Source organism: Ambystoma mexicanum, chromosome 13 (assembly GCF_040938575.1).
Source record: "Ambystoma mexicanum isolate Mex_15411 chromosome 13, UKY_AmexF1_1, whole genome shotgun sequence".
NCBI classification, from domain to species: Eukaryota; Metazoa; Chordata; class Amphibia; order Caudata; family Ambystomatidae; genus Ambystoma; species Ambystoma mexicanum.
Window position 1 is genome coordinate 735,334,847 of NC_090938.1, and position 1,056,148 is coordinate 736,390,994.

At 47.0% G+C, this 1,056,148-nt stretch overlaps 3 protein-coding genes across 4 annotated transcripts; 1 reads left to right on the forward strand and 2 right to left on the reverse strand.

The window, feature by feature from the left end:
• Positions 1-13,238: 13,238 nt before the first annotated feature.
• On the reverse strand, positions 13,239-168,486 carry LOC138521855 (N-acetyllactosaminide alpha-1,3-galactosyltransferase-like). Of its 2 annotated transcripts, none has more exons than XM_069635001.1 (5): positions 168,376-168,486; positions 124,027-124,167; positions 35,621-35,736; positions 25,093-25,230; positions 13,239-22,653 (listed from the first exon to the last, which is right to left on the reverse strand). In XM_069635001.1, exons 2-5 carry the CDS (start codon positions 124,030-124,032, stop codon positions 21,969-21,971), a joined length of 945 nt encoding a protein of 314 aa, XP_069491102.1. In that variant the 5' UTR covers positions 124,033-124,167; positions 168,376-168,486; the 3' UTR covers positions 13,239-21,968. The 2 variants fall into 2 exon arrangements, with proteins under 2 accessions (XP_069491102.1, XP_069491103.1); XM_069635002.1 differs by lacking the exon at positions 168,376-168,486 and adding an exon at positions 128,825-129,522.
• Positions 168,487-248,427: 79,941 nt separating this feature from the next.
• On the reverse strand, positions 248,428-652,220 carry SKIC2 (SKI2 subunit of superkiller complex). Its single transcript, XM_069635003.1, has 29 exons — positions 652,133-652,220; positions 651,258-651,379; positions 647,100-647,209; positions 581,979-582,096; positions 580,740-580,854; positions 565,421-565,495; positions 564,376-564,429; positions 558,206-558,384; positions 541,231-541,374; positions 540,307-540,452; positions 532,077-532,223; positions 530,794-530,878; positions 515,739-515,845; positions 515,451-515,597; positions 508,971-509,064; positions 497,050-497,262; positions 423,495-423,605; positions 422,555-422,666; positions 378,317-378,435; positions 335,584-335,721; positions 334,881-335,018; positions 322,437-322,541; positions 320,626-320,773; positions 304,751-304,877; positions 298,304-298,514; positions 297,272-297,382; positions 296,005-296,223; positions 258,680-258,820; positions 248,428-249,583 (listed from the first exon to the last, which is right to left on the reverse strand). The coding sequence occupies exons 1-29, from the start codon at positions 652,149-652,151 to the stop codon at positions 249,383-249,385; spliced, it is 3,756 nt and encodes a 1,251-aa protein (XP_069491104.1). The 5' UTR covers positions 652,152-652,220; the 3' UTR covers positions 248,428-249,382.
• A 366-nt stretch (positions 652,221-652,586) lies between these two features.
• On the forward strand, positions 652,587-970,514 carry NELFE (negative elongation factor complex member E). Its single transcript, XM_069635004.1, has 11 exons — positions 652,587-652,786; positions 704,301-704,382; positions 704,823-704,892; positions 784,319-784,464; positions 835,336-835,410; positions 868,511-868,548; positions 870,276-870,538; positions 870,784-870,928; positions 871,748-871,802; positions 942,304-942,406; positions 969,442-970,514. Exons 2-11 carry the CDS (start codon positions 704,308-704,310, stop codon positions 969,513-969,515), a joined length of 1,044 nt encoding a protein of 347 aa, XP_069491105.1. The 5' UTR covers positions 652,587-652,786; positions 704,301-704,307; the 3' UTR covers positions 969,516-970,514.
• Positions 970,515-1,056,148: the final 85,634 nt, after the last annotated feature.

Sequence of the window (1,056,148 nt, forward strand, 5' to 3'; positions counted from 1 at the left end):
CACAGGATTCGTCTCAAGAAGGGAGCAATACCTGTTAAACACACGAAATCCAGACCAATTCCATTTGCAATTGCTGATAAGGTTGAGCAAGAACTTGCATCATTGGAGTCTGAAGGAGTAATAGAAAAAATTGAATCATCTGAATGGGTGAGCCCCATTGTGGTTGCATTGAAGAAAAGTGGCAAACTCAGAATTTGAGTAGACTTGAGAGACGTCAACAAGAATATCATAACTGACATTTTTCCACTCCCTATTATATCTGAAATGTTAAATCGTATTGGTAATGGTGATGTATTTTCTACATTGGATCTTTCGAGCGCTTACCATCAAATCTCTTTGACAGAGGATTGTAGGGACATTACAGCGTTTATAACGCCACATGGGCTGTTTAGGTATAGACGTATGCTGTTTGGATTAGCGTCTGCGGCAGCAGTATTTCAAAGAATTATGATGCATGTGCTGAAAGGTTTAAGTGGAACAATGGTATATCAGGATGATATAATTGTATTTGGTAAGGGATCTGAGGAACATGATGGGAGGTTGAAAGAAGTGTTAAAGAGATTGCAAGAAGTCGGGTTGAAAGTTGAGAAAAACAAATGCAAATTTGGGTTGGAAGAAGTGGAATATTTAGGGCATACAGTGAATGGTAAAGGTTATAAGCCCAAAAGAGATGCTATGAAGGCAATCAGAGAGTCACCTAATCCTAACAATAAAATGAATTAAGATCGTTTTTAGGGTTATGTGAATATTACAACAGGTTTGTGAAAAATTTTGCGAGTATAACAGAACCATTGAGAAAGTTGTTAAAGAAGGATGCAAAATTTACATGGGGTGCTGAATGTAGTAAGGCGGTTGAATGTATAAAAGGAGAAATTTGTGACTCTTTGGAATTGAGAGGATTCGAGTTTGGAAGGCTGATGAAGATTACGGTAGATGCCAGTGGGAGTGTTATAGGAGCAGTTTTAACACAAATAAATTATGATGCATATGAGGAGGTGATCAGTCATGCTTCTAGGGCTATTTCGGAAACAGAAAGCAGATATTCTGTGATCGAAAAGGAATTATTAGCCTGTTTGTGGGCGGTGAATTGCTTTAGGAAATATTTGTGGGGAAGCAAATTTGTAATTCAGACAGATCACAAGCCATTAATTGAAGTTCTCACAGTGAAAGGAATGTGTAAAGCTTCTCCCAGGTTAGCCAGGCTTAGTCTGAAATTACAGGATTACAATTTCTCTGTGAAATATGTGCCAGGGAAAAGGAATATTGTTGCTGATTATTTATCTAGATTGCCATTAAGGAGTGATGAAGCAAGTGTGGATCTGGATGAAGAAATGGTGGCGGTCGTTTTTGAGGTTACGTCCAAGGAGATGTGGATTGAGGAATTGGGTAAATATGATGAATTGCAAGAGATAAGGAGGTACACTGAGTCAGGGTGGCCTGAGAAAAGGGCAATCAGCGAAGGTTGTAGGAGATTTTGGGAAGTTAAAGATGAATTGTCCATGGAAGATGGATTTTTAGTGAGGGGAGACAAGTTGATTCCCCCACGCAAGTTTTGGAATGATCTTATTGAGAAAGCGCACCAGGGTCATCCTGGTATTACTGGCACTAAGAACAATGTGCGTTTGAAATACTGGTGGCCAGGCATGGATCTCAAGATTGAGAGGTTTATTAGAAATTGTTGGCCATGTCAGAACAGTGACAAGAGCTGCAAGATAGTGAAGTCTAAGCCAATTAACATAGACAAAGGTAATGCGCCATGGTAGATGGTAGGAATAGATATCATTGGACCATATGTGAAGTTAATTGGAGAGAAAATGTTCTGATAGTTCTAGTTGATTAATATTCAGGATGGCTGGAAGTCAAGGCGGTCAGTAGAATTGATACTAATGAAATAATTAAATTCATAATGCAGATCTGAAGAAGGGAAGGATTTCCCAAAATAATATTGAGGGATAATGGAGTTCAATTCAGAAGTAAAGAAATGAGCAAATTTGCTAAAAGAACAGGAATTGAGTGGAGATTTTCATCGTTATATCACCCACAAACCAATGGGTTAGTGGAGAGATATAATCGTGTAATTGTTGAGGCTGTAGAGTTAGCCTTGAGTAACAATATGCCGGTGGATGAAGTCCTTAAGGAGCGAGTATGGAGCACTAGGATATCTGTCAAGAAAGGAATGGAGGTATCTCCTTTTGAATTAATGAGGGGAAGGGCTCCAAATACTGTGCTAAATCCTGAATGGGTTAATTGTAGGAGAAGTGTTAGTATCGGATTACAAAATCCTGATGAAAATCTAGATAGGTACAGTAGGTATACAGGAAAATTCAAGCCTCCAGAAAAGAGTAAATTGAGAATTTCACCAGGAGATTTTGTGCGAATCAAATTTGGATGCAATGTTAAAAAGGGTGACTCTAAGTACAGAAGTCCTGTTAAAGTAGTACAAGTATTCAGGAGAGCTGTAAGAGTTGCGGGAGGATCGGTATGGAATATGGACAGGGTTAGTAAATGGATGTGGAGGGGTATGAATAAAGGAGACAAGCAACTTAAAATTGGAAGAAGAGCGATTGAATTATTTGAAGATGATCATATTCAAAGTGGAGTTGAAAATGCAAATTTGAATGGTAATGTGATGAGACAGGTTGAGGATGCAAGCACTCAGCAAGGTGAGAGAGTTTATGAAGATTGGAGTGTGCATAGTTCTAGAGAAAGGAAGTTACCGTTTTGGTCTAGAGATTATGTCATGCAGAGTTAAACAATTTTCCTTTCATAAGGGAGGTTTTGGTAAAGAATTTTAAGGTGATTATACTAGGGTGCGTTTTGCACACGTGTTATGTTGGAAATGTTTTGACTACATGTACTTTGCACAGATGTGTTAAATTTGGGAATATATATCTTTTCTCCTGTACAACTTTGTGAAAGGGGGGGATGATGTAGTAATCTTGTCTATCCAGAAAAATGTGTAATATGTATTTCCTTTGGCTCCCCGCCTGCGCGTGAGTTGGAATGTGGTAGAATGCTGTGTGTGAGTCGGAACGTTCGAGTGGAGACCGTTGGTAGGAGATGATCAAGTCATGAGAGGAGACGCAGTGAAGGGCGCCGGTATAAATATTATAGTAAATAAAATAAGTTAATTAGCTCCATTAGTCTCCCTCGCCTACTTCACACGGGTTGTTATACTGTCCAATTAGTTGGTGGCACAGTTAGATAGTAATTCTTGGGGTTGCCATGTAGGTATTGTTGTTTTCCTTGGTTGAGCACATTCCGTAGTGTCATAAATCTGGAGTGTTCTTGGAGTGTTCAGGGTTATAGGTAAGCTACGGCTGGCAGTTTCTTGTCGCCAGTGGAGTTGGTAAGTTGGTACATTACGTGCTGGCCACACGTTATGTGTAGGGGTTTATGTTAGTGGTGGATTTAGTGGAATTTCTTCTTGTTCAAGAAAAGAAAGGAGGGAGAGGTGTTAATATGTGCATCTAAGGTGAGGTGGTGAAATCACTGTAACTTGGAATGTGGTGATGTCAGTATGAGTGGAGTGTTGGGGTGTTATTCTCTGAAGCTGGGTTCCATGTTGGACAGTTAGAGATAGGTTGGCTTGAGGGGACATGCCAATGTTGTTCCTGGCAACTAACTGCAATAGACCTACTTGTAACTTACCTGCTGGTCCGGGTGTTGCTTCAGGTATCTAGTTACCACACTTAGCAATGCTGTTGGTGTTTTTTAATGATGATATGTAATGGCACGTTTTCACTTTACTCTTTAACCCTGTGCTGCGTGACCATTTATGATGTTCATTAATTAAAGTTCTTTTTTATTATATTTCAATGTAGCAAGGACTTTTTTTAATGTTTCTGTCTATATTTTAAAGACTAAATCAAAAGCACTAAAACCCTGAATTGAAAGCTACCATCTTCTGCATGTGTAATGTTATGATGTTTATTAAATATACAAACTCATTTGACAAAAACACCAACGTGCATTTCGGGCAAACAGGCCCTTTCTGAAAGGGAGCATAGTTCTAATGTGGTATCAATCCTCCATGTTCATAAACAACAAAGGAATGCTTCATTTCAGTAAGGCACATGAATTTGGCAGTGAAAACACATCCATTTCCCTACGAGTCTCAAAATGGCACCCATCTTGAGTATGTGCCACTGCTTAATTTGTGGGGGTGTTTGCCGGGGCTCAGACCTGGTACTTATTTTTGCACCCCAACACTTATTGCTTCAAACTCAATTTAATAATGAAGTGCTGATAGTCAGTGCATCCATCAAACACAATGAGCAGGTGCAAGATTTAGTGTAACCCCAAATATGCCGACACTGTGGGCAGCAGCCATGGATGGTGGCACAGGAGTGCTAGAAAATATTTAAGCCCTGGCAGTAATTTATTTTTAGAAATTAAGCTCTGGTATACACTTTCATCAGTTTTATTATAAATAATACCAGAGTTCAAAGTATGTTCAGGATATCCTGGCTCTAAAAAGAAAAACACATCTTGCAAATTGGATTTGCAACAACCATTTTCTCATTTTCAAATTTATTTTCTAAAATATTTACTGAACATAGGCTTTCCTGTTACTTCCTTGTTTTGTTGCTTGAAAAGAAAAACATAATTAAGTAGACATTGGTCGTGCATTGACAACAACAGAATAAATGATATGTAAATCAAAATGGCACAAAACACAATTTGAAAATTGGGTTAATTGCAATCACATTCTCGTATCGTAGTGTGTCCATTTCTTTGCTAAATTCCTATACTTACGATGCCTTGCCATTTCTTTCTGTTTTCCTTTTGTTTTTTGAAAGATAACAAAATAAACTTGACTAAATAAATTATATTAATGCCAAATTGAAAGAACACTTCCTAATTAGATTCTTAACAATAATATTCTTTTATCTTTTTTAATCCCTTGGCCTAAATTGTATATTAAACTTTTCATTTTTTTTCGTACACATTTCTTTTTGTCAAGGGTGTGACTTGTGTCCTCTCTGGCCTGGATGCTGGCTTTCTCAGTGCTAAATCAATCAGAAGCGGGGTTGGTATTGTTGAAGGTGGTTTGATATTATATGGCATTTATAACGCGCCTGTAAACAAGTGTTTCTAGGCGTGACCAGACAAGGAGGGGGAAACAAGGGAGGACAAAATAACAATCTTATTAGGCCTTGTGGCATTCAGATCGTTCAAGTGCGGGGAAGAGGGGAGGGGAGAAGTGCCAGGGGGAGGCGAATGGGGAAGTGCAGTTAACTCACAAGTGCAGGCAGCGGGTGGCTCATAACTGCAGAGAGAAGGAACTGTAGGGTTGCAGATATAGACAATTAAGTGCTGGGGAGCCCGGAGGCAATGCAAGGGCAACTGGACATGCAGGAGCCTGGGGCCGAGTTCAGAGCGTGACCAGGTGACCAGCGCACAGCAGTCAGGTGCATCAGCAGGGAAGAGGAAGAGTGAAAGCAGAAGCAAAAAGGAAGGTCTTGAGTTGCTTCCGGAACCAGAGGTGGTTCTGCTCAAGTTTGAGAGAGGCAGGGAGGCTGTTCCAGAGGGAAGCCCCAGCCGAGGAGATAGATCTGCCCCAACTCTCTGCTTGAAGAAGCCTCTCACCCTCAAGAGAGTTGGAGGTGGATGAGCGTAGAGCTAGAGAAGGAAGATGTTTTGGAAGAGAAAGTTGAAGGTAGAGCGGTACCAGGCACCAGAAAGCCTTGTGGACAATGCAGTTGGTCTTGAAGTTGATCCTTGCAGCCACAGAGAGCCAGTGAAAAGATTTCAGAGCTGGAGAGATACAGTGCCTGGGCTTGAGGCCAATGATAAGTCTCACAGTTCTGTTCTGGATAAATTGTAAAGGTCGAAGAGTAGAGGCAGGAAGAATTTAAAAAGAGGCTGTTGCAGTAGTCCAGTCTAGAGAGGACAAGAGCTATGGCGACAGTGAGCTTCTGGGGGAAAGTGACAAAAGGAAGAATACCTCTGAGGAGGTGCAGCTCATAGTTTGACTTCTTAGAGACGTTAGATATGTGAGGACAGAAGGAGAGCGTGGAGTTGAAGATGACACCAAGGTTTTTAGCCTCACAGGAAGGAGCAGGAAGAGGGCCCATAGTGGGCAGCCAGAGAGAGAGAGGAAAAGAGGGAGCAGGTTATGTTCCAAGACCTCAATGGTCTTTGAAACAAATGGTAGATCCATGAGGCAACAGTGGTTGGCTGAGTGCTCTTGGTGAAGTTTGGGGGTTTTCAGCAGTGGAAGGGTCTTGCTAGTCTTCAGGGCATCTGGGAAGAGGCCTTATTCTAATAAGAAGTTGGTGACCCATAGAAGCAGGGTGAGCTCTTCTTCTATGATAGCTTTAACCATGGAGGTCGGTAAGATGTCATCATCGTCAGGGGTGGGTTTGAGGGCGTTGAGAGTGTTGGTCAGGTCTTTCAGGGTGATGTTTCTGAGCTAGGTGCGTTTTGAGATACTGCATGGAAGATTAGGTGGGATTTCCAAAGTGAGGTCGCTGCTGTCTGTGACATCTGATCTCATTTAATCGGTGGAAAACTTGTTGATGGTGTTGCACTTATTGGTGGATTGTGGCGTTGTTAGTTCTGGTTAAAGAGTTGCTGCAGTGTTTGGCAGCTTTGGTGAAGGCTGCGTTTGTTGGGTGCCTTGGCAACGGTGGACGAGTTGTAGCTGGCTTTGGCTGCAGTGATGAATTTCCTGCACGCTGAGTGACAAGCTTTTTGGGTGATGTGGTCCTCTCTTTGTTATGCTTGCAAGATAGGTGTGTGAGTTAGGCACTTACCTCAGACATCCGTGTTCAGCCAGCAGGATATAGGTCCAAAGCTCAGCAAGGCCTACTCAGCACCTCATAATTCCAAAGTCAATAAACGTGCCCTATACAACTATGATATTATTATTTTATGATTTCCACCATATCTGCCATTGCCTGTGGGTGGCGCACTTTTTTTATTAACTATTTTATTTACCTGAATTTAATCAACTTTTAAAAACAAAGTAACATACAAAATTCAAGGAATTCATCAATTATACAGAGTGATGGAATACAACAATCTTTTGTTTCTTTAACACAATTTTAAAAAAAAAATACACAACCTAAAACATTCTGAATTGTTAACAATAAAATATGATGAGAAAAGAATAAAGAAAAAGTACCAAACCATGTCACAAGGAATAGTTAAAATTACAATTAAATTTGTTGATCAACTATTCACATCACAAGGTAAGCGATGAATCCTGTTCTCAAACTAAACTTTATCACATATTAGGGTTTGGAATATGAAATTCAATTACTCAATGACTTCATCAATAGGATTCTCTAGTAAATTTAAATCATGAAGAAAGCGAATGACATTGATTCTAAAAGAGGTGTTTCTACCTTCAAGTATCATTTGCCACAGTAGATTAGGAGACAGTTCAACATATTCTATGAGTGATGGTTTGAGAAACCGTATTCGCTTCTTGATAAGAAACGCACATTCAGTAAGCAAATGTTTTAATTTTTCTTTCTGATTTGTCTCTTGGCATTGTCTACAATCACTATCAGCCGTGGTTGACAATTTACGTCTTATCAATATTTCACGAGTTGGACAAAGGGTAAACCTTAATCTAGAGAATTCTATTCTATGTGACACTGAGGGTGATCTATTTGGATATGGTTCCATTATACCCGTTTTTTTATGTGATTGGAAGTAGTCTTTAAAATCACATAATTTTACACAATGTGCTCGGGTTCTAATCCAGTCGGCATTAAACATCTTGATTTTAGCTTTCATAGGATTTTAAAATAAAGTCTGCAAGGAAACATCAGCCTCAGCTAGCGCATTGATTGCAATTTGCCGCCATTTGAATGCATGTGGGATCATTACTTGTAAATACATGATTAGACAATGTACCTATCAGCATTAAGTTATCCGTAGTCATTATACATTTTCAAAATAAACTAACAATGAGCCACAAATGTCGGGGGTATAAAGAAATTAGACCTAACTCATGTCTAATCCAGGGAATTGGTACACAATTTGGCAATCCTAAGCAGCGCCTCCAATAAATGCTCTCCAATCTATTCCAGCAATGTTCTGGCATTAATCCCTGGGTCTCAGAACCGTAAAGGAGAATCGGAGTAACCTTTTGGCAATAATACATTACAGCCGGTGTAATAGAGAATTTACCCAGCCTTGCTTGGATGATCTTGACTTGAGAAAGCATCTGGCCCAGTTTTTCATTGATGGTAAGCCAATGAGACTGGGATCTAAAATTAGAGATGGTCACACCCAAATAAGTGTATTGATTGACTATTTCAATTTCAACCTTATTAATGTGCCAATGATAGGACGTTCTCATCTTTTTCTGCTTGGGTGCAAAAGTTATGATTTTAGTTTTTTGTAGATTGATAGACAACACATTTCACTGGGTGTATGATGCGACTGCATCAAGTAAGTTTTGAAGTCCAGAAGGGGTTTTCGAGAGCAAAGCAAGATCATCTGCATAAAGCAGGGCTGGAGTTGGTTTAAGAGCAAGTTTTGGAGGATCTCCCACTGTTTGTACAAAGATGGCGCCAATATCAGCTAAGAAAAAGTTAAATATTGAGGAAGCTAGCGCACATCCTTGTTTCAGACCCCTACAAGTTTTAATAGGACTAGTTAAGTCACCTTCACTGGTAAGTCTGATCTGGACAGTTGTCTCAGTATATAAGGAATGAATTAATGAAATTGAATATACATGACAACCTGTGAGCTTAAGTTTTTGTAAAAGAATTTCTCGCGAAACCGAATCAAAAGCGGCTCTTAGATCAATAAAGACCAGATAAAGCGGTTGTTTGAATCGTATAATGAGAGTCAGTTCAGTTCCAGATGGAAAAGACTCCAATGTAGGTGCTTCTGCTGATTCAACTGGTCGAATTACTTCTGGGAATGATGGTAAAGAGGTAATGTTGTACATCGACGTCGAGAATCAGGAGGAGTTCTAGCTGCATTCACAAGAAAGCAGCTAGAGTTCACTTCAAATGGAGAAAGGAGACAGTGGGCCTCATTACGACCCAGGCGGTAAGTTACCGCCTGGGTCGTACCTTTACCACCATGGCGTAAACTACGTTTACGCCATGGTGGTTGGCGGACTTACCGCCCCATTCCGAGGTCGGCGGGGCGGTAAGTCCCCAATCCCCATTTACCCTTCCCCATTCCCATTTTTGCCCCATAGGGCATAATGGGAGTGGGGAAGGCGTTAATTACGCCACCGTAAATTACGGTGGCGTAATTAACAACAAGGTCCCTTAGCGCCATGGATTTTAAAGCAGGTGTTAAATCCGCCATGGCGCTAAGGGACCTCGGAATCAGGCGGTAAGGGTCGGCGCTGTTTACGCTGCCGTAAACCCCTTACCGCCTGGGTCGTAATGAGGCCCAGTCACTTGTTTGTGTACCTTGTGTTACCTTCCTTTTGTTGAAAGAAGATACAAGTGTATTCAACTGTACAGATTGTTGTTGGGTTCTGGTATCCAAAGTTTCAAATAATTTGAGCATGGAAATAACTGAAGAGTTAATCGCACTAAGTGCAACTTCTATTAGCATGTTTGAGGGATTAGGAGCGGCCAGACCAAATGAGGGCAGGACAGGGACGTAGACGGTCTCCGGGGAGTGGGATGTAAAAAAGACGCTGAAAGGGCAATAGAGTTATTGTGTTGTGGCTCAAATAAGCTGGGGGAGTGGTAATGACTATCATTATGGGTCTTGGACGTTTCAGAATTTACAGGGGACGTGCACACTGAATCCACAGAGTATTTTATTTGGAGGAGAACAAGGGGAAGCCACAACAATTGGAGCAATAGTGTCACTTTCATGCAAGTCCTTTATAGAAGCAGCTGTGATATCTAAAGATTGAAAGGGTTGGACGTTAGAATCATCATCAGGAATCAAGATTGGTTTAGTACCGTGATCAGTGTTGTTAGTCATTGGAGACACAGAGGATTCTATAGGCACAGATGAATCAGGAAGCGGGTGGTCAGAGTTATTTATAATTTGGAAATCAGTTATTCAATTGTTCAGAGCATTTGTAGACAAGCAGGTTAAATCAACACATGGGGCCGCCATGATGTCAGGGGCATTGGTTACATTATGCTCACCTTCAATACCACGCGCAGAGTCCTGGCATATGGCATAAAAGTCGCAGATGTCAGCGGAAGCCATTTTCTTACCAGGAGCAAGCAAAGGATGACCACTTAATTTGCGTTTAAGTGCTATCGTGGGCAAAGGTTTCGGAGTGGTGGGTAAGGAAGCGCTGGATACAACTGTATGGACCGGCATCCCTGTTTTGAGTGTATACATTCAAAGTTTTCAAATTAAATATGACAGCAGTAAGTGTCGAAGGCAAAAGGGATAAAGCACAGAAGCCGCACGCTGACACCCTTAACAGCGTAACAGCAGACTTAATGAAGCGACTTCGTGAAGCGCGCGCTCGAGAAGCGCAGCATTCACGTAGTTGTAGGGAAGCTGGGTAAAGTGGGTGGAGTTTTTCCTGATTGAACTCCAAAATCCAGAGGGCAACTTTCCCAGCAACGTTCCGGCAGCATAACAGCAGACTTAATGAAGCGACTTTGTGAAGCGCATTTGCTGTTGGTGAGTTTTTCTGACTATCACTGTGCAGAAAGCTTTGCTCTTTTGTGGCAAAGCTATGGTGGTGTCTCGCTGTTGACTATGATCAACAGGATATGATATGATATGGCATTTATAACGTGCCTACTAATACACAAGATGAGATTGGGTGACGGCTTCTGAGGGGTCGAGGGTAGCCGTAGAAGTAGAGTTGTTTTCGAATGTAACCAGGAGAACGATCTTGAATGACTGCTGTAGTGACTTGGCTCGGTTTGCGGTGGTTGGCAGAAGCTGGGTAGGTGTGGCGGCATTCACTCAGTCTGGTGATAGAGGAGGTAGTAAGTGAATGTTTGAGGAGAGTGCCAGGTCAAGAGTTTTGTCTTTGATTTGGTTAGAAAGGGGATGTTTCAGGAAAGTACTAAGTCAAGAGTGTTGCATTTCCTATGGGTAGGCAGCAGAACTTTGAGAAGAGTAACAAGTCAAGAGTAGTGTTTTTGAGTAGGCAGTGGATGCTTGAGGGGAGTAGCAGATCAAACCCAGTGTCTTTGTTATTGGCAAGCAGTGGATTTTTGACAAGAACAACAGGTCAAGAGTATTGTCTTTGGGTAGGCAGCGGATGTTTGAGGAGAGTAGCATGCCAAAAGTATTGTCTTTGAGTAGGCAGTGGATGTTTGAGGGGAGTAGCAGGTCAAATGAATTGTCTTTTCTATTGGTAGCAGTGGATGTTTGAGGGGAGTAGCAGGTCAAATGCATTGGGCCTCATTATGAGCATGCCGGTCCGGTAACAACGGTGCCAGTAAGCTACCGGCACCATTGTTACCGGATCAGCACACACTGAGTTCTGCGGGTAGGTGCCATCCCGCACCCCATGTCTGACCTGCTGGGTGGAACAGCACCCACTTGTAGACTTTGACAGAAGCACCGTCACTGTTGCACACAGTGCCATCGCTTCCGTCCTCCCCATTCCCATTGAGTCCTTTGGGACTTGAACGGAATGGGGGGTAATGCCCCAGTGATTCCCCAAAGCCAGGCGCCGGAAAAAAACATGACTCCGACGGCAGCCTGCCATTTTTACCGGCACGGCTACCGCCGGAGTCGTAATGTGGCCCATTGTATTTTCTATTGGTAGGCAGTGGATGTTTGAGGGGAGTAGTAGGTCAACAGTATTGTCTTTGCTATTGGTAGGCAGTGGATCTTTGAGGAGAATAACAAGTCAAGAGTATTGTCTTTGGGTAGGCAGCAGAAGTTTGAATAGAGTAACAGGTCAAGAGTATTGTCTTTGGGTAGGCAGCAGAGGTTTGAGGAGAGTAACAGGTCAAGAGTATTGTCTTTGGGTAGGTCGCGGAAGTTTGAATAGAGTAACAGGTCAAGAGTATTGTCTTTGGGTGGGCAGCAGAGGTTTGAGGAGAGTGCCAGTTTAAGTGTATTGTCGTTGCTATGGGTGGGTTCAGTGACACGTTGTTTCATTTTCAATTAGTCTAATACCTCAAAGAGTGCCTTTTCAGCTTTCTCTGTGTCTTGTGTACTAGGGATGTTGACATTTCAGAGGAAGTTGTTCTTTGAGTGACAATCCATCGCTTAATGGACAGCCATGTGCATCCATCAGCTCTTGCTATGAACTGGGGAAGGAGGAGGTTCCTGATGGCACCGGAGCCCATTGTACCAGGGGTCAGGCGCTACTCCCACTGTACAGAGAGGTATTCAATTGCTGGACATTTCCCAAGCTGCCACTTGGCTAGCTTTGCATACATTTGCCAAGTATTACTGCCTGGAATATGAGGTGGGGGGGTGGGGGGGGCATCCATGTTGGATAGATCTTCTTTTCATCACCTGTGGTGTTGATTCTTTTTTTTTAATTGAATTTTATGATTTTTTATTTATCCATTTGGTTATAAATACAACAAACCTTTTGCACAGTTTATACACAAGACAATAACATACTATAATTACAATTAATTACAAGATAATAATCAGTATGAACTATTGATCATAAAATAGTAATAGCAATGAATGTAAAACACTTAGATACAAAGTCAAAGTTAACATTTACACGATAAATTACATTACATACAAAACTAGCCTATGATTCCCTGCCCGCCATCCTCTTTCATAGTCCTACTTTAGAAGTTTTTATTCAGACAAGGAATCCACTAGAGAAAGGCATGCACTAGAAGAACAGAACTTCCTTCCGATGCTTCCTAGTCAACTTCCCGACAATCTAGCAACTGACTGGAAGACCATCATTGCTTGCAATCTGCGTTGTGCTCCTTTGGCGGCAGTCATATCGTTCTTCTATGTCAGGAAGTTGGGTGGAGATGAAGCATGGCGGCATATGCCATTCCATTCGAATGCAAGCTATGTCACATATGATGACAGTGACTCCCATGACTCTGTGACGGAGCTGGCCATGGTGCAACACTGATGCGCCTGCAGTGGCTGCTTAACGATTCGAGATCTGATCTGTGACTGGAGCTATCTGAAGTGATGACGCCTCCATGGAAGCGAGATCATGTCCATCGGAAAGAACATTACCAAAGCTAAGTACTTTAGACTTCAGAGTGCAACACTGAAAGAACCTGAAGTTACACCATATTTACCCCAGAGGTAAATGGTTAAATACTGAATTACAATAGAATTACCATACACACACACTTCCAAAACACTTTGCAAAAGGATACGCGAACACATCTGCTTTATTGTTCTGTTAAAAAAGTATGGAATGCTTACTGCAACTACCTCAGGACCTTATCTTGCTTAGGTACATTAGAAAACACTATAAAAAAGAGTGCAATATGTTAAGATTTTTGCTGGACTTGTTGAATGGAAAATAAATAATTTGATGTGTGATCCTTGTTGTCAGTTGAAATGTAAGCCCATCCAAGCGTCTACTCATTCACATGTTTCGTCCCTGAGCACATCTTCAGGGTAGGATGGATGTGATACAAAAATAAAGCACAAAATTTAACAAATATAACTATCGGTAATTGGAGAAATGGGTACAAAGATTCAAATTAAATTATTTGGGTAGCTAATGGATCTCGAGAAGTTTGGCACAGAGAGACCAGCCATTACATTTAGATACACGCCTATGATTAGGGATATAGTTAGCCAATCTCCACCCCAAACCGTTAACAATAATCTCATGTGGTCACCGCCATTACCTTATGGATATTATAAGCATCGTGAACGCAAACCTTGTCCTCATGCTAAGAAAGGGACCAACAGTTTCCATCACAATGGCAAGCGTCTTGCCATCAGGAGTTTCATAAACTGCCTGACCAACTCTGTATTGTACATTATCATTTGCATTTGTACACGTGTATATTTTGGTAGCACTATAGGACCACTAAAAGGTACGGTGGTAGAAAATATCTGAGCAATCGCTATCCACAATCTCTCAGACCCACTGTAACTGCTTGGCACAATTGCCATCAGAATGAAGATTTGAGCCACATAGAGATTTGGGGAATTGAATACTCACCTCCGAACCCTACGGAGGGGGCGGGGGCTCTATAAATGGGTGCTCAGGAGGTGGGATGCAACATACATTAATGGAGTTGGACGTTATATGACTAAACGCTGATTCTGAGCTGCATGCATTCCTCAGGGCCGAATAACAATGGGAGCTCAGTACACCGTAAAATGAATTTGTTTGCTCCCACTACTTACGATGTGAGAATCTAACTGGTTGCATTAGTCATTAATTGTGATGGTGGCCAGTTACCCTCTAGCCAGCATGGATTGGTAATTTGGTTTCAAAGGTACTGCTGATGTCTTTTATTTGAGGATATCCCTTTTTTGTTACTTATTGATTATGGTATTGGATATTAGTAGTGCTGAGCACTTGCCCTTTTCAATATGGCGCATTGTTAGGAGACATTACGGAAACAAATGTCAGCAGTCTAGTTCTTTATTGCCGCTATGTTTAGGCATTTTGTGCCTCAACCATTGTGATCAAAGCGACACAGGCTAAAGAATGTAATGCTGAGACTCAGGTACACATGTTCTTTTAACTCAATGTTTGATCAGCTGCAATGTGTATATCCATTTCTCCAATTACCTATAGTTAAGTTTGCTTCAATTCCTGCTTTATTTCAGTGTGATATCCATCTTGCCCTGCATGGGCCGAAACACATGAACATGTAGACACTTTGATGAACTTTAATTTTAACTAATAACATGCATTAAACATTAAATGAAATATTTTTGCATTGTACAAGTCCAGTGCAAATGTGTCCTCATCTGACTCTTCTTGTACTGCTGAAGCACTGTTCAGTGTGAAATAGCACTGTTCAATATTAAATAACACTAACATTGACTTAATTACCCTGCAACAAACAAAGTTTCAATACTAAATTATTCTTTATTTACCCTACACGTACACTGCCAAAACACTGTTCACTGCTACATTACAGAAGAGATACCCAGTGCTTACACTGAAGACATATTAAATATTGAGTTACACTAATATCACATTGCTTTATAGAAATGCTTCACATCATGGCCAATAAACAAATGAGTTATTCTATACCTCCAAGGCCAATAAACTGCCTTATACTGAATGGCAGTTAAAGCCCACTGTTATTATACTGCAGCAGATACATGCTTCAATTGTAAACTGAAGCCAAGTCACCCAATAATGACATTGCAGATAATGGAGTTAACACTGAACAACACTGGAGTCGAGGAAGAGTGGATCACACTGTAGCCAGCACATTGTTACTGCTGCTGCACTGCTCAGCATTGAGCTGCAATGAACCTGCTCTGTGATGATGAAAGTCCTGAGCTGCAGCGCTCCTATAATCTGATAGTTGTTGGTGTTAGTAAGAATGAATAACTGCAAACTCCACACGGTTCCTCTTACTGCTGTGCACACAGCATGAGTGGTGGCAAAGGTGCCTTTGAAACTCTGGCAGCCCGGAGATACACTTTCTACAGTATCTGTGAAAAGTCCTCTTTTCAGACCGGTTACGGGTAATGTTGGTTGGCAACGGCTCATCGGAAATATGAGATATCCAGTGTGTAAGCAAACTCTACTGGGTGCGACACATAGCATCCACACCCCCGCATTAATAGGTGCAATGAATCTCTTGTTGCTTTCAGAGTGTAATGACCTACTTCTTAATTGTCAGCGTTTTTTCCCAATTTGCGCTGTTCCTTCCTTGTGCTGTTCCTTCCTTGCGCTGTTCCTTCCTTGCGCTGTTCCTTCATTGCGCTGTTCCTTCCTTGTGCTGTTCCTTCCTTGTGCTGTTCCTTCCTTGCGCTGTTCCTTCCATGTGCTGTTCCTTCCTTGTGCTTATCCATTGACGTTCTACTTGGTTTGTTCACTGAAGTCTTCTGGGAATCCTTTACAGCGGGTTTCTGACTTCATTCAAGGGGATGCTGCATTAGGAGATACCCAGGGTCCATGTAATATACATTGAGCGACAATTTCCAGAAGCCTGGGGTTTTTGTCTTTGTTAGGAAGGTCAGCGCTGACATCCTTGTCAAAATCATCTTTTATTATTATTAGGTAGAACGTTCATTCATCGCCACGTTTCTGATAAAGCAAGGATATCAATATCATGAGTAGAAATAAAATCTTTAATCTCAAAGGAGTGCTTTACCAATGAGCCTGTGTTAAGTAGCAAGACATGCACTTGGCTCTTTATAGGTTCTATAGATTCCAAGTGTAGGGTGCTGCCTTTATTGGAATTATCTTCCAATCGAATACTTCCTGGTAGTTCACAGTTAGGCAGAGGGGGAGGGGGTGGGCGCTAATGGAGAGACGCAGCCAGAGTCACGCTGTGGTATCCCCTCGGAGTTCACCACATCATAAAGTTCAGTGCTTACCCCAGTGTCCGTGTCTGCAATGTTTCCCAATGTAATATTATTTCCCATTTGCAGACACAATCTAGATTGAGTAGTCATATTCAGCATCAATACGAAACGAAGGAGGATCAAAAGTTACCTTAGGGCTTGCAAGGGAAGAGACTAAGTGGAAGGAAAAACGTCCCCAGACGGCTTTCAGTTACGACCTCCTATCCTACTCCAGTCCCTGCACTCCCGAGCACGAACCGGCACAAACTGGCTCGTTCGCGCCAGGTGCGGTCGCGCCTGCGTCCTGTAGATAAACACCAAAGAACTACAGGTAGCGTAGGGAACTGTAGTTCATTCTAACCCATGTGTTTAGAGACTTGTAAAAGCTCTGCTTTGAATCGCACAGAATGAATCTAGAGGACTACCGACGTAAAGACACAATTTAGAAGCAAATAAACACAATAGGAATATGAAGAATAAAAGTTATGACTAAAATCATTAAAATACAGTTGTGGTGTACGGAGCATAGAAACAATGTTGCAAGAGTAGAGCGTGCACCCAGCTTCTGGTGCCGATTTTCCTATTCATTTATAACAAGCCGCTTACGGCGTGTTATTATAGTAGTTATTGAGCGCGGACCCAGCTTCAGGAAGCAACGGAACACTTTACAATCATTGGGGGAGGAACACAGTGAGGGACACAGAAAAGGGGAGCGGGGAGCTAACAGGGGAGGGAGTGCAATTGACAGCAAGGGATCTACAAGCACCCAGGGGAGGAGACGGTGGGGAGCAGATCACTGAGCCTCAGGTGGCGTGGAGGGTGTGTGGACTTAGGTGTTCTGATCTCTGAGTTGGCATCCAGCGTGGGGGGCATACGGGCATGGTGGAGACCAGGCTTCTGGACTTCTACAACACAGCTGTAAGAGCCAACATCAGCTCATACATTAGCTTGCAGAATATCCTCAAGTAACTCTTGCAGTTTGATTCTGGAACCACACACGATTATATCAGGTCAGTATTGTGAGTGCCAGAGATTGCAAATAACATTGCCGTCCTGCACTGAAGTTCCTGCTCCTACGGCACCGCTAAGTCCTTGTATCGCTTAATGTGTAGTTCCTTCTCAGTGTGTCTTGCATGGGCGAATGCTGCACTTCCTGTGTTGATTGATGAATGTGGCGACAGCATGTTATTGAGCAGGTGTTCCACTCCACTCTAGGGCACTGCCTTCCTCCTGGGTGGGTAGTGCAGGGGGGCAATGCAGTTGCAGTTGCTCGGCCCTTGGGCATTTGCTATGCTTCTGCAGCCGCCTTCTCTCTAGGGAAAAGGTAAACCGTAAGGTGTCACTTCCTATTTGTAGAGAGGGTTGGTCACGTGTTACTTTCAGGAGGCATGCAAAGGTCTCACTCTGCAGGTGGGCCGCCCTCAGCTCGGTCTTGGAAGTGGGGGCGCTGTACCTTTCTTGATGGGGATATTTCTTGAATACCAGTCTTGCTGTCATGCCTGGATCAGTTTAAGTGGTTTCATGAATTCATTTGCAGGATTTGGAAAATGGATGATTTGTTTGTAAACATTTCGTCCAGCTGTGGCTTGTCACTTTCACTTCACCCCGCAGAGTATAATTAATTCTGTAAACTTTCTGTAGTTTTCAGCTGTGGAAAAACCTGCAACAGCCCATGTCCTGCTTTGCCTGTTGTTCTGGCGCCTAATGCAGACTCCAGGTGCTACATGTGTCTATTTAAGAACAGACAGGTCCATGCTGAGGAGAGGGCTGTGCTTCAGCTTCCAGTCATGCAAATGCTAGAGTAGAATTGCACTGTGTGAAACCATCTCAGAGATTGGGTGCTTGCGGTGTTACTTGTGTCACTAGGTTTTCCTTAAGTGTAATTTAAGTTGGTCTTATAGAGCCCAACTTCCTCCATTGGGGGAGGTGCTTCTTTTGAAGGTGCCATAGACACTGTTCACTGTGACAGCACAGTGTGTATTTCTTTGATGTGTTATTAGTTCAGTGCTCCCATGTTTCCCCAGACAAAGGTGCATTGACTTGCTGGGCTACCAATGTTGTGTTAATCTAATTTGATGCATATTGTCAGCACTAGGCAGGTTCATCTTGTCCTTTGTGTCTTGCTTTCTCCCTGTGCTTGAGTGTTATCGCTAGTTTCTTTCTACTGCTGTATCGTTTCCTCTGTTTTGATTGTGTCTCCTCCTCTATTGTGTGTAATATTTAGCCAAGCTCTTACCTTCACTGTGACTTCCTGAAACTGGGACTGCTGCTGAAACACCTGGGCCCTGTCGTGGTGGGGCAGTGACCGCATGTGGGCTCGAGGTAGGGAGCTGTCGGCCTGGAGCCTGAGATAGCTCTGTGCGGTGCCTAGGGTAGCCGAATTATATGATAAGTCATTTTTAACGTGCCTGTACACATGTGTTTCTAGGCGCGACAAGACAAGGGAGGGGAAGACAGGGTGAGGATAAAACAAACAATCTTACTGGGCATTGTGTCATTCAGATTGTGAAACTGCGATCGTGCAAAGTGCAAGGGGGAGGGAGAAGGGGAAGGGCAAGTAAGAGGCAAAGGGGACGTGCAGTCAGGGCAGCATTGCTCAATAAGTGCATCCATGGCACGGCAGCTCTGGGTAAGTGCAAGGAGGTAGGGGACTGTAGGGTTACAGTTACAGCCCCTAAGTGAGCGGCAGGCCCAGAGGCAGTGCAGGGGCAACTGGTCGTGGAGGAGCCTGGTACCCAGTGAGACTCTGAGGGTATCCAGACCACAAGTCAGTGCAGCAGACAGCTTGGTCAGCAGAGTAGAGAGAGAGAGCAGAGGTGAAAAGTAAGGTATTGAGCTGCATCCGGAACTTCAGATGGTCCGGCTCAAGTTTGAGAGGGGCAGGGAGATCATTCCAGAGGGAGGCACCTGCAGAGGAGAGAGATCTACCCCCCCCCACTCTCTGTCCAGTGAAGCTTCCGACCCTCAGAGAGTTAGAGGTGGCTGACAAAGGGCACGAGAAGGAAGGTTTTTAGGAAGAGAGAGCTGGATGTAGTGAGGGCCCGGCCCGAGAAGAACTCGTGGACAATTCAGAGGGTCTTGAACTTAATCCTTGCAGCCACCGGGAGCCACGGGAGAGATTCCTGGACTGGAGAGATACGGTCCCTGGGCCTGAAGCCCAGGATAAGTCTTGCAGTCCTGTTCTGGATTAGTTGCAGAGGGCGGAGAGTAGAGGCAGGCAGATTGAGAAAGAGGCTGTTGCAGTAGTCCAGCCTATAGAGAACCAGGGCTCTGGAAACAGTGAGCTTCTGAGGGAAAGTGAGAAAATTAAGAATACCTCTGAGGAGATGCAGTTGGTAGTGGGCCTTTGTGGCAAGGTCTGTGATGCGAGGAGAGAAAGAGAGAGTGGAGTCAAAGATGACACCAAGGTTTTTTACCTCACAGACTGTTTAATATCCTGAAGCTGTGCCTGGTGGCAGAGGGAAGCGAGGAGGGTAGGTGGGCTGGTGTGTTTAGAGGAGGTGGCACGGGGATAGGTGTGTGTGCTTTATTCTCCTGTGTGGTACAGTTGAGCAGAGGCATTGCTAGGGGGGGCTGAGGGGGCTATAGTCTTGGGTCTTTTGGCTGTAGCCCCGAATAGAAGCTCAGGTGCTAACAGCAAAAGGCTAGATAGTCCCGAATCCCAACAGTCCCAACATCAGCGTAGCCCAGATCCTTTCCAGACGTAGTAACACCCCTGCAGTTGAGCTTTACCCACTCAGTAAGTGTGGGGGCCAGGACCCTTGCCTGGTGGCAGGTGGATGGTTTGAGCTTCACTCTCTTAGTCGGGGGACGCGCCTGCAATCAGTGTCTGGTGACAGAGCCTCTGCAGTGCAATGCCATTGAGCTGCATGGTACCGTTGCTGGACTGACTCATCGATCTTGGATGTGACTTTCTTTCTAAATGTGTCATCTCTCTGGTTCATTGACGTGCTGTGGGTGACTATGTAACCTATGTCTCTCTCTCTCTTTCTATTAAAAGGCTCCAAGCGCCATCGCTCTGAAAGCTGACAATGTTGCTCCAAAAGCTTTCTATTTCATCTACTTTTGTCTGGTGGTTTGCAGTAGTGTTGCTCTGCTGCGATCTAGTGGTGAAAGTGTGAATTGATTTCCCATAGTCATCCTAAGTCTTTTATATGCACAGGATATGATAGGATTTTGATATGCCAGGCCTGTGGCTACTTCTTCCTGTATCTTTAAACATGTTTGCATGAAAACGCCCCAGCTATGAACATTCACCTCTTTTGAAATGTGTGTGTATTTTACAAAGGGCATTAAGCAGCCAGCCCAGAGCTTCTGGATCGCGTGGCTGATAAGAAACTCGCGTAGAGCCAACCTTGGCACTGTGAGTAACTCACCTCACGCAATGTACCAGTGAAAGCCTAACAGGCCCAACACCCATGGGATTGCAGTAGTTTACACTCAACACACACTGAATATTGAATTTCATCAGGGCTGTACTACAAATAAATGGCCAAAACAGCACACAGGCTGAACTGTTGGACACGCTCACACCCCACACGTGCACACCGTGGCACGCTTGGTGAATGAACACTTATCCACACGTGGGCACAGAGACACTGGTGGTGGGAGGGAGCTAATCTCCCTAGCTCTTACTTTGTAAAGTGGGAATACATTGCTTCCAGACAGATGGAAAGGTGGGTGGGCCCTGCTGCCGAGGACAGGACAATTGGGGGTCGCGCTCCCCTTCTAACTGTACCCCGAACTTGCACTGTGCCGTGTGATTGCGCTCACGCCCATGTTGCCTAGCGCTCTCTATTCTCCAGCTTGTCAACGAGTCACCCTACGCTTGTATGACGCGAAAGTTGTAGGTAACCAATAGTAGGAAAGAACTCTACCCAGTGCTCCCGATAACATTTTGAAATGGTGGGAGTATTTTACACCCTATTTTTTAAAAGTTGGGAGTAAAATATTTTTTAGGGAGCAAAAAAAGTAAGTCCCTTTGAATTGGAGTATTTTATAAGCGAGTAAAAAATGTTTCACGGTAAAACAAGTTTGTCTAATAAATATTTCTTTGCACGTAGCTATTCATGTGCATGAAAAGGTACGTGTTTGCCTCTTTGGATCGGGCAGCAAGGATTCAGGGTTCCTCCTGTGGCACTGTGGGCACTACTGGTCCAAACATATCCATGGAGCTCTGCAGGGATTGCAGGGGGACATGCTCTCCTATCTGCCTGTCCCCCATGTTTAGTTGGGAGCATTTTTAATCCCTGTATTCATTCTCTGGGAGTGTTTGCCTATTTTCAGGGAGTAAAAGTGGCTGATACACCCCATATCTGTTGGGGTGGCCATCAGATGTGGTCCGCACAAAGTGACCTAGCCGGCGCCACCGCAAAGTTGAACTTGTTTGTGAACATAGTGCAATCGTCGCCCAGATAGGGCAGTGGCCATTCAGTGGACTACCACCCCAAAGTCCATCTCTGGTCTCAGTAATTACAGTATTGAATCCCTTCTCCACCCTGGACTGCTAAAAGGTCCTTCTTGGGTGGGGTGAATGTTGGGGCACCCAGGATGCAGTTAGGTCAGTTGCCCATGAAGGATAATTCAGGGCCCACAGTTGGGTGGCATCAGGTCTGGTTCTCGCGCACAACTTCATATTCCTTTGGCATCCCATGCAGTCTGTTGTATCTGACATTTATATAGCCATCCCAGTTGTATTCTGGTGATAAGAGCTTGGTGGGCTTTGTGTGTAGGAGATACCGGTTGAGGTGGCTCTCATCATGCCAGATAGCCTCTAGTCCATTGTTCTTGTCCTTCTCAATGCCTTCCAGGCAGGCACGGGCAAGCTTTTCGACCTCGGGCACCACCCCGCCAAAGGTGGCTGCATGATAGTAGTAGTCGCCCTCTTCAGGGGCAATGTAAGCTGCAGAGGCAGGGTTGGTCTCATAGGTGAAGTTGCTCCTCATCAACGTGTAGAATGCAGAGTGGAGCTGGGCCACCAATTCGCCGAGGGCCTCAACTCCATAGTGAGATGTGAACTCCTGATCCACATCCATGCAGAAGAGAAAGTTCACCTCCTGCTGCGCGCGAGGGACCACAACCTCGATGATGTCTTTCATGCGCATCATGCTGACATCCTGCCAGCGGGCATACTTCTTGATCTTGGTCACCACCATGGTCCTTCTGGGTGCCAAAGGGAGTTTGGGCACTAGGGAGATATCATCCACCAAGACGTAGTAGACAACAGGGTGGCCAATCATGAAGTGGCGCTCCGCCGTTTCCAGGAAGTGCCCCAGATATCTTGGAAGGTACCTGAACACAGGGAAGACACGGGCAACATGAGAATGTGTCAGTGCAGTGCCAGCGGACAAAGGATGCAAAGAGAGAGCGAGAGAGACCACCCCTCCTTACTACCTGCCACAAACCAGTCACTACTACCCAAGTGATTGGCACACCCGCCCGCCCCCGATTCTGCACCCAGCGCCACCCACGCACAGGGCTCTATAACACAACTAAATATATGCTCCTGCTAGTCTGATCAACTGATTTTCCTGCCTGTTCGACTGCCTGCCCCCTGCAGGGACGTCATTTAGGGGTCACACTTTTGACCCCTGAGGTCTCCCTTGCTACCCCTAAAAAAATGATTAGACTTTTTTTTTCTTTTATGTAAGCTCCTGGGCTGGGTGTGGCCCGTGCCATTTGGCTCTCTGTTTCTGGAGCGGTTGGCTTTCTTGTTCAGGCCTCCTAAAAAAACAGGAGGTTCCACAAGTGTAACACTTTCAGCAGTGACCCTAAATAAGAAAGAAAAGGAATAACAAATAACGTGTCTTTATTGTATTCTATGCAATTATTGCTAGACTCATTAAAGGTTTATTTCAGGTACACTTCAGGGGGTGGGTCACTGATCTAGGGCCTCATCACGAGTTTGGCGGTAACCCTTAAATCCGGCGGTCGCGCTATTACCGCCGGATTTAAGTGTCCTCCAAATCAGGGCTTCGGCGGATTTCTCCCCAGCTCTGAGCTGGGGGGAAATCCGCCGAAAATTCGCGCTATTACCGCCGGCGGGAAATCTGCCGGCGGTAAGAGCGTGAAAATTCCCCATTGAGCCCAATGGGGTATGGGGCATTCCCGAATGGGCTCAGAGGGGAATGGGGAATTCCATTACCGCCAAACCCGTGATCCGGCTCTAATAGCGCCGGGGGGTTTGATGGTAGGGCTAATACCGCTAGTGGTAATACCACCAGCGTTACCGCCCAACTCGTGATGAGGCCCTGTGTCTGTTCTTAAACACCTCAACTCAGCCTTTCATCCTTCTGAGTTCGATAAATGATTACCAACAAAGGTTGGGTGATATTGTATGTATATTAGTTCTATATAAAGTGCTTAAGCGTAAGTGCTATATAATAACACATCATTATCATTTGGCCTCGGACGTCTGCTTGCATTCACAATAATTTGGTAATATGGGCCTATGCACACAGATATTAACGATACATATGGTGATCCATTCTTGTATGAAAGTATATCACATTATAGTGATATCATAATCATATTTTTGTAGTGTACTTAGGAACAATGCTATGTGATGCCACTTCCTGTTTTGTGAAGTGGTGAAAGGTTGTGTTCCATCCCTTCCCGTGATGTCACTTCGGGGTGGGGTCAAATGACACCACTTCCTGTGATGACATCTGAGGTCAAGGGTCATGTGATGTCACTTCCACTACCCATGGCATTTTGATGAAATGACATCCCTGGCCCAGAGATCACCATATGCATCAGCAGAAAAAAACTGCTATAACTGCAACTTGCGAAAAGCAAAATACATAGTCCGAAATGGATACTTATTCTACTCAAAATGCTTTTTGGAGTATTTTGTCTGCATTGTGAATTTGAGGTGTTTAAGAACAGACTAAATCAGTGACTCACCCCCTGAAGTGTACCTGAAATAAACCTGTTATGAGTCTAGCAATTATTGTATAGAATTCCAGAAAGACACATTATTTGTTATTCCTATTCTTTGTTATTTGGGGTTACTGCTCAAAGTGTTACACTTGTGGAACCCCCCGTTTTTTCAAGAAGCCTGAACAAGAAAGCCACCCACTCCCGAAACAGAGAGCCACATGGCACTGGCTACAGCCCTGGAGCTTCAATGTGTATATATAAAAAAAAAAAAGGTTTTCTTTTAAAATATAAATTGTTTTAGGGGTAGTAAGGGAGACCACCTGTGGAGCAAGAGAGACCTCGGGGGGTTGCAAGTGCGACGCCTGGTTACCCCTAAATGACGTCACTGCCCTGGCCCCTTGACTTGCCTGTGCACCTGCCCCCTCCCCTCTATACACTGACTCAGCTGAGAGTCCCAGCAGGCAACGCTGATCGCAGCTTGACTACATAGCTCAACCGCACACCGGGTAAAAGTGGTGGCCTGATCGCTTGGCCAGCTGTCCTCTTGTACAGCACGCCCTGGCATTTTGCAGCTCACCAGGCAATGGTGCCCACCTGTACACTCAGCCATGCCATTTTCCTTCACATCAGGTCCTGCTGCATCCCTACAACCTGCTTATTACACTGTACCTCATTGCTAGTGACCAAGCGCCTGGGCCTGCTGCCTTACTGTCCCACACCCACATATCTGGCTCCTTTGCCCAGCTGTGTACCTCAATTCTGCACCTGTATTGGAAACAGTCACCATGCCCCCACCTCGAGACCTGGCCTTCATGCTAGCCTGTGCGCATGCCCTGATGTAACACTCACTTTCCCACTGCAAAGACAGACAGCCCGATAACTGTGCCGCGTGCCCGGTGCATCTCATCATCCTCTATCTGGTTGAAGGTTCCTTCCCAAACGATGGGGGCCCCCCAGGCAGTCATGCCAGGCTCCTTCGGGAAGTATCTGAATGGGAAAAGAAAAAGAGAGCAGTGTGAATTCAGTTTTCTGCAGTGATGTTGCATCATTTTACTAGTTTTTGAGCAGGCTGTCACAATCTATTACCAAGTTCCTAGAGTGGTGTCACAATCTGTTACCAGGTGCCTGGGCTGATGTCATAATCTGTTACCAAGTGCCTAGAGTGATGACGCAAGCTATTATTAAGTTCTTGCAGTGATGTCAAAATCTATTACCAAGTTCCTGGAGTTATGTCACAATCTGTTACTAAGTTCCCAGAGTGATGTCACAATCTATTATCAAGTTCTTGCAGTGGTGTCACAATCTATTAACAAGTTCCTGGAGTGATGTCACAATCTGTTACCAAGTTCCTGGGGTGATGTCACAATCTATTATCAAGTTCTTGGAATGATGTCACAATCTGTCACCAAGTTCCCGGAGTGATGTCACAATCTGTTACCAAGTGCCTGGAGTGATGTCACACGCTATTATCAAATTCTTGCAGTGATGTCACAATCTATTACCAAGTTCCTGGAGTTATGTCACAATCTGTTACCAAGTTCCCAGAGAGATGTCACACTATATTATCAGGTTCTTGCAGCAATGTAACAATCTATTACCAAGTTCCTGAAATGATGTCACAATCTGTTACCAAGCTCCTGGAGTGATGTCAGAATCTATTATGAAGCGCTTGTAATGTTGTCACAGTCTAATGTCGAGTGGTGGCTGGGATCATCTAGCGTGGGGGTATTCACTTTCCAAAAATAGGTATTCCGAGTACTCATCAACCTGTTCCAAATAGTAAGACATTCTTTTTATGTATGTTTAAAGGTATTTAATCATTATAATTGTTCTTTTAACACTCTTAATACCGGAGACCAGTTTCTAAGTGCGCGACCGGGATTCAAACCTGTGTTGCTATGCGCTGTCTTGCTTCCAAGACAAACTCATTGGCCCTGAGCTATCCTCCTGACCTCATATTCCTTAATCTATGTGCAAACAGTTTGAAGGGACCTGGCTCTTTCAGGTGACGCACCATGCTGAATACACAGGTAAGTATGAAGGTAGGTTTGTTGTACAATTCCAAAAGGTCACTTAGGATACATCAGGCAAGCAAATGGGGAGCAACCTCTCGTTCATCCACACCCCAGCCAGTTCACTGTCCAACCCAACATTCCATACCAAGATTCCGGGTATGCACTCCGACACCAGCTTGCACATGAAACCAGGCAGGCCACAACACAGTTTGTTATGTTATGTTGATTTATAACGCGCAGCGCTCCCACCCAGAGGCAATAAGTTCGGGCAAAGCAAATTAGCTAAGACCTCTAAGAAACACTTGTGTACAGGTGCGTTATAAATGCCATTCAAAATCTGCAAGGAGCTGGCCAATCCTACTGCAGTCTTTACTATTCCCTCCCAGGCCCTCTGCATGGCCTTGGCCTCTCATTTCACTACTAAAACTCAGAACATCCTACCTCCTCATCCTCCTCCTCCTCTACCAATCCTGGCCTGTCTGAGGCTGTCTCTCCTCCCCCTTTCTCCTCCTTCCCCCTGTTCACCCCTGACAATGTTTCTGGACAAGTCTGATCTATGAAAGTCTCATCAAAGCAGGTTCTCCCCTGCTCATCCAGAACCATCAAGGACCACATCAACACCCTTGCTCCAGCCTTGGCCAATTTCTGCAATCACTCCTTTGCCACTGGAACTTTCCCTTCCTCCCTTAAGTACTCTCTTGTGCACCCCCTTTTGAAGAAGCCCTCGGCCAATCCTTCCTCTCCAGCTAACTATCGCCCAATTTCCATCACTCCTTAATGGGAAAACTCTTGGAAAAGCTGGCCATCTCCCAGCTTAATCTAGATACTCAAACTGTTGGTTGCCTTCATGACCACAAGTCTGGCTTCAGAACTGCCAGAAGCACAGAAACTGCTCTGCTGAACACCCGTGAAGACTTGCTCTCCAATCTTGACTCTAATGTCCCTTCTGTCCTCATTCTCCTTGATCTATCCTCCGCTTCTGACACAGTCAATCACGCCATCCTGCTCAATCGTCTCCGGGACAAACTTGGTATTACTGATCCGGCCCTGGCCTGGTTGATGACCTTTCTCACCGACCGGCCCTTGCAGGTCCAACTGTGATCTTTCCTCTCTTCTATCTCTCTCTCTACTTGTGTTGTTCTCCAATGGTCTAACCTCTGTCCGTGGCTCTTCAACCACTACATGGCACCTCTTGCCCACCGCATTGTTACTTTCTGCTCAAATTTTCAATGTTATATGGATGACACTGAGCTCTCTTTCAGGCTCTCCTCAGCCACCTCTGCTTCTTCTCTCATACCAGACTGTCTGGCCACAATTCAGGAATGGTGTGCCACCAATGATCTCTGCCTTAATGCCAGTAAGAATGTGTTCCTCTTCATTGGTACACCCACTCCTCCCTCCTTTCCTTTCTCTCTCTGGCTGCCCACTCTGGGCCCTCTTCCTGCTCCTTCCTGTCAGGCTAAGAACCGTGGTGTCATCTTCGACTCCACCCTCTCCTTCTCACCTCACATCTCTGATGTCTCATAAAGTCAAACTGCACCTCCCCAGAAGCTCACTGTCTCCAGATCTCTGGTCCTCTCTAGGCTGGACCATTGCAACAGCCTTTTTCTTAATCTTCCTGCCTCTACTCTTCAACCTTTACAACTTATCCAGAACAGGACTGCAAGACTTGTCCTTGGCCTCAAGCCGAGTGATCCTATCTCTCCAGCTCTGAAATCTCTTCACTGGCTCCCTGTGGCTTCAAGGATCAACTTCAAGACCCTCTGCATTCTCCACAAGGCTTTCTGGGGCAGAGCACTACTCTACCTCCAAATTCCTCTTCCAAAACATCTTCCTTCTCGAGCTCTCCGCTCATCCACCTCCAACTCTCTGAAGGTTAGATGCTTCACCAAGCAGAAATTTGGGGAAAGATCTATTTCCTCGGCTGCGGTCTCCCTCTGGAACAGACTCCCTGCCTCACTCAAACTTGAGCAGAACCACCTCCAGTTCCGGAAGCAACTCAGGACCTTCCCTTTCGCTTCCGCTTTCTCTCTTCCACTCCCCTGCTGATGCACCTGACTGCTCCGCGCACTGGTCACCCTTTGAAAACAGGCTGAGGTTCCTGCATGTCCAGTTGCCTCAAACTGCTTAAGGGCTCCCCAGCACTTAACGGTCTGTATCTGCAACCCTACAGTCCCTTCTCTCTGCACGTATGAGCCAGCCACTGGCTGCACTTGTGAGTTAACTGCACTTTCCCCTTCCCCTCCCCCCGGCACTTCTCCCCTTCCCTCTTCACCGCACTTGCGCGATATGAATGATACAAGGCCTAGTAAAATTGTTATTTTGTCCTTCCTTGTTTCCCCGTCCTTGTCTAGTCGCGCCTAGAAACACTTGTGTACAGGCGCGTATAAATGCCACATCATATCATATCTTTGCAATGCGATTCAGTTTTAGAATCCATCATCAGTAGAACATATATGAAAATAACAATAATAAGCAAATGTTTTCACCAACCTTACTTTGGTATAGGATATCCTCTGCTACCTATTAGTAAATATTAACTACAGGACCTCTTACCTGCCCAAATCGTTCAGACTCTAGTGGCTATCTATCGAGTCTATCAGCAGGGTCGGATTGGCCCTGGGGAGTGGGGGCCAGTTTCTGGCCATGCCTGGGCCGGTTTGGAGAAAAACAAATTGAAAACATATATATATATATTTTTCAAATTCTTTTTTTTCTTCCAAAAAGCCTTTCATCCTTCTTAGGTCAATAAATGAGTACCAACACAGGTTGGGTGATATTGTATGTTTATTTGTTCTATAAAAAAGAGCTTAAGAGTAAGTGCTATACAATAACAGATTATCATTTGGCCTTGGACATCTGCTTGCGTTCACAGTAATTTGTCAATATGCATCTATACACACATATATTAATGACACATATGGTGATCCATTCTTGTATGAAATTTAGATCACATTAGTGAAATCATAACCATATTTTTCGTAGTGTACTTAGGAACAATGCCATTTGATACCACTTCCTGTTTTGTCAAAGGTGAAATAAACACAAAAAAGTATAAAATCAAGCACGTATGTGGTTTTTGAAGACAACTCCTACCTTTGAATTGTTAGTGCACAGTCTAAAGGTAACAGGCATAATTCTGCATTACTTTCTATCATTCTTACGGTCACAATAAGGGTGCCAGACGTGCAGATAACAGTATAAGTATAACACATCACTACTGTGGACTCGCCCAAGGGAAAAAAGTAAAAGCTGATCGTGACCGGAATGAGTGTAAGCAAATACCAGTTGTTTCCTTAACTGAAGCAGACATGGTGTAGTTTGGAATGCCACCGTGATGGAGTTTCAGAGGACTGGAGCGTGACATGAGACGCATTTTTTCCTTGTTTTCTCCTTGCAAGCCAGTCTAATTTCCATTCTGGTGATGGCCTTACTGTGTGATGACCATGCACTAGCCTATGGTTTTAGTTTGGCCATCAGAGAAGCCAGCATAGTGGCAGTGATTGCCTTGTAGGTGAGGCATGCAGTTTTTAACCTGATCTTAGCCAGGATGGGGCGCCGGTATAGTTTGCGCAAGGTGGGGGTGATGTGGTCGAATTTCATACAGCCAGTGATGAGGCGAACCACAGCATGGAGGCTGCTTTGCGGGAGGCCAGGTGAACAGCCAGGAGACCTGCAGGGAGGGTGTTACCCCAGTCAATATGTGAGCTCACTAGGGTCTGCGCCACCGTTCAGAAGTCATGGGGTGGGAGGAAGGGTTTGATGTTGCGGAGTGGAGAGATCTGTTACCAAGCATTTTCTGCATTCATCGCAATGCGTTGTTCGAAGGCTAAATGGCTATCCACAATGAAGCCTAGGGATTTTGCTGAGTGGGTGTGTGGAGGATTGAACCCGTCTTACCTCATATCCAGCCACTTTGGAGTGGGTTCCTGCTTGGCGAGGTGGCCCAGGAATAGGAATTCGGTCTTCATGGGGATAAGCTTTCAGCAGGCATTTGTCATCCACGTTAGAATGGTTTCAAGGCATGAGCGAAAAACAAGCGATATTGTTTGGGGCCTTAACCTTTAGGTAAAACTGTACAGCATCTGCGTACTAGTGTAGCGCAATGTTGGTGCCTTCTATGAGTGAGCCCAGAGGGTTCATATAGAGTTCAAAGATGACCAGGGAGAGAATGGAACCCTGAAGGACAGGTGACAGGGTAGCAGTCGGTCCTTATGGATCCCATTTGTCTAATGTCTGCCAGAGAAGTAGGATGTAAGCCATCTCGGGATGGTCCATAGAATCCCAGGTTCTAGGGTGAATAGGGTGTGATGCTGTTGCCAAGTGGCAATGCCCAGTGGGTCCGCTGGACGTGCCAGTATAGGCCGGCTTTGTCAGAAAACGTGGGTCAGTTTGATTACTTCATTTTGACAAATGTTACTGACCCAATTTGCTTTAAAATGCACAGTATTACACACTCCCCTTTCTCTGTTTCTCTGTTCCCAAGCTTCTCTTTTCCCATCCAATGGGCTCGCTCTCGTAACCTCTTTCCAGCTTCCTTTCTCTCCTCCATCTTCCTCTGCTCTCGCCTCCAGCCTTCTCCAAAACCCTGGGGATCGTTTTCGGTTCAAGAGAAAATTGCACGGAGGCGACCACCTCCATTTGCACTCAAGTACAAAATATCCCTACGTTTCTCTTTTCCATAGTGGAAAGCGAGGAGTAGAACATGGGTGAAATCAATGTCACTTATCACTTTGCCACTCTGTCGGTTGACAGATGTAAATGCTCCCTGCAATAAACTATAGCGGTAGGGATTTTGTATGGATTCCTATGTAATCCACATGCTTTTACCAGGTGGTCCTCTGAGGAGGATTCCATAGGAATCGATGGCATTAGCTCCAGCATGGAAATCCATGCTGGCGGGAAGTGAGCCGCATATGTCAGTCGGAGACGGAAATGGAGGGGGAAATATGCATCTGACAAATTCCCCAAAATGCGGTGGATTGGTAAAAGTGGTGGCACAAACATTTATCACCAGTTTTACCATTCCGCCACAGAACGAATGACCTCCCCCCCATGGTCTCCAAACTCCAGCTCCAAATCTCTCTTCCGCTGTCGTGCTGAGAGTTTGCCTTTATATAGGGCTTGGCTTGAATAGCTGCAACCTCACTGGCTGGAGTAGTCATATGATGAGTCTCCCACTTGAGAAATTCTTTAAAATGGCAGCCGCCACCTTGAGCAGCAGATCAGAATGTTCCCTCGCCAGGGTGGGCGGTCTGCTTCTGGAAGTTTCCTTTAACTAGGACTCCTGTGAAGCCCAGGCGAGTGTTGAACCTTGCTCTTAAGAGGTGGGGCAGCTTAGGAACCCCTTCTACGTATGATTCAGTGGGGATGCTTCCCCCATTGTTTGAACTGTAGGAAGGTGCTGCACTTCCTCCTGCCTGAACATTAACTGAGTGCGCAGTGCGGGTTCCCCAAGAAGGTCCTCTGGGGAATACAGTACTCATTTCGGGAACTTGGGACTTTCTGTATCCATTTTTCCTTCAGTTGGAAAGAGGAATTGTGGGAGATGTAGTCCTTCTCTTCCCAGTCTGTAGAATTCACATAGAGAATTTCTACAGGCTTCTTCCACCTGAATCTGTATGTGCCTCTTCCGGATCCGATCCAGGTTTTCCTCCAAACCAAAAGGTGGATTAAGAATTGTCATTTGCAGATTCTGAGCTTTCCGGGCTCTGCTGGGTGACTTGGTCTGGTGAGATCATTGGTTACGAGGACCTGTGAATGGCATCTCTAGGGCCATGTGACGATGACTGGAAGGTGACTTCATCGCAGTGGCCACTTTTATGTGGTGCCCACCCAACCCTGGCTATCACTAAACTGCCTCCAGCCACAGCACAGGGTTTACTTTATCCCTTGCCCAACACATTCTAAACCCACTTTATTTTTAATGATCCTCTCTCCGAAGCCAACACCAGGGCCCCAAGGGCCTCCACTCTGACCATTCACACGAGGGTCATATTGAAATCCTAGCATAAGATGAACGCAGCCCTGGATTTCTGGGTTAACTGGACACAGACATGGCTCCTCCCCTTAGTGCACTCTGTGTGGCAAACATGTTTTTCATCTGCTATGCATGCACATTCCTGAAGCTTTAAGGTGTCACTTGGTGCCTGTGTTGCACTAGTGGGCAAGTCTTTCTTTTCTTTTGTTAGTCTGCCTGTAGCCGATTGGCTGCAAGTTAGGTAGCAATTCAACACGTGCCACCTTTTCCTTGACTTGCTAACACTGGTGTTCCTGATTCTTAGACAAGGTGGGCCACTTCCTCATTATGCCTACTTTGTCCAGGAGTTGCTTATGCAGCAGCGGGGACTGGCAGGTGACTCCAAACACAGGGGAGCAGGCATAACCCCGGCATCCGTCCATTCGTAACCAACACATACCCATAGCTCATTCCCATTTCCCCAGAAAAGTGTAGAATGAGACCTGTTTGTTTGTTGGCATATAAAGGCTGCAGCTTTTATTCCACAATAACACAAAACCAAACTGCACACATCTGTGTCCAAAAGAACCTGCTTCCCCCTTTCCTTCCCCAAGAATCCATAAGTAGGCCCAACTCTCCCCACCTTGGCGTCCGAGCCTCTCCTGCCCCTGCAGGCGCTCCTGGGCGGGGAGAGTGCCGTTTCCTTGGGGGAAGCTGAGCCGTAGTTGTTCCCCCCAGACGCCCCTGCCGCTTAGGCTCCCAAGGGGCGCTGGGTCCGAGAAGAGCAAAGACCCTTCCTGCTTTCTCCCGGCTCCTCTGGAGTCGGTCTCCTGTGTTTGTCCGGCCAAACACCGCCACACCGCCTAGTCGTCCTGCGATGATGACAACCAGGTGCTCCTGCTGTTCTGTTCGTAGGCTTGGTGGGTGGGAAAATGAAACCTTCTCCTGTTATGCCACGAGCCGGTGTCCCACGGCTGCAGCTGGATGCTGCCTTCCGTCCTGACACCGCTCATTATAAAGGGGAATCCCCTCCCCTTCCTTTTGTTCGCCCTTCACGGGCTTTCTCCCAGTTCTGCCGCGCTTCCCATTTTGCTGGCTTTTCCTTCTTTTGCCGCCTTGCACCGGCGCCTCCCCCTCCTTCCTGCGGGGGGGCCAAAGTGAGGACACTGCCCGGGTTATCGGGGGTGCCTCTTCCATTTTGCTGTGCCTTGTGTTCATCGTCCCTGGCACAGATTGGACAGCTGACTGACGTGACTCCCAACTCTAAAGAAACTTCGTTACGAGTGAAGACGATGAGTCGGACAAAGTGCCAACGGAAAAATAGTTCCAAACCTAACCTGCCAAAAACGGTGTAGCTTTCCTGATGCTCAGTGGGCTGGATTTTCCAGCACCCATTGAGAAACAGGAAGGCTGTGACGTCAAGCAGACCACCCTAATGCAGTGGTATTCAAACTTTTTCATACCAAGCTCACCCTTGAGAAAAAATACTGTTTCTGGCCCCGCCCACCTAGGGGTTGGTCCCCCTACGGGGCCCCCAAATAATGCCCAGGAGGGCCCAGACTCTTTCAAACATCAGCATGTTTACTACTGCTTATATTTTCTATTAAAAGCAGTCACCTTAATCCTTTTTTCATATCAAAAACTGTAATCTTAATCCCTTCCAAAGAGTCTGCCCCTGCCTCCCCAAGACATTCTTTTGCCCCCCCCCCCCCCAGGGGGACCAGCCCTCAAGTTTGAAGACCACTGCCCTAATGCCTTTCATATGGCTGCTTTTCGTAGAATACTTAGATTATTTGCAAAAACGACGACTACATCACAGACATGAGAGGCAGGCGTGTGTGCATCGACGGGGAATGGAAAGAGCACAGCAGCGTTGGCATCTCTCTGATCGGGATATATGAAATATCCGCTGGTCCCTCTGATGTTGAAACTTCACTGAGCTACAGTTGGGGCGGAGCAGGGGAGGGGAGTTACAGGGAGGAGGGTGGGGCACCAGCTGTTAACTAGACAGACTATGGCGATTCATCCTGTTTGTATCTCCCGATGGGATGTATTCTCTTGGTGTCTCCCCCTCCCCCTCCCCCGAGTATGTGAATGATTTTAACAATATATCATCTACATGCACTTTTTTGTTTTTTTTGCCCACCTCATGTAAATCTCCTGGTCTCGATTCTGTTCCTCCCGATTTACAATGGTTGTATTGTTATAATCCATGTAATTTCTTGGTCAATAAAAAGATTAATTTGAAAAAAAAAAGACTACCTGCGCATTAGGAAGGGAGTGAAATGCAATCGCTCCATAAGGAAAATGAAAAAAAAGTATTTGTTTTTTTACATTGTTCCAAGTTACTTTTTTAGGGACCCAGAACTCCTGAGAAACAGTGCCTGGTACCCCGTATTGGTCGAGAGGGAATGAAAGAGAGAGAAAAGACTGGGAGCTGACTGCAGAGGCCAGTAGGAGGAGTGCAAATGGATGCTATTTTTGCATTGTTCTGCCTTTTAATGCTTTGCTATAGTGCCTGCCATTGACTTCTGTAATGTCGGTAGACACGCAATAGTCCCTTTCTGCAATACTAGCCATTATGGCGTAACATACGCCGTTCTAATATACCTTAAAGTCAATATCGCTTGGTAATTCATGGGGTCACTTCTGTCCCCCTTCTTAAATTATTACAACCGATCGCTTCAAGGAAGGGAGCATATTCGTCCTAAAGCGTTTTGCTCTGTAGAGGCTGAAACATTGAGCTGGTAATTAACTGTTCATTGACACTGGAACTGCTGTGCCCTGTGTGAAGAAAAGTGGGGGTGGAAAGAAGCAACTTGAAATTATTCTGAATGTTTGCGATAGAGGAAGGTGAATGTGAAGGTGATCGCGTAGAAGCGTCTCATTCTGTTTGTTAAAATGATAGCTGTTGTTGAATTTGAAGGGCACACAGAGATGCACTTTGTCATTTGGACAGCAGAGGGCAACCTAACACTGATAGATTGCATCAGCTGAGTACGAAAACATACCTAGGCATTTTATATATATAGATAGATAAGACCCTTTGTCTCAGAGGTGGCAAACAGCCTCCAACACGTTTATTCCTAGGCCTAAAGGCAAACTAACTGCACGTCTCCACTCACTCCACCATCTGATACTAAACGAAAATCACACTACCTGTACACAAGGCTTTTTAGCCAAACCAAAAATGTCAAATGTGGCATTATCCACTGTCCAGTAGAGTAGGCAGTAAATGGCAGGCTGACATATAGGGAAATGGTTATATTTTCCGGACATGATTGTGCCACTGAAAAGCTGGCAAAAATAAAGCACCATCACATTTTCAGATGTCCCAGTCGGCTGTATCAGTCTCAGGATTTCCCTGTAGGACAGTCTGCCCTGGAATGGCAGTAATACTTACATTAGTTGAGATAGCCAATAACAGTAGATCGATACGGGCAGCACACAGCAGGTGAACAAAAGCAATAACATTTTCCTGTGGAAACGTGACAGCATTTTCGACTGGTGGATGAATCCCTGCAGAATAAAAGGAGAGAAGTCTTTAATTACTTTGTTGATCATCACATCATGATGTATTTGTTTACGGTCTGATCTTTCCATCACTTAAGAACTTTGGGGTTTCTGATGTCAACAAAGGCAGTGTGCTGTGCCCCACACAGGAGTTCTAGTTAGATCATTGTTCACTGTGAAGACGTAGTGGCAAAATCGTCACAGGTCTTGGTGGCCATGTTCGATAGGAAAAAGGAGAACACTAAAGAAGATGATGGGGAGTGGCATCACCGAGTAGGCTTCAGCACTCCAACCAACCACGTTTCGCACTCACCACAGTCCTCTCACTAAGCCAATGGGTAGCTCGCTGTAAAAGGTGTACACTCAAATGCAAGGTATCAGCAAGGAAGCACATGGGGAAGTGGTTCTAGGTCAGGGGGCATATTCCATAAGCAGAGGACATCAGCCAGGAAGAACATGGGGAAGTTGTTCTAGGTCAGGAGGCATATTCCACAGGGAGAGGACATCAGCAAGGAAGAACATGGGGAATAGTTTCCAGGTCAGGGGGCACATTCTGTGCGGCTAGGAAATCAGCAAGGAAGCACATGGGGAAGTGGTTCGAGGTCAGGGGGCATATTCCATAAGCAGAGGACATCAGCCAGGAAGAACATGGGGAAGTTGTTCTAGGTCAGGAGGCATATTCCACAGGGAAAGTACATCAGCAAGGAAGAACATAGGGAATAGTTTCCAGGTCTGGGGGCACATTCTGTGCGGCTAGGATATCAGCAAGGAAGCACATAGGGAAGTTGTTGTAGGTCAGGAGGCATATTCCACAGGGAGAGGACATCAGCAAGGAAGAACATGGGGAATAGTTTCCAGGTCAGGGGGCACATTCTGCAGGGCTAGGATATCAGCAAGTAAGAACATGAGGGATTGTTTCCAGGTCAGGGGGCACATTCTGCAGGGCTAGGATATCAGCAAGGAAGCACATAGGGTAATTGTTCTAGGTCAGTATGCATATTCCACAGAGAGAGGACATCAGCAAGGAAGAACATGGGGAATTATTTCCAGGTCAGGAGGCATATTCCACAGAGAGAGGACATCAGTAAGGAAGAACATGGGGAATTATTTCCAGGTCAGGAGGCATATTCCACAGAGAGAGGGCATCAGCAAGGAAGAGCATGGGGAATTATTTCCAGGTCAGGAGGCATATTCCACAGAGAGAGGACATCAGTAAGGAAGAACATGGGGAATTATTTCCAGGTCAGGAGGCATATTCCACAGGGAGAGGACATCAGCAAGGAAGAACATGGGGAAGTGGTTCCAGTTTTGGGGGCATATTCCACAGGGAGAGGAAGAACATGGGGAATTGTTTCCAGGTCAGGGGGCACATTCTGCAGGGCTAGGATATCCGCAAGGAAGCACGTGAGGAAGTGGTTCCAGGCTCGGGTACATATTCCACAGGGAGAGGACATCATCAAGGTAGAACATGGGGAATTGTTTCCAGGTCAGGGGGCACATTCTGCAGGGCTAGGATATCCGCAAGGAAGCACATGGGGAAGTGGTTCCAGGTCAAGGGGCATATTCCACAGGGAGAGGACATCATCAAGGAAGAACATGGGGAATTGTTTTCAGCTGAGGGGGCACATTCTGCAGGGCTAGGATAATCGCAAGGAAGCACATGGGGAAGTGGTTCCAGGTCAAGGGGCATATTCCACAGGGAGAGGACATCATCAGCAAGGAAAAACATGGGTTAGGGGGCATATTTCACAGGGAGAGGAAGAACATGGGGAATTGTTTCCAGGTCAGGGGGCACATTCTCCAGGGCTAGGATATCTGCAAGGAAGCACATGGGGAAGTGGTTCCAGGTCAAGGGGCATATTCCACAGGGAGAAGACATCATCAAGGAAGAACATGGGGAATTGTTTCCAGGTCAGGGGGCACATTCTGCAGGGCTAGGATATCCGCAAGGAAGCACATGGGGAATTGGTTCCAGGCTCGGAGGCATATTCCATAGGGAGAGGAAGAACATGGGGAATTGTTTCCAGGTCAGGGGGCACATTCTCCAGGGCTAGGATATCTGCAAGGAAGCACATGTGGAAGTGGTTCCAGGCTCGGGGGCATATTCCACAGGGAGAAGACATCATCAAGGAAGAACATGGGGAATTGTTTCCAGGTCAGGGGACACATTCTGCAGGGCTAGGATATCCGTAAGGAAGCATATGGGGAAGTGGTTCCAGGCTCGGAGGCATATTCCATAGGGAGAGGAAGAACATGGGGAATTGTTTCAAGGTCAGGAGGCTATGGCATCAGCCAGAATGCACACGGGGATGTGGTTCCACGTCAGAGGGGGGCACTCAACAAGAAGTGGAGAGGGGAGATGCAAGAGGTAGATATGAGACACACATTTAACATTCTCCCTATTATAGACACGACTGAGAAGAGAGAGTGAAGAAATCATATTTGTTTTTATATAGTGCTTCATGCCAGGGCCCTCCCACTTCTAAGTGATGCAATAGAGTTATTGTCATCCAATGTAATGGTGATAAGAGAGAAACCTCAGCAGTATAAATAATGCCCAGAAAGGAGAAGGTGGCACCATGGGAGAGACAGGGGGAGGATGGGAAAACTGAGAGCCATGTTTAAATATCCCCTGGCTATAACCAGAGGCCAGGAGGGTGAGCAGAGACATGAGATGCACATGACGGAGAGGGGAGGTATAAGAGGGACATTTGCATCCTTCAGGGGCACGCAGACGGCGCCAAGTGGCGCCAGGAGATCACGTGACCAACACGAGGACGGGGGCGGTATGACTGAGAAAGTCACAGAGCACGTGAGCGAAACAGTCGGGAGAGAGAGAGAGAGAGAGGAGCGTCGAGAGTGACATTTATCACACAGCGCCCGCCCCTCAGCCCCCATACGCCGCCTCCTGAAGGGCTGTGCAGTCACTCCACTTCTGGCCAAGGCTGCTGCCCCGCAAAGGCGTGCCCTTGACAGCTGTGCACTCTGCACAACACCTTAGACATTTAAATGCTCCAGAAGATATAAATACAGCGCCGAAGGGGGAGGGGGTATGAGAGGGGGCTATAAACACCCCTTCTCCATGAATAGAGTACAGGGGCATATGGGAGCAGCTGCACCTCCCTGGGGCATGAATACAGGAGGAGAGGAGGATATGCCAGCGGAGGAGGGTTCAAGGACAAGGGGTCACGTGATCAGAGGTATCTGTGGGGAGGGTCAGGGATGGATGCCACCGTGAAGCTCCCCTAATGCCTTAACCGCATTCCAGAGGGAGGGGTAGTGGGGGACGAATCAGTAATAGATTTCAACAGCATTGTCAAAGCCAATAGGTTTCAGCTGGCATGTGTCAAGTGTTGTGAAGCGCACCCTCAGATACTGTGGCATAGTCCCCATATGGCAAGGAAGAACCCCCCCACTCATGCGGCTGCTGCCATCATGTGTCATGTTCATCGCAAATGACAAAATGGCATGTGCTAGACAACACTTCTGTACAGATGCATAAAGGCATGTACCTTCACGCGCGAAAGCATTGCGTAAGTTGCGCGTCACGCCGGCCGCTGCGACAGGAGCTTCACTACAACCCATGAGGAAACTTGCTTTTTAAACTTCTATATTTTATGGCAGTAAACCAAACGAAGAAACAAATCAGCTTATTACCAGCCTACCAAAAAGTGTGTGTGTGTGTGTTTAATGATCTTATTAATATCATTTTACAACGTCACATAGCACTAGTTCCGTGGGATCATGTCACCTGGGAGAAGTTGGCAGGTAGGCAACTTTTTTTCCCTGACCCCTAAAATACTTGCCAAAAATATTCTAGGAAGGGTATCATTTCATATTATAAACTCCAATCCTAGAATATTTGGGGAAAGTGTTTGATTTGACTGAAAGTGCATTATCTAGGAAATGTCGCCCTCTGGCGGCCATTTCCCAGGTGACTTTATCACTGGACACCATAGCACACCCAAGAAAGTAGCAGTTTTCCGCTATATGAAGCAGAAAGGAAAGAGGAGGGGATAAGCAGCGACAAAAGAATAAGCGAGAAGGGCCAGGGGTAGGATGGTGCTTGCAGATGTGTAGAGAGGGAGGTTGGCGCAGAGCAAGTGAAGGGTGGCAAATGACCAGTGAAACGTTCCGCTTGGTGGTTAAGGGCATGCAAACAAATCCGTAGCCAAGCAACTGGGCCCAGTGGCATTTCCACCAGGACAATCTGTCTTCAAGTCAAAAACCGAAGGCAGGAGAAGCTGGCAGGCTTCATGCCAGCTGTGACTTACACTAGCTCATGCCAGTGGAATTTCCAGTAGGCATCTAAATATACGGCAAAATCCTGATTATCCGGAAAGATGGGAAATGAATGCTAGAGTATAATCAGACACACCGGATAACCGGGTGCCGGTTATCCAGGGGGAACGAAGCTGGAAACCGGAGGAAGAAAGCCAATTCAGAGAGCTTGCTACACCTCTGTTGTGTTTACCACAACTCTCCCATCTGGCACCTCAGCTATCCAGCCTCCACACACTGTTATCTGGCATTTACTTAAACGAAATAGTACCACGACCGGCAATAGCGGTGCTGGTTAATAAAGCATTCCCGCTAATAGGTGCCGGATTATAAACAATGATGCCATTGCACCAACATGTCAGGGGCAGCGGAAGTGACATCACATGACCTTTGGCCTCTGATGACATCACAGGGAGTGATGTCATTTGACCCCACCCCGAAGTGACATCATGGGAAGCAATGGACACAACCTTTCACCACTTGACAAAACAGGAAGTGTCATCACATAGCATTCTTCCTAAGTACACTATGAAAAATATGGTTATGATATCACTATAATGAGATATACATTTCATACAAGAATGGATCACAATATGTATCATTAATATCTGTGTGTATAGGCCCATATTACCAAATTACTGTGAATTCAAGCAGACGTTCATGGCCAAATGATAATGATGTGTTATTATATAGCACTTACGCTTAATCACTTTAAATAGAACTAATATACACCCAATATCACCCAACCTGTGTTGGTACTCATTTATTGACCTCAGAAGGATGAAAGGCTGAATTGAGGCGTTTAAGAACAGACCAAATCAGTGACCCACCCCCTGAAGTGTGCCAGAAATAATCCTTTAATGAGTCTAGCAGTTATTGCATAGAATACCATAAAGACACATTATTTGGTATTCCTATTCTTTCTTATTTAGGGTCACTGCTGAAAGTGTTACACTTGTGGAACCCCCTGTTTTTAAGAGGCCTGAACAAGAAAGCCAACCGCTCCAGAAACAAAGAGCCACATGGCGCTGTCCACAGCCCAGGAGCAAGGTGAGAGGAGGAGGTATCGCCCCCATTGCTAAATCTAGCCTATCCCTCAGACGAGCGCCACCTCTAGACATTCCATCCTGTGAGGCCCGAACAGCTAAACTACCTACCACCAACTCCCAAACTCTTAACATTCACCTCATATATAGACCCCCAGGTCACATTGGGTCATTTGAGGAAGGTATCGCTACCATTATCTTTGACAATTTATAAAGTACCTCACAAGTTCTTCTATTAGGGGACTTTAACCTGGGTTTTAACGACCCACAAGATAAACAAGCAAACAGTACCACCCATATCCTGTCAGAATTAGGCTTCACCCAGAGAGTGAATGCACCTACTCACAACAAAAGGAGTATACTTGATTGGGTGACGGATTATAACTGCAACGCTGTCATCACCTCCATCATCCCATCAGACCGCCATCTCTTGACCTTCAGACTAGCCACCTTAAAACCTACACTAATAAATATGCCTACGGCTCCCCCTACTCTAAACAGGAATAAAAAGAATATCACAACAGATAGACTTGCACCTCTGATTCTTCCTACCCTTAATTCTCTACCAGACAATATGGATCCCAACTTGCTAGTCGATGAGTACAATAAAATTATGTCTGCCTCACTTGACTCTATTGCCCCCCTCAGATTGAGACAGAGCAAACCTAAAGCTTATCTTAACACCTGGTATACCCCACACTTGAAAATTCTACGTCTGGAAAAAAGAAGATGTTAAACTTCTTGGAGATTAATCCCATCCTTGGAAAATAGGACCAACCTCAAGAACATATCATCTCTTTACAAAAAAGAAATATGTCTGGCCAAACGTGAATCATATAACAACTGAATCTCACAAGCTTACTCTACTATTCGTAATTCTAAAAGAATTAGAAACACCCACCCCAGTAAATACAAGACACCTGGAATAAAGACAAAACCTGGTGTACGAATATTCAGCATGCACTAATTAATAAAGATACCACCCTTCAGGACAAAATCTAAAGAAAAAAGCTTTTCTACCCACCTTGACACATCCAAATAATACCCCAGCATCCCATCATAACCACCCCATCCACTTCAGCTTTTCCAAAGTCTCTATTCTTGAGACTGAAAAAGTCATAGTGTTACTCAAACCTTCGAACTGTCAGGGTGACCAATGCCCAGTCCAAATCATTAAGGATGTGGCAAGAGATCTGGCACCCTTCATATCGAAGCTTATTAACACCTCCTTCACCTCGGGCACCATTCCAAGTAACCTCAAAGAGTCTTGGGTACTTCCACTCCTGAAAAAACAGACCCAAGACCCATCCATTCCAACTAACTACCAGCCCATTACCACAGTGCCATTCCTCCTCAGAATAATAGACAAGATTGCATACGTACAAATTCAGAAGTACCTGGAACTTCACCATCTACTGGGAACTCGCCAATCAGGTTTCCGCCCACAACATGGAACGCATACGGTACTAATTGACCTCAAGGCTCAAATTGATGAGCTCAGGGATAAAGGGAAATCTCCTCCTAGACCTTTCAGCTGCAATCATCCTTGTGGACCACAAGGTCCTATGCAGCCACTTGGACTCAGCCACGCATTTTTCCGAGGAAGCCATAGTCTGGATTAAATCAGTCCTAAGTAACAGGACTATGAGAGTCTTCTCTCCATCTGCAGCTGCTGACCTTATCCCCATCAAATGTGGTTTGCCCCAGGGTTCTTGTGTCTCACTCACCCTGTATAATATATTCACCAAGCCCCTTTTTCGATGATCTGGACCACCTTGGTATCACCTACACTAACTATGCAGATGATACCCAGATTCTCCTACCACTTTCTGGGGATTATAGCAAGGATTTGGCCTTGGTGCACAGGGTTTACCACATCATCCAGGCATGGATGGCAACTCATGGTCTATGCCTGAATGATGATAAAACTGAACTCATTATCTTGGGCACCACATCCAACCTAAAAGAATTAGGCCACGAATACACCTCCTTTACGATTGACGATAATCTCATTAATGTTGCCGAAGTGGTTAAAACCTTATGCTTTCACCTCAATTCCACTCTGTCATTCACTAAGCAAGTAAACTCCATGGTCTACTAATGCATATACATGCAAAATTATCAGAGCTGGCAAAGCATTCCTATCTAGAGATAGTTGCGCTTCATTTAAGGCCATTGGAACGCTTTGGTGGCCGTGTTATTAATACGTGAACCTGCGCGCACCGCGGAGTCCCACAGAGTCCAGGGGGGGGGATCCTGTGTGTGTCCACAGGTAACTCAGTTGCGTGCTGAAATAACTTGTAAAGTTTCAAGTCCTTTTAAGTTCCTTGAAATCTCAAACCTTGGTCATTAAGTTATCGCATATTCATCTTGTAAGTTTTAGTGTCAAGCGTTTACTTATATTTTTATACCCTTTACACTATATTCCTAGTAGTTACAAACAGTTAAAGTCTGAATTTAGCCCCACGTCTAAGAAGTTATGTATAACTGAACAGCAGGAATGCCGTGTGTGCAGGACAGAGTTATGTATGGCAATAATCCTTGCACAACGCCGATTGGTGCTGTTTCAAAACATTCTCTGAACACTCTGCAACTGAATTTGTACCTAAATCCTGTGATAAGCCAAAAAGCCTCACTGGAACCTAAAAAAAAAACATCACCTTGACGCCGATTAAAAAAACTCCTGTGTCTAATCGTGACATTCGTAACTTTTATGAAAAGATTACTAATGTCTCAATTCGAAGTGATGCTACGAGTCCAATATCCAAATCTAATGATCTCATTACTCCTCAACTGCCTATTGATGTGTCACAGAAATTATGAATTCCGTCTAGCAATCTTAATGTGCCTAACTTAGGTGTTACTATCTCTGATTCTACTATATTAGCCATACCACAGTCTCCTCAAAAAATGCGAAATGTACGCAAATGTTTACAGTAGTAGAAGAGGAATCCTTGAATGAAGTTGAAATAGTTGCTCAGGATGATTGCGCCATGACTGGTAATGAATCCCGTATGAACAATTCTGTGGTGTGCGAACCGAATGATGAAGTGGTGGAAGTGATCTCTAGTGAGGTCCCGTTACTAGATACTTTGGTCCATGTAGACAGTAGAGAACTGGAAAGCTTGAGAGTGTCAGTCCTGACGGATTTTAATCAACCAGGCTCCATGGACTCAACAAGACATGTTGAGGACATATCCTTTTTACAACCTACACTGCGTCAATGTCAATCCATCAGGAAACCTCTTGAGCTATCTGCTAACCCCGCTCTTCTGGAGATTACTCTAGGAGCCATAAATACCACTATATCCAGTCTGTTCAAATTGTTTGAGTCCTTAGACCATAAGATCGCTACCCAAGCTTCCAAGTTAGATCTTATTGGGGATTGGCTGAAAAATGGTTCTCTTCATGTTACCAATACATCAATAACGCACAATTTAATGCAAACATTGTTAATCCTAGAGGCTCATTGCTTTCCTGGCCAAGCTGTTGAAGATCATACTGGCTCCAGTGTTGCGCAGAGACTCACATCATTGGAGTCTCTTTGCAACCTTCGACTGGGTGGCTGACTACAACTGCCTAGTGAATATCATAAATACTTCACCTTTAGCCTGGACTGACCACCACCTGGTATCATTCATGCTTTCCACCGACAGACCCTCACCTACACCCATCACTAAGGCCCCACCCACTCTCACTAGAAACAAGAAGAACATGACAGTAGAAAGACTTATCCCTAACCTACTCCCCACACTCAACTCACTTCCTGACAACCTGGATCCCGAGTCCCTGGTCGAAGAATATAACAAGATTATGGCCACCTCGCTGGACCGCATCGCCCCCCTTAAACTTACATCCAGTAAACCAAAAACGCACCTCAACAAATGGTACACACCATTCCTCAAAAATCTAAGGCAGCAAAAAAGAAACTGTGAGGCCATTTGGAAAAAATCCCCTTCAATCTCCAACAAAACCAAATTCTCTAAACTAGCTGCACTTTACAAAAAAGAAATCTATTCGGCCAAACGAGCTTCCTTCGACTCTCGTATATCCAAAGCTAAATCCAACATGAAAGAACTTTTTTCAATCCTCAAAGAAATAGAAACCCCCATAGCACCCCTTGACACGTGCATCAAAGATAAAAACTGGTGCTCAGAAATACAAAGTGCCCTAGCGAATAAAATCGTGACTCTTCAAAGCAAAATCTCCAGCAAAAGAGCCACCCTGAATGACACCCTTAACTCAAAAATTACAGATAAAACCATGCCCATAGACCCGACTCGCTTCCAGTTCTATAAAGCCAACATATTGGAAGTTGAAAAGATTATCCTGTCCCTGAAACCGTCCAACTGCCAGGGCGATCTGTGCCCTGCACAGCTCATTAAAGATGCTGCCCGTGATCTCTCCCCTTTCATCACAAAATTGATAAATGCCTCCTTCATTTCGGGATCCATCCCTACTAACCTAAAACAATCCTAGGTACTCCCACTACTGAAAAAACCCACACTTGACCCAGCCATACCTACAAACTACCGTCCTATAATGACTGTTCCCTTTTTACTAAAAATTCTGGACAAGGTTGCCTATGTACAAATACAGAAGCACTTGGAAGAACACAACCTTCTAGGATCTAGACAATCTGGATTCCGTCCACAACATGGGACCAAAACTGCTCTCATTGACCTGAAAGCACAGGTCGATTCGCTCAGAGACAATGGACAAGCGGCCATACTCCTCCTCAACCTATCTGCAGCTTTCGATTTGGTTGATCACTCTATCCTATGCTCACACCTCCACACCTCAGCTCACTTTTCCACTGAAGCCATCACCTGGATCACATCCTTCCTTAACGGTAGGACTATGAGGGTCTTTTCTCCCACAGCGGCAGCTGACCCTATACCCATCACCTGCGGTGTTCCTCAGGGCTCCTGTGTCTCCCCCACACTATACAACATATTTATCAAGCCCCTTTTCGATGATTTGGATCATCTTGGTATCACCTACACTAACTATGCAGATGATACTCAGATCCTCCTTCCGCTTTCTGGAGATTATGGAAAGGATTTGGCCTTGCTAAATAGGGTGTACATCATCATCCAGGCATGGATGGCCATTCATGGACTATGCCTGAATGATGATAAAACAGAGCTCATCATCTTAGGTACCACATTCAGTATGAAGAAACTAGGCCCTGCCTATAATTCCTTCATGATTGACGGGAACAACATCAAAGTCGGACAGGAGGTCAAAACATTGGGATTCTACCTAGACTCTACCTTTTCCCTCAAAAGACAAGTGAGCTCTTTGGCATCCGCCACAGCCTATACGTGTAAATTAATCCGCGCAGCCAGACCTTTCCTGTCGAATTCCAGCTGCCTGACACTTGCCAGAGCTCTCATATTGTCTCGCCTCGACTATTGCAATGCCATGTACTTGGGGTCCACCAAGACCACCACCAGTAAATTGCAAACCCCCCAGAACAACGCCCTCAGAGCAGCTCTGGGCATTTCCAGAAGAGAGCACATTACAGGATTCAGCCAATAGAACTGGCTCTCCACTAGAGATACAATTCTCTTTAAAACGGCATCACTCACCCACAATTCCCTTAACAATGCTGCCCCAATCTACCCGATCAACAGATTCCACAGACAACCCTCCCTAAGATCCGTCAGAACTATATACAAAGACTGTTTATCTGTTCCCCATTACAAACGGGCCACCATAGGGGGTAACAGTTTCCCGGTAAAAGCTGCCAAGCTCTGGAACTCGCTGCCTCCAAACCTTAGAGCAGACCTATCCTATCAGAACTTCCGATCCAAGGTTGTCTCCTGGCTGAAATTGGAGTCCCATTAAGACAATGAAATGCCCGGCGCTACCCGCTCACATTGTAACCACGTGTGCCTTTCTTGCTTACTTGTTTATTACGGTCCTATAACATGACTGCTGATTTGTATATAACACTATGTACCTATTTTTGTATCGTGTATTTTCTCTGTGTATTGTAACGAAGCTTTGAAATTTCTTAAATGCTGCGCCCTGATACCCCCGGGTACGCTCGTGCATTATAAATAATAAAAACAAACAAATCCTCCTGTCATGACTGAATCAGTCCTGCCGCTATTTACAAAAATTATTCGTCCTGTGGAGAGTGTGGAGACGGTGTTGGAAAAGAAAAATGACTCCTGGATTAGTCTTGATTCACCCGAGAGAAGTGCAACCCAAACGCTGAGTGGTGTTAATATCCGTGAAGCATCCATCAGGGTTACACACAAAAAATGTCACAAAACAATACTTAGTGAAAAAAAGCAAAATGGTGCTAAATAAAGTGCCACCAGGAAGTAAGATTGCTCAAACTAAGCCTAAATCACAGCAAGTAAATACTATAGTCATGAGTTCGACAAATTCCGACTGCACTACACCAGTGATAATAGAGGCAACACGAGAAACCTCAACTAATAAAGTGGTGCCCTCTTCGGCGGGCCTGTCTGCAGGTGTAAATGAATCCACGAGACCTGGCTCCATCCCACTCAAGCACATAGGGGTACACGAATCTACACTGGGTTACGCGCCATTGAATGATCTTATTGAATTGCTGTCATACAGTCCAGATGCGGATACACTAGGTCATCCCCAAAAGCCTCCAGAATCCCTGACACTTATACACTCTATAGTGATGGTAGTGGGTGTCGACAATCCTTCCGCCTCAACTGCTGCTCCGCAACAAGGTTTTGAAAACCGGTTGAGTACTCTTAAAGCTGCAGTTGACGCTTATCTCCTAAAAAGATTGACGGAAGTGTTACCAGAAACGACACCCATCAATTTACAGTCCCTTGGACCCAAAACAGTACATTTTAGCAATGAACAGATTGATGCTCCTTTTAAAGATTCAAAAATGACAAACTCCAAAACCACCATAGCCTCAACGTCTGGTGGCTGCTCTGGGAATAGGGCTGTACAAAACTCTCAAAAAAACTCTGACTCTCAGAAAACATTGTCTAAAGCTCATATGAGTGATAAGAGAGACTCTAATGCCCAGAGATTTAAAATTTACCATACCCTGATTTTGAAATGCCGTGATGGGGCCTTTCCAAAATATGATCTATGCCGCGCTAGTGTGCTAAATATTTTTGGTGATGTCGAGGGATTGGAAGCCATTGCCTCAAGTGATATAGATCAAATTGAATGTCTCTGTGATAGAAATCTATTTGTTGTTCGTCTATGGAGCAAATCGGGAATAGTTTGCAACTCATTACGGAATGCGAGAATGGAACTATTTAATCTGGGCTTTTTACTGGCCCAGGATCCGGCGCGTCAGAACCTTCAGGAGTCTGATAACATAGAGGAAACAACAAACCACACAGTAGAACCAGTTGTAGAACCAGGTTGTGTATGTCATTTTTGTGTCAAAGAAAATCGTCACAACTTAACTCCATCCTTAATGACCAACATTCATTCATAACCACGAATGGGAGGTACAAGTATTGAAATCGCGCTGGCCAGTTGGAATACGCGAGGCTCCTCTCATCTTCAATGGACTGTAAATGATCATCTGAATAACTATGATATTGTAGCTTTTCAAGAAACATGGATGTTACATGCCCCCATATGGGACAACCATTATCTTGTTTTATTACCAGCTGAATCCTCAGGTAAAGGCAGGCCCACTTCTGGTTTGCTAGTGGCAGTGAAATCCAGTAGGGGGCTTGGAATCTCTGCATGGAAATCCCCCAATAAGTTCATGCAATTAGTCAAGATCACCGCTGACCTAGAAACATACTCATTGATCAACTTATATCGAAACCCAGTTGGCATACTTGAGGATACATTTTATAGTACCTTGTTGACTCTTTTTGAAACAATTGCTACTGACAAAGAAGTTTCCGGTATTCTAGTAGTGGGTGACTAGAATCTCTCATGCTTTGAGACTAACAAAAAGGATGTAAACTCTGATAGTCGGAGATGGACGTTATTCATGAAAGATCTGAACCTAATGATGGCTAATGGTGCAATTCTTGGTGATATTCCCCCGATGAATACCTGGGAGAGAGGCAATTCCAAGTCGACTATTGACTACATCTTTATGAGTAATAATATCTTTATGAATACCAGTAAATTTGCTGTTGTCAAGCAGGTACAAAGTGATCATCTATTATCTCTTTTTTGGTCTATTGAAAATCAAAATTCACCTGCCACTAAGAAATGGTATAAACAAGCACTTACTATCAATAATGGTAAGAATCGCTTTAGATGGTCGTGTGATAAGCTTTCAGCCTTGAATTCTGCTATCTTGAACAGTCATAGGATGAACAATGCCGAAGCCTATGTTGACGTGTTAAATACCTTTAGGAATATTTGTCTAGTGAAACATAAGTCCTCTAAGACCCATACCCATGGATTTGATTTGGCCCTTCATGAGCGGAAGAAGGCATATAGAAAAGAGATTAGATGTCTACGTAAACTACCTATGTCTGACCAGATCAAAGCCATAAAATCAGCTAGCTGTCGCTATCGTAATTGGGTTCGATCAAGAAAAGCGGCCCTATTTCAAACTGATAGTGAAAACTTCCTAACAGCATGCCATAATAAGAATTCTGCCCAGGTATGGGAATTATTAAACAAATGCAATGTTATTTCATAAGTGACTTCTCAACTTAATGGGGTGTCAGAAATGCAATGGATTAACCATTTTTTCTAAATTGTATGCTGATAGTAAGATCAACAGCTATAATTATAATAGGAGTTCGGTTAGCTGTTGGCATTTGAAGTGCTCAGTTGCAATAGTCGAGGACTTCATTATGAAGTCGTCCTCTTCAAGGGCAGCGGGCCCTGATGGCCTTTCAAGTTATATGTTTAAACAAAACTCAATCGAGTGGGCGAGTATTCTAAACAACGCCTTTCATCATATCATGCAAACAAAAACCATACCTAATTCATGGCGTACATCCATAATAGGACCAATATACAAAAAGGGTGACCGTAAGGACCCCAAAAGCTATCGACCGATAGCGCTGCTGGATGCGCCGGGAAAAATCTTTTCTAGGATGGTTTTAAGAGAATTCAATGATTGGACAATGAAAGCTGGCATGCGTGATCCAGCCCAAACTGGGTTTGCTGCGGGTCTAGGGACCGCTGTAAACCTGATCACCTTGAACGCCATCAGGCACCAAGCTCAAATTAAGAGACACCCACTTTACTTTGCATTTGTAGACTTACATTCTGCATTTGATTCCGTATCTAGACCAAAACTCATGGATAAATTGATTCAAGCGGATTGTCCTCCAACCTTAACCGATATCATTTTTTTACTTCATTCTCAAACAAAGATATTCATAAGTCTGAATATGGAAGGTTTGCTTTCAATTGCTGTTGTCACAAATAGAGGACTGAAACAGGGATGTATTTTAGCGTCAGCACTTTTTAATTATTTTATTAATGATGTTCGATGGATTTTTACCAAGGTTGTAGCTGATGCTCCCAAGTTAAATGGTGTGAAAATCAATGCCCTATGGTACGCAGACAATCTTGTTTTAGTCTCGAAAACTCTAAGTGGATTGCATAATTTGTTAACCTCACTTTGTTCCTATTTTTGAGAAAATGAATTGGTTGTAAATAGTACCAAAACTCAAATCGTCACATATGTTCCCAAGGGCTTGCGAAGACATAGAATGGTGTGGCAAATAGAAATGACTATTTTACAAGTAGTTCCAAACTACATTTACTTAGGCCTCATTTTTGATGGTTGCCCATCCCACTATTCGCAACTACGTCAAATTGAACAAAAGTTATCCACTGCCATATATCAAACGAGATTAATTGTCTCTAAGTATGGCAAATTTTCTATAAAGCACGCCATTATATACTGGAGTCAGAACGTAGTAGCCACAATATTATATGGTCTGGAGACATATAACACAAATCCACTGACTTTTTTAAACTCATTGGAGACCAAATTCTGGCGTGCTTCTTTACATTTACCACAATGCACCCCAGGAGTGCTCATTCGCTATGAACTTGGTTTAATTTCGCTAACTGCAATGTATAATTGGCGTCTATGTGCTCTGTTTCGGAAATGTTTGTTGACTTCATGTAACAATACTACATTAGCTACAGTTTCCAGCTACTTACTTAAATCTTCCGAAATGTTTCCGAAACAATGGTCTAGTAATATTCTTGTGGTTATGCTGCACGCTGACATTTCTCTTGAGACCCTCTTATTCAATCCAGAGTGGGCTAAAAAAAAACTTTATTGAATGGATTGGATTGATACGAGGGCCAGCTGTTTACAGTACAAACATTTTGATACTTCAGTATTTGGTCCTAAACGTTATAGAGAAACTGCATCATACTTAAACTAAGCACCATCTGCTGCAACAACAAATGCAATATTGCGTTTACGATTCAACATCTGGCCCACTCGTGAGGTTAAAGCCAGAAGGAAACAGATAGCTTCGGATGATAAATGGTGTCGTTTTTGTAAAGATTATACAGTTGTTGAGACATTGCAACATGTACTTATTGATTGTCCAGAACTTATAAATCTGAGGAGGATTCACTTTGCTAAACACCTTGCGTATTTTGCACAGATTGACCTTAAACATCGATGGGTAGCATTGGCAGCTACCGAATGTATGAGCATTAGATTAGCCACTATTAACTTTCTGGTAGCCCTGAAAATGGAATGAATGGTAATCAATTTCTTGTGTGGATGCACTTTTAAATTGCTTCCTGAAGGTGTTTTTAAGGTCTTATACCCAAACTTTTGTGATATGTTTGTTTTAACGGTGATTTGTTGTTGTAATTGAAATCGTAAACTGTAATTGTGTATCTCTTTTATGTAAACATTCTTTTTTATTCATTGTTATTAGAATTGATTGATTGATAAAAATTGTAATAATTGAAAAAGTTGATTTCTTTCAACTATACTCAATAGAAAATTAAAATAAATTTAAAAAAAAGATAGTTGCATTATTCTTGCTAGAACCCTCATCTTGTCCAAATTGGACACTGTAACTCTCTCTATATTGGTTCTAATAAGCATACTATCAGAAGAATTCAAATACTCCAAAACAATGCCCTCATGTCATGCGCCGTCAGCATTGGGGGATATGGTCGCGGTGGAGACTGCGCCGCCATTAGCAGCCCATCGCGTCTCGCCGCGTACTGGGTGAGCGGTCTAGTTGTTCCGCGACGTCAGCCGCGGAACGCCTTATCTTCCCATCTCACCCGGAAGCCTGCGCGTTGCAACCCTCTCGCGTCAGGCTTCGGGTGAGACGCTACAGTTTTTCTCCGTGTTTTCTTCGCCTTCTTTTCCCTCCCTGTACTACTATTTTGCTAACTCTGCCGCTGTTTATACATCCTCAGCCCTGTACTCCTGCTCCTGTACTTTCGTTTTTGTCTTCAGTTCCTTCCAGGCTGCTTGTTTACCTCCGTTCCATCCTGCCTTCCTATTGTTTTCCCTTCCTACACTCCGACGCTCAATTCCCTTCTACTTCGGATGATCTCTACCGCTCAACGCTTCTACCCTACGACGGTACCCGCTCACACCAGCTTGGATTGGGTTTTTTTTATGCCGTTAGGCTTTTTCCCCCACTTTGTCTGCTCCGGCAGGGAAGTCCCCACTAGACCTCTTTGTACCAGGTCAGGGTGGCTTCTTTCCGGGGTAGGCCCTATCCTCCGACAAAAAAAACAGCTTGGTGGAAGAAAAGGTTGGAACAGCCAGAGGAGACCAGCTCTACAGGTGAGGAGGTGGTTGGAGGGCTGGAGATAGGAGAGGAAGAGGACGATTTGGAGCTTGGCGGTGACAGTTTGCAACGCCCGAAATACAACATGGCTACCCCTGAACAGCTTCAAGAGCTGATCCAAGCCGTGCAGGGAATGAACGTAGAACTGCAGAATGTAAAAGCTGAAAATGCCGCTCTGAGACAGATGGTTACGGCTCGTGAATCTAGGGAGACGGATCTCCCCCCCATGCCCCTGTCCTCTGGAAAATATGATGGATCGCCGAAACGCCTCAAGGAATTTCTTGAATCCTGTGCCATATATTTTGCCTTCCGCCCACATACTTTTGCTAGCGCTCACACCAAGGTGGGGTTTATGATCTCGAACCTAACCGGTAATGCCTTGGCCTGGGCCTCCCCTTTGGTGACTAACAATAATCCGGTACTCCAGGACTACGGTGCCTTTGTCACCTTGCTGAAACAGACCTTCAAACAGGCCGAAATAACCCATATTGCCGCGGAAGAACTGCTAGACGTTCAACAAGGCAATAGTGATCTCAGAACCTACATCTCTTCTTTTAAACGCCTTGCTACTGAGGCTGGGTGGCCCGAACACGCGCAATTTACGATCTTTCGTCGCGGCTTAAAAGAAGAATTGAAGGATGAATTGGCTCGCATTGCACTTCCTACTTCTTTATCGGATTTGATGTCTATGGCACTTCAGATTGAATTCCGTCTCAGTGAACGCCGGGCCGAAAGACGAAAATTCCGCCTTCCGGCCAACTCACCCTCCTCTGGAACCCCTCCTCATCCATTGCCCTCAGGGTCAGGCCAAGAGGAACCCATGCAGATTGGAGCCACGAGAGCCCCATTAACTCCTGAAGAAAGAAGAAGACGGCGAGATACTGGCCTCTGTATGTATTGCGGGTCAAAGGCTCATCTTCTACGAAATTGTCCAGAGGTCCCTCCTCGCAGGTCGGGATACGACAGACCTCGGAACTGATGGGGGTCGGTTTCCGAGGTAAATCTCCTGGCCCCTATGTTACCTTAGCAATCACTCCTCAAGAAGATACCATGGACTCTCGATTGATGGTGGTCCCTCTTCTTATACAAACTGCAACCAAAAAACTAACTACTCTCGCCCTCATAGATTGTGGCGCAGCGGGAGTGTTTATGGATACGGTTTGGGCTAATCGACAAGGACTCCTGTTAGTTCAACGCGAGGATTCCCAGAAGGTGGAAGGCATAGATGGGACCCCACTTTCCTCTGGTCCTATTACTCACACAACAGAACTTCTCACAGTGGTTATCCAACATCATACTGAATGTTTGAAATTTGATCTAATTCGAGCAGCCCACTTCCCGGTCATACTGGGTATCCCATGGCTGAGAAGGCACAACCCCTCCATAGATTGGTACAGAAATACCATTACCTTCGAGTCCGGATTTTGTAAGGAGTCTTGTATACCAAATCGGTCACAGGAAATGGTAAAAATTCTCTCTCCCGAATCTACCGCCACTTGCGACATTTGCTGCATCCCATCAGAATTAGAGGAGTTCCACGAAGTCTTTGTTAACAGAACCATATTGGAGCTTCCTCCGCACCGACCAGAGGACTGTGCCATAGAGCTTGTCCAAGATGCATTAGTCCCTTTTGGTCGGATGTTTCCGTTGTCTTTCACAGAGAAGGAAGCTCTACGACAGTACTTGGACGCCCACCTGGCCAATGGATTGATCCGACCTTCAAGATCTCCTGCTGGGGCCCCGTTGTTTTTCATCCCCAAGCGCGATTCTGCTGAATTGAGACCTTGCATTGACTATCGCGGCCTCAACAAGGTCACAATAAGAGACAGATATCCCATGCCTCTCATATCTGACATCCTGGAGGCAGTGCAAGGTGCTACCATTTTTTCCAAGTTAGATCTCCGTAGTGCATACCATCTTCTCCGTATACGCGCGGGAGATGAATGGAAGACGGCATTCCGTACTCCTTTTGGGCTCTACGAGTATCGGGTGATGCCTTTTGGCTTAGTGAATGCCCCAGCGGTTTTTCAGTGCTTTATGGATCGTTTGTTTTCAGACGTCCTTTACATCTTTGCTGTGGTTTATTTGGATGATATTCTGATATTTTCCCGATCCCAACCAGAAACACCATCGCGGCCTTGGTCCCTTATCTCAATGGATTTCATAGTAGAATTGCCGGTGTCCCAGGGTTGTACATGTCTCATGGTTACGGTAGACTCTTATACTAAGTTAGCTCATTTCTCCCCTTTGGTTGGTATACCTGCAGCTCCGAAACTAGCCGAGGTCTTTCTTAGGGACATATTTAGACTACATGGGCTCCCCGATAGTATAATATCTGATAGAGGGAGTCAGTTCACTTCTCGCTTTTGGACTGCCTTGTGTCATCGCTTGAAGATTAACAGAGCACTGTCTTCGGGCTTTCATCCCCAGACAAACGGCCAAACGGAACGGCTTAATGCCACTTTGGAACAATATCTGAGGTGTTACATCAATCAACATCAAGACAACTGGGTTTCCCTTTTGCCCACCGCAGAATATGCCTATAACAATTCTGTACACTCGGCTACCAACCTAAGCCCTTTTTTCTGCACTTACGGGCTTCATCCCCGGGGAATACTTCCCCTACTCAGTACCCCGACCAACATACCCTTAATCGAGTCCACATTAGCGGACATCTCCACGGCCCATAAGAGCGCCCTGATCAGTTTGTCCTCAGCCAGGGATAGGTATAAGTCTCAAGCCGACCGTCATCGTCAGCCCTGTCCCCTGTGGAACGAAGGGGATTGAGTTTGGCTCTCCACTAAATACCTGCCTCGTTGGTTACATCCTACAAAATTATCCCCCCGTTATGTGGGGCCGTTTAAGATCATTAAACGGATAAATCCGGTGGCCTTTAAACTTAGGCTTCCCGAGAATATGCGTTGCATTCATCCAGTCTTCCATTCTTCTCTCTTACGCTCCGTGGACTCCAATAACCCCACTAACAGAAATTTGCATCTCCCTTCGGATCCCAACCCTGTTCCTGAAGAATACGAAGTGTCCCATATCAGGGATTCCAGATTCAGAAGGGGAAGATTGGAATATCTAGTGGCTTGGAAGGGATATCCCCGTTCTGATGATTCCTGGGAACCAGAGTCCTATGTTCATGCCCCCCTCCATACCCAGAGGTTCCATCGTTTCCACCCAGGTAAGCCTGGGTGGTCCAGACATAGAAGGGGGCATACTGTCATGCGCCGTCAGTATTGGGGGATATGGTCGCGGTGGAGACTGCGCCGCCATTAGCAGCCCATCGCGTCTCGCCGCGTACTGGGTGAGCGGTCTAGTTGTTCCGCGACGTCAGCCGCGGAACGCCTTATCTTCCCATCTCACCCGGAAGCCTGCGCGTTGCAACCCTCTCGCGTCAGGCTTCGGGTGAGACGCTACAGTTTTTCTCCGTGTTTTCTTCGCCTTCTTTTCCCTCCCTGTACTACTATTTTGCTAACTCTGCCGCTGTTTATACATCCTCAGCCCTGTACTCCTGCTCCTGTACTTTCGTTTTTGTCTTCAGTTCCTTCCAGGCTGCTTGTTTACCTCCGTTCCATCCTGCCTTCCTATTGTTTTCCCTTCCTACACTCCGACGCTCAATTCCCTTCTACTTCGGATGATCTCTACCGCTCAACGCTTCTACCCTACGACGGTACCCGCTCACACCAGCTTGGATTGGGGGTTTTTTATGCCGTTAGGCTTTTTCCCCCACTTTGTCTGCTCCGGCAGGGAAGTCCCCACTAGACCTCTTTGTACCAGGTCAGGGTGGCTTCTTTCCGGGGTAGGCCCTATCCTCCGACAAAAAAAACAGCTTGGTGGAAGAAAAGGTTGGAACAGCCAGAGGAGACCAGCTCTACAGGTGAGGAGGTGGTTGGAGGGCTGGAGATAGGAGAGGAAGAGGACGATTTGGAGCTTGGCGGTGACACCTCAGAGCAGCATTGGGCATTGCTAGGAGTGAGCACATCTCTGAGATCAGAAGACCAAGCAACTGGTTCTCCACGAGCAACAAAATCTGGCTAAAAACTGCTTCGCTCACCTACAAATGTTTGAATAATGCAGCACCTTACTACCTAAGGGAGAGATTCTGTAGAAATTATTTGACTAGACACACCAGAACAGCCAACACCAATTACCTCACCGTCCCAAGATGTAAGCTCTCCAAAGTTGGGGGATGTCGTTTTTCTGTAAAAGCTGCGCAGCTTTGGAACTCCTTGCCCGCATCCCTACGAGCAGACCAACCTTACATGAACTTTAGACTGAACCTCATCAACTGGCTTAAAGCCAATGACCAGTAAGGCCTTATCGCCTCCCTGTCCGTATTGTAACAACCTTCTGAGTGCTATTATCAAATTATCTGCATTACATTCTCGTGTATGTACTACCTTCTAATGTGATATTATGCATCTACATTTTACACCTGTAGTTCTTTGAGATATTGATTTGTATTTATATTATGAGTAACCTAAGCTTTGAGTCTGCATATAACCTCTGCGCCCTGATACCTTCGGTTCTGGCGAGCATTATAAATAAATAAACAAACGACAAACAAACTATCATTCCCACTCAGACCTACTTTTCCTTCGAATGCCTCGTCTGCAGACTTGGTTTTCTCCTACCCTCTCTTTGACTCTTGCCACCATCAATCACCATCATCATCACCACTCGGAGTGGATGGGCCTCACCTCTTCTCTTCTTGCTTCCACCTCTAAGATTCTCCTCAGAGACTTCAATATTCACTATGATCCCCCTAAGTCGACCACTCATCTGTTCCGCAATCTCTGATGTTCTTTCCCTCACCATTCATCCCTCCGGTTCGACGCACTCTCCCGGACATACCTTGGATGCTCTCATCTCTTTAGACATCCCCATCTCCAACCCTTGCACTACTCCTCTATCCTGGTCTGTTCATGCTCACCTGTCTTCTCATTTGGATCTCTTACGTCCCCTGGCTAAGCCTCGGTCTGCACTGCCTGTCTTCTTCTCTATCATTCAACCGATGTGAATGTCAGTTGCTGCCTTTGCCACCGCTTTCAATCCCCCGCCCACTCCTTGCACTGACTCTCACACTGACTCTGCCCTTGCTAATCTTCACCTCTCTATCACCAACTCCCTGGAAATCCGTGCCCCCATCACAAGGATCTAAATGAAGCCTGCCTCCAAGTGCAACACCTGGTATGACTCCGACCTAGCCTCCCTGAAACGCAAGTGCAGAGTGGCTGAGCAGAACTGGCGGGCACATCCTCTGACTGACTGGCCTGCCGCCTGCCTCAAAGCCAATACTGACTCTCCATCCAATTGAAGAAGAGGGCCCATACCCAAGCCTGCCTCTCTGGAGCCACTAACAACACTGGAAAACTGTTCAAAATCTGCAAGAAACTCATCAATCCTACTGCAGTTTCCACTTCTCCCCTGCCATCTCTGACCCTCTGTACTTCACTAGCGTCTCACTTCTTAACCAAAACTCAGGACATTCTGTCCTCACTCTCTTCTACTGCCCTTCCCCCTATGCTCATCTCTAAGGTCTCCCTTGGCCCCCTCTCCCTTTCCCTTCTATTCTCCACTTTCTCGTCTATAGCACAGGATGAGGTCTCTAGACAAATCCGCTCTATGAAAGTCTCCACCAAACGGGTGCTCCCCTGCTCCTCCAGAACTATCAAGAACAACATTGCATCCCTAGTGCCCTCCCTGGCAGATTCCTGTAATCACTCCTTTGCCACCGGCTGCTTCCCGCTACCCCTCAAACACTCTGTTGTGCATCCTCTCCTCAAAAAGCCGTCTGCCGACCCCTTTTGCCCTGCTAACTTCCACATTATCCCCATTACCCCCTTCCTGGGCAAACTCTTGGAGAAGCTGGCCATCCATCTCCCAACTAATCCAACACACTGGATCTGTTGGTTGTCTCCACGACCACCAGTCTGGCTTCAGAGCAGCCAAAGGCACAAACTGCTCTACTGAACACCTGTGAAGACATGCTCTCAAAACTTGATTCCAATTCTCTTTCCGTTCTCATCCTTCGGGATCTTTCTTCTGCCTTTGACACGGTCAATCATGCCAACCTGACAAATCGGCTCTGTGATACCCTTGGCATCTCGGGCTTGGCACTGAACTTGTTGACCTTCTTCCTCTCCGACTGTCCTTCCAAGGTTCAACTGGCCCTTTTCTTTCCCCTATCACTCTCTCCACCTGCAGTGTCCCTCAAGGCTCGATCCTCTCGCCGTGGCTTTTTAACATCTACCTTGCCCCTTTGGCCCCCCTGACCATCTCCTTCTCTCCTAACTTCCAGTGTTATATGGATGGCACACAGCTCTCTTTCAATCTTCCCTCTACTGCCTCCTCTTCCTCCTCTCTCATCCCTGACTGTATGACTGCTATTCAGTCATGGTGTGCTTCCAATGATCTCTGCCCTAATGCCAGTACGACTCCGATCCTTCTCATTGGGACCCCTGCTGCCACCTTCCCTCCCTCCCTATGGCTGCCCTCTATGGGCCTCCTCCTCTCACCCTCCTGTGAGGCATAAAACCTTGGTGTCATCTTGGATTCCTTTCTCGCTCTCCTTCTCTTCTCACATCACAGACCTTGCAAAGACGGCCCACTACCAGCTTCACCTCCTCAGAGGCATTCTCCCTTTCCTCACCTTCCCCCAGAAACTCCATGTCTCCAGAGCTCTGGTCTTCTCCAGGCTGGACTACTGGAACAGTCTCTTCCTCAATCTTCCTTTATCCTCCCTTCGCCCCCTTCAACGAATCCATAATAGGACTGCGAGACTTATCCGGTAAGATAGCTCAGAGCATTGAGCGCTCGCTGCTGTGATTTGAACGTGATTTGCAGGTCGTAAATTCTAATCCCGGCAAGCCCAACTCAGCCTTTCATCCTTCCAAAGTCGATAAATGAGTAACAACTTCGGTTGGGTGATATTGTATTTCAATATGTGCTCTGCAAAGCAATTTGGATTAAAGCGCTATATAAATACACACATCATTATCAAGATTAACATCCTTAGCCTCAAGCCCAGGGACCGTATCTCTCCAGCCCTAATGTCTCTCCAATGGCTCCTGGTTGCTGCTAGGATCAAATTCAAGACCCTCTGCATCATCCACAAGGCTTTCTGGGACTGAGAACCCACTATACCCACCTCTCTCTCCCTGAATACCTCACTGCCAGAGTCCTTAGGTCCTTTGGCTCCAACTCTCTGCAGATCAGATGCTTCTCCAAGCAGAGAGTGGGGGTAGATCTCTCTCTTCCGCAGGAGCCTCCCTCAGGCTTGAGCCGGATCTCCATAAGTTCCGGAAGCTTCTCAAGACCCTCCCCGTTCTCCTCTTCCTTCCCTCTCCCCTCCCCTGATAACTCCTCCCTCTGCTGCAGTGACTGGCTGCATGCTTCCCTCTGAATTCTACAGGGTTCCAGGCCCCCCACCCTGTCCTCCCTCTTCCTCACACTTAGCAGGTGGACCCTCACACCCTGGAATCCCTGGTACTTGCCTTCCTGGCCTCCCCTTAGCACTTGCATCTGCTCCTCCTTACCCTACTTTTCCCTTCCCACTCTAGCACTTCGCTTATTGCGCAGACCGCCACTCCCCCCCCCACCCAGTGACATCATTTTGGGGTCACCTGAGGTCTCCCTTGCTACTTCTTAAAAAAAAAGAATCTCTCTTCTTTTTTTAAATGTAAGCCCCGGTGGCTGTGGACGGCGCCATGTGGCTTTTAGTTTGTGGAGTGGCTGGCTTTCTTGCTCAGGCCTCTTAAAAAAAACATGGGGTTCCAAAAGTGTAACACTTTCAGCAGTGACCCTAAATAAGAAAGAATAGGAATAACAAATAATGTGTCTTTCTGGAATTCTATACAATAATTGCTAGACCCATTTAAGGTTTGTTTTAGGCACATTTCATGGGGTGAGTCACTGATTTAGTCTGTTCTTAAACACCTCAACTCAGCCTTTTATCCTTCTGAGGTTGATAAATGAGTACCAACACAGGTTGGGTGATATTGATGTATATTAGTTCTATATAAAGTGCTCAAGCGTAAGTGCTATACAATAACACATCATTATCGTTTGGCCTTGGACGTCTGCTTGTATTCACAGTAATTTGGATTATAGGTTGGTAATATGAGCCTATACACACTGATATTAACGATACATTGTCAGGTTCCATAGTAAATAGGTGGTAATTAAAGAATTATTATCCTTATGTTCTTTGTTTATTTCATTGTTAGGTTTAAAAACTAAATATAGTCCTTTCACTGTTAAAATGGTTGGGCCTTAACTTCCATATTCAGAGTACTGCAGATACCCCAAGCCAAGATGGAGGGCAGAGGCAGGAGTTCTGATTGGGTGGCAGGTTGACAATGGTGTGACTCCCAACATTTTAAACTGCCTTTCATTAGTTTAGTTTCCTGAGCTGGTCATGTTTCTGTTTATCTCCTATGTTTTGGGCCTTGGAAAACTCTTAAGAAAATATCTTCAACACTAAAAGAAAAAGAAACAACTCATTCAAGTTACATCTACTCTAAAGAAATTAATTTTCCCTGTGGAAGAAAATGCTGAGAGGTCTTCTAAAGCAAAAAATAAGATAAGTACTTTTTATGTAATTAATCTAAATGAACTGCCAAAGTTAGCCTTATCTTCTGTTATTTTCTCCTCTGAAGTGCAAGGATTAAAAGACGTCGTGTTGTGAAGCCAGTGTTTTTACATGGCAACTCATTCATCAGAGATTAAGTCATGAAAACATGATATTTAAAGGCTATTAAAGTTAATGACTGCACAGGCAACCTTGTTTTTTAAAAGCAGCACCAAGAAGGATATTTATTTTTGAGCCAAGGTATTTTTAACAAAGAGGAAAATATATAAGACTTGTTTACCATATTATATGAGGAATCTTCCAAATGCATCTCATTACATGCAAAGACGTTTTTGAGGAATAACTTTACTTTAAAACTGCACTCAACATTAAATGGTATTTCCTTTGGTTGTTGAACTATTTCCATAAAGAGAGGTAAATGAAATGGAATGAACTGATTAAGGAAATAGTATCATTTTAAGGAAAACAAAAGATTATTTCTGTGTTTTCAACTATTTTTTCAAGTGTGCTTCATTCAAAAGACTCATCTTCTTGAGACATTCTGGAGTTTGTGTTCACAGTTTTATTGACATTGTTTGGAAACACATTTTCTTTTCTTCAAGTTCATTTATTTCCACAAGGAACCTCCATCAGTTTAGTCACTTGTAATGACATTCAGTTCATTGGTTTTCAGCAGCACAGTTATGAAACATGACCACCAAAGTTTGCTTTTAGGGTAAAAGAGTTGGAGTTATTTCAAAACTAAAAAGAAATATATAGAAATAATTATCATCCTCTGGGCTTTTTGCAGAGGGTATTCAGGTAGGATTGTTGATATTCATAAAATAATAGTTGTTTAGTTTTGTAATATTATTTAATGCTTAACAATTTTCATTCATGCAGAGACCGGATGAAGATAGAAGATCCAGTGTCTGATTTGTTATTTTATCCACTTTTCCCCCTTCCCCCCAGGGGTGTCTAGTACTCAGCTGTTCAGTTTAGTTGTGAGCTAGACATCTTAGTGGGATCGTGGGACTCAGCAGCTCCTGCGTTGGATGTGGATATTACCAGCCTGACATACATATGGTGATCCATTCTTGTATGAAATGTATATCACGTTACAGTGATATCGTAAACATATTTTTCGTAGTGTACTTAGGAACAATGCTATGTGATGCCACTTCCTGTTTTGTCAAGTGGTGCAAGGTTGTGTTCCATCGCTTCCCGTGATGACACTTCAGGGAGGGGTCAAATGACATCACTTCTTGTGATGCCATCAGAGGCCAAGGGTCGTGGGACGTCACTTCCGCTACACCTGGCATTTTGGTGAAAGGATGTCCCTGCCCCAACAACCCTCTCCCTTCTTGTTCTGCGCTTGCACGATGCGAATGTCAGAAGGCCTAGTAGGACCGTTATTGTAGCTTTCTCCCCTGTACCCCCCTGCCCTTTTTTGTCTTGTGGAGCCCTGAAACACCATTTGTTGTATAGGCACCATACAAATATCCAATAAATAAATAAATAAACACGCTTGCAACGTGCTCAAGAGGGGTTATAGGTCAAAGGGTCGACAACTAAAGGATCGAATGGTCAAAGGGTCGACACCAAAGGACCGAAAACAAAAGGATCGAAAACATTTTTTTTGTTTTTTGACATTTTCTTTGTTTTTTGGGGGGTCCCCCCAACCCCCGTTTTTTGTGTTAAAAACCACTTTTTTTTCCCTAAATGAAAACCCCCCAAAAAAATGTAATTTAAAAAAAAAATGTGATCCTTTTGTTTTCGGTCCTTTGGTGTCGATCCTTTGACCATTCGACCCTTTGTAGTCGACCCTTTGACCGGACACCCTCAAGAGGTACTCCCAAGACACATTAAAAAGCTTTTTCTGCGTGTGTACTAAGATGCTGCACCTCATATTTGAAGTTGTGCCCGATAATATTGATACTGTGTCATATATTGGGGGCGCGGTGGCGTGAAGATATAATCTCATCTGATCTTCATGCAGAACCTATGCACTGCAAGAGTTAATCACTCATATTAGATTTATTTTTTAAAACCTGTTTTTATTGGTATGTATACAACATTTGCACCCCTCAAATACCACCTACCACCGCCCTCACCACCCTCCACTGCCCTCTCCACCCCCCCACCCTCTTTTCGTTCCTGCAGTGTCTTTGCCAACCTGTTCCGTAACTGTTCTTCCTCCCCTCGATATCCAAAGTCTAGTTCTTTTGCGTATATTTTCAGCTCAAGTCCAAAATCCTCAGCTTTTGAGGGCACCATTGCTGCATATAATCGCTTTTTACATATTCTTACATTTCTCCCCAATCCGATCGAAACCTATCTGCTTCCCCTTGTATTCTATGTGTGATCCACTCCATTGCTAATACGTCCCACAGTTTGTAGATACATTCCGACCAAGCAGGATTTTAATCAAGATTTTCACATAGTGGTTGATTAATGAAATTGGGTGATAGTTTCCACATTCCGAGGGGTTCCCTCCATGGCTTAGGAAGTAGGATTATATGAAAGCACTTCATCGCCTCCAGGAAGCGCTTGTTATCGATACTTAGAAATGATACTCAGGTCGCCCGACATTTATATATAATGAAGGTGCTTCGATGATGGATCATTTTGTGGTAACATGAGAGGATTGGGGACTAGTACTCAATAGGGCAGTAGTTAATAGACGTGAGTGTGACCACATCCCCCTTTTCTTTAGACTCAACTTAGATATAACTGCTGGGAAACAACTGATCCCTAAGTATCCGCATACTTTGATGATGTCAAATAACACAAATTAATTCAAGTGGTGTTGCTTAGGTAATAGTCGTACTTTTGAGCAACTCTTGCAGGTTGTCCAGCAGGAAATAGACATTTCCCTGAGGGACATTGAAGAAGGAATGACAGTAGTGTCTAGTTTCACTTTTTCAGTAAATAGAATTAGACCTGTGTTCTTGGGTTTGCATGGTAAGATGCCTTGATAAAACTGTTAATGGATGCGTTGAAAGCTCCCCACTACCCTTTGTGCCCAGCTGTAATAATCCACTACTGAAAGCCTTAGAAAGCTCTGTGCAAAAAGAAGAAAAGGAGTTTGAGAAATTAACTTGGGAGGATAAAGTCCGGGCGGCGTTAGAGAAAGATGAAAAGCCATTTTGGCAGCTGGTCGCCAAACCATATACCGTAGAAGGGGCGAGTAATCTTTTATCAAACAGTGTGGCACCTTCTGCTTATGTTGAGCACTTTTCCTCTCTACCTGCTCATCTTTTGGCCTTGCACCCTAGATTTAATGCTGAAGTGCCCTGGATCCAGCAGCAAGGAGGGGGGTGGGGGAGTTGTTTGACGTTGTCTTTATGTCTTTATAAAACGTCTTAGCTGCCACGAATTCTCAATCTCCGCACCACAGTCCTGGCGGCGTGGCGGCTGACCTCTTCAGAGACTGATCCGACTGCGGCTCTTTGCCTACTTCAGTAATGAAGTCCATTGCCAGGCGGCAATCTATCCAATCTTTTTTAATGTGTTGTGAATTCTTTGATCAGCATCCTTGCAGCTGCTACAAAATACACCCCTGATTGTGTCTGCATTATATTTCAGCTTTATCTTATGCTGGGAATTGCCTTTTGGTTGCCCGCACCCCCCCACACTCCGATCTTTACAGAGTTTAATTCATCCCTATCTGAATTTTATGGCAGGGTGTGATCTAAGGGTCAGTGTTAATACATCGAAGCTGATGGTATTGGGGACAGTAAGAGTGAATTCATCTTTTTTTCACAAAGGGAAAAAGCTGGAGCAAATATGTTATTTTGCTTATTTAGGAGGGCAGATATAAAACACATCAGAATGGTACTCACACATGATATGATATGATAGGTTATTAATAACCGCTTAATACCCAGAGATTTCTAAGCGGGGACCCCGGGATCGTTCTAAGCGGGGACCCCGGGATCGAACCTGTGCTGCTCTGTGTCGTCTTGCTTCCAAGGCAAGCACGTTGCCCCTGAGCTATCCTCCCGAGACATACAAACAAAATAGCCCCCAAACTCACAAGCTTGTGTACAAATGTCTTGCTTTGCAAAATGTGTTGGGGTGTGTACTCTGGGACCCATGAAATTGGTCTTTAAAGTGAACGCTGGTTCAATCACTCCACCCGGATCTGTCTTGGGGGGAGGGGTTACACTGATTGCGCCCCACTGCAAGTAGTTGAAAAACAATTAATCAGACACTTCCTGTGGTGGCCAGCTGCTCCTCTGAGGTTTCCCATGAATCTGGAAACCGGATCTGACCATGTTTAAGACATCGTTAGATCTAAACCGGTAATGCAATGGTGAAAGGTACATGCTAATGAGACATCGAGCCTAAGTAGAGACAGTACACAGGATTTTGGGCCTGATTCAAGGAATTATTTGCGTTTAAAACGGGGATTTGCATGCATTCTGCCGGCAGATCCCTTTTTGACGAATGGGGATTTGTGGCAGAATGGCCCATAAATCCCTGTTTTACACGCACATAATTCCATGAATCAGGGCCTTAATCTCTAGTCCCACTCAGCCTTTTACCCCTTGTTTAATGTACGTCTTCGCATGTAATCCCAGAAGCAATTCCTGCTCGTGCTAAAATATATGGAATAAGAGGCAGGATTCTGGAATTTCAGCGGAATATCTAAAGTGAGACGGCACAGATATCTATCTAGGTTAAAGTTTAAAGTTACCCATATCGCCAATATCTGGAATAGGAGAGAAAAGGGATATTAATGGGTGTTGTTGCCCTTTTTGCTAAGAAGTCATTCAAACAATAATAGACTTTTTTTCTGCTGCCTGTAGGAGACCGACCCGAATCCCACTTCTGAGATCCAGAGACTCCCCCGGCTCTTCCAGCCAGTGGTGCCCGGCTCTTCCAGCCAGTGGCGCCCCGCTCTTCCAGCCAGTGGCGCCCGGCTCTTCCAGCCGGCGGCGCCCGGCTCTTGCAGCCGGCGGCGCCCGGCTCTTGCAGCCGGTGGCGCCCCGCTCTTCCAGCCGGTGGCGCCCCGCTCTTGCAGCCGGTGGCGCCCCGCTCTTGCAGCCGGTGGCGCCCTGCTCTTCCAGCCGGTGGCGCCCGGCTCTTCCAGCCGGTGGCGCCCTGCTCTTCCAGCCGGTGGCGCCCTGCTCTTCCAGCCGGTGGCGCCCTGCTCTTCCAGCCGGTGGCGCCCGGCTCTTCCAGCCGGTGGCGCCCGGCTCTTCCAGCCAGTGGCGCCCGGCTCTTGCAGCCAGTGGCGCCCGGCTCTTCCAGCCAGTGGCGCCTGGCTCTTGAAGCCAATGGCGCCCCGCTCTTCCAGCCAGTGGCGCCCGCTCTTGCAGCCAGTGGCGCCCCGCTCTTCCAGCCGGTGGCGCCCGGCTCTTCCAGCCGGTGGCGCCCGGCTCTTCCAGCCGGTGGCGCCCGGCTCTTCCAGCCGGTGGCGCCTTGCTCTTCCCGCCGGTGGCGCCCGGCTCTTGCAGCCAGTGGCGCCCCGCTCTTCCAGCCAGTGGCACCCCGCTCTTCCAGCCGGTGGCGCCCGGCTCTTCCAGCCAGTGGCGCCCGCTCTTCCAGCCGGTGGCGCCCGGCTCTTGCAGCCGGTGGCGCCCCGCTCTTCCAGCCAGTGGCGCCCGGCTCTTGCAGCCAGTGGCACCCCGCTCTTCCAGCCGGTGGCGCCCGGCTCTTCCAGCCAGTGGCGCCCTGCTCTTCCAGCCGGTGGCGCCCGGCTCTTCCAGCCAGTGGCGCCCGGCTCTTCCAGCCAGTGGCGCCTGGCTCTTGAAGCCAATGGCGCCCCGCTCTTCCAGCCAGTGACGCCCCGCTCTTCCAGCCAGTGGCGCCCGGCTCTTGAAGCCAATGGCGCCCGGCTCTTCCAGCCAGTGGCGCCCCGCTCTTTCAGCCAGTGGGGCCCCGCTCTTCCAGCCAGTGACGCCCCGCTCTTCCAGCCAGTGGCGCCCAGCTCTTTCAGCCAGTGGCGCCCAGCTCTTCCAGCCAGTGGCGCCCCGCTCTTCCAGCCAGTGGCGCCACGCTGTTCCAGCCAGTGTCGCCCGGCTCTTGAAGCCAATGGCACCCGGCTCTTCCAGCCAGTGGCGCCCCGCTCTTCCAGCCAGTGGGGCCCCGCTCTTCCAGCCAGTGGCACCCGGCTCTTCCAGCCAGTGGCACCCGGCTCTTCCAGCCAGTGGCGCCCCGCTCTTCCAGCCAGTGGGGCCCCGCTCTTCCAGCCAGTGGCGCCACGCTGTTCCAGCCAGTGGCGCCCGGCTCTTGAAGCCAATGGCACCCGGCTCTTCCAGCCAGTGGCGCCCCGCTCTTCCAGCCAGTGGGGCCCCGCTCTTCCAGCCAGTGGGGCCCCGCTGTTCCAGCCAGTGGCGCCCTGCTCTTGAAGCCAATGGCACCCGGCTCTTCCAGCCAGTGGCGCCACGCTCTTCCAGCCAGTGGCGCCCAGCTCTTGAAGCCAATGGCGCCCGGCTCTTCCAGCCAGTGGGGCCCCGCTCTTTCAGCCAGTGGGGCCCCGCTCTTTCAGCCAGTGGGGCCCCGCTCTTTCAGCCAGTGGGGCCCCGCTCTTCCAGCCAGTGGCGCCCCGCTCTTTCAGCCAGTGGCGCCCAGCTCTTCCAGCCAGTGGCGCCACGCTCTTCCAGCCAGTGGCGCCACGCTCTTCCAGCCAGTGGCGCCCCGCTCTTCCAGCCAGTGGTGCCCCGCTCTTCCAGCCAGTGGCGCCACGCTCTTCCAGCCAGTGGCGCCCGGCTCTTGCAGCCAGTGGCGCCCGGCTCTTCCAGCCAGTGGCGCCCCGCTCTTCCAGCCATGGCGCCCGGCTCTTGAAGCCAATGGCGCCCGGCTCTTCCAGCCAGTGGGGCCCCGCTCTTTCAGCCAGTGGGGCCCCGCTCTTCCAGCCAGTGGCGCCACGCTCTTCCAGCCAGTGGCGCCACGCTCTTCCAGCCAGTGGCGCCACGCTCTTCCAGCCAGTGGCGCCCGGCTCTTGCAGCCAGTGGCGCCCCGCTCTTCCAGCCAGTGGCGCCCGGCTCTTCCAGCCAGTGGCGCCCGGCTCTTGCAGCCAGTGGCGCCCCGCTCTTCCAGCCGGTGGCGCCCGGCTCTTCCAGCCGGTGGCGCCCTGCTCTTCCAGCCGGTGGCGCCCCGCTCTTCCAGCCAGTGGCGCCTTGCTCTTCCCGCCAGTGGCGCCCGGCTCTTGCAGCCAGTGGCGCCCCGCTCTTCCAGCCAGTGGCGCCCGGCTCTTGCAGCCAGTGGCGCCCGGCTCTTCCAGCCGGTGGCGCCCGGCTCTTCCAGCCAGTGGCGCCCTGCTCTTCCAGCCGGTGGTGCCCGGCTCTTCCAGCCAGTGGCGCCTGGCTCTTGAAGCCAATGGCGCCCCGCTCTTCCAGCCAGTGACGCCCCGCTCTTCCAGCCAGTGGCGCCCGGCTCTTGAAGCCAATGGCGCCCGGCTCTTCCAGCCAGTGGCGCCCCGCTCTTCCAGCCAGTGACGCCCCGCTCTTCCAGCCAGTGGCGCCCAGCTCTTTCAGCCAGTGGCGCCCAGCTCTTCCAGCCAGTGGCGCCCCGCTCTTCCAGCCAGTGGCGCCACGCTGTTCCAGCCAGTGTCGCCCGGCTCTTGAAGCCAATGGCACCCGGCTCTTCCAGCCAGTGGCGCCCCGCTCTTCCAGCCAGTGGGGCCCCGCTCTTCCAGCCAGTGGCACCCGGCTCTTCCAGCCAGTGGCGCCCCGCTCTTCCAGCCAGTGGGGCCCCGCTCTTCCAGCCAGTGGCGCCACGCTGTTCCAGCCAGTGGCGCCCGGCTCTTGAAGCCAATGGCACCCGGCTCTTCCAGCCAGTGGCGCCCCGCTCTTCCAGCCAGTGGCGCCCCGCTCTTCCAGCCAGTGGGGCCCCGCTCTTCCAGCCAGTGGGGCCCCGCTGTTCCAGCCAGTGGCGCCCTGCTCTTGAAGCCAATGGCACCCGGCTCTTCCAGCCAGTGGCGCCACGCTCTTCCAGCCAGTGGCGCCCGGCTCTTGAAGCCAATGGCACCCGGCTCTTCCAGCCAGTGGCGCCCCACTCTTCCAGCCAGTGGCGCCCCGCTGTTCCAGCCAGTGGCGCCCTGCTCTTGAAGCCAATGGCACCCGGCTCTTCCAGCCAGTGGCGCCACGCTGTTCCAGCCAGTGGCGCCCGGCTCTTGAAGCCAATGGCACCCGGCTCTTCCAGCCAGTGGCGCCCCGCTGTTCCAGCCAGTGGCGCCCTGCTCTTGAAGCCAATGGCACCCGGCTCTTCCAGCCAGTGGCGCCACGCTGTTCCGACTCTCTTTCCATCTGTCTGTCTATATGTCCGTCTGTGTGTCTGTCTGTCTATAAGTCTATCTGTCTGTGTGTCTATCTGTCTGTGTGTCTATCTGTCTGTGTGTCTATCTGTCTGTGTGTCTATCTGTCTGTGTGTCTATCTGTCTATCTATCTATCTATCTATCTATCTATCTATCTATCTGTCTACCTATCTACCTGTCTATCTATATGCCTGTCTCTCTCTGTGTCTTTCTAACGGTCTGTCTGCCTGTCCGTCTGTCTATCTATCTACCTGTCGATTTATCTATCCACCTGTCTGTCTATCTGTCGATTTATCTATCTGTCTATCTATCTGTCTACCTGTCTATCTATCTATCTCTCTGTCTATCTACCTGTCTATCCGTCTATCTGTCTATCCACCTGTCTGTCTATCTGTCGATCTATCTATCTGTCTATTCATCTGTCTGTCTATCTGTCTATCGATATATCTGCCTATCTACCTATCTACCTGTCTGTCTATCTGTCTATCTATCTATCTATCTCTGTCTATATATCTTTCTATCTATCTCTCTGTCTATCTGCCTGTCTATCTGTCTATTGTGGTAAGTCAGAAGAAGGAGACAGACCAGGTTCTGGCCTTTTTAATAGTGATCTATTCAAAAATGGAAAAAAGACCTCACTATCCCTATTCTTTGGGGTTCCCTGCCTAGCAAAAACGAACTAGGGTGCTCGTAGTTGAACGAATCTACTCTGTCGCTACTACTAAGAGAAACTAACAAAAGGTCCAGGAGAATGGCTCCCTTATCTTGGATAGGCTTCCCTAGACTCAGCATAGGTCCAGGAGAATGGCTCCCTTCTCTTGGATAGGCTTCCCTAGACTCGGCATAGGTCCAGGAGAATGGCTCCCTTCTCTTGGATAGGCTTCCCTAGACTCAGCATAGGTCCAGGAGAATGGCTCCCTTCTCTTGGATAGGCTTCCCTAGACTCAGCATAGGTCCAGGAGAATGGCTCCCTTCTCTTGGATAGGCTTCCCTAGACTCAGCATAGGTCCAGGAGAATGGCTCTCTTCTCTTGGATAGGCTTCCCCGGCCTTAATACAGGATCTTTAAATCCTATAAAATTTATGTGCTATTTCTTTTATCAGTTTATGCCGTTCATCAATGGGACTTTTTCACCCTTTTGGTGCACCAGTCCTCCTTCTCGATCAACTTCATCCTACTGCTGCTTTAGGGGTTTGACCCCCTGGGATTACAGTTTCTCATAGGGTCTCTATAATGCTCTCTCTCTCTGATATCTAAAGGGAACTCACATACCTCTTTATTGGGTTGTTTATCTCTGGGTGTTTGACCTCTTAGGTTCTCCACAACAATATTCCTTGTAACAATCTTCTCTTGATAAGTTTCACCATTCACAGGTTTTGGCCACTCAATGGGACGAGTATGAGGAACTCCAGAGTGTTTCTCACTCTTCTGTAGCTTCAACCATATACTGGGACGAGTATGAGGAGTCCCCGAGTGCTCTTCACCCTTCTGTTGATTCAAACCCTTCTATCGATTCGACCACTCACTGAGACGAATATTGAGTAGTCCCTGAGTGCTCTCCACTCTTTTGTATGTTTGAACATATAATGGAACGAGCATGAGGAGTTCCTGATTGTCTCTCACTTGTCTGTAGGTTAAACTGGGATGAGTATTTACTTTACTTTACTTTATATAACTTGTATTGCGCATCAATGGACCCGGAGGCACAATGGCGCAGACAGGACCCAAAACAGATGCTTGTACAAATAGCCAGAACATATAAGAGCCATGAAGCGTGGGAGGACAAGACAAGGCGGGGCTTAGGCAAACAGCCAGGTCTTTAACGTTTTCTGTTCAAGCCTTAAGTCCAACAGAAGCTTGTTCCAGGCGGCAGGAGCAGCCACTTCAAAGGCTCCCTTTTCTGCCTTTTTTGTTATGCTTCTAGGGATGGTCAGCATTTGAAGCTTGTTGGATCTGAGCATTCTAGAAGGGATCTTATGCACTATCAGATCCCTCAGGTAACTCGGCATGGTCCCCATGAGACACTTGAAGGTGATCATGATGAGGCCAAAGTGAATTTTAGCCACCACAGGGAGCCAGTGCAGAGCTCTTCTTGCCGCTAAGACATGATCGAGTCTCACCAGACCCACAACAACCCTAACGGCCCTATTTTGGATCACCTGCAAATGATTTGTTTTGGCTTTACTAATGCCAGACAGGAGATTGCAACAGCAGTCCATTTTAGCACCTATCATGGCTCTCGCTAATGTTTCGGCGTTGACCTGAGAGATAAGGGGACGCATATGAAAGAAGAGTCTAAGATAGTAGGCTGCTCCCGACACCACACTCCCCACGTGAGCTTTTATTGAGAGATGTTGATCTACATTTAACCCCTAGGGATTTCACCTTTTTGAGTGTGTTAATCTTCCCATTACCTAGATGGAAACTCCGGTAGGTGGAATCCTGTTTAGCAAGTACGCTGAGGGACCCTATAATCATTAGTTCGGTCTTTGACCTGTTAAGGGTTAGACCGTTCGCAGCCATCCAATTTTCTATAAAAGTATAGGCTTTGTTCAATCTGGCTTCATCTGATGCGTGGGACCCTTCCAATGGAATGACACACTGGGTATAATCTGCAAAATTGGTGAACCAGATCCCTTCCTGACCAACATGGAAAAAAATGGAACAGTGAATATATTATAGAAACGGGGAAAGACTGGCTCCCTGAGGTACTCTGTATTCAGTCGGTATGGCAGCTGCATCTGCCGTTTCTGAGCAGACGCAGCTTAACCTGTTCTGGAGAAATGATGTGACCCGGTGGGAAGCTGCCGGGGAAAAGAAAGCCACTTCTTCGAGCCTGCAGACCAACATATTGTGATCGACCAGGTCGAAAGCGGCAGAAAGATCTAAAAGCATAAATTTAGAGGCCAAGCCTTTATCCGTATGCAAAAGAAGTCTAGATTTGAGTTTCAGCATAGCCGTCTCAGTACTGCGCCTGGCCCTAAAACCCGATTGTCGGCAGTTAAGGATAGGAAACGAGTTGAGATGGAGGGCTACCTGGTCATAAGCCACCTTATCCAATATCTTCAGTAGAAAAGCAGTGTTGGTTATGGACCTGTAGTTCAACAGGTCTTCCTTAGGAAGGTCAGATGAGGGGTCCCTGCATACTCTTCACTCTTGTGTTCCCTCCCGGGCCTCCCACCGTTCCCGTTACCTTGGTTTTCTTGGGCAGGCATCACTGGGTCCGGATACCTGGCCAGGATAACATTGGGAGCTTGAACGGCTTCAGCGTTCACTTTCATGCTTCCTGCTGCTTCTTCTCGTTTGCAGTTCCACTGAGCCACAGCTACAGAGGTCTTTGAGTTGTTCATAGAATGCACAGCCCACCTTCTCTGGGTCATGCAACCACTCTATTTTGCTTCTTTCTTCTTGGGTTCTGGTCTCCTGCACGGTACAGCGCTCTCCGTTTCCCATGCGTCCACCCTCCGCCAGCAGGCAGGTTCCTCCCGACGGAGGATTCCCCTGTCTCTGTCAGCCTCCACGCATTGGCTGCTTTGAAACTCCTGTGTTTCATGACTCTCTTTCCTTAGTGCTTCTTTAGTTTTTATATCATACAGCTGGGCCCTACACTGCAGAGTATTATAGTCCTTCCTCTCTCTCAAGTGGCCAATCTTTATTGTTCGGTCGTTTTTCCTCGTCACAGTTTAGTTGGCTTCCAACCATGGAGCGATCTGTATTCCTTGCACCCTTTTTTTCTTCTTCTCAGTGTTTTCTTCATATCGAACATTGGGGTTTACATTACAGTAACAAACAGTGGCTTGTTCTGGTAGACTCATCTGAGGCCCTGATGTTAATGTGATCCACAAGAAAGAGTTGTAGGGAGTTACTCTACAGAACGCAAAACGGGTGTCCTTGTCCCCAGAAAGGGAGTCTCTCCCTGTGAGGTGCTGCTTACCGTCACCTCAAGGCGGACAACTGCGTAGCGCGCTCACCTCCCTAGCCTTACAAGGAAAGGCTCCCCTCTGGGGAGAAGTGACAAGATCCTGCGATCTGTCACATACCCTTTCCTTATGAGTCTGGCGGCCCCATCTCCACAGACTCGAAATCTACTAAGAAAATCAACATTGACCTGTTCTTTTCCATTCCTGTGTTCAACACTGAAACATTAGGTTTGGATGTCAATAAACCATCACGTTATTCAGGGGTTAGTATCCTTCAAGAGGCTTACCATGTCTGAAGGGAGTGGTCCATTACCAAACAAAATCTTCTACCTGTGAGATAGTATTTTAGACAGGTCACTGCCCATTTAATTGCTAATAACTCGTATTCGTTGGTGGCATAGTTCTGCTCCCTCGGGAAGAGTTTCCTGCTGATGTAAAGCACAGGATGTTCCATGCCCTTAGTATTCCTGGGAGAGAATAGCCTGAATACCCGAACAAATTCCCAGTTGAAATTTGGGAGTTTAAGAACGGGTTCACTACACAAAATGGTTTTTAACATGTCAAAGCTGTCTTGATCTTGTTTACTCCACTATAGCATTTGGGGTTCCGCGTTCTTAAGTGTGTCTGTCAAGCAAGAAGTGATGGTGAACTGCTTAGGGGTAAACCTAAAGTAATATCATGTAAGTCCTAAGAAGGCACAGAGGTCTCTTTTTGTTTTTGGTGGGGCTGTAAATTTCACTGCCTTGATTTTTTCAATTTGGGCATGTACCAATCTGTAACCCACAAAGAATCCTCAGTATTTCACGGCTGACTGCACCAGATGACATTTGTATGTATTCGTAATTAGCCCAGCCTTCCTTAGTGCCCTCACTATTTCATATAGATGGTAAAGTTGTTCCTCCCATGTCTCGCTATGGATCAGAATGTCATCAAGGTATGTGCCAAAGAAATGGGAAAAGGTTGCAAAACTCTGTCTCTCAGACGCTGCGAAGTGAACGGGGCCCAGTGTAGCCCAAAGGGTAACACTTTAAAATGAAAAAAACCCGGGGAGTGGAAAAAGCAGTTTTGTCCTTATCGGGAGGATTTAATGAGGCTTGAAAATAGCCTTTCATGAGATCAATCATTGAGATATAGCAGGCTTGGCCTAATCTGCACATTGAATCATCAATTCTAGGCAATGGATAGTTATCAAACTGTGAAATGAAATGGAATTCAATTTTCGAAAATCGATGCAAAACCTGCACAATTGATCAGGTTTTGCCATTAAGACTATTGGCGAAAACCAAGGACTATCCAATGGCTCGATGATATCGGCGACCAGCATACTATCCACTTTCCAGTGGATTGTTTCTTTCCTTAACTCCGGGATCCTGAAAGGTGTTTGGTTTACCACTTTCCCTGGGGGAGTTCTGATGTTATGGGTGAAATTCTAAACTCTTATTGTATGTGTGTGTATATTGGTGTCACTTAGATTCCGTGCATATTCGAAGAGCATATTGTGTTTCCCCATATACTGGGTGCAATGCGTTTACTGATATTCATTTTTGCTTGTATGTGTGTGTGTTTCTTCTGAGTGTCTCTTTTGTACTTGCCCAGTCGTATTGTATGTGTGCAAATACAATAGGTACTTCAAGTGATGCGTGTGTATGGGTGAGGAGCGGTGTGGGGGGAAACATGCTTTCACAATGAAACCTACACCATGACCACAAACAACAAGCTTTGAATAAAGTTTGTTCAACTGGTCAGCTTGTGCAAGTGGATGCAGGTCACATGATCAAAGTCCCACCCAAGTGTCAATCGCTGGTAATCATTTGGCACCTTTTCTTTGCTGCTCTTTTCCCTCCTACTTAAGCAGCATTCCAGCCTCTTCTCTTTTGCAGTTGCTGACCTTGTGCAAGGGAATTCAGTTCACAGGCCCCACCCATCTGCTTAGCCCTGCCCCTTCCGTTCCCTTCTTAGATGTTAGACCACAGGGCATCTCTCGACTGCGCATCCAAAGAAAAAGGCAGATAAAGCCATGTTTGGTCCTGTTAGGTGTCTGAAAGGCCCAAAGGCCAGTTACCCAGCCCATCATACACTAGGTAGACATCACCACGTGTCTCCTCTCACCACAACCCATTCCCATCTACAGCCCAAAACCCAAAGTAGCCCCAGACAGTTATCCTGGCCAACTGCATCGCTCTCCCCCATTTACCCTGGATTATGTGCCTACTATTCGCATCCGTCCTGTTATGATGGTTAACGTTCACTCAGCGGTCACACATGCAATGAGCATTGCTGACCTCATAACCACCAACGATCTCAATGCCCTTTACATTACTGAAACTTGGTTTGCACCCTCCTCCCACTACATCTTCAATGTCTTTCTACCCCATGGCTACAGTATCCAACACACTGACCGCTTGAGAAAAACTGGAAATGGGGAGGCAGGCAGTCATATATAAGATTGACTGCCCTGCGTGGTAATCCCAGTGCAGAGCTCCTTCTAATCACTCTCATGCCAGTTCTCCATCTCAAACAATGATTCAATTACACCCCACCTTATTTTTAGGCCACCTGAAGGGATCGGTACCTTCATCAATGATCTTTCCAACTTTCTCCTCGACATTGGTCTCCTGCTCTAATAAGAACCTCCACAAAGACTACTTTATCGTCCCTTAGCACCAACCAGCAAAACACCTACGTGACTCCCTATTCTCTCTTGCTTACTCTGTGGACCTTAAACAGATCTTACTCTTCTTTATGCATTTCAAAGACCACTTGCTCAACCATCGTCTTCACCTCCTCTCTGCTCCTCTTGTACTCAAACTGCCTCCCCCTCGACTGGACTGGCCACGCCACAATCCCACTTCTGGTATCACACACAAAGCTACTCAACAAAGGCCAGGCTAAACGCCCTGTTGTTGAGGCACCCACCTTTAAGAATTTCCCCCTAAACACTTGAGTCAATGTTCACAACATTCCACACCACAGGAAATGCCTCAGCCTTTCTGGAGGCATTTAACCACTTTGCCAAACTACTAGTCGCTGCCTACGCACCTCTGAAGTCTAGTTGCAACAAGGTCAAAGCATCTGCACCCTGCTACACACCTAAGCTCGCCAAAAACAAACCTTCAACCAGATCCCTTGCAAAGTGGTGAGGCAAGGATAGTGGCCCAGAGGAACTCTCATCCTTCAAATCGCTGTGAGCCCAGTGTAGACACATGACCTCAGAGGGTAAGTCAGTCTATTACACCTCCACCATTGAGGCAGCCTCTAACAGGAGCCAAGCCTTATTTGAAATAGTCAAGCGCTAAGCCGTCACTTTTCTCTGATGTGCTATCTTCACAAGAGAAATGTGACGGAATCAACACCTTCTTCTGTAACAAAATTGATAAAAATCAGAGAAGGTGCAATTAAGTCTAATGACTTTTGAGGAAATGCAGTATGTGCTGTCTAGGCAAAGCTCTTTTCAATCACCAGGCATTTATGGATTTCTGTGAAGGGTTAGGAATGTGAGACGGACAACTGGATAGAGGCTTTTCATAAGTAGCCATTTTATTAACTTAAAAAGGTTTGATAAACACATTGCTATCCCTAACCTAATGAGGATTTCCCTACCTATGAAACTAAGACTAAAGGAAAAACATTCTAACATCAAACGGCATCTGTCCCTCACACTTACACATACAATAAATCATACAGGTATTATATGGCCATTCAAATTTAACAGAAACAGTAATTAGATTCACGTGTAAAGTTATGTATAGTACTATCCTTATTACCAGGGTTGGTTCTCCCTTCCCCAAGATTAAAGCAGGATCTTTGAAGTTCAAATCAGTGAAGTTCTTTTCAATAATCTAGTTCTGTTTAAAAAACAAATACAAAGGTTCTTCAACAATCCCAATTCTGTTTCAAATGCAAACTAAAGTTCATCTCACTCAATGAGTTTTCCACTTGGCACTTGGATTGTTCCATGTCAGACCAAACTTCATCACTTGAGAGAACACTTGTCAAATTTCCACATATCTTGCGTTCCAAATCATGAACCTGAAACTTCACTCAATTTTTCGCAGTCAATTTTTCAGAGTAACTCCTCTGCTTTGGAAAATAACTGTTTTCAACTTGCACTTTCATAAACAACAATGTTATTGTCAGAATGGTTTTGCGATCGTTCATCAAACACCTTAGTGGACTTTCCTCTTACCCCTTTCCTAGTGTACTCTCCTGCCAGGATAAAATTCCTACTACTACTACTACAAAGTACTCTGTGATGTGGTGTGCTTCAAACTTCAAATAAAGTCTTTGGGCCTCATTACATGGTAGGCGGTAACCATGGCGCTATTAGCGCCATGGTTGCCGCCGGTATTTTACCGTGTCCGCCTTGGTGGATGGCGGAATTACCGCCCTACTCCAAGGTGAGCGGGGGCGGTAATTCCCCATTCACAAAGGCACTTCCCCATTCCCATTTTTGCCCCCATAGGGCTCAATGGGAATGGGGAAGGCGCCAATTATGGTACCACTAATTGGGGTACCGTGATTAGCACCAAGGTCCCTTAGCGGGCCTGTTCCTTAACGGCTGGTAAAACCAGCCGTTAAGGTCGGGTCCCACAAAGGGACCTCGTAGTAAGGCGGTAAGGGTTTACCAGTACCGGTGCCCTTACCAGTACCGGTAAACCCTTACCGCCTACCATGTAATGAGGCCCTTTCACTTTCACCATCATTGTAATTCACAATTTCTTTCATAAGGATGCAATACACATTGATGCTGTTTGTTCCACTGGTATGTTTGCCAATTTGTCAAAAGTAAGCATGCACTGACCTGGTCTTCGCTTTGGCATTTGTAGAGTGTACTGGCATCCTGGAAAAATCTTGAGGCACTGGAAGGAACAGAGACTCGAGAGAAATCTGGGATGCAAGTAAGGGAAAAACCGTCTGGGGGGAGAGAAAACCCTTGCAGGTGCAGACGATGGAATCCTGGAGGACGAGGTTGGCTTGTAGTGCGGAACAGCATCGGAATAAGTTCCAGCTGGAGTGTTGGAAGGTTGCTTGACTAGATGTGCAAGGAAACTAAGCAGGCAGTTGAAGCGGTCCAGTAGGCAGGATCAGGAGTGATGAAGTAATGCAGGGAGCAGTGGAGTAACAGGAAGAATCTTGTTCAGAGTACAGGGGTTAAGGATACTATAAGCAAACTAAAAGGGGAAAATGAAAGGCAAGCTGCTAGAGAGCAGAGTGGACGCCAACAGGCTCAATAAGGAGTGACCCGTACTTGGATAAGGCATGTGAATTAGCGATGCATCAACGCAAGGCAGAGGGCAACTGGGAGCTAGTAAGACAACCCGTGCCGTATGCTGAGGGGCTGAACGCTGCTGGGAAGCAGAGCTGGACGGAGATGGGAACTTTGGAGACGAAGATTCCTCAAGCAATATAATACAATTATATAGGTGGAGGCGGAGGAGGCCAGAACTAGAAGAGAAATGAAAACAGAAGCAAAGGGAAAAGACAGAAAACTAGGGTCAATCAGCATCTAATTTTTACAAAATAGAAGCGACACATTTGCTTACCATCTCAGAGCTCCTGTTATGCTGTCACTGCCTTCCGGCATGCCGCATTCAGGTGCGCCATCTTGAGGAAAGATTAGACTACTGCAGACAGAACGGAATCGTGGAGTTGAAGCGCCATCTTGGAGAGGCAAGAATGGTACGAATATGATGCTTCCTCCATCTCTGCCCCAGAGAGCATGTGGTGTAAGGTTGTTTCCTGACACACTTTTAATGCAGGTTAGGTTTCTCTCCCCCAAGACTTTCTGAAAGGAGGACTTTGTTCTGCCACTTTTGGGTTTCTACTACCACACCAGTTAACTGCTGACAATGTCTCTTATTCGCAAGTCTTTCTTTAGGAAAATGATTTCCCCTTCCTCCTATAATTGCCCCTCTCTGGTTCAGGCAAGACAGATTGTTATTCTCCCTTTCAAGTAATCTTCTTCTTTGTATGCCGTCAGGGAAATGGTATCCTTGTTTATTGCCAATTGTCTTTCTTTGCCCTAGGCAATGCTGGTTGTCATTGAGTTCCAGGATTACCTCCTCTTTGGTTGGGTAATGATGGTTGTAATCCTGCTTCAGCATTGCCCCCTCTTGCAGGTTGCAAAGTATTGCCCATTCTTTATGGTAGGGAAGTGGCCTTTTCATCAAATACATTGAAACCGCCACGCCGATTTGGGCGAGTTCGATTGGAAATAGTTAGCGGTCTAGGCTATATTAGAAGGGAAATTTCGGGATTCAGTCTGACACAATGCCTCTTGGGCCCAGACTCTATATCATGAAATGCAAATCGGACATCCTGTTTCTATGGTTTTTGGTAGTGGCCTTCTTATGCCAAGATGTGTTTGAAGACCATACTTGTATAGAGGAGCTTTTGCCATCATTGACCAGCCCTTCAGACACTATGTCTGCCTGGTAAACAGTGGCACAGTCATTTATAAGCGTTTGCATATTTAGGTGGTGCTTTACCACCAGCTCCATGTGAGCCAAATTTAATGTTGTAGATGTGCATAGAAGAGGGTTGGCATATCAAAGGCACATACAGGTCCTGGGTGATGCTAGACTGTATATCAGTTATCAGCCACATTTGGGTCAAGCATATCGTGTTAATTCTGTTGGTGTTGGTTTGTTCATAACCAACCATGGACGATCATCCCCAATCGTAGCCGACAATTGCCAATAATCGCCAACCACAGTTGACCACTGCCAACCATTGGCGACCATTGCCCAACATTAGCACCCCTTGCAGAACATCATCGCCAACCATATACTAAAATTACTGATTGGATTCACTACTATAGTTCAGCATCGGCAGCCATAGCTGGCCACCGGCAACTATGGTCAGCTAGCGACAAAATAATTAAACTTTGCTGACCATTGACGGCCATGGCAGATCATTGCCAAACATAGTCAACCATAGTCGCCCCTCACCAATAATAGTCAATCTTTGCCAACAAACCACGACCACGCAGGAAACCTCACTGGTCTCTCTGCCTGACCCCTGGAAGGAGTCCAGCATGCCCAAAGCATTTCTTTTGATCCAGGCCAGTGCAGTTGGATTTGCCAGTGCTTGTTGGCTTGGATAAGAGATGGAAAATCAGGTAAACTCTAGTAGCGAGACAGTCACCTTGATGCGTGAGGGATGCTGGTGACGAACAGCCTGACGCTGTGCGATGGTAAGATGTGCTTCACCCCATATGCCTAGAAATTAAAGCTCCTGAGAAGGGACTCTAATGGCCGACTAATGAGCTTCTTCGATTTGTCATCGTACAGATCTATTAGATATTACACTTTCGGGCTCTTCTATTACGCCACGTGGATTCCGCTAGGCTCTACAATCCCATGTCATAGTGGCTTCCGCATTTGAAGGCACTGCCAGTTAACGCCTCAAGCCCACCAGGCAACAGCACACATCTCACCTGTACTTAGACATGCTGCAAAATATATTGAACAACCACTGGCTCGCCATGATCACCCCAACGCCTCTCGCTCAATCCATTATATCTGGATGTATACGATTTGGCCGTGGCACAATTGTTCAGGGCTGATTTGACCACGGTCAATTCGGCTGTGAAGACATTTTTGCTGCGGTCAGATTTAAACTCCCCCCCACGTCCCCAAAACACTCCCCCACCCACCTCATACTTACCTTCTTCACATCCGCCTTGTTTCTGACCCCGCGGCGTCGGATCCGTCCCTCCTGCGCAGGTCGGATCCTACGCTGCAGGGTCCGCTTTTATTTTTCCGCCGCCTCCAAACCTCCAGAAGCGGGGAGACCCCCCCTGCCTCAAAGGCCATCACTACCAAACATGGGGAGCGGGGACAACCCGGCAACCCCCGCTCCCCATGTTTGATAGTTTACAAACGATCGAATGGTACTGGCCGAATTCGGCCAGATTTACCATACAATCGTTTGTAAACTATCAAGTTGGGTACTACCTTATGTCCCACACATCAAGCAAAGCAAGTGGGTTCCCCCCTCTTTCTGATCCACCGGAATACCCCCCACATCTCTACCTGCACCTACTGTTATCACGGTTTACCCCTATTCTCCTCCTGTTTTTTTCACCGCCATGGGCCTAGGTCTGGTTCCCCGGCTTGAGTCCCCTACACCCTGCGGACAGGCCTGGGTGCTGGGAACCCTTGACAGTGGTAGCTGACACAGTACACGTGCCTATTTACTCACGTGCTAGAGACTATTGTCTAATACATCTACGAGTATCCTCCCTCTGCCACAGTAACCCAAACATTCTGCAATCCGTGCCGAGTACACTTTGCACCCCATGGAATATGCCTTCTCCCAGCACTAGTGGAGGAAGGCCACTCTGGAAGATGGGAAAGGATACATGAAAACACCACCTGCATGTTTAAGAATACTTCTGTGGCCACGATAGGGAGTGGTATTTTAAACACACTGCAATCTGTGCAAGCCTTCGACCCCCTGGCTCCTATATCTTTTGGGAGGTTTTGTGGCTTTTTCCGAACTTTAAAACGCCCAAATAACACTGTAGTGGAAGGAACGCATTTTGTTGGGTGCTCCGAGGGCTGCTGTGTACACGTGTCGTTCAGTGTTTGTCAGCAATTGTGCGTACTTCTTTCCAGCTGTGTTGTTTTCGGTTGATGAAAGCGTCCTTGGGTGCGGTCAGGTTAAGGAATTAGTCAATTAGTCAATCTCACTTTGGGAGCAGTCCGATTCTGCAACCTTCCACAGGTGTCGAAAGGCCCAAGGGGTTGAGCTTTCTTCCAGCTGCTGGAAACTGGTCGGCAGATCTCCTCCCGCAGGCTTTGTGCCAAGGGAAAGGAATCTAGCACAATAGACACACACACACAAACACATAAACGCTACAGTCAAGCTCCAAGAGGGATGTTGTGACGTGGGACACCGCTGATGACATGGTGCGCCCTACATCAACATGATGAATAAAGTTAGTTACCCACCCAGCAGTGGTTTCGCTAGGGGGGACTGGGGGGGCCAGGGCCCCCCCTTGGAAACCCTGTGCCCCCCACCTAAGATGAGCAGTGACCATGTTCTCCCCCTACATTTGTCTGTGCCCCCCCTACTTTTGTCTTTGGCCCCCTCTGTGCCCCTCCTAAATTTAATTCCTGGCGACGCCACTGCCACCCAGGCACGGGCGCTAGTCCCAGTACGAACATGCCGTCGTGTGCGTGTATTTATAGAGAGGCTCTGAGCCCCAGTCCACTCCCTAACAACTGTCGCTGCTTTTCATGCAGGAGTGCTGGTCTGCACTTGGCGCACTTCTAATGGCATGGCGGAGCTCCCGCGCTGCTGGTTCCTTGGCTCCCAATGCATAGCAGGTGGAGCCAGGCCCATGCAGGGCCCTCATGAAGTGGGAGCAGGAGGGGCAAACTGCCCCGGGCCTCGTGCTTGCGCTGGATCTCGCGGCACCCTCTCCTAAGTAGAAGTTAGCACAGTCCGTCCGTGTCCTTTAATCACGCGGGGGACTGTGCTGCAGGGCCGTCATGAGGGGGGAGCAGGAGGGGCAAACTGACCCGGGCCGCGCGCTTGTGGGCGGCATCGCGGCACACTCTCCTAAGTAGAAGGCAGCACAGTCCACCCGTGTCCTTTATTCAAACGGGGGACTGTGCTGTCTGCTCTCTGACCTTGCAATCATTTTGCTGTCTGTTGCGACGACGTTTGGCTACGCAACAAACAGCAAAATAATGGGAGGTAGTAGGGCTCAGAAGTGAGCTCTGCTGCTTCCCGTTATTCAGCTGACAATGTGACATGCTGAATGACAAGAGAGGACTCGGAGTGTCGGAGTGAAGGGAGGGCCATCCGTTCCCCCAGTGGCTGCTCGGGTGCTTTTGAAGGGTGCATGGAGGTAAGGTAAGTGTTTTTTTTATTTTTAATTAAATGTGTATATATGTGTATTTAAATTAAAGTAGCATGCATGTGTGTATGAATGCATGCGTGCATGTTGGTGTTTATGTTTGTGTCAGTGCGGTGCTTGGTTTTATGTACGCATACATGCAAGGAGTTGTGTGACTGGTGGATGAATGCATGGGTGAACGTGTTGTATGTGAGTGCGTGTGCAGCCCCACCCCTTAATGTAGCCGCCCTGGGGGACACTTCATTAAGGGGTGAGGTCATAGCATCAGAGGTGGGCCTAGGCTAAAATTTCAGGGAGGCGGACTAACACTTCAAATGTTGGGAGAGGCGCTAACTTCAGGGCTGTGGGGGAGGGGCAAACTTACTTGTGTGGGGGCATCTAACACTCTCGCCTTCATTTCTGAAACGTCCCACTTAAGGACTGCTGTGAGAATGAGATGTCTTATGTCACCACTTCCCTTCTAATCACACCCCTGGCATTCAAGTGCTAACCCCACCGTACGATTTCAATGACCTAACAATGTATGAATGCAAGTGCTAACAGTGAAATGTTTTATGTTCGAAATTACAGGGCCTTTGTTAACAGCGAAGCCCAGGCACCACTTAACGTTTGTGTCCTGTTCCGTCTGGTCACAGCTCTGTTGGTCAGCCCAGCAGGGGCTGGATGACAGTTTTGAAAGCGGATAGTGAGTGGGGCCAATAAACCCATTGCGCTGTCGGTCTCCCCACTGAGGAATGGTATCTGGGCCTTTCAGTTTTTACAGTTGAAATGGGCCCCCAAGCAGCAGCCCCCGTGTTGGCAGTTATGACACAGAAACCCACTGATAATCTGCAGATTTTAATCACCTCACTGCACTATTTTGACTTCATTTTTGATTTAAGCACTGCACAGGTGCCTTGGCCTATTTTTCTAATAAGTAAGGCAAGGGGTGCCCCCAAACACCAAAATGAAATGGGCCCCCACCCTCCAAGAGAGATCTTCAGCCAGCCCTGCTCCCATTTCCCTCCCAATTCCCTAAGCTCAGGAAGCTGAATAGTTACTGCACCTTCCCTTTGGCCGCTAGTCGCACCTTCCACCCCAATGCAGTGGTTGTTTACTTTCATAGTGCTATGCTAATCTCTGGAGAGGTGGGCCATCTAAAAGCTGAGACCAGAAGTTAAGACTTTGGCTTCATCAAAGTGAGTCTGTTGATATCGCATGGATAGGCTATTGTGTTCTGCTGGTTTGATGCTGCTGCCGCCCCTTAACGAGGGCTGAAAGATGCCTTCTGCCCCAAAGTGGCCAGGGGCGGCGCGGCACATGCAGGCAGGTCGACTCAACTAAGACCAACATTTCGAGAGGGGTTAGAGCCCGATCTGATCAATGGTGTTGCGCCACTGCATGGCATTCTTTTTGTTTTGGTTATTAGGTGTGCCACCAATAAGCCAAAACTATTGCTTTAGCAAACAGACAGTGGGGGAAGTAGACTTTTCTGTCTGGGGAATCCCTCCTATCGCAGTGAAAGAGGCCGGGTCCAGAGACGGGAGGATTAAGAGGGTGTAGGGAAGGTTTTTTAGTTACCCCCGTGAACATTTGCCTCTTCCCCTCAGAGGATTTATCATCAGCAAAGTTCCAAATCTGCACCTCTTTTTAACCTGAAAAATGTGCATCAATACTTCCAGTACAGTGCAACATTGACAACGGATTTCACAGAGCTCCCGCTCAGACCCTCAAGTGGTCTTGTGGGGAAGTGTCACACTTTGGAATCTAGCGACCACGGTTCAAATCTCTGCCCAACATACCTTAAAGCACGAACACACCACAGCATTCTAAAATAAACATTGATATCCCAGATTGTGGGGAAGAAATGGCACATGAGGAGGGACACAAAGCTTGTAGGTGTTGTTTACTTATTTGCCCACCCATTGACTTCTCATGGCCATGTTAATCCCTATGGCAATTCTCACCCAGTTCCTGCCCTGCCCACCCAAAACACCTCCTCATTGGAACTGTTTGAGCTAGCTTTAATCAAGCATTGCCATCAAACTTTGCCCTCAATGTGCCTGCAAGTGTTTTCTCAAAGGAGTCGTCTGAGAGTTAATGACTTCATTGGAGTTGTAAACACAGTACTGGTGTAATAAAAATGTCTTGACCAGGTCTGTCTTCAGCCACTCGATTTAAAAGCACCCTGCATGTCTTTCGCTGAAGTCCTGTTAAAAACAAGCATTGGCAAAGCCAATAGTTTTGGTGTGTGCCTAAGTATTAGGCATTTGCCAGGCACTGCTATTAGCTGCTCAGGTACTCAAGCCATTTTTCCCCTGGTACCATCAACAGCCAGCTAAAACCAATACAGCAGTGACTTTCCCATGCCTACACGAAAGCCCAAACTGTTAGCATTGCCAATGCTCTTTTTGCTTTACCCTTGATGCACAGGACTATGCATCACGGTTAAAGCAAGCATACTACTTGGTTAAATTGGCCCCCATTGAATGTAGGCCAATCTAGCCAGTAATAACACTTTTGGCGCACAGTCAGCCTGGACATTTTTACTGGTTGGGAGTCCATGCATGGTAATAATGGCATATATTGGTGCAGCCTGCATTGACATACATGGGAACAACCAGCATGAATATATTTTTATGCTACCATATGTTGTGTGGAAAGGTGGTATGAAATCTATTGGAACATGTTTCTGTGCACGGATGGTGATTTGCAACTATTGGGATTTGAAAGTGCTGTAAAATGCATAATTTTAACCCAATGTTTCAAACATTGGGCCTCATTACGAGTTGGGCGCAAAGGGATTACCGGCACCGGTAAGGACACTGTGCCGGTAATCCCTTTGCGCCCTATTCCGAGTTCCCTTAGCGGGTCCCTTCCTTAACGCCTGGTCTGATCAGGTGTTAAGGACGGGACCCGTTAAGGGACTTTAGAGCTAATAACGGTACCGCAAATTGCGGTACCGTTATTAGCTACTTCCCCATTCCCATTGAGCCCTATAGGGGCTGAAATGGGAATGGGGAATGTTTTTTTCAATGGGGATTTACCAGTCCATCCAAGGTCGGAATGGACCGGTAAGTCCCCATTGAACCAGGTCGGACTCGGTACCGGTATGGGAGGTAGTCATGGCGCAAATAGCGCCATGACTACCATCATACTCGGAATGAGGCCCATTGTCTTGGGAGTGAGAACCCCCCTCAAGCAACCCTTGTTTGGTTTGGGCTCCCTCACTGTGCTCTGTTGATCCTGCATAATTGGCGCAAACATTTAAGCCTCAAGTTCAGAAATGTACCAGCCACCACATGTACATCATCCATCTGTCAGTGTGTATGATGTGTGTTTTGATGCGCACACAGGGGCAGGGTGCTCCTTAATGCTGGCGCCACGCACCACATGCGTCATGCCATCCTATACATATTTATGCATATGATACAAAGGTTAGTCTGGCATAAACCTTTCGTAAGTAGAGAAATCTAACTTTGTTGTAGTTGATTTGCAGTTGTAGTAATAAACCATATTTGGGATCCTCCAAACAAACTCAAGGGAAGATTTCTCGAGTCTCCTGTTTGCGGAGGTGCCGCCGCTGGCCCAGTGCAACAAATTGTCAGGGGGCCTCACCAAATATTTTGCCCCAGGCCTCACCACATCTTGTCTCAGCCCTGGGCCCATGTCTGGGCCCGCTGCTTCTGGTACAGCCGATGCATGTGGCGAACAAAGGGCTTTGAGTAGGCATCCTGTGCCCCTGAAGGTGTGTACCTGCACTGTTGTCTACCAACTTGCTTCCCCTCCTAGCTGGTGCTGAAGTGTTGGGGAGAGGCGAGTTTGGTGGGCGTGTTCCCGGGGCTCTTCGTGAAGTGGCGGGTGTAGCTGACCATCTGAGAAGACGCAGCGCACCAGGGCCCAGCGTCCTCTCGGGAAGCCTGCAGGGACATGGACCCGAACAATGCGCCTTGTCTCCACACGCTGGTGATGACTGCCATAAGCAAGTGAAGCCAGCTTGCGGCCCAATCAAGGGTGCTTGTGCCGCTGGAACCGGTAAGGCCGTCAGGAGGGTGGGGTGATCGAAAGCTTCCCACGTTTCCACTCCAGAGACTTCGGTGGTACACTGGTGGTGTCTGCTTGAGACCCTAGCGAGGATACCTGTTCTGTCAGGCCCTGTGGTACATTTTCATGCGCTCAGTGGTGGTGACACGGAGTGACCATGGGTGACATGGAGACTGGGGTGTTTTCTTTGTACTAGACCCCTTCCTCAGGCTCCCGCACGCACAGTGAGTGGCAGGATCCATCCCCCGGAGGACACCCTCGAGTTTTTGCAGGGAACCCAGTGGCTGAGTTTGAAGTCACAGGGGCCCCAGCGATGTTGGGGCCCCACTGGGAAATGTGGGTTGAACAGGTTGAAATGTTGTTTCGTGACCACAAGGGCAATGGACGATGTGGCAAAGAGAGCAATGCTGCTCTTTATGCCGGAAGTGAGGTACACCTGATCTTTAAAACCCTACCAACAAGGGAGGACTCATATGAGGCGGAGAGAGAGAGAGAGAGAGAGAGAGAGAGGCACTCCAAACCTATTTTTGACAATGGTGAACCGGGATTACGCAAGGTTTTGCCTGCGTCTGGCCCATGAGGATCCTTCAGAATCCCTTGACGCTTATCATGGCTGTCTCGGATGTCTTGCCGTGTCCTGCTGGCTGCTGAATTATGAGACTGGCGAAATAAGGGTGCTGCTCATTCAGCAATGTGCATCCTAGAGGCTGTGTTGTAAAATCTTGAAGAACCCAGACATAGCGCTGAAGCGGCTTATCGAGCTTGGCAAGTCGCGCGAGCTGGCAGCTTCCAGAGCGGCTCACATGGAGAAGGATTCCAAACTGGGAAGGTCTGAAGAGGCTCAAGCTGTCGTTTCAAAAACCTTGGGGTGGCAGCGTAATAGAAATAACTAGAAGGTGCAGCACGGAGCTCCCAAGCCTGCAGACGAGAGAAGTCCTGTGATGAAAGCGGGGGGGTTTGCTACCACATGGTCAAGCATGCACGGCCACCAGTGCCTCCCCCACAAAGCTTCTAGGCGGACCAACAGTACAAGGGCCTCCCCCATAAAGCTTCCAGTAGAACCAACAGTACAAGTGCCATCCCCATAAGGCTTATAATACGATCTGGTACGTCTAGGTGAGCAAGCATAGAACACTGTGCTCAGGGGCCCCGGAGCCCCAGGCCTACCCTCCTTTGAGTAACCCTTACTCCAACCAAACCTTTCTATCAACCAGTGGAGAAACTTTGCTGAAAATGTTGGGGGGGACATGACCTCTGAAGAAAAGGTGCCCCATTCAAATGAATGGGGACAAAAAAGTGTGCAATGAAAGTTGGGGGGACAAACACCCCCGTCCCCCCTAAAATTATGCCCATGCTATCAACAGAAGATGGGTGTCCCTCCTGCGCTTTGTGGGGGAGCAGAGGAGTAGGGAGACTGGCCAGTGCCGCAAAATGGGGCACCCGTGCAGCTAGAAGGCACGGGAGAATAATCCGGGAGCCCAGGGTGACATAACCCTCACATAATATCTAAGGCTGCCATAAGCAGCTGAGCAAAACAAGGGGAAGAGGTTTGGCGCCCTTTCCCCCAGCCATTCGCCGCCCCCAGACACCACAAGAAAGAATACACACTGGGGTGCTAACAGATCAAGGGGACAAGCCCAAGGACAGGAAGAGGAAGGAGGAAAGAACAAAGGGAGGGAAAGGGTCCACGCACCAAGGTGTGAATGGCCGTCATCTGCAGCTGGCCTGAGGGGCAACAAGCCCACGAAAATATGCATAGCCTGAGGCTATGTAGTGGAAATAAAAAGAAGTAGCGGGGAGAGGGAATCCAGTTCTTCATGGTACTCCGAACAGAGCATCAGCAGTCATCCAGCGTACGCATGAGACTTTTCTTTGCATGAGTAGTGCCCTGCTCATATAATACACCCGGGCCCACCCGGATGGGAGGCCCGGGGACGTAAGCTGGGAGGTGGGGGATTTGTGCGAAGTCCGGTGGGGCAGCGCCTGTTTGGCGCTGCCCCACTTAGCATGCACATGGTGGGGTCGGGCTGCTGGGTCCCTTAACAAGGGGAACCCAGACAGCGCGTCTCCAAGACAGGAGGTTGAGGTGAGAGGGGCAGGTGACAACCGGTAGTCGCTGCCCCCTGTCACCTTGCCCTCCATACTTCAAAGGCCCCCCTTCCCATCCTGCGGATGCTGAGCGGGGGCCTTTTGAAGTTCAAAGAAAGGGCCGCCTTGCCCCCAGGCCGAATTTTGCCTTTATCTGGCGGGAGCAAGGTGGCCCTTCTCATGCTTCCTCCCCGTCAGCCACGCACAGCAGCAGGACGGCTGCAGGTCTGCACAGAGCACCAGGACAAGAAGGAGCACCGTTTGCTGGGTCCAGCTGACAATTTTTTCCTGGCTGCGCAGAAAAAGCGGACATTGATATATTTCCAGCAGTGAGGGCCCGTCGGTGAGTGGGCCTCCCCAGCCCCGCAGGCTTCAACAAGACAGAGAGGCACACTGCTGCTGTGCTTTCCTAGGAGAGAAGGCTGCAAGCTCCCCAGCCCCTCCTGCACCTCCCATCAAAGTGGAATTTTTTAAAGAAACCAACGCTGCGCTACTCTGTTGCACTCAGAGCGAATTGCTTCAAGGGAAGAGCCCAGCTACAGCCAGGTGATTGTTTCAACTGGGGGGGCTGCTGCCAGTGTTTTGCGAGGAAATCAAAATACCTTCTGGGGGATACAGCGGGGGACTGTGGGCTGACACAGACAGGCCACAGCATTCCAAACCTGACCGAGTCAAAGGTCACAAGCAACATGCAGCTAAGGAGCAGAGCAGAATTTGCGGCAGCCGTGCATTTCTGTGTTTCAGCTTGGGAAGCAGGACTACACAGATCGCCGGCTTTAACAGCTGGACAGACGGAATTCCCAGGCGCACATTTCGGCAGACCTGCATTGGAAGGAGGCAGACACAGAGCCCCAGCATTTTACTTCGCCTGGGAACTACAATAGGGGGGGAAGAGGACCCTGACCCACACAGCAAGTTGGGAAACACAAAGACAACCCATTACGAACCAGCACGCAGAGACCCAAACAGGCAAGAGATGGCCAACGCCTTATCCCTGAAAGAAACATTACTCCTGGAATGGGCCAAAGCAGCGGAAGCCGTCCATGGCATGGACGTGGTGCAGGAAAGAATGGCAGAGCTCGCATCCACCGGCCTCAACGAGGATGACGCAGGCGCCCTGGAAGAGGAGGTCGGCGGCGATGAGGAGCCAGCAGAAAGGGAGCAGCCAGCTAGGAAGAAGCAGCGCCTTGACGTCCGCAGCATGCCCGCCTCTTCAGACACCCACCCAGGCACCAAAAGGAAAGCAAAATCAGGTACTGTGAAAAGCAATGATTTGGGGCCTATGCTTGAACAATTTTTAAAATGGCATAAGGGTGCGGGTGCTGGGAAAAAGAGGAGGCACAGGGATGACTCGAGCAGCTCCAGCAGCGAGAGTGACAGCACAGACACAGAGTCGGAATCTGGGGGCGAGGATGACCAGGGCCACCTTAAAGCATGGGTTGGGCCTAGCAATGATGTACCGTCTCCAACCCCACATATGACTAAATATGGGAGGCGCACTGCCGGCAAAAGTGTAAATAGAAGCCTAAAAAAGACCATTGCATGGCACATTGAGCGGAAAATTAAGAGAAAGATCTGGAAAAAGCAATTTATTGACATTTTCTGCCTATTGGAATATGAAGAATTAGGTTTTGGCATTTCAAAAAGGGGTAAGAAAGAGGAAGAAAAAGAGAGAGCAAAGAGGCCCACACTGGAGAAGAATATTCAGAACTGGGAGGCCTCTTTTCAAATCCTATCCACAATAATTCTAGAAAAATTCCCAGAAGAGGGCACTGCACTGATTGCCTACCACCACAGAATTTTGGAGATTCACAATACCTTTGAGGGGGAGTCTTGGCCCAGGGGGGCAAAAAACAGGGCATAATCAGGGGCAGTCTGGCAACCGCAGCAACGGGGGGGGGCCAAAGGAAGCACTCCGGGGTCCTGCTGGTACTTCAACAGAGGGTCATGTAACAAGGGCACCGAGTGCAGATACAAGCACCAATGCAGCAGATGCAATGGTGGCCACAGCAGCAACAACTGCACAAAAGTCTCTCCTTCCAGGCCCAGCCCACAAGTCACTGAGGGCAAAAACATGCACTAGCTATAGAATAGGGGCCTCACCAATAAAAATTGACCAACTGCTAAAAATGTTAGAGAACTACCCTGACCCAGCAGCTAGAGCATTCCTGGCTCAGGGTTTCAAAGATGGCTTCCAGATCCCATTCAAGGGCCAGGGATCTCCCACCATACCCACGAACCTACAATCTGCCTCATCCCTAGCTACCATAATAAGCGAAAAAATTGATAAAGAGCTACAACTAGGGAGGATTGAGGGCCCCTTCCAGCACCCCCCCTTTCACTGAGTTTTTATGCTCCCCCCTGGGCATTGTGCCCAAAAAAGAGCCGGGGAAGTCCAGGATGATCCATCATTTATCACACCCACCCGGTAGCTCTTTCAATGACGGCATCCCTGCCACGGAGGCCGCTGTCTCTTACAGCTGCATGCAAGATGCTGTCGACCTAGTAAAATTGTCGGTTAGACACGCTCTCATGGCAAAAGCGGACATTAAGTCAGCTTTCAGGCTGCTGCCCGTGCACAAGAGCACTTACCAGTGGCTGTGCTTCCATTTTGACAATAAATTCTATTTTGACAAATGCCTTCCCATGGGCTGCGCCATCGCGTGTGCCTATTTTGAACAGTTCAGTTCTTTCCTACAGTGGGCGTTCCAACAGGCCATGCCCAGAGCCAGAACGGTACACTATTTGGATGATTTCTTCTTCACTGGCCGAGCAGGGTCTCTCCTATGCAGCTCATCCCTAAAAACATTCAGTGAAACCATGAAGGAATTAGGGGTTCCTCTGGCACCCGAGAAGACTGTAGGAACCACCACCACCCTGTCATTTCTAGGAATAGAGATTGACTCTTCCATGGGGGAGTGCCGCCTGCCCAGGGACAAAATAGAGGACCTTCTACAGACAAAAAGGCAGATGACAGGCAGGGACAAGGCAACGCTGCGTGAAATACAGTCCCTTGCTGGGAAGCTGAACTTTGCTACCAGAATCATGCCCCAAGGCCGGGTTTTTCACAGGAGCCTGGAACTAAAAATGAGGGGGGTTACAAAGCCACACCACCACATCAGATTGGGCAAGGAGATAATACAAGACCTGGCCATGTGGGAAGCATTTCTTAACAACTTCAATGGCCAAGTGATATGGCGCAAACCCATGAATGGGGCAGACAAAAGGTCCCTGTTCACGGATGCGGCTGGCAGCAGAGGCTTTGGGGTATGTTTTGGTAACAAGTGGTGCGCCGGCCACTGGCCGCCCTGCTGGCAGCAGAGGGGCTGGACCAGGAACATCACATTGCTAGAGATATTCCCCATATGGCTGGCACTCTACCTATGGGGGGACCTGTTGGCCAACACAGAACTGGTCACATGGTCAGACAACATGGCGGTTGTACACATTTTAAACAAGGGTGCTGCCTCCTGCCCTCTGGTGCTAAAAGTGTTGAGAGAAATGACGAAAGTCACCCTGGAAAATAACATTGTAATAATTGGGCGGCACATTGCAGGCAAAGATAATAAGGCCGCTGACGCTCTGTCCCGTTTTCAGTTCTCCACTTTCAAGGCACTAAACCCACAGGCAGAAGCCAGGAGGACAGCAGTTCCAGAAGAGGTTTTGGCCATCATGGACACACCCAAGGCAGCCCCCGCCAGCCAGCCGGTCACAGCCCTTCCATGAGGTGCCCGCTCCCAGCTCTACCCTCCCCTCTGGGCCCGGGCAAAGGGGGTTGCCTTTCCCGGCACCACACTCCTACAGGTGAGCCTAAAGGTGTCCTAGGGGAACTGGCCAAAAAGGCGCTGGCACAGAAAACTGCCAAAATGTACAATAAGTGCTTGACTGATTTTGGAAGGATCACAAAAGTCACCAACATCAGGGATATACAGGAGTGCCATGTCAATGACTTTATGGAGTGGGCTTTCAAACAAAGCAAAAAGAAGGCATGGGCTTCATCCCATCTGGCAGCAGTTTCATATTACACTAGATTAGCTGGGGCACCCGACCCCACCCACGGCGCACTAACCAGATATGCTCTCAAGGGTTGGTCCAAAATGGAAGGGGTCAAGACAGACACCAGGCGCCCCCTCAATTTTGCTAAATTAAAAATTCTGCTAGACACCCTCCCTGCAGTATGCAACAATGCCTATGAGACCTCACTATTTAGAGCTGCCTTCACACTAAACTACTTTGGGGCATTCAGGATCAGCGAGATAGCCTCCAAAAACACAGGATCAGAGGAAGGGCTGGATATAGGCGACATCCACCTGGGGAAGGATTCCATGGCTGTGAAACTGTGTAGGTCCAAAACTGACCAGTTAGGAAAAGGGAGGATCATCAACCTGTACTGCATTGAGGAAAGAGAATATTGCCACATTTGCACCACCAGGGCATTCATGAACAAGCGCCCCAGTCGGGGGGGCAATTATTCACACACAAAAATGGGTCTGCCCTCAGTAGATTCCAGGAGAGGTCTGTCCTCAAGAAGACTATAATAGCTATAGGATGGAATCCTACTGAGTTTGGATCCCACTCCTTCAGGATAGGAGCAGCCACTTCAGCCTGGATGGGGGGGCTGCAAGAGAAAGCCATAAAAGGGATTGGGGGTTGGAAATCGGGGGCTTACAAAAGATACATCAGGAAAGACTTGATCTAATAGTATCCTCCGTCTCCCCACCCCCATTTTCTTCTAACCACAGGCTACCCCCCGTCCCAGACGGCGTGGATCGTGGGTCACTCTTTCATTACCAGGGCCAGCAGATGGCTGGAGGAAACCCAGGACGGCATGCATTTCCAGGACACCATCACCTACTGGTGGGGCAAGCCGGGCATGAGCTGGGGAGACCTACACGACAAATTGGCTGGCCTACTGGGGGCCTGCTCACCTCCCCCCGATTTTCTCATCATCCACCTCGGGGGCAATGACTTGCCTCAGGTGGGCAGGAAGCTTCTCCTGGCTGAAATCTGCACCTCCCTCAGATCCCTGGCACACATGCTAAGACTTCGAACGAAGTGATGATGTCAGAAATCATCCCTCGCCAACATTGGCATGGGGTAGAGTGCAACAAAGCCATGGAGATTTCTAGGCGCAAACTGAAAAAAGCTGTGGCCAATTTCTGCCTTTTCTCAGGCCTCAAATTTATTAAACATGGGATCTTGGTACACAACCAGGCCATGTTCTGCAGTGGCGGGGTTCACCTGTCCATTGAAGGTATGGACATCTTCACCAGGAATATTTTCTGGACCCTGGCAGCCAGAGGCTGTACTTAATTCATAATCCCTTATTTTGGGGGGACCTGGGAGACGCCGGTCAGCATCCCCTCAGGGTGGCAGCGGGGATCAGCCTCGAGCGGCCCCTTATGTGATGTTATGGCTGGTTTTTCTTTCGCACCATGGCTGGTACTAAAATAAAGCTTGTGGCCAAAGTTTTTTCCACCTCACATCCTGGTCGCCAGTCTCCTCATTCCTGCAACTGTCATTACTGTATTGCCGGTCTTGTCACACTTGTCATCCATCCATGTCACTCGCATGCCACTCACCAGTACAAAAACACTTCCAGGCTTGTACACCCGGGCCCACCCGGAAGGGAGGCCCGGGGACGTAAGCTGGGAGGTGGGGGATTTGTGCGAAGTCCGGTGGGGCAGCGCCTGTTTGGCGCTGCCCCACTTAGCATGCACATGGTGGGGTCGGGCTGCTGGGTCCCTTAACAATGGGAACCCAGACAGCGCGTCTCCAAGACAGGAGGGTTAGGTGAGAGGGGCAGGTGACAACCGCTAGTCGCTGCCCCCTGTCACCTTTCCCTCCATACTTCAAAGGCCCCCCTTCCCATCTTGCCGATGCTGAGCGGGGGCCTTTTGAAGTTCAAAGAAAGGGCCGCCTTGCCCCCAGGCCGAATTTTGCCTTTATCTGTCAGGGGCAAGGTGGCCCTTCTCATGCTTCCTCCCCGTCAGCCACGCACAGCAGCAGGACGGCTGCAGGTCTAAAAAACCATCCCTCCCACCCTGCAAATAACTAAGGAAAAGCTATAGCGAGGGCCAGGTAGAAGATGGAACACAATCATAACATTAGGGGAGGCTAAAACGCCTCACTTTTAAAAAATAAACATAAAAATTTAACTCCAAGAAGGGCCTCTTTTTTAAAATACCAGGTGGTCTTTTGTCTATTAGTTAATCTTCTAGGAAAATACAGTTATAGAAGACCCAGGCGCTCAGAATCCACCAGATAACATCAATACAGGTGGGAGCTCTAGGGGTATTACAAAACTGAAAAGGAGAGAGGAACTCGAGCAGAAACATGTACTAGCAAGCCTCAAGTATCCACCTCCATGCATGCAGAAGGGGGGGTCTCACCACAAGTGGATCAGGAGCAGGGTAAGTTCCTAGTAAGGCTCCGGAACCCACCCCCTCGCATTTTTTATGCAAGATAAGCGCACTGGGGTACACAAGTGGATCGTGGGCAGGGGAAGTTCCCAGCTAAGCCCTTAGAACCCACCCCAGCAGCGAAATAGTACAACACAAGCACTGAAGGGGTTTCACAACACAAGTGGATCGGGAGCAGGGAAAATTCTAGGAAGGCTCTCTTTTTGAACACATTCCAGCTGTAAAAACAGGCAGCCTTAAGCGCTGAGGGGGTCTCACAATGCAAGTGGATCGGGAGCAGGGTGAAAACCTAGTAAGGCTCTTTGAACCCACCCCGGCTGTAAAAACAAGCAGCCTTAAGCGCTGAGGGGGTTTCACAATGCAAGTGGATCGGGAGCAGGGTAAAAACCCAGTAAGGCTCGTTGAACCCACCCCGGCTGTAAAAACAAGCAGCCTAATGCGCAGAAGGGGTCTCATAGCACAAGTGGATCTGGAGCAGGGAAGACCCTAGTAAGGCTCCTAGAACCCACCCCCGAGGAAACAACTAGCCCGCAAATGGAGCGTGGGGGCTTCAAAAACTCAAGTGGATCATGTGTGTAGAAAGTGCCAAATTCATCTCCAAAGAGTGGACCAAGAGGCTAAAACGCCTCCATCCGTGGAAAAGTACAAAACACATGACCAAAAAATCAAAATGGCTCCAAGAACACATCCCGTGGAGGATCAAGTGAAAGGCTTCACAACGCGGGGTTTTGTTTTATCAAGAAATACGGATCAAGAGCCATAACTTCAGCGAAAATTACCCTGTGAGCAAGAGAGGGCGCAAGTGCTAAACCTGGTCAGGTTGGACATCAGTAAAAGGAACACAAGTGCACACCTCCCCACCTCACTTGGAAAGGACAAGAGAAAGCAGGATGAACCTGCTCCAAAGACAAGCAATTATGAACATATCACAGCTCACACGCTGGGGCCAAACAATTGCCACAAGCTTTCATATGAATGGCGGCGGGGATCAGCCTCGAGCGGCTCCTAATTGGGATTAGGGCCCCCCGCTCACCTGTTCCCTCTGTCCCCAAAATATAGTATTGTTATCCTTATGTGATGTTATGGCTGGTTTTTCTTTCGCACCATGGCTGGTACTAAAATAAAGCTTGTGGCCAAAGTTTTTTCCACCTCACATCCTGGTCGTCAGTCTCCTCATTCCTGCAACTGTCATTACTGTATTGCCGGTCTTGTCACACTTGTCATCCATCCATGTCACTCGCATGCCACTCCCCAGCACAAAAACACTTCCAGGCTTATCAGCACCGAGCATTTTACTTTGCTTGAAGAAATCCAGCAGGTCCAGCCTGCGGCGTGCATGCTTCTGCACACCGGCTGCCCACATTGCCCTGAAGCATCTAGCCGGCGAAATACCAACCCGGTTGGTATTGTATCAAGCCTCCGACTGGCGAGGCACCAGCAAGCGACAACCGGGGCATCAGCAGCTAGCCAGAGAGTACGTGGAGCGGAACTGCAGGAAAGAGAGTGCGACATACAGGAGCCTGCAAATAAGAGCGGTAAAGGAGGACAGACATCGCGGAAGGGAGAGGGCGTACCTGATCATCCGGAAGTCCCCACCAACAAGAGAACAACATCTCATCAGGCCGCAAGCAGTAGGAGACAAGAGCCGGGGCACATGCACAGCCCTCTGCACGGGGTGCGGCAAGCGGGAGAAATAGGGCGAAAGAGAGCCCGGACAGGGTTGCCGAACACCCACCAGGGTTGACTCATTGCGCCCGGCGTCACAGAATTACATTGCAAGTACCCAGGGCCGGACTGGGCCACCGGGACACTGGGACATCCCCCGGTAGGCCTCTGACCGTAGGGCCTGTTTGGGCGGAAGGATACACACCGCGTGAATCCACCTCCACCTAGGTGGTTTGCTTTGAATTGGCTGCCTGCATTTTCTTTCTTCTTCCCAGCAGGGCTGGGCATGGGCAGCTGAGCTGACTGCCCGCGCCTGTGCATGTGGGCACCTGAACCGCACGTGCCCTGCACCATGTGCACACATTGCCAGCGCAGGTCAGCAGGGCAAGCTGCAGCAGCCGGCCCAGCGGCATGAGGCCTTCGGCTGGCAAGATCTGTGTCGACTGGAAGGTAATCAGGCAGACCCTGAACAACGAGATATCAGGCCCTCGTTTCTCTCTCTCTCTCTTTCCCTTTTGCTTTTCACTGCCTTTTCCTTTCTGACTCTCTTTACAGTTCTCCCTTTCCTCAATGTCTCTCCCAACCGCCCCCACCCTGCCACTTTGCACATGCACTTAAAGTGCCAGGACTGGTCTTGTGAAGAAAACCCGCACATAAAATCTACCAGCCCTTTAGAAGTAGCAGCACATTTGCAAATATTCTCCACTGGAGTTCGGGATATGCTCATACATGTTCATTCTGTACATCTTGAAAACCTAACTGGAATGTTATGCTCCGTGTGCCGACAAGCACCGCCCTATACACGACTGGTCTCCATTAACATGAGACGTTCTACAAGTGTGGTCGAAGTTATCACGTCACATTTGGTTCAATGGGTATATACATTACATGCACGATTGAATATATGCACCCATATACATGTAATATTGCCAGCACATGTATGATTAGCATTATATTCCGTGTCCAGGCGGATGACAGGGTGGAAATTGTTATGTTGCGTTGGTTGCTTGTACGGTACACCAGGTCCAAATCCTGCCTACTGACTGCCGCGTGGGTGGTTCCATCCGCTACGGCGTCCAGAAAACCCAGTACAAAGCCGATTATGCCACAGGCCCCGTGCTGCACGAAGTGCGGCACGTTGGAGGGCCTGGGGAGTTAGGCGCAGGGTGGGGGGAGCACAACCGGCGGGAAAACAAAGGGAGGGGCAGCCAGAGCGGCGCCCCCACCCGCGGCGTGCGCAAAGACATGCAAGCAGGTAGAGACTCGGTGGGAAAGGAACAGGGGGGGGGCAGGAAGGAGCACCGGCCCCCAATCTACACAACAAAAGGTGGAAGGGGTATAAGTACCCCAGAGAAGCAAGACCAAGTCACAACCAGGTTGGGAGCTCACCTCACTCGGGTAAGCTCCCAGGGCCTGGATAAGGCGGTCAAGGTTTTGTTTTTGCCTCTGCGGGCTTAAGCGTTGGTGTGTCGGTTTTGCATAGTCATTTTTCGCCTCTGCGGGCTTAATTGACAAAAAGACCGTTGGAGGAGCGAAGGAAAGGAAGACTCACCTCGTCGTGACGGCGCTTCCAACAGCGAAGAGCGGGACCACGGAAGGCGAGCGAAGGAAAGAAGACCGCCACAGCAGACATCGGGGAAATCCAGGCAGCGGAGGCGGCGGACAAAAGCGGGAGAAGCCGGGCAACACGTTGCCGGGTAGGAGAGCCGGAGAGGAGGAAGCAGGCGCCCGCGGAAGGTTCGGAAGAAAACGTCGCGCCTCGGAGGCGGGGCGAGGGACATACCAGCGGAGGCCTTAAAGCGGCAGTACACACCGCCAAGCGTGGTAGAGCAGGAAAGAAGGGCGGAAGATTACGACGGTCAAGTGGCACAGTGAGTAGAGTGCTCGAGTTGGCATCCGTGCAGAGCCTGCTAACACAGGTTCGAAACCCGGCAGGCCCAATCTCAGCCTTCCACCCTTCCGAGCTGGGACAATCGCAACTTTTGGGGGTTCGAGCCAACCCTCCAACGGCAGACAGCAGGAAGGAAGTTTTCGGCAACAACGGCCCAGCTGATTTGTTTTTGGCACACAGGATCTCCGGCAATACAATCTCTGTATTGGCCTCTGTTGTCATTTGGGCAGCAGTCAGGAGACCGGGCTGTGGAGCATTGTGGCCTGGAAGACAAGTGAAACACCAGAGGCAATAAAGGGAAAAGGATGGAAGAAAAAATAAGAAGAGCGCAGGAATTCAGCGCATGGGCCAAAAAGGCGGAAAAAGACTATGGGGCCAAATGGGTCCTGGAGGTGATGCAGAAGGAAGAAAGGGCTAGGGCAATGTCGCCCCTGCTGCTGGAGGATTCCACTGACAGCGAGGAAGAAGCGGCGGTACCCCAAGGTCAGAAGAGGGCAAGAGGAGCAGCGGAAGAGTCGCAAGAGCCAGAGAGGCCTAAGAAAAAGCAGAAAAACAAAGGTATCGTAAAATTAAGCAACAGCATTAACAAAATGATTAAAGTATTGAATGCAAATGTCAAATGCATGAAGGCCCAGGGTAAGTCGCCCAGAGCCAAAAAGGGAAAGGAAGAAGGGCAAGACAGAATGGAATCAGAGTTGGAAAGTAGCGAGGATGAAGAAAGAGACCACCTGCGAGCCTGGGTAAAAAAGAAAGGGATAATAGGGAGAGGAAAGAATACTGAGGACAGAACAGGTGGAGGTGGAGGGCAGGGGGGCAGGGGCCAACAGATAACGGGGCCAACACCCCTACACCAGGGCCACCCCAAAGCCCAAACCATATAGCAACACCAGAGCTTGCCATAGTAACAGTAAATGAGCCACCCACGAATATGACAAAGTATGGGAGACCCACGATAGGCAAAGATGCTCAGGGGCGGTCATTGAAAGCACAAGCCTGGCATATTAGTGACAAAGTTAAGGAAAAAATATGGAGGAAAGAGTTAATAGACATATTCACATTGCTAGATGTACAGGAAAGGGGCCAGGATGTAGCAAAAGAGGACATAAAAGAGGACGAGAAAGGGTTATTGAAAAGATCAACAGTAACAAGGAATTTTGACAATTGGACAGCAGCATTCCAGATAATGTCGTCCATCATTTTGCAGAAATTCCCCGAGGACGGCCCATCGCTGGTCACCTATCAGCAGAGCGTACTGAAGGTTTACAAAGCATTTGGGGGAGATGCATGGAAAGAGTATGATCATGAGTTTAGGAAAGAGATGGATTGTTTCCCGGATATTGGGTGAGACGAAGAGAATTACAACCTGTACATTTTTAATGTATTAAAAGAGAAATGGGACAGCAGGGAACAACCAAATGCGGGCAGCTACTACAGGAGACAGTATGGGTACAACGACTATAGAAGCGATTACAGATACAGCAACAGGAGATTCGATGGTAGTCGCGACAGGGCAAGCGAGCAGAATTTTCGGAGTAGGCAGTACGAGGCACAAAGAAGTTGGCAGAGCAGCATACCACCAACAGCACAAGGGGGTGGTAAGGGAGAAAATGGGGGTCCAAAAGCACAGCCAGGACAATGCAGAAATTTCGAGAAAGGGGTGCCATGCAGCTGGGGGAAGAAATGCAGATTCAATCACAAATGCGAGAATTGTGGGGGGGAACATGCTACCAGTAAATGCACAAGGTCAGCATACAATAAGTACAGGGGGCCAGAGAAGCGGAACTAGAAGGGTAGGCGAGAAAGGGGCCACTCCAGTAAAATTGGAAATGGAGAAATGGCTACGAGTATTTCCAGATCAGGAAATGGCAGAAACAATCAGGCAAGGGTTTCAAGAGGGTTTTAAGATCCCTTTTGAAGGACACGGTTCTACCAACACGCCCAAAAATCTGAAATCAGCATTAGCAAACAAAGAGTTAGTAACCAAGAAAATCAGCAAAGAAATCGAGCTAGGGAGGATCAGAGGCCCCTACAGCTCCCCCCCGTTCAAAGAGTACATATGTTCACCGCTAGGGTTAGTTCCAAAAAAGGAAGCAGGCGAGTTTAGACTGATCCACCACCTATCATACCCAACGGGGGCTTCAGTTAATGACGGTATCAACAAAGAGGCAGTGTCAGTAAGTTACTCAGATTTTATGGAAGCCGTACGCATAGTCAGAGAAGCAGGGAAGGGAGCATGGATGGCAAAGGCGGACATAAAGTCGGCATTCCGTCTATTACCAGTGAGAGAAGAGTCCCAGAGGTGGCTATGCATGCAGTGGGAAGGCAAATACTTTGTGGACAGGTGCCTCCCAATGGGTTGCGCCATTTCATGTGCTTATTTTGAGAAAGTAAGCTCATTCATGCAGTGGGCGCTTACAAAGGAAGATGAGGGGGCGCAAGTAGTACATTACCTAGAGATTTCCTATTTGTGGGGCCACATGGCTCAAATCAGTGTCCAAATACACTACAGAAATTCATAGCATTAGCTAAAGAGTGGGGTTTCCCATTAGCAGAAGAGAAAACCACAGGCCCAACACAAGCAATACAATTCCTAGGCATCGAAATAGACTCACAAACGGGGGAATGCAGGATCCCGGAGGAAAAAGTAGCAGACTTACTAAGTAAAATCAAAGACCTGATAGGGAAAAACAAGGCCACCGTAAAAGAGTTACAATCACTGGCAGGAAAACTGAACTTTGCAGGAAGAATCATACCGCAAGGTAAAATATTCCAGAGAAGGTTAGAGCTGAGAACAAGAGGGGCCAGAGAAGGACACCACAGGGTGAGAGTTGGGGAAGGTATAAAAAGGGACATGGGGGTATGGGCAGAATTCTTAAAATCTTTCAATGGCTCAGTAATCTGGCGCACACCTATGAATGAAGAAAACGAAAGGGTCTTGTTCACAGATGCAGCCGGGGGTTTCGGGTTCGGCGCAATTCTAGGGACAGAATGGTGTGCGGAAGAATGGCCAGAAGAGTGGCAAAAAGCAGAATGGACTAGTAATATTACATTGTTGGAAATATTCCCAATATGGGTAGCGCTATGCGCATGGGAAAAGGAGCTGAGCTGCAAGGAGTTAAAGGTATGGTCGGATAACATGGCAGTAGTGCATGTCATAAATAACGGGAGCGCCTCATGCCCACTGGTGCTGGAAATTATGAGGGCTATAACCCTAAGTTGTCTGATGAATAATGTCAGCCTAAAGGCAAGGCATATCGCAGGTGAAGCAAACATGGTCGCTGACGCCTTATCTCGCTTTCAGTGGGACAGGTTCAGAAAATTGCGCCCAGATGCAAGAAGGATAAAAACGCCCACGCCAAGGAAAGCATGGGTACCGCTGGAAGAATGGGAGGAAGCACGGTCGACTACAAGGTTGGCTCAGAAGAGGAAAAAGAACCAAAGGAGCAGACGGTAGAGAAGTTGGCCAGAAACGCCATAACATACAGAACTGGTGAGCAATATAAAAAGCATGTGAATAATGTGTTAAAAGAAACAGGAGCCAAAAAGGTCGGGGACATCACAGTGGCAATGTTATGTAATTTTGTGGGGAGCGCATTTTCGCAAGGAAAGAGGAAAAGTTGGGCGGCAGCACACCTGGCGGCGATAGCATACACGGCGAAAGTGGCCGGGATAGCAGACCCGACAACAAATTCACGAATAAAGTACGCAATGAAGGGGTGGGCAAGGTTAGAAGGAAAGACACCTGACAGCAGGAGGCCTCTGAATTTTGCAAAGATGACAATACTGTTGAAACTTTTACACAGCACATGCAATAGCAGCTACGAGATCAAATTGTTTAGGGCAGCATTTGCATTAGCATATTATGGGGCACTAAGGGTCGGGGAGCTAGTAGCGCGTAACACAGCGGCAGGGGATGGCTTAGCAAAAACCGACATATGCATGAGGGCCGAAGGAATGGCAATATTACTAAGGAAGTCCAAAACAGACCAGAAGGGGAGGGGGCGGACAATAGAACTAAATTGTATCAAAGAAAGAGAGCACTGCCCAAGGTGCATCACAAAGCAATTCCTCGAAGTACGTCCGGAAGTAGGGGGCCAGCTATTGATACATAGGGACGGCAGGGCCCTCAGCAGGTATCAATTTCAGGCAGTACTAAAGAAAACTATAACAAAGGCAGGGTGGGACAAGGCAGAGTTCGGGACCCACTCTTTTAGGATAGGTGCAGCCACATCAGCATGGGCAGGTGGACTGGGCGCAGACGGGGTAAAGAGTATTGGGGGTTGGAAAACGCATTGTTTCAAGAGATATGTGCGAGAGAGCATGATATGATTCATTTCCCATTTTCCATGCAGACAAAACACCCTACAGATCAGCATGGATAGTCGGCCATTCATTCGTGACGAGAGCAGGCAGGTGGATTGAGGATTACAGAGAGGGTTTGCATTTCAAAAGAACAATAACTTCATGGTGGGGCCTCCCAGGGATGCACTGGGAGGACATCCACGACAGGCTGTCAGATCTGATTGGTTTCAGGGACCCTCCCGAGTATTTGGTCATCCACCTCGGGGGGAACGACTTGGTCAGAACAAACCGGGGCGAGCTAATGCGCGACATGTGCGAATCACTAAGGGCAATAGCACACTGCTGGGGTAAAACAAAAATCTTTATGTCAGAGATCATAACCCGCAGAATCTGGTACGGGGCGCGCAAGAGGCAGGCCATTGAGACGGCACGGAAAAAACTAAACAAAGCGATAGAGAAGTACTGCAGGAGCACAGGACTCCATTTCATAAAACATGGGCTATCACGGAACGACCCCGACTGGTTCCACCAGGACGGGGTACACCTGTCCAACAAGGGCTGGGGGAGATTTGCGGACAACATCTTTCAAGCGTTACCAGCACAGGGTTGCAAATAGGGGTGTGGTAGGGTCGCTGTTTTGGGGGGACCTGAGCGGTATATACTAGCAACCCCTCAGGTGTGGCGGCACGTGTCCAGGAAAGGATGCCACAGGACAACGAAATGGTGGCTAAAGGAAGGGGGGGCATCCCAACCCCTGGACACGAGGTGCCCAAAAAGCGTTGGTTATTGTACAGTTGTCATAACCAGTGTGTAGCGTCAAATTTGTCTATAATAAAAAGGCCTACGGCCACAAATTTTTCCATGTAAACTTAACTGTGTACGCATTATCATTTCTGGGCCAGGGCATAGAACAACAGGGACAAGAACAGGGGGGGGAACCCACACTACTCAGCCTATGCCACAGGCCCCGTGCTGCACGAAGTGCGGCACGTTGGAGGGCCTGGGGAGTTAGGCGCAGGGTGGGGGGAGCACAACCGGCGGGAAAACAAAGGGAGGGGCAGCCAGAGCGGCGCCCCCACCCGCGGCGTGCGCAAAGACATGCAAGCAGGTAGAGACTAGGTGGGAAAGGAACAGGGGGGGGGCAGGAAGGAGCACCGGCCCCCAATCTACACAACAAAGGGTGGAAGGGGCATAAGTACCCCAGAGAAGCAAGACCAAGTCACAACCAGGTTGGGAGCTCACCTCACTCGGGTAAGCTCCCAGGGCCTGGATAAGGCGGTCAAGGTTTTGTTTACCACCCAACCCGCCCTACAAGAAAGGAAGGAGGAAAGCCGGAACAGGAACGCCGAGTACTTTTTCTCGGTACACGGTAAAAGAAAAGTCGTAGGCGGCGGCACGTGTCCAGGAAAGGATGCCACAGGACAACGAAATGGAGGCTAAAGGAAGGGGGGGCATCCCAACCCCTGGACACGAGGTGCCCAAAAAGCGTTGGTTATTGTACAGTTGTCATAACCAGTGTGTAGCGTCAAATTTGTATATAATAAAAAGGCCTACGGCCACAAATTTTTCCATGTAAACTTAACTGTGTACGCATTATCATTTCTGGGCCAGGGCATAGAACAACAGGGACAAGAACAGGGGGGGGAACCCACACTACTCAGCCTAAGGAGACGGCGGTGCAACCGCTAATGCGATACGCAGACCTGTGCCGGCCACGGTGGGCAGCAGAGCGCTCAGCCAGAGTCGGCCTACTTCCTGCAGAAGCTCACAGCTTACGTTTCCATGCACACAACAGGAAGCAGCTGCTCCGCCACTGCATGGGATGAAGTACCCCTGCTCTCAGGCAGTTGCAAGTCCCTGAGTAGAGCTGTGACTTAGAGGCATAGGGCCAGAGGCCAAGATCCTCCTGAAGGACAGTTCTCATTCTGTACAAATGGGGGTGCTTTGTTTTGTGTAATACCAATGCGTTTTCTGCTGTGGCCGTTGCTTTGAAGGAAGACTGTTGGCTGTTAGTGCCATTAGAAGTTAATGTTGATCTAATGTGTGTGCTTTTTGTCCAGTTACTCTAGTCTTGCAAAGTGTGACGCCGGGAGCATGGCGCTTGCCATTGTTTAGGTTTTCGATGCAGAGTACATGGCTGTCTCTCTTACCTGCTGCCATCGCCGCTGGCATCAGATTGTGGGTGCAAACAGTGTCCGCATTTACATTTTTTTCTGTAGAGAGCTTTCTGGATTTTTCTAGGGCAAGTGATAGCAGCTATTTTTTTCTTGTTGGTAGTTTTCGGAGAGCGGCTGTCCAACTTTTTCTCCATGAATACATGTTTTGCTATAATGGAATTGCATAAGAAAGGTTCCACTAGTATCCAGCTCTGTGGTGCGCAGTGGAGTGCAATCAAGTGTCCTGCAGCGGCGTCTGCCAACGTCAGTGGCGAGCGCTTAGCAACTGGAGCAAAAACACTAACACTTATCTGACAGTGCTGCTAGGTGTAGGGCTGTGAGAAGCTATGGGATTTCCACTCCGCACACTTCACGCAGTTTGACACAAAGCGCCACAAACTTTACAAAATGTTTCACGATTAAATGCCTGCAAATTGGGTTCGGCAGACATGTAAGTAAGCACATGTGATTATTAGCATGAGATATGATGCTTTGAGGAGCTGCGTGTTTCTACTCCACAAACAGCCGTAACCAACGAACACATTGCGCGAAGGCTGCTCCCTGAGCAAAGGAAGTGGGCGCAGTCTGTTTACGCTGATCATTTGTTTCTGGGAAATTCTATTCACGCACACCACTTCATTGCACTTTTTTGCTGAAATGCCTGCTCGCTTCCTGGAGACCAGCTGCCCCCCCCCCCCCAGACATAATTTTGCAAGGAGTCACTGCGCATCTTCAGTCGGCCCTGCCAGCCTGACAGTTGCGCTAACAAAGCCAAGTCAGTGCCCGGGTCCTGGGGACTGCTGGTGCTGCTGTTTCTGTCAGGGCGGGCATTCGAATGGCAGTGCCAAAAGCCCGCTTTTCAGGGACATGTGGGACCTATGTTGCTGTCTCCCTTTCTCTCTCTAACCCCCTTTCTCTTCCTTTTCTCTCTCAGCTCTCTCTTCCAAAAGGGGGGAGAGAGATAAATACATAGGTAGTTTTGATAGACAGACACAGAGAAAGAAAGAAGGAAAGAAGGAAAGAAGGAAAGAAGGAAAGAAGGAAAGAAGGAAAGAAGGAAAGAAGGAAAGAAGGAAAGAAGGAAAGAAAGAAAGAAAGAAAGAAAGAAAGAAAGAAAGAAAGAAAGAAAGAAAGAAAGAAAGAAAGAAAGAAAGAAAGAAAGAAAGAAAAAGAAAGAAAGGCATGTGTGCTTCTCTTTTCAATCTGTGCCCTTACAACAGCGTGAGAAACCGTGCGCGGCTCGCGTTGGTTCGTTAGTGGGCACAAGAAACTGTGTGCTGCTCTTTTCGATACGCAGGGGTGGCAGAGCGGCAGATTGTGGCAAAATGGATGAAAATCTTACAGATCTCGCTTCCAAGGCTGGCAGAACAGAATTTAGCAATTTCTCCCGTACTCACACACCAAGCCTATTGTATGGATTTGCGTGTTTGCCGGTGGTGAACAGCGGCACTATTTTCTCACCACCGGGACTCTTCCAAGCTGTGTCTGACTCTGTGCATGCCAGCTGCAGAGGCCTTGGTGCTGTGCAGCGCCGGCCGGTGTATAGTGTGCTGTGTTGGGGCCTCTGTCCTTGAGACTACAAGAGCAAACTGCCTGTCGAGTGAGTGAGTGAGTGAGTGAAGGCACTCAAGCAACAGAGGAAGTGGAGGGGATTAGCTCACGACTGCTGCCGTCATCGCAGAAGCGGCAAGTGACCGCTCATTCTTAATGGAGCGCACAGTGCTGGCTGTTTAATACAAGCACTGTGAAGGCATCTGAGCAAAAAAGACTGCAGAATTATTTGTCACGCTAGAATAGATAAGGGACTGGTGGAGTGGCTTCATAAGTCGCAATTACTACCCACTAAGACAGCATGCATTTGGTGATTTCAAGCATACGACTGCGGGAATGGCCTCACACACGCGCGCACCTTTCTGGGCATATGCTAACACTGTGAAAGCATCTGGCTGAATGCATAGACAACCTCCTGCTATGACTTTCTCTATGAGGGATTTCACATTAATTACTGATATTAGCAAGTCAATTCTGCAATTTGACCAGTGACTTTTTTTTTTGTTGTTAGGCATGGCTTACATTTCTTTTTAAATGCATGGTTACATCCATTTGCTACTCGTGATTTCAAATGTCAATATTTAATTCATTCAAGAAAACATCCCGCTAATTTGTGCAAAGCACACATTGCTCCCAAGATGGACACTTCCAAAATGCGTTTGAATAACGTTCTCCGTGTGTATGTGCCGTGAGCTTGAACAAAATGTACGGGTTTTAAACAGGTGGGTGTGAAAAGGGCGGGCCCTTTAAAGCAGCAATGCTTCATGGGTAAGACATCAGTGGGCAAGGAGTAGCAGATCACAGACTCGTGGGTAAGACATCAGTGCGTGGGTGGGTGGATGGGTGTGTGTGGGTGTGTGTGTGCGGGCGCCCGCCCGGGCACATCCCTGGCACTTGTTGGCGCCCAGCACGCATTGTCTCAGACTCCCTTTAATTATGCTGATAGGGCATCTATCAACCGCAATGAGCGCGTGCGAGCTACAGCGTAACTCCAAATATGTCACTGTGGGGGGAGCAGCTATGGGTGTAGGCGGCAGGGGTGCCCGCCCGCAGTGTCACAGGTGGCCTAGAGAACATGTGGGCCCAGGCACTTATTATTTTTTTTACAAATGGTGCACTGGCCACTCCACTCAACACACTTTCTCCAATCACCAGAGCGCCAGGAAGGGAAAGTAACATTAAAGAAACGGGGACAATGTTCAATAAGTGAGCTGATCCCAGGGGGCAGGAACACGCATGCAGTTCGCCAGATGTATTTTTGTAGAGATGCTCTCTCCCCCTCTCCCCTCCCTCTCTCTTTCTCCGTCTCGTTCTCTCTACCTTGCTCATTTCCCTCTGCCTCTAGCTCACCCCTTTCTCTCTCTAACCCTCTCTCTCTCTCTCTCCCTCTCTTTCTCTCGCCTCCTTCTCTCCGTGCTGGTCCTCTCTCTCCCTCTGCCCGTCTGTCTCTCTTGATCTCCCTGTCCTCTCCCTCACCTTCTCGCACTTCGTCTCTCTCACACATCTCTCTCCACCTTCCACTCTGTATCACTTTCTCCCTCTCCCCCACTCTCCTTCTCTCTGTCCCCTCCCTTTTACCGCCTCTTCCCCCTTCTCTTTCTCTCATTTCCTTCTGCCTCACTCTATCCCTCTCACCCATATCTGTCTCCCTTTCCTCTCTCAGCTCTCTCTTCCAAAAGGGCGAGAGGGATAAATACAAAAGGTAGTTTTGATAGACAGAGAGGAGAAAAAGGGAAATAAACAAAGAAATAAAGAAACAAACAAACAAAGGGAGGGAGGGAGGGAGGGAGGGAAGGAAGAAAGGAAGCAGTGATGGAAGAAAGAAAGGCGGGGAGAAAGAGGAGGGAGGGAGAGAAGGATGGAAGATAGAAAGGAGGGAAGGAGGGAGGGAGTAAACAATGGAAGATAGAAAGAAGGGAGGAAGGGAAGGATGGAAGAAAGAAGGAAAAAAAGGAGGGACAGAGGGAGGGAAGGGAGGGAAGGAGGCAGGGACTGCCTTTGTGCTGTTCTTTTCGATTAGTGCCAGGTTCGTGCAGCAGCGTGAGAAACGCATGCGCAGAATGATTCTGAGCGTAATGCTAGTGCAAACACGCACCCTCACAAATGCACACAGACGCTAAACACGTGACAAACACATACACAGCCTCTTCCGCACAAACCTCACCAAAACAACCCTCTGGCTACGCAAACACACATTCGCCTCGCTAGGCAACACGCACTGCGCATATTTTCAATGGCCATAACTGTGGGCCACACGCTCAGAATGTGCAAACACACACCCCAAGCCTGAAACGCAAACAGAGACAATAGAACGCGTTCGCACACAATGTGCACGCGCACAGCAACAGGCACGCCGCACACACATGACGTTGGGAATAGAGGGGGTGCCTGGAAGATTGATATACGCATGCGCTCTCGGCCCACACACAGGAAAACGACCAAATAGGTGCTCACAATGCGTGCGCGCACAAGCACTGCGCTCGGAGTGCGCACATACAATAGGCACAGACTGTGAGTCTGCACACCCAAAACGCCCCCCAAATATGCAGACACTCGGAAAGTATGCAATAGGCACACACACTATGCTCCCAATGTATGGCTGCACTGAGTGTGGGCTTGGAGAACACACATACACACACGCAGACACACGCACATAAAGACCCATCAAACACACACACACACATACACACACAAAAACAGAGGAAACAAGTGGAATTTTAGTTTTTCAGTGTTAGGTCACCTCCTATAAAGCTGTGGGGGTCAATACAGGTTGGGAATGCCAAGACACAGACACTCACTGGACATTGACCAACATGCAGTCTGCAAAGGTTGGGTGCGAACACTCCTTAACTTGAACTCACTCAACACCGCTACTTCACCAAGGTCACTGTAGGTGGCTCACATCCATGCTACATGTATGGGCGGGCATGTATGCATCTGAGAAGGCCCTCCTCAGCCCCTTACACTGTTAGCCAACATCTAAAAAGACCAGAGGCAGACCCAGGGGTGCAATTATTGTCAGAACAGCAGAGTGATGTAACATGAGAACCAAGACAGACCATATTCAGTCTCTGGTGCTAAAAGGGGCAGGGGAACTGGCATAATGGGTGGGCCTGGATGCCAATGTGCAGTTGTGTGTTCGCGTGCAATTGTGTCCGCGCCAATTGCAAATAGTCTACCATTGGCAACCAAATTCAAACATTTGCGATCATACTCCACCACCTCCCAGCGAGAGTCGGCTAACTGGCAACCATCAACAGCATAATCAGCCATTGCCATCCATTGCCGACTGCCTCTGGTCCTTGCGTTGAATGTGATGGGCATCAGGTTCCAACCAAGTGGACCTTTTAGCAAGGAACAGCGAGAGGAGGCGCAAGCCAGGGGCATGGAACAGTGAGGCTGAGTGCAGAGGAGAAGCAGAGGGAACGAGATGGCGAGTACACAGAGATATAATCAGACCGGTATTTAGGAGCAAGGGGACATCGATAGCTTGTACACTAGGGTAAGGACAAAAAATGAACAAGGGTGCAGTTGTGCATTCCGAGCCAGCCAACATGGTGTGGTAGAAGTGGGGGAGGATCTAGGTTGATTACAGTTAGTAAGAAATTGACACATTTTCCGGAATATTGAGAAACTTAATATGAGCATCAGTAGCAGTGATGAATTGTTGCAGTCAGAGTTCGCTTCCAAAGAGGACCCCAAAGTGGGAGCCTTGGGGGTGGGAAGAAGAAAGTCAGACACGAAGGAGACCGAAGAAGGGAGAGGAGGGATGACCTTGGAAGCTGGGAGAAGGATGACTTCAGTTTTTGAAGAGTTCCGCAGGAAGCAGCAGAGCGCCATCCAGTGACGAATTGTGGTGCGACAGTTGGTAATCGTTACCAAGATGGTTGGGGTGAAGGAGGGAAAGGAGAAAAAGGTCTGTGCATTGTCAGCAAAGGGGTGATAGTGAGAGCCAGAGGATACAGTAAGTCTTCCTAGGGCAGATATGTAGCGGGTGAAGAGCAAAAATCCAAGGACTGAGCCTTAGGAGTGGCTTACGGGGGAGAGAGGTGGGATCGGAGGTTTGCAAGTTCCAGGAGATTTTAACGAATCAACCTTCTAGGCAGAAGGCAGTCCAGACAGGGGCAGACTTGCGAAACCAAAGGTCCTGGAGAGTGAGTAGTGTCGAAGGCGGCAGCGAGGTCCGAATGGATGAGTATAGAAGAGAGTTTGGAGTGTGAGCATCAAAGAGAAAGTTGGAATCAGGCATGAATGCAGTCCAGGTGGAGTGTTTACTATAGAAGCCAGATTGAACTGGCTCTCCAAGGCCATTATCCTCCAGGCTCATTTCTATGAAACCTAACATGGCTATATCACCGCAGACTTATATTACTCATGCACACTTAGATCACGATATTATCAAAAAACCTTTATTTCATTTGGTGCGTATAATATATAAATATACATATATATGTATATATACTCATTTTCAATACATATGCTAATCCCATTCACTCATTAACATAATCTAAAAATAAGTCACATGTTCCTCCTAACCAATACTCAATATGTACCTCCTCTGTTGAGTTCAGTACTATGTCAGCAACACACCAGTAACCTTAAATTGAAGGCCTTGTTTTTTGTCATATACTGTGTCATTATTTTGAAAAATAGTTTTTTGTACAGTAGATGTTATTCATCTTGTGATATATTATTAGTACAGATCATTATACAAAACACTCAACATGTTTCAGTTCATAACCCCTTACTGAAGAGCCTTCATCAGGAGTGTAAATCTTTCCCATCCATTCACATGCATTAATTCAGAGGAATATTCTGATGGACAGGCAGAATGTACATCCTTAATCTCCCTCATCTTCTTTTCACACATGCTGGATTCACATATAAATCATTTTGGTAGAAGTCTTTCCCAGGTGAAGTTACCCAAAAGACAACTTCTTTTAGTTTGTAATTGTTATTCACCTTGGCGACACATCTTATAGATATAGCCTTTGTTCTTCTAGAGCAGTTGTGTTATCCAATTTAGAATTTGAAAATCAATATACCCCAAATCCTTCAATCACAGGAGCATGCTGTTCTTAAGCATGCTGAAGGGAGGATAGTTCAGTGGCAACGCGCAGGTCTTGGAAGCAAGAACACGCTGAGCAACACTGGTTTGAATCCCAGATCTGCGCTTAAAAAAAAAAAAGAAATATGCATGTTATAAATGCCTGCACTTGCACGATCCGAATATACAAGGCCTAGTAGGATCATTCCCCCCTCCCCACACCCCCTTGTCTTGTTGCGCCTTGAGACACTCAAGTGTATAGGCACATTACAAATGAACAATTACAAAACAGAGAGATATTTATGCCTTGTAGAAAGATGTGTTTTTTTAACTGCAGACCCTCCGGAGTAGGGAAGCCACTGGAGTGTGACGGCTTGAGCTGGTAATAGGATAAGGAATGGAGCCATGCTAGGATAACACATCCTTCTACATGGCATCAAGATCTCTCCATTTTAAGAACATCATGTTCCTGTGATTGAAGGATTTTTGGGACAACTCTACAGCAGACGACTGGGGCAGACTGTACTCCTGACCTGGATCCAGGCAAATCCTTCTATTTCAGTAGTCAAAAGATTAATAAACTAAAGGGAGGGCACCCCCGGCAGGGCCCACGCTCTTTAAATAGGCAGCAGGCCACAGGGGATTGGACCACCCCAAGACTTCTGTAAAGGGCCAATCCCTACTGCTTTAACAAGAATACTTTGCCTTATGTGGTCATACCTAGAGTACTCTGTAGTAGGTGGGGAGGGGCACAGGACATTTGGGAGCCCTAAGAAATCCCAAGATGATGGAACCCTTCTCCCACTGAAAGTTCTCTCTTGGGCAACTCTAACTCCACCCCTTCCTTTGTCCACATGCGTTAAAGAGTCTCCATTAACAGGCACCCCGGTGGAAGCTGTAAATTGCACTGCCAGGGCCACCTTTCAAGCACTAGTTCCATGCTAACCTCCCCCACCGTTGGGAGATTTCCAGTTCCCTAGAGAAGACGACAAGCCTTCTCGGGGGGATCAAAAGGAGGGCTTCCTGGGCTGAGCGCAAAGGATTGTTTTTACGTGAACCTCAGTCTACACAACTGAATACACATAAGGCCTTGTCAGGAAGGAGTCACTGTCCACCAAGCTGACTATAATGATAGCAAATGTTTTTGGCCTTTAGAATTGTGTAGGTCCAGGCATTAATATGCCTAACCAGACAAGGCTTCTATTTAGAAATTAATCTGCGACCAAACCCTGGAACCATATATAATTCAGGCAAAACAAGGGGGGATCTGGGAATCTCTCTACCAGCACGAACACAGCCCAATAACCCATTCTTGGGTGAATAACCCCTGGGAGAGACTCTACCAAGTCTTTAGCTCACTGTCCCTTTCACAAAGAAGAAATGTCCCTGCATATCAGTCTTTGACTACCCAGGGGCAGTCCAGCACCGAAATACTAGGAAATTCTCCTCTGAACAAGAGTACCAACAGCAACCCCATACACATGTTTCAGCCTTGTTGGGCCTCATCAGTGAGGTGAAGAGGGGGTTCCTGCTTACCACCCCCAGCCATGTCCAGAGAGTAGGAGAATAATGACGGTGATCTAGTTAAAGATTATGATCCATGCCAGTCCAAGCTGCAGCGCATGATTCTGGAAACCACTGGGAAGGGAGAGTTATAGGTGATGGACAATGTCACAGTTACACAGAAGGGAGGGAAAGACAAAGGTACTCCGCTAACTGTGTACAGTGTCTTTAAAACACAGTCTCCTGGACCTAAAAGTTCAAACCATCAGTGTGAGGAAGCAAGATCACCAACGCCACTACCACCACCTCCTTGGTCAGATAGGAATAGTGGGACTCGTGTCAGCCCACAATGAAAACACAAAGTGTGCACTGTTTTTGACCAGGGCAATTAACGACATCCCACCACCCGTATTCTTCACAAGAAAACTGTGCGTCAGGAGAAGCTTGGGACCAACCTGGCTAGCATATCCTTTGCAGTCTGTGATGATGTACCCTTCCTAACCCTAAATGCCTGTGCCCAAGGGGCCAGGCCCCGCCTCTGGGTACACAGGCGCGATTTGTGGAATTTATGTAGAGTTTAGCTTCCGGGTCCTGGAAGAAAAGGATGGCTAGGGGGAAAAAAAGAATGGTTTACCAGCTCTCCGATCTGTGAAAAACGTAAAGTAAGAGTAGCAGAGAGGGCATGGCGTAAACATGTGGATGAGAAGGCAAAACAAGATTAAAATGGCCCTACATGATTTTAAGAAAATGGTCATCAGGGATAAGCGGAACTACTATTTGGCTCTAATATTTACGAGCTCAAGCATGGCCCAGGACATTTTTCAAGTCCTAGGAGAACTGCGGGATCCTATGGCTATTAAAAAGGCTTTCACTCCATCCCAACAATTCTGTGAGGAATTTAGTGATTTCTTCATAGACAAAATCAATAAAATCCAAGAGGAATTTCTGGAGGTTGATGTGGGGCTCCCGCTCCCTGATCATATTGCTCCAAACCTGGATCTGTGCAAAACAAAAGCAGTGATGGCGGGAAGGTTTAGAATTAATCTTAACCTCTGCCATTGCTCTGGGCAACCCTCCAGACCATCCTTCTTCAGCCTGGCAAGCCATTACAGAAGGGGAAAGACCATATGCAAATCAGGCTTGGTCCCACCTCTAAAGGGGCAGTCAAGCACGAACTGCTAGGTCACATCTCTTCTGCACAAGACCACAAGCATCCCCAGACATGTTTCAGCCTCATTGGGCCTCATCAGTGAAGAGTAGCTTGGGTCACTAGGCCCAGCAGGATCAGGACCCATGTCTGGGCATACCCGTCACACTCGGGGTGACTTATGCAAAACAAAAGCAGTGATGGCTGGAAGGTTCGGAATGAATCCTAACCACTGGCATTGCTCTGGACAACCATCCAGACCATCCTTCTTCAGCCTGCCAAGTCATTGCAGAAGGGAAAAGACCATAGGCAAATCAGGCTTGGTCCCGAACCCGGATCTTCCAGTGGGCGGTGTTTTGTTTACATCATTTGCTCAGATTAATCAAGTATATCTGTTGGATACGATGGCGAAACGCCACCCTTCGGGATCTGTCGATGGCCCATGCCCAGCGAGAATTTGAAAGTCCGTGAGAGGGGTGATCGTACAAGAACTTTGGGAGATCACTAATAGCTCTTTTGACTCTGTTGTCGTACCACCTTCTTTGAAGCGGGCGGTAATGATACCTATTTTAAAAAACGTGCTTTGACCACACCTGCTGCTCGAACTATAGGCCTATTTCCTTCCTTATATCAGCAAGCTGATGGAAAGTCTAGCAGCAGAGTAACTACAGATGTATGCAGAAACTCGGGGGTGGCTCGATGCCTCCCAAGCTGGCTTTAGACCGGGCTGCAGTATGGAGTCAGTGTTGGCGGCAGTGGATGACTTGAGGGGGGCTGTCAACTGTGGAAGAGCAGGGATCTTAATTTTACTGGCTCTTTCGGCTGACTTCGATACGGTCGACTATGCCATTCTCTTGTCCAGACTGAGCAGCTATGGGTTAAGAGATAGAGCCCTTCATTGGCTCTCCTCGTTCTTATCAGACAGATCTCAGGTGTTGGTATGTCCTCCATTTGAATTTGATTCAAAACCAGTGTCCTGTAGAGTGACACAGTGCTCCTCCCTCAGTCCCGTGGTTGAACCTCTATATGGGACCCTTAGCTCATCTGATAAGGTCCGCGGGTGTTCAGTTTTACATCTACATGGATAATAGATGGAGTAGATGAGGACGATGACTGCCTTGGTGGCAGGGTAAACCCATGTTTGGAGCAGGTCAGTGTGTAGATGCAACACAACAGGCCTAGGTTTAACATCCAGAAAACTGAGATGTTAATTTGCTCTGTCCCTGCGGCTAGTCTCATGCTCAGCAACTCTGGGACCCAGGAAGCCACTGCATGGATGTCCCATTATTGGCCTTTTCTCTTGGGAACTGCTTCTTACCTCTCCAGAAAGCTAAGAACCTGGGAGGCTGACTCGATTCCTCTCTATCCTGGGAGAGAGAGGTATCTCAAGTTTCTAGAGCGTGCTTCTTCAAGCTGCAGAGTTTAAAAACAGCTTCTGGATTTATTCACCTTTATGCATAGGATCCAGATAGTGAATGCCTTAATATCCAGTAGGCTCCATTGTTGTAATGCTTTACATCTTGGCCTGCCGAAGATAGTGTTAAGCAGATTGCAAAGAATACAGAATGCAGCAGCTAGGGTGCTTTTAAAGTCTAGAGAGAGAGAGCGTATCTCTCGGGTTTTGAGAGCTCTCCATTTGCTCCCGGTGGAGAACTGGATAACGTTTAAAACACTCTATATGTTGCATCGAGCTCTGCATGATGAATACTTATTTTCATCAGATCCATACTTTGCCATTATGTCGCCAGGAGATGTTGGCGCTCTGCCTCTGCCAACTTACTGTCTTTGCCTACATTTTGTTTGGTAAAATGGGGGAGGGGCATTCATTTTTGGTTCTAGCAGCCCAGCTATGGAACTCACTACCGGTAGATCTCTGGGGGAATGAAAATCACCTAGATTTCCGACATAAATTGAAGACCTTCCTGTTTCCTCCCAGATTAGGAAACTCTTGGAGGGTTAGGGCTCTTTGTCTCATTAACTCTGGTCTCGGCTGGGTCACACAGTACCCACTGGATGAGCACCATGATACCTCCTGGTGAGGTGAATGCACTTAACAAATACTGTACCATTAGTTCAAAACCCGAGGGTGTTTCACAACCTAGCGCCCCGGAATCCTGTACTCAGGTGGCCAGGGAAAGGCCATCGCTTTTGGATCCCGACCCTGGAGGTGGACAAGCAAGGGAGGATCACCTGGGTAGGGGGCTCTCGGGGAAGGGGGAGAAGCACCCAATGGTGAGACATGGTATACTCCTTTTTCCACAATGCATCTAACCCCTATCCCTGTTTATCCTGTGGGAAACTACAACTCCCATAATTCCTCCCCACTTTGTATTGACAAAAGGACTGCACCAAAGAAAATGAGGAATGAGGTCAGAAGGATTACCTCCCCTGACTTGCACTGGCCTTGTCCCAGTATTGAGGCCAGGCAGAGTCAGGCACGTAGCTCTAATAATATACACCTGCCACTTATTCAGACTCGTGGTGAAAATACAAGGTGGCACACACAAGCACACTTTGAGCGAGGCTGGGGATATGAAGGAACAGCTCTTACGAGGCTGATGTGTAACAGGCTGTGAAAGTTGGAAGGCCAATGGGCTGAACAACATTTGCGAAGATCGAGAATAAACCAGGCAACATTTCCAAGCTTTCAGGAAGCTGCAAGTGTTCGAAAAGCAGAGCCGAGCGAGCAGAGGCAAGAAACCTTCAATGTGCCAAGAAACGGCCTGCGACCCTCCCAGGTGAACGGCAGAGTTGGGGCAGAGTAGAGGAGGTGCTGGTAACGGCCTTGACGTGCAATGAAAAGATGAAAGAAAGTCATTTAGCACAACTGGTGAGTTATCGAGAGCAACAAAATCCCGATTGATGTTACAAAGGAAAGTGACTGTGATTTGAAATTTGAAGGTTGCGCGTGTGCCGATAAAACGCGTGTGAAGAGGACAATTGTTAAAGGAAAAGCAAACAAAGTAGCAGAGTGGTCCTGCACAAGGGGGGGGGGCGCTCATTCAAAAGTCCCTGTGAAATGTTATGTACTTTCTTTTGAAAGATATTACAAGCAGAGATAAAACTAAAAAAAAGTTGAATAAGAGGAAATGAAATATGTGAATTGTGGAATATGCAAAGAGGGCAAAAGTCAAGTATAAAAACTTTGGAAAGGGTCAAGAAGACAAGTGACAGAGAATGAGGACTATAAGTACAAAGAGGCATTGGTACTGCACACAAAGAGAGTACCAAGAGGTATTGGTGTTACACACACATGTTTATTTTTGAACAAGCCAAGAGGGCAGACTGAAGAAAGCAAGATTCATAAATACCAAGGAGTATTGGTGTCACAAGATGAGTGTGGATTATGAATATTGAAAGGCAGGTTGAAGTGGTCATGCAGAGGTCTAAATAAATTCCTTGCAGCTTCGAGAGACTTCGACAGTGAAACTTCTTGAATAAAATGCATGGAAGGGAACCCCAAGAACAGCAAGACAGGCTCAAACCCGGCAGAGGAAAGGCTGTGCAGAAATATAAGGATTTGTGTGATAAAGTGAAACGAGACAGGCACGAGCCCGGCAGAGGGAAGCCTGTGCAGAACTGTGAGAAATTGAAAACATATGAACTAAATATAGATGGCAAGGTGGCTGAAGCCTAAGGAAGTGGTTGAACTACCAAGAGTTATAGAGTTATACGCCTGAGAGTGAAATGTTGAACTGTACCAGTAAGCCAAATTGTGCAAAACTGAGAAAACTGTGCCATCGACCTATCCTTTGCTTATTGAGAGACTCTCTAGACCCTGTGGGGTTGAACCTGGTGAAGGGAGATGATGCTGAAGCCATTCTGACATTTATTTTTGACACACTATTTTCCTTTTTGTATTCCCTTAACACGTTTGTTATCTTGAGAAGGAGGGCAAAATTAGGTTTTCTTAGAATAGGTCTTTTTATTTTGACCAAACTGACTTGGACGTATTCATTATTGTTTGATGGTCGTGATTGCTCACATTTTAGAGTTAGGGCAAGTTATGAATTCTACCATCCCAATTAAATTTGTAAATAAATGTTATAAAATCTTGTATCGAATGTGTCTGTGTCTACTGTTCAATACCGTGCCTTCCTCACACATACCATACCATGTCACCCTGTGTGCAGAAAAAGTGGCCCGAAAGACGCTCATGGCGTAAATGCAAGGAAGTCGAGGGAATGCAGAGAGTAGCGGAGCACCACCAGGTCTACTCACAGTTCCTAACGTGCACACAGTAGAGTCCATGCGCAAGAATCTGAAAATCAAGATGGTGGGCCGGCCTGGCTTAGGATTTGTCCACGACACCCAGCAATGCGAGGATAATCAATTTTGCACACTTTAACTAGTTACCCACTCCCCACATGTCAACCCCTGAAGAGCTTCAATTCCCAGGTTCCACTTAATAAATTAAACACAGCGGGAGGGGATAGGTATGTATAAACACAGGGAGAGAGAAAGCATGAGTCTCGGCGTTTGGAGTAACCGAACAGCGAGCAGTAGAGTGAAGGAGTTGGTGGTGGAGGTGCAGAGGGAATTCGATGCACAGGAGGAGGTAGAAGTGCATGAGATCATGAACACCCAGGAGGAGGAGGAGGGGAGAAAGCAGAGGAGGTTGTGGAAAGTGGGCAAATGGAGAGGTGAACCCCATGAGAGAGGAAGGCAGAGAAGCCGGCAGGAGCAAGGAATGGTAGTTGGAGAGCTGGAGAAGCCGGAAGCAAGAGAGGAGGATGGCGGGAAGTTCCTTGGAGGAACAGGGAGAGGCAGTCAGAGAGCAAGGAAACACAAGCCTGTCTATCTGGGAGAAATGGGAGGAGCAAGAAGCATGTGGGAGAACCTTTAGGAGGCTTGAAAACAGCCAGCTCAAGGACTAAAAGTAGGGTCTAGCAATATGCCCACAGGCGCAAGTGAGTATCGAATCAACAAGGAGGGAATTGAGATGGGCTTGGGTATTGGTAGGTTCAGGCCGCAAAGACAGAGAGATGAGCCAGACCCTGAACAGGCACCTACAGGCCTTCCTGGCCTACTGCACCCGTAGGAGACAATGAGGTACGTTCACAAGAATACCTGAAAGAGCACAGCGACTCTATCCAACGAGTGACCTACTGGGAGAGACCACCAAGACATCGCTTGTCGGAGCATCTCTGTGTCAGAGACTGTAAGTGACACCGGGGAGAGACCTTTGGAAAAATCCCTTCAAAACAAGAAGACGTTTGCAATCCTGGCCCCTTTGAGTTGTTCAACATTATCATAATCCCAAATAAACATTTCTGAACTCCCAATAGCTTGGCTTCGTGACAGCTCCCATAAAAGCAGATAACCTACACAGCACTGGTAAAAACACAGAAGACCTCAACTGCTGCTTTCTCCTCCAGAAATTAATCGCTAGAACTTCCCCATCACATACTGTCACCCCAGAAAACATGGCAGCTATGCCAACATTGTTATCAATGCCAAGACCAAGCTTTGCTTGCTGCAGTGTTATCCCTTTGAGTCAGGTCAGTGAGATGGAGGCATTTGAGTCTGGAGAAAAATATCACGGATCGCAGGATAGCGTGTCCATGCTCAGTGCTAAAAAGACAGCCATTTTGTCTATGAATGCACACTGGGTGACTTTCGACCAACCTGCTATCTGAGTGGTGTCCTGATCCAAAATGAATCCATGGAGGCAACAGCTCCATCCAGTTCAGCACCAGACAACCTTGTATATTCAAGGATTTGAAGGCATGGGAGTTGACGTCTGGCATAAGGCAGAGGATGTGATGGCTCAGTGCCTACACATATGTCACCAACTGCTGGGATGTCTTGCCGCTGACGAGTCTATTATCGATGCTGCCTTATGAATTGACAAGACCATACAGGGTCCTTGCTCTGCACTGTCCCTGGCCTTGCTGCTGCACATTTCATCAGTAATTGCCAGCCTGTGAAGGAAATGATTGTCGTGGCCCAGAAAATCAGCTAAAACTTTAGCTGGGCCAACAGTGCAAGAAATGGGCCGCGATCATTGCAAGGCCGCCATAAGTTATCACAGCACAGTGGGAGATCACAGTTGCCACCCGCTGGGATTCTACATTGCACATGCTGGACCGGCTCTGTGAACAATGCAATATCATGCAATATCATCACGGATTACTGTGACAATCACAGCCAGCCATTAGATGAGGCCAGTGGTGTTGCTAGGTCTGGAAAAGACCCGGGGCTATGCTAATATTGGAACTGTCGGGACTGGGGGCTAGCTAGTCTTTTGGTTGTAGCTCCTGAGATTCTATCCGGGGCTTGAACCAAAAGACCAGGGGCTATAGCCCCCTTAGCCCCCCCTAATAAAGCAGTGACAGCTGCTGTTTGATATCTATTGTTTGCTACAATCCTTTGAGGATGCTACCAAGAGTGTTAGCCAGCCCAGGGCCTCACTGACTGAGATAGAACACTAGTGTTCCCAGAAGACCTCACCCTATTTAACATGATGTGGGCACATGTATGGGCTGGCGAGGTGGATATGGAGCTTCTTGTGAGGGCTGTGCTCTCAACCTTGCTTCAGTAACCGTGGATTACCTCAATTCAAGTTAACATTTAATAATTCCTTGTGTTATTTCCAATCCCAGGTTTCAAGAACAAAATGGCTGCTTGACAGCTCTATGAGAACTCTCAGAACTTAGCCGTACGAAATGGTCAAGGATGCACTCATGCAGCAGGTGGAAATGAAAGTGTGTGACGATCAGGGGCAGAAAGAAAATGCAACAACCCCTGAGCTCAGCGCATCACCAGAGACGTCACCTGTATTCTCGTATTTAACATCAAGATGTGCATTCCTCTTTGCACCGGCACCACGCGCCCCATATTCTGTGAACACTGATGGTGGTGGTGATGGACAGGAGATGGAGAGCTGGGGCATTCAATCGGTAATCCTCAGAGTCAATGGGTCTACAGGGGCCTACAGTGGACTTTCAGCAGCTCAGATGGTGGATGCTCCCACGACTGAGGGGGGACGATGACTCACTGCAGTACTGGTTCAGTAAGCGCTCCATCTGGCTATTGGGAGTCGCCAAAGAGCCCCTATGCTGGCTCTCTCCACATCCACAGTCTGAAGGAATCTTCAGTGCTGCTGAGGCTTTGTGTTGTGAACTCTCCAAGTTGTCATTCAGGTTGGCACAGCACTCAAACACAGACCAGCCGTGGAGCCACTGTATTGTCCAGGTGGAGCTTTATTATACATATGTGCAAATGTGCATAGACCAGTTATTCTTGATGATATTAACAGTGACACATAAGGCTGGACAGGAACAGGGATAGGCAATTACATCACATACAAAGGAGCAGACCCACCGGCCATGCTGTCACACCCAGCTCAGGCCCCCAACTGACATTCATAGAACACTCACTCACAGCCCCACTCAACATTCTCCTGAGCTGCTCATCATTCATGCATCAACATTCTGATAGCAAGCACTCCTGGCCAGTGACAAAACAAGACTTACAACACAACACTATGTCATCTGATTTTAGGAGAACCTTCCCAGTGCTCAGTGTTGAACAACTACCATTCGTAAAATTAGTGACCGCTAGAGAACAGGAGCGGGGTAGCATAGTGCATCTTTGCGGGGCTGCCCAGTGTTATATGTGCAAACAGGGACTTCGGGTTTGTGAGCCCCAATGCCCGTAAACTGCTTGTTCAGGATAAGGGCCCACAACCTTCCACCAGGAAAGTGAACATATAGGTATCCCTGTCCTATGGGGCCTGTTTCCCTGCAGATATTATACCCGTGTCCCCCAGAATCTCTACAGGCTGACTGGCCTCCTTAAAGGGGCCATTCTGACAGCTAATCCCTTGTGACTAGTCTCTGCCACGCGCAAGCATGAGTGTGGGGTAGACCAGGGGACCCTCCCCATGCCGCCCACGTGTCCAGCGTCACATAGAGGGTGGGCTTGCCCATCCCTAGCCTCTGGAGCAAAGCCGGGTACTGTGTCACAGCTCCCATGCGGGTGCACTTGTTCATTGAATTCAATTGTGGGGGGCACTGAGGGGAAGGGTTTCACAAGGATTTCTACAGGGTTTCACAACAGGTTGCTATTTTTGTGCCATAGGCAAATGAGGATATGTCTGGCAAAAGGAGGTTGCAATGGAAGGATTCTGCCACTTTGGCATGAGAGGGTGTCCCTGGACTCATGAGGCTGTAGATCAGCATACATGGCTTTCCCCTGGCATATACATCTATTCCTGTGGTCATTAGTCTGTTGCCAGGTAAATAGCTCTATGCCTGGGGTTGTCATTGGCTTATGAGGCTATCCTGGAAATGTATGGCTTTACATGGCCATAGGAGACTGTAGCCGGGCACATAAGGATGTAGGTAAATATATGAGGTCTTTGCATGGGTGCTTCCGATGGCATAGGAGTCTACTCCACAGAAAATGAGGCAGACTGGGCAAATGTGACTGTAGGCAGATCTCCAGGGCTGAAATGGGGTATATGAGGTGCTACCCTGGTAGCAGAGACTGCCCAGGGGAATGTATGCTGGCATATATGGCTGTAGTGGAGCAGATATGGTTGTAATGAGTAGAGTGGCTCTACTTGGGCATACAACACTGTAGCTGGACAGACAAGGCTTTATTGGGCATACAAGGCTGTACCTGGGCACACAAGGCTCTGCCGGCAGGGTCTTAGCCTTCGCCTGTTGTACCAGGTATGCTCTTGGCAGCTCATAGCTGCAAACACTGGCATATCATGGCAACATCCATATGCAATATATGGTTAGTAAATAAGCTTTTATTTGATGTAGTAACTTGGCATTCATCTTACCCTCATTCTGCTGAAGTTGTGTTACTTCGTGGCCACTGGCATAACAGGGCCAGGCTGATGGACTTTCCCTCTGGATGCCGTGTCTGCCTCCTGTAATCCAGTCCTGGTGGGCGTCAGGGGTACGTTTCAGAGGGCCTCCCCCTGAGGAATTAAAAACATTGAGGTCAACTTCGGCAGGTGTGAGTGTTGGCATCAATCCACTGGCGCGCACGCACGCACGCGCACACACACACACACACACGTGATATATTCATCCCAAAGTGAAACCTAAACAGGGACGCTGTGTGGGGTCCAGTGATGTTAGGGCTGCAAAGGCAGACTCCAGTGCCATGCTGCAAGGGTAGCTTCCACTGTGATGTCACTGCAGTGAGTGCAGCTGCCAGTGTGATGCTGCTGTCCTGGTGTGATGTCACTGCAGCAAGGACAGCACCCAGTCGGATGCCACTGCACGGATGCAGGCTCCCTGTGTGATGTCAATGAAGCAAGGGCAGCGTCCAATGTGATGTCACTACAGTGAGATTAGCTGGTAGTGTAATATCAGCCTGGGAATGTGTGGGTCAAGGGGCCTGCCAATCCTCTTGGCTATTTAATGGGTATGTTAAACCTTTGGCAGACATCATCGTCCTACTTACAAAATCTTTTCAACTATACGCAAGCAATTCACAGGTCCTCCTGAACTTGAAATTTAACACAAAGCTGCACATTACCAAACTTCACCAGAGAATCCAGGACAGGAATATAGGTAAGAATCTCTGTCTAAATGCACCAAAGACAGAGATTGTCTTCTTTGGTTTACATACTCCCCACTTCACTACTCTTCAAATGGCCGCCCCCCTCATGGGACCAGCTGCTATCCCCAGAGACCGAGTTAAACATCTAAAGTTTCACTACAACCTCAAATTGGCTCACCCCACTTCCAGCTTCACACTCTTAAGAGGAGCGTGGCCTGCCTTGACATTAATCACTAGCATGAAGTGTGTGCATGTAGGCAATACTGACCCAAATGTACAGATGTAAACTACACTGATCTTCATGTTCATTAGGAGTTCTGTTTGACTTGAGTCTGGAGGCCACATATTCCTTATCTTTGATATATTCCATCAAGCATTAGTTGCTTTGAAAAACAAATTTTCTCAGCAGAGGACACTGTGCGTCATCGCCTCAATGCCCTCGATGGCCTACGTCCACTCTCGAGCATGATGTCACCGTCTGTATATATAGCACACATTTCCCTCGTTACTTCACTTCTAGTTTTTCCTCTATCAAAAGCATAGATGTTTGCGAGGCCAAGGAATGACCCAAAGTTGAAGGAGAGGAGAGTGTAATACACAGAAATTCTCTTGAGGGGCAGGATGAGCGGGGCGATGAGTAATAACATTGGAGGAACATCTAGTCGAAAGAATATTACCAGGGGTAAGCAATTTGTTCTTAGAATGGATTGTATCCTCCAGCGTATTCCTCATCTTTGATAAATTCCCAAAGCAGTATGTCATTGAAGGTGGGAACCGAGAATTTATCTTTCACTAGCTGTCCCCGGCCACGCGTTGCTGTGGCTCAGTCTGGTTAAATGGAAAAGAAAGAAAAGAGAAAGCGCACGTTTCTAATATGTTTAATCTCACAATGCTTGTGTGTCTACAATATTTTTTGTTGTTCCATTGTCTGTGCAGATATGCCGACTGTAGAACACGCAACATATAATTGTCCATGTGATAAGCAATCTGTGTCTAGATCTAAACCGCACAATTCTAACGATTGGCCTTGAGCTGTGTTGATGGTGATTGCAAACACAAGTTGGCATGAATTGAGCTGTTACGATTTATGTGCCAAACGACGTTATTTGGAAGCATGAGTTGTATTTCCTGATGTCAGATAGGAAATGCTTTGATTCAGTGTTATATCCAGCAAGCAAAGTTTTTAATGGCTCTGGCGGTTCTCCCAGTTGAGGCAGTTTAATTTTCCTGGCGGTGCAACACAATCCTTTCGTTTCTCCATTAAATTTCAGAGCCTTGCAATAAAGGTACACTTCAGTCATGGTGTCAATGAGAAAGTGCCGGCTCAAACTATAATCATCAGCTCGGTTGTACCGGAATGAAGGCGATTGTAATCGCAAGATTGCTGAGCACAGAGTCGTGTTTGACGCTGATCTGCTGTTTCTCGTTGACGTCTTTCAGCCACACTCAGCCTGTCGCGTTCATTCTGTTGAGAACGAAGCTGATCTGAAGCTGTTTTTTTTATGTCCAACAGATGGCTCTGTTTTTCAGTAAAATATTTAGTATAGTGTGTGTTGCTTTTACGTCCAACAGATGGCGCAGTTTTTCAGAAAAAGCATGTTTTTACCTGTCACAGGTGTGACATCTATGTATAGTAGGTATATAAAAACACGCGCCTATTCGAATGCAACATTGTGCCAAAATTTCAAAGCAATCGGTGAAGAACTTTCGGAGATTTAAGATTTTGAACAAACGAACATTTAAATTTTTATTTATATGGATTAATGCAGTGTAACACAGCCTTCCCAAACCTCGCCCCGCGACCCGATGCAGAGTCCAGACAATATTTTGTGAACATATGAATAGAGGACAACGTTGCAGCATTACAGACAATGTGCAGGTCCTCCTGAATTTGGAATCTCACAACACCAACCTACACATTACCAAACACACCAGAGAATCCAGGACAGGAATATAGGTAACAATCTCTGTCTAAATGCACCAACGACAGAGATTGTCTTCTTTGGTTTACATACTCCCCACTTCACTACTCTTCAAATGGCCGCCCCCCTCATGGGACCAGCTGCTATCACCATTGACCGAGTTAAACATCTACCTACACGCCAACATTCCGAGGCACCTGAGGGGGAGATTTCTTCAGAGAAATCGGGAGAGAACAATTTCCCCATAGGAATGCATTGGGGAAAGTACAATTTTAGGCAGGAGAATGTGAAAAATAGCCGTATTTTTCCCTGAAAAATCAGAAGTCTCCCGCCTGAATCGGGAGGGTTGGCATGTATGCATCTAAAGTTTCACTGCAACCTCACATTGACCGACCCCACTTCCAGCTCCACTCTTAAGAGGAGTGTGGCCTGCCTTGACATAAAATCACTAGCATGAAGTGTGTGCACGTAGGCAATACTGGCCCAAATGTACAGATGTAAACTACACTGATCTTCATGTTCATTAGGAGTTCTGTTTGACTTGAGTCTGGAGGCCACATATTAGAATCAGGGTAATACTCCTTATGGTTAAGATAAACGTTCGCATTGTGGTGATTAGCTCTTTCTCAACATTCACAGTAATTACGTACTTGTCAGTGTGAGTGCAACCATGCTTTGCTATTACCGAGATGTCAATGCAAGGGTGCCATATGACGCCATTTTGTCTGCTGGACATTTCGTACTGAGAGTGTAAATGTAAGCCCTCGTTCTGTTATAAATGAGACACCATCACGTAGGTAAATAATGACATCATTGAGTTTAACGGGAGCCGCTGAATTCTCATATATAAAATGGTTGGAAATCATGGAAAAATAAGCGAACCCATTGTGGTGATTTGAGTCTTTCTGATAACACTGTTATGTCCATATGTTCGCTCATTCCCTTCTCTGCATACATTGTGATGTTCATACATTCAAGTTCTGAGTTCTGGGTTGTGTTCTGTGTTTGTTCAAACCTTGTCAGTTGTTAGCTATATCTTGTGCCAGCAGGAGTGTCTGCTGCCTACTCTCGATTATACTTAATAAATGCTCTTACAGCTCATCTCCTGGTCCAGCCTTATTTAACACTGGCGACGAGGATAGTCAGCACCCCAACGGCGTGACACTCACCCGACTGCCTCTTCTCTCCTGCCGGCCTGTCACTGAAGAATGAGCCAGGGTTCCAGCGCGGAAATCGCTTTGCTTTGCGCTGTTGAGGCCGGCCCCTGAATGCAGCTTCCCGGCCCTGCTGGAGCGGCCCCTCCGGAGAGGCCCCTCCTCCTCCTCTGTTCCCTCCACCATCGGGGCCGTGAGCCTCAGTTCTAGCAACGCTGGATACGGCCAGGCAGCAGACACTGAACCAAGCTTGCAGGTCGGAGCCGGTGTGTAGCGCGAGGAAGGTGGCATTATATTTTGGGGATATTCCAGTGATTGGCTTTTGGGACGTTCCAGCCCGCGCGCTTTGTTTAGATTTGAGCCGCAGTTCGCGCGCTATCGTTGGAGAGAGGGCCCCTCCAGTGTTGCCAACTCCTCAGTGAAGAAAGTAGCTATTGGCTCCCCTAGAAGTCGCCAGAAGTAGCTAGATGACGTCACTGCCTATTTTGCATAATTACCTCCTCTTTCCCCCTGCGATTTATGGCTTTTACTGTGGCCCCCTCCCCTTTTAACACCTCCCTTTTAAGTTATCATTGTGTTTTACTGTGGCCCCCTCCCCTTTTAACACCTCCCTTTTAAGTTATTAGTGTGTTTTTGCATTACTCCCGTTAGAAAACGGGCGAACGACCACACTTTTTTCAATTGGTTTGGAAACTTGCATAAATGAGCAAGTCTCCAAACCAATTGAAAAAAGTAGCTAGATTTCTCGCTAGCCGCTTTTTTATGAAAAAGTCGCTAGGGGGGCGTACTTTCTCGCTAAATATAGCGAGAAAGTCGCTAGGTTGGCAACACTGGGCCCCTCATTCCCTCTGCATCATCACGCAGCGTGTGGGCGGAGCCAGCCTCACCACGCGGACCTTATGTTATTGTTGTACGCTTCCATGTGACTGTTGCTAAGCAACCAAAATTGCTTTACGAGGTGCCAACCACCAGGGAAACAAAGCGAGCTTACCTGAGCATTTTCAATTGTTGTGTCATAGATGATGATGCGAGGGGGTTCTTAGAGAAGCTCCTTCTCTTCACTGTCAGGCTGGAATCAAAGTACTTACGCTCCGAGCGCATATCAATTGTGATGTCATTAATGTGGCTGCACAGGTGTTCTTGAAGGAGTTCTTTTGTTCCATTGTGCACTCTGGAACTGGCACCGCAGCATTAATGAAGTCCTTTGTGATGTCACAGTCAAGTAAATAGATCGATAGAACTTGGTTCATCCTTTTTCACTGACATTTGCCGAAGTCTAGCTGGAACCACACATGTAAAGGAAATAAGAAAGTGGGACAAGTCAGAACCTTGGTTTTCTTCGGTGTTTCATTTGCAGCTGTTTCCGGCTTCTAACATGGCTGCAGCAATTCCTGCTCCAGCACCTTTTCTCAATGAGCCAGGCCGTCCCCCAGTTAGGTGGGACAGGTGGATCCGCATGTTTGAGAACTATTTAATGGCCTTTGGTTGTGACAGATACAGTTCGGCCAGAAGGAAGGCTCTACTCCTTCACAACCTTGGTCCCGAGGGGCGCATTGTGTTTGATGGACTTGTACCGAACACCGACGAAGGGGCTGGCGATGCAGATGAATATCTTATTGCTGTAAAGAAAATTGAAGAACATTTTGAACCGAAAAAAAAGACATCGTTTGAGAGACATAAGTTTTTTCAACGTGCACAAGATAATACTGAGTCTGTAGAATCCTATATGGCGTCCTTGAGGACCTTAAAGCCACAAGTGTGACTTCGGAGACCTAACTGATTCTCTCATTAGAGATCAACTGGTTTGATGTACAAATAGTACCAGAATACAAGAAAAGTTACCCTCTAAGGATATATCTCTGGAAGAATCCATAGAAATCCCCCGCAGCATGGAGCAGACCTCCCAATACATGAGGGCATTGAAAATTGACAAACAAGCCACACAAAGTGCTGCACCTAGTGTGTGTGTGGTGACATCGAAGAAAAGAACAACCGTCAGAAGAGAATGGTGGAATCAAAAGTGTTCCAGGTGTGGAAACCCCAAACACAGAGCCAATTATCCCACATGCTCAGCAAGATTTGCGGACTGCTTAGATGCAAGCTTAAAGGTAATTTTGCTAATATGTGCAAAGAGTCCTCAATAAATGTGATAGAACAGAGGGACGCAGACAATCAAGTAAACAACCATCCTGCTACCAGGACATTGGAAGGGCCACCGATCAGGAAAGGAACACCAAACACATATTCCACATCTATGCGGTCTCAGGAGACAGTAAAGGGCCAATTGATCACTTTCTAATCGATGGATGTCACATTAAAATTAAAGTGGACTCAGCCTCTCCTTGGCCAATAATTTCTGAAGACACATTCAGGAATGTACTGTGCAAGGATCCTGACATATTGGTTCCCGCCAAAGTCCCACCTTGTGGCTATGGGGAGTCTGCTATCACGCTAATTGGTGAATTTCATGGGAGTGTGACGTATAGAGGAAGGGAGTGCTCTGTGGAAATTCTAGTGGCCAAAAAGGGAGCATCTCTCTTAGGCTGGGATGAGCAAAGAAAATTGGGGGTTTGCATCCAGGTGAGTGCCAAAGACCCGTTCACCATTGCAGAACTTGAAGACAAATGGTCCAAGGAGTTTCCTGAAGTTTTACCTCCAAGTTGGGTAACTAAATAATTTTGAACATAACATCAAATTGAAGAAGAGTGCGCAACCTGTAGTGCACAAAGTGAGACTGGTGCCCCTGAAGCTAAGGCAACAACTGCGAGAATAACTTGATGACCTGACTCAAAAAGGAGTTATTGAGCGTATAAAGGGCACCGAGTGGCTCTCCCCTGTGGTACTTGTCTCCAAAAGCAACAGTAACTTAAGACTTTGTGTAGATCTCAGAGATCTCAAAAAGAACATTTTCATTGAGAGACATCCTCTGCCTGTGATATCGGAGACTTTAGCTACTTTAGGACAACCCAGCTGGTTCTCCATGATCGACCTGTCCACAGCCTACCATCAAGTGCCTTTACCTAACAACTGCCAACATGTCACGGCATTTATTACCCCAGAGGGCACTTTCAAGTTCCTATGAATGCCATTTGGGTTGGCATCAGCTGCTTCGGTGTTCCAGAGGATTATGGAAGAAGTCCTCAAGGGTTTCAATAATGTCACAGTTTTTTAGGATGATATATTAATTTATGCTGACTTTGAATGTGCGCATGATGGTGTGTTGAGAAGTGTGTTGCAAAGGTTGAAAGGGGCTGGACTCACGGTACAGAGAAAGAAATGTAGAATTGCTCTCAGGGAGGTGGAATACTTAGGGCACAGAGTGTCCAGACTGATAAAGACCAACTCAGATCTTTCATGGGCATAGCAGAATTTTACCACAAATTTGGTTTAAGTTCATGGTTGTTTTAGTTGACTATCATTCAAAATGGCTTGCATGGAAAGCTTTGAGGGAGGCCACCACCAGTGAGTTAATTGCATTCTTTGAGGAAGTTTTCTTTAGAGAAGGCTTTCCCACAGAAATCATCACAGACAATGGAGTGCAATTCTGCTCTGATAGAATGGAGGAGTACTTGAGGCATTTTGGCATTAAACATTTACGGACTGCCTTGTACCATCCAAGGGCAAATGGGTTAGTTGAAAGAGCCAATAGGATTATTAAGGGTGGCATTCAATTGGCACTGTGTTCGGGGTTAGAGTGGTCTGAGCTCTTAAAGGAAATGGTCTGGAGCTATACATTGTAGTTCTGAGTTCTGGGTTGTGTTCTGTGTTTGTCCAAACCTTGTCAGTTGGTAGCCATATCTTGTGCCAGCAGGAGTGTCTGCTGCCTACTCTCGATTATACTTAATAAATGCTCTTAAAGTTCATCTCCTGGTCCAGCCTTATTTAACAAATACATGTACACAACAATCACGGACATTACATATGGTGACTGTAATTGTAAACTCCAGTATTGTTATCACCGGGATGTCATTGCATCGCGTAAGGACGCGATGACGTCACTGTGCTCACGGGCGCACACCTGCTTTCTCTCATATATAGTGGATGAGAATGATGGCGTTGTCTAAACTGGTTTGGTAAACCACGTTCCTGTTATCTCGAGCGTTTGGCTACATAGCCCAGGTAAATTGTTAGACATAAGGGATTGAGTAGGTTTATCAGATTATCAGTGATTATAAGAATGTAACAGCATATAAGATGTTGTCTTGACTGGAGATAAGTTATTGACACTTGGGTTGGTGATTCAGCACAGGTCGGGGAACCTCTCTGACATTTTCAGGGTGATTTCACGATGGGTTGGTGATGCCTTTAGCATGCAATGGCGATTTTTTGATTCACGTTTTGACAATAGTAAAGTTTTTTAGGGAAGGTTATCACTTTGACATGGCAACATGTTCACCTGGATGCTAAGGGTGTAGGTTGCATATCATTTTGGAATCCTAACATATCAACAACGATGGTACGTTTTTGTATCTGTTAATAGTGTTGGGAGCTACCACCTGTTTTGGGTGAGTACTAAGGAGACTGGTAAGACAGTCACGTTATAGACTGGAATAATAGAATTACGTAGGATATCGTACCATATATATAATGTGTATAACTCTGGACAAGTTTGTATGTTCGTCTTGCATATATTTATCTTCTGAGACCATCATCTGTCATTTTCCTTCTGTTGAACAATCATGAAAAGGTGCCTGAGGAAGGGCTTTGATTAAGTTCAAAAGGCATTGGACATATTCCCCATTCTGGTCTCCTTATAAAGAATTTTAGGAAAACGACTTTTGGATGCATATTGATTTATTGATGGGAATGAAATCAAGCACCAGTGTTGGAAAGGCAGCAAAGTTGTTTGCAAGGGATACAGTGGTTCCCTTGGTCCTTGGTGTGACACAAACTAAACCAGCAGAAAGCTCTCCTCGCCTGGAGTTAAGATGGGAGGGCTTACACAAAAGGGGGAGGGGTGGACGGGTGGTGCCAGGGCCAATCAGGTGCTGGGAAAACAGGAGGGAATGAGCCAGATAATCAGAACCCTTATCGTCCCAAACCCACTAGGGAAAGAGAGAGGTTTGTGAAGGGAGAGAAAGAGAACGAAGTGGGGGAGTGAGTGCTGAAGCAGAAGATGAAGGAGTAGGCATGAGACACAAGAAGGTGGAGGAGTAAGAACAGAAGGAGGAAAAGGAGGCGGCCTTAGAAATAAAACTCAGGAGGGTCACTTGAAAGCAGTGCCAGGGACCAGGAAGGGTTCAGCTCCAGAGGACCACAGTCAATCAGTGCCCAGGTGGAAAGTGAAGGATAAGGCAGGAGGCCTGTAGAGGGCCTGGGGACTGCCACTGGCATAGAGACTTTAGAGAGTACATGGAAGGTTGCTGAAGTGGGCCATGGGTGAGATATCCCCTTAAGATGGCTGGAGGGAATCAAGGGTGCTATACAACCTTAAGGTTGCTGAAGTAAGTCACCAGTGCTATATGTCCTGAAGGTTTCTGAAGTGAGTCGATGGTGCTATATTCCTTTCCAGTTGCTGAGCAGGTCCGGGGTGCTATGTCGCCTGCATTAGCAACACCAGAGAGACAAGGCGGGTTAGACACTAGGGTGGCTGGGAACAGACCATCAGCATTATCACAATGTCCTAGAGCTAGTACTGTCGTAAATCTCCCCCCGTCTCACCTGTGATCGGGATCTCCCTTGTTCGGTCGCAGGATTCTTCCTGTGGGTGGTTCGGGTCTTGAATAGGCTCGCCCGAGCCTCGTCAGGTTGCAGAGCGCGTTCAGAGTTCCGGGAAGTTCGTGGTTCCAGGGTGTCCAGGATTAGCGATAAACAAGCAATGTAGGGGGGGAAGTCCAGGAACAGGAAAAAGGCAAGAAAGGAAGTATGAGGATCAAGGAAGCAAATGTAGAGAGCAAACACACGTCGGGTCACTATCGAAGATAGCGTTGAGACGCGCGGACCGGCAAGGGCGTGAATAATTTATAGTACGTGCTACGACGTGAAAGCTAGCGCATAGCACGGAGCTTGGTACGGCCATGTTGGGAGGAACAAGGAGTACAAGCCCTTCGTGACAACGACCATGAGGTCCAGAAGGGGCAATTTCGCCGGGTCATGACAGCATGCCCCCTCCGAAGACTGGTTCCTCCAGGCTTGCCTGGGTGAATAAGATGGAATCTTCTGAGCAAACGAGGGGTCTTTAAATTAGAGACTGGTTCCCATGTTCTCTCGCTAGGGGGGTAGCCTTTCCACTCGACCAGATATTGTAATCGACCCTGTCTATACCTGGAATCACATATCCTAGACACCTCATATTCCAACTGGTCGTCCACAACAACAGGTGTGGGTTTGAAGGGTTTTCGAGTAGAACTAACGTAGGGTTTCAACAGGGAAGTATGGAAGACTGGATGTATCTTCTTCCAGAAATCCGGGAGCTTAAGTCGGAAGGAGACAGGATTGATGATCTCCTTTATAGAAAATGGACCATAACAGGGAGGAGCCAATTTGTTTGGTCGTAGATGTCGAGGTAACAGTTTCGAGGCTAGCCAGACTTGATCGCCAACTGAATAGGAAGGTGATGGTCTTCTCTTAGAGTCCGCATATCTTTTGGTTCGAGTCTGGGCCTGTTCTAACTGATCCTTGGCCTCTCTTTGTAAGTCGATCGGCGTCTGAATCCAAGAGTCAAGGGTAGGTACCGGAGTAGATTCTAGAAGAACTGATGGTAAAACAGACGGATGATAACCTTGACTGCAATAGAAAGGGCTGATCTTGAGAGCTGAATGATCTGAGCTATTGTAGGAGAATTCGGCTAAAGGTATAAGAAGAGACCAATCGTCCTGAACCTTGGTGGCAAAACAACAAAGATATTGTTCCAGGGTTTGATTTACTCGTTCCGTTGCCCCATTGGTTTGTGGATGATAGCCTGAAGAAAGGGCACGTTGGATTCCTAGAACACGACAGAGAGGTTTCCAGAAGTGAAATATATTGAGGTCCCCGATCCGAAATAATCTTGGAAGGGAGGCCATGAAGACGAAAAATATGTTCCAGGAAAATTCCAGCAAGTTCTGAGGAAGATGGTAGTTTATACAATGGTGTAAAATGAGCTGTCTTAGAGCCGCATTCTCGGCTTTTATATTCTGCATCTCTTTGGAAAGTTCTTGCATTCCGCGCATCAGGTCCTGAATAGCATTCTCCATGGTAAAATCTGTATTGATCGTTTGGCGTCTCAAACTGTCGTAAATCTCCCCCCGTCTCACCTGTGATCGGGATCTCCCTTGTTCGGTCGCAGGACTCTTCCTGTGGGTGGTTCGGTCTTGAATAGGCTCGCCCGAGCCTCGTCAGGTTGCAGAGCGCATTCAGAGTTCCGGGAAGTTCGTGATTCCAGGGTGTCCAGGATTAGCGATAAACAAGCAATGTAGGGGGGGAAGTCCAGGAACAGGAAAAAGGCAAGAAAGGAAGTATGAGGATCAAGGAAGCAAATGTAGAGAGCAAACACACGTCGGGTCACTATCGAAGATAGCGTTGAGACGCGCGGACCCGCAAGGGCGTGACTAATTTATAGTACGTGCTACGACGTGAAAGCTAGTGCGTAGCACGGAGCTTGGTACGGCCATGTTGGGAGGAACAAGGAGTACAAGCCCTTCGTGACAATGACCATGAGGTCCAGAAGGGGCAATTTCGCCGGGTCATGACAAGTACCCAGGTTGGAGACAAGCCATTCCTATCCAGATCACCCCTCGGGTGGAGTTGCAGTGCCTACCCGCGTTGTCCCAGGAAGGCACAACCAAGTCTAGGAGTCCATTAGGCAGGGAGGAAGTACCCAGAACCCTGAGGGTATGAGTTGTCCTACAACCACCAGAGACCATCTAACCTCCCAGGAAACAACATGCCCAAGGCACAGGCAATGGGTTCTGGGACATTTCAACTCCTTAAGACTGTGAATCGCTTTTGTTGCCTAATATACCCGAGGTGTACCCCCAGGATCCTTGATTCTAGAATAGGTCCTGGACTTTTGGATTCAGGACCATTGGTCCGTATAGAGTAGGATATATCCCATATTGTTTGACCCATCCTAGCCCTGTGTCTAAACTTCCTCTGTTGTATATAGAAACCCCCTAGGTCCCATAAGAAGCCTCCAGTCCGTCTTTGTGTCTGGGTATCTGGGCCTGCAGGTTGTCAGTAGATGCAACCTGGGCAGGGACCCTGTTGGGGGGCGGGGGAGGTGTTTGTTTATACTTTCTCTTCCCTGTTGGCCTTCTTATTTTTGCTAGTCCATAAGGTGTGCAACCTTTATATATGTGTGCGCACATACGTGCGTTGTGTGTGTGTATGTGTAAATAAACTTCGGTTAAGAACTCCAGATTCTAGTATCCAGGTCTTCTGTTCCTCCCTCTTTGGGAGTGATGTAATTGCAGCCAAGGCAGCTCCTAGTTGGAGATGACTGCAATGAAGCATCCAGTGTGATGTGGCTTCAGTGTGAACAGCTTCTAGTGGCATGTGCTACAGCCATGGAAGCTGTAATTGGGATATCACTGCAGTATGGGCACCACATGATGTGATGTCACTCCAGTTAGTGCAACTCTCAGTGTGATGCTACTACAATGATGGTGCTCCTGGAGAGGGGTAACTGCAGTGATGTGTGGAGGGTCTGAAGGAGGAAACAGACTAAGTGTGGTCATTTGTAACAGGCTTTTATTAGAAATGATAGAAAAAGTCCTCACTATCCCTAATCTATGAATTTCCCTGCCTAACACAACTAACTAGGGTGCACGTCGTCAATAGTGAAGTCCAGAGTAAAGTCTGTCCTCAGTTCAAAATCTTAACTACTCAAACCCTACCACTAATAGAAACAAACTAAAGTCCAAGAGAATGACTCCCTTCTCCTGGGGCGGCTTCCCCAGCCTTATTATCGAGAAACCAACAGATGTCCAGGAGAATGACTCCCTTCTCAGGGCGCAGCTTTCCCGGCCATATTATTGAAAAAACAGCTGAGGTCCAGGAAAATGACTCCCTTCTCATGGGGCGGCTTTCTCAGACTTATTATCGAGAAACCAACAGATGTCCAGGAGAATGACTCTCTTCTCCTTGGGTGGCTTTCTCAGCTTAGTTCCTTTTAGTAAAGGATCTTCAGATAGTTCTTAGCTATCTTTTGCACAGGTTTGTTCAGTTCATGTAGGGGATTTTCCCAGTCTTCTGGCTTCCCCTTTCCCTGGTGGTGAAAGATAAGTTTGATCTAAGTTCCTTGTCTTTGATTCACTTGGTCTTTCTCAGGTGTAAACATAAATTCTTCTTACTCTGGTTGACTCGGACTCTCTTGGTCACTCACTCTTCCCTTGAGACAACAATGGTAAACCCAGTATTAGCTCTCACTTTATTTGTCAGTAGCTTTCACACTGGGATGAGTATGATGATCCCAATATTTATTCTCACTCTCTTGGGTACTGGCTTTCGCACCCTCTTGGTTATTAGGTAAATCCAGTGACGATTCTTACCTTCTTGGTTGTGGGCCTTCTCACAGGTACGGGTATGAAGAACCCAGTGATGATTTTCAGTCTTTTGAGTATCAGCCTTCTCACTGAGACGAGTAAGATGAATCCAGGGATGTATCTTACTCTTTTGATTATTGTCCCTCTCACTGGGACGAGTATAATGAAGCCAGTGATGATTCTCACGCCTTTGAATATTGGCCTAATCACTGGGACAAAAATGGTTAACCCAGAGATACTTCTGACTCTCTCGATTATTGGTCTTCTCACTGGGATGAGTATGATGACCCCAGTGATGATTCTCAGTAACTTGACTACTTGTTTTCTTACTCGGACGAATAGTACAAGCCCATTGTTGATCCTTACTCTCTGGGTGACTCACGTTCCCACAGGGACGAGTATGCTGACCCCAGTTTAGATTCTCACACTCTTGGTTACTCGTTTTCTTACTGGGATGAGTAGGATAAACCCAGCATGCTTTTCATTACTCTCTCAGTGTTTATTGTTACAAACACTGATATGCCATTTCTTAACTTCCTCTTTCTAACTGGGACGAGGATGATGTCCCCACTCATTATATTAGTTTCTCTCTCTCGCTCTTAGATTTATGACTCTGCGCCACTTAGAACTGCCTGACTCACCCGGTCTGCCGCTCTCCCCGTTGCATTTCTTATACAGGGGCTGCGTCACCGGGTCGACGTCTTCCTTGGGCAAGTCGACCACTGTCAGGATGGCTCTCTCTCTCTCTCTCTGCCTTCTCTTCTGACACGCTACAGTATGCTTTCCGATAAGCGGTATCTGCTCTCAGAGGGGTTCCTTCTCTCTCCCTTTCTTGGCCACCACTTCTTACTTCCTGTGCCTTCTCTTCTTCCGACACTCTACAACATGCTATCTGGTAAGCTGTATCGGCTGCCTGTGAGGTTCTCTCTCTCTCCCAATCTCGGCCACCACTTGTTACTCGCACATCCCTCCAGGGACCACTCCCAAACTTCACAGACATGCTTGGGTCTGTGTCTTGGACAGTGCAGCCTGGGCACTGATTCCGGTCTGCTCTTCCACTGCTTGAGAGGCTGCGTTCTCCAGAGTCTACTAGCTTCACTCACACAGCTGGTTCGAAACTCCCAGGCCTCTCTTCTTCCTGGTTTCCCTCCTCCCACTTTTATGACGCTGCTCTGGAGCATCCCCAGTTTCTCATGGAAGTCCTTTCTCAGTGTCTTGGTCCTATTCGTTATGACTCTTGTAGATTTCTTCGTCACAGTGCCAGACAGGTACTGAATTTCATATTCAATATTATCATAACAAATGTGCAAAGATTTCTCTTGTTCTCCCAAATGGATAGGCATGGTTGGGAAGTGAGTTCCTCATCAGAATGGGAGTCAATATTCCTATGGGTGTAGTCTCTCCCGGTGATGTCCTGCTTGCTTCTACCCCTAGGAAGGATATCGCGTAACAGGCCCACCTCCCTAGCCTCACAAGGAAAGGCTCCCCCCTGGGGAGAAGTGACTGAATCCCGCAATTGTTCACTGTAATATTGAGGACAGGAGACAGTAATTGTGATGCCAGGTGATACTTTATATCCTTAAAGTATCTGTAAGGGTTGGTTGGGACTTGTGAACAGTTGCTTCACCGTTTAAAGTGTTGGAGTTAGGTTACTCCTTTTCAGCTTCCTCCTAAGCACTCGAGCCTGGGTAGGCCCACCAGTTTCTTCCTCTCTCTTCTCCTGGATCAGCTCTCTGAAACAACCAAAAGAAACAAGATTAGCAGCTGTTCTTCTATCCTCTGGGATTGGCTTGGGATCGGACCAATCAGGGACGGTCCATGCCATCCACTTCCTGATTGGATAGATGGCTGGCTCCTCCCCTCTGACAGCGTGAGCATGAGCCAGCATTGTGTCCAGACTTCCATTCAACCCCTGTGCGGTGTGGAACGCTGTGCCGGCAACCTTCCCAGGTAAGTGTTCATCCTGGCAGGGTGCATGCTGCGTGTGCGAACCCTGTAGCAGGCCTGCCCCAGATGTGGCGGGCTTGGGGGAAGGGAGGTGTGTCACCCATGTCCGCCGATCCCCAATGGAGGGAGAGAGCAGAGCTAGCTGCCTCTCCCACTCTGAGCACCACCCATCACGCTGTCCCTGCCGCGCAGGCACAGAGAGTCGTACCCCCATTACCGGCGTCATGCAGGCAGTCCGGGCCAGCAATGCCTCTGGTACGCCTGCATCTGGTGCGCCTACACTCGCTCCCTCACATACCCCCGCCACAGCTCCAGGCCAATCGGGCTAGGATGAGCATCGGGACAGGTAGTCAGCCACCAACTGAAAACCGGCCATTTTATGCAAGGTAAGAAAGTCGAAGGGCTGGAGAGACAAAAACCAACGTAGCACCTGCTGGTTGGAATCCTTGTGCTTTACGGGCCACTGTAGAGGAGCATGGTACGTATATAGCGTGAAACGCCTACCCAGGAGATAGTACCGCAGAGAGTCAACGGCCCACTTGATAGCCAGGCATTCTTTCTCAATCATTGAGTACGCTGCTTTGTGGGGTAACAGCTTGCGACTCATGAAACATATCAGGCGGAGAATACCATAGTATTCCTGGGTCAGGACCACGACCAACCATTGGCCAGAAGCGTCTGTTTGCAGGTAGAAATGTCTGAGGAAGTATGGACACCTCAAAACGGGGTACGAGGTGATGCTCTGTTTCACTTCTTGGAGAATGAGTGCGTACTACCTGCTTGACCCTGTAATCGCGGAATGGATAACTCAAGCAACAGATGACTATTTTCAGATTAACCAGGGGTCGGTGGACAGTCAGTCGGTGTTGTGGGAGGCTTTCGAGACAGTGATGCGGGGGGGGGGGGGTCTCAGCGGCAATAGGGTGCCATAGGAAAGCCAAGTCATCTGCAGATGTCAGAGAGGGAGGATGAGGTGGTAGAAGCGGAGGCGACTCATGTGGAACACTCCATGGAGAAGAGTAGGAGAGATTTACTTAAATGTACTTCCCGACTCTGTGCCTTAGCGAAGGAAGAGGCCAAAGCCAGGATCTACGAGATGGGAGATAACTGTTGGCAGATGTTGGCCTGGCTAGAGAGGAGGGATGAAGGGAACCGCTGGGTCCGGGAGATTGGGACGGACGCGGGACAAATAGTGACTGAGATGGGGGAGTTTGCAGAGGCCTTCACGCAGTACTATCAGAAGCTCTATAGTGAAAGAGGGGGAAAGGGGACGGTGGAGATGGAAAGATACTTGAAGACTATAGACCTACCTTTAGTGGGGGAGGCAGAGAGACAATCCCTAGAGGTGGAACCCACCGAGGAGGAGATCCAGACAGCTATCGGGCAGCGGCAGTCGGAAAAGACCCCCGGGCCTAATGGTTTTCCTATGGATTTCTTACATGCTATGGGTCATAAGGGGATGGCGGCTATGAACAACATGTTCCTGGCCAGCCTGAAGATGGGGCAGTTTCTGGATGACCTGCGGCTGGCCACCATAGTAGTCGTCATCAAAAAGGGGAACCCCTCGGACAGCTGTGGCGCACATAGACCAATATCATTGCTGAATTGGGAAGCTAAAATCTTGGCGAAACTGTTGGCCAAAAGGCTGATCAGGGTCATGGGTGGTCTCTTCCACAATGCCCAATGTTGCTTTCTACCGGGGAGGGCCACTCGGATGAATCTCAGGCGAGTGCATAACGCCTTGGGCATGGCAGCGACACTGGAGGGTCTGCATGCCCTCATCGCCCTAGACTCTGAAAAAGCCTTCAACTCTGTGTGCTGGGGGTTCCTGTGGGTCGTAAGGAGGAGGGTGGGCTTCAGGCCTAAATTCCAGAGCTGGGTGAAACTGTTATATGCTGCCCCCTTAGCGAGGGTATGGGTGAACGGGGAGTACTCGAGAAGTTTCCATTGCCCGCTCTCCCCCTTTCTGTTTCTGCTGGTGGTTGTGCCACTAGCGGCCACAATCAGGGGGAACAGTTTGATCTGGGGCTTTAAATGGTCTGAGGAATGGGTGTCTCTTTAAGTGGACGATATCCTGGTATATCTGGGGGAGCCCAGGGTCCGATCGTGCTGGAAATAATAAGAGAATTTGTGGACTATAGTGGTCTCTGCATTTACTGGGACAAGTCGGAGCTACTGCTGGTGAAGGGGGGATGTGCACAGTCCCAGTGGGTTGCCCCCTGAGGGTGGCACAGGGGATGATCAAATATCTGGGGATCCACATTGACACAGACTAACACTGCTTCCTCAGGAATAACCACGATCCAATCGTGGTGAGAGCTAAGGCGGACGTCAAACATTGGGCTACCTTACCGGTCTCGTTACTGGGGCGGCCCAACCTATTTAAGGTGCTGACGTTACCCAGGCTGCTGTATGTTCTGCAGAATACCCCAGTAAAGGTACCCCCACGGGTATTCCGAATCATTGAGGGAATAAAGAGGGAGGCGGTGTAAGGCATGAAGGTCCAGAGAATTGTTTTATCTACACTGGTTAGCTCAGTGTAGGAGAGAGGACTGGGGCTCCCCAATGTTATTGGGCATCCCACATGGTGGCCGTGAACGAGTGGTTCTATGAGGAAGGGGGGACTCACATATCCAGCTGGAAAGACACATGATGGGGGACCCTCCCTCCCCCCCCCACCCTCGGCCTGTCTCACTGCCGCCGCCTGGTCTGCGCACGTGGACGCGTGGTCTGCGGCCCTTAGCAAGGTGGGGTGGTGTGGGGTGGTGACCTTGGAGGCATAAATCTGTGGAAACCGAGAACTTCCGGAAGTGGGTAAATTGAGCTGTCAGGTGGGCTGTCAGGTGAGCTGTCAGGTGGGCTGTCAGGTGAGCTGTCAGGTGAGCTGATGCGATGCATCCTCACCCAGAAACTATTGGCCCCTTTTGGGCAGCTGCAGTAGTCCCACGGGTTACGTGACAGCGACCCTTCCACATATGTACGACTGAGGCACACAGTGGGACACGAGGGCAGGGAGGAGTGGGATCTGCCCGAGCAGTCCCTTTTGGAGGCCAACTTGTTGGAGGGGAAACTGATGGGAAAGGTGATTACCACACTCTACCAAGTAATAAATAACTGACTGTAATAGCAGACTGAAAGGCAAATGGGACAGGGGCCTGGATGGGGAGGGGGGGGGGATAGAAGAGGAAGACTGGGTGGCGGTATTGGGGTACCCCAGGGAAGCGAGCATCTCCAGCAAATTGAGACTCATTCAATACAAAATACTGCATAGGATCTACTATACCAGGGCTCGCCTACATGGGATGGGGCGAGCGGCGGACTCAAACTGTTTGAAATGCTGGGTGGCAGAAGGTACCTTTCCTTCACCCTATTTGGGGCTGCCCCAGGATCAGGCCCTTCTGGGGAGCGGTCGGAGCTGAAATGTCCAGGTTCCCGGGGAAGCAGGTGCCAGACTGCCCGAAACTCTGTTTGTTGCATGTGTAGGAGGACATAGATTTTTCCCACATGGAGCAGTGTCTGGTAAAAACAGCACTGATGGTGGCCAAAAGGGAAGTAGTGTGGGAATGGGGTGAGGTGGTAGCCCCCAGGATTTCGACCTGGCACGAGGGAATGGGGTATTGCTCCGATTTGGAAGCCTGAGTGCACAGCGATAGGGGCTGTACCCAGAAATACACCCAAATCTGTGATAAATGCAAGAGGCCAATTGAGGGGCGTTCATCAGGGAGGCGGGTATAGCACCGGCGGGAGCGGGTGGGGGAAGGAGAAGGTGGGAAGTTGTGGACATGGACAAGGGTGCAATGAGTACTCAGGAAGCATTAAAGAGGGGAGGAGGGGAGGAGGGGAGGAGGGCTGGCGGGTGGAGGGCTGCTCAGGGTCAGTGGCAGGATGGATTTTCAGTGCATTTCTGGGACTTGTTTTGTGCCTTTTTGTTAAAAAAAAACCTAATAAAGATGGGTTATAAAAAAGTTACAAAATGAACAAGAAAGCCTCCACCAAAGTCTCTATAATACGGCAGCCATATTTGAACGTGCTCTACCCATGTTAAGCAGTGAATGTGATGAAGTTAAACTCCAACGATACAAGCTGTAACCAAAATAACTCAATGAGGTAGAATCAAGTAAATCAAATGTCAAATTAAACAAATTAATAAATGCATTTAAACAAATAAAATCATTGGTATAGTCACGAAAGGCTCTGTGATTAATGTAAAGCAGACAGGAACACTCATTGGTGCTATTTGTCCCATTTCCCTCTCTCACAGTGGTATTTTGAGAGAGTACAATAGGATTGTACCAGACTGTCCACCTAGGAAAGATAACCTTCCTTCAGAAAATAATTAATATGGTTAGTCTAGTGTTACCCCTTTCAAAATACAATTGATTTTTATAGAGCTACAGTCACCCCCCGCAGTGCTATGAAGCACTGACTGCCTCTCCTTTAATAACAGAAATTGGTTTGATGGACAGGTGGGGATTGTCCGGCCAGAGGTTCTGGGCTCGCCGGGGTCTGGAGGCATCAGTGTAACCCGCCTGGAGTTGAGTTTGCAATCCTGGTGGATGGATTACATACACACCAGTGCAGCAGTTTGGGTCTCTGTTGCAAAATAATGGAGGCCGTGGATAATACCTTGTCTGCCACCCTAGCAAAAGGAACGCAGCAAGGAAATACGCTATTGTTATCGGAGCTGAAAGGGGGGTGCGGGCAATATCTGTTGGAGGTGATTCACCTTTCCATGGGATAGAATCTGCGAGCAGATGGACCTTCAGGGATCACCTCTATATAGAGGTCTCGCCCACCCAGTACACCACCATGACGGAATTACCACCCTGTGTGACTCAATTACCTGAGCTCGGACTCCCTGGCACTTCCCCCCTCTGCCCTGCTGCACTTGCACGTTCTGAATACTCACAAGGCATAGTAGGTCCGTCCCTCTTCCTATTGCCCTCAGCTCTTAATATTGTGCTGTAATGTACCCTCCTGCCCTCCCTCCCTGCCCTGGGGAGGGGTGGGCGCTTTGAAACACTCTGTTCTTATTGTATAAGCGCCTAGCAAGCAAACAATACATAAAATAAATAAATAAATAAAATAAATGACCGGCTGAAGTAATCCAGACGGAGTTTCCGAGATTTCGCCTAAGGGTCCACACGCATTAGAGGTGATAGGGCCTTGAATGGGAATTCGGGCAAGTGAGCGAATGTGCAGGCTGGATTAGAGACATTATACCATCTTGTTATGTAATGTCCGGCAGTTACGCAGAAGTGGACTCTCATTCTGGAGAGATGTATACATTCAACCTCTTCTGTCGTGTCCTGTCCTATGCGGGCGAGAATAACACTGGTCAGACGCATTCCCATGATGGTGGCACTAGTGCCATTCAGGAGGGACATCTTTAGTGAAATGAATATGATATAAGGAAGAATTTCTTTTTTCAGATATGAATTTTATTAGGATGTTATAGGCGTCTCGGGAGGATAGCTCAAGGGCAACGTGCTCGCCTTGGAAGCAAGACGACACAGAGCTGTGCGGGTTCGATCCTCGGGTCCGCGCTTAGAAACCTCTGGGTATTAACCGTTATAAATAACCTATCAGATCATAACACCCTTATGATGAATTGTCATACGTATTTGCATTCAATATTCTGGGGAATGTTTAGAACTTTGATGGTATGAGGAATTAAATTGTGTAATTGTGTCTATACTGTGTATTATTTTTTATACTTGATGAATGTTATGCATTTTCATTTTGTATGTGTGATGTGATGTAACAATTGTGCAAGGTTTTATTGAACCATAAACACAAAGCAGAAAAAAGAAATGTGATTGCACCTGTTTTCTAGAGCACAGCAATCCGCAGATGGCAAATGCGACCCTGCTGCGGGTTACAGAGATATGCATCAATGCTGGTCGCTGGGCATTGTGCCCGCCGCGCCCATCTAGGCTGCCCATTTGGAATTGGGTCTTTCCTAACCCTCTGACTCACTGCCTATGCCAAGCTGGGCAGACCTGTGGTGTAATCGGCATGCCTCTTTGGGGTGTAGTTTGGTGTTTGAGCTCCTGAGTCCTGATGAGTGGGCGAGAAGTTCATGCCTTGTGCGCATTTTTCAAAAAGGCAAGATTGGTTCCATACCCTGGACCCAAGTTCCCATTGCTCAATTACTACTGACATCGGCAAATTAGTAGTAACTGCTTAAAAATGCCAGAGAACAGCTGGGCAACCCCGCACTGTGGCAAAAGCCTATAGCACCCTTTACCCCCTGGGGCACATTCAGTGCCCTGTCTGTCAAGGATCAACCAGGTTATCTATAGACTGGCTCTCCTGCGCCGAGCGCTGGGATTGCTGCCACTACCCATATGCACGTGCGGCCCTCTACAGAAAGACCAGTCAGCCATTGCTTGCTGGCACGAGTCTGTATTGTATTGTTTATTTATATAGCGCCTATATGCAGGAAAAGTGTTTCAAAGCGCTCAAGGAGGGTGGGAGCATGGGGAAAAAAAAGTCGCTCAGAGCCCTTGAATTTCATAGACGATAATAGTCTGCACAGGCAGAGTACGTGCGTAGAAGACATTTAACAAGTTGAGGTACAGCAAATAGGCCTGATGGTGATTCTGCAGTTTTACCAGTGCAATTAAGGGTAGAAGACAAAGGAGAACAGACAGACGATCTTCTGGCGTGGTGCATTCCGAACGTGCAAGTGCACAGACGGTGGCGGGGGGGGGGGGGGGGGGGGGGGGGTCCAAGTGCACCCGGTCGGCGGAGATGGGGGTAAGTGCAGAGAGAGCCACTCTCTTGGGTTATTTCTAAGTGCAGTGAAGGTGAGTGGGTGTAGGGCCCCCGAGGAAAACCCACTATGGAAAACCCAATGATTTTGGCACGTGTTGGTGGCTTAGTGCCACCTTGTGGCCAAGACTGTGTTACAGAGTGGTGAGACGAAGGGAAAGGGCGCTTGGCAAAGTGGTTATACTTGTGGCTGGCATTGACTGCAGTAGCGATGGCTATTTCTTGTGTTTTCCGTCATTTAAACCAATGAGGGGATATTTTAGTAAAAGTGACCCAATCAAGAGGCAGGACGCAGAAACAGTCCTCGTGTCTTTGGCGCGTGGGCGCGCATACTCACCAAGCCTTGAAACGTATTTTGGGGGGTTCACGCGTGTGTCATGGTGCCACGTCCTGCAAACGCGGAGCAAAATAACCGTGTCGCCTCCATTAGCTGGTGCTGCCATGCGGGCCCCCTCCTGCGCGTGCCTGCCCTGCCGCCACCAATTGCCTGTGCGCTGGGGAGAGTGACCCACGTTCATCTTCCCACCAGCAAAAAAAGCCTCTGAAATGCCTGGAAACTCACCGGGCGTGGCTGTGCCTGGGGCCAATGGCTGCCCCCGCCTCTTCACCCCTGAGGGCCCGAGGCTGGGGTCTGTGCTGCACCGCCAGGGTTTCCAAATGCCTTAAACTCGGGCGCATTGCACAGGCCAGGCGCCTGCACTCTGCTGCATATTATGCAGGGGGCAGGCGGGCGAGGCTTGACTAACTCCTGCCAGTAAAGTCTGCTCACTTCTGGCCTGTGATGACCTGTCACAGGAGGGTGGTTGCGGGGCGAGCGCTCCCTGGCTTTTACATGCATTTCATCCAACCCCCGGGGCGTGGCTTGTGGTGGGTGCTGGGGGTGGGGTGGGGCGGGGGGGGGTCGTGGGGGGTGGGCACACGCCCCTCTAACGCGTTGGGCCGAGTGTGAGCTGATAAGGGCCTCAGCCACAGAGGTTTGACCACGATAAGATTCCTGCTTCTGCTCCTTTGTTTGTCATGTGTAATGCTGGCAAGGACAAGGTCAACTTCAGTGACCCTTTTAAAAGTTACATTCCAGACCTCCCTGGGAAGTGCTAATACAATTTCAATGCTGTTGGTTAACTAGCAGAACAAAAAGGTAAGTAACTGCAAAACTTCACTTAGCTTTCTGCCTGTAAAATAAAAACAGCACACCTTATTCTCATAACCCGTGCATCCGTCCATTTTGGCCCCATTACATAGCAATAACTCATTCCTCCCCAACCCCCACCCCCCAGAAAAGTGTAACATGAGTCTTGCTTTGTTTTTTTTTGCATAAAAAGGCTGCAGATTTATTTTCCACAATATCATAAAACACACTGCACACATTAGTGGAGATAAGATGCGGCGACTGCTCTGTGTCCCAAAACCTGCTTCCCCCTTTCCTTCCAAAAGTCCAGTGTAGGCCCAACTCTCCCAACCCTTTGCGCCTGAGCCTCGCCTGCCCATGCAGGTGTTCCTGGGCGGCTCGAGTACCGTTTCCTTGGGGGAAGCTGAGCTCTTGTTGTCCCCCCCCCTCACAGACGCCCCTGCCGTGCAGTGCCGGGGCACTGGTCTGGGAAGAGCGAAGACTTCCAGCTTTCTCCTGGCTCATCGGGAGTCTGTCTCTTGTGTTTGGTTGCCCAAACACTGCCACGCCACAGGTGGGTTACCGCCCACCTTGGCTCCCCCCTGCTTCCTTCCTTCCATTTCTAGGATTTTTTTTGTGCAAAGGTTCCAGTAGACTAGCTCCAACCCCAGTGGTGACAAATGTACCCCATCTTTAAATTGGAGAATACTCAGGAGAATTTAAATTAATCAAGCCATGCCTGATCTGGCCAAAGCCCCTGCCCCTGCAGAATTTTCCCCATTGCACCATTAAGCTTTCATCTGGACCTCTGCACGGCTGCGTGATTAACCGCACCCCTCCATTCCGGCCTTGGGATTATCTCTGACCAAATTATTTCTGTTTCTCCCAATTGACCTGCCAGCTCCTGTAACGAGCGCATCATTTCCCGCATGAGAGCCCCACTTCCCAGGCTTGTCAGGTCATTACCTCCCAGGTGTATGACCAACACCTCCGGCTTTTGCTGCTTCCCTAGCAGTCTGCGCACCTGCCCCTGCAGCTGTGCCCATTTCATCCCCGGCACCCCGTGCCACTCAATTCGGAATTCGCCTTCTTTCAATTCTTCCTGTTCCGCCGCCAGCATGCCCCTGCCCTTGACACAAATGAGTGTCCTACTACCCAGACCGTTCTCTTTTTCCTCCGGGCTGTTGCTGGTGGGGAGAAAAAGTGGCATGTCAATTTATATTTTTTCCGGCCTGATATATCTCTTAAAACACCCCGACTTCCATCTGCCAATCTGTTTGATTGCCCCTTCCCACATGCCCATAGCCGCGGCTGACGTGGCTGCCCCAATCCGAAAAGAGTGAGTCCCAAACACTCCCTTTGTCTCCCCAATTCCTCCCAGCGCCATTTCCATAACCCTTCTGAATTGGAAGCGGCTTAACGCCGTCCCATTGTGGTGAATGGGCAACAGTGCTTCCTCTCCCGATGGGGGTCTCAGCCTGAGGAAACCTGCCACCGCCCTGACGGGGCATATTGGACTGCCCATGATGGGTTGGAGCGTCACCGTGCACCCTTTGCCCTCCTGATCAGTTTTCGATCTCCTCACCCATAACACCAGATGTATACCTGAGCAATGCACATCTTTCAACTCTAAAGACCCTTTCCCTTTTGCATCCTTGTTTTCTGGCACCAGTTCGCTCACCCTGAAGGCCCCAAAAAACACCAGGGTAAAAGCTGCTTTAAATAGTGCTACTTCAAAACCCCCGTGGCACGCTATGTCCACGTGTGCTACTACCTTTTGGAGCTTGACAACGTCTATGGGCCTCCTCTCGTCACTCTTAGGTGTTCCCTGTTTGCCCCAACCCTTCATGGCTGTCACTATGCAGTGTACCTTAGTGGGGTCATCTCTCCCTTCTAACTTGTAATAATGGGCGATGGCCGCCAATTGGTAAGCCATCCAAGACCTGGATTTTCCTTCGTGCCAGCCCCAACCCACAAAGGCCCTCACCAGTAGCTCCTGCTGACTCCCCGTTAATACCACCTGTTTGAATGCCAAGTACCGCTCCCAGCATGCCTTGTATCTACTTGCTGTGCCCGGAGCTAGCGCCGTGTGGATCAGGGCACTCAGATTGCCCCAATCATGACCCACCACTGTTTATCGAACGGGGCCATCACCTCGTCTGCTCCCGGACAACTCCCTCAGAATTTTTCCCACTGAAAATGAGAGAGACCTTCAGCGGCCGTGTTCTGCACACCAGGTATTTGCTAGCACCTCAATGTTGTATTGCAGTATGCATTTGTTGAGCTCCCTTAACAACTGCAATACCCTTGTGCTGCTGGCAGAACCTTGGTTTATGATCTGGACTACCGCTAAGTTATCTGACCAAAGCATGACTTTGATGTCCTTTAGTTGTTCCCCCCATAGTCTGAACGCTGCTACAATGCGAAAGTGTTCCAACAGCGTGATATCTCTGGTGACCCCTTGCTGATGTAACTCTTCTGTCCATGCCATGCCGCACCATTTGGTGTCCAGGATTGCCCCAAACCCCAATGCCCCGGATGAATCTGTGAACAACTTGGACCTGTCCTTGTTGCTCCAGTCCCCTCTACACATCCGAACCCCATTGAATTTGTCCAAGTATGTGTCCCACATGGCTAAGTCCTCCGTACCTCTGTCCCCAACCGCACATGCTGGTTCGCGTGCTGTAACCCCCCTGTTTTTAGCTCAACACTCCTTGCAAACACTCTGCCCACTGGGATGACCTTCCCTGCGAAATTGAGGTTTCCCGCCAGCGCCTGAAGTTCTCTCAGGGTTTTCTTGTTCCTACCCCTTAGGCTTTTGATGATATCTTTTAGTTTTTGAACTTTTTCCTGGGGGAACCTGCACTCTCCCTTTGCTGTGTTGATTTCGATCCCCAGGAAGGTCAGACAAGTCACTGGTCCCACTGTTTCCTCCCCTGCTAGCGGGACCCCCATTGTCTTCATCAATCTCTGGAATGTCCCCATGAGGGCCCCACAATCGTTGGACCCCTTTTTACCAATAAACAGAAAGTGATCTAGGTAATGTACCACCGCCCCTTCCGGACACTCCTGCTTTACCGTAAACTCTAAAAAAGTGCTAAAAGCCTCAAAATACGCACAAGAAATGGCACACCCCATAGGGAAACATTTATCAAAGTAATACATGTCCTGCACTTTTAACCCGAATAAATTTTGGTTTTCCTGGTGAATTGGCAGTAACCGGAATGCAGATTCTATGTCCGCCTTCTCCATAAGGGCTCCCTTCCCGGCAGTCCTTATCACTTCCACCGCATCATCAAAGGATGAAAATGTACCTTGCATAGTTCTTCGCTGATCCCATCATTGACTGACTCCCCCTCGGGAAAGGAAAGGTGGTGGATCAGCCGATACTGCCCTTCCTCCTTTTTAGGAACCAACCCTAATGGGGATATAACCAGATTGGCCAATGGCGGATTTTTGAATAGGCCTGCCACCCTGCCCAACTTGACCTCCTTGTCAACATTCGCCACCACAACCTCTGGCATTGCTAGTGCCGACCGTAGGTTGACTGCCTCCGTACGCCTCTTCACTCCTGCGCATGGGATTTTAAACCCCCACCTGAATCCTTCCCACAATAGTCTAGCATCCTCACAGTTATGATAAATATTTAACCACGGAGTCATAGCCTGTAGTTTGACTGGGGTTGGCAGGCCCTTTTTAATGACATTTTTACACAGCTGCTGTTTTGGTCTAGACAAACTGCTCTCATCCTCATTCCCTCTTGACCTTCTCCTTTGCTTTGGGGCTGCTTTTATGTTTCCCCTCGTTGGTTGAGGAGTTGCGATCCCTGGCCTTCCCCGCCCTGGGGGTGCTTGAAGCGGCATGCTTTTCCAAAGGGGCAACCCTCCTCTGAATTGACCCTCCAGCATTCAGCTTGCTCCCCCTGGTAGCTGGCTCTGCTGTTCCAGGAGGAGTACCCGCGAAAGGACGACCTCCCCCACCTTTTGTATCCTCACTGCCCCTCCAAACTTGGGGTTTCTCCCCTGGGGATTTCTCTCCCCATTCCCCTGGAGGGATCAGTTTATCCGAGAACGTCCATTTCATCCCAAGACAAAGCTGGCCAAACTTGCATTTTCAAACGAAAAACCCGATCATATTGCAACCAACCCCCCCCCCCAACGTTCAAATACAGGTCATGGATGTACTGTTCATAGGCCATCATTGACGACGCATCTTGTGGGTACTTTTCTATCATAATGGATGTGTATACCTTGAATGCCTTTAGCCAGTTATGTATGGATGCCTCTGTCTAAGGTTGCTCCTTGTCCCTCTTCTCCTCCTTCTCAGATAATTCCTTTAACCCATTACCCAGAGGTTCCATTCCCACAAAATCCAAAATTTCAATAGATTCTTTCCTCCATACCCTCTCTTTAATGGCCCCTTGTATATGCCATGATAAGGAATTCACTACCACCCTGACTGGGCCAAACCCTGACATTGTTCTCCCATACCGCGTCATCATGGGTCCCCACATCCCCTCCTGACCTACATTGACATTAGGACCCGGGAGCAGACCTGCTCCAGCAACCCCTTTCCCCGACCAGGGTGGCGCCTCGGCGGCCCCTGCCATTGCCCCTCCCTCCTGGGCTGCTGGACTGTGTCCCCCCATGGGGTTTGCACTGCTCCCTGCAGTGGCCTGTTGACCCTGTGAAAACTGAGCTGGGCTGCCTTGACCTAAGGAGTTTACATTGGCCATTGTATTGGCCACTTGACCCTGCGCCTGTTGCGCTGCGCCTCCTGTAAACGCTGAGTTTAACCATGCCCCTGACCACTGGCTTATTCCCATTGGCAACCCAGTGTTATTCGGGGTCTCGGCCTGGTATCCCCCTGCGCCCAGCCCACCTGAACCCAGTGCCATCCCTGTCTGTTGAATTACAGCTGCCCCGTTGCCCACCTGATTAAAGGCATTTACATTCCCACTCAGTACCTCCCCATTACCCCCGTTTCCCCATGCTTGCATACATTGCATTAGCATACCTTTTACCGCCTCCAAGGATGCTGGCCCATCTTCCCTTGCAGCCTACGGTTTGGTTGCAGGCGTGCTGGGTGGACCCTGTTCCCTTGGTGGCTCCACAGGTGCAGGTGCCGGTATGGCTACAACCTCCTGTGCCCTTCCCTTGTTCTTAGACCCAGCGGTCCTGGGTTTCTTGCCAGTTGCTGTTTGTTCCTTGCTAGCCTTGGCCTTCTGCGTCATGGTCCTCTTTCTCTTCCCAGCAGGCTCCTCTTCTTCTTCCACCCGTTCCTCATCTTCCAGCTCCTGCAGTTCCTCGTTGTCTGGGTACAGCAGTGGGGAGGTAGACCCTTGACTAGGCCCCGCTTGCTCTTCTTCATCTTGTTGTGGTCTCATGGCTTCCATCAATTGGGGCCGTGTTTTGCTGTTGCCAACTTGGCCATGGCCATAAATGCCTCTAAGTCCATTGCCCCCTCTGTTGATCTGCCGACCCCCTTGCTCCTTTGCACACACCTCGCCTCCTGTGTCGTTTCCAGCCCCCGGCTGTCGTGAGTGCTTCCTCTTTAAGGCGGGTTGCGCTCAGCGAACCCCACCTGCTCCCGCCTGATTGTCGGGATTCCGGCCTTGTAATACGGGTCGCGCTCAGCGAACCCCGTTCGCTGCTGCCTGCTGTACGGGTGGGCTCCCGTGTCCTGTTCAGCTCACGTTTGCAGGAGAGCGTAGTGGGAGCGGTTTGGCTGTCCCGACGGAGTTCGTTGTGCAGGCGGCTTTAGCTGCGTGCCCCTCCGCTCTCTGGTGTAAACACTGCCATGTGGCTGAGCCCCCTTGATGGCCTCGCTCCGCTCCCTAGTATTGGAGAAACGTTTGCGGCCGCCCGCGCTCCTCACCTTCCTGCTTGGCGACCGGGCTTCTTTGTTCTTAAGCCCCGATGCACGCCACCTCTCCTGGCCTCTGCTGCCACTGGAGCCTGGTCTTCTTTGTATCTGCGACCCGCCGCACGCCGCCCCTTCTGGCCTTTGATGTCGTTGCGCGTTCCCGGACTGCTGGGCTCCGCCTCTGGCTCGCTCCGGTACTCTTCCTGCTTCTGCGAACCGCCGCGCCGCCGCTCCTTCCCGATCCTGGTTCTTCCACTTGAGGCGGGCAGCTAAGGCAAGCTGCGCGGGCGCCCGATGCGACGCTGGCTGCACAGCAAATTCGAACGCCTGTCGAAGTTCCTTCCGCAGCGAAGACTTCCTCCAGGCAGTCTCCTGAAGTCCTCGTCACGAGGTCCAAACACAGTCAAAAACAAAGTCCTCTGTTGGCAGGCAGGCGTCCCACTGCCAAGGCTGGATGCTGCCTGCAGTGGGAAGCCCGCTTGCTATAAAGGGGGTAGCCCCTCCCCTTTCCATTGTTGCCCTTCGCAGGCTTTTTTCCCTTTTTGCCGCGCTGCTCCATTTCGCGGGCTTTCTTTCCCCTGCTTTGCCGCGCTTCGGCGGGTACCTCCCCTCCATCCTGAGAAGGGGGGGAGGTTAGGAGGAGGACACTGCCCGGGTTATCGGGGTGCCTCCTCCATTTTGGGAATTTTCGTTGTCACTGTCAAAATGTGCAGCGACAATCTGAATGCCAGTTTCAAACAATGATGAAAGGAAGCGATTTTATTTTGCTAATGCACACTGAAGAGTTTACAGAAATCCCAAGCTGCCACGTGCATGTGTGTAGGTAGCGCACCTACCTCTTTTCCATGCTTTCTGGACTGAGTGTTGGTAGGACAGCAGCTGCCAAGTCACCGTATTTAGCTTTTTTAGACACTAGCACTTTGCAAATGGAGTAAATGTAACCTTATGGGAAAAGCAAAACTACAAGTCCCAGAATGCAAAGCGCAGTGGACTGCAGCTTACACAGGTCATTTTAACAATACTAAAAGGTTTGCTGTAATATAGTCCCCCTCTAGACAGATCTCGAGGCAGTTCCAGGTAAGGTGAGGTAGGTACTCGGCCAGCTCTGTCACCCCTAACCATGTCACCTTGCAAACCTGTACCTCGTGCGGCTGCATTTGTATGCATATTGTTGAGGTGACGGGTTTAATGAGTTAAAAGCCGACCATTGTTTGTCAACATTATTAGCTGTACTGACGGTCAAAAATGTTCCTACTGAGCAGATACTCACAGGCAGATTACTATTGTGGCTACGCAATCCAACACCTGTGTTTCTAGCAAAGTTTGTCAAATTCAAAAATAGTAGCTCACTGTAAATTCGGGGAGTTCACTCATTTCGGCATTTCCTTGAATTGGAAATTGTATTGAGGAGGGTGACAAACCTTTATTTTTAAATGGCATACGTCACTGGATTGCCTTGTACTTATGTTGCCAACACAACCTCTGTTGTGTTCCTTTGCCTTTTTAGGGCGGATATTTGCTTTGCCTAACACATTTCTCTTAATGTTGTTTGCATATTGTTAGGTTGATTTACCATGTGGTTTAATGTTTTTAACGTAGCTTTGTTGAACACAGCACAGCTTTTTAAAGACAAGTATGCAGCATTATATGTTAGTGCCCATCTAAAGGTGGGATGGGATGAAAGAATAGGCTGCTACTTAAAATCCAAACTGTGGAACCAAGATCCCGGGCTCAAATTCTGGCTTCCCCAAAGCGTGTGACCCTGTGAAAATCACTTCACAATCCTCTAGCTTATTTATCCTGATGGTCAAAACCGGGGTCACGTAGAAGTGATTTTCTTAAACATACGCACTCATGCACAGTTTAATAAACCGCAGTTTTGCTCCATACATAATATTGTGCAAACAGGCTGAATTGTCTCTCAGTGGACTCAGAACAGCACCAGCCATAGCTCTCTACACCTAGGTAAGTGAACTCAAAGAGAATACTATCTTTGGTGGGTGGAAAGAGCTCAGAGAGCCCCCTTCCGAATTACGCGTAGGAGCATGAAAGGAAGTGAAAATGGCTACGGTTAGTAGGACTGCGCACAAATGATTATTCACAATTCACCCTTTGAAAACACAGTAACCACACGAATATGTGTAGGAAACTATACCAAAATGCCCTCGTAACCGCCCTCAACACCTCCACCCTTACTGTTTTGCCCTGCGGAGTGCTGCCAGTGCTGTTTACTGGTGAGAAATAAAGACACATTACTTCCAGTGCCAGTAACTGGGTATAAAAGCCTTCTCACAGGTGCACGCCTTCAACTGCATTCTGCCACCCTCGGGCAGTAAACGACTAAAAATAGACTCTCCGCCATAATGAGTACACAGCCACGAGCAGTGAGGCTGCCTGGGACTGCCACCCAGAAGGAACTCTGTCTCCCTCGGTAAAGAGGTACCCAGAAGAGTACATGTCCAGCAGTAGGGGGGGAAGGGGATCTTTTTACTATGTCTATTACTAAAGTTATGTGTCTGCAAAGAATTACTTAGACAATTTTAGAAATGTTAAACTAATTACTGGGTATGTAGGGCCCATGTGTTTACTGACCTCAAACCTATACATGTTAAATGCAATAAGCAACTGCAAACACCCAAACTATTGGCTTTGCCAATGCTTCTTTGGTAACCAGCTCTTTCATGACAGTATTAGAATGAAAGTAATTACTCCACTCCATAAGGTGCCTAGTTTTAGTGAATGCAAACAAGCTCCGATTTAGCGGCTTTGGTGCCTGATATGACCACTTGCTGCTCGGAGGGAAAATCTACAAGAGCGGGTGGGGCAAAGATATTCGAGCAACAGACCTAGTGCTTGTACGTGCGCGCAAAGCCTGACTGAGTGGGAAGCAACCAAGAGGGTTTCAGGTAGGATATGGGGGCACCAGAGGCAGCTGGTAAGGGAAAGCAGCACGAGGGTGAGGGGGGGGGGAGTAGGGGAGTGCATTTATGTATAGGATTTATAAGGCATACACTTAGCTGGGAAGCAACCGAGCGCTGTTCATAGGGGACACACTCAGGGGGTTCCAGGTAGGACGCGGGGGAAGCAGAGGTTTCTGGGATGAGACGGGAGTGCAGGGGGAGGGCAATGAGGGACATGCATAGATGCTCGGCTGATGGGACTGGAGGGCTATGTGTTGCTGTAGAATGTATGTTGCAGAAGCAACGGCTTCACCATCAGGTGATGTGTGGCCTCTTAGGATTATTCCCACAGAGACAGCCTCGTTCCAGCTGCAACTACCGAAGAATGCCTGGCACCAAACACACGTTTTATACTTCCCATTGTAAACGGTGTGTTCACTGTATATGGTAATTTAATCTGTGGGGGTTGGTATTATTGCAGTCCTCCCCTGCTGCAAGTAAGTACTTTACATTTTACAATTATGCCTTGAAGTCAGTACTGTAAACATGTTACAATTTGAATTGCAATCTGTGTATCTGGTCATAGCCTTATTTAATATTCACAGCAAGAGGGCACTTCATCTTAGATCATATCCTGTATTTCTTGTAAGCACATTCTGTCTTGCACACTTTGCCTATATTTCTTGTAGGCACTTTATTTCATGCACAATGCTTTGTGTTTATAAGCACTTTATCATGCATGCCCCATATTATTTGAACTTGAATGCCCTGTATTTCTTTATAAAATGCCTTGTATTTCTTATAGGTACTTTCTAACCTGCGCGGTTGCACTGTAACTCTTATAGGCACTTACTATCATATCATGCATGCATGCATGCCTTTTATTATATGCACTTTATATGCGTTGTATTGCTTATAGGCACGTTCTATCATGCGTGCATTCCCTGTATTTCTTATAGGGACTTACTATATCATGCATGCATGCCTTGAAGAGGGATGGGTGAAATCACCCCCTCCGCTCCTACCAATGAAGTATATGATGCGGAAAAGGGACCAAAGGTATCGTGGTCATTCATACTATTTCGCACCAATTCCCAGTGCTCCAACCATTGACAAATACATCGAAAGGTACCCACTCCGCCACCCTTACAGACCAGGGGCGGTGCAGACCTTACCCAGAGTGGATGAAGACCCTCAGGCGGCAACTAAGGAGACTTCAATTGACAGTATTGACTAAAGGGCCATGAAGCCAAAGCTAATGACGTTGTTAGCAACACCACGACTTAGCAGCATTAGACAAGAAGCACATGTGCCATCCGCACAATAAAACATACACACACAAGTACACGAAGAACACGGATGCGCAGTTCTATAGTTGGAGGACAGAGACATGCACATACTGCTGTTGCTTTGTTATTTTGTCACTAGCTTAAATGCAGCCAAGCAGAAGCCGCAAGAAGCAAAGAGATCCTGAATGAATGCTTGCAGATGCGTACATGCAACTAATTTCATGGAACTGCAGGAGCACCTATGGGACCTGACAGTCCAGTATGATTAACATATGGAGGGTGTAGAATAGCATGACATACAGAAGCCATAACATAACTTGGAAAATCAGAGCAGGCTACAGACCCTCGGCGAAGAGCCGAGCTGAATTAAGGCTGCACACAGAAGCAAAACGTGTGAAACTAAGCTGGCTGCCAAGGCCAGAGATACGAGTCACATTCCATTCCCTGAACGACAATAACACCAACTGAAGTTAAAATGAATAATTCTGCAATATCGAGGACAATTCAGAGCTCAGAAGGGGCTCAAACTCTGTCTCTAGACACGAGACTCGCAAGCCTGGATGATGAATCAAAACAGGCGCTGGGAAGAGACGCAGTCTCACGCCGCCAGACAGAAGCTTGCAACAAAGTCGTTACACGAGAAGGCAGGAGTTGCATGACATGAACGACACTCTCATAGACAATGGTGGTGCACACAAATTACAATGCAGACACATAGTTATACTTATTATATTGAAACGGTACACATCGAGCTGAGAACCATTTCAAATCCCAGGTCTGGGGAGAGCAGCTACAGCCAATCGCAGCTCAGGACCCTAGCGTTGGGTAATAACATGCAAGAACCAATGCTAAGACCCTCACACTGCAACATTGTCTAGAATTAGATAATCTGGAATAGGCCAGGCCAGCCACCTGACATGCAAGAGCCAGTAAACTAAAATGTGTACTGTCCACTATAGGTGGACTACCACTCAATGCCCAATCCCAGACAACAATAGGTTTTCTGGAGAGGGGCCCAAGTTGCAATGTCATCCGGACATCAGGAAGTTACAAAACTGGCCTGCAAGACAGGGCACGACGAGAGGTTCCAAGATTGCCCTGCTATCCTTGTACTGATCCCTGTTGGTTTTGGCTGTAATAAACCGCAGTTGAACTTGCTGTCTATCTGGACCTGCGTTCCTTTTGGGAAGGGAAGGTGTTGGGCCTTCCGTGAGTTCTGAGTCTGCAAACTCCTAGTAGCCCTGGACCTTAACTGTGAGTGTGACCAAACAGCCTTCTATTTCTTAAATGCACTTTAAATGCCCTGTATGTCTTAAAGGCACTTTTCTATCATGCATGCAGGCCCTGTATTACATGAAGGATCTTTCTAACATACTTACATGCCCTGTATTGCTTATAGGCACTTTCTACCATGCGCGCATGCACTGTCATTCTTATAGGCACCTACTATCACAGAATGCATGCATGCTTTCTATTTCTTATATGCTCTTTACATGCTTTGTATTGCTTATTGGCACTTTCTATCATGTGTGCATACCCTGTATTGCTTGTAGGCACTTTCTATCACCCGTGTATGCCTAGTATTTCTTGTAAGCCCTTTCTATCATGAGTGCACGCCCTGTATTTCTTATAGGCACATATTAAGCACATTTGCTTTGTATTTCTGTGTTGCTTGTACACACTGTCTATCATGCATGCATGCCCTGTATTTCCTATATAAATGTTATACAATGCCCTGTATTTCTTTATATAATTCCTTGTATTTCTGATAGGTACTCTCTATCGTGCATGCATGCGCTGTATTTCTTATATGCACTTTATATCACCTTTCTATCATGTGCCCATGCCCTATAATTTGTATAGGCACTTTCTTCCATGCATACATGCCCTGTGTTTCTTATATCCACTTTATATGCTGTGAAGGGTCAGAAATGTCAGGTGGACAGTATATGGATGATTTCTCCAAATATGCCATTTGATGAATTCATCGGTTTTGATGAATCAAATGCCTCACCATCCCTACTCTAGCGAGGATTTCCCTGCCTCACTATCCCTACTCTGCCAAGGATTTCCTTGCCTCACTATACCTACTCTGACGAGGATTTCCCTGCCTCACTATCCCTACTCTGACGAGGATTTCCCTTCCTATCAAAACTAAAGGAAAACACTAACACAGGATATCTCGCCCTCATACCGAAACATAAAATACACAAAGAATATACGGAAATTCACAACAATATCAACAGTTGCACTTCTCATGTATTCATAGTCTCTCAACTCCCCTTCCCCAGGTTTCGAGTTAAATTCCGTTTAAATGTTCAACAAAATGGAACAAGGAAATCCAGGTTTTAAACAAAGTCTCAATTCAGTTCTTGGTTCCTTTAAAATGTCAAGATAAAGGGTTGTTAACCACAGTTCAGCCAACAGAAAGATTCCACTTCTTTAAATAATGAAGGTACACTTAATCCCATAGCATCAATGTCATTTTAGGCCGAGGTGCTTTGTCAGAGCTTATAAATGTCAAAGAAGAAATACAGTTCCTTATTAGGTTTCAATAGACACAGGTTCTGATTAGGTTAATGAAACACAGCTTCAAGTGAAGTTATTGAGACACAGTTTATATCTTGGTCAGGATGACTTCACAGAACTCGTAGTTCACCTGAACCACTCTCATATCACGTTACCTTCTGTTAGACTTCACTCTGCGGGTCTTTTGGCTTTGGGAAATGCATCTGCACTCTTGGCTTGTATCCTTCTCAACCCAGGACAATGCTTGCACAACTCTGTGCCTTTGGGAAAGGTTCATTCACTGTTGTTTAGGCAATGCTTACTTCCCTCTTGGCTTTGGGAAATGCTTGTTCTCTCTCAATGTGTTAGTCATTTCAGAGTAATATTGTATTTAACCACTTTACAATTGACTCAGAGGCTAACCTTTGCCCCAGAAGCACTTTTGGTTATACGCCACCAGTCTTTCATCTGTTTTCGGATGTTTCAACATGTAATGAAAGTGTTTCTCTGAGTTATGCTTTTATGCAAGAAAAAGGAATAACGTTTTAATCACACGCAGGTGCTAATTTCCATTCTTTACCATGGTTCAGTCATCAACAGTCGCGTTATAACAGCTTTCACTCATACGCGAGTGATCCTACTGGATACTGTTGCCTGCCTGTATTCGTGCAAGGGTTCAGATCGCTTGGTTTGACTCACCGGCTTCTGTGTTACTCTTTGCGCCAGGTAGGACTTGAACTGCTTTGGGCACACATTCTTCCTCTATAAAGGTGCTTTCGACCGCCTCAAAGTTACAGAGCTCCTCTTGCTCTCAGGGCCCTAGGCTGCAAATCTCTTCTCAGCCACGGTCTCCAGCACGCCTTCTGCTGCTGCGCAATCTCTGCAATTAGGTTCACGTGTGGAAAAGCAGTCTTCCTTCACGCCTTCTGCTGCACAACCTCTGCATTTCAGAGTTTGGGGAAACAGGACCCTCTCAGGACAGGCAGCTGAAATCTGCTTGGTCAGAGTCCAGGCGTCCCTTCTGTCCCCCCACATCTGCCTGGATTGCCAACATTGTGCTATCTTCTTTCTGCTACCACTTCTTCTGCGCTGACCCCAGCTCCAGCTCCAGCTCTATCTAATGGCCTGCACCTGGGGGGACCTTTTAAGACTCTCAGCTTCCTTCAGGTGTAGGTCATTAGGCTTAATTACGTGACTACTGCTGCAACACTGCTCTTCAATGTTCTTTATCGTCCCAGTATGTATGGGATTTGGGACTTGTAGTCTCAAAAGGCAAAATTCGTTTTTTTTTAATTAACCTTGGTAGTTTTACATGCATATCTAGTTTTCTTAAATGCCTTTAAAGAAGATTCATTCGGATTTAAGTGGAAAGAGGAAGGCAGTTTGTTCAAATGATTATTTGTGTTCCCTTTCAATGTACCTTGGGGAGAAAGGGGGATACTTCAAACGGTTTCACTTTCCTTGTGGTATTCATAAGTGTCACACCAGCTTTGCCCACATCAACTGACTAAATATGTGGTTCAGATACACCATAGCGACAATAAGCCGTTACATGTTTTGGCATTTCCGAAAGGTTCTTCCCTTTCAAGGAAAAATACTGTGTCTCATCCCACGGGATCTCCTCACCACACTGGGACTTGGTCCTTCCCGCATTACAACCCCCCGCCACCCCACCCCACCCCACACAAAAGGTGAGGATCAGAAAGTGCCTGCCTTTCACCAGCCACCTGGGAGGAGACTTTGGCAGGGGTTCAGTGAGGCATCCATAGGATTCATCACAATGCACTGTATTGCTGATCAGCCCTTGCTATCATGCATGCCCATTATTCCTTACATGAACTTTATATAATGCTCTGTATTTCTTTACATACTTTCTTGAATTCCTTATAGGTACTCTCTATCGTGCATGCATGCCCTCTATTTGTGACATGCATTTTGTATCACCTGTATCGCTTATAGCCACTTTCTATCATGTGTGCATAATCTGTAATTTGTATAGGCACTTTCTTTCATGCATACATGCCCTCTGTTTCTTATATTCACTTGATATGCCCTGTATTGCTTATTGGCCCTTTCTTTCATGCATGCATGCCCTTTATGCCTTACATGAACTTTATATAATGCCTGTATTTCACTGAATTATATAAAGAAATACAGCGCATGCATGCACGATAGGAACTCGATCGTGTATGCATGTGCTGTATTTCTTTATACAATTCCTTTTAGGCACGCTCTATCGTGCATGCACGTATGCGCTGTATTTCATTATACATTTTCTTGTATTTCTTGTAGGCAGTCTATCGTGCATGCATACGCTGTATTTTTTTAATATAATTCCTTGTATTTTTATTGTGCATCCATGCACTGTATTTCTTTATATAATTCCTTGTTTTTCTTTATTCTATGGTTTTTTTTGTCTGTGGTATGGTTGTTGATGGTTTGGCTGTCTATGGAATCACTAGGAACCCTAAGATACGGCTCTGTGCTTGCCCCCCACCAGGCTAACCCAGCAGGCTTCATTGCCCTGTGTCATGTCTAGACATCTCTTCCTATATTCCCTAAGCGCTCTATAGCCCAAAACCAGATGTTTTATTGTTTCTTTTACTACAGCCATACCACATAACCTACAGCTTAAATCTGTTGTAACACCATTCCGGTTCCCCACTCTCTCGAGTGTTGGGAGTTGGTTCATTCGGAAACTGAGGTATAAGGATCTTCTTTTGGAGCATGGAAAGATAAGTATATACCTCAGAATGTGTTCCCTCTTATATACCAATCTTGCATATTGCTTGTAAAGCGTAGATTTGGTCATGGGTTCTGATGTTTTACCCCAGTCGTAGTCAGACAACTTTTGTTTTACTTTTTCCTGATTTGTGATCAACTCTTTCATAGATGATCCTATTTCACTCCGTAGTTTATTCATCTCTACCTTCATGCTGAGAGTCTCCAGAAGTTTGTGTGTGAACGTGCCCCCATTTTTCATATAGTGACTGAGCTGGTGGGTTTAATAGTTATGCGTAGCACATCAGGTGCTTCCACTCAGCCCTCGAGGCGAGTGAGACTAGTCCAAACTCATGACGTATAATTGAGTTTGGTGGTGATTTTCTATTATTGGACAATACAAAGGTTGGTTTACAACATCTTATCAAAGAATTTGAAAAGTTTATCTCACAGTTACATTTCAAGATTAATCCAACAAAAACTATTATTGTTCCATATGGGTAAACCCTGTAAGAGTGAAAATGCGTTCACGTGGTACTGTGAGGGTAAACATATCAAAATACAACCTGCGTTCAAATATCTTGGATATTGTTTTTCGGGTTCTGGCTCTCATTCCTTAATTAAAACTCAGTTGAGTTTCAAAATTGAAGTAGCTTTGAGACAAATGCGCCTTATTGAGAAGAAATTTGGTAAGTTCACTATGAAACCTCTGAAGGAATTTTACACTATGAAATTGTTGCCAAAGCTTTTATATGGTTTGGAATGTTTTGCCTCAGATTTTATGGAGTACTTAAAGGTGCTGGAAGGCAGATTATGGAGGGGCATTTTGTTCTTTTTACCCAAATGTATACGTATTGAAATAATCAGATATGAATTTGGGATTCAATCTATTCATTCACTCGTGATTGGCAAAAGACTCCAACTGTGGAGAAAATGTATCATGTCCAGGGAAAATGATCTATATGCTTCTACGGGAAATGCATCATCCTGTGAGTTTATGAATGAATTGCACACTGAGGGTGAAAAACTGCTCGGGAACTTGGGCATAGCACGTTGCATTTTAATAAGTAAACCCAATAGGATCAAACAAATTATTAGGGGAAATGACTGGTTGGATACTTTAAATGTAGTGTCCAAATCGAAGATGTATAATCAGACTTACTCCCTGTGGAAATACTTTCCCAAAATGGAGGTGTATTTGTGGAAGTATCCATATAGGTCGGTTCGGAATCAATGTATGCGTTGCAGAATGAATGTGATGTGGACTAATCAAATACGGAACATAAGAAAGAAAGTTGAGGATGGGTGGCAATGGTGTCGATCTTGTAAAAAAGAGGGTGTGGAGGAAACCCTCCAACATATTATGCTCATATGTCCCGCGCTTATGCGACAACGTATTGCGTACTTTGCTCAATTTGTGAACTCAACCGCTTCTGTAAACGTCTGTGATCTTTCTTAGTGCGATGGTTGATGACTGTTGTGTTGTTTTAAATGTATTCTTATAACTTAGATATGTAATGTACTGTGATCTTTTGCTTAAGAATGAAATTGCTATTTATGTCATACTTGTATATTTTAAGGCGAAAACTTTTAGCTGCATTTTTATATGAATTGTTTATGTGTCTTTTGTATTGTAAAGGTTTATTACAAACCAAAACAATTAAATAAATAAATAAATAAATTGAGTTTGTTATTGATTTTGCTAACCTTCTTCCCTGTTCCTCCAAAACCATCAAGGACCACATTGTTACCCTTGCTCCTGCCCTGGACAATTTCTGCAACTTCTCCTTTGCCTCGAGAGCCTTGACCTCCCCTTTGAAGTACTTTCTTGTGCACCCTCTTCTCAAAAATCCCACAACCGACTCTTCTTGCCCGGCAAACTATCACCCAATCTCTATCACTCCATTCCCGGGCAACTGGTGAAGCTGGCCATCTCGCAGCTTAACCTTCACTCTGATTCCGTTGGCTGTCTCTACAACCATCAGTCTGGCTTTAGAGCTGCCAGAAGCACAGAAACTGCTCTCCTGAACATCCGTGAAGATCAGCTCTCCAACCTGGACTCTAACATCCCCTCTATCCTCATCCTACTCGATCTCTCTTCTGCCTTCCACACAGTCAATCATACCATCCTGCTCAACCGTCTCTGTGACAACCTGGGTATCACTAATCAGGCTCTGGCCTGGCTGACCTCTTTCCTCTTTTATCGACCCTCCCGCATCCAACTTGGGTCCTTCCTTTCCTCTGTCTCCTTCACTACCTGTGGTGTTCCCCAAGGGTCTAACCTTTCACCCTGGCTTTTCAACTAATACCTGACAACACTCGCCCATTGCATTGGCGTTTTCTGCTCCAATATTCAGTGCTATGCGGATGACACTCAACTCCTTTTCAGGCTGCCCTCAGCCACCTATTCTCCTTCACTCATCTCCGATTGCCTGTCTGCCATTCAGGAGTGGTGCTCCGCTAATGATCTCTGCCTGAATGCCAGCCAGACTGAGATTCTCATTGGCACACCCTCACCCTCCTTTCCTGTCACCCTCGAGGCCGTCCTCCCTTGGCCCACCGCCTACCCCCACCTAGGGGCTAAGAACCTCAGAGTCATCTTTGACTCCACACTTTCCTTTTCTGCCAACATCTCTGATGTCTCTAAAAAGTTAAACTTCCAATTGCACCTCCTCAGAGGTATTCTGTCTTCCCTCTCCTTCCCCCAGAAGCTCACTGTCTCTCAAGCCCTGGTTCTCTCTATGTTGGATTACTGCAACAGCCTCTTTCTAAATCTACCTGCTTCTACTCTCCACCCTTTGCAACTCTTTCAAAACAAGACTGCGAGACTTGTCCTTGGCCTCCAGCCCTGAAATCTGTTAATTGGCTCCCAGTGGCTGCAAGGATTAAATTCAAGACCCTTTGCTTTGTCCACAAGGCTTTCTGGGGCCTGGGTCCAAAATACCTTCAACTTTCCCTCCCTAAACACCTTCCCTCTCGAACTCTTTGCTCCTCCACCTGCAACTCCCTCAGGGTCAGTCGTTTCTCAAAGAAACACGCTGGGGGTAGATATCTGTCTTTGGCTGGGGCTTCCCTCTGGAGCCTCCCTGCCACTCTCAAACTTGAGTAGACTCATCTACGGTTCCGGAAGCACCTCAAGACCTTCCTCATTGCTTCTGCCTTCGCTTCTCTTATCCCCTGTTGATCTGTTCTGCTTTGGCATTGTGCACCTGGTTACCCTCTGATTTCGGGCCCAGGTACTTGCTCACCCTGCCATGCACACGCACTGCCTCCTGGCAACCCTTGCACTTTGGTCTGTATCTGTAATCCTACAGTCCCCCCCCCACTTTTTCTGTACTTATCAGACACCACCTGTCTGCACCTTAAACCTAGCACTTGGCACTTGCTGGCTGTGCTACCACTTTGTTGTTATTACTTTCCTTTGCTCAGCACTTTCCACTTTCCCCCCCTTCACCCTGCACTTTCTCCCTTCCCTCTCCCCTGCACTTGCACGTTCTCAATGTTACTGGGCCTAGTAACATCGTTTTTTTTCTCCCTTGTTCCCTTCCCTTGCTTTGTCGCTCTCTGAAACACTTGTGTACGAATAGCTTTCCCGGTTCTGAGAGCTGGGAGAGCGCTGGCAGTACACTTTCTTATCAGAATCCAAGGCAATGTATGTATATAGGTTATATGAGCACAGCGAAGTGGTTTTTACTCTGAGAACTTGCTTGACCTTTGCTTGATTGTTGGTTTTAATATGGACACACTGTCAGGGTTTGCTTGATATACTTTGATGCATTCTTTCACCCGAAATAAAGTAGATTTGGCAGCACTGATGCCCTTCCAATAATCCAACTAATGGCACTACCATTGTCATTGACGACGACGACACCGCCAAGAATATCATCACTAGCACGAATGATACCCGTTACAAGGCACTTCCAATACCATCACTAAAGTGCTCACCAGATATTACACCAGTGCTTTCACCAGCAGCACAACGAATGATGCCACCAACACTACCTCCACCACAAACCATGCCAGAAATCATACTGCTGATGACTAGAGAGAGAGAGAGAGACACCAACAAAACCAAAAATGACAGCACCAACACCACAAAACTCGCCAGAAATCATACTACAGGTGGCTAGAGGGACACAACTAACAAAAACAAAAATGACAGCACCAACACCGCCACCACAAAACACACCAGAAATCATACTACAGATGACTAGAGAGAGGCACACACCAACAAAACCAAAAATGACAGCACCAACACCGCCACCACAAAACACACCAGAAATCATACTACAGATGACTAGAGAGACACACCAACAAAACCAAAAATGATAGCACCAACACCACAAAACACGCCAGAAATCATACTACAGGTGGCTAGAGGGACACAACCAACAAAACCAAAAATGACAGCACCAACACTGCCACCACAAAAGATGCCAGAAATCATACTACAGATGGCTAGAGGGATACAACCAACAAAACCAAAAATGTCACCACTAACAACACCACATCATCAGTGACACCAACGACACAGTTACCTCTAGTAACACCAAGAACATTACAATCCCCACCAGCAATGACACGAAAACAACCAACTACAGCACTTAACACCAGCAATGACCCAAAACCAGCCATGTCATCACAAATTCCACCAACACCAGCACAGAGGCCAACAATAATGATTTCTAATAGCACCACTGGAGACACCACCAAGATGAAAATAATAACACCACTGCTGAGACAAGAATGCCATTACCGGCAGCCGAATCCCACTAACGACACCAGGACATAGTATCCAAGCAGCGGAACCTCGATGCAGCTGTGGTCCACTGGAGTGAATATGTGAGTTTCTTGCATTGCACTCTGTCTCTGGAACAAGGTTCCAACGCAGGTCAGACTTCCTCCCTCCAGTGCACACTTCAGCAAAGATCCAAAGACCCTAGTCTTCAAAGAATCTCTCTCCAATAAACGATCGCTCCATGCAACCCCGCTTCTCCCCCGCCCCAGACCCATCGCTACTATCTAAAGAACGTCCACACTGGACCCTGAACCCGTCAGGTGCGCCTCCTACGGCCATCTCACACGTATGCACATGCTATGTGAGTAAGGGGCGCACCAAAAGCTACATTTTAGGGGAGTGGGGCTAACTTCAGAGACGGTGGGGGAACAAACGTATTTGTGTGAGGGGCATCCAACTCCATCACGCATTCCAAAGAGACTATTCTAGTGCCACTTCAATGTTACAAGCAGTTAACTCTCTCCTTTAACTCTTAAAGCATCCGCTTAAGGACTGCTGCGAGAATGAGAGGGGTCCCGCCCCTTCCCTATCACTCCCCATGCCATGCAAGTACTAACCCCACATCACAATTTCAAATGCCTAAAAAATGTATGCATGTGAATGGAGGTGCTAACCGTGAAATTCTTCTATGTTAGTAATTGCCGGGACTTTGCTAACAGCAAAGCCCAGGCGCCGTTTAACATCTGTGTCCTGTTATGTTCGCCCACGGCTCTGTAGTTCCGCTAAATATAGCCCAAAATATCAAGGGGGGAGGAGGGGACTGAAGCTCGGTCTGCTCAATGGTGTTGCTCCACTGCTGGGGGTCTAGGGTGATCTGATAACTCCATGTCCCGGGGCCATCAGTTTAGAACCAGTGCACTGGAGAGGGGTGGGGGACTGGGAGGGGTAGAGTCTCAGTTCCGATGATTCCAACAATTCGGCTTGAAACATCTCACAGGAACTATTACGAAAAAGGCAAGGCATGAGGGGAAAAGTGCCCCTCCCCCTTTACCCCAGGCAGAGAGGGGGGGCCCGGGTACTCAGCATATGTGCTGCCAGAGGAAGAGAGGCGGCCCACTCACCCCAAGAAACAGAGATCGCATCGCCAGCAGCATTTCCCACCCCTGGGGGACACCCGTAGGCCGGGTCGGGAACCGAGGCCTAGGCCTGCGCGGGCTTTCCCTACCTGCTGCCTCGGTCCCGGGGGCGCTCCGCTTCTCTGGCCCGCCTGAGCTCCAGCAGCGAGTGAGTCAAGCCGGGACAAGACTACTGCAGAGCCTGGCACTCAGCCAGAGCCCTTGGCAGCCGCCAGGCAAGGGAGATGTGAGTCAGACCCGCCCCAAGCCACGGCGCTCGGCTGACAAGAAGCTACAGCCTGGCCAGCCCCAAAAATAGGAGGACAAGGGGGCACCGTGCTCAGAACCAAGAAAACAAGGGCATACCGAGGGGCCCAAATACAGGACAACCAGAGGCACCGGGCCCAGAACCAGGAGAACCAGGGGGCACCGAGCCGAAAACCAGGAGAACAAGGGGGGCACTACAGGGGCGCCTCAAGGGGAGGGGGCCGGGCCCAAACACAGGAGAACCAGGGGGCACCAGGCCCAAAACCAGGAGAACAAGGGGATACCGTTACCGTGGGGCCCAAACACAGGAGAACCAGGGGGCACCAGGCCCAAAACCAGGAGAACAAGGGGATACCGTTACCGAGGGCCCAAACACAGGAGAACCAGGGGGCTCCAGGCCCAAAACCAGGAGAACAAGGGGATACCTAGGGGCCCAAAATCAGGAGGAAAAGGGGGCACAGCGAGCCTTCACAAAGGGAGAGGCCGGGCCCAAACACAGGAGAACCAGGGCCACCGGGTATAAAAACAGGATAACGGGGGGGGCACTGCGGGGGCGTCTCAAGCTGATGGGGCCGGGCCCAAACACAGGAAAATAAGGGGATACCGAGGGGCCCAATAAGGAGGACAAGGGGGCACCGTGCCCAAAACTAAGAGAACAACGGGATACCGAGGGGCCCAAACACAGGAGATCCAGGGGGCACCGTGGCTAAAACCAAGAGTACAAGAAGGGGGGCAATCACAGGAGAACAAGGGAGCACGCAGAGCCGACTCGAGTAGAGGGGGTCCGTTCCAGACGCGGGGTCAGTCCCAAAAATAGGGTATAATGCCCACAGTCAAAGCTGAACCGAGTCATGGTTAGGCGATCCAGGTCCGGGCTATGCAGAAAAACAAGGCACAGTGGTGTAGCGATTTGCACACACAATTCAGCCAAGTGGGAACGCTGATATTTCAGGGCCTCAGCCTGGTTTGCCAACTCTTTAACGTGTGCAGGGAGTGCCATGCAACAGGCCCGCCCATCTCGGCCATGTAAAGCGCCTGGTTGCCCATTGGCTCAGTTCTCCTGTAGCACACACTGGATGAGTCGGATTTCTTCCAGGCGCTTGTAGGTGATATCGGTTTCTGCAGCCTTCAGCACCAGAGATATCCTCCATTGCTGCCCACTAGAGGGCAGCATATCCTCTCGGTAGCGAGAAGGGTGGGGGGGGGGGCACGTGCCCCGGCCCAATCACTGACCTCTAGCCTGAGACGCCCAAGCACGCTACTAGCTTACTTAATATTTGATATGTTTCCAATAATTGCTAATCATTTGCCGGTGCTAACCGAACACGGGGGGGTGGGGCACACACAACACAAGAACAGCAGGGGGCTCAATTCACAGGAACGAGCACAACAACTGAGTTCCGGGGTGCGCTGCTCCTTGCCAAAACCAAATAATCAAATAATGAGTGCTTTGCCTCCAGCCCAGGTGACTATCATGCAAGCTTAAGTATCAGACCCATACTTAAGTTTCCATGACAGTGTCTCCCCTGCTAAAATTACTGAAACTGCACTGAATCGGCTACTGGACCACTCACCGAACTCGGTCCTTGGCCCAGCCACTCTCCCCTGCACTGCCTCCCTGGCACCCCCTGCACTGTGGGACTGTCTCTGTATCCCTACAGCCCCCCTTCCCAGCACTTGTCTGCACCTACCTTGCACTTGCCACCAGCTGGCCCTTATTATTTACTTTTGTTTTGTTAATCTACTAACACTATACTGCACTTCCCCTCTCGCCCTTGCACTTTTTCCCCTCCCCCCTCCCCTTGCAATCTCCTCCCTTTGTCTTTCCTTTTTACCCCACACAGCACTTTATACTATTCCCCGGTTCACTTATTTCCTAGCACTCTTTCATTCGTCAGAAAGGACCGCTATAGCTGACGGGGAAAGCCATGTGGCCAAGATCACACAATCATATCTGAAGCCACTATTGATGTATGAGAAGCACAGGCGTGGGTCATATAGTGCTTGAAATGTACAGTTTGGGTAATTGATGTAAACAGGGATCCTACTGGCTAAACGCCCCCCCCCCCCCCAAACTGCAGCAAGGGGTGGGGGAGTTATTCTGCTTGCTTGATTAGTGAGCATATATTTGCTCTCGAAGTGGGAAATATTTTATAAATAATAGAGGGTTCTAAGCGCAGACTCGGGGATCGAACCTGCATTACTCCGGATCGTCTTGCTTCCGAGGCGAGCACGTTGCCCCTGAGCTATCCTCCCGAGATTTACTTGTGATCCATAGCCTATGGTCAATGTTCAGTTTGAAGGAAGTTGTCACCGTGCTGCCTCTCGTCAACCCCAGGAACATGAAAAGCTGACGGATAGATGTATGCATTGGTGCATTAAGCTACTGAGCTGCAGCACTGGCATTGACACCTGTCAACAGATGAAACAGATGCATGCATACACCCTGCTCTAGGGGCATCAACCTACCAGGCTGTCTTAGCCATCCCTTGTACGCTGCAGAAGTCACGTTTATTTCCTGACGCGAGAGCCAAGCTCTGCTCGGGCACGATTCCAGGTCCCGTCAAGTATTTATAGGACAGGAGCTTGGGGAGGGGGGTGGGGACTCTGGGCGAGGGACATCACTTGAACACAATGTTCCATCTTCCCCAGTGCCTGCTTTACACCAGTATTCTGCCCGTTTTTCCAAAACACCCAATTTGGCAGCCAGGGGACCCGAGACACAGGAAGCCAGCACGACAGCTTCCGGCCAAAGAGAAAAGCCAGGATTAGAGCCACGTTTCCCAATTCCACTGCACCATGTGTGTGTCCACGTGGCCACATATCCACCTAACCCCGTGCAGCCACTTGATCACACACACATCTATCCACACGGCACCATCTCCACGTTACCACTGTACCACACCAACGTAGCCACGAGACCACACGTCAACGTAGCCACACGACTGCATTTCCACTTTTCCACGAGACCACAGGCCTCCCTAAACACCAGGCAAGTCTCAGCTCCGGCCACTGGAGCACATGTCCACTAAGTCACAACAGCACGTGTGAACGCGGTCACTAGAGAAGATCTCAATGTATGCACACGAGCACGTGTTCACTCCATCACTAGACACCACCACAAGCTAAGCGTGGGTATTACCCATTAGACAACATCCCAACCGAATCACAAAGCCACACGTTAATGCAACTACCAGACAGCATTTCCACTTAGCCACGAGACTACACATCAGTGTAGCACGTAACACTTAACTTTGCCCCAAGACCATATGTCGACCTATCAACAAACACACATGTTCCTTTAGGCATGCGGCCACGGATGCATGTGATGTCTTCCTGTATATTTCTCCTAATGTAGATTTCACTGAATCCATTTCACCGAAAAACCAAATCTTTTTACTTTTCAGGGGGAGACCCCCGCGCAGCTCCCCTCCCTACCCTTACCCCACCCCCCCACCTATTATGCATTGCATACACACATTTTTTTTTATTACTTGATTTAAGTGTTTATAGCAGTTTTTACAAGAAACGATTGTCACTCCTTTGAGTGAAAGTTTCCCTTCGTTGTTCTCTGTCCGTTTCAGTTCGGTTTGGCCGAGATGGCAGGCTTTCTCCAGAGTTAAGTTTATGTTCTGGAGGAACTGCCCACCGGCAATGACTGCTTTAGTATCTGCTCCCGACATCAACGCGTTCCACCATTGTTCTTTCTCCAAGCACCTTGTAATCTTAAACAAATGACCTATGTGGGTCGTTCTTTTGGAGCTCAGACCCGGACAGGACAGTAAAAGATGTCGACGAGTCTCGATGGTGCCCGGTTTGTCGCAGAATCTACACATTTTGTTTGCTGTTATACCTCTGATTGCTAGTATTTCTTTGGTGTTTAGGAGGTTCAACCTTGCCCTTAGGTACATATTTCAGATTTATTTCCTAGGGCCTTTTAGCAGGTATGCCCATGGGCTTAACCCATTTCCCCTTCCTTTTTCGGTGAAATATATTCAGTGAAATCTTTTCAGGGGAAATGGTATTCAAAGAAATCTACGGTAACGTGAGACCACACCTCAACTTGGTCAGTAGACCCTATCTCAACTTAGCAAGGAGACTGCATGTCAGCTAAATCACTAGGCCAAAACTCAATTCAGACTCCTATAGCACAAGACCACAATTCACACTGGACGCAAGAACAAACGCCAACTTAGTCTCCAACTCATATCGGACCATAGCCGCTAAAGCACATACTGACTTATTCACCAGACCAAATCTCAACTTAGACTCCAGACATGTCTTCACATAGCCACCATACCAAATCTCAGCTGAGCAAGGGGCCACACATGTATCACCCCAACCATTAGATCACAACTGGGTGATCCTCTAGACCACATCTGAACCGGACCGAAGGAACACATCTGAAATGATCAACTTGAACACATGCTAAATTAGCCTCGAACTCACAGCTCAACGTAGCCACTAAAACACAACGTAACTGGATCCCCCTCCCAGGACCTCACCTCATCTCATCTCTGTGTGGGGAATGCCCTCTATGAGGACGGAACAGCCTGAGATTTAGTAATAAAGCGATGCAGGCAGATCTGTCTCTGAAAGTGAGGTCTGCTCAACAGACCCCCATTTAATAACGCCTCCTCCTGAGCAGCATAATAACACAAGCACGCCATTCTTCTAGGCCTGTCTCTGCTGACACCTCTCAGCAGCTGCTTTGTAGTTTGTCAACATGTCAGTTCAAAGTGCCATGTGCATTGCTGTCAGCAGAACGATGGGGTGCAAAGCTTCAGCAGTCGTGATCTGCTCTTAACCATGGCCAATCCTTGAAAAGACAATATGAGCTGGAGCACAACATGAACGTGCAAAGGGGCTTGCACAGTTTCATTTTGCACTCCACTCATTCCAAAATGGCCCCATGTGTCTCCCCTTTAACATGGGTGGCTTAGTGTGCTTGTATTTTTAGTTTAACTAAAGTATCCTATTGTTATGAACCTTGGTTGGAGGTTCTTTTGTTCTGGTACTAAGTACTCTAGCTGTTTGGTCTGCTTCTGTGCTGGCTCACACCCCTCCTGAAGAGTACAGCCTGCTCTCGGCCCATGCTACTTTAAAGAACCTTTTGGGTTGTGGGTGCTTTGCCTTTATGACAGGGGTCACTGCTGGTGTAGTAGCACTACTTTAGGGCAGGAATCATTTCGTCACACCTGCAACTCAGTCTGCCAAAATAAAAGACCATACAGGCAACACAAGAAACGGTGGCAGGGGATTTTTTGCAAAACAGAATTAAACATGGATTCTGTGAAGGGGGTTGAAATGCATCACCCTTCGCAGTCTTCACAGGGGGCTCCAGCGTGACAGTAAGGTTAGAAATTGTGAAAGTAGTAACCGATCCCTATGGCTGCGGCTCAGATGCAAAGGACCGCATTAGTTTGGATATGGAAACTAGAAGGAACATGAAAAACAGGTTCCAAGTGCACGTTTGATTCCAAACACATCCTATCTTCACCAAACAACTTCTCTTTGTGTTCATTAGGAAACCAGGTGCATTAATGTTAAAGGATATATGTACCGTGCAGTATCACCACCGGAGTGGTCTCCCGGCAGTTCTGAAGCAAAAACGGGGTAGGTTAGGCCTGTTAGTAGGACAAGTTTGGAGTAGAGCAAAGGAGCTGTGAACTACTGTTAGCTGCTTCAGTTCAGTTAACACTGTTTGCCGAGCATATTGGTGTGGTATTCAGTTCTGAGCCTGTTGTGTGCCGTTGTGTGGGGGTCTGTGTGGTGTGTTTGTTGTTGCAGTGTGGTGAAGGGCGTGCACGTTGCTGCGGTTTCAAGAGATGTGGTTGTGTTTGGTTAGAGTGTGAGAAGTGTGTGAGGAGTGGTGAGGTTTTCAGTCGTTTTTTTGGGGGATGGTCAGTAGCCTTGTTGTTAGGAGAACTGCACACTCCTATTGTGTCTCCTTCATGATCTAGAGAAGGTTGTCTTCCTTTCGGTGACAAAGTTTCAGCCTGAAAAGGTTGTCACATCTCTCGGTCATTATGTTAAGTCAGCTACTCTTTGTGTTTCCATCTTTGTATTGGTCACCTTTTTATCCTAGTTTGTTTTTGCTGCAACCCGGTCCTTTTGGATCGATTTACTGGCAACTGCGCCCGTGCCCTAGGCCCTTTCTGAGCGGGTAAGGTTGTTGGTCGTGTTAGGCATGTTTCCTATTGTTCTGTCCTCATGGGTTTGTCGCTCGCATTCCGTTTCCCCTATCATCGTCTCTCGTGTTCTCGGAGGAGTTTCCCTTAGTCGGTCCTAGGTGTTGTCTGTGCCATCATCTATTCCGTCCATTTGTTCTTTCTGTGTCCTGTTTGATTGCTTCAGTTTGGTTCCGAGGTGTTGAAGAGCCAGGTTTTTAGAACATGAAAGAGTCGGTGTCAGCACCTGTGGGACTTGCCTGAGATGGTGGAGTTTCTGAGTCTCCATCAATGAGGTGTGGGGGGGCACGGCCGACTGTGGAGAACTCAGACCCTGGATTGGTCGGGCCGATCACCGGAATCAGGCTGTGTGACTGATCCGCTCCCTTAAGACTCTGCCATACCCATCCTGCACACATGTTTAAAAGACAAACATTATGGTGTAACACCAGACAAGGCTGAGATTTTCATGTTATACTGTCTCTCCGTGCTCAACTCCATGTGATTGGCCACTAGCAGCCTGTTTGTAGCCAATCACATGGACGGGTGGTGCAAGTTGCTGGGACTGACGGAAATCCCGGGGACTCCACGCGCTACTCCGAAGACCGGGAGAAGAGCGTGCAAACCCAGAGTCTCCAGGCTAAGCCCGGAGATTGGGCACGTCTGGGCTGAACCCAGATGGCACACACGATTGCTGGGCAGGCTGGCGAGAGGTGAGAAGTGACCAGAGGGTCCTAAACAACTGGATTTTACAGTGGTGGAAATGGAAAAAATGTGAAGGAGGTTCCCACAAGGGCTGGGGTGGGGGGCGGAGTTCCGAGAAGGCAGAGCTAGCAGTTGAACTCTGCTCAAAGGAAAAGTTCAAAATAATAGTGTGATATCTATCATGCTGATTCTTTCCACACTGTACATCACTTCCGATTTAAATCACTTCCATGGCAGTGCTGCACCCGAAATACTGTTGTTAATTCAATGACATGAAGGGATCCATAAACCGCTCTACAGTAGAAGGATCTTATCTTAAAGAGATTTGTCGAGCGCAACATACGCCCGAAGGCAACTTGGTGCTGACGAGAGAGCGGGAGTCCAATACACAGAACTAGAGCAGAAAAGTCTTAAGTGCACGACGAAACAGCAGATGAGACTCGGTGCTGCTCAAAGAGAAAGGAAGCAGATTCCAGGCCTCAGCTGCCGCCACCAAGAAAGCGCACGCGAGGATAGCAGGGAAGCTCAGCAGGTTGAGTGACCGTTGCTGAGAGGTTATATATTAAAAACTGGTTGCTAATCTTATGACTTTGCAATTCCTTATAAAAAAACATGTGCTATAAAATGTTTTTGGCCAGGGCACTATTTGCGGTGGTCACTTTTGTTTATTCAGGGCAGGAGTATTTCTGCCCCTGCAGTGAAAATTAAAAGTTGGCACCCATGAACCCACAGTTTACTGCTGTTAGCAGAACAGAAGCATTTGTTTTTGATTACGCAGTTTGACAAGCATATAATTGTAAGTTGCAACCCCTCCTTCAGCACTGCACCCTTTCATAAACAACAGACAGTCACGGTTTTATTCCATGGCAAACTCCAGCCAGGGATTCCTTCCCAGACAATGAATGTGGCATACAATAACGCTTCTTTTCTGTAATAAACCACATGTTCTTTTATTTGAGTAGGCCCCCAGCCCGTCTCACACCCAACCTTCACAAACATACCGTCTCACAATGGACTAGGAACCAGGCCGGTGTGTACCCATGAGATATTTAATAATTCATGGTTTAATGAAAAAAAAAAAATCAAACAATTTTACAACAGCCACCAATGTTGTGGCAACACAAATGCAATGATTCCTGCAGAACAATTGGTTCAGAAATCCTAACACAGTTCACACTGATCTTTAATGACAAAACTTGAAAAACAGATTTAAAGCAAGTGATTGCACCAATGTTAAGCACTCCCCTGCAACACTCACCCCCAAACATCAGCTAACCTATTTCCTTTGAATGGAAGGCTGTGGCAAGGAGTACGGACAGAAATAGAAACTCGGATTTGGAATAAAGCCCACCATCCCAAGATGGGAAGCCAGAACACAAAGCAAAAACCCGTTTTAGGAGCAATACGACAGAATCAGATTTTGATTATTCACACGGCTATGGGACAGATAATGTGAAACAGAATAAAAGGAAGTTTGTGTTGCTACACTTGAGAAGATAGGTAAGCTTAGAGACCACTAATCAGCACACAGAACAACGCAGAAACGAGGTAGAAAAATCGATTTTGGAGAGAAAGCAAATGCAAAAGGAAAAAATACAAACGCAAATGGAAATTCGTTTAACACAGGATTTGCAATGACAGGTAGCTAAGGAAAGGGGCTTACCTTTCAAAATCGTTTTTTAAGGACAGGTCAGAGGCACATAGATAGGATTCTAGACAAAAGAGGTTGCTCTCAATAGGACTATGGTTTGGGTTTTTAATAGGACAGATGTAAGTTAGAAGTTTGTGGGGTAATGCAAACAATACATGTGCAAATTCGGGTTTCAGTTATGCAGAGACAAATTCTGTTGAGGCTATACTTTAATGACTATAGTGATCAAAGAAAGATACTAGGCACAAGGGGGTTAATTTCAAATTTTAACCAACTTGTACAGTGAATTTCAATGGGGAATTAATTGATTTAATTCAAAATAATGCTAAGGATTTATACTGATAACAGATTTATCACAGGGAATACGCTAACATACACAGGCTAATACAGATTCTACTATGGGAAGGTGAGTGAATTATACTGGCAATTTGGGACTTTCAATGGGATTTCCAATGGTGTTTCACTGGTCGAAATATTGGATGCAATGTTACAAAAAAAAAGAGGTTAATTCAATTTACGACTGGGTCATTTGCTACTTACAAAGTAAGACTTGGTTTGGGATTATGGAAAGTCAGCTGGATCTCAAGACCCTCTGGACAGATAGGACAAGGGGTCTGGTCTCTGCATTCTCCTCGATGGTATTCTAGACAGCCAGGCTGTATCTCAGGATACTCTGGACAGCTAGGCAATGGGTCTGGTCTCTGCACTCTCCTGGATGGTATGGTTCCCTCCGTCCTCCTTCTCCTGTCTCCCTGGATTCTTGTATGTGTCTAGTACAGTCCCCCTTCATATAGCCCAAATTACATCATTAACTTTACAATCTAGGGGGAGTACTCTAGAATGACTCCTACCCTGGGATAGGACAGTTCACCATCCCACCCCCGCCCCTGTCCTCATTTGTTCAAGGAGAGAGAGTATCATGTCAGTTTGGAGGATCTGTCACATATGGGAGGGCGGCGCTTCACCTCCCACAGCCAACTGTCTCCCCATGGCTCAGCTTGCAACTTTACTACACCCTTTGAAGGTTGTCAGTTTGTCCTTGGTAGTGGGTGCTGGAGGAACTCACATCTTGGTCAAGCCCTAGCCACACTTGCTTTTTTTTTGTCCTCCCTGCTAGTACCGCCTTCCAGTCTGGCAGAGAAGAGAATTATAATGCCCTCAGCCACATCACATGTCACTGTGGAATGGTTCACTTATAGGTGCGACTTCCAGTGGGAGGCAGGGCATTCAATTGAGAAGTTTCCTGCCTGAGCCAAAAAACATGTTTTTACTGGTATTCTGAGGCTTTCCCAAGGAAACTGAAGTCTTTTGGGGACAAACATAATGTACATTGCTTAGCCAACCCCACACCCACAACATATTTCACTGACATGTTTGTGCAAGCAAGGCTATCCTTTTCACAGTGGCTTTTAAAAGTCATGTTTCTTATTTTCCTTCACACCTGTACAAGCCCTATTTCATCTAATATTTTAAATGCGGTTCTGTAGGTCATAGGATTTTTAATTTTTTATGTGTCCTTTTGAGTGGGTTTACATTTACTGTTGGCCCATGGACACAGAGGGGTAGGCCCCCTGCAAAGGGTTCTTTTGATTTGACACGGGATAAAAAGAAAAAGCCAAGTAGTTTTTCATTTGCAAGGTGTACAGCGCTGCGATTCACATGAAAGGGAAAACAAAAGCTGTGTGTCGGGTTGCAATATTGAAATCCTTGCCCCTCATGTGAATTAACAGTAAAACAAGGCCGTTGTTTTGATGTAGTGCATAACTTTGATGTTCAGATGCAAGAAAAACAAATGCAGGTCGTTTTTGAATGTAGTGCGTAACTTCTTGTTATTCAGATGAAAGAAAAACAAACACGGGCCGTTTTGAATGCAGTGCGTAACTTCTTGTTATTCAGATGCAAGAACATCCAACGCAGAGCCGTTTTTCAATGCAGTGCATAACTTCTTGTTATTCAGTTGAAAGAGAAGCAAACGCAAAGCAGTTTTTGGTGAAATGTTTAACTTTAGTCATTAAAATTGGAATAAAAGCAATTGCACAAGGCCATCGCATGTTTACATGCTTGCCACACATGTGCCAGGCAAAGCAAAGCACAGCCGTTTTTGGTGGCAATGTTTAATGTAGTTTTTCAGGTGACAGGGATTTCTGTTTCAGGGCCTTAAATGCACCCCACAAGACTAACCGACATGGGTGACCTAATTTCGCAGCCCTGCTGGGCTTTCAGAATAGCAAGACTGGTATGTTAATGTTAAAGGACATTTGTACCGCGCACTATATCCACCACAGTGGTCCCCTGGCGGCTCTGAAAGAGGAAGGGAAGGGGGTTAGTGGGAAGAAGCTGAAAAAGTGCAAGAGAGCAGTGATGTGCTGTTGGCGGCCTCAGCCCGGTGGGTCCATTGGCTGGGCCTGGGGTGTTTGCGGCCGGTAGTCGCCGTGTACTGTTGTGCGAATCTATGTGTGTTTTTGTTACGTTGTTGCAAGGTAGTGAAGTTTGTGCGGTTTGTTGTGCTGTAGGTTTGTGGTTGTGTTTGTTTTGGAGTTTTAGAGGTCTATGCAGAGGGGGGAATTGTTAGTGCAATTGGTTAGTTGGCATCTTTATCCTGAATTGAGGCGCTGGGTTTCTGTAATCTCCCCAGGTGGGGTTTGGGAGCACCCCTGCGCCTTGTCCTGATCTGGGTCCTTCCGGCCTTCAAGGTCCCTTTTACATCTAGTCCCCCAACCTCCCTCGTAGTGCAACCTGTCTTCCCTTCCTACTCGTACTGCTAGTGCACCTGCCAATGCCCATAGCTCAGATAGTGTGGTGATTGCCAATATCCTGATAATTCCACCACACTGTGGTACCTGGTGGGAACTAAGGGGCGAGTGCAGGTGTTGGGTGGGATTAGGGTGGGTGGTTGACTCCATTTTTGTGGGTGTCTCCTGTGTTCCACTCTAACCGGCGTCCTTCGTCCCAGTGCCGCGGGGGTCTCTTCATATAGGCAATTGTCCACAGTCGGTACTGGGAGCTGTTCGTGTGCACTCTAGTTTAGTCATCCTTTTTTCTTTCTGTTTCGGTTTTCAGTTTGAGTCTGTGGTGTTGAAGAGCCAGGTTTTTAGTAATTTCCTAAATTCTAGGTGATTTTTTGTGTTTCTTATTTCTTTTGGGATGTTATTCCAGGTTTTTGAGGCTAAGTGGCAGAAGGAGGTGCCTCCAATTTTCTTCTTGAGGTGTGTTTTTGGTACCAGGCGGATTTCGTTGCTCGACCTGAGGAGTCTCGGCTTGTAGATGGTTATTTTCTTTTGTAGGAATTCAGCTGCTTGTCCACTGATTGCCCTGTGCGTTATGCACATTGTTTTGAAGGTGATGACGTTTTGTACTGGGAGGCAGTGTAGTGTTTTTAGGGCAGGAGTGATGTGTTCTCTTCTTGATAGTTTGAGGAGTAGTCTGGCTGCTGCATTTCGGATCCTTTGTAGTTTCTTCAGGAGGTATTCTGGTATTCCGAGGTAGAAGCTGTTTGAATAGTCGATTCTTGACATGATGAGGGCGATGATAGTGAGTGTTTTGTGCGTGAAGGAGAGGAAAGGTAGGATTCGTCTTGCCGTGTGGAGGAGGAAAAAACATTTCTTGACTGTTGCATTAACTTATGGTTCTAAGGTTAGGGTAGGTGTCCATTAGGACTCCCAAATGTTTTACTACCTTAGATGGTGATGGTGCGGTTACCATTTCCGTTGGCTATGGGATGGCGGTTTCGTTCTCTTGGTCTTTGGATATGATCATGATTTCTGTCTTTCCTGGGTTGATTTTCAGGTGGTTGGCAGTCATCCAGTTGAAGACTTCTTTTAGACACTCGATTAAGGTTGAATGATCAGCTTGGGTGTCTTTGATTTTGTAGATAATTTGGGTATCATCTACGAAGTTGTAGCATGTAATGTACTTTTGGAAGATTCTGATAACCGGAGTCTGGTAGATGTTGAAGTACAGTGGTGATAGTGAGGATCATTGTGGCACTCCACAGTCGATAACTCTTGGAGTGGATTTGAAGGGTTTAATCCATACTGTTTGTTATGTCTGCTAGGAATGATTTAGTCCAGGGTAGTGCTGTGTCTGTTATGCCTATGTCTTCTAGTCTTTTGGTTAGGGTGTCATGACTAACTGTGTCGAAGGCTGCAGAGAGGTCGAGTAGAATGAGGGCGGAGGTTGTGTTTGAGTCTGCGTTCGTTTTTAGGTCATCCCAGATGGATAGTAGTGCTGTTTCTGTTCCTCTTGCGGGTCTGAGACTGACTTGAGCTTGGTCTAGCAGGTGGTGTATTTCTACGTAGGTTTTCAAGAGTTTCGCCGGGTAGGGAATGTTTGAAATCGGCCTGTAGTTAGGTCTTCTACATCGCCACTTGTGTTTTTTAGAAGTGGTTTGATATATGCTGATTTGAAGGTCTTTGGTACAGTTCCTGTTGCTAGTGAAAGGTTCAGAAGGTTCCTGCATTATACTGCTGGCGTTCTTTGTGCGAGGATTGATTTGTAGATGTCCGGGGGACGGGGGTCCATGGGTGATCCAGCTTTCTTGCTGTGTTTTACCAGCATTGCGAATGCCCCTGCTGATATTTCAGGAATGCTTTTGAGTTTGTGCTGAGGTTCTGTGATGGGTTCGCTTGGTAGTATGTTGTGGTCGGTTGGTATGTTTTGTATGGTTTGTCGGATGTCATTGATTTTTTTCTTGAAGTGGGATGCCAGGTCGTTGCATAGTTTCTCTGAGGGGTTTGGGGTGTTGTCACAGCCTGGTGAGTTTCTCATCTCTTTAATGATATTAAACATCTCTTTTTGTGTGTTGGTAGCATTGGTGATTCTGTCATCATAATGCCTTCTCTTCGCCTTTTGAATTTCCTTCTTGTATGCGCGGATTTGTCTCTGGAATATTGTTTTTTTTGTCTGGGTTTTATTCTTTCCTCCATTCCAGTTCCATCTTTTTGTTTTCCTTTTTCATGGTGCTTAATAGTGGGGTGAACCATTTTGCCATTGCTCTTTTTTTGATGGGGTGAATGGTTTTTCTGGGGTGATCTTGTCAATTGCGCCTGCAATCCATTTGTGTAGTAGATCCACTTTCCCGTCTATGTCAACTAGCTCTAGTTCTGTAGTTGAGGGTTTGGTTAACTCCAGTTGTTCGAATAGGTTGCTTTCTTTGATGTGTTTCCAGTTCCCTTTTGCAGTGGTTGTGAGTTTAGGGGGTTGAATGCAGATTTGAGTAGGCAGGGTGATAACAAATGGGATGATGAGAAAGTCGCTCCACAGTATTTTTTTTTTATCGGCGGTGCCGTGGTGATGAGTTTTTCATTGGCAAAAATTACGTCGAGCGTGTGTCCTGCTGAGTGTGTTGCCCCTTTGACTAGTTGTCGTAGTTTCATGGTAGTGAGTTGATCAATCAGTGAGTTTTGGGAATTGGCATGACTGTCTTCAAACCAGATGTTGAAGTCCCCCAGGATGATTAGGTGTTCTTGGTTGATGGTTATGTTGGTGATGGCTTCTATGAAGTTGTCGACGAAGGTTGCATCATATGTTGGTGGTCTGGACACCAGGATGAATGTGACGTTGGTTTTTGGGCTTGCTGTTAGGTGAATTACCATGGTTTCGCAGTTGAGGATGTTGAGCGGTTTGTCTGTTTTTATTTTCAGGTGTTCATTGACGGCTATTGCAATGCCTCCTCCTTTTTTGTTTTTCCTGTTAATTTGAAAGCATTTGAAGTTGGTTGGAAGGCAGCTTTGGAGTGTGATTTTGTAGTTGTCGTTCAGCCACGTTTCTGTGATGAACAGGATGTCAATGCTGTTGTCATCGAGTAGGTCGAAGATCTCTGTTGAATGTTTTGACATGGATCTTGCATTTATAAGATTGCAGTGGAGTTTGGAGGTGTCTTTTGGCTTGGTCTTTCTTGATGAGATCGTTTTATGATGGGTGTTGTGGTTTCCTTCCTGGTCGATCTCTTGCTGAGGTGTAGATTTTGGGGTGTCAGCTTCTTCGAAGAGTTCTTCTAGGTTCTGTCTTGGGTTTTTGGTTTCATCGGGTTCGTCTTCCATGAGTTGTGGTTGTCGATTGAAGTTCTTCTTGCTTTGGTGATGTACGGTGTTATCACATCGGTTGTGTTTGTTGTTTCTTGTGTTGTTCATCCTTCTTCTGCGCGTTTGTGTTGGGTAGTTTGATGTTGCTGCTTCTAGCGTTGGGTTGGTTTGCTCTGGTGACCAGTTGTTAGCGAGGTAAGGAGTTAAGTAGAGGGATTTGTGTATTTTCTCAGTGTTGGTTTGGTTCTTGTTCCTAACTGCGGGGATGCGTTCTGTAGTTGTGGCTCTTTGTTGCTGTTCCAGAGTGTTTGTTGCTTCTTCTCTTTGTCTTTCCCTCAGAATGGGTCGTTTGCGCGGCATTATAAGAGATTGTTTAGTCTTTATATGTTTGCTGATGCCCAGTTGGCTCTGATTGTCTTGTGGTGTAGTAATGGGTGTGGAGGGCTGTCCGTTAACAGTTAGGGTTCTGTCTGTGGGCAGTATTTCCAGCTGATTCTGCTGACTCGTTCAGTTGCCGTCTTGAGAGGGGTAGGGAGGAGGTTAGGGGTTATATAGTTAGGTGTTCTCGGTGGCTCTCTTTAGTGTTGGTCTCCCTATACGTGGTTCACAACAGTGAGCAGGCAGTGTGGGCTTAGGAGGATATCTACTAGTTGAAGGTTGATTTGGAGGGGCACAGCTAGGACATATGTCTTATGAGGCGTGAGCCTCTAACCGGGGTGTCGCTCTACTGTATTCACTGGTGGGTTCAGTCTCACTTAAGGGGTGAGTTGGTGAGTGGGATTTGAGAGACCTGTCAATGAGATCTGAATATCGTATTATGCAGTTTAGAAATAGGACCCCCACTAAGCTTGAGAGATCTGTATAGTGGGAGAGAGGCCAATCAATGCAATCTGATTATCACACAATGCAGCCCAGAGGTAGGGCCCCTACCAAATTTGAGAGACCTGTAAGTGGGAGAGAGGCCTATCAATGCAATCTGAGTATCATATAATGCGATTTGGGGACCGAATCCCTGCTAAACTTGAGAGACCTGTATAGTGGGAGAGAGGCCTATCAATGCAATCTGAATATCACACAATGCAGCCTCTAAATAAAGCCCCTATTACATTTTTGATACCTGTATAGTGGGAGAGAGGCCTATCAGTGCAATCTGAGTATCATATAATGCGATTTGGGGACAGAATCCCTGCTAAACTTGAGAGACCTGTATAGTGGGAGAGAGGCCTACCGATGCAATCTAGATATCATATAAAGCAATTTGGGAATCATGTGAATTCACAGCACTTCTGGCCCTCCACAGATGGTACCAGTGGGAGCACAGTACCCCCTCCGACCCGACCCTCTCCCCCCCAGCAACGAGGGAGCTGGTGCAGGGCCCAGAGCTGCAGGTGAGCATCAAAAGGCTCTTTTCCCCCTGCTCACTCTCATGCAAACCCAAGTATGGGACTGATACTTAAGTTTGCCTGATAGTCACCTGGGCTGGAGGCAAAGTGGCCATTATTTGTTTTTGGTGAAGGGCAACACACCCGGCCACACACGAGAACAACAGGGGCCTCAGTTGGGGTGTGTGTGTGTGTGTGTTCGCTCCTGTGAATTGAGTGCCCTGCTGTTCTTGTATTGTGTGGGGCCCGGCCAGGGCAAGCTTTAGCAGCAGCAGCACCGTGTGCGTATTGGCACCCCACCCCTCCCTGCACCTGCACACCCCTGGTCAACGGGAGGAGGGGGGGAGCCAGGATGCACCACATTTTTTGTATATCTCCTCGCACCGGCGCCTCGCAGAGAGCTAATCACTGGAATAGGACACTCATGCTAATGCATGAGCACCCTATTCAAATGCAAACCGCCTCGCTCCGTGTCGGAGGTAATCATGTTATTAAATGCACCTGCTGTCACGGGTGCATTTAATATCAAAAGGGCGCCTGCTGTGCCTTCTCCCACTACGCTAGCTAAGGGGGAGCCCTTGAAAGACAACCCCGAGCTGGGGTGGCGTGGGATTTATGGCGCTCCGGGCGGTTGCCCGGCCCCGGGCCTGGCGCTGCGTAATTCTTTATTAGGTGCGGCAAAACCTTTCTCCCTGTCCCTCTCTTCACTAATTAACAGTCAAATAGTGAACAGAGGGACTTTGAGAAATGCTTTTTTGATGCACCCTCGCCCCCCCCCCCCACCCAAGGGGACGGGGGCACACAGAAAAATCTCTCACGGAGCGTTGGGTGGGTTGTTTGCCAGGGCTGAGGCAGAGACAAGCCGGATCCCGAGATCTCTCAGATCCAGTGAGAGCCGGGCCATTGGCCAGCACTGATTTTACTATATGTGCACTGTGACAAACATTGGATGGTGTGCGTGCATTGAGATTACAGTGTGCAGTTTGCAATACAGACCACAGGAGCAGGTATTCCTAGACTTCTGTAAACATGGTTGAGAGCTTGGGTGAGAGACTGGATTGGCGCGAAATGCTGGAGTTATGCAATGCGTTCACAGCCACCTCATGGATCTCTCTCCATTAGCTACCATATGGGGCAACAAGAGAGCCTTAGCTGCTGATCTGTAAATTGAACATGAGACAAGGATGATATGATAGGTTATTTATATCATATTATTTGTTGGCTTAGTCAGTCACTTGGCTCCCTGGAGAGATGGACTTCAGGCAGAGACCTCAGATAAGGAGGTGCTGTATTGTTGCAGATCTCCTGGCTAAGCATTGCATGGCGGCCCTAGCTTAGAATTTGCCAATGACGGAACCTATAGCAGAAATGCGATGAATGGTGTTTTGGATACGTCAAATAAGAATGTTACAGAGCTGGTGTAAAAGATTAAAGGAGTAAACTCTAAAATCATACCAAAGTCTGATAGAATCTCAATAAAGAAGTATATACCGCAATCTGCAAGACACACCTGCTGACAGAGAAGTTGGAAGATCAAGAAAATAGAGTGCACTGCAATAAACTAACCATGACGGGGCTGCCAGAGGGAGAATAAGGTCAAAACACAAGCTCTTTCTGAAAAACGTATTTAAAGATGTGATAAAAATTATGATAGTTTATAAGACTGAATCTGAAACTGAATGCTCACACGGGCTCTGTAGTAGTATATAGTGTTTTATAGTGTCTTGAAGTTTATAGTGCCTCACTGAATGTGATAGCATTTTGTTGCCAGCAATAATGTGGCATACACATATAGCCAGTCTATGTTGCCAGCATAACGTGTGAGTATGTGGCTGGAGACCGGCTGCAGGTTTAAAAGTGCACCAGAATTTTTTTTTCTCTTCTTTGAAATACCTCATACATAGGAGACATTATTCATCTAACTAACTGACTTAATTAACAATGACTAATTACTAGAGCTAACTTATTAACATTATAATGTAATCTCTATGTGCAAATGGGGTGAAAATACATATTCTGAAATTCGTTTTTCAAATGTGCACTGAATTTTTCTCCATTATTTTTCTGTGTTCGCAGTAAGCAGAGAGCCTGCATACCAGAACATGATATTAGTTACAGTTGCTCATTGGGTGACTGGTCTATTGTGTTAAAGGAAGGGTGATGCGGCCTTTCAACTCGATTGGTGCAAAGTATCTGCAGTTGTATTAGGTAGGAAAAGGGGAAGGTGCAGAGGTTTGCTGGGGAAAGACTGACAGAGGCAGAAGGAGTTGGAGAATGACTGGGCTTCCAGACGGACGTGGCTGGTTTCACTTAGCGCTGGCTTGAGAACTCTAGGTTTTCACCACACACTCCAAACATTCGAGATAACAGAGAACACCCCTGCTGTCTGGGCCCGCTCTTCTGAAAGGAGGTCGTCTGGGGGAGAGAACTACAAATCTTTGGTAAGCAGCCAAAGCTGAAGTGAGGAGGTCGCTGTGTGATTTCATGCGAAAGCAATAGCAATATAAAATGTCATTTAGGCAGAGTAGCCAAAAGAAATCCCCTGCATTTCATTTGTCATATGATAATGTTGCAAAGTGATTTTTGCTCTGTCTCTATATTGCTTCTTTTCTTGTTTTTATTACAGATATCAATGCGGTGTACATGGTAAGATGTTGTTTTGAATTGTAATTGTTTATAATACACACAATATAAAAGCAGAACGTGTAGAGTTTTGTTTTTCTCTTTTCTTGGTGCATTTGCAATAGCATTTGTGATACAGGGAAGATTTTTCTTTAGTTAGTACATTTGTCATTTTTCCCATTAGATAAAATAACAGACAGAATAAGCTGTCCTGAAATAAGACTTAGCGGTGATAAAGAGATGTATGTGTGTGTCACCCAGTGCATGTTGTCTGGGGGAAATCTGATACAATATATAGATTACTGGGGGTCTATGAACCAGTAATGAGGCCTATGGACGCATAGTTCACTGGTGTAAATAAATCAGTGATACCAGCCACAGGTTCATGGGCGTAATTTTAGGGGGGGACAGGGGTATTTGTCCCCTCCAACTTTCATGGCACACCATTCTGTCCCCATTAATTTGGCTGGGGCACCTTTTCTTCAGACATAATGTCCCCCCAACATTTTCAGCAAAGTTACTCCACTGCACAGGTTGTAGATGGCACTCTATGTAAAAGTGTGGTGTCTCTGAATGTAGGTCCAAGGCCCTCTATATATCACTAAGAGTATTGTAATAGTAAGGAAAGTTTTGTGTATGATGGGGCTATAATGTAGGGAAGGAAAATTATGCTCACCACTAAGTAGTTTACCACCAGAAAATACTGCCAATAGTGTATATTACTAAATTTTCCAATATAGTGTAACACAATATGGTCACTGGAATGAGGTAAGGCCAAACCCAATCTAGATGCAAAGCTAAGTTATCACCAAATTACCACTTTTCTTTTGGTGGTAAGAAAATACCGCCAGACCCCAAATCTATACAAAATATCCTACAGCTCCATGCCCAAAACCATGGACGACTTCAAGGCCAAGGAGAATAATAATGAGGATTCTAAACTTCCAACTTAAGGTGGCCATTCTTTGCGCTTTCCTACCCTATCCTAATTTGAAATGGGCCAAAGCAAACCTATGACTGTTTAATTATTTCTTTGCAGAAGTTGTCAATCGCAAGTGAAGATTTAGCAAAGTATTTAAAGCTCTGAAAGACATCGGGTTACACTTCTATCTACACTACATGGCCGTGTTTCACATTAAACATCAACAGGACTGGCAAAAGTCTGATGATCCCAAAGCGGCGCTAGACCTCCTGAAAATACATGATCTCACACAGGAGAGAGCAGCACAGCATTCCTCCGAAGAATCCTCATCTTCTAGCATCTCCAGGAAGCAGACAGTGAAGGCATCAGGACAGCAGAAACCACGGATAAGGTGGAAAAGATCCCAATCTAGGAGACAGGATATACCAGAAGGTCGGGATAGGGCTGGCCACACAAAACTGTGTAACAAAAAATGGGGGCCACAACTTCTTCCTCAATGTAAGCAGCAGTATGATATCTGTTATCAAGTAGGCCAAGTACCTGGCTACTCTGATTTCTCTCCCATTAATATAAAGATTGACCACATCCACGACATGGCATTCATGTTTCATGCTTAGACAACATGGTTGCGGCATAATGCCAGAGATGAATGTTCAAATAATTGCGCTTTTTCTGCAAAAATCTGCGCTTATACCCAATGATTATAGTCCCCCTTATTGTGGGAAATACTGGTGGGGATTCCCGTGCAGCCCCAATACTAGTGGTCTAAGTAATGAGCCAATCCCCCGGCGGCAGGCGAAGCCACAAAGGCACACACAGTAAGGCACTTCCCCTGTCCCGAGCCTGTCTGGAGCCGGGAGGACTGCTCCGGTCATATTCACTGATCCACCCGTGTAACCCAAACCTGCGGTAAGGCATTTCCCATGTTATGAACATTCCACTGTATCATGTTGAGAATCAACTTCCACAACGTCTATTGAACATCCACCACGAGCCTGGCACAGTTTTGCCGACTACCAGCTCCATGACATTGCACTTTCACTGTTCGCCGTGCATTCTGCCATGCCATTATTGCATATCTATCTGGAGCCGCTAATGCCCATAGATTGCAACTGTCTGACAAGCTGTTGCATGTAGTATAAGTTCACCCAGTGTCACTACGAACATTGACTTTATCCTGCGCTATACTGTAAAACTGCATTTCTCAATATTCATAACCTGTGTATATTCACTAGCATGCGCACCTCATACATGCTATAACAATTGTCATTGTATTACGCTGTGTTCCAGTGAACCCGCTGCAACATTCGGATTGTTAGTAAATTGTCACTAGTAAAAACTGTATACTTACGTTAGCAGCACTGCGCCCTCACTAGCCAAAGAGTGCCTGCAACTAAAGAACACACTAGTCTAATGTACTGTTTCACATGCCGTTTCCTCGTTTTTACTGCCGATATTGTTCAATCTTCCCAACCAGCGTTTCACCCCTCACGTTCTTAACTGTACGGGCACACAGGGCACGTCATATTGCAATCGTCCTCCGAGGACTCCACTAGCCATCCCTATCCTAATGAATAACCAGATACCCAGACTCTACTAGGCTTCCCCACATTAACTACCATCAGACAGCATAACCCATAACACTGCACCCTGCCCCAATTGCATGACCGGTACCACGCTCAGTGTTATATTATAGGACTCAGCACTGCATTACCCACCACACCCGCAGACCACACCTCTTCACAAGATATTAAACTATTACCATCATCACCCCGGATCCGGGAATTACCTGCCAAATGCATTTCAGAACACTTAAGCCATTAGGTGCAACGCTAGGCGTTCTAGTAACATTACTACTACTAATGTTCCCAGCACAACAGCAACCCAATCGTCCCAACACATCCATTACAGCTCCACCACATCAAACACGCACCATGCCCAATTTAATGGCTAAACCCATCACAAGCAACACCCCATGCTCCAGAGGCACTCTTATCCAACTAGGTACAGGCCTAGCACGCCTATACTGTCCTAGACACCACCCACTGCCTTGCCCCACTCCATTCTTGCCAAACACACCAGCCTTCTCTAGCGTACCTACTATCAACCCCCCGGCACCTCTCACCAAACCTATCACATGTATAACTCGCTGCAACAGGCTCTCCTCCAGAACACACAACTTCCCTACACTCACCAAACCATCACTAGGTATATTGAGAAAAGGAAGACTCTCCGCTAGAACACCCGAAATATACACTCTCCCTAGCGCCTCTAACACAGGCAGACATCAGGCCACCAACATCTGCAAAACTAATAACACAAGTATACCGACAGCCCCAAAAGTGAACCTCAAACAACACAAAATCCACTGCACCATTGAACCCTCTCCATTTCTACTCAAACCACAAAAACCACTAACCGTACCACACATAGCACCTCTAAAAGGAGCACTGCTTAATGTAAGATCGCTAAGAGCAAATGTAGACCTACACAACCTTATTTTAGAAGACAAATTAGACTTCCTAGTCCTAACCGACACCTGGCTCCAATCAGCCTCAGGCCCACTACTCAGCATTGCTATACCACCCGAGTATACATTACTAAGATCAGACCGACAAGACGCTATTGGTGGAGGAGTAGCTATCATCTCCAAATCCTCTCTCCAATTTAGAGACTACAAAACGGAAACACCACCAGGTTACAAACTCCTTGGTCTTAAATTAGCCACAGACCCTTAATCCACCAGCAACTTTCTTATAGTTTATAGATTCCCTAGTTCAACAAGCAACACAGACATTGAATTACCTCTCCTCATCTCCCCTCACCTCAAGCCCAACACCAAATTCATCATTCTAGGAGACATCAATCTGGGCTACAATGATATCTCTGACCCCAAAGCCACTGCCCTCCACAACGCATTCTCAGAAATGCAATTCTCACAACTTGTCAACTCCCCTACCCACTTAAAAGGTCGCATCCTAGACTGGATTCTTACACTGAACACCACAGTCCACCTAGAAGAGATCCTTCAGATCACTTGGACAGATCACTTTCTCATTAGATTTAACATCAGTCTAACTAAGGACCCCACCCTTTCCACAACTCCCACCGCACCGATTCTAACGAGAAATGCATGGAAACTCACCCCTGAAAATCTAGTCCTCTTGCTAAATAAACTACTCAATGCTCATCATCCAGACGATTCCAACCCAGACAGCATAGCACTGCACTACCACACCAGTCTCAAATCAGCTATAGATGAAATAGCCCTGCTCCAACCCAAACTCCCAAAGTCTAAAAGGAGCAAGCCTTGGTTCAATGACCACCTAATCGAACTTAGAAGGAAAAAAAGGGCTCTAGAACACCTTTTTAGGAAAAACCCCACTAACGAGTCCAAAACAGAACTTCAGCAATTATCCAAACCTTATAAATTGGAAGTATTCACTCAGAAAGCCAACTCCCTTAATCAGCGCATCACCAACGCCACTTCAAACAGCAAATAACTATTCTCCATCATAAGAGAATTAGAAACACCTATCCCTCTGCCTAGTTGAGCTATAGTGAGTAAGGAATCATGCACCACCATCCAGGATGCATTAGCCTCCAAGATAAACACACTCCAAAATAAAATAGCTCTGCATAGGAAACTATTAGCGCCCACAACAGAGCCAACCACACTAGCATTGTCTCATTCCACACCTAATATCCCTGAATTCCACTTCACACCAGCGAATCCCGACTTGGTGCTCAAAACCATAGCTTCTCTCAAACCCTCTAACTGCAAAGGAGACAGTTTCCCCGCCGAACTAGTAAAGGGCTGCACCCCCATACTAGCACCTATCATCACCAACTTTGTGAAAGCCTTGTTTAACACTAATACCATCCCAGCTAACATCAAAGAAGTTTGGGTCCCCCCTCCTCAAAAAACCATCCTTAGACCCCACCAACTACAGGCCCATCACCACTGTCCCCTTCCTTCTCAAAATCATAGATAAAATTGCATATACACAGGTCCAAGCCCACCTTGAAAATAACCAACTACTAGGAGAAAGACAATCAGGCTTCCGTCCCAGACACATTACTGAGACAGCATTATTGGACTTAAAAAAATCAAATGGACGCCATCAGAGACTCAAGGAAACTTTGTATCCTACTATTACTTGACGGCCTTCGACTTAGTAGACCACAATAAACGATGTCTGACATTAGCGAATAATTTCCATTTTTCTAAGGATGCCACCACTTGGATTAAGTCATTTCTGGCAGATCGTACATCGAGAGTAGCATTAGGAGATGTAGCAGCAGACCCAATAACAGTCACACTGGGAGTTCCCCAAGGATCCTGCCTCTCCCAGACGCTCTACAATGCATATAGAAAATTACTCTTTGCAGTACTAGACGTTATGGGAGTAATATATACCAATTTTGCGGATGACACACAAATACTCATTCCCATCACAGACAACCTTGAACAGGACACCATCGCTATCAATATAATGTACTCTATCATGCAGAACTGGATGGCGACAAATAGCCTCTGCCTTAATGGGGAAAACAGATCTTGATAGTAGGCTCCCCAGACCGACTAAACAAGCTCCACCCACAATACTCAGCCATAGTCATCGACGGTACCCCATCTAATAAAGTGAAAACGCTAGGGGTCTACCTAGACTCTAGCCTTACCATCAGCAAACACTAGTGCACTCTCTTCATCTACAGCTTACACGGCTAAACTTATAGCACTAAGCAGACCCTTACTTATGCCCCAAAACTGCATCACGCTTGCCAGAGCACTTATCTTGGCCAAGATCGACTACTGCAATATTCTTCTACTAGGGACATTAAAAAAAATGCAACTACTCCAGAACAAAGCGCTCAGAGCAGCGCTAGGCATAAAAAAAGAGACCATATCTCACATCATAGAAAAGAAGCCCATTGGCTCCCCATACAAGCCAGGACATTACATAAAACCCTTACCACAGCACACAAATGTGTATCGGGTACTGCACCCTCTTACCTCAACCAATGCCTTTCCCGCAAAGCCACAACTATAACACTTAGATCTAACACCGTTATGCACCTTTGCATCCTCCGCTTCAAGAATGTGAGAAAAGGCAACTCCAGCTTTCCAGTAGCAGCACAGAGAATCTGGAACTCTCTACCAGACAACATTTGCAATGAAACCTCCCTCCCAACATTCAAGAAATCCATTAAAACCTGGCTCTTTAATAAATTCTAAAGCCACTAGACCTTCACACAATAACATCATTGTGTTTGTAAATATTAGATCATTAGACTGAAAAATTGTATTTCTATGTAACCACTCTATTTTCATCATTTATAACCATTTTCTTGTGCAACCACTCTCTCGTGCAACTCACTGTACCTGTTCACAAGCAACATCTTTTTATGCCTGTATATCTCTAACATGTAATGACTAAGCTATGAAGTAATCTTGTAATCTATGCCGTGACACCCCAGGGTTTGGGCATATAACCAAATGCAATAAATAAAATAAATATCTACCCGTCAAAGAGTTACACATTTGATCTAATCTTTATTGCTCTACATCAACTAATTACGCAACACTCTTCTGAAGTTTCTGAAGTTGTTCGGTGTGTGTATCATGTCAAAACTTATACAACATTTGCTCATATGATTTACGAGTGCAAAGATCTGCAATTTCTGGAGCCCGCGCTATGGTCTGCCTCAAAAAACTCCCCTTGAGATATTTAATCAATGATATCAGACATATGTTAACTTTTGGTTCCTCACTACACATGAGCAAGAGATGATATTTCAGTTCCCTATCAAAAATTACAACTATTGCTGAGTTTAATATTTGTCAAAAGGGTTGGGTAGTTTGCAGGATGTTGTCAATATTTCTCCTATATGGATTTCATCGGTGGCGGTTTCAATGTGTTACTCTCCCTCACACTGGCCAACGCCCCCCTCCTCGGCGGTCATTTCCAGAGTGGCAAAGACACACTGGGACTTGATGAGGAGGGTGGTGGGAGCGTGAAGATCATTGAACCCCCATAATAGGGATGTTCACGCACAAGTATGCGTCTTAATCATGGAAAAGGTATATCTAATGTAGTTTATTGCGAAATAAAACCAAAAGCAATTTCAGATCATTTGCTTGTTATGCTATGCATGAGACTCCCGGTGACTGCTAGACCTTTCTGTAGACTGAGCCAAAATTTGGCCACACTGAAATCCAGAGATATAATGAATAAAATAAAGGAATCTGTGGAAGATTCCTGGGCCTCGAATGCTTCTCCAGGTGCCTCTATCCCTGTAGGCATACCTCAGAGGGAAGGGCCTTTCTTTGTGAGTAACCAAGATGAACGGATTTGGGAGAGCAAGTCGCATACCTGCTGTAGGAGAGCACAGAATTAGAGTGGAACGTAAAAGAGGGGGATCCTTTACAATTCTGCCAAGGTACAGAAAAAGTATAATGAAATAACTATGTAGAGCAGAGTAATACTTATCAAAATGAGAAAATCATTCATCAAGGACAGGAAAAGGCCAACAAGTTGGATGTTGTTCAAGTTGAAAGCGCAGCAACATGCTAATATTCAACAAATTAAGAATATTGATGCCAATGGAACTCTGGTAACTGAGGATCTAGATATTAATGCTCAGACTGTAAAGTCTTATTGGGATCTCTACACCCCCACAGTGGCCGGACGAGAGGGTGTTGTCATCTCCTTTTCTACAGGCTGCCAGTCGGCCCAGCGTCTCACAGGAGAAAGAAGCAGATTTACGACTGAAGAGGTGATCACTGCAATGTATTCCTTGGCAAAGGTAAATGCGAGTGGCCAAGATGGTTGGTTTTCCTATTGCTCTGTACAAAATACTGAAAAAGGTTCTGGCTGAGAAATTGGCACAGATTCTAACAATGTGATTGGTGCTGGGGATATGCCACCAAAATGTTATGCAAGTATAGTCCTCTTCCATAAACTAGGCAAAGACCCATACCTCTGTCCAGCCTAGTGGCTGATATCATTTATAAATGTAGATGCCAACATTGTTGCCAACAAGATTAGAGAGGGTGATTACCAGTCTGGGCCACCAACACCAGACCTGCTTTTATTTATAAAAGGTGGACCTTCCACAGATAATGTTAAACAGGTGTTAATAATTATAAGCAATTCAGGAGGCGGGGGAACAAGTTGTCCTTTCCTTTGATGCTAAAAAGGTATTCAATGGGAGCAGGTTGGATTCCCTCTTCGGTACAACGGAGAGGATGGGTATGGTGGGTGGGATGCATTCCTGGGTCAAAATACTATACGAGACACCTTGTGCCATAAAACTAACACTAATGGTGTAAGATCCCACTCATGTAAACTCTATTCGAGCACCATACAGGGATGCCCAGTGTCTGCAGCTGTACGCGCTGACCATAGAACCTTTAGCAGCATTTATAAAATAATCTACGTTTTATAGGGGTCTTAGAGTAGGTGCCTTTGAACATAGAATTTCCCTATGTGCGGATGTCTTCCTGAATATCTCTGATCCAGCACAGACAATCCCTGTTTTGCTAGACCTTACTGGGCCCAATTTACAATAAATGGGATTGTGTCACTGTAAAATGCTTATGTAAAGCAGATCCACTGTATTTACGTGGCCTGGCTATAAGATGATAACTCCAAATCAGAGCTATCCCCACCCGATGTGGGACACAGTATTTTCACAATGGAGGGGTCTCTTTCTTGTACAGAAGGAAGAGGTTAAATATCTAGGGGTGTGGATTTCCCCAAATCTAATCCGCTTACATGCCCTTCATTATAAGACAGTGCTACGGAAAATAAAGACAGATCTAATATGATGGGGCAAACTAGCATTTTCAGTAATGGGAAGAATAAAGACCCTCAAAAAAAGCATTGTGTTGACTCATCCATTTGCCACAGATGCTTTCTATCTATGTTCCAGCCTCAAATTTGAGATTTAGACATTTGCTTTTCCAGATTTATCTGGAGAAATAAGAAGGCAAGATAAACATGATGCACTATTAAGGCAAGAGAGGTGTTTGGGGCCACACCTGTCACAACTGGAGTTTGTATCACAGGCCGCTTCGATTGGGTGTAATTGAATGATGGGCAGACCAAGATGATAATCCAGACTAGAAGGGGATTGAGGTTTTAAAAGCATATCCGTGGGCTCTTATGCAATTTATGCACTTGCTGAAAAACAAACAAATCATAAACCAATTGGTTATGCGTTGAAAGTGTAGCGGTTGACGCTGCATGAATGGGGCATGCCCTTTCATCAACCAACACAGAACCTATTACTGAAATTCTGGACCTGAAGTTCAATATGGGAAGGGGTAGGAAAGTATTGCGACTCCAGCGAGCCACATTCTCAAAAATAAGTGCAAATGAGCAGAGGGTGCCCTTTTTAGATTTGCGCTCATTGCTGAACTGCACGGGTCACCATATTCTCAAAGGTGACCTGCGCTGGCCAGACGCCTTGCATACATTTGTGTTGGGAGCACATGTATGGCATGCTCCCAGCAACCACATGGTTGCTGAGAGTGCATTTCAATGAGACAGGCTTTTAAATGGCTGTTTTCGGTAAATCATCAGGAAAAAAAAGAGAAGCATTTCCATCCCTGTTTGATGGGATGGAAATGTAGAAGTGACAGTCGTGTTTTAAACCACAACTTTTGCATTTGTATATTATACCCCACATAAATTGCTTGCAACAGGCCTGAGAGATTCCCCCGTAGGCTGGTGAAGTCATTGGAGTTTTGGGTTACATGTTATGGTTTCCCCCGAAAGAACGACAGTTGTGGGATTTGAGCAACCATGAATGAGACTCGGACCCAGAGGTCTGAGTGATTGCCATGCACATTAATTAAGCCCAAAACTGCTCCGCTATTATGCACGTCTATGCAAATAGGAAGAGCATACGCAGCCATACTTACGATAAATAATAAAAGGGGCTGAAAAGAACAAGTCACTTTCTTACCTGGTAACGTTCTTTCGATGGGATGGTCCGACGACGTATTCCATATCTATGACAGGTAATCACCACAGCTGTGCTGCTTCGGAAACTTTTCCGGCGTCTGCGTCCTGCGTCGATGACGTCGATACGCCGACGTCTAGGACCTCCTCCGACGTCCGACGTCATCCGATGTGATAAGTAGGACGCACGACGCCTGTAGCCTCAGTTGTAGTTTTTTCCCCCAGAACGTGTGACAGAAGTCAACTGCCAGTCAGACACAAAGCCTTGCGGAACGTAAGCTGCAATCGCAAAAGAAATTCTGCAGCGGGGAAGGCAGGGCGGGAGCGATATGGAATACGTCGTCGGACCATCCCATCGAAAGAACGTTACCAGGTAAGAAAGTAACTTGTTCTTCGAGGGGATTGGGTCCTCCGACGTATTCCATATCTATGACAGACTCCCAAAGCAGTACCAGAGCAAGGAGGAGGGAAAGAATTTATAAACAAAATTAGAATAGCCAATCAAATAGCAGAGCAAAGGACCGCCTTGCCAAAGGCCAGATCCTGCCCTCTGATGGAATCGAGGGAATAATGCCGTACAAATGTATGTACTGAAGCCCAGGTGGCTGCATCACAGATGTTGCGAATAGGAACACCCCTCTGCAGGGCAGTAGATGCAGCCATGCCCCTGGTAGAATGGGCCCGCAAGCCAGCCGGTGGGTCCTTACCCGCCAAGCGGTAACATTCCGAGATGGCCAAAACAATCCAGCGGGACAAAGTCTGTTTCGTCACAGCTTGCCCCAAACGCTTACCAGCGTAACCAATAAAGAGTTGATCGTCCACTCTGACCCGGGACATGCGTGAAACATAAAAGCTTAAAGCTCTCTTAGGATCAAGCCTATGGAGCCTCTCTCTTCCTTACCAGGATGCGGAGGAGGATAGAATGCCGGAAGAACAACCTTCTGGGCTAAATAAAATTCCGTCACTACCTTCGGAAGAAAAGAAGGACGAACTCGAAGGACAACCCTGTCCTTGTGAAATACAGTGAAGGGTGGCTTAACTGAAAGTGCCTGCAACTCACTCACTCTGCGAGCGGAAGTAACCGCAACCAAAAACACAGTTTTCAGAGTTAACAGCCTCAAAGGGCAAGAATGTAAAGGCTCAAACGGAGCACCCATAAGAAACCTAAGAACAAGGTTTAAATCCCAACCGGGCACCAGGAAAGGTGACGGAGGGAACACATTAGTGAGCCCTTTCAGAAACTGTGAAATTAAAGGGATCTTAAAGTAAGAACACTCCTCAGACGAGCGCTTAAAGATGGACAGCGCTGCCAGGTAACCTTTAATGGTACCCACTTGCAAGCCCCTGTGGGCCAAAGAAAGCAAAAAGGACAGAACCATGGGGATGTCACATGCAAAAGGATCCACATTCCGAACTCTGCACCAGTCGCAGAACTTACGGCAACGGTACAGAGACTTAGTTGCTGGCCTTCGGGCCGAAAGCAACATCTCCATCACGTCTTCAGGGAGGTCCCAATCCCTATACCTCAACCTTTCAGAAGCCAAGCGTGAAGGTTGAGGGATCTGACCTCTGGATGGAGAACCAGACCCCCCTCCCGTGAGAGCAGATCGTCTCGGTAGGGAAGACGACGTGGAGGGCAGATGGACAAGTCGAGAAGGTCCGGGTACCACGTCCTCCGAGCCCACGCCGGAGCAATGAGGATCATCCGGGAACCGAACTTCCGCAACCTCCGCAGCACTTGCGGGATGACGGGGACTGGAGGAAACGTGTACAGCAGCGGGAACGACCAATCCACCACGAACGCGTCTCCTAAGGCCCCTTTTGGAGGAAATTCCCGCGAGCAGAACCTCCCGCACTTCCGGTTGACACTGGAGGCGAAGAGATCCACTTGAGGGGTCCCCCAAAGGGCGAAGATCTCCAGGAGAATCTCCTGAGCCAACTCCCACTCGTGAGAGATCGCGCTCTGCCTGCTCAGAGCGTCCGCCGTCACGTTTTCGACTCCGGCCAGATGAACTGCCGAGACCGAAACTTCCTGCTGGATGGCCCAGAACTCGAGCTGCATCGCCTCCCTGCACAGAGGAAGTGACCCTGCCCCCCCCTTTTTGTTGAGGTAGTGCATGGCCACCGTGTTGTCCGTCAGGATCAGGACATTCCTTCCTCGCACAGTCGGCAGAAAAGCCTTCAGGGCTAGCCTGACGGCCCTCAGCTCCAACAGATTGATATGGAGTCTGGACTCCGACGGAGACCAACGACCGCTGACTGTCAGCTCGTTGGCATGAGCTCCCCATCCCGTGAGGGATGCATCCGTCACGAACGTCACCTCCGGCCAGGGAAGCCAAAATGGAGCCCCCTTCATCAAGTTGCCTTCGACGGCCCACCACAGAAGGTCCTGGGCGACCGAGGGCGACACCTGAATCGGGTCCGACATCCTGCCGGAGGACTGCGACCATTGCATCTTGAGTGCCCACTGCAAAGATCTCATGCGCAGGCGAGCCTCTGGCACCAGAAGAATGCAGGATGCCATGAGGCCGAGCAACCTCAAGAACTCGAACGCAGGGAGCGTCTGGGCATGCTGAAACTTGTGCACCATCTGCTGAATGTGAAGAGCCCTCACCTGGGGAGGAAAACACTGCCCCAGGGAAGTGTCGAGCACTGCTCCGATGTACTGGAGCCTCTGCGTTGGCGTCAAATGGGACTTCTTTAAATTGAGGGAGAAGCCCAGCCTGTGGAGGGAGTGGCAGTTGACGGACAGATGATCCAGGACTTGCTCGGGAGAGCTCCCCCTGATCAACCAATCGTCCAGGTAGGGGTAGACGTGAATCCCCCCTTGCCTGAGATGCGCTGCCACCACCACCATGAGCTTGGTGAAAACCCTCGGGGCGGAGGTCAATCCGAACGGCAGGACCCGAAACTGAAAGTGCGAGTCGCCCACCGCGAACCTCAGGTACTTCTTGTGCTTGGGATGGATCGGCACATGGAAGTAAGCATCCTTGAGGTCGAGTGACACCAACCAGTCCTGAAGCTGAAGGGCCTGGAGGACTTGAGAGAGAGTAACCATCTTGAACTTGTCCTTCCTGAGGAGTTTGTTCAACCCGCGCAAGTCCATGATGGGTCTCAATCCCCCGTCTTTCTTGGAAATCAAAAAATAAGGGGAATACCATCCCTTGTTCCTCTCCGCTACAGGCACCAGTTCTATAGCGCCTTTCTCCAGCAGGGCTTGAATTTCCTGCGCAAGGAGCGGATCCGGACACTTCAAAGAGAGGTTCCCCGGTGGATTGTCGCGAGGCCTGTGCCGAAAGGGAAGACAGTAGCCGTGGGCTATGATCTCCAGAACCCACACATCTGAAGTAATGGCTTGCCACTCTACAAGATGCTGCGCCAGCCTTCCCCCAACCGGCGAACCATGGGACATGGCCTCATGACTGAGTAGGAGCGGCTGCGGCGTTACCCGAGGGCAAAGAGGTAACTGCCCGAGCGGCCTTGGCACCACGGGTACCCTGTCGTCCACCTCTGGTACCCCTGCGTTGGCCTCTTTGACTGCCAGCTCCTCTCGCTCTACTGAAGGATGAGTAATAGCGAAAGGAACCACCCCTCCACTGCTGTCCCCTAGGACGAAAAGGCGGAGGTTGGCGAACTGCAGCGCCCAACGACTTCGCTGCAGCTTTTGAGGTCTGCAACCTCTCAAGGCTCTCGTCAGCCTTGCTGCCAAAAAGGCGTTCACCATCAAAGGGCATGTTGAGGAGCCGAGACTGCACATCAGGAGCAAACCCCGACTTCCGCAACCACGCAAACCTGCATATCACGGTGCTCGCCGCCATGGACCCACTGACGCAATCAGCCAAGTCCAGACCCGACTGAACGGACTCACACATGGCATCCTTACCATCCTGGACCATAGCAAGGAAACCCTCCCGTTCAACCCCTTCGGGAATATGTTCAGCCGCTAACGCAACACAGTTCCACAGAGTGTGCGTGAAACGTGACAAGGCACAAATGGAGTTGGCCGCCTGAAGCGCCAAACCACCAGAAGAAAACACTTTCTTCGCCCAGCCATCAAAACGTTTGTCGTCCCTATCAGGAGGGATGGTAGGGTACGACGCCTGCTTTGCCGGGGCCGTGGCCGCCTGCACCACCAAACTCTCCGGAGTGGGGTGCCTGGTCAAGTAGCAGGGGTCGCTACTGGCTGGACGGTATTTACGCGACAAGGATCTGCCCACCGCCGGGAGACTCTCCGGAGCAGTCCAAGCCGCCGCCACCCTTCTCTGTAAAGCCATATGGAACGGCAGAACCGGGTCAGTTGGGGGGCCAACATCAAGGATGTCCGTCAGATCATCCTGCACAAACTCCCCTGGGGGAGCAGACCATCCCAAATACTCAGACACCCTAGCCATAAGGCGCCGGTACGAGGAATCGGCATGGGAGCCAGGCTCAGGCCTACAAAAGTCCACCTCCGGGGAGGTGTCCAGTCCACTGGCATCATGCAGTGACTGCCTCAAATCGTCAAACTGACTATGGCCCGAGACAATTTCATCAGGCACCAGACTAGGAACCAGGCCATCAGAATCCTCATCCGCCTCCGAAATAAATTCCAGGTGGCGAAAAGGCACCCGAGAGTGCTTGCTCTTAACCAGAGCCTTCCTAGGGGGTACACCCGTGACACAGGGCACCTCCGACACGAAAGGCGTCGATGGCGTCGAGCGAACCGGCGCCGGCGCCGAGAAAACCGGCAACGGCGCCGAAAGGATCGGCGTCGACGTCGAGGAAATCGGCGTCGACGTCAGATGCAGCGCCTCCAGTATCGGCGGCGTCGACACAGCCCTCGAGGCCGGAGCCCCGAGCGTGTCCCTCGACGACCTGAACGTCGACGGCCTCGACGACGTCCTCGGAGCCGGAGCCTCGAGAAAGCCTGTCGATGCCCTCGACGCCTCAGACGTCGACGTCTTCCTCGAAGACTTCACAGGAGCACACGGTCTCGAACGCGTCGAGGACCGGGACCTGGAACGGGTACGTCGAGAACGAGCCTCCTTGTCCGAACGGGACCGCTCCCGTGACTCGTGCCGACCACTCTTGCGAGCGGTGTCTCTCGACCTCACACGGCCGACCCCACTCGGGGGCGCGGACGGCTGAGTACCCTGCGACTCAAGAATCGCCAACATTTTCTTCCCGAAGGAAGCCCATTCCTCCGGCGTCGCACGGCTGGTGGGGTAACCGACGTGCCGGGCAGAATCCTCGGAAGAGGACCCGGAAGGCGACCGGTGACGGCGCTTCCGAGAATGCCTCGAAGAGGCTGAGGAGTGGCGAGACCCACTCCTAGAAGAAGACCGACGAGACTTCCGACGATGACGCGGAGAGTCACCCCTCGAATCATCCGTCGAAAGCCCCGCCGACTTCGACTTCCGGGGCTTGGACACCCGACCTACCGACAACTTCTTCTTACGTTCGCGTAAGGCTTTGGACGTGAGCGACAGGCAGTCAACACAGTCATCCGTGTCGTGGGCCTCCCCGAGGCACCAGAGGCAGGCGTCGTGCGAGTCAGTCACCGACATCTTGGACCCACACTCCCCGCACTTCTTAAAGCCCGGACGCGGGGTTGAAGACGAAGTAGAAGACATCGCCGAAATACACAAACGAACACCAAAGAGACGAGGCTTAGAACCGAGAAACACGAAGCAACACGTTCGCGGAAAAAACGGAACTGAGGCTACAGGCGTCGTGCGTCCTACTTATCACATCGGATGACGTCGGACGTCGGAGGAGGTCCTAGACGTCGGCGTATCGACGTAGGACGCAGACGCCGGAAAAGTTTCCGAAGCAGCACAGCTGTGGTGATTACCTGTCATAGATATGGAATACGTCGGAGGACCCAATCCCCTCGAAATGCATAATTATCCCTGATATAAGAGGTATTTCACTACCTCAACCAAAACAAAGGGTCTGTGAGACGTCAAGAAGTCCAAAGCAAAATGTCCTGTGTCTGAAATTCTATCCTAGCCCTCTCATTCCAACAACAAACTCTATGGTGTTAAGGGTATTGTCTCCGGCTTTGAAAGTGCGCAAATGTTCAAGTTCACCAATAGGTATAGCTCCCACAAAAGTTCCAAAAAGATAATGTTCATAGCTCCGGGAAATGATTCCCCCTTCTCCAGGTTCCTTTCCAGCCAAAACAAAAGTTCAAAAAAATAACCAAGTTCTTTATAGCCCAACAGGATAACTCCCTCCTCTTGCCATCGCAATCCACTAAAGAGGAAATTACTCCCTTCCCTAGGCTTTCTATCACATTCAATGCAGTACAGATCCTAATGGCATGGTCTTCCTTAGGATTCTCTTTCCAAGACAACAAAACTTGGGTGCGGGTCCCAGACTCGCAAAGCACCCGGTATACTGTCCTGCCAGGTTTGTTTGTACAGTTCCTTATGGGTGTGAATCCCAGACTCGCAGTTTACCTGGTACACTCTCCTGCAAGGTCTTTAGATTTCAATCTGTCTTTCTCAATCAGTGTAAGTTGGCATGGGTCTTCCCCCCAAGCTACTTCAGAGCAAAGTACTGTGACTATGAAGTTGACACTGATTCCAATGAGGATTACTCTCTTCCCCACTTGCGGCAATCAATTCACTCTTTCAGGGTCTCTTTGCCTCAGTTTCAGAGTCCCATTCTCCCCTCTGGCAAGGGGAGAGGATCGCCTCTGAGGATCGCCTGCCCTCATGTTATCCTCCCTCGCATAGCCACCCCCAGGGTCAGGATTAGGTGGCAGCTGCCGTTCCCTGGCCACATGAGAAGAGGCTACCTCCGGCAAAGGAGTGATGGCATCATCAAATTCATCACATACCTTTCCCCTAATTCTCTGGCTTCCCGTCCAAGGGTTCCTCTCCTTGCTTTGATTCTGGGTGTTCATATTTGGAGACTTTTCCTCAAATTTGGCCCCCACTTCCAGATAGGATCATCAGGCAAAAATCTTTGAAAATCAGTACCAATTATAGCCTCTTCTGGTAGCCCTGGAATAACATCAGAGTTAATCAGAGTTGTTTCACCCTGAATCCGTATGATTACTGGGGTTTAAGGATATATTTCCTGATCACCACAGACACATGCAATTTTTACAGGGGTTTCTTTTCCTAACTCCCCAGTCTGGATTGTCAGCTCTCACTGCTGTTTGCTTACTACCATAGTCAATTAAGGCTCTAACTGGTACCCCATTTACTATGGCGGGTACATGGGCCCTGAAAGGAGTAAGTCCACAGAAGTAGTTACTTCTGGTTTCTAGGAATACCTCCCACTCTTCCCTGGTCCCTGGTCATATAACCAATTTCCATAGGTTCCTCTTCTTTGTTTGATGGACATTGTCTAGCCAAGTGCCCTGGCTGACGACAGGAAAAGCATTCGATCATGGGTGGTTGAAAGATTTTCCCCTCCCCTACTTTTATTTCTCCTCGCTCTTTACCGATTATATACTTTCTATCCCCCTTCCCAAGGTCTCTCGTCCCTGATTTATTTAGTGTGTCCTGGCTTCTATGTCTCCTATTTCCTCTTTCTCCTGTGTGATACGGGAGAAATACTTAGGATCTTTCTTGGTCTCTTCACTTTGGTGGATTGACCTTAAAATGTTTATTAGCTTCTGCATAGTTTTGAGCTGTTTTGACAGTCATTGCCATAGTGGGTTTATTTAATTGAAGAACTGCCTTCTGCAGGAAGGGTGGCAAGGAGTTAATGAATAACTCTAAGGTTAAGATTTCTATCCCATCTGGCAGGGTTTTCTGTCCCAGCCAGAATGTAACAGTGTTTTGCAGCCGAGCGCCCAATTCTGTATGTGTCTCACCGGGTTTAGCCTAATATCCTGTAACCTTTGTTTATAAAAGTTTTCTCAGCTTGGATCTGATGGGCCGTTAGCTGTGGAGTATCTATGGTAGCCATTGTTGGGGTAGATGGATTTGGGAAGGAGAGATTCATGTTGCATGCATATTAATGTTAAGAATGGATGCAATATTGTTACAATGTTGCAGTTTTGCATGTATCCAGGATGGTTAATTAAGAGTTGTTAAAGGTTACTTTTAGTGTTATTTTGTGTCAAGTGCAATACATTTTAGATTTGCATGCATGTAGCAACATAAATTGTGTGAATATAAAAAGGGAGCACATTGTGCAGCTTAGCACAATGAGATTTAAAGCCCATAAACTTCATACAAAGTGGAAAAAGGCTCTTTAATGAGGAACCCATTATCAGGGGATGCAGTAGATTTTAACACACGTACATATGAATAAACATGCACACATTCTTGTTTGGGAAAACCGGCTGGCCAAGGGAGAAAGTATTGGTTGGCAGAAAGACAGCTGCAACCACATGGGAATGGCTATTTGGATCTGAAAAAGAATGAAGAAGCATGGGCCCTGGGTTTGGCTTGGAAATTGTTGAGCGAGTGGCCGAAGAAGCACCTGCCATCTAGCACTGTCAATCTAGGGTTAGTCGCTAAAACTGTAAAAGGGTGACTGGGAGTGGAGATGACCGCAGGCATATGAGAAGGTCAAATAAATTAGCAGGAAAGAGATTATAATGGGAACAGAGGCCTAATGGATTGAACTGGTGGTCGCTCACAATGAAAAGGCAGGAGGACGACAAGAATAAAAATCCTGAGCGTCAGAGCGCTTGGAAAAACAAGTCAGTGCCCGATGAAAGGAGCCTTTCGTTTGCTCTCTATAGCCTCAAAGTGTCTATACATAAACCATCTGTATCAGATTTAGCGCTTCAGGCCTGTGACCAAGTGGAAGCTGTACTAAAAATGTATTGTATGCCATGTTAGGGGTGTGTGTCTTGCAGGAAGAAACCAAAGAGGGTTATAGGCTTGTATTTGCAAAGTCATGAACATTGTATGTCTAAGGGGATGGTGCCACAGCGAAGGCTGCCAATAAGATTGTGGGGATTCGATTTCCTTGTATAGGGCCAATCCATTTGTATTTTGGGTAATTACTTGTAAGGGAACATGATGGGAAATCTGGGAGTCTGTTAACTGTTCAGGGAAATGTATATATACTCTGTATCTGTTCTGTGGGTCAGGGAGACCTGGGTTAGTTCAATCATTAGGAGTTGTCTAGCCTCTCTCCCAGCAGCCGTTGTGAAATAAACTTGGTTTAATGATAACATGCATTCACTTCTTTAGAGGTGGGCTATTTTGGAGTACAGAGATCTTCGGTCAGCCCTGACATTTGGTGACCCCTTGACGTGATCTCCAGGCCCCCGAAGAAGTTGCGAGTTTCCTGTCCGCACATATTGCCTGACGTGCTTTTCTGAGGGCACCAGTTATTTTGCACATAGAAAAGAAACGGTTTGTAAGCACCATATTGGTTAAAAGCGTTTATGCTCCACAAGGTGTGGTGCCGCTGCTTAGTTGTGCAGGATGATTGTGAGGAGCACCACTTCGTAGACCTTCGAGGATGTCTAGTTTATTTAAGTGCACTTTGACAGGAAACCAAGTGGGGGTTGATAGGGTTGTGTATTGTATTTTTTTAGGGAATGATAATTGGGGATGCGTATGTATGGAGTCGGATAGGTGGTTCTGTGAGATGAGTTATGTGGGAGGGAATGAATTGATTGCTATATGTTGTAAATCTTTTTTCCACCTTTTCTATTTTTTACTTCGTTTATTATTTTCTTTTCTTGGTTAGTCAAAAGTAGTGTTGCAGGGTTGTCATTTCACCAAAATGGCAGGGGTAGCGGAAGTGACATAATCCTTGACCCCAACCCCAAGTGATATCACAGAAAGTGACAGCACATGACCTTTCACCCGTTGACAAAACAGGAAGTGGCATCACATAGCACTGTTCCTCAGTACACTAAGAAAACTATGATTGTGATGTTACTGTAATATGATATACATTTCATACAAGAATGGATCACCATATGTAGCATTAATATCAGTGTGTATAGGCCCACATTACCAAATTACTGTGAATGTAAACAGACGTCCAACACAACAACCTGGACTATTGTACATCACTCAGGCTAAACTGTAAACAGACAGAGCATCTCGAAGAGGCCTAAACCCGAAAGCACAGACATCTAGTACCTGCCAAGTGTCTGGCACAGACTGGAAACAGCAACTGATCAACACAAGTGCAACCAGAAAAACGATGGTCTGGCGGCTTCCCCAGAGATGCGACAGTGGTTATGAATCATTTGAAACCTTCCATCCATCGCCATTCTGTTTTGCTTATTTGGCAAGTATCCCACCATTTATTTTGTTAGATGGGAGAGGAGGGGAAGGATGTATTGCAGGTCACAGTAACTGCAAGTTTTTTTATTTTAAAATGTAAACGGCAGCAGCAGCAGCTCCATGACATCACCCCTAGAAAAGGCCCATTTTATTTTCTTTGTTCCTTTATATCTTGGTTACAGTCAGCCTTCTCCAGCTTCTAAGCACTGCAACAGGAACTGAACCCATGTTGCACTGCATCCTCTTGTTCCCAAAGCAAGTGTGTTGCCCCTGAGCTATCCTTCCAAACTTACATTTTGTTTGCTTGCGGATGCAACAGATGGTTTACTTCAAAGGCAGACAGCAACTTCATGTAAATAAATCATCTCAACGTCCAACTACAGTGTGCCTGTGATGCAGATCTGGCAGATCTGGGTCAGGTCACACAGTGACCAGGCAGGATTGGTGGCAGAAGCCACTGGGACACAACCTTCATCACAGGCCCAGTGGCTCACTGGATGTGCAAAGCAGACGACGATAAACATTGATGAGATTTGCGTTCATGTAGTACTGCAGGCTGCTCTTACCTTCCCAGCTAGCTAGACCTAGCCCCATACCCTTCCCGTTGCAACAGTATTGGGTATGAGCTGTACAGACAGCCCCACCTCTGAACCCAATGCTTCAGGCATTCTTCGATAATGGACTGCCGACTTGTTAATGATGGCGGCTTCATAGTTTTTTCCTGCATCCCTGTTATTTCTCCAGCTAACAAGATCTAGATTCCAGGTGAAACAAGCTGTGGCACATTTAGCTGCATTCACAACTGCCTTTTTCAGGTGCATTGGCAATGCCTCCTGTTCCAGTGGACCAGGGGTCGCAAAGACAGGTCCGGGGGTAGCAGTTGCTACACCTGGCAACCTCCAAATGACATCCATGTAGTGCTGGGAATCTTTCTATAGTCAGAAAAAGACAAGTGTTGTAGTCGGTGCACTGTAAAAGAGATGAAGAGATGAAGAGATAAAGAGGATTGTTTAGCCATGGCAGTGTAATAACATGCTGTCTCTTGTGTACGAGTGTCTTGGAAAGGAATAGGGAAAATAGTTAGTGAGAGAATTGTGGTGTGGTTAAAAGTTGTATGAATGATTGGGGGAAACTTATAAGAAATTGGGAGGAAAGAATTGGCTTTGTGCTGGGATTTTAATTAGATTTTTGTGCTGCAGGTTCAGTTGTTAAGTTTTGGTAGAAATAGATTGTTGTATCCGGATTCATTTAAGTATGGAGTGTGAGAAACCTGCAGGTGTCTTACCCGCTAGTCCCTGGGGATCTGTCATCCAGGTGGCCAGGACATGGCCATCGCTTTTTTATCCAGTTGCTAGGGGTGGACCAGTGCGGGAGAATCACCTGTGTGAGGGGTCTTCGGGGAGTGGGACACCAGATGGCAAGATGTGGCATCTCCTTCCCTGTAACACCTTTACCCCATCCTACCAGGTAGGATACTTGGAACTCAAAACACAAACACTTTCCCAACAGGAACACTTTCTCACAGATAGCTCGCTATGAGAGAAAACGGACTAACACCGAGTCGAACACCTGACATCTCCCAATACAATGTTCAGGAAGGGGCAGGCAATTACTGACCATTACACACACCTGACTTCCATTACACTTCCCCACAAGTATGAAAAGCCAGGAGAACACTCTGAGCGAGGCAAAGCACACGAGGAAGCAGTAGTTCCAAATTGGCAGTTTAATACAAAGAGAAAAACATTAAAACAGAAGGGGATCATAAGGAGGGAAGTGACCTTGACATCTTCGACGCGGAACCGTTACTTTCATGAGCCTTCGAGAATAGAAAACCTAAGACCAGGAAACAAGACTGAAAAATCCTGCATTGTGTGTCGGAGGTACCCAGGGCTCTCCTGAATTGATAGTCATGGCAGGGAGAATTGCTTGCCGCCGTGGTACTGTCCCTGGCTCCTACAACAAAGCAGCACCAATGAAGTTAGCACAGCCATTGAGTTGGGGAGACTGATACCAGACCGGTCGGTGTTGAAGCCAAGGTTGCAAGTGGCAACATTGTATGGTGAACGCTGTGGCGAACAGTGTATGAAGCATATGTGATAATCAACGCAAGTAAAAATGAACAACAGATGAGTGATTGAACTTTGAAGCCGAGATACGATATCTTAGACAGAGTGGTCAGGCACCATGTATGTGCTCATTCGAAGGTCTCTGTAGGGTAATCCAACTGAAAAGTGGCGAAAGTGAAAGAGTGACAAAGCGTTGTGAATGAAAGTGGTCCTGCAACGGGTCAAGCTAAATCCTGTGCACAATTGAAAGACTTCGATGTTAATAGCGTAAATAAAGTTAATGAGAAAGTAGATGAAGTTGGTCCGAGCCCGGCAGAAGGAGATCAGCTGAGAGCTCTTGGTTAAAGCAAGTTTGTGTTAAAAGGTTAATTTAATATTGGTCCGAGCCCAGCAGATGAAGACTAATTGAACAGTGTGTTGAAGAGGATCTGAGCCCAGCTGAGGGGGATCCAAGATTAATAGTGAATTGCCTGAGAAATTGAGTACTTGCAAAATCTTAAGAGGAAAATAACATATTCTTTGTTTGTCGCATCAGGCCCTCTGAAAGAAGAGACTTTGAAAGGCAAAGAGACTTGGGACGGATGCCCTGATGCTAATGATTGAACTGTATCCTCATGCTAAAGAAGCCAGAGACTGTGCTGCGCTCAAGTATCCTGCCTTGTACCGTGCTGAAAATGCGGGGAAGGGTGGCCAACGCCCTCAACATCCTGACATATCATTTTCTGAACACTTCTTTCTTTTTTGTAAGTTTCCCACACTATTTGTATTTAGAGGTAAGGTTTAGAAATAGGTTTATTAGTATAGGCCCTTTTATTTTGACAAGACACCACTAGGACTGCGTTATTATTATTTGATGGTCAAAGCTTGCTCCCATCTTTAGATTTAGGATTAGATAGGCGTTTTTCAAACGCTTATTGAAGTTCAATAATCACCCTTGAACTGCGGTCACTTGTGTCTGTCTTACTGTTGATGCAATGCCTTCCTTACAGGAGACTCTGCTCGATCATTTGTGCCAGGTGCTTCCAGGGCATAAAATAAAAATTCTAAAGTACCACAGGGAACGGGTACTAGAAACTAAGGTGAAAATGTTTAAATCATGTGCAGTGGAAGGGACATTTGATAAAGGGATGTTAGAAAATATGCATACCTTTTTAGTTACGCAGTATAAGTGTTCTAAATTAGAAAAGCAATGTAATATTTCAGAGTTATGGAACATATATGAGAAAAGGGGACCCACAAGGATATGGAAAGGGGGTCAACTATGATGGCCGGAGAGGGTCTCTCTGTGCCACCACTATATGGGTCTTAGACCATGGCACCCACCGAAGGATACTCCAATCCAGAGTATGAGCCCCCAGCAACTACTCCAGTGGCTGCGGATAGACAAAGGCAAGAACCAACGCCTTCAGAGAGGAACTATGAAAGATTGAGAGTGGGGGGTAGAGGAGAAATGGTACCTTCGTCAGCCCGGTTAGCAGAGAGACTAGAAGAAAAGGAGAGGTTTACGCCCAAAAGGGCGTAATAAGACTTGATAAATCATCCATAAAGCATGTTCAGGTAGACCTTTATGACAATAGTGCTGCTTTTGGTCTAGGATTTGAACAAGAAGGGAGAGAGATGGATGTATCAATAGAGGAGAAAAATGAGGATTGGGAAGATGTGACTGGAGAGGGAGCTCAGGGCGTATCAGCCCTGGCATTCCCTGTAGCAGCAAACACAGACTCCACACCAAGGGGGGGGGGGGCTTAGGACACACCATGGCCACTGCATGGCAGTTGTAAGTAAAAGTGGAAGAACAGGAAAAATAAGAGCAGCTCACTTTCAGTTCCTTCAGAAAGGACAAGGAAAAGATTATTATGTTCCCTGGTCACACATGGAGCGGAATCATTTCATTAAAGCACTGCCCTTGCAGAGCAGGAGCAGGGAAGTAGATTTATGCTTCAGAAAAACATACTGCTGGGGTCATGTTAGCTATTGGGGACATCAAAAGTTTATTTTGAGCTTTAATTGGGGAACAATCGGAAGACCTGTGGAGGAAAGCAGGGTACCCCAAAGTTAGATTAGACCCGAATGAATATGATGGAACGCCTTTTAATAATTCTAGGGCGGATGTGTGGCAGGCACTATGGGTAATGTCCAGAAAGAGGTATGAGCACTAGGAACTAGTGTTTGTCGCGCCTTACTCGTGTTCTATCAGGTCTAGTTGCACTTGAAGCCGGTTGGTAGAAACCATAGGGCACGTGCCATTGGTGCCCGAAGTGTAGGTCTATGCAATCTGGTTGGCGTTTCTACTCGTATGGCACTGGTGCAATTAGTTATATGCATTCACTTCATTCCCCTTCGAGCGTAGTAGGTATAGTTCACACGTTTTGCTTTGCATATCATTTGTGATTTTATCGAGAATGTGTTGTTCACCAAAAGGTGCCGACACGTGTTTCGACCATAAGCAGGTCTTTATCAAGGTTACAATTGTTGACAGGTTCATAGGGTATCATATGTTGAGCGCACACACCATTGTTGTGGCATGTGCAGTGTGATTAGTAATTCAGTGCATTGTGTGAAAAGAAATACATTTATATTGTTATTGTTGCATGACATGAGGGGGATTTTGGATCCAAGCAGGGGGTGGCCTAGTTTGAGTATTGATTTATTTAATAATGTGAGAACAGTTTAAATATAAACTTTACACATTTATGAATAGAAATAAAAAATAAAACCGGACAGAAAAATACCAGACAAAAATGGGAAGACTAAAACCTCACTTGAAATTAAAATTAATACAGAAAAGGAAATTTAAAAATTAGTTATTCTAATCATGAGATTTCCGGCGGTAAAGAAGGATAAAAAATCATTCTACATAACAATGACAAAAACAATATGGTGCTACTGTGTCAGAGCATAAAGCAGTGACTACCGTAAAAAAAATTTAATACAATACGTCATGCAAAAGTGTAGTTCATTTCATTTCATTTTCAGAGGCCAAACCCTTCCCTCAGTCAGTGATGTTGTAAATATCTTCATTTAGTTTCACAGTATCACGTATCGTAAACCGACGGTCCTCGAGAAGATAATGATCTCCACAAGTCATGCGATGGGGGACATATCCTGCTGGCCCAATAAGCTGTAATGGAATTGAGTTATTGTTTGGGCTAGATGGTGAGGCCCAGAGATTTCTCAATGCTCAGCCATATACTGTACATAGCTATGCGAGTTTTTAAAGAGGTCGAATTTAAGCTGTGATACCAAAACCATGGGGCCTCTATGTGATCCAAATTATGAACCACTTTCCCATAGCATAGTTCATAAGTTTTAAGCATTGACGGCAGGCTGTTAGAAGGTGTATAGCTGTTTCGTTAGTGGAAATGTTCTTGCACATACGACGATATCTTTCGTGTGGCAGTAGATGGTTGTCTATCCACTTATTTGCTAGCACCGGTAAACAGTCAAGACGCAGCAACAGAAGGAAACGTCTAAGTTTACTAGAAGGGCTCAAATTGAAGTACAGCTGTGGTTTCAAGTAGGTATATAGTCTATACTTTACAAATTGATACTTTGTAAGTTTACTCAGATGATCGAAATTCTCGAGCCAGTCCCATAGATCTATTCATTTGGGAAGAGCCTTCTTTGATGCGTCGAGTGTGCTCCTCAGTGCAGGAATCCAGCCAATCTCTTCATATAGGTTTTCCATATGAGTTTGTAGATGGTAGAGAGTAGTCTCCCTTGAAATTTCCTGATGTAATGAACTTCAGCAGGGAGTTCAATGGTTGGTTAGTCATCTCCAGTAGATCTCAGCTCTTCTTTTAAGTACAGTAGCCTTCAGGGAAGTTATCCCCAATTCCAATCTTAGGATCGCCATTGGAATACATTGAGGGAGGCCCAATATCCGCCTCCAGAATTTGCCCTCTATGACTTGGAGCCAACCTAAATTGATGTTTAGAAGCGCCTCCAGTGCGTAGGTAACCATAGGAACCAGTATCTGCAGATACAACTGGCACACACCCCACATAGTGTAACCACAATTTTTAATTGCAAAGCGGTGTATTAATGCTGTTAGTTGTGCAGCTCTGGTGATTCGCTTTGTATGCAGGTAGGATATTCTCCTGTAACATCCACCTCCACCCCAAGGTATTTGTATATGGGGGTGTATTTTATCTCTATCCCCTGCATAACTAACTTTGGTCTGGCAAATTTTTTTGCTGAGAATACCATTAGTTGGGTTTTATCACTGTTAATAACCAGATCGTTTTTATGGGCATAATCCCAGAGCGCCGTGGCCGATCTTGAAAGGCCACTAAATGTGTGGTCCATGATGATCAGATCATCTGCATAAGCGAGCACTGGGCAGTGCTCGGATCCTATCCGTGGAGGGCAGTTGTGCACTGCAGATACCGCTATGGGAAGGTTGTATGTGAATACATTGTATAGAAAAGGAGCTGTGACACAGCCTTGTTTTACTCCGCGATTTTGTAAAACTAGAGTGGTCATATGGCCTTGGGAGTCCAGCTTGAATTTAGCCGTAGTGTGTCAATGTAAGGCTCTTAAATAATAGAGAAGTTCATCAGGACATCCCAATAGTTTTAATTTTGACCAGAGTTTGTCATGGGGGACTGTGCCAAAAGCTGCTCGAAAGTCTATAAACAAGGCATATAGAGGAGGTTTCCCACTGGTCTTGGCGCCGGACCTCAGTAGATCTATAATCATCAGGTTCATGGTGGTGATATATCCTTTCCTGAATCCGCTTTGGAATTGATTGAATATTCCAGTTCTTTCTGCCCACATCTCCAATTTGTCTAGAAGCAACAAAGCAAATATCTTCCCTGTGCAGTCTAACATAGACAGCAATCTATAGTTTCCTGGTTCCAGTCTGTCTCCTCTCTTGAAGACTGGGATCAATATGGAAGTTTGCCAGGAAGTCGGGATGTTGCCAGTTTCCAGTATGTTGTCAAATTGGATCTTGATCAGGCTTGCCCAAATCAGGATTACTTTTCAATACAACGTTGGCTAAGCCGTTAGGTCCAGGTGCTCTAGATGATTTTAGTGATTTGATTTTTGCCAGAATTAGTTTGTTGGTCACAATAAAGGGTTTCTCAGAGGGGACCAATTCACAGCTGCCATGCTGGGTAGGTGTTAACGGGGCGTTACGTGTAGACAGAAATTCAGACCATTGCTGGGCACCTATCGGGTTGACCATGGTGTGATGGATGGGGCCTCTTATTTCGTTTAATACACCCCAGATATTTCTTGTATTTTTGGAGCATACTACTTGAACCATTTGTTGACAACGGCTTAACTTCTCTGCTCTTCTCTTCGTCTTAATCCAGGCGCGATATTTGTTCTTTAAGGTTCTACTCTGAGCCATAAATTGTTCAAGTGTCACTGCAGTAGCCCTTGCTTTTCGAATAGAAGCCCTTAGAACTCATTTGGCATCTCGGATGGCCCTGTCGAAAGGTATGGTCTTCCTTCCATCTTGTATCATCTTGCTAATAGATGTAGTAGCGTGTGATTATGAAAAAGCCGTAATCCATGTTTCAATATCATTAGCAGTGAATTTGGTAAAGGCTTGGATATCGTAGAGAAGAACAGCATATGTTAAGCGAGTCGCATTTTCGATGTTTTTTGTGTGCCAACGAATGAAAGGGCCAGCTTGATTTGTCGTCAAGTTACCCAAGGGGCAGGGGCTCGGAGTTGACCAGTCTACTGCTAATGTCAATGTTAGAAGGCTATGGTCGCTCCAGTTATTCAAGGTGACCTTCATATCTTTAATTCTGGTGGCTATATTTGGACTAACAAATATGTAGTCTAAAGTACTGGTTACAGAGGCATTACGCCAAGTATGTTTACTGGGTGTCAGAATGTACCAAAGTATTAACTGAAAAGGATACAATACTCAAAAGGATACAGGAGGTAGGGTCTTCCGGATCCCTGTTCACACGATTTGATAGTTGTGAAGTCAATTGAAGACCTTCCAAATGATACAACCCTCTGGCTGATAGAACAGGCAGAGCGATGGATCACTGGAAAGGGCGTGGGTAAGGTATAGAAAGCCAGCCTAGGACAAATTAAAGTATCATGAATAACTGCTCCAACCTGAGTATGATGAATTAGATAAAGACAGGAATGTTCACACTGACCTTTAGTTTAGGGTAGAATAATCCAGAAGTCTCTTGATGGATTTGAATGAAGAACAAACGACAAGGAAGGGAAAATTAGTAAGGGAGACTTATCCCGAACGGAACGAGGCTCACGCTAGATACGGGTTGAATTCACCACAGGATAGCGTCCAAAAGTTCAGTTCAATGTCACCTTCCAATAATCCTTGAAAAGCTTCCTTCCCACTATAGGGATCAATCCTTCTGTTAATTCCACAGATGCAGGTACACGCGGTTATAAACAGCCGCGAAGAAAATAACGTTTGAAGACAATGTGCGCGTGTGGATTTTACACGCGGGCAGGATTCGCGCAGACTGGGCCAGCCGCGTGTGAAGACAACGTGCGCGTGTGGATTTACACGCGGGCAGGATACACGCAGCCTTGGCCAGTCGCACTTGAAGACAGAAAGCGCGTGTGGATTTTACACGCGGGCAGGATTTACGCAGCCTTGGCCAGCCGCGCTTGAAGACAGAGAGCGCGTGTGGATTTTACACGCGGGCAGGAGTCGCGCAGCCTTGGCCAGCCGCGCTTGAAGACAGAAAGTGTGTGTTGATTTTACACGCGGGCAGGATTTACGCAGCCTTGGCCAGCCGCGCTTGAAGGCAGAAAGCGCGTGTGGAATAACACGCGGGCGGTGTTCCCGCAGTCCGGAACAGCTGCGTTTGGAGACAGCGTGCGCGTGTGGAATTACACGCGGGCAGGATTTACGCAGTCCGGGCCAGCCGCGTATGAAGACAGAGTGTACGTGTGGATGTACACGCGGGCAGGATTCCCGCAGCCTTGGCCAGCCGCACTTGAAGACAGAAAGCGCGTGTGGATTTTACACGCGGGCAGGATTCACGCAGCCTTGGCCAGCCGCGCTTGAAGACAGAGAGCGCGTGTGAATTATCACGCGAAGGAATAGCTCCAGGAATCAGCGTGTGGCGGAACACACGCTATTGAAGGCCCAAAGGTAGCTGTAGAAAGATGCCAGGATGCAGATCAGAGGTTCAGCTACACAACGCCAATAGATGCGATCAGAAGCAGCGAGTGAAGTTTCTACGCTGCTTAAATACGTAATACCGTAGTTCACGTGACGAAGCAAAAGTCACGTGAAGTTAGCGACGTGAAAAGTGCAAACGTCGTTTTCCCGGTAACGTATCGAATAACCTCCATTTGGAGTAGAACGGTCTAGCTGTTCTACGAGCGTAGCGTCCAGCATGCATGACAGTGCCATCCCCCAAAGGGACAACCTCTCCCCTTCTTGTGTGAAAGCGCTTCAATAAAGCAGGAGCATGAATATTAGAAAGAGGTTCCCAGGACCTATCTTCGGGACCATAGCCCTTCCAATCCACCAGATAATATGGTCTACCAGAACGTAGTTTCATTTCCAGTATGTCTTGTACCTCGTATTCATCAGAACCCCGCACAGAAATAGCAACAGGCCGTACAGGCAGTCTAGTGGCTTCAGAGAATGGCTTAATGAGTGACACGTGGAATACCGGATGCACCCGCCATCGTTGTGGCAAAGCCAGACGTATAGCAGCAGGATTAAGAACTTGGAGCACTACATACGGACCGATGTATTTAGGCAACAATTTCTTTTTGCCTGGAATTCTTAAGTTCTTAGTGGATAGCCAGACTTTCATACCAGCCTTATAGACAGGTGCGGATACTCTATGAGCATCGGCATAGAACTTGTCACGTCGTTTAGCCTGCTCCAATTGCTGCTTCACCTTTCTTTGTAATCTCTTCAGATCACGAAAAGTACGGCCTGCGGCAGGCGTGTCCAGGGATAGACCGGAATCCAGAGGTATTGATCGGGGGTGTTGTCCATAGAGAGCATAGAACGGTGAAGTGCCTATGGCACTATGATAAGAGTTGTTATAGGCGAATTCAGCCGCTGGCAGTACCGTGAGCCAATCTGATTGGTATTGCAAACACAGACACCGCAGATATTGTTCCATAGTACAATTGACCCTTTCAGTCTGTCCGTCAGTTTGAGGATGATAAGCACTGGACATTCTATCATCAATCAGTAATGCAGATGTTAAAGCTCTCCAAAAGCGTGACGCAAACTGTGAGCCCCTGTCAGTAATGATTACTGATGGTAGACCAAAGAAACGAAATATATGATGGATGAATAGTTCAGCCAGAACAGCAGCAGTTGGTAAACCAATACAGGGAATAAACAGAGCCAATTTAGTGAAGTAATCCACTACGACCCATATGGTATCATATCCCTGATTTGGGGGGAGTTCTACCACAAAGTCCATAGATATCATGTACCATGGTTTGTTAGGGACAGGTAGGGACTGGAGTAAGCCCACTGGTTTACCAGGAGTATTTTTGCATTGGATACATACAGAACAAGAAGATACATAGTTTATAACATCTTTTGCCATGGATGGCCACCAGCACCACCTTTTGAGCAGATCCAGTGTTTTCTTCCTTCCAGGATGGGCTGCAACCAAGGAATCATGATTCCATTTGAGGGCTTTATTCCGCATTGAAGGAGTTGGTAGATAAAGTACTCCTTGTGTGAATGGTAAACCGTTATGTACGTCCAGATTCATATCCTGGACTACTTGTGGATGAGTTTTTACCCACTCTTGTACTTCGGTTTTTAGGGATGGTTGAACCGAACAACTACATATTACATGATCTGCCAGCAGCTGAATCTGTACTTGTTTTTCTTCCTGCGCCTCTTCACTCATACGGGACAAAGCGTCCGACTTAACATGTTCTCGGGTAGGACGATAGGTGACCTGGAAATTGTATTGGGCAAAAAAGACATGCCATCTGGCCTGACGGGCCGTAAGGCATTTCATAGATTTGAATGCTTGGAGATTTCTATGGTCAGAGTACACCAACACCTGTTGTTTGGCCCCAAGAAGATGATGACGCCATTCTCGGAAAGCATCTTTGATAGCCAGTAGTTCCCGCTCAGTGACGGTGTAGTTCCGTTCATATGAGGTGAGTTTGCGATAGAAGAAAGCCACTGGGTGTTCCTCCTTGGTTTCTGTGCAAACTTGTGAGAGTACTGCACCAATAGCGACACTGGATGCATCCGCTTCAACGACAAACTGGCGATCAGGATCCGGATGTTGAAGCACGGGTGCAGTGGTAAATGCTTCCTTCAGCTTTTCGAATGCTGCTTGGGCATGTTGGTTCCAACAGAAAGGAACTTTAGAACTAGTTAAAGCCGTCAAAGGAGCTACTGTTTTGGAAAAGGAATGGATAAATCTGCGATAGAAATTCGCAAAGCCTAAGAAAGACTGTAGTGACTTGACATTATGCGGAATCGGCCAATTCAAGACGGCCTTTACCTTGGAACGACTCATTCGAGCACCTAGATTGGTAATGTCGTAACCAAGGAATTCCACTTCCTGTGAATGAAAGACACATTTTTCGGCTTTCACATAAAGATGGTTCTCCCTGAGTCTTCGTAGGACTGTAGAAACATGTCTGACGTGTTCCGATAAAGATGATGAGTAGACCAGAATGTCATCCAGATAGATAACCACAAATTGGTCCATTATGTCTCTGAATATATCATTCATGAAGAATTGAAATGTGGCGGGAGCATTGCACAGACCAAAAGGCATCACCAAATATTCGTAAAGACCATACCGTGTCTTAAAAGCGGTCTTCCATTCGTCGCCTTCACGAATGCGAACCAAATTGTATGCACCTCGCAAGTCCAATTTGGTGAAATAACTGGAAGTGCCTAATTGATCCAATAGAACGTTTATTAGTGGTAAGGGGTATTGGTTTTTGATGGTGATATCATTAAGTGCCCTGTAATCAATGCATGGTCTGAGATCTCCCTCTTTCTTAGGAACAAAGAATAGAGGAGATGCAGCAGGTGATTGTGAGGGCCGTATAAAGCCCATTGCTAGCGCTTTATCAATGTATTCTTTTAACACAACATCTTCTTTAGGTGTTAGTGAATAAACACGGCCTGTAGGAATTTTGGCACCAGGAATCAATTCGATAGGACAGTCGTACTGTCGATGAGGAGGTAATTGTTCTGCCTGGCCTTTATCAAAGACATCAGCATAATCAGCGTATTCGCATGGTATGATATTGTCGCATTGATGTACAACGCTGATAGTTGAATCCTCCACCATAGAGGCCAATATGTGTTGTTTATTTGACACCTCCTGACTGGTAAAGCAATGTGCATTGCAATGAATCGAAGGATATTGGAGCGATCCCGAAACCCAGTCAACAGCAGGATTGTGAAGGGTTAACCATGCAAGACCAAGTATGATCTCGTACTGTGGAGCAGCAATAACATCGAAGATGATTTCTTCTGAATGATTATTCGATAACGTCATCTGAACAGGTACCGTCTCCTGGGTTACCATACCAGAAGTCAAAACAGATCCGTCCACGGTGTTCACCGTTTCAGGTCTTTTTTTGTTTACAAGGGGTAAGGAACAGTTCTTGGCATAAGTGATGTCTATGTAATTGCTGGTGGCTCCAGAATCAACCATGGCCTTGGAAACCACTTCTCGCTCATCACAACGTAACGTCACCTGAACTATAACAGGTGCATGTTTAGGAATGGTACTGGAGTCCGGTGAAACACTCGACATAGGGACTCCTGCTATTGTCGAGTTTTGGCGTTTCCCGCACGCTTGATGGGTTTTTTAGGACATGTTGCCAATAAATGCTCGGAAGAACCACAGTACATACATAAGTGGTTTTTTCTTCGGTTCTCCCGTTCTGCATTGGACAATCGGCCTCTCACGGCGCCAATCTGCATGGGTTCAGGGTCGTTAGAGATGACTGCTGGTGTCTCTGACCGCCCCGAGACTGGCATGAAGGGCTTTTTCTCTCCCTTTCGAGCATTCCTTCGGGCGTCGATTTGTAGAACCAAATCGAGCAATTCTGGAAAACCCGTAGGAACCACAGGAACTGTAGATAAGGCATCTTTCAGTTCTTCAGAAAGACCCTTGTAGAAAACAGCCGTTTTCTTGCTGTCAGGCCATTGGGTTTCCGCCGTCAGTTGATTGAACCGGGCAACGTAAGACATAAGGGGTTGGCTGCCTTGTTGTAGGTTAAGCAACTCTAAATCTGTGGCTTGAGTAGAGTAACGCATGTCAAAGACTTTACTCATAGCAGTCAAGAGATCGTCACAATCGTACAACAAAGGGCTATTTGTTTCCAACAAAGGGTTAGCCCAAGCAGCAGCTGTGCCCCCTAAATGGGAAAGCACGAAGGCTGCTTTTGTGGTTAGATCAGGAAAAGATGTAGGACGGCAAAGAAAATGGAGTCGGCACTGATTTACAAAGGTTCTATAGGTTTTGGGATCACCCGTGAACCGTTCCGGAGGGGCCAAGGGAAACTGAGTGGGCATAACCACATTAATAGTTTCCTGTGGGGGTGCCGGAGTCCCAGATCCAGATGCAGTAGCCATCGGCATCTGTGCTCCCTGAGGACTACCATGTAGGGCGTCTTGCATAACGTCCATACGGTGCCGTAACATGTCCTGTGCTGTAACCATTTCATTTCTCAAATCGCTGATCAACTGTGTCAAAACAGCTAAAGGATCCGTACCCTCCATGGCTTCTGATTCTGTCAGAATGTACCAAAGTATTAACTGAAAAGGATACAATACTCAAAAGGATACAGGAGGTAGGGTCTTCCGGATCCCTGTTCACACGATTTGATAGTTGTGAAGTCAATTGAAGACCTTCCAAATGATACAACCCTCTGGCTGATAGAACAGGCAGAGCGATGGATCACTGGAAAGGGCGTGGGTAAGGTATAGAAAGCCAGCCTAGGACAAATTAAAGTATCATGAATAACTGCTCCAACCTGAGTATGATGAATTAGATAAAGACAGGAATGTTCACACTGACCTTTAGTTTAGGGTAGAATAATCCAGAAGTCTCTTGATGGATTTGAATGAAGAACAAACGACAAGGAAGGGAAAATTAGTAAGGGAGACTTATCCCGAACGGAACGAGGCTCACGCTAGATACGGGTTGAATTCACCACAGGATAGCGTCCAAAAGTTCAGTTCAATGTCACCTTCCAATAATCCTTGAAAAGCTTCCTTCCCACTATAGGGATCAATCCTTCTGTTAATTCCACAGATGCAGGTACACGCGGTTATAAACAGCCGCGAAGAAAATAACGTTTGAAGACAACGTGCGCGTGTGGATTTTACACGCGGGCAGGATTCGCGCAGACTGGGCCAGCCGCGTGTGAAGACAACGTGCGCGTGTGGATTTACACGCGGGCAGGATACACGCAGCCTTGGCCAGTCGCACTTGAAGACAGAAAGCGCGTGTGGATTTTACACGCGGGCAGGATTTACGCAGCCTTGGCCAGCCGCGCTTGAAGACAGAGAGTGCGTGTGGATTTTACACGCGGGCAGGAGTCGCGCAGCCTTGGCCAGCCGCGCTTGAAGACAGAAAGCGCGTGTGGATTTTACACGCGGGCAGGATTTACGCAGCCTTGGCCAGCCGCGCTTGAAGGCAGAGAGCGTGTGTGGAATAACACGCGGGCGGTGTTCCCGCAGTCCGGAACAGCCGCGTTTGGAGACAGCGTGCGCGTGTGGAATTACACGCGGGCAGGATTTACGCAGTCCGGGCCAGCCGCGTATGAAGACAGAGTGTACGTGTGGATGTACACGCGGGCAGGATTCCCGCAGCCTTGGCCAGCCGCGCTTGAAGACAGAAAGCGCGTGTGGATTTTACACGCGGGCAGGATTCACGCAGCCTTGGCCAGCCGCGCTTGAAGACAGAGAGCGCGTGTGAATTATCACGCGAAGGAATAGCTCCAGGAATCAGCGTGTGGCGGAACACACGCTATTGAAGGCCCAAAGGTAGCTGTAGAAAGATGCCAGGATGCAGATCAGAGGTTCAGCTACACAACGCCAATAGATGCGATCAGAAGCAGCGAGTGAAGTTTCTACGCTGCTTAAATACGTAATACCGTAGTTCACGTGACGAAGCAAAAGTCACGTGAAGTTAGCGACGTGAAAAGTGCAAACGTCGTTTTCCCGGTAACGTATCGAATAACCTCCATTTGGAGTAGAACGGTCTAGCTGTTCTACGAGCGTAGCGTCCAGCATGCATGACACTGGGATAGTCGCTACGTGTTCTCCCATTGATAAGTTCCAAATCCCAGTCTGAAAAGAAGTGTAGCCAGTTTAGACCTTCAGGATCCTCTATGTTGTGTAGCATACATCCCTTAGGGTATAGTAGAGGATTGAGGGTAGTGCCTTTCGAGCCCTTTATATGGCAGTTAAAGTCGCCTGTGAATATGACTGAGTTGTTCCCCAGTATCATGGTCCATTCGCTAAGTAGCTCATGGACCGTCTCTTGTATTTCTTCTCTACATACAGCGCCTGGTGGATTGCAAGAGGTTATGAGTAGGATTCTTTCAGTGACATCTTCTTGGGGGACCATAATTTCAACTGCTAAGATGTTGTCAGGTTGACTTGTGGTAATTCGGCGAGATTGAACAGAGTGTCTGACACCCACAATCAACCCTCCAAATGGTCTACCCCTGGGTCCCTTCTTAGCAAAAGACTGGTACAATGTGTATCCATTGAGGATCACCGGGGAGACCAACCATGTTTCCTGTAGACAAATGCTCAGATGGTCTGTTAAGATATCTACTGATCCTTGAGAAGTTAGTAAGTGGTTAAAACCTCTACAATTCCATGAGGCAATGGTGAGATCTCATTGTTTGTTTATAATTAGAGGGAGGGATTCAACCAGCCAACTTAAGACTTTCTGTACATCATCAATCTGAACTTTATCCGCCTTGGGTAGATTTGAAGGCGAGAGGGATTTTACCAGCGGAGATTTTTCCGGCGAAGAGACCACCTTACGGGGGCAGCTGGGATCTTCCATTTCAGGATCGGCATCGATCTCAATGTCTACAACCAACACATTTTGTTTGAAACTTCGCATCAGTTGAGCTGTCACCAAAAATTTACAATGAACCGCAGAGACATTAGGGTTGGTGACATGGAGAGGCTCCACATATTCAAAGTCTGTGGAGCTGAGAACACGAAGTTGAGGCACTGAGTGAAGCCTGGTCATAAAAGTCGATCTTGTAAGCCAGTTTCGCTCATGTTGCTGGTACACATTTTTAATAATACATATGCGGTTGTTATAATGTTCAGATAATGGGGGCTCATTGATGGTATGCGGATTGGGGATGTTTATTGCCGATGGGGCCCTACTCGGGCTTTTGTTAGGAGTAGAAGAGATCTTCTCCTGGTCATTGTTCAAATGGGATGATTCGAGGTCAAGTATATTTTCTTCGATACAGATCGCCTCATTCACAGTGTCGGGAATAAGCCAGCTGGTAAGAGAGCCAGGGCCCTTCGCTTTACGTTTCGATGCCCTAGTTGCTCTTTGTTTGGCATTTTTTGACAGTTTCCCTGCAGGAGCAGTTGCAGGTAGAGGAGAAGCTATCACGCACAGCTTTTTCTTCATGGCTGCTCTTCTAGCCAATCTTCTTTGTTTGCGTGAGAAGTATACTTCTGACTCATCTGAAGGTTCAGATACAGGTATTGGATCTGTAGGAGGCTGTGCAGGGTCATTATCCATGGACCTAGGGATCAAGTTTTCTTCTACCCCAGAGATGACTTTGGCTCCTTCTTTTGCTGCAAAAGTGAGAGCAGTCTCCAGAATACGCCCGCACAGTTTCAGGAGAATTTTAAGGGCAAACTGCAAGGAAGCCACTGAGGAGTGCAATTCAGCCAGGACCGGTGTGTTTGAAGTGGAGACTCGACTGGATTCGCTATTGGTTCCCAGGACAGAAGGCTCCGGAAACGGGGCTAAATTAGGAGATATGGATAGTCTTTCGGCCTGATCCCTCTGAGGTAATAGGGCACTTGGTGGAGGGTTCCGTGTGTTGTTGCCTGACTGTCGTGGGTGTGCTGGAGTCATGGCCCGCTGCATTGACAGGCAGAGATCTAGAAGTGAGTTATTGTCTATGTCATCATAGTTAGTGATTTCATGTGGTGCCACCGTGGGGTTATTCACTGGATCCTCTTCTTCCATAGCAGTGGAGTTTTCTTCGGGGAGGACATTCGGAGGAAAGAAGTCTGTGATGGCCCCTTTCGCTAGAGGATCTTTTCTTTTTAGTTTTGCTTTGGCCATTGTACTGTTTCCTCCGTTGTCTGGGAAGTTATTATTATGTTTCCAGGGATTATAATTCGATTGGGGTCCTTGCCTGTAGAACGGCATATAAACGCGCAGTTAAACAGGCGCAGTCAATTGGTTGTTTCAGAGGGTAGCCTTTGAGATTATTTTTACCAAGGCGGTAGTCCCTCCTTACCCTATCCGTGAGGGAGGTATCTGCGGAGTCCCAGCCTTAAGGCTGATGGTTATGGGCTACTCAATAGTGGACTTTGCCTCAAGGGGTCCAACCGCGTTCAAAGGGGGATATCCCCGCGGTCAAGCACCACAAATTGCAATTTGGCTGTAGATCAGCAGCTAAAATTTCACATTTACCAGTAATGTTTATAGTTCGCTCGACTGCTCAAAGCGCCTAGCCCCACAGTCACAGTCGAGCTTCAAAGTAAGCGATGTAAATAATAATAAAAAATAAAAAAGTATGGCCACTAGATGCAGATGCCTTAGCGCTAAATACGCCAGGTGACTCCCCTATACTTATAAAAAGTTTGGTCCAAATGTAGTGTACAGTGGACTAAATACCACAATTAGGGCTTGCCTTACTCGTACCTGGTGTTCCCCCTGCTTGTGCCAGCGCTCCTCCCTGCATGCTCTCTTCTGAGCTCCAAGCTCAGGTCAGGTCAGGTTCCCTGGGCCCACTGGACCGCCTGCCCCAGAGCAGAGGCAACAGAGGCAGGTGAGAGCAAGCAGGAGACACAGGGATGCAGCAACAGCACGACACACTCACGGAAGGAGGACATTTGGTTAGAGGAGAGAAACTCAGGACGTGAAATCGCGTGAGTCAAGTCGCCCCTCTCTCCGTCTCTCGTCTCTCAGAGGCCGCTTCCGACTCAGTAATGGGTCGGAAGCGGCCAGTATAACTAGTATAACAGTATAACTAGTAATACTAGTTTCAGTATTAATACACAGAAATCCACATGATGTAACAGTCGTCACTGAAAATACGGTGGGTGCAACAATAATAATATAAATGTATTTCTTTTCACACAACGCACTGTATCACTAATCACACTGCACATGTCACAACAATGGTGTGTGCTCAACATATAATACCCTATGAACCTGTCAACAATTATAGCCTTGATAAAGACCCGCGTATGGTCGAAACACGTCCAGCACTTTTTGGTGAACAACACATTCTCAATAAAATCACAAATGATATGCAAAGCAAAACGTGTGGACTATACCTACTACGCTCGAAAGTGAATGAAGTGAATGCATATAACTAAATGCATCAGCGCAATACGAGTAGAAACGCCAACCAGATTGCATAGAACTATGGGTAACGTACCCAGGTATGCCAGACATGAATTCAATTTTAGCTTAAATAATGAAATTGGAAGATGATCCTACTATACATATTAAGACAATTCAGGAAATGTGGAGATCAGAAACAATAGCAGCATGTGATAAGAAAACGCATTGATTCTCAAGGGCATAACCCCATTTAACATCTGTTTAGCAGTTCCCTTGAGCACAATACTCACAGCTCTGCCTCTTCACCAAATCCAACTTCCTGGTTGACCCTGCTCTGTCCGGTTTCAGACCCCTGTGAGTGACTGAAACCTCCCTTGTCTCCATCCAAAATGACCTGAAAAGAACCGCAGCGCAGATGCAGACAGCTGTGCTGCACTTATCCTCCTTCACCTATCAGCAGCTCTGACACTATCAACCACAGCATCCTCACAGACAGACTCCATTCTCTAGGCATTAGGGACTCTGCATTAAGATGGATATCCTCTTTCCTGGCACAGTCCCCCTCCCCACCCACTTCTCGTCTCCCCTCGCCCGGTCTCCAACAGAGTCCCACAGGGAGCCTCTGTAGCCCCTCTACTCTTCAACCTCTACCATTGCCCTCTTCCCACCCTTATCTGCTCACAGGACACAACCTGCTACAACTACGCGATGATACAAATCATTTTCAAAATCCCCAAGACTTCAGCTTCTACCCATCCTGACCTCGCCTCCTGCCTCTATCACTGGATGACAGCTAACCACCTCCTCCTTAATCCCAGTAAAACTGAAATTCTGATCTGCAATAAGACGGCAATCTTCCTCCAACCAACCCCCCTGGACGTTCTCCCTGGGCCCCCCACCGCAGCATCCAGCTTAGTAATGAACCTGGGATGCACCATGGACTCTGGTCTAACACTCTCTCACCACATCAATGCAGTATCTAGGTCGTGCCATCTACGGCTCTGCAGCCTCAGATGAGCCTTCCCATATCTCTCCTAGCCACACATAATCACAGATATTTTAGCCATCATCCGCTCCTGCTTAGACTATGCCAATTCCCTCTAGCCGTGTGCCCCGGCTTTTCAGCTCAGAAAACTCCAACGGAACCAAAACTCGTTGCCCTCGCCCACAGAGAACACATTACTCCTGCCTTCCGGGTGCTCCACTGGCTACTGGCTGACTTGCCACTTTCAAGGCCATGTGCATCACCCACTGTGCCCCTTCACAAGACAGGCCCTGAATTCCTTTAAAACAAACGCACACGCTACCGCCCCAACAGAAACCTTAGATCCGGCTCTGCACGCCTTCTTGTGACCCCTCCCTTCAATTCCACTAGAATGGAGGGGTCCTCTTTGTCAGTCTAAGCATCCACACTCTGGAACTCCCATCCACCACATGGGAGGACCACCTTTCCTTCTGGAAGTCCTTGAAGACCTGGCTCTAACCTTCTGCAACCTGACGAGCCCACCACTCACTTCATACATAGCCTCACGGCAGATAGGCCGTGGCATTGTTTGTCTTCCCAGATTCTCTTGAGAGCAAGGTAAAGTATAATCCCCAGCAGACCAGATTACCTAATTCCTGGCCACTTCAACGAAAGCAAAAACAACTGGTGTTCCAGGGTACATATTGCACCTCGATGGACTCCAGCCTCAGGAACGGCTGCACACCTGCACACATTTGCCTCCATACACCAATCTAAAACACAACATATCTGCCATCAGAATGCAGCCAAGTCCCACGACAAAAAAATCTGCTTAGCTGGACACATAATGAGTCTCCTCCACTCGCACGCTATCCTGACTATCTCACAGCACCCACCCACATGCCTGATCGACATGGGTATCTAACTGGAGTTCATCCATCCCACCCAACTTGGTTTTTGGCAAAATGCATACATGCATTCTAACCTCTCCGACAAGGGCGTTCAACCCACAGCGCTTTGAGGCCATACCAATGGGATAAAGGTGCTTTACAAATGATAAACTACTACTACTGCTGCTACTGCAATGCCACAGATACTGCTTTCTCTATAATTCTACCCGTCCGAGTGAATTCCAGAGATCTCACAACGTAATGTTAATTAGAGCAACACCATCAGTTTATCATTAAGAGTGAGATAAGAGGCCGGGGATGGATAGTCATAACTGTGTACGATCCAAGCGCATAATTAGGTCTTTTTTTCCAAGTTCACAGCAACAAGAAGACCAAGTTCAATATTTTGAAAAATGAAAGTCAGACAAATCTGCAATATTGAACACCCAAGCTTCTTTTAAAACGATGACATATTATTTCTTGTAGGACTCCATTATAATCTGTTCCTTTTAGTGACACAGAAGCATTTAAGTTCTTGTCCATAAACCTCTTGGAGCTTTTTAACAAGCAATCTGATGTAATACGGATTACAAAGACGGATTGCTGACCCCGTCCCAAGCCCAGGAGGGGATTCTGTAGCACAGGAAAACCAGCCTACCGGGTCACATCAACAGAGCCATGGGATAGCTGGAGGCAGTACTGGGCTGGAGCTGCAGAATTCCATTGCAAGTCCTTGACCATGTCCTGACTCGAGTAATGTTGTCTCAGTGTAAGGTGCTTTGGTATGTTCTGTTGTCCATATGCTGGCCCGAGCTCCTACATGAATTTTGGAGAAGAGGACACCCACAGCAGTGACACTATGGACTTAGGCAATAGATACACTATTGAGACCATAGACCCAGGAGGTTATTTGGTGTTTTAACCTACAAACCTGAGAAACTAACAGTGGGTTTTAATTTTAAGCTTGAACCAACTCTTAAGGAAAATGTTGCAGGAGAAGGGACACCAAACGAACGGCTGATGGGACTTCCAGAAACCAGAAAGAGCCGAGTACAAGGTGCCGTTGCAAGACCCCAGTTCCAGCATCAAGGAGAGGAGACAAACTATGCAAGTGGGCAGCCACAGCAGGCTGAGTCAGACAGCTACGGCGAAGACGAGTGGCACTAGCACAGAGTCCCCTGATGTTAAAATGGCTACCAGGCTTCATAGGAGCTCGGGAAGCCACAGACCCACTTAGAACTCTGAAAGGGATACAGCAAGTTACCAGGAAAGGAAGGGCACCACAGCCCCTAAAAATGAGAATGGCACCATATGCCTTAAAGTGAAGGGCGCCATCTCCCTCAATAATGTGGAGGGCACGGTATCTATTAGTGTTAAGGGCACTGCATCCCATACGCGTGTAAAGGGCAGCATATCGTTTAAGAGTGGACTGGGATCCTATGATCCCAGATCAGGAAGAAGTGGGCCAGGCACTCTCTGGACTGCATCAGAAATAGCAAGCTCTTTAGAGAACCTGGAGAAGTCCTGTGTCCCCATGAGAGAGACCAGTGTCCCCATGAGAGCGTGCACCATACAACCATTATCTGATCCAACCTGGCACTGTTCGCTTAGATCATTCCTGTGGAGGAATTTCCAGTTCTGTTGTGGATTAACCCCTTGACCCTACAAGAGTTTATCCCAAACACTGCATTTACTTGGTAGGGCTACAGCATGCCAAGGTTCACCATGACACTGTGGAAGGCTCTGACCACTGTGTCCTTATGCGCTTTGCACAGAAGAACAAGGCTGCTGCTTGGTCAAGTAAAAAAATTACATTAAAAAAAGCAAAAAAGCAAAAAAAACCTCCATTTATAGAAGCCATCAGTTGTTTCAAAGCATGGGCCATCTTTCTACCTCCACAACGGACCTGAATGTCCCTTCCTCTGGTCAACAGAGATAAAGGGTCTTAATGGAGGAATGGTACCCCTCAATGAAAGGAAACCGCAATTTAGCCCAGGAAAGGTGGAGTCCCTTGTCTTCTTGAGCACCTTATCTATCCCTCATCACAACTATCTACCCGAATTTCCTTTTCCCTACCACTACTGAATGTTCCATCATACTCCCCCCTTTGCCTCTCTGATAGACAAAAGCGTTTCAACGCCATGAACTGTGGCAGTAGGTGCTATACAAATGCAATATAACATTATAAAACATTTGGAAAAATGTTGTCTGAACCCTAACTTCTTGTGTCGTGTGTTTTGTCGGTCTCACACAGTACATGCAGATGTATTATTTTCTGGACAAATACTGTATTTGGTTTCATATTTTGGGCCTAATATCTCAATTTATTTTCTTGAATACATTCTAGGAAGAAGGGAGTGGAATCTACAACCTGTCAGAAAATGCTTGCACCAATTTAATAGTGTGGCAATCTACAGAAAATTATAATTTTTAAAGTGCAAATGGAGTTAGTCAGAAGGAGCTACAGTGCACTGCTGAGAATTGAGGAAGGAAAGCGGAGTATCTTAACATGGAGCTCGCCAGAACAGCAACACTGGAAGTGTGCCACCAGGAAAAGGTACTTCCCCAGGCAGAGCCAATGATCAGATCCTGCGGCAGCCACATAAAGGGGACACACAGCACATGCAGCTTTGCTGCTTCCCTTTGCCTCAAAGAAGATTTAAGAAATACAATCAAGCTTGGCGTTCATCATATTTAAGCAAATAATTACTTTTTCTGTAATCATATGGCCTTCTCTAGAGGTTCACCATAAATAATTACTATTTCTTTAAGCATATTGCCTTTTCAAGGGGTTCCCCAGATGCGCCATTAAAGCCAACAGAATGGACAAGGAATTGAGTATCTTTTTAAATCCTCTCACTCATGCAGAAAAGTCCACTTGAAAGCTCCAACACAAAACAGCCTGTCTTTCATTTTGTTTCCCCGTGTATGGAAAACAAACACCTCTTTTGGCAGTACTATTACATTTAAAAGTTAAGCCAGCAAAACGCATTTCTTTTAAAACATCAAGCCAACTTTTATATCTTCTTTGAGACGATGGCCCTTTTCATATAAAAAACAGCAGAGTGCCATTATATTTTTAATGTTTTATTTCCAGACCAAATGGTGGTCATTTGATCCCAATTGCCTACTTAGTAGTCTAATACCACCTGTTTTAATCATATACTTTAAAACCTCGATTTTATATTGTCTAGACAAAAGTGCATCAAATCTTCAAGCCCTGCTCCCTGAAAACTGCAGTCAGTGAATATTTTAGGCTGGATCAGAATGGCAACTAAACGAGATGGGTAACTACCCGATGTGGACTTCGCCAGGGATGTGTGCTGGGTCCATTTTAATTTAATACGCATCTTAATGACCTGGGTAAGGCCCTTGAAAAAGGTGCAACTTCCCCCCAAAGTTGGGAAATCACGTTATAAGTCATCTAGCTTATACTATTGACATAGTTTTGTTCGATTTAACTCCAAAGATTTCTCTCAGCTAATAACGCTTACCTTACATCATTACATTTTCCTTTGAATGTACCAAAACCAAAAATTGTAATGATAAATTATACACAAAAAAACGAAACAAAACTTCACATGGTTTATCTGTCATACCAGTCTGGAAATAGTTCCTAGTTTTAAATACTTAGGTGTTGAGATCTTTGGAAGAAGATTTTTCTGAACTGATTTAACTATGATGAAAAATAAGCTTGTTTTTAATGCATTTGGACTATCGGCCTTTGATAGAAAATGTTGAAGATTCTCTGCACTCCCTACACTGAAATACTACCATCAAAAAACAATCCCACGCTTACTTTACAGAGCAGACTCTGGTCTACTAACAAATCAATGGGATAGACTGGAATCATTGTTATGCAAGAGGTTGCTCTCGTTACCCAAGGGAACACTGATAGCAGTAATTCGACATGAGATGGCCTGATTGGAAGAGGATGCAACTACTAAAAGTAATGCTGCAACCTCTGGAAAAAGGTCTGATTTTTGAACTACGCCATGTCCTGCTTTCAAATACTTGTAAAGTCTTGAGAGACTGGGTGCAGTATTTCTTGAAGATTTTGGGAACCTATAATCTAGAAAACCGAGATCTTATGGTTCCCTCGATTAATTGTAAAAAGCTAATCTATGAATCTGATTGGATAAGGAACAGATGCTCAGCTTTGCATTACCATCTTAATCATCACCTAAGGAACGAAGTAAAAGCACTTAATACGTTGCCTTCATATCTCAAACAGCTTTCACAGCATCCTTCCAGAAAGTATAGATTTGATATGTTGCGTTCCAAACAGAATCTGCTTCTGAGCAAAGACGTTCTGGGTGCAGGACAGGGCATCCCCCGACCTGAGCGTTTATGTAGGTACTGTGCTACGAATGTGGAAACTATTCATCACCTTGTAATTGAATGTAAGGACTTGGCTGAACTTCAACACAATCTTTGTAGTCGATATGTGTATCATGCTCGTTTTTTAAATACAGAAAGGATTTTTTGGCAAGAAGACTTACAGTAATGAAACTTCATTAGACATATCAATTCAAAGATGTATCGCTACTGTACTGCCCTCCACTAACAATCAGTTTCTTTCAATCAAATGAAATGAATTGTTAATTCCACTGCATGATCTTACTGAGATTGTAATCTGTAACATTTTACCTGTGTAATTTGTAATATTTGTATGCGTGTTCTCCATTTATGATTTAGATTGTTATTGCAAAAGTTTTTCGAAACCACAAGTGAATGCACTGCCATGTGCATGAAAACATTCTATTGGAAAATAATGTTTTCTATCTGTCCATTTTATATCAAATGTAGGTTTCCCATTGTTACATCAAGACATGTTTCCAAAACTTGAGCTGGATGACCAAGTTAAGTCAAGTTCTCAATTATTGCAGAATCTCTGTTGCAACAGGCAAGTGAAGGCAAGCGTCCCCACACAGCACGATCCTCCCCGCAATGAGAGACAATGAAGGACTCTCCCAATAACTGGGAATAAGGCCAAGACAGAGTGCGGGTGAGCGTAAACGGGAGTTTATCAATCAGAATAGGGCATGCAAAGGACTCTGCAAACTCCGAGAGCGCTCTGCCCGACAATAGCAAAGACAGGCGTATATATTTACAAAAAACGTCATAAGAACCTACACACTATAGGGGGTACAAGTTCATGGGGATTGGGTGGCGATGACTAACTATAGGTGCTGCTGTGATGTGGTTGGCTTTGGCTGGAAGACGTCACTGGGCAGCCTCGTGGGTTGGGCTGGGCCTGGCAGGGTGGCAGAGTTCATCCAGGCGGTGTTGTGGGGCCATCGCGGCCAGTGGCAGAGATGAATGTCTTTTCCTGACTTGTTAACCCTAAGCCGTGCACACCGCAGTCATTCAAACATTCTGGTATTATCTTCTTTAGTAAATCTTTCGATAGGTTATACAACAGGTTAATGCAACACAGGAGGAATGCACCTTGTGAGGGGACTGGAGGCAATACGTCACGGCATGGTTACCAGTGTCCTGTTGACCGGGGTCATAGGTCGAGGGGCTAAGTTTCGGGGCCTGGGACGGGCGGTACATGTCTTTCTGCCTTGTTAGAAGTTGTTATGGATGTTCCGCTGTGTGTTGTCAAAGTGTTGGGTGTCCTGATTGCACAGGGCCATAAGTCTGAGATGGTCCGGTGGGTTGTAAGGTTTACGGGGGGGCGCGTGCGTTCAGGCAGAGGTTTACTGCTGTGCTGTAAATAATGCAGGTGGCGGGTGGTGGCCTTGGGTGCTACAGAGGGGGTTACAAGTCTTTCAAGCGGCTCCAGCCTAGTTGGGGGAGGTAACGCAGCGCGGCGCGGTCTCTGCTCTCATGCCTTGGCAGCCCTCGCTGGGTGGGAGGGGGAATGACCTTGCGCGTATTTCACAAAGGTATCTCCCTCGTGTGTTGCCGGTTTAGGTAAAGACATCACAAACATTTGAACATTCGATAATACTTATTCAAAAACACTACAAAACATGCATTTAAACTTTGCTGGATGTGTCTTGATTATACCCAGTCTGAGTACCTTGTTTATACATTTATGTTTTAACACGTACAGTATTTAGTTATATGCATATATATATATATTTGCAGTAAATGAGGTAGAGTTAGGGTTGGTGGAGGACATAGAAAGTAACCCGCCACTTGTGCGTGATGGTGGTGGCGCATGTGGGGCCTAGACATGCACCTTCTCATGCATTCTTCACATGGGCCCTTTGGATGGTTTACATTCGTTTTCTTGTGTCCTCTAGCAGCATTAGTTCAGTTATGGTACGAGCCCATGGGGTGTAAGTTTTCCAGTCATGCACGTGACAGCCAGATTCCTGGTGCGTGCCGTTATTATTAGTGCCCAACTGCAATGGTATATGCTCACCATCGCTTATATCATGGGGGCATGATCTCTTGTAATCATACATCCTACAGGCTTTTTGTAATATAAGGGGTTTTATGAAAGAGAAAAGCATCCTTTGCAAGTAGTCTCAGCATTAATATACAAAGATTGTCTGGCATATAATCGACCACTTTACTGTTCTTTTCATTTGTCTAGGCCTGCTGGCCGGGTCATTCTGGGAACGAAGATACACTGCGGGAGGTGAACTGTTACAATGTTAGGCTATTACGCTAGCTCATGTCCGTCTTGTTCGTGGGAACGTGCTCGCAGCGGATCTACCAGGGTGCTGCGGTAACAAGGATGATTGAAACCCTCCAAGGGTGGGGGCCGCGCTACAGTGCGCTGAGCTCACACCATCTTTACCAGACAAAAATGGTTTCTAGGCCTAGCTACGTTTTAATACGTGTGGGCACTTAATACGTGCGGGCAATGTCTCCAGTGGGTGAGCCCTCCACCACCTGGGCCCGGGTGGCAGGAGGGGACGCCCAAGAGAGCCATAGTCCTCACCTGGGGAGAAAGTGTAGGCGAGGGGGGTCGTCTTGGACCAGTCCTCCCCTACATTTCCCCCCTTTCGTTACTAAAGTAACGAATTCTTTAAACCTTCTATTCTCCTACATTCTGCCTCGTCCATCACCGCCTCATCCCATGCCGGAGTTCCTTTGATGGGCATCCATGCTCTGCATACCGCTCTTAAGCTCTCACCTCTCCGGGCATATTCATCTGGGGTACACGTTAGATATATGCACCCACCATCTGCTTCTAAATCTACCCAAACTTCCTCATACCATTCTAGTATACGGGGCTCTTTGATGGTGGTGTGCCACAACTTATCTACAATATCTTTATCGTGGTATATGGGCACCAGTTGGTACCTGGGCGAATTATCTATCCCTGTTTGTACCTGTGCTTCTTGCATTGTTTTTATTGTACCGTGTGAGTTGCCCATTGTCACCATCATCATTGCACCATTTGGTACTGCGTTAGCACAGACTCGAAGACCCACCTGGCACAGGCAAAAAAGTAGAAGGAGGAACACAACAGCTGGTATTAAAAATTTCACAGTTGTTCCAAGCCATGAGGGAACCCAGGAGAAGATGTTGTCGAACCAGGTACTCGCTTCTGCTCCACCTTCCATTTTCATTTTTTCTCCTAGGTTGTGGACTGCTTCAATCACATGGGACAGGGAGCCATTCTCTGCGTCTTCAGAAGGTACGAAAGTGCAGCAGGCACTTCCTATTTTTCGGCAAACACCACCGTCCATCGCTGTCAACAGGTCTAGAACATACCTGTTTTGCATGGTCATTAGTCGTAAGGCTCTTAGTTCAACTCTGATGATATTGAATCCTCCTTCAGTGTCGTTCGCCAGCTGAATCAATTCCCAGCGTGTTATCTGGAGCCATTTTGCGTTTGCCCGTGCTTGGACACTTGAGACGAGTGAGGCAAAAAATGTTTCTGCTGAGCTGAATAATCGATATTTGTCTGGGATCTGAGCCAATAGTTCTGATGATGCCTTTGATATGTAATTTGATGCTCGTCTGTTACGGGTCAGCACTTCTTCCTTGTTTCCAGAAGACAGGACATATATTTGTGTCTCTGCAGTTGGTTGAGCCACACTCTGCATGCGTTCCCGTGTCCCATCGACGTGGCTTTCTGGTATCACCATCAGGGCTGAGTGCAGAGTGGCCATTGAGCATCTTCCACTCCATGACTGGGGGAGGTGTAGGTATGCCTGTTTGCCGCACACCCAGTACGTGTCCATCAGGGCCGCTGTCCCTTTCCTTAGGTCTGGGATGGTGAGGGTCTTGTTGCAGTTCTTGTTTATTCCCATGGGGGTTCTCCCTTCTCCTTTAAAGCACAGTTTATAGTCCATTTCGCTCTGTAGTTTGAACGGCTTTTCAATGGCAGTTACCCAAGTTAACTTTGAAATGTGTTCTCTCCATACTGGTGTACATGTTTCCACTATCCACTGTAATTTATCCGGCGCCACACCTCTTAGTGCTTCCGCTTTGCACAGTACTTCTTCATCCTTCAGCTTGTTGTCAGAAAAAAGTGTCCCTTCTATCACAAAAAATGGTTCTTTCAAACATACTACTCCTGCCGTTTTTGGGTAACATGTTTTCTCGTTCTGCAGCATTTGAAAAGTCACTTCGTGTGCCTGGAAGGTGTTCTTAATCCTGCACAACGTGAGATGAAGGAGACATTGGGCATCCACAATAGGCAACTCTTTAGGTAACAACACTTTGGGTGTACCTGATGCATGGGGGATGAGGGAGCAGACATAACAGCTCTCGTTTGTTGTCCGTTTAGCTGTGGCACTCATGTCTGCATACCACTTATTTGTTTGATGGGGGTGTCGTGGGTCTTCCATCTCATCTAGACCTAGCCCATAGTACTCATCGTACTTTCTCCTCCCTGCTTCTCTCTTTCGTCTGTTGTTCTTGTTGCTCCTGTACTTCCCCACCCCCCTGGGCAGTGGACCAACTAGACCCCCCTTTCTCTTTCCCGCCCCCCTTGACCCATTCATCATATAATATTTCGTGCATTTCTAGTAGCTTATAGTTTTCTTTCCTGACGTTATCTGGCAGATTGTTTTCTGGGGTGGGGGCAAGCTGGCTGGTGGGGGTGTTATACAACCATGATATGGCAGACGGGTTTCGGTCATTGAGACTGTGGGCATTGTAAGTGGATACCCCTGGTGGAGACACTGTGTTGCTCTGCATTCCACCCTGTGGCTTTTCTCTTTGTGAGGTCACAACACTGGATGGTGTGGTATGATACCCCCACACAAGTTTAGTTCCGTCTCATATCAAAAAATCACCTTCCTTGGTATTGACCCCTGCAGTTGCATTGGGCCCGGTGGTACTGTTAATTGGTTCAGTAGTGTTGTTACTCCCTCCCCCCTCGTACATCTCGATAGAGATGAACGCTATAAACCAATATGTAACCAAGCCGAACATTATCATAAAAAACAATGTAATGCATATTGATAATCCACACTCATACGAATATCTACATCTCTCATATACTAATTCTCTCATTCTATTAATTCTATCCGTTGCAGGCTGCCCGTTAGATGCCATGGAAGCTCCTGTTTGAGATATAAAAGTGCATTAAGTGCATGCATGTAAACGTTTTGCTGGCACCATCTGTGCCAATACATTTGACGGGGAATGGAAGCGGGTGGGGATGTGGGGGAGGGGTATTCACAGACAAGGGTATATACATGTTATAATATTATTATTTCATTAATTACATATCACTCAACAATATAAAATTAAAAAAAAAAGAAAACACAGAAATTTTTTTTTTTTTTTTTTTGTAATATCCTTGTCAGTCATTATTTCATTGAAGTCCAGTGCTGACACACACACACACACAAGTCGGTATTTAGACATTTTACTCATTTGCATCGTTTGCTGTTGTCTGTGCCTCCTCATCTATTTCCTCTTGTACAGTGCTGTATGCTTTTCGTACGTCGGTCAAGTGCACCCAGTACCTCAAGCCCTTCACCTTTACTGCCGTGGGCGTGCAAAATATTACTTCGTATGGGCCATGAAATCGTGGTGCATTCCACCGACGCACGAAGCTTCTGACATAAATTGAGTCGCCTGGCATTAGCTGTAGCTGTTGCTCTGGCTCCGTGACAGATCCTGTTACATTTCCCTCTTCTCTAGTGAAGGGTGGGGATAGTTGCTTCGATATTGCGCGCGCTGCCCTTGTTAATTTTCTTAGGTAGTCTGTGAACTCATCTCCCAATATTGCGGCGCTCCTGTGAGCATCTGAGTGTTCACGCAGTGGAGAGTGTGCTGTGTTCATTCGTCTCCCAGTCACGATTTCGTGTGGGGACAAATGGTGGTCTTTACTTGGTTGATTTCTCAACTCAAATAGTGCCAGGGGTAGACAGTAAATCCAATTTTTCTTTAATGAGAAGCATAGTTTGGATAACCTGCCCTTTAACAGGCCGTTCATCTTTTCCACTACGCCATTACTTTGAGGATGATAAATCGAACACAATTTATGTTTTATACCCAATAACGTGGTAACTTCCTTGAAGAGTTCATTCACAAAGTGAGAGCCGTTATCTGAGCGAATCACGTCACAAATTCCCCAGCGCGGGAACACTTCCCTTACTAGGAACTTGGCGGCGCTTTTGGCATCAGGTCGCGCACAGGGTCCTGCTTCCACCCACCTTGAAAACGGGCACACAACCACGATCATGTACCGTGCGCCATTACACCTTTCCCCCATGTCCGCATAATCTATATGCAGTTCTCTGAAGGGGCCAAGGGGTTTGGGAATTGTTCCCCGGAGTGTGCGTAGGGTCATTCCTGAGTTGTACATTTGGCATGTTGTACATTCCATTGCCAATCGAGACACATGCTCCTGGAGACAGGGCACAAACCATTCTTCCTGTATTTCTGCTGCGATGTGCTGTTTAGTGTTGTGTGCGGGGAAATGTAGCTGTTGAAATGCTACTTCTAGTAGCTGTAGTGGCATTACAACTTTCCCTGAGTTATTTTGCCGCCATAATAGGTCTGTTCCTGATTGGCTGCATCCCCGTTTTGTCCACGTTAGTTTTTCTTCTGCACTAGCTCCTTCCTGCAATTCTAGAATTTGTGATAAGGACATCGTGTTGTACCCTTCTGACAGTTCTTCGGTTGTTGTGTTCTTCATCATGAACTCACCTGTGTCGTATTTTTGAAAATAGGAAGCCTCTTTGGCGGCAGCGTCCGCTGCCGCGTTCCCTAAAGACACAACGTCTGTATTGGATGTATGGGCCTGGCACTTCACTATTGCTACAGCAGTAGGGTTTTGTAGGGCCTCTATTAATTCTTTTAACAATTCTGCATGCTGCACTGGCGTTCCGTCTGCCCTTCTGAATCCCCTACGGCCCCATCTTGCTAGACCTCCATGTACTGTCGTCGTCATGTAAGCTGAGTCTGTGTATATTGTAACTGCACAGCCCTTTGCTGCGTGTAGTGCTTCTATGAGCGCAACCAGTTCTGCTGCTTGTGCAGAGTAATGGGACGGGAGGCGGTACTGTACTAGTGTTTCAAATTCACCTTCCTCTAATCTCACTACCGCCATGCCAACATGCTTTTCTCCCGTATCCATATCAATTGATGCGGATCCATCCACAAAGTACACCTCCCCCTCGCTGAGAGCGTTTTCACACACAACTGCGCCCTCCCCTCCTTCTCCTGTGTGGGTTGTGCAGTCGTGATTTTGCATATCCTCCAATGTGCACGCTTCTGTGATAAACGTGGCGGGGTTCACTGTTTTACATCTCACTATGTGGATGTTGGCGCTGGACAATATGATCTCATATGCTGTTGCCCGCTGTGTGGTCAGCGTGCTTTTTGATCTTTCGAGTATTGCAAATAATGAGTGTTCCACAAACAATGTTACAGAGCATCCCATTACTATTGTGGCACTTTTCTCAATCGCGAATGCGGCTGCTGCGAGCGATTGTTCGCACGCGAAATGACCCTGCATCACGGCATCCAAAGTACCACTATAGTACGCCAGGGGCTTGTGTCCTAAGGAGGTTTTTTGTGTCAGTACTGCTGTCATAAGTGTTCCTTTGCAATGGGAAAATAGGTAAAATTCGTGTCCATAATCAGGGTTTGCTAGTACTGGAGCGCTTGAAATTAGCTCTTTCAGTAATTTGAACGATGTGCTCATGTCTTCTGACCATTTTATTTTTACATTCTCCCGTTGAGCTTCTTTGAGTGCTTGCAGGAGGGGCCTGGTGTATGCTGCATAGTCTAGTATCCATGCTCGGCAATAATTGCACATCCCCAAACATTTTTGCATGTCTTTCACCGTCGTGGGCTCTCCTACTGACCTTATTGCCTCCACCCTATCGGGAATTATTCTTTTTCCATCTTTTGATATGAGCTGTCCCAGGTATAGGACCTCAGTCAGGCAATACTGTAGCTTCTCCCTGTCTACCTTGTAACCCTTGTTGGCAAGTAAAGTCAGGAGCATTGTTGAATCTTTTCTACATGTTGCTTCGTCTTGTGCACACACCAATAAATCATCCACGTACTGAATAATTGTACTCTCTACTGATAGGTTTCCCAAGTCTTCATGCAATATGCGGTTGAATATGCTCGGGCTCTCACAGTATCCCTGTGGCAGTCTGCAATGTTCATATCTTTTTCCCCCCAGTGTGAACGCTGTAAGATATCTACTCTCTTCAGCCAGGGGTATTGAGAAAAATGCGTTTTTCAAGTCCACTACTGTAAAATGTGATGCTGCTTTTGGGATGCTGCATAGTATTGACGCAGGGTTCGGGACTAGAGGGAACTCTTTCTGTATTACATCATTGAGGGGGCGTAAGTCCTGTATCATCCTCCAAGACCCCCCTTTCGCTTTTTTGATTGGATAAATACATGTGTTACATGGTGAGTTTGAAGGCACTATTATCCCTTGTACTAGTAGTGCATTTATCGTTTCTTTTATCCCTTCTTCAGCCTCACGGGACAATGGATACTGTTTGACTCGGGGTAAGATAGCTCCTTGTTTTAGTTTTATTATCCCAGGTTGTACTCCATGCAACAGCCCTACATCATGGGGGCCTGTTGTCCATAAATTGTTTGGTACTAACCTCATGACGTCATCAAAAAATGACGGTGGTTTTCCTACCACTGCCATCAATTGGACGGGGATCTCTCTGGCTTGGATCAAAATGTCACAGGGCATCGCTATTTCCATTACTATCTCACCATCTGCTTCTGTGTCTAAAAAGAGATCCTCATCTGTTACTTCGCGTAGGGCGAGGTTTGCGTTTGTACACAGTACTGTGCGCCACTCACATCCTTCTCTGTCCATTCCAATCACAGCGATCCGTTTCGTTGATACCTGCACAGCGTGCAAATCCAACGACACCACTGATCCTGGTGCTGCATTTGGACACACTATGGGGCGGAAGAGGAATTCTGCTGGAATCCTCCAATCCATGTTTTTTAGCTCTGGGACTATAAGGGCCAGAGTCTTTAGCCCTGCAATGAACATCTCTTCCTTTTGTGGCAACCCTCGTATTTCCTGTGTGGTTGTGTAGGCTTGCACTACCAACATTGCACGCAAGGGGCATATCCCGGGTGTAGAACACACTATTCCTCCTTCCGTAAATGATATGGTCATGTTAAGTTTACTCATAAGGTCCCTCCCCAGCAAATTTATCGGGGACTGTTCATAATACAGTAAGGGTGCTTTTACAGTCTTGCCCCCTATAGTTACATCCAAAACTTCTGTGTAAGGAACTTCAATTACAGCCCCAGAGAACCCCTGCGTCTCTAACTTCCTGTTAGATAACGGGAACCGGCCCTCCCTGACACATGATTTCTCCGCTCCCGAATCAACCATGAATATAAATTGCCTGTCTCCTATCTGCGCCCCTACCAATGGTTCCTCTGCTGCACTGTGGGAGGTAGATAGAACTGGACACGCAAGTGTTCTCTGTGGGCTGTCCGATGCGGGGTGTCTCATCGCCCCCCCTTCATTGAATACGTTACCTGTGACCACTGACATGCCGTTGTAAGGTGCTGGTGCGGGGGCCCCGTTAGCTGCTGTCGCGAAAGGGTTGCCTGGTGTATATTGCATGCTGTCGTTGTTATGCATGTTTTGTGGGTGGTTCTGTGTTCTATAATGGGGTCCCTGTTGCTGGCCCGTGTTACCCTGGCTTGGGTCTCTCAGTTGCTGTTGTCCCATCGGAAGGCCATATGGGCTTCCCGGGTGGGGATGGCCATACTGTTCCACCTCCTGGAACCCGTTGTTTTGTCTACTTCTGCACTCCCTGGAGTAATGCCCCCATCGTCCACAGTTCCAGCAACTCCCCTGAGGGCCCCTGGGACCCTGCCATCCACTTCCTCCCATTCCCCCGTACCCCTGTGGTCCACCTCCTCTTCGGCTCCTGTACCCACCTCGTCCCCCTCGAGGGGTCCACTCTTGCCACTGCGGACCTCCACCCTGCTCCTGCTCGTTCCACTGCCGCTGTCCTGTTCCCGCCCAATTAGTTGCCACCCTTCCTTGTATTGCTATCAGCCCCTCCTCCTCATCTTCTCCCTCCCTGCTGTGTGGGAGCGCGGCTACTGCTGCTGCAACCTTCACTAACTTTGTCTGCACCAACTTCGCCTCGTCTGCCAATCTTTTCTGTGCCACCTCCTTCTCCCTTTCCTTGATTCGTTTACAATGGTGTACTATTATGCTCTGAATTTCCGGCCATCCCTTTGCTTCTATACCTGCTATTTTGTCAAGCGCCTTCTGCACTTCCTTTGGGAGCCCCCTTTTTATAATAAAGTAAAATAAAGATGTCGATTGATACCAGGGCGTGCCCGTTTCCGCTCTCCACATCTCTTGGACCCGAAATATGTAATCCATAGCCTCCTCTCCGTCATTCATTGCACACTGCATCACGGACTGTAAGTCAGGTGTGTCTGGAAATGTTTCGCGTAAGGCGTCCCACACCCTAGCCCGCACTGTGTTAAAGGAGGCCCCATCATGGCGGTCACAGTCTAAGGTTACTCCCGGGAAACCGGCTTTAACCCATACTCTTTCAGCCTGGTCGCCCACCGCTGATACGAGCAGACTTTTCACATCTCCTACAGCTAGGGGTACCCCAGCTGTATGTTTTTCGAAGGCATATATCCACTTACTTGCCCCTCCTGATAACGGGGGCAATAGCTTTAATAAATTAGCTTTATCCATCTGTGCCCATGGGATATAGTTAGGCCTCCCTCCTCCCCTATGTATCAACGGGAGCTGTAGCTTTCCTTTCGTTGTTACATCCGGACCCGTTTTGGCTGCTGATGTTCCCAGTGATGCCATCTTCCCCACTCTGTTCCTCAGTCGCCCCGCCCACTCATCATCTAGGGTTCGCATAGAACATGCACCTTCCTCCCCCTCGCTTCCCCCTCCTATTGCCATACTCAACCTGTCGCTTTCATCTAGCTCCTCTCTAATATCACATAGTAATTCCTCTCTGAATCCCCCAAGCCTTTCTTCGTTACCACCATCTTCCTCTCGGGTCCCTACTTCTATTATTCGCGTTGGTTCTTCCTCAATCCTAAACAAGATCTCGCCCTTTTTCCACCCCTCTTCGGGCCTTCTGCTTTCATCCGATGCTCTAGAAGTACGTCCAGCTCTGGTGGTATCTAGTGCTGTTCGTTCGCATATGTTTTTTATCCTCGAGATCTCATCTTTTGCTATCGACAGTCTTGATTCTAGATCATCTGTGAGTTTCTCTATGTCCACCCTTTGTGTGCTCGCCTGGCCTCGCTCCCTTGTACTTTCATATGGTGGGGGTGCAGTGGGCCGGTGGGGTGTAGCGGTTGTCGGGGGAGGTACGTACATTGGATCACTGTATCCTTCCGCGGGTACAGGTTTCTTTAATATCGGATATAAACTTATTACCTCTACTGGTGGCGCTACACCTGGCAATTCTTTGATATCTTTCTGTAACACCAGTGGATTGTCTGTAGTAGATGGGAGATCGGGATTTGGTGCTGGCGCTTTAGGCGGTGGTACCTCTTCAAATAGCCGCCAGAGATCTAATATTTCCCTCCTATTCTGCAGCTGTTTCCCTCGGTACTTCATGAAAATGCATGTCATCACCGTATCTAGAACGCTTTTGTCGAATGATCCTCCCTCTGGCCATATCTGGGGTAGCCCCTCTCCTTTCAACTCGGTTACCCATTGGTCGTGATATTTCTTAATCCGCTCCGCGTGCCCTGGAAGACTTTTACAAATATGTGATAAGGGTGTTTCAGCCCCCATCTCTGTGTCCTCCTAGTACTTATGTGTCGCTGTGTGTGTGTGTCTACAGCCACAATGTGAATGTAGTATCGATATTATTTTTTAGTATTCTACTTCACATTCAATGTTATGCTCGGTTGGGCTCTCCCTCCCTTGACTGCACAACACGGAACAGACTGTACACAGTTTCTAACTTGTTCTCTTTGGGGGACACATACAACAGCAACCCATCCTTTATTTTGACAACATCAACCCGGAAATCAAAAGGCACCCACTCACGTCGCGGTCTCAATGTTGCCTTCAAAACGTTTTATCCGGTCACACTTACCATGACCATTTAACAATTATATATTTATAGCCGTTTTACACATTCGCAACATCAAAGTCGTCCCTTGACACATACGAGGTGCACACACCTCTTGGTAACACTCAGTACACCTATTCACACTGTCCTCCCTTTCCTCCCTAGCCGGCTGTTCCTGTCTATCTTACTTAGGGCATATGCATATACTTATAGGTTTTAACCTGCTCTCCCCCCTCTAGTAGGACCTTTGTTCTCTTACTTTTCTCCCAAGTTCGTGCTAATTCCGTTTTTATTCTCCCCCTGCCTTTAAAGAAAAAGAAAAGAAGTAGTAGCGATCACTAATATATTCTCAGTGCCCCCTTTTGCTGAACACTTTTATCTTATATTTAACTTCGTCATATATTCCCAGCACTAGTCAATATAGCACTATGCGGCGCCGCCTTCCACCCCCTTTCGGAGCTAGGTTCCCGTCACTTCTATCTCTTTATTCACCTCGTAATCCTAATGGCCATATGCAAAGAAAAAGAAAGGAAATTTTAGAATGGTCTTTAGTATATCTTCGTACCCCCTTTTCGGTCCCTGTCCTACGCTTCTCTCCCCGCTCCCTTTACAATCGCTCACACTCAGTACTCACGTGCCCGTCTTGAACCGATAGTCTCCGAAACTGGGTCCGTCCAGGCAGTGTCGCCGTCAGCTCAACAGTCAGCCCCGGCTCCGGCGAGCGGTACTCAAAGGGGATTTTTCAACCGGGATCCCGTACCCTTTCTCTATTGAGTGCGCACTTCTTAGTGTACCGGTCGCCGTTGGCGGGCAGCCTCCCGGAGCCGGCTCACCGTGCGTATCCCTTTTCGACCGCAGATTCTCGTGCCAAAAGGGGACGGTTATAATGGGTTTAGGAAGAAATAAAATCACGCTATCGGGGTCACCACTGAAGGCAAGCGTCCCCACACAGCACGATCCTCCCCGCAATGAGAGACAATGAAGGGCTCTCCCAATAACTGGGAATAAGGCCAAGACAGAGTGCGGGTGAGCGTAAACGGGAGTTTATCAATCAGAATAGGGCATGCAAAGGACTCTGCAAACTCCGAGAGCGCTCTGCCCGACAATAGCAAAGACAGGCGTATATATTTACAAAAAACGTCATAAGAACCTACACACTATAGGGGGTACAAGTTCATGGGGATTGGGTGGCGATGACTAACTATAGGTGCTGCTGTGATGTGGTTGGCTTTGGCTGGAAGACGTCACTGGGCAGCCTCGTGGGTTGGGCTGGGCCTGGCAGGGTGGCAGAGTTCATCCAGGCGGTGTTGTGGGGCCATCGCGGCCAGTGGCAGAGATGAATGTCTTTTCCTGACTTGTTAACCCTAAGCCGTGCACACCGCAGTCATTCAAACATTCTGGTATTATCTTCTTTAGTAAATCTTTCGATAGGTTATACAACAGGTTAATGCAACACAGGAGGAATGCACCTTGTGAGGGGACTGGAGGCAATACGTCAGGGCATGGTTACCAGTGTCCTGTTGACCGGGGTCATAGGTCGAGGGGCTAAGTTTCGGGGCCTGGGACGGGCGGTACATGTCTTTCTGCCTTGTTAGAAGTTGTTATGGATGTTCCGCTGTGTGTTGTCAAAGTGTTGGGTGTCCTGATTGCACAGGGCCATAAGTCTGAGATGGTCCGGTGGGTTGTAAGGTTTACGGGGGGGCGCGTGCGTTCAGGCAGAGGTTTACTGCTGTGCTGTAAATAATGCAGGTGGCGGGTGGTGGCCTTGGGTGCTACAGAGGGGGTTACAAGTCTTTCAAGCGGCTCCAGCCTAGTTGGGGGAGGTAACGCAGCGCGGCGCGGTCTCTGCTCTCATGCCTTGGCAGCCCTCGCTGGGTGGGAGGGGGAATGACCTTGCGCGTATTTCACAAAGGTATCTCCCTCGTGTGTTGCCGGTTTAGGTAAAGACATCACAAACATTTGAACATTCGATAATACTTATTCAAAAACACTACAAAACATGCATTTAAACTTTGCTGGATGTGTCTTGATTATACCCAGTCTGAGTACCTTGTTTATACATTTATGTTTTAACACGTACAGTATTTAGTTATATGCATATATATATATATTTGCAGTAAATGAGGTAGAGTTAGGGTTGGTGGAGGACATAGAAAGTAACCCGCCACTTGTGCGTGATGGTGGTGGCGCATGTGGGGCCTAGACATGCACCTTCTCATGCATTCTTCACATGGGCCCTTTGGATGGTTTACATTCGTTTTCTTGTGTCCTCTAGCAGCATTAGTTCAGTTATGGTACGAGCCCATGGGGTGTAAGTTTTCCAGTCATGCACGTGACAGCCAGATTCCTGGTGCGTGCCGTTATTATTAGTGCCCAACTGCAATGGTATATGCTCACCATCGCTTATATCATGGGGGCATGATCTCTTGTAATCATACATCCTACAGGCTTTTTGTAATATAAGGGGTTTTATGAAAGAGAAAAGCATCCTTTGCAAGTAGTCTCAGCATTAATATACAAAGATTGTCTGGCATATAATCGACCACTTTACTGTTCTTTTCATTTGTCTAGGCCTGCTGGCCGGGTCATTCTGGGAACGAAGATACACTGCGGGAGGTGAACTGTTACAATGTTAGGCTATTACGCTAGCTCATGTCCGTCTTGTTCGTGGGAACGTGCTCGCAGCGGATCTACCAGGGTGCTGCGGTAACAAGGATGATTGAAACCCTCCAAGGGTGGGGGCCGCGCTACAGTGCGCTGAGCTCACACCATCTTTACCAGACAAAAATGGTTTCTAGGCCTAGCTACGTTTTAATACGTGTGGGCACTTAATACGTGCGGGCAATGTCTCCAGTGGGTGAGCCCTCCACCACCTGGGCCCGGGTGGCAGGAGGGGACGCCCAAGAGAGCCATAGTCCTCACCTGGGGAGAAAGTGTAGGCGAGGGGGGTCGTCTTGGACCAGTCCTCCCCTACACAAGCTCTCCCCAGGATCCAAAATGCAAGGGATATTTCGGCATTCCAGTACCGTTCCCAAATCCACAAAACACTCCTCCTGCGATACATAACAAATCGATTACATATTCGAGGAGAGCCAATCAACTGGTGGCATATTGCTCCCCTGCCTTGGTTCATTCAAAACAAAGCAAAGACCGCAGAACAGGGGAGGCACAGGAGAAACCATCAGAAGACAATTTGTGATCTGGATGAATGGTTTTCAATTTTACAGTGGGTTTCAGATTTCCTGTTGGGGTTGTCCATAAAATTAGCCCAGGCGTGAATGCCCATCCGGTGATGTGGGTCTAGGATTTTTGCAGCACATTGGCATGTCCAACTTGTTAAATTCACCAATATATCTGAGTTGGTTATATATGCTAGAATCTTTTACAAAAGATTGTAATGTTCTCTCTGTCATTGTCTTTAATATTTGTTCAAATTATTGTTTTTATGTACTTTTATGGCATGCCGCCGGAATAAATACTGAAGATTAAATTCACCAGTAAAGCCTAAACTCTTGGAGATCGTCAGCTTCTTAAACAAGCACTGCTTTAGGAATCTGATGCAACAGGAAATAAGCCGAGCTGCACATCAATGGCAAATCACTTTAAATGTAGTATTTGGATTTCTCATAATATACACTGAGCTTACTTGCAGAGCTGTTATCAACATAATCAGTCCTGTTAATGCAAGCAAATTCAGATGGTCAGAGGCTTCTCACCAGCTACAGCTCCCACAACAACCCTAAACATGATGTGCTGGACGCTGTCTCAACAGCTAGTGACAGGCACACATTATTTCCACGTCTCCATTTTCTATAGACAGAAAGGTGGCTGCCTTCTATTGCGGTAAACACTACACAGACGTGATAAGCATATTCCACCACTATTAATACGTTAGTAGTCTCTTTGCCACTCTCTGAATAGGAAACAACGGTACCTATTCCTACAGTAATAATGGAGAATGCAATAAGTGTTGCATCCCAGAAAGGGCGGGCGTTGCTACGTTTTACTTTGGGCGGATAGTCCCCATGTTCATAAAAGATGCGTGGTCACCAAATTCTGCTTTGTAGAATAGCCACACTTGGGACCAACCTTCCATCTGATTCCAAACCCTCTGAATCCCACTGCAAGATTAGAAAGCGTGAGGAAAAGGGTGATGATATTGTTGGAGGGATGAAACAGGAGGAGCCAGCAGTAGGAAAATAAAGTACAACAAAGTGACAGAGGCCTCAGCCTTCATGAGTGGACACAAAGACATGCTAAGGGATGAAAGCAAAGTGAAGCAAAACAAACACCACCCACAATCTACATCTGATCTTAAATCCAAATATCAAACCAAAAACCACACAGTCACTTCTTTTCAATCAGATGAAACATAACCGCCTTTATTGGGTCTGCACATGGACTTCGATCACATTGGTGATCAGGTTGGCCAACGCTCACAGAGGGAGTGGAGAGCCACAGAAAAGAAGACTAAGATGGTACACAGTACTGTTGTTCATTTAATGGCAAAGGCCTGAGAGCTGTTTCGGAGTAGGGATGGGGAGCGGGTGGGGTAGCGTGGCCAATATCCAATCCCCTTCCCAAGAGCATCCTTCACTTGTCACCAACAGATATACCTCAGAAAGGTTATAATCCCACACAACAATGCCCTGCTGTGTGCTGGGAAGGCCATTATTTCCATGCCTGTGCTTCTGAAATAATCTGCGAACCATATTACTGGGACAAACCGGATTGGCCACTTGTAACAAAATGCAACATCCTCGCTTCCTTGCCTCATTGAGAGAAACATACGTCTGATGATTGCTGTTAAGGCACTACTGGCCTTCCTTGAGTCTAAGCATGGAACGACTTGAGAGTGCAGATCATATTTATTCAGATGGTCTGGAACTGACCACATCCGGGGACAAGCTAGATCAAGAGAAAGTTCAGCATGCCAAGGAAAATAGTTGTTTGATATAAGAACGGATGACACCGCTATAGGGATGGGACACTGCAACAGACACTGGGGAGGAGACGAATTGCTGTTCCATCTTGGATCTCCTTTAGCATCCTCACCCGCCCCTCTGAGGGTGCCACACAAATGATGTGGTCAAAACCACCCCACTCTGACAGATGATGTGAAGTTCACCACCTTATGCTTTTCTAACCATCAGGTAGATGTCAAACACAATTGAATGCCATCAAATTACTCCCTCCTTCAATGCCGATGTTGTAGACTTTGTGCTTCCACCTCTCAAAGAAGCTGTATTATCAGCAGATTTCCTGAATGTGCGCTGGGAGAACTCTGTTCCAATCCAACATCCCCTGTTCCCACCCTCACTGAGTGTACAAACTGGCTGCAAAGACAATGTCCCGCTTGATCATGTTCGAAGACTCTTCCATTTTGGCATAGAGTACGGGGTCGCCAATGATTCGAGCAGCATTACGCACATCACGGCATGTCTCGTCCAATCGTTGGATGCATCGCACAACAATGCCCTCCTGCACATCGGTCAGCTTGGCAATTTCAGCAAAAGGCTGTGGAAAGAGGAGGTAGAGTGGGTCAGAAGGAGAGTTCAGGAAATCTATCAACAAAAAGACATTATTGAGTAGAAGTACAAATGGGCTCATGTCTGCCCAGACTATAGTTAACACAACATTGTTGTTATGGTCAACTGAAGAGCCTGTATTCGGCCTGCGTTTTCTCATGTACTATGCGATTTAATGCACTGTACAGCGCCCCAAGTCACAATTATCTATGTTTTTGGTTGTATATCATTTTGAAATGAAGGCGCTGCTGCCTTTTTACCAGGCTCCATTTTGGGCTTTCATGTTACCGGACAGCACTGCTCAGCAAACATCTTTTTAGTTTAACATTAGACAGTTTGATTTATTGTTTTTATAATTCCTAAGAGGGGCAGACCTGCTTCATATTCAGTTCCTAAAATGGAGGGGTGTTCTTACAGAGAAGTACTGCTCATGCACAATGTTTCATGCAGGTTAAATGGACAGCAGTACTGCTTCATACATAAACTTTAATGTGGAGACCATTAGAAGCACTTCATCTGGTCATGTACATGTAGAAATGTAGGCTGACATGGATAGTGGTGGTGAAGCGGATACACAAGGTGATGAGGAAGTGCATGGTGGCATGGATGCAGACCATGATGTGGAAGGGCATGGTGGCATGGATGCGGACCAGGATGTGGAAGGGCATGGTGGCATGGATGCGGACCAGGATGTGGAAGGGCATGGTGGCATGGATGCGGACCAGGATGTGGAAGGGAATGGTGGCATGGATGCGGACCAGGATGTGGAAGGGCATGGTGGCATGGATGCGGACCAGGATGTGGAAGGGCATGGTGAGAGTCTCTCAGGGTGATGTAGAAATGTGTGGCAATATGGATGTTGAGGGGTATGTGGATATTAAAATACATGAATAATCATGAGCCCTTCCTGCACCGTTTTACGCTTTCTCAGGCACGCGTGGGCTTTGGGCAAGCACTTTCATTAAGGCACTATTTGGCAAAATGTGGCACACTCTGCTTCCATCAGGAGATTTGTCACACTAAAGCAAATGCATGAACCACCCCACGTAGAGCTCAAGCCCACTCTCCACTTGGAAAAAGGTTGGGAGTTGCAATCATATATAGATTTTGATTGATTTGGTTTTTATATTTGTATTGCACATATCCATATGGAGCCAAGCAAAGAATTGCATCTGGGCGCAGATGATACAGTAGTAAAAACCAAGAAGCCAGATTTATCAAGCACAGTTGGTCAAAAAGATACGTTTTCAACTTTTTCCTGAATTCAAAGAGGGATTCAGTTTTCCCAAGATCATGAGGCAAGGAGTTCCAGGCTTGGGGACCTGCGCATTGCCCCAGGACACAGATCTTGATGGTGGGACCACCAGAAGGTGTTGTCCTGAGGATCGTAGACAGCGATCCGGCTGGTAGGAGGACATTTTTGAAGAAAGGTATCTAGGGGTAGTGCCTTGGAGACATTTAAAAATGAAACACAGGGTCTTGAACAGAACCCTTTGCTGTATCAGAAGCCAGTGAGCCAGTGAAGGTTTCTCCGAAACTGAGAGATAGACGAACATCTGGCAGTGAGAAGACCAGCCTAACAGCTGGATTTTGAGCAACCTGAAGACATTGGATTTGACCTTTTGGGATTCCCGTTAATAGGGCATTGCAATAATTTTATCTGGAATTTACCAATGCACCAACTACCAATGGGCGATCTTTATCTGGGATCAGCGGTAGCAGAGGATTTAAAGTTTGAGATGGTAATATACAGATTTCACAATTTCATTTACCTGGAGGTTACAGCTTAAATGTGCCTGCCAGATACATCCAAGGTTTTTAATTTGAGCTGAGAATGATGTTGAAACCTAAAGAGTGCTGGACAGGACAGTTGCTGTGAGATTTTAGACAGTTTTGTCTTAGGTCCAAATAGTATAACCTCAGTTTTATTTGGGTTTAGTTGTAGCTTGTTAGCCACCATCCAGCACTTTATTTTACTAGCACAAACTAGCAATCCGTCCATTGCTTCTTTTAGTCTAACGTAGATCTGTGTATCGTCTGCATAAGAATGATACAGCGAGTCAAATTCCAAAAAGATATCCAGCAAGTGACGAATATAAATGTTAAATAACAGTGAGGAGCTCTGAGCCACTCCACATTGAACTGATAAAAAAATCAGAAATAAATGTCCCCAATTTAACTTGCTGAGTTCGACTGGTCAGGAAAGATGTAAACCACTGTGCTGACTCATTAGATACCTGAGCCAATGTGCAGAGTCTCGAGATAAGAATCTCAAAATCAACTGTGTCGAAGGCTGCTGACAGGTCCAGCATAACTAGCATGCTAAAATAACCCTCATCGGCAGTCTTCAGAATATCGTCCCAAACTGACAAGTGCCATCTCGGTCCCATGTTCTAGCCTAAATACTGATGGGTGCAAATCCAACATCCACTGATCTTCCAGGAAATCCTGCAACTGCACCATAACATTTTTTTTCCAGGATTCTAGATGGCCAGGATAGGACTGCAATGGGACGGTAGTTAGAAAATATCTGACAATCCATAGGAGGACCAGGACTAGTTCCTCAAGATCTCCCATTGGGTCAGAACTAGATTATAACAAGATCTCAACATGGGGAGAGCACTAGATCCAGTACAGGCCCACCCAATGGGCGGGACAAACCATGCTTAACAGTGGTAGCAACTGATTGAAGGTACTGTAAGGAAGGCATGGTATTGAAGTAAGATAGACAAGCGACCACAGTTCAAGGGTGTTTATTAAACTTTCACAAAGGGTTTTAAAACGCCCATCTAAACCTAAATCTACCGATGGGAGCAAGCTACGACCATCAAAAAATAATAATGCAGTCCTAGTGGAGTCTTGTCCAAATAAAAGGGCCTATACTAAAAAAAAACGATTGAGAATCATTATTGCTAATTTACAAATAGTGTGGGGTAATATTCATGAACAAGAAAGAAGTGTTCACAAAATGATAAGTCAAGATGTTCGGGGCGTTGGCCTCCCTTTGCCACGTTTTGAGCATGGGGCAAAGTCGGTTCACTCGAGCCAAGCACACACCCTGGCTTCTCCGACACAAGGATACAGTTCTATTTCCAGCATCAGTGCCTTATGTGCCCAAGTCTCTAATCCCATCAAAGTCTCTTGATTCAGAGGGCCTGATGTACAAATTAAAATAGAACAAGTTACTTACCAACTGGTAACCTTCTTTCGACTGGATGTTCCTCCAACGTATTCCACATCTTTGACATGAAATGTCCACAGCTGTGCACTTTGGAAACTTTTTCGTCAGAGGGCGACCTGCGTCGATGGCGTCGAGTCGATGTCCCTCGAAGGCCTCCGTCGAGGGCGACGTCACCGGATGTTATAAATAGGATGCATGGCGCCCATAGCCTCAGTTTAAGTTTTTCCCCCTCAGAACGTATGGCACCAGTCTCATGCCTGCTTGACTGCACTTATCCTTGCGGAAACAGAAGCTGCAATCGCATAGAAAAATCTCCAGAGGGGCAGGCTGGGAGGGAGACGTGCAATATGTTGGAGGAACATCCAGTCGAAAGAACGTTACCAGTTGGTACGTATGGGAGGGAAGCGTCCGTCACTACAGTCACCTCCGGTCATGGTTGCCAAAACGGTTCCCACCCTCATAAGGTTCCCTTTGTTGGCCCACCACAGAAGATCCTGGGAGACCGAGAGTGGAATCTGAACGGGATCCGACATCTTGCCAGAGAACTGTCACCACTGCATCGAACGCTTGCTCGGGAGAGCGCACCTGGATCAACCAGTCGTCCAGGTAGGGGTAGATGTGAATCCCCCCTCGCCCGAGATATGCTGCCACCACCACCATTAGCTTGGTGAAGACCCTCGGGGCGGAGGTCAATTCGAATGGCAGGACCCGAAACTGAAAGAGCGAGTCGCCAGCCGCAAACCTCATGTACTTTCTGTGCTTGGGATGAATCAGCACATGAAAGTAAGCATCCTGCATGTCCAGAGACACCAACCAATCCTGAAGTTAAAGGGCCTGGAGGACTTGAGAAAGAGTAACCATCGTGGACTTGTCCTTCCTAAGAAGTTTGTTCAAGTCCATGATGGGTCTCAATCCCCTGTCTTTCTTTGGGATAAAAAAATAAGGGGAATACCATCCCTTGTTCCTCTCCGCCACAGGCACCAGTTGTATAGCGCTTTTCTCCAGCAGAGTTAGGATTCCCTGCGCAAGGAGCGGATCTGGAAGCTTCAAAGTGAGTTTCCACGGTGGATTGTGGCGAGGCAGCTGAAGGAAGAGAAGTCAGTAGCCGTGGGCAATGCAATCGAGCACCCATGCATCCAAAGTAATGGCTCGCCATTCTTCGAGATGCTGAAACAGTCTGCCCCCAACCGGCGAACCATGGAACATGGCCTCATGACTGTTTGGAAGCAGCTGCGGCAGTGCCTGAAGGCAAAGACGCAGCTGCCTGAGCGGCTCTGGCACCACAATTTCCCCGACCACAACAGATACTCGCTGGCCGCTTTGACTGGTGGCCCCTCTCGTTTTACCAAAGGAGGAGTAGTAACAAAAAGAACCTCCCTCCATTGCTGTCCCCTAGGACGAAAAGGCGGCGGTTGACGCACAGCTGAGCTCAAAGATTTAGCCGCAGCTTTCGAGGTCTTTAACCTCTCACAGCTCTCGTCGGCCTTGCTGCCAAACAAATGTGCGCCATCAAAGGGCATGTTGAGAAGACGGGCCTGAACATCCAGAGCAAAACCCGACTTCCTCAACCACGCAAATCTGCGTATAACGGTGCTCGCAGCCATGGATTGGCTAACACTGTCGGCCGTATCCAAACCCGACTGAAGGAATTCGCACATGGCATCCTTTCCGTCCTACACGAGAGCAAGGAACCCATCCCTTTCCCCCCCCTCGGGAATATGCTCAGCTGCTAAAGAAACAGTTCCACAGAGTGTGTGAGAACCTTGCCAAGGCACAAGTGGAGTTGGCCAATTTCAATGCCATGCTCCCAGCAGAAAATACCTTACGGGCCCAACCAGCGAAGCGCTTGTTGTCCCAATCTGGAGGGATGGTAGGGTACGCCGCCTGCCTCGAGGTGGCCGTAGCCGCCTGAACCACCAAACTCTCGGGAGTGGGGTGAGTAGATAAATAGCTGGGTTCGCTAACGGAAGGGCAGTATTTCTTGGTCAAAGTTTAACAGCCGGAAGAGATTCCGGGGACTGCCAAGCAGCTGCCACCCTTTTCTGCAAGGTGAGATGAAATGGTAAAACCGGGTCAGAGGACGAACCTTGATCTAAGATGTCTGTTAGATCATCCTGCACAAAGTCTTCAGGAGGACTGGACCAGCCCAGATACTCCGAGACACTCACCATGAGCCTCCTGTATAACGACACTGCATGAGCCGCAGGCTCAGGCCTACCAAATTCCACTTCCCGGGAAGTGTCCAACCCACTGGCATCATGGAGGGTCTGCCTCAACTCCTCCAACTGACTGTCTCCAGAAAAAAGGAGCTTTATCAAGTTCACCAGGGTCCTCAAACTCAGACCTTTCCTCCTCTTCATAAATGTCAGCCAGAGGGAGTTGAAACCAAGGTCTGGTGACAAAAGAGGGCCTGGAGTCCAAAACTGGCCTCACAGACTTCGCCGTAGCCTTCCTAGGAGGGATCCACCACATCGGGGCACTCCAAAGGTAGAATGCGGGCAAAAATACCCAAAGGCGCTGATAGCGCCAAAGGCTTTGACGTCGTGAGCGCTGAAGGCTTTGGCGGCGACATCGACATAGGTGCCGACGGCCCGTGGGCTGATACGATGGTAACGCGTTGACATTCAAGTCGGAAGGAGACAGCGCCGACTGAGTCGACGCCGGCATCGAGCCCTCAGTAGGTAGTTGCGGTCTCGCTGGGGATGAGGACTGAGACCTAGAAGCATGTCTCTTGCAACTTTTCAAATCCTTGTCCGTACGGGACCTCAAAGGCTCCCTATCCGTGTCGCGTCATGGACCCGAGCCCAAAGGCGTGCGAGCCACGGTACAAGACCGATCCTGGCCAGCTTCGTTAGAAGGCGCGACCGGACCTGTGCCCTGCAATTGAAAAATCGCCAACATTTGTTCTTTAAACGCCGCCCATTCCTCAGGAGTCGAGGACTTTGTTGGGCATGTTACCTTCCTCGAGGCACCATCCTCCGAGGAGGAAGGGAAGGCGACCGGTGACGGCGCTTCCTAGAGTGCCGGGACGAGGAAGAAGAATGGCGGGAACCACTCCGGGACCGAGATCCCCGGGACTCCTTCCGACGTGGAGAGTCGCCACTCGAGTCGTCGGTGGAAACGCCCTTGGACTTAGATTTTGATTTTCGGGATGTAACAGGCTTGGAGCCCCTACCTACCTGGAGCTTCCCCTTCCGCAAGGCCTTGGCAGTCAGCGACTGGCATTTCGAGCAGTCGGTGTCATGCAACTCGCCCAGGCACGACAAACAAATGCGATGCAGGTCGGTGATCGACATTTTCGATCTGCAGTCCCGGCAGGTCTTGAAACCAGACCGCAGAGTCGGAGGGGTCGAAGAGAAAGGCATCTTCACGATGATACACACGAGGCGCACCGAGTTCTACGAAGCAACACGTTCGAGGAAAAAACTGAACTGAGGCTACAGGCACCGTGCGTCCTATTTATAAAATCCGGTGACGTCGCCCTCGACAGAGGCCTTCGAGAAAATCAACCCGTCATCGACGCAGGACACCCTCTGCCGAAAAAGTTTCCGAAGTGCACAGCTGTGGCCATTACATGTCAAAGATGTGGAATACTTTGGAGGGCACAATCCATTTGAAAGTTATATTTTCTTATTACAGTTTTATGATTTGGGTGTCTCACTCTGGATCCCCCTCAGCCGCGTTCAGATCCCTTTATTACAAAAACAAAAGTTCAATGTTGGATCCCCCTTCTTTGCTCGGGTGACTCACAGTTGATTTCAGATCCCCCACAGCTGGGCTCAAATCGCTTCTTTGTATTAAACTAGTCTCCCTCAGCCAGGCTCGGAACAATTGCAGGTCACTTTACACTTACTGAAGACTTTCGAATGTGCAGAGGGTTTAGCTTGACCGGTCGCAGGACCACTTCGATATAAAGTTCCTTTTTCACCATATAGTTGCCATTCATTTGCATGCCCAAGACCTTTGAATGGGCGCCCACGTGGTGCCAGACCACTCTGTACACGTTATCTTATTTATAGCTTTCAAAGTACATTCACTCCTTTGGGTTTTACTTGCTTGTGCCGCTCATCAAATGTACTTCAAACACTGTTCTTTGTGCATTTCTTCATACAATGTTGCCGCTTGCAACCTTGGTTCAAACATAATTTGGTTTTGTATCAGCCTCTCTGACTCACCGGCTGGGCTGCTTCCACTGGTGCAGCTTTGTTGTAGGAGCCAAGGACAGCACCACAGCAGCAATCGCTCCCTCTGCCTGGGTTATCAACTCTTGAGCGCCCTGTACACCTTTGACGCACAGTTTAGGCTTGTTCAGCTTCAGTTCCTGGTCTTAGGCTTCTCTATTTCCAAGGTTCTTGAAAGTAACGGTTTCTAGAGGTCAAGGGCACCTCCCTCCTTGCAAACCTCTCCGGTCTAGCCGCCTTTCTTTATGTGTTAAACTGCCATATTGGAACTGCTGCATTCCTCGTGTGCTTCTCCTTGCTCAGAGTGTGCTTGCGTGATCTGCCTTTTATCCGTGTGTGGAAGTGTGATAGGAGTCAGGTGTGTGTGTAATGAGTAATTCTCTGACCTTGCCTGACCATGGTGTTGGGATATGTCAGATATATGGCTCCGGTGTTAGTCTGTTGTCGCTCACAGTGAACTGTCCATGAGAAAGTGTTTGTGATGGGAAAGGGGTGAGGGGTGGAGCTTCTAGGTATCCTACTTGGTAGGATGGGGAAAGGGTGTTACAGGGAAGGGGATACCTTGTCTCACCCTTCTGTGTCCAACTTCCACTCCCCGAAGACCTCTCATCCAGGTGATCCTCCCGCACTGGTCCACCTCCAGGAATTGGATCCAAAAGCGATGGCCGTTTCCTGGCTACCTGGATGACAGATTCTTAGGGACTAGCTTGTGAGACACCTTCAGGTTTCTCCCAGTACCCATTAAACAGGCATGTCCATAAGGTACCAGGATGCACAGTTCCCAAGCTCTTTGCTCCACTTTCAGCTAGACCACAACTTTATGCTTCGATTCTCCTTCCCCACACTTCCCCTTCTTCCAACTGGCCTACGCAGACAGCTACCTGACCGCTGTTTGTTTATATACATACAACCCTAGTGCAAAAGCACCATACAAACAATGAAACGGATAAGAGAAAAAATAAAATACATTTTAGTATATAGACATATAGAGTAATTTCAAAATACAGGCGGTGGTAAAGGAAAATCTATGATGCACCTCTGATAGCCACGCCCAACCACGTCCCTCCTCGTGATCTCTCATCTTGGGGGGGGTCACCTCTAAACAGACTCAGCCATGGCTGAAAAAGATACTGGAGCTTCCCAGTCACAGACTCTACAAGCACTCTCCTCAGACTCTGACTCTCTATCAAACACTCACATCTCTGTGCCAATTAGGGGAAAGCATGGTAGCATGGTTCTCCAAACACACCCTTGCACAAAACTCCCCATTTGCCAATACTCACCAAAAGAACTAAGACTCAGCCCTTTACCAAATCCTATCTTGCACTTGCAGCTGTGTCTTCTCAGCTCTGGGGCAAGACAAATTCTATACCTACCGCCCCAGTGTCAAACCGGCATAAAACAAATCCTACCCCTAACCTATCCATCACTAACACCGCCCAGTCAGGCAATCCTCACCTGCTGGTCGCCACTCAATGCAAGTACAGTATAAGCCCTGGACCTGGGAGATTAAATAGATGAACGAATCAAACAATCCATGTGTCGATGTTTCACCCCTAACAGTGGACCACATGAGGTTCATGATGCCCCAAAAAGAAAGTAGGCCTGTGTGATGGGCTGTAAAATACTCTGTGCTCTCTTATACAGGACCCATCAATGAGGCACAGAACAAGCAGCCTCAGGCTTGGTTGTACAAAACCCTCCATGCCACCCACTGACTTACCATTCCTTTGGCCCATTCAAACACAACCTCCACAAGCCCGAATTTGTACTGTTCTACATAGTCCTCCACTGACTCCCGCAGGCCACACTCACGCTGCAGCAGTGCCACACGCTCTGCCACACCGCGGATCCGCTCGATGCCCTGGAAGAAAGGAAAGGGGAGGGTAGAACGTTAAAACATGCATACAACACTGCTGCCAATTTTCTGGTAGATTTCATTTCTGCCCACTAAGCTGCATTGAAGAATGGCAAATTATTGGGGAAAATGGATACATTCAAACATTTGTGGGGAAAAATAGAGACTCCCCAAAATAGGAGATGCCACGGAAATGCTTAAATGGCAGTTAGTCACCTGTGTTGAAGTTTCCTTTGTGTCCCTTGCGTCTTCTTGGGTGACTAAGGGGGCTAGGCACCCCTACTCACACAGTGAGGCTGGGCCCAGGGACAGAGTGGAGAGGATCGGTTTTTAAACCCCACCATGCCCAGTGAGAGGGCAGGGGCTTGTCACAACTGGCCCTTGTGTGGATCAGTTCTCTTTGAATGAAAAACAGAATCAAGATGGTGGAACATTTATCACCTTCGACCGTAGAAGCCTGCAATGAGAGGGCAGGGGCTAAGGCGCAACAAGGAGTTGCAGTAAAAACTAAGCTAACCAATCACATTTAAATTTTCATGGAGAAGCATACCTGAAGCACATTAGTATGGGGGTGGGGGGGACTGGAGAGGCAGGACAGGGCACTACAGAAGGAGTTTAATCAGAAGAGGCTGGCAGAGAGCAGATCGGGGAAGGAGGAGGCCAGGCATTGGAGAGAGCAGGAGGAAGGTGAGAAGTGGAACTGAGTGTCTTATGCAAGGGAAGTGCTGAGTTAAGGGATAGATTTTGTCTGCGGTATCCAGGAGTTTCTCTTCCTTTGGCAGAGGAGCAGAGACAGAAGTGGTTGCTATGGAAGACGGGGCCTTAGTAGGAGTAAAATGGCATATTTTCCTGATGGGCACCATCCTGTAAGCGCATGCCTAATTACAGAAGGGTGGGGTGAGGTTTCTCCCAGACCTTGTAGGACTCTCGAATCACTGCCTTATGCACAAGGAGCCCTGACTTGTTGCTCCTTTAAGTCTGAGGATTGGGGAAAATACATCCTAGCAACTAGCCTGGTAGTGCTGGTTTGTGCGGTTGTGTGATCCTCTCTGCTCTAGCCGGGAAGCTTGTCATCTCGAATCGTGAGTTCTGTTTATATATATTTTATATTCAACTATGCCCAGCTTCATGACCACTCGTTTGTAGACGATCAGGGCTCAGAGCTTAGATATTCACCCTGCACTGGACCGCGTACTTTGACCAGTACCATTACTAATACAATGCATACTGCTAAAAATAAGGTGCCTAAAATGAACGTGGTCGTATCCACCCCCTCTCCCGTTACATTTATACTTTGTAATGATATAGTGTACCAGTCTTCTACATCGATCTCGATACTGCCCCATCAGGTTACCTTGAATACCCTGGTACTTTCCTATGGTTGGTATACCGAGCCTAACGCTAGTATTGACCATATTCCCCTCACCATACATTATGACAATCCCTTCACTATCTGCCTCCTTAACACACGCTCTGCTTGTTCACACGACCTTGAAATCTGATTATATATCCACGCATAAACCAGACATGTTTGCCATAACAGAAACATGGTTCCATGAAACATCCCATATATTTGCAAACACTACTCCGGAAGGATATAAAATATATAGGGCCGATCATTTTGGTCGCAAAGGAGGTGGAGTAGCAATTGTCAAAAAACAAATGGACTCATCTTGTCCCTATTCCTTCATTGGAAGGATCTGAAAATCTTTGTATTAAATTGAAAGTGATTCACAATGTTCCTCTGACTATAATTCTTCTTTACAGTCCTCCCCAGTCCTTGCATTTATTTGAGGAACAATTCCTCGTCTTTTAAATAATCTTACTAACTCCAATTCCCTCACTATTGTGCTGGGTGATTTTAATCTTTGGGCCAATTACCACTCTGATAATAAAGCTGTATCCCTACTCTCTGCTCTTGAGGCGATAGGCTTTTCCCAACTTGTAAAGACTCAAAAGCATCAAAGTGGTCACAACATTGACTGGATTTTGGCTTGGAATATACTGCAAACTGGTACCCACACCAAGACCTGCCACTGGTCTGATCACTTTCTAGTTCACTTCAAGACATCACTACCTACAGCACCGTGCAGATTTGACAACAATCCCTGGATTAATATTAAATGCTGGAATCTCAAGAAGTTCTCCCCTGCAGAATGTAACACTCTTTAAGCAACTAACCTGGACTCTATAGATACTCCTGTTAATGCCACTAATTTAGCTCATCATCTTTCTAATGCCATTAAAACTACCATTGACTTCTTGGCCCCAGAATGAAAATAATCAATACTGAAACTACTAAAAAATCTTGGTTCTCTGACAATATTATTAATACCAGGAAAATGAAAAGAGCCTTGGAAAGGGAATGACGGAAGTACCCATGTCCTACCACACCAGGAAAGTACAACAAAGCTGCTATAACCTACAAGATCATTATCATTGAAGCGAAAGCTAAAAACTTTGACATGTGGATTAATAAAGCCAATTTAGCCCCTAACGAACTGCTTAAAATTCTTAAGGAATTTGAGACTTCTACTTCTCCTTCTCCTTCTCCTTTCCCTTCCTTCATCAAGGATGCCACCTGGTGTCAATCTATTCAAGATGAACTTACGGCTAAAACTTCTAGTCATCAATTGAACTTCTCTAAACAAGTGCGTCATCATGCCACTAATGCTAAACATATCCCCAGGAAATACAGTACTCTTGGTCCTGTTACGACCTTCCTTTCTAAATTTGAATTCCATCATTGAACAGAGGCTGAAATGTAGGATATTATCATGAGTCACAAATCAAACACATGTCCAGGGGATTCCTGTTCCACTAACATCTTGAAAGACTCTTATTGTGACTATTCCATGGATCACTAAGCTTGTCGACTAAAAATGCCTGGATTACCCCCCTGATTAAAAAGGCTTCTTTGGATCCATCTGTAGCTAAAAACTACTGTCCCATCGCTTGCGTGCCATATTTGGTAAACATTCTTGACAAAGTTGCTTATTTGCAACTCCAAAAATACGTGGAAGAGAATAAACTTCTAAATACCCATCAGTCTGGCTTTAGAGCCAGGCACAGGACTGAGGCGGCTTTATTAGATCTCAAGTCCAACATTTCTAAGATCATCGAGAAGGGACATTCGGCCTTACTGATGTTATTGGACCTTTCTGCGGCCTTTGATCTCATCGACCATGATCTTTTACATGAAAGGCTGCTTAATATTGCTAATGTCTAAGGGAAAGCTGCTGACTGAATCTTTTCCTTTTTGAGTCATAGAACCTCCAGAGTGGTGTTCAAGGATGCTAAAGCCACTGCCATCCTTTATATGCGTGGTGTAACACAGGGTTCTTGCTTGTCTCCTACTATATTCAATATTTATATATTGAACCTCTCCACAGTCTGCTTGATGACCTCCTGGGTGTCCAATACAATAATTATGCAGAGGGCACCCAGGTCCTTTTTGAATTATCAGGCATATATGCCACTGATCTCAATAAAGTGAATTGTATCTTCAACTAAATTTAATCCTGGATGGCCTATAATTCTCTAGCACTTAATGATAAAACAGAGCTTCTTGTCATTAATACAGGCTCTGGGATGAAGAAACAGGACTCCTTGTATTCTCAATTCCCTATCGTAGGTAACATTATCCCTGTCCGCAAATCAGTCAATACTCCCGAACTCTCCATGAAACAACATGTCTCAAGTGTGCGTTCATCTTGTGGATACATTATTAAATTACTGCATCAACTCAAGCCCTATCTTTGCATTAAAAATAGATCCCTCCTGGCCACCGCTCTAATCAACTCGAGGCTCGATTACTGAAACTGTTTACTCATTGGCAACTCACAATCTAATCTCGCCGCCGCAAACTATACAAAACGGAGCCGTTAGGGATATATTCGGTTTGGCCAAGAATGACCATGCATCAACCTTTAGAAAAAAGCTACATTGGCTTCCTGTCAGACAGAGAATTGGACATAAATTGCTCTCTCTGACTTATAAATGCCAAAACGATGTTGCTCCAGTCTACCTAGAAAAAATAATTTTGCATACTCAATCCATCAAAGCAGTGTACTCTAATAATTTGCTTTCCTTGTTTCAGCTTTGTTTTCATCTAAAAAAGTTTGGAGGCACTTGCTTTGAAGTCTGCGCAACCCAGGAGTGGAATATTCTTCCTCGGGATTGTAAACGCTTGCCTTCGCTTTTGACCTTCAAAAAGGGCATCCAAGCACTGCTCTTTAAGTCTGCTGATTAATCCTCTCTCTCTCTTATGCCCGACACCCACCACCAACCTATATAACCCTCTGCTTTACTTTGCGCCCTGAGGCCTACCGGCGTGCAACGCGTGAAGAATGTCAAATAAATGAATAAATAAAATCATCCTCAGCTTATGGCATCTCCAGTATAGGGACACCAATGTAGTCCATCACTCCAAACATCAGCCCACGGAAAGCTTTTGTTGATGAAGGCAGATCATTCCCAATATCATATCATCTGAGCTTTGAAGAAATACATAGTAGGGGTTGATTTGATAGTGATGGGCACCGGGTTCAAGGGGAGCCGGGTGAGCAAGGAGAAAGAGCGGAAGAGGATGGGCAACGTGGGACAGAGAGGTCCAAAAAAAGGAAGAGTATGGAAGAGAGTTTAGAGTGGGGAGCATCAGCAAGAGTTGGAGACATGCATGAGTGCAGTCTCGGTGGAGTGTTTACTATGGAAGCAAGAATTAAGTGGATCTCCAAGGCCACTGTCCTCAAGGTACTTAGTTGTCCGGTTGAAGTCCACCCAATATAGGACCTTTGAACAGTGGGGAGGAAGGGACACTGGGCAACAGTTTTCCGGGATGTAGGGTTTCTTCAAAAGGGACAGGAATTAAGAACAAAGGAGCTTCCCACGTTGGAGCCCCACAAGCCAGAGGTGCAAATACTGTGAGGAAGACTTGAGGAAGGCAAAGTAACCTGTGGAGACAGACTCTGGTGGCTCAGTGGATAAAGAAAGGGTTGCATAGCCACAGAAAACTGCAACACTCTGAGGACAGCAGTGGAATAAACCCAGAATGGCCCAAAGAGCACATTAAGTGGGTTTGTGGTGTCTATGAGGAGTCAGAAATGCGATGCGGACAAGCAGATAGAGTTTTCTCGCAATTTTTTGAGAAAAACGCCTCCCTTTCCCTAACCTAATGAGGATGTCCCTACCTGTCAAACTAAGAGTAAAGGAAAACACTCTAAAAATGTTCCTGTCCCTCACACTTAGATATACAAACAAAATTAAACAGTATCTCATCGCCAGGCAAAACTTAACCCAATAACAGTTGCATTCAAACGTACATTAAGTAACAACTGTCCTTATAATCTGGGTTGGATCCCCTTCCCCGGGACTAAAGTAGGATTTTCCAAACCAAAGTTTAAATCAAGAAAGTTTGTTTCAATAGCCAAGCTTTGTTCCAAATGCAACACAAAGTTTCCTTCTCTTTCACGTGGCACTTAGAATTTGGTAAACAAAATTTATCAATCTTCCACAGATGATTGTTTAAAGCTTCCACAAGCGCATACTTCACCAACAGAACAAAAAGACTATGTTTTCACACTTCTTCAAAGCATTCAATATCATCCATCTTCTTTGAAGGATACATTGTTTCACACTTCTTCATAAACTACAATGTCTTTGTCAGGATGGCTTTCACCACAGTTAGTTACAACACAATAGAGGGTTTGCTGCTTACATTTAACTTCAACATTCCACCACAGTACAGTACTTCAATCTCTTCTTCCTGGTCCATTAAGCTGCCAGGACTAACCATTAAAAATTCCCTTTTCTGATATACTCGGCTGCAAGGATAAATCTCCTAAAACTACTACAAATACTCTGTGATGAGGTTTGCTTCAAATTTCACAAAAGTCTGACTTAACAACATGGAACTTCACAACTTCCTTCATAAGGATACAATACACATTGATGCTGTGCGTTTCTCTGATTCATCTGCCACAAGCAATGCAGGTTATATTCCTGTCCCCCTTGATAATGGCTACAAGGAGGGCTTCTCTCCTGCCACCTTTGTGTTTCTTCAACTACATCAAATAACTGTTGAGAATATCTTCTAATCGAAGTTCACTCTTTAGGAAAGCAGTATCCCTTTTCAATTGCCCTTCTTTAGCTTAGGCAATGCTGATTTACAATGACCTTTCTTTGAATTAGGCAAAGTGGTTTTGCAATTGCCCTTCTTTGGCTTGTGCAATGCTGGTTATTAACTGATTGGAATACTGCCCCCTCTTTATTTTGGCCATAAAGGTTACAGTCTTTCTTCATTCAAACTTTCCCAATATCAATATCACTCCAGAAATGCTTTAAATCATTTGTATGGTATTCCAATTGCCGTCGAGCAGCCAGCGGTTGATTACGCAGTGCCCCTGGCAGCCCTACAGATAAGGGGTGTATCGGCCACTTTTACTCCCTAAAAATAGGTAAATACTCCCAAAAAATAAAAATAGGGTGTAAATCTACTCCCAACAAAAAATAGGAAATGGAGACCTAGGACCTTGTGCCCCTGCTTTCACCCACAGAGTTCCAGGCTTATGTTTGGAGCAGTAGAAGTGCACCACTGGAAGAAACTACTATTATTAGTGACCGGTCAGAAGAAGTCAACATCGATACTTTAATGTGTATGAGAAACTAGGTTTAAAGGAATAAATATTACAAGAAAATGTATGTTTTCCAGTTAAAACATATTTTGACTCGCTTATAAAATACTCCCATTGGCAATTGTAATTACATTTGTACTCCCTAAAAAATCATTTTACTCCCAACTTTAAAAAATAGGCAGTAAAATACTCCCACTTCAAAATCATATCTGGAGCACTGGCCCCCAGGTCACCTAACGAAGGCCAACTCACCGGTTTCTCAATTTGCATCCGCTCAAACCACTGCTACTGTAACACCTGTTTATTCTGTCGGTTCCTGACCTTTTGGCAGCTGCGGTCACACTCCTGCGTCTGGAGTCTGTCTTGTTCCTGTTATATTCCGGTGCTCGCCAGCCACCGGAATAAGGCACATGACAAGGAGAGCCTCTCCTTCCCAAGGGACAGTCCTTCCAAGCACCACTTCCCACTGAGCGACCTCTGCACTTCAGGTTTCCGACTTCTAAGACACTCTCTGCACCATAATCCGTTATAGACACAGCAGTGACTCCAGTGTCTTCATTTGTCTGCCTCTGCTGCTTCCACTGCTGCTGGCAACTCCCCCTGTGTCCTCTACTACTTCTGATGCCCTGCACCTGAAGGGGCTTTACATATTAAAAAATTCTGTTCAGGTGTGGGTCATCAGAACCACTAGATAGCACACTGCAGTTCTTTGCCTCCGAGCTCCTCGTCTTCATCCCAGTACCTAGAGTATTATGGTACTTGGAGTACGCTTATCTGGCGGCCGGCTTGATAATGTGGAATTTGCAGTAGCATGTTTTGGACTCTTTCCTCTGCTGAAAAGACCAACCCCTCTTCTGAATTTATCACAGCTCCTAGGAACTGTTTTGTTGTGCTTGGCACAAGGCTTGATTTTTTTCTCGTTTATTGAGAAGCCCAATTGAAAGAGAAGGTTGATTGTTCTTTGAATGTTTTGCCTGCAAACCTGGGGATTCTCCCCAGTAATCAGCCATTTGTCCAGGTAAGGGTACCCTGGGATTGCCTCTCTGCGCAGTTGTGCTGCCACCACCGCCAGTACCTTTGTGGATACCCTTGGTGCAGATGCTATTCCAAAGGATAGCACTTTCAATTGGTAGTGCTGGTTTGCTATCTTGAACCGCAAGAATCTTCTGTGCAGTGGGAACATTGAAATATGAAAATAAACATCTTTCATATCCAATGTCGCCGTGTAATCCCCCTGCTTTAGCAGAGGGATTACTTCTTGTAGCGTAGTCATGCATAACTTTTGTGGCTTGATATGCTTGTTTGCAGGGCGGAAGTCTAATACTGAGCGCATTGTTAGATCTTTCTTTGGCACAAGGAAGTAGGTTGAATAAATACCCTTGTTTGCCTGGTTGGCCGGGATGACTTCTATGGCGTCCTTTTGGAGCAGCGTGGCGATTTCCTCGAGGAGGATGTGTTGGTCTTCTTTGGAGTGAATTTTCTGGCACGGTGGATGGTTCCGGGGTCGTTCGAGGAGCTCCACACAACCGCCCGCCACGGTGGACAGCATCCATTTGTCTGAGGCGATTCCCTCCCATGCTTGGGTGAAGTTTGAAATACGTCCTCCTACTGGAGAGGCATGGTAGGGCATCTGGAGCAGGTAGTCACTGTTTTGGAGGTGTGTTAGCACCTCTAGCGGAGGAGCCCCTCCCCTGTCCGCGAGATCTGCGTGGACCCCTCTGGTAACTTTGAGAGCCTTGGCCTTGACTGTTACCCCATGATGGTACTTGATTTTGATTGTAGCCTGAACCTCTCTGGGAATTCTGTCTGTGTGAGCGACGACAAAATTACCATTACCCATTTGGCCAGTGGGTTTATTGGCCCAAAAGTTTCAGCGTAACATTCTTGTTTAGCCGTCTTTAAGGCATCTTCAACTGCCGAAGCAAAGAGTACGTTAGGCTCTATGGGCATATTGAGAAGAGTGGCTTGCGTCTCCTGCTTGAAGCCGGATTGGCTTAATTGGCGGATTGGTTCCTTCTGCAATTATCCTTCCCGCATTGTCTGCAGCGTCAAGATTAGTTTTCAACATGCAGCTTGAAACTGCCCTGCCTTCTGCTGCCACAAGAGCTAATTGTGACTTGAGGGGTTCAGGGGCCGATGACAACAAGATCGTAACCTCATCCCATTTATGGCAGTCATAACTTGCTAAATGAGTGGTGTCTCCAGCAAGGGTTGTATCTTTCGCTGAACAGACCGCATGAGGAGAATGAACTGAGAGACTGCCTTCTTGTCTTCCAAGATATCGTCCACAAAATTCTGGTCTTGTTGAATCTCCTGCGTTGCTATCTGGAAATGCTCAGCCGCCTTGATAAGCACGTCATTAAGTAGCGGCTGTTTATCTATGGGTGAGTCTGTTACAGGGGGGTCCTGATCGATAGGAGAGTCCATGTTATACATGTTTGCATCTGGATGAATCTCATCATCATCCCCATAATAAGGATCTGCAGCCTCTTGAGAGACAGAGGTCTTCGATATCAGTGTCCTGGTCATACAGATCAATGACTGGTGCATGTTCAGAAACAGTGGCCGAAACAGGGAACTGAGAACCAGAGGCTGCTGTTGTTGGAGGGGTGGACTGAAGACTTGTGAAATAATTAGGGCGTTTTTCATAAAAATTGGCCATGAAGGCCATTCTTCTCATGACCCTGTCTATGTCCTCACAGGACCACTGGGTAGAGCTAGGAATTGACCTAGGGTCTGAAGGGTGTAAAGGAACTCCTTGATCTTGAGGAGTGAGATGTATTTCAGGAGGCATATGGGTTTTCTTCTTTAGGGAATCCTGTTCATGTGCGCCTTTATTCTTATGAGAGGACCTATCAATTTGTGCCCTTTCTTTATGGGGGTCTTACTTAGACTTTTGCGTAGACTCCCTAACCTTTACTAGGCCTTCTGGGACGTGTTTCTTTGCCAAATGAACTAGCCCCGCCTGGATAGGGTTAGTTACCAATTTCAGCAGAGAACGTCGAACTTCGGTATTTGAAAGAGTCAACGCCTCGTCTACAGACGTGCGGTGTTCGGAATTGGATTCACTCACAACGTCTGCTCTGTCTTTCGACAGTCAGGATCTGTCATGTGGCGACCTGAATCTGGAGTGCCCAGAGGACAGAGATTGTACAGACCTCTCCCTAGATGTCGTGCGTTGGGCCTTCTTCGACGGTCGTGTCGAGTCACGGCGGTGGGTTGTGTGTTTAATGGAAGGGGTTGTGATAGGGCCCTTGCTGCCAGGTGTCATCCCTGTAACAAGGCCGCCTGTCTGTCTGATGCAGTCGGGGGCCTGCGTTTGGGAATCCGGAGTATCCACATCGCCTTCGGATGCCGCGGTGTTGCCGCTGTCGCTGAAAGTTCCTTGCACGTCTATTGTGGTCTCAACCTGCCTGGCGTGGTGGGCCCAGCATTTAGTTAAGCAGTCCTTTCACAGTCCTGCCACAAGAGCTAATTGTGACTTGAGGGGTTCAGGGGCCGATGACAACAAGATCGTAACCTCATCCCATTTATGGCAGTCATAACTTGCTAAATGAGTGGTGTCTCCAGCAAGGGTTGTATCTTTCGCTGAACAGACCGCATGAGGAGAATGAACAGAGACTGCCTTCTTGTCTTCCAAGATATCGTCCACAAAATTCTGGTCTTGTAGAATCTCCAAGACATTGGCTCGTGAAACCCAATGTCTTGGGTTTCACGAGCCTACAAGCCCAACAAGTCCCTTCGACGTGGTCCCGAGGGAGACAAAGGTTGCACACAAGGTGCTTGTCGACCAACAGAAACATTTTGTTGCACTTAGGGCAACATTTTAAAGGGGTCCTATCCATAACAGAATGACACGGCCGCTAGGCGAGTGGAGTGTACGAAAAGGGGCAAATACATTCTTAAATGTCCCCCCCCTCTCCCTACTGTGTGGGCCGAAGCCTGAAGCGGCCTTCCAAGGCCGAACGAATCCGCCGGCGGTCATTTGTTCACCGCTGTCAGATGATCTTGATAGCCGGTGCTATGGAAAATAAAGTATAGTAAGAAAAACTATCATTAATTTGCAAAAGTCAATGGCGATAAGCCGAAAGGAGAACTCTGCGAAATAGCGGTCGTCTACGATGGCGGAAAAAAACAATCTGAGGGACCTCGACGTGTGAAGGAACATGGGTACAGTGGACGTCACACCAGGGATAATTTTACTGGCACGCTCCTTCGGTATCATGTGATCTAAGCAGATGCCATCTGACTTACAAAACTGAATTCCTAGTAGCCATCACCTCTATAAGAGGAGTCCGTGAGCTACAGGCTTTGTACGTACAAGACTCTTTCTTCATAATCCACAAAGACAAGGTTGTCCTCAGAACACATCCTAGGTCCCCCCCCCCCCCCCCAAGTTCATTTCAAAGTTCTATGTTAATCAATCCATAGAAATTCCTACCTTCTTTCAAAATCCATCCAACTCAGTTGAGAGAAGCCTCCATACACTTGATGTACAGAGAGCGGTCTTGTACTATGTGAACAAAACTAAACCCCAAAAGGAAAACAGACCGGCTCTTTGTTTCCATAGCACCTGGGAGAGAGGACGATCACATATCAAAAAACACCCTCTCCAAATGGATAGTCAAATGCATACAGCTCTGCTATTCCCAATCCAAAAAAGAGTTTTACCTTTCACTCCCAGGGCTCATTCTACCAGAGGTACCGGAGCTACCTTATTTTTCATTGCAAACGTCCCTCTAGACGCCATTTGCAAAGCTGATACATAGAGTTCCATTCATACTTTCACACAGCATTATGGCATGAATACTCATTCTAAAGCAGATTCACAGGTGGGACAAGCGGTTCTAAAACATCTATTTGCTGCTGTACCTTCTCACATCCCACCTCCATCTCCAGATACTGCTCGCCAATCTATGCAGAGCATGTGATCTAAACAGATTTCACAAGCCTCAGAAAGTATACATTAATCACCGTAATTGTATTTCTGATGTTTGTATCTGCTTAGATTCACATGCGTCCCTCGCTTCCTCCCCTACTGGAGTAGAAGGTGCATATTTGTTTTCGAGTTTATCATGGTTTCTGCTTTATCACATCTGTACTCACGCTACACTTCATGCAACCTCATGTCAGAAACAAACAATCTGAAGGACCTCGATGCGTGAAGGACCATGGGTACCGTACACGTCACAATAGGGATAGTATTACTCGCCACACTTGGGATAGTATTAGTAATGCGCCCTGTTGATGTCCGTTTGAGTTTCGAAAAAAAAAATCTTGCAATACTCTGCGACTACCACTAGATGGAGATCCACAAGCTCCAGAGTGTGTGTGATATAGTATATATTAAAAAAAAGGACATAGCCCATCTGTCAGCGCTCTGCCTCTTTAATCAGCTGGTGCTCTAGGGCAAGGTGGGCTCCACCTAAACATGTGGTAAATATGGCCTCCAAAAGGTGGAGGGACAATTTCCCACCACAAAAACCAGAAAACCAAGTGCAGCCCGAGCACACGTAGAAGGGTACTTGGTAAAAATCTATTAAATGCATATAACAACAACCTTTAAAAGATTGGCAAAATAAGCTCAATCACACCGGACCAGGCAAGACATTCTCATTCACCCACCCGTGTGGGTAGTAAAACGCCACGCTTTCAGCTCTTAACTCGAGCTTCTTCAGGCAAGTATAGTTTATCTTGCTGGCTTCTCCACCTATGTACGATCCATTATGATCTCTTCTTGTGGTTTACAGGTTTGTTTGAAGATATCTACTCTTTTCTCTCTTTCGTTTTTTAAAAGAATGGTCTAGGGCAGAGCGCTGATAAGCTCTGTTAAGGAAGTGTGCTTCAATCTCTTTCACTTCCTTATAGAAATCACTTTCCCTGGTGCAAATCCGCTGGTCTCCCAGAAATTCTCCATAACGGATCGATTTCTTGAGAGCTATGGGGTGGTGACTCTTGGCATGTAGAGTGTCAAGTTGGAGCTTATATTTTTTCTGTAGAGCGTAGATATTAATTCATTTTTAAGTAAATGTGGAGGGAAATTGTCCCTCCACCTTTTGGAGACTGTATTTAACACACACATTGTATATGATCCATTACTCACCGTAATCGTATGTCTGATGCTTGCATCTGCTTAGATTCACATGCTATGCACAGGCCGACATCTAATGGAAGCTGCAGAGTATTACAGTTGCTGTTTTAGAAACTCAAAAAGGGACGTTGACAGGGCGTGCCAGTAATACTATCCCTAGTGTGACGTCCACTGTACCCATGGTCCTTCACACGTTTTGGTCCCTCAGATTGTTTTGTTCTGACATGAGGTTGCATGAAGTGTATCATAAGTACATGTGTTTCCAAGTAGATAGATATGACAAAAGCTCATATAACATCTATGCACCTTTTCTCCGATGAGGAAGGGTGGGCGCATGTGAATCTAAGCAGATGCAAGCATCAGAAGAACAAGTTACTCTCTTACCTGGTAAGGTTCTTTCGATGGGATGGTTCGACGACGTATTCCATATCTATGACAGTAATCACCACAGCTGTGCTGCTTCGGAAAATCTTTCGGCGTCTGCGTCCTGCGTCGATGACGTCAATACGCCGCCCTCAAGGACCTCCTCCGAACGGCCGACGTCAGTGGATGTTATAAGTAGGACGCATGACGCCCGTAGCCTCAGTTGTAGTTTTTTCCCAGACCGTGTGGCACCAGTCTTCTACCAGTCTGACCACACAAAGCCTTGCAGAAACGTAAGCTGCAAATCGCATAAGAAATTCTGTAACGGGGAAAGCCGGGAGGGAGCGAAATGGAATACGTCGTTTGACCATCCCATCAAAAGAACATTACCAGGTAAGAGAGTAACTTGATCTTCAAGGTTTGGGTCCTCAGACGTATTCCATATCTATGACAGACTCCCAAAGCAGTACCAACGTAAAGAAGTGGGAAAAAGAATTTAGAAGATAGAAATTTAGAATGCCCAATCAAATTGCAGAATAAAGGACTGCCTTGCCAAAGGCCAGATCCTGCCCACGGATACAAACGAGGGAGTAGTGACGTACAAAAGTATGGACCGAAGCCCAGGTGGCTGCATCACAGATGTTACGAATAGGAACAACACTCTGCAGGGCAGTAGAGGCAGCGATACCCTTGGTAGAATGGGCCTGCAAGCCTATCGGAGGGTCCTTACCCGCCAAGCGGTAACATTCAGAAATTGCCAGGATAATCCATTGAGACAAAGTCTGCTTAGTAACAGCTTGTCCCAAACGCCATCCAGCGTAACCAATAAAGAGTTGATCGTCCACTCTGATCCGGGACATGCGTGAAATATAAAAGCTTAAAGCTCTCCTAGGATCCAGCCTATGGAGCCTCTCCTCTTCCTTACCAGGATGCGGAGGAGGATAAGAAGCCGGAAGAATAACCTTCTGGCTTAAATGAAATTCCGACACCACCTTCGGAAGAAAGGAAGGACGAACCCTAAGGACAACCCTGTCCTTGTGAAACACAGTGAAGGGTGGCTTAACTGAAAGTGCCTGTAACTCACTCACTCTGCAAGCGGAAGTGACTTCAACTAAAAATACAGTCTTATGAGTTAACAGTCTCAAAGGGCAGGAATGCAAAGGCTCAAACGGAGCACCCATTAGAAACTTGAGAACAAGGTTCAAATCCCAACCAGGCACCTAGAAAGGTGACAGAGGGAACACATTAGTGAGCCCTTTTAGAAACTGAGAAATTAAAGGAATTTTAAAATAAGAACACTCCTCAGAGGAGCGCTTAAATATGGACAGCGCCGCCAGGTAACCTTTAACGGTACCCACTTGCAGGCCTTTGTGGGCCAAAGAAAGCAAAAAAGACGGAACCACAGGAATGTCCCATGAAAAAGGATCCACATTCTTAACCCTGCACCAGTTGCAGAACTTTCCCCAACGGCAACAGTACAGGGACTTTGTTACCGGCCGTCTGGCCGAAAGCAACACCTCCATCACCTCTTCAGGGAGGTCCCAATCCTTATACCTCAACCTTTCAGAAGCCAAGCGTGAAGGTTGAGGGATCTGACCTCTGGATGGAGAACCAGACCCCCCTCCCATGAGAGCAGATCGTCTCGGGAGGGAAGACGACATGGAGGGCAAACGGACAAGTCGAGAAGGTCCGGGTACAACGTCCTCCTGGCCCATGCCGGAGCACTGAGGATCATCCGGGAACCGAACCTCCGTAACCTCTGCAGCACTTGCGGAATGACGGGGACTGGAGGAAACGCGTACAGCAGTGAGAATGACCACTCCACCACAAACACGTCTCCTAAGGCTCCTCTTAGAGGAAATTCCCGCGAGCAGAACCTTTCGCACTTCCGGTTGACACTGGAGGCAAAGAGATCCACTTGAGGGGTCCCCCAAAGGGCGAAGATCTCCAGGAGAATCTCCGGAGCCAACTCCCACTCGTGAGAGATCGCGCTCTGCCTGCTCAGAGCGTCCGCCGTCTCGTTTTCTTCTCCGGCCAGATGAACTGCCGAGACCGAAATCTCCTGCTGGATTACCCAGAACCAGAGCTCCATCGCCTCCCTGCACAGAAGAAGTGACCCTGCCCCCCCTTTTTGTTGAGGTAGTGCATGTCCACTGTGTTGTCCGTCAGAATCAGGACATTCTTTCCTCGCACAGTCGCCAGAAAAGCCTTCAGGGCAAGCCTGACGGCCCTCAGCTCCAACAGATTGATATGGAGTCTGGACTCCGACGGAGACCAACGACCGCCGACTGTCAACTCGTTGGCATGAGCTTCCCATCCCGTGAGGGATGCGTCCGTCACAATCGTCACCTTTGACCAGGGTAGCCAAAATGGAGCCCCCTTCATCAGATTGCCTTCAACGGCCCACCATAGAAGGTCCTGGGCGACCGAGGGCGGCACCTGAACGGGACATCCTGCTGGAGGACTGAGACCACTGGAGCTTGAGTGCCCATTGCAAAGATCTCATCCGCAACCTGGCCTCTGGCACCAGAAGAATGCAGGATGCCATGAGGGCGAGCAATCGCAAGAACTCGAATGCAGGGAGACTCTGGGCATGTTGGAACTTGTGCACCATCTGCTGAATGTGAGGAGCCCTCACCTGGGGAGGAAAACACTGCTCCAGGGACGTGTCGAGCACTGCTCTGACGTACTGGAGCCTCTGCGTTGGCGTCAAGTGGGACTTCTTTAAGTTGAGGGAGAAGCCCAGCTTGTGGAGGGAGTGGCAGGTGATGGACAGATGATCCAGGACTTGCTCGGGAGAGCGCGCCCTGATCAACCAATCGTCCAGGTAGGGGTATACGTGAATCCCCCCTTTCCCGAGATGCGCTGCCACCACTAACATGAGCTTGGTGAAGACCCTCGGGGAGGAGGTCAATCCGAATGGCAGGACCCGAAATAAAGTGCGAGTCGCCAACCACGAACCTCAGGTACTTCTTGTGCTTTGGATGGATCGGCACATGAAAATAAGCGTCCTTGAGGTCGAGAGACACCAACCAGTCCTGAAGTTGAAGGGCCTGGAGGACTTGAGAAAGAGTAGTCATCTTGAACTTGTCCTTCCTGAGGAGTTTGTTCAAACGGCGCAAGTCCATTATGGGTATCAATCCCCTGTCTTTCTTTGAAATCAAAAAATAAGGGGAATACCATCCCTTGTTCCTCTCCGCTACAGGCACCAGTTCTATGGCGCCCTTCTCCAACAGGGATTGAATTTCCTGCGCAAGGAGCGGATCCAGACTCTTCAAAGAGAGGTTCCCTGGTGGATTGTCGGGAGGCCTCTGTCGGAAAGGAAGACAGTAGCCGTGGGCTATGATCTCCAGAACCCACACATCTGAAGTAATGGCACGCCATTCGACAAGATGCTGTGCCAGCCTTCCCCCAACTGGCGAACCATGGGACATGGCCTCATGACTGAGCTGAAGTGGCTGCGGCGTTGCCTGAGGGCAAAGAGGCAACCGCCCGAGCGGCCTTTGCACCTCGAGTACCTTGTTTTCCACCTCTGGCACTCCTATGGTGGCCCCTTTGACTGGCAGCTCCTTTCGCTTTACCAAAGGATGAGTAATAACGAAAGGAACCTCCCCTCCATTGCTGTCCCCTAGGATGAAAAGTGGTGGTTGGCGAACTGCAGCATCCAACGACTTTGCTGCAGCTTTCGAGGTCTGCAACCTCTCAAGGCTCTCGTCAGCCTTGCTGCCAAAAAGATGGACACCATCAAAGGGCATGTTGAGGAGCCGGACTTGCACATTAGGAGCAAACCCCGATTTCCGCAAACACGCAAACCTGCTTATTACGGTGCTCGCCGCCATGGACCGGCTGACGCAATCTGCCATGTCCAAACCCGACTGAACGGCCTCACACATGGCATCCTTGCCATCCTGGACCATAGCAATAGGTTCAGCTACTAAGGAAACACAGTTCCACAGAGTGTGCGTGAAACGTGACAAGGCACATATGCAGTTGGCAGCCTGAAGAGCCATACCGCCTGAAGAAAACACTTTCTTCGCCCAGCCATCAAAACGCTTGTCGTCCCTATCAGGAGGGATGGTAGGATACGACGCCTGCTTTGCTGGGGCTGTAGCCGCCTGCACCACCAAACTCTCTGGAGTGGGGTGCTTGGTCAAGTAGCAGGGGTCGCTACTGGCTGGGCGGTATTTTCGCGACAAAGACTTGCCCACCGCCGGGAGACTCTCCGGAGCAGTCCAAGCCGCCGCCACCCTCCTCTGTAGAGCCATATGGAACGGCAGTACCGGGTCAGTTGGTGGACCTTGGTTGAGGATATCCGTGAGGTCATCCTGAAGAAAATCCCCTGGGGGAGCAGACCACCCCAAGTATTCAGTGACCCTTGACATAAGGCACCGGTACAAGGAGTCGGCATGGGTGCCAGGCTCAGGCCTACAAAACTCCACCTCCGGAGAGGTGTCCAGACCACTGGCATCGTGCAGTGACTGACGCAGGTCCTCAATCTATGTCCCAAGATAATCTCATCAGGCACCGTATCAGGAACCATGCCATCATCAGAGCCCTCATCCACCTCCGAAATGTAATCAAGATGGTGGAAAGTGGGCACAGAATGGGGAACAAAGCCATCTTCTTGCGCTCCCGAGCCTTTTCTAGTGGGTTCCACCGTACCCCAGGGTACCCCCGTCGAAGCAGCCTCGAAGGGCGTCGAGTGGATCAGCGTCGACGCCGAACGCGGCGCCGACAGCATCGACGGCGTCGACACAGGCCTCGAGGGTGGAGCCCCGAGCGTGTCCTTCGACAGCCTGGGCGCCAATGGAGTTGACGACTTCCTCGGAGGTGGAGCCTCGAGAGAGTCCCTCGACGACCTCGGCGCCACAGGCATCGACGTCTTCTTCGAAGACATCACAGGTGCACACGGTCTCGAGCGCGTCGAGGACCGGGACCTGGAACGGGCATGACTAGAACGATTCCCCTTGTCGGAGCGGGACCGTTCCCGCGAATCGTGCCGACCACCCGAGCCCGAAGGCGTACGAGCGGTGTCTCTAGTACGGTCACGCCCGACCCCACTCAGAGGCGCGAACGGACCGGTGCCCTGCGATTCCAGAATCGCCAGCATTTTCCTACCAAAGGAAGCCCATTCCTCCGGAGTCGCATGCTTGGTGGGATAAACTACCCGCCGACGGGCAGAGTCCTCGGACGAGGACGGGGAAGGCAACCGATGATGGCGCTTCCGGGAGTGCCTCGAAGAGGCAGAGGAGTGGCGGGACCCACTCCGGGACCGAGACCCCCTAGACTTACGACGACGATGCGGAAAGTCGCCCCTCGAATCGTCCGTCGAAAGCCCAGTGGACCTCGACTTCCGGGGCTTGGACACCTTACCGACCAACAGTTTCTTCTTGCGCTCCTGCAAGGCTTTGGACGTAAGCGACTGGCAGTCGACACAATCATCCGTGTCGTGGGCCTCCCCGAGGCACCAGAGGCAGGCGATGTGCGAGTCCGTCACCGACATCTTGGACCCGCAGTCCCCGCATTTCTTGAAGCCTGGACGCGGGGTGGAAGAAGAGGAAGACATCTAGAAAACTTCTTGCAACCGAACAGGTTTGAAGAACCAAAAGAACAGAAATTCCAAAGAGTCGAGGCGCGCCGAGATCCGCGAAGCGAACACGTTCGCGGAAAAAACGGAACTGAGGCTATGGGCATCGTGCGTCCTACTTATAACTTCCAGTGACGTCAGCGGAGTTCCTCGAGGGCGGCGTATCGACATCATAGACGCAGAAAGATTTTCCTAGGCAGCACGGCTGTGGTGATTACTGTCATAGATATGGAATATGTCGGAGGACCCAATCCCCTCGAAATATGATTACGGTGAGTAATTGTTAGGGAGAATTCTCATCAATGTGCTAATTCCCTTCACCTAGAGACGCCCAGCAACTTTGCTGGATTTTGAGGACTTGATTTTTTTACCTGGAAAGAGTGAGCCTTTTTTCCCATGATGCCTATGGAGGCAACATGATGCCTCCATAGGCAACATGTTTTCATGTGTGTTACACAGCATCCTCAGTGCAGTGACACAGGGTTGTCTTTTTAGACTTTGAAAAGGTTCAAATACCTTCTCTGGGATAAACTACTGTTTCCCAGTGAATGTAAGGTTACATTGACTTTACTAGTCTTTTTAAATTCCTAGACCCAGCACAAACTATCTTCCTATAAAGTGCTGGAGGGGTTACCTAGTATCCCCTGTGTCTAGAAACTCATGTAGCAGTCAACTGCTACCCTTTCCTATCGGAATGGCTGGTGGCAGTGGTTTTACAATGAACCACCATGATTTTTACCGACCGCGAACACCGGTATTTAAAAATCGCAGGAGCCATGTTTTTCAAGATGGCGCCTTAAGCCCCTTTGTTTAAACGGGTCACTGTCTTCTTTTTCACTGTGGAAAGGTCCTTCTAGAGTTTGTCTCTGTTCACCAAACCAGGTTTGGTCCCTTTGTTCGTACGTGTTTGGCAGGCTACAGGTCTGAAGACAGCCTCTGGCGCCTGAGTGTCTGGGGTGGGCAGGAAGTGAGGGAGGTGCCCGAAACTCCCTGTGCTTAGTCTCCTAAGAGATCCAAATGCACTCTGGCGCGATTGGCTGGCTGACTGTCCGGCAAGGACAGCCACCCTGCTGGGTGAGTGACAGCTAGGCTGGAATGAAAGGGAGAAAACTGTTTAAAAGGCGAGTATTTTGGACTGGAAAGCAGAGTCGACCACTGGGACGAAAGAACCGAAGACGAGCTACGGCTGCTGCAACTCCTGGACTTTTGGTAGGCCCGGTGAAGCCCTGCTGCAAGTCCGAATTGCCAAGTTCATCTCGACAGAGAAGCCCCTTCAAGGACGACTTCTTCCTTTGAGTTGGTGGGACCAATCAACTCATAAGCCACCTGGATACGCTATCCGGTCAAATGGTCGAAAATAAAAGATCGAATGACCATTTGATCGAAGTCAAATGGTCGAAGAAAAAAAAGGTCGAATTTTTTTATTTATTTATTTATATATATTTTTTTAGTTTTGGTTGGTTAAAAAATATTTTTTATAAAGAAAAATGGGGGATGGGGGAGAACTCCCATAAAATAATTAAAAATAAATAAATAAAAAAGAAAATCGACCTTTTTTTTCCGACCATTTGACTTCGATCAAATGGTCATTCAATCATTTCGTTTTCGACCAGTTGACCTACAACCCCTGGATACCATTCTCGGAGCTGGTTAGGTTTAACAAGGGGGAAGGACACCAGCTTGTGTGCTTGACGACAGCTACTCGAACCGAAGATCTTCCATTTTGCAAGCTTGTTTGACCCATCCCTGTGCAGTGCAAGAGTCCCCCGACGTTCTCCCTCTTGTCCCCACGATTGAGGCTCAGGAACAGAGAGATCTGTAGGAACTGCCAGGACCCAACGTCTTCAGCTGCATCTTTTCTTCATATTAAGGTACTGTGCCAACCCGATTGAGAGAACTTACCTTTCGCGGTGAAAGTTCGTGAAACTTTCCCAACTTGCAAGCCTAATCAGCTTGTGACCCAACATATGATTCTTTTTTGTACAAACTACTTCTGAGAACTTTGGCAAAGACTTTACCGTTTACTACAAGAACTCCTCTTTCCTATCCAAGACACTAGCCCATTGACTTTGGCCTAGGCCTATTGAACTGAATCGAGTCCTCTAGTGAACTAAACTATTTGCACTGCCTAAGAAAGTATTTGTGCTCTATTTTATTAACGTGTGCCTTTGTACTCCTATTTAAAGTGACTATAATGGTTTGGTATTGAAGTGTGTTTGTGTATAATAAGTTGCCTCCTTCTAGTGAATGTTTTCTAAATGACTGTGTAATCAATAATAAGTGTTTTTACCAAGAAACCTTGAGTGTAAGCGTCTACTTGAATCACTGCGATTGTAAGATCTCTGTGTAACATCCTTGTACTGCCCACATTCCCTCTTGAGATAAGCCTGGCTACTCAGCTCGCTACCAAAAACTGTGTAGTACAGACTTATACCAAAGGCTGGTTTTGCTTACACATGTAGTCCTAATTGTATGTGGTGGTCCCAGAGGGTACTGCATTCAATTCTGCCTAACAGTAATGGATCCCTTCTGAGGCTTGTGGAATCTGCTTAGATCACGGCTCTCCATCCTCACCAAGAAGAGAGCTCATATCCAAGTCTGCGTCTCTGTGGCATCTAACAACTCGGCTGAACTCTTTAAAATCTGCAAGGAACTGGCCAATCCTGCCGCAGTCTCTACCTCTCCTGTCCCTTCCCAGGCCCTCTGCACGGCACTGGCTTCTTACTTCATCTCAAAAACTCAGGACATGCTGTCCTCACTCTCTTCCTCTTATCCCCCTCCCACTATTCCCTGCTCTTCCTCTGGCCCTTCTGCAGCCACCCCTCCCTACTCCTACTCTGCTTTTCCCCTTTTCTCTCCAGATGAGGTTTCTAGACAAGTCCGATCTATGAAAGTCTCGTCGAAACAGGTTCACCCCTGTTCCTCCAAAACTATCAAGGATCATGACTCCCTGGCTCCTGCCCTGGCGGATTTCTGCAACCACTCCTAGTATTCCCTTCCCCCCTGAAGCACTCTCTTGTGCACCCTCTTCTTAAGAAACCCTCTGCCGGCCCCGCCCGCCCAGCTAACTATTGCCCATTCTCCATCACTCCCTTCCTGGGCAAGCTCCTGGAGAAACTGGCCATCTCCCAGCTCAATCTCCACACTGAATCTGTTGGTTGCCTTCATGACCATCAGTCTGGCTTCAGAGCTGCCAGAAGCACAGAAACTGCTCTCCTGAACATCCGTGAAGACCTGCTCTCCAACCTCCACTCTAACAACCCTTGTGTTCTTATCTTGCTTGATCTCTCTTCCTCCTTTGACACGGTCAACCATGCCATCCAGCTCAATCGTCTCCGTGATAACCTGTGTATCACTGGCCAGGCTCTGGCGTGGCTGACTTCTTTCCTCTCCGACCGACCCTCCCAGGTCCAACTTGGGTCCTTTCTCTCCGACATCTTTTTCTCTACCTGTGGTGTCCCCCAGGGATCTAACCTCTCTCCCGGGCTGTTCAATCAATACCTGGCACTCCTTGCCCACCGCATCGCCACTCTCTGTCCCAACTTTCAGTGCTATGCGGATGATACCCAGCTCATTTTCAGGATACCCTTGGCCGCCTCCTCCTCTCCTTCCCTCATCTCTGACTGTCTGCCATCCAGGAATAGTGTGCCGCCAATGAACCCTGCCTTAATGTCAGTAAGACTGAGATTCTACTCATCGGCACACACATTCCCTCCTTCCCTACAGCTCTCTGGCCAGCCTCTCTTGGCCCTCCTCCCACTCCCACCTGCAAGGCTAAAAACTTCGGGGTCATCTTCGAATCTGCACTCTCCTTCTCCCCTCACATCACAGACGTCTCTAAGATGTCACACTACCAGCTGCACCTCCTTAGAGGTATTCTTCCTTTCCTCTCCTTCCCCCAGAAGCTCTCTGTCTCCAGAGCCCTGGTCCTCTCTAAGCTGGACTACTGTAACAGCCTCTATCTAAATCTGCCTGTCTCCACTCTCCTTCCTCTACAACTTATCCAGAACAGGATTGCAAGACTTGTCCTTGACCTCAAGCCCAGGGACCGTATCTCTCCAGGACTGAAATCTCTGCCCTGGCTCCCAGTGGCTGCAAGGATTAAGTTCAAAACCCTCTGCATTGTACACAAGGCCTTCTGGGGTCTGGGGCTGCAATACCTTCAACTCTCTCTCTAAATATCTTCCTTCTCGAGCTCTTCGCTCATCTGCCTCCAACTCCCTCAGGGTCAGTCGCTTCTCCAAGCAACGAGTTGGTGGCAGATCACTCTCTTCGGCAGGGGCCTCTCTCTGGAACAGCCTTCCTGCCTCCCTGAAACTCGAGGAGAACCATCGCCAGTTCCGGAAACACCTCAAAACCTTCCTCTTTGCTTCGGCTTTCTCTCCTCCCCTCCTCTGCTGAATTCCTGACTGAAACTGCACTGGTTACCTGGCCACCCTTTCTGACCTCTGGCCCAGGCCCCGTCAATTGCCCACCTGCACTGCCTCCCTGGCAACCCCTGCACTTGGGGACCGTTTTTCTGTATCCCTTCAGTCCCCCTACCAGCACTTATGTCTGCACTTCCTTACACTTGCCACTAGCTGGCTGTTTTATTGGTCTTTTTTATCTTATTTATTCCACTTTCCCCATGTACTGCACTTTCCCCTCTCCCTTCCCCCGCACACTTTTCCTTTCCCCCCCTTCCCATGCACTTGCGCGATCTGAATGACACCTGGCTTAGTAGGATCGCTGTCTGTCCTCCCTCTGTCCCCCCCCTTGCCTCATCGCGCCTTGAAACACTTGTGTATAGGCGCGTTATAAACGCCATATCATATCATGCTATGCGAGCAGTTTTAGGAGAAGGTGATCAGTCGTGAGAAGGAGCAACGGCAAATAGATGTTTTGGATCCACTTGTCCCACCTGTGTATCTGCTTTGGGATCGGTGTCAATGTAGTAGCGCTGAGTGGAAGTGTGTACTGAGCTCCATGTAGCTGCTTTGCAAATGCTGTCTAAGGGGACATTTGCGATAAAAGCCAGAGTAGCTCCTGTGCTCTGTGTGGACTGAGCTCTTGGTGTAAAAGGCAGTGTTTTGTTTGATAATGAATAGCATAATTGTATCCATCTGACTATCCATCTGGAGATGGCATTCTTCCTTCTCTGCCTGGTTCTACGGAGACAAACAGTTGGTCTGTTTTTCTAAGTGGCCTGGTCTTGTTTACGTAGTAAAGGACCGCCCTCCTCACATCCAGTGTGGGGAGTTTTACCACAGCCGAGCTAGTTGGATTCTGACAGAAAACCGGAAGCTCAATGGATTGGTTCACGAGGAATTTGGAAATGAATTTAGGGGAGAACCTAGGAGGAATACGTAAAACCAATTTAGCTTTATGGATGATAAAGAAAGGGTCCTGCACTGACAATGCTTGCAATTCACTAACTCTTCTTATGGAAGTAATAACCACTAAGAAGGCAGTCTTCTATGTCAGGTGTTTAAGACTTGACTTATGCATAGGCTCAAATGGGGACCCCATGAGCTTTGCGAGTACTACATTGAGATCCCATCCTGGCGGTGGGTTCGAAATTAGAGGGTGGAGTCTTTTTACTCCCTCCATGAATGCCTTAATGACTGGAATTTTCCACCACTATACTTTACTTTGAGAGGTGGTATATGCTGATAAAGCTGCCAGATGGACCTTTATGGAGTTGAATACCAACCCCGAATCTAACAAGTGAACATTATAATTTAAAATGTGTGAAGGAGTAAATTCGATGGGGTTTATTTGTTTTGACTGGCACCAAATTACAAATCGCCTCCACTTATCAAAATAACAGTGTCTAGTGTTTGGTTTTCGTGCCTCCTTGAGGATGTCCATACACTGTTGTGGTAGATTAAGGTGTCCGAACTCTGACTTCAGGAGCCATGCTGCCAAGTTCATTGAGTGTGGTTGAGGGTGCACTGATGTTCCCCCATGTACACACAGGAGTTTGATGGGATCGCACATCGCCAGCTTGCGCAGATGTGGATACCACTGCTGTCTCGCCCACATGGGAGCAACTAGGATGAGCGTCATCTGTTCTCTGTGCATCTTGTTCACTATTCTGCTCATTAATGGAGGCAGGGAAAAATCATGAGCAAATTTCCCTGACCAGTTCATCCATAGGGCGTTCCCCTTGGAGTCTGGCTGGGGAACCTGGACGCGAGGTCTGGGCATTGCTTGTTTTCTCCTGTAGCAAACAGGTCTAGTGTGGGGTAACCCCACTGAGAGAAGATGTGGTATACGACACTTGAGTCTAGTTGCCACTCGTGTTCCTCTGGTAGGGGATCTCTGCCCAGAGAGTCTGCTAGAGTGTTGAGTATCCCTGGAACGTGTTGGGAGGATAGGGACATCCCCAGTCCGAGTGCCTATTTCCATATTTTCTGCGCCAACTTAGACAGACTTGGAGAGTGTGTGTGCCCCCCCTGTTTGCTGATATAAAACATTGCAGTGGTGCTGTCCGTTAGAATTTGAACCAACTGGTTCGTTAGTTGCGCTTCGAACGCTTGAAGTGCTTTGAATACTGCTAGTAGTTCCAGCAGGTTGCTATGGTTCTATGCCGTGATGCGAGTACACAGACCATGAGCTGTGTGGTGAAGGTAATGAGCCCCCCACCCGGAGAGTGATGCGTCTGTTTTAACAATCTCTCGCGCTTGCGGATCGTGGAAGGGTTTTCCCTTTAACAGGTTTTCTCTTGTCCACCAGCGTAGGTTCTAAACTAGTGTTGGCGAAAGGGCCACTAGATCGTCCCACTGACCACTTGCCTGAGACCACTGTTTCACCAACCACTCCTGCATCGGTTGCATGCACAGAAGTGCGTGTGGGACTAGATATATGCACGATGCCATCATGCCTAGCAAACGTATTGCTTTGCATACGCTTATCTGGAGACCAGCTTGATAATGGGGTATTTGCCAAAGCATGTCCTGCACTCTTTGCATGGATGGAAAGGCTAGACCTGTTCTTGTATCTAATACAGCTCCTAGGAACTGTTTTGTTGAATTTGGTACAAGACTTGACTTTTTCTCGTTTATTGAGAAGCCCAATTGGAAGAGAAGGTGTATGGTTCTTTGCATGTTTTGTTTGCAAAGATAGGGTGTTTCTCCTGTGATCAGCCAGTCGTCCATGTAGGGGTACACTGGGATTGCCTCCCTTCGCAGGTGCGCCACTACCACCACCAGTACCTTGGTGAATACCCTAGGAGCTGAAGCTTTTCTGAAGGGTAGCGCCTTGAATTGGTAGTGCTGGTTTGCTACCTGGAACTGCAAGAGTTTTCTGTGCGCTGGAAACATTGAACTATGAAATTAGGCATCTTTCATATCCAGTGTTGGCATGTAATCCCCCCGCTTTAGCAGTTGTAGTACCTCTTGTAGCGTGGTCATGCAGAATTTTTGTGGCTTTGCATAAGTGTTTGCAGAGCGTAAGTCTAATACTGGGCGCATAGTTGGATTTTTTTTGGCACAAGGAAGTATGTTGAATAAATAGCCTTGTTTACCTCATGGACGGCACAATCTCGATGGCGTCCTTGAGAAGCAACGCGTTGACTTCTTCCATCAGGATGAGCTTTTCTTCCTTTGTTGTCCTCCTTTGGCTTGGGGGATGGTTCAATGGTTTTTCGAGGAGCTCCACACAATAACCTCCCGCTACTGTTGATGGCACCAACTTGTCTGTGGTTATTCCCTCCCATGCGTGGATGAAGTGTGAAATCTGTCCCCCTACTTGGCAGGCATGGGAGGGGACCTGTAGCGGGCTGTAATTGCTTGGGGGGTGTATCTCCACCTCTAGATGTGGAGGCTCTCCCCCGGCCGTGGATTCTACGCTAGCCTCTTGGGTAACCCTGGGACGCTTGAGCCTGGTTGTTGTTCCATGAGGAATTTTGAATGTCTGTATCAGGAACCTCTTTGGGAATTTTGGCCACGAAAATGGCAAAAAATGTTCCCGCCCCTCTGGCCAGGTTGTTTAATAGCCAGTTGCCTAAGGGATTTGAGGGTATCTACTGCTTTGCCAAATAGCACGGTCGGTTCCACTGGCATGTTGAGTAACGTTGCCCGGGTCTCAAGCTTGAAGCCAGATTGGCGTAGTCAAGCATGGCGCTTGACAGTGGTTCCTTCTGCAATAATACGGCCTGCATTATCTGCAGCGTCAAGGTTGTTCTTGAGAATGCAGCTGGCAGTGGCATTGCCTTCCACAGCTACTAGGGCAAGTCTAGACTTTAAAGGCTCTGGAGCAGAGTCAATGAAGGGAGTAATCTCATCCCATTTATGGCAGTCATAGCTTGCAAACAGTGTGGAATTGTTGGTGATCCTAGTTTGAAACACTGCCGAAGTTGCAACTTTTCTTCGCATGGTATAGTGTTTATTGCTCTCCTTGTCTGGGGTAGGCTCAGAAGAGGCTTGTGGTGTACTTGCTCTCTTTCGGGTAGTTGTGACAATGAGCAAATCAGGTTTAAGCTGTCCCCTGATATATAAAGGGACGATGGCGCTGGGCGGAAATGTTTTTCTACCAGCGGGTTTACTGCCCGTGTTTGATTGGGTGTTTCCAACGAAGGTTGGATTCTTCTCTTGATAGACTTTAAGATGGGGATGATCTGGGTGGCGGCTTTCTTGTCTCCCAGGATATCTTCGACAAAATCTGTGTCTTGCTGGGTCTCCTGTGTTTGAATACCAAATTCTTCTTCTTCTTCTACTAGTATAAGGCCCTGTCAGATTGATGCCGCAAAGTTTGGTGAGGTATTGTGGAGAGGGGGTGGGGGGGGGGGCAAAGCTATAGGGCGGGTCCCAAAAAGTGAGATCTTTTCCATAGACGTGATGAAAAAAAAAATTCTGCTCTTGCCTACAGCCCAAACCGCTGGACAGATTTTCACCAAATTTGCGGCAGGAGCGTCAGCTTGGTCCCAAAAGAGTGCTTTTGTAAATCTGGTGTAACTCCGTACACCCGTTAAAAAAAAAAAAGAATTGCCAAAAGGTAGGTACAAATAAATTAGTGATATTGGGTTCAGTCCGCGGACTCACTTCCCTGATCGGTCCGCGGACGGGCTTCCGATTGGCCCAGAGGGCGGCATGATGTCCAGACATCAGAGGGCGGACATCAGACGCGTCCGCTGATTGAATGGTGAAAAGCGTGAGGTACGTCAGATTTTTGGAAACGCCTGCCATGTTGGATTTGTTAGGGAGAATTCTCATTTCTGTGCTAATTCCCTTCAACCTTAGAAACCTCCAGCTCTTTTGCTGGACTTTAGGATTTTTTAATTTTAACCCTGGAGTGAGAGCCCCTTTTCTCACTCTTGCTGACCTGATTTGGATTATGTGTTTCCTTTGTTTTTGGAGTCTAACAAACTCCATAGGCATCTACTTTTTGTATGGTGACACACAGCACCTTCAGTGCAGTGTCGCAGAGAAATCCTTGAGATTTCTCATAAAGTGTAAATACCTTTTCTTGCGTGAACTACTATTCCCAAGAATAGTAAGGTGAAATTGACTTTACTTACATTTCTCTTTGTGGTTCCAGAACACACCGTGTTATGTGGAGTGCTGGAGGGTTACTTAGTAGCCTCTTTTCCTACCTACTCGTGTAACATTTTGTATGTTACCCTCACTACTTTAAGTGGCTGGTGGCAGTGGTTTCAATTTCCTACCATTGTGCTTTTGTACCGTAGGCTGAATCCTCAGCTGCAGTACAGCACCCATGGGTAACCATTTTATCAAATTGGCCTGGTCTTCCATTTTCGCCATGTTCTGTTTGTGAGGTCTTTCCTGGGTTTTACTCTGCCCGCCAAGTCAGGTTTGAACCCTTTATTCGTTTTGCCTTTGGCGGGCTTCAGTGAAACCTGCCTCTGGCTCCAGTGTGTCTGGAAGGGCAGGAAGTGAGGGAGGTTCCCGAAACTCCCCTGTCCTTTGTCTTGTGGAATGCCTGAAAGCACCAAGTCCGGATTGGCTGTCTGGCTGTCCTTACAGGACAGCCACCCTGCTGTTTTAGTGACAACTAGGTTGTGCATGAATAGGAGAAACCTGCTTAAAAGGCGAGCATTTTGGGACTGAAGGCAGAGATGACCAATGGGAAGAACACCCGACGAAGAAACCTTGAAAGGAGCTTGCTGCATCCTCCTGGACCTTTGAATTGCCCGGTGAAGCCTTGCTGCTGTGCTGCAACTCCTTTTTCTAATAGACAAGAGAATCTCCGGAAGGGATGACTTCTTCCCTTGGGTTAGTGGGACCAACTAACCCCGAGACGAACTCCAGTGGGTTCTACGTTATTTCGCCGAGGTATTTTTCATCGCAGGTTTTTTCATCACTGTTTTTTTCTGAAAAACTCTTTTTTAATTCACTTACACCCACAACCATATATTTAATTTTTTTAACCCCCCCCCCCAAAAAAATAAATAAAAAAACCGATGAGTTTTTCAGAAAAAAAAACGGCGATGAAAAAACCTGCGATGAAAAATACCACGGTGAAATGCGTGTATACCCTCCAGTGGACCATCTTCCCCAACTGGCTGTACTTCTTTGCTGCTGCAGGAACTGAGGGTCAGGGGTCGAGAAATCCATAGTTGAGTGCAACGTCTGTAAACCGGCCAGACGATCCAGGAGTCTCCCCAGGACCCTCCAGAAGCAGGACGACCAGAGCTCGAGTTCCCTCACCAGAGTGCAGGACTCAAGGCGTGAAGGAAGCACAAGATCCACAGTGGTGCTGTTCACCGAGCGCTGAAACCACAAAGAGCCGCTAACCTGAAAAGAGCCTGTAGCTGCCACCATCCTCCGAATTGCTGCCGCAGGAGTCCTCCAGACGTCCTCCCTCCTGTACCTATGACTAAGGCCCAGGAACCCAGGATCTGCATCACTGCAACCAGACAGAAGCCAGCTGGACCACTCGTCTTCTAACCAAAGGTACTGTTCTGACTTGGGGTACTTACCTCAGTGTCTCTAGCTTCGCTCTTCTCAGTTGAGACTTGCAGTAGCTACTTTGCTAGAGTTGATTTCAGCTCTACCCTTCCCAAGTGTAACAGCTTGTGACCCTACAGTGATTTTTCTTCAACAAAATAACTCTGTGCTAGACTTTGTTATCTAAGAAGTGCCTCAGCTCCATAGACTGTGCTCCAATGGACGTTGGCTGTCCTGCAGACTCTTCTAGTACACTTGACTGATATTTACTGTCCCTCAAAGGTGATACATTGGTTTTAAACTATTATTGCTGGGAACATTTTTTATCTAGACTTCATTGGAAGAGTTAAGTGCTCACATGCTCTGAGAACCTGTTTAACCCTTTTCCTTCCCTTAACCTTTTTCTTTCTATCAATCTCGGAATCTCCAAAGTGTACTAGAGATACATAAATGCCCTTCCTGTCCTTGTTAGTGAAGTCATCTCAGGGTGTAGGAGGTGTGTAACAAGCATCTCTAAATAGTCTCTACTAGCTTTGTGTTGATTGTAGAAAAGTATTTTAAAGTATATGATTGTTACATATATTGCCATTTTTAAAGAATGCTCATTTAAAAACTACTGTTAAAACTCTCGTCTGCCCCTCTTCTGTTGAGGATGTCGCCGGAGCGGCTGCTGCACAGCTTCCACACCCCATCTGGAGCCCTGCACTGCACTCTGTGCATTTAATTCAAGAAGGTAAGCCCTCCAGTGGGCCACAGTGAGCGCATATACGATCGTGCTACATCAGTTTAAATGTTTGATTTACTTGCCATTGGGACCACTTGCACCATCAACCTGTGCATTCATTCACTTATAAGAGCCATCTGAGCTCAGATTCCGTGCCTATGTAGGCACTCTCTTTGCTTCCCTCTTTCAACCTTCGCTGTTATGCCATACTAAGATGGCCGTTCGCATTGTAAGCACCAGAGTGCTCGATGCGAAATTGCAGCCGGCCTGAGATTAGCCCCTGCCTTCATCATATGGGCCAATCAGAAGGCCGGCAGGCTTGGCCGTCCCTCCCATCAAAGGCCCGCTACTAAGGCCCCTATCTGCTCCCCATCTGCTGTCTGGACGCGTACTGGCAGAACCTCTGTGAGTGTGTCTGTACTTCTGTTCCTAGTGACCCCCTTGTTGGAATATATGTGCCCACGTGCTTCGTTGCATTCTGTATCACAGCCACCCTGCAACATGGGGTTAGGCTCCTTCAAATGTTTCCACTTAATTGACTTTTGCATTTTGTAGCGCAGCAGCCCTGCAACATGGGGTTAAGCTCCTCAAATGTTTCCACTTGATTGACTTTTGCATTTTGTGTCCTTGCACTCTTGTATTGTAAACACATTTTGCGGCATCTGCCTACTACTTTGCACTTTATGATGTAACTACTTCTCATGTAACTTTAAGCACTTTAACCTCTGGGTTTGGGGCACTATATAAATAAATAAATACATATTTGACTAAAACCTTGAGTGTAAGTGCTACTTGGCTACTTGTATTTGTGGATTTCATTGCTACAGCTCTACAGCTCACATTTACCCCTCTTGAGATAAGCCTGGCTGCTCAGTCACACTATCAACTTGTGTAGTACAGGCCTATACCAAAAAGTGAATTACCCAATACCAAGAGGACAAGTGTTGTGTAGTCTCCCAGAGGGTTACTACATCAATTCTTGCCTAACAAGAATCACAGACAGCCGCTGTAGTCCTCAGCCACAGCAGTAAAAACATATTAAACACAACATTGCACTTGTCAAACTAATGAAACAATCTCTGGTGTGATGAGGATGGGATGGGATATGGCCTTAAAAAGCCCCCAAAACTGATGTTTTTTCAACTCCGATGTCCACGAACAGTCTGGATGTCCGGGGCAGTCCTGTGATGTTCACGAACATCTCAGATGTTCGGGGACATCTATGCCTATTTCTGAATTGCAGGTTTGATGAAAAGCAGTTTTTGGATGGCTTTTAACATTGGAGCCACTCAATGAAACTGCATGAAATGTTGGAATTTCATTCTAGACCTGACTCTGAATGGGTCTGCAAAGTGTGGTGCTGTTTTGCCAAGAGGGAACAAAATGAAGTGGGGCGGGGGTCCTAAAATATTTTAAAGACTTATAAATGTGGTGCCATTTTACGAATCTGCACAAATGATTGCAAAATGATTGTAGACCTAGATAGGAACATGTTTGCAGAGTTTGGTGTGATTTTGTCAAGAGGGGGCAAAATTGGAGGGGGGGGTCTCAACATTTCTAGATGGCTTATAACTTGGTTGTCATTTGATGAATGTGGACAAATTAGAGACCCAACATTGAATCCTTGTGCAGAGTCTGAATGGATCGTGTCAAGTGGGGGCCAAGTTATATGACTATTTCATGTACGTACATTTTGACAAGGACCTGAAGGCATGGTTTTGCAAATGTGTCCATGTTTTATTATTTGAAAGGTGTCATAATGTAGGTACAAAAAAATAGTGATATACCTTTGGTGACTGAGGTATGTATAGCCTGTGGCCATGGGCAGAGACCAGATTCTTTGTCCGCAACCCAGACAATCTGGCTACTGGCCATGACCACGAGGGACCAGCAATGAGTTTAAATTGGGCATGGCCACCAGGGACCAGCTATGTGCTAAAGCTTTGCGAAATTGGGATAGGTTTGAATGGCAAAAGAAATCTGCTTGTGGGTACAGGTTGAAGTGCTGGATGAGATTGCAGCAAATATGCACGAGGAGGGTCAGCAAGAACTTCAAAGCAGGGTTTTACAAATATGTAGTGTTTTATTTTTTTGAAAGTGTGAAAATAGTAGTAAACAGCACAGTGATATACCATTGGTGTCTGCGCAATGGGCTTGGCCGTCAGCAAGGAGAAATGTGTACTGTAATTTACCCTTTGGGGCATACAGCATGGTCGAATCGGTAGGTTTGAATGGGAACAAATATTCTGCTTGCGGTTACAGCCTGTGGTGGACTAGATTACAACAAACGTGCGCGACAAGCATGTTTTTGTAAATATATCTTGTGTTTTATTTTTCCAAAGTGTAAGAATGTAAGTAGAAAAAGCAGTGATATACATTTGGTGTCTGGGTAGTGGGCCTTGCACACGGCAAATGCACATGTGTACTCCGATTTGCCTATTGGGGAATGCGGCATGGCCAAAGCCCAGGCCCTATGGATTTGAAGACTGGCCATGGCATGAGCACTGGCCATTGGTTACATTAGGGTATAGTGGTGTTAGGGAGAATTCTCAAAAATGTGCTAATTCCCTTCTACCTAAGAGACCCCCAGCTCATTTGCTGGACTCCAGGACTTTTAATTTTTAACCTGAGGGGAGAGAGAACTTTTTCACACTCTCTCATGGATTTTTCTGTGATTTGGACTCTGTTTGTTTTGACTTTGGAGTCTGACAAACTCCATAGGCATCATCTTTATAGTGTGACACACAGCACCTTCATTGCAGTGGCACAGAAGTCTCTTAGATTTCCCAAAGGTTTAAATACTGAATCTTGGTGAAACTACTGTTTCCAAGAGCAGTGAAGTGAAATTGGCTTTACTTACATTTTGTAACTTTCTAGACCCAGCACACACTATCTTACCATAGCGTGCTGGAGGGGTTACTTAGTATCCCCTTTGTCTAGTTTCTCATGTAACATTTTTAGGTTACCCTTTCTACAATTAATGGCTGGTGGCAGTAGTTTTTTTAGGTCTATTTTTTAACTGTAAAAGGTGGTTCCTAAAGGAATCTTTTTGTGGGTGTTTTTTGTTTTTCTTTTTTTGCAGGAGATGTCAGAAAGTAAGGTGAGGAGGGAAATGAGGGAAGAGGCGCCAATCACTAATATGGAGGGACAGGTGGACAAGGGAAGATGTTGTGCATGTGTTACATGTAATGTAGGGGGCAGTGACTGTCGTGCTCCTTGATTACAACTTCAAAAGCACTTCGAAATTGCTCCCCCATGCAGAGTGGTGTGTAGCAGTATATACAGAGTACTGTTGTCTTCAAAAGATATGGATCAACAACCACTTATATCGCTTGCAAGGTAGATGGTGGGATTTTGTGTCCCACAGAAGTAGGCTCTGTGGTTACAGTATTGGTTGAGGAAGATGAGATGGAGGAAGACAGCCTCCTACTTGCTAAGAAAGGAACAACCTTTCTGAGAGCATTGCAGTGGTTGGATTTGCATGGCGGCGCATGAAGGTGGTCCTGTAGGAGTACTGTCCAGGTAGTCTGTGACTGAGTACAATGTTGCACTCAGTGCATTTCACTTTGTTAGCGTTAGCTTTAGCCTTCGGTACATTCCCAACAGTGGTAAAGAACTGCTACACCCATGATTCTCTCTGGGTGCTAGAGGTAGGCACTTCCTCTATCTCATCTTCTTGGTCCTCTTCATTGTCTTTTGAAGTACCGTGCTTCTTTTGTTGTGTAGGTCCTCCAGCTCCAGGTGGTGGTGGCTCTTGGGTAGGAGGGATGGGAATAGCCAATGCCATTTTTAAGATAAATAGCAGATTTGCCAATAGTCTTCCAAGTATGTGCTGTGTGCTAGATTGCTAATGGATTAGTACGAATAGGTGTAGGAGCTGTGAAGAGTAAATTCTGAGCTTCAAAGTTCCTAGATCAGCTGAAAATGCAGTTCCGAACTGTTCGCGAAGTGCGGACGCGTTCACGTCAACATGCCGCACGTGTGGTCACGTGACACTCTCAGAAAAGTCTGCGATGACGTCAGACGTTCGTGAACGTCGACAAACACAAAAATGTGGGAAAAGTTACAAAAAGTGTATAAAAGTGTTAAAAATGCTGTAGGAAATTAGCGTGCACGGGTAAACACCCATGAAATTCACTGAAAAAAGATTAAAGGGATGTTATGGTTAAGTTCCACTAATAAAAAACCTCCGAAATTCACTGAAAAAATGTTGTTAAAGGGATGTTATGGTTACAAGTAAAACAGATAAACCTCCGAAATTCGCCAGTTATGGTAAGCTAAGCAATCATAACTCATGACACCACCGTGCTCTGCTAAGGCTAACATCCAGGACATCAAAGATAACATCACAAAAGAGACTCTGGTCCCTTTTCCTGATGGATGGAAGTGCCGAAGTCTGGATAGAAGCAGACAGAGTGCAAGAGTATTACACATTATTATAATCTGGCTATCTACTTACAGCAGACTATTTCTTCCTCAGATGTCTAGGTAGAGTACAGATAACTTCCTTCAACTGATGGTTACAGAAGGGGACCTGTTCCTTCAGGTATTACAATAGGGGATTACATTCTTGGGACTGGTTGCAGAAAGGGTAATGCTTCCTAGACTGATTACTGTTATAGCAGGGAATTACTTTAATCCAGTGCCAGTCCAAGAAGAATGGGCCACTTTACTTTGAACACTTATTGTATTTCAGTTTACTGGATTCTGGTTACACAGAGGAATATATTCATGGGCTTCCAGTGAATTAAATCCTTGGATTACACATCATAGCACGGAATTGCTTTCTGTTAGGGAAGATTGTTTGTAGTAACCCTTTGGGAGACTGCACCAGCCTTGTACTGTTGCCAATAGTTAACCCAACCTTTGAAAGTCTTGTACAGTAGTATAGTGTTTTTGTTGAAAATCACTGTTGGAGCACAAGCTGGGAGGCTTTTGAAGGGCAAAGCTCCAAGCAACTCTGCAAAAGGCAGCAAATGCAAGTCTCCACTGAGAGCAAGCAAGCTACACAACAAGAAGTACCCCTTAGTTTACAGCACTTTAGGTCTAAAGAAATTGGTTCTAGCTGGCTTCTGTTCCTGTTGTAGTATAGCAGATCCTGTTGTTCCTGGACCTCAGTCATGGGGACAAGAGGGAGGACGTCTGGGGACTCTTGCACTTCGATTCGAAGGTCGGCAGCAGCAATGGGCAAAGTTCAGATCAGTGGCACTTCGCGGTTTCACCTTCTCATGAACAGCACCACTGCGGTTCTCGGATACCTTCTGGGCTTTCCTTGCTTCTGGGGTCCAGCACTCTGTTGAGGTGTCTCAGGCTTGGTTAGTCCTGCTTCGAGGGAGTCCAGAGGATCTTCCTGGAGCTCAGGTCTGACATAAAAACAATGCACTTGATTCTGGTGTTCCTGTCCCCTGGCACTCGGTTCCTGCAGCAGCAATGGAAGTGCAGCCAGCAGAGAGAGGATTTCCAGTCGAGTTCGCATTGGGGTCGATTGGTTCCACCAACCCAAGGGGAGAAGTCGTCCTTTGCAGAGCTTCTCTAGTCGAGGCGAATTCAGAGCTTTGGTACTGCAGCAGGGCTTCACTGGGCAAACCAACAGTCCAGGAGTTGCAGTAAGCTTCTCTTCCCAGTTCTTCTTTGGATTCCTTTGTCCAGTGGTCAACTCTGCCTTCCTTGCAAAAGACCTCACCATTTATGCAAGTCGCTCCCATTCATTTGCAGCCTAGCTGTCAATCACACAGCAGGGTGGCTGTCCTCCAAGGACAGCCAGCCAACCAGCCAATCACCGTTGGGTGCATTTCGGTTACCAAGGAGAGTAAGCACAGGGAGTTTTGGGCACCTCCCTTGCTTCCTGCCCTGCCAAACACGCTGGAGCCAGAGGCGGGCTTCACTGGTGAATCCCGCCAAAGACAAAATGAACAAAGGGACCAAACTTGGATTAACGCACAGAATACATCTAAAGAAGGACCTTTACACCACGAAATGGCAGAAAAGGAAGACCAGGGCCATTTTGACAAAATGGGCACCCATGGGTGCTATAGTGTAGCTGCAATTGCAGCCTGTGGTAGAAACACAAAATGGTAGGAAAAAGTAAACTACTACCACCAGCCATTCATTGTAGAAAGGGTAACATAAAAAATGTTCCATTAGAAACTAGACAAAGGGGATACTAAGTAACCCCTCCAGCACCCTATTGTAAGATAGTGTGTGCTGGGTCTGAGTTACATATAAGTAAAGTCAATTTCACTTTACTACTCTTGGAAACAGTTGTTATCCAAGAGAAGGTATTTAAACCTTAGCAGAAATCCAAAAGATTTCTATATGACACTGCAGTGAAGGTGCTGTGTGTCACAATGTAAAAAGATGATGCCTATGGAGTTTGTCAGGCTCCAAAACCAAAAGAAACACAGAGTTCAAAATAAAATGCATTAGAGCGGGGGTAAAAGGTCTCACTCTCTTCAGGATAAAAATTAAAAGTCCTAAAGTCCATCAAAAGAGCTGGGGGGCTCTAAGGTAGAAGGGAATTAGCACATTTCTGAGAATTCTCCCTAACACTTTCTCAGATCATTGACACCAGTAGGGAGTCTTTTCTTGGATTAGTTACAGTGAATATTACTTTCATGGATTACAGTTTAGGTGTAAACCTCACTCCAAGTAACTTTTGGAAGTCAGACCTTATCCATTGAGAGAGCAGAACAGATTCTTCCCACCCCAAACTAAGGACCTGGCAAAGGGCAGTCCTAAGCCTCATCACCACAATCCCCATCAACATCCCTATCCAAGAATCCTGCAGAGGGCAGCCATTAGCTTCCACATTATCTCTATCCAACCACCTTGCAGAGGGCAGGCCCCAGCCTCTCCATCACCCCCAAGAGACTGGAAAGGTCAGGTGCCAACTTCACACTTTTACCTTCTTGAGCACCTCGTTGATCTCAGCCTCCACACGGGTCTTCTGCTGGAAGACCATGCAGGAAAGCAGGGCCACAATCTCCTCTGGGCGCAGCTCCGTCAGCACGTTCTCAAACACCATCTCAGTTACAAGGAGCTCATGGCTGCTGATCTCGCAGGCAACACGCCCCTTCAGCTGCACTGCACCACTCTGGTCGATGTAGTTGAGGGATTTCAGAACCTAAGATGAGCAAGATAGTAGGATTCAGAAGACAATGGTGAGGGGCTCCTGACTGTTCTATACGGAAATGGCTAGATTTGCGCCCACAGACCAAATGTAAGTATCATATCACTGTGAGAGACAGTAACCTGAACAAATACATTAGCATACATCCTCTTGATCAGCGGAAGTACTGCAATAAAAAGCAGGCTTTGCCGCATATGTGCTTTCAATGGGATCCCAAATTATGCACTCCACTTTTAAATAATTATTGCTGCCACTGTCATGAGGTTTTGCAATAGTAAAACATTGGGTTTTGCTATTATTCAAAATCAACAGTAATCATTCCATCATCATCATCAGAACAATCTAAAGGCAGAATATGAATGGTAACATTCTGGTAGCACACACATTTCTAAAAGGTAAATCCTTCATCCACTGGACTATCTTATTGCTTTAATGTGCACATCCTTTCACTTCCACAGAAACTTAAAGAACAGGGGGCGGGGGATGCGCAAGTACAATAGAGTAGTGGTGGGAAGACTATATAGAAACGAATCAGGTACAAAAATATAGAGTTCAAGAGATTGCAACTAAAAGTTCAGTTAGAGAATCGGGAAAACTAGCTGTAGACGGGTACAGAGCAGTAGAAGGGAGGAAAGAGAACACAGAGCGCGAGGAAGGGAGGAAGAAGAGGGACCTACCAGAAGCAAGATTAGAGGAAAGAAAGCATTTCAGGGGAGGAGAGAAAGGGAAAAATGAGAAGGCGAAAGATGCAAAGTGGAAACCGGAGGAAATGGGAGAGAATTGGGAAGAGAGTGGGTCTGCAAGGAGGGAGAGTGTGGGTTTAGGAGAAGAACGTGAAAGCCAGAGACTCGAGAAGGTAAGAAGCAGAGAAATATGGGAGAAAAGAAAAAGGATCCTGGGGATGGTGATCCAGCATGATCATCCGCAAGAGAGGACACTGCAGGATGAACCTGGGCTGGATGGAGGGGCAGGGCAGAGTGCAGGGTGCCCCCACACCCAACCTCTCCCACGCACACTTGAACGCACGCGCAGCGGGACTCACATTGATCCTCTGCTCATATTCCGGAAGCAGGATGAGGGACTGGTCTGACAGCAAGTAGCGCAGCTGCTCCAGCTCATCCTTGATCTTCATGCGCTCCTGCAGCCGTACATACTGCAAGAAGGAGGATGCATCTAAAGTTAGCCTCTTCTGTAGACCAACTCCTGGCCCATCTGGGCACAGTCTCCATACCTCTGCACAATACAAGCACACACCACTCACTACGCATGCTATTCACCATTTGAATAATTGTATTCACAGACCTTCCTGCGCTTCAGTCCTATGTATGTGCCATGCAATAACATTAAGCTGTACTGGAACAAGTGCCCCTGCACTTTAGAAACAAGCACTGAAATAGCCCACAGGCCTGCCTTCTTTCATAGCAAGAAACATTTGTGTTTTTGGCATAAACATCGTTTTTTTACCTTATTTTTCAGGATTGTGTGCTTGTGACCTCATAGTGCTTATCTGGTTGACTCAATTCCCCTATCTACCAAACACTAGAAGCAGTCAGAAGGGTAACTGCTAGTCCTAAGCACTATATAGAAGTAGAATGTTTAAATATCTTCAGCTGCAGATTGCAGGAACATGAACCCCTCTAGTCAAGTCCAGCCCCATTACATCTCTGTAGAACTACCATCGGTTTGCCAGTTCTAATACAATGGTATTTTTGTACTCCTGTGTTGCTTGAGTTAATCGAGTGCATGTTCCATGTGGGCTTAATTGTACTATTGCACCCCCATATAGCATTTGAAGTCTGCCTTAGTGCTCAGTCTACCTACTGTGACAGGGTTTGGCTACACCATGGTGTCAAATACATCAGTGTTCCATCTACTATGGTGGACTCTCAGAATCGGCCCACAGTGCTGGTTCTGAAAATCCATCTTAAAGTGCTGTTTTTCCACCGGAACACAGATTCAGTTGCTCGAAAGTATAGACAACTATGTAACAGTTGGAGGCTGTGGGTAAACATTGCTTGTTTCCCTCCTGTCTCTCTTCCTTGTCCTCATTCAGCGTGCATGCACACACGCATACCTGTGAGGAGAAGCGAGGGCTGTGGACGCAGGTAAATGTGCTGAGGGTGTCTTCTAAGTGACGGCCCCGCAGACTGCCCTCCACCACCTCCATCTCCTTCAGCTGAAGGTCGTTCACAGCATCCAGGCAGGGCAGCCCATCAGGGTTTGATTCCGCCAAGCGCAGAAGCTCTTGGGTGGCCGTGGTCACGGAAGGGCCGGGAGGGTCATTTCTAAAAAGCAAGTGATGAACTGAATGAAGCAAAAGTAATACTCTGCAAAAGGCCTGGCAACTCTAGTCCTGGCTGACAACACCCACCTGGTCTTAATATCCACACACAGCAATTCAAAACCTTAAGTGAAAAGACACGCAAGGTCTTTGTGTTTCATTTCCATGAGTTTATTGTGTAACTCGAAGGGTGTTGGGACATAGGAGGCTCCCAACACTAATACAGTTTCCTCTATCTGGCCTGAGTTAACATTCAGAGCCTTCTTTAAATTCTGCCTGGCCTCTGGACCTTACAGTTCTCTGGAGAGTAGAACCTTGCAGCAAGTGTACATCGACTTCACAAGCACTTGGTCATTAGAGAAGAATGTTTGAACACAGATTTCTGTTGGGGAACTTATGGAAAGACATGCCCCTAAAAACTTTATAGGTCAAAACCACATATAAAAACCCTATGACCAAACTTTAATGTATTACCGAAGAGTCAGGGCTGTAGCAGATGCGTGGTCAGGAGCACAATATGTTATCCTTAAAAGAACCTTCAGATAACGTGAAACAAGAACCAGCTCTGCTGGATACATTTTGTGAATAGATTTACTTTTATCCAGACTGATAAGCATTTGATGACTGTATTATAAGAACATTTATTTAAAATGCTTTTAAAGGCTGCCCATATTGCTTGCAAAGGTTTTTGATGAAGGAAGATTCAAGGTGTTTCTAAACAAGCAACCTCTTCCCTCCCTCAATCGGTTCTACCAACCCTGCTGAACATGATGCGATGGAAAGTGGTGGGGCTTGGAGGAACAAGGATGGCAAAGACAAAATGCATGTCATTACATAGGAATCTAAGTGGTGATATATTTTGGTATATAGGCCATGGCAAGAATAAACCCCTGTTGTAGCAGAACTATTTTTCGAACTTAGCTGTGCCCACTGGCTGCATTGTGTTTCACCTTGTTTCTGCTAAAATCGAACTTAGCTGTGCCCAGTGGCTGCATTGTGTTTCACCTTGTTTCTGCTAAAATTGAACATAGCGGTGCTCAGTGGCTGCATTTTGTTTCACCTTGTGTCTGCTAAAATCGAATTTAGCTGTGTGCACTAACCTCTATGCTCTGCTCCTTGAGCTTCCTCCCCGCTCCGTGCCCCATCCTCCCTGTGCATCTGTACATCAGTATGGTAAGTGTCCTCCTCACCTCTCTCGCTCCAGCCATGGCTCATCTCTGCAACCTCTCTTTTGCCACTGGAGTTTTTCCAACTTCTCTTAAGCACTCCCTTGTGCTCCTGCTGCTTCAGAAACCCTCCGCCGACCCCTCCATTCCAGCAAAATACCGCCCTATCTCTATCACCCCATTCATGGGCAAATTCCTGGAGAAACTGGCTATCTCTCAGCTCACCCTCCATACTGAAAATGCTGGTTGCCGCCACGACAATCAGTCTGGCTTTTGAGCAGCCAGAGGCACGGAAAATGCTCTTCTGAACGCCCGTAAAGACCGGCTCGCAACACTCCCGCTGTCCTCATTATTCTCGATCTCTCCTCTGCCTTTGACACGGTAAACCACAACATCATGATCACACGCTCCTGTGATACCCTGGGAATCACAGGTCAGGCTCTGGCGTGGTTAACCTCCTTTTCCGACCGCCCATCCCAGGTGGAACTTGGGTCCTTTCTCTCTACTATCGCACTTTGAACCGTTGGCATTCCCCAAGGCTCTTACCTGTCCCCTGGTTCTTCAATGTCTACATGGCTGCCTTGGCACGTGTGATTGGCACTTTCATCTCCAACTTGAACAGAACCATCTCCGATTCCAGAAGCACTTCAAGACCTTCCTCTTTGCTTCTGCTTTCTCTCCTCCTCTCTCCCGCTGATCTCCTGGCTGAAACTGAAATTGGACTAGTTACCTGGCTACCTTCTGATCTCGGGCCCAGGTCCCCTCCCTGCCAGTTGCGCACCTGCTCTGCCCCCTGGCCACCCTTGCACTCAGGGACTGTTTCTGTATCCCTACAGCCCCCTACCAGCACTTGACACCTGATGTCTGCACTTACCCTTGCACCTGCCACCAGCTGGCCGCACTTTATTGTCTTTATTTTTATTTTACTGTTATCCTATGTACTGCACTGCCCCCTCCCCTTTTCCCCCGCACTTTTCCCTTCCCCCCCTCTCCTGCACTTGAGCGATCTGACTGTCACCTGAACCTAGTAAGATTGTTGTCCGTCTTCCCTCTGTTCCCCATCCCTTGCCTCGTCGTGCCTTGAAACACTTGTGTATAGGCACGTTTTGAATGCCATACCATATATCTCATAATTTCATCAATTCCAGTGTTATGTGGATGACACGCAACTCTCCTTCAGACAATCCTCAGCCACCTCCTCCACCTCGCTCATATCTGACTGTCCGCAATTCAGTCATGGTGGGCCACAAACGACCTGTGCCTCAACGGCAGTAAGACTGAGATCGTTCGCATTGGGACTCCTACTCCAGCTTTTCCACTCTCACTCTGGCCAGCCTCCCTTGGCCCGGCGCGCACGCACGCACCTGCGAGGCAAAAAACCTTGAGGGTCATCTTCAACTCCTCTCTCTCCTTCTCCTCACATTTCAGACCTCTCTAAGAAGTCTAACTATCAGCTGCATCTCCTCAGATGTACTCTTCCTTTTCTCACTTTCCCCCAGCAGCTCACTATCTCCAGAGCCCTGGTTCTTTCAAAGCAGGACTAGTGCAACTGCCTCTTTCTCAAACTCCCTGCCGCTGCTCTACGCCCTCTGCAACTCATCCAGAACTGAACTGTGAGACTTATCCTTGGCCTCAAGCCCAGGCACTGCATCTCTCTGGTGCTGAAATCCCTCCACTGCCTCCCCGTGGCTGCAAGGATCAAGTTCAAGACCCTCTGCATTGTCCACAAGGCTTTCTATGGCCTGGGACCTATCTGCAACAATGCCTTCCTAAGTACTGTCCTTCCCACGCCCTCCGCTCCTCTACCTCCAACCTTCTGCGAGTGAGTAGGTTCTCCAAGCAGAGATTTGGAGGGAGATCTTTATCCTCAGCAGAGGCCTCCGTCTTGAGCCTGATCTCCTTAAGTTCCGGAAACTCTTAAAGACATTTCTCTTCTCCCCTTCTTTCTCTCTCCCTCTACCCTGCTAACCTATTTCACTGCACTATCCCTCTCTCCCTCCTTTTCCGTACAGCTTGCTGACTGGCCTCCTGGTGTACCTCAGAGACTTGCAGGTCCCTGGCTCCCTCGCCAGTCCTCTTGCACTTGCCTCATCACCACTGCACTTGGTGAAGGACCCAAGAGAGGTCATCTCTCTGCACTTACCCCAGCCTTCACCGATTGAGTGCTCTTGGACCCCCCTGCACTTGTCGCCTCCCTCCACCTCACCCTCCCCTGTATCAGTCTGTGAACTTGCATGTTCTGAGCTGTACCATGCTGAAGATTGTATGTCTTGTTTTCCCCTCGTCTTTCCCTCCATGCATGGTGGCGCCTTATGCACTTGGAAAAACTGCAGAATCGTCGTCAGACCATATTGCTGTTATCTCGACTGTCAATGTATTATATGCACTTACTCAGCATGTGCAGACTAGAATCATTTCAGAATTTCAAGGGCTCTTAACGACTCTTTTTCAGCTTGTCCCCCCCACCCCCTTGAGCTCTTTGAAACACTTGCTTTGTGTATAGGCGCTATACAAATAAACAATATCAATACCAATCCAAGTAATTACCTGCTTTGCATGGGTTATTGAATCAAATGCTTTCCATCTTCTCCTAATGGTGAATGTACATATCTGCTTGCTTAGTGTGTATTTTAGAGGCCTAATAAAACATTGTATATTTGGTTACTTCCCTGTCTAACTGGAATTATTGATGTTGCTCTGTGTGGACTCACTGTAGCCGTAGACTACTCAACACCCTTCCTGAGACTAAGGTTTGCTGCTCTGCCACCTTAACCTGACTTGCTTGCCTAGACTTCAATGTCTTCCTGTTCAAAGATGGCCGTCGTTTTTTTTCTTGCCTGCCTGCATTCTGTTGTCCTGTTGTGGGCCAGCCCCTGCCCCCCTCCCATTGGCTGCCATGGCCCCTTTAGCCAGTGGCTGAAGCCGGGAGGCGGGAGGCGGCCACACCACCTAAGGCCCACAACGAAGGCCCTGTCTACCGCTGTCCACCGCGGTACGCCGGATCGCCGCCCCCTCCGTGCGAGAGCGTCTGTGTGCCCCCCCTGAGCGTCTGTGTGCCCCCCCTGCCCCCGTGAGCGTCTGTGTGCCCCCCTGCCCCCCGTGAGCGTCTGTGTGCCCCCCCTGCCCCCCGTGAGCGTCTGTGTGCCCCCCCTGCCCCCTGTGAGCGTCTGTGTGCCCCCCCGCCCCCCGTGAGCGTCTGTGTGCCCCCCGTGAGTATCTGTGTGCTCTCACCCTGCTTGCCCCCCCCTCATGCTCTGCGCTCCACCCCCCCTCCTCATTTCCATCCTCTTCAACTTCCCTCCTACTCCCCCCTCCTCCTCTCCCCCCTCTTAGACTTCCGCCTCCTAGCACTTAATCCTATCATCTGTTCCGTGACTCTTGATAGCAGCTTGTCTGTCCCCCCCTCCTTTTTGTTTTCCCCCTCCCCCCTCCCCTACTTTTCAATTGTCACTGACTTTTGATCAGTAGCGTGTCTTGTTCTCCTTTCCCCCCTCCGTCCACTTGCCCCCCCTCCCACCCCGCCTCGTTACCACCTGCACTGCGTAAATTGTCGTCAGACTTAGTAACGTTACTGCTTGCTCTGTTTTCCTTCCTTTCCATCACCTCTTGCCTTACTTGTTCTATGCACTTGCACTATCAGACATGTCATCAGGCCTATTATGATAGTTATTTTCACATTCTGTATTGTTTCAAGGACTTTTGCTGAATGTAACTGTATTTTTCCTATGTCCCCTCCCTCCTTGAAGCGCTTTGAAACACATTGTGTATAGGCGCTATATAAATAAACTATCATATCATATCATATCACCATAATAGGTTGGCCTCCCGAAATCAACCTGAGGAAGAAAACCACATGTTGATTTTGGAAATGCATCTACATTGACTCCGACCTGTCGATGGACAGACAGGTCAATGCCATCGCCGCCTCCTCAGCCTACTACACCAAAGTCATCAACGCAACCAGGCCTTTCCTGGCCCGTCAAAGCAGCCTCACGATTGCCAGGGCCATCATCGGATCAAGACTTGACTACTGTAACGCCCTTCTCGTCGGGACTTCCAACAAAAACATCGCCAAACTTCAGCTAGCCCAAAACAATGCTCTAAGGGCAGCCACCGGCACCGCAAGGAGAGACCACATCTCCGAAATCAGAAGGCAAGTGCACTGGCTCCCTGTTAAAGAAAGAATTGTCTTTAAAACTCTTGCCATCACCCACAAATGCATTCACGAGCTTGCCCCCCCCTACCTGACGAACAGAATCACCAGGCACTCCGCCACAAGACCGCTTAGATCTTTCTACGCCAACACCATTGTCAGGCCTACCTCGTGGAAAGTGCGTGCTGGTGGCTCCAGTTTCCCCACCCTAGCAGCCACGCACTGGAATGCCCTGCCACCTCACCTCAGACTCATCGAGTCACACCTAGCCTTTCGCAAGGCTATCAAAACCAGACTCTTTGTATGACTTCAACCTGTTACTGCCTATATGCCTGCTAACCTGTAACTAAGAGCCTCCTGCACCCGAATGTAATCTTAAATCTGTGTATCCTCTGTAACAGCGCCTCGATGCCTCATGGGCTGCAAGTGCGCTTAACAAATGCAAATAAATAAATAAAAATAAATAAAAAAGTGCATTAGGCTGCAAATGCTGCAAAAGGGCTGCAAAATTGCAAGATGGCTTGCATCACTGGAGAACCCAAAACTAAAATACAGCTGGCACCCGCTTACTGCCTAAAACCAATGTGGAGGTATATAATCATTTTATGGGAAAAGTAGGGCACCCGAGAGGCACCAGTGGGACTGGGTGCCTCAGGGCTGTCCCGTTACCATATACCTTAAGAAAAACATTGTTGCAATGGCAGTATGAGTTCAGGAGAAGGCGGTGCTGGGCAAGTTATTTGGCTGGGTAGGAGGGGGGTCAAGTTGCTGCATTTAAAACTATATACTCCGGGCCAGTGGCCTTGAACAATCACATGTTCTCGTATTAACGATATAGTAATCTATTAGCACTTCAAACTCCCTTCATCCTCAAAATAAGCCCCCACTTTACCCAGTCACCATACCCCCGCTCATTCTCACCGGAAACGTGGGATTTGCCGCTTGTTGAAATCGTCCAGGATTTTATCAGCAGCGATGCGCAGAGTCGTCACTGTGATACCACTAATATCAGACGGCTGCAGTTTCTCCACGATGTGGCTGCAAGGCCCTGTGGGATTGAAAAGAGAGGGGGGGTATAAATGTGGAGGAGTAACAGGGGCAAAAGGGCCAGTGGAATGGGAACAGATGGTGAGAAACGGGCAAGAGACTGACTATCAATCAACATAATGGGGCATGCTGCCTTCTTTATTCTGTTCGTCCCTCTCTTCCCCTACCGCACTTGTGTCCTTCAACCTCTGTGCTTTGAAAGCGTGATGTAAAATGCTATAGAAATATCCAACAAGACCGAACAGGAGTTAAAATATTTGTTAGGTAAGCTTGTATGTAGTAACCCTGTGGGAGACTACACCAGCCTTGTCCTCTTGGCAATAGGTAACCCAACCTTGGGTATAGGCCTGTATTACACAAGTTGGTAGAGTGACTGAGCAGCCAGGCTCATCTCAAGAGGGATCAATGTGAGCTGTAGGGTTGCAACATAAGAGTTTCACAGTGACAAGTATTCAAATAACACTTATACTCAAGGTTTCGTGATTAAATAATTATTTATTAATTTAACACTCAGTTTTAAAATAAGCCTTCTTTAGAAGGGAGCAATTGTCAACAATAAAAATACACTTCAAAATACACTCCTTCAGTTCAATTAAGTAAGAAGATACCCCTTTGGGATGGCACACAGATATTCCTACACCTTGAGGTGACTTCAATTGCTAGGGCACTATGGACATTAATTAATGTATTTGTTTATTTAGGCATTTATAGCGCGCATAAAGCCCAGAGGCATCTGGGCACTGAAACTTAGGAGATTGGTTACACAAGAGTAGTTCGACAGATATATTTACATTTCGACAAATACACACATTATATTTTAATTTATCACTTTTCACACTTAAATGGTAATACTGGAGTTGTGGCAAAAAGGAAACTGTTTAGGGAAGGAAACAATGGTTAAAACGTTTCTCAAACAGGTAAGCACTTTTGAACCCCACCGCCCCCCAGTGCAATGTAGATTAACCCTTTCCCAGCAATGCAAGTAAGGTATGTATGACTTTTTGGAGGGATAGTTAAAACACAAAGTCAGAGGTTAGAAGAGTCTTCAGGGAGCCAGGACAGCCAATGCCACTTGAGCAAAGTCTAGGGGAGCCGAGGCACTGCTTGAAGGTAAGTAAAAAGTCTTGTACAATCTTTAAAGAGAGTTTTGTTGTAAAATGAAATCACGGTCGAGCCACAAGCTGGGAAGCTTGTGATGGGCAAAGCTGCAAGCAACTCTGCAAAAGGCAGCCAATGCAAGTCTCAACTGAGAGCAAGCAAGCTACACAACAAGGGGGTAAGTAACCCTTAGTTCCCAGTACCTTAGGTCTGAAGAACTGGTTCCAGCTGGCTTTTGTTCACGTTATAGTATGGCAGCTCCAGTTGTTCCTGGGCCTCAGTCGTGGGGACAAGAGGGAGGACGTCTGGGCACTCCCGCACTACGATTTGAAGGTCGGCGGCAGCAATGGGCAAAGTTCAGATCTGCGGCACTTCGCGTTTTCAGCATCTCACGAATAGCACCACCACGGTTCTTGGACACCTTGTGGGCTTTCCTTGCTTCTGGGGTCTAGCACTCTGTTGAGGTGGCTCAGGCTTGGTCAGCCCTGCATCGAGGGAGTCCAGAGGATCTTCCTTGATGCACTCGATTCTAGGATGGAAGTACGGCCAGCCGAGAGAGGGTTTTCAGTTGAGTTCGTCTTGGGGTTCAATTGGTCCCACCAACCCAAAGGGAGAAGTCGTCCTATGCAGGGCTTCTCTAGTCGAAGCAAATTCGCAGCTTCAGCACTGCAGCAGGGCTTCACCGGGTGAACCAACGGTTCAGGAGTTGCAGCAAGCTTCTCTTTAAAGCTCTTCTTCATATTCCTTCGTCCAGTGGTCGACTGTGCTTTCCTTACAAAAGACCTTGCCTTTTATGCAAGTCTCTCCCATTCATTCGCAGCCTAGCTGTCACTCACACAGCAGGGTGGCTGTCCTCCAAGGACAGCCAGCTGGCCAATCACCTTTGGGTGCATTCCTGTAACCAAGGAGACTAACCACAGGGAGTTTGGGAACGTCCCTCGCTTCCTGCCCTGCCAGACACGCTGGAGCCAGAGGTGGGCTTCAGCAGTGAACTCTGGCAAAGACAAAATGAACAAAGCGACCAAACCTGGTTTGGCGCACAGTGTAAATCTCAAGAAGGACCTTTACAACATGAAATTGCAAAAAAAGACGACCGGTCCATTTTGACAAAATGGGCAACCATGGGTGCTGTACTGCAGCTGCGAACGCAGTCTGCGGTAAAAACACACAATGGTAGGAAAAAGTAAATCACTGCCACCAGCCATTAATTGTAGAAAGGGTAAAATAAGAATGTTACATCAGAAGGTAGACAAAAGGGATATTAGGTAACCCCTCCAGCACTCTATGGAAGATAGTGTGTGCTGGGTCTACAAAGTTACAAAAGTCAATTTCACTTTACTGCTCTTGGAAACAGTAGTTTCACCAAGAGAATGCATTTAAACCTTTGGGAAATCTAAAGGACTTCCCTGTGCCACTGCACTGAAGGTGCTGTGTGTCACAATCTAAAAAGATGATACCTAGGGAGTTTGTCAGACTCCAAAAGCAAAGGAAAAACAGTGTTCAAATCATTGAAAAATGATTGGGGGGGGGTTGTCTCACTCTCTTCAGGATAAAAATTAAAAGTCCTAAAATCCAGTAAAAGAGCTGGGGGTCTCTAAGGTAGAAGGGAATTAGCACATTTCTGAGAATTCTCCCAAACAATATTGAACTGCCAAAGCCGCACATCACTAGGTGAGGTACACAAGCCCTTGCCTTTCAGATTCCCCAACGTGGAACAAGCAAACATGAAATGAAGGTACAGTCTGTAAATAGCTTAGTTACACATAGATTCAGATGTATACATTTGAATTTATTGAATATTGGGGTGTCGTTTTGAGGAGAAACGATGAACATAGAAGCAATACAGATTACAGAGGCAGTCCCTCAGTATCTTAGACTGCGGGTATCTGAATGTTAGCAGGTTGGTGGGGTGATATAGTAAGGAGACATATATCTGAGACAAGAACTAGGAAATACAGGCATTGCTGGCCAAGTGCCATGACATATGGTAATAAGGGACAGGCAGGGAGAGATAGGCTGGGGTCAGCTGGTCTTAAACCATTCAACAGGTGGGCTTTCTTTGATGTCAGGGGGAATCCTCTGGGGTGAGTGGTGCGGGAGGCAATCAGGGAGAGGGCTAGGAGGTGGGGGTGGGGAGTACAGACCGTGGATAGATTAGTAGAATAGGAATTTAAAAGAGAAATTCTGCTTAGAGAGCCAACCAACATGATGACGGTGCATGGAGGCAAATTTCCCTGCCTTGTCTCACTCGCTCATGTATTCATATGGCCCCCTTTGAAAATGTACCCACACATATTGAGGGGGACTCTGGGAGGTGACCAATTCTATAAACCGTCTCCCTCTCTTCACCAGAGCTCCTTCACAGCACGCGCTACCCATCTCCCCCCCCCCCCCCCCCGGCCTCCCAACCCCCACTTAATGTCGTGAGGAGTAATGGAGATTAAAACCCTTGCCCGCATGCTTGCACTAGAAATAGAAAAAAATGTGTCTATATCAAGTTTACCATGCCACACTTCCCTGAATGTGCTGTGCTTGCCAGGCAGTACCCAGGCACATGTTATATGGCCCCAGTAGTGCATGGCATCCTGCCCTTGCCTCACATACCCCTCATCATGGGTAACCTCAAATTTCTATAACAGATTCAACAAATGTTTAGAGGGACCCTGAGACATGCAAAATTCTTTGAAGTAGTTTGCCCACACCCTTTATCCTTTATTGTATCCCTGCCCCCACTCACCCAGTGCAGTACTTTTAAGAACTTTACTTAAGAATTGTTGCTGACTGCTATATACGCTCTAAGCTCTACAGTGCTGTCCCAGTCACTGGTACTTCCTGGCTTCAATAAGCGCAACAAGACCCCAGACGTCCAAAGCTCTGAATCCCATTTAAACTTGAGGATTGTGTTTAAGGGGGACATATTGTTGCTCCCAACTGTTGATGTTTTTTTTCGTCTGCCTCTTTTCCAGCAAAATAAACGTTTGCATCTATCTTTTTTTCAACATTTTTGTTTGCATTTTTATGGCTACGACCGTCATCCATTTTGAAACAAGATTTTAAATCTTTAAAGAGGAAGTGACATGTGAGGAGGAAGTGACATGTGAGAAGCAGGAGACAAAGTGCAAGCTGAAGATCCATTATAGCGGCAAAGTGACATACGAGGAGAAGAGGGAGTGCAAGCTGCAGATCCATTATAGCAGAAAAGTGACATACGAGGAGAAGAGGGAGTGCAAGCTGCAGATCCATTATAGCAGAAAAGTGACATACGAGGAGAAGAGGGAGTGCAGGCTGCAGATCCATTATAGCGGCCCAGTGACATCCAAGGAGAATAGGGAGTGCAAGCTGCAGATCCATTATAGCAGAAAAGTGACATACGAGGAGAAGAGGGAGTGCAGGCTGCAGCTCCATTATAGCGGCAAGTGACATACGAGAAGGGGAGTGCAAGCTGCAGATCCATTATAGAGGCAAAGTGACATACGAGTAGAAGAGGGAGTGCAAACCGCAGATCCATTACAGTGGCAAAGTGACATACGAGTAGAAGAGGGAGTGCAAACTGCAGATCCATTACAGTGGCAAAGTGACCTACGAGGAGAAGACGGAGTGCAAACTACAGATCCATTACAGTAGCAAAGTGACCTACGAGGAGAAGAGGGAGTGCAAACTGCAGATCCATTATAGCGGCAAAGTGACATACGAGGAGAAGAGGGAGTGCAAGCTCCAGATCCATTATAGCAGCAAAGTGACATACGAGGAGAAGAGGGAGTGCAAGCTGCAGATCCATTATAGCGGCAAAGTGACATACGAGAAGGAGTGCAAGCTGCAGATCCATTATAGCGGCAAAGTGACATACGAGGAGAAGAGGGAGTGCAAGCTGCAGATCCATTACAGCACAAAGTGACATACGAGGAGAAGAGGGAGTGCAAGCTGCAGATCCATTATAGCAGAAAAGTGACATACGAGGAGAAGAGGGAGTGCAAGCTGCAGATCCATTATAGCAGAAAAGTGACATACGAGGAGAAGAGGGAGTGCAGGCTGCAGATCCATTATAGCGGCCCAGTGACATCCGAGGAGAATAGGGAGTGCAAGCTGCAGATCCATTATAGTGGCAAAGTGACATATGAGGAGAAGAGGGAGTGCAAGCTGCAGATCCATTATAGCAGAAAAGTGATATACGAGGAGAAGAGGGAGTGCAGGCTGCAGATCCATTATAGCGGCAAGTGACATACGAGAAGGGGAGTGCAAGCTGCAGATCCATTATAGAGGCAAAGTGACATACGAGTAGAAGAGGGAGTGCAAACCGCAGATCCATTACAGTGGCAAAGTGACCTACGAGGAGAAGAGGGAATGCAAACTGCAGATCCATTATAACAGCAAAGTGACCTACGAGGAGAAGAGGGAGTGCAGAATGCAGATCCATTATAGCGGCAAAGTGACATACGAGGAGAAGAGGGAGTGCAGGCTGGAGATCCATTATAGCAGCAAAGTGACATACGAGGAGAAGAGGGAGTGCAAGCTCCAGATCCATTATAGCAGCAAAGTGACATACGAGGAGAAGAGGGAGTGCAAGCTGCAGATCCATTATAGTGGCAAAATAACATACGAGAAGGAGTGCAAGCTGCAGATCCATTATAGCGGCAAAGTGACATACGAGGAGAAGAGGGAGTGCAAGCTGCAGATCCATTACAGCACAAAGTGACATACGAGGAGAAGAGGGAGTGCAAGCTGCAGATCCATTATAGCGGCAAAATGACATACGAGGAGAAGAGGGAGTGCAAGCTGCAGATCCATTATAGTGGCAAAATGACATACGAGGAGAAGAGGAAGTGCAGGCTGCAGATCCATTATGGCGGCAAAATGACATACGAGGAGAAGAGGGAGTGCAAGCTGCAGATCCATTACAGCGGCAAAATGACATACGAGGAGAAGAGGAAGTGCAGGCTGCAGATCCATTATAGCGACAAAATGACATACAAGGAGAAGAGGGAGTGCAAGCTGCAGATCCATTATAGCGACAAAATGACATACGAGGAGAAGAGGGAGTGCAAGCTGCAGATCCATTATAGCGGCAAAGTGACATACGAGAAGAAGGAGTGCAAGCTGCAGATCCATTATGGCAGCAAAATGACAAACAAGGAGAAGAGTGATTGCAGGCTGTAGATCCATTATAGCAGCAAAGGGACATACGAGGTGAAGAGGGAGTGCAAGTTGTAGATCCATTATAGCGGCAAAATGACATACGAGGAGACGAGGGAGTGCAGGCTGCAGATCCATTATAGTGGAAAAATGACATAGGAGGAAAAGAGGAAGTGCAGGCTGCAGATCCATTATAGCGGCAAAATGACACACGAGGAGAAGAGGAAGTGCAGGCTGCAGATCCATTATAGCGGCAAAATTACATAGGAGAAAAAAAGGAAGTGCAGGCTGCAGATCTATTATAGCGGCAAAGTGACATATGAAGAGAAGAGGAAGTGCAGGCTGCAGATTCATTATAGCGGCAAAATGACATACGAGGAGAAGAACAAGTTACTTTCTTACCTGGTAACGTTCTTTCGATGGGATGGTCCGACGACGTATTCCATATCTATGACATGTAATCACCACAGCTGTGCTGCTTCGGAAACTTTTTTCGGCGTCTGCGTCCTGCGTCGATGCGCCGTCATCGAGGGCCACGTCCGACGTCATCCGATGTGATAAGTAGGACGCACGACGCCCGTAGCCTCAGTTGTAGTTTTTTCCCCCAGAACGTGTGACACTAGTCAACTGCCAGTCAGACACAAAGTCTTGCGGAACGTAAGCTGCAATCGCAAAAGAAATTCTGCAGCGGGGAAGGCAGGGCGGGAGCGATATGGAATACGTCGTCGGACCATCCCATCGAAAGAACGTTACCAGGTAAGAAAGTAACTTGTTCTTCGAGGGGATTGGGTCCTCCGACGTATTCCATATCTATGACAGACTCCCAAAGCAGTACCAGAGCACGGAGGAGGGAAAGAATTTAGAATCAAAATTTAGAATAGCCAATCAAATAGCAGAGCAAAGGACCGCCTTGCCAAAGGCCAGATCCTGTGCTCGGATGGAATCGAGGGAATAGTGACGTACAAATGTATGTACTGAAGCCCAGGTGGCTGCATCACAGATGTTGCGAATAGGAACACCCCTCTGCAGGGCAGTAGACGCAGCCATACCCCTGGTAGAATGGGCCCGCAAGCCAGCCGGTGGGTCCTTACCCGCCAAGCGGTAGCACTCCGAGATGGCCAAAATAATCCAGCGAGACAAAGTCTGTTTCGTCACAGCTTGCCCCAAACGCTTTCCAGCGTAACCAATAAAGAGTTGATCGTCCACTCTGACCCGGGACATGCGTGAAACATAAAAGCTTAAAGCTCTCCTAGGATCAAGCCTATGGAGCCTCTCCTCTTCCTTACCAGGATGCGGAGGAGGATAGAATGCCGGAAGAACAACCTTCTGGGCCAAATGAAATTCCGTCACTACCTTCGGAAGAAAAGAAGGACGAACTCTAAGGACAACCCTGTCCTTGTGAAATACAGTGAAGGGAGGCTTAACTGAAAGTGCCTGTAACTCACTCACTCTGCGAGCGGAAGTAACCGCAACTAAAAACACAGTTTTCAGAGTTAACAGCCTCAAAGGGCAAGAATGTAAAGGCTCAAACGGAGCACCCATAAGAAACTTAAGAACAAGGTTTAAATCCCAACCGGGCACCAGGAAAGGTGACGGAAGGAACACATTAGTGAGCCCTTTCAGAAACTGTGAAATCAAAGGGATTTTAAAGTAAGAACACTCTTCAGACGAGCGCTTAAAGATGGACAGCGCCGCCAGGTAACCTTTAACGGTACCCACTTGCAAGCCCCTGTGGGCCAAAGAAAGTAAAAAGGACAGAACCATGGGGATGTCACATGCAAAAGGATCCACATTCTGAACTCTGCACCCGTCGCAGAACTTACGCCAACGGCACCGGTACAGAGACTTTCTTGCTGGCCTTCGGGCCGAAAGCAACACCTCCATCACGTCCTCAGGGAGGTCCCAATCCTTATACCTCAACCTTTCAGAAGCCAAGCGTGAAGGTTGAGGGATCTGACCTCTGAATGGAGAACCTGACCCCCCCTCCCGTGAGAGCAGATCGTCTCGGTAGGGAAGACGACGTGGAGGGCAGATGGATAAGTCGAGAAGGTCCGGGTGCCACGTCCTCCGAGCCCACGCCGGGGCAATGAGGATCATCCGGGAACCGAACTTCCGTAACCTCCGCAGCACTTGCGGGATGACGGGGACTGGAGGAAACGCGTACAGCAGCGGGAATGACCACTCCACCACAAACGCGTCTCCTAAGGCTCCTTTTGGAGGAAATTCCCGCAAGCAAAACCTTTCGCACTTCCGGTTGACACTGGAGGCGAAGAGATCCACTTGAGGGGTCCCCCAAAGGGCGAAGATCTCCAGGAGAATCTCCTGAGCCAACTCCCACTCGTGAGAGATTGCGCTCTGCCTGCTCAGAGCGTCCGCCGTCACGTTTTCGTCTCCGGCCAGATGAACTGCCGAGATCGAAACTTCCTGCTGGATGGCCCAGAACTCGAGCTGCATCGCCTCCCTGCACAGAGGAAGTGACCCTGCCCCCCCCCTTTTTGTTGAGGTAGTGCATGGCCACTGTATTGTCCGTCAGGATCAGGACACTCTTTCATCGCACAGTCGGCAGAAAAGCCTTCAGGGCTAGCCTGATGGCCCTCAGCTCCAAAACACTGATATGGAGTCTGGACTCCGACGGAGATCAACGACCGCTGACTGTTAGCCCGTTGGCATGAGCTCCCCATCCCGTGAGGGATGCATCCGTCACGATCGTCACCTCCGGCCAGGGAAGCCAAAATGGAGCCCCCTTCATCAAGTTGCCTTCGACGGCCCACCACAGAAGATCCCGGGCGACCGAGGGCGGCACCTGAACCGGGTCCGACATCCTGCCGGAGGACTGCGACCATTGCGTCTTGAGCGCCCACTGCAAAGATCTCATCCGCAGGCGAGCCTCTGGCACCAGAAGAATGCAGGATGCCATGAGGCCGAGCAACCTCAAGAACTCGAACGCAGTGAGCGTCTGGGCATGCTGAAACTTGTGCACCATCTGCTGAATGTGAAGAGCCCTCACCTGGGGAGGAAAACACTGCCCCAGGGAAGTGTCGAGCACTGCTCCGATGTACTGGAGCCGCTGTGTTGGCGTCAAATGGGACTTCTTTAAATTGAGGGAGAAGCCAAGCCTGTGAAGGGAGCGGCAGGTGACGGACAGATGATCCAGGACTTGCTCGGGAGAGCTCCCCCTGATCAACCAATCGTCCAGGTAGGGGTAGACATGAATCCCCCCTTGCCTGAGATGCGCTGCCACCACCACCATGAGCTTGGTGAAAACCCTCGGGGCGGAGGTCAATCCGAACGGCAGGACCCGAAACTGAAAGTGCGAGTCGCCAACCGCGAACCTCAGGTACTTCTTGTGCTTGGGATGGATCGGCACATGGAAGTAAGCATCCTTGAGGTCGAGTGACACCAACCAGTCCTGAAGCTGAAGGGCCTGGAGGACTTGAGAGAGAGTAACCATCTTGAACTTGTCCTTCCTGGGGAGTTTGTTCAAACCGCGCAAGTCCATGATGGGTCTCAATCACCCGTCTTTCTTCGAAATCAAAAAATAAGGGGAATACCATCCCTTGTTCCTCTCCGCTACAGGCACCAGTTCTATGGTGCCTTTCTCCAGCAGGGCTTGAATTACCTGCGCAAGGAGCGGATCCGGACTCTGCAAAGAGAGGTTCCCCGGTGGATTGTCGCGAGGCCTGTGCCGAAAGGGAAGACAGTAGCCATGGGTTATGATCTCCAGAACCCACACATCTGAAGTAATGGCTTGCCACTCTACAAGAGGCTGCGCCAGCCTTCCCCCAACCGGCGAACCATGGGACATGGCCTCACGACTGAGTGGGAGCGGCTGCGGCGTTACCTGAGGGCAAAGAGGCAACTGCCCGAGCGGCCTTGGCACCACGGGTACCCTGTCGTCCACCTCTGGTACCCCTGCGTTGGCCTCTTTGACTGCCAGATCCTCTCGCTTTACTGAAGGAGTAATAGCGAAAGGAACCACCCCTCCACTGCTGTCCCCTAGGACGAAAAGGCGGAGGTTGGCGAACTGCAGCGCCCAACGACTTCGCTGCAGCTTTTGAGGTCTGCAACCTCTCAAGGCTCTCGTCAGCCTTGCTGCCAAAAAGGTGTTCACCGTCAAAGGGCATGTTGAGGAGCCGGGACTGCACATCAGGAGCAAACCCCGACTTCCGCAACCACGCAAACCTGCGTATCACGGTGCTCGCCGCCATGGACCTACTGACGCATTCAGCTAAATCCAAACCCGACTGAACGGACTCACACATGGCATCCTCACCATCCTGGACCATAGCAAGGAAACCATCCCGTTCGTCCCCTTCGGGAATATGTTCAGCCGCTAACGCAACACAGTTCCACAGAGTGTGTGTGAAACGAGACAAGGCACAAATGGAGTTGGCCGTCTGAAGCGCCATACCACCAGAAGAAAACACTTTCTTCGCCCAGCCATCAAAACGTTTGTTGTCCCTATCAGGAGGGATGGTAGGGTACGACGCCTGCTTTGCCGGGGACATGGCCGCCTGCACCACCAAACTCTCTGGAGTGGGGTGCCTGGTGAAGTAGCAGGGGTCGCTACTGGCTGGACGGTATTTTCGCGACAAGGATCTGCCCACCGCCGGGAGACTCTCCGGAGCAGTCCAAGCCGCCGCCACCCTTCTCTGTAAAGCCATATGGAACGGCAGCACCGGGTCAGTTGGGGGACCAACATCAAGGATGTCCTTCAGATCATCCTGCACAAACTCCCCTGGGGGAGCAGACCACCCCAAGTACTCAGAAACCCTAGCCATAAGGCGCCGGTACGAGGAATCGGCATGAGAGCCAGGCTCAGGCCTACAAAACTCCACCTCCGGAGAGTGACTGTCTCAAATCGTCAAACTGACTATGGCCCGAGACAATTTCATCTGGAACCTGACTAGGAACCAGGCCATCAGAATCCTCATCCGCCTCTGAAATATAGTCCAGGTGGCGAAAAGAAGGCCCCCGAGAGTGCTTGCTCTTAACCAGAGCCTTCCTAGGGGGTTCTCCCATGCCACGGGGTACCTCCGACACGAAAGGCGTCGATGGCGTCGAGCGAATCGGCGCCGGCGTCGAGAGAACCGGCATCGGCGCCGAGAGGATCGGCGCCGAGGAAATCGGTGTCGACGTCAGACGCAGCGCCTCCAGCATCGGCGGCGTCGACACAGCCCTCGAGGCCGGAGCCCCGAGCGTGTCCCTCGACGACCCGAGCGTCGACGGCTTCGACGACTTCCTCGGAGCTGGAGCCTCGAGAAAGCCTGTCGACGCCCTCGACGCCTCAGACGTCGATGTCTTCCTCGAATACCTCACAGGTGCACACGGTCTCGAACGCGTCGAGGACCGGGACCTGGAACGGGTACGGCGAGAACGAGTCTCCTTGTCCGAACGGGACCTCTCCCGTGACTCGTGCCGACCACTCTTGCGAGCGGTGTCTCTCGACCTCTCACGACCGACCCCACTCGGGGGCACGGACGGCTTAGTACCCTGCGACTCAAGAATCGCCAGCATTTTCTTCCCGAAGGAAGCCCATTCCTCCGGCGTCGCACGGCTGGTGGGGTAAGCGACGTGCCGGGCAGAGTCCTCCGAAGAGGGCCTGGAAGACGACCGGTGTCAGCGCTTCCGAGAACGCCTCGAAGAGGCTAAGGAGTGGCGAGACTGACTCCTAGAAGGAGACCCACGAGACTTCCGACGATGACGCGGAGAGTCACCCCTCGAATCATCCGTCGAAAGCCCCGCAGACTTCGACTTCCTGGGCTTGGACACCCGACCTACCGACAACTTCTTCTTACGTTCGCGTAAGGCTTTGGACGTGAGCGACTGGCAGTCGATACAGTCATCCATGTCGTGGGCCTCCCCGAGGCACCAGAGGCAGGCGTCGTGCGAGTCCGTCACCGACATCTTGGACCCACTCCACGCACTTCTTGAAACCCGGACGCGGGGCCGAAGACGAAGTAGAAGACATCTTCACACGAAGGATTTGCACAAAACGAACAGGTTCGAAGAACCGAGAAGAACAGAACTCCAAAGAGTCGAGGCGTGAACCGAGAATCACGAAGCAACACGTTCGCGGAAAAAACGGAACTGAGGCTACGGGCGTCGTGCGTCCTACTTATCACATCGGATGACGTCGGACGTGGCCCCCGACGACGGCGCATCGACGTCGGAAAAATTTTCCGAAGCAGCACAGCTGTGGTGATTACATGTCATAGATATGGAATACGTCAGAGGACCCAATCCCCTCGAAGAGGGAGTGCAAACTGCAGATCCATTATAGCGGCAAAATGACATACGAGGAGAAGAGTAAGTGCAGGCTGCAGATCCATTATAGAGGCAAAATGACATAGGTGGAAAAGAGGAAGTGCAGGCTGCAGATCCATTATAGCGGCAAAATTACATAGGAGGAAAAAGGAAGTGCAGGCTGCAGATCTATTATAGCGGCAAAGTGACATATGAAGAGAAGAGGAAGTGCAGGCTGCAGATTCATTATAGAGCCCCAATGACATACGAGGAGAAGTGGGAGTACAAGCTGCAGATCCATTATAGCGGCAAAATGACATACGAGGAGAAGAGGAAGTGCAGGCTGCAGATCCATTATAGCGGCAAAGTGACATACGAGGAGAAGAGGGAGTGCAAACTGCAGATCCATTATAGTGGCAAAATGACATACGAGGAGAAGAGGAAGTGCAGGCTGCAGATCCATTATAGCGGCAAAGTAACATACGAGGAGAAGAGGAAGTGCAGGCTGCAGATCCATTATAGCGGCACAATGACATACGAGAAGAAGAGGAAGTGCAGGCTGCAGATCCATTATAGTGGCAAAATTACATATGAGGAGAAGAGGAAGTGCAGGCTGCCGATCCATTATAGTGGCACAATGACATACGAGGAGAAGAGGAAGTGCAGGCTGCAGATCCATTATAGCAGCAAAGTGACATACGAGAAGAGGGAGTGCAAGCTGCAGATCCATTATAGCGGCAAATGAGCAAAGAAAAAGGTTTAATTTTCCTTTACACAAAAAGCTTTGCTTATCTACTAACCCCACCCTATCAATAGAAGTAGTTGTGCTACTAGTAATAGTAGGACTACTAACAGCAGTACTACTATTGCAAACGGCAGCAGTAGAACTACAAAAGTAACATTAATGTTACTGTATGTAATATATTTATTAACAGTAGTGTTACTAGTAGCAGTACTACCAGTACTAGCAGTACCAACAGTAGTAGTCCTACTAGTAGGAGCACTACCAGTAGTATTATTGCTGGTAGTAGTGCTACTTATGATGCAGTTATTCGTGCTGATGCTACTCCTAATACTACTCTTAGTGGTAATGGTATTTGTAGTAGCAGCAGTAGCTTTACTACTACCAATAGTAACTGTACTGCTATCAACAGTAGTAGTAGCATTACCACTGCTTCCAGTAAATGCAGCTCTTCAGATAAGGGGCGCATTGCCACTTTTACTCCCTAAAAATGGGCAAACAATAACTCACAAAAAATAAAAACACAGAGTAAAAATAGTCCCAATAGAAAAAAAAAAGGAAACAGACAGATAAGGTGGTTGGCCCCCTGCTTTCCACCACACAGCTCCATGAATATGCCTGGACAAGTAGTACACAAAGTGACACAGGAAGAAACTACTTTTATAACTGCCTGTTCTGAAGAGGTAAAAATGTGTCTTTTAACGTGCATGAATAACTAGGTGCAAAGAAGTATTTTTTAGGAGAAAAATCTGTTTTAGTAAAATAAAAAATGTACTCGCATATGAAATACTCGCATTAGGAATGGGGCTTACTTTTTTACTCCCTAAAAAATAAATTTACTTCCAACTTTAAAATGGGAGTAAAATACTCCCACTTCAAAATCTTATCTGGACCAGTGAGTAGATGCAAATAGCACCACCAGCAGTGGTATAGCAATAACAGAAGCAGTGCTCAGTTTACTAAGAGAATATGTACTAGTACTAGTACTACCAGTAATAGTTGAAGCAATAGCAGCATTAGTACTACCAACTCTACTACGAGTCACCATGCTAGTACTAGGAGTACATCTGTCAGTAGTAGAAGTAATACTGGCAGCACTACATTTAGTAGTATTGTAGTAGTAGTAGTATTCATACTGAAGCAGTACAGCTACCGATAACAGTGCACCCACTATAGCTGGTAGCAGAACTTCTACAACTGGTAATGGTGCCGCTACTTTAAGAAATGTGAGCTCCCTTGGATGTACATGAAGCACCAGGTCTTGGTTAGGGAATGTGACCCCTCCTCCCCCCCCCCCCCATTGGGCTGGGTGAGCTTTGACTGTAAACAGAACATGACAACAACAGACCATAGACATGGGGTACACCTGAAGGAAGATGGTGTGAATGACCTGCAGGTGTCTGCGCGTCCTAAAAGGAAAGGAGTTACTATAAACTAGAGAATGCTGGTGGGCACAGGCTCTCGGTTATATTTTCACAAGACAAGAAGGTGAAAACTCACAGACCCTTGGGAATTGAGCGCAGGTTTGAGCATGCCAGCCCCCATTACCCACATAGATTGATCAGAGAAAGTGTCATGAAATGTATTATATACTAGTCTTCTTGCACATTCAGAGGCTGGACAACTTCCGGTATTTCATATTATTTGTATTCTCTCTTGCAGCGTTCAGTACTCGCGGCTCCTTCCTGCACTGACCACCTTCTACTCCAACCGTCTCATCTCGAGGTTCCAAGCTCTCCTTGGAATTTCTGCATGCATGGCATCAATACATTGCAAATTAATTTCTATTAACAGGCCTAACTATTTAAGCTTATGTGGCGGAAAATTGGGAAATAAATGTTTTATGTACCCCCACCTCTGTGCCTGGTACTGCAGTAATATAGAGACCAGGCCCTGTAACCTGCCATGTTTCAACAGCATTCCTTACTTATGTGAAATGGACACTGTAGGACGTACTGCACATTTCTTTAAAATGAAAGCCTTTCACCTAGCATGCTGGAATGCTTCCTTTCTCATCTCTCCCTTCTGACGCGTTTCCCTTTTGGCGTATGCAAGCAGGATCTAGGCTCTCCTTTTCTTATGAAAAAAAGCTCTTGCTTGCCTCAAAGCGTATGGGAATCTTTGAGGAGTATGATCACCTTGAATAACTGAGTAATGACAGGGTGACCTCACTGATGACACTGGCTTACATGAAAGCACGCAGCTGGTGTCAAAGGCTGATATAGTGAGGCTTTGTTCTTTACTAGAAGGATACATTTAGTGCGCAAACTTGGCCTGTTGGGACTGCCCCTTACATGGAAAGAATGTGCCTAGGTGGGTATAAAGGTTGGGGGGGGGGGGGCTCGGAAGGAAGGGGACACATGGAATTTTGTGTCTTGTGTTGCTGTTGGGTTCATGCTGTCACTGCTTTCTACTAATAAAGTGTTCACCAATCCTCCGGAGTCGTTAGTGGTCCTTTTTTCCTCAACATTTCTACAAGTGTGGTGCATATGAAACATTTATATACCATATCTATAATAAAATGCTTCCTTACCCTCAGGAACAAACAGCTTCTTGTACAGCAGGTCATCGGGCAGTGGCGCCTCTGGCTTCCTTTCCTCCTGTTCCAACTCTTGCCCCTCGGGTCGTTTCTCACACAGCACTAGTGTGGTAAAGGTCCTATTGGTGGCATCAGAGGACACCTACAAGGAAAACAGCAAATAACCAGGCAATTCATCAGTCCTGAAAGAGAGCAGATCATCTTCATAGACCCAGATCCAAGATGTGGCGCCATCAAGCAGCTCCTTGCGCTGACAACGACCAGCGCAACGCTAAACGTTTCCATAATAGAAGGCTTTGTCTATGGAAGCTGGTTATGCACCATAAAAGGAGTCTGACTTGAAAAATGAAAACCGAGCTCATCTCCAGTGAGATGAAATCGAAAATAAAATGCAAAGTCATTGTTTTTTTAAAAATACATAATGGTTCACCTGATAGCTACTTTTTTACCCTTTCTCTTAATCCAATGCTTTTTTTAAACCAAGAAGTAGCACCCCATATCCTGCTTACCTTCAACTAACCCTTACTCAACAATGTTTGTAGGCTGCCACACCAGTGAGCCCGATTAACGCAACCTCTGGCTCTATTTTAAAATGGGACTTACTTTGTTCTCCATTTAGAAATTCGAGCTTTTCATTTTTCTACATATTCCATACAACTTTTTGACATTTCCTTTTATGCAGCTTATGGTTTCAGTACTTGTCAAGGAAACCAGCCAATGCATAACAACATTAGTTTAAACAACAAGGTATGAGAATTTGCCCATCTGTTCAACAAAGTGATTACAATAAATTGTGCCATCTCTTTCCCCTAAAAGAAACATTCAGGAAGACGGTCAGCTTCACAGGTTCTCAACCATGAGTGGGGTGGTCAAGCTAGTGGGCAGGCGTGTGGTGGGGGAATTTAAGGGGTTTTAAATTGACCAGTAGCCCAGTTCAAAATGCAGACTGTGGGCCTGTCTTGAGTAGCGGAGCAGACTAAGCCCTTGTCAACAAACATCCATGGGAGATAATGGGGAGTCTGGAGAGGGGCTATAATGGCCTCAGGACCACTCTGTGACTATGCTCGACTTTTACCTCAAATTCCAGGTGCTCCCCCCAGTGATAGGGATCCTCACAAGAGGACACAATAACCACTTTTGGAGGGAGACAGAGTGAAAAAAGTGAGTCCTAATCCCTTAACACTAGTTTATCCAGAATGGTTACCTTCAAATCCCTGCACCTCAGCACTCTGCTCCAAACTGCAGAAGAGTGGTGAGGTGTGATGGAGTGATGTAATGGCTGGAGGGCTGAGTCAACCAGACCTGGTACATCGAACATACGACGCATGGCATTTTCCTGTTCCGAAGGAGACTGTATTGCCCTTGACCTGTCCCTCACAGCCATACCACTGAGGGACCAGCTACAAGCTAGACCATTGGAGATCTGGTCCTCCTCGGGTCTGCTCTGCCCTCCTCCACATCTAAAGATAACACCCCAGGTCAAGCAGCGAGGGGAAAAAGAGAATGCCCATGCTAATCTCTGTGGAGAGTAAATTCTTTCCAAGAGGAGTAGAAGGATGAGCTGAAAAATTGGCCAGATTCCCCCTGTCATGTCCCAGTGTGTGAAGGTCCCTTCACGTCATGGAACATGGAGGTGTCCCGCACCACAGGTTTATGGCTCAGTTAGGAAGAAGACTTGATTCCGTTTTTCCCACATGCATGGTGTTGATCGGTTGGGGAAGTGAGGTGGACTTCTCAATGTAATGCAAGTTCCAGCTGCCATGTAGACTCAAGGCTCACTCGTTTATCTGCTCTTGGTGTACTACCTGCAGGATCACACCCAGTGCATTCTTGTGCTGTCGGTTGGTGACCATCACCACTCGTCCCACTGTCAAACACTTCAATCCATTTACAGACTCCAGCACTTTCCTCTGAAAGAGAGAAATATAAACATGTATTATCATCATTTAAGGCTACTTGTGCAATCAGATATGTGGTTTAGTGGTTAGATTGAGTGTGGTTCAGTGACTACTTAATATGTAATCTAGTGGCCATCTTGAGATATTATTATTACTATTAATAGGGTATTTATTGAGCATGCACCTAGCTTAAGGAAGTAATGGAGCTCTTTACAATCATAGGGGGAAGTACATGGTGAGGGAAGCAGAGCTACACATGAGCAGGGAACTAACAATGGGGAGAGCGGGCAATTTGACAGCAAGGGCTCTATAAGCAACCAGGGAGGGAAAGGGGGGGAAGCAGATCACCCAGTCTTAGGTTAGGTGGAGAATAGAGGATGTGTGTTTTAGTGGCTAATATCAGAGTGTTTACGTTCAGATGCCGTTTAGTGGGCAAGTTATATGGTGACTAAAATGCTGACTGTGGAGATAAGAGCTATAGATTACAATAATGGCTTCCCCACATATCCCAATGGTGTAATCAAATGCTTCTGTTTTCCTACCTGCTGTTAGGAGGAATTGCATGCAGTACCATCTGGGACCACCACATACAATTAGGACTACAGGTGTAAGCAAAACCAATCTTTGTTATAAGTCTGTACTACACAGTTTTGTGGTAGCGAGCTGAGCAGCCAGGCTTATCTCAAGAAGGAATGTGAGCAGTAAACTATGTCACACAGAGGTCTTACAATCACAGTGGTTCAAGTAGACACTCACACTCAAGGTTTCTTGGTAAAACATTTATTAATTTATTACACAGTCATTTAGAAAACATTCACTAGAAGGGGGCAACTTAATATCATACACAAATACACTTCAGTATCAAACCAATAAGTTTCTGAGTAAATTAGGCTCCCTTGAAATAGGAGAAAAATGGCATTTCAGTCACTTTAAATAGGATTACATAGGCACAAGTTGATAAAATAGATCACAAATACTTTCTTAGGCAGTGCGAATAGTTTTAGTTCACTAGAGGACTCGATTCAGTTCAATAGGCCTAGGCCAAAGTCAATGGGCTAGTGTCTTGGATAGGAAAGAGCAGTTCTTGTAGTAAACGGTAAAGTCTTTGTCAAAGTTCTCAAAAGTAGTTTGTACGAAAAAGAATCATATTGGATCACAAGCTGATTAGGCCTGCAAGTTTGGAAAGTTTCACGAACTTTCACTGCGAGAGGTAAATTCTCTCAATCGGGTTGGCACAGTACATTAATATGAAGAAAAGATGGAGCTGAAGACGTTGGTTCCTGGCAGTTCCTGCAGATCTCACTGTTCCTGAGCCTCGGTCGTGAGGACAAGAGGGAGGACGTCGGGGGACTCCTGTACTGCACGGGGACTGGTCAAACAAGCTGGCAAAATGGAAGATCTTCGGTTCGAGTAGCTGTAGTCAAGCACACAAGCTGGTGTCCTTCCCCCTGGTTAATCCTAACCAGCTCCGAGAATGGTATCCAGGTGGCTTACAAATTGATTGGTCCCACCAACTCAAAGGAAGAAGTCGTCCTTGCAAGGGCTTCTCTGTCGAGATGAACGTGGCAATTCGGACCTGCAGCAGGGCTTCACCGGGCTAACCAACGGTCCAGGAGTTGCAGCAGCCGTCCTCTTCCAGCTCGTCTTTGGTACTTTTGTTCCAGTGGTCGACTCTGCCTTCCAAGCCAAGAGACTTGTCTTTTAAACAGTTTTCTCCCTTTCATTCCAGCCTAGCTGCCACTCAACCAGCAGGGTGGCTGTCCTTGCCAGACAGTCAGCCAGCCAATCACGCCAGAGTGCATTTGGGTCTCCTAGGAGACTAAGCACAGGGAGTTTTGGGTGCCTCCCTTACTCACTGCCCACCCCAGACACTCAGATGCCAAAGGCGGTCTTCAGTCCTCAAATCCGCCAAAGGCATAGAAACAAAGGGGCCAAACCTAGTTTGGCGCGCAGAGACGAACACTAGAAGGACCTTTCCAAAAAGAAACATCGAAAAAAGAAGACCGGGTCCTGTTTAAACAAAGGGGCTGAAGGCTCCATCTTGAAAAACATGACTCATGCGATTTTTAGCTACCGGTGTTCGTGGTCGGGAAAAATCATGGTAGTTTGTTTTAAAACCACTGCCACCAGCCATTTCGATAGGAAAGGGTAGCATTTGACTGCTACATGAGTTTCTAGTAACCCCTCCAGCACTTTATAGGAAGATAGTGTGTGCTGGGTCTAGGAATTTAAAAAGACTAGTAAAGTCAATTTAACTTTACATTCTCAGAGAAACAGTAGTTTATCTCAGAGAAGATATTTAAACCTTGTGGAAGTCTAGGAACACATCCCAGTGTAACTGCAAGGGTGCTGTGTAACACACGTGAAAAGATGATACCTATGGAGTTATCTAAAACTCCATAATCAAAGAACACAAGAGTAAAACACACATCAAAATACATGAACGAGTGGGAAAAAAGGCTCACACTCTTTCCAGGTAAAACATCGAGTCCTCAAAGTCCAGCAAAGTTGCTGGGGGGTCTCTAGGGTGAAGGAAATTAGCACATTTATGAGAGTTCTCCCACCTGCAGATAGGGAAGATGCTTCTAAACAGGATAAACAACAGTTACAAGCAATAAATGCCGCACAAGCAACAGTACACACCAGTACTAAGCAATAATTGCAGCACAAGCAACAGTACTAAGCAATACATGCAGCACAAGCAACAGTACTAAGCAATACATGCAGCACAAGCAACAGTACACCAGTACTAAGCAATAAATGCCGCACAAGCAACAGTACACCAGTACTAAGCAATACATGCAGCACAAGCAACAGTACACCAGTACTAAGCAATACATGCAGCACAAGCAACAGTACACCAGTACTAAGCAATAATTGCACCACAAGCAACAGTACTAAGCAATACATGCAGCACAAGCAACAGTACTAAGCAATACATGCAGCACAAGCAACAGTACTAAGCAATACATGCAGCACAAGCAACAGTACTAAGCAATACATGCAGCACAAGCAATAGCACTAAGCAATAAATGCAGCACAAGCAATACATGCAGCACAAGCAATACATGCAGCACAAGCAACAGTACTACGCAATAAATGCAGCACAAGCAACAGTACTAAGCAATAAATGCAGCACAAGCAACAGTACGAAGCAATACATGCAGCACAAGCAACAGTACGAAGCAATTCATGCAGCACAAGCAACAGTACTAAGCATTACATGCAGCACAAGCAACAGTACTAAGCAATAAATGCAGCACAAGCAATATATGCAGCACAAGCAAAACATGCAGCACAAGCAACAGTACTAAGCAATACATGCAGCACAAGCAACAGTACTAAGCAATACATGCAGCACAAGCAACGGTACTAAGCAATACATGTAGAAACCGGAACACACATTTACATTCTGTAAACACACTGAACTTGGGTGTACATGGTCTAAAAGATGCATTCTTTTCATTTCCAATTGTACATCTCCATAGCAACTGGTCGCCATTAACTGCTCCTCCTGTGTGATGGGTCGACATTGCACAATACCTTTTCAAATGCCAATTTGGTTGTCAACCACTGCTCGTCATTTCACAGCTGGTCGACAGTACACAAATACCCTCCTTCAAGTCCCTCTTATTTTTGATGTTTGGTAAAGTTTTCAAAATGGTAATGTTTAGATTTTATCGGAGCAGCCCTTATCGAACATCAAATACTACACAGCCCTTGCCCTTTGCACCATTCCGTATCACAGCTCACCTATCACAGGCAAATACACACTCTATTTTACGCCAGGCCCAATATGACCAAAGTCTTCCTTCTTGCACGCGCACACCCATTCCGGCTCCCACCTTTATCTATCCGTCACACAAAGCCCCACCCTGCTGCATTCCCCATTAGATTTTACCTTCTGACTTCCTGGTGCGATGCATGCACGCACGTGTGTTCTGCTGTAGCATGCCTATTCCATTGCTATAATAGTGGACTAGGGACGCGACTGTGAGCAAATGCCATGTTCTCGTCATGCCTTTTGAGTGCATCACCCTGACCCTCTGAATGTACTCCACAGACAGCAGGCATGAAACAGCGAGCAGCCATGACAAAGAGAGTGGCTTGCCTATCGGCGATCATGCCGACTGGTTACTGTTAACAACTGTTACGTGTTGAAGGGAAAGGAGACCAGGAACAATCCTCTCCGGATGGCCACCGGAAACCAACCGACAACCCAAACACAAAAGTAAGATGCAACAAGATTTTATTTGGGGATTGTATGCAGGCTAGGCCAAAAAATAAATGGGGTTGGAAAAAGCCAACTAAAAAGTCTTTCAAACAAAGTCCCTGATACGACTCCCCCTTGAAGTCTACAGTCTTTCCAAGTGGAAGCCTCTCCTCATGTAAGTCTCTTGACTAGTCTTCCCAGAGCAGGTTTCACAGGTGCCGGGACCCGGTCCTTGAAATGTCCAACTCACTAGTTTCTGGGCAGATTGAAGGGAGCGTTATAGCTTTTGTGGCGAGAGCATTTGATTAGGGTGGGCTAAAAGCCTCAAGGGGACTCTGGCTTAGCTGCCTGTGTTCCCAAACTTTACCTGGTTCTGATCCTTTGTCCTTTTCAGGCACCTCTCATCAGTAAGCCGCTCCAACACCGGTTGGTTCTCATACAATCGGAAAAGCCAGTTGGATCCTCTCATGCCTCCTCGGGCTGTTTAGGTACTGGACTTTCCCCAAATGGCTTCCTTTGTCTCCCTGGTGCGAGTCTCCCAATCTTTACTCTCTCCCACCATCTCTTACAGATCTCTGATAATTGTCCCCGTCTCCCACGCAAAGGACTAGGTTTCTCCAACCTTTCTCTCGAACATTTTCCCATTCTGTACCAAACCCCTCTAGCTGCTTCCTCTACAAGCTCTTCGCCAACCTCCTCAACTAAATAAGCAGCACTATTCCCCTCCTCCTCAAGTTCCCATGTTAACTCCTCGTTCGTCATTGTTATGGAGATTTTTGCACAACCCCTCTGGTGAGGGCTGTGTAGTCATCTAACCTGATGGTAGAACAGTGTGGTACCCAAAAGGAAAGACTAGACTGTGAGGAGTCAGGAATGAAACCCGGACACTGTTGCGTTTTTGGTTAAAGACTTTTATTGAAAACAAAAGGGTTGGGAAAAGGCCTCTCCGACTCTGCTCCAAGAGAAATGTCCCTACCTAAAACCAGAAACTAAGGATTGGTCTGTGTTAATATGTCAAAATCAAAACCGTCCTGGTGTCCAAAGGTTCTATCCTGCCCCTCACACTATAAACTAAACTATAAGGTGAAAATGTCTTTAACCTAAGGCGATTACAAAAGAGCTTGTAAAGGAAGAATAAACAGCTCCAACACAAAAGGTTCTCCAAAGGTGAAAAGCCTTGGCAGCAGAGGGTGTTTCAGTTCCCCTGGAATTCTCCTCAAAACAAATGATTCTTGGTTTAACACTTCTTTGTGTCTTTCTTGGCCCACAACAGTACTGTTATTTACAAATCGGGTTAGCTTTGTATTTCCCCAAGTTCCTTTTGTCTGGTAAACAAAGTTCCATTTGTCTTCTTGGAGACTTGTAACTGCTTGGTATATTCCCCTGCCAGGACTTCTCATTCACTTGTGTTTGCGTGGTGTACTCTCCTGCCAGGTCTGCTTGTGTTTACACTTATTGGCTTGTATAGTCTCCTGTCAGGGCTTCTTGTATTCACATACAGTTCCAATACTTTTCAGAGACTGGAAAAAGTTAGAAGTGTTCTGAAGGAAGATTAAAAAGTCAGCTAGGTATCTGTTATTGCTAACCAAACTGTTCCCAGCTTTCGGATGGCTTTAGATAGCAAGTACCAATCAAGCCAAATAATGACCAAACTTAGCCCAAGGTTAGAAAATGCTTTGGATTAAATAAGGCCACTGGTAAGTATCCTCACTACGCACCACCCTTACTTCTTCGATTTGGCTCCAGACCTGGCACGTCCAGAGGAGTTCACCAGGGGAACATTTTTCCACCTTCCTTTTGGTTCCCAGATGCCCAGAAGCTGCAGGTGAAGAGACAGGGTTGGCTGGTCAAAGGAGCTGCTGCATTGGGTTACGGAGGAAGAATGCGAAACACACCACTGCAGCACATTTTAAGACACTGGAATTGGTGCAGAAAACTAGTCTTTGGCGACCGTCACTGTTGCACGGCAACACAAAGGGATTCAGCTATCTCAGTCTGACGCAGCCTACCTCGCAAACCTAAAGTTGCTGGGAAGAAGAAATTCGGCAGAAGGTTTGATAAGCTGGTGAGCCCCAAAGCCCGCGGTCGAAACACGGGACAACTGTGCTCCTATCACGGTAGCCCCATTCGAGCTGCACAGTGCACTGGATGGCCCAGGGACACTTCTGTATAGGATCGCTTGCAGGGTTAGCAGGAGACTTTCAAGAATGCTCGGTGCCACCAATCCAAAAGGTTGAAACACCAATGAAGGCCTTCGGAGATCAGTCGCCAAGTAGGGCTTATCTCGGGCAGCAGCGGGATTCGGTTGCCAGGCCTCGTCAAGTGCGCCTCAGGATCGTCCTTTATCTGCTCGGCTTCTCAGGATACTTTGCTGCTCCTTCGGATTTGCAGGAACGGCTGCAGGGCTCCTCTTCTTATCCAAAGGCAGGTGACTGATCAGACTCAGCCCTCCAATGGCAAGATCTGCCCCACACATGCAAACCAGCAGTGGTCAAATCAGGGACCACCGTGGGTCTCATGCACACCAGACATTCTGGAGGCAAGTTGTGGATTAGGACCAGACAGTCCCAACCCCTTTCCTAGCTCCTCCCACACATGCACTGCACTAGTTCGCAAAACCTTTGTGTTTCCCGGGCAAGTGCACAACCATACACAGATTTATCTGGCCTTAAAGAGCAGGACAAATGTAAAATCACAAGATGGCCAAGGAACACACGAAAACCTTGTGGCACGGCCATTGTAAAAAGCGCACAAAAGTAACTGCTACCACCAGTTTGTCCTTTAGCACATCTCAGGTAACCAAAAAATCCCTTGAGTGGAGTCTAGGGTGTCACAAAAATAAATCCCATTGCACTGTATTGGAAGATGCGTTGTGCAATGATAAAAAGTTACAGGCAACAAAGTAGAAAGCTAATGGAAACAGTTTTCCCCAGTTCCGACAGCCTAAATGACTAGTCAGTTTCCCCATAACATGTGAGCAAAAGGCTTCACTGCACTGTAAAAAGTCAGGACAATGTGTTAAACAAAAGCAAAAAGTTAAGGGATCCATGGAATATGGAGGAAAAGTTTCTTCTAGAGAAAACGTTCCTAACACCCCACTTGACAGAGTGCGATCTCTGACCCTGTCACCCGTGCTAGACTAAATAAAAGCATGATACACAATTGGAGCATTTAGAAGTGGAGCACAGGGTAGCACAATATCCTAAACAGCCATGAGGGATACCAAGGTCCAGGATACGTTTGACTTAGACACTCTACGGCCCAGAAGGGCATATTAAACACAAAGGGGGGAAAGAGTAGCACCACTGTGCAACACAATATATCCTCAGACTACAGTGGAATACACAGATTTCGCTGGACTAAAAGTAGTGATCAATCTGGGTGACGATATTCTAGTACATGCAGCTTCAGAAACAGAGCACATGATTCGACTAGAGAGGGTGTTGGAGAGGATGCGTGAGTTGGGCCTGACCCTAAATCGCGATAAATGTGAGTTCTTAAAAGAAAATGTTGAATTTTTTGGATTTGTTTTCCACTCCGGGGGTATGTCACCAGACCCACAAAAGGTGAAAGACATTCAGGAGGCCAAACCCCCAAACAATCCCTCAGATGTGCCAAGTTTCCTGGGGTTAGTGAACTATTGTGGAAGGTTCATCAAGGATCTTGCCTCCCCTCCCTGAACCCCTCAGGTCCCTCACAAAGAAAGACAGAGGGTGGACATGGTCTACCAAGGAACATAATGCATTTGACAATATTAAAGTTGTGCTTACAGGCCAAGAAACAATGGCGTATTTCAACCCGGAGAAGGATTCAGAGTTGGTTGTCGATATTAGCCCTGTTGGCCTCGGGCAGTACTACTTCAACCAGATGGTCAGAGTCAGATGCGACCCATTGCATACACAAGCAAAGCCCTAACGGACATGGAGCGGAAATACTCACAAATTGAACGGGAAGCATTAGCCATCCCGTGGGGCTGCAAACATTTTAGACTCTACATTCTGGGAAAACCGGTCTTGGTTATCACCGATCACAAGCCCCTTATGGCCATCATGACAGGGGCGTCATCCAAGCCGCCTCCAAGAATAGAGAGGTGGATGCTCAGTCTCATTGAATACGGTGTAAAGTTGCAATACAGGCCAGGGACAAACAACCCGACCGACTTTCTATCTCGCCATCTCAGGGACGGTGACGTGCTGGGGAGTGGTGTGGAAGGAGAGTGCGAGGAGGCCATCCGGCAAGTGGTGGAAACATCTATGCCAATAGCACTCACGCGAGAGGAAGTGGCTGAAGCATCCAAGGCTGACGGTGGTTTTCAGATAATCCAGAACGCCGTAGGAAGTGGTGATTGGAAGTCAGTGTTGGCAGATTTGGCAAGGAGAGAGATAGAAACACAGCAGGATCTACAAATGCTATGGCGTGCACGGCATGAACTATTGACCTCTGAAGATGGCCTGCTACTCCGAGGAAGGCGAATTGTAATGCCGAGAGGGCTGGTGGACAGAGTATTAGATCTGGCGCATGTTGGCCATCAAGGCACAGCCAAGACGAAGGCTCGACTCCAAGTGAAAGTATGGTGCCCGGACCTCGAGAAGAGGGTCGAGGAGTACATAAATGAGTGTCTCTGGTGTCAAGCTGCGGTACCTGTGAGTAAGGAGCCATGCATTGAAACCATGGAAAGGAGTGATCAACCATGGGGCACGGTGCATGCAGACTTTGGAAACAATGGGAGGGGTACGTACTTCTTGGTTCTCATCGACCAATGGCCACGTTACCCAGAAGTAGAAATAGTAGAGTCAACGTCCAGTGACCAAACCATCCAAGCCCTGAATAAGATATTTGCAACCCATGGTTTCCCCCACGTACAATTTCTTGGTGAGTATAGGTCTACACCTCACCAGTCCACAGGGGTAGCCCCAGCAGAGGCTCTCTTCAACCGGTGCCCCAAAGGATTGATACCCAAGACTTTGGGATGAGCTCCTGGACTTATTGAGAATCAGAAGGTCCTTGAGGAGAGAGGAATGAGCAATGAACAAGAAAATGCCCGGAGACATCTGAAACCTGCTACCATTGAGATCGGACACACTGTCCTGGTGGCCTTGAACTACGAGCCCACACCATTGGACATAACTCATGTTAAAGGGTCCATGGTCACTGCTGCTGACAGCCGGGGGACCATCACGAGGAATGCCTCCTTCCTCAGAAAGATCGGAAGTCGCGACTCAGAACTGGCGGAGTGCGAGTCTCCTACTTTCACGCCAGAGGACTCCTATGAGCCGAACAGGGACATGAGCGACCTGGTGGCTGAGGAACCACAGCAAGCCACCAGCCACGGGAACCACGCTACCCCCGCCAAGAAGGACAACGGTGCCCGGTCAGATTTAAAGACTATATTTTGGACCCCGATCCCTGAGTAGCAGAGGTGATGGTAAACACTCACGTTTGGGGCATTGCACTGTTGTGATACGTTATAACTCTTATGCACCATTTGGACATTACATCTAAGTTAATAGTATTATTTGTATTTTGTTGTGAGAAAAGGAGGAATGTTACAGAGTCATGTGATGTGGGCGTGTGCGTGAAGTTCAGGGGAACATTGCGCACGTGCAGTTGAATAAAGGGGCATACCTCCAACGGCAGTTGCCACCAGGAGCCCGTAACAGGCAGACGCGTGTCAGTGTCTTTTCTGTCAGGCACTGGGGACCGGGCCTGTGTACGGGAGGGTGTTGGGGCATATAAATAAGAACGTAACAGTAACTATTAAGGTAAAAAGAGCAGAAGTTGTAAAATCAGGACAGTAGCAGGAGAATGGGAGTGAAAGTCAAGAGAAGGTGGTAGAAGTGGTGATGCAGGAGGAAGTGGTAACAGGAAGGATGTGGCAACATCAGAGGCTGGTAGTGACACAGAGAAGTTAACGTCAGAGCGAGAGACAGACCTCGTAGTGGCTGAAATAAGAATGCTCAAACAAGGAAGTGAGGTGGTAGTAAAGGTAGTACAGAGAAACTGAGAATATTGGAAGGAGAAAGGGAAGCTGAACCAAAAACATTAGGTGGTGAGGAAAGGGACCAAAAGGAGAGATGCCAGACCTAGCTATTAAGAGCGAGCAGGTTATATCAAGACCAGAAGGTTGGAGGAGGTAAGAACTGGGGTTAGCAAGATTACTGAGTTTAGAGCGACAAGAAGAGCAAATCAGGCGAAAGCCCAGTGAGACCTACGAAACCTCCCTCTAGCTCTCCATGTGCGCTACGTTCACTGACCTTCCTGCTCTCATACGATCATTGAGTGTGTTGTGAGGAATTGGACCTTGTAAAGACCACAACCAGTGAATACCAAGAAGAAACAATTGCTTAACACTAAAGCTCGCAAAGTTAGAAAAGGCGAGGTAAGCCCTTTTGGAAAGTACAAACTGGGACATTTGCTTTTTGAGACAAGGATGCCAACGTACCAGCTAAAGAGACAATGGGCGGGTTTCTGAGGCTCAGCCCTTACCGGGGAGAAAACCATTTTGAACATTATGTCTGTTTGGGACTGTACCGTTTTATTTTGAGTTGTCAAATATTTTAACAATCCCTGAATAAAGAGTAAACGCTGAGAAACAGTAATCGCGTCCTCCCAGTAACAATGCCCTCAGAGCAGCCCTAGGAATCCCAAAAAGAGAACACGTATGAGCAGTTAGAAGACAGTCTAACTGGCTCTCTAGAGCTGACAAAATTAAACTGAAAACAGCCTCACTAACATTCAAATGCATCAATAATTTAGCACCTAAATATTTAACAGAAAGGTTCAAAAGAAGAACCACAGCAAGACCCACCAGAGAAGCCGACACCAACTATCTAGCTGTGCCCCCATTCAAAATGACTACTACCGGAGGAAATAGTTTCCCGGACAAAGCGGCCCAATTGTGGAACTCCCTGCCAACCACTTTAAGGTCTAACCAGTCCTACCCACACTTTAGATTAAACATTATCAAGTGGTTCAAAGAAAACGACCGATAAGATCTAGCCCTCCTGATCACTTGATTTATACCTAATCGAAAACCTCCTTTCTCAATTACACATCATCATGTTTAACTATTACTCTGTAACTATGTAATCTGTAAATGTAACTTGTAAGCTTAAAGTATTCTTGCCTTCGCACCCCGATACCTTCGGGTCTGGCGCGCGCTACAAACACACACTAGTTAAACACACAAAGGAATGCGAGTGATCCTGGCCTGCCAATCATTCAAGGTTTTTTTTGGCTACCCAGAGAGTGGTGGCCAGTCCCAATTACATTTTTGGAGGCAAAAGCATGGGCAAAATGGGGGATGTTAATTGAGGTGTCTGGCAGACCCTCACCCATTTTAAACCATTAATTCAAAGAAGCCTTTTTGCGCTCCGAGTTCGAACTTTCTTAGGCAATACTGCCAAAATGGTTGTTTCCACTGAGGAACTCATGCAAGAAGTAGCACAAAGAAAATGGTCAGCTCACAGTATTTAGGCAACCAACAGGTTAACATGTATTCACCATGGTGCATCCTAGTATAAAGGTACACAGCTACCGCCATCCTGTAACGATGACATACATTCCATGCATGGAAAAACATCCAGGACAAAATGGGGCACTTTGAGGTATCCCTGACCAGATAGCCATATGGGCCACTAAGAGGCAGCACAGCAACCATGAGTTGCAGTCACCAGTGAGGATTATAAATGCAACTTCACTGGAGACAAAAGTAGATCAATCCACAGAAAAAGCATGCAAAAATACAAGGGGTGGGGGGTAAATGGGAGGGAGACGATGGGAAGTGGTCCTTACAACATAATGGCGACATGAGAACCCAGAAATTATCAAGAAGGCTGGACAGGTTCCTGGGATCCTTCTGTGCAGCACACAGAAGCACAGAGTCATCCTGTGACATTACCAGGGTTCAGTAAAATCTATTCTTCCTTTTTGAGGGGCTACCTACCCACTGCCACCTCGTTTGCATAACGTGAGTTATATCACACTGGCATTAGATGGCAGGCGCTCTCTCTGCAAGGCCTACAAAAGAAGAGTGAAAAAATAGGAACTTCCAAATGTTTCCTGGTTCACCACATTGCCCGAAGTGTTCCAAGCTGACCCTCAGACGTGCCCGCTCCAGCACCCAAAGACGTGCTCACCTGTATAGTTTCACGGGTGTACTGCAGCTCTCTCACTACTGTAAAGTAGCGCTCCAGGTCACTGAGCTGTCCCACACTCTCCACCTCTTCCATGCTGGACAGGGCCTTGGTCAGCTCAGAGATCCTGTGCTCATGGATCTGCAGAAAGACAAGTCAAGATTGTTACCTTTAAACAAGGACGCCTGGAGACAGGAATGCCAGCAGTAACATTCTGCGGACCCCTCCCCCACCCCCCAGTGTTTTCACATCCCAGACCCTACTGGGCTTTAAGTGAACTAAGGGGAGTGACATGCTTGGCCCAACGTCGAAAAGATTGATTTATAGGCAGGCTGACCAAAGAGCAAAATGATTGAATGCATTTAGAATGTAAATTACTGACTCTCTTTCGTAGGGCCCTCCCAGGTGAGGGCAAAATGGCTTATTGAGGGAAAGTGTGGGAGAAATCAAATGGTGACCTCTGCTCTCTCTAGGCTGTGGAAGATGTATGCATTAGCATGTGTACATTTAAATCAATACAAACTAGGGTTGATCTCATGTTCTAAAGCTCCCTCACAAAGAACTACTAACACTCATAAAATGGGAAAATATCATCCCAGCTCCCAGTGGAAAAAACACAAGCATGCACCAACTCTTCCTCGAATACCACGCCCCTGTGTTGCCGAGCCTCTGCAGGCCACTACCGACTGTGGCAGTGAGTTCTCACCTTAGCGTCCTTCCTAGTGTGGAACTCCGAGAAGCTGCGCTTCATCATGTCTTCAACCCGCAGTGCCTCGACACGCAGCAGATTCAGAATCATGGTGTAGGTGAGGCGGAACTGGGACTGCAGGTGTGTGGGCTTACCCTGGAGGACAGAGGAAAGAAACGGCGACCCGGTGAAAAGGGTCCAATGTAATACAGAGAGCTAGCACGGAGGCAATGAAATGCAGAGAGCTAACCCTGGCGCATGGAGGCAATGAAATGCAGAGAGCTAAACCAGGTGCACAGAGGCAATGAAATGCAGAGAGCTAAGGCAATGACATACTACAGAGAGCTAAACCTGGTGCACGGGGGCAATGCAATACAGAGAGCTCAACCTGGCGCACGGAGGCAATGCAATACAGAGAGCTAAACCTGGTGCACGCAGGCAATGAAATGCAGAGAGCTAAACCTGGCGCACGGAGGCAATGCAATACAGAGAGCTAAACCTGGTGCACGCAGGCAATGATATACAGATTGAGAAAGCTGGTGTACGAGGGAATGAAATACAGAGAGCTAAACCTGGTGCACGAGGCAATGCAATACAGAGAGCTAAACCTGGTGCACGCAGGCAATGATATACAGATTGAGAAAGCTGGTGTACGAGGGAATGAAATACAGAGAGCTAAACCTGGTGCACGAGGCAATGCGATGCAGAGAGCTAAACCTGGCGCATGGAGGCAATGAAATGCAGAGAGCTAAACCAGGTGCACAGAGGCAATGAAATGCAGAGAGCTAAACCTGGCGCACGGAGGCAATGAAATACAGAGAGCTAAACCTGGTGCACGGAGGCAATGAAATGCAGAGAGCTAACCCTGGCGCACGGAGGCAATGGCATACTACAGAGAGCTAAACCTGGTGCACGCAGGCAATGAAATGCAGAGAGCTAAACCTGGCGCACGGAGGCAATGCAATACAGAGAGCTAAACCTGGTGCACGGAGGCAAAGACATACTACAGAGAGCTAAACCTGGTGCACGGGGGCAATGCAATACAGAGAGCTCAACCTGGCGCACAGAGGCAATGACATACTACAGAGAGCTAAACCTGGTGCACGCAGGCAATGAAATGCAGATAGCTAAACCTGGCGCACGGAGGCAATGCAATACAGAGAGCTAAACCAGGTGCACAGAGGCAATGATATACAGATTGAGAAACCTGGTGTACGGAGGGAATGAAATACAGAGAGCTAAACCTGGTGCACGAGGCAATGCAATGCAGAGAGCTAACCCTGGCGCATGGAGGCAATGAAATGCAGAGAGCTAAATCTGATGCAAGGGGGCAATGAAATACAGAGAGCTAAACCTGGTGCACGCAGGCAATGCAATACAGAGAGCTCAACCTGGCGCACAGAGGCAATGACATACTACAGAGAGCTTAACCTGGTACACAGAGGCAATGAAAATTAGAGAACTAAACCTGGTGCATGGAGGCAATGCAATACAGAGAGCTAAACCTGGTGCACGGAGGCAATGAAATACAGAGAGCTAAACCTGGTGCACGAGGCAATGCAATACAAAGAGCTAAACCTGGTGCACGGAGGCAATTACATACTACAAAGAGCTAAACCTGGTGCACGGGGGCCATGAAATACAGAGAACTAAATCTGATGCAAGGGGGCAATGAAATACAGAGAGCTAAACCTGGTGCACGAGGCAATGCAATACAGAGAGCTAAACCTGGTGCACGGAGGCAATGAAATGCAGAGAGCTAAACCTGGTGCACAGAGGTAATGCAATACAGAGAGCTACACCTGGTGCATGGAGGCAATGCAATACAGAGAGCTAAACCTGGCGCACGGAGGCAATGCGATACAGAGAGCTAAACCTGGTGCACGGAGGCAATGACATACAGAGAGCTAAACCTGGTGCACAGAGGCAATGATATACAGATTGAGAAACCTGGTGCACAGAGGCAATGAAATGCAGAGAGCTAAACCTGGCGCACGGAGGCAATGCAATACAGAGAGCTAAACGAGGTGCACGGAGGCAATGAAATGCAGAGAGCTAAACCTGGTGCACGAGGCAATGCAATACAGAGAGCTAAACCTGGTGCACAGAGGCAATGAAATGCAGAGCGCTAAACCTGGTCCACGGAGGCAATGACATACAGATTGAGGAACCTGATGAAATGGGGTACAGATGAACTCTTGTGAAGGCCTGGACAATTTAAAGAGAAGGCTGCGCTCCTCAAGGTTTGAAAGATGTCCCCTACTGTAAGGGCAGCAGCACGTTCTACATCCATGAGTCTTGCAAGAGGGACTATTCTCTGGAGAGAAGATCTTCAACATTTGATGGGAAAGCAGAGACATCAATAGCTACATTGAAGTGTCAGCAGAAATATTCTGACCATATACAATAATGACCATTAAGTAACTTCACGGGGCAGTGAAGCAATATGGTTTTAAGCAGGTCGATGTACTGCAGAGAAAGATATGGAACCACTGCCAATCAGAGCATTACAAGATGGAACTAAGATGCAGAAAGTTTCACGATAGGGTGCCGCTATTTTTGTTTTGCCAGATGTTAAGTAGTCTAAAATCTGCCTAAGATTTTAGATTGATGCCGGTAGTCCAGTATTTGGGGATGTACAGGATTCTCGTTCAGCACATGACACGCGTGGATTGGGCAATCTATGGGTATTAAGATGATAGTAGACATCTGGAGCAGTAGGCTCAGAGATATTGTAGTGATGCACAGTTCACCAGTGAGCCGCCCAGGGAGTCTGAGGACTGTAGGACGTTTAATAGTTGAAGAGTAACTTCCCAGATTCTACAGTCATATGGTCGGGAAAACCAAAGGGGATTCAAAGCGTAGCCCAGCAATGTTCCCGGCCTTGATAAGGGCTCTTTGAATAGTAGGCTGGCATATTCTATTGTTCAGTGATTCAGATTATTCAAGGAGTAGGCTGAGGTATGGTAATATATTGCTGAAAGTTCAAAGAGTACTCCATGTTTATAAAAGGCAGAGTATTCAAAGAGTACAATTGCATAGTCTAGTGATAAATGTTGTGGAGAATTCAAAGGGTATATTTGGGTAATCAATAGGTATGTTATGCAGGGTATTCACAGGGAAGGCTGGGGTAGTCATGGATGTGCACTGTCAAGTGTCCAGAGGGTAGATTGGCAGAGTTTATGTGAATATAATGCTACATATGTAAAGAGTAGGTGTGCATAGTCTAAAGCATTTCAGGATAAGAATTTAACAGGGCACATTGTAATAGTCTAATTGGAATACTGTTAAGTATTGAAAGAGTAGTTTAGTCTAGGATTATATACGAGTGAGGTGTTGCATAGGCCAACATCAAGTGATAGTAGTGGTGTATTACATGACTTGTTTTCGAAACTAGAAAAGGGACGTCGACTGGGTGGGTTTGTAATACTCTCCCTAGTGTGACGTCTACTATACTCTTGGTCCTTCATGCGTAGATGTACCTCAGATTGTTTTGCTTTTGACATGAGAGTGCATCAAGTGTTTGCGTGAGCACAAGTAGAAAGGTAAAGATAGAAAGAAATCTATGCACCTCCAAACTCCAGGAGGGAGGCGCATGTGAATCTAAGCAGATAGAAGCATCCGAAATACGATTACGGTGAGTAATTGAGAAGGTACAGCGGAAAACAGATGTTTTAATACTACTTGTCCCACCTGTAAATCTGTGTTTAGGCAGTAATGCTGAGTAAAGGTATGAATGGAACTCCAAGTAGAAACCTTGTAAATTGCATTTAAAGGTACATTTGCAATAAATGCCAAAGTAGCCGCTGTGCCTCGCGTAGAGTGAGCTCTTGGTGGGAAAGGTAAATCCTTTTTTGTCAGGGAATAGCAAAGCTGGATGCATTTGACTTTAGAAATATAATCTCCTTCTCTGCCAACTGCTATGGAAACAAAGAGTTGATCTGTTTTCCTTAGTGGTTTAGTTTTGTTCTGATGCATTTGAAGGATTTTGGAAGAAAGTAGGAAGTTCAATAGACTGGTTAAAATAGAACTTTGAAATACATTTTGGCAAAAACCCAGGATGTGTTCCAAGAACCACTTTGTCTTTGTGTATGATAATGAAAGGGTCTCGTACTGAAAGTGATTGCAGTTCACTGACTCGTTTTATGGAAGTGATAGCAACTAGAAAAACAGTCTTGTGAGTTAAATGCTCCAGACTGGCTTTGCGCATAGGTTCAAAGGGTGGACCCATGAGCCTTGTGAGAACATCCCAGCCTGGTGGTGGATTTGATATGGGAGGATAGAACAAGTTACTTACCCTGGTAACGTTCTTTCGACTGGATGTTCCTCCAACGTATTCCTCATCTTTGACATGTAGTGTCCACAGCTCGGCTGCTTCGGGAAATCTTTTGGCAGAGTGCGCCCTGTGTCGATGGCGTCAGGTCGATGTCGATAGAAGGCCTCCGTCTAGGGTGACATCATTGGATGTTATAAGTAGCATGCAAGGCGCTCGTTGCCTCAGTTCTGTTCCCCCCTCGTGTAACAGAAGTGGGCACAAATCGAGCCTGATCGTACTTAGCCTTGTTGGAACGAAAGCTCTAATTAATAGCATGGGAAATTCTACAGAGAGGTAGGCTGGGAGGGCGAGGAGGAATAAGTTGGTGGAACATCTAGTCAAAAGAACGTTACCAGGGGTAAGTAACTTGTTCTTCAAATGGATTGCGCCCTCCAACGTATTCTTCATCTTGGACAGACTCCCAAAGCAGTATCCATGAGTGGAGGAGGGTGAAGTGTAGAGGAGGTCCCAGATATGACCTGCACCCCTGCCCCCCATTGCGAGTTGCCAGTAAAGTACTCACCGAGGTACGTGACGTATGAGGAACAAATGAACCAACAGAGAGCCGCACTGGGACTCTGCTCTGTGTACATAAGGAGATTGTTACCGGTTGAAGCAGCCATAACACGACAACCCTGGGCAGCACGGTACCCTATCAGACGGCCGTACCAGCCGGTGATGCAACATGAGGAATACCTGCACACGGTCCATGAGGAGACCCCTAAAGCCTTAATGGAAGGCCAATGGAAATAAACCAAGGGCCTGAGCAGCCCCAAGAACAAACAGAATTGGCTACTGAAAGCACATATGCCAGTATTAGTAACTGCAAGGATAATTATAACGGATACAGGGGGGAGACACTGGTAAAACGTAAGAGAATGGTGCCATGAGACAAGATGGAAGCAACCGCCTTGTTGAATGTGTGTAAATAAGCTTGAAACGCAAGATGCTAAGAAATCGATACTGCCTACAATGCCTAGTAGAAGAATAGAGCGGCAAGCACCAACCACATATCTACCCCAATACAGCACAATCTACACGTGCAACCCCATTTTGTGAAAGCAGAAATGTACCCAGGCGGCCAAAGGCCTGACAGGCCAAGTTTCGAAACTCAGCAAAGAGGCTCATGCCGGGGAAATCGAGACTAACCAGAGAAGGGGAGGTGAGCATGAGCTCACAAGACTCCAACTACAGAGGATACCAGCCCGCCCGTGAAGGTCAAGATAAGAGAGGCCATGTAGGTGGCAAAGCGAACACGGAATTTAACTGAAGCAGATTCATGGTGAACCAACACGTGACCAGACAGGCACAAAGATGTACCACTGCTTGAAGTCATCCAGAACCCGAGGATGCCATAACTTTTTCTGATAAGAGACTACAGGTCCGAGGCCATACCCAGCCAACTAATTGACACATAGCCCTAAAACAATGATTGATGGAAGGGAGGAAGGGTGAATCTTGGGACACTAGGCACCTGGGTATCTATTCTGCATGCTGCTAATTAAAATGGAGATTTATGTTTAGGGGTGTAACTTGTACAATGGGCCATGTAATCTAGGGTCCTATAAACACTGTAAACAATGAGACGTTGTACTTGTAGTGATGTCAATCACGTGTGTTTTAGAGGGATGGGCATAGACGCCCACCCGATAACAGTTATCCAATCCACTCGCTTTATTTCCATATACAGATATAGCACCTATACTTAAGTTACCTTTCCCAACCAATTATATTGCGTGCAAATTTTTTGTAGAATTAGACGTCAATGATGATGAATTTTGCCCATAAAAGAGGCTGTTTGACCGAAGTTCGGGGAAGTCGGGGTGAGGCAGGTGTTAGTGATGCTGCTGATTTCCATTTGCTAACGTGTGCATCATTAAACGGACTTCCCTTTGCCAATTTATTGAGTCTTGGTTATTGAATCTTGCTGGAGTAAGTGAATCCTGCACTCTGTCCTCACATGGTGCAGCTATCTTGTACAACTGGTTTTCGTGAGTACTGACCAATGGGCCCGTCAGTAATTTCCTCTCCTCGTCAACACTTGGTAGCGTGAGGATGGTTTCGTCCATCGATTATAGATCATCGATTGATATAGTTATAAGACACCTTTAGACCGACGGCACGAAGTAACTCTGGGCCTTCGGTTACATCACGAGTCCTTTCGCCATTCTGTCTGAGTAGGCTGAGAAGCTCCCCGTGGACAATGATAGTGTAAATATTCCCAAAAATCGCCAGTGGGTCTGAAGGAACCCGCCTTTCCAAGCATAACCCTTCTCATTCCCACAGGCAACGGATCGGACGAAAACCTTAAAAGCAGGAAGAGGAAGGGGCGGTGATCCTGAAGTTCCAGAGAGGAAAAGAGGCGATCGGTGAGTGAAACAACGAAACTCGTTATCCTGGCAAAGGTCTTATAGGCCTTAGATTAAGAAGGGGAAAGGTAACGGAGGGTGGCGGAGAAAAAATAAAACAGCTAGAAGTAGAGAAGACTGTATATATATAGGGGGTAAAGACCCGAGCACCTGAAGTAATTGAGAAAGATATCAGGGGGGCACCTGAAATTAAAAACTGTAAGGAATACTGGGGGGGCACCCGAGAGAAAAACTGTAAGGAATACCGGGGGTGGAGGAGGTGTGTGGTGGGCACCCGAGAGAAAAACTGTAAGGGATACCAGGGGGGGGGGGGTCACCCGAGAGAAAACTGTAGGGAATACTGGGGGGTGGCGGGGCACCCGAGAGAAAACTGTAAAATTTGCCTTGTTCCTGTGCTTTGAAGAGTGGTCAGAAGGAACGTGAACCCAGATCCCACAGAGGGGGGGACATTAGGCTACGATGGCGTTTAAAGACGCCATAATGGGGTTTGTTCAAATCCCATGACGGGGTAGTGATTAGAAGGCAGGTATACATATGACCAGCTGGTGTCCTTCTAGTCTGTCAAGCGTCTGTCCTATATGTCCTGTGTATGCTGAATGGGGAATTGTTGTATTATTGATTGATGGCAATGCATTTTTGCTTTACGCAATTCTGTAAATGAGAGGGAATCGCCACTGAATTGATGAGTCTTGAGTAAACTGTTGGTATAAAATTTTGCGGAAAAGTTGGATTGGAGCTTGCGTATGTGGTGCTCGCTCATAATAGCGAAAAGTTGAAAAACTGTGTGAACATTATTGGTGACAAAATTAAGAATGGAGGAAGTTACCCCACTTGCACATTTGTGCAAACAATTGCCAAAGCATGCAACAAAGCTGAAGAAATATAGCAAGGAGTGGGTTAAGGGCACTGCAAATAAAATGTTCATGCCGTGGCCCCAGAAAGGGTCATTGTCTAAGGCTGTTTTACAGGACATGACCACCTTCTTACATGCCACATATAGCGGGAAAAAGCTCGAGAAACGCCTTGCTGTTCTCGAGCTTTGGAAAATGTTTGAACAAGTAAAGGAAGAAGAACCCCCCGCAGACTGGATATTAAATGTATGTACGGAGGGGGGTGAGACGCCTACCGCGTCACCTGTCCCGCCGGAACCAGTTGTTGAGGGAAGTAAGACGGAGGGTCTGTACCCACTAAGAGAACTTAAGGCAGCCACAGGTTATAGCAACCCTGCATATGAGTCGCCTGCATGCAGCAGTGATGAGACGAAAGACAAGGAACAGGAAATTGACTCGGCCTCCACGATCCCGTGGGACAAAGAGGCGAGCTGAGGAAAGAAAGGGCCAGCCACAAACGAGTGCACCTCTCGATAGAGAGAGAGAGGGAAAGAAGCAGAAAGGAACCAAGGAGTTAACATTTGCAAAGGACGAATCGATGGGAGGGCAGATACTATTGAAATTAGATGGAAAAGGAAGTGATGGTGCAAGGCCGAGTGAACGGTCTGACGAGGCACAAAGAAAGGAAAGGGAGAAAGAAGTGGACATAAGAGACGAGAGGGCAAGAAAGGAGGATAGGTTGAGGCGAGAACAACTATATCGCGAAGAGCAAGGTATACCGCTCAGTCGCACGCAATATACAGCCTATGAAAAGTACAGGCAGAACATGCTAAAGTTGGAGGAAGAAAGGAGAGTGCACGAAAGGAAAGTGAAGAAGAGAGAAGATGAGGAAAGTAGAAGGGCAAAAGAACGTAGCAATGAACGGATGAGGGAAGTTGATAAGGCTAGAGAAGAAGCGAAGAGTAATGGATGAGGAAGCAGAGCATAAACGCAGGCAAAGGGCACAAGATTTAGAATATTTGCAACGGGAAGTTTAAAACCCAACCCTGTTGTAGACTGGGAAGACATAGAAGAGTTCTTTCCTGCAAGCGATGCGGTACCAGGTACAAGCAGGACAATTATTGATGATGACTTCGATACCAGAAGCATCGGGGAAGCGATTGATAAAATATATGATGAAATGGGACTGGAACTAATCTCCCAAGAGGGAAGGGAAGATGAGCGCTTAGAGAGCAATCAGCTATATGACACTGAGGATGTCACCCGAAGTAGTGGGAGTAGGGGACGTTCCCTAGATAGACTAGAAGTTGGACAGAACGAAGATGATGCAAGAAGTTCTGTAAACTGGGAGTATTCAGAGTCTGACTCCGATGGGGAAGCAGAGGAAGTGGTGCATGACGAAGGGAGACGGTGCGAAAAGCGGCTCCCAGGGAACCGAGAGGTACGATGGTCAGATGCTGGCGGGTCCATAAATAGGACACCGAAGTCCGCTGGACCGTCCAGCCGACATGAAGAAACACACCACGGTCAGAGGGGGGGTGTCAGCACCTGCCTATACAGATGGATTAAGGGCATTGCCAGGTAGACGGCAAGGCGGGAACGCCACCCCGGCGAGAGACAGAGGAGGTATAGAGAAGGAAAAGGAGGATTGTGCATTCCAATTCCCACTGTTAGAAAAGGGAGGAGCAAGACCGCAATATATTCCATGGCCACACATGGACCGAGAGAATCTTTCTTAAAAATAAGCTTCCAATGTAGACATCGGCAGCCGGGAAGTGGATACATGAGCTAGAAAAAATGACGGGGGGCGTCACCCTAGCCATAGGGGACATCAAGGGTCTCCTAATTGCTATACTCGGAGAAAGAGCAGATGATGTATGGAAAAGGGCAGGATACCCTAGGGTAACCATAACTAACGCCTCTCATGACGGAGCGCCATTTAATAACTGTAGAGCAGCAGTATGGAAAGCACTGCGTACACTATATCCAGACACATCTGATTTGGGAGCTATAATGACTCGAAAAATGAAAGTCAGAGGATCCGTTGCTTTATATCCAGAATTTTCAAGACGCGTGGGTGCTCGAAACGCATGAGCCTTGGACGAAATCTATCCCTGTATTCTATCATATATTGTGCCAAGGGTTACCAGAACAGGTAAAAAAACAGCTAAAAAAATTGGTAGGAATAGAAGCTAAACCGTGGGCCGTAATCCAGTTGACAATTGCACATTACTGTAGACTGTTGCAAGAAAAGAATCGGAAGAAAGAGGCAACGCGTAAGGGAGAAGAGGCGAAGCTAGTGCAAAGGAAGCTCTCATATGCTCTCGAGGGAACCATGCTAACAAGCCTAGCCGAATCGAGTGTACAGTGTGCAACCAACCCGCCACAGACTAATCAGGGTAACGTGGGATTTTACCCGAGAGGAAGGGGATTTGGAGGAAGAGGATGGCAGAGTAATCAGGGAGGGTTTAGAGGTAACCAAGGAGGTTTACAGAATGTTCAAAATGTTAGCCAGAACTCACTGATGGCCAGTCTGACTATGCCAGTTGGACAGATGGCCCGACCACCGCCAGTGTGTTGGCAGTGTGGAGTGACAGGACATGTGGCGCGCATGTGCACAAGCCAAAGCATGTGGCAGAACAACCAAGGGATGGGGGCAGGCATGGTGAATCAACCCGCTACCCCACAGCAGGGCAGTGCACAAAACTATACCGTGCAGCAGCAGGTGGCTGGCTTGCAGCAAGGTGCACAGCAAGTGGTCCAGCCACAGAACATGGGGAATGTACCACAGGGACAACCCCAGCAGACACTGCCGCAAGTGGCTCAGGGCGCTAATTCTGGTGGGGGAAACCCACAGGTATACAGTGGACCGAACCTATATATGAAATAGGACGGCTCACAGGGAACTCTGATGTGTTCTATCTTATCAGTGACACCAGACCCTAATAGGGAACCTAGGGTAAATGTCACCATAGGGGGGAAAGAATATTCCTTCTTAGTTGACACGGGTGCAACGCGCTCGTACATACGAGAAGGTAAGTTCTCCTTGCCCGGCGAGGCCATAGATACCCAGAGTTTTACTGGAGCTCATAGCAGAGTTCCCTTTACTGATGCACTCCCGGTCTCAGTGGGAGATTGCGACATGAAAGTACCTTTATTGTATTCTCGTCAATCCCCGGTGAATATCATGGGTCGGGACTTGATGACAAAGTTGAATATGACTATCTCGTTCACTGAGGATGGCATAGTGTGCTCCACCCCAGGAATGCATTATGCAAACGTGTGCAAAATGATCAGAGCATACTCTGGACGTGCAGCTATGAGAGCTGTACCACTGGAGCCAGAGGTTTTTGCATATGGTGTACGAGTGCTTATGGCGGGATTGCCAGGCCTCGCAGACAAACCTATGAGAACCCCTGATGAGTTTCTATTCAGGCCAAGAATACCCATGCACAAAGAGTAGGGACAAGTATTTCCTTTAAAAATACAATCTGCCGCGGTGCGAGGAAAGGTAGTATTAGTTGAAGGATATGACGACGAGGGCAGACCATGGTGTGCGATTGTCACCATCGAAGAAGGGCATCGAGTGACTGATGTCACCGATGAGGATCTGTTCGAAGAACAACCTGACCTAGAAGAGACACGGGTGGAAATGAGTCTTATATTTTGGGTCAAAATGATCAAGCGGGAGGTGCCGCAGAAGATGATGTTAGCACTGGTACGCCTGGAATATTTCAATGACGACATGGCCCTAGTGCCAGCCAAAGTATGGACTGCAGGGCCTTATAATGTAGGTCTCCTGAAGGGGGCCGGCTAAGTAAAAATTAAATTGAAGCCAGGAGCAATTCTGCCATGGGCACGACAGTATCCCATGTCCAGAGAAGGGATCGCAAAGACGATCTCTGCCATGATGGAGCAGGGCATACTAGTGACATCAGAATCACCGTGCAACACAGCGATTTATCTTGTAAAGAAATCAAAGGGAGGGTCCTGGCATTTAATCCAGGATTTAAGAGCATTGAACGACATAGTTGAAGCCGAGTTCCCTCTAGTCCCTAATCCATCCACAATTTGGTGCAACATACCCACTGAGGCAAAATACTTCACGGTGATCGATTTGAAAAATGCATTTTTCTCGATCCATTGCACCGTGACTCACAAGACCTGACGTCATTTACTTTCAGACAAATGCGCCTGAAAAGTATGAGGTTTTCAACCGAGTCTTGCAAATGGACCTAAGCAATATTGTGGTGGACAGTATTGTTTTGCAGTATGTAGATGACATTCTAATCTGCAGCATCACTGAAGAGCAATGCCGACATGACTCTGTCCAGCTATTGACTACATTAGCTGAGAAGGGATACAAAGTGGACAAGGACAAGTTGCAGTACTGCCAACAGGAGGTGTTGTACATAGGGCAACTGATCTCACATGAGGGGAAAAAGGTAACCCCGGAAAGGATTGAGGCCATTATAAACACGGCCAAGCCGCGCACATTAAAGCAAATGCAAAGCTTCCTAGGCCTGTGCAACTATGTAAGAGCATGGATCTTTGACTACAGCTCATATACCAAGCCCTTGTTGCGGGATTCCTAATTATGCTGAGGAATTCTATCTGTTTTCTCATACTGATGGCAATTTGATGACGGCAGTGCTCGCGCAACGAACCTCGCTGGGGTATAAACCCCTAGCATATTACAGCAGGAGTTTGGACCCGGTAATGAAGGGCCACTTCCCATGCAAACAAAATCTAGCTGTGTTCGCCATTGAGAAGTCGTCATCCATTGTGGCGGGGTGCTCCATGACACTTATGTTGAACACTCACTATTCGCCATACTAGAGAAGCCAAAGGGCACGCTGACTTCTCAGAGAGCATCAGCCTACGAGGTGATTATCTCTAATCCATCCATCAAAGTAGTTAGATGCAAAACTGTGAACCCTACTATGTTCATGGCTGAGCCAGTCACAGAGGGAGAACCTATACACGAATGTGCAAATTATGAGCAATTCTATGACGAGATCCCCAGGGTAAAGGAAAATGTCCTGGCGAGAGGGGAGATTGTCTTTATTGACGGGTCTTCGAGAATTGACCAAGAAGACGGACAAAGGTATACAGGCGTGGCCGTGATCAAACACATGGCGAATGGAGAGTTCCAAGTACTTGTCAGTGCACAAATACCATCTAATTATTCGGCACAGGCTGCAGAACTAGTGGCATTGATACTCGCCATTGAGAATCACGCAGACCAGGAAGTAACAGTGTACAGTGACTCCGCTTATGTGACGTTGACAGTGCACGCAGGACTGGCGTGCTGGAAAAGGAGGGGCTACCTCCGAGCAGACGGCACGCCAGTGCAGCACACAGCCCTGTTGGACAGGCTAATAAAAGCACTACAGCTTCCAGTGGGCATAGCAGTCGTAAAATGCGCTGCTCATACCAAGGGGACACATTTCGTGTCACATGGGAATCATGAAGCGGACACGGAAGCCAAAAGTATGACATCCAAAGCTGAAATAATTGTGGACGTCGATGTGGCACGTACCCATGAGAGAATGATGGTAGCACGAGCCACACCAGAAGCCCATAGTAATATGGGACAGTCTCAGTTAATGGAGCTCCAGGGGGAGGCACCTCAGTAGGAGAAAAATCTGTGGAAGCGTCGAGGGTGTTCTTTAAACCCCTCAGACGGATTGTGGAGGCAAGATAGCACTGGTAAACCAGTAATGCCTGTCACCCTTCTAAAAGTAGCGCTAGAACAGCTTCACTACCCCATACACATGTCAAAAGAAAATCTTGCCGCAACGCTCGCCGAAGACTTGTTTATACCGAATTTAGCAGAGCATGTTGCATTCTTTATGGTAAACTGCATTGTCTGCCAACAATTTACCTCTGGGCACACTTTAAAAGTAGTGAGAGGCGTCATCCCCAGACCAAATTGACATTTCCAACACCTTCATATTGATTATGTCGATATGATTCAGGTGTGTAATGGGTACAGGTATTTACTTGTGGTGGTGTGTCCCTTTTCCAGATGGGTAGAAGCAGGTCCCTGTGCACACCCTGACGCTGCCTGTGCTGCTAAATTCCTGGTGAGGGAGGTTTTCCCCAGATAGGGGGTGTGCAAGGTAAGGAGATCAGATAATGGGGCTCATTTCGTGAACGCAGTGTCGAACAGATTAGCTTGTTAGCTCGTCGGCGTATCATCCAGAGGGAAATGGGATATGTGAACGAATCAACTGCTTGCTCAAGGAAAGGATAGCCAAGTTGAAACTCACATTAAGAAAGGGATGGATGCACTGCCTACCACTGGCATTGTATGCGCTTCGGAACCAACCAGGCTCCGGCCATCATCTCACGCCGCATGAAATAGTTACTGGGAGAAGAATGAGGACTCCCCTTACCCCCCCCCCCCCACCCCCGAGACAGAGCTAGATATGATGCTCAGACAACTAGGGAGGTTCTAGGAGAAGAAATGAAAGCGTATCTGGACTGTCTCATATCCAGTGCCACTGTCATTACAGGCCAGTTGCAGCGACGGCAGAAAGGGGATAGCACGGCGCAAACCACAACAGATAGTGCTGATGCAGGCGCAGCTCACAGCCTTTGTGCACCTCTCATCTTCCCTGGAGACAGCATCCCCGTGAGGAATTTTACAAGGAAAAGATGGGACAAGCCCAGGTTTAATGGCCCTTTCATCATAGAGGACTGCACCCCGTCCGCTGTTAAGCTTGTGGGCAGAAGAGCCTGGACCTTCCTGAACGATATCAAGCCGTTCATAGGAGAGAGCACTCCTACTGCATCTACCGCAGAGGAATCCACAGACAACGGAGAAGGGCCTCAGCATGTGCAGACAAGGTCTATAATGAGGGAGAAGGACGCACGAGCAGAAGAGACAAACTAAAGAACTCGCTGTGAAAATTGTGGCTATACACTGAACTTTTCCTCTAAGCACTGAATGAGATGCAAGACTTTCAAACGAACGCGATGTGCAGCTGAAACTGCAGGCTAAAGAAGAAAACCGCATATTCTGAAACCGCAGTGACACGGGTAGCTTGTTCACTTTGAGCCACAAAGCATTGAACATGAACTCTCAGACTCTGATAAACAGTAAAATAGGACATTCCTGTAAACTAAAACCGTTATCCTGAAGCATCCATTATCAAGACTTTGTTCAGACATATGATTCACCCCAGCAGAAGTCTTCCGTGGGATGTACTCACCTATTTTCAGTTAGTAATACTCACCTATCGGTCACTCATAGGGAGAGAAACAAGTGTCACAGAATACATTCAAGATCCAGAAAATAAGAAGGTAATCAGGCAACTTCTGACTGTCATCACAGAGGTCTTCGCCGAGTTGCCCGAGCACAGTGAACAAAAGACTAATGCTCCCACTTCAAGCGGTCATTGATGAACTTACCTACACTTTATTCTTTCGAATCATAGAGGAGTGCCCAGGACTTGTCGGGAGAACCACAGATACACTGACTTTCATCAGAGATCCCCGAAATAATGACTTCCTGAATCAAATATGGGGTAAATTGAATCAAGTGGTAGCAATCCACGCAGCAGGAAAGTGCAAGAACTGCTCACGACAACAAAAAGACTTGTGATCAGGACCCAGCAAAACAAAGCAAATGTCCCTGTCCCCTGCAGACACGCAACTAGCCCACAATGTCCTGATTAGGCTAGTCAAAGACTATCCAGAAATAGGGGGAAAGGCCTGCTGATGTTGACGTCACTTTCCTTAGAGATCCAGTCAATTTCCTACACATGAAGACCCTTCTCCATGGCATCATGCTTCAAGTGGAACTGTCCAACTTCCAGCGAAAATTCCTAAGGAGATTCCAGTGAGACCTTTCGCCTAGGGACAGATCAAGGAGACAGACTGATCACACTGCAAGAAAGGCCTGTGACCTAAGAGCCAAAGAATCAGAGCAAATGTCATTAACACCTGTGTTTTCTTTCATCTCATTGAAGACTTTCCAGAACTAGTGGGCAGACCCCGCAACATTGGTGTGCCCTCTTTTTCTTAATGATCCAGCAAAAAATGCTCAATTGAACAGACTCCTGAGGGCTATTGCGTCACAACTAAGAAGCAACTATGGACATTCACTGCTAAAAAGAGCCTTAGAAGGGGGAGATCCAAGATAAAACTTTTGATCATCCTCCCACCGGGAACAGAGCAAGGAAGCAAAGACATAGGTTCTTCATGCTGCTAACGTAGGACAGATCGAGAAAAGCAAAATCGAGGATACCAACATCTTGGTCTCATTTTTCTTATTTTTTCTATTCCTTCATCTTCGTTTCACAGTGGAGTAAATGAGGGAACGAGAGACTGGTCAGCATCTCGACCTCGAAGGACCAAGTGAAAGGAACAGAGACACGAACCTCACAGCCGTGTTTACCTTTTTCAACCTTTTTCTTATTTTTTCCTACCTTCTCATATGTTCACTTTTATTTGTATTTTTATTTGTAGTTTTCCAATATTTTATTTTTGCATGATTTGTAACAAATCTATCCTTTCATGGTGTCACTGTGAACATTTTCCTGCATATCCTCAGGGCCAAGGCAAGTTGGAAGAGTGCCTTGGGAATGCGGTTCCCACGACAATACAGATTAAATATGATGTGCTGAAAACGATAGTCTAACCTTTTCCCATAGTCTAGCAAAGGAACTGTACTCCATACTCAGAGACTATCATCATCACTCACAAGAGGGGGGACATTGAACAGCACTTGTCACGTTAGTGTTTACTGAACTTTTGAGCGACGAGATTAGAATAAGAAGAAAAATAAACTATTGACTATGGACTTGTTCGAAATGGCGGCCCAAAACAGTAACTTAGTTGTGCCACTAGTGAAAGGGCGCCCCCGGTTTCCTGGAAGGAGATGCTGTAAACTGTCTTTCAAAGCCATTATATGTATATGAATAGTGATTATTGTAGTATTTTTGTCTCCAACTATCAGAACTGCATTTTTTATTGGTGCACGAAGCGTCCCAATGTCTGTGCATCAACCAGGTAATGAACGTCTGGGCCCCACAAAAGCACCCAGACCTTATATTGTCATCCCTGTCCCAAGAAAAACTGATGATAAAGCAAACGATTTACAGTTGAATGTAATTAGCAGTAATATGTATACACTTGAAGTAATGAATGGTGAGAAAAACTGGAGACAGGGTCAGCACGGAATGAATGGTAATGCAGCACTGTCCACGGCATGCACCCATACACTGAGTGCACACGAACAAGGGCAAGAGTCAATGGCTACGCAACCGCAGGCCAAAACAACTGAAAGAGAAAAGTCACCCGTGGAACAAACAGCTCCAGAAAACAGGGAACCAAGCGAGAAACGAACAGAGATGACATAGCAAAATCCCTCAATAGAACGGAGGAAGCCACGAAAGAACTCACTGAGAAAACACATGCGGTAGTCGAGTATGTGTTTCCGCTCATACTTGGAGCAAAGAAGCTACATGAAGAGCTGGGCAAGAAAACCACTGAGACAGTAACAAAGAGCACGCCAGCTCCAACACCAGAAGTGGCTACCGAGCCTACGACACTGCCACGTGTTGGGAGGATGATAAGCCAAATGTGGGGGGAGGAGTTCTACAAAAGAGTGCATGAGGGGAGGAAAAGAAATGCAAGCCCTTCCTCTGCTACTGCAGTGGAGGGTAGTGAGACCTGCACCACCAAGGATAATATGTGAGAGACTACTTGAACGAAAGAGCAGCACAGACGCATTCAGAGATATAGTAATAACCAATTACAGAAAAACGTTAAGAATCAAGAGAAACCCATATGAAACTGACAACGAACTAAACTATTACTTGGACAGTACAGCCCATTTTGGAAACAACATTTGGTACCAACACATGAAGGAAGTTGGATGAAGGCAATCAGAAGGAGAATGTTTCGTCTGTGCACTCCTGCCGTACAGCATGGGCAAGTCCAAAATCTTTGTGGCTGTCGAAATCGATGTCCCCACAGCACACTGTCTGTCACACGTAGTGATGTGCAACACCAGAGGACATTTTATGGGAAGAGACGCCTCGTTGATATGGGCCAATGAAAAGGACTACCCTGATGAAGACGGGTTTGTCCTGGACATCAAAACAAGAAACAGGGCGCACACCAAGAATCATGTGATTAGATATGAAAACCCTGACGTCAAAGGATCAGGAATAAGGTGGGAAATAAACTCAAGACTGAACGTCCAAGGGAAAATGGCAGATGAAGCTCAAATCTGGAAGAACCGAGGCCAAATGCAGATCTGGGGATCAGTGGTTTCCCCAGACGGTTGGGAAGGAGGAGTCGTAATCTGCCGAGCTTGGATGGTCCTTGGAGCCTGCCAAAAAGCAATAGAAAATTCACGACTATGTAAACTACTATGGCCAAGATTGGTAAAGCTGTTAACATGGGTCGAAGACAGAGGAGGCCCCCTACAAATAATACCGCTGGAAAACCCGAAACTGTGTTTTAGAAGTAATGGCACGAGGAAAATGGGGGAGAACCAAAACTGCGGACGAATATACGAAGTCCCAGGGATGTTGCAAGGAACCGCAGTCCTGATGGACCATTACTGGGCATGTGGATCCAAGGCCTACATAAGACTACCGAGGAACTGGGGAGGCATATGCACACTGGTGAACGTCCACGTTCCTGCACTAGTGATTCCAAAAAATGAACTGAATTTGGACAGTTTCCCGAAAGTAGATGCTCACCTGAGGAAAAGGAGGTCTGTGGAACTAATGTCAAGGATGAAGAGAGAGAATTACTTCTCCCCCAAATCAGAGGACGCATTTTATGCCATTCACTACGAACACAGGCTGTTTAGCCTGACTTCATCCATATTTACAACAATACTCTTGCCGCATATCCATGTTGCTGCAAACACCAAGTGGTTGCAGATAACGAGATGGGAATTATTGCAGACCATCAATACCACTATAAAAGGATTCAACGCGATCAAAGAAGAACTAAGAGCAGTCCGGCTGATGACTCTCCAGAACAGATATGTGCTTGACATGATCACAGCGATGGATGGAGGTGTTTGTGAAAAAATTGGAGAATCATGTTGCACTTTTATACCATCACACGACGAAGAAAATGGAACCCTCACAGAGGCCATAAGCATGTTGACAACCCTTAAGAACCAGATGATCGATGAAACAGATGAAGTGGACGACGACAGCTGGTTTGGAAACCTATTCTCATGGGTCCCACAATGGATGGCTGGTATATTCAAGTTTCTGGGAGCCTTGCTAGCAATGGTGCTGCTAGGATTCTGTGTTATCAAGATAATCATCACACAATGCCAGAAAACTGCAAAGAAGGCCATTGGGATGAAAATTATGGTCGATGTTGAGCCATGCTGGAAGCCCAGAGACCTGACAGATGAGGAGATTAAGGACTTTGTGAAGGCCATTGAATTTGCACCAGAGGGAACAAAATTCACTTATCCCAAGAAACGAAGAAGGTATGAAGGCAAATGGATTTACTGCAGTCCAAATGGACAATGCCAGTTGATGACCTGGAACAAAGATGAGCATGTGAGAACAGCAGGAAGCTTGAAAGGGGGGATAAAGATATGGACACCAAAATTGCATACTTTCACACCATCATGTGTAAACCCAGAAGACGACGAACAAGAATCTGAAGAATCAAAGAAACTGAATATAAAGGAGGAAGCAGAAGTGGTCGATGAACCGACCAGAGGGGGGAGTGTAGAGGAGGTCCCAGATATGAGGTGCACCCCGCCCCCCATTGCGAGTCACCAGTAAAGTACTCGCCGAGGTACGTGACGTTTGAGGAGCAAATGAACCAACAGAGAGCCGCACTGGGACTCTGCCCCGTGTACATAAGGAGATCGGTACCGGTTGAAGCAGCCATAACACAACAACCCTGGGCAGCACGGTACCCTATCAGACAGCCGTACCAGCTGCTGATGCAACATGAGGAATACCTGCACATGGTCCACGAGGAGACCCCTAAAGCTTTGATGGAAGGCCAATGGAAATAAACCAAGGGCCTGAGCAGCCCAGAGAACAAAGAGAATTGGCGACTGAAAGCACGTATGCCAGTATTAGTAACTGCAAGGATAATTATAACGGATAGAGGGGGGAGACACTGGTAAAACGTAAGAGAATGGTGCCATGAGACAAGATGGAAGCAACCGCCCTGTTGAATGTGTGTAAATAAGCTTGAAACGCAAGATGCTAAGAAATCGATACTGCCTACAATGCCTAGTAGAAGAATAGAGCGCCAAGCGCCAACCATATATCACCTCAATACAGCACAATGTACACGTGCAACTCCATTTTGTGAAAGTAGAAATTTACCCATGCGGCCAAAGGCCTGACAGGCCAAGTTTCGAAACTCAGCAAAGAGGCTCATGCCGGGGAAATCGAGACTGACCAGAGAAGGGGAGGTGAGCATGAGCTCACGAGACTCCAACTTCAGAGCATACCAGCCCGCCTGTGAAGGTCAAGATAAGAGAGGCCCATGCAGGTGGCCAAGCGAACACGGAATTAAATGCACAAAAGGCTGGAAACTGAAGCAGATTCATGGTGAACCAACACATGACCAGACAAGCTGTACCACCGCCTGATGTCATCCAGAACCCGAGGAAGCCATAACTTTTCCTGATAAGACACTACAGGTCCGAGGCCATACCCAGCCAACTAATTGACATGTAGCCCTAAAACACTGATTGATGGAAGGGAGGAAGGGTGAATCTTGGGACACTAGGCACCTGGGTGTCTATTCTGCATGCTGCTAATTAAAATGGAGATTTATGTTTAGGGGTGTAACTTGTCCAATCACAATGGGCCATGTAATCTAGGGTCCTATAGACACTGTAACCAATGAGAAGTCGTACTTGTAGTGACGTCAATCACGTGTATTGTAGAGGGATGGGCATAGACGCCCACCTGATAAGAGTTATCCCATCCACTCGCTTTATTTCCATATACAGATATAGCACCTATACTTAAGTTACCTTTCCCAACCAATTATATTGCGTGATAATATTTTGTAGAATTAGACGTCAATGATGATGAATTTTGCCCATAAAAGAGGCTGTTTGATTGAAGTTCGGGGAAGTAGGGGTGAGGCAGGTGTTAGTGATGCTGCTGATTTCCATTTGCTAATGTGTGTATCATTAAAAGGACTTCACTTTGCCAATTTATTGAGTCTTGCTGGAGTAAGTGAATCCTGTACTCTGTCCTCACATGGTGCAGCTATCTTGTATAACTGGTTTTCGAGGGTGAGTACTGACCAATGGGCCCGTCAGTAATTTCCTCTCCTCATCAACAGAAGAATTTCGTAAAGGTGAAATTAAAGGGCAGAGTAAAGCACTGCCTTACCAAACGCCACATCCTGAGCATGGGCAGTATCCAGGGAATAATGCTCAGTAAACTTGTGTGTCGAAGACCCCGTTGCAGCATCACATAGGTTCTTAACCGGGACACCTCTTTGCAGGGCTGTCAACATAGCCATGCCTCTGGTTGAATGAGCATGCAAGCCCTCAGGAGGGACCTTGCCCGCCAAAGCATAGCATTCAGAAATAGTGAGGGTGATCCACCTAGACAACGTCTGTTTAGACAGCCTGGCCTAGCTTGTGCCCAGAATACCCCACAAAGAGCTGGTCGTCCACTCTCACCTTGGACATTCTGAAAATATAAAAACTCAAAGCTCTCCTAGGTTCCAACTTATGAAGCCTTTCCTCTTCCTTACTAGGATGCGGAGGCGGATAGAAGGCAGGTAGCACAATATTCTGACTCAAATGAAAGTCCGAATCTACCTTAGGATGAAAGGAGGGTCTGACTCTCAACACAACCCTGTCCTTCTGGAATACAGTAAAAGGTGGCTTGGAAGAAAGTGCCTGCAACTCGCTCACTCTAAGTGCAGATGTAAGAGCAACCAATATAATAGTCTTAAAGGTTAACAACCTCAATGGACAGGAGTGCAATGGTTCAAATCGAGCACGCATCAGAATCTTTAAGACGAAGTTAAGGTCCCAAACCGGAACCTGAAATGGTGAAGGCTGGAGCACATTCGTGAACCCTTTTAGAAATTGAGTAACCAAAGGAATATTAAAATAAGAGCATTCCTCGGATGAGCACTGAAATATTGAGAGCGTTGCTAGGTAACCTTTAAATGGTTCCCACCTGAAGACCCTTGTGGGCTAAAGAAAGCAAAAAAGGATAGAATATTCGGAGTTGAACATTGAAAAGGATTAACATTCTTTTCTCTGCACCAGTTGCAGAACTTATTCCAATGGCAACGGTACAAAGACTTTGTTGCTGGCCGCCTGGACGAAAGCAACACCTCCATTACATCATCCAGCAGGTCCCAATCCTTGTATTTCAACCTTTCAGAAACCATGCGTGAAGGTTGAGTGTCTTGCTTGACCTCTGGATGGAGAACCTCTCTCTCTCTCTCTCTCTCTCTCTCTCTCTCTCTCACGAGAGAGAGAGAGAGAGAGAGAGAGAGAGAGGAGAGAGAGAAGATCCTCTCTTTGGGTAAGACGCATCAGAGGACAGATGGACATGTCCAGAAGATCCGGGTACCACGATCTCCTGGCCCAATCCGGAGCAAATAGGATCATGCGGGACCCGGACCGTCTTAACCTCCTGAGCACTTGAGGAATGACAGGGGCTGGAGGAAATGCATACAATAGCGGAAATTCACAATCGACTACAAATGAGTCTCCTACAGCTCTTCTTGGAGGAAATTCCCTTGAGCAGTACTGCTCACACTTCCAGTTGGCACCAGTCGCAAACATATCCACCTGCGGGGTTCCCCAAAAGGCAAAGACCTCTTGAAGGACTTCCTGAGCTATTTCCCACTCGGAGACTGTGCTCTGCCTGCTCAGAGCATCCGCCGCTGTGTTCTCCTCTTTGACCAGATGAATTGCCGCTAGGGAGATTCCTTCTTGAATTGCCCAGAACCAGAGCTGCATTGCCTCTCTGCACAGTGGTAGTGTCCCTACACCTCCTCTCTTGTTGAGGTAATGCATGGCCACCGTGTTGTCTGTCATTATCAGGACATTCATCCCCCGTACAGACGGCAGGAAAGCATTCAGTGCTAGCCTGATTGCTCTCAGCTCCAAAAGATTGATGTGTAGTTTGGACTCCGATGGAGACCAACGACCACCCACAGTCAGATCGTTGGCATGAGCTCCCCACCCTGTGAGGGAAGCATTCGTCACAACAGTTACCTCAGGCCATGGCTGCCAAAAAGGGTCTCCCTTCATGAGGTTTTCCTTGCAGGCCCACCACAGAAGATCCTGTGAGACCTGGACCCGAAGGTGACCCGACATCTTGCCTGAGAATTGGGACCATTGAGTCCTGAGCACCCATTGAAGGGACCTCATTCTCAGATGGGCCTCTGGCACCAGAAAAATACAGGATGCCATGAGGCCGAGCATCCTCAAGAATTCGATGGCTGGAAGAGTCTAGGCATTCTGAAATTTGGTTACCATCTGGAGAATGTTTTGAGCCCTCACCTTGGGTGATGAGCACTTCCACAAGGATGTGTCTAAAACAGCCCAGATGTACTGGAGCTGTTGGGAAGGTGTCATATGGGACTTCTTGAAATTGAGGTAGAAGCCCAGTCTGTGAAGGGAGCGACAGGTAATGTTGAGCTGATCCAAAGCTTGTTCGGGAGAACGCGCCCTGATCAGCCAATTGTCTAGTTAGGGGTAGACGTGAATCCCCCCTCTCCCGAGATGTGCTGCCACTACCACCATCAGTTTGGTGAACACCCTCGGGCGGAGGTCAACCCAAATGGCAGGACTCGAAACTGATAGTGCGAGCCGCCAACGGCAAACCTCAGGTATTTCGGTTCCATGTGTTAAAATCGCTGGAAAAATGGCCGTGAACACAAAATATCACGACAAAAAGGCTGTGGTTTTGCCGCCGCCATCCATATAAAGGATGCAGGGGTCACCCCCGCAACCACCGGACCCATTATACCATTTAAGGAGAGCGGGGACACCCCCGCAACCCTGCTCCCCTTAAATGGTGTAATAGGGTACACCTTTAACGGGTCAAGCCGCAGCATTTTTGCCGCAATTTTTGTTCAGGCGACATTTGTGCCGCGATTTTATCACTGCATACCAGTATTTCCTGTGCTTGAGATGGATCAGCACATGAAAATAAGCATCCTGAAGGTCCAATGACACCAGCCAATCCTGAAGTTGGAGGGCCTGAAGGATCTGAGAAAGAGTGATCATCTTGAATTTGTCCTTCCTGAGGAACTTCTTCAAGTATCTCAAGTCCAAGATGGGTCTCAAGTCCCCGGTCCTTTTTGGGAATCAAAAAATAAGGGGAATACCATCCCTTGTTCTTCTCTGCTACAGGCACTGGTTCTATAGCGCCTTTCTCTAGCTGGGTTAATATTTCCTGCACAAGGAGTGGATCCGGAATCCTCAAAGAGCGAGTCCCCGGTGGATTGCCATTAGGCTTCCGTAGAAAATGAAGGCAGTACCCGTGGGCTATTGTTTCCAGAGCCCAAGCATCCTAAGTAATGGCTCGCCATTCTTCTAGATGCTGAGACAGCCTGCCCCCCACCGGTGAGTTGTGACAGAAGGCCTCAGAGCGGTTTTGAAGCAGCAGTAGCAGAGCCTGATGGCAAAGAGGCTGCTGCTTGAGTAGGCTTGGCACCTCTACCTCCTTCACCACGAGGAAACTTACATTGGCCTCTTTGACTGGCCATTCCTCTTGCCCTTCCAAATGAGGAGTAGTAGTGAAAAGATCTACCCCTTCATTGCGGTCCGCTAGGACGAAAAGGCTGAGGCTGCTGAACAGCGGCGCCCAAAGACTTGGCAGCTGCTTTAGAGGTCTGCAGCTTCTCAAGGCTCTCGTCAGCCTTGCTGCCAAAAAGGTGAGACCCGTCAAACGGCATGTTCAGAAGTCTAGCCGGCACATCCAGTGCAAAACCCAACTTCTGCAACCACGCAACTCTACGTATTATGGTAGTCATGAACCTGCTGCCACTGTCTGCAACATCCAACCCAGACTGAAGGGATTCACACATGGCTTCTTTGCCGTCCATAACATAAGCTAGGAAGCCCTCCCTTTCTTCCCTTTCAGAAATATGCTCAGCCGCCATAGATATGCACTACCACAGAGTGTACGAAAATCTTGCCAAGTCACAAGAGCCATACTCCCAGCTGAAAATACCTTGCGTGCCAATCCATCCACGCGCTTATCGTCCCTATCTGGAGGGATGGTAGGGTACACAGCCTGTTTTGAGGTAGCCATGGCTGTCTAGACCATCAGACTCTGAGGAGTGGGGTGAGATGACAGGTAGCCGGGGTCACTACTGGAGGGGCAGTATTTTCTTGTCAGAGACTTGTTCACCGTCCGATTAGTCTCCAGGGTTTCCCAATTTCTGGCCACCCTGTTCTGCAGAGCCACATGAAATGGCAAAAGGGGGTCTGTAGGGGGACCTTGATCCAAAACGTCTAAGATCATCCTGATCATAATGAGCAGTAGGTCGGGACCAGCCCAAATACTCCACAACTCTTGACAAAGGCGTCTAAGAGGAATCGGCATGCTCCCCCAGGTCTGGTCTGCCGAACTCCAGCTCAGGAGAAGTGTCTATACCACTTGCATTTTGCAAGGTATCACAAAGATCCTGCATCCTACTCTCCTCCGAGATGAGGCATTCTGGCACATTAGGGGTCCCAAACTGGAGACCAAAAGGAGCCTCACCCTCTTCAGAATGTTCCTTCTCCTCAAAAATGGAGGCGAGGGACTTAAAAGTCTTTCTTTGGCAGAGGAGTACACCTTTTCTCAGGTATAACAGCCAGAGGCTTCAAAGTCGTCCACTTCGACTTAGACGCCGCCTTTTTTAGAGGTTCCACCGTTACCAGGGACTGCACCGGCAAAATTGGCACTGACTGCGTAGATGGTGTCTGCAACAGCTCCAAAGGCATTGAGGGTCTGACCGGGGTGGAGGACCCGACAGGCACTATCGACTGGCATGGCTCTAATGGCTTTGAGGGCATTGAGGATTTGGACGGTTTCAATGGAGACGAAGACCGTGACCTCGCTTCACGTCTCAAACGATCCTTAGATTCCTTGTCCGTACGAGGCCTCGAAGCCGCAGTCCCGGCATTTCTTGAACACAGAGGCCTTCGAGGGACATCGGCCCAACACCATTGACGCAGGGCGCACTCTGCCGAAAAGTTTCCGAAGCAGCCGAGCTGTGGACACCAAATGTCAAAGATGAGGAATACGTTGGAGGACACAGTCCGTTCGGATAGTATTTTTACTCCTTCAATGAATGCTTTAATAACTGGTACTTTGCACCATGATATTTTGCTTTGAGAGGTAGTGTAGGCAGACAGAGCTGCCAAGTGTACTTTAATAGAATTAGAGACTAAACCTGAGTCTAGCAGGTAGAGCATATAAGTGAAGTATGTGCAATGGATTGGATTTATGTTGCGTGAAATGCACCGAATGACAAATCTTTTCTACTTGTGAAAATAACAGTTTCTAGTGTTAAGCTTTTGTGATTCTTTAAGGATATTTATACACCTTTGAGGAAGATTTAAATGTCCAAATTCAAGCTGCCAAGTTCATAGTCCAAGGGCATGGATGGAATGTCACCCTCTGGTGTTGGGACAGCACGTTGACTGACATGGAAGCCTGATCGGTTTGCACATTGCTAGGTTGAGTAGGTGTGGAAGGAACACGTTACCTATCTTTAACTGTTGTTCTCCAGCATGGGTCTGGCATGGATTCACATGCTCATGAAAATTCCCCGTCGTCAGGCTGGGAATCCTTGGTAAAAGAAAAATCAGTTTCAGTTTTATTTCTGAACTGTCTTTCTCCTAACAACCAATCTCTGGGTTGGTCATACTGCCCCCAGCCAATGACTGCCCTCTACCTAAGCCCCTCCTCTGGCAGCCGTCTTCAGATTTGGTAGCACGTAAAGTGGCAGTAGGACCAAGAGAAGAGCCGCAGAGAGGCAGGCGGAGGATTTGCATGTGAATCCATGCCAGACCCATGCTGGAGAACAAAAGTTACAGGTAAGTAACTGCATGGGGTCTGGCATGGATTCACATGCTCATGAATAAAGAATACATAGTTGTACACACATGCACAACCACGGGAGGTGGCAAGGCTCAACATAAGCATCTCTTACCTCCTCACCAGGCTCAAGCAAACAGGTCGCGCAACACTGCTTGCCCAACTCGGGACTCCTCCCTGGAATCCCTGTAGAATCTCGTGAAGGTGTGCATCCACCTCCATGTAGCAGCCCTGCAGATGTTCAGCAGGGGCACACCAGACAAGAACGCCGTTGTAGCAGCAATCGCTCTGGTAGAATGGGCTCTCGGTCGGCCAGGCAGCGGCCAGTTTGCCAACCAGTGACAGTAGGTGATACAGCCAGAGAGCTGCCTCGAAATGGAAGCCTTGGACAGGTCCTTCCCATGGTTCACAGGACCAAAGATCACAAAAAGTTGCAAGGTTTTCCGGGAAACTCTGAGTGGGCCACATAAAACTTCAGCGCTCTAGCCACATCCAGCGAGTGCAAAGTCCTTTCAGCTGGCGACGAAGGCGTCTGAAAAAAAATACAGGCAACACCAAGGGGTCGTTGAGGTGAAATTCCGACGAAACCTTGGCCATGAAGGAGGGGTGCGTCCGCATCACCACCCTCGTCTCGTGAAAAGTAAGGCTGCTTGCATGACAGGACCTGGATCTCCCCTACCCGTCTTGCAGAGGTGATGGCCATGAGAAAAGCTGTTAAGCGGGGGTGAATGCATAGGTTTGAATGGGGCCCCCATGATCTTGGTCGGCACCACATTGAGTTCCCACGCTGGGGTCAGAGACTTCACCGGCAGGAACAAGCAGAACAGTCCTTTGATGAACTCCTTCACCAGACGGTGCGACCACAAGGAAGACCGTCCCAGAGATCTGGTAAATCGGGAGATAGCCGCCAGATGTACCTTAATAGAGGCATGGGCCAGTCCGATTTGGCCAATGACAGCAAATATGGAAGTACTCGAGGAGCAGTGACCTGCAAGGGGTTAATCTTCTGAGACCGACACCAAATCGCGAAACTCCCCCATTTGTGTCTGTAGCATTTCAGAGTAGACAATGCTCTAGCCTCGGCAAGAACTTCCTTGGAGTCCGCCGGGAGATCGTAGCCACCGGATTCCAGAGCTGCAGGAGCCAGGCATTCAGGTTCAGAGACCCTGGATCGTGGTGAAGAATGGCGCCTACTTCCCTGGCGAGAAGATCCGCGACCACTGGCAGCTTGACTGGTGGGGACGCTGACATGCTGAGAAAGTCTGGATACCAGATCTGCCTTGGCCACGCCGGTGCGACGAGGATCATGCGACGGCAATGGCAACAGAGGGAACGCATACAGAAAGAGGCCTTCCCAAGGGAATGAGAATGCGTCCCCGATGCTCCCCTGCTGGGGAAACCTGCTGGCAAACCTCTGGCACTTGGTGTTCATCGCCATCGCAAAAATGTCAATCTGGGGATTGCCTCCTCTGAGGAAAAGGTTCTCCACTAGGTCCTGCCGAAGTTCCCACTCATGGCAAGAGCGAAGCTCCCTGCTCAGAGAGTTGGTGTAAGGTGTTACCTACTCCTGCCAGATGAAACGGAATGAGGAACATCCCCTGGGCGACAGCCCAGTGCCATAAGTCCTGCGCCTCTTTGGAGGGTGCTGGGGACCTGGTACCCCCCTGTTTCCTGATGTAAAACATTGTGGTGGTATGGTCTGTGAAGATCTGCACCACCTTGCCCTTGAGGGACGGCAGGAATGATTTGAGGAACCAAAACACCACCCGTAGCTCCAGAACGTTGATGTGCAACATCTTCTCCCCCAGCAGCCACATGCCTCTGGCGTGAAGACTTCCGGTGTGGCTCCCCATCCTTTCAAAGAAGCGTCTGTCGTGACCGTCACCTGGTGCGGTGGGGCCTGGAAAGCTGGCCCTCCGGTCAGATGCGAGCGTATTCCCCACCGCCTTATCGCCCGACAGAACCCCTCGTTGTATGCGATTCTATCTTGGAAGCTTCCGGACACCTGAATCCAACGGGTGTCTAAGAACTCCTGCAGTGGGCGCATCCATAACCTGCAGAGTTGGATGCAGTAAATAAATGACAACATCATGCCGAGCAGAGACTTGATGGCCCTCACCGTGGCAATCTTCAGAGCTAGCAGCCTTTGCACCTTGCCCAGTTTGGCCGCTACCCTCTCTTCCGACGGTGATGGACAGTGTGTTGAGCCGGGATCCCAGGAACAGAGCAACCTGCGATGGAGTCAAGCTGGACTTTGCATAATTCACTGAGAACCCCAGATCTGTCAGTAGGCCGACGGTCCTCGTTGTGTTGTCAACGGCGATGTCTCTTGAACTGGCCCGGATGAGCCAGTCGTCCAAGTATGGGTAGACATGGATCCCTTGTAGCCATAGATGGGCAGCCACTGGCGTCAGGCACTTGGTGAAGACTCTGGGCGCCAACTTCAGCCGAAGGGAAGGGCCTTGAATTGGTAATGCTTCCCCTGAACGGCAAAGCACAGAAACTTGCAGTGTCCTTTGTGAATGGGGATGTGGAAGTACACATCCTCTAGATCCGACGACGACAGAAAGTCCCCCTCTCGCGGTTGTCCGAGAACGTGCTGGAGAGTGATCATTGAGAACTTCTGGGACTTGATGTATTTATTCAGTCGTTGCAGGTCAAGAATGGGCCTCCAGCCCCCGGTCTTCTTTCGCACAAGGAAGTACCTTGAACACACTCCAGAGCCGCTTTGAAACTAGCTCTTTCGCCCCTTTAACATGGCCCGAACCTCCAGCAGCAGCTGAGGGACGTGGTTTTCCTGCCGGATCACCGTTGGTATTTGGGGCCACCTTCGTTGGAACTCTAGAGTGTATCCGTGGAAGAGAGCGTCCAGCACCCAATGGTCAGTGGAGATGGTCTTCCACACACTGACGAAGTGCGCCAGCCGGCCTCCCAGCGGGGTGCAAGGGTGGGGGCCCAACGTCCAGGCCTGTTCAGTCTTGCTTGGAGGTTGACGGGCCACCTTTGGGTCCCTGGAGACAACGGCGTCCTCCTCTGAATGTTTTGGAGCAGCCCCTGTTGGTTTCTTGGGCCGAGGAGTGGGAGGGTTGGCGGTAAAAAGAGGAGCCCCCACCATAACCCTTTGAAGATCGGGGAGACTTGCCTCCTGAGGACCGAAAGGATGGCCGTTGTTGCTGTAGCGTACACAGGGCACGTGCACAGGGCACGTACCGTCTCTGCCTTGATGGCCAGTAGGGACTCATCCACTGCCTTCCCGAAAAGATTGTCCCTGTCAAAGGGCATGTCCAACACCCTTGTCTGGACCTCCTGTCGAAAGTTGGTAGCCTTGAGCCAGCCACGACGGCAGAGGCAAACGCCTTTGCTCATCTGACAGAAACCCGTGTCTGCGATGTCCGTGGCCAACGTGATGGCGTGGTCCGACGCCACTTCTCCCTATTGAAGAATATCCAAAGCCTCAACCCTCTTATCGTCTGGGAGGAAGTCCAGTAGAGGGGCGAGCTTGAACCACAGCTCCCGGTCGTATCGTACTACGATAGCGAGGGCATTGGCGGCCTTGATGGTCGTCGTTGCAGAGTAGATAACTCTCCTACCCATGCATCCAACTTCTTCCCATCGTTGTCAGGAGGGGTGGACGCTGCAGAAGACGTTGAGTTCGACGATTTCTTCTTGGACGCTGCAGAAACCACTGAGTCTGGTGAAGGTTGGGCCTGTAAGCACTTAGGTGCAGAGTCTGGCAACCTGCACTGCTTCTACAGACAGTCCCTCTTCGCTGCGGCTGTAGAAGGGTTCTTCATGAGCTTCAGTCCCTCATCCCAAATGTCATCCAGGAGCGAGAATGAAAGGATGGTCTTCCTCTTTGCCTTGCGGCGCTGGTATAAGAAGCCCTCCCTCCTCCTCTGGCGTGAGCTGCAAAAGCTCTGATGCTCTGGAGATCATCGCATGGAACGATCCTATCTCATCCGACAGGGAGGATCAGGGCGCAGGAGACGGGTGGTCCCCCCTCCCGCCGTTGTCATACATGCCCGTCGTCATTGCCGTGTCCGACTCTGTCTCACCTGTGCGGGGTGGCGGAGAAGGAGGCGAAGGGTGGCAAGGGGTGCCTCTTCCTCTTGTTGGCTGGTGGTTCCTCCGTTGTCAGCGGGATGGCCGGCGCCGCAGGGGGAGCGGGTGGCGGCATCCTCTTCTCCATCTCGGACACCAGGACTGAGAGAATGTCCATTGAAAGATCTCTAGGTGTCAGCTGAAGCGTAGGGATAGGCAGCTGGGGCGTAGGAGCAGGGCCAAGGCCCTTGTCGTCCCGAGGCTCTTGTCTACTTCCTTGACAGTATCTTCATCATCGTCACCCTCGTCGTCGGGCGTGACTGCGATATTTCCCTCATCGCCATTGTTCTCCTGGATGGTCTGGAGGTAGACGAGTTTCTCCTCCTCAGCCAAGGAGATATCTGTGCCTTGGAGGACTTCAATGCCCCCCCACCCTTTCTTCGCATCCAGAGAGGATGTCTCGGTGAGATGATCGGCATCCTCTTCTCCGTGGTCTGCTCAATGGGCTGGAACACAGCCTCCATCCTGGGAGTGAGGGTCACCCTAGCCTTCGGAAGGGCACCCTCTGGGTCCGCCCCCGCGGCCTCGAAAAGGGACGTTACCACCACCTCCATGGAAGGCGCCACCTTCGTCTGGTGGACTTGGGCCTTCACGGTCAGGCCAGGCCCCTTGTTCCGCTTGGCCTGAGCGGTTGCCCCAGACACCGGAGACTTGATCCCCTATGGCCTTCTCCGCCAAGGGTAGGCTGGTTGCTGTACCCTGTTGGTCTTCTCCTTGGTTGTCTCTGAGGCTACCTTTAGCTTGCCCGGGTGTGCAGACTTCCTCTTCAAAGAAAATCCAGAGCGTTGACTGGAGACTGATGCAGCTGGGGATGTCAAATGCACCCTGGCCGTTGAGGAGCTCGCCGCAACTGCGTTCCCGATGGTAGCAGACTTTTATTGTGCTTGGCCTTTTGTTGGACCCCTGCCATAGGGGCGCCCTCAAAGGACTTAGGCGCACACTCAGCTTTCCCGTATCCGGGAGAGGCATGCCCCTGGGAACTACCCGGTGCAGAGGCCTTGGCCTGTAGCCACTCTTCCAGCCGTTTACAAGGATCCTTCAACATGCGTTTCGAGAGTTCAAGACAAAACGCACAATTCTCCTTGGGAATGTTTGTCGTCCATGTAAAAATTCTGCAAAGCTTGAAAAGGGAAGGGGAATCCTTCTCATCCGACATGATCCACGCAGTATAGGCCTGAAGAATCTTCTGGAAGCTTCCACAAAGAAACTCAACAAAATCCACCTTTGGGGGGCGCTGAAGAATCCGAAAAATGGGTCCTCATCAATCAGAAGGATGATCGATGGAGCACACAGGCTCCATCGACCGAAAAATAGAGTATAACTCTTCCAAAAAGTGAAAATCGCAGTAAAAGCTTGATAGTTAAGCACGAGGCCTCCCAACACTTGAACGTGCGGTACAAATCTGAAGATGGCTGGAAAGGAGGGTAGAGGGCAGTCATTGACTGGGGGCAGTAGGACCCAGAGCTCAGTGATTGGTTGTTAGGAGAAAGACAGCTCAGAAATGACAAACTGAAACTGATTTTTCTTTTACAGAGGATTCACAGCCTGACAATGGGGAATATTCATGAGCATGTGAATCCATGCCAGACCCCATACTGGAGAAACCATGGTTGTCGCACCCACATTGGAGCTATCAGGATCGGTGTGGCTTGTTCCTGCTGCATCTTATGCACGATTTTGTTTGGGAGTGGTGTCAGTGGAAAAGCGTAAGCATATTTCCCTGACCAGTTCATCCACAGGGCATTCCCCTTGGACACTGGCTGAGGAAACCTGAATGCGAAGTCTGAGCATTGTGCATTTTGCTTTGGTTTTCACTAGTCTAAAGGTGGATGCCCTTGTTGAGTGAAGACATCGCTTGAAATATCTTTGTGAATTTGCCACTCAAGTTCTACGGGTAGCTGTAGACTTCTGCTCAGTCTGTCTGCTAGTGAATTGTGTTCCCCTGGAACATGTTGTGACAACAGGAACATTTTTAATACGAGAGACCACTTCCAAATCTTTTGAGACAACCTGGACAGACGTAGAGAGTTGGTCCTGCCCCGTTTGTTCAGATAAAACAGGGCTGTGGTACTGTCTGTGAGGACTAGAACTCTTTGCCTTGCTAGGTGCTGTTGAAATGCCTGTAGGGCTTCGAGGACTGCTAGTAGTTCCAGTAAGTCTATGTGTTTTTTTGCTGTTGTTTATGTCCACACGCCATGTGCAGTATGATGAAGGTAATGAGCTCCCCTTCCTGAGAGTGATGAGTCTGTTGTGAGAGTGGCTTTTACTGGTGGGTTTCCAAAAGGTTTGCCTTTTAACAAGTTGTCTTTTGTCCACCAGCAAAGAGCTTGTACCAAGGTTAGAGAAACAACCACTAGATCGTCCCACTGACCTCTTGCTTGAGACCATTGTTTCGCCAGCCACTCTTGCATCAGGCGCATGCACAGCCACGTGTGTGGAACAAGATGAATGCATGTAGCCATCATCCCAAGCAGGCGCATTACCTTGTGCATGGTTATCCGACGACCAGCTATGTAGTGAGATACTTGAAATAACATGTTTTGTACTCTCTCGTTTAAGGAGGTAACTAACTTGTCTTGAGTCTTTATTATTGTTCCCAGGAATTGTTTTACTTGACAGGGGGAGAGGCTTGATTTTTTCTCGTCGATGGAGAACCCTAATTAGAACAATAGATTGATTGTCCCTTGGGTGTTGTCTTTGCACATCTGTGGGGTTTCCCCTGTTATGAGCCAATCGTCGAGATAAGGGTCCACTGGGATTGATTCTCTGCATGGTGCGCTGCTACTATTGCTACTACCTTTGAGAACACCCTTGGCGCTGATGAAATGCAGAAGGGGAGGACTTTGAATTGGTAGTGATTGTTTGCAATCTTGAAGGGCAGGTATGTTTTGTGTGCTGGCAACATTGAAATCGGAAAGTATGCATCTTTCATACCTAATGTCATGAAATCCCCTTGTTTTAACAGCAGGATTACTTCCTGCAGCGTTGTCATGCAAAACCTTTGAGGATTGACATATGTGTTTGCTGGTCGCAGGTCTAGTACAGGGCGCATAGTCCAGTCCTCCTTTGATACAAGGAATTAAGCTGAATATATACCCTTGTCAGCAGGGACCAGTTTGATTATTGCGTTTTTCTGGAGCAGGGACTGGATTTCTTCTAGAAAAATGTGTTTCTCTTGTGGTGACATCTTCCAGTATCTGGAGGATGTTTTTTTATTTTTGTAGAAATTCGATATACTAACCCCCTGCCACTGTGGCCAACACCCACTGTTCAGATATGATCCCCTCCCATGCATGGGTGAACTGGCAAATGGGACCGCCAAATGGAGTTGCATGGGAGAGAACCTATATCGGGGCGTCATTGTTTAGAGTCAGGGGAGCCTCTGGTGGTGGAAGATATACCCCTACTTCTTGTTCTTTTATATCCTCTTTGAAAGGTGGGCTGGTAACTGGTGGACTGCCCCTATGTGTTTCCCCAGGAAGAGGATTGCCCTTGATTATATCCCATAGATCGTGGGTACCCTTGCCCGTGAAAGGAGCGTCTAGTACTGAACACCTCCCATTGAACAAATGAGTTGTTTTGTTATTTGGCCAAATGATTTTAAAGTGTCATGCTCCTTTTCCGCACTTTTTGGTGCATTATCAACTTCTTTGCCAAGTAGCACATTAGGTGATATTGGCATATTTAAAATGGTGGCCTGGGCTTCCAGTTAGAAACCTGACTGTCGTTGCTATGTGTGCTGATTTATCAGGGTGCCTTCCGCAGGCGTCCAGCATTATCAGCTGCATCTAAATTAGTCTTTAGGATGGAGATAGCAACCCTTTTACCCTCTGAGATGGTCTTAAGGAGCTGAGATTTTAGGGGCTCAGGAACAGTGTCAATTTGTTGCTGTACTGTACATGGCAGTTATAACAGTCAAGTAGGGAGGTGTTATTAGCAATATGGGTTTGGTATGCCACAGAGGATGCTACTTTCCTGCCAAATGTATAGATTTTCATACTATTCTTGTCTGGGGGTGGCTCAGCAGAAGCTAGCGGAGTGCCCGCTCTTTTTCCCGTAGTAATTACTGAGGAGTCAGGTTTTAGTTGACCCCTGATATAAAGGGGTTCTGTTGGGGCGAGCATGAAAATGTTTTCGATGTGGGGGTTAACTGCTCTTGTCAGGGTGGAAGTAAAACTTGAGATGGTTGAATGAGTCTCTGTACAGACTGGAGAAGGGGAATAAATTGGATCACTGATTTCTTGTCCCCTAGAATGTCGTCCACAAAGTCTGTATCTTGTGTCTCCTGCATATCGATTTTAAAGTGCTTGGCAGCTTCAATGAGAAGTTCATTGTATTGCAGTTGTTAATCAATAAGAGTCTGCAACAGGCGGATCCTGGTCTTCCGGAGATGGCATATATGTGTCTGGTTCATCGTCATCCTAGAATTGACCTTGGATATATTATCATCTTGTGAGATTTGGTCACTATGATGGGATGGGCCAACAATGTACAGGTCATCTGAGGAGTCCTGACTGTGACTAGCAATAGGCTGGTGTATGGAAGCGGTAGGTTGTGAGCTGTGTACTTTGAAATGTGGTTCCCCACTTGCCTCCCCACTACTCTGTGGTGTTTCAGTACCCTGTGGGTGCATGAACTCTTCTGGATGCCTGTCCATAAAGCTGACAAAGAAAGAAATTCCCTTCATCACAGTCTAACATTTTTCAGTGGTACACTCTTTGGATCTTGGAAAGGGGCCTGGCCCAGAGGGAGAGGATTCTGAAAGACAAGCCTGTTTTTGTGGTGTCAGGCCTCTGTCAAAGTGTCCTGAGAGGGTGTATCATGTTTTTCACTCACAATAATTGTAGATATTGAGGTTTTACCCTTAGGAAGAGTCTTGGGACATGTTTTTGTATTAATTGTTGCATTTCTGACAGGCCTGACGTGCGCAAAGATTTTTCTTCAACGTATGTTCTTCAGCGTGCAGAAGACGGACCTTTTTAGGAGCAGTTTCGACAACAGGCCTATTCAGCCCCTGTTTAGGAGTTCATTCTTGTGGCGATGGCCCAGAGCAGGGTGGGCGTTTAGATTTTCCTTTCTCCCTTGTGCACATGTTTATCTGATGGCGTGGTCAGTGTACGGATCAGGGTTGTATGCTTAGTGTGTTTGTGGGTGAGTGCGCTCTTGCAGCAGGGTGTTGTCTCCACTAAGGGCCGCCGACCTGCTTACCAGAGTCGGGGACCAACACGTGGGGATCTGTGGAAGCCCAATCGTCCTCAGCGTCACTGTGTGTGCCGTAGCTTCCTTCATCGGATTTGCCTGCAACGCCGATAGACGCCGCAGCCGGCATAGCGTGGATGGTCCAGCGCTTGGTCCGGCCATATTTTAAAGGTTTGGGTTTAAAAAGGTCTGCACGACTTACAATGCTTTTCGTGATCCCGTGGAAGACAGTGAATGCACAGTGCGTGTCCTTCAAAAGGTACTTTCAACTGCAAGAGGGGCAACATTTAAAAAGGAGTTTTTTCCATACTTAGATGGTACGGCAGCACGACAAATAACGGGAAATGTTGTAAGGGAAATAGGCATTCAATGAAAGACAAATAATGGATGTCCTCCCCCCCACTCTCCCTCTAATGGGCCGAACCCCGGTGTAGGCCTGTGCAGGCCGACATCCACGATCGTCAAAAATAAAAAGAGGTTCTTTCTTCGACGCAGGTAATGGAGCCTTTAATAGAGTGGCATCTAAGGTTGCTGGAAAGTGAGAGGTGAACAACGCATGGAACAGGAAATTTAATATTAAACTTTGTAATAATAAAGGCATAGCCAGGAATCTCTGCAACACGCGACCGACTATGATGGTGGAAAAAAAAGAATCTGAGGGACCTCGACGCGTGAGGGACCATGGATACAGTAGACGTCACACTAGGGATAGTATTAAAACTCGCCCAGTCGACGTCCCTTTTCAGGTTTCTAATACTGTAACCACCACTAGATGTCGGCCTATGCATAGCATGTGATCTAAGCAGATCCACAAGCCTCGGAAAGATATTTACGGAAGAGTATTCAATGAGTAGATTGGGGTACGCAATAGGTATTGTAAGGCAGAGTATTCAAAGAGATGGTTGGTGTAGGGTAGTCTACGAATATAGACTGCCAAGTGTCCAATGAGTAGGCTGGCAGAATCCAAAGTATATTAGGCTAATCATTCAAAGGGAAGATTGGGGTGGATTAATCTTTATATTCTTGCATATTCAAAGAGTGGGTTCCTTTGATTAAATAAGGATGAATAGTCAAAGAGAAGGATGACCGTCTATAGGTCTACAAGGAAGAGTATTCAAAGACTACATTGTAGTTTTCTATGGACAAACACTTCAGTATTCAGAGTACACTTGGTATTGCCTCCCAACTACAAGCCTACGTGGAGACTAACAACATATTACACCACCAACAATCCGGCTTCCGTGCTGCGTGCAGTACTGAAACTGCGATTTTGTATCTCCAGACCCAAATGCTAAATATCGTCGACAATGGGAAGACTGGACTACTTATACTACTTGATCTGAGCGCCGCCTTTGACCTCATTGATCACGAACTTATCCAACGTGCGCTAGAAAAAGTCGCAAATTGCTCAGAGAATGCAATTGCATGGCTCATATTATTTCTCTCCAATAGGAAATCTAAAGTTCATTGGGGTGACAAATTCTCCTACGCAATTGACATTCTTTGCGGAGTCCCACAGGGAGCAAGCACGTCGCCCCTACTGTTCAACCTTTACCCAAGACTACTCTGTGAAGTCCTGGACAACATCAAGGTCTTTTTTGCCAATTACGCAGACGACACCCAGCTGGTACTGGAACTAAGTGGAAACCACTCAGAGGATAGCAACTCAGCTACATCAGTATACAAAGACATTGAATCATGGATGTATCAACACTGGTTCTGCCTTAACAGCAAGAAAACCGAGCCAAAGATCTTTGGCTCCCATCAAGCACGAGCCAGGCTAACCCCTCAATACAAATCTTTCCATATCAAGGACTTCCCAATACAGGTTGTACGAAAGGTTAAGACACTGGGTATAATCATGGAGGCATCTCTGAGTGCTGATGCTCAAGTCGCAAAGAACTGCCTATATCATCTACGACTATTAAGAGCGATAAAGCCCTACATTAGTGAAGAGAACTGTATGACAATAGCCAGAGCAATTATACTACTGCGGCTGCACTACGGAAACTCACTAATGCTTAGTGCAAACAAACAGTGCACCACAAAACTCCACACATACAAAACAATGCCATCAGGATGATCAAGCAGAAACCCAAGACCGAACACATTAGTAATGACAGAAGGGAACTTCATTGGCTCAAAGTGGAAGACAGGGTCAAGGCCATAACACTGGTCCATAAATGCCTTTATTGGAAAGCTCCAGCATACCTCAAATCAAAAATGTCCAGATATGTTCTAGGCCGCTCATTAAGATCCGAACACAGAGGCCAAATCACAGGAGCCTCCCACAAAAGATCCAACGGAATGGGCAAGGCCTTTCCCATATCAGCAGCTGTTGAATGGAATAGTCTGCCTGTAGATCTAAGACTAGAAACCAACCTTTTGTGCTTCAGGAAAAAGCAGAAAACCCTCCTCTTCAAATAACTCCCAGAACTACGTCACTTTCTTTAAATTGTCCCGTCTCCATGTTATTTCTCCTTGTTGTCTGATGTGTCTTCATGTGGTGCCCTGATGACTGGGCGACCGGCACGATACAAATAAATCCATTTAAAAAAACAAATATGTAGGTCATGGTCCCATATTACCGAAGGTTCCTTGGCACCAGGGACGCCTTCCTGCACCAACATAGGCGAATGGTCTACTTTTATTCTAGGCAACGTTAGGACGCATCCAAGATGACACCTTAAGTTCTGCGGTCTGATGGAGGCCTTGTGTCTCAATGCACACCTCCTGTGGCAAGTACACTTCAGAGTCCCATTCCTGTAACTCTGTTCCCCTGGGTCCCATCTTCCTCCTGACTTGTTCATCCCCTGTCCTTTCTATTCTCCCCTCTTGCCGGATTCCCAGACCGCCTGCCTGACTGCCAGCCCATCTTTTGATGGCAGCCTGTACTCCTGCTCCCTGAACCTGAAGTCCTGACTCTGCCTTGCTATGCTCCCAGCACCTCCCCACATTTTCTTCCCCAAGCGGGTTTCCCCCTTTTTTGGGGTACTACCTGAGGAGGGTCTTCCAGCTACCTTGATTAAAACACAGGTACCAGGCCAGCCTGCTACAGGGATAGACCCTACCTCTTACTCTACCCAGACATCACCAGAAGACTTGTGTAAGAAAATGCAATACCAGAATTGAGACACATGTTGACAATGAAATGCTACTTATTCAAAGAAAAGGTTTATAATTAAGCGGTAAGTGCCCGTTTCAAGGGCTGGAACCAGTGTTAACGGCCTGGGCCCAAGTTAAAGGTCTGAGCGAAGCTGTCAAAGTTGTCAAAATAGCAGTTTCTTTTATGTTGCAGGTAGGTAAAATGTTTAGTTAAGAGGTGGTTCAGGGAGGTCAGGCAGATCCCCCTGGAAGATTGTAGCCCAAAGTACCAGTGTAATTAGGCCTGGGAGAACACAGTTGGGTTGTCCACCCCAATGTGTCTCAGGAGGAATCCAATTCAACACAGCAAACACCCAGTTAAGTACTTAGGAGCAGGATAGTATCTTTTCATGAAGAAAGAAGACTGTCGTCAGCGGGTCCCCAGGTGAGACGACAGCAACTCATGTTCGGATTCTTGAACTGGAGGCTGAAGAAGGAACCTTTGGCGGGAGCAGACAGTCCGCTTCTGACGATCTTCAGACAGTCCGCAGCAGACGATCTTCACGATACTGGCTCATTGGGATTTGACACAGAGATCCATTCAGCGACGGTTGTCACACGGCAGGCTTCTCTCCATGTGTCGTCCCCGACTTGGAAGGGGGGACATCTCAGAGTGAAAGAGTCACAGTAGGCACAACCGGATGCCCACAAAGTTCCTGCTGAAACCACGCTTCAGGAGACTGCACAGTAGATTGGTCCAAGTCCCAGGGTATTGGGGAATTGCAGTCCAGGACGGTCCCATCTCTTTGAGGGATGGCTCAAAATGCAGGTTGCCTCGAGACTGGTTAGGCCCACCTGTCCTGGGGAGGAGGTCTTCTGGTCTGGGTCTTCCCTGTTGATCAGAAGAGGAGGTTGGAGCAGCAGCGGTTACTCAGCAGTCACTGGCGGTCTCTGGAGGTGGCTGCAAATGTCCTCCTTCTTCCTCGGATTCTTCGTTCCAAGGGTCGACTATCTCATTCTGCTCCAGGACCCTCGCCCTTGTGCAGGAATCCAGCCAATCAGCAGTCATGCCACATCCACAAGGGACAGCCAGCCACCCACAGTCAGAACTGGATTCGAGCAGACATACTGGAAGCCAAAAACCTGCACAGTTTCGGTATACTCCCAGCTTCCTGTCCTCCCAGACACGCTGGTGCCCTTGGGCGGTCTTCCTAATGGGAGCATGGCAAAGACAAAAGAGTGAGACACACCTCTGCCATCCAGGATGGGACAAGGCTCAAGAAAGGACAAGTCATCAAGAGTTGGTGAAAAAAGAAGACGGGCACCATTTAAGGTCAATGGTGACCCATATGTCATTTACCGTGGCAGCAACAGCAGCCTGCATGTCAAATTCGGTAGAAAATATCCACTGCCATCAACCACTCAGATGAACTTGTCTCTGTAACTAGAAAGTTACAGGGGAAGTGGGAAAAGGGATAGATTGTGACCCCTCAGCACTCCACATAAGGTGGGGTGAGCTGATTCCACAAAATAAAAGTTAGGAAGGATAGAAACTATTCCCCCTGCCCTTGGAAACAGAAGATTTCACAGGGATAAATAAAAAGGGCAGCTCTAAATGCTCCCAGCAGCGCTGCACAGAAAGTGATGCATGCTGCAATAATACATTGCAGATGCCTTTAAAAGTTGGAGGAAAGCATGACTCCAAAAGGATTCAACCAAAAGGGTTGAAAAGGTTCCCAGAGGTCTAGTAAAAGACTGAGTGTGGTAAAAGGTTCCCACTCACTCAGAACAACTGATCAGAAAGTGCTGGGGGATTCACAAGTGGGGAGGATATTGCACAAACATGAAATTCTACCTAACAGTGGGCTTTCAAAGAGTATGTGTTGGGCTGTCAGTGGGTATATATTGCTAAGGATTGGAAGAGAAGGCTGGGGATTTCTATGGTAGTGTGTGAAAGTGTATAAAGAATAATATCCCAAGATTTAAAGGCATACAAAGTTATCCTGTGTCCCGACACCTGGCCAATAAATAGGGCGTCGGGTGCCCTGGCCTGGCCTTAACCCATACTGGGCAAACTGGAAAGGCCTGGAGGCATACGGGCGCAGAAGGATGGATTCCTACCAAGGATTGCCTGGCATGCTACTGCAGTTGAGAGCAGCCCATTTACAAAAATATCTGTGGCAGTGTGCTGACTTTTATGCTTTTCTTCGTGCTGTATCTTTTATTTTACTTCCAGCTCGTGCTTAATCTTACACAAGTCCTCTCCTGGGTAACCCATCCTACTCGTCGCATATGACAGATGTCACCAAAGATGAGCCGGGCCTGGCTGCACAACCAGAACCAGTCTTCAGTCTCACGTTTATGCTGCACCTTGCATCTGCCTAGAACTGAACATCACTCCAGTCCAAAGCCCAGTCTTCATTTTACCATTAACGGTGTGCATGGAGGCGGGCGGGCGGGGGGGATTCATCTGCTAATGTTAGTGAGTGGTGGGCTGAAAAGTGTGGTGTGGATCAGAACCGGGTTCACACAGAAGCAGAGAATATAGGGGCGCAGAATATGAAATCCGCCCGTGTACACTTTAACACAACTTTAAACTCTAAGACTCTACAGTGTTGTCTGCGTTTACTCGGAACTTCACCAGCATTCAAGGGCGGAGCCTGGCATATCAGCCAATTATCTACTCATTGCCATAAAATGCTGCCTTCATACAGTAGGCTAGTATAGTGGATGGCAGGCTGGCACAGTGTGTAGAGTAATCCAAGAGTAGGCCTTCATAATATATAGGTATATAAACAAGTGAACAATTCAAGGAGTAGGCTGGCTTAATATATAGTTACAGAGCAAATTAAAGATTTGATGAGTAGACTGGAATCGTATATAGTTATTTAATGGGAGAAATATTTGAAAGGACGGCCAGTATTTATATAATAAGTGATAGTCCATGAGCCAGTTGGCATAGTATTCTTTGGGCATGTAATAAGATAAGTATTCAAAGAGTCTGGCCGCACCACTTATAGTCCTACCTAGAGCCTTCCAAGAGTAGGCCAGCACAGTCCATTGGTTTAGGAAACACACTGTTCCAAGAGGAGGCCTAAATATAATGAGCAGGTGCTGAGCACTCAAGACACAATGTGAAGAATTCCAAGGCAACGCTGGAGGAGAGGTCCATTATATGTTCAGTGTCTGAGCTTCAGGTGCCCTACAGAGCTGTCGGCGTCCATGTCTGCAAAACACACTATTTATTAAAAAGTGGGCTAAGGCACCTGATGCCTATTCCGATGCCTATCAGTAGAGTAGCAGAGGGGGGTAAATAGGGTCTTTGGATTCATTTCATCCTAGGAGAAGGGTTATACATGCTAGATTTAAAAGTGGAGTGTGGGATAGTATGTAATGAAAAGTGGGTCATGGCACCGATCCTTGTTAAGATACTGGGTGCGAGGCGGTGAGACTGGCGAATATAAGAACCGATTGGCATATTGCACTGTTTTAGAGGAGTATGCCAGGGTATCGCATCAAAGCAATACAAGCTGAGTAACTGAGTATTTAACAAGAGTGGGCAGCTGGATGCGTTTTGATTAGAAGATTCTGAGCCTCCTAATGGTGTGATAAAATGTTACATGTTAAGAATAATAGCAGGGGTTTCTGTGCAGTCTGGTGAGTGACATGCACGCACATGCATGGCACGCTCACATCAACACAAGCGGGCACCCTAATGTTAGGGTGGATTCACTGCCGGCAGGAGATCCTCCAACCAAGAGGATCTCCTGCTCCTGAAATACATCTAGCTAGGAAAATGCCACTTACCAGCATCATCTTGTGCAGGTCGGACATCTCGGGCACCCTGGCCTTACAGAGGAGGATAACCATGCCGGTGGTGTCCAGCCCTCGGCGCCCGGCCCGTCCGGCCATCTGGATGTACTCGCCTGCAATGCACAGACGTTCATGGTGAGTCAAGGGATACGCCATTCCAGCTCGACGTCATCATTAGTGGCCCTGAGCCAGCCCTCACCATCTATCTAGGGGGTGGGGGGAGCGGGGGTGTGGGGGGAGGATAGTCTATTGATAAATACATGTTGCAATGGCACGGGACATATACCACCACAGAAATTAAGTCGAATATCTGAGCACCGCTTCCATGAGGATTTGGGCACTCTTTCACTCAGACGAAGGACTGCCTAGCAAGTGAATGCCCTGCCCCAAAGTGCATTGGAAATCTTGAAGTATAAACGTTGAGAAAACAACAAATCCCACAAGCATTGGCAAAGCCAACATGTTTTGCTTTTGTGTACGCATGGGATAGGCATTCCCAGCACTGCTTTAATGGTAATAGCTGACCATAAAATGACAACAGCTAGAACATGGGTGAAATTGGATATATGGAAGCTGTGCTTGTCAAATGCCCATCTTATGCCTATACACAAGCCACAGCTGCTGGCTTTGCTAATGCTTGTTTCAACAGGACTGCAGTGCAAAGAATACATGTGGGGACTAGGGCTACAACCTGTTTGAAGCAAACAACTTGAAACCACGCCCACATTTGTAGAAGCCACGCTCTTGACACACCCCTTTTGATATATTTTAAAACTGTATTACAAAAACAGTGGAAGAGAAAAAAATCATGCATGCAGTGTTATGGTTTTCTCGTACCTATATTCGCTTTTTAAAAAAGCAATCTGCATTATTAAAATGTAACAATCATTATATAAGCCTGAAAAGGACATTTGACTAAATTATATAAAACTTACAAGTTTAACCTTGAAAAGGTGAAAAGCTGAGCTGGTTGTGACCAAATTGGATCATCAAACCAGACCTGCCCACAGTTTAAAAACAAGAACACTGAGATTTCTGCTGTTTGTAACTCAAGCCTAAACCCCGCTTCCGTGTTAAATATTCCACTATTGCTTCATCTCAAGGTAAATAAAGGTTGTGTACAATACTAACATGCACGCAAACACACACTCATAGGACAAAAAGTTTACTAGCTAGAAAAAAATGCACGGGTGCAACTTTGTCCAGATGAAATAAATATGTTGATGCTAATCTAAAATAATCCTCCATTTGATGCGCAGAAAGGGCTTATGTAGTTTACATTAGAAGTGGCACAGAATGATAAACTGATTTGCTTAGGTTCACACACTTTAGTTAAATGATGACGCTAGGATTTGAGACCAGTCTTCCATTTAGGGAATGGACCTCGTATTTTCTCAGGTCTAGTTGGTAGAAAGGTGTTCAATGTGTGGAGTTCAAGCATATTATGTTTTAAAGAGAAAAGTGCACACATCACAACTTGACACATCTATAAACCCACATAGAAATATGTTAAACAAAGATTACAATTGTAGATTTATTTTCCCTACTACCTTGATTGGAAGACTACAACTACCAGCATGCAAAGTAATGTGTTATTACAGTAACAAAGGCTGTGAAGTCTGAGTGATTACACAGCCTAAGATGAAAGGCCCCCTCATGCTGCATACTATGCCCATACATTCTCTGCCTCCCTGCATTTGTAAGATAGTGCTGGGTAGGGCATCAGGTCAAGGGACGCAAAACTCACTCAGCTTTGCAATTGTGAGACAGCTCAGTGAGATGAATTTCCTGACAACACTGTGCATGGCACAGCTCTGGTTCCCATAAGGGGATCCAAGCTTTGTAGCTTTATTCTGCAAAACCTACTGAGATGGCTTTGAACACCAGAAATCTCAGAGGTCTCCCTCTCTTCCCCCGAACACCCGCAGAAAGACTCGAAAACCCTGAGTTGTGGGTCCAATCCCAGAGGTTAGGCAGCTCTGTGTCAAATTGGTCAGATTTTAGCAAAATGTGCATTCACGCCATTTGTTAATCTGGCAAGATTTGCCCATCTTGTAGAATTAATAGATGACACAGATTACTTAATTTCTGAAACTGGAATTAGTTTGAAAAGCAGCTGTTAAAAACATTTCTCCAAGCTTTATGTTAAGCTTTGAAAGCCAGTAAATCCTGGGAATAGCTCAGTGGGTTAAGGACTTGAAGCAGAGTTCTAGCTGCAGGTTCCACATAAAACACGGCAATGGGTACATTACCCCATCCAAGCCAACGTTCCAAAAGAAAGTCACACAGAGAATAGCTGAGAGATATTTAACTATTTTATAAAGCGCACTCTAATAACAGAAGGGTCTGTTGCAATTTTTAAAAAACGTTGCCAATGCCGCCCAATCAAAATAATATTATAGGAGCAAGAAGGTTTACAAGCTGGTTTAAGCTAATGTGACATTATGCCGACTCTTTCCAATCCATTCATAGGCTACGCCAGTCATGAAATCCGGCCAGAACATGTTTTCCACCAGAATCAGATTCATTTTGTCAGATGTGATAAGAGGTTGAGTCGGGTACACTGACTTTTCCACATTTATCCCAACCTTTGGCAGAAACTGGCCTATTAAATCTCCCCATGTTATCTCGCTTTATTTATATGATATTTATAGTGCGCACAAAGACCATGAGGCGAGTGAGAGAGGGGGAAGTCAAGGAACTAAAACAGAAGGCTCTTTAGAGCCTTTCGGAATGGAAGAAACCTGTGACGTTTGCAAAGATCTAAAGGCAAAGCGTTCCAAAGGGTAGGGGCAAGAACGGAAAAGCATCTGCCTCCAGCTCTAGCACGATAAAATCTGGGAACGAGTAGCAGAAGTTTATTAGTAGAGCAGAGTGATCGACTAGCAGCGCAAGGCAGCATCCTCGACAGTAGGAATTCAGGCCCTATATTATGAATTGCCCGGGAACCATACAGAGAACCTTGATCTTAATTTGGCTGCTGATGGGAAGCCAGTGAAGTTGATGTAAAAGTTTACGGGAGTGAGCAAGTCTTGGGGCGCCACGGGCACTACGTGCAGCAGCATTCTGCAGAGTTTGGCGTCACTGTAATAACCTCTCCGGCTGCCCGAGGTAAATTGCATTGAGAGCTCATGATTGAAGCTGTGACCATTTTTGCCCTAAGAGCAGGTCGGAGGAGGGGGAAGAACTTTTTTTTAGAGCCTTCAGTTTAAGAAATCGGGTCCGGCAAACTGCCGAGACCGGAGCTTTCTGCGAGCCAGTGGTCATAAGTTTGATCCCAAGACTTTTAACCATGGGGGAGGGATCAGGACAAATTGGCAATGGACCAAAAGCAAACTTTGACCACTAGTCAGCTTCTTTCCCACCACTGCCTCTTTACTCTATATGGTGGTTTTGAAGCAGGGACGTATGCTCCCTACCGCCATGTCAGTTAGGTGTGTGTAGTGCATTTTGTGCTGAGTGTCTCTTTACATTCTGGAATTCCTAGTTTTGCTTTTCATTTATCATTGCAGAGCTGTAAGCGACAAAATGCAAAAAAGTAGGCAGGCCTCGCTGCTCTATTCACAAGTGACACCTCAACCACTTGCAGTGTTTTAAGTTTGCTGTGTGTTGGTTGCATTATTAATCAACTTTGCTTGATTTTTTATTACTGAAAACATGCATCCAGCATAATGTTTCGCATTGGAGTGATTAAAAGGAACAAGTTACTTACCTGTAACTGTTGTTCTCCAGCATGGGTCTGGCATGGATTCACATGCTCATGAATATTCCCCGTCGTCAGGCTGGGAATCCTCGGTAAAGAAAAAACCAGTATCAGTTTCGTTTCTGATCTGTCTTTCGTAGTAATAACCAATCACTGGTCTCTGCGTCATACTGACCACAGCCAATGACTGCCCTCTACCCAAGCACCGCCTCTGGCAGCCATCTTCAGATTTGGAAGCACGTGAAGTGGCAGTATGACCAAGTGAAGAGCCGCAGAGGGGTAGGCGGGAGGGTTCGCATGTGAATCCATGCCAGACCCATGCTGGAGAACAACAGTTACAGGTAAGTAACTTGTTCCTTCTCCAGCATGGGGTCTGGCATGGATTCACATGCTCATGAATAAAGAATACATAGCAGTACACACATGCACAACCACGGGAGGTGGCAAAGGCTCAACATTAAGCATCACATCAACTCAACATTAAGCATCTTACCTCCTCACCAGGCTCACCTCAGGCGAACAGGTTGCGCAGCACTGCTTGGCCGACCCTGGACTCCTCCCTGGAATCCCGGTCGACGCAGTAGAATTTCGTGAAGGTGTGCGTCGACCTCCACGTAGCAGCCCTGCATATGTCCAGCAGGGGCACACCAGATAGGAACGCCGTGGTAGCTGCGATCGCTCTGGTGGAATGGGCTCTCGGACGGCCAGGCAGCGGTCGGTTTGCCAACCGGTGACAGTACATGATACAGCCGGAGAGCCATCTGGAGATGGAAGCCTTCGAGAGAGCCTTCCCCTGATTGACAGGTCCAAAGTTCACAAAGAGTTGTGACGTCTTCCGAAAACCTTTCGTGCGGTCCACGTAGAACTTCAGCGCTCTAGCTACATCCAGCGAGTGCAAAGTCCTCTCAGCCGGCGACGAAGGCGACGGGAAGAACACAGGTAACACCAAGGGTTCGTTGAGATGAAAGTCCGACGGTACCTTGGGCATGAAGGAGGGGTGCGTCCTGAGCACTACCCTCGTGTCGTGGAAAGTCAAGTACGGGGCCTTGCAGGAAAGGGCCTGGATCTCTCCCACTCGTCGTGCGGAGGTGATGGCCACGAGAAAAGCTGTTTTCCACGATAGAAACTTCAACGGGGCCGAGTGCAGAGGCTCGAACGGAGGTCCCATAAGTTTGGTCAGCACCACGTTGAGCTCCCACGCCGGGGCCGGAGCCTTCACCGGCGGGAACGATCTGAACAGTCCCTTCATGAACTCTTTCACCAGACGATGAGACCACAAGGACGTCCGGCCCGTGGTTCTGGTGTATCGGGAGATCGCAGCAAGATGAATCTTGATGGACGCGTGTGCCAGACCAGCTTTGGCCAGCGTCAGCAGGTACGGCAGCACTTGGGGAGCCGTAATCCGTAGAGGGTTAATCTTCTGTGCGTGGCACCAGACAGAAAACCTCTTCCATTTGTGTCCGTAGCATTTAAGAGTCGAGGACGCCCTGGCCTTTGCAAGAACCTCTCTGCAATCGGCCGGTATGTCGTATCCTCCAAACTCTAGCGCTGCAGGAGCCAGGCCTGCAAGTTCAGCGACTTCGGGTCGTGGTGGAGGATGGCGCCTCCTTCCCTGGAGAGTAGATCCGCGTCCGCCGGCAGCTTGATTGGCGGGGACGCCGACAAGTCCAGAAGGTCCGGGAACCATATCTGCCTCGGCCACGCAGGTGCGACGAGGATCATCCTGCACCGTGACCTCTTGAGCTGGTTGACGAGCCGGATTAGCAGAGGCAAGGGAGGGAACGCGTAGAGGAACAGGCCCTCCCAGGGGAACGAGAAAGCATCGCCCATGCTCCTCGTCTGGGGAAACCTGCTGGCGAACCTCCGGCACTTGGTGTTCGTCGCCGTCGCGAACAGGTCGATCTGGGGTGTGCCCCACCGTCGGAAGAGGCGATCCACCAGATCCTGCCGTAGTTCCCACTCGTGGCACGAGCGCAGCTCCCTGCTGAGTGAGTCGGCGATGGTGTTTTTTATCCCTGCCAGATGAAACGGCACCAGAAGAATCCCTTGGGCGACGGCCCAATGCCACAGGTCCTGCGCCTCCTTGGACAGCGCTGGGGACCTGGTTCCGCCCTGTTTCCTGATGTAAAACATGGTGGTGGTGTTGTCGGTGAAGATCCTCACCACCTTGCCCTTGAGGGACGGAAGGAAGGACCTGAGGGCCCAAAACACTGCACGGAGCTCCAGGACGTTGATATGCAGGGACTTCTCCGTCGGGAGCCAGAGTCCCCTTGCGTGCAGGTTTTCGGTGTGCGCTCCCCACCCTTCTAGGGAGGCATCCGTGGTCACAGTCACCTGGTGGGCTGGGGTCTGGAAGTCCATGCCCGCCGTCAGATGCGCGCGGGTGCCCCACCACCGTATCGCTCGTCGGAAACTCTCGTCGAGCTTGATCCTTTCCTCGAAGCTGCCCGTCGTCTGGATCCAGCGCGCATCCAGGAACTCTTGCAACGGGCGCATCCGGAGCCTGCACATGGGAATGAGTAGATGCAGGAAGACATCATCCCGAGGAGGGACTTGATGGACCTCACCTTGGCCGCGTCGGCCACCAACATCCGTTGCACCTTGCCCAGGATGGTCCTGGTCCTCTCCTCCGACGGGGAGGCCAGAAGGGACACTGTGTCGAGCCTCGCTCCCAGAAACAGTGCGACTTGCGCGGGCACCAGGTGGGATTTGGCGTAGTTCACGGAGAATCCCAGGTCCGTGAGGAGTTGGACGGTCCTTGCCGTGTGGACCACGGCGAGCTCCCTCGTCTTGGCGCGGATGAGCCAGTCGTCCAGGTAGGGGTAGACGTGAATCCCCTCGCGGCGCAGCTGCGCCGCCACCGGTGCGAGGCACTTGGTGAAAACCCTGGGTGCCGACCGCAGTCCGAAGGGAAGGGCTTTGAACTGGTAATGACGCCCTTGGACCACGAATCTGAGGAATTTTCGGTGCCCCTTTAGGATGGGAATGTGGAAGTAGGCATCCTCCAAATCCAACGACGATAGGAAGTCTCCTTCCTCCAGCTGACCCAGGACGTGCTGGAGGGTGACCATCCGGAACTTCTGCGCCTTGATGAACTTGTTCAGGCGTCGCAGGTCCAGGATGGGGCGCCATCCTCCCGTCTTCTTCTTCACGAGGAAGTAACGCGAGTAGACTCCGGAGCCCCGAAGCCTCTTTGGGACGAGTTCGATGGCGCCCTTTCTGAGCATCGCCTTTACCTCCAGGAGAAGTTGAGGGACGTGAAGTTCTTTCCTGGCCACGGGGGGGACGCGCGGGCACCTTCTTTGAAACTCGAGCGCGTGGCCCCGGGCCAGGGCGTCCAGCACCCAACGGTCGGTGGAGATGGACTCCCACACGCTGACGAAGCCCGCCAGCCGGCCTCCCACCGGGGTGCTTCGGTGGGGGCCCGACCCCACGGCCGGTTCAATCCTGCTTGGACGCGGCCTTGCCGCCTTGGCCTCCTTGGCGACGACGGCGGGGTCCGCCAGACTTGCCTCGTCCTCTGTAGGCCTCTTGCGACGACGAGCGGGCCGCTTGACGGTAGGAAGCGAAACCGCCGCCGGAACCTTTGGAGGCGCCCTTGCCTCCGCCGCTCCGAAAGGGCGTCCGCCGTTGCTGCAGTACTCCAAGGGCCCGGGCCGTCTCAGTATCCGCCTTGATGGCCTGAAGGGAATCGTCCACTGTCTTCCCAAACAGGTTGTTCCCGTCGAAGGGCATGTCCAGGACCCTGGTCTGGACGTCCTGCCGAAAGTCCGTAGCCTTGAGCCATCCGCGACGTCGAAGGCAAACGCCGTTGCCCATCTGGCGGAACCCAGTGTCGGCGATGTCCGTCGCCACGGTGATGGCGTGGTCCGAGGCCACCTCACCTTCCTGCAGGATCTCAAGGGCCTCCGCCCTCTTGTCGTCCGGCAGAAAATCCAGCAGGGGAGCTATCTTGTACCAGAGTTCCCTGTCGTAGCGGGCCACGATAGCCAAGGCGTTGGCCGCTTTAATCGTCGTCGCCGCCGACGAGATGACTCTGCGCCCCATGGCATCCAATTTCTTTCCCTCGCCGTCCGGCGGGGAAGTCGACGTGGAGGCCGCACCCCCCCCGCTTTCTTCCTGGCTGCCGCGGAGACGACGGAGTCCGGGGTAGGCTGCGCCCGGAGGCATAGGGGGGCCGAGTCCGGGACCCGGTACCTTTTCTCGTACCGGTCTCTTTTCGCTGGCGTCGTGGAAGGGTTCTTGAGGAGGGAAAGGCCCTCATCCCAAATGTCGTCCAACAGAGGCACTGCGAGGACCGTCTTCCTCTTGGTCTCGCGCCGTTGGTAAAGGAAGCCTTCCTTTTTCTTCTCCTCAGGGCAGAGTTGGAAAAGCTCGGATGCCCTGGCGATCATTGAGTGGAACGATCCAATCTCGTCGGGCGGAGAAGCCCTGGTGGGAGGCGACGACGGAAAATCCTCGTCGTATGCCTCGTCGTCCGTACCCGTCGCTGCCGTGTCAGTCCCCGTATCATCCCCTCGGGTGGACGGGGAGGAGGGCTGGACGGGGCGCGACGGTTGAAAAGGAGGCGGTGGATGAATCCTTCTTTTCTTGGTAGGGGGAACACCAGAAGGTCCCGGTTCTGGATCCCCCGACGGGAGAGGTTCCTCCGTCGGTAACGGTAGTCTCGTCCTTATCTCGGAGCATAAGGACTGTATAGCCAACAAAATGGCCGCTGAGTTGTCTTGCGGCGCTGGCAGAGGGGAATCCGACGGGCGAGCAGGGGCCCCGTCGGTATCCTCGACGATGTCGTCGTCGTCACCTGCGTCGGGGCCCATTCCGACGGGCTGGTCTTGTTCCACGCCTAGGCCGTGGCTTAAGACCTCGATCAGTTCCTCTTCTGAGGTTGAGGCCGAATCTACGCCGACGCCCTGCCCCCCCTTCTTCCCCACGGAGGGTTTCACGGGGGTCCTATCGATGGGCACGAAAGAAGACTCCCTCAGAGGAGGCAGGGAGATTCTGGGCCCCGAGGCCGCCACCACTGGTGCAGCCTCCACAGGCTGGGCCAGGGCCGCCGCGACCGTTTCGATAGAGGGCTTGGTCGAATGGATCAAGGCCTTCACCACCTTAGGTGCGCTCACCGCCTTATCCTTGAGGGAGGGGGCACTGCCACGCTCCTCCTCTGCCTTAGAGCTCGACCGGGGTCTCTCCAGGAGCTTCGCCGGGTGCTCGGCCTTCCTCTTACCCGACCCAGAGCGTTGGCTCGTGGTTGATGGTGCCGGGGAGGGTGCGCCCTGCCTGGCGCCCGTAGAGCCCGACCGTTCGGCGCTCCCGGTGCCAGCGGACTCGCGGTGCTTGGCCTTATGTTGGGCCCCCGTCGCCGGGGCGCCCTCAAAGGTCTTAGAAGACCGCTCAGCTTTCTTCTTCTTCTCGCCAGACGGGCTCTTACCCTCCAGCCAGCTGGCGAGACGTTGATGGCGGTCCTTCATGGTCCGTTCCGACATGTTGCCGCAAAACGCACAGTCCTTCTCCACGTGCGTCTTGTCCCCATGAAGGCAGTAAAGGCAGAAAGAGTGTTCGTCCTCCTTGAAGACGTTCTGCAGCTGGCATCCAGGGCAGGCCCTGAACAGCTTTCCGGGCGTCGAGCTTCCCTTCTCCTGGGCCATCTCCGAGACCGGGCCTGAGAAGCTTCTGGAGTCCTCCGAAGCGTAGCTCGACGAAATCTTCACCCTTGAGGGGCACAGATGAATCCGACACGGGTCCCCGTTGATCGGATGTAGGATCGGTGGAGCTTGAGGCTCTTTTGACCGAAAGAATCGAAGTTTTTGTGAAAAAGCGCGAAAAAATAGCACTAACGCTCGAGAGCAATAGCACGAGGATCCCAACACATGAACGTGCGGTAAAAATCTGAAGATGGCTGCCAGAGGCGGTGCTTGGGTAGAGGGCAGTCATTGGCTGTGGTCAGTATGACGCAGAGACCAGTGATTGGTTATTACTACGAAAGACAGATCAGAAACGAAACTGATACTGGTTTTTTCTTTACCGAGGATTCCCAGCCTGACGACGGGGAATATTCATGAGCATGTGAATCCATGCCAGACCCCATGCTGGAGAATGTGCAGTTTTGCAAAAACATACTTTTTTTGCTTTTAAACAATCAGGCAGCTTTGTACATTTCTATAAATATACAATGGACCTTTTTTCACAAATAAAAAAAATAGCTGGGATAGACCTGTTGCCCGGGCTCGACTTTAAAATGCATATTGTCCATCAAAATTAACAGCCCCAACATCAGGCCAGGACGAAGGCTCAGGGGCAATGCGTTTGTCTCGGAATCAAAACAACACAGAGCAACACAGGTTTGAATCCCGATCCAGCGCTTAGAGACTGGTCTCCCATATTAAGTGCGATATAAACTATTCATTCATTAATTAGCACTTTACACGAAGAATCTCATTCAGCTTTGGCTGACAACACATCTTAAAACCACACAGGCCGCTTGCCCCTGGCTTCTGAGTCTTTCAGGACAAAGCTCAAAGTATGGTCAGTCCAGCCTAAAGCCAGGCAGGTGGCAACTCTAGCAGGGACACACACATTGCTTATATGTCAAGTGAAGAGACACTCAGTTAAGGCATTTTTATCACACCAGTAGTCCATTTACAGCTGCAATTAAGCCATTAACTCTCATCAGAGGACTTGGAAAGAACACAGGAAGCCCAAAGGGAGTCACTGCCTAATAGACCAAGCTCAAAGAGGTCCTGTAAGGGTTTGCTTTGGGTTGCTAAAGGCAGGCTACAGGGATTAGCATGGCCATGACAATTACTGGGTCGGTAAATAATCAAACGCCCAAAAAGCTTTATGTCTTTCCTCACACCTCATCTCCGGCCTCTGTACTCCAATGCAATAGTCTTGGCCACGTAATGGCCAAAACTGCGAAACGGTCTTGTGCTGTGTTTGTTAGTAGTGGCCAATTCTGAAGCTACGGAGCTAGCAGCAGACTAGGGGCATTGAGGCCACGGTACCAGAGTTCTTTTTTTTAGCATGTCATGGATGTAAGGCTTTACGTTTTCTGCTCTGTCTTTCCTTTTAGCCCATACCTGCAGAGATTATTTTGCAATCTCAGATGCGGGCAGTTCAGGCACCTTCTCAGATTCAATGCTAACATGGGAGTTCAGAGGTTATGCGGTCCGGGCCAGAGTTTTTACTTGCAGTTCCAATTCCACTGTAAAATCAGGAGGCTGGAGGGGATTTTGATTACCATGCACTGTGATTGCGAAAGTCCTGCGCTCCCGTCATTTGTCAGTCCCGGGAGAGGTTTTGTATTTGCTCATCTCAGCCCACACAGGTGTAGGGTTCAACTGTTCCCGGCTTAAACATATAAACATTTCCCAAGGCCGCAAGCAACAATCTTTTAAGTACACAGCATAGCATGAATCTATGCTGCTTGCACTGTTGCAGGACCCTGGCATGCTTTGTTGCTGCACACACAGGTGCACAGGACAGGGGAGTAACCAGCATTGCAAGAGAGGGGGCGAGCCACAAAAAAAGTCCTGCTACTTTCCCCCCAAATGCACCTTGGAAGATTCATGCTAAACTGACACACAGTCGTTCCTGCCCCCCATAGGATGACTTGACTCTGTAGCCTCTCTATGTTAGGGTACATTTTCACTTTCATGCACAATCTCCACCACATGCGAGTCCCCCAGCTGGATTCATGGACTTTTGGTCTATTCCCCTGAGTGAGTGGGAACACTCATTCTTTTACCCTCTCTTTTGGGATCCTTTGTATTTCCTTTCATACCTTCTTCTTAGAGCAATACTTTCCTCCAAGTTGTATGGCATCTGTCTTTTGACTTTTGCCACACACGGCACTGGGCGTCGTAGCTGGGAGCACCCTGAGCTTCCCTTTTTATTGTCTGTTATTTTCTTTGTGAGAACCTATGTTCCCAAGGGCAGGGAGACATTTAGAAGCCTTCCTGTGTTCTCTGTTGTGAGATCAGCACACCCCACCGTATGTAGCGTGCTGAGGGGTTGCACTATGTCCCCTTTCTCACTGCTCCTGTTACTTTTTGGTTACAGTGACATGCTAATCTGAATGGCTGGTGGCAGTGGTTTTCTCCTACCTACTTTTGTGCAATGTTGACTTCGAGGCTGTACTCACAGGATCAGTAGTGAACAGAAGGGTCACCATTGACCCAAAATGGTGGCAGGGTTCTATTTTTTTGCCATTTCTTGTTGGCTTGCTTGTCGCTTCTTGGGCCTCATTCTGCCGTGCTGGGTGGGCTGACTTTTGTCTTCGGCGGGAATCCTTTGTGAAGCCCGCCAAGGCTCCAGCTGTTCTTTGTCTCCTTGTGTGCATGCCTCAAACCAATTCCAACTGGGGGGCTGGCTGTCTCGAAAGGACAGCCACCACCCAGAGTTTAAATGGTGTCTGTGTGCAGATTGGCCGGGTTCCTGCATAAAAGGCATGGATCCTGAGGCTGAAGACAAGCTGAAGACAAGCTTCCCCCTGGAATAGAAGAATCGATGAGGAAGAAGAGAAGAGATGTCTGCAGCCACTTCCAGACGACCAGAGATTCCTTCTGTGTAATCATTGCTGTCCGACCCCTTCTTCCAAGCATTAGGAGAACTCCAAAGAGGACCACTCTCCCCTTTAGATTGGTGGGAGCAGCCATCCCACAATGAGCTGTGACCTTCACGGGCTGCAAACTGCCACTACCTTGGTGTCTTCTGGCCACTGAGGAGTGCATCATCTTCTGAGATCGAATCCTCACAAAATGTTGGTGGGCTCCTTCCAGACCTCCTTGAAGTGACCTCACCAGAGTGCTGGATCGAGAAAGTGAGACGAATTGACAAGGTGGTAATCGTTCTTCACTGGTGCTTCCCAAAAGGCCCCAAAATCATAGAACCCTGAAGAATCCTTTGCTGGAAGCCTCTTCACTTGAATGCTGCTGTGAGATCCACGCCAGTGTCCCTTCTTTTGTCTGGTTGACCAAGAATCTGGTGACCGGGTCCGCTGCTGCTGCATCGTTGGGGCCTTGAGCTACATCCTCTTCTTCATGCCTAAGGTACTGTGAGACTCCTGGTAGAACTTACCTAGAGTTGTTTTGCTGCTCCTGTGTTGCTGGCGTGCTGATTTGCTTGGTTGGGAATTTGCCCATTCCTGTTCGCCTACGCATAACACCTGTGTGCCTGCAGGAAGCCTTCTACAAAGTCCCTGATCCTTTTTTCCAAAGGAGATTGTTACTTACTTGCTACAGAAGATTTCCTCTGGAACATTTGAACTTTCTACAGCTGTCTCTTACCTGGTTTGCCCTCCAATATGACTGAGACATTCATAACTAGATAGGGATGGACTTCTGAAGTGTTAGGCCTCTATGAAATTATTGCAAAGTGTTTTGGTTCATTTATTTTACCTGAAAGTTATTACAAAAGTACCTTTGAATTGTATACTGTAAATAATGCATCTAAAATTACTTGTTTGTGTTATAGTACTTCCCTTTACCTTCACTTATATATAAAATAAACCTTTATTTTATATAACTGTTACTGTCACCGTTTCTTTGGCTTATGAGTATACTCTACGTTTTGTGTACCAATTGATGAATCTGGTGTGATCATCCCAAAAAACCCAACATGGGCCTCTTCTCATGTGGCCAGGGAAAGGCAGCCACTACCTGACCCAGACGCTGGGGGTGGTGTTAGGTGGGAGGATCACATGGGAGTGGAAACATGTCAAGGGGAGTGGGATCCCTCTCTATATAATTTCCCTAATGATCCTCAAACCTTAATGGCTTATTGTGAGATTGACAATTTTGATTTGAAACCAAACAAGAGCATTATGGACTACAAGGCCCATAATGCTTTTAGTACTGAGACGAGGAAGAGGAGATCGGAGTTAAAGAATGGGTTTGAGAGGTCTAGTTGTTTTAACGTAAAACACCTGAGTGGAATTTTAAATACTTGAACGCCCTTCAGGTGCGAGAGAAGCAGCAGCAGGAATAAGCAGAAGCTTCTGGTGTTGTGGCAGCAGCCGAACAGTGTGTACTAGATGTGGCAGCGTTCAGGACAACTTGGCTGTGCGGAAGATGCGCAGTGGGAAGCGTTGCTGAAGCGAGCCACGCTCTGTGGTGGCGACACTCCCAAAACGCAGTAAACTGCTCCGGTGCTGCATTCACACCAGATAGTGTGCAGAGCTGCAAGAGCTCCCTAGAATGTTGGCACGTAAGGCGGCAGAACGAGAGGACCTGTCAGAAGCAGAAGAGATCCCAAAGAGAGAAGAGGCAACATCGGTGAGTCAGGAGACGCAAAAGCATGCCAGTGAGTTGGCCTGAAACAGGTGACCGTAGGGCGCTCCAAAGGAAAACGCTAGGTGATGGGAATTATTTGGAATACCGAACCATTAAATTAAGGCGAACTGAGCGCAACTCTCTTAATGTAGGATTCCAAATAGGGGTCCATTGTAACTCAAATTGCCACAGCCAAATAAGATTGATAATCAGGCGAACTGGGTTTAACTCTCCTAATGTGGGACTCCAAATAGGGGAACTTTGTAACCTGCATTACATACAGCCAAGAGGTTGCACCATCAGAAAACAAAGGCTGCAGGAGCAAAGAGAGAACTGTAACCTGACATTGCCAAAAGTCAAGCAAGATAAGAATTATCCTTTTGTGGAATACGAATTGTGAAAAGATGTAAACCCTTTTGATGAAAGCTAAAAGAATATCAAGAGAAGCAGTTGTTGTGTGGAGAGTTTGGAACAAGCATTACCAGAGAGTACACAATTGTAGTAGTAGGGGTTTTAAGCGAGTAAACCAGGAAAGAGAATAAGTGTAGTTAGTCCTGGTAGGCGAGTGGACCAGGAAGAAGTGATTCTAAGAACCTGGATTGTGGTAAAAAGATTTTTATAGAAATGTTGACTCCATTAGTTTGTTTTGATAAACTGCTGCATTTCAGAAAGTGATTGTTGAAACCATACTAAGTGTTTTCCTTTGAAGACAAACTAATAGGTGCTTACAAGTGATTGGCCTGTTGAGAAAAGAAAACTTATCTCAAGCAGGAGGTATTTGGAAGGAAAAGATTTGATCTTCCAAACAGGAAGTTGTGAAAACAAACAATTGCTTCGATTGTGACCAAAACTTTGGAGAGAGAATAACTTTGCCAATTGAAAGGGCTTTTTATTTTGAGTAAGCCTTTGGAAGAGTGAAAGGAAACATTGAATGAAAAAGACTTTGTATGATACATTGAAAGGAACTTTGTTACTATTTAGAACTATTTTGAAATTGGACTTTGTTCTGAATATTCCTGAATTGATCCAGGGGAAGGGAATCCAACCCTGGTCACTAGGAGCACTGGTTATACATTTTGAGCTCAACATTGTATGTTATTTTGTGGGATTTATGAAAGCAAACCAAACCTTGTTTTATGTTGTTGTATATATAAGTGTGCAGGTCAGACACTTTCTGGACACAGGGTCATTTTTCTTTAGCCTTAATTTGCTAGGCAGGGACATCTTTGTTAGGTTAGGGAAAGACAGGTCTTTGTTTCACCGCTTTTTATTTACTAAAATTGCAACTTGTGAACAAACTATACCTGTGTGTCAGTCTCACTTCTCTGACCCCTTACATCTACCTACAACCACTTTCTCCGTCCTAAGATAAGCCTGGCTACTCAGCTAATGCTATAAACAAAACATGTGTGGTTCAGGCCTATACTAAGAGTTGGAGCCCTGTGTCCCTAGTCTGAGTCTTCTATAGTCCTACATAAGGCAGACTTTTGTAAAACTCCCTAACACTCTGTCTGAAACATTCGGACAAGAGTGGGACATGACGCAGTGTGCTCCTGCTCTGCATCTGGCTCTGCCCCTTATTGGGTATGCAATGCAGTCAATGGCCTGGAATGGGACCAGAGTGTGCTCCTGCTATGCCCCCCCCATTGTGCATGGAGGGTGCAGAGCAGGAGCACACAGCCACACTGCTGTCTGTGTTCTGCCCCACAGCGCTGATCTACAGGCAGCCAGGCCGAGCAGGAGCACACAGCAACACTGCTGTCCTGGATAGGATGAACAGAAAAAAATACATGCCACAGTAAGTCGACTGGCTACCCCAAAATGCTATCAAAAGCTGCCACCCATGAATATATGCACAGTAAGTGAACATATCTAAGTGAAATATACAAATGAAGTTCAATTGTTCTTTCCTTTTAGAAGAAAGTGCTCAAGACAAATAAGCATCTGACTTTCAAAAAAATTCATTGAGCAGGAAAAATAATCAGAGAGAGGAGGATTTCCAATAACTATGCTGACAAAGTATAAAAGGGGCCCTCCTTTTAAACCTAACAATTTATAATGAAATAACACAAAGAAAACAAAATCCAAACAGGATAACCTGGGGTGAAAGCCGAGTAGGCAAACACTTGAACAAGCAAACTTTGTTTTAATCCTCACCTCAACACCACCCAACATGGGTTGCCTTCACCCCCTGAAAAAATGGGACGGATGCTCCCTACCCACATGTATCCTCGACTTGTGCCCAGAAAATCAATACAGGGCCATAACCAGTGAAAATAAACTGATGTCCGCAGTAGGGGGGGAGGGGGGAATGGATCAAGTTAGGGGGAAGTGGGAGGCGGACCTGGGAATGTCACTGTCAGACAGGGAATGGGACAGGGTTAAAATATTTCAAAAGAAGGTATAGCAAAACGCAAGATTCCAGCAGATCCAGCTGTATGTGACACATGGGGAATATTTGACTCCACACAAAATAGCCAGGTTTAGCCAAGCAGGTAACCAAGCGTGCCCGAAATTTTGAGAGAGAGACGCTAACTTGGTGCACATGATCTGGGCATGTGTGGAAATTAGCAGATTCTGGAGAGAGGTGGCACAGCTACTGGCGAATGCCAGGATCACGTTAGACGTGGCCTCTCCAAAAGCCTGCCTGATTGGGTGCTTCCCGAGACCCAAGCGGGCTAAACATGTGAGTAAGTTGAAGGATTTAGCGTATATTCTGGCAAAACAGAGAATAGCAATGGGATGGAAAGCACCGACGAGACCAGTGGCGCAGGTATGGTGGGCTGATTAGTTAAAATGGGCCGGTGTGGAAACTATGGCGTGGCTGGAAGCGTCCAGCAGAGAGGAGGAACTAGGAGTGAGAGGAGTAGAGATGTGGAAACAGCTCATAGATGATTTAGCCGCCTCTGTACATGATGCTGCAGATGTAGCAGAGATACCCGTAAGCGAATCGGTAGCCACAGATGAAGTGATACCGATACAGGAATGACCGTGATTGGACGCATAGGTCAGGCCCAGGGGAGGGAAAGGGAAGTTGCTAATGTTGTTTAATAGTATTTGCTTGGTATGATTAAAAGCGTCTATTGTTGTGTGTGTGTTAAAAATAATAAAACTTTTTTTTTAAATAAACAGTGAAAATAACCCCTCTAGTCTGCAGGATTGCAACTTCTATAACTTGAAAAGTACACAAACCACAGTAAAACACTTGCACACATATATAAATCCTTATAGAAATATGCTAGGCAAAACGTTTTCAGTTGTGGCATTATCCCCTCCCCCACCTTCAATGAAAGACTACAAATACCAGAAAGCAAAAAAAATTGCCTGTTGCTTCTGAAAAAGCACTTTCAAAACTTAAAGAGTCATTAAAAAAAATGCCATGCGTGAAAAGGCTACCTATTTGTGTCGCAATGTTTGACAAGGGCAGGCTTCATAGATAATGCGAGGCAAATGTCACATTCTACCTAAAATAAATGCTTTTGGGTGTGTTAAATATTAACATGTGAAAATAAGGCAGATCGTTTTATACGGTTTTGTGTGATATGTTTAATTGTCCTTGTGGAAGGCACAGATTTTAGGCAGCTAACTGGTGCTTTGCGTGTGCTTTCAAAATAGAAATGGCCCTTTGCAGTTCTTAACACGGAAACGTTAACAGCTTCTTGCCCAAAACAATGGCCTCTTTAACGGGCCATAACTTGTAAATCACACTCAGTTTAAATGCTCTGCTTGAAGAAAGAAAGTGATAAGCAGTGCTTATGAGTCCTAAATCGTCCAGTGGGCCCCTGGGAGGGGGTTATTTGTCTGAAGAGAGTTGCAGTAGGAGGTTTAGAGGTGACACGTTGCCTCACTAGGACACACAGAAAATGAGCCCAGCCTCTTACATGGAGGCAGCACGGCCACCTTTAGAAAAAAAAAATGTTTTATATGCTGGAAGCAGGCAGCTTGTGCCTGTGGGGCCCTGGTCAGCCGGACAGGCTGCCCATGCCTCAGACCACCCTGGCTGCCAAGATAATGAGGGTGCTGAGCAGGAACACTGTGCTCCTGCTCAGCATCATCACTGTCCTGCCAGTGGGACCCCTTTCCCGTTCGCCACCTTCATTGTCAAGGAGGGGGCCGAACGGGAGGGGTGTCCCGCTGCAAAATACCCCAGTCTGACCCGAAAAAAGAGCCACTAGGGGGAAGGGGGGACGCAGATTAAGCTGCTTCCCCCATCCCCAAGCACAGTACGCCACAGGGTGCAGATTGAACGCTGCAACAACATTTAGAGCACCACGAGCATCAGACATTATCTGCCTGCCCCCTAGTGCAAACACCCACCACGCATACCGAGGCAAGTACACCATGGCTTGCCCGAGTACCCAGAACTTCAGCAATGCACAGCGGGACAAGCCCACAGCACTTAACAGGCTCCCCAAACCCAATCCCCTCCTCTCCTCAATAGCAGACGTGGTCTGACTGCACATGGAACAAGTTACTTATCTGTAACTGTTGTTCTCCAGCATGGGTCTGGCATGGATTCACATGCTCATGAATATTCCCCATCGTCTAGCTGGGAATCCTTGGTAAAGAAGAAATCAGTATCAGTTTTCGTTTCTGATCTGTCTTTCTTAGTAGTAACCAATCACTGGTCTCTGGGTCATACTGCCCCCAGCCAATGACTAAGCCCCTCCCCTGGCAGTCATCCTCAGATTTGGTAGCACGTAAAGTGGCAGTATGACCAAGTGAAGAGCCGCAGAGGGGTAGGAGGGAGGGTTCGCATGTGAATCCATGCCAGACCCATGCTGGAGAACAACAGTTACAAGTAAGCAACTTGTTCCTTCTCCAGCATGGGGTCTGGCATGGATTCCCATGCTCATGAATATAAGAATACATAGCAGTACACACAGCCACACCACGGGAGGTGGCAAGGCTCAACATTAAGCATTTACATAAACTCAACATTAAGCAACTCTTACCTCCTCACCAGGCTCACCTTAAGCGAACAGGTTGCGCAGCACTGCCTGGCCGACCCTGGACTCCTCCCTGGAATCCCGGTCGACGCAGTAGAATCTCGTGAAGGTGTGTGTCGACCTTCACGTAGCAGCCCTGCAGATGTCCAGCAGCGGCACACCAGACAAGAATGCCGTGGTAGCAGCGATCGCTCTGGTCGAGTGGGCTCTCGGACGGCCGGGCAACGGTCGGTTTGACAACCGGTGACAGTGCATGATGCAGCCGGAGAGCCATCTGGAAATGGAAGCCTTCGAGAGAGCCTTCCCTTGATTTACAGGTCCAAAATTCACAAACAGCTAGGAAGTCTTCTGAAAACTCTTCATGCGGTCCACGTAGAACTTCAGCGCTCTAGCTACATCCAGCGAGTGCAAAGTCCACTCGGCCGGCGACGAAGGCGACGGGAAGAAAACTGGTAACACCAAGGGCTCGTTGAGGTGGAAGTCCGACGGCACCTTAGGCATGAAGGAGGGGTGCTTCCTCAGCACCACTCTCGATTTGTGAAAAGTCAAGTATGGAGGCACACAGGATAGGGCCTGGATCTCTCCCACCCGTTGTGTGGAGGTGATGGCCACAAGAAATGCTGTCTTCCACGACAGGAACTTCAACGGTGCCGAATGCAGAGGCTCGAATGGCGCCCCCATGAGCCTGGTCAGCACCACGTTGAGCTGTAAAATCAGGAGGCTGGAGGGGATTTTGATTACCATGCACTGTGATTGCGAAAGTCCTGCGCTCCCGTCATTTGTCAGTCCCGGGAGAGGTTTTGTATTTGCTCATCTCAGCCCACACAGGTGTAGGGTTCAACTGTTCCCCGCTTAAACATATAAACATTTCCCAAGGCCGCAAGCAACAATCTTTTAAGTACACAGCATAGCATGAATCTATGCTGCTTGCACTGTTGCAGGACCCTGGCATGCTTTGTTGCTGCACACACAGGTGCACAGGACAGGGGAGTAACCAGCATTGCAAGAGAGGGGGCGAGCCACAAAAAAGTCCTGCTACTTTCCCCCCAAATGCACCTTGGAAGATTCATGCTAAACTGACACACAGTCGTTCCTGCCCCCCATAGGATGACTTGACTCTGTAGCCTCTCTATGTTAGGGTACATTTTCACTTTCATGCACAATCTCCACCACATGCGAGTCCCCCAGCTGGATTCATGGACTTTTGGTCTATTCCCCTGAGTGAGTGGGAACACTCATTCTTTTACCCTCTCTTTTGGGATCCTTTGTATTTCCTTTCATACCTTCTTCTTAGAGCAATACTTTCCTCCAAGTTGTATGGCATCTGTCTTTTGACTTTTGCCACACACGGCACTGGGCGTCGTAGCTGGGAGCACCCTGAGCTTCCCTTTTTATTGTCTGTTATTTTCTTTGTGAGAACCTATGTTCCCAAGGGCAGGGAGACATTTAGAAGCCTTCCTGTGTTCTCTGTTGTGAGATCAGCACACCCCACCGTATGTAGCGTGCTGAGGGGTTGCACTATGTCCCCTTTCTCACTGCTCCTGTTACTTTTTGGTTACAGTGACATGCTAATCTGAATGGCTGGTGGCAGTGGTTTTCTCCTACCTACTTTTGTGCAATGTTGACTTCGAGGCTGTACTCACAGGATCAGTAGTGAACAGAAGGGTCACCATTGACCCAAAATGGTGGCAGGGTTCTATTTTTTTGCCATTTCTTGTTGGCTTGCTTGTCGCTTCTTGGACCTCATTCTGCCGTGCTGGGTGGGCTGACTTTTGTCTTCGGCGGGAATCCTTTGTGAAGCCCGCCAAGGCTCCAGCTGTTCTTTGTCTCCTTGTGTGCATGCCTCAAACCAATTCCAACTGGGGGGGCTGGCTGTCTCGAAAGGACAGCCACCACCCAGAGTTTAAATGGTGTCTGTGTGCAGATTGGCCGGGTTCCTGCATAAAAGGCATGGATCCTGAGGCTGAAGACAAGCTGAAGACAAGCTTCCCCCTGGAATAGAAGAATCGATGAGGAAGAAGAGAAGAGATGTCTGCAGCCACTTCCAGACGACCAGAGATTCCTTCTGTGTAATCATTGCTGTCCGACCCCTTCTTCCAAGCATTAGGAGAACTCCAAAGAGGACCACTCTCCCCTTTAGATTGGTGGGGGCAGCCATCCCACAATGAGCTGTGACCTTCACGGGCTGCAAACTGCCACTACCTTGGTGTCTTCTGGCCACTGAGGAGTGCATCATCTTCTGAGATCGAATCCTCACAAAATGTTGGTGGGCTCCTTCCAGACCTCCTTGAAGTGACCTCACCAGAGTGCTGGATCGAGAAAGTGAGACGAATTGACAAGGTGGTAATCGTTCTTCACTGGTGCTTCCCAAAAGGCCCCAAAATCATAGAACCCTGAAGAATCCTTTGCTGGAAGCCTCTTCACTTGAATGCTGCTGTGAGATCCACGCCAGTGTCCCTTCTTTTGTCTGGTTGACCAAGAATCTGGTGACCGGGTCCGCTGCTGCTGCATCGTTGGGGCCTTGAGCTACATCCTCTTCTTCATGCCTAAGGTACTGTGAGACTCCTGGTAGAACTTACCTAGAGTTGTTTTGCTGCTCCTGTGTTGCTGGCGTGCTGATTCGCTTGGTTGGGAATTTGCCCATTCCTGTTCGCCTACGCATAACACCTGTGTGCCTGCAGGAAGCCTTCTACAAAGTCCCTGATCCTTTTTTCCAAAGGAGATTGTTACTTACTTGCTACAGAAGATTTCCTCTGGAACATTTGAACTTTCTACAGCTGTCTCTTACCTGGTTTGCCCTCCAATATGACTGAGACATTCATAACTAGATAGGGATGGACTTCTGAAGTGTTAGGCCTCTATGAAATTATTGCAAAGTGTTTTGGTTCATTTATTTTACCTGAAAGTTATTACAAAAGTACCTTTGAATTGTATACTGTAAATAATGCATCTAAAATTACTTGTTTGTGTTATAGTACTTCCCTTTACCTTCACTTATATATAAAATAAACCTTTATTTTATATAACTGTTACTGTCACCGTTTCTTTGGCTTATGAGTATACTCTACGTTTTGTGTACCAAGTGATGAATCTGGTGTGATCATCCCAAAAAACCCAACATGGGCCTCTTCTCATGTGGCCAGGGAAAGGCAGCCACTACCTGACCCAGACGCTGGGGGTGGTGTTAGGTGGGAGGATCACATGGGAGTGGAAACATGTCAAGGGGAGTGGGATCCCTCTCTATATAATTTCCCTAATGATCCTCAAACCTTAATGGCTTATTGTGAGATTGACAATTTTGATTTGAAACCAAACAAGAGCATTATGGACTACAAGGCCCATAATGCTTTTAGTACTGAGACGAGGAAGAGGAGATCGGAGTTAAAGAATGGGTTTGAGAGGTCTAGTTGTTTTAACGTAAAACACCTGAGTGGAATTTTAAATACTTGAACGCCCTTCAGGTGCGAGAGAAGCAGCAGCAGGAATAAGCAGAAGCTTCTGGTGTTGTGGCAGCAGCCGACCAGTGTGTACTAGATGTGGCAGCGTTCAGGACAACTTGGCTGTGCGGAAGATGCGCAGTGGGAAGCGTTGCTGAAGCGAGCCACGCTCTGTGGTGGCGACACTCCCAAAACGCAGTAAACTGCTCCGGTGCTGCATTCACACCAGATAGTGTGCGGAGCTGCAAGAGCTCCCTAGAATGTTGGCACGTAAGGCGGCAGAACGAGAGGACCTGTCAGAAGCAGAAGAGATCCCAAAGAGAGAAGAGGCAACATCGGTGAGTCAGGAGACGCAAAAGCATGCCAGTGAGTTGGCCTGAAACAGGTGACCGTAGGGCGCTCCAAAGGAAAACGCTAGGTGATGGGAATTATTTGGAATACCGAACCATTAAATTAAGGCGAACTGAGCGCAACTCTCTTAATGTAGGATTCCAAATAGGGGTCCATTGTAACTCAAATTGCCACAGCCAAATAAGATTGATAATCAGGCGAACTGGGTTTAACTCTCCTAATGTGGGACTCCAAATAGGGGAACTTTGTAACCTGCATTACATACAGCCAAGAGGTTGCACCATCAGAAAACAAAGGCTGCAGGAGCAAAGAGAGAACTGTAACCTGACATTGCCAAAAGTCAAGCAAGATAAGAATTATCCTTTTGTGGAATACGAATTGTGAAAAGATGTAAACCCTTTTGATGAAAGCTAAAAGAATATCAAGAGAAGCAGTTGTTGTGTGGAGAGTTTGGAACAAGCATTACCAGAGAGTACACAATTGTAGTAGTAGGGGTTTTAAGCGAGTAAACCAGGAAAGAGAATAAGTGTAGTTAGTCCTGGTAGGCGAGTGGACCAGGAAGAAGTGATTCTAAGAACCTGGATTGTGGTAAAAGATTTTTATAGAAATGTTGACTCCATTAGTTTGTTTTGATAAACTGCTGCATTTCAGAAAGTGATTGTTGAAACCATACTAAGTGTTTTCCTTTGAAGACAAACTAATAGGTGCTTACAAGTGATTGGCCTGTTGAGAAAAGAAAACTTATCTCAAGCAGGAGGTATTTGGAAGGAAAAGATTTGATCTTCCAAACAGGAAGTTGTGAAAACAAACAATTGCTTCGATTGTGACCAAAACTTTGGAGAGAGAATAACTTTGCCAATTGAAAGGGCTTTTTATTTTGAGTAAGCCTTTGGAAGAGTGAAAGGAAACATTGAATGAAAAAGACTTTGTATGATACATTGAAAGGAACTTTGTTACTATTTAGAACTATTTTGAAATTGGACTTTGTTCTGAATATTCCTGAATTGATCCAGGGGAAGGGAATCCAACCCTGGTCACTAGGAGCACTGGTTATACATTTTGAGCTCAACATTGTATGTTATTTTGTGGGATTTATGAAAGCAAACCAAACCTTGTTTTATGTTGTTGTATATATAAGTGTGCAGGTCAGACACTTTCTGGACACAGGGTCATTTTTCTTTAGCCTTAATTTGCTAGGCAGGGACATCTTTGTTAGGTTAGGGAAAGACAGGTCTTTGTTTCACCGCTTTTTATTTACTAAAATTGCAACTTGTGAACAAACTATACCTGTGTGTCAGTCTCACTTCTCTGACCCCTTACATCTACCTACAACCACTTTCTCCGTCCTAAGATAAGCCTGGCTACTCAGCTAATGCTATAAACAAAACATGTGTGGTTCAGGCCTATACTAAGAGTTGGAGCCCTGTGTTCCTAGTCTGAGTCTTCTATAGTCCTACATAAGGCAGACTTTTGTAAAACTCCCTAACACTCTGTCTGAAACATTCGGACAAGAGTGGGACATGACGCAGTGTGCTCCTGCTCTGCATCTGGCTCTGCCCCTTATTGGGTATGCAATGCAGTTAATGGCCTGGAATGGGACCAGAGTGTGCTCCTGCTATGCCCCCCCCATTGTGCATGGAGGGTGCAGAGCAGGAGCACACAGCCACACTGCTGTCTGTGTTCTGCCCCACAGCGCTGATCTACAGGCAGCCAGGCCGAGCAGGAGCACACAGCAACACTGCTGTCCTGGATAGGATGAACAGAAAAAAATACATGCCACAGTAAGTCGACTGGCTACCCCAAAATGCTATCAAAAGCTGCCACCCATGAATATATGCACAGTAAGTGAACATATCTAAGTGAAATATACAAATGAAGTTCAATTGTTCTTTCCTTTTAGAAGAAAGTGCTCAAGACAAATAAGCATCTGACTTTCAAAAAAATTCATTGAGCAGGAAAAATAATCAGAGAGAGGAGGATTTCCAATAACTATGCTGACAAAGTATAAAAGGGGCCCTCCTTTTAAACCTAACAATTTATAATGAAATAACACAAAGAAAACAAAATCCAAACAGGAGACGTGGGCTTTAATGGCAATTTGATGCACTCTTGTGGGTTAGCATCTGCACTAGAAACAGGATAACCTGGGGTGAAAGCCGAGTAGGCAAACACTTGAACAAGCAAACTTTGTTTTAATCCTCACCTCAACACCACCCAACATGGGTTGCCTTCACCCCCTGAAAAAATGGGACGGATGCTCCCTACCCACATGTATCCTCGACTTGTGCCCAGAAAATCAATACAGGGCCATAACCAGTGAAAATAAACTGATGTCCGCAGTAGGGGGGGAGGGGGGAATGGATCAAGTTAGGGGGAAGTGGGAGGCAGACCTGGGAATGTCACTGTCAGACAGGAAATGGGACAGGGTTAAAATATTTCAAAAGAAGGTATAGCAAAACGCAAGATTCCAGCAGATCCAGCTGTATGTGACACATGGGGAATATTTGACTCCACACAAAATAGCCAGGTTTAGCCAAGCAGGTAACCAAGCGTGCCCGAAATTTTGAGAGAGAGACGCTAACTTGGTGCACATGATCTGGGCATGTGTGGAAATTAGCAGATTCTGGAGAGAGGTGGCACAGCTACTGGCGAATGCCAGGATCACGTTAGACGTGGCCTCTCCAAAAGCCTGCCTGATTGGGTGCTTCCCGAGACCCAAGCGGGCTAAACATGTGAGTAAGTTGAAGGATTTAGCGTATATTCTGGCAAAACAGAGAATAGCAATGGGATGGAAAGCACCGACGAGACCAGTGGCGCAGGTATGGTGGGCTGATTAGTTAAAATGGGCCGGTGTGGAAACTATGGCGTGGCTGGAAGCGTCCAGCAGAGAGGAGGAACTAGGAGTGAGAGGAGTAGAGATGTGGAAACAGCTCATAGATGATTTAGCCGCCTCTGTACATGATGCTGCAGATGTAGCAGAGATACCCGTAAGCGAATCGGTAGCCACAGATGAAGTGATACCGATACAGGAATGACCGTGATTGGACGCATAGGTCAGGCCCAGGGGAGGGAAAGGGAAGTTGCTAATGTTGTTTAATAGTATTTGCTTGGTATGATTAAAAGCGTCTATTGTTGTGTGTGTGTTAAAAATAATAAAACTTTTTTTTTAAATAAACAGTGAAAATAACCCCTCTAGTCTGCAGGATTGCAACTTCTATAACTTGAAAAGTACACAAACCACAGTAAAACACTTGCACACATATATAAATCCTTATAGAAATATGCTAGGCAAAACGTTTTCAGTTGTGGCATTATCCCCTCCCCCACCTTCAATGAAAGACTACAAATACCAGAAAGCAAAAAAATTGCCTGTTGCTTCTGAAAAAGCACTTTCAAAACTTAAAGAGTCATTAAAAAAAATGCCATGCGTGAAAAGGCTACCTGTTTGTGTCGCAATGTTTGACAAGGGCAGGCTTCATAGATAATGCGAGGCAAATGTCACATTCTACCTAAAATAAATGCTTTTGGGTGTGTTAAATATTAACATGTGAAAATAAGGCAGATCGTTTTATACGGTTTTGTGTGATATGTTTAATTGTCCTTGAGGAAGGCACAGATTTTAGGCAGCTAACTGGTGCTTTGCGTGTGCTTTCAAAATAGAAATGGCCCTTTGCAGTTCTTAACACGGAAACGTTAACAGCTTCTTGCCCAAAACAATGGCCTCTTTAACGGGCCATAACTTGTAAATCACACTCAGTTTAAATGCTCTGCTTGAAGAAAGAAAGTGATAAGCAGTGCTTATGAGTCCTAAATCGTCCAGTGGGCCCCTGGGAGGGGGTTATTTGTCTGAAGAGAGTTGCAGCAGGAGGTTTAGAGGTGACACGTTGCCTCACTAGGACACACAGAAAATGAGCCCAGCCTCTTACATGGAGGCAGCACGGCCACCTTTAGAAAAAAAAAATGTTTTATATGCTGGAAGCAGGCAGCTTGTGCCTGTGGGGCCCTGGTCAGCCGGACAGGCTGCCCATGCCTCAGACGACCCTGGCTGCCAAGATAATGAGGGTGCTGAGCAGGAACACTGTGCTCCTGCTCAGCATCATCACTGTCCTGCCAGTGGGACCCCTTTCCCGTTCGCCACCTTCATTGTCAAGGAGGGGGCCGAACGGGAGGGGTGTCCCGCTGCAAAATACCCCAGTCTGACCCGAAAAAAGAGCCACTAGGGGGAAGGGGGGACGCAGATTAAGCTGCTTCCCCCATCCCCAAGCACAGTACGCCACAGGGTGCAGATTGAACGCTGCAACAACATTTAGAGCACCACGAGCATCAGACATTATCTGCCTGCCCCCTAGTGCAAACACCCACCACGCATACCGAGGCAAGTACACCATGGCTTGCCCGAGTACCCAGAACTTCAGCAATGCACAACGGGACAAGCCCACAGCACTTAACAGGCTCCCCAAACCCAATCCCCTCCTCTCCTCAATAGCAGACGTGGTCTGACTGCACATGGAACAAGTTACTTATCTGTAACTGTTGTTCTCCAGCATGGGTCTGGCATGGATTCACATGCTCATGAATATTCCCCATCGTCTAGCTGGGAATCCTTGGTAAAGATGAAATCAGTATCAGTTTTCGTTTCTGATCTGTCTTTCTTAGTAGTAACCAATCACTGGTCTCTGGGTCATACTGCCCCCAGCCAATGACTAAGCCCCTCCCCTGGCAGTCATCCTCAGATTTGGTAGCACGTAAAGTGGCAGTATGACCAAGTGAAGAGCCGCAGAGGGGTAGGAGGGAGGGTTCGCATGTGAATCCATGCCAGACCCATGCTGGAGAACAACAGTTACAAGTAAGCAACTTGTTCCTTCTCCAGCATGGGGTCTGGCATGGATTCCCATGCTCATGAATATAAGAATACATAGCAGTACACACATGCACACCACGGGAAGTGGCAAGGCTCAACATTAAGCATTTACATAAACTCAACATTAAGCAACTCTTACCTCCTCACCAGGCTCACCTTAAGCGAACAGGTTGCGCAGCACTGCCTGGCCGACCCTGGACTCCTCCCTGGAATCCCGGTCGACGCAGTAGAATCTCGTGAAGGTGTGTCGACCTTCACGTAGCAGCCCTGCAGATGTCCAGCAGCGGCACACCAGACAAGAATGCCGTGGTAGCAGCGATCGCTCTGGTCGAGTGGGCTCTCGGACGGCCGGGCAACGGTCGGTTTGACAACCGGTGACAGTGCATGATGCAGCCGGAGAGCCATCTGGAAATGGAAGCCTTCGAGAGAGCCTTCCCTTGATTTACAGGTCCAAAATTCACAAACAGCTAGGAAGTCTTCTGAAAACTCTTCATGCGGTCCACGTAGAACTTCAGCGCTCTAGCTACATCCAGCGAGTGCAAAGTCCTCTCGGCCGGCGACGAAGGCGACGGGAAGAAAACTGGTAACACCAAGGGCTCGTTGAGGTGGAAGTCCGACGGCACCTTAGGCATGAAGGAGGGGTGCTTCCTCAGCACCACTCTCGATTTGTGAAAAGTCAAGTATGGAGGCACACAGGATAGGGCCTGGATCTCTCCCACCCGTTGTGTGGAGGTGATGGCCACAAGAAATGCTGTCTTCCACGACAGGAACTTCAACGGTGCCGAATGCAGAGGCTCGAATGGCGCCCCCATGAGCCTGGTCAGCACCACGTTGAGCTCCCACGCCGGGGCCGGAGCCTTCACCGGCGGGAACGATCAGAACAGTCCTTTCATGAATTCCTTCACCAGGCGATGAGACCACAGGGATGGACGTCCTGTAGTTCTGGTGTGTCGGGAAATCGCTGCCAGGTGTATCTTGATGGAAGCATGGGCCAGTCCCACCTTGGCCAGCGACAGTAGGTAGGTAGCACTTGAGGGGCCATAATCCGTAGAGGGTTAATCCTCTGTGCGCGGCACCAGACACAGAACCTCTTCCACTTGTGTCCGTAGCACTTGAGAGTTGAGGATGGCCTGGCCTTTGCAAGGACCTCTTTGCAGTCCGCCGGGATATCGTACCCTCCAAACTCTAGTGCTGCAGGAGCCAGGCCTGCAAGTTCAGCAACCCCGGTTCGTGATGAAGGATGGCGCCTCCTTTTCTGGAGAGAAGATCTGCGTCCGTCGACAGTTTGATCGGTGGGGACGCTGACAAGTCCAGAAGGTCCGGGAACCAGATCTGTCTCGGCCCGCCGGTGCGACGAGGATCATCCTGCACCAGGACCTCTTGAGTTGATTGATGAGTCGGAGCAGCAACGGCAACGGAGGAAACGCATACAGGAACAGGCCGTCCCAGGGGAACGAGAAAGCATCGCCCATGCTCCAAGAAAATTTGAATAAGGGGTTCATCAGGCACTCTCAATCGCCAGCAGCTTCTCCACTATTTTTTGTTCCCAAAAAGGAAGGCACTTTACGAACATGCAGATTATAGAGCATTAAACAAGATAACAATTAAAAACAGATATCCGCTGCCTTCAATATCAGTAATGTTAGACCAGATTCAAGGAGCCTCAGTATTTAGCAAACTAGATCTTCGTGTTGCATATCATTTGGTGCGAGTACGTCAAGGTGATGAATGGAAAACGGCATTTAGAACAAAATTTGGTCTTTTCGAATATCAAGTAATGCCATTCGGATTGTGTAACGCTCCCGCAGCCTTTCAATTTTTTATAAATGAGGTATTAAGAGATTTTATTGACATCTTTGTAGTAGTATACATAGATGACATTCTCATTTATTCTAAGGATCTAATGCAACATGAAGAACATGTAAAGAAAGTGTTACAACGACTAAGGGAGAATAAACTATTTGCTAAATTAGAAAAGAGCCAATTTCATACCAGAGAAGTGGAATTTTTAGGTTTTATGATTTCTCCCAAAGGTTTGGAAATGGATATGAAGAAAATTAAGGCAGTTGAACAGTGGCCAACTCCAACTTGAGTTAAAGATATCCAAAGCTTCCTGGGCTTTGCAAACTTTTACAGGAGATTCATTAAAAATTTCTCTCAAACTGTTGCTCCTATCACCAAATTATTGAAGAAAGGAATTAAATTTGAGTGGAAAGATGAAGCGGATTAAGCTTTCAAAACATTGAAGAACTGTTTTACATCTGGACCGATCTTATTACACCCAGATCCTTCACAACCATTTTTTGTGGAGGCAGATGCTTCTAATGTTGCAATTGGAGCAGTGCTTTCTCAAAGGCATCCTGAAACTGGACAGTTGCATCCTGTGGCCTATCTATCTAAGAAATTGCTTCCAGCAGAAGTGAACTACACAATTACAGAGAACTCCTAGCAATCAAGAAAGCATTTCAGGAATGGAGACATTATCTGTTGGGAGCAAGATTCACAGTAACCGTTTTAACCGATCATCGAAATCTTCTGTTTTTGAAATCTGCTCGAACACTATCACCTCGACAACTTAGGTGGTCACTTTTCTTTTCAGAATACGATTTTGTAATAACATTCAAGCCTGGGCGGTTAAACGGTAAAGCGGATGCTTTATCACGACAAGGATCTTCGGGAGAAGTTGAAAATCAATTATTACCAGAACCAGTGATTGCAGAAGAAAAATTTATTCTAAGTGCTACAAAGGAGGAGAATCAGCTTCTTAAAAAGATTCTAAAGGAATTACCAGAAGATGAAATTCAATCTTGGTTAGCGGAAGATTCTGGAAGACATTTAATTGAAGGATTTCCATGTGTCCACTCTAAAATTTACCTTCCAAGCAAGGAACTGCAAAAGGAAATTATGCAAGAATGTCATGAATCCAAGTTGGTAGGTCACCCTGGAATTCGTAAGACTATTGAACTGATTGAGAGAAAGTTTTGGTGGAAAGAAATGAAAAAAGATATTGAAGACTATGTGAAAACATGTGAAGTCTGTGCTCGAGTAAAGTCAGGAGGAGGAAAACCATCTGGGTTATTAAATCCATTACCAGTACCCCCTAGTCCTTGGTTTACAATCTCTATGGATTATATTGTAGATCTTCCCAAAGATCAAGGTTACACTACAGTATTAGTAGTTGTGGATTTACTAACGAAAGCTGGGCATTTCATTCCCATGAAAGGAGAGGCTTCTGCAAGGAATCTGGCAAAAAGTTTTTTGCAAGAAGTAGTACGATTACATGGTCTACCAACACAAATTGTATCAGATCGAGGGTCTCAGTTTATTTCTAAGTTTTGGCGAGCTTTCTGTACAGAGTTGGGAATTGAGGTAAAGCTTTCTTCAGGTTATCACCCACAGACCAACGGCCAAACAGAGCGAGTAAATCAAGAATTGGAAAAATATATTAGAGCTTTTTGGCAAGAAAGAGGAAGTTGGGTAGATCTTCTTTGGCTAGCAGAGTTTAGTTATAACAATTCTGTCAAGGATTCTACTAAGTATTCTCCATTTTTTAGCAACTATGGTTTCCACCCACGATTTTTGAAAGAAGTGTTGCCATCTGAGTATTCCAATCCAGAGGTTGAGCAGCGATTGACTTGTATTAGAGATGGTTTAGTGAAAGCTAAAGAAACCTTAGAAAAAAGTAAGCTAAGATTTAAGACATTTGCTGATAAGAAACGTCGTAAAGCACCACATTATCAGGTGGGTCAAAAAGTTTGGCTGTCCACAAAAAACCTACGTTTAAAGGGAAGAACTAAATTTAGTCCGAGATTTATTGGCCCATTTGAAATAGAAAGAATAATAAATCCCGTAGCAATCAAACTGAAATTACCCGCAAGTATCAAAAGTCACCCTACATTTCATGTCAGCTTAGTGAAACCTTGTGAGTCAGGAACTAGATTAGGAAAACCACCACCAGCAGTTTACACAGAGGAAAATGACGAAGAGTTTGAAGTTAAGAAAATCTTAGATTCCAGGATTGTTAGAGGTACCTTACAATATCTTATTGACTGGAAGGGATACGGTCCTGAGGAAAGATCTTGGGAGGTTCAAGTAGATGTACATGCCCCTCAACTTATAAAACAGTTTCACAAGAGGTTCCCTGCTAAACCAGGCCCTGGGACAGGGCTTTGAAGAGGGGGGTACTGTCAGGACTGGCTAGTTTTATAACAGGAAGAGTAACAAGATTAACATTGTGCCTTTAGAGCTGACTGGGTTAGTTGTGCTTTCAGAACTGGCTGGGTTAGTAACAGGAAGAGTTTGTTCATAGAATTAACATTGTGCTTGCCCAAGTCAAGATGGAGCGAAAGAAACTTAATCTGATTGGTTAACGAAACAATGATATGTTTGGTTGCCTGATTGGTGGAGAGGACAATGGGTTTGATTCTTGGGAGATGAGCAAGATTCTAAACTGCCTTTCATCCAGAGAAATTCAGTGGCTGGTTGTATATTAGTTAAGCTCCTTAAGTAAGGCCTTTCCAGAGCTCAAAAAATCTACCAAAGAAGTAAGAATATCGTTTGCTGATCTAATTTGAACAAGAAGTCATCAGGTGGGATCGTTCTTTTAAAGATTTTGAGATTGTCACAGTAAACTTTCATTTTCTTTTATAAGAAAACTTAAAGAGTAAACAAGTTTCAAGTTCATTTGAGAAAAGAGACATTTACAGTTAAAGTTATTATAAGGAAAACAAGCTTGAAGATTGTGCGTAGGATTTAAAAGTTGATTAACTGCGTGTAATCTTCTTCAAGACTGTTTAATGTGTGCGCGAGCTCGCAAGTTGTCGTTTGCGTGTTCTTTTTAAAGCGCGTGTACATTTTTTACGTGAAAGACGTTTCCTGAGAAAGCGCGTGTGTTTTGCGATAGAGCGCGTGCCAAAAAGAATTGCGCGTGTGAATTTTAGCGCGTGTACATTTTTCACGTGAAAGACGTTTCCTGAGAAAACGCGTGTGGTTTTGCGATAGAGCGCGTGCCCAAAAGAATTGCGCAAGTTAACTTTAGCGCGTGTACATTTTTTACGTGAAATACGTCTCAAGAAAAAGCGCGTGTTGGGTTGCGATAGAGCGCGAGTCCATTTTTATCAGCGCGTGTTATTTTTATCGCGTTTACGTATTTTATTTCACGCGCGCGGGTTTTGTAAAATAATCGCGTGTGCATTTTACACGCGAAGACAATTCTTCACGTATTCTGATTTCACGTGTTTATCGCACACGCTTGTAAAGGAAGAAACTATACGTTCTTTGTGTAAATGTGTAAAGAAGGAAAACAATTCACACGCAGAAAGTGTCAGGGTCCGGCTTGACTGAATTCCACAGGAGCTGATGCTGGCCCCACAGACCCTCACTAGGAGTTCACCTCTCAACCCTTAATTATAAGCTGAGCTGAAAACCCCAAGAAAGGGAAAGGGGAATTTGGATAAAATAACAACGGAGACACTGCAGCCCTGCAACCGTCTGGTAGGCTCTGGTATCTGTGGTAAACAAATACACCTGGTTATTTATGTAATAAGAAAATTCTGTTTTCTAAAAGTATTCTAAATAAACTCTAAACTCATTACCTCTTAACCTCAGTAAAAGACTTAGAGGCTATTAATCTGTGTGTGATATCTTGTAAATGTCTCTTGTGTTGTGCATACAGTTCAAACCACTTAGTCTCTCTAGAATTCTAAAGTGATGGTTTTTGCAAACACCATTTCTGGATTAAACTTTCCTCTTGCTTCAGAGTTTTCTTTAACCTTATGTAATTTTCAATGCTTTCATAGTGGCAGTCTTTCTCTGAAATATTGAAGTCCATTTGCATAAATTACATTAAGAAAATAAGCATTCTTCAACTTCCTGGAATATTGCTTCCTTATGCGTGTGAATAGTTTTCTTTATTTACATAAGAACGTATAGTTTCTTCCTTAAATAGCGTGTGCGATAAACACGTAAAAATCAGAAGACGTGAAGAATTGTCCTCGCGTTAAAAATACACACGCGATACCTAGCAACACACGCGCTCGCGTTTAAAAATCCACACGCGATTTTTAGCAAACACACGCGCACGCTTTTAAAATCCACACGCGATTCTTAACAAACACACGCGCATGAAAAAATACGTACACGCGATAAAAATCACACGCGCTGGTTAAAAATGGACTCGCGCTCTATCGCAAACCCACACGCGCTTTTCCATGAGACGTCATTTACGTTAAAATGGACACGCGCTAAAATTCACTCGCGCAATCTTTTGGACACGCGCTCTATCGCTCCGAATACCCGCGTGTCTTCAAAAAACACGTAAACAACAACTTGCGAGCTCGCGCACACATTTAACAGTCTTTAAGAGCATTACACGCAATTAATTTCATTTAAACTCCTACGCATATCTTCAAACTTGTCTTCCTTAATAATAACTTCAACTGTAAATGTCTCTTTTCTCAAAATGACTTTGAAATTTGGTTAACTTTTTAAATGTTCTTAAAAAAATGAAAGTTCACTGTGACAATTTTAAATCTTTAAAGAAACGATCCCACCTGATGACTTCTTGTTTCAAATGGATCAGCAAACGAAATTCTTACTTCTTTAGTTGATCTTCTGAGCTCTGAAAAGGCCTTACTTAAGGAGCTTAACTAAAACACAACCAGCCACTGAATTACTCTGGATGAAAGGCAGTTTAGAATCTTGCTCACCTCCCAAGAATCAAACCCATTGTTCTCTCCACCAATCAGGCAAACCAAACATATCATTGTTCCTTTAACCAATCAGATTGAGTTTCTTTCGCTCCATCTTGACTTGGGCAAGCACAATGTTAATCCTATGAACAAACTCTTCCTGTTCCTAATCCAGCCAGTCCTGACAGAAAGAAAGCAGTATTCCAGGAAGTTAAAGAATATAATTTAAAGTAATCTATGCAAATAGAACTCAATGTTTTCAGAGAAAGACTGCAATTTATGTAAGCATTGAAAACTACATAAGGTCAAAAGAACTTTGAAGTAAGAAGAATATCTAATTCTGAAAAGATGTTGCAAAGGCCATCACTTTAGGATTCTAAAGAGACTAGATTGGCTTGAACTATTTGCACAACACAAGATATATTTACAAGATATTCCACAAAGATTACTAACCTCTAAGTCTTTTACTGAGGTTTAAGAGGTAAAGAGTTTAGAGTTTATTTAGCATAAGTTTAGAAAAGAAGTTTTCTTATTATATAAGTAACCAGGTGTATTTGTTTATCACAGATACCAGAGCCTACCAGACGGTTGAAGGGCAGCAGTGTCTCCGTTATTTTATCCAAATTCTCCTTTCCCTTTCTTGGGGTTTTCAGCTCAGCTTATATTTAAGGGTTGAAAGGTGAACTCCTGCTGAGGGTCTGTGGGGCCAGCATCAGCTCCTGTGGAATTCAGCCAAGCCGGACCCTGACACTAGGCAGGGGAAACCTGCTGGCGAACCTCTGGCACTTGGAGTTGGTCGCCGTCGCGAACAGGTCGATCTGGGGTTTGCCCCATCGCTGGAAGAGTCGATCCACTTGATCCTGGCATAGTTCCCACTCGTGGCACGAGCGCAGCTCCCGGCTGAGTGAGTCGGCGATGGTGTTTTTTATTCCTGCCAGGTGGAAGGGTACCAGGAACATCCCCTGGGCGACGGCCCAGTGCCACAGATCCTGGGCCTCCTTGGATAGGGCTGGGGATCTGGTTCCTGACTGCTTCCGGATGTAGAACATCGTGGTGGTGTTGTCGGTGAAGATCCTCACCACCTTGCCCTTGAGAGACGGGAGGAACGACTTGAGGGCCCAGAACACCGCCCGTAGCTCCAGTATGTTGATGTGGAGCGGCCTCTCCTCCGGGAGCCAAAGGCCTCTCGCGTGAAGATCTCCGGTGTGCGCTCCCCACCCCTCCAGGGAGGCATTCGTCGTCACCGTCACTTGGTGTACTGGGGTCTGAAAGTCTGTGCCCGCCACGAGATGCGCGCGGGTGCCCCACCACCGTCTTGCTTGGCGGAAGCCCTCGTCGAGCGAGATCTTGTCCTCGAAACTGCTCGCTGTTTGTATCCAACGAGCGTCGAGGAACTCCTGTAGAGGACGCATCCGAAGCCTGCACAGGCGCACCAGATAGATGCACGAGGACATCATCCCGAGAAAGGACTTGATGGCCCTCAACCTGGCCACATCCGTGGCCAGCAGATGCTGCACCTTGCCCAGGATGGCCTTCGTCCTTTCCTCCGACGGCGAGGCCAGTCGCACTACTGTATCGAGCTTGGCTCCCAGAAACAGTGCGACCTGCGACGGAACCAGGTGGGATTTGGGGAAGTTGATGGAGAATCCCAGGTCTGTGAGCAGCCGGGCGGTCTTCGCTGTGTGTTCGACGGCGAGTTCCCTTGTTCCTGCTCGAATGAGCCAATCGTCCAGGTAGGGGTATACCCTGGGCGCCGACTTCAATCCGAATGGGAGGGCCTTGAACTGGTAGTGCCGTCCCTGAACCACGAACCTGAGGAACTTCCTGTGCTTTTTTAGAATGGGGATGTGGAAGTAAGCATCCTCCAGGACCAACGACGATAGGAAGTCGCCTTCCTCCAGCTGTCCCAGCACGTGCTGGAGGGTGACCATCCTGAATTTCTGCGCCTTGATGTATTTGTTTAACCGATGCAGGTCTAGGATGGGGCGCCAACCGCCTGTCTTCTTTCTGACGAGGAAGTACCTCGAGTATACTCCGGAGCCCTGGAGCCTCCTGGGGACGAGCTCGATGGCACCTTTCTTGAGCATCGCCTTTACTTCCAACAGCAGTTGAGGGACGCGATTCTCCTTCCTGGCCACGGGAGGAATGCGTGGGCACTTCTTTAGGAATTCCAGCGAGTGCCCGTTGGCCAGGGTGTCCAACACCCAACGATCGGTGGAGATGGACTCCCACACCCTGACGAACTTCGTCAGCCGGCCTCCCACTGGGGTGCTTCGGTGGGGGCCCCGACAACCCGGCCGGGTCAGTCCTGCTTGGAAGCGGCCTTGCCGCCTTGGCCTCCTTGGCGACGACGGCGGGAACCCCCTTGCTTGCTGCGACCTCTGTAGGCCTCCTGGGAAGAGGAGCGGGCCGCCTGGCGGTAGGTGGAGGAGCCACTGCTGGATCCTTTGGAGGCACCCTGTCTGCCTCCAGGGCTCTGAAAGGGCCGTCGCTGCTGAAGCACCCCAAGGGCCCGGGCCGTCTCCGAGTCAGTCTTGATGGCCTGTAGAGACTCATCCACCGCCTTACCAAAGAGGTTGTTGCCATCGAACGGCATGTCCAACACTCTGGTCTGTCGCCTTGAGCTATCCTCGTCATCGGATGCAAACTCCGTTGCCCAGTTGGCGAAATCCGGTATGGGCAATGTCCGTTGCCACCGCAATGGCGTGATCTGACGCTACCTCGCCCTCCTGCAGAATTTCTAGGGCCTCCGCCCTTTTGTCATCAGGCAGGAAATATAGCAGGGGAGCTATCTTGAACCAGAGCTCCCTGTCGTAGCGGGCCACGATCGCTAAGGCATTGGTCGCCTTAATCGTCGTTGCTGCCGACGAGATGACTCGTCGTCCCATAGAGTCCAACTTCTTACCCTCGTTGTCCGGCGGGGAAGTGGAAGTTGAAGCCGCCGCGCCCACTGCCTTCTTCTTAGCCGCTGCCGAGACGACCGAGTCTGGCGTGGGCTGAGCCCTGGGGCACAAGGGGGCGGCATCGGGGACTCAGTACTTCTTCTCGTACCTGTCCCCCTTGGCGGGTGTCGTGGCAGGGTTCTTGAGGACAGCAAGCCCATCGTCCCAGATGTCGTTGAGTAAAGGCACAGCGAGGACCGTCTTCCTCTTAGCCTCTCGTCGTTGGTACAGAAACCCCTCCTTTTTCTGTTCTTTTCTTCAAGGCAGAGCTGGAAGAGCTCGGATGCCCTGGTTATCATGGCGTGGAAAGAGCCAACCTCGTCGGCTGGGGAGGGGGGTGACGACGGGATGTCTGCTGTGTTGTCGCCGCCGTCATCGTCGTCCGTATCCGTCGCCGTATCCTCTCCCGGTGAGGGGGATGAGGGGTCCACCGGTCTCACAGGCACGAAGGGCGGAGCGGGGTGAACTCTCCTCCGCTTGTTCGGAGGGCTTCCCGACGGGCCTGGTTCTGGCTCCTCCTTCGGGGTGCGTGGTAATCTCATCCTTATCTTGGTACATAAGGATTCGATTGCCAACAAAATGGCCGCCGAGCTATCCTGGGGCCTGGGCAATGGCTGCGACGGACGGGATGGCCGCTCCACTGGGCCCTGTTCGTCGTCGTCACTATCTTCGATCACATCAGCAGGGACCGTCCCCTGGGATCGAACCTTCTCAAACCTCTCGTTGAGGTTTATGAACCTCTCGTTGAGGCCTATGGACCTTTCGTTGAGACCCTTCTCGGTCTCCACCAGTTCCTCCTCAGAGGCTGATTCTGAGTCTGTAACGGCCACCGGCCCCCCCCTCTTTTTCAGCCGGGGGCTTCATGGGGGTCTTCGCGATGGGCTGGAAAGAGGATTCCCTCCGCGACGGCAGGGATACTCTGGGCCCAGAGGCCGTTTCCATTGGCGTAGTCTCAGCCGGCTCCGCCAGGGTAGCAACAACCACTTCGGTAGAGGCCTTAGCCGGGTGGTTCAAGGGCCTCACCACCTTAGGTGCGTCCTGGGCCTTCGCCTTGGGGGGAGGGTCAACGCCTCGCTCCCCCTTCGAGATCGACCGGGTCCGCTCCAGTAGCCTACCCGGGTTCTCGGACTTCCTCTTCCCCGAACCAGAGCACTGGCTCGTGGTCGAACGTGCCGGGGAAGTAGCGCCCTGCTTGGCAACCGAAGAGCCCGACCTTTCGGCGCTCCCGGAGCCCGCAGACACGCAGTGCTTGGCCTTCTGTTGGGCCCCCGTTGCCGGCGCGCCCTCAAAGGACTTAGAAGCCTGCTCCGACGACTTCTTCGCTGTGTCCTTCTCCAGCCAGGTGGCAAGGCGGGAACGACAATCTTGTTTGGTCCATTCCGAAAGGTTCTTCTCCACGTGCGTCTTGTCCCCATGGAGGCAGTAGAGACATCGCAAATGCTCGTCCTCCTTGAAAACGTTATATAATCCGCATCCAGGGCAGTTCCTGAACAGCTTGGATCCGGGCGTCGAGCTGCCTTTGTCCTGGGCCATGTCCGTTGAGGTAGGCCGCAGATCTTCCGGAATCCTCCAAGAAGTGTAGACTCGATGAAAACTTCACCCTTGAGGAGCGTAGAAGAATTCCAAAACGGGTCCCCGTTATCGGAAGTAGAAACGGTGGAGCTTGAGGCTCGATTAAACCGAAAAAATTAGAAATTCTCCTGAAAAAACATGAAAACGCAGTAAAAAAACTCAAGAGCTAAACACAAGGACTACCAACACTTGAGCGTGCGGTAAAAATCTGAGGATGGCTGCCAGAGGCGGGGCTTAGGGAGAGGGCAGTCATTGGCTGGGGGCAGTATGACCCAGAGATCAGTGATTGGTTACTACTAAGAAAGACAGATCAGAAACGAAACTGATACCCAACCTGACTATGGGGAATATTCATGAGCATGTGAATCCATGCCAGACCCCATGCTGGAGAACCACACTTTTACTCAGGTGCACGAACCAAGACATGCCTGCACACCCATTTCAACCAATTAGATTCTGCAACAGCGGCACCCAGACTCTGGATCTAGGTTTAACTATAAGCGTAAAAGATGTAGGCATTTTCACTAGAGTGAAAATGTGCAGGTGGAAGGGGACCGGACAAGTTTGGTCTCCAGCACTATAAATCTTGGGAGAAAAACACAAAGTCAAACACGGTGGTACTGGAAACGGGATGCATAATCTGTAAAGAGTAGTGCAATTAAAAGGTTGCACTTTAAGCAACATTATATATAAACATGCCAAACAAACTACACCCAAGTGTCCCAAATTAACCAACTTGCCTTGCAACCAATCCATATCATATCTAGGAAAGGAAATGGGCTAAAAAGAACCCGCCCTTCAAATAGAAATTGAAAAGAAAAAAGCCATCACCCATGAAGAATGAAACACAATTTCTCTCTGCACCTGCACTCCCCACCGAACAAAAACATTTTACCAGTGGCTATTTCGTGCCATTACGGAGCCCGCCCATGGCAGAGTAGATGTCCGCACCTTTGCGGGCCAAAGGCCTTCTTAAAATCTCATAGAACAGGGTCACAAGGAGCCCTACATATTATCCTGAGACAGCACACATTCAAATCTGGCCTATGAAAAAATGCAACACATAAGATCTGAAGATACCAAAATAAAAAAAAAACAATGGAGTGAGACAAAGGAAGCAGGTGCACAATAAAAATTAAAGCACCCGAGGGCAGAGAGTAGAAAATAAGATAGCAAACTAAGATAAAAAAAAATAATTGCACCTGGACACAGCTGAAGAAAAAAAGACAGGCTGAAGCCTGCGAAGGATCCAATTTGCCCCACTGTGCGAGCGCACTGTGCACACAGCGGGACAGTGGGGCAGATTAGATCCCAAGGCCACCACAGTGGGGGCTCAGATCTAATCTGCTCTGTGTGCACAGTGTAATCTGCTCTGTGTGCACACTGTGCTCTCACAGGGCAGATTAGATCACTGAGCTCCCACCTTTCGCAGGATCGGTAATGTAATCTGCATGGGTGCAGGCATGGCAAATTACTTACCAGTAGTAATGGAGCATTGAGCCTGGCTGGTAGCAAGTATAACGGCGGCTCCAGAAGAATGAGGACTATGGCGACGGCTACAGCAGCAGAAGGATAATGATGATGACGGCGACTACGGCTCCAGAAGCAGGTTGATGGCAGTGGCAGCTCCTCGAAATGACATGGACTTGGACTGAGCCCAATCCCAGCCATCCTTAAGTAGGCCTTTGGCCTGGTGTCCTGCTGTGTGACATGCGTAGGGGGCGGAGCCAGAAGAGCACTCATGGGACCAATGTGCTGCTCTGCCCGCTTACTCCATATCATAGCGTGTGCCTTTTGTTTTCTCCAGATAATCCAGCGCAGATGGCTCATGGCATGGTTTGTGTGGGGCTGACTCTGCCCAGATCCTGAGATTCACCTACACATCTGGTGCCGGATTTCGGACCTGGCAAGAGCCGGCCCATTGGCCAGCACTGGAACCAGAAATAAATAATAATGATTCTTATACAGGCATTGGACCAGTCAGGAGTCTGCTGTCCTCTCTGGGATACATACAGCACCATACAGACCTCACACGGTCAACATCCCCCCTACACCTGAATAAGTTATAAAATCAGTTTTAAGTCAGTTCTCCCATGGTGGCAAGATACACGTTCTCTGCATCTGTGAACTGCCCCTCAGGTAATGGCAGAGATCCATGTCTGTAAGGCCAGGATCAGCAGGGGACTCCCCGGGAGCATGGCAACTGGAGGCCAGCCTGGTCGACAACTGCAGAGAACACTAGCCAAAGGGGTCTATGAGAGGGTCAGGGTCTTGAGCCCCACCTGACCTGCAGAGGGTAGCCTACCAGAGAGTATGTCAGAGTTGATCCTATCCCAGAGGCGGGGTGAGGTAGCTGGGAAGTTCCCAGTCCCTGGACCCCCATCTTTGTGCCCAAAATACATGTGAACTTGGTAGCACGGTCAGTTACACCATGACTTGCAGCCTCATGTCTGGCAAAAGTCCTTTCTTATTGCTTGCAGGACTACCAGGCCCAGAATGCAGTTCCTAACCAATGGAAAGCTACACGAGTCGGGACACCAGAGCAGAGTCTCGCTCCCATCACCACCTCCAGGGTACCGGCCAGAACACATACTTCCCCAGACAGCATGATGATTACACAAGTTGCCACAAAAGCTGGGACACGGCATCAACAACACTGAAACGCTGGTGTGGGAAAAGGCGGCAGGCAAAGGAGTGTGAAAGATTTTGGACACAGTAACCCAGCCCAAGGGGAAATGGAGGAGCAAGACTGGCTCAAGATGTCAGGTGGAAGGGAGGACCAATAGGTAGGGGGAGAAAACAGGCAAACAGGAAGGCCCGGGTATAAAAGATCTGTGTGGCCAGAAGTGGATGAATGGTGTTTGGGAGAGGTCAGGAGGAGAGGTACCAGACCAAGCGGAGGACGGAACATGGGGAAGAGTGCTGAGGACGTGCTGTAGATTATGGAATAGAGTGCAGGTAAGGTATTGTGCGCTAGAAAGTTGTATCAAGAGTGAGAGAGATTGATGCGAGAGTGTATGATGGAACAAGTGATAGTGTGAAGAGAAGGGAGAATAGGTGTTCGGGAGAATTCTCAGTTTAGTGCTAAATTCCTCCCACCTTGGAGACCCCCAGCTCTTTTGCTGAAACTTTGTACTTTTTATTCTATGTGTTTTCTGTGTTTCTTTTGGTTATGGAGTCTTACAAACTCCATAGGCATCATTTACATTATGACAGGATTTGGGGTTGTTTTACTGCGGGTTAAATGTTCGAGGGAGAAACGACCGAAGATTATTTGTTCGAAATAATCTTCGGTTGTTTCTCCCTTGAACATTCCCGAAGGCAGAGTCGAACAATGGACGAAGGAATTCAAAGAAGAATTTGGAAGAGACATCCTGGACCGTTGGGTTAGCCCGGTGAAGCCCTGCTGCTGTGCTGAAGCTCCGAATTCGTTTCGACTAGAGAAGCCCTGCAAGCACGACTTCGCCCCTTGAGTTGGAGGGACCAATCAACTCCAAAGTGAACTCATTTGGACATCCTTTCGAAGCTGGCTGTACTAACACTGCTGCTGCTGGAACCGAAGTGCCAGGGAGGAACACCAAATCAAGTGGATCGCTTTTAAGTCAGACCCGAGCGCTAGGAAGATCCTCTGGACTTCCCTGACGCAGGACTGACCAAGCCTTAGCCATCTCAACAGAGTGCTGGACCCCAGAAGCAAGGAAAGTCTGAAGTGCCTTCCGAGAACCACAGTGTTGCTATTTGCTGTCAGACGCAAGGAGCTGAATGAAACACCAAAGGACAGCTGAATTTAAGTTTGATCATTGCTGCTGCTGACCGTCCCATTGCAGAGCAGGAGTCCCCAGAAGTCCTCCCTCTTGTCCCCACGATTGAGGCCCAGGAACAAAAGGATCTGCAGAGCTGCACAGGAACAGAGGCAAGCTTGAACCATGTCTTCTAACCAGAGGTACTGTACAGTCTAAGAGAACTTACCTCTTGTCGTGTAGTCTTGCATGCTCTCAGTTGAGACCTGTCTTGGTTACCTTGCAGAGTTGCTAAAGCTTTGCCCCTCACAAGCCTCCAAGCGTTTGGCCCTTCAAATGTTCTTGTTTTCAACAAACACTGTGTAAAATGTTCTACCTACCTGCAAAGAAGATCTTCAGTCCCCTGCAACATTGTGCAATTAACATTGGCTGTCCTGGCTCCCTGAGTGACTCTTCTTACCTCTGACTCTGTGCTGTCTCTTTCCCCAAGAAAGGGTTAATTTACTCTGCATTGGAAGGTTTCTAGAAGTACTTACCTGTTTCTGAATTAATTGTTAACCTTTGTTTTATTCCTCTACTTTCTCCTTTGGACAAACGCCATAGTGCTCTAAATGTACCAGTGATAAATCAATGTCCACAGTGTCCTAGCTATCTAAGTCACCCGAGGGTGTAGGAAGTGTCTGTGTGCCATCCCCAATGGGTATCATCTGATTTAGAGAACCAGAGTGTGATTTGAGGTATATATTTAAGTGTTACATGTTTTGCTCCCTTCCTAAAGAAAGCGTATGTCATTGATTGTGAAATAAATTAATAATTGTTTTATCAAGAAACCTTTAGTGTGTTTACTTGAATAACTGTACTGTGAAACTCTGTATCACAACATTACTGCTCACATTGACCCCTCTTGAGATAAGCCTGGCTGCTCAGCCAAACTACCAACCTGTGTAGTTCAGACTTATACCAAAGGTTGGGTCCCTATTGCCAGGAGGTCAAGGTTATTGTAGTGCACCCAAAGGGTACTGCATACAATCTTGCCTAACAGTTCCAGACCATGAGCAGACATGAAAGAGGTGGGGGAGGGGAGCTCCACTGAAGCCAACTGAGGACATTTAAAAAAAGAGAGAACTTTCCAAACACGCCACATCCACCACCACCGTCAGGACCGCCATCAATCACCATGTTCACACACTCTGAGTTACAGTGCACGTGAGAGCTTCACAATGTACTTGCTGTTCACTATTGTAATAATCTACACTGAGTAAGCCACACGTATGCACCTTATTTTCAATGTAATGACAGCATGCTATGCAAGAATGCTGCAGAATCTGAGAGCAAGTCATCCTGGTGGCAAGGCCAAGGGGCTATTTTCAGGAGTATAGAAGATGGCCGATGGGCTTCATTTTGGTTGACTGACCGTGTTGGTTCTAGAAGGATCCTAACCTCCTGCATAATAAGATAATGATTACACACCCTTAATGCAGACACTACCTTACACATATCTAATTGTGTGGTTCTGCCAAAGGATAAACAATGCAAGTTGATGCTATGTTATTTTCTCTCTGACATCCCAGTTTGGGCAGGAGTTTTAATTTATTGGAAGTTTCGCCGCCCCAGATGCTGAATCCCGGTGAAGGCGTCCATCTCCAATATTACCCACGGATTTGAAGGTTGCAGCTAGAGTGGCTTGTCTGAACCCCACTGAAATGCACACCAAACTTACCCGGGGCCAGATCCCGAAAGTTTGTCCCGTCGTGTTTGCGAATTGTGTCAAAGACCACAGTTCGGGCTGGCATGTTCACACCCATGGCAAAGGTTTCGGTGGCAAAAAGAACCTGTTGACAGAGACGGAAATGAATAAACGGATTAGTTGAAGGTACAGGTAGAGCTATGTATGACGTTGAGTAATGGCACAGCAGAGGATGTGGCAAGACGGAATTTAAATGAACTAGCCGAGGTGGAAGAGGTTCGGTAAGGCCACAGCAGAGGGTGTTATAGAACTAGACTGAGGTACTCGAGAAGTGGTATTTATGCAGTGGTCTAAGCCACAGAGTGCAAATGAGAAACTGGGTAAGCTGGTAGGGTTGTGGGTGCGCCTCAGAACTGGATTTACAGAGGACGATGTGAGTCAGGGTTAAAGTGCATTGACGGGGCAGCGAGGACTCTCAGAAGTGGATCAGTCATGGGGGGTACAGACAGCTAGACATGGGCCCTTCAGGGCAGGATGGGGGAGAACCGGCAGGGTTGTGTGTCAGCACACGCATACTGGTGGTTCAGCGGAGGGTTTAAGTACATTGGCAGTTGTAGGTGGATTTTAGGATTGAAATATTAAAGGGTACAGCAGATTAAGAATGAGGTGCACTTGTAGAGCCGTTTGTTACGTTTCAGGGGGTGACAAAGAGCAGAAATGAAACGTTTGTAGAGCTGGGCAAATATACGCATACTCCCAACTGGACTTTACCCTGCCACTATAAAGACCAACACATGTCAAGATGTCTAACAGAAAAGGCTGGATGTGTCTTCTGATTCTGGATAGAAGGGGAACAGCGCAGTCCATGCCAAACACTGCAACGCCTGCGGGGCAGCCAAATGTTAGCTGCTCCCGGTCAACAATATCCACAAACCCCCATCCTCCATAACCAGCACTGTCCCCCCGCACATACCTTGACAAGGCCCCTGGTGAAGAGCATCTCAATCACCTCCTTCAGGATTGGCAGGATCCCGCTGTGGTGCACCCCGATGCCCCTCTTCAGTAGCTCCACCATGTGCAGGACCTAGCACAGAACAGAAAGGGCCTGCCCATTGGTTCATATGTACAGAATGCGCAATGTTACAAAGGAGGGGGCACACGGCTTGACAGGTTCACATGAAAAGTACCCCCGCATATCTAAATGATGGACAGGTGGGAGCCCCAGAAAGCTGACGGCTGACATGTGTGGTCACTTTCCATCACAATCACCAAGTAATGAAATAAACACTGCAGACGTGTCAAAAGGGGCCTCTCTGATTGTCATTAATAAATCATGTATTTAGCAGGCTTTATATTTAATGTTATAATGCAGAGTAACTATGTTCAAATTAATCCACGAGTGATGTGAAAGTCATCAACTCATTTGCAATTTGTGCAGCCTTGCAGCTTCCACCGCCAGGTCTGCTGACATCTGACTGATCTGCTCCAGGATGGGTCTTGGCTTTATTGTGCAGCGACATGTGAAGTATTGTGCCCTCACTGCCCGGCCGGAATATCACAGACATGCAGCGACAGGCACCAACACAATCACTTGAGGACTGGTGCCCCGCACACCAGCAGCTCTTGCATTATGTGGGTGCAGCACAGGGACACCAGCTTTTCTTTACTCACACATATGCACAGACGATAGGCGCACCTGGAGATAATGTGCTGCTACAAGCCGGGGACATATATTTCAAGAATCAACACAAAGTAGGGCCCTGTGGCGTACCTTTGCAAGGATTTAGGCAAGAGCAGCTTCCCTTGTGGAAGGAAGAAAGTCATCTTCTGCTCACTTGCGACAGCCCACTCTACTTTCTGCTGGTTCTTTGTGATGCCCTAAAGCTTTCCCCAGGAAGGGGGTTACCATACATGGCAAATCCGGCCCGAGAGGGCAGGAAGGTGGCCAACATACAAGATGGCCAGAGGACAGGTGCAAATCCTAAAACAGTAACATGAAAAAGTTCCCACGAGAGGTAACTCAGAAGAAACCTAGCCATTGTCAACAGCCCATCTTGGACCTGTCATGCAAGTAACCACAAAGTAACCACAAAGTAACGAAAGACAAAGCTATGGGTGCAGAAAGTATCCCTACCGTACCTCATGTAAAGTGAAGAGTGCAGGGTAAAATAAACAGAATTTCACAATGGAGGACAGAGACTGTGCACTGATAACCATAAGGACTGATTAGTGCCCTCAAAACAGAGGAGCTAAGGAAGGCAGATAAAGTAAGAGGCTTCGCTTGCCTCCAAAAGTCACGACAGGTACAAAACAACAGCAATAAGGTTAGGAGTTCCAGATATGCCTAAGCTGGCAAAGCAGCAAAAAGAACATCTTTCCTAAGGTTCTATGTTCTTACAGCCCTCGATTTTCTTTTTGCAGAATTTTTTGCCTAATATTTTCGGCCGAAAAAACTCATCAAATTATTTTTTAAAATATTTGGGGGGTCCCCTCACAAACCCTCACTTACCTATTATCTAGTCCCTATTCCCCACATCCCCCTACCCATTATTTCCCCTTACCACCCCTCCCCAACATTTTCCACAAAAAAAACTCAGCGAATAACATGCTGGCGTTTGTAATAACCTTGTACCCTTTCCTAACAACAATATTTTTCTACCTTTTTTTATTTTTACATTCTGAAGCACGCTTGCTTTTTACGGCATAATACCTTCCTAGCATACAATATACTCTAAAATGGCTCTGCTACAAGATCTCGCGGTGTCCTTTCAGCATCTTGTCTTTTGCACTTCTTGCTGTCCTCACACAGCAGGATTAACCATTATGGTAAGCCCTTTTGCAGGCAAAACAATGGTGATTATGGCAGGATGTGGGGGGGAGAGGGGGAATGTCTGGTCTGAGTACACCTCCTGGCCAAGGTAGGTCTGTGGCTAGGCAGATGTGGTGGTCAGAGTCTGTCCACGATTCGACAGGCCCTTCCAGTTTGTATGGTGCAAATCTTTAGTACTGGTGGGCTCGGGGGTGCCTCTACCTCGAATTTAGGATAAAAGAAGGACTCCCGTAACCATTTGTCACGTCGTCGTTGGAGCCAAGACCCCTTTGAAGAAGAGCATCCCACTGAAGATCTGGAACTTGTGATTGCAGCCATCCAGCATTGTCTCCTTCAACCATACCACAAAGCCCTTCTCCTTTACTCATCGCCAGGAGGCTTTCGGTGGTGCTTCGTCCTCCAGTACCGGTGGGACCAACCTGTCCCAACCCCTGCTCAAGGATCCTGCCCTTGCAAGTGTCCACAGACCATCAGATGGGCTCACCAGCTCACTCCTGGGCTACCTCGCGGTGTCGGTCGGCATCCTAAGTTTGACTTGGGAAACCCCAGGCCCTCAACTTGTGGAACAAGTGAACCCCTCCTTCTGTCGCAGCCTCCAGCACAAAGAGGGGTCTTGCAGGACCTGCTTCTTTGTTTCTGGCAAGAGAGTCGGCTTGATTGGGATGGCCATCGCTCTTTTCCACCTGCATCGTGGAGGTCCTTTCTTCATTGTGTCAGGGTCACCCAGCTGTTCAGTGCTGGGAACTGATCACCGGAGCGAGGCACCACCAACTAGCTGCACATAAATCCCCACACCGAAAGTAACCTCAGCAGCAGCAACTCCTAGACCCACTCTAAAAAAAAAACAAGATACAAAGCAGGGTGGGGGGAGGGGCAGCAAATTAAGGGGCCTCTGAAGTGGCCCCTGAGTGATTCACAGTACACAGGCTAAGTTAACATACCTGTTTCTACCACCCACAACCCCATATAGTTTAACAGGCATAACGTCCTTGACCTACCTGACACTTGTATGCCTATGGGCAGTGGAGTTCTGGTCAAAGATCGCCCACCACCCCCTTGGCCTTCCCCTAAACTGGTGGGATTGGAAGAGGACCTCCAAAGAATTGTACTTCATTTGTTCTTACCTGATGAAGACACTAACACATTACCTGCTGGCTTTGCCAACACTTGTTCAGCGTACGTTAAAGACTCCTAGCCTCCTGCAAAGGGTTCAATTGGCACTTTTGACTTGACTTTTAAGGTACCAGGCCCATCTCTTCTAGCAGGACAAGGACTTTTAAAATGTAGGGCATTATTTTTTATACGGCTGTGTATTGTGTTTTAACTCCTTTATTTTGCTTATATAGACTCTACTTTGTTAATACTTACCATTATCTATTCTTCACTTATTTTGCAATACTAGTGTTCTATGTCTTGGCCTTCCTGTGTCTAAATTGTTGGTGCTCTGTTGCCAAAGCACTGTTAGGACATTTTTTCTGAAGTCCAACCGAAAGCTGATTAAAGCCAACAACTGAGACAGTACACAACTCCAATCTTAGTATTAGGCTCTACCACCTGAGTATTTTGGTAGCGTAGACAGATCATCCAGGCATATCTTAGGAGGGAGAGAGGGAAGTACAAAGAACCTGGAGCATACCAATGGTTAAACAGAAACACTTACACCGACACGTATTATAAAAAATAAAGGTTAATTAAACAAGTAGGCCTAGGTAAATCTTGGTGGGTAACTACTTTGTCATAGTATCAAACAAAATATAAAAACTCAACACAATGCTGAAGGTACACAGAACAAAGCATAGAACTTGTTGTTTTAGATTACTTACAGTAATTCACGGGTAGTAGACCCTGTAAGTCATGCAGTGACAATTAGTTAAGAAATCACTTAGTAAACCAACCCTGTTACCAGGATACTTTTCTGAATAGTGGAACTCAAATCCATGGCACTGAATGAACCTAAAACTACATTCAGGATAACACTCCGTTATACCCGGTGAGTAAAACCTAATATTGTAATAACTATCAAAGTTACTTTTCAGATCAGTGGAACACAGATTGAGGTAAGGAAGTAATAACTTATTTTAGTATGGCACAAGCCAGACCAAGGTTAGTACAACCCACAAAACGCTTATTAAGAATTGCAAACAGCTATTCAATGTAAGTAAAACCCAAGGAAGACTTATTCCAGACAGGCTATACAGCAGGTCAGGGGAAGCAAGACCCAGTTGGTAAGACATGCATTACTTACTGCAATAGCATTTCTGATTGTTATCTGCTGTGCATATAGTGCAACATCTAGTGGTAATCGGAGAGTATTGCATCTTGTCTTTCGCAAATCGAAAGAGGACGTCCACATGGGAGTCCTTGTAACACTATCCGTAACGTGACGTGTAGTGTACCCAAAATCCCTCACGCGTCGAGGTCCGTCGGGTTGTGTTTTTTCTGCCGTGAAGGAGCCTTATGACTATCGTGAGTGGTTACAGATAGAGACACAGTAGTTAAATGTCTATGTTCCTTCTACTCCAAGTAGGGAGGAAGGGTGGGTGCATGTGAATCTAATCAGATACAATCGTCAGAAATGCTATTAGGTAAGTAATGCATGTCTTCTGATGCTTGTGAATCTGCTTAGAATCACATGCTGTGCATAGACTAGCGAGCAGTACCCGGAGTTGGAGGTGGGATGTGAGAAGGGACAGTAGTAAAGAGATGTCTTAGTACTGCTTGTCCCACCTGAGAATCAGATCTAGAGTGAGTAGCTAGGCAGTAAAGCTTTGTAAAGATATGTACAGAACTCCACGGTTGCCGCATTGCAAATAGCCTCGAGAGGAACATTTGCAATGAATGCTATGGAAGCTCCTGTGCCCAGAGTAGAGTGTGCTCTAGGCTTGAAGGGCAGGTCTCACTTGGCAAGAGTGTAGCAGAGTGTGATGCATTTCACAATCCACTTTGAGATTGCTGATTTAGAGACAGGTTCCCCTTGTTTTCTTAAGTTGTTTAGTCTTTTCCAGAAAATATAGGACTGCCCTGCGCACATCAAGTGTGTGTAGGCTTCTTTCTGCCACGTTAGTGGGGTTCTGGAAGAATGTGGGACTGGTTCACATGGAACTTTGAAATTAATTTAGGCGTAAACCCTGGGTGAGTGCGCAGAACAACCTTGTCTTTGTGAATTGTGACAAATGGGTCTTGAACTGAAAGGGCCTGTAATTCACTAACTCTTCTTATTGAAGTGAGTGCCACTAGGAAAGCTGTCTTGTAAGTGAGTATTTTAAGGCTAGCCTTATGCATAGGTTCAAAGGGAGATCCCATTAGTCTAGTTAATACCACATTTAGGTCCCATCCCTGAGTTGGGTTTGAAATGGGTGGGGAGGGTGAAGTCTTTTAACCCCTGCCATAAAAGTCTTGATGACTGGGATCTTCCACCACAACACTTTTCTGGGACGTTGTATAAGCTGGAAGTGCAGCTAGGTGTACCTTCAGGGAATTAAAAACCAGACCTGAGTCAAGTAGATGAGTCAGGTATAAGACAATATGTGTCGGAGAGCAGTCTATGGGATTGATGCTCTTGGAATTACACCAGATAACAAAGTGTTTCCATTTATTGGAGTAGCAATGTCTGGTGTTAGGCTTTCGTGCTTCTCCAAGTATGTTCATGCATCTCTGCGGAAGTTGGAGGTGCCCGAACTCTATGACTTCAGGAGCCAGGCCGCTAAGTTGAGAGTTTGCGGGCATGGATGGAGTGTTTCCCCCCTGTCACGTGATAGCATGTTGTATGGGGAAGGAAGCTTCATCGGAGGAGGGATTGACATCAGACATGAGAACCAGGGGGTGGGCCCACATTGGGGCCACCCGAATCATTGTGACTGGTTCCTGCTGCATCTTGTGCACTATCTTGTTGAGTAGGGGAGTTGGGGGAAAATCGTAGACAAATTTCCCTGACCATGTTATCCAGAGACTGTTCCCCTTGGAGCGGTTCTGGTCGTACCTGGAGGTGTAATCTGGGCATTGTGTCTTCTCCAGAGTTGCAAACAAGTCAAACTCTCGGAAGCCCCATCCTGCGAAAACGTTGGAGACTAGGTCTTGTGTAAACACCATTTGTACTCTGTGGGTAGTGGGAAGTCTCTGCTGAGCACGTCTGCCTGAAGATTGAGTTCCCATGGAACTTGTTGCGACAGGAGGAACCATCTTGTGTTTGAGAGCCCACTTCCATTTGTTCTGGGACAGTTTGGATAGCCCTGGAGAGTGCATGCTCCCGCTTGTTCAGGTAATACATGGCCGTGGTGCTGTCCGTGAGGACTAGTACTGTCTTCCCCTGTAGTTGTGTCTGAAAAGCCTTCAGGGCTTCGAACACTGCTAACCACTAACTGCTAACAATTCCAACAGGTTTATGTGGTTGGATGCTACTGCTGGGGACCAAACGCTGGGTGTCGTGTGATGAAGGAGGTGAGCCCCCACCCCGTGAGAGATAAGTCTTTGGTGAGAGTGGCTTCTACTGCGGGGGTGGTGAAGGTTTTACCCATGTAAGAGGTTTTCTCTCGACCACCACTGCAGAGAGAGAACGAGGGCTGCCGAGACACCCACTAGATCGTCCCATTATCCGCTGGCCTGACACCATTGGCTGTTGAGCCACTCTTGCATGGGGCACATGCGCAAACATGCGTGTGGGACTAAGGAAATGCAGGAGACCATCATCCCTAACGGTCGCATGGGTTTGCATACAGTACAGTCACCTCGTGATTGGCTATATAATGATGAATCTGGAACAGCATGTTTTGAACCCTCTCATTGGAGGGGTAGACAAGGCCGTCTTCTGTCCGAATTAGAGCCCCCAGAAATTGTTTGACTTGGCTGGGGTCTAGGCTGGACTTTTTCTCGTTGATGGAGAATCCCAGACTAAAGAGTATATCAACCGTCTTCTGGGTGTTTGATAGGCATGTTCCGGACTAGTGCCCTGTTATAATCAGTCGTCGAGGTAAGAATAGACTGGAATGGACTGCCTGCGCAGGTGAGCCGCAACTACTGCCAGTACCTTTGTAAATACCCTTGGGGCTGAGGCAATGCCGAAGGGAAGGCCCTTGAACTGCTAGTGCTTGTCCTCTATTATGAACCATAGGTACTATCTGTGCGCTGGCAGCATTGAAATAAGAAAGTATGCATCTTTCATGTCCAATGTTGCCACGTAATCCCCCTGTGTTGGTAGAGGGATTACCTCTTGCAATGTTGTCATTCTGAACTTTTGTGGCTTGACAAATTTGTTCACTGGGTGCAAGTCTAGCACTGTGAGATCCTTTTTGGGTACCAGGAAGTACACTGAATAAATACCTTTGCTTACCTGTAGAATGGGGACGACTTCTATCGTGCCCTTTTCTTGCAGGATCTCCACCTCTTGCAGCAGGATCTTGAGGTGTTCTGGCGATAAGCGTCTGGACGTTGGAGGCAGTATCGAGGTGGTCGGGTGAACTCGATACAGTAACCGTGGGTCTTGAGCACCCACTGGTCTGTGGTGATTCCTTCCCATGCATGTTAGAAAGATGTTATTCGTCCCCCAACTGGGGAGGCATGGGAGGGGACCTGGACTGGTAAGTCATTTTTGAGTGGAGGCTGGGGAGCCTCTTGGGGTGGAGTTTCTACCCCTTCCTTTGCCATGGTGCTGCCCTCTTTGCTGATATTGGCCAGTGGCAGTTGCCCTTTGTGCATTTCCTGTTCCGTATTGATTGTGGGGGGAACGTGGGAAGGATTGTCACTGAAAGGAGCAGCAAGAGCTACCTCCTCGCTGCTGGTAGGGTCTTTGAATAATTTGGCTCAGAGACTTTAAGGTTTCGTGTTACTTTGTAGCTGTTTCCAAGGCCTTGTCCAACTGCCTTGCCAAACAGGTTAGTTTCTTCCACTGGGTTATTAATTAGGGATGCCTAGGTTTCAGGTTTAAAACCCGAATTTTTTAGCCATGCGTGTCTCTTAAGCAGGGTACCTTGGGTCAGTGTTTGTCTCACTGTTTCTGCAGCTTCCATGGTGTTTTTGAGGATGTTTTGATTAACCTGCCTCCCTTTCGACACAACCGCCAGAAGCCGTGATCATGTTGGCTGCGGGACTTCTTGCAGGCCTTCCTGGAGCAAATACCATTGGACAGAGTAGGCTGCTGATGTTGTTATGTGCTTCCCCAGGGCATAGAACTTCTTGCAATCCTTGAAGGCGCCTCGGCCATAGACAAGGGTACTACGGCTCTTTTCCTTGTAGTTGTGACTACAAGGGAGTCAGGAGTGGCATGTCCGCGGATATATAGCAGGTCTGTTGGAGAGGGGCGAAAAAGCTTTTCGACTCGTGGATTTCCTGCTCGTTTGAGATGGTGTTAAAAAAAGAGGGAGCGTTGCACCTTTTGATAGAATTTAAAAGTGGCATTGCTTGACTTGTGGGTGGATTTTCCTTTAATATGTCCTCCACAAAGTCAGTGTCCTGTACCGCCTCTTGAGTGGCAATCTGAAAATGCTCAGCTGCTTTTTTCAGAATAGCATTGAATGCCATCTGGTCATCAATAGGAGAGGCCTATCTTTGAGGTGGTAAGGAGGGAGCATCTATAAACAGGGTGTCTGGATCCGGGTAGTGGCTGGTGACAGCCATGGTGCCTCGCCTACCGGTTGTTCATCACCCCAGTCTGGAGAGGAGACTGGTCTATAGTCTCGTCAAAGGAATTCTCTCCCTGATCATAGGGGTCCTGATGGATTTCTTCTGGTTCAGTTAGGTCAAACACCTCATCGTGAGGGAATTGACTGGAAGTCCTTTGAACTTTTGACAAAGTAGGGTAAGAGTCTTCCTCCCTTGGCCTCTTTGGGGTGATAAATCTATCAGAAAAATCTACAAACTTGGAAAGTTTGTTCATGTATCCCTCAAACCTATGTCTTGTCCATAAAGATGAACAAGAGAGGTCTGTAGGGGGGACAGTGCTCTTCTTGAGGACTTGGGTCTCTAGGTGGTCGAGATTTGCCAGTGTCTTAGATAGGAGCTGGGACCCATCCAAATATTGTTCTCGACCTTCTCGACGTGTCTTTCGACGTGTCCTTTGGCCTGTTTGCCGCCGAGATGATGTTCGCTAGAGACTCGTGGATCTCTGGCGTTTCTGGGAGTGATTTCGATGGGCCCAAAAGCTTTGATGCAGTTTTTGGCAGTGCCGAAAACTTTGGCATTGACGTGCTCTTATGAGGCTTGTCAGCACTCTTATGATATCTGGTGCCGACACCCTTTCGGCTTGGATGCCCGGATACATGCCGTGGAGACGGTTGCAGGGCGGGCGCCCGAATATGGGGATCGGCGGGATCCGTCGAGTTTTAGCGTTCCCGTTGGGGTCTGTGGCCTTCCTGACAAGTCAGTCGAGGAGGCTCGGGGGATTGTGTGCTATTCCTTCCGTGTTATGTGTGTGTCCTTGTCGTTGGGGTGTTGTCTCCCCATAGCAGAGCCAGTGGCCTGCCTGCCGGTGACCGACATCTCAGAACTTACCTGCGTGCCGCAGAGAGGTCAATGGCCTCCGTATCAGAGCCATGGCTGTTGCTTACATTCTCGTCACTCGAGGTGCTTGCGCCGAAAGGGGAGCTACCTTCGGCCTGCTGCATGGTGTAGGCCGCCCAACGTTTTGTCCACCGTTCTTTGATCAGCCTTCAGACGTAAAAGTTGGCAGGACTTTCAGGGCTGCTTGTTATGATCTTGAGGTAGACACTTAATACACCTCCGGTGTGTGTCTTTCCATGGATATTTGCTGTTGCAAGAAGGCCAAAATTTAAAAGGTTTCCTGTCCATAGCTCAGGTTAAAATAGACAGCGAAACCATAAGGGAAAAGAGAGGGGAGAATGAAATGCATTCTACAAAACAAACAGAACCCCAGGCCCCACTCTCCCTACTGTGTGGGCCTAGCCAGACGGCCAAGACAAATGCGGTCGACAGGGTCGATCGCAGCACCAGCGGCCAAAATCTGCAGTCGTCTTCGGTGTTGGTTCAGGAGTAGTCGTCAATGAAGAAGTGATTAATTTTAAACGACCAACGGTCATGGACAATGAAATAGAAATGTAGCAATTTACAAGCTCTGCATAACGTGTCCAGCTAGCTGGGTGGAAAAAAACAATCTGAGGGACCTCGACGCGTGAGGGATTTTGGGTACACTACACGTCACTTTAGGGATAGTGTTACAAACATGCCCATGTCGACGTCCTCTTTCGATCCTCAAAAGACAAGATGCAATACTCCACAATTCCCACTAGATGTCGGACTATATGCACAGCATGTGATTCTAAGCAGATTCACAAGCATCAGAAACGTATAAACTTAAATTCAGAAAGAAATAGTTAGGTGAAGCCAACAGCATTACTTTTGGGACGTGGTAGAACCAATTCAGAGGCGAGTAAAAAATAACCTTATGTATACTTTTAAGAATGGCAAAACGCATTCAAAGGCTAGTAATAACCTTTGCAACTCCTCATTTCAGAGGGACCGTTACCAAACCAAACGCTTTCACAAGTAAGTAACTTTTAAACACATGTTATACTTTTCAAGGCAGAATCCTTTTCTTATCCAGTCCTTCCCTAGTTTATTGCATGAGTTCTCTAAGAGGCAGAAGAGAGACCCTAGTGGTCTAGGTGTCAGCTGTAGGCAGGATGAGACAAGGTTCAGTTGTAGGAAAACTGTGGCTGAGGAAGTCTCGTCAAACAAATAAGTAATTCACTTTAGTTAGTTAGGGTCCAGGACTAAAGAGAAGACCCCATAGAGGGATTCCAGCAATGGGCCTGGGCGAACTGGAGAAGAGGGCTCCCAATCGCATAAATCACCCCCAAAGCTTCACAGGAATCACAAAAGGCTTAAGGTAAGTAATACCCCATCCAACAGTACCTCAGTACAGAAAAAGTTTGCAGCAGGACGTCTTCAGGATCTGCAGCCAAAAACCTGGTCGATGAATTCCTTGTCGTGAATACTGAAGACAGGACACAAAGGGATTTTGCAGCAGGGATCAACGGGGAAGACTCCAGGAAAGAGTTTCTTTGCAGCTGGATGCAGCTCTGTGCTGTTGGCACCCTTTTCAGGAACCAGGAGAAGACTGAATATCGCTGGTCAGATTCTCGTCCCTAACCTGCTCCAGCACTCTGGTAAGGGGATTTCTAGGACCCATATCGTGTCTCTGGAGAGCCAGGAGGAGGCCACCAAAGTTTCGGATGGATTTGGACTTTGGAAGACCATGCACTGTAACAATGGTGAGAGCTCCCAGTGTATTGGGGTATTGCACCCCAGCAAGGTCGCAACCCATCAGGGGATGGCTCAAAATGCAGGTCTTTTTAAGACACAGCAGCCTCTGGGTAAGAGTCGTCACGTTCGGACCCCCAGGTCGATTGTAAGATAGGGTAACAGCAGGCTCTGGTTCCACAGCAGGCTCTCTAGTCACTGGAAATCACCACAGCTGTCTTTTCTTAATCTTCCTCTTCGGTTTCAGCTCCAGTGGTCGACTTGTCAGCAGCTTCCAGGTTCAGAGTTTTTATTAGGAACTACAGCAAAACTTCTGCATTCTCTCCCTGCATTTTTCAGAAAGGGATTTGGTTCCTTTCAGGCAAGGTGGAAGACTAAGGGCTGCAGAGTCTTGGACTCCTGCCTTGCGTTGTGCCTTCTCAGACACTCTGGGTGGGGAATCCAAAGAAATCCTGCTGAAGACAAAACCTCCACTAAGGTTGTTTCCACCTATAATGGCAGAGGAATACCTCAGAAACAGAAAGCATACAAGAAATGGCAAAAAAGAAGCACACCATTTAACAAAAATGGTGGCCCTCCTGTGCATTAACGAAGCTGAATTAACAGCAAGTAAAAATTACTAAAAGACCAAGGTAAAACCACTGCTGCCAGCCATTCAAGTGAACTAGCAATTGTAACAAAATGTTACCGTGCAAGTAAGAAAGGGGATGCATTGTATCCCCCCAGTACTCCACATAAGGAGGGGTGTGTTGGCTCACTTCTATAAAATGTAAAGGCAATGAAAATCCCTTTTTACTACTTGGGAACAGTAGTTCACTTAAGTATAGGGAAGAGAAAAGTCAAAGTTATAGGAAACTATAACCTCAACCAGGCACCATGGAGAGACACAAAAAGGTCATCCATAAAAAGAGTAAAAGACTAGACGAGAGGGGAAAAAGATTCCCACTCATCTGGGGACAAGGGAAAATAATCACCAAGTCCAAGCAACATTTTCTGGGGTTGACACAGGTCGGGAAGATTTATCACTAATATAAAAATCACACCTAACACTCATCCCTCTTAGACTAAGGGACGGGAGGATCTAATTCTCTCCCAGGATGGATCTCTTGTCTCGCAGTCAGTTAAACCTACTGTGGAGTCCATCAGAAATCTTTTTGTAACTCTTTTTGATATTAGTTGAATAGTTTATCATCCTTAAACTATAGGTCCTGCAATCGTTGCTAGGCAATTTGCTTTTTTAAAGAAAAGGTGTCTGAGTTAACAGTCCCTCGGGAGGTGTTACAACTCCTGAACCTGCAATAGGCTTTTTAAAGGGGTTCTTATAAAGAAATCCCATAGAACGAGAAGGGCCTCATGATTCCTCAACACCTCTCCCCCTGGAGCAGGTTGGGTCTCGGGTATCTTAGTTGGAGGTCTCCCTCCCAACACTAGGATTTAATATTGGGTGGCACGGAAGAAGATCCAACAGTCTCAAGGTGTTTAGCCTTAGACTTAAGTTTTCTGGTTTTCCATCAGCTTTGAGAACTACCCGCCCTCAAAGGCCCAGAGAGGTTTCCAATTGTCTTATCCACATCTTCCTCAGAAGCAGTATGTGTCAAAGGTATTGGGCCTCATTACACGGATGGCAGTAAGGGTTTACCGGTACCGGTAAGGGTACCAGTGCCGGTAAACCCTTACCGCCTTACTACGAGGTCCCTTTGTGGGACCCTTCCTTAACGGCTGGTTTTACCAGCCGTTAAGGACGAGACCTGCAAAGGGACCTAGGAGGTAATTACGGTACCGCAATTTGCGGTACCGTAATTACTGCCTTCCCCATTCCCATTGAGCCCTATGAGGGCAAAAATGGGAATGGGGAACTGCCATGGTGAATTGGGAATTACCGCCCCCACAACCCTTGGGATAGGGCGGTAATTCTGCCATTCACCATGGCGGACTCAGTAAAATACCAGCAGCAACCATGGCGCTAATAGCGCCATGGTTACCGCCGTCCGTGTAATGAGGCCCATTATATTTGGAACTGAAATGGTAGAGCATGGTTTAGGCTCCCATGTCCCAATCATTCTAGTTTATGATTTGCTTTTGTTAGAGGTTGCCCTACTAACATGAGGACTTACAGTGGGGTCCTCTGTACACCTATCCAGCTCTCCTGTAGGAGCAGTTGTAGTCAAAGGCTTATTTATAGAAGGCCTAGTAGGAATGCTATGCTTAGGTTTCTTATAACTCTTTCTGGTTTTCAGTTTTTCAGGCCTGGAAGTTTCCTTCTGGGGCACTCTGAACTAAAGGAGAAAACATCATTCCTACTTTGGGGTCAAGGACACTGCTTACCCTCTTAGGTTTGTTAAAACACCTAACTTCTGGACATCCATCTTGATCACCTCCACTGTATGTAGGTTTTCAGAAGAAACCAGATTTTGGACTATATGAACCACCTCCACTGCATGTGGATTTTCAGGAGGCTCTGCCACTTCAGATTGAACTTAAGGTGCCTTTATCCTAAAGAATATACACCACACAGAGTATGTGACAGGAACACTAAGGTTCTTGTCAGCCGTAGGAATTGCCTCCACAGCATGTGGTCGAGAGTCCAGGTTTTGAGATTCGAGGACTACCTCCACTGTCTGAGGTTTCAGAGAGACTTGCTACCTTAGCCTCAGCTGAAGGCAGAGTCACATCAGTGACTATAACAGTGACATTACGCCAGGTTACTGGTTTGATATGAACACTTAAATTTCTATCAAGATATGAACGATCTCCACAGGATGCAGGTTTTCAGAGAGTTCAGTCACCCTAGTGCTGACTGAAGGTGGCTTCACCTCAGTGACCTGAACAAAGTTATTACACAAGGTTATGGGTTGAAGAAGAACACTTACGTTCTTGTCAACAGTGTGAACCAGTTCCACTATAGGTGGGTTTTCAAGGGGTTCTTTCACATCAGTGACCTTAACCATGGTGTTACACCAGGTCAGTAGTAGGACAGAAGTACTAATGTTTCTGACAACTAGTTGAACCACTTCCACTGTATGTGGTTTTTCAAGAGGCGCAAGTCACCTTAGCAGCAGCTAAAGGTGTGGTCACAGTAGTGACCTCTAGTTTTGTGGGCCTAGGGGCTTGGTTCCTATTTGAAGCTATGGGTTTGTCCACGCAAGTACCCTCCAGAGTGGCATTTGATGCATTTTCTCTTTGAAGAGATGTCCCCTAAGGTGGCATCTTTGGCTTCATATTTATGAGCCTCAACCTTGGTACAAGGTGGCTCAGCTGAGACAACAGCTTTTCTGCTAAGCTCACTGGTAACAGTCCCTAAAGGGTACACAGAGATGGGACTTTCAGACCTATCTCCATTCTCATGTTCCCTTGAGGGTGTTAAATATTGAGAAGGTGTCTTCTTATATCTAGTTATGAGAGTGTGTCACACCATACTATAGTTAACTCTTTCAGGCTCATTCATATCCAAGATCACAAGATAGTTACTCTTGGGAAGCCTAAAAAGAATTCACGATATAGGATCACTCTCACACAAATCAAACATTTTAAAAGTAAGGTCAAATATTTTCAGCCATACAAAAATGTCATCCTTCCTGTCATACAGGCTCACCAACTCTGGGATCCTGGAAGCTTCAGACTCCTCAGACCCTGAAAAATAAGAACTGTCCACAAAATCCTTGTAGAGGAGCAGGTGGGTACGTCATCCCTAGCTCCCGCCCCCTCACCTCCATCATACTGTAACAGTAGGAGAAGAGCCCTAAGTGGGACACCAGCTATCATCCCAATACCACATTGAGTGCATGAGGGACAATATGCACTCAAACAACCATATCAAATGTACCTTCACACTGAAAAGGTGGAAGGATTTCTGCACACACCATTGGACATCATTGAGCTATAAGTGAAATCTGATGAGGGCAGAGTGACATCATGAAGGAAAGATACTGAGACGTATTGAAATGATAAGCAAATACGTAAAGGATACAGATGTAACTGAAGTAACAAGAGAAACATGTAATCAAATATGAAGAAATTATATATTCAAAGAAGATAAACTAATCTGCTGTCTAATAAGCGTATATACGCAGAAACGCAAGGTAGACGAGGCATATAGAGGGTTTCTGCATAAGAAAACATAACTTGGCGAGGGCGGCCATGATGGAAAGATGGATGTCGGACTCATGTGGAAGTCAATCAAGCTACCTCAAGGACAGACCAGGGCTGCAGAGTCAGGAGACGCTGGAAAACATCTATGCAAAAAGCAGATGCCTATGGAGTTTGTCAGACTCCATAAAGTAGTAAAACACAAAAATCATAGTCAGCAGAAATACACAAGGGAATGAGGAAAAGGTCCCACTCACTCAGGAGGAAAGAATCACAAGCACCAAGTCCAGCAAAAGAGCTGGGTGTCTCTAAGGTTCAAGGGAATTAGCACAGAAATGAAAATTCTCCCTAACAGACACATAGCCAGAACATGTAGAAGTAGAGGAGGCATGCAGCAAAACTGGCAAGCTCCAAGAGGGGGAATGGACTATGTTCCACAATACGATGCAGAACCACAGGAGTATTAAGCCCAAGATCACACAGAGAATCAGACATGTGCGCTGCAAACACAGCAAGCTTCATTACAAATGCAATCACCACAAGGGCAACTATAGCAAATGCCTATGCAAACACAACAGATAGAAACTCAGCAGGTGCAGACACAACAGGCCACGGTACCACAATGGAACATGAATGCGAGAGCACCGCAAACACCCGCACCTAGATGAGGGAGTGTGACCGTGGTAGGAGAAAATCCTTTCACAGGTACACGGATGAATTTATATCCACAATAGGACAGCCCACAGAGCGACCTGATGTGTTCAGTACTATCAGTGACACCAGACCCCAAGTGTCATGAACCGTCATCTACATCCTTTCTGGACCTCCTGGTCCCTGACTCGCAGGGGATTGCATGCAGTTATCCTTCCAACATGGCCGCCTGGAACAGAATGTTCCGGATCAGTCTATGCGTTCCACGCTGCTCATCCTACAAAAGAGACACACCCCCGCGGCTCTGCGCGTCTCAACCCTACCGCTACCTGTAGCCGGACGTGCTAAGCCAGAGTTCGATCGGGGCTCTCGCTTGATTCCTTGTTCCCAGTCCCTTGAATTCCATCCTGTTCCCTTTCCTTCCCAATCTCCTGGAAAACCTTCCGCACTCGATTCACGGTCCTCCGTGCCTCCGAGCGTACCTTAATTACTTCCTGGAATTACCCTGGACTTTTGGAACGCTCCTGGAAACTGAACCGCTACTCTCACGCTGGACGCCGAAGATCGGCGATCGGGTCTATACAAATCCCTGACCGTAAAGAAGAAGAAATCCCAGAAAGTCGCAAGTACACAACAGAAACAGGTGAGAAGGGGAGAGACTTGTGACAGATTGAGACACCATAAAAACGTTACAGATTCAGAGATGGAAGCCGCCGTTCAAGACCTCATGCGAGGCATGCAGGAATTGACAACGGAGGTACAGAACCTCAAGGCAGAGAACGCAGCATTAAAGCAGCTAGTTCTATCACGTGATTCCGCAACCAAAGAAAATGTAATATTGGGTGGAATAGTGGACAAGTATGACGGTTCTTCCAAGACTCTCTGCGACTTCCTTGATTCGTGTTTAGTTCACTTCACTTTCAAGCCCTACTACTTCTCCACTCCTAGAGCAAAGGTGGGTTTTATGATCTCGCACCTCACTGGAAATGCATTGACTTGGGCAACCCCCCTAGTCAATACAAGCAATGCTCTCCTGGATGACTATGATGGCTTTGTGAGAACCCTTAAGGAAATGTTTGATCGCCCAGAGCAGGTGTATAGTGCTCAAGAGAGACTACTCGAGTTTCAACAAGGGTCCCAGGATATGCTCACCTATGTTACTCATTTCAAACAACTTGTGAAAGAAGCAGACTGGTCTCCAGAAGCTAGTTTTACACTCTTTCGAAGGGGGCTGAACGAAGAAATAAAAGATGAGCTTGCTAGGGTGGCCCGCCCAAGCTCCTTCCAGGCTATTATGGATCTATCCTTACAGATAGATTTCCGAATCCAAGAAAGAAGAGCAGAGAAGAGGAAGTCTAAGGCAAGTATCCAAAAGACCATCACAGAACATGCCCCTAGAGCAGAGTCTACTGTTCCTTTTACCCCGGACCCAGAACCTATGCAAATAGGAGCCTTTCTTGGACCCATTACCCGTCAGGAAAGGATGCGACAAATCCATACTGGTCTATGTATGGATTGCGCCTCCGATAAACATCTTGTGAGAGAATGTCCCAATGCTCCTCCACGGCGTTCGGGAAACGCCAGCTCCCGATCCTAAATGGAGCACAGTGTCGGGAGAGAGATGTTTGCTCCACATCAATTCCATCCTTGAACTCTCCTGGACAAAATAACGTTGTGGTTCTTCAGGCCCTACTATCGCCTTCCAAGACAGAATCCTACCCCATCCTGGCATTAGTTGACTGCGGAGCTATGGGCGTATTTCTAGATCAAGATTGGGTCACTGCTCATAACATTCCACATGAAAGCCGAGTTAAAATGCAACCAGTAAGAGGGCGCTAGAGGGCCATCCAAGATGGCCGCTTAGGTCAGAGCTCCCTCGCAGCCCCGCATCAATCCTGGCTAATCCTACGGATCCGAGCACCACAGCCCCCCTGTTTCCCGGTACATGAACTCCTGAAGTCCCCGGCGGCGCCACCTCGAAGTCTCGAGCGAAATCGGAGCTCTCAACCCGAGACGCGGCCCGAGAGGCCCGGCTGCCGTGACTAGCGGGGTCGACCACTTGGCCCCGTGCTCCACAGGCTGAGCCTCCCCACTGTGGACTCTGACGCACCCCCCCCGGGCAGCCCACGAGACGGGGGGCCAATATCCTGGCGAGGAGTCGACGGCGGCCGGGGAGAACCGGCGTGGGTCCCTGTTCGCCGTCATCCCCCCGCCGGAAGCCATCGCCGGAGCGGAAGAGTCGGACGTGAGACAGGCTCCTGCAGATCCGGCACCCAGCCGCACAACAAGAACCGCCCACACCCACCGGGCGGAGACCAGGCGGCGTCGGCCGGAGGGGTCGGCCCGGGGCCCTGGCGGGTAGGGAGCGGTGGGGTAACAGCGTTGTCCCCCCCCCCTTCTTCCGCCACTGGGACCGGGTGACCGCCGTACCAGCAGCGGCAGAGCTGACCAAGCGGCACCTCCCAACTCACGGACGACCTGATCCCCTCTATCGCAACCATCACACTGCCCTATACTCCGAGCCCCCGGAACCAAGAGGAGCCGGCAGAAAACCACTGTAAACATCTCTCGTCAAGGGCCAGCGCAGCATCGAAACAGCCAACCCCCCGGCTCACAGCGAACATCCTATATCAGCCTCCAGGAGGGCCGCGCTGGCAGTGCAACCCGGCGGCTGCCTCGACCTCACCACCGGCAGCCAAGATGGGGAAAAGCGACAAATCGCAGAGGAAGCTAAACTTTGAGAGCGGTCTGACCCCCAGAGCCCCCCACCAACCCGAGGAGCAGGCGGCACCGTCGGAATGCCCCCACCAGGAAGGAACGACAGAAAACCCCTTTGAAATTAAAGAAATCCTCCTCGACCTAAAAGCAGGGATCGGCAGCCTGAGTAACAAAATGGACGGCCTCGCGTCCAAAGTCGATCTGATGCAACACCGCATGGACTCCCAAGCCGAACGCCTAACCGAGGTGGAGCAGAGGGTGTCAAATCTCGACGACAGCTCGGAAACCCTTACAAACAGAGTACTACAGCTGGAATCACAAATGAAACTAACAGCCGCCAAGTGCGAGGACCTCGAAGGTCGGTCGAGGAGGAATAACCTCCGGATAGTCGGGGTGAGAGAACATCAAATGCAGGGGAAAATGGAAGACTTCGTGGAAACCTTATGCATTACGTTGTTCGGCCGCGAGGCCCTTTCTCGCTTATTCATAATCGAGAGAGCCCACAGGATTCCTGCAACAAGACCAGCACCAGGGGCCCCTCCGAGACCCATAATAGCGAAGTTGCTAAACTACAGAGACCGTGACTCCCTTCTCCGGCTCGCCAGGGAGAAAGGCGATCTGAGTCATGATGGAGACAAAATCCATTTTTACCCCGATTTCTCCCCGGCAGTCCAAACACAAAGGAGAACATTTACAAGCGTTAAACAGAGGCTCCGCAACAGCCAACTGCCATATTCTATGCTCTACCCAGCACGCTTAAGAGTCCAGCACGAGGGAAAGGTCCACTTTTTCCAAACCCCAGAGGAGGCAAATCTGTTCCTCGACCGCCTGGGGCTCCCGGATCAGAATCAGGCTCGCCCCAGACCACAAAGGGATAGAATCCCCAGGAACCCTCCTTAAACGGGTGGATGCGGTGGAGCACAAGACCCGACACAGCTGAATTGAGTGGGCCGGATCAAATACAGCGGCACAAGTCGGGGCTGGGACACTTGGGAGGCCCCAGGCACCCCCAGCGCAGCTACCGTTAAGTTATCGTTAGCCTGAGTGGGGTCGGCCTGCCGAGGAGTGATTCCCGCGTACCGGCATGGCGACCCCTAAGGCCGAGTTTGTTCTGGGTGGGGTAAGTTGGAACCTCCCGGTGGGCATGTTCGTGGTTGCCCACCCCTGGGAGAACTACGTTACGGGCCAGTTGGGGATTGCCCGAAGTTCGAGTATTACAAAGTTGATAGAGGAATCCAGCGCCGACAATTCCTGTTCGTCCCGCACGCTGCCTGCCCCCTACCAGACGCCGTCCTCTCCGTTGCACTGTGACCCCCAGCCGCTACACACAGACCCGGTTAGCGGCTCCCGCTTAACCAGAACGCAGCTGCCCGTTGACCTGGTCACGGGACCTGAAATAAATGCAAAGCCGCCCCGTTCAACGTCCTAACATGGAACATCAGAGGGGGTAACATCCCAGCTAAATCTAGGAAAATCCTACACTATCTCAGACGACATGAGGTAGACGTGGCAATGATTCAAGAGACACATTTCACGCCGACGAGTGGCCGCCAGTGGGCCAAAAGCTGGGGCTGTCACAGATACTTCTCGTCTTACTCCACATACTCGAGGGGCGTTGCAATCCTCATACACAGGCGGCTCAACTTCCGGCTACTACACACTGCAAAAGACGAAGAAGGCAGAGCACTTCTGGTGAATGGCATCATCGCCGGTCAGAAAGTGACCTTTGTCAACTCATATGCCCCGAATGTGGATGGCCATAACAACTTCAGCTGGGTGATGACACAGCTCTCCGCGCTCGGCCCCACCACGGTCGTGTGGGGCGGAGACATGAACACAGTTATGGACCCTGCGAGGGACAGATCTTCAGCTAAACATCAACCAACTTCGAAAGCTGCTAATCAAATAATGGAAATCTGCAAGGCATTTGACCTACACGACACATGGCGAATCTCCAATGGCGAAAGGCGTGAATACACCTTTCACTCTACAGTCCATAACACAAGCTCCCGAATCGACTACTTTTTCACCTCAACCAATAGCACTCTGATATGTGGCCAGTGCCTCATCCACCCGAGAACACTCTCAGACCACTCACCAATTTTCCTCAAGCTTCAGCCAACCAGCCCCACCCCGCCGCTACAACGCTGGCGCTTCAAGCAGGGATCACTACAGGACGAGGTTTTTGCCTCAGAATTAAGAGAAGAGATAGACGTGTTTCTACAAGCTAACCTGGGCTCAGTCCCTTCAGCAAGCATGATTTGGGAATCCTTTAAATGTTTTATCAGAGGTGTCTGCCTCGCCAAAGAAAACGGCATTCTCAAACTCATCAGGGGCGAGCTCGCAAGCTGTGAAAAAAAACTAAAACAGCTCGAAACCCAGAACGTGAACAACGATGACCCTGTAGCTGCAGCGACACTGAGGACAGAATTGCAGAAATTCAACGACACGGCGGAGCGCGAGGCGAAATTTCTCCAACGCCCCAACCAAATCCGCCAATATGGCGAGGGCCAGAAACCAGGTGCCTTACTGGCAAATCTAATCAAAGCTGACAACAAACAGTCCCAAATCGAAGAGATCAGAACCAGCCAAGGGGTAGTGGTCCACACTGACGAGGAGATAGCGGAGGAATTCGGCACATTCTACCAAGACCTTTACAGTGCCAAGCTGCCGAAAGACTCGCACCTCCCCCTGGAATACCTGGAAGGCACTGAGCTCTACTGGGTCGAACATCACCTACGGGAACCTCTGAACGAGCTAATCTCACAAGAAGAGATCAAAGAAACCATAAAGGCACTACCGCCCTCCAAAGCTCCAGGCCCGGATGGTCTAACGGGAGAATTCTATAAGGCCTTTGCAGAACCCCTGGCTCCACTGCTGGCAGCAGTGTACGAGGAAGCGCTTGAGCTTGGAACCCTACCTCCAACTTCCCGCCTGGCCAACGTCGTCCTTTTGCACAAATCAGGAAAGCCCCCAGACAATTGTGCATCTTATCGCCCGATTTCCCTGCTCAATTTGGACAATAAAATCCTTGCTAAGATTCTGGCGAATAGACTGTTGCCCCTGATGCCCGCCCTAGTGCTAGCTGACCAAGCTGGTTTCATACCCGGCCGCAATACGACCTTCGGCATCCGGAGAATGTTTGGAATCATAGAGGCACTAGACCCCTCGGACCAGGCAATAGCGGTCCTACTTGATGCAGAAAAAGCATTTGACTCCGTGGAGTGGCCGTTCATGTTCATGGTCCTCACCAGAATGGGGCTGGGAGCCCGCTTTATCAAACTGGTTTCTCTCCTGTACACCAACCCACAGGCCACCATCATAGTGGGCAAAGCAAAATCAGCAGCAATAAACCTACAGCGCGGCACGAGGCAAGGATGCCCCCTGTCCGCGCTAATCTTCGCTCTGGTAATGGAGCCACTAGCTTCCAACCTGCGGGAACGGCGCCAACAAATGGGGCTCACTATCGGCCCACACAAACTCATTGTATCCCTATATGCCGACGACGTTGCACTATTTATAAGAGATCCTGAGGCCAACCTGAACCCGGTCATGAGGGAAGTCATCAAATTCGGGGCCTCCTCCGGACTGAAAATCAATCACTCAAAATCAGTCGTCTTCCCACTGACCGGGGACACGAGGCAATTCGCTGACGACTTCGGACTTGAGTGGAAATCCTCGAGGGTACGATATCTTGGCATCCAACTGTCACTGGACCCACTGGAGGTATTCCGAGACAACTATGAAGAGGTGCTAAGGTCTCTCCAAGACAAGATCGCACGCTGGAAGACACTCCCACTGACACTTTGGGGTAGGACCTCTCTAGTCAAAATGGTAATGCTGCCAAAACTGCTGTATCTCTTCAACAATATCCCGCTGTTACTGCCACAATCCTTCCTGAAAAAGCTGAAAACCCTGGTTCTGGATCTACTGTGGGCTGGGAAGCCGGCCAGAGTGGCATACACGACGCTGACACTCCCCGTGTCTAGCGGTGGTCTGGCACTACCAGACATGGAAAAATACTTCTGGGCAGCCCAGGCTCAGTACCTTAGCCACTGGTACGCAAAGCAAATGATTCGCCCCCATGTACAGGTCGAGAGGGCCTTGGCAACGCCCAACTTCTTGACCGCTGTGGTGTTTGGTCGGCTTCCCGTCCCCAATCGCACAATGAACGTAATGCTCACAACATACAAGGTTTGGAGGTCGCTAGCTAACAAACTGGGGATACAGACAAGATACTCCCCCCTCTTGCCAGTCAAGTATATTCCTGGAATCCCCTTGACATCGGAGAGTGTGTTTCACCAGTGGGTCGACAAACTGCAGATACGATCCCTCGGAGACCTATTCACAGAGGAGGGCTTTCTGACCCCTGAACAGGCCAAACAGAAAGGGGGTAATTCGGCCCTAGACGTGTTCCTCTACTTCCGGACCCGATACACTCTGCAGACCCACCTGCCTGGTTTCCCGAGGCAACCACCGACTTGGCAACTACTACATGATGTCATTCAAGCTCAGGGAGAGGGCAGGCTGGTGTCGCTAATCTACAAAGCGCTGACCACCGGATCACCCAACGTGAATGCAAGAGCGAAAACGAGATGGGAACGGGCACTATCCACAAGTATATCGGAGGCCGACTGGTGTCACATTCTGAAGCAAACTCAAAAAATTTCACTTAACACCCGGCTCAAGCTTATTCATTTTCATTTCCTCCACCAAACCTACTATACGCCGGAAAAAGCTAACAAGCACCATCCCGAAGCCCAGGCAGAGTGCAGGAGATGCGGGACTCTATCAGCGAACTTTATACACCTCGCATGGGAATGCCCGGAGGTAGCCCCATTCTGGAACCGTGTGTTGGACACGACAGCCGCAATTGTCGGTGAAACGATACAACCCCGATGCACAGCAGCGTTGTTGGGGATGACGAGATTGCTGCCCATGCCGTCAAGGAAGCTGACCGGACTCCTACTAACACTAGCTCGCAGAAGAGTCGCCATGGCGTGGGGCCGCGGCCCGCCACCATCGTACACTGCATGGCGGAAAGATGTGCTTTATTGCCAGGACACAGAAACTGATTTCATAAAATGCTTACCACTTCACGCTCGCCCGCCCGACATATGGGGCCCGCTAATATCCTTTCTAATAAGTGAGGCCGACACCACCTCCTCAGTGGACCCGTTGGTCACCGGGAACACACCCTGATACTGTTTTAACTCAGACTCTTGAGATCTTCCACTGGTTCACCAGAGGGACGAAAATATGGGGATGCAGCGGGGGCGGAGGGGGGAGTCGCAGAGGGAGGCGGGGAGGTCGGGGCACTGGTTGAAGGCGTAAAGTTAAAGCCACCCTAATGTGGGTGAGAAGTTGTTTGTTGTGTCGAAAGACCAAAAAATAAAGGTTTTAAAAAAAAAAAAATGCAACCAGTAGAGGCAATTGATGGAAGGCCTCTTTCCTCAGGACCCATTACCCTTCAGACTAAAGAGATTCTACTTTCTATTAATCACCATCAAGAGAGAATCAAATTTGACCTCATTAAATCAGACCATTATCCGATCGTTCTTGGAATGCCCTGGCTGCAGAGGCACAATCCTTACATCAACTGGGCAGCCGGCTCACTGTTTCTTGGATCTGAATATTGTATGACTCACTGCCTATCCCTGGATACCTTACCAAAGCCTTCTAGAGACTTTCAAGAGAACCAACAAAGTCCAGTCACCGTTTCTAACATCATCCAGATTCCCAGGGCCTACCAAGCCTTTTCTGATGTTTTTTCGACCGCGATAGTCCAAGCTCTCCCTCCTCACAGGCCAGAGGATTGTGCCATCGATACCGAACCCACAGCTGCGATTCCTTTCGGCAGAATGTTTATATTATCTGAACCTGAAAAGAAGGCTCTCCAAGAATACCTGGATACTAACCTGGAAAATGGCACCATACGCCCGTCCAAATCTCCAGCGGGTGCTTCATTGTTCTTCGTTCCAAAGAAAGATACCAAAGAACTCAGACCATGTCTGGACTACCGTGGTCTAAATCAGTGCACTCTCAAGGACCGTTATCCTCTACCCCTCATCTCGGATATCCTGGAAGCAGTCAGAGGTGCAGTAATCTTCACAAAATTAGACCTAAGGGGTGCTTACCATCTCATTTGTATAAAAGAAGGTGACAAATGTAAAACAGCCTTTAGAACACCCTTCGGCCATTTTGAATATCTGGTCATGCCCTTTGGACTTGCTAATGCCCCAGCAGTTTTTCAACGTTTCATGGACAGGGTGTTCTCGGACATGCTGTTCCTCTTCGTTATCGTCTACCTGGATGACATCTTGATCTACTCCAAGGACCTTCTAAGGCATGAAGAGCATGTTAAGGCAGTCTTACAACGATTACGTGAACACAAACTCCTAGCTAAACCCGAGAAATGCCTGTTTCACGTCACTTCTGTTCATTATCTAGGATTTGTCCTTAGTCCAGAAGGAATTGGAATGGATCCTTCAAAAGGTAAAGGCCATACTATCTTGGCCGGCTCCCACATCCGTGAAACAGATTCAATCTTTCCTGGGACTTGCCAATTTTTACCGAAAGTTCATACCGTCCTTCTCTGAAATTGTTCAACCGATCATTGCTCTCTTGAAGAAAGATGCTCCATTTCTCTGGTCTACAGATCAAGACAAGGCATTCCAACGATTAAAGACAGAGTTTACTCATCCTGGCTCAACCCGATATTAAACGGCCCTTCCTAGTGGAGACGGATGCATCCAATTACACCATAGGAGCAGTACTAAAACAGGAATTTGAGGACAAATTGGAGCACCCCATTGCTTACCTTTCACGAACCCCGACGCCCAGTGAGACTTATTATTCCGTCTTGGAAAAGGAACTGCTAGCCATCCGCCAAGCCTTCACAAAATGGCGACATCTACCCCTGGGAGCTAGGCATCCAGTCCAGGTCCGTACGGACCATCGAAATCTTCAAGTTCTACAATCTTTGGAGTGTAGGAACAGTCGTCAGGCCCGTTGGGCCTTCTTCTTTGCCCAGTACTAGTTCCACATCCATCATGTCCCTGGATCACAAAACATAATTGCCGATGCCCTTTCCAGACGTCCTGACTAAGAAAACTCTGAGGATCGGACCTTTCCAAAGATGTTTCATCACACGATCTTTGTTGCCCAAGCACTCACCCTCCTGGAGAATATCCAAGGCCAAACTCGACCTTCGGACCTCTGGAAGGAGCACAAGAGAAATAACAGATGGAATCTCACAGCTAAGGAAGGGTATCTATTCAAAGATAATCGCTTAGTCATTCCCACTCCTGGACTGAGACAAAGGATCACAAGTCTATGTCATGATTCCTTACATTCGGGACATCGTGGGAAAACCAACACTCTCCATCTAGTACAAAGACAGTTTTGGTGGCCCAAGATGAAGGATGATATTAGGATCCATGTCCAAACATGCGCAGTTTGCAATCAGAACAAACACGATAATAAGAAGCCAGCCGGACTCCTACTCCAACCAGCAATACCAACAAGACCCTGGGAAGTCATTGCCACTGATTTTATCGTGGAATTACCACCCTCTAGAGGCTACACAACAATCATGGTCACAACCGATTTGTTTACTCATATGGCTCCTTTTACACCCTTATCCAAACTACCTTCCTCATCAGACCTTGCCGGAATTTTCCTGGAACACATTTTCCGACTTCATGGGTTGCCTTCCAAGATCATTTCAGACCGAGGACCTCAGTACATATCTCAGTTTTGGAAGCAAGTATGTCGTATTCTGGGAATCCAAAGTGCCTTATCCTCTGGCTACCATCCACAAACCAATGGAGCCACGGAGCGTGTGAACCAGACTCTCAAACAATATCTACAATGTTTTGCCACCAAAGTTCAGGACGATTGGTCACTCCTAATACCTATGGCTGAATTCGCCTATCACAATTCAGATCATTCAGCTATCAAGACCAGTCCCTTCTTCTTTAGCCAAGGATTCCATCCATCTGTCCTACTCTCCGTACTCCCACATCCTACTCCAGTAGCTGCAGTAGACTCCTGGATCGAAAACCTCATCACAGTACATAAGGAGGTTAAGGAATACCTAGAACGGGCCCGAGAAGATGTCAAACGTTATGCTGACTCTAAAAGAAGACCTGGACCTTCCTATTCAGTAGGAGATAAGGTTTGGTTATACTCGAAGCTCCTTCCTCGACACCTGCGCCCCAATAAACTGGCTCCCAGATACTACGGTTCCTTTTGCGTACAAGAAATCATCAACCCAGTGGCCTTTCGACTTCGGTTAGCTGAATCTTGGAAAAGAATCCATCCAGTCTTTCACACTTCTCTGTTAAAACCATACATTCAGTCATCCCGAACAGCTCCTAGATCTACCCCTGTTATTGTAAATGATCAACTGGAATACAAGGTTTCCAGGATGTGTGACTCAAGATATTGACGTGGTCAACTACAATATCTGGTTGAGTGGAAAGGGTACCCTTCCAGTGAGCGTACCTGGGAACCCGTGTCAAACATGAATGCTCCCAGATTGGTTCGACGATTTCATGTGATCCATCCGGCCAAACCCAGAGGAGCTGGTTTCCAGAGGATGCATACTGTCATGAACCGTCGTCTTCGTCCTTTCTGGACCTCCTGGTCCCTGACTTGCAGGGGATTGCATGCAGTTATCCTTCCAACATGGCCCCCCGGAACAGAATGCTCCAGATCAGTCTATGCGTTCCACGCTGCTCATCCTACAAAAGAGACACGCCTCAACGCTACCGCTACCTGTAGCCGGACGTGCTTAGCCAGAGTTCGATCGGGGCTCTCGCTTGATTCCTTGTTCCCAGTCCCTTGAATTCCCTCCTGTTCCCTTTCCTCCCCAATCTCCTGGAAAACCTTCCACGCTTGATTCACGTGCCTCCGAGCGTACCTTAATTACTTCCTGGAATTACCCTGGACTTTTGGAATGCTCCTGGAAACTGAACCGCTACTCTCACGCTGGACGCCGAAGATCGGCGTTCGGGTCTATACAAATTCCGGACCGTAAAGAAGAAGAAATCCCAGAAGGTCGCAAGTACACAACAGAAACAGGTGAGAAGGGGAGAGACTTGTGACACCAAGAGGAACCAAGGGTCAAGGTAACGATAGGATACGAGACATTTTCGTTCCATGTAGACACTGGAGCAAATTGTTCCTGTGTCTGTGAGGGAAAAAACCCAATATCGGGTATTGGCATGAAGATTCTCTGGGGGTTGATGAGCTTAGTTCCTTTTACAGATGAATTACCAAACTCTATAAGAGAACAAGACATGTCTATGCCATCATTATATTCTCGGCAGACACCAGTTAACATATTAGGGCGTTACTTGATGACAAAACTTAATACGACAATATCTTTTACTGACAGAGGAATAGTGTGATCGACTCCAGGGATACACATTAATTTAAAAGAGTTCATCTTTGTCTTTAAAGGCCAGAAGGCATTATGAGGAATCCCTTTAGATCCAGAAGTATTTTTGTATGGAGTTGACTGTTTTATTATCGTGGCAACCCAATTTGGTAGGTAACATATTGAGAATACCTGAAGAGTTTTTGTTCAGACCAGAAATACCTATGGATGATGAACGAGGACAGGTTATCCCCTTACAGCTAGAAGCAGCAGTGGTCAGAGAGGAAAGAGTGGTTTTCCATGGAACAGATGGGGGGAGAGAATGGAGAACAGTGATAGCCCTCAGTGAAGGATATAGGTTGACAGACAAGGAGCTTTTTAGGGATTATTCTGATGATGAATTATTATTTTCTATAAATCTCACTTATTGGCTTAAAGTGGAGAATAGAGAAATACTGCAGAGAATGGCGATGGTAAAAAAAGAAACCATAATTTTTCCAGAAAAATGTTGACAAAGTGCCAAATATTTTATGTTCTACCAGTCCATATGACATGGGTCTATTGAAAGGAGAAGTTAAAATTAAGCTTAAACCAGGAGCAATATTGCTACGAACACAACAATATCCCATGTCCAGAGAAGCGGATGAAGGTATTTTCAAGACCATTTCCGCTTTTATGAAGAAAGGCATATTGGTGCCACCTGAGTCCCCATGTAACACAGCTTTGTACCCAGTGAAGAAATCTACTCGGGTGGGGTGGGGGGGTTGTCATGGAGATTTATTCAGGATCTCTGCGCCCTAAACAATATTGTCGAAGCAGTTTTTCCTTTGGTTCCAAATCCTGCTACAATATTATCTAATATGCCATCCAAGGCCAAATATATTATTTTTGCTCTCATTGTTATTTGTTGCTGTTACTCTGTATTATGTTGTTCCATTGTACAGCGCCTTGGTAAAGCGCTCTATAAATAAATATTACAGTTATAGATTTAAAAAACACTTTCTTCTTTTTTTTTAAACTTCTTTTTATTATTCACTGTGGCAGCAAAACACAAGCGAACAGCGTAAGGCGTTACAATATAAATACCGTATACATAATGCAGGTGCACAGAGGTTACTTCACATAATAGCACAATCAATGGGTACAAACACAACATGGATAGGGCAACAGAAGACCGCGATAGGGGTGAGGACCCGAGCAGGCGGGGGGATGAGGGCGGGGGGGAGGTATCCGGTGTCGCGATTAGATGGGACATGTAAGAGCGGAACTTAAGCCAGACATTCCTAGGTCTGGAGTGGGCAGGTTGCATATGGTACCAGGCTTCCTCAGAGTCCGAGGCCCACGTGACCGCTCTCAGCCATTGGGCATGTGTGGGAGGTGAGGGGCGAAGCCAACAAAGCAGGATGGAGCGCACCGCCAGCAGCAGGCAGAGGCCGGCTAATTTTTTGGAATCACGGGAGAGGCCTGGGAGGTCATGAAAGAGGCATACCAATGGGGAAGGAACAATGGGATGGTCGAGAACCGCAGACATTGTCGAGCAAACTGCCTCCCAGAACTGTGAGAGGCGAGGGCAGGACCAAATCATGTGAATGTAGTCGGAATCGTCTCGATAGCATCTAGGGCAGCTGGAAGGGTGATCCCTGGACATGCGATGTAGTCTGATTGGGGTGTAGTGAAACCTGTGTAGTACTTTGAACTGAATGAGTTTAAGCCGGGAGTTGAAGGACACTCGATGTGTGCGCTCGCATAGATGTGCCCAGCGCTCATCCGACATTTCAACACCCGGGTCTACCCCCCACACACACTTCAGTTTAGTGAAATCTGGGACAGATCTGGATTGCAACATCGTGTATAACCTGAAGATTTTACCTCTTGTGGGCCCAGGGGAGGTGAGCTCCTCAATAGCCGGGTCGTCCGGAGGCAGCGCGGGGAACGTTTGATAATTACGTTTGAGGGTCCTGCGGGGGGATGCGTATTGAAGCCATGCACCCTGGTCACTCCTCAGGGGCAACGGGAGATCGGGCCATTCAACAAATATACCCTGGTCAAACACATCACGTAGCAGCTCGTAGCCTGCGTCCGCCCAGCGACGAACCGTGCCCGGTGGGACCCGCGGGACCCCCGGGAGGAAATTCCAGAGAGGGAGGTTGCCATGAAATGCGTAGGTAGTTTTGACTAGTCTCCACATCTTCGCCAATGCGATGGAAGTGCAGGCGACCGGGCTCTGTGAGTCCAGTGCTAAGGGAGCGGGTTGTATCACCAAGGAGCGGATATCCCGGTCACAAACCGCAAGCCTCTCGAATCGGACATGCGGGGGAGGGTCAATTGTATTAAACTAGTGAGAAGTATATTGGATTTGGGATACCAGCCAGTATTTGAGGAAGTTAGGGGCACCGAAGCCCCCGTTAGAGATGGGAGTAGACAGGGTATCAATTTAAAGCGGACCGCACCCGAGTGCCAGAGAAAGGAATTCACAGTACGAGTAAAGTCCCGGAAGAAGCCCCCCCCCGGCCACAAGGGTATGTTAGTGAACCTGTAAAGCAACTGGGGTAACACCACCATCTTCAACAGCCCTATCCTGCCTGCCAGGGAGATCGGGAGCTTGTCCCAGGCCCGGACCTTAGCCGTCAGGTGTGTGAGATACTTCTGATAGTTTTCCTGGAAGGTCAACGCCTGCTGGCGCGTCACCGCTATTCCCAAGTAGGTAAATGTGGATTGAGCCCATGTGAAGCCAAAGGTATCAGGAGGAGGGAGAGTGCATTCTGTGAGTGGGAAAAGAATGGATTTCGAACAATTCACTTTAAGACCAGAGATTCGACCGAACCGAATGATGTCCTCCAATATTGGGGGTAAGTTGATGGAGGGAGAGCGCACAAACAACAATGCATCATCCGCATATAGGGACACTATGTCCGACTGGCCCGCAGTGCGGAGGCCTCTGTGAGCATGAAGTTGGCGGAGCATATCAGCGATGGGCTCTATTGCTATAGCGAAGATCAAGGGAGAGAAGGGGCACCCCTGTCTCGTCCCCCTGGCGATCTCAAAGAGGCGGGAGCAGTGGTCGTCGGTGCGGACCCTGGCCACCGGGGAAGAGTAAAGCAATCTGACCCAGGAGAGAAAGGAGGGGCCGAATTTGCAACTCTCGAGAACCCGCCATAGGTACCTCCAAGAGACCGAGTCGAACGCCTTTTGCATGTCTAGGGTGACAGCCACTGCTTGCGTATCGGGACTGATTCTGTTGATTATATTAAATAGGCGCCTCAGGCTCAGAGAGGTGGAGCGACCCGGAATGAAACCTGCCTGATCTGGATGGATGATAGATGGCAGGAAGGGAGCCAACCGGAGCGCCAGAGCCTTGGCGTGTACTTTGACGTCACAATTTGTGAGTGAGAGCGGCCGGTATGAACCACATTGCAAGGGGGATTTACCTGATTTAAGTAGTACTGTGATTGTGGCCTCCCGGAGTGAAGGGGGGAATACACCGGACTCCACAGACTCCTCCCAAAGAGCTAGCAAGTGAGGGAGCAGCTGTGAATTAAACTGCTTGTAAAATTTGAACGGGATACCGTCCGAACCGGAGGCACGCCCCGAGGATAAGGAGTCAATAGCGTCCGACAGCTCCTCCAGTGTAAGAGGGGAATCGAGGGAAGCCGCGGCTTCCGGGGACAGGGCTGAGAGAGGGAGGGCATCGAGAAAGGAGTCGATCTCCGCTACCGACACCTCATCTGAGTTAGAGTATAGGGTTTCTCTTGCGAAGAGACAGCCATGGAGCCGTCAGGTCTCTTGACTCCGATTATGTGTGGGGATCAGTCGTGCCAGAAATCGACCGGGGCGCTCCCCCTCCCCATATCTCCTCGCCATGCCAGGACTATCCAAAAACCTTTGTTCGCGATCCGCGAGGGATCGGAACGTGTCCAATTCCGACCCTATGGCAGCCAGGTTGCCCGGGGTGGAGTGAAGTGAGCATGTAGCTTCCAGGGTAGAGAGTCTGGATTCACTAGCAGCAAGATCCCTCCGGATTGACTTAAGGACCCCATTCTCTTTGGACAACGCAATCCCTCTGATATAAGCCTTAAATGACTCCCATAGAGTGGCCTGGGACGCTACCGAACCCGTATTAGTCTCGAAGAATTCCTCAATCGACCGCTCGAGCTCGGAACAGAACTCCGCGTCCAGTAAGGACAGGGGTTTCAGCCTCCAGTTGCGTGTCCGGCTGGGATCAGGACCCCAACCGATGGTCACAGTAACTGGAGAGTGGTCGGACAGGGTTCTGGGGAGGATCATTAGCTGTATAATGCTCTTAACCAGTTTGTTGGAGATCACCAATCTGTCAATGCGGGAATAGGAATCGTGGACTGAGGAGTAAAAAGAGTACACACGGGAGTCAGGGTAGAAGAACCTCCACGCGTCTACCATGGCGAGACGGGGCAGGGATGATAGTGCAGCGTAGGCTGCCCTAGAGAGTAGACAGGGCCTGGATCCAGATCTGTCAAGGGCCACATCGAAAATCGTGTTGAAGTCGCCCCCCCAAAGGATGGGAACAAGGGGGAAGCCTTCAAGGAGGGACGTGACCTGTACATAAAAGTCAGGGTCATCTAGATTAGGGCCGTAAATGTTCATCAGGACCACCTCCCTGTGTTGTAGCATAGCATGAAGCAGCACATATCTACCTTGAGGGTCTATTTGTGAGGAAATAAGAGTAAACTTGAGGCTCTTGTGGATGAGGGTCATGACCCCACGGCTTTGGGTAGAGAAATCGGTAAAGAATCTATGGGGACCCCAGGTTTTGGCAAAACGCATACACTGTTCCGCGCGGGCATGTGTCTCTTGTAGAAACAGAATCTTGGACCCATGACGCTCGGTCTGCAACTGGAGCTGTCTCATCTTTTTATAATTTCCCAACCCACGTACGTTCCAGCTCATGAAGGTCAGGTCACTCTCGGTCACAGATGCAGTGGTGGTTGAAAAGGGAAAAATGTCAGTACCCAGCGGGCCAATTTCACAGCCCTGCAGCACCAAGTCCTGAGCACCACCTCGCGGCTCGCCTTCGCTGCCAACGCCAACTTTTTAATAACAAAACCCCTTACATGACCCACCCCCACCCACACCCCCCCCCCAAACAGAGGGATGACAATCCCAACCCCCCTTAACGAAAACCAAACCAGAGGCATCAGCGCCTGGGGGCCTGAGGGCCGTACTAGCAGCCGCAGTCCGGGCTGCGGCAGATCCAAATAAGACGAGAGGTGCCCACAGTAGACCTTTGCAAATAACGGACAGGGTTCTGGCACATGTTAATGTGGCACATATTTGTAAAATGAACAAAACAAGCAGATTCCGGAATAGAGGATCAAAGTAACCCCGATGCAGGAAGGCGGCCTTGCCTGGCCCCTCTACGTCGGGACAGAAGGATAACTGCAAAACCCTGAACAGAGGGGAGGGGTCAACCAGGGAAATGTTCGTCGATGAACCTGGAGGCCTCCTCCGGGATCGTGAAAAAAAACACCTGGTTGGCGTGTTCTATGCGGAGTTTGGCAGGATAGAGCATAGCGTATTTGACGGAGTGGTCCCGCAGCCGGCGCTTCACAGCCTGGAAAGTCTTGCGTTCACGTTGGACGGCCGTAGAGCAGTCCGGATAAAGATGAATCCTTGCACCGTCCAATAGTAGCTCCCCTTTTAGTCTAGCGGCCCTGAGGAGGGCATCTCGGTCACGGAAGTTCAGCACCCGGGCTATGATGGGCCGAGGTGGAGCACCAGGTCTGGGCTTAGCCGTCAGGGCTTGGTGTGCCCGCTCGATGGCGAAGTGCGAGGAGAGCTTGGGAGAATCCAGGAGCGAGACCAGTGTGCACTCGACAAAGTCCTCCATTGGTTCATGAACTTCGTTCTCGGGAACCCCGATGATGCGGAGGTTGTTACGCCTCGATCGAGATTCCAAGTCCTCGTTCTTCTTCTCTACCTCAAGGACTCGGTTGGAGAGAGCGGTGACCTCGGAGCGCAGGGCTCCCAGTGCATCCTCTGCGGAACCGACCCGTGTCTCGACTTCTGACACCCGGCTTTCAGTCCGCTCGATGTGGGCCTTAATGGAGGATATAGTACCGTTCATGTCATCCAGTTTTGAGTGGAGTGCGGTGAAACCCTTGCGAATGAAGTCCATCATAGTTTGGGATTCCGGTGCTGTGTCGGGTGGAGGTGCAGCAGGGGCCTGCTCAGTGGTCTCTTCTGATGATCTCGTCGCAGCCTTAGTAAACATGTTGATGGAGCTCTGTTTCCTCGCCCCTCCCTTGGTCATCCTGGCGATGTTGGAGGTCGAGTGGGGGTGAGGGGGGGGCCTCGGCCGCCCCGAGAGAAATGAAGGGGGGAGCTCAGGCCCTGTACCACTTGAGGGAGAGTGCGAAGTATGGTATAAGACAGGGAGTAATGCAGGGGGAGCCGTGGCTGTGAATCCGTATAAATGTGATATTGCGGCCACCAGCGCAGGCCATGAGGTCTCAGCCAGCCCAGGGAGGCGTGGGGAGAAACGCGAGGAGACCTCGGGGGTGGAAGACCCCAAGGTTGGGGGCGATGACGCCCAGCGGACAATGTAAGAGCCTGGATCCAGATATGGGTGGTCGAGTGCGATGAGTGAAGCGGGGTGCCTCCCAGCGCAATGCCCCGCAGGGTAGACAGGCCGCAGCCTTGAGCACGGTGATGGAGGATGGGGCTAGCAGCCGGTGAACAAAAGGTCCTGGGCGAAGTAGTGTCCCCATGATCACTGCGGCCCCCTCAGAGCACAGGAGACCCCCAAGGATGAAGACACACGCAGCCCGTGCTGACCAGTGGAGCGAGGGGATGAAAGAGATTCCGGGGGGGCTCCAAGACAAATGCAGGCCGGGGAGGCGCCAGGCCCGGGGCGACACCAACCGCTAATGGGCCCAGGGGCCGGGGGGGCACCGGCGGGTAATCCGCAACCCAGTGTAGGGAGGGGGTGAGGCAATGTCGCTGCCCAGGAAAGTCCGCAGGGGCCTCCCCGACCCACGTACCTGGTGGCCGCAAGGATCCGGTGCACCGCGTGCGTCCCCCGGGTGCTGGAGTCCCGCTGTCGGCAGGGGAGAGGGGGGGGAAGAGCTCCGCCGAGGCGGCACCATGGCGAGGTCCAGCAGACAGAGAGAGGGGTCCGAGCAGCTCCGATGCAGGGCAGACATCCCTCCGAGTGTGCCCCGGGTCGCGGCCGCTCAAGCCGGCGGTGCGCGGTCTCAGGACGCACCTCGGCCGCCTCCAGATCGCACCACCAGTCAGGGAAGAGGCGGACCACCTCCCGGCAGCATACATCCACCGAGGCGGGGGCACGGCGCAGGCCTCCGGGCAAGTCCGTCCGCTCCGCCGGGGGCCGAGATTTTAGCGCGGGAGCGCTGCAGTCAGGTGGGGGGATGGTACGGCGGCGCCCAGGAATCGCGCTCCACAGCTCCGATTTTTGTCGGGATTCGATCCGCTGGGTCCCTGGGGTAGCTGCTCCAGAAACATATAAGCCGGGATCGGCTATCAGGTGTTAAGGGTGCCAATTTAGGATCTTGTGATCTGCCGGCTCCAGAGCTCGAGCCTCAGGCGGCCATCTTGTTCGACGCTCAACAGCGCCCCCCCCCCAAAAAAAAAAAAAACACGTTCTTCTTAATTCCCCTCCATGAGGACTCAAGATTCAACCTCATTTTCATATATAAATATCCGCCTGAAACATAATTGTTCACCTCCAGGGTACTGTTAGTCCCCCTCAATCTTTAACAGGGTCCTTCAGGTGGATTTGGGTAATGTTCAGCTCGAAAGTGCAATATTTCACTACGCAGATGACATTTTAGTGTGTAGTGAGACAAAAGAAAGATGCAGGGAAGACTCAGTTCGACTCATGAACATACTAGCAGAGAAAGGATATAAGGTAGAAAAAGAAAAGCTACAATATTGCCTGGAAGAGATCCTGTATATAGGTCAGTTAATCTCTTGAGAAGAGAGAAAAGTGACACCTGAAGGAGCGAAGCAATTATGAAGACTTCAGAACCTAAAACAGTGAGGGAAATGCAACAGTTTTTAGGCTATGTAACTATTGTAGGGTCTGGGTTTTCGATTACAGCACATATATTCAACAACTTTTAAAAGGACTTAAAGAAGCACAGGTAGACAAAAGTAAAATAACATGGACAGATGAAATGACTGAAGGATTTGAGAAATTAAAAAGGGCAATCAGTCTGCTGTGTTGGTTCCGTCCCCGAGTTCCCACACATGCACAGTGGCTGTCCGCCGTAACCTGGGCCTCCGATACTGAAGAGGCTTGAGCAACACAGCAGCCGTCAACATCCAAGCCTAGGCATATATGGTCCCAGTTCTGCTCTTAGATCTTCTCAATCTCCACTGATACCAATGACCTTTTATCTGCACCTCCCTCCACTAGCAACATTCCTACTTAAGCGATGGCTCTGAATGCTAGATCATATATGTGTGGTGACCGGTAGCTGTTCGGGTGCCCTCTTATCTTGATTGTTGATACTGTATGCCAACTGTATATGTTATTATTGTAATCGCTGAATACTGCTCTCTACTCACTCTTCTATTGCTATGTCAAGCACAATAAATAAAGTTTTTTTTAAAAAAAGGCAATCAGTATATGCCCTGTGTTAGGAATTCCAGATTATTAAGAATTGCACCAATTTTCCCTTTTTTTATTTGCATTTATTTGCAGCGCACATAACTCGTAGGCATCTAGGTGCTAGTTTCATTGATTTGTGGCAGTGCAGGTTATTTATAACACGCTCTGTTTATTCAAGCGGGGATTCCGGGATTCGAATCCTGTGTTTGCTCAGCGTGGTCTTGCTTCCAAGACGCACGTGTTGCCACAGAGCTATCATCCGATCTTCATTCAAATGGAAATGTCATGACAGCAGTCCTCACACAGAAACGACATTAGGAATTGGACACAAACAATTGGCTTACTACAGTGGGATTTTAAATCGAGCTATGAAAGGGCATTACCCTTGCGAACAAGCTTTATCTGTTGCTGCAATTGCAAATGAAAAGGCTTCAAGTATTACAATGGGGTGTTTGTTAGGTAAGAATTAGTGCAGCCCAACTGGTGAGGACTACACAAGACTTATCTGCTTGGCATTAGGTAAGCCACCTTTTAATATAGGCCTGTACTACACAAGTTGGTAGTGTGACTGAGCAGCCAGGCTTCTCTTATGAGGGATAATTTGAGCTGTAGAGCTGCACAATTGAAATCAGTAAGTACAAGTGCCAAGTAACAATTACACACTTAAAGTTATATATACATATTTATTTATAATATACACAAGGTTTAAATAAGCATTCCTTAAAATGATTTACCTACTAGTAACATTCAATCAAAGTTAGGATTCAGTTTTTAAAAGACAATAAGAGTTGGTAAAGACTTTTCTTATGCTAACATGTTCCAGTGACTTCAGTAAAGGGCAGCATTGCACTTATTTCGATTACCAATTCAGTTATTGAGTTGTTTAAGGAAAGAAAGGCTAGAATACGATTTAGAACATACTTTCAACAGTTTGTAAAACAATTACAATCTCCCAAAGTAGGCAGGTAGACTTATCCCAGCAATAATAGTGTCAACAATTATAACCTATGAGGGAACATGTACTGCCAAAGCCAGTAGGTTCAGAAGGGTGCCTTTAAGGAGCCAGGATGGCCAAAGTCAATGGACAAAGTCAACAGTTCTGATGCACTTCTTCTTAGATAAAGTCTTGACAAAGTTAGTAAGTTCAAAAGAAATTACAGTAACTCAGGTGAGCTACTTTGTAGAGAGCACAAGCTGTTAGGCCAGTGCAGGTGAGTTGATGTCAACTGCAAAATGTACTTTGCAAGATGGGAAGCACAACTTATGGCTAAAAGGTGAACACCCCAAGGCCCACAGTACCTGTGATTCGAAGAAAAATGTTCCAGCTGAATTCCTCCTTGCTTGGCAGACCCTTGTTCCTGGACCTTGGACGTGGTGACGAAAGGGAGGACGTCTGGCGGGCTCCTGCGGCAGTACTCGGAAGAGGGACTCCTCAGCAATCAATTTCCTTCGTTTCAGGAGCACTTCTGTGTCTTGGCGCCTTTTCCCCGGTGGCAAATGAGGAACGAAAACTTAGGTTGGAAGAAGCTTGGTTCCTCGGTCCTGGATTCAGGTGTGGGGACTCTGGATCAAAATTTCCTGCTTCTGTATGCTTCTGTAGGATCCTCTGGATGTCCAGAAAGATCTGTATGGATTCAGACTTTGCAAGACGATGCACTCGTCAATGGTCACAGGAACCCTGGCATTGGGCTTCTGCAGCTCTGGTGAGGCACAGCAAGTCGGGGGATGCACCAAATGGAGGCTTCTCTTGAGACTTGTTGGTCCCACCCACTGAAGGGAGGAAGTCGTCCCGTACCCGTCTTCCCAATCGATATGAAAACGGGGCCAGCATAGCTGCAGGGCTTCACCGGGCACTTTGCGGTCTAGGAGGGTGCTGCTGGTGTCTCGATATTCAGTCACAATATTCGTTGAGCAGCCATTATTTGCTATTTTATAAAAACCCCAAAGTACACTGACTACACAAAGAGCATCAGGATACAAGGTAATTATTTCAAATGCTTCGATCAAAATTGTTCGATACAGAATAATGAACCAAGCAACAATCATAGCAGAACCAGTAGGGGAGGATGATTATGTGCATGACTGCTTAACGTATACTGAATAGTAGTATGATATTCCCTGTTCGAGAAAATGCTTTTGGAGGGGGGAAATTCTTTTTATTGACGGTTCAAAAATTGACCAAACAGGCGAAAGGCATACTGGATCAGCAGTAGTAAAGCTGAACAGAGAGGGGGAATTTGTCACAAGCGCGAACTTGCCTTCGCATTATTCAGCATAGGCTGCACAATCAGTGGCGCTTTTCGCCGCACTGCAAAGATATGAGGAAGTGGGGGTGTTGTGAAAAACCACAGGGTGTTACACGACCTAGTCCCCGGGGATCCTGTACTCAGCTGGCCAGGGAAAGGCCATTGCTTTTAGATCCCGACCCTGGGGGCGGACAAGCCAGGGAGTCACCTGTAAGGGCGATCTACTGTGAAGTGGGGGTGAAGCATGGTGAGACATGGTATCCCCTTTTCCCACAACCAATCCAACCCCTATCCCTGCTTATTTTATGGGAAACTACAACTCCCATAATTCCTCTCCACTTTATCTTTTTTTTTTTTAAACTTTGTTTATTGAGGGGAACAACTCACAGCAAGACAGTTCTCATAAACAGTACAGTATAGCATATGTATAATATCGACAATGGCATACATCTGTGGCTATAAGGCAGGTATCGTCACCTAAGGCGACGGGGTAGGCGTTACATCAACATCGGACATCAAATCACATAAATACAAACATAGTAGCAACCATATATCTTTAGGACGACAGGGTGTCGGGACTGATAAAACAAAGAGTTCCTCGTCATCGTTCACCATACACAAGTCTTTCAGGAAATTGGATCGGGTAGGCCCTGCAGTGGATTTCCAACATTTAAGGATGCAGCGTTTGGCAATAATACATGAGATGTTAAATAGTCTTCTCGTGGTCTCCTTCACCTTCCCAATGTCACCCAACAGGTATTTTAGGGGGGACAGGGTGGCTGGGATCGCCGTTATCACCTCAAGGAGCTCAGCCACTTCTCGCCAAAAGTTCGCGATAACAGGGCACGACCAGTACATATGATATGTCCCAGCATCAGGAGCGCCACATTTCAAACATGTCCCTGTGCAACCCTCCACAAACTTAGCCAGGCTGGCCGGGGAGTAATGTAGCTGATTCAGTATTTTAAATTGGATCAGTCCGAGTCCAGAGTTCATGGAGACCGATTTGGTGAGTTGACAATATCGGGCCCATCTCACGTCATCGATCTGAGTACCCACATCCCGCTCCCAGGTTTCTCTGATAGTGTTTCGTGAGGGGGAGTGAGATTGCACCAGGGTATATAACGACGAGATTCCCTTACCATGACCGTCCGTCGTCACCATGGCTCTGATACACATGTGCCTGGGGTTCTACCGGGAAGGAAGGCCATTTGGCAGCAAAAGCGGTTCTCATACGATAGTATTGAAGATGCTTAAGCTGACCCCCTCCCACCGCCCCCGTGAAATCTGCAAGTTCACAAAACGTGCCATCAGGTAACATATCTTGTAACCTGAAGAGTTTATTCGGGTCCCAGGTTCACTGAAGGGCCCTGTCGAAGGTCAGGGAAACACCGGAGAAGTTCCACAGGGGTATATCTGGGTCATAGGGGACCTCCAGGCCAATCCTTTTATAGACCCTGGACCACGCCCATGTAGTGACGTATACCGGGTCGAAAGGGCAGTTGTTACTATAGGTGGGGTTCAAAAGAACCGAACGTATATCATTAGGGCGGACTATGTGCTTTTCAAGAAGAATGTGTGGGGCTGTGTCCTCGGGATCAAACCAATGCTTTACGAATTGTGCCTGTGCTGCTATGCAATACAATTCAAAATCAGGGGCCGCAATAGCGCCCTGTAAGTATAGCTCCACCATTTTATCCCACCCCATCCTAGCAGTTTTCCCGTTCCAAATAAAGGACGATGCCAGTGACCTAAGTTTGACAAAAAAGGGTTTACCGGGCCAGATCGGGATGTTATTGAAGAGATACAGGAGTTTGGGTAATACTACCATTTTAAGTAGGGCCACTCGGCCGTATAGGGACAGAGGGAGATTAGCCCATAGGTGGAGCTTGGTCGAAAGGGTGAGAAGTAGTTCGCCGTGATTGTGTGAGTGCAGCAGCTGTCTATCTCTAGCCACCATTATTCCCAGGTATCTCACCAGCGTGAGGGCAGGCTTAAACCCTGTGATGCAAGATAGGTCACCCATATTAGGGGTCAAAGGAAAGATTTCAGATTTGGGGACATTGATTTTATATCCCGAGTATTCCGAGAACTTGCGTATGTCAGCCATAATGTGTTGCACATTCTCATGTGGGTCCCGGACATACAACAGCGTATTGTCCGCATACAGAGATATGATCTGGGGAGGGCCAGTCATCCTGAGTCCTCTATGCGAGTGGTGTTGACGAATGTATTCCGCCATTGGTTCAATAGTGAGCGCAAACAGAATGGGCGAGAATGGGCAGCCCTGCCTGGTCCCCCTGTGCAGATGGAAAGAAGGGGACAGGGTGTTATTGGTTAGGACCTTGGCGGATGGTTGAGTATATAGCAGCCGAACGCATTTAATAAAATATGGTCCAAGTCCAAACCTCTCGAGTACAAGGAAGAGGTATGTCCAGGAGACGGAATCAAAGGCCTTTTCGGCATCGAAGGCCACTACGGCCGCCTTTGCCTCCGGGTCCATTTGCGCCAGCACATTGAACAGTCGTCGAAGGTTTAAAGCCGTGGATCTAGTTGGTATGAAGCCAGCTTGATCAGGGTGGATCAGGATTGGCATGTATGGAAGGAGCCTGGTGGCCAGTACTTAAGCGAAGATTTTCGCATCGGTATTGATTAGGGAGAGAGGCCTGTAGGAGGCCATATCCTGCGCTAGTCTACGTGGCTTCAGAAGGACCGTAATAACTGCCTCACGCATCGAGTCTGGAAGGACACCACAATTCATGGCCTCCTCCAATACTTTCAGTAACAGTGGGGCCAATACGCCTTGAAATTCTTTGTACAGTTCGGCAGTCAGGCCATCTGAGCCAAGGGCGCGGCCACCAGACAAAGATTTAATGGCCTCGTTTAGTTCAATAGTCACGGGTTGATCTAAAATGTTTCGCGTCGTATCAGTGAGTGTTGGGAAATCAAGGGAGTCTAGATATCCGAACGGGTCTTCCCTAGTTTTAACATCGTGATCAGAGTATAAAGCGGAGTAAAAATCAGCAAAAGTAGTGTTGATATCGCATTCTTTATTGACCGTGATCCCAGCCGGGTTCTGGATACTAGCGATAGGATTGAGGTGCCTATCTGTTTTAAGCATGTTGGCCAGAAATCTCCCCGCCTTATTGCTCTCCCCGTATCTGCGGGCCTTAGCCGGGGCAGCCATGTACAAAACTTCCCTATTGGCTAGCTCATTAAAATTCCTTGAGGGGAGCGTGCATCTTAGACAGGGTTTCCTTGTTCAATGTGGCACTGTATTCCGTCTGTAGTGTATCTATTGCAACTTCAGCCACACCCAGTTCCCTCCTCACCGCTCTCAGCATACCTGTAGATTTACCCAGTATAGTACCTTGAATGCCTCCCACAGGATAGCATAGGTGCTCACAGAACCCTTGTTCAACTCCAAAAACTCCTCGATTTCAGTATGTAATGCCTCACAGATATTGGGGTCCCTAAGGATTGCAGAGGGCATCCTCCACCTTTTAGCCAGAGGTGGGAAGTCAACCAGGCTGATGTCCAGTGTTATCGGCGAGTGGTCTGAGAGCGTGCGGGGGTGTATTGCACAGTCATTGATCTCAGCGCAGAGGGACGAACTAATAAGCCAATAATCATTACGGGAGTGGGAGTAGTGGACAGATGAGTAGAAAGTGAATTTCTTCTCAAGTGAATACAACGTGCGCCATGCGTCAATTATGTTGGTCTGTTCCATCATCTGTTTAACGGCAAGAGCCACATTGGACGAGGCCCTGGGGGACGTAGATGAGCGGTCCAAGGAGTGATCGAGGATCATATTGAAATCCCCGCCCCATATTATTTGCGCCTATATCGATGTGGACATCATGTCAAAGATTGCGCAATAAAATAGCGGGTCATCAATATTAGGACCATATGTATTAATCAACAGGATTTGCCGTCCCGCCACCTCCCCCATACTAACACGTATCTACCCAGAGGGTCTATCTTACTAGCAAGATACCTGAAGCACAGCTTGGAGTGTATAAGCGTCAGGACTCCCCTGGATTGTGTTGAATATTCTGTGAAGTACCTATGAGGGCCCCACCGTGGAAGGAATTTATTGTTGATAGTCCCCATTGCATGTGTCTCCTGTATCAGAAGGATATGGGGACCATGGGGTGTAATGTATGCAGCAATTTTCCTTGCCTTGACTGGGTTGGAACAAGTTACTTACCTGTAACTGTTGTTCTCCAGCATGGGTCTGGCATGGATTCACATGCTCATGAAAATTCCCCGTCGTCAGGCTGGGAATCCTCGGTAAAGAAAAAAATCAGTATCAGTTTCATTTCTGATCTGTCTTTCGTAGTAGTAACCAATCACTGATCTCTGCGTCATACTGACCACAGCCAATGACTGCCCTCTACCTAAGCCCCGCCTCTGGCAGCCATCTTCCGATTTGGTAGCACGTGAAGTGGCAGTATGACCAAGTGAAGAGCCGCAGAGAGGTAGGCGGGAGGGTTCGCATGTGAATCCATGCCAGACCCATGCTGGAGAACAACAGTTACAGGTAAGTAACTTGTTCCTTCTCCAGCATGGGGTCTGGCATGGATTCACATGCTCTTGAATAAAGAATACATAGCAGTACACACATGCACAACCACGGGAGGTGGCAAAGGCTCAACATTAAGCATTACATCAAACTCAACATTAAGCATTTCTTACCTCCTCACCAGGCTCACCTTAGGCGAACATATTGCGCAGCACTGCTTGGCCGACCCTGGACTCCTCCCTGGAATCCCGATCGACGCAGTAGAATTTCGTGAAGGTGTGCGTCGACCTCCACGTAGCAGCCTTGCAGATGTCCAGCAAGGGCACACCAGATAGGAACGCCGTGGTAGCTGCGATCGCTCTGGTGGAATGGGCTCTCGGACGGCCAGGCAGCGGTCGGTTTGCCAACCGATGACCGTACATGATACAGCCGGAGAGCCATCTGGAAATGGAGGCCTTTGAGAGAGCCTTCCCCTGATTGACAGGTCCAAAGTTCACAAAAAGTTGTGACGTCTTCCGAAAACTCTTCGTGCGGTCCACGTAAAACTTCAGCGCTCTAGCCACATCCAGCGAGTGCAAAGTCCTTTCGGCCGGCGACGAAGGCGACGGGAAGAAAACAGGCAACACCAAGGGTTCGTTGAGGTGGAAGTCCGACGGCACCTTGGGCATGAAGGAGGGGTGCGTCCTGAGCACTACCCTCGTGTCGTGAAAAGTCAAATACGGGGGGCTTGCAGGAAAGGGCCTGGATCTCTCCCACTCTTCGTGCAGAGGTGATGGCCACAAGAAACGCTGGTTTCCACGACAAGAACTTCAACGGTGCCGAGTGCAGAGGCTCGAACGGAGGATCCCATGAGCTTGGTCAGCACCACGTTGAGCTCCCACGCCGGGGCCGGAGCCTTCACCGGCGGGAACGATCTGAACAGTCCCTTCATGAATTCTTTCACCAGACGATGAGACCACAAAGACATCCGCCTCGTGGTTCTGGTGTATCGGGAGATCGCAGCAAGATGAATCTTGATGGACGCGTGCGCCAGTCCAGCCTTGGCCAGCGTCAGAAGGTACGGCAGTACCTGGGGAGCCGTAATCCGTAGAGGGTTAATCTTCTGTGCGTGGCACCAGACAGAGAACCTCTTCCATTTGTGTCCATAGCATTTAAGAGTTGAGGACGCCCTGGCCTTTGGAAGAACCTCTCTGTAGTCGGCCGGTATGTCGTATCCTCCAAACTCTAACGCTGCAGGAGCCAGGCCTGCAAGTTAAGCGACTTCGGGTCGTGATGGAGGATGGCGCCTCCTTCCCTGGAGAGAAGATCCGCGTCCACTGGCAGCTTGATTGACGGGGACGCTGACAAGTCCAGAAGGTCCGGGAACCATATCTGCCTCGGCCACGCAGGAGCGATGAGGATCTTCCGGCACCGTGACCTCTTGAGCTGGTTGATGAGCCGGATCAGCAATGGCAATGGAGGGAACGCGTATAGAAACAGGCCCTCCCAGGGGAACAAGAAAGCATCGCCCATGCTCCTCGGCTGGAGAAACCTGCTGGCGAACCTCCGGCACTTGGAGTTCGTCGCCGTCGCGAACAGATCGATCTGGGGTGTGCCCCACCGTTGGAAGAGGCGGTCCACTAGATCCTGTCGTAGTTCCCACTAGTGGCACGAGCGCAGCTCTCTGCTGAGCGAGTCGGCGATGGTGTTTTTTATCCCTGCCAGATGAAACGGCACCAGAAACATCCCTTGGGCGACGGCCCAATGCCACAGATCCTGCGCCTCCTTGGACAGGGCTGGGGACCTGGTTCCGCCCTGCTTCCTGATGTAGAACATGGTGGTGGTGTTGTCGGTGAAGATCCTCACCACCTTGCCCTTGAGGGATGGAAGAAAGGACCTGAGGGCCCAAAACACTGCATGGAGCTCCAGGACGTTGATATGGAGGGACTTCTCCGTCGGAAGCCAAAGGCCTCTTGCGTGCAGATTTTCGGTGTGCGCTCCCCACGCTTTCAGGGAGGCATCCGTGGTCACTGTCTCCGGGGGTCTGGAAGTCCATGCCCGCCGTCAGATGCGTGCGGGTGCCCCACCACCGGATCGCTCGTCGGAAACTCTCGTCGAGTGTGATCCTCTCCTCGAAGCTGCCCGTCGTCTGGATCCAGCGCGCGTCCAGGAACTCCTGCAACGGGCGCATCCGGAGCCTGCACAGGCGGATGAGATAAATGCAAGAAGACATCATTCCGAGGAGGGACTTGATGGACCTCACCCTGGCCGCGTCCGCAACCAGCATCTGATGCACCTTGCCCAAGATGGCCCTCGTCCTTTCCTCCGACGGAGAGGCCAGAAGCGACACTGTGTCGAGCTTCGCTCCCAGAAACAGTGCGTCTTGCGCGGGCACCAGGTGGGACTTGGCGTAGTTTATGGAGAATCCCAGGTCCGTGAGTAGTTGGACGGTCCTTGCCGTGTGCTCCACGGCGAGCTCCTTCGTCTTTGCTCGGATGAGCCAGTCGTCCAGGTAGGGGTAGGTGTGGATCCCCTCTCGGCGCAGCTGCGCCGCCACCAGTGCGAGGCACTTGGTGAACACCCTGGGAGCCGACCTCAATCCGAAGGGAAGGGCTCTGAACTGGTAGTGACGCCCTTGGACCACGAACCTGAGAAACTTTCGGTGTCCCTTTATGATGGGAATATGGAAGTAGGCATCCTCCAAATCCAATGACGACAGGAAATCGCCCTCCTCCAGTTGACCCAGGACGTGTTGGAGGGTGACCATCCTGAACTTCTGTGCCTTGATGAATTTGTTCAGTCGTCGTAGGTCCAGGATGGGACGCCATCCTCCCGTCTTCTTCTTCACGAGGAAGTATCTTGAGTAAACTCCAGAGCCCCGAAGCCTCTTTGGGACGAGCTCGATGGCGCCCTTCTTGAGCATCGCCTTTGCCTCCAAGAGAAGTTGAGGGACGTGATGTTCTTTCCTGGCCAAAGGGGGGGATGCGCGGGCACCTCTTTAGAAACTCGAGCGCGTGACCCTGAGCTAGGCAGTCCAGCACCCAACGGTCGGTGGAGATGGACTCCCACACGCTGACCAAGCTCGCCAGCCGGCCTCCCACCGGGGTGCTTCGGTGAGGCCCGACCCCACGGCCTGTTCAGTCCTGCTTCGACGAGGCTTTGCCGCCTTGTCCTCCTTGGCGACGATGGCGGGGTCCGCCTGACTTGCCTCGTCCCCTGTAAGCTTCCTGTGACGACGAACGGGCCGCTTGACGGTAGATGGAAAATCCGCCGCTGGAACCTTTGGAGGCACCCTGTTTGCCTCTGCCGCTCCGAAAGGGCGGCCGCCGTTGCTGGAGAACCCCAAGAGCCCGGGCCGTCTCCGTGTCCGCCTTGATGGCTTGAAGGGAATCGACCACTGTTTTCCCAAACAGGTTGTTTCCGTCGAACGGCATGTCCAAGACTCTGGTCTGCACGTCCTGACGAAGTCAGTAGCCTTGAGCCATCCACGCTGCCAACTGGCGAAATCCAGTGTCTGCGATGTCCGTCGCAATCGTAATGGCGTGGTCCGACGCCACCTCTCCTTCCTGCAAGATCTCTAGGGCTTCCGCCCTGCTGTCGTCCGGTAGGAAGTACAGCAGGGGGGCCAGTTTGTACCACAACTCCCTGTCGTAGCGGGCTACGATAGCCAAGGCGTTCGCCGCCTTAATCGTCGTCGCTGCCGACGAGATGACTCTGCGTCCCATCATGTCTAATTTCTTTCCCTCGCCGTCCGGCGGGGAGGTTGACGTAAAGGCCGCGCCCCTCCCCCGCTTTCTTCCTGGCCTCCGTGGAGACGACCGAGTCCGGGGTCGGCTGTGCCCGAAGGCACAAGGGGGCTGCGTCCGGGACCCGGTACTTCTTCTCGTACCGATCCCTTCTAGCCGGCGTCGTGGATGGGTTCTTGAGGAGGGCGAGGCCCTCATCCCAAATATCGTCTAGTAGAGGTACAGCGAGGACCGTCTTCCTCTTGGTCTCGCGCGTTGATAAAGGAAACCTTCCTTCTTCTTCTCTTCCGGGCAGAGCTGGAAAAGCTCGGATGTCCTGGCGATCATGGAGTGAAACGATCCAATCTCGTCGGGCGGGGAAGCCCGGGTGGGAGGTGACGACGGGAGATCCTCGTCGTCTGTACCCGTCGCGGCCGTGTCAGTCCCCGTATCATCCCCACGTGTCGTGGACGGGGACGAGGGCTGAACAGGGCGCGATGGCTGAAAAGGAGGTGGAGGATGAATCCTTCTTCTCTTAGGGGGAGGGCTCCCAGAAGGGCCTGGCTCCGGGTCCCCCGTCGGGAGCGGTTCCTCCGTTGGTGGTAATGGCAGTCTCGTCCTTATCTCCGAGCATAAGGACTGTATAGCCAACAAAATGGCCGCCGAGTTGTCTTGCGGCACTGGTTGAGGGAGATCCGACGGGCGATCAGGAGCCCCGTCGGCATCCTCGACATCCTCGTCGTCTTCCACGTCGGGGTCCCTCTCGACAGGATGGCCTTCTTCCACGCCAGAGCCGTGGCCTAAGACTTCGATCAGCTCCTCCTCACCGGTTGAGGCCGAGTCCACGACGACCTCCTGCCCCCCCTTTTTCTTCTCCGTCGGAGGTTTCACGGGGGTCCCGTCGATGGGCATGAAAGAGGACTCCCTCCGCGGTGGCAGGGAGATTCTGGGCCCCGGGGTCGCCACCACTGGTGTAGCCTCCACAGGCTGAGCCAGGGCCGCCGCGACTGTCTCGATAGAGGTCTTGGCCGGATGGATCAAGGCTTTCACCACCTTAGGTGCGCTCACCGCCTTCTCCTTGGGGGGAGGGTCACCACCTCGCTCCCCCTCCGATGAGGCCTTAGGGCACGACCGGGGTGTCTCCAGGAGTTTCGCCGGGTGCTTGGCCTTCCTCTTACCCGAGCCAGAGCGTTGGCTCGTGGTTGATGGCGCCGGGGAGGATGCGCCCGTAGAGCCTGACCGTTCGGCGCTCCCGGTGCCAGCGGACTCGCGGTGCTTGGCCTTCTGTTGGACCCCCGTCGCCGGGGCGCCCTCAAAGGTCTTAGAAGACCGCTCGGACTTCTTCTTCTTCTTCTCGCCTGACGGGCTCTTTCCTTCCAGCCAGTTGGCGAGACGTTGATGGCGGTCCTTCATGGTCCGCTCCGAAATATTGCCGCAAAACGCACAGTCCTTCTCCACATGCGTCTTGTCCTCATGTAGGCAGTAAAGGCAAAGGGAGTGTTCGTCCTCCTTAAAGACATTCTGAAGCTGGCATCCAGGGCAGACCCTGAACAGCTTTCCGGGCGTCGAGCTTTCCTTCTCCTGGGCCATGTCCGAGATGGGCCTGAGAAACTTCTGGAGTCCTCCAAAAGCGTGGCTCGACAAAATCTTCACCCTTGAGGGGCGTAGACGAATCCGACACGGGTCCCCGTTGATCGGATGAAGGAACGGTGGAGCTTGAGGCTCTTTTGACTGAAAAAAAGAGAAATTTTTTGAGAAACAACGTGAAAAATAGCCCTAACGCTTGAGAGCAATAGCACGAGGATCCCAACACTTGAACGTGCGGTAAAAATCTGAAGATGGCTGCCAGAGGTGGGGCTTAGATAGAGGGCAGTCATTGGCTGTGGTCAGTATGACGCAGAGATCAGTGATTGGTTACTACTATGAAAGACAGATCAGAAACGAAACTGATACTGATTTTTTCTTTACCGAGGATTCCCAGCCCGACGACGGGGAATATTCATGAGCATGTGAATCCATGCCAGACCCCATGCTGGAGAAGTTGAGACTCTGAATGTTCCAAGAAAGTAGTCGAATGTTCACCCCACCCTTAGCCTGCGCCATAGCTGCCTATCAAAGGGGGCATTTGCCAAGCATGGCGCCACTGTCTCAAGTTTTGGAAGAGTCTCACTGAAGAACAGTCCCCTGGTTTTAACTTTATAACATCCACAACCATGCCAGGCAGAGCACCAGGACAAACTCTTACCCGCTTCCCCCTCCAACTCCCACCCGCATCATCAACCCCAACCCGATGATGTATCCCATCAACCATAACTTGGGAAGTCTCCTGGGGTGTGAGCTGTACTCATGTGACCGAACACCATGTGGGGGGGGCTCACGGCCCTACAACAATATATGGTGGACAGGGCCACTTCGCCGTCGACGGGTTATCGAACTTATGGTAAGGCAGTGTAGAGCAAGTCCCTTCAGCCAGCATGGTCCTCCTGTTCTGGCACCCGCCGGGGCGGCAGGTTACGGTTAGCTTCCCGGTTCCCCGGGGGAAGGGGGATTGAGGCCTCGACATACAACATGGCCTCCGTAGGATTGTCGAAAAAGTGTGCGCGGCCTCCGTGTTGGATGCGCATTTTAGCCAGGAAGACAAGCGCATATGGGATCTGGCGTAGTCTCGGCTGTCTCTTGACCGGTTCGTAGGATCTTCTCAGTGTCTGCACATTGGTCGAAAAGTCCGGATATATGTGTATCCTGTTTTCTTCGTAATACAGGGACCCTTTTTCTCTGGAAAGCCTCAGGATAGTGTCTCTATCTCTATAATTCAGAGGTCGGGCAATGATCAAGTGGGGCGGCGCTCCAGGCTTAGGAGGGGCGGCCAGCTCCACGAGGAAATGTTAGGAGGAAGCATCGGGGCCCAGGAGGGATTTCAGGAGGTTTTCCACATGGCGCTCCATGGAGCCCTTACCAAAGGATTCGGCTACTCCGACCAGGCGGATATTGTTTCTCCTGGAGCGAGATTCCAAGTCCTCGCACTTGTTCAGGGTTTTCTGCAGGTCTCCCTTCAACTGGGCGATATCACGGCTATTTTGTGCTATCGAGTCCTCATTAACTCCAATCCTGTTCTCCGCCTCCGTAGTGCGAGCACTTTCCTTATCAACCCTAGCCTTCAAAGAGCTGATCGTGGCCCCTATGTCGTCCAGTTTGCTGTTTACCGCCAGGAATCCACTTTGGACCATCGTTAGTAGTTTGTCCACTCTCACATCCATTGGAGACTCCAGCTGGCTGCCTGAGGGCTCAGCGGGTGTCTCCGCAGGCCCGTGCGGCTGGGAGCTGGCAAAGGAGTCCATCGGACCAGTTTTCTTGGAGCCCATACTTTTTTTCTCGCTGCGGCCCATGTGTCAACTCTGTTGGGTTGCGTTGCGTCTGCCCACGCTCTGGCACCCAGTGAAAGGTAGTGGTTGGCGATCGATGGCACTTAGGAGTGTGGCATACACCGCTTAGGAGTATATAAGAGAAAGGCACCAGGGCACCCACTGTAACGCTCACCTGATTCCGTAGAGGCGCCGGTCTTGACTGGGCGTATACTGTATCTTCAAAGGTGATGTGTAACACACGGCTGGCTCTTTGGGCTGGACCTCTGTGCACTGTATGTCTGACTCGAAGGGTAAGATGTCTGCAGATAGAAAATATGGGATTAATGAATTGGGTTATTGAATGTCTCCCTCTTCTTCCCTTTCTCTTCTCCTGTAGAACCCCAAAGGTTAACGCTCTCACCTTAGGTAAGTGAACGCCGCGCTCTCCATCTGCCTCGGGGCAGGGTGCTGTAACCAGTTTCTTCACTGGATAAGGGGAGCAGGCCTCTTGACTTCAGAGGACTGATGTCCGTCGTTTACTGCACGAACGGTAAGTTTCGAGTAATTCTAATGTCTTTAAAAGTCTTTAGTAATGATGTCTCTTGTTTTGCAGGGTTCCGGCGATGGCGGATGACGGGCTGAAGTGAGTTGAAGATGGAGCCTGTGTGATGAATAGAAGCGCCTGGAAGCACGTAAGTAAGCGCTTGTTGCCTGCTTCACGATGCGCTCTTACTGTCTTTTTATTTTGCAGGTACAAGTTCGGAGCGGCTGCAGGGTGCCGGAATACCCACTGGGTTAGATGTGGAAAGGAGTAATGGCACGTGAGTATTAAAGTTCCCCAATGTCTTTAAACGCACCTTGTTTTGTCTTTCAGATGCGGGATGCAGCGCCGAAGGCCTCCGGAGCGTGCGAAGAGTTGGTAAGCTTTTGTCTTTCAGATGCCGGAATGCAGTGCGAAGACCTCCGGAGCGCACGAAGAGTAGGTAAGCCTTTGTCTTTCAGATGCCGGAATGCAGCGCGAGGCGTTGGTGACAGCCGATGGACCAGGTAAGTGAAGCGCTGTCACTGAAGACCGTAATGCTAACCTGTTCTTTCTTGTCTTTATAGGTGTTGCTGAAGACTGGATTCAGGATGGTAAGCCTTTTTCCTTAGGCCCAGGATCAGATGCAGAAGACACGATGAGCGTTCTGCTACAGAGGATGCAGAATAACGCAAAGCAAGATTCATCCATCGGGTGTGGTTTAAATAGCCTCCTGTAGTGCTTAGGTGTCTCCTTCCACAGCCACGCCTAGGTAAGAAAAGAGTTCCTGCTTTCCAGAAGAGTTCCAGTGTTCTGAACCTAGGGAGTGGCTCCTGCCCCACCCAACAGGAAAAGTAGTTCCAAACAGAAGAGGATCAGAGGCTCAACTGGCAGGCAAGTAAGCAGCATGGTCTGCTGCAGGTAAGTCCACCCAAGCATTATGAGCCCGGCGCTTCCAGCGCTGGGACTGGGCATATTTATGAGCCTGGTGCCACTGGCGCCAGGACTGGGTCCAAAAGGTCCCAATTGGGACTGGTTGGCACTCGGAACCTGGGTTATGGATCTGCTTCCAAGGGAGTTGGGAAAACCCTGACCTTTTGGAAGCAGAGATCATGACACCCACCTTATGATGTTATCGGCAGGCCCCAGCGAGTGAACGCAACCGGCCCGCCGCCGTCGACAAGGCCTGACCCGGCGGTCAGTCAAGGATCAATCCGCGGGGCAGTAGCGGCACAGGGAACGGGATGACAATCCCGTCGAAAAGAGCAATGTTCCGTCCGGGCCTGGCGTGCGGTGTATACTCAGGAGAAGGATCGAGGGCCAACAGGATATATCCACCGGTAACTCAGAAAGGCGCGGAGCGCGGCCCCTCCCCCTTCCGGCCTGCGCACGAGCCAGCACCCCCCGCCGTTGCGTGATTTCTCCTGGAGCCGTGGGCCGGATACGCCTCTGCCGCGTTCACGGTGTAAGTTTGCAGTCCGATTTCTCAGGATTGAGCCAGCGTTTCTACATGAAAATCGGTGGAGTGATGCTGCAGGCTCTCCACCGCCGAATGCAGGTGTTTATTGGCGTGCAGGTGGCCCCGAACAGGATTAATTTATAGTAGGATATGTTACAGGCCGGAGCTCTCCCCTCAGGCGGCCTTCTCCGTTGTGCGCAACAGCGCCCCCCCGTTCCACTTTATCTTAATAACAGTACTGTGCCGAGGAAGATGGGGTCAGAAAGATTACCTCTCCCGACTTGCATTAGCCCTCTCCCTGTAATGAGGGCAGGCAGGGTCAGGCATGTAACTCTAACAATGTACACCTGACACTTATTAACATTCCCTGTGAAGATAAAAGGTAGCGCACACAAGCACACTTTGAGGGAGGCTGGGTACGAGAAGGAACAGCTCTTCCGAGGCTAATGTGAACCAAGCTGTGGAAGTTGGAAGGCCAACGGGCTGATCGGCAGTTGAGAGGATCATGAGAAAGCCAGGCAAGAATTCCAAGCTTTCTGGAAGCTGTGAGCGTACGAAGAGCAAAGCCGAGTGAGCGGAGGACAGAAAACATCAAGTAGCCAAAAGTGGCCCGCAACCCTCCGAGGTGAACGGCAGAGTTGGGGAGGAGGCAGAGGAGGTGTTGGTAACGGCCTTGAGCTGCAGGAAATAGATTAAAGAAATCCCATTAACACCACTGGTGAGTTATCGAAGGGAACAAAAGTCTGATTGATGTTATAGGGAAAGTGACTATCATTTGAAAGTTGAAGGTTGCAAGTGTGCCGAGAAAACGCAAATGACAATTGATGAAGGGAAAGGCTACAAAGTAACGGAGTCATCCTGCGAGGCGAAGTCGCACATTCGAAATTCTCTGTGAAATGTTATGAGTTTTGAAAGATATTGCAGCGATCAAAAGAAAGAAAGTAACTGCGATAAAGAAAGAAAGTTGAAGAAGAGGAAAGTGAAATATATGAACTGTGAATACACCAAGAGAGCAACATTTAACAACTTTGGTAAAGGCCAAGAAGGCAAGTTAAAGAGAATAAGAACTACAAGTACCAAGAGGCATTGGTGCTGCAAGAGAAGAATGTGAATTGAAGGATTGTTGTAAGAGAGGTCGAAGTGATCATGTAGAGGTTTATGTGAATTCCTTGCAGTTGCGAAAGTCTTTGCCAGTGAAAGGATAGTTTGGATAAAACATGGGGAAGGGAATCCCCATGAAGTTGAGACAGGCACGAGACCAGCAGAGGGAAGCCTGTGCAGAACTGTGAGAAATTGAGAAAGTAAATGCAAACTGAATATTGACGGCAAGGCGGGCGAATGCTTAAGGCAGTGATTGAACTACCAGAAGATGGAAGCCTAAGATTGAACTGTTGAATTGTACAAGTGAGCCAAAATGTGCGAGACTGATGGAATTGTGCCATCCACCTATCATTTGTTTTTTAAGATATGATATGATAGGTGTCATTCAGATCACGCAAGTGCGTGGGAAGGGGGAAGGGACAGTGCTGTACGTGCGAGGATGATAACAATAAGTGCGTGGGAAGGGGGAAGGGACAGTGCTGTACGTGCGAGGATGATAACAATAAGTAAGTAAATGGCCAGCATGTGGCAAGTGTCATGGGTAAGTGCGGGCATCAAGTGTCAAGGGCTGGTAGGGGGACTGTAGGGATACAGAAACAGTCCAAGTGCGGGGGTTGCCAGGTGGGCAGTGCAGGTGTGAGACGCTGGCGGGGGAGGGACCTGGGCCAGAGATCAGAGGGTGTCCACGTAGCCAGTGCAGTTCAGGTTACACCCAGGAGGTCAGCAGAGGAGAGGAGGAGAAAAAGCAGAAGCAGAGAGAAAGGTTTTGAGGTGCTTCCGGAACCAGAGATGGTTCTCCTCAAGTTTGAGGGAGGCAGGGAGGCTGTTCCAGAGGGAGGCACCTGCCGAAGAATGTGATCTACCACCAACTCGTTGCTTGGAGAAGCGGCTGGGAGTCAGTGCAGGGATTTCAGTCCTGGAGAGATACGCTCCCTGGGCTTGAGGCCAGGGACACGTCTTGCAGTCCTGTTCTGGGTAAGTTGCATAGTGCGGAGAGTAGAAGCAGGCATATTTAGAAAGAGGCTGTTACAATAGTCCAGCCTAGAGAGGACCATAGCTCTGGAGACAGTGAGCTTCTGGGGGAAGGTGAGGAAATGAAGAATACCTCGGAGGAGGTGCAGCTGGTAGTGTGACTGCTTAGAGATGCCTGAGATGTGAGGAGAGAAGGAGAGTGTGGAGTCGAAGATGACCCTGAGGTTTTTTGCCTTGCAGGTGGGAGTCGGAAGAGGGCCAAGAGAGGCTGGCCAGTGAGCTACAGAGAAGGGGGGAGCGGGTGAGCCGATGAGGAGTATCTCAGTCTTACTGGGATTAAGGCAGAGGTCATTGGCGGCACACCACTCCTGGATAGCGGACAGACAGTCAGAGATGATGGAAGGAGAGGAGGAGGCCGAGGGTAGCCTGAAAATGAGCTGGGTGTCGTCCGCATAGCACTGAAAGTTGGGGCACAGAGCGGTGATGCGGTGGGCAAGGAGTGCCAGGTATTGGTTGAACAGCCAGGGAGAGAGGTTAGACCCCTGGGGGACACCACAGGTAGAGAAAAAGATAGCAGAGAGGAAGGACCCAAGTTGGACCTGGGAGGGTCTGTCGGAGAGGAAGGAAGTCAGCCACGCCAGAGCCTGACCAGTGATACCCAGGTTATCACGGAGACGGTTGAGCAGAATGGCATGGTTGACAGTGTCAATGGCAGAAGAGAGATCAAGCAAGATGAGGACACAGAGGGTGTTAAGAGTCAAGGTTGGAGAGCAGGTCTTCACGGATGTTCAGGAGAGCAGTTTCTGTGCTTCAGGCAGCTCTGAAGCCAGACTGATGGTCATGAAGACAGCCAACAGATTCAGTGTGGAAAATAAGCTGGGAGATGACCAAATTCTCGTAGGAGCTTGCCCAGGGAGGGAGTGGCGGAGATTGGGCGATAGTTAGCCGGGCAGGAGGGGTCAGCAGTGGGTTTCTTAAGAAGAGGGTGCACAAGGAGTGCTTCAGGGGGATGGGAAGACTCCAGTGGCGAAGGAGTGATTGCAGAAACCAGCCAGGGCAGGAGCCAGGGAGTCAATGTGGTCCCTTGATAGTTTTGGAGGAACAGGGGTGAACCTGTTTCGACGAGACTATCATAGATCGGACTTCTCTAGAAACCTCGTCAGCAGAGAACAGGGGAAAGGCAGAGAAGAAGGAAGGAAGGGTGGCTGCAGAAGGGCCAGAGGATGAGCAGGGAGCAGGTGGGGGGATAGGAGGAGAGTGAAGACAGGATGTCCTGAGTTTTAGAGATGAAGTGAGAAGCCAGTGCTGTGCAGAGGGCCTGGGAAGGGACAGGAGAGGTAGAGACTGCAGCAGGATTGGCCAGTTCCTTGCAGATTTCAAAGAGTTCAGCTGAGTTGTTAGATGCCACAGATACGCAGGCTTGGATATGAGCTCTCTTCTTGGTTAAGAGAGAAAGCCAGTATTGCCTTTGGAGCAGGCGGCAGGCCAAGTTTGTCAGAGGATGTACATGAAGCACGCCATTTCCTCTCGGCCACCCTGCACTTGCGTTTTAGGGTGACAAGGTCTGAGTAATACCGTGAGTTGCACTTGGCTTTGGGCTTCAGGCGGATTCTCATGACAGGGGCAAGGATACCAAGAGTATCAGATATAGCAGAGTGGAGAGGGTTGTGTCAGAGTGAGAGTCAGCCAAAGGGGGAGGGGGGTGAGAAGGTGGCAGCAAAAGCCTCAGCTGACACGCGCTTCATGGGTCGGATGACCGAGAAGGTGGGTGGCAGTGATGGAAGTGGCTTGGCCTGAGGGGTAGGGAGGGTGAGGTGGGAGGAGAGGAGACAGTGATCACTCCAGGAGAGAGGGGTGGAGAGAGGAAGAGAGAGGGGAAGGTCTGAGGAGATCAGAACATCCAGAGTGTGCCCTGCAGAATGAGTTGGGCCAGAGGGGAGAATAGTGAGTGAGAGTCGCAGAGGTTGCGAAAGAGTACAGAGGAAGGACAGGGGGCATCCAGATGGATGTTGAAATCCCTGAGTAGGAGGAGTTGAGTGGTTGGGGCCAGAGGTGAGGTGGAGAGGTCCGCCCACTCAGAGAGGAAGGAAGAGATCTGACCAGGTGGGCGAGAGATAGTAGCCACAGTAAGGGAATGGCTAGGGGAGAGAGAGAGCCTGCAGACGAGGCATTCAAAAGAGGAGTAGGCCTGCGTAGGAGTGACAGAGGCAGGAATCCACTCGGGAAGATCAGGGCTACACCCCCACCAGAGCGGTTGGACCTCGGTGCAGAGAGGATCTTGTAGCAGTCAGGTAGGAGCGTGTCAAAGCTAGTGATCGGGCTGGCTGAGAACCATGTTTCAGTGAGACCGAGGACATTGAGGTCAAGTTCTTCAAGAAGGTGGCAGATATCACAGGAGTCAGCAGAGCGAGAGCTTAGAGTGGCAATATGGAGAAGGTTGCCATCCTTGAAGGACTTCCGGGGCGGGGTACAAATCCGAGGTATGCCCTTCGGAGGTGTAGAAGGGGGCAGAGAGGGAGGGAGAAGGCAAGGTAGCCGGGGAGGCGAGGTATAGAACCGGTGGGGTTGAACCTGTGGAAGGGAGTTAATGCTGAAACCATTCTGACATTTCTTTTTGGAGATACTATTTTTCTTTCGTATTCACTTAAGACATTTGTCATTTTGAGAAGGAGGGCAAGTTTTTTTTTTTAGTGTAGGCCGTTTTATTTTGACTAGACTGATGTGGACTATTTTGTTTGTTTAAATGGTCCAGATAACTCCCATTCTAGAGATAAGGCAAGATAGGCAGTTTCCGAACCCCTTCGTGTTAAATAAAGATTTTTGAAACTTGCATCCATCGTGTGCGTCAGTGTCTGCTTTTGATACCATGCCTTCCTCACAGTGTACTCTGACTCCACCTATGTGACGTCACCTGTACACGCAGGTTGGTCATGCTGGAAAAGTAGGGGCTTCCTCCGCACAGACAACACTCCAGTGCAACATGCAGCCCTATTGGATAAGCTCATTGAGGCAGTGAGGCTTCCAGTGACTATCGCAGTCGTAAAAAATGTGCAGTGCATGATAAAAGAACAAACATGATTTCTCGCAGAAACTAAGCCGCAGATTTAGAAGCAAAAAAGGCAGCATATTTCACAAATATTTCTGATTTCGAAATAAGAAGTGTTAAACGGATGACAGGATGGTGTATATTGGTAAAGGTGGGTTTTAACATGCTGTCTATTGTTCAGTTAATTGAGATACAAGGTTGGGACTCACAGGAGGAGCAAGATTTATGGAGAAAACAGGGGTGTTCTTTATCCCCACTGAGGCAATCTGGTGGCAGGATAGCACTGGAAACCAATTATGCCTCTAGCATTGTTGAGGGTGGCGCTGGAGCAGCTTCACTGCCCCGTGCATATGAATGGAGAGTCTTGCTGCTACAATTGCAATCTATTAGAACATGTAGCAGTTTATTGTGAATTGCATCGTGTGCCAGAAATCTACTGCATGACAGCCTTTGTGAACAGTGAGAGGAGCAATCCCTAGACCCAATGGACAATTTCAGCATCTACATATAGATTATGTAGATATGCTGCAGATATGCAACAGCTATAGGTATACGCTGACCGTGGCATGTCCCTTTTCTAGATGGATTGAGACAGGTCCATGTACCACCCCGATGCCACATATGCTGCCAAGTTCCTCATGCGTGAGGGGTTTCCAAGATGGGGTGGGTGTGAAGTCCTGCTATCCGACAAAGGGCCGCATATGTAAATGAACTATTTGAGCAAGTCACTCTTTTATTAGGGATAAAACACAAATTCTCTTCTGCCTATCAACCACAGGTGAATGGGGTTTGTGAACGTTTAAATGGATTAAAGAGAGGATAATCAAGATTTTAATTACTTTGAAGAAGGGGTGGTTACATTGCCTAGGCCTTGCACTATACGCGCTGCAAAACCAGCCTGATTCAGATAACCACTTAACTCCTCATGAGTTGGTGACTGGACACCGAATGACAACACCTCATGCTCATCCAACTAGGTCAGAAACTGATGCCCACAGTGTAGCAAAGACATTAGGTGATGCGATGAACAAGTTACTTACCAACTGGTAACGTTCTTTCGACTGGATGTTTCTCCAACGTATTCCTCATCTTTGACATGTAATATCCACAGCTGTGCACTACAGGAGCTTTTTCAGCAGAGGGCGTCCTGCGTCGATGACGTCGAGGGCAACGTCACCGCATGTTATAAATAGGACGCACGGCGACCGTAGCCTCAGTTTAAGTTTTTTCCCCCAGAACGTGTGGCACCAGTCTCATGCCTGCTTGACTGCACATAGACTTGCGGAAACATAAGCTGCATTCGCATACAAAATTCTCCAGAGGGGCAGTGTGGGAGGGCGATGTGGAATACGTTGGAGGAACATCCAGTCGAAAGAACGTTACCAGTTGGTAAGTAACTTGTTCTTCAAATGGATTGTGTCCTCCAACGTATTCCACATCTTTGACAGACTCCCAAAGCAGTACCAGAAAATGGAAGAGGGAAAAGAATTTAGAGTACCAAATCAGATGGCGGAATAAAGAACCGCCTTACCAAAGGCCATATCCCGACCATGCATCGTATGCAGGGAGTAATGTTTAAAAAAGGTGTGGAGCGAAGCCCATGTAGTGGCATCACAAATATTCCTAATAGGAAAACCCCACTGGAGGGCGGTGGAAGTAGCCACAGCCCTAGTGGAATGAGCTTGCAACCCTTCAGGAGGGTCCTTACCCGCCAATCGGTAACACTTCGTAATGGTGAGGATAATCCACCTGGACAATGTCTGTTTGGTAACAGCCTGGCCCAATCGGTGTCCAGCATATCCTACAAAGAGTTGATTGTCCACTCTGACCCTGGACATCCTAGAAATGTAAAAGCTAGAGCTCTCCTAGGATCCAACCGATGGAGTCGCTCCTCTTCCTTACCAGGATGAGGAGGAGGATAGAAAGAAAGGAGAGCCAGCTTCTGACTCAAATTAAATTCAGAGTCTATCTTAGGTAGAAAGGTAGGACGTACCCACAGTACAACCCTGTCCTTGTGGAACACAGTAAAGGGTGGCTTAGAGGAAAGTGCCTGCAATTCACTCACTCTGCGAGCGGAAGTAACCACAATCAAGAACACAGTCTTGAAGGACAATAATCTCAAAGTACAAGAGTGCAAAGGTTCAAACTGAGCACCCATGATGAATTTCAAAACCAAATTCAAATCCCAATCCGGCCCCTGGAAAGGGGATGGCGGTAACACATTAGTCAGTCCTTTAAGAAATTGGGAAATCAAAGGATTCTTAAAGTAAGAACAGCCTTCAGATGAGTGCTTAAAGATAGACAGCACCACCAGGTAACCCTTAATGGTACCCACTTGAAGGCCCCTATGGGCTAACGAAAGTAAGAAAGACAAAACCATAGGGATGGAGCACTGAAAAGGATCAACATTTTGTCCTCTGCACCAGTCACAGAACTTACACCAACAGCAACGGTACAGGGATCTTGTTGCTGGCCGCCTGGCCGAAAGCAACACCTCCATCATGTCATCTGGGAGGTCCCACTCCTTCTACCTCAACCTTTCAGATACCAAGCGTGAAGGTTGAGTGTCCTGACCTCTGGATGGCGAACCTGACCCCCCTCTCACAAGGTCAGATCCTCTTGGTAGGGAAGACGGCGTGGAGGGCAGATGGACATTTCCAGAAGGTCCGGGTACCACGCTCTCCTGGCCCAATCCGGAGCAATGAGGATCATGTGGGAACCGATTCTCCAAAACCTCCGCAACACTTGAGGAATGACAGGGACTTGAGGAAACACATACAGCAGTGGGAATGACCAATCCACTACGAACGCGTCTCTTAAGGCTCCTCTCAGAGGAAATTCCCTTGAGCAGAATCTTTCGTACTTCCAGTTGGCACTGGTGGTGAAGAGTTCCACTTGCGGGATTCCCCAAAGGGCGAAAATCTCCCGATGGACTTCCTGAGCCAACTCCCACTCGTGAGAGACCATGCTCTGACTGCTGAGAGCATCTGCCACCACATTTTCTTCTCCGGCCAGATTAACTGCCGAGATCGAAATTCCCTGCTGGATGGCCCAGAACCAGAGCTGCATTGCCTCTCTGCACAACGGGTGTGACCCTACCCCCCCCTCTTTGTTGAGGTAATGCATGGCCACTGTGTTGTCCGTCATTATCAGGGCACTCTTCCCCGGCAAAAACGGCAGAAAAGCCTTCAGGGCTAGCCTGATGGCCCTCAGCTCTAAAAGGTTGATGTGGAGTTTGGACTCCGACGGAGACCAACGACCGCTAACAGTCAAGTCGTCAGCATGAGCGCCCCATCCTGTGAGTGAAGCATCCTTCACTACAGTCACCTCTCGCCATGGTTGCCAAAACAGCTCCCCCTTCATCAAGTTCCCTTTGTTGGCCCACCACAGAAGATCCTGGGAGACCGAGAGTGGAATCTGAACGGGATCCGACATCTTGCCTGGGAAATGCGACCACTGCATCTTGAGGACCCATTGCAGGGATCTCATCCTCAGCCTGGTCTCTGGCACCAGAAAAATGCGGGATGACATGAGGCCGAGCAACCTTAAGAATTCGAAACCCAGAAGACTCTGGACATGTCAAAACTTGTCCAACATCTGCACAATGTGATGAGCCCTCACCTTGGGAGCCTAGCACTTCCCCAACGACGTGTCTAACACAGAAGCCCAGCGTGTGGAGGGAGAAGCCCAGCGTGTGGAGGGAGAAGCCCAGCATGTGGAGGGAGAAGCCCAGCGTGTGGAGGGAGCAGAAGGTGAGACCGAAGTGATCCAATGCTTGCTCGGGAGAGCGTGCCCGGATCAGCCAGCCGTCCAGGTAGGGGTAGACGTAAAGCCCCCTCACCTGAGGTACGCTGCCGCCACCACCACCATTAGCTTGGTAAAGACCCTCGGGGCGGAGGTCAATCTGAACAGCAGGACCCGAAACTGAAAGTGGGAGTCTCCAGCCTCAAACCTCAGGTACTTTCTGTGCTTGGGATGAATCGGCACATGATAAGTAAGCATTCTGTAGGTCCATAGACACCAACTAATCCTGAGGTTGAAGGGCCTGGAGGACTTCAGAAAGAGTAACCATCTTGAACTTGTCCTTCCTGAAAAGTTTTTTCAACCAACGCAAGTCCAGGATGGGTCTCAATCCCCCGTCTTTCTTTGGGGTAAAAAAATAATGGGAATACCATCCCTTGTTCCTCTCCGCTACAGGCACCAGTTCTATAGCGCCTTTCTCCAGCAGGGTTAGGATTTCCTGCGCAAGGAGCAGATCTGGAAGCTTCAAAGGGTTTCCCCGGTGGATTGTCGTGAGGCCGCTTTAGGAAGGGAAGGCAGTAGCCATGGGCTCTCGTACCCAGAACCCATGTATCCGAAGTAATGGCTTGCCACTCTTCGAGATGCTGAAATAGCCTGCCTCCCACCGGCGAACCATGGGACATGGCCTCATGACTGTTTTGGAGCAGCTGCGGCAGTGCTTGAAGGCAAAGAGGCAGCTGCCTGAGCGCTTTGGCACATCTATTTTCCCGACCAACACAGGTAATTTTTCGCTGGCCGCTCTGACTGGCGGTCCCTCTCGTTCTACCAAAGGAGGAGTAGTAACGAAAAAGAACCTCCCCTCCACTGCTGTCGCCTAGGACGAAAAGCCGGAGGTTGATGCACGGCTGCACTTAAAGATTTTGCCGCAGCTTTCGAGGTCTGCAACCTCTCAAGGCTCTCGTCAGCCTTGTTGCCAAACAAATGTGTGCCATCAAAGTGCATGTTCAGAAGACAGGTTTGCACATCCGGAGCAAAACCCGACTTCCGCAACCACGCAAATCAGCATATAACGCTGCTTGCAGGACCGGCTAACACTGTCGGCCGTATCCAAACCCGACTGAAGGGATTTGCACATAGTATCCTTGCTGTCTTGCACGAGAGCAAGGAACCCATCCCTTTCTTCCCCCTCGGGAATATGCTCAGCCGCTAAAGGAACACACAGTTCCACAGAGTCTGTGAGAACCTTGCCAAGGCACAAGTGGAGTTGGCCTATTTCAATGCCATGCTCCCCGCAGAAAATACCTTGCAAGCCCAACCTTCGAAGCGTTTGTCGTCCCTATCAGAAGGGATGGCAGGGTACGCCGCCTGCCTCGAGGAGGCTGCAACAGCCTGAACCACCAAACTCTGGGGTCGCTAACGGAAGGGCGGTACTTCTTTGTCAAAGATTTATTAACAGCCGGAAGAGATTCCGGTGACTGGCAAGCAGATGCCACCCTTTTCTGTAAGGTAAGATGAAACGGTAACACCGGGTCAGAGGACGGACCTTGATCTAAAATGTCTGTTAGATCATCCTGCATGAAGTCTTCAGGAGGACAGGACCAGTCCAGATACTCCGAGAACCTAGCCATGAGCCGCCTGTATGAAGACTCAGCATGAGCCCCAGGCTCAGGCCTACCAAATTCCACTTCCAGAGAAGTGTCCAAGCCACTGGCTTCATGAAGGGTTTGCCTCAAGTCCTCCAATTGACTGTCTCCAGAAAAGATTGGAGCCACATCATGTTCAACAGGGTCCTCAAATTCAGACCTTTCTTCCTCTTCATATATGTCGTCCAGAGGGAGTTGAAACCCTGGCCTCGGGACAGAAGAGGACCTGGAGTACAATACTGGCCTCACAGACTTTGCTGTAGCCTTCCTTCGAGGATCCACCAAATCAGGGTACTACAATGGTAAATTGCAGGCAAAAAAAAACCAAAGGCGTCGACGGCGCCGAAAGCATCACCAATCTCGGCGTTGTGAGCGCTGAAGGCTTCGGCGTCGACACTGGTGCTGAGTCGACGCCGGCTTCGAGCCCTTAGCAGGTTGTAGCGGTGTCGCTGGAGATGAGGACCGAGACCTGGAAGCATGTCTCTTGCGACTATCCAAAGCCTTGTCCGAACGGGACCTCGAAGGCTCCCGGTGCGAGTCGTGGACCGGAACCCGAAGGCGTGCGAGCCACGGTACGAGACCGTTCCTTGCCGGCTTCGTTAGAAGGCGCGACCGGAACCGTGTCCTGCGATTGAAATATCGCTAACATCTGCTCCTTAAAGGCAGCCCATTCCTCCGGAGTCGAGGACTTCACATCGGGCATGGCACTTTCCACGATGCTCCCTCCTCTGAGGAGGACGGGGAAGGTGACCGGTGACGGTGCTTCCGAGAACGCTGCGACGAGGAAGAAGAATGGCAGGAACCACTCTGGGACCGAGAACCCCAGGCCGCCTCCTGACACAGAGTCGCCCCTCGAATCGTCGGTGGACACCCCCTTTGTTTTCGATTTAGAAGTATGGGACTTAATGGGTTTAGAACCCCTACCTACCTGGAGCTTCCCCTTACGCTCCCACAAGGCCTTGCCAGTCAGCGACTGCCATTTTGAACAGTCGTCGGTGTCGTGACTCTCGCCCAAGCACCACAAACAAATGCGATGCGGGTCGGTGATCGACATTTTCGACTTGCAGTCCCGGCAAGTCTTGAAGCCAGACCGCGGTGTCGGAGGGGTCAAAGAAAAAGACATCTCTACGATGAAACACACAAGGCGCGCCAAGTTCTCGAAGCAAAAACGTTTACGGAAAAAACAGAACTGAGGCTACGGCGCCGAGTGTCCTATTTATGACATCCGGTGAGTCGCCCTCGACGGGGGCCATCGAGGGACATCGACCCAACGTCATTGACGCAGGACGCCCTCTGCTGAAAATTTTTCCGAAGAGCACAGCTAGGGACATTACATGTCAAAGATGTGGAATACGTTGGAGGACACAATCCATTCGAAGCATGATTATTTGGCAACTATGACCGCTAATGTTTCTTTTATTTCTCAACAGATCAAGAACCAGATGCAGGGGTCAAAGAGGACTGAAGAAGAAAGCCAGCCAATTGATCCAGATAGCCTATTAAATCAACCTAGTTTATATTCAGGAGACCAGGAGCTGATACACAAATTTGCCAGCACTTGGAATAAACCCTGTTTTGATGGAAGCCATTAACCCCAACAGATGTCAAGTTACAAGGAAGAAGAGTCTGGCTGCACCTGCACAACATCAAACCATACAAGGGAGAAACCTCAACCCCTCCTGCATCTACTGACAAAGCAAGAGAAGAAGTTCTGCACATGCAGACAAGATCAGCAACTAAGAGCAAAGAAAAAGATTTTATGGAATAACAGAATACCTTTGAAACAAAAATCGACATTTCTTAAATCTAATAAGTAATGAATGGACTTGCAGATATCCAGGAACTTTTTTTTAGATAGGACCAAGGAGCAATGTGTTGATGTTCCGGAGCCAAAAGAAGAGGAGCACGCTGCATCTTCTATGCTACCCATCGTTATAGAATTTCATACATTCTTGTATGCTGTTTTCACCTATATATTGCGGTATTAACCAGATCTGATAAGATGACACGTGGACATTGTAAAATGTATTGGCAATCCTAAAAACAATCATATTATTTTCAGAATCATTGGGGCAATCATTTTACATTTTTTCTACATAAAAGTGTGATTTATAACGAATAACAAAATTACATATTGAATTAAAACAAGATGGGAAGGTTTCAAAATATAAGAGATGCATTGCCATCAAGAAAATAGATTCGTTTTTCTGGAATAGTAATTGTAATTTCATTCTGCATTTTGATTTAACTATTCTTTCTTATTATCATGGCATTTACACACATAATGATTAAAAACGAGATACAGTAGCTGATAATGAAACATTCTTTGTGACCCCCTAATAAAAGCACGAGCAGCATAGCACAAACAGCATCTTTCCTGATTTTACTGAACAAGTACTTTGACTTAAAAGAGATGCAGGGGAGGATCACGAAAATATAAATACATATCTTGACAATTTGGCTACCAGCACATGAAGGAGGTGGGAGAGAGAACGTCAGATAAAAGCTGCTACGTATGTTCTCTCATCCCCTATGCCATGAACGCAGCCAGAACATTTATCACAAAAGAAATGCCTGCATATGATGCAAAGAACCTTAGTCAACCAGCAGCATGCACAACCAGAGGGCAATTCAAAGAAAAAATTGGCAACCCTACGATAGCGATCAGGGAGAACATTTCCATATGAAGATACTTATGTGAAAACACAAAGCATGGAAAAAGGGATGGGTTGGACAAGCAAAAAACTTATATATCCATCAATGATTGGAGAATGAATAAAGGTTGTTGAAATGAAGAGGATAGAATCCTCAGACATAGTGGAAAGATCAGGAGTACCAGGATGCTGGGAGAGACCTCAGCTATTGGTGTCTAGACGAGTTGCCACCAGTACAGGATGGGAAGAAGGAATGCTATCTTGCCCTGCACACTTATTGAAGAAGGAAACAGTAAGCGCAGTACAAGTAGAAAATGACATGTGTTTAGGGTCATTGGCCAAGTGCTCTAAGCTACTAACATGGGTTGAAAATGAAGCAGGATCAGTATCTATAATACCCATAAAAATGCGGCAACATACTTCAAGAATGAAGGCCAGGTTCTAGTTGGAGAAAATAAAGGATGTGAGCAGGTGCTCGAAGTACCAGGAATGAATGGAGGAACTGCTGTGCTGATGGATCGATATTGGGCTTGTGGATCAAGAGCTTACACGCAGCTGCCTAAAAATTGGGTAGGAGTATGCTCCATTGTGGTCATACATGCTCCTGCCTTAATGATTCCTCAAAGTGACCTCCTTATTGACACATTTCCAAAAATGAATAAACACCAGAGAAAGAAGAGGTTGCTCCACCTCTGCCGGCTGAAGAGGGAAACTATTTCTCATCAAAGTCAATAGAAGCCTATAACAATATACCAAATGAGCAAACATTATTCAGTAAGACAGCAACGATAATGACATCTATATTTATGCCAATACTTCAGACTGCAGTGAATGCCAAGTGGCTGCAGATTACCAGATGGGAGCTGGTAGAAACAATTAACACAGCAATAAACAGGTTTAAAACAATCAGAAAAGAACTGGGGGCCATTAGGCTTATGACACTCCAGAACAAGTATGTCCTGGACTTAATTACAGCAATGGAAGGAGGCATGTTCGGCAAGGTCGGGTCCTCTTGCTGTACCTCAATACCTTCCCATGATGGAGAAAATTGAACCTTGGAAAAAGCAATAACTATGCCGACAACCCTGCATATGAAGATGGAGGATGAAGTTGATGAGACAGCAGGAGATGGCTGTGGTTCGTCTCTGTTTTTGTGGATTCCAACCTGGCTGGCAAATGCCTTCAAACTACTTAAGAGCATTACTAGTGTTGGTATTGCTAGGATTCTGTCTCATACGGATCATTTTGGGACAATACCAGAAGACAGCCAAGAAAGCTATTGGAATGTAGATAATGAAAGATATAGATGCTGAAACTGGTGTACATATGCAACATGAGGGCAGTACCCGTGAGAATATGAAGAAAAGTCCCCTGGCATCCCCAGGAACAGAATTCTACTATCCTAAGGATCACAAAACATATGTAGAACGTTGCATATTCTGTCCACCATCTGGGAATAGCTGCCATATGGATCTGCAGTGTGGATGAACATATAAAGAATACAGGTCACCTCAAGGAGGTGACAAAGTTATGGATCCCAAAGAAACCACATTATGAAGAGAAGATTAAGAAGATTGAAGAGGAGAAGGTGGCCGAGAGCTCGACCAGAGGTGGGAATGTAGAGGAGCAGGTGGGTACGCCATCCCTAGCTTCCGCCCCATCACCTCTGTCATACTGGAACAGTAGGAGAAGAGCCCTATGTGGGACACCAGGTATCATCCCAACACCACGTTGAATGTATGAGAGACAATATGTACTCAAGCAACCGTATTGAATGTACCCTAGCACTGAAAGGGTAGAAGGATGTCTGCACACACCATTAGACATCATAGAGCTAGAAGTGAAATCTGACGAGGTGAGAGTGACGTCATAATAAGTGTATATACGCAGAAACGCAAGATAGACGAGACATACGAGACATACAACGGCCATGATGGAAAGATGGACGTTGGACTCATGTTGAAATCAATCAAGCTACCTCAGGGACAGACCAGGGCTGGAGAGTCAGCAGTTGCTGGAAAAACAGCTTTGTGTGAGGAATAAAGAGGAGTCTTTTGGCCTGGGATCAAGGATGCTACTTCAAGGAATAATTGCAAGGCACAAGGGGAGTCAAAAGGATAAGCCATGTACATAAAACATATTTCTCTTAGATTGAGTAAAGAGGAAAACATCTGCAAAAGCCAAATATTGGACAATTAAAGATGCGAAAAGACTATACAAGGTGAAGTGAGCAAGTCTCTAGAGGCCGAGAGGAGTAATAACACCCAGCACAAATGAATCAAATAGCAGAAAATAGAAGGTTGAAATTGGCATATTGGTGGTCTCCTCACAAGTGTATCAAAAGTCGAAAAAAAGGCCATTTATTATGCTACAGGCAAAGATAACTGTGTACTTACGCTCCCAGAATAGAGAACAGGCTGCAAGGTCAACTGCAAAGGAGAAGCCTTGGCTTAGTGCTGGACAGAGGAGAGATGATGGTCCAATTGGGAAAGTGATGTGCGTGTGCGTGTGTGTGTGTGTGTGTATGTATATGTTGCAGCTTGTTGTTCACCAGATTGCCCTACTTTATTTTAAGCTGATAATAAAGTAGTACTTTGCCATATTCTTTGAGTCTGGGATAGTAATTGGTAATTCCATCTAGCACACTACACGCTTCAAGGTGCTAGAGCACATGCTCCTCCAAAGAGGTATTAGATTATCTTTCTATTTTTCTGATCTTTAAGTCATAGTGCATCAGAATTCTTCTTTGGGTAAGCTCCATAAATACATTACCAATTATGGTATATGTTAAGGTAGAGACAGGAGAAGGAGAGAGGGGTGAGCTAACATCCTCCTCATCAGATCCTTCATACTCATCTCCAGAGGAGTATGGACAGCTATCTGAACCCTCATCATCCTCCCTCTCATCAGTATGGACTTAGGTGAGAGCATAACATGTTATTGTCCCACAAACCTTGTAGCAAGTAAGTCGAGCTTATTTCGTTTATCATTGAGGCCACATGTCTTACATGTACAATACATTCTTGCAATGAGACATGCAAGTAGTCCTCAGGCCTAAAGCAGGCCATAGTGTTGGTTTTGTGTTTAGTCTAGGTACACTCCCTTGGTTAAACCAAACTTATTGGATGGTTTTGTTAAAGTCACAGCCTCCCAAGAGACACTGTAACCCCAGCCTACACACATCCCCCCGCATGTCAACAGTGTCAGGACAGTTTTTCTGAAGTCCGACTAAGGGCTTAGTGCAACCATACAACTGAGAGAGTACAAAACTCCACTCTTAGTATAAGGCTGTACCGCCTGAGTATTTTGTAGCATAGACAGAGCAGCCAGGCTAATCCTAGGAGGGAGAGAGGGCTGTAGGAAAGTACACAGAACCTGTAGCATACAAATGGTTCAACAGAACCACACACACCCAGAAGTATTATAGAAAAACATCCAGAAGTATTATTAAAAAAAATAAAGGTTTATTATAGATACAAATAGGCCAAGGGAAATACTGGTGGGTGAGTACTTTGTCATAGATTCATAAACACAATTCAAAAACTCAGCACAATACTGAAGATACACAAACCAAAGCATAGACCTTGTTCAGAATCAAAAACAGTATTTCTAGGCAAGTCAGACCTAATCATACAAATTTAGACTAGAAAACACCTATTCAGGGGGAGTAAACCCACAAGTTACTTTTAGATTAATTTTATTATTAATTCAATGATAGTAGACCCTGTCAGTCATTATTATTATTATTATCATCTTTGCATTTTTAAAGCGCTCACACAGCCCACGGGCATCAAGGCGCTGTTACAGGAATTGTTTGTTTTTTAGTTGCAGAATTGTTTTTTTTTGTCTTAGTTGTGCATTTATAACACGCTTAAATACCCAGAGGTTTCTAAGATCGAACTTGTGTTGATTGGTGTCGTCTTGCTTCCAAGGCGAACACGTTTCAGCTGAGCTATCCTCCTGGGACAACAGTTAAGAAATCACTTAGTAAACTACCCCTGTTACCAGGATACTTTTCTGAATAGTGGAACACAAATTCATGAAAGTGTATAAACCTATAACTACATTCAGGATAACCCTCAGTTATACTAGGTGAGTAAGACCCAATGTTGTAATAAACTATTAAAGTTGCTTTTCAGATCAGTGAAACTCAGATGAAGGTAAGCAATACATCTCCAACTTATTTTAGGATGGCACAAGGCAGACCAAGGTTAGTAAAACCCACAATACACTTATTAAGAAATGCACACAACTATTCAAGGTAAGTAAAACCCAAGGCATACTTATTCTAGATAAACTATACAGCAGGTCAGGAGAAGCAATACCCAGTTGGTAAACGTATACACTTATATTCTGAAAGAAATAGTTAGGTGAAGCCAACAGCGTTACCTTTCGTGGGGGAACCAATCCACAGGTGAATAAAAATAACCTTATATAAACTTTTAAGAATGGCAAACACATTCAAAGGCTAGTAAGAACTTTTGTAACGGCTCATATTTCAGAGGGACAGTTACAAAACCAAACTCTTTCACAAGTAAGTCACTTTTAAACACATGTTATACTTTTCAACGCAGAATACTTTTCTTATCCAGTCCTTCCCTAGTTTATTGCAGGAGTTCTATCAGAGGCAGAAGAGGGACCCGTGTGGTCTAGGCGCCAGCTGTAGGCAGGTTGAGATAGGGTGCAGTTTCAGGAAAAGTCAGAGTTCCTGAGGAAGTCTCTCCAAACAAGTAAGTAGTTCACTTTAAAGTTAGTTAGGGTCCAGAGAATTCAGAGAAGACACCATAGAGAGATTCCAGCAATGGGCCTGGGCACAGAATAGTTTGCAGCAGGACGTCTTCAGGATCTGCAGCCAAATACCCTGTCAAGGAATTCCTTGTCGTGAAGGCCGAAGGCAGGACACTGGAAGGGATTCTGCAGCAGGGATCAACGGGGAAGACTCCAGGCAAGAGTTTCTTTGCAGCTGGATGCAGTTATGTCCTTTTGGCTCCCTTTTCAGGAGCCAGGAGAAGACTGAATATCGCTGGTCGGATTCTCGTCGCTAATCTGGTACAGCACTCTGCTAAGGGGACTTCAAGGACTCATATCATGTATCTAGAGAGCCAGAAGGGGGCCACCAAAGTTTAGGATGGATTCGGACTTCGGAAGACCATGCACCTCCCAATGGCTGAAGGTCTCAGGGTATTGGGGTATTGCAGCCCAGCAAGGTTGCAGCCCATCGTGGGATGGCTCACAATGCAGGTCTTCCTGAGACTAGTGGATCTCATCAGACTCTGGGTAGGAGGAGTCATGTTCAGGATCCTCAGGTCGATTGAAAGGAAGGGTAACAGCAGGCTCCAGTTGCAAAGCAGGCTTTCCGGTTGCTGGAACTCGCTACAGCCATCTTCACTTCATCTTCCTCTTCAGTTTCAGCTCCAGTGGTCGGCTTGTCAGCAGCTTCCAGGTTGGGAGTTTTTTTTTTTATCAGGAACTACAGAATAGCTTCTGCATTCTTTCCATGCATTTTCCAGAAAGGGGCAGTCTGGCTGTCCAATCAGTCATCTCCCCCTCCCCCACTGGGAGTTGGTTCCTTTCAGGCAAGATGGAAGACAAAGCGCTGCAGAGTTTTGGACTCCTCCTCCGCTTCCTGCCTTCTCAGACATACTTGAGCTTAGGCGGGGAATCCAAAGGATTCCTGCGAAGACAAAACTTCCACTGTTCATTTTATTGGACATTTGTATGGCGCCTATAGACAAGTGTTTCCAGGCGCCACAAGGCAAGAAGAGGGGCAGGGGGAGTGGGAACATGGGAAAACAAAGGTAAACAAGAAGAGCAAAGGAAAACTGTTATATTGGCCTTGGTTCAATCCTACTGTGCAAATGCATGACAAGGTAATAAGTGTAGGGGGGAGAGGTAGAAGTGCAACAGAGGGGGAGCCCTATGGGTGGGGCGGGTAAGTGCTATTCACGCCAGGGCGGCAAGTGCCAGGGGAAAGAGAGCGGGCTGGGGGGAGTTCCGTGCACAGGAAGACTGGGTTGGAATAGTCCAGGAAAGGACGCCCGAGGACAAGTGCTGGCATAGGAAACTGCAGGGACTGGTGGGGGGTGGTCTGGTCCCTGTGTGACCTCTGTCGGGACCAGGCTCCAGTCTCAACAGCAGGTGAAGAGTTTAGCACAGGAGGAGGAGAGGGAAGGAAGAGGAGAAAAGGAAGGTCTTGAGAAGTTTCCAGAACTTAAGAAGATCCGGCTCAAGTCTGAGAGGGGGAGGGAGGCTGTTCCAGAGGCAGGTGCCAACCGAAGAGAGGGATCTACCTCACACTGTCTGCTTGGAGAAACATTTGACTTGCAGAGAGTTGGAGCCAGAGGATCGGATGATTCTGGTCAGGCAGTATTTTGGGAGGGAAAGCTGGATGTAGAGCAGTTCCAGGCACCAGAAAGCCCTGTGGATGATGCAAAGAGTCTTGAATTTGTTCCGTGCAGTCATCGGGAGCCAGTGGAGAGATTTTGGGCTGGAGAGATGCAGTCCCTGGGCTTGAGGCCAAGGATAAGTCTCGCAGTCCTATTCTGGATTAGTTGGAGGGGGCGAAGAGAGGACAGAGCAAGGTTTAGGCAGAGGATGTTGCAGCAGTCAAGCATAGAAAGAACCAGGGCTCTGGAGACATTGAGCTTCTGTGGGAAGGTGAGGAAACGTAGAATGCCCCTGAGGAGATGAAATTGAAAATTGGACTTCTTGGCAAGGTCCGAGATGTGTGGCGAGAAGGAGAGAGGAGGCAAAGATGATCCCAAGGTTTTTTGCCTCATAAGTGGGTGAGGAGAGGGGCGCCAAGGATTCTGGTCAGAGCATGAGGGGGAAACTAGGAGCAGGCGTCCCAAGAAGAAGGATCTCTGCCTTGCTGGCATTAAGGCAGAGCTCACTGGCAGAGCACCATGCCTGAATACCAGTCACGTATAAAGTAGGAGGAGGAGGCAGGGGAAGGCAGCCAGAAAGGGAGCTGTGTGTCATCTGCCTAACACTGAAAGTGAGGTGAGTAGGTGGGTCAGAGCGGCCAGGTAGATGTTGAAGAACCATGGCAATAGAATAGAACCTTGAGGGACGCCACAGGTAGAGAGAGGTGGGGGAGTGAAAAGAACCCAATTAAACTTTGGAGGGTCTGTTAGAGAGGAAAGAGGTAAACCAAGCTAGTGCCCTGTCCGTGATGCCTAGGGATCACAGAGACCGCTGATGAGGATGGAGTGGTTGACAGTGTCGAAAGCAGAGGAGAGATTGAGAAGGATCAGAACAGAAGGAGAGTTAGAGTCCAGATTAGAAAGTAGGTCTTTTTGGGTATTCAGGAGCGCAGTTTCAGTGCCTCTGGCTGTCCTGTAGCTGGACTGATGGTCATGGAGGCAGCCAGCCGTTTCGGTGTGAAGGGTTAGTTGGGGGGTGACCAGCTTCTCCAGGAGTTTGTCCAAAAAAAGGGGTGATAGAGATAGGTTGATCGTTTGCCGGGCATGAGGGGTTAGCAGACAGATTCTTTTAAAAGAAGGTACACTAGGGAGTGCTTGAGGGGTTGAGGGAAAGAGCCTGTGGCTAAAGAGTGGTTGCAGAGGTCAGCCAAGGCAGGGGCGAGAACGTCCATGTTGTCCTTGATGGTTCTGGAGGAGAAGGGTAACACCTGTTTAGAGGAGACTTTCATAAAGCGGCTACTCATCTGGTGCAATGGCGGAGAGGGAGGAGAGTATAGGGAGGGTGGGGGAGAATGGCAGGGGAAGACCTCAGAAACAGCAAGCACACAAGAACTGGCAAAAAAGAAAGGGCCCACCATGCAGACAACACACTGATAGTGCCCTCACTGCAGTCGTCAAACCAGGGGTCCTCTCACCGCAGTGACATCACCCACTGCTTTACAACAGCTACTCCACAACAGGAACTTTGATCATTGTAGTGATATTGCAATGAAATTGAATGTTTTTGTAATGACAGCACAGTGTGGAAAGGGACCACAGCAATAGGAAGGATAATGGGACAAAGGAGCAACCCCTGTTTGTCTGCATGCTCACAGCAGCTCACGTACGTGTCCGTCCGGCTGTCAATGTTTCCCATTGAATCCCATAACTGTATACACACCTGTGGCAGCTGCCGGTCGGTGCCCTTCAACCTGGAGATGCACTTCTGGAAGAAGATGTGGATCTCGCTCTTCTCAACGCTGGTGGTCAGGTCGATGGTGGTCAGCATGCTGGCATTTTCATCGCACCGGTTCCGGGAGAAAGTGAAGGCCACAATAGGCAGCTGGTCCTTCTTCCGAAGCATGTCGATCAAAGAGAGCCAGACACTCTTGTCCTGTCGGGTAGGGAGAGAAATATTTGATGTTATCAGTGTGATAATGAGAGGCAAAACCAAGGGCAGCCAGAGCTAAAAGCAAGCTACGGTTGTCACGGTGTAGGGCTGGCTTTAAGGTTTTGTGCCAACTGCTGTGGACACCCTCAAAGGAGCTCAATGTTTGAGCGGGGAGGTTGGGACCAACAGCACCCCTTATAGCTGGATTGCAGTGTAAAAGGCGATTGGACTGACTTCACTTTAAGATTAGACCATCCTAGTTATGCCATTCAATGTAATCCCATGCAGATATAATTTAGGACAGTAGGAATGCCTGTTAGAAAGTGGTCTGTTTTGTTTCACTGGAAAAAGAAATGTCTGTTGCAAGAGAGATTATGGCTGGAGGAGATGACCATATTAGCGTCTCTGGAAAAAGTGGCACGAATGCACAGAGGTAAAGAAGATCCATCAAAAAACAAATCTAAAATGCAAATGTGGATTTTTGCTAACTAGGAAAACCTACAATGGAATCAATGGGCACTTCCCTTGAAGATGATATACTGCTGCACTTTGGGTCTCAGTCTTATTTCTTACAGTGGAAGCTAGCATTTTTTTAAAATTTGTTTATTTGTTTTGGTTTGTAATAAACCTTTACAAAAAGAGATAAAAAGAATCAACAACAAATGTACAAGATTACAGAATATGAGAGACACAGAACCACACTATACCGCAAGGAAAGAAAGTTAAATACATTGAATACACAATTAATTCTGTTTCAGAATAAAAAGCTTACAAAGTAAAAAGCAAGTAATAAAACAATTGGTTATTTTTATATAAAATACAAATTCATAGTGAGTGGAAAGTCAGTAAGGCACACGAAAAAGCGCTACAGTAGCAACTCCCATAGTAGGAAATACTCCCAAGTAGGAAATCCCATAACTGGCTCAACACCTATGACAAAATCTTGCTTAAAGTAGCCTCTCTAACTCACAAATGCCTGAACAACGCTGCCCCACGCTATCTAGTAGACAGAATCTGCAAATACACCCCTAACAGACCTACCAGAACCTCCAACGCAAACCTGCTCATAGTTCCCAGGTTCAAACGCACCAAAATGGGTGGCAACCGCTTCCAGGTGAAAGCATCCCAACACTGGAACGCCCTACCACCCTCCCTCAGGACACCCCAAACCTGCACACACTTTAGACGTAACTATATACAGTGGCTAGAGAACAAGGACCACTAATACCTCTAACCCACCACACTGCTGCAGTCCATGTAACGTATGATTATTTGTAAATTTGTAAATATCTGCCTTTTGTAAACATGCAACTCTTTCCGCCGTTGCCATACTGTAATACTGCAATGTATAAGCAACTTGTAACCAAGCTTTGAATAACCATGCTGCTCATGCGCCCTCATACCCTCGGGTCTGGTGCGCAATACAAATGAATAAACTAAACTAAAGATATTTAGAGCAATTCCTACCAATGAACACAATGAAGTTTGACCCTAGCATAAAGGTGCTTTCATTAACTTAATATTGATCCTACAGGGGTTACACAAATGGGTCAAGAAAAATGGCAGCAAATGGAGAATGAAAGCGTAACAAAAAAACAACAGACTTTACACCCCACTAGCATAAGTCACAGACATTTCTCAAAAAAGAAGTGACCCGAATGTTCAGTATTGGTGAATTCTCATGTAGCATTCTGTGCCATATAAATTCTCTATTTACCTCGTAGGTTGAATGTACAAATTGGGCAAAATAGGATTTCCTGTAGGACAAAAGTCCAGGACACACCAGCAAAATGTGTTGTAATGTTTCTACCACTCCTTCCTTTTTACAGAAGCGACACCATTTCCAGTCCCCAGAGATGCAATTTCTAAAACAATTAATTTGATTGGTTTGAATAGCGTTGAATCTAAAACGCATAAAGTCATTCTGCTTTTGTTTACTAGGATATTTCTTAAGATAGCCTTCCATAGCCGGGGCCCATTTCCAAACGGAACATGCATATTTATATAGTTTGGTTTCGGAAATTTTGCTTTTGGTTGCTTTCCAGTCAAAACCCACAAGACTCGTTTTAACTTTCATGGGTTTGTTGCGGAGTGAGACTACAGACATACCAATCCTAACTAAGCATTGCATCGTCTCATCATGTAATGTATTAAAAAAAAGGGTTGGCCGGATCCCTAGCGGCACAAGCATACAGAGTGTCATCACCCGACCTGTGGCATTTACGCCACAAGTGCATTCGTTTCCAAGTAACAAAGGTAGCGAGGGAAGTTAATCCAAATTCGTATATGATCAACGCCAATGGCAAATATTTAGGTAGGAAAAAGAGTACAGACCTCCAGATGAGGCCTTCTACATAAGTCAGATATGCATATAGGTCATCTGAAAACAAATCCAGACCATAGGTAAGACGAGGTATAGCTTTTTTGATGTAAAACTCTCTCAACGGGGTCGCAGAGAACTTCCCAAATTTTGTTTCGATTGCACGCATTTGCCTGATCGCAATCTCGGCTTTTAATTTCAGCTGACTTTTGATTAGAGTATTAGACCCCGTCCCAGAGAAGTAAAAGCCCAAATACTTGAAAGCTGATTGAGCCTTGATGATTTTGTTACCACAAAGCCATGTAAAAGCGTTTTCCTTCTTATTAGGTCTACCAAAGCGCACAATAACAGTCTTGGATGGAATGATTTTAAGCCGTAGATCAGAAATAAACCTCTCAAAGGCCTTAAGCACCCGCTGAAGGCCAACCTTCGTGTTGTCAATAAGAAGGAAGTCATTGGCATACGCCATCCATGCCAAACAAGTATCGTTCAATTTGGGGCAGACCAGACCCTTATTGTCCAACGCTTTATTGGCACCACTTACATAAAGATTAAAAATAGTGGGGGCTAGCATGCAGCCTTGTCGGAGGCTGTTTGGAATAATCAGTTCTCTAGAGAGAAGACCTTCTGAATTAAGTCGTACTCTAATCCTGGTATCTGAATAAAGTGCCATAGTCATTTCAAGCAGGTGGATAAAAATATCAAGATCTTTAAGTAGTTGCCATAAAATTTTCCTGTCTACAAGATCAAAGGCTGAGCTTAGATCCATAGACGCCACAAAAGTGGATGGTTTATCCACTTTTACAGATCTGGACGTTAGAGATTTCAGTATTAAGCCTCCAAAGTCAGTGCCAATATTTTTTTTTAAAACCGATCTGTTTGGGATCAAGAATATGCTTATCAGTGATCCATTTTTCCAAATCCAGTAAGACCAAGGAGGAAAATAGCTTGGATTCACGGTCCGCAATTGCGATCGGTCTGTAACTAGAGGGAGCCAGCCGGGAACCCTTTTTAAATACCGGAAACCCTCCAGGATACAGGGATGTGTTCACATAAGAGAACATTTTCAAACAACAAGAACAACATATGGGCCCAATAAACTGGATCGACTTTAAGCAGTTTATTGGTGAGATTGTTGGGGCAAGGAGCACCCGAATTCTTGGATTTAACAATAAGGTTTGTAATATCTTCTTTAGTGAATTCTAGGGTCCAATTCGGTCTCCAATTTACCTCAATCAATTCTGTACTCTTATTGGGAGGGTACAAATTAGCAAAATGGCCCAGCCATGAGTCTTCACTAATGGAGTGCATATTGGCTATCTTTCAGATTCATTAATTAAGGACCAAAAGTTGGAACAGTTTGTGCCCCTTAAGGCTCGTAACATAGCTTCACCATCCAGTTGCGGAAGTAGACCTCTATGGTGGATCAACCAGTTTTTGTAGCTTTGTTTGATTGACTTTGTCATACGCACAATATCAAGTTGGGGAAGACCAGATTTATGAAGAAGTCTTAGTTGTTTCCTATAAATACATCTACGTTCATGAATTTTGCTGTCGGTACAATGCTTATGTTGGTTTTTTGAGATTTGAGATTTTTGTATAGTTGTTTCTCTATTTTATTAATGGTGAAGTGGATGTATGCAGTAAAATTCACAGCAGAATAACAGTCAGCCCGTTGAAAGGGAGTCATTCTCTCAAAGTCTGTCACCATGGTAGAGGTGAACTTGACATTTTTGCCATGAGTCCACTTTATTCTATTACCCTTTGGACTAGAGAACAAATCATGTTTGTACACATATACGTTTGTGCTTTGAACATTTACAGTTGTTTCAAACATCAAGAAAACAGTGATCACTCAGCTAGTTTCTGTGACCTCGAATTTTCGCATACCTGTTGACAAACCACTATACAAAAAAATATAATCAATAATAGAATAAGACCTCGGGCTTTACATGTAAAATGGTCATTATACAGTACGTCAACAGCCCACAATTCCGCAAAATGCGTCCACATCCTGCCCCTCAGCTTAGGGTTACGCCAGTTTTACCTAAATCGCAAGAGTTGGCCAAGATGAGATCACCAAACATACGCTCACTATAACAGTCGGCATTAAGATCACCAGCAATCACCAGCTGACCCCCTTTGTTGTTTTCCAACCACTGTTCAATGATAGATCCCAACTTAGTTAGTTTGTTGGCAAGTTGCAAATCGGACAGTTCATTTGGGTTCCAATACACATTAACCATGAGAATGGCTAGACAGTCCTGATTTGCCCCCAGCTGAAAGGAGACCACGAGAAAATGATGTAAACAGCGCCATTCCCCAGTTTTTACTAGATCATTAGTTATTTTTGCTGCTATAATGAGTTCCCCTTTGGGACGGCCCTTATTCCCGCCATGTGCACAGTTAGAGATCACCATAAAACCATCCCAGCACAATTCAGTTCTACACCAAGTTTCCTGAAGTAGGATAAAATCAAACTGAACCAACCAGGGAACGCATAAGATCCTCATTCTGTAAGAGGTTAAAGCTACCTCTCGAGTTCCAACTCACAAAATTTAAAACACGCTCAGAGCTAGAGTGGTTTTCCTAGCCGTTTGAGTGAGTCAATCGACTCACGCAAGGACAAAGCTAACCACCTCCATTCTTGCTTATCCAGTTCAGAGTTGGGTTTTGATTTCACCCTATCTACATTAGGCAATGCGTGACCAGTATCATATTTCCCTTGCCTGGATGGCAGATTTGGAACCTTAGGTAAGGTAACCTTATGTTGGTATATGTCAAACCCTCGGGATTGCAGTTGTTCAGCCTCTTTCAAGAGTAGCGATCTCACCAAAGGTGAGGGGAAATCAAACAAACATAATCATACCTAAATTTATGTAGGAAGTCAATCTGAAAAATATCAGTGGATGATATAAGATTGAGTTCTGGGATAGCCGCAAACAGAGATAAAATGTATGGTCTATTTAGAGGGGCATTACCATCATCATTAAATAGCATTTTGAGAATTAAACCAGGTAATTCGGGCCATGCTGGTTGTCTTAAATCTGGGCCTGGTTGCGCAATAGTAGATAATCTGTGTTCGTAACCTTCACTAGGTTCATTCGAATACAATTGCTCTTCAAAGCCGCTAGTCACACCGGGGTCATTCACTTTGTTACCATCATATGAAGATTCAATAGTTTTGGTTGGGGCTAAAGGGACGGGCGGATTACGCTCAGGTTGAATTATCATATTGTCTTTAAGCACCTTCAGAATAAGATGTTGAATTTCTTCCTCCCTGTTATTACAGGCGAACCCCACAGGCCCTTTCACCACAACATCAGGAATCATTGGTGGCTCATGAGTAAACCTTGCGAAGTTGACAGGATTACAGTCACTCGACAGTATTGGCTGAGTAGGAGCTTTTGGTACTGTCAAACCAGTAGTAATCATGCCAGTATTAACAGTGATAACACAATTCTTTCCAGATTTGTCCATGGATCCAGTTTTGGTAACATGTTCATCAAGTTTCATGTCAGGCATGACATTGTTAACAATCGTATCAGCTTGGACATTCCGCCCCCAGGCCAAATTTGGGTTAAGAGGCACTATAAAGTTTTCTAGCGAAGGAGTCGCTTTAAAGATCTCATACATGGCTTCCCTTTTCTTTTTTAAAGCATCACGTAAAGCTAATTCCCCCTCAGAGAAGAAACCTTGAATACCAGGGACGTTCTCTACATTTACGTCTTCGTGATTGTATTGTGTGTTCATGTTTTTTTTAATGATTTTCACCTTTTTCCCCGGGGACAAAAATTACATCCACATCATCGAGTAAGGCATGTTTGAATTCGGGCGCACTCATAAATTTACGAGATGATTTTTTAAGAGCTTCATTGCAGTTTTTTTTTCTTAATTGTGGCCAATTTTTTCCCCTGTCTTTTTGATGTTTTTACTTCAAAGTCCTCATTAGAGTTGGATAGCTCTTTTTCGACCGAGGATGCATTGCCTTTCGTCCCTTCACCCCGGGACAAGTCACCGCTAGCTTCCTCCTGAGTGGGAGGTAGAATAATTATTTCATCTGTGGGTGATGAATTAGTCTCCACATTGAGAACTTTAGCACCAAAAACCTCCCTCGGCTCCTTCGCCAGGATAGGGGGAAGCACAATAGCAAAAGACTCACCCAACTTCTTGGGTAAGTTTCCTATTTCAGAGGCCAGATTGGTTATTGCAACCGTCTGCTTTCTTAATTCTGCCAACATCAGACGATTAAAAATGCCAATCATTGCCATAAGATCAGTGTTGGCAGAGTGACTAGAGTCAACCAACTCCCCCATACCAACGGTAGCTGAATTCCCTGTGCCCGGGACAGCAAAATTCACTTCGCCTAAGGGAAAAGAGGATGGGGTTCATCGAAATTGTCATAATCAAAACCACTAGATATACATGGTTCATGTGGGGTAGTTGCCCCATCTTTGTAGAAAGCTGATTTATTTCTGGATTTAGTGTCATCAGGAGAGTCAGGTTCCAAAAAGAGAGGTTGGGATGGGTCTATTAGATCATCAATACTTTTACCCGGAGTGGAACAGTCCTGGGCACATTGCAATAGCGCTTCTTCATCATCATTAATGTTGGGTAAAGGGAGGGCAGCAGCACGGGCTAAACTAGCTCATCTAGTGCTGACTGCAGCAAAAAAGTCAGCTCTGACATAATATTTCATTCCCAGCATTTATTTTTTCGCATCTTGAAAATGAGAAACCAAGAAGAGTAGTAAGTAAAAATAAAAGGCGGCTGATTGCACAGGTAGCACTAATTACAGTAGCAATTTCAATAGACACATACTGTCTCTGTATCTCAACCCCCGACCACCGCCCACCGTCAGCCGAACAGCCCAACAGCCACACTTCTGGAGCACTTCGGATGCGAGCACGGGATGCGCGTGCACCAGTGCTAATGAGGAAGAGGCTGTGGGTGGGGAGCGGGCAGGAGGCGGGAGGCGGAGCAAAGGAGGCGGGGCTGTAAGAGAGGAGTAGAGAGAGTTAATTACACTCTCCAACCAACAACAAACAAAATTTGCGGCAAGACCCGCGGTCTTGAAAACAAGAGACAAGAGATAACCTGTGTTAGATGTCCCAACAGAATCAGAAAGGCAGTCCAGTGTCAGCGCGTTACGCGCAATAGAACGGCAGTAGAGGCTTCACCTTGCCGACACCGTATCGAGTAGCAGAGGTACACAGAGATCACACGGGAGTTGTCCAGCAGGAGATTCAGTCCACCCAACCCAACAGCCACACTTCCGGAGCACTCCGGAAGCGCGCGCGGGATGCGCATGCACCAGTGCTAATGAGGAAGAGGCTGTGGTTGGGGAGCGGGCAGGAGGCGGGAGGCAGAGCATAGGAGGCGTTGCTATGTTAGATGTCCCAACAGAATCAGAAAGGCAGTCCAGTGTCAGCGCGTTACGCGCAATAGAACGGCAGTAGAGGTTTCACCTTGCTGACGCCGTATCGAGTAGCAGAGGTACACGGAGATCACACGGGAGTTGTCCAGCAGGAGATTCAGTCCACCCAGCCCAACAGCCACACTTCCGGAGCACCTTTTATTAAGGTATGTAGCTAATAGGAAAGGGTTTTCTTTTTTGCAACCTTCCTTGCATTAATATCCATCGAACCTGCAGGTTCTTGCCGTGGCTTGAAACTTAACCTGACTTTTGGAGGTAAGTAAAGTCTTTTTGCTTTACGTCCCTTGCTCATCTTGCCTCTTTTCGGAGCACTGGTCAGCCCTTGTGGTTGCCAGTGTACAGGGACTTTGTTCCCTGTGCGAGATTCCTATGTTCTTTTGATGTAGCACAATGCACATCACCTGACAGTGAAGTGCTGCAGGGGTACTATGCATCCCTTTTTCTTCAGAAACAGTTGTGTTACATTTTTTTGACATGGCCAGGACAAGCTGGTGGAAGCTGATTATTTTCTACCTTTATTTTTTAAATACACTTGCGTGCACGGTTACATTTTACTGCATAATGCAATTGTGAGTATCATGTACTCACTATAGGTGTGCCACTCGGTTTTCGCCTTGACCCTCGTCTATTTTGTCTCTTGGACTTCTTCTGGTCCTCTCAAGACAGTCAGGAAATACTGTGCATGGAATGCACTTTTGTGATATTCAGCTTGGAGTTCCTGGGTAAAATGGAGGTGTGTGCTGGATATGGGGGATGGTACGGTCTTGTCCCAATTCACATGCCAGTCAGGGATGCCTGTTGCTGTGCAGATGGGAGGCCGCCTGTGTTTGGACAGCCACTGCCAGTTTGAATGGTGCAGATACTTACCACTTGTGGGCTCGGGCAGCCCCCAGTCTGAATGTGTGATAAAAGGAGGTGCCCTGCTGCCAGTCCCCAGTTGGTCGACTGGAGCCAAGACCCAAAGAGGGACGGCTCATAGAGGCCATTTCCATCATATCAATAGGAACACCGAACCGTGTCTTGAGGAGTTGGTGTGTTATCGAGGCATCTGTGCCAGCCTTTTATTTGTTACCGCATCAGCGCCTTTAGTCCATTACAGTGCTGAAAATGGCAGGCATTGTAGTTCAAGCATTGTCTTTGAGCGTCACTGTCCCTTTGACCATCTTTCCCCCAGTCAGGGCCAGGATGTGGCCATATATCAGCATCCTCTTTGCAGGCTGTAGCGATTGACATGCAAAATAGCCATTTCAGTGCATGGAATGCGCAAGAGGCTACAGACAGCCCCAATACACATTCTGGGCCATGTGTGAGCTCATGGCTGTAGCTGAGCTGGAGGTCTATGATTGGGTAGCCACCTAGAGTTTGAATTTTGCAGGTACCCAGATAGGTGAGCTGGAGTTCCCCGCAACCCAGGAGTATGTTTATCTATAGAGGATCAGAAGCCATTTTTTAGTCGACCAGTGGAGTCAAGGATCTGAAGCACGAGAAGCCACAGAGGGACTGGAAGGCTGCTACTGGGATAACCCTCCTTTGTCCAGGAGTAAGCTCAGCTCTTTCATTGACAGGGGAGAATGTCCAGTGTCTCCCTCCCTTGAACTGGTGAGCGCAGGCAGTTCCGAGACCAGCATTGCCATGGTCATCCCGAGTCTGAAGCTTGCAGCCACCATCCGAATAGGTGACTTGTAGTATTGCCTGGACCCAGTGCAAACCGGTTCTGTGAAACCTGCATTGCATCCTCCTTATGTGCCCTGGACACCGTTGCCATGCTGTTGCTGCCAATTGCAGTCTTCAGACCGCATCGCCAATGCAAGACGAGCAAAGGACTGCAGCGCTCTGGCCGACGGTAGTATGTCACGCTACGGGGAAACGCTCTGGAGACTGTAAAGAAGATGGAGCGGGGTGCAGGAGGTGAATAGGGAGATCATTGGGAGAGGGACGGATGGAAGAGGCTGCAGGACACCCCTAAAATGGACACGTAGGAGGGTCAAAGAGCAACCTTTAGTGGATGACCTTCAACATCACGCTTTCACAGGCGACACTGCAACATAGATCTGTTGTTGCTCTCTAACAAGAAGATGAGTCTTGCTGGAGCCAAGGTCAAAGTCCTGATTTGTCATGCATGCAGATCTTGTGCGGGGGTGGGGGGGATAACTAGCTGCTCATCGTAACTGTGGCATCCTGGTGGTCCTCCAATGTCATGGGAGTGAATGCAGAAGTTCTTCATCTTGAGTCCAGCGTGTTAATCTTCAGAAGCTGTCGGAGACTGCCTACATTTCACTGAATCACCATAACCAGATATCATCCGGGGCTCCACAGTGAGTTATGCCCCTGGCCCGCCAACACAAAAACCCTATATTGAGTGTAGTTGTCCCCAACGGCCCTGACCCATCTGAGGTCATTGTTCGTTTTGGTCAGTGTACGAGGGGCAGATCTGCATACCTGTTGTGAAGCCCCTCTACTTGCACCTGGTTAGAGGAATTATTCCTGGTGTCCCTTTGGATGACTGGGATTGGTAGCTGCCCTCCCCATTTGAAGTAAACCGACTTAAAAATAAATAAATAATCACATGAACTGGCCCACTGACTCCGTTACTAACTACCAAATTCAGCCTTTGATCTCCTTTGGGAGAACATTGATTAACTTATAAAACCTGCCCAAAGCAGCCAAAATGTAGTTACTTACCTTGCACAATGTAGACGACTTGCCCTTAGGTTGGTGATTGGACTCATTAGAATTAGCTACTGAGCAGTGAGTGGTTCTGCCGTATAAATTCTAAGGCCTGTGATAATGTGTAACACATTATTCCCCCACTTTAGGTAACATTGTAACAGTACTTACCTTCAGCAGTTCAAACTAGTGCTGTGTGTGTGACCCATTTTAGACACCCAACTGTAATTTTTGTGGTTGTAGGTCAAAGGATCGACAACCAAAGGACCGAAAGTCAAAGGATCGAATTTCTTTTTTTTTTTTCCCTTTTTTTTGGGGGGGGAGGGGGGGAGACCCCCGTTTTTGTGGTAAAAACCACTTTTTTTCACTAAACGAAAATCCCCCAAAAAATATATAATTTAAAAAAAATGTGATCCTTTCGTTTTCGATCCTTTGACCATTCAACCCTTTAGATTCGATCCTTTGACCAGACACCATTGTTGTATGTGTGTAAACATTGTTTTGAATACGTTTTTTATTGTTTTAACTTAATGCATCTGTAATCTGTATTGTAAATACGTGTATTTTGTATACTTACCTCTGTGGACAATCTGTTGCTTAACAATCTCTTGTAAATGTTAATTGTATTTCACACAAAACCCTAATCTTCTTAGCCTAACCCATATTGCTCAGACTCAGTACAAAGTGAGTGTGTGATCAGCCTTCTGTGGTTAACATTGGCAGGTCCACCAAGATCAGCTTCTCAGAAAACTATAGCGGTGGTGGTGGTTCTTTAAAGCCTCCTAACCCCATAGCTCACCATGGACACTTGGTGGTCATAGGGAGCTCTACATCCATAGTTGGCCTCTGGACAGAAGCCAGAGGTCACCTTCAGCATTCCAGGACCTTCTTGGCTCCTGCTAGTCCAGGCGCAAGGATCCTTCCTCTAGAACTCTCTTCCTACAGACCAACTCTGGTACTAGAGTCCTTAGTTCAGTAAAGTGCTAAAAACATCCCAGCTATGCTCATCCTAGAGACTTAAAGCACCAACTACCCAGGTTCTTCCATGCCCACTTCTGCACCCTTTATCTGCAGCACACAACATGTAATGACCGATAAATACAACTCCAAAATAAATCTGACTGAGAATCCAAGTCACCAGGTGTGAAGTGATTCAGGGCATCAGCCAAAGTGTCAAAAGTTACATCCATTCTTTAGAAACCATGCCCTTTATTTACAAAATAAAATACATCCACACTTTCCCGAGCACAAGTCAATGCATTGCAAGTAGGCTGCGTGCTTTCTGACCTGACTGGGTCCACCCTGGTAGGGCTGCTTGGCACCAAAGGACTGGGCATGCTTGCTGGTACGTTCCTTCTTGGCTTCTATAGCAGCATAGTACCTGGAGGCAAAAGAGAAATGAAAGAGGGGTTGGAAGAGGAAGAGAAGGGGGTGCAGGAAAAACCATGAAGACTTGCATACAGCAGCACCTTCCCTGCTTGTTCATGCCTCATACATGACCCGTCACTGGAAATCATTATCACGCACACACGGACAACAAGCAGCTTGTGTTAATCACATACATTCCCCAGTCCTTTTCCATATGTTTTAAATTGTTGTTTGTCTAATTGTCCTGTGTGTTGTGTGGAATAGCTGTTGGTAGAGCGCCCGTATGTCTCTGTGCCCTGTGGTGCGCGATATGAATGGATTAACATAACATAAACAAGCGTCAGCGAGGGCTGTCAAAGAGACCCATGCTGTCCAGTTTACTCTGAATAAATAAGAAATGGTTGACAGTGTTCTTTCTCTTGCAGGGTTCATTACAGTTGATTCGCTACAGGGGACAGAAATTGTGGCTCAATAACTGTGACAGAGCATGAGAACTGGCTTAGTAACTGTTATATTAGGGCAGCTACTGTTGGGTCAGAGATCCATTTTTGGTTTCCCATTTGATAACTTTGGTAGTCCCGTAGACCTTTTGCTGGCTTTTGGTGTCCCGACTTATTTTTGTCAACAGTGCTACTTTTTCCACAGTCTCAAACACTACAACTGCATTTTGGCGAGTTGCCTTAAACAGCCCTTACGTTTACCAGGGCAGTGGCACTGTAAAGTGCCACCTCTTGCCCATGGGTGCGTTTCTTGGTGCAGAAACCCCCTTTGTCAAGTAGGCTGGTGTCAGCGGTCTGCTTTATCTTTGGCTGCACCACTGTGTAGCTTTTTTACCTCACTGGGGTTCACTTGCTTTGTGAGAAAATCAAAATGACCACCAAGTCATGGGGTCTGGCTATTTTCCTTTTAGCCCTTCTTTGTGTGTGTTTTTTCCCTGCCACTGTGTGATCTGGCCAGTCGCAGGCTAACGCTCCCCTGTGTGTATGGGATCCAGATCTGAATGGGTTACGGGGCGGGGGCTGGGTGGTCACCAAAACTTGGAATGGCTATTGTGGAGAACCCTGTGGATGCCCCCACTAAATCCCTGCCTAAATTCTCCTCCCAGGTGGCCGGGAGAGGACAGACGCTTCCTGATCCCAATCCTTGAGGCGGTGTGCTGCGGGACGATCACCTGGCTGGGGACAAGGTCCAGGGTGGTGGGGTGATTTCACAGGGTGAGAGACAGTATTTTTCCCTGGCACTGGGTTAAAGGAGGACCTGGCATATTGTCATAATAAAATATTGCAACCTTCTGCTAAAGATGGAGGGATAAACTCCCAGTGTACAACCCAACAAAGTACCATGTTGCAAGAGCAAGTCTTTTGCCTCTCTAAAAATAAAAATATATATCCTCCCCGAGACCAAAAATATACTACGAGGAAAGTCGGAAATGTGGCCTTTCCTAGGACATCTATCTCTAAAAGGGTTAAGCCCTATAATTCATCTTCTAAAAATATGAAGGGAAGTGAAACTGTTGTTAAAAACATCAAAGCAGTAGAAAAACCGAATTTCCCTGAAAGGGCCAGAATTCCACAGGGACTGTGAAGAAAAAGGGGGCTAAAGAGGCATGCAGAGGAAGAGAACAGGCAGACAAGCCTGATAGTTTTGGCAATGTCAGGCAATTAAGACTAGGGCCTGCACCTAAATCCAATTAGCAGAGGGAAGCTGGAGAAAGAAAGACTGTCCATTAACGAGGCCAGATTCAGGACACCCGTGCTGAGGTGGGGTGTGGATCATGAGAGTGCCTATGGTAGCAGTAGTAGAGAAAAAGAAGTCGGGAAGTGAAAGCAGCCCGCAGCCGCTCAAACTCTGGCGTCAGTAAATGAAGGGCTGTACTCCAGAGCAGCAGAAACTCCTTGCCGGTAACTAAAACCAGCTGAAATTCACTTGACTTGAAGGTAAAGAGTGAACTCGTTTGTAGTTGTGGGAAATCTTGTCAAACAAAGGGAAATGTAACACACACTGAAGTGCTCGCGTGTGAAGAAAGTCTTTATTTTCCCATAGTTTCACTAAAATCATCGACCCGAGAAGTGATGTCTCTCCTATTCACCGGGAGAACGGCAGCAGTAATGATTTAATACGCCGTAGCAGACTTTCCCAAACAGTTACAAGAATATCTCACTTCAGAGAGGCTGTGTATTAAGTATCGCGTTTCCCGATCATTGTCAAAGTAGAAAGCTGTCTATATTAAAGGGAACGCAATCGCGTATGCCTAAATCTGCTTTTGAAGTAAACCTTAACATTACATTTAATTGTCGCAGAAGTTGTTGAACTTTTAAATAGAACAAGCTTTGCCCAAGCCAGTAGACAGAACCTTCCAAAGAGGAAACCAGCCCAAATAATAACTGAAGTTCCTCGTCTTGAAGCTCTACCCCAGAGTCCTCTGATACAAAGGTAACAAAGTTGTATAAAACTGGAGAGTGGCTTTGCAGCTTTGGGGTAAACCCTGGAGACACAGAGATGCACATATAGCTGGGAAAGGGAGCTGGATGCTTGCAACAAGAAATACATATACATCTGTAAAGCTGAAAATATGTCAGAAGTTAAAGCAGATTTTGTGGTAGCTACAAGACTTGGAGGAATGGCAAAGAGGTGGCCCTTTCTTTTAATGGTTGAAAGAAGAGTGCCTTGCCAACCTGTATAGGTCGAAAAGTCTTGCTTAAATTGCCTAAAACATTTCCACAATATCAAGTCGCAGCAGCAGAAAGTAGAACTGTGGTTCTCTAGAATTTTATCAGAATATTTGCCTGTTGATGAAACTGAAGTAGAAGCAGTCTGTGAGACAGAGAAACCTGCTCTTGCAGTAACATTGGCAGGAGACGTTGCCACAGAGAGAGCAACTCCCTTACCAGAAGCATCCTCACAAATTGCATTCAAGACGCTGAAGAAAAGCAAAGTTGTTATCAAAGTGGTACTTTTGCTTAAACATTATCCAAAATTACCATTGGTGCAGTTTTCTTTATGGAACTTTGAAAAGGGAGCTTTTCATCCAACGAAGAAGACATGTTTACATGTGGATTTCTGTTTGAGTGACTGTTTCTTTGGAACTTTTCAAGACTTGCTTTAAGACTTTGTTTTTCCTTGGGAGAAATTGATTTTGGACATTTCTGGAGGAGCGGAATCTGCCCACGGCAAGCAGAAGTCATCCAAGACCTTGTTTATTTGGTAAGCCTACCATAATGATTCTTATACTAAGGAACTAAAGGGAATTAAGAAATCTAAAACACAGTCCGAATACCTTTGGATGAAAACTAAATTTGATGTCCATAAAATAGCCTGGAAGGAACTCACGAAAACATATAAGAGTGCTACATACAATGCTAATAAATGCTTCTTTGAGAACCAAATTGTGAAATCCCAAAATGGAGTTAAAGAACTCTTTTACATACTGAGAAAGATTGAAAATCCTAGGCAACAACATATTTCTTTTATAATGTCCAAGAACGACTGTATCAGAATTCAAAAACGCCTTCACTGACCAAGTCTTAGGGGCTAGAGACAAGAATAAGTCCTCTGTCAAGGTTGTCAAGGCCAATAATCCCACACCGGTGAGAGACCGCAATGCTACCAGTAAACCCAATTGGAATATTGAGGTTACAGAATCAGACTGTGTTCCAAAAGATCGATATGGCAGAACATCTGGGAATTATGAAGAGTGGGCATCCTACTTCTTGTTTGGTAGATATTATTCCTTCAAAGATTATACTGACAAATGGTCCACTCCTTATCCGCTTTATCAATTCTTCTTTCGAACCCAAGAAGGCCCCCAGAAATATTTAGTAAGTCACGGTCAACCCATACCCTTACTAAAAAAGCTGGCAAAGAGCCCAACGGTATATCTAACCCATGACCCATCATAAACACTCCCTTCTTGTTGAACATCTTAGCTAAAGTAGTTATAAAACAGTTTCAGGACTTTTTAGAAGATATAAATATCCACCATCGTAAACATTTTGGCTTTAGACATTGACCATAGTACTGAGAGTGCATTCCTTGACCTGAAGTCAAATATATTAGATATTATTGAATGCAGAGGATATGGCTTATTGGTCCTTTTGGACTGGTCAGTGGCATCCGATTTGATGGATCATGATACCTGTTTCACCCAATGTTGCCAAAAGAGTAAGTGTTCACCCAATGCTATAAAGTGCATCCATTCCTTTCTGTCCGATAGGGTCGCTGCTGTCCATTGGGATGAGTCTCTTTTGGAATATACTCACATATCTTTTGGAGTTCCACCAGAGGCTTGTCTGTCCCCAGCTTTATTTAATCTCTACATCAAACCCCTATATGACATGTTAGAAGATCTGAATATCCACTTTACCAACTATGCTGACAACACTCAGATTCTGCTGTGACGGGAAGGTAATTATGATCAAGATACTGCCAAATTAAATGATATCGGTGAAACATGCAAGCAATGGCTGGCAAAGCACTGGATGTGCCTAAACGATTCTTCTAAATTAGAATTGCTACTCTTCGGGCTCTCCCCATCAAAGATCGAAATTAGATCACAGATATAAAAATGTTTTGCTGGACGGATGCGTTAATTAAAACTGAGACAAAAATTAAAACATTAGGCACCTTCTTGAATTGTAACGTTAGCTCTGATGCACAAGTGAACAGCACCATACATAACACCCAACACCACTTAAAACTCTTGAGGAAAATGAGACCGTTGATTTCGGACAAAAACTGCGAGACATTGGCTAGGACTACATTGCTATCAAGAATGAACTACAGTAATACCCTTTTGGGTGGCGCATCTAAAAAGAACTTGCACGCCCAACAATGCTATATGGATTATAAAACAAGTCCCACAAGGTGAGCATATCACAGTACATCCAAAGTCTCTTTACTGGATCCCCATAAAAGCTAGAATCCAATTTCAAATGGCTGTCTTTGCTCAGAAAATATGTTTATGATACAGGCCCAGAATACATAAAGAGAAGAATAACAATTTACCAACCCATTAAAAGGTTACATGCAAGCAACACCATGCTATTTATTAAACTGTCCACGCCTGAAACGGCAGAAAGCGATTGGGAAATCTTTTCCTTACATTGTGCCCACTACCTGGAACCCTCTTCCACCAAACTTGCCCCTGGAAAGTCATTTACTCTTATTCAGAAAAGGGCTGAAAACTTATCTGCTTGAATAAAGTCCCCATTGCTACTTCATCACCGGCCTTACTAAGGTCCTGTTATCCGTTCTTTTGTCATGTCTTGTTGTTTGTGTGATCCACACCCCGATGCCAGCCTGGTTTTCGGCGTGTAATAAAACTTAAAATGAAATAATCTTTTATTTATGGTTTTGATTATTCTTTACTTTGAATGTTTGGTTGTTTAGTGTGAGGGTTAGTTTGGTATATGCTAGGAGGTTTTCTATTAGATTCTAGAATAGGTAGGGAATCCCCTGGTAGAGTAGGTTTATTAAGGGTTTGTTATTTTTGTTAAAAATAAAATGTCAAACCTTGAGAAAACTAAACTCAGTTGTGAGCCTCACATTACTGACCGCTCACCCTATATAAATAAATGGCTGAAGAAGAACGGTTTCTGGAACAAAATAACTAAGATTGGACAGCGATCCTGGGACAATAACTGTCTGATTGGGCTTGACGCCTGCAAAAATAGAATGCGGATGACATCATCATTTTGATCAAGCTTTTTTTAAACCAAAGAGACGGATCTGAAATGGTAACTAGGATAATAAGTAGTGCAGAAGGCGCAGCGGTGCATTACGGCTGATTAGTGGATCAATAACTGGGCTTTGGGGGTCTGATTTCTTGTGAAATAACGGATGTGTGCAATTACTGTGCAATAACTTGCTATCATTAGTGGCCGCGTAACTGTTTGGCAGCCACACATTGCTTTTCATGCATGTGTTTCACATCTACTCCAGCAAGAGGCTTTTAGTGGTGAAAAATGATTCAGGTTTAACTATCACTGTTGCAATTGGACACCTGCCCTACTGCTTTAATCCACTTTTCTGGAGAAAAAAAACACAGTGGAAAAAGAATGGAAATTTCATAGCACATAAATAACAAATAAAGCAAAAACACAGATATAGGGGGTTCAGTTCAGCCTAACTAAGCACTTTCTGTTATTGTCAGACCCCCAGGCTTTCTGGTAGACCTTCGATGGGCTGTAGGAAGTGGCCTAGGAGTGCTCCGGTGAATGGGCTCTTGGTTTTGTTGCAAGGTCCCTTATTTCCACCTGCGCCACAATGCCCAGCCACCTCTGGGTGCATGGTTGGCTGGGCATTCTGCGGCAAGGAAGGTTTTGTGCAGGGATATTCCTGCCTCCAGGCCTTGCAGGCTGTGCTGGGCTCACATGGAGGGCTTGCAGGTGCCACACGTACCCCTTGGTCAGGAAGTTGCCCCTGGCATCCAGGAGAAGGAAGAGCTCATTCTGGGTCTTCTGGCTGTTGCCCGTGTAGAGGGAGTGCTCCAGGGGCACCGGCCGCTTCAGGGTGCTGATCACATAGATCTTCTTACGCTTTATCCTCCTGTAGATTAGGGCAAGAGTGGAAAGCGGACAGCTGATGAAAACCTCAACTTAATAATACACTGCACACGTGCCAACAGTCTACTTTATATACTAATCATACTAGCAACATGTATGGCGTGAGAGTGCACTGAAGCCTCACCCGATCCAGTCTGCGAACTCCAGGGTGTTGGGCACGGTGGCACTTAGCAGAATGATGTTGACATGGTCGGGAAGCATAATGAGCACCTCCTCCCAGACCACTCCTCGCTGCAAGACAAGAGGCAACAGGCACATGTCAAGCTACAAGACTAGAGTCTGGTAACGAGAGACGCTCAGCAGCTTATAACATGCAGAAGCGCCAATTCTGCCAGGACACAGGCTCCCACATGTGTTTGGTAGGTACAGCAATCCACGCTTCTCACTCCTCGGAAGCCCTCCTCTCATCCTCGCTCCAGCAGAAGAATAATGCACGGGACATCTCATCTATTAAGGGCCAGGGACATAAAGAGGAGTGGCTGGGTCAAAGAACACTGTGTGTGGGGGGAGGAGGGAGTTGGTGGGCGGAGGGTGTAGGTAGGTGTGTGCCGCCAGCGAGCAAGCCATATCGGCGTCAGGTTGTGACACACACAGTACTGATTCTAGGCTATGTGTAATGCCATTCTGTGTCCAGGGAGCCCTACTGAGTGTGATCCGCAGCCACATGTAACTCTTGGCAGAAAGGTGGCCTTCCTACAACACACGTTTCTCGTTTTAATACTTTTTATAGGGCCATATGCTTTGGGTAACAATTATATGATAGGTTATTTATAACGCGCTAAATAGCGAGAGGTTTCTAAGAGCGGACCTGGGATCGAACCTGTGTTGCTCCACGTCGTCTTGTTTCCAAGGAAAGCACTTTGCCCCTGAGCTATCCTCTCGAGACAATGATGCCCTCACCGAGAGAGAGAGAGAGAGAGACTGTCTGCATCTTGTGTGCCACCCAGACGTGTTGAATCCACAGCAATTGTGCAAAAGAAAGAATACACCAGTTTTTAAAATACAGTTCATTTAAATGCCTGAGTCTTTGTTTATTTTGCGTTGCCCAGATCTTTATGCACATAATGGCAGCTTGACTTGCAGGTTGCTGGGGGCCACAGTACATGTCAATAACCAATGACAGTCTGCAGTGTGAAACACCCTGCTAAACGATGAAGCATATACAACTTCAAAAGTGAAATGTCATCAAGGTTCAAGTAAAACAGAAAGGGTTTAAGCATAAATGTTTTTTAATGCAGCAATTATTAGTTATTACGTGGTGCGTGAGCATCGCCTACAAGCTGAACTATTGCATTGGAGTACAGCTAGGAGGGAGAGGCCATGTGATGAGGGACACATGGCGTGTGGGTGCTGTTTGGTTATATATCTACACATTGATGGCCAATGGCCATCCTAAACCCTCTAGCCATCCTTGCCCACTACCTCTCATTCCTGCCCAAACCCTCCCTCCCCCGCCCCCAACCCAGGATATCTTTGTGATAGATTTATCAAGCAGTAACATCGAACATCAGCCGCCTGCTGACCCATAGCATTAAAGCTAATATCAGATGCATTGCAAGACTTTCATGGAAAGCAGCTGGTGCATTAGAAAGCGACTGCCCAAGAAGCAAACGAACTGTGCTAGGTATTCATTTGACTAACGCATTGTCATATAAAGACATGGATTGAAAAAAGGAATATTTACTGGGTGTGAAGCCGCTCCTGTGTCCATGTTGTCAAGGATGGGCTCTCAGAGCTTATGCACTTGCACAAAAGAAAAGGCTGCAAAAAAGGGAGCCGGGCATGGGCGTAGGACATGGGGGGAGGGAAAAGGGGGACAAATCCCCATCACAATTTTAAGTGGGGGGGATACAATGGCATTTATCCCCCCCAGAATGTGTGTCTCTCTGCAGCGTGTAAAATACGGACTGCAGCCTGTGCAGTGATGTCAGCGTGCAAACTTCAGACTGTCTGAGCAGGTAAAAAATATAAGAACTCGGCTGCTCGCTCATGTCTGCCCCCTAACCCCCTGCACGGAGGCAGTGGGTAGAGGTGAGAACGGGGGGGAGAGTAGAAAGGGAGTGAGTTGCAAAGTTACACATTTTGTTAAAGGGGGCAAAGAAGCAGTGGAGGAGGCACAGAAGAAGGCTAGAACAGTTGTCTTTCCCTCTGAATACATTTCCATTCGGAATTTAACAGGCTTGCTGTTGTTAGTCTGAGTAGTTCATTTTCTGGAGAGCATCACATTGGGTGGAACAAAATGAAATGTTGGTGCTGGTTCGTTTAATCTCCGGTTATGTTGTCTTTGGGAAATTTCTAGTGACATTTGAACTCACACACCGGAGCAATCTTTGCATCTGAATTCTGCATGGCCCCCAGGAGAGGGTAACAGTCTTTCCACAGGAAGTCGACACTAAGCCAGAAATACCCATAGGTTTACCTAGAGGGCTAGGATGATAAACAAAAAGTCTTGGTTTAAGTAAAGAAATAAAGGGGGTTTTTGCATAGCAAAGTGTTTTATTTATAGCACTTCCATGTAACTCGCAGAAGTAATTGGGAGAGGTACTTTATGTGCTCAGCAACTCATACGAGGCAATCAGGATGTACTGCTCAGTGGGGAGCATAATGGGGGCACTCCACTTCCAGAGGGTGCGCAGATGTTTCCCTAAGTGTTGTCGGGGTGTCTGCTTTCAATAATATGCTCCTTGAATGACGATGGATTTTCATCTCACTTTTTGTAGCGCGACTTCAATATAATCATCGGATCAAATATGGATCCGCGTAGAACCTGCTGCACTTTGCGTGAACTGAACTGACTATCACCTATCCCCTCTATCCCTGACTGCTGCAACTCGATGGAGAGACCTCAGCTTAGCTACCATACTTAAGGTAAGTCAAAGTGGCCCCCCCTCGCCCAGGGCAGTGCAGGCCGGCATGGGTTGGGGAGGATTTATTAGAGGGGACGTCATAGTTTTTAAACACGCGTGGCGCGTTGCCAACGGATCAGGGAGGGAATCGTGGCCTTTTAATCCGTTTCATGAATTGAAAAACCCAGTGAGTGGCGAACCCTCGTTTTATTTCATGAATCAATCATTATAACAGTAAAAGACAGTGGCTAAGGGGAGGTGTGTGATTTGTTAAGGATTTCAATCAGGCGATACACTCTGCTCTCGGCCTAGTGTACAGCGCAATGGAAAAACGTATTTGATATATAGATTCAATTATTTGAAAGATGTACCACTCGTATCACACCCCTTGTTTAAGAATACCCCGGGTCACGCTGGACCAGAAATCAGGCTGGTTTGTAAAAGGTATTACTTATTCACTTAGTTACGATCAAATCACAATATATATATTAATAGGTAAACAACAATCACCAATGGGGTGACAGAACACAGAATGATATCTTTAATACACTAGGACTAAGTTATGAGCAAAACAAATGCAGGACAGAAAATAATACTTTGGTGTTGGTTTCAGATCAGATAGCACAATGAAATCCCCCTGCAACACCCCTCAACCCACCAATAAGCAAATTTAAATAATGTGAGGAGATAGCAGGTATTCAGAAATAGTACAGATCACAGTGTCTCACTTCCCCATTTCCCCCTTACACAGAAAGAGAAAAACAAAGTGGGCATTTCAACTGTCAGGATGACTTTTAAAGTGGCTGAGCAAGAACTCTAAATGTGTGGAAAAATGCTTAATTTGTTGTAAATTCCTATGGGAGCCGCACACAAGCATAAGCAATGATTTAGTCAGCAGAAAACATTTGAAATCTTAAAATCCAAGTCGGAAGCAGTTTAAATCTATTTTACACGTGTCAAAATTGCGCGGCAAACTTTTCTGTGTGTGATATTCGTGATAACGGGAGAATCGCACTGTTTTGGATAGCTACAGATGTTAGCTACAAGTAGAAGTTGACATTTCGTTTCTAACTGGGGGAGTTATAGCAGTTTTAGTAGAGGTCGTTTTTGCGAGATAGGCAGGAGAAATGGAAAGAGGCTTCATTTTTAAAATCTGAAAAATATTGACTATGGACTAGAGCATCCAAGCTAAGCCAACAGGCCGGCACAGGCAAGAGTAAGGAGTGATTCGCGACTCAGTCCTGGTTCGTCGCTGTCCACCTAGGAGCACTAGGCTGGTCACTCGAATGAAATTAATAGATCAAAGTTGACAAATGACTAGAAAAAAGGATGCTTTTACAGATAGACAGAGTAAGATTTCACTACAGATTTAACAATATTACTGATTATGGAAGTAAGGATAGTTCAAAGGTTAGGAGAGGACAAGATAATGCAAGGGAATCAACAGTTTCTAGATTTCTGTTAATACTCACAAAAATAAAATGGATTTAAGATTTTGGACCGTCAGGATTCCGGACAGTCAGGATTCTGGACCATTGTATCGGATCTATTAGGGACTGACAGCTGGGCACATCTGACTTGACAGGGTCAGCAAGGCGCTCTGGTCACAGCACGGCGCAGCACAGCACGGGATCTGCCCTTCTTGGTTCTGAGGGTTTTCAATTCAGCAGGCAAGCAGTAACAGCACAGCCCGGCTGTATTATGATGCTTCACTTAGGCTTTTTGGGTTCTGTTCTAGAATTTGAGGCCTAGCTGAGAATGGTTCAGCTATGCAATAGGCCTTTGCTTTGCCAAGTTTCTGGAGTCTGGAACAAGGAAGATGTAGATTTCAGCAGCAGGGTGCTCTGCCAGCATCAGGGGAGTGAGTGAATCTCTATGTCCCTCTGTGCTCTCCGCTGTCTCTATTTATGCCTTAAAAATTACATCACAAAGGGATGTATGGGCCGGTTTAGCTAAGCTTGCCCCTGTAATAGGTGATTGGGTCAGAGTCTACTCTCTGCCTTGATAGGAGGAGAGAAACAGAGTGTCATCTTTATGGTGTAATTTTATGATGCTGAGAATCCACCCCTAGCCACTGGAACACAGTCTAATTTTGGCAAAATACATATTTACACATGTGCAACCTAAGATCACACACACAGATTGCATATTTTACATAGCAGCTATTCCTCAAAACCTCGTAGCTGTGGGATCTTGTCTCCGCCTTCTACAGAATGTTGCCCTTTTCACTATGAACACAATGTCCAATTTGTAAGCACATTTCTACAAATGTGCGTGTTTAGCATAGGGCGTGTACATTGTCACAATTCTAACAGTAATACATTTTGCGTAAAATCACATATCTTGCCATTGCTGTCCATAACATGTGACACAGTTCTGGCACCTCTTCGACCGTGCAGCCAGAAATTAAATCAACAACTCTGCCATTTTTGTATTTTTCACCATTTTGACTAGCAAGTTATAAGTCTTTTAAAAAGTGTTCTTTGTTCATGCCCAGCAACAGATGGTTGCTTGGGTCCGCCTCTTTTTGTCTCCCTGCAGTCCAGGAGCATGCTCCTCCTGGCTTCTTCCTTCTGGAGGCCATTTACGACCCCCTTCTCACTTCCAGTTTCCTGGGTTGGAGGATGTCCATTGTTTAGTCCTGGGCTAACCAGCAATTACCACCTCCCTGTGAGTTTCAGCTGAGAGGAAGGCCCTCTTTCCAGGAGGAAAAAACCTGCTTTTCCAATTTTTGCAGCTCAGCCAGGTTTAATTTAATTGTTAAATTCTTTTGGCTTTTCTTTAGCACAAAACAAACTTGTGGCATCAAATAACAGATAGCATTCTCATTCAAGATTTTAAACCTATGGGATCAAAAACAACTACCATATGGGTTACTATCAGTAACAGGCCTCTTATATTGCAAACATTTGACTTTCAGTTTATAACATGTTAAAGTTTAATCAGGAAGGCCCCTGACAGCTGTCATCACAGGTAGCCCTCTGCTGCACAGAGATTGTTTTACAGATCCACAGGCAGGCCACTTTTGCTATGGAGATCTCTTTATGGTCTTAGCCTTTCTGGACCTTGCAAGTTCACAGTGATTCCTTAAACTAAGTGATTTGTAGCACCCAGTGAGAATTTTGAATATTTGGAAGGTGTTCTGTACCGGCATTCTGAAGTTTCAGCAGCAAACAAAAGGTGATTTAAAGCAATATTTGGAGTTTCATTTAACAAAGCACTGTTTTTTTTCCTTCTGCACTCCACTTTCAATTGTTGTGGAGCTCAGTGACACCTTTCAGTAGTGAGAGCTCTGTTCCACCACTGACAACATGCGTGGCAGATTGGGCAGCCATCTTTTTGTGCGTTGAAAATCGTGATTTTCAGCGGTTTTGGAGCGCACAAGGGTTTTGTGGCCATTTTGCTGTTTCTGGCACCACCATAACAGAGTGATGCAGCATAGCAGAGCAAAAGTGGGTCAATACATCCCATAGCATTACCTTTAGTTGTAAATCAATTTAGGCCCATTGGAGGCAGATGTGTTCCCGCGACCACTACATGATGAAAGCCACCTCTGTCCTTTTCAAACGGCTCCTACAGTTTTTTGGTGCAATGTTCGCCCGCGCTTTTTAAAGTCCATACAAGAACTAAAGTCGTTTTACTGTTGTCACCGTCCAGACGTAACTTACTGTTCTTGGTAACGTAAGGGGATCCGTGCAAGTCACATTTGGCTGGGTGGCTACTCCCGCTGTGGCAGATGTGGTAGCTGAAACAGCCACTACAGTCCTGTGGCTGCAGAGACTGCTCCGAGGAGCGGAGCAAACAGAGCCTGCCCCCCTCATGGCGCATTTGGCTGGTTTGGTTTCCCCTTAGCTTTCGCCCCAGTGAAGGGAGCCCGAGAGCAGGTGTTTTCCGGACAGACATAAAAGATCGATCATGTGGTCCACAAGTTTGATTGCGAGTGGGATAGAATTGGTGCTTTATTCTTCTGAGGACTGAGGTTGCGTGTTATGTTATAATAACCCATGCTGTTTAAACACCCTGAAACTTTGTGTTGTTAAAGAAAATGGCGAATACGACTATAACACTGAAAGTAAACTTAGTGTTAAGAGCGAAGACAGAGCTGGAGTCGGGTGTCGCCGGTAATGGACAGTGTAGAAGAACAAGTTACTCTCTTACCTGGTAATGTTCTTTCGATGGGATGGTCCGACGACGTATTCCATATCTATGACAGTAATCACCACAGCTGTGCTGCTTCGGAAAATCTTTCGGCGTCCTGCGTCAATGACGTCGATACACTGTCCTCGAGGGCCTCCGTCGAGCTGACGTCACCAGATGTTATAAGTAGGACGCACAACGCCCATAGCCGCAGTTGTAGGGTTTTCCCCAGAACGTGTGGCACCAAACCACTGCCAGTATGACCACAGAAAGCCTTGCGGAAACATAAGCTGCAATCGCATAAGAAATTCTGTAGCGGGGCAGGTAGGGAGGGAGCGATATGGAATATGTCGCCGGACCATCCCATCGAAAGAACGGTACCAGGTAAGAGAGTAACTTGTTCTTCGAGGTGTTTGGGTCCTCCGACGTATTCCATATCTATGACAGACTCCAAAAGCAGTACCAACGTATGGAGGAGGGAAAAATATAGAAATTTAGAATGCCCAATCAAATTGCAGAGTAAAGATCCGCCTTACCAAAGGCCAGATCCTGCCCATGGATAGAATCTAGGGAGTAGTGTCGTACAAAAGTATGGACCGAAGCCCATGTGGCTGCTTCACAGATGTTACGAATAGGAACACCCCTCTGCAGGGCAGTAGAGGCAGCCATACCTCTAGTAGAATGGGTCCGTAAGCCTACCGGAGGGTCCTTACCTGCCAAGCGGTAACATTCAGAAATTGCCAAGATAATCCATCTAGACAAAGTCTGCTTAGTAACAGCTTGTCCCAAACGCCTTCCAGCGTAACCAATAAAGAGCTGATCGTCCACTCTAACTCGGGACATGCGAGAAATATAGAAACTTAAAGCGCTCCTAGGATCCAACCTATGGAGCCTCTCCTCTTCATTACCAGGATGTGGAGGAGGATAAAATGCCGGAAGAACAACCTTCTGGCTTAAATTAAATTCTGACACCACCTTCAGAAGAAAGGCAGGACGAACTCTAAGGATAACCCTGTCCTTATGAAACACAGTGAAGGGTGGCTTAACTGAACATGCCTGCAACTCACTCACTCTGCGAGCGGAAGTGACCGCAACTAAAAACACAGTTTTAAGGGTTAACAGCCTCAAAGGACAAGAATGTAAACGCTCAAACGGAGCACCCATAAGGAATTTCAGAACAAGTTTCAAATCCCAACCAGGCACCCGGAAAGGTGACGGCGGAAACACATTAGTAAGTCCTTTGAGAAACTGAGAAATTAAAGGAATTTTGAAATAAGAACACTCCTCAGACGAGCGCTTAAATATAGACAGCGCCGCCAGGTTACCTTTAACAGTACCCACTTGCAGGCCCCTGTGGGCCAACGACAGCAAAAAAGACAGAACCACAGGAATGTCATATGAAAAAGGATCCACGTTCTTAACCCTGTACCAGTCGCAGAACTTTCTCCAACGGCAACGGTACAGGGACTTTGTTGCCGGCCGTCTGGCCGAAAGCAACACCTCCATCACGTCTTCAGAGAGGTCCCAATCCTTATACCTCAACCTTTCAGAAGCCAAGCATGAAGGCTGAGGGATCTGACTTCTGGATAGAGAACTTGACCCCCCCCCTCCCGTGAGAGCAGGTCGTCTCAGTAGGGAAGACGACGTGGATGGCAGATGGACAAGTCGAGAAAGTGAGTACCACGTCCTCCGAGCCCAAGTGGGAGCAATAAGGATCATCCGGGAACCGAACCTCCATAACCTCCGCAGCACTTGCGGGATGACGGGGACTGGAGGAAACGCGTACAGCAGTGGGAAGGACCACTCCACCACGAACGCGTCTCCTAAGGCTCCTTTTGGAGGAAATCCCCGGAGCAGAACCTTTCGCACTTCCGGTTGACACTGGAGGCGAAGAGATCCACCCGAGGGGTCCCCCAATGGGCGAAGATCTCCAGGAGAATCTCCTGAGCCAGCTCCCACTCGTGAGAGATCGCGCTATGCCTGGAAAGAGCGTCCGCTGTCTCATTTTCGTCTCCAGCCAGATGAACTGCCGAGATCGAAACTTCCTGCTGGATGGCCCAGAACCAGAGCTGCATCGCCTCCCTGCACAGAGGAAGTGACCCTGCCCCACCCCCCTTTTTGTTGAGGTAGTGCATGGCCACTGTGTTGTCCGTCAGAATCAGGACATTCTTTTCTCGCACAGTCGGCAGAAAAGCCTTCAGGGCAAGCCTGATGGCCCTCGGCTCCAACAGATTGATATGGAGTCTGGACTCCGACGGAGACCAACGACCGCTGACGGTCAACTCGTTGGCATGAGCTCCCCATCCCGTGAGGGATGCGTCCGTCACGATCGTCACCTCGGGCTAGGGTAGCCAAAATGGAGCCCCTTCATCAGATTGCCTTCGACGGCCCTCCACAGAAGGTCCTGGGCGACCGAAGGCAGAACCTGAATAGGGTCCGACATCCTGCCGGACCGGCACCAGAAGAATGCAGGATGCCATGAGGCCGAGCAACCTCAAGAACTCGAACGCTGGGAGACTCTGGGCGTGTTGAAACTTGTGCACCATCTGCTGAATGTGATGAGCCCACATCTGGGGAGGAAAACACTGCCACAGGGATGTACTGGAGCCACTGGGTTGGCGTCAAATGGGACTTCTTTAAGTTGAGGGAGAAGCTTGTGAAGGGAGTGGCAGGTGACGGGCAGATGATCCAGGACTTGCTCGGGAGAGCGCGCCCTGATTAACCAATCGTCCAGGTAGGTGTAGACGTGAATCCCCCCTTTCCTGAGATACGCTGCCACAACCACCATGAGCTTGGTGAAGACCCTCAGGGCGGAGGTCAATCCGAACGGCAGGACCTGAAACTGAAAGTGCGAGTCGCCAACCACGAACCTCAGGTACTTCTTGTACTTTGGATGGATCGGCACATGAAAATAAGCGCCCTTGAGGTCGAGCGATACCAACCAGTCCTGAAGTTGAAGGGCCTGGAGGACTTGAGAAAGAGTAACCATCTTGAACTTGTCCTTCCTGAGAAGCATGATCAAATCCCCCCGCCTTTCTTCGAAATCAAAAAATAAAGGGAATACCATCCCTTATTCCTCTCCGCTACAGGCACCAGTTCTACGGCACCTTTCTCCAGCAGGGATTGAATTTCCTGCGCAAGGAGCGGATCTGGACTCTTCAAATCGAGATTCCCTGGCGGATTGTCGGGAGGCCTCTGCTGGAGAGGAAGACAGTAGCCGTGGGCTATGATCTCCAGAACCCACACATCTGAAGTAATGGCACGCCACTCTACAAGATGCTGCGCCAGCCTTCCCTCAACCGGTGAACCATGGGACATGGCCTCATCACTTAGCTGAAGCGGCTGCGGCAGTGCCTGAGGGCAAAGAGGCAACTGCCTGAGCGTCCTTGGCACCTCGAGTACCCTGTTTTCCACCTCTGGCACTCCTACGGTGGCCCCTTTGACTTGCAGCTCCTCTCGATTTACTAAAGGATGATTAATATTGAAAGGAACCTCCCCACCATTGCTGTCTCCTAGGACGAAAAGGCGGAGGTTGGCGAACTGCAGCGCTCAACGACTTTGCTGCAGCTTTGGAGGTCTGCCACCTCTCAAGGCTCTCGTCAGCCTTGCTGCCAAAAAGATGTTCACCATCAAAGGGCATGTTGAGGAGCCGGGCCTGCACATTAGGAGCAAACCCAGACTTCTGCAACCACGCAAACCTGTGTATTACGGTGCTCGCCGCCATGGACCGGCTGACACAATCTGCCATGTCCAAACCCGACTGAACGGCCTCACACATGGCATCCTTGCCATTCTGTACAATAGCAAGAAAACCATCCGTTCCTCCCCTTCGGGAATATGTTCAGCCGCCAAGGAAATACAGTTCCACAGAGTGCGCGCGTGAAACGTGACAAGGCACACACAGAGTTGGCTGCCTGTAAGGCCATACCACCTGAAGACAACACCTTCTTCGCCCAGCCATCGAAACGCTTGTCGTCCCTATCAGGAGGGAAGGTAGGGTACGACGCCTGCTTTGCTTGAGCCGTGGCCGCCTGCACCACCAAACTCTCCGGAGTGGGGGGTGTGTGGTCAAGTAGCAGCGATCACTACTGGCTGGGCGGTATTTTCACGGCAAAGACTTACTCACTGCCCGGAGACTCTCCGGAGCAGTCTAAGCTGCAGCCACCCTTCTTTGCAAAGCCATATGGAATGGCAGTACCGGGTCAGTCGGAGGACCTTGGTCGAGGATGTCCGGCAGGTCATCCTGCAGAAAATCCACAGGTGGCACAGACCAGCCCAAGTATTCTGTGACCCTCGACATAAGGCGCTGGTACGAGGACTCGGCATGGGTGCCAGGCTCAGGCCGACAGAACTCCACCTCCGGAGAGGTGTCCAGACCACTGGCGTCGTGAAGTGACTGATGCAGGTCTTCAATCTGGATGTGACCAGACAAAATCTCGTCAGGCACCTCCGCAGGCACCAAACCTTCCTCAGATCCCTCATCCCCTTCAGAAATATAATCCAGAGGTTGGAAAGAGGGCACAGAAAAAGGGACAAAGACATTCTTAGCCTTGGCCAGAGCCTTTCGGGGGGGGTTCCACCGTGCCACGGGGTACCTCCGACAAAGCAGCCTCAAAAGGCGTTGACGGAATCGGCGTCGAGCGAGGCGCCGACAACTTCGACAGCGTCAATGCAGGCCTCAAGGGCGGAGCCCCGAGCGTGTCCTTCGACAGCCTGGGCACCGATGGCATTGACGGCTTCCTCGGAGGCAGAGCCTTGAGAGAGTCCCTCGACGACCGCTCGAGCCCAAAGGCGTACGAGAGGCATCTCTAGGCATCTCTAGCACGGTCACGGCCAGCGTCTTTCGACGGCACGGACGAACCGGAGCCCTGCGACTGAAAAATCGCCATCATCTCCTTTCGGAAGGAATCCCATTCCTCAGGAGCGGAATGCTCGTTGGGACAAGTAACCCGCCGACGGGCGGAGTCTTCGGATGAGGAAGGCGTCCTCAAGAGGCAGAGGAATGGCGAGACCGACTCCTGGACCGAGACCCCCCCCGGCCTCACGACGACGATACAGAGAGTCGCCCTCGAATAGTCTGTCGAAAGTGCAGTGGATCGAGACTCCGGGGCTTGGCCACCTTACCCAACGACAGCTTCTTCTTATGCTCCCGCAAGGCCTTCGATGTAAGCGACTGGCAGTCGACAGTCATCAGTATCGTGGTCCTCCCCGAGGCACCAGAAGCAAGCGTTGTGCGTGTCCGTCAACAACATTTTGGACCTGCAAACCCGACACTTCTTAAAACCCGACCGAGGGGTGGAAGAAGCCGAAGACATCATTTCAATACACAAACGAACAGGTTCGAAGAACCGAAAGAACAGGATTCAGAAGAACCGAGAGGCACGCCGAGATCTCCGAAGTGAACACGTTCGCGGAAAAAAATGGAACTGAGGCTACGGGTGTCGTGCGTCCTACTTATAACATCCGGTGACATCGGCTCGACGGAGGCCCTCGAGGACAGCGTATCGACGTCATTGACGCAGGATGCAGACGCCGAAAGATTTTCCGAAGCAGGCACATCTGTGGTGATTACTGTCATAGATATGGAATACGTCGGACGACCCAATCCCCTCGAAGCGCATGTTAGCACTGACTCATCTGGTCTCGATATATATACACTTATCAGTGAATATCAGTGAATCTATCCCTTCGTGCTGCCTGGCTAATGCAGATTTGATGCCCCTGCTCCATGTGTCCTCTCTCCCAAGCTGATTGAACCTCACCCTCACCAACCTGTACACCCCCCGGTCCCCCTTCATGTGCCTTGCCTCCCGAGTTGCTGAGCATTGCTACTAAGCGGCCGCATGGCAGCGCCCACAGCCAGTCCTGGTATTTTAGATGGCATGTTAGAATTTGTAGCTTCACATTTACTACTAAAAACGTGGACCTCCAAGTCACAGAACACAGTGTTCACAATCAGTACTGGCAAGCTGTTCGTGGCATGGGGCCACTGCCAGCTGTCAACCGGCTCACTGTGCTTCCTGCCTCTCTGGCTAGCAGCTACATGAGCTACTGGCAGGGACAGGAACGCTGCCCTAGTGGTCTTAGTCCAGAGACCAGTCTATCTGGGGAGGATATACAGAGTGCAGGGGCTGTCTGCAAAGACACTGCAGCCCCACGGGGAAGAGGGACAGTTAATGTGTAATTTATTGTTTTTCAATGCAATTGCTAGAGTCCTGCGCCCGGCAGTATTATGTTGCATGTATCACTGCTTTTCCAGTATTTGTGCCATGTTTTTTCGGGATTTACCATATGCAGTGCCTCGATTTCTCTGCACGCGAAATTTACAGCCACTGCTTGCATGGCTGTAAAGCCTGAATCAAGTGATGCGCCAGAATGTCCTACATGAGGTCCCTGCAAAAGTTTGCTAACGATTTTACCGGGAGATTTACTACCAAACCTTAAATTAGGCCCTACGCTCCTCATTACAGGTATGGTGGGAACAGTAAAAATGAGTGGTATTTTACATACTTCCTAGTTTTAAATTAGCACCTCATTAGCGGTTGGGATCACACAGGCTATTTATCGCATGGGTTGTGTTGGTGCCGTTGTTCCAGGTGAAGGAGTTCGAGCGCAGGTGTCCCAGAAGTTCCAGCAGGTGTCGGTTCCAGCCGGGAAAGGAAGGGAAGGTACAGGCTGAGTGAGAAGGGTCGAAATTATAATGGGGGTTAAAAATATTTTAGTGAGTGCAGCTGGGAACACGTGGTGGGGGGCATGTGTGCTTGTGGGGAATGCGGGGTCGGCTTGGGTTGTCTGTGTCGCGTTTAGCATAGCAAATAGCAGAGATATGGCTAAAGGTTCCTGCCATAGCGTCCGTCTGACACGAGATTTGCAACTGTCTTTAAACAATGAATAATGTTGGGAAGGGCTCTTATTGCGAATCTATTGAAATCAGGTAGCATTATTGAAAGGCAAAGCGCTATGGTGCTTATATATGGGTGCAGGAGTGCGGTCGTTTTTTGTTGCCGGGCTCAGGCATGGGGGGGGTAGAGAAGTTAAGCATGATTGGGCAAGCTTCAAATAGTCGCGGGTAATGTGTATGCCTGCCCTGTTCCTAGTCCGGAAGAAGCGCTTGAAGGACAAGGTGATTCGGTAAGACACGCTAAGTGGTTTTAGCCAACTGCAATGTAGCATCAGGTTTTTCCATAGGTCACCTAACGGGTAGAACAATCAAAATATTACAATGAAAGGGTTACATGGGGTGCACATGGAGATGGGGTTCGGCCATGTTTGCAGGTGCATTATGGGAGTTGTGGTTTGCGCTCAAGGGCGAGGTGTGCACTGCATTTTGCAGAGGACAAAAGCTTGGGGGCCTGAATTGAATGGAATGGATATGGTCGTGCTGGGGGGCCGCCAGTTAATTATATATGCAGTATAATAACAGAAATTAATTGAAGGAGCACAAGGGGTGGAGCCAAGGGTGGTAGGTCTGCGGTTAGTAGGATGGTATCTCCTATTGTGGCAATGGACGTAATTCCTCTTTAATAATCAGGTGTTTGGAGTGCTAGAAGGGTTCTGGTGTCATGAAGTTTCAGTGTTCGAGTTTCAGTTTCCAGCAAGGAAGGAGCGTTGTGTCGTGTTCAAAGTACAGGAGGTGAATGTATGAAGGAGTTTTAGTTCGTAATGGGGATGGAGGGTCGTTAATTGGTAGGCCGTGTAGGCATTTTTCGTTTCTTTAGGACAAGCAAACATGCGTGTAGGGGAGGGCAAACTCCTTTATCCACGGAAGAGCACAAATGATTCCTTTGCACACAATGAGCAGCCAGTGGGAGGGGGGTTGGGGTCACGGGCCATAAAATTGCTCTGGGAAGCGGTCTCCGTGCCAGGCATTTCTGCGTCATAGGCCCCTGTGGGTTTGTATGTGGACATTGTGCAGGGTTGCTTCAAATTACATATATTGAGCTTAAATTGGGTGCGGTTATGGCGAAATGTAATGTTGGGCAATTTAAAGTCCCCACGGAACCACAGAGGTTTGGGCACCGAAACCACAATACATAAATCAAAAAAGCAAAGTCCAAAGGTGTCCCCTATCCCCCCCCAGTTTGTAAGGGTCTCCTACAACCCCTAGAGCCGGGCCCCTCCCGCCCCAAGCAATCGATACACTGGCATAAACCCCCTCCAAAGTCATTAATCCCAGAAATGTGTCATGAAGCTCACCTCTGCATCATTCACATAGTGGACCTCGTCGAAGATCACCCACTCCAGGTCCCGGATAACGTCTGATCCATTGTACAACATGGAGCTGAGGGAGGTGGAGTGATGAAGAGTGGGAAGAGGATAGAGCAAGTCAGGGAATGCGGCAGCAGTAATCAGGCAGGGGAAGAGAGCGAGAGAGAAGGAACCGGAGAGACAGGAAGAAGGGCACGAGAAAGAGCGCAAGTGAAAGATGATGGCAAAAATGAGCACCAGATAGAAAGGAACAAAAGAGGAAAACAAGGCAACAAGAGCATGAAAGAGCACAGATGAAGGACATAAGATGGTAGGAACAAAGACGAGAATGGGGAGCAGCAAAGTTAGACAGGCGAGAAAAGGGGAAAAAGCAGAGGCGGAAGTGAAGGTGATGAAGGAAGAAGTAACAAAAACATGTTACTAGAGAAGCTGAACACACACAGTTTATCTTAATACAAGTATACACCCCCTTCTCCGAGACAAGGCCCGAAAGGCGAACTCACCACTAGCCATTGACTAGTGACAATTGACTCTTGGGCAGTGGTAGATCGACAGGGGAGAGGGTAGGTGGGAGCAAAGTACAACATGTGACCAAGTGTTGCACTCGGGGAATTGCAAGTGACTAGTCACTAAGGCTCCTGTTACAACATTACACTTGCAGAGGGACATGAATGTACAAACCCTCTATATAGAATGGTGAATATTGTTGTATAAAGTAGAGGAATAGTAAACAGAAAAAGATAAAAGAAGCGGAACGCCGCTCCCGACCGTTCATGCTCAATTCGATCACTGCTATTGGCGTGTACGTATAATGGAGGTGGCGAGGGACTTTTTGTAGCTAGCTAGAAGCCTGGAGCTTGACATTTTTAGCCCCGATGTCAGATATTGGTAAATGACACGGGGGTGCTCTTCCTATTCTGCACTGCCACTGCTCTGCCGCACTGGAGGGAGGGGAGGTAGTGCAGTTGGGCTGTACCAGCCTGAACATTCTTCCTGTGTGTGCTGTACTAACTCCAGGCAGAGAGCGAGACCGCTGTTGCATATCTTGTCTTCCTCCCTCCTCTGTGTGCGGATGTCCACTAGGGGAGGGAGGTTTACACCGCAGAGCAAGCCCTCTAATCTAATGCCCCTATGCTCTGCGAGGACTTAGAAGGGTGCTGCCATAGTTGACAGAGTTCTCTGCCACCCCATGCGACCTCAGCTTGGCCATGTGAATGCAGTCTTGCTCAGGTGCAGGAGTGGGGAGGTTTGGGGCTAATCTCTCAACATACCGCAGAATCTCAGTGGTCATGATGAGGCATGACCCATCGGGGTGGAGCTGCACGTCCCCCGTCAACAGCCCCACATCTTTGAAGGTGTTCTTGAAATCACGAAACTTCTGGTTGGACAAGGCTTTGATGGGGGATGTGTAGATAGTCCTGAAAAAAGAAAACGGGAAGATATCAAGATCAGGTTGTGAAGGGATTTAACAACTACGGGCTGGCTTGCGCGCACATGCACATCCGGCATTTCCTCCCACTCTATAACCCTTCTCACCACTTCCAGCCTTGGCCCTAACCCTTACCAAACACACACAATGCATCATTAACACCACCAAACTTGCAAACACTCAATGTGTTTACTCTAATAATGCCCGCACACGACACCTTCCACACCTTCCCACCGCCCATCAACTCACCCACCAAGCATTTCTCCCAACCCCTAGCACACTGCATATGCAACCCCCTTCCCCTTGCCACCGATGTACATCATCCACACACCCTCTCCACTACCTCATTGGACACGGTCTACCACCCACCTCACCCAGCAGTCTCCAGATCAGAAACACACGATTCAGACAACGCACCCAGCCAGCCTCTGACACCCACCAAGTCTGCCAATCGCTCTTGCATCCGAGCAGACGCCACTAGCCCCAACCTTTATGCACACCACATTTCGGAAATCACACTCTCAGCCACCTCCTCCTCCTCACCTCTTCACTCTCGCACACCCTGCACTGGCCTAGCCTGTACACACCATCTCTGCTCCAGAACACATTCACCCCCCCCCCTAAAACACCAATCCTATTTGCCAGCTGCCCTAAAATCCCGCCTGCAGCATCAACTCCTCACACCCCCGTTATCCCCCTCCCACTACACCACCTCCACAGCCCTCCATCCCTTACTCAAACCTTCACCTGTGCTCTCATTAATGCCCACTCCATCTGCGCACATGCCCCCGACATCCACGACCTCATTATCGAACAAAATCTTGACATTTTATCTGTAACTGAAACCTGGCTACATGATGCTTCCGGCCCCCTCCTGTCCCTTGCAGTACCCACAGAGGCGTAGGCAGGGTAGGGCCTGAGGGGCAAGGCCCACCCAAAATCTGTAAATGCCCACTCAGCAGTGCCATGTGGGTATTTACAGATATTTTTGTCAGTGCAGTGGGCCCAACTACGTTAGCATCAGGCCCCATTTGCTAGACAATCCTGGCTACGCCTCCGAGTACCCATAGGCTAGTCCATCCTTAGAGCCGATCAGCAAGACAACCTAGGAGGCGGCGTTGCCATCATACACAAATCAACTCTCCCCTTAGAGATGCACCTCTCCAACACCCACCAGGCTATCAAATCCTTCTAGCTAAATTCCAATCCTCCCCCCAAGCCCCCATCAACCTACTTCTCCTCTACCGCCAACCCACGCATTCTGGCACCCCAGATTCGAACATCCTCCTCATCACCCCTCTCCACAAGCCCAAAACAAAATTGATCCTCCTACGGGATTTCAACCTAGGTTTTAACGACTCCTCCGACCTCAAAGCATCCACCCTCACAGCTAGCTTAGATGAGATGAATTTCTCCCAGTTAGTCCTCCATCTCACCCATGAGAAAGGTAGAACTTGTGACTGTATACTGTCATGCAATATTCCACTCACCCCCACTCTCCCCCTTCCCACGTCAGATCACTCACTAATCCCTTCCACCTTCACCACCCTCAACATAAACACACCTAGCATCAGCGAACCCCCTCGCATCACCGCCAGACACACCCGCAAGCTCACTATCAAGCTTCTAGCCCCCTCCATCCTAGCTTCACTCATCCCACCCCCTGATAATTCCACACCAGAAGCCATACTCACATCTTACAACTGGGCATTGCTCAAAACATTAGACCAACACCCTCCCCTCAAAACCACCTTATTTATTTACTAACATTTATCGAGGCGCTTTTACAGACAACGTACTTAGTTACAGAATACAATAATTTATATTTACATCACATAAGTAGTACAGGAGTGATCGGGTGAGAGAAGCAAGGGGCAGGAGGAGAGGGGGAGACCGGCTGTGTCAGTTGAAGAGTGTGGTTTTTAACACTTTCCGGAATGCTGTGAGGGATGTCTCCGCTCTGAGTGTGTTGGGAAGGGCATTCCAGAGTTTGGGTGCAATATGTGTGAACCCAATTCCACCCGCTTTGGCCCTTTTGATACAGGGGATGCGAAGTTGGTTGGCGTGGCAGGTTCTCTTGGGACGTGAGAAGGTATCTCTGACAATGGTTTCTGAGGGTTAAGGCGGATATGTGAATGTTAAGCAGTTGTGCTTAAGAGTGAAGGTCTTGAAGGTGATCCGCTCCTTGACGGGGAGCCAGTGAGCAGCTCGCCTAACCTGCATGATGTGCTCTCTTAACTGAATGTTTAAATCTTGAACACATCTGGAGAAAAATCATTGCAACATAGACAAGGCTTCACTGGGACGTGGCTTTGGTAGGACTAGTCATACCAGGTCTTCAGAATGCTACTCCTCTTCTTTGGGATCTTGGCTGCAGTCAAGGATTTGGGGAACGGCTGCGGGACTCCTCCTTTTATCCTAAATTCAAGCTGGCCGGTGTTACAACCCACCAAAGGTAATGTTAATGTTAAAGGATATTTGTACTGCACACTATCACCACCAGAGTTGTCCCCTGGTGCTCCGGCGGCTTTGAAAAAAAAGGGAAATGGCGGTGGGGTGAGTTAGTTGGAATAAGCTGGAAAAGTGCAAGAGAGCAGTGATGTGCTGTTGGCAGGCTCAACCTGGTTAACTCTGTTGGCTGGGCTTGGGGTGTTTTTTCGGTCGGTAGTCGATGTGTGCTGTTGTGCGAGTCTATGTGTGGTTTGTTTTGTTGCAGTGTAGTGAAGTTTGTGCAGATTGTTGTTTTACAGGCTTGTGGTTGTGTTTGGTTAGAGTTTGAGAAGTGTATATAGAGGGGTGAAATTGTTAGGGGATTGGTTAATTGGCAATGCTGTCTGGAGGCAAGGCGCTAAACGTTCATATTCTTTCCAGGTGGGGCACACAAGCATTTCTGCATCTCCATCCAGATCTGGGAGTGGCTGACACTCGCAGTCCCTTCCACACATGACGCCCACTCATATTCATAACCTTGTCCAAGTTCAGCCCTGGCCACCTCCGTCCAACCTGTCTGTACGCGGGGCAAGCAGGTGTTTTGGTGTCTTTAGGTAAGTTTCTTTTTTAGGTAAGAATCTGCACCATTCAAACTGACAAGAGTTGTCCAATCATGAACAACTTCTTGCCCTATATCTGCCCAGCAGCAAACATCCCCTGACTAGAATGTGGATTGGAACAAGACAGCCCCATCACCCTCCGGCCGGGATGCACACACCTACACTTTGCTAGGGAATTTCAACCTCGAGCAAGTGATTGTGCATGCCTTACAAGGCATTTCCGAATCTGAGAGTCTGGAAAAAGGCCAAAGAATAAGACGACCAAAGGACAGGCGGAAAACTGCATGGCCCTCTCATTTTGGGTATAAAGGGTTTAAAAATGACATTGTGCTGTAAAAAACCAACGTGTAGGCGAAAACAAATGGTAGACATGTGTCTGTTGCCACCAGTCTGACCTGGACACATCAAAAATTGGTAGGAGTAAAAAAAAGGAAAAGGGATACATGGTACCCATGTAGCATTTCACTGTAAACTGATATGTACTACAGTCAAAGAATACAGGAATCACACACAGGGGACAAGTAACCAACCATATAGTGACTGACCATTACTCTGAAATAGTCGAGTTGAGCAAGGGAAGAAAAACAAAAAGACTGTACTTGCCTCCCAAGGCCAGGACAAGGTTTAAGCCACAGCAATTAGTCAGGGTTCCATTGATGTAAAGGAAAAGTTTTTCTCAACAGCTGCGATGGATGTCATATCTTTGTAAATTTATTGGTATTGAACTGCGTGTTTGTGCATGGTCACTAGCCACAATCCTAATCACTGAGTTGAGGAGTCCCTCAAGGTTCTTAACTCTGCTTTGGTAAGTCTCTGAAAAATAGGGGGGTGGGAGGCATGGCATTTTCTCAAACTGCATCTCTAGAGGAAAGAGTGTACAAGGGTCTGTGATCTGGGAGAAAGCACTCTTCGGTATCCTCGGTTTTCATGGAGAGGTCAGTTGACCTTTATATCTACACTTCCGTCTAAGACATATTGAGACATTGTCAAATTCCCTTTTCAATCTTTAATGCTGTAAAGAAGATAAACCACTTTTTTGCATTAGCAGCTTTTAGGAGAGTAACCTACAATGGACCTTTTTTGCTTTGATGAGGCAAAACATGTCTCTAGATCTCATGGCTGTCCTCCAGACAATGCCCATCTCATTAAGAGCACAGTGGGTCGATCAATTTCAGGAGCAGCAACATTTACTCCTGTTAGGGGAGTTTTTCTAAATTCCCACTCGGAGGTAAGACTTTAGTAAGCTATCCCAGTGGTTTGTAGATCCCCAACTCTTATTATCAGTCTGTACTACTCAAGGAACTTGGTACAGTGGCAGAACAATCACGCTTATCTTAAGAGGAAGTTGTGAGCCATAGGTAAGTACACTGAACCTAGCTAGTAATGGACATCAAATAAACACATACATTTATATTAAAATATGCATTTATTATATTTACACAAGAGTCACTAATACTTAGCGCAATAAACCAACACACACAGATATACTTTTCAATACTTTCAAAGGGTCCCTTGTTAGTTGGTAGGTGCTGAACGTATACAATTGTTACAGGAGTTTGACCGTTCTATCAGTAATAACGCGCACCCACAAAGTAATACAGTAATTGTATTTAGTCTGCATCCACATATAAGATAGTGATTTTTGGGAAGGAAAACAGTTGGTTAGGATTATCCTAGCAGAGCTTCTGGTTCTAGAGGCAGTTTTGCGGGACAGCGAGTCTCTTAAATTCCAAAACGCAATCTTAGCTTAAAGGCAGTTCAGAGAGGCTTAAAGTCTTGAATAGGAGCAGAAGTCGAAAAAAGCTCCTTTGGATACTTTCTAGTCTCTAGGAAAGAAGATACAAGAGAACCAACGTTGGAGATCCTGTTAAAGGACTCGCTAAAGGGACACAAGCAGCGGTTTGAGTCGGAGGTAAGAGTGGGTTGCCCCGAACACCTCTTTGTGCACTAACACGCTGGCGCCCTTCTGGAATAAGGTAAGCACTACTTTTTCCCCCACAGTACCTTAAGTTAGAAGAAAACGTTTGTGGTAGATGCTCTGCGATGTTGCAGCTCTGGACCCGACCTCTGGATTCCTTGGTCTGATGACTGAAGGCAGGACAATGGATGGGATTTATCAGCAGCAGTCTCAAGGGAGGACCTCTGGCACAGCGTTCATCAACTTCTTAGGTCACTCTGCGATTTTGTCTAACTGCTCTCCCTCTAGACCACCACATTCCTCTGGCACCAACTCTGTGTGTAAATCGTTTCCCTAAACAGAGGGTAGGTGGTCGATCAATTCCCTCATCTGGCTCCCTCCTGTGTAACAGCCTCCCCCACCCCCTCTGCGCCTTGAGCAGGACTATCTTAAGCTCCTCAAGACTTTCCTCTTTACCTCCTCCTTCCAGTCTTCCCTCCTCTGCTAATGCCACAGTTGCTGTGATTAGTGTGCGGGCCCTTATGCATCCTTGGGGCCCCTAACCTCCCAAACCCAATTGCCCAGTTCCTGTCTACCCTCAGCACTTGCCTTGGCACACCCTCTGCCCTGGAGGTTCGCACTTCCACATAACACTGCTCCAGGCTGTGTAGCATCAACATTCAAGCACTTCATCTGTGGCTCAGGCATGAGCTCAGACTCCCCAGCACTTACCTCCTCTACCCTCTTCCTTACTGCACTTGCACGTTCTGAATACCTACAAGGCATAGTAGGTTTTGTTTTCCCTCCACTGCTTTAAATACTGTGTTTGTAATGTTTTTCACTCCCTCGTTTCCTCCCTCGCCCTGTGGGCGCTTTGAAACTGTATTTTACTTACTGTATAAGCTTCTAACAAGCAAACAATAAATATAAATAAATGTTGCCACCTTTTCTGCAGCACCAACCAAGGATGCAAGTCTTTGCTTCCTGCAGTTCCATACTCTGATAAGGGGATCTGGGCGTGTTGGATCGGATCGCTGGAGTGTCATTGAGGGCTCAACAAAGATTTGGACTGATTCAGCCTTTCCACGGCGATGCACTCGAAATGGCCAGCAGGTCTCCTGGTATTGGGGTTCTGTAGCTCTGGAAACTCACAGGACCTGGGGAGATGGCTCAAATCAAAGTTTGTCTTGGGACTGGTTGTTCCCGCCAGTCAAAGGGAAGGAGGAGTCCTCTTCAGAGTTCCTCAGAAAACAGGGCCAGGACAGCAGTGGTGGCTTCACGTGTTGCAAAGGGTCTGCAGGCGTCTCTGGTCGTCGTCTTCTTCAGTTACTTCAGCATCCAGTGGTCGACTTGCTTTTCACTCCAGGAGCCTCACCTTTTATACAGTTCCAGCACACTATCCGCTGCAATCTCGCTCAGCAATTTAGAGAAAGGAGTGTTAGGCTGTCCAATTAGTGGGAGCTGGTTCTATCAAGGCAATCTGGCAGACAAAGGACAGGGGGGTGGAAAACTCCTCCCCCACTTCCTGCCTGCCCAGTCACTCTGAAGTCTAGGCGGGGACACCCAATGGTTCCCGCCAAAGGTAAAACACACACACAGGCAGCCCCCTCCCATAATGGTAGAAGGGCTAACAAAGAACAACCATGCTAGTAATGGAAAACAAAAGAAGGGAGGCCTGAGGTCGGTACTTGGGTGCCCCTATTGTGCACTACCGAGGCTATGGACATAGCCTGCGGTAGAAAAATGACAATAGTTGGTAGAACATGTCCACTGCCCACAAGCCATAACCAGAAGATTGTCTTTGTGACTAAAAAGCCACAGGAGCAGAGAGAAGGGGAATACTAGGTATCCCTTTGGCACTCTACATAAGGTGATGTTTGTCCATCTCTCTGACTATGACGTTTTAGGAGAGATACTAAGAACTGTAGTTATTCTAGGATCAAGAAAATCATCTCATAGGAGGACCCCAAGCGTCCCCAGCAACACTGCCTATATAGGAGCTGTGTGCTGCAACAGTAAAATACAGGTGCCTTGAAGAGCTATGCAGGAAAGCAGACTCCATAGCATAGGTACAATATAAAGAAGTGAGTTCCGAAAGACACAGCCCAGAAGAATGAATGAGTGGAAAAAGGCTGCACTCAGTCAGGAGTTCAGAAACAGGTCCAGAAGTCCAGCAAAAGGTGCTGGGGGTCTCACTCGGACAGGGGATGATGCATAAAAATGATACATCTCCCTAGCAACTCCATATTATCACGTACTTTGTCAGCTACGACAACTTCCTATATCCAGGCTTGGGAACGCTTTAAAGACCATACACACCGTGTTTTGTGCCGACTACAATCTCTAGGCAAAATACGACTTATTTTGTTCCGGTGCAGTGCTCCCAGGAAGAACGAAGTGGGTATTGGAAATTACACGAAGTGGACTGCAAAGATTCACGGCCTGTGCATTCCCTCCTGGGCCCAGAGGGGATGAACGAAAGTATGAAAAACGTGCACCCGTGGATTGAGGATGCTATGAAAGGATCAAACATCTTTTTTTTTTTGGAGAGAATTTCCTTTGTTGTTAGTGGATTATTATGGGGCAACTGTTCCAGGTAATGGTTTGTTTAGAAGGAATAGCCTTACACGTTTGCAGTGCCTCTAGTTGTGTGGAGGGGTCCCCCTAGTGGTTGAAAAAGCTATTTCTGCTGCCAATAGATTTTCACTGGGTGAAATGCTGTTTTATTTCAGCGCTAGAGAGCAGGAAAAGTAGAGCATACTTGAAAATAATTATAAAAACAATCCATAGACTCATGGACTCCAAGAAGCAAGCCTTTGCTTTTTTCTGCTCCACTGGATTACCTTGAATTTCACGGGTCCATCTTAAGCTTGAATGCTGCGCCTTTTCTGAACCAGGCAGTTCATCCATGCCCTGGAGTAAAAGCTTGAACTGTTAGTGATACCCTAAGTTTGTAAATACTCCCCCGCCCGTCTCTCAAGATTGAGACGGAGTGCCCCTGCCTGAATCTGGGTTGTGGCATAATTGGTGGGTTCCGTGGTAATATCACCCTCAGGTGCCACAACAGAGACTGCTATGCCTTTTACTATTTTACTCTAACTTCTGCCACCTGTGGTGTTACTTGCCTGGTCATATGCTTCTGGGAGAGGGCGATGGCATACTCTGCCACCACAGTCTTTCCTGCTGACGTGTGGGCTGCCACAAATACGGAGTCGTGGTTCTCCAGGTGAAGGATGGCCTGTTTCTGAAATACGTCTGGCTCGAACGGCCACTGCAATGAAAAGAAGAGACAGTGCATTAAATCAACCCCAGAACTGGAGTGCGGAAGCAGACAATCCCTTGTTGCCCTGCAGGGGAAATAAGCGCGTCAACAGGTGTGCATGGTAAGTGCTGCACTGAGAGTACCAGAGACTGAGGCCCGCTTCTGCACGCTGCCCCAGCTGTGGAACAGCCGATTCATTTCCTAGACCCATGCATACAGGTTTCACACCTATGACTGGCAGAAGGGTAGGCAACAGGCATGCTGATCTGAGGCGTGCCGCTGCCCGGGGGCTGGATGGACAACCCAAGAACGTGACCCATGAACATGAACTTCCACGACTACACCCGGGCAAGACCCAAGCAGACAAGTTAAAGGCTCTGGAGCTCTGTGCCATTGCCCTGAGCCACCCAGTCCCCTGGCCTCTGAAGACCCATCCCTTCCTGGAGGCGTGTATGTGTCTATGGGGAGTGAGACGCTCTTCACTTGCACTGTCTGTTTGTGTCTATGGCCACTGAAAGGCCCCACTCTTTCCTTTCTTACGGTCAAGGACCGGTGCAGATCTTCCAATGGTCATCTTGCAATCGGAAAGTGGAATTATACATGCAGATGGATGACTACAACTCTGTAACTTATGGGGCTTTTGCGTGTACACTGACCTGCAACCTTCAAACATTCCCCACACTGAGTCAAGGCACAGAGAGTGAGTGAACATTGGAAGCTTTGCATGCATTACCCCACGGAAGGGAAGGACGGATGCAGGCGGTGGGGGAAGACAACGTGACCTTACTCGAAAGGCAGGGTCCGGGATCCGTTTGTAAAAGTCATCCACTGGGCAGCTGATATCCACCGGGACAGCCCACTGCTCCTGCAGGGGCGGGGTGGGCTTCTCTGGGATCTGCACCGGGGCGGGCTGTGTGCTGGTGACCGATGTCTGTAATCAAAGCAAACACAACGAGAGGCGGAGTGAACCGCTGTCAAAATTAACTCTACATGCGACTGGAGAGAGGAATATTAGCACCAGGACCAGTTAAATAGTAGCCTTATCACTGAATCCATTGGCAAATACAGGCGGTCAAGCCAACCAGAGACCCCCTTTGATCGTTTAGTCATGCTACCACCCAAACTATGCCTGGCGATTTGTGAAGGAACAGTGAGAGCTCCCTAGGTCTAGGTGACAGGAAGAAATCAGGCAAACAGAGAGCCTGAACAAGTAGCCTCTGTTAAGGTGGGCACCTGGATTGTGAACCCAATGGAATGCGCTTGTCAATTGACCAATGTAATAGCAGTTGTATTCAAAAAATCTGCTGCCGGTGACAGTGAACGGCGCCCAACTGGACCCTGACAAGATACATTTAGAAGTATACACTGTCACACTGCGCCGAATTATGACGACACGTATTTCAACCTTCATGCGCGTACTGGGAGATCGGACGCCGAAAGGCTAACAGGATGGGAGCAAATTACCCGCAGTGTCGGCTGTACAAATATTGGAAGATTTTCACTAAGTAACGCACAAATGAGGTACTAATTAAAAGAAGGGCATTGTGTACGCAAGACCAGTGTGCATTAGAGGTTCTGTATGTTAAGGTACAATTAGGATGGGCGGGGACAACTTCGGAAACTAAATATTTTCAATAATGCCTAGAGGAAGACCACAAAGGTCGAAACACGTGTCTTCATAAATCAGCACAGTGCGACAGTGTATAATTATACATTTATCATAAAAACAGTAAACGTCATAAAGACGCATTCAACTCCAATTTTATTGCAGGTCCACTACTTAGTGATCTGCACATTACATAGAAAGTCAGGGGTGGAAAGAAAAGGGAACCAAACATGAAAGCACACAGTAATAATAGTCAAACCGGATCCCAATGCCGTCACCAACACATTATTTGGAAAATACAAATGTATGCATCCCAGTTAATGAGGGTTCGGGAGGCATAAACAATTCTAAAACACACTCTGAGGCCACCAAAAAACGAGATACATTTTAGCTACAAACACCAAGACAACACACTTCTGGGGAAAATAGTGTTGCGTAAATAAATCATCCACATTTGCAGAAGTGGAATACTAAAAATGCATTTAAAAAAATCACAGGTGAGAGCTAGAATTATAGTTTTTGGCTTAAAATTCAGTAGACGCAGGAAAATATTCAGAAGCAGGTAATTACCCTCAAAGTCACTTCAGAAGACCCTCTGCTAATTAAACAATTCCTCAAAAAAATTAAAAAGGATCAAAGTCAATAGGCCAGTCCGTGTGTATGGAAAAAAGGAGGCAAGTCGCATTTCTACCCCCAGAGAGGCAGACCCAGCAACAAACAACCCCAGTACCATATACTCACAACAATGTGCTATGCAGATTAATCCCTGTCCTTTGTCCTTCTTGTTCTTTGGCCGCCGTCATGCCCTCTCAGGTGGGGAAAATCCACATACGTTTTCTCGGCATACAGCTTGGATACCCGAGTAAAGTGCTTAGTGTATCTGACCTGGCAGAAATGAGGGTAGGGACCGTCTGGTCCCAGTCAACATCCATGCCAGAGCGTGTCTGTTGTTGGATCGATGTAGGAAAAAGCTGTCCAGGAATGGACAGCAGTTGGTTGTTTAAGTGGTGCAGGTGTTTGCCACTGGGAAATTGGGGCAGCCCCCGACTAGGATTTCGTACAGGTGCGGGTGTACTGAAGTCATTCACAGGAGCAAGACCCAGAAGAAGCCTGCAGTGAAGACTCACAAGCTGGGTGCTACGGACAGCCAGCCATCTCCTTGGGAAGTCCTGCAAATCGTGCTTAACACAGAAGACCCCTACTAGGGCTTCTACCCTTGGACTGGTCAGACTCTGTACCAGAGGCCCACCAGCAAAGAATGTTGGAAGTGTCCTGAGACCATCCTGTGGGCTGCCCATCATCTGTGATGGGCTGCCTGCTGCAGCACTCACCGTTCCGAGCTGCCGCTTGGGACTCAGGAAGTTGTAAATTTGTGGCCTGAGATAATCTCGCCTGCTGCTCTCCTCGATGAAGATGGCACTCTCGGACCTGCATCTTTACCACTGCCACAAATCTCGCTTGCCGACATCTGACTGGGTTTCTTTGCTGCTGGTTTGCTTCTGCTGTGCCCTGGAAGTCCCTCTACGCCATGGCATCCCATGTGGTTGCTATCCTGATATGACCGGCCTGTCCAGCTGTTAGTATGTCAGAACTATCATAGAGCTGGAGATAGGAACTCCCATTTACGCAGACCGAATCCCAACCCTATCTTCAGCCACTGCACCTGCGACCCCAAGACCTCCCATCAACAACATGTATGGCAGAGGTGTCCCCAGCGACTCAGTAACCTAGGGGTGGGGACTTAGAAAACCGGAAAACAGGGCCTGTTTCAAGCCCCTCCATCCCCTTCCCCATAGGAATTGCATCGGTGCAAGGTCCACTGCCTGACACACACTTGCCTGGCTGTGACCTGTGGAGTTCTAAGAAAGCATTCGCCCGCAGGGTAGCTCCTGGTGTAGTGGGATTTAGGGAGCACCCCTAAAATGCTTACTGACCTCTTGAATCCAAAGGTGCTTTTAAAATACATTCTTTTACCAGCCTGTTGGCTTTGCCGCAGCTTGTGGAGGGGGAACTCTTGAGACTTCCCTCCAGGATTCACCTGGAACCTGGATTCTGTTGAGGGACTAGGCCACTCGGCTGAAATTAGCCGTCTGCCTTATGGTTACAGGACAAGATACGTGGATGCTGATGTAGATCCCGTTTCACTTCACTTACCAGAGTTTCATTGCTTTACTTCATTGAATTGCGATGCAGGGGAAGAGTAGGTGGTCTCTCTTTTGTATTGTATTGTAGTAGTCCTGTATATAGCGCTTTTTCCCATTACTATGGTCTCAAAGCGTTTGTGGTGCGAACGCCCTCGGGGACCGCAGGTCAGAATATGGGAAATCCTCAGAAAATGTTTAGAATGTTTGTGTGCATTTGGCCTAGATAAGGAATAAGGTGGGCTGGCCAGGCACCAGTAAGCAACCCAAGAGATCAAGCATGTGGACGGGTGCTGAGGGAGGTCAGAAGAGTGTGTGAATGCAAGGGACTCTTTTTTTAAACCATTTTTATTAATTTTATTTCAACAAACACAAACCAAACTTACAGTGCATGTAGTAACATTTTGAATATACATAGCGTTATCCGTGTCCACTGTTTCACCCACCCCCCCCCCCACCTTCCGAGCCTACTCTCCTTCATGTTGTATTTCTTCATCTTGCAGTAGGGATTCCTTTTCAATGGTGTCTGTTGCATCCCGGTCACTTGACCTGTCTTGCGTGGGCCAAATAATTCAGCTATTAGTTGTTTCCAAGCTATCAAGGTTTCAGCCTCCTCCTACCCCACAGCATTGCTTACTTCCTGCCATACGGTAGTTTCAGCCTCAGCCCATTTCTGCAGGTCTTTCCACCATACTTCTAATTCTTGGTCTATGGCATGCCTTCCACCCCATAGCGATTCTTCTCTTTGCAAGTACGTACGCCAGGTCTTTCAGTTTACTCTCATGCTTGAGTTTACGTGGTCTAGGAAACCCTCCTATCAGGCAAGCCCACTGTATCCGCCACTATTTTAATCCCTTTTTCTTCCATCCTATGTGCCATTTCTCCCCAAAATCTCTCTATTACTGGGCATGACCAGAACATGTCTACCATTCCAGCATTTTCTTCGTCACATTTGGGGCATGATTGTCATCCTGTGTTTTTGAATTTGGTTATCCTTTGGGGTGTCATATATGCCCTGTGAGTTATATATAATTGTATCTGTTGTAGTCTTGCATTTCTTGACACTTTTTTGTGGTATCCATGGGCTCGTTCCCACATCCCATCACTCATTGGGGCACCCACTTCCTCTTCCCAGTCCTGTCTCAGTTGTACCACTTCCTTCCCCACTATGGACATCATCAGCTCATATATTCTAGATATCTCATGTTCCCCTTCTGCTATGTCATATATTGTGCCTAGGGTGGCGTCCGGTTCATCTTCTAGTACTACTTCGGACCATGTCTCTTTGATTCGCTGCACCACCCTATGGTATGTGATATACTGTCCAGTATGTAACCCTGTTTCCTCCACCAGCCCCTCAAAGTCCTTTATACTCCCCTCTTGCCACATGTCGCCCATTGTTGCTATCCCCACCGGTTCCCAGTGCTTCCTGAGCATCAGTCTTAGTTGCTTTTCTTTTCCCGCCAGTGCGACTAATGGCACTTGCGGGGAACACAGGGATGGATTCTCCATTATCTGACAAGCTCTACGCCATATCTCCCACCCGAGTGTCATCATCCTTGGGCGTCCTTCCATATCCGTTCTGGGCAACCACATCATTTCTTTTAGGAAGAATGGGGCACAGTCCGATCGGAACAGCCTTGATTCTGAGGTTGGTTCTTCAGAGAGCCATTTAGCTACATACTGCAGCTGACTTGCTATGTAATAAATTTCATAGTTTGGCAGTTTTATACCCCCTTTCTCGTGCGAGTTTTGTAGCTTCGAAAGGGCCACTCTGTTCCTCATCCCATGCCAGAGGAATTTCCTGCATATGCTGTTTGTCCTGGCAAAGAATCGCCTAGATATCAAATATGGGATGTTCCCAAAATAGTGCAACAGTCTTGGCAGGACCACCATTTTAAGCATTGCCCCTCGTCCCATCATCGCCAAGGGGAGCTTCACCCAGAACTTCATACTATTTTCAATATTCATGACGGCTTTCTCAGCGTTATATTGATGCTCTGCATCCACCGTATGATATACGTCTATCCCAAGATATCGGAACGTGCTGACCTCCCTTGGTATCTGTAAGATTGGTAACTGCTGTAACGGGATCCCTTTATACCTGCCCAGAGGAAATGCACAAGATTTTTTTGGGTTCACAGCTATGCCTGAAAGCCTTGCAAATAGTTCCATCACTTCCAGGACATACTGGAGGTTTTCTTCCAGATAACGTAGATACAACAACAGTTCGTCTGCGTACAAGGAAATTAAATGCGGTTCCCCTTTTATGGTGATGCCTATTATGTCATACTGCTGCCTCGGGTATATCGCCAGGGGCTCTAGGGCCAAAATGTACAGCATGGGGGACCACGGGCATCCGTGCCTCTACTGAGTTGCCACCTCTCTGATATCACCGCTCCTGTTTTAACCCTGGCCAGCGGAGCTCTATATAATAATTTAGCCCATTTGAGATACCCCGGTCCTATTCCATAATTGGTCCGGGCCGCAATCAGCGATGGCCATTTGACCGAGTCAAAGGCCTTTATTGCGTCCAGCGATACTATTGCCATCTCGCCCGCATCCCCATTTGTGTGTTCAATGACTCTGTGGAGTCGCCTGACATTGTTAGATATGTTCCTGTTGGGGACATAGCCGGTCTGGTCGGGGTGTATTAATTTATTAATGGCCCCCCTCATTCTGTTTGCCAAGACCGCCGTTAATACTTTACTGTCCTGGTTCAACATTGACAGGGGTCTGTAGGAGCCGCAATCATAGCCAGGCTTATTGGGTTTGGGAAGCGGTATGATAATCGCCTCTCTTAGGGACTCTGGTAGTTTTCCCACTTCATATGCCTCATCTCTAGGAGCGGGTGGAGTACCTCATTTTTGTACATTTTATAAAATTCGCTTGGGAGTCCGTCAGCCCCCGGGGTCTTGCTAGTGGGTAGCTGTGTCACTACCTCTTCCAGTTCCACTAGAGTGATTGGTGTGTCTAGCTCCTCTCGCTCTTCTGCGCTAACCTGCGGCAATCCAATATCCTCCAGTCTTTCTCTTATTTCCTTGCTATCACTTTCCTCTGTATCTCTGTACAGGAGTCGGTAATAATCTGCAAATTCCTGGTTGACTCCTTCTTGGGTGTCCACTATGCACCCATCATCCTTCGCTATCATTCTGATTGTAGGTCTAGGGGTCTTGCTTTTATATAGCCATGCCAGGACTCTCCCTGGTTTGTCCCCTCCTGCATGATGCCTCTCTATGTACTTTTTATAGTTGAGATTGCACAATCTTTCCCAGTATCCCACGTATTTCTGTTGCAGCCTGAGGATTGCTTCATTATCTTCCTTGGTATTACTTCCTTCTTAACGCTATTTAAAGCTCCCTTTCCGCATCTTGTAGTTCGACTAAGATCCCTCCTTGTAGTCCCTTGGATTTAGCTATAGCTATCCCCCTTACTACCACTTTAAAGGCTTCCCAGAGCATGCCCGCTGTCTCCACACTGCCAGTGTTGACCTCGAAATAGCTTATTATTTCCTCTCTCATGTCCTCCCTAAAAATAGTGTCTTTCGACGCCTCTGCTCTGAGGCGCCATGTCAGTATCTTTGCTCTCGGGGGTTGGTATTGCCATACTAGTATCAGCGGCGAGTGGTCCGCTTTATATTCTGCCTGTGCCATTTCTGTCATTAGTTCATGTGTGATGAACACATAGTCCAGCCTAGTGTGTAGGTTTTGGGGGGCTGAATAGTGTGAATATTGTCTATCCTGTAGATGGTGTGACCTCCATGCGTCCTTGAACCTGAAATCTGTTAACAGTGACTGCAGTGTCCTAGCAGCTGGAGTGGGTCTATATTTTGGTATTTGATCTGTCTATTTTCGGGATTAGTACACAATTAAAGTCTCCTCCCCAAATCACCGCCCTCCCTAAACTCATGCTAAGTTTGCTATATAGGGTTCTAAGGTATGTCGCCGTGTCCTGATTTGGGGCATATGTGTTTATGATACATATTTCCTTATTTTCCACCAACCCCTTTATTAGAACCATCCTTCAGTCTGGCTCAACTGTAGATTACAATAGCTGAAACGGGACATGCGGTGCAACCCAGGTAATCACCCCTCTAGCATAGGCTGAATATGTTGCGCCTACAACAGTCCCCCTCCACTTCTTCCGGATCACCTCCAGCTTTTCTTGCGTTAGGGGAGTCTCTTGTAGCAAGGCTATGTCTATTTTCTGCCTACGCTGATACATCATAACCTTATTTCTTTTTAAATAGCTATTGAGCCCCCTAACATTCCAAGTAACTACTTTAAGCTCTCCAATACCATGTTAGGTTCCCACCCCTCCCTCCGCAAGTACAGTCCATGTCTAAGTTCCTCCCCCCTTACATGTACGCTTGTGCTCCAATACAAAACATCCCATAACTATAAACTCTTCCCCTTCACCTCGCTCCCTCCCCCCTCCTCCCTTCCCAACCCCAACTCTTCCCCAACTCCCCTCCTCCCCCATTCCCTCCCCACCCCAACTCTTAACTTTACCCCTCCCCAACTGTAGCCCAGCTCCATCCCTGGATCTCAGGCACCCCCGCATCTAGCCCTTTTCCGGCAACTGCCTTACCTGCGGTTCAGCAGGGAGATATCGCCCTACTGGCGGTCCTACTATTCTAACTGCCAGGGGTAGGGTGTCTCCACCCCGTTACTCCTTTTCGGATCAAGCTAAGCGTGCCTGACGCTACCCATATTGCATTACACGTTCTATATTCCAGTCTGATGTGTTCAAATGTCTCATGTTACAGTTTCCCATTACTATGCGCCCACCTCTTATCATGCATGGCTGTTTAATCACTTATCGTATTCCTCTCGGCCTTGCTCCTCTTCTCGCTCAAGACAGCCATGTGCATCCAACCATGTCGCTGCATCCTCCGGGGTGTCAAAAAAGTGCATTTTGCCTTTGTGTAAAATCTTGAGTTTTGCAGGATACAACAGCATATATTTAAATCCAGCTGTGCGCAGTCTCCTCTTGATCGGCACATAGTTATAGCGCTGTCTCTGTACCAGCACAGTGTAATCGGGGTATGCAGTGATGGTCGCCGACGCTCTTTTTATCGTCCCCCCTTTCCTGAAGAATTCCAAGATCTTCTCCCTGTCCCTGTAGTTCAGGATCTTTGCTATAATTGCTCTCGGGGGGGGCTCCGGGTTGCGGTTACCTCCTCAGGGCCCTGTGCGCGCGTTCGACTGCGAACCCTTGGGAGAGCTTGTTTGCTCCCATTTCTTGTATAATCATGTTCTCCAAATAATATGTGGGGTCTTGGCCTTCTTCCCCCTCCGGCAGGCCGACCACGCGTATATTATTGCGTCTCGCTCTTCCCTCTGTCTCTTCTGCTCGGTTCTTCAGGTTGGCTACCTGTTGCTTCAATATGTGGACTTCCTTGGCATTGTTTGTGCTGGTATCCGTGTTGATTTTCACTGCGCTTTCCAGGCCACTAGTTCTCTCCGCCAGCGCTCTCACATCTTGCCTCAACAGATTGACCTCTATTCCCACTGCATCTATCTTCGTTTCTAACGCAGTCCTCAAATCTGCCATCGCTGTTCCGCACGAGGTTTTTAGTTCCGTGATGGCTGTTAAGATCAAATGGTTCTCACTTGGCGATGCCGCAACTGCGGATGCTGTAGCCATACTCTGCGTTGGGGTGGTGGGGGCCTGCTGCGGCTTAGCAAAGATGTCCATCGTGGGCTGCTTGCCCTTAGTCTTGCCTCCCCTTACAGACATACTTGCCTTGTTTTTACTCCCGGATCTGTTGTGCCTGCAGTGATCAGGTCTTTTGCCCCCTCGCAGTTTCTTCCCGTGGCTGAAGGTCTCCTATGGCATAGCCCGTCGCGCTGTTCCAGTGATCCTCCGCTCTAGATTCGGCGACCGCGTTCCTTTGTTGAGTCACATAACGGCTACCATTTTATGGCCAGTTCAGGGCAACCACCTCAAACATCTATGCTGCCTTGGTTCTTCAATGCTGTCTCATTATGCGCATGGTATGTATACCTTGCGCGCCTTCCGTGCCCAGGTGGTATTCTTATTCTCTCTGTCGTTAAGTTCGGACCCCGCCTTAGGGCTGATGCACTGTTTTGCTGGCTGGCGGACTGGGTGCTAGCTGCTCCGGGCTAGGAGCACTGTGGTGGCTCCTTGCCCCCTGTCGAGGGATTTCATCTCTTCCATTCACCCATTCACCCCAGCCGTAGCCCCAGCGTTGTTTGTTTGCTGAGAGGGGTACATTCTCTGCTGGCGTGCCTCCCACCATGGTGTGGCTCTCTGTCTCTCGCCTGCGTGTTCCAGGCGCTGTCTTTTACATGAGCAGCTTCATCCCAATGTGCGCCTGGAACGGTGCCACTTCTTCTGGTGTCTCAAGGCTAATACCGTTGTCTTACAGGCCACTTCCCAGACTCATGTGATATCCCTGTTATGCCTCTTTACCACAGGGGGGATACTGCCCTTGTATGGATGGTGCATTGCTGCAACTTTATGGTCTGCAACTTATTTCCCCTGTGGCAGGGTTGGTCTATGGAGTTCCTTCTCATTTGTTTGTTGTCTGCTACCAGCAGTCAGCTCTTCCCCAGCGCTCCCCACACTCAGGTAACAGTGCATTCGCGTTTATATATGTATGGGGTGTGCTCTCTCTGCCTCTGCCAAGTCTAGCACTGGGGGCGCACACCTGATCAGACCCCCCCCCCCGACGTGCACGTCAGGTCTGCCAGACTCTTGTTTATCGTACCGGCTGCCTAAGTACTCTTTCGCTCCTCACCGCCCGTGTCTAGCGGCCCTAGTCTCTGGCACCGGAGGCTTGCCCATTCCTTAGTTGCCCATGAGCCCGGGCCGACATCCTTGTTAATGCAGGGCCAAGTCCGTTGCTCCTGCCGGCGAGAGTGTCCCCAGGGTTCCTCCCACTTGGCTACCGTTTGTCAGTGCCATCAGCGATACGCAGTGCCGGGTCTTAATAGAGTACTTGCTACAATGTTGCACGTGATACAATCACTGTATCAGGCTGTGCATGTGCCTTCTGTTGTTCTGACTCGCCGGCTCAATACAGATCCCTCACGCTATGCGTTGCACGCTGCCGTCCGGCCATCGGGTGCACTGGCGGGTCCCTTTCTTCTCCTGCCTCCGCCATCTTGTTGTCGACCTCACCAGGTCGCGTTTCTGCACTCATGAGGTCTTATCCAAGGACTTATTTGTCTGTTTCAGTCCGTCATGCGCTTATTCTGCGCTCCATATGTTCCGACGGCTGCATGTGCTTTTTCAGTGATTTCAGCTTCCTTTTTTAGTCTCGGGCATCAGGTTCACCCTTGGATGTATAGGAGCTCACGGGAAGAGTTGCCTACTCCATGGCTGTTAAGCCACGCCCCCTGCAAGGGACTCTTTATGTGTCCAGCTAGACCAAATTTTGTTGTAGGTCGTCACAGTGTTCTGATGGCAGAGGTGTTGAGGCTTAATCTGGTATAAGGAAGCAAAAGCATTATGTGCTCAGCTAGATCGAATTTGTCGTAGGTCGTCGCTGCATTCTAGTTTGTGCGTTTGGGTGGCCCCGATTGGGTGGCCATGACTGCGGCCGATGTATGTATATGCGTTTATACGTACATTGGGGCTCAGAAGGAGCTTTGCTATTGACGCCACTGTTTAATCAGGTTGTCCGTGTGAGAGGGTACTCTAGCTGCACTAGCCGGGTTGCCGTAATAGCTTGTCTTAGCATCATGAATAAGCTATCATAATGCATTTTCTAAGCATGATAGACCAGTTGTCCTACTGTCTTCTTGGTGCGATAACGAGGCTACTGGCTTATCTTTAATTGCAATTACCTGGCAATCCTCATACATATAAGTGCATTAGAGAGGATAAAATCAAGGGTCTTCTAGGTGTCATGGCAGAAGTAAGTGCTAAGTACAGGCTATCCTAATACCGTGTTCAAAGTAAGAGAAGGATGTCTTAAGGCTTAGAGTGCGTGTGAGCTAAGGCCAAGATAATCAGTTAGGCGGGCGGGCTCTGTTACCATAAACTTCCAAAGAGGTCTTGCATGCAGAAGGGTGCTGAGGAGGACAGGAGTGTGTGCGATAGCAGTGGGTTTGTTTATACATCTTGTTTTACTCGTGGACATATCCATAGTTTATAGACTGTAGAAGGTTGATGTGCACTTTATAGAGGGATGCGGGTGTCCGTAGGCAGGGCCGCCGCGATTACAGCCAGCTTCCGCCTAGTGGAGGGGAAACATGTTTCCGATTGGGCATTACATTCGATCTTACCAGGTCCAATGGCTCGTACACATGTCCGTAGTCTGTGGATGACTGATGCCAGTTGTGTGATCCGTGATCTGCGGTTGCCCGTTTGCGAGTGCGGGCCGTCGCAATTACGGCCGGTGCTGCCTGGAGGTGTCGGATCATGTACCTGGGTAGAGTTTTGCAATAGTGTTGCTAGAGATGACCGGGCTGATCAGTATAATACTATACATTGCGGGGGAGAAGTTTGGATACGAACGCGTCTGTGGCTGGATGAATGATGCTGTCGTGATGGAGATGAGGGAGGGACTCCCTTCCACTACAAGTTTCAGAAGAATTTGAAGGTAGCGAATTAGAAGGTATGCCTCCCCGCTGTGCATTTTATCTATGGCTATTCTATTTTTACTATTCACATATTGTTTTCCTTTGAAAGCACCAGATTTTATTCCGGGCTACGGCGCGTGACTGGTCGCCGCCCACCCACACTCACGCTATTTTGATAGCCCTGTTATTTTATATTTCCTTATTAATGTAATTGCCCTCTGGTTTTTAGCTATTCTTCCTTGTATGCCGGCAAGCGGCATAGGTTGCCTGGCCTCAGTTGTGCTCTGTGGCTCGCGCTCGGCTTCCACAAGTCTGACTTTCTTTTCTGCACACACACACACACCGTCAGTGGCAGTCTGTCCTCACTGCCTGCTAGCAGGAGGATCAGATTGGCTCCGATAATACCAAGGGGTTGATATGGAGGTTACTTGCAGACAGCACAGCGGTTGTGTGCTGAGGGCACACACCTGCCGTGCCGAAGTTGCGCCAAAGTTAAGCCTGTCTGGGCACGTCCAGAGAGGGTTGAGAGGCCGCAATTAGACACTTTTCATGGGAATCACTTCTTGAACTCTGCCTGGTAGGTTTGTCCCTACCCCCACAACTTTCTGTCATACGACCTTAAAACAGGGGTGGGAGGTGGGCTTGAAAAGCAGTTCTCGTCTAGTACACCGATTAATGCACGCTCAATAGTGGCACATGCTTCCTCTATATATATGAGTTTATAGTGGATTCACACCTCAATATGGTTTTTTTAACTGTGGCATGGCTGTCGGTTCCAGTGTTTTCTCTTCTACTTCCTGATGCGTATAAGATCATCCACTTGGATCGAATATCTGCCCATCCAAGGGGCCGGGGTGGCAGTTATCTTCCGCTCTTCAAATTCCTATGGTTACGTTGGAGCATAACCTTAAAATGGAAGCACTATTACTACGCCTCTTGATGTCAGCCTCACCGCCCGCCTGGCCCATATACTTCTTTTCTTAACCCGTTCCTAGAGCTTGTGGCTGCTCTTCAGGTTAGTTGTGTTAACCCGGTTGTGTTGGGAGACTTTAATATGAGACTTAATGTCCCTCGGCCCTTACTGCTTACCCAATTCTGAGAGGCTATGCAGGATCTGGGACTGCTTCAACTTGTATGCAATCCGACCCATGATCAGGGTGGCCTACTGGATTTGATCTTTTCAACTGCCACCAGCATCTCGGGGATCCAGGAGAGACAAGTACTGTGGTCAGACCACAAGCTCATTTGCCTTGGAATCCTTGGTGAAGCGTTGCCTGCGAAGGCTCCCCTGGTCAGGTTTTGGAAACGCAATTAGCAGTTAGTGGACCCCCAGCAATTATCTTCCCTAATTGTAGATAGATGTGGGGACGAAGTAGCTATATATTTTTCCTCTCTTTCTGGAACTTTACTGGATGTGGCCAATAGGGTGGCCCCGCTTGGTCTGGTATAGGCTCGAAAACGGACCACTGAGCCATGGTTCACCGACTAGCTTAGAGCCGTCCGCGTATTAGTTAGGCAGGTAGAGCGTAAATGGCACTGTGCCTATGGAGTAGTAGAGAGGCCTCTTTTCGGCAGCTCTCTAAAACTTACCACTACTACCAGTATGACATCTTGCTTGCTAAACCAGCATTTTTTATGAGCAAGGTTGAGAAAGCCTTGAATCAATCTAAAGAACTGTTTTCAGTGGTTCAATCGTTCTCTTCTTCTACTGGTTTTTCTCCTATGGTTCCGGCCTCCCGAACAGTTTGTTACTCCCTCTCTGACTTTTTCTATACCAAGGAGGCGGATATTCGGAAGAACATCTCCACTAGTGTACAGGATGCAGTCATTCCATGCCGTGTGAATCAGTTGGCTCAGGCGATGGGGGATGGAGCGGTTTTCCTATATTTTCAGCTAAGGAGGTTCTGTACGCAGCGGGCCACCTTAAGCTTGGGTCCCCCATAGATCCTATCCCATTGGTCGCTCTCAAGGCAGTGTTGCCCAACATTATTCCATGGGTCACGGGGACAGTGAATGCTACTTGTCAAACTAGCCTAATTCCGAGTCAACTGAAGCAACCGACTATGATTCCGCTTCTGAAGAAACAATCCCTGGATCCCTCTGTGTTGGCTAACTTTCATCCAATCTCGCTCCTTCCTTTCTTCATGAAGCTCTTAGAGTCACTGATATCACCTTTTTTCTCTTCTTTTCTTGAACACTCACAATAGTTTTACTCCCTTCAGTCAGGGTTTCGGCCAGGGCGTTGCACCGAGGGTGTCTTGGTGTCTGTGGTCGGTGATCTCACCATGTTGGTGGACCAGGGCAGAGGGGGGGCCTGATTCTGTTAGACCTCTCTGCGGCCTTTGATACGATCGACCACTCCGTCCTGCTATCCCGCCTTTAGGCAGCTGGCCTGTCGGGGCCTGTTCTGGCCTGGTTTGTTTCATTCTTGACGGATAGGAGTCAGTCACTCTCTCTTCTGCCTTTTCTATCAGCTGCTTATTCACTTCTCTGTGGTGTCCCACAGAGGACAATCATGTGAGAGGACAATCATATGAGGAAAACCATGGGAGAGGACAATCATATGATGACGAAAAACCACATGAGACAATCATATCACAAATAGGATAACTATAGAGGAAAGGAGATAAACACATAAGGAAAACAAATATTTCTATTAGAAAAATCATATGACAGGATAATCTTTTGAAAAAGGACAACCATAGAGGAAAGAAAATCACTAAGAAGGACAACAATTAACCCGATATGTGTCAATTTCAGTACCATTAAAAGGAAAACAGCAGTATCAAGCTGAATAAAATCAAACCGTGTTATAAATCTACTACCATTCAAATCTTATTTTTTCATTAAGCAAAACACACACACAAAAAACTCTTTGGTATCTAGCGCCAAATATTGACCTCATATTTGTAATAATGTAAAGTGGGGCGTGGAGTCTCAAACCCTTGCAGGCAATGGCATCGACCAGCACCAAGAAAGGACAACCACAATGGCAATCTGGTATCAAGGGGCCTTGGTGCGGTCCCAGCATGTAAGGCCTGGCCCAGCACACAAGAGGAAGCATTAGGGTGGCAAATGAGGTCCAGGACAGATAGACAATGCCCAAAATCCCAACCGGAGATCAGCCCAGGACATAGCATCCACCAAGTATGGGCAGATCTGGCCCGAAAAATGCAGCTAGAGTGAGAACAATGGTGGGAAACCTCCCAGCAAATAAGTAAACTTGCTCTTAATCTGAAAATTCCAGCAGAACTCAGTTTAGGTTATACCACCATTCTCAGGAGCTGCCCTACGGCAATCACACTAGGGGGCCCAAAACAAGGCGCTAGTCTAGTTGGCCTACAAATCTGACACTCAACCCACACTGCCCCCATAGTACGTGTTCTTTCGTGTCCATGACCAGGAAGAGTAATACACTGTTGAGAGTGCCAGGCGGGGCTTGCAAAGACTCTACATGTGCACAATTGCCCTTTTAGATATGCCCCATGGTTCACCTGAACAAAGGAATGCCTTAAACTCAAAATGGTTATGAGTAGGACTTAACAATGGTACCCAAATGGCGACCAAATAGACATATTGGGCTACAAATGTGGTAAATTAGCCTGCACCACAGGTGAAGCCAAAACTAAATTACAGCATACATCAGCTTACCTCCTAAAACTAATGCAGGATGCTAGAACTACCTTAGCGCACAAATAAGCACCCCTGGGCCTCAGGGCCTTATAGGCAACCAGGAACTATACACTCCCTAATGAGGCAAAAACTGGTTCCAATGGCAGGAGGACTTCAGTAGAAATCCCCTAACCACACAAAATAGGTCAGAAATCCAAAGAAAGAGAAAAAAAGCAAAGTCAAGGGGATGCTAAATGTTCCTAAAGAGCTCCCAAAATGAAATTCTGTCTCAGCAATCTCTATGAAGAAATATCTCGAGTTAAATGTAAAGCAATCCTTGTGACTATGGCATCAGGAAAATATGGATGATGAAATATGCATTGTGTGAGCATAATCATTGCCCTCGGGTTGCATCCTCGGGGCACCCTTGGACTGCATTGAGAAGTAATGCCAAGTTGACATTGGATTAACCAAGTGTCAGGGTTCATGGGTAGAAATACACAGGCACCTGGGATGGAAAGACACACAACAGACCAGCTTAAGGAGAAGAAAAGGGCAAAACTAGATCAAATATTTTTATGAAAACATTTAGAATAGTTGAGGCCAGCTAACCTGTTACCCTCACAGTTTTGACCTCCAACCCCCATGGATCCATCAACACTAATTGAGCTGACTGGTTCTGATGGTAGTTGAAGGTGAAAACATATGGACGGTGACAGGTTTGTTGCCCCCTATGTAAGTTATGTAGAGAAGGGAGCATAAACAGATGGGCCTAAAGTGTGCGACACTATCGAGATACGTGATCTTTTGGGTAAGAGTTCCAGCCAGGTTCTCTGAAACAAATGGGGTCTCTCCTAAAAGAAATCATTACCCAACACACTACAAGGGGGAGGGGATGCACTCTAGCAACCATCTCAAGTCCAGAATCGAATATGTGCGTACCCCAAAAAATGTATTTATAAAAATTAAACAATACGTTTTTTCAGTAGGTCAGCAGCATTAAATAAGAAGCAACAGTCAAGCACGGTTGGCAAAGTACAGATGCATGTGCATAGTTTTTCTTAATTGTTAACCGCGTAGTGCATGCTGTAGGTTACTCATTATTTCTGTAATGGAGGATTACAATCAAAGTTACGTCGTAAATTAAGCCCTTGCATTTGTTTCATTCCTTTATCGATTCTAGGGGTATTTTAGTGCACAACAAACCTGGAATGGGGATACCAAAACATTCTACAATATTTCGTAATGTAAAAAATGATAACCAAGTTCTGAGGCATTGTCTCTATTGGGTTTGAGGGATATGGGGTACACCCCAGAAACACCAAGAGTTCATCCTGACTGCTCCAAAACACAATCACACCAAAAGGCAGCTAGGAGGAGGCAGTAGTAGCTGGAGTGCCAGCAGGGAACTTTCACTTCCCTGGGTGAAGGTGCTTTGGAATCGTTACTTACAGGGTTGTGCTCATGCTCAGTTCCATAGCCTTGCCCTACAATCCTTAGATCCTTTTTTATCTTGTTTGTTTTTGCCAAAACACAATTCATAAACATAGAGGACGACCTGTATGGAGACACAGAAATATCACAGGATTGCCCCATTTCCTCCGTAACCTTGCACCAGGTAACTCTCCATTCCACTGTGTACCCACTTTACTCTTCTGATGGCAGTCAGTCCTACACATCAGACAGGGGACCGCTAAATCGCTCATTCGGTGTACCCTGTTCAAAAACCCAGTAGAAATGTAGGAAGTCCTCCCATTCCTTGTGCTTCTCCTAAGGTCTCAGGCCCATCTGATCTTCCTTACACATCCCAGAACGCCACTCTCATGGCTCACACTTAGTGTCTGGTACCTGCAGCACAACATCCTCCAGACTGTTGGTCCTGTGCAGCGTGGGCTTAACATCTTCAGGCGCCTTCCCCTTCACAGGAGCCGTTGCCTCTTCCTCATCGCTGGAGTCTCTAAACGACCAGTCTTCCAAGGCACCCAATAGGTTGGTGAGCGTGAGCATGGCAGGAGGGACCTTTGACTCTGTTTAGGATAGGCAGAGGAAGAACAGATTAAAGGTTACTCAGAACAGATTAAATCCAAAAAGCCAAGATTGCACCCCCTGGAAAAAAAACAGCAGCAATACATGCCGCTCATCACCACCAAGTCCAGGCATTAAAGGAATAGTTTTATTTTATTGCCCTTAGCGCGAGCCTAGCTCCAGAGCAGTGGAGCACTTTATGCAGCAGTGGGCTTGGCATTTCATACAATAGCCCAGTACTGTTCGTGGAGGAGAGAAGGGTTTGTATTCATCCTGCAGGTAGTGTTGTTGAAAGAGCCACATTTGTAATGTTTTGTGGAACTGAGGGTGGGGGCTTTTCGAGCTTCTACCAGGAATGAGTTCCAGATGGTCGGGCCAGGGCAGGAGAAGGATCTTTTACGAGTTGAGACTGGACTTCATGCCGTGAGGCTGCGGTTCACAAGTAAAGAGATCTGTTTCACTAAATCCATCTTCCAGCATGGGGCATACCAGCTAGAAGGACATGACTGCCCCGATTCTCCACTTCAGGACAGACCATTCCTAGTTTAGGGTCGGCTCAGAGCTCCAGATAAGATTTAGAATCAACAGTTTCAGGAAGTAAAACAAGTACTTTTATTTCATAATAGGGGCTGTTGTTTAGGTGTATGAAAATATATTTTAACTCAAAAACAGGAATATTGTAATCGATATGCCTTTGGATCTAGTAATTCTAGCAACTTAAAAGATGCACTTTCCCTTCAGGTTCTTCTTCAGATCAGGCAGTGATAACAAAAACAGAACTCCTTCCTGTGGCACTGCTTTGCGGATACCACTGAACCGAATATTATCAGGGGCTGTCTGGATGGAAGCAGTAGGCCGGCTCCTGTGCATCTGTTGTGTCTTATTTTTAGTTGGGAGTGTTTGCTTGTTTTTAAGGAGTACAAGTGGCTGGAACAGTGCTTATTTTTAGGGCCTGCCAGGCTTAAGATATGGTTGCTTGGCTGGATTACCCCTCTGAGTCCCAAGCATGCAAGTCAGAGTGATGGGTTTGACTGGATTCTCTTAAGAATGGGAATAAAGGTTAGGGAACGGTTATGGCTAGAAACCCTTGCAGAGCTGTGCATACTTATAGCAGGATGGACCAGGCTAGATTCCCTTTCCTATGACTTATCTCATAAGTGGCAAGGGTGGGTTAGGTTAGTGTCCCTTTCCTAAAATTCGGATTACAGCTAAGGAGTATTTGTTTGGTTGGATTGTCCATGTTTGCACTAGAGGCACAAGCTTGGATGATGGGCTGCATGTTCAGGTGAGAAGCATGGGCTTGGATGAGTTCCTTGCCTTAGGGGGAGGGGAGAATGTACCAGTTTTGATGATGATTTTGACTGCCTTTTCCTCCATCTCGGGTCTGCACATGACTGAGCCTTGATCCCCACCTCTAAAGTATAGCTAGGAAGCTAGGCTACATTTCCTCTCCTAGAACTACCTGCGCAGTTTGGGATAGGATAGGCTTGAATCCCTCTCCTAAAGTTCTGGACAGGGGTTAGGAGGATGGCTAACATGCATTACCTCACTTTGGGATGCGTATAGAAGTTAGGATGATAGGCGTGGCGAAACAAAAGGGCGACACAGACCAGGGTCAGCATGTTTTAACTGTGTTTACTTAAACTAAAAGGAAAAAGGCCTAACTTGCCCTACCTAACAACTAAAACTAGGGTGCCCGTCATCAGTGCCATAGCCCAAATAAATATCCGTCCTCGGTCCAAAACTATCCTGCTCTGACCCTACCACTAATCCTAAACAACTCAGGGCCAGGAGAATGACTCCCTTCTCCTGGAGCGGAAGAATACCTTCAGAGAGAAATGTTCTCAGTCAATATGAACTCTTCAAATAGCGTTCCGCTCATCACTTTATTGGTTCCTTCCGTTCTGTTGAAAGACATCCCCCACATTCTATTCTTGTTCTCTCTGGGTCTTTGGAAAGTCCTCTTCTCAGGGTTATGGGCCACTCTTTTCCTCTGTGATGCGTCTGTACAGTCTTTCTTGCTCCTCTGTAATTAATTCTGTTTTCCCTAAGAGGCTAATCCTGGTGCCTCTTTGCTTCTCAGTCTTCTCCCTGAGATGTGTGTAATGTACCCAGGATTTACCCTTAATATTTTGTTCATTTTCTGTACTACCTAGACAAGTAGGAAAGGTCCTGTGGTTATTCTCACTTCTGATATTCGTTACCGCTGGAATGAGTATCATGAGTCGCATACTTATTCTCACTCTTCTGGTAATGTTTGTTACAACGGGGATGCGTATGATGTGCCCAATACTTATTCTCACTCTTCTGGTAATGGTTGTTACAATTGGGACAAGCATGATGTGTCCTGTACTTATTCTCACTGATCTTATTACTTTGTCAACTAGGATGCGGCCAGTTTGAACCACCGCCCCTCCCCCTGGGTCTCCCGCTCTGCCCGTTACCTCCTTGTGTCAGGCCTCGCGTCACCGGGTTGGCGTCTCCATTCACTGCTTCACTTCGGGATTTCAGGATGGCTTCCTTGCTTCGCCTCGATCCAATCTGACAAGCCTTGCTGTACCTCGGGGAAGATGGTGTCCGCTCCGGGAGGGTTTATCTTTTTCTTCTCCCCTGATCACCATATGCCAGTTAAGATCCACTGCTCTGCTGTCCTCCGGTATCAGGTACCACTCTGGATACCAGCACCCTGGCGAGCTCAGCACAGAGGCTTCGTCTTCTCTCACCCTTCCTGCTTCCGCCACAGTTCCGGAGAGATTCCCTCTGGAGACACGCCTTGGCCTCTGAGCCTTTCAGTAGGCTCTCTGGATATCAGTGTTCCTCGCGTGCCTGTATTTCCGCCCTCTGCGGCAGAAAGTGGGATCAGCGCTTCTGTCTCCGGCAAACCCATTTGTACTTCCCGGGTCTCTCTCCATCTTTGGTTGGCTCCTTCTCCTTTAATGTTCCCACACTGAGGCTTCCCCAGGTTCCAGCCATAGTCTTTTGAGTCAGTGTTAAACTTGGCATAACTCCATTGGGACTCTTAGTCTCTCTGTCAGGCGACTTGTTAATCTATGCTACTCTTTGGTTCGTACTCGTCACAGTACCAAATATACTTTTGTCTACAGTAGAGATACTAGTACAACAAATATAGGAGGATTCTGGGTGTGTTACTTCTTCTTTATTATTTTCTTGTTTAAAAGAAAAAGGGAGTTCCTTCTCGGAACAGGAGTCCTTATCCCCAAGAGGGGAGTCTCTCCTGGTGAGATCCTGCTTTCCGCCATCCATAGGGGGAATATTGCATTGCAGGCTCACCTCCCTAGTCTAGCAAGAAGAGGATCCCCTCTGCGAAGAAGTGACCAAATCTCCCGATTCGTCACATAGGTATTCCTTCTCCTATTAGGAGGAAAGGTTAGGTTGGATTGCCACTTTTTGTTGCGCATGCAGGTTAGGAGGGTAGGTTGGGCTGGATTTAAGGTTATGATTAATTAGCCTTGGTTCTGTTGCCAGTAGAGGTGGGTTAGGAGGACTGGTCAGGCTAGATTCCCTTTCTTCAGCTGTACGCACAGGTTACAAGAAGGGTTTGGCTGGAAGAAAAGCATCATATTCTGGGTTCCTGCTCAAGGATGGCAGTGCAACATCAAGTGAGACACTGGGAGGTTCTTCTTGCTTAAGCCATTTGTTAACAGTGCTTGAAATGTTCACACATGGCCTCTGCAGGGGGCAGTCCTTTTACTTCCACACCACAGCTTATGGATTTCTAGGCACAATGTATTGCACACAGATACCAGGGCAATAGCAGCACCTGGCATGCTCAGCACATTCAGTGACAGGAGACAGTTGTAAGAAAGGTTGTATACTAATTGACCTTTTCACAATTGACCTCGGGATAATTGACCTCGGGAGAATTGACCTAATTAATATGGTCAATTAGGACATATATGTGGGGGGAAACCCCCCTGCAACTCCTCACCCAATCAAAAACCCCCTGCAATCCCCCACCAAATCCCCTTATATTATTTATAATCCAAAACCAACCCAATACATATATAAAATAACTAAAATAATATAAAGGTCAATTGTGCAGAAGATCAATTAAGACCACTATCATTAGGTCAATTGTGCAAAAGGTCAATTGTAAAAGGTCAATTTAGGTAATACTGTAAGAAAGGCATGGTATTGACAGCAGACACAGACACAATAGATGTAAGTTTCAAAAACCTTTATTTTGTATTTTGGTACCGTTGGGAGAATTCCTAAATGGCCCTAACTCTAGAATGGGAGTAATAACAAATAAATCCAAGTCACTAATAACACCTAACCTTGCCCTACTTCTTAAATGACAAACGTGTAATGGGGATATAAAGGAAAAATAGAGTCTTAAAAGAAATGTCAGAATGGCTTTCGTAACAACTCCCTTCCCCACGTTCAGAAGCACAGGGTCTCGAGAGTTTAACAGGATAGGTGGATGGCACAGTTCTATCAGTCTGGCACACTTTGGCTTCATGGTACAATTCAGCAGTTCAGGCTTGGGCTTCAAGCTTTTGACAGTTCAATAAGTTCTTCAGGCTTCATCTGCCTTGTTACAAATCAACAGTTCTACTCTTGACCTTTACTTTACCACAATCCAACACAGACTTCCTTTCGCCGGGCTCAATCCTGTCTTTCCTTTCACATACGTTTGTATTTCCATTCCTCACATGGGTCTCCATCCGCCCGGCTCAAACCCGCTTTTCTTCTTATGGTGAGTGCCCTTGCTGGTGTTTTAGTCTATCCAACTTTTAACCATTGAAGACTTTCAAAACTGCAAGGACTTTACGTAGACCTCTGCATGACCAGTCCGACCTCTCTCTAAACAATTTAAGAATCAGCAATCTTCAAACACAAATGCCTCTTTCTACTTGTAGTTTCTTGAAATGTACAATTTCTTTACTTTATAAGTTCATATTCCTTGCCCTCTTGGCATATTCAGTGTTCATATACTTCGCTTTTCACTCATTCAACTCTTGTTCGGGATCATGGTTACTTTCATGCCTTTGTTTCCCGTTTTATCACAACTTCAAACATTTCACAGAGACTTTCAAATGGGCGACTTCGCCTCGCAGGACCGCTCAGTTACTTTGTATACTTCCATCACAATTCAGCAATTGTCTTTTCCATTCTGCGTTTTATCGGCACACACACAGCCATCAACTTGCGTTACAGTCACTTTGCTCTAACACAAACTAGACTTTTGTTGCTTTCGATTACTCACCGGTCATGTTAACTGGGTTTCTTTCTTGCCGTTCATGTAGCAGTCAAGGCTGTTTACTAATGCCTCCTCTGCTCCACCCAAACTCTGTCGTTCACCCGGGAGTGTAGCGGGTCGCCTTGAAGTACTGCGAGGGGATATCCTTTCCCCTCACTCAGTTTCAGTCTCACAACACTTACAGCTTCCCGAAAGACTGGAATTCTCGCCAGGCTCTCGCTCGTTCTCCGCAATTGCAGATCAGCCTCTTGGCCTTCCAACTTCGATAGCCTGGCCCACATCAGCCCTGGAAGAGCTGCTCCTTCTCGTACCCAGCCTCATGCTCTGTGTGCCTTTGTGCGCAACCTTTTATCCTGACGGGGAGTGTTAACAAGTGGCAGGTGTATGTAATTAGGATTACGTGCCTGACTCTGCCTGGTCTCATTCAAGGAACAGAGCCATTGCAAGTCAGTAGAGGTAATCTTCCTAGGCTGAGTAGTGTTGTCAGTGTGATGTTGGGAGTAATTAAGGGAGCTGTAGTTCCCCATAAAATAGATAGGGGTTACATGTGTTGTAGAATAAGGGGGATACCATCTCACCATCAGGTGCTTCTGCCACACTCCGAGGGCCCCCTACCCAAGTAATCCTCCCTTGCGTGTCCACCCCCAGGGCCGGGATCCAAAAGCGATGGCCTTTCCCTGGCCAGCTGAGTACAGGATTCCCGGGGACGAGGTTGTGAAACACCCTCTGGTTTTTCACACAGTCAACAGTCTGAATGATTGCCTCTTACCTTTCTGCTTGAAATCCATTCCTTTCTTCCAACCAGGTGGGACTGTGAGTAGATCTACAACGAAATAGAAGCCTGAATTTAAACATATTAGATGGGGAACAATTCCTGCAATTATGCTGCCAAATCTATTGAAGGTGCATTTCTTTACATGCAACCAACCGCTAGATCCAAGGGGCTGAGATATGATGATACCATCACCACATTGTCGGGCGCTCTTCGCCCGCAGGAATGACAAAGCATTGTTAAAAGAACAAGCATGTTGCCTGTGTTGTTGAGGTATCCATTTGTTTACGGTTCTTTAGGTATTAACATAGCAGCACAAATTATGCTTTGATATGTGACAAAGGGAATCCGCTCAGCGGGTCATCCTAACTTTCTACCCTTTCTCTCAAAACACTCTCGGGTCACCAATAAGGTTTCCAACAGCACTGAAATTCAAAGGGTGTAATTTGATTAGATAGCAAATATCTTGCTTGGACCCCGTTTACCTCAACATCATCATCTACTGGGATACTTTCAGTCTCTCTTTGCAATGGTGGGGTTATCAAAGGCAGTATGGCTCCTGGATCCTCTGTGCCGAACTTGCAGAGGTAGGCCCACCACCGAAGGACAGCATGCAGGGAAGTTCAATGATAGCCAGACCTTCGGCATTCACATTCCCAGTATAAAGGGGCATTAGGAGAGACTCCCATTGTTTCCCACTCTAATCTGAATGTGAAAATACATTTGAAACAATACGACAAGGTTTGTAGGAATATCACGTAAAACTCTATATTAATACATTTTACTGCCTTTCTGTGTGATGTCTTGTATCTCTCCCCCAGGATGCAATATTAAAGTTCAGACTGCTGCATATGGTTTGACATCATCTAGACATTGACTTAAAAACCGGCCTATATTAATGCCTGTTGAAGTAGCCATCAAGCCCAAATGCTGCTAAGTACTGAGAGGTCACAGCTCCCTATGGTCATAAGAGGTTTACAAAACCACCACAAATTTATCAATGTGCGCATTGTGATCGGATACAGCGTTGAAGCCTCAGCACCTTTCTCAAAGTCAATGTCCTCCTCCTGGTCTCCTTTGGAAAGGATCTGGTCAAGTGACGGTTCGTCCATGCCACCTGAGAAGGAAGAGAATGGCACCAAATTCAGTGCAGGATATTCAGCGAATGAGAGATGAAAGCGGTACACTCTCAGGTCTGCGCTCTACATACATCATGTTCAGCACAGAGTGACACTTGTGGAAGAGAAAGAAGGACAGAAGAGCCACAGAGCGGTAACAGAGAGAAGAGAACATCACCGGAACCATACATTAAGCACAGAAAGGGAAACTGAAGGAGAAGTGAAGTCAGCAGAGCAATAACAGATTTCTACAACCTATTCAACCAAAGAACCATTAGTGCACAGCACACTCGGCACAGGAAGAGATCCAGGCAGGCATAGGGCAAGATGGCATGAGAGCCACAGGACAGTAACAAACAGCAATACTATTTATTGAGATGTTCAGCAGAAAGAAGCAAACTCAGACAGGCATATGATGAGGAAGAAAATGAAGCGTGACATCAGCATTTTGTGTTTTTTAAATCTATTTCACACAATGAAAAACGTAACCTTTCAAGTTGTTTGATTTGTGCTATTTTCATAAAATAGTAATCTATTTCATAAACCCACTCCTTTTTAGTTTGTTTCCATTCACCAAGCGAAGTATGACCATGTCAAAGTACTCATTCATCACCAGGTAAATTCATTAACCAACCAATCCCCATTTATTTAATCACATGTGTCTAGAAAAGGTGTCATTCCTAAGTTTAACATGTTAGGTAAGATTTTCATAGCAATAATAAATCTTCCTGGCCTGTGTCAACCCCAGAACCTTTTGCTTTTACTGGTGGATTATTTTTCCTTATACCTCTGAGTGGGAACCTTTTTCCACACTCACATAATATTGTACTCTATATGGGTGTCCTTATTAAAACTCTCCATAGTGTCTTTTAAAAGTTATCCTCTTTGACAACATTTTTGGCAGTAAGTGCCTATTGATGCTGGGGTACCCTGGGGGCTCCCCTTTTAACTTTCTCTGGCTAACCTTGAGAGAACTATAGTTCCCAAGGGTAGAAACGATCTTTGGATCCCTTTTACATTTTATTTAGTGAGACCAGCACCCCCCACCTTATGTGTCATGCTGGCGAGATACTGAGTATCCCCTTTCTCAGTTTAAATGTTACATTTATGTTGCAAGGACAGACTTACCTTTAATGGCTGGTGGCTGTGAACCTTTTTATTAATTTGGTGCACCTTTAGCACGGGCTATTTGCACAGCCCCGCTAAAGGTACCCATGGGTGCTCATTTTACAAAAGTGGGTCCGGTCTTGTTATTTTGCAATTTTAGTGTTCCTTGTCCTTTCTTGATCCTTCCCCTGACATCCAGGGTGGGAAATTCCTTTGTGTGATTTGTAGCTTCGGCGGGAGTCCCCTGCCCTCCCCGCCCAGGCTCCAGAGTGTCTGTGAAGGCATTAAGCGACAGAGGAGCCCAAAACTCTGCAGCCCTTTGTCTTCCAGCCTGAGTGTAAGATTCCAGTTAAAACTGGGAGGCTGGCTGTCCTGAAAGGATTGCCAACCCCACAAGCTTGAATGTTGCAAGTCTGTTTTGATTGGGTGGGTTACTGCAAAGTCCGTAACCTGGAAGCTGAAGAGGTATTCGACCACTGGAACCAAAACCAAAGAGGAAGATTAAGAATTGGCGGCTTAAACCATTTCCGGCGACCAGAGAGCCTGCTTTGTAACCAAAGCCTGTTGTAGCCCTCATCAATCTGGGGACTCTGAAATCGACAACCCCGACCCAGAGCCTGGTGAGACCCACTAGACTCAAGACCACCTGCATTCTGAGCCATCCTACCGTGCTGCGACCTTCCAGTGCTGCAGTACCCCATTACATTGAGACCTCGAGCCATTGTGCGGTGCATGGTCTTCCAAATTACAAATCTCGCTGAAACTTCGCGGGCATCCTGCTGAATCTCCAGAGACACAATTCCAGTAAGTCCCCCCCACCAGAGTGGAGATCCTCGCAAACGACGAGAATCCGACCAGTTATATTCTGTCTTCTTTTGTGCTGCTGAAAAAGGCACCAAATCCAGAGCCCCATCCAGTCATAAGGAAAACCTTGCATAGAGCCTTCCCTGTGAACCTTGCTGCAAAAGTCCTTCCAGTGTCCGGTCTTCTGTCTTCTTAATGAAGGAATTCAACAACCAGGTTTTTAGCTGCAGATCTTGAAGTCCTCCTGCTGCAAAATCTTTGTACTGAGATACTGTGATGGGCTGAGTATTTACTTACCTTAAGTCTCTTGTGATTCCTCTGTAGTTTTGAGGTGTTTTCTGTGATTGGGATTCCTCTCGTCCAGTTCACCCAGGCCCACTTCTGGAATACTCCTAGCGTGTTTTCTGTTAAGCACCTGGAATCTCAACTTATTCTAAAGTAAAGCACTTACTTGTTCTAACAGTCTTCATTAGGAACTCTTACTTTTGCTACTTAAGAACATATCCTGACTTGCCTGTTGGACACTAGGCCATAGTGACCCCCCTTCTGCCACTGAGACCACTCATGCTCCAAGAATAAGGGAAATACATCTAAGGATTGAACCTTTTGCATAGAAAAGAGACGAAGTGTTTAAAAGTTACTTACTTGCAAAATAAGTTTGTTGGTAGCTGTAACTCAGTTACAAAAGTTATTACTTACCTTGGACATGTTCTGCCATTCTAAAAAGTAGATATAAGGTTGTTTTACTTACATATATGTAACATCTTTCTTTCCTTAGAAACTGTTTCGCCAATCTAACAGAAAGTAGATGTAAGGTTATATTACTCACCTGTGATTTGGTTGTACCTTTCCCAAAAGTAATGCTGTTGGTTTCACTTCACTATTCCTGTTAGGATAAATGTATGCGTGCCCCCAACTGGGTCTTGCTTCCCCTGACTTGCTGTTAGCCTGTCCAGGATAAGTCTGCATTAGGCTTTACCTACCTAGAATAACCTTGAGTCATACATTAAGAGTAACAATGGGTTTTGCTTTCCCTGATCTGTTTTAGACAAACACAAAACGATTCTTAGGTTTACACCTGCCTTTAAGTGGCTGATAGCTCCTGTAAAAAGTGTATAGGTTTTAGTTACCTTGAGCATAACTGAGTTATTGCTTCCCTTAGTCTGTAAACTGAAAAGTAACTAATTGAATATTACACCCCAAGGTTCAACTACCCTAGAATAACTGTTATCCTGAATCAGTTATAGGTGTGCTACTGTTCCTATAATAAGTGTTCCACTATTCACAAAACGTGTATTGTCCAGTTGGGTTACTAAGTGATTTATTGCTGAGCGTCACAGTACAACAGCTAGGGTCTATTACCCTTATATTACTGAAAGTAATCTAAAAGTAACTATTGTTTTTGACTTCCCTAGATCCCCTGTTAGGTAAGGTTATATGCTTTGGCCTGTGTACCTTCAAGCATAGTGTTATGTTTTTCCATAATGTGTTTTTATGATCTGTGATAGTACTCATTTCCTCCAGGATTTATCTGTGCCTACTTGCATTTAAATAAACAATTTATTTTTACAATACATAATGTTTCAGTGTTTCTTTGGACAATTTGTATTACTCTCTCTCTCTTGCTCTCTCCTAAGATAAGTCTGGCTGCTCTGTCTATGCTACCCTGAACTCTATACTAATACTGTAGTCTTGTACTGCTTCAGTTGAATGGTTTTACTAAGCCCTTAGCTGGACTTCAGAAAAACTGTCCTAAAACAACACACTCATTTTCTCCACGTTTTCATCCAGTTTCATGATCTGCACAGCCTGCATTTGTGGTGCCTTTGCTTTCAGATCAGGGGATTTGGAGAAAAGCTCTAGCAGGGGGGAGGGGTGTGTGTGTGTGTGTGTGTGTGTGTGTGTGTGTGTGTGTGTGTGTGTGTGTGTGTGTGTGTGTGTGTGTGTGTGTGTGTGTGTGTGTGTGTGTGTGTGTGTGTGTGTGTGTGTGTGTGTGTGTGTGTGTGTGTGTGTGTGTGTGTGTGTGTGTGTGTGTGTGTGTGTGTGTGTGTGTGTGTGTGTGTGTGTGTGTGTGTGTGTGTGTGTGTGTGTGTGTGTGTGTGTGTGTGTGTGTGTCTGTGTGTGTGTCTGTGTGTGTGTCTGTCTGTGTGTCTGTGTGTCTGTGTGTCTGTGTGTCTGTGTGTCCATCAAACCGCTTGTCTGTGTCTGCGAAAGCCCTACCAGCCTGTGGGTGCTATAAGGAAGGCATGGTATTAAGTAGTAGACACAGACACAATAGATACAAGTTTTGAAAACCTTTATTTGGTGTTTTGGTTGGGTTGGTAAAATTCCTAACTGGCCCTAACTCTAGAATGGGAGTAGTCTCGACCATTAAACAAATAACGAAACAAGTCCAGTCAGTCTAGTAAAAATAACTAACCTTGCCTTCCTTCTCAAAATGACAAATGTGTTAAGGGAATACAAAAGGTAAATAGTGTCTCAAAAGAAATGTCTTAATGGCTTAAATAACAACTCCCTTCCCCACGTTCAGCACCACACGGTTTAGAGAGCTTCTTAAAAAAGATAAGTGGATAGCACAGTTCTATCAGTCTTGCACACGTTGTCTTACTGGTGCAATTTAACAGTTCAGGCTTGGGCTTCAAACTTCTGGTAGTTCAATCACTTCCTTAGGCTTCGTCCACCTTCTCATAAATACACAGTTCTGCGTTTGACCTTTACTGCACACAATTCAAACACAGGCTTTCCTCCGCCGGGGTTCGAGCTGATCTTTCTCTTCGTGGGGGTTCTCTTCACCACATTGTGTCTTAGGTGTCTTTTCACAGTCGAAGACTTTCGAAACTGCAAGGATTTTACATAGACATCTGCATGACCACTTCAACCTCTCTTTAAGCAATTCTACAATCAACAACCCTCCTCGTCTTGCAACACCAATGCCTCTTGGTACTGGTACTTGGTATTTTTATTCTTTTTAGTCTGTCCTTTGCTTTTCATTTATTCAACTTTCTTTCGGGATCACAGTTACTTTCTTGCATTTGTTTCCCGCTGTAATACACTTCAAATCAGACCATTTCACAGAGACTTTCGAATGTGCGATTTTGCCTTGCAGGACCACTCCATTACTTTGTATCCTTTCCTTTTACAATTCAGCAATTGTCCTTTCCATTATGCATTTTACCGGCACAAGCGCAGCCTTCAACATTTCGGTTACAGTTACTTTTGCTTTTAACACAAACTGTGATTTTGTTGCCTTTGATAAGTCACCAGCCATGTTAATTGGTCTTCTTTCATCAACATTCTGCCGCAGTGAAGGCTGTTACCAATGCCTCCTCTGCTCCTCCCCAACTCTGTCGTTCACCCGGGAGGGTCCTGGGCCACTTTCAAGCCCCTTGAAGGTTTCTCTCTTCCACTGACTCGGTTTAAGTTTTGGAACGCTTACGGCTTTCCAAAAGTGTGGAATTCTCACCTGGCTCCCTCTCGTTCTTCGCAACTGCCAATCAGCCTCTTGGCCTTCCAACTTCCATTGCCTGGTTCGCATCAGCCAAGAAGAGCTGTTCCTTCTCGTACCCATGCCTCGCTCCGAGTGTGCCTGTGCGTGCCACCTTTTATCCTGACAGGGAGAGTTAACAAGTGGCAGGTGTGTATAGTTAGAATTATGTGCCCGACTCTGCCTGGCCCCATTACAGGGACAGAACCATTGCAAGTCAGTAGAGATAATCTTTCTGGCCTCATTCCTCATCTTTCTCGGCTCAGTAGTGTTGTCAATGCAAAGTGGGGAGGAAATATGGGAGCTGTAGTTTCCCCACAAAATAAGCTGGCATAGGGGTTAGATGGTTTGTGTCTCTCTAGTTCTAATCGATTTGTGAACTGAATGCAATCAGAGCTTGGAGACGTTATTTGAGTGGCATGGGATTTAAAATTGGAGTCAGGACTTTTACCCAAGACAGAATTAAGATAATTATAGGATGTCACATTTGATTCATGAATTTGCAAAGTATAAAACTTATTCTGTCTATGCAACTTTTTATAGAATGTTCTCTGGGTTTTCTCATGGGAGGACTTGTGCAGTGACAGCATGCCATGAGATATTTGGGCATTATAGGATTCTCATCCTCATAAGAAGATGAATACTGCATCGCACCCAATGGAGTCACCACTTCCACCTGACAGCCATCTCCTCCCATGTGATCCTCTCGCATTATGCCACCTCCAAGGTCAAGATCAGTTAGCGACTGCCTTCCCCTCCCCACATGGGAGATTTTAGGCTTGGGTTCAGGGATGGCTCTGCAGGATTAATCACAGTTGATAACACAAATGATTATATCTTTAGGAAGCTTACATCTTCTGGAAGTTTGCCCGAACTACTCTGGTATTTTACCACTTTGAGAGCCAAAAACTCAAAGGAAACCGGTAAACTGATATATCTGGGCGCTAGAAATAGAGCCTAAGAAAATATTCGTAACACCGCCATCCACCCCACCTATCTTGCTAATGTAAAATATATTTAAGGCACTTGCATAACCATACATTTGATTAATTTGTATTGTGAGCTCAGGGGACCATACCGGATCTAGAGGCAGATTTTACCAATATTGAATTGCTGAATGAAATTAACACGCCACGATACTAATTGGCACCTATCGCAGAAAGAGAAAGGTTGTCAGAGATTTCCTGAAGGCCATAATAGAGGTACGTTTGCGCAGAAATAGCAGCAATGAAATTCTATAGCCGGGGCCCGTAAAAGAAAATGGTCTGCCATCTCTAGAAACACAATGGGATGATAGAATCGATAGCAAGTAAGGTTTACTTGCAGAGATTTTGCAGATTTTACTTGCAGAGATTTTCAAAGATACACTCACTCATGCCATCAACACCGCAGCTCCTCTTGAAAGCAAAAAGGAAAAAAAATCATTTCATTCCAACTTATGGTACACAGAGGACCTATTAAACATACGCCAGTGCAAGCGCCAAGCCCTCAAAACATGGCAGGCCAATCCCTGTGACGCCACCAAAAAAGACTTTCTGCATATTTCTAAAAAGTACAAATGTGCTATATTTCAGGCTAAGTCTGAAACATACAATAAACGTATTCTGGAAGCCAACTCCCACTCAAAAGAGCTTTTCACCATCTTTAAAGAGCTCACTATCCCCCCAATCTGCACAGATGAGACTGTTAAGGATGAAGCCTGGTGCAATAGCATCCAAACAGCGATGTTAAATAAAATAGACCTTCTTCAAAATAAAATAGCAGAACATTTCAAGGCTCTGCACCCCCAACAGACCCCTGTCGCCAATCCCACTAACGACCAGCACGCCTCCAAATTCAATTTCTCGCCAATCAGCGAAGCAGATGCTCTCCTAATCCTTAAACAGATTAAACCATCTCAATGCAAAGGCGATATATGCCACCCTAACATCATTAAAGAATGCGCAGCACCCCTCACACCGATCATCACAGCATTCATCAACGCCTCATTCAAGACGGGCATAGTCCCTCATAGCCTTAAAGAGGCCTGGGTGCTCCGCTCTTAAAGAAACCAACCCTGGACCCTGCCCAACCCAACAACTACCGACCCATCACAACAGTCCCATTTCTTCTGAAAATCTTAGATAAAGCAGCTCACATGCAGATACAGACTTACCTGGAAAACAACTCTGTCCTAGGTAAAAGGCAGTCCGGATTTCGCAAATGCCATGGCACTGAAACCGCCCTACTAGATCTGAAGAACCAAATTACCCTTACACTAGACAATGGGAAATTGGCCCTTCTGCTCCTCTTAGACCTCTCGGGGGCATTTGACCTAGTTGATCATGCCATCCTCACGAACCATCTCATTCAGGCCGCACATTTCTCCATACAAGCTACCAACTGGATCACCTCCTTCCTCGAAGGAAGAGTAATGAAAGTGTTCTCCAATATAGCTAATGCAGATCCTACTACCATCAAGCACGGAGTCCCGCAGGGCTCATGCACGGCGCCTACCCTATATAACCTGTTTACCAAACCCCTCTTTGACAAACTGGATGCCCTGGGGATCACATACACCAATTACGCCGACGATACCCAAGTACTCCTCCCGCTCACAGGACTCTACCATCAGGACACAACCACCCTCCAGAACATTTACGCCACCATCCAAGCTTGGATGGCCACAAACGGCCTATGTCTTAACGGAGACAAGACCGAAATTCTCATCCTTGGTCAAAAATCCTCACTCACTAACCTAGACCCACTGTACACCAACTTCTCCATAGACAATTGCATCATCCCAGTTCTACCCTCTGTAAAAACACTAGGAGTACACATTGACGCTACACTCTCCATGGACAAACAAGTCAACTCCATTGTCTCTGCCTCCGCTCTGAGCACTAAGCTCATCAATGCCATCAAACCTTTCCTAACCAAAGATAATTGCCTCTCTATCGCCAGAGCCACCATTGGAGCTAAACTAGATTACTGTAATGCGTTACTAGCTGGCACCTCCAATTCCAATCTCATTAAACTCCAAACAACACAAAATAATGTTCTAAGAGCAGCTCTCAATATACCAAAAAGGAACCACATTGCACAAGCCAGAAAGGCAGCACACTGGCTACCTGTCAAAGATCGCATCAATTTCAAAATACTCACCACTGCACACAAGTGTATCAACCTGACCGCACCCTCCTACCTGTCTGACACCCTAGTCAGATCTCGCTCCTCCAGACCAACTAGGCAATGCCACTCCAACCAGCTCAGGGTCCCACGCATCAAACGAGCTAGAGCAGGGGGAATAAGCTTCCCCTACATTGCCCCTAAGCTATGGAACGCACTACCTAGCACACTCAGAGCAGAAACTTCTCTCATTGCCTTCCGAAAAGAGCTGAAAACTATCTTGTTTAACTAATTCCTCTTCTAGTTCGCCACGCTCTCCTCTTTGATTTCCTCTCCTCTCTTCCTCCCTGTAGCTATTTCTCGCCTTCCTGCAACTAAGTAATGATTTCAATGTATGCACAACTAGCCATTTCTCATAGCTGCAATCTTCTCATGCAACTAATAAATGACTTCAATGTATGTACAACAAATCATATCTGTAACAAGCGCCACGATGCCTCTGGGCTGCATGTGCGCTAAACAAATGCGAATAAATAAATAAATAAATAATAAATTTAGCTGAATGAAGCGTACGAGTCAACTCATAGTGGGTAATTTTGTTATCTAGATAATGAGGGGCAGATTCATTTATACATTTGAACACCAAGTACAAGATTTTAAAATCCATCCTCTGCCTAACAGGTAGTCAATGAAGGGATATTTGGAATGCAGAAACTGATGCCATTTTGATCAGCTTGTAGATGGGTCTAACTGCTGTATTTTGAGCCCTCTGTAGTCGATTCAGTTGTTTGCCAGATAGGCCTGCTAATAAGCCATTTGTATAATCCAACCTGGAGTTAACCAGGGTGCACCCCCCCCCCACACAGCAAGATCTGTAGATGCAAGATATGGAAGGCTGTACCGGAGCAGCCGTGAACGATGAAAAATAGATTGTTCTGTTGGTCCGACTGCCAGATACATCCTAAATTCTTGACCTTGGATGTAAATGTCATAGGAAGACCGAATAGGCATGGGGAATAATCTGTGTGGATTCCCCTATAAAATGTGTAAGCTCGTAAAGAATAAGCCGTCTTGTTTGTGTTCAACTGGAGCTTATTGGTCGTCATCCATTGGCCAACTTTGGTGGTACACTGTACTATATTATGCAGCGACTCCGCAGACTTGCCTTCATATAATCTGGGTGTCATCTACATATGAGTGATAGCACAGCTTATACTTAGTAAAACCTGCCATGAGTATTTGCATAAATGTTAAAGAATAGGGGGGGATAGAGAGGAACTGGAATAGAATCTGAGATGTAGCCCCCCATTTTGACACCTTGAGATTGTTCAAAAAAGACAAAAACCACTTCAGAGCGTGTTCAGAAACTCCAGCAATCTAGCCAGCATAATATCTAAGTCTAATGTAGCAAACAATGCTGATAAATGTAACAATCTGCAGCCTTAAATCCCCTTCGTCTGAGCTTTTTAATATATCGTCCCATATCGAAATCAGAGCAGATTCTGTTTCGTGCAAGGGACTGAAGCCTGACTGATAAGTGTCCAGAGGTTATGAGTTGTCTACATGACATTGGAGCTGGAGAGTAACAACTTTCCCCAGTATCTTTGCTGGCCAATGTAACTCAGCAACAGGTCGATAATGTTGCCGGCATTTTGAATCCAAAGACTTTGTTTTAGTAAAGGAGATACCATTGATAACTTCAGCTCAGATAGTGCCAGACCATGTTCTAAAGATACATTTACAAATGCTGTCATGAGTGATACAAGATGATTGGCATGCGTCCTTACAATGCTTGCTGGAATTTTATCAAATATGCGCGACGTGGGCTTTAGGCTAGGCAAAAGTGTAATAATAGTGTCAGCAGTGACCACTGAGAAATGAAATGATGCCTTCACTAAGAGTGTGTCACAGATGAGAGGCTTATCTTGTCTTGAATAATTTAATCTTATCCATGATAAAATTATTGAAATCATTAGCTAAATTGGTCGAGGGGTTTAGGTTAGCAGCACCATACAATGTGCTTAGAAATTTGGTAGTAATAGAAAACGGTTCCTTAGGTTTATTCACAGCGACGGCAACGTTATTCTGCAGGAATTTAAATTTTGCTTCAAAGATGGCCCTCTTGTATGCTTTCAAAGCTGTTTCCACACAATTCAAAGCATCTTCCTCTAGGATTTTACTTCAGGCTTTCGTTCTGCTGGTAGTTTTGTATGAAGTTTACAAGCGTTATGGAATATAAAGGATTAGGCTGATTTTAAGTGGCCTAAACTGGAGTGGGGCAGATTGATTTCAGTCCATTCGTGCCCTTATAGAAATATACATCACATGCAGAGCCTATATCGCAACTTTCAACCGCAGAGGCCAACTCTGCCCCAGAAATACCGGCAGACTCATTTTTATTATGTCTCAATATCATGTCTTTAGATCGAGTGGAAGCATGGCTGACCTTACTTAAATTGAAAGAAAAGAAAAAAAGAAAATGATCAGACCAGGAAATGGGCAGTATATCCCCCATGGTAACTCCAGACTGTGGAATGAAATCAGGTCCAGACATTGACTGTGTGAGTGAGAAGGTGATGTAGTGAAAGTCTGAAACTCAGGACTAGTTAATATGCCCCAAAAGCAGGCCGAATCAGGTAGGCGTGGGGCATCCAACCACGTTACAATCACCTAGTATCAAAATGTGGGATTATCCAAGAGCATCTGAGACACATTTTCCTCCATACTTTCCAAAAAGATAGAAGCAGAGCTAGGAGCACGATAACACAGGATAACTTTAAAAGACAGCACCGGAGACAATGCATAGTTAAAGAAACCAATCCCAGTAGAGTTCCTCACTATTTGATATATTGCAGTGGGACCTGTACTTTATAACAATACCACCTCCTCTGTGGGCGACTCCAACAAGCCATTTGATCAAATGGTTCTGAGGGACCAGACAGTGGAACATAGAAGAGGAGGCGTCCGTGAACCATGTTTCAGTTAAAAACAGAAAATCCAGGTTTTCTTTTTAAACCATATACCTCCAATGCCACTGCATTACTTACTGCTGATCTGGCACGGGTCAGCACAGAGTTAGCCTGTACTAATCTGTCGTTGATATACCCAGCTGTTTGTTTCCTACGGTGGGCTTAGATGTGACAAGTGCACATTTTATTGAGAGTTCTCCAAGTAATAGCTCCGGAAGAGACACACGACTCTCTCTGGACTAGCTAGCATTTTTTATGTCAACCCTGCCCCAAACCCAGAACACAATTCCAGTAAATTTTAATAAATGGCCGAGGTAACACTTACACCGGGCAAAAATTGGATGATCCAGGCAGACGGCAGAGACAAAACACGGGCTGGATAGCCTAACGAGCACAGGCCACAGGCCTAAACAGGCTGACGCAAGTCAGTTAAAAAACTCTATGGGCCCCTCTATGAAAAACTCATGGTGACAACAAGTTAGACAGACACACGTGATCACAGTGCAAGGGTGATTATTGAACAACGAATGGTGTGTGCAGGTTGGAAAAACACCTAAGCTAAACCTAAATCTAAGATGGGAGAAAGCATCGACCATCAAATTAAAAATAAGGTAGTCCTAGTGACGCTGTGTTAAATAAAAAGGGCCTATACTAAGAAACGCATTGCCAGACCTTACAACTAATACAAAAAGGGTGTGGGATAATTCTCAAGAAAAGAAAGAAGTGTTCTCAAATAATATATGTCAGGATGCAGTAGCCTGGGTCTCCCTTCCCCACGTTTTTGGAAATGGGGTAAGATGGGAGCTTAGAGCACAACACAGTCTCAGGCTTCTCCAGCACGAGACGATAGTTCCAATGGCGGTTCTCTGGACTGTCGATGGTCAAGTCTCATTTCCTTTGAAAGTCTCTTGCCTTCGGGGCCTGATATGTTCAAATAGCAAAACAAATAAACTGTCTCTTTTCCACAGGCTTTGGGTGACTACTTTCACCCTAGAAAGTTCTTTAATGCTATGAAGACCCCGGATAGCTATGTTCTCTCACTTTCGAGGGCCTCTCAGGTTCCAAAATAAAGTTCCTTTAACAAATGAAAGTTTGTTTTCAATGTTCACTGGGTGATGGGTTCACCTCTGACTCCCCCTCTTCTGGGTGCTGACCCTTCTTACATATCTCATTTCCCAATTGATATGACAGTTCTTTTCTCAATTAACTTTTGGGTGATAGCTTCACCCCTGGTTCACCCTCGGTCGGGCTCAGACCCTTACCAACTTCACATTCGCTTCTATTTGCGGGATTCACTTCCCTTGTTTCCGCTCACTGCAGGATTCACTTCCCTTGCTTTTGCAGTTTATAGATCAAGGTCTTTCGATTGTACAGGGATTTTGCTTGACCCTCAGTATGACCACTTTGACCTATTCCGCTCGCTCTCCTATGGCCTTCTGGTATCTGTAATTTCTCACATATGGGGCTCGACCAGAGTCTCTTGAGTTGGCACCCACGTGGTGCCAGTTTCCCTCTGCAGCTATTTCCCCCTTCCCCGCGATTCCCTCACTCAACACAGCCCGGTTCTTATCGATTCTCCCCTTGACTCACCGGCTGTGATGAACTGCTTGGCTTTTGGCTTTTCTGGAGTCAAGGCCGGTACCATGGGTGCGGGAGCTTCCCTCGGTCCTGCTTATCGCCATAAGCTTGCCCTTTGAACCATTGACATCTGCTGCAAGACACTTGTGCTATTGTTCACCATTTTAGGCTCTCTTCCTGGGATGAAAAGGGCAAGGTCACTTCTCTCCTCAGCACCCTCTCGATTTCTGCCGCCTTTCTCCTTCGCTTGAACTGCCCCACCTGTTTAGCTGTCTCGTTGTGCTATCTGCTGTGCTCGTCTTACCCGTTCTGTGCTCTCCTGCTCCACCTTTTATTCCTGTGGTGAAAAGGAAGGGCCGACAGGTGTGTGTGTGTGATTCGGATCAATTGCCTGAATTTGCCTGACCTTTGTATTGGGACATGTCAGGTAACGGCTCTGGTGTTAGTCCGTTCTCTGGTGTATCGTGTGAAAGTGTTCGTATCGCAAATGGGGGTGGGGTAGTGGTTCTGGATGTCCTATGTTGTAGGATGGGAAAAAGGTTTTAAAATAAGGGGGATAGTGCGTCTCACTGGTGTCGCAATCCCAGAGGATCCCCGCCCCCCACCCAGGTGATCCTCCCTCACTGGTTCACCCCCAGGAACTGGATCCAATAGTGATGCCCGTGTCCTGACCACCTGGATAACAGACCCCCGGGGACTAGTTAGCGAGACACCTTCAGGTATCTCGCACCTCCCTGTGATGTCATCACCTGGCGCAACCATAGGGAGAGAAGAGAAATGCAGTTTTACCGGATATTCACAGCACATTATGTCCAATACGATTAATGTAAAATGATGGCTATTGAGCAGGAGCAGCAATGCAACCACATCACAACCACCAAGTGGTAAGTAAAATCAATTAATCAATTTGTCTAGGCACTGCACCAACAATGATAAAAGCAGATGAGAATAAAAACAATTTAAAAAAGGAATACAATATTTACCGCATGGACAGTCTCACAGCAACGCTCCATGGAGATCGTACCTCTGTCGATATGGCCTGGACAGACTTTCGCACTACATACATCGACCAACGCTAACACCTTTGTAACAGTAACGACCTCTGATATGAGAGATGACACCTCTTCAACAACGCCACAATCTGAGAAATACTGTTCTGAACTTCGACTTTCTGCATTCAAAAAATGCATGCTATGTTTTCGCCTTCATATTTCACGCTGACGAGCGATTAAATTGAACTCCTACATAGAGAGCCTCATCAAAAGCAGGGGGTGGGGGGATACAGGTCGGGGTTAACAAATATGATGATATGACTATGCAATATCTCATCAAGATTGTTCTTCTGTTTGTAACCCATCACACTTTCGAGTTATTGTCGTAATGCTCAATTGCATTACTCTTGTCATATATGTTAAAACAATAAAATCAAGTTTAATAAAATAAAAAGGAATAGAACCTAACTAGACAAGATCATGATTATTACTAGTCAGGGAACATGTTTTGTTTAAAGTGACTGGCAGTCAGCAGTTCGTCCTATATAACGTACATTTGTGTGGATTACATGTCCCTAGCAAGAAACTTCACAACCTTAAGAAATGTGCCAAGTTTTAAACTTGATTTTGCAGTGTCCAGAAGCGAAGTCCAGCAACTTCAGATGCCTCTTCTCTATAACGCCCATTCCACTGGCTCATCCATGCTCGCTAATCCACCCATCCATTTACTCTCCTCCATATTCATTAAAAGATGTATCTACCTATGCATTCATTATCACAACAACCTATTCCTAAACTCACCAACACATTTAAACCACACTTCCATCCATTCATCTTTACAATTAGATTCCACTGACTTATCCATTAATCAAACCATCAATTGTTTCATCAACATCATTTTTCATCCAACAGCTTATTCTACCCCTGACCCATTAACTTAGCAATATATGAATGCTCTTTAGTCCAGGCAACCCACCCATACAGTCTCCCATTGGTTCACCCTGTCATCCGTTGGCCTATGAAACCACCCAACCAGCCATCTGTCCATCCTCCAAATAACCATCCACCCACCTACCACGCTGTCCATCAATTCACCAGTTGATCCTTTCTTTTACTCAGACACTGCAGTGATCTCAACCTACATGATCAATCGCACACTCTCTTCCCATGCCCACTCTCATAGACGTGTGCTTATCCTCACCTGGCCAGAAGGGGTAGTTAGTAGTGCTGCCTCTCACCGCCTCCGTTGGCGGGCCCGGAGGTCGCTGCAAAGAGAGCGAGTTCTTGGCTGATAAACCAGTGTCATCCAGGGTCACCTAGAGAACAACAATGAAGAAAACAAAATATATAAAAAGTTGCTTCAGTCACAGAGTCACTGGGATTTAATGGCTGTGCCCTTTTATACCTGCAGGACAGGTTTTCTTACATCAAGGGTAGGAACGATTTACACAGAGTGGTGAAGAGCTACCCAGCACTCAGGCACCCACTGATATACCTAAAGGCCAATATTCCTCAACCAGCCCAGCACTGAAATGGCAAAAAAAAATTGAAACAACTATTCGGCAGGTCTTGTGTAGTAAAATATATTGAAAGTTGGCAGGTGTCAACAGAGGCGTCACTGAAGTGGGAACAAATGTGATACGCAGTTTCGCAAAGAGGTAATACGGTGGAGTTTTATGAAGAGGACCGAAAGAATATAGTGAAGCCTTTGGGGTGCGGGGGAGGATCAGCAACGCCCCTATATTTCTAAAATGCATGCCTGGACTTTAACCAATCTGGTGAAAATTCCTCGTGCAGGTTTCCATACTTACATCAATAATACACAAGTGTTTCTTAAGATCACTGTCAACGTATCGAATTATATTACATTTATTAGTGACATCTTTGAGTTGGTCAGGGATGGAGGGTAAATAACATTTGTAACCTGAATGATCTAGAGCCTACGGTTATTGTTTTGTCTTTAATATACACAATAGTCCCTGGAACGCCTTTCCGCCACACCTGCAAGCCGAAACATCACACTGGCCATTCAGGAAATAACTCAAAACTAGACTGCTCAACTGAAACATTCCTGTATCCCAAGTATCTGATGCTCTAGCTCACCCTTCCTCCCGTACTCGCCCCCCTTTCCCTCCACCCATCTCTGTAACAAGTGCCAGGATGCCTGTGGGCTTTGCACGTTTTAAAAATACAAAACTAAATATATAAACAGTTGTAATGGCAGGGACTAAACAATAACTAATAAACTGTTCTCAAGGTACTTTGCCATCGCCCTCAAAGGGATTTCTCTGACAACCTTTTTTGGGATATCAGTGACCTGGAAGTTAAAAGCTCTGAAATGTGGAGGATGCATTCTCAAAATCGCCCACTAAATTTTAAGTTTCTAAGTGATTTAAAAAGGCACTTTTAAACACATGCTCTAATCAGGTCTGCGTCTTACCTCTTTGAATCCCAGTAGGTCACCTGTGGTGGGGTTACGGTCCACCTGCAGCACAGAGTGCACTGGCGTGACATCAGTATGATACAGGGAGCGCACATCTTTCTCCCGAGGCCACACCCTGGAACACAGTATAGGATACATATATATTATAGTTAGTGTGTTACATATGCAAATCATTATTTGAAATCAGAGTTTTCTCTGAGGTCTTCAGAGTATAGCGGCCATGGTGAAAACTGTACTCATAATAATCGGCAACACTATATTACACTAAACATTTGCGTTGCTTGTGTACGGGTTGGAAACATTTACATATACAGCCAGCAAAGGCATTGGGCAAATCAATGCTCATCTCTGGCCTAACACTTCCAACCGAAATGTTTCAATTCCATTCACTGATCAAGAAATAACAAGCAAATCTAAGTTTCTGCTGTGTCTCAATGAGATTACCGGAGATCCTTAATTCTAGGCACAACATGCGGTTGGGGGTACTTTGGGGGAGTCGTACTAATGTTTTCAATATTTTATTTTGGATCGTCTCTAGAGCAGAGCAATTAGAATAGCCCCAGATCTCACTCATGTATAGCAACAGCATGCATATTTTAGCCATATAAACAGACATTTGTCAGGCATATGCTCGCCATACATGTGGTAGAATCTAATAAGCCCCCTCCTAGCCTTGCCACAGCCTTCATAGCAGTTGCCTTTATGTGTCTTGACCAATTCCCATATTTGGTAAAAAATAAACCAAGGTAGCAGCATGACTCAACTACCTGGATTATTTCATAAATGACCATGAGTATTGGTTTCTGCCTTTTCCGAGATCAAAACCTTGGTCTTTGCCCTATTCAGTTTGAGACAATGAGCTACCTGAAGGTGTAAAGTATTCCTCGGCATAAGAAAGGCTGTGCTGCAACCCCCCTGGCGACAAGTAGAGTAGAACTGTATCAGCAGCATACAGGAGCACTCCAAAGGGAGTGCTGTGCAACGAGGGAGGATTTACCTAGATCCCATTGTCCCAGTATTAAAATCAGAAAGAAAAAGAATAGCAAGAGGGCTACGATGCAACCCTGCTTTACCCCTTTATTTGTTCGAAAGGTTCCTGACAGCCTTCCAGAACACAAGGTCTGCACTGACGCATACGTGTGTTAGGTACGATTTTAACCTTGGAGCTAAATCGACCTCATTTGTGAGAACCCCAGAACTGTTTGCTGGCCTGGTAGATTATTTTTCTCTATACCTCAGTGAGTGGGAAACTTTTTCCATAACCTCAGATCCTTTTACTCTTTTTATGGGCGTCATTTATAAGACTCTCCATAGTGTCCTTTTAATTGTATCCTCTTTGACAACTTTTGGTATATACCTTTTTATTGTTACAGGGTTGCCCCTTAGGCTCCCCTTTTTTCCTTTCTCCGACTAACCTTGTGAGAACTACAGTTCCCAAGGGTAGAAAGGTTGTTTCTATCCCTTCTACATTTTGTTAGGTGAAACCAGCGCACCCCACCTCATGCGGAGTGCTGGGGAGATACAATGTATACCCTTTCTCACTAGCACTGTAACAATTACGTCACAGGGACAAGCTTAACTTAAATGGCTGGTGATAGTGAACCTTTTTACAAATTTGGTGCACCTTTACTGCGGGCTGTTGTCACAGCTGCGGTAAAGACACCAATGAGTGCCCATTTTACCAAAATGGCCACAGTCTTTTTTGCCATTTTCGTGCTCCTTGTCCCTTCTTGGTCTTTCCCCTGCCCTCCAGGGTGGGAAATTCCTTTGTGTGATTTTTATCTTCAGCGGGAGTCCTCAGTCAAGCCGGGCCAGTTTCTGGAGTGTCTGAAGGCAGGAAGCGAGGGAGGTGTCCAAAACTCTGCATTGATTTGTCTTCCAGCCTGCCTGCGAGAATCCAGTTCATACTGGGAGGCTGGCGGTCCTGAAAGGACTGCCAACCCCACAGGTTTGTATGTTGCACGTCAGTTTGATTGGCAGGGTTCCTGCATAAAAGTCTGATCCTAGAAGCTGAAGAGGTAGTTGACCACTAGAACCAAATACGAAGAGGAAGAGGAATATGAAGAAAACACAGCTAAAACGATTTCCAGAGACCGCAGAGCCTGCTATGTATTGTATTGTTGTATTGTTTATTTATTTATAAAGCGCACCGGGCCGTAGGGAATCTAGACGCTTACAAGAAATGGGTTACAGTGCAAAGTACAAAGAAGTAAACGAGGCAGGAAAAAAAATAAAAACCATGTACAACCATATATGTAACCGGAGCCTACCGTTACCCTTGCTTCCAAGTGACATGGAGACTCTGAAAACGGCGACCCGACCCAGAGGCTGGCGAGATCCACTAGACTCAAGAAGGCCTGCATTTTGAGCCATCTTGTGTCATGCTGCGACCTTGTGGGGCTGCAATACCCCAATACCCTGGCACCTCAAGCCAGTGTGGGGTGCATGGTCTTCCGAATCGAGCTGAAACTTTGGTGGCATCCTGCAGAACCTCCAGAGACGTGAATCGAGTCCGAAAAGTCCCCTCATCAGAGAGCTGGACCTTGCAAGTGACGAGAATCCGACCAGCGATATTCAGTCTTCTTCTGACTCCTGAAAACGGTGCCAAAACCACAGTGTTGCATCCAGCCGCGAAGAAACTCTCGTCTGGAGCCTTCTCCGTTGAGCCCTGCTAGAAAATGGCCACAAGGACCACATGAAAATGGCTGCCGAGATTCGACTCTCCACAGCAGCAGCAGATGGCTTCCCTTTTTGCCCGCCTCTGCCGAGATCCGATTGGCTTTCACTGCAACAAATGCACTCAGTTACAGGGAGCCGGTCCCCTTTAAAGGCCGATTTTCAATGCCAGATGCCCCCCACCCTTTTCTCCTTCCAGCCGCCTCACTGTTTACCAATATTCGGCCGCTACTTGTTCTGCCACCTTATCAAGTGCTCTGACAACCTTGCGATCTGGCGCACATGCAACACCTAACCTTGCTCGCACATCAAGGGTGACCAACTCCCTCCTTAAGTCGCTTACCTTGCTTGGATCATGTGGCCATGACCTTCCGCCCATGGTAGCTTTAGTCCATTTCTGTAACTAAATGCTACCATAACCTAACTGCCTCACCCTCTGATGTGGCCCCAGCTCCCTTGGCATAGCCATACCCAAGTGTGACACCATTTCTGAGGAACTCATATGCCGTCCCTGTGCACCGTATAGTATGTTGGATCTTGCTGCCTTTATCTTTGCAACTACCCCAATGCTTCTTGCTTCTTACGATCTAATTTCCTTATTTTAGCCTGCTGTGTGCCCACCTTACTACCGGACTCTAACTTGTCCTAGCAAGCAGGGCATGAGCATGACCTGTTACTCATCTCCTGTTTACTTATGTCTACTCATCTCCCCTGCTGTGTAATCCTCGATTCCAAATGACTGTTGTATGTTCCTGCTACCCACAGACATGTAACCCTTAGCCTTGTGCTGAAAACAATGTCACATGTTTATTTTGCTCACAGCCTCGTGCTGTTATTGCAACGCAATCTACAAGCGCTGACACTACACTTGCTGAAAACAATGTAACTTCTTGTGTTTGATCTCTACCTTGTGCCGAAATTGTTATGCAATCTAACTCGTATGTGTAACCCACCTAAATATGACTTTCAGCCTTGCGCTGCACCTGTACTAGCCTATGTCTGTAACCCTCCTAATATGTCTATTGTACACTTGATGCAGCCCCCTCCGTACCATGAGGTACAGCTTTGCCAGACTGTGCACCTACTTGAATGTTGCTAGGGAGAATTCTCAGAAATGTGTTCATTCCCTTCTACCTTGGAGACCCCAAGCTCTTTTTGCTGGACTTTAGGACTTTTTATCTCTCATGTAATTTTAATGTGATTTATTCTCTGTGTTTCTTTTGACTTTGGAGTCTGACAAACTCAATAGGCATCATCTTTACATCGTGACACACAGCACATTCAGTGCAGTGGCACAGGGAAGTCGCTCAGATTTCCCAAAGGTTTAAATATCTTTTCTTGGTGAAACTACTGTTTCCAAGAGCAGTAAAGTGAAATTGAATTTCCTTACATTTTGTAACTTTCTAGGCCCAGCACACACCATCTTACCATAGGGTGCTGGAGGGGTTACCCATGTAACCCTTTCTACAATGAATGGCTGGGGGCAATGGGATACTTTTTACTAGAATTGTGTGTTTTTACCGTGTGCTGCGTTCGCAGCTACAGTAAAGCACCCCCTGGGTGCCCATTTCATCAAAATGGCACTGGTCTTCAGTTTTCGCCATTTCTTGTTGGAAAGGACATTCTTGGATTTACCAGGTTTGGTCCCTTTGTTCGTTTTGCCTTTGGCAGGATTTACGAGTGAAGCCCGCCTCTGGCTCCAGTATGTCTGGCAGGGGCAGAAGTGAGGGAGGTGCCCAAAACGTCCTGTGCTTAATCCCCTTGGTTACATGAATGCACCCAAAAGGTGATTGGCCGACTGGCTGTCCGGCAAGGACAGCCACCCTGCTGTCTGACTGACAGCTAGGCTGGAATGAATGGAAGAAACCTGCATAAAAGGGGAGGCTTTTTGGCTTGGAAGGCAGAGTCAACCACTGGACAAAGGAATCCGAAGAAGAACTTGGAAGAGACGCCTGCCGCAACTCCTGGGCCATTGATTTGCCCAGTGAACGCCTGCTGCTGTGCTGAAGCTCATAATTTGCCTCTTTAGAAACACACAATGGCAGGAAAAAGTAAACCACTGCCACCAGCCATTAATTGTAGAAAGGGTAACATAAAAATGTTACATGAGAAACTAGACAAAGGGGATACGAAGTAACCCCTCCAAAACCCTATTGTAAGATAGTGTGGGCTAGGTCAAGAAAGTTACAAAATGTAAGTAAAGTCAATTTCACTTCACTGCTCTTGGAAACAGTAGTTTAACCAAGAGAAGTTATTTAAACCTTTGGGAAATCTGAGAGACTTCCCTGTGACACTGCACTGAAGGTGCTGTGTGTCACAATGTAAAGATGATGCCTATGGAGTTTGTCAGACCCCAAAGTTAAAAGAAACCCAGTATTCAAATCAAAAACAAATACATGAGAGAGTGGGAACAAGGTCTCACACTCGAACCGGGTTAGAAATTAAAAGTCCTAAAGTCCAGCAAAAAGAGCTGGGGGTCTCGAAGGTAGAAGGGAATTAGCACATTTCTGAGAATTCTCCCTAACAAATTGCCTGACCATTGTATTGGGTCATGTCAGGTATACGCTCTGGTGTAAGTCCATTTTCACTCATGGTGAACTGTCTGGAGAAAGTGTCGGGAAAGGGGGGTTCAATTCTTAGGTATCCTACCTGGTAGCATGGGGAAAAGGTGTTACAGGGAAGGGGATACTGCGTCTCTCCATCCGGTGTCCCACTCCCACAAGACCCCCCCCCCATCCAGGTGATCCTCCCACACACTGGTCCACCCCCAGGCAACGGATCCAAAAGTGATGACCGTGTCCTGGCCAACTGGATGACAGATCCCTGGGGACTAGCGGGCGAGACACCTTCAGGTTTCTCACATAACCCTTATGCGTCATCTTGCACTTTGTATAATCTCACTCTGCACTTACTGTAACTAGCGCCTAGATGCCTGACTGTTTTGTGTGCTGCTATAAATAGAAATAAATACAAAATAAAATAAAAATAAAAATCCCTTCCAAAGTCCTGTCTTCATGACAAAGGAATCCATCCACTGGGTTTTTGGCTGCAGATCCTGAAGTCTCCCCTGCTGCAACTCTTCTTTCGTGCTGAGGTACTGTGTTGGCTGGGGTATTTACTTACTGTATGCCTGTGTGATTTCTGTAGCAGCACTTGACGGGTGTTTTCTGTGATTGGGAGTCCTCACATCCAGTTCACCCAGGCCCACTGATGGAATCCTCCTAGGATGTCTTGAACTACTTACTTGTTTGTACAGTCTTCCACAGGAACTCTGACCTTTGCTGCAACAGAACCCTCTCTCACCCTGCCTACAGTTGGAACCTAGACCACTAGGGTCCCTCTTCAGCTGCTCAGTGAACTCATGCAATAGACAAGGGAAGGACTGCATAAGTTAAGGATTCCGTCTTGAAAAAATAACAAGTGCTTGAAAAGTACTTACTTGGGAAAGAGTTAGTTGGTAACTGTAACTCAGAGTGAGCAGTTACAAAAGTTCTTACTTTCATGTGTGCTGTGCCTTTTTGAAAAGCAAATGTAAGATTCGAGTTGCTGACAGCTCCTTTAAAAAGTATATGGGTTTTACTTACCTTGGCCTGCCTTGGGCCATCCTCAAATAAGTTAGAAAGTTATTGCTTACCTTAGTCTGTGTTCTATTGACTTGAAAAGCAACTGTAATAGTATATTACAATATTAGGTTTTTCCTGCCTAGAATTGCGTTGTGCCATTCTTAAAAAGTGTCCTGTTGGTGTAGCTGACCTTGGTCTGCCTGGTGCATCCTAAATTAGAGTAAATAGTTATTGCTTACCTTAGTCTGTGTTCCACTGATCTGAAAAGCAACCGTAATTGAATATTACACCAAAAGGTCTTACTCACCTAGTAGAACTGTTTTACAATAAATGTAGTTATAGGTACATAATGTTCCTTGAATCTGTGTTCACTATTCAGAAAGGTATCCTGGTAACAGGGTTGGTTGATTATGTGATTCCTTAACGGAGTGACACTGCATAACTGACTACATCCTTGACATACTGTTGAGTCATTTAAACGTAACCTATGGTTTTACTCCCCATGAATAGGTTTGTCCTACACTAAATGTGTTTGATAAGGTCTGAATTGCCTAGAACTACTGTTACTTTTCTGAACAAGGTCTGTGGTCTGTGTACTTTAAAGCATAGTGGTGTGTTTTTATAAAATGTGTTCATGACTATGACTAGTACTTACCCCAAGACTTAACTTGGCCTACTTGTATTTATAATAGATTTTTATTTTTTATAATACTTCTGGTTGTGTTTCTATTGAATCCTCTGTGTACTACAGGTTCTATGTACTTTCCTCCAGCCCTCTGTCCCTCCTAAGATAAGCCTGGCTGCTCTGTCTATGCTACCATATACTCAGGTGGTACAGCCTTATACTAAGAGTGGAGTTGTGTACTGTCTCAGTTGAATGGTTTTACAGTTGGACTTCAGAAAAACTGTCCAAACAACGTGCCCTTATAACATAGTTGCAATAAATTCAAAAAGAGATATCTTTAATGCAGCCAACGTTTCCCATAACTTATGCCTTGGAATAGAATCGAAGCCCCTTTCCAAGTAAATGAAAGCCACGTATAACTTATTTCCATCTCTAATTGTACAGTATTTATTAAATCAATGTTTTTAGAAGCAGACAGTGATCAATTGTCGAGTACCCACTTCTGAATCCTGCTCAGGCAGATTTGAGCAAATTCTGGGAAATGGCCCAGTCCTCTCATCTGGTTAACAGGTATTAAGAGGAGACTACCTAGTATATCAAGCAGGGAAATTGGTTGATAACAATTAGGGTGGTCGAGGGCTCATTTCTTAAAGATGGGACTATGATACTCCGTGCCCATGAGCATGGTAAAACCCCAGAATGGCTGATTGAATTAAAAAGCTCTAATAAAATTGGAAGCCACCAGTTTGAGGAACCCTTAATATCTGAGTGCATTCCGTCGGGCACAGCAGCTTTACCGGAAGGGAGAGTTTTTTAAATCAGAGAGATTTCCTCCAAGCTGAACATGATTACTTTAGCAATTAGGTCCTTAGTTTCTAGGGCTGAATGATCAGCATCGAAAAAGTCCCCAATTATCTGGTGAGATTTGATCAACCATGTTTTCTCCTGCAACCGCAAAGCCCCTGGCCACAAACCTCCAGAACTGCTGGCAATTATTAGATTGAACTGCAATATCCAACTGGTCTCACTGCTTTACAACATGCCCCAATGTTTTTCTCTTTAATAGTTTTTTATAATCCTTCTTTAGCTTAAAAGTCCTTGCTGAATGCTCTGGTCCTTACTTGTGTTAAAAACTAGACTATTCAAAGTCTTACACTCCCAATCAACCAGGGTACATCGCCAGCTCGGTTGGGGCTTTGGGCATTTTAGGTTACTGTTAGCGGGTTCACGTTTTAGGTGGATATTTTCTATGGGTGTGTCATGAGACAATACCGCTGATGGGCCTAGCGGGTCTGCAGCTAAAATATTATCTGACATTCTAATGATAGAAGAATGCGTAGAATTCTTCCATGTGCAGTCTTTTAAGCCATCTAGTGCAATCACTGGGTGCTGAAGGTTCTAGTAAGGGGTTTAACATATGTGGGTATTGCACCCTCTGTGTTAATGGCAAGTGGTCGCTTTCAGCCCGGTTTAATATTGCAAAGCAGGCTACTTGAGGAAACAAGTAGCAATCCACTATGCAATAATCAATGATGGAGGAGATCCCTCCTCTTGTAAATGCCATTAAGCTCTATTAAGGCAAGGTCCCGTAAAAGGAAATGCAGTGCCTGTCCAAGTTAATCTGATTTGGGGGTCAGTGGGATGTCTCTCGGAATCTCACATGATTCTTCCAAAAGTCTGCGCTCTTCCCCTAGGTCAGGCACCAGACATAATTTAGCATTGAGATTGCCCATTATAATAATATGCTCCCTAACATCCAGGACTATTAGATGGTCAAACAATTTCAACAACTCTCTATTGATGGCAGGGCTGCTTTTTGGCGGCAGATAGATATCAACTAATCTAAGGATCTGGTCAAAACCCCATCCCTTGTTTTGTCTGAGTCGACCGGAAATCTAAATATGTTAAATGGTAATGATCAACAAATCCACGTTATCAAGCCTCCCTTTGAGGGGCTGTTTTTTAACTTTATTTAGCGAGGTGGGCAAAACCAATGTGGCCCACCAGTGTAAGTTCTACTGTCATCCATTTTTCCTGGAGGAAAGCAAAATAATGTCCAATTGTCTAACAAAGCTTACCAACTCCCCATTGAGCATTTTATCTCACAATCCTGCGATATTCATGAAATTAAACTCAGGCTGAGGTGGCTGAACTGTGTCCCGTCAGGGGCTACTGCCGAGTCAGAGGAACATGACTTCCACATCTAAAGATGGGATCAGAAGCTTGCCTAGTGCGAGAAACCCGAGGGTGGCCTCACATCTACTCCCCTTGGAGTCCCTTCTCAGGTGGCCAGGGAAAGGCCATTGCTTTTGGATCCTGGCCCTGGGAGGAGGGAGGATCACCTTGTAGAGGGTCTTTGGGGATTGGGGAGAGGACGGCCCTGAGGGAGACGTGGTGCTTCCCCTTTCCGTTGTACAATGAAGCCATAATCCCAGAAGCCTTTGTGGAATGTTGATACCCCATTTCATTTGGTCATAGTAACACCAGGAAGAATTATAAATCTAGGAGAGTGAGAAAGAGGAAGGTGCCCCCAGGCGAGACATGGTATCCCTCTTTCCCTATTGATGACCTAACCCTTCTGACCTTTATGGGCTACTGCAAGACCTCTCCCCTCATTTAAAAATTAAAAATGCTGGGACGAAGAAAAGGAGACAAGAGTAATAAACAGTACACCTTCATTTTACCACTTTGGTACTTGGACGAAGAAGATGCCTGTAGAGTGTATTGCGAGTCAGGCATGTCCCCTTAATCATGGTCAGGCAAACCTAGATAAGAATCCACACCCACAACCTTTTAAGTGGTTGCAGGTGTATAAAATGAGGGTCAGAGAACAGCGTGTGGAGAGTAACAGGGAGGCCTGCATCGGAGAGACCAGCAGAGGACCCTATTCGTGTTGGAGGCAGCCGTGGTGGGAACGAAGCAGGAGCCATCATTCCGGCAGTTCACCCAGGGAACTTGTGAGGCCCAAGACAAGTGTGCCGTACCATTGCCACAGGTGTGGGAGCCTCCAGAATTGAGAGCAAGCAGCAGGAGCTGCGGGCAAACCAAGGCGAGAGTTTGACAGTAATGACAGTTCTACCGTATTACTGGTACACCCGCACACTTGCATTAAGACAAAGATATACGTAATTGTATTTAGTTAGCAAAGCCACATAAAATAAAGTCTTTTAGGAAGGAAAAAGTTTGGTTATTCATACAGTAGCAGAGCTAAAGGTTCTAAAGGCATTTTCTCAGCAAACTAAAGCTTTTAAAGTCTGATCCCTAACTATATGCAAAAGTCAGTTGGGAGAAGGCTTCAAAGTCTTACGAAGCAGCAGAACAGCAAATGTTCCTGTGGATACTTTTAGTCTCTAGGATAAGATGCTACAAGAACACAACAAAGGAGACCCTGTAAAAGGACTCGCAAAAGGGACACAAGCCAGCAGCTTGGGTCAGAGGTAAGAGTGGACACCTCTTTGTGCACTTCAACACTCTGGAGCGACTTCTTGGTTCAAGGTAAGCAATACCTATTCACCCCACAGTTCCTTAGGTTAGAAAAAAAATGTGGCTGAATTCTCCTCTTTGTAGCAGTGATGGACCTGGTCTCCGGATTCCTCCATCTGGTAATGACAGGAAGGTCTCCAATGGAGATGTCTTGACAGCAGTCTCTCTCTCTCTCTCTCTCTATATATATAGAGAGAGAGAGAGAGAGGACCCTTGGCACAGATTTCTTCAACTTCTTTGGTCAGTCTGCAGTTTTGGCACCTTTTTCTCAGGACCAACAAAGGACCCTATTCAACCAGGTCAATCTTCTTCGATTCCTAAACACTAATTAGGGAACTTGGACGAGTCAGATAGTGTCTCTGGAGGTTCACCTAGAGTTCAGTAAAGACTTGGACGGATTCAGCCTCTCAAAGACGATGCACTGCAATTGGGTGAGCAGTCTCCTGGTATTCCCGGCCTGCAGCTCTGGAGAGGTACAGGACCTTGGGAAATCGCTCAGATTGTAGTTCATCTCAGGGCTGGTTGGTCCCACCAGCCAAAGGGAAGGAGTCGTCCTCTTTGGAGGTCCTCTGTTGAGTAGAAATCGGGGTTAGGAGAGCAGTCACTTCAAAGTGATGCAATGGGTCTGCAGGCATCTCTGGGCGTCGTCTTCTTCGGATTCTTCCATTTCTAGTGGGTGACTTGCCTTTCATCTCAGGAACCTTACATTTTATTCCATTTCAGCACAGACTCCTCTGCAATCTCTCTCAGCAGTTTACAGAAAGGGGCAGGTGGCTGTCCAACCAGGACAGCCAGCCCCCAGTGGGTGCTTTTTCCATTCAGGCACTGAGGCAGACAAAGGGCAGGGGAATTAACAAGTCCTTCCCCCACTTTCTGCCTGACCACACTGGAGCCTAGGCGGGACACCCAGGGGTTCCCCCCAAAGGCAAAACACACACACAGACCTCCCCCTTCCAGAATGGTAGAAGAAGGGCTTACGTCCTTTGTAACCAAGCTAGAAATGGCAACAAAAGAAAGGAGCCACCATGTTAGAACATAGGTGAGCCCATTGTGCACAACCGAGACTATGAATACAGCCTGTGGTAAAAAAAAAAATAGCACAATAGTTTGAAGAACATGTCCACTGCAACAGCCATAACTAAAGGGTTGCCTATGTGACTAAAAAGTCACAGAAGCAGAGAGAAGGGGGTTAGTCAGTATCCCCCTAGCACTCCACATAATGTGGGATGTGCTAATCTCTCATAGTATAATGTTTTAGGAAGCATACAAAATATCCCTATAGCCTTAAGAACTGTAATTACTTGAGGAAAGCAAAGAATCTCAAAGAAAAACCCAAAGGGTTCCCAGCAACACTGCACACAGGGTGCCGTTTGCTGCAAATGCTAAACACAGATGCCTTAAAATAGATATGGAGGGAGGTAGACTCCATAGTAAAGGTAAAACACAGAGAACAGAATGCCCAAAAGTCAGAGCAAATAAGAATGAATGAATGGAAAAAAACTCACTTATTCAGGATAGAAAGTAAAAGGTCCAGAAATCCAGCATAAAATGCTGGGGGTCGCACTAGGAGAGGGGATGAAGCATAAAAATTATTAATATCCCCAACACTCACCCCCACGACCAGACTAAGGGACAGAAGTCTATAATCCGATTCATGATAATACTAAAGAGTATTCCTGGATGAACTGTGCTCAATAGTGAAATCAAAGCCACGAAGGCTACTGGACCACCTGAGCAATTTCGGGTGTTTTCCTTTCATCTGCATCTACCACCTTAAGGGTTGGTGTTCAGTTTGAATCCTAAATGTAGTGCCATAGAGGTATGGTCTGCACCTTTTCAAGGCCCATACAATAAAAAACATTCACATTCAATTGTGGCCCACCTGGTTTCCCTAACTTTTAGTTTTCGACTAATAAAGCAGATGGGGTGCTCCCTGCCTTTGCTATCAAATGGACTCAAGGCTGCTCCTGCGTTGGACGCAACAGTCTGGACTAATAATGCCCGAGCATAATCTGGAGCTCTCCGCAGTGGAGCCTTACAGAGGGAGTCTTTTCAGCCCCTGAAATGCTTTTCACAGTCCTCTTTCCACTTGACTTTTTTATGGTTCTTGGGAGAGGACACAGTATTCAGAGGAGAAGCTATGGTCCCATAGTTCGCAATGAAGTTCCTATAGTAACCAGTAAGCCCTATGAAGGCTCTTACTTGAGTAGTTGGAGTGGCCCAGTCTTCTACAGCTTGTACTTTGCTGGTTAAGGGCTTAAGACCCCCTCCTACATGACCAAGGAAGACCACTTTAGTCTGATCAACTTGGTATTTACTTGCTTTGATGGTCAGATTGGCCAGTTGAATGGCCTGCAACACTTGTTCTAGGTGGATGTGTTCTTCCCAGGTAGGGCTGAACACTGCAATGTCATCCATGTATGCCATGCAGAGGTTCTCTAACCCATTCAGGACATGATTTACCATTCTCTGAAAAGTGGCAGGGGTATTCATTAATCCAAATGTCATGACCTTAAACTGCTACAAGTCTTCTGAGGTTTAGAATGCGGCTTTCTCCTTGGCATGGTCATTCATGGCAATCTGCCAATAACCACTTGTCAAGTCAAATGTACTGAGGAATTTCACCAAGCCCAGCTTATCCACCAGTTCATCTGTCTTTGGCAAAGGATGGGTATTAGTTTTGGTAACTGAATTCAAGGCCCTATAGTCCACACAGAACCTAAGTTCTTCGGTACCTGCTTTTGGCACCAACACATTGGAACATGGAGGTGGCGTCCTGCCACAAATACAAATAAATACTCCTCTGCATTTACATTTACTGCAAAGATTTTTTTCTTTTAACATGCCAAGTATCAAAGAAACTGTATATTTATGTTTAACAAAAATACGAACTACAGAGAGTTTCAATAGTGACTATTAGCTTGTTTATTTAGCTGATGTAAAAACGACATGAGTTTAGTTTCCATGATATTTAATGTTTTTTTTTTTAACAACACCTGCCTAATATTTAGCAGACATATTGAAAAACAAGAGAACAGAAAAGCAGACAAAGGACTCAATTTAAATTATTCACACATGATCATAGGTTTGCCAATGTATATACATACGTACAAGGCAATTATCCAACAATTGTGATCACATTACACTTAGAGAGTGAAAACGTAAATAGTGAACTGAAGCTAGTCTTCACAAATACATCCTAGTAGTTGTTTCCAAGGTGTGCAGTTACGTAGTCTTAGATATAGCTTTTGCTATAATAGGGACACCTAGAATTGTCCTTTTGAGCCATTCTTGACCAAAGACTTGGTTACCTCCCAAATATCCAGCATACCTTGGAAACAACTACTAGGATGTATTTGTGAAGACTAGCTTCAGTTCACTATTTACGTTTTACCTCTGTCAGAAACTATGGTAAACAGTATTCCATGTAGACGCACAATGTCTCTGAGAAAGGCAAGGGCCGTCTTCGAAGCTGACGGAGTGTCCCTCATAGGAGTGAAATGAGCCAATTTGCTAAAGGGATCGACTACCACCATGATTGCAGTGTATCCTGCCGAGTCTGGTAATTCTACAATGAAATCCATCGAGAGGTGTTGCCAGGGTCCTGAAGGAGGACCGTCTTGTTGAAGAAGTCCCAAGGGCTTTGCTGTATTATATTTGTTTCTTGCACAAGTGGGACATGAGGAGACGTACTGCTTGGTATCTTTAGCCATCCTAGGCCACCAGAAATGTTGACGTAATAGTTCCAGAGTGGCAGACTGACCCTTGTGGCCTGCGGTAGGCATATCATGGCACCATGTAAGTGCCTTGGTCCTGAGTTCCTGAGTTGGAAGATACAATCCTTCCTCCCGAAACCAAAGGTTCCCTCTTTGAGTCAAGAGAGGAATAAGGGTGGTGGATGGGTCTTTCTGGGCTTCAAGAACATCTTGTAAGAAAGCGTTTATGGAGTTGATAAAGGTTTTACCCTGCAGTAAGTATTCATGACCTGAGTACTTTCCTGATTCTTCCCCATGACTTCTAGAAAGAGCATCGGCTAAATGATTTTCCTTCCCTGGTATATAGGTCAGTTCGAAGTCAAATTGGGAAAAGTAATATGCCCATCTGGCATGGCGGGAATTCCTGCATTGCATTTGTTGTAGGATGCTAAGATTTCTATGATCCGTGCGGACTTGAAAAGGAAATCTTGCTCCCTGCAGAAGATGTCTCCATTCCTCGCAAGCTTGTCGAATGGCAAGTAGTTCCTTTTCGATCACCGAGTAATTCTTCTCACTAGCATTGAGGGTTCTTGAATAGTAAGCAATTGGGTGTTCCAACTGGTGGTCTTTTTTCTGTAAAAGAGCGGCTCCGAGGGCCCCATACGAAGCATCAGTGACAATGATAAAAGGCTGTGTCTGGTCAGGTTGGCTTAGTCTTGGAGCGGTGGTAAAAGCTTCTTTTAATTGATGGAAGGCTTGATCGGCTTCGATTGACCATGTGAACTTTACTCCCTTTTTTAACAGGGCGGTTATTGGTAGAACAATGTTGGAAATGTTCCAACATTCATCCAGTGATGAATTTCCGGTAAAAATTGGCTAAGCCTAAAAATCGTTGAACATCCTTGAACGAAGCGGGAGTGGGCCACTGGCATATTGCCTTGACCTTGTTCGGATCCATCGTCAGTTGGTCTTCCGAAAGTATAAATCCCAGATAAGGAACAGAAGAGGCTTCAAACTGGCTCTTTTCAGGTTTTGTGAAGAGACGATTATGTCTAAGCCGTTCCAAGACTTCCTTTACATCCAGACGATGCTGCTCAAGGGTCTTTGAGAAGACCAATATATCGTACAGATACACTACCACCTTGCTGAACAACAAATCAGAGAAAATATTGCCCATAAACCTTTGGAATTGAGCGGGAGCATTAACTAAGCCAAAAGACATTACCCTGTACTCAAAGTGACCCAGGGGTGTACGTAAAGCCGTCTTCCATTCGTCTCCTTTATGTATTCTTAGTAAATGATAAGCACCCCTGAGATCCAATTTTGTAAACCATTTTGCTCCTTGCACAGCCTCCAGAATGTCTTTGATAAGAGGCATCGGGTAGCGGTCTTTGATTGTCTGACTGTTCAGACCTCGATAGTCGATACAGGGCCTAAACTCTGTGGTACCCTTCTTGGGGATAAAGAACAGAGAAGCCCCTGCAGAAGAGGTTGATTCTTGGATGCGACCATTCTGTAGATTGGCGGCTAGATATTCCCTCAGGGCGTCTTTCTCTGGTAGGGACAACGGGAACATTCTCCCGAACGGAACCTCTGCCTCTGGTTTTAATTCAATTCTACAGTCTTCTGGTTCTGTGAGGTGGGAGAGGCTTGGGTTGGATGTCGGAAAAAACATCTGAATACTCCTGGTATTCTTCCGGGATACCAATCACGCTCTTGATGGGCATTGTGTTATTAGCTTGAATCGGCTCAGTCTCTTGAGACAAACAGGTGTGTAAACAGAGTTCAGAGCGGAATTCCAGCGTATTTGCGCTCCAGTCAATACCGGGATTGTGTCTCCTTAGCCAAGGGATTCCCAGGATCACTGGGAAGTGGGCCGCCCTTATCAAGTCAAATGCAATTCTTTCTTGATGGGCGTTCATCCTGACTATTAATTAATGAGTCTCTTGTTTGATGGGACCCGAGGATAGGGGAGAGCCATCTACCCCTTCCACAGGTATTGGTAGATGCTTACTTCTTCTAGATATGGCGTGCTTTGTTGCCCATTCATCGTCCATGATATTGCCAGCTGCTCCGCAGTCTCGCATGGCCAGGCATTCCACCTTACAGTTCTTCTTCCATTCTAATACCACCTTGAGGATCATGAGCTGGTGTGAGACTTCCTCCACTATGGGGTTTTTTGAAACACAGGGATTCGACCCGATAGACCCCATCCGTGTCCCTGTTCATGGACTGGGTTGTTCTTTTCCCGACCTCCTAGGAGGGACCTCAGGACAATCCCTCAGGAGATGCTTGTCAGATCCGCAATACAGGCACAGGCTCAAGTCCTTTCGCCGTTTTCTCTCTGCAGCCGTTAGGGGTCCTCTGGTAGTCCCGATTTGCATGGGTTCTTCCGTTGAAGGTTTATTCCTTTCTGGGGAGGTCTGCACACTGGGAGAAGGAAGGTGAGGAGCAAGCAATCTGGGTCGTCTTCTTTCTGCCCGGCGCTCCGACAGTCGGAATTCAATTTGTAGAGCTAGGGAAATCAGTTCCTGAAATGATGCAGGTCTAGCAATTCTTGACAGTTCGTCCTTTATCTCCCCTTGTAAGCCCCTTCTGAATAAAGTCTGTCTTGCAGAGTCTGGCCATCCAGTCTCCTGGGCTATCCTCTGGAAATTGGTCACGTATGTCTGAACGTCAGATGTGCCTTGTTTGGTGTCTAAGAGGTTTTCATAAGATGTAAATAACACCTCTGGTCTTTCGAACCTGGTCCGGAACTGTTGGATAAAAGTTCCATAAACAGTGAGGGCTGGATCGGCATCAGTGACCAGCGGGGTTGCCCAGGCCAGGGCATTACCCGTTAAGTTTGAGACAACAAATTTGACTTTGGCCCGGTCTAATTCAAACATCTTGGGGCAAAAAGTGAAGTAAATTTGACAGGCGTCCAGAAATTCTTTAAGTCTTTTGGGATTCCCGTCGTATTTGCCGCGTGGTAAAGATACTGGTGGGAGATCTCCCCAATCTTCTTCTCTATGTAAGAACTGTTGTCTTAATGCAGCATTGTCTACCTTCAATGCATTGTTCTCTGTTTTTAAAGTCTGTAGTTTGACTGTAATACCTTGTAGGGCTTTAACAAGCTCTTGGTATTGTTCTAAACTGGCCATCTCTTGGCGTTGCAAACTCTCAGGAATGTGGGGTAAACTAGCCAAGAACAATTCTTCTAACCCAGATTCCCCTTCCTCCTCACCTGTCCGTGATTCCTCGGATGAGTCTTCTGAAGATATCTGTCGTGACTTGCCGCGTAGTGAAGAGTAATGGACCTCTGTCCACAAATCACCCACAGGGATGAGTAAAGAAACTCCCTGTGCGAGCTTTGAGGCCACAGGTGTTTTGTTTCTTCGTCGGATCTGATGACGTCCTGGACCCCGGAGGCTGTTAAAGGGAAGGTAAGATTAGCACAGGCAGACACAATACTGGGATATGCAGAAACGTGTATAAATCTCTTACCTAAACCCAACCGGGATGATTCTGGGGTGCCGGGGGCCTGGTGCGAGGGAGAGCCGTAGGTCTGGACAGCCGTGTCAACCGTAACCCAGATGGTAGTAGCTGGTTGTGACTAGGTGAACACCTGAGTTTGCCACTTAGCGCCAGTGGCCAAAATCGTAGAGTCAAGAAAGGGTGATCCGTAAACAATCCGTTAATCAAAAGCCGAGGGTCCAAAGTAACAATATCCGAGCAACAAGATCCGAGGAGTCAGCAAGCCAGTCCGTAATCCGTAAGCCAAGGTCCAAAAATCCGTTGTATCCAGGTATCGTGAATGCTGCAAAAAGCCGAACAGAGTCGTGGAACAGCTGTGAAGCGGTGATGGAACTCGAATTTCCCGGTTTTATGCGTGCCGGCTCTTGATCACGTGAGCGGGATTCTGGGCACGTGATCGGGAGAGCGCCGCGGAACCAGGAAGTAAACGCAGTCGGGTGTTCCAGCTCGAACGTAGTCTCCATGGGAGTTGCCAATGGTAACGAGGCAACAAACCGGGTCGGACCTTCCGCACTGCCCGCCCTCGTTGACCATGGCGACTCCCTCGCACCTTAGGTATGGAGTTGTCCCGGGAGGTGGTCTGCAACCCAGGGACAGTACCTGTGTGTGCTGGTGTGACGGTGCATGGTGGCGGGACTGGTTTGTGTATGACAATATCTCCCTGCGGCTTCTCCAGGCGTGCTCTGGCTTTTTTGGACGAGTCTTAGGAAGAGCCCCGCCCGAGGCCACCTGCCTACTAGCAGCCGGCCCGGCAGTGGGGACCTCCAGGGGGACCGCCCCACGACCAGGGAAAAGCAAGGCTGAAAAACCCTGGGATGATGTTAAACTGCAGTTCTTGAATGCAGTCGACTTCGTGGGACGAAAATGGCGTATCCAGTCTTTCCAGAAGGTGTTGAAGAGGATACGCAAGTGCGTGTTAACAGATGCCTGTAGGAACACAAGGTAAGAGTAGGGGGGGAAACTCTGAGAAGGCTCAAAGCGGAAGAACGCTCCAAAGCGGAGCGCAGAGGAGGGGCAGAATGGCGGCCGATAGATCAGAACAAACTGCTAGGAGAAAGGGAGGAAGGAGGTACGGAGAAGTCAAAGCAAGTAAGGCGGGAAGGCAGCGGGAACCACCAGAACAGTGGACGGAGAACAAGCGTGTATACCCAAAGAAGGAGGGTTGCAACGCATCGTCGCTTAGGCGTGACGCGTATATGTATGTGATGCGCCGTAAACAACTAGAGCGCTGCATTAGTTTCCACTCAGTAGCCCTTCTTCCATTTCCACCATAGTTTCCAGGGACGGCTGATCGTGACAGATGGTGAGAACTTGGTAGGTGGCTCTACAGGTTTTCCACATGACCTGCATGTAGTGGCACATAATAAAATGTGACCCCCTGTCGGATACAACATCCTTAGGAAATCTTACTCTAGTACAAAATACCACCGAAGGCCTTACCCACTGCCTGAGCAGTAACAGTCCTCATTGGAATAGTGTCAGGGTATCTAGTGGAATAGTGCACTACAACCAATATAAATTGGTTGCCTGAAGACGTTGGACCAACAATGTCAATTCCTAACTTCTCAAAAGGAACTCCCACCACTGGGAGAGGCACTAAAGGTGACACATTCTTGGCTCCACTTTGACCAGATAACTGGCAAGTGTGGCAAATCCTACAACATTTCTGAACCTCTGCTCCCATCTTGGGGTAGTAGAAGTACAATGATATCCTTTCCTTGTTCTTTTTTTTTTTAAACTCAAATGACCAGGCAGGGAGACCTCATGTGCTAATTGTAGGAATTTGGATCTCAATTCCTGGGGTACCACCAGTCTCCTGAGGTCCCCTGGAATGGATTCCATATGTGCACTGTAGAGGAGGCCATCTTCCAGGTAAAGCCTATGCTTCCCAGGTTCTTGCCCTTCACTCCGGTAAGCTGCCTACTGACGCAGACCTGTTAGAGAGGGATCCTCTCTCTGTCTCCTACTGAAATCTGCCCTTGAGGGTCCACCTTCCGCAAGCAAAGTCTGCAGCTCAGGATGGTCTCTAGGATCCAGATCTTCCACACAGGGTTCAATCTCATCTACCTCAGACTCACCAGAAGATGGTTCTTATGGGAATTCTTCTGGCAGCAAGTCAGCCTCAGCTGGTGGTGGGGTCACAGATGTGACCTTGAGTTTCTTCTTTACAGGGTTTTGGGCTTGAGGCCCTTCTTTCCTTTGAGACTCTGGATTTTTCCTTTGTCTCTGTTGGAATGTCTCTTAAGGTTGCCTCCTTTGCTTTTCTTGTCAACTCCCTTCTCTTCTTAGGAGGCTTTGGTGTGCTGGAAACTACACCCAGGACCTTCAAGTCAGGCCCAAGAGTACTGTTCCAGGCACTTCAGACTGAACCCTTAAAGTGATTTTAACAGTCATGTTGTTACATTTAATGATAGCTGGCCGTATGGGACACATTTAGACAGGACCTAAATTGGTAAGCCTTTTGGGAACCTTAGCAACTTCCTCAGGTTGAAAGAAACTTTCATCTACTACAGTCATATTGGCCTCAGGGTCTCTAATGGTGGGGCGTCCTGACCATTAACAAGCACACTGTCTTTATAATACTCTTTAGTATTATCATGAATGGAATTATAGACTTTAATGTTCTGTTGTTGCCACAGTCCCAGAGATACTAAAGAAACTCTAGCTTGAACATAAATGTGTTCTTCAGCTGTAGTGTAAAAGCTAGCACCTGTCAATGGCATATCCACATCATGTGTGAAGGCTAAGCTGACAGATGGGATCCCTGAAGGTCTACCCTTACATCTGGAATTTCCTTTCATATGGTCACCAGACCCACAAACCACACATTTCCCAAATATCTTCTGGAATGGGGGTTTCTGGTAACGTCCCTCTGGTTTGGGCCCAGAAGTTTCACTAGTCCTTTGAGATTGTTTAGGGGGGATTGTTATATTTGTGGCCCTCTTTTGGTGGAGGATTTTAAGAATGATCCTTTGTATGCCTCTTCCCATCCTCTTTCTTGTGAGGAGCCCCAGAATCCTTGCGAGTAGCCCTGTTGTCCACCCACAAGTCAGCTAGTGCTAACTTCTTGGGGTCCAGTTCCTAAGATTCATCAAGGTGCTGTCTCAGCTCTGGGGAATAGGCATAAAAAATACTTTTTAGCATGAAGAGACATCTCAAACCACCCTATGTGCTCACCTTGTAGCCCTTAATCCGCCCATCTAAGTTCTTCAGGCTTTCACACACCCACAAGCTTCCATCTTTCTTCTCGTGGTCCCCAAACCTTTTCAGGTAATGGGAAGGGATCTTCCCAAACCTGGCTATGGCAGCAGTCTTGACCAACTGGTAATCTTGTCGATCATCCTCATTCAACTCCATAACAGCCACCCCGGGAGAGCCTATGGAACACATTCCCTCTAACATATAACTTGCACCCTTACATGTAAATTCAAACGTACCCATCCAATCCAGAATATCAGTTTTAGCATCATACACACTCACCAAATCTTTTGGGTGATGAGGCTTCCTGGACCTGGAGGTGTCTTTCAGAGAAGACTCAAACAGAAGGGGAATCTGGAGACAACCGTACAACTCATGCTGCATCTCTTTTTCTCTTAGCTGCAGTTCCTTCCTCATTTCCCTTTCTTGCATTTCAGATTGTACCTCCAGTGTTCCGTATTCAAACTGCATTATCAGTTTTTCTAGTTCTAGAATCGGCTCTGCTTGCATGTTAGACTTAGGTAATTGTAACTGGTAGGTTGGTAGGTGGATCAACAATCATTAAGATCCACTTCTGTCAGGAAATGGGCTGCAGGGGTCTGTGCTGGGGCCTTTTGCGGCCAGAACCGCAACACACAGGCTAATAAGACCTGAAGATGCAGTGTGTTGAGACCCCGGACTGTGTTGGACCACAATTCCCATGCTGCCTTGCAGAAGTACGTGCGTGGTGCGCGTGTAGATTAGAGGCATTGATAAACTCCTCCCGGCCTGTGCCGCTTGCTGGTGATTTTAGCGAAATGCAGGCACGGGCCGGGAGAGTCCTCTTCGCTCAGCTGCCCGCTTCACTCGTCGGCATGGTGCAGTAACGAGCGGCTTACGGGCTGTTCAGCATTCAACTCTGGCATTTGCTTTGCCTGGGGATAGTCCGGAAGGGCTCCCCAGGCCTCAGTTAAGTACTACACTGCGGCAATATTTGTGGGGCATTGTGTAACCCTCAGTGTTATATGGAGGACCTATTCTAAGTATTAAAGTGAAACTGGCCCATTTTGAACATTCAAAATGGACACAAGCTAAAACAGGCAACATAAACGCTTGAAATGTGCTCATGTCCATGTGGCTATGCTTAACGCATTATGTTTGTGCTGTTTTGCTTGTCCATGCTGGATTCCATTACCACAAACGTTCATGGTCTGAAAAGGGGAAAGCACCTTTAGTTTCATGCCTCAAAGTTCCCAATGCTAAAATGCTCTGCAGCTGATAGCTCAAGGTCACCAAACTTTGCAGGTTATGTAGAGTCCATGTGCTTGCTCAATGTGCTTGTTGTGTTTACATGTGTTTAGTGTATTGTGGCCATTTGCTTAGAGTACAAGAGGGTGTTACACTCTAATCGACTACCATTCTGCTTCCGTGGTAAGGAAGGAGTTGTGAGATACTCCTATGGCGTGACAACTTCACTTTCTGCCTCACTTCTTGGAAGATGAGGACTACCGAGTTAAACTTTGTCCATCATTATAAATATCAATTCTGGGAGTAGGAGTTATAGGCCTACTCACAGTCATTTGGTGATCAAACAAACTGTGGATCAGTTCAGCTTTATTTCCATGAATACTAAGGCATTTCTCTTTACACATATCCTAGTTTTTCAACAGTAAGATAACTAAGAGCTTCTGACCTATAGTTTTCCATAGTGGACATGATTCAGTACTTTACAGTTTAGTAACTAGCTTTGTGGATGGATTCTGTGAACACAATACAACCAGGGGTCAATGTAATCCAACCTACACAAGTCCCACCAGCTGCAACACCAGTGTTAGGGGACTTCTTCCTAAGGTCCACTTGAAGTAAGACTTCATAAAACTATCCCTATGTCATACAGGTTCCCAACTCTTAGTATAAGTGTCTACTACTCAAGGTACCTTGGTAGAGTGGCAGAGCAGTCAGGCTTATCACAGGAGGAAGATGTGAGCTGTAGGTAAGTACACTGACCCCAATTAATACAGTAGTTCAAAGAAACACTTACACAGATAATGTTATATTAACATATATTTATTATATTTACCACTTAATCAACACACATAGGATTACTTATAAATACTTTTCAAAGGTCACTAGTTAGTTGGTAGTTGCTCGCGATACAATTTTTAGAGTTTGGCACTAATGACAGTTCTTACGTATTATCGGTACGACTGCTGTGAGAAACCCGAAGGTACTCCAACGTCTACTCCTCAGGGGGCTGCTGTTCAGGTGGCCAGGGAAGGGCCATCGCTTTTGGATCCCGTCCCTAGGAGCGGACAAGCGAGGGACGATCACCTGGGTGAAGGGTCCTTAGGGATTGGAAATAGGGTGCCGAAAGGCGAGACATTGTATCCCCCTTTCCTTATATTGACCTACCCTTCCCTCCCTCAGCCTTTATGGGCTATTATCAGTCTTATTCTATTATCCCCCGTAATTTTCCCTTACATACTGAGAAGAAGAGGAGGCAACTGGGAGCAGTACAGATTACCAATTACAAACACCACTCTGGTACTGTGATGAAGAAGAGTGGTTCAGAGGCAGGTAGCTATGAAGGTCAGGCATGTCACACTAATGGGCTTAAACAAGGTCAGGCAATTGGGCATACCTTGTTTCACCTGCAGCCTATTAGTAAAGAGAGAGTATAAAAGGTGGAGGTCAGGAGTGCCTGTAGAGAGGTGCAGAAGGTGAAGGAGAGCCAATAGCAGAGTGGGGAAAAGAACCATGGAGCTGCAGTGCTGAGGGGCAAGAAGCTGAGACGCTGAAGCGCCAACAGAGATCCTGGGAGTCCTGCCGAGCAGACCCAGCAGGACTGGGAGTCCTTGTGAGGGAAGGTCGGAGAGCAGGTGCTACTAAGGAGCAGGGGTGGAGCCAAGCACAAAGGACGGCATACCTGGAGAGAAGCACCCAGCGAACAGGCGAGTTACTTCTCCCGCCTTGGGAGAAACCACAGAGCGGAGCAGCAGCAACCCGGTAAGTGTCCAAAGACAATGGGCCCTCCGGGGCGCTCCGAAGGGGCTGTTAAGCCAGCACAAGTGAAACAAGCACCTATTGAATGCCAAACTTGATAAAGAGGGTCTGTTGAGCCTGCGTAAGTAAATCAAGCATACAGCGAATGCTTAACTTGAAAAAGGGGCTTACGAGCCTGTGGAAGGGAAACAAGTACTTCTTGAAGGCTAAACTTGATAAAAAGGGGCTGTGGAGTGTTGGGCTGGAAATGAGTCTATCCTAGCCCCCTAGGCGCTTTGAGGTGAGGCGAATCTCCTATGAGATAGTATGGTGTACAAGGGGGGAGAGAACCGCACTATAAACTTGGCACGGATATAATGCAGCGCGAACAGCAGATGCATAACCTTAGAAGGTGCATAGAAAGAAATGCAATTTTGCAATTATTACAGTTACAGACTTGCATGGCCATGCTGCACCAGTTTAGCCCCATGGAAGGATCCGACTAGGCTCAAATCATTAAGGCAGAATAATCCCGCACCACCAGTTCTCAGCGAAGCTCGCTTCCAGCTGTCCCTTCACTGTTGCAAATACTTAGAATCATTGGAAAGAATGTGCCCTGCAAGGCTGTGAGACACCACCAGGCTTCTCGCAGTGCCCATTCATCACAACCAAACTGCCAGCAGGCCTATGACCCCCACCCAGCCATTGCAGAGCCAGAGCCCACACCACTGACCCGACACCCACACCCCTGCATTGCATGATAACAAGTGACCCCTAGCATAAACCAAAGTGATCATAAAAGATCTAAACATGTGCGACTGTTTCACCCCTCAAGATAAAATACATCCTTTGTAATACCAGGTACAGAGAGGGATACATTATAGATCACAATAAGGGTGGAAGCCTTGAGTGCGAGAGGTGCGGTATCAACAAAGCCCAGAATGAATGGGTCAGTATGACAGTATTTCTTCCTCCCTTTCCCCTGGCACCAGTCCCGAGCCTCCCAAGCGCATGCCACAGTTTGTTTGTTTATTTGGCAATGCGCACCAAACCCTCGGGTAGCTGGGCGCAACAAATACAAGTATACAAGTATACTTGAAGCTTGGTTACAACATGTAAATAGGTACAGTATTACAATTTGGGAGGGCAATGAATAGGGAGTAGCATACAAAACAAATGCAGTAGTCAATTCAACAGAGTGGTACGTTTAGGTAAAAGATTTGTCGAGAAGTCAAGTGCACACGTGGGTACAGCAAAACAAGTAAGTATTAGTTGTCACTAGCTCAAAGCCAGTTCAACAAATTGCGCCTAAATCTAGGGTATGGCTGTTCAATTCTGAGGGCTAGGGGGGAGTGCTTTGCATGATAGAGCCGCTTTAACTGGGAAACTGGTTCTGCCTGATTTGGATAGTTTAAATCTGGGAATTTCTAAACAATGGGAGTTAAATGATCTGGTAGGGCGGGTCGAGGTTCTTCTAACCATTCTGTTTGAGAGATATGGGGGTCATTCAGGCATTTCAAGGTGAGGGATATCGTTTTGAGAAGGATCCTGTTGCTGATTTTTAGCCAGTGCTGGTCTCTTCTGATGTTGGAGATGTGCTCTCTACTGGGTATGTTCAGAGCGGCTCTGAGGGCATGTATTTGTTTGCTCCTGTGTATACACACGAGAAATGGGCGGCTGACGCCATGTGTTTGCATAACACTGCGTGATCCACCAGGTCAAAGGCTACCGATACATCAAGGAGTAGTAGCATAGCTCTTTTACCTTTGTCCTTCAACTCGTCAATTTGAGTCTTTAAATCAATCAGTGCCGTTTCTGTACCGTGTTGTGGTCTGAATACGGATTGGCCGGAGCCTAGTAAGTGGTTGGCTTCAAGATGGTTCTGAATTTGGAAATAAGCTACTCTGTCAATTATTTTAAGGAGGAAAGGGACCATGGTAATTGGTCTGTAGTTGGTCGGGATGGACGGGTCTAGGGCCTTTCTTCAGTAGCGGTAGAACCCAGGATTTTTTGAGATTATTTCGGACAGTGCTGGTCTTGGAGGCATTAATTAGTTTAGAGATAAACTGTGCTAAATCTCTAGCTGCGTCCTTGATTATTTGTACCGGACAGCTATCACCCTGACAATTTGAGGGCTTCAGAGATAATATGACTTTCAGTTTCTAGTATAGAGATTTTAGTGAATCTGAAAGGTGTGTCAGTGTTAGGTATTACAGTAGGTAGGGTGGGTTGCATCTCACTGGAGAGCAGGGATTCTTTTTCTGTTGGCTATTTTAGTCTGAAGAGTTGCTATTTTGTTGGATAGAGCATTCTGGATGCTAGTGCACCATTGCTTATCTTTAGGGACATTGTCTGTGGGTGGAATAGGGGTTTCCATTTTACGGAGGATGGTGAATAGCTCCTTGGTGTTGGAATTGTCCTTGGAAATTCTGTCATTGAACGTATTCCTTTTGATGAGGATTTTTTTTTGTTGTACATATTGGCGAAGTTGGTTAATTGGACTTTGTTCTCGTCCGTAGGGTAATGTCACCATATAGCTTGGAGTTTTCTTTTTTGAAGTCGTAGTTCTTTAAACTGGGGGGTGAACCAGGTGTTAAGGTGGGTCTTCTGTTTGCTTTTACGTAGTTTGACTGGCGCAATGATGTCAAGAGCCTCGGTCATAGTGTTGTTGAAGGTCTCTACTAGTATGTTAGGGTCGGAGTTGTTAGTGAGAGAGATGAGGGAAGGGAGGAGGTGAGGGAGTAATTTTTCGGCTGTAATATCTTTTTTACTTCTAGTCGGGAGCGGGGGTACCATGTCTATGGTTTTCTGCTTTTGGGGCTCCATTGTGGAAGATAAGCTAATTAGGTGGTAGTCAGTGCAGGGTTGTGGTGTTATTTTAGTGATAGTAATTGTACAGTTCAAGTTGGCGACCCAGTCTAGTGTTCTCCCTTTGGTGTGAGTAGGAGCAAGAACATTTTGGGTAAGGCCATGTTCAGTCAAGATAGCTTCAACTGAATGGGCATGTTTGTCCTCAAGGTCGTTGAAGCCCAAATTGAAGTCTCCTAAGAGTAGAACCTGTGTAGAGTCCTTAGTGTTGTTGGTGAGGAAACTCAATAAGTCCTCCTCAAAGGTGCCTATCGGTCATGGAGGTATACATAACAAGAAGATAGTTAGCGTACGGTTGTTGGATATAGGTAATTTGGCTGCGAGTATTTCACAAGATTTAATTTGGGGAGGTGTGGTTAGTCTTACTGCCAGATTTGTTTTAGCTATAATAGCTAAGCTGCCTCCTCTGGCATTGGGTCTGTATTAGTCAGTTACAGATGCAAAATGGGCTTGTCCCCTATTAACAGAAGGGTATGTAGAATAAGTTGATCTAGGCGGACCAGTGCTAGGCTTGCATTTACGGGTAAGGTAGTTCAAGCTTTGTATCATGATACAGGTGCTGCAGTGATGTAGTAGTAGGCTTAGAAGTAGCATAATAATTTAGACATTTGTTACTTATGAGAGACCTGACCTTCACTCTTCGGCGAGATGAGCCCAGCTGACACACGTGGAGCCTGACAGATGGCAGAGAGAAGCTAACCAATTGTAGCCTGGCTAGTTGGGCTACATGCTGGCCCTCTGAGGGAATACCCAAGAAAGAAAGACACAGACACCATTATAATAATAATGTGTAGTGTGTGTTTTGTTTATGTATGTGTTTTGGAAGAATCCATCCAGTAAAAGACAGAACATTAGAAAATAACTCCCCTGCCCAAGAATAGGCTGGGCAGGGGAGAGAAAGAAACCAGGAGGATTTTAAAAATAAAGACAGTTGAAGAGGAAGAAAAAAGAAAGCCTTACCTGGGTGAGGTGGAGGGGGTCGCTGCCTCAAGCGGGCCCAGAGGCCTTAATCCGTTGAAACGCGCCAGGCGGCGTGATGGGGATCCCCGCAGAGACTTTGCAGGGGAGCCGAACTGCTATGCCAGGAGCGGCTCAGCCGTCCCTGGGCCATGGTGCCTGCCCGCCCACCCCGGGCCAGACCGACGGGCCCCAGAGACATTCATGGCCTAGGCAGGGTGGCGGTGGCTGCCCGGGCCCATCAAGAACAAGCCGGCCAGGACTGCGTGTGGGGGGTGGCCTGACCGAGCTGCCCGGCCGTGCCCCCTAAGGCCTGCCTCGTGGCCAGCGAGGCGGGCCGTTCATCAATGAAATCCTCCTGGGCTGCGGATGTCAGGAGCAGCCCAGGAGGGAATGCAGAGACACGCAGCGGAAGCCCCGGGTTGGCCGTCGCCAACCCGGGTGAAGATGAGGCTTTGGGCAAGTCTCTGGTCAAACCGTTGAGCGGCCCGGGTGAAGAAACCCCCGGGCTGCCCAGTGGAACGGCCTGGGTGAAGATGCAGAGGAGGCCTGACGCTCTGAAATGAGAGCAGCGGCGTCCCCATAGCAACAGGGACTCTGCTGGCTCCGATAATGGTGCCCGGGCCACACAGTGACTTCGGGTGGGCCCCCAGCCAACGGGGCCCACCCACGAACTGAAAAGAGGCTGCCGGTCCCCAGGGATGTCGTCGGGTGGGCCCCCTGGCCAACAGAGCCCACCCTAAATTAATGTAAATACAGTGGGTCGCAGCAGTGATGTATTTCGGCCCCCCAGCCAACAGGGACCACCCTAAATATTAAATAACTACTTCGGGTCACGGCAGTGAGTGCGGGTGGTCCACATGTGCCTAGGGGGACACCGAGGTCAATAAAAAAATGCAGGATGTGCGGTGGCCCCTGGAAGAAAAGGAGAGGGTCAGGCCTCACCCGTCATATCTGGGGCATGGTCCAGTTCAGCCAGTGTCATTAGGAGCAGCCCTGAACATTGGACAGACCTAAATGTGCTGTGAAGGGGTGGCTGTCTGCAGCATCACCCCATTTGTGCGTATGTTGCGAGTCTATGTATACATGTATGAGTAGTTGTGTATATGGGATTCATGTTATGTAGGGTAAATGTTAAGTAGGGGGACATAGAGAGTTGGGGTGTTAGGAGAATGTTAAGTAGGGTAGTTTAGTTTGGTTTAGTTTGTTTATCTGTATAGTGCGGCCGAACACTAGGGTAACTGGGCGCTTTAAGAGCTAAGTAAGGATAGATAGGATATTATGTAGAAGGCTATGGGTATTCATTGAGGGTAGAGGGGAGGCAGCCTGGTGTGAGATGGTAACATAGGTTGGCAGCCTGCCCAAGGCCGCTTTGCAAGATGGGACCATCCACAGAAGCCATCCTCTGGCCTCACTCTCCATGTGGGTGGTACCTGAGTTTAAGAAGGGGATTGGCTGTGGCAAGCTCAACCTTAGGGTCCCTGGCACTCCTCCAAGGAAGGGTGAGCTGACTTAGCTGGTCCCAGCTTAGATGGAGCTCACGCCGGGGGAATCCTAGGATTTTATAAGGGTATGTTTAATAAAGAGGGACCCCGTCGGGGGTCTTTATAAAAATTCCTTCTGGTGTCTGTTAATCATCAAGCAACTCAGGGTGTGGCCCATCTCCTGTATTAACCCTTTTTATTTGCAGGTTGCTCAGCGCCCCACCAGAGCAGTTGGTCTGGGATGGTGGGGTGGTGTCAGTGGGTCAGTTCCTGGCCCTGAGTATTTATAACACTGTGCTCAACCGGGCCAGGGGGAAAAAAGAAAACAGGGGCTTCACATAGGTTTGACACAGACTGACTTTTGTTTTGGACTTCTAGACACAGACTCTCCTTAGATTTCTTTAGGTAGGGAAAATCCCACCATAGAAAAGGTTTAGTTAGGCGTTACTCCATCCTGATTATAAATAAAGCTTTGTTTGACGATATACCTCTGTTGTATCATATCTCTATACCATGCCTGTCTCACACTGCGCATTAAGACAATGATATATGGTAATTGTATTTAGTTAGCAAAACCCAATAAGATTAAGGGGGTCATTACGACCCAGGCGTTAACCATGGCGCTATTAGCGCCATGGTTGACGCCGGTACTTTATAGATTGCGCCATGGTGGATGGCGGAATTACCGCCCCATTCCAAGGTTAGCAGGGCGGTAATTCCCCATTCACCGTTGGCCCTTCCCCATTCCCATTTTTGCCCCCATAGGGCTCAATGGGAATGGGGAAGGCGGTAATTATACCTCGAAGGTCCCTTTGCGGGTTCCTTCCTGAATGGCTGGTAAAACCAGCCGTTAAGGTAGGGACCCGCAAAGGGACCTCGTAATTAGGCGGTAAGGGGTTAACGGCGCCGCAACCTTTTACGGCGCCGTTAACCCCTTACCGCCTGGGTCGTAATGAGGTCCTAAGTCTTTTAGGAAGGAAAAAGGTTGGTTAGTCATATAGTAGCAGAGCTTAAGGTTCTAGAGGTGTTTTCTCAGCAAACCAAAGCTTTTAATGTCTGATCCCTAACTCTATGCAAATGTCAGTCCAGAGAGGGCTCCAAAGATTTACAAAGCAGCAGAACAGCAAAGGTTCCTGTGGATATTTTCAGACTTTCAGCCGGCAGCTTGGGTCAGATGTAACACCCTGGACACCTCTTCGTGCATTCCAGCACTCTGGAGCGACTTCTTGGTTGAGGGTAAGCAATACAGAGAGAGAGAAATCGAGAGAGAAAGGGAGAGAAAGAGAAAGAAAAAAATCAAGAGAAAGAGAAAACGAGAGAGAAAGAGAAAACGAGAGAGAAAGAGAAAACGAGAGAGAAAGAGAAAACGAGAGAGAAAGAGAAAACGAGAAAACGAGAGAACAGAGAAAGAGAAAACGAGAAAAAGAGAGAAAGAGAGAAAGAAAGAGAAAGCGGACACTTGGCACAGATTTCATTAGCTTCTTTGGTCATTTTGGTGTCTTTTTCTTAGCACCAACAAAGGACAGTATTCGTCCGGTCAATCTTCGATTCCTGCACTCTAGTGGGGGGACTTGGACGAGTCAGATAGTGTGTCTGGAGGTTCACCTGGAGCTCAGCAAAGACTTGGACAGATTTGGCCTCTCAAAGACGATACACTGCAATTGGGTCGGAGGTCTCCTGGTATTCGCGGTCTGCAGCTCTGGAGAGGCACAGCACCTCGGTAGAGGGCTGAGACTGTAGTACGTCTCAGGGCTGGTTGGTCCCAGCAGCCAAAAGGAATGAGTCGTCCTCTTTGGAACTCCTCTGTTGAGTAGAAATCAGGGGCAGGACAGCAGTCGTGACTTCACGTGATGCAAAGGGTGTGCAGGCGTCTCTGGTCATCTTCTTCGGTTACTTCCGTTTCCAGTGGTCGACTTGCCTTTCACCTCAGGAACCTCACTTTTTATTCAGTTTCAGCACACTCCTCTGCAATCTCTCTCAGCTGTTTACAGAAAGGGGCGGGTGGCTGTCCAATTAGAACAGCCAGCCCCCAAGTGGGCACTGGTTTCATTCAGACACTCAGCCAGACAAAGGGCAGGGGAGTGAAAAACTCCCCCCCTCTGCCCCCACTTCCTGCCTGACCAGACACTGGAGTCTAGGAGGGGACACCCAGGGGTTCCCACTAAAGGCAAAACACATGCACCGACCTCCCCTCCCAGAATGGAAGCAAAAGGGCCAACAAAGCACAACCGCGCTAGAAATGGGGAAAAAAGAAAGAAGCCACTATGTTAGAACATAGATGACGCCATTGTGTACAACCGAGACTGTGAATACAGCCTGTGGTAATAAATAGCACAATAGTTGGTAGAGCACTGCCACAACTAAAGGGTTGTATATGTGACTAAAAAGTCACAGGAGCAGAAAGAGGTGGGATACTAGGTATCCCCTTAGCACTCCACATAAGGGGGTGTGTGACAATCTCCCTTAGTATGTTTTAAGAAGGATACAAAGTATGCCTCTATCCTTAAGAACTGTAGTTACTAGTATAGGGTTCCCAGCAACACTGCACATAGGGTGATGTGTGCTGAAAAAGTTAAACACAGATGCCTTAAAAGAGATATGGAGGAAGGTAGACTCCATAGTAAAGACATAATACAGAGAACAGCGTTCCCAAAAGCAAATAAGAGTGAATGGGTGGAAAAAGGCTCCATTCATTCAGGATAGAAAGAAAAAGGTCCAGAAGTCCAGCAAAACGTGCTGGGGGTCTCACTGGGGACATTCCAAGATGGCCGCCCCATGTGCACCGGGGTGCCTGGGCCTCTGTCTGTGGTTGTTTTGCCTGATTAGCTGGGGCTAGGTTCATTTTGGCCTATGGGAGAGCCGGCAGGCTTGGCTGGCCCTCCCTCCAAGGCCCACTCCTCAGGCCCCTGTCAGCTACCTGTCTGCCACAGGTATACTATGGTTGTCTGTGTGCTGCGTGTGCCCCCAACCCACACCCTTGGTCACCCGTGTGCTGTGTTTGCCACCCACCCACCCACCCCCTTGGTTGCCTGTGTGCTGCGGGTGCTCCTCACCCACCCCTTGGTTGACTGTGTGCTGCATGTGCCCCCACCAACTCCTCCTTGGTCGCCTGTGTGCTGCGGGTGCCCCTCACCCACCCCCTTGGTCGCCTGTGTGCTGCATGTGCCCCTCACCCACCCCCTCCCTTTCGCATCTCTTCCTAGCCACTACCGCCCAAACTGTCCTTATGCATTGTATGATGCTGCCGCCCTGCAACATGATGCTGGGCAACATGCCGGTGCAACCTAATTTGACTCTGCATTTGTATGCTGCTGCCGCCCTGCTACAAGGGATTGAACAACATGTTTGTGCCACCTAATTTGACCCTGCATTTGGATGCTGCTGCTGCCCTGCAACATGGGGTTAGGCAACATGTTTGTGCCACCTAATTTGACTCTGCATTTGTATGCTGCTGAGGCCCAGCAACATGGGGTTTGGCAACATGCATGTATGTTTGTTTTCGCAAGCATGTATGTAACTAAGTAAGCCTTAACAGTGCTGTGATGGCTAAGGGCTGTTGTGCGCTTTATAAATGCACATAAAAAAAATACAAAAAAAGAACTAGGAGAGGGGATGAAACATCAAAATTATAAATCTCCCTAACAACCAGTGCAGCCGAATTTTGCTAAAGCTGAAGCCGCCATATAAGATATAAGGTTGAGCAAGGAAGAGGGAATTAAAATAGTCAATATGACTAAGAACCAAAGAGGCCACAACTGGAGCATGGATGGAAGGAGGAAGAAATGGTGGAACAGTCAGAAGAATTTTCAACTGACTTTGCAGATAGAACTAACTTCAGCAGAAAGAGAAGAAGACATTTTGAAGCCAAAGCTTTTGGCAACAGAAACGGGTAAGAGAAGAGAACTAAAAAACAAGTGCCAAAAAGAAAGAGACAAAGAAGAAGAGGGAGAGCCAACCACCAGACCCTCAGTCTTGGCCCCAACTTAGGCCAGCTGTCGTTCATCCAACATCCCACCGCCGCTAAGGAACTCCTAAACTGAGACGCCGTTTCAGGCAGAGTGGAATGCAGATGAACAATGATCTGAGTGTCTTCAGCATAGTAGTAGCAACGGAGGCTGTGGGAGTCGATGAGTTGGACAAGCAACTGGATGTAAACATTAAATAAAATAGGGGTCAGGGCGTAGCCTTCTGGGACCCCACAAGTAAGGGAAGAAGACTGAGAATGGAAAGAGGAGAGAGCAAGAGTTTGGACCGTATCGGCCTGAGGAGAAGCAAACCATGAAATAACATGCCTGGAGAGTACGCCCGAGTCAGGTGGGCTAAAAGGAGGGAGTGGTTGACAGTGTCGAATGCAGATGAAAGCACTAACAAAATCAGGGCACCCATTGCCCCCTTGGCTCACCATCCGAGTGAGAGCGTCCATCACTGAGACCAAGATACTCTCCGTGCCACGGGCAGGTTGACACACCTATTACCGAAACGTGTCAGAAGCGGCCTCAGAGAAGTGGAAGGGGAAGAGGTGCGGCTTGACACGCGTGCGGGTCCTTTCCTCTAGCAAACGAGGCGAGGCGAGTGAGCCGCGGCGAGCGAGGAGGCGAGCGAGCCGTGTGAACCTGCGCCCTGTGGGGCGGTCGGATACGACAGTGGTCCGTGGGTATACAGTGAGACTAGTAAGTACTGCGGGCTGCCCTGGTCCCTGGGCAGTGCGGACACACGAGCCAGTGTACCACAAGAAGGGCTGGGACGGCAGCAGTCTGTGAGCACTAGGAACACGGCACCGGGTGCTCAGACGGAGCTCAGACGGAGCGGGTGAGCGACACAGCCCGCGGCAGGGCGACCCGCGAAAATCGTGGTCCGTGAGCACAGTGATTTGCCCCTGGTGCTGAGACAACCTCCTACCCAGGGCATTGGTGATATCCGGGGGAAGAAAGAGGGCTCCTAGTAAAGAAGCATAAAGAAGCCCCTGCAGTACTCGGCGCACAACACTGGAACTTTTACCTTGGGTAAAAGGAGGAGTTGAGCTTAGCAAGGCGTAAGCTATTTAAGTGGCCATTAGGTTGAGGGGGGAGACGAGGTTACCTAATTTGGTTCACTGGGCATAGATCGAAGGGATCACTTCCCCAGGAGGGTCCATCGAAAGAGCTGCCACTGTGATAATAACAGAGCAGTACCCGGGACTGGGCAGCTAATATTCTCCGGTCCCCTGGGCGCAGATGCGAGTACTAACACTTCCTGAATCGCACTATATCCACTTTCTATCTGCTATAAACGGAGCAGTTTGGTGCAACAGTCAGACCCCGGGACTCTCCCAAATCGTTAAAGGGGGCCTGCACATTAGGTATGCAGCAGGGGAAAAGAGCCTTGCACTCAATTTATAATCTAAGGAACAAGGTACAAGCAAAAGACCAGAAAGAGCCTATGGAGCCGGAAAAGAAAAAAAAAAAGGGGCCAAACGCAGGAAGAATACTAAATATGAGCTCCCAGTAGTGTATGGTGCTATCAGTGAGTTTTTCCCGGTGAACCCACCCCCCAAGACAAACTCCACCATAATTGATGAAGAACCTGTGCTGAATAAGGAGCCGGCGCAAGTGTCCAGAGTAAGTCTGTCTAATAACTCTTCAAATTATGATGATATTGACAATAACTCCCTCTTGGACCTGTGCCTCACAATACAGAGGGGAATGCAACCACTTACCCCACAGATCATCTCCAGTGGCTCCCCGACCCTGAATGACAACAGCAGGAACATTACAACGGAGGAGCATAATGCAGCAGGCCACCGTGAACGCCTGTCCGCCTCCCCGAATTTGGTAATGGTCTCGATGGAGGACGAGTCAGATGAGGAGACTATGGGGGATAAGGGATCGGTAGCCGGTCCCAATCAACTTGCTGAGCTACAAACGTCGGTGGGGGCCCTCCAATTTGCCCTAAAAATACTGCTGCAGATGACAGGCCGTATCTTGGCAAACTCCGATGCCATTGTATTGGCATTGGAAATGAAGAACTCACCGCAAGAGGATGTGGAAGAAAACCTAGCAGAGGCTTTACAGATTGCCAAGGAGATGGAAGAAAAGACAGACGAGAGAGAGGCGAGTGTGGGTATGGAGGAACCGGAGCTTATTATCTCGAATGAAGAAGTCCCCGCTGAGGAAATAGATTGGGAGCAGAATGACAGCCCTCAGGCCCCGTTAACACGGAAACAGCAAAGACTGGCAAAAAAGGCTCGCAAAAATAAGCCTTCCAAAGTAGGCCTGGTGCCTCATACGGGGAGTAATGGCCCTGTGATCGAAACTCGATCTAAAAAAGCCCGGAAAAGGATGAGGAGAGCAGCTGCGAGGACGGCAGGGAAAAAAGGTCCTCTGGAAGATTGGCTGAAACCCAAAGAGAAACAAAATGAGGAGGACCCTGACCTTACTACCGGGGAGATCACTGAAATAGAATACGAACTAAGTATGATAACTCTGCCTGAGACCCCAGTAAGAGAACCACCAGAGCCTATACCTTCAAAGAAAACGAAGAAGGCCTCGGATAATCACATGAATCGTATCTGCCTGATAAAGAACTTATATCCAAGGGACAGCCACTCCTGGTTGGCACGATCGGAGTTATTGACTAGGTTATACCATATACCTCAACTCTGTGTATTAAAATCAGAGGATTTCTTATTCGTCGAGCCTTTAACGGGCCCGAACCCCAACGTTTCTGCCCTTCACTGTGTGTTCTTGAACACTGCACAACTCTTAAGAGAACATGAGGAAGAACTGAAAGCAGTAGACATTGCTATAGATGTGGATCTACAAGAGAAAGACCCAACAGCAATTCCTGAAACCCCAATTGAAATAGCGAACGTTGGAAATGCTCCCGGTCAGGTGACAGAGGAGAATCCACTATTAGCTGCAGTACAACAAGCAATCAAGGCTCTATTGGAGTCACTTCCGCAGTTGGTGCATAAGCATTGAAGCCTATCATTACTATCATGGAATTGTAGAGGCTTCTCCCATCTATTGAGGGCAGAGGGCTCGTCTGATCTTTTGCTCCAACACACCTTCATCTGCCTACAAGAGACCTGGGCCCGGGAACCCCTTCTCTTGGATGTATATGTTGTTTATCAATCACTGGCACAGAGGGGAAGTATAGGCCGTCCTTTTGGGGGTCTACTTACGGGAGTTACTAATACCATGCTGTCACAGAAAATCCGTTGCCGAGCGGAGGAACAATTACTGGCAGTAGAAGTGACGTACCCTCAAGAAGAGGGAAGTGGTAAGCTATTGCTTATTAACCTATACAATCCTCCTGGTGCAGGTATAAGAGAGTCCTTGCAAGAAGCCATACAGGATCTATTGTCTTCCTGGTTACTAGGATTAAACAACACCGCAGTGATGGTAGTGGGGGACTTTAACTGTCATATGGAAGATAAAACTAGCATATCTACTAATCCTGCCCTGAGTACCAGATGCAAGATGACCCATGGGAAAAGAGACAAGGAAGGCCTGGGTTGGCTACAATTATTTGAGTCTTGGGACCTGGCTATGATCAACGGCCGCACTATGAGTGATAGACCGGGGACACACACTTGGTCTAGCGGATCTGCAAAGAGTACTTTGGACTATGTATTCATGTGCCCCCTTATGCAGACTAGGGTGGCTGATATGTGGGTAAAGACTAACAGCTGGAGCGATCATGCGGCAGTAATGTGCTCATTCAGGACTCAGTTTCCTGACACTCCCAAGATAAACATAGGAGGTATTGCAACTAACTGCACAGGAACCAGAATAGTTTGGTCTGAAAAGAATGTCAGAGCGGCCACAGAAACACTAAAGGGCGTCTTGGAGGACAGAGGGCGAGACTTTCACATTATGTCCGCCAATGAAATTGAAGAGTGGATATCTAGATTCTCAGGCCTACATGCAGCATCCAAAAAGAAATATGTTATACAAGATGGAAAAGTGCCACTGCCTTATAATAGGAGAATTAGAGACGCTAAAAGAGAAATGAGAAGAAAGATACGTAGCCTAAAAGATCAGAATATCACGGTAATTCGACATCAACAGAAATTAAGAGCAATCAAAAACTGTTATAGATCAGAGGTGAGAGGTATTAAGGCGATAGAGAAGAATAATGGCTACCAACGTTTGGTCAAAACTATCTGCTCCAGAAATTCGAGAAGCATATGGGTGTTATTAAATGAAAATAGAACCAAGGTCAAAGGCGCAACGACTAACCCAATAAATAAGAAAGTCTGGGAAAAATTCCTTCTAGATCGTAATATGGAAGAAGAGGGGTCGGCAAATAGGACCATGGAAAAACCACCGATGTCTCAATTATTTGATATTTGATATTTCTACGGAGGCAATACTCAACAAAATTATGATTCTCAAGTTCTCCAGAGCCCCGGGCCCTAATGGGCTGGCGAATGTGGTTGTAAAAAGTAACCCGGCCTTCTGGGCAGAACTATTCTCAGTACTCTTCAATAAGGTATTTGCAGGGGGAGAAATCCCTCGAACCTGGCAAACGGCTATCCTGATCCCGGTGTACAAAAAAGGTAACCGTACTGATCCTAACAACTACAGGCTATTATCAATGCTGGATGTATCGGGCAAACTTTTTGCTTCCCTTTTGCTTAGCGAACTGCATAAATGGGTGGAAGATAAGCAAATACTCAGCAGATTTCAATGTGGCTTTAGACGAGAGTTCTCGACAGCACATAATCTTCTTGTAATGGACATACTACGCACGAGAGCACTCAGCAAAGATCAGCCACCATTGTATGCTCTGTTCATTGATTTCAAGGCCGCTTTTGATTCAATTCTTAGAGCCAGGCTTTGGAATAAATTAGAAGCATTGGGTTCCCCATAGGTCTGTTATATTATCTCAAATTACTACATCGAGATACCATGGTGAGTCTCCGACTTAATGCGGAGGGGCATTCAACCCATAAGGTTATTCAAAATAGAGGGGTGAAGCAAGGCTGTGTAACAGCCCCCCTCATATATAATCTGTATGTACATGACATCCCTGCTACACTTGCGGAGGCAAATAATTGTCCACCAAAACTTGGTGGGGAAAAGTGTGTGGTCCTGGCATATGCAGACGATCTGGTAGTACTAGACAACACTATTGGTGGTCTTAGACGTTCTGCACATGCCCTCTGGGAATATGCCAAGCTTAATGGTTTGACCATCAACCTGCAGAAGACCAACGTATTAAGATTCACTAAGAAAAGAACTACTTGTGTGAACCTGATAGTACATGAACAGATAATTGTGTATGCCCCTTCGTATCGCTATCTCGGAGTAGAGATAGAGCCCCTTGGCGATTATACACTTTGCAAACAGGATCGGAACAGCAGGGCCCTCCAAGTGATCTCGCTCATTGCATCCTTTAACAACAAGCAAGGGGGCTTTACTCTGTGGGGAACTCGCCATCTCTACATGCAAGTCTTCGCACCAATGGTCATCTGTGGCCTGGAGTCATTGCTGACGATGAATCTGGCATGGCTACAAGTACTGGAAGGAAAGTTCTGGCGACGTATGCTGGGCCTACCACCGGGGGTGCCTATGGCCTTGATAAGACTGGAGCTGGGTCTTCCTTCACTCAGGGCTATGGTACTAAAAAGAAGAGCTGGCTTCTACCTTAAAATGACTAGTGGTTCCCCTAACGCCCTATTAGGGATACTCCATCAGGAATTAGACAAAAAATCTACCACTGCATCCTTATACAAAGATAAGGAAATTGGCTGGATGCATAGAGAGGCAACTGTCACCAAAGATATGCTAAATGCCCTGAGGAAAAAGGAGTAAGGGAAAACATACCTGCAGCAGAGCGAACTTGCCGAGTGTGCAAATCTCCTGTATGCCTGGAGACGACAAGACATGTATTAACGCAATGTAGAGCACTCAAGAAGACTATTGTCCACTATCTGGGAGAATTTGTGCATGATCCGCTATCGATACCCAAACTTATGTTTTGGCGCTATTGCACTAATACATCGAACATGCATCTACTCATAGCCCTGTATAACGTCTGGCAACAGATAGAACATGAAGTGGAAAAATGAGTAAACTCTATCATTGACGCTTGGGTAATGATCTGTAGAGGCTTTTATACTGGACATAGCTGCCCAATTACTAGTCTTGAATAATATGAAGGTTGTATCAGCAATTATGTTTATTCCAATCCCCTACCCCAATTTCCACCCCCTCTTGCTTGGATTTTAGATTTGTTTTGTATCTGGTGCTAAACAGTAGTAGGACGAGTCTAGATGTATGATTCTATATATATATGATTTTATTTTTAATGGTTATTGATATATGTGTAAAGTTTGAATTTATTTTCAATACTATATCACATTAAAGAATTTATTTATTAAAACCTGACTGAAAGGGGTCAATGAACTTAGAACTCTCCGAGAAGGAACTAAGTAGAGGAGCAATTCTAGCAATGTCAAGAAAAAAGGAAGAAGAGAGATAGGCCAAAAATTAGCAAGAACAGAGGAGTCAAGAGAGGGTTTCTTCAGCAAAGGGATGACAAGCGCTTGCTTCAGCTCAACAGGAATAGAGCCCGACCCAAAAGAGTAATTCACAGCATAGGCTATCCAAGGGGCAACATCCGACATAAGGTCCTTAAGAATCCCTAAAGGAACAGGATCCAATGGGGACGAAGTTTCAAGTCACCTAGGGGCTGCTAAAATGTCCTCCGGAGAAAAGAGCGGGATTACACCTCAAGGGAGCAGATCGGCTTATTCAATTATTTACTCTTGTCCTCGGAGGATGGTGCAGCGGGGGTAATAAGCCCCACAGCAAAGGGAACTATGGCTATCATTGTCCTGGCAGGAAACCCTTCTAGTGATTTGTCCCCTGCCACCTCAACAGCTCTACACTCAGGAACTCCAGTTTCTAGGTGTGAAGGGTTTACAACTATAGGGCTATTGCCCCCCACCTCTTCAACAAGGGGGCTTGTTCCTGGGGCTCATACACCATTGGTTCAATCCGCCAGCCAGCTCATCGAAGAAAGATGTCTCAGACCAGTCAGTTTCTTCAATAGTGAATGTAAGCCCTTTCAAAGACTGTAGCCCTAGCTAATCTCCCACGGCACTACATACTTCCAAGAATGATCATAGATGTACTCCATTTGATTGTGCTGCTGGATTCCAAGTATCCTGCTGCTATTTGTAATCAATGGGTTTTCTCTTTGTAGGATTTGGATTGTCTGCTCATCTGATTGTTCTGGGAATTCTTCACAGTATATTTTCATATATTGGGCCTGGTTTTCACCAACCCTAGATAACAGTGTTGGCCGATCAAGTCTTGCTTTGCCAGCCTCTCTCAATTTCTAGACTATGGTCCCTGACACTGTTTGGTCATTAGCTCCCGATGCTTGGGCTTTACTTTACCACTATTTTCTGCCAGGGTGTACCTTCTGTTTAGCATCCTTGAGCATTTCATTTTGTTTTGCGTCTGAATCTTTGTCAGCAAGTATGATAAAGTAGAGTGATCTTCCGACCTAAAATGCAAAAGGGTAGAGAGCAGGACTTAAAATACAAAAAAGATACATTGGTCTGCCAATGCAGTAAAATAGTTTGTACTCCTGCTGCAGCCAAAACGAACAATCAGCTGTTACCACTCTACTCCCTACAGACAATGTAGGGTGATATGATCCCCCTACATCACAAAAGCACCCCTGGACTGGGTGTCTTATGGGCAACCCAGGTCCATATACTCAAAATGAGTGAAAAAGAGTTGCCATGGCAGGGGGACTTCTGCAGAAGTTCATTTGACCACCAAAAATAGGTCAGTGATCCAAAAATAAATACGGGGGAAAACGAAAAAGTTGACATGTCCGAAAAAGTGGCCCTAGAATTCTCAAAAATAGAAATTCTGTATTAAAATACATCAGGAGCATCTCAAATACAAGAGTGTGCACATGGAACCGCTTGTCACTAGGGCTGCAGTTAATATAGAAAAAAAGAAAGAAGAACGTGATAGCGAAGGAGATGGGAACATGCAATTTTGGCTACAATACATGGTACACTGTACATCAGAAATATGCATATGTACATATATATTGTGACAAGGTACCCTGTCTAACCTTGGGAACCCACAGTGGGATGGTCAAAGAGGCTGGTGAAGCCTGAGCTAGTGGATGCTGGGCCTGTATACAGGGATCCCCAGTTCGCCCTCACACAAAGGCATTGTTACACCATCCACTGGTCACCTTACGCACACGAATACCCGTGCAGTCACCAAGCCCTCCATCTCAGGTCCTGATCTGCCTTCCCCTTCTGACCTCATGTCCTCACTCCCTCAAGCAGCACGGCAGCGGCGCACACGAGGGCATCTAACGCGTGTAGGGGAGGAGCGGTCCAAAAGACCCCCCCTGGCCTACATCTCCACCCCAGGTGAGGGCCATGGCTCATCGGGTGCCCCCTCCTTACCACCCGGGCCCAGGTGGTGGATGGCTCACCTGCTGAAGACATTGCCCACACGTATTGAATTTAGCTAGGCCTCAGAAACCATTTTGTCTAATAAAGATAGTGTGAGCGTAGCGCACTGTAGCGCGGCCCCCACCCTCGGAGAGTTTCAATTATCCCTGTTGCCGCAACACCCTGGCAGATCCGCTGTGAGCACGTTCCCACGAACAGGACGGACATGAGCTAGCCTAAGATACTAACACTGTAACATTTCACCTTCCGCAGTGTATCACTGCTCCCAGAATGACCCGGTCAGCAAGGCCTGGGTGATGGGAAGATCTGTAGAACGGTCATCCGATGAAAGCAGAAAGGTACCCAAAATATGAATGTCTTCTAACATGTACAGCCTTTCCATACAACCACGTTTACTAAAGAAACCTGTAAAATTGTGTATGACACCAGCCATGAAGGACCCACACCCCTACAGGGGTGTGCAAATGATAAAAGTATTCCGGGGGAGTGTTTCTTAGATGTATCATTGAAAACCGTACACCCCGCGGTCCCGCGCCATAACTGAACTAATGCTGCTAGAGTACACAAGAAAACGAATGTAACCATACAGGGGGCACATGTGAAGGGTGTGCGAGAATGCACTCGTCACGCGAGTATGTCTAAGCCCCTTGCATGCCACCACCGTCACATACGGTGGCGGTTCATTTTCTATGTACTACACCAACCGCAATGCTACCACACTTACTACAAGATGTATATGCATATAGCTAAATACTGTAATTGTTGAAACATAGTGTACGAATAAGGTGCTCAGCCTGGATATAATTGAAACACCTCCAGCGAAATGAAATGTATGTTTTCAAGTAATTCAAACAAATATTATAAAGTGTTCTAATGATTGTGATGTTTTCGCTTCCAAAAACCGGCAACACGCGAGGAAGATACCTTTGTAAATATGTGCAAGGCCATTTCCCCTCCCACCCTCCGGAGACTGCCAAACATGAGAACAGAGGCCCGCGCCGCGCTGCCCCACCTCCCCCAACTAGACTGGAGCCGCTTCAAAGATGTGTAGCCCCCTCTGCAGCACCCAAGGCCACGGGCCGCCACCTGCATTATTTACAGCACAGCAGTAAACCTCTGCCTGAACCCACCCTTCCAAAAGGCGCCCCCTCGTAAACCCCACAAACCACCAGATCATCTTAGACTTATGGCCCTGTGCAATCAGGACACCCAACACTGTGGCAAAACACAGCAGCACATTTACAACCACATCTAACAAGACAGGGAGGCTTGTACCGTCCGTCCCATGCCCTGAAGCTTAGCCCCTCAACCTATGGCTCCGGTCAACAGGACGCTGGTAACCATGCCCTGATGAATGACCATTAGACCCCTCACAAGGTGCATTCCTCCTGTGTTGCATTAACCTGTAGAATAACCTATTGGAAGATTTACTAAAGAAGATAATATTGCAATGACTGACTGCGGTGTGCATGGCCTAGGGCAAGTAAGTCAGGAAAAGACATTCATCTCTGACACTGGCCGCGATGGCACAACAACACCGCCCGGATGAACTCTGCCAACCTGCCAGGCCCAGCCCAACCCACGAGGCTGACCAGTGACGTTCTCCAGCCACGACCAACCACATTGCAGCAGCACCTATAGTTAGTCATCGCCACCCAATCCCATTGAACTTGTTCCCCCTATAGTGTGTAGGTTCTTATGACGTTTTTTGTAAATATATACGCCTGTCTTTGCTATTGTCAGACAGAGCGCTCTCGGAGTTTGCAGAGTTCTTTGCATGCCATATTCTGATCGATAAACTCCCATTTAAGCTCACCCGCACTCTGTCTTGGCCTTATTCCCTACTTGGGAGAGTCCTTCATTGTCTCTCATTGCGGGGAGGATCGTGCTGGCTGGGGACGCATGCCTTCAGTGGTGACCCCGAAAGCGTGATTACTACTATTATTTTTTCCCGATCTAACAATACCGTCCCCTTTTGGCACGAGAATCTCCGGTCGAAAAGGGATACGCACGGTGAGACGGCTCCGGGAGGCTGGCCGTCAACGGCGACCGGTACACTAAGAAGTGCGCACTCAAAAGAGAGAGGGTACGGGATCCCAGTTGAAAAATCCCCTTTGAGTACCGCTCGCCGGAGCCGGGGCTGACTGTTGAGCTGACGGTAACACTGCCTGGACGGACCCAGTTTCGGAGACTATCGGTTCAAGACGGGCACGTGAGTATTGAGTGCGAGCGATTGTAAAGGGAGTGGGGGAAGAAGTGTAGGACAGGGAACGAAGAGGGGGTACGCAGATCTACTAAGGATCATCCTAAAATTTTCCTTGCTTTTTCTTTGCATATGGCCATTAGGATTAAGAGGTGAATAAGAGATAAAAGTGACGGGAACCTAGCTCCGAAAGGGGGTGGAAGGCGGCGCCGCATAGTGCTATCTTGACTAGTACTGGGAATATATGAAGAAGTGGAATATAAGATAAAAAGTGTCCAGCAAAAGGGGGCACTGAGAATATATTAGTGACCGCTATTACTTCTTTCTTTTCTTTAGGGTTAGGAGGAAAATAAAAGTGAGATTAGTACAAAACCCAGAGAGAAAGTAAGAGGAAGAGAGTCCTACTATAAGAGGGAAGAGCAGACCAATATATATATATATATATATATATATATATATATATATATATATATATATATATATATATATATATATATGTGCATCCATATATCCGAATAAGAAGGATAGGGACAGCCGGCTAGGGAGGAAAGGGAGGGCAGCTTGAATTGTGAACAGAGTGTTACTGGGAGGTGTGTGCACCTCGTATGTGTCAGACGACAAGTTGATGTTGTAAGTGTGTAAAATGGCTATAAATGTATAGAAATGGAATGGTCATGGTAAGTGTGACCGGATAGAACTTTTTTGAAGAGAAAAACGACAAGGTGGAGTGAGTGTGTACCTATTTGATTTCCAGGTTAATGTTGTCAAAATAACTGATGGTTTGCTCTTGTATGTGCCCCCCAAAGAGAAGAGAATAGAGACTGTGTACAGCCAGTTTTGTATTGCGCAGGCAGGGGGCAGAGCACAAAGGAGCCCATTATTGAATGTGAGGTAAAAGACGAAACCCATATTGGTAAGAGGTTTACATTGTAATTGTGGACACACAGATAGAAACAAGTACTAGGAAAATACACAAGATGGGGGCCGAAACACCCTTATCACATATTTGTAAGAACTTACCAGGCTACTCGGAGCGAATTAAGAAATATCATGACCAATGGATAACCGAGTTGAAGGGAGAGGGGTTACCCCAGATATGGCCCGAGGGAGGGTCATTTGATAAAAGTGTTCTGGATATGGTGGCCACATGCATTTGTTTGAAGTACAAGGGGAAGCAGTTGCAAAATAGGAGAGAAGTATTAGATCTCTGGAGGTTATTTGAGGAGATGCCACCACCTAAAGCGCCAGCATTAAATCCTGACCTCCCGTCCACCACCGACAATCCACTGATGATACAGAAAGATGTTAAAGAATTGTCAAGTGTAGCGCCACCAATAGAGGTAATAAGTTTGTACCCGATATTAAACAAGCCTGTGCCTGCAGAAGGGTACAGTGACCCCACTTACGTGCCTCCCCCGACAACTACTACACCCCGCCGGCCCACGGCACCCCCGCCATATGAAAGCACAAGGGAGCGAGCCCAGGCAGGTACACAAAGGGTGGACATAGAGAAGCTCACAGATGATTTACAATCAAGACTTTCGATAGCAAAAGACGAGCTCTCGAGGATAAAAGATATATGTGAACAAACAGCACTTAATGCAGCAAGATCAGGGCGCACGTCTAGAGCGCCAGGTGAAAATAGAAAACCTGAAGACGGGTGGAAAAAGGGCGAGATACTGTTCAGAATTGAAGAAGAACCGACACGAATAATAGAAGTAGGGACACGAGAGGGAGATGTTGATAATGAAGAAAGGCCTGTGGGGGACAGAGAGGAATTACTATGTGATATAAGGGACGATTTAGAAGAAAGCGACAGGTTGAGTATGGCAATGGGAGGGGGAAGCGAAGGGGGGGATGGTACATGTTCGATGAGAACATTGGATGATGAGTGGACGGGGCGATTAAGGAACAGGGTGGGGAAAATGGCATCACTGGGAACATCAGCAGCCAAAACGGGTCCAGATGTAACGACAAAAGGAAGGCTACAGCTCCCATTGATACATAGGGGAGGAGGGAGGCCAAACTATATCCCATCGGCCCAGATGGATAAAGCCAACTTATTAAAGCTATTGCCCCCGTTGTCAGGAGGGGCAAGTAAATGGATATACGCCTTTGAGAAACACACTGCCGGGGTACCCCTAGCAATAGGAGATGTGAAGAGCTTGCTTGTATCAGCAGTGGGGGATCAGGCTGAGAGAGTATGGGTCAAGGCCGGTTTCCCGGGAGTAACATTAGAATGCGACCGCCATGACGGGGCCTCCTTTAACACAGTGCGTGCAAGGGTGTGGGATGCCTTGCGAGAAACATTTCCAGATACGCCAGACTTACAGTCAGTAATGCAGTGTACAATGAATGACGGGGAGGATGCTATGGATTACATTTTTCGGGTCCAAGAGATGTGGAGAGCAGAAACGGGCACGCCCTGGTATCAATCGACATCTTTATTTTATTTCATTATAAAAAGAGGGCTCCCCAAAGAAGTGCAAAAGGCGCTTGACAAGATAGCAGGTATTGAAGCGAAGGGATGGCCTGAGATTCAGAGCATAATAGTACACCATTGTAAGAGAATAAAGGAAAGGGAGAAGGAGGTGGCGCAGAAGAGATTGGCAGACGAAGCAAAACTAGTGCCGACAAAGTTGGTGAAGGTCGCAGCGGCTGTAGCCGCCCTCCCCCACAGCAGGGAGGGAGATGAGGAGGAGGAGGGGCTGATAGCAATACAAGGAAGGGTGTCAACTAATTGGGTTGGAGCAGGACAGCGGCAGTGGAACGAGCAGGAACAAGGTGGAGGTCTGCAGTGGCAAGAGTGGACCCCTCGAGGGGGACGAGGTGGGTACAGGGGCCGAAGAGGAGGTGGACCGGGATACGGAGGAATGGGAGGAAATGGATGGCAGGGCCCTAGAGGTGCACAAGGGAGTTGCTGGAACTGCGGAAGATGGGGGCATTACTCTAGGGAGTGCAGAGCCAGACCCAACAACGGGTTCCAAGAGGTATAACAGTATGGCCACCCCCACCCGGGGAGCCCATATGGCCTTCCAATGGGGCAACAACAACTGAGAAACCCAGGCCAAGGTAATAATGAGCAGCAACAGGGGCATCAGTATAGAACACAGAACCACCCACAAAATAATGACAATATGCAGTACACGCCAGGCAACCCTTTCGCGACAACAGCCAACAGGGCCCCCGCGCCAGCACCCTACAACGGCATGTCAGTGGTTTCAGGAAATGTCTTTAATCAGGGGGGGGGGGGGCGATCAGACACCCCGCATAGGACAGCCCACAGAGAACACTTGCGTGTCCAGTTCTATCTACAACCTACAATGCAGCAGAGGAACCATTGGTAGGGGCGCAGATAGGAGACAAGCAGTTCATATTCATGGTTGATTCGGGAGCGGAGAAATCATGTATCCGGGAGGGCCAGTTCCCGTTATCTAACAGGATGTTAGAGACGCAGGGGTTCTCTGGGGCTGTAATTGAAGTTCCTTACACAGAAGCATTGGATGTAACAGTGGGGGGCAAAACTGTAAAGACACCCTTACTGTATTACGAACATTCACCAATAAATTTATTAGGGAGGGATTTCCTGAGCAAACTTAACATGACCATATCATTCACCAAGAGAGGAATAGTGTGTTCTACACCCGGGATATGCCCCTTGCGTGCAATGTTCGTAGTGCAAGCCTACACAACCACACAAGAAGTACGAGGGCTGCCAGAAAATGAGGAAATGTTTATTGAAGGGCTAAAGACATTGGCCCTCATAATTCCAGAGCTAAGAAGAATGGACTGGAGGATTCCAGCGGAGTTCCTCTTCCGCCCCATAGTGTGCCCCGACACAGCACCAGGATCAGTAGTATCATTAGACTTGCACGCTGTACAGGTATCAGCAAAAAGGATCGCTGTGATTGGAGTGGATAGGGAAGGATGTGAGTGGCGTACAGTGCTGTGTACAAATGCCAACATCGCCCTACGAGAATTAACAGAAGAGGATCTGTTTTCAGACACAGAAGTCGATGGTGAGATAGTAATGATAATAGCGATGCCCTGTGACATTTTGATTCAAGCCAGGGAAACCCCCGTCCAACTGATGGCAGTGGTAGGAGCACCGCCGTCCTTTTTTGATGACGACATGAGACTTGTACCAAATAATTTGTGGACGACAGGCCCCCATGATGTAGGGCTGTTGCATGGAGTACAACCTGTGGTAATAAAGCTAAAGCAAGGGGCAATCTTACCCCGAGTGAAACAGTATCCATTGTCCCGTGAAGCTGAGGAAGGGATAAAAGAGACCATAAATGCACTATTAGCGCAAGGGATAATAGTGCCTACAACCTCCCCATGTAACACATGCATTTATCCAATCAAAAAAGCAAAAGGAGGGTCTTGGAGGATGATACAGGACTTACGCCCCCTAAATGATGTAATTCAGAAAGAGTTCCCTTTGGTCCCGAACCCTGCATCCATATTATGCAGCATCCCGAAGCAGGCATCACATTTCACAGTAGTAGATTTGAAAAACGCATTCTTCTCAATACCCCTGGCTGAAGAGAGTAGATACCTTACAGCATTCACACTGGGGGGTAAAAGGTATGAACACTGCAGACTGCCACAGGGATACTGTGAGAGCCCGAGCATATTCAACCGCATATTGCATGAAGACTTGGGAAACCTATCAGTTGTGAGTACAATCATTCAGTACGTAGACGATTTGCTAGTGTGTGCACAGGACGAAGAAACATGTAGAAAGAATTCAACAACGCTCCTGACACTATTGGCCAATAAGGGGTACAAGGTAGATAAGAATAAACTACAGTACTGCCTGACAGAGGTCCTATACTTGGGACAGCTGATATCAAAAGATGGAAAAAGAATAATTCCCGACAGGGTAGAAGCGATAAGGTCAGTAGCGGAACCCACAACAGTAAAAGAGATGCAGAAATTCTTGGGAATGTGCAACTATTGCCGAGCATGGATCTTAGATTATGCAGCATACACATGACCCCTACTACAAGCACACAAAGAAGCACAACAAGAAAATAAAAAGATCGAATGGTCAGAAGAAATGGACACGTCATTCAAATCACTAAAAAGGTTAATTTCAAGCGCCACAGTGCTAGCCAACCCTGATTATGGACGCAAATTTTACCTATTCTCACACTGCAAGGGAACACTCATGACAGCTGTTCTGACACAAAAGACGTCCCTAGGACACAAGCCCTTGGCTTACTATAGTGGTACTTTGGATGCCGTAATGCAAGGCCATTTCGCGTGCGAGCAATCGCTCGCTGCAGCCGCGTTCGCGATTGAGAAAAGTGCCACAATAGTAATGGGTTGCCCTGTAACATTGTTTGTGGAACATTCATTATTTGCAATCCTTGAGAGGTCAAAAAGCACACTGACAACACAGCGGGCAACAGCTTATGAAATCATTGTCCAGCACCAACATCCATGTGGTGAGATGCAAAACAGTAAACCCCGCGACATTCATTACAGAAGCATGCACACTAGAGGACATGCAGGACCACGATTGTGCAACATACACAGGAGAGAGAGAGGAGGACACAGTGGTGTGTGAGAACGCTCTGAGCGAGGGGGAAGTGTACTTCGTGGATGGGTCTGCATCGATTGATGTGGACACGGGAGAAAAGCATGTTGGTATGGCGGTGGTGAGATTAGAAGACGGTGAGTATGAAACATTAGTGCAGTACCGCCTCCCATCACATTACTCCGCACAAGCAGCAGAACTGATTGCGCTCATAGAAGCACTACATGCAGCAAAGGGTTGCGCAGTGACAATATACACAGACTCAGTTTACATGACAACAACAGTACATGGAGGTCTAGCAAGATGGGGGCGGAGGGGATTTCGACGGGCAGACGGAACACCAGTACAGCATGCAGAATTATTGAAAGAGTTAATTGAGGCCCTACAAAACCCCACTGCCGTAGCAATAGTTAAGTGCCAAGCACATACATCCAACACGGACGTTGTGTCTTTGGGGAACGCGACAGCGGACGCTGCCGCCAAGGAGGCTTCCTATTTTCAGAAATATGAAGCAGGTGAGTACATGCTGCAGCACAAGACAAACGAAGAGCCCCCAGAAAGGTACAACATGATGCCCATATCACAAATCCTAGAATTGCAGGAAGGAGCTAGTGAAGACCATAAATTGATGTGGACAAAGCGAGGGTGCAGCAAGTCGGGAACAGACTTACTGTGGCGGCAAAATAACTCAGGAAAAATGGTAATGCCAATCCAGTTACTAGAAATTGCGTTTCAACAACTGCACTTCCTCGCACATAACACCAAACAGCACATTGCAGCAGAAATACAGGAAGAATGGTTCGTGCCCTGTCTCCAGGAGCACGTATCTCGATTAGCAATGGAATGTACAACATGTCAGATCTACAATTCAGGAATGACATTACGCACGCTCCGTGGAACAATTCCTAAACCCATTGGCCCATTCAGAGAACTGCATATTGATTATGCGGACATGGGGGAAAGGTGTAATGGCGCACGGTACATGATCGTGGTTGTGTGCCCTTTCTCAAGGTGGGTGGAAGCAGGACCATGTGCACGACCTGATGCCAAAAGCGCTGCAAAGTTCCTAGTGAGGGAAGTGTTCCCGCGCTGGGGAAGTTGTGACGTGATTTGCTCAGACAACGGCACTCACTTTGTGAATGAACTTTTCAAGGAAGTCACTACATTATTGGGAATAAAACATAAATTGTGTTCGATTTATCATCCCCAAAGTAATGGCGTAGTGGAAAAGATGAACGGACTGTTGAAGGGTAGGTTATCAAAACTATGCTTTTCATTGAAGAAGAATTGGATCTACTGTCTGCCCCTTGCGCTATATGAACTGAGAAATCAGCCAAGTAAAGATCACCATTTGTCCCCGCACGAAATCGTGACTGGGAGACGAATGCACACAGCACACTCTCCACTGCGCGAACACTCAGATGCACACAGGAGCGCCGCGATATTGGGAGAAGAATTCACAGACTATTTGAAAAAATTAACAAGGGCAGCGCGCGCAATATCAAAGCAGCTCTCCCCACCCTTCACTAGAGAGGAGGGGAACATAACAGGGTCTGTCACAGAGCCTGAGCAACAGCTACAGCTAATGCCGGGCGAATTAATTTATGTCAGGAGTTTTGTGCGTCGATGGAATGCACCACGGTTCCACGGCCCATACAAAGTAGTGTTCTGCACGCCCACAGCTGTAAAAGTGAAGGGCTTGAGGTACTGGATACACTTGACAGATGTGCGAAGAGCATATAGTAATGTGCAAGAGGAGGCAGATGAGGAGGCACAGACAACAGCAACCGATTTAACTGAACAGAATGTCTGAATATTACCTTGTGTATGTGCGTCAGCAATGAACGTGAATGGGAAAGTGACTGAGAAAGTATACCTGCATTCTCTTTTTATATATTACGAAAAAAAAAAAAGTTTTTTTGGACTTATATGTAATTAATGAAGTGATCAAATGATGACATGTCGACACCCTTGTCTGTGAATACCCTTCCCTGCAACCCTACCCGCTTCCATTACCTGTCAATATATATTGGCACCAATGGTGCCAACAAAATGTTTACATGCATGCACTTAATGCACTTTTATATCTCAAACAGGAACTACCATGGCATCTAACAGGCAGCCTGCAACGGATAGAATTAGTAGAATGACAGAATTAGTAAATGAGAGATGCAGATATTCGTATGAGTGCGGATTATCTGTGTGTATTACGATGTTTTTTATGCTAATGTTTGGCCTGGTTACATATTGGTTTGTAGCGTTCATCTCTATCGAGATGAACGAGGGGGGAGAGATTAACAGCACCGGGATTAACAGCACCACTGGGACCAATGTAACTGCAAGTGTCAATATGAGGGAAGGTGATTTTCTGGTATGGGATGGAACTAAACTTGTATGGGGGTATCACACCACACCATCCAATGCTGTCATATCAGAAAAGAAAGAGCCACAGGGTGGAATGCAAAGCAACACAGTGTCTCCACCAGTGATGTATAGGTACAATGCTCGCAGTTTAAATGACCGAAACCCGTCTGCCTAACGTCCTTCCGCAAACTACTGAAAACCTGGCTCTTCCCCTAAAACCAACCGGCTTCCAAACTAGCACCACCTCTCCGACCTATCAATAAACGACTAAAGTAGATCAAATTCAGGGAAGCAGATATTACAAATAAATCAATGAGAAACCGATGAAATGCACATAGCAGTATATAAAAGCTAATATGAACGCAAATACAGAGAAGCAAACAGAACTAAGGAGCACGTAGAACTGATGAGGGCGTATAAAACTAACTTTGCTGAACCAACAAACTTATAGACTAGGTCAACGCGTGGCTTGACAATAGTATACAAGCGAACGAGCATATAGAGAGGATGACCATGGAGAGCGGAAGAGTGTTGAGGGCGGATGTGTGTTGAGGGCGGATGTGTGTTGCGGGCGGATGTGTGTTGCGGGCGGATGTGTGTTGCGGGCGGATGTGTGTTGCGGGCGGATGTGTGTTGCGGGCGGATGTGTGTTGCGGGCGCATGAGTGTGGAGGGCGGCCGGGTGTGGAGGGCGGCCGGGTGTGGAGGGCGGCCGGGTGTGGAGGGCGGCCTGGTGTAGAGGGCGGCCGGGTGTGGAGGGCGGCCGGATGTAGTGAGTGAAGGCGTGTGTAGGGTGAAGACGTGTGTGGAGAGAAGACGTATGTGGAGAGAAGACGTGTGTGGAGAGAAGACGTGCGCGGAGAGAAGACGTGTGTGGAGAGAAGACGTGTGTGGAGAGAAGACGTGTGTGGAGAGAAGACGTGTGTGGAGAGAAGACGTGTGTGGAGAAAAGACGTGTGTGGCGAGAAGACGTGTGTGGCGAGAAGACGTGTGTGGCTAGAAGACGTGTGTGGCGAGAGGACGTGTGTGGCGAGAGGACGTGTGTGGCGAGAGGACGTGTGTGGCGAGAGGACGTGTGTGGCGAGAGGACGTGTGGAGGGCCGACGAATGTGCAGAACGGACGAATGCTTAACTGCATGACGTCCATATTATACCTAGAAGAACATACCTCATATCACACCCCACGCTTACTCTCTCCTTACACCACCACCCAACTAGAACACAGAGATACTATGACACCATTCGGTATAACTGTTCTCATATCAACATCTGACGCCGCTCACTCCACATCACTCTATGTAATCACTGCTGGTCTCGCACCCCCAGCCAGGCGTTCCCCTCAGGCCCTACGCTGCCACTCTCGGTCCGGATAATTCCTGCCAGATTCAAACACATACTCCTAACCTCTCACCCACCACACCTACCGCTATGAAGCAGCTCCCACAGAGAAATTTCGCACCAGCTGCACACATACCAGATGCGCACTCGCACCTTTTGAACCCTCTCTCCTCCCTCTACTGACATGAACTTCGGTTCCCAAGGGCGTTCAACCTACCAGCGCCTTCAGACCATACCAATGGTATATAAGGCGCTATATAAGTGCAAAATAACATAACATAACATATCGTGGTTGTATGATACCCCCACCAGTCAACCTGCCCCCGTCTTACAAAACCACCTGCAAGATAAACTCAGGGACGAAAAAAAAAGATGCTAGCAGCACACAAAATCTTATACGATGAATGGGCCAAGGGGGGCGGGAATGAGAAAGGGGGGTCTATTCTTTCCCTCGCCCAGGAGGCTGGGAAGTACATGAGGAACAAGAACAACAGACGGAAAAGGGAAACCGGGAGGAGGAAGTATGATGAGTACTATGGGTTAGGATTAGATAAAATGGAAGACCCACGACACCCACACCAAACAAACAAGTGGTATGCAGATATGAGTGCCACCGCAAAACAAACAACAAATGAGAGCTGTTATGTTTGCTCCCTTATTCCTCATGCTTCAGGTACACCCAAAGTATTGCTACCCAAAGAGTTGCCAATTATAGATGCCCAATGTCTCCTTCATCTCACGTTATGCAGGATTAAGAACACCTTCCAGGCACAAAGTTATTTTTAAAATGCTGCAGAACGAGAAAACTTGCTACCCAAAAACGGCAGGGGTGGTATGGCTGGAGGAACCATTTTTTGTAATACAGGGGACACTTTTTTCAGACAACAAGTGGAAGGATGAAGAAGTAATGTGTAAAGCTGAAGCACTGAGAGGTGTGGCACCGGAGAAACTGCAGTGGATAGAAGAAACGTGCACACCAGTATGGAAGGAACACATTTCAAAACTAACTTGGGTAACCGCCATTGAAAAACCCTTCAAACTACAGAGCGAAATAGACTATAAACTATGTTTCAAAGGAGAGGGGAAAACCGCCATGGGAACAAACAAGAACTGTAACAAGACCCTCACCATCCCAGATCTGAGAAAAGGGACAGCGGCCCTAATGGACACGTACTGGGTATGCGGCAATCAGGCATACCTGCACCTTCCCCCGTCCTGGAGTGGCAGCTGCTCAATGGCCACTCTGCACTCAGCCCTAATGGTAATACCAGAAAGCCACATCGATGGAAGCAAAAGGACACAGAAACGCATACAACAAAGTGCAGCCCAGCCGACTGCGGAGTCACAGATGTATGTCCTGTCTTCCGGAAACAAGGGAGAGGTGCTGGCCCATAACAGAAGAGCATCAAATTACATATCAAAGGCATCATCAGAACTGTTGGCTCAGATCCCAGACAGATATCGATTATTCAGCTCAGCTGAAACATTCTTCGCCTCACTCATCTCGAGTGTCCAAGCAAGGGCAAATGCAAAATGGCTCCAGATAACACGTTGGGAACTGATTCAGCTGGCCAATGACACTGAAGAAGGGTTTAACGTAATAAAAGTGGAAGGGCTTTACGGCTGATGACAATGCAAAACAGGTATGTCTTGGACCTGTTGATGGCGATGGATGGAGGTGTTTGCCGAAAAATTGGAAGTGCTTGCTGCACTTTCGTACCTTCCGAAGATGCATGTGATCGAAGCAGTACACAACCTAGGAGAAAAAATGAAAATGGAGGGTGGAGCAGAAGACAGTACGTGGTTCGACAACATTTTCTCCTGGGTCCCCTCATGGCTTGGAACAACTGTGAAATTTTTGATGCCAGCTGTGGTGTTCCTCCTTTTTATTTTTTGCCTGTGCCAGGTGGGTCTTCGATGTTGTGCTAACGCAGTACCTAATGGTGCAATGATGATGGTGACAATGGGCAACACCCGTGGGACAATGCATAACATGCAGGTACAAACAGGAACAGATAACGCACCAAGATATCAGCTGGTGCCTATCTATCACGACAAAGATATCGTAGATAAAGCATGGCACACCACCATTAGAGAGCCCCGCGTACTAGAATGGTACCAAGAGGTGTGGGTAGATCTGGCGGGAGATGGCGGATATTGTACCCCAGATGAATATGCCAGAAGAGGGGAAAGCTTACGGGGGGTGTGTAGAGCATGGATGCCCATAAAAGGCACACCTGCATGGGATGAGGCAGTGATGGACGAAGCAGAATGCAGAAGGCTGGAGGAGTTAAAGTATTCGTTACTTAAGTAACGAAAGGGGGGAAATGTAGGGGAGGAGCGGTCCAAAAGACCCCCCCTGGCCTACATCTCCACCCCAGGTGAGGGCCATGGCTCATCGGGTGCCCCCTCCTTACCACCCGGGCCCAGGTGGTGGATGGCTCACCTGCTGAAGACATTGCCCACACGTATTGAATTTAGCTAGGCCTCAGAAACCATTTTGTCTAATAAAGATGGTGTGAGCATAGCGCACTGTAGCGCGGCCCCCACCCTCGGAGAGTTTCAATTATCCCTGTTGCCGCAGCACCCTGGTAGATCCGCTGTGAGCACGTTCACACGAACAGGACGGACATGAGCTAGCCTAAGATACTAACACTGTAACATTTCACCTTCCGCAGTGTATCACTGCTCCCAGAATGACCCGGTCAGCAAGGCCTGGGTGATGGGAAGATCTGTAGAACGGTCATCCGATGAAAGCAGAAAGGTACCCAAAATATGAATGTCTTCTAACATGTACAGCCTTTCCATACAACCACGTTTACTAAAGAAACCTGTAAAATTGTGTATGACACCTGCCATGAAGGACCCACACCCCTACAGGGGTGTGCAAATGATAAAAGTATTCCGGGGGAGTGTTCCTTAGATGTATCATTGAAAACCGTACACCCCGCGGTACCGCGCCATAACTGAACTAATGCTGCTAGAGTACACAAGAAAACGAATGTAACCATACAGGGGGCACATGTGAAGGGTGTGCGAGAATGCACTCGTCACGCGAGTATGTCTAAGCCCCTTGCATGCCACCACCGTCACATACGGTGGCGGTTCATTTTCTATGTACTAGACCAACCGCAATGCTACCTCACTTACTACAAGATGTATATGCATATAGCTAAATACTGTAATTGTTGAAACATAGTGTACGAATAAGGTGCTCAGACTGGATATAATTGAAACACCTCCAGCGAAATGAAATGTATGTTTTCAAGTAATTCAAACAAATATTATAAAGTGTTCTAATGATTGTGATGTTTTCGCTTCCAAAAACCGGCAACACGCGAGGAAGATACCTTTGTAAATATGTGCAAGGCCATTTCCCCTCCCACCCTCCGGAGACTGCCAAACATGAGAACAGAGGCCCGCGCCGCGCTGCCCCACCTCCCCCAACTAGACTGGAGCCGCTTCAAAGATGTGTAGCCCCCTCTGCAGCACCCAAGGCCACGGGCCGCCACCTGCATTATTTACAGCACAGCAGTAAACCTCTGCCTGAACCCACCCTTCCAAAAGGCGCCCCCTCGTAAACCCCACAACCCACCAGATCATCTTAGACTTATGGCCCTGTGCAATCAGGGCACCCAACACTGTGGCAACACACAGCGGCACATTTACAACCACATCTAACAAGACAGGGAGGCTTGTACCGTCGTCCCATGCCCTGAAGCTTAGCCCCTCAACGTATGACTCCTGTCAACAGGACGCTGGTAACCATGCCCTGATGAATGACCATTAGACCCCTCACAAGGTGCATTCCTCCTGTGTTGCATTAACCTGTAGAATAACCTATTGGAAGATTTACTAAAGAAGATAATATTGCAATGACTGAATGACTGCGGTGTGCATGGCCTAGGGCAAGTAAGTCAGGAAAAGACATTCATCTCTGACACTGGCCGCGATGGCACAACAACACCGCCCGGATGAACTCTGCCAACCTGCCAGGCCCAGCCCAACCCACGAGGCTGACCAGTGACGTTCTCCAGCCACGACCAACCACATCGCAGCAGCACCTATAGTTAGTCATCGCCACCCAATCCCATTGAACTTGTGCCCCCTATAGTGTGTAGGTTCTTATGACGTTTTTGTAAATATATACGCCTGTCTTTGCTATTGTCAGACAGAGCGCTCTCGGAGTTTGCAGAGTTCTTTGCATGCCATATTCTGATCGATAAACTCCCATTTAAGCTCACCCGCACTCTGTCTTGGCCTTATTCCCTACTTGGGAGAGTCCTTCATTGTCTCTCATTGCGGGGAGGATCGTGCTGGCTGGGGACGCATGCCTTCACGCGCCATGGTCATATTCACCCATTGCAAAGTTGGCAGCTGCCCTGGCGTCTTGGAGACAGTCGACGGAGACGCCGGCTTTTTCCTTTGCTTCGTCACGCCCTCAGGAAGACCCGGCAGCGTTTTGAAAACTTGGGTCATGTGACAAGGAAACGTGCTATGTCATCGGTCACGTGATGGGTCATGTGACACTCCTAGGCCCCTTTAAAACGGAGAGGGAACGCTCATTCAGTGCTTCACAGCTGACCCAATCAGGCACTGTTCGGCATCTTCCTGTCTCCACATCTTGAACCTGGACTACGGACTGTTCTTCTTGGATTCCTCTGTCAAGCCCTTGGATACTGTTTTGCTCTGCTGTTTCAGGACCTCTGAACTCTATTTTTGGATTCCTTTGGATTACCCCCTGGTTACGACGAACTTGGCTGGCTTTTGACCTTGAAACTCTTAACGGACTGTTTTCGGATTTCCTCTTCTGTTACCTTTTGGAGTACCCTTTCCATACAGGTCTTGCAGTGCCTATTTCTACAACACTCTACGCCTACCCGCTGCCGCTTACTACACTCTGCAGCCACACGGAACCCCTCCATTCTCATCTTTGTTCTTCCTGTCCCCAGACCCTTGGTAAGCCCCTTGATATTTGTTACCTCGCTATTCAGTGTATTGTTTGCCATTGTACTGACCCATTGCTTGCTTTACAGCGGTCGAGGGGTCACCGGTGTTCCTGGTTCCTGGCGTTCTTCGGCACTCAAAAAACCTGTGGCCTCAAGGACTGCTCAGGAAGTTCTTTGTATCTTTCTGAGTGGAACTTGTGGACAGAGGCCCCATAATCTTCACGACCATCAAGACATAACAGGCACGGGGCAGTCATGGGAATGCTTACAAGCCCACTACATCTATAGACACACAGGACGCCCAAGAGGGTAGACACATGGCACTCATAACCCTAACACACTTAATCATGACAGGGATCTTGGAATAATGCTGGAACAGTTCAAGGGAACCGATGAATAAATAAGTATGTTATTTTCTTTGTCACCAGGAGAAACAGTTCACATATTGCGACACAGGCTTGCATGGTTACGGAAGTCTTACGGGTATACAAAATGTCATCTGAACAAGGTAGAAGTGGTCATGCACATTACAAAAGCCATACTCAGTGGTTTCCTCCAGTTACATAATAAAGTGGCACGTTACTTCGTGGTAGGTTTCATCATGATTGGGAAATGGATAGGTATATAGTATGGTGTGTGGAGTGGTTGAAAAGGGTGGTGAGAGGTCTCTAGGGGAGAAGGGCATTATACGGTTAACCCATATTAAAAGACAAATAAAAAACCCATGACGAAACCTTCCACCAAGTAATTTACCACTTCATAATGTGTGGGGCTGAAACCACTGACAAATCCAATGGGTCATCACTGCTTCCCCTGGGTGGCTTTTTTCTCAAGTGGCCAGGGGACGCCAGCCGCTACCTGATCCTGACCCTTGGGGTAGCCGTTTGAGAGAGGATCCCATGGGGGGTGGTAACTCACAGTGAGGTCCTATGACACTATTGGATGAGACATGGTATTCCCCTCTTCCTTTTGGGGATGACCCTTCCCTTCCTCATGCCTTGATGGCATGTAGTTATAGTTCTCCTCACTTCCCTCTTGAACCTACTAAAGGCACCTCACCACATTCTGCCAGTAACATAACACCAGCTGACTTCCCGTTTTTTAATACTGAAACTATTGCCACGAGGAAGATGAGCCGTTAGGGTCGTGGCATCATCCGGTAAAACATGGTATCACCCATTTTCCCTTGAAAACAACCCTCCCATATCTAATACCCTTACGGCCTGTTGTCATACATCTATTCATCCTTCTATGAAGAATAGGGAAAACCTTTTCCCCAGATCTGTAGGCCAACCTAACTTTGGTCTGCCTTGTGAAATTTATGAAACCGCCTTGCCCAGGTCCATCTATTCATCATGCAGGACCAACTTGCCATTGAAAACCATTGAGAATGTTTATCCAAGTTCTTCAAGTCAATTGTCAAAAATGGACTGTTAGCTGACCCCCGCCCCCAACAATCTTTTTGCTTTTGTTTAGAGTACCTAACCTGACTTTTTCCAGTGGAGCACAGCCTTCAGCTTCAGCCTTCAGCTGTGCTTCTCCGGGCTTTCACTCATTTGTTATGGGGAAACCAACATGTCCTTCAGGCTGTCAGTACTGGGAAACTATGTTTCCCTTAGTTTTTGACTTTGTTGGTATTTCTTGGTAACTTTTTATCTATGTGCCAAGTACCTTACAGTACTGTGCATAGGGGTCCTTTTGTTTTATGGCCATAGCCACCCTGTAAGGATTTTTTGGTGTTTGTACAAGTTTGCCTAAAACGAATTGGTGGCAGCAATTTACTTTCAAAGTTTTTTACTTAATTTTTATGGACCATACCGTGTTTACCGCCTTTGACCCAAGACTGTGGCCAGTGCCGAAAATGGCCGTGCCACGTAGTCTTTTGTTCTGTCCTTTGGCCATTTTGTCACTTTGCCTGCCGCCAGGTCGAGAGGCCCGGGTATTCCTTATTTAGGCATGCAGCCTCCCGCGAAAACTGCAACTTTCGGGGGGCTCCTCCAGTTCACATGTGCTAGTGCCCAGGAAGAGGGTTGGGACTGTCTGGTCCCAATCCACACTATTGGTGCCAGTATGTCTGGTAGTCATGAATGACTGGAACCACCGCATGCCACGATTGGCCCAGGTCTGCTGTGCTTGCAAGAGAGCAGATTTTCCATTGGCTATCTGAGATTTGAGAACGAACCGAATCTTGGATCAGAGATCTGCATCATTCCAGATTGATCTACTGAGTTTCACACCAAACCTCGTAAGAATCCACGTATCCTTAATAAGAACGCAGACTTGAGGAAACGCCAGTGACGTGCTTGGAAGGTTTGGCATCCTGATGTTGTCCCGTCAGACCTCTGTTTCTTCAACGAACCAAGAAAGCCTGTAGGGCCGCTTCACCCCTTTGGAATAGTGGTAACTACTCTCGGCCTCTCCTTACCCTCGCAAAGAGTCTCTTTGGAAGTGGTCCTGGGCCATCCAGTGAACTGACCAGCTCGATCCCAGGGTATCGCACAGGAACGCTACCGTCCCGAGTTGAGACGCGAGACTTGGAGAATCGCTAGCTTGTGGTCCTGGGCACTCTCTTGCCAGAACTTTTTGTTTTTTGTGTCGCCCCGCTGTGGCTAACATCGCTGGAAGTGCCTGCAGTTCTTGCCTACCGTGTCCTGAGACGAGCCGGACTGGAACGAACCTTCTTCCTCCTACAAGGGCTGAAAAAAAGCAAACGTCCCATCACGGACGATCATCTCGTACCGCAGTCGCTAAGAGTCGCAGCATCTTGAAACTGCAGGGTTAATACTGTGTCGAGGGTCGGCAAGTACTTTCCCAACTTACCGGTGTCCCCCTGGCACATCCATTCACTTTTACGCACCTGTGTCCCTCAAAAGATACTCACCTTGGCTGGGATAGCCTGCGCTCCGCAGCTACTCCCCCGAACCCTGAAAGTCACTCTGTCCTCAAGGGTAGACCCTCTTCTAGGAAAAGGAACGTATTCTTCATCGTCCCTTCCTGGGCAGCTACAGCCCCCTGAAGAGAACCCGCTTTTTTCATTTGCGCATGACCACGGGATGTTAACGCACTACTGTATTTTGAGCGCTAGGCTCCTCTCTTCGTAGGGCTGGACTACATAAGCTAGGGATTGTTGATGAAGGACTGCCTAAACTGAGATCTGTGTTGATTTAACCCCTTTGCTGTTATAGGTCATGGTTATTCTCTCCCCCCATCATCAGCCTTAGGCTAATCGCATTATTGTATATATGTTAGAAAGTGTATGATTGTGTGTGGTATTGTTACTTCATAACCGTGTATTAATTATGTTTTGATTCTAAGGGCTATAATAAATGTATTCTTGATACATCTAAGAGTAATCTGTGGAGTTTTACTGTGTGTGCTCATTTTGAGCTTCTAATCACTCTCACCCCTCGTGAGACTTAGTGTAGGCCGCGTCCAAGCCACCGTAGATTGGTCTGGTTTGTCCAGAAGGTTCCCCTGTTGCACTAAACTAGGGCGGCCTCCTAAACTTCTGCCCACCAGGTCAGAGTTTAGAAATCCATCTTAACATTGACTCACTTTCCAAGAATTACCAAAATACTGGGACGAGGAAGGAGAATCGAGCAGTGCAGACCAAAGGAGATCACAAGCCTAGCGAGCGCTCTAGTTGTTGCTCGCATATACCTCTGACCGGGAATGTTAAAGAGCAGAGGCAGAGAGTCGATGGCTGCTACTGGTGGGAGAGAGCTGCGTCTCTCTGTGAGGATCAAAAGGCTTACAGGTTGAGACTGGCGTGGTGGAATAGGATAATATATCGAGAAGATAATTTATTAAACAAAGTATATGTGCAACTTTGGGAGATGACAGAGACCCCATATGAACAGACGTCCTGACCAGAGAGTATAACAAGCAATTACAGTGTGTGAATACAAGAAGCCCTAGCAGGAGAGTATACCAGGCAATTACGTGTGAGTGTATTACAAGTGTGTGAAAGAAGTCCTGAGAATAAATGTCAGGACTAAGAAAAGGGATTGTTTTAACCAGGAGAAAAGGAGCAAAACCCTGCCAGAAATGTATACCAGATGTCCTGAAAGAGATAAAAGTACAAAGCCTGACAGTTGTGTGTGTCAGTGTTGTTATTGGCCAAGAAAGGCTGAAGTAACAGTTGTTTGTGAAACATCAGTGAGTAAAGAGGAATCCAGCGGTAGGGAACCACCCTCTGGAGCAAGGACCTTTATCCTTGAAGAACTTGTTTTGGAGTCATTTACTCTTCCTTTATGAACACTTTTCTAAACCACCCAAGCTTTTTTTATTATTTGTTTTGTGCTTTTCAATGAAGAAAAACCTTTACAGCATATAAAACATTTTGCATGATCAATCTTTTTGAAATGCATTTAAGATTACAAAGTTACATAACATAAAAACAATTAAAAGGATATTGCTTAACATAAAACAGTTAGAAATAAACAAACCACTCAAGCTTAAAGACATTTCCATCTTCACCTTAGAATTTAGTTTAAAGTGTGATGGTCACAATAGAACTTTGGGCACAGAACAGTTTTTTTGTTTTGGAAATTCTGACACAGACAGATCCTTAGTTTTGGTTAAGGTAGGGACATTTCCTCTTAGAGAAAGGCCAGAGGCATTTTGCCAACCCCTTTTATTTTCAATAAAAGTCTTTAACGAAAAAGCATGACTAACTTGTGTCTGACTTTCATTCCTGACTCCTCACATACCCAGAGGTAAAGGACGCTCTTCTCATCTGGTGTTCTGACTTTTAGTAGCCCCATTCTTCTCAGCCTCTTCACCCCTCTCACTTGATCACAGGGCTGCACAGCTCTTTCAATAGACAGGGAAGAGTTCTCCCTCTTCCAGCGTCTGGTTTCATCTCATGCTCTTCTAGCGGGTGAATCATACCACGCAACTTATAGGGAGAGAGGTAGAGGTGGGCACACAATATTATTATATACCTCTACTGAATACCTGACCCACCTCTTAACTGTCTCCAACCCTGCTTACCTGAGCCCAAGATCACCCCGGTGAGCCCTGCTGCAATATGGGGAAGGGAGGAAAAGTCAAAGATTAGGGCAGGATTTTCCCCAAATAGCTCCAAGGAAAGCAGACACTAGGTTAAAGTAACTGGCACAAAAAAGGAAACTCGGACAAAGGAATGCTGGTGTACGATTCTTTTAGTTGTTTTGTGCTCATATATACTTTTTCTCTTCCGGTACACCAGCAGGGCTTTTTGAGGGTTTTATTTTAAAAGGGGGAAACTCGGGAGACACTATACAAATAACTTAGGCAGCTGCGTATCTAAATCTTAAAAGCAAAAATATAAAGAGTCCTTTCAAATATTAAAAGTTTTTAAAGTCTGTACAAAATATATACAAAGTGCATTGTACAAAAAACTATACATAAAACCACCTTCCTGCGGAGACAGCCTGGCCAGGGCTGTCGCCAGGTCCTTGCTGCTGGTCTTTCTTGATGTTCTTCTGTATTGAGCTCTCTTGTGATGATTCTCTTGTTGTGGAAGATAGATAGCAACAGCAGTAGCAATGTGTGGGCTCACCAAAGTCTTTATTTGGGATGGGCTGTGTATGCAAGGTGCAGCCCAGCAATCAGATGCAGCGTTGGGGAGCCCCACAGCTCTCTTATATTTGGGCCACATCTGCCAGGTGTGACCTAGGGATTCCTGGTGGGCCACGTGACAGGAGGGCGGCCCTTCCAATTGTACACAGCCCCGGCACGGCTGAAAACAAAGGGCCCTCCCAGCTGTGGGGAGCACCAGTAATAATGAATGCCCAGGGCCAACGGCAGTGATTGTGGGCCACCTGGCGGGTGGAAGTGCTATTTCAGGTGCTTCCCTGCTTGCCCGTGGGTTGTCAACCTCAAGGCCTGGGCAGCAGCGAGGAATGGGCGCACAGCAGAATGGCAGGCAATCCTCTTGATGAAGGGTTGAAACCGTTAACGGTGCTCCACTCGTGCCTTTAACAGAATTTATTTTAAATTAGAGTTAAGTATCCCTTGCATGATCACGAACGGGGGTCCTTTACTCCAATCTTTTTTTTCTATCACTTTAAGGATTCACATTGCAGCTTCTCGTGGCGGGAATCCTTAACCTTTTCATTATTATTATTTTTTTTTAATAGTCCCTGCAAGGGGGTTACATGGGTTACATTCTTCTCAGGATAAGTACGTTTTAGGACACTTGGTTACACCAGAAGTTGCCTCTCTGCCATTTGGTACTGGATGGCATGACACTGCCTGATGCTTACCATATTTCAACCTGACCGCCTATCCCTATTCCCCAAAGGTCACAGCCTAGGTTCCACCTTGACAAAGACCTTAAATTCCATCAGTGTATCATTTCCACGATCCTACTGCCAGACTTAATCTGCTGAATATCAATCGATGTGTCAGCATCTAACCTTCATCCCTGCTTAAACTGTCATTCGGCGTTAGTGCTTCGTAGACAGGATTTCCTTTCCAACTTCCCTGTGGGATTTACCCTCTTTACTCCGATCAATAAAATTCTAAAAACTTTGCTAACCACAACCTCTAACCCTGCAACGATCCTTACTGACATTTTCATACCTACAATCATGTGGAGTAGTTATCTATGCAAAACCGCTTATTTTTTTAAGTTCCTTTGCCTTGCTGAAAAATCAATGTGCTGGTCCATCCACTTGGTGGACTATCTCCAGTTAATCTCCCACCCATGTGTTTCACCCCCCCTCCCAAGTCCTCTGTAATATAAGCCTACCTTGCCGTCCCTTGCCTATGCCCATCACCACCTTTATTCTCCAGCACTGCAAGCCATGTTGCAGGAATGAGAAACAGACCTACTTTTCTAGAACGCCCTCAGGTTCCATCTACTCTCCCATGAGTGATCCTCGGACCGTACCCCCCTTCAACCACCACCCTGGCTATTAACGGTCGACTTGACAAATTTGTCTCAACGAAACCACCATAAAACCCTTAATTGTAAATGTATTCTTTTGTTTGGTCCTGGTATCCACATTCTATGTTTCAATAAACCGGTTTATGTAACAAGCATAGTCATCAAGTCTAAGTAAACCACTCAGCGATGTAATTTTGCTATCTGCATTATCCCTTGTGTAGACGATTTCTGGATAAAGTACTCCCCTCAGCCATTAGATAAGCACTTCACAAATATACTTGAAATGTATAGAAAAAAAGGAAGACCACACAAATGTGGCACAGTGCATCATTTAGAGTGCAAGTCTGGAATATCTTGAATTCTGTCTCTCACCTCTGGGACTTCTCAAAGTGATGGATAGGTAGCCATTCAGGGTCAGACAGGAAACGCTGTTCCGTCTCTGTAAGGAGGTCAACGGCAAACGGTGGTAGGCCATGTGGGAGCTGCAGAGAAAAGGAATGTTTAATGTGTTCACATTGGTATATCTGAGAAAAATTATCTGCAAATCAGGAATGGATCAAAGAGGTGTGTCCCATCCAAATGGAGCGCAATCATGACCACACAGATCTAATGTCTTCGTGGTATCTGCAGCACACACATAGAAAATACACTGGACAAAAACAACAGTACTGACACAGCAAGTAGTTTTAAGCACTGTCAATTCATCAAATGAACAAAATGCAACCCCGTTTGAGCAAGACCAATTCTCTACATGCAGTAACGTTAGACTAAAACATCACTACCTGTGGCCAAGAAAAACCCAGAGACTGAATAGTTCCATGAACTTACAACTAACAAACAACATAAACTCAGGGAAAGGCCATCAACACACACCCTGCAACACTGGGGTAAGACCACCACCATAGATGACAATACTTGGAGATTATACACCCCACCACTGATCAGGTACCTCAGGAGATAATCAACCGCACCGACAGAGCACTTTTAGGGAATAGTGCGTTCCACCAATTAAACAATATCAAAGCACAATCAATGCCAGAGATTAACAATTTCAGAGCACACCCAAAGCCACACGCTTCATTTTACTACTTGTCATAGACCCTAGTAATCTCGTCCGAGACACGAGGTGGCTTTTTCCGCAATCAGATCGTTGCATACTGCTTACCCCACAACCACTTTCTTTGTTGCCTGCCACACTACTCTGCCATAAACAGAAACAAATGTACTTGTGAAGCAGAGGCAGACGTCTTGGAATGGCAATTGCAGTCACTGTTTATTACAGCCTTTGAAAATAGAGAGTAAAGATACTCCCATAAAAAATAGAAAATGGACACATAGGACCTTGTGCTGCTGCTTTCGCCCATACAGCTCCATGGGCATGTTTGGACCAATAGTGCACGTTGTATCACAGGGAAAAAACTATTATTAATGGCTGACAAAAAGAGGTAAACTATAACTTTTAATGTGCATGGATAACTAGGTGAAAGGAAAGATTATGAAAACAATTCTGTTTTACAGTTTAAAACATATTTTTACTCCCTTATAAAAAAATACTCCCATTGGGAATGGGACTGACGTTTTTACTCCCCAAAAAATCAGTTTACTACAAACTTTACAATAAAGGGGAATAAAATACTCCCACTTCAAAATCTTATTTAGCACACTGGTATCCATTCACTTATTTCCTGATGTTAAGTGCTTTTATAACTATGTGTACATTGTGTTCCTGTGATGCTGGATTTTATTTTTAAATAACTCTAGATTTTTTTAAGTGTCTGCAGTGTTTAAAACATATATTGGAAAACGCTGCCTTGCATGTATTGTTAGTTAAAATGTGACAGCACTCACTCTGATCCCATCCACACAATGTTTCTTTACATTTCTTAACGAGCAAGGCAGGATTGGGAATCGGAAACGGACGTGGCATTGTTTGGTTTTCTTTACCGGTAGCTCCTTGCCCAACATTTAGGGTGGCTTGCATCTTGAGGAGTGGCACGGCATTTTGCTGCACAGTCAATGTCGAAGGATAGAAAACTGACAGAGGTCGGGGTGATAAGTCGAAGGCAGGCCTTTGTTATAACAGGTCAAACAAGCACAGGTGTAGATTAGGCACATCAAATGCTATAACGTTTTGGCATCTCAGGCCTGCACATGCCCAGAGTGAGTAAAAAAACCAAACACTGGGAAATGTTCCATGCAAACCTATCCACACAGATGTTTGAGATGAAGAAGGTTGCTGGTTGTGCTTCAAGGGAGAAGGGGACTGCATTAATAGTGCTTGTGAAGAGAATCCCTGGCATATCGAACTTTGAATTTATGATCTGTTTGCGTCAAGTTGTGCAGCTTTCACACATCAACAAAAATTATGAAAGCCAATGCAAGGGCACAGAATATAAAGTAATTACATTTATAAACTTAAGTGTAGGGCGGCTGAGAGGAAATGGAGGACTTCCTGTTCATCCACTGACAAACTGGCCTGTTGCCTGCTACGAAGGCAATACCAACTCTCTGTCCTCACCAAGAAGAGAGTCTGCATTCAAGCTTGTGTCTCTGCGGCATCTAACAACTCGGCCGAACTCTTTAAAATCTGCAAGGCGCTAGCCAACCCTGCTGCAATCTCTACCCCTCCTGTTGCCTCCCAGGTTCTTTACCTCTCACTTCATTTAAAAAACCCAGGACATCCTGTCCACCCTCTCCATCCACATCCCTCCTCTCCCCTCTCCATCTGTGCTTGCTGACCCTCCTTTAGCCACCCCCCCACCATCCTTCTTGTCCTTTCCTCTTTTCTCCCCTGACGAGGTCGCTAGACAAGTCCGATCTATGAAAGCCTCATCAAAACAGGTTCATCCCTGTTCCTCTAAAACCATCAAGGACCGCATCGACACCCTCGCTCCGGCTCTTGCTGATTTTTGCAACCACTTCTTTGCCTCAGAATCCTTCCCCTCCCCTCTGAAGCACTCCTTTGTGCATCCTCTTCTCAAGAAACCCACAGCTGATCCTCCTTGTCCAGCTAACTATCGCCCAATTTCCATTGCTCCCTTTCTGGGCAAACTCCTGGAAAAGTTGGCCATCTCTCAGCTTAACCTTCATTCCAATTCTGTTGGCTGTCTCCATGACCACCAGTCTGGCTTCAGAGCTGCCAAAAGCACGGAAACTGCTCTCCTGATCATCCGTGAAGATCTGCTCTCCAACCTTGACTCTAACATTCCCTCTGTCCTCATCCTCCTCGATCTCTCTTCTGCCTTCGACACCGTCAACCATACCATCATGCTCAACCGTCTCTGTGAAAACCTGGGTATCACTGATCAGGCTCTAGCCTGGCGACCGCTTTCCTCTCAGATCAACCCTTTCAGGTCCAACTTGGGTCCTTCCTTTCATCTATCTTCCTCTCTACCTGTGGTGTTCCCCAGGGGTCTAACCTCTGGCCCTGGCTTTTCAACCAATACCTGGTAACTCTCGCCCCCTGCATTGCCACTTTCTGCTCATATTTCCATTACTACGCTGACACTCAACTCATTTTCAGGCTGCCCTCTGCCACCTCCTCTCCCTCTCTCATCTCTGACTGCCTAACTGCCATTCAAGATTGGTGTGCCGCCAATGATCTTTGACTGAATGCCAGCAAGACGGAGATCCTCCTCATCGGCACTCTTTCACCATCCTTTCCCCTCACTCTCTGGCCGGCCTCGCTTGTCCCTCCTCCTACCCCCACCTGCGAGGCTAAGAACCTTGGGGTCATCTTTGACTCCACCCTTTCCTTCTCCGCCCACATCTCTGAGGTCTCTAAAAAGTCAAATTTCCTACTGCACCTCCTCAGAGGTACTCTGCCTTTTCTCTCCTTCCCCCAGAAGCTCATGGTATCCTGATTAACTGGCAGTGGGGCAGGTAAACCAGATCTGCATCCACAAAGACACCATAGGTTCAATATCCTAACATTTAATTGCGATTCTCCAATCTGTAACATATCATTGAAGTTAGTCCCAGTTACCTATTTTTTGTTATCTTGCGGCCTGGGCACCAGCCTCTGAAGACAGTTTACTTTCAGCCCATGTTGTTAACCTTATGTGAGACATCGCACCATCTGTAAGGGACTCTATCAGCTCACTCGCTTGTCAACCCCAGGTATAACCATGACCAATTACTCAATACGTTCAGGGCACAATCAACACAACAAATTCAACAACCCCAGAGCACTCCGAATGAATCTCAAGTAACAACCACGCAAAAATGGCTCTACACATTTAGGGTGCAATCAACAGTATGGATTTTCAAAACACGAGTACAAATAGGGGGCTCAGTAAACCTAGGATGCAATCAACACACAGGAGCAAAAATTCCAGGGCACGAACAATTATACCATGTATTGCAGGAAACAATTAACAAAAACTCAATAAACAGTGATCAGCCGATAGCCCGACTTACTACACGAACCCAGGGTGCAGCCCCTGCAACTTCTCCAGGCACTACCAATCCCACACCTGAAGTTGAGGATACACAACCAACCACAAACACAAATATTCCATTGGCACTCACTGTGGAAAGTGGGAAGACAGCGCCATTTCTTTCCTCCGGCTCAGTGATTAGTTCAAACCGCCCTGCGCAGCCCACTTCGAGGATGGTGAGGGGTAGATCCAACGGATCCCTCGGTGGGAGCTCTGCAAGGAGGGAATACAATGAACACGTTTCTAGAAGATGGATCCTGAGTGTGGAACTGGCAACGCGAAAAACTTTTAGGGGAGCAGAGAGGGTGTGGGGGGCAACGTTCGTTCTCTCTCCGACATATGGAGCTATGACAATGGGGAGAAATTAGTATATTTTAAAGTGGAATCTAGTCTCTGCCGTCTGTGTTCTAACACACCGGATTCATCGATTGCCCTATTGAGTAGGTGGGCATACGGCCTCTCTAAATAGGGTACCCACCTTTCTTCTTACATGGGAATCTGATCGGCCCATAATTTGTTTTAGTAATACATTCAGTATAGCAGGTACCTTTGCCTGTAACGTTTATGAAAGCTTCCCCTCCCATGCATTTGGACATTCTTGAGTTGCCCACCTTGTGTAGATCTTTATTGCCATATCCATTCATTCCATTACCCCTACCACTTGCATAGTCCGTTCCACATTAGGCTTTATATTGCACACCCTGCATTGGCATTTAGCTCCCTGTGCATTGCCCCGTTTAATAACCCTTTTCATTTTCATTGTATTTCCCCCACGTTCGTATTGAACACTTTGAATGAATTCCCCACAGCCCGTTTATTGTACCACCTGCTTTGTAATGTTTTTTCCACTGGCTCTATTTTAAGGCCCATCATTTGAATGCCTCCAAGATTTTTGTCATTCTTGCATTGACCCCCGCTGTATCTGCTTGGCACCCCCCAACCAACTATGCCCCAGCAAGTTCTCACTCAGTCGCTCCAGCTCCATTCGCCCCTCTTCACTGTATTACATGGCACAAAGTTGCAGCTGACCCGGAAGCGTTCCTGGAAACGGTACCGGAGCAATCTTTGCGGGGCGGAAATGGATTTGGAAATTTAGACGTTCTGAGGTGAACAGAGCAGTTGCCATCTTGGAACAGGGTGGTGCAAGTACAGTAAGGAAAGAAAGTGGTTATTTCGAGAAAGTCTGTCAAAAAAAAGCGGCGGCGGTCTTGAAGGAGAATGCCTTCTTCTTTAGTGGCCAAAAAAAGGATTTCGGAAAAATGCAGAGATCCTTAGTTTAAGTCAAAACATGAATTTTACTTTTGAAACGACTCACTATTTTTTATTGGAGAAGATATATGAAACCGTGTTTTTATTTTGAAAAATACGGTTTGATTTAATTAAATGTGTGTATTTATATACATTCCGTGATGGCCGCTACTGTGGAGCACCGTTACCGCCTGCGTTGGGGGCGCACTGGCTCGGTCAGTCTCTATGTCCAGCGGCCACATCTGTTGCTAGGTGCCCGATTCCAGAAGTGGCAGGCAAGATTCAGAACCCGTGCGTCATAATTTCGCGTGTTTAGTGTCTGATTACATTGGAGAGAGGGCTTCCCGCAGTAGCAGCATCTGCAGCGGAAAGGTGAGTGTTAAGGTGCAGGCAAACAAGAAAGATAAGGGCAAAGCAGTGCAGACAGATGGAAAAGCAAAAGAGCAAGGCATTGGAAGAGGAGAGTGATTCCTCAACATTCCCTTATTTGCAGTTGTCGACCTCCTAGGACTGATGTTGTCTCTCTCATAAGGCGGAGAGTTCAATGGGATCATCCCTCATAGTAAACTTCATGCGCGTTCAAAACAATGGTGTACGTCCAGTGGCACCACCCTACAAAAACATCTGCGTTCACGTGACTCCGAGAGTCAACAGTTTGAGATGTATGTGCTTGTTAAAGAAGGGGAGTGGAGAGGGGTGGCAGAGTCCCCAAACCTGACTGGGAACCAACAGGTAGAATACTTGAAGACGTCTGTAGAAGGAATAAACCACTGCGTATTATATTAAAATAAGACAGGAGCGGAGGAGAGAAGCAGTCGACATCCCCAATTCATCCTCCGAACATTTGATTTTCACACGGGTCTCGCTCGCAGGAGAACCTGCGTGAACTATGTCTACTACACACTTCGCTTTTTTTTTCTTCTATTCAATACAACTTGGAAGAAAACATTTTATTAGCACAGTATGTAATCTTTGTACCTCATTGGTGGACCCCCTTAAAACAAATCTTGTTCTTCCTCTGGTTTGTCATCGCCCTTCTGTTTCATCCTTGTCTTGTGCATTCCCAGTGCTGAGTCCCTCTACTTGTTTCTTATCATTAACCTGTTCATTCACTCTTGGCTCTTGCACCAGATCCAGCAACGGATCGCTGATTCTGCTCTCACCCACACCTTATACCTTGACCCATCGTAATCCTATTCATGTTTGCTCTATCCCAATTTTTCAAATGCACACAGATTCCAGTGCACTTGTTAATCCTTTTGGAACTTGAGCATCTTGACAATCCCTTTACTATTTTTCCAGGTAACTTTACTCTTACCCAATCCACTCCATATGTGCCAAGCATTCTTGCGCCTCGTCGGTATGCTTTTTTTTGGTGACTCTGTTTTATCCTTTACTCTTACTGACAAATCCCTCTGCATTTCCTCATTACACTTGTATTGTCTACCTTCATCTTTCATAGATCCCGGACACAACCTGTTGCATGGCAACCTCCCATGCATTTGCTGGAAATGCGTCACATTGGTTACATTGTGTGGTCTGGTATGGCAAAAAGCGAAATACCCTAACAACTCCCTCCTGAAGTTCCACTTATTTTGCATGCACATCTGTACTAGTTCTTTCAATCTTCTATTACATCTTTCAATCATCGCGTTTGATTGCTGATGGTATATATCTACCAAGTTATGTTCTCTTAAAAATTCCACCATTTCACTTGATTAAAATTGCACAATATTGTCCGGCTGCTTTTTTGTCCAGTGCTCCCTCGTCGGCAAATCCGTTTTCCTAAAACATCATAACACTCCTGGTATACACCTTTCTCATCGGTCGTACAACTAGCCACTTGGAATAGTAATCCATCACACCCACCAAATACTTGCAGTCTTCCGGTAACACCTGAAATGGTACTGCAATATCTATGCCAATTTTCTTCCATGCGCCTATGGGAAAATCAACCAGAATCGTGGGACTCATCCTTGTTCCTTTCACCTTGTCACTATTATGACAAGTAACAAACAACTTCACTACATTTTTTTTTTAAATTTCCGAATCTATCCTCAGCCACCAAAAGTCTGTTCTTATTTTCCTTTCTGTAGCTGATGCGCAACTTTAATTAGTTGTGTCCTTAATGACCTTGGAGGAATCAACACTTTACCTCTGACTACACATTAACCTTGAACACAAATTTCATCCAAATCTTCCACATCGAACTCCATTCTCCTCACAATCCTTTCCGGTGGCCTTCCATTGATAGAATACTCATTAACACCCCTCTTAGCCACCTGATTTCTGTACTTATTTGCTCCTCATTCCGATTCACTGGGATCATGGAGGTTCTGCTCATTGGTAACCTCAACGGGCTATCCGCCTGTACGTTGTCTCTACCAGGTATGTATTCTATCTGAAACTTGTACCCCTGTAGTTTAGTCACCAGCCTTTGCAATTTCTCTGATAAATGTATACCGTCACCTGGCGCCAAGACATGTATCGAGGGTTTGTGGTCTGTTTTTATCCTAAATTCCATTCCCCACAAGATCATCCTGAAATTCCCCACTGCCCAAGTACAGGCAAGAGCCTCTTTTTCTATCACTGATTACTTCCTGTGATATTTCTTGATGCATGCACCACTACTCGCAATTGACCCTTATCCTTTTGCAACATTGTTGCCCCCAAACCATATCTGCGTGCATCGACTCCTAACGCATATCATTTCCCACTCTTGTGGTAATGGCAATTTTATCTCCTTTTATTTCCTTTTAAAAAATGTTTCCTCTACTTCTATGCATTCAAACGCAATACCCTTTCTTGATCACGACTCCAAACTTGCATTTCTCAGCTTTTAGCATCATATTGCCAACACTTAATTCAGAGTTCCGTCTCCTACTTCCGGTAACTAAATATGTCGCCTTGAAATGCCACCACTCCATTTAAGCCTCTGAACAAATTATGCATGTACTTGCCAACCCAAATTGCATCCACTTAAACTGAAACAATCCATAAGGTTTTATGAAGGCAGTCAGTCGTTTTGAATTCTGATGACGTTTTACTTGATGACACGCCTTTGTCATATCCAAATTGCTGAATATCTTCGCTTTACTTAATAATGCTAACATTTCTTGTAAATCCGGCAATTGGCAATTTGTGACAATCAGCCACTGCACGTTTATTCACATTCCTCAAATCTATACGCATTCTTACCCTTCCATCTGATCTATATATTTTGGTTTTAAACCACAGGTGAACTCCATTCCACACTCTATAGGTTCAATTACCTACTTTGTAACCATTTCTTGTAATAGTAGATCTAATTCTTTCCGAACTGTAATTGGTACCTTGCGCGCCTTGCTTATCACCGGTACTGCACCATCTTTCAGTATTATCTCATACTCAAATTTACCAAACACACACAACTCCTTCTTGAATTCTTCATGAATTACTCCCTGTGCTTCTTGGTCCCCTATGCCCAGCACCTGTTCTTTCTCTCCAGGCTGTAATTTCATATGCAATTCACCCTGCTGAGTCCATCCCAGTTTGGGTGCTCTCTTGCTTGCCATATACACCTTAGCTTGTGTTTTTCTGCCTCTGTAGTCTATATCACAGAACACATACCCCAAAATATCAACCTTTCACCCTCCATATCTCCCTGTTTGAATATCGGGCCTGTACACTTTGCATTCCACATACACATCTTTAAAATCCAATATAATGTACTTGGAATACAAATCTGCCATAACTCTCTTGTGTCCATTTAAAAGTACAGTGCAGGAGGGCCACTCTCGCTCATCCAGTTCTGGTCCCTCCTTGACCATAAAAACCTAATCTGCTGCACCTCATCTCTCCAGTTCACATTGCCTTCTATATAATGTACTCGATTATTATGGCTCACGTAGAAAATGCGTGAAAAAATATCCCTTCCGTCCACAATTTGAATATTCCTTCTCCACTGCTGGACATTCTTTATTGTTTGCAAGATGATCTTCCTTGTTGCACTTCAATGTCTCCTGTCACTTCTAGGTTTGTGCATATATGAACTTTGTATGTCTCCTTCGCTCTTTTTTTTTCTTCTCCTTCTGACCCCAATAGCATGAAGATCCTTTTTATGTTCTCCTTCATGCACCTTGACACTCAGTTCTGATGCTTCAACACTCCTAGCAATCTCAATTGTTGTACGCAAATCCAGATTTGCTCTTGTCTATAGTGTCTCTCGTAATTTCTTAGTGCTCGTACGTAGTCATCAATGCTTTCCTGGAATAGAAATTGAATCATTCTAGTACAATGTTTGTCTTTTCTGCAAATCACACCACCAATCTTGTCATCCATACCATAAATAAGTCCTTATCAGACTCATCACGGCTTGGATGAAGGTGTTTTTTTAAGTCTTATTGTTTCCTCCACTATGAGTGTCTTCAATAACAACTTTTCAGAAGCTCTAATCTTTTCGAATACAACATGCCTTTAACACCATTATGCTCTTGCTAGCAGCGACATCAATGAAAAACATGGATTAAATATACAACTATTAAAATAACATCATCACCATGAGTTTCATATTAATATAAATTAATTTCAGGTGATCTAATAGCACATCAGGAAAAATTGTACGGCAAAACATGTTATGGTATTTGTAAATCGCCTTTTAGCTCTGAGTGCAGCTTGGTAGGTAATGTGTATATGTGGGTTTACAGCAGTCTGTAGTCTGACTGTAGCGCACAGTAATAAGGACATTTTGAGTGTCCTAATGCTGTCCAGTAATTTTAGCAATAGGCACAAGCCACGTGTGTTGTGTTCCGTGAGGCTACATGTGTGGCTAGCCTTGGTTGTATAGGATTAAAACATTTGCAAAACGGTTAGGTGGCATGGAGGCACTCAAGACTTCTGCTACCATGTCCTGCTCTTGTACTGAAATACAGTCCCAGCTCCTGTAACTTGAATATATATTTATTCATCTATGCTACCCTGATCATCATTGACTCGCACGTGCCTCCAGATCTCGTTCTGTTTGATGAAATGTCATCATCTACCCCGAGTGCATCTTCCACATCGATTCCAGGTGGACCCATCCTCAATGCCTTACAATTGCAGGCTCCTCTTCACATTTTGACATAACATACTCTAGTAATCTACAGCCACAGTGGGTGAAATAATGTTACAAGTTTTTGGATGATGTCTGTATTCCTGCTCTATATATGGCAAAGGAGAGGCACAGAGGACCCCAGCCAAGATTAGCTATTTGGTAAAACATGGCCGAGAAATCAAGGCCTAGCTCTCAGGAGGTGATGCAGGCAGGTTCTTAAGTACAGTGTAGTCCCCAAGCACCCACAAAGAAATGTCCACACACTATTTTAATGAAAACAGTCTTTATATAATTAAGGTTCAAGGTTAGGTTATATACACAATCACAATAACTCACTGTGTGCTCAGTTAATCTACAATGACAAATATATACACCATTCTACGTGGTACCACAATTACTATCAGATTTCATTAAAGTGCATCAACTGGAATTAGTTTAACTGTCACATAAATCATGTAATAAAGAGAACCAACTATAGACATAGCAGGAAAGCAGCTGGTTAGAACAATTAACAGAATACTGAGCCCCTACCACGAGGCACAATTCTGTATGAGGATCCCCCCACCTGGGCAACCTGTAAATAAAGATATAATCTTACAAGCCATATTGTTCACAAGAGTCTTATTTCCCTCTAAATAGTTCTACAACCCCAATGTACCTGGAATACCAGGGTTCGACATCGGGTCGTCGACGGATCCTTCTTGAGCGGCTGGTTCCTTTTAAGGCAGGCGCCACGGATTGCCGAGATCCCACGAGGAAAAAGGGTGAACACTGTCGTTGCATCAGCAGCTTCGGTTCTTCAAGTCCTCGTTGACGATCGGTCGAAAACGGTCCTGCAAGCAGAGGCGTGCGGTGCAACCCGACGAAGATTGTTTGTTGCCGCAAGGAGTCAATGAAGAACTTCGGCCCAGCAAGGCCGTCGAGTCGTCAGCGTCTCTGCGGTCTTCAGATGGCGGGAAACTCAGGGAATTCTCCTCGTTCGTCAGCAGCCTTGACTTTCTCTGGCAGGACGACAACGGTCGTGAGGATGAGCAAGGGAGTCCTTGGATCAACGTTCTTCGGCATAGGAGCACTGCGGCTCCGTTCGTCGACAGCGGCTGTCGACGGTGATGGACTTCAATGTCCGGGCACGTCTCTTTGTGGTTCCGCGGCAGTCCCCGTCTCCGGTTGTCACCCTTTCGTAGGTCTGTCTACCAGGGAGCTTTGGCAAAGATCAGCTGGTGCATGATGGTCCCTCGTAGCTCGGGAAGAGGTCTCCTAGCAAGGTCCTCTCTTGGATCAGTTCCTTGAAGGCACAGCAGCTTTCAGATTAGCGAAGGATAGCAGCAGCAGTTCTTCTTCTTCCAGTGGACTTCAAAGTTAAGCATCAGTTTCAACTTCAGCTTCTGAATGACTTCTAGCAGTGAGAGGCCCCCAGATATACTGTTGATCTCCCATTCACTCTGCGGGGTCACACTCTGGCTGCCTGAATGCCCTTCTGTATGATTGGTTGCCTATCGGCTTACAGTGCATTCAGGCCATTCTTATCCATCCAGACACTCGTAACACAGAATGTGGATTCAGGCAAGCACTCTGCCATTCAGCACTATGCACTGCATTCATACCAGTTTCGGGCAGGGCTGTCTCGGTCATTGTGTCAAACACCAGATACTAGACGCCCATAACATGAAATGCGTATACGTCACACACTCCATTCATCCAGGTCCCACCCCACGGGCGTACCCACAACATGCAATCATTGGGAAGGCTCCAGCCAGTCTGGCCTGGACTTCCCCACAACACCATATATGGAACTTCCACCCAACAGCCAGTCAGGGTGAAGGGACAGAGACGGGGCTTCCCGGGACTTCGAGAAAAGTAAGGTAACGGGCGATAGAAAGCAAGAGGCCACGGGGGCCATCTTGTCTCCATCAGGATTCCACTGATTCCAATGACGGGGCCTGGGCATCCCAAAATGGAGGATGCGCAGGGTACCTGTCATTTGAGCACAGAGCTGCCACCAGCCCATACCCTGCTCTGTGGGCCTTACACAGGTGCCCAATAACGTACACTAGGAGTACAGGGTTGTACTCCCACCCATGGGTGCCAAAAGGGTACCCCAAGAGTCTGTTCAACAAAACTAAAAGAGGAAGAGCCGCACCGCGAGGAGTCCCACATGAACTCCTGCGTGGAAAACAAGACAGAACATACATGATGAAACAATAAAGGACAAGGATACAGAGGCCCTGTACCTCCTATGCATTTCCAGCATCACAGTGGTCCTGCAAGATGATAAACACACAAGGCATGTGATAAAACGCTCTGTTTGCACAACAGAGTGTGACATCATATAGGAACTTCCAGAAGATTCCACTGATAATTTTTGAGTTTCGAAAGGCAGTCCAAAACACGTTTTCCACCTCATAAAAACGTTAACGATTGGTGCCACATCTTTGACACCATAGCACAGGCAAAATGAGAAACACTTAAAGCACTTCTTTTCGCAGAACATATAGAAAAATCTTGCACTGTAGCCCGAAAAAGTGATAGAAAAAGATGCCCAGGCAAAAGCAAGGGATAAGACAAAGGTAACTCGCCATTTGCCGATGCTAGTGTACCAAGTAAATTTGACACCAAAATGCATCAAACTATCCGGATGAGCATGCTAACAATGTGGATATGATTTTCCTCATGACAGTGTTTATCCAGCCTTCGGACATAAGTTCGACGCATGTAGTCACAAGAAACATTTCAATTCAATCTGCAGAGTGTCTAAAGCACCTCAGCAATCCCTGAATGATAGTCGCTCCTTACGGCGAGCCCATCTTTGCCCAGGAGATCTGTAAATGCAAGCATTAACCTGAATGCACCCACAGCCCTTCTGATCGCAGCAGCTAATGAAAACCCCCAAATCGAAATTTGGCTGCATTTGCATCATGAGACGGTCATCCTCCAGTAATGAGCGATAAACGGGCCATGCATTCTCTCTGGGAAACCCAGCGGCTACTGAACACAGCCCTGTTCTAATGTTACAAGTAAATGACAATACACTTACATTTTTTATTGACACTGGTGCCACGATAAATGTGTTATTTAAAAAATAATATGCATCTTTGTCCAGGGTACCCAAGCTGCAACCAGTCACCATAGTTATTTACTCTGCCAGACCCACCTCTGCTCTCCCTTGAATCAGTGCCTTCACTTTTACCTTCAAGTGCAAAATGTTGCCAGAATTGACGTTCCCATTATTTGCACGAAGATTAAGGGGGTATTCATTCATATCTTCTACTGTCTAATGACATCTCGCACCACAGACAGACGTGATCGCCAAGCTTTTTCCTTCACTATGTCGAGGACAGGGTAAACTTGAGAATAAAACCGATTAAACAAATTCCCAGAAATCACTCAAACCATGCAATTGAATACCATTTCTCATTTATTTTTCGTGTAGATGAATCATTTCACACATGAACCACATTAACTTTTTACCCTTCTGAATTGTGCACATCTTCCAAGGAAACTATATCTTTCCTTGCTTACAAAACTGCAATCGGGTGTTCACCTGTTATTTGACGCACAAATGAATGAATCTCTGCCAGCTGACAGCTACATGCATCGCTGCCAAAAAAAAATGAATCATTCTGTCAGCTAACAAATACATTATTGCTGCCAACACATGTTTTGCTTAGTGGTCTACAAAATAGTTGTGTGGATTCTAGTGAGCTTCTTCAGGGCATTTTGAATTTGTCACAAATATACTACAAGTAATTTTAACTGCTTTTCCTTTCTACTAAGCTACCACAGGGCCTCTTTCATGTTGTGTTTCATATTTTCTTCATACTGTTAAAATGTATCCAAATGGCATGAGACATGATAACCACGTCTTGTTTGGCGTTCAGTGGCAAGACTAGACAAATAAAGCTGCACATCAGTGAATCACTAAAACACATTGTCCAACACTAAGAAGCATTCGAAATGAGGCACAGGCTCTGCTAGATCAGAGCATTATAGAACCTGCCAAAGGACCCAGGCCATGAGTCTCGAAGATCATACCCATCCCCGAGAAACGGTTGCATTCCTCATTAGGATTTGCATTGTGCTATTGCACCTGTAGACACGCATGCCTGCCTTACTCTAACCTGGACTGTTTAATAATTTTGTGAGCACACTAATGAAGAGAGCTATAACGCTTGCTGAGGCAGCCGCTGAATTGTGCCTTCAAATGTTTTGCTCTATAGGGTGCAGAGGCGTTACTAGGGGGGTGGGCTGAGGGGACTATAGCCCTGGGTCTTTTGGTTGTAGCCCTGGATAGAAGCTCGGGTGCTACAACCAAAATGCTAGCTAGCCCCGAGTCCCGCCAGTCCTGAAATTAGCTTAGCCCCTGATCTTTTCCAGACCTAGCAACACCCCTGCTAGGGCGACACTCTCTTCACCCTCTACTCTTGTACCATATCTCTTAAGTAGTTAGGGAATTTCTCTGTAGTTTTAAATCTTCTGTTATAGTTTCCTTACTTGGAATGTCTTTAGGTTTTCCTCGATCTGTGCTCAAAGGGGACATATTAACGTGTCTCAGAACAGACAATTTATGAATGCAGAATAACACCCATCACCGCTGAGCCATAGTCTGCATGCCTGAGATGATGGACAATAACAAAAACGGATCTACATTGATACTAAGCACAGACCACCCGATTACTGAGAATATTGACAGTGCCCATTGCAGTGCACTCTCCACAGTCATTTGTTTGCCAACACCAACGGAACTAACAATTCCATAGAAAGGAACAGAAATAATATTGGACTATGAAACGCTGTGTAACAAGACGGACTAACAGCAGAGAAAAATACATCTTTACTATTGAATGCCCTGGGCCCTGAAGGACAACGGAAATTACAATAGATTCCTCTGCTTACAGCTGAACAAGGAGGGTGAAGAGAACAATTACCAGGTAGCATTAAATCAATTGGATAATTATGATATGCCTAAACTAGTATTTGCATCAATAGATACAATTTTTATACAAGGCGGCAAGCACCGAATAAGAGTATAGAGGAGTTTGTCTCCATGTTATGCTCCAGCAATATCCTGCAAGTTTGTGACCAGCATGGGTGCTGATTAACTGATTAGGGATCAAATCATTATCCAAACAAACCATCCTACCACGCAGGAGAGGCTCTGGATCTGGGAATCTTACACTAGAAGAAACCATAGCTATATTCACAACAGGAGAACACACGCTGTTGTGTTAGAAACCATCAGTGAAAAGAAACATTTGGCTGATAAACAATTTAGCAATGCAACGAGTTCCCGAGAAATTGCACAAGTAAACATAATAAAAAAGAAACCTGAACTCGGGTGTGGGGGCGGGGGGCTTGAATGAGAATCTGAAGACAAAGGGGACAAAAAGAAATTCGGAATGGTATTCCACCATTACATCACAGGCCCAGTTCCTCAAAGCACAATCTTTTTTACACATTTTGCCGCAATGTAGATCGGGGGCGAAAGTGGGAGAGGGATTGGGTTAGGATATTAATTAAGGGGTTTGGAGACTGGGGGGGAGAGGAAGGGGTCCTCCTGCATTGATTTGCGGTGAAATGTGTTAAAACAGTGATCAAATGGACTTTGTGGATCACGTAGATCCTTTCATAAGTACACATACAAATGCTTCCTCTGTGGCAGACTGCTATTTTGCCTACTTGTGTAATGTTCTAGCAATCTAACAAAAGTGCTCCAATTGTGGAGTCTGAGGACATTTTGCTGCCGTTTGTCAAATGAAAAGGAGCGTTTCGTACATCCACGAAGAAGGCAGTTCTGATAAGAAACTTGTGATGGAGATCACAAATCAAACAGAAGACCACTCTGGCTTAAGGTGCCCAAGTTGTACATTGTGAGCTAATCGAAGTGATGGTACACCTCTCTTCTCTGTACTCTTATAACTGCTAAACAGAAGTGGGAAGAGACACAAAGCAGGGGTCTGACTGAGCAACTTAGGAAGTCGGATAGCCAGTGCAACAGATAAGATTTTGAGGTGGGAGTATTTTACGCATGCTTTTTCAAATTGGTGAGTAAATGCAATATCAAGAGAGTAAAAATGAGTTTTTTTCCTCTGCAAGAGAGTAAAACGTATCCAACACATACTATCGAATAGAATATTTTTTTAATCTCAATTTGCAGAGAGGTGATGGAAGTCTTTCTTGAAAGTAACAGCTTTAAAGTTTTACTGCGTTTGTTCCAAGTACATTTTTCTGGACAAATACAGTAAAACTTTAACACTGGCAGTTTCGGGGAAAGGCTTCCCTCGCCTCTCTGCCTAACAAAATGCAAGTGCGCACATATAGGGGTGCACCTAGGCTAAAATTTAGGCGGGGGCTAACCCTTCCAATGTTGGGAGGGGCACCAACTTCAGAGACGGTGGAGGAGTGGCAAACATACTTGTGTAGGAGCATCTAATTACATTACTCATTGTAATGAGACTATTAAAGTGCAGCTTCAATGTTACGTTCAGTTAACTCTCTCAATTTAAGTCTGCAACACCCACTTCTTGCAGATCCTGAAGGTCCTAGAAAGTGTGAAAATGGCAGCTGGAGTGCAATGAAAGATTCAATATCGTAGCATAACAGGACATTGCAGAGTGTGGGGCAGTTCTCTGGACGGCCGACGCAACTTCAGAGGCTGGGAGCAACAGGGGAGAAAATGTAATGTTGGTTCTACCACAGTCCGCTCTACTAGAATCTCTGGTGCGCTGACTGGCTGGTGAGACTGTCTGCCTGTCAAATCCAGTGTTATGAGACTGCGGGAGGGCCAGTGCTGCATAATGCAATTCTATATGCCCCATATAGAATTGCATTAGTGCTGCACTGTGATGTGCCTGTGTTAAACTGCTCACACACGTGTACTGGAACATTGGCTCTTCCTATAGGAAGGAGGGGCTCAGGGAGAAACTGTCACAGAGTGGCTTAATCCACCTGTTATTGATGTTCAAGCGTCTGCATCACCTGGATGATTTGCATATTCCACTTGTGAGGCTGCTAGGTCAGACTCATGGTAATTGCCAGACCTTTGAAGATATGCACTGTTACGCTCACCTGGCTCCCACAGGGGCGTCGATCTGAACTGGACAGCTGCGGTCTCCACCAATGTGACGCGTAGTGCCGAGATGACGGACTGGACTGGCCCACCTAGCTTCGTTTGCTTGGCCCGTAGGAATATTCTTCTGCAAATGGAGAAAGGGAATTAACCACCCGTGGAGTTGAGGGTTAACCCCCCCCCACTCCCACTGATCACCTTTAACGTCCCCTCTTTGAGTCTCACCTGATGGTTTGGAAAGATGAGCTCTCCATCCTGCATTGAGCGCAAGGGCGCGTAGATAACCAGTTGCGTCACTGGCTCGAAGGAATTGGTGAGTTCCAGAACAATATTGACTCTTGAGAGTCCCGGCAAGACGCCGTAAGTATGTAGTTCGTAAGAGTTCAAATGTCTGAATTTCACTCTGTCCGATTCCTTGCAGGTTGCAGCTTGACCCTAGCGAAGAGTTCCTCGTGGCAACCAGTAATATTCAGGTAAGGATTTGTATTATCCAACACAGTTCGATAAAATTATGACCATATGTAACCTGTTGCTTTCTCCCTTATTCAGGCGCTGAGAGGAAGTATGAAGTCTCGGGGAATAATGCCTCAGGCGGTAAAATCAGGTAAGTCTATTGTGGTGAGGAGGTTTCCCCTTGTTTTTCCCTTTGTTTCACCTTGCTGACCTTTTGTTTCCCCTTAGGGGCTGGGGTTCGGCGAGGATGCAGTGGAAGCTGCGCCGACCCGTGAAGAGGAATTGTACCCCCAGTGGTAAAATCAGGTAAGTCTATGGGGGGGTAACTAATATTGCCTCTGTGTATTCCCTTGGCTCACCTTGCTGTTCTAGTCTTCCCCTTAAGTGCCGGAGTGCGGCGGGAACATGCAGAAGGATGCGGTGGAATGTGAAAATGCTGCGAAGGCTGGTGATTTCAGCGCTGCAGCAGGCGAGGCGACGCGCATAAAATAACTTCTTTCTTCCAGCTCGAAGGCGCGATGGATCGGGAATTCAGGTAAGGATCAAAGGTATTGCTCTTGTTCTAACCTTTTCTCCTTCTTTCTCCCTTTTTCTAGGAGCTCCAGACTCGAGGCGGGCGTGGCAGAAGACTGGACGCAGACTTGCAGGCACGGTGAGCGTTACGCTGCTGGATGCAGAATAACGTGAAGCGTGTGCTGCTCTTCGGGCGTGGTTTAAATAGCCTCCAAAGTAGTCCCAGGTAAGTATTCCTCCCCAACCCCACCCGAGTAAAAAAAATAGTCCCTACGTAAAGTAGTCCCTTCCAAGCCTCTTTTGGCTTGGAGCTCTTGCAGCAGGTCTAGATCAGGTGAATTTGCAGCATGGTCTGCATCAGGTAAGTTTTAATCTATGAGCCTGGCGCCTATGGCGCCAGCACTGACTCTCCATATGAGCCTGGCGCCAGGACTGCACCCAAATAGCCCCTAGCAGGGGTTGTTGGGCTTGCTTAGAATAACTTGAAGCCTGCTTCCGCGGTTGCTGGACTTGTTCTGGGTCCCCGGGGTTAGGCATCATGACATGTACTCACTGTTAAAGTAAGCTGTAAATGCACATGATTGTGTGACTAATTGTGCTGCGCGGTGTTGCCGAGCTATGAATGGGTTTGCTAGGGTCACGCTTTATCACTGAAGATGGATAAATCATATTCAACTCAATGTTAATGTTAAAGGCTATTACTGTGCACTATCACCACTGGAGTGTTCCCCTGGCGGATCTGAATGGAAAAAGTGTAAGATGGGTTTGTAGGCTTGAGTGTGAAAAGTGCAAGAGAGCTGTGATGTGCATTTGGGAGCTTCAGTTCAGTTAATACCGTTCGCTGTGCTGTGTAGACCTCACGCAGGTCCCACCACCCAGAAGATGTATTTCCACAGTCTGCTAGAGACAGCACTAATATGTGAGGGACATGGACAATTGCGCAGGCTGCATTAGCCGCTGCAGAGCCCTGTCATTTATTCCATAGCTCTAAACATGTTTAGTGTTCTCCTTAAACAGTAGAACACTTTTTAGAGAGTTATGTCTGCTTGGGGGATGATCCCGTTAAAGAGTACCTGAAAGATTGGGCTTTTGTCGAGGCAAAATTAACATACCACATCCAAAATAAAAACATGTTATGTCCCTTCTCCTTGTATCGAACATGAATGGTAGCAATTAACCCCGTTCAGATTCAGCCAAATAAATCGAGGGCCATGCATGACATTGTTGGTACTTCCGTTTCAGGCCGGTCCCCTTCCCCAATCAAGCTCACCAGACAGAACCTGTGCATTTTGAAGAATTGATTTTAAAAAAGCAACCGCTTGCAGTGATTCCTGTGCTAAGCACATGCCCTTTCCACCATGCCCAAAAGTGTGCGTCCTACTCCTATTACAGTAATATGGCACAGCAGTTCACACAAAGATAGCATTTGCTAAACATGTGTTCCAGCGCCATCTACTGGAAAGAAAGAATAGGGGAATTCTCAAAAAAGTACTGTGGCCAACCTGCGTAAATGGTACGGAAATAAAAATAAAATGTGGCGTTTTTATATCATTTTACTGTGTAAAAAGTCCCTATACGCTCCTTATCTGGAGGGCTGCGGATAGCAGAGTCCCCAGAGGTTTCGAAGGATCAGGTTATATATTGGAGAGGTTTCAAGCATTCGTGGAATTCAAGCAAATGCAGGCGATATCGAGAATATGGTGCCAACAAGCGTTCCCATAGCCAACAGTGTTGGCCTTTGTGTAAGCATGGGAAAGTACTATCCAACCATAAGACTACAGCAGCTTGAAATTTGAGCATATGTTAGCTCTGCATGGCAAATGCTATCAATAATCCAACACCGGTGGCTTTGCCAATGCCTTCTGTTAACAGGACTTCAGATGCAAGGAAACATGTACTGCTTATAAATCAAGTGGTTAAAGGCACTGCACTCTTGGTTAAGATATTTAATTACACTAGTAGTGTATTTATAGATGCAATAAAGCCATTAACTTTCTGAAGACTTTTTCGAAATAACACTCACCATCTATGTTATGGGGGTGTTGCAAGAAAATGCCACCTGCAGTGCCGAGTAGGTCGTTTCAGCAAAAAAGCTGCACATGCATAGCGCCACTTATTGCCCATCAATGGAATTTCACCTACAGATCAGAGACACAGTAATCATTATTTTATTGTATTTGGTTATTTATATAGCGCTCTTTCTCCGTTTGTATGGCCTCAATGCGATTTGTGGTTGGAATGCCCTCTGTGACCATAGTTGATGTGGTGGAGGTTCTAAGAGTTTTAGATTAAGAGATGCTTGTGTGCATTTTCGCCGGTAGCCCAAACGTCAGGCACTTGGGTGGGTGCTGTTGGTGGTTTGCGATAGACTGCTATTGTTGAAGATTCGATGTGTGGCCAGCTATACCACATTTTCTTTTCGTTGGTAGTCTCTGTATGCTAGTGGCAGAGGTGTTGAGGTACTTCAGGTGTTTCAGGGTGGACGATTATGGTATGCAAATTATCTGAAAAGCTTGCTTTTTGTTTCATCTGAGGAAATTATGGAGGGTAGCTCATATAAGAACTATCTTGACTGTCGCTCCATCCCGCATACTAGTCCCGACGACTGTGAATCGCTATGGATTAAGATCAAGACCACAGAGAACACATCTTTAAATCTGTTAACTCTCTATAGACCCCCTAGAGATGAAACTCATTAATCATCCTGGGTGACTACAGCTATTGGGCTATGGACCCATTGGATAAACAGGGTCTCTCTTGTACGGATTCTCTGACCTCCCTAGGGCTTAGACAATGGGTGGAGGTGGCTACTCATGTAGGTGGGCATAGACTGGACTGGATGGTATTCCAAAACATACCCATTTCCCATCTGCAAGTTACCTTGTGCATGGTCTGATCATTTCCTAATCCATGCCACACTCGGTCTCCTCCCCACCCCCAGCTAAAATGAATACATTACCTCGAATTAACAAACTTACACGTAACTTCAAAAATGTTACCCCAGCCAATCTTTCAACTCACTAGGCATCTAGTCTGAAACCACTTTCTAGTATCTTTGAGTCTTCGTCTTTGGTGGCGCACCTTACCGCCTCCATTAAAAAAAGCCATTTCCGACCTGGCACAGTTGACGCGTAAAACTATCAAGCTTGAGGTACACCATAACACCTAGTTTTCTGATGATGTTATCTCCACCAGACAGGCAAAGGGGGCATGTGAAAGAGCCTGGCATAAGAACCCGAATGCCAACACCCTGCCACATTACAAACAAGCAGTGAAGGAATTCAGGACCGCGATTACCTCATCTAAATCCTCATATTATTCTCACATTCCACAGGAATAAAGGACTCTGCTTGTTGCCAGGAAATACATGATGCTTTCCTGGCTAAGCTCTCATCTCGCAGGAAAAGCATGAATAACATCTTGAATACGCAGTAATTCAATGTCCATCTGGCTTGCCCACAAGTCTTTCTAGATGATTCATGGAATTGTTTGCGTGAAAAACACAGAATTGCGCGCCTTTCTGACCGAAAATCCCCATACTTAAAACAGGGATTTTCGGACAGAAAGGCAAATAATTCCATGAATCAGGCTGTTTGTCTCCAACATTAATAATGGTCCATGCTTTAATTACTCTCATTACTCTGAGGAACAAGTCACTAAAATTATCTGTGACCTTAAACCCACCTCATGCCCGGGTGACTGCTGTCCAGTATATCTTTAAGGATGCACTTGAACTCTTAGCACCATTGATGACCAAGCTTATTAATCTTTCATTTGACATGGGTGTGGTCACCTCCTCTCTTAAAGAGGCTTGGATCACACCTCTTGCAAAAAAAGAAGCCAATTTAGACCCACATGTCACTGATAATTACCGCCTATCACGAATGTACCTTTTTGTGCTTAAGATCATGGAAAAACTAGCATATCTTCAACTACAAAGCATATTGAAGATCATAAGATTCTTGGCACACGACGATCCAGTTTCAGAGCTCAGCATGGGACGAAAACCATCATGCTGGACCTTAAATCCACCTTGGTGGATAATGGTCATCCCGCCCTGCTGATGCTTCTGGACCTCTCTGTGGCCTTCAATTTAGTGGACTACTCCCTCTTGGTGACACGCTTGGGTGAGGTTGCTCACTGTTCCACCCTTGCATCCCAGTGAATTTCCTCATTCCTCGAACTATCCTAATGTCTGTAGGAGAGGAAAGTTCCAACCCCGTTTCTGAAACATGCAGTGTCCCACAGGGCTCCTGTCTGTCCCCTACTCTATTTAATGTGTACATTCCATCCCTCTTAGACATGCTGTACAAAGTATGCCGATGAAACCCAGGTTGTTTTCCAGCTCAGTGGAAGGTATGAGCAGGACTATCTATAATGCCATTCAGGCTTGGATGGCAGGCAACTCGCTTGCTCTGAATTATAAAAAGACAAAGCTTCTAATCGTGGCATCCAGAGCCCGTCTTGGCAAATTAGCCCCAACTTATGCCAATTTCAGCATTGCTGGTAACATCATTCCAGTACTAAAAAAGGTCACAACACAGGGGGGTTGTATTAGATGAGGAATTATCCATGAGGCCACATGTTTCGATCATCCTGTGGCCTCATTACCAAGCAAATAAATTATATTCGCTCTTTCCTCTCTACTAACAACTGCACCTTGCTTGCTACTGCGCTGGACCAAGACTGACCCCTCTCAAGGATGCAACACCCAATCATATAACACTGGCAAGCCCTTGACAGTCTGAAGTTACTGCTTGATGGAGCTAGCTCAAAGATATCCTAGGGTGGTGGTATTTGAACCTTTTCATACTGAGACCCCCCCACTCAGGTAAAAATATTGATTCTGCCCCCCCACCTACCGCCCATAAGGGGTCCTAAAGGATGTCCAAGGGGGGCAAGGTGCTTTTCAACTGCTTATATTTTCTGTTAAAAGCAATAATCTTAATCCTTTTCAGATCAGTATCTGACATCTTAATCCCTTTTTAAAGTGTTGCGCCTCCCTGGTCATTCCTTGCCCCCCCACACCTTAGTGGGCAAGCCTCCAAGTTTGAAGACCACTGTCCTAGGGGAATGGGGTTTGGATTGAGTGGATATGGAGCTAGGGATTAGCATGGCCTTGGGTGGTCAACAACACACACAGGCTGCGTGTTGCACCTCATATTTCATCTCTCCTATTTTCCGTTTTCGTGACCATAGTTTTGGCTCATAGGCAACGATTTATAGCCCCATAATAGACGAAACTAAATTTTAAAAAAAGCTGTCCACTTGCTTCCTATACCATTCCTCAGCCAGAGAAAGAGAATGGATATCCCAGAATCCTATGTATATTTATAAAGTGGATTGGAAAACTCACGCCACCTGTGTGGAATAACGGGCGCTTCTGATGTCAACGGAAGATAGTCCTGCAGGATCCTACCAAGGGGCTGCACAGTGTAAACTCTGAAAGCAAAGTTCATATGTTTGGATTAACAGGAATAACCAAATGACATGCAGAGAAAACAATGGTAAAGACTATGTGAAACAATTTACCATTCTTTAAAAGATTACTTGATGCATATGACTACACCTTTTTTATGTATACAGTTCAAATAACCTTCACATTTTTGTAGTAAAAAATAAAGCATAATAAACAAAGAAAAAATGTCATTGAACACATATCTATGGCATTTCCATGTGCCGATACTAAAACTATACATGTTTGTGTCAATAAGTTATTTCATGTCAGTGTCAAATTAATTACATATATTAAGATCACACCTATTAAAACTAATCAGTAAATCTCTGGTCTATCTAGCTTCCTGATTCACACACTTCTTTCCACATCGGAAATACTGCGATTTGCAATTGTTTACTGCCAGAGTTCAGTCAGTATCACCAGAAAGAGTTCAAAGCGGACCATGCGCTCGGCATTCAGTTAGTACATGTAGTGCAGATTCCTTTTTGTCCATAATGCCGCCTGAGCGGCATATTCTATTGTCCTCTATGAGGTTCTGTTCCACCCTGATAGTTCCAGCACTGGGAGCTCATTTAACATGAGAAGTAACCAGAATCATTGCAAAGCTGGTGATGGGCAAATTCTCAAATAAATTTGAGGGGATTTAAATGTATCTTCCAAGTACGGGATCACAGGGCTGTAACATTTTAATGTAGCCGTGTGTGCGTGTAGTTCCCTGTCCAATCCCAAGGTTAAATTTTAGGCAGAAACCCTTTATTAACAAAAATAAATCTTCATCCCAATCTGGCTTCCAGTCAATTTCCATGAGAGTCTTCTTGAATAAGGCAGCGACGCTACCTCTCCGGTGAACTGACTTTCTTTTCCCAACAGTTTTAACAGTGGGCAGGTGGGATGTGCACGTGACTTGATATGCAATAGGCAGCGTCATTTCAGTAACCTAGAAGTTAACGACCCTAGCCCCATTTTCAACCTGATTTAACTCTATGGCTCTCAGATACAGAAGATTTTGAAGTAGGAGTATTTTACTCCTTAATTTTGAAAGTTGGGAGTAAAATGGTTATTTAGAGAGTAAATGCATAAGTACTGTTCGCAATGGGAGTATTTTATAAGTGAGTAAAAATATGTTAAACTGTAAAACTGAAATATTCTTGCGAGAAATACTTTGTTGGACCAAGTTATTCATGCATATTGAACGATACATTTGACCTCTTCTGTAATTATAGTAGTTTCCTCCTGTGGCACTACATGCACTTCTGACCCAAACACATCCATGGAGTGGTTTAGATGAAAGCAGGAGCATAAGCTATGTGACCATTTCACATTTTTTAAAAATTTTATTTGTATTTTTTTTATTGGCAGTATGTTTACTCCTTATCTTTATTTTGGGAGTATTTGCCTATTTCTATGGAGTAAAAGTGGCCATTACACCCCTCATATGTAGGGCTGATGGCTCTACTGGGACCCAAACAGAGTAATGTTCCCTCTATTAGCTTTAACCATGATATATCCTCAAGGCCTCAAGCCCATATAAAATAGTTGGGCAGAAGCTTTGTTTATACAGGGCCGGTATTCCATGCAGGCTGTAGCCAGAGACCTGGTTGATGCATTTGCATATCATCAGCTTAGAGGTGACTGCTTTGAGCTTTTATCTAAAATGACTGCTGCGTTATCACCTGTAGTCGATAATTCACAACCCAAATATTGGAATTGTTCCCCGAATTCAATTTGTGTGAAATGCATCAATTTGGTTTTACCATAGTTTATTTTTAAGCCATGGTCCATTGCATATTTCTCAACCAAATTCAAAGATCTTTTCAAGCCTGAGTAGGTATGGTCACATACAACCAAGTCGTCTGCATATGCCAAGCAATAAACATTTTCACCAGCCACTCTTGGAGGACAGGAATTCAGCTTACTCAGTCTGGCAAATCAGCAAGGTACATGTTGAAGAGTGGGGCCAGCACACAGCCCTGCTTCACCCCTCTATAGGTTTCTGTTGGCTGCGTTGTTCCCTCATTAAGTCCATGCACCGCAACCAGCAAGTCTCCTGGGCACCCATAACATTTAATCTTTGTCCATAGTTTCTGCCTATCAATGGTATCAAAAGCTGTCTCAAAATCGATCATGGCAACGTATAATGAAGGGTTGCACTTGGTCTTGGCTTCCCTTATAAGTAGGCCCATGAGGCAAAGGCATTGAATCGTAACTGATCCCCCTCCTAAAGCCCATCCAGAATGTTCCAAGCAAATGTATGCTTTTGGTCCACTTTTCAAGGACATCTAGTATAAAAGATGTACACATTTTGCCTTTAACATCCGACATAGCTAGTATCTACTAGCCTTCTTATAAATAAGTGCCAATATATCCCTACGCCACAAATGCAGGATTATCCCTTCTGTGCATACCTTTGTGTACAGTATCTTCAACAATTTTGCTCAGAAGTCTGGTGACCCTTTCAGAACAGCATTCGGGAGGCCGTTGGGACCAGGCACCCTAGATTCTTTTACGCATCCAATTTTTATTTCTATATCTTCAAGGTCAAAGGTCACTCCAAACCATGCTGGTGGTCAGCAGTAGTCAAATTCATTAGGCACAAGTGCCTTAAAGGTCTCGCTAATATAATCCACCCCGGCTTGTTCTCCTATGCCACAAATGACTTGTTTTGCTTTGGGTGCGTCCACATTTCCTTGTGTCTTTACTTTATACTACCAAAAGCAAATATTACCATTGTGCATTTCTGCCTGCCAGCAGCCATCCTCTGACCGAGGTCTTGTATTTCTTTTTCACCTGCCTTTTTAACTGCTCTTTGTTAGGAAAGGACGGCCCGCCTTTTCTCTAGTACGAAGTGCTGCTCTTGGTGCTTATTTGTATTTTGTTGCCTCTTTTGTGCTATCGTAATGATGTCTAGTATCTGGTTGTGATAGCAATGAATAGCAGCCCTTCTGCGTAGCCAACTTCCTCATACTCTCCCTTATCCACATCTCTATTTCTTCTGCGGAGATATGGTCTATTCAGCGGGGGAATACTAGTTAGATTTCTACTGGCAAACAGTATGGCTTTTTCAAGATTTTTCACTGGCCAGGAAATCCTGTTGCCGGACATATTTCCATCTAGGTCACGGATCATACACCTCTCTTCCCTTGGTGACTTCGCCTGCCATTGTAAGTGTTAATATAGTATGGTAGTTTACCGTTACTTCTAACTTTCTAACCAAGGGAGTCCTTTCGTTGAAACAAAAGAAGAAATCTAGCCTGGCAACCCTCTTGCTGTTTTTCCGGGCGTCTCTAGCTGGTCTGTGTCCCTTCACACGGCCATTCAACAAATAACAATCACAATCTTGTAATGCTTTGGCCCATAATATATTGTCTTGCAGTGTATTTGTGATGTTCTGTACCCCCATGTTGCTAGTAGACGCCTTTAGTCCTCCCCATAGGTTCTCTGATGGCGGGTTCACATTAGCCGGTGGTTGAATTGCTTCTATCGCTGCATCCAGTTCATATCCCAATTTGTGGTATGTAGATTTATATAGTCTCCCCAGATTTGCAGTTTCAGTTGTGGTGCAGTGTACTCTTCTGCTTTGCTGGCTGGAATGTTTAATAGGTTCAAAATATTCGAAGTCCGACGTGTCTAGAATTCTTAACGGCAAGATTTTCTGTGTCCATGTTAAGAATCTGCTCTGTTAATGTGGGGATTTTGTTTGTGGCCACCTGCTTAATGCACCTTATAATGAAAGCCGGCTCATTACTCGCCGCTGTTCCCAGAGGAAGCTTATTATCAGTGACAGTGGTATCTGGCAGATTTAATTGCAGCTGGTCACTGGGGTTGCTCTGACCTTCTGCACAGCATGCACACTCTGTCGCGAGGTCGTGAACTGACGAGGTACTAATGTCAGTGGTCTCATTCCCAGCGTTTCCATTTGCACTTTGCTCGTTCACTCTCCAGCTCATTAATGCACCCTTTCATGCACCATTTTTCGTCTTTATCTCATTTTTCTTTTCTTTTTCATTAGTGGCCACCAGCTGTATTTTTCCTTTTTGTCCCATTTCATGTGATAAAGCTGATGGGTAATCATAGAAGAGAGAAGGAGAAGCGGTGGCAGAGGGAAGCCTGAAAATGAGTTGTGCCATCAGCATAGCACCGAAAATGCTTGGAATTCCGCTAGTCCTTCGAATAAGGATAAAGTCCGGCCTTCCTTGAAACAAGTTTATAAGGAACTTCACAGAAACAAACCATCCCAGGACCCAAGAGTTGACATTAACATTTAATGAGTAGGAGCTAAAACTTGCTCCTGGGTATCGGACATCACCCAGTAGACGGGAGCTACCTCTGGGGAACCAGGAGCTAGTACATAGCATGCTGAAAATCTGACTTCCACATGACGAGCAAACTTTACATTTGTGTCCATCATATACAAAACATTTGGATTGAAACATCTTCTAGATTTTTGCAGTGCTTCGATATTCATTTTCCTAAATGCACAAAGTTAATGTCACATGTTTACATTGCACAAATTGGCCTGGGAAGCCAAACGTAGCTGTTGATGTCATGCTGACATATCCGGTATCTTCATAGAGTTCTTCCGGAAGCTGCTGATCCCCACAGTCCTTGCTGACTGCTCTGTGTCCTACTGATATAAATTCCAGCAAGACTCTGGTCAGCCTGGGGGGAAAGGGGAATGGATAAAATAAGAAATGCACAGGTTCTCTTCTTGCTTCATGGCTGGCTCCCTGTAAAACAAGTAAAACGTGTTATTGCATACCTAAATACCAACTCCCAACACCTAACCTACCACCCTTCCTTCCTTCCTTCCCAATTACCTGTGAATCCTCTGCAAAGGCTTAGAGGATCCTATTCATGTGATTATACAAGGTGCGCTTAGAATGCTTTCATTCCTTTTCATCCGTTTCTTCAATTCCTAACTGAGTATTTCTGTAGCACGTCTTTTGTTCTTACTGAAGTCTTCTCACACCTTGCCTTCCTCTGAATCTAAACTTTGTCTTGAAAAACTTACTTCATCTGTTATTCAAAGAATGTTGAGTCTTTTCTGAAATGTTTGTTTTTGTCTGCTTTTTATATTGTATACTCTTTTTGTTACTGCATTTGTATCTTTTAAGAACTACTGTAAGAAGCAACACAACTACACTAAGCCTAATGCCAAATAAAATGTCCCCTGGAAGCTAGCTAAAAACGATTTTAACTCTGAAAAAACGCGGAGTTATAAACACTCCGGGATCCCGCCTAGCATCCTTGATCAGATCAGCATTTGAAAATTCTATTTTAGATTGCTTCCTTCACGGGAGTTTGTTATTGAAAGCGCAACTTCCAAAAGTCATCTGTTGCTTTATTTACAACTCTGGGTTACAGCGCGAGGCGTGATTGCCATCTAGTGGCGATAGCGGGTATTAAAAAACATTATTATTTAACTCTAAAGAAAAAGTTCCCTTCCCTTCTAAAGCGCTGTGCTGACACTGAAGTGGAATTCTTTGTTTACTTTGACCAATAAACATTACTCCCCTTGCTCCATAAAATGTACACAACATCCAAGGCACATATTGTAACACAGTTGATTTCTATTACTGAGTTAAAGACAGTGCTGCGTATAATGCTCTCTCTGAGGTATAATGACATACTGAAGCAAATGAACAACTCTCAAATTGCTGCGATCCCACCAGTAATTATTATTGTTGCTGCTGTTCCAAAATCTTCTTAACTCCAATCCAAAACTCTTCTCTGCTGTAGTTCTCAACGGAGCTGATACAAAACCTGACTTCCTCACTGCACAGTTCTGATGAAAGGTAGTTGGGGGAAAGGTGTTCACCTCCAACCTGTCCTCAACATTCCATAGTAGAATGTTACTGGGGGAAAGCACCGTCTTGCCCTGGGTTACAGCCCAATCCTCATCTTGTAAGCGGCCAGCCACAGATCTCTGAAAAAGGTAGTTAAGGAAAGTTGTGTGTATTTTCTTTTCTTCCCAAGCCCCTGCAGAAATCTCTACACAATTAAGTCTGCACAAACTCCCACCCACACAAGACGTTGAACCCTGTCTTCCTCGAACCTTGACAGCTGACCAGACAACCCTGGGGTAGAAGCAGAAGCTAAATAGCTCCCAGCATCCCATTTGCAACTTGCTCAAGAGAGACACTGAGTTTGTGTGGTGTAGTCAATGTGATGAGACGGCTCGGGCAATTAGGGAAGGGATTTGTGGAGCAAAGATATTGGGTGTTTTCTGATGAACCTCATTACAGTGGATGCAAGTTTAAAGGGGTTAGGTGCAAATGATAGTAAGGAAAGAATTGTATGCTATGCATCAAGATCTGTACCAGAATCTAGGTATTCAGTCATGGAAAAGAAACTACTCGCATGTGTATCTGTTGTGGAGTATTTTAGTAAGTACATAGGGGGGGTAGATCTCAAGTCCCTACGTAAGGTGCTCATGGTGAAGGGCATGTCAATAGCTGCACCGAGAATTGCACGACCAAGCATAAGGTTACAGGAATATGATTTCACTGCAGATGCACAACTGCGTGACTGACATTTTATCACACCTGCCACTTACCCAGGATACCCCAGTACCGCGTGAGTAGGAGGCAATAGCGAGCATAGTAGCCTCACTTACCCAACATGCAGATGCTATCGTTTTGAAGGATGATTGGTTGAACGAAGTGATGTGAAGGGTGCAGGAAGGTGGCCAGAGAAGAACTATGTGGGCAGTGATGAGTCTCCCTACTGGAAAGGTAAGGACCGGTTATCCCGGGTAGAGGGGATGTCGTTACAAGGCTGCCAACTCGTGGCATGTGGGCCCCTCAGAGGGGTGTTCCAAAAGCCCAATGAAGGCCACTCTGAGATCACAGGAGAGATACTGGTGGCCAGGAATCGATACCGTGGTGGAACGAGTAGTGATGAGTGCTGGCCTTGCAAGAGCTTTAAGATACAAAAGAAGCATGCTCCATCACACCACTAGAAGGTGTGTGGAAACGTTTAGGGATCGGTATCCTAGGACCATATTACACTCTTGGAGCTGGGCCTTAGTTTATAATTGTAATGTTGGATAGTTTGAAGTGGCAGGAAATACAGCTTGTGTGGCGAACTGCAAGTAATGAGGTCCTACAATTCCTGGAACAGATTTTTGTGAGATAAGGTCCTTAGGAATGATAAGCGTCAATGGCCCCACTGTAGGATTGCAGAGATGGGAAGAGTATGCCAAGAAATGAAAGTGCAAATTCACATCATTCTACCATCCAGAGTCCAATCGGTTAGTTGAGAGGTTTCATAGGTGCAATATGACAAGCACAGCGCAGTATTTTCCACGTAAAAGAATCACTTAAGAGCCTTATTTGGAGTGTGGGGCCCTCTCCCAAAAAAAAAACCACAGGTGTTTCACCTTTTCATTTGAGTGAGAGAGGTTAACATCGATCTCAACCCTGGGTGGGTCTATCACGTTGGGGGAGTAAGGATGTTACTGACTATGGAGATTAAGGAGCGTGTACACCAAGCACATAGGAAGTATAAGGAGGGACATGATGGTAAGCTACCTAAGCTGTGTAGCACAACTGACAGTGCTTGGTGCATGGGTCAGGGTGAAAAGGAGGAATAAAGGAGGAATACTGTAATCAAATGTGTTCTCCAACCCCTAGAGGTTAGTTGAAGCGTTCTGACGTGTCATGAGGTAAGATGATGGTGCTGTTTGGGACAGTAACAGAGTGTGGAAGTGCCTCAAGATGGGTATGACCAATCCTCCCTTTAATGTAGGCATAAGGTGGGAAATGTGGGAAGAAATGTCAAGCAAACCCTCCACTGCAGTGTATATTAACAGCGGTATTCAGTCGTGTGATGCCAGCAGCATACCTGGCACTACTTGCCCATCGCATTGCTGCTCTCTGCCCCAACTTTCTGTGCTATGCGGATGACACTAAACTCATTTTCAGGCTCCCTTCAGGCACCTTCTCCTTCTCTCTCTGACTTTCTGTCTGCTATCCAGGAGTGGTGTGCCGCCAATGATCTCTGCCTTAATGCCAGTAAGTCCGAGATTATCCTCATCAGCACACCTGCTCCCTCATTTCCTGTCAATCTCTAGCCAGCCTCTCTTGGCCCTCTTCCTGCTCCCACCTGTGAGGCTAAAAACCTCGGGGTCATCTTCGACTCCACACTCTCTTTCTCTCCTCACATCACTGACATCTCTAAGAAGTCACACTACCAGCTGCACCTCCTCAGAGGTATTCTTCCTTTCCTCTCCTTCCCCCAGAAGATCACTGTCTCTAGAGCTCTGGTTCTCTCTAGGCTGGACTACTGCAACAGCCTCTTTCTAAATCTGCCTGCATCTACTCTCCGCCCTCTAGAACTCATCCAAAACAGGACTGCAAGACTTGTCCTTGGCCTCAAGCCCAGGGATCGTATTTCTCCAGAACCGAAATCTCTGCACTGGCTGCCGGTGGCAACAAGGATTAAGTTCAAAACCCTCTGCATTGTCCACAAGGCCTTCTGGGGCCGGGCCTCAATACCTTCAACTCTCTCTTATTAAATATCTTCCTTCTGGAGCTCTTTGCTCATCCGCCTCCAACTCCCTCAGGGTCAGTCGCTTCTCCAAACAATGAGTTGGTGGCAGATCTTTCTTCTGCTGGGGCCCTCCCTATGGAACAGCATCCCTGCCTCTCTGAAACTTGAGGAGAACCATCTCTGGTTCCGGAAGCACCTCAAGACCTTCCTCTTTGCTTTCTCTCCTCTTCTCCCCTGCTGATCTCCTGGCTGAAACTGCACTGGTTACCTGGCTACCCTCTTATCTCGGGCCCAGGTCCCCTCCACGCCAGTTGCACACCTGCACTGCCCCCTGGCAACCCTTGCACTCAGGACTGTTTTCTGTATCCCTAAAGCCCCCTACCAGCACTTGATGTCTGCACTTACCCTTGGACTTGCCACCAGCTGGCTGCACTTTTTATTTGTCTTATTTATTTTACTGTTTATCCTAGGCACTGCATTGCCCCCTCCTGCACTTGCGCGATCTCAGTCACCTGACCCAGTGAGATCGTTGTCTCTGTCTTCCCTCTGTCCCCCCCACCCCCTTGCCTCGTCCTGCCTTGAAACACCTTTGTAAAGGCGTGTTATAAATGCCATATCATATATCATATCCTTGAACCTCTTGTGGTGTTTAGTTGCGATCCCACGTACATGGGTGCAGATTCAACCCCATCTCTGGGTCCTGCGGAAATTAAGATATGAACTTCGTGGGTGTTGGACTGTGGAGGCCTACACATTGCAAGTGAGCTCCTGCTAAGTTTGAAGATTACATTGGGTATTAGTGGTATAACATGCAGGTTTTGATCTTACCCACCATGTTGTTGATTATTGTACTCCCAAGCTTGTACAGTCAAATTCGATATATAGCATGTGTGGTTAGGAACTCTGTTATTTTGTAGTATAGCTTACTCTCTTGTCATTGTTGTTTTCTGTTCTTGTCCTACCTTCCTCTCCTTCTCCCCCCCCCCCCCCGCCCCTCCTATTGGGACCGTTATTGTGAACGGAAGGTTTGTAGTGTTCGAATGCAATTGTAAGCATTCCGAGAATGCCTGGGGTGTGGGAAAACTGGAAGGTAACAGATGACCAGGATGAGAAGGAAGCCAGAGGGGGAGTGGCTGATCATTGTCTGGGGTTCTTACTTTAGTGAATAATCCTACTTCTTCATTACTCCTATCTCTGTGTTTTATGTGGGAGGCTCCACACCATATTCCTGGAAAAGAAGAAAATTCAGCCGATTACATATTGAAGGCAAGCGTCCCCAAACAGCACAATCCTCCCCGCAATGAGAGACAATGAAGGACTCTCCCAAAATGGGAATAAGGCCAAGACAGAGTGCGGGTGAGCGTAAATGGGAGTTTATCAATCAGAATAGGGCATGCAAAGAACTCTACAAACTCCGAGAGCGCTCTGTCTGACAATAGCAAAGACAGGCGTATATATTTACAAAAAACGTCATAAGAACCTACACACTATAGGGGGCACAAGTTCAAGGGGATTGGGTGGCGACGACTAACTATAGGTGCTGCTGTGATGTGGTTGGCTTTGGCTGGAAGACGTCACTGGTCAGCCTCGTGGGTTGGGCTGGGCCTGGCAGGGTGGCAGAGTTCATCCGGGCGGTGTTGTTGTGCCATCGTGGCCAGTGTTAGAGATGAATGTCTTTTCCTGACTTATTTGCCCTAGGCCATGCACACCGCAGTCATTCAACCATTTCAATGTTATCTTCTTTAGTAAATCTTCCAATAGGTTATACTACAGGTTAATGCAACACATGAGGAATGCACCTTGTGAGGGGTCTGGAGGTAATACGTCAGGACATGGTTACCAGTGTCCTGTTGACCGGGGCCATAGGTCGAGGGGCTAAGCTTCAGGGCCTGGGACGGGCGGTACAGGCCTTTCTGCCTTGTTAGAAGTTGTTATGGATGTTCCGCTGTGTGTTGTCAGAGTGTTGGGTGTCCTGATTGCACAGGGCCATAAGTCTGAGATGGTCCGGTGGGTTGCGAGGTTTACGAGGGGGCGCGTATGCTCAGGCAGAGGTTTACTGCCGTGCTGTAAATAATGCAGGTGGCGGGTGGCGGCCTTGGGTGCTACAGAGGGGGTTACAAGTCTTTGAAGCGGCTCCAGTCTAGTTGGGAGAGGTAAAGCAGCGCGGCGCGGTCTCTGCTCTCATGCCTTGGCAGCCTTCACAGGGTGGGAGGGGGAATGGCCTTGTACGTATTTCACAAAGGTATCTCCCTCGTGTGTTGCCGATTTAGGTAAAAACATCACAAACATTTGAACACTCTATAATACTTATTGTAAGCAATACAAAACATGCATTTAAACTTTGCTGGATGTGTCTCGATTATACCCAGGCTGAGCACCGTATTCATACACTATGTCTTAACAGCTACAGTATTTTAGTTACATGCATATACATTTACAGTAAATGAGGTAGTATTTGGGTTGGTGGAGTACATAGAAAATGACCCGCCACTGTACGTGACGGTGGTGGCACATTAAGGGGCTTAGATATACACACATAACGAGTGCATTCTCGCGCATCTTTCACATGAGCCCATAGTATAGTTACATTCGTCTTCTCGTGTACTCTAGCAGCATTTGCTTGGTTATGGCGCAAACCCTCGGAGGGTAGGTTTCCCAGTGGTACACGTAACAACCAGACCCCTGGAGCGCTCCTTTATTGTTAGCGTCCAACTGCAATGGTGTGGGCTCGCCATTGCTTATATCATGGAAGCATGCTTTCTTATGTTTATACATTCTACAGGCTTTTGTAATATAAGAGGGTTTGTGGAAGAAAGCATACTTTGCGAGTGGTCTTGACATTTACATATATAAAGACTGTCTGCCATCTGATGACCATTTTACCGTTCTTTTCATTGTCCAGGCCTGCTGGCCGGGTCATGCTGGGAGCGATGGTACACTGCGGGAGGTGAACTGTTACAATGTTAGTGTATTACGCTAGCTCATGTCCGTCTTGTTCGTGGGAACGTGCTCGCAGCGGATCTGCCAGGGTGCTGCAGCAACAAAGATGACTGAAACCCTCCAAGGGTGGGGGCCGCGCTACAGTGCGCTGAGCTCACACCATTTTTACCAGACAAAATGGTTTCTGGGCCTAGCTAAATTTTCAATACGTGTAGGCAAGCAATACGTGTGGGCAATGTCTCCAGCGGGTGAACCCTCCACCACCTGGGCCCGGGTGGCATGAGGGGACGCCCAATGAGCCATTGCCCTCACCTGGGGAGAAAACGCAGGCGAGAGGGGTCTCCTGGACCAGTCCTCCCCTACATTTCCCCCCTTTCGTTACTTAAGTAACAAATTCTTTAAATCTTCTATCCTCCTACATTCTGCTTCGTCCATCACCGCCTCGTCCCATGCAGGAGTTCCTTTGATGGGCATCCATGCTCTGCACACCCCCCTTAAGCTCTCACCTCTCCTGGCGTATTCATCTGGGGTACACGTTAGATATATACATCCACCATCTCCCTCCAAATCTACCCAAACTTCCTCGTACCATTCTAGTATACGGGGCTCTTTGATGGTGGTGTGCCACAGTTTATCTACAATATCCTTATCGTGGTACATAGGCACCAGTTGGTACCTAGGTGTGTTATCTATCCCTGTTTGTACTTGTGCTTCTTGCATCGTTTTTATTGTACCGTGTGAGTTGCCCATTGTCACCATCATCATTGCACCATTTGGTACTGCGTTAGCACAAACTCGAAGACCCACCTGGCACAGGCAAAAAATTAAAAGGAGGAACACCACAGCTGGCATCAAAAATTTCACAGTTGTTCCAAGCCACGAGGGGACCCAGGAGAAGATGTTATCGAACCATGTACTGTCTTCTGCTCCACCTTCCATTTTCATTTTTTCTCCTAGGTTGTGGACTGCTTCGATCACATGGGACAGGGAGCCGTTCTCTGCGTCTTCAGAAGGTACGAAAGTGCAGCAGGCACTTCCTATTTTTCGGCAAACACCGCCGTCCATCGCCGTCAACAGGTCCAGGACATACCTGTTTTGCATGGTCATTAGTCGTAAAGCTCTTAGTTCCACCTTTATTATATTGAATCCTCCTTCAGTGTCGTTTGCCAGCTGAATCAATTCCCAGCGGGTTATCTGGAGCCATTTTGCGTTTGCCCTTGCTTGGACACTTGAGACGAGCGAGGCAAAAAATGTTTCTGCTGAGCTGAATAATCGATATTTGTCTGGGATCTGAGCCAATAGTTCTGATGATGCCTTTGATATGTAATTTGATGCTCGTCTGCTACGGGTCAACACCTCTCCCTTGCTTCCGGAAGACAGGACATACATTTGTGGCTCTGCAGTTGGTTGGGCCACACTCTGTTGCAGGCGTTCCTGTGCCTTTTTGCTCCCATCGATGTGACTTTCTGGTATCACCATTAGTGCCGAGTGCAGAGTGGCCATTGAGCAGCTGCCACTCCATGACGGGGGGAGGTGTAGGTATGCCTGGTTACCGCATACCCAGTACGTGTCCATAAGGGCTGCAGTCCCTTTTCTTAGATCTGGGATGGTGAGGGTCTTGTTACAGTTCTTGTTTGTTCCCATGGAGGTCTTCCCTTCTCCTTTGAAACACAGTTCATAGTCCATTTCGCTCTGTAGTTTGAAAGGTTTTTCGATGGCGGTCACCCAAGTTAGTTTTGAAATGTGTTCTTTCCATACTGGTGTGCATGTTTCTTCTATCCACTGCAATTTCTCTGGTGCCACACCTCTCAGTGCTTCCGCCTTGCACATTACTTCTTCATCCTTCCACTTGTTATCAGAAAAAAGTGTCCCTTCAAGTACAAAAAATGGTTCTTTCAGACATACCACCCCTGCCGGTTTTGGGTAGCACGTTTTCTCGTTCTGCAGCATTTGAAAAGTCACTTCATGTGCCTGGAAGGTGTTCTTAATCCTGCACAACGTGAGATGAAGGAGACATTGGGCATCTATGATTGGCAACTCTTTGGGTAGCAATACTTTGGGTGTACCTGATGCGTGAGGGATGAGGGAGCAGACATAACAGCTCTCGTTTGTTGTTTGTTTAGCTGTGGCACTCATATCTGCATACCACTTATTTGTTTGGTGGGGGTGTCGTGGGTCTTCCATCTTATCCAGACCTAACCCATAGTATTCATCATACTTCCTCCTCCCTGCTTCCCTCTTCCGTCTGTTGTTCTTGTTCCTCATGTACTTCCCAAGTCCCTGGGCAAGTGACAAACTAGACCCCCCTTTCTCATTTCCGCCCCCCTTGGCCCATGCATCATATAATATTTCGTGTACCTTTTCCTCCTCCTCCCTGACGTTATCTGGCAGGTTGTTTTTTAGGATGGGGGCAGGCTGGCTGGTGGGGGTGTTATACAACCATGATATGGCAGACGGGTTTCGGTCATTTAAACTGCGGGCATTGTAATTAGATGCCCCTGGTGGAGACACTGTATTGTTCTGTATTCCACCCTGTGGCTTTTTCTTTTGTAAGATGACAGCACTGGATGGTGTGGTATGATAACCCCATACAAGTTTAGTTCCGTCCCATATCAAAAAATCACCTTCCCTAGTATTAACACTCGCAGTTGTATTCGACCCAGTAGTGCTGTTAATCCCAGTGCTGTTAATCCCTCCCCCCTCGTTCATCTCGATAGAGATGAACGCTACAAACCAATATGTAACCAGGCCAAACATTAGCATAAAAAACAGTGTGATGCATACAGATAATCCACACTCATACGAATATCTGCATCTCTCATGTATTAATTCTCTCATTCTGCTAATTCTATCCGTTGCTGGCTGCCCGTTAGATGCCATGGAAGCTCCTGTTTGAGATATAAAAGTGCATTAAGTACATACATGTAAACATTTTGCTAGCATCATCAGTGCCAATATATATATATTTAACAGGAAATGGGAGCGGGTAGGGATGCGGGGAGGGGTATTCACAGACAAGGGTGTGAATAGGTCATAATATGATCACTTCATCAATTACATATAATTTAACACGATAAGAAGTAATAAAGGTTTTTTCTTTTTTTTTCAGTACATAACAACCCACGTATCCTTATCAGTTATTCTCCCATTCGAGTCCAGTACTAACACACACACACAAGTTCATATTCAGACATTTTGCTCAGTTGCATCGTTTGCTGTTGTCTGTGCCTCCTCATCTACCTCCTCTTGCACATTGCTATATGCCTTCCGTACATCAGTCAAGTGCACCCAGTACCTCAAGCCCTTCACCTTCACTGCCGTGGGCGTGCAGAATATGACCTCGTATGGGCCATGGAATCGTGGTGCGTTCCACCGACGTACAAAACTTCTGACATAAATTAAGTCGCCTGGCATCAGCTGTAGCTGTTGCTCTGGCTCCGTGACAGATCCTGTTACGTTCCCCTCCTCTCTAGTGAAGGGTGGGGAGAGTTGCTTTGATATCGCGCGCGCTGCCCTTGTTAATTTCTTTAAATAGTCTGTGAATTCATCTCCCAATATTGCTGCACTTCTGTGAGCATCTGAGTGTTCGCGCAGTGGAGAGTGTGCTGTGTTCATTCGTCTCCCAGTCACGATCTCGTGTGGGGACAAATGGTGGTCTTTGCTTGGCTGATTTCGTAATTCAAATAGTGCAAGGGGTAGACAATAAATCCAATTCTTTTTCAATGTGAAGCATAGTTTCGACAACCTGCCCTTTAACAGTCCGTTCATCTTTTCCACTACGCCATTACTTTGAGGGTGATAAATCGAACACAATTTATGTTTTATTCCCAATAATGTAGTAACTTCCTTGAAAAGCTCATTCACAAAATGAGTGCCATTGTCTGAGCGAATCACGTCACAAATTCCCCAGTGCGGGAATACTTCCCTTACTAGGAACTTGGCGGCGCTTTTGGCATCAGGTCGTGCACAGGGTCCAGCTTCCACCCACCTTGAAAATGGGCACACAACCACGATCATGTACCGTGCGCCATTACACCTTTCCCCCATGTCTGCGTAGTCTATATGCAGTTCTCTGAAAGGGCCAATGGGTTTGGGAATTGTTCCCCGGAGCGTGCGTAATGTCATTCCTGAATTGTATATTTGGCATATTGTACATTCCATTGCTAACCGAGACACGTGCTCCTGGAGACAGGGCACGAACCATTCTTCCTGTATCTCTGCTGCGATGTGCTGCTTGGTATTATGTGCAGGGAAGTGTAGCTGTTAAAATGCAACTTCTAGTAACTGTAGAGGCATTACCACTTTCCCTGAGTTACTTTGCCGCCATAGTAGGTCTGTTCCCGACTGGCTGCACCCCCGTTTAGTCCACGTCAATTTTTCCTCTGCACTAGCTCCTTCCTGCAATTCTAGTATTTGTGATATGGACATCATGTTGTACCCTTCTGGGGGCTCTTCGGTTGTCTTGTTCTTAAGCATGTACTCACCTGTGTCATATTTCTGAAAATAGGAAGCCTCCTTGGCGGCAGCGTCTGCTGCCGCGTTCCCCAAAGACACAACATCTGTGTTGGATGTATGGGCTTGGCACTTCACTATTGCTACTGCAGTAGGGTTTTGTAGGGCCTCAATTAACTCTTTTAACAATTCTGCATGCTGTACTGGTGTTCCATCTGCCCGTCTGAATCCCCTACGCCCCCATCTTGCTAGACCTCCATGTACTGTTGTCGTCATGTAAGCTGAGTCTGTGTATATTGTCACTGCACAACCCTTTGCTGCATGTAGTGCTTCTATGAGCGCAATCAGTTCTGCTGCCTGTGCAGAGTAATGTGACGGGAGGCGGTACTGTACTAGTGTTTCATACTCACCGTCCTCTAGCCTCACTACTGCCATGCCAACGTGTTTTTCTCCCGTGTCCACATCAATTGATGCAGACCCATCCACAAAGTACACTTCCCCCTCGCTTAGAGCGTTCTCACACACCACTGTGTCCTCCCCTCCTTCTACTGTGTATGTTGCGCAATCGTGGTTCTGCATATCCTCTAATGTGCACGCTTCTGTAATGAATGTGGCGGGGTTCACTGTCTTACATCTCACTATATGGATGTTGGCGCTGGACAATATAATCTCGTAGGCTGTTGCCCGCTGTGTGGTCAGTGTGCTTTTTGATCTCTCAAGTATTGCAAATAATGAATGTTCCACGAACAATGTTACAGGGCAACCCATTACTATTGTGGCACTTTTCTCAATCGCGAACGCGGCTGCAGCGAGTGATTGCTCGCACGCGAAATGGCCTTGCATCACGGCGTCCAAAGTACCACTATAGTAGGCTAATGGCTTGTGTCCTAAGGACGTTTTTTGTGTCAATACTGCTGTCATGAGTGTTCCCTTGCAGTGTGAGAATAGGTAAAATTTGCGTACATAATCAGGGTTTGCTAGTACTGGAGCGCTTGAGATTAGCTCTTTCAGTGATTGAAACGATGTGCTCATTTCTTCTGACCATTCTATTTTTTTATTCTCCTGTTGTGCTTCCTTGAGTGCTTGTAGGAGGGGCCTCGTGTATGCTGCATAATCTAATATCCATGCTCGGCAATAGTTGCACATCCCCAAGAATTTCTGCATGTCTTTCACTGTTGTGGGTTCACCTACTGATCTTATTGCCTCTACCCTGTCGGGAATTATTCTTTTTCCATCTTTTGATATGAGCTGTCCCAGGTATAAGACCTCTGTCAGACAGTATTGTAGCTTTCCCTTGTCCACTTTGTATCCCTTATTGGCCAGTAGAGTCAGGAGCGTTGTTGAATCTCTTCTACATGTTGCTTCGTCTTGTGCACACACTAATAAATCATCTACATACTGAATAATCGTGCTCTCAACTGATAGGTTTCCCAAGTCTTCATGCAATATGCGGTTGAATATGCTCGGGCTCTCACAGTATCCCTGGGGTAGTCTGCAGTGTTCATATCTCCTACCCCCAATGTGAAGGCTGTAAGGTATCTACTCTCTTCAGCCAGGGGTATTGAGAAAAATGCATTTTTCAAGTCCACTACTGTGAAATGTGATGCCACCTTCGGAATGCTGCATAGTATTGATGCAGGGTTCGGGACTAGTGGGAACTCTTTCTGAATTACGTCATTGAGGGGGCGTAAGTCCTGTATCATCCTCCAAGATCCCCCTTTCGCTTTTTTGATTGGATAAATACATGTGTTACATGGGGAGTTTGAAGGCACTATTATCCCTTGTGCTAGTAGTGCATTTATTGTTTCTTTTATCCCTTCTTCAGCTTCACGGGACAATGGATACTGTTTGACTCGGGGTAAGATTGCTCCTTGCTTTAGTTTTATTATCACAGGTCGTACTCCGTGCAACAGCCCTACATCATGGGGGCCTGTTGTCCATAAATTGTTTGGTACGAGCCTCATGTCGTCATCAAAAAATGACGGTGGTGTTCCTACCATTGCCATCAACTGGACGGGGATCTCCCTGGCTTGGATCAAAATGTCACAGGGCATCGCTATTTCCATTACTATCTCACATCCCCTTCTGTGTCTGAAAAGAGATCCTCATCTGTTACCTCGCGTAGGGCGAGGTTGGCGTTTGTACACAGCACTGTGCGCCACTCACATCCTTCTCCGTCCACCCCAATCACAGCGATCCTTTTCGCTGATACCTGTACAGCGTGCAAATCCAATGATACCACTGATCCTGGTGCTGCGTTGGGACATACTATGGGGCGGAAGAGGAATTCCGCTGGAATCCTCCAGTCCATGCTTCTTAGCTCTGGAATTATGAGGGCCAAGGTTTTTAGCCCTGCAATGAACATCTCCTCATCTTGTGGCAGCCCTCGTATTTCCTGTGTGGTTATGTAGGCGTGCACTACCAGCATCGCACGCAAGGGACATATTCCGGGTGTAGAACACACTATTCCTCTCTCGGTGAATGATATGGTCATGTTAAGTTTACTCAGGAGGTCCCTCCCTAATAAATTTACTGGTGAGTTTTCATAGTATAGTAAGGGTGCTTTTACAGTTTTACCCCCCACTGTTACATCCAATGCTTCTGTGTAAGGAACTTCAATTACAGCCCCAGAGAACCCCTGCGTCTCTAACTTCCTGTTAGATAACGGGAATCGGCCCTCTCTGACACATGATTTCTCCGCTCCCGAATCAACCATGAATATGAATTGCTTGTCTCCTATCTGCGCCCCTACCAATGGTTCCTCTGCTGCACTGTAGGTGGTGGATAGAACTGGACACGCAAGTTTTCTCTGTGGGCTGTCCTATGCGGGGTGTCTCATTGCCCCCCCTTCATTAAATATATTTCCGGAAACCACTGACATACCGTTGTAAGGTGCTGGCGCGGGGGCCCCATTTACATGTACCGCGAAAGGGTTACCTGGCGTATATTGCACGCTGTCATTGTTTTGTGGGTGGTTCTGTGTTCTGTATTGGGGTCCCTGTTGCTGGCCCGTGTTCCCCTGGCCTGGGTTTCTCAGTTGCTGTTGTCCCATCGGAAGGCCATATGGGCTTCCCGGGTGGGGATGGCCATACTGTTCTACCTGCTGGAACCCGTTGTTTTGTCTACTTCTGCACTCCCTGGAGTAATGTCCCCATCGCCCACAGTTCCAGCAACTCCCCTGGGGGCCCCTGGGACCCTGCCATCCATTTCCTCCCATTCCCCCGTACCCCGGTGGTCCACCTCCTCTTCGGCCCCTGTACCCACCTCGTCCCCCTCGAGGGGTCCACTCTTGCCACTGCGGACCTCCACCTTGCTCCTGCTCATTCCACTGCCGCTGTCCTGTTCCCGCCCAATTCGTTGCCACCCTTCCTTGTAGTGCTATCAGCCCCTCCTCCTCATCATCTCCCTCTCTGCTGTGTGGGAGTGCGGCTACTGCTGCTGCAACCTTCACTAACTTTGTCTGTACTAACTTCGCCTCGTCTGCCAATCTTTTCTGCGCCACCTCCTTCTCCCTTTCCTTGATTCGTTTACAATGGTGTACTATTATGCTCTGAATTTCTGGCCATCCCTTTGCTTCAATACCTGCTATCTTGTCAAGCGCCTTCTGCACTTCCTTTGGGAGCCCTCTTTTTATAATGAAGTAAAATAAAGATGTCGATTGATACCAGGGCGTGCCCGTTTCTGCTCTCCACATCTCTTGGACCCGAAAAATGTAATCCATAGCCTCCTCCCCATCATTCATTGTACACTGCATCACTGACTGTAAGTCCGGTGTGTCTGGGAATGTTTCGCGTAAGGCATCCCACACCCTGGCACGCACTGTGTTAAAGGAGGCCCCATCGTGTCGGTCACAGTCTAACGTTACTCCCGGGAAACCGGCTTTTACCCATACTCTCTCAGCCTGATCGCCCACTGCTGACACGAGCAGACTTTTCACATCTCCTATAGCTAGGGGTACCCCAGCAGTATGTTTCTCAAAGGCATATATCCATTTACTTGCCCCTCCCGATAACGGGGGCAATAGCTTCAATAAATTGGCTTTATCCATCTGTGCCCATGGGATATAGTTAGGCCTCCCTCCTCCCCTATGTATCAACGGGAGCTGTAGCCTTCCTTTCGTCGTTGCATCCGGACCCGTTTTGGCTGCTGATGTTCCCAGTGATGCCATTTTCCCCACTCTGTTCCTTAGTCGCCCCGTCCACTCATCATCCAGGGTTCTCATTGAACACGTTCCTTCCTCCCCTTCGCTTCCCCCTCCCATCGCCATACTCAACCTGTCGCTTTCTTCTAACTCCTCTCTTATATCACATAGTAATTCCTCTCTAATTCCCCCAAGCCTTTCTTCGTTACCAACATCTTCCTCTCGGGTCCCTACGTCTATTATTCGCGTTGGTTCTTCCTCAATTCTAAACAGGATCTCGCCCTTTTTCCACCCCTCTTCGGGCTTTCTGCTTTCACCTGATGCTCTAGATGTACGCCCTGGTCTAGTTGCATCCAGTGCTGTTCGTTCGCATATGTCTTTTATCCTCCAGAGCTCATCTTTTGCTATCGACAGTCTTGATTCTAAATCATCTGTGAGTTTCTCTATGTCTACTCTTTGTGTGCCTGCCTGGGCTCGCTCCCTTGTGCTTTCATATGGCGGAGGTGCCGTGGGCCGGTGGGGTGTAGTAGTTGTCGGGGGAGGTACGTAAGTGGGGTCACTGTACCCCTCTGCGGGCACAGGCTTGTTTAATATCGGGTACAAACTTATTACCTCTACTGGTGGCGCTACGCTTGACACTTCTTTGACATCTTTCTGTATCAGTAGTGGATTGTCTGTGGTGGATGGGAGATCAGGATTTAGTGCTGGTGTTTTAGGCGGTGGTATCTCTTCAAATAACCTCCAAAGATCTAATATTTCCCTCCTGTTTTGCAACTGCTTTCCTTTGTATCTTAGAAAAATGCATGTGGCCACTGTATCCAGAACACTTTTATCAAATGACCCTCCCTCGGGCCAAATCTGAGGTAACCCCTCCCCCTTTAGCTCGGTCACCCATTGGTTGCGATATTTTTTAATCCGCTCCGCGTACCCCGGGAGATTCGTACAAATATGTGATAAGGGTGTTTCCGCCCCCATCTCTGTGCCCTCCTAGTGCTTGTGTGTCTCTGTGTGTTTGCAACTACAATGTAAATGTAGTATCAATATTATTCTTTCGTACTTTACTTCACATTCAATATTGGGCTCCTTTGGGCTCTCCCCCTCCCCTTTGATTGTACAATACAAAACTGACTGTACACAGTTTCTACTGTGTTCCCTTTGGGGGGCACATACAAGAGCAACACATCATTTATTTTGACAACTTCAGTCCAGAAATCAAAAGGTACCCACTCACTTCACGGTATCAACGTTGTCTTTAAAAAAGTTTTATCCGGTCACACTTACCATGACCATTTAGCTATTATACACTTATAGTCGCTTTACACATTCGCAACATCAGATTGTCTTCTGACACATACGAGGTGCACACACCTCTTGGTACCACTCAATTCACCATTCAAGCTGCCCTCCCTTTCCTCCCTGGCCGGCTGTCCCTGTCCGTCTTATTTGAATCTATGGATGCGCATGTATATATATATATTGGCCTGTTCTCCCCCCTTCCAGTAGAACTCTTTTTCTCTTACTTTTTTTTTCCCCTAAATCCGTGTTAATCTCACTTTTTATTCTCCCCCTACCCCTAAAGAAAAGAAAAGAAAGAAGTAATAGCGATCACTAATATATTCTCAGTGCCCCCTTTTATATTCCACTTCTTCATATATTCCCAGTACTAGTCAAGATAGCACTATGCGGCGCCGCCTTCCACCCCCTTTCGGAGCTAGGTTCCCGTCACTTTTATCTCTTATTCACCTCGTAATCCTAATGGCCATATGCAAAGAAAAAGTAAAGAAAGTTTAAGATGATCTTTAGTAGATCTGCGTACCCCCTCTTCGTTGCCTGTCCTACACTTCTCTCCCCGCTCCCCTTACAATCGCTCGCACTCAGTACTCACGTGCCCGTCTTGAACCGATAGTCTCCGAAACTGGGTCCGTCCAGGCAGTGTCGCCGTCAGCTCAACAGTCAGCCCCGGCTCCGGCGAGCGGTACTCAAAGGGGATTTTTCAACCGGGATCCCGTACCCTCTCTCTTATTGAGTGCGCACTTCTTAGTGTACCGGTCGCCGTTGGCGGGCAGCCTCCCGGAGCCGGCTCACCGTGCGTATCCCTTTTCGACCGGAGATTCTCGTGCCAAAAGGGGACGGTTATAAGGAGTTAGGAAGAAATAAAAATCACGCTATCGGGGTCACCACTGAAGGCAAGCGTCCCCAAACAGCACGATCCTCCCCGCAATGAGAGACAATGAAGGACTCTCCCAAAATGGGAATAAGGCCAAGACAGAGTGCGGGTGAGCGTAAATGGGAGTTTATCAATCAGAATAGGGCATGCAAAGAACTCTGCAACCTCCGAGAGCGCTCTGTCTGACAATAGCAAAGACAGGCGTATATATTTACAAAAAACGTCATAAGAACCTACACACTATAGGGGGGCACAAGTTCAAGGGGATTGGGTGGCGACGACTAACTATAGGTGCTGCTGTGATGTGGTTGGCTTTGGCTGGAAGACGTCACTGGTCAGCCTCGTGGGTTGGGCTGGGCCTGGCAGGGTGGCAGAGTTCATCCGGGCGGTGTTGTTGTGCCATCGTGGCCAGTGTTAGAGATGAATGTCTTTTCCTGACTTATTTGCCCTAGGCCATGCACACCGCAGTCATTCAACCATTTCAATGTTATCTTCTTTAGTAAATCTTCCAATAGGTTATACTACAGGTTAATGCAACACAGGAGGAATGCACCTTGTGAGGGGTCTGGAGGTAATACGTCAGGACATGGTTACCAGTGTCCTGTTGACCGGGGCCATAGGTCGAGGGGCTAAGCTTCAGGGCCTGGGACGGGCGGTACAGGCCTTTCTGCCTTGTTAGAAGTTGTTATGGATGTTCCGCTGTGTGTTGTCAGAGTGTTGGGTGTCCTGATTGCACAGGGCCATAAGTCTGAGATGGTCCGGTGGGTTGCGAGGTTTACGAGGGGGCGCGTATGCTCAGGCAGAGGTTTACTGCCGTGCTGTAAATAATGCAGGTGGCGGGTGGCGGCCTTGGGTGCTACAGAGGGGGTTACAAGTCTTTGAAGCGGCTCCAGTCTAGTTGGGGGAGGTAAAGCAGCGCGGCGCGGTCTCTGCTCTCATGCCTTGGCAGCCTTCACAGGGTGGGAGGGGGAATGGCCTTGTACGTATTTCACAAAGGTATCTCCCTCGTGTGTTGCCGATTTAGGTAAAAACATCACAAACATTTGAACACTCTATAATACTTATTGTAAGCAATACAAAACATGCATTTAAACTTTGCTGGATGTGTCTCGATTATACCCAGGCTGAGCACCGTATTCATACACTATGTCTTAACAGCTACAGTATTTTAGTTACATGCATATACATTTACAGTAAATGAGGTAGTATTCGGGTTGGTGGAGTACATAAAAAATGACCCGCCACTGTACGTGACGGTGGTGGCACATAAGGGGCTTAGATATACACACATAACGAGTGCATTCTCGCGCATCTTTCACATGAGCCCATAGTATAGTTACATTCGTCTTCTCGTGTACTCTAGCAGCATTTGCTTGGTTATGGCGCAAACCCTCGGAGGGTAGGTTTCCCAGTGGTACACGTAACAACCAGACCCCTGGAGCGCTCCTTTATTGTTAGCGTCCAACTGCAATGGTGTGGGCTCGCCATTGCTTATATCATGGAAGCATGCTTTCTTATGTTTATACATTCTACAGGCTTTTGTAATATAAGAGGGTTTGTGGAAGAAAGCATACTTTGCGAGTGGTCTTGACATTTACATATATAAAGAATGTCTGCCATCTGATGACCATTTTACCGTTCTTTTCATTGTCCAGGCCTGCTGGCCGGGTCATGCTGGGAGCGATGGTACACTGCGGGAGGTGAACTGTTACAATGTTAGTGTATTACGCTAGCTCATGTCCGTCTTGTTCGTGGGAACGTGCTCGCAGCGGATCTGCCAGGGTGCTGCGGCAACAAAGATGACTGAAACCCTCCAAGGGTGGGGGCCGCGCTACAGTGCGCTGAGCTCACACCATTTTTACCAGACAAAATGGTTTCTGGGCCTAGCTAAATTTTCAATACGTGTAGGCAAGCAATACGTGTGGGCAATGTCTCCAGCGGGTGAACCCTCCACCACCTGGGCCCGGGTGGCATGAGGGGACGCCCAATGAGCCATTGCCCTCACCTGGGGAGAAAACGCAGGCGAGAGGGGTCTCCTGGACCAGTCCTCCCCTACAATATCGTGGCACCCATTGCTCATGACACTCTGCACGATTGGCAAAAGCTGAGCAATACATAAATTGCATGGCTTCCTTGCAGGCCCAGACTTGATAATCCTTGAAAGCATGAGAAAAGAAACGTCTACAGAATCCACCGTAGCAAATATCATAACATGCTTTTGTTCAGGTAAATGGCATGGCCTCAGCATGCCAAGTTTGCCTGCTGTTAAAAAACAACCAGCTAGTTGTCCCAGTTTAATTACACCAACCAATTGTTGCAATGGCTTACAAGGGATACTGTGGCAAAGTGACTCTTGCGCCAAAATGTGTGGGTCCATAAAATGGGCTAATTGGTGGAGTCCACGCCACAGAAATGTTGCATCTGCATGAGTGTAGTTCCATGCCTTTTCCTTGATCCTGTACAAATCACTATTTGGGTGGAAGTGGTGGTAGATCGGTTTTGTCCCGCTTCAGAATAACTGCTATGTCGTATCATTTCTGGATGAAATGTTGCAATGTTCGGGACTGCAATTCATTACATCAGCTTCTGCTACAGACATTATTCCTGCACTGGACATATTTCTGCAGGATGTATTGATCATAAGATTGTGAAGACTGATAATGGTCCTCCGTTTAGTGGACATGATTTTGCATCGATCACTGAATACTTAGGATTACAACATTGGAGAGTGAAACAACCAGTTGCACATTTTATGGGCACTCTAAAGAAAATGATAGAAACATGCTACATTCTGAAAGTATCCCCGCTGCATGCTTTGTGTCCACTACTAAGGGAGTTCAAAAACATGGCACACAGCACAACCGGCAAATGTCCATCTGAGAAGAATGTTTATCTGCATCGTATGCACAGTAATACCTCTTACTGCCAGTGCAATGATGGATGCAGACATGTTGACTGCTCTCCAAGACGCCACTTGCAAGGCTAATATGCTGACCAACGCCTTGGGGCTCGGTCCCCCCACCCCAGATGGAGAAAGGCAATCAAGTGTTAGTTAAGAAATCGAGTAAACAGAAAGCAACTCCTTCTTTTGATCTGCAACCACTGTTGATCATCCATGTAAAAGGATCCATGGTCACGGCATAGCAGGGTGGCACTCGCATCACAAAACCTCTCCTTGCTTTAAAAAGGCTAACCATAGAAATGATGTTTCTGATGGTGATTCTTACCATGGGATGACTGCTTCCGAAAATGCTGAATTCTCATATTGTGACTGTGACTCAGAAAAGGGTCGGGAGGATCAGGCGGATGATCCACCCACGGGTAGATTTCAGAGGATAGTAAAGAAACCCACACAATCTGATGGTAGCAATGGGACAATGTTGGACATGGTGTTTTGGTTGTGTAGCCATTCCTAGGCTGTTGCATGAATACCTTATTTCCTTAGGTCCTCCTTCATGGTGAAAACCAAACATTTAAAGTTGCAGATCTTTAAATCGGTTGCCATCTCCCAACTCTCACCCCAAGGTTTACCTTCTTGTTTAAAAGCCTGATTCCAATTATACACATACATTGTGACTATATAACCAGGGTTTCACTTACCTTTGCACATGTACTGGCCCATTACTAGTCTTTGTATAATTCTTACTACATTTTATTTCAAAAGACTTTGTATTGGTTAGGGAACTATTGTGAACTAATTTTCTTTGTGCAGCTTTCCCATCTCTTTTAACGGGACTCTCAACATACGTGCCTACTGACTGTATGAACCTTACTTGTTTCTGATGAGTGAGATCCTTTTCAGCCTTGCCCATTGTAGCAACTCGTATTGTAATGGGTGCACTCTTTAGACCCTAAGGCTACCATTGCAGAGTGATCTGATCCCCATTTTCATATACCTTTGGTGCCCAGTAATAAGTAAGCAGTGTTACCCAGATAGGCTAGTGGCAATGCTACCTCTTTTTCTCATGTTTAGTTGCACTCCTGTACACCTTAACCCGTTTCACCACAAGAAGCCAGTTTACTACAATGGATGTCCAAAATGTCTGCTTTCGTTTTTGGGGCTCTGCCTTTGTAGTGCACTGGCTTCATTGGTCATCTTCTGAGCAAGGTACGAAATAGCCGTATATGGACATGCTCTTTTGGACATTTCTTGAAGGAAGCCGGGAAGTGCAAGAATGTTTGAACTGTTTTGGATTGGGTAGGGGGTGGCAGACCGCTTCAATAGATATCTTCCCAGTGAGTGTGAGTGATGTCACAATTGTGACTGAGCTGGCTATCCAGGATTTGATAGCCACTCCATATCTGAATGCTGTAGGTCCTTTTTGATAGGTGGGCAGGGGCCTTCAGCCCCCCAACCCCTAGCCCAGGTTTCTTTATATCAAGGAAACGTCTGGCCAGCCCTACGGATATGGGGTGTATCGGCCACTTTTACTCCCTAAAAATAGGCAAATACTCCCAACAAAAAAGGGGGAACCGACGCATCAGAGAATGTCCCCCTGCTTTCATCCACACAGCCCCATGGATATAACGTAGACCTGCAGGAAGAAGTTCTACTATTATTACTGCCTTATCTGAAGAGTTAAACGTGTACGTTTTCATTTGCATGAATAACTTGCTGAAAACATTTTTACTTGCTTATTAAATACTCCCACTGTGCATGGGACTTACTCTTTTACTTACTAAAACATCCTTTTACTCCCAACTTTAAAAAATAGGGAGTAAAATACTCCCACTTCAAAATCTTGAAACAAATGAAATCCGCAACATTAGAGGCTTATCAGACTCAGCACGTGCCGTCTGTGCAAAGCTAAGACGGAAACAATCCGACACCTACTGTTGTCATGTCCGAAAACTTTCGACCTGAGATTGGCTTACCTAAAGCAACTAATCTCAGACGAATACGGGTGGGACGAAGAAACTTGGTGGTCAAGACTGATCCGAGGAGACCGAACCACTTGGCTCCTAGCAACCACCAAAATACTTCAACACACCATGACGAGGATAACAGGATGAGGGGCCCACCCTTGCGTAGCCACTGCGCTTTTTGATGTTCAACTTCTTTAAGTTCTTTTGAACATACACAAATAAAAAAAATCTTATCTGGGACACTGCATCTGCCACTATTTCTTCAGTCAATAACTGAAATCTGTACTCTGAAGCAGGATAGGCCATAGAAGGATGCTCAACGCTGCAGCTCCAACAATTGCCAAAGCCAACCTCTGTGAGGCAAAGATCTGCGCTTTCTCGACCAAGGGGGGCCTTCCAATGTCTCTAACCTCCCTGGTGTTCACCGCTAGTACCAAGTCCTGCACAGCTGTGGACATTCTCTCAGAGCCCGAAAGAGTTGTGGCCCGGTACCTGTCTTGCAATCATTCCAACAGGACTCCTCTGTGCTGGACTGTTGCAGCCTGCAGTATTGTGAAACGTTTGACCCCTGTCGGGGGACACCAACTGTGTGGCTCTGCTGCTGCTCTATGTAAAGGGGTGTTGCAGGAGTTAAAATCCTTTGTACTTCTTCACAGTCGCATGCAGGTCCTAGCTGGGAACAATATTCCTTTTCCCAGCCTTTTATTCTACTTCAGTGGGTCCCCCAGCATTTCTGTTGGACAGTTTTGGGATCCTGAACAGATTGTTTTGAGAGCGAGTTCCTTTTGAACCTCCCTTCTGGCTTACCTCATTTTGTTTAGGAGGCACTGGCTAGTCCTTAAGGCTAACAATGCAGGAGGTTGTGCCCCCAACTAAGTCAATGGTGTAGTGCCACTACCTGCCTTGAAGAGAGTAGTGCAGGGCAACCAGGATTCCCCTTTCTTTTGACTGCATGGACATACATGTGGGTACCACCTTCCATCACATGATACCTCCCAGTGCTCTTTCTGGCCCAAATGCTCTTCTTTCTTTCAGACTACAACTTCAGAGTACACCTGGGCTCTACTAAGAAACGCAGACCGGAACCTCGAGACTGCATCGAGAAAGAAAATTGAATATACTGGGATTCCTCCTGCCCAACCCAGACAGGAAAACCTAGCAACAACCTATTTAACCCCAAGCAAATGTTGGGCAAATAAAAAACCAACTCTGAAGGAGGAAAAAGACTGAAGGTGAGCCGAAGCAACACTGACATCCTCCCCAGGTCGAATTGGGAGCGTAACTCCCTGGCACATGAAGGAAGCCAGAGAGAAAGTGAGCAGCCTGAATGTCTCACTGCTGTCTTGCTGACAGAGACTGAAAAGGGGACCGAGCTAAAGGTTTTCTTAAAGCTCACAGCTGTGTTTCCCAGCCCCTGGGGGAAAAGACAGGCACAGGGTGGTCATTAAATGCAGGATGGATATGGGAGTTTGAGTGATAGTATATGGTCGGAGGGTGTGGAGAGAGGGTGCAAGGCGGTAATGGGAGGAGAGGTGAAGGCAAAGAGAAGCAGGAATGGGGCAGGTAGTGTAGAAGAAAGGCAGAGAGTGTGTGATAAGATTAGGGCATCGAGATGTAGACAGAGGAGAGTGGTGAGAAGAGAGGGGAGTAAATGGGAGGGGATATTAGTATGGGAGAATGAGCAGGGCACCATGTTCCAGGAGAGTGAAGAGTGGAAAAGAGGGGCGAGGAAAGACCGGCAGTGACATGGTGTGTACGTCGGAGGGACAGAAGTGAGAGATTGGGAAGATGACTGGAGGGAGTAAGATAGGACGGGAGAGTGAGAGTAGAACAGATGGGAGTCGTTGGATCCAAGGAATGGAGAAAACTGGAGTGGCTGAAGGAGAGATTGGACCAGGGAACCTGAAATCGGCCCAGTTGAACAATTGGTTTCTATTCAGAAACCTGGGGGAAGTGTCGGGTCAGGGCACGTATAGAAAATTCCCAGAGGGAGCCAGATAAGTAAGGCTTTTGCTTTTAGGGCTTCCTAATAGATATAATTCGATAGGTAACGCCTCGATCTAGTTGAGAAGCCTTGGTTGGGGAGGTAGAAGCCCACTCAAGCTCGCGATGGGGAAACCTTTGAAGCCACCTCCTTATAGTTCTGAAATAAAACCTTCAACCTTCTTTCAGTGTCTGGGAGTCATTAAGAGCTTCTCTTTACGGTGTACATTCATAAGAGTAGAATAGGCCTTTTCAACCAACTAAACACACTTGGTTTGGCGCCACCTAGTTGCCATCCCTGGAACTCCAGCTCCAGTTCAGAGTGACAGAGCAGTACATTGTTAACATGCAAATTAGTTGAAAAGCATGCATTTCACGGTATGGCTACTGGGTGGCGTTGTGCCAATGTGTGGCATATTTGGTGAAATAGTCTCACGTTTTAGGGTGTTTCTTTTCTGTTCTTTAAACCAACCATAACATGTATGGTGTTTTCTTCTCTTGTGCATGCTTTCTGTCCCACACTCTTCCAAGCTTGTAGTATTCTACCTTTAGTGCAACCTTCCTGTTTGTAACAAAGATATTTGTTAAACTTAACTCTGTGGACAATCTATTGTTTGACGACCATTAATCCTGTCCTGCTCAGTTGCAAGTGAGAAGTTGAGCTAATATGGTGTAAATCTCATCAGTATATGCCATACGCCACTTAGATGAATGTCCTCCTAATAAAATGTAATATAAATATGTAAAACAAACTGGTTGAAGCATGAAAATCATTGGGAAGAAAATCTGGTGACATTTGTACACTATGTGGACATTAATCTTAATTTGAGGTGCTCATAAGCACCATATGCAGTAAATGAAGGAGATCCAATAAGCAATGTTTGCTTTCACACTAGAAGATTGGGAAATTGATTTCACAGCTTAGAAACAGACAGTTCAAGAAACAAATTCAAAATACAACTACTTTATCCTTGGAAAAACCCAGACAGTGACAACTCGTGTAGGCCAGAAAATGAATCTGTATGTTTGAAGGCAATTGAGACTGGTGAATTCATATCTAGAATGTATGGATTAGAAATGTCAAGTTGTTTTTTTAAGTGATTTTCACTAAAAGTATTGAATTTGTTGCATGTAAGAACTGTTCTTGATCTTTTTGTAAATGATGATCAATAATGGCATGATTATAAATGAATGATTTCTGACTGAAATAAATCTATATTCATAGGTATTGGCATGTTGGTGCAATCCCATTGTGTGGTTTATTTCTAATATGGTATAAACCGCCGTAGGTCAATTGGATTCACCTCACTGAATCCCATACCAATAGTAATTTCTCCTAACAATTAACTCTGTTAAATACTCATACTAAAATATTGTGATACCTTGGTTGTTGGAATTGTAAACCTATTTCTTTAATAGGTATGAATCTCACGCTTATTTTCCTCTGGAATTTTACTTTTCTCTTAAATGGTGCTAGTTGGACTTTTAGGGTAGGACGTTTTTAGGTATCAGAAATTATCCAGCACTTAAAGCTACTGCGAGGGTTCAGAAATGTGAGGCGGACAGCTTTTGTGAAGGTTTTTCATAAATTACCATAAAGGTTTGATGTACGCCTCACTATCCTACCCTAAAGAGGATTTCCCTTCCTATTAAAATAAACTAAAGGAACACTCTAACAAAAGGAATTTGTCCCTCACACTTTTACATACAACAAACATATGAAGGAAATATATGGCAATTCAAATATCAGTTATGTCCAAAATACTGTTTGTTTTTCCTTGTAACCTGGGTAATGTTCCCTTCCCCAGGATCAAAGTAGGAATTTGTATGCACAGTTACAAATTGGGAACTTCCATTCTACAACAAAGGTCTGGTGCTAAGGTTCTTCTTGCTCCAAAAGTCTCTCACTTGGACTTTCCAACAGTTCAAGAGAAATAACAACTCTTTGTCTCTCCACTTGTAACAGAGTTCAACACAACTTCTTCTTTGGAAAACAAAATCAATTTTAGCAACAGCAATGCTTTGTCAGGATGTAATCACAAGATACTGTTGTGGTCTTTGCCACTTCTTTTTCTTCAAAGTCTTTAACCACAACACAGTACTTCAACAACTTCTACCTGGTCCACTAACCTGCCAGGTCTACCACCACAAAGTCCCTTGCCCTGGTATACTCTCCTGTCAGGACTAAACGTTTCTAACACTGCTACAAGGACTTATGTGGTAAAGTTCACTTCAAACAACTTAGCAATTAATTCTTCTTCTGAAAAGACATAAGACACGTTGGTGCTGTTTATGCCACAATGTTCAAATTACTACTTTTACTCCAATTTTACCTATTTCACTTCTTTCTTTAATTACATCATCCAAAGGATTTTTAGACTGACTCAATAAGTGGTGGTGGTTTACATTCCTCTGTTTATCATAGGCACTTTCATCACCATAAATGTGGGTGTCTTTCTGAAGGGGGTGTGGGGGACAGTTTTCACGACCTTCAAGACCATTATCTTTGGGAAAGAAAACCTCCCTCCGACAACAAGCCATTACATAGTCTGGCATCACTGGCATTTCTTCCCTTGAAGACAAATACTGCTTCCCTCCCAACGGAGTCCTCCTGTTCCTCTGGGGCCCTTCTCCTCCCAGGTGATACTCCGGCTAATACCACCCCCTGGGTCAAGATCAGGTAGCGGCTGCCTTCCCCCATGCCACCTGAGGGGAGACTTTAGGTAGGGTTTTTGTGAGGACTCTGCAGGATTCATCCTACTGCATTCATGTAGTTCTTATCCCACAGCTCGGAGCCAATGTTTAGTAGTTGCTACTTAGTGCCTCAGAGCTCCCACTCCTGTTGTAGGAGCCATTGGGCCCAGGATGTAGAAACACAATGTTGTAGCACAGGTATTCGTGAATGTTGACAAAATGTTCCTCAGTGGATCTTTGGTAAGCAGTGTTCAAAAGGGCAAAAGCACTTGAATGCTTAAAGGCTTAGTGATCCTTTCAAAAGTGTGTCTGGATCCCAGGGTAGACAAGAGGCAAACATGATGGGTTGTCTTCTGGTCTCCGCCCCACTTATGTTCTAAATCCCGAGCAGACAGGCACAAAAGAGCGCTCTGCAATCACAAGGGCACTTTTGTATTCAAGAAAGACCCACTCTTGGGGCATGCTCCAGAATCCACAGAGTTCTCTGTGATATGTTGGCATTTACAAACTCTGTAACAGTCTGATATGTCGGGACATACCGGTCCCACGGGCAATGTTAAGACTGCGTCTTGGGAAGCTGCGGGTCTTGGAAGGAAGTAATGCACACAGCGTTCAGACCATTGCCTGGGAAGATTGGTAGGAACGTCTTCTACAACCAAGGCTATTGTTGGGGCACAGCTTAGGAAGATTTCTATGCAATAGAGTCCACCCATCTGACACAATGCATGCTGCACGTTAAATGCTCCTCAACAATCTGCGTCTGAATACAGACCACCTTTTCTTTTCTTAAAGAGAAAATCGCACATATGCGTAGACATTTTGTTAACGGTTTCTGTTTGGAAACAAAGCAACAAGGGGCTTCAAGGTCCTCCTTTTACAATACAACTTGAGTGGATAAGGGAGGATTCATGTCTCGGGCTGCAGTTAACCAGTCAAATGTAGCTGGAATAAGACCTTTTAACTCCCGGGTGCTCGGATACAGAGGACATCTCTGAGCCGCCAGAGAACAATGCTCTGGGGTTGCAGATAGATCTGTATTTAGCCATTTTCTTTTAAAAAGAGAAAATACATGGTGCATGCTGTAAACAGTAGCAAAGTCAAAGATCAAGCAAGAAATAAATACATTCCGGGAACATACATATTATTTGTTTGCTTTATTTTAACTGCCATGGGTCCCCTCCCCCCCAGTGCCAAGGCCTTTTTTGGTGATTTCGGTATTTCACCATGCAAAGCCTTCTAACATTTTCATCATCATTAACCCCTTAAGTGCCAAGGACGAGCTATCTCGTCCTTGGCACTGGGGAGGTAATACCAAGGACGAGATACCTCGTCCTTGGCACTTAAGGGGTTAAGGATTTCCAGTACAAGGTTTGCAGTAAAGATTTGGCAAGCGGGACCTAACAGCAACTTCTGGTTTTGAGGCATATTCCAGTAAGCCGGAGAATACTGCCGGGGAACCTGCACATTTCTGTCCTGAATTACATAAATGATTGTAAGGTCCACCCACCCCTCACTTGAGAGGTAAAAAAGAAAAAAAATAGTTATGCGTCTTATAAAATGTCGGCTTTTGTTTCAACCCATTGCAGGGCAAAGATGGTGATATTTCCAGCTGGCCTTACTGAGGAAGAGGAGGCTTTACAGAAGAAGTATGCCAAGCTGAAGAAAAAGGTAAGTGTTGGTTGTCGATTATTTGTCTGATCTTCTCATTGCTTTATGGCAGAAGGCTCTATAAATAACATTGCTCAAAATAGATCTGTTTTCACGTTAACTGATTGTTTTAGTTTAAAAAAAAAAAAAGAAAATTCTAGATGGTTTCGGCAAACAGGGCACCTTTTCTCATTCCTCCAAGAATCCGGCCCCTGGAAGGTTGTGGAAGATGGGACTTTGGCCTGCCTGTCCATGTCAGTATGTGCATATGCCTTTTAGGTTCTGCATAGTCATGAACTCGATAACTGCCCAGAACGCCGTTAGGACCCTTTGATAACATTTAGCTCTCTTGATAGGGACCTGTATGTTCCACCAGGAAACCTGATATCTGCTCATGTTTAACTGAGCCTTTGATAAGTTAATTTACCACATGTTTTTCTTGTATGCTGTTTCATTTTTAGAAAAAGGCCCTCCTGGCTTTGAAGAAGCAGAGCTCCACCAACCAAGCAATCCAAGCAGGCGTCAAACGTTGTAAGTCGAGGAGATGCAAGGATGAGGGAATGGCAGCATAGGTTGGTCACAGGTTGAAAGTGGTCTGTGTAATGGCATAGCAATGAACCAATTTAATGTTTAAGCCATATACAGAGTGCTGAGGACATGAATTGGTATGGGTCACTTCCGTCTGAGACGCTCCTGTGCCGGGTAAGCTGTTTGTCTAGGATCCAACTGTATCCTGTGTCTGCTCAATGGAGTGTGTGAAATGAATTGTTGTACCCCGTCTACTGTTATTTCACTGACCAGGTACTCTGGCGAATTTCAACAACACCCAACCATTTTATGGCATTTTGTTAGGATATAGACGATGGTGAAAACCATTCTGTATGGTTGAATCGATTGGACCCCAAGTGCCTGGCATATCCACAAAGTGTTAGTAGGATCAGTTATTAAAACCCTGTAGCAAATACTGTTTTATACACAGATGGTGAGAGCTAAAATTTGGTTATTTTGATATTGATTGTTCAAGGTCTCCATATACCCAGTAGAAATTCAATGTGTGATTGTATAGTAGTAAGAAGCGACATGTTGATTTGCAAAAACATTTATTAACAAAAATTGGGGGCGTTGGAGGAAATCCTAACTAACCCTACCTCTAAGAGGGGTTTCGCGGCCTCAACACACTAGCTAATGAAACTGTCTGTGTCAGAATGTCCAAAGTAAATTTTGCGTCCTGTGACCAAATCCTAACCTATCCCTCGCAAGCTAAACTTACTGTAATGTGACAAGGGAAATGTCTTTTGGCTGCCGATCTGCAGCCCAGCTTTGCAGCTCAAAACACAAGTTCCAAAAAGGTGTAGATAAGCAAACCAAAGTTTCACAAAACTCAACGGATTGGTTCCCTTTTCCCAGAGTCTTTCCAGCTTTAGCCAAAGTGTTTTCCATCTCTTCAATGCTCAAGATATGCCCTTAACTATGTTTGGCAGACCTGCCTCCCAGGCCCTGTGACGAGGAAGAATGCCCCCCTGGCCCTGTGACAAGGAAGAATGGCCTGGACTCCTTTTTCCAAGCTGCCCTGAGAGTCCCAGACGCGTTGGAACCAGATCCGGCTCCCAGAGTACTACGAGGAAGAATAGTCTGGCTTTCTCTCCTTGACTGTGCTGAGGGCCCCTGACCCTATTTGCTCTATATCCCCTTCTTGGTCCACTTTCTTGCAAATTGGGATTCAACAAACTTGTTCCCCCTGTCCTTCTCTCTGGTTTTACTTCCACCCACAGCCTTGGTTTACCCTCCTGCCAATTGCAGATTGTCACTTGCACACATTAACTTTGTACTTTTTCTTTGCCGCTGGTCGAGGTGCATCTCCCCAGCACAGGTACTGTTCTATCTGTTGTTTCTTGATGCCACGACCTTGGTTTACTCCCCTGCCAAGGTTTGTGAATGTCAACTGTAAATGCAAAGTTAAGTTCGTATTTGCTCTTAATGTTCTTTGGGTTACGTTTTCCCAATGTGGGTCCCAGACCTACTTTACTGCTGTGTCATGGCAAACGTGTACATATGTTGGTCCTTATTTCTCTAGTGTTTCTCATGTTCTCTGGGTCTCCCCAGCCTCATCTACCCTAGTACTGGCGGCCGATCTCCGGTTGTGTTCGGGTCTCCCACGGTCTTCTGTGGCTTTTCCAGCTATCCAGAGCCTTCTCTGGTGTCCCGTGAGCCTCTCCAGCAGCCCGAGGGTGGGTTTCCTGTGCTCCATCAACCCATGCTCCTGGCGAGTGTATTGCCCCCCATTCCCCCACCTCTACCACCCCCCTGCTGCAGGGAGCTTTGTAGCTTTGTGCTTCATGGGATCCTTGCAGATGCGCTGCTTTCACCGACTCAGTCTGCTTCTCTGATCTGACCTCCTTCATGTAGCCTGCTGAGCTCCCGAGCTGTGCTGAGAGTTAATGGCGCCAGTGTTCTGTTCCCTTTCCTGTTATTAATGACAGCAGACCAATCGGTAGATTTTCAAACGAATAGACCACGTGTCTTGGCTCTCAGCATTGATCTTCATTGCACTTGTCCTCCTTTCTCATCCCAGTACTGCTATTGGATACCTTATGTGGTTTCCTTCCCAATGGTTTCTTCCTGAGATGTGTAGCAAAAGTACATTGGGGAATCTTCTGGGAGGGTAAGAGAAGTTTGAGGGAATGTGGGAGGGTCAAAAGGATACCGTGTTCTAACAAAGTCGTCTCTACTCTCAGTGGAGTCCTCCCTCACCATGAGATTCTCGCGCTAGGTACCTCCCCCAGGGGGACTTTGGGGGTAACGGCCTCACCTCCTTGGACACATGGTAAGGGGCTCCCCCTATGGAAGGGCTCCCCTATGGAAGAAGGGACGACATCCGAAGATAGGTCACAAATATCTTTAACCTCTTTCGCAAGGGGCAAGTTAGTGTATTGGCACTACAGAAATTCCTCTGTTAGGAAAAGATCAGACAAGGTTATAAAAAGTAATCATTATGCATTTCAGACCTGGTCTTCTTGTACTCTGAAAAAGGCAGGCTTAGCCCTTATTTTGCAAAAACATTGCCTTCTCAACTGAAGCGCAGAATAGAGACCAGGACGGAAAACATGTGATGGTTTTATTAAGCAATATATACTGCAGCATCCTTTTATGCCCCAAACACAGGACTTGGATGTCTTTGATTCATTTTCGAGAAATACTTGGTATTCATTGAGGGAGAGTGGATTATCGCAAGAGATGTTAATGTAGTAATGAACAGAAGATTGGTCGGATCAACCCACTCTAGATTCTCCTGGAGGGCAGAGGCTTCCATTACAAAAAGGATGGACTAGAAACCTGCAACTGGAGTGCAAGGTCTACATAATTTTACCATGTAAAGTCATCACATTCCAGGCTATTTTCTCTGTCAAAATGTCATGCCTCGAGGACCTACACACCGCAACACTCGATGACACACATTTCAATTGCCTTGACATTCAATTCAATGTCAGTGCACGTCAGATTTCTTTTCCATCGTCCCTGGAACATCCTGATCTCGCCGCGCTGTATGGAATTGGGACCAATCCCTTCCTTCAGTTTCTATGGCTGCTTACAGATCCGGAAATAAATATTGCCTCAAATACTTGTCTAGTGCTTCTCAAATAGTTTGATACTTGCCTCACAAGTTTAGTACAGCCTTGGTTTTCTCCCTACCCTTGTCCCTGCTGTTTGCTTCGCCTGGTACTGACTGCTGGGCTTTGTCTGCTGTGCCTTTCTGAATGTTTGATCTCCCTCCAGCTCGCATTTATTCCTGTGCATATGGCGACCTGCTTCTTCTCAATTTTTTGTGTTTCTACCATGGATGGACACTGCTGGAGGCTCTTGTGGATTTATACTGAACTGATCACTGGAACCTTTTTCCTCCTCCAGGATTCGGACTGTCCCTGCTTTTTGGAACTGTATTGCATTTTTCTTCTTTGGATGACTTTGGGCCTGGAACATTTCAAAGGCTGCTTCTTGTCAGTCAGTCGCGTCCTCTTGCTGCTTGGTATAGAATTTCCCCCTCCAGTGGTGCCAGAAATTTAAACATACTTATATTTTGTGCTTCCCAAATCTGCTTCAATATTGCTGTGTGTCGTACAATGAAGTTATTGCACAGTACTTTTTGTTGTGTGTCTAACGATACATATTACATTTGCAAATTCACGCCTTTTTTAGATTAATTCCTCTGACATAAAAAGTAGCACAAATCAGCCCACGATTGGGCAACTCACACATATTGTTTCCTGCACAACAGTATTTTGAGTAGCCCAATTGTGTGGGAAATTGCCCAATCTGGAATTCCTACCCCCCTCTGTTCTAGTCGCCCAATGTTGTTTTCCTCCTTGGGATACTTTGATGTTGTGGTTGTGTGGCTTTCTAGGCTCCCCTCAAAAACTACTCTGGATGGTTTTGTTTTTGAGCAAGGGAACAAGGTGGGAAACGTATTGGCGCACAGATTAAAAATACAAGCACACCAATACTTTATCACGACTATTGTAGATGATGGCGTTGAAAGTAGTGCAGAGAAGAATAAACCCAAAGCCTTTAGAGATGTCTAATGGAAATTTTACAATCTGCATCGCACCAACAGTGAGGTGAGGAAAGCCTGTCTACACAAGATGCTGTAACCCCAAGCAGCTGGTACAAATAAACGGTACAACGTCTTTTCATCGCCTGCATGTTCATCCCCAGGCATTTTAACGCGCACATTCCATCGAATGTGCTCATCAAATATTTTAGGGGGGTGGGAAAGGGCAGATAAGGGTTTGGACGGGTAGGCAATAGCCAAAAATAAGTGTGGGAGGGGGTTTGGGGGATGGGGTGGAACCCCCCCCCAAAAAATTAAATAAAAAAAGATGAGCATTTTCGATTGAATGTGCCCGTTAAAATGACAGGGCATGAAATTACAGGAGATTAAATGACATGGAACCTAAATAAATATTAGAAGAACCTATATAAACTACAAAAGTGAAGAACAATGAAAGTCCTGCCCTCGCAACTGATTTTATTAGGGCAGTGGCTGCCTTGGTGGCAAAGCCATTGACTGACCTCTTACCATTATTTGATCGGGAAGACTTTGCTCACTCTGTAGGTGTCGTTACCAAAATGTTGCCCGGTTTTGAGTCATTTTTCTAACATGTTGGTTGTTTGGTATAGGTGATTTGGGGTAGTGAGTTGCAGGGTGAGGTGGTGGGGTGGGTTATATGGCGTTTGAGGGGGGACCCCCCAATTTAAAAATAGTCGGTGAAAACAGCCATAGCAAAATACGTGAAACCGTAGGAGTATGTCGGGTCCCAGTCATTCTTGCCTGCAGGAGTTGCTGAACCATGCAAACTCCTTCCAGGCGTCCTGTCTGCAACTGTCTCTTCACAACACTGTGGGGGGTGGGGGCCCGCAGTGGCTAAAATAAAAATAAAAAAATCTCCAGATTCTTGCACTGCTTCTCAGGAACACAGGTCCATAATCTGAAAAGTGTGTACAGTTCTGTTAATATAAACTCTTTAACTCCACTCCACCGCCCATGCACCTCCCACCCTGAAGTGCGGTACTGTAATACCTGTGTACAGGAGGGCGGAGCGACCTCTGACGGGCCCATGGGGTCAGAGCTCCCCCTCGAGTACTTTAAGACGAGCAAGCTGCACCATGAGGTGGATGAGGTGCAGGATTCTCTTACTCCAACAGCAATCAATAAGGACAACTCAATGGATTGGCAAAGGGAAGTCCGTTTAATGACGAGTACAAAAAACGGGGAAGCAATGTGGAAATCTTCAGTGATGCGATCGCCCGTCTTGCTTCAACTTCCAAATTTTTCATTCAGACAGCAGTAGTTCTAGTAAATTCTCGTCATCGTTGACGTGTAACACACAAAAGTTTGTCATGCAATTCTATTGGTTAAAAAGAAAACTTAAGTATAGGTGCTATAACTGTATATGGTAACAGAGTGTGAGGATTGGATAATTTATCGGGTGGGCGTCTACGCCCATCCCTCTACATCACTCGTGCTAGACGTCACTACAAGTACGACGTCTCATTGGTTCTACTAACTATAGGACCCTAGATTATTTGGTCCATTCTGATTGGGTCAGTTACACCCCCAGGCATAAATCTTCACTTTAATTAGCAGCATGCAGAATGTTTACCCAGATGCGGTGTGCCCCAAGATTCACCCTGCCTCCCTTCCATCAATCAGTACTTTGGGGCTATGTGTCAATTAGTTGGCTGAGGTTGGCCTCAAAATTGTAGCTTCTTATCAGGAAAAGTTATGGCATCCTCTGGTTTTGGGTGACCTCAGACGTTGGTACCTCTTAGCGCTTGGCTGGTCACATGTTAGTACACTGTGAATTTGCTTCATTTTCCCTCTATTTGCGTATTTGATTCTCCCTTCGGCCTTGCCACCTGCTGTCATGACTTATCTTCAATTTCAACGCAGGAGCTGCTGCGCCCCACAGACCCAGCAAAGTGTAGCGTCCTCAACTAAATATAAATGACCAGTTGAGTTTGTGACACTCTAGGGGGAAAGGGGAATTTGGATAAAATAAGAAATCAGTCACTGGAACTTGACATCCTTTCAGAAGGTAAGTATCTGCATGGACGAGAGATTAACAAGTAGAACAAACATAAGTATACATGTAAATATATATATTTCTTAAGATAATTTATCTCACTCACTTTGACAAAGGTTTACCTGAATATCCTCTGCTATTTGCCTCTTATAAACCTTTGGATATTAAGCACGTTATAACTAACCAATTACTGCCTGATTGATCTTACGTGCATCTACCAAAACATTTCTATTTCACGCCATATGTGATCCAAGCACTGTCTAACTCAGAGGGCGCCCAGGGGGCATAACCGTCTCTTAGTGTCTGCCTCCACAAGAAATGGGTTCTTTAAAACCAAGCTTACATTGATGTTTTTTATCTTGCTGTCGTAAAACTGATCCCACCAGTCTCAACAGTCTTGTGTTCCTTGTAGCTTCTGAGGTGGAACTTCAATAATTTCCCGAAAATCCTCTCTTGAAAACCTCAAATATAGGGCCTCTGGAAACTGTGGCCTACTCGAAGTAGCTCGGATGAATGGCACTTTAGAATGCCCACCAAGATTCCACTCTGCCTTACTGTGAAGGTCTCATCAATAATGGCCTTGATTCTTTCATTCCATCTTGTACATGGACTAGTCCATCTTCCTAAATGGAATTATAGCTAAGCAAAGCAACCATCTCCTAATCCACTCAACACTCACACCACCATGTAGGTACAGACAGAACCACAGACTAAAACATTTGGTACCCCCTGGAAGTGCAGCAACCACCCACCTTATGAGTAATTAGGGCTTGTCCCAAAGACCACCTAGACCTTGGTGACCTGCTTGTCATACAACAGATTTCTAATGGGGCATGGTTCCCTTGCTGGTGGAGCCGTTGACCGACCTGTTCACAGACCTGTTCACTGTTTTGTCAGTAAAGCTAAGCAGATTCTGTTGGAGTCTGTGGTGGCAGTTATTCCAAATCTAAGGAAGCATCATAAGTTTTGTCAATCATCTACACCAATTGCATTTTTGAGTTTAGATATAAAGATATCCACACATATAATTGCTGGTAGGGTGCAGCAAATTCTGCCTATTTGGGAAGACCGGATCAGTATGGGTTTCTTATGATCATCCTTATCATAAAACTGTTTCGGCACAATGCCATACAGGTTGTACAAACACATCAATTTGCTCTTATATTTTTATTTTATTATTGTGCATGTGCCAACAAGTGACTTTTACACATTTGCAGCATTTCATCTAACAATTTAACAAACTTACATCTTATTTTAAAATATGTCTACAAGGAATTGACAAATTCATATATCTAGTGTAGTTCCATTACTACGTAATAAGTCAACTCTCTTAATATCGTCACAACTTCAATCGTAAGCCATCTTTAATGGCCTGCAGTGAGGCGTTCGAAAAATAAATCGCTCGTAAAGCCACATGTTATGGTCTACAAACTGCCTATTCGTTTTTCACAAAGTTATCTTGTGTCTTTGCATGATATTAAGATGTGACATAACGATTGAGATCCATTTTCCTCACGAAGGTTGCGAGCAGTGTGGTCGAGTTGCTTGCCTCTTGCAGACTGAATTTCATCTGTTCTTAGTATATTCAATCTTATTCTTAAGAGGTCCATTCTCTTTTTTGGGTCCGGAAACTGCATTAAGTAATTTGGAAGAACATTCTTTGGTTTGCCAAAAATAGACTTGTATAGCCTAGAAGTTCTCATTTTGGTAATGGTTTCAATCCAGTCTGCGCGAGACAAGGCTACCTTGACACCCATTGGATTTTCTACTAAGTCGATTATTGTCTGATCACAGTTGTCCAATACATTCAATGTATATTTACGAAATTTCGTTAAGTATCTATTTTGTCTATTACCCATCTCATTCAAAAGATTTTTCTGTAGAGGATTGTATGGCTCTGAACAAAGTTATGATTTTCCAATCAAGGTTCATTTTTAGACTGGCTAATCCAAGTCCGTATCTAAGAGTAGCCGTTGGATAGCTCAACGGAAGATGGAGAAAATGTTTGCATATTTTCCCTTCTAGAAGTTTCCAATTTATCTCTTGTCAATTGTGATTTGTGTCATAACCATAAAGTAATGACGGCACAATCTTTGCTTTATAGAAGTTCAACAGAGAGCGGATTGAGAACTTGCAATATGTTGTTAGTATTTTTGTCATCTGCACTCTAAGAGGGATGAGTTTCAATTCAAGTTCTTCCTCGCAAGTACTTTTGGCAGGCACTGATTAAAAATGTGATGCCCAGATAAATAAGTTCATCGACCTAATCTGTTGCTTCTGCATGAACCATCTATAATTTACCTTTCGTACTCCATGATTTTTAAATACCAAGCTTTGAGATTTTGCTGGATTAACCTGTAAGTCGTTGTTCTGCATAGGTCTGAACGCATTCAGTAGTGACTAGAGTCCTTTTGGTGTGTAGTTTAGCAGGACAATATCATCTGCGTATGCGATCCACCTTAGGGGTTCAGTACCAATCTTAGGGCTTGCTAGAAATTCATTGTCTGGGGCTTTGTTGAGATCTGCTATATAGAGAATGAATAAACTTGCTGGCAGGATGCCGCCTTGTCTTACTCATCTATTAGTAGCTATCTCATCTGGTAGAGTTCCGTGGCCATTCACTTTGACCTGAATCGTGGTTCCTTCATAGAGGCTTATTATAATCGCGAGATTTTCTGGGATTCCCCATGAGGCAAGCTTTGTCCAGAGACGTTCTCTAATAAGGGTTGAACGCTCTGGACAAATCAAGTCATGCTCCATAGAGGGGGCGGCTGTCCTTTTGATGGGATTAGTTGGAGATCACAGATCTAATTATCCCATTAGTTGAAGTGGAAAGTCCCTTACGAAAACCAATCTGGAATGTATCTAATATGTTCTTTTGCAAAATCCAGTCTTCAAGATTCTTTAGAACCATTGAGGCGAACATTTTTCCATCTACATCAAGGAGGGCAAACGGTCGATAATTGGAGGGGGGGGCTTCCTGATTTGCCCTTCTTGTATATAGGAACAACCAGTGCTCCAGATAAGATTCTGAGGTGGGAGTATTTTACGCACGATTTTTCAAATTGGAGAGTAAATGCAATTTCAAGAGAGTCAAAATTAGTTTTCTGCTCTGCAAGAGACTAAAACATATCCAACATAGACCCAATGCATATGTAACATCAGACCCGTAGACCAAAAGAGTTGTAGATCAAAGTTGTCTGGCTTGCCTTTAACCATTTTATTACTCTTGTGGAAATGATTCTGCCATTAAATAACTTGTAAGTACATGCTACACATACAGCTTCATTTTCAAAATTCTGGAGCCTAGAAACTACTATAGATTGAGACTAATGTATTGCCTGCAGAGAGAGTGTGAGTAAGCAAGTGTTAGCAGTACAGAACTTGCTTACATTACTGCTCACCTAGGAATCCCAGGTGAGCAGTCTTGATTGCCCGATAGGTTTCTTCCTTGGCAGTCAAGTATCTGCATCTCTGGCATAACACGCATCACAGCCAATTCAGCCTGTGATCGCTAATCACTTTAGGGGGGTGAAAGCAATGGTGGAAGTGGAAAAATGGAACTAGTAGTACTCTGGCTGTATCCAAAAAGGTGGAAGTGGGATGGCCGGACAGATGGGGGTTGTGGGGGGGCCCACCAGGGTCACAAACCTTCCCTGAACAGTGAAGCAGGGATTTTAATCCACTCTGCAAATTTGACCACATACCTTCAAAGCTTTACTCCGTACAAATAGATTGGATTTCAAGGCCTACAGACAGTAATGCCATTTTATAGAGTTCACTTACAAAAAACATAAATTGCATAATAACGCAACATGACCACATGTAAATTATTACAGCAACACGTTAAGCCAAAAGAATATAACTGTGGCTTTAATTTTCACTTCCTGAATGGTAAACCATTAAGTCCCAAAAATCGAGTTAACCCCACTGTACTTTCAGTGAGTGTACTTTCAGTGATTTAAGACATGTAATCAACGGAGATTCTTTGCAACAAACCTCCAGCTCATTGTTATTCATGATGTTGAAAACATTTGGTTAGTGACTTAAAGCAACTTTATTTTATTGCATGTCAAGCTAGTAGACATCATGGATATAAAGCACCCATGTAATGATGTGTTTATAATGTAAACACATCATTAGATGGGTGCTTTGTGTTGCTCACTTTAACTATCACAGATGTGCAAGATAACTGGTGCTTTGCGAGCTCTTCCAGTTAGAAATGTACCATCATGCATATAAAAGGCTCTGGCACAGATGAAAGAAATATGTTTGGAACTTGACCACTTAACGACCTGCAGAGCCACATGTGTCTGCCTGAGACCTGGGAAACTGGCAGTGCTGTAACGGCCTGGGCTGATTCTTTAACTGGCATGGGAGAAAGAAAAAGCACCCAAACACGTTTCTTGAGCCCTGTAGAAAGCAAATGAACTAGTGGTAGGGCCGGCGATACCAATTATTTATATTACACTTCCAGCATCGAGGCTTCCTTTCAAAATCGAGCAGGGGAGGGGTGGGCTGTTATATTAGATATAGTACTTCAGTGCCCTGGGATCTTGACGCCGTATCTCTCACTAAACCATTCCAAGTTCCAACATATACCAGCACATTGACTAGGCCTCTCTAAACAACTGAACACCCACTTCCAATATAAGAAAATCAGTACTCTACACACAACTCATCAACTTTTATAAACTGGTCAGCCCACGCACCCTAACACTACTTACGGTACACGGGCACCCAGTACAGCAGCATCTGAATACAAATAGCTGAAGTACCATTTCCAAATCACCTTCAGAATGCCTGGGTACTTTTTACACATGGCATAACAGTGTCAGGGTCCGACTTGACTGAATTCCACAGGCGCTGATGCTGGCCCCACAGACCCTCACCAGGAGTTCATCTCTCAAACCTAAAGTAAAAGCTGAGCTGAGAACCCCAAGAAAGGGAAAGGGGAATTTGGATAAAATAACAACGGAGACACTGCAGCCCTGCAACCTTCTGGTAGGCTCTGGTATCTGTAGTAAACAAATACACTTGGTTACTTATACATTAGTGTAAACCTTTTTCTCTAAATTATTTTTAAAACAACTTCTAACTTCTTTACCTCTTATACTTCTGTTTAAGACTTGGAGGTTAATTATCTGTATGGAATATCTTGTAAACTGTTGTAATGTTTTAGTGCATATTGTTACTAGCCATTCCAGTCTCGTTAATATCCAAAAGAAAATGACTCTTGAAAACACCTTACAACCTTAGATATTCTTCTTTGACTTTTCAATTCATTTAGCACCAGTAAGTTCGAATTTTCTATACTCTTGAGAAATGCAGTCTTTCCTGAAGTATTGAATTCTCTTTTGTGTGAAAATTGCATTTAGTAGAAACCAGTAAACTTTCTTGAATGCTACTGCTTCTTCTGCGTGTGGATCTTTTCTTTGTTACTCATATGAATATTTAGTTACTTTCTTGAATAACTTATTCACTCTCTGCAACCATGCGATTAACATGCGAAATCACTAGACGTGAGAAATTGTCCTCGCGCTAAAAAATTACATGCGCAACTTATAAATACACGCGCACGTGAAACACGCACACCTTAACAAATACACGCGCATGTGAAACACGCGCACCTTAAATACGCGCACACGTTAAACAAATTCACGTGTACGTGAAACACGTGCTCGGAATAAAAAACTATGCATGCTAGTTCCAATGGACCGGCGCTCTATCGCCAACCGAACTCGCGCTATTACTTGCAACGTCTCTCACGTGAAAATAGTTCACACGCCAAAAACAACTCGCGCTCAATAAAAATGGACTTGCGCTCTATCGCAATCCAACACGCGCTCTCATACGTAACGTCACTCACGTGAAAAATGTACACGCGCTAAAAATTACCCGGGCTCAGTTAATATGGACTCGCGCTCTATCGCAATCCGACACGCGCTCTCATACGCACGTGCTCCCAACGACGTTGCGGAAGACACGAAGACTTGCGCGCACGTAAAACAGTCTTGAAACACTTTTCACGCTATTAACAACTTTAAAACTTGCGCGCACAGTCTTTTCAATTATTTTCCATATTGTATATAAACTGTAAACGTTTTCTCTTCTTATAGTGAACTTTAAACTTCTAAACTCTTTAAGTTTCTGATATAAAATGGAAGTTCACTGTGAGATCTTTAAGCTTCTAAAAGGAACAATCCCACCTGATGTCTTCTTGATTAGTCTGGCTCAGCAACGATTTTCTCACTTCTTTAGTAAATCTTCTGAACTCTGAAAGGCCTCACCTAAGGAGCTTAACTAATGTACAACCAGCCACTGAATTACTTTGGATGAAAGGCAGTTTAGAATCTTGCTCACCTCCCAAGAATCCAACCCATTATCCTATCCACCAATCAGACAAGTCAAACATACTATTGTTCCTTAAACCAATCAGATTAAGTTTCTTTCTCTCCATCTTGACTTGGGCAACCACAATGTTAATTCTATGTACATACTCTTCCTGATTACTACTCCAGCCAGCCCTGACAAACAGCACACTCAGTTGCATTTTCCCTGTCCCTACTCACTAAACCAAACTAATTTCTTAGGAATCCTATAGCGCCAAGAGATTATGCAATAGCAATGCACAATATAAATAAAACATTTAACAGCATAGCTATAAAGTAATGATTAACAGCTCTGACTGGCGTTATTAATTAAGCACTTGTAACAGGCAGCATAGCAACAAAGCAAGCATTCCCCAATCTACAAACATCGATTTCCCGAGAAATTATCTTGTAAGGAGGCTGATGCAGTGCTGTGCGCGCTGCCTCTACCAAGGATAAACAATGACGCTAGGTTAAAAGGTAGGTGTACCACACACTTTCAGGTCAAGGGTCTCCACACAGACACAGTGGCGCACAGCCTGCAATTTCACTTCAAGCCAGGACCATAGCCACGCCTGTGACACCTCAGAGACCACAAAGAGGAGCCCGGGCTACCCGACACATTTCTGCCCTCGGGAGCCCCACGGTGTTGGCCATTCATCATCCCAACTAGGACACACAGTGCTGGGGATGATTTATGAAAACATCCAAGGGTTGCAAGTTCTTCAGATCTTCGAGGTATCATTGCAAGTCGGTATAAATGTGAAAATAACACCCAAAATCAATACTCATAGTCCGCATTCATAACACAAACACACAGCTTCCTCTAGCAGTCATTCTGGAGAAACAATGAACACTGCTCCAAAAAAATGGCAAACAGATTCTCAGCTTACTTGAGTTTGAAAAATCTTAAGGGTTGAGGGTGAAAAGATTCATATTCTTGCACTGCAGTGCCATCTAGTGGAGGAAAGTATGCTTTTTTATGAAAATAAAGACAGCGTAAACAGTACGCAGTAGAAAATGAAATGCTCCGTAAGGGCTAGAATTACATGCGTAAAATGGAATTATACGCACCTTATCTGTAGGGCTGGGAACGATTGCTCTTTTCCAGGATTCAGGGACCTTTCTAGCAGCAAGCAGTTTAAAGTCCAGGGTTAAAACAGTGACCCATAGTTCAACATTCGCTTTCATAATGGCTTTGGTAAGGCCATTTATACCAGGTTCTTTCGATGTTGATGCTTTTTTAATCATTGCTTCTACTAGGTCACTGTCCCAATCCAGGTACCATTTCTAGATCAGGTTTTGTAAATCTGGGAGTCTCTTACTTGCGTTTAAAGATTTTGCCAAAGTACTTACACCAGTTGTCATTATTGATTGTACTACCTGTGCCTGTGATGATCTTTGCTTCATATTGTTTATTAAAATCCAAAGATTATGGGAATATTTTGATACCAGGGTAGCCAACATGTCCTCACCGTCTGTTTGCATGCTCTGGTATCTGTGTTCTGGACCAGTGTCTATAGTTGTTTCTCAATACTTTTCGCCTAACTTGCATTCTGCATTGGACATACCAGAATATTTGAGATTCGATATCTACTTTCTAAGCTCTTTTTTCTTTAACCATGATATTTCATCAAACCTGTGATTGTGATTTTTTTTTTTTTAAATTTATTTAGACTTAGCGAGTGGGTTGATCTACTTCCCAGAAAAAGTTTATGACCTTAGTGGGTTTGCAGCTTTCTTTCAATGATTTGTCTGTACCTTCCTTGACTATTCTATATAGTTTATCGTTCAGAAGCTTGCCATTCGGTTAAATTTTGACCTTTTTTGTTATTATTTACCATCAATTCAGTCTTCTATTTCAAATTCCAACTATATTGGGTCTTTTCATTACTTTCAGGGTTGCTCCTAATCTTTTATGATCACTAGTTCTGCCAGATAGGATCTCAAAATGTCCAGAGCGCTCAATAGGTCTGGTGATAGAATCAAGTAAACTAGAGTGGAAACACATGTGCTGCGTGACCCGGTGGGAGCTGATGGAATGTCGCCCTCGACACTTCCATTAGCTATTTCTAAATTCCACCTGTGAAAGAATTTGCACCATTTATTATTTTTTTAACCATTTTGTATTGTTTTTTTTTTTTACTACAGGCAGATGTATTCTTATTTGATTTAGGCATTGGGCATTCAGACCGGCCAGGATAAACAATTAAAATACCTGCATCTTCATTCTCGCTTTTTATGTTGCAAGGTAAATCAGATAATGCTTCTAGAAAGCAAATTAGGTTTGAAGTTGCAGGGTTCCAGTAGACCTTGTCATGGCTTGTCGGAATAGGTGGACTGGTAGTTGGAATAGAATTGGAAAGTGTTTCTTTAAGGCCAAACATTGCAGGCTTCCCAAGTTAAGATGGTGGCATGGTGGGCTTATCTGATTGGTTGGGAGGACAATGGCCTGGGTATTAAGCTGGTGAGCAGGGGTTCTATAACTGCCTTTCATCCATAGCAATTCAGAGACCGGTTGTGTGTTATTTAGTTCCTTTATTTAGGCCCTACCCAGAGTCCTGGAAGTTAATCTAAGAAGTGAGAAGGCACCAGTGCTGAACGGGCGCTTCCTTTGATGATCACAGGTGGGAGCGTTTCAATTCAAGACTCCAACCACTAAAGCTAAGTAACAGAGCATTATAAAGTGCAAGGAGTTAAAGAACAGTGGGTTTAGTTAAAGAATACAAGCAGAGAAGAAAGTTACTGCAAGTGATGAACAGTAGAACTGTATAACTGTATATAGTCATGTACGTAGTTAGAGAAATTAGTTTTGCATAGTGTTTAGAAACAAGAATGTTGGCACAGCTTACTGCTATGTAAACAGTGTTTGTTGAGAAATGAGTGATTTAATAGAAGAACGTTAGCTCATCATAGAAGTTGAAAAAGGTGTCCATGTAAACCTTTTAGCATGCGAAGCGCGAGCTGTTATCCTTGCGAGTGCGGCAGTGTTTATTTAAAGTTAACTCAGCATCGGGCTGAGGCGCGCAGGGACTCACGAGTGTGTGAGTGCGAGCCTTTCATCTTTGAAAAGTACGTCGTTCCGTAGGGCGCGCAGCGTGGTGTGAGCTCCTTTCATTGCAAAGAGCGTTGTGTTAATGTCACGTCTGGAACAGAAGGCAGATTCATGTGCGCAACTCAATTGAAATATCAGCACGGGATGGTGGTGCGTTGAAGGTAACAAGCAGACATTACAAAATGCGGAGAATGGGCAGCTTGAGGCACGGGTCTGCTACGGTAGCGTAGCGTGAGGTACAAGTAATGCGGTTTCATGGATAGGATAATGCACGAAAACTAACACGCACGTTTCACACTAACCTCTTACGTGTTTATATTCTGGCATCCAGGCAGCAACGTGTTTAAGCTAGTAAAGGTATTTAGCAAACTACGGACTCAATAAAACGTACTGTGAAAGACTAATCTGAGTGTTTCATGAAAGTAGAAAGAGGACTACTTGGCATAAGATATAACACTTTATTTAGCTTCATAGTTTTGTAGTAAAGAGCACAAACAAGAATATTATTTTTGCAAGAGTAAGTGCAAAAGACAATTTTCAAGGAAAGCAAGGTTCAATGAAAATAACCCATTGAGACTGTTTGCTCATCATTGCCCGTGTCAAGAAGTGTTTCAACTCTTGTTTTAAAGGTGCAAGAATCTTCTTTTGAAAACGTTTGACAATGCAGAAAACAGACACTAAATCATTGTTGCAGTAAGAGACTAGTACTAGAACTTATATCCCAGTATTGATACTCTTAGTTCTCAGGAGTTATTCATTGTTGGAAAAGACATTTAATGTGATTAAACCACGTCTCTTGCAATTAGCCGAGGTGAGCAGGTAATAGACTTAATGATTACAGTTGTATTCACTAAAGGTTAGGTCTATACAGTATATATGTAATCTGGTGCATTTATTTTTCACTACAGATGCCAGAGATGGGCAGATGGTTGAGAGTCTGCTGTATATCATTTATTATTTTATCTACTACCCCTTTCCCTTCCTTGGGGTTCTCGACTCGGCTGTAAACATAGCAACCCAGTCTGTGGGATCGGATCTGTGGGATCGGCATCAGCTCCTGTGGAATTCTGCAAGCCAGTCCTGATGGACATTAATGACCACAATGTCCAAAAAGAGGTTGGAAGTTTTCATTTTTAGCTTGGCCGCAAAAAGGCCTTCATTTCCGGTTGGAATTGACTCTAATAAATCGCAAGCATCAAGTCTAGTGGATAGCGGGCCTCCTGGTGGACGACTATATTCTCTTCTTATTGCTATTTGTTAGATAGTTCTAAAACCATCTGTATTTACACATTCTAGTTGCCATGTTTCTAGGTAGATAATTATGTCCTAGTTGCCATACATTTCTTCACACATAGCTTTTGTCTTAAATGAACTAGAACCCTGCGTATAACAACCCAAGATCTTTAATTCATCCTTTACTAAAGCAAATCTTTGTTTTCCTTCATTTTCTCAAAGACAAAGTTCATGATTTCGGGTACAATTTCCCACATTACTGATTTCAATTTCATTAGTGTCATCTTTTGCAAGATCACTTGTCTTAGGTTTTCTTTCCGCATTTATTAAAGCAGTTGCCTTGGCTAGCGGAACTAGGCTCTCACTTCTATTTAGGTTCTTTCTGGACTGGGAAAGTTCCTGTGCTGCAATAGGAAGTCTTGATATAGTTAAGCCTACATTTCTTAATTCATCAGCTTGTTGCAGCAGTGCTTCCGCGCCCAGTTAGGATTTTGGTCTGATTTCAGCTATGTAAGTACAGTTCGGTTCTGGGAAGCGCACCCATTCAATTTCATCTGAGGAGAATAAGTAAAGACCTAAAATGTTCTTGGTGAGCATCAATATATTGCTCCTGTTGAGAGATCGGGGGATGTCAAAAGTTGATGACGCTGAAAGAGATGTTGCAGTTTTGTCAGAGTTTTTATTATCTTGCTTCTTGTGAAATTCAGGGCAGCTGTTCCTTGACATATGCACAGTTGCTGGATTCATTGCCATCTGATTTGACAATATTGCTGTCAAAGAGTAATTTCTCATTGCTATTTTGCTTTGCTCTTCTGTTATGAGCTGATACTTCTGTCTGAGTTACTTGGCCTTTACACCTCAGAAATAGAGGTTCCAATTCTTTTCGGGAGCAGGAAAGCTCAGGCTTTTGTTTTCCTGTCTCATTTGTTTGCGACTCTATTTCCTTGGGTGCAATGATTTCTCCATTTTAAACTGTTTTAGCTGAGGTTGTTAAGCAGTAATTATCCTTGTGTTGGTATTTTTTACAATTGTGAAATATGGGTTCAAGCATCTTTCTTTTGAGTTGGCCTTGTCTGACAGCAAGTTGAAATCTTTGCTCAATGATTCGTTGTTTCATCTTGCACCTCGTCATTATTGGAATGTATTTTATTTTTGCTTGATGTACAGGTAATTTTTTACTGCCTCATTTTGGGTCTTTCGTTTCTGTTTCTTTGGGGGATTTAACACTGGTACAATGTCCTCTTACTCTGATATTTAATAAGCAGAGAAATTAAGTTTTGACAGAATTCCTTTATTTTTCTCTTTTGCTCTTTCTTAGTGGGGCTTAAGCACCAGCTCACCGTTTCATTTCTTCTGTTTTTTCCTTCGTTTCTTTCCATTTCGTGTCTTTGCAGGTTGTATAGATGCCACCCTCTTCTGTCTTGCATTTTCTGCAACTACTGGTTTTACTTTGACGGAATGGTCTTCTAAGGTTGCTACTATGTTGGTCAGGCGCATTCATTCTTCAAACACCGATTCAGAAAGCGGTGTATCTTCTAATTAGTCTACAGTTCTGCAATTGTATTTCAGTCTTTAAGTCTTTTATTTTGTCTGCCAGATTGGTATTAATTGCTGTTCTTAAACCCACTATTTCGAATTCCCAACTTTCCATTTCTTTGGATACTGCCTGAATTGGATTGGACTTCTGTCTTTATTTTCTCAAGAACATTTAGCAATGACGTTAATACAAAATTGAGCGCTGATAGCGTTTTATCCGTGGGGAAGCTAAATCTGTTTTTTCAACATCAGACTTTTCTTGCATATGTTGGTAATCGTTCATTTCGTGTTGTGCTTTTGTGGCGTGCACTTCTGCACTAACTATTGTTGTTCCTTGTAGGAACAGGGGCTGTTGGATTTGCTCTACTGTATTGTTTCCATCAGGTTGGTATTGTGACTTTCGTTCCATCTGCCATTATCTAGCTGAGGGGCCCGTAAATCATCAGTGAGGGCTCCGCTGTGCAGGCTGTAAATGTTAGATGGACTCTGCTGTATTTTCCAGGATGGCATTTCAGATGAAAGCGTTCGTTTTCTAGCTCATTAATTCTGGGTTCAATGTCAGAAACACGCAAGTGTCTGGCGAGGGAGGAGGATTTTACTTACTATGCTAATAATTGCTAAGCATAAGTTAACTCCTTACCTCTGCACCTCAAGTCCGAGCAGCCACACTTAGCCGACACTTCTCAATAAAAATGGATACAAAATAACCAGCAATCAAATTTAGTTACATTTGATTACAAAATTAAAATCAAAGTATGTATCAAATATTACAATGATAGCAAATGAGGATACATATGCTGTGATGCTTTTTGAATGAACATACACTGGGAATTAATGAAAATGTGAATACAGAGCAGCTTACAAGCAACTCCTAGTGGCGTCCAGCTAGCCAACAGATTGCCGTAATATAAAACAGTATTGGATCAATATAGATGTTTGCAGTGCCACAACATAAAATCAATCTATTCCCTTAGCAAATAGTTCCTTCTCAGCCAAGCTCGGTGCAGGTATTTTGCTACAAAATAGGCTATATTTAAATATCCTGTCTGTTTACACAGTCATAACACCTCCTCTATTATACGGATTCTGATGAATCCTATTCCCTCACTGAAACCCTGCCTAAAATATCCGCCCGGGAGGCCAGGGAAAGGCAGATGCTTCCTGATCCTGACCTTGGGGGTGGCGGATCACTGCAGCGGAGAAAACGGTCAGAGAAGTGCGGGATACCTATTGGATATGAGACTGTATTTAACCTCTTTTGAAGAGGCAGTCCTGTCAATACCACAGTATGTAATGGCTTGTTGCCATCATAATCCTTTTGTTCCACAAGTGGACCATATGAATGGGAACTAATTCAGCCATGAACCCTGTGGTGTTAAAAGTAACAAACCTCCTGATCTAACCTAAGAAATGCATGCAGTTATAAAATCCCCTAGCTCCCAAAAGCCTAAGTTGCATAGTAATGGAAATATTAATACCAAAGATCCTTATTCCTCTTATCAAACCTGCCTTATGATTGATTCTTGTAATATCCTTTCGTTAAATGTTGTAGAAAGTGGAAATCAAGTTTGCAAAGTGGAAAAAATTAAGAAAAACTTCTTTCATTAGGAACTTCAAGGAAATTCAAGTACTGGTACGAGGAAGAGGGATGCAGCAGAACAAGGGCATAGAAGTGGTCAGTTAACCAACAAGAATTACCTACAGCTGAGGGAGACTGGGAGGCTCAAAATGCTCCCTCAAGAGCAGGTAATAGAGTAGCAGGAGAGGCAAGAGGAGTGGAAGAAGCTGCACTGGAGAAGGCAGCGCAGGCAGTGTATGCTGTGAGAAAGTAGAGGAGCCAGAAGACGCAGGCACAGTTTAGTACTGAAAAGGTGTGTGCCTCTATTAGCCCAAACTGCATTGGGAAGCGTGGGAAAGCAACTCTTACCCAAGAAGACTACGTTGTGCAGAGCTTTCGCAGCAGGAATTGAAAGTAGGATGAGCAGTCGAGATCTCTGGTATCCGGGTTGCACCAGACACTCCTTGGGAATTAGAGCGACTCCAAATCAGCATGGCAAAGGCAGCAGCGACCGAAGAGGGAGGGTGCGCCTGATCGGTAGAAGCCTCAGGTCCACCTGTAAGCGGCTCACCCGGTGAGTGAGCCAAGCGAGTGACACCGGTGCAGGCCGCTTATTCCGCTATTGCGGAATCACTCACGAGCAAGTCAAAAACAGTAAACCATATTACGAATATCAAACTGTGTTAACATATGAGTGCAAGCTGATAAGCTTCACGAATACCAAAGTATTGCAAACCTACAAAGGCAAGCTAATAAACCTTACAAATATAGAACTATTACAAACTTATAAAGGCAAACTAATTAATTTTGAACTATGGCAAACTTACAAAATGAACTGATATTAAACCGAACGAAACCTAGAAATTAAATTGAGTTTGGAAAAACACCAACCGCCCTGTGGGCAGGCTTTAACAGAAGCCCAGGTATACCATCAATACCCAAGCCAATAGACCTTGAGAAGCCAGCAACATCAGTCTGACAAAGGTTGCCAAACACCAGAGGGAAATGTTGGCAAGCCCCTGGGTTGTAAAGGTTGTAACTCGGGTGCTGGGATACCTATCAGTGTTAAGGTCAGTGCTATAGCCAAGGAAGGCGCAGGAAAATACTTTATCCTGAACACTGTTTTCGGTATTGATGCAGAAGGGAAAGGAAAGGTGGCTAACAGGTTGCCTTTCTGGAGGTAGTTATTCACAGGGAGGTGAGCATAGTTTGTGGAGAGGTCCTAACCAGGATCAATTCCCTGAAAGCTGCCAACGTGTTTATGCTAAAGAAGACCATTGAAGTTGTTATTCTGCTGTCAAAGTTACCATTGAAGCACTGAACTGTTTTGGTTCTCAAGAAGTAGATGGGCAGGCGAGTAGTATACCTGAAGGGCAAGAAGTGATTGCCCAGAAGAAACCTGGTGAAAGGGTACACCAAGTAGTAGAAAGGTATTAGAAAGTTCAAGTACTGAAGAGTGGTACTATTAGAAACATGTTACTTTTGGGGAAAAATTGTGAAAGCTGTTTGAAGGAAAGTTACAACTTTTCCTGCAGTTATTCTTGAAGCTGGCCATTTTGACCAGATTTTTTTGTTGTTGTTGCCAAAGATGTGAAAGAGTTGTTATTCCAGGAGGAGTGAGCGCTTATAACTTTGTCAAAGTACTTTTATTGAATCAACTGATTTCCTTGTGTTTTCTTTGAACTATGGAGAAAACCCTTGTTTGGATCTGGGGAAGGGAAGTTCTTCCAGTTCACAACTAGCGATATTGATCATGCTATCAACCAGGTTATATGTTATGTATGTATATTTGTTGATTTGAGTTGCTATGTAATAACGTTTATTGCATTGTTTAAGTGTGAGGGTTATAAATCCCATGATGAGTGTTACATTTAGATTCCTTTAGGCAGGGAAATCGTTGTTAGGGTAGGGATAGTGAGGTGTCTATTCAACGTGTTTTATTTAATAAAATGGCAGGAGTTAAAAACACTTTACAAAGTGGTCTGCCTCACATTTCTGAACTCTCACAGGATCTCGTACAAATTCAGCAGTGGCTCCAAATAAATATCTCTCAAATGCCTAAATCCTTCGCACAGGAACATTAGTGTTTGGCTGGCTCCCTCCTCAGGAACCGCCTCCCCCTTCCTCTGCATCTTGAGCCGGATCCCCTCAAATTTCGGAAGCTCCTCAAGACTTTCCTTTTCACCTCCACCTCCCCAGCCCCCTCCTTTGCTAAACACCACAGTCGCTGAGCTTGGTGAACAGGGCCCTTATGTGCCCAACCGGGTTCTGGCCTCCCACCCCAATCACCTTCAGCCTCTGACCACACCCAGCAATTGCCATAGGCGCCCTCTAGCCTGTGCTATAACGGGCCTGCACTGCACTTAACTTTATTGGCATTCAACCACTCTTACCAAGTGATCTCAGCCAGTCACTTAACAATTTGCAACTAGCACTTACCTCCTTGTCACTCCTAGCTCTTACCCCATACCTCATCCTCTCTCTCTCTTCACCTGCACACTCTGAATGCTCACAAGGCCTAGTAGGATTGCGTCTCATATTGTTATATTTGCCTTTCACTCCCGTGTTCCCTCCTTGTTTCCCTGTGGGCGCTTTCAAACACAATTTACTTGATGTATACGCACCTTACAAATACAAATGCACAATACATTATTTTTTTTGTTTTTTTTTTTTAAATGGATAATGTTTTCTTCACCACAAATAATGCTGCTGGGAGTCTTCCACAAACAAGTATGTTTAGCAACATTCAAAGTGGCCGTCCTATGTTGTATGAGAAGAGTTTGAGCATACAGAGGAGAAATATGATCCAAAAATTCCTCATAGCCAAAGTATGATTTTACATTCAAGATATTGGGTTCCCAGGGCAATTTGTTCCCAAGCAGATTCCAACATAAAATGGTGTTAGTTAATAACTGCTTGTTAAACCATGTCCTTCGATTTGTCTATCAATCGGAAGAGGATTTTCCCAGTAAATACAAAGTCCTAGGGCTTCCAACCTTTCCATGATATGTGCCATCCATGGCAAAGAACGGCCACCTTCTAGGGCCATTACATGTTTTAAAGCATCCCCGTATTTTAAGGGACTTGAAGATTCCACGTCCAGTACATTTCTGGTCTTAAACCGACCTCTTCAGTAATCATGTTGGCATCTACTTCCATGTGAAGGGGTGCGTTCAGAGTTCTAACGGGAAGTAAGAGTAGTTTTTGTAGAAACATGTTTTTGATGACTGCCAGAGGGGGGGGGGAATTCAGAGGGAGGAGGAGGAGGGGAGAGGGAGGGGGGGAGAGGGGAGAGGAGGGGGCACTTAAAATACTGCCACGTTTATGCCCCGTATAGTACTTTAAACCAAGTGGACGTGAGAAAATGCACCACCACTTTTGATTGTGGTGAACCTCCTCACTGCACCACTGTTTCTTTCCCAGGATAATTATCAATATGTGAAGCCCCATAAATGTTTTTCGTGGAACCTCATACCAAGGTAATCATAATGGGTTACCTGCTGTAATATACTACTATCGACCTCAACCTGTATCTGGTATCACTTAGAGCACTTTGGCCTGAAAATCATGACCTTTGTTTTATTGGTGTTGATTTCAAGCCCTGATTCTCTCGCAGTTTTTACAGTCAATATCTACTATATTATCAGATGCCCCTTGAATCTTTTTTTTTCTTTCTTTTTTGTATTCGGTTCGCATGCATTAAGGCCCGGAGAGTGGAAAATGAGGGACTCGTGGGCTCTAAAAGATTTAGAGTCCTGGAGTCCAAGCAGCAATGATATTTGGTTGCTTTTACAGTTGTTGGTATCCCTTGCTTTGCTCGAGACCATGAACTTTGGTTGTGGATTATCGAAACCTATTCGTTGTGCATCCATTGGCTGTAACTCTAAATCAGCGTTTTCAATTTGATCGTGTGGTTTTGGTTCACACATATTTCACTTAAGCCTCTGAATGTCAGTTCTGGTACAGTTCAACTCTTCTATTAGATCTGTCTGACGAGTGTGTAACTCTGATGGTAGAGTGAATACTGAAGAATAGAAAGGCATGTTTGGAAAGACTTCTCTCCTGTCCAAAGTGTAAGTCGTCTATTTAATAATGCCATTAGTGGACTGGAGAGCAGTCTTTCCAAACATCTAAAGGAAGTAAAAAAGAGGGTTGAAAGCAAGGCATGAAGAGAATGAAACAAAACATGGAATAGCAAGTGTGGCTTATAACAGCAAAGTAAAACTGGAGATTGAAAGGGAAGGGGTAGCGTTTGGTCAGGATTCCATTGTTGGGGTTCTTTCTCCCAAAACCTTTTGCTGATTGAAATGGTTTTTGGCTTTTGTGACAGCCCCTGTCACTGCAACCCTTTTTTCTAGTAAACTCTCTGACTACCTTGGAAGGGCTATTTTGTTTTGAAGTATTTCAGTACTAGTGTAATTCTGACTGCCTGAAAGTGTTTTGGGGCTCGTGGCAACTGTGATTTCATTTTGTTTGGCTACACCAGGTTTGTAGTTGCTTTTACCACATCAGTAGCCCCATGCACCTGTACGTAGCCACTGGAGAACTAAATGTATTTGTTTTAATCCCTGCTCCTGTCCATTTTGTTTTGTGGCCTTTCTTTGACTGTATGGACCACAAGGCAGCCAAAATGGTTGTCCTGCTGACACAGGCTTATCCTGAGCCTATACAGGCCTCCTTGGTTTAGGATTCAACTAGTACAAACTGGTCTAAAGTCTCCTCAATCCGCACAGTGTGTGAGAGTGCTTGTGTAGTTGGTGGTTTTTGGGGTAGCTTGATTGGCGTTCCTCCAAAATCCTTTTCCTGCTGCCTAGATTCTTTGATTAGTGGGCTGGCTTTGGGTTCTCCAAGAGAGGTTGTGTGCATTTCCCAGGTTCGTTTACAGCCGTCTACAGGTAAGAACCATAAAGATGGCCTACTGCTATGGATCCTGGTTTGACCATACTGGCTGGACCTTTTATTAGTTGTCCTGTGCATTGTGCATCTCCTTGCTTCTTTCTGTCCTTCAAGCTGGTTGCACTGGTTCTCCTTGGCAGACGCTACCTCACCTGCAGTTCCTGGATGCTTGGTAACTACCTTTTGGCCCAATTATTTAGGTTTGTTATCGCTCCTCGTCTTCCTGGCTTGCTGTTACTTCACCTCAGCTCTGTTGTCTGACATCTTGGATCGCCTCCATTGTGACATTGTTGCCTTGCTGACCGGCTATATGCTCCTGCTCCCCAGGGCCGACCTGGGAACTTTGCTGGGTCGTCCAGTGCTCCTGTAGCTATTGTCACTACTGCCAAGTTTTACCCTTGTTGGTCCTCTCTAGGTGGTTTCTACATTGGGTCCTCCTCACCTGGATCCTTGCTGGGTTGTGGGTTTGAGTGACCCCCATCTTTGTGCCCTCAACCCCTACTAGCCAAAGCTGACACACAAATTCACTGTGCACCCACAGAATTCGGAGCAGCCAGCACTGCGAGTACCTGTCCCTGGATCCCATAGTTGTTCCATTCTCTGGGATCTCCTGGGTCCTGGAGTAGTGCGGCTTTGAAGTTGTCCCCTCTAGAGTTACTCTCCATTGTCTGCAGTGGATCTCCATCTGTAACCAACTCTTCCTGCCCTGCTGATTCTCGAACCCTGCGATGGAAATCTTCTTCAGGGGTTCATTGCGCCCCTCCACCCAGCTGGCTGGTTGTCACTCCTGATTCTTCTGATGGATAAAAGCAAATAGAAATTAACTTGCCACTAAAGCACGGCAGTCCTATATGATCTACCCCTTCCTTTTCCATGGGGAAAAAACTTTGTAAACCCCTAGAAAGAGACTTTAAAATGTACTTACCTGTGCTGAGGCATTCCGTCATGTTTCCCTTTTGGACCTGGTGTTTCTGGGACAGAATGGTTAATTTTAGCTGGTTGCCATGATTTTTAAATACAGTTCACATTGTTCATTACTCTGTGAGTCCCAGAATACTGCACATCAATTATCATAGTGTTTGCTTGCACTTTGGGCCCATTTCCTATGTTGTTTAACATTGTTTCCTCCTTTATTTTCTAGGAGCCATATAGGCCTAGTGCTCCCTTTTTGTGGGAGTCTTCTATACTATTTTTCTTAACGTGTGGTGAAATCCCTTGTGTGATTTTCCTATATACTGTCCTTGTTTATATTAAAGTGTTTGACATTGCTTCTTTCATATAATGGAATACCAAATAAATGATGTGTTTACCTTTACAGTTGTTGGGGAATTTTACAAAAGTCCACCTATAATAGGACTAGAAAAGACTCACTCTTAGATGTACAGGTTTCCAATTCTTAGATTTGGCCTGAACTACCCAAAACGTTTGGCAGCAATGACTGATCATCCAGACTTAGTCTAGGAGGTTCTGTAGGAAGACACACAGGACTCTGAGCATACAAGGAGGTTCAAAGAAACACTGACACACTACTAGTTTATATAAACATAACATTTATCATATATACACTAAGGTTAAGGCTGTTCAGCAAGGGAAGTACTCTTCACAGTAAAATCGCAGTATATTTTTTAAATTTTTCTTATTTTGTATTTTAATCCTTAAGATTTTTACAAAAAGATTCCACTATGTAAAAATATATTCAAGTTTACACATTTTCAAAATTTCAAGTTCAAAATCGAATTTCCTGGAGCTCTAAGAGAAGTCAAGAAGGCACCAGCAAGGCAGTTTGTTGTGAGGCGGGTGTTGATGAAACACAGTTCTCCGTCAGATCTGTTGAACTGGAAAGGATTTTTGTACATGGCATAAGCTGTTGTATGTTGCCAGCAGCCACGCAGTATTTTCACCCGCCATCAGCCTTGCCCAGCAAAGGTCTTCGTCCTGCAACACAAAGTCCGAGACAATATGCCTCAAGTAGAGTGATCTTAACCTCAAAGTCCCAGGACAAGAAAGCAGCAAGTTTGTTTGTTTCTTTATTTGTAACGCGCTCCATACCCAGAGGCAGCAGGGCGCAGCAGGAAAGAAAATACAAAGCTTACAATGTTACAGAAATATACACTTATGCATAATTATGCATGTACAAAAATTACAGAAATATACAATATGCAGCATCCTATACAATATAATAGCTAATACAGTAGCAAAATACAGTGAAATATATATACAACAAAGATCTGTGTGTGTCAATGTGTGCGGATGTGAAGATTACTATGAATAGATAGGATAACAAGTACAGTAGTTGTTCATTGTCCTATACTTAAGTAGGAGGGCTAGAGGTTATTGGCGTTCAGGTGTTTAATGAGGTTCCTTCTAAAGTGTGAGTAGGGTTGGTCAGCTCTCAAGTTATGTGGTAAGGAATTCCAAAGGGTAGCAGCTTTCACGGGGAAGCTATTGCCTCCAATGGTGGAGAGTTTAAATCTTGGAATTATCAGGCAGTTAGAATTCACGGTTCTAGTCTGTCTGATGGATAGTTTCCTCTTTAGTTTGTCCATCAAGTAGCTAGGTGCAGCATTATTAAGGGCTTTGTGTGTTAGGGAGGCCATTTTTAGTTGGATTTTGTTCTCCATGGAGAGCCATTTATGTTGGTGTCTAGTGGCAGTCATGTGTTCTTTTATTTATGCCGAGCACAGCTCTAAGAGCATTATTTTGTAGGATTTGTAGCCTTTGGGTAATTGATTTATTAGCACCGCTACAGACAGCATTGCAGTAATCGAGTCTGGAGAGTACGAGGGCTCTCGCCAGGATCAGGCAGCTATCATTGGATAGGAATGGCCTGCCTGCTCTGATTAGTTTGCAGGTGTACGCGGTAGTGGATGCTAGTGAATTGACCTGTTTATTGAATGACATAGTGGAATCCAGATAGAAGCCGAGAGTTTTTATCTCGTTTGAAACTTTGATGATGTTGCCATCTATGTTGAACGAGGCGTATTCAGAGCCCAGTTTGTTAATATTGGCATGCGTACCCAGGATGATTAGCTCTGTCTTATCATCATTCGGGCATAGGCCTTGGGATGCCATCCATGCCTGAATGATGAGATGCACCCTGTTCACCAACTCTCTGTCCTTGCCATGATCCCCTGAAAGTGGGAGGAGAATCTAAGTATCATCTGCATAGTTGGTGTAGGTGATACCCAGAAGGTCCAGATCGTCGGTTTGTTGAAGATGTTGTATAGAGTTGGGGAGACACAGGAGCCCTGAGGGACTCCACAGGTGATAGGAGAGGGGTCCGCTGCTGCTAAGGGGGAGAAGACTCTCATCGTTCTCTCGCTCAAGAAGGATTCAATCCATCTGATTGCTTCGCTTGAGAAATGGGCTGCTGAATACAAGTGTCTGCATAAGACCTTGTGATACCACAAGGTCGAATGCTGCGGAGAGGTCGAGTAAGGGGAGGAGAGCTGTCTTTCCCTTATTCCTCAATTCATCTATTTGGGTCTTTAGATCGATAAGGGCTGTTTCCGTGCCGTGTAGGGGGCCAAAACCCGATTGTCTGGATCCTACTAGTTTATGGAGGTCCAGGTGTTTTTGGATCTGGACGTATGCCATTTTGTCCAGGATCTTCAGTAGAAAAGGTACTGTGGTGATGGGTCGATAGTTGGTGGGGATGAGAGGGTCTGATGTCTGCTTCTTGAGGAGGGGGAGCACCCAAGATTGTTTTAAGTTGGATGGGATATTGCCTGAGGAGAAGGAAGCGTTTATAAGTTTGGCGATAAATGGTGATAAGTCTCTGGCTGCGTCTTTGATTATGTGTGCAGGGCAGATGTCACCTTTACAGTTAGAGGGTTTGAGTGATAGTATAATTTTCTCAACTTCCAAGGTGGTGGTTTTCGTAAAGGAGAATTTATTGGTGTGTGCGCTGGGTGTAGCGTCAGGCAGGGGTTTAGGTGGACTGGGAAGGTTCAAGGAATCTTTTTTTAGTTGGATTTTGTTTTGTAAGGTGTTTATTTTATTTGCTAGTGCCTGTTGGATATCTGCACACCAAGTTTGATCCTTAGTGCAGGTATCGGGTGTGTCAATGGGAGACTCAAGTTCCTTCAATATGGAGAAGAGTTCCTTCATGCTTGAGCTGGAATTGGCAATGCAGTCATTGTAGGAATTCTGTTTTGCTAGGCAGATTTCATTTTTGTACTGTCGTAAGATAGTGGTGAGAATGGGTTTCTTATCCATCTTTTCGTTAGGTGGGCATAATTTCCAGGCGGATTCACATTTTCTCTTTTTTAGGCGGAGGGCCTTAAGTTCAGGTGTACACCATTTGTTTAGATTGGTTTTGGGCTTACTAGTGCAGAGTATTAGTGGAGCTATTTTGCCCATGGTGTCCAACATGATTTTATTATATTCATGAACCAGAGTGTTGGGGTCTAGATTGTCTGGCAGTGCATTAAGAGTTGGGAGGATGGCTGGAATAATTTTTTCCATTGTTATATTTTTCTTATTTCTTGTTAGGCAAGGTGGTGCTAGTGGCACGGCTATAGTGGATGGCCTGGAAGTCAATATATTAAAGGAGATCAGGGAGTGGTCAGTCCAAGGTAGAGGAGAGATGAACAAGATGATCGCCGAACAGTTGGCATCGGCAACCCAATAAGGTTCTTCCCTTCAAATGGGTGGAAGAGTTAACTTTTTGGGATAGTCCTAAAGAGGTGATAGTATTAGCTATTGTTAGTGCATGTGAGTCTGTAGGGTCATTAAGACCGAGGTTAAAGTCGCCTAGTAGTAGCATTTGTGAAGTAGTTTTGGCATTATTAGTTAATAAGCTATGCAGATCCTCTTCGAGGGTCCCAAGAGGGCCAGGAGGTCTGTAGACTAAGTGGATGGTAAGTGATTGGGTGTTATTTATAGGGAGTTTGGCAGTGAGGGATTCACACGATTGCAAAGTTTGGGTGGTAACTAACCGTAGGGCTAACTTTTCTTTGGATATGATGGCGATACCACCGCCGCGGGTGGTGCCCACACGGTCCTGCCTAGATATGGTATAGCCGTCTGGGATAGCCAGCATAAGAGATGGTCCTGCAGCATTGTGTAGCCATGTTTCGGTTAAAGCAATGAAGTCTAATTTAGCTTCAGTGATAAGATCTGCTATGTCAAGGGCATGGGCGACTAGAGATCTTGTGTTAAGGAGTGCTCCTTTGTAGGAATGAGCATCAGTTTCTATGCTGAGATTCGTAGAAATGAATGGTATTGTCTTAGTTCTAGGAGTAGTAGTGACTTTAGTGGCTAGGGGGGTGGTCTGGTGATGGGGGGGCACTGTGTTCTCTGGTATAGTGGCCTTTGGTTTCAAATTTGGCGGTGGAGAGGAGTCGTCTAGGCGGCTCATGCAGTTTTGTGAGTCTAGCACAAAGTTTGTTGTTTCTATCGGTGGTGGGTTTGGGCAGGGAGGCGTAGGTGACTGGTCCTGGCCTGCAGTAGTGTTTTGCACAGGCGGGGTCAGAAAGATGAGTAACTATGTCTGGTGCATTGTGAGCTGTCTCTAGGGGGGGGGGGAGCCCTGATGTTAGTATCCTGTCTGAGAATGTCCGGTGACAAGGATATGGCCATTGCGCAGAAGGTGATTATTGTGCGTAGCATCTTCTGCATGACGGACAGGGTATGCTAGTGCAGGCAATGGTATGGCAGTAGGGATCCTTTCCAGGATAGGCTGGTGGGGTCTAGTTAGATCACGTGGGGTAGGGAGAACCTAAATGACAGGTTACAAGTGGATAGAGTTCTAGATACCGTCTCTGGGCACTTTAGCACTGTAGCTGTGGATTTCGAGTGCTCAGATTTATGCACAGCAAAATTTGTAATATGCACCTATGTAAAAAGTAACAACGTAATTGTAATCTGGGTGAGTACACATGATCATATGCAGCTTGTTAGGTGCACCACTGCATGCATTACAGATTCAGATAATACAGTAGGAGGTCAATAATATGTAGTAGTTTAGCAGATTAGCAGTGTGACTGTGAGTATGGAATGCTCACGTTTATAAGCAGGAGTATGCTGTATACAAATATATGGGCACATCAGCCATGATTGTGTTCAGGGGGTAAGTATACATTATCATTAGGCAGTAATCAGAAGGCAGTGTTTCGCGACAGGCTAGGTATGCAGTTGCGGTCGCAGTAAAAGATTGTGCAGACTACTGTGCTATACGATAGTGTGCAGCACTGATACGGGTGGGTAGATGTAATTGGCAGTATGTAGAGGCAGAGAATACGTGGTGAGCACACAGTAACTAAACGAGGCACTCATAGGAGCGGACATCAATACAGGTAGTTGCATATCAAGTGTAGATAGTGGAGTATGAAGCATAGCAGTATAACGGTGCGGTCATCTTTAAAGTTTTAAAGTACGGATATCACTCTTATGACGAGTTACCTTGTATGATTGAGTCTGGGGATGTCCGGCCAGGGGTTTTGGCTAGCGGCATAGGCGGCTTCGGACAGGCACAGGACAGGTGTAGGCCTACCGGAAGTGGCGGATGGATTCCACTGCTTCCGGTAGGCCACAGAATCTGCAGCCAGTTGTTGTGGCAAGCCCTCGTATGGAGAGGATTTCATTAGTGTGTAACAAGTTCAGCCTTGCTCTCAATAACAAAAACCTTGCTTAGATGGAAACTGTTTTATAAATGGTTGAAGCTTGTTCAATTTTAGGGTATTCACAGGCAAATGTCTCGTTAGTTTGTTATAGACGGCTTTCTCACCTGTTTTAACACAGTCTAGCTCTTTCACTCTGTTCAAGACTTTCACTGGGTTGTTGTTGAGGGTCTCCACATCGGCTGAGACTTCTTGTAGGGTTTCTTTATTCCGTTTTGACCAGCTGTTTAGCATCTTGCAACTTGTTTATTTCTTGTAGGATCAGGTTGTAGACTGAAGGTTTATCCACGAGCTGGCATTTGCGGTAAAGCATCAGGGAGTTGCATCTGACTGAACCCTCGAGGGAAAGTAAACTGAGTTCTCTCCTTATGCAGGCTATTGGGACACATTTTGGAAGTCCCAGGATTTCCTGCCAGAATGTTGCCTCCAAGGTTGGCCAAAAAGATGTTGGAATATTGGGCACGGCGTCTGCTCCATAGACCACCTTCATTTTATAAAAGTTGATCACCGGAATCGAGGAAAATCGACCAAATTTCCTGTCAATAGCTCTGCCTTGTGCCGTGAGTTTTCTGTTTTTTTCTTTTAAGAGATTTTGCATACCTGTCTCGTTTTTAGAATTGTCCAAGATGACTCCCAGGTATCTGAATTCTGCCACGTTTTCAATCCGGTTTTCGTGCAACACTAATTTGATTTTTGTGTTGTTCCTTGTGTTTTTGGACACAGACATGAGTTTGGTTTTGTTTTCATTGATCTGCAAGTTGTTTCTTTCCATATATGCCTGAAGGTTGCTAAGTTGGCGTTCAAGCCCTATTGGTGTGTAATCGAGGAGTATCACATCTTCTGCGTACAGGAGTCTTCCTACTTGGGATTTTCCTATTTTAGGCGTGAAGCTTCAAACGGTTGTGTCAGAGGTTTTAATGTCGCCGAGGAATGCTAAAAACAAAGCCGGGCCAGGGGACATCCCTGTTTTACGCCCCTTGCTTCAAAATGGGAGCGGAGAGAAGTCCTTGTTGGTCAAAGCGCACCCTCATATTAGTGTCCGAGTACATGGCTCTTATGGGTTCCAGAAGAGAAGCAGGACTGCTCCATGCCGCTAATTTGTCCCATAGCAGCGACCTATCTACACTGTCAAACGCTTGGGTGAGGTCTACAAAGACGATGAATATCCTTGGGCCACCCTCTAGAACTTTGTGTTTCAGAGTATTCATTATCAGAATGTTAGCAGTATAGTAAAAGGGTTGTATCCTTTAAATCAAAATGGACTAAAAGGTGGCACATTTTAAATCAAAGTAGGATAAAAGCAATGTTAAAACACTTTTAACAGGTAAGCAGTCATTTTGGTAACTTAAATGAACCCCTACTTAACTATGGTCCAACCCTATACCAGATGATATACACAGAGTCAAAGAAGGCACTGGGGTTCCAGTAACCAAGGTTGAGGAGGAAGGAATCAGGTGAGTAGTAAGTTGAGTAATGTTCAATGAAGAAGTCATTGCTTGCAGGTAGGTACAATAGTTTTAGTATACTAGGCCCAATGGTTTGTTCACCCCAGGGGGGCCTGGGATGCCCTTGAGGGGTGAAAGTAATAGCTTAGCTGCAGCCCTCCCGGTGCACTAAATCACACAGCAAGACCAAGGCAAGTACTAAGGCTTGAGACAGTACCTTTTCAGTGTAGAATTTGCTGCAGCAAGTCGGGCCACCAGGTGAGGCAACAGATGTCTCTGGATCGGGTTTCTTGACCTGGAAGGCTGGCTGAAGAAGGTCCTTTGGAGGGAGTAGCCGGATGCACTATAGCAAGTGGGACGCTCAGCAGTGGATTTCCGTGGCACTGGTGTGTTGGTGCCTTTCACAGGCTCTGGATGCAGATCTGTTATTGTGGACTTTGTGCCTTTTCTTGGTCCACATCACGGTTAAGGGGACTTTCAGGAGTGGGATCTGGTCACTGGAGGCCCAGAAGGATGCCTACCAAGTTACAGACAAAACCGACCATCGGCATATATTGCACTGCCAAATGGCACAGGACCCGAGTATTCGTGAATTGCAGGTTGTGGAGCTCGCAGCTCTTCCAGGAATGGCTCAAATTGTTTGTCTTGGGACTGGTTGATCCCACCAGTCCAGGGTAGGAAATCATCCTTTTGGGTCTTCCCTGTTTAGAAGTTGATGGCTGGATACAGCGAGTACTCAGCTGGCACTCGGTGGAAATGGCTGCAGGTGTCCTTCTTTTGCTTCAGATCTTCAGTCCTGTGGCCGACTCTAGGGTTTGGTTCCAAGACCCTCGCCTTTTTATGTTAAACAACTGGCTAAGAGCCATGCTCTGTATTTACAATTTTTCTTTGTGTTCCTCTACATCCACTGCTTCACCATAACCACCACTGGGTGACATGACATCACTCTGGTAACTCTTTGAGTTCTCCTCGTTGCAACTTTATAATACTGCTCATTGTGATGTTTAGACAATAGATATCAGGACATGCTCCTATTTATTATGTATTTTGGATTTTACTTTTTTAGTTCCATGAAAGGGTATGCTTTGACTGCAGGTAAAAGATCATTAGTTGGTGCACATGCACTGTTTCATGAGTTATGACATTGATATTAATGAGGAATTTCTTATTTTTCATTTTTTCTCCTATATATATTTCCTTTTGATATGTTTACAATCAATTTATTTCCTTAAGGTGTTCCATGCATCATGAAATTGTATTATAAATACACAAGATTGGTTTTTTGTTTTTTGGGATGTTTTTTTTTTTTTTTTGACTGGCTGTATGATCAGTTGTTAGCCCTGAAGACAGAGACTGCTCCGAAATGCATTGGCTTCTGAATAAATATTTACTCAGTTAATCCACTGTGCTTTGTAGAGAATTGTGTTCACATTCAATAATGTACTACAACACCTTAAATAAGATTAACATTTAATTACTTACTGTGAGCATCCAGTTGGACCTGGGTTATCCCTGATGCTCTTTGTTGATCTTCATTGTTATCTTTGTGCTAAAGATTTCTTTTCCTGCCTGCTCCAGACACTTAAATTTACCTTTTACACTGAATTGATCTATTCAAACCTCTGGGTATTAAGCGCATTATAAATAATCAATTACAATACAATCATTTTTACATTTTGGTGGTGCCCACCTTTTATCCTTTCCAAAGATCTGGCTAAGCCCACCAATCGCACTGCAAGCCTCTCATGCAAATCTGGGAGGACAGCCAGCCTGCCAGTTGGGACTTGGTCCAAGCAAGCAGACTGTAGAACAAAGACCAGGGGAGTTTGTCTCCTCCCCCACTTCCTGTCTTTTCAGGCACTCCGAGAGCCTTGGCAGGCTTTCCAAGGGAAACCCACCAAAGACAAAAGACTCAAGACCATCCCCACCCCGCTAGGTAGAAGAAGGCCTCACAAAGGACAAGTTGCCAAGAGATGGTTAGAACAAAGTACAGCCACCATTTTAACGGAATGCTGCACCCTGTGTTCCCTGTGGCAGCTGCAAAGAGAGCCTGCAACGTAGGTTCACAAAAGTTGGTAGAAAAATATCCACTGCCACCAGCCACTCAGATAACTTGCCACTGTAACTAGAAAGTTACAGGATAAGTGGAAAAGGGATGCATTGTGTCCCGACCGCACCCCACACAAGGTGGGGTGTGCTGATTCCACAAAATAGAGGTCAGGGGGAATGAAAAAGATCTCCCTGCCCTGATAACAGAATGTTATAACTGAAAAGTAAAAAGGAAAGCTCAAGGAGCTTCCCAGTAACGCAGCACAGAAAGTGCTGCAGTAAGAAATTAGATGCCGTAAAGTTGGAGGAAAGCATTACTGCAAAAGATAGTATCCAAACGAGATACAAAAGGTTCCCAAATACGGAGTAAAAGCGTGAGTGAGTTTGGAAAAAGGGTCCCACTCACTCAGAAGAGTCCGATAAAAACCAGGTGTCCAGCAAGCTGGGGGACTCGGATTGAGAGAATGTCACATTAAAAAAGGAATTCTACTCTAGTCTATTGCGTGGTGTATTCTATTGTGTATGTGTCAGGGTCCGGCTTGACTGAATTCCACAGGAGCTGATGCTGGCCCCACAGACCCTCACTAGGAGTTCACCTCTCAACCCTTAATTATAAGCTGAGCTGAAAACCCCAAGAAAGGGAAAGGGGAATTTGGATAAAATAACAATGGAGACACTGCAGCCCTGCAACCGTCTGGTAGGCTCTGGTATATGTGGTAAACAAATACACCTGGTTATTTATGTAATAAGAAAAACCTCTTTTCTAAAAGTATTCTAAATAAACTCTAAACTCATTACCTCTTTAACCTCAGTAAAAGACTTAGAGGCTATTAATCTGTGTGTGATATCTTGTAAATATCTCGTGTTGTGCATATAGTTCAAACCACTTAGTCTCTCTAGAATTCTAAAGTGATGGTTTTAGCAAACACCATTTCTGAATTAAACTTTCTTCTTGCTTCAGAGTTTTCTTTAACCTTATGTAATTTTCAATGCTTTCATAGTGGCAGTCTTTCTCTGAAATATTGAAGTCCATTTGCATAAATTACATTAAGAAAATAAGCATTCTTCAACTTCCTGGAATATTGCTTCCTTATGCGTGTGAATAGTTTTCTTTATTTACATAAGAACGTATAGTTTCTTCCTTAAAATAGCGTGTGCGATAAACACGTGATAATCAGAAGACGTGAAGAATTGTCCTCGCGTTTAAAATACACACGCGATTCTTAACAAACACACGCGCTCGCGTTTAAAATACACACGCGATTCTTAGCAAACACACGCGCGTGAAAAAATACGTACACGCGATAAAAAATAACACGCGCTGGTAAAAATGGACTAGCGCTCTATCGCTACCGAACTCACGCGGAGAGACAAAATGGATTCCACGCAAAACAGTTCACGCGCTTAAAACCACTCGCGCTTCACCAAAAATGGACTCGCGCTCTATCGCAAACCCACACGCGCTTTCTCATGAGACGTCATTTACGTTAAAATGGACACGCACTAAAATTCACTCGCGCAATCTTTTGGACACGCGCTCTATCGCTCCGAATACCCGCGCATCTTCAAAAAACACATAAACAACAACTTGCGAGCTCGCGCACACCTTTAACAGTCTTTAAGAACATTACACGCAGTTAATTTCATTTAGACTCCTACGTAATCTTCAAACTTGTCTTCCTTAATAATAACTTTAACTGTAAATGTCTCTTTTCTCAAATGACTTTGAAATTAGGTTAACCTTTTAAGTGTTCTTTTAAAAAAAATGAAAGTTCACTGTGACAATTTTAAATCTTTAAAGAAATGATCCCACCTGATGACTTCTTGTTTCAAATGGATCAGCAAACGAAATTCTTACTTCTTTAGTAGATCTTCTGAACTCTGAAAAGGCCTTACTTAAGGAGCTTAACTAAAACACAACCAGCCACTGAATTTCTCTGGATGAAAGGCAGTTTAGAATCTTGCTCATCTCCCAAGAATCAAACCCATTGTCCTCTCCACCAATCAGGCAACCAAACACAGCATTGTTTCTTTAACCAATCAGATTAAGTTTCTTTCGCTCCATCTTGACTTGGGCAAGCACAATGTTAATTCTATGAACAAACTCTTCCTGTTACTAACCCAGCCAGTTCTAAAGGCACAATGTTAATCTTGTTACTCTTCCTGTTATTAAACTAGCCAGTCCTGACAGTACCCCCCTCTTCAAAGCCCTGTCCCAGGGCCTGGTTTAGCAGGGAACCTTTTGTGAAACTGTTTTATCAATTGAGGGGCATGTACATCTACTTGATCCTCCCAATATCTTTCCTCAGGACCGTATCCCTTCCAGTCAATAAGATATTGTAAGGTACCTCTAACAATCCTGGAATCTAAGATTTTCTTAACTTCAAACTCTTTGTCATTTTCCTCTGTGTAAACTGCTGGTGGTGGTTTTCCTAATCTAGTTCCTGACACACAAGATTTCACTAAGCTGACATGAAATGTAGGGTGACTTTTGATACTTGCGGGTAATTTCAGTTTGATTGCTACGGGATTTATTATTCTTTCTATTTCAAATGGACCAATAAATCTCGGACTAAATTTAGTTCTTCCCTTTAAACGTAGGTTTTTTGTGGACAGCCAAACTTTTTGACCCAGTTGATAATGTGGTGCTTTACGACGTTTCTTATCAGCAAATGTCTTAAATCTCAGCTTACTTTTTTCTAATGTTTCTTTAGCTTTCACTAAACCATCTCTAATACAAGTCAATCGCTGCTCAACCTCTGGATTGGAATACTCAGATGGCAACACTTCTTTCAAAAATCGTGGGTGGAAACCATAATTGCTAAAAAATGGAGAATACTTAGTAGAATCCTTGACAGAATTGTTATAACTAAACTCTGCTAGCCAAAGAAGATCTACCCAACTTCCTCTTTCTTGCCAAAAAGCTCTAATATATTTTTCCAATTCTTGATTTACTCGCTCTGTTTGGCCGTTGGTCTGTGGGTGATAACCTGAAGAAAGCTTTACCTCAATTCCCAACTCTGTACAGAAAGCTCGCCAAAACTTAGAAATGAACTGAGACCCTCGATCTGATACAATTTGTGTTGGTAAACCATGTAATCGTACTACTTCTTGCAAAAAACTTTTTGCCAGATTCCTTGCAGAAGCCTCTCCTTTCATGGGAATGAAATGCCCAGCTTTCGTTAGTAAATCTACAACTACTAATACTGTAGTGTAACCTTGATCTTTGGGAAGATCTACAATATAATCCATAGAGATTGTAAACCAAGGACTAGGGGGTACTGGTAATGGATTTAATAACCCAGATGGTTTTCCTCCTCCTGACTTTACTCGAGCACAGACTTCACATGTTTTCACATAGTCTTCAATATCTTTTTTCATTTCTTTCCACCAAAACTTTCTCTCAACCAGTTCAATAGTCTTACGAATCCCAGGGTGACCTACCAACTTGGATTCATGACATTCTTGCATAATTTCCTTTTGCAGTTCCTTGCTTGGAAGGTAAATTTTAGAATGGACACATGGAAATCCTTCAATTAAATGTCTTCCAGAATCCTCCGCTAACCAAGATTGAATTTCATCTTCTGGTAATTCCTTTAGAATCTTTTTAAGAAGCTGATTCTCTTCCTTTGTAGCACTTAGGATACATTTTTCTTCTGCAATCACTGGTTCTGGTAATAATTGATTTTCAACTTCTCCCGAAGATCCTTGTCGTGATAAAGCATCCGCTTTACCGTTTAACGTGTATTTGTTTACCACAGATACCAGAGCCTACCAGACGGTTGCAGGGCTGCAGTGTCTCCGTTGTTATTTTATCCAAATTCCCCTTTCCCTTTCTTGGGGTTTTCAGCTCAGCTTATAATTAAGGGTTGAGAGGTGAACTCCTAGTGAGGGTCTGTGGGGCCAGCATCAGCTCCTGTGGAATTCAGTCAAGCCGGACCCTGACAGGATGAAAGGCCGTTTAGAATCTTGCTCATCTCCCAAGAATCAAACCCATTGTCCTCTCCACCAATCAGGCAACCAAACACAGCATTGTTTCTTTAACCAATCAGATTAAGTTTCTTTCGCTCCATCTTGACTTGGGCAAGCACAATGTTAATTCTATGAACAAACTCTTCCTGTTACTAACCCAGCCAGTTCTAAAGGCACAATGTTAATCTTGTTACTCTTCCTGTTATTAAACTAGCCAGTCCTGACAGTATGTGTAGTGGACTATCCCACACAAAATTGCCCGACCAAGCTAAGAAGAGAACTGCCAACACCCAATGTGCATTGTTTACAGAGAGATGAAAAAAGACCAAGAGTCGACCAGTATGTTATGATGGCATTCAGCAGGTTCAGTAACCTAGTTAAAAAAAGGCGATTTTAAAAAACAAAGGTAGAAATCGGCAACACCTTTGTTTACATTCAAACAAAGTGAGAACCCCAAGCAAGCTGTAGTGCAGATATATACCACATGTACAAGAAAGACCCCCTCAATCACATCCCTTTGGCGGTCTTCAAGTTGTGGGTCATTTTAAATGTGGCATTTGTGTGGCTTGTCCACTTGCCATGAATGTCAAGACATTTGAACATAGTTGTTTCTAATGGACTTAACACACCCACACAAATTACATAAGCACTAATATCATGTATGGTATTAAATGTCCTTGTGCCCGTCGGGTGGAGCCCTACTGTACTTGGGAACCTCAGAGGAAGGTGCAGTGAAGTATTTTTGACAATCGTTTCTAAGGATTTGACTATCCAGTGTTACCTGCTTTTTCAAAGATCGTTCGGCCGATTGAATGTGTAGAAGATGCCTTGATCTCAAAACACAATGAGTCTTGGATCAGTGTTGACTCTCCGGTGAGAACTGCTGTTCAATTAGTTGCTAACTCTAATTCGCCTGCTTGCTCAAAACAAAATTCACAAAAAACTGGTCGCACATCTGCAAGCACTGGCAAAATAAAAAATGTCATCTAAAGCACACAAAGGCATAACAAACCCTCGGGTGGCATAAAAAACATCAATTGAATCCCCCTGTGGGTGCTACAAACACTTCTGACAACTCACCTGCGGCTCCAATACACAAATGCAATAAAATTACAAACAATGATACGGCCGGTATGTCCGCAAACCAAGTGTCGCCGTGCGATTCTCCTCCACTCCAAATTGCCCCCAAGACGGTGTCTAACATTTCATCTAACTATGACCCCTTGAATGAGCTGGTACACTTGCTTACAGCTAAACCTGACAATGTGCAAATTAGGCAACCCTCTCTGGTTGCACAAACACTGACCGCACACTGTGACGTAATCTCTTCTAGCGTAGGTAAGCTACCCCATCTAACATTTCCACAACAGGGGGTAATGACCGATTAAGCTCACTAAAAGCAGCAGTTGACACTTATCTATTCAACAGAATCTCTGAGGTATTGCCCGAAGCTGTAAATGTTGGTACTCAACCTTCTCAAACACTTAACATTCAACATATCACTGGAAACTAAATTTCACTCCCAAAATCCCAAATAGACACTTGTACAAAACCACCTTATTGCCGTCGCAATCAAGATCCTCCTAAACAAAACAGCAGGAAGAACTCAGATTCTCGCAATGGTGGCACTAAACCTCGCACAAATGATGCCAGCGTTGCACTATCAACAAAATGTAATTTGTTACACAGTCTGATTCTGAAGTGTCGAGATGGGCCGTTCCCAAAATATGATTTATGCCGTGCTAGTGTTCTTAACATTTTCGGGGATATAGAAGGACTGGATGCCATTTCCTCTACTGATTTAGATCAAATTGAGTTTCTATGTGATCAGAACCTCTCCATTGTTAGACTATGGATAAAGTCTGGAATTGTACGCAATACCTTATGGAATGCCAGAATGGATTTATTCAATCTTGGCTTTCTATTAGCACAAGATCCGGCACGCCAGCAAATCAAGAAGGTTGACTTTAATGAATCCACTGCAGGCACGGCCTCTGAACCCCTGTGCACTTGCAATTTCTGCACTCAAGAATCATTTCCTGATTCTTTGTTTTCCACTAATTCTCACTCATAACCACGAATATGCACCACCCCAACTGAAATTTCACTTGCTAGTTGGAACACGCGTGGTTCATCTCACCTGCAATGGACGTCAAATACACAATTGAATACATATGATATAGTAGCCTTACAAGAAACTTGGCTCGTAAACCCGCCTACATGGGATGATCATGAACTTATTCTACTCCCAGCAGAACAAGGTGATAAAGGGAGACCTACTGCTGGTCTGATAGTTGCTGTAAAAGCAAGCAAGGGTTTCAAAATCTCCCCCTGGCAGGCCCCAAACAAATTCATGCAATTGGTAAAGATTTTGTTTAATTTGCAAACTTACGTTCTCATCAACCTCTATCGTAATCCGCTGGGTATCATCGACGATAGCTTTTATACGGCTCTTTCGACTCTATTTGAACTTATCTCTGCTCAGGGCAATATTGCTGGAATTTTAGTAATGGGTGATTTGAATTCGTCTTGCTTTGAGTCTAGTACAAGCTCTAAGAATCGTGAGGGATCGAGGTGGTTGTCCTTTATGGAAGATCTTGATCTCAAAATGGCAAACGGTGCGATCATAGGCGACATACCTCCCATGAATACCTGGGAGAGAGACATTTCTAAATTGACTATCGATTATATCTTTATGTCCAATAGTATCTTTATGAATACTAATAAGTTTGTTGTTGTAAAACAGACAGCTAGTGATCACCATCTCCTAGCATTATTTTGGTCGGTCCGAATTGAAAATCACCTTAAACCTGCCCGCTGGTATAAACAGACCTTATTAGTCAACCATGCCAGAAATCGCTTCAAATGGTCAACTGATAAACTTTTAGCACTGAATGATGCCATTTTGATCAACCAAAAGTTACTCAAAGCCGACTCTTATATAGACGTTTTGAACTCCTTTGCAAATCTACTTCCTGTTCCTAAAAATCCATCTAAGAGACATGTTCATGGGTTTGATCTAGCTCTCTGTGAGAGAAAAAAAGCTTACAGAAAAGAAATTAGAAATCTTCGAAAACTACCCATGAATGCCCAGATCAAAGCCGTCAATATTGCTAAAGCAAAATACCGCCGCTGGATCCGGTCCAGAAATGCTGCATTGTATCAAATAGATGGTGAAAATTTTCTTGCAGCCTGTTATAATAAAAACTCCGCAATAGTTTGGGAACTACTGAATAAATGCAATACAGCTCCCCAAGTCCATTTGCAACTCAATGGAGTATCTGAATCGGTGTGGGTCACTCATTTTACATCACTGTATGATGATTCTAAAATGAGTCATTATAACTACAACAGCAGCTCTGCGAAATGTTGGAGCTTGCGTTGTACACAACATATCATTCAGAACTTCATTAAGTCATCATCCTCGTCAAGAGCGGCAGGCCTCGACGGGCTAACGAATTGGATGTTCAAACAGCATATAAAAGAATGGGCGTTAATCTTGAATAATGCTTTTCATTACATCTTGCAAACTAAAACCATTCCAGAGTCATGGCGTTCATCTGTGATTATTCCGGTTTACAAAAAAGGTGATCGTATGAATGCTAAGAGTTATCGTCCAATAGCAATACTGGATGCTCCAGGAAAATTATTCTCTAGGTTGGTGCTCAGAGACTTCAATGACTGGCTAGTCAACGAGATCCAGCCCAAACCGGTTTTGTGGCTGGCTTGGGCACTGGTGTCAATTTAATTACCTTAAACGCCATAAGACAACAAGCACAGAATAAGAGACAACCTAGATATTTTGCATTTGTGGATCTCCATTCCGCCTTTGATTCGGTTTCAAGACCGAAACTCATAGATAAACTAATCTGGGCGGGATGCCCCTCCACTCTTGTTGATATCATTTACGCTCTCCACTCAAAAACTAAGGTCTACATAAGACTAAACGCTGAGGGCCTCTTAGCTTCCCCAATTTGCACATCTAGAGGGTTAAAACAGGGGTGCATTCTAGCGTTGGCCTTGTTTAATTTCTTCATTAATGATGTGCGCTGGATCTTTGATAAAATCATAACTGATGCACCCAAACTAAATGGCGTGAAAATTTGTGCCTTGTGGTATGCTGACGATCTTGTCTTAGTATCAAAAACACCTAGTGGCTTACGTAACCTTCTGTCAGCTCTTTGCCATTACTTTAAAGAAAATGAACTGATAGTAAACACTGGTAAAACACAGATTGTCACGTTTGTTCCTAAAGGTCTACACAAGTATTTGTTAAATTGGCAAATTGAGGGCATTCCCATAAAGATGGTTCCAAATTATGTTTATTTGGGTCTCATTTTTGATGGCTGTCCGGCACTAGAATCGCACCTGAACAAAATCAAACAGAAGTTAACTATGGCAATTTGTCAAACACGCTTGATTGTTTCAAAATATGGCAAGTTTTCGATCAAGGCTGCCATTACTTACTGGAACCAGAACGTTGTAGCAACTATTCTTTATGGTCTTGAAACGCAAATCGTTCCTAAAGGTTTTCTAAATTTATTAGAAGCCAAGTTCTGGCGATCAATTTTACATCTACCCCAATGTGTCCCTGGTGCGTTGCTGCGCTATGAACTAGGCTTAATATCCTTATTGGCCCTTCACAATTGGCGACGATGTGCCTTATTTCGTAAATGCTTGCTATCTACGTGTGACAACTCTACATTATCCTCTATTTCCAGTTATCTACTTAAATCATCAAACTTTTCCAAAAAATTGGTCCACAAGTATTTTGAAGATCATGGTGAACGCCGATATATCACTTGATCTTCTCGTGTTCCATCCGGAACAAGCAAAGAAGAAAGTATATATGATGGACTGGATTGACACTAGAGCCCAATGCTTAACTTACAAAGACTTTGATTCCGCAATATTTGGCCCTAAACGATACAGAGAAACTGCATCCTATCTATGTTTGGCTCCATCTGCTGCTATTAGATCTACTACCTTACGATTGCGACTCAACATCTGGCCCACTCGTCAGGTCAAAACAAGAAGGAAGCAAATTTCCCCAGATCTCAACTGGTGCAGATTCTGTAAAAATGCCGCTATTGTCGAAACTCTGCAACATTTAATATTGGACTGCCCGGCCCTCATGAGCACGAGAAGTATTCATTTTGTAAATCATTTTGCACAAATTGACCCAAGTAATAGATGGGCCGCCTTGGCAGCAACCGAATATATGAGCATAAGAATTGCCACTGTTAATTTTTTAAAGGCTTTGAACATGGAATGAATTTGGTGCTTCACTATCGGTTTTACAATGATGAACTTGTCTGTAGATATTTTATCATATCATATGAAATATTTTATCAATATTTTACCAATTTTTCTCAATTCATGTATTTAACTGGCTGATTACTTTCTATTACAAATTTGATGTATTTTTCATTGTAAGTGACTATGTTTATGAATTTTTTTTTATGTAAAAAATTGAAAAAGTTGATATAAATTCAGCTATATTCAATAAAAACAAAAAAAAAATTTGACTGGCAGGCAAACCAGAATTTGTAATTTGAACATTCTGACAAGCATTTGGTGTTTGTAATGCAACAAGGCAATCAAAACCCGATAGGTGATATGGATGTTATCATGGCTGCCTTGAACAGAGGTGGCTATAATGTTTGCCTGCTATGAAGTGAGGCGTGATTGTTTGAAATTCGACATATTGATTGTGATGTTAGGATTATTAAAAGTGGCAGCAATAGCTGAAAGGTATTTTACATACTGAATGACGTTGCCTATGTATTTAAGTCAATACCTTCAATCCGTCTGCTTTAAATGCGAGAATCTTATTAACCATTGTTTGTTAAACATGCCTTAGTATGCTTTTGATGATTCTTTGCTAGCCTCTTTTATGTTGGCCTGCTAGACGTGATTGATTGTGATCACCTCCATTTTATATTCCAAGATGGTGGTGCCATATGTGGACTAGCATCTGCTAGTGCAGGTCTAGATTGCCCTCCCTGCCTACTTTATATGATGTAACCCAGTGTTCCATATTGTCTTTTATCCCATTAAGTGCACCATCTGGATACCTGGTGGGGATCGTCCAAGAACCCCCTGGTGAACCTCTGGTGGATATCGTCCAAAAATGTTATGGGAATGCATCAGTTTATGAGTGATACTATGTTATATGTGCACGTATCCTCAATTGAGAATATCATGAACCTCACAGCTTGCTTAGCTGAGATTGAAGCTTGGATGTCTTGGGCCAACCTTAAATTCAACTCTTTAAAAACTGAGTTTATTCTCTTTGTCGCCTCTCGCAAAGTAAGCTTGCTATAGGACTTGCTGGCATTATGTTTGTGAAGAATGTGCCCCTGTTCTGTCTCCAGTTGTTAAATCAAATTGAGAACAAATTCCAGCCTGCCAATTTACAACTGGAATTGCTGCAAAAGCGTAAACCCTATATTCCTGCAGAGTTCTTTTACACTGTGGTGCTAGCTCTAATGCTCTCCTACATAGACAGTGGAAGTGCAGTTGTCATAGGGACGTCTAGATCTTCCCTTCAGCCTCTCAAGACTCCCATCTTCGTAGTTCATTAGCTTCCTTTTAAAGCCAGGATCCAATGTAAACTGTGCTGCTCAGCCTATAAAGCCGCTGTCTTTTGCCAACCTTCTTACTTAACTGACAAATTACTTCTCATTAATCATGAACCTCCTGTAATCTGTTAAGACATGCTACGGCTAAATATCTCCTAAACTCTAGCTGGCTTTCTCAGTGGCCAAACCTCATTTCTTAAATGCTCTTGACTCGCTTCTAACGTCATCCTTACTATCCTTTCAGAGTCATTTGAAAACCCTGTTGTTTCCTAAAAAGAAAAATGGTATGTTTCCTTGATACATATTTCCTGTGCTTTTATTCTATTCGGTTCTACACTCCAAACCTTTGGGTGTGGTTCACGCATTATAAAATGAAAAGGACTATCTGGTGGTCTTTCACAGGAAACAGACCATGTACACATTGTGTGAGGTACTCCTGTGGACCGCTAGCATGCTGAATAAAGAAGCGAACCCCACCCGAGGACTTAAATTCTTTGAAGTTGAGTGGAGAAGAATGAAAATCACTGGGTCCTCATGTCGTTATCCTTATTCACTGTACACCGGAATACAGAGCGCATAGCTTTTCTCTGTTCCCCCGCAATGGGTTTATAAACCTATTGTTTCCATTGAGCACCCTGAGATAATAAAGAGCGTGCTCTCTTTTAAAACTCTCTGTATATTGCTGACTGCCTTTTTGGTGAGATGCTTTTGTTTAATACATATATTTCCATAACATTGGCAGTTGTAGATGAATGAACCCGCTGTATTTAAAAGATTAAGAACACCATTTTTTGAGACTTGTATGTTTTTTCTCACAACCACTAAAAAAACTGAAGCCTGATTAAAGATTTAAAAGGTCTCCTATGAGAAAATACTAATTTATTGTTTGAAATAAAAACGGTGATTGCCTTTAAATGACTTTCTGTAACGCTTAAAGTAAATTGTGTTTATAACTCCATGTTAGGGAGAATTCTCTGTTTAGGCTGAATTTCCTAACCTAGTGAGTCCCTCAGCAGCTTTGCTGGGTTTTTGGGGTTTATTTTTTTCTCCTGCCAAGAGTGAGACTCTTTTACCCTCAATCTTGGACATGATTTGAGTGTGTTTCTTTGAATCTAGATGTGTTTAATGGGCTATGGGGTCTTTTACTCCATAGGGCTTCATGTGTTTTTGTGATGTGTGTTACATAGCACCCTCCGTGCAGTAACACAGGGGTGTCATAGTGACCCCCCAGTATAGACTCCATACCCTGGACTGACTACTGTCTCCCAGGGCATGTAAAGTCACCATTGACTTTACTAGTCTTAAATTCTGAACAGAACCAGTACAAACCATCATATAGTGGACGTACTGGCTGGGGCAATTCGATTGCCCCAGGGTCTGTTAGTCGAGGGGGCACGTCTCCGTCCCCCCCGATCGAGTTTTGGGTGGTGGCAGTGGATACTACTTTTTATATTCAACAGCGAATATTTTCCTATGGGATTTCCCATTGTTTTAGGCTACTATCTTTATTTAATTATTTACGGTAGCCTCGAATATACCGCCGGTTTATTTAATTAATATTAATTCTCCGGTTGGTATTTTTTGCCAAAACTTTATTCTAAAATGGCGTTTGTGTTCTCTTCTGTGACTCCAACCGAAGTCGAGCCCTTTGTTCCACTTTTTGGCAGGCTTCTCCACAGAAGCCCTCCAAAGTGGTGCCACTATGTCTAGGGTACTTAGGAGGGGTGGAGGGGAATTTAGGCACCCTGGACTAAATTGCCTAGGCAACTCAAGTCTCACTCCGTCCTGATTGGCCCAAGTGGTGAGCCGGCCGGCTCGCCACTTAGCATGTTTGAGTGACAGCTAGGCTGAGTGAATGGGGGTTTGCTGCATAAAAGCAGGGCTTTGGGGACTGGAACTTCAGAAGTCGCCACAGGACCTAAGAATCCGACGAGGGAGAAGCTGAGCCGACCTGCCACGACACCACCACCGGTGGAGCCCTGCTGCACTGCCTCACCACTTTTCCCAACGACAGAGGAGATCTCCCGCCGGAGAGTCTTCTTCCTTTGACTGGTGGGGATAACCAGTTTCACCGTCTTTTCGCTTTCCCGTCGTATCTCGTGGCCGCCTTGCCCGTGCCAAGCACCCCGGCAACCGGGATACCACGTTTTACCACGACCGCGAGACAAAGGTACCACCTTTAACCAGAAAACTCTGCGGCTGGTTTCTTCCCTTCATCTTTCCTCCAAGTCGAGATCTTCTCTTCCCCTGGACGACGACGCAACTTGCACCCACTACCAGGAACAACTGCCACCGCTGGAGGATCCTTCCCACTTAAGGTACCGTGTCCCGCCTGGCTTCCCTTGCAACCGACTGTACGGGGTAGATTTAGTCCCCGGCTTTCGAACATGGGTTAGCCTGGGATACCCTGGCTAAACTTTTCTAAGCCTCTCTAAACTCTTTTCTGAACCCTCTGCAAGACTTTCTAAGCCTAGTGTAATTGTGTGATCTTGGGCGCATTTGTGCTCTGCTCTCTCTAAGAGTGGGCCCAGCCTTTGGACTTTGGCTCACCAGTGACTTTTTGCTCTCTGCCTTGCTAACAGTGTTCTGGAATCATAGAGTGGTGTACCTCTTCATATTCTGTCTTTTTCCCTCCCCTTTTTCACAAACTTATTAGAGTGCAATCTAGTTAAGCGCTCACCTCTGTATGAAAATAAGTGGTGTTTTACTGTGATTTTCTAATAGGGAAAAAGGGGTGTATATATCCTAATAGTAACTGTGCTTAGAATATTTTACAATAAGAGTGCTGGAGTGTTTCAACTGTGTGTTTTTAAATAAATAATTATATACTTTGATACCAAAAGCTCTGGTCAGTGTTTTTGTATTGGTGTATCTGAGTGCCTATTGAGTATACTTTGCATACTGCCTAACTCTTCTTGAGGGAAGTCTGACTGCTCAGCCACAGCTACCAGGTAAATCTGGGTGGTACAGACTGCTACCAAGTGGGTTTACTGCCAACACCTGTAGTCTTAAATCTTTTGCAGTGGTCCCTAAGGGAACTGCACCGGTTTCTGCCTAACACTCCAGGATTAGAATGAACACAATTATCATACTCCTTTTTTTCATCTTGATTTCGGTGACGACTAAAATCAGGTAACCTAATAGGGCTGGGACTACGAAACAAATGTTAAACAACACTTTAATATGAGCCTGCATTTCCTGGATGGGTGGCAAGGTGAATATGAAAAATAATTGAGCTTTTTCTACAGGATATTGTGACAGTGCCCTGGATTTCAAGCTGCGTGTCCCAGGATGGCCCGATACCTTCTCAAACTAGTGAATGATGGGCCCTGTGTGGTATGGCAGGAGTCTCCTGCCTACTCGGCTCATGGTTGTGTGGCTGTCTCATGTGATTGTCCCCTTCCAAAGAGATACTCTGCTCAAGTGAAAGAGCATGACGGTCTTGATAGCCATACCCAAAGTTCCCAAGAGATAAACCAGGACACCATTCAAACTCTATTATACACACAGAATGACTTTCTATTGCCAGATATCCAGCATTCGATATTGACACATCCACTAGACTGAGAAAGATGAGTCCAGAGTCTCTGCGCAGAATACAGCATTGGCAGTTTGCGGACCTCGGACAGCTTTTCCCCTTAATAGGTAATAAAAAGGTGCAGAAGTAAACATCAGACACCAAGGTGGCATAGTTTTGGTTATAAACTTTTGTTAACCAGTAAAGGGGTTGTGAAAATGTCCTCTGCCCCTAAAGCTAAGAAGGTGCTCCCTGCCTCAAATAAAACTAGTGAAAATGTCAGGAAGTCCAATAAAGAGTCTCTCACTTTCGTGTCCCATAAACCTACCTGACCCTAACAATAATAACCTAAACCAAATGTGTACAGGGGTTCTCTTCCAAAGTAAAGTCGCAATAACAGTTTGTGCCAACAGAAAGTTCCCTCTGTCTTGGGTGATCAAAACGACAAAAGAAATGTTCCACAATGTATAACTTCAAGGATTAGAGGTTGGCTCCTTTTCCCTTGAATTACTTCGAGTTCTACTTTTCCTTTATCTCCTTGGGTCCCAGACCCCTGATTTCTTGAATAAACTTCCACTGTACTTTTATATTTTCTTATGGGTGCAAGTCCCAGACTTGCAGATCCATATTATACCAGCTTGCTGTACTCTCCTGCCAATCATATTTTCTTCGGATCCGTCTCTTTTGCTTTCAGAGACCAGATCCTTTTATCCTCAAATTCTCATGTGGGTGTGTGTGTGTCCCAGACTCTCGATGTGTGGTCGCAGTAGCTTTGTTTACTCTACTGCCAAGCAAATGGTTTCCTGTGGACTGTCTGTTTCTCTCGATTGTCCTAGATCCTCTAAAGGTGGTGGAGTCTCCCTCATAGCAAAAGATACCATCCCTATTAGAAAGGTGGATAGGACAACCAAAAACTACAGTGACCACCTACTCCTCAAACTGAACCCCTCTCCCAGCTGCACCATCACCCTCCCACATTGTGTACCGCTATGCGGGATCAGTAAAAACAGACTTTCAGGTGTCAGTGACACACCTCCTCACCCACAACCTAAACAAATCCACCAAGGCTATCCTCCTAGGACTACCTCAACCTTGGCCTAAATGACCCCAAAGATCCCTCAGCCAACTCACTCGACAAGGCGTTAGGAACCCTAGGATTCCAACAAGTTATCTCGGATCCCACCCACATCAAGAGTCGCACCCTTGATTGGATGCCCACCACAGCTGCCCTGTTAACATCAAGGCAAACAAACCCCTTCCCTGGACTGACCACCATGTCATCCTCTTTGATCTCACTATGGCCAAGACAGTCCACCAACCAATGACACCCCTCCCGCTATCTCTCACTAGGAGCGCCCGTCAACTCACCAAAGAAGGGCTCTTACTTCCCCTCTCAGTGCTGGCCCTCAGGCCACCCTTCTCTAAAGACCCAGAATTGCTTGCACCAACATTTAACACCATCACCCAAGGTGTAGACAACCATTGCCCCACTCACCTCAAGGAAAGCCAAACGCACCAAGCACATTAATGCCTGGTTCACCCCAAGCTTCTCGAACTACTCACCAAGAAAGGGATGCACTCTCCACCCGGAAAGCCAACCCCCACGACTCCACCAAACGAGAGGTCAAAGAATACAAACTAGTATTATCAAAGCCAAGGACGGCTCCTTCAGTACCGGAATGGAGGCAGCCAAATCCAACACCAAGGAGTTCTCAATTTTTAGGGAACTAAAAACACCCCCCTCTCCCTCCACAACCCCTCACATAAAATTAACCCTGGTGCAACAGCATCCAAGCTGCCATGCTCGGCAAACTTGACACGACATCCAAGCCAACCAACAGTCACTACATCCCAAACGACAATTCTGGCAACAATAATAATAATTTAGCATTTATATAGCGCTACAAACCCTCAGGTATCTGAGCGCTGCTTATTATTACCCACGGTGTGTGGTGCTCATTTATCGACCTCAGAAAGATGAAAGGCTGAGTTTGGCACACCTCTTTTCTCTTTTAAGGAGGTCAATGAACAGGAAGTCATAGCCCTCTTGAACTCCATTAAACCATCAAACTGCAAAGGGGACATCCACTCATCAAAGACTACACCTCCACCCTTGCACCCTTCCTCACTGTCTTTATAAAAGCCTTTCTCCACTGGGCTTGTCCCAGCTTGCCTGAAGGAAGCCTAGGTCCGCCCTCTCTTAAAGAAACCCACGCTAGACCCAACAGCACCAGGGAACTACAGACCCATCACCACGGTTCCCTTTCTCCTAAAGATCCTAGACAAAACAGCCTACCTGCAAGTCCAACAATCCCTTGAAGCTAACAACAGTTTCAGTCTCTGCCAGTCTGGCTTCACCCAGGCCACGGAACCGAAACCGCCCTATTAGACATCAGTAACCAAATGGACGACATTGGAGACTCTAGCAGACCAGCCTTACTACTTCTCCTTGACCTTTCGACAAAACTCTTTGCCAACACCTCTCAGCCTCTGCACACTTCTCTACCAACGCTACCGCATGGATCACCTCATTCCTCAAGGTAGAGCCATAACAGATTTTTCAGACCAAGCCTGCACACACCCTAGCACTATCCAATGTGGAATCCTTCAGGGCTCGTGCCTATCCCCCACTTTATATAACGTCTTCACCAGGCCACTGTTCAGCATCCTTGACTCACTAGGCATCACATATACAAATTACGCTGACGATACACGGATCCTTCTGGCACTTTCGGGTCACTACGAGTCCCACTCCAAAACCCTAAACGCTGCCTACTCCACTATCCAAACATGGATGGCAGAGAACTGGCTGTGAGAGTTTGTTTGTTTATTAACTTCTAATGCGCTCCAGACCCGTGGGTAGCAGGGTGCAGCAATAGGATAATGCGAAGCTTCCAATCTTGCAGATTATACAAGTTACAATAATGTACAGGAATCACAGAATACCTAGACTCCAACCTCTCGATGACAAGGCAGGTAAACGCCATTTCTTCATCAGCTGCCTACCACTCTAAACTACTCAACGCAGCTAGACCCTTCCCGACGAAGCAAAACGGCCTGACTATAGCCAGAGCTATAATTGGGGCCCGACTTGACTACTGCAATGGCTTCCTGGTCAGGACCTCCACAAAGAATATTGAAAAATTACAAATTGTCCAAAATAATGCACTCCGGGCTGCTATAGGCCATCCCAAGAAGCGAACAAATCTCAGCTGCCAGGAAACAAGCCCACTGGCTTCCCGTCAAAGAATTTGTCATTTTTAAAACATTGTCCCTCACTCACAAATGCATCCACCACGACCTCAATACCTATCACAGAGAATCGCCAGACCACACACAGAAAGACCAATCGTAACCCCATACACCAACCTACTCTCAGTGCCCAAGGTCATAAGAGCACGGGCTGTAGGCTGCAGCTTCCCATTCATCGCCACGACCCAGTGGAACTCCTTGCCACCCAACCTCAGAAGAATATCATCCCACACAGCCTTCCGCAAAGCAATCAAAACACAACTGTTCATCTGAAACCTGCCACTGTCTACCCACAGGACTCTAAATGTATTGAAATGTCTTGCCTGTAACACTGCTTTTCTTCAAATAACTAAGTCGGCTGTAATTGTTGCTACCCGTGTAACCCGCTCCAACCTTGCTACGCCACACGGAACCAGTAAGCAACGTTGTAACATGCATCTACGTCATTCTTTTCTAACAGGGCCTCGATACCCCTGGGCTGCCAGTGTGCTTTATAAATGCAGATAAATAAAAATTAAATAATTGTCCTTTGACTCTCATATGGGTGTGGATTTTGCTTGACCCGTCGCATGACAACTTCGATTCACATTGATTCGTTCTCTTTCGATTGGTCTCCCTCCGCCGGGCTCGGACCAAATTTATCTACTGTTATTACTTCTCAGCTGGATACCTTACAGAGACCTTTGAGTACCCACACAGTGCCGGACCCCTGCATCAAAGGTATTGTCGCTTGCTTTAAAGTTCAATCACTCATCAGCAGTTTAACTTCACTTGCGTCGCTTATCAAACGCATTTTAACAGTGTTGGTTCCAGTGCTCGCAATACAATGTTGCTGCTTGCAACTTTGGCTTCAACACTGACTGGTCTTGTATCAGTCTTCCCCAACTCACCGGCTGTGTTGACTTCACTGATGCTGCTTTGTTCTTGGAGCCAAGGATGGTACGACGGTGTCTGGTGATTCTCCCTGCCTTGATTACTGACGCGTGAGGAGCCTGGGTATCTCCGACACACAATGTAGGATTCTTCAGCCTGGTTTCCTGGTCTTAATTCTCTGTCTCTGGAAAGTAATGGTTCCTTGCCGTAAAGGTCAAGGGAATTTCCCTCCTTGTGAACCCCTTTGGTTTTGCCATCCTTCTCCTTTTGCTCAGCTGCCCTCTCGAAACTGTTGTTTCCTCATGTGTTTTGCTTCGCTCAGAGTGTACCCTCGTGCTCCACCTTTCAGGAAGTGTAATGGAAGTCAGGTGTGAGTGATTGCTGATAATTGCCTGACCATAGTATTGGGACATGTCAGGTACACGGCTCTGGTGTTTTTCCCTTGTAGCGGGCTGTCTGTGAAAGTGTTTGTGTTGTAAAAGGGGGTGGGGTGGGGTACAGTTGCTAAATATCCTACCGGGTAGGATGGGGTAAAGGTGTTACAGGGAAGGGTATACCGCATCTCACCATCCGGTGTCCCACTACCCTTAGACCCCTCACCCAGTTGATCCTCCCGTACTGGTCCACCCCCAGGAACTGGATCCAAAAGCGATGGTCGTGTCCTGGCCACCTAGATGACAGATCCCTGGGGACTAGTGGGTGAGGCACCTTCTGGTTTCTCACAAATCCCATAAGGGGCTTCCACTCCCATGTGATTTCCCCCTCCCCTGCCCCCCAAACCTCCCATGCAGCACCTCTTCCCAGGGGACTACTGTACCGTGGACGCACTGCTCTGGTCCCATGGGAAAGGCCCCCCCCCCCCCCCTAGAAGGCACAACATCGACAGATTGGTCACAGTAAACTCCCCAAACAAGTCTGTCTGCAGGATGTTTTACGGGGGCAGGGGGTAGTTGCATTTGTGCCACTGATGAACATTTCCTGCACACTTAGGGAGGTCGGTGGTGAACATCAGGTGGTTGATGATGGAGAAGAGCAAGAGGTTGGTGTGGAGGGGCATCAAGACATTTGTGAGAAACAGGAAGTGGGTGGAAATGTTTAGGAGATTTGTTTCTGATGTTGTCTCTCCCCTCTTCTAAGAACATGGGAATATACCATGTGAGAAAGTGAGAAAACTAGTGTGCACAATGGCAGACCTTTGAGAAGGACTTGTGTTCCCTACAAACCAGCATCGGAACCGCAAAGGAAGAATAGTGCAGGGACACCAGAAGGCCGCAACTGATAGTTGCTCAGACCCTATTAAAGGAGAAGATTGAGAGACTGGGTGCAAGTGCCCAAATCAGACAGATATTGACCAGGGAGCCATAGACCCTTGGAGTCTGAGTTGGTTTCCGTTTCACTTATTATTTTGTTCCATATTGTACATCAATTTAGAGACACCAAGCCACATTTCTGGCCTTGGCCTACATCTTGATCTGTTGGCATCTTATGACAACATATACCAAGTATGTTTTTTTTAAAGATAGATGTCGAACAATGCATAACAGCATTCTCTGTAGTGTGCCTTACATATTTTTTACAGACATTGTGCACAAAGCTTAATCCAGTGGATTCTCCATTTGATTAATCAAAATGAGGTATGCCCTCATAAAGGCCTTTTTGTAAATATGGCTCGGACAGTGAAATGTACAGTACCCCACTGTGGGCAATAATGTATTGTTGACTTCCTTTTAGAATGTTTTATTTTTTAAACTGGTTAAACAGGTTAAAAATTGATTTGCTTTCAGAGAAGCAACAATGAAAGCAATTCCAATGTCTATGGACACTGCCCATGGTTTTAATGTTGGTTTTGTTTGATGACTGACTGTATTGCGATTTTTGATTTATGCCCATACTAACCCCACTGTCCGATTCTGGCAAGTGTTTAGCAATAAAATATTACTTCAATGGATTGATTTTTCTCCTGCAGATCCCTCATCTGATAGGTATCCTCATCCAGCTCTGCTGCTTGGACACTTTTCGACAGGGGGGCGTAGTGGGCCTCGACTCGGCTCTCTATCGTCGATCCGTCTTGCTCGATCGTCGGCTCCAGAAAAGTCGGGCGTCGTATGGATACCACGTCACTACGCCCCATACCTCTGTTCCTTTTTTGACTAAAATTTGTCAAATGTTTTCATAAAACCTCACCAGATTTCAGGCTTTAATTGGTGCACCAACTGCCATTCCAAAATATCGGTGACCGACCCACACTACATTTGTCTGTAGTGTCTGGGTATAGATCACAACACAGAGGGATGTGCATCGTGCTCCAAGATGTGGTCAAAATCTATTTGTGAGAGGGCTGCTAAACTTGCTTTGGGCCAACCATCCCCGAAAATCCTTGGCAAGGTCGCTCGTCCGGTCCGCCGAGGCTGAGACGGAAGGGCCCACCCCCGAAAAAAAGAAGGAAAAACATCGGCAGAAGGCCAAAAAAGCGGTCACACTCAAAGAGCCACTCTTCGTTGTCTTCACTGCATAAGAAAGAGTCGCCATCGACCTGAGTCCAGCTTGTCATAGGAAAAAGGTAAGCCGACCACGAAGAGTGGAAAAATATCAAAAAATGAATGTTAGACATGTTTAAAACACAGGCTACTGCAGTTGCGTGTAGCCCCCCGAACAGCAAGCCTCGACTGCAAAAGTGGTGTTCGGCACTCCCGACCCCATGCATGCCAAACTGTCGACTGCTTCGGAGAAGCCTTCGGCCTTGACACTGAAAAAGGCGTAAAAGCCATCTACGCTCATCGTTTTTTGGTGCCGACCAGGGCGAGGACCAGGGCATCAATCCGAAGTACACTGGGATGGGAGGTCTCAATTTCTTTCGATGACTAAGCAGACCTGTTAGCATTAGCCCAAGGATTACCAGACGGCAGCAACCTGGACACGTCTTCAGATGGTGAATTTCAGCAGTCGGCCCTACACGCATACCCATGCTAAATTTAGGACCTTAGTGGAAAGGGTAGTAGACACCCTAGGTTTGAAGTCCTCTTTAAGCACGTTTTCAGGGCTACAAATTGACGGGCGTCTTAGATGAAGGTCCTGTGACAGAGCATAACATGCCACTTAATCCGGCAATTGCAGACCGCCCTAGCATCCTTGTGGCTTTATCCCTGCCCCATTCCCCTGGTCAACTCTAACTTTGCTGGGAAGTAGAGGCCGGCAAGAGGAGATCCATCTTTCCTGGCTTCTCACCCTTCTCCAGAACGGCTTCTTGTGCAGGCAGCCATTATCCCCACAAGACCTGCAGCATCCACTTTGAATTTGACTCCGGACAGGGAGGGTAAAAGGTTGGATGCAATGGCCAAGAAGGTCTTTACTTCGAATGGATTGTGTCCTCCAACGTATTCCTCATCTATGACATGTGATGTCCACAGCTGTGCTGCTTCGGAATTTATTTCGGCAGAGGGCGTCCTCGCGTCGATGGCGTCGGGTCGATGTCCCTCGGAGGCCTCCGTCGATGGTGACGTCATCGGATGTTATAAGTAGCACGCACGGTGCCCGTAGTCTCAAGTCCGTTTTTTCCGCAAACGTGTTTGCTTCATGAACTCGGCGCGCCTCGTGTCTTCTACTATGTTACACAAGGACAGAGTTGTACTGAGAGTATGTCCGTCCTTTCTTCCTAAGGTTGTGTCTGAATTTCATTTGAGTCAGAAGGTGGTACTCCCTGCTTTCTACCCTCCTCCTCATCCTTGTAAGGAAGAGAAACGGCTTCACAGGTTGGATCCCAGAAGAGCTTTGAGCTTTTATCTATACAGAATGGCAAAGGTCAGAGTGGACAACCAGCTCTTTATGGGGTATACTGGACACCGTTTGGGACACACTGTTTCAAACCAGACCTGGTCTAGGTGGATTATCCTCACTATTTCAGACTGCTACAGCTTGGCTGGTAAGGACCCTCTGGCGGGTTTGCGGGCTCATTCCACCAAGGCCATTGTTGCTTCCACAGCACTCCATAGGGGCGTGCCGGTAAAAAATATCTGTGATGCGGCAACGTGGTCTTCTATACACACGTTTGTCAAGCATTAATCCATGTATACTTCCCATGCTCAGGATGTTGCCTTTGGTAAGGCAGTGCTTTATTCTGCCATTTAATTGGGTATGTCTAAATTATTTTCCCTCCTCCAATCATTTGTACTGCTTTGGGTGTCTGTCATAGATGAGGAATATATTGGAGGACACAAACTGGTAACGTTATTTCGACCAGATGTTCTTACAACCTATTCCTCATCGCCCTCCCGCAAACCCCTCAAGAATTTCCCATGCTATTACAGCTTACTGCAAGGCTAAGTGCAGTCGTGGCTGGGTTCTCGGCATGTGTGCCCCACGTTGTGAGGGGGAAAAACATGAACTGAGGCTACGGGCGCCGTGCATGCTACTTATAACATCCGATGACGTCACCCTCGACAGAGGCCTCCGAGGGACATCGACTCGACGCAAGGACGCCCTTTACCAAAAAGATTTCCGAAGCAGCACAGCTGTGGACATCACATGTCCTAGATGAGGGATACTTTGGAGGAACATCCAGTCGAAAGAACGTTACCAGTTTGGTAAGTAACTAGTTCTTGTGGCAGCATGGCGCAGAAAGCCACCAATGTGGCATGTGGATTTGTAAAATATTCTTTTGGTTTATGGAAAGCTGTTGAGCAGGCTAAGCAATACATATCCGAAGGTGAAATGCGGGATGGGTTTACACGGCTGGTGGAAGATGGGAAGGAGGTAGCCAAGCAGTCCTTGCAAATGGGCCTGGACGTGGCTGACTGTGTTGGCCGTTCCATGGGGTCAGCGGTAGTGTTAAGGAGACAAGCCTATCTCAAAACCTCTGGCTTCTCCCACGAACATCCAGAAAAGGCTACTGGACATGCCTTTCGAAGGAGAGTTTATTTTTGGCCAGAAGGCTGATGACTCTTTGGAAACGTTTAAGGAGTCTAAATTAGCCGCTGAATCGCTGGGCCTAGCTGCACAGCCGGGCAAACCTGCCTTCAGCTTTGCCTCTAGGGGCAGAGGATGCAGGCACTATGCACCTCACGGCAGGAAAGAACAGCTCCAGAGGGCCAGACAGGGGCAGAAGCATTTCTCGCGCCCTGGAAGGGGCAGAGGGGCTTGCAGGAGCCAACACACGGCACCAGTGGCGTGACCTCCTTTTAAGCTACTTTGATTTCCCCTCCCACAACTTACCGGTTAGTGGACGGTTGCCAGAACATTGGCCCCACTGGCAGGAGATTACCTCCGATGCCTGGGCTCTGCAGCTCGTTTGGTGGGGTTATTGTCTGCCCTCATTAAGAAAACCACTGGACAGACCCTCCACTGCCTCCAATCCAACCCGGGACAGGAGTTCCAGGAAGAACTGCAAGCCCTGTTGTTGAAGTGTTCAGTGGAAAAGGGTTGGGTTGATATTTCCTGGTACCCAAAAGGGAGGAGGTCTGCGTCCCATTCTGGACCTCAGGGTCTTGAACAAGTTCCTGAGAAAGACAAATTCACGATGGTGACATTGAGAGAAATGCTCCATGTTCTTGAACTTCAGGACTGGCTGGTGTCAATAAATCTGCAGGACACTTATTACCATGTGTCGATACATCAAAAGCACAGGAAGTTCCTGAGGTTTCTCAAAGGGGACAAGCACTATCACTTCAAAACTCTTCCCTTTGGGTTGACCTCCACTCCAAGGGTCTTCACCAAGCTCATGGCGGTAGTTGCGGCTCACCTCAGGAGATCCGGGGTCCATGTATTCCATACCTAGACTACTGGCTGATCTGAGGGAAGGCGGCGGGGCAGGTCTTGTCTCATATAGAGGACACCTGTCTGCTACTGCATAGTTTGGGATTCTTCCAGTCCAGGGAGAAGTCCCATGTGACACCAGCCCAAAGACTTTAGTTCATTGGAGCAGTCCTAGACACCCGGGTGGGGAAGGCCTTCCCTCCCAAGGAGAGAGTCGACAGCGTAGCACAGATGATACATTTGTTCTGGAATCACACCACCTTACCAGCTTCCTTCCTCCACCTCTTAGGTCTCATGGTGTCCTATATTTTTCTAATGCCAGAGGCCAGGTTGCGCATGAGATCCCTACAGTGGCTCCTAAGAGGTCAGTGGTCGCAGTACCTTGGAGCGCTCACGGATCCCCTTAAGGTGTCCAACCAGGTGGTCCACAACCTCAGTTGGTGGACTGACCACAGCAATCTTATGGCGGTGGAGCCCTTCTGGCCTCAGACCTGAGTGGTCACGGATGGATCTCTGAAAGTTTGCAAGTGAGCAGCCTTTGGTCAGCGACGGAAGCCAGGTGGCACATCAACAGGCTGGAGTTGTGAGCCATCAGGCTAGCCCTGAGGGCTTTCACTCAGCCTCTCAAGGGGAAACATGTGCTGATCCTGGCACAGCCCAGTTGCCATGCACTACCTAAACAAGCAGGGTGGCGTGCATTCCCTCCCCCTTTACAGAGAGGCGATGCAGCTGTAGTTCTGGTTGCTGGAGAACCAAGTGTCGGCAGGTCATCCGGCGGGGACGGAGAACGGCTTGGTGGATGCTCTGGGCAGGGTCTCACATGAGTGGGAAGTGTGCCAGGACGTCCTGTAGGAGGTCTTCTCTCTCTGGGGTACCCAAGCAGTGGATCTGTTTGCCACAGAGTCCAACAGGAAATGCAGACAGTTTTGCTTGAGGGGAATTCCCAGCGAACGGTGCACTGAGGGAGGCGTTCCTGGTGGATTGGACCTTCATTCTCCACTACGCCTCCCCCCACCCCCTAATTCCCATCATCCCATGGGTTCTCGGGAGGTTCAAAGAAGTTTCGAGTGACCGTGATCTTGATAGCCCCAGACTGGGCAAAGAGAATGTGGTACTACGATCTCTTGGATCTGACCATCTGTCCGCCTCCTCGGCGCCCGGATCGCCTGACTTAGTACTCGACCTGGAGTCCCTCAACCTACATACGTGGCTCTTGAGAGGATGAAGTATGATGAATGGGACCTCTCAGAGGAGGCACTCGAGTTGTTGCTGGCTGCACGCAGACTGTCTACAAAATCCCTGAATGCGTGCAGGTGGAGAAGATGTGAGCCGTGGTGCAGGGAGCGCAAGATCAATCCCATCTCTTGCCCCAATTATACAGTAATGGAGTACCTTCTGTCTCTGGCCTCAGCAGGCCTTCAGGTTACCACAGTGAAACAATATTTGGCGGCCTTGTCTGTGTTCAAAAGGTCTCCGTATAAAGGTTCCTTCTTTACGATCCCGGTTATGGCTAAATTCCTGATGGGCCTTGTAAAGAATTTTCCGCCAACTCCCTTTGTTGTCCCAGATTGGAGTTCTGACATTCTTGATGGCAGCTCCGTTTGAGCCCATGCATTCCTGTTATTTGAGACAGCATTAGTTTAAAACATTTTTTAGTTGCGATCACATCAGCCAGGACAGTTAGTGATTTGTAGGCCATGTGTTGCAAGGCTCCGTTCCTCACATTTTTTACAGGTAAAAGTTTCCCTTAAAGACCTGGCTTTCTCCCGAATGTGGTTTCTGAGTTCCACCTTTCTCAGTCCATAGATTTACCGGTCTTCTACCCTCCACCTCACCCCCTAAGGAAGAGGAGTGATTCCACTGCTTAGATCCCAAGAGAGCCTTGAGCTTTTACGTTGCTAGGACGTCTGCGATCCGAAAATCAGACCAGCTGTTCATGGCTTATTCATTATCCCACAAAGGCCTAGCAGTAACGAAGCAGACTCTATCGCAATGGATTATCCTCTGCAACACAGAATGTTACCAGTCTGCCAGCATGGAGCTTCCTCACAGCATCAGGACACACTCGACGAAGGGGTCTCGACTTCCAAAGCCCTGCAGAGGGGAGTTCCATTAGGGACATCTGTCGTGCGGCCAGTCATCCTTGCTCACATTTACAAGGCACTATTGTCTAGATGTCGCCCTCTGGGCGGATTCACGTTTTAGTTGGGCAGTTCTGCAAAATCTGCTACTGTAATACTTTCTGCTCACCTCTGTGGTCCTAACTGCTTGGGGAGTCTATCGGATGAGGAATCTGCGGGAGAAAAGCAGTCAATTGAAGGAGATATTACTTTCCGTAATGATATTTCTATGACTTCTCCCGCAGATTCCTCATTGCCCCGCTTTTCCATCCCCACTCAGAAAGCTATTGTGGCTTGGCGCATCTGTTTCAACGAAGGGATGCCTGGTGATTGCTCTGAGATGACCACTTCTAAATGGCTAGTCGATTGCCGTTAAAAAATAACAATTAAAAAAAAAAAGTAACATGATTTCCCTTTTTCTTTAATTCTAGGGGTTTTCACCCTTCTGGATGTTTCCCATTGTCAAGTTTTTAACAGGCTCATTAACCTTGTCTCTAATAGTTTTCCTCTGCAGCCTTCAAACATGGGTGAGGGAGGGAGGGCGTGTGAACGGAGGTATGAGGCGTAGTGTGGTGGTACATATACAACGCCTGAAGTCATGTTGGGAGCTGATGATCGAGCACCGAGCAAGACGGATCGATGGGCGAGTCAAGGTCCACTACGGCCCCAGCCGAAATATTTCTGAGCAGCAGAGCTGGATGAGGATATATATCAGATGAGGAATCTGCGGGAGAAGCCTCCATAGAAGGATCATTACAAGTAATTTCTCCATATGCGTAGAACAGTGGTCTTCAAACCTTTTTGGCCGGGCCCCCCTGAGCTAAATGTAGGCAGACCGGGTCCCCCCAGAAATGCCAAATGGACAGTAAGTCCAAATGGCTATGAACTATCACGTGACGTCGCTGCACCCTACTCCTTGGGCTCCCCCACCTGCTTCCATCAGTCTCTGGGCTCCCTAATCCCACTTCTAGTCCAGTCCCTGGGCTTACCCCATTCCACCTCACACCCTGGGATCTCTGCCACCCCTTCCCCTGCTCCCATCACTATCTGTGAGTGATGGCTGGACTTTTTCAATGCCTCTCCACTAACCCCAACTAATGTTGAACCAAGGTGTGCCCAGACCTCTCTGCCTTCCTGCCTTACTTAATCTCACTTATTCCATCACACATTGTCTCCTTTTTTCAAATTCAAAGCCTGGTGTGTGTTTTTTAACACTTGTGCACCCATCTCCAGTACTAAAGTATTCCCAGTGCATCTTTTCCCTCGTTTGCCTTGGCTACTATGCCGCATTGTGAGTTTGTGCTCGGACTGTGCTGTGCAACCACTCTTCCAACTATAGTCTGCCGCCCCTATGGCACTCACCATCTCCCCTGTCTTCTCTAACTGCTACACTATGACCTATACTCCCTCTCTCACGAAGTCTGGTAGAAAAAAGTTTAAAAAGGACATCCTGACCACTAACCGTGGCCTACCTATCGCAGACACCTATGTCGGCGCATCTTCCAGACAGATCTTCACTGATATCCTCTTTTCTGTCTCCTTTCCTCTTTTCTGTCCCCTTTGCTGATCTATGGACTCCTCATCCAATCTCTACTCTCTCTCCTCTCACATCCTAACCCGTTAATGGTGGCACTAAATTCGTAGTCCTCTTGGTGGGCTTCACATCATCCAGGTGTATCATTAATGTCCATCACACTGGCTCGATCTTGGTTCAGGGTCCTCAAACCAACCTCCTCCTCTTTAACTGGCGCCTGCCGCCCCTCATCAACTTCCTTCCAACACCTGCTGCTCCTCTTCCACCCTCTGTCCCCCGCCCCTTCCGACTGATTTAATGCTTGTTCTGCCATCAAACACTTGGCTGACATCTGCCTCCTCCTTGAAGACCTTGACCTCAATATCCTTGCTCTTACCGAGAGGTGGTTCAATGCCAGCTCAGTCACTGCTTTTGACTCCCTTCTCCCTGATGGCTATAAGATCTTCTCTAAGCATCGGCCTAATCATGCTGGTGGTGGAGTTGCTCCGATCTTCCCCAAGTGGGTCCCTTCTTCCCTCATACCCACCCAGCCTTACTTTTCCTTTGAGAGCCTTCTCTGCAAGCTGGTCATCTTGCCCACCTCCTCAGACTATTGCCACTATTTACAGGCCACCAGGCACTACCACCCGGTTCCTCCCTGAATGGGTTGATTTCTCCTCCTCACAACCACCTCTAAACTCCTTCTCGTAGGCGATTTCAACATCCACCTTGACTCCTCATTCACAGCATCGACTCTCTTCCATGACCTCTACACCTAGCTCTCCCTCTCTATTCTCCCTTCTGGTCCTAACCACTCTGCAAGACACACTCTTGATGCCTTCATCCACACTGATCTTTTACTCTCCTCCCACTGATCATCCCACTCTCCTGGTCAGGCCACTCGCTCCTCTCCTTCCACCTGGGTCCTCTCAGCCATTTGACCGCACCTCCCCCAACTATGCCAACCTCATTCACGAACATCCGTCCTATGAAATGAGTGTCAGCTGCTGCCTTTGCATCTACCTTCATCCCCCCCCTCTCCCACTACAGACTCTGCTCTCAGCAACCTCCATCTTGCCATTACAAATACCCTTGACATTCTTGACCCAGTCATGAGGATCCGCCTGAAACATGCCTCCAAGCGTAATACCTGGTATGACTCCAACTTGCAGCCCTAAAATTCAAGTGCAGAGCTGCAGAACGGAAGTGGCAGACCTCAGGCTCACTCTTTGAACAAAGGCAATACAGACTCTCTATCCGTGCCAAGAAAACAGCCCACTTCCAGGTTCGCCTTTCTGGTGCATCCAACAATACGGCTGAATTCTTTAAAATCTGCAGGGAACTAGCCATCCCTTCTGCATTCTCCTCCTCACCTCTCGCCTTCCAGGCCCTGTGCAACACACTGGCCACACACTTCACTGCAAAAACTCAGGACATCCTGAGCACCTTTGCATCCCTCTAGACCTCCCCTTCCCCCTGCCTCCTATGGCCTCCCATGCTCCCTCTGCCTTTCTCTCCTATTACACCTGATGAGTGAGGTCACCAGAGTCGTCTGCTCCATGAAGGTCTCCTCCAAACAGGTTTCCCCGTGCTCCTCCAGAACCATTAAGGACAATAGTGGCTCTCTTGCCCCAGCCACTCTTTTGCTACCGGATCCTTCCTTTCCTCCCTCAGCACTCCCTTGTGCGCCCCTCCTGAAAAAACCTTATGCCGACCCGTCCTGTCCGGCCAACTACCACCCCATATCTATCACCCCCTTCCTTGGGGAAACTCTTGGTCTTCCCCCAACTGACCCAGCACGCTGAACTTGTTGATTATCTCCACGACCATCATTCTGGATTCTAAGCATCCAGACGCCCGGAAGCTGCTCTTCTGTACACCCGTGAGGAACTGCTTGCATCTCTTAACTGCAACTCTCCAGCTGTTCTCATTCTATTTGATCTCTCCTCTGCATTTGATATGGTCAACCACTCCATCCTCATAAAACGGCTCCACGATACCCTAGGTATCTCGGAGCGGGCACTGGACTGGCTGACCTCCTTCCTCAATGAACGTCCGTTCCCAGGTTATTCTGGGCACTTTCTCCTCCCCCACCTCTATCTCCACCTGCGGCGTGCCCCAAGGACCCAACCTTTCCCCCTGACTCTTTAACTCCAATCTTGCTCTGATTGCACATCTCATCTCCACCTTCTCCCGCAAATTCCATTGTTCTGCTGATGCCGCACAACTCTTCGTCAAGGTTCCCTCTGACCCTCTCCTTACTTCCTCCATCATTCCTGACTGCTTATCTGCCATCCAGTCCTGGTGTACTTCCAATGATCTCTGCCTCAATGTTAGCAAGACTGAGATCCTCCCTATTGGAGCTCCTGCTCCCTCTTTCTACCCCTCACTCTGGCCATCTTCTATGGATCCTCCTCCTTCTCCATCATCTCAAGCAGAAACCTTGGGAGTCATCTTCGACTCCTCTCTCTCCTTCCTCCCTCACATTCAGGACCTTGCCAAGAAGGCCCACTTTTTACTCCACCTATTCAAAGGAATTTCTCCTTTCCTCACTTTCCCCCAGAGACTCAATGGGTCTCAATACGAGTTTACCCCCCAAACTCGGGTCTGAGTCCCGAAAAATGGGAATTACCGGGCCATTCCGACCTTTGCGGGACCGGTAATTCCCATTCGCGGGACCCGGACCCGGTACGTCCCCATGCTCAGTGGGAATGGGGAAGATGCGAACAACGGTCCCGTTAATAATGGGGCCGTTGCTACCATCTTGTTCTGCTAGCAGGTGCCTCTCTGCACGTCTGGTCTGACCAGGCGTACAGAGCGGCCCCAGGCGCAGAACTCGTAATGTGGCGTTAGTGATAACGGTGCCAGCAGCACTACCGGTGCCATTATCACTCTACCGCAAGGGTCGTAATGAGGCCCAATGTCTCTGGAGCTCTGGTACTCTCTAGGCTAAAATACTGCAATAGCCTTTTCCTAAATCTACCCTCTTCTTTACGACCCCTTCAGCTAATCCAGAACAGGGCTGCAAGACGTATCCTTGGCCTCAGGCCCATGGACTGCATCTCTCCATCCCTGAAAACTCTCGACTGGCTCCTGGTTGCTGTAGGGATCAAATTCAGATCCCCCTGCATAATCCATAAGGCTGTCGGGGGTCAGGGACCACTCTTATCTACAATGTGTTCTCACTAAATACTCTCCCTCCATAGCTCTACGTTACTCCGGCACCAACTCTGTGTGTCATGCGCTTTGCTAAACAGTGAACTGGTGGACAATCTCTTTCCTCAGCCTCCCCCTTCCTCTTCGTATTGGGCCCAATCTCACATTCCAGGAAGATCCTCAAGACTCTCCTCTTCACCTACTTCTTCCTTTGCTCCCTCCTATGCTAAACCCCGCAGTTGCTGAGATTGATAACCAGGGCCCTTATGTGTCCTCTTGGCTCCTGGCCTCCCACACCCCGGCCTTCAGCCTACACCCACTCCTAGCGCTTGCCTCAGCATCCACTGGCCTGCACCACCACAGGCCTGCACTCACTCACCTAGGCACTTAACAGCTGCTCACCTTCCAGCACTTCCTCTTGGTATAGCTAGCACTTACCCTTCCACTCCCTTACTCCTCCTGTCTATCTCTCTCTCTCTCTCTCTCTCTCTCTATCTCTATGCACTGGCACAATCTGAATGCTCACAATGCCTAGTAAGTCCTCCACTATCTTTCATTGTTATATTTGCCTTTAATTTCCCATGTTCCTCCCTGTTACCCTGTGGGTGCTTTGAAACACAATTTACTTGATGTATAAGCGCCTTACAAATGCACAATAAATAAATCTCATGGCTCCCTCCCAATCCTGCTCCCACCACAGGCTCTGGGCTCCCCTATCCCGCTCCCAGCATAGTCCGAGGGCCAGTGGCGGCTGGTGAACTGGAGGGGCATAAATATTTCTCCTAGATATGCCATAGCAACCGGGTCTAGTAAAAGAGCCTAAACCAATCAAGGGGGAGTTCTGGGGGATGTCTCCCCAGGATTTTTTTTTTAAATAGTGGGTTAAAATGCTGCATTTTGTAGCATACTTTAAAAAAAATTGGGTAAAAAGCCAAACGGTTTGCCATTGGCGTGGGGGGCCCAGGGGGCAGGCATGGTATTTTTACTGGATATCTATGATAGATGTCCAGTTAAAAAATACCATCCCTGTCCCCTGGGCTCCACAGTGCCTCAGAAGGAAAGCTGATTTTGGCAGGTGGCTAGGGGGATTGTGCAACAAAGGCAGTTTTTTCTGCTACGTGGGTTCTCACTCTGCACTCTCTCTCCGCTCTGTCTCTCTCCCTCTTTTTCCCCCCATCTCTCTCTATCTCCCATACCGTTTCGATACTCCTTGGAGGAGAGGAGGCTAAACAGTTTGGTGTTTGAATCACACCGACAGTTGAACGTTTTGCCATCATCATTCTGTACTTCTTGGCTGATAAACCCAGGGACAGCCTAATTTTACCTCCACTTTAAGAGCTAGGCCCCATGGATACTCTACCCGTCCTTTCCTCTGGTCCTCCAATGAGTATACACTGCAGATTCTAAGGAGGGGGTGTTGGGGCACAGTTCCATATTTGGGGTTCTGCAGTCTCATTTTAAGGCACCCCTAATCCTTTTGTGTTTTCCCTCTTTATTTTATGTGGTTTCTAATTTTATTTTGGTGGTTAAAGAGACTTCTGCTGTACGTCCCCCTGCCACTAAATCCCTTTTTCCTTATTTTACGGTATATAGTTGTAGCGGGGAGATGGTTATAGGTGGTGTTAGAAACAAGAAGGCACTCTCACAACTACTCCCAGGGATCTTTTGCTTGAGTGGCCAGGGAAGGGCCATCGCTTTTGGATCGCGACCCACTGGGTGGACAAGCGAGGGAGGATGACCTGGGTGGAGGGTCCTTGGGAATTGGAGATGGAGTGCTGGATGGTGAGACATGGTATTCCCCCCCCCCTTTCCTGATATAGACACACCCCCTCCTTCCCTCTGCCTTTATGGGCTATGTCCGCTAAACTCTATCTTTCAGAGCAGTAAAGGCCAATCAAGTACTGAAAAGAGGAAGAATCAACCAGGAGCAATGCACACTTCCTATTACAAACACCACTCTAGTACTGAGACGAAGAAGAGGTGCAAGAGCATGCAATACTGAAGGTCACGCATGTCGCACTAATTGGGCTGTTCATAGCCAGGCAAGTAAAGTCAACAGTGCACACCTGAAACCCCTTTTTGTATAAAAGAAGGGGAACCCTCTATGTGCAAAAGAGGAGAGAATCTGCTGTGTTAGGAAAAGACCAGGACATTCAGACGCCGGCAACGATCCCCAGAGAATTGTAAAAGTGACATTGCAGGACCAGGAGCCTTCAGACAGGGAGGCGAGCAGCAGGCGCTGCTTTACAGCAGAGGAATGAGAGGAGCCATCGGCTCCCAAGCCTGGGTGCGTCTAGAGCTGCGGAAGCCTCCACGACCAGAGAGTACTCGAACTGCGTGTGGAGCAGAGCAGAGAAGCCAGAGTGTGTGCAGAGATGTACAACTGGCGGTCTGTTCCCATTCTGGGAGAAGACGAGTGGGAACAGTGGAAGCCGCCGGGAGGAGCTGCGAAGAACCAGTAAGTGTCAGAGGACACTGGGGAGACCGGAGGACTCTGAAGGGACCGCAAATAAGTAACAGTCCGTGAGCACACGTAAATGCTACAACATATCGAATACCAAACTGAATTAAAAGTGCTATGAGTCAAAGCACATCGCATTGAATACTGAACTGAATGGAAACTGCTAATTTGACTATGAACAAGTGACCTTGAATACCAAACGAACATTTGAAGTTAAGCTGACATGGTTAATGTCGCACTGTGTGTCAACAACGTTAACAGAACGAAAGCATATGGCTAATTGAAGAAAGACTTCAGTATGTGAAACACAAATATGAGGAAGATTTATGTGCTTGTGGTAAAGCAAACGACTGATAAAAAAGGGTTGCACTAGCCAAAAGGAAAGCCAGGTGTGGAAAGCCCAAGGCAGAAGGGCCTGTGAGGGGCCAACCAAATCTGAGGGGGAGACTTATGGTTGCGCAGCCTGTAATGGGTGGACCGTTCGGTCTGAGAACTGCACCTAGACAAAAGAGCTCCCTGCTGTGAAGATCAGACATTGTAAAGCAATCCAAGTGGAAGCATGAGTTCATGGTTGCTTGACCTGCAATGGGTGGACCGTGTGGTCTGATAACTGCGCCAAGACCAGGGAGCCCTACATGATGACCATCAAAGGACATTGTGAGTAAGCCACTGAAACACTGTATTGAAATCTTGGGGAACGGAACCCTGAGAATCGACAGAGTCAAGAAGTGTTGTCTTGGGGAAGGGAAACCTCAAGATCTACTTTGTGTGTGAACTATGCATTATTGAACTTGGGGAGGGAGGGGGGGGCCTCAAGGCTTAGTTGAACATTGATGAGCTAACCGGCTGTTGGAACTGTATTGAGCCTGAGATGGAAAGCCCAAGAAGAATGAGAACAGCTAAGCCTTTACTTTAGTACTCTGCTTTTGTTGAGAAGAAACCCCACACCCTGTTTATTTCTAGATGCGAGGGCAAGCATAGGTTGTGACACTTTTTGATTTGGACTTAGACACAGACTTCCCTTGGTTTTCTTTAGGCATGTGAAATCCCTACCTTAGTTATAGGGCAAGTTAGGCCTTACACTATCCTGACATTTTAATAAAGTTCTCTGAAACATGAATTCTGTTGCCTGTGTCGTCTCTTTTGATACCATGCCGGTCTCACAGCGGGCACACTATACAGCTTAAATCTTCACTTATAACTTGACCCGCCTCTTACCTGTCTCAAAGCCCTGCTCTCCTGGTTTCCAGATCACCCCGGTGTACCTCGCTATGAGAGGGCTATGAGTAGGGATGATCAAGAGTTTAGGGCAGTTAGGTTTTCCAAATACCCCTAGGGAGAAAAGACTAGGGTAGAGTAACTGGAGCACAAAAGGAAAAGGGGACAAAGGAATGCTCGTATACGGTTCTGTTTAGTTGTCATAAGCTTAATTGTCCTCTTCCAGTACACCAGCAGGGTTTTGTGGGTTCTTTTACAAAAAGGGGCAAAACACAAGACACTTTATACAAATTACATTAAACCTAGCAACATCATAACTAAAAAAATAAAACACAAACATATTAATATAAACAGTCCTTTCAAAATATATACAAAGTCTTTGCAGTACACTGTACTGTTTATAATGACCTTACTTTAAAGACAACCTGGCCATGGTTGTCTCACTGTCCTTGCTGCTGCTCTCTGGTTCTTCTTTCTTCCTGCGCTCTTTGTGGTGGCTCTTGTGGCAATAGGCGGCAGACAGCAGCAGCAACAGTGTGGGGGACCCCCAAAGTCTTTGTGCTGGGCTGCTTGACAATGTGCAGCCCAGCACTCAATTACTGCGTGGGCTCCCCGCCACTTCTGCCAGGTGTGGCCCAGGAAGTGCATGTGGGCCACCTAAATGGGGATGGCCTCTTAATTCAAATTAAGCCCCAGAGGCTGCAAACGTTGTGAGCTTCCCTGCTGTGTGGAGCACAGGTGATTTAAAATGTTGCCCCAGGCTCTGATTGTGATAAAATGCCACCTCTGGGTGGCACGGCTTACACGCACTCCCCTGCTAATCAGGGAAGAGCCAGCATAAAGGCCCGGGCTGGGGCGGTGTCAGAGAGCAGAGCGGAGTGCCTGTAACACTCTAGCAGGGCTCTCTCCCAACTGACAACCGGCGCCAGTGGAGCGCCGGTGACAGGTTTTTTTCTTTTGTTTTGTTTTTACATTAAATGGTCCCTCGAGTGACCACGCCGGAGGGTCCCTTGCTCTAGTTCTTTTAGTTTCCTGATCGCGGCGTGGCTCTTGTGCCAGGGATACGACTTTCTTTTTTTGGGTGGGGCAGGGGGTAGGATTAGATCACCCTACATTGGTTTTAATGAGTAGACTGATGCCAGGCAATATTTGATATTGTCTTCAATGTATCATTATGGTATCCATTGGTATACGTTTGTTTGTTTATTTTGTGCCAGAACCCGCAGGCATCGGGGCACAAAAACAAAAAAGAATAACTGTACAAGAATATTACAAACTAGACAAATAATGTTTTAAGACTTTTTCTAAAAAATGAAATGTTTACTTCCCGACGCATCTCCAATGGGAGTTTATTCCACATCGCTGCAGCCTGTGAGGCGAAGGAACGGCCGTTACCTCGGACTCTTTTGCATATCGGCTGGGTCAGAGGCATAGAGTTCTTTGACCGAGTGACTTTAGTGATATGTTACACAACCAATCTTTCCTGCCAGTATTGTGGTACTTTTCCATACAAAGTTTTTTTTTTTTTTTAAGTCTGACTCCAAGTCATTTGTTTTGGCGGCTTCCTTTGCTCAGGGATACTACGAGTCAGGCCGGAGATGGCCGTTCTGGCTCGCATGGGCTCTTTGTGAGCCCAAGATGGTAGCCTCCATAGAAATGTGCAAGTTTATTTGCTTAGGGTGCAAGTGCATGGGTTACTAGATCCTTCACCCTTCAAAAAGAAGCCTTTACTTACTGGGAAGAGTGGTTTCAAGAATCACTGGGTTATGGAAATGGGGTTCTGCAGTTCCACTTCAACCTAGTTTCCCCCACAACATTGGGAGCCTTCCAATGTATTTCTTTTTTCCGGGTCTCCACTGGTGTCCCCTGTGGCACTGACACTTTAAGGTGCTTACCTGGAATGCAGCATTTTTCTAGTTTCCCCGTAGGCTTCCTGGAGTTCCCCACCAACCCCTCCATTCTTAGACTCTGCCTGATTTGTTAGGTATTTTTAAGAATGATGCATTGCACTGCTGCATAGGAAATACATTGTTCCCCTGTGCTGCAACAGTTTCCCTCCTGTGAGTGTAATATGCCCTTCTGGGCGTAGGAACTGTCTAAAACAAAATATTTCCTGCTCTTCAGTAGCCATCCAGGTTGTGTTGGACATTGTGTTATCCTGTTCCCTACAGCTTTGAAGTGTGCATATGTATTTTGTTTGTTACTTTATTTATTGCTAGGTTCTCTGTGGTACCTTTGGATCCTGACTAGTAATTATTACTCTGTAATCCTGTAGTGGTTCTTTTCTGGTTTCCGGAAGTCTATATGTATTGCGTCTGCCCCCAGGTATGGGGATTACATTTTAGGTGGAAGAGTGAGTTAGGTCTTAACCGTTATATTTTCTGTGTAACTGAGTATTTATTTTCCCCATCCTAAATATTTCACGTGTGACATTAGAAATAAAGTGTATAATTTTCAGAATACCATTGTGGTGTATTTATTTGTAGTATCTACTGGGATTAATTGTACCTACCTCCCTCCCGGAAGTTAATTGACTCTGGTATTTCCTTTTCAGTGGCACACTGACTTACTTACCTTTAGGTGAGATGATTACACAGCCCTCACCAGAGGGTTTCCCAAAAATATCCCTATCAAGGGGCAACTGGCTATCCCGTCAAAGAGACGGTTAAGGAATGTTCTTTCCATAGCTCTGGAGGTAATAGGCTTTGAAAAACCAGCAGGATCTGGGTTATGTTGTGAAGGAAGTTGAGCTTCAGACTAAGAGTACCTGAATCGCTACAAACCTTTCTATATTTGTTATCAATAGAAACGCATGGATGGGTGACATGTACAAACTGGGATGGAGCATCTCCCGGGTAATGGTCCATTTACACTGTACAGGCAAAACACCCAGCAACGGTTCAGGCATAGCATCCAACATGGTTGCACGTGTAACGTAGAGCAATAACCAACTTGGCGTACAGACTGACAATGGCCACCGCATTTGCAGTGCCCAGCACAAACAAGCCTTTGGGAGATGGGCTCTTTGGAACAAACTGCATTGGACTTGCATTGCATTGCAAGTACAATCAATCAACCAACTCTCCCTTTAATAAACTATTCACCAAATGTCACCCTCCTAGCACAATCATTGCCAATCTTTATTCAAAACAATATGGCACTCATGCTAAGTGCACAGCGGGTAAGAAGGATTTGGCCAGGATCACACAGATTAAGTGAAGTGTGGTGCTGGGATTAGAGCATTGGTCTCTCTGGTCTTTACAGTTGGCAACTCCTCTACAGGACTACAAAGCCTAGTCTCTCATTTTAAGATGTATCCTGTCCTATCTGTGTAGTTATACCTTTGGGGTTTTCTAATACACCGGCACCATGTACAACTGACTCCCCAAAGTGCTTTCCTGTAGTTTATTGACTTCTGAGAGTAAAACGTCAGTATTGAGGTGACCTGTTGGCTATCATTTTATGGCGATTGAACACTACTGGTACAGGATTCCTGCACCAGAATGATGGCAAAGCACAAGGCTTATAATGTGCGCTTTACATGGAAAGCCTGCGCGGACGACTTGTTTTTAATCAATATGTTTTACAGTTTTTGTCCTTCCCTTCACTCATTGTTCACCATAGACTCGGAGGTGCTTTTGGTGTTGTGAGGTCACAGATTCGCCCCCCATCCTGTAGTGTGAGGGCTAAGAGCCGCCAGCGACTGGGATGGTGAAGCCGCTACTCGATGTACCTCCAAGAGGGTGGATGTAGCGGGATCCCACTGGCATGTCACCCGCGCCTAAATACTGCATTTTGTTGCACCAGGCAAGCGTGTCAACAATGATCTGTGTAAACCCCCACTAAAAGTCCTAACAGATGTCATTAAACCCTATGTTTCATACCTTGGTGTGAGAAAGTGAAAAGGTTTCCACCTTTTTGTAATATCCCACTGGTCACTGAACCCCAAAAGTGGCAGACCGGTTGAAACAAATGCCTCTTCTGACCTAATAAGCAAAGAAATTCTCACCTGTGGATGTCTGTGATCCAACTAATGCAGAACTAGCGTGAAGAGCGAGGGAATGAGTCCTCGTCTGTCACAGGAAGCACATACTGCTCTGGGTCAAGAGCAGCAGAATTAAGCCTCCGGTGGCTGCTCAACTGTGGAATGGTGTAGAGCGGGATCGAACCCCGAATGGAATTATAAGACAGCACCGCCTCACCAGAGTGCCCTTCAAGGTACATTAGGTCCGCACTTCAATTTAAGAACGCACAAATCCAAGAATGAATATTGTTTATTTCAAACCCTGAGTTAAAGACTATGAACCAATTAGAAGACAGGCACCCTACAGATCAGTCATGGCCGGTTCACAAAAACCCTCACCACAGCCCAAAAGTAAAAAAGGGGCAGAGAAACCTTTGAGGAGGGAGACAACTGGACAGAAGCAGACCTACTCCTGCGTGATTTCTGGATGAAATACTACCTGTGCTGAGGTCGTCCAGATTCTAGAGACTGCAAAGAGGATCCTAATGGTTGTAGAACCCCAAGAGCCTGACCACTGTGTAAAGTGGTATAAGAAGCAGAGAACATATTGAAAGGTTCTGGAAGGCAGAGTCCATTCCTGAGGACTAGCAAGGAGAGTAAGCTAATAAATTGTCTGCCGTAAAAAATGAAAAGCATGAATAAAGTGGTGGTGTGGGGGACGTGGGGGGTGATGCCCATTTACCCAGAAGTCAATATTGAGAAATCCAAATGTTGGGCGGAACCTACAAGTGTTTGTTGCAAGGTTGAGGAAAAGAAGGTTTTGAAGCTTGAACTCTGGGTGAGGACTTGAGGAACAAGCTAAAAACAGAGCAGCATGATGGTTAGTCCTGGCTGTCCGAAGCTAATTTGATGGTCTTCCCAGAGGAATGTTTTCTGTTTTGTTGGTAGGTTAGGGTTGGACATTTTAAGGCTTGGTTTTTGTGACCACTTTTGTTAGCCAAGGGTTTGGACATTTGTGTTCTAGCTTTTGGGCAGCCGGGGGCCAAGGACTCATTAAGGATAGGATTTGAGAACTTTTCTTTTGACCGCTATTTGCATTAATTTGTAGCTTAGGGAGTCCCTGGTTTGACAAGGCTTGTAAGACTAGGCTAATACTTATTTATTTGTACCATCCACTTTGGATCACATGAAGAATCCCCACTTTGGTGTTGCCATAACCATGAGACTGTCTTTGGTAGGAACATCCTTTTTCCTTTATTGTTGCTCTCTTAGTTCCTATATGCGTTTTACAATTTGACAACTTGGGATACAAACCACTTGTTAAACCACCCAGTCAGGGTGTCCCGTGTATCATTCCTTGGCCGTACACTGCGCAGTATACATCAGATCTAAACAGGAAGCCAGTATCCCTTTTTTGGCACAGTTGCATGCTCTTGCATGGTCCATCAGTAGGGCATTAGCACAGTTCAGCTTTGAGTCGTCTACTGCCCCTTCCAATAGGTCTCTGAAAAAAGTCAGTTTGCGACCATCATTTAACATCTCAGCATCTGACCATCTAGTCAAAGAAACCACCAAAGAGAACACATACCCATTTTGTTTTCAAGAACTGTGCTTCAAGGGCATTCAATCATGTATGTAAATCCGTCCCCTGTTCATTTCCTACAGAATCCCAGCATTCACTTGTTTCCCAACCAGAGCAGTACAAGAGAGTAAGGCCGAGATGTATCGGGCAGGGAACCCTGCTATTTCTGGATACAGTGACCCTTGATCGGTCTGCCCCAAAACATGTCTACCATGTCCTAGACCTAGAGCAAGGCTAGGCCACTCTGAAACTACTACAGTGGTGATTTGGTGCAGTGTAAAAGCAGAATAACAACCTGTCTGTTTCCTACTCTCTCAACAGTGCCCTCCTTGACATTGTGATAAGAATGCTTTATAATAATGTGTTAATTGTTATTTTATAACGTGCATAATACCAGAGATTGGTTTCTAAGCGCAGGATCTGGATCGAACCTGTGTTGCGCTCTGTTGTCTTGCTTCCAAGACAACCCTTTGCCCCTGAGCTATCCCCCCCCCCCCTCGCCAACAATGTGGTGAGGGGATAACCTTTAACAATGTGCACAAGCTGAATTCAAACATTTTCAGGACACAATCAGCAAAAAAGGTTAGTGAAAAAGTTGGAAACTAAGCAGGGTCTCATTTATCAATCCACTGGGTGGTGACTGGCTGCTGACTGGGTCTGAAAGATCTGATTTGCGTCCCAAATGGTTTCCCTACTCCTTGTCCATTTGATTTCTTTTATGCCCCCTTCTGTTCTCTGTATATTTTGGCATAGTTCACTATGCAGTCACTTCACTGGCAACCTAAAAGTATGTGTTTTTCATGGCGTTTCCCTCTAATTGACTTGGGTAGCACTTTGAGGCAGACATTCCCATTTGGAAAGCACTGCATGTATTCGCAAGTGTTGTAGGTTGCTTCCAGGCTCTGTGCATTTGCAGGCACCAACATGCTGTGCTTGCAGAGTCCTAAAGGTAACCCAGTTGTTCAATAACAGTATGCTTTTTCATCAAAGCAAGGAAAATAGCAATCCAAGCTTGTCAACATCGCCCCGACGAGCTACGAGACCGACAGAGAGAACACCACCTTGAGTCTAGGTTCATGGAACACTAGAGGATTTCTGCATTTGACGAGTCCAGGAGATGTGAAGCTGGGAACATACAATATCATGTGTTTGCAGGAGACGTGGCTCACGAATAAACCTACCCTTGACGGATACGAAATTATCTAGGCTCCAGCAAAAAAAGGCAGTATGGGCTGACCTTCATCAGGCCTCTTTACTGCTTGTCGTAGTGGATCCGGACTATCGGTAGACAAAGTGATGACATCCAACCAGTCAATACTAGCAGTGCTTATTCTCTGGGTGAGAAAAAAAATAAAAATCCTGGTAAAGCATCAACATCAATACGGGTAGCGGTGATCAACACCTACTGGAACATGGCAAAAACGGACTCTCTTCACTACTTAACAGAAATGGAAAGAACAATTGACGAAATCATGGCTGAACACTTAGTCCCTAACATCATAGTGTGCGGCGACATAAACGCAATCTGCCAAATCCAAACATCCAATTACCCTGGCAGAACAGAGGGAAACTTTGGTTAAAATTGATGAACTCACGACAACTATTGAATGCTGACACAATGTCAGGAAAACAGGAGCATTTGCCAACTTGGAGAAACGGAGAATCTTACTCTACAATAGATTATATATTCGTCACTAGGCCATTGCTCCAACAGTTAACCTCCTTTGAAGTTATTCAAACCAAGGCCAATGACCACAACCTCTTACTCACAATTTGGGAAAACACTACTCAAACCTCCAGAAAATTGCATCTACAGCTGGAAGTAAACCACCAAGATAACAGACTAAAGTTGACTGAAAACGCCATCAAAGAATTGACCAGCAAATTCGACGAGAACCAAGCAACAGCTACTGCAAATGTGGTGGATTATGGACCTTTGTTAACGGCCTACAAAATCCAAGGGAAGGAAATAAACAAGAACAGCCCGAAGCATAGCTATGATGATCAGATACTGGTTGCCAAGCGGCGTGAGTATCGTAATCAGAAAAGGAAAGCAAGCCAACTTGGACCTAATTCTGCAAAAATAAAACTTCAAAAATTGACAAAACTACCAGTCATGGATAAGAAAATCGTGAGATGCAGAAACAATGTTAAAAACAATTTTCTCAAATAATGCAAGAGAATTTTGGGCACTTCTGAACTCTACGACTCTGCAAAATAAGGATGCGATTCTAAACGGAGTCGGGGAAGCGGCATGGATATGGCACTTTAAAAACCTCTTTGCTCTATCGATTGGAACAAAAGTGACAAGTTTAACGAACAGCAGAGCGAACTGGGTGAACCTGGATAACATAGAAGTTCTACTCCATCTCATAAAGAAACTGAACTCAAGAGCGCTGGGACCAGAGGGAATTACTAACCTCAATCTAAAAACATATCCAGAAGAGTGGGCAAACTTTATTAGCATGGTCTTCAAGCGATGTGTGGAACTGAAATCTATCCCGCCGTCATGGACATCAGCTATAGTAGTCCCAATCTATAAGAAAGGCAACAGCAACGACCCATCCAACTACTATCGGCCAATAGCGCTGCTAGATCCCATTGGCAAGGTCTTTGGATCACTGCTCCTCAAGAAATTCCAACAATGGTCAAGTGAAGCCCCTTGCAACGACCACTTCCAGACAGGTTTCAAAAAGGGCTTAGGAACTACTGTTAACATCTTTACACTTAACATCCTAAAAAATAAGATATTCGAAGGTGGTCCTAAACTTTACATAGCATCAATAGATCGAACACAACTTTTGACCGGGTGGACAGGTAAATCCTAGAGCCCATAATAGCACTCTGCACAAATACAGAGATGAAGGTGCGCCTTAATCGACAAGGTTATGTATCGGAATCAATTCCCACTCTCAGGGGAGTAAAACAGGGGTGCCCCTTGGCTCCCACATTATTTCTGGCTTATCTAGGTGATTACCAGTCAACGAAAGTTCACATCCGTTCGTTTCCATCAAAGCTTGCTCAGTACAAGATCAGTCGACTTCTGTACGCAGATGACTTGATACTCCTTGACCATACACCCATAGGATTCTACGGCAATTGTCTCAATACACAGCCCTAAACAATCTAGAAATTAATCGGGAGAAAACTAAAATCATGGTGCTAGAGAAGTCCTCAAAGAACACAACCATTTAAATGGCATCTACAAACATCTGAGATCGAGAGGGTTAAAACTATCAAATACCTCAGTATGAACCTGGACAAGATGCACTTCAATATAAAATCAGAAAATTGGCAGCCCAGGGAAAGGCAATTGAAAGGAAAGGTGGCCGCTTCTCCACGATTCCAGTAATAAACTTTTATAAATCGAAAGTGGTTCCTTCAATCATCTATGGAGCGGGTGCAATGCCAAATTTACCCAGAGAAATTTGGCCAAAGCTAGAAGCTTATTTCTGGGGAGCAGTCCTAGGTTTGCCCAAATCAACACCAGTAGCATCAATAGGACGGGAACTCGGTCTTCTTTCCCTTGAAGGCTCTTTAAATTGCAGCTCGCCGATGCTATTCAGAAAATGTCTACCAACCAAGAGCCCACTACTGTACCAATTGATGAACAGTGAAATGCAAAACTCATCCTGCAAAATGCTTAAATCTTGGAAAGATGAAAACTGCGAACGCCTTCGCTTCTTGGAAAGCGATGAAGATGAATTATTAAAAAAGCAAGTAATAGTCATTAAAAAAAACTGAAGGCGCGAGACTGGATTGATACCTTGAAAAAAGCTTCAGACAATAAACTGACTAAGCATCTACCTTCAAGCATAAAAAAAATAGAATGAACATCAAAACTTCATTAAAAGATTTACAAGTAGAACGGCACGAAACTTCCTCCTGGGAGAACGTTTGAATCTGCTACCAACCAATGAAATACGTACAATAAGAGGCTTTTCACTGACCAATAGCTTCAGGCTTTGCCATCAGGAAAACGAAAAAGAAACAATGCGTCACCTTCTTCTAAATTGCACTGGTACAAGGAAGATCGGGACGCTATACATGAAACACCTTTTGTCAAACCCTCTTCTAGACGACGAGTATGTCTGGTGGTCTAGGATGATGAACAGTGATAAAACGACCTGGCTATTGGCAACATTCAAAATTCTACAGCAAATAACTGCCACATTGACTAGACTAAAAGAACCATTGCCCGAGGCTCCTTCGTCGCTAAAATAGAAGCGATTGCACTAACAAAGAGCTTTCCTTTTTTCTTTGCCTTTTGAACAATGATCAAGTATTTAAACCTGGGCCACGGAATTCAGGTTTACAAATGGACTAAATAAGACTTTAAATTTACAATATCGATGATCGTTTTTGTAAAAATCACTTTCTTTTGATTTATATACAAAACAAAACAGTATGGTTCAGTAAAGCGCCGACTTCAGTGGTTCCTGTTCAGGTCTCTCACTGGATGGACTTGGGTAACTTTGTATGTGTAATTAATGTAATAGGCACTTAATTAAACTGTGCCCACTATGCCAATAGTGCTCAGGCCCCACAGGAAGAATGCAGGGACAGAATGCAGTGAGTGGGTGTTTTCAGTTATCCTTGTTGTGATTTCCCCCATCAATGGTGCCTGTGTTTCTTTTTTCACCCTCTTAGCTCTATCTGACCAGCCTGTAGTGGACACTGCAATGGCAACAGAACAAGCAAAGATGCTGGTGAAGACTGGAGCCATCAGCGCTATCAAAGCTGAGAACAAGAACTCCGGGTTCAAGCGATCACGTACCCTAGAGGGCAAGCTTAAGGTGAGGTCGCCAAAGCAATGGTCTGTTTTCTCTGCTCCAGCCCTCTTATATGCTCCTTTTTGTTTCCTTGGCATAATGCTCGGTTATGGGAATTCTGTGCAGGCTGCTCTGATTCCCTGCTAAAGGCTGGTTTCCGGATCACAGTTTGCATCTAGTGTTGCATGTGCAAACAGTGGAATGTTTGCCATCTTCCACAGACCCTGTGTAAAGGCAACAGTGAAACTGGATGAAGCTGGGACACAGTGTTCTGCCTGCCAGAGTGTGGGATTTGTTTCGGATGCTGTTTTGTAAAGCGTTTAGTCATATTCGCAATGTGTTGCTCTGGCTCAATGCTCTCTAACTTATTCAAGAGCACCTCTAAGTAGATGGCATAACTCAAAATATGGGACCAGAGGCAATCTGGTTTCCATAAAGCCCACAGTACGGAATCGGCTCTATTGGACCTTAAGATGATTATGCTAGACATCCTGGAGAAAGGAGGCACAGTTCTTCTGTTGTTGGTTGACCTGTCAGCGGCTTTTGACCTGGTGGACCACTCTAAGCTGATCGCCGGGCTCGTACAATCCGCTCACTTTTCAATCTCCGCTGCTAGCTGGGTGAAAGTGTTTGACAGACTGCACAGCCCGGGACTTTGCTGACTGCACAAGTCGGATGACTGTGGTATATTGCAGAGTTCCACAAGGCTCCTGTCTGTCACCTATCTTGCTCGATATTTTTATCATGTCACTTTTTGAACTGTTGGACAGCAAGGGAGTGCATACACAAACTATGCTGATACTCAGTGTCTCATCCCACTTACAGGAAATTACATCAGGGACACTGAAGCCATCAACTCTGTCTACTCCATCATTCAAATATGGATGATGGAGAATGATTTGGCGCTTAATGATGCTAAAACGGAGTTGATGATTGTTGGCACAGCAGCACGCCTTAAACTCAGCCTGGACTACCAGAGATTTCAGATAGCAGGTTGCAGTATCGCTCCCCTTCCGAAAGTTAAGACACTGGGGGTAGTTTTTGACGAGGAGTTGAGTATGAGGGCACATGTGAGTAATCTGGTGAAAACCACTTCCTACTATCTAAAACTCCTGGTACAGCTGAGACGGTTTTTTTCACGAGACAACTGTGCGACTATCGCCAGGGCAGTGGTGGGAGCCACACTAGATTATGGCTGTAGCCTGCTACAGGGGACTAACGAGGGAGAAATAATGAGTCTGCAGATTGTTCAAAACAATGCTGTTAGAATAGTGGAAGGCCTGCAAAAGAGATCCTATATCAGTGTTCAGACGCGCACTGCATTGGCTCCGTGTAGAGAGCAGGATCCCCTTTCGCATGCTGTGTATTACGCTCAAATGCTTATACGGCACTAGTCCAGGATACTTATGTAATTGTCTGGCGTGGTTAGCAGCACGCAGGTCACTAAGATCCAACAATGTAGGTCTCCTGCAGATTCCTAGAGCTAAGCCATAAATGGTGGCGCAGGGGTCTTTGTTTGTTTGTTTTATTTATTTAGTATGGCGCACAAAACCCAGAGGTAACAGGGCGCAGACAGAGAACAGGAAGGTAAGATTACATAAAAACTTGGTTACAGGATAAGGCATACATGAATAAGAGGCATAACATTACATTGTGTGGACTGTACATATATACATATAGAAAATAAATTGCTTACATATTTACATATTTGATGCTGTGCATAGAGGCGGTCAGGTTTGATTGAGGGCATAGGCATGTGGGAGGGCTTAGTCATGGGGATCATTGGACCGTAACCAGGTGAGGGTGTTTCTCCTGAAGCAGTAGTAGGATTGGTCTGTCCTACTGTTGAGTGGGAGGGCATTCCAGTGTTGGGCTGCCAAGACAGGGAAACTACTGCCACCGGTTTTCTTTTGTCTGAATTTTGTTACCTGCAGGCAGTGGGAGTTGAAAAACTGGAATGCCCTCCCACCAGATTGGAAATTATGCTATTCACTCCCTAAGTAAAAAATACAACAACCTGAAAACATTGTATTCGTATTATTTACTCTTGACCCTGATCTGATTTTTTTTTTTATTTATTTTTTTCATTTTTTTTTTTTCACTCATGAATTTTTTTTGTTTTTTGGTCTGGGCTGCGCTATTATTATTGTGGGCCTGTGCCTATACGCGATACAAATACATATAAATGCATAACAATAATCACATTTACCTGTTTTCGAAGCATCCATGAACACAGGAAAATACTTTGTCTGATAATGGCAATTCCTGGAGACTTTCTCTTCAAGATTTAGTCGTCCTCTTTAATGGTATCATCTTGCCGTTGGAAGAGAAGACCAATAGTATTATTATTAAGGCATTTATCGAGCGTGGATGCAGCTTGGGGACGCAATGAAGCAGTTTACAAGTCAGAGGGAGTATACGGCGAGGGAAGTGGATCGCAAGGTATGAATACAAAGGATCGGGGATCGCACACTATGCGAGGGGGAAGCGGATGGAGTGCTGGGCAATTATGCAGGAAGGTATCTACAAGCAACTAGGAGAGTAAACTGGGCAGGGAGCTGAATGCCCAATCCCAGGTTAGGTGGGGAGTGGATGGGGTGTGGGCTCAGCTGATGAGAAGGAGCCATTCCTTGAAGGGAAGAGTTTTGGTTTTCCTAAAATGTAAAAGTGAGGGGGCAAGTCAGGTGTTGACGGGGAGGAAGGTCGAGTCTGGGGCGTAGTCGAAGGAGGCCATTCTTCTGAATCTTTTCTTCCTGCATTGGCAGAGTTCAAGTCTGCATGTCTGTTTGCCTCAGGAAATACTGAGATTCTCATCGATTAGCTTGGACTTTTATGATGCTGCTGGATTTGAAGGCAATAGGTGCTTTTATTGGGAGCCACTGCAGTTTGATAAGCGTTGGGGTGATGTGGTAGAATTTACAGGATCCTTTAAAGAGCAGTGTGTCAGAATGTAGTGCACATACCAGGGGTGCTAAGGTGGTCGCAGGAAGGCCTTCCAGGGGGATATTGTCAACATCCAGGTAGGAGAGGACCAAAGCTTGGACAGCAGATCTGAAGTTGTTTGCCGGGATGAAGGGCTTGATTTTCTGTAGGAGAGAAAGTTGATGCCAAGCCATTTGCGCCTTCCTTGTTGGTGCTCTTTGAATGACTGTTGATGTAGAACCCAAGTGACTTGTGGTCACCTGGGGTGCGACGCTCTTGAGGTTCATAGTGGAGAAGCAGGTCTGGAGGTGGTGGTATTCAGTGTTACTGGTCAGTAGTGGGAATTTGGCATTGGCAGGGTTGAGCTTCAGTTATCACTGGACACCCAGGACTGGATCAATGTGAGGCAGGCTTTGTTCCTGTGGATGGAGGGGATTTGAGGTTGAACTGCACATCATTGGTGTATTGGTGGATATGGCTGTTGTGTGGACCCACTAGAGTTCCGAGTCCCGTGTAAAGGAGGAAGATCAAGGGTGTGGAAGAGGTAGGGGGGGTATATTTTCATATTCACCACCACTGCATGGGTGATGGATGGAGTTGGTGATCTGGAGGAAACCTTTTTGACAAATGGGTGGTGGTAAGCTAGGCAATTTTTGAACCAGCTGATAAACACAATTCCCGTGCAGTGAAGTAGAATATAGAGTGTCTGTTGGTCTACTGTTTCGAACATAGCTGAGGGGTCGAAGAGAGCAAGGCGGCAAGGCTGGCCTGAGTCGAGGATGTTAAGGGCAGCGTCATTCACCTTGATGGTAGCAGTTTCCGTGCTGCATCTCGGTCTGTTGGTTGGACTCGTTAGGGAGAATTCTCAGAAATGTGCTAATTCCCTTCTACCTTAGAGGCCCCCCAGCTCTTTTGCTGGACTTTAGGACTTTTTCCCCACACTCATGCATTTTTATTGGATTTGAACTCTGTTTCTTTTGGTTTTGGAGTCTAACAAACTCCATAGGCATCATCTTTTTACATTGTGACACACAGCACCCTCAGTGCAGTGTCACAAAGAAATCCTTTGGATTTCTGCTAAAGTTGAAATAACTTATCTTGGATAACTACTGTTTCCAAGAGTAGTAAAGTGAAATTGACTTAAGTTACATTTTGCTCTTTATAGACCCAGCACACACTCTCTTACAATAGGGTGCTGGAGGGGTTACTTAGTATCCCCTTTGTCTATCTTCTCATGTAACATTTTTATGTTAGCCTTTCTACAATTAATGGCTGGTGGCAGTGGTTTACTTTTTCCTGCCGTGGTGTGTTTCTTACCGCAGGCTGCGTTCGCAGCTGCAGTATAACACCCATTGGTGCTCATTTTGTCAAAATGGCCCCGGTCTTCTTTTTTTGCCATTTCTTGTTGGAAAGGTCCTTCTTGAGATTTACTTTGCGTGCCAAACCAGGTTTGGTCCTTTTGTTTGTTTTTTCTATGGCAGGATTCACAGGTGAAGCCTGCCTCTGGCTCCAGCGTGTCTAGAAGGGCAGGTAGCAAGGGAGGTGCCAGAAACCCTTTGTGCTTAGTCTCCTTGGTTACAGGAATGCACCCAAAGGTGATGGGCCGGCTGGCTGTCCTTGGAGGACAACCACCCTATAGTGGGAGTGACAGCTAGGCTGCGAATGAATGGGAACAACTTGCATAAAAGGTGAGGTCTTTTACAACGAAGGCAGAGTCGACCACTGGACAAAGGAATCCGAAGAAGAACTAGAAGTCACCCCAGACGCTTGCTGCAACTCCTGGACCGTTGGTTTGCCCGGTGAAGCCCTGCTCTAGTGCTGAAGCTCTGAATTCGCTTCGACTAGAGATGCCCTGCAAAGGGCAACTTCTGCCTTGGGTTGGTGGGACCAATCGACCCCAAGACTAACTCAACTGAAAACCCTCTCTATGCTGGCTGTATTTCCATTGCTGCTGCAGGAACCAAGTGCCGGGGGACAGGAACACCAGAATCGAGTGCATCGTTTTTAGGCCGGACCTGAGCTCCAGCAACATCCTCCAGACTTCCTCGAAGCAGGGCTGACCAAGTCTGAGCCACCTCAACAGAGTGCTGGACCCCAGAAGCAAGGAAAGTCCATGAGGTGTCCAAGAACTGCGTTGGTGCTATTCGCGAGAAGCTGAAACCGCAAAGTGCCGCTGATCTGAACTTCGCCCATTGCTGCCGCCGACCTTCGAATTGTAGTGCAGGACAGGATCTGCAAGACTACAACAGGAACATAAGCCAGCTGGAACCATTTCTTCAGACCAAAGGTACTGTGAACTAAGGGGTACTTAACGTGTGTGTGTGTGTAGGTGTGTGTGTGTGTGTGGGTGTAGGTGTAGGTGTAGCTTACCTGTTCCCAGTTTAGACTTTCATTGGCTGCCCTTTGCAGAGTTGCTTGCAGCTTTGCCCTTCGCAAGCCTCACAGCTTGTGGCCAAACAGTGATTTCTTTTTCAACAAAACTCTCTATTACTTGTTGCAAGACTTTTTACTTACCTGCAAAAAGTGCCTCGGCTCCCCTAGACAGCTCAAGTAACAATGGCTGTCCTGGCTCCCTGAAGACTCTTCTAACCTCTGACTTTGTGTTTTAACTATCCATCCAAAAAGTCATACATACTTTACTTGTATAGCTGGGAAAGTGTTAATCTACATTGCATTGGGGGGGGAGGGGTTTAAAAGTGCTTACCTGTTTGAGAAACTTGTTAACCACTGTTTCCTTCCTAATCTTCCTAATCTTTTCCTTTTTGCCACAACTCCAGTATTACCATTTAAGTGTGAAAAGCGATATATATTAATGTCCAGTGTCCTGACTATTGAAGTCACCCCAGGGTGTAGGAGATTATGTGTGCCATCCCATAAGGGTATCCACTTGCTTTAATGAATGGAAGGAGTGTATCTTGAAGTGCATTTTTATTGTTGCCAATTGGTCCCTTATGAAGAAGGCTTATTTTTTTAATTATTTGATCAGGAAACCTTGAGTGTAAGTGTTATTTGGATACTTGTCACTGTGAAACTGTGTTACAACCCTACCCCTCTTGAGATAAGCCTGGCTGCTCAGTCACTCTACCAACTTGTGTAGTACAGACTTATAACAAAGGTTGGGTTACCAATTGCCAAGAGGACAAGGCTGGTGTAGTCTCCCACAGGGTTCCTACATACAAGTTTGCCCAACAGAACTGAAACAGGTTGTTGGCGTCAATGTGTTTGGAGTTGAATGGCTGCTGCTTTCTCATCTTCTCTAGAAGGTGGGTGATGGGCAGTAGTTGCTGAGGTTGTCTGGAATCCAGTGTTGATTTCATTGAACAAGGAGGATTCATATGGCTTGAGGGTCGAGGAGAATGGTGCCTTGAGTGAGGGAGCTGTTGATGTTGCCTGTTAAGTTAGGAGTGCTTCAGTTGGAAGAGTTTTATGTACTGAAGCAGGAGGGATGTTGTGCGTGTACAGTGGCTTTGATGGATGCTAGGGTAGCAATGAAGTCTTCCATGTTGTATGTCTTGAAGGTTATCCAGGTAGGTGTTTTGTGAGATGGGATGTGCAGTCTGCTGTCAGGTGTGGTATTGGCATCTGTGTTCTAGCCGATCATGCTGATCTTGTTGCTGAAAAAAGATGATGGTGGTAGGTGTCAATGGAGTATGGTACGGGTGGGTCGGGGAGAAGGCTGATGCAGTGCTTGATGGCTTTGAAGAGGGCTGTACTTTCATTGGTGACCTCGGCTAAGGTGTTCTGGTAGCAATTGGCCTTGAACACAAAAGTGCAATGCTCTAACCTTTACCATCCACAAGCTTTTAGTTTACAGAAACGTTATAGAGACCCAACCGCCACACAGAACCCAGGTGTTCTACACAATGAAAGATTCATTTTCATGCATTCATCCACATGGTTACCTCATGAGTCCACTTTCTGGTGAATGAGTTTGCTTTGCCGTTGATGGCACACAGATATTTAAGATTATTAACAACCCAGAGAGCTATCAGCTCAGTTAAAGTGACATGTGAACTCTCAGTTCAAGGCAAGACTATACTTGGAAGTCAACAACCTTAGTCTGGGGCGTGCCACATTGCATCCACATGCAACAAATGTTGCTCCTTTGTCATATTAGGGGAAGGCTAAAATGCCACTATTAGGAAAGATTTTCTTTTTGCACCTCCTCCCCCTCCCCCCACAGATTTCTATGGGACACCCTTCTTTTTACTTTATTTTTTATCTGTTTTACTTTTTGTAGGCGGAAAAATAGTATGCAATGAACAAAGAAAACCGGTTACCCCCCTCCCATTTACCCAGTGATTAGGTAGAGAGTGATGGTCTTAAATACCGTATTTCATTTTGGTATTATATTCATCGAAGCCCACTTTTTATAATCCATGTTACAATTTATTAAGATCATTTTTGTAAAAAACAGAAACACAACATATTTCATTGACATTTAACACACTTGAACATTTAAGTATTCATTGGTACTGGTACTGTGCGGTTAGTAACGTATGTGTCTTCAGATCTCTTCGCACATACACTTTCTACTAATGGTCAACCAATGTGTTCTTCCTTGTCTGATTCACAGTGAAGGGCTAAAAAGACCTGTTCCTGTGTTTACTCTCCACTGGGACGCTGGAAAAACAGCATGCAGGCGGTCCGTTCTAGCCTGGGAAAAGTCGACCTATGTTTTGGCCCCTCTGTCTAATTGTAATATCCCTAACGCTTTTCAACTTTTGTTCTTGGGCCTTTTTCAGGACAAAGTTGTAATGATTCTGTGGTTAAATCTAAGAACCCACTTAGATTTTTAGTACAAACTCATTTGATTGTAGTCACAGGGGGAATGGGCAGCGTATTCAGAGATATTTCTTCTATCTGAAAACAGGACTGGACCAAGTTTTTTTCAGTCTGTTTCTTATTTCTTTTTATTCACTCTATTTTGAAAGTCTCTTCTCTCAGTATTACTGTTTCAAACCGTAGCTACACGTTGTATTAGAGTATTCTCATGCTCACCGCCCGGAACAGCGATATATCGCGGTCCTTGAAGGGATATCTCTGAATACGCTGCCCATTCCCCCAGTGACTATAATCTGTATTTGTATTTAATACGTTTATATAACTCTTTACACCAAGGCGCTGTACATTATAAAAACAAGAATACATAGAATATAATACAAGATTGAAGCAAATAACAAACCAATAAAACAGTATGTAGGAAAATTTGCCTTAGTCAATAAACTAGAAGGAAGGGGGAGGAATAAGGGGGAGAGACGAGGGAGTCGGAACAGGGGAAGAAAAATGAAGATACACAGCGGGGGAGGAAGCTAAGAGGAAAGGGAGTGGATAGGGAGAGGAAAGTCAGGGAAAAGCAAAGTGAGGTAATGAGGGAAGTCAGGGCGCGTAATGGAGAAGAAGAGATTTCAAGGAGGCTCGGAAGGAGGAGTAGGTGGGGATGGAGCAGATAGATAGAGAGAGGTAGAGGGGCAAGGAGCTGAAAGGAACGGAAACTAGAAGAGGCTCATATGCTCATGGGGACGGGGGAACAGTGAGTAGGAAGAGATCAGCAGATCGGCGGGAGCGGGGTGAGAGTGTAGAATGAGAGGAGAGAGGAAAGGTGGGGGGAGCGAGATCGTGAAGAGATTTAAAAACAAGACAGGAAGTGAAATTTAAGTTGGGAGTGAAAGAGGAGCCAGCCAAGGTAAGAAAGCGAAGAGTAAATGGAGTCGTGAAGAGCGAGAAGGCAAAGGATACAGATGGTGGAATGGTAGAGGGATTTGAGGGGAGCAAGATGGGAGGCAGGGCATCCAAAGAGGAGAGAAGAGCAATAGAAAAGACGAGAGAAGATGAGGGAAGAGATTAAGAGTTTAGTGGCATGAAAGGTGAGGGAGGAGCGGATTTTACGAATATTGAAGTGGTAGCGACAGGCGCTAGAGGTAAGAGAAATATGGTGGGTAAAGGAGAGGGAAGAGTCAAAGTGGTTGCCTAGTTTGCGAGCATGGGTAGAGCTGGGGAGATTAGAAGGGGGGCAGAGTGAATAAAAGGAGGGGGAGAGGGAAGGGGGAAGCATGTTGGAGGGAAAGAATAAAACTTCAGTCTTATCAGTGTTAAGGGAGAGAAAGTGGGATGACATCCAGTTTTTGATTGCCGTAAGACCGGAAGAAAGATTAAACTGGAGGTCAGTAGTGAAGGAAGAAAAGGAAAGGAAGAGCTGGGTGTTGTCAGCATAGAAATGGGGGAGAAATACCGAAGAAGAGACAATAGGGGCAAGAAGGGAGGTGTAAAGGGAGAAAAGGAAAGGGCCAAGTACAAAGCCTTGGGGAACACAGTAGTCTAAGGGGAGAGTGGAGGAGGTACGACCGCCCCAGGAGACCGCAAAAGAACGGTTGGAGAGGTAAGAGGAGAGCCAGTTGAGAACAGGGCCTTTGAAACCAAAGGAAGTGAGAGTATTGAGAAGTAAGGGGTGATCAACGGTATTGAAGGCTGCACAGAGGTCAAGGAGGATTGCGACTGAGGATTGCTTAGAGTAGCGAGCGGTGAGGAGGAAGTTGAGAACATGTGAGAGCAGTTTCAGTGGAGTGTTAAGGGTGGAAACCAGATTGCGAAGGGTGAAGGAGAGAAAGGTTGGTGACAAAAGCTGAGAATTGAGAGTAGACTAAACGTTCAAATAGTTTAGAGAGGAAAGGAAGAAGCAAGATTGGCCGTAAATTGGATGCAAGAAGGGGATTAGCAGATGGTTTCTTCAGGATAGGGATGATAGTAGCATGCTTGAAGGCAGAAGGGAAGATGGCAGTGGAGAGACAGATATTGAAGGTGGTTAAGTAGGGAATGAGAATAGGATAAATCTGGGGAATGAGGAGGGTGGGGAGGGGATCGGAGGGGGCGGCAGTAGGATGAGTTTTGGACACGAGGAGGGAAACATCAGATGGGTTAACAGGAGAGAAGTCAGTCATACAAGCTGAAGGGGAGCAGTGAGACTGGGGAGCAGGGGAATAGGAAGGCGAGTGAAGAATCTGATGGCGTAGAGAGTATTTTAGAAGAGAAAGTCAGTGAAGTCCGAGGGAGAGAGAAGAAGTAGCTGAGGGATTGGGAGTTGGCAGGGAGAGAAGACGAGAAAGGGTCTGAAAGATATGCGAGGGTGAGAGGCTTGGGAGTGGAGAAGGTTAGAGTAGTAGGAACATTTTGCAGAGCTGAGGCAGGAGTCCTAGAGAGAGTGGTATGAGAAATAGGAGGTTTGATTAGCCAGAGAGAGGAATTTGAGCCAGCGTCGGTCAAGGCCAGGGAGGAGATGACGCATGGACAGCAGGTGAGGAAGCCAGGGTTGAGAAGGTTTGCGAGTAGGGCGGAAGGAGGAAAGGGGGTAAAGTTGATCAAGACTGGAAGAGATGGAGGAGGACAGAGAGGATAAAGCATCATTAGCCGAGAGAAAAGTCTGACAGAGGGGAGCCATATAGAGCAGGTATCGAAAAAGAGAGGAGGGCTAAAGTTACAGAGATCCCGTCGAGAGAAGGAAATGGGGGCGGGTGGATGGGATGAGGGAGAGGATGAAGGGGAGGATGAAGGGGGAGGAGGTGTAAGGGAGAAGGAGAGTAAGGCATGGTCAGAAAGATAGTTGGGTAGGGTAGAGATGGGGAGGAGGAGTAGGTTAAAATGAAGATCAGGTCAAGAGTGAGTAGGAGAAATAGGGAGGGGAGAGGGAAGGTAGGAGTTGAGGATGGAAAGGAGACGGGAAGGTTGAGGGGGAGTGGGGAGGTGAAGTCAGAGTACAGTGAGGGAAGAATGGGAAGGGGAGATGGTCCAGGTAATCATAAAAGGAGGAAAGGGTGCCAGGAGGTCTGTAGATAATTAGAAAGGAAATGGTGTGAGGGGAAGTAAAGGATTTGTATAGGTACTCGAAGGAAGGGAAAGTAGGAAGATGCATTGAAGAGGTGGAGGAAAGGCATTTAGGGTGAAAGAGGAGACCAGTGCCGCCACCACCACGACCAGAAGGTCGAGAGAAATGGGAGGAGGAGGAGGAGGAGGAGGAGGAGGAGGAGGAGGAGGAGGAGGAGGTGGTGGTGAGAGAGGCGGGTACGGTAGAGTTGTGAAGGGGAATCCAAGTTTCGGTGGTACTGGGGAAATGAAGGTTAAGTCGGAAGAACATGTCCAAAACAGCTGCAGTCTTGTTGCAGAGGGATCTAACATTCCAGAGGGCAATATTGATGAAACTGGAGGGTTCAACAATGGGGGTGGGGGGTGCAGGGGGATGGGGTGAGCAGGGAAGGGGGTTGAGCGTGGGGATGGTCATGAGGAAAAGTGGGCTTAAGCACAAGCTGGTAAGTCCCACGAGGATGAAGACGAGGCCTGCAGGAGGCGGGCGGACAATGACCCATGATGACGGAGAGTTAGACTGCAGGTGACGAGCGGACTAAAGAAGGGGAGGGTCAGCGTAGCTCAGTTGCAGCAGTCAGCAATGATAGTCTGGAGCGGGGGAGCAGCTCTGCGGTCTGGGCAGGCAAAGGTGCACTGGTGAAAGTCCCGCGTTGAGAGAAGTGGGCCGCAGGAGATGGGCAGATACAGGGAGAGGGTTGGCGGAGATCTGAGCCCCTCAGGAAAGCACCGGGAGGAACAGCAGACTTTGGAGTAGGAGGGGAGACAGAAGAGGATGGAGAGGGTCTGCAGGAGTCCAATTCTGCAGGGAATCATGTGCGCTGTAACAGATGTGGTAGAGATCAGGAGTGTGTAAGCACAACCAGGAGAACCACGCAGGAGGTCAGGGGAGCAGGAGCAATGTAGATCAGGTAGGCATCCACAAAATGCATCCGAGAGAGGAGAAAGCAAGCCTTAGGGGGTGGGGAGCCCCAATGAGAGGGCCTGAGGAGATCTGGGCCCCAGGGGCCAGCAATGGAGGAATAGAGCAGTACAGAGAAGCAGACTAGGGTGGGGAGGGTCTGCGGAGGCCGGGTCGCTACCGATAGCAGCAGTTGAGGCAGAGGCAGCCCGGGTAGGCACAGCGGAGATGTGAAGTCAGCCCGTAAGAGGGCCAGAATACGAGAGGACTCTAGGAAAAGGGGGCCAGTCACAGCAGTCCGCGACTACGTGGGAAGCTGAGGGGGCCGGTGCCGCCTGAGGACTGAAAGGCGACTCACCAAGAGGGGTGGAGCAGAGGCGGACTGCGGCAGGAGGAACCAAACGCAGCAGCTTTGCCTCAACGCAGGTCGGAGACAAGTGATCCAATGTGGGCTAGTGGAGGGCCCCGGAGACAACAGATGGCCCGCAGCCAGAATGGAATGGGCAGAGCAGCAGCCGCCCGTCCAGAAGGCCGAAGTCGAGGACCAGTGTAGGCAGTGGGGTGCTGAGGTGGTGGCAGGCAGCCCGCCGTACGGGATGGCGCAGGAGGGGGTAGGCGGCCCGCAGTCAGGAAGGGGGGGCAGCCACAGCATCCAAGAGTCTTGCGCGACAGGAAGACCAGTGCCGGCCAATGGAGGGCCCAGGTGTTGACAGGAGGCCCGCAGCGATGGAGCAGCAGCAGCACGTCAGGAGGCTGATGGCTAGAGGATCGATGCTGGCCAGGGGAGGGTGGTAGGCGGCCTGCAGTCAGGAAGGGTGGGCAACCTCAGCAGGGGGATGGGTGTGTGCATGCGCCTGCCCGTTACTATCTCGTGTGGTGAGAGGTGGTGGTCTTTACTTGGCTGAGTGCGCAAGTTGAACAGGGCCAGCGGCAAACAACGCACCCAGTTCTTTTTTTTTTAGGGTTGTGCAATGTTTGGAAAGCCTTCCTTTGAAAAGACAATTGATTCGTTCCACAACGTCATTTGCTTGGGGTGATGAATTGAGCATATGCGGTGCTTGATACCTAGCAGGGTTGTGATTTCTTTGAAAAGCTAATTGAAAAAGTGGGTGCTATTATCGAATCTGAAAACATTGCACCCTCCCATCGGGGAAAGACCTCTCGTATGAGGAATTTCGGGGCATATTTGGAATCTGGGTGGGCAAAAGGACCGGCCTCAACCCACTGGGAAAAAGGGCACACTACTACAATGAGACAGCAAGCTCCGTTGCATCTCTCACCTTTGTCACATAGTGAATATGGAGCTTGCAGAACGGGCCGCTACTGTGGGGTTATGGTAATGTTGGTATGGTATGGTAATGTTTATTTGTAAGTGTTTATTTGTAAAGCACCTATACACCAGGCGACTGGTTGCAACCTGCCTATTTTATACTGTACTTTCACGTTGCTATGTCTCTTGTCATGCCCACACCTGCACTGTATTTTATGTATATAGAATTGCCTGTTTTGTATCCTGTGTATGATTTTATGTATGTTATTTGATCTGTATGTAACCTTGCACAATTTGCGCCCTGATGCCCCCGGGCCTGATAATTTGCGCGTTACAAATCGAAAAACAGACTGTTTCAAAGCGCTCAAGAAGTGAGGTAGCAAAGGGAAAAACAGTCGTTCAGAGCCCTTGAAATTCTGAAACGATTAGTCTGCCAGGCAGAGTAAGTGCACTTAATACAGTTAACAGTTACAATTAAAAGTGGGGCTAACGGCAAATGGGTCTGACGATGATTCTGCAGTTTTCCCAAGTGCATTCACCACCATGCAGGGAGTGAAGACAGTGGGAACAGAAACAATATTCGGGCAAGGTGCATTCGGAACATGCAAGTGCACAGACTGTTACAGGGGAGGGGGTGGAGGAGGGAGGGGAGACCAGTCATGGGGGGAGGGTCCAAGTGCACCCAGTCGGTGGAGGCTTGGATAAGTGCAGAGAGTTGCCACTCTCTTGGATCATTGATCAAGTGCAGTGATGATGATGATGATGATGAGGAGAGTGCAGGGCCGAGAGGAGAGTGTTAGAGGACTGGCGGGGGTGCCAGGGTGACTCTGAGGTACACCAGGCAGCTGTGCGGAAATGAGGGAGAGGCCAGGGAGATAGGTTAGCGGGGTATAGGGAGCCAGAAGGAAGAGAAGAGGAAAGACTTGAGGATTTTCCGGAATTTAAGGAGATCAGGCTCAAAACCGAGAGCCAGAGGGAGACTATTCCTGAGGGAGTCCCCTGCTGAGGATAAAGATCTAGGGAGAGTGAGCCAGGTCTCCAAGCAGAGATTTGGAGGGCCAACTCTCTGCTTGGAGAGCCGGCTCACTCGCAGAAGGTTGGAGGTACATGAGTGGAGGGCCCAGGAGAGACATTATTTAGGTAGGCATCGTTGCAGATAGGTAGGTCCCAGGCCCCAGAAAGCCTTGTGGACAATGCAGAGGGTCTTGAACTTGATCATTGCATCCACGGGGAGCCAGTGGAGGGATTTCGGCGCCGGAGAGATGCAGCTCCTGGGCTTGAGGCCAAGGATAAGTCTTGCAGCTCTGTTCTGGATGAATTAGAGGGCGTAGAGCAGAAGCAAGGAGGTTGAGAAAGAGGATGTTGCAGTAGTCCAGCCTAGAGGGAACCAGGGCTCTGGAGACAGTGAGCTGCTGTCATGCGGCGCCCGTGGAAATGCTGGCAGCATTGGAGGTTCCATTATGGTGCCGTCACGTAAATCCATTCTACATCGGTGAGCGGTCTAGTCTCCAACAAAGATGTCCGCCGCTGTCATACACCGCTGTCATATCCTTGTGTGGGAACAGAGGCACGGTGCGTTGTATCCGCCATCTGGCTATACGCTGCTGTGCGTCCTCTAGCTAAGTTTTGTAGAGTCCTCTGCATCTTTTCCCCTTCCGTACTGATATTTCCTATCACCTTGTGTCTGGGTTTCGCTCTCTCCTTTCTCTTTACCCATTCCCTCTGCTGGGTACCTTCGCCCTCTGGCGTTCTCCCAGCGTTCACGTGCAGCTTCACTCGCACCCGTTTCTTTCGCCGCTATCTTACTAGGCATTTCCGCATCTGCGCTTCACCCCATGTGCTCGTGGGGGTATCTTCTTACTTCTGTCTCTTGCTGTTTTCTCCCCCTGGGTGGCTTTCCCCTTACTTCTCCGCCCTGTTTCAGTTCAACCCATCTCTGCAGCATCTAACCGCTTCCTTAGCAGTCGAGCGGAACCCGAAGAACAAACATCTCACTCTCAGAACTCCTCAGATTTAGGAGCACCAGTCTCTGAAAGGAACATGCCTTTCCGGAATCCTCCGCCATTTCACTAGTGCTGGGCCATTCTAAGACAATAACTCTGTCAGATACCTACTTCTAGTCCGGTACCTCCTCAGAAGAAGCTACCTTGCCAATCCACATGATATCCACTGCCATAGATCAGACAGGGTTTTTTTTTTTTTGCCAAGAGGCTTTTTCCCTGTTGTAGGGGGCTTACTCATCAGGGTTCCCCTTGGCTTGGGTTTCCTGTCAGGCCAAGGTGGCCTCTGGGGGAGGTCACCCCTACCTCCACGATAAAAAGGAGAAGAAGCTAAAGAAACCTAAGAAGCCCTGGCAGAAGAAGTCAGAGACCCACGACTGCTCTATTGAGGTCCCAGGTGAGGAGGAGGTTCGGGAGGGTGCACCAGTGCATGACAGATGCTGCAGGTAGTGAGAACGGGTAGAGTACCTCAGAGGATGTATAGCTCATAGTTTGACTTTTTAGAGATGTCTGAAATGTGAAAGGAGAAGGAGAGAGTGGAGTCGAACATGACCCAAGGTTTTTAGCCTCGCAGGTGGGTGCGGGCGCAGGGCCAAGGGAGGCCGGCCAGAGTGAAAGTGGGAAGGCTGGAGCAGGGGTCCCAATGCAAACGTTCTCAGTTTTACTGCCGTTGAGGCAGAGGTTGTTTGCAGCACACCAAGACTGAATAGCAGACAGTCAGTCAGATATGAGCAGGGAAGAGGAGGCGGCCAAGGGTAGCCTGAAAGATGGTTGTGTGTCATCCGCATAACACTCAAAGTTAGAGGAGAAAGTGGCAATCGCACGTGCCAGAACAGCCATATAGACGTTGAAGAACCAGGGGGATAGGTTAAATACCTTGGGGACGCCGCAGATTGAAAGAGCGATAGTACAGAGAAAGGCTCTGAGTTCCACCTGGGATGAGCGGTCGGAAAGAAAGGAGGTTAACCACGCCAGAGCCTTACCTGTGATTCCCAGGGTGTCATGGAGACGTGCGATCAGGATGTTGTGGTTAACCGTGTCAAAGGCAGAGGAGAGGTCAAGAAGAATGAGGACAGAGGGAGTGTTGGTGTCAAGATTTGAGAGCAGTTCTTCACAGGCGTTCAGAAAAGCAGTTTCCGTGCCTCTGGATGCCCTAAAGCCAGACTGATGGTCGTGAAAAAAAACAATAGATGTGTGCAGGGTGCACAAAGAAGTGCTTAAGAGCAGTTAGGAAAACTCCAGTGGCAAAAGAAAGATTGCAGAGATAAGCCAAGGCTGGAGCGAGGGAGTTAATGTTGTCCTTAATGGTTTTGGAGGGGCAGCGGTCTGCCTGCTTGGATGAAGCCTTCGTAGACTGGACTTGTCTAGCCACCTCATTAGGTGTGATGGGTGAGAGAGAGGAGAGGTAAAATGGAGGGGGAGCCAAGGGAGGCTCCAGTGTTGATGTATGCAATGGTGTGGAAGAGAAGGAGGAAAGGATGTCCTGGGTTTTAGTGATGACGTGTGCAGCCAGGGGCGAGCAAAGGTCTTGGGTGGTTGTGGCAGAAGAAGAGGCTAATGTGGAATTGGCCAGTTGCTTGCAGACTTTGAAAAGTTTGGCCATGTTGTTTGATGCTGTGGAGATGCAGGCTTGGATAAAAACTCTTTTCTTGGAATGGATAGAGAGTCGATATTGCCTTTTGAAGGAGGTGGCAGGCCAGTTTGTCAGAGGGTCCGCCCGACAAATTCCATTTCCGCTGAGCTGCCCTACACTGTGTTTTAAAGGTCAGCCAGATCGGAATCCACTTCTTGGAATGCTTCAGTCGGACCCTCATGACAAGGGCAAGAGTAAAAGAGTGTTGGAGATGGAGAGATTGAAGGTAGAGTCCCTCGTAACGTGCAGATGCTCATTCCAGTGCTGAATACTTTGCATTTTGTGTACTGTACAACCATTGTTGTGAGGTGTTCTGGAGGTTTGGTATGAACCAATCCTCCTGGGTGTCTGCTGCAATGTGTTACTTTGAACTGTGAGAGGGGTAATGCAATTTCTCAAATGCTGTGTGCAGTAGTTCAAGGGGCATTACTGCCTTGCCTGTGCATTGATGTCTCCGTAAGAGTGATTGTATGCACCCTCGCTTGAGCCAAATGTCTTTCTGTTCCTGTGGTGCTCTACATTGTAGCTCGATTACTTGTGCTGTGGGCAGTGTTGTGTATCGGTCCTTCTCTGGTTGTGTCGAAATGGTAGTGACCACGTACTCAGCAGGTGGGGGCACTGGGAGGTTGTCAGGTTTCCTTCCTCTATTCAGGCTATTTTCCCTTATTCAAGTTTCCTTCTCCTTATTTCTCTTTATTATCCTTTTCAGATTAGCCTTGTGTGGGTGGGAAGTTTTCTATTGTTGTTGGTTTGGCCTTAACTTGCTGATTCAGAATCCTGGTTCTGACCCAAGGCAAAATGGAGTCTCACAGTGACAGCTCTGATTGGTTAGAAGACACTGCAGAACAACAATGAACATTCTAAACTGTCACTCTGTGCCTTTCATCATCTAAACCCCAGATGAGAGGACGTGTTTAGTGGCTGCTCCTGCTTTAGACTTGGGCCTGGTGGATTTTATCCTTCAGGCGTTAGCAGTTGAGCGGCTACTTTCTTGGGGGTTTCTGGAGAAGCTATCAGTTGTTAGGAATTCGTTTTGGAAGACAGGAAACTCTGAAGACCCTTATGAATTCGCTCAGGAGATAAGTGACTTTACTTGTACTTCAACTCTGTTCATCCTAATGACATTTTCCTTGAAAATTCGTGAAAAGTTGTCTATGTACTTTACTGTTGAACTCCCTGAGTGCGCTTGAACGCTATTTGTAATTACGCGTACTACTAGTAATCTGAGAATATCGTTGAACCTTAGCGCGCGCATCCGTTTGTCGCGTGTGAATTCAAGAGCGCGTGTGTTTTCCAGCGCGAGTGCTCCTTAGCGCGAAAATCTGTACGTCGCGTGTGAATTCAAGAGCGCGTGTGTTTTCCAGCGCGGGTGCTCCTTAGCGCGAAAATCTGTACGTCGCGTGTGAATTCAAGAGCGCGTGTGTTTTCCAGCGCGGGTGCTCCTTAGCGTGAAAATCTGTACATCGCGTGTGAATTCAAGAGCGCGTGTGTTTTCCAGCGCGGGTGCTCCTTAGCGCGAAAATCTGTACGTCGCGTGTGAACTCGAGCGCGTGTGTTTTTTCTAGCGCGTGTGAGATTTTATTTGCGCGTGTCCTTTTAATCGCGTGTGTTCGTTCGCGAGTGAACTCTTGCACGTGAATTCTTTGTGACGTTGTTAGGCAAGCGCGTGTGTTTTCTGCGCGTGGATTTTGATTTTCGTGCGCGCGTTCTTCAATCTATCCAGGAAGCTTGCAACGTGAAGTTCATCTGTTTGGAAAGAACCCGCGTGTGAGTTTAACACGTGTTTTCTTCAAGGATTCACAAACTCAATTGAATTGTAAAAAGTTTTGAAAGAAAAAGAAACAATATATAAAAAGAACAATCTAACTGGACATCCAGTGCATTTTGGAAAAAAGACAAAGAACAAAGCTTTCCTGATTTGCCCAAAGTAAGAAGTTGATGTAAATTTCAAGAGTCTCAAGTAAGAGAGATTTTCAGCTTCTTTACCAGCTTCTCTAAGAAATTTCAAGAGAAGAGCCAGGTATGATTCTTAATAATTAGTTAAGGATTTAAAGCCTTTCCCATTCCTAAGGTTAAGTAAGTAAATAAGGGAATTGTATCTGCTTTTCTTATATCCTCTGCAGGTTCAGCTCTGGTTAGCCTTGACGCAGTCTGCCTGGTGTTGTTTTGTTATCCACTTCCCCCTTTCCCTTTGGGGTGTAGTTTACAGAGCTGAATTGAAATCCAGTTCTGAGAATTACATTTCAGGGGGATTGTCGGGGGTTCAGCAGCTTCCGCGGACACAGGACCTCTCAGCCTGACAGAGGTACGCTAACGCTGTGGCGCCGCATCTGCATTTCCCAATGAAATTTCGTCAGTTATTGGTATGGGCGGCACATTTGACAACCGCCACTAAAGATGGCTCTGTCGGGCGGAAATCGGGGCGTTCAGTAGCGCTTCATGTTGTACGGGTGATCCACCCATCAGAAGCTCCTTCTTTTCCAGCGCGGGAAACCAGAGTGCACTGTTGTGGTGACGTATGCAGAGTCTGAATATATGGTCACATGACAGTCCTTTTTGATGCTCAAAGTCCTTCTATGAGCTCTGCTGCTTGTGCTGAATAGTGCATAGGTAGTCTTTTCATTACTAGTGTTTCATACTCCTTCCCCTCGCCCCCTGCTTCTAAGCGCACCAATGCCGCCCTAGTATGTCTGTCCTGTGTCCTGGTCAATTGTCGCTGACCCACAAACCAAGAGCACCTCGTCCTCTTCTACTGGACTGTCTTTGGCTTTGGGCATGTCATCCTATTCGCCCTCATATGTGGTGCAGTCGTGTAATTCTAAATCTTTGTCTGTGCACACTACCGTTAGGAACGTGGCAGTATTCACTGTTTTGCATCGTACCACATGGACATTTGGGCTTGAGATGATAATCTTAAATGCCGATGCTCTCTGGGTGGGGATGGTGTACTTTAACCTTTCAAAGATCGCAAATCTGGAGTTCTCCACATACAATGTTACTGAGCACCCCATCACAATTATGGAGCTTTTCTCAAAGGCAGCTGCAGCGAGGGCTTGTTCGCATGCAAACCGTCCTTGCAGTCATTAGTGTGCCATTTGAGTGTGAAAATATGTCAAATTCATGCCTGTAGTCTGGGGTGACGAAAACTGGGGCTGTGGAAATCGCTTCATTTAGTTAATTGAAACTTTGCATCATGTCTGCTGTCTATTCTATCTTATGTCTACATTTTTGTGCTTCCTTGAGACTCTGTAAGAGTGGCCTTGTGTATGCTGGGTAGTCCAGAATCCAAGCCCTTCAGTAGTTGCACAACCCCAGGATTTTCTCCATGTCCTTTACTGTAACTGGCTTGGGCGTGGCGTGCACAGTCGCTGTCCTGTCTGGTATTATTTTGCCGTCTGCTGAAATAAGCTGTCCTAAGTAGAGTACTTCAAGCTTGTAGTATTGGAGCTTGGCCTTGTCAACCTTATTTCCCTTGCGGGCTAACAGTTGCAGCAGAGTGATGGAGTCTCTGCGACAGTTCTGCTCACTGTGGCTGCATACTAGCAATTTGTTCACATACTGGATAACCATGCTGGGAACATGGATGTTACCAGAGTCTTTGTGCAGTATCCTGTTAAAAATGCTAGTGCTCTCGCAATACCCTTGGGGCAAACGACTGTGCTCATAGCGCTTTCTGCCATGTGTGAATGCTGTGAGGTACTCCATGTCCGGGCGCAATGGTATCTAGAAGAAGGCATTCTTTAAATCGACCACTGTGAAGTGTGTTGCTTCTTTGGGGAGGCTGCACAAAATGTGGAGGCAGGGTTCGGAGCGAGAGGAAATTCCTTCTATACTACGTCATTGAGGGTGTGGAGATCCTGGATCATTCTACCCCCTCCCCCGTTGCCTTTTTGACGGTATATGTCCATGTTGCATGTTGAGGTAAAGGGTGCTATGATCCCTTGGTGCAGTAGGGTCTGTATTGTGTCCTTTATCCCTTCTTCTGCCTCCGTTGATAGTGGGTATTGTTTCACTCAGGGTAGTACTGCTCCATTCTTTAGTGCGATTCTCACTGGTGTCACTTCTGTTAGTAGACCTACATTGTGTGGGTTAGTCATCCATAACTGTGTCTGCACATGCTGTAAGTCGCCCTGGATGAAGGGGGCGGTGCAACAGCCATTAGGGAGCTGTGCACTCCTATACTGCACCATGATATCGCAGGGGATGCAAATCTCAAGTATTATTTCCCCTTCATTATCCCCAAATAGTTCTGCATCTGTCAATTCCTTGAGGGGTACCGTGGGGATCAATGCACAAACCAGAGCGCCACTGGCACGCCTGGGTGTCTGTGCCTAGGACCACAAGTCTATTGACAGATATCAACAAATCCTGCAGATCTATGGATAGTATGGTGCCTGCTACTAACGCTGGGGACATTACAGGGTGGAAAATGAAATCGGTTTGCACTCCAGCAGGCTTCAGTAATTTGCAGCACTGCTTGCACAAGCACTGTTATGCCAACGATGAACATTTCTGGGTCAACGGGAATGCCTTGCACCACTATGTCACGTGCTATGGCTTTTATTACAAACATCAACTTCATTGAGGACATGCCTGGCATGGCGCAGATCTCTGTCGAGCAAGTTGACAGGAGAGCTCTCTGAATACCGTAGGGGAGCACGTGCTACCCTTCTTCCCCCTTTACATCTCAATCTTTTGTATATGGAACCGTTAATATTGTCCGGTCCTGTATTCAAGTTTCCTTGGAAGCTACAGAACCCCACAGACACACAAAGGCGTTCCGTTCTCAACTGATGGATTGTACAGCTGAGTTTGAAACACCCCCAGGGGAAACGGGAATGAGACAAAATAATAAACTCAGACAATGGAATCTTCCTCTTTTGGAATGGATATCTACATTTAAAAAAAAGCAACAATGTTAAATGTTCCTCTTTGTCTAACTACTCCTCCCTCTAATTCTACCCAGAGAAATGACACTGTACCTGAGAATCCTCTGCTGAAAGCCTAGAGGAATAATTTCAAACAACTCCACTGAAACTTATGGAGAAAGCTTCAATGTGTCTCAAACTGTTCTTATTCACAAAAAGACTTTCTCCTAGTTTGCCTGCTTCTTTAACTGAGTTGTAAAAAGGAGATATCCAGCTTACTGTTTCTTTTGTAAACATCAAAGTCTCTTCTGTCTCACAGAAACTGAATATGTATTTTAAAAATCTTGTTTCTGGCTGAGTAGTGTTTCCAAAGATGAGTCATACATTCCGAACAGATCTCTAATGACAAACCTGACTTGAATCCTCTCTTAGTTGAATGGATAACCAAAGTCTTATGCCTGCCAAAATGAGGATCTTTCTTATGATGCACTTAACACATACTTTTCATAACTTCTAAGTTTTATTTTAACTATTTAAATTGCCTTATGAATTCTAGTTAAACCTAGCCTAGAGAGACTTATCAGCTACTGAACTAAGTAAATATTCAGGAACAACCAAAATAGAATTCTAAGATCTCCCCGTCAGAATACTAATTGCAGTTGCCGCGAAACAGGAAAACTGCAAGCCGCACTAGAAAAGTAAATTGACATGAAAAACAGTCGCCGCACTGAAGTCGCTGTGCAGCTCACCTCTTCTACGCACGTCACCTGGAATGAATCTGGATTGGCTACGGTCTGACTGGAGACCCAAACACGACGCTCTGCACCAGCTGCTCAGTGAGGACGCGCCGGAAGCGGCCTAATGAAGGTAGGAATGTAAGTTGCACAATCCAAATAACTTGGAGGAAGTAAAGGTTGCCAAACGAACGCTGCCTTTTGTCAGTCACAACTCATGCGCGCGGATATATTTCGATGCACTATTCCACCTCAGAAGGCACATGCAGTCAGAGAGGCAACTTCCCTGAAAATATGAAAAAAAAATGGAAGGATACTAAACAAATTCTATTTTAAAGACATTTCTATCTGCAAATGTTCATTCTTCACAGTGCATCACTTAGCCTTATATTGTTGAAAAGATCAGGAATCTTCCTGTTTTCTTCAAGTCTTTTTTTCTTCTGTTGAACTCAGGATTGATTCTTCTCCTGTAACTCCAGGCCTAACTCAGGACACAAACATAACGGGACCTACTTCAAGGACCATTCTAAATGAAAGGCAGTTGTTCTGCCTGGCCCTTTGTTTCCCCTTCCTCCAATCGGGAATCCAGGCCCCTTCCACCATTTTGGCTTGGGTTACATTCTGAACTCTGGATCGCCATGTTAAGGCCTAAACTTATCTACTAAATTAAATACAGGAAAAAAAAGTATGTTATGTAAATAATTACAAGAAAATGTCTGAAATGAAATATTACTGACCAAATCTACCAAGGAACCTGACGGTAAAACAGCCGAGAGAATCCCTGCGTGTTGAGAGTTTTGCCAGATTACGGGAAGTCATCTTCACTGATGCACAATTTCTCGGCTCCTGAATCTATCTTAAAGATGAATTGTTTGTGTCCTATCTCTGCCCCACCAATAGATCCTCTTCTGGTTTAGCGTCATCGATGGAACTGGACACGCAAGTGCTCCCTCTGGGCTGTTGTAGTCAGGATAGGTGTCTGTTCCTGGGAACGAGAAAGGGTTTTCCCCCTACCACTCTAGTGCCCTAAAATTGGGTCACTGTACCATTGGGCACGCCACCAAAGGTGTTTGTGTTCCCCGCCTGCTGCATGTTGGTGTGGGTCTGGTAATGTTGCATGGCCTGTTAGGGTATTGCAGCGGGGAAGGGCTTGGGATCTGTGACAGTAACTGAGTGTATGCCTGGTGTATTTCATAGGGTATTGAGGTCATTCTATGGGGTCGCTCCTTGAGGGGCCCCTTGGGGTGGTGGGCCATAGTTCTGCTGACCATAGCTGTATTCCATACCTTGTCTACTCCTGCACTGCCTCAGGAAAAGCCCCCACTTCCTATTGATCCTCCTCTGGGCCTATTCCCCTGAACGCCCGCCCCTTGATCCTCTGAACCCACCGCATCCTTATTGCCACTGTGGCCCAGAGAAGTGCGGATTTCCGCCTCACTGTCCCTGCCCTCCTTCAGCCGCACTGCAGCTATTTTGGCATTTGTAAAGCTAGTACTATATCTTCTCTCCTCTATATGTGTTGGTCCGGATGCCACCACAGCCACTTTGACTAATTTGTTCGGTACTAGTTTTGCTTCCTCTGCCCGTCGCCTCTGAAGCGTTTCTTTCTCTTGTTCTTTTATTCTCCTACAATGATGTACTATGATTCTTTGAATTTCAGGCCATCTCTTTGCCTTGACCACCTCACACCCCCCCCACACAATTTTGTTGAGCGCCTTTTGCACTTGGGCAGGCCTTGTTTTACTATGAAATAGAAAAAGGGTATTGACTGGTCCCAGGCGTTGCCCGTTTCTGCCCTCCACATCTCTTGGACTGTAAGAATGAATTGTGCGGCCTCCTCATTGTCGCCCATTGTACATTGCATGATGGACTGCAAATCGGGTATGTCTGGGAACGCTTGCCGCAGCGCATCCCATACTTTTGCTCTGATCTTGTTAGACGATGCTCCATCCTGAGCGTCGTTACTCATTGTTACTCCCGGGTACCCCACCTTCACCCACACATCGGCAGCCTGATCCCCAACCGCAGCCACCAATAAGCTTTTCATGTCTCCTTTTGCTAGGGGTACTCCAACAGTGTGCTTTTCTAAAGCATATATCCACTTCCCCGTTCCCGCTGTGAGTGCCTGTAGCGGCTTTATTAAGTTAGGGGTATTTGCATTTTCAGTTTGTTCTTTCCACCCTTTGTTGCATTTCCCTTTTTCCTTGTTAATGCCATCTGAGCAAACCTCTCGCTCAACCTGCCGTCCCATAAGCTTTCCACCTGCGGTCTGCGTTTTGGAGCTTGTCTGCCTCACCATCCTCCCCGTCCTCGGCCTCATCAAACTCGCTCCATTCATCTTCGTCTCCCCTACGGGACTCAACATTCTCATAACCCAAGCTGTCTGCATCACTGTCACGCTCTGTTATGGTTTTTATGGGCGCGTTGTCTATTCTGAATAAAAAATCTCCTGACTTGCATTCAACCATCACCTGTGTCACGCCGCTAGCAGTCTGGCTAGTTCAGTTTGTGTCAATTCCAGTGCTATTTCTAGGTCTCTTGGGCTAACGGCTGCATGTGTTTCGACAGCTGCAAGGGAGACATATGGCGGTGGTGTTGCTGGTGTCGATACATTCGGAACTATAGACACATGTTGGTTTTGTGTATCCTGCTGCTGGACAAGCTGCTAATGGTATATCCGTTTGCTTCCCGTCGAGGCCTTCCCATCTTTGCTTGGGCCTGCGCCTTTACTATTGTTGCGTGCCTCTCCTTCTCCCTTGCACTCCTCTGTATCCTCGAACATTTTCCAGAGGTTCAATATTTCCCTTCTGTTCTGTAATTGTTTCCCTTTGTACTTCATGTGTTCCAGCACACTTCTGTCAAAGGAACCCTTCTCTGGCCAGGAGCGGGGCAACCCTGCCTCCCCTAGTCTGTCTCTCAGTGGTTGTGATACTACTTAATCTTATTGCATTACAGGTGCAGAGCCTTGCACATGTACTCTATGAGCGTTTCTTCCCCATGGTTGTCTCCCGTGTCTCTGCTAGTAGTGCCACGTCTGTTCTAATGCGCCACAGTTATGCAGGTGTCAAATACACTGTTCAATTCCCCCCCTCCTTCTTTGCCCACACACATTTTTTTTTCCCCTGTTCCACTTCCGAACTCCTTGCTCGCATAAACCACACTATTCACATGCACACAAACCACACACCGCCCCTGCTGGGCCTCCTCCCTACACAATAAAAATACACGAATAAAACAAACTAAAAAACAAGATAAAATAACACTCTCTACTATGCCCAAGCTCTTTAAGTATACAGAGCTATATTGTAAGGAAGGCATGGTATCAACAGTAAGACGGATAAAAGTGACCACATTTCAAGGTTGTTTATTGAAATTCAAAAACACTTAATTAATACTAAATCTAAAGATGGGAGCAAGCTACGACCATCAAATAACACAGTCATAGTGGTGTTTTGTCAAAATAAAAGGGCCTATACTAATAAACCTATTGCCAATCCTTGCCTCTAAATACAAATCCTGTGGGAAACCTTGTTGTGTAAAAGAGCGAAGTGTTCAAGAAATTATATGTCAGGATATTCAGGCCGTTGGCCTCCCTTCTCCACATTTTCTGCACTGGCCAAGGCGGCACGCTCAAGTTTAGCACAGTCTCTGGCTTCTTTAGCACATGGGTGTAGTTCAAACATTAGCATCAGGGCCTTCCGTGCCCAAGTCTCTTTGCCTTTCAAAGTCTCTTCTTTCAGAGGGTCTGATACAAAAAACAAACAGTTATTTTCCTCTCAGGATTTCACATGCACTCAATTTCTCAGGTGATTCACTATTCACCTTGTATCCCCCTCAGCCAGGCTGAGATCAGTTTCAACACAATGTTCAATCATTCTCCCTCCTCCAGGCTCGGACCAATTTCAATTTATTTTAACACTAACTTGCTTTATCTAAAAGCTCTCAGCTGATCTCCCCCGTTCGGGCTCGGACCAACTTTATCTAGTTTATCATCAACTTTTCTTACTCTATTAACATCAAAGACTTTAGATTGTGCGCAGGATGTTTCTTGACCCGTTGCAGGACCACTTCGATTCTCAGTCCCTTGTCACTCTGTCGCTTTTGCTACCTCTCAGTTGGATACCTTCAGAGACCTTCAAATGAGCTGCTGCAACACTCTAACATATTGTATCTTGGTTTCAAAGTTCAATCGCTGATCTGTTCAGTTTTACTTGCGTTGGTTATCACATGCGCTTCCTACACGGTTTGCTTCAGCGTTTACCATATAATGTTGCTGTTTGCAACCTTGGCTTCAACACAGACCGGTCTGGTATCGATCTCCCCAACTCACCGGCCGTGTTGATTTCACTGGCACTGTTTTGTTGTAGGAGTCAAGGACAGTACCACAGCAGCAGGCGATTCTCCCCGTCTTGATTATCGACGCGGGAGAGCCTCGGGTACCTCTGACAAACAATGCAGGATTCTTCAGCCTGGTTTCCTGGTCTTAGGCTTTCTATTCTCGAGTCTTCCTGAAAGTAACGGTTCCTTGTCGAAAAGGTCAAGGGCACTTTGCAATCCCCTTCTGTTTTGCTGTCTTTTGCCTCATATTAAACTGCCATCTTGGAACTGCTGCTTTCTCATGTGTTTTGCCTCGCTCAGACTGTGCTTCCGTGCTCTGCCTTTTATCCGTGTGAGGAAGTGTACTGGAAGTCGGGGGTGTGAGAATCAGTAATTGCCCGACCCTGCCTGACCATTATATTGAGTCATATCAGGTATTCGGCTCGGGTGTTGGTCCATTTTCTCTCATATCGAGCTGTCCGTGAGAAAGTGTTTGTATTTTTTATTTGTATTTTGTTTATTTGTATAGCGCACAAGGCCCGAGGGCAACCAGGCGCATTATTTTGTTACAGGCAGGTTATAGTCACAATATTTACATTAAAATATACATGATACATAATCTATGGTGTGCAGGTTACACAGACTGAGCAAAATACAAAGGCAAGATATAATGCAAAAACGGCTGATGATGCTGAGATTAATGTTAGTCAAGGTCATGCCTAGTCATGGGTGGACAGCTAAACTTTGGCCTTGCGCTTGAAGGCAGGGAACAAGGGTTAAGCTCTGAGTGGGTTAGGTAAAGTGTTCCATAACTTAGCTGCAAGGACTGGGAAGCTGCGACCTCCAGATTTTTGGAGGTTGAAGCGTGGGATGACAAAGCAATTAGTGTGTGTGCTTCTGAGAGGTCTCGCAGCTGAATGAGATGTGAACCTGTTGGAAAGGTAGCTGGGGGCTTGGTTCGCGATACTTTTGTGTGTGAGTGCCAGAGCTTTAAGGGAGATTCTTTGGGTAACTGAAAGCCAGTGGAGGTTTTGTCTGTATTCTGAAATGTGTGAGGTCCTAGGGATGTTAAGGGCCGCTCTAATAGCATTATTTTGGATAATTTGGAGTTTTCTGATATTGCATTGGTTGGTACCCAGATAAAGGGCATTGCAGTAGTCAGTTTTGGATAGGACCAAGGTCCTGGCTAGGTTAGTACAGTTGGCTGGAGACAGAAAGGGGCGGCGAGCTGTGATGAGCTTGCATGTGTAAGATGCAGCTGAGGAGACTGCATTGGTTTGTCTAGTTAAGGAGAGGGTCGAATCAAGGTACATACCTAGTGTCTTGGTCTCCTTGGCCACCTTGATGGAGTTACCATCAATGGTGAAAGACTTGAGTGAGGAGTCAAGTTTACTGAGTTTTTGGTGTGAACCTAGGATGAGGAGCTCAGTTTTCTCGTCGTTTAAGCACAGTTCATGCTGCGCCATCCAGGCCTGGATGACTTGATAAATGATGTTGATAGCTAGGGAGTCAGTTTTGTGATCACCTGTAATGGGAATAAGTATTTGGGTGTCGTTAGCGTAATTAGTGTACGTGACGCCCATGCGGTCCAGTATGTCAAATAGAGGTTTTGTGAAGACATTGTAAAGTGTCGAAGACACACATGATCCTGGGGGGACTCCACATATGATAGGGGAAGGTTCGGCAGTGGCGGTAGGGGAGAAGACCCTCATGGATCTGTTGTCCAGGAAGGAAGTGATCCAGGCTGTCGCTTTCTCAGAGAAGTTGGCCGCAGTTTTGAGGTGGTGGCAAAGGAGTTGATGATTGACTAAATCAAATGCTGCGGAAAGGTCTAATAAGAGTAAGAGCGCCAATTTTCCCTTGTCTTTTAAGTCTTCGATTTGCGTTTTTAAGTCTAACAGCTCAGTTTCTGTGCCGTGGCTTAGAAGAGGAATAACCCAGGCATCCTTAAGGTTGTCCGGGACGATCCCCGACCTGAAGGAGGAGTTTATAAGTGTGGTGATGAAAGGCGCCAAGTTATGAGAGGCCTCCTTGATAATAGAGGCAGGGCAAGAGTCTCCCTGACAATTAGAGGGCTTAAGGCTGTTAATGATGTGTTCAACTTCAGAGGTGGAGAGAGGTGAGAAGAAGAATGGTTGCAAGGATGCAGTATTTGGTTTGTAGTTTGCCTGAGGAGCAGAGTGCAGGCTGCTTTTTTTTTTTTTTTTTTTTTCTCATTCATTTTGGTTTGGAGCATGGTGATTTTACCCAGAAGAGCCTCTTGGATGTTAGCGCACCAAGTGCTGTCTTTGGAGCAGGTGTCTGGGGGAGAGGCGGGGGATTCCAGTTCCTTTAGGATTTTGAAAAGCTCCTTGGTGTTAGATTGGGCAAGTTCAATACGTTTATTGTATGTCTTTTTTAGCAGACAGTATGGCTTCTTTGTAGTTTAGCGTCGCTAATGCCATGCTTACTTTATTAAATTCAGTCGTGTGGCTTCTCCAGCGAGTTTCAAGGGTCCTTTTTTTCCTTGCGTAAGGTTCTTGGCTAAGGCGTGAACCAGGAATTAAGGTGAGCCCGGGGTTTAGGTTTATGTAGTTTGGAGGGAGCGATAAGATCCAGTGCTTTTATCATAGTCTGATTATAAGAGTCTACCAAGACCGTAGGATCCGAGCATACCGAGGCAAGATCATTGAGGGCAGGGAGGATGAGTGGGATCCGTTTGGCGCAAGTTATTTTACGCTTGTTCCTGGTGAATGTGGCAGGTGCTATGTTAGGGGTGGAATGGATAGTTTTAGTGGGGATGCTAAAGGTGATGAGGTGATGGTCCGTCCATGCACATGGTAAGTTGGAGTTGACCTTAGCGTCACAATTAAGGTCAGCTATCCAATCTAGGATTCTGCCCTTGGAGTGAGTATGAAGCCTAGGTTGAGTAGTAATCTATTAACATCATGGGCAGATGCATCATTCGGGTCAAGGAGGCCTAAGTTGAAGTCAACTAATACGATGATTTGAGAAGTAGTTTTGGTGTTTTCAGACAGGGTGTGGGCGAGATCCTCAGTAAAGGTGGATATGGGGCCTCGGGGTCTGTATATAATGTGGACAGTAATGGTCTGGTTAGGGGAGATGGCAAGCTTAGCTGTGAGGGATTCTGCTGATTTGAATTGGGCAGGAGTGGAAAGACGGAGATTTAGAGCTGTTTTGTAAATAATAGCTATACCTCCTTCTCTAGTTTGAGCAGTGTTACGGTCACTTCTGATGATGGTGTAGCCTTCAGGGATTGCAAGGGATAGCAGAGGACCTGAGGCCGCATGGAGCCAGGTTTCAGTGACGGCTATAAGGTCCAAGTCATGATTAGTGATCAGATCCGCCATGTCAAGTGCATGGGCAGTGAGAGACCTGGAATTGGTCAGAGCTGCTTTGATACTTGTTGAATATTGTGTAATGGACGGTAATTTATATGAATCAGGGGTGAGGTTCAATGAAGGTGTGTCCAGGGAGGGGGTAGGTGCAAGGTGGTGGGTGGCAGCTGTAGGCTTGACGTCAGAGGGTTTGGCTGACTTGGCACTGATAGAGCAGCGAAGTGTGACAGTCTGGACCCTAGTCTAAGGTTTCTCAATGATGCAGCGCAAGGTTGGTTAGGCCTGGGTTTCCTAGTGAAGTGTTGTAGCCAGAGTGATGGATTGTTAAGGTAAGGGTTAGCTAGGGGGGCGTCCATGGTTAAGTGAAAAGGGAGTTGTTGGTGTACATTGTCGAGGGTACCGCTGAGGTGTTGTATGTGCACGGGAGGGTACGTGTTAAATATTTGTTGTGATGCACAGAAGGATGACAGGAAGACGTAACTGTAGTTCTATGATGGTGCAACTATGGGGGTGTTCAGGCAAAATAATGCTGAGTCTAGATGAGCTATGAAATAGATTAAATGCCAAAATGCAAGTTGAAGGTAGGTGGATACAGCACTCTGGAGATGTATAGTAGCGGGAAAGTAGGCAGCGGGTTAACAGTTACTCAGTATACGAGCGCCCGGCAGATGGGTACGATGCAGTGTCGGAGTCACTCGGCAGTACAATGGTCAACATAGCAGTTATGGGCAATCAGTCAGGATGAGTTCTGCAGGCAAATAACCATGTGATGCAATAAGATTCACAAGGTAATGCAAAGCAAATAACCATATCCTACAATGCAATAAGGAGTTCACAGGGTAATGCAACAGGCCATGGTCGTACAATGCAGTAAGGCGCTCGCAAGGTAATGCAAAGCAAATAACCATACCATACCATACCATGCAATGCAATAAGGAGTTTGCAAGGAAATGCAACATGCCATAGTCCTACAATGCAGTAAGAGATTGGCAGGTAATGCAGAGCAAATAACCATACCATACAATGCAGTAGGGAATTTACAGGGTAATGCAAGAGGTCGCAACCGAACTGGAAAGGAAGGCAATACCTCAGTGTGCGAGCCGTAAACAAAAAACGAAGAGATGCAATGATAAGACCAGAGGCATTGCGAGAGGTCACATAGCAGCTCTGGGCAGCAGGGCAGACGCTCAGTATACGTTCACCAAACAGGTCGCGATGCGTTGCCGTAGCAGAGTGGGCGGCAGTGTAGAACATTAAGCGTTCCAGTTTAAAGCAGGAGCGCGAGCAGTGCCGGACCAGGTAGCTGGGAATAGTAACTTGAAAGGTTGTATACGCGTCGGCCAGACTAGTAATGGGGTCATGCAAGTTGACGTAGGGGAGGCGGCATGGCTAGCACATGGGGGAGGGTGGAAAGCATTGTGCGGGCTAGCGCAGCAGACAACGTAGTGCTCAAGGTAGCATTTAAACACAGTAGACAAGCGTCGCTTCTAATTTGTAAACAACCTCACGTCGCACAGTGGATATAATACAAATACAGATGGCTAGCAGTTAGAGATGATAAAAAGTGCCAGGCAGTCTTACTGTCTCAAGCTCGGTTTGCAAGTCATAGGGAGCCCGCGTTAGGACTCGGCTCCGCGCATTGCAGGTGAAGTGAAGTTTGCAGTTGCAGTGCGATTTAGGCATAAGGACCTTGCGAACGGTGAGTCAGGCTGGGACAGGAAGCCTTTGTGGTCCTGCCTTCGTGGAAGTGCCGGCTCTCGTCTCCTGGTTTTCTATTGGCCCTTACAAGCAGGGCAGGTGCCATTCAGTGGCCACATGGAGCTCAGCACAGGAAAACAAAGGTGCTGGTTATCAGAAGCTTAGGCGGGCGGCCATCTTGGAATAGTGAAACCTCATGGTCATCAATGGAGGTTCACTAACAGCAGAAGGTTGTAGGGGCCAGTAAAAGCTGATGGCCAGATATATTTAGCTCTTGTAGGCAAGTAGGATAATTGTGGCAGCAGAATTCGGCAGATATTCGGAATCAAGGGGCAGTTGTTAATTTTCGTGCAGTTGGGCAGCACATTGAGCCTTAAGGCTTACCTTGCATCAGGTTGTGGCTGCACAGCTTCTCCATTATCAGGCACTGCTCCAGCAGTGTGAGAAGGGGAGCTCCTTGTGAAAGGGGGGCTGGGTGTTGGGGTCTTAAGTATCTTAGCTGGTAGGATGGGGTAAAGGTGTTACAGGGAAGGGGATACCAGGTCTCTCCATCTGGTGTCCCACTCCCCGAAGACCCCTCTCCCAGGGGATCCTCCCACACTGGACCACCCCCAGGAACTGGATCCAAAACTGATGGCCGTGTCCTGGCCACCTGGATGACAGATCCTCCAGGACTAGCGGGTGAGACACCTTCAGGTTACTCACACTATGTATTTCCTCTCTTATTTTTCCTTAAACAACATGAATGGTGCCACCTTCCCCCCTGCCGTCCCCTCACTGATGGAGGCTCCCTATCTTCCCAATTTCTTCTCCTTATTATTCTCCTTTAATAAAAAATAAAAAATAAAACCAATAAACAGAACAAACCACAGGCATACCACGCTCCCAATTTCAATCTCTGCGTGTTCACACTTCCCCATACATCTGTCCCCTACTTGTTATCCCTTGCAAGTTTCTACTCCTGTGCATGCTTTCACTCGAACTCCTCCATTCCCAGGGATCCAACACCGGCCTGCACCTTTCTTTGGGGCTGCACCCCGCTCCAAAGAGCAGGCAGGATTCTGCAAAGACTGCTCCTGCACGGCCACTCTGAAGTAAGTGTTTTGGGGCTGGTTGCTGTGTGTGGGCGTGGTCCTTCTGGAGAGGTTGCCTGGATACCTCTGCAGGTACGGGGCGCTGGGATCACGTCAGGGTCACCAATTGAAGGCACGCCCCTGTACGCTCATGCCAACAAAAATACAACCCACTAGGGGGAAAAAGGCCAAGAGATTTCTTGCAAGGATAACGTTTTAATCGTACAAAAAGTAAGGAACTCTGCTGCTCTATAACGTTCTGTCATAATCTGCAGGAGCAACACATAAGAGTACACAGCATCATCTGTGAGATCATTGCATATGGTAGAAGCCTGCACAGCTGGTTGGTGGGAACTTATACATGGGCCTGCTCCATAGGGGATGCCAGGCTATGATTGACTCTAGTCTAGTCCGTCTGTCTTCCCTCACGTGGGGTCAGCTGGGCTCATCTTTCCAGGGACTGAAGGTCAGGCTCCTCACATGTTACTATTACAGAGCTACTATTGTACGATAATACTACAACATTAGGCATGCACCTGGGGAAACCTGGGGAGTGGCACAGGGGGAGGAACACGATCACGCTGACCAACACATTCTTTGCTGAGTTCAAATCGCACTCTCCGCACCCAAGGCTTCAACCGTTGTTTTGAACTATGTTTTCCTCCCTGTACCTCGTATTACAAAGGGTGCATTTATGGGATAAGGTGAGATGGCTGTGTTTGTTTAGATCTTTTATGACCATTGCTTTTATGGTTGGTGGTCTGAGGTTGCCTACTATCGCAGAATTCAGAGGATCTTGGACTGTCAGTGATGGGTGCTGTTAGGGAGAATTCTCAGAAATGTGCTAATTCCTCTCTACATTAGAGACCCCCAGCAACTTTGCTGGATTTTGAGGACTTGCATCTTTAACCTGTGGAGAGTGAGACCCTTTTTCTCACACTCTCATGTATTTTTGTCATGATTTGAGACTGTTTCTTTTGGTTATGCAGTCTGACAAACTCCATAGGCATCATCTTTTACATTGTGTCCCACAGCACCTTCAGTTCAGTGGCACAGGGAAGTCTTTTAGATTTTCCAAGGTTTAAATACCTTCTCTTGGATAAACTACTGTTTCCAAGAGCAGTAAAGTGAAATTGACTTTACTTGCATTTGTAACTTTCTAGACCTAGCACACACTATCTTACAATAGGGTGCTGGCGGGGTTCCTTAGTATCCCCTTTGTCTAGTTTCTCATGTAACATTTTTGTTACCTTTTCCTCGATGAATGGCTGGTGGCAGTGGTTTACTTTTAACTACTGTGGTATGCTTTTACCGCGTGCTGCGTTCGCAGCTGAAGTAAAGCACCCAAAGGTGCCATTTTTTGTCAAAATGGCCCAGTCTTCTTCTTTTTTCGCCATTTCTTTGTGGAAAGGTCCTTCCTGAGATTTACTCTGCGCTCCAATTCAGGTTTGGTCCCTTTGTTCATTTTGTCTTTGGTGGGATTCACGAGTGAAGCCTGCCTCTGGCTCCAAGGTATTTGACGGGGGCAGGAAGCGAAGGAGGTGCCGAAACTCCCTGTGATTAGTCTTGTAGGAGACAAATGCACTCCTAGGTGATTGGCTGGCTGGCTGTCCAGTGAAAGCAAGCGTCCCCAAACAGCACGATCCTCCCCGCAATGAGAGACAATGAAGGACTCTCCCAAAATGGGAATAAGGCCAGGACAGAGTGCGGGTGAGCGTAAATGGGAGTTTATCAATTAGAATTGGGCATGCAAAGAACTCTGCAAACTCTGAGAGCGCTCTGTCTGACAATAGCAAAGACAGGCGTATATATTTACAAAAAACGTCATCAAAACCTACATACTATAGGGGGCACAAGTTCATTGGGATTGGGTGGCGACGACTAACTATAGGTGCTGCTGCGGTGTGGTTGGTCTTGGCTGGAGGACGTCACTGGTCACCCTCGTGGGTTGGGCTGGGCCTGGCAGGTCGGCTTGAGTTCATCCGGGCGGTGTTGGTGTGCTGAGGCGGCCTGTGGCAGAGATGAATGCCTTTCCTGACTTACTTGCCCTCTGCCATGCACCCCGCAGTCATTCAGTCATTTACAGTTCTATTCTCTTTTAGTAAATCTTTCAATAGGTTAAGGCAACACAGGAGGAATGCACCTTGTGAGGGGTCTGGAGATAATATATCGAGGCCTGGTTACTTGTGATCTGTTGACCGGGACCGTAGGTCGAGGGGCTAAGCTTCGGGGACTGGGGCGGGTGGTACAGGTCTTTCTGTCTTGTTAGAAGTGGTTATAGATGTTTCGCTGTGTGTCGTCAAAGTGTTGGGTGTCCTGGTTGCACAGGGCCATAAGTCTGAGACAGTCCGGTGGGTTGTGGGGTTTACAAGGGGACACTTGAGTTTAAACTAAGGTTTACTGCTATGCTGTAAATGATGCGGGTGGCTGGCCGCGGCCTTGGGTGGTGCAGTGGGGTTACAAGTCTTTGAAGCGGCTCCAGTCAGGTCGGGGGAGGCGTGATAGCGCAGAGCGGGGCTCTGTTCTCATGTCTTGGCAGCCTTCTGAGGGAGGGAGGGGGATACATCGAGACCTTGTACGCTTTCACAAAGGTATCTCCCTCGTGTGTTGCCAAATATAGGTAAAGACATCGCAAACATTTGAATACTTTCTATAATACTTATTTAAAATCACTTCAAAACATGCATTTAACCTTGGCTGGGTGCGTTTCCATTATACCCAGTCCGAGCACCATTTTTGTACATTATATTCTAGCAGCTACAGTGTTTTAGTTACATGCATATACATTTGCAGTAAAAGAGGTAGTGGTTAGATCAGTGGAGTACATAGAAAACGATCCGCCCCTGTACGTGACTGTGGTAGCATATGAGGGGCTCAGACATTCACACATGATAAGTGCACTCTTGCGCATTCTTGACATGAGTTCATAGTATAGTTGCATCCGCTTTCTCGCGTACTCTAGCAGCATTAGTTTTAGTTATGGCGCGAAACCATGTGAGGTAGGCTGCCCAGTGATACACGCAACGAACAGATCCCTGGAGCGTCCCTTTATCATTAGCATCCACCTGTAATGGTGCGGGCTCGCTATAGCTTATATCATGGGAGCATACTCTCTCATTTTAATACATTCTACAGGCGTGTATATTTTGTGGAAGAAAGAAATAATGCAAGAGGACTTGACATTCATATATACATATATATGTAAAGACTGTCTGCCATCAGAGGACCATTTTGCTGTTCATTTCACTGTTCAGGCCTGCTGGCTGGGTCATGCTGATAGTGATGGTACACTGCGGGAGGTGAACTGTTACAATGTTAGCGTATTTCGCTAGCTCATGTCCGTCTTGTTCGTGGGAACGTGCTCGCAGCGGATCTGCCAGGGTGCTGCGGCAACAGGGATGTTCTCCAAGGGTGGGGGCCGCGCTACAGTGCGCTGAGCTCACACCATCTTTACCGGGCAGAGAATGGTTTTTGGGCCTAACTAAATTTGTGTTGTAATCAATACATGTGGGCATTCGATACATGCGGGCAATGTCTCCAGTGGGTGAGCCCTCCACCACCTGGGCCCGGGTGGCATGAGGGAACGCCCAATGGGCCATAGCCCTCACCTGGGGAAGAAACGCAGGCGAGAGGGGTCTCCTGGACCAGTCCTCCCCTACATTTCCCCCCTTTCGTTACTAAAGTAACAAATTCTTTAACTCCTCTATCCTCCTACACTCTGCTTCGTCCATCACCGCCTCATCCCATGCAGGAGTTCCTTTGATGGGCATCCATGCTCTGCACACCCCCCTTAAACTCTCACCTCTCCTGGCGTATTCATCTGGAGTACACGTAAGATATATGCACCCACCATCTCCTTCCAAATCTACCCACACTTCCTCGTACCATTCTAGTATGCGGGGCTCTTTGATGGTGGTGTGCCAAAGCTTATCTACAATATCCTTGTCATGGTACATGGGCACCAGTTGGTACCTTGGTGTGTTGTCTACCCCTGTTTGTACTTGTGCTTCTTGCACCGTTTTTATTGTACCGTGTGAGTTGCCCATTGTCACCATCATCATTGCACCATTTGGTACTGCGTTAGCACAGACTCGAAGACCCACCTGGCATAGGCAGAAAATCAATAGGAGGAACACCACAGCTGGCATCAAAAATTTCATCGTTGTTCCAAGCCATGAGGGGACCCAGGAGAAGAGGTTATCGAACCATGTACTATCTTCTGCTCCGCCTTCCATCTTCATTTTTTCTCCTAGGTTGTGGACTGCTTCGATCACATGGGACAGGGAGCCGTTTTCTGCGTCTTCAGAAGGTACGAAAGTGCAGCAGGCACTTCCTATTTTTCGGCAAACACCGCCGTCCATCGCCGTCAACAGGTCCAGGACATACCTGTTTTGCATGGTCATCAGTCGCAAGGCTCTTAGTTCGACCTTTATTATGTTAAAACCTTCTTCAGTGTCGTTCGCCAGCTGAATTAATTCCCAGCGTGTTATCTGGAGCCATTTTGCGTTAGCCCTTGCTTGGACACTTGATACGAGCGAGGCAAAGAATGTTTCTGCTGAGCTGAATAATCGATATTTGTCTGGGATCTGGGCCAATAGTTCTGATGATGCCTTCGATATATAGTTTGATGCTCGTCTGTTGCGGGTCAGCACCTCTTCCTTGCTTCCAGAAGACAGGACATACATTTGTGGTTCTGCAGTTGGTTGGCCCACACTCTGTTGTGTGCGTTCCTGTGTCCTTTTGCTTCCATCGATGTGGCTTTCTGGTATCACCATTAGAGCGGAGTGCAGAGTGGCCATTGAGCAGCTGCCACTCCACGACGGGGGGAGGTGTAGGTATGCCTGGTTTCCACATACCCAATACGTGTCCATAAGGGCCGCAGTCCCTTTTCTTAGGTCTGGGATAGTGAGGGTTTTGTTGCACTTCTTGTTCGTCCCCATGGACGTTCTCCCCTCTCCTTTGAAACATAGTTCATAGTCTATTTCATCCTGCAACTTGAAAGGCTTTTCAATTGGCGTGACCCAGGTTAGTTTTGAAATGTGTTCTCTCCATACGGGTGTGCATGTTTCTTTTATCCATTGCAATTTCTCCGGTGCCACACCCCTCAGTGCTTCAGCTTTACACATTACTTCTTCATTCTTCCACTTGTTATCAGAAAAAAGTGTCCCTTCGATTGCAAAAAATGGTTCTTTCAGACATACAACCCCTGTCGGTTTTGGGTAGCACGTTTTCTCGTTCTGCAGCATTTGAAAAGTCACTTCTTGTGCCTGGAAAGTGTTCTTAATTCTGCACAACGTGAGATGAAGGAGACATTGGGCATCTATAATCGGCAATTCTTTGGGTAACAGTACTTTGGGTGTACCTGATGCGTGAGGGATGAGGGAGCAAACATAACAGCTCTCGTTTGTTGTTTGTTTAGCTGTGGCACTCATATCTGCATACCACTTATTTGTTTGGTGGGGGTGTCGTGGGTCTTCCATCTTATCTAGGCCTAGCCCATAGTACTCATCATACTTCCTCCTCCCTGCTTCCCTCTTCCGTCTATTGTTCTTATTCCTCATATTCTTCCCGATTCCCTGGGCACGAGACAAACTAGACCCCCCTTTCTCATTCCCGCCCCCCTTCACCCAGTCATCATATAATATTTCATGTGTTTCTCTCATTCTTTGATTCTCTATGGTCGTGGGGGCAGGTTGGCTGGTGGGGGTATTATACAACCATGATATGGCAGAGGGATTTCGGTCGTTTAAACTGTGAGCATTGTAATTAGACATCTCAGGTGGGGACAGTGTGTTGTTTTGTCTTTCACTTTTTGGCCCTCCATCGTGTGAGATGACAACATTGGGTGACGTAGTATAGTAGCCCCACACAAGTTTAGTTCCATCCCATATCAAAAAATCACCTTCCCTTGTAGTTGCGTTGACACTTGCAGTTGTATTGGTTCCAATAGTTGTGTTGCTCCCTCCCCCCTCGTTCATCTCGATAGAGATGAACGCTATGAACCAGTATGTAACCAGACCAAATAATAATGTAAAAAACAATATAATGCACGCAGATAGTCCACATTCATACGAATATATACATTTCACAGTTAACCATTCTCTAATTCTAGTAAATTTATCCGTTGCAGGCCGCCCGTTAGATGCCATGGAAGCTCCTGTTTTAAGATATAAAAGTGCATTGAGTGCATACATGTAAACATTTTTGTTGGCACCATCAGTGCCAATATACATGTGACGGGGAATGGAAGCGGGTGGGGATGCGGGGAGGGGTATTCACAGACAAGGGTGTATACACGCTCATAGTTTGGCATTCCATTTAATATATGTATATGATATATTCATACTCAACAAGATCAAAGTTAAAACAAACTTTTCCCCCTTTTTTTTTTTTTTTTTTTTGCATCTTTATCAGTTGTGCATTTCTTCAAATTCAGTACCAGCACATACACGCAAGTTCATATTCAGTCATTCTGCTCAGTTGCAGCGTTTGCTGTTGTCTGTGCCTCCCCATCTACCTCCTCTTGTACGTTGCTATATGCCTTCCGTATATCGGTCAAGTGCACCCAGTACCTCAACCCTTTGACCTTTACCGCCGTAGGCGTGCAAAATATTACTTCATATGGGCCATGGAATCGTGGTGCATTCCACCGACGCACAAAACTTCTGACATATATCCAGTCGCCTGGCGTTAGCTGTAGTTGTTGCTCTGGCTCCGTGACAGCGCCTGTTACATTTCCCTCTTCTCTAGTGAAGGGTGGGGACAATTGCTTTGCTATCACGCGTGCTGCCCTTGTCAGTTTCTTTAAATAGTCTGTGAACTCATCTCCCAATATCGCGGCGCTTCTGTGAGCGTCTGAGTGTTGGCGCAGTGGTGAATGTGCTGTGTTCATCCGTCTCCCAGTCACGATCTCGTGCGGGGACAAATGGTGGTCTTTGCTTGGCTGGTTTCGCAACTCAAATAGCGCAAGCGGTAGGCAGTAAATCCAATTCTTTTTTAATGAGAAGCATAGTTTTGATAACCTGCCCTTCAACAGTCCGTTCATCTTTTCCACTACGCCATTACTTTGAGGATGATAAATTGAGCATAATTTATGTTTTATTCCCAGCAATGTAGTCACTTCCTTAAAAAGCTCATTCACAAAATGAGTGCCATTGTCTGAGCGGATCACGTCACAAATTCCCCAGCGCGGGAATACTTCCCTTACTAGGAACTTGGCGGCGCTCTTGGCATCGGGTCGCGCGCAGGGTCCTGCTTCCACCCACCTTGAAAATGGGCACACGACCACAATCATGTACCGTGCACCATGACACCTTTCCCCCATGTCTGCGTAATCTATGTGTAGTTCCTTGAATGGGCCAATGGGTTTAGGGATTGTTCCCCGGAGTGTGCGTAATGTCATCCCTGAATTGTATATTTGGCATGTTGTACATTCCATTGCCAATCGAGACACATGCTCCTGAAGACAGGGCACGAACCATTCTTCCTGTATTTCTGCTGCGATGTGTTGTTTGGTGTTATGTGCAGGGAAGTGTAGCTGTTGAAATGCAATCTCTAGTAGCTGAATTGGCATTACCACCTTCCCCGAGTTATTTTGCCTCCACAGCAGGTCTGTTCCTGACTTGCTGCACCCTCGCTTTGTCCACAATAGTTTTTCCTCTGCACTGGCTCCTTCCTGTAATTCTATTATTTGTGGTATGGGCATGATATTATATCCCTCTGGGGGCTCTTCGTTTGTTTTGTCCTTAAGCATGTACTCACCTGTGTCATTTTTCTGAAAATAGGAAGCCTCCTTGGCGGCCGCGTCCGCTGCCGCGTTCCCTAAAGACACAACATCTGTGTTGGACGTATGTGCTTGGCACTTTACTATTGCTACTGCAGTGGGGTTTTGCAGGGCCTCAATTAACTCTTTTAACAATTCTGCATGCTGGACAGGTGTTCCATCTGCCCTCCTAAAGCCCCTCCGCCCCCATCTTGCTAGGCCTCCATGTACTGTCGTTGTCATGTAAGCTGAGTCTGTGTATATCGTCACTGCGCAACCCTTTGCTGCACGTAGTGCTTCTATGAGTGCAATCAGTTCTGCTGCCTGCGCGGAGTAATGTGATGGGAGACGATATTGTACCAGTGTTTCATACTCACCGTCTTCTAACCTCACCACTGCCATGCCAACATGTTTTTCTCCCGTGTCCGCGTCAATTGATGCGGACCCATCCACAAAGTACACTTCCCCTTCGCTTAGAGCGTTCTCACACACCACTGTCTCCTCCCTGCTTCCTCCTGTGTAGGTTGCGCAATCGTGGTTCTGCATGTCTTCAAGCGTGCACGCTTCTGTAATGAATGTGGCGGGGTTCACTGTCTTGCATCTCACTATATGGATGTTGGCACTGGACAGTATAACCTCGTAGGCGGTCGCCCACTGTGTGGTCAGTGTGCTTTTTGATCTCTCGAGTATTGCAAATAATGAATGTTCCACAAACAATGTCACAGGGCAACCCATTACTATTGTGGCACTTTTCTCAATCGCGAACGCGGCTGCAGCGAGTGATTGCTCGCACGCGAAATGGCCCTGCATCACAGCATCTAAAGTGCCACTATAGTAAGCCAATGGCTTGTGTCCCAAAGATGTTTTTTGTGTCAGGACTGCTGTCATCAGTGTTTCCTTGCAGTGTGAGAATAGGTAAAACTCGCGTCCATAATCAGGGTTTGCGAGTACTGTGGCGCTTGAAATCAACTCTTTTAGTGTTTGGAAGGAGGAACTCATCTCTTCTGTCCATTCCATCTTCCTGTTCTCCTGTTGGGCCACCTTTAATGCCTGTAATAAGGGCCTGGTGTATGCCGCATAATCTAATATCCATGCTCGGCAATAATTGCACATTCCCAAAAATTTCTGCATGTCTTTTACTGTTGTGGGTTCTTGTACTGATCTTATGGCTTCTACCCTGTCTGGTATTATTCTTTTCCCATCTCTTGAAATCAGCTGCCCTAGGTACAGGACCTCTGTCAGACAGTACTGTAGCTTTCCCTTGTCCACTTTGTACCCCTTGTTGGCCAGCAAGGTCAACAATGTTACGGAATCTGCTCTGCATGTTTTTTCGTTTCGTGCGCAAACTAGCAAATCGTCTACGTACTGAATAATGGTGCTCTCAACTGATAGGTTTCCTAGGTCTTCATGTAATACACGATTGAAGATGCTCGGGCTCTCGCAGTAACCCTGTGGTAATCTGCAATGCTCATACCTTTTACCCCCCAGTGTGAAGGCGGTAAGGTATCTACTCTCTTCAGCCAGGGGTATAGAGAAAAACGCGTTTTTCAAATCCACTACTGTGAAATGTGATGCCTCTTTCGGGATGCTGCATAGTATTGATGCGGGGTTCGGGACTAGAGGGAACTCCTTCTGAATTACATCATTGAGGGGGCGTAGGTCTTGTATCATCCTCCACGACCCCCCTTTTGCTTTTTTGATCGGATAAATGCAAGTATTACATGGGGAGTTGGAAGGCACTATTATCCCTTGTGCTAGTAGGGCATTTATTGTCTCTTTTATCCCTTCAGCTTCACGAGACAGAGGATACTGTTTAACTCGTGGTAAAATTGCTCCTTGCTTTAGCTTTATTACCACAGGCTGTACCCCATGCAACAGTCCCACATCATGGGGGCCTGTCGTCCATAAGCTGTTTGGTACGAGCCTCATGTCGTCATCAAAAAACAACGGTGGTGCTCCTACCACCGTCATCAATTGGACGGGAGTCTCCCTTGCTTGTATTAAAATATCACAGGGCATCGCTATTTCCATCACTATTTCACCATCCCCTTCTGAGTCTGAGAAGAGATCCTCATCTGTTACCTCTCGCAGGGCGATGTTGGCGTTTGTGCATAGCACTGTGCGCCACTCACACCCTTCCTCGTCCACTCCGATCACAGCTATTCTTTTTGCTGACACTTGCACAGCGTGCAAATCTAACGATACCACTGATCCTGGTGCTGCGTTGGGGCATACTATGGGGCGGAAGAGGAACTCCGCCGGGATCCTCCAGTCCATGCTTCTCAGCTCGGGAATTATGAGGGCCAGAGTCTTCAGCCCTTTGATAAACATTTCCTCATTTTGTGGCAGTCCTCGTATTTCCTGCGTGGTTGTGTAGGCTTGCACTACCAACATTGCACGCAAGGGGCATATCCCGGGTGTGGAACACACTATCCCTCTCTCGGTAAATGATATGGTCATGTTGAGTTTACTCAGGAGATCCCTCCCTAGCAAGTTAATTGGGGAATGTTCGTAATACAATAAGGGTGCCTTCACAGTCTTACCCCCCACTGTTACATCCAAAGCTTCTGTATAAGGAACTTCAACTACAGCCCCAGAGAACCCCTGCGTCTCTAACTTCCTGTTAGATAACGGGAATCGGCCCTCTCTGATACATGATTTCTCCGCTCCCGAATCAACCATGAATATAAATTGCTTGTCTCCTATCTGCGCCCCTACCAATGGTTCCTCTGCTGCATTGTAGGTGGTGGATAGAACTGGACACGCAAGTGTTCTCTGTTGGCTGTCCTATGCGGGGTATCTCGTCGCCCCTCCCTCATTAAAGACATTTCCGGAAACTACCGACATGCCGCTGTAAGGCGCTGGCGCGGGGGCCCCGTTTGCTGTTGTCGCGAAAGGGTTACCTGGCGTGTATTGCATGCTGTCATTGTTTTGGGGGTGGTTCTGTGTCCTATACTGGTGTCCTTGTTGCTGGCCCGTGGCACCCTGGCCAGGGTTCCTTAGCTGCGTCCCATTGGGAGACCGTATGGGCTTCCCGGGTGTGGATGACCATAAGCCTCCCCCTCCTGGAACCCATTGTTTTGTCTACTTCTGCATTCCCTGGAGTAATGTCCCCCATCTTCCACAGTTCCAGCAACTCCCTTGGGGGCCCCTGGGACCCTGCCATCCATTTCCTCCCATTCCTCCATACCCCTGTCCGCCTCCTCTCCGGCCCCTGTACCCACCTCGTCCCCCTCGAGGGGTCCACTCTTGCCACTGCGGGCTTCCACCTTGCTCTTGCTCAGTCCACTGCCGCTGTGCTGGTCCTGCCCAATTAGTTGCCACCCTTCCTTGGAGTGCTATCAGCCCCTCCTCCTCCTCATCTCCCTCCCTACTGTGTGGGAGCGCGGCTACTGCTGCTGCAACCTTCACTAACTTTGACTGTACTAACTTCGCCTCGTCTGCCAATCTTTTCTGCGCCACCTCCTTCTCCCTCTCCTTTATTCTTTTACAATGGTGTACTATTATGCTTTGAATTTCTGGCCATCCTTTTGCTTCAATACCTGCTATCTTGTCAAGCGCCTTCTGCACTTCCTTTGGGAGCCCTCTCTTTATAATAAAATAAAATAAAGATGTCGATTGATACCAGGGCGTGCCCGTTTCTGCTCTCCACATCTCTTGGACCCGGAAAATATAATCCATAGCCTCTTCCCCGTCATTCATTGTACACTGCATCACTGACTGCAAGTCCGGTGTGTCTGGGAATGTTTCGCGTAAGGCATCCCACACCCTGGCACGCACCGTGTTAAATGATGCCCCATCATGGCGGTCACAGTCTAACGTTACTCCCGGGAAACCGGCCTTAACCCATACCCTTTCAGCCTGGTCACCTACCGCTGATACGAGTAGACTTTTCACATCTCCTATGGCTAGGGGTACCCCGGCAGTATGTTTCTCAAAGGCATATATCCACTTACTTGCCCCTCCTGACAACGGGGGCAATAGCTTTAATAAATTGGCTTTATCCATCTGTGCCCATGGGATATAGTTAGGCCTCCCTCCTCCCCTGTGTATCAACGGGAGCTGTAGCCTTCCTTTTGTCGTTCCGTCCGGACCCGTTTGAGCTGTTGATGTCCCCAGTGATGCCATTTTTCCCACTCTGTTCCTTAGTCGGCCCGTCCACTCATCATCCAGGGTTCTCAGCGAACACGTACCTTCCTCCCCCTCGCTTCCCCCTCCTATTGCCATACTCAACCTGTCGCTTTCTTCTACCTCGTCCCTTATATCACACAGCAACTCCTCTCTAAGTCCCCCCCGCCTTTCCTCGCTTGCACCATCTCCCTCTCCGGGCCCTACTTCTATTATTCGCGTTGGTTCTTCCTCAATTCTGAACAAAATCTCGCCCTTTTTCCACCCCTCTTCAGGCTTTCTATTTTCACCTAGCGCTCTGGACGTGCGCCCTGATCTAGTTGCATCTAGTGCTGTCCGTTCGCATATGTCTTTTATCCTCGAGAGCTCATCCTTTGCTATCGTCAGTCTTGATTCTAAATCATCTGTGAGCTTCTCTATATCCACCCTTTGTGCGCCTGCCTGGGCTCGCTCCCTCCCTCGTGCTTTCGTATGGCGGAGGTGCCGTGGGCCGGAGGGGTGTAGTATCTCTCGGGGGAGGTATGTAAGTGGGATCACTGTACCCCTCTGCGGGCACAGGCTTCTTTATTATCGGGTACAAGCTTATTACCTCTACTGGTGGCGCTACACTTGAGCCTTCTTTGACATCTCTTTGTATTAGCAGTGAATTGTCTGTGGTGGACGGGAGATCAGTATTTAGTACTGGTGTCTTAGGCGGTGGTATCTCTTCAAATAACCTCCAAAGATCTAATATTTCCCTCCTATTTTGCAGCTGCTTTCCTTTGTATTTTAGATAAATGCATGTGGCCACTGTATCCAGGACACTTTTATCAAACGACCCTCCCTCGGGCCAAATCTGAGGTAACCCCTCCCCCTTTAGCTCGGTCACCCATTGGTCATGATATTTTTTAATCCGCTCCACGTATCCCGGGAGATTCTTACAAATATGTGATAAGGGTGTTTCAGCCCCCATCTCTGTGCCCTCCTAGTGCTGATGTGCCTCGTGTGTTTGCAACTACAATGTAACTGTCGTATCAATATTATTCTTTATATATTACCTCACATTCAATGCTGGGTCCCTTTGGGCTCTCCCCCTCCCTGACTGCACAATACAAAACTGGCCGTGCACAATGTCTATTATGTTCTTTTTGAGGGGCACATACAAGAGCAACCCATCCTTTGGTTTGACAATGTCAGACTGGAAATCAAAAAGGTACTCACTCACTCCACTATATTGGCGTTTTCTGAAGAGAGAAAAAACTTTTATCCGACCACACTTATTATGACCATTTAACTATTATGCACTTCCAATCGTTCACACATTCACAACGTCAAAATCTCCTCTAGCACATACGAGGTGCACACACCCCTTGGCACCATTCAAGCTGCCCTCCCTTTCCTCCCTAGCCGGCTGTCCCTAATCGCCTTATTTGAGTATCTAGATGCGCATATATATATATATATATATAGATATTAACCTGTTTTCCCCTCCTTTTAATAGGACTTTGTTTCTCTTACTGTCTCCCCAAGTCTGTGCTAATCACAGTTCTTTATTCTCCCCCCTACCCTTAAGAAAAGGAAAAAAGTAATAGCGGTCACTAATGTACTCTGTGTCCCCTTTTGCTGAACACTTATTTTATACTCCACGTCTTCATATATTCCCAGTACTAGTCAAGATAGCACTATGCGGCGCCGCCTTCCACCCCCTTTCAGAGCTAGGTTCCCGTCACTTTTATCTCTTATTCATCTCTTAATCCTAATGGCCATATGCAAAGAAAAAGCAAGGAAATTTTAAGATGATCTTTAGTAGATCTGCGTACCCCCTCTTCGTTTCCTGTCCTACACTTCACTCCCCTTAAGATCGCTCGCACTCAGTACTCACGTGCCCGTCTTGAACCGATACTCTCCGAAACTGGGTCAGTCCAGGCAGTGTCGCCGTCAGCTCAACAGTCAGCCCCGGCTCCGGCGAGCGGTACTCAAAGGGGATTTTTCAACCGGGATCCCATACCCCCTCTCTATTGAGTGCGCACTTCTTAGTGTACCGGTCGCCGTTGGCGGGCCGCCTCCTGGAGCCGGCTCACCGTGCGTATCCCTTTTCGACCGGAGATTCTCGTGCCAAACGGGGACGGTTAGAAGGAGTTTAGGAAGAAATAAAAATCACGCTATCGGGGTCACCACTGAAAGCAAGCGTCCCCAAACAGCACGATCCTCCCCGCAATGATAGACAATGAAGGACTCTCCCAAAATGGGAATAAGGCCAGGACAGAGTGCGGGTGAGCGTAAATGGGAGTTTATCAATTAGAATTGGGCATGCAAAGAACTCTGCAAACTCCGAGAGCGCTCTGTCTGACAATAGCAAAGACAGGCGTATATATTTACAAAAAACGTCATCAAAACCTACATACTATAGGGGGCACAAGTTCATTGGGATTGGGTGGCGACGACTAACTATAGGTGCTGCTGCGGTGTGGTTGGTCTTGGCTGGAGGACGTCACTGGTCACCCTCGTGGGTTGGGCTGGGCCTGGCAGGTCGGCTTGAGTTCATCCGGGCGGTGTTGGTGTGCTGAGGCGGCCTGTGGCAGAGATGAATGCCTTTCCTGACTTACTTGCCCTCTGCCATGCACCCCGCAGTCATTCAGTCATTTACAGTTCTATTCTCTTTTAGTAAATCTTTCAATAGGTTAAGGCAACACAGGAGGAATGCACCTTGTGAGGGGTCTGGAGATAATATATCGAGGCCTGGTTACTTGTGATCTGTTGACCGGGACCGTAGGTCGAGGGGCTAAGCTTCTGGGACTGGGGCGGGTGGTACAGGTCTTTCTGTCTTGTTAGAAGTGGTTATAGATGTTTCGCTGTGTGTCGTCAAAGTGTTGGGTGTCCTGGTTGCACAGGGCCATAAGTCTGAGACAGTCCGGTGGGTTGTGGGGTTTACAAGGGGACACTTGAGTTTAAACTAAGGTTTACTGCTATGCTGTAAATGATGCGGGTGGCTGGCCGCGGCCTTGGGTGCTGCAGTGGGGTTACAAGTCTTTGAAGCGGCTCCAGTCAGGTCGGGGGAGGCGTGATAGCGCAGAGCGGGGCTCTGTTCTCATGTCTTGGCAGCCTTCTGAGGGAGGGAGGGGGATACATCGAGACCTTGTACGCTTTCACAAAGGTATCTCCCTCGTGTGTTGCCAAATATAGGTAAAGACATCGCAAACATTTGAATACTTTCTATAATACTTATTTAAAATCACTTCAAAACATGCATTTAACCTTGGCTGGGTGCGTTTCCATTATACCCAGTCCGAGCACCATTTTTGTACATTATATTCTAGCAGCTACAGTGTTTTAGTTACATGCATATACATTTGCAGTAAATGAGGTAGTGGTTAGATCAGTGGAGTACATAGAAAACGATCCGCCCCTGTACGTGACGGTGGTAGCATATGAGGGGCTCAGACATTCACACATGATAAGTGCACTCTTGCGCATTCTTGACATGAGTTCATAGTATAGTTGCATCCGCTTTCTCGCGTACTCTAGCAGCATTAGTTTTAGTTATGGCGCGAAACCATGTGAGGTAGGCTGCCCAGTGATACACGCAACGAACAGATCCCTGGAGCGTCCCTTTATCATTAGCATCCACCTGTAATGGTGCGGGCTCGCTATAGCTTATATCATGGGAGCATACTCTCTCATTTTAATACATTCTACAGGCGTGTATATTTTGTGGAAGAAAGAAATAATGCAAGAGGACTTGACATTCATATATACATATATATGTAAAGACTGTCTGCCATCAGAGGACCATTTTGCTGTTCATTTCACTGTTCAGGCCTGCTGGCTGGGTCATGCTGATAGTGATGGTACACTGCGGAAGGTGAACTGTTACAATGTTAGCGTATTTCGCTAGCTCATGTCCGTCTTGTTCGTGGGAACGTGCTCGCAGCGGATCTGCCAGGGTGCTGCGGCAACAGGGATGTTCTCCAAGGGTGGGGGCCGCGCTACAGTGCGCTGAGCTCACACCATCTTTACCGGGCAGAGAATGGTTTTTGGGCCTAACTAAATTTGTGTTGTAATCAATACATGTGGGCATTCGATACATGCGGGCAATGTCTCCAGTGGGTGAGCCCTCCACCACCTGGGCCCGGGTGGCATGAGGGAACGCCCAATGGGCCATAGCCCTCACCTGGGGAAGAAACGCAGGCGAGAGGGGTCTCCTGGACCAGTCCTCCCCTACACCAGCAAGGACAGCCACCCTGCTGGGTGACTGACAGCTAGGCTGGAATGAATGGGAGAAACCTGCATAAAAGGCAAGGCTTTTTGGCTTGGAAGGCAGAGTCGACCACTGGACGAAGGAATCAGAAGAAGAACTTGGAAGAGACGCCTGCTGCAACTCCTGGACTGTTGGTTTGCCCATTAAAGCCCTGCTGCTGCGCTGAAGCTCCGAATTCTTCTCGACTAGAGAAGCCCTGCAAGGACGACTTCTCCTCTTGAGTTGGTGGGACCAATCGACTCCAAAGTAAGCCACCTGGACATCATCTCGAAGCTGGTTGAATTTTCACTGCAGTTGCTGCTGGAAACCTTAGAGCCAGGGAGAGTAACACCAGAATGTGTACGTTGAGTTTTTAAGTTGGCCAAGAGCTCCAGGAAGATCCTCTGAACTCCCAGGAAGCAGGACTGACCGAGCCTGAGCCACCTCAACAGAGTGCTGGATCCCAGATATGATATGATATATGATAGGGTATTCATAACGCGCTTAATACCCTGAGATTTGCTCCGTATCGTTTTGCTTCCAAGGCGAGCACGTTGCAGCTGAGCTATCCTCAAGGAAAGGCAAGGAAAGCCCATCTCTACAGCCAAGAGTCTGCGGTGTTGCTATTTGCTTAAACGCGAGGAGCTGAAACCGCAAAGTGCCACTGAATAGAAGTTGGTCCTTTTCTGTCGCCGACCGTCCTGTTGCAGTGCAGGAGTCCTCCAGACGTTCTCCTTCTTGTCCCCACGACTGAGTCCCAGGAAAACAGGCTCTGCAGAGCTGCTCAGGAACAGAAGCCAGCCAAAGACCTTTTCTTCTAACCAAAGGTACCGTACAGTCTAAGAACTTACATCTTGTTGTGTAACGTCACATCTCCTCGGTTGAGACCTGTCTTGGTTGCTTTTATATAGTTGCTATTGGCTACTTTACCTCACAAGCCTAATCTGCTTGTGGTCCTGCTTTGATTTCTTTTTTCTGCAAAAACTTCTAATATATTGTGCAAGACTTTTACCTACCTGCAAGAAGTGCTTCAGCTCACCTAGACTTTTGCCCTACTGACTTTGGCCTAGCCTGGCTCCCTGAATGACTCTTCTTCCCTCTGATATTGTGTTTGGTCTTCCTTCCAGGAAGGAGTTAACTAACTCTGCATTGGGGGGTTTCAAAAGTACTTTCCTGCTTCAGAATATTTGTGTGATATCTTGATTCTAATAATCCTTTTCTTTGATATACTCCTCAGTATTACTCTAAATGGAACAGTGATATATTAATATCCAGTGTCTTAGTTATTTAAGTAACCTGAGGGTGTAGGAAGTGTCTTTGTGCCATCCCAAATGGGTATTTGCTGATTTAGAGAATCTAAGAGTGTGTATTTTGGAGTGTATATGCGTGTTCTATGATATTGCCCCTTCTGAAGAAGGCTTACTCAAACTGACTGTTAAATAAATTAATAATTGTTTAATCAAGAGACCTTGTGTGTAAGAGTTTATTTGAATACTTGTCACTGTGAATCTTCTGTGTAACTCCCCTACAGCTCACATTGACCCCTCTTGAGATGAACCTGGCTTCTCATGCTACCAACCTGTGTAGTACAGACTTGTACCAAAGGTTGGCTTCCTATTTCCAGGAGGTCAGGGTTGTTGTAGTGCACCGAAATGGTACTGCATACAATCTTGCATTACTTCTGGTGGGCTGGGTGGGGGTTGGATATCTGCAGTTGGTCTGGCTGTGATGAATGTGCGCCGTGAGGAGCCTGCTGCTATATCATGGCCTTGTGGAGTGCCTTCATTTCTGGATAACAAGTAATTGCAATAGTTAAGGAACAAAGGGAAGTATCTATGGGATTTAGCAGCACAGGTTCATCTGCCCTCAGCATTTTGGCCTGTTCAGGTTTCTCCGCCGGGCCTATGTTTTACCGCGCAGCCATGCAAGACTGAATGTGTCTACCATAACTATAAAAATGCCATCTCAATATATGCACGCACTAAGTCTATGTATCTATAATTACTGCAATATTGTGTTTGTGCTGGGTTTCTTAGCACAGCCCTCTCCCCCTGGTACACTGCACGTCCTTCTATGGGACTTGCCTCACTGTAAAGCGCCTGGGGGGGGACGCTCAATATATAAATATATACATGGTCAATCACTGTTGTTTATATTCATGTTCTTTCGTTCTCTTGACAGGATCCAGAAAAGGGGCCAGTCCCGACCTTTCAACCCTTCCAGCGCAGCATGTCCACTGAAGAGGAGGCATCTGAGGTATGTAGCCACCCAGGATTCAGCTAGCTCCCGCCAGTCCTCTCTCGATTTCCTGCATAACCAAGTGCCAGAGTAACCTTCATCTCCAGGCACTGCTATCTCTCCTCCGATTTGCAGAATCTGAAAAACATCTGCAGTACCAGAAAGGCTAACAGTTGTTTTAGTAAATAAAAAAGGTCAACACATTACTGCATTATTGTGAAAATGTCTGAGATTTTAAGTAGATGCGATTGGCGGACCTGTTGCATTCCAAAAGGTCACCCCTGGGTTGTGTGGGGCCCACCACGGTCTTGCTTTTTTTTATTTCTCACGTATCGTGGGTATATGGCATGTTGCTTAATCTGATTGTAAGCAGGGGAGGCAGCAGGCCCTATACTTGGCAAGCTCACTAGATAGTAATTTATTATTGTATGTATCATTGCCATTCCATGTAGGTTCTGAATGCCTGTACATTTCACTTTAGTGTAAAAGGTCTTTGGAGAGAGTTTTCATAAGTATTCAGTATTCTTTAAACATTTGAGCTATACAGGGAGCCCTGCGATTCATACAGATTAGAGCACCATAGCCTTGTGAGCAAGAGAAGGAAGAGCTGGAAGCTTCATACATGAGCTCCACAATGTCTGAGCCTCAAGGCATAACCACACCCACTCGTAACTAATAGTTGCATGTCACTTTCTTTCCCTAACTTTTTAGCAGTTGCACGCCCTTCTTTTATGCTTAAAAAGCAACACAAAGAAGAGGACTTGACGTGACCATATTTATTTTTAGAACGCCATACAAAGCCTACTATGTAATACTGATGCAGAGGGCACTGCAGTGTGGAAGGAATTTATATCGTCCCTTAGGTGATGCTGTATAGATTGTAGCAGACATTTCTTTGTATCTAGAAAGTGAAAATGATCAACGTTGGTACTACTTTCACTCCCAAAGTTATTTTTCAGCATATAAAGAGTTAAAGGGAGGATCAGCTTGTGACCTTTTGTCACATTCTGTTCAAAATGTCCTGTGTTCAAGATGGTCTTAAGCCCACTTTTTCAGACTAGGAACGTGCACTATGTTCGGGGTCAGTAATGGGAGATCACAAAGAAAGTTTTCTCATGGTTTGTCATTTTGTATTCAAAGTAAAAAGGGGTTCTGATAAACTCGCAACTTTCCTTAACCTAACAGAGAGGTCCCTGGCTAGCAAACTAAAACTAAAGAAAAATTACCTAGTGTCCAAAATACATGTGGCCCTCACACTAATATATACAATCAAATTATGCAAGGAAACTATGGCTGACATTTTAGTTTAACAAAACAGTTTTTTTAATTCAAACTCCAATGTTTTTGAAAACACTCCTTGCAATCAAGGGTTTATTCCCTTCCCCCTGAATCAATTCAGGAATACTTAGATTACAGTTCTGTTAAAGGATATTTATACCACGCACTAACGCCACTGTAGTGGTCCCCTAGACGCTCTGGCGGATCTGAAAGAAAAGGGTGGTAGGTTTAGGGCGAGTTAGTAGGACAAAGGTTGGAAAAAAAAAGGGGCTGTGATGTGCTGTTGGCAGCTTCAGTTCAGTTAACACTGTTTGCTGAGCTTTTTGGTGTGGTATCCGGTTGGAGTTGGTCGTGTGCTGTTGTGTAAGGCCATGTGTGGTGTGTTCGTTGTTGCAGTGAAGTGCGTGCAGGTTGCTGTGGTTTAAGAAGTATAGTTGTGTTTAGTTAAGGTTTAATGGATGTATGAGAAGGGGAGAGGTTTTAGTAGGTTGGATATTAGCATTGTCTGGAGAAACTCACACACATTGGTGTGTATTTCGAGATTGAGGCACATTTCTTCCTTCCAGTGATCTAGTTTCAGCATGACAAGGCTCTCTCTCATCTCTGTCCATATGCTGCGCTAGTTAATCTCTACAACTCTATCTTTGTTGTTAGTCGGGCCAGCCCCTACATCCCAGTCTGTGCCCGATGCAAACTGGTCCCTGTTGATCTATCTAGTTGTGACCTGTGACCATAGTCGTAGCTCTGTCTGTGTGTGACGCGGTATGGTCCAGTCTGTTGGAGAAAAAACAAATGTCCTTTTCACCACAGTTAGTTGATAGTTCAAACAAAATTTCTTCCACAATATCTTTCTTGCAAGGATGATTGACCTTCTCCCCAAACCACAGGTTCCAAAACCAAATACAATGTATTCTGTTGTCATGTACACTTTCATCCAAAAGAAAAGGAAAAATTGCCCGTTGCGGACGGAGGAATATAGCCGTATACAAGGGCTCAAAAGGTGCCACGCCTGTCTACACGACAGCAACCATTCCAAGACCAGGACCCCACAGGGGGCTCAAGAATTTTGTCAATAGCCTGGATAAGGACCCTTCGGGTCGAAAACACGTGTCGGCTGACAAACAAGGCGTGCAATTGCCTTCAAATGTACATGACGCTGATCAATGTAATGTGAGAAACTATCCAATACTATCGTGAATAAAAGCGAAACCTTTATCGCATTAACCACAGTGTTAAAACAATCATTTCAACAATTGAAGCAAGATAGCCAGGAGGCAATTTTTCCTAAACAACGTGGGGTACTGGCTAAACCCCAAAGCTCCTCTGATCTTGCAAAACTGAAACAATTTTATTAGTCTCGAATAAATAGCGGCCCTAGCACAGGCTGCTTCCACATCTAGGGCCAACCTCGCCCCTTTCTTCCAAAAGAAACAAAGCATCTTGTTGAGAGAGAGTGTCGCTCTTTCTCAATACTTCTTCTTGAAATGGAACACTTTTGTCAGGATAGCACAAATAAACTTGTTGTTGTGATGCTACTGCTTGTCAGCAAATGATAAAGTACATGAATTCTCTTTATTCAACAAGTTATTTCCGTATATATCTTTTTGCCACAGAGATATAAAACCATCATCTTCTTTCCTGGTCCACTCGCCTGTCAGGACTAACTACTATAAACCTTTTCCTGGTATGCTCGCCTGCCAGGAAGAAAACTCGCACAACTAACTTCAAAGTTGATGACAATATTAATTCAAGTATTCTCCACAGCAGTTTTCCAGTATGGTTTTACAATCTCTTGTCTGATGGTAATGCTGGCTGTGAGCTTTTCCCAGGGGTTGGCTTGATATGGACATCTCAAAGCCTCTTGGCTGTGGGTAGTATTGGTTAGAGGCTTTCCCCACTGGTAGTTCGCCCAAAGTCTTTTGACAGCCTCTTGGCTGTGGGTATTACTGTTGAAATCCCTTATTAGGGAACTTTCTTCTTTGCCACTTAGCTTCATTTTCTTTAACATTTTGGTATTTATTAAATAAGTTCTGCTTGGATTGCTCAATTGTTCAGTATTAAAATACTATGGTTTTGTGTCAGGTTTCTAGCACGGAGCACCCCAGTGTCAGCATTCACTCGGTCAACTCACCAGTTCTCTGCGACGGCTCCTGCTGGCTGTCCGGCTTTGCGGCAGTACTTCCACATTCTGTCTTCTTTCTCTCCCACCTCTGCGAGCCGTGGAGGAGTTGCGTGATGGTCTCAGAGAGCAACAGCTCAGTTGATCTTCCGTGGCTTTGCCCGTCTGCCACAAGCTGCTCTGTAAGCGCATCTCCTTCTCAGCTAGATTTCTTCTTAGTACGCTGCCATCCGCTGCATGTACTCTGCATTTCCTCTGGTTTTCACCTGACTGGGTGATTCCTGCTAGCTCTCTCTGTGGCTGCCTCGGCACCTCGGTAACGGCTGCCTTTCCCTGGCCACAGGACATGTGGTCCAAACCGGGTTTGTAGTGCTGATCTCACTGGATTCATCACAACCTGCAGAACTAATAAGGCCCCATGAGGGGCCACCAGACAACGGAGGGAGCATCGGAAGAGCCCCTGAGGCAGCGTGACCAGAGGAGGCGAGAAGGGCTGACGTGGAGGGACAGGGCGAGAACCCCCACAGAGCGCAACGGATGGAAAGGGCCGCCGAGTGGCAAGGACGCAGAGGAGGCCGCCAGACGTACACCTGGACGAGGTGAGGAAGGGAGGGGAGAGAGTGGTAGATGCCATACGCAGAAGTACAGTAGGGAAGTGCGCCACAGTCCCACAGGCAGAGACCTCGGGTGGTGCCTGGAGGAGCGTGGACCACTGATGGGTTAGGGGGCTACTCTGGCTTGGGTGTGAAAATAAGACTCTCCCCACTGGGACAGGTCAAAAGGAAGAGTAAATCCTCAAACCCAATAAAAACTAAAAAGAACACTGCGCACTCGACGCCGCACGCAGCAGGGGCCAGTCTGGGGAATCATCAGGAGATAAGCGGCACACAGCGACAATCCCCACGGTACTGCGGCGGGCCCTCACCCAACGTAATCCTCCCGGAGGCCGCACAGGAGGCAAGAGAAACACCATGTGAGCCCAGCCCCTATATACAGTGAGCCCCAAGCTGTAACTGTGGGCAGAACTAGAGACGAAATAGCCCTCTGGCTGCACTGAGGCCTGGAAGACGCTGGTGGCTGGCACGGAGCAGCACCAGGGAGCGGAGGGGGCCGGAGCGCAGGAGCCCGCCCCGAACCAGTGAAGAACACTGGCGCATTCAGGAGCGCCCCTCCACCCAAGCAGAGACCTCCCAATGCACATCAGCTGAGGGGGCCCGGGGCAACCCACAGTGTGGGCCCTCCCAAGAAAACCCAGCGGAGTGACCCTGACATATTTGGAAGAAGTGTCGCATAACGAAATTGTTGGGGCATAGACTGCCGGCAGACCTGACACCGGACCCAGTCTGTGGAACCCATAGAGCCTCGGGACTGGCAAGACAAGAAAGACTGCGCTGCAGACGGGAGGGCCCCCCGCTGAGCTCGATCTGTGGACTAATACGCACCCCCTTAAAAGGCTCCCCATCAGTCCCCCAGCCAGGACACAGACAACACAATCCCAGGTGAGGATACCCCAACTGAGACGGGCCTCACCATAGCTTAAAAGGAGTCTTCTCTGGGGGTGGGAGACCCCCCACGTGCTGGACTGGGCCGGTTAGGGGCCCCCACACTAATCAAGCCCATAGATCCAAAGGCAGACAAACACCAGAGACTGGGCTAAGATACACAACCTGTACCCGGGTTTGGGACGTAGGGGGGGGGGGTCCACCCTGCATATCGGCAGGTACCTGGCCTCGCCAACGGAAAGCCAAACATCATCAGGACACTGTGGAAGCACCCTGGAGGAGTCATGAAGTCCCGGCACCGCGACGGAAAAGGCCAGCTCAGCAATCCTGTCCCTCCAACGCTTTTGGAGGCCCTCAGGAACAAACCAAAGGGAACCACCCTCCAACTCTCCTCGGAATGGCATCGGGAGAAGGATACCCCACCCCGGTCCTGACTAGGGATGATTTGAAAGACATATTCCAAGAAACTAAAGTCATTAGGATGGACATACAGGCCTCCATCTGTGACCTCAGGGGCAGGGTTGACGAGCTTAAGGATAAAATGGAGGGGCTTGAGCATAACCATCTGCAAATGGATGTACTGTACATGAAGTATGAAGCACGTTTGGCCGACCTAGAAATGAAGGAAGAGGGAACGCTCTTATAGCTTGATGATTTAGAAAATGGAGGGAGACAAAATAACTTGAGGATCCTCGGAGTAAGTGAACAGAAAGAGTCTGCAACAGAGGTGGGACGGAAGGTACAGGGCCTAATAAATCAACTCTTCGCGCTTGAAGAATGCAAAGAGGTCCAGCTGTAAAGAGCACACAGAGGCGGAAGAGGAGGGGTCAGAGGCCCGAGATCCATCGTGGTGCAGTTCCTTAGATACAGGGAGAAGATGGAGGTCCTTGAAAAGGCAAAGCGTCTTGGAAGCGTCCTCCTAGGAAGAAGATACTATCTGGGTATTCCAGGACCTCTCGGCTCTGACCCTGGCCCCCCGCAGGGCCTGCCGTCCCCTCGCACAGTGGCTCACGGACAAAGATATCCGGTACCGCTGGTCTCACCCCTTCGCATTTAAATTTGAAAGAGGAGAAGTGGATTACCGAGTGACTAGCAGAAATAAGGCCTTCCAGGTGCTCCAAGACTTAAATCATTAGAAATCCTCAAACTTGACAAGCCAATAGCCCAAGAAGAGGTGCTGCAAGCAATATCAGGTCTGAAGCTAGGGAAGGCACCCGGGGAGGATGGGTACACAGCGGGGTTCTATAAAATCTTTGCCGGCTCGACATCTGGTGGACCTATTCTCTGGCATTATGGCCACAGGGAGGGCCCCCCCGTCCTTTGGAAGGGCACTACTCAATCATCCCAAAGAAGGGAAAATACCCCACAGACTGCAGATCTTAACGGCCTATCTCCCTCCTTAATGTGGATGCGAAATTATTCACAAGGATCCTGGCCACAAGGATGGAGGGCCTTATGCCGAGGCTCATCCATTCCGATCAAGTGGGGTTCATACAGGGCAGGCAAGGGGCAGCTAAGACACTCCACCTGATGAGAGCAGCCGAGGGACAGCAGGGAAACCCAGTACTGGTGGCTATAGATGCGGAGAAGGCCTTCGACCGAGTGGACTGGGGCTTCCTGGAGGGAGTACTCAAGAAATGTGGCTTTGTCGAAGGGTTCCAGCTGGGTATTAGGGCCCTATACGAGGCAAGGGTTAATAATGCACGCCTCTCCCGCGCGTTCCCACTGCAGCGGGGCACAAGGCAGGGTTGCCCCTTGTCACCCTTGCTCTTTGCCCTGACCATGGAAATACTACTTCTGAGGAGTTCGGGAAGTTCTCAGGGTCCAAGGTGAACACAGGCAAATCAGTGATCTTCCCCTTTGCCTCATATAGTTAGGAACATTGGGAAATTAGAATCTTTGGTGCTGCAGATCCAATCAGATGGGTTGAGATACCTGGGGATTAATATTGTGCACCCAGACCAGGACCTGGGCCAGGCCAACTACCTGCCTTTATTCGAAAAACTATTCTCAGAAATGGAGGCATGGGGAAAGGGACATCTCTCGTGGATGGGGAGGCTCAATGCAGTAAAAATGAACCTCCTCCCAAGGGTCCTTTACCTGTTCCAAATGCTCCCGATCAGGGCGCCAGCGGAACATTTGAAAGAGGCTAGGCAGTGTATCACATGGTTTCTCTGATAGGGGCGCAAACCCAGGGTGGGCTCAGACACTCATCCTACCCAAGCACAGGGGGCGGGGGAGTGGAAAAAAATAAGGGGTACCTGTAATAAATCCCTGGTCCTTCAGGTAATAACAGAGAAATACAGAACACAATGTCCCAGTGGATGGAGGATACCGACACGCTTTCAATTCCTAATTTTGTTCAGAACTTTATCTTGATCATTTTCTCTCACTCATTCTGTCATACTTTCCTTACAAAGCAATATGTCTGAATTTTATACACTGAACAATGGTAAATCGTCCGTCACTTTTAATTCTTATACAGTAGCAGTGTTTGGGTCCATTTCCTCATTCTAGGTAACAGTCTGTATATTATTCTTCCAACAGCTCTTTAAGTCGACACGTGTTTCGGTTGTCAGAATAGAACTTCAACAATAGTGTCCTCCTTATTGATGCAACCTTCTTCAGGACGATAAACAAAATAACAAATGTGTTTGCTTCATATGTGCAGAGGTGAGCCACACCATCTAAAAAAGGCATAAAGCTTGCGTCAAAACTAACGCTCCATGTCATCCTCCCATTATTTCAAATTGCGATGTGTCTCAACAAGCAATTAAAAAAATAATTGCCCCATCTGACTCACCTCCAGGTTTAGTTTATGGGAGAGATCCAGATGTGGTGGTCTAGTCACAACCTACAGGGGGGGGGGGGAGTGGGACTCCCAGACTTGACAACATACTACAGGGAAACACAATTTAGGGCGATGGTCCCACACTTGAGGGAAGATCCGGATAAACAGTGGGTGTTTTTAGAGAATCAATATCTTCTCCTAGCAACGATGTGTGAATGGCTCTGGGTCCCTAGGAACCGAGACCTATTAGGGAACACCCTATCCTAGGTAATTACTGGGAGGTCTTGGCCATGGGTAGAAGGGGTGAGGAGATCACCACATGGCCCTCCCCGCTGAGCCATTGTCAGAACCAATCTTCAGTTCAAGGCAGAAGTTGCCGAGTCCCACAGTCCCACTAAGATGTAGCGCTCTCAACTGGATTTAATAGCTGAGTTTGCGACACCATGGGGGGAAAAGGAGAAAATGTCAAACTCGGACACTGGATCTTCTGTCTTCATCCGGTCTCTGCATAAATGGAAAATTCATATTACATTTAGTAAACTTTTCACCTTCTTCAACGATACCAGAATTTAATTAACACCTTAAACTCTTTACCTGATCAATCTTCTAGGCATTTGCAGAGGAGTTGAGTTCCTTTCTTTGAAAATGGTTTTCCTTTTGGCACTCTTTCTCCAACCCAACTCAGTTTCCTGCATAACACCAGATCCTTTATAGGACCCAAACATGAAGAGTTCAAATAAGTTCATATACTCTTTCTCTTTAGTGAATGTTTAGAACTCCTCTTAGTATGGCTCTGTGAGGCTATTGGATAAATGGTGAGTTCACTGGTTTAATACAAAACAATCTTGCAACTTCCTCTGACAACTGGACAAGTGTTCAAAGAGGTTAGCTGGTTTCCTTCTTGGTAGAATTTTAGATTGTGTCATAAATCGGGAACTTCTTTGTAAATTAATTGTAAATTTTGAGGCTCAGAGAAATGGTTCCCTCCTACTCTAATTGAATTCACTTGACAGAATACAGCAGAACTCTAATCACATTTGCTGAGTGAAAAAATATGTAACTTTTAAAGAACATGAAACTTTATTTATTTTTTCCCCATCTAGAGAAGTAACAACTTCAGAAATGTCTTTGAGTTGTAGGGGTGAAAAAATGAAGTCTTTATGCAGCCTCGGTAAAGTTGAGTGCCTGCACCTCCTCCAAACACCACAACTTGTATTAACTAGATTCACAATGCTAGTGCAGACTTTACTTCAGTCGCCGTGCAATCACGTGTAATTAGAAGCTGGAACCAGACATCAACCACAGAGATAAGCCGCGCTGACCGGAAATACAATAACTTTGCGCCGCAATGAAAAAACAAATGTGCGCCCGTTTACCTTATTTTCACAATCTCCGACATAAAAAAAATGAAACACCAGACCTCACCTTCCGGGTACGAAGAGCACGCGACTCACAGCAGACCGGGTCTCTTTATTCAGAATAATAAATCTTGCAGAGCGCGCACCATACTGCATTCAGTCACGAACCGCTTTAGAAGTGAAAACCTGTCAAGGTAAGCAAGGCATTACAATAAATTGACGCACTCCTCGCGGACCCCTCACTCGCTCTCTACAGAAGAAAATGCACGTGTTTGTCTCTTTATTTCACATACGGAGTCAGGGAAAGTTAACCCCTGACTACCCAGAGTTTCATGTCATGAACTTGTCAAAAACTGTTAATTTAAAATCACTGCACAGCACAGTTATATTTTCAACTCCAAAGGGTACTTAGCTTTCAGATCTTGAAGTAGAAGATCTCTCCACAAATTTCTTTTCTTTACTGCAGTTCTTAGTTTTAGTGATGTGTCAAAACTTCAGATGAAGGATCTTCAGGATACAAATATCATTCTAAATGAATCTTGGGCCTCAAATTCAGGAGGAAACAAACATGACCAGTTCAAAAGGTTTCTAAAATGAAAGGCAGTTTAGAATGTTGGGATCGGACTATTGTCCTCCTGCCACCCAATCAAGACTCCTGCTTCTGCTCTCCATCTTGGCTTGGGGTCCCTTCTGCATTCTGAAAATGGAGGTTAAGGCCCAAACCAATCCAAGAATGAAAATGATAAATAATAAAACATGAAACCTTAAATAAAATGATGGTGCTGAAATAAATAAAAGAACATAATGATGTTTATTACCAATCTATCTACTATGGAACCTGACAGCCACATCTGGGCACCACCGGTTAGGGACGAGATACCGGAGGTTGAGCGATACCAAACATGGTTTGAAGCAGGATTGACGAGGGCAGGCCAATTGGTCCAGGATGGGGAGTTTATACAGAAGCTGGATGAAACCTTGGGGATAGGGGGTCTCTCGGTTCTTTTGTACCGCCGGCTCAAGGGGATATTTATGTCCAATAAATGGAAGGAGTGCATCCGCAGGGAACTGACACCAGTAGAGAAGGTGTTGGACGGTCATGCTGACATGAAAAGCTTCATTGCTCGCCTTTACGGAGCACTTCTGGAACCCAGGGAGGGGACTATCGGGGGCCTGTGAGCATGATGGGAGAATGACCTGGGGATGCAAATGGGAGACAGGCTTTGGCAACAAATGTGTAGGCGTGCATTCAAGACCTAGATCTTGTGCCAGTATAAATGACACGCCATAAAAGCTTTTACATCGGTGGCAGTATGACCCGGTCCGCCTCTCCAAAATGTTCCCAACAGTGAACCCCCAATGTTGGCATGTATGTGGTTGCAGGATGGACTTTTGGCATATGTGGTGGAACTGCCCCAGGGTTCAGGTATTTTGGTCAGAGGTCCTGGGCTGGATCAGGTACACATAACGTTAACCCACTGTTCAAACTTTTCGGGTTGGAAAAGCACGAGGACAGGTGGGGAGCGCCTTCACACCTGGTTTACTTCCTATTGCTAGCAGCAAGTGCCCATAGGTCCAGACACTGGAAAAGGGAGCACCCCCCAACGATGCACGAATGGTCCTCTACAGCCAGGGACATGTATCTAATGGAGACGATCTCAGCGCGCTCCACGGAGGAAGCGCATCTGTGGAAAGTGAATGGGTGCAGTTCCACGACAGGTTTCAGCAAGGGGGAGGGACCACAGACCTGGAGGATGGAACGGACCTGGCCTAGACACTTGTAAATCCTAAATGAGGGGTGCCTGCGGGGGATGGATAAGGCAAGCACAGCCCTTCAGTCCAAAGACTTATTCTTGGGACCACGTTCCGATCTGACATGTGAGCAGCTTAAAATGTTTATTTACTTTGTACCGCGAGGGATGGGGGGGAACCAAGACAAATAATGTCCAGTTGTCTTCTTTCACATAAGGAGGGGTTCTCCCTCAACTTGTTCTGTTTGAATGTATAAGGACCATGTTAAAATCTAATATAAATAAATAGTGTTCACATAAATGATATTTCGGGATGTTCAGGCCTTTGGCCTCTCATCCCCACATTTTCTGCACGGGACACGGCGGTTCTCTCGAGCTTCGACAATATCTGGCTTCTTCGGCACGAGGATACAGTTCAATCACTAGCATCAGGGCCTTCTGTGCCCAAGTCTCTTTATTTATCAAAGTCTCTTGATTCCGAGGGCATGATGTACCAAAACAAGTACTCAATTCAGGTGTTTACATCTTCAGCCTGGATCCCCTGCTTCCGGGCTCAGATCCCCATTTTCAATGTTCCCAGAATATTCTTTCTCGAGTGACTTGCGGTTCACCCCGGATCCCTCTGAGCTGGGCTCAGATCCTTCCTCTTAAACAATTAGTCTCCCTCAGCCGGGTTCAGAACAATTTCAATTAGTATCAACTATCAAAGACTTTCAAATGTGCACAGGGTTTAGCTTGACCTCTGGCAGGTCCACTTCGATTTCACAATTCCTTTTACATTTGCCACCTCTCAGTTGAATACCTAACATTTACGGTATCGGTCTTGGCTTCAAAGGTTCAATCACACATCTGCTGTTTTAATTATTCATTTCGTCGCTCGTTACAAATGCTCACACACTGTTCTCTTCAAATTTCTCTGTACAATGTTGCTGCTTGCAACCTTGGCTCTAACACAGCCCGGTCTGATATCAGTCTCTTCGTCTCACCGGCTGTACTGACTTCACTGGCGCTGCTTTGTTGTAGGAGCCAAGGATAGTACCACAGCGGCAAACGCTTCTCCCCACTGAGGCTATCGATGCAGGAGATACCGGGTACCTCCGACACACAATGCAGGTTTCTTCAGCTTTAATTCCAGATTTTATGTTTCTAATTTGCAGATGGGAATAGGGCTCGGGGTGAAGAATTCCTAAAAGAATGGCATCAGGAAATGGTTCAACCAAAAATCGTATACATGGAATGTTGGCTGCTCGCTCTAGGTTCAATCCACATGTTCGCTTGCAGAGTGGTATTCCACAGTGAGCGCATCTCAGGGTTGCAAGGCCCACTGTGGATTGCCAAATGTAGCTTGAATCAGAAGGTGCACAAACAAGGAGTTTAGAATGGTGCATACATGCACCCTGTGAACCTGGGTGTTGAGTGAGCAAGTGCATTCCATGACGCAAGCCTATTGTGTGAGAGTTATCTTAAACTTTCCAGAGTTGTTTTAGCAGCGAGAAGAGTCTGAGAACAGGAGGAAGAAGCCAAGCAAAATACACCCACTCTGTAAAAGGTGAGCCTTGCAGGTGTCTAGTCTTCTCTGGTAGAAATCCACAAGAGCTGCTGAAATTAACAGACTTGCTTGTGGGTTCACTTTTCAATTAGTCAGAAATCTCAGTTTAAAGCAGAAAAATGCACAAGGGGAACAGGGAAATGTATAAAAAATTGAAAAACAAGCTCTTCTACTCAATGTGTGATCTGCATAAATGGGAGTGTTTGGATGCAGACGTATTTTTTTCTTTTCTTTTTGCAAATCGTCCCACTACTTCCTGTGAGCCCTTAGCACTACTGCTGGACTTTTGTGGATTTTACATCCGGTCTTATGTGTAAGGAAAGTATCAACAGTAAGACAGACACAAGTGACCACAGTTCAAGGGTGACTATTGAACTTCAAAAAGGGTTTTAAAAATGCCTGTCCAATGCCAAATCTAAAGATGGGAGCAAGCTACGGCCATCAAATAATAACTCAGTCCTAGTGGTGTCTTATCAAAATGAAAGGGCCTTTACTAATAAATCTATTGCCAATCCTTACCTCTAAATACAAATAGTGTGGGAAACAATGTTATGTAAAAGAAAAGTGTTCAAGAAATTATATGTCGGGATATTCAGGCCGTTGGCCTCCCATGCCCACATTTTCAACACAGGACTAGACGGCACACTCGAGCTTAGCACAGTCTCTGGCTTCTCTGACATGAGGGTGCAGTTCAAACATTAGAATCAGGGCCTTCTGTGCCCAAGTCTCTGTCTTTCAAAGTCTCTTCTTTCAGATGGCTTGATGCGACAAACCTACAATAAGTTCCTTTCCTCTTAGGATTTCACATGTACTCAATTTCTTAGGTGATTCACGGTTCACCCTGGATCCCCTCAGCTGGGCTCAGATCCGTTTCAACACAATGACCAATCAGTCTCCCTCCGCCCGGCTCAGACCAATTTTAATTCACTTTAACACAAGCTTGCTTTAACCTAAATCTTTCAGTTGATCTCCCTTGATCGGGCTCAGACCATCGTTATCTACTTTCTCATCAATTTTCTTTACTGTATCAACATCGAAGACTTTTGATTGTGCACAGGATTTTGCTTGACCCGTTGCAGGACCACTTCGATTCACAATCCTTTGACACGCTCTTGCTTTTGCCACCTCTCAGTTGGGTAACTTGGGTAACTTCTATTCTCGAGGTTTCGTGAAAGTAACAGTTCCTGTCGAAAAGATCAAGGGCACTTCCCTCCTTGCAATCCCCTTCTGTTTCGCCGTCTTTTTCCTTGTGTAAACTGCCATCTTGGAACTGCAGTTTCCTGGTGTGGTTTGCCTCGCTCAGAGTGTGCTCTCGTGCTCCGCCTTTTTTCCGTGTGGGGAAGTGTAATAGAAGTCAGATTTGTCTGAGGGTCGGGAATTGGTTTGTGTAATGGTCAGGAATTACCTGACCTTGCCTGGCCATTGTATTGGGACATGTCCGGTATACGGTTTGGGTGTCCGTTTTCTCTCATAGTGAGCTGTCTGTGAGAAAGTGTTTGTGTTGTGAAAGGGGGGGTTGAGTTCCTAAGCATCCTAAGGGGATAGCGCGTCTTACCATCCGGTGTCCCACTCTCTGAAGACCCCTTACCCAGGTGATCCTCCCGCACTGGTCCACCCCCAGGAACTGGATCCAAAAGCAATGGCAGTGTCCTGGCCACCTGGATGACAGATCCCTGGGTACTAGCGGGTGAGACACTTTCAGGTTTCTCACATAGGGTGGGTGAAGTTTTTCAACCACACTCCCCTACTGCATTGATTAGTTTTGGGGGCATTGATTTGCGTTTTTGGGAAACGAACTATAGCACACAAATGGGGATTGCTGCCAACGGCTCTTAAGGCCCCCCCCTTTCTCTTTTGTGTGAGGTCCACACATTATTCCCATTGCAGCGTGAGCCATCTTGCATGGAGTGTTGTGGGGACAAGTTGTGTCCTCTGTTCTTTGTCAGAAGTAACATTCCTGATACTTTCCATGCACCTCCTTAACAGACTGGTGGCAGTTGATACCCCCCCCCCCACAATGCAAGTTTGCATGTTGACCTTTTGAGCGGGATAATGCATTTAGGAGGACAGTGTGCTAAAGGTGGCTCCTCCTTTGATTGGGTCCTATTTAAGATGTCTTTTTTTTGGTATCTCATAGCCTTTCCGAGTGGGGCATGGCCCCTCTCTCCATGCACTGTAGGCTTTCCTCCAGAAACCTGTGAAAGATGGCCAGTGTGTCAGCTGGCAGGAAGTGCGGACAGGGAATGCCGGCTCCCTATTTGTATTCCTTCCGGGGTATGGCTGTTGCTGTACATATGGTCAGCCACCTCCAAGTTGAAATGTTGCAAAGTCCCGTATTGAAAGTCTGGGCTAGCCCCTAGCCTGATTTCTGGGTGTATATATAGAGGGTAGGTGGACCCAGAAATTTAGCCGACCAACTGAAGGAGAGCTGGAGAAGACAATGCCCTAAGAATGCCATAGGTCTGCTGCCAGCATTTGTTTAGCCAACACCACTGTGTTTTGGACTAAGATCTTCTACTCGACAGGGGCTACGTGGCAAGGTACCTCGCTCCCTTTGGCTGATTCCATGTCCCTTTGCTGACAGGCTTTTCTTCGAAGTAATTTTTACTGAAAAAATGACAATGAAAAAACTAATTGATTCATTTTGAGGGGGTGCCCCAAAACTCCCTTTTTCACTAAACAATGACCTAGTCCGCAACCCCCTCCCCACCCCCCATGCATATATATATTTAGATGCTTTTTTTCATTGTAATTTTTTTTCTGTAAAAATTACTTTGAATAAAGAAATCATGTTGGCAAAACAACACAATACCCTTTTACTGGTGGGCGTAACAAATTGGCTGTCCTACTTTAGCTGCACCACCCCCCACAGGCCAAAGGAGCTTGCAATGTTCCAATATGCTTGCATCACTATGAACCAGCTTTGTTCCACTGGAAGACATATATCCAGCCTGGTGACCGGAATCTTAATGTGCATCCTCAGTGCTTTGCTTCTATGCTGGAACCCTGCTGTACTGATCTTCACCAGAAGGGGTGCCTGCCAGGAACCCAGAGTTTAACCGCTGAGCAGCAGATGCCCTACTGAACCTGTCTGGAATGGGAATACCCCAAAATGGAGTACAAATGGTACAAAAGACCAAAAAAGGCCTGTACCATTCGTACAAATTTGAAAATGCAAACATAAGGAGCAGGGTTATCCCGCTACCTCGACATTGGAAGAGGGGGACCCAAATAAAAGAGACCCTGCCGCGTCAGATCCAACCCGCATTAGAGGGATGGATCTGATGCTGCAGAGGTACAGGCGGTGGCAGCGGCCAGGAAAAAGGTAAGTGGGGGTGTGGGAAGCAGTGGAAAGAGGAATTGGGGTAGTTTAGTACTTTTGGGTTGTTTTACCAAATTCGAAATGCAGCGGAATTGACTCTGGTCAATTCCGCCATAAACTTTTTGACTTTGGTAAAACAACCCAAATCCATCTGGGGTCAGTGCAAAACATGCACCCATCTAGTCATCTGTGAGGCTCAATCATAGGACCGACCTAGGGTGATGCTACTCCGCTCCAGTGTCTCCAGAGGAACCAGATAACAACTTCTGATGGATGTTCATGACCCAGCATGACACCAACGACCAGGAGGTGACTCTTTCCCAGTGAATGCTATCTACTTTCGACTATTTTTAACATTGTGGGTTTCTCAGGGACTGTAATATCTTATATATCTTGAACCACCCCTTTCGGGTTTGCATTGGCTGCAAAGTCCTGCTTACTTTAGTGTTGCCGGGTCTCTGATAGGTGAGTGGTGTCTGGGTCAGTACTAGGCTGCTTCCCTTTGGACGCTAGTGGTGGTACCTGCTTCCCATAACTTCAACATTTCGCTTAGTCACGAGTCATGTTCTGAATCCTGCTTTGGCTTTAAAGTTGTCATCATCTTTGTTCGGAAATCTCTATCCGAGTGGCCTCTCCTAGTGCTACTCACCTGCGACTATAAAGTACCTTATTGTGACACCTAAAAAAAAATTCGGAAGACTCGTGGTACATAGGAACTGGATTTCTGAAGTTAGATATGGCTGTGTTTTGAGCTACTTTATCAGTGCAAGTCCTTTTGATTTAAATCTTCTAACAATGTTTAGCTGTCAAATCAACTATTTTGTTCAATATCGGTGTGAAATACTAAAGTAGTGAGTAACCCATAGCGGGTTACCAAACTTTGTGCTATATATGTATAGTATTATTTTAGTTACCTTTTTAATTGTGTAAAGTGTGCCTTAGCTTATTTGTATTTTTGTGATTGTGATCTTCCCTTTATCATCTTTGTAAGTGTTAATTGCACCGCATAACCTTGCCCCCTCACTCCTTGTTTCAGCCAGCCTTGCTACCTTAAGAGAGTAGTCAAGTTAAACTTTGGTGGAGCCAACCTTGCTCCCCAAGTTGGCTTCTCAAAGTCCGACCTGAAGAATTGACTTTGAAATCCCCTCCTAACAGGGAGAAAAGACAAAGGAATGGTAATGCTTCTCGCACTTTCCACTCAATTCCTTCCTTGGTTATATTTGCTCCTCCACAGAATGCTTGGAAGAGACAGCTACCCCGTCTGTAACTTGCTGAAACGAGTGATGCTCTAGTAAGTTCCTTTTGCCTGTACTGCCTATACTCCTTCACCTCTTAATTGACAGATTTTTGGGAGGGCAGGGGGGGTTAAAGTGCCATCCAGCTAAAACTGTCCTTGAGAGAGGTGTGAGAGGAAAAGTATGTCTTGCTTTGTAGCCGAACTGTCTGGCACTTTAATTGACATTCAATGGATCAGTCTTTCACTTTAACAGAGACTTAAGTGCATTTATCCCTAAAGGGAAGAGTCCCATTGCAATTAACTCTGTGTTAGCCATAGCGCTGAACTAGCACAACACACTTTGTGTTGCTGGTGAAGTGAATAAGTTGCTTTCTTTTGCGGAAGAGGTTTGTTAGGGCGAATTCTCAGAAATGTGCTAATTCCTCTCTACCTTAGAGACCACCAGCACTCTTGCTGGACTCTAGGACCTTTTAATTTTTAAACCTGAAGAGTGAGGCCTTTTTCCCACTCTCATGTATTTTACTGTGATTTAAACACTGTTTCTTTTTGGTTTTGGGGTCTGACAAACTCCATAGGCATTATCTGTGCATTGTGACACACTGCGGCAATGTCCCTTAGGTTTCCGAAAGGTTTAAGTACCTTCTCTTGGATAAACTGTTTCCCAGATCAGTAAAGCGAAATTGACTTTACTTACAATTTGTAACTTTCTAGACCCAGCACACACTATCTTACCATAGGGTGCTGGAGGGGTTACTTAGTATCCCTTTTGTCTAGTTTCTCATGTAACATTTTTATGTTACCCTTTCTACAATTAATGGCTGGTGGCAGTGATTTACTTTTTTCTACCATTATGTGTTTTTACCGCGGGCTGCGTTCGCTGCAGTAAAGCACCCATGGGTGCCCATTTTGTCAAAATGGTCCCGGTCTTTTGTTTGCCATTTCTTGCTGGAAAGGTCCTTCTTGAGATTTACTCTGCACGCCAAACCAGGTTTAGTCCCTTTGTTCGCCATCTTTGGCGGGATTCACGGGTGCATCCCGCCTCTGGCTCCAGCATGTCTGGCAGGGGCAGGAGGTGAGGGAGGTGCCCAAAACTCCCTGTGCTTAATCCCCTTGGTTACAGGAATGCACCCAAAGGTGATTGGCCGGCTGTCTTGTATGGCAAGGACAGCCACCCTGCTGTGTGATTGACAGCTAGGCTGGAATGAATGGGAGAAACCTGCGTAAAAGTTGAGGCTTTTTGGCTTGGAAGGCCGAGTCGACCACTGGACGAAGGAATCTGAAGACCTTGGCAGAGATGCCTGCTGCAACTCCTGAACCGTTGGTTTGCTCGGTGAAGCCCTGCTGCTGTGCTGAAGCTCTGAATTCGCCTCGACTAGAGAAGCCTTGCAAGGACCACTTCTCTTCTTGAATTGGTGGGACCAATCAACTCCAAAGTGAACTTGTTTGGGCATCCTCTTGGAGCTGGCTATACTTTTGCTGCTGATGCTGCTGGCACCGAAGGCCCAGGGAGAGGAACACCAAACGGAGTGCATCACTTTTAAGTCAGACCCAAGCTTGTGGAAGATCCTCCAGACTCCTAAGCAGGACTGACCAAGCCTGAGCCACCTCAACAGAGTGCTGGACCCCAGATGCGAGAAAAGTCCAGAATGGTATCCGAGAGTCCACAGTGGTGCTATTTGCAGAGACGCGAGGAGCTCAAACCGCAAAGTGTCACTGAATAGAAGTTTGTCCTTTTCTGCCGCTGACCATCCCATTGCAGTGCAGGAGTCCCCAGACGTCCTCCCTCTTGTCCCCACGACTGAGGCCCAGGAACAGGATCTGCAGAGCCACTGGAAAAGAAGCCAGCTGGAACCATTTCTTCTAACCAAAGGTACTGTAAGGTCTGAGAGGACTTACCTCTTGTTCTGGTAGCCTTACTTGATCTCAGTTGACTTCTCTTGGTTGCTTCTGTAGAGTTGCTGTTATCTTTTACCTCTCACAAGCCTCCCAGCTTGTGACCCTACATAGATTCTACTTTTTCTACAAAGACTTCTAAAACTATCGTGCAAGACTTTTACTTATCTGCAAGAAGTGCTTCAGCTCACCTAGACTTTTGCTCAATTGACATTAACTGGCCTGGCTCCCTGAATGACTCCTCTCCTCTGCTGGTGCCTTACCTTCCCTCCAGGAAAGGGTTAATTTACTTTGCATTGGGGGGTTAAAAGTACTTGCCTGCTTCAGAATATTAGTGTGATCTCTTGTTTTATTCTGAAATATCTTTACCTTAACACTTATCTCAGTATTGCTCTAGTTATGTAAGTCACCTGAGGGTGTAGGAAGTGTCTGTGTGCCATCCCAAATGGGTATTTGCTGATTTGGAGAACTAAGAGTGTTTATTTTGGAGTATATTTGTGTGTTACTAATATATTGCCTCTTCTGAAGAAGGCTTATACAAACTGACTGCTAAATAAATTAATAATTGTTTAATCAAACCTTCAGTATAAGTGTTTATTTGGATACTTGTCACTGTGAATCTGTGTATCCACCCTACTGCTCACATTGACCCATCTTGAGGTCAGCCTGGCTGCTAAGCCACACTACCAACCTGTGTAGTACAGATTTATACCAAAGGTTGGGTTCCTATTGCCAGGAGGTCAAGGTTGTTGTAGTGCACCCAAAGGGCACTGCACCAAATCTTGCCTAACAAAGTTCACTGACTGCAAGCCTGAGTAGCGGTTCTGAGAGAGCAGGTTTCCATGCATGCTCCTGTGTTAACGGTACAGAGGTGGAAACACTGCTCCAAAACTGGGATTAGTGTCTTTGCAGAGGGCTGCATACTTTGGGCTGTTGAAAGGCACACATTTCTTTGCTGAGGATTATCGCTGGAGATTTTTCTGCGGCTTGGGGGCAGGAGATGCTACATAGCTAAGCAGATTTTTGAGTATGTTCAACCATAGCAACCTTTATTCAACAACTGGAAAAGACTTGGATGACTTTACTATAAGTCCTCTAAGAGGAATGAGCTTATAACATGTTTGCTGCACTCCCCCAGTGTTCACAGGGTAATGTCCCTATACACATCAGCTGTTGTAGTACTGCCTTTAGTTCCTTGACTACATTGAGCCTGTAAAAAGATTGAAATGGTCTTAAGTACAGAAAGGCAACTGTGGGGGCAGAATTATGTTATTGGGGATCTTAACCATTTTATGTGGCCCTTAAACGTTTTGTTTATCCCCTTTGTGTTTTTAGGATTTCAGAGTTTTTTGTGGTCAGAGGGACGTCCATTGAAGTCTCCCTGCCACTGCAACCCTCTTTATTACTATCTGGTCCTATGGTAGTCCATGTGGCTAATAATTAATGCTTTGGAAGCGCCCCATTTTGGCCCTCGAGGGATTGACACCCTACATTGGTTTTGTGGAATAGGCTGGTAGAAGCTGACCTTTATTTTTGGCTTCACCGGGAGTGCAGCCGATTTTATAGCTTTTGTAGCCAAGGTACCTTTTTGGTAGCCATTGCTGTACTGATGTATCGAATTCCTATCCTCAGATCTTTTGTTTTTTGGCCTTACCTTTGTTTCATTAAACCATGAGACGGATGTAAAATGGCTGCGCTGCAAACATTGGCTCTCTGAGCCCAGACCTGCACAGTTTGTAGTGGTGTGGACTGGTTTAGACAGGAGCCTAGCCAATACACATACTGTGTGAGTGGGTAAGTTCAACTGGCTGGACACCAAAACCTTTGTTTGAATACCCTTGTCTGTGATTGGGGGGCTGTCTTAGGTCAGCCCATGAATAAATAGGATGATTAACAGAGGATGTAAGAAAGACTTGGAATTTTTGATTGTCAGCTACCTGAAGACGATCTGTAGGATGGAAACAGGGTGTGGCCGATAACATGAAAACAGCCCACTTGAAATCAACACACAAAATAGAAAATTGGTTTTGAAAATCCTAAAGAATGGCTGATATTTTGGAGACTTAAGGTGGTCACACACCAATACATGTGAATTTGTCTCACTGACAGTGAGTATGTAACGCTGTGTTACTTCAATATATATGGTGAAGACTCTGACGCTTTCTCAGCTCTACTGGGGATTTAGTAGATTTACTAACCTGCAGCTGGAGCTTTTTTGACAGGAAGTCGTGCTGCTGTTTTTAAGGACCCGGTCTGACCATACTGACTGGGTCCTGTGTCTTTTCCATAAGCTCCTGTTTTGGGTTGCTGTGTGTCTTCCTGGGCTTTCCTTTATTCTCCCCTGGGCCTCCTCAATGGATGGGCTGATGCCCTGTGCTGGGACCTTTTCTGGGCTGTTTGCCTGCTATTTTCCATAAGTAATCCTCATGGTCTTGCGCCTTGTGGTAGGAAGCTGCCACCATCCAGAAGGGTGGTGGGATGCTGCTACCCCCTCCTCTGCTCTTTATATTGACAGCCCTGTGTCGCCTCCACTCTTCTTCTTGAAGTGGGGCCATTTTCTGCTGGCTAGCTGCCCCATTTTTCCCAAGGAGTGGTCCAGATCTGCTTGTTCGGGTTCCCTAGTTTTCTGAGTGCTTTCTCCTCCATTTCTTTCACTCCTGGATGGTGGATCACCCTCCTGGGAAGACCAACTAGTCTTATGTTCCCGGTTGAGTGACAGGATCAGTCACAAGCTTTGCATCTCTTCTTCCTGTAGCTTTTGAGTCTTGCAACTATACCTCTTCAAGTGGGTCTTCTCTGATGTCCTATGTGGTCATTTGTAGTCCTCTCCAGACCTGTGGGGTAGAACTTTGGCTTAACAATTCCCAATAGTTGTGGCTGTGCCTGCATATTGTCCAGTTTGTTGCTGTGTAGAACATTTCCAACTTTACTAACTCCTAAAAGGTGACAGTACAAGGTACTCTACTCCTAAATTGACATTTCATTTTTTTGTCTGTGCAGTTTTAACCCAAAGAACTGGACTTTTAGCATGTACCACAGATTGTAAATGTATTTTTAAAGTTCTGCATTACACTCCTGTCTATGGAAACGTGTTTCTTCTGTATCTAACCAATGGTTACCTTGGTATCACTGAATCTTTGGGACTGTAATGAGACCTTAGGCATTTTATGTGCCCTAACGTTTGGTGATCCTCTCGGCTGTGTTGATTGACTGTTAACCCCTTTAATCCCGTTAAGTACTATATATGTAATGTGCATAGAGTACATTGTTCTCATTAATGCTGCTATGTACTAGGGGCGAGGGATATTATGGTGACTGTGTGGCATTTTGGTTCCAGATTATGACATTTTACATATGTTTCATTGTCTAGGGGTCCCCAATCTCCCCACCCTTAGATTTGCATGTATTACACCTTTCACCAGATAATGGGTACCACGTTTGTCATAGGAGCCGATAAGGTCCCTGGTGGCCCATTACAGTTTTTATACATCCAATAATACTTAAAGTGTAACGTATAGTACCTATTTGATCTTGTAGAAACTCTGTGCAATTCTATTAGTGTATGTTTTTGTGCTACTGTGGTGTATTCTGAGGGTGGCTTTGGGGAATAACTGTACTTGAGTTTCACTCCTCTGCCATAACTACCACTTTAGACGGGTTGTCCTTTCTTATATGTGGAAACCCTGTCCTGTCTTTAGGATAGATGTTTTTACATAGCCCCATCAGCGCGTTGTGGAAAAATTCCCCCAGCAGCAACCATTGGTTGGGGGGAGGTGTGGTTAGGGGGGATATAGTTTCTGTAGCATGAACAACCTAGGGATAAGGATAAGGATAGGGATGGGGGGGGGCGAGTGGGGGAATGAATCCTTCTCAAGAAAGAATCTAGGGGGGAAAAAAAGGCGAACTACACACTTGTCCTGGAAGGGGGTAATCTGAAATGTTACTGCCCCAGTAGAGGCCTGTCACATGGCTACAGAGTCCGGTGGATGGCAACTTCTGAATCATTGCCCGTGCCAAGTCAATAAGTGTGCTGGACCCTTACAACACCCTGATACAGTGAATGAGTTGCAGTTCACTTTCCTGGGTGTGGCTGCCCTGGAATTGGACGAATTAGAATAGAGATTGGATATAAAACTAATGCCATTATCCCCATTTAGCTTACACCACCTTTCACTTGATTTAGTGTATTCAACCAGGGTACACAATGTGCACTTGCCACTAGCCATTGGCTAATGATATTTGACTCTTGGGCACTAAGAAATGGTGTGCTGTGTATGTATAGTGATGTGGCAGGAGTGCTATGCAGGATTGCCATGCTATCTAGGATTACTATGCTAGATTATGTCATGCAAGATTGCTATGCTTTGTTATTCAAGGCTGTGCTATGTTGGGCCATATTATGCTATGTTGGGCCATATAATGCTATGCTATGGTATGTTGCCTTAGGCTCTCCCATATAGTTGGGCCTCAGAGCCTCCACGTTCCATGTATGACCTCCCCCCTGCCTGCTCTACATGCAGCACCCTGGACAGGCCCAAACCCCTCCTAGGGCAGCGGACACGTCAGACCTTCCGCTTATTCTCTTCAAGTACAGCATTAGCCCCATATAGGGGAGATAACAGAAGGGGTTTCAGCGAATGCCGCTTATCCATAATACAACACGATGTCCCTGCAGGGCTGCGTCACAAGTGAGATATCGACAGTTCTTGCCAAATATCTGCATTATAGTGCCAAGTAACACCCCCATTGTGAAAGTGCTGAAACATATTCGTGTTTGCCTACGATATGCTATATAAACCGGCACTCTAGGTTGGTGACCCTAGAGAGAGCTCTGTGTGCCAAACTGCCTGACCAATTAAAAGCTGTGTTCCCTGCTGGATCCTTCTGTATGCTGTGTTTGCTATCTAATACACAAAGCTTGGTTTACTATCCTCCTGTGTCTCCTTTCCTTATTTGCTGCAAGCTGAGGCCGGCCAGGGGGGGCTCTTGAGAAGGTGTCTGATCTTGGCCACCACAGAATGGTGCCGATGCCTCTGGCCAGGCTGTGGGGGAGCTTTGCTGTGGGCTGCCCTCAAACCACTTTTGCATGGCCAAATAAAACAAGGTCCTCCCCATCGGAGGGCACTGTATAAGCATGGCACACCTGTTGATGGCAAAGATGCAAAATCTGCGATGGGGTCCCAGGGGTCCAAAAAGAATCTCCACTGCAGCACACAGGCGTAAACAAATTCCCCTCAGGCTGTCTGGTAAATACAACCTTGCAATTTCTCTCTTCTCTCCTTATACTTTCCTTATTTATTTGGTTACCAGTCCACCCCTGACATCACCAGTGCAAACTACCACAAATATGTAGCAGTATGACACAGGCAGCAACAGTGCAAGCTTCCATTGCAAAGTTTTGTCTGACGCTGTGTAATCCCCATCATGGGATAATTTTAATGGTGTGCGCCGTGTGTTATCGTGAAGAAACAGTTACAGCTTCCTCACTTTGTGGAATGTTTGATCCTGCTTGGAAGACTGTTTTTACTTTCTCTTGCAACTTGCAGCTGGCTGGGCTTAAAAGCCGTAATGCACGCAGAGCGCGCGATGTGCGCCTTGTGTTATCGTGTTACCAGGCTTCCGGGTGGCCAGAAGGCAACAGTAACCCTAACATCGCAGAGTGCAGGACGGTATGCATGTCAGAGCCTTTGGACCCAGCTGCACCACTTCACCACTTTAGGCGTTCCTGCTAGTCAGACTCTGCAGGTACTCTTAGTATCAATTCACACTGATGCGCATATGCAATACTTTCTGTGACTGTTCTTGGAACTGAAATACTTTGCCAGTCTGGTCGCTGTACATCGGGAGTGTGATTGGAACTACTCCTAGCCTGATGACGCTTGCGGACTGATTGCTGTTGGCAGTGTGATGGGAGTTATCCCTCACCATAGCCCTTTACTTTGATCTATTATCAATAGCGGAACACACTTTCATTCTATTTTTATACTGCGGGAAGAGCCTCATAGTCTTAACGCCTGCGGATTGATTACTTTAGGGAGTGCGATGTAGGCTTTCCCACACCATAACCCTAACTTTTGACTCATTAGGCTTAACCAAGGCATTTATTTTTATCTTATTTTAAACAGCATGTTAAGAACCATGCCATATCAAAGTAAACACCAAAAGCCACGCTATAACCTACGGAAGGGTGGGGATGGGAAGCAGGAACCTCCCCCAAGGCAAAAGTAAATCTAAAACTAATACTTACATGGTCTCTCCTATACAAAAGGGCACTATAACGGCTTTCATTATAGGCAAGAAAGTTGCAGCAAAATCTACGCTTGAACAGAAAACAGTGAATTGCTCATTGCAGGAGTGGGGCCTCTCACATGGGTCTCTCGATTTTGATGATAGTGATAATAACTCTTTACTTGATCTGTCGTTCAATTCAAATGTCCATGGTAACCCCAAGGGGAAATTCAATCCTACCCAAAGAGAATCAAGTGACTACAAATGCACAAGTGGTACACGCTGAGGAAAGTATTATGCCATCAATGCCCTCAGGGCCTCTTATCGACTTCACCCAACTTTGTGATAGATCCCGAGGGTGCTGTCCAAATGGAGGAATCAACGGCCCTGGAAGCTTCCCGAGTTACAATCTTTTATGTCTTCTATCCAGTTTGCTATGAAATTACTATTAAAACTGTGTGGCCGCATACACTAAATCATTTTGCACCCCCCCTAATATTATCAACACATTACCGGAGGAAGAACAAGATCTTCCAGAGAACTAGCTGCTGTGCCCCAATTTGAACTCACAAGTGGCTTCTCCTGCCGTTGTGGCGCATGAGGCTGCTTTAGAAACTTCAGCAATCTTTTTCTTTAGGAAACAACGTCGGATGGCAAAACAGGCTGCCACTCGCAATATTCCTTGTGAGGTGGCTGCATCACTTCCAAATTCCAACCCTCCTGAGAAACTCTAAGAGCGCATGTAAAAAGGCTGTGTGGGCAAAAAAACGTTTAAGTAAGGAAGTAGGCAGTCTCACAAGTTGGATAATTCCTGACAAAATTGATGAGGCTGCAAATCTGAGCATTGAACATCAGGAATCTTAACTTTTCAGAGAGCGCTGAGCAAACCTCTGCTAATTATTCGACTTCTAATAGGCTGCCTAAAAAATTACACTTAAGATTCCTGTCCAAAAGGAGACGACTAGTGCTAATGTACCACTACCTAACAGCAGCGAGGAAAGCAACGTCTGTATTGTAAAAAATATTAATCAAAAAGCCTGAAATAAGTGCTTAGCAAGGACAGCTTTTTGGCACGACTCCACTTAATAACGTAAATACAGGTGTTGCTTACTGAGGACTTTGAGTTCTTCGAGACGATGAAAGGAAACAATCCAAATGTATCTGCAATTCATTGCAAATATTTGGCTACAGCACAGTTGCTACGAAAAACATCATGAAGCTATGCAGGCCACAGGGATTGAACTTGATGCTGACCCAGAGTGCAGTGATCCATTATTGCTGATTAATAGCAGAGTTTCGGGGGATAAAACTGTAAACAAACCACTTATCCCGCTCAGAGACAAAGTACAGTTGTCAGACATACAGACTATGCGGAAGTGGCTGGCAGACTCGCTCCCAATAGTGGTGCACGAGCAGTGAATTTGGACGTTATTGTCCTGGAATATCTGGGTATTCACTCAACATTTATCACCTACCGGTTTACTGCCATATGTAACTAACCATACGTTTTTTCTACTACAGGAAACCTGGTTAACTTCTCCCATAGTTATAGATGGGTATACTATCCATCAATCGTTTGGAATGAAGGGCCTCTTTGGTAGACCTTATGGTGGCTTAGTCACGGGGGTTACACCCTTCCTAAAATCCTGCCAGATTAGTCCTAAACAATGGGAATACATATTAGCAGTGGAAGTTATCTCTGGCAAAGTCCTGTACAATAAAGTACTTTTGGTGAATGTATACAATCCCCCAAGTGCAATTAAGCGAGAACCGATACAAGAAGAATTGCATGAATGGTTCGTCAGCTATGCAGACGGCATAGCTGAAAAAGACATAATTGTTGGAGGATATTTCAATTGTCATGCTGTTGGGGGAGAAGGCACATTTGGGAATCCTCATCTACTACCTAAAATTATTAAGAGGCAGAATTGCCAAGATAGGGAGGGATCCGGTTAGGTGGACTTCTTTACTCGCTGCGAACTAGAGATTGTAAATGGTCGCACAAATAGTGACAGACGGGCAATTAGACATGGAGCGATAACAAGTCAGTGGCTACTCTTGACTATATATTCACAAGTTGTGAAATGGCCCTGAGAATAGGAGTGACCATGAAGCCCTAGTTCTTAGTTGTAGGAGCCCGGTCCCGGAAAGTATAGTAAAAGTGATGGGAGATTTCATGGTACATCACTCGGACAATCAAATTATATGGGCCGAGAATAATATTAACAAAGCAAAGAGGGCAATTAACAGCATGATTCCATCAATCTCACAGGTGTTCCAGGACATGTTGCCTGATGAGATTGTAAGCTGGATCTTATCCTTCTCAGGCACACGTGGTCTTATGAATGCCAGAATGGCATCTAGAGAACAGGATTCGCACACTGTATGACAAAACAATTGGAGATGCGAAACGCAAGCTCCGGGATGATCTCCAGAAAGCTAAACTGATAATTCGCTCTCAAGAGGAATTATTTGAAAGAAGTGAGAAAGCTAAAAAAATAGCTATCATAATTGGTTAAAACCGTGGAGGTGGTCCAGTAAAGATGCCTTATGGCATCAAATGGTGAACTTACTTTGCAGAGGAAGCTCAGGTAGTATCTGGTCCCTCCTTGGCAAAAGGTAGCAGAAATCAGGCTTTAATTAACCCTATTAGTGCCCATACATGGGTGACCCATTTAACAAATCGTAATTCTATACAGTTTATACATCATCCTACGCTGGTAGATCTTAAGCCCGCTTATAATCTGTTTATAGTGGATGCAGCAATTCTAGCAAATAAAATTAAGAGTTTGAAATCTTCGAGGACGCCAGGCCGCAGTGGGCTGGCAAACGTGATCCTTAAGAACAATCCCCATTTCTGGTCCTTCCTTCTTAAAGAGCTATTTGATAAAGTGCTCTTGGAGGGGCAAGATCCCAGTTTCATGGCAAACAGCAATACTGGTTCCTGTGTATAAAAAGAGTAGTAAGACCGATCCGAACAATTATCGTTTGTTATCCATGTTGGACTGTTCTGGAAAACTGTTTGCATCATTGCTGCTATATGAGTTACAGGCATGGGTGGAACAAGTGGGTATCCTTGATAGATATCAAAGTGGATTCAGAGCGGATTATTCCACAGCACACAATCTACTTACATTGGACTCCCTAGTTATGCTGGCATGCAGCCCTAATAACCCCTGCTGTATGCCCTTTTTGTAGATTTCAAGGCCGCGTTTGATACAGTGTGCAGGGAGCATTTGTGGAATAAACTGAATCTGCTGGTCTGCCCACCTGAAATACTCCTATCTGAAATTACTACACTGTAATAATACAGTTTGCCTAAGACTAGATGCCAAGGGTAATATTACTGTACCTCTTAGTCAAAACTGTGGAGTAAAGCAGGGATGCGTTACAGCGCCCCTGTTGTATAACCTTTTTGTGTTAGACTTGCCAGTTACTCTGCCAACAGTTCAGCTTTGCTCACCTAAAATTGACACCACACACTGCACAGTATTGGCTTATGCTGATATATTGGCACACACTTACAGTGCTATGCAGCGTACGATTGAAGCATTGTGGGCTTATGCTGACATAAATGGCTTGCAAATTAACAGGCACAACACATTATTGATGGTATTTAGCCAAAAATGCATCGCCCGACCTCGGCTCCATATTCAGCATATAGAAGTTGCTTATGTGTCAATCTATAGATATCTGGGGGTCGAATTTGATGCTGCGCCCGGCTTTAGCTCTTGTATTGAAACACGAAAAAAGAAGGCCGCGCAATTGACTTCCTTGGTGGCTCAGTTCTCCAAAAGAAGAGGTGGTTACTCTTTGAGAGTGAGACAACTGTATCTTCAGTGTTTGGTGCCTGCTGTAATCTGCGGGCTTGAGTTTCTCATTGGAATTGATTTGAAATGGTTCATGGTTGTTGAGGGGAAGTTGTGGAGGAAGATACTTGGACTGCCAAACTGTCCCAATGGCTATAATCAGGCTGGATCTTGGAATTCTGTCTTTCAAATCACTGGTATTAAAAAAAAAAGAGTGCATTTCTGGATGTCAAGATGTTAATGGTCCAGCGAACCCTTTGTTGACTACCTTAGGCAAAGCAGAAATTAGATTGCAGTTGAAGTTGCCTCTTAGCAAGCGTATGTGTTCCATGATAAAGGCTGGTACCACAATTGGGGGCGTCGACTATGTTAACATGAGATTTTCCTTAGGGAATCGTATAGATCTTTGGGACTGGAATGAAAATATACACCATCTTGATTTATTAAAAAGCTATTCATTTATCCCTGACATCTTGTATACGTTTAAAAATCCCAGCCTTATTTGAATATATGTCCCTCCCGCCATCTTCGAAGGTTAATCCTCCTACTTCGAATTAACCATCTACCGATATTGGGTACAAGATTGTTTTTGTTGTATCTGCCGTAACAAAGATCTACCAGAGACGGCAAACATTTCTTGACTGAGTGCCCTTGCTTATGGAAGGTGTACATCTTGCATTTAGGCAGATTTGTCCACCATCTTCATACAAAGACCCTTCATTTTGGAAACAATCTATTAATACTAACAACAAGGGTCTCCACATTGCACTATACAGAATTTGGAAGAAGGTAGAAAAGCAGTAGGAATTGGTATACCATCTGTGTGGACACTGATAATAGCCTGAGAGATGTTATATTTTTATGGCAGCAGCCATTCTATACAATTATAAATGTTTGTTGGGGTATTGCAATTGATGTTTTATTTAAGTTCTAGTCCTGAAATGTTAAACCCCTCTGCGACCTATGCATTTGTAAACTGCACTAACCTTAAGCATTGACTATGCCGATCTCTCGTAACAGATGGTGCAGGACCATATTGCACCTCTGAATGTATGTTGGGTCCAAGGAAATATATATATATAATCTGAGGCTTGTGGAATCTGCTTAGATCACATGCTGTACATAGGCCGACATCTAGTGGAAGCTGCGGAGTATTAGTTTGTTTTTCGAAACTCGAAAATTGGGCGTTGACACAGGGCGTGCCAGTAATGCACTGAGCGGAGTTCCCTGACTTAGTCAGATTTTGCTAATATTGTTATATATTTCCCCGTTTATTCCACCTCTAAGTCGAGTCTCCGAACATCGACACTCGACGCCGGATCGGAGAAAATTCAACCGTCGGACTACAGCGACGGATTTGGGCCTCGGAAGGCCTCTGGCCTCGGAAGTCCTCTGGACTCAGCCCTGTGGGCTGCTATCTGGGGCTGATAAATGGCATATTGGTAGGGTAGAATTAAGATATTGGAACGTGGAATTGAACGCAATGAAATTTAATAGGAGAAAGAGATCTCTCCACTGTCTTCTCCGCTTCCCCCCTGAGTAATTATGATGATTATCAACTGATATGGCTAATTCTCTTTTTAATCATGTATTTTTACCCTTACATGTTTAAGGATATGAATTATGTATTTTAAACTGGGATTATTTTATCTAACGTACTGATGTAAGAAAGACGAATAATGAATGTATTATGAATTGATGATGAATGTGATCTCGAAGCAAGGAGTAGAGTAATGTAATGCTGTTACTTTATTTCTATGCTCAACTTTTACACATTTGTTCTTTGTACATCTTCTATTTCTTTCATGTGTAAAGCGTTATGCTAAAACTAAATTAATGAATGGCTCAGATTAGTCTGCAATCGCATCCTTTTTCTCATTTGACAATTGTGTGCTTGAGCACTCTGTCTTTGACCCTCCTCTACATTACGTTTTTCCTACATTATTTTCCACCCATTTAAGATGGATTTGTTGAATTAAAAAAAAGCAGTTTATTTTTTAAAACTGATGTCATCCTTTCATTTATTTGGACCCTGTTTTTGGTTCAGCATCTGTGCCCTGTCAAGCAGTCAATTGAGTGTTTGTTGTGCACCCATTTCCCCATCAACCTCCCCCCTTCGTTCAACCCAGAATAAGAACTATTGCATTCCAAGTGTAAATTGTGCAAGTGGTCTGTTCCTCCCTTCCCATAACGCAAAACACTGTGCGGCTTGGGAGCTGTGGGGGCAGCGTTTCAGTTTTGGGATAATGTCTTCTGCCAGCCTATTCTGGTGTGATGCCTTGTAGCAGTGCACATGGCTACAAGGGCAAAGGTGCTTTTTTATTTTTTTTAAGCCCCTCGTTTTGGTACCGGGCTGTCTCGACAGTAGGGTTGTAGCCCCTTCTGCCCCATTGGTAGCCCAATGTACCTATATGATAGCCAACGGGATAGTAATGCATTTATGTACGCCCTGCTCCTAGCTGTTTTGCTAATGCAGGCTCATCCTGAGCCCACACAAGCACCCCAGGCTGTTGTTTAAACTGGCATAATGATTAGGAGTCCTCCCAACTTCCCGATGTACTTCCAGTGTGGGAGTGCTTGCGTGGTATGTAGTTTCTTGGCCCATCCTCATTTGCTTACCGCCAAAACCTGTGTGCTTGCCTGGAATATGGTTGGTGAGCTGGCTTGGGGCAGCCTCTGAGTGAATGTATATTGGTGGCAGGACATGTGCGTTCCTCCGATCCACTCCTGATTTCTTACCTGTTGACTGCTGGAAGATGAGCTAGAGATCCTGGTTTTGCGATATTGTCTGGATCTTTGTTCCTTTCTCCATGACCCTGCCCCTTTCTTGCTTGTGGAATCCCTTCCTGGTTCCTTTGCCCAGGCACTGTGTGCCTTCCATGCTGGTGGAATCCCTTCCATGTTCCTTTGTACAGGCACCCTGCCACTTCCTTGGTGGTGTTATCCCATCTTTGGTCCTTTGTCCAGGCACCCTGCCCCTTCCCTGCTGGTGGCATACCATCTTTGGTTCTTTATCCAGGCACCCTTCCCTTTTGATGGAATCCCATCCATGTTCATTTTTCCAGGCACCCTGCCCTTCCCTGCTGGTGGAATGCCATCATTGGTCCTTTGTCCAGGCACCCTACCGCAATCCCATTGTGCGCTCTTCCTTTGCTTCTTGACATTGTCCTAGCTGACAATGCTGGCTATCCTTACATGACTTTTCCACGCTTGCAGTCTCTGGATCCCTGGTAATGTTCTTCTGGGCCAAGTTCCTATGGTAGATTGTCCCACCTGGTCTCGCTGGCACGGAAAATCTAGCTGATTGCTGCTAATTCACTTCCACTCTGAGTTGGGGCATCTTGGGTCCCCTTCAGCCTGTGTCTGAGTTGTGGGAGCGTCCCTTGATGCATAGCTGCATCTTTTTGTTCCCCTGAGCTTACCTTGGTTGTTAGCTGGGTTTTTACGACTCCAGATGCTGTCATCGTGGCTGCTGAGCTTTCTGCCTTGTGGGCAGTCTCTCTGGGTGTCTCCTTTTTTGGTCATTCATCTGGATCCTTACTTGGTCATGGGTTGCAGACCCTCTACTCAAAGTCCCCAACTGCCTCTCCCTAGACCTAAACTGAACTCCCAAACTCAACCTTTGCACCTGCCATTACTGGGCAAAATTCTCTGCAATCAGTGCCATGAATACCTGTTTTCTGGGCCTTCGGTTCCATCCGCTAGGGATCCCTGGGTCTCTGGGTATTGGGGTTTTGAGCCCCTCCTTCCTCTGCCATTGCGCTCTATTGTCCAGTGGGCATTGTGCTACCTTTGCAACCAGCCCTATCTGGCCTGCTGGTTCTTGAACCCTGGTCCAGGTCGTTGGGCCCTTCCTACCGCTTCTTTAAATTTTAAATATTTGGTCGTCCATGCAAACTTTTAGGTACTTTTTTAATATTTCATTTCCGCTGATTGCCATGGTTTCTGGATTCATGCACTTAGAATTATTTAGCCATTTAGCAGGACATCTGATGCCAAATGCAAGTATGTATGCAAAAGGGCATGATTATCAGGAAGATGCCCATGTTTGGGTCACTTGCGATAGGTAAGTGGCTAACAGTGCTCCATCACAGGATGCATAACCTGTTGAAAGTGCTCCATGCATTGGAAATCTGAGGACGTTCTCTCTGTTGGGGAATTAGGTTTAGCTTGCGAATCAGAGGATTTTAGCCAACCTGAGCCACTATTGTCTTGTAACCTAGTCCATCCTCTACTTTTTTTGATGACCATTTTATGTTTGTTTTTATCACCTTTCCTCAGTCTGCAAGACGATTGCAGAGGAAGTCCCTGTACGAAAGGTGAGTTTTTGCAAACAAACATCTTTAGAATGATTTGTGTGAAGATGTGCACTTGCACATTGAGGAACAGAGGAAATCCTGTTGGGGGTTCTTGTGCTTTGAAAGTATATTGAGTGGAGTGGGCATGAAGAGGTCTGATGCCATGATATTTCATCTGCTATTGATTCAAATTCCTCTGATGTTGGTGTTGTGAGGTTGGCGTTTGGTGTGTTGTACTGAATTTAATCCATTCGAAGCGGGGACATTCCTTCTCCAAGAAGGAGCCCATTATTGTCCTTTCCGCTAATGGACATGGGTGTAAAGACTGGATTTCCCTCTCCCCTGTGAGTGGTCTCACCAGAGAAAGACTGGATATTGATTGGGTACAGAGACAAAACGCCACTTTACATCTGTTTTAATACTCTCATCTGAGAGCAAGGAGCCAAGTAATGAATTGGCACAAAGACCTAGTGCCTTCCTTGGAGGCATCTCTCGTGAGGATAGTTGAAGATCTCTCCTTTGCCAATTATAGGTTCAATCACTAATGCTGTCAGGGATTGTACCACTGTATAGGCATGGAAGGAACCCAAACCGTGTCCCTCCAAAATTGGTGTCAAGCAACTACAACTTACACACACACTTCTAAAAATCACACCTGTAGGTGCTCTGTCTGTCTCTTCATCTCTTTCCCAGCCGCTCGCCTTTTTATATCGGATTCCCTCTTTCTATTTCCCCAACTAGAGTAGATCCAGCCACCCACTATCCGTTCCCCCACACAAGTTGGCATCCCTTGCTCTTTTGGCCTCAACCCCAATCACGCACAGACCCTTTCCCTGCTTGGAGGTATGTAACCACAGAACCTTTAGTCCCACCCCACCATTTGAGCATGCTGTGTGTTTCTTCCTTGTAGCCTTTCATTCTGAACCTTTCAAGCATTGGCCCACAATCTCAATCAGTGTTCAATGTAAGGATCCTTCTGTTTACCCTCACTAGGCATGATTTTGAATTATCCCCTTTAACTGCTCCAGCCACTCTTGAATACATGGGGGGGGGGCAGGTGGGGGGAGCAGCCATCCAGTATATCCAGGATCATTGAGTATTACTTAGAAGAAAACAGTTGTGCACTTTATGATTTTGTGCATGATCAATCAGTTGGAGGCACGGCAGGCTTTTTCCCCGCACGATTCCTATTCCGAGTGTTGAGGACGCTGCTCCTAGTAACATTTGTCACTAGCGTCTTTGAGCCAAATCAATGAACCCATACCTCAGCTTCTCCCAACCTGATTGCTCTTCTTTAATTCTCTGGGACTTGACCAGTAATCCTCTGTGCTGCTTTTTCAGTGTACCCCAAGCTCCTGATGTGGCAGCACATGTGTGGGAGGGCTACCATACTCTTAAAGTGTTTGCCTTCCCAAGATTACTGCAAATGCAGCTACCCTTTGAATGGTGGATGTTGTGCTGGTGCAATTACACATGCTAAGATCGCAAATGCGACTACGAAACCTATTGCATATAGTCTTCCAAGCTTCTACCAGACACCCACGGTTATTCTTTACCTGAGGCATCCACCAGAGCTGCTTCTGGTGTTTGGTGATCTGCCACAATTGGAACCACTCCCTCCCCACAACATTTTGAATATTTACATATTGTTTGGGAATGCTATGCTGTAAAAAATTACAAGCCTGAAAACACTGGTGGGTAATCGAAGGGAAAGGTGGACTCTGATGTTCAGCATCTCTCACATTAAGCTTCGTGAGCTCCAGTGACCAGATACGTGAGGCTGAGAAGGAAGCAGAAGAAGTCCCAGATCCAGAAAAAGACCCTGAGCGAGAAGGTGCCCGGCATTCTGACCGGGATTCATTCGACCGGAGCCGAGAGAGGGACCGAGAACGGGATAGAGACCGTGAAAGAGATCGTGGGGACCGAGGAGATCGCGATAGAGAGAGGGATCGGGAGAGAGGAGATAGAGACCGGGAAAGAGGAGAACGAGACCGGGAACGAGATTTCCGAAGTAAGTGCTGTAGAACAGAGTTAATAACAGTTTTAAGATTGTTTCACTATTGAGAACATCTTTGCACATCACCTCTCAAGCATGCATCGCCCCCCCAGTTAATTTTACATTTTCTGCAATATCCTCAATGCATGCTTTCAAGATGTTTTTGAAATCGTGTTGTACAGAGAGTTGGATTTTTGCAGAAATCAGCTTTTCAAGAATTGAGGTGGGTAATTTAATATTTCTTTTCCCACTACCAACAGGGTCCGACTCTTTCCCAGACCGCAGAACACCACGCAAAGGAAACACTGTATATGTACATGGAGCGGGTATGACAAAAGCTATGCTGCGGACTGCGTTTGCCAACTACGGGAATATCATCGACCTGTCCACAGACTCCGTACGCAAGTAAGGTTGCTGTAAGCTTGAGTGCAGTTATGCACCATCTGTATGTGGGAGGGAAAAGAACGATGGGGCATGGTAGCCAAGGATGGGATCCCTGTGGATATAATGTATAAAGGCGGCAGTCCCCAGGAGAGTCACAGAGCTCTTTAGTGATACTGTATTTATCCAAGTCCCTACACAACATCTCTGTTGCCTTTCCATATTCCTCCTATCCACTGTGTGTTGCCTCTGTTCTTTTTGCCCTTATAGCTACCCTGTGTCTCTCCTCTCCTGACTCCCTTCTTTCCTACACCATTTTCTCCTTCTTATCTCACGGCATCAGCCTAGTGGTAGACTGGAGGACCAGATATGACTGGTCCTTGCAGCTTATGAGCATACTCTTCATACTCTTTGACAGCCTATTTCGTTAACGTGGAGCAGGTGAGATGGGCGAAGCAGACTGGAGGAGAGTTTGTGCTTCTTTCTCCTTCCAGTGCTAATGAGGTGCAGTACACGTGAGTAATGACAGGGGATTCATGACATTTCCTGGACCGTTAATTTTCACACATGTGCATTTGTGTGACTCAATAAGTAGAACATTTGTGACCATTAACGTTACCCCTAATCAAACTGTGAAGCACATAAGGAAGGTGTAGGGTTCAGCAGTGAGTACATTTGTTGTAAATCAGGGCATAGAGAGGACACCATGGAAACAAGTGCCAATGTCCAGTTTAGCAAAGTTCCAAATCTTGAGTGGCGCAGCAAGAAGCATAATAAATCTGATTGTATCCAAATTTTATTAAGTGGTCAGTAAAAGTTGCTGCCTTTTTTGTTTTCTTGCAGCTGTGCCTTCGTAACATTTGAGAAGATGGAATCGGCTGATCAAGCAATTGTCGAGGTAGGAGATAAGAGATGAGGAGGTGGGAGCTCAGTCGCCAATCTCGCTCTTGAGAGCACCTCCTCTTATTTATTATTTTACTAGCCCACTTAGTTGGCACCCAGTAGCTTTGTGGCCTAAGCAATCCATTAAACGTTGCCATATAGCTCAGCCTTTTCTTGTGATGTGCATTCTTCATGTAAATTAACAAATAGCAAGGATTGCCTTATGAGCACAGTATTAGCAATTTTCATTGTTTGCCCCAAGAAAGTAGATGGTCCATTTCTGAAAGTGGTCTAGGACCCATAGGAGAAACTCCCACCTGCCTTGAATCTCTGCCATATTATAAGGCCCTTATTGCAATTTCCCTGAGATGACCTTGATGATGGGATGACCTTGAGCATTGCGAAAGAATCCCCACCACCAGTCAACGTGGAAAGGAAAAGTGATGCAGGACCCAGGGAGAATAACCTCTGTATTCATGTTCAAAATGTTGGGAATGGGGTATATATTATGCCCAGGTGGTCTCAAAATAGAATAGTTGCTAGGCTTTACAGGCCTGAGGAACCTAGCATGAACATCTCCGAGCAGCCGGGCTCCATCTTGTTGCAGCCTTCCTCCCACTCTGGCAGCTTGCGCGATGGGTAAATGGGATAGGATTTATGTTTAAGCAGTGGAGCAGGATGGCGCCACAGAGGGAGTAGTGAACCTTTTCTGCAGTGAACGCCTGTACCATAGTCTTCCTACAAAAAGGGGTCATGTCCTCATCATTCAAAATGAAACCAATGTATCCAGCCGTAGAAGTTCTTGAAACATTAAAAGACGGGAGACCACCTGAAAAAAGCAAAACCTATGTCAAGCTACCAACAGTGGCCTTTGTAAAAACTCAAACCTCCCATATTATAGCCAGCATTTCCCTGCAATCATGCACATTTCAAATTGGATTGCCCTTCCTAAACTGCCCAAAATACGTTCTATATATTAAAGGAGAAAAACATATAGTGTGAAACAGAAACCTGAATAAGGAATGGCTTGGTCATGCAGGCAAAAAGAGCGCCTAGCTTTCACTTGTTATATTCAGCCTAAACCCATGACATGTGAAGGTGAGAGTCCCCCAAAATGCAATCAAAACTCCCAATTAGAGGCAATAATGGACACACCCCAGGAGGGAATGAGACCAAGTGCGGGTAAAAGTAAAGTGCATCTAAAACCAAAATAGGTCAAGCAGAGAACTCTGCAAACTCCAAGAGCGCTCTGCCCAACATCACTCTAACGATAATTTAAAAAGGGTTACAGCATCATAAATGACGTCACTACATATGTTACATGAGTTGCATTCTCATTGGTAGATTCACAAATCCATCATAGTTGTGTAGGCGCCGCCTCCAGATGATTGGATAGTTGCTTGGCGGGAAGGCGGACATCACGTGCTTCAGCTGGGCTGGTCAGTGTGAGGTGAAGGTTATGGGGCCCTGCATGGGGTGATTGCTACTAACTCTCTAATCTAGACACCACTTCAAAGTATGCAATAAAAACTCACTCATAGAAATCATCATTGGCATCTTGAAAGAGGGGAGGAGAATCCTATATTTCACACTTATCTATACATACATTTGTCTAGTGCACCTGAAAGGGGGGGCAGGTATGGGGGGTCATCGTGTGTCAGGGGGCAGGGAGGTGACATTCTGTGTGGGCCTAGTAGAAGTGGGAGAAGATAAAGTTGTTGCATTAAGGCATCAGTGAGACATAGGCCTCTGGCCGCAGCACTGTCATAAGGAAGGGAGGAACGGGAGGGGGCTGTGCGCTCTTCGTGCACGGCCCTGCTGGAGAGGGGAGAGAGGGCCCTGTGGGTCTTCAAGTCTGGCCCAGTTTGATCAGTGGAATTATACGTAAACCATTGGTATGGGTTTCGATCATGTTTACTATTATCACATATACAGTGGTCACGTGTGCTACAGAATGGCTTTTATTTACATTAGTATCGTGGCCGCACCATTTATATTGTGCATGAGAATCTTATAACATCTGAATACATTTGCGAGTATACACAGTACTGAAAAACAAGTGAGCATGCGGACCATACACTTTGCATCATAACAAACGAGTCACTTAGCATCTCATACATTTGCGGGGGGTTCTTTGGTAGTGAACAATATGTAACCAACATTATAGGTCACCGACATGTGGATCAGGATATCATATTCATTGCAATTGATTAATTATTGATAAGTCTTTTACATCTCATAGAGACAGCCCCCTTATATACAGACACGGGAGGGAATTTATAGCCTTATAGAGGGGATTAGCATTGTGGGTGAAACAGGGTGGCACACAGTTGTGGGGTATGCATCTGCTACATCAAAAGGGGTGCAAGGTTGGGGTTTATACACGGTATATATCTTAAGGGTAGAGTCTGCAAATCATTTGGCATGTTTGTGGAGATGGATTATTTTTTCCAGACCTAAGCTCTTGCCTGGTCATTCACAGGTCAGTGACGGAAGGAGGAAGTTGAGAGATACAGTGTTCAACTTGTAGCTGTTTGTGCCCAGTCTTCAGTGAGAACAGGCCTATGCTGGGACACCAGAGGGGAGGAGGTGGGGGAAGTAGCTGGCTAAATGTGTGCGGCGCCAGGGGAGAGCTGCAGGCCTGCAGGCTGGCTTTGCTGTTGGGCCTGCTTTGGCATATACAAAATGGAGTCGGGATTGAGTACAAAATGGAGTCCGTATTCAGCCCCCTTCTGGACGTTGGACTCGTATAGGTCGTCCCGAGGCTGTCCGGCTTCTCTGGCCACAGGCGCATGGGCCGTCGTGGGACGAGCATAGTGTGCATGCGGAGAGGGGATGGGGGGGGCCTAAACGACCTTTCCTCCCATACAGATGTTTAATGCATCCCATTAATGCAATGGCTGCCAGCAGTGCAAAGTACTTCTGACTGCAGGCTTTGCCCTCGTAATGTTGGCCGCATACAAATGCATCCCTCAGGTCAGAGGAGGAGCTGCTTAGCAGACTCCTGTATGCTGAGGTAACTTCTGGACGGGGAGCAACGGTCACTTATCACAGCATGAGAATACTTGAATTCTAGCTGCTCTATCTAGCGTGATCATATTTTGAGGTGACACGGTATAGGAAACCATGCAGGGTGCTATAGCAGAGGCACCCAACCCTACATCGTGGCAAGTAAATGACACTGGAGTTTACAAATGCCCATCTATCCCTGGAAGAGGCACGAAAATACTGGCAGGGTAGGCAGTTAGTTGCACAAAGGTGGGGGAAGGTGAGTAATGGCCCAAAAAAGCAACCCAGCTAGAACACCTCACCTAAGTATGTGAACAAAAAAGAAAAAATGGATTGCAAATTAGGCTAGAATAGTTGGGAATGTGTGCAGAAGAACTGGGGGTAAAGCGCAGTTATGACCAGACTGAATGTTGATGGTGCATGACGTGAGCTGAAACAAAAGAATTGGAAGAGGGTGGATGGCACACCACCAATCACAGTGCTTCTTTTAAAAAAGATGAGCCACCATGCCAAGTGGATGAGCAGCTGAGTTATTGAAGGAGTCTGGGTGATCAAAGGAAAGCAGAGCACGTCTTCCTCAGAAAACATCAGGCCGGTGGATGTGAGCTTATTGACAGGACTCCAGTAGGTAGATTAATGGGGAACCCATTAGAAGGGGAAATCCTTGTGGAATCTATAAAAAAAAAAATGTGGATTCCAGAATGTGGGGGCAACACGGCTCCATAACTGGGCTTCCATGTTTGGGTCACATGTTACTTTTCGCCCTTGGTGGCGAGGAAAATGGGCCAGGTGTGAAGCTGGGCAAGAAAGCATTAAAGCTGTCCACAATAGACAACTAAAAACCTCATCAACTAGGTTTCTGTGGGTGGGAGGCGGGCTGGTGCTTTGGGTTCAGCTGTCGGTAAAATGTTTTAGGCTAAAGGGTCTCTTTCTGATCAGCTGATACCCACTGGGTATCATACTTGCGCCTGTTCCATTCAGTGCACATGGACGCTGTGTTGTCACTAGCAGGTAAGTCTGTTCTTTCGTTCGCATGCCAGTTGGTAGGATTTAAGAATACTTGACCGGTTGCTTAGTATTTTAGAAACTGAAGAATTTGGGGCATGAGTGAAGGTTTCATGTACATGAAGATGGAAAAATGTGCCTAGAATGCTATTAGATCTTAAATGCAAGCATTTATTAAAATATGTTTTCAGAATGTTCCTGGACTTTACAGACCCAGAGATGGAGCATCGAGTTTACAGAGGTTTCTTATGTTCCCGCGCAGATTGGTGGTGGTCATTACCCGACCTCCACCGTTTCCCCAGGGTGAATGTTTTCAGCACTTTCTGCAATATCACTGAATACAACAAAATTGAATACAATACAACCCGAAACAGTTTCCAGAGGCTAAGAAGCTCATTCTTAAGCTTTTGCATTTATCTTCTTTTGATGTTCTTGTAAACCACACCCTGATCACAATATTCCTGGAAAGCATCTTCACCACCTTCAGTGAGTAAAACGATAGAATACAAAGCACAGTAACCCTATACCTTTGCTACGCTCACCAGTGGAGCCATTGAGAAGTCCAGCGTCACCTATGCCTAGAATGGAGGAGGTTCCCCAAAGATGCCACAAAAGAGGAAATCCTCTGCATCTTGCCTGGCAGCAAGCATTGAATCGTTTATTCAGACAATGCCCCCAAATATACAGAACAGTTTGTGAGTACTTCTGTAATGGAGGATCGGTGCCCATTCAAATCTGTCGGTCTATAGCTGCTGAGAAATGCCACTGCCACCGGAAGACACAGCTATCTATTGGTGCCCCATACCAAACCTTTCGTTTACCAGTAAGATCATTGTGAAACAAGTACCCGTGCAACACTGGAGGTTTTAGACCCCATTGGAGTAAGCAAAGGTGAACGCGTCTAACAACCTACATGACAACTTTTATAGAGCGGCACTGCTGTCCTAATGCTTTTCTGCCTCGAAGTAAAAGGACTCTGCGGTTTATTCGTTTGCTAAGTAGACTGTAAAATGGATCAGTGGTCTTTGTTTTCTCTAGATTACTATTTCTACAACCATTTTGACATTTACTAACTCTGTAAATGATGGGCATTAACATCCCCCAACTCAGTAGTGCTTGCTTTATCAACCTCAGGAAGATGAAAGACTGAGGCAGCTCTGTGTGGTTTCAAACCTGTGGGCTTGTATTGTGCACACAGATCTTTGCAGCAAGTACAACTCGCTGATCTATTTTTCTAGATCGTTACTGAAAGGAATCCAATCTTCTGATCTACTTCAGCGAGTAAATTGGGATCAGTGCAAAGGGTAGAATTCGATATGGAACATATACCTTTCATTACGACCAACCAACAACATTTAACACTCTGCAGACACACATTCCAGTGGTACCTCCATTCTATCATTACGAAGGGGACTGAACTTGAAACTAGACCAATACATTATTCATATTGGAATCCCTCAACAACGCCTATCGGGACGAGGAGAACAGTTCAGTGAAAGAGATGGAATTCCTAAGCATAGATCATTGTACCAATAGGCCCTTGCCACTTAGGCTGGTATCAAGGCAATATTGGCGTGAAGATGCTCTTCCTGCAGGCTCGCCGCTGGATAGCTGTAACCAGTTAATGTACTGTAGTTGAATTGGATTTCTGCATCATAATTTGTTCAGGCCTTCCCATAATGCTGGAAAAAGTACAAAATAAAGCCTCCTGAGTGAATCGATCAATACATTTCTATTTCAAAAACATACAATATCATAAGTTCATAAAGTCTCCTATAAGCAAATTTGAATAATGGATTAATGTACACAACATAGACCTATAAATCAATGCCTGTTCATGGCATAAACTCATCCTTAAAAACATGCATAAACAACTTGCAAATAGCCTTTGATCAAAAATCCTACATCACTTTCTCTAATGGCACAGATTATTGTAAACCTCTTTGACGAAGCAGTGAGTAGGTTTTTGGATAGAAAGAAAGTATGTTGAAGCGGGCTGATCCAGATTGGGGTTGGAAGCCTGTGATGGAAATGTTCAAGGGAGAAAAGTCTGAAGATTATTTTTCTGAAATAACCTTCGGTCTTTTCTCATCTGAACATTTCCGACTTTTGAACGCACACACCCCGTATCCCGCTACTTATCTTGCGGTGGCACACTTCACTGTGTGCCACTGACTCGCTGTGTCCCTGCGGCGCCTGTTCCCTTTCTCTTCTACGAACAGGAATCCGAGCTGCAGGGTCCTTTCCTTTATGTTTATTGCTTTTTTAACGTTTTTCTTTTTTCTTTTGTGTTTTGGGATCGGCTGCGGGGGACACCCCCGCAACGCCGGCTCTCAATATAGTGAACAAGGGTGGTCGAACTTTTTGGCTGTTTGGAATTTTCGAACTGAATTTTCGAACGGCCAAAATTTGGCCAAATCTCCCATTCTGGCTTTTTTGTGAGAGTTTTGGGTGATTCCGGATTGCAGTAAAGGCAAAAGTAGTCCATTCCTTGGCAGATGGTAAAGAGGACACAGTGTAGGTTCTGATTTGGTCCAGTCCTCCCGATCACAATCCAAGGGCAACTTCTCAAAGCAAAAAAGGCTCCAAAAGATTGGCATTTTTCTAAGATGCATTTACCTTAAGTATGTTGCACACCCAGATTTGGAGTTTACAACACATTACAGGCAAGAGTTTTCTAATTGATATGATATTAGTCATTCATACTGCGCCTGTACACCAGTGTATCTAGACTCAATAAAACAAGGTAGGGAGAACAGAGAGGACAGAACACACTATCTTACTAGGCCTTGTGTCATTCAGATCGTGCAATTGCGTGGGGAAAGTGGAAGCGGAGAAGTGCCAAGGGGAGGGAAGGGAAGTGCAATCAGGGCAGTGGTGCTCAAGTAAGTGCAGCCAGGTCAGGCAGCTCTGGATAAGTGCAAGGAGGCAGGGGGACTGAAGGGTTACAGATACAGCCCCTAAGTGCACGGTGGGCCCGGAGGCAGTGCAGAGGCTACTGGTCGTGGAGGAGCCTGGTGCCCATTGAGGTTCAGAGGGTAGCCAGGCAACCAATGAGTGCAGCAGACAGATAGGTCATCGGGGGAGAGAGAGAGAGAGGGAGAAAGCAGAATCAAAGAGCAAGGTCTTGAGCTGCTTCCAGAACCTCAGGTGGTCCTGCTAACAGTTGAGAGGGTTAGGTAGACCATTTCAGAGGGAGACACCTGCAGAGGGGAGAGATCTATCACCTACTCTCTGCCTAGAAAAATGTAGCTGGTGTCATGAGCGCTACTCCCGAGGAGCCAAGACTGGCCCAGCGTCCCCAGAAGCAGGCTCATCCACACCCCCGGTTCCAGCAGACCCCTACAGGGGCCCTTTGGACCATGTCCTGGCGCCTCTGGCGCCAGGCTCATAAGGAACCACAGTCCCGGCGCCATGGGCGCCGGGCTCATATTCTTAAAGTGTGCATTAGTGATTGGGTGGACTTACCTGTGGCAGACCATGCTGCATACTCACCTAGAACAATCCAAGCTGGGTGAAGTCCCAGCCACTGGCAGGGAGGGACCAATCCTCTGTTACAGGAACTCTTTTCTTACCTGGGTGGGGCTGATGCTAATCCTCTGACACTGGAACTCTTTTCTTACCTGGGTGAGGCTGGAGGAAGAATACGCACCAAAGCACTTCTCCACTATTTAAACCACGCCCGATAGAATTCACGTACTTCGCGTTATTCTGCAACAGCAGCAGGATGCTCACCGAGTCGGCTCCTGCATTTCAGGTCCAGACACACCCTCAGCTTCTCGAGCAGCAACCTGTGGATGAAGAAAAGGCACAGGAACATCTACTCACCAGAATTCAACCACAAGAGTCCAGTCTCCGACAACCTGCAAATAAAGACATAAGGTTAGAAAACGGGCAACACGCTCGCAGCTGCGCTCGCTTACCTTATCCATCTGGGATCACACCGGAGTTCACCGCGGCCTTCGCTTCGGCAGCATCCCAGCACCTGGAAGACAAAAGACATTATTAGAGGTGCCCATTTTGAAGTGGCCACAATTCAGTAATACTTACGCGCTTCTTCACGCGCAGCAGCATCGCCCGGAGCATTTCGGCACCTGAAAGGAAGGAAAAGACATTATCAGAGGCGCCCATTTGGAAACGGCCACAATTCAGTTATACTTACGTGCCACCGCACGTGCAACAGCGGCGGCATCGCCCACAGCATCTTGGCACCTGAAAGACAGAAAAGGACATTATAAAAGGGTGCTCCTTCAGAAGTGGCCTCAGATCTTCTATACTCACGAGCCTCTTCTTGCACAGCAGTGGTGGTGTCGCCAACAGCTCCTCGGCACCTGAAGGACTATTACAAGCCACAAAAGGACACTGAGCCTAAACACTGAAATCATCCAGTGACGTAACTGGATTCCACGCGCCCCTACACCAGAAGCAGGTTGGAGAGCTCGGCTTTACTAAACCAAAGGTGAGAGTTCGTGGAGACCAGTCGAGAACCAAGAAGTGGGAAAAGCAGAAGATTGGTGGGAGAACTTATCCAACCAGCTTGTAATTACCCCTTTTTCTTCCACCTGCAGAAAACTCACCTTACAAGCCAGACAGTCAATATTCGGAGGTCCTGCCCAGAGCGTCTTCCGAGTTCTACGCCTCATCATAGTCATAGAAGCAACTGTAGCAGTCCAGTTTGGGTCAGCGCCTCCATGGGAATCAGGTGAGCGTTACAGAACGCGAAGCCTACCCATAATCTCCTACCCAGGCGCTATGGAAACTTCCGACACAGACCAATTGGCCCAGTTGTTGGGGGAATTAAGAGCTGAAGTCCATGCTGCTCGCCAGGAAACGAACGCCCTTAAGAGGGAATTGATAATGTCAAAAGAACGAACTGACGATCTCGCCAGACAGTTATTAGAGTCAAGCGGGGCAAACTCCTCTACCTAACTCAGGGGGGAATTATACCCCAGTTACTTCAACCAATCCTGTTCAAATCAACCTACCTGGAAATGTGCCATTGGCACCACCTGAACGCTTTTCTGGTGACCCTAAAAGATTTGCAGTGTTTATAAATCAATGCCGACTGCACTTTCTTTGTAGACCCGCAGCCTTTCCAACTGACCAGACCAAGGTAGCCTTTGTACTTTCGTATCTTGGCGGCAGCGCCGCTGATTGGTCGATCCCTCTGGTTACACAGGATGACCCAATTCTTCGGATCTTCTCAGCCTTCCAGGCGAGTATGGAGAGACTTTTTGCAAGACATTCCCAAGGACAGGCCCTGGACAACGAACTCCTCTCCCTGCGACAGGGCAACCAGGACCTCGTAGCCTACATTGCATCTTTTAATAGGTTAATCGTGGAAACTAGATGGCCCGAGAATAAAAGGAGCACGCTATTTCACAGAGGTCTGCGTGGTGAACTTAAAGACGTCCTTGCCCAGGTCGTGAATCCTCCTCAGGACTGTTCGGAATACATTGATTTGGTGGTCCAATTGGATCATAGGCTCCAAAACAGAAAGGCGGACCGATCCAGGTTTGAAACCCGAGTATTCACGAAAACACAAAGCAACGCCAAAGGGGTCGACACCTTTGAACCTATGCAGATTGGGGGCGTAAAGGGTCCCTTAACCCAGAAAGAGCGTGACAGAAGACGACAAATGCAATTGTGCCTCTATTGTGGAAACTCTGGACATTTTCTTCGAGATTGCCCGGTAAAACCACCTAAGAAGACAGTAGGAACTTCTGACAAGAACTCTGAAAAGCCTGAGCCGGGAAACGACCTCGCCCGACAAGTGTAGAGGTCCGCTTGCCGAGCTTAAAAACCAGTTCTTTGACCTCGCACTTCATAATGCCTATGGTCCTCGTAAAACCCAAAGCAACCAGAACGTTTGCATGCCATTAAGGCATACATTGATAGTGGAGCAATAGGAAATTACGTGGACCGCGAATTGGCTTCCAGGAAGAACCTACCTCTTTGTCCAAAGGCGGTTAAAGACGTCATTACCACGGTGGATGGGACCGAAATCGCCTCCGGACCGGTAACCCATACCACTGCTGAAGTGACGTTACTAGGCCAAGACGGGCATCGGGAGGTAATTGTGTTCGACGTGATCAAGGCTCCTCAATTCCAAGTAATCCTAGGAATCCCTTGGTTGGAGAAACACAACCCTCAGATTGATTGGCGAGCAAAGACGATAATGTTCCCTGAGTGTGCACCAACCTGCTATCCACGACCCAGCATTGGCCTAGCGTCAGCAACGACTGACGGTCCACAATTACCTCAAGAGTATCGAGAGTTCCAAGATGTTTTTCAAAAGGAACAGGCTAACACCTTGCCACCTCACAGATCATACGATTGTCAGATAGATCTGCTACCCGGTGCAACTCCCCCTTGCAGTAGGATTTACGCCCTCACCGAGCCTGAGAACCTTCATCTGCGACAGTATTTAGACCAGTATCTGGCCAATGGCTTTATCCGTCCGTCAAAGTCTCCTGCATCCTCGGCTCTGTTCTTCGTACCAAAAAAAGAAGGTGACCTCAGAACCTGTATTGATTACCGTGCTCTGAATCAGATAACAGTAAAAAACAGATACCCCTTACCTCTGATCCCGGAACTCCTCGACCAGGTGAAAAACGCCTGTATTTATACCAAGCTTGATCTCCGGGGAGCTTATCATTTGGTACGGATCAAGGAAGGTGATGCATGGAAGACGGCGTTTCGCACTAAGTATGGGCTATTTGCATACCAAGTGATGCCCTTCGGACTATGCAATGCGCCGGCCGCCTTCCAATATTTCATGAATGACGTCCTCAGAGAGCCCATTGATGTCTGTGTTGTCGTCTACATAGACGACATTCTTGTGTACTCATCTTCGGAAGCTGATCATCGAAATCATGTTAGGGCGGTCCTTGAAAAACTTCGCCAACATAAACTCTTTGCCAAGCTCGAGAAATGTGCCTTTCATGTCACCGAGGTCGGATTTCTGGGATTTATTCTGACACCCGAAGGAGTCCACATGGACTCGAGAAAAGTTGACGCAATCCTCAAATGGCCATCTCCTACTTCCGTGAAAGGCGTTCAAAGCATGCTAGGCTTTGCCAATTTTTACCGCAGATTTATTCCAGAGTTTTCACGAGTGGTACAACCCATCACATCCCTCTTAAGAAAAAATAAGCGCTTTGAATGGTCTGCAGAAGCTGAACAAGCCTTCCAAGAGCTAAAGGCCAAGTTCGCCTCGGCGCCAATACTGAAACACCCACGCCTGGATCTCCCTTACATCGTTGAAACCAATGCCTCCAGCTTAGCAATGGGAGCAGTTCTATCACAAAGGGATCCAGAGACTAACCAACTGCATCCTGTGGCGTTTTGGTCTCGAAAGTTCTCGGCGCCTGAGATTAATTACACCATCACGGACAAAGAGCTTTTAGCTATTAAATCCACCTTTAAGGCCTGGCGGCATTATCTCCTCGGGGCCAAACAAACCTTTATGGTGATCATCGAAATCTACAGTATCTGAAAACCGCCAAAGCTCAATCCTCCAGACAGCTTCGCTGGGCTCTATTCTTTGCTGAATTTGACTTCGTGATCACTTACCGCCCGGCCAACAAGAACAGCAAAGCGGATGCTCTTTCCCGAATTGGAATGGGAGATAACGTTGTCAATCCCAAACCCGTACCAATAATTCCTGAACAAAGGATCTTGGGTCTGATTTCCTCGCAATCCATCGAGGATATTGAGGCAAAAACTAAACAACTTGTGACCCCATCAGACTTACAGAGCTGGTTACAAAGAGGAGAGAACTTCACCGTAAACAATGACTTGCCTTATTTCCAAGGACGATTATTCTTACCACACGCTGATTTACAAAAACAGGTAATCTCCTGTTATCATGATTCATTAATGGAGGGTCACCCTGGCATCGCCAAAACCACAGAAAAAGTGAAGAGACACTTCTGGTGGCCTTCATGGAGAAAAGGCATAAAAGAATTTGTGATGTCCTGTGCTGTGTGCGCTCAAAACAAGGGTCAAAAGAAAAGGCCGGCTGGTCTTCTGCAACCATTAGACATTCCACCGTGTCCCTGGCATACCCTTTCCATGGACTTCATCACAGACTTACCCTCTTGTTCCTGGTACAACACTATTCTCGTTATTGTGGATTTGTTTTATAAAATGGCCCACTTCATTCCACTAAAAGGCTTACCTTCAGCTTCAGTACTAGCCAGAGAATTCCTTGAAAACATTGTCTGGTTACACGGCTTCCCGTCGGTACTAATCTCTGATAGAGGAAGCCAGTTTATTTCTCACTTTTGGCGTAGTTGTTGTCGGTCAGCTCAAATCGATGTAAGACTTTCAACCAGCCATCACCCCCAGACCGACGGGCAAACCAAGAGAACAAACCAGACTCTCGAACAATATTTACGATGCATGCTACAACAGTCTGAAAGCAACTGGAAGCACATCCTTATATAGCTGAATATGCATACAACAATTCAGTTCATTCGGGAACCGGGAAGAGTCCCTTCTACATCTTGTATGGAATTCATCCTCGAACTTCCAACCTCGACCCCCCTCAAGATCTTGGAACACCCGCCGTAGATCAGTTGCACTCTGTTATTACCCAAGCTTTCAAGGAAGCGACTGCACATCTACAACAAGCTAAAGAAAGGTACAAAAAAGGAGCAGACCAACACCGAAGCGATGCCCCTCAATACCAGGTTGGGGATCAAGTCTGGTTGTCCACCAAACATTTATCGCTAAAAGGACCTCGCACCTTCAACCCCAAATACCTGGGACCATATTCAATTACGGCCATAATTAATCCAGTGGCCGTTAAATTAGATTTGCCAACCCATATGAGAATACATCCTGTGTTTCACGTATCTCTTTTGAAACCCATGCAACCTGGAACCAGACTGACCAGACCTCCAGAACCCATTCAGGTGAATGGAGAGCCCGAATTTGAAGTTAAAAACATTTTGGACTCCAAGATCATCAAATCAAAACTATTCTACCTAATCGACTGGAAAGGCTACGGACCCCAGGAAAGATCCTGGGAACCCTATGACTACGTCCATGCTCCTCGTCTAGTCAGGAAATTCCACCGAACCTTTCCCGATAAAACAAAACCCCCGGGGAGGACAAGTTTGGGAGGGGCCTTGAGGGGGGGTGCTGTCATGAGCGCTACTCCCGAGGAGCCAAGACTGGCCCAGCGTCCCCGGAAGCAGGCTCATCATCCACACCCCTGGTTCCAGCAGACCCCTACAGGGGCCCTTTGGACCATGTCCTGGCGCTTCTGGCGCCAGGCTCATAAGGAACCACAGTCCCGGCGCCATGGGCGCCGGGCTCATATTCTTAAAGTGTGCAGTAGTGATTGGGTGGACTTACCTGTGGCAGACCATGCTGCATACTCACCTAGAACAATCCAAGCTGGGTGAAGTCCCAGCCACTGGCTGCGAGGGACCAATCCTCTGTTACAGGAACTCTTTTCTTACCTGGGTGGGGCTGATGCTAATCCTCTGACACTGGAACTCTTTTCTTACCTGGGTGAGGCTGGAGGAAGAATACGCACCAAAGCACTTCTCCACTATTTAAACCACGCCCGATAGAATTCACGTGCTTCGCGTTATTCTGCAACAGCAGCAGGACGCTCACCGAGTCGGCTCCTGCATTCCAGGTCCAGACACACCCTCAGCTTCTCGAGCAGCAACCTGTGGATGAAGAAAAGGCACAGGAACATCTACTCACCAGAATTCAGCCACAAGAGTCCAGTCTCCGACAACCTGCAAATAAAGACATAAGGTTAGAAAACGGGCAACACGCTCGCAGCTGCGCTCGCTTACTTTATCCATCTGTGATCACACCGGAGTTCACCGCGGCCTTCGCTTCGGCAGCATCCCAGCACCTGGAAGACAAAAGACATTATTAGAGGTGCCCATTTTGAAGTGGCCACAATTCAGTAATACTTACGCGCTTCTTCACGCGCAGCAGCATCGCCCGGAGCATTTCGGCACCTGAAAGGAAGGAAAAGACATTATCAGAGGCGCCCATTTGGAAACTGCCACAATTCAGTTATACTTACGTGCCACCGCACGTGCAACAGTGGCGGCATCGCCCACAGCATCTTGGCACCTGAAAGACAGAAAAGGACATTATAAAAGGGTGCTCCTTCAGAAGCGGCCTCGGATCTTCTATACTCACGAGCCTCTTCTTGCACAGCAGTGGTGGTGTCGCCAACAGCTCCTCGGCACCTGAAGGACTATTACAAGCCACAAAAGGACACTGAGCCTAAACACTGAAATCATCCAGTGACGTAACTGGATTCCACGCGCCCCTGCACCAGAAGCAGGATGGAGAGTTTGGCTTTACTAAACCAAAGGTGAGAGTTCGTGGAGACCCGTCGAGAACCAAGAAGTGGGAAAAGCAGAAGATTGGTGGGAGAACTTATCCAACCAGCTTGTAATTACCCCTTTTTCTTCCACCTGCAGAAAACTCGCCTTACAAGCCAGACAGTCAATATTCGGAGGTCCTGCCCAGAGCGTCTTCCAAGTTCTACGCCTCATCATAGTCATAGAAGCAACTGTAGCAGTCCAGTTTGGGTCAGCGCCTCCGTGGGAATCAGGTGAGCGTTACAGCTGGGTGATCTTCCAACGCACCTTTATAGGGAGACAGGTGTAGGCGGGCACACAATCTACAGCTTAACCTTTCACTTAGAACTTAACCTGCCTCTTACCTGTCCCCAAACTCTGCTCTCCTGGGTTCGGGATCACCCTGGTGTACCTCGCTAGGAAGATGGTATCCGGTTCCCAACGCTGTCTTCTTGCAGGAGCAGATGCTAAATCCTCCAGACCTCCAATCTGGTTTCCTCAACAGTTTGTCCTCAATACAACTACTGAACTGACCAGGCCATGGGGAAAGGGGGAAGTGAATAAAACAACAAATAGTCAGCTGGTCTTCTACTGCTTTCAACTCCTGGTCCTCTCTGCCTCTCTCCATATAAAAACCTGCAAATTAAACATCTTGATTATAATTCTTGGTACATCTAACTCATACCTTTTTGAAATTACCTCTAATCCCCAACCTTACCGGACTACCTAGGCCCAAAGCTAGGAGGTCTTAGTGGATTGCTTTTTCTCTGTTGAGTTTAGGATTGCCACCCAAAGTTCTGGAATAGTCGAACTCAATTACTAAACTCCTTTCACTGTGGACTGACAGTTCAATTCAAGAGTTCTTAGTTTACTAGAAAAGCAATTCAGAATTTAGAGTCTTAAAAGCACATAATCTCAAATGCTTCTTTCTTGCCTTAATGGGATACCTTTGCCAAGTCTAAGAACAGAACTATTTACAGGAAAAACGGAATTCACTGTGTGGTAAATCCTTTCAATGATCTTTTCCTCTGGACTTGCTTTTGAATTTGTCTTGATTCCTCACACAGAGCTATGGCGCTTGGTAAAACTGACCAAGTTCTAATCAGTGTGTTTTCACCAACTTTGTCACTGCGCCTCCTTTGTTTGCCATGGCGTGTTTTGAAACTGACAAAAAATATTCATAGAAACTACGACAAGCTCTGTGATATCAGCTGTTTGTCACTAGCGAGACCAGGGCTCTCGCACACTGCGCCTCCTCTCTTTACCGTAGCACGCCGTGAAAATATAAAAAATACTTGGAGCTCCGAGTGAACCGTGTGTCAGGAACAAGACCGGGGCTCTCACGCAGTTTTAAATAGCTTCCTATAGGCGTATTGCTGAACTTCAGGTGATTTACTCTGAAGTGAGTGGATCAGATGTGATCGTGCAAACGAAAGAAAAGAACCTTTGCGAATGGTCTTTTAAGAAATAGAAATAAAACTATTCACATAATGATGCTCACGCGCAACGGCTCTGGCAGCAGTAAAACACACGCGCTTGGCTTCTGTCAGCTTCTCTTATAAGCACCCACGTTTCAAACGGATGTTAAGAACTTGCGCAAGCGGCACAGTGGAATAAATTAACTTTAGCTTTCAATCCTGCTAGCGCTGTCTATTTACACTATAAAACTTCAAGTAGTCTTGTAATCCTCGCACTGGTTTTCATGTAGTTATCAGTCTCAATACTGTTGCAACAGAAAAATATTAAAGTAACTTTGATCTGGGCACTTATCTTTGGTTTAACTTCTCCTCTGACTGTCTCTCCGGAAACACTGAATGAGTGTGGAATTAAATTCTTCAAATACTTGGAACTTTCTGCAGTTAAATCCTCTCTGATGTGTGACTTGAATGAAAAGCAGTTGAGAACCTGCTTCAAGGTTCCAAACTACCTCACAGGACTCCCAGCCAATCACTGCTGTCCCGCTGCCTCACCATCTTGGATTGGGACAGGATGTCTGCAATAATTGTTAAGGTAATTTTCACAAGTGCAATCAAACCCCTACCAACCTTGAATCATGACTCCAGTACCTAACCCTAATTACCAGGAAACTGACAAAAGTAAGAACCTGACAGATGGTAAGGTTAGGGAAGATCAAGAGTTTAGGGTAGGCAGGTTCCCCAAACACCCCGAAGGAGAAAAGGTTGGAGTACATGGAGCACAAAAGGAGAGGCAAAGGGACAGCGGATTTACGGTTCTTTTTAGTTAAAAGCTTTCTTACATACTTTTCCAGTAAACCAGCAGGGTTTTGCGTGTTTTTTACAAAAGGGGCAAAACACAATAAGTTATTCCTAAGCAGCTGCGTTACTAATAACACACAAATATAAAAAGTCCTTTCAAATATAAAATGTCTTAAATATATACACATGTACAAAGTTTATACATCGCACTGTATTAAACTATTTAAAAAGACCTTACTTACAAGACAACCTGGCCAGGGCTGTCTCAAGGTCCTTGCTGCTCTCTTGATCTTCCTTCTTCCTGCGCTCTTGGATGGTAGCTCTTCTGCCCGTGGGTGGCAGGCATCGGCAGCGACAGTGTGTGGGGGCCCCAAAGTCTTAATATGGGCTGGGCTGCATATGACAGATGGAGCCAAGCACTCAGAAGCAGCGTGGGGTGTCCCCCCCCCCCACGCCCACCAGCACTTCTCAACCTGGGCCACGTCTGCCAGGTGTGTCCCCGGGAGTCCAGGTGGGCCACCTGTCGAGGGGGGAGGTGGCCCCTTGATTTAAAATCAGTCCAAGGAGGGCTAAAGCTACATTGGGTGCCCCCAGCTATGGGGATCGCCAGTAAGTGGAGTTGCCTAGGGCCCAGCGATGATGGAGCTTCCTGGGGGGCAGCAGTGATTGTTTAAGGCACTCCCCCCGCTTGTCAGGGGGGAGTGCCAAATGAAAGGACTGGGCAGCAGCGGTGTCAGATGCCAAGTGGAGCGTCTCTAACCCTGTTGAAGGGTGACCTCACAACACTCCCAACATTTTTTTTTTCTTTCCTAGAGTCAAGGGACCCTCGCGTGGGCACATGCAAGGGTGCCTCACTGTAACCTTCTGGTCCCTGCTGCAGCTCTCGTGCTGGAGATAACCTTTTTTTTCCATTTTCGAATCTGCGCCAGGGAGCCTTTAATCCCCCCCGACACTGGTTACCTGCTCCCCCGCCTCCACCCCTTTGAACTATCCTCGGCGCTGAGGATAGCTTTTGGCCTGGTCAATGAATTTATCCAGCCATGATTTAGGACAGGCCACTGGTTGCCACTCGGTACCGTGAATCTCAGGCACCTCCCACAGTACCCCTCAACTCCCAGGAACTTGCTCTAGAGAAGGAGGGATGAAAGACTGAGAGGAATGGACTGGGAACCTCACACTGGACCCCTGGCATATCGTATTTTAATTTCATAACAGGTCTGCTCTCCCTGGTCGAACGACGGAGAGCAGCCAGGGCCTCAGGTAGGTTTTCCCCAGGACTTCGTGGAACACTCGGCACCAAGTCGGGGGACTCTATCTTCCAGTGGAGGAATGGGTAACTCTACCACTTCCAGCGTGGCAGGAGCAATTGGAGCAGGATCGGGAACAACCTTGGAAGAAATACTGGGTTTCAGGTTCCCTAGGAGTGGGATCTGGATCAGCAGGTGTAGGGACCAACACTAGTGACTGATCTAACTCTTGGTCTGGGTAGACGCCGAACTGATCACTCTCGGCATCGGCGTCTTCACTGGCTTCCAGCTGACCTTCTGATCTCTCTGCTTTAGTAGCTGGAGAAGCTCCCGGGGATTGAGACTTTGAAGGATATTCTTGGGGCCTTTCAGCGCAGATTTGCTGCTGTCTCATCTCTGGCCCCTTGGCCGGTTCTTCATCAGTCACATCCGGTGTCGGCTCAACCTCATCCATGACTGGGAGCAGGTGGTTCCGGTGCAAGGTCTTGATGTTCCTTGGCCGTCCTTCATCGTGCAGTCAGTAAACGGGGAGCACTCCCAGCTGATGCTCTATGATGAAAGGCTGAGACTCCCACTTGTCGCCTAGCTTGTTGTGTCCTCTTTCCCAGGCTACGGATCAACAACACGATTGCCAGGTTGAAGGGCGTGAAGCCTGACCTTGGCGTCGTAGCAACGTTTGTTCCCTTCTGCCGTCTTCTCTGCAGCAGCCTGGGCAAGCTGATATGATTGCTCCAGTTGATGCTTGAGCTGTTTAACGTAGCTGGTGTAGTTCTCGCTGCCTGTTCGTCTGCAGACACTCCAAAACACAGGTCTACAGGCAGCCGGGTGTCCCTTCCAAACATCAAAAAATATGGTGCAAACCCGATTGCATCATTCTTCGTACAGTTGTATGCATGGGTCAGGGTGGCTACATGCAGACGCCATCTGTTCTTCTCTGGCCTCACGGTGCCCAGCATGGCCAAGAGGGTACGATTAAACCTCTCCACTTGGGCATCCCCCTGAGAGTGATATGGAGTTGATGCCAACCAGCTCCAGCATCAGTTTGTGTATCGATTCAAAGTCTGGTCCCTGGTCGGAATGAATCCTAGCTGGCCAGCCGTAGTGCACAAAGTATTTTTCCCACAACACACGGGCAACAGTGATGGCACTCTGATCTTTGGTGGGAAACGCCTGCACGTACAAAGTGACATGGTCTGTCACTACCAGGATGTTGTGCACTCCTCGCCTGTCCATCTCCAGCTTGAAGTCAATGCAGATCAGGTCCGTGGGCCTAGAACTCTGCAGATGGTGAAGATAGGCTGCAGGAAGAGCTGTGCTTTTCCTGGTGACGCACCTGGTGCAGTGCTGGCAATAATACTTGACATCTGCCGCTAGTCTGGGCCAGAAAAACCTTGAGCGGAACTCGAAGGTTCTGTCGCTGCCAAGATGTCCGTGCTGGTCGTGGAGTGCATACAGTACAGCTCAGCGGAATCTCTATGGCAAAACCAGGCGATGTAGTAGCCAATCTCCAACTTTGCTTTCCTTGTACAGGATTCCACCCTTCTGCACAGGCGTCTTTCACTCCTTCACTCCTTAAGCATTGCAGCTTGCTCTGGGTCATGAAGGACGTCTCAGGACACATCCGCTCCTGTGGTCTTGGCTTTCAGGAACAGAGCGATGCCATGATCCGCTAACTGTGACATACGAATCTCATCTCGGGGTCAGACGCGGTAGCTTAAGATTCCTCCAGATTGCTGATCTTGCAGTAGATGGCGGACACCACCTCAGCTGAGGATCCCAAGAAATCAACGCCCCTGACTGTCTGGCTCCTGCTGACTTGCAGCCTGGCAGATGGCTCTGACGCCTGCTGAAGACAACTCCTTCCACAAGGTGGATCCAGCTGTATCATCCAGCTGAGCCATGAGGTCTCGGAGAGGGCATCCGCATTGATGTTAGTGCACCCAGGTCTGTACTGTAGACTAAAGTAGTATGTGGACTGTGCAGTGAGCCAACGTTGTCCGGTAGCATGCAGCTTTGCAGACTTCAACACATACGTAAAGGGGCTGGTGTCCGTCCTCACCATGAAGGTGGCGTTGTAGAGGTGATCTTGGAACTTCTCTGTAACGGCCCACTTCAATGCCAAGAATTACAACTTCTGGACTGAGTAATTCCTTTCTGGTGCAAGCAGGCCTCAGCTGGTGAAAGTGACCTGTCTCGTCTCACTGTTGGTCTCCTGGTAGAGAACAGACCCCACTCCCTCCAGACTTGCGTCCGCATGCAGGATTAAGGTAACCACAGATCTGTGTAGGCCAGGACTGGTGCTGTGGTTTGGGTTCCGCTTGAGCTCCTCTAAGGCCTGCTCACATCAGTTAGTCCAACACTCACCAAAGGGCTTCTGTAGATGATCTAAACGGTCCACAGAGTAAACTGTACACTGTTTCCTCCATCTCTCCCTCCAGAATACGCACCTCTCAGACCAGCTCATCAAAGTATTGTGGTCTCTGGGTCCTTTCTCTGAGTCAAAGCTGCAGAAGTAACAGTGACAGAGATTTGGCTCTGCGCATGACCTGTTGCAGTCTGAACAGGTTCAGGCTGTTCGGCCTTAACTCCTTCTGTTGCAAGGTCAGCTGAAGAATCTGCTCGGTTCTGGCCACATATATTCGGAGAGTCGCTCACCCTGTTGGAGGTTCGTGGCGTAGTACTTCACTATCAGCTCTGGGCTGGACTCTGGCTCCACCACTCCATCCAGCTTGTACATGATGTCCTTCGCAGTGGGTTCTGGATGCGTGGCACGGAGTGCCTGGATGTCTGTCAATGCAGGTCCATGCAGACTCTCAATGACGCAACGCCTCTTCTCCTGGTCTATAGCTCTCCAGTCGTGTATCATCTGGTTCGTCTGGCCCACCCAAAGTTGATATTCCTCCTCGCCCCTCAGAGTTGGTTTCTCCCCACAGAAGGTTTCAGGCAGACATGGGGGCCATGCTCAGATGGTGTTTCGATGGCCTTGTGTAACAAGTCCTTGAAAGCATCTGCCAAGGAGGAAGCGATCCGTTCAGCACCACTATCCTCTGGTGTAGCACTGATACGCGTTAGAGGCCCTGGTAGGGCCGTTGTGCTTACGGCGCATCCATGATATCATCTATACTGGGTGCTGCAGGATGATGGGGCGTAGCGCTGGGCAAGGCAGGATTTGGTTTAAGCATAGGTGCTGTGATTGGTGCACTAGCCTGCAACCCTGACATGTGTTCAATGCCCAGAGAGGATGCCTCAGGTCGTTCCTTCTATCCCTCAAGGGCAAAGTTGTAAGGGTCTTCACCGACAACACCACCACAATGTTCTACATCCGGAAGCAAAGGGGCACCAGATCCCCAGCCCTGTTCAAGGAAGCGCAGGATCTGTGGCACTGGGCTGTCGCCCAAGGGATGTTCCTGGTACCCCTCCATCTGGCAGGAATAAAGAACACCATCGCCGACTCACTCAGCAGGGAACTGCGCTCGTGCCACGAGTGGGAGTTGCGCCAGGATCAAGTGGATCTCCTATTCTGACGATGGGGCAATCCCCAGATCGACCTATTCGTGACGGCGACGAACACCAAGTGTCGGTTTGCCAGCAGGTTTCCCCTGCTGGGGAGCATGGGCGATGCCTTCTCATTCCCCTGGGACGGCCTATTCCTGTATGCGTTTCCCCCCCCCCCCCCCCCCGTTGCCATTGCTGCTGCGACTCTTCAGTCCACTCAGACAGTCCCGGTGCAGGGTGATCCTCATTGCACCGGCATGGCTGAGGCAGATCTGGTTTCCGGACCTTCTGGACTTGTCAGCGTCCCCCCTGGTCAAACTACCGACGGACGCAGATCTTCTCGCCAGGGAAGGAGACGCCATCCTCCATCACGACCCAGGATCGCTGAGCCTGCAGGCCTGGCTCCTGCAGCACTAGAGTTCGGAGAGTACTATATCCCGGCGGACTGCAAGGAGGTGCTTGCAAAGTCCAGAGCGTCCTCGACTCTAAAGTACTATGGACACAAATGGAAGAAGTTCTCGGTCTGGTGCCGTGCACAGAAGATTAACCCTCTGCGGATTACGGCCCCTCAAGTGCTGCTTTACTTGCTATCGATGGCCAAGGCGGGGCTGGCTCATGCCTCCATCAAGATCCATGTGGCGGATATCTCCCGCTACACCAGAACTCCGGGGCAGTCATCTTATGGTCTCATCGCTTGGTGTAGGAGGTCATGAAAGGACTGTTCTGATCGTTCCCACCGAAGGCTCTGGCCCCGGTGTGGGAACTCGACGTGGTGCTGACCAGGCTCATGGGGCAACCATTCAAGCCGCTGCATTCGGCACGTTGAAGTTCCTGTCGTGGAACACAGCGTTTCTTGCGGCCATCACCTCCGCACGACGAGTGGGAGAGATCCAGGCCTTCTCCTGTAAACCTCCATACCTGACATTCCACGAGACGAGGGTAGTGCTGAGGATGCCCCCCTCTTTCATGCCCAAGGTGCCGTCGGACTTCCATCTCAACGAGCCCTTGGTGTTACCTGTTTTCTTCCCGTCGCCTTCGTCGCCGGCTGAGAGGACTTTGCACTCACTGGATGTGGCTAGAGTGCTGAAGTTCTACGTGGACCGCACGAAGAGTCTTCGGAAGACATCACAGCTGTTTGTAAACTTTGGACATGTGAATCAAGGGAAGGCTCTTTCGAAGGCTTCTATTTCCAGATTGCTCTCCGTCTGCATCATGCACTGTCACCGGTTGGCAAACTGACCGTTGCCTGGCCGTCCGAGAGCCCATTCAACCGGAACAATCACTGCTTCCACAGCGTTCTTGTCTGGTGTGCCCCTGCTGGACATCTGCAGGGCTGTTACGTGGAGGTCGATGCACACCTTCACGAGATTCTACTGCGTCGACTGGGAATCCAGGGAGGAGTCCAGAGTCGGACAGGCAGTGCTGTGCAACTTGTTCGCTTGAAGGTGAGCATGGGGAGCAGGTAAGAAATGCTTAATGTTGAGCCTTGCCACCTTCCGTGGTTGTGCATGTGTGTACTGCTATGTATTCATGAGCATGTGAATCCATGCCAGACCTCATGCAGGAGAAGGAACAAGTTACTTACCTGTAACTGTTGTTCTCTGGCATGGATTTACATGCAAACCCTCCCTCCTACCCCTCTGCGGCTCTTCTCTTGGTCCTACTGCCACTTTACGTGCTACCAAATCTGAAGATGGCTGCCAGAGGAGGGACTTAGGTAGAGGTCAGTCATTGGCTGGGGGCAGTATGACCCAGAGACCAATGATTGGGTACTAGTAGAAAGACAGTTCAGAAACTAAACTGAAACTGATTTCTTCTTTACCGAGGATTCCCAGCCTGACGATGGGGAATATTCATGAGACTGTGAATCCATGCCAGACGCATGCTGGAGAAGAACAGTTAAAGGTAAGTAACTTGTTCCTTGCGTACTCTCGAGTGGGTACCTTCCCAAAGAACAGGTCATTGGCCGTGTTCGTTCTCACAAAGGGGCACCAATGGACTTTTATTTTTGTGTATTTTAGGATCACAGTAAAAATAGTAACACAAGCTTTTGTTTTGGACAATTGCAATTTGCTCTTCAGGAAAAACACTTAAAAGTGACATCTTGATTTAGCTCAATTTGTTAAACGGTGCTGTTTCTTATGCAGAGAAATTGGAATTCCTCCTGGTTCTAGCAGAGGAACCTCGGGTACTAAGAGTCCATTGTTTGTAGAATTTTACGGGAGAAGGGAAAGGTAGAGAGCAAGTGCTTGAATTAACCTGGCATGTCCCTTGTCTTTCTCGCCCCCTGCAGATTTCCATGTGATTAGAGGTTTGGAACCTGAATTGTTTATTTTATCCACTTCCCCTTTCCCACAGAGGTGTTCCGGGCTCTGCTGTTTTTGAAACCTAGTTCAGTGCGCCACACCCTTGTGGGTCTGTGGGGTTCAGCAGCTTCCGTAGACCAGTTCAAACCACTGTAAGGGGGTGCATGGATGGGCTCACAAAGAGCCCACATGTGCACAATGGCCAATTTAGGCCTGCCTCATGGTTTCCCAGAAAAAGGCAGCTGAAGAAACAGTATTGAGAGTAGGGCTTAAATATAGTACATTGATACAGCACTGGCTACCATAACTATACATTGGGGTACCAATGCAGTAAATTGGTTACATCCCTGGTGAAACCAAAACTAAATTGCAGCTGTCACCAACCTTCTCTCCAGAATCAACATAATCGCCCTTGAGCAAAAATGGGGTCCTTAAAAAGAAAAAAACACCCTTGTCCAGGGAGCGTTTGAGGCATCCCATGACCATATACTCAAAAGGGATTAAGTGGCAGGTGAACTTCAGTAGAAATCTCTCACCACAAAAAATAATGAAAAAGGCAAACAGTTTAGGGGACCCTAAAATGGGTTGGCGGAATTCCCAAAAATGCAATTCTTAGACCCAAGTTATCAACTTTTGTAGTTTTAACAGAATATCATAAATTCCCGAATTTACTTGGCTGTGATTGTGCTATTCAAGTCACCTGCCGTGTTGCTGCAAACACTTCCCAGGATCCCTGAGTGTCAGGCATTGAGCGGTGACTGCAGGAGGCAATCCTTTCAGCCGCTCCGCCCCTCTGGTCTACTAAAGCAACATTTGAAGGCTGAAGCACTTCACTGCATTTGCGGTGTGCACCAAGCGCGGTGCTGTCAGGCGACATGGTGAGTATGGCAGACCAGTCTGTAGTAGGACGTTCTGAAGCCACGATTTTGCCTAAATAATTAAGTGTGGATGATGATGGCTTAAAATTGCACAAAATGTGGAAAGACATGGCCTACCCTCCGAGGCACCCTAGGACGTGTCTTCCCAAAACCATTTGTCTACCGAACAGGGTGCACAAGGAAAAAAGTACCGGGACAGATTACAAAATCAAAAATAAAGGTCAGGATGTGGCAGCCGTGGAGGGTCAGGAGAGCTGGCAGTAGCCTTAACCACATCACTGGCATGTTTAGGATCCAAAATGATTGAATCTGTTCTAAGTGCCATTCGACTCAATTTAGGCACTTTAATGTATCAGGAAGTTGATACAGTGGTTATTGGGCAAGAACTGCTGACAAGATGGATGAAATATTACCTGCTATAGCACTATTGTGTGAAACTGTGTCCATTTACGAGACTCATGGTGGCTCAGCTAGTGGTGGGAGAGAGTCTGAAGTTTTAGGAGACCCTATCGACATTCATACTGTCCCCCCAACCCAAAACAAACTTTGTCTACTTTGATTTTATTGGAGACAAATCAGACTGATTATAACACAGATGACAATATTGATGTTGGTATTTTCAATGAGTCACGTTTTAGTGTAGATTGTTGCTCGTCTGCACTCACGTTTACTATTTTGGAAAAGCTATTGAAGGATTTGGTGATTAAATGAAATTGGATTTGCAATGCCTTGTGCAAACAGATCTTGCAAGTAAAGAAGCTTCGAAGGGATTGTGTCCTCCGACGTATTCCTTCTCTTTGATAATACGTTTCCAGCTTGCTGGCCTCGGAAATTTTTTCTGTAGAGGGCGCTGCGCGTCGACGTCCGCCGAGTCAATGTCCCTCGACGGCCACCGTATCGGCGCCGACGTCACCATGTCCATAAATAGCCACGCGCTGCGTCCGTTGCTCAGTTCCGTTTTTCCGCGCTTCGTGGGGCCTCCGAACGTCGTTGCTCAGTTCAGTCAGGATAAATACTATATCTACTCGAATATACCTTATCGTTCTCGATGGCTTCTTCATCGGAACCGACGACGCCGCGATCCGGTTTCAAGAAATGTCGAGACTGTGGTAAAAAAATGTCGATAACTGATCCACACAGGATCTGCTTGTGGTGCTTGGGATCCGAGCACCATTGTTCGGAGTGTGAGGACTGCATGTCCATGACGGCGAAAGCCTTGAAGGAGCGCAAGGGGAAGCTCGAGAGAGGTAAGTCAGTCAAAACCTCCTCGAAAGTTTTGTCGACTGAGTCGAGGCATTCGTCTCCTCGCCGTCAAACATTCCCATTCTAGATCTCGAAGTAGCTCCCACCATTCGTCGAGATCGAGATCAACAACTCAAAAAAGAGACGTCGAAGATCCCCTTCCTCGTCGTCTTCTGTGTCCCCAGAAAGGGTCTCCTGTCCCACTAAACACAGTTCTCAAGCTGAGTGGGAGGAATTCAGAAAGAAAATGTTAAGCGTCTTCGAGAACGCGGCCTCAACCCCCTCGAAGACAGCTGAGGGTGATACCCCGGGTGAAAAACCCAAAAAATCAAAACGCCGCGAGTCGCAGCACCCGGCGAAACATTCCACCCGAGAGTGCCATGAGCCATCGGGTAAGAAGGCACCATCTTCGACGCCGTCGTCGAAGATTCCTTCGACGCACGGATCGGCGCCATCGACGCCGGAGTCGAAGGATTCCTCGACGCATCGGTCGATCGACTCGATGCCGATGAAAGAGAGGACCAAGGACACTTCACAGCCAACGGTGATTCCAAGGGCCTCCGGCACGACGCCGAGACCGTCGTCGATGCTCTCGAGTAGGATCCCGATCCTCTCGAGTTCTTCGAGGCCCCTTCCAGTTTTTTCGACGCCGTTCTCGGCGCCTTCGAAGCCTGTTACATCGGCGTCAACGACATCGACGTTTTCTCGCCCAATAGCGACGAGTTTGGCTCCTTCTGCCTTACAGATGGGTTTTACACCATTTCAGAGGTCAGAGTACCCTGGACTATCTTCAATTTATGAAGAGGGGGAAGATTCTGACCAGGAAACATTCGGGTTACAGAGGACCACACTGCCTATTTCAGACGATTTCACCTCTGAGGAAAGAAGGCTGAAGGACCTACAGGAGTCACTACATGAGGCAAGTGGGCTGGACACTTCCCCAGAAGTGGAATTTGTTAAGCCAGACCCAAGGGAACATGCCGAAACACCCAATAGAACCCTGATGGCAAGAATTATTGAATTTATGGGTTGGTCTGCGCCTTCACCTGTTTTTCAACAGGATGACCTAACAGATATATTAGACAAAGGCCCACAGGAGGACCCGGTGGTCCCCTTCCATGCAGCCTTACAAAGGAAAATTGCATCTAATTGGGAAACTCCTGAAGTTATCCCTGCGGTCAATAAAAGATCGTCAGCCAAGTATAGGGTAGCGACTGCTGACCCTGAATACTTATCAAAACACCCGACCCCAGAGAGCCTGGTGGTTCAAGCGGCAACTTCATCTAGCAGTAGGACCGCTTACCCTACTGTCCCACAGGATAGAGATGACAAGAGGTACGACTCTATGGCGAAGAAAGTCTTCTCTGCCTGTAGTATGGTGTTGAAGTCCATCAACGCCACCTCCTACGCTCGCCAGGTTCAGTCACACACTATGGGAGTGTGCTTCATCAGCGTCTGACTGCATACCCGAAGGAGAGGAAAAGGAAGCCTTCCTTAACATTATTAAAGATGGCAAAGATGCCATGTGCGAATCACTTCAAACTGGCATCGATTCCGCTGACCGTATCAGCAGGGCCATGGCGGCAAGTACAACAATCCGCAGGCATGCTTGGTTGCGAAAGTCTGGCTTTGCTCCAGATGTACAAGCCAGACTTTTGAATATGCCCTTTGACGGCTCTTCACTATTCGGGAAAAAGGCTGATGACAGTCTGGAAAAGTTACAGACTTCTAAAGCAGCAGCAAAATCTTTAGGAGCTGCTATCCGCCAAACTCCTTTTCGCCCCTCAGGAACCACTGGGAGAGGAAAGTCCTTTCGCTATTATTCCGCATTCGGGAAAGGCAGAGGACAGCCGGCTCAAAGAGGCCAAAGGAGATCCATCCAAGGTGGACGGGTCAAAAGTACTAAGACCGCAGCAGCAGCAGCAGGTGCCTCTTTACCCTCGCCATCTGCATCAGCCGCCCCCAAACCACTCTGAGGCCTTGCCACACAATACACCTGTAGGGGGCAGGTTAACTCACCATCTGACGGAATGGCAGGCTATAACGTCAGATGCTTGGGCATTGGAGACAGTTGCCCAAGGTTACTGCCTACCCTTTCTACACATTCCTCAGTCATCCACCGGCGAACAGCTCTTTAAAAGATCCGCTCCTCTTGCAGGAAATTATAGACCTGCTAGAGAAAGGTGCCATAGAGCCAGTACCTATAGCGGACAGGAACAAGGGCTGGTACTCGCCCCCCTACTTTCTCATGCCGAAGAAGGACGGAGGACTGAGACCCATCCTAGACTTAAGAGAATTGAACAAGTTCCTCAGGAAGGACAAGTTCAAGATGGTAACTCTCTCTCAGATCCTTCAGGCCCTCCAGCTCCAGGACTGGCTGGTATTTCTGGATCTTCAGGATGCTTATTTCCATGTGCCAATCCATCTCAAACACAGGAAATACCTGAGGTTCGCAATTGGCGACTCTCATTTTCAATTTCGAGTTCTGCCATTTGGGCTGACCTCCGCCCGAGGGTCTTCACCAAGCTGATGTCGGTAGTGGTGGCGAGTCTAAGGAGGGAAGGGATCCACGTCTACCCCTACCTGGATGATTGGCTGATCAGGGCTGTATCTTCGGAACAGGCCCAGGCCCAGCTAGATTATGTCTGCCACTTCCTTCACAGACTGGGCTTCTCCCTCAATTTAAAGAAGTCACAGATGATACCATCACAGAGACTCCAGTTCACTATTTTTCTGAAGGAACTATTTTGTTACTTGGGTGGGGCTGTGGAAGAATACTCACCTGGAACTTCTTCCAAGGCTATTTAAGCCACACCGGACAGCCACACGTGCTTCACGTTGTTCTGCATCCAGCAGCTGAACGCTCACCGTGTCTGCTCCTGCACCTGGACTCCAGCCACGCCCGCCTCGAACCTGGAACACCTGTAAGGGAATAAGAGAAGAGAAAGGTGAAAACCAAGAACTATTTCAACCTTCTTACCTGCATCCGGAATCTTCACGCCAGCATTCCTGAAGGAAGACTTCCATTTAAAAGCACTGCGTTGCTCACTGCAGCGCCGCGCTTAACTCACCTGTTCCCGAGACGCCGCCCGGCTCCATCGCGGCTCTCAGTGCCGGTCGCCACATCTCTGCACCGCACCTAAGGAGAGAAGAAGAGACAAAAGGTGAGCAAGGGAACACAAGAGGAAAGCCGGATTTTCAGCCATATTGCTTACCGGCTATTCTTGGTGAGCCATTCCACATCTCGGGTCGGCGCCACATCTCTGGCAGGTACCGCACCCCGGCCCCTATGGGGAAAGGACAAAAGACATTACTGGGGAATTATAAAGACATTTAGAGGGGTCGCCCTCATCACTGACTCACCTGATTTTACCCCGGCAATTTAACCCTTCAACGCATCGCCTTTGTTCTGCACCTGAAATAAAGGACAGAAAAAGACAACATAAAAGGAGGCTCACACTTGAACTTTTGCATCTTCATACTTACGGCGTATCGCTCAGTAAAGTCAAGTGGATTTGCCAGCGCCATTCTGAAAACCAGTGAAGTAACTGGACGAACGCGCGCCCCTGCACCAGAAGCAGGATGGAGAGTTCATCCTTCCAAACCATAAGGTGAGCTTAAACCGGGGGTTTTGGAGGAAGTCCGAGGAGAACGAAGGGGGAAAGGGGGAAGCAAGCACATTATTCAGCAGACAGTTAATCCCCTTTCTCATCTGCAGAAGGATATTCCTACGGGCCAGACAAGCAAGATTTGGGGGTCCTGTTCAATCGGTGGTCCGAATTCTGCGCATCACGCTTGAAGAGGCCGCAGCAACCCAGACCAGCGCCTCCGTGGGAGCCAGGTGAGCTATTCTACAAATTCCCACCCAGGCGCTATGGAAACTTCCGAGACTGACCAGTTGGCCCAACTACTGGGGGAATTACGGGCCGAAGTACACGCCGCTCGTCAAGAGACTAATACTCTCAGAAGGGAAGTGATTGTAACAAAGGAAAGAGCTGATGACCTGGCTAGACAGCTTTTGCAAGGTCAAGCTGGACAAACTCCTTTACCCGGTTCCGGAGGGAACCCCGCTCCTGTGCTTTCCAGTAACCCGGTGCAGATTAATCTACCTGGAAACATGCCGCTGGCCCCACCCGAACGCTTTGCTGGGGACCCCAAACGATTCGCCGTATTCATGAATCAGTGTTGTTTGCATTTCCTGTGCAGACCTGGGGCCTTGCCTAATGACCAGACCAAGGTAGCCTTTGTATTGTCATATCTCAGCGGCAGTGCTGCCGATTGGTCAGTTCCACTGGTAACTCAAGATGACCCGATTCTTCGTGATTTTCAAAGATTTCAAGCAAGCATGGAAAGGTTATTTGCTCGTCACTCCCAGGGGCAGGCTCTAGATGACGAACTTCTATCTCTGCGACAGGGCAATCAAGACCTCCTTTCCTACATTGCAACCTTTAATAGACTAATTGTGGAAACTGGGTGGCCAGAGGATAAAAGAATCACGTTATTTTATCGAGGTCTACGCAGAGAACTTAAAGATGTCCTGGCCCAAGTTGTAAATCCGCCCCAAGAGTGCTCTGAATATATAGACTTAGTGGTCCAATTGGATCACAGACTGCAAAACAGAAAAGCAGATAGGTCCAAGTTTGAGACCCGGGTGTTAGTCAAGACCCACGCTAACCTCAAGGGGGCTGAAGCCTCAGAGCCAATGCAAATCGGAGGAGTTAAAGGACCTTTAACACAAAAGGAACGTGAAAGAAGACGGCAGATGCACTTATGTCTTTATTGTGGATCCTCTGGACACTTTCTACGAGATTGCCCGGCAAGGCCGCCCAGGAAGGTGGTAGGAGCCGCTGAAAAAATCCATGAAACCTCTCTATCGAGAAACGACCCCGCCCGACAAGCGTAGGGGTCCGCTTGCCGAGCTTGAAAACGAACTCTCAGACCTCGCATTTCACTGTGCCAATGGTCCTCGTAGATCCGGAACAGCCTAAGCGGTTGCATGCAATAAAGGCATACATCGATAGTGGGGCTATAGGAAACTATGTGGTTCGTGAATTGGTCTCCAGGATTAACCTCCCCCTGCGTCCTAAAACCAGCAAAGATGTCATCACCACAGTCGATGGAACCGAAATTGCCTCGGGACCGGTAACACATTCCACAGCTGAGGTAACACTTGTAGGTCCGGACGGCCATCGGGAGGCAGTTGTGTTTGATGTAATCAAGGCTACACAGTTTCAGGTTATACTTGGAATCCCTTGGTTAGAGACACATAATCCTCGAATTGATTGGCGAGCGAAGAGAATAACCTTTCCAGAGTGTGCACGAACCTGCTACCCAGAAAATCTAAAGGTCAGTCTAGCATCAGTAACCTCTGTCTCCATGCAGCTACCTCCGGTACCAAGACTTCCAGGACGTCTTCCAAAAGGAACAGGCCAACACGTTACCTCCTCACAGATCGTACGATTGCCAAATCGATCTAGTGCCCGGTGCACAACCCCCTTGTAGCAGGATTTATGCCCTTACTGAGCCGGAGAATCTGCATTTGAGACAATATTTAGATCAATACCTAGCCAATGGTTTCATTCGCCCTTACTGAGCCGGAGAATCTGCATTTGAGACAATATTTAGATCAATACCTAGCCAATGGTTTCATTCGCCCGTCAAAGTCTCCGGCATCCTCGGCTTTGTTCTTCGTGCCAAAAAAAGAAGGCGACCTTAGAACTTGTATCGATTACTGCGCATTGAACCAGATAACTATTAAAAATCATTACCCTCTGCCTTTGATCCCTGAACTCCTTGACCAGGTGAAGGACGCTTGCATATACACCAAGTTAGATCTCCGGGGGCTTATCTGGTACGAGTTAAAGAAGGCGACGAATGGAAAACGGCCTTCCGTACAAAATATGGACTATTCGAATACCAAGTGATGCCTTTCGGGTTGTGCAACGCGCCTGCTGCCTTCCAATTCTTCATGAACGATGTCCTTCGGGAACTCATCGACGTCTGTGTTGTCGTGTATATCGATGACATTCTGGTGTACTCCTCTTCGGAATCTGATCACAGAAAACATGTCAGGGCCGTCCTTGAGAAATTGCGCCAGCACAAACTGTTTGTAAAGCTGGAAAAATGCGTTTTCCATACCACCGAGGTTGAATTTCTTGGATTCATCCTGACGCCTAAAGGGGTCCGAATGGACTCACGGAAAGTGGATGCCATCCTCAAATGGCCATCACCTAGTTCGGTGAAAGGTGTCCAAAGCATGCTTGGTTTTGCCAATTTTTATCGCAGGTTTATCCCATAATTTTCACGGTTGGTGCAACCCATCACTGCACTCTTGCGGAAGAATAAACGTTTTGAATGGACCGAGGAAGCTGAACAGACCTTTCAGGAATTAAAAGCTAAATTTACGTCCGCACCTATTTTGAAACATCCGCGTCCTGATCTCCCATATATAGTCGAAACCGATGCATCCAGCTTAGCGATGGGAGCTGTCCTGTCTCAGAGACCCCGAAACCAACCAACTGCACCCCGTAGCATTTTGGTCCAGAAAGTTCTCGCCGCCGGAGATAAATTATGCAATCACTGATAAGGAATTATTAGCCATTAAGTCCGCCTTTAAGGCTTGGCGGCATTATCTTCTTGGCGCCAGGCATACCATCACCGTGATCACTGATCACCGAAATTTACAATATTTAAAAACTGCCAAGGCTCAGTCTTCACGACAGCTCCGATGGGCTTTATTCTTTGCTGAGTTCGATTTTGTAATCACCTACCGTCCCGGCTGTAAGAATGGCAAAGCGGACGCGCTATCTCGAATTGGAATGGGAGAAATGGACACAAACTCAGAACCTGTGCCGATAATTCCCGAACAAAGAATCTTGGGGATAACCACTTTACAAACCCTTGAAGACATTCAAGCACGGATAAAACTATTCCTGGACTCTTCAGCCTTGCAGGATTGGATCAAAAGGGGGTCTGCCTTTTCAATCAACGATGCCTTACCTTACTTCCAAGGACATTTATTTTTGCCAGAAAAGGAATTGCAAGAACTGGTTTTTTCCCGTCATCACGATACTCTGATGGAAGGACATCCTGGCATTGCCAAAACAGAGGAAAAAATTAAACGACAATTCTGGTGGCCGTCCTGGCGAAAGGATATTAAATTTTCGTGATGTCCTGTGGAGTTTGCGCCCAAAACAAAGGTCAAAAAACAAAATCTGCCGGTCTTCTTCAACCCTTAGACATTCCACCAGCACCTTGTCACACCTTGTCACTAGATTTTATCACGGACCTGCCCTCTTATAATGGATACAATACTATTCTGGTTGTGGTGGATTTATTTTCCAAGATGGCCCATTTTATTCTGTTAAAAGGATTACCTTCAGCTTTTGTTCTTGCCAAGGAATTCCTCGAAAATGTAATCCGTCTGCATGGATTCCCGTCCATACTAATCTCCGATCGGGGAAGCCAGTTCATTTCTCGTTTTTGGAAAAAGTGTTGTCAACTGGCACAAATCGACGTAAGACTCTGAACCAGTCACCACCCACAGACCGATGGTCAGACGGAGAGAACGAACCAGACCCTTGAACAATATCTACGATGTATGTTGCACCAATCGGAGGGTAATTGGAAGGCCATTTTATGGGTGGCTGAATATGCATACAATAACTCGATACACTCTGGAACTGGTCAGAGCCCCTTTTATACCCTATATGGACATCACCCTCGTACTTCAGACCTGGACTCACCTTTGAGCCTCGAAATGCCTGCAGTCGACCATTTGCATTCTACGATTACTCAAGCCTTCAAGGATGCTACTGCACACTTACAACATGCGAAAGAGAAATACAAAAAGAATGCGGGTTTGCATCGCAAGGAGGCGCCTCCATACCAAATAGGGGATCAAGTATGGTTGGCTACCAAACACTTATCACTCAAGGGACCTTGGACTTTTAATCCAAGGTATTTAGGCCCTTACTCGATCAAAGCTATAATTAACCCAGTGGCAGTCAAGCTAGATCTACCAGCTAACATGCGGATTCATCCCGTCTTTCATGTGTCGCTTTTGAAACCAGTGCAACCAGGAACCAGATTAATAAAGCCACCAGAACCAATCCAGATAGATGGGGAGCCTGAATTTGAGGTGAAGAACATTTTGGACTCTAAGATCTCAAAATCAAAACTTTTCTATCTAATTGATTGGAAGTTGTACGGGCCTCAGGAAAGATCTTGGGAACCCAGCGACCACGTACATGCACCTCGGCTAGTTAAAAGGTTCCATCGGAATTTCCCGAACAAACCGAAACCTCCTGGGGGAAAAGGCCTTGGGAGGGGCCTTGGGGGGTGGATGGGAGGGGGGGGGGGGGAGTGCTGTCATGATGCCTACCCCCGGAGCACCAGGCCAGGCCCAGCACCCCCGGGAGCAGGCATCACGCCCCCGGGTAAAAGCCCAGCGGCCCTTTATAGGGGCTCTTTGGACTCTGTCCTGGCGCCGTTGGCGCCAGGCTCATGTCGGACATCAGTCCTGGCGCCATAGGTGCCATGCTCATAAAGGGAAGTGTTTGGTGCACTTACCTGAAGCAGACCATGCTGCACACTCACCTGATGCAGACCATGCTGCATGAAGAACCAAGCCAAATGAGGCTTAGGAGGGACTATTTTTCTGAAGGAACTATTTTGTTACTTGGGTGGGGCTGTGGAAGAATACTCACCTGGAACTTCTTCCAAGGCTATTTAAGCCACACCCGGACAGCCACACGTGCTTCGTGTTGTTCTGCATCCAGCAGCTGAACGCTCACCGTGTCTGCTCTTGCACCTGGACTCCAGCCACGCCCGCCTCGAACCTGGAACACCTGTAAGGGAATAAGAGAAGAGAAGGGGAAAACCAAGAACTATTTCAACCTTCTTACCTGCATCCGGAATCTTCACGCCAGCATTCCTAAAGGAAGACTTCCATTTAAAAGCACTACGTTGCTCGCTGCAGCGCCGCGCTTCACTCACCTGTTCCCGAGACGCCGCCCAGCTCCATCGCGGCTTTCAGTGCCGGTCGCCATATCTCTGCACCGCACCTAAGGAGAGAAGAGACAAAAGGTGAGCAAGGGAACACAAGAGGAAAGCCGGATTTTCAGCCATTCCACATCTCGGGTCGGCGCCACATCTCTGGCAGGTACCGCACCCCGGCCCCTATGGGGAAAGGACAAAAGACATTACTGGGGAATTATAAAGACATTTAGAGGGGTCGCCCTCATCACTTACTCACCTGATTTTACCCCGGCAATTTAACCCTTCAACGCATCGCCTTTGTTCTGCACCTGAAATAAAGGACAGAAAAAGACAACATAAAAGGAGGCTCACACTTGAACTTTTGCATCTTCATACTTACGGCGTATCGCTCAGTAAAGTCAAGTGGATTTGCCAGCGCCATTCTGAAAACCAGTGAAATAACTGGACGAACGCGCGCCCCTGCACCAGAAGCAGGATGGAGAGTTCATCCTTCCAAACCATAAGGTGAGCTTAAACCGGGGGTTTTGGAGGAAGTCGGAGGAGAACGAAGGGGGAAAGGGGGGAGCAAGCACATTATTCAGCAGACAGTTAATCCCCTTTCTCATCTGCAGAAGGATATTCCTACGGGCCAGACGAGCAAGATTTGGGGGTCCTGTTCAATCGGTGGTCCGAATTCTGCGCATCACGCTTGAAGAGGCCACAGCAACCCAGACCAGCGCCTCTGTGGGAGCCAGGTGAGCGTTACAGCCTCCTTGGAAGGTTGGGGAGCACACTCCGGAGATCTTCACACGAGAGGCCTTTGGCTCCCAGAGGAGAAGTCTCTCCACATCAACATCTTGGAGCTCCGCGCGATGTTCTGGGCCTTCGGGTCTTTTCTTCCGTCCCTCAAGGGCAAGGTGGTGAGGATCTTCACCGACAACACCACCACGATGTTCTACATCCAGAAGCAGGGCGGAACCAGGTCCCCGGCCCTATCCAAGGAAGCCCAAGATCTATGGCATTGGGCCGTCGCCCAAAGGATGTTTCTGGTGCCTCTTCATCTGGCAGGAATAAAAAACACGATCGCCGACTCACTCGGCAGGGAGCTGCGCTCGTGCCACGAATGGGAACTACGCCAGGATCAAGTGGATCGACTCTTCCGACGATGGGGCGAACCCCAAATCGATCTCTTTGCGACGGCGACGAATTCCAAGTGCCGGAGGTTCGCCAGCAGGTTCCCCCAGCCGAGGAGCATGGGCGATGCTTTCTCGTTCCCCTGGGACGGCCGATTTCTTTATGCGTTCCCTCCGCTGCCGTTGCTGCTCCGGCTCATCAACCAGCTCAAGAGGTCCCGGTGCAGGATGATCCTCGTCGCACCGGCGTGGCCGAGACAGATCTGGTTCCCGGACCTTCTGGACTTGTCAACGTCCCCACCAGTCAAGCTGCCGACGGACGCAGACCTTCTCTCCAGAGAAGGAGGCGCCATTCTTCACCACAACCCGGAGTCGCTGAACTTGCAGGCCTGGCTCCTGCAGCACTAGAGTTTGGAGGGTACGACATCCCGGCCGACTGCAGAGAGGTTCTTGCAAAGGCCAGGGCGTCCTCAACTCTCAAGTGCTACGGACATAAATGGAAGAGGTTCTCTGTCTGGTGCCGTGCACAGAAGATTAACCCTCTGCAGTTTACGGCCCCTCAAGTACTGCCGTACCTACTGTTGCTGGCCAAAACTGGACTGGCTCACGCCTCCATCAAAATACATCTGACTGCAATCTCCCGTTATACCAGGACGACGTGGATGGGCGTACCTGTGGTCTCATCGCCTGGTGAAAGAATTTATGAAGGGACTATTCCGATCATTCCCGCCGGTGAAGGCTCCTGCCCCGGCGTGGGAGCTTAATGTGGTGCTGACCAAACTCATGGGGGGCCCCATTCGAAACCTATGCATTTGGCGCCTTTGAAGTTCCTGTCATGGAAGACAGCTTTCCTCGTGGCCATCACCTCCGCACGACGAGTGGGAGAGATCCAGGCCCTATCTTGCAAGCCTGTATACTTGACTTTTCATGACACGAGGGTCGTGCTGAGGACACACCCATCCTTTATGCCCAAGGTGCTGTCGGACTTCCACCTCAACGAGCCCTTGGTGTTGCCAGTTTTCTTCCCGTCGCTTTCGTCCCGGCCGAGAGGACTTTGCACTCGCTGGATGTAGCTAGAGCGCTGAAGTTCTACGTGGAGCGCACAAAGAGTTTTCGGAAGACGTCACAGCTGTTTGTGAACTTTGGGACTGTGAATCAAGGGAAGGCCCTCTCGAAGACTTCCATTTCCAGATGGCTCTCCGGCTGCATCATGCATTGTCACCGGTTGGCAAACCGACAGCTGCCCGGCCGTCCGAGAGCCCATTCGACCAGAGCGATCGCTGCTACCACAGCGTTCCTGTCTGGTGTGCCCCTGCTGGACATCTGCAGGGCTGCGACGTGGAGGTCGACGCACACCTTCACAAGATTCTACTGCATCGATCGGGACTCCAGGGAGGAGTTCAGGGTCGGCCAAGCAGTGCTGCGCAACCTGTTCACCTAAGGTGAGCCTGGTGAGGAGGTAAGAGTTGCTTAATGTTGAGTTTGTATTGCTTAATGATGAGCCTGTTACCACCTCCCGTGGTTGTGCCTGTGTGTACTGCTATGTATTCTCTTATTCATGAGCATGTGAATCCATGCCAGACCCCATGCTGGAGAAGGAACAAGTTACTTACCTGTAACTGTTGTTCTCCAGCATGGGACTGGCATGGATTCACATGCGAACCCTCCCTCCTACCCCTCTGCGGCTCTTCACTTGGTCATACTGCCACTTTACATGCTACCAAATCTGAGGATGGCTGCCGGAGGCGGGGCTTAAGGAGAGGGCAGTCATTGGCTGGGGGCAGTATGATCCAGAGACCAGTGATTGGTTACTACTAAGAAAGACAGATCGGAAACAAAACTGATACTGATTTTTTTCTATACCGAGGATTCCCGGCCTGATGAAGGCAAGCGTCCCCAACCAGCACGATCCTCCCCGCAATGAGAGACAGTGATAGACTCTCCCAGAGTGGGAATAAGGCCAAGACAAAGTGCGGGTGAGCGTAAATGGGAGTTTATCAATCAGAATAGGGCATGCAAAGAACTCTGCAAACTCCGAGAGCGCTCTGCCTGACAATAGCAAAGACAGGCGTATATATTTACAAAAAACGTCATCAAAAACCTACACACTATAGGGGGCACAAGTTCAATGGGATTGGGTGGCGACGACTAGCTATAGGTGCTGCTGTGATGTGGTTGGTGTTGGCTGGATGACGTCACTGGTCAACCTCGTGGGTTGGGCTGGGCCTGGCGGGTCAGCTGGGTCCATCCGGGCGGTGTTGTTGTGCCACTGTGGCCAGTGTCAGAGATGAATGTCTTTTCCTGACTTCTTTGCCCTAGGCCATGCATACCACAGTCATTCAGTCATTTGCAATATTATTCTTTTTAGTAAATCTCCCAATAGGTTATACTACAGGTTAATGCAACACAGGAGGAATGCACCTTGAGAGGGGTTTGATGGCGATTCATCAGTACATGGTTACCAGTGTCCTGTTGACCGGGTACCATCGGTCGTGGGGCTGGGTCTCAGGGCATGGGAAAGACGGTACATGTCCTCCTGTCTTGTTAGAAGTCGTTCTGAATGTGTTGCTGTAATGTTGCCATAATATTGGGTGTCCTAATTTTACAGGGGCCATTAACCTAAGGTGATCCGGTGGGTTGTGGGGTGTAAGGGAGGGTGCCTCTGGAGTTGTGTATTCAGGCGGAGGTTTACTGCTGGGCTGTAAATAATGCAGGTGGCGGGTCGTGGCCTTGGGTGCTGCAGAGGGAACTACAAATCTTTGAAGCGGCTCCAGCCTAGTTGGGGGAGGTGGAGATGTGCGGCGCAGGCCTCTGCTCTCTCGTCTGGCAGGCTTCTCAGGGAGGGAGGGAGGGGGAATGGCCTTGCACATATTCACAAAGGTATCTTCCTCGTGTGTTGCCGATTTTAGGTGAAAGCATCATAAACATTTGAATACTATACAATACTCATTGAATCATTCCAAAGCTTACATTTTACCTTTGCTAAATGCCTCTCAAATATAGCCAGTCCGAGCACATTATTTGTACACTGTTTTAACAACTACAACATTTTAGTATATGCATATACATTTACAGTAAGTGAGGTAGTAGTGAGGTTGGTAGAGCACATAGAAAACGACTCGCCACCGTACGTTACTGTAGTGGCACATAAGGGGCTTGGACATACACACATGAAGGGTGCATTCTCGCACGTCCTTCACTCGAGCCCTCAGTATGGTTGCATTTGTCTTTCTTTGCACTCTAGCAGCATTAGTTCGGTTATGGCGTGGGACCGCGGGGTGTAAACCTTTCAATGATATGCATAACAAATAACCCCCCGGGACGCTTCTACTATTTGTACATAACTGCAGTGGTGTGGGTGCTACATTGCTAATGCCATGTGAACATGCATTCTGTCATAACTATACGTTTTACAGGCTTCCTAATCAAAGAGGTTTGTGGAGAAAATGCGCCCATCACAGGTAGTTTTGGCATTAGTATTTGGGAGCTTTTGCTTTTATCCGAGGGCCATTTTACAGTTCTTTTTCCACCCAGGCTCTGCTGGCCGCGTCATGTTGGGAGCAGTGATACACTGCGGAAGGTGAAATGTTACAGTGTTGGTATCTTACACTAGCTCATGTCCGTCTTGTTCGTGGGAACGGGCTCACAGCGGATCTGCCAAGGAGCTGTGGCCACAGGGATAATTGAAACTCTCCAAGGGTGGGGGCCGCGCTGCAGTGCGCCGAGCTCACACCATCTTTATTAGACAAATTGGTTCCTGAGGCCTAGCTAAATTCGATATGTTTGGGCAATGTCTTCAGCAGGTGAGCCATCCACCACCTGGGCCCTGGTGGTAAGGAGGGGATGCCCGATGAGCCATGGCCCTCACCGGGGGAGGGGATGTAGGCAAGGGGGGTCTTTTTGGACCAATCCTCCCCTACATTTCCCCCCTTTCGTTACTTAAGTAACGAATTCTTTAGATCCTCCAATCTCCTGCACTCTTCCTCGTTCATTATTGCGTCATCCCATGCAGGGGTGCCTTTTATGGGCATCCATGCTCTGCACATCCCCCTTAAGCTCTCACCTCTCCTAGCATATTCATCTGGGGTACAAGTGAGGTATATACATCTGTTCTCTCCTTCCAAGTCTACCCATACCTCCTTGTACCATTCTAGTATACGGGGCTCTCTAATGGTAGTATGCCATAATTTATCTACTATATCCTTGTCGTGATACCTAGGCACTAGCTGATATCTTGGTGTGTCATCTGTTCCTGTTTGTACCTGCACTTCCTGCATAGCTTGTATTGTTCCACGGGTGTTGCCCATTGTCACCATCATCATTGCACCATTCGGTACTGCGTTAGCACAACATCGAAGACCCACCTGGCATAGGCAAAAAATAAATAGGAGGAACACCACAGCCGGCATCAAAAACTTCAGTCATTCCCAGCCATGATGGAACCCAGGAGAAAATATTGTCGAACCAAGTGCTTTCTTCCGCTCCACCTTCCATTCTCATTCTTTCTCCTAGATTATGTACTGCTTCGATCACATGGGACAGGGAGCCGTTGTCTGCGTCTTCCCAAGGTACGAAAGTGCAGCAGGCACTTCCGATTTTTCGGCAAACACCTCCATCCATCGCTGTCAACAGGTCCAAGACATACCTGTTTTGCATGGTCATCAGCCGTAATGCTCTTAGTTACACTTTTATTACGTTGAACCCTTCTTCAGTGTCATTTGCCAGCTGGATCAGCTCCCAACGTGTTATCTGGAGCCATTTTGCGTTTGCTCTTGCCTGGATACTTGGGATGAGTGAGGCGAAGAATGTTTCTGCCGAGCTGAATAATCGATATCTGTCTGGGATCTGTGCCAGCAACTCTGACGATGCCTTAGATATGTAGTTTGATGCTCGTCTGTTTCGGGACAGCACCTCTTTCTTGTTCCCGGAGGACAGGACATAGATTTGTGACACTGCAGTTGGCTGGGCCGCACTCTGTTGGGTGTTTTCTCGCGTCCTTTTGCTCCCATCAATGTGGCTTTCTGGGATGACCATTAGCACTGAGTGCAGAGTGGCCATTGAGCAGCTGCCACTCCATGATTGTGGGAGGTGCAGGTATTCCTGATTGCCACATACCCAATAAGTGTCCATCAGGGCCGCTGTCCCTTTTCGTAAGTCTGGGATGGTGAGGGTCTTGTTACAGTTCTTGTTTGTCCCCATGGAGGCTTTCCCCTCTCCTTTAAAACATAGTTCATAGTCTATTTCTTTCTGCAGCTTGAAGGGTTTTTCAATGGCTGTTACCCAAGTTAGTTTTGAAATGTGTTCCTTCCATACTGGTGTGCACGTTTCTTCTATCCATTGCAATTTCTCTGGTGCCACACCCCTCAGTGCGTCAGCCTTACACATTACTTCTTCGTCCTTCCATTTGTTGTCTGAAAAAAGTGTCCCTTGTATTATAAAAAATGGTTCTTCCAGACATACCATTCCTACTGTCTTTGAATAGCAAGTTTTCTCGTTCTGCAGCATCCTAAAAGTAACTTCATGTGCCTGGAAGGTGTTCTTAATTCTGCACAAAGTGAGATGAAGGAGACATTGGTCATCTACAATAGGCAACTCTTTGGGTAACAATACTTTGGGCGTGCCTGAAGCATGGGGAATGAGGGAGCAGACATAACCGCTTTCATTTGTTGTTTGTTTAGCTGTTGCACTCATGTCCGCATACCATTTATTTGTCTGGTGGGGGTGTCGCGGGTCTTCCATTTTATCTAGTCCTAACCCATAATACTCATCACCTTCCTGCTTCCTGTCTCCCTTTTTCGTCTGTTATTTTTGTTCCTAATGTACTTCCCAGCTTCATGGGCGATGGACAAAGTGGGCCCCCCCTTTCTCCTTCCCGCCCCCCTTTACCCAATCATCATATAATATTTCATGTGTTGCTGTCATTCTTTCATTTTCTTCCTTCATATTATCTGACAGTGTGTTTTTGGCTATGGGGGCAGGCTGGCTGGTGGGGGTGTTATACAACCAGGATATGGCGGAGGGGTTTCGGTCATTTAAACTGCGGGCATTGTAATTAGATATTTTTGGCGGAGACACTGGGTTGTTTTGCATTTCTCCCTGTAGCCCTTCATTTTTCGAGATGACAGCGTTGGATGGTGTGGTGTAATATCCCCATACAAGTTTAGTTCCGTCCCATACCAAAAAATCACCTTCTTTAGTATTTACACTTGCTGTTTCATTGGTCACATTAGTGCTGTTAATCCCTCCCCCCTCGTTCATCTCGATAGAGATGAACGCTATGAACCAATATGTAACCAGGCCAAACATTATTGTGAAAAACAATGTAATGCACACAGACAATCCACACTCATACGAATATCTGCATCTCTCAGCTAACAATTCTCTATATCTAATAAATCTATCCGTTGCAGGCTGCCCGTTAGATGCCATGGAAGCTCCTGTTTGAGATATAAAAGTGCATTAAGTGCATGAATGTAAACATTTTGTTGGCACTACCAGTGCCAGTATATACTGAAAGGGAATGGAAGCGGGTTGGGGATGCACAGACAAGGGAGTCGACGCTACGTACTTTTATCACATCATTATTTACATATAAGTTCATAACACATTTTTTTATTTTTTTTTAAATACCCTTAAATGTAATTATACTTGTCAGCAACGTTCTCAATCTGGTGCATTTCTGTCACACACAAGTTCATATTCACACATTCTTTTCATTTGCATTGTTTGCTGTTGCCTGTGCCCCCTCATCCACCTCTTCCTGCACACTATTATATGCTCTTCGTACATCCGTCAAATGTATCCAATACTTGAGGCCCTTTACTTTTACAGCCGTAGGGGTGCAAAACACCACTTCGTATGGGCCATGGAACCGTGGTGCATTCCACCGGCGCACAAAGCTCCGGACATAAATGAATTCACCCGGTGTCAGTTGTACCTGGGCTTCAGGCTCTGTAACTGACCCTGTTGTGTTCCCCTCTTCTCTCGTGAACGGTGGTGAAAGCTGTTTTTATATTGCGCGCGCTGCCCTTGTTAATTTTTTCAAGTAGTCCGTGAACTCATCTCCCAATATCGCAGCGCTTCTGTGTGCATCTGAGTGTTCGCGCAGTGGGGTGTGTGCTGTGTGCATTCGTCTCCCGGTCACAATTTCGTGTGGGGACAAATGGTGGTCCTTGCTTGGCTGATTTCTCAGCTCAAACAGTGCAAGGGGTAAACAGTAAATCCAGTTCTTTTTTAATGAAAAGCATAGTTTTAATAATCTTCCTTTTAACTGGACGTTCATCTTTTCTACCACGCCATTACTTTGAGGATGATAAATAGAGCACAACTTATGCTTTATTCCCAATAGCGTTGTTACTTCCTTGAAGAGTTCGTTTACAAAGTGAGTGCGGTTGTCTGAGCGAATCACGTCACAAATTCCCCAGCGCGGAAATACTTCTCTCACTAAGAATTTCGCAGCGCTATTAGCATCAGGTCGTGCACATGGCCCTGCTTCCACCCATCTTGAAAATGGGCACACAACCACAATCATGTAACGTGCCCCATTACACCTCTCTCCCATGTCCGCATAGTCAATATGTAGCTCTCTGAATGGCCCAATCCGTTTTGGAATTGTTCCTCTTAGTGTAGGTAATGTCATTCCTGAACTGTATATCTGGCATGTTGTGCACTCCAATGTCAATCTAGATAAGTGCTCCTGAAGACAGGACATGAACCACTCTTCCTGTATCTCTGCTGCAATGTGTTGTTCTCCAGCATGGGGTCTGGCATGGATTCACATGCTCATGAATATTCCCCGTCGTCAGGCTGGGAATCCTCGGTAAAGAAAAAACCAGTATCAGTTTCGTTTCTGATCTGTCTTTCGTAGTAATAACCAATCACTGATCTCTGCGTCATACTGACCACAGCCAATGACTGCCCTCTACCTAAGCCCCGCCTCTGGCAGCCATCTTCAGATTTTTACCGCACGTTCATGTGTTGGGATCCTCGTGCTATTGCTCTCGAGCGTTAGTGCTAATTTTTCACGTTTTTTTCTCAAAAACTTCGTTTTTTCGGTCAAAAGAGCCTCAAGCTCCACCGACTCTCTATCCGATCAACGGGGACCCGTGTCGGATTCGTCTGCGCCCCTCAAGGGTGAAGATTCGTCGAGCCACGCTTTTGGAGGACTCCAGAAGTTTCTCAGGCCCGGTCATGGCCCAGGAGAAGGGAAGCTCGACGCCCGGAAAGCTGTTCAGGGTCTGCCCTGGATGCCAGCTTCAGAACGTCTTCAAGGAGGACGAACACTCTCTTTGTCTCTACTGCCTACATGAGGACAAGACGCACGTGGAGAAGGACTGTGCGTTTTGCGGCAACATGTCGGAGCGGACCATGAAGGACCGCCATCAACGTCTCGCCAACTGGCTAGAAGGGAAAAGCCCGTCCGGTGAGAAGAAGAAGAAGAAATCCGAGCGGTCTTCTAAGACCTTTGAGGACGCCCCGGCGACGGGGGTCCAACATAAGGCCAAGCACCGCGAGTCCGCTGGCACCGGGAGCGCCGAACGGTCGGGCTCTACGGGCGCCAGGCAGGGCGCACCCTCCCCGGCACCATCAACCACGAGCCAACGCTCTGGGTCGGGTAAGAGGAAGGCCGAGCACCCGGCGAAGCTCCTGGAGAGGCCCCGGTCGAGCTCGAAGGCGGAGGGGGAGCGAGGCGGTGCCCCCCCCCTCAAGGATAAGGCGGTGAGCGCACCTAAGGTGGTGAAGGCCTTAATCCATCCGGCCAAGCCCTCTATCGATACTGTCGCGGCGGCCCTGGCTCAGCCTGTGCAGGCTACACCAGTGGTGGCGACCTCGGGGCTCAGAGTCTCCCTACCACCACGGAGGGAGTCCTCTTTTGTGCCCATCGATAGGACCCCCGTGAAATCCCCCGAGGGGAAGAGAAAGGGGGGGCAGGGCGTCGTCGTAGATTCGGCCTCAACCTCGGAGGAGGCACTGGTCGAGGTCTTAAGCCACGGCCTCTGCGTGGAAGAAGACCAGCCCGTCGGGATGGATCCCGACGCAGGTGACGACGACATCGCCGAGGGTATCGACGGGGCCCCTGTTCGCCCGTCGGATTCCCCTCTGCCAGCGCCGCGAGACAACTCGGTGGCCATTTTGTTGGCTATACAGTCCTTATGCGCAGAGATAAGGACGAGACTACCGTTACCGACGGAGGAACCTCTCCCGTCTGGGGACCCAGAACCGGGACCTTCTGGTGTTCCCCCTACTAAGAAAAGAAGGATCCACCCTCCACCTCCTTTTCAGCCGTCGCGCCCCGTCCAGCCCTCCTCCCCGTCCACCCGAGGGGATGATATGGGGACTGACACGGCAGCGACGGGTACGGACGACGAGGTATACGACGAGGATGTACCGTCGTCGCCTCCCACCAGGGCTTCTCCGCCCGACGAGATTGGATCGTTCCACTCCATGATCACCAGGGCATCCGAGCTTTTCCAACTCTGCCCTGAGGAGAAGAAGAAGGAAGGTTTCCTTTATCAGTGGCGCGAGGCCAAGAGGAAGACGGTCCTCTCAGTGCCTCTATTGGACGACATTTGGGATGAGGGCCTCACCCTCCTCAAGAACCCTTCCACGACGCCAGCTAGAAGAGACCGGTACGAGAAGAAGTACCGGGTCCCGGACACGGCCCCCCTGTGCCTCCGGGCGCAGCCTACCCCGGACTCCGTCGTCTCCGCGGCGGCCAGGAAGAAAGCGGGGGGGGTGCGGCCTCCACATCGACTTCCCCACTGGACGGTGAGGGAAAGAAATTGGACGCTATGGGACGCAGAGTCATCTCGTCGGCAGCGACGACGATTAAAGCGGCCAACGCCTTGGCTATCGTGGCCCGCTACGACAGGGAGCTTTGGTACAAACTGGCTCCCCTGCTGGACTTCCTGCCGGACGACAAGAGGACAGAGGCCCTGGAGATCCTGCAGGAAGGTGAGGTGGCTTCTGACCACGCCATTACCGTTGCGACGGACATCGCCGACACTGGGTTCCGCCAGTTGGGCAACGGCGTTTGCCTTAGGCGGCGTGGATGGCTCAAGGCTACGGACTTCCGTCAAGACGTTCAGACCAGAGTCCTGGACATGCCCTTCGATGGGAACAACCTGTTTGGGAAAACAGTGGACGATTCCCTTCAGGCCATTAAAGCGGACACTGAGACGGCCCGGGCCCTGGGAGTTTTGCAACGACGACGGATGCCCTTTCGGAGCAGCGGAGGCAAGGGCGCCTCCAAAGGTTCCGGCGGCGGTTTCTCCACCTACCGTCAAGCGGCCCGCTCGTCGTCTCAGGAGGCCTACAGAGGACGAGGCAAGTCTGGCGGACCCCGCCGTCGTCGCCAAGGAGGTCAAGGCGGCAAAGCCTCGTCGAAGCAGGATTGAACCGGCCGTGGGGTCGGGCCCCCACCGAAGCACCCCGGTGGGAGGCCGGCTGGCGAGCTTCGTCAGCGTGTGGGAGTCCATCTCCACCGACCGTTGGGTGCTGGACGCCTTGGCCCGGGGCCACGCGCTCGAGTTCCAGAGACGGTGTCCGCGCGTCCCCCCCGTGGCCAGGAAAGAACTTCACGTCCCTCAACTTCTCCTGGAGGTAAAAGCAATGCTCAGGAAGGGCGCCATCGAACTCGTCCCAAAGAGGCTTCGGGGCTCCGGAGTTTACTCGAGATACTTCCTCGTGAAGAAGAAGACGGGAGGATGGCGCCCCATACTGGACCTGCGACGTCTGAACAAGTTCATCAAGGCGCAGAAGTTCCGGATGGTCACCCTCCAGCACGTCCTGGGGCAGCTGGAGGAAGGAGACTTCCTGTCGTCGTTGGATTTGGAGAATGCCTACTTTCATATTCCCATCCTAAAGGGGCACCGAAAATTCCTCAGGTTTGTGGTCCAAGGGCGTCATTACCAGTTCAAAGCCCTCCCCTTCGGACTACGGTCGGCACCCAGGGTATTCACCAAGTGCCTCGCACTGGTGGCGGCGCAGCTGCGCCGCGAGGGGGTCCACGTCTACCCCTACCTGGACGACTGGCTCATCCGAGCCAAGACGAAGGAGCTCGCCGTGGTTCACACGGCAAGGACCGTCCAACTTCTCACGGACCTGGGATTCTCCGTGAACTACGCCAAATCCCACCTGGTACCCGCGCAAGACGCTCTGTTTCTGGGAGCGAGGCTCAACACAGTGTCCCTTCTGGCCTCCCCGTCGGAGGAGAGGACCAGGACCATCCTGGGCAAGGTGCAGCGGATGTTGGTGGCCGACGCGGCCAAGGTGAGGTCCATCAAGTCCCTCCTCGGAATGATGTCTTCCTGCATCTACCTCATTCCCATGTGCAGGCTCCGGATGCGCCCGTTGCAGGAGTTCCTGGACGCGCGCTGGATCCAAACGACGGGCAGCTTCGAGGAAAGGATCACACTCGACGAGAGTTTCCGACGAGCGATCCGGTGGTGGGGCACCCGCGCGCATCTGACGGCGGGCATGGACTTCCAGACCCCAGCCCACCAGGAGACAGTGACCACGGATGCCTCCCTGGAAGGGTGGGGAGCGCACACCGAAAATCTGCACGCAAGAGGCCTTTGGCTCCCGACGGAGAAATCCCTACATATCAACGTCCTGGAGCTCCGTGCAGTGTTTTGGGCCCTCAGGTCCTTCCTTCCGTCCCTCAAGGGCAAGGTGGTGAGGATCTTCACCGACAACACCACCACCATGTTTTACATCAGGAAACAGGGCGGAACCAGGTCCCCAGCACTGTCCAAGGAGGCGCAGGACCTGTGGCATTGGGCCGTCGCCCAAAGGATATTTCTGGTGCCGTTTCATCTGGCAGGGATAAAAAACACCATCGCCGACTCACTCAGCAGGGAGCTGCGCTCGTGCCACGAGTGGGAGCTACGGCAGGATCTAGTGGATCGCCTCTTCCGACGGTGGGGCACACCCCAGATCGACCTGTTCGCGACGGCGACGAACTCCAAGTGCCGGAGGTTCGCCAGCAGGTTTCCCCAGGCGAGGAGCATGGGCGATGCTTTCTCGTTCCCCTGGGAGGGCCTGTTCCTCTACGCGTTCCCTCCCTTGCCACTGCTAATCCGGCTCGTCAACCAGCTCAAGAGGTCACGGTGCAGGATGATCCTCGTCGCACCTGTGTGGCCGAGGCAGATATGGTTCCCGCACCTTCTGGACTTGTCAGCGTCCCCGCCAATCAAGCTGCCGGTGGACGCGGATCTGCTCTCCAGAGAAGGAGGCGCCATCCTCCACCACGACCCGAAATCGCTGAACTTGCAGGCCTGGCTCCTGCAGCGCTAGAGTTTGGAGGATACGACATACCGGCCGACTGCAGAGAGGTTCTTGCAAAGGCCAGGGCGTCCTCGACTCTTAAATGCTACGGACACAAATGGAAGAGGTTCTCTGTCTGGTGCCACGCACAGAAGATTAACCCTCTATGGATTACGGCCCCCCCAATTACTGCCGTACCTGCTGACGCTGGCCAAAGCTGGACTGGCACACGCGTCCATCAAGATTCATCTTGCTGCGATCTCCCTATACACCAGAACCACGGGGCGGACGTCCTTGTGGTCTCATCGTCTGGTGAAAGAGTTCATGAAGGGACTGTTCAGATCGTTCCCGCCGGTGAAGGCTCCGGCCCTGGCGTGGGAGCTCAACGTGGTGCTGACCAAGCTCATGGGACCTCCGTTCGAGCCTCTGCACTCAGCTCCGTTGAAATTTCTGTCGTGGAAAACAGCGTTTCTTGTGGCCATAACATCCGCACGACGAGTGGGAGAGATCCAGGCCCTTTCCTGCAAGGCCCCGTACTTGACTTTTCACGACACGAGGGTAGTGCTCAGGACGCACCCCTCCTTCATGCCCAAGGTACTGTCGGACTTCCATCTCAACGAACCCTTGGTGTTGCCTGTGTTCTTCCCGTCGCCTTCGTCGCCGGCTGAGAGGACTCTGCACTCGCTGGATGTGGCTAGAGCGCTGAAGTTCTACGTGGACCGCACGAAGTGTTTTCGGAAGACGTCACAACTCTTTGTGAACTTTGGACCTGTCAATCAGGGGAAGGCTCTCTCGAAGGCTTCCATTTCCAGATGGCTCTCCGGCTGTATCACGTACTGTCACCGGTTGGCAAACCGACCGCTGCCTGGCCGTCCGAGAGCCCATTCCACCAGAGCGATCGCAGCTACCACGGCGTTCCTATCTGGTGTGCCCCTGCTGGACATATGCAGGGCTGCTACGTGGAGGTCGACGCACACCTTCACGAAATTCTACTGCGTCGACCGGGATTCCAGGGAGGAGTCCAGGGTCGGCCAAGCAGTGCTGCGCAACCTGTTCGCCTGAGGTGAGCCTGGTGAGGAGGTAAGATGTTTGATGTGATGCTTAATGTTGAGCCTTTGCCACCTCCCGTGGTTGTGCATGTGTGTACTGCTATGTATTCTTTATTCATGAGCATGTGAATCCATGCCAGACCCCATGCTGGAGAAGGAACAAGTTACTTACCTGTAACTGTTGTTCTTCAGCATGGGTCTGGCATGGATTCACATGCGAACCCTCCCGCCTACCCCTCTGCGGCTCTTCACTTGGTCATACTGCCACTTCACGTGCTTCCAAATCTGAAGATGGCTGCCAGAGGCGGGGCTTAGGTAGAGGGCAGTCATTGGCTGTGGTCAGTATGACGCAGAGATCAGTGATTGGTTATTACTACGAAAGACAGATCAGAAACGAAACTGATACTGTTTTTTTCTTTACCGAGCATTCCCAGCCTGACGACTGGGAATATTCATGAGCATGTGAATCCATGCCAGACCCATGCTGGAGAACAACAGTTACAGGTAAGTAACTTGTTCCTTTCGTGTTGTGTGCTGGGAAGTGTAGTTGTTGAAACGCTACTTCTAATAATTTTACTGGCATTACCACTTTTCCTGAATTATTTTGTCGCCACAGTAAGTCCGTTGCTGATTGGCTGCACCCTCGTTTCACCCACATCGCCTTTTCATCTGCACTTGCTCCTTCCTGCAACTCCAGTATTTGTGATATAGGCATTGCATTGTACCCTTCTGGAAGCTCCTCGTTTGTCTTCTGCTGTAACATGTACCCGCCTGCTTCACATTTCTCAAAGTATGAGGCTTCTTTGGCAGCTGCGTCCGCTGCCGCGTTTCCCAAAGACACAACGTCTGTGTTGGACGTATGTGCTTGGCACTTCACTATTGCTACCATGGTGGGATCTCGTAGGGCTTCAATTAACTCCTTCAATAATTCTGCATGTTGCACTGGAGTCCCATCTGCTCGTCGAAACCCCCTCCGTCCCCATCTTGCCAGACCTCCATGTACTGTTGTCGTCATATAAGCTGAATCCGTGTAAATTGTCACCGCGCACCCTTTGGCTGCGTGCAATGCTTCTATTAGGGCGATGAGTTCTGCTGCTTGTGCCTAGAAATGTGATGGAAGGCGGTACTGCACTAGTGTCTCCTACTCACCGTCTTCTAATCTCACCACTGCCATACCCACATGTTTTTCTCCTGTGTCCACGTCAATTGATGCTGATCCGTCTACAAAGTACACTTCCCCCTCTGTCAGGGCATTCTCGCACACCACTGTGTTCTCCCCTCTTTCTCCTGTGTAAGTTGCACAATCGTGTTCCTGCATGTCCTCTAGTGTGCATGCTTCTGTAATGAATGTTGCCGGATTCACTGTCCTGCATCGTACCACATGGATATTGGCGCTGGACAATATTATTTCATCGGCGGTTGCCCGCTGTGTGGTCAGTGTACTCTTTGACCTTTCCAGTATTGCAAATAATGAATGCTCCACAAACAATGTCACAGGGCATCCCATTACTATTGTGGCACTTTTCTCAATTGCGAATGCGGCTGCAGCGAGCGATTGTTCGCACGCGAAGTGTTCTTGCATCACGGCATCCAGAGTGCCACTATAGTAAGCCAACGGTTTGTGTCCTAGGGACGTCTTTTGTGTTAGCACAGCTGTCATGAGTGTCCCCTTGCAGTGTGAGAACAGGTAAAATTCGCGCCCATAATCAGGATTTGCGAGCACGGGAGCGCTTGAAATCAACTCTTTTTATGATTTGAATGAGGTGCTCATTTCTTCTGACCATTCTATTTTCTTGTTCTCCTGTTGGGCCTCCTTGAGCGCTTGCAGTAAGGGTCTGGTGTATGCTGCATAATCTAATATCCATGCTCGGCAATAGTTGCACATTCCCAAGAATTTCTGCATCTCCTTCACTGTTGTGGGTTCTCTTACTGATCTTATTGCTTCTACCCTGTCGGGGATTATTCTTTTTCCATCTTTTGATATTAGCTGTCCCAAGTATAGAACTTCTGTCAGACAATATTGTAGCTTTTCTTTGTCTACTTTGTACCCCTTATTGGCCAACAGGGTCAGGAGTGTTATTGAATCTTTTCTGTATGTTTCTTCATCCTGTGCACAGACCAGTAAATCGTCTACGTACTGAATAATTGTGCTTTCAACGGACAAGTTTCCTAAGTCCTCATGTAGTATGCGGTTGAATATGCTTGGGCTCTCACAGTATCCCTGTGGTAATCTGCAATGTTCATATCTCTTCCCCCCCTAGTGTAAATGCTGTCAGGTATCTGCTCTCTTCAGCCAAGGGGATGGAGAAAAATGCGTTTTTCAAATCGACCACCGTGAAATGTGATGCCATTTTTGGGATGCTGCATAATATTGATGCAGGGTTCGGGACCAGAGGACTCTTTCTGTATTACATCATTTAGGGGCGTAAATCCTGGATCATCCTCCAAGACCCTCCCTTTGCTTTTTTAATTGGGTAAATGCATGTGTTACATGGGGAGTTTGAAGGCACTATTATCCCTTGTGCTAGTAGTGCATTTATTGTCTCTTTTATCCCTTCTTCAGCTTCACGGGACAATGGATATTGTTTCACTCGGGGTAGAATCGCTCCTTGTTTGAGCTTTATTATCACTGGTTGTACTCCATGCAATAACCCTACGTCATGGGGGCCTGTTGTCCACAAATTATTTGGTACTAGCCTCATGTCATCATCGAAGAATGACGGTGGTGCTCCCACCACTGCCATCAGCTGGACAGGGATTTCTCTAGCCTGAATTAAAATGTCACAGGGCATTGCTATTTCCATTACTATTTCACCATCCCCTTCCGAATCTGAAAAGAGATCCTCATCAGTTAAGTCTCTCAGGGCAATATTGGCATTGGTACACAGTACTGTACGCCACTCACACCCTTCTATATCCATTCCAATCACCGAGATCCTTTTCGCAGATACTTGTACAGCGTGCAAGTCTAATGATACCACTGATCCTGGTGCTATGTCAGGGTGCACTATTGGGCGGAAGACGAACTCCGCTGGTATTCTCCAATCCATTCTTTTTAGCTCAGGAACTATGAGGGCCAGCGTCTTTAGTCCTTCAAGAAACATTCTCTCGTCCACTGGCAAACCACGTATTTCTGGTGCGGTTGTGTGAGCCTGTACTACCAGCATTACACGTAATGGGCATATTCCTGGTGTTGAACACACTATACCTCTCTGTGAATGATATCGTCATATTGAGTTTGCTAAGAAGATCCCTTCCTAGTAAATTTATTGGGGAATGTTCATAATACAGTAAGGGTGTTTTTACAGTTTTACCCCCTACCGTTACATCCATTGCTTCTGTATAAGGAACTTCGATTACAGCCCCAGAGAACCCCTGCGTCTCTAACTTCCGGTTAGATAACGGGAACCGGCCCTCCCTAATACATGATGTCTCCGCTCCCGAATCCACCATGAATATGAACTGCTTGTCTCCTATCTGCGCCCCTACCAATGGTTCCTCTGCTGCATCGTAGGTGGTAGATAGAACTGGACACACAAGTGTTCTCTGTGGGCTGTCCTATGCGGGGTCTCATTGACCCCCCCCCCCCCCTTGGTTGAACACGCTCCCTGAAACCACTGACACGCCATTATAGGGGGCTGGTGCTGGGGCTCCGTTGGCTGTTGTCGCGAAAGGGTTGCCTGGCGTGTAGTGCATGGTGTCATTGTTTTGTGGGTGATTCTGTGTTCTGCATTGATGTCCCTGTTGTTGCTCATTGTACCCCTGCCCTGCGTTTCTTTGTTGTTGTCCCATTGGGAGACCATATGGGCTCCCCGGATGGGGATGGCCATAATGTTCTACCTCTGGAAATCCGCTGTTTGGTCTGCTTCTGCACTCCCTAGAGTAATGTCCCCACCTCCCGCAGTTCCAACAACTCCCTTGCGCGCCTCTGGGACCCTGCCATCCATTTCCTCCCATTCCCCCGTATCCTTGTCCACCTCCTCTTCGGCCCCTGTACCCACCTCGTCCCCCTCGAGGGGCCCACTCTTGCCACTGCGGACCTCCGCCCTGCTCCTGCTCGTTCCACTGCCGCTGTCCTGCTCCTGCCCAATTAGTTGCCATCCTTCCTTGTATTGCTACCAGCCCCTCCTCTTCCTCATCTCCCTCCCTGCTGTGTGGGAGCGCGGCTACTGCTGCTGCGACCTTCACCAACTTTGTTTGCACTAGTTTCGCTTCGTCTGCCAATCTTTTCTGCGCCACCTCCTTCTCCCTTTCTTTTATTCGCTTACAGTGGTGCACTATTATGCTCTGAATTTCAGGCCATCCTTTCGCCTCAATACCTGCTATCTTGTCGAGCGCCTTTTGCACCTCTTTTGGGAGCCCCCTCTTTATAATGAAGTAAAATAACGATGTTGATTGATACCAGGGCGTGCCCGTTTCTGCCCTCCACATCTCTTGGACCCGAAAAATGTAATCCATAGCATCTTCCCCGTCATTCATTGTACACTGCATTACTGACTGTAAATCTGGTATATCTGGAAACGTTTCCCGCAAAGCATCCCACACCCTTGCACGCACTGTGTTAAAGGAGGCCCCATCATGGCGATCGCAGTCTAATGTTACTCCCGGGAAACCAGCCTTGACCCATACTCTGTCGGCCTGATCCCCCACTGCTGATACAAGCAAGCTCTTCACATCCCCTATTGCTAGGGGTACCCCGGCAGTGTGTTTCTCAAAGGCGTATATCCACTTGCTCGCCCCTCCGGATAACGGGGGCAATAACTTTAGTAAGTTGGCCTTATCCATCTGAGCCCAGGGTATGTAATTCGGCCTCCCTCCTCCCCAATGTATTAGCGGGATCTGCAACTTTCCCTTCGTTGTCGTATCTGTACCCGTCTTCACTCCTGATTTTCCTAATGATGCCATTTTACCCACTCGGTTCCTTAATTGCCCCGTCCACTCATCATCCCAGTGTCCTCATTGAGCATGCACCATCCAACCCTTCGCTTCCCCCTCCCATTGCCATACTCAACCTGTCGCTTTCTTCCAAATCATCCCTTATATCACATAGTAGCTCCTCCCTGTCTCCTGTAGGCCTCTCTTCATTGTCAGTACATCCCTCTCTTGCCTCTAGTTCAATTATTCGGGTTGGTTCTTCCTGGATTCTGAACAGTATCTCGCCTTTTTTCCACCCTTCTTCAAATGTTCTACCCTCGCTCTATGCTCTAGACGCGTGCTCTGATCTGGCTGTATTAAGTGCGGTCCGCTCACATATGCTTTTTATCCTCAAGAGCTCGTCTTTCGCTATGGAGAGCCTTGATTCTAGATCGTCTGTTAGTTTTTCTATGTCCACCCTTGGTGTGCTCACCTGAGCTCGCTCCCTATGACACTCGTATGGAGGGGGTGCTATTGGCCCTTGCGTTGTGATAGTTGTCTGTGGGGGCACATAAGTCGGGTCACTGTATCCCTCTGCGGGCACTGGCTTGTTTAGTATTGGGTACAACCTGGTTACTTCTATCGGTGGCTCTTCCTCTGGCACTACCTTATCATCTTTTTGCTTTTTGTATCATTAACAGATTGTCAGTGGTAGATCAGGATCTAATTCCCTTACCTTAGGCGGCGGTATTTCTTCAAACAGTCTCCAGAGGTCTAATATTTCTCTCCTATTATGCAACCGCTTCCCCTTGTATTTCAAACAAATGCATGTGGCTACCATATCTTGGACAGTTTTGTCAAATGAACCCCCTTCGGGCCATATCTGAGGCAACCCCTCCCCTTTCCATTGGTCATGGTATTTCTTAATCCGTTCCGCGTACCCAGGTAGGTTCTTGCAAATATGTGATAAGGGTGTTTCTGCCCCCATACCTTGTGCCTACCTGGTACTTATGTATCTCTATGTATCTCGATATCGCAATATAAATTTATCACCATGTAAGTTTGCGTATTTTATGTCTTACTGAATCGTGGGGGCCTTCGTGTTCCTCCCCCCGCCTGCACACCATTAGATTGGCTGCGCCCAGCCTCTATTCTATTCTCTTTGGGGGGCACGTACAAGAGCAAACCATCAGTAATCTCACCAATGTTAACCCAAAAATCAGAAAGGTACACACTCACTTCACCTTATTACTCTTGTCTTTATAATGCTTTGTCTGGTCACACTTACCATGACCACTTAATGGCTATACATTTCTGACCATTTTTACAAAACCATCACACCAAATTATCTCCTGACACATACGATGTGCACACACCCCTCTGTAACACTCTATTCACAGTTCAATTTGCCCTCCCTTTCCTCCCTGGCCGGCTGTCCCTGTCCGTCTTATTCAGATATCTGTGTGTGTATATATATATATATATATATATAATAGGTTTGATCTTCAATTTTTAGAGTAAAACTCTGTCTCTTTACTTTATCTCTTTGGTTTTGTATTAACCCCCTTTTATTTTTCCCGTAACCCTAAATAAAAGAATAGCAGTCACTAATATATTCTCTGTGTCTCCCTTTGCCAGACACTTATCTTATTTTCCACTTCTTCATATATTCCCAGTACTAGTCAAGATGGCACTATGCGGCGCCGCCTTCCACCCCCTCTCGGAGCTAGGTTCCCGTCACTTTTATCTCTTAATCACCTCTTAATCCTAATGGCCATATGCAAAGAAAAAGCAAAGAAAGTTAAGATTGTCTTTAGTAGACCCAACGTGCCCCTTTTTACCCCGCCTCGTTCCCTGTCTTAAATTTCCTCCTCTACTCCCTTTATGGTCGCTCGCACTCAATACTCACGTGCCCGTCTTGAACCGAGAGTCTCCGAAAACTGGGTCCGTCCAGGCAGTGTTGCCGTACGCTCAACAGTCAGCTCCGGCTCCGGCGAGCGGTAATCAAAGGGGATTTTTCAACCGGGATCCCGTACCCTCTCTCTGTTGAGTGCGCACTTCTGAGCGTACCGGTCGCCGTTGGCGGGCAGCCTCCCGGAGCCGGCGCACCGTGCGTATCCCTTTTCGACCGGAGATTTTCGTGCCAAAAGGGGACGTTAGGGATATGTTGGGAAAAAATAATAATCACGCTTTCGGGGTCACCACTGAAGGCAAGCGTCCCCAACCAGCACGATCCTCCCCGCAATGAGAGACAGTGATAGACTCTCCCAGAGTGGGAATAAGGCCAAGACAAAGTGCGGGTGAGCGTAAATGGGAGTTTATCAATCAGAATAGGGCATGCAAAGAACTCGGCAAACTCCGAGAGCGCTCTGCCTGACAATAGCAAAGACAGGCGTATATATTTACAAAAAACGTCATCAAAAACCTACACACTATAGGGGGCACAAGTTCAGTGGGATTGGGTGGTGACGACTAGCTATAGGTGCTGCTGTGATGTGGTTGGTCTTGGCTGGAGGACGTCACTGGTCAACCTCGTGGGTTGGGCTGGGCCTGGCGGGTCAGCTGGGTCCATCCGGGCGGTGTTGTTGTGCCACTGTGGCCAGTGTCGGAGATGAATGTCTTTTCCTGACTTCTTTGCCCTAGGCCATGCATACCGCAGTCATTTGCAATATTATTCTTTTTAGTAAATCTCCCAATAGGTTATACTACAGGTTAATGCAACACAGGAGGAATGCACCTTGAGAGGAGTTTGATGGCGATTCATCAGTACATGGTTACCAGTGTCCTGTTGACCGGGTACCATAGGTCGTGGGGCTGGGTCTCAGGGCATGGGACAGACAGTACATGTCCTCCTGTCTTGTTAGAAGTCGTTATGAATGTGTTGCTGTAATGTTGCCATAATATTGGGTGTCCTAATTTTACAGGGGCCATTAACCTAAGGTGATCCGGTGGGTTGTGGGGTGTAAGGGAGGGTGCCTCTGGAGTTGTGTATTCAGGCGGAGGTTTACTGCTGGGCTGTAAATAATGCAGGTGGCGGGTCGTGGCCTTGGGTGCTGCAGAGGGAACTACAAATCTTTGAAGCGGCTCCAGCCTAGTTGGGGGAGGTGGAGATGTGCGGCGCGGGCCTCTGCTCTCTCGTCTGGCAGGCTTCTCAGGGAGGGAGGGGGAATGGCCTTGCACATATTCACAAAGGTATCTTCCTCGTGTGTTGCCGATTTTAGGTGAAAGCATCATAAACATTCGAATACTATACAATACTCATTGAATCGTTCCAAAGCTTACATTTTAACTTTGCTAAATGCCTCTCAAATATAGCCAGTCCGAACACATTATTTGTACACTGTTTTAATAACTACAACATTTTAGTATATGCATATACATTTACAGTAAGTGAGGTAGTAGTGAGGTGTGTGGAGCACATAGAAAACGACTCGCCACCGTACGTGACGGTAGTGGCACATAAGGGGCTTGGACATACACACATGAAGGGTGCATTCTCGCACGTCCTTCACACGAGCCCTCAGTATGGTTGCATTTGTCTTTCTTTGCACTCTAGCAGCATTAGTTCGGTTATGGCGCGGGACCGCGGGGTGTAAACCTTTCAATGATACGCATAACAAATAACCCCCCGGGACGCTTCTACTATTTGTACATAACTGCAGTGGTGTGGGTGCTACATTGCTAATGTCATGTGAACATGCATTCTGTCATATCTATACATTTTACAGGCTTCCTAATCAAAGAGGTTTGTGGAGAAAATGCGCCCATCACAGGTAGTTTTGGCATTAGTATTTGGGAGCTTTTGCTTTTATCCGAGGGCCATTTTACAGTTCCTTTTCCACCCAGGCTCTGCTGGCCGGGTCATGTTGGGAGCAGTGATACACTGCGGAAGGTGAAATGTTAGTGTTTGTATCTTACACTAGCTCATGTCCATCTTGTTCGTGGGAACGAGCTCACAGCGGATCTGCCAGGGAGCTGTGGCCACAGGGATAATTGAAACTCTCCAAGGGTGGGGGCCGCGCTGCAGTGCGCCGAGCTCACACCATCTTTATTAGACAAAATGGTTTCTGAGGCCTAGCTAAATTCGATATGTTTGGGCAATGTCTTCAGCAGGTGAGCCATCCACCACCTGGGCCCTGGTGGTAAGGAGGGGACGCCCGATGAGCCATGGCCCTCACCGGGGGAGGGGATGTAGGCAAGGGAGGTCTTTTTGGACCAATCCTCCCCTACACTGACAACGGGTAATATTCATGAGCATGTGAATCCATGCCAGACCGATTCTGGAGAACAACAGTTACAGGTAAGTAACTTGTTCCTTTTCATGTGGTACACAAACGGTGTTGTCGTTTGTACTCTACTTGGCAAACTCAGGCCTTCAAGTTGGCACTGTAAAAGGCTATCTCGCAGCGATTTCTATTTTCCCGCGCACTGCGGAGGAACCATCATATTTCAAATTTCATCTAGTGGTACAATTTCTCAAGGGACTAACTAATGTTTACCCTCCAAAACCATTCCAGGTTCCCTTATGGGACTTAAGTTTAGTCTTAAACTTCCTAATGGACACTCCATTCGAACCACTTCACTCTTGCGCGCTGAGATTTCTCACGCTTAAAACTGTCCTATTGGTAGCACTAACATCTGCTAGGAGGGTGAGCGAGCTACAATCTCTCTCCTGTAAACCCCCACATACAATCTTCCACAAGGACAAAGTTGTCCTACAGGTGAAGCCTAATTTCCTCCCAAAGGTGGTTTCTGAATTTCATATTACTCAGAAAATTACCTTACCTTCGTTCTACCCTCCTCCCCATCCGGGGAAAGAGGAGGAAAGGCTACATAGGCTGGACCCAAGGCGAGCTCTCAGCTTTTACATCAGCAGAATGTCTAGGATCAGGCAAGCAGACCAACTGTTTGTAGGATACTCAGGTCACAAGTTGGGACTACCCATAACAAAACAAACCATCTCCAGGTGGATTATTTTGGCCATCCTGGAATGTTAGACTGGCAGGGAAAGAGCCACCCCAAAATCTCAGGGCTCATTCAACCAGGGGTATCGCAGCCTCTTCGGCTCTCCAAAGAGGGGTACCGGTCCGGGACATATGTGCCGCTGCCACATGGTCGTCCGCACATACATTCACAAAATTTTACAATCTGGATTCCTCCACTGCTCAAGAGACCAGATTTGGCAAGGCCGTATTACATTCGGTCCATCCCTAAAGGGATACATAACATTCTCACTCCCACCTCCAATTACATGTCACTGCTATGGGAGTCTATCAAAGATAAGGAATACGTCAGAGGACACAATCCCTTCGAAGAACAAGTTACTTCTTACCTGGTAACGTTCTTTCGACGGGATGTTCCTCCGACGTATTCCTTATCGCCCCTCCCAACCATCCCTGTAGTGATCCTTCCCTTGTGGTTGCAGTTTACGCTCCTTCAAGGTCAATAACCAATTCAGGCATGACTTTTCTTATGCTACAAAACGGAACTGAGCAACGGACGCAGCGCCTGGCTATTTATGAGCATGATGAAGTCGGCGCCGATACGGTGGCCGTCGAGGGACATCGACTCGGCGGACGTCGACGCACAGCGCCCTCTACAGAAAAAATTTCCGAGGCCAGCAAACTGGAAACGTTTTATCAAAGATAAGGAATACGTCAGAGGAACATCCCGTCGAAAGACCGTTACCAGGTAAGAAGTAACTTTTTCTTTGATGTTGATTCAAGGAGGGATAGGGTCGATAGAAGATTCTGGTCCTCGGGGGGCGGGGGAGAAAATATATCCTCCAACTATCTCTAATGTTGGAAGTAGTAGGATTAATAAGGATGTTTCCATTGATCAGACCACAAAGCAAGCAACCGAGATAAAAAAAAGATAACGGGAAATGGAAAAAGAGGGTAGCTTTTATGTATGGAAGAAGCAGGAAACATAAGATTAATAAAGAAGTGCTTAGAAAATGTATGAAAACAACCTTTTTTTTTTTTTTGTTTTTTAGAAGCTAATAAAGTGCGAGCTGTCCTTTTGAAGGGCAAAAAGTTGTGACAATCTAGATCCAGAAAATATGGTAGTGTGGCTGATATATCGCTAACCATTTAAATTGAGAGCTATTTGGGATATACATGTACCAATCTGAAACCGGGTCAGAAAGAGAGTATTGTAGTAGAAAACCTACGCAAGGATAAAAGAGCAGCACGTAAGAATAATACGGCCAAAGGTGGAAAACAGGATGCAGTATTAGTGGACCCTGAGGGACCTTTTTTGTGTGAATGACAACTGTGTGGGGTTGGGGGGAAAGTAGATTGATATTATGTTGAACATAGATGATCTTAATAGAGATATACTATAATGGCCAATCAAGTTTCTGAGTTAGGAGGATAATAAAGTCCAACTGAAACCTTTTATATCCTTGCAATTGCAGGTATCCTCTATGGTTGATAAACAGAAGCACAGTTTTAAAAATCTTACATAGCATGGTGCCTCTGTGCTATTACAACTAAGGATATCATAGTGGTGGATCAGGTAGAGGAGGTTGCTCTTACTACCTCAAATGTTTGGTTCACTTCGGAAGAAATCTTATAGTTTTGTATTTGAATTTGAAAACGAAATTTTGAAGAGAGGCTATCTTTGCTAAAAAAGCAAAACTACCTGATAAGCACGGGGGCAGTAAAGTATGTTAATCCACAAAGAAATGTATGACCTAGGTGGTTGTCTGTTGAGAGAGAGGGGACTGGGGGTAATGTTTGAGTTTCAGAACCTGAGGTTATCGGGTAATGGAACCAATGATCCTGATAGTCTAATAGGCCATGCTAGCGGAGAGAATAAGGTGTCTAGTGCGGATATGACAGGCGAGGGCTATTGCAATGGCTCCCCAAAGTGTTTAAGCCCATTTTGTAAGTCGGACCAGACAAACCTGTTCTATTAGGTTCATGGAATACCAGTGGATTTTCCCACCTCTCAGATGCGGGGGGCTGTTTGGAAGTATTGATTTGTTTGGAATACTGCTCCTGCAAGAAACCTGGGTGGTAGTGGACATCGAATTTGATGGGTGGTCCTCCATCCCTTCAAGGACTCTTAAGGGCCCTAAGGGGAGGCCAAAGAGTGGTTTTGCTGATAACAGTGAGAAACCCATAGGCTTTTACAAATTCTATATTGATCACAGATACTTTCATTGCTGCCATAATGTCATTGGACTGTAATAATTTGAAGGAGCTACTTATTGTCAACCTGTATGATCCGCTTAGTGATGAATACCTTTTCCATAACATATTGCAGAACTGTTAGACTATTGTGATGTTGTTCGAGTGCTCATTGTGGTAGATTTTAATGCAAAAATCCCAACTGAGTTATGCTGTTTCAAAGATAGCAAGGTCTCCTCCCGTACTGTAAAACAGTTTTACAACTGCAAAGGCAATAAGTGGGCAGAGGCTTTATTTTTGAATAGGTTAATTATGTAAAATGGCCACTGTATTCTATTATAGTGGTCATTTATATAGCACCATTTACCCATTTGTATGGCCTCAATGCGCTTTGTGGTTGGAAACTGTACTGTAGATAAACAGAAAGCCTATAGCCAACTCAGTGGTTAAAGTGCTAGCACCATAGATTTTGTATTGGTTATTGAGACCGGCCTGAGCTTAGTGCAAGACATGGGAGTGGTCAGCAGAGCTGAAAGTGATAATCTCCCTCTGTTTGTGCTACCGAATGACAAACTTGCATTTGAACAGTGTGATAAGAGCAGTGATATGTATGTTACTGTTGGGCCAGAATGTTCATTTTATGCCAAATCTCCTTCACCTGTGAGAATCTCGCCACTTTTTGCTGGACTTGCGGATTTCTTTTCTATGTTCCTGGGTGAGTGTGAATGTTTCCCCCCACTCACCTTTTCTTTTAACAAGTCATTTTTGTGTCTCTACATACCATATTTTTGGAGTCATACTTTCCTTCAACTTTGTAGGCATCCGTCATTTACTTTTGTAGCACACAGCACTTTCTGTGCAATGTTTCCTTGGGAACCCCTTGGGTTTCCCTTTTGTATTTCATTTTATTCTTGTAAAAATGCATGGTCCCAAAGGTAGAAGGATAATTTTGATCCGTTCTACATTTCATATTGTGAGATCAGCACACCCAACCTTATGTAGAGAGCTGAGGGGGGTTACACTGTATCCCCTTTCTCAATGCTCCTGTATCATTTCTGTTAGTGATGTGCGTACCTGAATGGCTGGCGGCAGTGAACGTGTTCTACCGATTTTTGTGTTCATTTTACTCGCAGGCTGTGTTCACAGCCGCAGTAAAACACAGAAGGGTCACCATTGATCCAAAATGGCAACTTTATTCTTTTTTTCGCCTGCCTGGAACCTGTTTGAAATTAGCATGAGTGCTGATTGGCTGGGTTCCTGGATAAACGGCTTGGATCCTGAAGCTGAAGACAAGTCGACCACTAGAGCTGAATCCGATGATGAAGACACCAGTAGCTACTTCCAGCGACCAGAGATGCGTGCTTAGTGACCGCTGCTGTGTTGACCCTTTCTTCTATGCGACAGTCCCTTGGACTGGGACCAATCGGTCTTAAGATGACCTGCATTTCGAGCCATCCCACAACGAGTTGTGACCTTCCTGGGCTGCAAACCACCACTACCCTGGCACCTCGAGTCTGAGTGCTGTACATCGTCTTCCGAAGAACAAACCTCTCTGAAACTTTGGACTTCTTCCAGACCTCCAGAGGCAAGATTCCACTCCTTGAAGTTTCCTTTACAGAGTGATGGACCGAGAAAGCGAGGCAAACCGTTCGGACGACATCCGTTCTTCATCTGGTGTTTTGAAAAGGGTGCCAAAACCAAAGAGCTGCGAGACCATGTGTATGCTACAAGTTCTTTGTACCTTCCTACAGTCCTCTCTCCCTCCTAAAATAAGCTTGGCTGCTCTGCCATTGCTACTTGCCTTGAGTGGTTTATTTATTTAGCATTTGTAAAGCACGCCTAACCCATAGGTATCTGGGCACTGGAGATACAGGGTAAGAAACATTTACAGTTATTACTGCAGGCAACATGCAATACAGTCATTACATTTTACAAGTGCGTCTTTACAAAATTTACACTATATACAGGTTGAATATACAATTTAGAATGCGAGGGTTCTCGGTGCTCATTCTCATTACAGTTTAGCAGGATAGATATACAGTTTGTTATTAAGTGGTTGCAGCCGAGGTGGAATACTACAGATTAAACGAGAGGAGCCAAGTTTTGAGTTTTCTACAGAATGAGGAATGTGATGGATCAGATCTAATGGCTAGAGGGAGAGTGCTCCAGCTTTTAGCAGCTACTACTGGGAAACTGCGACCTCGAGCTTTAGTTCTTTTGAATTTGGGCACAGTGAGAAGGTGAGCTGATGTAGCATGTGTGGGCTTAGTAAGTTTGTGTTTGGGTGAGCAGGTTGGGGATATATTTGGGTGCGGTATTGGTTAGACATTTATGGGTAATCGCAAGTGTTTTGAATCTGATTCTGTCCTGGACACGCAGCCAGCGTGCATTGCGTCTTATTTCCGAGATATGCTCTCTTCTGGGGATGTTTAAGGCAGCTTGGAGGGCATTGTTTTGTGACTTGAAGTTTTTTAATGTTAATGGTCGAGGTGCCCGCCAGCAGAACATTACATTAGTCGAGTTTCGACAGGATGAGGGCTTTGGCTAAGGTCAGACAGCTGTCAGGTGAAAGGTATGGTCTACATGCGTTAATGAGTTTAGCCGTGAATGCTGCTGATTAAACAGTTGTGTTGACTTGTCTAGTTAGGGTTGATGAGGAGTGCAAGTATAAGGCCAGGGTTTTTACTTCTTTTGAGACAGTGGTAGTGTTCCCATCTGTTATGAATAGTTTGTATCTGGGGTCGAGTTTTTAAGGCTTGTTTGTGTGCCAACCAATAGTAACTCGGTTTTGTCATCTTTTAGACAGTTCATGTTGGGCCATCAGCAATTGGATCATTTGATAAAGGTTGAGTATGAGAGAGTCTTTGCCATAGTCTCCCGAGAGGTGCAATAGGATCTGCGTGTCATCTGCGTGATTCGCGTAAGAAACTCCAAGTTCATCTAGTCGGTCGAACAGAGGCTTGGTAAAAATGTTGCACAACGTTGATGACAGGCAAGATCCTTGGGGCAGGCCACAGAGGGCTGGGGCAGTGTTTGCTACATTACAGAACACTCTCATTGTCCGCTCTGATAGGAAAGATTCTATCCATGAAATAGCTTGAGAATTGGGCAGCGCTGGCTAGGTGACAACACAGTATTTTGTGGTTCACTTAATCAAAGGCAGCGGAGAGGTCTAGGAGCAGTAGGATCGCTATGTTACTGTTGTCAATTATGGCGTCCATTTGGTTTTTAAGGTCAAGGAGTGCCATTTCTGTGCCATGTCTAGGTCGGAAGCCCGATTTGGTGGAGATCTAGGAGATTGTATCTAGATGTTCTTGAATTTGATTGTAGGTGGCACGGTCTAAGATTTTCAGAAGGAAGTGGACCGTTGTAATGGGACGGTAATTGGTAAGGGTGTTCGGGTCGAGTGATGAGAGGACCACGCTTCTTTTAGGTTCTTTGGCACAGTGCTTTGTGCAAAGGAATTGTTGATGAGAGAGGTGATGAATGGGGCACGTTCTATGACACAATCTTTGATACATGGAGCAGGGCAGATGTCACCTTTTTAAAAAAATGTATTTATTTTTATTGCATTTGTTACTCGCCCAGTCCCTTAGGTATCGCAACGAGGTTACAGACAGCTTTAAAATGCATACATTAAGGAGGCCAGTGTGGTGCAGTTAGATTGGCAAACAATACATGACATAGAGCAGAGGACAATCATTACATGGTGTTTGTGATGGCTATATTTATTGGTATTTGTTAAATAGCCAAGTTTTCAGCCTTTTTTTGAAACCCTTGAGAGTTTCCTTGACACCTAGAGGGTTTTAGGCTAGAGATAATCCGGGGTGAGGAGGTTTGGCTGTGGTGTGAGTGTCCTTGCCAGTATCTGGTGCTTTTGATATTGCGAGTGTTCCTTGCGAGAGATGCTGGAGCTAGATGAGGAACAGTTTTAGGCAAGGTTTGTTTGGTGAAGGTAATGACGTTGTGGTCTGACCACGGGCAGGGGGAGTTAGCTGTGATGTTGGTTGACACGTTCAAATCAGCGTGCCAATCTAGGGTTCAGCCTTTGTCCTGGGTATGCAGTTTGATGAGCTGGGTGAGTCCTTGGGCAGCGATTGTGTTTTGTATGACAGTAGCATTGAGATCTAGACTGTCGTAGAGGCCATGGTTAAAGTCACCTAGAATGATGATTCTGGATGAAGGCTTGGTATTCCTAGATAGGATAGCTATGTCTTCGCCGAAGGAGTGGAGTGGGCCTGGTGGTCTATATAGGATGCGGATGGTGGTAGTAGCAGTGTTGGGAGGAGAGAGTTGAAGCATGAGTAGTTCTCCTGAAAGGAAAGTTTGGTTAGGAAGTTCTGAGGGAAAGGCAGGATTTAGCAATCAGGACGACATCCCCCTTCCCTCCCCCCCGCCGCCTCCTTTGGCTAAGGTTCTGTCTTTTCCTGTATATTGTAAATCCCTCCGGGATGGCTAGTGAGAGTGCTGGGCATGCTGCTGCATGGAGCAACGTTTCTGTGACCGCGAGTAGGTCAAGTTTGTTGATGGTGAGATGGTTGGCGATGTCGAGGGCATGGGCTTATTGTGACCTAGCGTTGATGAGTCCACCCTTGATGGCTGTTTCATTGGAGGTAATGCTCAGTGTGGGGTCGGCATCAGGCAAGGCCGTAGTGATCAGGAAAGGCGTACAGTTATCTGTTACACTTTCAGTTGCCGGAGCAGGCAACACAATTGGGTCAATGGGAGCAGGGTGCAATTGGGCACTATCTCTAATTCATGGAACAGGCAACACAATGGGCTCAATGGGAGCAGGATGCAATTGGGCACTATCTCTGGTGCATGGAACAGGCAACACAATGGGCTCAATGGGAGCAGAATGCAATTGGGCAATTCTCTAATGCATGGAAAGGCAACATAATGGACTCAATGGGAGCAGGATGCAATTGGGCACTATCTCGAATGCATGGAATTAGCAACACAATGGGCTCAATGGGAGTAGAATGCGCTAGGGCACTATTGCTAATGTAAGGAGTAGGCAGCGTATTTAGCTCAGTGGGAACAGCATGCAGTTGGGCAGTATTGCTAGAGAAGGAAGCAGGCAACACAGTGCTGGTACAGGAAGCAGGCAACATGTATAGTTTAGGAGCAAAATGCAGTTGGGCAATAACGTTGATGTAAGGAACATACAGCATATTTAGCTTAGTCAGAGCAAAATACAGTTGGGCAGTAACGCTGATGCTAGGAGCATGCAGCGTAATTAGCTCAGAAAGAGCGGTAGGCAATGGATTAATGTTGTTACAAGCATGAGGGAAAGTCAGCGTATGTGTGAGCTTGGTCGTTTGAATCGGTAGGTGAATCTTGCTGCGACTCGAGTCTCTAGACGTTTCCGCTTTTACAAGCGTTCGGTTGGTACTGGGTGAGTTTGGTGCGGCTGATCTGAGGTATAGTGAGCATAAGGAGCTGGCTTTGCTCGGGCCCGTTGTCATGGAGCTGAGAGCGTTGATGGCGGCGGCTTTTGCAGACGTGTCGGAGCAGGTCAGCGGTAGGTGGGGCATACGAGTATGGGCTTTGTGGGGATCCGTATGAGACTTGCCATTGTATTCTGCGGCAGTGATAATGTTTGCAGTTTCGTTTTTTGGTGATAAGCCATGGTGATGTCGGAGCAATGGTAAGGCACGGCTTTAGCGCGTGCTCAAGAGTCGCTTGTGCGGCATTGCTGCTCGACACTGGAGGGGTTGAAAGGAATGGATTGAACTTCATAGTTTAGGCATATACCAGAAGTTGGAGCTTGTATTGCCAAGTAGGGAGTCTCATAAAGTCCTAATAGTGGGATTTTAGAAAAACTTCAGAACAGTTACGAATGGTAATAATGTAATAAAATGGAATCCGACTAATTTAGAATTAGTATATAATAGCGTTGATATTGCTTTGAGGGAATTTATGGTTGTATTGAATGATTCGACGGGTGATGTGGCGGTTGAATTGATCGTAAACTTTGAGGCCATGATTAGTTTGATTATGGAGGGGATTATGCTGTAGAGAACATATAAAAGTTGTGAAGAATGTTCTAACAGCACGTCAAGGAAATATGGCAGTTTGACAGTAATATATAGGCGGCAAAAACATACGAAATAACATTGGTTATATTCGTGATTCCTCTCCTGGGGAACCTGATCAGGTTTCTATAGCGGGTGCTATTAAAGATGAAAGGGAATATAGCTGCTGTTTGAGGCGGTATAGGAAGGAGAGAGCTAATGGCTTGTGGAAGCAAATGGCGTTGTCTGCTAAAGAGAAAAATTGTATGCAGCTCTGGTATATTAACGGTCTAAAAGGAGGCCAGAGAAAGAATGGTGTGCGTATGAATCCACATTAGGAGTTGATTGAGCAGATTAGACGTTAACATGGGAACTTCCCAGCAGGTGGAATTGTAAAATGAATATTGTGGAATTAACTAAGTCGATTTCTGGTTTGAATTCCTCTAGAGCGATGGGACCTGCAATGCCCTCGGGAAGTATAATCTAGGGCTATGGGCGGTGGCATTGAGAGCCTTGTTTGACCACAGGTAAAGTCAGTGTCATTCCAGCATTGTGGAAGGATAGTAATTTTCTTCCAATATATAAGAAGGGATACTAGAAGAACCCGGGGAAATTACTGTATGTTGGCTATGTTGGACATTCCCTCTAAACTCTCTGCACAGGTCCTATTCTGTGCTTTGTTGATATTGCAGCCCTCGCACCCAAGGCCTCCACCTTTTGTTTTGATATATAATTTATCCTTCCCTGTACCTCGTGTTACAAAGGATGTATTTTTGTGGGGAGGTGAAACGGCCGCACATGCTCAGATATTTTATGGCCATTAGATTTATGGCTGGGGGCTGGTGTCACTCACTATCATGGAATGCAGGGGTTCTTGGACCAGGTCAGTGGTGTAGATCATCACTCTGGAGTAGGCTGGGTGGGGGTTAGCAGTCTGCTTATAGTTTGGCTTTAATGAATGGGCACGGCGAGGAGCCTGGTGTTGTCCCACGGCCTTGCAGGACGCTTTCCTCCCAGTGATAGTAATTGCAACAGTGAAGGGACACAGGGAAGCTTCGTGAGAACCGGCCGTGCGGGCTCATCCCGTCTTAATGTTCTGGGCCTAGTCGAGTTCTTCCTTTGAGCTAAAGTTGTGCTGCGTGGCCATGCAAGACTTATTCATCTATCATAATTACAAAATGTCGTTCTTTTCTACGCGTGCACTGGGTCTATGCAACTATCGTTCCCACTACATTATATCTGTACCGAGTTTCTTAGCACAGTGCTTTCCCCCAGCCCACTACACTGCTGCTTATGGGATTTACCTCACTCTAAAGTGCCTTGGGGGATAGACTAATTTCCATCCCAACAATATATTTGATAAAGTACATTGGTAGCCAAATTACCCCATGTAAATAGTGGTGGTTTTATCCAGATGATGGTTCAATTACAACAATGCATATACTTATCTGTTTAGCTATGAGGTGTCACAATATCTTAAGATTACATTTAATATTGTTAATTCCCTTGAAATTTTGGGGGATTGATGTGCAATACATTGTGGTGAACGGTTTTGGGGGTTGTGTGGAGAGGTGGTCTTGGAGACAATTGAACACCTTTTGCTTTATTGTAAAAGCTTGAATAATTTAAGAATTCCCTTGAGGAAAGAATATGGTGTATGTAATTGCGCCAGTATTTTTATGTAAGGTAACGATGCGAACTGTATTTGTGATCTTTTAATAACGGAATAAAGATGTATTTTGCTTTTATTATTGCATGACGTTGTATAAAAAGTCAGTGATGTATACGTAAATAAATAATTTCAACAATTCATCACGCATTTCATTTCAAACTAGTGTCTCCCTTAATTGAGACTTAATCCCAGGTGTTTAACATAACCTGACATTCCCTAAAGCGCTGAGTTTGTCCTATTGTGCTACATGCTCGATTCACCTCTTACTGAGTGTTCTGTGGACAGCATGCCTGGTCCTGCTACATTATGGTCATAATCACAGCACCTGCACGTTGCCACGGTTTTACAATCCTAAAATCACAATGGACTGCAGCATAAATAGTCCAAATAATTTGATTGCGATACTTATAAAGGGGAAGCAATCCAGATTTCAAATATTGGCATATGTCTGCCCCAGTTGTTGGTGCAAGATTCCCCAGCCCTCTTGCATAGCGTTAGCTGGCTGGAGCCAGCAAATTAGGCAGCTGCTTTACTTTAGCGGGAGCATGGTTGTGGCTTTATCTGACAAGACCCAACACTGGGTGTCTGACTATTGAGCACCTACTGTGAACAATATTTAAGGATAACTCCTTAAGAATATTACACAGTGCTCAATCCACTATTGACATGACATCCTTGAAACAAACCCCTGGGAATCATTGGGCCCCCTGGATCCCTGCTCAGTACTCTTTGTGTGTGCAGGTGCTGCATCAGTTAAAGCTTCCCAACCTTCCAGTTTGTCTTTTGCTTCTACTCTTGCTGCGAGCTATGACCATTGTTAGGGTTAGACATTGTAGCCTCTTGCAGGTGTAGGAGTAGTGGCGTTGCTGTTTTAATCTCTGTTCCTCCAGGTGCAGTGAACCACAGGCTTACTCATTGGTGTAGATGGATATAAAACAGTTTTGCTGACATGTCTTGTCCTTTAGACTGGTTGGTTCCTTAGCATCCTCTGCAGCTATGAAGGCACACGGTGAGATTAATTGAGCACATCTTTTTCTAGGTGCTTAAATAGATACACACGTCGGTCCTGCTGTGCTCTTTGAGTCGTGCCCTTTCCCTGCCTCCTCTTGTGATTGCACACACTACGTAATCTCTAGCCTCGCCCACGCTTGCGCTGTGCCATTTATCCTCTTTGTCAAGCTTTCTATTTCTTCATGAACTTGTTAAAATGTTTTTGTGTTTCTGTGGGAGGCATTTAGATCTATTCACTGCTACTAAACCAGAAGAATCCCTCACTGTGGTTGCAAAATGACCCCAATTTTAGATTGGATTATGGGACATGAATTTAAACTCCACTATCCCTAATTAATTAGGATGATATTTTAGGGTGTATTTGATTTTATTGTGGTTTTAGGTGAGTTCCTTTTTTATAATGGTATTTTTTATTTTTGTTATTCTTTGGTTTGTATTGAGGTCTGTGTAAACAATCTAATACCTCAATTTAAAAAAAAAAAGCTCCAACATAGCCTGTAGGTCTAGGGGATGCTAAATGAACCAGTGATTTGCACACATGCATCAACAACCAAAAACAAAAGCTGCTAAGTACTAGCCCGAAACAAACACAAGCTGTGATATTTGCTCTCTCCATTCCTCCAGATACTGAACATGTTTTGCATTGTAATTGCAGCTCAATGGCACAAAAGTGGAGGACGTGCATATTAAGGTCAGCATCGCCCGCAAGCAGCCCATGCTGGAAGCAGCGACTGGGAATTCAGTCTGGGGAACCCTGTGTGAGTATGAGCATGTGATCCGAAAATGTGGGATGCGGGCGGGACGGTAGCTCATTTGGCCTATTTCAGCAACCTCTGGCGCAGGAAAGATGATGCACAGAAACCAGAGCATCAGAGAAGCCTGTTGGTGCTAGCCAGTTGTGACGAATCTGTGGATGCCTTCCCTTCTCCCCTAGGGGGATACCTTTCCCTTGGAGCCAGGGCAGTAAGTCCCAGGTACAATAGTCCCCCTGGGGGTGGCACACAGGGTGGGGGAGGAACACATGGGAGAGAAAACACCTTATGGGATTAGGGATGACCATCCCCAGAGAATGCGGTATCCCCGCCAATCACCTGACCCTATACCCTTTTCCTACAACCCTAAAATCAACCCTTTCCCTAATAGGGTCATGGGTTATTGTCACGCAACCATTCCCCTAGAAAGTACTGGTACGAGGATGACTAGGAATTTCCTAAGTGAAGGTCCCTTTCCCAGTGCTGTGACGATGAACTGCAAGATCAGTACTGTGACGAGGGAGAAGTGCAGAGGCATGTAGATTACCTATGGGTAGCACATTGAGCAGTCCAAGGGTTACCGACTTCCTATTGGTCCAACAGTAGTAGAAATGGAGAAGGGGAAACCAGGAAGTATGTTCAAGTCCTCCCTTGGGGAGCAGGAATGCTGTACTATGGCAGAAGGGGCTGTGGACCAGTGTGCCTCCCAGAGAGTGGGTGGGGGGGGGGGACCCTTGAGCACCAGTAGGATAGCTCGGGAGGATAGCGCAGGGGCAACGTACTTGCCTTGGAAGCAAGACGACGCGGAGCACCACAGGTTCCGTCCCCTGGTCCGCGCTTAGAAACCTCTGGGTATTAAACAGGTTATTTATAACGCGTCATATCATATCAGTAGTCAGCTGGGAACTGAGGGAAGATGGAGATTCCCTCAGTGGTGGAACCAAGAGAGCCAGCCTCCAACGAGGAAGCCCAGGAGATGCTGATCCAGCGAACAGGGGACCGCAACAGAGTTGTGCATGGTGGTGAACAGGAGTGGGAAGGTAGTCCAAGGAGAAGGAGCTACTTTGCACGCTGCCCAAGCAAACCTCTGGGCGTCCCCAGGCCCGGCAAGCTGCCAGAAAGCCCCATCACGAGAAAGTGGAGGCTGGTGGAGCGACCGCCAACAAGAAGATTTAGATAGACTATTGCAAAATATACTAGTTTTAAAAAAAAGTACCTATATGTGTTTTTGTGGGACCTAAAAACTTTGTTCGACGCAGTCTCCAGAGAGGTACTATGGCAGATTGTGCTAGACCCCAGTGCTCCTCCTGATCTAGTTGCTATTGTACGCACACTATACTCTGCCAACAAAGCTAATGTTATATATGCGCTGGGGGGTAAAGTGATGGTTTTTAATTCCCCACACAATAAAGGGAGGCCATTAAGACTGAATGTGTGTGACTCTACTATAGAGCAAGTCACTCTGATCTCGTTGGAGTGCGCTTCGAGGACTCTAGTAGCTGGGGGGCGCAGGTAGACAAATGAGTGCTATCACCAAGCAAATATTGTGGCAGTATTTTGTCATTCTTTGTCAAACATGGTAGAGGTGCTATTTCCTCTGCCTTGGACTTATTTAATAAACTAGCAATACCATTGTCTACATATGGTTCCGAACTGTGGGGACATGTTAATATTTCCAAATTGATTATTTGTGAAAATACATTTTTAAAGAAATTGTCGCTCTTGCCTGTGTCTTCCCCTTAGGCACTGGTCCATTTGGACGTTTATGATTGAGTAGTGCCACAGATTTCACTTAAACAAGTATTATATTGGGCCAGAGTTTGGAATGGGCGAGGCCTAGAACAATATAGGAACCCTTTGTCCCATGTTCTAGGAGGGGGTGGGGGGTGGGGGGTGGGGGGGAATAGCCTCAATTGGTTACTACATACATGTCTCTCCCAATTGGATATGAGTGATATGTGGAACAACCCTCTGGAACTTTTGGCTCGGGATTTAAATACCCTCAAAATTGACGCAAAAATAACGATGTATGAGAACCTGATAGTTGACGCTGCAAAGCTGAAGTTTGGAATAGAGTACCTTGAACTTGGGCTGGAGCTAGAGTTTAAAGTCTACTTGGATACTAGTCTTTCCCCATTTGAGAAATCTTTGGTTTATGTTCGACTTTTTACCTTTAGCTTCTCATACCATGATAAGGCGGGGGCCACAAACAGATTTGTGCCCAATGTGTGGATCTTTCATTGAAAATGTATTGCACTTCTTGCTAATTTGTAACAAGACCCACCGCTTGAGATGTCTTTATTTGAGACCCATTCTGAATAATGCAGGCATCTGTCATTTAATTCTTGCCATGCGGTTCTTAGGGCAATGTTTGTCCCCCATGTTGTTTTTAGAACTGTTTGCTATATTCCCAGGGCATGGCTACAGAGAGATAGGGCCTGGAAGGATGGAATTATTAATTTGGTCAATGGTGTGTCCAAGGCTGCGAGCACTGGCTCTCCTTGGCCTTTGTTGACCTTTAAAATGTTTAGCTGCTCACTAAGTGTCCGTCCATCAATTTTATTAATTACTGTTCTTAAAATTTGCACTGTTTGTGTTTCATATCTAAACCCAGTGTTGCTAAGCTATCTGAATGTACCTCTCTTTTAAGTGCTGCTAAATTGATGTTTTATATGAGATGCGTTCTGATAATTTGTATCTGGTGGTTCTATATATATTTAGGGTTTTTACTATGTAATGTGTATTTTTGTACTCGAAGGTAAAAAAAACGCCAATAAAAGTATGTTTTGACTGACGATTAGTGTCAGAAGTAGGTTTTTGAGGACAAGACCCAAACTGACTCTTTACTTGACATCCTGACATTTCAAGCCGTTTTCCCAACCCTTTTACGGGTAATAGAAGTTTATAACACAAACTAAGCCTTACTTCTGCACCTTTACACAGTGCATGGCACCAGTTGAGAAACTACAGGCAATGTTGTTTCGGCACTTGATGTGTTTCTGGGGAATAAGTGCCCCGATGAGCAGGTTGGAGTAGCCTTTTTGATGGTCTGCTGGAGGGCATAGATACAAGATTAAGACATTGCTCATACAATTTTGGTCCCTTATCTGAGGCTTCACATCTTCCTAGACTGTAAATCATCCATCGTGTTCTCATACATAAACAGCATTGAACGTTCAAGTGCTGAACCGCCATTTTAGCATTAAGGTTATGGGATTGGGAACACTTGTTAGGTTTTTTTGGTGGATTTGACATGTCAGCAGAACAGTGCAGTGCAATCTTGGTCATTCCAAGAGAGCCTGCAGAAAGGACTAGCGTGTGGGAGTTGACTACACAAGATAAACATTTTATTTCTATGCCTTTTTTTTTTTTCTTCCTGAAACAGTTTTACCATCTAGTGGTACCACCTTGCTGGACATCATGGGGGTTCACATGTAGTATATTCTTCGCATATGGTGCCCTCCATTCAGCCAGACAGGTCTAGGTACTTGGGCACTGCTACCTGTTGAGAGGCAGCCTGAAGGTGCTGCAGGCTATACTCGTATGTCCTGTCCCCATTTTCTACTGCACACTGGGTTCCCTGTGCCATTTTAATTTTTTGGGGTTTTTTTGCCCAATTTAAATTAACTTCGTGCCCCCCTGGCAAGTTCAGTTGGTCTTTTATGATGGACGTCATTGTTGGGAATGGTTTGAATGTGGTATGAAAGTAAGCATGGGTTTTATGAAGAAAAAGTGAAAGGTTTTTACGGACCAAGTTGCTTGTCTTTATGATAGAGGTAAGCATCTTGTAAATCCAGGTTAAGAAATGAATTTTGTAAAATGTTGAATGGTAAAATGACACATGAGATTAAATGTACACAGCGATAATGTAGGGCAATGTTGCAGATATTGTGATTTTGTATACTATTTGAACAACTCCCTAAAAAAATTGGAACTGTGAAAAAAAGAAAAAGTTTTTTTACTGCTGAAATATGGAAAATAAATAACTATTTTTGATACAATGTGGTGTAGTCTATGAGAATTTAATGGTTATTAATCTCATACAGTAAGGTACAACCAGCTATGGATTTGGGGAAGCAAGGGACCAAGTGAACATTGTGTATTGTTTAAAAGTTTTGTTTATAGAGGGCTGTTCACTATTGGTCGTAGAAAACATTACCTCTAGTCTCTCTAAATTGATTGTGGACGTCAAAGGTTTTACAGCCTGCGCTTCATGCAGCAGGCATTTCACAGCAGCAGATTCCCACACACGTGCTGCCTGGAATTCCTAGGCCCCCAACACAGGTGGATGGCCTGTTCCTCTTGTCATGCGCTTTCACCGAGGGCTGTTCATCGAGGATTTTAGCAGTGTAGGAAAGTCTTCAATGCGTTGCCTCGCTGTGAAATAAAGAAGTTTGTTTCTTCACATTTGTAGAGACATCAGGTAAGTCGGGCACCCTGCGCAAGGTCTGAGTTATGAGTCATGAGGTATTCGGGTTCATTTGGTGGGTTACATATTGTACATAGGGGGTGACTACTTGGCATTTTAACTATGGCACCTTTGCTTTTATCTAGGGATGGGAAAATCTGTTAATTAGTGTATTTGTTCTCCGTTGGGTTGGCCCTTAACTCCCTAGTCTGTAGAAGGAGAATTTCCCCAACCATCATGGTGGTGTGGGAACAGGTTGCTAATTGGTGAATTATAAGCTCTTTGAGATTGAACTGGCATTGTAAACTGCCTTTCATTGTCCTTCCTCAAACAGGAAGTTGTGTTTATGAAGTTGTGCTTATTGAGGTCTTACCAGGAAAATAAGAGAAGCTGTGTCAGAAGACGATATTTGTATACCTGGAGTGACGTAAAACAAGGACACCATTGATATTGGTGGGAGTGCAGCGCCATAGTTTGTGAAATGACATTTTTCAGGATAGACTTTTTGTGGGAGGAGTTAATTTGGCTTTTAAAAATAATTTAGACTTTAGTTTAGGTATTTAGTTGGGTAATTTAGGGGTTAGGCAGCGCGCTACGTTACTTGTGAAGATTTAAATAATTTTCTGTTAAAATAAGTGGAGTCCCCGTGCACGTTTCATTGTGACTTTCAGCCCAGAAATTAAGGAATGCGCACGTGTAAAGAATAATTGTCTCTCTAAAACACTCACTTAGTCCTTAAATTCTGGTGCCCTTTGTGCGCATGTTTCAAGAGACCAGTCTAAGTTACTGAAGTCCTGATCAGCGTTCAGCCTGTGGAGAGTAGTGTTTCTTTGGACAGGAACCTTCTGAGTCTGTGCGCTCACGGAGTAGTGTTCCTAGTACGCACGCGCGCAATGCTCTTTCTACTGCTGTGGAGCTCATGAAAGGATTGCGAGTTGGGAAATCAGAGATGCAAGGAGACACTTAAAACTTCTAGAAACTGTTCTTGACACTTTAATAATCAAATTCTTCTTTATGGAACTTTGGTACCAAGAAAATATTGAACTCTAGTGGGTTTAGAAGCAACGTTTGTTACACAAATGAAAAAGCAAGGCAGCAATGTGCATCATATTGTTTTTATACATGCTGGCTGGTAGGTTTAGTAATTTAGTTTGAATTTTGTATTTTAAAAAAATAGGTTGAATGCAGGGACCATTTTCAGCTGAGGATTAAAAACTGACAATTTAAAAAAGGTAATAAAAGTCTCCAGGAAGGTGGAAGTGAGTTCAGACAAGTAATTTGCACATCAAAAGAAGGTTCCTTACACAATTACATTTTCCTTCACAATTCCTTGGACACAATTCATCTCCTCCCAAGGACCTGTATTAGTCTTAATTTAGGGTTTGGCAGAAAGGGTCAGTGTCGGAGAACCTTGTTTCTTGTTTTCTCGCCCTCTGCAGAGTCTCAACTAAGTTGAAGACAGAAGTCTGTTTTTTATTTTCTCCACTTTCCCTTTCCTTCAGGGGTGTTGAGATTTCTGATGTAGTAACAATCAGTAGTTGCCCCAACACCCAAGAGGGTCTGTGGGGTTCAGTAGCTCCTGCGGACATGAAGCACAGGACCGGACAGTCCTGTAGCGGTTAGCCAACGCATTACCGGAGTGCACTCCAAGGCCAATTTGGGTTCTACCAGTGTCAAGAGCACCAAGGTACCTTCAGGGACTTTGAGTGGAGCTGTCGCCAAAGCCCTTGTAGTTCATACTGGTGCAAGCACGGACAACCTCCTGAGGTCTAGTACCTGTTCTTTCAAACCTGAGGTGATGCCTCAACATCAAAAATCTACTGCGCCTAAACAGAAGCCCGAAGATCTACCTACCTGTAAGGTCCCAGCTTACCTGGCCTGTGGAGATTGAAGATGTAACCACTAACCCCCACTGTACTGCACAGACTGGGGATTCTCAAATCGACTTTGGACTGGAGGCCCCTGGGGGGGAAAGGGGAAGTGGACAAAATAACAAACTTCCAGACATCAGCTCTACCTTCGGTCTGGGCTCACTAGGTTCTTTCTCTGGGTGCCTGCTGATTTGCAAAACTCTACAAACACAACTTTAAGGACTGCTCTACAACTCTTGAGATCTAAACTTTCCCACTTCTCCTCCTTCCTTTACTTGGAGGCTTTTGCCTAAAGGCAGTCTTTTTTCTGATATACTTTAGTCTTTTCAAGATTTCCATTCTAGAAGGCTATTAATTTTCTGCAGTCTTCTTTGCCTTGAACAGTCTTGTTCTGATAGTCTCTCTCCTTTTTTCCACTGACTCCTTATTTCACCTTTCTTAAAATGTGCAAACAAACTGTCGCTTACAGTTTGCCTTTGGTAGCTATTGCTCGACTAAACTTGCTTTTTTTTCTTTTACTAAAAATAACTTGATGTTCTCAAATGTTTACAATCTCTCTCTATCCCATGCTCCTGGAACTGATGCCATGCTCTGTGCACTGTTGTCTGTGGCTTTAAAACATGTAACCGCGCCCTCTGCGCTCAGAAGACCTGGAGTCCGACTTGCGCTCCAACAGCTTCTGCCTAGGGCCTTGGTGTTGCTACGACGCACGGATAGGGCCTCGGCATTGCTATGACAGACGTAGTAAACCAAGAAAACATCATGCCACGAGCACTCCACAAGGTGTTGGTGTGTATTAAGACGGGTGCACTGTGTGTGAGGCAATCTAGATCTAAGTCTATAATTCCTGAGTTGGAGTGAACAAGGTTGATTAGGTGTGGGTTTGATGGCGAAATGTTGAAGCCACAATGCGGGCGCATTAAAATAAGGATTGGTGGAGTGGTCGAGGTGAGAGTTAGTCATGTTGTTATGAATGGGCGTGATGGATGTGGTAAGGTGGTGAACTAAAGGTATGGTGCCATGGATCATGATGGAGAAGGGTGTGAAGAGATGTTGTGGGAGGGTCTCGAGTACATAGTGTGAGCAGGCTGAGGGTGTGATTGTAACCAGGTGTGCAAGGAGAAGGCAGGCGAGGAGGCACAGTGGCATGTCGAGACACAGGATCACTGTAATTGGGTGAGACAATATGTAGACTGATAAAGGTGCGGTAAAGGAGCGTGGTCACGGGCAATGCTAAGGGTGGTTGTACAGGTAGAGGAAAGCGGTCCTAGTACATGCGGTGAGGTGCTCGCATATTCGCGTGTATGGGCGAGATAGCGGTAAAAGGCGGTGGTGGTAGAGCGCAAGGCAGGTACTAGTGTAGACAGGGGGTATATAAGGCCAGGGTTCTTGACAAGCAGTACCACAATTCTAAAGCAGCAGTTAATTAGCAGTGCAATTCACTCTATAGATGTAATGCAATACGTGGTTCTGATGTTTAGGTGTTTTAGCGTGAACAACAGGAGAATGCAGAGGTACAGTAGAATAACAGTGAGGTAGTAGGCATGCACCCTAGGGCAGGCAAAATACGAGATGCGTTTGCGATGTAGCAGTTACGGACAAAGATATCAATGGTGACTGGTGGAGGGGACAGGGATAGATACATTGCGGCCCTGGTATACTCCCGGGTTTGATTATACAATGAGCGCTCAATAAGTTGAAGTGAGCCATGTTAATATATTAGTCAGTAGTCGATACTCGTTCCGACTCTTACCGGACATAAAGGAGAAGACAAGATGTTCGACAAGAATGGTGCCTGGTAGTGGACGTTTGTAGAATGCCGTCAGACGTAGAAGTCCCGGCAACATGTGCGAGTCTATGGGACTAGTACGGAGTGGGCTCAGCGGGGGGAGTGAGGGTTGTTGCTAGAGTTCCGCGGAGCAGCGTCCAGTGCCATGCCGCCGGGGCAGACAGGAAGGGGCCTTTGACTGAGTGGGCCTTAGGCGAGGTAGGCCGGCTTCCGCCTCCGTCTTGCATCACCGCTTAAGGCTATGGACCCTGGTAGGTTGCTAGGCAACCATAGACGACGCAGAGAGAGCGTTGGATGCGACGGCCATTTTAGGGTAGTAGCAGGAGAAAACCTCATGGCTCGGGGTCGGCGAGGAGGACAAAATTGGCTGGCAGGGCAGTGTGGCACTGATGGCCTGGCCAAGGTGCCTCAGTACACCTCTTTGCTGGCCATAAAATCCACGGGGCATTACAGATGTAGGGGCTGTACGGCGATCGCACAAATTCCAGCTGCTCCTGCAGCACGAGTGCGACGTCGGCTGCCGAGAGCAGAGCACAGCTGCTGTTGCAGGGCTCCTACCCTGATGAGAAGTGGGGCATTCCAACAATTATAACAGTTGAGTCAATTACAATATACCCTAGAGCCTGTCAGAACACCAACAAGCTCAATTCCCGAGAAAAGCTTGCTCAGCAAAAATTGCAATAACGGCTGACTCCTAGATTGTACATGTGGGATGGGCACTTTGGCCAAAGGGGGTTACCCATTGTTCTTTTCCACAGGGGGACTGCATTTGTGCCAGAAAGCACTGGCCCTTGTAGCCTGGTTTCAGAGAAATGATCCGCATTATACATGGAGTGCGTTAGAATTTCAATGGCACTGTTTGATTAGAGGTGACATCTCTTGTTAAATCTCACTATGCAGTTTGCTACTCTCGACTGCCTAAATTCAATTCTTATGGAGCCATGAGCGCATTTCCTCCTGGTGTCATGATCTAATGCAGCTTTGGATGTCATCACGAGTTACAAAGATGCAGCCCTGTATGGCATATAGCCAGTGAGTACACTTGCTTCCCTGGTTTCGTGTTTGTTAGGGTCCAGTTTGAGGAGCTTGTGAAGAAATAGTACCCCCCCCCCCCACGGGCCTTTATCTACTCGTTTGTTTTAGTGGTGGGATTAAGTGTCACATAACCAGCCCTGCTAGATATCTTTTCTACCACAACTTTGGCTCTAGGTGTGCAATCATCTTGCCGGGCACAGGTCAGCAAAGGCTTGGATGATGTAAAGGTCTGTATGCTCTGTGTACTCTGGATGTGATCACTATGACTAAGTATCCCTAATGTGCTCCCGCCTGGCTGGAATGGTTCAGACCACACTTAAACTGGCATCCGGATTACTGGGTACTACTGTCTCCATGGGGCTTCAATCCCCTATGTCGCTCTCTTTGGTGGTTGGGAACTCCTCCATGTCCTCCCCCTTGCAAGTACTCAGATAAGTGATAGGATTAACCTCTTTAATGTCGCCAGCTCAGATAAGACTTTGCTGCAATTACACCCATTGGCCGCGGGTGCCCCTCTGCCAGGCAGGTCAGGGAGGGTGGACAAGAGGCTGAGCATAAAGAGCTATCACATGATTGGCTAACATGTGATTGGGCACCACTCTCAACGCTCGTAGTCCCTTTTAGAAGGGCCTGCGTGTTATTTTGTCATCCCTACTCACCGCGTCTCAGGATGTACACTCCATTAGCACCCCTCTGTGGACCAATGGTTTGTCCTACGTTCGAGGGAGTCGCATCTATACTGGCCTTCAGGGATAAGGCTGTTTCTCCCTCTGTGCAGGTTGCAGTGGTTACAGTAGTAAGAGGGGTATAAAGCAGATCATGGCGCTGATTGAGATTCGGGGCCTCAGATGAAGAAACCTTTGAGCTAAACAAGAAGTTGTGACCTTCCCCTTAATAGGTATGAAAGTACCTTCTTCGGAAAAACAATCCTCCTCAACAGATATGGTTGTACACCCCTGATCTTTAGGAAGATCCACAATAAAATCTAATGAGATAGTATGCCATGTCGTGGAGGGACTGGCAAACGTTTTTACAGACCCACAATTTTTCCCACCACAGCCTTAGATTTACCACATGATTTGCAGGTTTTAACAAAGTTTAACGTGTCCTCCCTCATTGTTTCCCACCAAAAATGCCTTTGCACTAATTCCATTGTTTTCCGGAAACCAGGATGACCTGTCAAGGTTCATTCATGGCACTATTTAAGAACTTTTTCTCGCACAATTTCATTTGGAAGGAACAACCTAGAACCTAAGTATGGTAATCCCTCTCAGATGGATCAGGCTGGATCCAGGCGCATCCAATCGTTCATTTGTTCAGATGACAAACTTTGCTGAATTTCTCAAAGCAAACTCTTCTCCTCTAGGGTGTTGGCTAAAATAAAATCTCTTTCAGAAATTAGAGGTTTTGAACAAACTTATTTTTCTTGTTCACTCCCAGGAAACTGTCTCATCAGCTTTCCCATTTCATTTTCCAGTTCTGAAAGCTACAATAAAATTTAAATCAGCAAAAAACAGACCATCGTAATTATCTGGAAGTTAATGTTTTGGCTGACTTAAGAAAAAGTAAATTCCTATAGTCAGTAGGAACTGTAACAGTATGCCAAGCCCCCATTAAGTAATGCTGCCACTCTCCAAAGGCTGCCTTGATAGCTAATAACTCTGTCCATAATCGTAGTTACACTGCACTGCTAAAGTTTCTTTTGAAAAATAAGCCACTGGATGAAGCTGACCAGTCTCACCATGTTGTTGAGAGAAAATTGCTCACATAGCTAAATTGGGTGCACCCACTTCAACAAAAAAGGCCTTGGCTGGATCTGGATGTAGCAAACATGGACCTGAGACAAATTTCTTTTTTTAAGAGCTCTGAATGCTTGCTCAGCCTCCTCACTCCAAAATAATGTAACTCCCTTCTTCAGAAGTCTAGTGATTGGTAGTATGATCTGAGAGAAGCCTTCAATGAATCTCCTGTAGAAGTTTGCAAACCCTCCAAAACTTTGAAGCTCTTTTACTCAAGTCTGAGTTGGCCAGTCTTTCACTGCTTGCACCTTTTTGTCATCCATCTCAAGCCCATGTAGAGAAATAACAAAACCAAGGAACTCTGCGATCTCTGTATGGAACTGACCCTTTTCCAACTTAGCAAAAAGGTGATGTTCTCTCAACTTCATTAATATTCACCTGACATGATTTTGATGCTGTTCCGGATCTTGAGAAAAAATTAAGATACTGTCAATACAACAAAAATGTCCAAGAATTCTTTTAAGATGTCATTGATAAAAAACTTGAACGCTGCCGGAACGTTACATAAACGAAAAGGCATTACATGATACTCGAATAATCCAAATCTTGTCTTGAAAGCTGTTTTCCACTCGTCCCCCTGCCAGATCCAAACGTACCCAATCCTCCATCTCTGCCCTGCTCATGCATTCCTGAATTTCTCCACGCAAACCTTCCTAGTTCGAAGTTCCAGCCAAAAAAAACATTCAGGAAGAATCGGGGATTGATCTTCCTGTCCGGACTCTAGACCGTCACCAGCAAACTGACGAGATAAAGCATCGGCCTTGCCGTTCAAACATTCTGTCTAAAATGTAATTACAAAATCGTAATCTGCAAAGAACAGAGACCATCTGAGCTGCCTCCGAGTGAGTGTCTTGGCAAACTTTAGGAAGAGAAGGTTGCGATGATCCGTCAACACTTACTGCATGTCTTGCTCCCATTAAATAATGTCACCACTCTTCAAAAGCTGCTTTAATTGCCAGAAGTTCACGGTACATTATGGTATAATTTCTTTCTGCCACAGAGAATTCTTTTGAGAAGAAGGCAACAGGATGAAGCTGCTCAGTTACCTCATGCCTCTGGGACAAAACAGCTCCCATTGCCAAATCTGAAGCGTCTGCCTCCACAAAGAATGGTTTGGTCGTATCTGGATGCAAAAGAATAGGGCCCGACGTAAATCGATCCTTTAGTGACCGAAATGCTTGATCAGCTTCTGAACTCCAGTTGAAAAGAACTCCCTTATTAAGGAGTTTAGTAATAGATGTAATAATGCAGGAAAACCCCTCAAACCTGCGATATTGCGAAGCCAAGAAAGCTTTGAACCTCCTTTACCCTTGTCAGAGATGGCCAGTCCTCGACAGCCTGAACCTTTCTTTGATCCATCTCCAAACCCTTGGATGAAATCTCAAATCCTAGGAACTCAACCGACTCTGTATGGAATTGACTCTTATCCATTTTGGAATACAAATGGTTATCTCTCAACCTTTGAAGAACAAGTGTGACATGCTCCAGATGCTGTTCCAGACTCTGGGAGAAGATCAAAATGTCATCTATTTAGACCACCACAAAAATATCTAGGAACTCCCTCAGCACCTCATTACTGAAGAATTGAAAAGCTGTTGGAGCATTGCAGAGGCCAAAAGGCATCACCTGGTATTCAAAAAGGCCGAATCTGGTCTTGAATGCAGTCTTCCACTCATCTCCCTCTCGAACTCTGACTAAATGGTAAGCTCCCCTATGGTCTAGTTTTGATGATCTGGTCCAGCATCTCTGAGATGAGTGGAAGGGGATGCCTACTCTTAATTGTGACCTTATTCAGTGCCCGGTAATCCATACAGGTCCTAAGAATTCCCTCCTTCTTGGGCACAAAAAATAAGGGAGGCTGACTGAGACTGTGAGTGTCTAATAAATCCTTTAGCCACGTTTTCAGCAACATACTCCTTTAAATAATCATTTTCCTTTTCTTTGAGGGCATAAACTCTGCTACAAGATAAGATAGCTCCTGTTTCCAAGTCTATTTTGCAATCATAAAGCCTATGCAGTGGTAAATCTCCTGCCTCCCCTTCATTGAACACATCCCAAAAGTCTTGATAACACTCCGGCAACACACCCATCACATCACCTACATAATGTGACATGGCTTCCCCTACAGCCAAACTCCTAACCACAGAAACCTCTAGGGCACTAGATTGTTCCAAAGGTTGATATCCCAAACCGTGTACTGTACAAAACTCTGATTGCAATTCAACTACTTGTCTTCTCAAATATATGTGCGGATTGTGAAAAGTGAGCCATGGCATACCTAAAATAACCCTGAACTGTGGCATATCAATCAAATCAAATGACAACTCCTCCCCATGATTCCCTCCCATGACCATAGTTAAGAGCTGTTTCATGAGTAATGGGTCCGGAAGTAAGAGCTGTACCATCCACTGCCCTTACCTGTCCCACCAGAGCTTTCTGTACCAAAGGGATACCTAAAGACCTAGCCACCTCCCAGTCAATAAAGTTTCCAGTGGCCCCTGAATCGATCACCAGAGGAGCACTCCCTTTCAAAGAGACCTCATACAACAAGGATACGTTCACCGTAATGTGAGGAACAGCAGCCTGGAAGGTGTTGGTGACCTGCTGAGCCTTTAACACTGGAGACGGGAAACGTTTGGGAGTATTTGTACAGTTTCCTAAGGTGCCCACTCTTTCCACAGTATAAACGCAGATTATTTTCCCGGCGCCCATCTTTCTCTTCTTTAGATAGAGGCCCTCTTGCCCTACCAACCTGTTCTTGAGTCCTGACCTTGCCCTCCAATTCAAACCTTAGTCGATCCCCCCTGGGGTTGGCCTTCCCATCTCCAAAAACTCTTCTACGCTTAACACTCCTCTCACTTATTCATCTAACTGAATAACCAGATCAATTGGTGCATCACAAGAAGTTGGTCGATCAACAACCGCTGACAGGGCATCCTTCAAATCCTCTCGCAATTTGAGATTAAAAAAGGGATGCTCTTTTTTTTCCCTCTGGCCATCCACGCTCTAGAACTAAAGATTTAAAGTGAGTAATGTAGCTGACCAAATCACAACTTCCCTGCTTAAGCTCCCCATCCACCTCCAGTGTAACCTCTCTCCTGTCGGAACATTTTGCTCAACTCCACCTGAAAAAATCATTAATCCCTTAACGCTGCATGTCTCTGACTAATAACCCTGCCCATGTGGCCACCTCACCAGACAAGTACGACAGGATAAAAGTGACCTTAGGTGCTGCGGAAGTAAACACTTCTGGCCTACTCAAAAAATGCAACTCGCATTGAGTTAAAAAGGTCCTAAACTTCTTCGGCTCCCCTCCAAACTGTTCTGGTGGGGCCAGAGGCACTGGCAAATGGAGAGTTCCTAAGCCCTCCTACCACCTCCTTATTTTCTGACTCATTACTTCCCTATTCTTCCCTCTCCAACACTGGGGGTTTCTGCCTCACCCAATCCCCGGCACCTAAAGTTCTGGAGCTAGAGGCCAACCTAATTTGTGCCACTTTTTTCGTTTAGCTTGTCTCCTCTCTTCCCCAAACTTAGATTGTCTCATGAGCCGCACTCAACTCATCTCTCAAATCCCTGATCTCTCCCAGGGCATCCATAGTGAACCCTGTGGGATTCATGACCACTCAGGAGTACTTTTAAGTATTTTGGCCTTTCACTCTGTCAGGTCCATGTTTTCTCCAGATGTCCTCAGGAGCTGCTGAACCCCACAGTCCCTCCAGGGTGTCTCCCACACAACCAGATTTTTTAAAAACAGCTGAGCCCAAAACGCACCCAAGGGGAAGTGGATAAAATAGCAAACTGTTCAGATTCTTAGCTTTGGCTCTGGCGGTTATCTGCATTAGGGCGGGAAAGAATTACATGTTAAGTTATACATTCCTAAACGAACAATCCCCCCTTGTAGTTCCTTAAATTTTACCCACTTTACCTGAATTCCCTCAGCTACTGCCAAAAGGGATCTTTGCAAAAAGTATTTTTGATATTTCAAGTTTATTTTTTAAAACCAGTCTTCTGAGAACACACCTTTTCAGTTCACTGGAAGAAGACCAAGTTCTTCGAGTTTTTCTGCTAGTTGCTCCTTGCTCTTCTGCCCAATCTACTGTAATTGCCCAAACTGAGATCCCTGCTTTCTGGATTGATAGTAAGAACAGTCTCGAGCACAATCCTTCCGGTAAAACTGGTCAGGAAAACCTACTGTACAAGCACAGAAAGAAGTCTTTGTCGATATGCAGTTTATTTTATGCTGCATGCGTGCAGAAATGAGAATGTCCGCTAGAAGGCATCCAAACTCTGCTTCAGTGGAAGCACTGTCACCATGCTGGAGTCTCTGTGCGAAATCACCAGCGGAAACAGGTAGGGGGAGAACAGTTTGGATCTTCCGCCTTACCCTGATGGTGTGAAATGTCAGTTTTGGTGTGGCAAGAGGCATGCTTGATAGTGCTTGGGAGGGTATGTAGCTGGTTTGGGTGTATTTTTATGCTCTTTTTGTAAAGTTTTATTTTTTAAAGTATAGCTACCAATTTCGGTTAGCCACAAAAGCGAGGTTGCAATAGCATAATTTCACCCTACCCAGCTTCTCACCTGTGTCATCTTCAGTCTTGCCTGGTTGCCTGATTGAAGCTGATTAAAGCTGGTTGTACAAGTGCTGTTGCGGTTCTGTGGAATGATGCGTTGTCCATTAATACAAAAGCTTCATCTCAATGGCCTCCCACCTGCAGAGCACCCAGGGTGCCAAACCATGTGCCCTTTTCTGCGCCTTCACCTGTGAGTGGTGTCCTGGGTTCTTCAAGTGCAGGGGGTCGTGGCCAGTCAGCAGTGCAAATGCTCCCAGGGAAAAGCAAAAATATAATAAAAAAACCTTAATCAAAAGAAAGTAAAACTCTTTTGGGATTCTTTCCCGATGGAAATGCAGCACAATTTTAAAAATAAATGCAGCTGCCAACTCGAGATAAGGGCTCCCGAGAGGAGAACCGGTGTGGGCTTCCCAAACGATAATACTCTTTCCTTCACACATATCTCCACACTGTTCATTCAGCAGGAGACCTCAACACAAGAGCGGACACATTGAACTGCCTCACACAGTGTACCACATTCGTGGTACGGTGTTGGAGGAGCTAATAGACTCGGTGCTCCACTAGATTTTCTGAAGATTGGGTCAACCTCAGGTAAATCTTTTTTGCAGGTTTTCAAAACTGCAAGTGTCCATGTTTTGCATCTCTCCTGGGTCTGGAATCCTTAGGAGATGCGCTCTCCAAATTCCTTGGGACAGCGAACCGTACTACGCATTTCCCCCGATTCTTCTGATTCAGAGAGTTCTCTCAAAATTCAGAAAGTCAATGCATTGCACTCTGATATTAATAGCTCCAAACTGGCCAGCCAGAATTTGGTACTCGGATCTACTACTCATTGCTCCGGGACCCTGGTTAATCCCTGCGACTCAGGATCTACTGTATCGGCAGGAGGGGAAAGTGTTTCACCCCTCCCCGATATCGCTCATCTTAGCAGCCTGGTACCTGAGCAATTAGTATTTGCCGGGGTTGGGCTTGTCTGATGATAGTATTGCTATTATGAAAGCTGCAAGAACACCGACAACGAGGTTCCAGTGTAAGAGCATATGTACTCTTTTCTGCTTTTGGAGATTGAAGCATTCTGAATCATTTTCATCCTTCTTTGGATATCTTCATCCTTCTTTGGATAATATATTTTCTGATGTTTGTTAATCTGCTTAGAATCACATGCTGTGCATAGGTCCGACATCCAGTGGTCACTGCGGAGTATTGCATTTTGTTTTTCGTAGTCGAAAAGGGGACGTCGACAAGGCGTGTCTGTAACACTATCCCTATAGTGACGTGCGTTGTACCCACAATCCCTCACGCGTCGAGGTCCCTCAGATTGTTTTTTTCCGCCCAGTTTCTGGTCGCCTTTCGCGGAGCTCCTAGAGAGACATTGCTATACTTACCACGGACCTCGGTCCTTTTGTCATAACTTAATATACTGTTAACGATCCCTCCCCCTCGACGTTAGCTGTGAAGCTTTTCTCCGCCAAACTGATTTTCGACGGAGAGGAAGAGCGGAGGAGATCCTTCGGCGCTGCCGAACACGTGGCCTGGCCTCGACAGCCAACTTACAGTAGGGAGAGTGGGGGTTAGAACTTTGTCTCTTCTCTTTGAGAATGTCTTTCTTTCTCCCTTTTCTTTCCCTTGGGGTTGTTATCGCCAGCTATTATTGCCTCAGCTATGGAGAGGACACCATTTAAGTTTTGCCCACGCTGCAGGGGCAAATATACTTGGAAAGATAAGCACAAGCTCTGTAATCGTTGCTTACCCCTCGATCACATAGAGAACAGCTGCGCAGCCTGCAAGCTCTTAAAACCCAGGACTCTTAAAGAACGTAGGGTTAAGAGGTGGGCGGACTACGCGATGTCGAAGTCAGTTTCCTCACCCGCTGCCGCTGTTACTGAAAGTGACGAGGAGTGCGATAACTCGACGTCCGTTACGGAAGTCATGAACCCCCAGAAGGAGCGCTCCTGCTCCTCGTCGTCCGTCCCCGGCCCCGACGGGCTCGGCTCACGCCCTGCTTATGGGGATGAACACCCCGGCGACAAGGACGCACACAAACCCCATAAGGCTAAACACACTACCCACGGCTCTTCTTCGTCGAGAACGAAGGATCCATCAGCGCCTAAGGGGACGCAGGGCACTCCGGCGTCTACCGCAGACCGTAAAGGTCACAAGCCCTACCCGCAAACGCAGCCGCGACCAGCGATTGGGCTTCCATCTAACACGGGCGCTACCCCAAAAACATCCGACGCAACGCTCCATAGAGCGACCGTCGAGGTACAACGCGCAACGCACACAACGTTGACACCAGAGGCCTCGACGGACAAAATCGTGGCCGAGAGCCTAGCGAGAATTGTCGCCGAAGACAAACGTACGCGGACGACGAAACAAACGTCGAATACCGCGTCGAAAAAACACAAAAGTAGCCAGGAACTGCCCCTTTCTCCAAAGGACGCTTCCGAACTACCTGAAGGCTTTTCAGAAGGAGACGGGAACCTCTCGTCGACGTTGTGGGAGCGTTCAAAACGATTCGAAGGAGAAAACACTAATTTCCCCCCTCTAGACTATTCAGGGGTACCCCATGAGACCCTTGAAAGACTCCATTCTTGCATGGAGAAAATGGAAAGGTTTCTAGGAAACCAAGACCCACCCACTCACAAAAGACAAAGAGAATGGTCACAGGATGACCCTAGAGTCAAGATTCCTAGGCTGGTTGACCTCACTGAGGAGGAGCAATACCTCCAAGAAGATGAGGAGTGTTTGGGTGGAGAAGAAGAGGTAGAACTTGAGGAAGAGGGGTTCGAAGAAGATCCTTACACCACTGCTACAGGGTTTGAAGAGGATACAGCTACCTCGCAGCCCTGGCATTCACCGTCAGTGCAGCCTTGGCAATCCCCATCAGTACATTCAGACCCTGATGCCTTTCTCCCTTCTCCTCTCAAGGATTCACATGGGAACTCCTCTCCCATAGATGACCAACCTTCCCTCAATGCACTATTGCGCAAGGCAGCAGCGCATTTTGAGATTGATACAGGGGAAACTCTTCCAGACATTGACTTTGTAGAAAAAGTCATCAAAGAAAAAGCCCCTGTTAGCCAATCTATTCCACTCCTGGCTTCTATTAAAAGAAGAATTTCTCCTTCCCTTACTAACCCAGCTTTAGTAAGAGGGGTCAACCCTAGAATAGAAAAGCTCTTCAGCCCTTCATCCTCTGACCCTTTATACATCAGAGGACACTCTATTCCGGACTCCCTTGTGGTTACCAACACAAGAAAAAGAGCAGGGGTGCCACTATCCACTAGTGAAGCACCTCCAGACAAAGAAGGCAAAAAACTCTACGCACTGGGGAAGAGAATCACGACCTCCGCCGCCTTCTCTACTAGAATTGCTAATAACAACTCACTTTTAGCTAGCTACGCAGATGCACAGTGGAACAAGCTGCGCAGCGAAGCAGAGGAAGCACCTGAACCTCTGCGTTCTCGCCTGCTAGCTATAATATCAGAGGGCACACTGGTAAACCAGGGCATCGTTAAGAACTCCCTAGATGCCGCTGAGACGGCTGGCCGCTCCCTAGTGCAGGGAATACTTCTCAAGCGCCACGTTTGGCTACGCAATTCACGTTTTAAGCCCGAAACCCAAGCCTCCCTCATAAATAAACCCATTGAACAGACGCATCTGTTTGGGAAAGCAGTAGATGAGGCCCTAGAACATGCTAAAAAAGAGTTTGATACCATCAAGACTCTTGATCAAATTTCTAGGCCCCCTAACAGGCGAGGCTATGGTAATAAACGCTCCTTTCGTGGCCAAAGACAGCAGCAGAACCAACAACAACAATATTACTCTGGCTCCAACTGGCCCACTAACCAGGGTAACACCCAGTTCAGTCAAAGAGGCCAACGCCGTGGCAAAGGAAGAGGTCGTGGCTCCAGCCCCAGAGGTTCCACGCCCAATACCAGCAAATGACCCGAAAATTCGGGTCCCCTCCCATGCATCACCGGTCGGGGGCCGGCTAACATCGTTCCTTTCAGCATGGGAGGGAATCACGTCAGACCGTTGGGTATTATCCACCATAGCCCACGGATACTGCATCGAGTTCAACGGTTCCCCGAAGTACAAACCCCCACGGAACCGGCGCATGACACCGCAACACCTCTCCATTCTTCTTCAAGAGGTGGAAGAACTACTGAAGAAAGAAGCTATAGAGCCCGTCCCCCTATCACAGGTAACAGAAGGTATTTATTCAGTGTACTTCCTTGTACCCAAAAAGGACTTAACCATGCGCCCTGTATTAGATCTACGCCCAGCGAACATATTTGTCAAACCCCAAAAGTTTCGTATGGTGACCTTACAGGAGGTAATCCCACTGTTATCACAAGGGGATTACATGACAACACTGGACATGAAAGATGCATACTTTCATATTTTAATGTTGACATCGCACAGAAAATACCTCAGGTTCAAAATAGAGGACAAACACTACCAGTTCAGAGTACTACCCTTCGGAATAGCATCTGCACCAAGGGTATTCACGAAAGTACTGGCAGTGGCAGCGGCCCACCTGCGCAGATTATCCATCCCGGTATACCCTTACCTCGACGACTGGCTCATAACAGGGGATTCTTACGAAACATGCTTCTCCAATACCCAAAAGACCGTAGACCTTTTGTCCCAACTGGGCTTCTCCATCAACGAAAAGAAGTCCAGCTTAGACCCCAGCCAAACCAAACAATTCCTAGGGGCTCTAATTCGAACAAAGGACGGCCTCGTATTCCCCTCCAACGAGAGGGTCCAAAACATGCTGTTTCAAATTCCCCATTATGTAGCAGGCCGAGAGGTGACGGTACGCAAAGCAATGCGCTTGCTAGGGATGATGGCGTCATGTATTTATTTGGTACCTCACGCGCGCCTGCGCATGCGCCCAATGCAAGAGTGGCTCTACAGCCAGTGGTGTCAGGCCAGCGGACAATGGGACGATCTAGTGGTGGTCTCGCAGGCCTTGGTTCTCTCGCTACGGTGGTGGACAAAAGAAAACCTGTTATTAGGGAAAACTTTTGCCACACCCGCAGTGGAAGCCACTCTAACCACAGACGCATCCCTTACAGGATGGGGGGCTCACCTATCCCATCAGACGGCACACGGAGTGTGGACTCCGAGTTTAGCATCCAAGCATATAAACCTGCTGGAACTACTAGCGGTGTTCAAAACACTGAAAGCCTTTCAGGAACACTTACAAGGAAAGACAGTGATGGTCCTCACAGACAGCACCACAGCCATGTACTACCTCAACAAGCAAGGGGGCACTCACTCTCCAGGACTGTCCAAACTGTCCCAGAATATATGGAAGTGGGCTCTCAAACACAACATGTTCCTACTATCACAACATGTACCAGGGGAACTCAATCTGCTAGCAGACAAACTCAGCAGAGACTTCCCCCTGCCCGAAGAGTACGAATGGCAATTGCACGAAGACATCGTCTTAGACGTCTTCACGCAATGGGGATTCCCGGAAATAGACCTGTTCGCAACCCTGGAGAACTCACAATGCCAAAGTTACGCCTCCAGGTACCCCCAGAACCAGTCCAAGGGGAACGGTCTGTCGATTCAATGGTCAGGGAAATTTGTTTACGCCTTTCCCCCCGACTCCCCTTCTCAACAAAGTGGTGCACAAGATGCACCAGGAGCAGGTAACCATGATACTAGTGGCCCCAATGTGGGCCCGGCAGCCATGGTTCGCTCACTTGATGGAGATGTCCCTATCTCCCCCAATGAAACTTCCCTGCCCGTACAACATGCTGTCACAAGACAAGGGCAGGACACTGCATCCATGCCCTCAGACCATGAACTTAGCAGCCTGGCTCCTGAGATCATAGAATTTGGACATTTACAACTCCCACAGAGATGTATGGACATCCTCAGGGAAGCCAGAAAACCTAATACTCGACACTGCTATTCTAGCAAATGGAAAAGATTTGTTATCTGGTGTAAAGGTACTAGCATCAACCCAGTTGACTGCTCTCCTACTGACATTATTCTATACTTGACCCATTTACTGGATTCAGGTTTAGTGTTCAATTCCATTAAAGTCCACCTAGCGGCACTTTCTGCATACACCACTTCCCAACTTAAAGTGTCGTGGTGGAAGATACCAGTTATCAAAGCCTTCATGGAGGGGGTAAAGAGGATACATCCTCCGATAGCTAACCCAGCTCCCGGATGGGACTTAAATGTGGTACTTTCCAGACTCATGGGCCCTCCCTTCGAACCCATGCACAAGGCAACTCTTAAAGATATCACCCTTAAGACTGCTTTCCTAATAGCTATCACCTCCATTAGGAGAGTAAGTGAACTACAGGCTCTTTCTGTACTAGACCCCTTCGTAACAGTTCACAAAGATAAGGTGGTTCTACGCACACACCCAAGGTTTGCACCTAAATTCATCTCGAAATTTCATGTAAACCAAACTATAGAACTACCAACGTTCTTTCAAAACCCTTCCAGCTCGGGAGAAAAAAGTCTGCATACACTAGATGTACGCAGAGCTGTCATGTTCTACATGGAAAGAACCAGACCACTGAGAAAGACTAATCAGTTCTTTGTCTCGGCGGCAGCAGGAAGAGAAGGAGATGCGGTCTCAAAATCCACTATATCTAGATGGATTGTTCAATGCATCACTCTCTGTTACACTCTTGCTAAGAGAGAACTACCCTTCAAGCCAAGAGCACATTCCACTCGAGGCACTGGGGCTTCCATAGCATTCATTGCAAATGTTCCCCTTGAGTCCATCTGCAAAGCGGCTACCTGGAGTTCTGTGCACACCTTTACAAAACACTACTGTCTAGATGCACACTCTAGATCTGACTCCCAGGTGGGACAGGCAGTATTAAGACATCTTTTCTCTACTGTTCCTTCTCATAACCCACCGCCAACTCCGGGTACTGCTCGCTAGTCTATGCACAGCATGTGATTCTAAGCAGATTAACAAACATCAGAAGACAATGCATTACTTACCGTAAAAGCATTTCTGATGGTTGTATCTGCTTAGATTCACATGCGCCCACCCTTCCTCCCCGCTCGGATGGAAGGAACATAGACTTCCTTTTATATCTCTCTTTTCTGTACTCACTCACGTCTATAAGGCTCCCTCAGGGCAGAAAAATACAAACAGAGGGACCTCGACGCGTGAGGGATTGTGGGTACAACGCACGTCACTATAGGGATAGTGTTACAGACACGCTTGTCGACGTCCCCTTTTCGACTACGAAAAACAAAATGCAATACTCCGCAGTGACCACTGGATGTCGGACCTATGCACAGCATGTGAATCTAAGCAGATACAACCATCAGAAATGCTTTTACGGTAAGTAATGCATTGTCATCTTTTCATCAACAGGAGTTCAATCTTGTCATACATATTCATCAGCTATTGGAGCCTACATTAGTTCTCCAGATCTTCTAATATCTATGTCTAATCCTAGGCACTTTGATGGTCTACTTAAGCTTTACCCACAAGTGTCCAAGCCCCATCCAGTCTTGGATCTCAATTCAGTATTGTCAGCAATGTGCCATAAGCCATTCAAACCCATATGAAATAAAACTGGTTTCATGGAAAACTGCCTTTTTGGTAGCCATAATGTTGGCTATAGGGATTGGTGAAATTCAGGCGCTGTCTTCACTGGAACCTTACATGATATTTCAGATAAGGTTGTTCTTGGAACACATCCTAAGTTCTTACCCAAGTTGGTGCCAGCTTTTCACTTTAACCAAGAGGTAGTTCTTCCCACGTATTTTCCCTCCACCAGACTGAGGGTGGTGAGAGAGTTCTTCATTTGCTTGATGTTCTGCGGGCACTGAAACTGTATCTAGACCGCTCCAAGGAATATAGGAAATCAGACGGCTTGTTCGTGTCCTTCAGAGGTCAGCAGGCTGGCCTTCAAGCTTCAAAACCCACCATAGCTTGGTGGATCCTCTCTTGTATTAGTGAAGCATATAACATAAAAATAAAAACAGTAGCCCTAAGGGGTTACATGCTCACCCAGTTAGAGCTAAGGCAATGGCATTCCAAAGAAACATTCTATGGTAATTAATTAGTAAAGCATTGACATGGTCTTCCCCCTCTGCGTTCTGCAAACATTACTGTATGGATACTGCAGTCAGATCAGATGCTAGATTTGGTTGGGCACTTCTGGAGAACCTTAATTTTCCAGTTGCTCAGAAAGATGAATTCATTTTTAATCTCCCATAAGTATGGAGAAAAGGGGACGGGAAGTACGAGTAAGAAAATGTTACCGTAGTGTCTTCTGTACTCTTAGTCCATAGTCCACTTTCCTCTATATGCCCCGCCTGCCACGCCCCTAAATAAAGTAGTCAGATTTCCCATCTTGTGGCTCCAAGGACTGATGGGTGTTACCGGTGGGTGGACTTGGCATGGCGGGCCACACCTTTGCCCTCGACCTCTGTGCCTCCCGAGCGACACAACATTTTTAAAAGGGAAATTCATTTTGTGCTATTCCAAAAGTATAGCGGTCCTGTCCCCATAGGACGGAAACCCCTAGGTATGGAGGAAAGGGGACTATGGACTTGGCATACAGAAGTCATTACAGTGAGTAACTTTGTTTTTTTCCTCCATAGTCCTTTAAAATACTTCATTCCGGTTTATGCCCCTTTCACCAGTGCTAAGGCACTAGCTGGTGTTGGAAAAGCTGCACAATGAAATGATTTCCATCCTCTTCAATGGGACCCCAGCATATTTGCAGATGGCTTGTGTGATCGTGGTCCGATTTTTGGGAGCAATGTATTTTCAACCTCGCTCCCTGGCTTAGCTCATTAATGTTGGGGGGCACTAGGGAGTCCCCCTGACTTCTAGTGCAGGGCAAACCTTTTCACCATTCAATTTACCCTTCGACCACCAGAACAAATGATCCAAAGAAAAGACCACAGAAGAAAGCAAGGGGACTGCTGCTGGATCCACCGTTGATCAAGCCGTCCACCACTAGAGCAAATTTCTAATCTACATTGACAGTGGAGAAAACTGCTCTTACTGCCTACCTCCCTTGGAGTTGTGGGCCTATCTAGCCTTGAGCCTTGCTGTCCTGTCCTCATGCCCTTGAGCTTTGAAGAGTTACTGAACATGTATCTGGCTTGCATCCTATGGAGTGGGGACTCCTCCATTGCACAGACCTCGTCTAGCTCAAGGGATGGAATCCGCCTCATGGAAGTGGAACTTCATAGAGGGGCCTTCATACAGTCTGAGCCCATCAGTCCTGCTTCTCCATGCATGCTGACCTTTTAAGGGGTCACCCAACTACTCACCGTGCCTGAAGGTGTCCTGCGATCCTACAATGCCTTGCGAGTTGTCGCAGGAGACTTCCTACCTCTGCAACCGAGTCCAGCCAGGTGGCGATCCATTGCCAAACAAATGCTGACTAATAGCAGAACCGCTGAATTGCCGGACCCGGCTGTCATCTGAAGAACGCTATTCACCCACAACTCCTGGACCTTCACCAGCTTGAGTTGTCCCCAAGGACCCAAAATTACCTGAGGCTGTTGCTTTCCTTGATGGCGTTTGAAGGGTCACTGTGCAGAACTGTTTTGAAGTCCCCTGTCCTCCATTTATTTTTACAAGTGCAAAGGCCACTCCTGCAGCTACCTGGGCCTGACGTTTCATAGCGGACAGTTGGCCCATGTAATAGGTGACACTTTTCCCCAGTTCTGGTGTTTCCTTTTACATGCTGGGAGCTGTAGTTTTGTTTTTCTGTCTAGTGCTCCCTGGATGACTAGTATAAGCAGCTGTCCTTTCCTGGCCGATGAAACCCACCAAATACCTTATTAAAGTCTTGCTCTGACTCAATGGGTACTGCAACAGCAAGCCTGTTGTCCCCCTACTGGAGAACTGTGAGTAACATTACAAAGCTGTCTTGAAGCGATAACATTTGGTTTACCTACCTGGAGCGTTGCTGAACCTTTGCCCTGCAACAGACTGATACAATTTGTATGGGGTACCCCCAAGTGTTTGGGGTGGCTGCCAATTTGTTTGAGTTGATGCATTATTGCATAAGTTCAGAGACTGAGTTTCCCCCTCCAGAGAGCGTGCACTTGAAATGAAGGACTATGGGGAAGCTGTGCTGAATATCCTGCCGATCCTAGACCAGCCCTGACTGGGAAGGTCTGCTGGTGTCTGTGGATAACGGAAACTCTGTTACTAAACAAGGGCCTTGTGTCGGTGCCTTGTCCATTTCATCTTGTGAAAACAAAGTAGCCTGCTCTCCAGGTTTCCTGACTCCAAAAGCCTGCAGTGTGTGCCCCTGCCTGGAAAGTGAGCTACCCCTATGAGGACACAGAGAAGCAAGAACACTGGTAATCTGCTAGACCATCATAGGATAGCCACTGTAGACATTTTGTTTAATGAAGCAAGCTAGTGTTTTGGAAAGCTGCACCTGCTCATCTGCTGTCATCTCTGGAGCAATGTTTCACACGCCTGCCGGCCAAACTGTAGGTCCCTCTGGGCCGTGTCCTTTCCTTGTTCTTCAGCTTCCTACATTGCCTGGTGAAGCTCAATATCGTTGTAGCTGCCACGGGAATCCCAAGAACCCGAAACAGTTGCCTGCTGGTAACCAGCGAGTCCTGGGAGACCGAAACTGACAGAACTTGGCAGAAAGAGCTAAATCTTTCTTACCATGGAGTTATTTAAACTAACATTGAGGCAACTGAAGTATCGGCACCAATACCCCACATAACCAAAGAGCTGCAAGCTTTTTATGCCATTAGAAAGGAAAGTCACGGTTCGGGGGAAAAATTGTCCCTAAGATTTGCCAAGAGCCAAACTGCTGGAACTCTGGACTTTCCCGATCTTTTGCGTCACATGCTGGTGACTCCAAGCATAGCAGCAAGTGCTCAGTCTCCTCAACAGGCTTTTGGGAGCAGTACCTACTTGTTTTACCTGACATAGTAGAAAAAAGTACTTTTAGAACATAACCTTGTATTGACATTCTTTTATGTGTTCAAATATATTATGCCATTGTTGTCACCCCACATTTCTTGTAGGTGAGCTGAGGGTATTTGGTAGCAGTTGGGCTGGTTTAGATCAGGGTATTGAGCTGAGGGTGCTGGAGGAGGGTGGGGGTGTAAACGGGCATGCACAGGGTCCTTCCTGGGTCTTCGTTTTTTCTCTTTAATACCTTTGGGATCAGTAAAGGTCTTTGGTACTGGATAGAGCCATCTTTGTGGCTTGGGTATGGAACAGATCCAGCTTTGTTAGTGAGTGCACCACATTTGTAGTAATGATGCAATATGACAAGGCTAAGCATAGTGCCTGAAATCACACAATTAAATATTTGGTCTTTCACCCCAAATAGGATGTTGTACTGTTTAAGCAATCTTGAGATTATGGGGGGGCGATGGCATTAGTAGGGCTTTACATGTTATGCTTGGGTACGGGAAGGGAGCTGGAGCTTACCTTGATGACTAGATGGCTACAAGTTAAAAACAGGCGCTGATGGAGAAGTTTAAGAGTAGGTTGGATAAGCTCTAGGGTGGTTATAGCTGTGTAAATACTAACGCCTCTGTTTCTCTCTTTGTATGCAGCCGTACAGAACAGCTCCAAAGGCTCCCATCGGGACAAGCGTGCGCAGGTTGTCTACAATGAAGATATATTTTAATGCTCATTTTGCTTTCCTTGCATTTTTTCCCATCCATCAGTGGCAATTTTAAATAGCACTACCCGTGGACCACCTGGTTGCCTTGAGACGTGCCCATTTGGGTAGTGGATGTGTTCTCTGGGTAGAGTGCCTCAGAGCAAAGGCTCATGGAGAATTGTTCACTCTCGCAAACTGCTGCCTGCTCTTGTGCTCGAAGGTGGTGCCGCTAGCTTCCATAGAAGACTTTGTACTGATTTACCATTCCTTTACCTATGGTTTCCCCACTTCCTGGAGTGTTACCAGCATGGTGCAGAAAAGCGGTTCTATCTTGCCTACATCAACCCCACGCTGCCTGCCTAAAGCTTTAATCGAAATACTATTGTAAGAGGGCTAAAAAAGGTTCTCTAAATGAGACCGGCGGAGAAAGGTTCTGGACAAGCACAGTTAACTTGTGGCACAGTCCTATTTTTTCATTAGTTTTTGTTTTTCTCCAAAATGCTAAAAGAAACATTTTTAGATGCAACATGCTGGACCTTGACAAATCAAAATATGAATGATAGCCAGGAGGTTTGTGCATTTGAGAACAAATTGTGGGGGGCGCAAGGGTCAAATGATTTCAGACTGATACCTGTGGGTGAGCACACCAAAGAGCATTGGCAGACTGTGTGCCAGGCACACTGTGTGGGCGACACAAGCCACAGGGGAGGTTAGAAGAGTTGTGGAAAGGGTTGACGGGTTTGTAAGGAAGAGTGGCAAAACTGCTCCTCCAGGCCTTCCATAGACCACCTGATGAGTGCCGAGGGCATCTGGTTGCTACTGCCCTCTTAATGCTCCTGAGGATAGACATCTGATGTTCTGCCTGATGGGGGCTGTCTGGCCTGTCTCCACGTCGGCTCCTTCCCTGGCGGCTTTTTAGAAATGTAATTTGATGCAAGTAAATGCTAGTAACCGTACCTAAGTGGAGAATGTGTGATATCCGTGTTTGTACATACAGACAATTAAAGCTTCCTATGGAAAATGTGTCGGCTCTGTGTATATCTATTCATGTTATCCTGTTTGTTGTGCTTGAATGGGTGAGCCAGTATGGTTGATTGGAGCCCTGGGTAAGAGGTCCTTGTACATTTTCCATGGAAGTCAGTTACGGAGGAGAGACGGTAAGGATGACTAGTGGATTTCTGGGCCGTTTGTAGTAGAAGAAATAGCTGAAGAGCAGCGGAGTGCTGTGCAGGGTTTGGGCTGGCATCTTAACAGCAGTGCAGTACTGCGACGGTGGTCTGTGCATTGGTCTGAGAGGCTTTGGGCGGGTATTGTTGGAAAAAGCCATGTTTTGAGTGCAAAATTAGAGAATTATAGGGGCTTTCCAAGTCGATACCGGGGTGGAGTTCCAGAGGGTGGGTGCGTGACGAGGGAAAGATTGTTTCTCCAGCATTGGATCTTTCATAGATTCAGATGCTTGAATATTCCCCGTCGTCAGACTGGGATTCCTCAGTGAAAAAAATATTACATTTTTTTTAATGTACACACATTGCTACATAGCAATGCATGTAAATAGCCCATTATGGCCTATGAGCCATTCTATTGTGTAGTCCCTACACCTCACTTTGGTCCTTTATGTCACCAACCAATGAGGTGGCAGGGCTTAAGCCCCGCCCCAGGCAGCCATCTTCAGATTTTATACTGCAGTCTAATTGACACAGGGAATCCTCAAGCTCTCTGAGCTTTTTTCGAATTTACTTCAAATTTCACAGTAGTGTATATTTTTATATACTCTACCACATTCCCCTGGCTAGGGGCTATCACCACTGTTTTTTGGGGCATCAAAAAACTTTGTTTTGACCCAGAATTCGTCGAGTGAACTTTCTCTTCAGGTAGCTGACCATCAGACTACCAAGAAGCCTTCCCTCTTCAGGGATTGCACGAGGTGCAAGAGAAAGGTGGTTTACATGAAAGATCCCCATGATCATTGTATATACTGTCTTTATCCTCATGACATCCAAAAATGTCACATTTGCAAGTCTTTCAACTAAAACCCTACAAGACAGTGTGTGGGAGCAAGGGGCCATCAGGCCCCTTGCGTCCTCTACTTCTCAGTACAAAACTCAGACCAAGTGCCACCAGTAGTGGGTTCGCCCCTTGCCCTTATGCGATGATAACTTTGGTAGACTTTTGCGTAGATGGCACCACTGAGCAGGACACGGGGCATCCATTTTTGTACCCCCTTTCGACTCCATTTTGGTGGCTAGGCCTCACTGCGATAGTACAAAAACGCTTCTCTTCCCTTTTCTCACAGCAGCCCGGCCAGGCGCGCAGGGCACAGGGCCCCCACCCCCGTTCTCACTCTGACAGGAAAACTTTGTGGGTCCATTCTCACGCTGAAGCCGGAGATGCTTGCAACACAATAATAAATGTAACACATCGCTCTTCCTCTAAGATCACTGTCCTGCATGTGAACCAGCATGAGCTAAGCACATAGCTCGTCCATCTCTACAAACATGTCGTTGCCCCTCCCGCACCCTCGCCAGTGGAAACTTATTGCCATTGTGACCCTGTGTCCCTGCAAGATATTCCTTTCATGTGCCAGACCACTGACCATGCCATGATGCCCACCTGGCAGATCCCCAACTAACATTAGACCACTGCTGCAATATATCGTCGCCTACCACTAACAAATGCCACATACCAGAGATTCTTATGTGTATGGACCTTAACTTCAACCAGTGTATTATAGCGGTCAAAACCCTTAACCTAAGACTTGTATAATCCTATGTCATTGATCGTATAGATATATGTGTGACTTTTATAGAGACATGATAAACTACTGAAGGTCTTTTGAACAATTATTATTTAGTGCATGCATTTTTTGAGACTATATTATGTTAGCTTAGATAGTGACCACCCTGCCTCCCAGCGACCTGACCTTCACCCATGCGGAGCACAGATGGCTGACGTCAATCCTCCCGCCAACCAAGCGACCACCCCACCTGAGACATCGAGTGAACTGACCAATCCGGGACCAACGTAGTATCCTTTGTTAGTTGCGTCATTTACCCTATAAAATGTAATGTAATGATAACTTGTGCAGAGCACAGGGGTGTGTTTGTTTTATTCTTTTGCACGTCAAAGACTGGGAGGGCACAAACATTTGATGACCCCCTGTGACGTGATTTGGAGAGGTGCCTCGAGGCCCACACTGTGCGGCGAGGTCTGGGACGCCCCCCAGCAAAACCATCACCTCTGCGGCCGACCAGCCTGTGCGCACTACAAGAAAGGTTAAGGGTTCCCGGTTGACGAATACCCGACTGAAAAGCTGCTCGCCGAGGCGGGCTACGGCTTGGTTGGGGTGCGGACCTGACTGGGGTCAGACCGAGAATGGTGACCCTCGGATTACCTGACCGAACACGTGAGTGCCGGTTGCGAAGGTTTCCAAGGAAAGGTAAGGGGGAAAGTACGGGAACAAGGGAATAGGTGATAGTGGGTTAAAACCGAGAGTAGGGACTGTGTGAGTGAGGTTGAGGCTTTCCTGATCAGTCCTTTATATGGCCATTAGGTTTTGTGAAAAAGTGAGAAGAGGAGAAGAGGTATCCTAGCCCGAACGGGGTAGAAGGCGGCGCCGCGTAGCATTGTCTCGTCCAGTGCAGATAAAATAAGTGAAGATAAAGAGAAAATAGTAGGGGTCTCGTATATTGAGTAGACTCGGAGTAGTTATTTAGAATCTTCTTTTTCCGTGTAAGCAGCAATTCTTTGGGAATAAGTAAGAGAGAGTAAGAGGTGGGGAGTGAATGAAAAGAGTAGGTAAAACGGGGAATGGGGAGAGGTGTTCAGTAACGGGAACAAAGGAGAAATAAAAGCGCACAGGTAGTGCATGTGCATGTTGTGTTATATGTTTTGCTTTTTGTCCATTTTGTGTCGCATATGCTGAAATATTGTAAGTGATTTGTTGGCAAAAAGTCATACATGCTAAAAGTGAACTATTGAAGTTAGCAACGCAATAGGTACAAAGGTAACATTGAATATTGATACACAATAATTGAGAAACGCTTGACATTGCTGATCTGTATAAGGGGACAAGTGGTTGGAGGGGGTGGTGATTAGAAGGCAGGCTCCGGTGCAAGTGCATGTACAAGTGAAGAGAGAAATATTGTCATGGGAGGAATAACACCACTAGCTCATATTTGCCAACACCTCCCGCTATATAGTGATAGAATACAAAAATACCATGATCAGTGGGTGACAGATAAAAGGGGACAGCGTGACACCAATTTGGCCAGAGGGTGGGTCGTTTGACAAACGGGTGTTAGTGTCCATGCACTTATTGACGAGGTATGAGGGAAAACAGTTGCAGAACAGAAGGGAAGTGCTAGATCTATGGCGAATGTTTGAGGAAATAGACCCCACAGTAGAGGTAAGTACAGGGAAGGCAATTGAAAAGGAGAAAATGCAGGAAGAGGTGAGCGGAACACCGAAGGGTGAGTGCACAACGACCACAGCTGAGAATGACACAACCAAAATATACCCCTTAATGACAAGGCCAGCAGTAGGATAACGTGAGTCTCTGTACATCCCGCCATGCCCCACCCCCACTCCATCTAACGGAGCAATAGCCACTGCACCACCGCCATATGACAAAGGAGGCCTGTATGGCCCAACGAGTGCGCCCCCAGTAAATTTAGCACGATTAATAGGAGATCTAGACCGCCAGCTAGCGCATGCACAGATAGAAATAACACGATTACGAGCACTGTCTGACAGGGGCCAAATGCTACCGGGAGGAGGGGAAGTACCACCCTTGATTATGGCAGATCTCACACCCCCGCCAAGTGCAACAGGGGAGTTAGCCCTGACCACACCAGAACCAGCGCAGTCGGCATTGTCCCATGGAACACCCACATCACAAGGGCGAGAAAAAGAATGGCGATCAGGAGAGTTCCTGTTCCATTTGAATGATAAACCAGTGAGAATTATACATCCAGCCACCCCAGAAAGCCAGCGCGGAGAAGGACAAGAGGAGGATGGTGAGCAAGAAGAGGAAGTAGAGGAGGTGTGGAGCGACTTGGAAGAATACGAGGAAGGAGTGGCAGCTGTAGTATCCCCACTGTCGCATCATTTCGATGACATGGATCCACGATCACCCCCACAATGGCAGGGTAGATTAAAGCAGCGAGTAGGGAACATGTTGGTGAGTAAGATAAAGAAAGGGACGGTAAGTAAGACAGGAAAGAAACATAAGTTACAGATGCCCCTGATACATAAGGGAGCAGGTAGGCCACACTACATGTGGGGCCAAATGGATAAAAACAACCTGTTGAACCTCCTCCCCCCACTTGCGGGAGGGGCAGGGAAATGGATACATGCTTTTGAGAAAAACACGGCAGGAGTACCATTAGTGATAGGTGATGTAAAGAGTCTGCTAGTGGCCGCTGTTGGTGATCAGGCAGACGCTCTGTGGGAAAAAGCAGGGTTCCCAGGAGTGACAATGAGCTGTGACCGCCATGATGGATCGCCCTTCAACAATGTTCGAGCGCAAGTATGGGACGCATTGCGGCACACGTTTCCAGATATTCTAGATTTACATTTAGTGATGCAATGTACAATGGAGGAGACTGAGGATCCTACACAATTCATACTGCGAGTGCAAGATTTGTGGAGAAGCGAAACTGGCACAGCGTGGAATCAATCCACTGCCCTGCTCTACTTTATTATCAAAAAAGGGCTCCCGAAGCAGGTACAGAAGGCCTTGGATAAAATAGCTGGGATGGAAGCCAAGGGTTGGCTAGAAATTCAGAGTATAATTGTACACCACTGTAGGAGGATCAAAGAGAGAAAAGGAGATAGCACATAAAAGGTTGGCAGACGAAGCGAAACAAGTGCAGAACAAATTGGTGAAGGTCACCCCCATAAACGCCAGCGTAACTGCTGATAAAGAGAACGAGCGTGACGAAAGTGTGAGAAATAGACCAGTTGGAATAGCAGCGCTGTGGGCCGCAGGAGAACAAGGACAGTGGAACGGAGAATAACCACAGAGAGGACAGCAGTGGCAAGAAAGACCAAGCAGAGGAAGAGGTGGGTACCGCGGCCAGAGAGGGGGGTTCGGAGGTATGGGAAACAGAGGTTTCGAATGGATTGTGTCCTCCCACCTATTCCTCATCTTAGATATATCCTTACCTTCAGCTTTGCTGCTTTGGAAATTTTTTCTCTCTCCACCAGAGGGTGCTCCACTCGAGGCGACGGCGTCGATGTCCCTCGGCGGCATCCGTTGAGTGTCGACGTCATCCGTAGTATAAATGCCTCGAGCGCGCCCGTTGGCCTCAGTTCCGTTTTTCCGTTAGCTTCGCTTCGAAATAAAACGGCGCTTCAGTCTTAAGCGATTATGTCGTCTTCCTCAAACCCATCTACTCCGAAAACGGAGTTGAAGAAGTGTCTAAGGTGCGGCAGAAAAATGTTGCTGAACGACCCTCACCGTAACTGCCTCTGGTGTCTTGGGTCCGAACATCGAATCGATGACTGCGGTTCGTGCCAATCCATGACCCACAAGGCCTTGAAAGAAAGACTAGGTAAAGTGGCGGTGGGGGAGGAATCCTCAAAGTTTTCTTCGAGATTCCTTCGACGCCATTTGTATTGCCTTCGAAAACATCGAAGAATACCTCGACAACATCGAAGGTAACGGCCACAACTTCGACGCCATCGACACTTTTGTCGACGTCGACACCAGGGTTGAAACATATTCCTGAAAAAATATTTCACCCTGAAAACAGACATGATTTTTTCCATACTATGTCATCTGTATATGGAGAAATGTCATCAGAAAATGAAGAATATGAAGAACAAGATGAACCTGAGGTTACATCAGCAGGGGTAAAATATGTGACAAGAGATGTTCCAGAGGAATTAATAAATCCTCAATCAAAAATGCAGGATTTGTATGAATGTTTACAATCTGCAAGTGGAATAGACACATCTCCTGAATATGAATTTGAGAGACCAGATCCAGCAGAACATGCTGATCTGGGTTACAGAAAACTCATGAATAGAGTAACAGAGTTTATGGGGTGGGGTAATAATGCACCTGTATAACAGGATGATGACATGACTGATATTTTGTCAGGAGGTCCTCAACCAGACCCCATACTTCCTTTTCATATTGCCCTGCAAAGGAGAGTAAATGCTGCTTGGGAAAGACCGGAATCTAGTCCAGCAGTAAATAAAAAATATGTGGCAAAATACAGACCTTGTAACTCTGACCAAGAGTATTTGAGTAAACGTCCTTCTCCTGAGAGTCTGGAAGTTCAGGCAGCCACATCAACAAAAAATGCTGCATACCCCACTATTCCCCCTGATAGGGATGACAAGAAAATAGATACTTGGTCGAAAAAGATCTTTACATCAGGGAGCATGGCTCTGAAGTCTACCAATGTATCTTGTACATTGGCTAGATTTAATTATACTCTGTGGGACTGCATGTCAGCGGCAGCTCAACACATCCCAGAAGGAGAGGAACGTGATGGTTTCCTATCCATAATTAAGGATGGTAAGGAGGCTTCGGGAGAATGCCTTCAAGCAGGTTTGGACACTGCTGACAGTATCAGCAGGTCCATGGCGTCTAGCCCAGTGCTACGCAGATTTGCATGGCTAAGGAAGTCAGGTTTTGCACCAGATGTTCAATTTAGACTCCTTAACATGCCATTTGATGGCTCGAGGTTGTTTGGCAGCAAGGCGGATGAAAGTTTGGAGAAGCTGCAGACCTCCAAGGCAGCGGCAAAGTCACTTAGTGGCGCTATACGACAACCTCAGCAACGCCCCTACACAGACTCATCTTCCTGGAGGGGTCGTCCCTTTCGTTTTTACTCCTCATTTGGGCGAGGAAGAGGCGCTAGATCTGCCCCAGCCGCTGCTGGAGCTGCTGCAAAACCACTCTGAGGTTTTGACTCACAAGACCCCAGTGGGAGGCAGGATCTCACAGCATCTGAAAGAATGGCTGGGCATTACTTCAGATGTTTGGGCACTGGAAACCGTATCCCAAGGTTACTGCCTTCCTTTTCTAAAGAAACCTCAAAATACAACTCTACCAAAAATCCAGACCCGCTCCTGTTGCAGGAAGTTTTAACCCTGCTACAGAAAGGTGCAATATAACATGTACCTGTAGCGGAGAGGAAGAAGGGTTGGTATACCCCATATTTCCTCATTCCAAAGAAGGACGGAGGACTGAGACCCATCTTGGACTTGAGAAACTTGAACAAGTTCCTCAGGAAGGACACGTTTCAAGATGGTCACGCTTTCTCAGATTTTTCAGGCTCTCCAACTCCAGGATTGGTTGTTATCATTGGACCTTCAGGATGCTTACTTTCATGTGCCAATCCATCTCAAGCACAGAAAGTACCTGAGGTTCTCATTATCAATTTCGAGTTCTGCCATTCGGGCTGACCTCCGCCCCAAGGGTTTTCACCAAACTGATGGCAGTAGTGGCAGCGAATATCAGGAGAGGGGGGGATTCAGGTCTACCCCTACCTGGACGATTGGCTGATCAGGGCGTGTTCTCCCGAACAAGTCCTGGATCATCTCAACGTCACATGCCACATCTGCAAATGGTGCGCCTGCACCGTACCGTGGCATGACAGTGATCAGAGATAATGTCTTCTTAGTGCCAGGGCAAGAAAGACATGCAGATTAGGACAGCCCACAGGGAGCACTTGCGTGTCCAGTCCTATCTACCACCCTTCGTGCAGAAGAGGAACCAATAGTGGGCGCTGTCATGATGCCTACCTCCAAGGTGCCAGACAAGACCCAGCTACCCCTGAGGCAGACATCAAGTCTTCAAGGGAAGTCACAACAGCCTCAAGTAGGGGCTCTTTGGACTCAGTCCTGGCGCCTTTGGTGTTAACTTACCTGATGCAGACCATGCTGCAACATCCAGGCCTTCTGAGGCCTGAATGGGACTACTTTATCTTTGGAACTACTTAACCACACGGGTGTGGTCAGGGGAGGAATACATACCTGAGAGGAAGGATACATACCTGGAACTACTTTGAAGGCTATTTAAGCCACGCCCAAGCAGCAACTCACGCTTCGCGTTGTTCTGCATCTAGCAGCTGGACGCTCACCGTGTTTGCTCCTGCATTCTGTCTTCTGCTACTCATGCCAGCATCCTGGAACACCTGCAAAGAGAGAAGAGAAGAGAAAAGGGTAAAGAAGAGTCTTTACCTGCTAAATCCGCATCCCGGAGACATCTCGCCGACTGTCCTGAAAAGGAAGACATCCATTTAAAAGCACATCGCATCGATCGCTGCAGCGCCGCATCTCACTCACCTGTACAAGGTACCACCACGTTCTACGGCGACATCTGGACTCGCAGCCACATCACTGCGCCTAGGGAGAAAAAGACAAGAATAAAGGTGAGAGGGGAAAGAAAACAAGGAAACCTTAATTTCCATTACAAAGCTTACCTGTTGGGTTATTCCAACTTTATTTCGGGTCGGTGCCGCATCCTGGCATTTCCGGACCCCGGCCCCTAAGGGGAAAAAGATACATCAGTGTTAGTGGGCGCATGAAAAGACGTTACCCAACGCCCATTAAAGACTTACCTGATTTCTTCTGGATTGATCTTTGTTTCGGGTCGGTGCCGCATCCAGGCATTTCCGGACCCCGGCCCCTATGGGGAAAAACACATCAGCGTTAGTGAGCGCATTGATACAAGGACACTGAGAGAACTCTCATCAAGCTCACCAGAGTCTCATTCTTCGGTTCCACAGCTCTTCTCGGAATAGTTTCCGCACCTGAAAAAGAGACAACGAAAAATTATTATTGCAGAATCATACTCATTAACAGAATCCTTACGGTACTATACCGGGAAAACAGAACTTCAACCCTCTACAATCAAAATCCCAGTGAAGTAACTGGATACAACGTGCCCCTGCATGAGAAGCAGGATGGAGAGCTCAACCTTTCAAACCGTAAGGTGAGACTTCACGTGGGGGTCGCAGGAGGGTTTCGTAGAGGGGTGAGAATGGAGCGGGAGGCTTATACTTTCTCCCGCAGATTGTTAGTATTCCCTTTTCACATACAGAAAGATATTCCTGCGAGCCAGACAAGCCAGATTCAAAGGTCCGGTCCAGTTCATCTTCTGGGTCCTGCGCTTCACCATGGAAGAAGCAACAACACTCCAAACCAGACCTGTGCCTCCGTGGGAGTCAGGTGAGCGTAATAGGCGCAGAGATAGGAAATAGGCAGTTTATCTTTATGGTAGACTCAGGGGCAGAAAAATAATGTCTTATGGAAGGGCAGTTTCCGCTCTCAGGCAGAAATTTGGAAACGCAGGGGTTCACTGGGGCTATTTTGAAAGTTCCTTACATGAAAAATCTTGATATAACGGTGGGGGGGAAAACAGTGCGCGCACCCTTACTGTACCACAAAGACGCGCCAATCAACTTGCTGGGAAGAGATTTGCTAAGCAAATTGAACATGACCATTTCATTTACAGAGCGGGGAATAGTGTGTTCCACCCCAGGAGTGTGCCCAGTACGAGCAATGTTGATGATCAGTACAATGATGAATGAAGTTGTAGTGCGAGTGATACCCATTGATATACACATGTTTATCTATGGCATCAAGGTGTTAGCCCAGGTAGTGCCTGAAATAACAAGAAAAGAGTGGAGGACACCATCAGACTTTATATTTCGCCCAATTACAAGTGTAGATGTGCCAGGCATGATAATGTCCATAGACATTGAGGCAGTTCAGGTATCGAGTAAACGTATTGTGGTCATAGGCTTGGACACGCATGGGTGCGAGTGGAGAACTGTGCTATGCATAGATCCCAACATTATGCTCAGACATAACTGATGAAGAATTATTCACTTATAATGAAGACGACGGAGAAATAATAATGGAAATAAGTATACCATGTGACATTATGATCCAGTACAGAGAGGTAAACAACCCGCTTATGGCCAGTGTTGGTGCCCCACCAACAATATTTGAGGAAGTCATGGCAAAGGTGGCGCCAGAAATTTGGACTACAGGCCCCCATGATGTAGGGTTACTGCATGAAGTGACGCCCATAAAGATAAAACTCAAACCAGGTGCCATACCGCCGAGAGTGAAAAAATACCCAATATCCAGAGAAGCATGGGAAGGAATTAGGGAAACAATAAATGCACTCCTGAGCAAAGGTATCATTGTGCCATCAAACTCCCTGTGTAATATGGCAATCTTCCCGATCAAAAAAAGCAAACGGAGGGGCGTGGAGGATGATCCAAGATCTCTGCCCACTCAATGACATCATCCAAAAAGAATTTCCGTTAGTTCCTAACCCGGCATCAATACTGTGCAGTACACCCAAAGAATTGACATGTTTCACTGTGGTTGACTTGAAGAATGCTTTCTTCTCTATACCACTTGACCCAGGATCACAGTACCTCACAGCATTCACACTGGGAAACAACAGATATGAGCATCGCAGACTCCCACAAGGGTACTGCAAAAGCCCCAGCATTTTTAACAGGGTACTACGAGAAGATATTGGGAACATAAATGTAGAGAGCACCATTATACAATACGTAGACTATCTACTCGTCTGCAGCAAAACAGAGGAAAAGTGCAGGGAAGACTCCATAATACTACTAAACGTGTTAGTTGCAAAGGGGTACAAGGTGGATAAAGGGAAATTACAATACTGCCTTGCCGAAGTTGTATACCTCGGACAGTTGATATAGAAAGATGGGAAACAAATACTCCCAGACAGAGCAGCTGCTATACGTAACATAATCATACCAAAAACAGTGAAGGACATGCAAAAATTTCTTGGCATATGTAACTATTGCCGAGCATGGATCCTTGATTACGCAGCATACACACGTCCATTACTGCAAGCACTAAAAGAAGCGCAGAAGAGCAGAGCCCCAATAAAATGGACACATGACATGATGACCCAGTACTTTAGACTAAAAGACCTCATTGCAGATGCTCCAGTCCTCGCGAACCCAGATTATGAGAGGGAATTTTTCCTGTTCTCACACTGTAATGGAACACTGATGACAGCAGTACTGACACAAAAAACATCATTAGGCCACAAACCATTGGCCTATTACAGTGGAACACTAGACGCAGTGATGCAAGGTCACTTCGCGTGCCAACAGGCCCTCGCAGCTGCGGCCTTCGCCATTGAAAAGAGTGCCACAATTGTGATGGGATGTTCAGTAACACTATATGCCGAGCATTCATTATTTGCAATTCTCGAGCGGTCAAAATCGACACTGATGACACAAAGAGCAACAGCATATGAAATAATAATTTCAAGCCCCAATGTACATGTAGTTAGGTGTAGAACGGTAAACCCAGCAACGTTTATAACAGAGCTATGCACAATGGAGGACATGCAGGAACATGACTGTGCAACGTATGATGAGGCGGGTGACGATATTCCCAGAGCAAGTGAAAACGCCCTGAAGGAAGGAGAAATATACTTCGATGGCTCAGCATCAATCAATAAGGAAACAGTGGAAAAACATGCAGGGATGGCAGTAGTACGAATGGAAGAAGATCGCTATGAAACAATCGTCCAAAAGCGCCTCCCGTCCCATTACTCCACACAAGCAGTGGAACTAACTGCATTAATTGAAGCATTACTACGCACAGCCAAAGGATGCACAGTGACGATATATTCAGATTCAGCATACGCATCTACCACTGTTCATTCAGGACTATCGCGCTGGCGTAGGTGGGGGTTCAGACTGGCAGATGGCTGGCCAGTACAGAACGCTGCACTATTGAATGAATTGATAGATGCATTAGCGGAGCCATCGGTAGCGGCAGTGGTGAAATGCCAGGCCCATACCAACAACTCAGATGCGATCTCATTGGGGAACGCGGCAGCCGACGCAGCAGCGAAGGAGGCCTCGTATTTCAATACAACACCAGCAACAGAATGCATTGTAAAAACAGCTACTACAGAACCACTAGAAGAAGCTTATAGTAACATACCCATAGCACAGCTAATAGAGCTACAGAGGAGAGCACCACCGGAGGAGCAAGAGTTGTGGAGCAAACGGGGGTGCAAACAATCAGCTACAGACCTCGTAGGAGACAGGAGACAACAGGAAAGGTAGTGATGCCGGTGGAATTGCTAGAAGTAGCATTCCAACAGCTGCACTTCCCAGCCATTGTAGCGAAACAACACATCGCAGCAGACATTCAGGAACATTGGTTTGTCCCTAACCTACAGGAGCATTTGTCAAAGTTCGTCATAGAGTGTACGACATGTCAAACATACAATTCAGGGATGACACTCAGGACATTGCGAGGTACCTTGCCACGACCAGTAGGGCCATTTAGAGAACTCCATATTGACTACGTCGACATGGGGGAGAGATGTAACGGAGCAAGATATCTAATTGTGGTGGTGTCCCTTCTCAAGGTGGGTGGAGGCGGGTCCGTGTCCCCACCCAGTCGCGAAGTGTGCGGCGAAGTTTCTAGTATGAGAAGTGTTTTCCCGGTGGGGAATATGTGATGTGATACGGTCAGACAATGGCACACACTTTGTGAATGACCTCTTCAAGGAAGCGACGACACTCTTGGGGGTAAAGCACAAACTGTGTTCCATTTATCATCCGATGACCAATGGAGTGGTGGAGAAGATCAACGGCCTGCTCAAGAGCAAATTATCAAAGTTGTGCAACACACTAAAAAAGAACTGGGTATATTGCCTGCCCCTAGCACTGTTCCAACTCAGAACGCAACCATGCAAGGACCACCATCTGAGCCCCCATGAAATTGTGACTGGGCGGCGAATACACACACCGCTCTCCCCGATTAGGAGAGCGTCAGATGCACACAGGGCTGCCACAGTGCTGAGGCAAGAATTTAGGGAATATTTAACTCAGCTGATGCACGCAGTTCGCAGCATAGCGTGCCAAATAGCAGCACCATTCACTGAGAATGTGGCAACGGATACTACCACACCAGCTACAGACAGCCCCAGCGGGCTACTGATGCCAGGGTCACAGATGTACATCCGAAGGAATTCACCTAGGTTTCATGGCCCCTACAAGGTCATATATAGTACACCGACTGCAGTCAAGGTGAAGGGACTGAAATATTGGGTGCACCTCTCAGATGTGAGGAGGGCACGCGATAGTACACTCCCTCAGATCGAACAGGAATGTGCAACTGGTACTACAAACGATGTCGAGAAACAATGACAATGTGATTTAATGAAGAAGGAACATGAAAGGATTTTATGCCCTCTGGTTTGCTCTGCCATATGTTCATATCAATTTCCTTTCACTGTCCTATATATATACATATATATATATATATATGTATAGATAGATAGATAGATAGATAGATAGATAGATAGATAGATAGATAGATAGATAGATAGATAGATAGAAATCCCTAGAACAGAGGACGAAATTGAAACACAGGGCTAAGAAATGCGTATAAAAATGAAATCACAAAATGGAAATAATGAGTGAATATGAAATGTAAATATATAAATAAATGTACATATTATGGTGACTTAACAACTTTGCATCGCCCCTCCAGGTGACAAATGGCCCAACGAAGTACAATTGTGACGAATGCAATTATGTTAGATAGTGATAGGGATGCCACCAGGGCAAAAAGGTTTAGTAATGTTGAATGTTTTGAAATGTGCTGCAATTTTGTTTTCAGTGATGCTGTTTTTCATGGCCTGTACTATACTCTCTTATCCCTGGTTAATGATTTGTACAAAGGGGGGAGCGGGGCTAATATGATACGAGAAGGTTCCACCCTAATATGGACTGGAGTAAAGACAATGTGCGGAGAAACTTATAACATTGGTATTAACGGTACAAATGTAACGCAACCTTCAGAACACGCCATTGCAGGTCCAACATTTGTCTCATTGTTACATCCTGGCATAAATATGAGTAATGATTATGAATCAAATGAATATGATGGTGACTATTATTGGCCGAAAGACTTAGCTAATACAAGTGCATATACACAGGCAGCTATAGAACCTACCTCATATTACGCTGCTACCACTAGTGAATATACACATGCCATGTTTAACAGCAATGACACGACCTGGGCTGGAATGTTTCCAATACATTACCAAAGAGTGAGAAGCCACAAGGAGGGAAGGAGAAGGAAAAGGGGGGGTGGAGGGGGGGAAATATACAACATTTATCATGACCTGGGGTTAGATGAAATAGAAGACCCCCGCTCCGCTGACCAATCTAACAAATGGTACTCGGACATGAGTGCTACGGCAAAGCAAGCAACAAATGAAAGCTGCTATGTCTGTTCACTCATTCCTCGTGCATCAGGGACACCAAAAATGTTGATACCACAGAAAGTGCCCTTGTCGGAGGCTCAGTGTTTAATTCATTTAGTTCTGTGTAGAATAAAAAGCACCTTCCAGGCACACGCCATCAGCCTAGAAAGAATGGAGAGTGAGAGAACCTGGACGAGTCGGCGTCAAGGAGCGATATGCCTAAAAGAGCCATTTCACGTCATAAAGGGGATGAGGTATGCTGAGAACAAATGGCACGATTAAACTATTGAGTGCAGAGCAGAAGCGCTCCGGGGGCTGGCCGAAGATGCATTCCAATGGATAAAAGGAGTGTGCACGCCTATCTGGTCACAGCATGTTGCTAAGCTAACCTGGATTACAGTGCTGGAAAAGCCCATAAAAATGTAAAAAGAAATACCGCACAAACTATGCTTCTGTGGAGAAGGAAAGGTGAACATGGGGGAAGCAAAAATATGCAACACGACAGTAATAATACAGACATGAAAAAAGGCACCACAGCACTCATGGACATGTACTGGGTTTGCGGCAAGCAAGCATACCTGCATCTACCCGCATCCTGGAAGGGTACTTGCGCCTTAGCCACTCTCCATATAGCACTGATGGTAATACCAAAAAGCCATATCCAAGGGGCAGCATGGGATTCGGCTGGCAGGTCGGCAGCAGGAGATTCGGCTGACAAATCGGCAGCAGGGCAATTGGCTAGTCCATCGGCAGCGCCCGAACAAGAAAACACAGAACTTCCAGCTTATGAACTATTGTCAGAATACGAGCTGAAAACAAAGTTGTCATGAAGCAAAAGATCATCCAACTACATTTCGTCCGAATCATCAAAACTCCTTGCTGAGATCCTGCAAAAATACAAGCTGTTCTCATCTGCAGAGACATTTTTTGCATCGCTCCTAACACCAGGGCTCCAAGCGCGAGCAAATGCCAAATGGCTGCAAATAGTACGCTGGGAGCTCATCCAACTGGCCAACGACACTGAAGAAGGATTCAACGTTATAAAAATAGAGCCCTGCGCCCTACCCCTAAAGAGAATGCAAAACAGATATGTTCTAGATCTCCTCACGGCGATGGACGGTGTTTGCTGAAAAATCGGGGGGGCCTGTTGCACATTCATGCCTCCAAAGATGCAGATAACGGGACACTCTCACATGTGATAACAGCAGTCCACAATCTAGGAGAGATGAGAACAGAGGGCGGAGCGGAAGAAAGTACATGGTTTGACAACTCGTTCAGCTGGATACCATCATGGGTAAATGTGATGTTGAAAATACTAGTTCCTATCATCGTCTTTGTGTTACTATTCTTCTGCGTGTGCCAACTGGGACTCCGCTGTTGTGCAAAAAGTATGCCTACCTCGACTATGATGATGGTAACAATGGGCCGACCGACAACGGTAGCAACTATGATAGATGCCCAAATACAAACAGAGGAATATAACCCTCCAAAGTACAGGATGACTGCCATCTACAGGCAATGTGGGGACAGGGTCGATAATTTATACCACACCACAATCAAGGAACCAACAGAATTGCAATAATATAACGAGGTATGGGTAGACTTGGACGGGGATGGTTGATGGTTGGATATACTTAACATGCACTCCAGATGAATATGCAAGAAGAAGGAATAGCTTGAGAAGTGTATGCAGAGCATGGATGCCAATAAAGGGTAGCCCAGCCTGGGAAGAAGCAGTTGCTGAAGCTGAGTACTACCGAAGGGAGAATGAAAAGAATAAAGTGTCATAATTCGTTACTTTAGATGTAACAAAAGGGGGGAATATGTGGGAGCGAGGGGCCATCAGGAGTCCAAGTAGTGTTGATCCTCATCGTTTTGGTTGAGCAAGTACTTCCCTACTTATTGCATTTAGCCAAAGCAGGTCTTTCGCTGTCTTCAATCAAGGCCCACCTGTCAGCCATTACGGCATACACGACGGCCCCGGAGACGCAGTCCTTACTCTCCCTTCTGGCCTTTAAGGTCTTCCTTAAAGGACTTCTACGTACATACCTGCCTACACCCACGCCGGTTCCAGCCTGGAGCTTGAACACGGTGCTAACAGCCCTCATGGAGCCTCCTTACGAGCCCATCCACAGGTTCGACATAAAGTTCTTGTGATGGAAAACGGCTTTCTTAATAGCCATTACTTCGGCCAGGAGGATTAGTGAGTTACAAGCCTTATCTTCTGAACCTCCCTTGTTCATAAGGGCCGTGTCATTTTAAGACCACACCCTAAATTCCTTCCGAAGGTAGTATCAGAAATGACACTCACAGAACGCATTGTCTTCCCAACTTTCTTCCAGAATCATTCTTCGGAAGTAGAATGAACATTGCATTCTATGGACATAGCAAGAGTTTTAAAATTTTATTTGCAAAGGACTAGAGAGTTCCGTTCTTCAAATAGGCTGTTCATCGTCTTCTCTGGCCACACAAAGGGTCATCTTATTTCCAAACCAGGTCTGGCGCGCTGGGTCTCCTCTTGCATCACCCACTGCCATACGACGAAAGGCGACCCCCCCCTTTCCAGACCACCGTCAGCGCACTCCCCCCAGAGGGAGAGCGGCATCAACAGCATTCCACGCATGGGTGGCCCTGAAGGACATATGCAGAGCTGCCACGTGGAGCACTCTGCACACATTCGCTAAACACTACTGCCTGGCTGAAGATACCAACAAAGAAACTGCAGTTGGACATGCAATGCTCCGCCATCTCTTTGCATAAGGTAGGACCAGCCTCCTTTTCCCACCTTTCCCGGAGTATGTAACCGTTGTGTTGCTGCATGGTAAAGGTTTGATGAGAAATGTTTTTTCTGTATTTGCATATATGGATGTGATGGTGGCATGTTTTGTTTAACTGCTTGGTATTCTATTCAAGCATCTGAATCTATGAAAGAGCTAATGCTGGAGAAGTCTTAGTTACTTACCTGTAACCGTATTTCTCCAGCATTGGTATCTTCCATAGATTCACATGCGCCCACCCGCCTTCCCTTAGAGGCTGCTCCTATGCTCAGCATCCATCATACTGTAGTCTCTACGGGTCAAAATCTGAAGATGGCTGCCTGGGGCGGAGCTTAAGCCCTGCCACCTCATTGGTTGGGGTCATAAAGGACGAAAGTGAGGTGTAGGGACTAAACAATAGAATGGCTCATAGGTCATAATGGGCTATGTACATGCATTGCTATGTAGCAATGTGTGTATATTAAAAAAGATTTAATAATTATTTTTATCACCGGGATTCCCAGTCTGACAACGTGGAATATTCAAGCATCTGAATCTATGAAAGATACCAATGCTGGGGAAATACAGTTACAGGTAAGTAACTAAGACTTGCGTATCCTCTTTTTGCAGAAGAGTTGTGATTCGAGTCTGTTGGTCCATTTGCCGACTATCCTCTATCGGATCGAAGTGCTGATATGGTTTTCCAGTAATAGTATTTTAATCAGCTTGTTTACAGTGGTGTCTGGGTTCCTCATTATATGTAAATTTCTATATTTAGAATGTTTCTTTGCCGTTAGGACTCCTCCTTTTTTTGTTTTGTTTCTGTAGTAGTGTCTTGTGCTCTGTGCCCTCCAGGTGAAATCCCTGCCATAGGGGTGTGCCAGGATCCTTGCAGAAATTGGGGTAGCAGTCCTATTGCAGAGTATGTGTCTGTAAATAAGTTGTAGCATCCCTGGCAGGAATCCAGTGATCAGATCCATGTCAGTGCATTTTGGGATTTATACAATGTGGGTCAAAATGAAGTGGGATGAAGTGAACTTTATCTATAATTGTCGGGATGGTTCTGAAAATCGCTGTTGGTCTGCAGGAACATTGTCTGCAGGGCTAGGCTCTCTCAAAGGAAGACGTGACTGGTGTTAATAAAGGAACATTTTAATTCAGTAGTAGGAGTTCTTCTGTTGGGTGACAAGGAACGCATGTCTGTGTATATATTGTGTAATCATGATTTCCTTATTTGGGGGTTTTCTAGCAATTCTTCCCATTGCCACATGGTTTGGACTCCGTAATCAAAGATATCACCAGAAAATGAATGACGGTGCTTGGAATGTGTCAAACACCTTGTACTGCCTTTCATCAGCAATTCTAGCTCACTCTACATCTTCAAGAAAAGTAGGCCTCAAAAAAAGAAATGCAACCCAAGAAAAGACGTTTAAAAATCCTGATCAGCGCACTCTATCTTGGCGAGACAGATTGCAGCATAGAATGGTGGGATGCATGAGGTTTTGAGTTGCAGCAATTAACACTTGAGATTTCCCTGAGCGCAGTGCATGCCTTGTGCCCTAGACTCTACCTAAAAGCATAAACACTTGAAGAAAGCAGCATTTCGAGGGGATTTGGTCCTCCGACGTATTCCATATCTGACAGGTAATAACCACAGCTGTGCTGCTTCGGAAAATCTTTCGGCGTCTGCGTCGATGATGTCGATACGCTGTCCTCGAGGGCCTCCGTCGAACCGACGTCACCGGATGTTATAAGTAGGACGCAAGATGCCCATAGCCTCACTTCCGTTTTTTCCATGAACATGTTCGCTTCGGAGATTTTGACACACCTCGGTTCTTCTGAGTTCTGTTCTTTCGGTTCTTCGAACCTGTTCGTTGTGAAGATTTCCATGATGTCTTCAGCTTCTTCCACCCCGAGGCCGGGTTTTAAGAAGTGTTGGGACTGCGGGTCCAAGATGTCGTTGACGGACTCGTACGACGCCTGCCTCTGGTCCCTCGGTGAGGGCCACGACACGTAGGATTGTGTAGACTGGCAGTCGCTTACGTCAAAGGCCTTGCGGGAGCGTAAGAAGAAGCTTTCTGTCGGTAAGGTGGCCAAGCCTCGGAAGTCGAGATCCACTGAGCTTTCGAGTGACGATTCGAGGCTCGACTCTGCATCGTCGTCGTCGTCGTCGGTCTGGGGGGGTCTCGGTCTCGGAGTAGGTCCCGCCATTCCTCTGCCTCTTCCAGGCACTCACAGAAGTGCCGTCAGCAGTCGCCTTCCCCGTCCTCGTCCGAGGGCTCTGCCCGTCGGTGGGTTGCTTGGCCCAACAAGCATTCCAATCCTGCGGAATGGGATTCATTTCGGCAGGAGAGGATGGCGATTTTCAGTCGCAGGGCTCTTTTCTGTCCGTGCCGTCGAAAGACGCCGGCCGTGACCGTGCTAGAGCCGCCACTCGCACGCCTTTGCGCTCGGGTGGTCGGCCTGATCATTGAGCACCTTCAAGGTCTCGATTGGACAAGGTGGATTGCTCTAGACCTGCCCGCTCTAGGTCCCGGTCCTCGACGCCCTCGAGATCGTCAGAGCCTGTGAGGTCTTCGAACAAGACATTGGCGCCGAGGTCGTCAAGGGACTCTCTTGAGTCTCCGCCTCCGAGTAAGCCGTCAACACCGTTGGCGCGCGGGAGGTCGAAGGACACGCTCGGGGCTCCGCCCTCGAGGACTGTGTCGACGCCGATTCCATAGGCGCCCTCGACGCCTTTCGAGGCTGCTTTGTTGGAGGTACCCCGTGGCACGGTGGAACCCCCTAGAAAGGCTTTGGCCAAGTCTAAAAATGTCTTTGTCCCCTTTTCTGTGCCCCCAGTCCAGCCTCTGGATTATATTTCTGAAGTGGAAGAAGGGTCTGAGGAAGAAGGTTTGGTTCCTGATGAGGTACTTGACGAGATTTTGTCTGGTCATAGCCAGCTTGAAGACCTGCGTCAGTCGTTGCACGACGCCATTGGTTTGGACACCTCTCTGGAGGTGGAGTTCGGTAGGCATGAGCCTGGCACCCACGCCGAGTCCTCGTACTGGCGCCTTATGTCGAGGGTAACAAAATACTTGGGGTGGTCTGCGCCCCCAGTGGATTTTCTGCAGGATGACCTGATGGATATCTTTGACCAAGGTCCACCAACTGACCCGGTACTGCCATTCCATATGGCCTTGCAGAGAAGGGTGGCAGCGACTTGGACTGCTCCGGAGAATCTCCCGGCAGTGAGCAAGTCTTTGCCGAAGAAATATTGTCCCGCCAGTAGCGACCCCAGCTACTTGACTACGCACCCCACTCCGTAGAGTTTGGTGGTGCAGGCGGCTACAGCACCAGCAAAACAGGCGTTGTACCCTACCATCCCTCCTGATAGGGAAGACAAACGTTTTGATGGCTGGGCGAAGAAAGTGTTTTCTTCAGGGGGTATGGCTTTACAGGCAGCCAACTATGTGTGTGCCTTAGCACGATTCACTCATACTCTGTGGAATTGTCTCTTTGGCAGCTGAACACATTCCCGAAGGGGAGGAACGGGATGGCTTTCTTGCTCGTGTTCAGGATGGCAACGATGCCATGTGTGAATCCGTTCGGTCGGGTCTGGACATGGCAGATTGCGTCAGCCGGTCCATGGTGGCGAGCACCGTAATGTGCAGATTTGCGTGGTTGCAGAAGTCAGGGTTTGCTCCTGATGTACAAGCCGGGCTCCTCAACATGCCCTTTGTTGGTGTACATCTTTTTGGCAGCAAGGCTGACGAGAGCCTTGAGAGGTTGCAGACCTCCAAAGCTGCAGCGAAGTCATTGAGCACTGCAGTTCGCCAACCTCTGCCTTTTCGTCCTAGGGGACAACTATGGAGGGGAGGTTCCTTTCGATATTACTCATCTTTTGGTAGATCGAGGGGAGCTGCAAGTCAAAGGGGCAACCGTCGGAGTACCAGAGGTGGAAAACAAGGTACTCAAGGTGCCAAGGCCGCTTAGGCAGTTGCCTCATTACCCTCAGGCACTGCCGCAGCCGCTTCTGCTCAGTCATGAGGCCATGTCCCATGGTTCGCCGGTTTGGGGGGGGAAGGCTGGCGCAGCATCTTGTGGAATGGCGTGCCATTACTTCAGATGTGTGGGTTCTGGAGATCATAGCCCACGGCTACTGTCTTCCTTTCCGGCAGAGGCCTCATGACAATCCCCCATGGAATCTCTCTTTGAAGAGTCTGCATCCGCTCCTTGCGGAGGAAATACAATCCCTGCTGGAGAAAGACGCCATAGAACTGGTGCCTGTAGCGGAGAGGAACCAGGGATGGTATTCCCCTTATTTTTTGATTTCCAAGAAGGACGGTGGATTGAGACCCATTATGGGCTTGCGCGGTTTGAACAAGCTCCTCAGGAAGGACAAGTTCAAGATGGTTACTCTTTCTCTACTCCTCCAGGCCCTTCAACTGCAGGACTGGTTGGTGTCTCTCGACCTAAAGGACGCTTACTTTCATGTGCTGATCCATCCCAAGCACAAGAAGTACCTGAGGTTCGCGGTTGGCGACTCGCACTTTGTTTCGGGTCCTGCCGTTCGGATTGACCTCCTCCCCGAGGGTCTTCACCAAGCTCCTGGTGGTGGTGGTGGCAGCGTATCTCAGGAAAGGGGGATTCACGTCTACCCCTACCTGGACGATTGGTTGATCAGGGCGCGCTCTCCTGAGCAAGTCCTGGATCATCTGTCCGTCACCTACCACTCCCTTCACAAGCAGTGTTTTCCTCACCAGGTGAGGGCTCATCACATTCAGCAGAGGGTTGCCGATGAGATCTCTGCAATGGGCTCTCAAGATGCATTAGTCACAGTCCTGTGGCAGGATGTCGGACCCCGTTCAGGTGCCTCCCTCGGTCGCCCAGGACCTTCTGTGGTGGGCTGTCGAAGGCAATCTGATGAGGGGGACTCCATTTTGGCTACCCTGGCCGGCGGTGACGATCATGACGGACGCATACCTCACGGGATGGGGAGCTCATGCTAACGAGTTGACAGTCAGCGGTCGTTGGTCTCCGTCGGAGTCTATACTCCATATCAATCTGTTGGAGCTGAGAGCTGTCAGGCATGCCCTGAAGGCTTTTCTGCTGACTGTGCGAGGGAAGGATATCCTGATTCTGACGGACAATAGTGGCCATGCACTACCTCAACAAAAAGGGGGGGCAGGGTCACATCCTCTGTGCAGGGAGGCGATGCAGCTCTGGTTCTGGGCCATCCAGCAGGAAATTTCGATCTCGGCAGTTAATCTGTCCGGAGACGAAAACGAGACGGCAGACGCTCTGAGCAGGCAGAGCGCAATCTCTCACGAGTGGGAGCTTGCTCAGGAGATTCTCCTGGAGATCTTCACCCTTTGGGGGACCCCACAACTGGATCTCTTCGCCTCCTGTGTCATTCGGAAGTGCGAAAGGTTCTGCTCGCGGGAATTTCCTCCAAGAGGAGCCTTAGGAGACTCGTTCGTGGTGGAGTGGTCCTTCCCACCGTGTACGCGTTTCCTCCAGTCCCCATCATCCAGCAAGTGCTGCGGAGGTTACGGTGGTTCGGTTTCCGGATGATCCTCATTGCTCCAGCATGGGCCTGGAGAACGTGGTACCCGGACCTTCTCGACTTGTCCATCTGCCCTCCACGCTGTCTTCCCTACCGAGAAGATCTGCTCTCACGGGAGGGGGGGTCAAGTTCTCCATCCAGAGGTCAGATCCCTCAACCTTCACGCTTGGCTTCTGAAAGGTTTAGGTATAAGGATTGGGACCTCCCTGAAGACATGATGGAGGTGTTGCTTTCGGCCAGACGGCCTGCAACAAAGTCCCTGTACTGTTGGCGTTGGAGAAAGTCCTGCGACTGGTGCAGGGTTAAGAATGTGGATCCTTTTTCATGTGATATTCCTGTGGTTCTGTCTTTTTTGCTTTCTTTAGCCCACAAGGGCTTGCAAGTGGGTACCATTAAAGGTTACCTGGCGGCGCTGTCCATATTTATGCGCTCGTCTGAGGAGTGTTCTTATTTCAAAATTCCTTTAATTTCTCAGTTTCTGAAAGGGCTCACTAAGGTGTTCCCACCGTCACCTTTCCAGGTGCCCGGTTGGGATTTGAACCTTGTTCTAAAATCCCTAATGGGTGCTCCATTTGAGCCTTTACATTCTTGTCCTTTGAGACTGCTAACCCTTAAAACTGGTTTTTAGTTGCGGTCACTTCCGCTCGCAGAGTGGGTGAGTTGCAGACACTTTCTGTTAAGCCACCTTTCACAGTGTTTCATAAGGACAGGGTTGTCCTTAGGGTTCGTCCTTCCTTTCTTCCGAAAGTTGTATCGGAATTTCATTTAAGCCAGAAGGTCATTCTTCCGGCATTTTATCCTCCTCCGCATCCTGGTAAGGAAGAGGCGAGGCTCCATAGGTTGGATTCTATGAGAGCTTTACGTTTCTACATTTCACGCATGTCCCGGGTCAGAGTGGACGATCAGCTCTTTATAGGTTACGCTGGAAGGCGCTTGGGACAAGCTGTTACTAAGCAGACTTTGTCTAGATGGATTATCTTGGCAATTTCTGAATGTTACCGCTTGGCGGGTAAGGACCCTCCGGTAGGCTTACGGGCCCATTCTACTAGGGGTATGGCTGCCTCTACTGCCCTGCAGAGGGGTGTTCCTATTCGTAACATCTGTGAAGCAGCCACTTGGGCTTCGGTCCATACTTTTGTACGACACTACTCCCTAGACTCCAGGGGCAGGATCTAGCCTTTGGCAAGGCGGTCCTTTACTCTGCAATTTGATTGGGCATTCTAACTTTCTAAATTCTTTTCCCTCCTCCATACGTTGGTAATGCTTTGGGAGTCTTTCATAGATATGGAATAAGTCGGAGGACCCAATCCCCTCGAAGAACAAGTTACTCTTTACCTGGTAACGTTCTTTCGATGGGATGGTCTGACGACGTACTCCATATCGCTCCCTCCCTACCTGCCCCGCTGCAGAATTTCTTATGCGGTTGCAGCTTACATTTCCGCAAGGCTTTCTGTAGTCATTCTGGCAGAAGATTGGTGCCACACGTTCTGAGAAAAAAAACTACAACTGAGGCTACGGGCGTCGTGTGTCCTACTTATAACATCTGGTGACGTCGGCTCGAAAGAGGCCCTCGAGGACATTGTATCGACGCAGGACGCAGATGCCGAAAGATTTTCCGAAGCAGCACAGCTGTAGTGATTACCTGTCATAGATATGGAATACGTCGTCGGACCATCCCATCGAAAGAACATTACCAGGTAAGAGAGTAACTTGTTCTTCTGTCAAGACACCTTCCCTCCACTGAAGAAAGAACGCAGGAAAAAAGAGACTGGGTGCCACCTTAAAAGGTTTGAGCCTTTTATGTTTTGAGGGCATTAGTAATAGGCTGTAGACATTTTTTGACAGTTTAGTGTTGCAGATCAGGGACAATTGATACCCTAGCTAGTTAGGATAAGTTGTTTTAGTCGGAATAAAAATGCGGAGGGGCTCAGTCTTCAGAAGGATGAAAGGAAACAGCTAGTATTGAGGAGAGTGTCCTTCATTTCTTGCAAGAATAGATTTAGTGGCAGGGTGTACCTTGACCGTTGTCACATCTATGCATTAGAATCAACTCATTGTCAGCGAGAAACAGCCATGTTGAGGCCACTAGTGGCTAAGCTGTGTGGGAGGATGTCCTCTAACCAGATGTTCTTATGGCCTGCTCAGGCAGACAAGAGAATGAACTAAGCGCCAGCTAGCCTTGCCTCCAAAATATGGACTGTCCATCTTCTCGCAATTTGCACATGTTGATACGCTGCTCATGCGGTCCCGGATGGGACAGTAGTGTAAGCAGGCACGGTGGGAAGTGGCAAGACCTTCTATCTGCCTTGGATCTTCGCCAGGGACACAAGCCTTTGGTTGTGTCATTGACATCTTTACTCCCAGAGCAAAGGCACCTTTTGGTATTACATAGGACTGTGAAAAGTCTTACTGTTATATGTAGTATTAAACTTGTATTTCAGGAAGGTTTGCCTCTGCAGGACTCTGTACATCAGCACCGAAGTGTGTTGTAAAAAACTTGATTTCAGAGTGTTGCATTGCCCTTATTTAAGGAGGACACCACTCTGTAAAGTAAAATTAAAACACATAAACAGTGGCATCATCAAGAAAAAAGGTCCACTGGGAAAAACTGGCCTGGAAGTGGGCGCTGGTACAAATCTGAGAGCAGAAGCAGTGTGTTCCATATGTCCGGAGCTGCCCTTCAGAAGGTATCACCTCCTAAAGCTTGATAGACCACCTTAAAAAAAAAATTATGCTTTTGTGGTTGTCGCCATTATCTCAGACCATCGTCTGACTTTTTTCATTTTTATAGGAATCGTGGTAAATCCCACATCTTTTACAGTGTTTAGGCTATTTTTCAAATTTCTGTGCTGTACATTCCTGAAAAGCATGAAGTAATAATGATTGTACCAAAGGGCTAATTCTGTTGTTTTGCTTCAAGTTGAATACCTGCTGCTCATTCTTCACTGTCTGTGGAACTTTATTATTTAATTGTGAAAGATGAACTGAAAGTGGGTTTTAAGAGAGGAAAGAGTGACTGGCCCTTTAACTTTACTGCAGTGTGCGACGGACGGTGCTGGGCTCAGATCAGCTGAGTACAAACTGAGTACAAAAGGAACGCCCAGGCACCCTTGCGGCGGAAGCCCTGTGACGAAAGGGCTAATTCTGCTGATTTGCTGTTGTGCTGGGGCGCGGGGCTGTGGAGCTCCCAAATACCATCGGCTAGCCGTTGAAGAAGGAACGGTAGGAAGATTTGTTTGTTTTGTATTCTAACATCAGGGGTGCGGTGGGAGACTGTGGGAGAAACGTCCTTTGACCTCGCTGCCCCAAAGAAGTATTACAAACAAAAGACGGAACTGTCCAAATAAGACCATTGTCCATTCTGCAAGTGCTTTGTTTTACGTGCTGCATTGTTGCCATCGGCTGTGTTTTATTTGACTCTCCACTGGAAACTTTGCACTTGTTTGCTGTCCTAAGGAGAAACGCTATATCTGCAGGAACGTTTATTCTTTGATTTACTTTCTCGGCACTGCGAGTCACTCAGGGATCTTGCCGAGGCACGCTCGCTTCCTGGAGGAGGCGGAGCCAGCCGGCGATCACGTGGGTATCCACGTGACTTTGCTCAACCCCAAAGAGTAGCCCCAACCACCCTTGCGGCGTTAGCCCGACCGCCGAGTATAGGGTGGTGCATTCTACTTTATTAGAACTGTTTTGCTGGTGTTTGGCTCTGGGTGGCCCTGGTATCAGGAGGTATTGCCGTGACTTGACTGTTAAGGAGGTAATACGTTTGCGAAGTGCAGCTAAGTGCAGTCTTTGGCAGTCTACGGCATCAAGGCATGAAGGTTGGAAGGTAACTCTTTGAATCAATTCCCCTTGTTTTGACATTACAGCTTCTGAAGTGCTAATCACAGGTGTACTTGTTCCACCTTTATTGAAAGACGTGTGGTTCACTCAAATAGGGAAATTTGAAACCTTGGCTAAATCTCTGGTTCGGACTATTCGCTGTAATAGTGGGCTCTTCAGCATCAAAAGCCTCCCCTCATAGATTAGTTTGTGAACTCTATCCAGAAGTGGCCATCACGTGTAAAACTGCCTCCTATGAAAACATATTACAACCCAAAGTGGCAATGTCAGAGGGGGTGGGGGAAGGTATGTGTGCAGGAGAAGGTGGTGGTCTCCAATTGGACCCCCCACAACCTCTACAGCCTTCAGAACCCTCGGAGGTTCCTGTAGAAATTGGAATAGCATTATCTACGATCAGAGGGGCGGATATTGAAGGCACGGGACGGGGTAAGGAATTACCAATAGGACTACCCCCTAAGGAAACACCATGATTCCCAAAAAACGCCTCCGCAAACCATTCCCCCCCACCCTCCCTGCCAAAGGCCTCTGGTTCAGCATTTGATGACGTTTCACTAAAGGAAAACACCTCTTCGGATGTGGAACTCTTTTTCTTTGGTATGAAAAACGGAACAAAGGGGCACCAGCGCCACATGCAAAGGCTGGATAAAGGCTGGAAACCCTTTGGGATTTCACTATTGAACAGTAAATACCATTCTGATACCCACAGTGTACATCAGCATAATAAGGAGTCCCCTCAAGGAGCCTTTTCCGACCACTCTTTGTCGCGGCCAACACTTCAGCCAACGGATCATTGGGGGTCCCATACTACAGCCCCGGATCACATGGGTGTATTACCATCCACAAAGGGGGGGGTCATCTTCTACAAATTTAATTCAATATGGGGGTCTCTCTCAAAGATCCCACAAAGGAGTTTTCCCCCAGCAAGCTCCATTTCCTAGCAAACGCCTAAGAAGGCAACCTTCACCTTCGGATGAGGACCTCCTGTCTGTTTTGGCCACCCCTCAAGTGGAGGAACCACTGAAAAAGGACCCACAAATTGACTCCGAAATAACTGCCTTTGCACTCGTAATGGCCCCTTTTATGAAACCACACGACCACAATCGCTATGATGTATTCCAAAATGATCTTTGTGGAAGGTTTTGTTTCAGCTATCCAGTCCAAACTCGACAAAAACGATGAACAAACTACACAAATCTTAAAAAGCATCTTTGAGCCGATTATAAAAGAAACAAGGAGATGGGAATGGATAAGTCTACGTACAGGGGGAGTGGGGGGCACCACGAGTGTCTTGGCAAACCCAATCAAGATCTTGAACCCACAGGTTACGTCGCCTCCTAAAAGTACAGAAGAAAAATCCTACCCACCAAAATATATGGACACATCTACCAACACTGATCCTACTCACTGGGTGATTGTTCCAACAATGAAGGAAGGGGGCCCTGTACCAAAGGAAGGAAGCTCTACGACATCAAATACCTTGCCTCAGGGCTCACCCGACTCCTTAGATGTTTCTGTCTCAAAGTAATGTTAAATTGTTCGGTCTATTTAGGAAACCTAAAAAAGGCCTATCTCCTGTGGACGAAGGTAAACTTCAAGTAAACAAGAAAGGAGAAAGAAACATTGGGAAACCTTCTACACTACTGAAAAAACCCATAGGTCCGGGGCCTTCAAATCCTCAGAAACTTTCTACTAGAGCCCGAATAGTCACTGGACTAGCTCTACCTAAGAACCTGGCTTTTCCTACTAAACTACTGACTTACGACAGAAGCTCAAAGAAACCGGGTGAAGCCATTGCCAACTCAGAAACTGTGCGTTCAGACGAGATTAGCTGCCCTATGGACATTGAGAGGGCAAACGAAAATGTGGATAATTCCCTCATGGATTTATCTGTCTACTCGGACATGAATAACTCATGGGACGGCAACTTGGGAACAAACTCAACTGAAACTGAAAGTGGTACTGATGAAGATGAGACCCAAGGAATTACTATGAGTAAATGTCCTGAGGAAAAAAGGACAGCGGCTGACCACAACCTTAAAGATGGGGGAGACCGGCAAGCTGTATTTAAAAAGCCCCTAGTGGCCAAATTGACCGCCCCGATAGCGGACTCTGCTAAGAAATCCACGTGGAAATCAAGAGTGCACGCATCGCGAGATAACAGGCTCTGCTCTTTCGGAACAAGACAGAACGGTTCCTTTTATCCCTAGTCCTTTGGATCAAGGAACATTGGAAAGCAGGAGGAACTTACTGGTTTTGAAATCAACAGAAAAGAGTAAGAACAACGGACCCCGCTCGGATCTCACAAAAGGAATCCGAAGAACAGTGGCATGGGCCGAAAAAACAGAGAGTAGGCCTTCATCTGGGTCCACAAATCAAAATGTTGACAAAGGGTGCGAGGTAGAAAATGCTCTGCCTCACTATAGAGTGCTACTGGAAAGAACATTAGGTTACGAAGATAACCTGACTATGAATCGGGCTAATTTCATGAGACTTCTTCACTCCTTGAATTCCTCTGACAAACTAAAATCAAGGGACATAGCTTGGATCGAATTCCATAATGATCGGCGCAATGACAGCGTGATCCTTCACATAGGGGATCGGAACACCAAATGCTCACTCTTAGAGTTGGGCTCGAAACTCAACTTGTGTGGGTTTGTGCTCAAGGAGTTGGAGGAGGTTACGAGCACACAGCCCGAAGGTCCAAAGGACTTGAAAAACCTGTTAGGTAATTCTGTAAAGTCAACAACAGAATCTAAAAAGGACCAGGCTGTGCAAGTGGCGAAGATGGCCAGGGATTTTCTAGAGGCTGATGGTAGAGGAGATCATGTGCGCACTCACTTGGACAAACCAGGGCCGAACTCTGAAAACAGCTTAGAGGACTGGAGTTGGTTGGCTGGGTTCTTAGCTGCAAAATCATAATGCCATCAGCCCCCCGGAGTGCCCAACACAGTCCCCCAATAAAAGGGATAAAAATCATGAGTTGGAACACAAGGGGCCATTCGCACTTGCTTGGAAATTTAGCAGTAGACCTAACAACCTATGAACTTTTTTGCCTACAGGAGACTTGGCTGTGTGATCTCCCACTCTTAGATGGGTTCGAACTATTTCTAAATCCAGCATTAAAGGGTTCGAAAGGGAGACCGAGTTCAGGCCTCTTGTTAGGGGTTAAGCGTACAAGTGGCTTAAAAGTGCTCTCTTCAATAAACAAGAACCCTTGGATTCAGCTTACTACATTCTCACTTACGACAAAACCCTCACTCTATACTCAAGAGTGGCAGCTGCTCGTATGCAATGTGTATTGGGGACCTACTGTAAGCGAAGAGGACAGATTCATGGAAGTTCTCCTGCAAGTCATAGACGATGCCAGGGTAGAGTGCCCTAAATTGGAGATCCTTCTCTGTGGAGATTTTAACATGGAATGCTATGACAAAAAGCTGACCAAAATCGAGTTCTTGTCTCTGAACTCCACAAAAAATATAATAAGAGGAGTAAACCTTGAGAAAGAACTCTTAGCAAGGAACATCCCCATGGTAAATGGAAATTTGCGGGGCGACCAACCGGCTGCCGCAACTTGGAAACGTGACAATCAAACTAGCACGCTGGACTATATTTTTGTCACAGAAAACCTTATGGGTAAATTAACATCGCTGAAACTGATACCTACGTCACAGAGTGACCACAACATTTTGGAACTGGAAAGCGAGGCCTGGGACAAGTTTCCAATTACACCCTCTCAACATTTACCAAATCATCTTCTTGAATTAGTCCCGGGGGGGAAACAGACTCTGTATGGGAAGAAAAGAGATGGGTCAGGCTCTGGACTCGTTAATTAAGCTAAAATCTGACCACCAGGATCAAGGTGCAAATATCGACTATACTGAATTCCTTTCGTATAAAGGTGGCTGCTAAGGGAAGTCAACGAATCATTCGGCACACTTATGATCATCAAGTAGTGGCCAAAAAAAAAAGCTGTAAGAAAAGCGAGGAGGCGTTTTGTTAAAACAAATGCGCCAGTTGATTTACTTCTGTATAAAAAATGTAGAAATGACTACAGAAATTGGCTTCTACAACACAAATACCAACTAGTGCAACAAGACGGCGAGAAGAGGCTAAAACTGATAACTACCAAAAACATCACTGGCATTTGGAAACTGATCAATGACACAAGTACACCCCCCGATTCTAAAATTGTAAGCCCTATAGCATCAACTGTCTGGGAGGCCCATTTTCGGAATCTTTACTCGACGGGGAAAGTCTGTGGTCCACAAAAACTTTCATCCTCCAATGAGTGTTGGGAAATTGAATTTGGAAAACAAGATATTGTAGATCTCATTAATAATTCCAACTCCTCTAGGGCCGCGGGGCCGGATGGCCTCACAAATGACATTCTCAAGAAGGATCCAGAAAAATGGGCCTCATTTATGTTGATTCTGTTCAATGACATAGAGACTAAAAAAGATACCCCAATCTTGGACGACGTCAATAATTGTGCCGATTTTTAAGAAGGGAGACAGATCTACACCTGCGAACTATAGACCGATAGCTCTCTTGGAAGTCGTGGGCAAAATATTTGCAGCAGTGATCCTGAAACACTTGAACCACTGGAGTCGACTGGCAAACCACCTGGACCCTTGGCAATCGGGTTTTCGTAAGGGTATTGGGACATCCTTGAACGTCCTAATCGTAAACATACTGAAATGCCTGCTTAAAGAAAAAAAATATAAGAACATCTACATTGCGTCCATAGACTTGGAACAGGCGTTCGACTCTGTCGATCGTAGTATCCTCTGGCACAAATCAAGGAAATGGGGTTGCCCTAACAAATTGAGAGAACCTCTGGAGGCACTACACAACGGTACAACCCTTAAAATCAGGTTGGACAGACAGGGTACCCTTTCAAATAGTGTGGAGGCCCAGAATGGGCTGAAACAGGGCTGTCGGCTGGCTCCGGCGGTATTTTGTTTTTTTATATCTGACATGCAGGAAGCCTTCAGAATGGTGAGATGTTTCCCCCCGAAGATCGCGGGGACCTCTGTGGGAAGGCTGTTGTTGGCAGGCGACCTTCTGCTATTAGATCAGACTGCAGTAGGCCTGCAGCGTCAACTAAATGCACTAGAGTTGTATATTCAAGGTAATGGCCTCCGTATCAACCCCAAGAAATCAAAGATTTTGAGACTAGGTCCAACTATTGGTGCCAAAAATCTTAGGTGGTACTTGTCCGGGGAAGCTGTACCAGTGGTCTCGGCCATGGTTTACCTGGGAATAACCCTAAACAACAGTATCCAAGATGGTCCTGGTGTCGAAAGATTGAGAAGTAAAGTCACCAATTTAGCTTCCCAAGCACTGTTAATTAAGCGATGCTACTGTTCCTTCTCCCTCCGATCACTCATAGATTTCTACAAACTTAGTCATGCCTATTTTGACCTATGCCGCAGAGGCTAACTGTTTCCTTGCCCCAGAGGTTTGGAGACTGTTGGATGGCCAATTTTGGAAAAGAGTGTTGAGTTTACCAAAATCTATCCCGATCGAAAGTGTGCGGAAGGAACTGGGTCTGTCTTCACTCTACATTTCCATGGTCTGGAAATCACTGACCCTCCTTGGCAAATGTTTGTACCCTCAGGAAAGAAGCGGTTTCCAGGCTATCAATGAAACCTTGACCAAAAAACAGATTCCGGTCTTAAACACATGGCAGTTGGTCTGCTCAGAGATTCTGAACAACATAGCCTTAAATACTGAAAACCTCATGCAAAATCCGCTCAGGGTCAAGAAGAAACTCTTGGACTGGGACTGGAAAGTCACTTTGGATAGGCTTAGCGCCTTCCCGTCCATAACCCTGGGTAAGGACGAGCATTACTGTAGAGGTACTGTGCATCCGTATCTGGATACATTTCCTTCATGTACAGAAAGGCACCACTTTTTAAAATTCCGTTTGAACCTCCTCCATACAAGCGAAGTTCTAGGGAGAAGAACCAAAAAGGAGGAACAACAAAGTCTGTTGTGTCGCTGCTATGGACAGGAGGTGGAAACCCTACTGCATTTGGTGATGAACTGTGTTTCTCTATAGAGTTCCAGAGAAAAATGGTTGGGGACATACTTCCAAAATACCAGCACTCTATCTATGCAGGAGAGGTGGTCAATTTTAAGAAGGGGAGGAAAAGTATCCTTGACTTTGGCCTTGCTGAATTTCGTGAGAGAAATTATTACAAAATTGGACACTTAGTAATTGGTCCCTTTTTCTTTTTTTTATTATTCTTTATTACTTTACCTCCCCTATATAGTTGATGTAATGTTTTTTTTAAAAACCTTTTCTAAATTCGGTTTGGGATGCATTTAAAGTTTTTTTGGAAACTAATTGATGCAATAAAAAAAATGATTGTATTAGTAAGACTACAACGAACATCTTGGATGTTCCCTAAAGTTCCTGGTTTTTGTTTGGATAACAGTATTGCAACTTTACCGCAACCATGAGAGAAGTGTGCTGGGCATGCTGTGTATCCCACCAGCGGGACATCTATGGAGATATGGCACTGGACCACTGGCAATTATTCCATGGTGTATCCTCAAAGTAAGGTCAAGGAACTTGTCAAAGAGAAATTCAGGATTTCTAGACAAACTCTGCAAGCCAAAACTGTGAAACCAACAGAACAAAGCAACCTATATTACTGGTTATCTATATGATACAATTTTGGTATTGGGTACTGAAGATAGGACTCCAAAGTTTGCAATTAGAGCCCTGTGACCTGCCGGCAAGCTGACAGGGTCTGACGCACAGAAAACGCAACGTAAAAGGACACCCTCTACTTCCTCAGATAGCAAATACGATTGTAGCCTGTAGCCCAGTTAGGTAAGGCTACATGCTTGACTTCGGAGGGGAATTAATAAATTATATGATAGGTTATTTATAACTCGCTTAATGCACAGTTTCTAAGCACGGAACTGTGGATTGAACCTGTGGTGCTCCGCATCGTCTTGCTTCCAAGGTGAGCGTGTTGCCCCTGAGCTATCCTCCCGAAGACGAAAACATTGTATGTATGTAGTGTTTTTGTTATATATTTTTAATGGGCTGAACCATCCAGCTCTCTGTGGGGCTGGATGGAATGTGGAGATAAGAAAACAGGAAAGAGAATAGTGGACTGAGATCCCCTACCCAAAAGTGGACAGGACGGGTGTGAGTGAGCATTCCAAAAAAATAACCGTTAGAAAGTAAACTGTTGAAGAGAGAAATAAACAAAGCAAGACTCGTCAGCCTAATAATCGTTGACCCCTGTGCTGTGTTGTGGGGAGCAGCCCGGTGTATACTGTGGGCCTGTGCTGCGTGTGTGCCTGCCTGCCTGCAGCAGCATGGGCACCCACAGGGCCAAGTGGACTGTCGGTAAGACCGGACGGGCCCATCACTAAAGGCGAAGAGAATGGCACCACCCCAGAAGGAACAGCAGTTGCGAGGGAGTGGGCAAGAGGAGAGACAGCCCATATTTTACATCAGGAGCTGGACTCCCTGTCCCCCCACAACCACCTGAGACCAAAGACACCACCCACAGGTACCGAGGAAGTGGCTGACTGCAGCAGTCGCCCCTTTGGAACATAATAGGTCTTTATATGTTGTCTGTGATGTATTTAAATGTATTTTTAGGTGTGTCTTTATAGTTATTTATAGCAAGTCATTAGTTATAGTTCACTTTAGTTGGGTAGGGGGTTTAGACTTTGGTAGGGGTTTAAGTAGGGAGATGTATGAAGTGCTGAGTAGGTAAAGCGTGAAAAAGGAAAAAAGGTGTGTACCTCGGCATTAGGAAGCTAAGGGAAGCGGTGACCTGCCAGAGGCTGCTTAGGGATGGACCAACCGCTGGGCCCATCTAAAGGCCGTCTCTACAGTACATGGTACCAGGTGAGTTTAGGAGTCTGTTCCATCAGGTTCACCCTATGATCCTGTGACCCCCTCTAAGGAAGGGTGGGCTAATGGGCCAGGTACGTGAAAAATAACTCTGGGAAGCCAAAAGAACAAATTACTTACCCCTGGCAAAGTTCTTTCTGATGGATGTTCTCCCACGGTTTCCTCATCTTTCAGATGTCCGATAACCTGCTTGCAGCTTTGGAAACCTTTTGACGGCAGAGGGCACTGTGCGTCGACCCGAGGTCCCTCTGTGGCTTACATCCCACTCTCGACTGTGATGTTGACGCTGGTATTAGTAGTGCACACTGCACCCGTTGCCTTAGTTCATGTTTTTCCCCTCTTTATGCACTGCTGTCTCAAATGTTTTAAAAACCCAGACGTTGAAAAGAGAACAGGGTAGGCGATGAGGAATCCGTGGGAGTTACATCCATCAGAAAGAACATTACCAGGGGTAAGTAATTTGTTCTTCTAATGGATTGTGTCCTCTCATGGATTCCTCATCTTTGAAAGACTCCCACAGCAGTTTGTAGATGGAGGTGGGAGTAAAGAATTTGTTTGATTTATGCTTTGGAGAACAGCTTTGCCAAATGTAACCTCCTGAACCGACACAGATTCAAGGCAATCTTGCTTAGTAAAGGTGCAGCGAAGACCAGGTTGCAACTTGCAACACTACAAATGTCCTGCAGTGGCACCCCTCTTTGAAGAGCCGATAGCCACTCCTCTTGTGGAATGTGCTCTCAAACTATCAGGGACATCCCTGCCAGCCAAAGTTTAACATTCAGTAATGCACAAAATGATCCCGCAAGAAAGTCTTTTTAGAAACAGGCTGTCGAAGCCTATGGCCATTATAGCCCACACAGAGCTGATCCTGTCTAAAAGCTCAGTGCCCTCTTTGGGTCCAAGCAATGTAGTCTCTCTTCATCCTTAGAAGGATAAGGGGGTGGATAAAAGGGTTTATGGTCATAAAACCGAAATTAGAAATCTCGAAAAAAAAATCATGAAAAAAAGGCCGAAAAAAAAAAATCATCGAATTTCTTTTTATGAGGTTTTTTTTGGGAAATTGGGGGGTTCCCCCAACCCCCCTTTTTTCTATTTTTTTTTTTATTTTAACCCTTTTTTTTTTACTTACCTGACCCAAAAAATACATATATATATAAAAAAAATTATAAATTCGATATTTTTTTTTCTGCCTTTTTTTCGAGATTTTTGTTATTCGGGATTTTTTTTTCTGCCTTTTGACCGACCACCGGATAAAAGGATGGCAAAAACAACCTTCTCCTGATAAAAGGTAGTAAACTATGCTTTGCAACTCAAAGCCTGAAACTCGCTCACCTTGCGACCCAAAGTGATCGCTGCCAGAACTACAGTCTTCAGAGTCAACATCCTAATAGGACACGAATGAAGAGGCTCAAAAGGGGCACCTATTAAGAATTTTAGCACTAAATGAATGTCCCAAACCAGAACTATTGTCAAGTTCCTTGGTAGACACAATACACAGAATGCACAATTGGTGGGTATGGGGATGAGAGGGTTTCCAAATTACTGTTTCATGTTTTGAATTAACTTTGTTTTGGGCCTTAACCTGTGCTATTCAGAGTCTGGGGCGGGTGTAATCCCTGGTCAAGATGGAGGAAAGGAACCCGACTCCTGATTGGCAGATGGAAGATCAAAGGGCAGTTGATGAAGAGTCTAAACTGCCTTTCATTAGTTTATCCCAACGAGCAGGTCCTGTTTTTGTTTGTTTTCTCTCCAGTTTTAGGCTTTACTAGAGACAAGTTATATTCAGCAGTCGGGATGCAGAAGAGAATCTTAGGACCTCAAGAAACCAAGGAGCGTAAGAAGAGTTATCGCTCATTCACCAGCTAAGTACTACATCGTTCTAAACTGTTTGAAGCTTGATACAGAGACTTTGTAACTAAACCTAGTATATTTGTAATCTGACCAAGATTTAATTTACGTGTCCGGGCAACCAGCGTTTAAAAGTAGATTCTGTAGCCTTTTGGGTAGTTACAGTGGTTGTGCGCACAACGAAAGCCGTCGTTTGGATAGTATATGAGCGTGCAGAGTTTTTGCTTGAGTAAAGGACCTAGCATCATCTCTTGCATGTATCATCCAGGAAGAAGAAAACAACCATCACCTAGGCAGTGGGAATGCTGGTGTCTTTTTGGGCTTGAAGAGTCACGCAGACATTGTGCAAGTGAGCGCGGAGACAGCCATAGCGCCGTACAACACCATTGGAAGCACAGTAAGGTTAGAAGGACCTGTGTGGATTAGCACGGTGACTGAAGTTTACTTCAAGAAAGATTGAATTGTGGTGCGGGAGTGGAGTGAAGTTGGGGGGGGGGGGACTGAAATTACCCCCCCCCCCCCCCCCCCCGCCACCCAAGAAAAGGTATACAGGAAAGCAAATGATTTATAGTCACATGTTAGATACCAGTTGTTTAAGAAGTAGCAAGGTTAAGGTTACTCAGTAGATAGAATACAAGTTATTTGTAGTTTAAAATACTTTTTATTAGGAAATTGATATAAAGCAAAGAATAGACCTCTACAAGGCGCAAGGAAGAGGAGAGAGATAAAGTCAGAAGTGGGAGTGGTCTCCAGTTGAAGTAGAAGAAAAGCAGTAGTCTTGGGCCAAGCTGCAGTGCATACTCTTGACATCCCTCTGGGCTTCTTGCAGAGGGTAATCCGGTACTAAAACTATTAGGTAGAGAGGTGGGGGTATAGAGTAACTTGGAATGTTGAATCTCATCATGTTCTCTCCCCTGCAGATCTCTGCCTGTGTAGAAGAACACATAATCTGAGTTTTTTTCCCATTCCCCTTTCCCTCAGGGGTGTACTGGGCTCAGCTATTTTGCTCCAGTTGAGTGCATGAGGCTTTTGTGGGTCAGTGGGAGGTGGGGGGGGGGGTGGGTTCAGCTGCTCCCGCAGAAGTTCTCAAGACAGGACCTGACCACTATAAAAAGAACTGGTGGGAGCGGGGCGCTCGAGAACTGTGCCAAGATGCCAGCTCCTGTGTGAGCTCCCAGCTCACCCACTGTATGTCCTGAAAACATCCTGAGCCATCGGACCAGAGGCGCGATAAGATACTAAAGAGCCAGTCCATCTGAAATCTGAGGCTCTGAGGTCTGCAGGTGCTGGTAAGGAGCCTAATGCAGGCAGTGCTGCTGGAAGGCCTATGGCGAGGAACAGGCGGCACTGAGAGACACCACAATTACACAGAGGACTCTGGTCGGTGGAGTGGCTGGGGAGAGAGCTGGTGGGGCAGGCAGTAAGTCCTCTTGACCCTGGATCTCCACGGATGGGCCGCAGGAGAATGGTCATCCTCCCTGGAATTTGCTAAATTGGGTGTGGACAAGGAGCTAAAGGTGCAGCCTGGTGCCTGAGAGCCTACGGCACCCCCACTATTTTCAGCTACTGGAGGAGGCTGCCGCAATCACAGTCAAGCTGCAGTAGCTGGCCGTGCAGAGCGGCACACACAGCAGCCACGCCGCCTCTGTCGGGGAACAGGAAGGATAGCTGCGGTGCACCCTCTGGCTACATCGAGAGCGTTGACTGCTGGACAGAGACATGGCATGCGTGCCGGCGTCTCCGCGGATTGACACCAGGGGTTAGCTGGGGGGCACAGAAGGTGGGTGTCTGCACGGCTGGCCCGACCACAACTCAAACGCGTAGTAGCAGCACGGTGAGCCCGCAATCCCAGACTCTGGCAGTGTCAAGTGTAAGGAAGGCATGGTATTAAAGTAAGACATCTCGTAGCCTTTCCGAGTGAGGCAGGGCCCTCTCTCCATGCACTTTTGCAGGCTTTCCTCCAGAAACCTGTGAAAGATGGCCAGTCTGTCAGCAGGCAGGAAGTGAGGACGGGGAATGCCTGCCTCTAATTGATATTCCTCCAGGGTATGGCTGTTGCTGGGCATATGGACAGCTACCTCCAAGTTGGATTGTATGAGAGTCCTGTAAGGAAGGCATTGTATCAAAGTAAGACAGACACAAGGGATCACAGTTCAAGGACGTTTATTAACATTTTATCAGGGGTGTGAAAAATGCCAATCTAAACCTAAATCTAAGATGGGAGCAAGCTACGACCATCAAATAATAATACAGTCCTAGTAGAGTCTAGTCAAATAAAAAGGGCCTATACTAAATACTAAAAACACCTACTGTCAATCCTTACCGCTATGCTACAAAATAGTGTGGTATAATGTTCACAAAAAGAAAGACGTGTTCACAAAATGATAAGTCAGGATGAAAGCCTGTGAGCCTCTCTTCCCCATGTTTTTAGCACAGGGACAAAGTGAGTCACTCAAGCACAGCACACTCCTGGGCTTCTTTGGCAGGAGGTTAGTTTCTTTCAATTACATCAGGGCCTTCTGTGCCCAAGTCTCTTGTGTGCAAAGTCTCTTGCCTCAGAGGACCTGATGTTACCACAAACAACAAAGAAAATTTCAGTTCTCAGTATTCACGTCGGGAAATATACTCTTCACTCTGGATCCCCCTCAGCTGGGCTCTGATTCTTCTTTCACCATTAGCCTCCCTCAGTCAGGTTCAGACCACCTTGAATTTGTAGGCATCCCTCAGTCAGGTTCACATTTGCCACAAAAATTGTCTCGGTATGTTACTCTTTACCCAGGATCCCCCTCTTCCGGGCTCAGACCCCTTTTCTACAATTCGTCCCCCTCAGCCAGGCTCAGACCAACTTCAGTTTACAGACAATCGAAGACTTTCAAACATGCACAGGATTCAATGTAACCCGCTGCAGGGCCACTTCGATTTTACAGTTCGTAATTCTTTCCCCGCCTAGAAGGGGAGGGAGGGAACCAGAGACCTTTGAGTGAGCACTCACGTGGCGCCAGACCACTCTGTATCTGGTACCTATCTTGGTTTCACAAAGTTCAATTGTGTACAAGTTCTCTTTATACAATGTTGCCGCTTGCAACCTTGAGCATAACACAGTCCGGTCTGCTATCAGTTTCTCCAACTCACCGGCTGTGTTGAACTAGTTGGGTTACTTTGCTGTCAGAGTACCACTGTGGCAATCGCTTCTCTACGCCTTGGCTAGCAATGCGGGAGGGCCCTGTGTACCTTTTGACACGTGTGCTACACCATTTTTCATCTGCAATCCCCAGTCTTATGTTTCTTTTCCTTAAGACTTCTTAAAAGTGGTGGTTCTGTGTTGAAAAGGGCAAGGGTAATTCCCTCCTTGTTGTCCTCTCTGATCTCTCCACCTTTCTCCTTGGTTTAAACTGCCATCTCAGAATTGCTGCTTCCTCGTGCGTTTTGCCTTGCTCAGTGAGCTTTTGTACTCTGCCTTTTATCCTTGTGGGGAAGTGTAATCGGAGTCGGGTGTGTGTAGTTATCAGTAATTGCCTGGCCCTTGTGTTGGGGCATGTCAGGTATACGGCTCTGGTGTTAGTCTGTCGCTCACGATGAACTGCCCATGAGAAAGTGTTTGTGTTGGAAAAGGTGGGGGAGGTTGTGTTTTCTAGATATCCTACCTTGTAGGATGGGGAAAAGGTACAGCATTTCACCCTTCAGTGTCCTGCTTCCACTCCCGGAAGACCACCCTCCCTAATCCAGGTGATCCTCCTGCACTGGTCCACCCCCAGGAACTGGATCCAATAGCGATGGCCGTGTTCTGGCCTCCTGGATGACAGATCCCTGGGACCTAGCGGGTGAGAGGCCTTCATTTTCTTACATAAGGGACAGCGGAAGAGCACCTGCGGGGTGAACGTGCTCGGAGCTTTGAGGAGGGCGATGCCCCTCTCTGCTGTGTGTAGACTGCACTTCAGTGGCTGGGCATCCTATTGCACTAGGGGTGCTTTTTTCCCTCTCCCCATTGGATTACCATCTGCCTGACCGGAGGTAACTGTGCTCCACCCAAATGGGGACTTGGGGGGGCGAACCATTGTTGGAATAAATGACATAAAGGGGTGGGAGGTGCAGAGCTATCGAAGGCCACAGATTGTCTGGATTGGGCCATTTCATCAAATATAGAGCTACACTAATCTACAAATCTCACTTGGCCTCTGGCACCATGGGGAAAAACAGACCAAAACCAATGCAAGGTCCCCTATGTCACCAAATCCCAGCCACAGGGGAGCTGCAATCTGGGGCCTCTGATGCATTGCAGGACATAAAGAGCATTTTGATGATGCAGCTGCAGGCTGGCATACACTCGTTGGATAATAAGCTTGACACCCTTACCTGTAAGGTAGATCACATGCAGGTCAGGTTTAACAAACAAGGTGACGGGCTTGATGAGGCTGAGCAATGTCTGGCCAATGTCGAGGATGAGTCTGTGTTGACCTCGAGGGAACTGGCCCAGCTTCCAAAAGCAGTTAAAGAACTGTCAGAAAAGCAGGACGACCTAGAGTGGAGATCCCACCGTAATAACCTTGGAATTGTGGTTGTTCCGGAATCATCGGCTAGAGACCCCCATGGAGCTAATAGTAGAAGCAATACTGGGGGAGGCTGTTATGAGGCCGATCAGCTGGGGTCGGTGTGATTCCTTTCTACAGCGCTTTCGTTTTGTGTCCCGATCCAAGATGGCATCCGAACGCCTCAATCGTGCGTGCGTGCCAGGGACCGCCCATCGTCCCGGAAACAAAATGGCAACAGACGATGGGTGCTGCGCATTGCAAATGCCTTGAATTGTGGTACGCTAGTGTTGCGCTCTACCTCCCTTTCCTTGTGCCATTCTGACCTGGTTCCCAACGCCTTGCGTTCCTTCCTGGTTGCGCTTGGTTTCCTCTCACGGCTCGGCTGCCTCTCTTTCTCGTGGCTCCCGGTCTCCCTGCTGTTTCTTCTCGCTTCCTGGTCTCTCGCAGAAATCTTCTGCTTGTTCTTGCTGTCTCCACTTTTCTAACATTACTCGACTGGAGCTCTTGTTCTGTGTTGTACCTGAGCCTTGCAGGACATCTACTAAACCATTTTCTGGAAATCAACTCCTCCTCATAATCACGTGGCTGATTCCTCCTGCTCGTACATTTGCTTACCCTTCTTCCACTTCCTTGAAGGCTCACCCTGGTCTCGTGTTACTGGATTCTCTTCTCTTATACTTTTTTTTTTCCCCCCTCATGGGTTTTTTCCCCTGGGACCTTGCTCTTTGGGCAGCCGCAGTGCTTACCTGTTATCTAAAAATCAGATTCACAGTGGCTACCTGGAAAGGCAGGCCTTACCTCTTCACACCGAAGGATTCCAGAAACAAAAAGGTAAGGACTGCTCCTGACAGAGGCGTTGGGTCAAGGGGGCTTTTGAGCAGCGTTTGCAATCTAGCGAGCCCATCGTATTCAGGGAGGGAGGCCTCCAGTGCCTGATGCGCCATCTCGGCCCATCATCGCTATCCTCAATTTTCAGGATAGAGACTTTGCCCTGCAGTGATCCTTGGAGCTGGGTACCCTCACGTACAATGGGGACCAAATCAGACTTTTCTCGACTTCTACAGCAGGGTGCAAGCGTCCAGAAGGACCTTTATCGATGTGCCGAAAAGGACTTAAGTATGCCAGGCTTTTTCCAGCAGGGCTGCACGTTGAAGATGATGGAAAAACCCTATTCTTCAGACTACATACACAAGTGATCGTGGATGGCCGCCAGGGCGCTGTTCCCTCTTGCGTTTGGCTGTTCTTCACGGCAGATTGTTCCCATATGGTAGTGGTGTTGGCCGAGCGGCAGGGCTGGATTAACTCTGGGTTAGAATTGGGGAGGCATGCATAACCTGGCTCTGAAGAGGGGAGGAGGGTCGAGCACTATGTTGGAAGATATATTTGTAAGGTGGGGCGGCGAGCCCGTGGGGCTGGATGGTCCACTGTGACATTCCTGTTACGATTATTTTCCAGGACAAACACGTCTACGCAGGGGTCAAGTGTATAACGTGGAATAGGCAGAGTCTGAACAGCCCCTGAAGTCCAGGAAGATTTTGCTGTCCATGCAGAGGCACCATGTAGATGTAGCTTTCCTGCAGAAAACGCACCTCTCGCCCTCGGATGTATCTGCCTTGACCAAGACTTGGGGCTGACCTATATTTCTCCTCTTTCTCATGCTCCTCACGGGACCTATGTATTGGCATACTTGTGTGCTAGGGTTTACGCTTTTTGCACCTGGCTAAGGACGCAGAGGGGAGGGCTTTCATCCTTTTCGAAGGGGTGTGGAGATAGGGGTTTACATTTGTTAATTACTATGGCCCCAACACAGAGTCGTAGAGATATGCTGGAGTTTATAGAGGAGCAACTTCAAAAGCACCCAGCGAGCATTGTTCTAAAGGCAGGGGATTTTAATGCTGTCCTGAGCCCCGAGTTGGATTGGTCGGGTGAGGGTGGGGGGGGAGGAACCGATAGGGTAGTCACCAAAGCCACACATAAGCTACAACAGATCTGTTCCACCGGGGAACTGGTAGACGTGTGGAGGGACAGTCACAGGCAGAACAGGGATTATACATTCAGGTCTCCGATGCACGGCACCGCATCTACGCTAGATTACATTTTGGTTTCGGTCAGGGAGGGGGCCGGATGGGTCACCGACTGCAATATGTTGGCACATACATTTTCAGACCATGCTCCTGTGGTCACATCACTCGCTATCCCGGGGAAGTGGCAGGGGGGTAGGAGATGGTTCTTCAAAAAACAAGAGTCCCCATGATGTGGCCGTTAGGGATAGGATACTCCTCTCGGGAGAATGAAGGGTCCGTAGCTTCTAGTTCGGTCTTATGGGAGGCTTTTAAGTGTGTAATTTGTGGTATCTGCATTGGGAAGGAGGAGGGGGTCCTTAGGACCATACAGGCTGAGTTGGCTGCCAGTGAGTCTTTCCAGTGGTGTATGGAGGCAGAGGCAGAGTTTCTTAGACCCCCAGCGGCAGCGGCGATTCCAAACAGAGCTGGGGCTGTTGAAGGAGACAGCCAAGAGGGAGGCAACGTTTCTCCACCGACTGGAATCGTTACGGCAGTATGGAGAGGGGCAGAGGCCGGGTAAGCTATTGGCGCGAGCAGTACGGGTGGAAACCTCAACATCCCATAACTCAGCCGTTTGTTCGCCAGCAAGAGACCTGCTGCACACAGATGAGGAAATTACCAGTGCGTTGGTGAATTATAGCTCACTTTATTCGTCCAAAACCAGGGTGAGTCAGACAATATTGGATAACTATCTGGATCAGGTTGGGTTGTTTTGGTTGCCCCAGGGGGAGACTGCCTGGGCAGTCCACTTAATGCGCAAGAGATGCATGCGGCCATAAAGGGCACTCCCCTCAGGGATAGCTCCGGGCGGGCTCTCGGCTGAGTTTTTACAAGGCATCCTGGTTCCTTGCATGCTAAACATGTACCAGCAAGCACTAGTGGACGGGCGGCGAGTCAATGCAGGAAACAGTGGTCACTCTACTTTTAAATCCAGGGAAGGGCGCTGAAGACTGCTCGTACTACCTGCCGATCTGTTTGATAAACCTCGACAATAAGATACTAGCCAGGATACTTGGGCTTGCCCCACTGATGCCCAAGTGTGTTTGGGCTGACCAGGCAGGGTTTATTCCCGGACGGTCCACTTCGTATTGGCTGCACAGGCTGTTCGGCCTTCTCTCTGTGCTGGATCAACAATACTCAGTTGTAACAGCCCTTCTAGAGGCCGAGAATGCGTTTGATTCTGTGGAATGAGTCTTTTTATTTTCGGTTCTTCAGAACATGAGTGGGGGAGGTGTTTATATTGATGGTCCCCCTCTTATATACGGCTCCTGTTGCGAATTTAAGGGTGAATGGAAGACTGTCCAGACCTGTTGAGATAGCCAGGGGCAAAAAGCAAGAGTTCAACCTCCCCCCCGTCCCCCGCTGTTCGCCCTGGTGGTAGAGCCCTTGGCTGAGATGGTCAGATTTAGGCACATTCATAAGGGAATAAGCCTGTGCATTCACAAATTGGTGATCTCACTCTATGGAGATGATTTGGTATTGTTTGTTAATGACCCCAAAACAAATCTGGCACTGATTAGGACAGATATACTGGAATATGGGCACTTCTCGGGGCCCAACATCAACCCCACGAAGTCGGTACTGTTCCCTTTGACCAATGGATTAGAGGGGTTTCACGATGGGATGGGCTTCCAGTGGAACGAGGAGAGTATGCGTTATCTTGGGGTGGTCCTGGCGCGGTTCTCAGATATGCTGTATCGGGAGAACTATGGCGCAAAATTAGTTCAAGCCGGAGTGACCCTGGGGAGATGCAAGCATTTGCCACTGTCTCTATCTGGGCGGATATCTCTAATAAAAATGGTTATTCTTTCCAGGTTTTTGTACACCTTCCTGAATCTACCAGTGGTGGTTCCCACTTCCTTCTTTTTTTAAATCCCTGAAAACCCAACTCTGGCTTTATATGGCAAGGGAAACAGGCTTGAGTCCGCTGGAACAAGTTGGCAGCTGCGCTAGACGGAGGGTGGGCTTGCACTCCCGGACCTCGAAGCCTACTTGGTGGTGGCACAGGCCTCTTTCTTGGCTTACTGGTATGATCTGGTTCCGGACAGATGACATGTCCAGATTGAAAGAGCAATAGTAATGCCGTCCCTGCTGAGGGCAGTAATACATACTTCCCCGCAATACACAACCAGAGCCAAAAATATGGTTGAGATCACCTGCGGAGCCTGGTGGTGCATTGAGGAAGGGTCGCCCCCTCCTTCCTGTCACGCAGGTCCCGGGGATCCCATTAATGAGGAGAGGGTGTACACGCAATTTATGGCCAAGCTGGAAATCTCTTGTTGGCAGGACATATTCCCAGGGGGCCAATTGCTTATGTTGGAGTAGTTTGAGGTAAAGGGTGACATATCAGTGCTAGATATGTTCCTATATTTAAGGTTACGCATCGGGCTGAATGAGCGATTCCCCTCCTTTCCCAAGGAGCCACCTGTTGTCCCGGTTCTGCACAGAGTGATCAGTACAGGAATGGTCGGGGGATTTGTCGACCATGCTTTATGCCAGCATAGTCGACAAATCTGCAGGATAAGCAGACGATTCCTGCGGCAAGTGGGAGCACACCTCGGTTGTTGCCCTCTCCGATGACGCTTTGCAGTTCTGTTGTGCGAACACGAAAAGGGTGGCAGTAAGCAGCAGGTTTAAACTGATCACTTTAAATGTCTACACCAGTTCTACCTAAGCCCAGTTGGTCTTCATAAGTTCTTTGCACTTCTCCTCCTCCCCTTCCCCTGGCACTTCCCCCTTCCCTCTCCCCTGCACTTGCGCGATCTCAATGTCACTAGTCCTAGTAAGATGTCTTGTCCTCTCCTTGCTCCCCTCCATTTCCTCGTCGCCTCTTGAAACACTTGTGTATATTATAAATATATCATATCTTTCCGGAGACGCTGGATTCATGTCAGAGATGTGGGGCTTCACCAGCTACATTTATGCACCTAGCATAGCACTGCCCTCATACACACTTTTTGGACGCAGGTCTTTGACACTATCAGTAGGATTGTGGGGGAGAAAGTGGCACCCACCCCCGTGGTCGCTCTGATGGGGTATACGAAAGAAATGGCAAGGCACATTAGGTTCCTTCTCAACCTTTTACTGGTATTGGCCAAGAGAAGGGTTGCCATGGTGTGGGTCAGGGTTCGCCCCCTTCACATGTCCAGTGGAAAAATGACATTCTGTATTGCCATGGCATTGAAGTCGAATATTGCTCAACCTTGCATCCCTCCGCCAGGCCAAAGAACATTTGGGGACCCTACATGGCCTACCTACTGACTGATCAATGTGATGTCACTAATGGTTCCGGAGCCTCACCTGAATTATAACTTGAGTGATATTGTCTCCCTTGTTATGTCTATGGGTGATGCACAGTATGGGTTTGGAAACGCACCACTGTCTTTTTCATTGTTTATGGTTATAGAAACTCATTTCTTTTTTTTAAAGTAAAAAAAAAAAAACTGGTGGGAATATGTTTCAGTCCCTTCAAGAACTGGACAACAATGGATACTTTAAGATATGAGCTTTGTTCAGTGTAGCGCATGGAAATGGATAGCGCCGCCAGACAACCTTTTGCAGTGGAAACCTGTAGCCCCTGATGGGCCAGATGTAAAAAGAAAGAGAACACTGATATTGTGTTACAGTAAAAAGGGTTGATATTCTTATCTCTACAACAGCTCCAAAACTTGCTCCAATGTCAGTGATAGAGAGCTTTTGTTGTTCGTATTCGTGCTGAAAATTAACACCTCCATCATGTCTTTTCCAGGAGGTCCCAATCTGTGTATCTCAACTTCTCAGTAACCGGCCGTGAAGGTTCAGAGTACTGATTTCTAGGTAAAGGAAACCTACCTCTTGAGTGATCAGGTGTGCTCTTTGTGGAAGACGAATCGGAGGGCAGATTGACATGTCCAGAAGGTCCGGATACCAATCCGGAGCAATAGGGAGCATAGTCTTCCCAAACTTCCTCAACCTCCTATTGACAAGGGGAATGACTGGGACTGGTGTGAACGTGTGCAGAAATGGAAATTCCCAATCCACTAGAAATGTGTGCCTCAGAACTCCTCTCTGAGTAAATTCCCTGGAGCAGAACAGGTCGCATTTCCTGTTGATGCTGGATGCGAACAGATCCACTTGGTGTGTTCTCCACAGGGCGAATATCTCTCGCATTCGTGAGAGACTAAGCTTGAAGTGTCAGCTGTCGTGTTCTCTGGTGAACAACCGACAGATGGTCCTTCTTGAAGAGCCCAAAAACAGAGCTGCATGGTCCCTCTGCACAGTGCTAGTTACCCTACACCTCCACTCTTGTAGCAGGATTTTCTTCCCCCGCAGAGAGGGTACAAAGGCCATCAGCGCCACCAGTCTAATAGCCCTCCGCTCTAAAAGGTTTATGTGTATTCTGGACTCCAATGATGACCAGTGACCGCCGAATGTCAGATCGTTTGCATGAGCTCCCCAACCTGTGAGGGAGGCGTCTGTATCTACTATAATCTCTGGCCACGTTTGCTAAAAAGGTTCTCCCTTCATCACATTCTCCTTGCAGGCCCACCACAGGAGATCCTGTGCAACCTGGCTCAGGACCTGAAGAAGGTTCGTCATCCTGCCGGAGAACTGTGACCATTGGGATCTGAGGGCCCACTGGAAGGATCTCATCCGTAGCCTGGCCACTGGCACAAGAAGAATGCAAGATGCCATGAGACCGAGCAACCTCAGAAAGTCCGGTAGATGTTGGGCATTTTGAAATTTCATGACCATCTGCAGAATATGCTGAGACCTCACCTTGGAGGGGTGAAGCTTTCCCTGTGGAAGAATCCAGGACTGTTCCAATAAATTGAAGCTTTTGGGAAGGTGCCATGTGGGACTTCTTGAAATTACGTAAGAAGTCCAGTCTGTGGACAGAGTGGCAGGTGCAGCTGAGATGCTGCACAGCCTGTTCAGGAGAACGAGCCCTGATCAGCCAATCGTCCAGGTAGGGATAGATGTGAATCTCTCCCTCCCTTCGATTTGCTGCCACCACTGCCATCAACTTGGCAGAGACCTTTGGGCAGAGGTAAGCCTGAAGGGCAGTACTTGAAACTGAAAGTGAGAACTGCCAATAGCAAACCTCAGGTACTTCCTGTGCTTGTGATGCATGGGCACATGGACGTAAGCATCATGAAGACGCAGTGACACCATCCAATCCTGTAGCAGGAGGGTCTGGAGGATCTGCGAAAAGAGTAACCATCTTGAACTTGTCCTTGCTGAGGAACTTGTTCAAGTGTCTCAAGTCCAAGATGGGTTGCAGCCCTCTGTCCTTTTTGGAAATTAGAAAGTATGAGTACCACCATCCCTGATTCCTCTCTGATGCAATAGAGTGATAATTTCCTGTAAGAGGAGCGGATCTCGATCCCTCAAGGATTGGTTGCTTGACAGACGATTCAGAGGCCTTTTCAGGAAATGGAGACAGTAACCATAGACTTCAGTTTGCAGTGCCCACGTATCTGAAGTAATGCTTTGACGCTCTTTCAAATGATGTCAGTCTGCCTTTCACCACAGTCCTGTGGACTAAGGACTCAAAGAGGTTTTGGGGTTGTGACTGCTGCGGACGGAAAAGAGGAAGAGGCTGTGTGGGTAGCTTTACCCCTCTACCCCCACCTCTGTGCTTGAGAATGACAAGGCATTCTCCTCTGGCCTCTTTGGAAAAACGAAGAGCATGTCTCTGAATCGATGAATAAAATCCAAAGGAACGACACCTCCAATTTTGAGAGGCTGAATGGGTTTGCTGTTGGCGAATCGCTGCGCCCAGTGGTTTTGCAGCTGCATTGGAAGCCTGCAGCTTCTCCAAGCTCTCTTTGGCCTTAACGCCGAACAATTGCGTGCCATCAAAAGGTGTATCCAACAATTTTGCTTGAACATCAGGGGCAAAACCTGACCTGCGAAGCCACGTAAACTTTCTGGTCACAGTGCTTGCTGCCATAGCACAACTAACACAATCCGAAGAGTCTAGACCTGATTGCGGAGACTGACACAACACCCTTGCCACCCTGCACAATATTGAGGTAGCCTTTCCTTTCTCCTCCCTCAGGAATGTGGCCTGCAGCCATTGCACACAACCTCGCATACATTGTATGGACTTTTTGCTAGGGCATATGTAGCATTAATGGCCTTAAGTGCCATGCTACCCGCCGAAAACACTCTTTCCCAGGCCGTCAAATCTCTTATCCCTATCTGGAGGGATTGTGAGATATGCAGCTGCCTTTGAGGTTGATGTAGCCGCCTGAGCAACCAGACTTTCTGGAGATGGATGTCTGGACAGAAAATCTGAGTCTACAACCAAAGGTCTGTATTTGTTTGTCAAGTCTTAACTGCCTGTGTAACGTCTGGCTTTTTCCAAGACACTGTTCTTCAGTGCAGTATGAAAGGGCAATAACGGATCTTTTGGAGAACCTTTATCAAAAATATCTGAGATCATCCTTCTCATATTTTGCTACAGGTCTACTCCAGCCTAAATACTCTGTCACTTTGCCCATGACAGATCTAGATAAGGCATCAGCATGCCCAGTCACATCTGCCGTGGCAAACTCCATCTCTGGCAAAGTATTTAGACAACTGACATCCTCCATTGTGTCCAACAGGCCTTTTAACCTTGACTCCTGGGAGATTAACTGTTCTGCAGCACCTTTAGTACCATATGCCAAACCAAACAGAGGGCTTCTCTCCTCCTCTACCTCATCTTCATAAATCAAATTCATCGACCTTAGATCAGGGCTTAAAATCGTGGGTGAATCGGTCGATGACTTTGACGCAGATTGCTTCGACATCGAATAGCTCAAAGCCGAATCCTTCGGAGCAGTGGGGGAAGGGAGTGGCTTTGTTGTGTCTCAGTGGAATCCCTCAACTCCTCTCAAGGAAGCTTCAAGGACTTACTGGCCAGGCTCTTAAGCACATGAGAAGTAGATTTCGATAACACCCTATTGGCCTCAAGAGCTGTGATGGTGTAAGAAGCCTTTTTCAGTTCACTCGAAGGTGTGGGTGGAGCCACCTTCGTGAACACCTCCAACATTTTGAGGCAGAAATCCTCCCATCCTGCTTTAGAAGCAGATTTACTAGGAAAAAGTACAGTTTCTTATCAGCCGAGGAGTCGGAGGAAGACAATCTGGATAGATGTCACTTCCTTGATTTCTTATGAGAGGATGCCGAGTGTTGAGATTTGTTTCTCGATCTAGAGCGCTAATTATGTTTACTGTGCTTATTAACCCTTTCAGGTGAAATATCCCTCAAGCTTTTCTCGTCGGCCAATCTTATTTTAGACAAGGTAGTCAGAGGAGATTTGGACAAAGGCCCACCTAGGGCGAGTTTCCCCTTCCTCTTCTTCAATGCCTTAATGGTCATTGACTGGCACGACCCACAGTCGACCTTATGGCGCACCCCTAGGCACCAGAGGCAAATTCGGTGTGGATCGGTGATGGACATCTTCGACCCACAGCCCGAACACCTTTTAAATCCAGTCTTTGGAGTAGACATACCAAGGGTTTGGATGAAAGCAGTAGAAAATCACTGAGGCAATCAAAGCGTGGAAGGTATGCAGAAAAACATCACTGAAGAATCGGGCATGGTGTATGCTACTCATACCAGTATCAACGTCCCGGTCGAGAGCGGGATGGAAGCCGCTGAGGGACCTCGAGTCGAAGACACACGCCGCTCTCTGGTGTCAAAATGTTTCCAAAGCTGCAATCAGGATATCGGCTATATCAAAGATGGAGAATCCATGGGGGGACACAATCCATTAGAAAGAAGGTTATAGATGGGAGAAAATGTTTTGGAAATGTTCAATAAGAAATGGTGTTTTCATAGCTAAAGAAGGGTCCCCATTGGGATCCCTAAACAAATACTCAAAAAAAACTTCTTGGTGTCTGTGTCCCATCAGAATGTAGAATATGGCCACTCACAGCATGCCGCATCTCCCCAATTTAAACTTTGATTTGCAGGTTGCAGTGCACCCCTTCATAGCCAGCTAATCTGCGGCTAGGGCTGGCTGGTTTCCTTGTGATATGTCCCTGGCCTGGGGTGAGGGAGGTGCACACCCTTGTCTCGGTCCAGGACCAGAAAACAGGGGCTACACAGTGTAGAGGCCATCACCACTAAACTGGTAGATATATGCCAGAGCTGCTCTTCTCACTATCTGATTCAGCGCACCACAATCCCTCAGTGTGCTTTTGACCTTTTTCTGGGCATTTTTGTGTCTGCCTCCTTGTATACTTCATCATTTGCAAATGGTCGCCCTCATCCCCGGCACTGCAGTGCGTCTGAGGGTTGCAATTGAGCTCTTTTAACAAAGCTCCTGATTGGACCGGCGTGTGCTTATTCTGGCCTACCGGGAGCTGGCAGGCGAGAGAGCTGGCCCCCAGCACGAAGGCCCTTCACAAAGGCCCCTGTTTAAGCCTGCTTCCTTCTATTTCCGCTTCCACGTACAGCGTGCTGGTCGTTGCCTCCTCCCTGCTTCCCCCACCTCAACCAGTGGAGCCTTCTGCACCAGAGGCTTGCAGAGCGAGTTCTTCTTAGGGTAAGTCCCTGAGCGTATGATGCGCAGCTGCGTGTTTTTGCCGACTTGTGTGCAGCAGCAGAATATCTCTGACACAGCACACTGCAAACCCTCAGTGTGCTTTTTAACTTTTCCCTGGCATTTTTGTGTCCGCCTCATTTTATTTATCATTTGCAAATGGCCACCCTCATCCTTGGCACCGGAGTGCCTCCGAGGGGTGCCATGGAGCGCTTTCAACAAAGCTCCTGATTAGCCCAATGTGTGCTTTTTGTGCCTATTCGCTAGCCGGCAGGTGAGATAGCCAGCCCCCAACACGAAGGTGCTTCACAAAGACCCCTGTCCGACCCTGTCTGGAGTTGGAGGGAGCCCCCCTTCTTTCCGCCGCTCCTACAGCTTTCAAGCCCACGCTGCACACTAAACCTTTCTATCTTCCATGCATACTGGATCCTTGAACAATGTGCGACCATTCAGCACAGGTAAGCGCACAGGACCACCTGTCCCTGGATAAAAGCATCCATCTGACTGCTTGCTGATTGCTGCTTCCACTGTCGCACAGCATGACTGCTAACTGTCTCCTCCTCCTGGCCCAGTCCACATGGCTAATCCCTGTACTTATCACTTACAGCTTGCTTTCTGATGCCTACTTGTGCCTAACCTATCCTTCCCTAAGAGTGTCTAGAACATCTCTGCCCTCCATTGTGCCCTTGGCAAATCGAAAACTAGGTGTGCTTTTAAATTGTTGCAAACCTCCATTCTGTTCTGTTCTTTTTAGTGTTCTTTGGCAAATTCAAAACTAGGTGTGCTTTTAAAATTGCTGCATCTCCTTACTTACTGACCTAAACCTCTCATTAGATACATTATTAACCTTTCCCAACTGGGCCGTAGTCCTAAAGAAGAATGCTGGAGCTCTTGCTCTCTGTAAAGATGTTGATCACATGTCCTCCCTGACACTCTATGTGGAATACAGCAAGCAGGGCGTTGGCAGAAATGTTCCCTGTACATATTTAAGCACATTTTATTTCTCGCCATCAATTAGGAGATTCATCACCTTTCTTCACATGTGAGCATACGGGTAGATGGTCAAAATTGCCCAGGGAGGAAAGAATCTGCTGTCTCTGCAATCCAACTATGGAGTCTGCACAGCAGATTCTCTCACAATGCCCAGCTATGACTGCTTTTTATGTAAAGGGATATGCTAGTTTTGTTTCCCATGAGTTGAGTAGAGAAGGCGATCAATTGTACATTGATTAGGGAGCGCAACCAGTTGTGATTACAGTTGCAGCATACTATGTTTGGAACTGCGCCTGTGCACGTATTAATGGTCAATGTTTTTAATCTTTCAATTTGTGAATGCGGTGATTGCCATTGCAATGATGATGTTTGTTCTATTTAGCTGTATATTCTTTTACTACTTACTAGTTATGATATTGTTTTTATATTTTATTCTTCTACACTGATGTATTAATTGTGTAGGTTTGTTTTAACCAATAAACACACGAAAAAAATATATATGTAACTGCTACAACCGCCATGTTGTGCTTTTTAGTGCTCTTTGGTAAATTCAAAACTAGGTGTGCTTTCTAAATTATCTGCTACTTTTGGCTACTAGGCCGCCTGGATCTCTGCATATCCCTTTACTCCCCTCTCTACCACCTCCACGGGGCTCTCCATTTCTCCTATCTACTGCAAATGCTATATCACGAAGTCTGGAAGTAAAGAGTTCAAGAAAGATCTCCTTTTCTCTAATCTTGACTTGCCTGTTGCAGACCCCTATGTCGGCGCTGCTTCCAGAGAAATTGTCACTGATATCCTCTTTTCTGTCCCCTCGCCACACATTTGGACTGTGCTTCTGATCTCCACTCTCTCCCCTTCTTCTTCCTCATCCATTAATGATGGCACTAGATGGGTAGTTCTCTAGACTGGCTCCTCAATCTCAAGGTGCATCATTAATATCCAACACAATGGCACTTTCACGGCTCAGGGTCTTCAAACCAATCTCCTCCATTTTGACTGGTCCCTGCCATCGCTCAACAACTTCCTTCCCGCTCCTATTATCCTTCCTGGCTCTCGCTCAGCACCTCCTTCACCACCTCTGATTGGTGTACCTCACCCCCTGTAAACCGCCTCGGAAAACCTTCAAGGGTGGTGACCGACTTCACTTAGTCACACTTAATACTAGTTCTGCTATGAAACATTCTTCTGACGTCTGCCTCCTCCTTGAAGGCTTTGATCTCGATGTCTTGGCTCTCACCAAGACATGGTTCACTACCAGCTCAGTCACTGCTTTTGACTCCCTTCTCCCTGATGGCTACAAGATCATCTCAAAGCCTCGTCCCAACCATGCTGGCGGTTGAGTAACCATGATCTTCCCAGAGTCATTCCCTTCTTCCCTCATACCCACCCAGCCTATCTCCTCCTTTGAAAGCCTGGTCTGCAACCTTGGTGTCTCTCCTACTTCCTCTCGGACCATTGCCACTATCTACAGGCCCCCAGGCCCTATCTCCTCTTTCCTTTCAGAATGGGCCAATTTCTCCTCCTCTCTCCTGACTTCCACTTCTAAACCTCTCCTTCTGAGTGACTTTAACATTCACCTTGATTCTTCAATCAGAGCCTCCACTCTTTTCTGTGACCTCTGCACTTCTCCCTCTCTATTCTCCCCTCTGGTCCTGCCCACTTGGCTGGACACACTCTTGATTCCTTCATCCGTACTGATCCTTTGCTCTCTACCACTCTCGCCACCCCTCTCTCTCTTGGTCTGACAACTCCCTCCTCTACTCCCACCTGTGACCTCTCGGCCCTCTGACCAAACCTCCTCCCGCTCTGTCTGCATCATTTGTGGACATCCGTCCGACGAAACGAGTGTCAGTTGCTGCATTCACTTCCACCTTTAATCTCTCCCCCTCCCACTACCGACTCAACTATTGACTCTGCTCTCAACAATCTCCATCTCGCTAACACTAACACTCTCAATATTGTTGCCACTGTCATGAGGATCTGTCTGAAACCTGTCACCAAGAGTGACACTTGGTGCAATTCTGATCTAGCAGTCCTGAAACGCAAGTGCAGGGCTGCTGAATGGAAGTGGCAGACCTCAAGCTCCTCCTGATAAACTGACCTGTCGCCTTCTCCAAAAGCAATATCGTCTCTCCATTCGTTCCAAGAAGGGCGCTGCATCTTTGGAGCTTCAACAACATGGCTGAACTCTTTAAAATATGCAAGGAACTAGCCAAACCAACTGCAGTCTCTACCCCGCCCCTTACCTCCCAAGACTTCTGCACTGCACTGGTCACCCACTTCACTACTAAAACCCAGGACATCCTGAGTTCTCTCTTCACACCTCCCATCTCTCTGCCACCCTCAGCCCATCTGTCCTCCACTTTTTTTTCCCCTCTATCACACCGGAAGAGGTCACTTGAGTTGTCTGTTCTATGAAGGTCTCTTCCAAAAAGGTCTCCCCCTGTTCCTCCAGAGCTATTAAGGACAACATCGGCTCCCTTGCCACTGCACATGCTCCTTTCTGTAACCACTCTCTTGCCACTGGGTCTTGCTACTCTTCCCTCAAGCCCTCTCTTGTGTACCCCCTCCTAAAAAAGCCTTCTGCCGACCCCTCGTCTCCTGCTAATTACCACCCCATCTCTCACTCCCTTCCTTGGGAAACTTCTGGAGAAGTTGGTCTTCCCCTAACTGACCCAGCATACTGAGCTTGTTGGCTGCCTGCACAACCATCAACCTGGATTCCGAACATCCAGATGCATGGAAACAGCTCTCCTAAACACCTGTAAAGAATTGCCTGCATCTCTTGACTCCAACTCACCCGCTGTTATCATTCTAATCAATCTCTCCTCTGCTTTTGACAAGGTCAACGACTCCATCCTCATAAAGTGGCTCGATGATACCCTTAGTATCTCAGAGCGGGCACTGGACTGGCCAACCTCCTTCCTCAGTAACCGTCCCTCCCAGGTTATCCTGGGTTCTTTCTCCTCACCCACTTCTATCTCCACCTGTGGCGTTCCCCAGGGCTCTATCCTTTCGCCTTGGCTCTTTAACATACATCTTTCCCATCTTGCTTACCTTACCTCCACTGTCTTCCAGCACTTCGTCTTATGCAGATGACACCCAACTCTTCTTCAGAATATCCTCTGCATCTCTTCCGACTTCCTCTGTTATTCTTGATTGCCTGTCCTCCATCCAGTCTTGGTGTACCCCAATGATCTCTGTCTCAATGCCAGCAAGACTGAGATTCTTCCTATCGAGACTCCTATTCCCTCTTTTCTCCCTTCACTCTTGCCACCTTCTATGGGCTCTTGGCCCCCCCCATACACCCTCCTCTTCCTCTGAAACCAGAAACCTGGGAGTTATCTTCAACTCCTCTCTTTCATTCCTCACATCTTGTCAAGAAGGCCCATTTCCAACTGTACCTCCTCAGAGGCATCCTCCCTTTACCCCGGAAGCGTAATGTCTCCTGAGCCCTGGAACTCTCCAGGCTGGACTATATTACCAGCCTCTTCCTCAATCTACCTTTGTCTCTCCGCCCCCTCCAGCTAATCCAGAATAGGCTGTGAGACTTATCCTTGGACTCAAGCCCAGGGACTGGATCTCTCCAGCCCTAAAATCTCTCCACTGGCTCCCGGTTGCTGCAAGAATCCCATTTAAATCCCTCTGCATCATCCATAAGGCTGTCTGGGGCCAGGGACCACGCTATCTGCAACTTGCTCTCACCAAATGCTCTCCTTCAAGATCCCTCTGATCCTCTGGCTCCAACTCGCTGCTTGTCAAGTGCTTCGAATGGATTGTGTCCTCATCTTTGACATGTAATGTTCAGCTTTGGCTGCTTCGGAAAACTTTTTCGGCAGAGGGCACCCTGCGTCGATGGCGTTGTCAATGTGCCTCGAGGCCTCCATCGAGGGCGACGTCATTGGATGTTGTAAGTAGCACGCATGGCGCCCGTTGGCCTCAGTTCTGTTTTTCTGCAAATGTGTTTGCTTTGTGAAACTCGGCGCGCCTCGTACTTGTGAAGTATTTGCTGTTGTCTTTGTCGACATGTCTTTGTCTTCCATTTCCGACGACCCCTCGATCCAGGTTCAAGAAATGCAAGGACTGCAGTTCCAAAATGTCCATTATGGACCCGCATCTAGTCTGTCTGTGGTGACTGGGTGAGGCCATGAGACGGATACGTGCTCCAATTGTCAATCCATGACAGGGAAGGCCTTGCGGGAACGAAAGGGGAAGCTTCAGGTAGGCAAGGTGTCCAAACCCCATAAGTCTCGACCTGCTATGACTTTTACCGATGAGTCGAGAGGTGGCTCTCCTCTGCGGAAGAAGGCCAAGCGTTCAAGGTCTCGTAGTGGTTCCCGCCACTCTTCGTCCTCGCCGAAGAGCTTGAGGAGAAGGCACCGCTGGTTGCCTTCCTAGTCTTCTTCGTCAGGCGGAACCCCTGAGAGGGTGACATGCCCATCCAAGAATTCGACACCGGCAGAGTGAGAAGCTTTCCGTGTGGATATGCTTAAGATCTTTGACAAACAGGGCAGGGCTCTGTCCGCGCCCTCTGTGGAAGCCAGCAAGAACGGTCTTGGCCGGAAACTTGCACGCCCTCGAGCCCAGGTAAATGACATGATCCCCTTTGAGCGCCCTCGATCGGACAAGGTGTCCAAGGATCACTCAAGACGTGGTGAACGGTCAAGGTCGTCAGGCCTTTGACGCCATTATCGACGTCGATGCCGAAACCATCGACTCCGGCTGGACCAATTTTTGCCAGTTCAGCCCACAGGGTCTGTGGAGACTCCAAAAAAGGCACTGGCTAAGTCAAAGTCGATGCCTTCAACTGTTTCGAAGCCTCTGGGTTCGGCACCAGAGAAAATGTTTTTGGCAACCATGGTCAGAGATCACTGTAGTGACGTACGTCTCACTCACAGGGTGGGGAGCTCATGGCAACGATTTGACTGTCAGCGGTCGTTGGTCTCCATCGGAGTCCAACTTCACATCAATCTTTTGGAGCTGAGAGCAATCAGACTAGCGCTGAAAGCTTTTCTGCCATCTGTGCGGGGAAGGCATGTCCTGATAATGACGGACAATATGGTGGCCATGCACTGCCTCAACATGAGGAGGCGTAGGGTCACTAGCACTGTGTAGAGAGGCAATGCAGCTTTGGTATTGGGCTATTCAAGAAGGAATCTCCCTCTCGCAGTTCACCTAGCCGGGGAGGAGAACACAGCAGCGGACCCTCTGAGCAGGCAGAGCACGGTCTCCCACGAGTGGGAGTTATCTCAGGAAGTCCTTCAAGAGATCTTCACCCTTTGGGGAACCCCTCAAGTGGATCTGTTTGCAATCGGGGTCAACCGGAAGTAAGAGCGGTACTGCTCAAGGGAATTTCTGCCGAGAGGAGCTCTAGGAGACGCGTTTGTGGTGGTTTGGGAATTCCCACTGCTGTATGCGTTTCCTCCAGTACCCGTCATTCCTCAAGTAATCAGGAGGTTGAGACAGTTCGGGAGCCACATAATCCTCAATGACCTGGATTGGGCCAGGAGAACATGGTACCCGGACCTTCTGGACATGTCTAACTGTCCTCTGATACGTCTTCCACAAAGAGAGGATCTACTCTCGAAAGAGGAGGGCCGAGTTCTCCATCCAGAGGTCAACACACTCCACCTTCACGCTTGGTTTCTGAAAGGTTGCGATACAAAGATTGGGACCTCCCGGATGACGTGATGGAGTTGTTGCTTTTGGCCATAAGGCCAGCAGCAAAGCCTCTGTACCATTGCCATTGGAATACGTTTTGCGACTGGTGCAGGGAAAGGAATGTTGATCCTTTTCAATGTGCGACTCCGGATGTTCTATCCTTTCTGCTTTCATTAGCACACAAAGGTCTTCAGGTTGGAACAATTTAAAGGTTACTTGGCAGCGCATCTGAGCATTGCTCCTATTTCAAAATCCCACTGGTGACTCAATTTCTAAAAGGGCTCACAAATGTGTTACTACCTTCTGCTTTTCAGGTTCCGGTTTGGGACCTCAACCTGGTGTTAAAATTACAAATGTGTGCGCTATTTGAACCCCTGCACACATGTCCATTGAGGTGGTTAACCTTTAAGACAATACTATTGGTTGCTCTAACATCTGGATGTAGAGTGAGCGAGTTGCAGACACTTTCTTCCAAGATACCCTTTACTATATTCCACAAGGACAGGGTTGTGTTGAGGGTTAGACCCTCCTTCCTACCTAAAGTGGTTTTAACTTTCACTCAAGTCAGAAAATTGTGCTGCCGGCCGTTTACCATCCTCCGCATCCCAATAAGGGAGAGGAATGACTCCATAGGTTGGACCCTAGGAGAGCATTATGTTTTTATATTTCCAGGATGTCCAAGTTGAGAGTGGACGACCAGCTCTTTGTAGGGTATACTAGACATTAGTTAGGACAGGCTGTTTCCAAACAGACCTTGTCTAGGTGGATCATCCTCACCTTTTCTGAATACTACAGACTGGCAGGCAAGGACCCTCCTGTGGGTTTGCGTGCACATTCCACAAGTGGCATGGCCTATTCGACAGCCCTGGAAAGGGGTGTCCCTATTAAAAGCATCTGGGATGCTTCAACGTGGTCCTCAATCTACACGTTTACTAAGCCTTTATTCTCTGGATAGTGCCCATGCTCCAGATGTCGCTTTTGGTAAGGCAGTGCTTTACTCTGCCCTTTAACTCTTTGCACATCTAAATCCTTCACCCTCCTCCAAACATGGATACTGCTTTGGGAGTCTGTCAAACATGAGGGATACGTTGGAGGACCCAATCCATTCGCAAAACAAGTCACTTACCAACTGGTAACGTTCTTTCGACTGGATGTTCCTCCAACGTATTCTTCATCGTCCTCCCAACCTACCCCTCTGTAGAATTTGATATGTTATTACAGCTTTAGTTCCAACAAGGCTGAGTACTGTCCTGCCCGTGGTTATGGGAATTTTTGCCAACACGAGGAGGGGAAAAACAGAACTGAGGCCAACGGGTGCCGTGCATGCTACCTATAACATCCGATGATGTCACTCTCGACGGAGTCCTTCGTGGGACATTGACTTGACGCCATTGATGCAGGGCGCCCTCTGCCGAAAAAGTTTGCTGAAGCTGGACATTACATGTCAAAGATGAGGAATACGTTGGAGGAACATCCAGACGAAAGAACGTTACTAGTTGGTATGTAGCTTGTTATTCTCTCAGCAGAGAGCGGGTGCTTTCCTCAGCTGCCTTCCGCCTCTGGAACAGCCTCCCCCTTTCTCTCCATCTTGAGCCGGATCTCCTCAAGTGCCGCATACACATCGACTTTCCTCTTCGCCTCCTCCTTCCCTTTCTCCTTTCCATGCTAAACCCCCACAGTCGCTGTGATTAGTGGCCTGGGCCCTTATCTGCCTTCTGTCCAATCACCCGCAGCATCTGCCTTCCCCCTGCACTTACCCTCGGGCACCAACTGGCCTGTGTTGTCTTACAGGCCTGCACTTATTGTATTTGCTGGTATCCCCTCTTCCACCAAATGGTCACTGTCTGGCACTTACCTGTTGCCTTTACAACTGGCTCTCTGGCACTCCCCTCCCTGTGGAACCTCTAGCACTTACCCCCTTCCCTGTTCCTTCTCTCTCTCTCTGCACTTGCACGCTCCGAATGTTCACAAGGTCTAGTAGGACCGCTATTTTCTTTCTCATCACTGTTATTATATACCATTGTCTAGCTGTTCCCTTCCCTTTGCCCTGTGGGTGCACTGAAAGACAGTTTATTGATGTATAAGCGCCTTACAAATGCCCAATAAAAAATAAATTAAAATAGAATCTGGGAGCAGCCAGGGCACTCCATACCATGTGGCTATGGGTGGTGCAAAGGCTCAAGGCACAGGACAGTCCCCTACCCTCTGCTTGTTTGCCTCGACATGCCATGCCTTTAAGAAGGTTTTAGGATTGAACCTCCATTCCAGAGACCTGGAAAGGACCTGGAGCCCTCGGCTAGACCTTCTCTGGCCTGACATTTTCACCAATAAGATGTGGGCAGGGCAAGAGCAAAGGAAGGAATCGTACCCAGGTCAGTAGAGACTGACCCATTGCAGAAAGACGCTCTGCTCTTCTCTATTTCTTAAAGCAGTCCCTGCCTGCAGCCCCCCAACATACACCAGCACATTACATGAACAAGAGCCTCCCTGCTAAGCTGTTTTATTCATTCTTTGCCTCCTCCCGCCACAATGAGCCTGACAGGGGTGGGAGCAGGGTGGAGGAAGATATATATATATATATATATATATCAGTGAAGAAAAAGTTGTTAAAGGGATGTTATGGTTACAAGTAAAACTGAAAAACCCCAGAAATTCGCCAGTTATGGTAAACTAAGCAATCATAACTCGCGCACTACTGTGCACCAAAGGTTTTTATTAGTGCAACTTAACCATAACATCCCATTAACAAAGGTTTTTCAGTGACTTTCATGGGTTTTTACCAGTGCACCCTAATTGTCAACAACCTAATAATATCCTACTGACCCCAATATATCAACAGTTTTGTCCAATTTAGAAAGTTTCACCTTAACACTCTGCCATTCCCCACCTTCTTGCATCATTTTTAACACTTCTATAAACTTTTTGCAACATGTTCCACTTTTTTTGTATTTGTCGATGTTCGCACATGCCTGGCGTAATCGCAGACTTTCTGGACAGTGTCACGTGACCATGCGCGCATCATGACGACGTGTTCGCGAACGTGTCTGCACTTCATGAACGGGTCCGTGCTTCGCAAACAGTTTGGAGCTGCATTTGCAGCTGATCTCGGAACTTGGAGGCTCAAAACTTACCTTTGCACAGCTCCTACACCTATTTTTACTCATCCATTAATAATCTAGCACACAGCACATACTTGGAAGCATATTAGCAAAACTGCTAGTTATCTCAAAAAATGAAATCATCTATTGCCCTCCCTTCTTTCCAAGAGCCACCACCACCAGCTGGAGAACCTACACAACAAAAGAAGTGCAATACTTCAAATGACAATGAAGACCAGGAATATGAGGTAGAGGAAATGCCTACCTCTAGCACCGAGAGAGAATCATGGGGGTGGCAGTTCTTTACGACTGTTGGGAATGTACAAAAGGCTAAAGCTACCAAAGTGAAATGCACTGAGTGCAACCTTGTACTGAGTTACGGACAACCTGGGCAGTACTCCTAGGGGACCACCTCAATGCGCCGCCGCACCAACTCCAACCACTGGCATGCTCTCAGAAAGGCTGTTCCATTCTCAGGAAGTAGTAGGCTGTCTTCCTCTACCTCATCTTCCTCCACCAATACTGTAACCACACAGCCTACTTCTGTGGGTCAAAGAAATCCCACCAGCTGCCTTGCAAGGGATAAAAGAGGCTGTTGATCCATATCTTTTGAAGACCACAGTCCTCTGTATATACTGCAACACACCACTCTGCAGCGGGAGCCGTTTTAAAGAGCTTTTGAAGCTGTAATCAAGAAGCATGAGAAACACTGCACCCTAACTTAGATGTAACACACGTGCAGCATCTTCCCATGTCCCCCTGCCCCTCCATATTTGTGGTTGGTGCCCCTTCCCTTATTTCCCTCCACCTTACTTTCTGGCATCTCCTGCAAAAAAATGTAATCAAAAATAAAAAAAGGTTCCTTTAGAAACCACCTTTCACAGTTAAAAATAGAACTAAAAAAATAAGCTTAAAGACTACATTTACTTTACATTTTTCAGTGAAGTATTTAGATTCAATAATATTCTCCAACATTCCTATTAGCATTTTCTACTTTGCTAATGGCAATAATGCACAATCGTATACTAAAGAAAAAAAAGCACAATTTTTCTGTCCAAAAGTCATTAAATACCATAATCCATTGCCCTTCAGGACTATCCAGTCCCCGCATTCCTCTGTCTAGCCCGTCCCTTATTACAAAACCCGGATTGCACATTCACACCATCACACAAGACAGCCCTTGTACTCTTTTTACTTTTATGTTTCTAGCACTCCCTCCTTGTCTGCTTTAAACCATTCACACGTGTATCAACCAATCAATTAAAAAAACTCCACATTTAGCCTATCAACATATTAATTGCTACCCACCAGCTGCTACTTAACAATGTTCTACAAATATTTTGCATCTGCATTTCCCATACTTATATCAAAAAACGATACCTAGTGCTCCTATAAATGCACATATGCATTGTGCAGTGTGAGAGCTCCATAAAAGAAAGGGGCAGTACGGTTAGACAAGTGCTCATTGGAGCCCAGAAGGAAGGTGCCAAGGGATGCCAAGGTGGAAGGCTTGAAACACCCTAGATTGGCTGAAAATGCTGCATGCCCCAATAAGTAAATCAGAGTAGGCATTTGTCCTTGCCGAGGGCTAGGCCCATTGTCCATGCACCAAACTTCTATCACAATTTTGTGCACTTAGATTTGGACACTGGAAAAATAAAACACAAAACAGATTTGCAAAAGCATGCTGTCTGGTCCTTACTGATACTGCTTGCACATGTTTGTTGTAATTCAGTGCAGTAATTCAGGCTGTAGCCGCAAGCAAAATATTTTTCCCCATTCAAACCTAGGTCTTCGGCCATGGTTCATGCCCCAATAATTATCAAGTAATTGCAGAGTGGTCGAATGGGTAGATCACTGCGCTTCATCTAGTACTTTAAACAGATTGCCCTGCTGCTAGTGATGGGGTTCTTTTGTGAAGGTGCCCTTCCTTCTTCAATTGTTAGGTTTCGAATAGAGTGAGCCCTGTTCACCTTTTTCAATAAGTAACTATTGTCATAAAGCAGTCTTGAAAACCATTGTTGGTGCTATATTTGTTAGAAGTCAGCGGACACGTGTTTCGCCTCTCGTGTGTTTCTCAATGCGTGTCGATTGTGGACTAGTCATTGCTGGGTGGTTGTGGAAATGAGCCCGGCATGCAATTCCAATATCTTGTACCGGTATGGTCGCAAATAAAGGTGGTTAATGATCTGAAGGGATGGCCTGGTTCTGCATCCTCTGTAATTATCTGCTGATTAGCATGGTCTTGGAGTGTATGCAGTGGTAGTCGCAGCGATCTGTCGATGCAATCCTGTGCAGCACTTCAAGCTGTAGCCACTGGCAGAGTTTTAGCCACGGGCAAAAAGGTTCTTCCCATTCAACCTTATCCCAATTTTGAAAACCTTTACCACATAGTCATTCCCCGGTGGCCATGCCCACTTTAAACCCATGGTCAGTCCCTCGTGGTCATGCCAGTAGCCAGATCTGGTCACGGTCCATGGCTCGTACAATATAGCCACTGCCCATGGCCACAGGCCCTCAGTCACCAAAAGTATATCACTATTTTTTTGTACCTACATTATGACACTTTTCAAAAAACGAAAACACTGACACATTTGCAAAACCATGCTTTCAGGTCCTTGCCAATGCTCCTTGCACGACTATGCTGCAAATCCGTCTGTTTTATTTTTTTTAAAGTGTCAAAATGTATGTACATAAAATAGTCATATAACTTAGCTCCCACTTGACAAAATCCATTCAGACCTTGCACAAACATTCATGGTTGATTCTCTAGTCTTTCTACAATCTTTTATACACATTTGCAACAAAGTAAGAAGCCATCTAAAAATGTTCAACCCCCCCCCCTCTAATTTTGCCCCGTCTTCACAAAATCCCACCAAACCTTTTGAAAAACATTCAAATCTTGGTCTTTTTTTTTTGTTAACTCGTTTATTGTATCTTGTTGAAAATATCAAATAAAAACAGAATTAACATCATAGGTCATTGAAATTGCAAAATACCCAACAGCGGAAGACCAATATAACAGAATTCCAAACCATAACTCTGTATTCCACCACATTAAACTTTAGACTAACCTAAGACAAAACCAGATGCACCAAACAAATGACAACAGACAAGTAGGACCACACAAAACAACCACACAAACAAAACAAACCCCCTCCCCTATTTTTATGTCCCTTGAAATCTTGGTCTTAAATCGTTTTGCAAGCTTTTGTGCAGATTCGTGAAACAGCACCACATTTATAAACCTTTCAAATATTTTGGGACCCCTCTCCCGAACCCCCTGTTATTTTGTTCCTTCTTGGCAAAACCGCTCCAATCTTTGTAGAACCATTCAAGGGCAGACCTTGAATTATATGACAAAATGTCATGCAGTTTCATTCAGTGATGCCAAAGTTATCAGCCATCCAAAAACTGCTTTTCATCAACCATGTAATGCCAAAATATGTATGGATGCCCCCGAACATCTGAGATGTTTGTGAACATTACAGGGATGTCCCAAACTGTCTGCGAACTATGAAGGTGGAAAACCACACATTTTTGGGCTTTTTATGGCCATATCCCATGCCATCCTCATCATGACTTGCCTCCCTAGAGATTCTTTAATTAGTTTGACAGGTGCAATGTTGTGTTTTGTAATTTGTTTGTACCGCAATATCCACGGACATATCTGACGCAGCTCACATTTTTCACCATCCAATCAGCGGGTGCGTCCGATGTCTGCAGACGTCACGCCAGACTTTGATTGGTCCAGGGGACTGTCCGCAGAGCGAATAGGGAAGTGAGTTCACAGACTGAACCCACATATCACACATTTGTTTTTACCTACTTTTTCGCTGTTTTAAAAAGAGCTACTGGACGAATTAACACCAAATTTAAAAAAGCACGCTTTTGGCACCAAGCCGCTGATCCTGCTGCAAATTTGGTGAAAATCCGCCCATCGGTTTGGGCTGTAGATGCGCGCAATTTTTGTTTTATTGCGTGTATGAGGAAAACCACACATTTTGGGACACCCCAATAACTTAGCACCCCCATGGATGAAATCTCACCAGACTGTCCCTGATCAGACTGAGGGGGCCATATATTTTCTATGCAAAGTCTGGTGAAGATTTGTGCGGGGGGGGCAAAGTTATAAGTCGCCCAAAAAGTGCCCTACCTCTGGGTTGAGCAATTTAACCATTACTACAAAGCCGCTACCGCAATGCTGGATTGCCATGACAATAACGATTAGAAAATCCCGAGCACCGACACCTGCTTCCCTCAATCAAGTTCACTAGATACTATGGGCCTCATTACACGATGGCGGAGAACCATGGTGCTATTAGCGCCATGGTTCATGCCGGTAAAATACCAGCACCGCCTTGGCGGAAAGGGGAATTACCGCCCCATTCCAAGGTTGGCGGGGCGGTAATTCCCCCTTCCACCATTGCCTTTCCCCATTCCCATTTATGCCCCATAGGGCTCAATGGGAATGGGGAAGGCGCTAATTACAGTACCCCAAATTGCGGTACCGTAATTAGCTCCCTGGGTCCCTTTGCGGGTTGGTTTTTAACGCCTGCAAAAAGCAGGCATTAAATCCCCAACCCACAAAGGGAGCTCGTAGTAAGGCGGTAAGGATTTACCGGTACCAGTATTTTACCGGTACCGGTAAATCCTTACCGCCATCCGTGTAATGAGGCCCTTTGTCTTGAACTTACTACTCACACAGCTTCTTCAGCATGTGCACCAAAGGGTTAAGGCTGCATGTCAGAACCAGACTTCCTCCACAGATTTTTAGACTTTACCGATAATATGTACGAACAATCAAAGTACACCAAAAAGCATCGACCCAGAATTCTTCGTAAATTGCTTCCAAATGTGATTCCGACTCAATTATGGCACATGCTGGCTCAGGTGAGTGGATAAATGTGTTATGTTTGTTGGTATGTAGGACAGTGGTCTGTATAAATATGTATTTTCAATAATCTCTCGATTAATTTGAAATAGTGTATTGTAAAGGTAACTTCCTGGATTTAAGGTTTAAAGTTTTCGGTGTTCATTTCATCAATGTTATATTACTCAAGTTTCCCTAGTTACCAGAATCACCCACATTTTAAAATGTTTCCCTGTAGACTACATTCTCTATCCCCGCTTTCGGTACAATATAATAAATCAGTGAAATGTGACCCTTAGTAAAAATGTCCATGGTGCCCTTTAAAAGTCGCCTAATGTTTTCGTTGGTTGACATGTCCTTTACGTAGAGCTTACTGATGGAAGCACGGACCCTCACCAGTGATGAATCCACTGACATATCCAGTATCTCAATGGTGATCCCTACCGACATGCACAAAGTGATATTTTAGAGCTTTGGATGTGGTCCCATTTCTAATACTAATGTACCTTTCCCATTGTACTCTTTTCTGACAATGTACTGAAAATGAAGGAGCAAGAATCTTTATCAATTACTTTTCTGGAGTCAACATCAACCTCAGTCGCCCAATAATTATATTGTACTACTCCTTTAGATGCGAATGAACAATAGATGCATGTGTTATACTTGGAATTTAAACATATTGAAAATTATTATGTATAGTATTGGTTATTTACATAAAGTGGCATGTATGGTTGTCTCTCAGTACGTACCGTCATCTGCATCTTATGTTATCAGTTTAATTTTGCTTTTTCATCCGCATTAAAACAAGTCCTATCTTATAGGAGGATGCTGGAACTTCGACTACAATCACTTCTTCCTTTGCAACAGGTCTAGAGTATGAGGTATGCATACCAACACAAACCCCCTCCCCCAGTTTCCTTGCTAGAATGAAAGTAAATCCTACAAAGGATATAATTTGAGACTGACATGCATCTAACCTTTCACTGTTTCAAACATTTCTGATTTTGGTTCTAACATAAAACTTCCTCCCTAATGCAGAATAGATTTCAAAGGAAACATTCCAAAGCAAACTACTTTTTGAAGACAACATTCTAATCACTGTGTTTTCCAGGTTGATCTCAGATCAAGTCTGTGTCATCTCGAAAGGTTATGAGGTGACATCTGAAATGTATATTATGATCAAATCACGTACACCGTTTTCGAGAGTATGTTCATACGAATGTTCTATTTGTGTTGCAACAACAAACCTTATAGTATAATGTTCTCAATCATTTTAAGCTACTTTGTGAGGAGATGCTCTGTGCAATGAAAGATTTTACATTTCAGTTTGATAATTTTTTTGTACTCAAGATGTCCAATTAGAAGAGGCACATGGACCAGAGGTGTACATAACCTAATATGAAATACAATTGAGCATCACATTGGATTGGGAATACATTTTCATAATATTGTTATGTTTTGAAGTATGTAAAGCTGGTTCTGTTTGTATATATGTACATTTGTTTGATTCGAAAAGAAATTTGCTTGATCTAAACCATATAAAAATGCTCTTTTTTTCAGCTTGATGTTGCGGTTGGCAAAGCGTAAGCCACGGTTTAGAAGCAAATTAAGAAACCAAGGTTAGGGCCGTGGCCTGGAGTGCCAGCGATGTGGCTGCTCCTCTAATGGCCTCCGCATGGGACCCGCAGCATTCTCTGAAAATTACCTGTTCCCGCTATGGCCCAGCTTCCTGAACGTCTAATCCAGGCAGTGGAATGCTGTGAGCCTTAATGCCTTCAATCCTGGCTCAAAACACATAGGGGTTCACCGGAAACGCAGCAGAGGTGTTTGCCGATGACAACCACAAGGAAGCCCCAAGATGGCAGGCGCACTGCATTGGCCCCGTCTCTGAGCATCTAGCTGCCCATCTTGGCTCCAGGACTGCTCCCGCCTGCTGGAGTCCTTCCAGCCTCACCCGCGGTGCCTGAGAGCGCCGTCCTGACAAGCGGTGCCTGTCGGCAGACGCGTCCCAGATTGGGGCCCGACTGGAGGCCCGACCCGGACCTGGCCCTCGTGGAGCACACCCTACAGGAGCGGCAACCCCATCCCAAACGTCTCCAACTTCCTCAGCCCCACTGGCACCCCTCGACTCACCTGCTAACTCCGCCGGGGGTCCCCTGCCCTTACGGAGACGGACCCATAGCCTGAGGACCCTGGTGTCTGCCTGCCACCGCCCTGGAGCATCGCCCCCAGAGCCTACTTCTTCCAACGGCTCCACGTGCTCTTGGCCAGCGGGGGGCCGTCCTCGGGAGACGTGAGGAGGAGGAGAATGCAGTGGGTGGCGTTGCTCCTGGTGGGGAGCACACCCATCGATCGCCTGAAGCGGCCCCGGAATCCGGGAAAGGAGGCCTCTGTGGGCAGCGGGGCCCTATCGTTGCGGCTTCACCCTCGGCGTGGTGGGAGCCGCCGGGGGCTCTGGATTGCTTTCATTGTGCTGCTGTGGGCCCAGACTGTGCTTTACTCTCGGGACTCCACAGTAAGCGCTTCCATCGGTCACGGAGCCCCGGCACTGGGTACGAGGCTGTGGCCTCCCCCCCCCCCCACGCAATATGAGAATACACCTTGAGACCACCCTCCCTACCACCTACCCAGGTGCAGGACAATTGTAACTGCTGCTGCCCCCCCTGCCTACGCTGCAGCTCCAGGGCAGCCTCCACCTTCCCTGCTCCACCCCCTATGGTAACCTGATAGTAATGTGCTTCCACCTGCTCCTTAAAGGGCGGCGTGCCTACCCCAATAACCAAGGATGATGAAGCGATCCATAAGGGGCCCAACACATGCCTAAGAGGGCCGCCCTCTTGGCCCGGGGCCCCCAAGACCCTTCCGGGAGCCGCTCAGCTGCGACCCAGACCCCCACACACCAGGGGACCTCGCCACTGAACCTGCCTCACTTTCCCCCCAGAGCCTAAGCTACTCTTTCCTCGGGTTCTTGGACCCCCAGAACTTCCCTGGCTGGCAACAACACCTCCTTCAGCTTCCTGTGGCGCCCCTGCCCCCCCCCCCTCCCTATCTTCAACTGATCGGAGTGGCCTAACTACCTTGCTGGCCCCATGGGAGGTCTCAGCAATCGACGAGCAGAGCACCAACGGCCAGCATAAGCTTGGGAGTCCCCCTTTCTCCCTTTCCCGCCTGCTATCCTCTTCTCCGCCATAGCAAAGGACCTGATGAGCTCATCCTACCAGCTCCTTCCTGGAGCGCTCAGGCGCACCACACTCCCCCGCTACCACCAAAACAAGACCGCGTGGTCCCCCAGCTGGCACCTTGGGACCCTCCACGGATCAACTAGAACCTCACCCACCAGCCGATGACCGTAACCTCGCTTAATTTTAGCTGGAGTCGCCCCCCACCACGGAACCATTGCTAAGTCTCTGAAACTTCCTAAATCAGCCTATATTTCCACCATGCGCCTGCCAGCGGAAAAGGGGAAGAAGGTGGACCCGCCAAAACTCACGCCCCAAAAAGCGCCAGAAGAGAGAGGATCTCTCGCAACCAAAGAGGACCGCCAAGCCTTTATGTCCGATATCAAAGCAGAGTTTAGATGCTGCATGTCAGAACTCCCTGCAAAGCTAGAACAAACGGAGCAAAGGGTCAGTGACATTGAACATAGGATGGGGGAATCAGAAGACCTAGCCCAAGAACACTCCAACTTGCTAGCGGAAGTGCAACGCACAATCCGGTCCTTAATGGATAGAACCTAGATCCTCGAGCACAAGCAGGAAGATCTGGAAAACCTCTCCCGCCGCAATAACCTGCGCATCCGAGGAGTACCTTCCTCAATCCCTGACAAGGAGATACCCGAGTACGTGGGCAATTTCTTCCAGTCGTTGCTGCTGAACCTAGATGAAACTCAACTTATACTTGATTGCACCCACAGACTGCGCCCACGTCGAGGAACCGACTCGGACTCCCGGATGTAATCACAAAAGTCCATTTTTATACCACCAAAGAGGCCATCTCAGTGATAGGTCGCACACGAGACAAACTATCATTCTAGGGCTCTCCCATCCAAATCTTCCAGGACCTCCCCCCTTGACGTTGCAGAAGCGCAGAGCGCTGCGCCCACTCGCACTCTTCCTCCGGGACGAGCAGCTCTGCTACCAGTGGCTCTTTCCGATAGCCTTATAATTCTCACACAATGGCACCCTGTGAACCATCAGCCATCTCGATGATGCAGCATCAATCCTACGTCCCGGCTTCCCGGGGGGCCCAGGGTCCTCCTCCCCCGGCCGAAAGAGTCCCGATCTGGGCTCAGCTTCTCCCAAGCATGGGCGCGCCCCGTGGACAGTGCAGAGACGCAGTAAACTTAAATGAAGATCAGCGGAATGCCTGATGAACACATGACACTGGAACCCTGCTTGCCTAAGCTTGCTGCGGGCCCCATGCGGTCCATACCCTCCTCTAAGGTGGATGTCATCGCTTTACCCTTGGAGTGAAATTCAACTACGTTGGCTGACAAAAGCCTGGGTGGCTAGGGGAGGCACCGATACTTCAAAACCAGTCCCCCTGGTCGCAATTCTGGCACCCCGTTGGAGGCCGTTGTTAAATGTTTGTACCCCCCGTTGGAGGCTATTTGAAAAACCTCAGCCTCAGGAGAACCCAAAGCAGCTTACCTCTGACAAATTTGGCTGACTTGACTCTCCCCAAACCCCGTCTCACAGCAAGGGAGCTCGGAGAGCCAGCCCCCACATTTAAAACTGAAGTTCGCCACCCTAAATGTCAGGGGCCTAAATTCCCCTTCCGAAAAGGAAATCCATCTTGCAAAGGCTACAGGACGACCGAACATCAGTAGCTTTCCTGCAAGAAACTCAACTGATCCCGGCGGACTTCTCCCGCCTGCGCAGCAGACTTTTTCCTCTACAATTCCTGGCTTCCAACGGCACCAAGAAGGGAGGCACTGCCATTTTTTTCGCAAAATAGCTGAATCCCCAGGTTCTAGACACCCTACGATGCCGGGAGGGTCACTTCATCGCAATCAAATGCATCATCATTGACCTACTCTATACCCTCATCTCAGTTTATGCTCCGAACAAGCATCAGAAGGGTTCTATCGAGACTTGGAGGAGTCCCTCCTTCCATTCATTGAGGGGCAAGTCATCATTGGAGGAGACTTTAACGGAGCTCCAGACCCTCTCAAGGATAGATCGCACCCCCCATCATCTAGTGACCGGAAATTGGCAAAAGACCTGCTCCACCTTTTCCGAACGATAAATATCGTTGACACCCGGAGAGTGTTATTCCCGGAAGAGAAAAACCTATTCAAATGTGCACCGCACCTTCTCGAGAATTGATTTACTGCTGGCCTCCCCCCCAGATGCTGGTCTTCACGGACAATGTCACCATTGGCTCCCGGATCCACTCAGACCACGCCCCAGTCTCACTAATCCTGCAAGCTCACAACCCAGATCCCTCCCCCCCCCCCCCCCCCCCCTCGCCGCCGATGGAACTTATATGACCCTATCCTGGGTGACATGGTAGTGAGGGACTCCCATTGCCAGAACAATAAAAAAACTTTTTCATGGAATACCGCAACGAGGACACCTCCCAGCCAACACCTGGGATGGCATGAAGGCAGTGGTCATAGGGGAGCCGATCGCCCAAGGCGCAGCCTTCCATAAATGAAAACGGGTGACCCGCGCCCTCCTGGAAGCTGAAGTCCGCGAAGCGGAAGCCACTCGCAAGCGGAAGGACTGGTCCCCGAAATCCTATAGGGCCCTGCAGGTGGCAAGAAAAAGGCTGGAGGCGCACTATGCTGACGCCACGCCGAATCTACTGACCAGAACAAAACAATGGTACTACGTCAATAACAACAAAGCTAACAAACTGCTTGTAAACAAGCTGGCTAAAGTGAAGAAAACAAATACCATCCTGGGCCTCCTGTCATGATCTCTGCTTCCAAAAGGTCAGGGATTTCCCAACTCCCTTGGAAGCAGATCCATAACCCAGGTTCCGAGTGCCAACCAGTCCCAATTGGGACCTTTTGGACCCAGTCCTGGCGCCAGTGGCACCAGGCTCATAAATATGCCCAGTCCCAGCGCTGGAAGCGCCGGGCTCATAATGCTTGGGTGGACTTACCTGCAGCAGACCATGCTGCTTACTTGCCTGCCAGTTGAGCCTCTGATCCTCTTCTGTTTGAAACTACTTTTCCTGTTGGGTGGGGCAGGAGCCACTCCCTAGATTCAGAACACTGGAACTCTTCTGGAAGGCAGGAACTCTTTTCTTACCTAGGCGTGGCTGTGGAAGGAGACACCTAAGCACTACAGGAGGCTATTTAAACCACACCCGATGGATGAATCTTGCTTTGCGTTATTCTGCATCCTCTGCAGCAGAACGCTCACCGTGTCTTCTGCATCTGATCCTGGGCCTAAGGAAAAAGGCTTACCATCCTGAATCCAGTCTTCAGCAACACCTATAAAGACAAGAAAGAACAGGTTAGCATTACGGTCTTCAGTGACAGCTCTTCACTTACCTGGTCCATCGGCTGTCACCAACGCCTCGCGCTGCATTCCGGCATCTGAAAGACAAAGGCTTACCTACTCTTCGTGCGCTCCGGAGGTCTTCACACTGCATTCCGGCATCTGAAAGACCAAAGCTTACCAACTCTTCGCACGCTCCGGAGGCCTTCGGCGCTGCATCCCGCATCTGAAAGACAAAACAAGGTGCGTTTAAAGACATTGGGGAACTTTAATACTCACGTGCCATTACTCCTTTCCACATCTAACCCAGTGGGTATTCCAGCACCCTGCAGCCACTCCGAACTTGTACCTGCAAAATAAAAAGACAGTTAGAGCGCATCGTGAAGCAGGCAACAAGCGCTTACTTACGTGCTTCCAGGCGCTTCTATTCATCACACGGGCTCCATCTTCAACTCACTTCAGCCCGTCATCCGCCATCGCCGGAACCCTGCAAAACAAGAAACATCATTACTAAAGACTTTAAAGACATTAGAATTACTCGAAACTTACCGTTCGTGCAGTAAACGACGGACAGCAGTCCTCTGAAGTCAAGAGGCCTGCTCCCCTTATCCAGTGAAGAAAACTGGTTACAGCACCCTGCCCCGAGGCAGATGGAGAGCACGGCGTTCACTTACCTAAGACATCTTACCCTTCGAGTCAGACATACAGTGCACAGAGGTCCAGCCCAAAGAGCCAGCCGTGTGTTACACATCACCTTTGAAGATACGGTATACGCCCAGTCAAGACCGGCGCCTCTACGGGAATCAGGTGAGCGTTACACCTCCGTGACCCACAGGGGTTGGTCCAATTTGCGGAACACAAGAAGTTACACCTGGTGGTAGCCCACCAATCAGAAATAATGACAGCAGTCCCGAGGAACCTAAATGAACAGCAGTCCTACATCCAAGAGGCAGCTCTCCCACTCCTGACGCCCGCCGCGGCGAGAGAAGGACTCGAAGTCCCCATCACGAGCGAGGAAGTCGAGGAAGCCATAGAAAGCTTGAAATCCAGTGCCCCAGGCCCGGATGGGTTTTCCACCCGATTCTACAAACTCTTCCATCCTCAACTGGTGACCCCTCTCTCGTCTCTTCAACTAATTTGCTGCCACTGGGAAATTCACTCCAACCATGCAGGAGTCCATCACAGTCCTCATCCCTGGAAAAGATCCCAAGGACAATAGTTCGAACAGACCCATTTCTCTATTAAACCTGGACGCCAAAACATATTCTGGCCAACCGCCTTGCACCTTTTCTTCCGAGCATTACAGACCCGGATCAGACTGGGTTCATAATCCACAGGTCGACAAAAGGCAACATACGTAAAGCACTAGACCTAATGGAGGTCGCCAAACAGGAAGCGCAACAACTGGCCCTGCTGGCTCTGGATGCAACCAAAGCCTTTGACAAGGTGGATTGGACTCATCTACACCTCTCCCTCGAGGCCTTCAGCTTTGGCCCAACCTTCAAGAAAATGGTCCTGGGTAATTATCAATCCCCCAAGACCCGGCTGAGAGTCAACGGCCTCTTGACGGACCCAATTCCCCCTTACGTGTGGAACGAGACAAGGATGCCCATTGTCCCCCCTACTCTTTGCTTTGGCCATGGAACCCCTGGCCCAACTTGTCCGCCTAAACCCTCAGATCATTGGCCCGCAGATAGGCCCCACCCAAAATAAGATTGCTCTCTACACAGATGATGTGTTGCTGACCATCATGGACATTAAGGCTTCCATGAGAGCGGCCCTGACCGAAATTCATAGTTTTGGTAGGGTAGCAGGTTTCGCCATCAATTTTGGAAAATCAGTAGCCCCAGCGGTAGGTCTGGGCCGAGGTGAAAGGGAAGCCCTAGAGAAGCAAAGCCCATTCCAATGGAGTGTCAAATCTAGTCCATACTTGGGGGTCCAGATCCCCGCCCATCCAAAATAGTTTACCAGATGATCTCCCTCCCCCCCCTCCCACGGTTCCTTTACGCCTGCTCCTCCCTTCCGCCCTCAATCCCGCTCCCCCCCCCTGCAGCGGCTTCAAAGGAAGATGATTGACTTTATCTGGAAGGGCAAGAAAGCATGCATCCCCCAAAGAACCATGATGGGCAGTACGAAATTGGGAGGACTGGGGGTTCCAGACCTCTGCAAATATCAAATAGCAGCACAGCTGGGCCACTTTCAAGCATGGAAAAATACTACAGGGTGCCCAAAATGGGTGGAGAACGAACAATCCCGCCTCTCTCTTCTCCGCTTTCTCCCGTTCATTCCCTCCGTGCTGCGCCGAGCTTGGCCAGGCGTGCTGTCCTCCATGAAACAATCGATGAAGGCCTGGGATTGGGCCCCGCAGACATAGAGGTATCCCAGGGGGCCTGAGTACATTCTCCTAAATCTTGCTTCCTACACGAGCCCCCGTCCCACTGGAGCTTACAGTAAATGACCTGCCTGCCTGAGGGAAGATCTCAGCCCTCTATAAACTCCTGCAGGAGGACCCTTTCCGCACTAAGCCCTCCAACATGACCCAATGGGAGGCGGACCTGGGTCACGCTCTAGAGGACCATACATGGATGGACATCTGGTTGAGAACATGCATGGCCTCCCCCTGCATCACTAATCGGGAATGCGCCACATATTGTTTCTGCGATGGTACTCCCCCACCCCCCCCCCGCCTTCAGCACTTTCAGCTGGCATTGGACCCACACTGCTGGCACCTCTGTGGCCTCCCAGGATCCTATCTCCACATGTGGTGGACATGCCCTAAGGTAAAGGACTTCTGGTCCCAATGCCTTGCCGCAATAAAGGATATTACCCAAGTGACCCCCGAGCATGTCCTCCTGGGGAATCCGATCTCAGACTCTTACCCGAGAACAGGAAGGAAGACAGCATTAATAACCCAACTCCTGCTGGCGGGTAAAATCACGGTGGCACACACCTGGAAATCCGCGGTACGCCCCCCTGATGACTCTCTGGTGGGTTAAACCTTGGGACATACTAATAGCTGAAAAGGTCATGGCAGCCAAAGTGGGCCTCCTCCATCGTTTTACGAACATTTGGGCACTGCTGTTGGACTATGACCAGAACTACCCAGCCCTGACTTATAAGCCACGCTTAATCGCGAGAGCCCTCCACTTAACCAGCGAACATTGACCGCTTGGCCTGGCCCAGTGAGATTGGGTGACAACGAGGGTGGGACAAGGGAAATGTCAATGCACATGCATATCGAGAGGTTACAAGCAAATGTTAATGTATATGTTTTCCTGTGTGCTGATTTATAAATAAACACATTTAAAAAAAAAAGAACCATGGGTAAAGAACAACCCAGTTTGTTTTGTAGAAATGTTTAAGCCAATGTTTTAGTCATATTATGTATTAGGTTGGAATATCTTTTGTATGTGTGCTATACATTGAGCACTTTTTCTATAAATCTGTTAGAGGAAGAGGAGTATAAAGACTCAGACAACAACTGAAACCAAAGCTGTCGCTTGTCAAATGGATTTCACAATGGAGCAACTACTATTTGAGGCACAGCATGGTGCATTCAATAACCAGACTCACGATGCATATGTCCAGTGGCTGGAAAATGAATGGAATCACACCTGCGAACCATACAAAGTTACCCTGGACCATTGCTACGTTGTGAAAAATCGCCCAGATGAAACTGAAGACAATGAAGATGCATTGCAATTGCTTGCAGACGCTTTCACACAATCCACACCCTCTAAAAACTTTCCACCCACCAACCATTCAATGTTACCTGTTTCTCCAATTCATGCAGAAATATCACAGCTTGAAATATAAGAGGCTGAAGCTTCAACGTAATTGACTCACGAATTTGCTCAAGATCTCGACTTCAGTATGCCCAGTTTGGGGGAATTGTCCACCACTGTTGAGTCACAAAACACAGTACTGCAGGACGATTGTCTATTAAAGGAGCAAAAATGCATTGTATTCAACTGCTGCCTGTTAGAGATTGTACAAATGATTAAACGTGATCATAAAAAGAGGGAGAGCATATGAAGGGAGCCATTGGGAATTTCTCTAGTGTATTACAAGGCACCAACCTGAAAATCCAGGCCAGCTGTGTCCACCGCCATAACACATTTCCATGGTCTGTTCAACCAATGCTCTGCAAAGAGCCTGCTCGAAATGTACTTTGTTCAGCAGCTTTACTGTTCAGCGGACCGACTTTCAGTAAGATTTCAGGTTTCTGTCAATTTGTGGGACTTGAGTTACTTGCTAAAACCCAGTACTACAAATATCAGCGGGAATTCTTCTTCCCCTCTATTAGTCATGCCTAGAAACTCAAATAGACAACAATGGGCAGTGCATTCTCTGGCAAAAGTATCAGGCTAGCTGACGATGGACAGTGTGACAGTCCAGGATTTTCTGCTAAAAACTGCCCTTACCACTTTCAAGACATGGAAAGTAAACAAAATGGTGAGTCATTGTGCAGATGTCTGAATGTACATTGTCTGTGGCCATGGAGAAACATGGTTTCATTAAATCCATCGAACATCTGGAATCCAGGGGAATGCAAATAGACCTGATAGCCGCTGACGGGCATGTTTCAATAGCCAAGGACATGCGAGAGCAGTTTCCACACATTCAGCATCAATTTGATGTATTGCACGTTGCCAAATCAATCAATCAATAAATCACAGCTGCTGGTAAATAAAAGGCTTTGGAAAACCTTTTAAAGCAGTCTGTCTATAAGCAACCATCTTTGGTGGAGCTCCAAAACTTGTGATGGATCTGTTGAAATTCTACTTGAAAAATGGCATTCATTAATGCACCATTGTTCCAACATACACTCATGGAGAGAAGACCAACATTTCCACGAATGTGCACATGGACCTTTATCGAAGGAGCAGGAATGCCAGAAAAAATAGTGCCATGTTCCCCTCCACACAAAGCACTTGAGAAGATTGTGTATGATAAAACCCTTTCAAGAGACCTGAAGGGACTCACAGAATTCTGTCATATTGGAGATTTGGAGATGTTCCATAATATATGCCTAAAGTACAGGCCCAAAAGGTTGCATTTCGGCATAGGTGGTATGGAGGCCAGAACAAGACTAGCTGTACTTGCGCACAACAAGAACGTTGGCCCGGGAAAAAGCGAAAACTGCAGGAACTTTCAGCATGCTTCGTTACCTCATGGCCTTTACAAAACGAAGCAAACAATGGGTGGCCAAGCCAATCTATGAGGAAATAGAGTTTGAATTTATGAAAGATCTGACATTGACTGTGTTGGCCATACTCATGAAATGGCTCCTGATTTTTTCCCCAGGACACATACAATGCCACTGAACATTGCAAACAAGCCTTGTCCTCCAAAATTGGAACTTGTTGAAATGTTGACTTTCAGATTTAAATCATTTGTAGCGGTCTTCAAAATCTGCTCACAATCACATTTTTCATATGTTCCCTAATGTATGGACAATGTACAGAAACAATTAAATGGTATTACACTTGCAATTTCAATAATAGATAATGTATTACAAATTATTCATTTATGCCTGTATAATCGGGTTTATGGTGCATTCATGTATATCTTTTACTTTTCCTTCATTTATATTACTTATCATCTGTCTAGAAGACACATGTCTGGGGTTGCTATTGGCACTATTGTTCAGAAGAGAATTGCCCGAGCATTTCGGTGCTGGACTGCCCATTTGGGTGGGATGCAAATTGATATTACCCATCTGTGAAAAGTACACTGAGGCTTGGTGTCTGTCAAACCCTCTGCTAGACCCAAACCCCAAGCACACATGCAATCCATGGCACTTACGCTGAGGGCCTCCCTAAAGCAGATAGTAATAAGTCGTTCCAATAAGGGATATGATTTTATATGGACGAAGTGGAGGTGCGTCCCATCAACAATATAGGTTTGCCGAAAGGGCAATGGAAAGGGGTAAAAAGCATGCCATTGCTGACAAAGAAATCAACCCTATGGCTCTGGTTGGCTACATGGATCGAAATCAAGACCCTAAGCACACGCAATCTCCTACTTTCCTTCTGTAAATAGTACCCTTGTACAGCTGTACGCTCCTCTTATTCCAAGTACATGACAGTCAAATACTTCTCCAATCTGAGAGTGGGTGGCAGATCTCTCTCACCTGCAGGTGCCTGTCTTTCCAAAAGGATCCATGCCCCTGTCAGACTTCTGAAGCACCCTCTACAGTTCCGCAAAATGGTACAAACTGTACCCTTCTACACCGCTTCCCCTTCACTAGAAATGGCCCAACTGCTGCAGTTGCCGCTGGTCAGATCCTCATGGTTCCCACAGGTTGCCTGGACCATTCTCGAGTCAATCCTATAGAAACCTTGCATCACTTGACGGTTTCCCCCTGGCACAACAGATCCCTTTTACGCATAAATATCTCATAACGGTGTCCGATCTTGGCTGGGTTAGCCTGCGCTCCCTAGATATTCTCATCTTTTGAGAACTGTTCTGCTGCCAAGGGCACATCCTACTCGAATGCTGGGAACCAATTCTCCATCCCCTCAAGCCCCTTCCTGACTTGCTACAGCCGTCCCAAGAAGACCCGCTTTTTGCTTCACCTGCTTGATCGTGTCGCTTTTGCGCACAACTGTACTATTGAGCACAAGGCTCCCCACTTCTTAGGGCTGCACTAGAAAGTTAGGGAACGACTCTGAAGCATTCTATAATGCTCCTAGTTTGCCAACCAACCCTTCTCTTTATAGGTTGTGGATCTGTTTTCCTCATTTGTCACATTAGGAAACGTATTGTCTATATGCTCTATAGTAGAGTTTTGTGTGTGGTCACTGTTTCCGCATCACTAAAGTTTACTTGTGTTTATTGGTCCGGTCGACAATAAATGTATAGATATCTTTCATATACACTTGTATAAGAGTATTTTGAGGTTTGTGGCTGTGTGTGCTCATTGTGGGCTTCCGATCACTGTCACCCATCCTGAGACTTAGTCTTAACTGCCTGCCAAGCTACCTTGATTGGTCTGGCTTGTCCAGAAAGTTCCCCTGTTTCACTAAACTGAAGGTGGCCTCCTAAACCTCAGCCATCAGGTCAGAGTTTAGAAATCCATCTTAACACCATCCACCAGCAATTGTAGACCCATAGGCTCCTCCTTCTATCTCCTATGGAATAGCACAACCTATTGATGCCGAGAGACACATGGAACGTAGATGCTGAAGTCTCCCGAGACCTCAGGGAGAAAAAACCTATGGGGAGCATAAAATCATAACATTACATTTCAAGTGTGAAGCAGAGGCAACTGTGAGGAAGCAGGTACACAGTCGAGGCCGTGCCTGAATTGGAAGGTGACTGTCACGATACAGTGCTCGGAATTAGGATGCTGCACAAGTTTAGTATGCTAAGGGAAAGGTATGTTAGCAGCCACTCCGCCTGTGTTGTTCTACCTGAATCAGGCATGACACAACAAAGTCCTGGCAGCCAGGAAGAAGGGTGTGGGCAGACCTTCACATTTCGGTCCGTCAGCCCACACCAGGAGTGTATCAGTGATTCCTCATGATGACTGATAATTGCTTTTTGGCTAGTGATGCTCCTTTAACACCACTGAGCCACACAAACTCAAAGGATTCCTCTACAGTGACCTTCAAAACACCATCCCTTAGAAGCGTATTGCACTCTTCTTCTCCAATGGCGCTCTGGTTTCTGATTATGTGGAAGGCCAGCAGAAGCACGGTGACTACCCACAACGAGATTGGAAGATTCTCAAAGATGAGGGCTGCTCCAAAATTGTCTCTCATATTCAGTCTCCAAATACTTCTCCTTGTCATACTATGTTGTTTGTACAGTACCTACGCAGCCCTAAGGCCTGTTCAAATTGCTGCGAGAGAACCCAAGATAAGAAAGCAAAGGTGGGAGGTTTGCCCTCTGCAAGGACTACCCACCCAATGGAGGCCCCAGCCTATTCTAACCCTCAGCCTGTACTCTGTTACTCACCTTCTTCCTCCAGATGCCATCCTATCCCACCAGAGGCATTTGCAGATGGTATCCTCCATCGGAGCAGCGACCACCATTTGGAAGAAGCTTGAAGTAAAACATTTGCAGCCAGTACCTTGACTAGGAAGCTGGCTTTCACCTCAATCTCAGAAGACCTCAGAACACTCTATAATCCTAGAGGTCTTTATACCCATCTCTTGTTTGCATAAGAGACACCCATTTTGCAGAAACAGGATATGTAGGCTTTGGTATTTTGTATCCTGCATCTGCCACCACCATCAGTGCCAGAAAAGGATTACAGAATCCACTCATGTTACCCACGAGATGTTAATCATTGAGCTTTACTAAAGCAGCACGTCTGACAAATACACACCCAATCTCCTCTTTGAAATTCTGGGCCTTGCCCTCTGAAATACCACTCTAATTCACAAATGGTCTGTGATAATCCTCCAGGACATAGCTCATTGCTTCATCACTACTAGTTACGACAACTGTAAAGTTATAGTAGAAGTAAGCCAGGCCAACCTTTCTGCCTTAGACCACAAATCTGAGTCTGTTAAAAATGACACGCAACGAAGGGCTCCAGCGGCAGTCTTTACTGACCCATTTGCCTTGCCTTGCCTCCACCCTGACAAGGTTCTGATGCCTGTTATCCACAACCATGATTGTAAAGACCGGAGGGGGTATCTGTATTTCTGCCCCCCATACGGTAGGGTAGAGACGCAGCGCACCCCAGCCAAGGCTCTCTATATAGCAGCTATGGCCGATTGGCTGAAGGCCTAGTCAGAGCATGAATGTAATTTACCATTTCAGAATTATTTTCCACCAACCTGCGTTCCCATTTCAGCTTGTGGTGCTTTGAAATAGAATTTTAATGTAGAATGGGCGGTACAAATGTTCACCTCATGCGGCGACTTGACATGATAATGAACACACTGGAGACCTATTCAGTATGAGCACGTAATGTCACCCTGTCTCGGATGATGGTAGGGAGGGCTGCTTCAGGTGCGCAAGGGAGCATGAATGCACATGCATGAATTATAGTAAGACCCGTGCAATATATGCCAGAAGTGTAAGTAGCAAACAAATTATTCAAGAACGGAACAGGGACCTAGTAATGATGGGCAGTTGGTTTGTAGCACACTAGGAGTAGGGGTATGCTTTGTGCCATGAAACAGTGCTGGACGAGGGAGAAGTGGGGTTTCAATTACATTTTCTTAGAGATGATATATCCCCGGAGGTAACAGCAACACAGAATTTTCTGGATTGTTCTTACGTTCTTGTCGGGAAACATTGTTTGCATAGCTGTTTGTAACTGTCCTTGGTTTTCTGAACCACTTGCCCAAAGCAGCATCTTGTTGGGTATTTTTTGTTTGTTTTAGGTGGCATTCATTCATAAAATCGAAACCTACTCGTCTCTGGCTTCAATCACTGAAAACAGGCAGATATTGTTATTTGGCATTGATCGAAAGTCAGCAACTGTTCGAAGGACACAATGGGCCTTATTACGAGTCCGACAGTAACACTGTTGGTGCTACTGGCAGGATGCCGCCGGACTCGTAATAAATTACCTTTGCCTGACTTCCCAGTGCCACCGGCTCATTATGAGCCCGGCGGCCAGGGAAGTCAGGCGTCTGTACATTTTAAGTCCCTATTCCCATGGGAGCGGGGACACGGAAGCACTGGCACCATTGCTAACGGTGCTGGTGCTTCCATGACGGGTCTGCCTACTGTGGCGGCTGCGCCCGGCAGGGTCCGACCTGCCGGGCACAGCAGCCACGGCAGGCAGACTCAAAGTTTGCCAAATCCAGAAACCAGGGTGCATGTGAGCCTTCCGGCACCCTTGTTTCCAGACCGGCAAACTCATAATGAGGCCCAATGTGTCGAGTACCCCAGAAAAATGATAACATTTACTATGTTGAAAGTGGAAATACGAAAATGTAGTTTCCATTTCTACGATCTGTTTATCGGAGCGGTTACTCAGCGTGACGAGAGAATGGAACTTCCTGAAATTATGTAAGCTCAACTATACATAATATTTGTGGGATTAAAAATGGCATGTGTGCTGTATACATAATGACTAATTCAGCGACATGTGAATTGACCAAAAGAATTGACACAGTACGTTACGTTATTTTGAATGATATCTATACTGCGAGCTATAGAAAACGGAGTGAGTAACTGACGGTTTATTTATCTGTCTAGTAATGATTGTTATTTATGTGTTGTTTTTTTAAACAAACATTTTATTGGAGTATTCGCAGAAAACACATTGACAATAGCATCATACTTCACAACAACACAGAGTGATCCCAACTCCCGCGCTAATAGAGTTCCTCCTTGGAGCCAGCACGTTAGGGGAGGCCTTCTGGTGAGGCATGGCAATTGTTCAGCGTAGTCGATGAACGGTACCCATGTGTTGAGGAAATAGTTCAGGTTTCAAGTCCGAATGGCTGTAACCTTTTCGGCCACCACAATTTCCCAACACTTTGACCACCATAAAGGTATAGAGGGTCCATCCGTGTTTTTCCAGACCCTTGCCATTGCCACCTATGCAGCTAATAGGAAATGAGTACAGAGCCGCGATCTCTGCCCCGTCAAGGGGAATTCATTTCTATAACAGAATTTATATCCTCCTTCCCTGTTCAAGATACACTGCGTGCTCTTATGCAGCCTAGTCCAGATCTTCCCCCATTCCTCAATCTCTATTTCCCGGCCTAGGTCTCTCTCCCACTCTAACATGTACTTCTCCTTTTTTGCAGGGTCCGTTCTGTCCAACAGGTGGTAGAGTATTGAGATTTTGCCCCAAGGTGTGGCAGATAGTAAGGAGATCTTGAGTGCCGTAAGTTCCCTGGCCCCCCCTCTCCCTTACTGTTCTGTGGGAGATCCATTGTTGGAGTTGGGCATAATGGAATCTCTCGATCTCCCCTACTCCGAATCTTTCTTTGCACCTTTCAAATAAGATGGTGAGCCATCCTTGAAGATGTCCGACAGCTTTCCCAGCCCTCCCTCCTTCCATGATGTAAAGCCGTGCGGGGGAACGCCAGGGGAGAAATCAGGATTATTCCAAATAGGGGTGAATGGCCCCATGTGGCCCCCACAACCCCATTTTTGAACTGCTTTCTTCCAGCTATTTTTTGTGTAGTTTAAAGAGGAGTGGATAGAGGCATGATATTTTTTAATGTATTGCTTACTGGCCTTGCACACCAATATATTCTGTGCAGAGTTATGGGTTGTTAAATGGACCATATTGTGATGATTATTCCTCGAAGACCCGCAACCACAACCTGTAAGCAGGCTAATGATATTGGGCCTCATTACGACCCAGGCCGTAAGGGGTTAAAGGCGCTGTAAAAGGTGTCGGCGCCGTTAAACCCTTACCGCCTAATTACAAGGTCCCTTTGAGGGTCCCGACCTTAACAGCTGGTTTTACCAGCTGTTAGGAAGGAACCCGCAAAGGGACTTTCGAGGTAATTATGGTACCGCAATTTGCGGTACCGTAATTACCACCTTCCCCATTCCCATTGAGCCCTATGGGGGCAGAAATGGGAATGGGCCAATGGTGAATGGGGAATTACCACCCTGCCAACCTTGGAATGGGGCGGTAATTCCGCCATTCACCATGGCGGAGTTGGTAAAATACCGGCGGCAACCATGGTGCTACTAGCGCCATGGTTACCGCCTGGGTCGTAATGAGGCCCATTGTGTAAGAGAGAAAGGGTCTTTTTCGTCCCCTGTACATTCCTGCATGTAAGAAGTCTATTGCTCATCCCATCGCGGGGAGACATCACCCTTGTCTTTCCTCTGACGACAGTGGAAGGAAGCCATTGGATGATATACGCAGACTCCATTTTGTGCCACCTCAGACTCCATCTTTTTACTAGGCCGCACAGTGATCTCTAAGAAGCCTCCTCTTCCCTCATCCAGCGTTGCGCACAGCCAGCCCTGACACCCCCACCACCTCCTCCCCTAGCTGTGCCACACCAGGCCTTTTCTCACAGAAGCCCAGGTGCGAATTGTTGCAAACTGAAACCGTATTCTCTCTCTTCCTCTGAGCTCATTGCCCTGCATATGACCGGTGCAAATGTTGACTTGTATACTCATCCGTCTCCAAAAGCCTGCTCCTGCTCTTTCAACCCCCACCTTCAGGAATTATTGCCTACACAAACTTTTACCCCTCTATTCTACTTTCATGTAGCAGTTGGTGGGACCATTCCCCACGGACCACCCTAGATTGCCCCCAATATACCTAATCCTATGTGATCATATATTCTTCATGGACTAACGCCTATCAATCCATTCGGTTTGAACCTTGAGGCACCAGGCTAATAAATCTCAGATCGAAACCCCTAGATAAGGCACCTGGAAAAAAGGACCACTGCACCTCTGCCCCCACAAAGGCCTGGGGGGGACAAAGACTGATATGCAAATGGATGTTTCCCATCTGTGAAAGGTACAGTGAGCAAAAAGCATGTGCTGCAAACTCTCATCTCAGAACAGGTTATCATCCCATGTTCTTTCTGGAGAGGAGCGCCTGCTACCTTTTTTGAAATATAAGTATGTGTCTATGTTTGCCTACGATTTAAAGGTGACCTCGCATTCTGGTATAGGTTTTATGCCCTGCATTACTCTTTGCATGACAACAATTATTGTGTCGTTTAGATTAGCTAGAACAATTGCATCTTGTGGACCCAGACTGACCTTCACCCCACTGAGATGAGCTCAGCTGAACCACGTGCCCACAGACCGCCCAAGCTACACCAACCAATTGGAGTCTGGCACTGTATCTTGCTACATACTGGGCCATAGGGGCCCACGAATGAACATGGCTATTTTACACTCTGTCATGACTTTTTTTGTGCATATAACTTACTGTTCATGTATCATTTGGCAGAGCCCTCTCAAAGAAGCAGAGTCCTTTGCGTGCATTATTTAGCTGATATAAACTTTATTCAACTTGCAATCTTTCTCCTGGTCTCATTCCCTACTGGGTTGTGTCCATTTATTCTGAGTTTGGGATCTGCGTTTTGGGGAATGACCGCCTTCACTATCTACACCGCTTTGTCCCATGAAATATCCTGGTTTGCTGTCACCGTTGCATCCTTGTGCACCATAAAGTGGAGTTTGAGTGGAGGGACGGGGGATGAACCTTTTCCGTGGGCTCCTTGGTTCTCTTATCGAACACTAATCTTACCGCTTCCATTCTAATGCCATCTGTCTGTGGTTCAACATAAAAAGTTACTATCTGTGTCCTCATTTTCTGGTAGGGCCTGCTATGTGAAGCAGGTGCATCTGGTTCTCCATCCAATTTGGAGCTATAACTACTTCACAGTGCTAACCTTTCATGCATGTCGTGGTCTCAA

Bases quoted from the DNA above. Each gene is read 5' to 3' on its own strand.
- LOC138521855 (XM_069635001.1), bottom strand. The intron at 25,231-35,620 runs GTAAGTATTACT...TTTCCCATTCAG, and splicing joins TATTGGCTATCTCAACTAAT to ATACTTCCCGAAGGAGCCTG. The intron at 22,654-25,092 runs GTGAGTGTTACA...CCCTGTGTTCAG, and splicing joins TCTGTCTTTGCAGTGGGAAA to GTACCTTCCAAGATATCTGG.
- SKIC2 (XM_069635003.1), bottom strand. The intron at 515,598-515,738 runs GTGAGGCTTCAG...CCTAATCTACAG, and splicing joins GAGTTCGCAGACTGGATCGG to GAGGATAAAGCGTAAGAAGA. The intron at 296,224-297,271 runs GTGAGTCCCGCT...TGCTCATCTTAG, and splicing joins AATATGAGCAGAGGATCAAT to GTTCTGAAATCCCTCAACTA.
- NELFE (XM_069635004.1), top strand. From the start codon at position 704,308: ATGGTGATATTTCCAGCTGGCCTTACTGAGGAAGAGGAGGCTTTACAG. The intron at 704,893-784,318 runs GTAAGTCGAGGA...TCACCCTCTTAG, and splicing joins CCAAGCAGGCGTCAAACGTT to CTCTATCTGACCAGCCTGTA. The intron at 870,539-870,783 runs GTAAGTGCTGTA...CACTACCAACAG, and splicing joins CCGGGAACGAGATTTCCGAA to GGTCCGACTCTTTCCCAGAC.